This window comes from Gymnogyps californianus, chromosome 7 (assembly GCF_018139145.2).
Source record: "Gymnogyps californianus isolate 813 chromosome 7, ASM1813914v2, whole genome shotgun sequence".
Lineage (NCBI taxonomy): Eukaryota > Metazoa > Chordata > Aves > Accipitriformes > Cathartidae > Gymnogyps > Gymnogyps californianus.
The window spans coordinates 5,045,998-6,063,414 of record NC_059477.1 but is presented as its reverse complement, the minus strand read 5'-3'; the positions used below and the strand labels follow the sequence as shown (position 1 = coordinate 6,063,414).

Genomic DNA, 1,017,417 nt, shown 5'->3' with positions numbered 1-1,017,417 from the left:
ACAGGATTTCACAATGTGGACCAATAAGGAAGGAGAGTCCTAAGGCACACGGACCAGCTTTCTGAGTTGGTACACCTACTAGCATTATAACCATGCTTTATCCAGTTTGATCTTTAGTATTTCCTTTTTATTAAATTAAGCAGAAAAAGACAAGGAAACATTTACCCTTTGACAAAAAGCACTCTTTAGTCATTTGGTCATTGGATTTTCATTTTTTTCTTAAATTGGTTACTTTGCTTCTCATTGCTGAGGAGTATCAAGTACCTCAGTCACTGCTACAATTTATTTTGGGAGATGCTTCAGCATTTTGCAGCCAGGGAGCTGATGCACAAAGTGGATTAAAAGACTTGCTCAAGACCACACAGGAAATCTCAAGGAAGACTGAGGGACGCACCCGGATCTGAGCTGCTGCCCAGAGCTTTGCTATCTACTTTATCTAAAGTATTCCATTTTATGAGTAAGTGGTCTGTAGTCTGGGAAGCCGACTTGGTCGGGGTCACTCGAAAGCAAAGGAATCTGCGGCAATCTGTTTATCTTGGTTATCAGAGGGAAGTTTTAACGCAGGAATTCAAGAAAAATATCAAAAATCACACAAGAAAATGCAGGTTAAAGCTTTCCACCCGTCTACTGACCCAAACATTAAAAATAAAATAAAAAGAACAAGGCAGCACAACACTATGTACCTACTCCGCCGCTCTGCTGGGAAGCTAGCGATACCACGCACCCCGCCGGCGCTGCACAAGCACCCCGCGCCCGCAGATGGCCCGGCACTCCCGGGCAAGGCCAGCCTGGCAGCACCGCTGCCAGAAACCAGGGCCGGGCAGGCAGAAAGCGGCGCTTACACGGCGGGGGACGGGGGGAGACGCGAGAACCCCCACGGGAGCTACACGGGGACCCGGTGGAAGGGGACAACGGCGGCGGCGCGGCGCAGCCCTGCCCGCCGGCCCCCGCCGCGCCCACGCGCCCGGGCCACCCCCTACGGCGCCCGGGTCCCGCCTCCGCCTCAGCCATCCCGGCCCCGCCCCGCTCTCAGACCGTTAGCCCCCCCCCGCCCCGCCCCGCCCCGCCCCCACCCGTCTCCTCCTCGCGCATGCGCGCCAGCGTTCGGCGGCGCCACCGCCGCTCCCGCCGCGGGAACCAACCGCCGCCCGGCCCCGGTTTCTCCCCCCCTCACCGCGCCTCAGCGCGGCGCTCCCCGCTGGCGCGCAGCGGCGGCCGGCCGGCGGCCTCGCCGCCTGTCCCCGGCTGCCCCGCGAAGCCCCGCGCTTGCCTCCGCCCGCCGGCTTCTCCACAGCGGCGCTGCCGCCTCCAGCCCGCGCGGCGCGGCGCCCGGCGCGGCTCCCACTGCCGCTGTTGAAGAGTCCGCGCCCAGCTAAGGCGCAGTTCGGCGGGCGGGGCGGGGCCGCCCCGCGCAGGGGGAGGGGGCAGCGCCGCTCAGGGGTGGAGCGCGGCCAATCCGCCGCGCCCGGGGGCGGGGCTCGGCGCGGGAGCGGCCGCCCTCCATTGGCGGAGCGCCTGACGCGGGGACGGCCCTCCTGCCGCGCGCGCGCGCCCTCCGTGGGGACGGCGGCGCGCGGAGCGGCGTCCCCTTTCCCGGCAGGGGCGGTGAGGGGGGACGGTGCTGCTCCCTGCTTCGGGGGAGGTGAAAGTATAACCCCCAGTATGCATAAATAATTTAAAAAAAACCCCAAAACTCTTTTTTAGCATTTTTATTAGGGATAACAACTGGGAAATACTTGAAAATATTCACCAGCATCACGTTTCCTTCCTCAAAACTCCCCCTCAAAGCCCTGAGGTGAATATGGGCACAGATGAAGCATCGCGGGTCTCCCTCGGGCTTTGAAGTAACACAGACAACCATGAGATTGCATAGAAATGCTTTATTATATTTATTTGAACAAAGTAATTAAAATAAGGCATTCTGGGTTACATGTAAACATTCCCTCCCCCTACAGCAGGCAGCTGCTGCACAGTAAGCAGGTGTATGGTAACGGTAGCAAAAGTTGCAAGTTCTACTTTGACAGTGATACTTGTCAATGGGAATACAAATTCAAAGTTATATTAACATTTGACTTTTGTTTATTTAAGAACATGGCTTTTCTGGAGAAGAGATTTGATTCTGAAAAGCAAGGGTTGGATTCAATATAATGGCATCAAGTCTGAAAGACCGAGCTACCCATAATGTTCCAGACACAAAATTGCCTTTCACTACCAGAACTTTTGGAACCCAGAGAATTACCCTGTGTTGTCCAAAGATATTTAAACTGAAAGTTCATTAAATATTAGATATCCTGCATATGAGTACACTGTTGTTACTAACACTTTTTTTTTAAATACCGTCACCTCCTTGAAAGAGTATGATACATCACATTTATTTTACTTACATTCTGATGTCTGATTTTATGCCATATATTAATATAAAAGGATTCTGGAAGACTCTCCAAAGTAGTAAGCATCTGCCCTACTTGTCACTGACAATGTCTCTAGCAATAAGTTCTTTCATTATTTCATTGGTACCACCATAGATTGGCTGAACACGGGCATCCACAAAAGCTCTGAGGGGAAAAAAAACAACCCAAAACAAGGAAAGATTAAAAACAACTCCTCAGAATGGACATCCAATCAAAAGAAAAAGATGGAGTTTTATCCTCGAAGATCCCTCTTTTCAAAGTATGCTATTCCCATTTTTAAAGAGGTTCACATTTTCAAAGAGGTTTCAACTACCCAAAATATTTTACCTTTCCAAGGTACTGTGCCAAACTAGGAATTTGGTCAGTATCTCTTCCCTGTTTTTTGTTTACATTGTAAAGTCTCCACTATCTCCCCTAATTAAACAAAAATAAAATAAAGCTCTATAAAACCAGACTCCTGCCACTTTTCCCCCACCAATTCTTGTTCCCTCCTTTCCTCACATGACCTGAGCATTAACTCAACTCCAGACACCAAAGCCCCAATTCACCCACCACACCCATCCTGCAGAACAGCACACCTGCATGAACTGCAAGACCCAGGTGCCTCATTGTTGTGAAAAAACAACTCCTGCAGAGCTAAACTGATAGTTATTGTGGTAATTTACTCTAATGCCCTGGCCTGCCTGATCCTGTCAAGAGGACTGCTAACAGTGCTGTCAGTTCTTTCTTTGAGGTGGGACTCAAACACCTTGGGAGGAAAAGGAAGTGCCAACTGGTTTCACATCAGCTGGCTACAGCATTCTACTGACTACAGCATTCTACTGACATCAGCTCCAGCTCCATTTGGGCCAGCAGCCGAAAAGCTGCATGCAGCCAAACCATTTCCATCCTCATGCTGGAACCAGCCCCAGTACATGCACAGCTGGTGACAGCACACAGGATGATGACAGTGTGCTTTTCCATCTTAATTCTGCTTCGTTATACAGAGAGCAGCCCAGGAGCAATGCGGCATTCTCTGGAAACACGCATGTTGCTGAACCACGGGGATAATAAAACCCTGTATGGACAACTACTGCGCGCAGAGATAAGCAGGGGTTTGAGGACACCCTGAACAGGGCTTGCTGGCCTTCCTATTCAGTAAGATAGGGTGCAGAACACTCATAAGTTACAATCCTTAAAAACATGCAGGAAAAAGTTATTTTAAAGCAACATTTCATTCTCTTAATGTATTTAAAATAAAAAAATTTAAACCTACTCAGTTAAAAAATTACTTTCTGTTTATGACAACTGCACAGCAGTCCTATTTTTGCTATTTCTACTATCAGATTACCCCCTTTCAAAAAAAAACCAGCACCAAAAACTCTTAGTGTGACAAATGACATGTACACAAAAGGAAACACATCTTCACAGATAATACACAAGGAAATATTATAAGAGAACTCTATAAAATGTCCCTAAACTCAAAGCCAAAAATTGGGAACAGCAAATTCCTCTTTTTACATATCAATCTCTTAGCTTTTTCATTTAAAAAGGTGTAAAAAAGCTGAATGTAGCCAGTCATGCTCTTGGTTAGGCAATTTGTTATTTTGTGGTATTACACAAGATTTAGGCTGACCAACACGTTTTCTTTCCTTCATATGTATGCATTTAATTTCAGATAAAACATACAAACTAGCTCCCCTCATTTTTATTTTTACATTGCTTCTCTGGTTTTTCAATTAACATTTTCTTCTAGAAAAGCAACTTATTTTGTGAAAAAAATAGGTAACCGCTCAACAGTTTCTGAATTATTTGAAGAATCAAAACAAAGTCTTCCTGCAGACATCTGTACAGTAGATTGCCTTTCAATAAATGTGACAAAAGGAACAGTAAATCAGTACTAACACAAAATACCTAACAAGTAGCCGTAAAGGAAGTGCCTCATTTTACTTTGCTGGTAATCTTTCAAGTCTGAAATGTTACACTTACTTTGCAATTGGATACTCCCACATGTACCCCCATCCTCCGTGCAGTTGCACACACTGAGTAGCTACGCTGTTCTGGAGATCAGAAGACCTTAAATGGCCAAAAAGAAATTTGTTTTTAGAAGGATGTTACGCTGTGAAACATTACTAGAGATACAGATACATTAGCAACACAAAAATATAACCAAACTTTTAATCTATATAACTGATCTTAAATGCTGGCCATTAAAATCCTTTATATTCTGAGGGACTTTTTTCTTCCTTCATGATTGGTAAGAAATAAATACTGTTCAATTTAATGTATTAAAGATTTGTTCTCCTTATGGAAGAGCTTTCAGAGAAGGAAAGCTTTCAAAACAGACAAGCTTGTTTACCTTTCTCACAGGCCAAGAGATTTCTCTTGTAAAGCAGGTTGATGCAGTCTCTTTTCTCACCAAATCCCTCAGCTTTGTAAAAAATTAACAGCATCACAGGCTTCCCCCCACCCCCCCCAGCAACACACCAGGATGCTCTTTGAGTATAACCATCACCTGGGAATAATTTATTTTCCTCAATAGATTTTTATAGTTTTCAATTCTAAAAAATACTGTAATTCTTAAACAGGATTGCTTACTCCAAAATATGGATTTAACTGCAAAATAAGATTTTAACTGCACTGGAAGTTCAAGCTAAAGTTAAAAGACATAAAAAACTTTCTAAGCATACAACTTTCAGAGTGGCAACAGAAGTAAAGAAAATGACTATTCAAGTCAATTGCTCCTCATGGAAGAATGTAAGAGTCCTTTTCTCCAAACCACCCCTCTCCTTTTCTCCAAACCCCTTTTCTCCCCTCATCCAGTTAAATCCTTACAGTTTATTATATCAACTTTAAGTCTGCAGTGGTGAGTTCCTGCAACTGTCTTTCCTAAATATATTTTCAAATTAATTTAGGTATATAATACAACCTGTCACGACAAAATAAAGCCTTTCATCAGGTATTAGAAAAGAGATGCACAAACTATGTTTTCAAATCCTTCAAAGCTCTAACTCAAGCCATTGACTATGCAAAAGGTTTGAAGCAAAATTAACTGGAGATAGTCTCCTGAAACATTAAGGAATAAAGGAATTCTACATTCAAGCATTTCCTAGACCATTTAAGATAGTTTTATGGAAGGAAGTCACAGGGAGTCCATTAGGGAAAGGGGAAATCCACAACAAATTGTGGCGCTGAACAGTTGGGAGGGTGGGGGAATTTCAAATGCCTCGCTTTGGGAAATTTGTTGAGGAAGTAAGTCTACATATCTGAGCTGGCACTAGTTGTTTCCTCCTCCTCAAAACTGAATGCCTCTGCTTGTGTACCTGGTACTTCTAGGCAATCAGTGCCAGGAATAGCACTCAATCAAAATCCTTCCTTTCATTGTAAATATTCTCTCTGGATTCCCTTAGTATTCTCTGCTCATTTCCTCTAAACTTATTTTTAAAAGTCTACAATCTGTAAACCTGTGCATCTTCCATAAAATTATTTGTTCAGGTCTGATGTGCTTTTTTCTCCCATCTTTGCAAGCAAAATAAAACTACATAAATTAATGTGTCACTATCTTAGATGCTTCTACTCATCCAGCTTTCTCTGGTTAAACCTAAGTTTAACAGATAACACTCACCAAGTACGGGGAGAGGGAGGAGGAGTTCTTGCCAATAAAGGAAAGCACTGTTTAGTCTCAGTTACAGCAATAGCTGTAGCCAACTATTTCTTCCCAAAACCAGACAGCTTCAAAAACTGGCTGGGCCAAACAGCTATTGCTAAGTAACATTAACTAAAAAGTATCATAAAAGCATCAAAAACCCCTGTGCTTTTAAAAAAAAAAAAACCAAAACCAAAGAAACACCTAACAACAATTTGCTACAGTAAAATGTAAATGTTTGTCTAAATACCAATGAAGTACTCGCTTTTACTTGAAGCTAAAGCTGAGTCCTGATCTTGTCATTAATGGAAGCCTACTTCAAAAGCATGCTATTATTTTGAAATTGATCTGTTTCACCAACACTGGTTTTCAATGTAACTGAGATTTTTGTGGACTACATGATTAAAGTTATAGCCAGTGGTCTCTATTAGAAGCTGACAATGTTATTAATCAGACAGTAATTTTATCTTTTCCTTAGATCTGAAGAGTTCAGTGTTTTTATCATTAGACTCCTGTCAAGATCATGCAAGTAAAACTTCCAAATTACTTTAACCACATACCAATACTTTGCCATAGAAGCTGTGGAGGAGTCCAGACGTTTATCTGCATGCAGCTGCAAACAGTTGTCCATAAAAGCTCGACCCACGCAAATCTGCGTTTTCATTTCTGCCAACTTGTGCTGTACTGTCTTATTTTGGAAGTGGATAGAGGAGGCAGAGGGAAGAAAGAGCAGTAGTAGTACAGTTTAAGTGATTTGAAGTACAAAACGGAGCATTTTCTAAAAGGATTTCTGTTAGAAATCACCATTTCAAACAACTTTGGCTCTGTACACCAGAATACAGCTTACTTTCCATACAATTATGTCTTTACCAATCTTATTAGAGAAAATTACTGCCCTTTACTTCTCAAGACCAACTCAAAACATGACCTTAAGAGAAAAACCCCAAGAGCCTGAAAACAAATTCCTAGAGAGCAGAGTAGGAGGCACTGCATGCTCTGTCACTCTCAGCTCCCTCTTGTGGGGGAATGTCCTTTCACTCTGTAGAGCCACTGATTTCCCCAATTAATAACATTTCATCATCTATTGAATGCTTTTTCTATGCATTCAGTTCTTCAGAGTTTAAGCCATACACAAAGAGACACAAGCAAAACCAGGAAATTTTAGACTAATATCATAAAGTTTTTCAACACTGAGTTTTGTCACATTGGAAAAGAGCTTCTAGATAGAAGAGGTAAAACCCATCGCTAAGGTTGTGTAAAACCAGATCAGGCAAGCATTCGACCATCTTCTTGTAATTCTGGTAGGGAGGGGATAAAAACATCACCCAGTAACAAAAGTTTTTTCTAATCTCACAGTTCTAAAATTTTATATAAAAAAATCTTGCTCGCCTTGACAATAAATATAACAGACCAGTCTACTATTACAAATAAAAGATTTGATTTCAAACACTGTACTGTAGCATGACTAATGAATTAGGCAAGGCAGAGCTCTAACTAGAAAGGATTTTTGGTTATATGCACATTCGAGCCATCAGCAACAAAAAGGAAACTAAAGAGGTATGCAAGAATGGATTATTTTGGCAAAAATAACATACTTTATGAAGTTTATTGGCCACCTGGTGGTTGGCAGTGGGCTAGCCTAAAAAAGGAGATTTTGGAGGTTCCTGCACAGTGAACTACTACCATTAGGAAGCATCCCTTACCTACATTAAAAAAGGTAAAATATATTTCTTTTGTGTTAAAGCTGCATACTGCACATACTAAATTCCATCTGGAATTATGGATTTCTGAATGTTAACTTTAAAAACAGATGAAGATCATAATTTCCTGAAAGATACCTAGAATTCCAGCCTCTAAAGGGCCCAGTTCTGCTGCTATTCACAACTGAAGATTGTGATTTTGACAAAGAAAGTCTCAAGACTTAGAAACGGATTTTTTTTTTAATTATTTCAAAAGTATATATATTAAAAAAAAAGAGAGGCAACCAACATCCTCTAACCCATATGAGTCACTTCCATCCTATAAACCAAACATGCAGGAGCTTGGTCTGCTTCAGCCCTAACAGCTAATGTGGTTTTCAGGAAAATTGTAACATTGCAATACTGCGGAAAGCAACATCTGTTTTATGACTGCAACTAATGAGCACAGGCATAAACGTCTCAAAACACAATTAACTACCACTGTCAGGAGTGAGGTATGCTCACAGAGAATGACCCAACAGTTTTATACGCAGTCACTTAAACACCCAGCTAGCTGCTAGCTGAGGAATCTCATTACAATACCCATAAAGCTGAATACAAACACCTCTGCAGGCATTCAGGCAGCAAGGTCACTGCCTGGGAGTCCCCACCAGCATCAGCCTCAAAGTTCATTTTTCTGCAATGCATTATGTGCAGAGGAATGCAGTACCTGCACATGTGCCAAGCTCTTCTGCAGTCTGTAGGATTCCAGGCAGATATAGAAATACACACAGGTGTAGTAGAACCTGTGATTAGGACCTCTGACAGTAAAAAGCAAGCCCAAGAGCAACAAGGTAATTTTTCTTCATCAGCAGCAAAAAGCCAGTATAGTTTCTGCCTGCATATTTCACTTCCAAGAGCAGCACTGCTGGGAGGTATCTAACTGAATCGTAAAACACACACAGTAAGGCTTTGGTGGTGTTGGGTTTATTATTTTTGTTTTTCAAAAATGAGTGATGGGCATGGAGGCAAACAGCCGCCACAGTCCAACAATGAAACCTGTGCAAATAGTCCTCTGAAAACAGCCCAGTGATTTCCATTTGCCCGCTATTTTACATACACAGATGTAAAGCAAATGCACACTGGATTCTGTATACAAGTCTCTCAGTTCTAACTCACCTGCAAGTGTGCAATTGTCTTTCCAAAAGCTTTTCTTTGCTTCACATAATTCCTTGTTTCTTCAAACATGAATTCACAGCTGGCAAGAGCCATATCAGCAATGAGCAGTCTTTCCTTTTGAAACACAAATTACAGAATCCAGTTGAATTAGTCCTACATTTCTCCATATCAGATGCACAATTGGGACACAGATGTTCAGTGTTGTTCATTAAGGGAGGGGGGCAGAAGTCACACTAAGTATCAAACCAGACACATTGCATTACTGAAATTAATGAGTGGGACAAATACCTTGCTGCCTGAAGCTCACTTTTAAGTCTTTTCCGGGGTAATGTTCTACCACAGCAACGACTCAAAAAAATAGCTACAAATCAACCACAGGACTCTTACTGACTGAAAAATTTCACATCGAATTCTGTTTCAATTATTGGTTTTCACTGCTCAGTTTAAACAACAACTGTATTTAACAATTTCAATAGGACACCTCTAGAAAAAACAAAACCTACAAAAACCTGGCTGGTTTTTCCTTCCTCGTAACATGTTGAAAAACAGAAACGAAGTACAGAACAATTACTTCTAGCACCACTGAAATCATCTGATGCATCACATTGAACCTGTTCATGAGTGTATGTATTTCTTTAAAGCAGTAAAAGATTTCCTTCGACCAGGTCTCATATTTACTCACAGTATAAAATTAAACAAACATGATCCCTACCAGATGAGGCAAATACAAAGTCATAGTTTTGACAAAGCACAGTCACATTTTGAAAAACCACATTGCCTCTTTGTCCTCCCAAATAATTCCAAAACTTCATAAACTCAGTTGTAAACTGTTATTTCCACTAGCAAGGTATTTTGGAAACTAAACAATTTCTTTACTTTGCCATAGGGACAGAGTTCCTTATATCTTTTATATGCTTCTACTGGTAGAAGAGCTAGAAGAGCAGTGCTTGCTTGTTTCTTTAGAGAGGATACCAAATGCATCAGAGACTTTCAAGCTATACTTAATTTACTAAGCAAAGTGGTTCCATGCTACAAGTATACAAGAAAACTGTGGTATGTTCTTTTAAATACACTACCCTCAGGTTCTTCAATAGCTGAGTTGTTGATTAAGAGATCTGGCTTTGAGCTAGTGGGATATCAACATTTTTACCAATGCCCAAAGAATTGCACTTTTAGCACTAGAACTGTGTACTTCAGTTAAAAAGCAGCAGTATCAACACAATGTTGCCTACAGACATCCCGATTCGGAGCCCAAGGTGGCTCCCAACAATACATAACATTCAAGACTAAGGCAGATTCTTGCAATGACAAAAATTGTCTCCGTATTCTTCCTACGGACAGGAAACACTCATGTTCCTCTTACCTGAGGGAGCTCTGCCATCAGATAATAGAAGCCTTTGTTCTCCTTTCCAAGCAAGGCACTGGCTGGCAACCGCACATCTTCGAAAAACAGCTCTGCCGTGTCCTAAGAGGATTTTAAACGCAACAGTTTATAGCCTGACATTCTCGCCCCATTTTTTTTTCTTGCTATTGTACACTTCAACTTGAAATCATAGAATCATTGAGGTTGGAAGGGTCCTCCAGGGATCTTCTAGTTTATTTCCTACTCAAAGCAACTCCAGCAAAGCAAACAGCTGAGGGCCTTGGCCAGTTATGCTTTCCAAAGCTCCAAAGATGAAAGCTCCATGACCTCTTTGGGCCCTGTTCCAGTATCTGATCACTTTTATGGTGATTTTTTTTCTTAATACCTACTTAGAATTTTCCTTAATGTAACCTGTGTCCCTTGCCACTCTCCCTTTCACTGTACTTCTCTAAGAAGAATCTGGCTCCACCATCTCTACAGCCAACTGTTAGGTAGCTAAAGACACCAATAAGATCCTGTCCTTCCAGGCTTCTTCAGAGTGAAGAAATCCAGCTTCCTCAGCCTCTTCTTGCACATCACATGCTTCAGACTTCCATAGGCAAACTCAGCATACATACTTTGCACGTATATCATTTGTGCTCTAAAGCCTAAGAACTAGAATAGCACCACAGTTCCGTTTTATATTTGTTTAGCTAATGTCAGGCATTAAGTGGTTTTAGACGTCCTCCAAGTTTATTACATGTTAGGGGTTGCATGAACTCACTTGAGCTTTCAGGCCAATTTTGTTCAGCTTGCGTCCTTTGATGAAACCTTTTGTTCCACTTTCCACCAGAAAAAGGCTGATCCCATGAGCAGGAGATCGGGCCTCCCGGTTTGTAACTGCAACCACGATCACTACATCGCTCATCCAACCATTAGTGATGAATACCTGCAAAAAAATGCAACTTGGAATAAAGCAACAAGCTAGGTGGATAGAAGTTAGAAGAGATCATCAAGCAGCAGAAAGAAAAATTGCATTGACACTTTCACAGGTGAACTGAAAGGCAAGGTTTAAGTGTCCAGAAGCTTTAAGCTGCCTGGAACAAGGTCTATTAAAGTAGGAATTAGTTTGAGAAGTATTGTGTGGGTCAGAAGTGTGACATTAAAGAATGCACAGATCTGGTTCTTTTGTCTGTCCCATGATAAAGAAGGAATGTGGTATCAAATGTAGGTATTAAATGAACACAGAGGTTCTCTTTTCTAGAAATGAAATTAGCAAGGTATAACATGCAAAACTATCAATGGCTTCTTGTCACAACTGCCTACTATAATCATGTAGCATGACTCATGAACCTGCCAAAGTGATAAATCTTAACTCCAGCAAAAGATGAGCTATCTGTCCTGCTTGCCTTCAACTGTGCAGCATGAGCAAGTATCCCTTTGAACACCTGTACGTACATATTTGCTTGCACACATTCTCACCACTTGAAATTCTGCTAAGGCCAGAAGTCTATCAGTACCATGTTATCAGCAGCAGTACAAAAGAAGGGGGGGAGAAAAAAGATTAAGACATTCCATAGCTTTAAAAAAAAAAAAAACACAAAACCTGTTGAACCCACACTTCCATTTGAACACTACTTCTGCCTTCTTGCTTTTTTATTATGGCAATGAAAGAAGAGGTTAATGCTGCCAGCTTTGCAACAGCTCGACAACACACACACATAGCATCTGATGCAGTTGGGTTTTCTTCTCCTAACATGACCAGCAGGCTCCTGAATAAAGATTCCACAGCTTGCATTGTGGCAACACAAGTTTCCACTCAGGCCACAGAAGATTTCACAGTGGTAGCACATACATTTTGTTGTTCAACCTCAGTACTAAAAAACAGCCCTGGTCCGGCTTATACTATGCAGGACTTCCCCCCGCCTTGTCTTCTCAGTTTAAGGGGGAATGGGCCTTCTGATAGGGTTATTTAAAAGCTACAAAGAGAACCTACTCAAGCCCTTCCATAAATTGGTCTGTAAATGGCCAGCAACAGAAATATCTTAAGTCCTATAAAAAAAAAGTAACTGGGGAAAAAAAACCCCACCACATAACCCGCAGAAAAACAAAAGTGAAAGGACTGGGGGGAGATACTAACGGTGGTGTACATCCTTTACTGTCTAAATGCATTCAGTTCCCAAAGCCTATGAGCAGTATATATGTCTGTTCACTTACCTTACTGCCATTAAGGATCCAGTCACCTCCATCCTTTTTTGCGTATGTTCGTATTCCCTGCAAGTCACTAAAACAAAATTCAAAAGGTCCTTCAAGAAACCATTCCAGAAGCTGCAATTCATATCTTGAATTCTACCCAGTATAAAATAAGATAGATTTTTATACCGTCCAGGCACAGGCTCAGTGAAAACGCATACAAGGATAGTGAAACACGGTGAAATAGCTTAGAGTGTAACACAGAAACCACAAGCACGCTGTGGAAAGGGCTGATAAATCTATGTAATTGTACAAGAGCATGAGGTCTCATTTTAACGTATCTGCTTGTGCAAGGTGGTGTAATACAAGCACTGACACCAACGGGTCAGCATCCCCTTACGCCAATGCACCTTAGATGACAAACACCATACAAAACCACATCCTCTAAGCAGGCTCAACCCTGATGAGGAGGCTCTGTAAAAAGCAACTGGCAACATCTACCATTTGTAGAAGCATGACACCAACAGGTTCTGCTCTTCACCTGTCCCTCTCTGTTTTAGAAACTGGCCACATCAACTGTGTCTACGTCAAACATGTGCTGTCTGCCCTTCAATAATCATGGGCAAGGAGGGACATTTCTCTGCTTGAAAGGATTCAGAGGAAAGAAAATAAGGTGTTCTGTTCCACAACAAAAGCTAATAGTAAAGTCAAGCCCTCTTTACCGAGGTATGTAATTTTCTCCTGACTATGTTTCATATTAAAAGTATGTTCACATGACAAGCAAGTTAGTGACTATAAACTCAGACTATAAAAGCAAATACAAAGCATATTTGCCCACAGGGGATGATATGGAAATAGATTCTGAGCAAGTATCTTGAAATGACAAAGCTGTAATAAATAATCTATAAGTAACAGTTGTTTTTGAGGTACTACCTAATCTAGCATACTGTCCAGTCACTAAGATAACCATATAACCAGGAGGGTCAGGAATTTTTTCCCTGAGATCATCATGTGCTGTCTACTGATTTAAGACCACTGTTTTAGTATTTAGCTTACCTGCCAGCCCCGGGTTCTGTCATGGCAATAGCTCCAATACACTTGCCTGCAATCATTTCAGGGATAAAGCGTTTAATCTGTTCTTCAGAGCCATAGTTTGCAATGTAGGGCATGACTATATCTGAATGAAGGCTGAATCCTGGGCCAGTACAGTTAACATACATCCTTAGGGAGAGGGGAAAAAAAAGGAAAAAAGCTCAAACAGAAGTACTACAAAGATTTAAACATTGAACTTTACACAGTTACAACAGACCCAACAATGAAGAAAGCCCCACTACACAGAAGTCTGAGATAATGCGAGCTTGTGGCACTTGTACTGTTACTTATAGAATGTACTTTCACAATGACATTTATTACTTAAACAATCATCTGGAATACTTAAAACAGGAGGGATTTACGTATGTCTAAACTATCATTTCCATGAGAAAGATAACACCATTTTCTGTAAGCAAACATATTCCACAATGAGGACACCTTATGGAAAAACATACAGTCTCTTGATAATATCACTGAAATTCTTCCTGAAGCATCCAGTACTTACTGCTCCTCCCAGACCACAGCTGAAGAGAGAATATCTGCTCCAATGCCTCCATGTTTTTCAGCGATAGCAACACCCAGCAAACCTTGTTGTCCAGCCTTTTCCCAGAGCTCCCTGCTCACCTGGCCGTCCTTCTCCCATCTGCAAAACGAACACAAGAATGGAGTCACACATTAAATCCTCCATGTGCTACTGTTTATTTGTCATGGCTGCTGCTTCAGACTAGAGCACCTGCAGCCCAGTTTCCCTGCATAGGAAGAGACTTTCAGTCTCCCCAACACGCAATGTGTAGGGTACATAGACAACTGTATTTCCCAGCTAAGAAGCAGTGGCTTAATAACAGGTTTTCTATTCTTCAAGCCCATAGATGCTACTGGCATTACAGGGGCACCAACTGTATAACAAGTTTAAACTCCTGCTTCCAACATAAAACCTGACATCTCTTTAAGCCTTATTATGAAAGGCAGTGCTGTCTATTGGTCCGAGTACCAGACCGGGATTTAGGAGATTTAGCCATAACCATCTGGATAATTACAAGCAGGTCTTTACCTTCCTGACATTCCATTTTCCCCACGTACAAAATAGGTATAACACATCTGTATCTTTTGTGAAAGATTTCAACTCTACCAATGAGAACTGCTTTATAAGAACCAAGTGTTAACACATTAGTAACTTTTATATAAAAATCGGTCCCTGTGCACTTATTACAAGTCAGTACTGTATCTTGGTAAATTACTGCTTTAAGGTGGTTTCAAGTTTGTAAATAGAGTTGAGGCTTATCTGCTGACAGTTTGCAAACTTTAACACCACAGGAATCACTTATTCTTGGAAAAATAGTGCCTCTTTATGGAGTCTGCCAACTTAATAGAAAGTTGGATGGCCACTAATGGCACAGCTTTTTTTTTTAATGTCTCTTGTTTTTTAAAACCACAATTTTAAAATTACATGGTAGACAGATTGTATCAGAGACACTCCTCTGACACACCTGTGTGCAGCAGAGCTATACCATAGAACATTATCCACAGTTAATCAAGTATCTTATCCTACATATTTAAGCTCATTTCCAGAGCTTTTGCTCCTACACTGGAAATCTTAAACAAATCTCTCTCGTGACCACCTTTGCTTTTTCCCCCCCCACTTTTAGGGCCATTCCTGTCTCTACTTCACCCATCACCAAAGCTTCTCCTCCTCACAATAATCCACAACCACATTCGTCTCTTCACATCAGCCCAGCCAATTAATATACTATGCCTGAAGCCTCCTTGTTTACTTGAAAGGTGTGAGAACAGAATGGTTCATAGGTCGCTGAAGTGATGCAAGAACCTAAGTCCAACTTGTTCCAGTCTCTCTAGGAAATCATTGTGTCAGCAAGCTAGCAAACAGGATCTTCAATAACCTCGAGCAGAGCCAGTACCTGTTCACAAACCTGCACTAGAAGCCATTCTAACAAAAGATGAGGGAAAACATCTCTTTTTGTGGACAGAATATGATTGTACAGTGGAAAAGCATACTACTTTGAGGTCATGGTTTGAGGATGAAAAAATAGTTGGCAACAACCCTGATGTAAGCTGTTTCCATTGCCTCCTGGTGTTCATTTCTGCCCCAAAGCCACAACACTCCACCCACTCAATTGTGCCATCTCAACTGTTTGTGGATACACACTGTGAGCTGCATCGAGAATAAGCCCTTCACTATCCCCTGGGTGTTTTCACAGGAATGTTTTTCAAGTAAAGTAAAAATTGCTTAAGACACTACTGCAGCTTAACACTTTCTGTTCAAAAACATGTTCTGAGTTCATTTATTTTCTTTCCCCAACTATAACGTGATTGGATATAGCTAAAACAAGGGCGAAAAATACTCTCCAGCTCTAGTTCAATGGAAGTACAGTTCTACTCTGTGCAGAAGACCACACATTTCCACAGAAGCAAAAAAGACAGAAATTTAAAAGAAGATATTTTGTGCAAGTTTCTTGGTAATACACAACCCAGCTTACCATCCTATGTGTACGGTATTTACAAAATCTACTGCAACGCAACCTAGACACAATGTCAGTGCTTTTTGGATGACAGCAGTACGATAGCTTGGCAACTGAATTGTCTCCCTAACTCTACCCGCAAGACACTGGTGTCAGAGTTAATACCTCCAGGCAGGGATACTTTCACTGCAACTCTGCAAACTGCATTTGTCTGCTCATAGGCCTCAGACGAAGATGCCAGACTGCCTACACTGGAGCTCAAACAATGCAGTGAGTTTTGATCATGTGTGATTTTTTTTTTCCACATATGATTTTCATAGTAAAGTTTGTTTCAATTGAGTAAATTTGAAATAGAAAGCTTGTAAATGAAAACAAATATCCTGTTTATCCTGTTATATTAACACCCCAAAAAGCATTTTGGGGAAAAAATGCATATTATTTGGCAAAGCAGAATGTTTAAGAGGTATCTTACTCTGCGTGAAAAGGCAGCACTTCTTCCTGAAAGAACTTCCTGGCACTCTCCCTGAAGATATCATGATCTGACGAGAAGATCCTCCGAGTGCCTATATCAATCAAACTTTTAGCAGAAGATGGTTCTGGGCGCTTTGTGCCTTGCTGTTCAGTTTGCAGAGGACTAAAAAAGACAAGTGAAAGCATCTGTTAGGACACAGGCACCCCCATTTACATAACTCTTTTAAAAGAACGGAAACACCTGTGTTGTTAAACATAGTTCACATCCCAAGTCTAGCACACTGTTAGGTCCAAAGGATACCCACGATAAATATAAAGACCTAACATACACTGTACTTCACTGGGCTGTGAAAGGAGGTAAAGCAAGACTGGTTTGTCCTTAACGCTTCAAATAAATTAAAAACAGTAATAATACATACATAGGTAAGAGGATAAAGTTTCTGTTCATTAGAGATGCTAAAAATCATCACTGCCTTCTCCCCCTGCCACACAACCGCCAAAATGCAATTCAGCTCAATTTAAACCGAGGGGGTAAGTTTTTGAACAAGTAAACTTTTTTTGTGGGTTTTGTTCATTCTGTACATGCCCCCAGAAGTCCCAAAATTGCAAATCCATGACACTGAAAATTCACGCACTCAAAGGCGAGCACAACATGGATTTGCACGCTCTGAGGGCTGTATTATACTCTGCATTATTACATATATCTGCATAGTTCTAACCTTGAACATAATACTTTCTAATTCCTTCTAACTTTCAGTATTTTTGTTGTACAGGAAGGCTAATCCTCCCAAAACTCTCATAAAAACATATGTAAAAATAAAATGCCTCTTTAACAAAAAAACTGAAACAGTGGTAAATGTCAGTAGTTGAAACCACACAAGGGAAGTATAATTACAAAATAACAAGGAAGGGTTTAAAGGTTTTGTAGGGGTTTAGAATGTCAAGGACAACATACTACTTTAGGGCTGAAATGAAAATTCACTTCTTACATTTGTGCATTGGGTTCTTTGACTTGCTTTTATTTTATTGCCACAAAACATCAGAAATTATAAACACAGAGCTGAGCTATATTAAATGGAAAAGGCATTCACTGTTCCTTTCTCAAACTAGTTTGTCCACCTGTCCTCAGTTCCTCAGCACCAGTTTCCCAGCACAGTAATTGTGTGTAGTCCCACAGAGCTTAGCTGAGCCTCCACTTATTTACTCCATTACCGAGATGAAGGTCTTTATTTACTGCCACATGAAGTTACTCACTCTTCCTGGTGCAAAGGATTAAATGCCCCTGAAACGCAGACTCAATTTCTTCTAGTGATATTTGGAAGGAATGGGCTACTGCAACTTGCTTGTTCAGTATTTTGTACCCTCAAACACAGGCTTCCCATGCTAGGCACACAGTGACTCTCCCAAAAGCTCCACCTTATTTTTAAAGCTGTTTAAGATCATATTGAGCTTTAAGACCACCCTTCTGTTTAATTGCGGCTCACAGCCCACATGGCACACAGGGAAGGGCCGGGCTGCTCCTTCACACCAACCACAGCCCTAGGAGACACAACTCCTAGGTCTGAGGAGGCATGAGCAGGCTCCTGCCCTTCTGCTCCCCGAAAACCCCCTTCCCCGAGCCCAAGCACCCTGCTGCCACGGGCGACCGGGGTGCCCAGGCAAGGAGGTGCCCCGACCCATCACCTGCTGCCACCACGGGACTCGGCGTCCTCCGAGCACGGACGGGAAGTGGAGCAAAGGTCGGTCCCGTCACGGGGGACACACGGGAGCTTCCAGGCCCGCCGGGCCCAGGGGCCTCGGTGGGCTCCCAGACCTGCCGGGCCCAGGCCGCAGCCCAGGGCACTCACGGGGCTCCCAAGCCTGCTGGGCACCAGCCGCTCACCCGGACCCCAGCTGTCTCCCGCAATGGGGGCACAGGCACACACATATACACACACACCTATGTATACATATACACCTGTGCCTATAACCTTCCCGCCACACTTATACAGAGCACACATCCATATCCCTCCAAATATATACATACGTGTGTACACCCAACACATATATATACACGTATCTATATGAATATGTATGTGTATATATAGCATGTGCAACCCCATCAACACGTACACACCCACCCCCCCTTCCGCGCCCACGCGCAGGGGCGCACGCCCACTTTCACGGTGCGCCCCAGCGGGGCCCCCAGACACAGGCGCCCGGGTACCCCCCGCCTTGCCCGGCGCACACCCGCCTCCCCACCCGCGCCTCAACCCCCCCACACAGCGGCGATGCCCGCCAACGCCAGCCCTGCGCCCCGCTAACCTGGCCTGGGCAGAGAAGGACCGAGGGCCAGCGACCCGCAACAAGCCGCGCAGGCGGAATAGCCGCGCCGCCATCTTGCGCCGCGGCGAGACGGGGCGGGGTGGGGCGGGGCGGCACCGCCATTAAAACCCGCGGCGGGGGCGGGGTCCACGCCCTGTCAGGGCCCATTGCTGTGAAGCTTGTGGGTTGGTCGTGTTATTATTATTATCGTTATTATTGTTTTCTTTCCGGGTCGTTTAGTGGCAGCTTCTCAGTTCCGTCAGCGTTGCTCTTCTCCTCACCCTGTGTGGCGAGTAGAAGGATTTCTGCTGCTCAAAACCTCTCTTGCAACACACACCCGTGTAGTCGTCCCTGTTCCCGCCTTCCTACAGTTATAAATTCCTTCTAACGCATCTGGGCTTACAACAGGATTATGATTATTTTTCTAACGTAGTTTTGAAATCATGTTACAGAGGTGAGCGGGAACAAAGGCGACTCAGGCGCACCCAGGGAGGGTGAGGTGGCTGTCAGGACGAAGTGGATTATGTATTCAGGGGTGGTTTGTGTGATTACGCTGGGAGAGAGCCGCTCCCAGCTTTGCCACGGCTCTGTCCTCCCTCCTCAGGGCGGCAGCAGCGGGGGCGTCCCCTCAGGGACGGGGCTGTCACCCCTCCCCGGGTCGGCAGGCCGGGTTTTGGGGGGCCCTGACGTCCCCAGCCCTGGCGAGGGACCGAGGGGGTGAACCTGAGTTCCTCTCTCTTCAGGGCTGCTCCAGGCGGTGCGGAAGGGGAAGGCACCGCCGGGCCCGGGAGCGCCCCTCAGGGTCCATTTTGGCGGCAGGACGGACGCTCGCCGGGCTCCGCGGGCCTTGGCTGCTGCGGCCGCTCTCCGGGAAAAAACTACCCCACGGCCTCCTGATGTCGGTGGGTTTTAATTTGCGGAACCTGCACACCAAAATCTTTTAGCACACCCCCCCCCTTTTTTTTTTGGAGGGCTGCTTGCCTAAAGAAGGTGGTTTATGATTATTATGTGCAGGGGCTTTCCAAAGGGTGAACGGAGCATTAGTTTCAGGAAGAGAAAACCACTGGAGGTGGGGGAAAGGATAAAGATTTAACAGTCTGCTCATAGTTCTTCCTCCATTCGGCTTGTGTGGTCGCCCTGCTGCACAGGGCACAGCCCTGACAGATAATACTCTCATGAGTCAACCATTTGGGAAAGTTTTGAGCTGTAAAAGGGCATCTTTCACTGAGAAAGGAGCTCCTATCTGCTTCCTTTACCAACAAAACCCTGAGAGACAAGCTGACTAGAAAACAGATGTTACCAGTTGTTATTGTGATGAGGATTGAGTTAAAACGATATACAATCCCCATCAATGGGATTTTATATGCTTTCCTCACTCCCTACATGCTGTTGGGGAACCTTCAGGCATTACCTTCCAGAGTCATGAGATGGCATAAAAATTGTAACCAAAATGTGAGTTTTGAGCCTTGATGTTTGTTGAGAAATAAAACAAATGCTGAAAAGCAAGATTGTAATGGCTCAAAATGCAAAGCAGCTTGGGCCAAAAGATATTTTTCAAAATCTTGTCATTTTAAAACTAATAATTTACTGGGAGGTGAACTGTACATAATCTGTTGAGAGAATTCCTGTGGTTTGGGTGTTTCTGTATATTGATCCATAGTCTAGACCTGTTGTAATGTTTTTTAACAGATAAAAAAAATCTTGCTTTTCATCGGTCCCATTTTCAGCTATGCTGTTCCTACACCCTAAGCCAGAAGATGGCACTACAGGAATAGCTGTTCCTATAGATGAGCCTGCCTGAAGGGAGCCTCTCGAAGGGTATATGTATTTTCAGCGTGACATACTGGCAATGCAGAGAGCTGTCTGTCTGTACTTACAGCCAGAGCACCCACGTTACAAAACCAGTTGCAGCCTGAAAACTTGTACTATTTTTTCATTTGGGAATCTGATCTCATATTAACCATGCACGGGCAGTTGAGAGGAAAGAAGTAAAACAAGAGTTTGGTGGGAACTTACTGAATCTGGGTGTCCAGAGGTAAGATTTGGGCATGCCTGTGAGATCCCATCAGGTAGAGCCTCCTCGGGAGTGCCCTTCTTGGGCTGGCATAGGCTCCAGGGTGAGCCTAGCGCCTTGCTCTTGGGTCTGTTAGCTGGCAGGAGGCTGACAGGGAGATTCACACTCCCAGAGATGCCCTGGTCACCCAGTTTACAGTCTTGGTGGCTTTGTTGCAGCAAGAAGATCTGGCAGGACATATCCCATCACCCACACACAGGGTAAAGTGATAAGGGAGCTGAGAGATGGTAGATCCTGCCGTAAGCCACAGAAAAGCAAACTTTGTCCAGGTTTCAAGTATCAGTTCCTGGGATCAGGAAATGCCTCAAAGAGACAGCAGCCAACAGACTGACATTTTTCATACCAGCCTTTTTGGGAAGAAGAGTGGTTGTAAAAAATCGGACATTAAGAACAATGGGGGTTTTTTGCATGTGCTTGCAGAAAACAGTAGAAATAGATACTGCAGCAGGGCAGAGAGTGCAAATGCATTGTTGGCCTCCTTCTAGTTGCTGTTTCCAGTTTGGGATTGTGCTTTTCTTACAGCAGCCTAATGGGAATTTACAGAGACACAGCATAGCCAGGGTTAAGTGACAGCGGTGTACCCCTTCCTAGCGCAGTCTGGTCCCTGCACCTCCATTCCTCGTGTGGGCATAGTCACAGGGTGAGTCTATAGTTCTGATTTTCCCCCTCTTCATGGTGATGGTTTCTCTTTGTTATGGTCGTCTCCCATACCAGTAAGTGGCCTGTTCATCCTTCCTAACCTCTGGTACGGATGGCTCAGGAGAGGGATATGGTTTGCCATATGTTATTGGGTGTAAATTCTCCCGAATTAGTAGCTCTCCTGCTCTCATATTGTATGGTTAGTGGTAGACTTTTTCCTTTGAGACTCCAAACTGCTAGAGATCTCTGTGTTACACTGGTAAACAGTGTATCCCCCAGTCATACCCAGCACTAGCAATATCCACCCCTCTCGTATTAGAAGTGTTGCCAGCATGATGTAAAGACACCAAGTCAGTGGGCTCCCATACAGTGTGTTACTGCCCTGACCTGAGGACTCTGTGACATTTGGGCTTTGTTACAAATTGGTTTGGTTGAACAGCCTCTTTTGAGTCACCCGTTTATGTTCTTTTTTTATGATTTCCAGTGTTAATAGGTCATTGCTACAGCTGGAAAGGACCTGTATTCTCTTCAGTGCCTGCTTTGTTGGGAACAATGTCTAATGTGATCACTACAGTGAATATAATTTAAAGCGTTATCTTGCTGAAAAAAAAATGCAGGTGGCCTTGCAAGATACAGAGTTAGCAAATAAGGGAGTTGTAGGTTACCTGGAGAAAAAGTGTTCAAGTGAAGCTCTGTGGGTAAGACAGGCTGAAATGAAATTTTTTTTTTGTTTTGGTCAAACTTAATGTTCCTGTTGTTCATCTGAGGAGTACCTGTTCTCCAGACATGAAGACTGTACAAGTATATTCAGGTCAGAACAGCCATATAAAAGGAATTATCTTTTTTTAGAAGAGATATTCTTTGCTGTCTTTCATTCCCACTGCAAGTAGAAGAAATTTTAAAGGAACTGAGCAAACAAATCTCATTGCATGCATTTTTTCTGTCAAATAAGTCACCTACAACTTCCCATGTGTATTCCTGAGCTGGGACATCATTAGTCCTATTACGTCTGCACCAGCATCTGTTGCTGTGGAAGTGTTCTCCTCCAGGGATAGGTGTGTTGGATTTGGTTTTGATAACAGACCTTAATGTGGGAAACTACCAGTTAATGCAGCCCTTGGATGCAAATGTCCTCATTTTTCTCAGAGCTTTTCCTGTGCCATTGGTACGTACTTGGCTTTTAAATAATTTTTGATATCCAAGGTACAAATCTGAAGTGGAAGAACTGCTTATAGGTATGTTCTTCTTGGCTGATCAGTCATTCAAAAGAGATCCTCTGACAGCTGGTAAACACCATGTACAAGCCGTGAAGGTGATTTCTGTCAGATGGCTGTCTATGTATTTGGATAATAGAGACTCCTGTTGAAAGAGCTGTGTATTGTGTATTCCTCTGTCTTGATACATGTGATGGTGATACTGCCTGTAAAGCCAAGCTGCAGGATCTGACCAGAAGTTTTGAAAACACAAGGGACAGCACTGACCCCTCTCACAGAGCACTTTATCCCCTTTTTAGACTTTCAGTCTGTGTTGCAAAGAGTGTGTCCAACTATTCATGTCTGATATGAATAGCCTAGAGGTTTGGTTTCTGAGTAGGTTATTTAAAGCTTATGCGCTGTCTTCTTTCAAGAACCCAGGTGCCAATTTAGCACGTCTGCCTATCAGGGGACCTGCATGTTCTTCGTCCAACTTTTTTATGCTGGCATTATAGTGCAGGGCAAGCTGGAATAAGAAGCAGAGCTCTCAGCTTACTTCTCCCTTGATATGTGACTCTCCTTAGTGTGCCTTTGCCATGGGGTCACACACTGTTAATCATGTTGGTGCGAGACGATGTGACAGAGAGAGACGGGCTGCAGCTGATGCGCGTGCCTTCAAGTGGGCCTCCTCAGGGCATGGATCCCTGGTAACCAGCTCTCGTTCCTCCATCCTGGCAGAGCACCACGATGGTGCTCTTGCTCTCTGACCACGTGGCATATAGGCACACTGCTACCAGGAGAGCCAGCTCCTTCAGTGTGTGCCTTGAGGCACCAGAGAGATGCCACAGCCTTCCAAGACCTGCGTGTGAGGTCCGGTGATAGCTGGATATCGGCAGGGAGAGGGACGTGGGAGTCAAGTGTGTGAGTCTCATGAGCTGAGAACGTGACTTGGCAGGCCTGAAGATGATGGTGGCAGGTGATCTCTCACCATGGGACAAGATTTTGTTTTCCCCAGGTCTTTTAACATGAAACTTCAAACTGTCATGTTTAAAAAGGGTTGCCAGTCTAGGATGCTGGCCTGAAGTCTGTGCCACCACGTCTTTGTCTGTTAGTTGGATAGCTGTCAGCAGTTTTCAGCATGTGGCAGTACTGATTTGGAGCAGGACTGTACAAGTTGCTCAGTAAATTATTTCAAAATCACTTCTACCAAAGCTCAAGAAGAGCAGCTATTTCAGGGAGCACTCCCAGTGAAGATGGAAGTTACAGACTGAAGTCCTGGTTTCCTCTGTAGGGAAAATTTAAGTCTGGTACCAAGGAAGGAAACTTCAGCTACCTAGGTGTTCATCAGTCTGTGTTCACTTTAGCATGTGGCACAGGATAAAAGTTCTCAAAGATGGCTATGAAGAATTCAAAATTTCAGCAAAGTTTGTCTCTTGATCAGAGCTGTTGTCCTACCTAAATCAGCTGCAGACCATTAAAAATGTGCTTTATTTTCAGGTAACATAGATCAGAGCAGCAGGTTGTGAATATAAAAGGCACATAAAGGCATTCGCTGAACACAGCAGACATTAATATATTTAAGGTATTGCTGAAGGTTAAAAGTATTGTGTGAAACAGGGCTCTGCAAATATGGCACCATCTCCCAGAACAGGGCTACTCCCTGTATGTGCAATCAGTATTGTATTTGTATAAGGATGAAAATATACTTCTGTACTTTTTATTATATCAGAATCAAAATGTGTGGCATCCTGTGTGGTGGCAATAAGCACTTCCAATAGTATTTTGAAGTGTCTCTGTTCAAGCAGTATTGATACTTACAGTTTCAGACTTCATGTTCGTTATTTGTTTGGTATTTGGGAGAAAGCTGCTCCATTTGGCTGGTTTAATAGAGCTCAAATGATAAAGATAACACTGAGATCCATCCTCATGAACCACTCTTTCTTTATAAGTGCCAGGTAACTTTGATGCTAGGGTTTCCTAATCCTAAATTCTGTAGCTTTTCTGCTCTTTTAACATAGTTTTTTATGTGCAGAATACATACGTATCATTACAACACTTTTTTTCAGTCAACAATCACTGGGGGTTTGGATGCAGTAGCTCTAACGAGCTGCTCACCATTTCCTCCACATGTCTTCAGCTGAAATCCAGCCTAACTTAGCCATTAACCACAAACATTGTCACCAATTCAGTGTTGGTGTTGTGAAAGGAGCTTGAGAGGTCTCAGTTTCAGCTTGTGGTATGAACTCATTCCCATGCTTTGTGCTAATCGTGTAAGACACAGGGACCAGGACCTGTTGATCAGCCATGCTGTACCTATTACTACAGGCAAATAGAAAATGAAGTTTTCTTATCCCCAGTTTAGCAAGGGGCTGGGAAAGAATTGGTCTGTATGTAAGAGAGTAGCACCAAATGTGGCAGAAATGGTGTTGTGGAAGCTACTACTAAACTAGGCAAATTAATGTAATGGGTTTAATCTGCCCTGAGGAAAAAGGGATTTCTTTAACAGATGCTTTGCTGCTTTCAAGAACTTGAAATAGCTGAGCACCACCCTTGCACAGGTGTAGGTGTTGAGCTCAGAGGATGTAGAAAGGTATGCTAGGGTGGTTGCATTACCACTGTGGTGATTAGTGAGGCTGCCTTGTGATTGTAGGGCTGTACTCTGTGCTTGTGTAGATGCTGGCCTGTCTTCCTTGTGTGGTTTGTTTCACAACCTTGGCAAACTTGCCAAGTAGATAGATAAGTCCTGCTCTTCTGAAAATGTGTTCTTGCTATATGTGGTGTGGCCTATACAGGTTCAACTAATTGCTGTTTTTTATTCCGTCAGGGATGTGCAAGAGATACGGTAATAACGTCAACCCTTGCTCAGAAGATCAGATACGTTCCTGAATGTCTAAGGAACAGACCAGAGGAAACCTCGTAAGTTAAACAAAGGCAGATGTGTTTTATTTGTTGTCTTCTAAAAACAAACTTAGCTTTTCAGATATACAGGAATGTTACAGATGAGAAACTCTGAATTGAAACCACTTTTTAAACTAATGAGGCAGTTAATAAGCACTGTCATTTGCATGGAGGAGAACAACTTGAAAAATGGTAGTGTTCAGTATAGCATGGAGCTAAAAAATGGATCTGTTTTTGTCTCACAAAGAGCCAAAGAAAATGCCTTCCTGAGCAAACAGTCTGGAGAGCTGATATTTGGAAAGATAAAAGAGAACTCATTTTGGTTTTGTGTCTGAACTGATAGAGCTGAGGAGCGTAACAGCCTAAGGAGTGAGCATAAAATGCCCATCCCCAGTTTCCCCTGGGGTACGAGGTGTACATGGCATGTTAACATACACAATGTTCATGTTGTTCCTTGAATGATACCCAGTTTAGGATGTGTGTGTCTTCTGTAACAAGAGTGTAGGAAGTAATTAATCCCTTTTACCTGGAAGGAGGTGTAGCTTTCTCTTATTTTTGCCAAGGCTTTTGGGATTCAGCAGAGCATGTGTTTGCTTGAGCCCTGGAAAAAAGTGTAGTTAATGGGGGCTGAGAGCCTGGAAAGAGGAGCTTACCCTCAGAGAAGAGAGACCTTTTATGAGTTCTGAGTACCAGGAGCTCTGGAAAATAGTCTAGAAACTTTGTTTGCTTACTTTGGGAAGTGGATCTCTATGCTATTCTGCACTTTAATGATGGGGTGGATGGCAATTTCTTTTTTAGTAGCTATTTTAAGGCCTTATTCTGTCGTAATTTCTTGTAAGTCTTTAAAACTGACCTACAGGCACTCTGTAGCCTCTCTCTAAGCATTTAATACTATGTGGTGTCCTCAGACGTGCTAAACTTACTGCAGGGTGGATGAGGGTTATGTTGTTATGACTAGCTAATTAGCTAGGTTGTAGGAAACTAAATACCATCATCCTTACTGTAGCTGTGGGCAGAGATGATCACTGTCATGCTTCTTTGAAGCATATGCAGAGGATGTGAAATGAAGGAGACATCTGATAGGGGTTTTTGTGATAATAAAGTTTAACTTTTGAGGTTGTGAACTCTGTGCTATGCTGCCCTTCCTACTAGCTATACCTGACTGCAGGGTTTCTTCAGTTTTTTCTTTCTTTACATCCTGCTGTGGAAAGTTAAGTGTGGCTATGCTGTAGAGATTTTTCAAACAGAAACTCATGCAACTATGCCACTTCCAGAAAGGGCTTTGAATTAAATAATACTTTTATTCTGAAAAGTAACTTTTTTTTTAATTGGTCCTACCACAAGGCTCCTTCCCCGCTGTGCAAGCATTCTGTGGCTCTCAACTGCAGGTCTACATGAAATGTGAATGGAGTTTTAAGTCCAAAACCCCCCAAATGTGATTGGCTTAAATACATGAGACTTGTTTTTCCCCAGATGTAACAAATTATGGGCGCTTTGTTTCTTCACCTTTTCACTTTTAAGCCTGCTTCACAAGTTTCACGGCAACCATGAGAGAGAGAGAGTTACTCTTCTTATTCCATGTGATGCCTGGGGTTCACCTGTGATCTCTTGGTCCTTGTAGCAGAGCCCTGGAAAAATAACCTCAAGTGTGGCCGGACTTAGTGAGGTAGAAGCAGTGTTATGCACTCCTCCTCACTTCTGATTCTCTTAAAGAACTGCCTTCATGGAAAATGGATGTGACCTGTACTACATAGCACTGTGCTGCTAGGTATGCTCAAAAGAGGTTGGAAATTGTTCAAACCTCTGTGCTCTGATGTAGACTAGAGGCACAGTGGTCCATCCCTTTTGCTGCCTGGCATACAACAGGGAGGTAAGAAAGGAAAAGGTCAGCACAGAGAACAGTGCACCAAGGAGAAATGCTCCAGATGGCTGTAGAGAACATAACTGAGGAGCCACCGTGAGGTGCTGCTTTTGTCATTGGCTTTCTCAAGACTTTGTGCTGTCCACCTGTTCTAGTCCCTCTCTTAATGTGCTCCTCGTTGCCCAGTTTCACTCATGAGACCATGAAGAGGCCAAGTGAGCTTCAGTGGATGTTTGTGAGGTTGGGCAGGAGCTGAATTCCCTCAGAGCTGTGCCAGTGGCTGAAATTCGCCCTGTGACATTTCTCTGTGCCTAAATGCCTTTCATCCAGCAGAAGACTGTAGACCCTTAAGGAAATAAACAATGTATGTAAACTATGGAGACACAGTAAAAATGAATTTTTCTGTTTAAAAGTATAATGGCAAATAATAATTATCATTGCTGTTTCTTTTAACCAGCATGAACAATCCGTCTTGAAATACTTTTCATGCTGCTGAGGAAATACACACGTGCATTTTTATTGCTTTTTATCAATCTCCCTCATTCATTTCTTAGTGCTAGGCCTTTCCAGAGGATTGGCAATAGCTTTTCTTTTACAACAAACAGTTTGATTTAGGAGTGCTGCTGCCCATCATTGCTACGTTGGTGGAGGAATGAAATGTTTATGAACTAATCTATACCATCCTCCCAAACAATAGATTTTGGTAATGGGAAGTTCAGTTTAATGCTCTAATAAACTGTGGTCTGATATGTACTGTGCCAATTAATCTACAAGGTAGATGTGAGAGTGAAATTTTATATTTTCAGCAACATTTCAGATTTCATGTTGAAGTAAATGTAAGTGCCTGGGTAAATGAGAAAGTATTGCATTTTTCATGATAAAATAAATGAGAAATAGGTTACTAAAGAAGCATCTTTTCTTTATTACACATTTGAGCACTTCCTTGTATCCGTATAAAAATTAGCCTCCCCGGCATAAGAAGAGTGTAGATTTAAAGCTGCAGCAGGACTGCATGGACAGTAAGATAGTACTTGGAAGAAGACTGTTGGAACGTGTCATGTTTAAAGCCCGAGATCTGGTTGAAAACCTGTTGAAGTTGAACAATTGTTCTTGTAATAATGATATGAAATACCATGAGAGGGGAGCTATGTGAAAAAGGAAAATGTTTCAGTGTGGACGCAAGTTTACATCATGGGGAGGGTTACATTTGTGGAGTTTGTTCAGACCGGAGTGGTGTACATACTGTGGCTTTTTAATACCTCAGTACTAACGTAGAGAAGATGGATATGAAGGTTGAGAGGGCTTAGTGATGTGAACAGCCAACTTTGCCTGCCAGAAAGAGAATGTCTTTGCCAAACTTTCTCTTCTTGGGTTTGCCATCACAGTATGAGGGTCAGGGCTAGCAGATCTGTGTGAAGGACCCAGGTGATGTTATATAGTGATGTCAGGCACCTCAGTAATAGGAAATAATCACATATATTGCTGTTGTGTAAAAGTGTTGAAGATGTCTCCAAATAGATGGCAAATCTTCAGAGCCTTGGGCTGATGCTGTGAGGCGGCAGTGAGTATATACGCTGGCTCCTGCAGTGTTAAGGTCAATTAGTGCACTTTCTGTTCCTTCTTGCTCTAGGGAAGATTGATGCAGCTGTTGTTGTGCTTACTTGGTTTCTTAGTCTGTAGGTGGGAGGGAGAAGGGACCAGTGTCTAGCAGCTCCTGGGAGTGAGAAAAGAAAGCTACACAGAGAGGGTTGTGAGGAGACACATCTGAACAACCTTTGCCCGAATGAGCTTGGGGCAGTGGGTGGAGCATGCTGTGTACAACACTCAGGTGCTGTAAGACTGGTAAATAACTCCTGACACATCAGGCATGCCTGACTGCTGTGCTTTGTTGCCCTGGATAAATGCCGCTTTCTGTCCGTCTGGTCTCTATTTCCACACAGAGCTGCACCAACCACTGGCTGGAGACCATTCTTCTAAAATAAATTAAAATCTAGTTGAAGACTAGGGAGAACATTGATGGAGTGCAGAAACAGTTGTTCCTTTTAAGAGTTCATTGTCCATGTTTTTGACACTGAACTCCTGCATGTAAGCGGAAAGCACCTGTAATGTGAGTGGGGCAATGGGGACAGGAGGCTGTGCCTGACGATCTGTCTGGTGGGTGTTGATGCTGTGGATGGCTGTGTAAGCCCATTTGGGTCTGGGATATCTCCAAAGCAAAGCACCGCGAGTAGCACAAAACAGCCTCTGCCTTTTCCTAGCTGAGGATCCAGACCCTCGAGCAGTGCTAGACAGACGGGCGCTTCTTCTCTTGCAGTTCCCTGCTGTCTGAAATCCATCCTGCTCAGTGCATACAAATCCCCCTCTTGGAGGGGCTTCTTGGCTATCCCTGGCCTGACAGAAACAGCTGTGGAGATGTCCTTGCTCATATGTGTGGTGCTAGCTTGCTCTCAATGAATACAGCCTGTGTGAAGAGCAGAATTACATTCTTGGGCTCGGTGACCGCCTCTCCTCAATGGAGGACCAATGTTTTGCAGCTTGACCTTTCTCTGGGGATTTAGCCCTGCTCCCGAGGAGTTAAACTGTGAATTGCATTGGATAATGGAAAGTATGTTCATTAACAATGTTCTATTTAAAATACAAAGCAAATGTAATGGTGGCAAGAGGTGTCGGATGACAGGGACTGAGAATTACTTTTTCCATTCAGAGCCTGAGCAGATGCAGGGTGGCCTTCCCCAGCTGCTGGGGTCTTCAGTGTCTCTCTGTGGGTAAAGGAGGAGCTCAGTCATGGTGCATCAAGTGCCATACGGGAGTGTAGTGGTACTTGTGTGGAGTATTTCTTTCCTTAGGTGAACAAAAAAATATGAGAGGAAGCAGCCTTTTTTGACGAGCATTCCCCAGGATCCGAGCTCTGAGTGATGCTTGTGTTACTAGTATGGAGGCAGTAGGTTGAAACAAGTTCAACCTTGAAATGGTTTTGAGGCAAAGTAGGAGGTTTGCCTGCTCTCCTGCACATGAGGCACCAGAGCTGTTTAGGCATTTCCAAACTGTGCTTTTGGGTTGTGTATCTCTTGGATGGGATTTATTGGTGGAATTAAAGCTGACTGAGAGAGATATCTGGGTTTGGTGTGTTTCTCAATTAAAAAAAAAAAGTCATTAAATTTCCAAAGCATCTTGTTTCTACATTTTCAAAATGAATTAAAAAAAAATTTCATTTATGTTGAAGCTGTCACTAGCTGGAAGAGGCTAGTATATAAGGAGTTTGCCATTCTTTATAAATTACTGAATTATTTAAGATCACCCCAAAATGTTTTTGTCTTATAAGAACATGAACATTTTTTAAGATATTTGTCTAAATTTGGGGTAGGGATTTTTTTAAAATTACTAAAACCTTTTGGATAGCATAAAAATCCATTCCCTGCGCAGCTCTATGAAATACATTGAGACTCAGTCTCAGTTTAATGGGAAAGACGTATTCTCTTGTTTTCATCTGTTTTGTCTGAAAAAATTATTTCTGCTTTAATTTTTGAGGAGTGAGAGTAGTGTAGGTAACACTACCTTGATTCCTTGCAATCAGAGTTCAGAAAAATACTGTCAGGCTGGTTTTGTCTCATAATCTGGCATTTTGTTTTAAACAAAAATATGAATGTGAGTTTTTAAAAATGGGTGGCTTAAAAAATCTGTCTACTTCTGCACTGATGAGAAGTCATCCCATTTTGTTAGTCATCTGGGCTTGGGCCCCAAATATTTTAGAAATTAATAAAACTTGCAATTTCAGAAAGGAAAATATAATGGAAATTTTAGCCTTTCCTTTAGGGCTGTGTCCAACCTTGGACTAGGCTGGTTCTGTGACTACATGACAATGCAGCGTGACAGGACAGTGTAAAAGGGCGGCTGACAGCACATATGGTGAAATGTTGTTTTGGTTTTTGTTTGTTTGCTTTCCCAGCAACTGAAATCTGCAGTTTCTTGGAAAGAGGAACCACGTGGAGCATGTGTGTATAGGCAGTATGTTGAGAAACAGTAGGGTGTCTATCAGTCCCTTAAGAAATGCCCTCCAGGCTGAGTCCCTGCAAATAACTTGCTTTAATTTATCTCACTTTTTTTCCATTGCCTATTTAGGATAAGTTTAAATGACAGCTTCCTTCCCCTGCCCTCCCCCCCCCTTTCCTTCTGTCAAGGGTTTTTCACATTGTGCATGTAGCAACCGCAACCCCCTGTAAACTACCTGCTGGCATAAGTCTCTGGGCAGGGTATAATTCAGAGATTCATTTGGCCCTGTCTACCAGCATGGTGAGGGTTTAAATGGGAGATTTTTTTGGGAAGCCTCAGAAAAGAGGCAGCTGCTGTTTCAACGGCTGCAGTTTATTCTGATGCCAGCCGCCCCCGCTGCTCCCTGCTGCACCTGTTGGCACTTGAATTATGGTCATTTCGTGCACAGTAACTTAATAAGGTGAAGTCGGATTTTAATAGAACAAGCTGACACTCAGATGGGGATTAAGGCAGTTTCATGAACACTTAAGGAAAAGAGAGAGGAGCTACACTTAATGGCAGGAGTGTGCAAGTAACAGTACATCCCCGAGAGCTGGTTATTCTCACTGTCACTGCAGAAGAGGTAGTTGGACTTCTCTTGCCATGGCCCAGGGAGGGACAGCCCCAGGGCCAGTTCCCAGATGCAGAGCCTCTCAGCGTGGCTGATATTTCTGATTGCTTTTTCTAGTTGTCCATAAAGCTATAAATACAGGCGGTAGCTAGGATCCCTTCCTAATCGTGCTGTGGACCTGCTGTTGCAGCATTACGGAGGAGATTTTGCTGGGAATAGTGGCTCTGCGTCACCTCCCACAGCAGAGCCACCCTGGCTGGTTTTGGGTCTTGCCTGGTGCACCAGGGCAGGTGCCACCTTGGGAGCTACTCTGACACCAGCTACCAGGTCTCCTTCTCCCCAAAAAAATGTTTAGGTGCTGATGTAGGTGGTAGTTCCCAAATTACTCCTTCTCCCTGTCCCCAAAGAAAACGCTTTTCATTCAGATTGAGTGACCTCCTGGAGATGTCTATTTTTTTTTTCCATAAAACTTTATTTTGTGAAATACAATATACAGAGAAAATAAATTAAGTGCTGAGTGCTGCTTTGAGGGGGTTTGAACAGCTTTAGAGGAAAAAAAGACTTTTTAGCCACAAAGTGACCACAGGGATTTATTGATGCTTTATTTTTCCAAGAGATTACATTGTTTCAATGCAAACAACATGGAAAGAGATGCTTGGGATGGATGGATCCTGGATGGTAGCAGTTTATTCCATCTAGCTTGCCTTGGTGAAAGTTCAGGGTTTTTTAAATGAAAATGTAGTGACCCAGAGGTGATACCTATGGATGCACTGGTAAAAAGTGGTGGGGTTGGAGGCACATCGTCCAGTTCTATGCAGTTTCCATGTTGATGGTGACAGACTGAGCAAGAGTTTCAGGCAAATCTCGAGTGCCATCTAGTCTTTCTGAATTTGACTTGTTCTGGGAAGGAAGGGGAGAGTTGGACTTGAAGTCAATGTTGGCTAAAGAAACACTTGCAAAATGACAAACTGAGCCCTTGACTTCTATTTTGAGGTGTTTGTTGTTTCATACAGGAGTTGGGAATGTGTCTTTCCTGGGATAGAATAACTAACAGTTCAAATAAGCCCATAGACCCACGATATTTTATGTTTGCATTTTAAAGACAGCTGCTGGGTTTTTCTTTGGACAAAATAGCAGCAGCTCAAGGTTGCAGGTTTTTTTGTTGTTTTTTTCCCTACTTGTAGAAGAACTGCTAAATGATTGGGTACTTTTGAAGCCCTCTTTTGACTATTGATCATGACTGTTAGAATACTCTTTTTCAGATGATTATTTTGTTTGAAAAGCTGTTCTCAGTAGTTCACACAAGTATTCAGGCTACTCTGTCTTTACAGAAATCTGTAAATTATCAGAAGGTGTTGCTTTGATTTCCTTTTTTTTTAAACAAAATCTTAATGTGCTTATAGGATAAATGTCTCAGGCTGTCAGTTTGCATAGCTTAAACTCTAATCTTATATGATAATAGAGATCTAGGGTGATACTTAAGCCTGAGCATTTTCATACTCATGAATAAACTGAGCATTTCTTTTCACAGTTTGGGTATGTTTGAGACATCCACTAAACACAGTTTCCAACCAGTTATAGAGCTGTGAACAAGACCCAGGAATCCGTACTCCTGTTTTCTTTGCTCTTGGACAACAGTCTCATTTTGTTCTATTGGTATCATTGGGGAGATGGTGTCACGTTGGTTTTGTAACCTATATCTGGCCATGGGCATGTAGAAGCCTTTAAGCATAGCAAACAGACAAGGTTAAGTGTGCAAATGAGAACAACGTACCGTTTGGTATCTGGGGAAGTCCACTTAGACGGACAAGATGTGCTTTACAAACGCTGTGGAAAAATACAGATATGCTAGTTAGAAGGAGCAGCAAATGTTACTTTGGGAAATACCTTTAAAAATAACAGCTGTTCATGAGCTGATGGCATTAAAAACACGTTCCTGATCAGATTTGACCCAACAATGTGATAGAAAGTTCTAAGTATTTAATGTTGAACAAATCAAATTCTCTTTCTGCTTAAGCGTGGTAAGACTAAATATATGATGAATAGAGCACTTTGGCTAAGCATTAGCTGTAGGATTGGTTCCAATCACTGCGACTGCTCTACAGAAAGTCAGAGAGTCTAGAGATGGCGTTGACCGAAGTAGCCTTCTCTGTTGTGGCTGAATCTAGTCTTTTAAGTGGTGTGACTGCAGGCTAAGCATATTGCAACAGTCGTTTTCATTCATAAGCCTTTCAGCCTAACTTAGCTGTAGGTTTGTCTAACTGATTTGCCTGAGAAGCTAAAAGCCAATTGCAATGAAACTCTGTGAGAGAGAAGAAATGTGGGATGAGAGGGTGCTGAACTCTTGCACCTACCCTCGTAGTTGATGCAGCCGTTGGAGTCTTCCTGACCTTTCATGAGTTCATCTACTTCCTCTTCTGTCATCTTCTCACCTGGAGAGTGGAGAGAGCTCGGCTAATTCTTCCACAGACACACAACTGAGGCTGAACCCTACAACTGTTCCAAAGTCTTTCCTTATTTTCCAAGTTAGTAACAAAAAGACCTATATATGAACTGAGCTTTATTGATTTTAACTTTCTTTAGAAGTTCTGCATGTGCATATAGACACAGGGATTCTAGTTATTCCTACAGAGTAAAGAAACTATGCAGCAAATCCTCTACCTTTGTCCATGTGCGTTACGACACTGAGGTGTACAGCCTTTTCTCCCTATTCTGCAAATAACAGGCACTCTTAATACCTAGTCCAAATTTAGAAGTAATAAACGAAACCTTTTCCTTTGGGCTTTCTACTGAGTTTTGTGTTTTGCTTTCCTTGTGGATTCCTAGTTAGGAAACCCAGAGTCTTGTCTGGCTCTGTAGCCTCCTACCTCTTCAAACTGGTTAGAATATCTTTCTTGCCTCTTTCATGCCTTCAAACAGCAGCAAACTTTTTAAAGTGCTTGCAGAGATGATAATCCCTTACCCAGAGTAGCCAGTACGTGACGGAGTTCAGCCCCCATGACTGTGCCATTGCCTTCCTTGTCAAAGACGCGCAGACCTTCAACAAAGTCTTCATAGGTACCCTGTTCCTTGTTGTTAGCAGCTGCTTGCAACATGGGCAGGAACTCTTCAAAAGTAATTTTCTTGGCATTCATCTCTGGAAAGAAAGAACCAGTTGCTACATGCTAGCCACTTCTTTGTGTGTTCTTTTGGGATATTTGCCCTGAAATGTGGGAGAGCCTCCCACCTTGTTTGCACACCTCTTTCTATCCTTTACTCTAAGTCTTTGCGTCAGGATTTGGCAGTTCCTTTGCAGAATCTGGATTCTCTCATATCGTGAAAGTTAGTTTTCACATCCATCTGATTTTTCACATCCTTGCTCCAGCCCTCTTCTCACATAATTTTATATGCTTATGTGCATGTTGTATCTTTCTTTCAGAAATGAAACTTGCTGTATGAGTTGATCTTTGAAAGGATTTTGGGAGTGGCCAAACTACAGAATACAGTAAAACAGAAATCTTGAGCCCCAACAGTGGGAAAAGGTAACCAGAGCGGGATGTTGTGACTTGGACAAGCCCCTGAGGTTGCTGACATGTTACGGACCTCTTCAGGATCTCTTGGATGTGGTAGAACAGACTATTAGCAAAGAGTAAACTAACTAAAAATAGGAATGTCCAGTGGGGATGGTGTCCAAATTTACTATTGACATGTTCAATGTGGAGGTTTAAGGACTCAGAAGCTTAGTGTATCTAACCCCTTTGTTCTCATGAGTCAGAAGTTGTAGTCCTCAGTGAGGCCTTCCCCAAATGTTTTTTGTTGGAGCAAGGCTGCCAAATAAAAGGATCTTTTTTCTTTTTTCTCTTTTTTTCTCCTGGATCTTTGCAAAGAGCAGCCTTCATCTGGTCAGTGATGAAATATAATAAATGGAAATATGCAAGAGATTTTTGAATATACAGTTGTTACAGAAACTATTTTACTACCCAGCTGTATCAAAATCACTGTCAGTTACTGCTGTAGTCACTTAAAGTACTGTCATGCTCTCACCTCTGTGTTAATCTTCTGCTCAGTGCTTCCTGCTGGTGCTAATGCTTAACTCGGGTCTTCTGAATTGTTCCTCAAAGTCGCCTTTACCAGGCCTGAGGGTTTGGATATAACTTAGCCCATCTTAATATGGTTCTGCATGACTGAAATCAGGGATCCCCTGCAGCTAGGTCCTTGTTAGAAGGAGGTGACTACAGTATTTACCACTTCTTTTATCTCTAAGAGGGGAGAAAAGGAAATGGAAAATGGCCACTATAATAAATGGCCAACATATGCCTCAGCATGCCCAGGTTTGTAGGAGCTTTCAGCAGGCCACCCCAGTCAGCAGAAATATACGGGTGGGTTTCCAGTCCCAGGGCATGTCTTGGCTTATGCAGAAGATCCTGCACTGGAAGGACCTGAAGAGCTGAGTATCAGCTGTTAGAAATGGACTTACAGCTCCTCAGCCAGGGCTGGGACACAAATGGACTGTGAGCAGCAATGAGTGTGTGTTACACCTATACCAAGTTGACACCAAAATGGTCCCTACAGAGAATTTTCCATATCCTAAGGAGAAGGTTTTTCTCTTTCTGAGCACTGTATTCCCCATCACCGTCATCCCCTTCAAAGGGAACTGGAGAAATTCCATGTATTGTTGCTGCAGAGTCCCCCTTGCTCCCCATCACAGCAAAAGCTCCTCTCCCTCCCGCTGTGACTATTGATGGTGCCTAATTACAGTTCCCCAGCCTCAAGAAGGGCCCATGAGAGACTGCAGGGTACTTACCCTCTTTGCTTGGGTTGCCCAGGATCTTGTTGATCTCCGCATTGGTAGGGTTCTGCCCCAGCGCCCGGATGATATCACCAACCTGGCTCAGGGTGATCTTGGCATCACCAGTCCTGTCAAAGAGGAGGAAGGCCTCCTTGAAGTCTGCAAGGGAAGAGCAACAGTTAAATTGAGCCAGGCAGCTCTCTATTGACAAGTTTTATTGACAAAGACGTGAGCCTGTTGTCTCCTGGCACCGTTCCAGCAAGTCCGGGGGAGTTAGCCAGGGGAATCTTTGGCCCACAATCCCAAGAAAAACTCCTCCCCTCTGACATTTTGGTTTCACTATTTTTAAACTTTCATATCTACCTTCCATAGCTTTCCTGGCTCTAATAGCCATCAATAGCTTTGTGATTGACCCCATAGTTATTTCAAGCACGAGGAAAGATAAGCTTTCTACAAACATTGCCGTTCAAGAACAGGTTTCTTTACATGACATAGCAGCAGAAGGTAAAAATGTTGTTATCCGCTCCACCTTATCTCACCAGAGGACTGGGACTCTTCTGTCAAAGTACCTAGCAGTTGAAAACATCTGCCTGCTTCGATGGGTCCTGCCTGCAATCCCAGTATCTCAACTACACAGTGCTAATGGGAAACTTGAAGGTGGATTTCAAATGCTTCTACCTTTGTTTTCCCTTAAAGTTGCCTTACAATGACATTTCTACCCATGTTTGTTCCCTCTCTTCTCTGCCCTTTGCGGTCTGTCCCTGCTTCTTGCAGATGCATGAATATCCGGCTTTTCCAGCGGTAGTACTTGTGTGGTGCCTTATTCCAGTGCATTTCCAGTATGTACACTTTGATACTTTGCTTCTTTCAGTGCTGTGAAGTGATGAACGTTCACTTATTTCCCCCTTGCTGCTGACCAAAGACTTGGGGTACAGACATTTCTCCTACAAAAATCAGCACAGACGGTTGCCTTCATTGCGTTGCCAGTCTTCATCTTCTGTTGCAAAGTTCCATGTTAATCATCTTACTATACTTTTCAGGTTTTTTAGAGTATTTGTTGCAATGAATAAAGAAATGTATTTTAAAAAAAGGGGGAGGGGGGCAAAAGTCAAGGGTCTAGCTAAAAAGCCATCTTCGAACCTCATATGTCAAGAGCATCTTGGGCTGTGCTGTTGATCTTTTCTGTACTGCAGTGTCTGATGATGCTGTGTTTTAGCTCCAAGTAAAGCAAGTGAAATAGCTTTCCCTTGGCTGTGATGTGCTTCCAGCAGCTAGATAGGCTTTGTGTTTCACAGCTTGTGTAGGTGGAATGTTCTTTGTGCCTTGGGGCAGATTTAGGAGTAACAAACCATGTTTCAAATCATGTCTTCATTCATCTTGTGCTGGGGACATGTGACGCAGAGGTATTTAGGTTCTTGCTTTAGCCATCCATGTGCCGCCTTAGTGGAGGAGTTGCTGGCGCCCAATAAAACTGCTGATACAGGATGTCGGCCTGGTAGGGGCTGTAATCTAATACATCTGAAACTAATCCTCTTACTGTCTGATGTGAGAGACCTATAACCCTTTACTGCTAACCCTCTCCCCTTACAGCTTTTATTGCAGGGTATGAAATCAAGGCCTTCTGGACCTGTGTAGAGCTTCCCCTTACAATATACCAACTTGATATCAGCTCCTGCTCTAGCAGCTGAGGCTGATAGAGCTGTAGTGATTTATACCATGTGATCCGATCTTTCATCTGGTGCATTAATGACATTTAGCCAGAGCGAGGTATAAAACAATGCCAGTTTGCTATTAAAGCCATCAGGAGAGTTTCTCTGTTTTGTAAATCCCATGAAGCTTTATGTTCACTGGGTTCTGAACACTGCTCCCCAGCTCGGAAAAAAGGCCTGATTTTATTTTTGTCTCTCAGGCATGCATTTCACTGCAATATATCTTTGCTGTGGGGTTTTTCTTTTTAGTGGTTTTTTGGTGTGTGTTTTTTTTTTTTTTTTTTATAGCTAGCGCTATATAAAGCTAGTCCTAGTTTATACCTCTGCTGGAATAAGCATGTCTAAAATCCCTCTCTGAGGAGGGTACTACCCAGCTGCCAGTGTGTCAGCCTGTGTGGATGGAAATAGTTACTGAGGGTGGGACATCTCTGTTCCTGGGAAATTCTCCCTCTTTCAAGTAGCTTTTAATTGCTCTGCTGTTTGGTTCAGTCATCACAGCATTACAGCAGCTGGATGATCTGAAGTATGTAGGGAAGCTGAAAGAAATATTTTGCTTTGTTATACATGCCAGCAGCTTTGAATTGATGGCATTTTTCCATAAGCCCTCCCAACCCTTTTGTAAAAGTTTTAGAATTAAAAAGTGAGGAAGAGTCCAAATGATTTTCTTTGTGACAAGGAGTGTTTGGACTGCAGGAAGAGAAATGTTTCCAGTCTCACTGCACTATACCTCTCCTTATTGCTTTGATGGTGTAACCCAGAGCAGGCTGGTGTTCAGGAAGTTTAGGGCTCTCTCTTACGACCTGCTTCTAGCTGCTACTCTCCCTCTGGATTTCTAGTAAATCCTTGTGTCTTCCATTCTAAATACTCTTTTCACAGTGAGAAGTCTACTATATTTGCTACTGAATTTTTAACTTTTTTTTTTAAACCTACGTTAATTAACATAGCCCAAATGCATCTCTTGGCGTTTTTAAAACACTCAAACTTAGATTTCCAGAGCTTCAATGGGGACTTTTGTTCCTGTCAGAATTTTTAATCAGATCTTTCTAGCAGATTGAAAAAAAAAAAAAAAAAAAAAAAAAATTTGGAAGTTGCTGGTGGCTTGTAAAGCAGAGAATACAGCAAGATGCTCAAGAACTGCAGCATGTCCAGACTATTGTGTTTATAAGCAACAGTTTACACAAGTCACTTATCTGCTAACTATTTCCATGCTTCATGAATGTATTTACAGTAAAACAGCCTTTGTTCCTCCCCTTCTACAACACCTCCTGGCAAAAGTGACATGTATGCATTTTCTGTTCATGTAAAATTGCAATGTCACTGCAGCTAAGTTAAATTTTCAGCCCACTCCCTCGTTCTGTTGTCCTTCATCTGCCTGTTTCCCCTATGACTTTCAAATGCAAGACGCGTTTTCAGCATCCTTGTGAATGGCCAGTACAGGAGCACAACTGAAAAATGTTCAGTAGGTAGAGCTGGTAACACCAGCGTATTTCCTCTTCATACCGTGGCATAAACTTCTCAGCTTGGGCAGCATATAAGCACCCAGATAAATTACATGTAAATCTACAGTCAGATTCTTGTTCAGCATAAGTCAGCACTGCTCCTCTGAAGTCAAGTGTGGTGATTTATACCACCTGAAGTCCTAGCTCATCTTTTCGTAAAGGTTAAACTTCTGAGCCTGTAGCTCCTCTCTGAACCCACATACATGTAAAACACATCGGCTCTCTTGTAACTTACCATCCTGTTGCTCCTTGGAGAACTCGATCTGTTGGAAGGAAATCAATCACAAAAAATAGCTTAGGAAGGGGGGACTAGGGGAGAACCTGTTTGTTTTCTAAAGCATCCAGCTCAATCCACGAGTCATCTTCCAAAACAGCAAAAATGTGGCCTGTCAGATGTGCAGCAGTAATGCAGATAGCAAAAGAGCTGTTAAGACTAGTGAATATTTAGCATTCGGTAGCCATTATGTTCCCCCTCCTGCCCCCTGTTAAACTTTAACTTTTATTTCACTTACCATTAATTTGGTCAGGAGTGAAGGACTGCAGTTGGGAAGAAAAAGAGAGAGAGAGAAAAAAAGAGAACTAGTACTGCTGAAAATGCACTGAGAAAGCAAATAGCACGAAGTAGCTGTGCGCTCTCACATCTGTCTTGCCTAATATAATTAGGCCATAGCAACCTAAACTAGCAGCTTCCCTTGTAAAAATGCATCACCAGGTCTATTCTTAAAGATTCCGTTAAAATCTGCATCCCAGGGAAAGCCAGGGTTGTGGCTAGAAGCAACAAAAATCTAAGTCTCTTAACTAACAAAGAAGTCGTTAATGTACCATCAGGTCACTTACTGTTTTAGTATAGACTCGTTCTATTAAGACCATTTGAAGTAATATTGCTTAACAAGCAGCTTTTTTACATTAACATAGAAATTAAACCAATCCCTTAAAGTTTGTGTTTCAAATTAGTTTTTGACAGTACATTGTTTCATAAAGTACTAAACTATGATATTTTCTTATATGAAAATATTACTGTTTTCCTTTGCTACTTTAGCAGGTTGCATCCGATTTAAAAAAAAAAAAAAAATTGCTTAGCAGACAGCACTAGCAAATTGTAACCCTTCTGTCTGAAGCTACAGGAGCCGCACATCTACTATTGCCTGGTGCGGAACTTGAGGCTAACTGGAAAACCTCACGTAGTCCTTCAGGTTTAAGAAGGAAAGCCAAGCAATCCTAAACTGTCTTCTGAACTGTCCTTCCCCCCTAGAACTAACTTGAGCGAGAAGCCCAATTTACTTATGTAAAATACACTGGCTCGCTGCTAACCATTAGCTTTCCAGTGGACCCACCATGATTGAGAGCTGGAAAAGCAGAGCAGCAGACAGGCAGGAGGGATTAGCTGAGAGGTCTCGAGAGTGGTCCTGCTTTTCTGGCCTTTCTTCCTCTTATTTATCCGGCGGTGCTGACGGCATTGCCTGGATTAGGTGTCAGAAGGAAGCAGTCCCTCCCCTTGGCGAGTTCTTTAGCTTTCTTAGGGCAAAGTGACAGGAGGCTCCATGTCTTGATCGACATCTTATGATGGCTATTTTTAGGAGGCTGGAGAGGGGCAGGGAGTGGCAAGCAGTAAATTTGATTCATGTCAGCAGTTTCTGGGTCCATACCGTCAAGAGGAGATATTCCTTGTCCAGACCTACCAAGACTTCCTTATAGGGAAGGATTCTATTTCTCCAATAAGCTATAAAGTCAGTGAGCAAGGAGCGTTGAGGGTGAGAGGTGCCATGTGTTTGCCCAGCTGGCTGGTTTTACATGTGGCTTGCAGGTTGTGTGTTAGATGCAGCTGGATGGTCCTCGTACCTTTGCTGGGGTTTGCTGAACCCCTTATATGGATAATGTAGCACTCAATGTTAGATGAGTGGTGCTGCTGCTTGTCTGCTCAGTGTGATCCAGTTGTTGGCAGTGAGCAGAAGATTAACCTGTTGACGGAGGTGGTGTCTGACTGTGAAGCTCCTCCTCTGCACTGGTCACATTTTCCAAATTTTGAACATTTTTAAGGGAAAAATTATCTGTGCGTTTTGGACCCAACTGTATTGCTAGGTTAGCAGCTGATGTGTAGATGTACCCTGCAGGGCAGTGGGAAACTTGTATTCACAGTAGCCTGTGCTCTCTAGGACACTTTTCCTCTAGGGCTGGGGTTAGGCAGGGCACCAGCATACCAGCTTCAGAGCTCACTGGTGTGGTGAGAGGAGGTGCTGCTGAGGTTTTTGTGATGTGGAGGCAAGGGAGAAGCCATGATAGAAGCTAAGACCCCCCCAAAAGGCTTTGTGAACTGGAAGGATGACTGTTCATGGTGGGGAAAGGGGTACTGGCTTTTTGGGTTGCAGAGTGGACGGGTCATGGTGGGACTAAAAGTGGGGAGTTTCTAGGTAGGTTGCAGGAGGTACAGGCTGCAGCTTGTTCAGTAGCAAAGATTTAGTCCCACCATGTAGCATCCTCCAAGCCCAGGTCAAATCTCTGAATTGATGCTGTGAGACATTGTAAAAGGATTAGAAAACTTTGCTCCAAACTTCTTCCTTTCCCCATCACCTCAACTGGGTCAAGAGTGTCATGGAGCCGGGATGGGAATGGTTCTGTGACAACAGACTCCCTGTTGCACACTCAAATCCCCTCCCTAATTTCTATTTATTTCCTTTGTTGCACATTCACTGCTCCTGGTTTTCTAATGACAAAATATGATTAGTGAGGGAAATTTTCTTCTGTAGCTCGCTTAGTTACCCTGAAGATAAGCATAACCTTTGTGAATATCTCTTTTCAGTATATTGAGGGGTCTGAAAGAAAGAATCAAATCCAAGCAGACTTGACTTTACTGTTTGGTTTTTTTGGTTTCTTTTTAACTGAACAATCAAAACAGGTCAAAATATTTGGTTGGATTTGAGACATTAACCTCCTACCTCCTATTTTAAAACCTAAAGATACAACTGCGAAGAATTTTCTAAGCTCGCCATTTTAGCCGGAAAACATTCTGTCCAAACAGATTATTTGCATTTTTGGAGAAATATCTGGAAAATGTACCAAGTGTGGAAAATGCTCCACTGCCAATCCTTCACTTTCGTTTTTTCTGCTATTTGTAATCTATCAGCCTGTGGGAACTGAGGTGTATTCAAGACGAAGTGTAGCCATGATCAGATGTGGTTGCATAGAAAAGGGAGTTGATGCTTTTGTCTGAATTAGCTAACCTAGGTTTAGCACAGTGCAGACCTCCTGATTAGTACTGGCTGGGGCTGGAACTCAGGCAGTGAGAAAGCTAATACAGATCTTGGCCATCAGTTCCAACGCATTAATAGAGGAGCTTTCTAAAGACTTTGGCAGAGCTGAAATGTTGCCTGGGTCAATGCAGTGTGTTGCCTTTTGTGGAATTTTCCTTCTGCCCTCAGCCTCTTGCTCTCCAGTGCTGGCAACTGGGAAATACTCCCCTGAAAACAGGATTTAAAAGACAATTTTTTTGAAGGAAAACTTAGATTGTTCTTGAACTTTTTTTTTCTTCCAGATAAGCTTTATGGTTGGCTACAACAGAATTCATCCCAAAAGACTTCAGATGCCAAGCAGAAAATAATTGGGGTGCATTTGTCTTTGGCATAGAAAACTGATACCTGGATTAGCCATCTGGCTTGAATGGACTATCAAATATGTATAAATTGAGAGGGGTCTACATATAAGCTGATTGATCTTTTGACCATGTGAGACTTGGCTCAGAATTTAGATGAGGCAATACTAGCACACCATATCAGCCCTTCATTTTATTACTGATTCTTGAATAAAATCTCACTAGACAGAGTTTTGCTGGGGAGAAATATTCTAGCATGGGCATGTTGTGTTTACTTGAATTAAGAATCACCCTGCTTTAAGCCAATTGGGTCTGTTGGGGGCTTAAAATGCTACTTGCTTTGAATAAGGGCACCTACAGATGGCCTTGGTATAGAAAATATTTCAAATGCTCCTTAAAAGAAATTAAAGGTAAGGTTTCTGATTCTGTAAGGAGCTTTCATAAACTTCAAAAGGTAGAAAGCAGTATTTTGCAGTGATCTGATCTTTGTTCTGATCCTGGCGGTGTCCTCTGCATTGTCAGAGGACATGATGAGTCTCAGGGCTTTAGGAAGATGTTGAAATTTCAGGGAGTTCGGTTTAAAAAAATGAATGCTCCCCCCCAGCAGAAATCATGAAAGGTTGAACGAACTGCAACACATGGAAAGACCAGAGGGACCTGGATCTCTAACTTGGCTTAGCCCTTATTTATGGACAAAGGTTATATTTATGGCACAGAAGGTTATCTGTGCCAAAGAAAAAGGTGGTGTGTTTTGGGGTTTTTTCTTTGTTTTTCTGTTTTGTTTTTAAGATTAAGGCTTTCCCCTGTATAGTTTGTGACTACCTTCTAGTCATCTCGTTGCTAGATAGAGGCATTTTGACCAGGTCTCAGTTATATAGGGTGGGGCGGATAGGGTTGTAGGCAACTCTTTATCGCCAGCTAAGCAGAATACCCAATCCACACAAATCCTTATTTCCAAATTATTACCAGAGTTCCTAATTTCCCAACAAATCACTGGTTCGTGGGCCTTAGGGCCCCGACCTTTGCAGCGTGGTGCTGTGCTCACCTATTTAGGCTGGTGGGCACTGGGACTGAGTACAGCTGTGCTGAGTGACAGTCGCTTTGTGCTCACTGTAAATGTGTGAGTGTCTGGACAGGGTGAAAAGGCCTGGGAAAAGATGCTGCTGGGAGTTAAAGCATTCAGCTGCTCCATCTGCTTGTTACCCTTTGGGTGAATTACAGAGAAGGGAATCATCTTAGGATTTTATTAGACAGTCACCAGATATTTCAAGGTACTGTCTCTGTAGAAGAGACTGAGAAACATATCAGATGTCTTGGAAAATCAGAGAGGAGAAAATTGGAGAGTCCCCTGGGATACTCATTGTATATTCAGCCTTCTATTCGGGACTAGAGGGATTTTTTTTATTTTGGGGCGGAGATAAGCTAGGATTGTGCCTACAGCAGTTCATATGATATCTGCTCACCATTAATGCCTGCTCCTTGATTAATACAGCTGCACGTATTTTCTAGTAGATATCATTGAGTGCAGGATTACACAGTTCTCAAACCCCTCCGAAAAGCGAGCTGTCATTCTTCCATCCCTCGCCCCAGTTCGATAGCTTGTGCGATCGATGCCACAGATTTTAGAGAGATTACTTTTCATTTAAGTAAGAATCAACAGCCTGATGGATTTAGCGTCATGTCTTTTATGAGGCGGAGAAACATTAGGAGCAGATGAGCTCTTGAGAAAGAGAGCTCTGTTTTGAGAACAGAGCTGCCTGGAAATACAGTTGAAGAAAGAATAAAAATGTCCACCATTAATATAGGAGAGAAAATTGCATGTGTGAGATACCATGAGGTTTGGAAGAATAGTTCAAAATCTCTTTGAGTTTAATGGACTTAACTGCAGATGAATTTGAATTTTTTTCTAAGCCTTCTGTGTCACTTTCCAGTTTGTTTACTTTTAAAGCTTGTAATTGCTTTACAGTTGTGCAAAAACTTTTGGATGAGCCTTGCCGATTAATTAATGTGCCCTTCTGAAATGTCTGGGAGTGAAATGGGCTCTAGCTGCACTGCTGATCATACCATTTTGAACAGATTTCATTAGCTTCATGGGGGGAAGTGTGCTCGTTTGTGAAAGTGTCACTTTTCTAATTGTACGTAGTTCTGCATGAATGTGTATAATCGAGAGGATGTACGAGGAAATGTGAGGCTCTGGAGCCCTGCTCTTGGAGGGATTTGTTGTTTTAACATGCCTCCCAGCGGCAGTATAAGAGTATTAACATTTATTTAAACTATTGCTACTTGACATTTAAGTGCTATGCGGTAAACCAGCCAGTTGAAAGTGGTTTTTGGCAATGGGTATAAGATGTAAGAAAGCCTCAGTGAAGTGGGGGCAAATTTCCAGCTTGGTTGTTTCGTATCTCCTTACAGACAACTTCTTTCTTTACTTGTCATTGGCTAAATTAATCACCACCTTCTTGCCTTATGTAAGATAAACTCAAATATCTTGTTACTATCTGTTACAATCTCTCTGTGCTTTGAGGGGGTTTAAAACAGTATTTTAGAAATATTGGGGGGTTGTTTTGGTTTATTAGTTGACAGGAGAAAGGGTCTGCCACACAATCGCTGTTAACACTTGAAATTATTCTGTGAGCTCTTGAAATGTTACTCTCTGTGTAATTTGCTTTAAATTCCACTGTTTCTACCAAAGTTGGTCACTCCCCAGACCCTCTAAAGGCTATAGGTATCTTTTTTTAAATGCTGCCAAAGCTGTGAATTACTAAGAATGGATCGGGGGGGGGGGAGAAAAAAGAAAAAAAAAAAAACCCAAACAAAAAACCCCCCCAAAAACCCACATTATTTTCCAAATAATTTTTCAGGTTAGCAGACGTAAGAAAAAGTGTCTACTAATATATATGGACAGTCCCTACTTTTGAGGGACTCCTTGCTTAGCAGCACTTTAGGAAGAAAAGGAGGCAAAGTTCTCCTGAAAAATTTGTAAATAAAACTAAGTGGTGGCTTTTCTGTTTGCTTTTCCTTCTGGTTTTCAGTAGTGTCCCGAAGGGATGTCTTGGTGTGTAGCTGAGTCTGATGTCCAGGTTACCTGTCCTGGGACACCTTTATGCCATGCCTTGCCCATGCAGTGATTTAGCAACTGCCACCAATGTGGGTCTGGCATCAGTGGCGGGGTTCGCAGGGGCAAGGGATTTGGATGGGGCTGCGCTGCTCTGGGGTGGATCCTGAATGGTGCCAGTTTTCTCAGTGGTCAAAGCGGTAGCAGGAAGCTGGTCTGGATGGTGTCAGATAGGCACCCTTACATCTCTTAAGGCTAAGTCATATTTGCGCTTGTCCCCTTCCTACCTGAAAGGGCCCTTGGGACTGGTGACCTTGTCCAACAGGTATATCAGTCCTAGGGAATCCTTCTGGAGTTGTCGCTGGAGCTGGATCAGGCATAATCTGAAGGCCTGTGCCAAACATTTCAGGCAAAAACCTGCCAGTTCCTAAGAAAGCCCTTAGCACAATGAGTAAAGAAAGCTACTGTTAACATTCCTGTTCTCACTCCACAGCTTCACATGGAGTTTGTCTGCAGTGTAATAGCTCTCTGAGCGCTTCAGCTGATGTTTGCAGTCCTGCTTGCCCTCCAGCCCAAAAGCTTTCTGTCAGTGCATTTTAGCGAGTTTATCTCTCTCTGGTTATATCCAATGCAATGTCTGTTCAGAGATGACCTACTTGAGTAGTGAATGTAGTAAGAATTAAGGATGCTTGGAGAAACACTTTTTACTGCCTTAAGAGCTCTGTATTTAAAAACAAATGATCACACAGATTTGCTTCCATGCAGCAGGCTTCGTCATGCATCACACAGTTACACAAGGCCTTAGCAAGTCTTAACTAGTTGATAGCTTTTAATTATTTTTCCCCTAAAGAAGTAGGTAGCTTATCTGCAGTTGGGCATGGCATAATTTGTGTCCTGGGATTTCAGTCTTGAAAACACCAGCATGGGAAGCCTTGTGTACGAAATGAACATCAGTTACACCATGGATACTTGCAAGAACCCAATCTCTGCCTCTGCTCAAGAGAGGATACTCAGGTGTATCCTCGAAGTAAAGGGCCTAGTGTGACACCAGATCAGGGTGCTACACATTCAGATCACCATCTGCAGAGCAGAAGCCTATGAAGCACTGCACTCAGCATCTCCAGCACCCAGATCCCAAACCATCACAGTTAATGCTATGAGCCTGGGCTCAGTCCAAGGACTGGTTGCGTGTGCTGGGAAGGGCCCTTAAATTTCCAGTAAAAAAACACCACACTTTTCCTGTTGGTGATAGGGACCGAGTTAAACTGATTTGGGCAATATGAAATTTATCCATTTTCCACTGCCTCAGTTGCAAAACCAAGCATGAGACATCCTCATCATTAATGTTTCATCCCAGTTATTGCAGACATAGACCCATAGTAGTGCTTTTCATCAACTCAACGTTTCTTCTCCCTCAGGCTTGTGTGGGAGAAGGAAGTTGACAACACAGATAAGCTATCTTTTTGGGAGTGTCCTTGGCCACAGTTTTAACTACAGAATTCTTGGAGGTCTCTAAGAAAATGACCCATATGGTCATTTTGCTTTTCATCATGGTTGGTTCCTGGTGGTAAATCTCAGATGCATCCATCACCCTGTTCTTCTCAGTTATGATTTATTCCTTAACCTTTGTACCTAGTGTTCAAATCCAGGCCATGCTAGTAATAAGGAAAATTGGAAATATAAATTTAGTCTGGAAAGCCTTGCGCAAAGCAGATTGAGTTTTATGTTGTTTCCTGAGTAGGGGGAAAAGGGTCTTTACATTTCCATTTAAAAACAAATTCTTCCTCCCTGCCTTGACTCTTTTCCTGTGGTTGTTGTACTGTAACCTAAGGTGAGCTGAGAAAGGGCTGAGTTTAGAGACTGGAGTCTTTAGCAGTTAGGTATTCTTGTTACTCAGTTTTATAGTCAATAGATGGTGCTCAAAAATAGAAAACTACATACCAGCTGCTATTAGTACTAGCAAATCACCAAATATTTGCTTTAATTGAGTTAAAGTGGGGGGAAAGAAGAACAGAAGAGGGTAAAAGGCCTGTCACAACTTCTGATGGTGACAGGCAGTTTTGGGGTGCCTGCATTTGCAAGAACCCAGCTTGAGACCTCTTAAGGAAAAAAAAAAAAAGGCAGCCTAACTTTCAAAGTGTGCACCCCAAAAGGCTTGGAAAACTTGATTCCCTGAAGATGGGCCAAGCAGGGCATCTGAGAGGAGGGGTGCCACCAAAAAATCACTACCCATGTTTGTAAACCACCTTCTTGTTTGTTTTGGAGAATATATGATCTCTGATGCCAATTTAAAATGAAGTGCACTGCCAAATGTGGCTTATTTGGCTGCTGTAAACCCTTATTAGGCAGCTTTACCCTTACCCACTCTGGCTCTAACAGTAGAAGGGGCTTTGATATCTCTTTATAAAAGCTAACAAAGCCTTTTTGTGTGTTTGCCTGCTGTGTGGCTCCCCAAATCATCATGGTGCTGCAGCTTGGCATTCCCAGTCACCTCTCATTAGTAGCAAGCTCTGGCATGGCCACTAATTCCCCTAAGGAGTGGAGGGGAGCCCACTTGATGCCCTTGGTCAAAGTGCTGGAGGCTTTGACTCCATGCCTGGTAAATCAGCACAAAGAGCCCCAGGACAGGATTGTTCACTGAGTCCTGGTCAAAAGCTTGAAGTACTCCCTCGCTCCAAAGTGTTGCTGGAAATGGTGCTGTGCCTTTTCCCATGCTGAGACTTTGGTGGCTGAATGGAAGGATTCAGGATTAATTAATGCTAATTAAGGGACTAAGACTCAGAACATTTCAATTCCTGACTCTGCCACATCTCCCAGGCAAATCACTTACAAGATGACATTGTTTCCCTTCACTGCCTGAGCTCTCAAAGGGTGAAAAAAGATAACCCAGGGTGGCTGGTTGGGACCTTTGGAGGTTGTCCAGTCCCTGCCCCTGCTCCAAGGCAGGATGAAAGGCACCGTGGTTGTTCCTGGTGCCTTCTCGAAGAGCCCAGCACTGGAGGTGCCACAGTCTGCCTGGGCAGCCCTTGACTGATGTGGGGGTCTCAGGTGAGAGGGGAAGATCAGGGATAGAGGGGACATGTGTCACCCTCATGGGCAGCGTGGGTTTCCGCATCACCTTGCGGCCACGGCTGTGTGATTCGGTAGACTCCCCCACGGGGGGGGGGGAGGGAGGGGTGCTCCATCCACCCTTGCAGCGCCTCTGAGGAACCCTGCTCCTTGCCTGGTAAGGGCATGATGAAGAGCGGACGAGATACTTGTAGAAAGATATATGCTAGTGATAAGCATGCAGGGTAGGGGGCTGTGCCACCCACTACATTGCAGGGTAGTCCTGTAATCTCCATCACACTGCTTATATCTTCACTTATTTGCAAATAGGAATAGTAATGCTTACGTGCTGCTGTTAGTGTTAAAAGAATAGTTTTGTCTTACCAGCCCAGGTTTTTCCCCCCCCTTCAAAGAGGAAAATATTTTGTCTGATACTATCTTTCAAAAGAAAGAGGATTTAGGGAGACTATCTTCTTTTATCAGTCTGAATATGACAAAACCTGGAGTGTTCTCTCTGTGCTGCCAGTATATATTTCCTGCCATTATAGAGAGCTGTCTGGGTAAAGGAGTGAACTGCAGAGATGCCTCAGACTGCAGCCTGACATTTTTTAGCTGGTAATATACTATTAAGTCTATTTATGTAAAGATAGATTAGCTAGGATCACTGGAGTTGAAAATTCTATTTTCTCCTAATGAACTGGACATAGAAAGCTATGATCATATTAAATTATTTAGTAGGAAATCTAGCTTGCGTTCCCCTTCATCTCTGGAGATGAGTGAAATGTGAGGTCTAATCTAATTTTCGGACAGTATCCTCAAAAACAGTGGGCTTTTCGTGTAGCCTTTACTATGATTGCTCAAAGTATTTCAAAATGTCCTTTTTTTCTCTTGCTCTTGTTTTGCTTTGCCAGTGGGTTCAGCTTCAGTCTTATGAGAAGCAACATACTGTTTCAGAAAAATACTGACTACTGATTGTGAAAATTAAAGTAAACTTCAAGAAATTTCACTAAATGGGTCATGATCTTGGGACTATCTGTATTAAGATACCTGAAACAGAATTCATCATGAGATGAAAATGAGTAGGTCCTATTAGGAGTCTTTGTACTCCTTCCTTTCTCCATAACAGGCACGATTCCTTATGTAGAATTTAGCAAACTGGTCCTGGGACCAATCAGCTTGTCAGTAGGTGGAGAATAACTATTTATAGTCCTACCCAGAGAAACTGGTCTGTCTCTTCATCTCTTTAACTGCTTAACCTCCCTCTCCTCTTTCCTAAGTCAAGAATTTCCCAACATGGAAGAGTTTTCTTCAAAGGGTCAAGGCAACAATCAGTGATGTCGGTTGGCATGCAAAGTCTAAAGACAGTATGAGATCGAATGGAAGTGCAGTCAGAGGGAAACCTCCAAAAGACTCTTCCTCTTTGTTGCTTTCAATTTGCAGCAAATTGCAAATTCTGAGCAAATATGTAAAAGTGAGAGGAAATCACTTGAAATGCTTCCATCCATGGCTTTCCAGCTCATGGTCTCTATCAATGTTTGTTGTACAATGCAAATGAACAGAAAATAGATGAAACTGCCAAATCCCTCTTTAATTTGTTTTGTTTCTGCTTTTAAAGATAAGCCATGCTGATCTCAACACATGACCAAAGGGTCATCAGGTGGTTGCAAAAATTTGGAAAGGAATTTGAGGGGAAATTGCAAAATAAAGTTTGGTTTTAATACAGCGCTATGGGAAAACATTGCATTTCAAGCTTCAGTAACCCTTTCCTGTCCCCTTGCACCTACTTTAGGAGTTTTGGGGTTTTTTCGTTCTTTTTTTTTCTTTTAAGTTTAGCTTTACCAAACAGGTCAGACTGATACTGACGTGGTAAAAAGTTCTGAGGGCCACACTCCAAAATACTTCTGAAATCACCAGGCTTCACTCTTGTGTTAAATCATGCGCCATGCCTTACACCCCTCCAGCTACTAAAACAATCAAAAGCTCAGGCAGGTCAACAAATCCATCGACTGAGGTTACTCATTCATTTCACTGCAGTCCCCAAACCGGAACCAAACACACGCAACACTTCTCTGCAGGTCTCAGGTGGGACTCTGCTAACTTTCCCCTTTGGGAGTGCTTTGGGTCTGTGATCAGCACACATTCATCCATTTACCTTGATGCTCTTGAGATCGATTGCAGGTTCTTTGGGTTTAGCTGGTGCGGGTGCAGGAGCTGGTGCAGGTGCAGGTGCTGGTGCTGCAGCTGCCGCTGGTTTCTTTACATCCTTCTTTGGTGCCATTTTCTGTTTAAACTTGAAAGTAAAGGTGCCCTCCCCAAAAAACTTAAAAAAACCAAACAACAAAAAACCTTAAAAGTTATTCCCAGGAGAGGAGCAGTGGTCAGAATGAGCTACAGCCTGTGCCCTGGAGGTGGACCCGATGTGCTAAACTCTATAAGGGCATATATATATTTCACTTAGTGCCTCATACAGCCCTGATACATGCAGCTGGATTGGACAGCTTGCTAATCAAGGGGGATGTCATTCCAGCTCGAGCTATAAATGGAATATAAGAGTTCAGGGCTTCATAAGATCAAGGGGCTTCGGTGGCTTTTCCCCCCCCTCTTTAAAAACCCCAACCACCTCCGCTGTATTTTTTTATTTATTTTTTTTAATGCGTGCAAAGGAGAGGGAAATATGACAAACCCAGTTTCAGATCTGCTGTTGACATTCAGGCATGGATTGAACAGTCCTTTTTCTCATCAGAATTTCAGTTCTGCTTAAGTAATAAATCTTCTTTCTTTCCTTCCCTCCCCGTTCCCCCATGCCTGTGTAGCGCTCCAGGAGGATTTGGTTTCAAGTAGGAATTTTGACTTTCATGGCTGGGAAGATCATCAATTTCCAGCCTCATTTGCCTCTCTCCCCGCAGTCCCTCACTCCTCCTCTGCTTCCTTCTTTTACAAGGAAGTGTTGATCAAGCAAAGGCTCTGGATGTTTAAAAATAAAGCAGACAAATATGGAAAACACTTCACTACCTTCAGTCAAGGCGTCTCTCCAAGACCCTGAGTGTCTTTCAGCTGTTCTTACTATTCCTTTCTATCATGTTAAGACTGTGTTTAAAATTGAAAATTGCTTCCTTTAATCTTTTCCTTTGATCTTCTTTTTCCTCTCCTAGGGATAAGCTGTGCCCTGATAGAATGGAGATCAGCTGGGTGTTATGTTGTCCCACACAAAAGGTTTCCTTTTGTAATTTATTTATGATTGGCAACTAGCCATCAGGCAAAGGAGGCACTTCTGGTTTCACCTTGTTTGCCTGCCCACCCTGTGTCTCTTGTTTATCTTTCCACCCCTCAGTCTCCTGATGGACCTCCCTGCTCCCCATGCTCTCCAGAAAACACAACTTTCAGGAGAAGATGGCTTTTCTGTTTTCAGCAGACTTTTTCCAGCACAGCAAAACAGCTTCTAACTCTTTCAAACCTGATGGTTCCCCTGGGTCCATAAGATTGAGATTTTCTGCAGAAAAATCCAGGACTGCTGATTGTTCCTCCCTTGTCCAGCAATCTCTCTCCCATCTACTCTCCAGACTCCTGAAGTTCTGTGCTAGTAAGTGCAAGGCTTTTGATGGGGCCCTTATTTCTGTCTCATGAACTATACTGTGGAGTGTTTTGTAATTAGAAATGTAGAGCCTGAAGGCCTGGACAGACACTTTGCATCCAAAGTCTGGCAGGGTATCCAAGCACTTGCATTTTAGATTAATATGTTTTAAGGAAGGTAAAATTACAAAAATGCACACCAAAAAAAGGGATGGAGAGTGGCTAAAGGTGTATTTTCATGTAAGAAAACCTGTGCTCAGAGCTCTTCTTTGCTACAGCCCATGACCTTGAGCAAGAGACTTTTTGGAAGTCGAGTCATCTCTTTTGAATCAATAGACCTATACTGATGCATACAATTTGAAGCCTTGGCTCAGTCTCTGCTTTAGAGAACACAGACCAGGAGAGATTTTATTTCCTTTTTTTCTGCCTTAAGTTTTGTGAATGCTTTGGGACAAAGAGCCTGTGATTTATGAGCTCTGCTGGCTACCTTCGAGGTGCTTGATGGAGGGATCCCTGCTCTGCTGGTCTGCCTGGGAAGCTGATGGTGTGGCCTCTCCTGCACCACTGCAGGTTAGCAGGAGCATATGGGCTGTCATTCCCGAGGGGCCTGATGAGGGCATCTCCAGTGATGCTGATGTCTTACATTGCGCAAACCAAACTTTAGTGAAACCCACCAGCGTAAATGGATCCTGGAGGTATAACTTGGGTGGAAATAATCTAAAATAATTTTTATGCATCTCTGCACCTCTGAGAACTTTAAGTAATTGCAAGAAAGAACCAGTGATGATCTAATAACTTCTATGGTGACCTCAGGTTTGCAATGAAATAAGCCTGAAAGCCACCATCAAATATATTTTAAAAGGAAGACAGGCTTTCAAAAATGAAGCATGAACTTAGTGCTGGCTCTGCACAGTGTGGCTTGTCTAAGAATGCAGATGCACCTGGACATGCTTCATGCTGCCAGAAAAGGAGGTTTTGTGAGGAGCTGCCACAAAATAATTGTATATTGATCAGGTGAGAAGATAAACGGGTGCAGAGGAGGAGGAGGATGGCAGGTCCTTATTTCAGTTGCTGGGTTAAGAATTTGGATTCAGTCAGTTTTCTGGGCTTGGGACAGGACACCACAGGTTTATCTGCCTAGCAAGGTTGGATGTGTCCCAAGACATCTCTGGGAGCGCGTTGGGTCTGTCCCTAGGGAGCAAAGTTGTCCCAGGTGATGCAGAGGAGATGTGTCCCTGTGCTTTTGCATGGGAGCTGCCGTTTGCAGGTCTGTGGCGGTGTCGTACCATGTCACCCTGGGCTGCAGAGCTGGTTGCAGGGGCTGCAGCAGGAAGGCTCCTCTTCTGCTTTTAGCAGCAGCTTCATGCGAGCAGGAATACTAGAGTAAACTCCCAGCCTCTCCCTCGTGCTTGCTGGGACTTGCTGAGATCTGCTTCTAAAGGAAAGCAGCAGCAGCTGGGGATGCGAAATATCACTGGCATCTGCCTCATCGGGTGCACAGCTCCTGGGGAGTGCATGGATGCCTCTCTCCTGCAGGAGAATCCATGTCGAGGGGAGACATAATGAATGGTGACGGAGCTTCAGATTTCACAAGGCCCCAGAAAACCCAGCAGTGAGAAAGCTGCTGGTTGGAAACCGTGCCCTGTTAGTCCTGTTACTCACTGAAATAGGGGTCAGCTTGCTTGGAGCTTGGCTGGTTTTCACCAACAGTTTAATTGATGAGGATGCGGTTCTGGCCAACATAAAACTTTTGTGCATTTGGGCTGCATTTAGTTGAATTAATAAAAGAGAAGTGTGTTTTCCATCCAGAGTGTTGACATGATTTATTCTGACACTTCTGAACTGGAATATGTTCCTTTTTTCAGGCTAAAGTCACATAGAGGTGGCATTGATTGCAGCACCAGAATGGAAGTGGGAGTTCCTGTGCTGGGCTGCGCTCCCTATGCAGTTACTCTGAAGTCTCTGCCTTTCTGGTCCAGTTTTAACAGGATGGCTCTGTCTCAGGGTTTCCTATAGCCCGGGGAGTCAGGCCCTCCTCCAGGAGGAGGGAGGCGATGGTTTAAATCCATGCAGTGAAGTAGGAGACTGGATCTCCCATATTTCAGGGGAGTGTGCAAGCCATGGAGCTGTTGGATGAAAGGGTGAGCGCTGCTGCTTCTGCTCTGTTTCACAATGAACTCCCTTTGAGACTTTTGCCTTTTGCTGTCTAAAATGCCTGAAAATGCAATTAACTTCCCATTTTGCCAGTAACTTAAAAACAAGGTACTTGGTTATTCATTATCCACATAGGAACTTTATTTTCCTTTTACACTTTTGATATGTCCACCAAGCCACACATGCTATAATGACGGCCCAAGAGACACTGCAACTCGTAGAAGAAATGTATCTGCAGTGTTGCACAGGGGTCAGAAGGTAAAGCATGCTTCTTCCAGGGTAAGTTTGCTCAGAAGAGCTTAGGCCAGTGGTTTCCTTCTGGGTGCTTCATTTGGCTCAAGATAGCCAGGGCAGCCAGAAGGCTGGGTTAGGAGGCCACAGAGGAAGATATCCTTTTTGGGCAAGATCGTGCTAATTTATATGCTACTACTCTATGACCAAAAGGGCCACCGTGAGTTTAGTGTGTCTCTGAGTGCCTGCTTCAAATGTGGTTTCCTTGCTTTGTTTTGTGAAATTGTTGGCAAGTTCATCACAGGATGCCAGATCAAGCACTAGGGGGAGTGCTGTTGGTCACTCAGAAGGCTCTGGTGGGAGTTTGCTTTCAGGCAAGGTGTATAACACTGAGAATATAGACAGTGTTTACAAATAGCTAAGGACAGTCAACCTATTCCAATCTCTTCTTGGAGCCTTTCTCCTGTCCCATGCACACTTCTATCATTTCAGCTGTCTGACATGTTATCTCTTTCCTGTGATCAACTCCTATCTGACACCTGTTGCTGTTAAAATATTTGCTGTGTTCCTCTTCTGAAGGTTGGGTGGCTGCAATGTCAGCAGGAAAAATTGCAAGTGTATGTGTACCATTTGGCAAGCAATGAGCTTTGAGAAAGATTGCAATGGTTTGGAGCTGTGCCCTGGTACAACCATCTACTTTATTCAGCCCGTAAGTGGGAAGGGATCCCATTATCCAAAGTTATAAGAAGTACAGGGAAGTTCATGGAGAAGCCTTTTGAGCACAAACAAGGGAGGTTCAGTGAAATTCAAAACTAATATGTGGGAATGATGTTTTTTCCAACACTAGTTAGATTGTGAAATTTGTTGCTGGGGGACTATTTGAGGCCAAGAACCTAGTAAGATGCAGGAAGGAACTGGGCATTTAGGTAGTTAGCAAGAATATCAGAGTTACTATAATTCATGACGAATTTGGAAGGAATATATAATCCATTTCACTGTGCTTAAGCAGTTCTTGAACTGATAGAGACTGGGTGCGTTTTTCCACACCAAGATGCTGCAGAGATCCTTGTGCTTTCTCTTAAATATGTGGTTTTGGCCATAAAAGAGAGATTACTGCCTTGTCTGGACTGCTTGTCTGGTTTGATTCTTGAACGTTTCACCACAGGCTTAAAGTAACAAGCCGGGGGTCTGCTGCCAGCAAACTCTCTCAAGATCTCAGCTTCAGGCTGTAATGCTGACTGTGTGCAACAGGGTGCCTAATTAATCTACTAATGATTTGGCTTTGTCAGCGCTCACAACATGCAAGGCACTTTCAACACAGAAAAGCAAAGCCATTTGCTATCTAAGATGCTTGCAGCTGTAGGACACCCTGATAAGCTGTGAAAGCTTGTGCAGAAGAGAGTCAAGCCCAGTAAATGGCCAGGTCAGCATGTTTCAGGGGTCTTGGTCCAACGAGGGTGCCCTGTCCTCAGGAAGGCAGTCTGGGAGCAGGGCACAGCACATGAGGAGACCTGGAGGTGACTGTGCAGGAAAGTCACCAGCAGACAGTCAGGCCTGGCACCATGGGATTTGCAGGTGGTGGGAAATAGGGCAATGATGGATGAGCACTGGAGACAGCATTATAAAATGGCACAAAGGTTGGATTGCGTGCACAAATGAAGGGCTCTGTTGGCTCGGGGGAGGTGATGGGTGTGTTTTGGAGGGAGGATTCGCCTCCTGGCTCCTTCAAGTGCTGTGTAAGGCGTTGGTAGCCTGAATGCAGCTGGGGGCACGCAGCAGTCACAGGGCGGTGTAGGCTGAAGTCAAACCATGCTGAAGGAGCAGGCAAAGGAATGAGTATCTGAAGAAGGGGAAAGAAGGCACCAACTGGTGCGCCACATATAGCCTACGGCTGACTTAGCACTTGTGCCACATTGCCCTCCTGCTGAAGGTTTTCTAATTCTGTCCCAGACGATGTCATTGTCCCCCCAGCAACTGGCAGCAAGACATACAAGGCATTCCTCGGAGAGCTCGCAAGCATCTCCGTCACCCCCCCGCCTCGCCCCAGGAGGGCCGATGAGGGTGGGAGCAGCTTCCTGAAGGTGTGCCTGCTTGTCGGCTCTTGCTGGACAACTTGGGGGCTGCCTTTAGCTCATGTTCAGGCAGCTCACCTTCCCAATGCCGTCGTTCCCTGAGGAAGAAACAGTTCCACTCAAGCGCTCTTTGCAGTTTGCTTTCCACTGTTCTGTAAAGCTTTTGATAATTTTTTTTTTTTGGTGCCTGTTTCCTCTGCACGAGCATTCTTTATAGATCACTGAGCAACCAGGCTCTGAAATGCAAGTGCCTGGCTAAATGTAACCAAAATATGCATGAGCAGGGCTGTGCCTTGCTCCTGTTGCCCAGCTCCTTTGGCAAGGACTGCGGTTGAGGCAGAATGTGCCTGTCAAATCCCACCCGGCAGAACTCTTTACCAAGGAAAGCACTAGCTGATGGGCCCGGAGGGGTGCTGTGTAGTTTTAAAAGTAAAGATTAGGCACTGCGTAAGATGTTAATCTCGGCATGCTCTCTCACACTGCATAGGATAAAATCCCCTTGGTGCTGCTTTGGGCAATTGGGATTCCTGCGGCTTCAGGCCCCCACAGCCTGTGCATGAGCTGCAGAGATTCGCTGCCTTTCTCTTCCTCTCTTTTCCCTGGAGCGTGCAGCAGAGGAGTTAAATTACTTCCCATTTAAAATGAACTGTGTCTTTCTCAGGTCCCATTTTAATCTACTAGGAGATGGAGTGACTTCAGACTTGAAAAGGGCATTAAAGGATAGCTAAGTATATGGCACAGAGTCCCCACGTACCTGCATTGCCTGGAAGGTTTCATTGTGACTTATGGGGCATCAACCTCTTTTCTTTCACTTTTTTCCTCCCTCTCATTTTTAATATAAAGTGCTCCAGAAGGTCTTGAGACAGCCCAGGATCTAAAGGCCAAACTGGCTGGTGAGATAAATCAGCAGGCTTAATGTGATGTGGGTTAAGTTTTGCTGATTTCTGCCAGGGATGGCCTGGGCTTGAAATCTCTCAAAACTCAAAGATCTTATCTGTTTTTACGAAATCTGGCACTGTCACAATCTAGACCTCTTTTCCTTTTTGGCCATCAGTAAGATTTCTTCTTGATGACTGGAGGTATAGATAGCCTTCAAGACCCGAAGCCTGGAGATGTGAGCATCACTCTCTGTGATCATATGTTCTCTGTGCTTGTCATTGAAATCCTATCTCTGCCAAGCATGCGGTCTGCATTTGCTTAAATATTGCTAAATGCCCAGACACTCCAAAATGTATTCGATACACCAGAGCACCCTGTTTTCTAATTGCATGCATGAGTCTTGCTGTTGTGTTAGAATTTAAGTGGTATGTAGCTCAGCCATATGCAAACCTTGAGGCAGCCCAGCAAGAACGAAGCTGTAGGAACTAAAATTTTTCAGCTACTTCCATGTCTAGCAGTAAGTACTTTGGATTTATGGAACCTATGTAGATTTCAGATAATACTTGTGCATTTTGAATCATATCCATGAAGATGATATTCTTTGGGGAGAGAGGGCTATAACTATGCTATCGTATGATCAATCGTATTGTACGTATCTCAGAAAACTGTTTTAAGAATCTAAGTAGCATTGTCAAGGCTTATTAAGCCCTGATAGAGATCCACGCAAATATCTAGAATATAATCTGTACCGTGGTTGTCTGAGTGGACACAAATGAGCATAAAGCATTTGATGAGCTCCTCCTTTCTCAGGAATCACTAGAAGAGTGTTTCTGAGCATCCTGTGTAAAAAAAAAAAAAAAAAAAAAAAAAAAAAAAAAAAAAAAAAGTCTGTGTGTAGAGAATTGACATGGAAAGATGGAGCTGACATTTTGCTTTGGAGGTCTGGGTATTTGAGACTATCATGTCTGGTGGCAGAGTATTCCCTGTGGCACCTCAGCTGTAGCATCCCTCTGTAATTGACACTGTGCCTTTGGTCCAGCCTCCCAGCCATCATGGTGCTCAGCTCAATGTTGTCTATGGACTTGCCTTCTTCCATAGCATTAACAGGTGCTTTCTGATGGCACTGCGTCCTCTTACCCCAGCAGGATTTTCATTCCCAGTGCCCAGCCCATGGCTGGAGAGGTGTCCTCCAACCAGCAGGCAAAGGAGGCTGCAGGCAGGGCCTGGCAGGGTTTCCTTGCACTTCTCTAGCCAGTCAGGGGTAAAGAGCCTCCTTTTAGAAATGTCACGAGAAGATGATGTGGGCCCCTTAATGCTTTTAGTGGGAGAGGGGAGACTCAGCAACTGGTTGTGCTGCGGTTCAAGGGGACAGAGCACACAGTGAGCTGCCAGGTCCTTCTTATAGGAGGCAGGAAGGTTTCACTGCTGCCGGTGATACACTGGAAAAACCTGGCCAAGCCATTTAAAACTAGCTGTGTTGGAGCTTGGCCTTTTGTGCTGTGCTTGTAATACCTCTGTGTTCCCTCTGTGTGTGAAAACAAACCTTGGTAAAGCACTGCAAAATACTTCTATTGAAGCTGCTCATGGGTGTGAGCCTGTTTGTTGGGGAGCAGTGATGTATACACATGTAACGTCTCTCCTCCAGGATCTGTCAAGTAGCTATGCTGGCTTTCTTTAAATAGCCCGCTGCTGCTGCACCCCTTATTTAGCTGTAGGGAGGCAAGTGACCTGGGGATGCTCAAGAATGTAATTTTGCTTCTCGTGTGACCTATGAGATCAGAGGTTGTTAGCAGGAGATATACAGTGACTCTCACAGAAGGTGCTGCTGGATCCAGGACCTGGAAATACTGGGGGCTGGGTGAGATGTCAGAGCACGAGGGCTGAAGGACCCCCTGGGGGGGACTCGCTGGCCATAGGGAGTGACTGAGCAGCCTATGAAAAGCTTCCTGTGCCTGGTGTTTGGCAGCCAGTGCAAGCTGCCTTTGCCTCTGCCTGCAGCTCTTTTAACTATGACATTTAAAGTTGCTATTTCATATAAGATGCATGTAATCAGGACTTTGGAGGTCCACTTACAGAGTGCGGTATGAGCAAGGCTTCAATTTCAGACACTTCTGCTTGAATAACCAGCCCTGAGGGTTTTTCTCCTGCTTGTTAAACTTCTGTCGAAGTCAGTTGCTTTGCAATATGAGATGCCTTCAGAGCTGCCAGCGAGAGGCTGATGACATACTTTATGAAGACTGTTACCCCCCCAAAGGTAGTTCAGAAATGTCTGTTATTTTTATTAAATACTTTTGTCCCAAGCTCATCTCTCCCAAGCAACTCTGTTAAGCTGATAGAACTGCAACAGTTGACTGTGGGCTGCTCTGTGTGTATGTGCAGGTGTGACTTTTAACCCTTTTTGCTTATAAGGTTATTTCTACCTTTCTCCTTGAGAAATATTGGATCATAGAAGTGGGAACAGCAAGTGCAGCTGGACCCTAAGTGCCAAAGCTGATTTGGATGAATGTTTGTAGCAAGGACAGTTTAAATGACAGTAGTAAGTTCAGTGGAAGAAGTCTTCACTTCTGTAGTTTTGGAGGCTCTGAAATAGGTGGGAGATTGGATCCTGAAAGGTGATGCTGCCACGCAAGAGTCACCTGACACAAACTCCAACCTCATGATTTCTTTAAATTAGTTGTGCCACCCTTTTTGTTTGGCAATGGTCACATTTGAAATTTTTTACCCATTCATTTTGGCAAAGGAATTTTAGTTTCTGGGTTTGTCAAAGATGGGTAAAAGTCACTATTCACAACCTAAAATCTGGACAGTCTTGATTAATGAGTAGACCACGTAGTATTTTTATTTCCTGCCTGGTTTGTCTAACTCTTAAAATGTGATGCTGGCAAAAGACTTTTGCAATAGCAAGTTCATCATTAGTTTTAAGCAAATATTTTGAAAAACTTTTTGTAAAAAAAAAAAAAAGTCTTTTTTTGAAAAAAACCAAACAAACAAACAAAAAAACCAAAACAAAAAACAGTCTTTTGCCACAGACCATGAGACATTTCCACAAAATGGAAGTGTTTTAGAAATTCAAGTGTGTATTTTATAGTAATTTTTTTTTTCCGTACACATACAACAGCATTATCCATGAAGGTATTTACTGTTTTTTTACAAAATTCAGACATGGTTGTCATCTCTCATGTAGAAATGAAACTCTAGCTTCTGGTATTTACCTGCTATTTCAGCAATAGTCTGTGGTACCTGTACTGTCCAAAGAGAGCAGAACTCCAGTAGTGTTTTGCAATTGGTGTGATGAAATAAAGTTGGCTTTATCACAAAGGAGCTTCCTCCGCCTTTGCGATCTCAAATACCTTGTTGTAGTGTTAGCCTCCTTGGGAATATAATAGGATGATCCCTGGCAGGCGTTGTGCTACAGCCGTGGGATCCACGTAGCCATGTTATCTCCAGGTGTCTGTTGCTGTGGAGCATTTCTGCCTGGTGGGTACTGGCGAATGTTTCATTTTGGCTCCTCTTTATCGGTGATGTGTTTTGTGGCTGATCCCCTGTGGGGCACATGGAGTTGGTTTTGTTTCCTGGTAGATGTCTAAAGTAAATAACTTAGCTGAATGTTTGAATACTTTTAACTAGCAATAACATGAAACTGTATGTGCTGCAGTGAACACAAGCCAGCGCTTTTCTGTCAGAAACTGTTGTGAAATCATTTCCTGTGTGTGTTTTGATTTGTCCTTGTGAATGTTACATACAGATAATGATTGATGAAGATGTTTTATTAATTCTTCTCTTATTGTGCTTAAGTGAATTGGCGGGTGCAAAGGAGATTGCTTAGAATTAAATTATAAGCTTTTGGGGACTTAGCGTTTGTATAGCAGCTGTAAAAAAAAAAAAAAAAAAAAAACAAAAAAAAAAAAACAAACCAAAAAAAAAAAACGCTCTCCTAGTTTCAATGCTGTTCCCTGCAATGAGTGTACAGGTTTCTTATTATGATAAAATCACATTGAGATAATTGAGAGATCTGAGAATCAAGACATTTGGAAATCTGTCTGTGGCTGTGGGTGGAACCTTCACCTTGTTGGATGCATCTCCCAAGGGGTGGGAAGTGGTGTAACGTTAGCAGCCTCCTGCCAGTGCCTCTCTTCTCCCTCTTTCCGAGTTGAACATCAGTTTAGCACAGCTTTTATAGGATAGCTTGGAGAGGGGGGCTGCTGTACATTTAATAATGCCATAGTTATCAACCTGTGAGGTTTGAGGCTGGAATGTCATTTTTGTGTCTGCTGCTTTTGGAGTTGGGAGTATCTCTTTCCCATTTGTGCTTTTTATGATCTGAAATCAATTGATACTCTTAGTCTCTTTTAAATTTAGATGGGGCTTATGCTCCTTTAGAGCATCACGGTAGAGATGTCCCCAAGGAAGCTTCCAGTGTGGATGCAGTCCCTGCCATCTTCTCTTTGCATCAGGTTTTTTTTTTTACTTCTTACAGTTCCCTTTTGTTGCCGTTATGGAGGCAAAGTGTTTATCTCCCCTTCTGAAAGGTGCAAGTTCCACAAGGATTTTGTATAGCATTTTTATAATTTTAACAGTATTTAAAGAACTGTAATCAAGTCTCTGTCTGCTGTGGGCTTTAACGTTTAATACAAGTATGCTGCTAATCCTGGGTAGCACATTTGCTTCTCTACCTGAGGGTGGTGAATGCTGAAAAGCACCTTGCTCCCACTCCCAGCACATCTAATTTAGCAGATCTGCTTTCTTCACAGTAGAGTTAAAAACTGACATTCCCCAATTCCTAATTAACTTGACAAGTGTGTTTTGTCCCACAGTCCTGTCCCTTCAAAGGGAAGGAGAAACCCAAAGCCGCAGCATGGTTGTGAACACTTGCTCTTGTGGTCTGTCTGCTCGCTCGGAGGAAAGGAGCCGTGTGTTTGCTGCAGCTGCAGCTCAGGATTAGACAGCTGAAGAAAACAGTCCAGCAGAAAGTGGCAGTGGCAGCTCTTGGGATAAGATGACATCTGCCAGGAGGAACGTGTTGTTGGCAGCTTCAGCGGCTGAGGGTTGCTCTTCCCCTCTGTGTGCTCTGATGCAGACCCACTTTCCCTGTCATCCTTTGCTCAATAATGAGGATGGTAATTGTTATTTATTGGCCAAGGATTTCAGTAGTCACAAGTGATTTTCAGAGACCAGTTTTGGGTTTTCAGAAAATGATGAACACTCTCCTCTTCAAAAAAAAACCCACCAAAAACAAACAAAAAAACCCCCAAAACCCAAACCCACAAAACACACACCCCCAAACAAACACCCCCCACCCCCCCCCCCCAGCCTCCTTTCATGGATTTTTAAGCTGAACATCCTACAAATCAAGGTGTCTCAACTCACTTCACTTTGAAAATCGATTGCTACAGATGGGTTTTTAAAGAGCAAGTGATAGCTAAGTCCGCTTCTAATGATGTCTCTGGGGCCACAAGAATGTGTAGTACACTGTATGTTGTCTGTTGCATGGTTAGGGTTCAAATTAAGGAGAAAAAGAACCCAATGGGAAACAGTGGTATGAGGAGAATAAAAGCAAAGACATAAATACAGCCAGGCAGCCTGGTAAGTGGGTTCAAGGCATAAGGAGAGCTAGGAAATTATGTACAAACAGGATTTTGGTACCCAGCACATTGAAGTGGTGTCACCTGCAAACGCTTGGATGCTGAATTGATGGGAACAGTTTAACAGGGGTCTGGCACACCTTTACTTTCTGAGCTCTGGGGGCAGGACAAGTCTGCGCAATGGCCACATCATGGGGCCTGAATTCCTATCCCAGTGCTGTCATGAGACAAACAGAAAGTGCTCAACCCCTCTGGAAAGCAAAGATATGGGGAATTTTATTACTTCCAGTTCACTTTAAGAAGATCACAATTGTGATGTATGGTTTCCAGCTCGCTCTTTCAGGGTCAGAAGAGACTCCTAGTATGCCCCCTTTTTTTTTTTTAATACATTTGTTCCCACCTTCTGTATGTTCCTGAAGGATGGAGCTTTTCGCCTTCCTACAACCATTGCAAACTGCTAGTTGGATTTTTCTGTGTTGTCTTTTCTTCCAGCCCTAAATTTGTGCCCATGCAAGGCTCCCAGCCCTGTGTCATATCTAAAGGTTATGTCCAGTGATTTAGCTGGAGCTGAAGAAAATGTGCCGAACAGCTAGCAGGGCTCTTGGGGTGCCTGGCCTGCTGTAGAATAGATGGCCAAGAGATCCCTGCTGTTTTTAATAGCTCTGACAGTCTTGGCCAGTAAACGTGGTACACTTCGTTATAACTCAGTTTCCACACAAGCAAATGATCTTTGCAGTGGTTAAGTAAAGCACCTCAAACTTTCATGGTCCTTTTAAAGAGCTAGTGACAGTTTCCTTGCTGGTGGGCCGTGTACTCCTCGGGGTTCATACGGGGTGGGCTTGCATGTGGGCAAAGGACAGGGTTGTGAACTGCATTGTAACAAATAATACTCCACCCCAGTCTAGTTCCCTGTGACCTACCTTCACAGAGCACGTCTCCTGCAAGCTTCCAGGGCTGGGCAATGCTGGCTGGGAGCAGCGGGGTTGTCTGCCCAGCTTTCCCCCCTCTAGCTGAGCTGGCATGCCTGGCCAGAGGCAGGGAGAGGGGAGTTTTGCAATAGCAAAAGGGCTGGCAGCTATCTGTGAGATGTGGGATGCTGCCTTCTTCCTGACAGCTACGAATCCAGCCAAGGCTCATCTCATTGTCATGGTAGTACCTCCTGACTGTGAAGTATGGGGAATAATCAGTGGCAGAGCATGATGATAATGTGTTAATCAAAGGAGAAATGATTCAGATGTTCCTTCATCTGGGAAATGAAGCACTTCTGTAAAGCACTTTTTTGCCGCAGCTATTCTCTCACAAGACTAGGAAGGCATAATGTTGGAGACATAGTATTAATTTTGCATTGCTTTCAGTTCTGTATTAGTACATTTGGTTTTTTAGGTATTGATTTCTTCCTCAGCAGCTTTTGAGCATTTTGAAAGTGCTTGTAAAAATGTTACTATTTGCAGTATGGCAAATGCAAAAGAAGCATCTTCAGATTTCAAGCTCTAACTGAGGTCCCTATGTGATGTGCTACATCAAGAAATAATGAGAAACCCTGCCTCAAAGATGCTGGAAAATGAGCAAAAGAAATGGGAGGAAACCAAAGCAGAGAGCAGCCAAATGACTTGCTGGAGGAGCCCCAGCTTGGCAGTTGCAGACAGAGGAAAGAGATTTGTCTGCTGAGTCCCAGTCCAAGGCAAGGCACGTCCACTGGAAGGAGCTCTCTCTCCTGAGCAGCTTTCAAACATCGCCTCCAGCCCCTGTTCTCTAAGTTTCTTTCCTTTTGATGAAATTATGATGTTTAGGGGATTGTCGGGGCATCATGTAGAGACTTTGTAGGCTTGAGTCCAACCTTTTGATGGTCCTAAGTGGATGGAGGCTTTCTCCCAGTTCCTAGTGGAGCTCCCAAAGCTGCCTTCAGAAGTGGTGTGGAGGCACTGTCCTGAGCTGATCAGACAGAGGAGACAGTTGTTGGAGCAAACCTGAAAACCGATCTGTCTGGTGTAGATGCTGTGTCTCCTGCTCAGATCAGAAGTGGCGGCAGGATGGCACGTGAAACTTCCATCATCTGAAATTATTAAAGGGCTCAGCTCTGACTGCATGGGCAAGGCATGAACCTTTTACAGTAGAAAATGTGTTGAGGCTAATAATGCAGTGGGGTTTTCTTTTTCCAAATGGTGGAATTCATTGGGGAATTTATCCCTCGTTTTATCCAAGGAAGATCCAAGCTGCACATGGATCATTAAAGAGTTTTGTTCAGGTATATCTAATCCATTTGCTAACTGAATAGTTTGGCTGCAACTTCTGTACTCCGAGTAACATGATTCGGTCTTCTTGGCCTGGTTTTTTAAGAAGGTGAGACATAAGTATTTGCCTTGCTTGTCCATATTTCTGCATGCTTCCAGTGATATTTCTGACTCTTTTGGACTATTTCAGCAAAACTAGAAAGAAGGACAGAAGTGTAGGAAGGTGATCACCTTCCTATAGGTTTTGTGAAAATTGCAGCTGGGAAGAGTCCCAAATCAGGCCTTCTTATTATAAAGCACATGTCGCATTTAAATCTTAAAGTGAGAAAAGCAAGGAAAGGATGTTGGGCCATTTTTCTCTTGTTACAGAGAATGTCTCTTTATTTCCCCCTTGCTGATATCGCCTGTCACAAATCAAGGGTATGGGAAGTAAGTGCTAATATCATTGCTCCTTGCTTTTACAAGGCAGTAATTCAACACTTGAATGCATAGACTATTCAGTGGAAGGCTAAGTGGTTATTGGAGTGAATGAATGAGATTATTGCGCATGAAAACCAAGGAATTGGAACTATTGGTATTGTGAAGATAACAAAAGAGAGGGGGGAGGATAATGGAAGATGATTGTCCTGTTTTAAAAAGGGTCTGTGTGCTCCTAAAACCCGGACACATGTACTCATTTGGGATCCCTACATCAGGCTCTGTCTTCTCCAAATGCTTGTAAGGCATGGGGTCAGCCCTGCTGGAACAGGATATTTCCCAGCTTTGGGTGGTATAAACACCTTGGAGTTTATCCTCTGTGGTGATGAACCACCAGGGGTTCCCAAACGCTTCCACTGGCAACTTCCCACTTCTGGTCCAGAGCCCAGCTTCTTGCAGATGAATTTGTCAGGCTTGTAAATACTAAGCACTGCAGCCCCGCAGGGTGGTGAGCCCTATTCTGAGAACTGCTGTGCTGTATCTTGGTGTGGCTTTCACCTAACTGCAACCCGCTGTAGCTGCCACCCAGGTGGGGTTTGTCCTCTTTCCCACAGCAATAAATGAGCTACGAATTCCTAACAAGGATATCCCTGGACATAGGATATGCTCTCATCCAGTTTGTGTTTTATGGTGACCCTCTCGCAGTCTCTCAGACTTTGTCTTCTGAGGTCTCGCTCTTATTTTTTCAGCCACTTGTAAAAAAACTGATCCATCCCTTCCTATCCACTACTGGGAGCATCAATATGGAGGAGGAGCACCTCAGTGAGAGAGCAAAGTGCTACAAAACAGCTCCAAAAAGCTTCTGGGAATAGGGGAAACCCCTGCAACTAAGGGGTGCTTTGGGTCTCCCCTGCAAGGAAGATGTTTAGCACTACTGTGGTCTCCCCTTCACCAGTAAGGGGTATCCTTACGGAAGGGTAGCTATAATAAAACTCAGCCAAATGGTGGAAATATGATCGGCTCCTCAATTAATCTGATTAGAGCCAACAGCCGTTATGTGGAACACTTGCTCCTGCCCTGTATGCAGCTGCATACTACACTGTAACTATTTATGGGCCCGGCTCCAATGGGATTTATGGACGGTGAAGTACTACCAGTGGATTAGATTACTGCCTGAGATCACTGCAAATGCTGCAGGAAACTGCAACGGCCGCAAAACGGGCTTTTTGCAAGGGCTGCCTGACATGTGTCCTGCCAGTGAGAAATTCCCCAGCCATGAGGAGATGGAGTTAAATGGCTCCCTGCAGCCACGCTCTTTTTTCCCTTCTTAAGGCTTTCAAGTTGTTTTTAGCGCCGCCTCTGCGCCTTCTCCATCGCTGGCTGTCTTCCTTGCTGCAGAGAAAGCAGAGCAGTGTACTGTCATCCACAGGCTTCAAGGGTGGCCATTCATTACAGGATCTATTGTACTTTTTGGCCAAATTTGCTGTCTTTCTCCCTCTGGGGGAAGCGGAGGGGATGCACGGCATCTGAGGGTGAAGAGTGGGTGCAAGGTGTCCCATCCAGCACAGAGGGTGGCAAAAACAAATGGTTCTTGTGCCTCTGGAGTTGAGGGCTACATGAAAAAGAACTTAATCCTCTTCTCCCCTTTCTGCTGGCAACTCTTAGCATCTAGATTGCCCAAATATTGGGGATGAGGTTGTTCTTGGGTGGTCCTGGGCTGTGCTCAAACGCTTCCTCCCCATGAGCAGCAGGGAGGGCGCAGGTTTCCTTGTGCTAAGCTGGTTTTGCCTTCCTCCCACATTGCATTTTGCCTTCCCCTTACTGTGATGCTGTAAACTGGATTCATTAAATGATCCAGAGTAAAAGCCTCCACCCTTATTCCCCAAAAGGGGCAGCATGGAAACAGAAACAAATGGGTGAGAGTGAGGTGGGGAGAGAGGTAAAACAGAAGTGTCTTCAGGCAGCTCTGCTGCAGGAGGAAACAGCAGGCACCACCATGCTGAGGGTGAAAGCTGGCTCGAGCAACACTTGGGAATACAAAGCTTTGTGGGTGAGGCAATAGCAGGCTCTGTCTCAAATCAGCAGCTGTATTGAGAGCTGTTTTGTTCTGCTTTTCCTCAACAGCTTTTGAGGGAGTGGTTTTGATTCTGAAACAGCAAAAAACCTGCAGGATGCAAAGATATGATGGTCCTCTTCGGGTCTCGGAGCAGCCATGCATTGCACTTGCCCAGGCAGGCAGAGATCTTCATGCTCATCCTCTGTTTTCAAAGGTCAGTTATGCCAATGGGATGGTACCAGGATGGTGGGCAATGCTCATCCCCAGACACCAAGTGCCACGTTCACAGTAGTGCCAGCATGGTCATCGGCACAGCAAGTCACTCATCTCCCCTCTGGGCTTGCAAGGCATCACCCAAGCCAAGCAATGTCACTTTTGCGGTAGCAGCATCCCTGATCCTCGCTCCAGAGCTGGGAAGGAGCTCTCTGAAGCCCAGTTGGTATGAAGTGTTATTCTGTAATCTTTGGCAAATACAGAGAGTACAGGATGTAAATACGTTTGTGTTGAAGGGAGAGTGGTGGTGTATCTGTTTCCAGCTCATGATAAGGGGATGTTCGATGAGGGACTTCCTGAATGATGGAAGAGTTTGCTTGTTCTTTCCAAAAGAAAAAAAAAACCAACAAAAAACCCCACCTGTCAGATCTTGCTGGGATCCTTTAATTAATATACCAAGACTTGCTGTTAAGCTCAGGCACAAACGGGTTTATTAGCTAGGCCTGAAATTTGATCAACTGTTCAAAGTTAATTAAACTCCCCCTGACTCCTACGTTCAGCTGTTGCAGAAGGGCTGAGTCCTAAACTGCTCTAAATCAGCTTAACTCCATGGGCTTTATGCAGCTCCAGATCTGGCCCCCATAAACAATTTTTCCAGAAAATTACTGCCACCGAGAAAAGCAAAGGTAAGGAGGAAAAACAAAACCAAAAAGGCAAGCAGAAGGTATAAGCTGTGTTGATTGATTCAGAGAGAACAGTCAATGAAGCAACCCTCTCAAGTTTCAGCTATAATCTGGAAATCTATGCTTACCCCTTTTGCCAAGGTTAATGAGCTGTGCTTGGTAAGTTGAAAGGCCCAGCTATAAAGATGCTGCAGTATCCATCCACACCAGCTATGATACTGAATTTGGGGTTTTGAGTCTATGTTGGCCTGAGCTTAATTATTCGCTTCCTGCTGCATTGAGAGTGAGTTTGGATGCTAACATTGCACACCCGCTGTGCACAGGGATCGCCCTGAAAACCTGAAAAAATCCACTGGCCTCAAACCCCCACTCCATGGGGCCCAGTTCCCTGCCTTGTGCTCCTCTGTCCCCACCCGTGGCCGAAACAAGGGGTTGCCTGAAAGCTCCCAAAACCACCTGTCAGCAGGGTCAGGGAGACCCAAGGCTGCTCTGGCCCTGTTGGCTTCAGGCCATGTCCCAATGGAGACAGCACTGCAAGCCCATCTGCAGGAGCCATTTCAGCCCTACCTAGGCTTGGTTTTTCCCTTGGTATCAAAATATCTCAGTGGTGAGCCTTGGCACCCTCACACGTGTGCCTAGCTGGGTTTTCTTGATGCTCTTGCACTTTTGGGATGTCCCCAAACCCTATGGGGTTCTAGGGAAGGCATGTTTGGTGCAGGAGACTTCACAGAGCCAAGGGGACATGGGGAGGCATAGAGCATTTTTACCCAACATGTGGAGCATTTCCTTGAAAACTTGCCTGTGTGGCTGAAGAGCGTGAGGGAAAGATGTGCTTTTTTTGTTTTGTTTTTTTTGATGGTGTATATGACTCACTTAGAGGCCATGCACTTCTGAAGGGCTTCCACATTTCTCACAGCTCTTCATCCCACACAGTATACAAATACAACCTCATCCGTGTGGGCTTCTTGGTTTGAGCGATTTTCCCAGGGCCACCCAAGAGCTGAATCCCAGCTCTCTCGAGGTATGATTTAGCAGCTGAGGTTGCGGGCATGTGCTTGGCAGCGGCAGGGTGGCTGCTGCTGTCAGGCTGCATTGCCACCTGCTGGGGGCACACAGCCCATTTCTGAGGCCACCTCCACCCACGCTTCAGCAAGGGGTGTCCCCAAGCCAGCTCCCCTGCCAGGGGCAAGCCTAGCTGGGCTCCAGCATGTTTCCTCAAGTGCTTATTTTGGGCAGATCTGCTGCCTCCTGCTCTGTTGAATTTTGTCTTCAGACATTTCATAATGTTGCAAGTTGTAACTCTTCAGGTTTACATTTCCTGGTCTGGGTACTAGCCTTCAGTTCAGGTTTCTTTCCCGGGTGCAGGTAAAGGGACATGGGGCACACTTTGGCCAAAGGTCTCAGCTGTTCTGGGCAGGAAGATGTGAGGAACCTGTGTTGTTCTTCCCAATGTAAAAAAAATAATTTAAAAAAAAAAATCTCTTGCAACAAATCAACTGTATATGCTGGGACCTTGCTGGCCTGGAGCAGGACTTGTGGTCTCACTGGGACCAGCCACATTCCCTTGGGTGGTACCATCAGAAAACCCCACTCAAATTTGGCCAAGGTATTACACTGTGGTGGAAAAACATGAACAAAATAAGAGGGGAGGGGGGAAAGGTGCGATAGTGGTGCAGAGGGATGGAAGTCAGATGAGATGCTGGAGAGAAGCGAGGTCTGGCTGGATAACTCGTGTAAATGAAGCCCTTCGCCAGCAGCTTTGTGCCCTGCATGGCTGCTTCTCCCACAGCTGCTTTTGTGGTATCGCATGTGGGACGTGCAACCTTAATCCTCCACCTCGCCCACCTCTGTGCCTGTCAGAGGGGAACAATGTCCCTGTTAAGGGCAGGAGGCCGAGCTGGGGTTTGTGGAGGCCGAGTTGCTCTTCTGCTGTGCTTTTTCCCTATGAATGCAAGGAGGGCATCTGCCATGCCACAGCCAGCAGCCTACTCTGAAGTGGTTTCAAAGTGAAACCAGTGTGCATTAAATGACTGCAGTGGTAGTTTGTAAACTGATTTATCAGATGAGCTGTGTGTCTGATTGCTAATGCTGTAGGGGCTGAGGATGGCTCATGGGGGGGATCTGTTTGGCAACATAGTATTAGCCATGGATTTAGCATCAGCGCTGATTGCCATTTGTGGACATTTGAATAGTTAATATGCGGGAATGGGAAATGAAATAAGTTGGGCAGAGGCAGCAATAACGTATCTGTCCCCTTGCACTGTCCCTATGTCACCTCTTTCACAGCTGAGGCTGCTGTCAGCTCTTGAGAGCTGAAACCACAGCAGGCTCTTGGGGGAGATGCACACCTACAGATGGCGTTTGGTGAACCGTATTTGGGACATTTTTCATCTTACTGATCACACTGGTATACACAGGAGGTGAACACAAACTGAGCCAGATGGCAATGTATTCAAAATGTGTTTTTTACTTATTTCTTAGGAGTATAAGGCACTTGATTTTTTTAAAACAGAACACTGCCATGGACAAACATAACCATTACCAAAACCTAAGTGTTAAATGTCTACACTTCTGATAAAGTCTCTCTCAGGTAGCTTGTTGAAGCAGGAGCAGTTGCGTGTTTTCAGGCTTTGTCTTGCTCCTGCTCCCTCTGCTTGGCACAAAGATGGGTGGAAGTGGGCAGCACCACACCCCTGTACAAGAAAGGGTGGGCAACCAGACAAACTCTGCACTATGCTTCTTTCCCATCCCGATTGCTGGACCCCCTCCCTGAAAAGCTTTACCACAAACCTTAATAGAAATGGAAATTGTAGAAAACCAGGCTCTATAGGACCTCAAGCAACCTAATTTATGCTTGTGCTGGAAGGCAGGATCACCTTTTACCCATACCATTCCTGGTAGTCTGGTCTTAAAGCCTAGGGTGCTGGAGAGTCACAGCCTCCCTGAGGCAGCCTGTTCCTCCTTTCACTGAGGCAGGAGGGTGCTTTTTTGCTCTTTCTGGTGGCCAGTGCTGCACACAGGTGTATTTTGGTGCAATTAAGACTAACCTGCAGGATTCTGGTCTCCAATGGAAGCCACAGCAGGGAGGATGCAGCCTTGGACAGAGACAGCGCTGCAAAAGGATGTCCTGCAAGAAAAGCACAGCCTGCAAGGGAAATCACAGGACTGGCTTCGATGGATTGGAGACAGGGAAAAACGTGAAATACTCTTAGCAGGGTGGGTGGGAGGCCAATGAGCCTCCAGGAGCCGCCAGAGTGGCTGTTGTGGCATGTCTTGATCTCTTCAGACGTGAATCCTGGTCACAAAGCGGGGGGTAAAAATAACCCAAAGCTTGTTCGTTTCAGCATTTTTATTAAACCGTGCTCCACTCAGCAATTGTACACCAGGCCCTGACAATCCCCTGATCAGTGTACAAACCCTGGGACGTGATGCTGCCATGAGACCAGGCTGCATGAACCATCTCCTTTACAGAAGCATTACCCAAGAGAAAGCCAGGCTCAGAGCAGTGTCCCTACACTGCCATCACACCAGCCAAGCTGGGAGGTAACTTACAGCAGGCCTCGTATACTACAGGATCCCACCCCCAAACTGATTAGCCAAATCCTGCTCTCAAAGCTGCGCTTCCTCCTTTCCAGTCACCTCCCTGTGTTGTTTAGGCCCTGTGAATGATAAGGGATGACCACTGCAGAGTCTGCATGAGCTTGAGGCTTCTGACACGGATGGCCAGCCCAAAGCAGATGAGCTTCTCTGCGCTTCAGACTGTCTTTTGATGAACTTCCAGAAACATGTGATGGCAGCAGGAGGCTGGGCTTTGAGGAAATAGGCAGCTTTCCAAGAATGGTTTCTACTCTTTGCTGGAACAGCCCATCTAAGAGGTTCTTGAGGGTCTGCCTATGCTGCTGTGGCTCGGCTGCCTTGCATTCAGGCACATGTGAGCTAGCTGTGTTAGTGTGCCAGGTTTGGTCCTCCTGCTTCGCTATTGCTGGTGCAGGAGCACGCTAGCTTGGAGGTTGCTCGTGCTGCCCTGCAGCTGCTCGCCTGCTCTTAGGTGGCCTGAGGCACTCAGCAACTGGGCCCTTAAAAGATCAGAACCCACATCCACTCTTGTGCAGGCTGAGAAGCTGCCCTCAAACAGCACAAAGCGGTATGGCTGCATCAGTAACTTTCACTGTGCTCAGTGTTTAGCTCATGCTCAGTTCCAAGAAAGTGGTTAACAGGGTCAGGTCCCTAATTGCTGCAAATTAGTGTAGCATCAGCGAAGGACGGAAAAGGAGATTTACCCCTTGCAAGTATCTGGTCTGCTTGACAGGTCAAAGCTATTTAACCTAGGACAGATTTACCAGTTGGGTAGATGTGCGGTTGCATATCAAACTACAACAAGCAGTAACAAGGCAAACAAGTGACTCAAATTACCCAGGTTCAGGAAAGCTTATAAAATAAAGCATGTAAACAACATCTATACAGGTAATAGGTTAAGCACTGACAGAACTCAGTGGAATACATTTCTTCTCCCATGCTGCTGCTGGTGGGCCTGGCACCACCAAACACCTATAATATTCATACACAATTTTAAATAAAGACTGCAAAATAAACTTTCAAAGCTAAACAGAAGAGACCACATCAGCAAGCATGCTTAGCTCACTTTTAGATTGGAGTTTTCCATTAGATGATCAATGGACTTTTGCTAGGTTTAGCGTAAGATGGCAAATAAGCACAAAAGCTAGTGGATTATTTGTCTGTCACTGGAAAAAATGCACAAAAGAGCTATATGTAGCCTTTGCCTTTAAAGCAGACAGGTGAAAATTCAGGACAAGGCTTTGGCATGTCAGTTCCAGCTGTGCCACTTGCACTCTGACATTAAAAAAACATATATAAAGACTCCACAGTCCATCACATTTGCTTTATGTGGAGCAGTCCAGCTACTGAACTGCCTACTCCCTGGGTGCTCAGAAAGGAAACATTTAAAAGCAACTTGCAGGGCAATAGTCTCAGTTTTTCATCTTTTGTTTTCTAAAGGCAACTAAATTCCTGCAACTATTTGTCAGCACAAAAAAAAATAAAAAAATTGAATGGCCAAAGTTACATTCAATAGAAAACTTTTTCCCCAAGAAATGGGATACAGAAAATAGCAAAACTCTATAGCCAACAAAATACTGTACATTTTCTCCCTGCTCCCACCTGCAGCCCTGCGTTTTTAAGAGACACCAGCAAAATCTACATTCTGTCTTTTAAATTGAAACAATGTAATGAGATGACTAGAAATATTAGAGAACTCAGCATGCCCTCAGGAGGATGGATTTACGTTCAGTTAGGTGAACAACGATGAGTTTGGAAGAAGGAGAAAGCAGCTTCAAACTGCTTTTCGAAGTGCAGAAGGATTCAGGCAGGAAACTGCCAACCTCAGATTTAGAGTTCAAATGCGGGGAACTTGGCCTTGGTTGGCACCAGCAGGTCAGCAAGAAAGTAAATCGTTCCAGCCATTCCTGAGGACAAGAAAACACAATGTGCTTCAGAGAGATTCCCTTTGGGCACCCATTTTATCAATTATCCAGGGAGTGAATGAGTCATGAAGACAGAAGAAAGGACCTAAATAATTTCCAAGGTCTGAACCCAGGTTTTCCAAGCAACTTAGGTACTTCAGTGGGGAAAGCATTTTGAAGTTAATCAAACATTGAAAAGCACCTGCGAAAACATGATGGGTCTTCCCCCCTCCAGCTCCCTCCTTCCTGCTTTACCTGTCCACAAGTTAAACAATCTAAATATCTTTGCAAAACTTTGGAGCCTGTGACATTGCTGCCTCAGGTCCTCGCTGACGTAACTGCCCTTGTTCCTTGGCCTGCAGCAAAGCTAGGGAGATTTACGTTAGCTGAAGAACTCACTCTTTCAGCAATACCTGCTGATGGCAGATTTTGGGGGTGCTGTTAGCAGGAGCCACAAAGTGGCACAGGAGCCAACAAGGCCTACAAAAGCAGCCCCATTTGTTCCTCACTCACATTTGGAATGGAACTGGAAAGCCCATGAAGGACTTTAATCCTTAAAAATGCACAGAAAAGAGACTGTCTGAGAAGCCAGGCTACAGATTACCACAAGGTAGACTTTAGCCTGTACCCATTACAGAATTCCCCTTGAGACCTGCGTGCAGAATCTGTGCAGGAGGCCCAAGAGGACAAGATGCTCCAGCTAAGACAGTAGCCTGTGCTACAGGAAGACTGCTTCTGAGAAAGGGTAAAAACAATGAATACAATTTCCTTCCCATCCTCTACACTGAGTTTTGCAAAGACTTCAGTGGAGCATGTATTCGGTTTTCTTCGCTGCTGGACTGGCTCAGATCCAGGAGCAAAACACAAGCCTAGAGATGGAGGTTACCTTCAAAGAGAGAGAATGGCGTGTCTGGAGTCCGGCACCCATGCTGGCCATAGCTTAAACACCACTCTGCAAACTGAGAAAAGAGGAACAAAAAGTGTTCAAATCTTGTTAAAGACAGATCTTAAAAAAAATACCATCCTCATCCTCACATTATTCCTTGCAGAGCAATGCTTCTGCAGGATATTCCTTCTGTACAGGCTGTCAGACAGTGACTGCACTGCTGAAGGACTATTCTGGTGGAGCTGGTCAGATCTAGCTGCATCTCTGCCACACTAGAAATTGGGTTTCAAAGGCAAAGGAGGTGACATAAAAGGCAGAAGTGAATAATCCCCTCTCCCTTCCTCACACAGACTCTTACCTTGCAGGCCCTGTACAGGTATTTCATGTTCTGAGTGAGGTTGTACAGTGCTAGGAAGCCATAAGCATTGCCAGCTGTCCCATGGCACAGCCCGTAGCCTTTCTTCAGTAACCCATGCTGCCAGATCACTTCTGCACACTGCAGGGCATCATTTAGGTACTGCTGTTCCCCAAAGACCTGTAGAGACAAGAAATATTCCCCCTTGCTGAGGCAATTTCCTCCACACAAAGAGCATCCCTGTGTGAGTGAGGAGGCGTGGGTTAATTAGTTTCTCTCCTACTGAAGTCTTAATGCTGTGACTTTGCTGTCTACTTTAAAGGAGGATGTTTTTGATATGATGAATGGGGCTGTATGACCATTACTTTGCACACAACTGGTTGTCACCATCAGTCACCTGCAACAGGACACCCCACACAGCTGATGGGTATTTTCAGAAATAATTTTTTAAAAGACTAATTTCCATATCAGCCAGTGGTCCCTGTGGGGTGATGTCATTGTAACAAGCCACCCCACTCTCAGGCGGGGGGGTCTCAACAGTCTTCTCCATGATGAAGTTCCACATTTAGGGGTCCCTAAAGGGTCTTCGCAAGATTTCTGGTACCTTGTAGGCCTGGACAAGCATGTAGATAACACCTGGTGCCCCATGGCACCAGTGGACGAGTAGGTCTCTGGTGTCATCGATGCATGGAGGGTAATTGCCAGATGGGAACTTGAGCTGGCAGACGTAGTCCACGCTGGGTTTGACTGTGTTGTGCAGTTTTACTTGGCTCACTCCAAGGCCAGGCTGAGAGAGAGAAAGCGTTAAATCAGGGAGAATTACCGTTCTGTCTGTCCCTAAGAGGCCCAAGATCCGCCTGAAAGGCGAAAACAAAGCCAAGTATGGCCACGTTCCCTCTTGCTCCTTGTAAATGAAATAATTTCTTTGGTCCAGGCTTTCACACGTCACAAATACCCTCTTGGCCCCAGGCTGCTCTGCCCTTCGGCAGGGACTTATTTCCAGTCATGCCCTTGCATCCCCAGAAACAAAGACTGCCCCTAGTGTGTCACACTGTCTAAAATCAATATTAAGGATGAATACCAGGAATGATTCCTAGCACCTAGAGCATCTCAGCTCTGAGCTGCTGGGCCAGCCCAGCTGGCGGGCTGTGATGCTGCATTTTTACAGATGTTTCTGGGTAATTGCAAGGGGGTGACTTCGCCGCTGACCTCAGACAGAAGCAAGGGAGTGGCTTCAGTGTCCTCTTCCAACGACACTGTCCCACATGAAATCTGTGCAGTTCTAATTTCCCACAGCAGACTGCAATGAGCACTCTCATCTAAGGATTACACTGTTCCCAGGTTGATAACTTGAAAATTAAAAATCAATACTTGTGCTGTAAAACCATTAGAGAGAAAAGTCCAACATTCTCCTCTCCATATTTCCCTTGTTTGCTTCCCCCAAGGCTTTTTGTGTGTCATGCTTGGCTGATCCAGGCTCCTTGTACTTCATATGGCAGAGAAGCATGAAGCCCATTCAGTATTTTATGGGAGACTTACACTTAAAATTATTTAAAACATCAGCCTGGGAACAAGCTCAGGGCCTCGGTGCAAATTTGGGCTCACAGCACACTGCTGTCTCCCCTGCTCCCAACTAGCCGTTCTGTACTCCTGGGCAATAATCACCTCACATCCTCCTCTTGCCAAATCTCCTTCTGCTTAAAAAACACCAACCACCCCTTCCTCTCTGAGTCACCTAAGAGGGTTATAGTCACAGGAGCTCCGCTTATCCCGTATATGGGCTTGAACTTTGACGGTCCTGAAGGAAAGCACAAATACTTGAAACCTGGTGGCTTTTTTTCCACCTGCTGTGAGAGTTGGGTCTAATAAAAGATATCACCTATTTCTACAAACGTTGCTATGTTAAAATAATTTGCGTTGCTCAGTGGGTGTCCTTAATGCTTTGAAAATGCAATGTTATTTATTGCTGTTGTTTTTCTAAGAGCTTAAGCACTGTAAATTTATGCACAAAGTGACCCACATAGGGGAACTATCACCCTCACTTCAGAGCCAGGGAAGGGAATATTCCCAGAGCTCCAGTGAGCTGTGCAAAATTGTGAGAAAGACGGCATCAAAGCAAAGGGGTACTGCAGCTCCCAACCTCTTGTCTTGCCCTGCCTTCTTCAGGCACTACAGAACTCAGCTGCTTTATCAAAGTAAAAAGTCCCACCTCTTTCACATTTAGATATAGGCCCTGATTTGGAAACAAAGGCATTTCCCACTTTCCTACTATGAACACGATCTCTTTCACCGTGCTTTTCTTACAGTACTTCTCACTCTGTAATGAATGATCTGAGATTGCTCCAAGTAACCACCTCAAAAAATGCAGGAAGCCCACAGATACCAACAAATGGAAATACTTTATAAGCAATTAACACAAGAGGGGGAAGCTCAGACCCAGCTGACCTACAGGCCTCCATTATGTGAAACTGCTCATATAATGCAGGTCACATTTCTCTACAGATCTCCATGGAGGTGTGAAATTCAATCTCACAGATTTGGAGAAAACCTTTAGAAGTGGGGATGCATGATCAAACACAGGAGTAAGTCCATCAGACAAGGGATCTTGCCCAGCTTGACATCACCAAGAGCCAATTCAAATGCTCCTCCTTGTTCAAAGAAATGAGAAACAGCTGCTAAAGGCCCCTCCACTCCAGTGCCTCTTACCTGCATGAGATAGTAGTAAATCCCAGCCAAACCATGGGCTGCCCCTACATAGTACTCCTGGTACCACTCATACATCAGTGGGCTCTTCGCTGTAAAGTTCCTCCTTTTGGCCAAGCTCTCTCCTGAGGCTACAACTGCTTCACAGACCTGTGGATGGGAACAGATGTGGGTGAGGGAAATGCTGCTGTCTTGGACATAGCACAGTGAGTATCCTAACACAGAACAAAAGAGTTGTTTTTCTGCCCAAGCAGAGGGAAGAGTATGGGTGAGGGAGTGAAATGTATGCCAATTCAGTACTGCCTGTGGATTTATATGGATGGTGGGGAGGCGTGTGGTGCTTTGTCCCTTTGGAAGAAGAGCAGCAGGGATACCATGATGTGGTTTCTCCCTTGTTGCCAGAGTTCTCTACATCTAGCATTGATTTTTTTCTGCCCGAAGATGAGCTGTATGGGAAGAGACAGCTAAGAAATCAGCAGAAGCCACAGTACCTGCTGAATGTGACTTTGAGGGATCTTTTCCTCTCCGAAGTGCTTGTTCACAAATATCAGTGCATAGAGATAGCCCATGCGCCCGTACAGCAGTTCATCTGGCACTCGTGGGTCAAGCTTGTGTAGATGGAGCAAACTACAGAGAAAAATTCACATGGGGGAGATGAGAGGACACTCAAAGCCATGTAACCAAGCAGTGAGACTGGAGCTCAAAAACATGGTTTGTTCCTTCATGCTGCCCACACCCTGGGAGATATCAGGCCAGTCTCTGGGTCTCAGCCTTCCAGCTACGCAAGGTGCTGAATTCCTCCTTCCCCTCTGCTTTTTGTTTGGCTTATCGCTTCAGTCTGCTCAGCTCTTTACGATGCAGTCGCACTACGTGCTTGTTTTTTAGAGCACCAGCTCTGGGAAAGCTACTTGTGGGGAAACCTAGGCTATAGGAAACAGCATAAAGTTGCTGACTGCTCAGGAAAGGCTGCCCCAATTCAGCAAGGAAAGCCTGCCCACCATTATCTCCCTGTGATGCTGGTGGCATGGCAGACCCTCCGCCAAAAATGACTACTTTCAAACTAAACTGGTATCTGTTTAATTTGGCTGCTCAAGGAATGCTAGAAAGTCAAACTAGTGCTGATGGTATGTGGAAAAATCTCACCCCTTATGCTCAGAAGTCCTCACAGAAAAGCCCCTTTCTCTCCATGCCTGCAAGTGGCTAGGGCTACGCTGTCAGTGGAGAAAGAGGTGCCTCCATGAGCTAAAAATCTAGGTAAGAGGTGGGGAGAAGCAGCTGGAAATGTTGTTTAACACCAAGCCTCTGTGGCACATGTAAGAAATCTTCTCTCGGGAGAGCTGAGCAGTAGTGAGGACAGCTCAGCAGAGTGTGAGTGCTGTGGACTGTCTGTGGTGCAACCCCACACTGAGGACAGCTTGGCTGGCACCAGGCTTTAGCCCACAAGTGCAGAGCGAGAGGTCTGCTGGAGTCAAGATATTTTCTTTGCCATTTTTCTATTATCATGTTGCAAAGTTGGTGATATTCCTGTAGTGCTAACAGAGACTGACAGCTCTTCACACTGGCGCTTTGTAGCCCAATTCACTCTCGATGCAATTTTTCCTTTGTTTTGCCTCTCATCACACTTCCAACAAGGCTGGATGTCCTTCCTTGTCAGAGCAGCAGGCAGGGATGTGACTGGTTTTGGCTTTATTTTTCTGTTCACCGCCGAGACAGCAATGTGAAAAATGCCGTCACTTTTAAAATACCAGCCTAAGTGGCTTCAAGGCTGTTCCCTCAGCTGCTTCCTGCTGCGGCTGCAACAGGGAGAGGGCTAAGAAACCAGCCAGGAGAGCTGTGTGTGTGCAGGGCTTCCCTGTCACAGCAGTGTGAGGAGCAGAAAAGGTGCCTTGGCAGCCTTTGCTCCTGGGCAGAACAATGTGTTGCAAAGGAAAGAAGCAACCAAATGTCCAGAGTGCCCTTGGAGCAGAGAGAGGATGCTGGGCTGCGACTCCCCATGACAGGAAACTTTCCCTTGGCACTGGACTCAAAGTGAGTAGGGATATTGAAGGAGAAAGGAGAGAGCAGTGTCTCAAGGTGGATTGGCCGCGCCGTCTCCTCATGTACCACTTGAGATGTGCATTGCTCCATGGGGGAGATTTCTCGCAGGTTAAACCCAAGAGACAGACTTTACATCCAAGGCTAGGTGTAAGCAGGGGTCCCTCTCTCAGCTGCGTGGGCTGAAAGGAAAGCCCTGCTGCCTCCTCATGCCCCCTGTCCCCAAGTCCAAGGAAGGCAGATGAAGAGGGTTTCCAAGGAGGAAAACAGTGTTTTGACAGACGGACTCTGCCCGGCAGCAGGCTGGCCAGACAAGATGCTGGCTGGTGATGTTGTCCAGCTCTGAGATGTCAGGGAAGTGTCAGGTGCAATAGAAGGAGTGGATGGGTGGATAAACAGTAATACCCACAGTAGGGATTTTCTGAGGTCTGGATGTGAAATCTTCTTTTCGTGGGGAAATCTGGAGCAGCTGGAGCTACTATTCTTGCTCCTTATGGATTACTGCTTCTACCTCTAGCTGCTTTCCCAGCCAGGATAATCAGGGGAGGAAGCCTGCCAGCAGTTTCTGTTGTTTTTGAAATGCAGGGCAGGGCTGCATGGCATGCGTGCAGCAAGAGATGCTTGGGATGCTGCTGGACTGATTGCATGCAGAATGCATTTCTCAGATGCGAGGGGGTAAATTGAGGTCTCTGAAAGGAAGAGCCACTCCTGCTCACATATCGGCCTATTACCTCAACTCTGAAAAATCAGTAGTTTCTGGACAGAGGGAAAGCGAGGCAGCTGTAGAGCAAGATGGGATTTTTGTATGCCACTGGCTCTAAAAGCAAACCTTTGACCTTCTGAACTGGGGGGAGATGGCAGGGAAAAGAGGACCCCTGGAACACGGCTCAGATTTTCACAGGCTCTTGGAAAATGGGCTGCCCTGAAATGTTAGTCTCTCCAGAGCATAAAAGCGTATTTGTTGGTCGTGAACTCATTTAGGCAAGAGCAAAGAGCTAAGAAAAAGCAAGCTTCTGTCTCTTCTACTGCAGCTAAAACCCGGCTGATGGATTTTCTCCTCTGGCTCTGTAAAGATGAGGTGCTTTAAAAGACAGAGAACAAAATGGAGAGAGGCCCTCCTTCTCCACAGCTGTAATAGAAATGCACTTTCTATGCACTTGCACTGCATAACTTAGCAACTGTTCTGTAACTAAACAGCATACTCAAAACCCACTTAAGAGTGTCAATTAAAGGAGCTATTTCTCAAAGAAATACTCTCTTTTTAAAGGCAGCATGGTCAGGCTAACTGCTCTGGGAATTGGTGGCAGAGGAAGGACAGTATAACTGTTCCTTCGAGAAAGCCACATTTTTCTTTTTTCCTTCTCTCAGATGTATGAAGAAACCAATTTCCAAGGCTCTGCCTTTATTATGCCATTAGATGGCAGTGCAGAATTAATCATGAGTTTCCATTCTGCCACAAAACTGTAGGCAGAACAGGAGGGATACGGGGAGGGGAGAGCTACAGCAAGAAAACATGAATTAGGGCTTTTTCAGAACTTGGGGCTTATGGATTGACCACAACTGGCCAGTACTGTTTGACAGATTAGTTCCCTTTTTGATAGCAAATATATTAATCATAGTGAGATTCACCACTTTGACACAGTATTAAGCAAAACCTAAACCACAGATTATTTCAAGAATAAAGAAGAGAGTTCTGTCATCAGACTGACCGTATCCACATAAACCAGAAGCTATTCTTAGTTAAGGGAGTGGGAACTTGGTGTCCAAACCATACAGGCACCTCTGATTCCCACCCATGGCTTTTTTTAATTGATATTATGCATCACTTGCTCATGGCTGTTTAAGGGCACTCAGTATTGTTCTGAAGTGTCAGGGGTTTTGTCTTGTTTTTGTACTGACCACATGTAAATGGAAACTCTTTACAGGGCTGTTTCTCACCTTCTTAAAACTGATCTCCCTTAAGCAAGAAAAGCTTGAAACTGTATCTCCTTAACTTTTTTCCTTCCTCAGCCACATGCTGATCTGACTGTAAGACTGCTTGTTTGTCCTTTTCTTAAGTACCCAACAAAAATACATTTGAAAACAGTTGAGGAAAGGCAGGAAATAGAAATAAATGAATCATAACCAGCTGCATTCAGCAGTTGAAAGGGATGCTGTCAATTTTAGGCTTAAGTCGAAGTCAACTAACAAATAGCAAGTGGAAGCGAGTGACAAAATTAATCTAATAATCCTACCACACTTCTCCTTTTCATCAAAACGGCTGTAAAGTTAAATTTAAGGGTTCTAAAAAAATACCAAACCTTACCTTCTGGGTTTTTTTAATTTTGGCATTTTTTTCTTCCTGTGTTTATCGGAATTATTTTTAAGATGGCAATACCAGCTGAACAATATCCTTGCTCCCCAGCCTGCAGGCTGCCAGGCAAGCATGTTTGTCCTTAAGCTAGCTCTTTCCCCAGGGCAGAACAAGTTTGCACTGCCTTGCTAAGTTACTGGATGCTCTCTCACATAAGACTGCAACAAAATGTATTCAGGCTTGGCAGAGAGTGCCCGTTACAAGCCCAGACCAGCTCTATGAGCAAGAGGAACATTAGGTCAAAGACGTAACCAAGCGTTTTACCGAGTGATGCAGTCTTCTGACTGCTTCTGGTTCTGCAGTTTGTGGTAGACAACAGCAGCCACTGCCAGGGGCCCGGCATCTCCGCACAAGAAAGTGATGGATCGTCTTGTCAGACAGCTCAGGCTCTTCTTCACGTACTCATGGGCCACCTGAAGGTAGGCTGGGTCTCCATACACATCATACAGGTGCAAATACAGCAAAGCAATGCCTGCAAAAGGGACATAAAGTTTGAATCCACCAGAAAAGTTTACCCTTCCCGCTACGCGCCCTGTTTGTTTTAATGAACCTAAAAGCCTGGCCCTCAGCCTCATCTACGGCATAAGCCTTCTAGACAGGTTTCTTGGGCACAACCAGGGGCATAACCCATAGCTGCAGCATCCACAGCTTCTTTTCCTGCTTTGTGACCTCCTTGTACCTGATGCTGCTCATGAGTGGACTGCAGGTCAAGACAAACAGCAGTGTCTGACCCAGGAGGTCCTGGAGGACAGCAAAGCTTCTGATACACAGGCTACATAAAATTTTTGTAGCGAGGGGCAAAAGATAACACCTAGACAAACCCACCTAAATCTATCAACTGTACCTGGGACTGTTGCTAAACAGTGGAGAAAAAAAAAAATCATCTTTGGGCAAGATGGTACTTGTGGCAGAACAGTGCTGAGTTGTTACCCTATCTCAATTATTTTTTCCCATGCCAGGAGGTAAAGGGCTAGGTCACTTAGCTTGGATTGGATTTTTAAAAAAATGACGTCATCAGCACTGAGAAGCAGCACCCTTAGGACATCCTACTTGGCTCTTTTTTTTAATTCTTCCCTCCCACTGGGAAGCACCAGCAAGGTTATTACAGCTCCCTGGACATCATCTCCTGCTGCTGAGCAGGTCTCAAGCCCTACACCAAGGACTGGTGCATCCTAGAAAAGAAAGGGGCTGCCCGACTCTCCTCTCCAGCACATCATTCATGAGATCAGCCCTTGTCTGAAACATAAACAGCTACCTGGAACGCTGGAAAAGGCTGCATGGTCCTCCCTGGAGGTTTTCATGGGCCAGTGACAGAAACAACTCTGCTACTGAGAAGTCACATCAATTGCTGTCCTTTGCCTCTGTCTGCCCTGTCTTCATCCAGCTCTTAAAGCTTTTAGTAGGTAACTGAGGAGTCCTCAGTAAGTCTGTGTCTGAAAGGTCTGCCACATTTGAACCATCCTTCTGATCTGGAAGGCATCCTCAAACATGCACTGAAGAAAGCTACTGGCCTACATCACTTTGAGAAAAGCTTATTTCTCCCCTTACCAGTAACCATTTCTAAGACGACTCAGGTCCTGTGTTTAAGCTTAAATTAATAGAGCCAATCTCTGCAGATTTTGATGAGGTAAGGTGAAGGGGGGCAAGCATACTGCAAAATTACTTTCCGTGGTACTGAGGACAATTTAAAAGTTAGATCATTTTCTCATTTTGCATGGGTAATCTCCAAAGCTTCATGCTACAGACAGTTCAATTCCACATGTATATTAAGGGCAAATTTCCATTTCCTGCTGAAGCTAATAACCTTGTCCTCTCTCTAAGCAGTTCAGTGTTAGTATTTCCAGAGAGAGCTCCGATGTACGGTGCCATCGCTCAAGTCTATAAGGATGTGGATATGAAGCCCTTCTTTAAAGGGGAACCCTCCTCTTCCAGCTAGCAAATGTCAAGTGACTCTCCTTGATTTATTTAGCACCGAGCACAGCTTCTAGACTTAATAGGCCTGATAGCTGTCTGAGCACGACTTGCACTCTTATCTGCTCTAATATACAATCTTTTGCTTTGTAAGTAGCTTCTATTCCCACTGCCATCATACCACCCTAATTATGTGCGTAACTACCACGCTAAGACCACTGCTAGGATTGAATTCTTAGAAAGTAAATGTCTCAGCATTGTTTTCCTCTGACTTCTTTGCCTCTCCTCTTTTAAAACATTTCTCGCCCCCTTTCCTTCCAGGCCCAAGCATCTTTGGAAAAGACTCCAAAAAACCATTTACCTGTACTAAAGGATGGAAGGGATGAGTTGCTTCCCCAAATCATTCATTTTTCCCTTTTCTTTAAAACCCAAAGGCCTTACAAACTGAATCTAAAGCCAATTTTCTCAACTCATTCCTCAAGGAATTCATACTCCCAAGCTGATCAGAAGGGCACAATGCAGTGCTGCCTTCAGCCCGCTGCTTGCTCTGTTGCTATCTGTGAGCCCAAAAGTAGGGAATGCCAGCAGAGGAGGGCAGGCCCATGCATAAAGAGGCAATGTTTACAGGTGTATGTAGAGGGATACAAAATGCAGTCACCTGGGTGGGGAATATCCTGTATTGACCTGTGTGCCAAGATGTAGACAGCATATTTCAGAGGCAGTGCAGTTTGGAGACAAGAGAGTTTCCACGTGATGAATGTGGCTCAGCTAGGCAATGTTGCTCTGCAGAAGCTGTTCCACAGCTCTGCCTCACTCCCTCTCCAATAACACCTTCCTCACACCAAATGACCAGATAGGGTTTGCTGACTGACTGGGTGTTTGTTTGGCATGCTTTAAGTGCTATACAAACAGGGCATCATCAGTCAAATGGGGCTAGGTAAGTAGTGGATCTGCTCCATTTCTGTGTGCCCTGGAGGTCTGTGTTCAGTGTCCCAGTTGGAAATGTGAGCTATTTTTGTGACCTCTGAGAATCCTGATTGTTTCCAGCAGAACTGCCATGCAGTGGTTGCCTGTGGCCTGCTACTGCCAAAGATGTATGGGCTTTGTTCTGTTTATTGGTTACTATTGGACCTTCTCCGTAGTTTCTCCAGGCTTCAAAGTTTTTTGTTCCTTGCAGTGTAAGACCTGCTGCATAGCCACATGTGATGGAGAATGCATCAGACATCACTTGAAGGGGCAGACTGCAGTGAACACATGTGCTACTGACAGCATATCCTTTAGCAGGGCTCTGATGCCTGAAACTGCCATGTCTAGTGTGCAGGAAGCCAATACACTGGAGTGTTAATGCCCAAGATGCTTGCTCACTGCAGGGAATGAGGAGGCAAAAATCAATTCTGCATGTCTCTCACAAAGCCTGTTTATTTAACATCTTCAGCAGGACAGTAAACAACATCTCCCTCCTCTTGCCATCCTGCATGAGCAATACTGTAGATGCAGAGGAGTGCTTTGCATTAGAGATCTCTTTTGAGCGGGGAAGAGGACACTTAAAAGTACATAGTAGAAATGGAATTGTTTGCACCAGCTGCACCAGTTGGCTAGTGCTGATGGCCCTGACTTTAGCAACCATTGCTTTCAACAGAGCAGACATCGCTGGAGATACCAGAAAAGTTCTTGCTCGAGAGCTAAAGCACTGCAGAAGGCTGAAAGAATATCTCATCCATATGACCATTCTGTTGATCAAAGAGAAGTAAAGCTGTGCCTCAACTTCCCTGCAAGTTTAGACTTGTTCTTTATGTTGGATTGCACAACCATTGCAAACAGTTCTGCTGGTGGGAGAACAGCAGTAGTGAGACAAAGCTTCCCCTTCATGCTTAACAGAGTGGATAAAAGTGAGAGGAGGCACTGCTTGGTGTCAGCTCCACTGCAGTCGCCTTGCTGACAGCACCAGCAGGGAAGCCCATTAAGACTGTTCTGAACAGTCCTTGTCCACCAGTAGCTGAGCTGTGATGTGGTCCTTTCACAAAGGACACTAGGTTGCCACAAGAGGAGATTTCTTGACCTAATTTGGACCAGTTCCAAACCTGCCATCTACAGTAATAAAGAGCTCTGATATCTTGCATTGACCCAGGGAAGTCAGCCAGCCAGCACCCTCAAAGCAGGATGTCAAACAGAGGGAAGAAGCGGAAACCTATCTCTGCACATACTGATGAAGCCTGATGGTTTCTAGTGAAAAACCTGATGTCATTTTAATGAGTCAGGCATGGGGTAAAAGTTACAGAGGGGGTGGCATAGCGTAACTGCCCAGCTCAAAGGATAATAAGCATCTTTTCTGGTGCAGATGCATGGGATGTTATCTTGCGCTCATAAATGCGTGCCAAAGCCATGCTGAATGGGACAGTGAAACATCTTCTCCGGAGGGCTGTATCATCTCATGTTCAGAACTGTCTGGGGAGCCACAGGTGCATTTTACTACAGCTTGCAGCTTGCCGTCCTAGTGCATAGTGGGACATGGGGCACTTCTCAATGCCTCAGCTTCTCCAGCCTTAAAACCTGGGTAACAAAGCCTCTTTTGTAAAACTTTTTACAAAAGAAGCTTTCCCCCCCCCCCAAAAAAACCCAAACAAAAAAAACAGCCCAGCCCAAACCAAAACCACCCATTACCCCACCACAGAATCCTACAACAAGGTTAGAAGGGATCCGTGGAGGTGATGTGATCCAACCCTCTGAAAGTAAGGCCAACTTCAAATTTACGTCCCATTGCTCTGAGCCTTGTCCAGTCAAATACTATGTCCAAGAACGGAGATTTCACAAAAACTACCCACCAAGCACTTGGCAGGAATGTGGTTTATGTGGGTGACACAAGGCACTCTATTCTCTCTCATCAAATGCAGCCTCACTGCCTTTATTCTGTAGGGATTATCTGAGGATTTCTGTTTTTCTGAGCTGAACTCTCTTAAGGAGATGCAAGTTCTCTGGGTTCTCTGAGGTTAAAACTAAGATATTGCACTAAAGTGAATGAAAGGTGTTTTTCCAGAAGCTTTCCTGAACTGGTACGGTCAGAATTTCTGTCCATTCTTAAATGGCTTTTCTTTCATGTGGCATGTCTTTTGAAGAGTCCTTTCGAAAGGCAACTCAGCCCTGCTCCTCGCCTCCACTTGCCAACAGGCCAGCCAAAAGCTGTGGGTGGGGCACGCCAGCTGGACTCACCGGTCTGTTTCAGAGGCCCTCGAGCTCTGAAAGCCACAACTATGACATTGCTAGAGAAGGGAGTGCTTGCCTGGGAAACAAATTCCAAAGGCACTGCCATAATGTGGAGGAAGGGGAATCTCTCCCTATGTACCATTTCAGGTGGCAGATCACCTCATCGTCTTGGAAGGACACAACAGGCCAGCAGGCACCAGACTCAGAAGCTTCCTAGCTTCTGCAGTCAGCTAAGAGGTCACAGGAGTGAAGTCAGTCTCCTTCCATTCCCTTTCTATCGTCTATGCTCCCAGTCGAGGTAGTCTTTGGAGCAAGGCCTCTTGCACTATGAGAAATACCAACGCACATGTACGTACTCTTCGGCATCCTCATGCTCATCTATTTGAAAATGGATGAGGCAGTTGTACTTCTGCCAGAATTTGAACTGCTTCCGATTCAGAATTAGCTTACGGCAGTTTACCTTCCCTCAGTCAACACTTTGATACCAGCGAAACAGATTAAGACCGCAAAAGCTCTTACAGCAGTCTAGCTAAACTGATTAAAAGACAGAACACAACAGCCAAGTCTGGTCTATACCCAGGCACGTACCAGGTGTTGCCTACAGGGCCCTGATCTCTATGGGGAACTGAATGAAACTGTAACAAGCTGATTCAAATGTGTTTTGAGGGCATTCAGCCCTACACTGGATAATCTTGATCCAAAGTGTGTTTTCACTGCCTCTGAGCTGAAAATGTAAGTCCTTCTCTCCCTCTGCTCCAACTTCACATGCCAAGAAGCCGTGGCTTCCCTGGCACAAATGCAGGCCGGGAGAACAGGGTTCTGTCAAGAGTGCTGGGAAAGAAACAGGCACCAAAGTAAAATGCCAGCATATGCTGTGTATTACTGGGTGTAATGTAGTACACTCAAGTATGTTACATTTCACACAGAGTTTGCGCTGAGAGCCACATTTCAAATCTCCCTTATTAGTGGCCACAAGAGTGTGGGTTGATTTCGGACTGCTGGGCAATGATTTACATGAGAAGATACTCAACAAGCCTTTTCTACATAAGCAATTACAGCAAAAAGCTGTTGTCTTGGCGCAATTAATTTTGTCTCTGGAAACCAGCACTGAATAAATTAATATAGCTAGGATTAGAAAAGAAGGGAGGGTGACAAAGATACAGTGTAATATCTGCAAACTTCACTTTGCTGACTGTGACCTGCAGGAAATCTGTCCATGGGTTTTTTCTAATCCTATTAGCCAAGGCGAGAAGGTTGTGTGCCCAATGAGGAATGATCCCTGGGAGGAAAAGAGAAGAATCCCTCCTGAGAAACTCCCTTCCAAATAAAAACGAGCTGAAATCCTACCAGAGCTCTCAACCACTGTTTCACAACTGCAGTCACTTTCCAACATGAAGCTCCTTAAGGCCACCCTAAGGAAGGGAACATGGTCTCTGGGGAAAGGTGTTTACCTTCTCCCCGCAGACTTTCAGAGTACTCCTAAGATCAACTAATTTTCCTCCTGCTTTATCTCCTGAATTATTCTGGCCAGAGGTAGACTCTACCATCATACCAAGTAGCACCCTCATGACTGAAGACCATCTCTGTGTATGGAGTGCTTTTCATCTGAGGGGACCTTAGAACAGGGTCACACAGACTGGAAGATTGAACCTGTGTCCCAAGGTGAAATCAGCCAGCACTGAACAAAAATGCATAAATTTATAGGCAGCAGCAGAGTGCTGCCAGGCAGCAACTGATGAAACCAATGTTCTCCCATGCTGGAATTTAATACTGGCATCCTAGCATTTCTTATGAACTGCTCTAGAGTGCTCTCAGTGCCTGCCTACCTTACTAAAGTTTTTAAGCAGGCATTTCTGACATTGCTGTCACCAAACTGCAATGTTAGTTTAGCGCCAACACAATGAACACCATTCTCCCAAGCAAACTGTTGGCATCAAGTTCCACAGCATCCAAGCGCAAGCCAGCCACACCCAGATTATAATGTAGAAAGTTGCCATTTAAGATTGCAGTGTATTGCCAAAAAAAAGAAAAGCAGCAGCAGCAAAAAATCTTGCAGCAAGCATGAGATTAATTGCAACTACCCCAGGGTCCTTCCCTAGAACCTGGCACAGTGCAGAAGGCAGGAAGGCTGACAAAGCACCCAGGAGCAGCCAAGGATGAGGCAGCAGAGAAAGGTGTGTCCTCCCTGGCTCCAGTGGGTAGGAACAGGGAGGGGAAGACAGGGTGTGCTCCCAAGGAAGGAAAACCAGGTTGAAAATGCAGAACAGGAGAAAGACAAGCTCCTGGAAGCTTTGCACACAAGAGTTAGCGTGAGGAAGGCTTCCATCCTTTGTTATACTCACATTTGCATTTCTGCTCCTTCTAGCAGGTACTGGAGCAGAACTAGCCCTGGCTAAGTGGAGGGGCACTACCTGGGAAACAGGAATGGAGCAACCTGCCAATCAGACAATGTCATAAGATAAAATTCAACCCAAACAGAAAAAATGGACATTATCTCAGGCCATAAGCTCACCACTGCCATATGCAAGGACTCCTTGCGGGTAAACGACCCACCACGTGCATCTGCCTACTTCACGGAGCACTGGTTTACTTATCACCATCCCCACCGTGGCCAGATTTGGAGCCAGTCCCTTTGAAGGCTCCCATGTTTGCCCTCAAGCAGGCGCTAGCTTTCTCTGTTGCCTAAGTTTGGCACTATTAACCAAGAGAAGACCCAATCCTGCCCTGCAACGCTACAGTCTTCCCTCTGCAGCTTGAAACCTCCTCCAAAAACAGAAAGTCCCGAGAAAGACAGCCTCTTATTTTAATGGATTAAAACATGCAGAAGAAGCACCATTCTTGACACAGATCTATTGTGATCATTCAAACAGCCAAAAAAAACCCCACGGTCTGCCTTGGCCTGACCTAGAAGTCTGCTCCAGAGACCTCCTGCTCCACCCGATCCGATCGGCCACCCTACCTGCCCAGCCAGTGTACGTGGTGCAGTCCTGCGGGTCGGCAGACTTAAGGCCCCTCTCCATCTGCTGGAGCAGCTCCCTGATTTTGTTATTCAGCCGCTGTGTGAATTCGGGGGTCAGCTGTGGAGGGGAAAAAAAAAAAATAAAAACAAACCCACCAAACGTGAAGGAAACACCAGCACGCAGATGGGGTTTTGGTAAGCTGGCGGTACCCGGAGGGAGCACAACCAGGGAACTGGGTGGTTTTTAACCTGACAGGTCTCTGCTAGAAACCTTTGGGTACCTCAGGACCAGGCTGGGCTCCTGGCTGCGGAGCTTGGCTTCGCGGCTGGGGCGGGAGAGGGCCCTTCCCGGGGACGGCCGCCGCGCTGAGGCGCGGCGGCCGTCCCCGGGAAGGGCCCGCTCCCGCCCCGGCCGCCTCACCCCGACCCTACTCACCCTCCCGGCAGCGTCGAAGTAGCTGGTGGCCAAGGACTTGTCGTAGTCCGCGTAGGGGTTAGGAAGAGCCCGCTGCGCCATCATGGTGCCGCCGTCTCCGCTTCGCTTCGCTCCGCCGCGATCCGCCCCCGCTCCGCCCCGGAAGGGAGCGGGTGTCGGTATAAGTCCCGCCGCTGCTCCGGTTCTCTTCGCCCTGCCGCGCTGAGGCGCTGGTTCAGGCCCCGCTGTGCGGCTTCAGGGGCTTTGTGGAGTTTAGGGAGACCTGTGGGCGTTAAAGGCCCCTTGTAGCTGGCTCCGTGGGGCTTGCAGGCTCCGTGGGGTTTAGAGGCTCTTTTCGGCTGGCCTTGTAGGGTTTATGGAACACTGTAGGAGTTAGGGGCCTCTTGCAGCTAGCCCTGTGGGGTTTGGGGTCCCCTGGCAGCTGACCCTGTGGGGCTTAGAGAGCCCTGTGGGGTTTAGGGGCCCATTGCTGCTGACCCTGTGGGGTCTAGGGAGCCCTGTAGGGTTTAGGGGCCCCTTACAGCTGGCCCTGTGGGCTTTAGAGCCCATTGCAGCTGGCTCTGTGTGCTTTAGGGAGCTCTGTGGGGTTTAAGACCCCTTGCAGCTGGTTCTGTGTGCTTTAGGGAGCCCTGTGGGGTTTAAGGCCCCTTGCAGCTGGTTCTGTGTGCTTTAGGGAGCACTGTGGGGTTTAAGGCCCCTTGCAGTTGGCTCTGTGGGGTTTAGGGGCACTGTGGGGTTTAGGGGTCCCATGTGGCTGGCCCTGTGGGGTGTAGGAGCCCTGTGCAGTTTGGTTTGGCTGGCCCTATGGGACTTGCAGGCCCTGTGGGGTTTGGAGCCCCTTGCAGCTGGCCCTGGGGATTTTGAGGTCTTGTGGGGATGGGCACCATGTGGTTGGCCCTGTGGGGCTGGTGGCACCATGGTTGTGGTGTCTAGCTGGTGCAGGTGGTTGCAGAGGGTCAGTCCAAGGAGCACGTGTTGAGTCTTGCTCCCCTCCAGCTGCAGTAGTTCCTCACTTGGGTTGGGGCTGGGCCCAGATGAGGGATGGGCTCTTCCTCGCTGTTCCCTACTGAGCTGCTGTGTCTCACCTGTGCTGGCTGAGCCATGTCTTCCTTGTGAATGTAGGGTAAGTCCCTATGACTCATAGGCCTGAGCAGTGCTTTTCATCCCAAATGCGACGTAGCTGTCATGCGCTGGGGTGGGGGGTCTCCCTGCAGTCATCCTGTGGTGGTGTGCTGCTGTGCAGTCAGCCATGTACAGTGTACCTTTGGCTACGGGGTAGCATTCATTGGGCTAATTTGTCCTCGTGTACTGTATTTCTGAATACAGGCCTTGCTGCCTTTCTGCCTGGTGTAACACTGTGCCCAGCTCCCCTTTTCTGACCCCATAGGCCTGAGACGGGTTGTGACATCCCTGCTCGGGGTCTGGCTCACTGAAGTGCACGACAGGCACAGCTTTGGGGCTCCCCAGCACTTCTAGCTCTGCAGGCTTGCCTGTGTGTCTCTCAGGGAAGCGCAAATGAATGTGGCTGAGCTTGAAGCTCTTCGTGGCTTGTAGAGGTCTAAGTGCAGTGGCAGTGCCTCTCGTAGGAGCTGAATCCATTTGGGTGGGTTTAGGGGAAACAGCTGCTCTAAGAATTTATGTTTTGGTGGTGATGAAGAACTCCCGTGGGAATACATTAGGCTGCTGCACTCATGCGTGGGACAATTGTATTATATAAGGGGTTCTGGTTTTCTGTCCATGTGTCCATTCTTTATTACAATCTATAAAATCAGAGCTCAAAGAAAAGAAAAAAAATTTATTGCAGGAGATGGTGAGAAACAAGCAGAAAAGAGGGAATCCCAATTATGTTTGCTTTCAGTTCCTTTTTCATTCAGCTGTTCCTTGTTTAGTGAATTTCAATCATGTCAACATTGCTTTGCATTCAAGGCAGGGAGATGGACTGTGCAGCTTTGGTATTCAGAGGGGCAGCTCTAACATCAGCAAAAATAACATGGGGTCCTCTGCTTACGGCCAAATTCACAGCCCTGTGTTATGGTCTTCCCTTCCATCTGCAGGTCAAAACAATATTCACTGCCCTCCTTTCCCCAGGCACAGTTCAGTATTAACTTCCAGCATAAGGCACACCATTTCAGCTTCAGAGTCTTTCTTTTGTCTTTGATTCCTCCCTTTTTTTTTTTTTTCCAGATCACTTAGACAAAGGTGCTTCTCCCAAATTATCCTGCCTGTTCTCCTCACCCACCCTGCCAAGGAGTTATGTTTCAGTATGTTATTTTCTAAATGGTCGTGGTCACTTAGGCTTCGATGGACCTGTTGCTGCCCAGGATAAATTCAGAGTATCTCATTGTGGCTGTCACCCGGAGCTCAGGTAAGTGACTCATGATTCGTCCTTAGTAACCTGCCCATGCAGAATAGGGAATGAAAGAAGTAAATGAGCCTGAGAGGGAAGCTGCTCCTGTGTTCTCATTGTAATCCCAGTCACTTTTGGGTGTTTGGGGGTGGGGAGCTTGTTTGTTTACTTTGTCTGAAAAGGGTCATGTTGGATTCACTGGAAAAAAAAAAAAAAGGCGATTAAAGCAAAACTGTTCAGAACACATCTAGAGACAAATTTTGTGTGGAAGCAGCTATCAGAGTAGATGGAGAAAATGGTGAGAAAACAGGCTCCAGTAGCTTTCCTGGCAGTCCCATCACAGCCCTGGAAAAATCTGTTTCTGAAGTGACTCGCAATCAGTGGTTGAAAAGACATCCCAAAATCTTTCTACTTAGGAGAAAAGAACAGTGTGTAATATTTTCTGCTCCACAGCATTGTCTAAAAGACAAATCCTTACCGAATTTTAGCAGCATAAGGATCCTGGCTATTGGTGGTCCCTACTAGACTGGTAGCGTGTCTGTGAGTCCTGTAATTACATGGATAAAACTAATGTTTCACAGTCCTCCCTGAAGAAAACCTCAGGATGCCTGGGTTGTCTGCTCCCTCCTCATTCCAGTGAGGATGTCAATCCCAAATCTCTGCCAGATGTTACAGCTGCCTGCGGACTACTTGGCGTCCTGCCTGAGGACTTACTACAACACCTCCTACCTGAGAGGAGATGCCTCCTCCTGGGGTCACTGTCCTTCACTGGCTGTAGGCATCTGTCAGTTCTGTAATTGCACCTACCGCTAATCGCCAGTCAGCAGGTGCCCAGGTTGGGCAGTGTAGATGTGGACTTGCAAGTGGCCTTTCCAAAATGGTGGTTTGGCATCTACCTCTCTCCGTAGCCTCCTCTCAGGGTCAGATTGACCTCAGACAGTGGCCTCCATGCTGTGGACCAGATGAGCTTGGCATGGTAATCCCATAATAATAAATGTGAGGGTTGCTTGTTCTGCCTTTGCAACTGTGTGCTGTATGTGAGGGAGTGCAGTGAGCAAGGATAAGGTGTCCTTCATAGCCTTGTCAGATAGAAAACAGGATTTAGGAGGCTGTGTGCGGAAGTGCTCCATAGAGCATGGTCATCCTCACTGTGTGTGAGAATGTCCTGGAAAACCGTACAGGCAAAGCACTTGAGTGGTGGGAGAGGTTTCACCTGCTGAAAAATCACCCCAGGGATGTCTCGGTGCATTCACAGAACTACTGCAATACAAAATTTTGTGGACAGTTAAGAGATGTAATCCAAGTTGTGGCATTTTTCTCCTCATCTCTGCTTTGTTTTGTTTCTTTTTTGTGTTGGCTTCTTTGTGTTCAGGCTTCAGACAGTACAGAGTAAAAATGAGAAGCTTCCTAGCTGTATTTATTAGCCTCTCTTACACATTATTTATTCAGCAGCAGCATGGCTAAAGATACTACATATTTAGGACTGATGTCCAAAGTGTCTTAAGACGTATGAAAGATCAAAGTCAAAGATGTCCTTTTCCTCTTAAAATAACAATTTCGAATATTGGATGTTGTTTCAGCTGTAATGCTATGTATAAAACAGTGATAATGCTAGAAACTTTGCTAGTTTTAATATTAGAGCCATGGCTCACTGTATTTGATCTCAGTAAAAACTCAAACCTATATTAAGAGACTGAAGATCTTAGTGCCATTCTGAAGCTAAGTAGCCTTGTTTTTGGAAGGTATAGCAAGTGTTATATCTTGGCATTATGACAGTAAAATTTTTCATTTTAAGAAGGATATCCAGAAGAGGGAAAAAGTGTCTTATTTTATTGGATTCTTTTTTCCAATTCGCAGTAAGCATGATTGCAGATGGTATTGATTGTTTTTCTTTTAGCAGCTTCTATGAAGAGATCAAAGCCTGAGTATTGGTCACAGAAGCTGAACTAAGCTTATTGATTATATTGATAGTATATCTGGGGCACAGTTCACCTATATCCTGCCTGCATTTATTGTGGCCAGATGTTAACCTAAATATTCAGTAACCAATCCTGACTCTATATACACACACAGTGGTGGGCTTTGAGCTAGCAATTCCCATTCAGATCTCAGAGATGTAGTAGGTGGTTCTGTGAAATCACCGGTTCACTGCTCACTAGCAGGCAAAAGAAAGTGAATTGTTACTAGGAAGGGAAAAGAGCACAAAACTAAGAATGCCGTTATGTATGTCCGTGACTCACCTGCATCTCAGATACTGTGTTTAGTTCTGATCTCATCTCAAACAGGATAGCAGAACTAGAAGGGGTACAAGTTATAGAACTAATCAGGCCAAAAAAAAAGCTCATCAACTGTGTGGAATAGGTTATGTGCAAGGACTAAGTAGCTAGGCTAGGACTATTCACGCTGGAAAAGAGACATCTAGAGAGGGCTGTAGTAGCTGTCTGTAAAGTCTTGAACAGTGTCACAAATGAGAACAGGGGAAGGTGACACGTTGGCTTTCAAAGCTAGCAGACATCAACTGAAATGACTGGAGCAGCATTCAAAGGTGAAGGAGATTATTCATATAGTTAAGCTGTGACAGGCTGTCAAGTAAAAAGACACCACCGTGCTTGTGCATGGGACGTGCCTGAGCCACCAACTTCTGGGATTTACGAGACTGTGTTAGGGGATGTTGCTGCATGTGTTTGCTAGTATACTGTCTGAGCATCAGACATGAAAGGTGGTATTGGAAGATCTTGTGTGAGCTGGTGTGCCTGATACTATGTGTTTATATTTTGCTTTATGCCATGTTAGCCTGGGTAGAGCAGTTAATAGCCTAACAGTTTTGTAGTGATCTGTCTCCATGTCAGCAGCAGCTGCATCCCACTTAAGCTACCAACATATCCTTAATTGCAGTGTAGCTGCAACTTGCGTTGCTGTGGCTTTACCCTGCTCTTTTGGGGCTCAGCCACTAGATGCCCCTGTCCCACAAGCAAGAAGCTGGAGGAGACCTGCTCTGCCCAGCACACAGGGAAAGCAGCTGTGCACTGCTCAGTGCGGGGTGTGTGGCTGTTTTCTGTTGTGAGTAATGAGCAGAGATCAGTGGTTCTGTGCATCGGGCCAGAATTCTTTGGAGAAAAGCACGTAGCAATCCTCTGTGACGTTTTGCCATTTTCTCCTCTTCGTGGACCGTGATATCAACCCCCAATGCAATGGGTATCCATCCTTTCTTAGTAAATGAAAGAGAGAGGTTGGAGAGCAGACCTGATTGAGAAGAGGAGATCAGTAAGAGCTACGTGTGGGCAGGAACAAAGAAAACCAGACAGGAAACTGCTGAGAGCTGGATGAAGCACTCTGTTTTGGTGATGAGGTCATCCGGAAGACAGTAGGGTTTGTTGAGACTTTGATACACTTTGATCCCTGGACAGGACTGACATCAAGTCAGATTTCTTTTGCTTTGCTGTAATGACTAAAGCAGTTCTGCGTAGGGCACTTGCATCCTTAATGCTGTCTTTAAAGTTCAACGTGAGGATTGGACATGATTGCCAATGAAAACATGATGTGGGTATGGCTGATTGCACACCCTGACTCTGTATCTGACATCTGTCTGCCCCTGCGTTCACCTTTGCATGTCTACAGGACGAGCAGTGCACAAGCATGACTGTTGACTTGTTTGCTTAGCTATGTGAACAGTTTGGGGTGGCAGTGACCGGGGTCTTTGTGACACTGAGCAGTAAAATTAGGCTTTACAGGTGATCTAAGGACTCTAAGTGACCCTGAAAGGACCCTGTTTCATTTGGTACACTATGAAGGGACCTTTTACCCCTTCCTTATAATGGAATCTGCTGTTGCTCAGAGCGTACAAATGTTTTTTTGGGAAACTGTTGGGTGTCATGTTTTTAAAGGACCTTCAATCTCGAGTGTCTATACCATCGGCAATTGGGACACCCAGGCAGCATTGCAAGGTCTGTTCTGATCCAGCAATGCTTTGGCACCTGTGCCAGTATCTTGATATTCATTCTCCACACCCACCTTTATGGTAATAGATTTGTCCTGGTCAGTAAATATGTGCTGTCGGGTCCCAGGTTTGCCATTCTGGTAGGTTTTGGGTATCTGCTGTTTCTCAGAGCACCTGTCACTCTCTGCAGGTCGCTGAAGATCGCTCCTCCTGGATTCCCCATCAAGATCACTCACCTTGATTCCTGTCCCCTGCCCCTGCTAGGCTTGTTGCTGACTGTTGTGTTTCTGTGGCTCTTCCCATCACTGGAGAGGGAGGTGGTGGCTGGCTCTGAGGAGGGACTTCTTCAGAGCTTCTCATCTCCTTCAGGAAAACTGGGTAGAGATTGGTCCATTTCATGAATGCTTTGGCCAGCATTTTCAGACTTCAGATCCAAAAGGGAAGGCAGCTGGTAAGGAAGGAGAGATTCCCATTCTGACGCAAAGCAAGTCAGAGCAGGTAGTGCACAGTCAGTCTCCTACTGCTTGGAGATTGGCTGCGATAAAATCTGTGGCTCAATTTCAGCCCAAATGTTTCCTCGCAACTGGTATCCTAGAAGTCTTCCATAGCTTGCAGATCCTCTTACAGCCGCTCTTCCCTCCTGCAGGTAGAGTCAGTGAGTCACACACCTACAAGAGACAGGTATTCATTAGCATCACCTAACACAGTCCCTGTGCTAGTAATAGCTGTAATTAACAGTGTCAGTACACAGAAGCCCCGAGACAGCTTCTAAATAAACTACTTTAAATCCTGCCCCCTATAAATGTGTAATGCCACCTCATCAACCTAATTTCTTATAGATTTCTGTCTCCTGTTGAATACTCCAGAGGCTAATAAGCTGTGAACTTCCACTGAACTCTTTTTTTCTCATGGGTCAGATGTTCAGAATGGTTCTTTGCAAAGACTTTCAGTGTCTGGTATGCCCTACAGGCAGCTGGGTGCTTCTTGAAGTGAAGCTGGGCTTGGAGTTACCTTGAATGTAGAGGATGGAGGCAGTCAGATTGTCCTTTCTGACATGTTTAACTGTGGTGACAGTTTTATGACTGAACAGGGACTGAAGCATTAATCAGTCATTAATATAAGCATGCTAGAAATGATGGTAAAGAATCTTTGTAGCTGCTGGGTATCTCAACAGACAGGTGTGGTGAAGCTCCTTTTCCTCAGCTGTGGTGCTGGGTTTGGTGCTGCTGTGTGCACCCCTGAGGTTTATGCACAGCACAAAAAGAAAATAGATCAGCAGGGCTTTTCCCAGGTGACCCTCATACAGCTCTGCTGGGGCTGGACCTCACTGTCCCCAGGGAAAGAGCTGCCCCTGACTAAAACACTGCAGAAATGCAGGCTTGGATGTGCACCTGACCTTAGAGAACGCTATTTCATACCTTGGATGAGTCCTTAACTCTGCGTGCTTTTTTTTTTTTTTTCTTTTAAAAAAGCAGGCTGCTGTGCTGAGGCTTTCGGAGGGAGGACTCGTCCCAGCTGGCACAGGGCCAGCATAGCTGCCTGTCACTCAGCCACGAGCCATGCTAGCAGTGCCAGGAGACAGCGCCACGCTTTCTTCTCCAGAGAGTGACATCTCTTGATGGGTTGCTGCCTGGAACACAGGAACAGAGCTTGCTGTGCCAGAGAGTTTCTTGCTCTCCTTGTCTTTTATATGTTTTGCCATGTTTTTGTTTTCAGAAGGGCTTTTTAAAGCTTAGCCGTTAAGGATTGAAAATATTTTGCCAACTCATAATGTTGCTGAAAGCAAAGGGGCAGTTTCCTCACTACATTCTCAACCTCATGGCTTCCCACCTTGCAAGAATAATGCTTCATCTCATGCTTTCTTGTGACTTCTCTTATGATGCAGATGAAAGGAAAAGAAATGAATTGCTCAGAGTATAGGTGTACATGTTATACTGAAGATATTCCTCCCCTAGGATTCTGTTCTGCAATTAACTCATTTCTAATTTCTCACTTTCTAATTTTCCCTTTCAAGGAGTTTTCAAAACGGTGTACAATTCAGACAAGAAGAAACCTGGTGCACAAGGAGGGAGCCTTCCCAAAGAAGGCTTTTAGATTTAGGGGGGTGCAGATGTTTGGCGCTTAAAATGTCTACCACTCTGCAGATTATCATGTGCTCACTTGGCTAGATTAGTTAATGTTGTTTCCAGTTTGAATGACTAAAGATACATTGATATGGCCCTTGCAGGCAGGCCTATCTGAGAGGCAGGAGAAAAAACTAGTGTGAAAACAGAAATTCCTTCATTTGGTCAGCAGCAGTGCTGTGCTCAAGCCATGAAGTTCATGAGCTTCTATTTTGAGCTTGTCTTGTGCTGAATGGATTATGAATGCAGGCAAAGCAACCACAGGTTTGCCTGTGAAGGACTGTGTAGACTTAAGCTAAATGACACAGATGTGGCTTTAGTGCCTATATATGCTTCAGCCTTGGAGCAATACGATGGAAGCGTCCTATATGTATTATTTTAGGCACATGGAGAGTGGAAAAAGGTGTGCATAACACCACAGCATTTCCAGTATGGTGAGTTTGAAAGCTGATGACTGTCAAAACATAAAGAATTTCTCATTCCTTATTTTGCTTGAATGATTTTTAGTTATTATTTATTTGCCCTTTGGAGAAGCCTAAAAAGGGTTGTATCGTGACTTTTCCAGGGGTATGCAAGCAATGAAAGGATGAAATTAATCTCAGTTCCCCTCGCGATCATTTGCAAATTTGGAGAGAGTATATATTAGCTGATTGGCAGGATGGATGGAAATGCTGTTAGGGACCTTTACTAGAGAGCGCTGTGGCTGTTCTCAAAGTGGGTGCCGTCCCAACAGAAGGAACGTAGTAACTTGAAACAGAGATTTATCACGTCTTTAGCTGCATTTCATGGAACCCATTTCCCTGGAAAAAAGGCAGAATTGGCAACAGAAGGCAGTCTGAATTGCCGTAGCTGCAGCTATATTCATAGCTGATACTGGGCTGGTGCTTAAACACAGGTCTCCATATTTCTTCCAAAATCTTCTGGAGTTTTTTTTTTCCTCCGGGTTCTTGCTACTGAAGCAGCAGCCCTACCTGCCTCTTCCACCCAGTTATTGAATCTTCTTGTGCCTATGAAATTACAGTACATCTGTTGTAGGAAGCTGATAATGAGAGGATGGTGGTAAACAGAAAACTGGAAGCATTCACAGCGTACCAGCACTGCTGTTCTACCTGTTGGATTGCACAGGTAAATGTATTGGGGTCAGAGCTCTGATGAAAAGAGTGTATTTTGCCAGGATGAGGTGGTGTGGTAGGGATCAGGAGAGGAGGAGGGCTAGGGCAAAGCCAGAAATTTGCATGGGTAAAGGTTTTAAGCTTCATGTGAATCAGCAGAATAAAAAGTTTGAGTCTTCCAAAGTCATGGCTTGAGACCAATTTCTTCTGCTGTTGATGCTGGAAATTAGACCCATGCTGCCCAAAATGAGCTTCCAAATTCTTCAAAGCACACTCCTGAGTTGCCGCAGCTACAGGGGGATTGCTAGCGGCAGAAGGGAAGGAGAGAGAGAATTAGATTGTCCGGAAAGGTTAAATGTGATTGCAGGAGTGCATGACCGTCTGACTCCCTGACTGGAACAGGAAAGAGGAGTAAAGCACTTGTGTAAAGCACTCTTTTGCGGGTGATGTCCCTAACAACATTTCCATCCACCGTGCCTACCAGCGGATATACTCTTTTCACTATATCCTTTCTAAATACTGTGTGCTTAGTTCAAACGGTGCTTTCTGTTTCTGTGACTTCTTGCTGCTCAGAGGCAGACTGTGTGAGGCTCAGACAGCAGCAAGTTGTATCCCGGTTACCTGTGGCCCTTCTGCATTGCTTGAAACGCTGCTGAATTCTTCTTTTACAAAGTTGTCTCTTGATAAGCTTTCTCACCCCTAGGAGTCTGGTTTAGAGAACTCATTTTTTTCCTGCACCAGACATGCTATGACACTTCAGATGCTAACACTTCAAATAGTCACCTCTTCCCTTGCTTCAGCTTTCATGTATCGGCTTTGGTGGTCCTGTTCTGTAGTCTGAGAGACTCCTGTGCAATAAGGGATGCATCTGATTTCTGGACAGCTGTCTGAGATGGAGATTATGCTTGTAAGAAGCCTGTGTTACAGGGAGTGGATGCAGTAATATGCAGTTGTTCAGACAAAGCAGCACTTCGATATATTTTTGTTCCATATTTGAACAACCCTGGGCTAGGCTTGAACCAGTTTCACAGACAACATGTCAGGTTACTATGGATGATAACATCCAGTGATCTTGAACGCCTCACTGTATGGATACCTCCTATTTAAGTGCTCCCGATTCTGGGGAGTCTGTATTTTGCAAGCCTTATTTCCACCCTCAAGTCAGAAATGACAAACTGAAGCTCTTCTTGACCATGTGGCCTATATAAGCCAACTCCTCATCTTTGCTGTGATCTCCAAAGCACACGCTGTTGTTGAGACCTCTGTGATTGGAGTAATGAAATGAAAACTTTCCAGTTGTACTTAGCTCTTGTGGGTTTTTATCAGGTTAGTGCAATTTCATTGCACTGGATGTGGTAGTTTATGATTGCTTTGGTTATAATGGATTGTAGCATGATGGAATCCATAGGAAGTGGAAATAAATGAATAGAATTGATTTTGTTTTATTTATGGCAGTGGATAAAGGTGGAACAGAGTATTTAAATTACTTTAATCAGTACAGGAAAGTGAATAAGCTACCTTTGTGCTACTCTCCTTTACAATTTGATTGCTCGTTTTACTAAAATCTGATAATATTGTAACCACATCTGTTCATGAAGTTAACTATCTGAACACTAAAGCCTGTGTTTAGAGCTCTTAGTTGAAGTAGGCATAAAAAACCCCCATGTATATTTGCTATATTCAGGCCCCAGCTTTGACTCTTATGGGGCTAAGCCAAGCAAATCCACAGATGTGGGTGTTTTGGTTTTTTGTGATAGTACTGTACCATGTTGACACTGTCCTGACTGTGGCTGTGGAAGGAACTCAATACCAGAGGGCTGTTGGAGGAGCATTAGCCAGATGGGCCTTTTTGGTGTCTCTAGCTCTGTGGTTAGTTACTGTGCTCTCGTGGGGGGGAGGTCTGTATGCTTAGAGGAGGAAGGAAAAACATCTTATGTTACCTTGGCCTTACCAGTGCGAACCCTAATTTTCCTTGGTGATCATCTGTTTTGTCTTTCCTGAAGCTGAATAAGACAAAATGGTTCAGTATTTGAGATCCTGCATTCTTCAAATGAACAAAGAACTAGGACCCTGCTGCCTTTGAATATATAGTGATTTCTTCCCATGGGTTGGTTAATTTAAACCCTCCTGAACGTTGGTAGGTGTCAGAGTGAAATGAGTGATGGGGACATTACAATACAGAGTATCTTCAGGGAAAGGGCAGCCTAACTGCACCCAAAGCCTACAGCACTGGTCCCACTCACCTGTCTGCCAGGGTTGTGTGCCCTCTTTTAAGGTGTGCAATAAAAGCCCCTGCTCAAAAGCATAGACTTTAAGCCAACTGGTCTTTGTGGGGAGGAGCCTGTTTCTGGGGGGTTTGCTAAGGAAAATGCTAGTGTAAAGGGCTGTATTTGTTGAAGTACAGCAGTATGTATGGCTGGGTATAAAACTTTATCAAGTGTCTCTCATCCCCATGGAGCATGATATAGTCTTATAATTAACTCAAAGTTTCCTTGCTATTATAAAAATACTAGCTGAATAGACGCTGTTGGACTTCTGGGGTTAAAGTCCTGAACACTTACCTGGCAGCATCAATTACTTCTTCAAACCTCTTTGCTCTCCTGCTCTAAAAATGTTTTTCAGTCAGTCAAAATCATGTCCCTTCTCCCCCTTCCCAGCCAAATGACATTACAGATCCATATAGCAAGAATTTGCTGTGCTATTTAAAGAGAGATCTCCATCCTCAGGCATGTATCTGCCTAATGCGTATCTATCTGTAAGTTAAAGCAAATGCTGCAGTGCATAGCCCAGTGTACAAGAGCCAAAGCTTTTTATCTTCCCCCCCCCCCCCCCCCCCAGGGTAACCACAGGAAGGGGTGGGGCGGGGGGGGGGAAGGAATGAGGAGAAGAAAAAAGGCAAACAAATTTTGCAAATCCTTCCAGTCTGGAGCACTAGGCATGAAACAACAAGGAAAATGCTGATTGATCAGGGATGCTGTATATGTGGTGAGAGGCCAAGGCCATGTTAAGTAACTCCTATGAAACGTTAACTCCCTCTCCCACCGAAAGCAGGAACATCTAGCACTGGATAGACTGGTGCTAAAGGGTAAGAAACTATGCTGGAGAGAAATATTGTGTATTTCCTTTTCAAAGAGTAAACATATTTTGTGAATGAAATAAAAATGAATTAAGGGAAGATTAATTCACTTTTATTCTCTTGAAGTTAAGGAAGACACTTTCTGTAGAAAACTTCCTGTATCTTCTCATATAGAATAATTCAGTTGGAAGGGACCTACAACGATCATCCAGTCCAACTGCCTGACCACTTCAGGGCTGACCAAAAGTTAAAGCATATTATTAAGGGCATTGTCCAAATGCCTTTTAAACACTGACAGGCTTGGGGCATTGACCACCTCTCTAGGAAGCCTGTTCCAGTGTTTGACCACCCTCTCGGTAAAGAAATGCTTCCTAATGTCAAGTCTGAACCTCCCCTGATGCAGCTTTGAGCCATTCCCATGCGTCCTGTCGCTGGATATGACATGGTTGTAGTAAAAGAAATGTTAGAGCATATTATTAGTAGAGTATTTCCTGCTCAGGACAAACTTGGTTGAATAAGGCTGGGAGATGGTACTTTACCTGAATACTCAAGGTACTAACCCATAAGCTAATCATCGGGACTCGTCATGTCTTCCACCATTTCAGTGGAGCAGCTTTTTTCCCTCAAAATAAGCCTAGCTTTAGGCCTGACACAGTAACGTGCTGGGAGCAACGAGTCTGTTTTATTTGGGTTTTTTTGTAGTCCAGGGAACGGGTAGCTGTCCTTCCAGTGGCATGAAATATGTGAATCATATTTCAGAGTGCCTAGCTGCGAGGACCTGTTGATCTAGGAAATAATATGTCTATAACATGCTCTTCTGATCTGGTGCTTCTCTCTTCTGATGGATGCTTTCTCTCTACTCAATTCCTTACTTCCCTTCTGGGTCTCCATAGTCATAGATCTGAGATCACAGACCACAGGGTGGTGTGTGATGGGTCTGGCCAAGGGGTCCTCTGTAGATGTCCACCAAGAAGGTTGGACCAAATGGTCTGTCCCAGGTCAAAATGTCCATGAAAATAATTTGGTCATAGAAGTTTTGATTTTAGTGAAGTTATATTTAATTGGGAAAAAAGGACTATCAAGTCAAAGAAAAATGATGTAACTGTCCAGTGAACACAGTATGTGCCTGTGTGAATGCACATACACAGTTTTATATGCATAAATTAGCAGCTCAGGTACGGTTTATGTTGTAGCCTTCATTCTAGATAAAAGCCTATTTATTTATAGTCTAATCAAGGGCAAGTCAATTTTGTTTTCCTTTGCTACAACAAACACACTGGGGTATGATAACCTATCAAATATTCACCCGTGATAGGACTGCCACAGAAGGAAGCAAGCGTAACATGAATCTTGAGCAAATGTAGCTAATCTTGCATTGTAAGGTCATGTTATTTTTAAACTGTGTAAAGAATGTGTAGCACAGGGAAGACAGTGTTTGTGTAGCCCTTTTGATTCTCCCCCCGTAAAGCCAGTTTGGCCTTTTTAGTGATCCACGGGAACAAGCCAGTAGAATGTATGAGCCTCTGGAATCACAAGGGAAAAGGGATGATTCCTAATCCTGGCCTCCATTTGTAAAAATGTCTTTTTAGAAAATGTCAGGGAATGAGAAATCTTGCTGCCTCCAAACATCTTCCAGTAAATAGAGTTCAGCTCTGGACTGAAGTCAGACACTGCAGACTCCTATCAAGTAGCTCTAAGACTCCTGGGGCCAGTCTCCCTTGGTTGCATCAACATGAAAATAAGAGTTGTGTCTGAGGTGTGATGCTCAGTCGTGGCACTGGGAGCAAACTGCACTTTGTATAGTCATTATTACCCCCCAGGCAACACTCTTCTGGTGGCACTCAGTTTTAGCTAACTAAGGGTTTTCTGAAATTGGCCTTTTGGAATAATGTCAGTCTCTTTCAGATACTGCAAGGGTTTTCTCTATTTCTTCCAAGTCAGCTGATCTAAGAGGAGCTGCTAATCCCAGTGGCAATGGAATTTGACCCAGTTTCAAGACGTTGATTCTTTTTCTCTTGCTGAAGATAAGAGCCTTATCTTTGTCAAGTTTGGGTGAAGCATGGGCTCCGTATCCCAGACAGCAGATGAGTGTACCTTGGGCTGCTCAAGGCTTAAAGAAAAGTTTAACCTCATTGAAAATGGATTCTCTCTAACCTGGGAATAACAGTCTTGTTGTCAAGCATTATATAGACTTTACTGGTCAAAAGGCTGTCTTGATTACTGCTTAAACACAAAATTTGGAAAAGGGAGGTGCCAAAGTAGGCAATTCAGAATTAACAAGAATTTGCCCCCCCTTTTTTTTTATAAAGCTGTCTTTCACATGGCCTTGGTTTGAGATTTTCAATTGTTTTGTTACAGTATTTTTTCCTTTTACAAAACAAAAAGTCTTCATTAGCTTTTAAAACTATCATGTAAGATGTTAACTGAAGCTGTCACAGGGCCTGTTGATTGATCATTAACACTTATGTATCCTGAATCCCTTTGGTATTTGCTACTGCCCCTGGATACTTTGGTTGTTTTGAGGCATGTTTCCTTCATTTTATAAAACTGTGCATTGGGCATGAGGGTCTGTTTCCACAGTTAAGTATTTACCTTGCAGAACTAAATTACTATTAGCTGTCAGCTAGACTGACTTTTGAAGAAAAGTGAAACTGCATCTCAGTTTGATTCTGATGCTTTTTGACATTTCAATTAAAATACCAAAATAAAAGTCTTCATTTATTTTTTTTTAACTGAAATTTGCTTCTTGGTTTACGTTTTAAAATTTTCCTTCTGTTTTTTTGTTTTCAATTTAAAAGAGGAAAAATATGTTTCTCTAATTAAAAAAAAAAAGTTCTGCGGTAGTTCAAATAACTACTTGCAGTATTTCATAAAATCAGATTTTGAGCAACTCTGTTTAAAACATTTCTTTATACTTTTTTGTTTGTGTGGGCACCCAAACAAAAAGTGACATTCAGTCAGAATAAGGAAGAAGTTTCAAGTTACAGTTGCTGTGTTTTCCATCCAAAAGTATGAATGTATCCATGTTTTCTTCAGACTGGGCTGTTGTCAGCCAAAGACCCGTGAGGAGAACAGGCTGAATTTTGCACTGTATCTCAAGCCCTCACCAACCTGAGGTTTGCGCATCTTATTCGAAGTACACTTGTACATTGTGTTTCCCATTAATTTACATTGGCTCAGGGCTCAGATCTGTGAGTTCTCCTTCACCTAGACATGCATGTTTTCTGTGAACGAGGACTGCAGGGTTGCGACTTAGGAATAACATTTCGTTGTGCTGTTAAAAACAGGTTTTGTACTGTTTTTCATATTGATTATTCCCTTCCCTTGTATTCTTTCCATATTTAGCTGAGTCTTTGGCTAGTAGATACAGAGGACGAAAAAAATAAATGAGTGTGAAGATATAAAACGGCCAAAAAAAATTAAGCATCTGATCATGTAACTAATCTGATATGAACTTGCCATCATTATGATGGCTGTGAGTTAAATTTTTCCAGATGTTCTCCCTAACAATTTTTACTCAACTGTGTTATTCAATAGCTGTTTTTCTTCAACAGGAAGGCCTTTCTCAGTGACACTCGGAACTGAAAAGAGCAGATTTTCTGAAACTCTCCGCAAAGTAAAATGGTCAGCATAAGGAAACAATGGAGTGGAGTTGTGGATGAGTGCAGAGTATGCTGCCCTGATACATTTTAATCTGGTGGGTAAAACTGCCTTTAAAATCTTACAGTTGAATGCTGCCATGCTTACAAAATTGTGCACGACTTTAGGGAATAGTTCCCGGCGAAGGCAGCAGGCCTATTTGTAAAGTAAGACATCAGCTGCCCTGTCAGGCTCATGTGTTACTGGATCACAAATCAGGAGGATCACAGAGATTTTGAGGGAATTGCAAGAGAAGTGCCTGCCACTACCACACAGGCAAATTAAAAAAAAAAAAAAAAAAAAAAAAAGGCACAACAATTGATTTGTTCATTCTTACTTTTTGTTGTGTTCCTGTAAGTGAGTAGTAATGGGGGAAACTGAACTTCTGTAGACAGGGAGGGTGACTTCTTTCCTCTGAAGCATGCTGAAGGGAAAGCAGCTTTCAGGACCCATGGAGCGTGGTGGGCAGGAGGGTCACATCAAGGAGCTGGGAGAATGTTACTCGTGCAGAGAAACTGTGGAAGGACGCAGAGAGCAAAAAGCCAGGTCTTGGGATAGAAGGGACTAGGGACCAGAGAGGACTGGGCAGTTTGCATCTCAGGAAGGCACTGAGTTGGATGGAAAACCAGCTGCAAGCAAGAGCACACCTATAAGGACACAGAGGGCAGATAGAAGCAGTCCATTTTTAGTTCTTGTTCTTGCCTTGTCACTTGGAATTGTTTCCATCTAAAAAATAAATCATGAGAGTTTATATTCAATCATCCCTGTCTTTTATTAGCTTAAAAGCAATTTGGTATTCTTTGGGAAGCTCAGGGTAGAAAAAATTTTAGGGTGAAGTCTAGTTTACTTGGGCTATTGTCACATCCATTATATGCTTTACTGAAACTGGAATAGGAGGATGAAAGCTCACAGTTTTACCCAAATGTATTCAAGTCTATGATAGAATAATAAGTAAAAGAAAAGTCAACAATCAGCAATGCTTGGCTTTTTGGATAACAACCAGCCTCCATCTCTGAGGAATCAAGCAGGTGGATTTTTAATAAGGTTTATTTGGCTTGTCAGTAAGTTAGGCAAGCAAGGAAAGTGGTTATCAATGTTTATGCCACATGAAGGCACTCTGAAACAATAAGAGAGCATACAGGCTCGAATGTCTGCTGTTTACTCAAAATTTGACTGAGACTGAAAGGGAAGAGGAATTGCTATGGCCAAACTTTGATCTTTTTTCCATCTAAATATATATATCTGTAGTATACTTCTGTCAAGGTACCAGTTGGCAGGAGCTGTCAGATCCCAGGTGTTGCAAATGGATTAGCCATTCCCCCAAATCTTGCTTCATACTAACCTGCACGTATTGTTCTGCCAGGTTTCATGAACTTTCGCAGTCATACCTCTGTGGATATGCAGTATCGTTCATGTGATGTGAATTCCCAGCTGCAGGGCAGTGCCAGACTTGCCTTCCAAGCAGGTGTGCTGTTGAGCTGCACACGCGCAGGAGATCTGATGCTTCCATGAAACTTTGATCTCCATGTGTGAGTTCTAGAGAGTCAATCTGTGCAGGCAGAGTAGACACAGCCAGTATTTCTAGCTGTCCAGAAATCCTGAATGAATATATGAAACCATTAATTTCTGCTAATTCAGAATTTCTGTCCGAAAAAGAGAGGATCTGGCAAGACTTGAATTTGCTATAATTTGAAATGTAACTTTTTAAAATTTATCATCTGTGCTGAGGTCAGAACCATGTCTTAAAATTTTTTGTCACATCTACAAACCTTTTTTCCTTCGTATATGAAGGCTGAAGTTCTCTAATAATGAACTGCTACTGTTTGACTGGACTTCAGGAAGAAGGAAAAATGTCAGGATGTACAATCATGTGAGTTGGTAAGGGTAAATCAAAATGCAGCACCTGAATCTGAAGATTGTATTTTGATCTGCTATGAACCTCTCCCATTAAAATTTAAAATACCCTTTTCCCCAGACCTCCTCTAAAATAGAACAAACTATGGGAAAAAAAACCCACATTCTGGCTGTGGCTTAAATAACAGAATTCAGGAGAGCTGAGGGGTGAGGCTTGCACTTGATTCTTATTCCTTTCAGTTTCTCTCCATATACTCAGGTGAAGATTAGCCTTAGTTTTGAAATTCTTGGCTTGTCGCACTTTGCATCACAATTACCATGTTTTCTAAACGTTGTGGGTTTTGCTTGAAATGCTTCATTTGATCTGAGATTGGCTCAAAGCAGCAGATCTGAAAGTGTAACTGAGCTTGCTTTCTCTCCTGCAGCAATCCAAGAGGATCAGGTGATAGGGGATGCCTGGATGCTGTTAGTTCATTTGCATGTGAACAAGATAACTTCAGTTTATTCCCCCCATCCCCGTACTGCAAAAAAAGTAAGTTATGATCTCTGAGGTCATGGGGTTTGATAGAGTTGTTAGCAGTATGCTGTGAACAAAAATTGTTATCTAGCTCATACTTACACATATCCACTGCAGTGATCTTGCTTGATAAACTAACACCTGATTAGAAAATGTGTGGCAAATCTTAATATTTTTCAGGCACTTTCAAAACTCTTCCTATAAGTTTCTTGGGAAGCAAGTGGAGCTTGCCTTGAAATGGAAGACAGAGTTTCCAAATCAGTTTGAGGGCTTTTCTGCTAGCTGTAGGGATGGAGGAGAGTATTTGTCTTGTTCCCTGTGGCAGCAGAGAATTTCAGTTTTACTGGCACCTTCAACTATTCTGCCTTTCCACTCAATATTTTTGAAATGTGTTTTAGTTGGGGCAAGACAAGGTGGTGAGAAATCAGACACAACCTGACAGATGGCAGGAGAGATTTCCAAGAGCATCTGAAGGACACTTGGGGGGAAAAAACTCCTCTCTGATCTCAGCTACAAGAAGGACAGTCCAAGCAGTTCACGTGGGCTGCTTCTTATGCTGATCCCAATCCAGGGGAGACTTATGCCACTGGAGCTCCACTGAGCTGGAGGCAGTTACTTGGGACTTGCACTGATGTGTATTTGGGCCAACGTGCCCACAAATTGGCCCTAATCTCTTGTCTTTCAAGTAAGAACAGAACTATCTTATGCTTTCTACAGAGAACTTGAAAATGAAAAATCCTGCATAGCTTAGTTGCTTATAGCAGAGCTTCCCAGCTGTGATGAGTGGCTTTGGGAGCTTCCATTTTGGGGTGCCAGTCCTGGGGCACCTAAGCGGGGCCTCAAGTGCTCTAAGCACTTCTCTTCTGAAAATCAAGCAGTTTGTTTTAAACCTCTGAAAATGTAGGCACTTAGCTTTCTTTGAATGTCTTGGCCCTGGGGATTTACAAAGCCACAGACCACTGATTTTGTTTGATTTTTACGGTACAGTAGGACGGTGTGATGAATTTCACTTCTGGTGTTTTTCACTTGTAAACAGTACGAAAAAGCTCCTCATTTTAATGAGCACTTTGCTCTCCTTGTCCTACTCCCTATCTGTGTACGATATAGCGTAAATGAATATGAAACAAAAGGCAGTCTGCCTTTCTCTAAACAGCTATGCCAAGTCTAAGACCATGTTAAGGAAGCCGGAGTTGTGAGTACTTCCCCCCTTCCCTCCCCGCAGTATTTGAACTGTTCTTGTCTGAGTGAATCTTCTGCCTTCATGGCTTTACATTCCTGATTTCTCTGATATGTGTCCTTCCTCCAGAGCCCCTGCCCAAACTTTCTTTCCTGAAGGGACAATATGATTGCAAGTCATGTACTGGCAGGCAAGTTTTAAGCTCAGGCAGTGTGGCTGCATCTCCGTAAAACCATTGGTCTCTGCTCTCCTTTTTCCACTCTTCTATGGTTGGTTTCTTTTTCCTTATTGATTCCCTGTTTCATAGTGATTCTGCCTCTTCTGGTCTTTATGTTAAGCGAAGCACATACTTAAGATCTGTCCAAACCACAGAAGGCTTGTTTGTATGTTGACAGGTTTTTCTGAACTGAGGCTTCTCTCAGGAATACCTGATACATTTTCTGGCCTTAAAGACTCAACAGTTCATCACCTCTTTTTAGCACGTTGGCAGTGAGACAAATAGCTTGGATGTTTTTCCTGTATTTGGCAGAGCTAAGTTCCTCCATCATGGTGGAGGCTTTGAAAAGGAAGGTGGTTCTTATGCTGGAGGGATAACCTTCCTAATCTCAGAAGGTCTGAGGTGGGCTTAATCAATTTTGATAATAAAACATGGATGGAAAAAAGGAGGACAGCAGGGTCAAATCTATAGCAGTAGTCAATGGGGTATCCTTGCTGTGGAGGTGATGAAGGAAAGCAGTTTTTTGCCTGTTGTTCCCCCATATAGCATTTCATCCCTAATGTACAACTGCCACATTAGATCTGTGTATGTAGTGCAGATCCCTGACAAACTGAATCCAGTTCATGATGTGGTTATGCAGCTGTTTTCACCTGGCAAAAGATGCTGCTCTGCCAAAAGGCATGGTCCTTTTTCTGCTCACTCCTGACCCCCTGTGTTCATGAGTGGCCTGCTGGTGACAGGAAAGGGTTGGTTTTTAGCTGGATCCATCTGCCTCATTGCGCAGCCGCATTGAAACTCCCGTGGCTGGGGGTAGTTAGGAATTAGCAGTTAGGGTGCTGAAACTGCCAGCGTGGATTGGTTCTGGTTCAAACACGTGTATACCCAGTGCCCAAAGTAACTTCCTGATGTAGGTAGAAAGTAAAATAGAGTGCAGAATTTGCCCTTCAGTATAGCCATAACAAAGGGTAGTGCTTGTAACCTTCCAAATGCTATGTATGACATTTGTGGTAGTGTAAAGCTAACGTAATGTGAAATGTGACTTTGGAAGAAAGCCAGCTTCTGAATTGCATGTGTGAGCGCACGTGTGTTTGTATATTAAGACGACCTTTCTTGTACAAGGTAGAGGTCTTTGCAATCCACTTATAAGCGTGCCTTTGCTTTCTATATGTCTTCTTTCCCGTGTGTATCTCCAACGTGGATCGCTACAGGCTAGAGCCAAGCAAATAGAGGAATAGCTAACAAAACCATTTCCCAGTTCCCTGTATTTATTTTTTTGTTGTTGTTTGTTTGCAAAAAGTGAAATCCGTGTCTCTCAAGCTCCTTCTATGAATCAAAATGATTGTCAGGTATCTTCTTGTAGGAAAAATGGTTATGTCTTTCCTAAACCACACTCAAGTTACCAGGGAACATTGTTGGCTTGCTTGTCCCAGCTCTGCACACTTGTAAAGCTCATGTTAAAGCAGCCAGCTCCTCTACACCCAGTCTGTCTTCCACCCTATATCTGTCTGTCTCTTTCAATCATCTGGATTCAGGCCTTTCCCATGTGTTTCTCATCCAAGTCTCCAATAAGCTCTCCACATCACAGAGAGTACCCAAACCCATTGCCCTCTCTTCTCTTTCTTTTATTACGTGCATGACTGTTCAACCTGGTGGTATAATGAGCTGTGCAGGAAATATTTTTAGGTGATACTGGCATCAATTTAGACTAATCTCAAACCACTGTATACCAACAAGTCCTGATTATTACTGTGAGTGATTAGAAAAGGTCACCTAAATCCTTTACAGCAGTACGTGTCCAGCTGCAAAAAAAAAAAGTCCGTATATATCTTTTTTTTTCTTGCTCTGAGCTAATTGAAGCTTTGATCAGCTGGGTTTCAAAAGATGCCTCACCATTTTAGTTCTTGAAGAATAATAATGTGCATGCTTCTCCCACAGCTTTTGTCTTCATTAGGCATTTTCATGTCTAGCTAATGAGGAACACGATTCTTTTTGAACCATGTAGTGTAAGGTTATAGGAAGTATGTGATAGTCACGAAGGTCTGTAGTCAGTTAGGAGATAGCATATGGAGCATTTCACCTTATTTCAGCTGTTGTCCATTGAAATTTTACCAAAAGATGTTTTTCTCTGGCAGCCACTTATTTTTCCTGGTCATGTCCTTTTCATTTATTTGGGGAGGGGCAGCACTTTGGGACCTGTGCTAGGGCTTCTGGTGACTGTGTACTCTCCAAACACAGAATAAAAAGACTATGGTTTTCCACAGAATTTGGTCTTCCTACTTTACTTCTTTTAGTACAAGTATGCTCGTAGCAGTCCCAGGCTGTCCACTAGCTAATGTGTGGACCCCAGATCACACACTGGAGAGCACTCAAAAGCACACTATGAACAGACTCTCTTAATTTGCCTAGACCACGTACTGTTAGGAGAACAAATGTTCCTTGTTTCTTACTGAAACGTAAAGTGTTTGTTTCAGAGCATGAGGACTGGCTTCATTGCTGTGGATGTGATTTCTCTAGCAGGTTTTGCTGTCTTCCAGCAGGCAGAGCTAGTGTCTGGCCTGTGATGCAACCCCTACAATAGTGCTCAGAGACCAACCTGAAGAAAAGTGTTGCAAGGGTGTCTAAGCAAGCACCCCTCCGAGGAGGGGCGGGAGGAGGTGGGGCTGCACCAGAGACTTCTAATGGCAGAATAAATGGGAAGGTGTAAGGCAGCGCTGTACAGTCAGTCCAGCACATTTGCTGTGTCTCTGTTCTCTTCCCCTGTGATCTGCAAGAGTATATTGTCTGCACCAAATCTTGAAGAAATATATACAAGCAGATTTTTGTTTTGTCTTGTTTTCTTTAAACTTTAGTTACCTATCGGCAACTTTCAAGATGACAAGAATTTTGACAGCTTGCAAAGTGGTGAAGACTTTGAAAGGCAGATTGGAGTTTTGCAATGTGTCTGCTGATCATTGGAGTTTCTCAAGGACTGGTACCAGGTTGTTGAGCATCAAGGTAACAGTAACTGAGCTACTGTGGTTTAATAGATGTGTTTGGCATGCTGAGAGATAGCTTGCTGCAGATAAGAGCTTACCTAGACACATAGAATTGAACCAAAGGAGATTTGTCTGAAACCTAAGCAAGGGGGTTGCTTGGCTAAATGGTTTTATTAGCTAAGTAAACACACTTTCTGTGTAGTCTGGAATGGAAATTATAGGCTAAATTGCACCAAAAGGTGGAAGTTCAGGGTTTCAGTTAATTATTATATGGTATTTTCTTTAGAAACACCCCACCCTTCTATAGGACTGATAGCTAACAGAGCAGATCTTTCAGTCCATATGAGCATGAATCAGCTAGATATTTAAAAACATGCATCACTTGAAGCATGTGATCAATCCTATTGGATCCACAAAGGATCTATTTTCAATATATTGGAAACCATGATGGCTCTGAGATTAATCAGAGAGGTAGACAACTCTTTGTGAATGCATCGGTGTATCAGCTCTTGATTTACTGGGGCTGGAACCCCTTAGTTCACTTCCCCAACTTTCTTCTGCTCGTTGTTACAAGAGCTGCATTTGTGCAGCTTTGCTAGTGTAACACAGGCAGGTGTGGCAGAGTACAGTGGTGAAATGGGACTTTCTGTGTGAATTCTGTAGCACTGGCAGTGTTTTGTCATCATGCACTTTGCATTGAAAAGGCGCTCTTGCATGTGTATCCTGTTGAATCAACAGCATAATAGAATTAACAACTGGAGGAGTGATGTTTCAGCGGGTGGTGGGGAAGAGCTTTTAGAGACATGGGCTGCAGGTACCCAGTGGATGTGGCCTTACCTGGCAGGGTGGAGCAGAGGGCTGATCAGTATCATTTCTGTCCGCTAAGGACTAGGGTTTCTCTCACCTGTCCCACAGCCACTGATTTTTCAGGAGTTCTCTGAGTTCCTGGCAACAGACCCATTACTTTTAAAACAAAAATTGGCTGCAGAGAAAAATCGAATGAGGAAAGAGTCATCCCTATTTTCATCCCTTCCTTCAGCATGTGTGTTCTCATTTTGGCTTTGTCTCCCCGCACTTAAAAACAGAGCCTGTGTTGTGACTAGTGTTCTTGCTAATGGACCTGTCTTCGTCTTCCTGAGAGCGCACAGCAGGCATGAACTGTTACCTTGTTCACTGTCTTAAAACACAGCACAGTAATCTTCCTCCTAGCGGATCGATCCTGACTCTGCAATCAGATCTGGCTTAGGAGGAAGTTATTCCTCCTTGTGATGACAACAAGAGTCCTTCTTGTGAATTAGAAAGCCATCATGGCTACCAGTTTCCACAGCTGCACCATTTGAAGAGGAAGTACGGCTCTGACATGAGGAGCAAGTTCCTTGGTTGTTACTCAGGCTGGTGAAGCTATGTTGGTTTGACACTGACCACACATTAAAACTATGTCAGAGCCCTCAGGTGGGGCAGTGCTGTCTCTCACATCTTCCAGGGCAGGTTCCAGCTTCTATTGTTCCACTTTGAAATCTCAGCACTGGGCTAGAAAGTGTCTCTTGGTGTGACAAAGCAAATTGCGATACAGTTTGAACAATCTCTTCTCTTTGGGCTTTGTGCTTCAAATTGAAACGGGATAGGAGAAAATGGAGACAGTTTTACTGCCAGTATTGCTGGATGAGTGGAACCTGTGAATGCGCTAAGAGGTGCTGTCTAGGGAATAGGAGCCCAAAATTCATACTTGGCTGCTTGGTTTATGGCTGGTGATGGCCTGCAGCAGCTGATGCTATGTATTGTAGAACAGGAGTGCATGCAGATAGACTCAAGTTCGCTAGGGTTTTAGAAACTGTCAAGCCAACTAAGCAGGACTGAAGAGTTCTGCTGGAATGCCATCCTTGCTTGTCTCTATTGCCTCTGATACCTCTCTTGCTTTTTGGAGCTGGTTCAGTTATTTCTGCCATGCTCTGTAGAGTACAGCAGTTGAAGCCTTGTGATGCACAGAGAAGTGAGTTCAAAGACACTTTAGTCTGTGGTGGTAAGTCCGCTGCAGAAAAAGGCATCTTCCACTGGTAAAGCTTTGCAGCCCATGGTTAGGACTGCTGGTTCAGCTTTTGATGAGACACCATCTTTATTTACACATCCCAGGATAATTCTGGTAGGCACCTGCAGTAGGCTGGATCTGATGCATTCTCATACTGATGGATTAGCATCTGAAGTTTGGATTTGGCATCTTAAATGACAGATTGATGGTGTTAGGTACATGTTTTGTCACTCATTCAAGGACTGCACAGTGACAGACCTACAAGGTGATATCTCATAATGCTGAGGCATCCAATTAAAAAGTTTCATGCTCATGGAAAACTGCTGCTCTGCTCTAATGGAGTTACAGTACCAGCTGTTCTAGCATCTACCTAATTCTGTGCTTGTAAAGCTAAAGAGTGATTGCTTAAAGCCAACGACACCAATGCTGAAGGCAAGGAGAATGAATACCTGTTAAGAAAGCAATGCCAAGTGAAACCCTTGGGAGCTATTTTAACCTCAGTCCCAGCAATTGCAAATACACCCGAGGTGGGTCAGAATGAATTGGGCCCTCTTTCTGTTTCAAGGTGTATGACAGGATCTATTGCAGGGCGGCCAAGACGTACTGTGCATCTGAAGTGCTGAGTCCGGTGGAGCATTTGTACCTGCACTGTGACTAGCTGGCTCACCACAAGGTGTGGTGCTAGCCAGCCAGCCCCAGAAGTCTCTTTCTGACATATATTATGTGACATCTTCTGCCTTGGCATTGACACTGGGGAAAGTTGTTTCCTTATTAGACTTGATTATTTGAGTTCAATACCTACAGGAGTTTGTGCTGTCAGAGTGGATGCTTGAACTCATGGAGAGTAAGAAGGCTGATATCTAGTGTAGTTTAGGAGCCTGTGGCTCTTGAGATCCCAGCTCAGACTTTTAACGCCACGTTTGCCGGGGGCCATGTGATTCTGTTTGGATTCAGAATCTGGAATATAAAAACTCGAACCTTTCCTGGCCTGGGGCTTTTGCTTTAAGATGGTGACAGGCTTATATACCTTTTTCCATGGGACATACAGAAGCACAAGTGGAAGAGACTCTCTAATATACATATGCAAACAGTAAAGCAGCACGCCTGAGGGAAAATTTAAGGATAAGTGGTCCTAAAAAGCCAACCTGTTGCATAGCTTTGTGTCAGAGTGTGGAAGTTAACTGTAGTTGTGAGACAAGTGACCAAGTAGTGACTTATGGCTGGGTTTGGTGTTCCAGCCATCATTAGAGGTAATGGATATTTGTAAGAAGTTTGGAGAAGGAGTGAAATGCAAAGTAATTAAGGTGTGTGGGCTAATGGCAGTATAGGTAATGATCCCATTCTCCCATTATTGCAGGCTTAAATGAGCGTTTAGTTGCATTTTATTGCTTTTTCTCAGTGGGCTATTTTAGGAAGCATAAAAAAATACAATGAAAACATGTTTCTAACCCATGTATAAGCTAAGTAAAGTATTAGAGAGCATGAGGGAGAGGTGGTAGTTTTAGTAGAGTGCCTAATAATTCTTCTCCCAAGTCTGTTTTCTGTCCAGTTAAACTCAGCCTATGTGGGGAAACACCATTGTAGGTGAGCAGTCTGAGATGTGGGGACTCACAGGTCTGTATTTCCCTATTGCATCCTATCATTCAGTTCTAAAGGAGACATGGAGCATCCGTGAGTGAAAGAGGGGCACAGAGAGCAGGTCAGAGACCTCTATGGGCTCTCTGTAGGGGTGCTTAGCATCACTGGTTTTGGAGTAATCAAGCTTCTTTATAATTCAGGAATGGGCAGAGAGACTGCAGCTCAAAGCTCGTATCATTTAATGCTCATCTGAGGCCAATGTAGTTAAATAGGGACGTAAAGAGTAGTACGAGCAATAAATAGGTGGCGTGTAACAGTATAGCTGGCTCAGTAAGGAGAGGATTGGGAGAGCTATAAAAATCACCAGGAGCAAGCTAAAAATACAGTTAGAAATGAGAGGGAGAGGAGGAAAATTTTTGAGCACTGGCTTTAGAAACTATTTCAGATTACTGTAAAAGGGATCTTCAAATATATTTTGAGGCAGGTGGAAAGTAACTGAGAAAATGACTGCACAGGAAGCAGAGGGATGGGTGAGGAGGTGAAAGATCAGTCACAGCTACTCCACTCCTCTTCATTCCTCTCCCTTTGGAGGTGAAAGTGAAGGGGAGGTAAAATGGGGCTTGTTCCCTTAGGGATGGGGGGAACTTAGTGAGCTGCTACTGTGGGGGAGGGAAGGGGTGCTTATTTCCTTGGGTGCTCAGTGACTTCTGCTAGATGCCTCACCGGTCTTGGTTCCCCCTCCTCCTTTGATTTTTGTCACGAACAAATATTTGCAGCATTGTTGTGAACAACCCTAAGAAGAGTTCAAGCTGTAGGAGCTGTGACTTTTCTACCGTGGTACCTGTGTTGCGTTTCTGGCTTTGCTTTCTCTTTGGCTTGGATGGTAAAGGAACTAATCCAAAGCTTCTCCCTAAAGTTAGCCTAAGTGTGAATCTTCTTTGGTGTATCCTAAGACACTGACCTGGCTTTTGGTTCATTCTTTATTCTTGCCCTTTCTTCTTCTCTTACTTTTAGCCAGAAGCAAATGTGCTAAAATAAAATTGTATATATATGAAAAAGGTTGGCAAAGGAAGTCTTGACTGTTAGCAATGTCCAGATAGATTTCCAGCCTGTGATGGCATAGTACTCACAGGAAGAGACATTTTTCTATCAAAGAGAAAACTCCTCCTTTGTTGCTGGTTATTTGGTCTTGAGAGAGTAGATGTAGCACAGACCTGGCGCCAGCTTTCTACTGTAGAAGAAATCTGGTGGCTTTTGGCAGCTTCTGCACTTCTGATATGTCGGCTGTTATGTAGCCAGCCAGATTTTTGTGCCAAGAAATGCGGCAGAGGCTGTTGTGCTGCGTGGAATCATGGCCTACCTTAGAAAGGACATGTTTTATCATCATCTTACTGGAGGGAAATAAACTGGCCTGCACTGAAATTGAGTCCCAGCTGTGTCTCTGCCATATATCAGTGTCCATCCTGGCTTCAGTACTCGGCATACTCATAGTGCTCCAGCAGCCCAGTGTTCAGGGTTCAGCTTGGCCTTGCCAAGATAAACCAAGGGATTTCTTTGGAGGGGAAAAGCTTGACTTCCTTGACTGGTTACTCTGTGAGGCAAGTAGAAAAGAGGAAAAATTACCTGTTCACTTTCCAGTACAGGGGTTTATAGCAGACACACTTTAAAAAGCAAATTGTACTGCCGATCTTTTGAGATTTTGTGGATCTTTGTCATCCATCCCGTAGATGGGAAGTGCTGCTAGAACAGGGAACTAACTGGAACTAAATTACTCTGTTTTTTTACTTTTTTTTTTAACTGCTACACTGCTTTTTTTACTTCGTGTGTGAAGTGCTTAGTGAAATGGGACCTGAACTAGTTAACTCTTCCAGTTGCTTTGACAAAATGCACAAAATCTAGCAGTACCGCAGCAACAGTGTGACCCTTTCTGTTAGCCATCTCCATCCTCAAAGCTCTTCAAGAGCCCTGCAGCCTCTCTGGAGCACAGGGAGCTCCGCTAAAGGTAAAGCTACTGGCGTTTAGGAAGGAGAAGTCAGATTGCAAATGGTGTGTCTCACATTGGGGGGGGGCTGTGGAAGAAACATTTTAGTTGAGACTACAACAGAGATTTATTCAAGACTACACGGGGATGCTTCTGAGAAGGGTAGAGACAAAAGGACCTCATGGAAGCTCTGAGGGTTTTGTTTATTTTTTTGCTGCTGTTTTTTTTTGAAAGTGAAAATCTCTCCCAACTAATCCCTGATTGAGCCAACTGGCCTTCTCTGTAGCCTGTAAATCACTTTTCACATTAAAAACAAAACTGAAAAGACAAGGTAGGCTGGCAGCTTAGGGATATGGTAACACCTTTACTGGAAATGTAAGCAAGAATAATTGCTTCTAGAATGCTCAACAAACAAACCAACCACTTAATTAAGAATAATAAATCAAGTAAGGGAGGGAAACATTTGAACATCTATCCCTTGCTATAGCTGAACTTGCAGGCAGGTTATTGTTGCTCAGGGACATTCTTCTGCATTACTTGAACACTGTGCAGGGGCTCTAATAGTACAACGGGGGCTTCTGTTCAACAGAAATTATTTCTGTGCTGGTCTGGTATGTAGAAAGGCAGGTGGTCTGTGGTGGGAGGAAAGGCGTGCAGATTCCTGTCAAGTACTATAGTGAGGGTGAGGCTCTAAAGGTCACAGTGATTGCTCTGGATTTTGGCCCTCAGGAGTTAGATGGATCTTAACTTTTCTGGTCATTCCACCGTTGTGGACTTCGCTTCCTGAAGGATTCTCCCAGGCTGTTTGCAGTCGGGACGGCGATTCAGGCGATTACCCCAACTTGTACCAATGAGTGGTACGACTTGCTTGAACTGGAGTTGATATTTGGATGGACTCAAATACGTGGCCTGCTGGGGGAAGGGATCCATCTCTTGAAACCAAGGCTGAGAGAAACCGGTTCCTACAGCCAGTCTCCCATGTCGGCAGCATGGGCTGGATTTTCAGCAGGCTTCAGAAAGGGCAGAGGTCCTGTCCAAAGACCATTCTGAGGCACACAGGTGACCTCTGTGCTTTGTAACACTTTGAGTGTGTGGCAGCTTTCTGTAATGAGAGGCTTAGTGAGATTAGGGAGCTGACTGAACTGTAATTTTTATTTGGGCTAAAACTAGAGGATTTAGCCACAAAAACTAGATTTCTAACTGGAGAGGGAGGGGTTTTTGGTGTTGCTCACTATCCCATCCAATGGTGTGGGAAGGTTCAGAAAATGATGGCTAAACCTTTTGAGAATGACTGGATGTTTGACATTAATGAGGAAAAAATGCAAGGCTAAAACCATCCCAGATGCACAGAATTCAATTACTCGGCAGTGCAGTTTGATTTTTAGTGTATTTTGCAGTACATTAGTAATTGATCTGTGCAGTATTTGTAACTGCAGAGGAGCTCTAGATGAATGTTTGCCATGATTGTTACAAAATGTTCAATGCTGGGAATGAAATTTCTCCATGCTGTGATTGTTCATCTGATTTACAGCTAATGGAAAGTAGCTCTCCTGCTCCTTTCTACAGCAAATTGATCTTGATTCTTCTTTAAAAAAATCCCAGTAAGAGGAATTGTTCTGTAAAAAATACCCAATATGAAGTTAAATCATGGCGAGAGCTGCTGTCTGGTGGACACGCTTGGCACATCTCCTGTGGCACAGACCATTGAGGTTTTTGCACTGGTGGTCACTGTGACTGCAGCTCTGTGCCCAGGAGGCAGCTGCGATTGCATTCCAGAAGTGGAAGTTTCTCAGAGCCCAAAAGATTCATCGTCCAAATTCTTTTAAGCCCAGAAATTCATTGGCAAATCTATTTCCAGCTTTGCTTACTCTCTTCCCCTGCATGTCATCAGTGATCCTGCTGTCTGAAGGAATCTCCCAACTCATTCTGTCATTTCTGTTGTGCATATGCTTGTTATTTTTTTTCGTAGAAGCTGGAGTTCCAAGGTGGTTTCCCATCCAATTCCTGGACAGGCTAAGAAAGGTTTAGTTTCCAAATGAGGCAAAAGAGGGTGTGTTTAGTTTTGTATGTGCAAAGACCCAGCTGTGCCACTGAATCTCTTAACGACTTTTACAAAAGTCACTCTCTGTGTCCCATTTTCCACAGCTTAGTGATTAAGCCTGTAAGGGATCCCACAGTTAGTGTGGGACTCAGTTCTGCTAAACACTCTCTGAAAGAGGTGCAGTTTTATGGGAAGTTTTCCTCTAGGCTGCTTGTTCCATATCTACCTCTTCCAGGACAATTTATGCCTATCCCTGAGATAACTGAGACCATGAGTGTCCGTCTGATCCATGAGTTCCTCTCTTCTTGTGCCCTACAGCAGAGTGGACTGGTATTTGGAATTTTGCTGTCTGACACCAGTCCAACTAAGCATACACTTATTTTTAGTGGCTTAGCTGTACAGTTGCAACAGAAGTTAAGCACCTGTCAAAGGTCACAGCTGGATGAGAGCCAGCGTACTCAGTGGCAAGCCTTGAGCAAACATTGAGGACAGAGGCAATCCTTTCCCTACAGAGTTATGATATTGGTTAATTGCAAGATATAATGGGTGGAAGAAATGAACAAAGTGATATGGAAGGGTGATCCCACAGTAATAGCAGCACATGCTCTGCTTGCGGTGAGGTTTGCCAGTTGCATTGGCCTCATTAGCAGCACAATGTTTCCTAAGTGTTAGAAAGAAAAAGAGCATCAGGAGACTAGTAAAAGACAGTATCTTGGCAGCTGGGAATGGGAGAGAGGCAGGAATACTTACAACGTGAGGCATGAAAGGCAGGTGTCCTAGGTGTTACCTGTATAAACATCTAGCCTTTTCCTCCTGTATTTGAGTCTCTTCATGTGCCTTTCTCTAGGTGCAGACAGCGAACCTGGTGCTGGAAGATGGGATGAAGATGAAGGGCTATTCTTTTGGCTATCCATCCTCCACAGCAGGGGAAGTTGTATTCAACACTGGTCTTTCTGGGTAAGGCAAAAGCAAATGAGATATAGGCACCAAAACTTCTCTGGGAGCTTGTTAAAGTGTGAAAGCTGCTTTTCCCAAGCACGTAGGGTCCTGATCCAAGCATTTAGTGTTCTGTATAAGAAAACACTATATCCAGGGATACAGAGAGAGAGAGACAGTTAATGAGGAGACTTCAGGCAGTCCTCTTGTGTCATAGCATTTGTGGTGATGAGCAACTTTAAAGACTGATATAACTAACCATGATAGTGACGTATGTAGGGATCTGATCACTTCCCACTGAAGTGCAGCCATTGCTGAGTCAGAGCAGAGGAGTTGTCTTTCTTCTCCCTTCAGTGCCCTTATCAAATATAGAGGTTTGAAGCACCTGCAGCCTTCTAGGTAATGGAACTTTGGCTTCCGAGAGCAAAATTTTTAAATCCCAAGGTTCCCAAGTTGGTCACCTATATGACCCATCCCTTAGGATATTTGTTGGCTCATACCACTGTTAAGGATGCATTTAAACTCTGTGCCCTTTCGAGCTAAAGGGTAGGATCAGGTTCACGCCTAACCTAGCATGACTCTCTGTCCTCTTGAGTGGTAGAAGCCAGTGGCTGACTTAGGATGGCAGCCAAATGCTGCCGGTGCTTTTGTTGAACTGCTTGAGCAGAGGAAATCTGCCCAGAGGAATGAGGCTTTTGGTTAAGAGAGGGACATGTCTCTGGAGAGGTGAGACAGCTCTGAGATTGTTGATGCTTGAGCTTTTTCTGCAGTCATTCGTAGCTGTCTTTGCCCAGCTGCCTTGCATTCCCCAAATTCTGCTCTCCTTTGGAGAAACCAGTACTCACAGGATGAGTTTTTAAATGACCTCATTGGTGAGAATGCTAAATTGCTGCGGAGGGGAATCTGTTTGCAAAGTTTTGCATTAGGAGGCAATTATTTAAGTATTTTGACAGCACTAATTACTGGCTGTGTTAATATACCTGCCAACAAGCAACTGTTTAATATAGATCAGAATGATGGAGGGCACCAGAGTTCTCTTCTCGGTGATAGATTATGGGCAATAAATCTTGTCACATCACAAAAGTCAAGGAGGACTTGATGGATTAATTTCCTCTCCACATGTTACTGTGGCAGCAGAAACTGTGTTTGCTCATTTTCTAGTGATTTGGAGAGGAAACCTGTGAAAGAGAGATCTCTTCTGTGCTGGGGAGCATATGGGCATGGAGGGAACATTCAAAATGTAAGGTTGTATCTTCAGAGCACTCTCCAGGAACGTGACCTTGATTGATTCGGAGAAGAGGAAGATAAGAGTTTGCAGCATTGTTGCAGACTGTAAAAGTGACAGATTTGCTACCAGTCCAGGGATTGCTATTCAGTGAAGGAAACTCTGTAGGTCTGCCTAGTGCTCCTGAGCAGAGATCAAGACCTTGTGTATCCAGAGGAACCCAGCTACCTCTTTTCGTTGACACAGTAAGAGGCTAAGTGCCTGTGTGAAGGAGGTGCCCAGGGTTGGGGCCTTTTACAGACTGTCTGGGCACGTAGCAATTTGTCAGCATAGGGAGCAAGAGGCTAGTATGGGGGTGATTTTGCCATGGCTGCTGTTAAGCCTCAGACCACTGCTTTCTGTGAAGTGGGTGTTTCTAGACGTTGAGTGGGGTCAGCATGGGCTCTGTACTGGGATGATTAATATGCAGCTCTGCACCTTGTCTCCTCATCCGGACTCCCACGTTTTGATTCATGTCATAGAACTGGGAGGCAAAGCACTTTATGTGCGTACAGCTTTCAGGCTTGAAGTAGCTAAAGCTGGCTGAAATGTTGTCATATTACTCTGGAATAGAGGGCAAAGAGCACTGTTTTGGGGGTGGAATGTTGAATTTTCATTAGAAAAGCATGAGGATGAGCTTTTCAGAAACACTTGCTCAAAAACAAAAAAAAAATCCTAGTGTTGTAGCCATCTGTTTGGTCTAGGAACAAAAAGGAAGAAAGGAGATTTCCAATTAAGAAAGAAGAAGAATTACAACCCATAAAATGTTCCCATGTTTGAAACAGCTCAGTAAACACCTTTGTCTCCAATAAGTCTGCGTGTGTTTCCCATGATATTCTAGTGAGAGAACTGATTGACAGGAATTTACTGAAATCAGGCAGGCCTTTGGGCAGGCACAGCAAGGATTAGACCTTGCAGCATCTTTGGAGCTCGTGTTCCCATCTGCTCCTCTGTGCTCCACAAGGCATTGTGCCTGCTTAAAGGGCGTTGCGTCTCAGTGCAGAGCTGTGCCTTCATACTCCAGCCAAACCCAATGGCTCTCTGTCCTTGTTTGCTGATTACAAATAACATGCAAAGGTTAATTACATTAGCTTTGTCAGTAACAAAGAGGTTTTTTTGAAGCATAACCAATTGACTCGGAAGGAGAGAGCAATGCCAAATGTGCACACGCCATGCACTTACTGCAGTTCTGTGATCACACTGCACTTTGTGTGGTTGTTTACCTGCAGCAGGAAGTAGAGATTTGAACAGCAGGAGAGGCTTACCCTAAAATATTTCATGGCCGTTGTTCATTCGATGTGTCATTTCTCAGAGCTGGCTCGTGTGCTGCGTTGTCTATATCTGCCTGCAACCGTTCTGGGTTTTGTGAAGAGTTTCCCAATGTATGACAATTAATCTTCTGGCAGTAAGTCCGATGTTCCATAAAAATGTCTCTTGTGACTTGCTGATATCTGGTAGATGGCTGGAGCTGCCAATTATGTATTGTTTAGACAATAATGACAATAATAAACTATATTTTGTATAGGGCAGATTCATCCTGAAGTGTCTTTATGCATTTGGCTAAATATTTGTGTGGATAACTTCATCTGTTGCTAAATTACAGCTGCTTTTGGGTTGAAAGACAGCAATTGTTTAATGGATTGCTGCAACAGTATGCTACAGTATAAGGGAGAAAGTGAAGGACTGCGTGATAATTTGAAGCTGAAGAATAGGAGCATGGACATGTAGACCATGTTTCCTCTGTCCCCCTCTTTGGGGCTGAAAGTGAGACTGGATCTACTGGATCCAGAGCTGATACTTTGCAAAATCCTAGGTTTGATCCTCCACTGCAGAAGAATGTTCCACCACGCTTTTAAATCTGTCCTTGCTGAGAAGGGTATTCAGGCAGGTGCTTGAACAAAGTTGCTGTTCCTGGGGCTTCTGCCTGGGCTAAAGATATAAGGACATGCTTTGGGGCCTTGACCAGGGTGGACTGCTGAATCCCAAAGCATTGCCTTCTTCAGAGATACACAAACCAACTTCCAAGCACTTAGGAGTCTTGTCAGGTGAAATGTGTGGTGTCCTGTGGGTAGGAACCTGGAGATTGCCTAGAAGAGAGGCCAGGCCTCTGCTGGGAGAAGCTGCAGAAGTGGTACCATAGCAGGGTTTGTTGACAGCACATAGGAGAGAACGCAGAGTAGTAGTGAAGAATCACAAGGATGACTCATAGCTGCTTCCCTGATCCCCAGACAAAAAGATAGGCATAGATTTGTCTAGCTGCTCCCCCAGAGAAAGAACAGCTACAGCCCTGAACATCTTAAGACTTGCAAGCTCCAGACTGGGGAAGGGACCAAGTCTGGGCAAACAGGTCTGTTGTGTCTGCTTTTCAGTTTGAGCTTTCTGTTGCCACTGAGAGGGGCAAGTTCTTACACCACACGGAGGGAAGAACACAGCAATGACAAAGCACTGCCCACATGGTGTGCCCAGGGAATGACCAAGCCCCCAAGCTGTTATCTGTGGGTCAAGTGCTATGCCGTACACTTACTGCAGTTCTGTGATCGCTCTGCACTTTGTGTAGTTGTTTACCTTATGTTAAATCACAAGGAGTCTGTTAATAGCTCCTGTGCTTTTCTTAAATGAAACGTGAGAATCCAAAGCCTTTCCTTGTTCTCAGTATCAAATGTTTAATCACAGATGGCAAAGTCAGGGCAGATTCACAGATGTGTTTGCTTTTATACTGAGAATGCTTTCACGTTAATACCATTTCTGTCTTTTTGTCATATGGGAATTCAGACCTGTCTTGTTTTCACTGGCTCTTTTGTTTTCCTTTCAACTCCAGACCAATGTACTTTTCTTCTATTGCTTCTTCATCTAGATACACTGAAGCCTTGACAGATCCCAGCTACAAAGGACAGATTCTTACACTGGCTAACCCCATAGTTGGGAATGGTGGAGTTCCTGACACAGCTGCTTTGGATGAAATGGGCCTCAGGAGGTTTCTGGAGTCTGACGGGATCAAGGTAACAGTGGGAGATGCAGAGCTGATCGAAGGGTGGTGCTAGCAGCCTGAGTGTGTGTGTGCACAAGAGTTTACCCTCACAGAAGTTAGAAGGAATCAGTGGTACTCAGCCTTTCTTTTTCTTCTGGATATTGTCCTTTAGAGGAATGGTGGCAAAAGATAATCCATCTTGCTTTCTGTACCAGGCCATGCGCTGTCTGAAAGCAGTGTATTTCCCATCAGTGATAGACATGCTATGGTTTTTGTGAAGTGGTGTCCTGGATGGCTGCTTTTCCACATTCCCTTTTGCCTCATATTTATCTGTGTTTGCCCAGGACTGGTTGCCACAGAGAGATCAAATGCCACCGAGAACGAGAAGTTTCTGTGTGCTGAGACTTTTCTCTATATGCCTGTACTGCCACAAAGAGGGGAGGTGACAGTTGTGTGGAGAAGGCTGTACGTACTAGTGCAGGAACCGGTATTTACACTGTGGTGACAGGGCATATTGGCTAGGAACAGGGCTGTGTCCATGCAGTGGTGGCAATACTGAAAAATGAAACAAAACCATGTAATTGCAGAACCAGTGAAATGCTTTATCTGTCCTGAGGTGAAATGACTCCTTTATAAGCTATCTAACTCCACTGGAAAATGGAGCTGACTTCTGAAATGAAATGTCACTTAAAAGTGAAAAGCTTTCTTAAACAAAAAATGAATCAAAACATTTTGTCTTGTCTTAAATTGCCATTTTCTGTCTAACAAGAAGTGTTTTCTCAGTTCAATGCAATTTGCAGCTTTGGTTACCTGGAAGCCACATTATTCTATGAATTTCCTAAGTAAAAGGGCCCACGTACAATCATGACAGAGCATGAAGTCTGTACCCCTTTGCCAGGTACCTGTTCTGTGCAATCCCCTGTGAAGACTCAGATTTGCTATCTTTTTGTTATATAAGAGCAGCCATACCGTGTCTGCCTAGCCTCATGTCCTGTCTGTGATATGGTTTGCAGTGGATGAATAGTGAAAACTCGGAAGGTACAGGGCAAGTACAGAGTGATCCTTCAGTGCAAAATGACGTTACTTCTCTCTGCAGGTTTCAGGTTTGCTGGTGCTGGATTACAGCAATGAGTACAGCCACTGGCAGGCTGTTAGGAGCCTGGGAGAGTGGTTGCAGGAAGAACAGGTGAGCAATCCTAGGGGTAACTAAATTATGAGAACAGACATGTATGTATGGGAACAGGAGGAAGAACTGCTGGCTTTGAGCTGGTAACCACTCTTCTGCTCAGATGTCTTCACCAGTCTGTACTGGGCTCATTCTGTGTTCCTTAGTTCTCTGATTCTTCATCCATTTCTCTTTTTCAGGGTGCAATGGTATTTCCAAGATCTGTCCAGAAGGAGTGTTAATTAAATGGGAATGGTTGGTTCTCCATAAAAACAATACACATTAGGTTATATTCCATTCTCTTGTCAAATGTTTCTGTAGTGCTGCTCCTAGTGGTTGCCACAGTTGTCACCTCAAGAGACGTTAGCTGCCAGAACCCCACTGACTTGAAGCCGTGGAAGTCAAGGATGTGTCAGTAAACTGCCACTGACTTGTGATGGCTGGGAGGGTTAGGTGCTCATAAGTAAGGCAAAATGGGCCTCAGAAATGAGACAGATATTTGCCACATCAGCTTTTTATTTTGTGCTTTTTAGTGCAGAAACTAGATTTGAAGAACTAAACTATTTATGAGTGGGAATAGGGAGGAGAAGTGAAGAACGGGAAGTGAGGCAGCCTTGGTGGTAATGCTGCTAAGAGCCAGAGCTCCTTAAACAAGAACATTTTCTTCTTGGCAAAGTGATCCTGGCTGCTGTCTTCCTCTGTCTTAGCTGCTTGTTCTCTAGCTTATCCTTCTCTTATGTTTTCTTCAGGTGCCTGCACTGTATGGGATTGATACCAGAATGCTGTCCAAATTAATTCGTGACAAGGTATGATCTGCTTCCCTTGATCCAGTTGCATTAACCTTGCTATTGCTGGGCACTCTTTCTAACAGTGCAGCAAACCTGGGGTAGCAATGCTACTGCTGGGTTGCCTTGACCTCAGATGCTGCTCACATCCCTGTGCTCTTCCAAAGGCTCTGTGTCTTCTGTACAGCTGAGGCAATGCTCTGATCCCAGGGAGCCCCCTCTCCCTGGCTCTGCTCTGGCTTTCCTGTTCTGCATAAGTGAACCAGCACAAGCTGATATAAGTGAAAGGCCTCAGGTAGCTGTCTGACTAGTGTGTCAGACACAACAGGTAGCAGTGTCAACTACATGTTGCCTCAGATAGTAACAGTTAGAGAGAGCAACAACTCTGTGAGATATTGTGGACATTAGTTCACAGAGAGCACCGCCTTTGGTCAACGGAAATTCTCCAGCTCCTCAGAGACAAAGGAATGCCTACAGTAACCTAAGCTGGATTCCTAACTCAGGCTGGTTTTCTTTGGCTGAAGCCTGTTACTATTTTTAATAGTCATTACTTTTCTCTGGTTTCCAAGAGCTGACAATTGAAGGACGTGAGTGGGATTATGTTACCAAATGGAGGTTAATGGTAAGGTACGCTTCACACTGGCTAAAACAGTGATCAAAGCCAGTCTGAATATAAATGTGCCCTGGAGGCTCTTCTTTTGTAATGGATTATTTGAAGCTGCTCTTTTCTTTAGATGATCAATTTGCAGTCTGCAGTCCAAGCCCACACCCCCTCTCATTCCACAGAGCAAAATATGAATGACCCAGTTTGAATAGAGGAATATTTGTAGAAATTAATTCTTACGGGAAGACAGGGCGTTGACGTGCTCTTATAGACAGCAGACAAGTGCAGTTCAATACAATAGAAAATGGCAATACGTTTTCTACTTTCTCGAGACATGCTATTTAATGGATCAGCGTTCGTTTCATCCAAAGTAAACGCACTTTCAATGTTTATCCTGTAACTTAGCAGTGTATGGTAGTAATGCCCATTATACTGGGACTCTGAGTGGTGTTGGTTTATGGCTTTTAAAATAGTGCGTAATGTAGCCTTTTCTCCCAGTCTTCTCAGGTTGAAAAAACCAGCTTAGTATTTCACTCCATGTCTGTTTATAAATTGGGGGTGAGAACAGGGCTTCATTATGATAAATGCAGAAATGAGCAGTGACTTGTTAAACTGGACTCTAAAGGTAAATGCAGGGCACCATTTGGCTGAGTAATGTGGGAGCAAGGTAAGACACAGGATTCCTGTTTTGAGAGCAAGGGCTTTAGGGCTTTGTCATGAGCATTTATGGGACTGACTGCATGGTGGCACTCAGCAGTTTCTGTGGTTCCCAAGAACCTGTCTTGTTTAAGATGATGCTGACCTTTTCAGCTCTGCTCCACGCAAAGCAGCCTGGAGTAGCTTTTGGTGTAAGATGCTACTCAAGATGAGATAGGATGTCAGCCACTGTGAAGAGCAAAACTCTGTCTTTAAAACTTACCCTTAGTAGTGTGCATGGCCATGCAAGATGCTGGCTCTTTCTTGCCCTAGGAAAATGGCAAGGATACTTCAGGTATGGCCAATCATGGAAGTACCTCATCGAAGTATTGCTAAACCCAATGAGCAATCCCGGTGTGCACGCTAGTGTGATATCCACAGGGCGAGCTGAGTTTAACATGGTCTATTATGAAAGTGTTATGTGTTAAAAGTTACAACAAAACATTGGCTTCCTCTGTTTTAGTTTCCCCTTCCATCCTTGAAAAGTTCTGTATTGCACACCCTGTCCCCATGCTGAGAAGAGGTTAACCCTAGGTTAATCCCACTTATTCCAGGAGTGGGGCAAAGCCAAAACAGGGATTTTTTTTTTTCACTGAGAACTTTAATGAGCAGAAGGTGGATAAGGATATGCTGCTGGCAGAGCAAGTGTGTCCTAGCTTCTGTGAGGTGGTAACAACAATAAAGGGTAGGGCTTGCTGGAGGTGATTTTTTGGGGTTTTTTTAACAGCTTATTCAGAAAACAGCCATGCTGACCTGCCTCCTACATAGCTTTGCCTTACACCAGCTCTACTGCCTTGTAGCTATCCACAGGAGGTGGCTGAAGACCTCACAGTGGGTTTCCAAAACCAAAAAGCTTCAAACTGCTTTGTGGATTGCTCCCAGATCTACACAACAGTTATTTGGGGATCTGAATTCTGATCCTCTTGGAAGGCAACCCATTTTACTGTCACTAGACAGCTTGCCAAACTGCCTATTAACAGATTTTACTGCTGACAATGCCTCTCCCCTGAATGAAGGATTTTAAACAGATTTTTGATACCGAGGAAGGCTCATAAACTTCTGAAGATGCTAGAAATGGTTATAAGCTGCCAAGAAACCATCTCTAAACAGCTGTTCCAGTTGCTGTGCCTGTCAGCACCTTGTCCCAGTGTTCGCAGCTTCTCCTTTGCTCATGCTTTGTTGTTTACTGGTATATTTCCACAGGGCACAGTACTTGGGAAGATTGAATTTGAAGGTCAACCCGTGGAGTTTGCAGACCCAAATAAACAAAACTTAATTGCAGAAGTTTCAACAAAGGTGAGAAGTTCTTCTGTGGTCCCAGGCCTGTACACTCCAGGTAGTAACTGCTCCCCATTTGCTCTGGGGATCATCCAGTCTTTCTAAAGAAACAATCTGGGGACCTTTTCTAAACCATACACCTTTCCAGACCTTTGAAGGACTGTCATCTCAACATCATCCTCATAGAATCCCCATGGCTCCTTAGGTGCAGTGTTGAAGATGTAAAATGAGCTGTGTTGAGGTGGATGTAGTCTGATCAGTACTGTGATCAGAGGGTATGTTACAAAGATAGGATTGAGAAGTATTGGGGATACAGTTAGACCTAGTATATGGTGGACATTTTCAAACATAAGAATAATCATTAAAAAGAATGGTTGCTTTCCTTAAATTTCAGGAAAGCTCACAGTAACACTTGATAATCTGTGTTCAGGCATAATTTTGTTGAGGTGATTCCAGAAGATATTTCTAGATTTCAAAAAGAGACCAAGTTAGGAATCCCTTGGATCTAATATTAGTGGTATTAGCTGCTTTGTGTATAGATATGTAGAGAACAGCAGTTAAGTTTGTAGTCTGTTAGCTGGGCATGCAAACTATGTTTGACCACAAGCTGAGAAGAACATTACAAATCATGAGGACGTAGCAAACTAGGCCCATACTAAAAATAGTAAGTATTCTTGTACCAATGCAAGAGCTAACATCTTAAATTGTGGACCCTTTGGGGATTTAATTGTGGGATAAAGAGTGCCTTGGGTGCTTAATCCTGTTGACTGAAGTGAGAACTGAGTGTATGAGTCCCTTTTACAAATTCCATTCTTATTATGGTGTTTGCAGCTCCTTCAAGATCAGTGAGGCTCTGGAAGAGCTCTGCAAATAGTTGCTTGTGTACTGTTCTGCACACAAGCAGGTGTGTTAGTGGCATGAGTGAGAAGCAGTCCTGAACAGACTGGTCAGTGAGCACATGGGAATTTGAAGCGCAGTCTCCATCCAGGCTTGAATTTACAGTAGTAACTGGTTACCTGGGATGCCATTGGAATACATAGGCTGCCTTGCAAATCTCACCTGTGAGGATCTCGCCAACTCATGCCAATGCCTCCACTGTATTTTGAGTCAAGGCCTTGTTGCTACATAGAAGGATAGCAGTTGCTTATTGAGCTTGTGATCTATGATTGCAAGATGCAGGTGGAGCCGTTTTGAGCAGTAACTCAGAAATAGGTAAGGTTGCTGATGCTAAACTCTGCAATTACTAAGACAGAATTACTGTAGAGATGCTGAAAATAGCATCTAAAAGGGAGATACAATAAGATTAATGGAGCTTTGGTGGTCTCATTATGTTTATAACTTCATTTTATAGGCTTAAAAAGCAACATCACAAATAAAGCTGAAAATGAAGTAAGCTGTTCAATGTTGGTAATTACTGGACATGATAATCTGTCTGTTGCCAAACAGCTATTTTCATGTAAATCAGGGTAGAGTAAGATCAGGAATCTGCTTATCAATTGTATATTAGGAGTGATTGATTTTCTGCGCCCCCTGCCTTCTTTAGGTGCTAGTGGCATAGACTCTATTTGCTAATGCTGCCTATACAGGGCAGGGAGTGTAGAAAACTGCCGCTATTTTGCAGGAACTTTTGTCGGAGATTTATTTTGGTGCATGTGATGGTCAAGGGGCCCAGAGCAAATGAGAGGTATTTAACCACTTGAAGCTAAAAGGTCACTTCTATCCACACATACAGCCCCACATACGCTTTTTGTTCTCAGCACTATTGCCAGCAGGAGTTTCTACTCTCCCTGACTGCTGGCTTGCAGCCTTCCCACATCATCCTTTCAGACTGGGACAGTCTTTTATAGGCTGTGCAGTGAATAGATGAGGGAAATCCTCTGGCTTTAGAAGGAATATATTTTAACAGTTCCCCGATCCAGTTCCCACTCTGGTTTCTATCTAGATATACTCTTCGCCAGATGCAGGGGTCAGTGCTCTGCAGTACAGAGGAATAATAAGTGTGAGAAGCGGGGGGAGGGCTGTGAAGACAGCAACACCTAAAATCAGTCTTGCTGCTGAAGGAAATGTTGTAACAAATCTCAGCCTAATTAACTGGACAGGGAAGAGTTTTGAGTGAGGTAATTAAAGTACCTCAAAGCAGTTTTGTCCCACAACTCCCTTTGGCCATTAGAACAGCCAGGGAGAACCTTTGAGGGAGATCTTTATTTCATAATGTTTTGCAGATTTTTAAGTATGGATCTTGTGAGGAATTGAAGGGTCTTCAAAAGCCCTTTTAAAAAGGAGGGTGAGCTTTTCTTAAGGGACTGTGGCACATGACACTAAGTTAGTTTCTGTGAGAACTGAGCACCTTAATCTTCTTGAGATTTTTTGAAACTCATCTCCCAGAAGCCTGAAGGACAGCGGGTAGAAGACCCGTACAATTCCTGTGCAGTGATACAGTTCCACCATGGACTGTGGAAGTAGAATCCACTTGTGTATTGGTGACTGTGAAGGTATTGTCATATTTGATGTCGGGCACAGCTTCGTATCAGAAGCCTTGAGTGATCTAACAAGACCCAGTTTCAATATGATTTCCATTCTACTCATTCTCAAAAAGGGATTGTGGGGTATTTTGCCATCTGATTATGTAGTGTGAACTACAAGATATGTTCCGATACAAAAAAAAAAATCTCCTTTCAGCATTACACAGCAGGAGTCACAACAGCAGTGGTAACACTACTGGCTCTGTGCTGAGTCATGTCCTCAAAGGTGGATTAAGGACCATTGGTGGTTCATGTGTTGCAGCTTGAAGCCTTGTAGTGAAGGAAGGTGGCTCCTTGCACCCCATCTCTTCCATCCTTGCTCCTGACATGGCAGTAGGTCACTCCTAATGATGATCAGAGTTGTCCTCACATAGGACATACTCTTGCATCCTAAAAATCTCTTCATCTCAATCTTTGAGAAGATAAAAGTTCAAACAAGAACTGAGTTAGGATAACACAGAGGGAGGAGTTGTAATATTCTGCTAATAAACTTCATCTTGAGTTCCCTATAGAGGGGATATCTTTCCTTCCAGCTGGTCGTAATCCTGCTATGAAAAGATTCAGTTCGTCACCCCGCACCAGGCATATTGGGCATGGATTTTAGCATCTTTTCATAAAGGGGCCCAGCTGCCAAATATGAATGCCAGGGAAGCTGCTTAAAAGGGAGTTACTTAGTTTAAAAAAAAAAAAAAGACTTTTTTTTTCGGTGGTGTATTGCACAAGAGAAAAGCCACTTTGGATAAAGTACACTTACCAATATCAGCTTTCAGAAGCTGAGCATAACTGAAGGTAAGCACAGAGTTTGTTTTTAGAAGGAAGAAGGCTGCCTCAAGTGCTTCTTGATGAGTAACATTCCAGCCTGGTGCTAACTGCAGTCATGTAAGAAGTAAAATAATTCAGCAAGCTTCAGAAAGAAGCTGTCCATAAATAACCTTACATCAGTGCTACAGCTGGCTTTCAATATGTCTGCATGTTGCAGTATCAAGGCCCATATAACATACGGTGGTTTGACTTTAGTCTCTTCTGTGCTGGTTGTGACCAATAGATAAGTGGGTGTACAAACCATAATGGTCCAGATTTGGGACTGGTGACAATTTACTTTGTGGAATGAGTTAAGGAACAGCAGCTGGAAGAGGAGGAGACGTGTTGTCTGACATGTAAAACTGTCAGGTCCATATGAATATAGGTCATGCTCAGTGACATGCTTGGCCTGGTCTGTACTGCTCTGGTGCACTAGAAGTTGCTCATAGGATATCTCCAGCTGTGCTATGCTTTGGTCTTACTGTGACTGGAGGGTCAGGGTAGTGTTTAATGTGATGGATCTGTAGCTGGTCTGAAGTAGCCTTGCTCCACTGGCATCAGCAGGATGACTTCACTTCAGTTGAAAATCTCTCGCTGTGTATCTGGCGTTTCTCTTGGGCTGCAATAATCTGTGAGAACTGGCTTGCTGCTTCACTGCTAATGAGGTGAAACACAGGAAAAAAGCTTGTCATTAGCTGTGGAAACAAGTGATTTCTTAGGAATTGCTGTTACTGCTGTAATCAACAGTATATAAAAGAGCATTATAACTCCTACTTTCACAGAAAAATGAAGGAAGCGCTAATGTCTGCAGTACTTATGGAGATTTCCATGTAAATTGATTGTTAAGTACCAGTTGCTGCATGTTGGTGAAAAGTTATTCTGCTACCCATCTTCCCTGTGTTTTGGGGGCAGGGGGTGATCTGTCACTTACAGCATGGTCTGTCTTTTTATAGGAAGTCAAGGTTTATGGCAGAGGGAATCCAATTAAAGTTGTAGCTGTCGACTGTGGGTTGAAGCACAACATTATCCGTCTGCTAGTAAAGGTAAGTCAGTGCTTTATGTCCTTCATATCTTGTTTTGCTTTGGTAAGAGCCTCGTCTGTAGTCAATAGCCTTCCTTCCACCTGGACACATCCATGGAGTATGATGGGCAGTTGCCCTCCTAAAATGAGGTGCAATTTTTAGGATTATTTTTATGGACTGGGAGGTGTTTTCTGAACTTGGTACACTGTATTGAGGGGATAAGGAAGAGGACCTGTGCAGCAACCTCTCAGCCATGAGAAGAATTCCTAGACGATGAGCTTTAAAAAGACAAAGCACAGCTTCTCTAAAGAACAACCAAGGGAAGGTCAATGCAACGTTGTAAAAAATAAATAAATAGGAGAAAAAATTTTGCAGTGAGGGTGGTGAATGGCTGAAACAGGCCCAGAGAAGTTGTGGAATGTCTGTCCTTGAAGATATCAAAAACTCAACTGACCAATGCCCTCAGCAACCTACCCTAAAGTTGAAATTACAATTGGACCAGCTGACCTCCTGAGGTCCCTCCATCCTGAGTTATTCTTTAATGCCATGATTTGTGAAAATCTTTTCCTGTTGTTAGCACAGTGAAGTAGCAGTCCTCGCTTCTCTAGCCACACAGGAGGAATAAAGGTGGTGTCCTCTCATTCCCTAGAGGTACAGGGTTTCCCTGTTTCTGTCTTTTAGTTTTTGTGCCTGTTTGTCTCATTTTTGATGTGCAGGACTATTTCTGGCATATCATAGAATGAGGCTGTGAAGCCCTAATTTAGCAGTTAGGATGAATGCACCGTGTAAAAATGAACATATTTTACATGTGTGCATACACGCTTATTTTACGTTCCATTAATAAGTTTTGATCTCATTAGTGAATTTCAGACAAACTTGACAAACACTGAGGTGGCTCAAAGATACTAAGTCTACCAGTTTTGTGAAAATAATCGGGTCAGATAGTGGAGAGAAGCCTTGTTATTGTCCCTGGCAAAGGGGTGACTGAAATCCAAACTCAGCTCTCCGGGACATGAGAGCACGGGAACAACCTCCTGACACAAATTCATTTGTTCCCCTCCTCCCCTCATTTCTTGTTCCCTTGTTTTATTCCTAGCGAGGTGCAGAAGTGCATTTGGTTCCATGGGACCATGATTTCACCAGCATGGAGTATGATGGGCTCATAATTTCTGGAGGTCCAGGGGATCCCATGAAGGCCCAGGAGGTGATTCAGAATGTCAGAAAGGTACAGTGTAATAGCCATAGGCTGATTATTCTTGTTTATTTGCCTTTTTTCCAGGTGCCTGAAATCTAAACGGTTGGTAGTATTGACATGTAATGGACCAAATGTCGTTCAGTCATTTCAGCTGCCTGGGATATTCCTCATCTTGGTCCACTGGGAGTTGTCTCCAGACCAGTCGTTACAATAAGGCTATACAGACCTTGGTGAACAATACATAGTAAACATGATTACCATGATTACCTTACCAGTGCCTTGAAGTACCCTGTGCTCTTTCAGGACCTCTGTGACCTTATGAAAGAACAGCCCTGGTTTCACAGTGCTCCCATTTGAAATAATGTTGCACACTAAACGGCTGTAATGCAGAGTATCATTGCTTATTCCCCTGGAGTAGACCGAGACATCAAGCTGTGCTCTGAGGTTTCCCTCTGAAGCAGAGGAGAGGAGGAAACTTTCCTTTATAGGCTGTTGCCACCCTTGCATTCAGCTTTTTCGCAAGTCTGTATGGCTGCTTTGAGGGAACTAGCATGGTTTATGCTGGAATTGCTGAACAGAGACACTCCAGTATCTCTTGAAAACCTTTTCATTTTAGGTCCTGGAGAGCAATCGCCCAGAACCCTTGTTTGGAATTAGCATGGGGAATCTAATCACTGGAATAGCAGCTGGAGCTACTTCCTACAAGATGCAGATGGCCAACAGGTATGGCAGCTCTTCTGCTTCCCAGGGCCTGGATAGACCAGCTCAGCATTGCAAAAGCCCATAGAGCAGCAGTGCTTTGCTTCTGAACTGCCTTAACCAGAGCTAGCATGTCAGTAACATTACTTCTTCATTCCAGCCATTCTCCTTGCCTTTAATTTAAACTGCCAAGTCATGCATTACTTTTTTTGAGGGTGTTTTGAAAGTATTTGATGTAATTGATCCCCATCAAACTGAAGGATAGCAAATATTCTCCTAGGATTTATCATTCTGAGATTGGCTGCCGTGTTGAACAGCTACTATTGAACTGCTGTGTATAGTCCCACAGTTATCAGCTTTTCCTAATTGTGGCATTTGGACACATCTGGCACTTCCGTCCTCTGTTCTCTGATCCTTCCTCTTTCAGAGGACAGAACCAGCCTGTCCTGAATGCAGTAAATGGACAGGCTGTCATCACTGCTCAGAACCACGGTTATTCCATCGACAGCTCTACTCTCCCACCTGGCTGGAAACTTCTCTTTGTGAATGCCAACGATCAAACGAATGAGGTGAGCTCGTGCTTTCCAGATACCTGCACATAGCAGCTTCTAGTGAGCGAAGACTCTCTTATCACTTTATTTCACCTCCTGGAAGCTTGCTGTCAGATTACAATTAGTTATCAGGACTAAACTTGATGATCTGACCATCTGCTTTACTTGGGGCCCTGCCTTACAGGCCAAAAGGGGGTGAGCCATTACCACGGTTCTCCATACTAGCCCAAAGTGTAGGATTGCAACAGTGACCTTATGATTTCCCTTGAACAGCTGCCTTACTAACTTCTGTGATTTCCCTACCATTAGTGGTGCTCACTCAGTTACCATTGTCTTAGGGCTTGTGCCACAGGTGTGCTAGCCTGTGTCACTGTTTTGTTGTGTTGGTTCTGTGTTGCCCAGCACAGAAAAAGAATATTATTGCAGTCTAATTTGGTCTGTTATTGTAAATAGAATTCCAAGGACTAAAGTCATGAGGGAGAGAGGCAGTTGCCTGTAGAGAACAACTTACAGGATCTAAGGTAGAGGTCCAATGGCAAATGACGGCCATGTAGGGGAAAAAAAAATTAAAAATGCCTGGCCTCTGGAGGTTCACAGCTGAACAGAGAAAAGCATAGGAAGGAAAACAATATCCCATAGCTCAGTTTTGACAAAGTTAGACAGGCATTGAGACAGATCTCAGGCTTTGTAATTGCCCATTTTAAGTCTTGTCCATTAGGCCCAATGCTGTGCAAGTCAGTGAAGTCTTGTTATTTATCAGAACATCATTGAAAAGAAGGTATTTTCAAAAGCATTTTCCCCCATGGAAATATGCCTCTCCATTATTTTGCATAAATGTCCCACATCAAGTCTGGCAGATTGAGCAGTGCTGTTCTGGCATATCCTGGCTATACTTTGCAGGATCGAGGAGCAGTAATTTCCAGCTGATGGTTTTAGAATAAGCTTTGTCAGTTGCTGTTTTCTTTATCCTTACAGACTTATCTAAACAGAGACAAATGTTACCAAACAAGATATTAATACAAAAAATTTACAGCTGTTTGGTTCAATTTTTGAAATGAGTTTGTTTTAGCTGTGTTGACAACCTGAACCCTTTCATCCCCAGGCCTTTCATGTTTGCTTTAGCTGAAGGTTGGAGACAAGTGTGATGGTGCGTTTGCATAAAGCAGGTTATAAGGTTGGACATGAGTCTTCTGGATCTAGAAGCACAACATTCTTTTATGTGAGCTAAAGGACCACTTCTGTAAGCCCCAAAGCAGCATCAGTCTCCTAAACCTTCATAGACGGAGAGGGACGAGGAGCAATGTTGTTTTAGCATGGGATGCACAAACAGGAACAGGGTTGGATGGGCTCTCATGTGCAGTCTGTTGCATTCCTCTGTTTGAAAAAGAAAAAACATTTATTGTGGCTGACCTGACCCATTACAGCTGGACAGGGCCAACACAGGTTTCCAAATACTGACAAGCCACGGAGTGAATATTTTTAAAATATATTTGTATGTAACTAGAAGTAACATGAGCGTTCAGGGAAAATGTGACACACTGATGACATTCTTTACTCTGAGGGCAGAAACTCACACCATAATGGATCAGCTGTGGTCAGTAGCTCATCTCTCATCCCTGTCCTATCCCAGCATCCCACCCTGAAGCTCTGGAAGGCACTGTTGCTCTATACGAGCTGTTGGGACTCCTTTGTCCATTCCTAAGGGAAGCAGGCTGTATCAGAACTGTTTTTTCCTGGATTTCCTCTTGAGGGACTTCTCTACTTCCATCTGGAATTGGCAGCCATGAGCAATGAGAGCTACAGGGTAGTCTCCCAGTGAACCACGCTGCTTGGTGCTATCAGACCACGCAAATGAGAAGTCTGTTTTTCCTGGCTCCAACTGAAACTACAAGCACTGTCTCCAAACTCAGTTTAGGTCCTTCATAGCTATTGTTTCTCCACAGTAGCGGTCCCACTTCATCATAGCCCTGAAAACAAACCAGGGCAGAGATCATGTGCAAGGCCCTGTATCAGTATTTAAAGTGAGTTACGGAGATCAAGAGCGTGACCAAAATCCATTTCTCCTGTGACAGAACCAAACAGATCAGGATGGTAAAACCATTCATTCCATAACAGCCTTGTCCAAGGTGATCTTTTTTTGCCATACATGTTTTTCTTCTCTGCCTGGTCCAAGATTACCTCTGGAGGGAGACTAGCATATCTGTTCTGTTAAGTGCTTACAACTTAGTAGTGTTTGCTGTTGTAGTGAAAGTGATGTCTCCACTATACTTCTTGTCCACCCACAGTTCAGTGGGTTATGCAGGCATTGGAGTGTTAGCAGAGGAGCATGAGGCTCAATGACTCCTCAGATAAGACATTGTTTGAAGACTGGGAATGAAATGGGTGTCAATTTGGCAGCCCCTAGAAACATGCCAGTCCTTTGGCCTTCAGTGCTTACAGGGATAAGGTGTGGCTTTCTGTTCTCTTGCTTGCAGGGAGGTGTCTAAGACAGTTGTTTTTATTCCTGCAGGGAATTATGCATGAGACCAGACCGATTTTCACAGCACAGTTCTACCCAGAGGCAAATCCTGGGCCAAGGGACACAGAGGTATTGTATGAGAGCTGATCTGGGCTTGCTTTCAGATGGCCTAGGGAGTGCAGATATGCATCAGCAACAGTGACAAGTCTTTGTTCCTGATGGTCCTAAATCTTGGTTTTGAAAATGTCGGGATCCTAACAGAGGGCCCAGTCATGCATAGGCTTGTGTCTGCTTAGCTTGATCCGCAGCTAATTACAATCAGCAGCAAGGCGTCTATTGACTTCTGTGTGCTTTGGATCAATGATTCCATTCATATGATGTGTATGCCTTGAGTCCTGGTGGGATTATCTGTGTGTTGGAAGTTACTGAAGTGCATAAGCCTTTGCAGGATCAGGCTCAAATCTCTTGTACCTGGGGTAATTGCAAAAGGAAAAGGATTTTATCTTAACAGAAAAAATACTAGCCAGATGCTTTGTAATAAAATCATTAACTTTCTAATACATTCTAGTTCCACTTTCAAATTTTATAATTACTGTAGAGTTATGTAAATGGATTCATACTTCCTCACTCTGGTTCTCCTAAGTGAAATGAAATTTTAATCCCCCATCTGTGACTTTGCACAAATTCTATAACAACTGGTTGCGTAGTCACAGAGTATGACTAAGGAGCAACAGGGGATGTGGAAGGCAGAGGAGGCATGTCTGAACATAAATAAACTATTTGGCATTTCTTGAGAGAGGAAGATGGACGAACACATGGAAGTGCTTGTTTTAATCTTAATTTGATCATGAAGATTAAACCTGCAAGTAAATCTCTTGATATCAAGAAGTTTCATAGCAATCTGATTGACTAGTGAATCTCAGGGAACTCAAAACGACCCTCAGCTGTGTCTTTTCCCAGTCTGTGCACTCCCACTGCTGGGATGGGTTTGACAACATAGTGCCTATCCTGATAGGCTTGCAGGACCCATCCGTACTCCTTCCACAGGTGATTCCCAGCAGCCAGCTTCAGGGACCGTGTGGACAGAAACTCTGCAAGTGTGGGGTCAGGTGGGAAGCCTCTCCCGCTGCATGTAGCTGCCTGCATGCCAACGGTGGTCATGCTGCCTCCCCTGCCTGGCCTGGTTGGAGAACACTTCTCACAGCTGCTCTGGGATCTTCTCTGGAAGGACAATACTGATTTAGCAGAACTGATGTTTAGATATAGCTGTTCAGATCCCAGCTCTGTAGCAGGCTCCATTCCAAATGGTTCCCTTGAGCTAGTTAAGTGTATGCTCTTCTGCATTTTAGCTTTTATTGTGCGTTCATTCATTACGCTGCCAGTCATATAGAAGTAGAGCATACAGATGTGATTGATATGTGTTTTCTTCCTGATATGACCTCACTTTCTTGAATGCAGCTTTGTCAGATATGTCAAAGTTGTTAAATAAATTTCAAATAATGATCCCCTCTTCTCTGATGGTGTAAATCTACCTTCTGAAGGTAGCAGAGCTGATAGCTTGAGCTCACAAATGGCCTGTTTTTTCCTTCTTTGCTTGCTGTTTATTTATTTCCACTTTGGCAATTAAATACGTGTGTTTATTTTTCCTAGTTCCTGTTTGATTCATTTATTTCACTAGTTAAGAGAGGGAAAGGCACTACCATTTCCTCAGTCCTGCCCAAGGCTGGAATGACAGCTTCCAGAGTGGAGGTCAGTGTACAGATACTTGTTATTCATGCCTGTCAGTGACGCTAGGAGCTTGTTCATTCCCACTGAACCCACAGTACAAAATGGCGCAAAAAGCTGACCATGGAAGTCAAAGGAGGCTTCCCTTACAAAAGGCCTGTCAGCTGCCTATCTCACAGTCATCAGGCGTCTCTTGTGTTAACTCCCTTTTCTTTGAGAAAGTTTTAAGATCTGATGTTTCATGTATTTTTCTTTGTAGTTCTCCCAAGAAAGGTACTCTCATAGCAGTATATGAGGTGCCCTGGGATAATCTGGCCATGAGATTTTGTGCCAGCGGCGTAATGTTGATGCTCTGTTGCTTAGCAAATAAGTCTGAAATTCCTAGCGTGAGCTGAATTTCATACAGTTTTGCTATCTTAGAAGGCAGCTGGACTTTGTGGGCAGCCAAAGTGAGGCATGATTGTCTATAAGCATGTGATACAATTAACACGTTTTTATTGTATGCCCTATGCGTAAGTCATGTGTTTCTCTAACCAAAGATATATGGGAGAAGTCCAGTAGAAATATTCTTATAAGTAAAACTGCAGTGGTTTTGGAGGTGACTTTTCTTCTCTTTTTAGAATTTATGTTTTGTAATCTGAGACTGTTCAGTGCTGCACAGTCTCTGTTCATTTCAACATCCACTATGATAGGACTGATTTTTTTCATGCTGTTTGACACTTCTAGGTCTCCAAAGTTCTCATTCTAGGATCTGGAGGTCTGTCAATCGGTCAGGCAGGGGAATTTGATTACTCTGGATCCCAGGCTGTGAAAGCCATGAAGGTGAGAGGATACTCTGAAAATACTAGCCTCATGTAATATACTTTCCCTTCTCACAGCTAACTGATCATCAACTGTGGTATCACTGGGGCAGGGAAGCTGGTGAGAATAAATGACTGTAGGGAAATTTAGCCATTTTTTGTTTGTGAACTTGTTGGCTGAGTGATGCGAGTTAACCACTCAGAATTATCTTCCAAAGAGAGATGTTCTTGAGGTTTCCTTTGCAGTCTTCAAGCAGTTTGTTATTTGTGATGTGTGACCGGTCACTCCAGGCTTGTCAAATTGAATGGAAATGAAGAGGAGGAACTTGGTCAGCTATACCTGAGCTGAAATAACTGAAACTTTTGCAGTATGCTAACACACTGCAAGGTAGACAAATAACAGCAACAGCTGAATGGTTGGCTGCTGTCAAGACTGTTACGCAAAAGATTTTGAACCCCTTATCAAGGCAGGTTTTCTAAATGGTATTTATTTTAAATGGGATGAACTTTTTAAAGGTCTCATATGCCAAGTTTTGTTTCCAGAATAGGTTCATAATCTTGAAAGGAATGAATGAAAAGTCATTCCTTTGGATTAATTTTGTCCAGTAAACTTATTACCTGATTTCTGATGTTCCCTTTCTGAAGATTGGAGAGCTGTTTTATTCTGGAGCAAACAAAAATGCATGTGTACTTCTGTACGTGCCCAAGAAATGCACGCATTTAAAACGGTGCTTGTGCATGTTTGCCTGAAGCATCTTGCATATTCCACTCACATGGTGGGTTTTGGGGTCTAATTTGCTCTGCCCGTTTAATGCTGCAAAAGTGCAAAGCACTTAGAAAGGGTGCCTGGGGAAAAGCTCATGCTAGGAGAAGATGTAGGAGGATAGCAGTATTTCTGTGATGGGGTTATTACTGGTAAAGTTACCTGGGCCCCCTAGTTCGTGTCTAACCTGTGAAGAAGGAGGAGAGCTTGTAGAGGTCTATCTGACAGATTCAGAGCAGATGTAGCAGCTGCTTTCAGATGAGGTGATGATTGTGAGCAGCCTGAGGCTGTTCTGATATCAGGGCCATTCTATTCCTGTGCTGACCCTGGAGTCAAGGAAGGAAAAAATCAATTACAGTAATCTTAAATATAATCTGGGGCTGCTCTGGGTTGGTCCTGGTTTTACAACACATCTTGTATTGTATATGTTTTGTTTGTGTCCTCTATTGCTATTGCTGGCTACTAGTTCAAACTGGCTACATCATCAAGAAAACAAGAACAAGTTAGGAGTGAAGGATCCCAGAGTTGGTGAGTGCAGATAATGCCCTGAGTTGGAAAGGAGGCACCTCTCTCCCTTTTATTTCCTCTTTCATCCTTCAAACTCAGCTCCAGTTTGTGGAAGAAAGTGTGGTTTTTTTAATGATAAATCTCCCTAGCTTGACCTCCCACAGTGCCCTCTCCCTTCCCATGGCCACCAGCCAGCTGCTCTGATCTGCAGGCTAATCAACCATTCCAGCGGCAGTGCTTGCGCTTCCTGACCTTGCCTCTGGCAGAGTGATTTACAGTTGCCTGTGAGAGAGAAGGTGGTTGGTCAGTGGCTGCCAGGGGAAAGCTGCAGAGCATGGGTGGGAGAGAACAGGGACAATAACAGGAGACAACAGAGATTTCTCTCCCCTTAGACTACCTTTCTTTTATTATTATTATAAATAATCAACATTGATTCTCACTACTGCATGCTCTGATTCATTCTGCTATGTACTGCTGTTCTTCCTAGTCTGTTGGATGCTGATTCATTAGCAGAAGGTGCTGTTGTTAATATTCAGTCCTATACAGTTAAATGGGTGCCTCTTTTAAAGAGTAAAATCCTGTGGAGCTGGGACTTCCTCAGTCAGTGAATTTTTATTTGCAAGAATGTTCATCAAAGGCAGGAACATCCTCTGAAGAACAAGGCCTGGAAGCATCTGTGAACAACAGAGACTGGCTTGTGGTCACCTGAAAAACCTTCTGGATTACTTGATGTGGGGGTTCTCCCAACTGGTCTGAATACAGGTGGACGTTACACAAAAAGAGGAATGGAGCCCTCCTAGAGTATTATTAATTCACTGTTTTAATTAAGTTGTAACAAAGGTCTCCAATCAGGATGGGTGGCCATTGCGCAGAGTGCTATGTGCCTATAAAAAATTAAAAAGGCAGAAGTGGAAGAAAAGGGTTGCAAGGACAAACAGCAAGTGGCTTAAAATCCAACATCCCAAACAATTGGGCCAGAGGATGTGATATGAGTAAAATGTGTCTCTCTCAGCACAGTGAGCAGTAATTCTCTCATTAATTATCTTCCTCGTCACTGCTAGCTGGTTCTTAAGACACCTTGCCCCAGATAAGTAGGAAGGAAAGGGCTGAGATGTACAGATACTCCAGCTTGTTGGAAAGTGATATACCTCTCCCTCCTCCATTCATTACAACAGAATTATAGCTATGAATTTCTGAATACATTTATTAGAGAAGAATGTTTTGATCAGAGATCTACCTTTTTCCCTCAGGACTGCCATGAAAACTACCCAGTTTGGGGTCATTTGTCTAAATCCAAAATATTTTCCATAAGGATTTTATTTCTTCTTTCCCTTCCCTGTTCTACACATTGCCAAGGAAAGTGTGCTTCAGTGAAAAAAATCCAACTTTTCCTGGGGAAAAAAGGTCAGCAGAAACTTACAGCCAGTCTTTAAGGCAGTATTTTAAGTTATCAAAGGAAGGAGAAGAAATGTTATCCAATACCTGAACTGAGCAGTCAGAGCTCTGAGTAAGAATCCCACTGCTCCAGGTGAGCTATATATTTGTTCCCCCAAACCAATGGATCAAGCAATCACAAATTTTAAACAAACACAGAAAAATCCTGTGGCATTTTCATACTTATTGTAAACTGGGGAAAAATAGAAAATTCTGTACTGGGCCAGCAACATTTCCATAGCATTTGCTTGAGGAATGGCTGACGTAGTCTACCAACCTTCTTCCTGTTTCTTTTTACTCTTTTTTTTTAATATCTTCACAGTTCCTGTTTTTAATGAGAGTCGTTGTTGTTTCTTAACCTCCGCAACTTCCATATAGCAAATCTTTCTCTTAAAGTGTATTTTGCCTCTATAATTAGCATTGTTTGCAAATGGTTTGTTTGTTTGTAGAAGTCTATTGCCTTACAGGTAGTTGATGGAGATTAGAATGAGTTGCCATAAAAATGAGGCCACAGCCTTTGCACTTCCCGGTCCACCTTTTCAACAAAGCAGTAATACATTGTTCTTTATCTGCTTGTGATTGACATGGTTTTTTAAGCTTGGCCACATTCTGGTCTTATCATTATTAGCAAAACTTGATTGGCTTCCTCGTTACACACTAATATTTCAAGAATGAGGAGAGTTGATCTGCCCAGCTCTGACTCAGATTTTTCTATTAATGAGCAAACTGCGGTGAATTTCTGTAACCAAAAGAGTGGCAGAACTCCCATTGGTATAGCAGGAAACAGATAAACTTTGTTATCACTTAAACTTTATTATCACTCTATCTCAATTTCTCGTCTGTGACAGAGAAAAAACAGTGTGAAGTTTTGGCTAACCTTTGTCTTGCATATAGAGGCAGAATTTGTCTTTTAGCATGTGCAATATCAAATGAAAAGGTTATGGGACAAGATTTTTAAAGTGATAGCACCAGGAAAATTAAAGTATTTTTATGGGAAGTCAAAGCAAAAAATGTATTCTTGTTCTGTTACTAGTTGGTACAAAAATCTGAGAACTACCTGGATACCTATGATCAAAGATCTACTGCTTGGCAAGAAAAGATTGGGTTTTGATTAAATTTTTTTTTGCTTTGTCACTTTTAGTCTGACTTCCAACAGAAGACAGACATGATTATGCTGGAGTTTGTTCCTGTCTCCCTTATATAACTCATAAATGCGTTAAACAATTTCAACCAAATTTCTGAATCAGTGGGAATCTCCATTCCCTCAAGATTCACAGACAGGCAGAGGCACAAAACTAAAGAATTGGCCTTAGCTCAGCCTGGTACAAGATACCAGAAATTCGTTATGGGAGAGTACATAAGGAACCAGGCTTTTTAAATTATGCTGTTGGTAAATCGCTTGTTTAACCCCATCTCTCCTTGCTGCTGCTGCTGTTAGCTCTTTTTCCACATATGCCTAGTTTTAATGCAGATTTTCATTTTTCAGGAAGAAAATGTGAAAATTGTCCTCATGAATCCCAATATTGCTTCAGTGCAGACCAATGAGACTGGCTTAAAGCAGGCTGATGCTGTCTACTTCCTCCCCATCACTCCGCATTTTGTCATAGAGGTCATCAAGGCAGAGCGTCCTGATGGATTAATTCTGGGCATGGGTGGCCAGACTGCTCTCAACTGTGGTGAGTACGATACAGGCGCCTTGGCACTCCTTGCAGGCAAACTCATGGTTTTTACCAAGTGTTGAGCAGACTTTATTTGTGCAGACATGCAAGGCCCATGTGCCTGATACATTGCCCAGGTTATTAACGGATACAGGCAGAGATACTGACCATAGGGGAGTCAGTAATTGCTAAGCTGTGAACATAACATCTTATTGCTGGTTTTGATACTTAAAAGTAATTCATATATCCTGCTTTTCAGCGTAAGTCTTAGTTATCGTAGTTGGATTGGGGATATTCAGACCACCTTGAGGCAGAGATCAAAAGGAAAAGTTAACTTCATTTAGCTTCGTGCAACAGTATCCAACTGCACTGCTTTGGTTTTGTGTTGCAGATGATGGCCAAGCAGTAACTTACTAATATTCCAGGTTTCATAGATTTGAGGACAAAAACTTTCATGTTATGGTTCTGCGTTCTAATACTGACAAAGAATAATAAAATTAGTTGTTGATGAGGCCAGACAAGTTGTCAGCTAGTCATATATCTTGTGAATACTTTCTTCTTCATCTGCCATCAGTCCTCAAAACTGTGGCTTTGTTTACTCTGCAGGAGTGGAACTCTTCAAGCAAGGAGTCCTGCAGAAGTATGGTGTGAAGGTCCTAGGTACATCAGTTGAATCCATCATGGCTACAGAGGATAGAAAGCTTTTTTCCGATAAACTGACTGAGCTAAATGAAAAGATTGCTCCTAGCTTTGCAGTGGAATCGGTAAATCAGATAATTTTGAAGATGTGATTACTATTACTGTTGCCCATTTGAGTTATTTAAAAAAAAAATTCTAGTTTCGTTGAGTGAAAGCTGAATACAACTGTGGATACTGTAGTTGGTACACTTCCATCAGCACTCCACAGTGATTAACGCTGGTTCACCATGATTTAAAATGAGTGAAAATGCAATTAAGCACTTGGAAAACCTAAGCTAATTTACCCTTTGACAAGAAAAGTAAATTAGGTTGGGGTGACTTCTGTGCTGCAGCACAAAAAATATATAACACGTCAGTGGCTACTTTTTTTTTTTTTTTTTTTTTTTTTTTTTTTTTTTTTTTTTTTTTTAAATCTTGCACAAGCCATTTAGACTTAGGATTTCAGGTCGTCAAAATCAGCAGTGCTGAAATCCTTCTTGAGGACGGGAGTGTGAAAACAAAAAATTGATTCAGTGGGAAAGCCTGTTTGAGTTTGGAGGAAACCAAACAGGTCTTAAACTAGGATGTCTGTTGGAGGGGTTATTTCGTGCTAAGGTCTGTGAAGACAGACCAGGTAAGGACATTGTCCATGGAAAGTCAGCAAGGAAGTCTGCACATAACTAAGGACAGAAGTCACCTTCTTGAGTCCATGTTCCAGTTTTCTGCTGTTTGACAGAACAAAGCAATGTTACAAAGCCAACTTTTATTCTTTTCATTTTATCTTCAGATAGCTTAGTGTCTTACTGATGGGATTTCCAGTTAACTGTGTAACCAGAGTTGAAGACTTTATTCATCTTAATTGTTGTCATATCTCTGAAATGTATTCCCCTCTCCTTTAAGATTGAAGATGCTCTGAAGGCAGCTGAAAAGATTAGCTACCCAGTCATGATACGTTCTGCTTATGCCCTTGGTGGTCTGGGGTCAGGCATATGTCCTGATAAGGAGAGTTTGCTGGACCTTGGTACGAAGGTACGTCTGCAATTGCAAGCTCTGGGAAGAGAGCTGAACATCTGATTTTCTTAGATATTCTTCTAATAGTCATAGCCACTGGAATTGTATATACCTTACCCTTCATCTTAACTGTAAAATGTTATCCTGATTCCTTCTAATGCCCTGTTTTCATAATTCCTGCTGACTTGGTTATTGAAAATGGTTAAATGACAGATCTGTTAAATTCATGAGAAACAAGTCATAATTTGAGCAAGTGTTTCAGCAGTTTTGGTCTGAAAAGGAACATAGTGGACTATATTCACCTACTTTCAGGAGTAAATGGCACATGAAAGATGTCAAGGAAGTTGAAACATTCGAAATGCTGAGTGATAATGTAGTATCAGGGACAGAAGAGCTGGGAGGGTTGGGCCTCTGCTGTGTTTCTGTCTAAAGATGGTATTTTTGCTAGGTCAAAAGCTCATGTAGAGATTTAATGGGATGACACTTCATAATTTGACATCCACCAACTGTCTCTGGCTATAAAGACAGCTCTTTTTCTGTAGGAAATCTGGAATTGTTTTTTATAAATTTCTGTGAAAAGTAAACAGATAATTGGGGAAAACAAAAGCTTTTTTCCTTGGCAAAAAATGCAGAATTGTAGGAAATAAATCTCGGTCAGTTCGTCTCTAAAATTCTTGGTTTTGTCTTTTCCCGGTTTACTGAACCTCTTAATCTTTCATGTATGTCTAGAAAGAAATACTGCTGATGCCAATAAGAGCTGTGTGTGAAAATGACATTTTTTTTATTCCTCCACACTGCTGTCATGCAAACAGGCTTTGGGTCTAGTGTGCTTCGTGCTGAACAAACAGCTGCTCAGGCAGTGTCAGTTGCAGGGAGGCTCAGTGGACAGGACTGACAGATGCGGGAGGAGGCAGTGGATGCAGTAACCCCATCTTATGGATGGATGGCTGAGGTTGGAAACACTTCACTTGCCCAAGCTCACGCATGGTCTGTGTTTAGAGAAAGCAGAAATTCACTCAGAAACCCTGGGAGTGCAGCTATCTGAAAGATTTATATCAAAACATTTTTCAGTAGGAAAACCTGGTTTTGATCAGCATTTCTTGGTGTTTTTTTAAAAAAGTGGTTTTGAACATCTCCGTTTTCCCCTGAAATCTGTAAAACAGCTGCTCTTTATAAACATCTTATTATCTGTAAAATTTTAGGAGTAGGGCAGTTCATATTTTTAGTAAACTTTTCATGTTTCTGAAACTTTCCTTTTCTTTCTTACTAAAAGTCTGATTCTGTTTTACTTTCTAAGTTAATATTTTCATTTTCTCAAAAATTATACTAGAAGAGCTTCAGCATTTTGAATGGAGTAGAATAGAATAGACTATTTCAGTTGGAAGGGACCTACAACGATCATCTAGTCCAACTGCCTGACCAATTCAGGGCTGACCAAAAGTTAAAGCATGGTATTAAGGGCATTGTTCAAATGCCTCTTAAACACTGACAAGCTTGGAGCATCAACCACCTCTCTAGGAAGCCTGTTCCAGTGTTTGACCACCCTCTCGGTAAAGAAATGCCTCCTAATGTCCAGTCTAAACTTCCTCTGGTGCAGCTTTAAACCCTTCCCACGCGTCCTGTCACTGGATACCAGGGAGAAGGGATCAGCACCTCTCTCTCCACTTCCCCCCCTCAGGAAGCTGCAGAGAGCAATGAGGTTGCCCCTCAGCTTCCTTTTCTCCAAAGGAGACAAGCCCAAACTCCTTAGCTGCTCCTCATCGGACATTCCTTCCAGCCCTTTCACCGGCTTTGTTGCCCTCCTCTGGACACATTCAAGGACCTTCACATCTTTCTTAAATTGTGGGGCCCAGAACTGCACACAGTACTCAAGGTGAGGGCGCACCAATGCTGAATACAGCGGGGACCGGCTGGTTATATTGCATCAGATGCACCCCAAGATGCGGTTTGCTCTCTTGGCTGCCAGGGCACACTGCTGACTCATATTGAGCCTGCTGTCGACCAGCACCCTCAGATCCCTTTCTGCAGGGCTGCTCTCCAGCCACTCCTCTCCATTACTCCGTCCTAGGTGTAGAATCTGGCATTTTGACTTGTTAAATTTCATCCCATTAATCATAGCCCAATGCTTCAATCAATCTAGATCCCTCTGCAAGGCCTCCTGTCCCTTAGGAGAGTCAACAGCACCTCCCAGTTTGATATCAATATTTCAAAATTTACAGTGAAAAACAATTTGGGTCTCATTGAATTAGCTCAACTTTGGATGCTCACATCCACAGAGAAACTCCATTCTTTTCAGTTATGAAGATGATCTGTAGTAATTCTGTGAACTGGATTTTCAGACACTGGACTCTGAATTGTGTATAATTCGGCTAACTGAACACCTATGGATGTTTCATAGCACAGCTAGTTCAAGTAATCTGGCCTTGAGTTCATCTCTCCTGAGTCATTTTGAGTGAGAGAAGGCAATAGACAGTAACACAGGAACAACATAGATTGTTTTATAAGTGTGGTTGGGTGTTCCCACTACATCACCACAAATTCAGTGCCTGCTTAGGCTGGGTGTGAAGTGCCACTCCTCAAACTATTTTTTTTTTTTTTTTTTTGTGCGAGTTTGGCAACTGAGCTAAGGGCAACATTTGAATAACAGCTTGAGCTAACTACAGAGGGGACCAGACTGAAGACTGATTCATGGGCAGCATTAAAACAAGAAGCTTTGCTAAAGGATGAATTGATAATGTGCCCATTACTTTCTAGGATTTTAAGCAAGAATTGATTAATGGTTTTTTATCTGCTAATATTAAGGCCATTTATTCACTTAGCTCATGCTCATTTACCAACAAACTATATTTTTCATTTTTCTCTTGCGCTGAGGAGTGCTTTCAAGATTAGTTTAAGAATAAATCACGAATCTTGCTTCTGGTTAGTATGCCAATGATAAGCAGCATTATTAGTGCTATTAATTACGTAGTGTTTGCTGGCACCCACACTCCCCATCACTTAGTCATTTAGCTTTCTGCAGAGTTCTCCTATTGAAGTCCATGGGGCTGCCCACATACACAAACAAAAGCATGTGTCTGTTGTGTGATTGAAGCCTTAGATGTTTTTATATTCCTATTTGTTATTTATATGCCATTACAAGCTCACATGCCCTGCCTTTTTTTCCCCATCAGATCACAGTAATATTTTCTGTGCCTTTCAAATGAAGCTAAAGCAAATTTTTTTTTTTAAAAAGAGAAATATAAAGTGCTTGTCATCTGTGCTATGAACTTCGCTTATCTTCATCTTTTAATTTTCTTGTTGGTCTGGGAAGTCTGGAGATAAGCCACAGAAGTCTTAAATATGGAATATGTTCTAAAAAGGTTTTCTGTTTTACTGTTCATTTTCCCTAACATATTCCCAGGCATTTGCAATGACTAACCAAATTCTGGTGGAAAAATCAGTTGTTGGCTGGAAGGAGATAGAGTATGAAGTTGTGAGAGATGCTGCTGATAACTGTATTGCTGTCTGCAATATGGAAAACATTGATGCTATGGGAGTCCACACAGGTAGGCTTGGGCACAGGGTGGCTCACTGGAAATGGCTTGTTAACTATGCAGTGCCCTTCTGCCTGCTGTTATTGACATAGCTTTGTGATTGATGAAGTGGGCTCTAGAAATACTCTTCAGGTCTTGGATACAGCCAGCTAGGGTGTGAAACAGATATTGTTAGGCTACACCTACCCCTGTGATCCCATTTTCCATAAGATTGCCTGGCCTCTCCAACTCTGGGCTTCTAACTATCTGTGCTTTTCATCAACTGTGCATCCACAGGTTTGAACATCTGTGGTAACTTCATTACTAGCAATGGGTTAGCAAAGAAAGTGACCTGTGTGGCTAGAATTTACTGCCGCTGAGCTGCTTCTCATTTTCCTTCTCTGCTACCTTGTGACAAACAGGAGATTCTGTTGTAGTGGCTCCAAGCCAGACACTCACTAATGAGGAATTTCAGATGCTGAGGGATCGTGCCATCAAAGTTGTCCGACATTTGGGCATTGTAGGAGAGTGTAATATCCAGTTTGCTCTGCATCCAACTTCCATGGAGTACTACATCATTGAAGTTAATGCCAGACTCTCGAGAAGTTCAGCTTTGGCCTCCAAGGCGACAGGGTAAGATTAGTATTTTGGGTTTTTTTAATACAGAACAAACAAATGAATAAACAAAAACTGAGGGGAGAAGAACAGAAAGAGAGATTTATGATAAGGAGCTTGGATCAGTGTGTTGTTTAAATATGTAAGTGACAGCTGCAAGGAAGAAGAGTTCCCACATCTGCTCTCCATGCAGTTAAGACAAGGAGGTGCAGGCTTAATTTGCAGCAAGGAAGACTGAAGTTGACTGTTAGGGAGAACTCAGGAGCAGTCAGGTCAGTAAGGTGCAGATTTCTGCATGGGAAGCTTCTAAGAATAGTTCTTGTCAGCATCTGCTAGGAGTGACCCTTGGAGAGTTGGTCCTGCTGGGAGATGGAAGAAGAGATTAGTGAGCCCTCCAGGTCCATTCCAGCCTGCTGATGCTGTTACTACAAATGGAAAAACTCCCAGGAGGTGTTGGGGGGGAACCTAATAGCTGTCCTTACAAAGCATATCCACTGTATCCATATGTTGGCTGCAAATCATCTCTGGGACCCAGAGGACACAGTTATTAATGAGCTGTCTGTCAGATTGATGCAAATGGTATTGCTAGCTGCCTTTGTTTTGTTGGCTAATCGTAAACTAATCAAGATGAGGATGGTCAGAGCAGGCTGTTTAAAAATTGGCTTCTTAATTGCACTTTGCAGATGCTGTTGAGAGGCACAAATTAATCTCTAATTTGCAGTTCTCAACAACTCTTGTGGTGGTTGAAGTGCCGTAGCAGACTGGAGATAAGCCATGATGTTGGACAGTGGGCGTTTGATTGTTTTCTTTTTGGATGACAGACTTGCAGCAAAACATATCTGTTTTATGGGGTCTCACTGTGGGTGTGATAGATACTTAAAATGGTGGCTTTGCAGATAATAAAGCAAGTCCCAGATTTAGGTAGGTAGCTCTACAATGTGTTAAGGTAGGAAGCTGGACAGGCCCGGCTGCTGTGCTTGAGCACAGTAATCTTCCGTTGTGTTGAGGAGGGAAAATCACCTCACATCTGTTTAATTTGATCCACTCCTGGGATTTGCAAAAGCAAAGTACTTCCCGCTCTACTATTCTCTACTTCTCCTCTATGGCAGGTATCCATTAGCATTCATTGCTGCCAAAATTGCCTTGGGGATTCCCTTGCCAGAAATCAAGAATGTGGTGACAGGAAAAACCTCTGCCTGCTTTGAGCCCAGTCTGGATTATGTTGTTACCAAGATACCCCGCTGGGATTTGGACCGTTTTCAGCATACGTCCAACCGGATTGGAAGCTCCATGAAGAGCGTGGGAGAGGTGAGTGCAAGACTCTCTCCGTCCGTTCCATTCCATCACTTGAGAAAGTAATTTCTCTTTCTTGCAAACCCTCAGAATATCTATCTTCAGGGACCTAATGGCTTTTGAAGATATTTATTCAGCTCAAATGATTTTTATCCAGTACTGTAATTAACTGAAATGAGTTAGGACTGTGTAATCTTGGCTATCACAGTGTGGATTCGTAAATGGTTTGACTCCTAAGGGAAGAGACTACTTTGGATCACCTGACGTTGACTTCGTTCTTAACACTCACTACAGGACTCTCAGAGTTATTTTTCATTTGGGGTTCTGTAGTGGTGGTTAATTAGAGCATAACTTCAAGAGTCGTAGTCTGTTAAGATTTTCAGTGATGCCAATGAGCCACAGCTCTCAGTTGTTCCCACAGTTATTTGTCCCCTCTGTTAAAACCATATGCCAAATCTCAGCCTACTTCTGCTCTTGAAATCCAAACACAACCTGTAATCTTGCTCTGAAGTTTTGACTTCTCTTAGTGATTAAGTCTCTCATATCTGGAACATGACAGTGTGACTTTTAAACCCTGATTTTAAGGTGTCTGGGACAATAACAGCATTTTCAGACCATGTTTTGAGAGAAATGAAGCAAAAAGGGGAAATTACCCACTTAGTTAATTACATATCAGCTACCAAAGCAAAATAATTAATTGTGTATTTTTTCAGCTGCCTTTTTTTCGTAATGCTTTTCAAGTAGCTATTTTATTAAATTATTTTGACACGTGAGACCTTCTTAACATCAATTCTGCTTTGCTCAGACAACAAGCCTTCATCACAAATGGAAAGATTAATTAGAACTTGGTTTTCCAGTGGCAGTTTTGGCTTTTAATGGCAATGAGGTGTTTTGTTTGGTTTTTTTTAAGTGAGTTGATGATTACTGATATTAACCCTCTCTGCTTAGGGGTTTTTGGACAGTTCTGTAGAGCCAGGGTTCCTAAATACAGTTGCCTTGTGCACCATCAGCTGTAAACACTTCCTGGCCATACACATTTGCAGGAGGAATTAGCAAGTCCTTCCAGTGGTCATATATCACAAAAGCGGAACTGCATGAATCCCCTGTCCTTCTCAAGGCAGGATGCTGGTTAAAGGGAGGGAGGAGATATAGGAAGAGTCAGTGCTCCAACTGTGCAGGTCTATGACTGCTGGGGGGTGAACTGAAACAGGGATGGAGAAGCTTGAGATGCACTTTGCAGCTGGTGGAGGTACTCAGCAAAAAGGGTAGTCTCCAGGACCTGTGAGTGGGAGAGGGTGTCTTTGAAGCAACGAGCTTCTTGCTGCTGTCTCTCTATTAGTATGGCACAGTTGTCCCCCTAGGCCTGAACTTGAAGCCAGATCGCAGCACCTACTGCATTTTTATTAATTGAACAGTCTGGCCTGGCCTGGTTTTTCCTGAGCTCTGTTGTGCTGGGCAGTGGGCCTGGAGCTGTGAGAAAAGAGAAAACAATGTTATTTTTTTCTTTTGACATTTTTCAACATTGTGTTTGAGAAAATTTTTATGCTGTTAGGGTTTTACTGCACTGGGAAATAAAAATGTAGAAATTTGAGAAAGGGCTCTGTTACCTCGCAGATTTCCACAGAGAAAGGCTTGTTTTCTTATTAGATGTGATGTCAAGATTGAAGGAGGGGAAACCCAGTGCTGCTATGCCAAGGAGGAGTAATCCTTTAAGAGAGCCCTCACAGGGCAGAGTCGCTGTTAAATGTAATTTAAAGGAAGAGGAACAGATTTCTTCTGAACCTTAAAATTCCCACTGTGAGTTTCTATCTCTAACAGGTTGTTAAACAGAAATATCCTTCTATATTACTACACCCATGCTGCTGCATAATGCTTCCCTCTACTAAAGTGCTTCAAAGCAGTTTACAGAGGAGAGCAGCGGCTTCCTGTATTTTACAGATAGGGAGATGAAAGCAGAAAGGAGTCACTTGTCTGAAAATCCTTGTTGATAATATTGGCAGAGTCAGGCCCAGAAGTGGGACTTGCCAAGGCTCAGTCAGCTGCGCCTGTCTTAAAGCCAGCTGGGCTATCTTAGGGAGGAGGTCCAAAGGCTGTAATCTTTCTGTATGTCTGTCTTCATGGTTTAAATTTGCACTCTTCTGTTACTCAGGGGATAGCTGGGCAGCAGCTCACCATAGCTAATGTGGAAGTGCTCTCCGTTACAGGTCTTGGCTATTGGACGCACTTTTGAAGAGAGCTTCCAAAAGGCCCTGAGAATGTGCTACCCCTCTGTAGATGGCTTCACTTCACATCTGCCTATGAATAAAGCCTGGCCAGCCATCGTAGATTTCCAGAAGGAACTCTCTGAGCCATCCAGCACTCGGATATATGCAATAGCCAAGGTAACAAAAGATAGAAAGCCCTTGACCTATGTCCCTTGAATTATAGCTACCAAATTGGGTCAACTGAGGTGACAGAGGTTGAGTATTCTTCGCCCCCTTGCTTCCCTCTGTCAAGCACACTGGGACCACCTTCTGTAGGTTCCTTGCTGTTGAAGTACAGATATTCTCTATCGCACGTCATTTACTCTACAGAACATAATAGCTGGGTGGGTATATGACTTTAATTTTTCCTGCTGACATCTGTATTTTCCTGCATCTTCTATATTCAGGTAATGCATTTGCCTTTTGGTACAATCTTAGCCAATGCTCACTGCATTCAGCAGCAGGTGCATTCCTGTGTCCTCGCGCCTCAGTTTGTAGCTGAGTGTTGGTGGAGACCTAGATTACTTTCCTTTGCTTGTTCCTATAATATAATTGTTTGCTGAATGTTGGCTAATGTTTAGCCCTGATTTACACTAGTGTAAGTTTCAGTCAAAGTTGGCCAGTTTTGCAGATTACCATTAATTTATAGGAAGGCAGGAAGGAAAAAATGAAGATCCTTTTGAGAACTGAAACAAAGGACGATAAAGAATGGCAAGCTGCAGTCTGTGAGAGCACTATCTTTTTGCAATTGTTGCATTGGTATGGGCTTGTCGTGGTTTAACCCCAGCCGGCAACTAAGCACCACGCAGCTGCTCGCTCACTCCCCCCGCCCAGTGGGATGGGGGAGAGAATTGGAAAAAAAAACAAACCCTCGTGGGTTGAGATAAAGACAGTTTAATAGGACAGAAAGGAAGGAAAAATAACGATGATGATGATAATAATAATAACATGACAATAGTAATACTAAAAGAATTAGACTATACAAAGCAAGTGATGCACAAGAATTTTGCTCACCACTCATTGACCGATGCCCAGTTAGTTCCTGAGCCGTGATCCGCCCCTCCCAGCCAACTCCCCCAGTTTATATACTGGGCATGATGTCATATGGTATGGAATAGCTCTTTGGCCAGTTTGGGTCAGCTGTCCTGGCTGTGTCCCCTCCCAGCTTCTTGTGCCCCTCCAGCCTTCTTGCTGGCTGGCCATGAGAAGCTGAAAAATCCTTGACTTAGTATCAACTACTATCAACTACTTAGCAACAACTAAAACCATCAGTGTGTTATCAACATTATTTTCCTACTAAATCCAAAACACAGCACTATACCAGCTCCTAGGAAGAAAATTAACTCTGTCCTAGCCGAAACCAGGACAGGCTTGAAATTGAAAAAAACCCTAAAACTCTATGTTAAATTTAGCATACAGGAAGTCCCCTGTTCTTTGAAATAGGCTCAACTTCCCTTAGAATTCTTTTAACCCCTCTCCTGTCACAGTGGGCAAATCATTTTTCAAGGTGTCTGGGTAAGGGGAGCTAGGGTGTGAAATTATTTCTTCCTTCAGCTCCACGGTGTTTGCCTGTGTATATGACATGGTAAACGTGGGGTTAGTTACTTTAGAAGGTAGGTGCAATTTCAGACTTTGGTTTTGCTGCAGCTAACTTGTCCATCTGTCCATACCCTCTATGAAGAGGAGGGGACAGCTGTCTTTTATAGCTCATACTTACCTGTTGGGGTTTTTTAAGATTGCAAACCTTCCTGGCAGGGAATGCCCAGTTACTATTTTTTGTGCCCCTGACTTTGTGTGGTGGAGTCTTTAAGCCCTTTGTGCTCATGTGTAGATACATCTCATTACATCCTCCACATGAGTGTGGAGAGCTGAGGTTGTGGTGTATTTGTGAAAAGGTTTTCACATAGCTGTTCCTCTTACAAATGGCCTCAATGAAAAGCACAAGATGTTCTATAAATGTGTGGCTTGTCCAGCTGTTGATTCTCGCTTTTCAAGCTGGGGAAATGCATGTCTTCATAAGTGTAGAACATCCTTCAGCAGCTGTGCTTGGTCTTTATTATAGCTTTTTCTTGTGACTCAGAAAAATCTTGCTGCTTGTCTCTCTGAGTGGCTCAGAGAGCTTTTATGAAAGGTTAATCTTAGCCCTATGTTAACACAGGGGATCTGGGGAGATGAAGGTGAGTTTGGGTCCCACTGAACACTCTGGATGTTCCCAGCTGGTGGCATTTTCACTGGGAGCTGTTGAAAAAAGCAAGATCAAAGTCTTAATCCCTCCCTATAAAGAGCTGCCTCTGCCTGACACAGTGCACTAATTCGTCACCGTTAATAACTGAGGCAAGCAATATCAGTAAGAGGTACTTCTGGCAGCTGGGGCTGTCTGCCTGGAAATCCCTTTCCAGCCTGCTGACATTTAAAAGCCAACAGCTAGTCCCCATTAGCTGTCAGCTTTGTTTGGAACAGGATGGAGCTTCGTTGTATGTCTTCTCCTCCCCCCCGAAGCCCCACTAGTCGGCTCTCCAAGGCTTTTTACTTTTTCTCTCTCCTTTGTCTGTTGGATGATAAAAACAGTAACTGTTCAGGTGAAAGGGAAGGGAGTTCAGCTGCCATTCAGAGCTATTGCTGTTGTAATGGGACTCCGTGTTGTAATGTAAAAGAAGGCACTAGGAGAGAGGCTGAAATAGATGAGACTTGTTCCTTGGCCAGAGTGGCCAAGTGCTGCAAGGATGTAACTGCCTGATGAGCAGGGCTGCTCAGGTTGTATCAGATCTTTTCTGGGCCCTCTTAACGTTCTATACAGGTGGCCTCAGAAGATTTATGCTGTGGATTTGATCCACACTGTTTCACACCAGGGCCCTGGTCTCCTAGTTGTCCACACTACAGAAGTCTTAGTTTGCACTTGTGCTCCTGTCCACAGGCAGCTAAATACTTCCTTTGGTGAGGAGCAGGAATGGGACTGAAGGAATAAGGGTGCTGGCCCTAGAGACAGCTTGGGCAGCTGAGCTGCCCTCTGTTGCTTGGCCTGGAGACCAGGCTTGCTCCCTGACTCACAGTGTGAAGGCAGTCCTATAAACTCCTTGGCTTCCCAGCGTGGGGCCAGTGTCTACTGGATGGGACGCTCTTGAAGGTGAACAGGGCTCTAAAGTCACACTGTCCTGCTGTGGCTCCCTCCCCCTTTCATGGCGTGTTTAGGCTGTACTCCTTCATGTAGGTTTGAATAAAGCCATCAGAGTGCTCTCCAGGGCCCCTGATCAAATCCTACAGGGATTTTCTGCCTGGAAACCTGAGTTGCCCCTGTAGTGTGGTGATTTGGGAGCAAGAACTGTGTGCAAATTCATTCTTCTCTCCCAGTCTCCAGATTTATGCCACAGGGGTGAAGATGGTTTATTTTCTCTGCCCCTCCTCTGATTAAGGAGGGGAAGGTATTTGTTTTTTTCAGTTTCCCTTGAAGAGTCCTAAGACTTTATTTAAAGTGTCCTGAGCAGATTAAGTGTATGTGGTCATGCTACCTGTGTGTGTATGTGTGGCTCAGGGACTATTGACTGAAGGTTGGAGATCCTCAAGACGTGCAAGTCTGCGTATGTTTTGTGAAAATAGATGGGCAGAAGAAAGACCTGCTCACGTCCCACTAATGTGGCAGTGTGACCTCAACCTCCACGCGCTAAGGAATCGGAATGGGAGGGACCCCTTACCCGTTGCCTCATACCAGTATTGTACCCAGAAATGTGTGAGAAGCCCAGCCTTGTTATTGCCAGTGCTCCAGGACCGCTGTGATGGCCCCAGGCTTCTCTTTGCAGGCATTTGGAAGTGCAGTGGCTGTGGGGTGCCAAGCACTAGCTGAAGGTTCGGTGCGTGACTGGTTACTCTAAAGGAGGAAAACGTGCATTAGAGATTTTCACTGCTGGTTGTGAGCAAGCAGGATATTCAAGTCAGCATCTTATTACCTCTCAAGACAAGAGAATAATTGTGAGAGGGAGACCAAGGCAAGCTGCCTGGAAATCCTTTAGAAAGGTAGAAAGCGGTGTCAGTATTTTGCAGTGCCGGATGAGAGAGCTGTCACCCATCCCTTGTCCATGCGGGTGGTGCCTTCTTGGAGCGTAGCACTGAAGTGACCTGTGCATTTCTCTCAGCTGGCATAAAGTCTCCACGTCACAGTGCTGAAGCATGCGGTGATGGTACAATGATGTGTCCGCAGCTTGATAACTCGGAGGAATAATGCCGGGGTGCAGTAGGCCAAACTCATTCCTGGATTAATGCTGGAGTTTTCTTCAGTGACATTGCCCTGGCTTTGTTCCAGGGATGCTGCCCTGCAAGAAAACAATTAAGCGTGGTAACAAATTAATGAGCCTGATTACTTCAGCTCAGCAAAGATACCATGCTGGTATTATCATTATGGTTGATTATAGTTGTTTTATCAGGAGAGTTGTAACTGTACACCACTGGTGAGACCCAAGAAATATCAGTGATAGAAGATATAACCGCAATGTATCAAGATACGACTGCCCCCAATACAACTGTGTTGGGGGCTCTCTAGCATATTCCTCTGAGATTTTTTTTTAATACTGCAGTGTCCTGTAAAACATTGTCACTTGAATAATAATTCTGTGGGGTTCCTTTTTAACCCATGGTTGCAAATAGTTAGATTAAAATAAAATAAATAGCTCCAGCAAGATAATGCAGGGGAATTTGAATGATCTTGACATTAACTTGAGATACAGAGAGAGAAGCCTGAGTTATACTGTAGCTGCGGTGTGTCACCCAGGACTGGACTTTGCCTTGCTTCAGGGGTATTTCAAGGCCATATGTTTTGATTCAGCCTTGTATTTCAAGGGTAAATCAAGATTTATGCTCTAAAGCAAAAAGTTCCTCCACAGCTGAGAAGCTGGATCTTCTGTTTAACAGTTGCAGCTAGGAGGTTGGCAGTGGGTCTGAGATTTAGGCAACTTGAGTGGTAAGGGATACAGGTGGAGGAGTTGGCACTGCAGGCTGAATGTACCTTGCTGTAGGTAGTTAAGGCACATACTCAGTGGCTGCCAAGCCTTGTTACCATCAGTTTAAGTTTGGCTGCTGGCTCTGCGAAAAGCTAATTCTCTCTCTTGCTGAAACAGAAGCCAGCTTTTGGTACCAAAGCATGTGCAGAAGTGGCTGGTGCCTCCCTGCACTGCTTGAGGGGCACGTTTTCTGTTGCTGTGGGAGATAGGATCCTGGGGTAGATGAACCTTTGATTTGTCCGGCTTAGTCTACAGTACTTTTTGTGTCTTTATGCTATATAGTTGCTGCTACCTATTTGCAGACTAAATCTGTATTTGCAAAGCATGTATTAAAGGGGCTGTTTGGTGCCGTCCTATTTTTGGCAGGCCTTGGATAATCAAGTCCCTGTGGACGTCATTCACAAACTCACAGCTATTGATAAATGGTTCCTGTATAAGATGCGCTGCATCGTGAACATGGAGAAGATCCTGAAGGAAGTGAACAGGTAAGAAAAACCAACAGCCTTGTCCTAGGACACAACGGTCCTTCTGGGGCTCCTTCTGCTGGGAAACCTGTGGTAAGCCCTGAGCACAGATGCAGTCAATGCTGAGAAATTTATTTCAGTGCTTGGAGTAAGCAGTGTTGTCTTAAACGCAGTTCACTGCCTCACCCGGACAGAGGAAATTTCTGAGAACGCTCTTTTTGGTAAAAGAACTTCTTTGAGTGCTTAGGCATCTTGGCTGTTCTCAGGGATTATGGAAGTTCCAGTTTATTTTGGAAAATTCTCACTGTATCTCTGAGGCTAAGGCTGGGAATGTGGATGGCCTGTGATGAGAAACAGCAGTCTGCACTCATGTACCTAGGACAGAGTTAGCCTTCAAACACAGGACTTGTGCTGACTTACTACACCTGAGGGTCAAATACACTGAATTTTTTTCTGGCCTGGCCAATTGATTTTTAAGCTTTTCTGCCTTGCTGTGATCATGCAGTATGTGTTGCTTTTGTCCTGCACTTTCAAAGTCTATAATTCCAGACATATTTAAATATAAATCTTCTTCTTTCTTCAAGAAAAATGACCATATAAAACTAAGCAGGAAAGATAGCGGTAAATTAAAGCGCTGGGCTGTATTTCAGTTCCAGCCTCTTGCTGACTTGAGCTTTCCCTTCGTGGTTTACGAGGCTGGGAGAACCTCCTTGCTGAGTTATCGGCTGTACGTTGGCCGGCTTTTCTGCTTCGGGTACCCGTTGTGTGAACCACGTTTCACCACATGATGGCACTGGGAGCGCATCATAGCCAGTACATCACTAAGGTGCTAGTTAGTTCATCTGCTGTGCTTTCTGCTTCTTTGACCAGCTGCACGGTTTTAATTGAGCAGCTCTTGCTCCCCCTTGCCCCTCAGAACAAGCTGGATCTGGAGCTAAACAAAAATAAATGTGGAGGGAGATGTCGAAGAGAAGGAGTAGCTTGATTATTTACAGAAATCTGTTGTTTGGCTGCACAAGTTTTTGCCCTCTAATATCTGTGTCACGTTGCATTTGTCTCGAGTGCCTTAAATATATATGTGCAGCTCCTGAGGAAGAAAAACAATATATCCAGAATCAGTTTGATTTCCTCGCTGTTGGAGTGGCATGCTCTGGGACCCCAGAGGCTGGCCCCTTCCTCAGCTGGTATAAATCCAGTATCGCTCCACAGAGGCTAATCGTGCCAAACTGTCCTATATCACTGAGGTTGCTTTCCCTTTCTCTGCAGTGGGTGGCAGGTGATAATACTACTAGTAATGTGATCAGTAGCTGGTACCATCCCACATAGTTTTTCATCCTTCTGGTGACTAGGCAGCAGACTGTATAGGCAGCCTGCTACAGAAAGCCCTTTTGCAGTATCCAATCTTGCATTTGTATCATACACAACCAATGTTGTGTCCCTTGTAAGTGGATTCATGCAATTCAACTCAGATTGCAGGTGGTATAAATTAACTTGGTCTCATTCACTTATCAGTGCAGATTTTCACTCCACTATCCTTAGTCAGACCTTCCCAAGGAAACTGTCTTACCTCACAACCTGCATTGGAGGGAGGGGATGGACTGTCCGGCTGCATTATGTTGAAGGCATGTTGGCACAAAGGCAAAGAGCCAGGGAAAAACACTTCTGACCTGAACTAAGAGACTAGTCCAGTGAGCAACATCAGGAAACACATATCTGCAATAGCTGAGGGAAAGCTAATTGAGTGATGCAAATGAGACTTGGCACACATGTGCTCTTCCTGCAGCCAGCTGTTTCCAGTCCCTGGCATGCCTGGCATGGGTTTTACCTGTGCTACAGGATTATTTCCAATGGAAAAGAATGAGCTGTGACTCTGTCATTGCTTTAAATCTTTCTGTTGTTGCAATAGAGTTACCAGAACCAGAAGTAGTTGCCCTGTTCCCACGCACTGTTGCTGGTTACAAGCTCACTCTCTATTCAGTCGAATCCATCCCTTCCTTTTTGTCTCTGGATTGGTTGGAGGTTCTTTGCAGCGAGGTTTTGGATGCAGTTGGAGTAACATCTCTGCCAAGAGTCTTGATTTGGGCCCTACAGAGCTGTTGTAGACTGGTAACAAGGAAATGGTCTCTGCCAAGAGGAAATTTAGAGCTAGAACAAGTGGATATGACAGACAGATGGGGAAGGGGGATCAGAGGCAGGTGGAGGCCTTTGTGAGCAGTTCAGCAAGCAGCATTCACACATGACATGCTGGCTTGCATCCTCACCGCGTGGAACGATTCAGAGGTGAGCAGAAGGCCTCACTGATTTATGCAGGGAATCTGTTTCCATGAGTAAAAGGTTGTATGGGATAATGTTATGGGGGGAAAAAACCTTTCTGACCTATAAATGTTTGTCCGTTCTCGGTGTACAGGCAAGGCCAGCCATTTGCAGAGACAGTAGAGACTGGGAAGGGTACCCTCTGCCCCATTTATGTGTCCCAGCGAACTTCTTTCCAAAGAAGATTTGACCTGGTGCTGGTGAGACTGTATAGCTTTTGTCATGAGTTTCCATTTGGCTCTGCCTCTGGGCCCTCTAAGATAGAGAAAGAGTTGTTCCAGGTTATGTGATTTGGCTGCAGGAAAGCAAATGGCCTGAGTTGAATGGGGAAAATAAAGCCATTTGGAGAGTACTTGCAAGAATATCCAGTAATATCACACACACGTCAAACATGTGCCTCTGCTGTTTCTCCTGTGACCTACATATTTTTCATTTTAAGTGGAAACTTACACTGTGGTTTTTTGTTGGTTTTTTGACCGATTTCCTTCATACCTTCAGTAATGTAATCCTAACTATAACCTTCCCCACCACACACATGCACACGCACAAACAAAACCACATATACATACACACATGGAAGGAGCAAGCACCATCCCATGCTGTCAGTCCATGAATAGGCAATGGTGTATGGAGCAGTGGCAGTGCAATAGGATATGCTGTTGTCAGGCAATTCTTTCCCTAGATTTGGTCTCACCTGTCCCATGAGAGAAAATGGAGGGGAAGGGCCCTGGAGTGACCCCACTGGCTGTTCATCACATTGACAGCTTGTGAAGGAGATGGAAATTTGAACAGACCATGTCTAGCTGTCTGAGGCAGTGAGGAGTGAGATGTGACTTTAAGGCCAGGATTATGGACCCGGTCCAGAGCGAGTCAGATTTGCAGTAGGGTCCAGTAACACCATCATTCCCAAGAGCACAACTGAAGCCCAGACTTGCAAGTAACATCTGGGGCATGTTCAACTCAAGACACTGGTGGCCTGGGTGCAAGGGAAAGCCTCTTTTGGGATTTGCATCTGTTCTTTGACTGTCTGCAGTGAGGATATGTTTGCATGTGGCCGTGGTTATTTTTATCTGTTCCTGATTTTGTGATCCCTGAGAACTGTGGCTGTATGCAAGGAGAATGTATGACAAATACCATTAAGTATAGGTAAAGAGGTAGGCAGCTATGGTGAAATCATCCCTTATGCCCAAGTGATGTGGGGACAGAAGCCTTGTTGAAAATCAGTAGGACTTGTGCTCCTAAGTCACTTGGGCATCTCTGTAGCAATTGAACCTGCAATTGATTGTATTTGCCATTACTTGGGAGCTCAGAGGGATGGGGGAAAAGGAGGGGTAATGGGGTCAAGTTCACTGCTCGGGAAAATCTGAGTAAGACCCAGGGAAGATTGGGCCATCTTGCAACAGGCAGAAGTGTTGAGTATATTGCCCAAAGAGGAACATTGCAATATTGATAAAAGGCTGTAAAGTAGAATTCAAGTGAGAAAAGAGGAGCATGATAAACCCCCATTTTGCAGTTGAGGACCAAAACATAGAGATGGTAGGCTTGCCGAAAGTCTCAAAGACAGTCCGGCAGAGCAGTGGACTGAACTCTGCCTTCTTAAATCTCAACTCTTCAAATTAACCTTAATGAAAACAGCAGATCTTCCTTTTGGTGGATACTGAACTAGCCAGCCTACTAGCAGTGGGAAATGACGGCACCAATTGTGTTTTGATAATTTTATACTTTGGAGCTTTGTTTTGGAGGAGAAAGTGTCCTTGCTCTGTGGGCATTGAGTGAAAACACCTCCTGGCTTGTGGTTTCCTTGAAAGGGGTAGGTGCAGTCCTGAGTATTGCTCTTGTTGTTCCTAAAGAGACACAGGTTAATAGAGGGGAAAGCAAAAAAAAAAAAAAAGTGGGAGGGTGCAGACCCACTTCAGCCCAGCATTTGTAGCCAGGTGCTCTGCTCAGTGGCCCATGGAAGAAGTTGTTTATTGTGAATTCCTTTTCGAAGCTCATGTCCTTGGTCCATGAAAGGTGTGCTTTGAAAGCTGCTTGCTGGAAGCATGACTTGATTTCAAAACATGACTGTGGTGGAGTAGCCACAGAAATACAGGTGCTGGAATTAAAATCCAGTTCGAGCAGGTGACCTGGGAAACAATGCAGGGAGGAAAGATCAGACAGGCCATCAATAAACTGTGCACTTCCACAGTGGTTGTTGCACACCCACCCTTCTCAAAAGCAGTGTTTCTGCTGACTTGCGTGCTTTTGGGACAGGTCAGAGAGCATAAGTCAGATCTTGTGTGGGTATAAAGCAGAGCAGGTCCAGTGACGCTAGATGAGGCTGCACTGATTTATACTGTTTGAGGAGCTGTCACTGACATATTTGTAGTACTTGCTTTTAACTAACTGGGAAGATTACTTTTGAAATCTTTGTGAACTGTGGGGCAGGGAAGACTCAGGAACAAATTAGGAATTCAGTACATCAGGAGAATATAATATAAGCGGCTATTCAGCACTGTTGTTTGTGCTTTGTGTGGATCTGACATAAGATACTTTCTATTTGTCTTACAGAGCCATTGGTAATAATTTCACAGCTGTATCTTCTTTCAAAACATCTGTACATTTGTAAAAATGCAATCTGCATTTTTTTCCTTGATACAGAGGATATACAGACATTGCCCTTTAAAAGCCATTGGGTTCTCTGTAACCGTTATGTACAATACCAGAAGCAGGGGAGTCCATACCATGGCATCCCAGCAAAGACCTCAAAGCTCTCTTTTACCAGGGGTAGAAAATAGGCTTTGAGGAAGCATCTATGACCCATTTCTTCTCTGTGTTTTGGTGTGAGCTGCTGCTTCAGCACATCACTTAATCCTAGGTGTGAGGCATTTAGGTATTAGGGCACAGTGTGAGGTTCACGTTACTTAAATCAAGATGTCCACAATGAGATTTATTATCCCAGGGACCTGAATGTTAATGATGCAGAGTGCTGGAGTGATAGTTGTTCAGTGAGCGAGATTTGTTGGTTTACAGCTCCTGCTTCCCTAACCGCTCCTTTGACAGCTTTTTGTCACTCATCTCATGAGTTTCTCAGGAGGGGAAAAACGGTAACAATCTGTCTCCTTGAGAAGAGAAGCAGGGAGAGAATTTATACACCGATCTCATTATTTTAATTGTACCATGTTCAAAATCTTGTAAAACATCAGGAGCAATCAAGGAAGCCACTAGGAGCCTTGAAGCAGAGCAGGACAATGAGGAAAAGAGGAAGAATATGTCTGTACATAATCCAGCCTGAAATCAAGTAGGCTTTTGAAACCCTCCAGGTCTATGACTACTGAGAAAGGAAGAGCTCTCTCAGGACTGGGCATTAGGCATTTTGGTTCCAGTGCTTCTTGCTTTTGGTCTACTTTGCTTGCCATAGCAAAACTGTAGTCTGGGCTTAAATCCACCCCCTCCAGATTTAGGAGGAGCTAAGTTCAAGACTGGTGGGCTGAGCCGGAGTGTGCTCATCTTTGCAGCTCCTACGTGCATGTCCAAGCCACATGAATAGCTGCTGAGATAAACCAGAGGTGACCTGCAGGGGTGAGCCTGTGGGCTTACAGGGCAGATGTTAAATGATGCAACAGCTGTCCCCCAAATGCTCCCAGCTCAGGCTTTGGCCCTCAATTCACAAAATATTCCTGATCCTTTTGATCAAGACCCATTAACATGTGCCTAAGTAATATGCAGATGGGCATAAAATTGACAATATACCTAAAATGAAGCAGAGCCTGATCTGGGAGACAAGAAAAAGAGTGCGTCTTCCAGTATCAAGCTGGGGCTTTCTGCTGACACATTTATTTAGCATTACTCCTAAACTAGTGGATCAGATGAAAGCCAGTCAAGTGGAAGAGAGGGCCGCGCTGAAGCGAGCAGGTTCTCCTGATAATTACAATGCTGCCAGCGTTCCTCCAGTCAGTTAATAGATTTCCCCAGGTCCTCTGTGCCAGGTGAAAATTTCCTCATTAAGGGGAATTTATTCCATTTCCTTTTATCGTTTATTATTGAAGAAGTGAGTGGATGGAGTTCCAAAGATGACAGGGTGGAATTTTAAACAAAGAGCAACAACAAATCAACACTAGAAGCTGAAATGGAGGCACAAGCAAGGTTCAGGAAAGGCTTGTATTGTTTATAAACTGCAAAGTGTGCAGGGGACTTTAGCTTTCTGAGGAAGTGAACAGCCACTAAATGATTATGGCAGTGTGCGAAAGTCTAATCGTCTGGTTTTGAAGCTCTAAAACTTCTGACTGTCATTTTGCAAAGGCGAATGTTAGGAAAAAGGAGCATTATAGGAGTCTGGAATCATGGCCACTTAATCTTCCCTTGTTTCAGAATTTATTATAAACCAGCAAGGGAGTTTAATCTTTGGAAGACTTTTTTCTCTGTGTTTGAAAAGTAAGTGATGCTCCAGGGGAAAGTGGGAGGCAGTGATGTAGGACTGGGTCATATGTTTGGGAATAGCCAGAAATGAGAATTTTTTTTCTTCTCTTTTTAGTGCTGGATTTCTGGTGAGCTCTTGGAAGGGTTATTTGCACTCGAGCATTCAAAGAGATCAGCCTGATTCCGCTTTTGCTGGCTTTAGTGTCTCCAGCAAGTCTAAAGGGCTGTCTTTGAGGAAAGGTGGTGGGAATGCTGGATGAGCATTGCCCTATCATACTGTTTGCATGTTTCTTTATATTCTTTCCATGAAAGTTGAGGTATAAATGCTAAAAATTACCCTTATTAGTAAGTGGAAATTATCCAGGTATGAAGATGTGTGTCCAGTATGTGCAGAGAGGCAGCCTGATTTCCATACCAGTGCTGAGGGTTTGCAGCTCTCTGATCCAGTTCCCTTTAAACATGGTGGAGCAATTCTGCTGGCTTACTCTGCCTGCCCCTTCTTCTGGTTGTGCCTCCAAATCCCTGGGAGCTGCCTCGGAGGCTTTTGGCAATTTCTCATCTTGTGGCAGATTCTAGTTTCAAGTGCTTGGAAAGCAGCACTGCTGGGTGTTTCACTCTTGCCAATTTTCTGTGACAATATTAAATGGTGAAACTTACATTTCCAGGGCTGGGTTGTCAGTTCTAACCTTCCCTGCCTCGTGGTGAGCTGGGTGTGTTTCCTCCATATTAAACTGCCTCCATGGCAGTGAGAAATGAGAAAACCCTTCCTGTCTAGGTGCTGCTTGAATAGAGGTTCCCACTGCATCTTTCTTATTAGCCACACTGAAAGCTACATCTCTTATCTTTTCTTTATCATGCATTGGGAGTAGCAGAGGAAAAAATGCACGGTTTCATTTCCCCTTTAGGTACTCAGCTTTTCTCTTGCACACTGGTTGTCCTGTACAAAACTGGTTACCTTTTTGCATGGATTAGTAAGTGTCCTAACCTAATTTAAGATGCTAGCCCAAGGCAAATGAATCATGTTGCCAAATAATTGCTGCTTCTCTTCTACCCACCCTGCTGGGGGGGATGACAATGAATGATACTGTTGTAATGAGATACAAAAAGCTGAATTGAAACAAGCTGCAAATGAAGGCAATTTTCTTTCTCTGTCAGTAATCAAATGACAGCCAGCTATGTGTGTTTCTGAGGCAGAAGGGAGGGAGAGCAAGGGAGTAAACTGCACTGAAACAGGCTCATTTTCTTGGGGTCATCAGGTCTGCTCACTCATACTTAGGGAATGCTGAATCTAGGAGAGAAATCTAACATGGCTGCATTCTTCTTAATAGCCAGCGACGGCTAGCATCTGTTTTGCCAGAGAATTGGCAGATTTTGCTTTGTTTCCTCCTGTAAAACACCCATCCATGCCTTCAGTTCTGGCATTTATGGTTTATGCAAGAAGTCCTGCCTTTGAGCTGAGATCAGAAGGTAGAAAGGGCTGAGGAGAAGCAGAGGAGTTTTGTGGTGGAGGCGTTAGAGCATGGGAATCGCAGCCTTTAACGTACTGCGGTGCTGCAAAGTGGGTCTTATTTTGGGAAGTCTTTCTGCACCCAGAAATAAATCCAAAACCTGGGAAGGTCAACCTCCTGGATTAGGCAGGACTGTTTCCTTCTAACACTAGCAAAGAGCAGGATTTGCTGGAGTAATAAGGGTGATGTGGTTGAGGGTTGTGGAGAAGATCAAGAGTGTAGGTGGTACTCCTGCCTGGAATCCCCTGAGAGCAGAGCAAGCTGGTTGTTAGTGCCAGGCTGGGACACAGTGCAGAGGATAGCAGTTACAGTGAGCGTTTCCTTTCTGCAAATCCTCACTAGCTGTCTGCTATGCTATTGTAGGCAGGTGGAGCACTCTCTTCTCATATTGCAGGGGAAGGAGAGGTGGCACTGGGGAATTCATAGAGGAAAACCCATCTACCCAGGGATCTGAACCCAAAAGTTTCTGGTCCCCAGTTCTGCTCTCAGAACAGCTGGTTTGACACTTTTGTGACTCTCATCTGTTTTACGCTAGCCTGACTTCACCGAGGGCAGCAGAGCTGCTCTGTGCCTAAGCCAGGGTGGAAAATCCAATCCAATGACTCTTTCATGCTTCAGCTTCCTGACACATTCCAATAAAGCGGCCTTACCCCTCTCCTCCCACTCAAATAACATAATGCTATTTATTTAAAAATACCATCAAGCAAGGGACATAATTCAAAAGCTCTGATTTAGGAAAATTGCTTGTTTGTTAATCATTTCCTTTTTCCTGATTCAGAGCTTGCTCGCTCATAAAATATTGATTTATTGGGCAGGCAAGGATGCTCTTGGCAATGAAGATGAAAAGCAGAAATGCTGATAAAAATACATAGGTTTTTTTTATGTTTTTGCAAAAGCTAAGCTTAGAAAAGGTAGCTTAGAAACAGAGACAGGCAGAAACTATAAGGGCTATTGGTGGAGTCAAAACAAAGTGGAACAAAGATAGTGTGGGAGAGAAAAAAGTGGAGGGAATAAAGGGGGAATGGAGATGATGAAAAAATCAAAAGCAAAATGGGCAAGAAACTGTTGAGCTGCAGAGGTGGCCAGGCAAAGCAATGCATTTGAAATAAACAGCAAAAACTAGGACTCCTGAAAAGCAAAACCAGGAGGACAAGAACATAGGGAAGTATTGAGAGACCCTGATTGCAAATATGAAATAAAAAAAGGTGCCCCTACTTTACCCTGTCTGTCCCCCTGTTGTGGTTTAACCAGGACACCCCCTCTCCCCATTTTCATAATGCAAGAAGCAGCACAAATGACACAGAAAAAAGTATATTTGAGACTGTCAGAAGGAAAAACTTACCTGGTATGTGAGCCTCTGAAGGTCATTTCTACTATGTATCTCTGAAGTCAGATGCTTTTTCAAAAAACTGGCCATTTCTGAAGGCAGACAGAGCATCCTCAACAACAGAAAGAAGGGCTTGTTCGGGACAAATTGTAGTTTTGAGGCAAGTTGTCCCCCAGCTCAGCAGGGTTGGGGGACAGTTATGCCTCTCAATGGCTTGTCGCAGAGCTTCGGGAAATTTCATGCCTTTGTTTGGAGTGGGCAGCTGCAAGGAGAGGCAGGAGATGTGACTACATACATAATTATTGATCCAGCCCAGTCTAGTGAGGCCTATATTTTAAAATTTAGACTGGGAGGAGGAATGTAAGGGAGGGATTGAGTTAAAGTTTGGGCATGGAGATGTGGGGATACTGAATCCAAGAAAGGAATCACTGCAGGTCCTCCGTGGAGGCTGTAATGGTAAATGACCATACAGTTGTTGTGGATACAGTGACCTTATACTAGCCTGGTGGAGAATGCTGCCTGGGAGATGATGGACCTCATCGTGAGTCACTCATTCCTGTCTCAAAAATGCAAGGAAAGAAAGTGTTTCACTTCCTAGCATCAGCAGTCTGCCTGCAGACTTTACCTTATAGGTGTTTGTGGGGGGCATCCAGTGGAAAAAAGATCTTTTATGTATGAGGATTGCATAGCTTAGCTGGGTCTTCTTCCTTTTCTTGCCTTTATGTGCATGATCCTATAGCAACTCTATGCAGTATGGAAGACACAAGCACTCATATGTCTTCTAAGTATTCCTGTAAAGCCTCATGCAGAGTGTGGGTTTTTTTATTTAATCCCAGTGAAACAGTTCCAGAAGAGACACTGAGGAGAGCCAAACAGATTGGGTTCTCGGACAAACAGATTGGGAAATGCCTGGGGCTAACTGAAGTCCAGTGCCGTCAGCTGAGACTGAGGAAGAATATAGTGCCTTGGGTGAAACAGGTATGTGAGAGCATTGCTGTTCATGGTGGGGGCTTCCAAGAGTGCAAGGAGCAGGAGACCTCCATGTGCTTAGAAACAGCTGAGGTAAACAAAGTGGAATCCCTGGCTCTGTTAACATCCATGGGAGTTTTGACCTTGACATTAGAGGAGAACATTTCACCCATGTAGCTCTTACTTCTGCTCTGCAGGCATCAATGTAATGACATGAACATCCCCAAAGAGAGACTCAGAATATTCTTGTTCATGTTCTGTGTGGCTGAGGGGGAAATGCAGCTATCTGGCTTCAGGAAAAGGCTGAGAATGCTGGCCCACCATGGTGTGACCATCAAAAGTGTAATATGTCTTTTCTCTTGGTAGTAACTTTTTACAGGGTAATACTTTATTTGAAGTGTGCTATTGTTATGGATTCATTTGCTATTCATTGTGATAGCACGAGTGTAATGAGCTCATCTAGTATTCATGGCAGTGTCACGAGTGCTTTGCTAGGTGTTCTGCTGCTGCATTTAAGGTATGTTGGTATTAAACTGCCACCAGCTGTGTTTTTTGTCCTTAAAGGGGAAAAAAAACCCAACCCAAACTACTGAACGTTTCTGAAAGAGCCCATCTGTATCCTCAGGCCCAATTCCAGGTGCCAAATCTCCTTCTGTTTCCCAGCTGCTGTTTTCCTTCTATGTCCTCACCTGGCCCACAGAAACGTGCCTGGTCTTGCACTGTGTTCTTTCAGCTGCATATGGCACTGCAGTGCTGGATTGATTTGTGTGCCAATGTACCCTTAATAAGGTCATTCTACTTATGCCTGCATTTGTGGCTTCAAAGCATATGTTTCTTCTTGAGCCATGAAGTACAAGTTGCAGTATTAGCAACAGTAATGAGCAGCAGACACTTACATAGTGCTAATGACGTAAGGTCACATTCTTCATTATTCACAAGGATTTGGACAGCCAGTGGCTATTCCTGAAAATACTTGAAGATTGGACAGATTTTTAAATGGTATAGTATGTAAAAATTCATGTCAGGACTGCTTTAATGTTGTTCCCTGTTCAGTATTCTGTGTAGAAATGTTTCAGCTGTTCATTCAGGGAACTTCAGCAATCGCTGGTGACCTAGATGGACTAGTTACCATGCAACAAGTAGTTGACACAAATAGTTTGTGAACAGTCTAGTAGGCAAATTATTCTTCTGGGCTCTCTGGTGACTAATTACATAAGAAATTGTTGAAAACTACATATAAGGGGTGGTTGAAAATCACTCTTGCTTTGTGTACCATTTAATTATCAAAGCATGAGTTATATTGTAATGTAGGTATGTAGTACTTGCACTGCTGGCTGCTACTCTGCATGATCTCAAAGTGGTGATGTGTGCATGTTTGTATTCAGTGTGGGAGTAAGATGGGGTCAAGAGTGTAGTGTGAAGATCCCAGATAGTGCAGCTAAAGAGGACAGGACACCTGGAGGACTGGAGATCTGTGTAATTAATGCTGCCAAACTAACTAGAGAATGAGGGCCTTGGCAAGAAGGGATGGATGGGGAAAGCTCCTGGGCTGTGAAGGTGTTTTACCAAAGAGGTGTGGAGCTAAAACTGCAGCTTAGAAAGATATGGAAGACTGTCCTGTTGACTGAACTGTAAGGTCTGGGGGGAAGGCCAGGCATATGCTGCATTGCCAGCATATGATGGTTCAGATCACCTCCTTTTGAGGAAAGACATGATGGGGAAATAATAGGACAGAATAGGAGTAGAAAAGGAAAGAGGGAAAAGAAAAACCCCAAAACACCTGCATATAAGAAGGATCTTGCACTGGCCAAGTCATAATCCATCCTCTTCTTCCCCATACAGATTGACACGCTGGCAGCAGAATACCCAGCAGTAACTAATTACCTCTACATCACGTACAACGGGCAGGTAGGCACATTCGGAAACAACAGTCTCATTGCTGTCTAGTTTGATCTCTTTCCCCTATGCTGCGTTATTTCTGGAGATCTTGCAGATGTCTTGGTCTCTGTAGCAATTATTTTGGGTGGTGTTACATATAATCCCCTTACAGCAGGCCTGGAACTTTCTCTTGCTGAAATACTGATCCAGTGCATTTAGTGTTAATGCCCCTATGTTGTTATGATCCTGTCCTCTATCATCTCTACTTGCATCCTGTGTGCACAGGTCAGGTGCTGGGAATGCAGAACTCATGTTTCGGTCATCTCATCCTAGCATTCATTTTTATGTGAAACTTAACAGCTCCTTAGGCTGCTTGAATAGCCAAATCAGAAGTGCTGTATCCCCTTTGGTTTGGGTGCAGCACCAGTAATTCCAGTAGAGTTGCACTTGATTTACACTGCAGTAAACGAGATCAGACTTGAGCCCTGAAGGATCAGAGTGTTGGATATGGGCTGAGCACCAGAAACTGTTTATTCTGACAAGCGTGGAGTTAGGTGCTGTGGAGTACACATCCTAATGACTTTTGTCCCTCCCTTCTCAGGAACACGATGTAAAATTTGATGACTGTGGAGTGATGGTGTTGGGCTGTGGACCATATCACATAGGTAAATCTTTCTTACAACTCTTCTGTTCTCCTTGCACCCTCGAGCCTTCTTTGGATATTCTTGTGGTTCATTTGTCCCTCTTCTCATATGGTGACAAAACCCTCCAGAGCACAGTGCACAGGACATCAATTCCTGACACAAGGTTTGCCTTTTACACTTGCTTGGAGACTTCATTTCATGCCCTGGAAAAAACAGGAGAATTTTGTTACTTTTCACTTGTTGCTTAGTTGTGATTTCCACAAAGTTTAGGGAATTTTTTTTAATCTTACTTTTTGCACATGCTAAGGTCTTGAGAACCTGATACCTTCTATAGAAGTTTGTTGCTCCCACACCTATCTTATATGTTTACTGCCAGCTCATGACTATGTTGTTATATGCTATGCATTTTACTACTGTAAGTACAGGTATGAAAATATCTTGATACCTTCAGCTGCTTTTGTATAAGCAATTCTCTGTATGCTGTTTTTTCAGCCCACTCAGATGATTATGCAGCATAAGAGTTTCCTCATGGCTATGAGTATTGGGTAGACATACTGCTGAATTCTGTATATGATGACTTTCACTTTTTCTTTTCATGGATCCTTCCAAATAGCTTGCAATTATTGACAAGAAAAAAATTGCTTGTTATTCAGAAATATTTTTGCTCTGCATCTCACAAGTAGTGGTGATGGTTTTTGAAAGCTGAAATTTAAAACTGCATCCATTTGTTTTGCTTGGATGGACAGGTCACATGCTACACTCCTGTTGCTGTTTGTAGGATGTGTCTTTTTGAACTCTGTTTCCAGTATGAATGTTGAGATGAGTGAAATCAGGAGGAACACTCCATGATTATGCTCGTTTTTTTGTGAATGCTTCTGCCAGTCAACATGCTGTGTAGCACAGTTATGGAAAATGAACATAAAAAGGATTGCAGTGTTGTTTAATAATTTGATCAAATGTATATGAATATATTTTGCACTGTTCACCTAAAACTCCTAATTGCTTAGATTAGCCATACAGGTCTGATCTTGGTCTTACCTCTTCTGTAGCTTTGATTAGATCAAGACAATCTTTGGAAGAGCCTGCAACTAAATAAAGGCTGCTAAAGGAAACCATTACTTGGACCTCTAAAAGAGTCCCCGCCGCCCTCTCCCCCCCCCACCCCCCGGTGCAATAGCCAAGTTGGGTTTTGTTTTGGGGTTTTTTTTTTGTTATCCTTTGAAGGCAAATAAGCAGTGTGCTTTTCCTCTATGCTTTCAGAATTGTAACCGTAATTCAGTGGGATCAACTTAGTGTTCCCTGCGGATTTACATTTACAAAACAGGAACAGGTCAGAAAGGGCTAAATGATTTGGATGGAAGTTAAACATGTGACGTTACTTTTTTTTTTTTTTAAAAACAAGATTCTTATTTCCTTTGTGAAAACTGAGTTTTAGATTTAAAAAACCAACTTTATTAATTTTATTTGAAAATATTTTGAAATACATTGCAGGAAAATCTTGAATATGTTGACACTTTTGCAAAGAAATAAAATTATTTGGGGGAAGTGTGAGGTCATTTCAAAAGTCATGCTATATTCTGTATTTAAAAAGAAAATTATCCAAACTGAAGTGTCTTTTTTTGAAGTTTTCTTGTTCTTGATAACTAATATGCCAAATAGTAACATGATGTGAATTGGTACAGTTGCACACTCTGGAACTTCAGAGCTTGCTTTGACGCACCTTTCATGCACACGTAAAAGCCTCTGGCTCACTGAGAGCCTGAGCTGCAGTGTGTGACCTGTGCTCCATGGGGGTATTACTCAGATATTCAAGGTGATGCTTGCTCTTCACTTGCTGCCAGGAGGGTATCTCCTGTCCTGGGAGGGGCGTTGGTTTGTGTGAAAGTCAGCCCTGAAAGCAGTATAAATAAGCTATTCCACCAACTGCGTGGACCAGCAGAGTGCTCTGTAAATTTTAAAGTGTGCACATAGATTTAATGTGATTGAAACCTGAAAGTGAGTTCAAAAACATGCCTGTATTGATGTAGTAATTATCTTCTGAGGAGCAGTGTCTGGTTATGTTACAACAGTCATTACTGATATTACTAATTATTTGCTCTCTTCCCTTTTCCCACTGTTTGGACGTGACCATTACTGGATGTGGCTGGAATATACTTACAAGTGTTCAGCTGTTTTCCCAGGTTGTATCTAAAGCAGTCAGATGGGGACCTCAGATGACCATTGTGTCTCAAAGTTGAGGTTTCTTATGTGTATAAGAATACCTGAATAATTGAAGTGGAATACAAAAAGTGAATGAGCATCTGGTGACCCTTCTGGGAAACATCCAGTTTGAGATTTGATTTCCCTCTCTTCTGTGGGGTTTTAGCTGAGGCCTAGGCATGTTCTGAGGTTCCTGTTTGACAGAAGTAGGGAAATAAATTGTGTGCCTGTCAGTGGGTGACCTGTGACAGCCGTCTGTTTGTGACTAGGTGGTGGAGGCAACAATTAAGCACAGCCTGAATTTCCAATGTATCTTGTCACACAATTTTATATAAAAATAATTATATCAGTGGTTAATGATCATGTAATGACTGTGACCGCATCATGATGAGGCCAAGGTTTTCTTGTAGACTGTAAGCATAACCATTTAATGATGTTTTTTAATATGTGTCATTCTCTGTTTATGGTACCCCTCTTAAATGTTTGAGCATAGGAGTTTATGGGACAGTAGCTGTTAGCACAAGTCTGGACTCCAGCGTTGCTTGAAGCCTGCAGCGTTGCCCAAGTCCCAAGTCCTGCAGCTTGCTCAAGACCAAGCACCAAGTCCTGGTGCTCACTCAAGCACCAGGTGACTCCCTCCGTGTCTCTTTCCTTTAGAGGTGGCCACGGTGCTTACTCAGGGTTCAGGACAGTAGGACATGCTTGCCCCACAGTGTTGCCATAGTCACTGTGGCCTTTAAACTGAGATAAAAGGATCACAAAGTAGCTCTAAAAGTATTGTTTGTTCTACTGATTTCCCTTATCTAGAGTCAGCACATAGGAAGGTCAAACCCACTGAGCTGTAATTTTTCTGTTGTTAGGTTAGCTGTACTCTGCTCTTCTGGAAGGTAAAAACCACTTCAGTCTTCTGGTTTTTAAACCACATCTGTACAAATGCTTCATGTTTCCTGGAGTAAACAGTGGTGTCTTATAATAATAGACACTCAATTTGGTCACCTCCAAGCTTCTGCCTCTTACGTTTATCTCAGAGCACGTTGGTTGGGAGGCAATAGTAGCTGGATGGGCAGCAAGAGCAGACATGAGTGTTTATGAGCACAGGATGACAGACGTGTTATAGAGGCCTGTCACTCCTGAGCAGCTGAGCCAACTTACCTGTTGTGCTTGGAGGCTCATGTTTGTGGATGATTAGTTTCCATTCTTGTTCTGAGCTGACAGGAGGCAATACTGGTTGTTTTGGGTTTTTTTTTCTTTTTCTTTTTTAAGCTTGAGTGCTGAGAACGTCTGTTTATGTTTTCTTCTCTGCATCCTTCCTTTCCTTGCCCACTTTTCTGTCTCCTGGCAGGCAGCAGCGTGGAGTTTGATTGGTGTGCTGTCTCCAGTATCCGCACGCTGCGTCAGCTTGGCAACAAGACCGTCGTAGTGAATTGCAACCCGGAGACGGTGAGCACAGATTTTGATGAGTGTGACAGACTGTACTTTGAGGAGCTGTCATTGGAAAGGATCCTGGACATCTACCAATATGAGGTAAAGAAAAGCAGAAGCACAATAAAAAGCCATGAAGCAAACCAAACTTTTCAAAATTCATGTCACTAGCTTGCTTTGGCGGAGCAGCTGGGGGCGAGGGGGGAGAGCTTGCTAGCAAAAGCTGTTTGGTTTGGATCCCGATGTTGCATTTTACACATCGTTGATGTTCCTAGCAGACTGCTCAATAATGAATGCCAAATAAATATGAAATTATTTTGCAAGATGCCATATTGTGCAATATTTACAAGCAAATTTAATTTGCTGCACAGTCATTTATCGCACAAATTGTTCTGCCCTTGTGGTGCTGAGCTTTAGTACTTAAGCATATCCTTGACTTTAAGCACAAGTACTCCCCCTGAAGCAGTAGAACAAGTTATGTGCATAACGCTAACGTGTACTCAAGAACTTGCAGTCTTGGCCTTGTAGTACAGTGGTAATGGGGTGGATGTGGTCCAGCATGCAGGCAGGCAGATCAGGAAGGGGCATTGGAATTGCCATCAAACCAAAACATGTTCCAGCTCCTGATCCAGACATTGCGCTTTTCTGTTAGGAGTTTTCAAGTGTTCAGAAATGCTGGTACTAAGAGATGGAGAAGAGTCCCAGACAGATTTGGTAATGGGAGGATATATAATGTAAACAGTTGGTCCCAATATGGAAAATGTTGATTTCTAACTCAGACTGAGGGTTTCAAAGGTGCTTACAGGAACTTCATCTCCCTTGAAGTACTCTGTGTGTTGGCCATGTAACTTGCTGAAGCAACTTTGCAGAATGCAGGTCACGTTAAACTCCTGATTTTTCTTGGCTCTTTTTCCCAGTATATGACGATTTGAGCTCATCATCTTTGTGAATGGGTGTAAGTTTCTAAAATGGCTTTATAACCTGGCTATGTTTTGATCATTCCCAAATTTGGAACCAAGCAAAAGCACATCAGAACTCAAGTCCCAGTCTCTAGGCTCTGTTCTTAAACCATTTGCAAAATACTGTCTAGGACCATTTTTAGATTGCATGTTCATACTTTCCTATTTGTACATGTTGTTTTATCTCTTCTTTAAATCTTCATAGAACGGAGACTGTTACTGGAAAGCATAGATTTAGGATAGGCCAAAAGACTCTGGTGGCTCTCTGGAGTCTTAAAGGCTGATTTTTGAATGCTTTAGGATTATCCGTGAGGCTCAGCTCTATAAGCATTGAACTCTTGTTTACTTAAGGAAAACTGAACTTCTGAACTTGGGGCGTGGAGGAAACTGGTGTGACAGTTTGTGAGACAAATAACACTGATGAAACACAGCATCTAATTACTGCAGGATCAAAGAGAAGGTAGAGATAGGTGATGAGGGAGCAACTACTCATTTAAACATGTAGTGCTAGTAATTAGCAAGTTGAGTAAGAAAAATATGTGAAAAGAATAATGCATACATATTGAAACTTGCATTACCCTGCTTGTCACAGCAGGGCTTGGTGAGTTTGATGGGAGGTATTGCAGATCTCAAGGTCTAATAGCAGCATCGTGTGGTACCCAGAGCTGAAGGGGAAGGACACTGTTGGCAATTTCCCCAGCTCAGCCAGCCATGCTCATCAGCTGGACTGTGCTCATGCTTCTGGGCATGTTTTTAGCCTGTCCTGCTTGTGAAGTAAACCAAAAAGTGACTGTGAGAGGAGAGAGGGCAGGAAGGACACAGCAGGAGCTGAGGTGGTGGGAATAAAAAGAGGGAGAAGAGAGATGCTGGGAGTTTGCAGAGGATTCTGCTGCTCTGACTTGGGTATGAAAACAACCAATTTGATGCTTGCTCTGGAGGTGTTAAAGCCATCAGGGTCTGAGCCTAAACATCCAAAGTTAGGGTTGTGCTGTCTAATAAATCCTGAGATGAATAATACTCAGCTGTTTTAGAACACTTTTCTTAAGTAGTGAGAAAAGGGAATGGTATCATTATGCCTAATTTGAAAGTAGGGAAACTGAGTCTCTGAGGAGTAGAGAGACTGCGTGGAGTCATGCAAAAGGACATAGGCAGACCTGGGGACAGACTCCAAACCTCCAGCAGAGGGTAGCCTAAAATATATTATTTGCTATATGTCATTTTTTTTAAAAATGAGTGAGCCAAATGCTAATATCCTGTTAACAGAATACTTCCTCAGGCAAATGCAGTTGGAAGTCAGTCCCTAAGGAAACGATCAAGTTAAAAATTCAGGATCTGATTCTGAGATCCCTCACCAATCCTGCAGATAACCATCTCTCTCGGCTTCATATACAAAGCATGAATAGTGCCATGATTTCAGACCCATCTTTTAAACTCTCCTGCTCATTAGCCTCCTCTAGTGTTCCTATGTACAATGAACAGTGGCAAATACTCTGAGAAGTCCTGGATCATGGGCAAACCGTAGGTAAAACCATCAGCAAACAATAGACACAACCCTTTGCCCTCAGTAGAGATGATACATCAACTTCCTAAACATTGTTAGGATTAGCAGCAAACCTTGGGCAACTATTAAGCTCAAATAAATAGGTGCACTGACTTGTCTCAGTTTTTCTGATTAGACAAATTAGGCTACATTGAGGAGCGAGGTTACCCACGAGACTGAGGGGGCTGGAACCTGCCTGCCAAGAGCTGCTCATAGGTTCGCAATCCTATCCCAGGAACATACTCAGCTATCCCTCCTCTTTCTCTCCCTTGTGTCCCCTTTTACCTCTCCCTCTCCAGTTGACATTCACAGCTGCTCTGACTCACTGGAGACTGAGCTCTGTACAACAGAGCTGTGCTTTGGAGGGAAGTTTAATTTACTGTGAATATGCAAAGTTAGGTGGTAGTCTGAGGACAATAATTTAAAAAAAAATAAAATTCCTTCCCTCGAATTTATTGGATTTTTGTTTCCAGAGAATATGTTCCCTTTTTATTTTAGTATGTGTCTGCTTGAGGGTGTCTTCTGATTCTTTTTCAATTTCTAGGATCATTCTGAAACAATTCATAAAACTAAAGGAGGCTCTTAGGTACAATTTTAATGGTCTAATTTGTTTTCAAACTCAGGGAAAAAGAAAACCCAACTCTATTACTAATGACATAAAAGCAAGGTAGCAATAAAAAGAGTGATTTTTGTTATAAAGGGGAAAATAATTCTCTCTAGGTTTCTTTCACTAGATTATGTATAGCGTATATTTTAAAGATATCTGATGGCAAGGATGTTATTCATTTTCTTTATAATTAAAATATGGCTGATGACAAAGTGATATGCAGCGGACTCTATTTCTGTCTGCCCGCATTTCTCAGTGGAGCAGTCCTGTTCCCTAGCAGGCCAGTGGGCTGCTCTTTGGATGAGAGCATGCTTTGGGAAATAACAGCAGAATTTTAAAGGAAGCAGTAAGCAGCAGCTGGGTTTCAATTTATGGTTCTTTTTCAGTAAAAATGAGTATATGATTCTTTGCTATCCGCTTGAATAAGCCATCTCCTCTGTCTCCTTGGGGCTGGAGTCCCTAGTGCCATCCCAACTTTGATGCAGGCAGTATTTGGATTTTAGAGGCTCAGTGACTAGAATTGTTTTAAAGGAAAGAATAAACGGCAGCCGAAGAGAAGCTGTGAGCTGGGGCATTCGCATTTCAAATATGTTGAGGATAGATTAAGATGTTGGTTGACCTTGGCAGCAAGGCTAGGTTGACTTGTTATCAAACAGGAACCATTCCAAGCTGCAAGAAGGGGTTTGCTTTATTCACTGTCTGGTTCTTGTCCGTGTAGGATAAGGGGTCCGGGCACTAGAGATAAGTACTGTGTTTTGGGTGGGTCTGGAAGCAGTAAGGAACAGATTTTTCTTCTGAGTTGGAGATGGCGAGCTCCGATGTCATGAGACAACCCCACGTGGGCACAAAACAGCCTCTGTCCTTGCTCCACCCTCTACTAATGAGGCATTTTTCACTCCCTGTCCTAAGCTCTTTCAGATACTTGCTGTTGGCCAGCAGCAGCATGTCATCCCATAAGTGACTGCATGGTGAAAAGGAAAAAAATTGTCTCCAGCACTGTATATTAGCAGCAAATAATAATCTTGTAGACCTTGGGATAATAATTGCTGCTTAAATGCCAGACTTTTTTAGTGGCTTTTTATTATGGTAGGAAATTAATCACATTAAAGTTGAGCACGGTTTGTACTGGCATTTATCATCTATTTTTTCTCAGTCACTTCTAGTCCATCGTGCTCTCAGCTTACAGATCTGCCACTCTAAATCCCTTTAAATCCCTCATTAAGTAGTTCCTCTTCCAGGAAGGCCAGTGGGGCTAACCTTCTTCAAGGAAAACACACTTGTTAATTAAAAGAACACTGATACTCTAAAAGATAGAGCCAAACCATGGATCACTTGATTTACGTTTCTCATTTGTTAGAGATGGGTAAAACTGTGTAAAACACATTTGATTCAGGAGAGCCCTTCACTACAGCTGTACTGTGGGCCTGATTCTCCTTTGGGCAAAGTTTCACCAGCTTTAATTTGGAAGTAAAGTGCCCATTATTTAATTACCCTCAATTATTACACAATCTAAATGTAATTCATGTCCTCATAATTGTTGCAGGTACTCTAAGGCCTTTTTTTACTAGTGAAAATTTTCGCACCAGACTAGATTGTACTTGAAAGCTTTAGGGGTTCTATGTTAAAAAAAAAAAAAAAGCCCATATTTACACCTGAAGAAGGATGTGTGTTTGCAAATGAGCTCACCTGTCTCTTGTTATTTGTCATTTATTATTTCCTCACTTAAAATGTTGTGGTAGCCCAGTGACGAACATGAAGTGTGCCATTGTGGCTGGATGATGCTGTGCCACCTGTCCTGCCTCATCCGCTTCTGGAATTGAAGTGCTTGGAAATAACCTGCGTAGAAATGAGCATGTATGACAGTTTGGCTGAAATACTTGTTACTATCATTGAGTGCGCTACGAGAAATGAGGAGCTAGTCAGGAATAATGAGGATGAATTAAAATAAAAGGCGAAGTGTATCCAGAGCAATTCACCACCACAGTCTGTCTGATGGATTGCGCTCTGTTGAACTAGACTCTGCTTTGTTTTGTACAGGCCAGCAAGTGGTCAGCAGTGAGCACCCCTTAAAGACTGGCTTCTGGGGCTGGGACAGGTTATTTGCTTAGCAAATAACAGTGCTGGCAGGAAAAAAAAAAATTCCAGTTGTTTCCCATTGCCTCTGTGCTGGAGGTTACTGCCTTGCAACTCTGTAGTAAAAAAGAGTTTGCGTGAATGTCTGCTACTCTGGAAGCGTCTGACCGTGAGCATGGGAGAGGCTGTTTCCTCAGAAGAGCTGGACTGAGAAAGGGGACCTGAAACATCTTGTTTGTTCATGCTGCTGTGTCCAAAGGTCGCAGCAGGGGAGTGGGAGTGGGCTCGGTTGAAGTGATGGTCCCCATGTTCACATGTGTAGGAGAACACGGGAGGGAGACCTGACCCCACCGAGCAGAGTTTTGAGTTTCATTGTGGGGCGTCACATTTTCATAGTGCAGCGCCCTTCCTCTGCAAAGCAAGGGAGCATGTGTCAGCTCAGTGCTTATCCTTACTGGGAAAGCAGAAGCACCTAAACATGACACGAAAACAAGGCAACAGTCTGTGGTTCTAGCAGAAGTTATAAAATCTTGGCTTGATGTCAAAAGACATGTGAACACTGCAGATTTCTTTGGTTTCCTGGGAAATTTGACTTCAAGTTACTGCTGTTTTTTGAGTGATATCAAGGAGGATATTGCTGTTTTAGAGAGTCTACACACTCTGAATCTTTGCAGCCTGGGTGCCTCTGCATCAGCACAATTATGATCTACCTTTGCTCGTAGCAACCTCAAAAGTGATGTAATCTAAATATTGGATTCCTAGTTGTAACAGCTCTTAATGTTAAGCTGACTTGGACATGACTGTGCTCCTTTCTGTCTGCCAACAGGGATGCAGTGGTTGCATTATTTCTGTAGGCGGGCAGATTCCCAATAACTTGGCAGTGCCACTGCACCAGAGTGGAGTGAAGATCCTTGGCACAAATCCTTTGCAGATTGACCAGGCAGAAGATCGCTCCATATTCTCAGCTGTTCTGGATGAGCTGCATGTGGCCCAGGCTCCCTGGAAGGTAGTCAGCACACTGGTAAGTTGGGATGTGCATCTGGGAAACAATGAAGCAGCTGAGGATTGTTATGAGCATCTGCTCGGGCAGCACCGACTTACTGATACGTTTCAAGATTCCAAAGACATTTGACAGTTTTTTACTGCCGATGTTGAACTTTTTGATCCCTGTAAAGTGATGCTATAGCATCACTGGGAGTGGGATGGAAACTGGAAAGGGAGTGTCTTTAAATCACCTTTACACAACATGGGATATATACCCAGCAGAAGTTAGCACCACTGTCAGGCTACTCTAGTTTATCCTACTGGCCTTGAAAACTATTCTAGCAGGTGGAGATTGCAAAGGAATAGAGATGTGTTGGCACTGCTCTTTTTCCTGGTGAAGCCCTATGGACAGGGAAGGTCTGAAGATGACAACTCTGGAACCAAGAAGTTGTGTACTACGTTCAGCCTAGGCTGTGGTGCTTCACTCCGCCCCCCCACCCCGAATCTTAATGGCTACTAAAGTACAAATACAGTTAGAGCTGAAATTTTGGTATGACTTTAAAATATTTTCTTGTTCACAGCATGTTTTTCCTCTTTTCTTTAGAGAGATGCAGTTGAATTTGCAGGCTCTGTGAGTTACCCATGTTTGCTGAGGCCTTCCTATGTTCTGAGGTAAGGCTCAACCATCAGAGCTCATCAAGTTGGGGGTATGAACTACAAAAGCCTCTTTGAGACAAGGTAGAGTAATTTCAGGGGATGAGTGGAAAACGCTATGCTAGGTGCATGTGGCATAAAGCTGCCCGTCTTAATAGTGGCACAGCTGCTCAAACCAATACAGGAAGCCAGTGGATCCCTTATGTCCATCAGGCACAAATCAAAGGTAGAACATAATCATAAGAATGTCTGTTTAGCTGCATTACCTTTTTCATATCTCAAGGCCAAAACCATGAACCATCTGGGATATTCTTTAAGGTTCCTGAGACTACTACCTGTACAATTAAGCCAGATGATTGTTTGCCACCAGGAAAAACAGAAGAGAACATGCTGAGGCCATTTATCGGGGTTGACATCTGTTTTCAGAAAATGACAACACATCTTTTGAATGCAGCTTCTTATTTGCCAAGCTTCTCTGCTTACAGGCATGTTTTATGTCCCTACGCTGTGGCAGCTGCTTCTCTTTAAATAGACATTGTACAGAGCCACGCATTTCCAACAGCTAGACTTTTTGAAGAAGTTATACCAGCGCGTACACACAGCAAACTCACGCTTTCTAAATGATCACTCTTCTCTGGGAGGAGTTTCTTCATAGCTGGATGACTAGGCACAGAGAGGCATTTTGCTGGGCACAGTTTACAAGTGAAAGTAAATTGGTGACAGGATCCTTTTCATATGAAAGAGAAACACGTGTCAAAATGAAGAGGCACAATATTCATTTTCAGGGGAGAAAAAAACCCAAAACTTTTTATTTCAAAAGAAGAAAAGGAGAAGGATTTCTTGTATGTTCAACCTTCAAGGAAATATCCTTTAGAAGAGACTGCTGAATGTGACTTTTCTATCCAGTTTCTGAAGTTTGCACTGGGGTTGCGAAGCAAAGTTAAAAAACCAGCACTCAGATCAGGAGGATAAGTTAGAAACTCCCCCGATGTTCTCCAGATTTTTAGGGAACACTTCTTTTAGCCTGTTGTTTCCATCTGTATTAAATTCAGTACAGGCCCTTTCCTGTAAGTATTTGCTAAAGGGTGTTTGTGCTGGTTAGGGGGACTTCAGGGAGAAAGATGAAACTGGAGGATGTAAAACTTGAGGAAACAGAAAGTGAAAAGCCCTAGTACAGCACACTGTCTGGCCTCTATTTGCAGAACAGCAGCAGGTCCACAGCTAGACTTCTTCATCCTTTGAACAGAGATGGCCTTTAATATTTGCCAGTTGCCTTGGAAAACTAAATGCATTTCCCCACCAGTTATGTACTGTGTGCACCAGCTCACATCCTCAGTGGTGCTACTGACATAGGTCCATGGATTTAATTGAACTCTATTGCTTTACATCAGCTGAAGAGGTAGTCTGGTAAGTATAATCACCTAGGTACTTGTGTCTATTTATCTTAGGCTACAGTGACTGATTTCGTGGAATAGATCCTTCCTCCATCTTTCCCCACAGCTTCTGTGGGCTTGCCCACCAAAGCAAAGGGGAAGCTGAGCATCAGTGGTAGAAATGAGCAATGTAACATCTTTTTTAAAAGATTCTTGTCTTTAAAAGGGCCCTGAATCACTGACTCTCGACCCATGTTCTCCAAGATCCCCCTCTCTGATATTACTGACAGCTACATTTCAAAGTAGCTTTCAGATACAGTGTCTTTATCTTCTGTGCTTCTCCGTCTCCCTTAAGGACTAAGACATTAGGGAAGGGGCACAGTGAAATGGCTAGCAAAGAACAGCCCATTTTCATCTGCATTTACACTGTTGCAACCATCACCAGTGGCCTGTGCATTCCTTGCTTCATCTGTCACTGATGAGCAATTGGGCTAAAGTGAGCAAAGCATCTGTTTTGTCCTGAGCTCACAGCTAACCTGCACATATGGTGAAAGTCTGGGCCCTTAGTGGGGCTATCTGCCTGACTAGCCATCTCCTCCAGCTTAGGGGGAGCTCTAAAGGCTTGGGTCAGAAAGGGGATTTGGCAGAAGTGCTAAGGCTACACAACTACAGTTCTTTATTTGATTCTTTGTTATGGTTCTGGAGGTCACCTGTCTTCTCTGGGAAGTATAACGGAGGTTCATTAGGTACCAGCTCTGCCTTTCTTTCAGTCAAGAGTGGAGCAAGTGGCTTGAGTCAGGAGCTTGCTTGGCTAGTCTGTCATACAAACATAGTTGGCAACCCTGTGCTGTGGTGTCTAACACTCTGGTATCTCCCTTGAAGTCACGAGGGAAGCTGACCTGTTTTCTTTTCTTTGCCGTTCTCACAGTGGGTCTGCAATGAATGTAGTATTCACTGAAGAGGAAATGAAGAAGTTCTTAGCAGAAGCTACCAGAGTCTCTCAGGTACCAGTCTTCATGCTGCTACTGCTTTTTCTTTTTGTGTTTGCTGTATTTGTTTCAGCTCTACTGTGTTTTCCATCTCTTTGTTTCTGTATTGTGTCTTCCGTGCTCTTTCCCTTCCTTGTTTGGGGAGGAGCTAGGGAAATCAGAGTTTGACTCCTCAGTTTTTTCCCTAACAGGCAGACCATGGGAGCCTGTGCAAGCATCCTTACTGATACCACTGGGATGTCTGCATGGAGCAGGGATGGCAGTTAGCTGTTGTACCCAGGCATCCATTTCTGACCAGTTAATTATATAAATAGATGTAAGCTAGTGGGCTGGGACCCTTCCTACCCCATCTAAGCTTACTAGTAGCAGGTTATACCAACCAGCATAGAACTGATAGCATCTTTCCCTCAATTTCTGACCTGTTTTGCCTGGCTTCTTTGGACAACTTAACTTCATTCTGGCATCTTCTCTCTCACCAATGACCTTTTTTTTTTTTTTTTTTTTTTTTTTTTTTACCCTTTTAAATGCAGGAACATTTGCAAGATTTTGCTATGACAGTTAACTCTCCAAACCATGTACTGAGTTCCATTTTCCTCTGATACAAAAGCAGGACTGCTGCCTGCTTACTGTTAATCCAGTGGGATTATTGATCTGCAGAGTATGTAATGCAGAAGATGAAAGCTCTGGTTTCCATTTTAAATGTTTTTCAAAAGCTAAGTTGGGGATTTTTAAAAGTGCTTTTTTTCTAGCAAAGGGAAGGATTTGGTCTAGTACATTGAAATTTAGAAGAGAAAAATCTGAGCAATTTCCCAAAGACATGAATGCTTCAGAACATAGTAAAGAACTCAAAGCCTGAATTTCTTCTATACCTTCTATCAGTGTTATTGTACAAGGGATGTTTGGAGAGATGAGAGTATGGGAGTTGGAGAAAGTTAAATGATTGAGGCTGAATGAAGAACATGCAGAATTCAAAGTCTGACCTTTCAACAGTCTCTGAGTTTGGCCTTGCCTTTTGGTCTGTTTTCTTCTGAGGGTTCCCCCCCGCCCCTCCCCCCCCCCTTTTTTTTTTTATGGTCACTGTTCAGAACAGTACTGTAGCACCATAAACACTACTGTCACAGGAATCTTGGAGTTAAAAATAAGTAAGTCAAAGAGGAGCTCTTTGAAAACACAACTGGCTATGGAAGCCAGACATGTTACTGCTTACTCAGGGCATTTCTTAGGTGGTTAAAGCTTGAACAAGAACAAAACCATGTGGTTTTTAAGTGTATGAGGCGAATGATCGAAGTTCAGCGTTTCAGCAAGAAAAGATGGATTGAAAGGGAGATACCTTGCAAAGTAATAACATCCTGAAGGATAGTTTAGTGTGGAGGCAAGCAGACCACTTATTACCATCTTTGAACAACTTTAAAGGGATTTTTGAAAGCAGGAGAGTACCACTGTTCCTTCTATCAGAAGGAATTATATAACTAATTCTCAAAAGACTTATGGGGTCAACCTGTGGTAGAAACCAGATTCTTAGCAGTTCTCAGCCTCCCAAAACACCTAGCTCTCTGTACTTCATCTTAAGTACGCTGCTTTGTGTTCCCCTGTGCACTCAGAGGCAGACCAGGCAGCAGCCTTAAGCCATGTTCAGTGGAACAGATCACTTTCTCATGCCGCTGGATGGCTTTATGATGGCGACAGATACCCTATAGGAGGCTGAAGCCCAGGAGAGTGACACTTGGTCAGCTTAACCTGTCACAGCTTGATTGACTTGAATTGGGCACTGTTGCTCTTCATTGCTGAGAGGTCTCATCCGTGGTACAGGAGGCCTGCTGGGAGTTGAAGTTGTAGAGTCTTGGCAATATGTGATGTATTCCTAGGGGAAAGAGTGGATGTTCCCATGGGATCCTTATGATGTCCAGTTCTGCTGTGCAAACAAGGCACTGACGCTTGCTGCAAATGTGACCAGTTGCACACCATGAGTCTTTGGGTGCTCTGGCCCTGATCCTGCAGAGACTTACACTCGATTTACATGCTAAATTTTCGCTAGTGTAGTCAGACTGCTAAGGGAAGACTTCTTTCTTCATCCAGTATTTTATATTGACAAAAGCTATGGTATAGTTGAAGCTAAGCCAGCAAAAACCAAACCAGAACAAAAGTACTGTATTCTGCTTCTAAATTAGGTAGGTTGTTTTAGCCTCATCAAGGCTTTGTGGCCTGTGAGTGGTTCCACAGAAGCTAGCAATATTAGTTGTGAGTATACAACTGAACATGAGCATCTTTGTGGGACACAGGTTTCATTTTTTCTGGTTACAAAGCCTTACCTAGTCCTGCTCCATCCAACAGAGCATCTCCAGATAAAGTGCCTGACCAGTGTTCTGTTGTTTTAGCTACTTTGCTGTTATGGTGTTGTGTTGTTATGGCATTTATGTTGTCAATAATGTTCAAAACTTCCTGTGAGAGTTGAGACAGATTGGAATAAACAAGGTCTTATGCACATATAAAATCTTCTGGTGAAAAACTGCAGCAAGACAGTAAGTTACAGGACACAAGTCACTAAATTTATGAAACAGTGTAGGCTGCAGCATTGTCCTTGCCTATGAATTTACCCTTGCACTGATAAATGTAAGGAATTGTATCTTGTAACTTTTGGAGTTGCTTTATATTTTTTCAAGAGGAGCCTTTTGAGCATGCACAGACTGTCATTTATTCCATTTTATTCTCTAATAAATAACAGGCAGTTAATAGTAGATGGGACAGGTAAAATGTTGAGACATAAAGCTGGCCAGGAAGAATGCGGATTAGATTTTTAACCGTCTGTTGGAGCAGGTGGCTGGAAGGAGAAAGCATTAGAGGAGAGTGGGAAGTGTGTGCTAGCATCCCAGAGATAGGCAGGAAGAAGAGGAAGGAAAACAATATATACCAGGGAACGTATTGAGAGTCAAGGACAGGCCGTTCCTGGCCAGCTATAATTAGCGGCAACTTCTCCCTGGGAGACTTAGGAAACCAGGCAGAGAAATGAGAAAGGAATGAATCAGTTGCCTAAAATATATGACTCTAAAATAGCAAACGGCCACTATACAAAGTCATTAAGTATGCCAAGAATCAATTACTTGTGAAGCAGTATGTCCAGTGAGGTCTGGGAGGCTCAGAGGGAGGAAGAATTGAAGATCTTGGAGGTAAGGATCGTCCTTGAGAGACAGGATCAGAGGTCACTGGATCCATGCACATGTCCCACTATCTTCTTTTTGCCATGTTCTCGCTTAAATACTTCATGGTTTTGCCCCAAATTTCCCTATCGTGGTGATGTTATGGAGGACTCAAAATAATGCATCAGTGGCTTTGGGGAAATCATGCCAAGTTTCCCCCCATTATTTCTTTGCAAAGTTCACTTATCTGTGGAAATAAGGATATTAATAGATTGGTCTTGTGGGATTCTGCTTCCAAAGGTTTTCCAGTGATGAATAGTAGAGCACTTGGATGGTCCCCAAATACTCTCAAATAAAAACTTTCTTCTTTTATCTTGCCTTGATGACAGGATCACCCTGTGGTACTCACTAAATTTATTGAAGATGCCCGTGAGGTGGAAATGGATGCCGTAGCCAAGGCTGGAAGAGTAAGGATTTTGCTTTTCTTTAATATTAAACTTGTTTTTCAGGATCGGAGATTTGCAAAAATGTGTGGTTTGAATGATTTACTATACAGCCATGGATTCGTGCTGAGAAGAGTAGAGAAACAAGAAAAGATGAATTCATCTTAGGTTCAAAAACATCGTGCTTGAAAAGCTCAACCTACCTTATTGTATGCATCTAAATACTTTGGGGTTTTTTTTTTAAGCATTGCTTAACCATGTGAATGAATCCTTTAGAATGTAATTTTTACTGGATTTGCAAATCACTGGCTTCACAAATTACTTTCATCAGAATTGTACCAGCATGTGATACGATATTACCACAGTTGTTTTATTATTACAACTTCACCTTGCATTTCGTTACTAATCAAAGACAGTTCTCACAAAAAAATCACAAACATCTCATTTAACAGAAATATGCTGTTTTCAGTCTTCATTTTTAACCAGCAGACAAGATCACTTTTTCAGTATTGAGGTAGTGCACCTTGATGCAATTGATTCAATTTAAATCCTTAGGCCTGAACTCCCTCTGCTTGCTTTTTTCCATGATTAAAACACCATAAAAGAGTGGGGGGGGGGGAAATTATATACAAATGATGTTAGTCCGTACTTGTTTCTGTTGGGGAATGACAACTCTCTTGTGTTTGTGGCAAGCAGAACTTAGAGAGCTGGTTTAAAGCCTAATTAGCTTTTACCATCTGAGGCAATGTGTGTTAGAGAGAGGAAGGAAGCCTTAGGATCTCCAGACTGTGGTAGGTTTTATCACGTTTGCAGTTTGCCTAACCATGGTATGAAAGACACTAACATGATCCCCTTGTTCATATGCCTTGTGTCTACTTCAGGCCTGTTCTCCCCAAAATCTTGGGAAATTCCCTTCCCCCCCCCCCCCCCCCCATCTATATCCTCTTTTGGATACAGCTCTGTTTAGGATGCTGTGCTGGAGATGGGGGAACGGTTCATGAGAGAGGGTGAGGTGACTAACTGCTCTCTTGTTACTGTATGCAGGTTATTTCACATGCTATTTCAGAGCATGTGGAGGATGCAGGCGTTCACTCTGGAGATGCCACCCTCATGTTACCCACACAGAATATTAGCCAGGGAGCCTTGGAAAAGGTAGGCGTTGCACTAGCACTGAAAAGAGAAAAGAAAATAAGAGTTTGCATCTGCTTTCCCTCTTTGCTTGGGAGAACTCAATCACCAGTGGCGTAATCAAATCACCAATGTTTTTTTAAAGGCCAGTGTGATATCTGCAAGTGTGGGATGTCAGTGTGCCCCCTCTGATTGGCTGCACTGTACATAGGAGCATCTGAACTGTATCCCATTAATTTAAGCAGTAGATGTACACACTTTCAGACCCATTGGATTTTTTGTTTCATTGGTTTAGAACCAGCTTCCATAGCAGTAGAGGACTGTCTAATTCATATATATGCTGCACTTTCCACTTCCTTTTCTCCCACAATCCTTAAATGATTAGATCAGGTGTATGACTTTCTAGGTGCCTGCTTTTCCAGAAAGGATATCAGGATGAATGAACCTCACCTAATCTTGACTTTTTCCCCTTTCAAGAATAAACCTAGTGATACAGAGTTAGTTGTCAAAATGCATTTTCTAAATGAAATGTGCCATCCGCTGTGACGTCATCCTATTAAGGGTTTGCTTGGAAGCTAGCAAGAGCTGTAATGCAATGGTCTGTGCTCCAACTCTGTTTACAAGAATGTCGAAGGCCTTGGTTCTGAAAACAGTAATCTCCTGGAGCAAAGCTATTCAAACGCTTGTACTGAAATGGCACATGATTTCTTGACAAACCTAGAAAATAAGACCATAGTGTTTTCTCCCAGTTTGTTCCAGAGTATATCTGCTGAGACACGTCCCACTGATCTGTGATGGGACAGGCACGTTGGTGAAAGTCTTTTGGGACACTTGTAAAACTGAGTAGTTAATCTCAAATGGCAAAACATCATTATTCATTATTTCACTGAGAACGGTATAAAGGCTCCAGTGTGCAGTGTAGGAATTGCAACAGATAGGGCAGGCTTTTATTCTCTCTCTTTCTCCTTCTTTCCCCTGCTTTCTCACACACACACACGAAGCTAATTTTTACTTCTGCCCTCAAATGGCGCTTCAGACGCTAGGTTACCAGGCAAATTAAACATGTTTGTTTCTGAAAGATAATGCTATTGCCAAAATGAGGGTATAGAGAAAAAATATGCTAGGGCAGAGAGATACAACACTTAAAGAAATCCACATGTAAGATGATTTATTGCCACGATGTTATCTGTTTTGTGGGATTTATTTATTTATTATATATACACACATTTTTACTTTATTTTTATAGGTAAAAGCTGCTACAAAAAAGATTGCAAATGCCTTTGCCATCTCTGGTCCATTCAACATTCAGTTCTTGGTGCGAGGCAACGATGTGCTGGTAAGAGCTCTGGTGGCTGTTGGAGGAGGTCAGGCTCTGCTTTGGATAGTTAGATGCATGGTTCCTGTGGTCCCTACCATGGAAGCTCTGTGGCAGTAGCAGCAGCGGGCAGTGGGTTTCTAACTTGCCTTGTCTGACGATGTGTGGCTCACCTATGCCACCCCTAGTCCTGCAGCTCTCCCTGTCTATGTGGGAGAGAGCATCCTCCCCTGCCTTCACATTGAGGGTGAAGTGAGTCTGGTTGCATTGTCTGTTAGCAGTAGCTTTGTTTCGCTGTGGGCTGCTGTCCTTCCCAAAATTATCAGTTTTGAATATGATTGACAGCACTGGGACCTGCACCTCATCCTCTGAACTGAATGTCATTGCTTTTAGATCTCCGATATTCTCTCTCATCTTTAGCTATTTCGATCATTAAAATAAGCCTTCCAAGGTATTGGAAAGAAAGCAAGACAATTTAAGTGTTTAAGCCTTTAATATAAGCCATTAAGATGGTTATCTAAATAGCGTGGTCCTAGTAGCTATCAGTAACAGAAGTACAGCGGATGTCTGACCCTTTATGGGTAACAGTTGGCTTTTTGTTGCTAATGGAAGAAGGTCAGAGGAGTGTGAGCAAGAGTATGACTAAGGAAGCGGGGAATGGAAAGAAAACCTGATGTGATATAGAAGAGATGCACTGTTGGTGAAAGATCCTGTTTGGGCTATTAGTTGAGAAAAATGTACTTACCGTTCTTCACCTTTCTTCTGTTTCACACATAGTTATTCAGAAACTCCACAGAGGAAGAGAAGAGTTTTTTCCTTCTTTGCTTTCCCTCAGCTGTGCTTGCCTTCTCTCTGGATAAACCCCCCTTTTCCATTCTGTCTTACCTTACCTATTCTTGCCCCCCTTCACTCCCCCTTCGTTCTCACTTACAGCAATTACTCTTTTGCTAATGAACTCCATGGTCCACTTCTCAGCAGGATGCAGAACTTCTTTGTTTCTTGCTTGGGTCATGGAATGACTTCCACGTGTAGATGAGGAAAGTCGGTAAGGATAGCCCAGTCATTCATGAAGTACCATTACCATGGAAAAAGAACAAGGTGGGCTTCTAGAGGTTGTACCTAATGCCTGTGCATAAGTTTCCATGCCTCTTGCACATTAACTTAGGGTATAGTAAAACACATTTTCCGAAGTGAACTCTGGATTACTCTCAGTTCTAATATTCAGACAATAGAGATGAAACTCCGTTACAGAAGAACATCAGGTTCCTTGTATCTCGAGCTGGCCACTACCCATCCCTCATCACTGTTTGTAATATTGAACACAACTTCTGTCTCTTATTTGGCAATCTGAAGAGCATCTCTGCCAAGACGAGTAAGGACTGATTTCCAGAAATATGAATCAATCTATTTCTTCAGTGCACAGTGCCTGACCCTGGTATTTCTCCTTTTTAATCTTATTAGGTGATAGAGTGCAACTTGCGGGCTTCACGCTCCTTCCCTTTTGTATCAAAGACTCTGGGTGTGGACTTCATCGACGTGGCCACAAAAGTGATGATTGGAAAAGAGGTTAATGAGTCATCCCTCCCCACACTGGAACATCCCATTATTCCATCCAAATATGTTGGGATTAAGGTATGGGTTCCAAAAGAACACCAAAAAAAACCCACAACAGAGCCAGGACCTAGCACGTTAATAGGCAATTAGTATTTCAATGCCCAGAGAGAACAATTTACTCATTGGTCAAAGGCCAAATTGACCTTTTGTAGTTTCTGTCAAGATAATGTATATTGGGAATTTTAGAGAAAAATCAAAGGAAAATTATCCAGTGATTATTAACAAAATCAATCTTACTTTATTTCTTACTTCTAACCTACTCTGAATCATGTTTATGAACTGCATAATAAATACGCACTTGCAGAATTGAACACTGAAGTTCAGACTATTTCATAATACTATCTAATATATGTGTGGACATTACAAATTTGTGTTTTGAGTGCCACCCAGATTTTTTTTTCGGGATTTGAGACATGGGCTGTTGAACGCATGGAATCCCCTTTATGTACACCACCAGTTAAAATGGGGGTGAAAGTCTTGGATCATTTGATTTCAGTGGGGCCAAGATTTTACTTTTCCTAATTACTAAGCTTATATAGCACCCAAGATAGCAAAGGGTACTGTAGATATTTTTGAATACTTAATGGAAGAAAAAAAATTAATTGAAGTTCCTAATCATAAAAATCTAGAACAGCAGTGCAGAAAATAAAATGGATAATGAGAATTGTTTATACAGAAACTTTCAAGCTTTAATAGCTTCCATATCAAGTGAAAATTGAGGAAACAGAAAACACCTAACATCTTTCTACTAATAAAATGTTCAGACCTATTAAAATGCAAGCCAAATCTGTGGCCCAGGCCAGCTCAGGTTATTGGCAAGCCAGTCAGTCTAGAAGTAGCTTCACATTTTATTTTGATGCCACAGATAGGCATTATCTGAAATTCTAATCTGAGACTTTTTTTTTTTGTGAGTCTTATTTATTTTTATAAATTTCTGTTATTTAGACCTGGGGCTTCTGCACTGTTGTCAGCTAAACTGTCAAGAGTTTCGTCTCTCCTGGGAATGCTGGCTACAGAGCGGAAAACCCAACTATATTCTTGAAAACTTCACTACAAAGCCTTTTCTACTGCTTATGTTCTGTGTGGACTTGTCAAATATAATAACCTGCTAATACCTTTGGAAATGCTAAACTTTGAAAAATATTCCAGTTAAACCTGGTTCTTGTTATTCTTGCATCGTATTTTCTGTCCTCTTATGTTTTTATTGCTCGGAATATTTGCATGGAAATGGGATTTTCTTTCTCCAGCAGTTCTTAAATGCTCTGAAAAGAGAATATGAAACTCTTTTCTTCTTTCTCAACATAGCTGCTCCTTTGTGGATTTGGAGTCCCACCGTTTTAGCTTTAGTGACTGAAATATTGTCTTGCCATGTTTTCTTGCAGAGTGATGCAAGTATCATGGCTTGACCAAGATTAAATCCTGGATAGAGCATGACTGACTAAGTTTTAAATAGAATTTATTTGCAGTACCAGAGTCTGCTCCTGCTGATGCATTTTCATCTTCATGGCAGACAAAAGTTAGGGAGCTGGTGGAAGGCTTTGTTGCTTGTTACCTTTCAAGACAATATGTGCATTAAAAAGTAATCCACCTTGACTGCCATATCTCAGCTTGAGACTGTAGAGTTGGCCACTGTAAAAATTTTCTCTTTACTTATAGAAGAAGCTAAACTGACCTAAAAGTCACGAAGACACGTGACATTTTTTGAGAAACCTTTTGCAATGCATTTCTGCTGTCACATTTTAGTTGGTCATTGTTAGGTGTCATGAAACAGCAGCTGTCTTGACTGCAGTGTTACCCTCAGAGACTTCCAAGAACAGAATTATGTCTTTGGATTTAAAAATAGATTCTTTTTTAAGCAGCAAGGATGCTGTCTTTATGCAAATGCGATTAGTAGTTTAAGATGTAGAGAAGCCCTACAGAAAATTATTCCGTAGCAGAAAATTTGTTCCATGTTTGCCACATGTGGTCATTGGATCTTTAACAGAGTTTCTTTCTCTCCCTCTTTTTTTTTTTTTTTTAAGGTTAAATTAGACGGGAGAACTCAGAGACCACAGTGACCTAAGTCCTCAGATAATGATAATGATCAGGGGTTTTAATATTTTCATACAAAAGATTAAAAAAAAATTATGGGTGTGTATTTTGGGGTGGGAGAGGGAAAATATGAAAATCATTTGCAAAGTTTCATCTGGTTTACACCAGAAGAGTGCGTTCTTGTGGAATGGTTTGATTCCCATGAATCAAAAATTTCTGTTGAAGAACAGTTTTCTCAGAAAAACTGACTGGCTTCAGATAGTATCTCTCCTTGTTTCATGAATTAGATGCTTCACAGCCTTTCTGTTTTAAAATGTGTCCTAAAAATGATAGTGATAGTGGGCTACCACAGATTAGAAATCTGCCATCAGAATGTGAGCAGGACTGCAAGAGTTAGAAGGATGATTTATTGGTGAAATACATGTTTATTTGTTCCAGTTCATCATCAAGATGCTGGGGGAACTCATTTGCAACGTACATTTGCTTTTTTTGGATTAATTCATGTCTGTCTCTTTCTGTCATTACCAAGTGTAGCTGGATTTTTTTTTGTGGTTTTTTTTTTTTTTTTTTAAAATGATCCATTAAATTTTCATTCTTTTTCTCCCTCCCCCCTCTTTCTCTCACCAGGCCCCAATGTTTTCTTGGTCTCGGCTGAGAGATGCTGACCCTGTTCTCCGATGTGAAATGGCCTCTACTGGGGAGGTATCTTTTAGATTTGCTATTTTTTTTTAAACCAAGTTGCCTTTAAACATCATGAATCTTTGAAAGTGATCTTATTACTGCCTGAATCATGATGGCATCTGTAGCTTCTTCAGAAAATTGAAAACATCTTTCTTAGCTGTAAAAATACATTGTCCTGGAAAAACCAGTTTATTCAGCCACTGGATGTCTCTCTTTACCTGCATGTCAGCTCCCAGTTGGACCTGGTTGGTGTGACAGCCTGAAATGAGTTTATCTGAGAGCTGTCAGGTTCTGGGAGGTTCTCAGTGTGTCAGTCCATTTTATGAATCACCTGCTTCTAGACAGACAAGTGCTTACAGCTTTCAAAACCCCCCATCGACACATGCCAGAATAGCAATATCGAGACTCCAGGTCACGAGCGTTTGGTCTTGGAACGTGCTAGTTACTTAAAGGCAACAAATGTGTGTGGTGATATTTCTGTTGTTGCCTGGTAACCAAGGCATGTCCCAAGGTGCAAAAGGCAAGAAAGAGTGAATAAAATGTGATGGCTGCAGTACTGACTGTCGATAGGATGAGGGGGAGACTGGGCTACTTTACCCACTCTTTCTACAGCAGGGCTGTGAGGCGCTTCTGAAATGTGTCTCTGGTGTATGCATGGCACACTATAAAGGCACAAAGCTGTTCCTCTTCCTGTGTAGGCTCAGCACTGATGGGAGCCCTCACCCCTCAAGGAGTACAGGTTTCTGTCTACATCATTTGAAGATATATTAACTCATCTAGAACAAAGAGGTTTGTTGATGAGTTATTGCTGAGCTGTGAATAGCTTCCGTAGATATACCCAAGCTATCTTTAAACTTGCTTGCTCTGTTACTTCTAAAAAAGAGTTGTGGTAGCAAGAAACTTATTCTGGGCTAGAAAGCCCACTTGGGAAGTGATTAAATACTGAGGCAATTAGATTAGGCTTAACTCGGCTCTACCATAGCTAGGCAGGTGGCAGAGTCTGGGCTGCTCCATTTGAAATGAGCTTGGGTATGTCTACATGAGCTATTTTCATTAGGAAACACTTAGCATTTTAGTGTGAAAAATTACTATACCCAGATACAAGGTAAGAACAGCCTTAGGTCTCCCACATCTCTCCAGAATTACTTTATTTTGCTCTTCGTAATGTGTGGCAAATCAGTATTGCAGAAGATTTCCTTTCAGTGTAGTTAATGGGCAGAAAAAAGCCAAGTGACTTCCGTCACTTCCTTATTTTCAGAACAAAATTGACTACACAGACACTACAACCCCTTCCCCCCCTCCCCCCCCCAAAAAAAAAGGAATAAAAATGTAACTAACGGCAAGAATTATTTTTCTGAGCTTTACATGGAGTTAGAGATTACCTTGATCATAAAGGAGGGATTATTAACTTTTATGAGTTGGAAAGATCCATATTCACAAATGCCATAAAATGTGACAGTTATGAAAGTCTTTCTTACGAGTGAAGTAAGGATAATAACTTGCTTTGGGTAAAATGCTCAATTATTCCTCAGAGACATTTTTCACACACAGAGCTTGATTTGGGCTTGAATTTGTCACATCTATCTGGCAGACATGTATTTTGCTGGAAGTCGTGGTTCCCACAACAGTAGAAGACGCTGTGCTGGGGGTCCCTTTGAGCATTGTGGCTGTTTTGACCACACCGTAATGATAAACCTCTCCTGGCAAGCTGGAAACCCCTGGTCCAAGCCTAGAACACAGGGGGCTGTCCGCTACCATGGAAAGTCCAGGACATGCGTAACCCCTCAGCCAGATACACTGTAGAACGGACTGAACACTCAAGGATGAGTTTTTAGAGAAAAGCTGAGATACTAGTTGTGGTGATTTTTTTTTTTTTTTTTTTTTAATCCCTTCCCTTGTGGGATTTTTGTTTGGTTGGTGGTTCTTTTTTTACTTCAGAAGATCTGGCAAATCATCATTTGTTCTTCTTCTTACATGAAATACTGGTTTCTGCTCACCATGGTAACAGTGAGACCATGAATGTGAGGGCTCACTCTGTGATGGGAAGGACCATAAGAGGAAAATGGGAGAGCAATTCTCAATCAGACCCTTTATCCCATCTGTATACGCGTGTAGATTTATTTCAAAGAGAAAAATCTGTGACAGTTTCTGCTTCTGACTGTTTTTCAACAAGTGTGGAGTTGGCCAGAAAAAGTGAGGGTTGTTTGGGTTTGGTTTTTTTTTTTTTCTTTTTTAACTTTCACAAAAGCTCATGCATTCCTCTTTTTGTCATCAGAATTCCAAATTTTGGTAAGGAACACAGTTTAGTTCTTTCAGAAGATCATTACCGTATGACAGTCTGTAAGCAACTGAGCTCCACAGGCAGTTCTGAATGATGGAAAACAGCTAAATGATTTTTACTGCTTTCTTTATCAAGTTTTTGTTTATATAAAATAAATTATTATGAATTGGCATGATTGCTTTGTTGTTTTCCTAAGTACATACTAACATTTTACTTGAATTTTGTACATCTGTGGACTTTTAATGGAAAAGCATCTTTATATACTGTGGTTTATCTTCACAAGAAATGCCAGAAGTACATGACAGCACAAGCGCTGTCTTACCTCAGTTTGCAGTGTACACACAGAGAAACATGCCTGCATGCAGAACACTCGTTGGTATTTAAGCATTATATAATGTTAAACAATTTGCAGTGCACTTGCAAACATTGGAGCAGAGGCTGTGTACAGCATTCCCATAACTCAGCAGAATCAATTGTTGTTACTCCTTGGTGTGCTGTTTGAAACTAAAGCGTTGCTTATTCCTTCGTTATTGCTTCATTAAAATTACGAGATTTGTCTGTAATGATTTTCTGATTTATTTTTTTCCCCCCTCTGCCTGCAGGCTCCATGCAAAAGCAGTCTGATTCTGCATGAAGGAGTCAAAAGAGCCTATTTAACAATTTTCCTGTTTCTTTTTAAAGCAATGTTTTTGGATTGTTTTTGTTTTTTCCCCTCATGCCACCTTCTTTGTGCCTTTTCCCAGGTCGCATGCTTTGGGGAGGATGTGTACTCTGCCTTCCAGAAGGCTATGCTTGCCACAGGGTTTACATTTCCTAAGGAAGGAATTTTGATTGGAATCCAGGTAAGTCCTAAAAATCAAAGCTGAGAAAGGACTGACACAGAGGAACTCAGTAACTGTTGCCTTGTTTTCATTCATGTGTCTTTATGGCTTAAATATGTTTCTCTGCAATCCGTCTTGACGTGCAGTAAGACAGTGAGGAACAAACACCATGGAGAGATCTTTACTGGATTCCCTGGGGCTGGCCTGTTTGGTTTTTTTTTTCCGTCTGGCTCCTGATAGTTTCTACTGGGAGCTGCAGAAGTTTGCTGGGGGCAAACCCCCAGGATTGCTGCAAACAGAGGCCTGGGATCAGAGAGTTAGAAGCCACCTTCCTGTGGGGAACAAAGCCCGTAGATGATCAGTTCAGAGAAACGTCCCAGCTAGAACTCAGAGCCTACTCCTTGCTCCTTCCCAAACGGGAACCCTGGGGATGCTGCTTCCCAATCCTGATATATAAACTCCCTTCATCTGTACATTGCCTCTTGCCCTTTTGAAAGCAGTTCCCCTCCATGCCCCCCGCCCCCCCCCCCCCCAAAACAGTGAGATGGTTTCCATACTGCAAAGCTGGACCTGCTAAGCTTTCCCCATAGATGCATGTATTTCATTCCAGGCAGAGCTGTAGTGTTGTCTGATAGTGTAGAAGACATGATATTGTTAGGGTGTTGTGTGGCTACTTATTGGTGTAACACTGTCAGGCAATGAGACCTCCACCAGGCATGGCACTGTCACGTTCCTCTCCTCATTGGAGTCATGATGGGAATGTACTTGAGTGCAGTGGGGCAAGGGATTAAAGGACAACAGTCTTCACCCTGCAGCCTGCTTTCCTGGCTCCCTAGAGGCATGGCTGCCATTATTGCTTTCCCTGTTTGATGATGGTGTGTGGTCAATATTGTTCCCTACCATGCAGCTCCTATCAGCTAGGAGTAAGTAGCTCAGAAAGGAAGAACCAACGCTACATTTGTTTAGGAATGTTTCTGGTTTCTGTATCTTGCCAGAGCTCTCTCCTCTTAGGGACTGCCTGTCAGACCCATATTCTGCAGGTCCAGTGATTCCATACCAGACTAGAGCTTGGACTTTAGGGTTTCATCTCTTGCTGTCAGCATCCCTCAAAGTTGCTATACGTGACAAAGTTTAAATGGTGTCATTATGGGAATGTCCTCCAGTGCAATGGCTTCTGCAAACAGCCTTTACATGAGGCAGTTTGGGATGGGTTTGCCTTAGGAACAGCCCTGCACCATTCACAGTTCTGTATCAGTAAGGAGGATGTGTGTTTCAGGATGAAAAGGTAGCTAGGCAGAAAAGAAAAAAGTGTTGGTTCTTTGTCACAGGATAGTTACCAACTGCAGGAGGTGCTGAAGTCAGATACACTTGTAAACTTTGAGATGTGTGTAAGTTCCTCAAAAAAATTCAGACATTTCCACTGCAACTAGAACATTCTTGGGCCCCATAAAGGCAACTGATTGCCTCCTGCCATTTCCCCATTGTGCTTGTAACAAGCTTATGCCCTACATGATTGCATAAAGCCAATAAAACAAAAAAATAGAACAGATGAATTTTCGTCAGACAACTAGGGTGTGCGAAATGAGTTGGGCTGTCTGTGCCAGGAGAAGATGTGAAGGAAGTGTGTGAAAAGTGGCCAGAAAGGAATGTGACTTCTGCTAACACAGATTACCACTTAGTGCTTAAATATACACATATATACACACATCTATGGATTGAAGCTGTTGCTCTAAGTTACCTCAAATTAGCAGAAAAGTCTTTGCTTGCTACCTAGATAAAGTTTAAAAGTTCAGTATGAAACTCTGGGCAGTTGGTACTGTATGTCTACTGTATATCTAATCACTGCAGATTTTAAAACAGCATTTTAAAAAGGTGAAAAGAAAAGCTAGGGGAAGAAAAAAGGAGAGAGCCCAGTGTTTAAAATTTAAGCCTGTTTTCCTGATAGCAGCTAAAAGGGAACAGGCAGCAAAGAGTAATTTCAGCTATAGAAAGCATTTATGTAGGTTCTGTGTCAGTATATGTTAAACTGAGCCAAATGTTCTTTGTACAAAGGTCTTAAGAAAAAAAAGGGGGGGAAAAAAAGATAAAACAACCCCAAAATCTCAACCATCCAAACCTTTTAAAAGTAACAAGATTCTGTCCTTTTTAATGAGTGGTTTACAGTTCATTTTCTTGCAAAAGAAACTTGAAAACAATAGATCAATTGCTTAAAGGTCTCTCTTCATCTCAGCATATTTCTTATATGATTAAACTCCAAAACAAGGAGTGTAAAGTTAATGCTGAGAACCACGTATTTATCCCTCACCACTCTGGAGTTTGTCACCTACCTACTTGTCGATGGTCCGTTTCCAAACAGAGGGGAAATAAAGCCTTGTGAGAAGGGAAGGTTGAAATGCTGACCTAGCCCTGATGTGTAGACTATGAGTGGTCTTCCCTGAGTATTATAGGCTGGAGGAAAGGGGAGCCCCTCACTGCAGAAACAAGAGGCACAAGGAATGCGGCATAAGGCGGGCTGTGAACACCAGCAGTGTTGTTCTCATTTTAATCACAAACATGAGGTCATCTACCTCAAACTAGCAAAGTTGTCAGTGTATTCTCAGAGGGGAAATACAGGCTCAGAAGGACAGATACCAGGTCACCCCTCTCCACGGTCACTTAATGTTTAAATGTCATTGCTGTGATGGGGTGGAGGTCCCTCCCCAGGCAGAGGCCCCTGGCTTTCAAACTGCAGGATGGTTTCTGCAAGCTGTTCTGGTGCACTCGGGGCTCATTCTTGTCAGGAGCATGTACGCCAGCCCACTTGGTTGTCTCTGAGGAAGGTGCTATGTGGATGGTGAACTCAAAACATACCCCGCTTTTAGAGGCTTCATTGCTTTATGACTAGCAGCTTGCTCTGATTTTTAGACTGGACTTCTAGCTCTTGCAGAGAGAGAAATAAGAAGCCAAATGGTCTTGAATTCTGCTTCCCTTAAAAGTACCTAGGCTCAACATATTTAGGTTATTCAGTACACTGCACCTTTTATGCCACTGCTATTAATTATGTTGAGGTGAGAGGAGGCTGCCTTCTTGAAGGTGAAAGTCAAATAGATGTAGTTAACAATAGTAGAGAGGGAGATCTTAGTGTCCTTGCAAACGTTTCACTCTGGGGTATTTTGCAAATCAAGAGTAAAATGGCTGTGCTGTGATCTGCAGTCCAAACAGGTCCCAATACACCCAGGTAATGAACCCAGCCTTGCTGAGGGGCTTCCATGTTGGTGTACTTACAGGTTGCAGTTCCAGTGGTAATCCTACTAGGGCCACGCAGAAATGTTGCTAACAAAGTAATCATCCTCAAGGTCAAACAGACGAGCGCTCCTTGACATCTGTGGGACAGCACAAGGCAGGTTGGGCAGCCAGCCAGGACCACAAGTCCGCTGGATTGTCCTTCAGTTGTGAACGCTCTCTGACATTGCACAGGTTGAGGTTCCCCAGGATTTTAAAGGCCTGATGCTCTCCCAGGGTAAATGGAGTACGGCTTTCTTGTTAGACAAATGAATCTCTGCCAGTTTATGCAAGCTGATAATCTGACCTCTTTTCTTTTCACAATTCTGAGAAATCTATGATGCTGAAAGCCTGAGTCTGCCATTAAATAATTTATATTTTATGCAAGAGGAGTTGAAAAGCTCACTTTATTTTCTTTCCTGATTGGGCTATTCAGTGATATCTCTGGGATGGAGTGCATCTGTCTTACATCTGTGCTGGTGACCACGAGATGCGGAAAGCATTGATGGAGTATTTTATTTTTAAATCCCAGCACTCCAAGTCTGTTGTTTCAAGGTAACCTTCTGCCTTGGTTCCTTACGTACAAGAATTTTTGCATGCTCCACAGTGGATTTGGATACAGAATTCCAGATTATCACAGGAGATGAGCTGGCTTCATTTTGAGCTGGATCTTAGTGAGAACTGGTGTAGCTGTATTGAATTAACTGAGGATGTAGCCCTTTACAAATAGCAAGGCATGCTAGGAAACATGAGAGAGAGGTTATAAGAAAAAGAACTTTTCCAATAAAGGAAAAAGAATACAATTCTCCTACAATAAATATCTTCCACTAAATAAATCTGCTTGTACTTTTCACCTTTAGTAACTAATGGTTTCTTACACAGGTTCTTTCAGCCAGCTTGTAAATCTGAGGCTGCTCCGATGCAAGCTGACAGCTGTAATTTCTTTTCATGGAAAGGCTGTTTTATGTGTCACAAGTGTTCAGTACATGTTTGATAGAAGTTTATAATACTGTTGTGAAAGCCAGCTCCCCTGACCAGAAGGCAGAACCGTTCTCTCTGACTGGGAGGCTGCCAACCCTGTCACATTGTATATTTATATTTTCCAGTTAGTGTACAGAACGAGATGGCTTTCAGAATGAGGTTCTTTCCAGAGTGCTCGAAAAAAACCCCCTGTTGACTCCTTTTCTTCATAGGAAATCATTCACCCTTCAGAATATTGCGCTCTCACCCATAAAGGTTAAGCTATTAGTAGCTCCAGCAGGGACAAGGGAGCTTGCGATAATCTTACTTGCAAATGGCCAGACCAGGCTAAGGTTAAAAGCAAGGTTTGGCCTGCCTTGGCAGTGAGAAGGGCATATGTTGCATCTGATCTTTGCATTGCTGTACCTTCAACATCCCAAAGAAAGCTATGCTGGGATCAAATTGTCACTCACTTGTTGCTCTAAAATGGCTTGTTCAAGTGCAGATGTCTACAGGAGGTTGTCTTATCTTTACTTCTTCTAAGTTATGTTGGATCTGGGTATGCATTATGAGAGAGTCTTTCAAAGGTACCCTAAGTACCTGGGCATTCAGGTCCTCATGGGAATAGGGTGTCCCAGTCTCCTGAGTGGTTTTGTGTTTTCCATTTCTATATGCCCATGGGAGTTAGAAATGAACTCATGCATACACAGGCTCTTCTTCACGTGAACTTGCAAACAGAGCATCCAAAGTCAGCCCAAAGCCTGTCCATATATGTTATCTGCCAGAAGAGAAGGCCAGATGTTTGAGTAATCAATGAAAAGATATTTAATTAAGAGCAGAGGAGACTCTAGTTGGTGTATTTGAGAAGGCAATTGCCCAGGTACTTAATATGCAGTAGTAAATCTTCTGTAGTTGCAGTTAAACTTAGTATGGGAACACTTACCCTGGTGTTGTAACAATATATGTCTTAGCTGGGAGTGACTTGAGCACAGGATCCAGACAGTTTTCTTGGAATGGCACTGTACATGCACATTCAGACACTTCTGCAGGCGCACACACACACACTCAGCACAGAAAGGTGTGTTTGCCTCTTAGCACAGTCTGGAGGAGCTTTGTCTTGCCTAACAAAACACTGTTTCTAAATCCTAGCTTTGATGCTGTATCTAATAAATTTCCTTTTTCAGAAGTCCTTCCGGCCTAGATTCCTCAGCGTAGCAGAACTACTGCATAAGGAAGGTTTTAAGGTAGGTGGTTTCAGTTATTTAAAGCTAGAGAGTTTTCAAAATCTGAAACATACTCAGCCTGCTACAGGAATGGAGAATGTTGGAGTTTATTTGGAGATAGAGAGAAAAAAGACGTTTCAAAGTACAACAGGGATTTTTAGCTGAGTGATCAGTAAAGTCAGCAGGTATCACCCAACTAAAAGTTTTCATGATTGTTTAATTGAACATATGGGACTGTCATGAGGGCAAGAACAACCTTGGCTCTGCTATCAGCCTGCAGCCAGTTGTCACATTATAAACTCCTCTAAGTTCTCCAAGAAACAAAAATGCCAACAGGATGCCATGTATGACAGGAAGGGAGGAAGAGGAAGCCTTTTGTATGGAGAAGGTCTTTACAGTGCTTCATCTTCAGTGATATTCACAAGCTGCAGACATATGAAATTTGTGGTGTTTACATCCCTCTTGTAGCTCTTCTGCATCATTTTGCATCCATATCCCTACTGAAAGGTAACTGATGACACAGCCACAGAAGATTGTTGAGAGCTTTTTAGTATTAAGTATTTAGTGCTATTTTCCTCAGTGGCATTAGTGTAACTACTGCATTTACAGTTCTGCCTTTCAAAACTTAGTGCTAGCCAACAATTGGGGGGGGGGGGGGTGGCAAAAAAAAAAAGGGGGCAATAAAAATTTGTACGTGATTGAACTTAAGCCCTATTGAAAATCAGAGGGATTTAGGTTTTCCTAAGCCACTTAACTGCTTCTGGATGTGTTACTACCATTCATTGACTATCTTCCATCAGCAAATCACAGATAACAGAAAGCTGGGAAAGCCATGCTGTTCTCTGTATGTGTCTCTGTATGGAGAGACACCCTTGTGATGGAAAAATGCCCTCCAAAATCAGCTCTGACAACCAGGCTGTGTGTTGGGTCAGACCCACATGAGTTAAATGAAAAGTTTCGGTGTTATGAAGCACACAGTAAGTAACCTTTTTTCCCTTAACAGCTTTATGCCACAGAAGCAACCTCGGACTGGCTCAATGCTAACAGTATCCCGGCAAATCCTGTGGCGTGGCCATCACAGGAAAGCCAGAATCCGAGCCTCCCTGTGGTCAGAAGGTAAGAGCAATACTCACCTTGTCAAATTTGTATTAACATCCAGGACAGCAAGGGGCAAATTGCTGGCCCTCTTGAGATCAATGATAGTGATTTAATGGGACTTCAGATTCAATCCAAAAGTTTTGTTTTATCTGATTCTGTCTGGAATTGCCACCGCAGGGAGGTTTCAGCTTAATTAATGAACATCTCATTGAACAGTCCTATTTAATATGGCTTGGATGTATTGCTCCGTGTTACATTTTCACGCAGGAATACGTGGGATCTGAATATTTAGCCTTTAACGACAGTCAGTTATGCCTTTAACAGAGTTGTGCTGAGCTGTATGAACGCTGAATATTGCTTTGCATCACTGAAGAGAACAGAAATAAAGCCCAAATTCCTGAGTCACAGCTTAGTGCCTTAACCCCTCAACCCTCCTTTCCTGGGATATAAGACTAAACTCAAATGAAAATTTTCATTGTTTACCTGCATGCCTGTGCTATTCATCATAGATTTTCATTAAGCAAGACACTGTGATACTGTCATGTGCATTGTCTCTTCAGGCTGGTAAGGGATGGGAAAATAGATCTGGTGATTAACCTGCCTAACAGCAACACCAAGTTTGTCCATGATAATTATGTGATCCGGAGGATGGCTATTGACAGTGGGATTGCTCTGCTCACTAATTTCCAGGTACTTCCCATGTTGTTCTTTCTCCTCTTAGTCACAAGAGCCTTCAGAACTTTCAAGCACTTGTGACCTTAGATTCCAGTGTGTTTGTACCCTCATTATCTCTGACAAATAATAATGTGCCTGAAAATCATGGCAACACAATTGTTTGAAAGTATTTTCTTTTTGCTACTATACAAAATAACATTGCTCAAAATAAAACAAAAAAAAGAAGAAAATCTTGAGTCCTGTACTGCAGCTGAAGTTGTTGCTGTATCATTTTCACTTCAGAGCAAACGTCTTGCACAGGATTGCCTGTAACATGTTTAAATTATGCATGGGAACAGGTTTTTTAGTGGGATGTTTTTCCAGTACGGTCCTTAACCTTACAGCAGGATGTAGCTGGGCTTTCTTGAATGATCCTTGGAGCAATCCAGTTCCAAAGTGCCATCCAAGTGGAATTGCTGCCTGTCCTGTTGTAGTCCCCAATTGCCAGTCATTATGTGTTTGTAGCTCCTGACAAACCCCTTTCACATACTGATAGGGGAAGAGATATTTGGTAATGCAAAGTGGGACTCCTGCTGCCAGCAGTACCTTGACTTCCTTTGCAAGTGGCTTCAACTGTCACAAAAGAGCCTCATCTGGCTCTCAATAAGCACAGCAGTCAAATTCCCGTTGATTTCAGTGGGCACTGATATGGAACCCAGTGACTTGAACTGGTGTCCAGCTGTGCAAAATCTTCTGCTGTGATTGGAGTAAGTGGAGAGTAGAGAGAATGCCAAGCTGTAAGTTCATAGACAGGATAATGCCAAACATGATTAGCAGGAATGGGAAATTGAAGACCCATCCTTTGCCTACTAGCAAAACACACACTGACAGCCAGAACAGGGGTCCCCATCCAAAATTTATTACCACACCTGCTTGATGCATTTCGTTTGAACGCTTTTGATTGAAGAGTTTTAATCTCTGAGTTTGAGAGAGGAAAACAACCTTGTGTTCTCTTAAAGGCTTGGGCTGTAGGGGGAAACAACAGCTCTCATGGGACAGAGCTGTGTTGCCAAGCAATCCCAGCACCTCTACATCTCTCCAGCTGGACAGGCAGGCTCCAGAGGGCTGGAGCCAACACCCATGCACAGTCACCTTGAAATTGGTATTGATTTGGATGGACTCAAGGACTGTACCTGCATAGGGTAGTTTCAGGGTGACAGTGTAGAAGTGTGGAGCCTGCTTTATTACTCAGCCTTCTGCAGAAGGCTTTGCAATGCTCAGTCCTCCTCTGTTTTATATTGACAGGTGACAAAGCTTTTTGCTGAAGCTGTCAAATACTCTGGGAAATTGGACTCCAGGAGTCTCTTCCACTACAGACAGTTTGACAATGGAAACACTGCATAGAAGAACTATCTCCAACCTGCAATCTTACTGCTTCTGGCAGCACAAAAGAGAGGGAATCTCAGATCATCCACCTAACCATCTTTCCATGTATTTTATAGCATCTGCACTGGTTGTTTTTCCAACTCACACAAACTAATTCCTAGCCAATACTTTTGATGGCTCATTGGAAAGCTGTCCTCTCCTCAGCCTCTCCACCATCTTCTCCCCATTTCCACACAGGATCAAATATTAGTTAGTTACTAGTTGGGTAGATCCAGACACCACCGTAGCAGAGGAGATGAAAGGAGATACAAGTGATCCTACATGGGTGGTGCTCCTTCTTTTCATAACCAAGCCTGCTTCTCCTTAGAAGTGTCTTCCTTGGGTCCATGCTCCCAGCTCTTCTCATGTTGGACTACTAGAACCTGGCCCCAAACTCCCACAGAAACACATGTAGCTTTCTCTTTCCACTGCTGATTATTGGGGATTTTACGACTTTATGTAACAATTAAACATCCTCCTGGTTGATCCACCCGATGATACCATGGATGCCTGCCATGGTGATGAGTGTGATAGGAGCTCTTTAAAGACAGATGAACGTGAATTCCCCGCAATTCCCTGCAACAGCTGACAGGCATGATGCAACTACTTTTTGTTTGGTTTTTAACCCTGGCCAAGAATCATCATCTTCAGCCTGTAGATTTGATGGGAGAGGAAGGCTGTATGTGTGTGTCCTAGAATTGCTTCCAAGTTCTGCTCAGCCCTTCAGGCTATTATTATTTTTCAAATTCTGGTTCAACATTCTGAATTCAGGTGGCTGTCCCTGTATCATAAAGGCTCTCTCTCAGCTTTGTGTCTGGCCTCAAAAGTGGAGAATTCCCCAAAGACTTCTGTGTGTTGCTGTCCAACATTTTGTGCCGTGATTGTGGGCATTAAAATTGAATCCTTTCAAAACGAGGTGAAAGTGTTGCAGTGCTTTACCCCTCCCAATTAGTGACCCCTTCACTTTCACTCCAGTCTTCTCTGCTGCTTTTTCAGCTCTGGCAACGCTTGCAAATGCTGCCCATGGAGCAGACACCCACTGTGCTACGTGGTGCATGTTATCACTTGCTGTATGTTACTACTTGCTGTCTGCGTGGCAAAAGACTTCAGCAGCTCTATGGCCAATGGCACTGCATCCTGCAGCATATACAGTGCCTGCCTCTAAATGTTTACCAGCTAAGGAACATATGTGTCTGTCTTCCCTCGTGTTGCAGTATGTACACAGCACGCCCTGGAGTCAGGAAGATTCAAAGTTGGACAACTTCTCTGATACTTGCTAGAGTAAGCTAAAGTGGAGCATTTTCCTCCAACCATGCTCTGTCTGCCTGAGATGCCAGACCCAGGGCACTGCTAGCTTGTAGTTACCTACCTCTTATGTATCCCCCAATACCTGCAGGCCCTGCCAAGAAATACCGCTGCCAGCTAGTGCTAGATATAGGGTGGTGGAGCTGGGTACCATCCAGCAGTGCTTTTTCTGAAGCTATCAACACTGAAAATAGTGCACTTCGGTTTGTGTTGAGGAGATGAGCAAACCTAGGCTGCTTCTTGCATGTGCTCTCAAGAAGCTTTGAGTGTAGAGAGAGAATAAGGACGGATAGATAGTCTGGGGGTTTTAAAATTAATGCTAAAACATTTCGGGAAGGATATAAAATCTGATGAGAGCTGTTATTGAAAAGTGCAAAGGAGTGGGCAGAGGCTGTGATGCCTTTGGGTACCATGGGACTCTGAACAATTGGCGCTAAGTGCCAAGACCAAATTTTGAACCAGGTGTGGACTTTATTTCTGATCTGGTTGACATCCCAGGTGCTCTTGTCATGGGCATTTCTTCAGTACTAACTTTTGTGATGAACACAACCTTCCTTGCTGTGCATAGGGAGAGCTTTGCACTTTTAGAGTGGAGATGTTATTTAAAAAAAAAAAAGGAAAAAAAAAAAAACCAACCAAAACTCCAGAAGAGCCTGAAGCCATCAAATGTTCACCCATTCAGTTGTGAAATGGATGACTAATGGTGGTTAATGAAGCAACACTCTAAAAGCATCCTGCACATTTTTTTTTTTTTTGGGTGGCAAAAATCCCATTAACAACTGGTGTCATCTCACATCCTCCCACCCTGCTTTTACCTCTAGTAGTGAACAAAGCGACATCTTAAAACATCTGTATTCTCTTTTTCTTCCTCTTCTATTTTGTCACTTCTCTCGTGAGCTCAAAATGAAATAAATGCCCTGGATTGTGACAGCTAGTCATTCTTAAATTCTGCATGGCCTGGATTCTGCCCTTCTTTTTGTTAAGTCCTTTTTTTTTTTTTTTTTTTCAAAAGCATTGATGAACACTAGTCTGTTAAGAATGATGGTTTCCTATATTTGACAGTGAGTGCATCATTTAATGCAGAGCTGCTGTATGCCTCAGAGGTGAGGAGGTGGTGGGAAAAGAGCAGCAGGACAAAGCGAATGCTCTTCCCCTTCAGCTCCATGTACACAAGAGAAAGGAGAAGCCCTGATCCCCCAGGAGGGACATGTGAAATGTAAGTGAGGAGCCAGATGACAGAGCAGCAGGCTAAGAAACATCGAAGAGATGGGAACTTTAAAGAAGAGGCTGCTAGTTTTGGAAAATGGGAAAACCTTTACTGCTTTTAATTCAACTTTCTTCAACAGTGCTCCTGCCAATTAGCTAACAGTGCAGGTGTATGTGTATGTATGTATACATGTATCTATACATTCCTGTTGTTACTTGTTGCAGGAGCTGCAGGTACTTAAACCACAGCTTCTTTGGTGTCCACAGACTCCCATATATTTAAGTGGAATTTAGTAGAAAAACACACCAGGGCTGAATATATGCTAAGTACTCTGTAATTATGCAGTAGTGTTAATGTTTTGCTGCTGGTGCTAAACACTGGTCCGTTCCCCACTCCTCTGAAGTAGGTGACACGAATGTCCTTCCACACTTAATCAGACCCATCTATATGTACACCATCCCCTGAGCTGTCTTTTCCTCCATCTCCTTTTGGTGTCTCCTCCCCTTCCCCTGTTGAAGAAAAAAAGTTCTTTTTGCTCTGACTGATGCAAGATGAAACTCTAACTCCTATCATGGTCAGAAGGAGCCAAGAAATCGTCCCCCAGCTGACCTTGTGCAAACACTGAATGGTGGCTGAATTTGTTTCTCGATACGCTTTTCTTCTTTGCATAATGAAGGTGCGGACACTATAGGAAAAGATTTTTAAGTATCTACAGCTGTTGGGATCAATGCAGATCTAAAAAAAAAAAGTTACAGTTGGTATCCTTTGTACCAAGCTCATCTCTGCTTTCAAGAGATTCTGCCTTATAAATGTCTTTTTCTTATTAATCTTGGGGAGGGTGACAATGACAGATGAAAGAGGATGCTGTTCAGAGCAAGAAATTTGCTAATCTACGAGCAGTCAAATAATTTTATTCTTTTTTACTGTCTTAAAAGAGGGTTGATAAAGAGACACATGAAGGTATAAGAGACAGTACAAAGCACAACTTTTGAGATAAGCACAAGAAAAGGTGGTAAGAGCCATGATGAAGTATGAAGGAACCTAATTTTTAGTAACAGAGATGTTTTTTTTCTCAGTAGTCAGTCTGCTGAGCCACTCTCTGGAGCTGTAGTCTCCAAGTGTGCCAAGTGCTGGGAAGCTCTGGAGGCTCTGTTTCCCAGGAGGCACTGCTGAATACGGAGGTCAGGCTCTTTATCCAGTTGATCACCTTCCTGGATTTACTCTTCTGCAGTTAGCACCATTTAAATCACTTGGAGATTGCTCAGACAGCCCCTGCAGAGGTTAGTAGCAAAGCAGTGATAATTTGGCATGTTGAAAGCAAGAAGAAACGAATGTAAGAGAGTGAAGACAACTTATGCTACCACTTTCTGCTTTCCTGGTAGAGGTCTTAAAACACACCAAGATGAAAGCATATGCTTCATGTAAGTGAAAAAAAATAGTGAAAAGCTTTAAGAAACTTCTTTGCTCTGAGACCATTTGAAACAGTCAAAATCAGGTTTCTGAAAGTCCTAGGAAGTAGCCAAGTAGGAAAGACTGCATGATCTGAAAGAGCTCTTGGCAGTGAGCAGAGAAATAAGTCTTGCTTGGCTTGCAGGTCGCTGGGTTTTCCTGGACTGGATGTTGCCACCAGGCTGTAAGGCATCTTTTTTTCCTTCCCCCACATACCAAGTATATTTTACACTCTCAAGGTTTGAAAGCCTATTTGTGCTTTGGTTCTCTGTGCTTGCCTCAAAGGCATCTAGGAGTCTGGCTGGGAGCTTAGCACCTCTGTATCTTTATAATAAGGTAATCCATAAAAGTAGGGAAGGGATTGGAAGTTAGCACTATACTAAAACCCACAACTGCTGTGTGTGTGCAATACCAGTGGCTCGATGCACGCCTGCTGCCTGTATCCCAGTCAGATGTGAACAACCACTAGCAGGAGGGTGGGCTCATGCAATGACCAAGATGAGGTGGTAAAAGGAGAGAGCACCTCTGGCTCCTTCTGTTTATAGTGTTTGTAACACCAAATCATAGTCAGAGCAGCCCTGGACCTTGGGAAGCCTTCAGCAGACATAATTAGTGCTGTTGTCATCTCTGCAAGGACAGGAGGTGCTGCCATGCCATATGAAGCATATGAATGCTACTGCTATAGCCATCTGCAGGACATTGAAATCTGCTATGCTACAACAGTCAGCTGCCAAATAGTATCCAAAGCCTCTGGTTTTCTTCCTTCTGCATCTCAATGTCTAACACTGCATAATGTAATTTATAGGGAATAATCTAGTTACACTGTAACATTTGTTTCACCCTTACATTGAAGAGAATTTAAATATGAACCTTTTAATGTGTCCTAATTAAATGGAGAACATTGTATTTTGTCATTAACTAGGTAGGCTAAACTCTCACTCATCCTCGTAATTAAAATATATTGAATTCTGCAGGCTGATAATACCAGTTGAGATAAACTCTTTTAATTCAGGGAAGTTTGTAAAGATGAAACTGAGAGACAAAAGCATTTGTTGTAAATTATGTTCAAGATTTATGATAACATACTTTGGGGAAAAGATGAATAATTGCTAGGGAGTAATGCTAGTGCTTTGGGATTACCATAATCTTGGATGAATGCTCCGGATCGTCTGAGACAGTATCCAAGAGTAGCAAGTGCAGCTGTTTCACAGGGAGCTGCAAGGAGTGCCAAGAGTTTGTAGTTCTGGCACAATTCATTCTCCCAGGGAAAGTTTCTTGTTATTAAAGGTCAATTTTTTACTCCTATAGCATGAAGTTTCTTAAACTCTATGGATATGGTTTTTTGTCAGTGTCTACAGAGTTGCTTACACTAGTGCAAAGCCAGCATAATGTTGCTGTGCTGATTTTATACTGCTTTTAGCTTCTGGTGTAAATGATTGCCCAAGATATTCATCATAGAGAATCAGGTGCCTTTTCAGGAAAAACATTTGCTCTTCCAGCTCTAGACAATCTTGTTCTTTTTTCTGACTTCCTGAGCATTACTAAATGCTGCCAAGCTCTTGTCCTTCAAGATCTCTTGTAGTAATGAGACCTCATTATAGCTTAAAATGGCCCTCTGCTATTCACCATGTTTGAGAGGCGTTACAATCCATCCCCTTATGACAGAAGCACTTGGAACAACTCTTAGAAAAGTGGGTTATCTTCTGACTGAGCATCGTGGGGCATGGGTTGAAGTGTTTGCTGCCTTTCATGATTCATGGGAGACAGAATGGAGGTGAAGCGGTCAAAATGTGACCTTTGCTGAGGGTCAGACCTGAGCCTTTAGTCAAATTTTGAATGCATTGATGTGGCCAGCTGAAAGCAAATAAATAGTGTGTTCTTACTGCCAGCAGGTCTGAGTTCTTAGTATATCCTAAAATAAGCATTGAAATCTTTTGTAGTGCTCTTCCAACAGCTATAAAGGTACCAGTATTTATCTGTTTTGCAGCTTAGCCTGAGCTGTTGATCCTGAAATGAAGGTCCCAGCAATGCTGTAGCATTTATATCTCATTTGGATACCCAAGCACATGGTGCCTCAGCAATAGTATCTTGTGGGGAGTCTCTCCTATGCAGTTTTCATATGGACAACAAAACATGGCTGTTAGAGCTTGGCACAGGTAAGCAAAGAAGTCCTGTAATGGTGGTGAGGAGGAGGTATATGCCCATGTTATCATGGACATCAGTAACATATAGTATAATATATGCCGTTCACCATCTGAACACTGTGCAAACCAGACAGAGAAAAAACAGACTCCTAAGGGCACTTAGGCACATGCCCCAAAGGGCACAGATAGAGAGTACAAGGGAAGAAGGATTGACGTTTAAGTCACTGGGCAAATTCCAGATTTGTTAGCTTACATCTGTTAGTAAATGCTTTTAAGTCATTTCCGGTAGATATAGCAGCCTCAGAGGTTGTTATACTTTAAAAGGGCTGGAAGCTATTTCAAGTGCAAGAGAAGTCATGCTCTGTAGCTAGCTGGGAGAGAAACAGATGAGTGAAGCATCAAAATGAGAAATACCGGAATTTAACTGATGGTCCTTCTCCATCCTCATGCAGTTCAGGCTGGGTGAGATATGCCACTAGACTGGAGGGGAAGTAATTCATTCTCAGTTTGAAATTGCAGCAGCATCTGGTGCAGGAAGAGGGTGAATGTGGGCCACGGCCACATCAACACAGAGCAGGAGTCACCTGGTTGTGCTGTGGTCTGGGTTACTACCACTGTTACTCCCCAACTAGAGCTCTCATACAGCACCTAAATGAGCGCATGACAAAACAACCACTTGCAATTTCTGTTTTTACTAGCATGAATGTACCTGAAATGAAGCTGGAGACATCCAGCTGTTCTGAAATGAAAGTACCTCTGAACAGATAATAAAGATCGGAGACCTCAGCAGAGAAGAGAATGCCAATTATATAAAAGCATATCCAAGAGTTCCTCGAAGATTGCATTTCTGTCCTGTGGGATCTAAACTTAGCGCAATAGCACTGTTTTCGTATATTAGTATAAGCCTAAACATTCTTAACTAAAAGCTGGGGTTTTTTTTTTCTTTAAATTAACTGCAGGAAAAACAGCCTCAACAGATTCTGTTCACTATCTGCCATCGAGAAAAGCCTATTAACAATAATTGTTGGGTTTTTAGTTTTCAAAGAACCCATAATTAAATTTTATTGTCTCATAAGTGATTAGAATTAATTGCTTCCACACTAGCTCTGGTGCTCATTATCTGCTTTAAATTGGGAGTGGCTTTTCTGCAGAATTCCTTCATTTTCCACAATCCCTTTCTGTTATGTTCCTTGCCAGAGAAAATCCATTGCAAAGGCTGTTCACTCTCAGGAGTTACTAAAAAGTGACAGGTATTGATTTAATGTATCTTCTTCAACAGATCAGGATTAACTAAACAGAATGACTTCTCCCAGTGTTTAAACAGAAACGTTATGTTCGTCAGAGAAGAGGATGGAGAAAGCCACTTCCACATTGGTTAGATTTTCAAACTCATGCGTTAAGACTGAGTGCTGTATATCAATTCTTTTTTAAATGGTTTTCTGGTGCTAATCTGAGAATTAATCCTGTGTAGAGGGGAGGATGTATCACAGATTTACTCATGTGTTACCATAAATAATGGTAGTTGTCTTTAGTTGTTGTTATGCCGATTTAAGACCCTTTTCTCAACAATTTGCTGGGCTTGAGTCTGACCTTCCAGTCATTAGAGCTGTGACTTTTATGAAGCTTGATTTGGACACTGGGTGGGACTTGCAAGTCCTACCGACTTCCTAAAGAGCCAGAGTACGCCTTGTTGGAGACCAGGGATATCTCATTCTCTGTCCATAGACATCCCTTGCCAGTTGGGATTTGCCAAAGCAAAACCCCCTGGCCATTGGACTTGCAGTATCATACTCACTTTAACAATAGTCTTCTCCAAGGGCCTTTCTAGCCAGCAGGAAGGGATCAAGGTGTAACCCCGGTCTTCACCTGTTACATGACTTTCCTTTCACTGCTCAGGGTTTGAGTTTATTTTCCCTTCCCACATAGTAGCTATTTGCATCAGAAGGTATTTGGAAAAGGAACTTGCTTTTATCCTACATTGGTTCTCTCAGGTACTATCTGGCTCGGCCAAGGTCTCAAGCCTCATGTCCAAATGTCTGTAAGCCATCGTGACAGCTTCCAAAAGCTGCAGGCTAAGGGCTGTGCTCAGCAGCAGTGCTCCTGGAGCTCAACTGAAGAGCAGGGCTCATCTCCTCATGATTTTTTTGTGGGTCACTCTCTGAAACACAAATCCTGCAGCCTTTCCCTGCCATGCACAGCGGAGGTGTTTGGCCTTCCATCTCTGACATTAACCCGTAGCAATGGGCAGCTGTATAAAATCCACTTATGCAGAGAACCTAATCCAAATCCACCCCCGATTCCACTCAGGTATGGTTCTCCACTGGTGAGAGGATGCCTGAAAGGGTGCCTGAATCCTTAGGGGGCACTGTGTAAGGCATCTGGTGAATGGGGTTGCATAAGAACTGTATAAAATAGAATACTACAGTGCTTAATACAGTGTGACTTCACTCTTAGGCTGTATTTTTAGAGAGTTAGAGTGCTTCAGAAGATGCATTTGTAACAAGGAGAGGTTTTCTCTCAATGCAGGATGCTGCTCTTATGGAAAAATCCTATACAATTTTCATACACTTATCATTATACAAATTATATAGAGTATTAGGCCCTTTGCTACAAACCTTGAGAGTTTAGCAGACAAAGACTTGCTCCTTCTGAATTGTGGTAACTTCTGGAATTGAATGCCTTTAATTTAATTACCTGTCCCATGGAAAGTTATCACTGTCTATTCAGCTCCAGGACATAGCAGAAGGTAGGAGTGATTTGCTCTGTAGAAATGGGAGAATTAGAGTGTAAGCAGTGTAGTCACAGAGAATTTATGTGGACAGTTTCCAGTCCAGCTGAATTACTTTACATATGTGAAAATATTAATAAAATGGGTTTCATTAAAATGTGTTAGTGGCAGCAAGGAATGCCCTCAATTGCTCAGTTCAGCAGCTAATCTGTCTATAGGTGCTTGGATAAGGAAGAGCCTCAGGAAGACCAGGAGGTTATGCTCTATAGTGAGCCTTGAAAGGTTGTATGGTAGAATATGTATTTACAGCATTTTGTACTTAGCAGCACCACATATCACTTTGATCCCAGCTGGAGGGGATTACAACCTTGAGCTCCTCCTCTAGGATGCTGTGATTTATGTTACCCTCCTCTGAAGGGAAGCACTTGGGGGAAGTTGGATGACCAGCTCATCTGGTCTGTCTGATCAGAGCTGCTGCTCAGTGGTTTTCTCACATGGCCCCTAAACGCATGGGTTGCTTTCTATCATGAGGAAGGTTTGGGGTTTTTTTTCCCCAGGTATGTAAATTGTGCCACTAATAGCGATTCACCTTCCCTGCAAACCTTGCTCTGGGCAAATGACAGCTAGCATCATCTGAAGGAGTGATCTGCTGTTCCCTGGGATGTGCACCCGGTAGTAAGTGTAACCTAGCATCTTGGGTGCTAATGAGGGGTAACCCCTTTGATGACTTTGCTGCCTTAAGCAGGACAGTAGTCTAAATTCGTACCTGGGGTTGCAGGGATTTTTGTTGCTCTGGATAAGGATCCCAGACTGAAGCTGCTGAGGTTTTTTGCTGGCTGGTTCCCAGGTGCCCTGGACACATCTCTTTATCTGTGGTACCTTCTCCAGGCTGCAGTGCTGGCATGCCACACCGGGACCTGACGGGGAAAAGTATTCCCACAGAGAAATCTTATTCCTTTCCATGGGTTTATTTCAGTGTTTCTTTTTTAAAGAAAAGAAGAAAAGAGGGAAAATATTTAAGTCATCTTTTCAGGATCATTTTTGTTTATGCTTGTGTTAAAAAACATAAAGAAAGAAGCTCCTAAAACCAGACTCTCTTCACAGTAAAATGGGTGGGAAATAGTGCCACTTCAGTAAATGTTACCATTCATTTTTCAATAAATTACCAATTTATACTTCTGAATGTGGTAATAAAAAGAGATAAAAGGACAGAAGAAGGAGGAAAACTTGGGAGGTTTATGTTTACTGCCAAGCATTTGGTTTTATGTTTATCTCATGGAAAGTAACTCCATATATCATGATAATTGACTTCGCCAAGTACCTTTGCAAAAAAAGGCTTTGCTACAAAACAGCATCTTGTGCTAGAGAAGACTGTGCGTGGTTTTTCCATTAAGTAAAACATTCTCTTTTGAATCAATGGTTTAAGCTTTTTACAGTGTTCCTATTTTGTGGTTCATTTGCCCAGTTGGTGGCTGAGAACAAGCAAGGTCATGGCATAAATAAAAGCAAAATGTTTATAGTTCCCTTAAACCCCAAACAAATCATCACTTATCTACCATCGCTCCAGACTAATTGATTCCTGAGAACTTTATGGAGTGAAGGCTTCCCCCCACCCCACTTACTTCCAGGTATTTGCTTGTTACCGTTGTAACTGCAATGATTCACAGGCAGCTCTTCCACACTCCTGACCAGGGATTTTGATCCACCAGATTTCTGAGGGGCCACCAGATTTTTCCTTGACATCCTGGGACAGGAAACAAGGACTGTCAAGCAGCTGAGATTCTGAATTTTTCCATCATTTAACACAACAAAAGCAAGTTTTATTGCTGATCTATTTTGAAAACAACATTTGTGGCAGTTCCTCCCTGAGTCAGTCAGAAGAGCAGAGGATGGGATTGTGGCAGGCAATAAAAAACCCTGCTGCTCCTATAAGGACTTTAATTACTCACCTCGTTACAGGTGAGACCAAGGGAGGCTGGCAGCAATGCCAGCTCCAGTACAGCTGCGAAGGATTTATTTTTCACAATGATGAGTGGAAAAGGCTGTAAAAATACTGTACAAGGTTGGCTAATAAACTGTATTTTATTAGCCATACTTATTACGAGTGTTTACAAGCTAGTGTGCTGATAGGCATTTTGATGAGATAGTATTCCTTAATTGCAATCATTCTGGGATTACAAAACAAAGGATAGAAAGCCAGAAAGCTGGAAAACATAGCATATGCATATGTTGGGTCAAGATTTATAGCCAGATAGTGAGTAGCAAGCTTGGCAGCAGGTACTCTAAATTGTTACAGTGCTGGCCTCGTCAAGTCATTTGTGGCTTGTTCAAAACAGATTGATAGTGCCTATTTGCAGATGTTTGTGACTGCGAGGAAAATGCATGTGCTTTATCCGTGGATCTCCTTGGAGCATCTCAGGCCGTTGAGGTCTGATAGCAGACCAGCAAGCCAACGGCGTCCCCTTCTTCTGCCCCTGATTTCCCTTGGTGTCTGTGGTGGATGTAGAGAAAGGACGAAAAGGCCTGGACAGCTTCCCCATCCCGTCTCATGCAGCAAGCCCCTTGCAAAGTTGTGACTTAAACTTGGATTTTTTGAGTCCCATTCTAACACCACCAAGCTCTACCGTGGTGTTCTTTGTGCGGAGTTACGGTACAATTTCCCTTTCCTAATGCCTGCTAGCAAGCCGGCATCTTGCAGGTTGGAGCCATTTTCTGGAGTGCTTCTAGCCAGTAATAGCGGTGCACTTCCTAGAAATGCTGCTTTGTTAGGGGTTGCGATGTACTCGTGTGTCGGCAGCGTTACATCTCAGGCTATGATACACCAATAGTAACAGTCCTATAATCAAAGTAGTGACACGCTAGTGGGAAATTAAGTTTAATCTGAGAAGAGGCTTTGTGAAAACGCCTTTGTGCTTATTGTCTTTGGCTCTCTGTTTATTGCCTTTCAATCACACAACCAAAAATATGCTCTGCTTACAAGCAAAAAGGTTTTACTTTTTTTTTTTATTTTTTTTTTTTTTTTCCCCATTGTGCTTCCTTCTCGCCTTCCCCCTTTGCTGGCAATCCTGCAAATCCAACCTGAGTTGCCAGGGTCATGCTGGTTTCTTTACTTTTTATGCCTAATCTTCAGTAGTAAATGTTCTGCAGGCAAGCCACATCCTCAGTGGTAACTCTGGAAGCCTGTTGTGGGCTGCTGATTTGCCCCGGTGCATCCGCATGGTGCTTAGGTACAAGCCGTGAGCAATGCATGCAAAGGAGCAGCTCCGTGCTGCTGTCCTAGCCATGGTGGTCCTGCAGTTCTGACAGCTAAAAAGGGAAAAGGGCTGTGGAAAGCGGATAGCATTCAGAGCAGTGATCACCTAGGACCAAATTTTTCAGGAAATTAGGTATGTAAAAATGCAGATCAGGGGAAGTTTCATAGCTGTGTGCTTTTGCAAATCATACTTTGTACCAATGGCTATTTTAGGAGTCTTAATCCCATTCAAACCTCGCCTTTTATCTCAGTCCCTCCCTGATAAAGAGGAAAAAGCAGGTATGCCCTGTTCTGTTAGAGTGCTGTAAGAATACATCTGTGAATCTCCATGGTGGAGATGGAGTTTCTGACTTCAGGCCTGGTGAATCCTCTTGGGAGACTTTCCATTAATTTCTTTGGGGTTATGGAGATCCCAGAGGATTATTTCCTCAGATTTGAAAGGATCTGTAGCTTCTCTTCTTCTCTCCCTGAGCTGACTCTGTTTTCATTGTTTGCATCTGGGAAAAGAAGCAAGAATACGTATATCCTAATATTTTAGGATGTAAGCAATAGCTACCAGCTGTCATGGGAACGTAATGCATTCATGAATGGCATAGTAGGTGTTCTGTGTGTTTTGCTATGAGACAAGTAGCACCAATGAGGTAGTCATCCAGTTAAAGATGTGGTCCATGCTACCAGACGTGTCTTTGCTGAGACAGGATAAACAGCATCCAATTTCTGGTTGAGCTGGTGGGGAAGAGTGCTTAGCATAATTACACTCTATGCAGACAGAACGCTTCTGCAGCATTCAAATGGCTGATCGATATGTTCTATGTTGTGAGGGCTTTTTTTGTCTAGTTTTGGCAACATCTTAGAAATTGCATGTGACTACTCTTTTATTTTGAAAAGAAATTGCTGTTCTCATTGAACTTCAAAAAGTGGTCTTGAAAATGGTTTTGGTTTTCCAAATGCAGCAGAAAAGCCCTCAAATCTCTTAGTATGAGTGCTGCAAGAGTGTTTGCAAAAAGAGGGACTATTTTGAAAGCTAATAAATTAAAGACAATTTCAAACAGCTTTATAAAAATTATTTCTTTTGTGCCCAGTGGTTTAGCATCAGATCTTCAAACAATACAAATAGGCGGAACAGCTGGACCATCTCATGTCACCTTACCAAAACCAACCTCCAGCCAGCTGCAGAACTGGATATTGCTCACCATTAACTCTGAGAGGAAAGGAGACACTTTATTGAATCATTGATACCCCATCTTTTTCTTAAAGGTCACCTATATAAATATTGAGTAAGTACAACCTTATGTAATTGTAGGTAGCTGGAAGATTTTTTTTGAGAGAGAGAACAATGCATAAAAAAAAGAAATCCAGCAAAACTGTCTGCATTTCTCACAAACCAGATGAGTACTCATTTCCTAATGAACAATCTTGGTGCTTTTCTCTTCAGTTCAGGGAGTGCAGTGTTCATTTGTCTAGCTGAACAGAGAAGGAAAATAACAAGCAGGGAAATTAGGGTTAGGTCTGTCAGTCTGTAAGTACTCTAAAGCTTGAAGTTAGGAACAAGTTGGTCTTGCTTGTTTGATGAGCACGATGAGGATAGCGGCCATATGTGTTAACATCTGCACTGGAAGATCTAGGACTAATGATGCTGCATGAATGAGACTCACACAAATACAACTCTATCTCCTTCCATATGCTGTGTGTAAAATTGCAGGTGGCCATTATGATATGGGAAGGGGACATATGGCTAGTGATCCACAGAGAAGAGGTTTGTCAGACGTTAAATTTAAGAGCAGGAAAAAATTGAGACTAAACCCCCAGAAGGTATATGCACTTGGTGCAAAAGTGGAAGTTCCACAGTCACTGAGCTGGTGTCAGGTAAATAGCTATGTCTGCAGAGTACGCTGTACTGCATCTTGTGGTTCTCAGCACTGTTGACAACAAGGGAGGAGAGTGGAAAGTCTGTAGAGATAAAGGGCTGAAACTTGTGCCTTTTGAATCCTACGCCAATACTAATTCTAATACTAATCCTGTTCTTCCAGGAATTGCAGACCCACTTTTCTGTCTGGTCGTATAGAGGGGCTTGAGATCACAAAAGCTTTCTTATGCCTACCTTCATGAACTCGGGGATTAGAGCTCCACAGTGGCATTCATCCTGCCTAATTTTTGCTATCTGAAAATTACACATCTTGTAGAGAGAAAGAAACTCTTCCACATCTTGCTTATCTGAAATGTCTGTCTTGGGAAGATACAAATCTCTCTTTGGAGGGGCCTGTCTCTCTTCTGATGGTACAGAGTTATTCAGGGTAGGGGATGAAGCCTGTGCACATCTTCGTGGGACTTCGTGAGTGAGCAGTAAAGTGTAAGCTAAAACACAATGTAACGTAATGCCATTAAGAAAAAATAAACCTAACATCTTGTGTAAAATGGTGGCCTTTGAGTTGGCCATTACCGATGAAGAGAGACATTAGGGCTACAGTGGAAAGTCTCATGAAAATATCAGTCCAATGCTTAGCAGAAACCCCAAAATACTGGTGGGATTGGGAGAGCAGTAGGGGACATCTCTCAGCGCTGCTGTATAAATCCATGGCTGGCACACACCTTGAATCCTGTAGGCAGTTCTGGTCTCTGCATCTCATAAAGAATATAGTAGAATGGAAAGAGTCTCAGGAAAAGCCAACAAGGCTGATCAAGAGTTTAGTTTTCATAGGAGGAATACGTTGGAAAGCTCTGATTCTCTGTGGTGGAGTCTATAAAAACCTGCGTGGGAAAGAGAGAATGACTGGGAATCAGATGGTCACCACAAGTTTATACGTATTCAAGGGAACTTGGAACATGTTCATGAAAAAGAAATCCACTGCATTATAAATACACAGCAATCATGTGCAGTGCTGGAAGGTGATGAGCTGAAAACAGTTGGAGGTGCAGCCATTTTATGTTCTTACATTAATTACAAATTATGGCAAAAACTCATAGGGAGCTGATTCTTTGGCTAGGTAAGGTTGTGCTCTTGTATGAGGAACACATGTCTGTGGTGGTTTGGTGGTTTATAGTTCATGAAGGATCTAGTAGCAGAAACCCAAGTATGTGCCTGACTCCACTGAGCTACTTAAGATCCCTACAGAATCCACCCTGTAAGGTCTCAAACCTGTCAAGCTAAATTAAGCTCCTCTGATAGACCAATTTTTTTATGTCCCAGTCTATGCTTACAAATTCACAAAGATAATGCTAAAAAATTATTATGCCTTTTTCTAGAAAGCGTTGTCTTAAGGAAAAATGCTGCTCTTGAATCCGTGCTGGGATATGTGCAAAGAAGGCAGGTATCGAAGATAAAACCTCCTGTGTATATCTTGTAGTCATTCACACAGTCTTTTTCAGCAAGATGTGAAAGAGGGGTTTGGCTGGGCCTGATCCAGTGCTTTGTGGCTGCAAGCGTAGAAGAGATACTGAGAGACTGAGTCTCGGGGCTGTTACAAGTTGTTACAGAGATGTCACGATTGACATTGGCTTAATGGGACAAACTGTGGTGTAATGGGGCAGATTCCTTCTTTCAGATGTGTATGACCTCCTTGATAGTGAATCTGTGAGGACAGGACTTTACCTCTGTGAAAAGGTTACATACCAAAGGGCAGGGGATGCGCTATTGTAAACACTGTGGGTTTGCAGAAAGTATAAATCAGGTCTGAACCTGCCCGTAGGCTGCAGCAGCCTTCTCTCTGTCTGTTACTCCAAATTTCAGACAAGGTTTGGGACTACTGAGAAATTTTGAAACTGATGGTCTGATTAGATTTGAAATCCCTCCCCCAGCACTATCCCTGCTTAAAATTCCTAGCTATCAAACAGCTACTTCCTCACAGATTATTGGCTTTTCATGTTGCTCAAGTGCAGCCTTTTCATCAGATCGCATATGTTCTGATCACTTTCTGGCAATTTTTCTTATTGTAAATAGAGCCCATTCAGCCACAGTTTATATAACCACTATCCAGATAATACCCTCCTAATGACCACTTTCCCCGGAGAAACACAATTATATCTCTCTCCCCATTTCTGCCAACTGCATTTGAGTTTGCCACAGAGCCAAACGTGGCCCCGCTATTGTACTGGTGCAGATGGGTGGGAGCTGCAAAAGCCTGAATTGGAAAATTCCCAATCTCTGGGCAAGAGCTTTGGTTTACTTCTTTCTCCTCTAGGGCCTCCCACTGAATGAGTTCGATAGAACTTTTCTGTATTTTCAGACTTTTTCACAAGCTTGAAGGGACATGATTTCAAAGGGTTTGTGGAAAGTTAGAAGGATTGTGTTTAGATAGGATTGCAAACAGGAAATGTACCAAAATCTTGCCTGATGGAGTGTTGTCTGCAAAAAATTGCCTAGGCCATGGGCTCACTTTTGCCATGCGTATGCATTGTTCACTTTTAAGATGATTGGGGTCCATTTAAGCTGCTACAGATGCATGCAACCTGGGGATCCAGGGCAGATGAGCGCTGGAGGACAAGCGAGAGGTTATCACAAGGAATAGCCAATAGCTTTGCCACCAGCTGGCGGGCAGTAGCAAGTTGTGTAGGCAGATAATACTGGCAGCGGGTTACATTGCTTAGTTGCATTGCCAAAATTCTGCCAAATTCTGTGGTATTTGAAAGTGCTGGGTTCCCAAAACGTACCTCTGACACCAGGACAACTGGAGTGAGGAGTGGTACTGAGCGTGGTGCAGCTAGCAGCTACCTTCTACGAGTATTGACCCCCAAAGCTAACGTGCGTGCTGGGTAAAGCCTGCCTCCCTTTCTCAAGGTCTCTGTGTGAGTAATTTGGGTGACTGTGTGCGTCTGACCTCTTGTCCTGATCCTGGCAGGGAAAGGGGCAAGAATGTCCTTGTTACTGCTTTCCTGCAGGCTTCCCTGAGCTCTGCGACTTGGGGAGATCTCAGGGAAAGGGAAACAAGACCACAGATGCCGAATGAGCGGCACATCTCCGAGCCAGGAGGTCAATATTACCTCTCTCCATCTCCCCATCCTGTGCCAGGTGGGGCCAGTGAAGAGTAGGTCTTTGACAAGATGATCTCTTGTGGGTAGATGACAAACTGAACAGTTTGGGAAACCAGAGACAGATTTTAAAAGGCTTTCACCAAGCTTTTCAGGTGCCTGCATGTTTAGGCATCTACCAGAAGGCTCAATACAGGGGCCGTATTTTCATAGTGCTTTCTAAAAAATGTTGCTCCTTTTAATACATTTGAAGTGGAGAGTCTGAAATTGTTAGCTAGGCAGAATTACTAAGCTGCAGATTTGGCTGCTTTAAAAGGGAGGTGAAATACTCCCAGGACTGCTGCTGCTGCAACCCAAGTGATCTCAGGTCACCCAGAAGACAGCTAATAGCCCAAATCTATTGGGTCACCCGAAAGACAGATAATTAGCCAAATATCAAAGCCGGTGCAGCTATTTAATTCTGTAACTTTTAGACTCAGCTAGAAAAATTGAAGGAGGAGGGCCAGAAATGTCTGAGCTAGGATGGTGCCTTCCCATGGGCAGTGATGGGTATGATAATACAGGTTTAATGATATTCTTGCACAGGTAAATGGCATTTGGCTGGTTTTAGGATAGGCATGGTGGCCTTGTATCTGCTTACAAAAGGTGATATAGATGTATTCTAATAATAGCTGTAGGAATATGCACATGTACACATGTAGATGCATGCAATTATGGACATTCAGAAAGTGAAGTATCTCTCAGAGGAATACTGCTGTGTTTAGACTTTATTTTGGTTCTAGGAAAGCAAGACAAATTGTGCATTTTTTTTCCCTTCACCAATAACTATCACAGCTTAGAAATATCCTAGTAAGGAAACCTGCTGGCAAAATGGAAAGGCATGCTCTCAGATCAAGCAGAACAGAAAGAAAGAGGGGAAAACCCAAAATGTCTTTCAAATGCCTTCATGTGAATCAGACAGACAGAAAGTTAATTATCCTTCTGTCCTTTTCTGGTGTGAATAACGTCATTTGTTGCCCTTTGTGGGGAAAACTCCAGACCCCTTGCAGACAATGCATGTTGTCCATGCTAGGAGAGCACAGCTTGCTCATTTTAGCTGGAAGCACATTGACAAGGTGGAGCATCTTAACTCAGACTGGATGCATGGCCCAAGGCTCCCTGTTTTGCCAGGGGACCATGTGTAGAACATGGACTGACAGCCTGGCTGGAAGTAATAATGGCAGAGGTTTCCCATTAGGCAATGAGAGAAAGAAAGGGCATCAGTTCTTGATGTCTTCAGTAGCCTTTGTTCATCATGAGAACCTGCCCTTCCATTGCTCTTCCTCCTGTTTCTTTCCCAGCAGTTCATTTTCTGTAATAATCTCAAGGACTGAGCCTAATGGGTAGGTTGTGGGCCAGGAACATATTGTGCTATGTGCCATGCATGGACCCCAAAGAAGACCATTACTGCCCACAACATGTGGGCAATTTGGAAATTACACAACTAGATAAATGTACCCCAAAACTGTGCAAAATGGATCACCATTGACTGCATTAGACTACAGCAATAAGTTTGCAAACTGTTAGCAGTGAATTTTAATGTGAAATATTTATAAACTTTTATATTTTTAATATTCTGTGGAGATGTGGCTGATACTGCAATTCTTAAAATTGCACAGAAATATGATTATGTGGCATACTCAGTGGCCCAAAATATATTGGCATGTATCTCCAAATCGCTGCCGGCATACTGGGGATGTTTTCAAGGTAAGTCTGTATGGGAAAATCACTGCTGGCTCAGCGGTCTGTCAATGCCAAGTCCTGTGACAGTGGATCACAGCTTTCATTGTTTCCAAATGGCCTGATTCTGCTTTGTTACATTGCCAGCGATGCCCCTGTGAAGAAAAATCAAGCCTGTGGCTCCTTCTTGGGCCAGACGGCCTCTCAAACCTGGAGGTCAGGCTCTGATCTTGCTGACATGAGGCTGGGTCCACCGCAGTGTCACGTCACCCTTCATCTTGCTTGAGTCACTCTGGGCTGATGTGGGTAGGTGACAGAGAGCCCTGGGTTTGGCTAAATGATCAACAAGGCCTTTGTGGTTTGCTGCAAAGCTTTAAATCCCTTTGTGGGTCTTGCAGTGAATAAAACGCTGGCAGAAATTAGCCACAAATGACTAATAGCGGCTGGCTCAGACAAAGGAGTCAGCAGCACTCAGACTCTCAGAGAAAATGGTAGCAGGTTTTTGGTCCAGAAAAAAAAGGGAAAGTGAACCACAGGGCTCAAAGTAACAGTCTGGCAGAGAAAATATATCCCGAACAGCAAATGATTTAAACAGGCATGCTGATTTTGCTGCTCTCTTGTGTCAGCGCCATCTATCTATTGCTTTATTTATTTATTTGTAAGGAAGGGATTTGCAGGATAACGGCCAAAGCTGTGGAAGCTCCCAAAGTCTGCAAAGATTGCTCACGGCAGTGGGTCCCATCAGTTGGATCAGACTTCAGCTGAAGAGCACTCGAATAGTATGAGCAGGATCTGACCTCATGTAAGCTGGCTGCAGCATTTCACTGTGTGGTTCACATTACGCTGGGTAGAAGCTCACTCCTGTTTAGCAGATTACTTAATGCATGCCTTGTGAAACCTTCACACAGCATTGTTCACAGGATCTGTCCCAAGTTTTGTTTATAAAAAAGTGTAATGAGAAATTCTGAGTCCTAATATTGGTGGACAGACTCCAACTGGTCGGAACTGTCCCTACCCAGGTGATTTGAGCATAGCCACAGGTCAGCGTAGTGACCCTTCAGGGTCAGGCAGAAGATGCCATGGAGCGTTTCCTGATCATCTCAAGAGGTGTCAGAACCTCTTCTGTACACACACGTCTCCATGGCAAAATAGGTGTGTCTGGACCTCCCCTCCAGACATCCCCAAGCCAGCTGTAAATTACCAACTTCAAGTGTTGCTACCCGTTAACACTGCAGCCCTGGAACTGCCTGAATGAGGTTTAACCTTGATTTACCCTTTATTTTATAAAGTTTACCCCTTATTCAGAGTACAATACCCTGAGTGCAATACCTCCAATCAATCCTGTTTAAGATAGGCACCTCTTCCCAGGCCAGCTCTCGCTGTAAGAGAAATGGGTGATGATGAAGCCTTGTGTTTGTTCAACCCTGTTTGGAATTTACAGCGCTTTGTAAGTGATTTATTGCAATCATAAATAATTGATGCCTCTGGAAATGGATTCCTGTCAACAATACATTCAGACCCAGGCCTTCATTTCAGCCTCATGGTGGCAATATGCATTTAATGGGGAAATTGGTCCGGTTGCTTTAGGTTCTTATTTATGTCTTGAAATGTAGTGCTTATATACCTGTAGTGGTTCTTGCTTCTGTAAAAGGAAAACTGTGTGGAGGGTGCAGGAGCTGTGGTACACGTCCTACCTGTGAATGGGCAATGCCCTGCTTTGTGGAGGAGTGATGCGAGGAATTGCAGTGTGGGCTTTCTTTATGCTGTTAGTCTGAAAAGTGGAGTCTTCCCAGGAAAACAGCATCCTCAGAAGGTCTTGACTAATGGGGGTAAACATAAACAGATGAAAACATTAAGGCACATCTTTGCCTCTCACTCTTTGCTTCCCCTCAGCTTGAGATGGAGGCTCCTTTGCTTGTCTTTTCTCGTCAAGACTTCTCCTAGAGGCTATGTAGTTTCTTACTTGTATTCCTTTCTGGTCATATCTCATGGTAAGGAGGTAGGAGAAACATCTTCTACCATGCAGACCAGTTTTAGTCTTTTTATTATATTTTCGCTTTCTTTCTCACTGACATGTTGTGCTGGTTTTGGCTGGAATAGAGTTAATTTTCTTCATAGTAGCCAGTATGGGGCTATGTTTTGGATTTGTGCTGGAAACAGTGTTGATAATACAGGGAGGTTTTAGTTACTGCTGAGCAGTGCTTACACAGAGTCAAGGCCTTTTCTGCTCCTCACCCCACCCCACCAGTGAGCAGGCTGGGGGTACACAAGAAGCTGGGAGGGGACACAGCCGGGACAGCTGACCCCAACTGACCCAAGGGATATTCCAGACCGTATGACGTCATGCTCAGCATATAAAGCTGGGGGAAGAAGAAGGAAGGGGGGGACATTCAGAGTGATGGTGTTTGTCTTCCCAAGTAACTGTTATGCGTGATGGAGTCCTGCTTTCCTGGAGGTGGCTGAACACCTGCCTGCCGATGGGAAGTGGTGAATGCATCCCTTGTTTTGCTTTGCTTGTGCATGCAGCTTTTGCTTTACCTATTAAGCTGTCTTTATCTCAACCCACAAGTTTTCTCACTTTTACCCTTCCTGTTCTCTCCCCCATCCCATCGGAGGGGGAAGTGAGCGAGCAGCTGTGTGGTGCTTAGTTGCTGTCTGGAGTTAAGCCACGACACATGCTGTGGAAGCTTCTGGATGAGAGTCCTTGTCTTGCAGGACCTGGGCTGTTGCGCTTTTGTTAGATTCGGTTCCTATCTCCTTCCACTGGTGCCAACAGCTCTTTTACTGACGGGCACTAAGTGCTTTCTGCCTACGTGAAACCAGGACACTTTGGGATTGTGGAGAAACTGGCTCTTCCCCTGTAGCTGCGGTCACAGTTGCTCCCACCAGGGAAAATATCAGTGTGGAAAACATCAGCATGGAAAATATGGGGATGTTGCACTCGTTCAGTAGTGGGCATTTGTCTGTGAACTCCCCACCACCATGTAAACTGACTGCAAAGGAGGAATTCAAGGAAGGAAAGGTCCCTTACCAGGAGGCACAGATCTGCTAAGTTGTCCACATCTGCATTCACAAGTCCATCTGCCCTCTTCCTTGGAGTTTTGACATCTGCAGCTTCAGCCACATTGACCTGTGGTCTCAGCTGTGACAGTAAGTGTAGTTCTGTGAAGTGGAGCACATTGCTCATGTATTTTTGAAGTAAGGATAAAAAGCTTGTATGGATTTGTGAATAAATGCAGTAGAAAAATGATTCAACTTGTCCTTTAGAGTCAGTAATCGCAAATAGCCAGAGGTTAGGCGTTTCACCTAGTGCCTGATTACTATTTTCAATCATCTCATTAAGAGCCTGGTTTCACAGTGACTGAAACACCTTATCTCCAAGAGGATTAGCCCACCAAATACACAGTAATTGAGACCTTGCGATCATTCTGTCACAAGTATCAACAGAAGGGAGGAAAAACTGTTATTTTTTTAAACAAGATACTTCAAGGGAAGGAATTGCCTTCCAAAAATAGAAGCCAACGCTTTCAGAAGTCACTTGTGATTTTAAGGAGTCACTGTTGTTTGATACATGATTTGGTACCTCTTAAGGGCTGCAGGTTTTAGAGAAGTGATGTCTGTCTTCACTGTGCCATTTACTGAGTTGTGTATAGGGACCGAAGAACAGTGCAGAGGGAATACACTTCAACTTATTAGAAAGACTGAGCTGGGAAGGGATGAAGACTTTTCTAGGTAAGACCCTCTAACGTGCTCATGGGTGAGCTGGCCTGACCCTCTAAGATAGCCCTATATCATGTCTGGAGTTGCCTGAAACAAGGGGGGACAGACTTGATGTTCCAGATGGCTTTTTTCCTTTCCTCTTATATACTCCTAAAGTGAGGGGTTTTTTTGAGATCTTTTTGCTTGTGGCTCAGAGCAAAGCCACCTTTGAGCCCACGGCATGAATAGATAGGCTGAGATTTGTCTGCTGGAGACTCTTCTCCAAACCCTTAGCTCTCCTTTTCCTTTGGGTAATTTCCTGGCTGATCAAGATCCAGTTTTCATTATTTTCTGTCACATGTGTTGTGCTGGTGGGTTTTGTCTTTATTGCAAGACAGTCTTTGCTCCCACTAGGAAGACTGAGACGTGGTGATGTGCTGCTGAAATCTTGGGATGCATTCGTGTGACTGGCGGATGGAAACAGCCAGTGTTTTAGGGGCTAATAAAGATGACATGGCTGCAGGGCCTGCTGGAAACCCTTCAAAAGGCCAGAGGAGTCAAAGGGAATTCAAGATGTTACCCCAAACCTAGCTGTAAAACAAGTGGGGTAAAACTACTTCACTAATTCAAGCAGAAGGAAAGCAGGACATTTGATGGCATTGCCACACTTGCAGCCTGCTTCTGTCAACTCACAGCCTCACCTTTGTGTTTCACTGTTTGCTGTGGTGGGTTTTTTGCTTCTGAGGATAGGTACGTAATCGTGAGCCCATGGATCCCCCTGGGCGTTAGGTGCTTGCGCCTGTGTGCTTTGCTCCCATCTGCAGTGAGAAAACAATCGTGCCCGTCCCAGCAGACGGCTGTGCAAGCAAACCTGTGACTGAGGCTTCCCTGAGCAGTGCTGGTGGCTCAGCGACAGCAGCTCAGAGCCACCCTGCCGATGATAGCTCGATGACAGTTTCACAGGCTGTTAGTGACCGTTGTGCCTGAGTGAGTCAGCTGAAGGGTAATGGGATTTAATTGCTCTTTGGAGCGGGGGTGGGGGTGGGGGGGTGGGGTTAGGGTTGGGGCTTTTTTGGCACTGTGGGATGCATTTAAAAAATACTTTATGAAGTGAGGTTGGAAGGGGAAAGGGAGTGGAAATGGGTATGTGCCTTTATGGAGTGGGATGAAGCAGCTTTAGAAAGCAAAGGGGATTCTTTGATGCATTTGTAAGTGGTTCTGTGGATAGGTGGTCAAGATAGATGGTCATCCGACGCAAACAGCCTTGGAAAGGGTGCAGCAAGGTGAGTTTGCCCTGCTGAGAGTCTGCCCCTCTTCTCTTTGTGTTCCCCATCCTTCCCACTCCCCCAGGGCTCCTGGGGCTGAGGCTCTTGCCACAGGCACCCCATCAAGGCTGCTGGGTCCACGCTGCCTTCAGACTCCCAACCAGTTTGCGATCTGGGGGACTCCATGGGACTGTTTCACTCCCGTCTCCCAGACCATCTGTGCAAGCGACAGAAATCACCCAGTAATTTAATTTGACTCCATCTCACGTGGTTTGGCTCTGTCTCTGCAGGAAGGAAATACTGGGGGCATTGGCAAGGCAGCACAGAAGTGAATCCAACCCAGTGGTAGCAGGGAGCCCCTGTCCACATGGTGTCTGGCACCAGCACCGGCTCTCAGTCTCCCCCTTAACTCCCTCCTTCCCGAGGAAATAAAAAGAGACATCTTGGCTCCTTTCTCCCCCAGCAAGCATCCTGGCAATGGAGGAAGGTCAGTAATGGTTTTTCCTTCCCTTCTTCTTTCCTGTTCCTTTTGTCTGGCACGAGGAGCTCTGGCAAATCCAATTTATTTTTTCATTTTTCATTCTTGGCGGTGCATTTGAAGTGCTAACTGGTGCCATGGGAAATGAGCTGTGGTAGAAGCCCACAGGGACCCGGGGCTGCGCAGGCACTGATGGATTGTGCAAGTCAGGAGAGTAAAGGAGCTGCTCTCTTCATATTTAAAGGTATCACATAACACACTGCCCAGGATGAACACACCCACAGAGGTTTTGTGTTGGAGACATGTTTATCTATATTACGAATATTCATGGCTCCTTGTTTTGAAAAACTCTTGCAATTTCCCTTATTTAAGAGTGGGGTAAAGGAAATTCACTATCTGTGTTTAAACATTTGTTCCAAAAACACATTTCCAACACAGGACTGCATTTGGCTTTACTCGCTTGCTTCTAGGTCATGGTTGTATTGTGGTTTGTTTTCTGCTTTGTTTATTAATTTCTACCAAATTAACCTCTTCTTTTTCCATCTAGCCAGGAGATAACGAGCTTCTTTGATAGTCTTTTATGGTGTCTGTTAAACATTACTTTTGAAGCAAGCTAAGCTAATGACACGGGTAATTAAACCTCATACTTCAGGATATAAGATGATTGGTGGCAGACTCAGGATGGCTTTATTCCCTCCCCACCTCCACTCTCCCTGGCCAATGTGGCTATGCACAGATGCCTACAGCCAGTGTGGGGGGGAATGTCACCTTTCTCTGGAGCAGTGAGCTTTATGAGAAAGACTAGGGTTAACAGGGGCTAATACATACCCGTGGTCTGGCACAGTGTGCCAGACTTCATGAGTGAAGATCTGGGTGTCTCAGCAGACCTCAGTTCCCTGAAACCTCAGCCTGGGTCCTGGCAAGGGGATGCTCCTACCTGGAGTGAGTCCCACACGCTTTACTGCCAAGAAGCATCTTGGACAGGCCCTTGAAATTAAAGGGTGACTCTTCCCGTGTGAACATTAAAAGTCATTATGGAATCTCTGTTAGCTGAAACAGTCGTCTTGGCCAAAATTAATGTTCCTTCCAGATAGCTCTTCACCTTGCTATGCAGTTGGATATGCTCCTTCCTTTCCTCATCCTGGACTTGCTGGGCTGCACAGACATACAGGCACTGACATGCACCAGAAGCAGCCATGCATAGATCAGGGATCAGTTGGCCCTTTGCTACCAAGAGCAGAGAGATGACAGTGATGAGAACTTGTAGGAAAATTTCACCCTGGAGCTTCTATTTTCTATCTGCTTTGGCTCTAAAATGAGAAAGAGGAGCTCACATTTTTTAAATATTGCTTAGTAAGTGGGTAGAGATTAATTCCTATCCCACAAAAGATGTAACTTCAGCATAAGAAAACAGCAAGCAGATTGTTAGCTGTTAGAGATATGATAAGTTACTTGCTTGGGAAAGTGATAAATTTGTTTTCTTGCACATTTGCACACTTTCCTCTTACCTCCTGCCCGCCTTCCCCAGATATTTAAGACTGTTTAAAGGCAGTTCCTGTGATCCAAGTATGTCACTGACCCATATTGGCATGAGCTGATGAGCACTCTGCGGCATATAATGCAATGGCTTATTTTTGCAGAGTTCAGAGTAACACCACTCTGGTTCTGGGGTACCTGTATCAAGCAGGCACTATAGCATTGTTTAGTTGTTCAAAGCAAAGAGAAAAGCAATGAAAAAAAAAACCCAAGGGAAAAGAAAAACTGTACATAAGTTTATATTTTCTGTTCTGAACAATAGATCAGAGACCTGCTGTAACAACATCAGCATCTACTGCATCTCTGATCCAAAAGCTGTCTGATAAATTCTAGCTAATTTCCAGACTTGGTTTAGAACGAAGCAGCAATCTCTTCTGAACCTCTTTTATATGCCCATTTTTATTGTAAAGCTATAAAGTAATTTTTTTTTATGATTTGCCTTTTAATGTCCTCCAGCATTATGCCTTTGCTCATCCATTAACTACCCGCCTGGTCTGACACACTGCAGCCTAGCTCTGTTAATATTGAAAGGCAGTACCAGTCGATGCTTGAGGAGTCACGAGCTCTGTTTCAGAGCTGATGTAAACTGTCACACTTGCATGACAGAAAGGGTACAGCCCTGGTCAGCAGGTCCTCTGCAGGACTGAACAACAGGCTTTCCTTGGCAAAGCCGTTCAGGCCGTATCTTCAAAGATATTGACTGGACTGGGCATTTATATACCCTGAGGTGTAACGTGCATTCCTTTAACCGAGTCCTGCCCTAGCTGAAGCTGCTAGACACTGTCCTCATAAGAACTCAATAATATTTTCTAATAAAAATAGCTGCAGTTTTATCTTGTCATTATTTCATTACAAGTACTTGCAGCAAGTATTTTCAGACCATATTCTGCTTTATTTTCAAGAGTTTGTTATTAATTTTGGGTATTAACTCTTGTAATGTATTTTCTTAAATTATTTTGCTTTTCACAGTTATATGCCCTACAACTTTGACTGAAATCACAATAATAATTCAACAATTCTTACCAAACCCTATGTTTTTATTGTGAGTCTTGTGCATCAGTCCCCAGATTCAGGAGCCAAGTAACTTTGAGTGTTGCAGCATAAGTGATAAAAACCCAAAGCCCCAGAGGTTTCCAGTTTGGAAGCCCAGCTCCCTTTTTTCTGATTTTGTAGGGGAAACTCCACCAGGAGCCCCAGTCTGAGCAGAGACCAAAGGGGGCACTTCCTTGGGAGAAGGAGTGCCAGCTCACTGGGAACACTGACTTGCTCCGGGGAAAGGACAGTAATTTGGCTGCCTAACAGTGCCCTCAAGAGTGGGAAATCCAGGGGCAAACATTAGTGTCCCTTGAAATGAACCAGTGGGTTATGGTCTTTCTAAGCCCCAAGCCTGCAAGCTGGTTGTTGGCAGTGTTGTGTTAGCCATCTCCAAAGGGCTGCAGTCTAAAACCAAGCAAAACAAGATGTTCTCCTTCCCCCCGCTCCCATACAGTCACCGAATACTTTCACAAGGGATTCTTCAACACTGGGAAAAAAAAATAGAATAAAAAGAATGAGCCCTTTCAAGGACTCTGTTAATGGCCCAGGGACTGAGCTATATCCCAGGAGATGGAGCTGTCTGTCTTATACCAGAGCTGCAAAGCCTGCTGGAAAAGCGCATGTACCCAAGAACATGTTCATTATGACTCCATTAAGCTCTGCGTTGATATGCTGAAAGATAAGGACAGAGTCAGGCTAGTCATGATTTCTCTCCCTTTCTCCACTTCTTCCTACATTTCCACACTGAAACCTGGAGTTGATGGTCTCCACCACTGCAGTGAACTTTTTTAAGGCAGGAGATGTGGCAGAGCACATGATCCTGTGTCCAAGAGAAACATCACCTTGCCCCCCTCAGTGGGAACTGCTGAGGATCTGATGTAGATGAGCATGCTTTCACTGATACCAGATTACTTCAGTGAAGAAGATTTTGATAATATTGAGATTTTGATAATATTTGGGGGGGAGGGTGGAACCACCGTTGATGACACATTGCTAAGGAAATGTGTCATGGTTTAACCCCAGACAGCAACTAAGCACCACACAGCTGCTCACTCATTCCCCCCCGATGGGATGGAGGAAAGAATAGGAAGGGTAAAAGTGAGAAAACTTGTGGGTTGAGATAAAGACAGTTTAATAGGTAAAGTTTAATACGCACAAGCAAAGCAAAACAAGGAATTCATTCACCACTTGCCATCAGCAGGCAGGTGTTCAGCCACCTCCAGGAAAGCAGGGCTCCATCACGCGTAACAGTTACGTGGGAAGACAAACGCCATCACTCTGAACGTCCCCCCCTTCCTTCTTCTTCCCCCAGCTTTATATGCTGAGCATGACATCCTATGGTCTGGAATATCCCTTGGGTCAGTTGGGGTCAGCTGTCCCGGCTGTGTCCCCTCCCAGCTTCTCGTGCACCCCCAGCCTACTCGCTGGTGGGGTGGGGTGAGGAGCAGAAAAGGCCTTGACTTTGTGTAAGCACCGCTCAGCAGTAACTAAAACCTCCCTGTATTATCAACACTGTTTCCAGCACAAATCGAAAACATAGCCCCATACTGGCTACTATGAAGAAAATTAACTCCATTCCAGCCAAAACCAGCACAACATGTAACGTAATTAACCCTACATCTCTCTCATGCAATCTGCTGAGCTGCAAAGGCAATGAAGGGTTTTTAATTCCCCCCTCACATTGCTTTGCAGAGTTCACATAGCCTCTTTGGATTGGGTGCTATGTGGTGCTGGGGGTTGGGAGTATTTTAGCACAAGCCTCCACCTTGTGGTTACAAGCCCTGGAAGAGGTTTGTGATAGTTTTCTTCAGCTGTATATGAAAGAGATAAGTTATGTATTAGAAAATCAGAGCACTGGATGTCATGAAGATGATGTCACTTTGCATATGATGAAGGAGTTTGTGGGAGCCCTGGGCAGCCAGCTCTCAGAAAGCAAGGGCAGGATTTTTGAAGTGCTGAGCAAGAACAGACATAACGTTTTGTACTGATAGCTGTTCAAAGAGCCGTGTTTGTGCTCCCAGCACCCTCTGCATGCAGGCCCCCATAGAAACTCCTGGAGAGGATTGGATGTCTGTGGATTGGGAGTTGGAGAATAAAATCAATGCAGGGTGCAGAGGCTGGAAAACAATAACTTTGCATAACCTGATGTTAATTTTGCATGTGGTATTCTTCACGTGGAGCTTAGTGTCAAGTTGATGATCTTGGCACCATCTCAAGTTTAGCTTAGACAGAAGACCTGGACTCAGTGAAATCAAGTATAAGAATCCCTGGCCCTCACCAATAAAGAGCAGACCCTCACTTTTCAGTCTAGTTATCAACCATCTCTGATCATACAGCCTTGTGGCCAGGTCTCTCAGAGAGAAATATATACCTAGAAAACACTTTTCTTCCTCTCATTGTGCAGCTGGTTAATAATCATAGCAAATGGAGAAGCAATTTGAAATGATTTAGGCTGTTATGCCATCATCAGTGGTGGCTACTTTATACCTACTAGAAAAAAAACTTGATTATTGTCCTGGTTTCAGCTGGGACAGAGTTAATTTTCTTCCTAGTAGCTGGTACAGTGCTGTGTTTTGGATTTAGTGTGAGAATGATGCTGATAACACGCTGATGTTTTAGTTGTTGCTAAGTAGCGCTTATCTTAAGTCAAGGACTTTTCAGTTTCCCATGCTCTGCCAGCAAGCAGGTGCACAAGAAGCTGGGAGGGAGCACAGCCGGGGCAGCTGACCTGAACTAGCCAAAGGGGTATTCCATACCATGGAACGTCATGCCCAGTATATAAACAGGGCGGGGTTGGCCGGGAGGTGCGGACCGTGGCTCAGGCATCAGTCAGCGGGTGGTGAGCAATTGCATTGTGCATCACTGGGTTTTTTGCCTCCCCCCGCCCTTTTTTTTTGTTCTATTTCTTTTCATTACTATTATTATTATTATATTTCATTATTATTATTGTTAATATTATATTTTACTTTAGTTCTTAAACTGTTCTTATCTCAACCCATGAGTTCTGCCTTCTTTCCCAATTCTCCTCCCCATCCCACCGGGAGCAGGGGGGGCGTGGAACGGGAAGTGAGGGAGTGGCTGTGTGGTGCTTGGCTGCTGACTGGGGTTAAACCACGACAATTATGAGGACAGTAAAATGGCATGTGGTAGAGAACAGGAAGGTCTCTCTTTTCTAGCATGGTAGTTTGGTCTCAGTGCTGTGTCCCTAAGCTCGAGAGGATAAGGCTGACTGTTGAGACTCGCTACTTATCTCTGTGTCTTGTGAATGTTTATAAGTGGAATTACTGGTGTGGCATTTCTGATGGAAGTCTTTGGCTGTGTATAGCTAAGGGTGGGACAGGATGAGGGTTCAGGTTTTGGGGATGCAATTTTGCTTCCAGCTGAATTTTAGAAAGCAGAGTGTGTTCTCTGAAGCAGTTACTTCTATAGATAATGACCAGGTCTCACCCAACTGAAACCTCCCTGTGCCTTAGCAACCGCCTTCCCCTCCCGGGAAATGATGGATTAAGTAATCTGTGTTGCGGTGCTGCTGGCTGTAAGGTTGTAAATCGCATGCATGTGCTTCCAGAAATATGAGATCCCACATTGGTTTTTAAAGAACTGCTGCAACAGTAATGCTGATAAAATCTCCCTCTCACAGGGGGTATGCGCTGAACCAAAGTCTGCTCTCAGACAGGCCCATGCATCAATGGGTGATGAGCACACGCGTCTGACAGCAGACGCTTCCCTTTAAGGGCTGCTGAGCTGAGTGAAATATCTCTTCCTGAGAAGTTTTGCGGTAGCTTGGCATGTTACTGTACATGAACTATTGCTGAGGCGATTGCAGGCAAATAAGAGCCATTTAGAAATAAAATGAGAATGAAACAAATCATAGAAACAAAGCCTTTCTGTTTCAAAAGGATGCCTCTGTCCCTCGGCCCTGGGCATCGCTGTGGATTGGGTCAGTAGCTGGTGTGATTGTCCATCTTTTTTGTTGGCTTCAAGTGGATGATGCCAGTTTGTACCAGTCGAGACCCAAGGTCAGATATTCATGTCAACAAAGCAACAGAAGTAGCAATGCAAGAGCAGCAAGCTCATTTTTATCATCCTCAGCAGTGACTTAGTGGGACCTCAGCAACATCTGCCTGCCAAGGAATGGGCTGTGGCTCTGAATCTGTGCCTCGTGCTGACTGCTGGCTTTCTCTGGCAGTAGTAGTGATGTTTGCTACCTCCCGCTTTTTGTCATCCAAGTAATTGTGGGGCCACGCTCTCCAGTCATAACAGCACAGTGATAAGGGTTTCAGTGACTTTCAAAGGCTTGTTGGTTTTGGTTTTTTTCTTTTGTTTCAGTGTTCTGGCTAGAGCAAAGCCTTGCAAGCTGTTGTACTAGTATAACTGGGGGTTACAGGGAGGGGTGTGCCATGTCATCCACTGGCCTGATGCCAGAAAGAGAACAAATTACTGACTCGAGCCCAAAGGGAAAGCACGAAGCTTGTCTTGCCCTGTAAGCCTGGCTCCTCGGATGAGCAGCTGGCTGTGGGCTGCCTTGCAGTAGCCCATTTGTCTCATGAAAATGCTCTCTATTTGAAATGAGCTCCTCTTCCAGAGTCTCCCATTTGGGTTGCTTATTCATGGCTGCATCCTATTTTGTCCCTGTGCTTGGTCTCCTGTGTGCTAAACACTGCATATTTCCTACCTGCTCAGAGATCACGGTCTAGCTGGGGCCAAACTCATGTTTCAGAGGGAAGTGAAAGGCAGCAGAAATCCAAAAGTGCATTTACAAGGTGGAATATGATTTCACTCCTCTTGGGTTGATGGGACCGTATCTGAGAGCTGCTCATCTCAAACAGAGCCAATCTCCATTTTAGAGCCTGGCAGGAGCCCCAACACTGGCTCTGATTTTGCTAGAGATGGTGTTTCGGGCTGGCAGCTGTAACACTGCACAGCTGTCTGACAGCAAGGGGAAAAGTCCCCTCCTGGCATTTGTTTCTGAAGAAAGTGCTGCAGAGCTCTTCAGAAATGAAAAATAAAGCAGTAGCAAAGAGAATTGGCTCCAATCTAGCTCTCAGTCACCCCAAAGTTGTTTGTAGCCGAGCTGCAGCTGAGGGAAGGCAGCAGGACCTGGACTAATGGGAAAGGGAGGTAACGCCATACTCTGGGGACTGGGGACATCGTTACTTTTTGCTCAGGGCTTGAGGTTTGACCTCACCTCACCCCTCTGGGAATGGCTCTACCGGGAAGCAACAGCTCCTGGTGTGAGCTTGAGCGAGGTCTCCTGCAGGCTAGCCGTCAGCCGGAGAGGCTCGCTCTCCCCTATCACCCAAGCATGGCCAGAGTCCTCCTGCCATGTCAGTCCCCCAAGGAAAAGCCAAGCAGCCTGTTAAATGATGATTTTGCAATACAGCCCAGAGGAGGATTGAAGGAGTCCAACAAACTTCTCGTTTGCATTAGAGATGCAAGGTGGAGCATGGCAGCAGTGGGCAGCAACCGCACTGTCCAGCTATCACTGCTTCCTGAGAGCTGGAGCAGGCAGCAGCCTGTGCCTGGCTTTGTTCCAAAATCACTGCCTCCTCCGTCCGACTGGTAGAGAAGCTGCCTTAGCACTGCTAGAGGGAGAAGTGACAAAACTGCAATCTAAATGTGGCTCTTCCAAGCTCTCTGAATGACAGAAAACACCTGACACACTGTGTTGGGGAAGGCTGGCTCGCTCTTTCCACACGTTGACAGGGGCATTAAAATGTATTTATAACAGCTGGGGATGGCTTGCCCTGAGGAGTGAACTTAATTCTTAGTCTGCCAGGCACTCCTTTGTGAGTGACAGTGATTTGTCCCCTGTGTGTTCGTTCTCCTTCTTGCCCTCTTGCATTCCCCTTGCATTTTATAGAGCTGTATTTGACAGTCTAATTTCATATAACTAATAACATTATGTAGTGAAATGAGCTCAAATGTCCGTTTATCTCTCCAGTGCTGAACTACTTGGTAAACACTACTTTTCCCACCTCTCCTCTTGAGCCTCTGCCATGGCTCAGTTTTCTGATCTCCCTTTAAAACAAATATTTTGATGAGAGAAGTGCTCCGACTTCTATCTTTCACGTGACCAAGCCAGGGAAGTGCTTTATACAGCTGGAAGAGGCCCTTTGGTGACAAGCTGCAACAAGTAACTAAACAAAAAGCTAACCTGAAATTGGTTATTTTAATTTTTCAGGTAGAAATCTTGACAGCACATCTCAACCCTCCCCCTCATCTTGACGTCGAAACAAAATGAATGCAGAAATCCCAGCTCTGCCGAAATCAGGGAGAGTGCTGGTGCCAACTTTGACAGGCATCAGGCTTTGCCCCTGCAGCTTCTGGTCTTTCCTATTCACCCTTCATCTAGAGCCACAGAGATCTAGATTGTTTTGCCCAGCCGAGAGGGACCTTTCAGGTAGAAGACTTGGATGTGCGTGTTACAGCCCCCTCTTAGTGGGGGTGATGGTGGGGGGAACTGTGGAAATGCAGAGCTTCAGGTCAGTGGAGGATGCCTGAGACAACTGACAGCTCTGGTTGCCTAATTAGAGGGATTTTCTTAATAAGACTCACCAGGAGGTTTGTAGCTGAGGATATATATTCTACACAGGCTATGACTCCATACATGTTCCAGTCACCCAGAGAAATGACTAATGGGTTTTGTAACAGCTTCTTAAAAAGTTTTTGCTCTTGGCCACCAAGATACCTTGGGGCAATCAGTTCCACTGGGTAAGTCTATGGGGAGAAATTTTCTTTTGGTAGCTCATCTTAATATAGCAGGCAGATACATCTCCTTGGTATTGTGTGGAAAAGGTATAAACAAGAGCATATGTGCCATCATCAACTTCTTTATGCTGCACTTGATCTTTGAAACCTCTATCATCCCCTTATTGTCCTCTTTGGACATCCCATCTGCATCCTCTGTTCCTGCAAGGAAGAATCAGATGCAGGTCACTTTTGAGGAATCAGACTTTCCAGACCTGTTTTGAAGCTAATGCTTTTAAAATCCTTTTTATTTTTATTTATTCTGAATCTTTGCTTTTTCCATCACATTACACCTATGAATAATTTGTTGTGGTCAAATCTTCCATCAAATTCTTTTTAGGCAGGTGCAACAAAGCCCTCTGATTTAAAACTGCGTCTTTTACAATGTAACCCTGGCCCCTGGCCTCATCTTTTCCCATCCATGGCTCAGCCTTGGTTTCTGACGTTAGCACGGATTTTCCTGACAAAATAAATTCTCAATAAAGGGAAGGGGAGGGGGGAGGCACAGCTCAAAGCTGGCAGCTTCACAGACCTCATCCATTCAACAGAGCAGTGCAAATGACTCCGCTTATTACCTGTTTTGCAGAATATCATAGCACATCCTCCAGAAATGGGAGAAACAGATGTTTTTCTACTCATTACCTGTCCTCCCACTTCTCATGTGGGAACAGAATGTGAAGGGAATGGCTGGTAACAATGCAGCATACCTTGCCCACCTGTCCTTTCTCAGCATATATAAATACATATGCGTATCCATAGATAACTTGTATATATGAGGTGGGTTAGCCCTATGATTGTATATGGCATGTGATAAAGCAAGTTAAAAGTGTGGAGGCACATCCCCCAGGTAGTGGGCACCACCCCAGCAGCAAAACTGTTTGCTCTCTGCCTTGGCCTTTGCTCCTTGTCCACGTGGGCTGAGAGTGGTGGTCTCTCCAGAGGGAAGCAGTGGTCCTGCCTGCTGTTCCCAACCACCACTGCTCTATGGCTTGTTTATAGCCACAGTGTGAAGTGAATTTGGGATACAGCTGCAGTTGACAGTACCGGTTTCTCCTGCTATAGGAAGCTGACCCATAAGACACTGGATGTTTCCTGCCCGTTGAGGGATCAGTAGGGACAGGAATAATAGCTACTTGGTGGAGTTTGGGCAAGATCTGTGTGTTGTCCATCCTCTGTAGTGCAGTAAAATGACTTTAGGTGAAAATGAGGATCCCACTTGCTAGGCATGCTCTAAACATGTTCTGAAAGACTGGTCCTGCACCTGGTGGGGCAGCCCAGAGACAGAAAGGAGGAGAAATTACCCCAGTTTATGGTGAGGAAGCAGAACGCTAGAGAGAATAAATGAATATGGACAAAATAGTGGGTCAGTGATATATTTCGACTCAGACTTTGGAGCACTGGCTCTAGCCTTAAGATCCTTCTGTTCATGTTTTGCCTTTTCTGTTCCTTACCATGCCATGCAAACAAAAACCAACCAAGAAATGGTGATTTCCCTTCGGGATGGAGGAGGAGGGAGAACATCACATGGATAGCAAGTGTGCACTCCTCATTCTCTCAGCCCATATGGAGTGCAAACTCAGTTCTGAAGAAGAAGCCAGAAAAGTATTTAATATTTTATTTTTAATAATAAATATGGCCATGTGGAGTAATTAGAAAGATGGCAAGTGCTAGACCGTGAAGGGGTTACTTTCTGATGTTTCCACTGACATCAGTTCTTTTGGCTGGCCTCAAAATCACAGTTGATATGGCCTAAATTAGCAAATTGAGCTGCAAAACTGAGAAAAGCTGCAGATCTTTTTTTTTTTTCCATCCTAGCATTCTCTATAAAGTTGACTCAATGGTTTTTTTCCTCTTATACTCATTAATATGCATTTTAAAAGCTTAATTTAGAAACAACCGCGGTCCTTGATCACCTTCCTGTTTACATTTTGACGTTGCACTCGGAGCAAAGGGACCCCTCTTGTACTTCTTCTCCCTCCTCCACTCTCTGAGCTTTGTCACCCTCCTTCGGGATCTCTTTTCAAAAGATCAAGAGTAGAGAAAAGGCTTCAGATGCCATGAATATTGCAGGAACCAGTGTTCATCAGAGAACGGCCTCCTTTAAGATCAATATCTCTTCCTGAGGGGGCATTCAGTCCTTCAAAGTAAACAAGCTGGGAACATTAATTCAAATGCTTTTATACTAAATACATATACATGAATTAGCCTGTGTGGCTGTGATAAATAAGTGTTATATAAGCGAGGTTTAAAGCAAACCACACATGCAAAAAAAGCAGACTCTGCAAATTTGTTAGGCACAAGCCAATTCCTACTGCCGATCTGATGACCAAGATAATTTTGTTAAAGGGCTAAAAGGAAGTTCTCTTCACCTTTGTGAATAGATTGATCTGGGCTATCAGTGTCTTTTCCTGAGAGGAGGAATACCATTATGCTGATGTGTAAGTCAAAATATTTTGCAAAATGTGCTGAATCTACATTTTGCAGTCTGTCATTGCCTGGGTTTGGAAATGTGGTCATTTCTTGCGGCGGGGAGAGAGACAAGAGACAGGGTTACCTCCATCTCAAGGAGGGAAGGTAGAAGCAATGTGTCTTTATTTCTTTCTGTGTCAGACATTGAAAACTGGCTCAGACTGATGTCATATATTTTGAGCAGGTTTGTAACCTGCCAGTCCTCCCCGAGATGGGTGAATTGCAGAGCTGTAACTGCCCTGCAGTGAGAGCAGGAGCCTGGCAAAGATTTGGCTTGAACTGAAGGTGAGCAATACCATTTGATTCTTTCATGATTCTGATACCAGCTTCCCTCCTCCCAGTGCCACAGGGTACCAGGACAAATGAAACTTGCTGGAGAAGGGGTCCATGGAAATTCAGGAAAATCGGGATGGTCCTGAATGGACTATTTGGGTCTGTTCACGTTCAGGATAGCCCCTGTCCCTCAGTGAAATCAGAGTCTCCCGCAACCCTGGAGGAGGTAAGTTTTCTTAAGAACATTTAAGTCTCTAGGTTATTAACTCTGGATAATGGTTTCAAGAAAATCCTTCCCTCATAAAGTATAGCAAGGGAGAGAAGACAGTAAAAATATTTGGTAGGAACATAGGAGAAGTCGATCATAGAGACAATTTTATTAATGATGGCGCATTTGAAAAACATGTTAGAATAACCAAGTGGAAAAAAAGGGAAGGAGAAAGAGTCTAAATGAGTATGGGAATTAGCAGAAAAATAGCCTTGTGGTCATTAATTCATATTTGGCACAGCTGGTAATTCAGAAGAATCACTTCATATGTTAGAAAACAGGCTGGCTGGTGGCTAAAGCATGGGACAAGGTGGGTGTTTGTTGTTTCATTTTTTTTACACTGCTGTGGTCTGTGCCTTTTTTGTGTTTGGACAACTGGAGGATTTCCTCTTAACCCATGAGCTCTCTAATTCAGCAGGGTGGAAAAAATCAAAGCCTTCAGCATGACTTGGCCAAACCTCCTGATTGTGCCAGGCATCAATGCAGCAAAAATGTATCTCTGGGCCCGTGCAGATGCAGACTTGGAGTGTTGCAGACATGGTACAGTACCAGCATCTTGATGTCAATGAAAGTATGTATGTTTTTATCCCTTAAGAGAGTTTAAGCTTTCTAAATAGTTGATCAATTAGCTTTTATTCTGCCAGGTGCTCATGTCCAGAGTCTCTGATCGTGGGTGGTGGTGAGCAAGCAGATTTATATCACAGCATGGTCTGTTGAGCTACTCAAGACACGAGGATGTGCCTTCCATGCCCTCAGGAAGGGCATGGGGTGAGTCCACCTATTTTTCTCAGCACAGTTTCCTTCTGAATCACATAATCTCCATCACAGCCTTGAGTGCTGTGACTGAGACTCATGAGGAGACCAGCACTAGGACTATGCAGTGTGCAAGGGCACGCTTTGCTGGGTCATTAGTAGAAGAGAACTTTGTAAGGTGAGAAGCAGGGCAGGCAGCTAAAAGGTTGTAGCTGAGAGGCAGTTATGCTATTCTCTGTGCTCTTGGTGTTGAAGGGTGAAGTCCACCTTTTTATTGCAGAAGGATAGAGTTGCAAATAATTTTGGCAAATGATGGTGCCTGCTCACAGGTCCTAAGGCACCCCTAGGTTTCCCCAGCTAGCCACTGAAATGGAGTTTGCATTCATCTTACTCTTTACCCTTAAACTAATGGGCTGAAATCTCCAAGCAGCTTTCTTCTGGTCTTTCCAGTTTGGGGCCGTAATTCTCGGAAAGGAAGACTAAGTGAATGCGAAACTACCAGCCAGGAGGGTCAGTTTTCATGTGGGCATTCTGATCCTGACATGCAACAGATAAATTTAAAGGAATTTCATACAGGAGGGATGGAGAAACAAATGGTAAATCCAGCAGGCCTGGTAAGGCTGCTGTGAGTTATTCCTTGACCTTGGGCAGCTCCACAATATTTATGTGCATTTTGTTCATGGCCTTCCATCTCACAGATCCATCTGTGCTGCCCACTGTAATGGGGATAATAAAGACTCCTGAGACATTTCCCAGGGTCTCTGATACAAAAGTCACAAACTCCTCTCCATCAACCTCATTCGACACTGTTCGAATTGGTCTGTTTGTTTAGGACTGTGCTCATTCTGTTCCTCTGAAAAGTGTTCCTTTGAAGAGTGTAAAAACAGCCATGTGTGCAGAATATGTGGAGTATCAATTCAGACTAAAATCAGTATAATTATATATATATTAATCAATATTTGCAGCATTGTAAATAACTGTGGTGGTGGAGGACTTACTGGATGGACATATTTTCCATGTGTATAGCTGGGAGGTCACTTTCTGAATTTATATTATTCTCCTGCAAATAAACTTTGACAGGAATCAGAATAAAGCAAAAGCATCCAAACAACCTGGAAGGGAGATGCCTCCTGAACAACACATCGTGCAGGATAAGTGTACGTGTCTCCCTGAGCAGTGCATCATAATTTGTCCTTTCATTAACTGTAGCTCTTGTGCTCGAGTCATTGTTTCACTTCAATGAAAGCTCTTGATAGCTGCAATTCTCCCCCTTCTTCCCAAATCAAATTCTGATCCAAAGCCTCCTGTAGGCAATGCAAAGATTCTTGTTGTCTTCCAGTTTTTTGATTCAGACCTTAGTGGTTTTTTTTAGACAGAGAAATGCAGTTACAGCCTCTCCATCCCACTCTTCCCCTACTCTTTCTCTTGGTGTTCGTGGTTATGAGTCCGCAGGTTCTTTTCTGATGTTAATTTTTCTTTTTAAAGGAGGGATTCCCTGTGCTTCATACCATATGGACCACATGTCCATATGGTCAGTATTGACATGGAAAGCCAACTCTACCTGAGCAATGGGCTAATATAATATAAGCCACCTGTCTGGAAGCTGTGAAACAGGTTAGGGTGGGTTTGTGCCCAAGTGATTTAATTTGCTGCTAAAAATCTGTTCCTCAGGCTTAGCAGAGCAGTGTGGTACTGGTACTAGTCCAGCAGAGAGCACATCAGGATGCTGAAGTTGCGCAAAATGAGGCTTTGGTGTACTTGAGAGCTTGAAGAGAACAGGGCAGATACCTACCTGGATTAGCTCTGTGCAATGCTTCCCTCAAAACATAGCTTTGTCTTTTACAGTTCAGGATTTTCAAACTATAGGGAACTGGGCTTGCCCAGCCCTTCAAGGCCATGTGAGGCAGGCTGCTGCTCAGCAAATGGGACCTGCGAAATAAAAATGCAGCAAAGGGTTTCCTGCAGCTTCTCATTCTGTTGTAGTTCTGGTTTATTTAATTTGGCTCCTGCTACGTCTAAAGGTGGGGAAGACACAACGCAAGCAGGCAGGCAGCAATATAAAAGGTTAGCTTCAGAAAGAGAAGTGGGTGTATGAACATGCAGAAGCTGATACTAAAAAAGGTCAGCTATTTAAATGGCCTGATTTAAATAAGGCACGCATCAGGCTGTACTGCCCCCAGAGGAGATTCCTTGTGTGGGTTTATGAACTCTGGGAAAAGGGCCAAGTTAGCCCTAATTATATTTTGTTTAATCAGCTATTTAAATAGCAAACTATTTTCTTGGCTCTCTTCCCCATTGAGATCACATCTTTATACTCTTGACCTTTTTATTTTATGCAAGAGGCTCTCTTATTGGTTTGGACCATACTTCTGAACCCAGGTAAATCAGCTGCGCTTAGCTTGCTCTTACATCACCTCTCTTCTTGGAGGAGAGGAAGCCCAAGGTTATTTATTTCCCATGTTCTCAATATTAAAGAAATACAGAATTTCATTTTTTTCCATTTTCGCTATGCAAACTCAAGAAGACCCTCTGGAATAAAGGGAAGTATGTTTAAGGATGTAACATAAGAAGATTTCCAGACAATACCAGAAACATCTTGTAGTTTTGCTTTGAACAATGTTTGGAGAAAGACACAGCTCAGCTATCTTCAACATATATATTACTCCTCTCTTCTAAAGCTTCATTTAGCTGTAAAGAAATGACAGGAGGGCAGAGGAATTAACTCTCTGAGACATCCATGCAGTGTGTTTCAGAGGACCGTTCTCCACCCTGAATACTGAGTTCCCTTGAAATTCAACAGGGTCTGGATGTATACTAGTCGAAGAATAGAAGACTGAAACGATGCTTATGCCTTTCCCACCTCTCGGTTTGGGAAGGAGTGAGATCTGGGCCATATACAGCTTTCTTTCTAAAGAGCTAATATCATAGGTTTTAGCCTGGAACCCACCTGCTGGTGGATAGAGATCTGCATGTTATCTTTGGAAGATGGAGACAGTCGTATCACAGTTATTGTTGTCATTTCCTTCACAGCATTTCTAAGCATTTCAGTTACTTCTCAAGAGCTTGGAAAACAATTTAATTACAGTTGTGGATTTAACAAGAACAAGACACTATCGAACAGCAGCCAGGTGGATTTTAATGAGGAACATGCTGGCCCTCCAGTTTATCTTGTAGCTAGACTCTTGCTTCCCAAGCGGACATGGAAGTTTTAGCAGCAGCCTTTTAGCTCTTTTGCCTTTGGCTGGGAGCAGCTCCTCTGGCTTTCCCTCTTTAAAAGGAGCATCCTCACACTTTAGTCCCTGAACTAGCTCTCTCCGAGAGTGATCTCTGCCCTCTCACCTCCATTATGGTGTGTTTGTGGTTACAGAAATTTTAGAGCTAAGAATAGGGTTGTCAAAAAAAGTACCATTGGTGCTGCGGAAACCTGTCTGACTGAACCCTGCTCCCTCTCTCCGTGCTGTCCTCTCTGCACAGTTCAGGGAGGTCAGGCTCATCTCTGTGAAGGCCAGAGTCCAGATTGCCGTGCCCCAGTTATGAGCTCCTCTCTGGACTCAGCAAGTCGTGTGTGTTTAATCACCCCCTCTGCAGTGCTGGCAGAATGCTGAGAGGATGGTTTTGTCTTTGCTCTGGCAGCAGGGTGCGAGTCTGCTTGCTCAGGAGTGGGAGGCCATGGGTTGCTTGTGCACCGAGGTGATGTATGTCCTGAGAAATACCCAGGCTTTCAAAAAGGTACGAGCATCACCATTTTACTGTTGGGACACTGATGTGCTTCTGGTGCAAATTCTGCTTTCTACTGTCGTCTCTTTTCTCCCTACTCCTCCTCTTGTGCTCATGTGCACGCAGGGGTGGTATCTCAAGGAAAGTTAATATTGTTTCTGCAGTGTTGGTAAATGCAGTTTTTCTAAGGGGGAGGCCTGTAATTCTTTGGCACCAAGTGCATCTGTCCCCTCGCCCCTGCACAGCTCATTTGCACTCTGGTCGTGAGGGGACAGACTGAATTTTAAATGGCAAATCGGCACCAATCTTTCCTTGGCATATCTTGGCTTTAGGAGGAATATCTGAAAACAAAGGCAACTTGTGTCAAAGGGGTCCCTGGGCAGGGGAGGGAAATATCGGTAAAAAGCATCTGCTTTTGAAAAAAACAGAGTTCCCCCTCCACCACACATTCCCTTTCAACGCCTCCCTCTCCCAAAGGGAAACCACTCCGCATCCGAGATTGCGAGAGCCTAAATGAGTCAGACCTCCCTTTCCCTCTTTGGTAAGGTAGGGCAGGCTCCAGGATTAGTTATGCATCTGATTGTGCCTCTAATAAACTAAATGTAATTAAAAAATAGAGCAGGGCCATTGCATTTTAACAGCTTGGAGCCTTCCCTGTGGAAGGATCATCAAACAGTGAAAGAATATGAAGATTCAGCTCCCCAGCACCTGCTGGGCAGCCTCTGTCAAGATTAACAGCATCTCACCAGGTTATTAGAGTGAACATGAATACTTTGGAGGCTCTGTGGGTAGTTATGGTATCACGTTTTATTATCTTACACTGAAATGAAATTACTTATTGTAATTGCTTGTCAGTCACAGGCCAACAAATCTGACAAAGGAAAGCTTTTGTGCTGCGAACAGGGAGCAGGAGACAGAAGGGAGAAGATGGACTGAGCAAAATTCTGCTCTGGTTTTTGGGGGGGAAGGGCAGAGGTTGAGAAAATATAACCAGAGAGGGAGAGAGAGGAAGGGCTTCTGCCTTGCATAGTGAGCTGAGACAAACAATTCTGGCCAAATGACCTAAATTGAGCAAGCATCTTTAAGAGCTGTGAAGGGACTGAGCAAGCTAATGCAGGGTGGTGCATTAGGCTGGGTGGAAGTGGCTGCTTTGTGGGTAGTGTATCAGCCACAGCAGCTCAGCAGTTTCTTGATAACATCAAATATTATATCTCTCGGAGACACTGCTGAAGTTTGATGTCTGGGGACCACCAGTCAGCAGGAGGTGTAAGCTTTGCACATTGCAGAGATCCAAGACAGACAAGAAAATGATCCATTTGGTTTGTTTGCTTTTGGACGGCTCAGTCTTTTCTGTTGGACTTAAAGGAGGGAGAACGGTGCCTGGGAACAAAGGTGCTGGGAGCAAAGGGGAGAGCAAGGGAGCACTGCAGATATTTGGAAGTGAAGATTGCTGTACCAGCAGATAGATGCGCTCTTTTAAGAAGAGCTCAGGGAGCCAAGATTGCAGGAGCCCAGTAATCATGCGTAATCTGTTATGGCGCAAGGGAGAGATGTGATCATTTTAGCTGCAGGCAGTCAGCAGTTCCAGCCCTACCAGGAAAGCAGAGCTCGCTGCAGCTGTCGAGGCAGGGGTCGCCTTTTCCATCTGAAAAGCATCCCTCAGCTTTGCACCAGCAGAAGGCAAAGGGCTCAAGGTGTAATTAAGACAGAAGTGTGCCACTGACAAGGCAAATGGCCCCAGTGTTTGCCATTTGCCATGAAATTACGTAAATCTGCCAAGTAACCATGTTATTCAGCTGTTTGAAAGCATTATAGTGAACCCTAATGAGGTGTGACGAAAGAAAAATAGAGGACAAATCAAAAAATGACAGGCCCAATCTCAAAATCTCCAAGTAAAAGGATGGCCTTGAAAGGATTCTGTGTCTTGTGTGCAGCCATAGCCAGCATCAGGCAACAGGAATGGGTAAGACCTCAGGAACAAGGCAATCATTCCCTGCTTCCTCAGTCTTCATGCTGTTTTCTGGCATTCGCAGCTCCAACTTCCAACTCAGAGGTGTTATATTTCCTTTTGCATCCATGATGTTGATATTTTATCACTTTTGGAATCTCTGCATATTGTAATATCTGTAGCCTTCTGCAATATTTGAAGTACGTATCTCCCTTCATGTATTCTGAACTTGTTGCTTCCTGACTTCATTTGATACCTCCTCATTGCTACTTCAGAAGAGACTGTGAGCAGCTGCTCCTTATGCTATGGCTCATGCTACTCACAAAATGCTGATTCAGTGACAAGTTAAGTCAAACCAGTTATAAGAAAAGAATGGGAAATAGCAGTTTCTAGCTTCGTCATGGGCATAGAAGCAAACCATAGCAGTGAACATCACAGATCATGTTGGAAGTCAAACATCACGTAGATCACCAGCCCAGATGGTTCATCCGTGGCACAGTTGAAGGATACAATCCTGCATTTACAGAAGTGTAAATGTACTAGAAGCTGTTCCAGAAGCAAATATGTTCAGCTCTTTAATTATTGTTTTGTCTACTGTATCTAATTTCCTAGTGCATGAATCCCTGTCTTGATAGATTTTGTTATGTAATTGCTGTTAACAATTAGAGCTCAGCATTAATTAGACAGATCGGTTTTCATTCTCAGACATTTTAGTTAAGATGCCTTCAGGCTATTAGACTGGGAGGGGGTACTTTTTTTTTAAGCATGTCTTCATTAGAGCTTATGTCTCTTTTATCTGCAGATGAGGATTCTCTATTTCCTTTGTACTGCAACATCAACCAGAGTAGTATCAGCTTTTCCTCCTCTCAGCAGAAACTAAACTCCAGTACTTTATTAGAGACATAAAGGATGCCTAGTGATACAATTACAGCTCATACCTTTTGTTATTTTGGTTCTTGTCCTCCTGGCTGCTTTTTAAATCATGAATGATAGTACGATATTTACATACCAATTTTACAACTTAATCTTAAAACTAGCTATATGCCATGCACTGGTGTTTTCAGCTGAGCTCTAGAGTTTAACAGTATCACTTCCTCCTTTAAAGTTTATTCTATGATGAAGCATCTAAACGTGGACTGCTTGTGATAATAATTGCAAATTTTGTTAACAGTAAAGGCAGGAGGAGTCATTGCAATTTTTCGGACATCATGTATAACACAAAGTGAAAATAACTCCTGTTTTGCTCCTGTCTTATGTGTGAGCTACAACAGACCCTTGGGAAAGTCATCCAATCTTCACTTACAGCAGAGGTGAATCCATCACATTCCTGTGTTCCTGTAGTTAATTGTCTTCATCACTGGAAATGTGAATCTTATTTTGAATCAGAGCCTGTGCATTTTCAATTTTTAGTCCCTGAATCTTGTAATTTCTCTGCCTGATATATGTAAAGTGCCCTAACCTAATGGAAATGTTCACTTCTATAAAGATAATTATAGGTGCTCAAGTGTTATGTCCAATTTGAATTTCAAAATGGAAGTGATTAAAACTCCTGTAATCATTAGTGAGGTGGTTTGAACTGTTCTAGATTTTCATGATTTTAGAAGGTGGGATGCTTCTGTAACAAGTTAATCAATATCCTTCTCTAAGAGGTAGGAGTTGGTTCTGTAGTTCTCTGATTAGAAGATCTAACCAAATGAGCAGGGTCAGGTAGATTTCGTGCGCCGTATGCTGTTTAGTGTGAAACAAGTGCCATACTTTTCCAGGAAGGTAGGCTTTTGTTATTGCTGCTTGTTATCTTCATTTCCTACTGGTCTTTGGGTGTCCTGGTTTCGGCTGGGATAGAGTTAATTTTCTTCCTAGTAGCTGGTACAGTGCTGTGTTTTGGATTTAGTGTGAGAATGATGTTGATAACACTCTGATGTTTTAGCTGTTGCTAAGTAGCGCTTATCCTAAGTTAAGGATTTCTCAGTTTCCCATGCTCTGCCAGCAAGCAGGTATGCAAGAAGCTGGGAGGGAGCACAGCCGGGGCAGCTGACCGAACTAGCCAAAGGGATATTCTATACCATAGAACATCATGCCCAGTATATAAACAGGGGGGAGTTGGCCGGGAGGCATGGATCGCTGCTTGGGCATCGGTCAGCGGGTGGTGAGCAATTGCATTGTGCATCACTTGTCTTTTCTTGGGTTTTATTTCTCTTTCTTTTTTTTTTGTTATATTCCTTTTCATTACAATTATTATTATTATTATTGTTCTATTTTTTATTGTTGTTGTTGTTGTTATTATATTTTATTTTACTTTAGTTCTTAAACTGTTCTTATCTCAACCCATGAGTTTTACTCCTTTTTTTCGATTCTCCTCCCCATCCCACTGGGAGAGGGGAGGAGTGAGCGAGCGGCTGTGTGGTGCTTAGTTGCTGGCTGGGGTTAAACCACGGCATTGGGCTATAGATGATAAGGTTTGATGAGTCATTTTGCACTGGATAAAGTATATAGCAATATCGACGTCTTGTGAACTACGGGTATTATCCTTTATAAGATGATCTGATATCCTCCATGGTATTAACTTGTCAACTGTGCTGTGCGTAGCTTTTAGAGTCTTGGCCTAAGTTCACTTTGAAGAAATTAGTAAGAGCTTGGGTGGGACTGAGAGTGTAGAAAAGGGTCCAGATTTTCTGCACTTAGAAGGAACAGTTATCTTAAGAGTTCCCCAGCTGACACCAGATGCCCCAAAGTGCCTTAGGTCTTGTGGCTCAGAAGCTAACGGGAAAGAAAAAATATGAAAACAGCAACAAAATATAACCTTGCCTCGGTTTTCTCAATATCAGGTGACAAAGTCCACCAAGAAGAAACAAATAATAGAGCTGGCGAAATACTCCTGAATGCCACTGTCTGGCCATTTGCAAAAATGAAGGATTCTCCTTGGCATGACACACTTATAAGTGCTTCATCTTCTCTTGGATGCCTGTAAATCCTTTAGCAAATTATTCCAGTTCCTTATTGATCACTTAAGCATGTTACCTAACACAAATTACAATTTACCTCTTTTTAGTTTCAGTCCTGCCACGACACATACAGCTGGGCCACATAGTGGGCTGCTTCTCCTAAACGCTCATGGTTATTTATAGCTTTATCTCAGTTTTAACCTTCGCTTCAACATCTCCTCATGCTTCTGGTCTTGACCTCTTTGAGGAGATCGTATTAGAGTCATTAGTTAAATGTTAGGTTTGGTTTTGTTTACATGGGACAAATATCCAAACTGGATAACAACAACATCCAAAAGGCTGGGTTACAATTTCACCTCTCTCATTAATGTCAATCTTTATGTTCACACCTTCTTCCATTAGCAAACAAACATGTAATATAGTAAAATGGAAAAAGAGCAAGGCTGGGGTTCTGATCTGTGCTTTGCCCAAACACGGTAACCAGGGCAGCCTTCACCATCATAGTCTAGCCCTAGGGGCCTTTTTCAAGGCTCAGTTAAGTCAGCTGGGACCATTGATTTAAAGTGATGAATTGGCTTTTCATTGCTCATGTGGGTAAGGTTATTCATCTGCTTTGCAAAATAAAGTCCTCTGGATGGAAGTAATGGCCAGGAGACATAATCCCATCCTGATTCCCCAGTATATCTTTCCTTATTTGAAAAGATTTATGTGATTTTTTTTTTAATATCATTTCCCTCAGAAATGAAATTGTAACCAAATACATTGTGATACAGATTTCAAGGCTCATTTCCTTGGTGGATAATCTTAAATCTCTATTGCTCTAATTCTTTAACACTTTCAGAGTCAGTAAATTACAATTTGGTGACAGCAGTTCTTGCTCAGAAATTTTTTCCTCTGTAAGGTGTCTTCATAACAAGGGGGCTGCAATAATATAATTGTGTGGTATTTTAAAATGACTGTTTAAATGTGCTTTACCTCATATTAAAGTGAGTTGATATAAACAGTGTTCTGTTTAAACACTGTTTAAAAGGACATACTTAAAGCCCCTAGAAGCACAGCTGGCCTTTTTTTTTTCCTACCTAATCAGATGAAGTGTAATATACAATGCCTTTCTGTAAAGGAAAGTAGAATGCACTTCTCATCAATTTAAGAGGAGCCTGTGGCAGTATTTTAAAAAATTAATTAAAAGTTGTTCTGTTTAGAGGAGCCAGCCTGAAGCATAGATCCTCCTCCATGCGTTTACATTTCTAAAGCCTGCCTGTGAGAGAAGCATATACTTCACCAAAATGCTCCAATCCAGCTCGTTCACACCGACGGTTTATGGGGTTGTCTGAGCAGCCCAGAAGAGCAGTGGGGGACCAGCCTTAATTGGGAACACTCCAGAGTTACTGGTTTGGTATTTATTATAAGGCTCCACCCTATTTTCTATCTTGGATCAGGAAATTTCACCTGGGAAAATGTGAACATTTGTAAATAAGCCTCTTTAATGCCATCTGTTGCATGGGGTTTCAGGTGTTTGCTGTATCATTGAAGCAAAATACACAGCAGACTAGGCAGAAGTAGAGAGGAGAAGGCCAGACCGCAGAACAGGGCGAGTTGCACATATCTGAAAATCAAGTGGGACTTCGAAGACCTGCATTTCTTGTCTCAGTGCCTTGGACATGGGCAAAGCATTTGCTCCCACTGCTTTGAGTAGTGCCTGTCTCCCTGAAGGTAATGAAAAACCGTTGCTATTCTGTCAGCTGAGCATTTAGTGGCCAGAAAAAAAGGAAATAAAACAAGTAATTCATAAGAGTACAAAAGGAACTACTGCTTTTGCAGGTAGCAGTCGGTGATGAAGAAACACATCCTGCTTTTTTCTAGAACTTCATGCTCTTTACTTACCTGAAGACTTTTTTCTCTTTATTTCCTTCTGATTTTACTTTTTCTTTTTGCAAGGTGAGATTGTGTGATTGAAAGTGTGTGACATCTCGTTGCTGAGCACAAGGGGATGAAAGCTGTGACTGGGCTATGTTTTCAAGCAGACAATGCAAAGAATGCATGAAATGAGAGAAATCAAATAGGTGCTCTATCTAAATTCTGTAGGTCTAGTGGGTGATCCTCCTTGAAAAGCAGTATGAAAGGGAACAAAGTAAGAGCCAAAGAAGTCCAGCAGCCTTGAAATTGTTCCATACTCCTCTTCCTGTTCCTGGGGCTGGGGACACTACATTTACACCGAGTGGTGTTCTCTCTAAAAGGAAACTAAATGGGGCATGAACAGCAATTCAAGTCCCTGGGGAAATATAAGGAAACTAAATCAGATTGAGCATGTAGGAAAGAATTGTCAAAACCATCCCAGGTGATAGAGTTATGGGAGAACAAGGAAGGACGTAGACAAATGAGGGAAGGAGAAATAGATGCTGAGTGCTCTGAAGCCTCCTGCGTTGATCCAGTCAGGACCAAGGGCATCCTGACCTTCCCAGGAAGGAAGGAAGCTGCTCAAGAGACTGATGGCTACTTGTCCTCAGTGTCTTCAAAAAACAAAGCTGAAAAAGACCTAGCTAGTAAAAAATGAGGGCTGAGTAATTCTGACTGTTTACTAAATGAAGCTCCTAGCCCAGGATTTGCTTGTGCCAGGTAAAGAAGCAGATCAGCATATTTTCTGGTTACTGAGGGAATGAGATGTTACATGATGTTACGCTCTCCATGATCATGGCCACTGTGAGACTGAGCACTATCAGGTCAAGCAAACCCAGCCAAAAAATTGCTTACCCCTCTGCAATCATTTCTGGTTTATAAAAAAGACTATTTTATGATGCAGCCAGGAACCTCAGTTAAGGACTTCCTACTCATTAGCTGTCCACAGAGCCAGAACTGAGATCAGTGCATCATTTGTAGCCATGACTGGGAGCAAATGGAATTGAACAACTGTAAGAAATTAATTCATTGTCAGTGAAATGTGTCCCTTTTTACTGGAGTATCTTGGCATCTATATATCTTGTAAGTACCACCTCTTTTGTGGCCTTTGCCACTGGTGCAAATTTTCCAACAAATGCAGCTTTATGTAAATATTATAATTCAGAAAAAATATTTTCTGAGGAATGCCATGCAAACCCAATGCAGGGAATAAGAAATGCAGAAAATAGATGACAACAGTCTGTATTGGGGGAAAAGCATCCTAAGGTAATCCTAAGGTATCCCAAGGGTTACCATTAATGGTATATTTGGAAGAGAGAATGCAGGGAAGAAAAAGCAGCTAGCCTCTCTTTGGGAAGCTACTTAGAGATGACATTTTGAAGGAAACTGCCTATAATTGAAAGAGACACGAGAGAATGAGCATGAAAAAGGAGCACCCTGTAGGTGTAAGCAAGCAGGTGCAAAAATGAGAGTGGCAAATCCCTCCGCCTCTCCTCAGCTTCCTCCATCTGCAAATAAGTTACAAGATAAATTGTTTAGAAGGGAATAATAGACACGATGAATTAAAACTGAAGTAACAAAGACTAGAAAAGCAATGCATGGGAAGGAAAATAATGAAAAATACACCTGACTCCTGTTATGTGAAGATCAAGATCTGTCATCTAATTACGCACTCTGTGATATGTATAAGGGATAGTACTGGAGATGGCTCTCCAAGTTTTTAGCCTTGTGTCTATGTTCAGGGCTGGCTGCAAGCTGGCAGTCATCTCTTGCAACCAAGTCCATCTATGAGTGTATGTGGGATAGATAATCTTTTCTTTTCCATCTGAACTTGAATAAATTATATGAACTATTATTGGGATGGGAAGTTCATTATTGGAATGCTTCAGTTCCTGAGCAGCATTGGCTATGGTGTGAAAGCAAGTATCTATTCAAACTCAGGGCAAGAGAAGCTCAAAATCTGGGAAGGAAATGGTTGTTTTTCTCTGCTCAGGACACAGCATGGAAGAGGTACAAGAACAGCAGAGAATATGTATGATCCCTGCAGGATAAAGGTCTTGTCTCAGTCAACATTTACTCTGTGGATGAAGGAGATGAAATCATCCCAAATGTACACAGTGCTCTGTCTCTTCTTTATACCCTTTCCCAGAGGTGCAGTCTGAGGTGTTTCAACCTGCAATGGTGGTATTAAATTACAGAGTAGGAGGATTTTCCTGTTCTTCCTTCCCCAGCAGAGAACAGTAGGCCATTGAGTAGCTTGTTGCAGCATGGATAAGCTCCATAGTATCCACACGTAGCACTGCTGAAAAGGGGCTTAGAAGAGTGTGAATCCCTTTGATTATGTTCCTTGTCCCAGATGGTTGATTGATTTATGAACATGGAAAATCACAAGTCCACCAATGCCAGCCCAGCAAGCAGTTTGTTTGGTTAAATGTAGAAGAGGCTCAACATTACCAGCCTTCATGTTTACAGAGATGTTTTTTGTTAAATATTTATGTCAAATATGCTGTCCTCCCCCAGAAAAAAGTTCAGCTGTCAGTGTGATTGAAAACAGCAGAGGACTCTTGCCTTTAACTGTCAATTTGGTTAAGCAAATTTAGCAGTAAAGATTTTCTAATATTTCAGCTTTTCATTAAAAAGTGGCAAGTAAAGGGTGACAAAATCCTGCAGAACTTCTCCCTGGCTTTGCTGCTGCATTGCTTAGTTCTGAGAATTGCAGCAAAATAGTCATGTGGAGCCCTCCAGCCACAGGGCTCGTGTAGCTCGTGTTCACCTGTTGCTTCTGTCTAGGAGAACTGCTGGACTGAAAGTCATGAAAGCATGGTTAGAAGAAAGTAATTTTATATGTTTGCCATAAATCTGTGAACCAAATATCCTTTCAAGTATGTATTGTCTGGGTATTTAATGCTCTTTCATCGTATTTGGACATTCAGAGCAGTACCTTGCTGCTTCTCTGTTGCCGTAGCTGTCCTGAAGGCAGAGTTGAATCCAGCACAATTTCTTGATGGTGTGTTGGTGTGTTGCTCGTGTCCAAGAGGAGAGAGCAAAGGTTGTTTTCAGAGAGATCTCCAAGGTGTGTGTTGATTACATGTATTTCAAGCAGATATTTGCAGCCAGTTTCCTACCTGCTTATCCTAAATACCCAAGTAACAAGATGTCTGTAAAGCAGCATGGGTTTTGTCCATCTTCTAGACTGTGACTCTAACTGTGCAAAGTCTGCTGCCCTGGTGCTTAAATAAAGAGTAGGTTGTATCATTGTACTACAGAGACAAAAAGGATTTCAGCAAAGGCAATGGTTTTCTTAAGAGCCTTGGAATTATGTGTTTAGTCCCTCTCAGATCTCAGTGAGATCTGGATACTCACAGATGCCTTCCAAAAAAACCAAAAAAACCTCTGTCTGAATATTTCCCATGTTTGCTGCTCCCCCCCTGGTCCAGCTACCCACGACTGCACCTGCCTGCACATCACTGTGTTTATTCCAAGAGGTCTCCAGGCTTTATCCAGAGGGAACGTGCCCAGAACAGGCTGAAATATTTTGGAATGTGCACTGATACATTTGAATTAGGATGAACCAGACCAGACCAGGCAATCGGAATGACTTATAAAAGATGGCCGACTGCTGTCTATGCTGAGATCACTCAAACAGTGAATTTGGAAGTAATGGGGTAATAGGGAAATATATTCAGAATTAATGTATTCATATAAACATTGTACAGTAAATTATTTGCCAAATAGCATTCATTACTTTGCAGCAGAGGTCAAATAATGGAGAAAATGTATTTGTGAATAAATTATTCAACAATTAATGCAAAATGTAGCGGCTAAATTATTCACAGAGACTAATTCAACCGGTTCTAATTAATTTCCACTTTGAAAGTGTTTCGGGGTACAGCTACATGAGCATTTCAGCTGGGGTCACGAGTGCACTTTTGAAGTGAATCTTCCGGTTGCTGGCACTCGCACAGCTTCAGCTCCCGTCACTGCACCACCTCGCAGCATACGAGTGGGATTTGGTGGAAGCCAGACTGGGAGGTGCGCTCCGGGAGAGCAGCTAACGTGCTCCCTCCATGACACGTGAGGGTCAGTCCTCCTCCATGCCAGAGTGACCACCCTGCAAAACACACGTGATGGGGCTGCTGCGTCCTTGGTGCTGGCTGCTTCTCTCTGCGGATCTGTCTCTGCGGTGCCACGCTGCTGCCTAACCGGGGTGTAGCATATGGGGAACCCACATGCCACAGCCGAGTCCCGTAGGAAAGCTGAGGTCCTGGTGCTCCTTGGTGGTGCGGGATAGGGGGAGGAGGGGTGACATGTGAAATGACAGCAACATGGGATTTGTGCAGGAACGCTGCCCTGTTTCACCCACCCCAGCACGGAGATCTCAGGTGATGGGAAAGGTGTTTAGTCTGACTGGGAGCTGCTTTCTAGAGGGGTGCTGGAGGGCAAACTTGCTGTGGTATCAGTGCATGGCTCTTGCAGCCAGCAGAGACCATTTACTCTTACCCTCTGCATGCTGCAGGTACTGAATTTCATCCACTAAGGCCTGTGTGGAGCCTGATAACTTGTACTTAACTACATAAATCCATAAAAGTGTTTGGTTTTGACTTGAAGACACAAATAACCTATTGCTTGCCTGGATCATTTCTTCCAGTGTTGACTATCCTGGTATTAAAAAAAACCAAACCACAACTGCAAATTATTTTTAAATTGAATTTGGTTTCAAGAACAACTTCACTGGACGTCATTATGCCCCATCCCACCAGCCCAAAGATTTTTTTAGTAATCCAAACCCCTCCTGCTTATGGATCTTAATATTCTTTTTCAGTTAGATAAGTGGTTTGACCTCTGTCAGCTTCAACCTGCGAGATCGTTTCCTGATCCCTCAAATCATGGATGTGCAGAAGAGATTCAAACTCCAGTTTGCTGGGTGTGTTCAAAGAGAAGGTAAGCAGACCTCCATGAGGTATTTAATTACTGGTTTGACTAATAACATAGAGCTGGAATAATGGTGCTGCTTCTGCTCATTAGCATTTACTTTTCTTTTTTCTAAGGCAGGGAATGAGCAGCACCATTTTGCAATGGCATCATAGTCAGTCCCTTCGCAAAGGGTCCCCCATGTTGGGGTGGTTTTGAGGGGCTGTTGGACCTGTTTTGCAGCATGGCAGCTCTGATTGATTGCATCAGAGCCCCAGATGCTGTTTGCAGGACGGGGGAAAGGCTGGGGATTCCCCATGGTTGCTGTAATGCCAATCAAGTTAATGGAAGTGCAGGAGGGAGATAAGAATTACATATGTATTAAGGAGGTTAAGACATGTCAGCAAAGATGACTAAAAAAATGTCATTTTTCGTAGTTAATTGCAGTTTAGAGTAACAAAAAGTACAGTGTACTTCCCGAGGTAAAATCTGAATGCAGAGAAACACAAAAGAGAAATGTAGTAAATTCACATATTTCGAGCCCTCATGTTTCCTTCATATGAGTGAGTAAGCTGCTTTGCCAGTGGTGCTCCCCAGCTGCTGTGAGAAAGCCACTGAGTGGACTCGTTTAGGGGACAGCCAGCTGGCGAGTGGCTTTTCCCCCTGGGCAGAGGCACCTCACAGGCCCATGGCACACAAGGGTCACTAGCTGTCTAGCTTGAGAATGGCTTTTCTTTGAATTTCATTGTATGGAGTCAGAATTTCTGGGTGCACATGCAGGAGTGTGAGCAGGGGCAGGAGCAGGAGGTGGTGTGGGAGCAGCAGGAGGTGATGCAAAAGCAGGAGGTGATGCAAAAGCAGGAGGTGGTGCAGGAGCAGAAGATGATGCAAGTGCACAAGATGGGGCATGAGCACCAGGAGACAGTGCAGGTGCAGGAGCAGCAGATGCAGGAGGTGGTATGGGTGCAGGAGCAGCATGAGGGGGTGCAGGAGGAGGGGGTGGTTTGGATGTGGGAGCAGGAGCAGGTGCAGTGCAGCAGCAGGTGCAGGTGTGGGGCCTGTCCCAGCTTGCTTAATTGCCTGATTGCCCAAGTGGACTCAGGTGTGCACCTCTCCTTATCCAGCCCTCAGCTCCTCAGAGCAGCCATTGCCCGGGAAGGCAGGCAGGAGGTGTGGGTGCTATGGGAAGGGTCCCTGGCGCAGGTCTGGCGTGCTCACAAGCGGTGGGGGCTGCCTGGGGAACACCATCCCCTCAGCGGGCGCCTGGGGGGAGCCCTGTGCAGGCCTGCAAGTCGAGACCCTGAGGACTTCTGCCTTCTTCCCACCTCTCCTGACTTGGCTCATCGCACCCACACGGGATTTGGCCTTGGAAAGGTGCAAGCATGCAGGTCAGTCAGCCCGATGCCGGCAGCCATCTCCTCACCTTGTGGTGTGAGGCCAGGGAGATGGGTCCCCCTTTCCCTGGTGGAAAAGGGCATAAAATGGCACCTGGTTCTGTGGGTGTGGGGGGCCGTGGGGTGAGGCAGCACTTGGGGCTTTTCTGAGGAGAGAAGGATGGGGAAAAAAGCTCTTCTGAAGTGAAATGGGGCGGGGGGGGGGCACTCCGTGGTTATTTTAGGGCTGCTGTGAAGAAGTAAGAAATGGTGGGCTTCTCTCATGTGGTGTGTTAGAGGCTAGAGCTCACAGAGATCTGTGAGCGAGCTGCCCAGTGAGGGTACAAAAAAATATGCTGTCGGAGGAGGTAAAAGTTTCTCTGTTTCTGGTGGTTTCCTTCCTCAAGCAGCGAAGTGTGACATTAGGTAGTTGCTATCAGCAAACTTTATTTTCCTTGTGAGCCCTATTCAAATCAGCCTGCTAATGCTGCTTGCGAGTGGAGGGACAATGTACTCCTCCCCAAAAATCAACATTTTAACCTAGCTGTTTTGCCAAAGAGCCAGGCTTGCAAGTTCAGAACTATTTGGAAACCAGAATCTCAGTCAATTTATGGCCTGTGACAAGGTGTTGTGGGCATTTCTTGATAGCTGCTTCCAGCACAGACAGGGCATGGGGAGGTACATCAAAAATACCCAGACTTTCAGGAGCTGAATCTGTGATGTTTATTTGGATTTACTTTTGGGAGATGGGTTGTAACATAGTCTTTGTTTGACGCAGTGGAAGTCTTACCTGAAGTGAACGAACATTTTTCTCTTATTCTCTATTTCAAGGGCATACTATTTTAAGATAGCTGTTGTCTTTTAATATTCCTTTTTTTTTTTTTTTTTTTTTTTACATTTTCTACCTTATATCATAACCAGAAATTTGGAACAGGTCACTTGTTCCATTGACACAATTTCTTATTCCCACTGAACTAGAATCCCCAAATTTGCAGGATTCATTTACATCTTCATTACATGCCACTAAAGTGTAATGAATACATGGATGCCTCAGTAGCAGACCCAGATGCCTTGCAAAATAATCATGAAAATTAACCAGCCCAGGCATAAAATGTACTCGTGCTCTTACCATGATCATATTGGTATTAATCAGGGGGAAAAAAGCTATTAGCTGACTCACAAAGTGTATGAAAGAAATTATTCACTTCCAGTGAGTAAGATGCTGGAGTTTTCACCAGAAATCCGTGTTTTATGGTCTCCAAAGGGTCACAGTGGGTGCTGCCTGCCCGTGGCTGCGGGGGCCTAGGGGTGAAGCTTTTTGGCAGGCAGGCCTGGGCATGGGGTCTCGGTGCTCAGTGGCGCTGGGGCATCAGCACTGGCTCAGGACGTGCTGTTTTGCTCTACGTTTTTACGTGAGGTTTAGCAACAACTTCTGCGTGAGTAAAATGTTTTAGGCTTTGTAGCATTTCATGCTGCATCTTTCCATGGTCTTCCAGGACTAAATATGCTTTTGTGTTGCTGGTAGCAGGAGTAACTGGTGTTACAGCAATGAAATACCAAAATCGTGCACCTGAAAGAAAAGATACTGGGTTCAACAGAGCTCAGGTTCAAAAGCAGGTTACTGTGGCTTAATGAATTATCCTGTGTTAGCTGAACAATGTATGCCTTTATCCAAAACGTGAGATAAAGCCACGTTAGAGAACATCTCTGTCATTAAGGTTTAAAACAGGTAACCTGCTGTTTGCCACGTTTTGAGTGTATGCCTGGCAGCTGTGTGCCTGGTGATCGACAAGAGGTGGCAGTGTTTCTGTGCAGTGGCAGCGTTTCTATTGCTGGCTCTTCATTTACTGCGGTGTCTGACAGAAGGGTGTTCTGACTACACAGAAATATACTTTTTATAATCACCTCTAAGAATATTATGACAGACGATTAATAATCTGACAGCAAAGTAACTATTTTTAATGGCTTTAAACGAACACTTTATTTCATCTTTGAACCGGTCCTCACTGAAATCCCATTACTGCAATAAAAGTTTGGATAGCTGAATATGTGCTGGCCTCAGTCTGCCTTGGTGAGACCTGTGCTGGCAAGAGCGACATGTCTGGCACCAACACAAAAGCCTCAGGGCAGAATTGACCTGCTGGGGCATGTAAATGTGGCAGCAACTTAGTTATGAAACATCTCAATTAGCCTCAGAGCGATATCTGTTTGGGTTTGGGTGGTGATTTTTTTTTTTTTGGAGAGAGAATTTCATGGGTCTGAGGATATACACCTGTTTTTTAAAGGAGGACACTGAGGTGTGCACAGCATACTCCAGAGCGCTGGTCTTCCTGTTACACAACATAAAACTTCATCCAGATTCTGCTGAACTGAGTTTAAATATTTGCAAGGTGAACTTGGAGCATTCCCAGCAACTTTTGTGAGATTTTGCATAGCTGACAACTGCTCGTTGGTAGGTAAGCATCCTTGGTAAGGCTTATTCTGCTAGTCTGAAGTACAGGCTTCCTTACTCCTGGTTCCCACCTATTGCAGTTTTCATTTGAGAATCTAAAACCTGCTGTTACTGAAGTCCAGGGGAAAATGGTGTCTTATGCTTAGATACAGCTTTTGAAAAATAATAAACAAAGCCACTCCATGCCTGTAGAGAAGGCTGTATAGCTTTCAGCTAAAACTATGGCACTTTAGCAAGATGCTGAACTGTACAATAAATTGTTTTTTCCTGTACTGTGTGCCAACACACAATGTGTGTATTTGAAGGGGGGTTAATAGAATATTTTGAATGATCATTGGTAGATGTTACATCGTACATGGCTTAAATCCAGAATGTGACAGATACTGCAGCTGGCTGTGATTCAGGTAGGGAACATGAATGATTCACGAGGTTGGTAGAAGTGGAGTAAGTAATTCTTTCATCTTGATCATTTTCTCCCTGAAGCCAAATATCTCGCATATGGTGACAGCTTTGTAAAATAGTGTGATGGCCAGTAAGGATAGGGGGAGCTTAGAAAAGACTTCCTAAACCAGATTTGATTTGGATAAGAGAGATGGAGCCTGTCTCTCTCTCTCCTTTTTTTTTTTTTTTTTTTTTTTCCCCCTTTCCCTGGCTTTCTCTCTGGGTACGCAGGGAATTGTTAGGAATGAAAGGCAGCTGGCCCAGAATGCTAATATCTCTGCTTTGATAAGTCTGAGAGATGTTTTAATTAGGAAGAGGATGCAAAGACTTAGAAGAATGTAGTTACTCGTGTAATTTGAAAACCCTGGAAACAATCCTGAGGGGCCATAGCCTGAGGAACAAATGCAGTTTATTTCTCTGGGAAAATATAGCCAGATGTAGCTTATATGTGGGTTTCTGATGTCGCTTTATTGGCAAATACCCATGTGATTCAGTTTCAGTTGGCTGTTCTCCACACAGAAGAGTCCTAAAATGCACTTAGCATGTTTCCAACTGCTACTACCCTGGACCTTCTTACTTGCTTTAACAATGTAGATAAAGAGCATCTTTACCTGAGCCAAATCCATAATCTAGTAGACGTGGGATGCAATCCATGGAGAAATCCCTGCAGTTAGCTGGAGGAGAGGGGATCACTTGTTACACTGCTGAACATCAGTATGATTCATTGCCAGAAGCTGAATCTTGCCAGAGGCTTTGCAGTGCCAAACCTGGCCACAGGAGCCCACCAGGGACTGGCCAGTCACATAAAAAAGGAAGGACAGCCTCTGTGCCAGCCCTAGCATAAATGGTCAGAAGCTCCTTGTTCCTATGATCATGATGACCTCAAAATTGCTGCCAGACTCAGTACTCTTGAAAGGATGATTTAACATAACTTAGAATTGACTTCAGTATCTGTTTCTACCTTCTTTTTTCTCTGCTTCTCTTTGTTGTTTTCTTCTTAAGGCACCTATCCTTCTTTATTTTCTCCACACACACACCCCCCTTCTCCTTCTGTCCCCTACTCTCCTGAGGCCTAATTGCAGGTCATCAGCACAAGGCTTCCTCCAGCTCACCTTCTCTGCATCAGAAAGAGGAGTTTCATGAGCCAGTGCGAGGCATTGTTGCCTTCTCTCTTGCCTGCAGTGAACTCCTCAATACAATGATAAACTACTTGTATTAAACAACAGAAGAAGAATTTTGAGGCAATAAATAAATCATCTCCCTGCAGAGCGAATCGGTAAACGTGAACAGGGTAAGCTTTAAGCACTTCCAACCTCGGGAGCCACAGCATGCATAAGGATTTGGTCCAACCCTGCTGAAGTCAGTGAAAAGAATCTTGCAGGCTTCTAGGAGCTTTGGATCAGGATTTGTGATTTCTGGGGAAATGTGAACTGGTGGTATTCTCATTCCCCAGCTGCCTCCATCAAAAAAATAAACAAATCGCACATGTTCTAATTTCACTCTGATCCAGCAGTGGCACTAGGGCAAGTAGGAAGCTGGACGTTTGCAAACACAAGTAACACCACTTCTCTCTCTCTTCCAAAATGTTCAGTGGTAATATTTCTTTTTTTGTTGTTTAGAAAAGTAGATTTAAAATGAGTTATTCACAATAATCTGCTTTCTGCTGCTTGTTAAGTTTTACGTTTTGACAATTACTTTCAGTGATAACACTTCAATCAATTTTAATGTTTACTGTAATTATGAGCTTTGTGAGCCTGTAATCCACAGTTTTGCATTTACTCTGCAAAACGTTGGTCATGTGACTTATAAAGATGATCAGAAACTTGGCTTTTGTTTTATACAGGGAAAGAAATAGGAGAAGCATTGGCCTTTAAGGTTACCTTATTTTATCTCCCTTATTGTCTCTGGTCACAGAACTTTGTGTATTGGGATGAAAGCCGACCTTACTGGAGAGAAAGCAATGTTTCTCAGCAAATCCACCTGCAAGAAAGCTCAAAAGCAATTACACTAGGTAAACAAGAAAGGATGTTGTAGATCTTGTCCCTTTTTCTAGCTGGGTACTAAATGCAAAGCTGATGGGATTATTTGATTTCACCTTTCCAAATCCTACTCTGTGTTATCTTTGCCGAATGACTTTTATGTAATCTTTAGTGTGCATAAATACATGTTAACAAAAAATGATGCAATGAAAGCAAAATGACAAGCATCGAAAGCAAAGCATTATCATGCAAGCATACTAGGCTTGTGATTTGGTGGGTTTTTTTCTGCCCCCTGTGAAAGGTAAGCCCAGTGGCTTGGATACTGCAGGAATTAATTATGTTCTTTCTACAGAGTGCAGACTCATAAAAAATCTAATGTGGTATGGAAGCTGAACACATATTATTAGTTTAAAGGAATGAAGAAAGCTTTGTGTGGTTGTGATCATGATTTTCACCTGATCTAGTTGCATTTGCTCTCCTGGTTTCTATCGGATACTAATCGAACTGGAGGGATTCTCGCTTTCGGAGCTCCACCTCTGTTTCTTTTGTATATGTTTGTTCTTGTGAGTCTTGTAGTCAACATATACCATAAAGCTCCCCACCCCATAATGAAATGCATGCCCGTTTTAGAGGCATGATGAAAACTTTCATCAGAGCTTGTCACCTTGTCTTCAGGGGGGTTCTTAGCAATCAGCAGTAGAGAAGGAAATGTAAAGAGCTGTGTAGCAACCATAATGATTCTTCATTTCATTGCAGCTGCCATCTGGAGGGGCTGCCGTCCCTCGTTTCACATACCAGATGGTGCTGTGGCTTCTGTCCTGAAGTTTTGAGCCTCTTTAACGCTCCTCATAGCCGTTTCGGAAGGAAGTAAATTACATCCTTTGGAATCAAATGTACAAGAGGAAATCAACTAGATCATTTCTCATTTCTGCATTTCAGGGAAAGTGAAGTACTCCAAGAATTTAAAAAACAGTTAGAAACACTGATTCCGTACTGGCTAAGTCAGGTGCATTAACCACTGAAGCAGCATGCCGCTTTCTGCTGTGTCCAACTTCTGCCTGTGACCTGCACTGTAATACAGTGGGCATGCAACCACTTCTTCAGTATCTGTTGTTCAGATACCAGCCTGGCCTCACCTTCCTTATCTGAGGCCACCGAGGTGTACCTAGGGAATGAGAACATCTACTTTCATGTAAAAGTTAAGAGAACGGTGCCTTAGATTATGTCTTGCATTTCTGATTGTGAATTTGCTTCCATGTTTGTGGAATATATTGAGGTTTAAAGGCTTGCAAAATGCCCTCTCTTCCAGACTTGATTGCACATTCATTACTAGTGGTATGCAGTTTGCTGTACAGAGTACCAGTAGTGCTATCAGTAATATCTAGTGTAATTAGCATTTGAAGATAGGAACTCTGGAATCAGGCCAACCAAGTCCAATTTTGCATCTTAGAAATGATAAAACAGGAAATTGTACATGCGTGAAATAATGTCACCTTGGGCAGTTTTCTAATTATGGCATGATGGACCTTCTGCTGTAGGAATGGATGGGGGGTGCAGGTCCATCTTCTACCTTCATGGTCAGGAAAAAACATTATGAGTATCTCACTGCAGGAATAGCATCTCCATGCTTGTGCAGCATTCATACCATTCATAACTGTGCTGTACAATTGCATTTCCATTCAGCCCCATCTGACATTTAGACATCTTGCAATAGGAAATTCCATAAGGTGCCCACGTGCTGTGTAAAGTGGCATCTTTCATTTGTTTGACACTGGAATGCTGGTAATTTCATTGCTTGAACTCCTGTTCTTGTATTATGAATCAGTAGAAAAAGGAGAGATGGATCATTTTCATATTATGCCCTTCATAATCATAAATACCTTAATAAAATTGCTTCTAACTGTACTATAAAGTGAGAATGCAGATTTAATAGTGTTTTACAAAAGAACAAAAAAGGCTGTGTCTTTTTTTTTTAAATTCTTTATGATGGTTACAGAACAGGAGAAAGGATTGGAGATGTAATGTTTTTTAACTTAATTGTAGCTGGAATGGAGTTAGTGAGAACACTGTGGGTAAAATAACAATTCAGTCAAAATGTTATTTTATCAAAGCTGGAGGGTTTTGCAGAGGCATATTTATTTCTAGGATCTTCTTGCAGGGGACTCTTGGGTATGCGGCAGAAAGCAGTGTTTTACGCACTGACCTCAGTTGCAAAGAACTTGTGTTCAAATCCCTTTTTTTTTAGGATGAAGGGAAAAAAGAAAAGAAAAAAGTGCATTATAATTTGCAGTCCTGGGACTTTGCACATGGGACTTTTGCATTGCAGATGTTCTTACATGTTCTTTTAGAAAAATGTGCAAATGTATCTCTTCTTCGTTTGGCAGGAAGGCAAATTTTAGCATCTTAGCTTTTACCTTGAAGTAACAATTGTTGCCTTCTGCTCCGAGTACTTCATCTTCTCTGGATTTGCTGGGGAAGTCTGGGGAGCTCTGGGGGATGGTTGCAGCACATTCCTGGTACCTGGGGAGGGGTTCAGTCAATTGTTTATGAAAGATTTCTATTGGTATTTGTTTTAAAGTATCACCTAGGGGACCAGTCACAATTTGGATTCAGTGGTGCTACCAATGCCACAGAAAGGGGTGCCCTTTTTCTGAGGAACCTGAGTCATAAAGTAGGTGAGGCAGAAAGTGCATGGGAGGAGGGAAATGCTCCTGTGGTTTTATAGAGGGGAAACAGAGACACAGAGATATATAATGATCACCTCAAGCTTCACAGGAGCCTGCAGTAGAGTTAGAACTGCAGGTCTAAGATTGCCCGAGGCTCAGTCCTTCAGCCTCTCCTCAAGCCTGGGGAGCTCCTCTGCCTCCCCCTTTCCCAGAGACAGCCAGGAGGTGCCTTGCAGTGAGCCAAGGCAGGTGCTGGGTGCAGTAGATGTGCGTTTTACGTTTAGTGCTTTATTTCCTTATGCCAAATGAAGTGATGCTGACTTTCATAAAGCTCCTAATGAAGTACATCCACTAGATAGTAACTGTGGCACTTTGTGCTCCACAAACCCTCCCAAGCATCAGGCCCTCATTTTGGTGGGTGCTGTGCAAATGAGGAGCTGAGTCTTACCACTGCCCCAGCTGAGGATGTGGTTTCAGAGCACACGTGGAGGACGATGCAGAGTCCTCCACTCTTCTTCCTCGGGAGAGGAGGAGGCAATGTAACGCAGTGATGCAAAACTATGAAATGAAGTCTTAGCTTACCACTTCTCACCAATTCCTGGGAGTCCTTTGTAGGTAATTGCCAGACAATGGAGCTGAATGTAATAGGATATTATTAGTATGATAGTAAACTATGAATATAATACAAATATTTTTTCATAGAATAAAATGACTGAGTAATGCAATAGAAGGTAAAGACTCAATCATGAATCCCCAGCCTTTTTTCACCCCCAGGTAGTGGTATACTTAGGTTCTTCCGCCAAGACACATCCGACTATTAGACCCTTTTCAGTGGACTACCAACAGCTTGGCAGTCTGCACCATAAAGACTTCTTATTTCCCCACTCAACTCTGCAAGAGTTTGTCATTGACTTCACGAAGACCAAGATTGCAACCTTATGCATTGGCACTGGTGGTTAGTGTCACTTAACAGAGTTCAGAAATCCTTAAGCTGAGTCCAGAAGCACTATGTCAATGCAGCAGCGCTTCCAGACCAGGGACTAGTCTTACTTGGCATAATCCTGCATCACAGAAAGGAGGCTCTTTGTGCTTGCACAAGAGCTGGGAGAGTGGCAGCTGTTTGTTACTGATCCCAAGATCTGAGTGTTGATGGAGGGAGGGAGGACTTCACTGCCCCTTCTTTAGATTTGTACTCTGCTCATGTTGCTTCATGTGAAATTCTGCTGCGCTGCAGTTAGTGGGGCTGTTAGCACTGATGCTGAGATTTCAGTTCTGGTACTTTCAGGGTGACCAAGATTTGCGTTTGGTTTCCATGCAGAGAGTTGAAGGAACTGAGAGCTGGAAGGCAGGCCTGTAACCTGCTTCTCTTAAGCCCTGCAGAAAGGCAGGAGAGAAACAGCTCCTTCTCAAAATACCAACTCTTCAGATTCATTGGCTCTTTGCTTAACATGAAATAGTCTTGATTTAAGGGACATTGAAGCAGCTGGAGTTAGGTTGATTTTAGACCTTTCTGAATTGTTTCCTAAATGTAATGTAAGTTGCAGTGAGAAATTTACAGCAGTATGAGAACAGGCATTTCAAAATGTCAGATTGTGTCTGTAAATTGCCATGTCTGGTAATAAACCCACCTGTCAAGTAACTGGCAGTCGCAGCCTACTGGTGAATCTGATTTTGCTGTGTGCCGTTTCTTGAGTGAATCGCAGATAGAGCAAAACTAGTGATTCTTTCTCATACTCTCAACAATTTTTTTGGAAATTCAGGTGAAAGTGAACTGGGAGCTGTTAAGTTAAATGCCCCAGCTAGTTAAAAGCAACTCTAGGGAGATAAAATTTTAAAGCTATACAGTTAAGCACTTAAATCAGGACTTCTTTAAACTTTGTTCTTCAGACCTGCTCCTTAGTATGGTTATATGCATAAGAAACAGTAGCCTACAAAATCTTCCTTTAAATATTTGGTTCGCCATATATTCGGTATTATCCTTGCTGAACGTTTTGAGCACGCGCGTGTGCTGTGATGTCTGATGGGTTTTAATTCTTTCAGCTCAGCCATCTGATCTGAAGAGCGAAGCAAAATTATAGCCATAAAACTGTACCCTCTGATTCACCTTCCTGTTCTATTTATGATTTTTGCAACCGGGATGAATAAACTCTGTAGTCAGCGTTCAGATGGGCGAGTGTATAGTTAGCTCATTTCTCTGCACGTGTCCTCAGAACAGAATAGTAAATCTGGCTATTTTTGAAAATACTTTACTGCAATATTGTAATTATAATTCTTTTGGCATGTTTGTGTTTAAATGTGGTATATGAGGTGAATGAGACGGAAAGGCATTCTTGGAGTGCTACCCGTGAAGGTCATGTGTAAGTTCATTAGATGTCAATTGTATTGAAACATGGAAAAGATACTGGGGTGCAAGGCCTCTGCACTGGTAATTATCCAAAATACCTTGCCCGTTGTCTGTTATTGCCTTTTCTTCCTCTTACCAGCACACCCAAAAAAATGGCAACAAGGAGAATTTGCAATGGGGTGTGTTTTTAATAAACAACGGTATCCCCCAAAATGGTTGACTTCCAGAAAGTGCATGTCCGTGTCTCTGCTTTAATGGTTGCTGAAGTACATGCTACCTAAATTGCAAAAAGGTACACCTTGACCCTGAAATTCTGCCAGTGTCCTAAAAATGTATTTGATCTACAACTTGCACAGTTAGGTGGGCATTTTTTTGGTAGTTTTATTCTGTGTTTTTAATTTTTTTTGTTTCCTTAATTTATTTTTGCAAGTGTTCAAGCTCAGGCTTGAACAGGCTTGGCATCTCTCCCTCGCAAGGAAAACCACATCAAAACCCCTGTCCCAAGCTGTGAGTGCTAATAGCTGTATTTTAGGTACCAGTGGCTAGAGAGGGTCAGCAACATGGTTTGAAGCTTTGTACCCTCTGAGACTTTACCTGTATACATCTTACAGTGTATATTACCTGGTGGGGAATGTTATAGTGTATATCAGTAAATGGTGGAGTCACTGATATGCAAGGCTCTATATTCTTCCAAATAATTTGTTTTAGCACATCTCAATCTTGGAGATTTTTTGAAAAATTGTGTGACTTCTAGAGTGTGATTTATTTTACCCTCCAACTACTCCTTGCTATGGATGGTGGTACTTTCTAGAGCTCTTCAAATTTCCATTAGTATTTCCATGGTAAAATCTTTGTAGGAGCAGGGAGAAAAGATTTGTTTTCTTTTTTCTTTTGCATCCAATTTGGCAAGGAAACTCTATGTTTAACTGTACTTCACTGGTCTTCCCCACCAATGTTGAGGCTGGTGCTGTAGTGCTGTTAACTCTTCTCGTGCAGTAGAGGCAACTGAGCGAGGGGAGTCTGAGCACGTGCAGGAGAGGAGATCAGGGATAGTGCAGAGACTTGATCCCATGTCTCTGAGCCATAAACTAGTTGTCCGCCCTATTCAAGTGCCCCTGGAAAGGATATTCATTTGGGCAGAAGAAACATCAAGATGTAGCAAATACACAAAACAGGGGCTGGGGGATTTAACCAGATAGTATCTTGTGTAATCGCTAATTACAATATATCCACAGCCTAATAAAGAACCAGATTGAACAGAATTGGGAGATGTGCCAGAAATCAGCCTGGCATTTTAAACCGCATTTCGGTCATTCTTTTCCACTCAACAAAGCACTCCTACACATATTTATGAAATGCTTTGTTGTTGTGGGATGTTACATGTCCTTGCCTTTGGTATGTTCCTATCTAGTCTCCTGTAGACAGTGCTTCACCTGGTATGGTCTGTAGTGGGATAGTTTTAGCACAACTGTATTGCTGCAGAAAATGGTAAATCTGGTTTCTTTAGGAGTGGTATGAAAGCATTTACACAGATGACATTCCTGAAGCTCAGTAATAACACAAATGGATTGGGGATGTTTCTCAAGTATTTAATATTTGCATATATCCCCTTCCCCCATCTCCTCTCACCCCCTACTTGTAACTTTTAACAACAGGGATGGCTGTGACAAAAGAAAATAGATTTTTCCCTATTCGTGATAAAGCATGATAATCCAAGCCACCCGAGGGAAGCCTATGAAATGCTGCAGGTTTTACTGAAAATGCAAATGCTCTGGTGAAACTGTTTTAGATGTTCGTAACAGGAGATTAGCAGAGCTGGGAAATGCTGCCACAGCTGAAGTATGCTTGCAACAGGCCATACTGCCATTTCTTATGGGAAACCTCATGGGCCAGGGATACAGGAGAGCGATTCTTCTAGGAAGTTCTTCTAGTAAAGCTGCTAGTCTATCAATGAATTACTTCCCTTGTTTGCTAGCCCAACCTGATAGAAAATAGTAAGTGTCCATGAAAGACTTAGTTAGAAAGTCACTGGGCTAGTGGGAAAATAAAGGTTAGGAAACGGCCACTGTACCAGAAATGACCATGGAGAATCTCCTAACTCTAACAGGGTGCGTTAGCCAGTGCCTCTCTTCAGAGCCACAAAGGTGTGCCTGGCAGACACACCACTAACTGGGGTGTACACAGTAATACTGAGTGCACGTTGACAGGTTTATTTGCTAGAGGTTCAAGCTGGTGTGGATGCACAACAAAACAGATAATTTCCTTAAGCTGTTTTTAGCAGTAAGGTCATAAAGAATGAAATCGCTTCTTCTCTTTTAAGTGACTCCACTTTAATCCAGCTGAGAAACAATACCAGGCTTTATTGGTGTAAAGGGACTTTCCTTGCTCTTTGCCTGTATAGCTCCTATTCTACAAATCAATAAAAGCCTGCAATATTTATGTGACATCTTGAAGTCCTCTATACAAAAGCTCACTCCAAGAACAAATATATGAAAATTCCCTCTGCTTTCTGTCCATTAGAGCCTTCAGCTGGGAAATGTCAGGAAAGGACTGCTCAGCTGAAACATGACCTGCAGTTTTTCTTGAATGAAAGAGACATTGATGTTGCAAAGTATTGATGCCTTCAGAAAGATGCAGTTAAAGAGCATTTTTATTTACTTTACAACATCAACCTCTGTGCCCACAAATGAAGTCATCATTTACAAATGACTCTAACACAGAAATAACCAGCTCCTGCAGCAATTTTCACCTCTAAGAGTTGGGGAAGATCTGTGTTACTCGCCACTGGACTAGTACTGGGAAGGAAAATGGGAGGTTTGTTTATTTGGGTTTTATTGGTAAAGACCTAGATTTACTAAAGCTTTGCCATACACTCTTGTTAAGGTTCTTGTTTTGGTCATCTTCTGTGCCTGTTACCTGATTCCCTCTTTAATTGTGTAAATTAATATTAACTGATGCTGATTCTGTTTTTTATTGAGACGTTCCCAGAAAAGAGGGGGAGGGCAGAAACCCATTCACATCCTCACATTCTGCGCTTAACTTAGCCCATTAGTTCTAATATTGTAAAGTGGTTTTATACCTAGATCAGATTCAGCAATTGGCAAGTGAAATACAGCTATTGCAGAGAGAGATGTAATATTCCTGTTTGTTCTTTTGCATATACTGTGGCATCTCAATTAAACATGATGGTGTTTTTTCAAAAGCTGCTGAACAGACTATTTTTAGATAAAGAATCTGGCACAGCCCACTAATGAGAAGTTTGTTCCTTGCTGCTGCTAGCCACGGCCTCTTTTTTTAAACTTTGTTTAAAAGCCAAATAAGTAAATATTGCTGGGCTCTTGCCTTTTTAATCTGAAGATCAAATCATTCCTATGAGGAGCTTCTGTCTCTTCTTGTACAGCTGTACTCCTTCATAATCAAGGGCCAGCATTTTAAAGTGGCTGATAACATTAAGTGCTTTAAATTCTGGGTGCTCAGTTTGACATATTCAAAAGGGCTGATTTTCAGAAAGTCCTGAGCCACCCACTATTAAAATACCAGGTTCTGCTACCTGGCTGCACAAAATTCCCAACCAAATGCCGCTACTTTATAGAGATATTTTAAAGCAAGATTCTTTAACAAGAAAGCTGGTATCTTCTGGAAATGATGCCATCGGTTTGAATTTATCTTTAGAGCTGTAAAACAATATGGGAGCTCAAATGTGTATCCTCTGGTTCTGCCTCCTTGTTACCAGATGCAGGTGAGGAGAGGGTGACGTAGGGACTGGGCTGAAGTCCTGTAGCTGTCGGTGGCACTGCATAGTGGCCGGGTACTGGGACAGGCAAGCTGAAGGGAGCCTGCAGAAACTGAGGGCTGCTCCCTTCAGCAAAGTCACCAGGGGCAAGCTTGGGTAAACGCAGTTTTCATCTTCTCATTTCAGTACATTTGCTCTCTTCTCAAGCATACCAATCAGATAAACTTGCATATGTGTTTACTTACTGCTCTGTTGCTGCTGTTCTACCATCCCCAGAGGCTTGGTGGAGGACATAAATTACAAACTGCCACTCAGCAATAGGTGGTCACAAACAAAACTGATTTCCGAAAGCAGAGCACGCTGGGGTCAGAGCATGTCCATGACAGTCACTGTCAGTTTTGCCATCAACTTCTGAGGCATCTGGCAGTGACTTCAGTGGAGCAAGTTTGCTTGTAGCCAGGTGATGGTCTGCTTGCTGGGTGCCTTTCTTTGCAATGCATAAAAACATCTCTTTCAGCAAGATTTTCACCTGGGGTAAATCCCTGCATTTCCATGAAAGTCAGCAGAGCTGTGCTGATTTATGCCAGCTGAGCATCTGACCTTTGCAGTCCAACCTGCTGAGTTCCTCAGCAGCACCTTAATTCTGAGGGGACACTCTGCAGCTGCAGATGAAGAGGGACATTGCTTATGGTCTGTCATAAAGAGTCCAAAGCTTTCCTGGGAAAAGTCCTTAATTTCAATCACTCTCATGTCTAATACTTCATAAAGGAGACAGTCTATCACTGGTGAGGCGCTTTCCTAGTTTCCTGCTATTTCAGTGCTAAAGAAATTGTGGTTCTTAGCCATAACAGCAGAAGCCTCTTTCTAAGACAGTTGATGATTTTTCAGCCTGGATGTGTTAAGATGAACAGCTTTTAATTTGTCATGGAAATTAGTCATTTAAAATAGATGTTTTCATAGTTAAGTGGACTCAGTGTGAATCACTGTGTGAAAAGCCACACAGAGCCAGCCTCACTTTGGTGCTCCATGTGAATCTGGAGCAACACTTCATCAAAGTCAGTAAATTTTATTTAAATTAAGTAAATCCAGTGTGAATGAGTCTGGAATCAAGCCTCATGTTTTCAGACATCTGCGGCCATTTCAGACCCGACTGGAAGCTGTTGAGAGACTGCCACTGGGTGATTTTAACGGCCCACAGGAGAGTGCCTCTATAAAAATGATGGAGTGGCACTACTCATTAGCTGCAAGCTCTGAAGGTGAAATAGATAAACTTCGCAGCAAAAAAAAAAAAGTGGGTCTGTGAGCCATTTGTAGGACATGTATATGCCATGCAGTTGAGGGTGAAAAAGCACCCACTGAATTGCCTGTCTGCATATACAGCGTGGGGCTGCTGCGTCTGCCACGTCCTGCTTCCCTGCCCTATGGCACAAACTGCCTGTAGGCACAGAAGAGGTAATACATTTAGATCCCAGATGGTTTGACTTTTAAAGGCAGATAAGTGATGTTGGATCATAAGCTGGGATTTCAAGGAGATTAAGTGATTTAGGAGCCATGTATAATTTTTTGCATTTCCTCTAGACTATATTGCCAGTCCCCACCACCTCAGGGACCACCACTGTTAGCAGTGGGGGTTAAGCTTCCTGTGCCAGGGCTTCAGGGCTAAAGAGTATTCCTGTTATGTGGCCAGGATTAGTGGCCTCTAACAACTGTGTGGGCCTTTGATGCTTATTAAATCTGTAACTTTCAGATTTCCAGATTTCCCATGATGTTCATGCAAAGGGAGACTTCCCAGGTATTCCACATTGGGTAAGGACATGGCCCGGCCCTGGCCTCATGTGCATTTTAAGGAAGGTATTTATAAGGATATCCCTGGGGGTTCTACTGAAGTGCAAGGGCCCAATTTACTAACAGGAGTGGGAAGAAAGTGAGAAAAGTAGCTGGTTATCCAAACTTCAAAAATTCGGGTATGCATTTGGAAATGTCTGCTACCACCTTATCTCTGCATAGTTTCATAGCTCCTGCTGCTTGGCCAGATGGCAAGTTGATTAGTAGCCCAAGCAGCTCTGACTTTTGCCAAGAGCTTGCTAGTGAAGTAGTGCTGTGGATTTGTATTCCTTTTTTCCTGCCTTCGTTGGATGCAGAAGCAGAAAGCTGATAGCAAGGCAAAGCAAAGCACATTCATGTGTCCTTTTTTCTGTGAGCAAAACAGTGTTGCCAATTTGTTGGAGGGTTTCTGATTAGCAGATGCTGGCTAGAGTGAATTGGACCTTGGAATACATTTTGGTTCCTTGTTTGCAAGTGAAGAGGTATGGAAAACCCTGATGGCATTCAGTTCTGTTTATTTTAAATTTAACCTTTATTAGTTTTTGTAAATGATGCCCGTTTACTTGTGGATGAGCATAGTCTGAATTGCCTTAGCATACTGGGCTTGACATTCCTGATGTAAATCAGACCACCTCCCCTCCCAGCTAATGTCCACTAGTTGAGGATCTGGCATGTGCTGTTTTATTACTTGTTGATTCTCCTGTGATAGTCAGATCCTGCAAAAATAAAAAGCTTTCCAGTGGGGTCAGATAAAGCAGGTCTTTCTGAAGATGTTGCTTTGTGGAGATCATAGGTAGCAAAGTTCTTCCCCACCACTTGTCTTGCTGAACTCAGAAATGCTCCAGCTGGAGTAGACTGGATGGACTGGGCTGACACTGGTTCATCGTTGCTATGCCGTGGTCAGCAGAGGCCTCAAACGTACATGTTTCTGACAAATTAGGTGTTGCTGTATATTCCTCTGCACTGGATGCAGTATGTGCTGGTGATGAGACTGTTAACCCTCAGCACTGTTGAGTTAATGGCAGGGATCTACAGAATAAGAGTAAGGTTTGCATGTTATATCTCCGTTACCGGTGTTGACCATGCTTTGGAGACGCTCCTTCAGGACCTGGTCAGTCATCCGGACAAAAGGTGGAAAGATAGAACTTGTCTTCTCCTCGTACATGATTGCTTCTCAGCATGAATGTTCAACCCTTGCATGCTTGGGTGCCTGGTGATTTCAGCCAAGTGATAGACAAGCAGTGACGGTCAACTTTTGACCTTGCATCTTGTCCTGGTTTTTCTCTGTTTTAGCGTTAAATTCCAGGCCTGGTGCTAAGGTAAGCAGCTCCAGGGAAATCCCTGGTCTTGATTTTTCTTCCCCCTCCGTTATAAAATTAAAAGGCTCTTGAAGCTTCTCATCATGCAAATGAGAGTACTGCTGGGAATTTGAGCGCGTCATTGGCTTTATTAGAGCCAGTCCTGAAAGTAAATTTACTTAGGTGTGTTAGCGTTTGCAAAGGGAGCTTTTGATCCCGTAAACTGTCATGCAGGGGGAGAGGGCTTCCCGAGTATTTTGAGAGATAGAAATGAGCCCATAACAAGTGTGCCTCTAAATCATTTAGAAGCTTGTAATCTTGCTTTAGTGTTAGCACACCTTCAGAAGAGTGAACTTCCCGTGCACCGTGTCTGACAACACTTAACTCAGGATCCAGTTAAACGCAGCTGGGAGGAGCTGGCAGAAAATGTCAGCCCGAAAACTGCATATGCTCCATTCAGGCTGGATATTGCTGACATAAATATGGATGATGAGAGTCTCTACAGCTGTCAGTGCATTTACACCAGTGCAAAACCAGTGTGACAGGGCTATGTCTGGTGTCTGTCATGAGTCACATTGCTTAATTTTTTCATGTCAGGATTTTTTCACTTTTAGTTTGGTATGCCACACATTTCAACATATGTAATTTATTTTTTAAAAACCCCAAACCTTGGATGATGAAGATGTGGTCCTAAGTGATTGTGAAGTGTGAGGTATAGCAAAAACAGGGTAGTTGATGACTAAGATACTTCTGATTCTTCTGGGTCACTGTGTTTATTTCTTGAGTTATATGTGGGCTGAAATAAAGCAGGTGTTTAGTCCATTTTGATAAGGAAATGTCAGCTTTAGTCTATGAATACAATGAAATCAATAAACTCAACAAAGCTGTGAATGGGAGAGTTGGCCGAATAAGCAGAGGGTTGAATCCCACAGCTCCGTTTGCAAAATAATAGCTGCTCTCTAAAACTGCCAGGACGAGATTGTATCCTGGGTGTTGCCAGGGGCTTGCAAGAGGGTGTGGGAAGGCTGGTAACTGCTGGAGCACGCAGCAGCAAACCAGCTGGCATCAGGCAGCTGTGCAGCTTGGTTAGATAAGACCTCTGAAATGCAGATATTGCTTCCAAAGCTAATGCAAACTTCAAGGTATTAAGGGTAGTTCTGTATGGGAGAAGGCCAAAAATGTTTTGCTGATGTCTTCTGCAATGCTTTGTGTCCCTCTAAACCCAGGAAGTGTGCAGGCTTTTGAAGTAAGTTCTTTTTAAAGGTTTTTGACTACCTTCATTTAAAGGTTCCTAGAAAATACACTGGTAATTTTGGAGCAATAGGCAGTGATATCGTTAGTCTCTCGAGCTGTTCCTGCCCTGGAGAGGGGGCATGACTGAGGACTCGTCTCCAGATTTTTCCAAGGGTGGTATGTCTCAAGGAAGGAAAGGCTAGCTACAAGCTCTGCCAGCCAGCTAGGGGACCCAAAGAGCATAAGCAAGAGGGAAGGGCAGCTCTGAGGATCAGTGAAGGTCCTTTTAAGAGTTTGAGGGAAAGGGTTCGTCTTATGCTGGGTGTTGAGCAGCTCTGCAGTCTCACGTCCTCTCTGTTTAGGCAACAGGGAGAGGAGGTGAAAAGCTCAGATCAGATTTGTTTTAAGGAAGAAGCAACTGTTTGTGTTGGGTTCATGGGTCTGTTTTGAGGAATGAGCAGAAGTTTGTGGTACTACATGTGACCCAACGGGTTCAGCCATCCTTGTAATAATAATGTGGCTTCATGTAAGAGAAACCACTCTGAGCTGGTTACGGATGGCCTGACCTACTGTTAGGGAACTCAATACAGGTAAAATTCAGTTGCCTAAGATGATTATTGAGCTGCTGGGGAAGACAACACCTGAGGTCTGACTTGGATCCTCCAGTGACGATATATGTTATGAACTCAACAGGGCTCTCTGGTAAGGATAGGTGCTGTGGGCAGCAAGAGTGCTTGTGACAGGTATTGCCAGTCCTCCATTTAACAGGAGAAAACATCACTTTTCAGGTCAACTGTTACTCTTGGCCTTTCTTTATCTGTGTTTGGTTTCTCTGCATGGCTGGTGTCCTTGTTTGTGCTGTGTTTTTGCCTGCCTTGCTGTGTCAGGTGTATCAGGTACCAGTCCAGTGACCGGCTCAAAGAGGTGGCGAGGAATGGAGGGACCTGCTCACCAGAGAGATGCAGCTCTGGTGGCATGGCGTGGTGCTTGAGGGAGTGATGTTTCAGATCCTGGCACCTGGTCCATCCCTTGTACAGATCTGAGCACTGTGGTGATTTTCTTCCTAGTGTAGTAAGCTAAGGGGATTTCAGGCAAACTACTCTCTTGAAGTGCATAGGAGGCATTTTGAGGCAGGGGGTATTATAATACGTCAGTCGACCCTCTCCCTCTGTCTACAGTATGACTTTGTCTCATGAATTTTCTTTGATTTTCACATAACATCTTCAAAGTGTGGATACAACTTCTTCGTTGTGGTTTTTTTTCCCCCCTCTCCTTTCTTCTTCCTTTGACAAAACTCCTGTGGATTCTAGGTTGCATCCTGCATTCACTTTCGTGAGCTTAACACTCTTGTTACTCGATGGATGCCAAAAGCGTTACTCTGGTTCACCCTTGTGCAACTGGAAACAGAATCAAGCCTTTTATCTATAGCTGGGTTATGGGACTCCTGTCAAAATAATCTATTTATTTTTTAATACATTGCTGTTCAAGGCCCAAATTCTCGGATTTTTTTTTCTTTGTTCCTTTCTTTCTTGACAACCCCAGGGACAGAGGGTACCAACTGTGCAGAGCTTCTTGAAACAGTAGTGTAGGGTGAGCGGCTCCTGCTGTCTGCACAGAGAGCACTCAGCAGTGCCCCTCCTGATGCACAGTGATTTTTCTGCCTTTCCAAACCTCTGCTGCATGGGGCCAGTGCCCATGTAAGCACACTTGCACAGACACCGGGCTTTGGCAAACCACTGACCACAACAGCAACTTTGCTGAATTTACTGACCAGTTGGAAATGCTGTATCATTTCTTGCCAGTGTGCGGTGTCCTTTGTATTGACTGGCTGATGCCCACATGCACATGTGGGTATATAGTGCTTGGGACCAGCCAGCCCGCGAGTGCTAGCAACGTATATGCCCAGAGTTTCATATATCAGAATGGAAAGAACAGGTTTCATATAGCGTCATCTTAGTTTCTGTTTCTTATATTCCCAGTTCTGTGGGAGTGTGTGTAGTTTTATTAAATGGACTGTTTCATCTGTCATTTCTCATGTGATGCATTCGCATGCCTACAGAAGTGTCGTGCTTATGGAGCACACTCATAGCAGGGTTATGAAACACAGCTGAGTAGATTAGATGCCTCGGTGTTCATGTGATGCCATGTCTGCTTTCCTTCCAGCTCCTTCATCACTGTGCATGACTCCGAAGACATTTCCTGTTGTTTTCCCTACACTTGCATCTAGTGTTGGGTGGGGTTTCTTTGCCTCTGCCTTTTTTTTCATTTACTAGCCATTTTCCCTTTCAGCAGGACTGCCTGAGGCTGGATGAAATAGTAATAGTGAGGACTCTTAATAAGAGGAGATATTATAGCTCCAAATTTATTTTCTGACATTAATATATTATAACTTCATTCTAATTTAGTTCCACCTTCTTCCTCTTTGCCTTCCCACTCACCTGCCCTCTCTTACAATCTCCAGTATTCTTCTTACACAGCAGAATGTATGTGATCTTGTCACAAAACCAATTTCTTCTTTTTGGGCAGTAGAGTATTAAGATTTCCCTCTGCATCTGCAGTAATAACATAATTAAATAAAGTAATAATAATAATTCTGATATTTTGCTGTGATAATGTGATGGCCACTCCTAGTGTGATCAGCATGGAGATGTCTCTTGCTGCTGGTAAATATTTGCAATTAACACAGAGCTCTGGGTTTTTGTTTTTTCCATTCCACATTAATTTTTTTTTTAATTTTAAGAAATAGATAAAGAGCCACTAGAAAACTTCCAGTACCTTTAACTTCATATTGCCCACCTTACTCAACCCGTGAAAATTTAATTCCAGCCAGGTTCCTTCTGTCTGTCATGCTTGCTGGCTGTTTGTAGACCTCTGTGGCATGAGGTCTTAGGCATCGACATGCTGAAATTTGTAATGAACAGCCGTTACTTATGGATGGCCTGGATGTTTTTCTCTCACCAGAAGGCTTGAGTCATTCATGTTTCACATGCTTCTCGGGGGACGATGGGCTGGAGTGACCTCGGGCAGCATGTACTCTTTGCTGCTGGAAAGGTAATTAAAAACGAGAACTGGTAAACAGGGCTATGGCTGGTTCTCAGCCACGTGGGAAAACAACCCCCGTTTCCATGTTAGACTTCCTTCTGGATAGGGAGAATGTGCACAAGCTTGAGCTTAAGCTCAGCGTGTATTGCTGAATTCCCAGAGATCGTCAGCAAAGGTCACCTCCTTCCTCTCTGCTGAGGCAGAGGAAGAGTTGGTAGGACACATGAGTCATGGGCCTCTGCTTGGAGAGAGGCACAGCCAAGACCACTCCTGCCCCAAAATATTGCAGCTCCTCTCAGCTCCAATGGAAACAGCAGGAGTCCGGTACCACTGTATGCAGAGGCACCACAGTTGTAAGTGTGTCTGCCTGGGTCTGATTCCCAAAGATGCTGAACGTAAAGGTTCCTAGCAGCCTCCCTGGGTGCTTTTGTGGCTTAGCAGCTTTTCAGAAAAAGTCAACAGAGGGGTGAACAGCCTATGTGTTGTTTTCTTTCCCGTTGCACAGGCGAGCCAGACTGCGGTGTGGGAGGGGAAGCGCGCATTTCAGTGGGGTGGTAGGAATGGGCAGCGGGAGCCCAGGCAGCTGTCTGGCACCCACCTTCCTCCTGCCCCCATCCTCCACCTGAGTGCCAGTGCTGGGAAAGTGGCAGTCTGGCCCTGTAATTAAATCTCAGCAACTGTGCAGTGTTCAAGAGCCTGTCCTCCCAGCCCATCAAAAACCCATCACTCAAGAGAGATCCTATTAATTGCCCGTGGAGATAAGCAAGAGGCATACGCAGCAAGGCGTGTCGAGCTTGCTGCTCCCAGCCCACCAAAATTTGCTTCCAGAAGGCTGCGTTTAGTCAAGCCGATGTGTGGGGCCAGCAAGGACTCGGAGCTGTAATTTGCACTTCCTAGCATGATTCAGCGGTAATGGGATGAAATGTTATGGCAGGGTATTGACCTCTCGCAGTTGCTCTGGCATTGGGAGTAAACAAATGTTAACATGGGGGTGGTGATTCTCTCATAAACAGGCAGCAGGGATGCTTGGATGCTGTTTTGTGACAATGAATAGATCACACTGAAAACAACAGATGCTGATTTCAATAAAATAATAGCATTTTCAGGCAACGGTTTTCTGCAACTTCAAAGAGCTTTGCAGGCCGGAATTAATAAGCTGGTGTTACTGTGGGTTGTTGCTGCACAGCAGAGCAATAGACCTGTTTCATTGCTGGCTTTCAGCTTAGCCCCTGTTCTTCCTTTCAGTTAACAGTAAACTGCTTTGCACAAAGGTAGTTTAAAAAAAAAAAAAAGTTGTACTGGCTTTTATGAATGGGTAGAACTCCGAATGACAAGAGGTTTGAGGTGCGTTATTTTATCAGTTATTTAGTCATGTGGCTGGTGGACAGCCCAGTGTGGTACTGAGCATAATGTACTTATCTGCAATTAATAGAGAGGTCTTTTTCAAGTCCTTGCAGTTGGAGAACTCTGATTGTTCCAGCCTTCTGGCTCAATCTGCCATCTCCGCTCTCAGCTGGGTGAATTTGTGTACTGAAATTGTTCCCTGCCCTGATTCACTATTCCAAGATCTCTGAATCTCAGACATTCCCTGAAGAGCAACGAAAAGCTGAAATGCAAAATTGAACAGGACAGTGGACTGCAGAATACAGAATGAGAATTTTTATTTTTTTTCCTGGTAGCAACATGGCAGCAGATATCTTTTTCTCCATTTCTGTTTTTCTATTAAGTTGGGAAAGGAACAGAAAACTCGTTCTTTTGGGGTTAGGCTCTAAACACGCTGCAGGCTGAACAACTGTTGGGTAATTAAGTTGGTACAAAAGCCTGGTGGAAGACAAATAGTTTAAAGCTGTGTATTACTTCAGGAAAAGAAAAGCATCAGTAAATGTTTCCTTCGCCATGCACCATTTTACTGATCCTGGTGGTGTGGGAGCCCTCTATCCTCAGTGCCAGTCATTTTCCAGTACTAACACCGTATCGTTAGAGTCTCCACCTTCCAGGAAGTGCCTTCTCCCAAAACTGTTCTGCAATGTAAACATTGCATGTATACGAATAGAGGACTTGGTAAGATGTTTTGGGTCAACAAGTAAAGCTTTTTGTTAATACAAGATCTGTGTTTTGCAGTCCCTTTTCCTGGAGATGAGGTAGATTTTCTGACCTTCCGTGGGAGGCTGTTCCAGATCCTCGCTGCTGCAACAGTCGGAGATATTTTCCCCTTTTTTCCTATGCAGGTGCTATGTCCTCCCTTCCCTAAATGGTGATGTTGTGACTTAAGAGATGATCCGAGATCAAAATGAAGTCATTACCCTCCTTTCAGTGCTTTGAAAGGTCTCATGCTCCTCGTGTAGTGACATCGCTCTCTTCTTGTTTTTGTTGCTGAAAGTTCTTTTATTATTTGTCCTAATTTCCTTCAGAAGATGTGACCTGGTTTGTTTGTTGGGCAGCCCTCGTTCTGTATGGGGGGAGTGCTCCGCCAGTGCAGCAACAACAGCTTTACTGGCTTTCAAAAAATAACAGGCTCAAGTGTTTTCAGAGACCTGCAGATGGCACTGCCTTACTGGGCTATTTCAGTGCCCGTTGCATGTCCCTGTGGTGGCTCTGTGTAATCCTCAGTCAGAACGGCTCTTCTTGCAGCTGGAGTAAATGGTTCAAAAGTTCTGGCTGTGGCATGTTTTCAGTTAACAATGAAAAATAACATGGAAATTGCTAGGAACCTTTCCCCTTACTCCTCTTCAGGTGGTTTTGTTTTCTGGACTTCTGTTCTTTTTGAGGTTTATCTTCACAGGGTTTTCAACAACTTCTCTGTACAGCTATTTTTTTTCTCCCCCTGACATTTCCCTGTGCCAATTAAGTACTGAATTGGCTGTAGAGTTAATTGCCTCTTCCTAGGAGGACCCTGCTAGCAGGGACCAGGGGAGGGAGCTTTTTTGTCATCAGTGTTTCCTGGAAGATTCCCTCCTCCCAGGGCAGAAATGCCCTCCTTGTAAAGAAATGGCAGTATCAAGGACATAGTGGTAGTGATGCATCTCACGTAGTTGTTGTTGCCTCTTTCCTACTGCTGCAGTCGCTTTGTTTGCACATACTGTTCAGTTCCCACAGCTTTTTCCTGAAGGCTTGCGAGGTATTGGGGACATACCTTCCACATTATGCAAAGGTGGAGCACTGCTGGCCTCGTGCTTGCAGCTCCCCGGTCGCCCCATGGCTGCACCCTGCCCAGCGCATCGTGACTGATATGTTTGTTTTCTGGGGTGCCTGCACAGCCTGTGGGAACCTGCCGCCTGTAGCCAGCAGTGGCTGGTTCTCCAGGGGTGGTCACGCACCCTGCGGGACTCTTATCCCAGGTCTTCCAGCCCATTTTTACACTGTCTTCTGTCCTACAACGGCTGTGACACAGAGACTGTGACTTGTTCAAAACCTGCTGACATTGCAAATCACTGACAAGCGAATGGAGGTCTATTTTCTATGATTGCTCTCTCTGGGATTTCATGGCGGGCGAAACGATTTGTTTGCCATTGCAGTGTTTAACGGAGGCAGCAGCTATCATATGTGAGAGATCTGCCATATTTCCCAGGAGTCAAAATAAAATTCAGCCGTGGCGAGGTGTTCTCGGTTGCTCCCTGTACATAAATCCTCAGCTACCTTGCTTCAAGGTCAATCGGGTATTTCATGCCTCATAAGTGGTTCGCTTTGTCGAGTGACTGGGAAGTAATGCTGCCCAGACATATCAAATGTCTGATTTCACTGCTTATATTTCTTCTGTATGGAAACACTTGAATTCTGCTTTGCTTCATCGCCAATATGACTAATCATGTATGCATACTAGCAGTTCTGGACAAGCTGCTTTCAGGATGACAGCCCCACAGCTGTTTGTAGGGAACTCCATTTTGTGATTGCAGGTGGAGAGCCGAGGGGGGTTTTTTTGTGTCTAGCTGCTGGTGTGGGATGTTTGAAATGCACCATCTCCTTGGGCTCTGTTAGCACTCTTCACTTGGAGTATTTGAAAGGGAAGTTTTGTATTTCTGCTGCCAACAAACTTGACTGAGCTGGCTTTTACGTTGAGAAGTTCAATCTGCAGCATGTATGGCAAAATTTCTGGTTTTGATGCTTCAATGGTTTTCTTTATTTCTAAACATATTTTTAGAGTGGTTTTGTACATTCATACATGTAAAGTTAGGTTTGAGATTTTTTTTTTTTGTGCATCCCAGCTCCCAGAGACGAGTGATCAATGTTCAAACCTCAGGTTGGGAACAAAAGGAAACTAAATCTCTGGGCTGTGAAGAAAAGCCTGAAAGCCACTGAACAGCTCAAAATCCAGAAGGCAGTCAGGCGTAAACTCAGAAATAATGTTTTGGTCTGCATGTAGTTCTCTTGATTGTACAGCAAGACAGGTTTCACATGCTTGTGACTACGTATTGCAAGAATGTGAGGACTGGTTGAGGGAACATACACAATCTGGGTTCGTGGCTTTGGTGCCCCAGGGTGCACAAGCTTTAGCAAATTAAGCTGTACATCAAATCTTCATGATGAGATTAATTAGCAAAACCATCATTCATGTAACAGTATTGGTAGCATCAAATTATTTTAAAAATTTCTGTTGGACGTGGGTCTCTTATGTAGCCAGTTATTTTTTTATTAGAGTTGATCAGGAATTAGAAGTTAGGTTGCTCTTAAATAACTGTGCTTTATTTCAAAGCCTTCATATATCTTTGCCAAATTTAGGTGGGCGGTAAGCTGTGTGTCCCTGCCACACTGGCTGTTTGCAGGATATCGAGTCTGTGTTCTTTGGTGTAGTGATGATAGAATTTTCTGCAGGGAAAAGAACCATCTCCAGAATAATTACTATTATTTTTTTAATCCTTAAAACAGTTTCCCTTCCTACCCCCATCCCACTTAATTTTGAAAATAGCTAAACCATTAAAACTGAAATCCCTTTTCTTCCTCCAAACAAAAAGGCTGCCTTGTACAACACCTATCATAGACGACTTCAGTCTGAATGGGGGTAGTCTGACAGAGCCAATAGCCAAACCAGGACACAAACCAGGACATCATCATATAGTGGGAAAACTTTGAGTAACGGTAGTAATCAGTGAACGTTGCCCACAGTTGTTGTGGGGTCAAGAATTGGAATACTTAAGCCTTTCAAAAAAAGCCCTTCAAATACTTTTGTTGTCTTATTTTTGAGAATTTCTGAGTATTAGAATCCAGAGATACAGAGGGAGGGTAACGGGTGAAAGACATTCAGAAGTGTGACCATGGGGAAATATGTATTTAGGTGTCCCGGTGCCTTTAGTTCTGCCACTCTCCTGACATCAGTCTCACTCGTTTCATCTTTATTTGTACATGACCTGGAGCCAGGTCTTTTCTCTTCTATGCTCAGTGTGTACATGTAAATTTGTAGAAATCTAGTGTGGGAACAGCAACCACAAAATTCTCAGCTTTCCACTGCCTCCTCATTGTCCTTTCTTTTTTTTTCTGGGGCATGCAAAAATACTCAGTATTGAGGAGTCTGGTACTGCAACAGCTTGTAGCCCTCCTGCCATGCTTGCTTCCTATCATAGCTACTACACAGAGGCAGTAGCCAGATTTCATGAAAGTAAACTGAATTGGCAAAAGAGTCAGAGTGCACAGAGGAGTTTCTCAGCAAGTTCAGCAAAAAAACGTTCTGGCAAGTGGACGGGCACCAGCAGCGAAGGCCTCCTTGCAACTTCAGGGAGACTTGCACCAAGGAATGGTAGATGCAGGTGTTGGTGTGCAAGGGCCATTTCATGCTGTGCTCTTGTGAAGTTTCTAATGCAGATCTCTAAAGCACTACATGAGAAATGCTGTAGCTTCGAGGCTTGGGGTGATCCACAGGGACTCTGCAGCAAGTGCAAACAGATGTAGCTGCAGTCAGGACTCTGCCCATTGCCCGACAAACAAGTCCATGGCAGGCTTTGGGCTGCTCGTTTAAGGATAGGGTTGCCCCACAGTGGTCTGTGTCATATCTGCAGAAACGTGCCTGCCTTGGAGAATTTTCATTTTAATGCTTTGGGATATTCCTGGTTTGGTATAAATTTTGGATGTCAGCAAATGGTAAGACGATGCCGACAATGCTGGCATAGACACAGGCTTTCTGTCCTGGCTCTGAGCTAAACCTAAGCAAAAATATCCTTCGAAGGGTAACTAGGGCCATGCTCTGTTTTTATATCTGCTTAAAATCTTGACTTACAAATGGGTTCCTATTATATGCCTCTTGAAAAATTAGATTTTTTTTTTTTAAAAAACTGCCTTTTGATGTTATTGACTTACCAGCCCTGTCACTAAAGCAGAATTGAATCTAGCACCTCCTGATTGTTATCAACTGTTCCTGGTTGGCTACAGTGCATGATTGGTATCGATCTTGTGGGAATAAAACTAACAATGCTTTTGTTTTTGGATCTGGAGAGATATTTATCTTTTCATCTGTAACTATCATTTTCTATAAAAGAACATATCCAGGTCTGTAAATTCACACTACAGTTATACGTTTTATTATTTTCTGCCAATGATTTTCATTGGAAATATTGAGCAAGATGCTGGGTTTTTTGTTGTACAACTTTCCACTCTGCTCTTGTCTGGTAATATTCCCAAGGGCTAATGGATATCGATATGTAGGATTCTGAGAGATGGAGAGGGGTGGAATCATTTTACAGCCTAGGTCTTCATCATCAATCAGAACTATATGATGATTTAGATTTTTATTGCATGTATATTTTATTTGTATATTGTATTTGGGTCAGATGCACAGCTATTTAATGAGTGTATCGATTATCAGGTTTATGGACCTATCAGAAAGGGAGGAGAGGCATGAATGTAATATATAAGCATTAGTATTAGTTCATCCTATGCCATGATGTTTATTCAGATGGGTTTTCTGCATCAAACTCAATCTGAAAAACAGGAAAGTTGTCAGAACCCTTCTTTTTGCTCATTTTCCCCCTCTGATGCCAGGGCAGAAGGTTTCTGGAAAATGGAGGGAATGGAGCAACTGCAGGGGAGGGTGACCAGATCCCTCCATTTGCCAGGTTTGTTCCTGTTATACCTGGCAATCCCAAACAACAGGATGCTTCAAGAGTATCTTACAGCTTTGGTGGGGTGAGACAAAAGGAGGCATCCAAGCTGCTTTCTTTAGCTGCTGCTTTGCTTCCAGCCTGGGAGAGTTTGCTGGCCTGGATGAGGTTGCTGCTCACCCTTGTAGAAGCAGCATTCACCTCCCTTGAGTGCAGGGGCATGTCTCGGTGATCATGTCATCCCTGGGGTTTGTCAGCTTGACTTAAGCAGGTACAGGCTCAGACACACACAAGCCTGCTTCAAATCAGATACAGGTGTTGATCCTGACACGTTTCAGTAAAGCTCGCACGCATGAGTTTGTGATGGGATCGGTTTCAGATTAATGGGACTTGGGAGGTGCCAAAAGATGGATCCTGGCTTTTGTGGTGTGGTGGTTGGAAAGAGGATGGTCATTCCTCTAAAGCGCACTGCTGAACTGGGTCTTCTAAAGCCCTCCTTAGCGCTGGAAAAGAAATCAGAAGGTAGTGAGCTGAGAACACAGACTGCTTTGATATTACGATGTTATGAATGCTTTAGAGTGAAAAAAGGTTGTTCCCTTTTAGTTTGGATGTGGAAATTACCAGAGATGTGCAGAATTTAACACAGGGAGAGAAGTCTGGTATTTGTTGCTCTTCACTCTTGAGGCTTCATAGCATTGGTTTGGGTTTCATTTAAAATCCTTCAAGAGGAGCCCATCTTATGGAGCAAACTGAACTTTCCGTGAAACGTTTATTGATTTAATGGGGTTGGTTTATTTCACTTTCTTTTCATTAAGATGTGCACTGCTTGATATGGCTTAATGGTTATTTATGTATTAGTAAATAATATGCTATTTCTAAATTCATTTTTGTCATTTCTAAATTCATGTATATGTAATAACTTTTTCCTCATCTTATGCCATCTACAGTGAATAGGAATTTAAACACTGCCTCCTAAGATGCCAGAGCAATTTTGCTTGTTGACCTAAATGCTGTATATAGAGAAGAATTGTAGCCAATGTTTTTCTGATACTTTTTTTAATCAAAAATGAACTTTTCTAAATCATTTTTCTAGAAAATTACTGGACCACAAAACTATCACTGAAGTGTCAGTGTCCTGAAAAGATGGATTTTTGACAGCACATTATGAAAAAATGTCATAAAGTGAACTTCATATCGCACAAAACGAAAGCACCTTCAAAATGTTGTGCTATTTTTGTGGTTCAGATGAACAATTGTAAAATTGTCAGCATGTCAGGAATCAACTGGATGTGTCCTCTAAATTCTCACTACTGAAGGGACAGTAACAATGGAAAATAAAGGCAGTGCTCACAGTTTTCCGGTGCACCTTTAATATGCTGCTTAATGCTATAAGACATTTTAATGGTAGGCAAATCTGGGGGGGAGAAGGAAACTCTGCCTGGAGGAGGCTGAGATAAGAGTTTCGAAACACCTCTCAATTCTGCATTGCTAATTTCTTCAGTTTGTTTGTATGCCCAGGGAGAGCTGGTAAAACAAGACAGAATAATCTGAATAGTTGCTGTGAATAGAAAAACATGCAGTGAGGAGATACAACGAGAGATAGGTGGTACTTTAGTGTGTGAGTTGCAAAAGTTATCAAAAGGTTATCTTCAGCTGCTGGTGCAAACAGACAGTTGAAATAACAGCAGAGCTTCTGAAATGAGTGCTTATGCAGGAGAAGAAATGAAAAAATAATTCTAAGTTTCTGATTTTTCTGAGCTTTGCATGTGGACTTTGGGAATTCAGACAACTTTCCCCATGTGAGAGGTTTGACTGATCAGAAGGAGACAGGACTCTGTCTTACCGGCTGCTGAGAGAATTCCGGAGTGGTGATATTGTGCACTCTGCTCTAAGTACAGCAGAGGTCATTAGTTGGTGAGTGCTGTGAGCATTTAAAGATGTAACTTGATGTTAGTTTCATTGCCTTTTGGTGGAGGAATGGGTTCTTGGGATATGAGATAATTACACTTCTAGATTTTTCCTTCATCATCATGGATGTTAGAAACTACTTTTTAATGAAAAAGTGATTTCCTAATCCTGTGAGTCTAGGAGCTGAGATTTCAAAACTTTCTTGAGAGCCGGCATTAAATTTGTGGCAATCAGGACCACTGACTGTTAGCTGTGATCACTTTGTGTGTGTTCAGCTCTTATGAAGAGCAACCTTCCCTATAAGAGAACACCACATAACACGTAATACAGTCTGATAAACCAAGGTCTGTCCCTGCACTGAAACATGTGTATCTCAGGCAGTGAAAAAGTGGCTAGCAATAAGGCGGTAGAAGAGGCCAGAAGAAAAACCAGGCATTAACTGGTGTTTGGCATAATGGCAATTTTTAAGTTTTTTTTCTTCCACCAAGGAAAACCGTACTGCCCGAGCTGTGTGGCTACAGCTGAGGACTGAGGTCGTTATAACACCAGTGGCAGAGCTGTGACTAAAGTTTCCTGGGAAATACAAGCTTCGCAGGGAGCTGTCAGCAGCTTGCCTGGATGTTCTCATCTCCCAAGGCCACCTCCATTTACAGGGTCATGGCTACATGTGCCTGTGTTTCCGCATTCCCTAGACGTTGCCTCTCCCGTGGATTTCTTACTATTGATTTCAGCAGGATTAATTTCCCCAAGAAGCAGCCCTTTCAGTTGATAGCTTGTGACTGAGTGTTTAAGACAGGTAGGCAGCCATAGTTTGGGGCAAATGTTAAGTGCAGTTTCAGCCACCCTGAAGTTGAGTTTGATTTTCTTTGAACTAGACACACAAACTTCTAGAGTAAATATCCTCCTGTGAAGTTTAGAAGTTAGCATATTGACTCAGCCTTAGCAAGTCTCAGGGTGGTTTCTAGCTTGGTTTAAATTCTCGTTTTGCTGTCCCTACCAGAGGAATTTATTTTCCTAGGGCAAGGTGTCCTCAGCCTGTCTCTCTGGCACTGTTTCTTCAGTAAATCAGTGGACATTACTGCAGTTGTTGCACAAGCTTCTAGCAAAGTGTCCTATTCACCACTGCAGGGAGTCTTTCTCATGCCCTCTGTCCACGACTTTTTCAATTGCACTGAGCAGGGTGGTGGCTGTAGGTGGTGAAGACCCTCTCCCACGCCCTTTTGCAGAAGAGTGCTGTCATCCACACAGAGGTTAAAACACTTGGATGAAAGGTAGACTCCCAGCCTTAAATCAGGCAGAAGGTTTCCCTGATCTGCTTTATTAAAGTTAGTATTTCCTTTCCTTTTCACACAAGCATGTGGAACAAAACGTTTCATTTCAGAGCAAATGGAATGTCAAGTGAAATGATTTGGTGGGGGGATTTTGTTCTGCAGAGAAAAAAAATAAATAAAGTTTGATCCAGGAATGCTTGTTTAATTTTTTTTATTTTCACTCTGTATTTTTTGGTTCAACAGCTGAACCAGAAAACCAATTGTTCCTACAGCCTCTGCATAGAGGGGGAATATAGATGCAACTAGAACCATAGCATTTTAATCCGAGCCTTTGATTTAGAGGTCACACAGAAAACTCTTTTGAGGTACACAAATGTCTAAATACTACTTTAAAGAGAGTGATAGAAACATGAGTGTTTGGATAATTGTAATTTGTTCGTAGATTAATTGCATGTAAAAACTAGGCAGAAATTGTACATTTTAAAAATAGCAATTATGGCATTTGATCCTGATAAGTTAAATTAGTTTCACAGACTCCGTTATCTGCCTTGATTGTGATCACATGCATGGCTTAGCCCACCCAATAAATGGTTGTTAGGCACTGAAATGAGGTGTTTCTGCAATATGTTGTTTTATTTAGGTGTCTGCAACAAATGGAGCCCAGAGACCAAGCTGGGATCAGTACCCTGCCTGCTATGTTTGGGGCCAGAAGCGGGACCCTGGCCAGGTAAAGGATGAGGATGTTGAGGCAGCTGCTTAGGTGGGATTACAGGGAGAAGGGATGTGCTAAAGACACATGTGTGTTGTGGATAAGGGTAAAACTAAGGCTGGGAGCAGCGTGGGGTTGTGGATTAGGGATAGAGTTGGAAATGTCTGGAGTTGCCTAGGTATTATTAGGATGGGGCTCGTAGGAGTTAGTTTCCCAGACAGGATCAGGGTTGGCCTTGTATAGATTTTGCTGTTAGTTTCATAATTGCTCTGTAATTATTACAAAGAAGCCATAATATTCATTTGTAAAAGCCTGGTAACCTGAAGAGCTAAGTGATGCAGCCTTGCAGCAACCCTGGAGCAGTGGGAGTCAAGACTTATTGATCTAGACATCCCAGAGGCATAGGTCCCCTTTTAATCAATGACAAATTGATTTCAGAGCATCTGTGGCTTCATTGCAAGTGCACAGATGTTTGTCTGGCCCTCTTTTACAGCTGCCTTGTGACTGGTTTAGAAGATCTTCTCTCTAGGCTGTTAGTGTAACCTGTAGAGAGAGGATCCTCCAGAAGGGAATTGGGGGCTGTGATTCATTTTCAGAAAGAAGGTAATTTCTGTCAACTGACAATGGAAGTAGCCTAAGGGAAAGCATGATCAGGCTGAGTGAACAGCCCCCCAGAACAACCTTCTCCTGCTCTTTGTTGTATTACTTTTCCATGAACTGTCATGAAAGCAGTCTCACTGGGTTTCAGGTCAATGTACTTGGTTTTTTTAGTTTTGTTGAATCTTTTGCTGTCAGGGAGCACTCCAGCTCTTACCCAAAATGGAATTCAGTCTAAATCATAATGATCCTCCCTTCACATAGGTATTGGTGATCTCTGCTGGTCCCAACTGATTAGGACTTTCTGGAGCTGCCTTTAAGTGTTGGCCCCAAAGCTGCACAGAGGCTTAGATCTATCCTTAGCCTAGTCCCTTCTCGTGTTCATTAAACACCTTTATCCAAGTGGCCAGTTGGTGGCCAACTTCAGAAAGCGTCACTGCTGAAAGTCCTTCTAACAAGTATGTTGGTGCCTAGTGTGTGCCTGTGGCTGCTGGCAGTGGCGTAGGCACTGGGTGTCTCTCATGGGGTTGTTGTGAGTTCAGCAAAGCTTCCGCCTCTTCTTTTTCAGGAAATGAAAACTTGAGCAAATAATTGAGCATAAAGAAGCTCAACTCTTGTTTTTCTTAGCATTTTCCAGCTCAAGTTGAGCTATATCTGAGGAAAGCCTGTGACTCTGCTGGTGTCATAGGCAGGTGGGGTTTAGTCAATGGCTTGTAGTGGAAGCAATGCTGACTTAAATTTTTCATCTGAGTCTAGAAATTCTTCTTTAATTAAATATTCCAAGGCAACTATTGAAATCTTTAAAGGCAATTCCTGTTTGTAAGACATACTTAATGTAGTATAATATTCCCAAGTATAGCAAAACTCACTGTAGGCAGGTCTTCCTTAACTTACAAAAGGGTCTTGTTCTTTTTAAAAACCTTCCATTACTGTCTAACTACACTGGAGAAAAAATAAATATCTCTCAAAAATTTTCAGTGTATTTTTAGAAGAATACTATGTCATTTATAATGCTGTGAAAGCCCTATTATTGACTCGGGTAGTCTCCATTAAAATATTAAATTATAGAGCCTGTCTAAAAAATCACTAGGAGAGATGCATTAACTCTGAGTATTTAGATGGGTCAGTGTAACTCTAGTTACAGTGGTGGGTCACTGTAATCCAGATACCATCACATGGTTCTTAGTGACAGCAATCCAGCTCCCACATGCATGAAAAGTAAAATTTCATCATTTCCAAAACTCTGAGCCCATGGGAATTTTGCCAGGCTCGGTGAGTTCAAAGTTGGCATCTGTTGTTCCTAATTATTCCATAATAATTAGTGATGCAAATCCCAATTGGGGAGGATCTTCCCTGTGCTTTTAGAAAGTAACAACAGAAGACAGAGCCCTCGAAGCTGAGGTTCAGTGCTCAGTGAGGTGATTATGCAGTTATGTTAGTAAGGATTAGAGCGAGCCAGCTGCCTCTGCTGGTCCTGATAACACAAAAAATGATATTTTCTACTTGGTGTGATTTTTCAAGACAAAATACAGAGTATTATCTGATGCATCAGTGATTTACAGCTGAGCAAGTCTATGTAGACTAAATAAATTATCATTTTTGTTTTTAAATACTCAGCTTCCCCCCCAAAATATTTAATGTTTTACCACTAAAACAGCTAACTAATTAGAATGATTTCAGATGGAATTCATTTCCAGTTGGTTGACAAAATTCCTCTGATAATGCTGTTCTCGGTGATCTTATCTCACATGATGTCTGCCAAACCCTGCCATGAGAAAGGATTTAGGCCCTCAGATTTCAATCTTTTCTGTAAATGTTTATCTCAACTTGAACGTTCTTGTAAGATAGAAAATTATATCTTTTTGTACAGTTACAGTAATTACAGTATATGTCAAGAGAGATTGTGAATCATTCAGAAAAGGATGTATACTGTCTAGCAACAGTTATCCTTAAACAGTACAGAGTCAGAATAGCATGGGTAACACTGGAAGACCATGTGTTTTGGATCATGAAATAAAAAAAATTTTTGCTTCTGTTCTTCCTGTTCCCAAGAAGAGGTGGCTCTCATTTTGTGCTACAACATCCAGATGGGTATCTGCACTGTCCCATCGCCAGTGTCATGGTCAAATATTTCTCTTCTTCAGAAATGGCTGTTGGGCTTTCCAACGAAGAGTCATTGCTGCTGCTGTTTGGTCGTGCCAGGCCACCCTCAAGACCCTTTTTCTATCTCTCTTTAAAATTGTCTCTCAGTAATGTGTAAAGTCTGATTAGCGCCAGAAGTGATCAGCTGTGTCTAGATTGCATCAGGGAATTTCATATTCATGAAATAACTTAAACATGTTTCTTACTCTCTCAGATTATTTAGTTTCAGTGTACAATTTATCTTTGCAGTGTTTGACTCTTAGTGTCTTATGAAAAAACACAAGAGGTCACAGAATGACAGGAGTGCTGGGGGAGCTCTCTGCAGGTCTCTAGTCCAGCCTCCTGCTTGGAGCAGGGCAGTCACCAACACTAGACCAAGCCAGCCCTTGCTTTCTCCAGCCAACTCTTGGAAATCTCCAAGGATGCACTTTCCACCACCTCTGTCCGAGCTGAAACCAGGACAACCTCCTAAGCTACATCTTGTGACCACTATCCCATCTTTCACTATCTGCCACTACCAGGAAGAGTTTGGCTCTGCTATCATTGTAACTCCTTTCAAGTAGCTCTAGGCCCCTCTTTGTCAGGCTAAACAAGCTCAGTTCCCTCAAGCTCTCTTTGTAGGTCTTGTACCCTGAACCCCTATCCCTGGTTGCACTCCCCTGGATTCTCTAGTTTCTGGTGATCCAAAACTGGGCACAGCATCACAGTTGCAGCCTTGCCAGCAGAGGCACCATGTAGAGGATGATTATTATTTCTCTCAGTCTCCTAGCCAGGATCTTCTCGAGCATCCCAGTAGGTAGTTTGCCTTGCTTATGATGGGAGCCCACCACTGGCGCACATGCAACTTTGTGTCTCCCACAACCCCAGCTGCTTTTCAGCAGGGCAACTATTCAGCCAGTAGTGATGATGCATGGGGTTATTTCACTCCAGCTGCCCAAGTTTGTACTTCTCCTTGTTGAACTTTGTGTGGTTTCCTTCAGCCTGCTCCCCAAGTTTCTCAAAGTCCCCTTGGTTGAAACAACATGGGATACAGACAGGCACCACTAATGAGAAACAGGTCTCATCGGTTCTGCATGAATTTCTAGTGTGATCAGAATGAACCTGATATCTTTGTACAATGTAATGTGATACCATTTATATGTATCCTAGTTGAGGGAGGGTAGCCATAGCCACCCACATGCATGCAGAAACACTATTTATTGTCATGTAGGATGGAGGGGTTGGTAAAATAGCAGGGCAGACATTTTCAATGCTTGTTTTAAACTTGTGGTTCATCATCTACACTCCAAAAGATGTCACCTTTGTGCTACAAATGTTCTGGCTATTGCTCTTCGCTTGTTTGAAGCACATCTTAGCAGTGCCTTGTGTTTTATGAGCTACGGCACATGAGATATCTACAGTCAAAAAAACTATACAAGAAGCTAATGCTTGGTACTGGGTGCATACCTGAAACAGGAACCATGGCTGTTAATTTAAAAAAAAAAAAAAAAAAAAAAAAAGGGAGACCCCCATCTTTGACTTGCTGAAGTTACTGGAAGAGTAAGTCTGCCATTGCCTTTGGTGGCTTTTGGGCCACCCCTGCACAAGATCACCACACGAGCGGCTGTTTTTCCATTCTTTGTGACTTACTAAGATTTTGGAAAACCTCTAATTCTGCATGCAGAGAGCAAGCGGGACATTGTGCTTTTTCACTTAGACCCTGAGCAAGACACCACAGCAGTCATGCGATCAGAGTCCTTTGCCTGACTATTACACAATGAAATTCAACTTTCCTACCTGCCTGGGTCAGCCCAAGCTCAGTATCTTGGTCTCTTACATAGCAGGCAAGTGCTTTAGCTGCTGCTTCTGCTCTGCACCTCTCTGGTTTTGACCAGATATTTCATTCAGGACCTGAGGAATCCAGACAGCAACAAACCCTGTTCAAACTTTTAGTGGTAAATAACAGATGCAATTTCAGTGAGTCAACGTTTTCTGACAAAAGCAAAATGTGATCAAGAAATCCCTGACCTGATCTAAACCTTACCAAAGTTTTGGTCAGTGTGTAAATTTTCTTCACTGCAGAGTTGTAAATCATCATTTTGCTACGGACATTGAAAAATTCTGCTCTCCTGATGCAGAAACAGTGCTGCCATCTCTTCCGATTAATTTTCATCAGCCTTCTCATAGTAATTATTGTTCTAAATCTCCTTCACCTAAACTCCTGTGAATATTGGCTTGGTTTCTGTATGTGGGGGGTTGTTTGTTTGCTTGGGTGTTTGGGTTTTCTAGTTTAGTTTTGTTTTAAGCAATATTTCTACCCTTACAACTGAAGAGAAAAAACTTTAAAACCCAGTTGAACTGTAAGGAGCAAAAACTGAAGTACAAACAAAAAGAACAAATACCAACATATAAATGTAGATACAGGTATTACATAATGTGGGCTGCATCCTCATACCCCCTGTTGGAGTCAGAGTAGGAGCTGGATGACAGTGTACTCTGTACATCATCTGCATCAACTACACTTTACTGGACTGATGTTTTATTTCCACATGTAAATACTGTGATGTTTTCCCTCTCTTCACTGTTCTTGCTTGCTGCTGGCTGTTTTGGTCGCATAATTAATTGCAGAGGTATTTATTAAAAGGGGCTTTTTCTTTCAAGATGCTTGGTCCAGCCTTCACTCTCCCCTGCTGTTGCTGCAGTAGAGTGCACTTCCATAATTAACCATTAAGTGGGGATGTAAATTAAGCTGCTGGACTAGCAGATAAATGAAACTGTCACATGTATAATTGCTAGGCAAAGTGGCTACAATTTTAGCTATTTTCATTGGCCTATTATTGCAGCTTTCTATTGCTAAAATAATAAATCATTGTTTGTGTAGAAAGAGGTATGTACCATATGAGAGAGAGGGAGAACTATTGCATATGCATTAAGGTAGGATGTCAGGAGATTTTTAAGCAGCGATTTTGTATAGGAGAGCTTTGGCAAGGCCCCAGGTCCATTGTAAGTTAGAAAATAATTGTTTAAACGGAATGCAGTGCTGTGCTGGATGCTTTGCAAGTGTGCATGGACAGTGTGCGTGAAGGAGATGCTGAGAGCCGAGTGTGGGGTGTAGGCAGGCCGGGGAAGCACTGGGCCAGTGCTCTACCAATGCCTGTTCCCTGGTGGTGCCCGAGAGTGGGTCAGTAGCTCCACATGAAGTCATCCTCTGTCTTGTCTGTTCAACTGTGAGCCTGTTTCAGGGACCGTATGTCACCATGTGCATATGCCATAGTTCACTCAGCGATTTGCATTGGGACATGAGGCAGCGCTGTGATATAAAACACAGCAAATAACTTTAAAAAGTATTGGCAAGCTTTCATTGTTTCCCCCAAAGTAATTCTTCCTTAATGTTTGTTTCGGCTTAAAAGAGAGTATGGGTGTATTTGATCATTTCCTTTCTTGTATGACATCCAAGAGACTTAACCATATGCCAGGTGACTAGAACATATCTTTCACTTAGAAGTGAAATGAGAACACTTTGGTACATGCTTTTGATCCATTTTTCAGATTGCTCTGTGTAGCTTTAGCCTGTCTGTTATTGTGCAGGTATTTGGAGCACTCAATAGTACTTGCTTTGGTATATCAACTGGATGTTTTGATTAGTTAATACTTCCATTTGGGGAAAACCCAAGATTAGAAATTCAAGTTTTATTAACTGTGCCTAAAGCAGAAAGTCATCAGAGTTTCAAATAGGTCTCAAGAGCCCAAGAAGCTATAAATCGTTTAAGCTCGTTAGAAAGTTGCTTAAGCTCTTTTGTTTACTATCCTAAAATTGTCTATTATGCAGTATTTTATCCTATGTATAAAGTCCCTACAACTCCTCATTATGAAAAACAAATGCAGATCTTTGTAATTGTTTGGTCTGTTTTCATGGAGGAAACTTTTAGAGATATCACATGAAGGATATATATTGCACATTTAAAAAAAAAAAAACAAAACCACCAGCTTTGGGCATTTTTGGACAAAGTTTCTGAGGATATTCAATCCCTCAAAGAGATGATAGGCAAGTGATGGAAGCCCCATCTTTAGTAAATTACGCCACTGTAAGGAGTCTCCAGGGGGTCACTGAAACATACTGTCTGCTTCTAAAAATACTAACCTCAGTGTCTCTCTTTAACTTATCTGTCTGTCTCCCTAAAACTTATCAGTAGCATTGACAAAGGAACCCTATCCTGGACTGAAATTCCTACTTTTAATTGGAGAATATCACATACTGTAGGCTCTGAATAGGTCCAGCACAGTTGCAGATCCAATTCAATATAAGCGAGGTGTTTGGTCTTTCTGCAATTTCCCAATATTGCAATTTTCCCAGAAATATTAGCAGATAAAGATAAAGCAATTTTGGCTATTCCTCAGTGGCATCCTCTGTACTGATTTCAGGCTCTTCTTGAAATGCTAATATATCATCCTCACTGCTGTACTCTTGCAGCCTGTTCCCCAAAGGGGATTCGGATTGCCTTCTTAGTAGCAGATTATTTCCTGATCACATTTCTCATATTAGGGAATCCATGTATTCAGCAAGAGACCAAAGCGCAATGATCACTTTACAATTTAGCTTTATCTAGTCATCTATTAGCAAGTCATATGATATTTCAAGTAATTTTAGCTTTGATGAGGAAAAGAGCTCACCAAGACATTAATCACTCAGTAGTTTGTATACAAAGCAAATCAGTGCCTCAAAGCATCTAAATAAAATACTGTCTCTTTGCCTAAATAACAGATATTCTTGCTATCAAGGGCACTGGAGGGTGTTTACAGATGCCTTCATGTGTCTACTTTGCTGGACCATTTAATGCTAATCTAGTGTTAGATTACCTTTCTGAAACTACTAATAAAATGTTACATTACTGTGTTTAGCTGAGACCCCAGGGCTTCAGAGATGAGATTTCTATCCACTGACAAATCATGGCTAGGTGAAAACTCAAAGCAGATACTTTTCTGCATCAGGTGTGAAACACACTTGCATCCTAATCCTGCCAAATGATACGGTAATGGAGAGATGTGTAAAAGGTTTGTTTATTCCACAGAAGAGATTTCATCTGGGGATGAGGGCAGGGGAAATACATATCCTTGAGCTATATGCAATTGCAGGAAGGCCAAAGCGGATGTAAAATGCTGTTTGGCAACCAGGGAATGCAGATTTTAAGGTCCATACGCAGTACAGAGTGGTAAAGGCTAAGACCCTGTTTGTCTTCCCAGCCCTGCTAGTCTCACTCATGCAAACAGTCCAGGGAATTCAAGAATGCCAAATGCACCTCGGTGAAGAGGGGCTTGATAAGGAATTTTCAGCTGGCATAAATCCGTATCATTCTCTCATGTCGCAGTGTAATTATGGCTGTTAAACTTTTGGGGCAAGTACTGCAAGAGTTGGTGAGTAAAATGGGCCCTGGAGAGCATCTCTCCATATGGCAACACAACTGGAAGACTGAGATTTTTCTAAGACTAATGTGACCCATCAGAGCTTTGTGCTCATGTTATTGATGGAGTTACTCTATTGCATTTATTGCCCAAATATCTTCCCTTTAACAAATGACAAACTGTATTTTACAACTATTGGTATTCTTGGAAGATTCCCCTGGAAAACATCTCAAATTCCTTTTGTGTAGGGTGCCTTAGGGGGTCTTTAATATTTTGGATGGATAGTGCTGGCTAGTGCCCAATAGGAGTGCAATTTGGAAGGAAGCTTAAGTTTGATTTTTCACAGCATTATGTCTTGTGCAGCCGTTGAAATCTGGGCACTGAGAGTAGGAGATAAAACACTTCCCATACAGAAATTCAGGACACCACACCAGCTTTGTTCTCTCTGTAGTGCCACCCGAAACTGGAAACCAGCAGGAAATAAAGCTGCCTCTTTCTGCTTTCCAAGTAATGCATCCAATTCCTTCTACTTCAGATGGCAGCAGATGAGCTACTCATCCAGACTTTCTTTATAATCACTGCTAAGAAATAGGCATTTCTAAAGCATGATTCATCTGATCTGTTTCAGATGTCTGCATTAGGAGGAGGTGGGATGCACTGCTTCTCTCTGCCACCTGTGAAGGGAGGCTCTCCATGTCTAGTTCAGAGGTAGGTGTCTAATCTTAGTTGACAGAGATCCTAGCCCATATGTTAAGCCTCTTCCCCGACGATCTTAGTTGGCCCTTGTAGAGATAAAGGCCTCTTCTGAGTGAGACTGTGTGTGTGTGTTTTGGCAGCTGAGCAGTGCAAAAACACAAAGCCCTGTGCAGGGATGTAATTTGTCCTCCAACTTAGAACAGGCAATTCCCAGATAAAAACCTACGTGTTTCCAAGGCTTGCCCCTGTTGGAAGAAATGCTCAGTGATGGTCTTCCACCAGAAGCACTGAGCTCTGCAGGGGGTGAATGACCCTTTGCCAAAGTGGGACCCCAGACCTGGTGGGATGTTGGTTCCCTTTGGCTACTCCTAAAAGGAGAGAGCAATTTCCTTTCAGAAGCGAGTGTGAAACAAAAAGCTGGGGCTTGACTCCCAGTTGTCTGCCCTTATTGCAGCAAGGATCGACTCTGCACATGGCAGCCTTCTGCCATACCTTTTGCTTCAGCTGCCCACACCCTCTCTTGGGACATGTTGCCTGGGTGACCAGATTTTCAGACTTACCCCTTGCTGTGAGTCTAATGGGGGAAAAATGAAGAATGACTCAGGCACCAACTGAAAATAGGAGCCAAATAGCTTGCGGGGGGGGGGGGGGGAAATTAAGAGTTGGTCTAAAAAAAAAAAAGGCTAGGAGATGAAATGAAGATAAACTAGAAAACAGCAAGCAATTGGTAGACTGGATGGTCATTTTTTGTTCTTGAAAACTCTTTGCTCTTACGAATACCAGTGACCCTTGAAGGATCTCTTTGATTGATTGGACAACTCCAGCTAAGTGGGGAACACAGCAGTACATTTTTCATAGATCCTAGAGACAGGCCTGCTAGCACAGGCTCAGTAGCAGCTTGGATGGCTCTCTTCTAACCCTTTTGCACTGCTATTAGACATTCTGCAGGCTGCCAAAGGAGGGATAATGAAAATCAAGCCAAGGGAGTTCTAAAAACCTCACTCCATCAAGGACAGTGTCTGCTGTGTGAATTGTCAGGAAAGGTTTAGATATTGGCACAGTCTTTTCTCCTGGAGGCAGGACAGTCAGGCAACTGAATTCTCCATAAATTTTCCTGTCATTCATCTGCCAGGAGTATTTTTCAGAAAGGCTGCTGTTCCATCCAGGTACTCCCCTTTTGTAATCAAATGATGATTTATTATCCAAGAAATGAAGAAAAATATATTACCTTGGAATTTATGAATGCGTAATGATATGTAAGCCATAATAATGAATCACTCCTTTCCCTCCCCTCCCTTCCTTGTATATTTGGATGTTTATTTCCATATAAATTTCCATTTATTTATGTCCTCCGAAGTTCTCCTTCACAAAGAGGAATTCCCAAGTTAAGGTGTTGGAGAGTTTGAGATACCTAAGTTAAAGAACAAACAAACAAAAACCATATGCCTTCCAGCTTTCTACTTTCCTGTTTACTTGCTTTCCCAAAGCTTGCTTGCTCTCCTTGTCTCAGCTATCGTTATCGTGTGTTTCCCTGGCAGACATGTTTTTGACTCAAGTAACTATTTAGTTAAGGCCTGGGTGTGGAGCATTGCCCAAGTCTGAGCACAGGCTAAGGCAAGCCAAGGTCCTTGACCACTTCGCTGCCATCGCGTGGTTCAGCAAGGACTGGTGCAGAGTGAGAGAAGTGCTGGATCCCCTGCAGGTTGTCCTGGTGAGAGGTGTCCAAGGGGTGACCCCAGGACAGCAGCATTACATGCCTTAGTCTTTCTCTAGTCCATAGTCTTATGTTTTGCTTATATCTGAGTGAAACTGAAGGAGTCAAGGGTCTAACATAATCCAAGCTGGAGCAGGACAAAAAAAAAAAGTTGTTAAACCCTTGAGGGAGCAGTGTTGGAGAGAGACTGAAGCCTGTCATGAAGCGAAATGAACCTGGTGATGCAACCTGCTCAAAGTAACTCCAAATGTATGTGCTGCATTCAGATGTTCAACTCGGCTTTCATGATGCCTAGCCTTCACTATAAGGTTATTTTTTCTACTCTAATGCTTTAGTCCATCTGGACCCATTTGGAAGACAAGGTAGTGACATGCACAATGGCAGAGCCATTATGAAAGAAGAAATCTGTCTGAACTAGATTGAAAATTGTTTAAGCTGATTCAGTGGCATGGCCTTGGCCAATGCTGTGCTCTACAAGATGGGGTGGATCAAGAGTAATTCCATGATAGGTAGAAGTGACACTAGTTAAAGCGTACCTGATTTCCCTGCCACACACTCCCCAAACCTCTGCTACTGTTTGCCAGGGAATCTTGTAGCTAGGCTGATGCTTATGTTTATTTTCTGGAGTTATTTGCAAATATTTGTGTACCATTTACAAACTTTGCCAGCTGGTTACTATTATGCTGTACTTGAAATGTAGTTGGCAAAATGCATTCTTTTAGGCTGGAGATGTCGAAAGAGCTTTGTGGTGGTTAGAGACCCAGATCTACTGAAATTCGGAAGGAGCTAGGTATCTAGTACATAGAAATTTCATTGAAAATCCCAGGCTAGGCCATTTGTTATACTTGGTATATTCAGAGCATGTCACAGAAAAAAATTGTTGCCCATAAGAGCTGTAGGGAACAATGGCACAGTTTTGGCTGCTCTGTTGAAGTCTCATAAGGCAGGATAGACACTGCAGCAGGCTTCATCCCTTTGGGGCTACAACCTGTGGTTCTGAAGGGATTAATAAACCCACTGTATTTCAATGAGTGCTGTAACAAGATGGTATTGCAAAAGTGTCTCAAATACTGAGTAGGACTTTGGCCAGAGGCAGACCTTTCAGTGTCTGGAACTGCACACACACAGGCGCTCTTAGCTCACTCAAGACTAAGTCAGTCTTTAGCAAAATGAAGACGTTACTGGAAAAACATAAAACTTTATCCATCCTTGCAGGCTGCATTTGCATTTGAATGGGTTTTATTCTTTTCATGCTCATAAAGTGTTATATTAAATATTAATATGGTATTTTTCTTGTGTTACTGTACACTTTCCACACACCTGGAAATTAACTCCATTGTAACCACAATAACCCCCTAAAAGAGGACAAAAAACCTGTTTATACTAGTGGAAGAATATTGCAAAAACAGATTGAAGAGTTTCATTTTTCCACTAGCCTGCCAAATTCCTTGACTGACATCACTACAGATATAGGCCTGACTATCTCTGTTTCTTTATTATTAAAATGCAGCAGAACAACAGGGCAGGCAGTGCTTGCTAAAGCACGGAGAAGGAACTTGTAAAAACCTGCTTAACAGCCTTATCTTATCTTAGGGAGTTGCACTCTCCGGAGGCGAGTCCAAATGAGCGTGAAAATTTTCACTTGAGCTGCAGGGTGTGTTGTCCCTGATTTTTCTGCAGGCTGGAGTGGGATATGTATGTGTATTGGGGGGAGATGAGATGGGAGAGGGACCACATGAATTCCCTTGCACTGGTTGGCGCCATGAGGGCACACCAGAAACATCCTCATTAATGGTGCCATGAACTCAAGGGCAGGCAGTTGCCGTTGATTCTGGTGCAGTTCCTTTTGCACTTACACTGGCTTCAGCAGAATTTGGGGCACTTTGCTCCCTGTAGCAATACCTGTGCTCTGATTGCTTTCAGTTCTTTCAGTGTTAGGTTCTGGCATTTCTGAGCCAGATGTGAATATGTGAATTTAAACTTGAATTTGGAGCAACACAGAAAAAGAAGAAGGAAATTTTCCATAGGTATAATGGACTTTAGACACATAATATCTAAAAGCACAGTAATTAAATGTTCATGCTCTCAATATGAAATCTACTAAGGCATATCAGCTGTAGTCCCTCATTAAATTGCTATTTTATCTGAAGGTTTGTCATGGAAACTCCATGTCAAACTTAAGATCTAAGGGTGAAGCCTCTGATTTGTTTAGGCTTGCTACACTTATGTCAAATTCTTCCTGCCAGTTGCTAGTGATTCAATAACAGGGAAGAGATTCTCTTGCATGGTGCTGGTTGACTTTCTTATATGTTGCATACCAGCTGACTGGTCTTATTGGGCTGACCTTACAGAGAAGGGAAAAGCTGAAAGAATCAAGACCAACCCTGCCTGATAAGACAAGAACTGCTGACTCAGCTAAGCCATATGTTTGAATTGCACATGCTAAGCTAACAGACTATAGTATTTACAAGACTTCACTAAACACTTAAATCTAGTTTGTGGACAAAAGGATTTTAAGTTAATTTATTTTGTTGAGAGAATAATTTAAGCAAGTTAGCATTTTGTTGACAGAATTATGATGAAATTCATTTTGTCTACATAACTGATTGGACAGTTAGCTGAATGCATTTTCTCCACAGAATCAGGTATGTGCCTGGACTGTCAAACAGGGTTTCCTCCACGGTTTCAAGTCAGTTTGTCAACAAAATGAATACAAAATCCTTTTGTCTACAAAATGAACTTAGGTGTTAATTGTTTGTCGATAAAGAGTGCAAAGCCAAATGATCCTCTGTTGAACACTGATAAAAATGTATAGGGGTGTGTGGCGGTGTGTATGTACACAAACACACAGAGCTGTGTACCTTGCTTTGTTGTCAGAGTCCAAATGTCACAAACCAAGTGCCTGGCAGGGAACGGTGTCTGATCCAAGCTGGGACGAGACATGGTCTGGTTATCATGTTCATGTTGAGAGCATCACAAGGAATTAACTAGTGTAGAAATGCAAAACACGGGGGCTGGAAAGCTGCCAGTAGTGTTTCTAGCAGGGATTCAAAGCCTCCCGTTGTGAGTGTTAATTCCAGTTCTACTTGGTATGGTACAAGCACACGTAGGATGCAGTGGTTTTCCTACCTTGAAGAATTGTATCACAAATAGATGTGGCAGATGAGGAGCAGAGAGACGATGTGTTGTATTCAGATCATGCTGCCTGGGAGCTGAGGCATAAGGAAACAACCTCATTAGTCTGAAGTCCTATGAGGAAACACCTCTCAGAGACCAGGAATAGATTTGAGTCTTCCTGACCACATAAACCACCCTCTCCTTCTGGACAGACACAATTAAGGTGGTACACCATGAGCCATGTGCCCATACAAGATGGAAATGTCACTTAAACCTTGATTTTAAGCACATTGGGCTCATCTGAAGCCCACTGATGGCTTCATTTTCTTTTGCCATTTTCATTTTTTCATATCTTTGCAGGTACAGTGTGATTGCAAGTATTCCCAGGGCTCAGATTTGTAGATAGCGTCTGGAATGTCAGCTCTAAGCACCTCTTGGGTAGCCCTGGGAACATAATGGAAAAAACGTTGTGTGTTTTATTCTGAAAATATCATTATACTTTTGGAGTGGTCTGCTTAGTGTTAAATATCTGGAAAGGAATAAGAAAAAAAGAAATATTTGCATATTAAATATGTCATAAAAATTGCACAAAATAATTTTTTTTCCTCTTCCCTCTCCTCCTTTATGCTTTTAAGAGGGTTAAAGTCAATGGAGGGTAGGAAAAATACGAAATAAAGCTATGAAGAAATATGACCGTGTCATAGTGCAACATAAAAGTTCAGCCCTCTAATATGTTTTCATGTTCATTCAGGAGGAAACAACCAACTAATCCCCAAGTTCATTTATACTGTTTAAAGTACCCTGGCTTTTCAGCTCTGCTAATTGTCAGAAAAGCCAAAAGGAAAGAAAAACAGTCCCTTTTCAGCTGTGTTTTCTCTAAATATTCTAGTCACTGCCAGAGCATTGTGGTTAAAGACAGGTACATTGGGCATGGAGAGGCAAGGTTAAAGGCACAGAAGTTGTTTCTCCTAATGAGGTTTGTCATTTACAAGGGCATAATAATCTCTGTTTTCTGCAAGGGAACATTTATGACAGGAGCACTATGCAAGACACCATTTTCACATTCTTTTGCAGAATGTGACCTTTCAGAGAAATGCAGCCCCATACCTGAGGGTTTAAGGCTGCTTAGACATGGCACACATTGCAGCAGCGCTGGCAGGAGCTCGGCTGATGGTGGGGCCTTCCAGCTAACGTTGGACACAAAGAGCAACTGGCCTCACTTACATCAAGAGGTGACAACCCTCTTTGGGCTTGAGTGTCCATTGCTCTTTATTATGTGCATTTTTTACAGTGCTTCCAAAATGTTTCCCTACTAGCTTTTGCCTTTTGCTTTGTGGTGTGAACAACTGGTCTGTGAGGCTGAGCAGGAGCAGCAATAGGGGTTTTGCAGTTCAATTATACCATTTATTCACGCTTTTTCGGTTGAGCACATTATGCTGTGTCCTGTGAAGAGCCTCAATTGCTCTTGCTGCGGAAGGTAAAGCAAATCAGACGTGTCAGACTCCCTTGTTGCTCAACAGTCACTAATGACCGCAGCATATGTTGCTGCTTCCCAGGCCACTGGGAGCTCAGTGCATCTGTTACTCCTCCAGAAGCCAAGTCCTGATTGTCAATACTGTGATCCCCATGCACTTAGTCAGCAGAACCGTGGTGGTGTTAGCTGGTCCCAGGCCAGCAGCAATGAAGCTTGAAAGGGACCGTGCTGGAGAGGGGGTGCTGGGAAACCTAGGGAGAATTAGGCAACAACCAGGGACCATGACATGCTAATCTGTAGTACGCAAATGATGTATATGTCCTGCAGAAATCCCAACCTGGAAATAAAAAGGTTGCAAATTGCAGATGTTATATTAACATGGGTTCATAAGGCACTCACTGGGGGCTGCATGCATAAATTGTCCAGGTAATAAAAAACTGCAGCGTTAGTGCTGAGGGACCTCTTGAAAGCCAGGATTTTCAAAAGGATGTGGTACCTGTAGTGTGGGGTGTCTGTAAATCTGGCCAGTGTGCTATGAATGTAAAGCCAGGAGACCACATTTTTAAAATGGCCTGGTAAAAACAAAATGACAAAAAAAGGCTTTAAGTCACCTCTGTGTTTCAGATACCTCTTCACTGCTCACCAACTCGCATATTTGCATACTTTCCAGCAGACCTCCATTTTACCCTGAGGTCAAGTCTGCGGTGTAGGCATTCAAAGTCACACCTATTCATAAAACTGATTTTGCAGCCTAATAACTCTTCAGGGCCAGGGAGAGGAGAGCAGGATTTTAATGCAGGCAAAGGCAGGACACTTAGAAAAAATAAAAAGTCTGTACTATGTGCTGTAAAGAGGAGAGACGGGAGTATTTGCTATTAACTTACAATGTCATACCATATAATAAAACCAAAATTTGAGCCACTAGAAAGGCCAAACCCTGCTCTCTTTTGCCTACGTGCATTTTCTTTGCTAATGTAGTTATTCCTGCTGCTAGCTCCAGCACAATCATCTCCTAAATGACTTGGCCTACATTACATCTCACTTCCTAGGGGAACCCATAAGTGTCATTTTAGTATGTTGAGGTGATGTAACAGACCTTCTCAGTATGTAAATTATTATCAGCTTCGTTTAAAGGCCTAATAACTAGGTGCATGAATGACTAGAGGTTCTTAGTAAGGTCTGTCTGCGAAGGTCACAGAGGATTATTTTGAGTGTAAACTGCAGAAATGGTTTCTGGAAAGGCTGTGTGGTATTTTGATATGAGGAGCATAAATGGTAGTTATTCCACCCATATCAAAAAGAATGGAGATGTATGTGGTTTACAGCTTTGTGTGAAGTAGAGTGCTATAAAGGATGGTTAGAGCACCCTCACTGCATGCAGGCCGCTGGAGGTTTCTGCTGTTCAAGGCATTTGCTCTTGTTTTGTCCAACAGAATCCCAAACTAATGGAGCTGTCATTGTAATCTGACAGGTAGCTAACATATAAAGGGGGAAAGATACATGACTCGGAGCAGCACTTGTTTGGAGGTATCTCATTAGTCACATGCAGGAAATCAGTCAGAGTGCAGTGGGGCTCCCGTAATTCAAATGAAAATAAAATATATGTATACTTCATAGTCTATGCAGGTGACCATTTTAGATCTGTGCTGGAGAGCTTTTCTGGCTCTGAGACAATTTTTTGTGGTATTCCCACAGGGACTTCTGGGTAGAGAGGTTCACAGTACATCCCTGAACACATTTGCTTAAAGACATGGCCCAGCTACCCTGCCTGTCCTTGTAGAAGCAACAACAGGCTGAAGAGATGGTCTGAGTGCTCTGCTGGGGGAGCACAGAGGGAAGAGGGGGCAAGATTTCCTTCTTGGAAGAAACCTGAGCTGGTTTGCTGCACAGACATACTGGATTTGTAGGTAGCCTGAGTCTAGGGTGAGGGCAGCCTGCTTACAAGAGGCCCTGTGGATGGGCAATGCCAGATCCTGGGGAGAGCCTGGGATTCAGAGCAGGGTTGTCCTTCTCCCACAGCCTTGGAGCCAAGTCCTCACTCATCAACATGCTAGAGCCCTTGTACATGTCCAGGAGGTTTCTGTGTTGCACTTGCTCATTTTGCTGCTTCCAAGTCATCTCCTGGTCGCCTTGTACTCTCCAGCAGCCTTGCTTTTAGTCTCCCACTCATCTGGAGCTGCGTGGCTGGCAGGGCCATCTCTCCATTAAACACTCATGGCGCCCATCACGAAGCAGATGATTCCCTCTCTGGACTGCTCAGCACAAGACGAGTCCCACCACCAGATCCCTGTGTCTGAAAGGAGCAGGTAGAGGGTACATACCTGGCAACTGAGGTGCTAGAGATCTATCATATTAAACTCTTATTAAAGCAAATCACTTTTTCAAGCTCACCTTTAGCCTGATTGAGGCCCCACTATACCCGTTTTGGGAACAGATTTCATTCTTAATGACCAAAGACAAATCCTACCTTTTGTTTTTTGGCAAAGAGGGCTCAATTATGTCAGCTAGAGGGGCAGCAGCAGCAGTGTTATCTATCTTCTCTTTTTGTAGCCTAATGAAAAAGCGTAAGAATGATGCTTAGAAACAATAGGGTTGACTCATAAGGGATGACTGTATATGACTCATACGATGTGAGATTATTCCAGAGACTTGAAGTACATATACATGCACTGAGACTTGGGCTTGGGGGCGTTATTTTTCATAACTGGAAGAAGAATGCTTGCTGTGTATTTTGAGATGCGCCTGACATAAAATAACATGTTCCTTGCCGTTGTATATGGGACTTATAAGATTCGGTGGCCTTTTTAAAACATTCCCAGTCTCTGAGGAAATCCAGTGTTAATCATGCTTTCCACATCCTTTGCTTTAACTCTGAAGGCTATAGCTGATGGCTGGTACAGTAGGAACTGTAACTTTCTAAAGAAATTGAAATCACCAGCTTTTGTTAGAGACAGCCTGGGAAGGAAGGGTCCCAAACCAAGGGTTGGCTTGCGAAGATGCCTAGTGTCATCCTGGGATTTTGCACTGATTGAAGCCAGCTCTGCCATTTTGCTTTGAAAACCAGGAAAGCCCAATTCAGAAATGTCTGTGCAAGGGACAGACACCCTGAGGATTCATGGCCTGTCCCTTTAAGCAGCACAATTAAGCACCAGGTATCCCTGAGTGACAAAGATGTGCGCTTTCACTGCTACAGCCTCTCTAACAAACCCTTGTGATCAATCAACTGTCTTGTTCAATCAGAAAAGAAAGATGTCACTTGCCTTCCCTCTGCCAAAGGTGTCCTTGCAGTCAGCTGGGTGGAGGCACTAACCTGACCCCCTCGGAGCAAGACTTAAGGTCACCGTTGGACGAGCACCTGTTCCTTGCCTGGGGAGCTTCATTGGTTTCCCAGCCAGAGAAGGCTTTTGCAGCTCTTCATTACCACGTGCTGGCGAGGAAAGGCAGCGTGATGGATTAATGAAATGAGCCTGCTTGAATGGGGCTAGTAAGCTATCGATGAGTTTCCCCTATACCTGCATTGTTCTCCTGGATTATAACCAAAGCTACTTTTTCCTTAAAATGAAGACATCTCTTGGGATTACACCTGCCAACATTATTTTCCAATACTGTGACGTGTAGTGGCATCTTGTCCCATTAATTTGCAACTTGGAGAATATAAAGATCTTAAAAGAACAGATCACGATAAAACGGGATAGTTCACACATCTGAATTGCAGGGGCCCATTAGTCCATAGGGAAAGATTTCTTCTTCCAGCTTGATGGTTTCCTTTATTTGGCTGCATGTAGCACAAACAGTGGCTTTTCCTCATATGCATCCAGGTGCTTACTGCCCTTGAACTCTCTGTGATGCTCCAGTTACTGAAGTGTCTGAACAGCCTAAACTAGAGGAGCACATCTTTGGCATACTTTTTATTTAAAATTGATTAGTTTGATGTGCATCTTGTGCCACATACGATTGTTTAACCTGGGCTGTGGGGATACCTTCTGAGAAATCCCAGCAGCTTCGCAGTTGCTGCAAGCAGATGAGTTGCTCCTCTGCCTTCTCACCTTTTTAAAGAGCAATCAGGTGGGGTGGAAAGGAAAATGCCAGCCTAGCTCAGATGGTCTTTTGGGCCACATCCCAGGTAATGGTCATTTCCAAGATGATGTTTGCATGTTGGGCTGTGCACATGCTTGGGTGGGAGGGAGGCATTCAGCATTTTCCTGCATCACCGAATCAGCTGATGTGAAATCAGAGGTCGGAAGATTTTATTGGGAAACTTGCACCTTGTACCAGCCCAAAGAGCCCGAACCTGCTAGACATGGTTCCCAGCATGCTACAGACGTGTGTTCAAGCACTGATCACTTCTCTCCATACTCTACTTGCAATTGTTTGTCAAAAGGAATGTGAAGAGGCTGTCGCAAAAGCGTGCTGTGCTATAAATAATGGCTTTGCTGTGCCGAATATGAGCCATTCAGTGACTGGAGCAGAGACGGCTGTTGACAGAAGGCTGAATTGTTCAGCAACAGCAGACACCAGGATTAAGTGTGAGATTTGGAAACTGCCTCATAACTTGCACAGGAACGTTAACATGTGACATCAAAGATTATTGGTGGTGTCAGGCATGCATTCTCACAGTGAGCTTTCTTTGGGTAGGATTTTCCTCCTGGAAAAAAATAAGAACACAGATTTGTGTAACTCTTTCCAAATTCTTAACCTATTTTGAAGCTACAGTCTGTCACTCCCCTCTATGGCATGCAGCCCTTATCCCAGCTCTAGTTGGGATCCACGTAGCAGTGCTTATGGGCAGGTGTGCACATATCGACTACTGATAGTCTTTTAAAGAACAAAGTGTCTTCTGAAAAATCCTTGTGTGATAAATTAACCCTTTCAGTCTTGTGGGTGTCCAGCACCAGACTTGTCCGCCAACTACATATCATATGCAGAAACCTGTGCTCAGGTTGGGATTTAGCCAGCATCAGAGCCTAAATTTGCCACCTTTAGATAGAGATTGAGTTACCTTGATATACGTGTGCACGTCAGTGTGAACATGTCCCCTGGCTCCAAGGTGTCAGGGTGCACTGCTGGGTTGCACTACCCAGCAGACTGGAGCACGCTCAGCACTGTCAATGTGGACTTCTGGGGCGTGGGTAGGGAGGGAGCTTGGCAGCCCCACTCCCAGCTGGGAAACTACCCTGGGCTGCTCATCTGAGTGGTTTGCACGGGAGCTGCTCCTGGGCTTGCAGCCAGCAAGGCACAAGTCCTGGCAGCTGGCTTGGTTAAGACTGTTCAACTCTGGTTCACAGTGTAGAAGTACTCAGGGCACCTGAGCAGCTGGGTGTATGACATCCTCATTTATTAAGGAAACCCACATTATGTCTCTGATACTGTTTACTGTAAACCACCATGAGGATCTGCTTAGATGGGAGAGGATAGGATGTGACAGGAAAACCCCTGTTTCCTTGGGGCTGTTTTTTGTTTTGTTTTCCTTTTTACAAATAGCAAATATAATGTGTTAGAGACTTTACAGGACACAGAAGGTAGCTTTTCATGGTAACTATGGTTTGGAAAAGGTGACAAATATTAGATCCCCATATTACAAAGTGCAGCAGTGTAGCAGCTTGATATTTGGAGCTTAGAATCACAGGTTCATTCCTTCTTGCTTGTACCAAAATCAATAAGCAAAGTCTATATTAACAGTGTAACAGAGGCTTGGCAAGAGATCCAGAATCTTGGCAGGAGTTAAAAAAAATCGGAGTGAATCCACAAATCTTTATTTCAGGAAAGGAGTAATTTTAATTGTGTCTGAACATGCAGTTGGATATGTACGGTGGGGAAAAAAGCAAACTGTTCTGTTCTGGTGAAATTGGGACAAGGTGGGGGTATATCTCAGCATGGTTCCTGGCTTCAGAGTGGAAATTGGTGCTAGGGATTTGTCTGTGTGTAGCTGGGACGGTTTTGAAACCGTGCCAGTCTGAGCTGGCTTGATTTTTTCCAATCACGGATGAGTATTTTTTGCTGTAGTGCTTAACATACAAAGCAGGGCTTTTCCTGCTCCCTTTGAGAGGCACTGCCACAGCCCTGTGAGATGTTAGTTGCAGGAAGGTTTTCGTGGTGGTTATCCTACGTTTTCCCTCGCTCAATTCCAGCCCATTTTTCATCATTAGAATTGGTTAAGGGTGGGGGGGGAGTTTTTTATTTCAGGGAATTTGTTGAAAATCAGAAGCTTTGATGAAACACTTTGTTGGACTCCTGAAGGTTTAAACAAGCTGTTTCTGTAATTGGTAATGGGCGACGTAACCTTCTTGCCCTCCTTCCCACTTCTTTACCAGAGACTTTGGGCAAATACTGAACTTTCGTTACAACCTCATTTCACTGCCGGCATTCTTGAGGACTTTCCTCCATCCCTCTGTCCTCTCCAGGGGTGGCTTGGCACCAACCTTGTTCCATACGGCGGTGGTGCAGTGATACATTGCCAAGCTGTTCTGGTGTGTGGGGCTGCCGGCAGCCTCTGTGAGGAGAGGGTGGGGCTGTGGAATGCAGCTGGTTCCAGCTGGTCTCAGCTGGCTTCAACAGACCCAGCGGGGCACAGCAGATCCTCTCAGTGTTGCTGGTGGTATCTCTGGGAAAAGATATTGAAGAAAGGGCAAAAAAGCCACTCAGGCAGAGGAATGAAGGGGGGAAAAAGTGAGAAACAGCAGGGAGAAGGCCAGGGTCAGAGAAGGAGGAGGGCGAGGAGATGCTCCAGGCACCAGAGCAGGTGCCACCTGCAGCCTATGGAGAGGACCATGGTGGAGCAGATACTGCCAGCAGCCCATGGAGAAGACCACAGTGGAGCAGGTACAGCCTGCAGGCTGTGGAAGACCATGGTGGAGCAGGGGAAGGTGTGAGGAGGAAGGAGTGGCAGTGCTGACCTCAACCTCCCGTTCACCATCCCAGGGAGGAGGTAGAGGAGTTGGGAGTGAAGGAGTGAGGTTGAGCCTGGGGAAGGGGGTGGGGGAGGTGTTATTTTAGTTTTGCTTTTGTTTCTCCTGCTCTAAATCTATTTTAATTGGCGATAAATTAATTTTCCCTACATCTAGTCTGTTTTGCCCATGACAGTAATTGGTAAGGGATCTCCCTGTCTTTATCTTGACCCATAAGCTTTTTCATCTTATTTTATCCCCTTGTCCTGTTTGAGGAGGGTGCATGAGAGAGCGGCTGGGTGGGCATCTGGCAGCTGGCCAAGGCCAACCCACCACAGAAGAAACATGAGGGTCTGTGGCATTAACAGGAGGTGATCCTGCCTGCGATGCACCACACAGAGATTTGTGGTGATCACGTTCGCACCTCCCAAGCCCTCCTAGCTGTGACAATAAAATGGAGAGACCATTTCTGCTCCTTTGGTGCGGATTTGGCAGTAGATATCTGCTGATTAGGATCAGCCAGTATAGTAGCCATTTGTGTTTGCTTCTGCCTTGCCAGAGAACTGTGCCTGGCAAAAGCTTAGCAGCTAGCATTCAAGGTCTACCAAACCTCGTGTTTGTCCTGGATGAAAATAGGCCCATTGGACTATAAACACCCTTAGTGTGGCAGATACTTGACTTTGGGATTTGTGTTTCTGTCTGTGAGGGTGGTTGAAGGGCTTTGAAGTCGGAAGCAATCAGTGTCACGTTCACTGAGGTACAAACCATCTATTGTCACTTTGCAAGCTATAGATAAAGAAAGATTGATGAGAAATAAGCTACACAGGTTGAGGATGGGCTGGTTTTTTATTGTATTTCTGCAGCACTTCAAAAGGACTAAGAGGGAAAAAGAAAAGAATAATGCCCAGGAGTTTCAGAGACGAGTCATTATTGTTTTGGGAATGAAATCTCATTTCTTTTTAGTGTCCCAAATAAATACATGATCATTGCAGGAGGAGGGATTAGCAGTTACCCCAAAATATCCCCCCGTCAGTCGCTTTTTGCAGGTGACCAGTTTTCTAACTCAACGGGTAATCCAACTTCCCTTTTTTTGTGGTATGTTTGAAGTCAGCTGCCTTTTCCTTACTGGGTGCTTTCCTTCTTTGAGTCCAGTGTATGTACTTAAGTAGAAGATGATATTGCAATGTGTAATTCATCATGTGGAAAGCAAGAACTTCAAGACAGAGATGATTGCAAATGGATACTAGAAATGCAGCTCTTCTGAATGGCTTGCCTCAACCTCAGCAACTGTGTACCTCCCTGGTTTTACTGGACCAAAACTGGATCATCTTCTGCTGCATCTGCTGGAACATGTTTGTCGTGTCTAAGCCACTATTCGTCTCTCTCCAAATCTCCACTGAAAGAACATCATCCTTTGCTGCATCTTTTGTATATCGCTTTTCCATTATTATTCATAGTCCCTTGACTGTCTCTTCTTTCTGAAGGACAAATACTCTTTTAGATTATATGAAGCTGGAAAGCAGAGCCACACATATCTTTGTGGGTCTTACAGATACAGAAATTGCTCATGTTCCGTGGCCTGCTTTGGACATAGTCTTGTAAGCAGTGACTTCAAAGTCTGCCCTTAGCTGCTCATTGCTTAAAGCAGTTCACAGTGGTTTCACAATATAGCAAACCACGAATCTACCATCTACATACAATTCACATATTGTATGTGTAAAGTCCTGCATGTGTATATTTATATAAGTAACAAAATATTTTCAAATCATAACTTTTGTTTCTCTTCTTAGCAAGTGGCTATGCCTCCATATAATTTAATGATGTATTTACTGTCTTAGCATAAATGAGTAGAAGGCCCTAATAATACAGGATGGAAAGGGAGGTGAAATTTGAATAGACAAGTCTTAGTGGGAAAACTGTAGGTGGTATAAGCACAGGAGGAGGACAGGTGGCTCTGATGAAGGCCTTGTCAGATACGCCTGTTTCCAGTTATGAGTGTCCGCTCTCAGCACATAGGCAGGGAATATATGAGAGCAGGGAAAAAGCAAATTCATTCAAGTGAGATCTGATTGTGCCGTGAGTGAGAGGAGGATGCAGAGCGATCCCCTGGAGAAAACCTCCACATCAGAAGTAACCTCTTAATCCCACAGCTGATTCCCAGGACTCCTGCCTCCCACTTGCAGAGACAAGCTAAACATCTTTGATCCTGTGCAGGGCTTGACCCTGTAAGAGAGGATCAGGACCGCAGGAAATTCATTAGGGACTTGGCTCCTGCTTTTTATGCAGGGTACGGAGAAAGGCAGCAAGAAAAAAACCTTGCAGTGGGGCGAGGAAAGATTAGGCTGTTGCTTAGGCAGTGGTGTAGCCTGGAATGCTGGAGGTGCCAGGGCACATGTCGAGAAGTTGCTGTGGAGCAAGGAGGAGGATCGCTGCCTGCTGCCCCGTGGGGAGAGGTACTTGCCCCCTTCATAGCTCCTCTCCTTTCTTTGGCATTCTTAAGGTTTAAGGATAGTCTGTCCCGTTGTAAAGGTACACAACTACTACTTGTGTCAAGGAAAATTGAATTTACATGTTACTTATATTGAGCTTCATAGTATCTTACCTGTAAGGGAACTGTTGTCTTGTCTTCATTACAAAATGAGACAGTCACAGATAGGTGAGGGGGTAACGTCAACTATTTTGCAAGCAAAAATAGTTTTGGTATTTATCCAGTGTGTGAAGAGCACTGCAAACAACTGTGTGTGAATTACAATAGATGTGTCAGATAGTACTTTCTTTGCTGCAGTTGCCTGGAAATTGCAAGGCTGTTTTTAGTTGCTGATAATTTTCTCAGACTTTAATTGCTTGGGTTGATCTTCTCTACAAACACAGCTGTAGGCTGGTATTCTAAAATTACTGTTATTTTAGCCAAGTCTGTTCACCTGTTTTTGGAAACAAGGCATTGAGAATGCTGCTTTGATACATACTAAAAAATTCTGGAAATCTTTTCCTGAGCAGTTTGCATGGTGGTGGCTTTTGCATCCAGCATGCAGCTTTCTGCTCTGCTGTGCAAAGTTAGACTAAGCTTGATGAGGTGTTTGGGGAATAAAGTTTGTACATGGTGGAGAGACCTGTTGATTTCAGCAGGGAAAAACGTCCAAAGAGTCGAAACTCTTGGAGCATGTGCCATCCCTTTCTGTCCGCTAGCAATGACTGACGGGTGCAGGTTTCACTCCCACCGAGTGACTGCCCATACCTCCCTGGCCCAGGACTACAGTGCTAGGTCAGTGTTTGAAATTGCTGCAGCTGTCTGCCCTGGGGGACACTTTTATTGCCATGTGAGTTTGCATTTGTGCATCCTTCTTGTGTTTGCACAGCGCAGGTAAGGGAGCCGTCCTGTTCAAATGCAGAGCGGATGGGGGGTGAGGAGAATTAGGCTGTAGTGCTGGTGTTCTGTGGCCTTTGAGCGCATGATATTGCAGTACTAATAATGATATTTACCGTGATCTGGAGCTCGTGCACAGAGTTATGCTGGAGTCAGCTTGCAGCAAAGCATCTATGGTGCTGAAGTTCCTTTTTAAAACAGCTGGGACTGGGAAAGGGACAGTCGCTCACAGCTTCAGAACATTTCACTCGCAGAAGGGTTCACTTGTACTGTATCAAATAGGAAAACAATTTGAAATATGCAGTGGATTTTGAATTATAGATGTCCAAAGCCTGCAGAAACCAATGAACCCATCTCACTTATCATTCTGTATCATCAGATCAGAATGGTTTCTGATTCCCCAGAGAAGGTCCTGAACAAATACTGGTTAAATTTTAAAGACATCAGGAAGGCGTCCAGATTCTCTGTCTTCTTGCTTCTGTTCGCTATTGATTTGCTTGTTAACATTGTAGATGGGTTGAACTGAACTTTCTAACACACTTGCACTATGCATCGTAAGTGCTGCGTGCCTGCGATGGGATGAGTATGCTAATTCCTGCCATGTGCACCCGGCTGCCATCTTCTGGTGGGCTGGTTGTTCCAGATCAGCTCGTTGAATTGAGCAGTGGCCATGCCACTTCTGCATCTGGAAACCCTCCTGAAAGCAGGAATATGCAAACTGTAATCCACGCAGGGACCAGAAAGGATCATCTGTAGAGCAGGAGGAGGACTTTGCCTCAGAGGATCTGTGGGTGCACAAGCCAAGGTTTTTGACTTCAGACTGTGGCTAGCTGGGCAGCCACCAAGGGTCTGCATTTCTCTAAAGAGAGCAGGTGAGAGAAAACTCCTCATCTCAGCTTTGTTTCCTCTTGTGAGGAAAGAGAGAGTGAATTGCTTTCTGGAAAGCATGCAGAATGGAGATACTGACCTGGCATTACACATCCTAAAGCTCTGAGCAACCTCGTCATATGTTGTTGCTGACCATGCTCTGAGCAGAGGTTGAACTAGAGACCTCCTGAGGTCCCTTCCAGCCTGAATTGTCCTATGATTACCGCATGCAACAGCTGCCTCAGAAATATCTGTCCTAGTTCACTCACCTTTTCTGCCACAGGCTTTGCATACTAAGCTGGAATGATACTGAGGAGAGCTGAAATTGCAGACAAGGTATGAGGGCCTTTCACCAGGTCCTGGATGTCTTGGCACCCAGAGCCACAGGAGGATCCTGCAGAGTGTGGTGGCTCTGCAACCTGTGCTTCCCTCTAGGGCTGGGTTTATGGCAGAGGTGGGGGAAGCATGGGAAGAGAGATTCCAGTGCTGCTCCATGTCCTAGGTGGGAATGGATTTGCTCTTTGCTACAATCGCTTCTTCCCTTCCCTCCCAGGCATTTGGTCTGATATTTGTAATGCAGCTGAATTAAGGCCTGCACGCTGTGATTATTACCTGTGATTAAACCCTGAAGGAACAGGACAGCTAGGAAATATGGGGTGCTGGTATCTTCTGGTGTGAACAAAAGGTAAAAGTTGACCTGTTCAGGAGCAAATCAGTCTGGATATTTGTCACCCTTGTTGAATATTAAGTTCTGGCTCTGTGCCTGCAGTTTATTCTTTCCTTTAGTCCCTATTCATCTTCCCTCCTTCCCCCTTTTTTAAATTATTTTACAGATGCCTAAATGAGCGGCTTTGCAAAATGCACAGTGTGTTTTCCTTATGTTTCTGCCCAGTCTAAGAATAAATTATAGCTTAAACTTGGGAATGCTACATCTGTCACTAGTTGTAAAGCGGCCTTGAAGAATTTTGCCTTGGCAAGCCGTAATTGCTGATAACTGCTCCTTTTATGCAAATCTTGGCACGTGTGGGACTGCTAATGTGGTGGTGGGCTCAGCGGAGGTGTGCAGCTGCAGCGGGCAGGACGGCTTTGCAGGCACTGCTCTGCATTGCAATGGGATGCCCCGGGAAGCTGTTTTTTGAATGATCGTTAGTTTAGATACCTGCAAACAAACCATGTGGTATTGAATCCAACCCAGAGAAGAAACTACTTATTTAAGTTCCTGTTCTTCACTAAATTAGTCTTCAGTATTTATTTTTAAATACAAGGAAATTGCCTTTTGAGCTGTGGTTGCTTTTACTGCCTGGCTCCCTTGCCTTTGGTGGTAAATACAACTGCAGTGTGATCATGCTGCCTGCCAGCTTGGCTCGTGGGACTCTCACTGAATTACTACCCCATCTTACCTGCTTCTCCCTTATCGAGAAGCAGTTATTGCTTGGCAAAAGCTAGAAGTATAAAGTCATAAGGCTGCCAGCCCCATCCTTGGCCTCCAGATGTGGTTATGGTGCTGAGTGAGCAGTCTCACAGCCACTGAGCTGCAGTAACCCATGTGTACCTTGCAGGAAATAAGGTGACTCACTCTTTTTCTGCTCCTTCAGCAAAGGAGCAACTGCTAAAGGGGTGGTAGTTGGGAAGAATGTTAAGATAAGGCTACATGCTTTGCTGAGCATCCTACAGAGCAGTCTCTTCTTGCTTTAAGGCTTTGCTGAAGCATATTCACGTTACTGGGAATCTGACCACCTATTTAACAGTCCCAGAGACAGGTACTGTCACAGCAACAACTCTAAGCATAATATGCAAACCATTAGCTAGCTAGCATCTAGCTGCTGACGTTTGCACTACCAAAAATGGAGTGATTATAGAGCACAGTGGAGCTTGGTGCAGCGTGTGAAGCATATGTTCAATGCTACATGGCTAATAGTACAAATTGTAATACCTGACTTATCTGGAAAGGTCAGCAAGCAATGCAGCTGGGCAGCTGTCCTGCAGTTGGCACGGCTGTCTCTCTGCAGCCTGTTGTCAAAGGCTGATTCCAGCACATGGATGCTCCAGTGGGGCTGGCACTCAGTAGACTTTTCCTTTTTTTCTTCCAGGGTACAACAGAGGTCCTGAGTCCCAGTGTGGTACGTGATGCAGAGGTGCAGGGCCCAGCAGGAAAAGACAGCTCAGGTTCGGTAAGTCTTTGTTCTTGGCTTGTTAACAGGGAATGATCGAGTGGTTGGTTGTTGTTTGTCCAGAAGTGCCGCTTCCCTGGGCACTGGTGCAGGAGAGTCCTCGAGCTGGGAGATGTGGTAAGGAGCATGGATGCCCCATTGAAGTGAGAGCTGGGCATGTGCTCTTGGAGAGAAGAGGGCTTTGCGCTGTCCTTCAGCGTGGCCCTGCTGGGAGGGCTGCTAGGCAAAGTTTTCCTGCCCTGTGACCCTTTTCAACCTGGTGTAAGCTGGAGCGCAACAGAAAGCTCAACACTGTGCTGCAGATCCACGTGCAGCCACTGCCACAGGGAGGGAGGTGAAGAGCTCACAGAGGGAGCCTGAAATTAAGTATCAGCTAGACATTTTGAATGAAATCTGAGCCACATTGTGGTAAACCCTTTAAAAATACATCAGGAGAGAGACGCTTTCCTTCCTTTTTATAAGTGATGGGGTTGATTTCCTTGAAAGGTGTGCTGGCACTCTAAGGGACACAAGGTAACATTGACCAGGAGGTGAAGTATCAGCTCACATGTCTCGGACTTCTTATCAGGTGGCACAATTTGCATTACCAGCAGTTTGCAAGAGCAGAGGCAATATTTTGTTGCTGTAGTGTAAGTTTGGCAGGTACAGTTATCAATGCCGTAGACTGTGTGTCCTCTCATTTATCTGTTTGTGGTCAGGCTCTTCCTACCATGTCATAGATTTCACTTGCTGAAGAAGAAATAGGGCTTTAATTGCGTAATTCAGAGTGTACAGGGACCATATCGACCTGGAGAACTCCTGCTGGCTCCCACTCCGTTTCCATCACCTCTACCGCAGTGAGCTCCTTGCTCAGGTTTGCTGTCACAAGCATGTGCTACACCACACTGTAGACTAAGTTGAGGTACTACAGTACAAAGGCTGCAGTAAAATGCAAATAACACACCTTTTTCTTGGCTCTTTGCATCCTTCTGGAGGGATGGTTTTTTCCTGTCTGTTTATGGCACAGCTCCATGAACACTTTGGGACGGTCTTGCTGCACAGCAGCATGACATGCTGGGAAAGGACGGAGAGGACAGGCTCCTTCAGCTGGCCTTGTCGTCAGCATCTCTATATGGCGAAGCCAGAGCCTGAAGAAACTGTTTGCTGGAGGGTGGAGGGTAGCGTGACTGGGTTGTTTATTTTTTCCTGGCTTGAGATTTTTGTGGCCTCTGCTGGAGAAAGGGCCTCAGGAGCAAAGCTTTGGTCTGACCGCGTACTGGATCTTCTTAGGCTCTTATGATCAGTAATGTTGGGTTGCCTCCATTTCGCGTGCCTGTTGAGAGATGGGCTCAAATGTCCGATTTGCCACCTTTGGGTGCTTTGTGCTTCCTGAAGTCCCTTTCTTCTAACGGGTGTCCAGTGAGAAATACAGGAACTGAGACGGTCTGAGATCACCAGTGATTTTCGCAAGCTTTGGCTTATATTCACTCCAAGGTACTGTGGGATCCAGCAAAGTTCTCTGTTTATGTGTGTTGCCAACCGAGACTGCTGCCCCTTGGTACTGGGCTGTACACAAATGTACCATGAGAGACAGGGCCTGCCCTGAGAAAAGTATAGGCTGCACAGACAGCAGATGTGTGAAAGGAATAAACTTCTGCAGATCGTCTTCTCCTCATCGCCGTGCTCTGCCCGCTGGACCATACAACCTCTTGAGCCTGTAATTGGTTCTCTCCAATACCAAAAGACTTAAAGGCAGTATAGCCTCATACATCACCAGTTAAATGAGGATGTTACCCATGTCTCCCAGATCTGATCATCATTCTGCCCACAATGCTTTGGGAGTTTGGGCCACTGACTTAGGTCTTACCCTGTGAACCTGAAAGAAGGTGCAGGTCTTACCACTGCACTATTTCATCCGCTGGATTTTATACAGTGTGTCTGGGCTTCTTAGGAGGCAAGATGCACACAGTTTAAAACATGCCCTTGCAAAACAGAAAGCAAAGGTGATGTTGGGGTCATCCTTGTGAACCCCACTAATGAACCAATTATTGCCTTTCTAGTAGCTAGAATAACAATGAAGGAGTACCACTGTGCTTAAAATCTCAGGGACAAAAATCCTTTGAAAGCAGGGTTTTAATAGGGAAGGCAGAATATGAGGTGAAATAAATTTTGCAATAATTCTCTCACAAAAGGTTCTAGACATGTAAATATTGCATGGCTAGCCCATATTAGTCACCTAGGGGTCTTTATTATAGACTGGGAAGACTCAAGAGTAGGCTAGGAATAGTGGGTAGATAATACCCATTAAGAAATAATTATACCTATTCTACACATGAGCAATATAGATACATAAAGGTATTATCTTACTTGTTTTGCTTAATAAGAGTTCTGAGGTTTGGGGAATTTGGAATCCTTGCTCTTCCCAGCAATATCTCCTTCATCTCTCTGGTACACGGGCACATCAAGCATTTTACCTGGAGAATACAGGAGAATAATAAGGAAAAATAGAGTGTTTAAATTTGCTGACTAGGGATGCCATCTCAGTGTTACCTGGCAGAACTCAGGGCCATCAGATATCTTGGCTAGCAAGCACATAGCAAGACAAGAAGAATTAGATTTTTGTATGAGTAACAAAATGTTTAGTAGTGAAAATGGGAGGACCCAGGGAGATTTTGGAGGGACAGCCTTCATGGTTCAGGCTACAGAACAATTTTGCAAAGGAAGAAAGTTCCTTTATAAGGAAGAAAATTTCCTTGCAGAAGCTTTTTCTGCAGCACTTTTACTTTGCTCTGGAGAAGTTGGTATGTACTGGCTCCATCAGCATTTGTTTTAAGTCACGGTGGTGCTCCTTGGGTCTGGCGTTTCAGGACTTGCACTGTTGCCTTTACAACCCATGATGGATTTGCCTGGAGGAGAACATTGCATGGGCATACACTGAAGTGTGACTCCAAAATGCTGCATTTAATGTTTTCAAAGACCTCTGCAAAATAAAACCAGAAAGGAGAGTGCATCTAGTCTGTTCCCCTGATAACCACATATTCTTTGACTAGCAGTAACTTTGGGACAGGTTACTGCAGGATGATGGAATTAAATAGATAGTTTAAAAGTCCTAGCGTAACTATTGATTTTTCCTGTTCAGACAGTTGTGGTTTAGACAAGGAAGCAAGGGAAGTGGGTGCCTTTGCAAGCTTTTGTGGCAATGAACAGAATAGCTGTGACATCCACATGAAAGTGGCTGTTATCTCTCAGCATGGAAGATGACCACAGTCCTTACTTGTAGCTCAGTCCTTTCCCTCACTGAGTTCAGTGAAGAGACTCATGCAAGCAAGACAGAGGAAAAGATGCCCTTAATGTTTCAGCTCTATGACTACGTTACTGCATGTAATTATTTGGAAACAAATATGACTGTAGATATCTCCGACAGTCACAGGCAATATTGAACAAGTCATCTACTTAACGGGTGAAACTGCTTCAGCTATGTGGATGACTGGGTCCTTTCTATGTATATAAATCTGCAAATGTGTAGGAGGTTGTAAAATTTATGAGCACTTTAGCCCTTATAAATTTTTATCAAGTGTGGCCGTTAAAACCAAGGGTTGTTATTAGTGTTACATGCAGATTTTCGTTATTATTAACCCTCTGCTCATCCTTTACTGTATAGGGGGGAAAAAAGAGAGAAAATAAGCCCTAAAGAAAAGGGGAAGAGAAGATTTAGTTCATTGGATGAAAGTAGTGAAATCACTTTCAGGTCCACAGATTGGTGGACTAAGGCCTGGTGGTAAAGTTTATATAATCCAGATGGGAGGAATTTGAAGGAGGATGTTCCCATTAAATTCTAACTGCCTAAATGCAGGGTTGCTAAAATAAAATCTGAGTCAAATAAATCCGTGTTCACTACTACTAGATGGAAATCGAATGGTTTTCTTGCCGGAATTTAACTCAATTAAGAATGTAAGACATAGTGCTGTTGAAATATGCTGGACTGACATTATGAGGAAGAAATTGGTAATTGGAACCTTGATTCTGCACCTCTGTGCTCCTTTTTCCCTTTTTCCATGATTTGGATGTTATCTGTAGGAGTTCTGTCAAAGCCTGTGCAGGGCTGGAGCATCCCTTGGACCAGGGGAGGATGAGGCAATGTAGAGCTGGGCTGCAGAGCAGAGCCACTTCACAGATCTACAGGGACCCTGGGAGAGTCACAGGGGGACATGGGACGTTTGGTTCTCACAGATTTGTTGGTGGGCTAGAAAAACTTATCTCAGTGCAATGTAAGGATATTCATGCTCCATTGCAGGCTTTGGACCAGTCCTCATTATTATCAGTGCATGGTATGTTCTCACTCCTGTATTTTCTTCTCTCCTTCCATGCTTTCTTTTTTTATCATGGAGTGGAGTCCTTTTTTTCTCCGTCTTTTTAAAAAAAGGAAAAACTGCTGTTAGGATTATGCCCTATTACTTAAAGTGCTTGTTCTGCTACATGTACACGTAGATTTAATTATATTGGCCATATGAAAGATGCATGAAGGTTCACTTTTGGGAAGCATGCCAAAGATATCTTCTGAATGTGTAGCTGTTTGATGTAGGCTTGTGCATGGTAATTGAATTACTGATCAAGTACTGTATCAATGAAATAATCTTGGTAAATTCTGTGTACTTAAGTAACTATAGCCTTGAGGCTGTGGTAACTGAAGTAACCCTGTTATTGATTTTTTTTGTTGAATATGCATATTTTATACCTCTTAATAAGACTGTCCTTTTCTAGCTGTTTCCGTGTCCTTCAGAACTGAAGTTTTTCTGTCAGTCACTCGTGAAGGATTTTCCTGTCACTGGTTATATACTAAGGGACTTCTCAGACATCCTTCTCAGCCCCATTGCTGCCTTTCCCCTCAGCTGTGGGGAATCTTGCTGCAATGCCGCTCCAGTGAATCGCCCTCTGCTTCCCCCTCCCTCTCCTGTGGCCCTTGCAAGACAGGAGAAGTAGGACATTCTCTTTCTCTTCTCACTGCTTTCCGTACAAAAAGTCCTTGCTCTAATTCTGCTGGAGTTTTGTGGAAAAGTCCATTTACATCTTCTCTGTTGCTTCTTCCTGGTCTATCTGTCCCTGTTGACCCTTCGTATTGTCAGGGAGATTTAAGGTCACAGGACTGCGGCATGACAGTAGCAAATATAATCCATCCCTGGTGTGTCCCAGGGAACAGGAGAAGTGAGTCCATCAAGATCCTATTAATATTATAGATTCAAAGTTAATTGGTTTATCTTTCCCCTCCTTTGTTGATGTTTTTTTTTCTCCTCTCCAGTAGGCTGCTCCATAGTTAAGCTCTGGTCCAAGGGGAGGCTAAATTGGTGTTCTTCACAGTGTTGCTATCAAATTGCAGAAAAAACAGCTGAAGAAATAGTGAGTGTCATTCTAGGATCGTCTTCTGCAAACAGCTGTTGAAGATGCCTCAGGACAGTGTAGGATGGCAAATATAGTAACCCATAACACAGTAACTCAATGCATATATGACCCTACTCACTTATATATAGGGGCATGTATAGCAGTAGATGGACTTGAATAGAAGTTACTTTGCAGACCTTCATTTGGAGTCAGTCTGAATCCCAAAGTGAGATCTGAGCAGGTACTTTCCACTTTTCCTAGAGCAAAGCTGTTTACTTTACCCTTGTCAGTACTAGACATGACTTATAGTATAGATGGCAATAATATAAATGACTGATAAAGGTCATTCAAACTCGTTTTTGGATATAGGCATTATGTATAAACTCCTATAGTATGGCATCAGCAAGAAGCGCAGTCTTAAAAATTGACCCAAACCTTCTGTCCTGAGATGCATGATTTATGAAATGCACTCAGTCAATTCCTTTTGGTATTTTAGAGACCAAAGATTTTAAAGAAAATTTCTGACTTGCTTGAAATCATTCATTGTTCATTGCATAATGCAAGGTATTGTCACAAGTTGGATCTGACATGCTCCTTTAGCAGCTATAGTCTCTGGTGGCCTGTTCCGGCAATTCCTTCATGCATTCAGGAGGTTTTCCAGTGAAATTGAACCCCAGCATTGCACTCAAGAGATACAGCATGCAGAACCTGGCTTTGTTCAGCTGGAGAAACAGCACTTGGGGACGTATTAAGAAGCTGGATCAGACACAGCTGATGCATGGGGAATTGAGCACCTGCTATTCAGGTTTCATGGACAAAAGCTTGCCTCTGGATGAGAGCTGCATGATCACTCAAAGAAATGTCTCAGTGATCAGAGTGTACTGGCAAGAGCTGAGCAGAGTCTTGGACTGTGTAGCCTGGCTCACGAGGGAGGAAAAACATTGGGCAGATGTGATGAGACCTCTGCTAAGCGTGCACTGCTCTATCCAAGGGAGAATCTCACCCTTCACTTTGACTGTTGCCAGTGTGTCTTTTCTAGCAGCTGCAACTGCCAAAACTGGAGGGCTAGTTTTTACTCCTCTTCTCTGGGATCTTGTAATTTTGTGTCCTTTGCTTTGGTGCCCTTTTTTTTTTTCCTTTTTCATTTAAAGAAAAGAGAAAAGAAAAATCAAAATCAGAATTATCAGGCATTAATATGTTTCCACTTGCTGCTTGTGTCCACACGGGGAATGTAAATACAAATCCTCTACTAGCAAGAAGAATTCATTGTTTCCCACTGTTTGTTCTTATTAGGGCTGATATGTGAAACAATGGAAAAAGAAATGTTTGATTTTTTTGAACTTAGATGACCCTATAAAAGAGACACTAGAAACAACATGTCTTCACTAGTAAACTGAACAAAAGTGATGTAAATATCTCTGAACATGAGTTTTTAGATTGTGATCTAGCAAACTAAATGCTGTAACTGTTCTTTCTTTGATGTTTGAGGTGAGAAAAAGCCAACGTTTGACATTACATTCATAAAAATAACATCCTATTTCTTGTCACTGATAGCAGGTGGTGCAGGAACTTAAACATCAAACTGTTTTTTCCCCCTTCTCTTCTTCCCACAAACCACTCTCTGTGGCATTCTGTCTCAATGTGATCAAACTATAGTTTCATTCACCTCTTTTTTTTTTTTTTTTGTTTCCTACTAAAAAGAAGGTGGGAAAAAACCAGCTGTCTGAGGCTCTAGTGTAGAATTTATCATACTTGGTCTACTCCTTAATTTCGCCCCCCCCCCCCCCCCCCGCCACCCCTCAAATTTGCAGTGTGTTTAGTTATGTTTTCAGGTCAGGGCATAGTCAGGCCAGAACCTGTAATGGCAGTTCAAGCGTGGATCACACCTTTGCTGCACAGCATAGCACCATGGGAGTGTCTTTGCTGCACATGATGGGACGCCTCACCTTCCTTAACAAGGGTGCAAGTCTGAGCCTCCCGAGCATCCACTGGCACCCAGCTTCCACAGACCTCTAGCAAGTCTCTGTTTTCTCCCAGTGCTTTGGTCTCCCAAGCGTACAACACAGAGATTTCCTGCGAGGGAGCGAGGCTGTGTTTTCACAGCTGCTAGCACAGCGCAGGTCTGCTCCATCACTAGCATTTCTAACGGCTGTGGCAGTAGCAGTATATATTAATAAAACCAGAGGATTACAGGCCAGATTTTGGCCCTGTAGAGCTTGGTAAGCGTGCCTGACCTCAGCAGAGCATGTCAACTCACAGCAGCTGAGGGCATGACCTATCTCTCTGCACTTTTGCTCTCTGCCGTATTAACTTGATTCAGAGTGGCAAGGATTATGGTTTGGGGACTGTTACCTAAACTTGAGGCAGAGGGCAACAGCAAGGATGCATTTATGGTTATTTTTTTACAATGCTGTGGCCAATGAAAATTCTGAAGTCTGTTTAATGCTTTTCACCCAGGGTAATGGATGTCCAGAATCTCTCAGACCTTTAAAATTAGGAATGCCTTAGGCTTTGTGGTACTGTCTCTTCCCTTTACCCCTGCCTTTTTCCCAGTTTTGTGCAGTTCAATACTTGCATTTCCCTCACCTCTGCTGTACAATTTGGCTCCAATTACACTAAGCCCCAGAGGCCAATTCTTTATAAAAATCAGCCAATAGTGCCACCAGGCAGCATTAACTAAAGAGGAGCTTCTTCCAGCTTTCTGCCACAAGAAGGCATCCCTGTGTAACCCAGGCCTGGGGAGGGAATTGGCATGAAGCTTCCCCTGAACCTCTGTTAGTGATCTGGGAAAGGAGATCGAGACTGTACGTGACTTATACCGTCTTCATTGCATCTGTCCTGTTGTTTAGAAGAGGGGCGGTTCCCTTTGCAGGTAGGCAATCTTGCTCCTGCAACATGGAAATTAATTTTCTCAGTGTTAATCAGATTTTGAGTCCCTTTTAAGTCATGGGATATAATTTTAATAGCAGCCAATTATCTGTTTTTAAAGAGGCCTCTTAAAACCGTGCCTTCACAGAAGGTCTTTAAGATCTCCATACTGGGGTTTTTTTTTATTTTTAATAACATGAAAGTTTTCTTGAACGCCTGCAAATACTCCACAGTATTTCCTATTGCCTGCTGCCCAGAGAAGATGGAGAAGGGATGCCCAAGAAGATGAGCACTGTTTCCCCTTGCGGGATCACGGTGAAGGACAGGGCAGAGCTGGCGCTGCTGGAGCGGCAGAGCTGGCGCTGCTGGAGCACCCCCTGCGCTGGCCTGCGAGGGACTCGTCTGTGCCCAGCAGAGATGGGCTGATGTTAGGCTGCCCTCAGGGCATGATATGCTTGATGATTATTTGCAGATTTTCCTGAAGAGTCGGGATGTCTCCCATTCCCTCTCAGTGAACAAACCTGGCACTGAATATGTGTTAACTTTGTTAATTATTTTCAGATATTCATGGCAGGTGTTCTAGAAAGGGAAATAGATTGCAAAAATGATCAATAATGAAGAGAAGAGAAGACACCACCACCCCACCCCACCCCAAAGAAAAGTTTAATTGTTCATGAAGAGCTGTGAACAGATTTCAGGGAATTGTCACTGTATGGGAATTTGAGGCATCTGCATTCTTTTGTGATTACAAAGGACAGTAAGAAAGTGTGTTGAATTCCTTAAAGATTCTATTGGTGTTCTGTATTTTCATTTCAATTTCTAATCTAATTAATGTATTTAGTTAAAGAGCATCATAAAAGCAATCCTTGAAATGTTTTCCAAGGCATATTCAACATTTAAGAAAAGAAAAAAAACAGACCTTATGATGTAATGTATAAGATGTTTTGCTGCAAAAAGAGTATTTAAAATAAGTGGTCATGTTGAGAAACCTGTATGAACAGAGCCCTTTAAAATTCTGTGGTAGAAAGGTAATCCATGGAGATTACAACTATAGAAAATACTGCGCTACTAACACACACTTACGCTTTCCTCAGCAAAATGTGGCTAATGAGACTACTTCAGCTTCCAGTGCTCTTATGAATGCTAACTTCATTGTTTAAAAAAAATAAATAAGCAGGAGTGGGAGTGTTATTAAATAAGACTGGTAAACAGCTGGGCTGTCCCTTGGGGAGTGGTTGCTGAGGCAAAGTCCAAGCAGACATAACGGGCAGGTTTAGTGAAGGGAAGCTATCATTAGTGGTTTCATTTCACACGGAGATTAATAACCTCATTTTCTATTCCTTTCTTGTGACATTAAAACTGTTACAAAAGCAAATAATCTGTTTTTATGGGATGAAAAAACAGTGGAGAATAGAAGTTCAGTGTACATACAGAGATAGAAGGAGGTGAGTATCTTAGAGTAACATGCGCAGAAGGACACAGTGTAGTACAGATAGAGGACAACATTTATTGGTTTCTTGACCCTAGATCTGACTCAGTAGAAAAGTCTTGGCTAAGTATGTGCTTGATTGTGTGTATGTGTTTTTAATACAATCTTTCCTGATTTTATTCCTCCTTGCAGTTGTGAATCAAAGACGAGTATCACTGATAAAATGGAGGTCAGCAATTTAACAGCATCTTGCAAAAAAGATTTGGAAGTGAGTGAAATTAAATGGTTATCTGAATCAGACATTTTTCCTATGTGGGGCTGAAAGCTCAAAAATCATGATGTCACCTGTAGGCATATTTGGGATTTTCCAAAGTAGCAGGATCCATAATGTTGGGAACAGACATAGAAATTTGAGGGCTCTGTGACAACTCATGGAGATCCTAACTAATGTTGGGGCCCATTGTGCAATACCATGCTCTGGGCTTGAAAACTTTTGGCTCTAGTCTCTGATTTACTAGTGAGATCAACTGATTAAAGTGCCAAATGATTTTCTTCCAGTTTAGTGGATCTGAAATACTTAGAGCTAAGCTGAACTTCAGGTCCCGCTGGCTCAGAGGCTACAGGGACAAAAAATGAGAGATTATAATGTCAGCTGGACCGGGGCAGACCAAAAGTACCTGTCTGAGCTGCCACTCTCTGGGGTCAGAGCTGGGGGATATGCTGGAAATATGACTTTGTGGAAAGTCATGAGTGGGAGACTGTGGTCCAGAGCCCTTTTTGCTGGTTACAGGCTGCAGAATCTGAGTGATGCTGCATCCATCTGGGATGTAAATTGTTAGTGGAAAAAAAGTACAGTGCCTCATAGAGGATGCTAAAGGCAGGTATAAAAATGAGTAAAGGTCTGACAGTCAGTAATTTAGCGCGGGAGGGTTTTGTGAGAGGCGAGGGTTGGGGGGCGGACACAAAGGGTGGGAGGTGCCTGGGATCTGGTCTCTAACCCCAGCCAGCACTTCCCGTTGGGAGAGGAGTCCTGCCCTGCAGTGACATCTCCCCACTCTCACTCACTCAGACTATTCTCTTGTACCCTAAACTACTTTTTGGGAAGAAAAATTAATTCTTCAAGCGGAAAGCCAAAATGTCCAGCAGCTTCCAAACAGTTGTACTGTGTTGTATGGAAGGATTAATGCTGTCTGGGTGGATGTCACCAACTGATGTTTTTTGTTTTTAAATTTGGTTTTTCGAGTGTGTGAGCAAGCTGTGACTGTTGGGAAGATGTGTTGCGTTGTTGGCTTTGGGAGAGAGAGGCCTCTGTGAGCAGCAGGTGCACTTGCTGTTCTGGCTGTAGTTTGTTTTTAAGATGAAGTTATCCCAGGAGAGCCAAGAACTGGTGTGGGCTGAATTTTCTTCAGAGAAAGATTTGTTTGCATATGGTTGAAAATGTGGGTTGATGTAGTCATGTAACCCACCCATGTGTCTGCATGGAGGCTGCTCGGCTGTATCTCTGTTCTGGGAACCACGTCCGCTACTAGCTGGAAGAAAGACAGTACTGGTAATAAAAGGAGGTGTGAAACTGGCTTAAACTGAGATGAGACTTAGCCTATAAACTGAGATATGAATTAAAAGCAAAATTTGGAGAATTTTAGGGTGTTCAGGCCTATGGTTTTGCTAAGAAATTTCTGTTGGTGCCCTACTTTCTGACTGCTGTAAGAGAGTAAACATCAAGGGGCTAAATTTTCAAAAAGTGCTCTCCATCTGTCCTCTCAGTTTTACTATTTAAAAACCATTCTCTGTTTAAAAGCTTCTTAAGTGAGGGTCTCAAAATATCTGAAAAAATGTGAAGTAGTAAAATTCTCAGTTATGTTTTTGTTATTTTAAGCAACTCCAAATTTCAGTGGTATTACAGTCAGTGCTCTGGTTTATGTCCAACCACTGATTATCCAGACTCAATAACTGCTGATCAATACAGTTTGTGGCTCTTGTCCATTGTTGTGCAGAATAATACTAGTTCAGAATCTGTATATCTCAGTTCTCTATTTTGTGGCTTGAAAAATTAATACCGCTTTCCACTCGCTAAGTGCTGTCATCACTGTCTAGTTGTCAGAGTGGTTTAAGTCTGTTACTGGAGTAGGATACATGCAGAAATGTTATTAAAAATCTGACATCTCCAAAGAGATAGACAGAGCAAATGTAATGACAGTCATAAGCATTTGATTTTTGAATATAGCCTTCACAAATACACTTCTCAAACACCATTTTGCTGCAAAACTGTAAACCATTGTGAAGTGCAAACATCACATCTCTCTCTAAGTGGTAAAAGGAAAAGAATAAAAAAGCTGATCAGATCTAGCACGTGGTAGGTAAATGATAGGTGATGTTTAAGCCGTTTAATAGAATAATCCTATTCATCAAAGCCTGCAGGCATGTAGTCTGGCCCAATATGGGATAACGGGTCTTGCAACACATCAAAAGTTGATTTGTTTCTGCCTATGTGACACTTTGTGAGAGTGCAGGTACTTTTTATAAAGATCTCTGAGGGCTATCAGTAATGACAGTGGGAAGGGCCACAACATTTTAATCAATGGTTGCTGGGTCCCTAAACCCATCCATAACATTGTCTGCCAATGTGCTTGTTGCTGTCTCCTGCAAGACTTGCTTGTCTGCAAAGTCCCTTAGTCATTCATGAACCCTTTAGAGAGGGTTTCCTCACTGAAAGCATGTCTCAAAATCACCTGCTTTTGCCCTTTTTTTTTCTTTAAGATCTTTGGGTGTTTTTACAAATCAGTAACGATTATTAGTCATGCCATCATATTAATTGTGTTATTAATGTTCACAAGGAGGGCCTGTTCCTACAAGCACTGGTTGCCATGGTCTTTCTCTCCTGTTGCAACTCCCTTTAAAGCCCTTATGTTGTTAATTTAGCAACATTGGTAGTCCTTCAGCCCAACCTTTAAAAAAGATGCAATAAATGAAGTCTTTAGGCACTGTAAAAGATGCAGTTGTTAAGCAAATGAAGAATAGGGGAGGAATAAGCTTCTCTATTAGTACCCATACCTTGTCTGCACGGGCTCCTTCCTACCACAGAACTGGGAACCCCATTCTGTGCCATGGGCTGAATGCCCTCTGCTCTGCCCTATGTAGTGAAGCTGCACCAGCAGAAAATTGAGTCTGAATTTGTTCAGAACCTGTTGGATTATAACAGACTTCTCAGTCTGGAGGAAAAAGAAATCACTGTCCGCAGAAAGCACACAGATGAGAAAATGGCCTTTACAGACTCCTGTAGCCTTTCTTCATGGTATCAAGCTTGAAAAGAAGTGTACAACGTTATGCCAGTCTGAAGCAAGAGAGACCATTTGCAATACAGTTTGCATTTCTATTGGCTACATATACAATACTAGGCATAGTCTGTAAGCCTAGTGGGAAGGGTTTACTACTGAAAGGTTGTAAAAATAAAAGGATTCATAAAGATTCTGTCCTCTCTTGTGAACTCACTGGCTTTGTGATCGATGTCCTTTACTTCCACTGCGTGCTGTAGTAATTTGTAAACATTGGGATTGCTTATTTGACCAAAGCCAATCAATTTTTGCCAGATGAAACAAGAGAACTGAGCAGGTTTAGGCGAGTCCTTGTAAAAAGGAGAAGCGAAATCTCTGTGCAGAGCCTCTGGGTTACCCCAGCAGGGCAGAGGGCTGAAGCTGTAGGACTGGGTTCTGCCCTGTTGAAGTGCTGTCCATGAAAAGGGAGCAGCCAAAGGGCATTGCTGCTGTTGGTATTGTGGTCCTCTTCAAGAAGTGCTGCTAACCCGCTTTCCTCTCCCTGTTTATTACCAGGAGAAAGAAAAATGACAACAGATGCCTGATCTTTAACTGTAACCTAACTGGCTAGAAAGCTTGCTATCAGTCTGTCCTGTTTTCTCTGTGTATTTTCTTGATTGCTTTATCTAATAATGTTTAGTAGTCTTCATTCCTCTGTCATCTGATCTGTTGGATGATAATAGCAGACATCAAAAGCGAGGATTTTGTCTTAGAAACCCTATCGAGGACAGCACAGGCTTGACGTGGCAGAAGCAATAAGCTCTGTATCTGCTGGTGTGCAGTGAGAACTCTCTTATCAATTAGCCCATCACTCGCAGGTTTGCGCCAGCTTGCCAGCTTCCCAGCCCCACGGTGTGTGCTGGTAACAGCAAATTAATGATGGAGATAACTCTACTTTCTGTATCGGTAAGTTTTTTTTGCTGTAACTTTCTCCCCCTCCGTATTTCTCTCCAGCTGTACAGCTCTTTGGGCAAGGGCCATCTTTGAATTGCGTCGAGGACAGTGATCATGTGCTAAGAGCTGTGTGCAGAACACTTTGGTGGAGCTTAAACATCAATGTGTGCATGGCTTTGGGTCACTTCAGTAGTCCTGGCCCCTCCTTGTTTAGCAAACCACCCTGTACAAGCAGTCAGGCTTAATCCCACACTTAACATTCATCACAGGCACAGGAGTTTTGCTGCACAGGACTTAATTCTCTTTCTGATGGAAACTGCAGGTCCAAATATATAATAGACAAATTTAACAGAGGGTGGGCTCTGCCAGGGGCTGGGCAGGTGCCCAGAGGAAGGCAAGGCAGAGGTGGTGTGTGCTGTGCCCATGTGTATAGGAGCTGAGAGAGAGTGACAGCCTGCCAGCGCATCCCAGGTAGCAGCATCCAGCCCCACCGGTGACAGATGAGTGGTCCTTCCTTGGGTCCTGGGGCAGATGGCCCCCAGGGTCCTTAGACCCTGCAGGTGCATTGTTTGTAGGCAGTGGTTAATGCAGATTATGGGTCAGAAGTGCCTTAACTATAAATGGTATCTCCCAGTCTGCTGGGATATGTGGTATTGTGTGGTCCAAAAGCCCTTCCCCAGGCCAAACACGCTGCACCAGCTGGGAATTTTAGGGCCTGTGGGTGAGGGAGACCATCCCTGGGAGTACCAGGCTTTGGGAGGGGATGGGGGGGCTCAGAGGGTGCTAGAAGGTAGCTGCATGGCAGAGAATGGCAGTCGTTAATCCCAGCTGTAGCAAAACCATCGGGGTTTGAGACCTATCTTCTATTTTTAGAAAACTGAAATATTGAAAATTGATTTTTTTTTTCTGCTTTTAGAAAATTGGCCAGGTGTCTGACATGTTCCCTGAGGGTTACAACCTAGTAGCTGTTTTTTGTGGCCTTCTTAGAAGTAGCCTGTTCCTACCCCTGGTTTCACTCCCTAGAAGTTGAAAACCATCACTTTCAGTGTTACTGCATGTGAGAAAAGTATTTCTTCTCAGCCGAAAACAAGGGGCTACAGGCTTGGGACTACAAAGTGGCCTACTTGCAATATGTACTGAGCTCCCTTGAAATACACTGTTTTACAGAGTTGGTCAATAATAAAAAAAGCCTCAGCATAACAGTATTAACTGCAGCTTGGAACTGAGCATTATGGGCTGCAGTCTAGACAAGCTTGCAGACTTCCCCAGATCAATCCCATTCAATTCCATGCTGTTTTACAATGACTTCTGTAGTTCCTACAGATTTATGTGTTCAAATCCTTTTTCGAAACACATTAAAAGCTGAACTCGGCCTGGGTGAAGGTAAACAGAGTTCCCACCAGAGTTTTTAGGAAGCATGTTGCTTTGGCTTACAGGCCTGTCTGCAGGAAAATGCTGCTAAGTGCTTAGCCAGATGCTTGTAATACTAAAACCACCATGGGCAGAGTTCTAGCGATATAAACATGCTTGTTTTAGGATGGTTATTCCCCTCTTGTTCCAGGTAGAGGGTCCAATCAGACCAGTATATTGCCTGTTTTCTTCTTTACATCAGCAAGCGTTGTTGGCCCAATGTGCTCTTTTGGTAGGCTTGCAGGGGTCAGTCCCCGCCGTGTGACGGGGAAGCTCAGGCTGCCTGCACAAAAATTACGGGGCTGGAGGCAGCAAGTGGTGAGCCCAAACACCTCTGACATGGTTGCTCTGCATAGGGTTGTGCATGTTGCCTCCATGTCACAGCTTGGTTTAGCTTGACTGTTGTGTCTTTGACGTGGAACTTCGGGCAAAATGACATGTTCCACGTTTGAGAAGTCCCCTTCTGCCCTGCTCTCTGAAGAGCCGAGGAGCTGGGTGGCAGCTATCTGTAACAGGTAACAGGCTTCTCAACCACTGCTCCTCTCTCTGCCACAATTTGCTGCTCAGGGCAGCAGAGTCTCGAGTCCGAATCAGAGGCCAAATGGTCAGGGCTAATTCTGAAATTGTCACGTTTGATGCTGCAATAAAGTGCAAATGACAGACAGTCAAGGGAAAGATCACTTTTATCCCCTGTATGGATTTGTTTTAAGGATGTTATGCTGGCTAAAAGTGTCCAGTGAACTGCTGGATGTTGCTGTGACAGTTACCAGGATTTACATAATCCTTTGTAGAACATCTTAATTTAATTTCTTATATATAATATAATTTAGAGTAGGATGTCTCTGTCTTTTTGTTTTATTTTGTTTATTTGCCTATTCCATGGTGGTAACACTATTTCACTTCTAAAAGCAACCCAGTGGCCAGCTCTCTTCATCAGAGAGATGGTATTTGAGGAAGACCACTTTGCTCTCCATCTGTCCTTTGTCCATGGCAATCCAGCCCAGACTCCTGGCCAAGCTGTGGCAAAACATAATCCAGCTCCTCCACGAGCTCCTGCAAACATGCTAACTGGGGAACTGAGATGCAGGCAGTCCTCCCACGGAGCTCATTCCCTGGGGCTGCATCACTATCTCAGCTCGTCCCATCTGCTACCAGAGCTGTCTTCTTTCCTTGCGCATCAGAGCGGATGTCTACCGCACTAATTGCCAGAGCTGCTGCAAAGGTCCTCGTTTGCTTTAGGACTGGGAAATCACCTCTTTGGAACACTGCAAAGTGCTGCCTCAAAGGCAAGTGTGGTTTTTTCAAGGTGTAGAGGCTCAAAGCCTGCTGCGGACTCAGATGGCCACATTCTGTTCGTTTTAAAGGGAACTGGGAGAGCAGGAGAGAGACTCTTGTTGGCAGCTTTGAATGTCTGTGCTGAAAACTGAGGAGTCTTGCTAATGAAATGTGTTGCGTCTGTTGGCATGGAAAATGAGAATCTTATTTTTGAACTAATGTTGTTTGACTAACATAACATGTGCTTCCAAACTGCTTTGTTTCTGAATACCCAAATAATGTGAAATTTCCCAGGAACCAGTGTGACTTTCTCCAAAGTTTTCATGTCCTTCATATTTTTCAGACTATGTCCTTTCCCCTTTCAGGCCTCTGTTATTTGCCAAACTCATCTCTAAGCCTTTCTCTGTCTCTGATTCTCTGTGCACTAGTAGTACAGCCTGTTTTACAAGCATGGTATTTGTTTGTGGGAGATGCTAAAATGCTTACCTGGCATAGGAGAAATCTCTGCCCCCGAGGAGTTCAAAGACTAAGACTAGAAAGCCTGGACTAAGAAGATAACAGACCATTAGTGGTTTGGGTATTACATCCTGACTCGGGTGACCAGATTATATTCTTCCCACAAGCGCAAACCTCCTGTTTGGCCTGGGGCAGGTCGTGCAGATCCAAATAGTCAAAGATATGCAGGCAGCAGTGATTTGGGCGTTATATAACCCTACTCCTCCCTGTAAGATAGCTCTGCTCCTACCTCTGTGGAACACTTCAAAAATAAATGCATTACAGACAGTAAGACCTCCAGATACTAGCAACAAGGAACAGATTAAGTGCATTAGCTGGGATCAGGGAAAGGGAAGCTCCTGCACAAAGGACTATAATTTGTTGCAAGCTGGAATTAAATGTTAAAACACAAGAGAGGTGGTTATGCTGAGAGCTCCTTCACAAAGCAAATTGGCACGTACTGAACCTCTGCTGGCACAGCTAAACAGCTTCCTCAGCCCGACTGTCCTCCTCTGTGCTGAAGGGATTCATACCACATTGGCAGGCTGGACAGAAGGAGGAGGTTGCAAAAAAGTTCAGATATGATATGAAAATTTACAAGAATGCTAAGGAGGGAGATGAAAAGGTGACCAGTAATTTTAATCTGTGAAAGGGATTTGTGAGATGTTCAAGTGTGTAGTCCATGCTGTATGCTCAGCAGAGGTCAAATCTTTTTCTGCAATCCTCTATCTTTTGTGCTTGCCTCATTGAATTTTGCTGGGTGCATTGCTGCATACCCTGCCAGTCAGCCTGGAATTGCATGTGTATCTAGTGGAAAATGACCCATACAAATAATGGCATTGTCTTTTCAAACTAAGGATACTACCTTGGGTTTGAATTTGCATGGCATGCAAGATACCCATTTCTTTACCAGGCAACTTCAGTTCAGAATGAATAGTGTTAAATGAAGGCCAAATATCAAGGAGTGAGTATGTTCATTTTCTGTAATACAGTCTGTCCCGCAGATCTCTCATGGTGAATGATGGACAAAACTGGTGACATAATAGAGTAGTGAGGGACTACTTAGCCCAAGTAAAATGGTAGCACAAATAGGTCCAAGGCTAATGCTCTGCTTTTTATATATATAACAAGAATTGCACCCCCAGGACTACTAGGAGTAGCATCTAGGAGGTATATCAGGATTTCAGTGTTCCTTTGAGCTTCCAAAGACAACATGTATTGGCTGGGGAGACACTGACTGGTGAGGCTGGTGAGGGGTGTGAAATAGCCACTGAAAATCAGTATTTCTAATACACTGTTCCCTCTTGTCTTCTATTCAACATCTCTGAGAATTAAACAGTTTTAAGCAATCTCCTGGTCTATAACAATTGATTAAGCATTTATTAAAACATCTATTAAGCATGTATTATCCCTTCCTAAACCATTTATTAAGGGACTGCTTGAGCACTGTGTGACTGTGTTACAGTTGCTATCCAGCAGAATTCTTTGGGATGTAAAGATGCGCAGACAATAAAAAGTCTTGTTATAGCCACATACATCTTGCTTGTTTTTTCCACTCTGGATGACTCCAGTTAGCAGAACAGGGTGGTTCAAGGAAAACATGCCTGCAGCAAACTGCCTTTCAGATAATGTTCCATGAAAGGGGCCTTCAGTTCTTGTTTTAGTGCAGCATGTGTGTGCAGTGAATGAAATAATACTTTGGAGTATGGTGTATTTTAAAGGGTTAAAAGGGACTAGAAAATCAAACTAATTTTTTAGATGACATATTGCATTTCTACCTTGTGTTACTTAATGAAATACAGTATTTTTGTTATGCTATCCTATCCAGTTTAACTACAAGTTACTTGATCTCATATAGGAACCTTTGAAATATCTGTTGGCAAAACCTGATGGGAAGACAGCGATGTGTTTTGAAGCAGAAATTTGAAGAACAAAAACTGTGGCCATTTCCAAGAGATAAGAAGATGACAGAACCTATAGCTCTCTACAAGGAAGAACAAGTAGGTAATAGGCTCTCTATGAGGACTGATCATCACCACTTTAACGATACAGACCTAATGTCAGCATTGCATAAGCCATGAACTCTGTAGCCTCATGAAACCAGGGACATCCTGCCCACGTCTTTTGCCTCTGGGAGTCCTCTGCTTCTGTTGGCACCAAAGAGTGGGTTGGTTTAAAGTGCTTGCCTTTCCTCGATCTCAGTTGTGACTAACAGCATAATATTAACTGACAGCTTCTCTGTGGAAGCTGTAGTTTTAGTTGTGATGAACATTTACACGGAAATGGACAAAATGCCCCTCAACACAAGTTTTTCTGCCCATCTGACGGGCAAAGTGTGTGGTTCAGGGGTGAGAATATCCAGTCCCTCCTAGATGAGACCCTGGCACCTGCCCAGCCTGTCAGAGGGCCCTTAACCCAGGGTGGTCCCATGCTCTGTCCCCTTCCCACCCTTTCTTCCTTCTCCCCTCTGGTGACTGCCTGCAGGAGGCTCTGACGCAGTCCTTCTCTCTACCCTTGCCCATGAAAAAAACCTCTACCCACGTGCCTCCTGGATTCACAGGGTCAATCCTCAGCTGCTGTGGAATGTCACTGGTTTCAGAGGGGCAGCTGTACACCACCATGGGCTCTCTTTGTCCATACATAGGTGCTCCTGTTGCATGGGAGCACAGTGGTACCAGGTGGGCTGAGGTCTGAGGTACATCTTCTGTGTCATACTACCGCAACTGCTGACAGGGGCTGCTGCAGAGGGAGCTAAACTAAGGAAACAAGGAAAAATGTGTCACTTGCTCCCCTAGAATTTTATCTTAATCCCTAACAGGGACTAGACTAAGCCTGGACCTTTTGTTTGAAATAATTGCTATAATGTGGAAGAGTCTCCTTACCTACCCAGAAGTTCTGTGTTGGTGTTATGACTGAGTCAGTCAATCAAAGTTAAAAAAAAAGTAACATAAAATTAGAAAAAGGAGCCAGTCCCTTCTGTTTTATTGTGATCATGTTTTCTCCTTCAACATTTTCACCTAAAGGATAGGGGTGAGTTAGATCTGAAGTACACAGAAAACAGGCGTGCATTCCCTAAAGGGTTCCCTTCCTCACTCTGCTTGAAATGACTGTTAGCGGGTGGAAAAAATCTGCAGCAGTGCTCCCCGGGCCTTGCACAGCGCTGTAGGCACAGGTCAGCTTAGCTCACTGTACCACGCAGGCCATGCGAGGCTGTGGGTATGCCTGGCACAGTGGAGGTGGGAAGCGTGTCACGGTTTGTCCATCCTCACTGTGCGTGGACTGGGGCTGTCAGGAGTCACCCCCCTCTCCTTTTGGGCAAGAGCGAAAACTCAGTCTGTCGTAATTAGATCTTCGTTAGCCCTTGGCACAACAGAACTTGATTTATTGTGCATGAAAGTGTGTGAATTTACACAGGGGTTCATTCTTGAACTTACACTTTGACTTTATTCCTATCTTTCTCTTTGAACGTCTTCTACAAAAATACAGCTGAAATCCAAAGGATTCTGTTTTTAAGTAAATAGCAATGTAAAATGTTAGAGTGCAGAATGCACTCTGTGATGAGGCTAGCAGTTTCACAGGTTTGAGGTATTATTATTTGAATCTTCATTCAGGTAGCTCACTGAGGGAAGCATTCATAATCTGCCTGAATTTCCAGTGCAGCCAATATAAAAACGAAAAAAAAAAAAAAAAGTTGGAAGCAGAAGTAATTAAACTGATAGTTAAACCCACAATGAAGGAACTGTAGGGAGCAGAAAGTCACGTAGCTTTTTTTTTCCGGTTTTCCTTTTGTTGCTTTCTTTCAAGTGATTTCAAAGGCTTTTCAAAGGGAAGATTAGTGCTGTTCCTGAGTTATGCTCCAAGTCAGAGCAGTCATGTGGGATTTGTTTCACCTGGAGTTCCTTGCCCAGCCTCCCTAGGCTCAGGTCCCCTGCCTCAAAACCTGCCACCCACCAGGGCATCCATCTGTGTTACGAATGGTGCTGTGTCTCATTATCTCCCTATTCTTGTCTGGGTCAAAAGCAAAGATTGTGAATATATATGTGTTCTGGTCATGCCTCTTTCAAAGGAAGCTGAAAACAAGTTTATCGCCTTTTATGTTTTCGAATCACAGATCCAAAATCCTCCTCTGACCTCCTCCTTTTGCATGCTCTGCAATAGGCTTTGCTAAGTAGTAGCTGGCACCCTTAGAAAAACTGCAAAACAATATACCCCTTGCCTTCCTTGCTGGGTCTGCCCATGTGGATAGTGCTGGGGCTTAAGGCGTGGCAGTCACAGGGGAGAGGAAAGAAACTGCAAGTTTTCTTGGGCTGTAGGACTTAATGTGCTCTACAGGAAAAAAAAGCATTGGCAAAGCAGGAAGAACAGTTAATAGAATTTGTAGGGGAGATTTACGGAGTACAAATTAGCCATTGCACCAAATATCTCATTTGATTGTTTTGTCATGCACTAGTTTTCAGTATTGCTATTGCTGGTACCAAGCAGGAAATAAATGAAAACAAAGATGCAAAAGGAACATTTATGTATGAATTAATTCAGTTGCCTCCAAAGCTAAGGCCGTTCTTATATTTCAAAGCTGCAAAAAGTGCCTGAACTTTTCTTTTTTCCCCTACTTCTACAAGGTCATTCAGGCTCCCCTCTTTTTTTTTTTTTTTTTTCCTCTCCCATATGTATGAGTAAGCAGATAATTGCTTGATCAATACAGGGGAGTGCAGCTCTTGCTGGAGACAACTGGAAAGAAACTGGTGGGATTTTTTTTCCCTTGCAGCCAAACATTTTGCATTGAACTAACATCTTTTTATCACTTTTTGGTGCCAAAGAAGTGGAGAAGTGGTTAGGGGGAAAACCACAAAATCTAGCGCAGCCTCTCAAGCCACTGAGCTCAAAAAAGTATGAACGTAAGTGAACAGAAACACATGATTTCTTTCCCAGTGAAGTGTCGGTACTTCCTTATGTTCCTGCAGGACCCATGCACGGAGACTTGCAGTGAATGTTAATGTGAGGGCTGGGAGGTGAAGGGCACCAAACTGAGTGTGATTTTTTTTTTTTTTTTCCTTTTTTTCCTTTGTAGATGATCCCCCTCATTTCTGGTCTTGATACAATATTCTAGAGTCAAAGGCATCAGTCCAGAAGAACAACCAAGCAGGTAATATTACATAGCTCACGTTGACAGTGGCAGGAGTATTTGTGTACTGTGAGCTGAGCATGGGCTTGGCTCGCTGGCTGTATTCAGGCTGTTTTAAATTGAAAAAATGTGCGAGTAGAGTTTTACTTCTATTATTATTATTATTTACTTCTGTTCTATTTAATACTTGAATTTATTTCTTGCATGTTTGTTAGATAGTTTTACATTATTTTGTGTCATAACATAATAGAATTGATGTATTTTTATTTTCAGCTCTCAGCAGAGAATTGAAATTTAGTGATGATTGAAATATTTTAGTAGTAGCTGCCCAAAATTGTTTTGAAGAGAATTATTTAAATAGTGTATAATTTTATTCCACTGAAACATGCCAGTAATGGCCAAGTATATTTTGTAGAATGCACACATAAATATAAAAGTGAAAGAGAAACATGGTATTCTGAAACTCATAGTCTTTGGATGTATTTGTTGTCAGTCTGTATTGGAAAGAAAACAAATGTTGACTTATCCAAATATTCTGCAGACCAAAAATCCTATCATCTAGCCAAGTATACTGGTTAAAAAGAAAAGGACAGTGAAAGAGAAAAATTAGAAAGCAAACTTGAATGAGAAAAAACAAAGTCTGGGGAAAGATGAGAGAGGTAACAGTTTTTTGTTTGTTTTTTTTTTTTAAATTACTATTCAGAGTTAGGTAAAACAGTCAGTGGAAGAACAGCATGGTATTCCCAGAAGGAATCAGGAGAAGTTCAGTTCTGTGTATTGTACCTTTTCACGTAATAGTCAAAGTAGATATTTACCATATATATTTATTTTTTATTAATAAATGATGGCTGGATCCTGCCACTTTGTTTGCACCAAGTGAACAGCTTTACTGAAGTTGCTTCTCACTGACTCTAAGGTCTGTTTACATCAACCCAGGAGAGTAAAACACCCTGTGAAGTTACTTAGATCCACTTTAACACCCACAAAGTGCTGGTAATAATAATGGGGGACCCACAAGATATGGGTGAGGGAAGGAGCCTTAGATATGGTTTAAGCCAGAGGCTCTGTACTTCTGCCTGGCAAAGAGTGTAAAATAGCATTAAGGACAGGAATTCAGTGTCCAAGATAGGTGTTTGTGGATCTGTGTGTCTCAAGGTCTCTAACTCTCAAAATGTCCCCAAGAGAGGTGGTTGTCAGAGGCTTCACATGGGGCAGTGTCTGAAGAGCAGAGCATGTTTCAGCAAGTCATCCTTTCCAGTTCAGGTCACTATTAGGACTCACAGAAAAATGTATTAAAAGAAAAATTACTGATCCTTTTTACTTCTGGACTTTTGAGTGAAAATTGAGGTCATTTAGAAATTAACCTGATTTCTTGCATCCAGCTGTCCTCCTCAAAGAGAAGCAAATGGCTCTCACCATGAGGAGCTTTCCCCCTGCTCAGAGAAATGTGTCCATGTTGGAGGTACAGAAGCAACGCATGTCCTAATTTGTGCCTGTTCTTCGCCCTCAGAGGAAAGAACACAGGTGCCTTTTCCAGTGTGGAAGGTTCAAAGACCACGTATGCGCATATGAATACACTGGGATCAAATTTAAGGCTCCGGTCTTTGCAGTGTTAATGAGTAGTCACACCCTGGTGATAATGGCACCATTTATTAATGCACAGTGTAAATGCTGAGAAGGGGTATTGCTGGAGGAGGGGGCAGCGGCACTGCTGGAGGATGTTTGTAGGCTGACGGATTTTGCCTAGAAGTCTCGAGGTGATGTGTGGTTTATTTTGCTGCTTTGGAGGACATGAGTATAGTAGCATTTGAATGGTATGCTATCAGAGGAAGGGGTGGAATTATTCTGAATGCAAGTTAAATAGACAAGTTGTTGTGGTTTAACCCCAGCCAGCAACTAAGCACCACGCAGCTGCTTCCCCATCCCCCTTCCCAGCAGAGTGGGAAGGAGGAAAAAAGAAGTAAAACTCGTGGGTTGAGATAAGAACAGTTTAATAACTAAAGTAAAATAAAATACACTACTAACTAAGAATAATAATAAAAATATAATAATAAGTGTAATGAAAAGGAATACGACAAAAAAAAAAGACATAACACCCAAGAAAAGACAAGTGCTGCACAATGCAATTGCTCACCACCCGCTGACTGATGCCTGAGCCACGGTCCGCACCTCCCGGCCAACCCCGCCCTGTTTATATACTGGGCATGATGTTCCATGGTATGGAATATCCCTTTGGCTAGTTTGGTCAGCTGCCCTGGCTGTGCTCCCTCCCAGCTTCTTGCACACCTGCTTGCTGGCAGAGCATGGGAAACTGAAAAATCCTTGACTTAAGATAAGCGCTACTTAGCAACAACTAAAACATCAGCGTGTTATCAACATCATTCTCACACTAAATCCAAAACACAGCACTGTACCAGCTACTAAGAAGAGAGTTAACTCTGTCCCAGCCAAAACCAGGACACAAGTGCTCCCTTCCCATTCAGTGCTCTCTTCCTTGCTTTTCTTTCTTTGCCCACGTTTCTCTCTCTCTGCCTCCCAAGTAAGTCTGATGTTGTAGAAGTGGTTTGATAGAGCAGCCTTGCAGTTTGTGAAGAACAGTAGGGTTTCTGGAGTGTCTTTCTTCTTGGAATATTACAAATTAATCACCACAAGATTCAGTTGTTTCAGCTGACCTTCATGTCTTTCCACCTGATGGATAGCAAATAGTGGTCAAAACAGGCATAAAAGGATTAATTTGAATTGCACTGGAGTTTCTCCTGTGTTCCTTGACCTAGAATTTAATCAGGGATCTGACTGAAAACTGAGTGAGCTAGAATGAAACAGACTTCACTGGACCTTGTCTCAAGCCCTGTCAGTATTACACCCTAGGAAAAGAAATTTGAAGCCTGAATGTGAGGACAATGCGGAGGAGTGCTGTAGAAATTGGAGAGGTAGGCCACTTAGTATATGTGCCGTGATTATTTCTTAAGACAAAGTTCATAGTTTTCCCTCATTCCTGCAGTCTTGGTTAACTGACCCACCTTTTTTTCAGTATGCCATTACTTTCTTCTGCTCACAGATTTAAAAAAAAAAAGGTTGGGTTTTTGTTTTTTTTTTTCCAGTTGTCCCTTTGGTCTGAAGGTAGGGTGGATAGGCAGACATCATTCATCCAGGGAAGGGATAGACACTGAAGGCTACAGAAAGCTCCAAGCATCTTTTTCTCTGAAGAAGTGTAAATATATTGCATCTCTGCATCCCATGTCCCAGAGCTCTCAAAAGCCATTTCCATCCTTTACAGCCTCTCTTTTTTGCCATCCCTGTCTCTTGACCTTCTCTCTTGCCCAGGGCTTCCTGCCTGCTCTTGGGAGTGCATGGAGAAATGATGCCTGCTTGAAGGTTGCTGTGGCTGGGGAGCCAAGTGGGGGTCCATGGGGGGATCAGTCACCGTAGGACATCTTGCATTGTCCGTATTGGCTCTAGGAGGGCCATGGTGCTTGTGTCGCACGGGCCAGCCCCCATCTCCCCTATCCTCTCCTTCTCCACAAACCCAAAGTCAGCCTAGCTGCAGCAAATGCAAGCAAGTTTTATCAGCTGCGGCCAGCTGGAAATCTGGCCTTGTACCAGATAACCATGGTATAACTCAGACCGCTTTCCATTCTCCCCTGCCTCTCCCTCCATGAATTAGTAGCTGTAAAGCACAGCTATGGGCAGCAGCAAATCTTTCCATAATTTCTGCCTTCCAGAGCCAGGTAACAGTCCAAGTTTCTCATCATCTCTCTCTCCCCCTCTTTCTTGCTCTCTTTTAGGGACAGGTAACAATAATACTACACATTACATGTCCTCCTTACAGCTAGATAACTAATGATTGCCATTATATCTCTGCCAGAACTAGGTAACTGCAATACTCTTCATTATATATCTGTCTTAAAGCCAGTAACAGCAGTACTCTAAATTATGTACCTTTCTTCCTTTTTCTCTGTCAGGCAGGTAATTGTTATGCTCATCTTTATGTGTCTTTCCTGGAGCTGTAATAGTTTTCATTGTATCTCCTCAGAGCTTATTATGGTAATGTTCCTTACTGTATATTTCAGAGTCATAAGCTGATATTTTTCAGTCACCTCTGTATTATTTTTGCCTTCTGTATTTCTTACAATTTGAGTAATTAAAATAGTGTCCTTAGGTTAACAGCTTTCAGAAGGATTGTGCTTTTCCTCTCAGGAGCTCTCTATGGACTGTCTTGGTGTCAGAAGTGTCCTGTAAAGTGGCCTCTGCCCACTCTTGACCCCAGGGCTGGCTGGTGCCATTTGCCTTTTGGATTTTAGCAGTGCTTTACTGCCAAGCCACCATGACTGTGGATTCAGCGGGGGAAGATGCCAAGAGGGGCTTGGCCTCCCCTGGTACTCAGGGCCCACCTTCAGAAATCAAGTTGTCCTACATGTTCGCATTTTCATGTCCAGCATTTTTAAATTGAGATGCTGAGTTATTCAGAGGAACAGGCTGCTCCTTTACAGTGCCTAGCACTGTTACTTCTGATTTTGATTTCAGTCTTCTTTCTTATCTCATAATATAAAATCTGCTGTGCATGGGTAACTGAGGCAAGTTTCGCAAGCTCAGCTGTGACTCCTTGATTGTTATTAAGAATTATCTTTCTGGGATTTCAGTGTTTGCTCTTCATTTTTCTTCTGATAGTACAATGTCTTCTGTGAGGCCCTGATGGAGCAGAAATAATACTGTGTGTTTTAGGTGATCTTCCTCCTTGCAGCAAGTATACTAAACAGGTTAATAAACCAGTAGTTGGTGATCAATTTATGTAAAATAACTCCAAGCAGCAAGCCCAATCTGAAACTCACTTGATAAACTATTCAGTAAATGTATCTGCATAAATAACACACAGGAATAAATTGGAACTGGTTTGAGAGCAGAAAAGGAGGGCTACATTCGCAGCATGGTTCAGAGACTGTGAATCAAATCAAACCAATTTTGTCTCCTGTTCCAGCTTTTATTAGAGAATCAAAATTCAGATCAGTCTCATGAAAAGATTCCCTTGTACTGCTTGAATCTCATAAGTAAGCCTGACTCTACTTGCAAGTGAACACCGCCTCTAAAAAAAAATGGAAACGCTGCCTGCCCATATCCCCAACATGAAATAGCTGAAAAGTAAAATACATTTCAAGAAGCATTTTGCTTGAATTTTGAGATGAACTGGAAAGCAATGTGATGTGGCTCCAGGTTAGGGGCATAATATATGGAGAACTTTTAAACTTCATGGGAAATTAATAGGTATAGCTGAAGTGGGTAATGTCAAGAGTGCAGCCATAGAAGTTGATGCAGACCTGTGAATAACATTACATCCAAGAACTGTGTTATTAAAATTGCCGCCTTATTGACTGGCATGGAAAAAAATCACAGAGGAAATCAGTCAGCAGTATTAAGGTCTAATCACGACAAGCCAGCAAAAATGGAGGGCATTCTGCAACTTAGAAAGAAGCTGCAAAGTTCATTGCAAAGAGCACTGCATTTAGGAGAAGGGCTTCTAGCAAAGCCAATCTAAGTGAAGTTACTTTCAGCTTAGATGAGAAAGATATGCTGGCAATATTTTTTCATATAAAAGAAAATTGAATTCTTAGCCAGAATAAGGAGAAAAAAAAAATTGGAATTTAGTGTGATTGTGAAATTCCCTCTGTGGTAATCTGATCTGGAGACCATCAGCCAGGGGAGGCTTTATCTGTCATTGCCTGACAAGGAGAATTTCTAAAGCAAAATGTCCAAAGGAGTCAGCATAGGTGATTGCTGTCAGCAGCAAAAGTCCATCAGCCATCGTAAGAGCAGAGCTGGGGTAGTGCTGAGCACCTCCTGTGGCAATAGTTTGTACATGAACTAATGTCATGAGGTATTTGGTGTAAATTGCTGTTGATTTCAGCGGGTGTAAAACCAGCCCTCATAAAGAGCTTGAAAGTAATAGATAAGTACATGCTGCCCAAAGTGCTTCACTTCTCTGTGCCTCTGTTTCTTGGATGAAATGTTTTTATGTCTCATTTCCCCATCTATAAAACAGGTATATGAGCACTCCTGCCTTTGCCTTATATATAGAGGGTGATGGGCATAGTAACTTTAAATGTTAAATGTTCAATTTATCAAATTGAACCAGGGTATCTGCAATACAGTTGTGCATGTTGGTGCATGTGTGAGTTGGCTCCTAAGATCTGTGGTACACAGCACCAAACAAGCAGACTCTCTGTCTCAGATGAAGTCTTTTTATGTTACCCCTCCGCAAAAAAAAAACCTGTTTAGTACTTGTTATGTTGCATTGACTAAGTTAAAGGAATGATTTCTATCTACCTGCTATATAAGGAAAAATAAAATGAGCCATACTATGTGTTTAACAAGGTCTACCAGTCTCAGATAATAACATGCTAGCATAGGCAGCTGTAATGACAGTCAAGCAACTTATTGACGAGGAGCTGAAAGAGTCAAATTCTGATAAAAAGAAATAATTTACATTGAGGCATTTCTTTAATTTGTTTCAGATGAGGTCAAATCACTTGGTTCTTTCTTTAAACAACTGGAAAGTTTTTACCGATTTCATAACGTGTTCAAGGTAGCTTATGCTTTTGCAAGAGAGCTGCTTTCAGAGAGCTGCAAATACTTATGTTCTGATGGAGGTGGTACTAAACAAAGAAGAGTTACATAAATGCCTTGTAGCATAGGCTTCATGTGTTAGGAATATTAAAAATAACTCCTCAGTGCTCACAGGGTCTTATTTCAGTAAAGCGTGCTACGTTTTCCATCCTTTTATGCATGACTTCAACTACAAAACCATTACAGAATTGAAATGTGTCTGAATATCCAATATACAATGTCCCTTGGCAAAACCCACGTGAAAATAAGAGGGCTAAAGAGGGAAAACACATTTAATATTCATATATGAATTGACTATATTGTCAATACACTGGCTTGCCTTTTTGCTTAGTCCTCAGTTAAGTGTAACCATTTTGTGTCCAGTTTCCATCAAGCTTCAATGAAGCAGCATACAAAGAAGAAAAACAACCTATTCCTAAACAGAGAAGAGGTCCCAAATGTAAATTTGACTTCCCCACATTTGTGATTGGTAAGATCCACGGTTTGGGGCTTTCTGTTATGAGACCGGGCCCAACTTTGAACATCTAGATCCAGATTTCCTAAGGATTCAGGAAGGGTCTTGAAGTCAGACTCATCTTAACTCTGCTTTCCAGTTTTATATGAATCCATACCAAATCTCTGCCCCCTCTTTTAGCCTGGCTTCTCCTATAAAATGTCTCTCTGGATGGGACAGTCTGTCATTCTTTCCCCAATAACTTTTTGAAGTTGTTCAGTTTCAGCGTTTCCCAAGGGATCAAAAACCTCAAAACATAGTATTCCTACAAGCATAATGAATATAAATAGCTGGATAAAGGAGAAAGAGTGTAGAACTGTTCCCCACTACAAAAAAGAGGTTGCAGTGGACCCCTCCTCATAGACATCCAGGAGTTGTGAACCATGAGAAAAGCTCAGGATAGAGCCCTTTTCTCCTTAGACTTCAAAAATCTAAGCGCAAGACATGGACTCATAGTAAAATAGTCTCTTATTCAGCTATATGGGAACTCTCACCTGTTTTCTTTGCTAGTCTGGGAAAATACTTTTATGCTTTTAGCGTAAGATTTGCTCCTATCTGAGACTGGCAAACCGGGTGGGATAGGAACCTATTACCTTTGAAAATTAATGTGCATATGCAAACGAGTTCCTCAAACACACACTTGATACCTGATTCACAAAGCATGCAAGAGTGATTGCAACCGGACTGTAGTGCTGAAGAAAACGAAATAATTTTGTAAAGAGTTAGGGTTTGGTTTTTTGGTTTTTCTGTTTTTTTTTTTTTTTTTTAAATCTAATTAATTATGAGGAAGAGAACAGAGAATGAGATCTCTCAGGGCCTTTTGGCCCTCTCTGGAGAAGAGAAAAAAACCCCAAGCAAATAAATCTTGATTATTAAAGCCATTTTTAGGAGTTGCCAGGAAATTTGAATACCATAAATTACTCACGCGCAACACAAATTCCCATGTTTTTATATTCACAAAGGCCTTAAAACTAATGCGGGAAACTAATTTTTCTTAATCTCACATACAGTATGTAAATCAAAGAAAGACCTCTTTCAACAGAAACAGTGTTTCTAGCACTTACAAAACCTCTAATAACTTTTGACTGTTTAAAATTTTGCAAGTGCATGTACATGTGCTATCCTAGGAGGGCCTGTTATCTGTCTCCTCCTAATGGCAAATACTGGGTGTGAGTTTCCAGTTTTCATCAGGTATCTCTGAGCCAAATTGCACGGGGCAGGTGTCAGATTAGATGGTTGGCTCATGTTTAACATACCAGCAGAAACTGTAATTATATTAATTTTGAAGTTTTAGAAATATAAGGCAGTGTTAATAGGTGTTTCATCTTAATCACTGCCCGGACAAAAGAAGGAATGAAGAATATTGGGGGAAGGATAAAAGGAGTAGCTTTGGGACAGTTTTGTCCCAAGGAGGTAGCACTTGGCTGGCACAGTTTACTCTCCATTCAAGCTGGGTTTCAGAAAAAAGTTCCCGCTGTATCATATAGGTCCAGCAACCTAAAATAAGGCTGAATCTGCGTAAGGGGAAATCTTTCAAGATTAGTGTTGCAATGGAAAATAGATCATCAAGATACTTCAGATTAGGTATGGTAAATTTAGGATTTCAGAAGGGAAGGAATGAAGAGAGTAGTTTTATTCTGAATATGTCATGGCACACAGAGCAACGAGGAGAGACAGGCTTTTTCTAGGGTTACAGCAGACACCAGTTTCCCATGTGTCCATCATGGTAAGGCTAGGGTTTTTGAAAGAAAGTAATTGGACAAAAAATTTTCAAGACTTTTTTTGTGACCCTAAAAGCTAAGCTGGGAAATTACGTTTGTGAGAGAAAATGGCTTTACATGAAGTAAATTCTCAGACAGCGCTGTTCACTTAGGCTTTGTTTACCTAGTGTCAAGGGTTAGGGATAGGATTTCTAAAAGAAACAAGGACTTTTCTTCCGTATATGTATATATGTCTGTATATATCTCCATATGGAATTATACCTATATATAAAAACATGTATTTCAAACATATATAAATATATATTTGTTGGTATGCATTTAGTCTTCAGAATTGCAATAAGAAGGACCGTTTTTCTGGAAAATTTTTCTTACTATTGATCCAGAAACTGGTTATCATGGTATAGTTGAAGGTAAGGGTGAAGGGGTAGAATTACCCCTCCAGAAAGGCAAACACAGGGAGGGAGTGTTTCTGGTGATGAGTTTACCAGCTATAAAGATAGCATGAGAAACAACAGCTTATGGAAGTGAATGGCTTCTTGTATGTTTTTGTAGAGACACTGCAAACCCAGATGTAGTTCTTCCTGAGGCTGTGGTTAGAATGAAAGCAGATGAGATTGTTTTCTACATATTCTTTTATGGCCAAATAAGATCAAATCGTTTTGCATTGGTTTAGATATAGATATTACGATTGTGGATATGGTTTTCTAGGTAATTAGAAACAAGGTTTTTAAAAGAAAGTTATGTGCAGAGCAGTCTTCATCCATGCATGGTACTGTTTAGAGGAAGAACGGTCCTTGTAGAAGCAAATGCATTTATATAACTTTTTTTGTGTAGACACTCCTTACCTGGATGTATTTTTTGCGAGGGATTTAGAAAGCAAGCAATGAGGTGTGCAGTTTCCTACTGATTATTTTATGGCCCTTGGGATTAGTAAGAAGAATGGTGTTTGGTAGGAGCAAGCGGCCTCAGATTAGTTTCAATGCACGGACTGCTTAACTGGGTATGGTTCTCTGCCCCACCAGTGATCACTGGGGCAGCTAGAGTATGGCTTTCTAGAAGAAAGCACGCAGGAGGGTGATCCTGCACGGCTTCTGCTGTGCCCAGGGAGCTGGGTAGAGGAGCGGGATTTATACAAGCTCTGTTGATGCAGGGCAGGGGTTTCCAAAAGAAGCAGTCAGGAGAGAAGTTTTCTTCTGATTCTGCTGGATTTGGAGCAAGAGGGTTTCTAGGAGCAAATGCTGAATTGCCCTGTTGGTTAGAGAGAGGAGAGGAGAGAAAGGCCTGCTGTCAGCTTAGGGACGGGAATAGGAAGGGTTTCATGCTTCTGGTAGGGCAAAAGCTGGTTTGGGTTTTGTTTGTTTGTTTTGCTAGTGTTAGATTTATGGTCTTGGAAAGGGAGCTCTAAGTGTAGCAGGTGCTCTCGAATTCTTTCACGGTCTATAGATTTAGAAAGGGAGAACATGTCTGCAGGAGTGCATGGCTTTATTAGTATTTGTGTAGACTCTGGATTGCTTTCATTAAGTTTCATACACGTCAGGTTAGGGTTTCAGAAAGACGATGTCATGAAGAGTACATTTTTCTTCTGTTTTCTTTACCGTGATGTTAGAATGTGGAACAATGCTTTATAGAATTGGACATATACTCTTTATTTTTTATATAGATACTATTCATGCTGGTACATTTTGGTCAAAGTTCACAATAGAGATCAGATTTCAGAAAAGAAGCAATTAGGAGAATGGTTTTCCACTGAAACTTTGGCCCACAGCAGGGACCAATTTTGAGTGAGACCATAATCTTTATTTTTTGCACACAATGGTTACCTGAGTACTATTTTCCTCAGAATTTAGGTTACATGCATTAACCTGTAACATTTTGAAAAGCCAATATTAAGGAAAGACGTAGGTCGGGGATGAAGAATCATATTGGAAGGAACAAGTAGTTTTGATTCAGCTCTGTGAGCAATATGTTTTACACTGGGTTTATGATTATTAACATTAGAGTTTCAGAAAGGGAGCAGGGACGACTTAATTTTCCTATTGATTGTTGAATGTTCCACCAAGTTATGACAAGGACCATCGTTCACAGGGTAAACAGCATTTATTTAGTTTGAAGTAAATATCAGCCACTCAGGTTTAGAATTAGTGTAAGATTAAGGTTCTAGAAAGAAGGAAACAAAACTCTGGTTTCCTACTGCTTCTTTATTTAGTCGGTAATTTGTAAGAAAGCTCCTCCCAAAAAATTCTCTTGAATATATGCTTGAGGATTTTGGGGTGTTTCATAGCAGAACAGGATCAAGGGAATGCAAAGCTTTTGTGCAAGTCTCACAATTGCACTGCAGTTTGCTGGACCATCCATCTAACTGAGGCAGATTACTTTTGAGAGAAAAAGTAAAAGTTAAAACGGGCTGATATGTTTCCAGGGAAAGACATTGTGCTTGAGACTTTCTGGCATCTCTGTAGGCTGGGCAGCTAAAGCACATAGATAACGAGAAACACTGGTTCAGAGAATGATGTCTTCTCCCCAAAATGCTAAGTCATAGTCTCTAAATGAGACACGGGTCAGATTAAAAGTGTTTGTCCTGTGTCTTTCTTAAAACTGGCTGGAGGGGATTGCACTGCTATTGAGCAGTCCTAAAGTGACATACAAGCAGGTGAGCTCTGTGTGCCCTGTCAACCTCGGCAGCGTGCTGAAGGCAAGCAGGAGCACATAGCATCCAAAGATTTTGTGGATGGAGAAGGTGTTATCAAGAGTCCCTAAGAAGATGCTCTGGCTTGTACCAGAGGTGAAGGCCAGAGAACAGAAAGGTGCAAACGTGTTAGGGTCATGGCATGGCTGGACACAGGAGTTTTGTGTTAGTAGGACTCTTTGTTAGATTATTAATTGGCTCTTGGGTTATTAACATGGGCAGTGTGACTCGGTAAATCCTATCCCATTTATGCAGGGACTCTGTGAGACCTTGCAAGCTGTGTGTTGCCATCACAACTATGCTTAAAAGCTTAGAGATGGCAGAACTTCCACATTGGCAGTAGATTTCAAAAAGTACATCAATAAACAAATCCAGCAAAAAACCTGAGTTTACCCCTGCCCTAATCCCCGTGATTATAGTAGAGTAGCATCAAGATGTGCTGGAGTGAAATGAGATCATAAAAAAAATAGCAGTAACTGAGCAGCAGCAGATTTGTCAGCCTGGGGAGGTTGCAAGAACTACAGTAAAGATTGGCAGGGTGATCTGGGGACCAAGCCTGTGATATCTGGAGCTCTCACAAGTGGTAGTCATTTTTAATGGGAGCTGCTGGAGCTCGGTAGCACTACAGCTTGCAATTTCAAAAAACCACTGTAAAGGTAATGTTATGCCCTGTTTCTGAAGGAAATGACAACAGTTTCCCCTTCGGAAAAGACTCCCCAGAGCCAAGTTGATGATTGAGTTTTGCATAAATTAAAGCATATACAGACTCGTTCAGAGGGACCAGTGTACCAGTGAAGGGGAGAAATAAATCCCGCAGAGACAGATGCAGTGTGTATGAGATTGGCAGCCCTATACAGTGCAGTACAGGCATGTGGCCTGCCCAGAAATGTACAGTCTGAGTCAGAAAGCTATCAGCACGGTCCTTGTCATCCCTTGGAGGTCAGAGAAGCTCTTAAGGATGGAGCTAGGCAGTGGACTAGCCTGCGAGCAACATCCTGCCAAAAATGCTATACTACACCAGCTGGCAAGGGTCAAATAGCATTGCAAAAGTATCTCCAAGGGGGGAACATCTGAGTAAGGAGTTGAGAGACAAAATATGTCAAACGTATAGGCTGTGTCTGAAGGAGCCCTTGGTGGCAGCACGCTGCTGCCAAAGCATGGGACTGGGATCTGCCTGACTCAGGGCTCTCTGCTGCCAGGGCAAAGGATGGTGACACTGTGCCGTGGAGGTTCTTGATCCTCCACAGTGGGAAGTCGTATGCCAAAGGACCTGCATTTCTGCTTCCTGCTGCATGAGACTTCCTAGGTTGTGCAGAAGGTAATGTGCTCCTTCTGGAGATGGGCAATGATTGTGCCAGGCAGAGTCGGACCCTCAGTGCCAGAGGGAAACGCACAGTCTGTCCTGAAGCGTGCTTCTCACCCCAGTCCAAACTAGGAATTCTGCCTCCTTTCATAGTATACTGGGAGATTCCTGTTAGAGATAGCCCTACTGTGTAGATCACTTAGGTATTACAAAAAGTGCTGAATGCATCTGTGGTCTTTAATACAATAACATTCCCTTCCTCTGTTTTTATGCATTTTAATGGGAATTTGCAAGGACTGTTCCAACAACACATGAGCAAGGCAGATAAATGTGTCTGTGATTTCGTGTAGCTTATGCAGTTGGTTTTCTATAGAGGTTGGATGTTATTTTGGATAATATTGATTGGTGTTATTTTGCTTTTGAGACTGGCCAGGGTTTTGTAAAATCATACCTGTGTGAAATGAAGTCCCTCCTTCAAGGCTATGAAGGGCTGGAACAATGATGAAAGAAAAGGCATTTATCCTTTTACTTTCTCCACAGATCTGGAAAGCACCTTGTGCTTTTAACAGTGGAAAGCTCTTACAAGAGAAGTGCTTTTTGGGGCAAAAGACAAGCCTGGAGCACAATGACCCAGCAGCCCTGCTGGCTGCTCTGTGGGCTGGTAAACTCCAAGGGGAGCTTTCCCTCAGCAAAGCTGTCCCCTGTCCCCAGTGTGGGGCACTCGGGGACACTTTGCCCCTGTGTTGTTCCCCACCCTGCATCCAGTTTGTCTTTTTGCTCTGGGCCTTCTTCAGGACAGATGTAGATGAGGCTCTGGTTTGTTAGACACTCCACGTCCTGTTTCAGCATATACCATCTTAGACTGTCTTTGCGGAGGGTTAAATATTTTTTACATCTGGATGGAGAACTCTTTTAGATGTTTTTTGAATTACTGGAAGCTAGTGCTTCCATATAATAGTAAATGTTTTAGTTATACGTACAGCCAGTCTGTTTCAGAGATGTCTCATTTGGCTATGATCATTTGGGTAACTGCTCTGTGATGTATACCTAAAGAGTCCTAGAAAATCTTTTATTGGCAAATAAGACATAACTCTAACCTTCAGCAATTGGGAAAAATAGAGAAGAGAACTTAACAAATATGTATCTTTGTGGTTTTTTCAGTGGTTCTCTTTTTATTAACTCAGTAAAACAATTTTCAAAATTACATTTCAGGGCTTTTAAATGACCACAATCTCTGGACATATCATTATCTTTAGGATATTCAATACAATTTGTACTGTATTTTCTGCACAGTGTACATTTTTAGCTCTTTTTTTTCTTCTTGAGAGAAATATTGATTTATGCAATGAAAGCTAATTAATTTAGGGGGAAAAAGTGTCATCCACAAAGAGAGCAGGAATATTTGGACAATGCATATATAGTAGAAAACTGTCTTTGCGTAGCTGACTGCATTGAGGTTAAAGGGAATATAGTTCCTCGCTGCTCTGGACATTAATTTCGTTGCTGACTGAAGACAGGTTTCCTGAATCTTTTTATACACAGGCAGTGATATGGACATTGAAATGTTGCTGATATTCTCCTGATGTCAATCCATATGTCAGGGTATGGTCACAAATGCACTATACTGTATTTGTGCATTTGATGCCCAATCCAGTCAGTTGTGTCCTTCGATGTGTTTTAGACAGGATTTTAGCAAATATCTTGAGAAGGAAGGAGTGGAAGAAATCTTTCCCATGCAGCTCCTTTGCAGGCTGATGACCCGAAAAGTCATGACATGCTAAACTCCCAGTGCCTGCTCCAGGCTGAGAGATCAGCCACTCTTCTGCACATTGCACCCACTCAAGCCCCCTTGGGTGGTCTTGCAGCCTGCGGATTGAGGCTGCTGGTTTGAGGTTATTCTTTGGGGTATTGTGCCTTCTAGTGGTTTGGGGTGGAAACGATGCAGGCAGGAAGGTTGAAACGGGCTGAAAGCTTGTTCCTGCCTACACAAGCTGGATGTTGAAGCCTAAGACATGGTGGGTGCAGGCAGATGGCTGAATTTAAGAAGGCAATGAGGTGCTATTAATCTGAATTATTGATAATACAAAATACAGCCAGAAATTTACAGGTTTACATATATATGTATTTTAATATACATATATATTTCATATGTGTATTCTCAAATTTGTATCGAGCTTGGAGCTCGCAAAATAGCCAAAAAGATCTCAGGTGGGACCCACCCCCTGGACTTTAAGGCCTTGTAAACATCCATCTCCTACGTGGCTCTTGACATGCCTCTCTGCTTGGGAGATGAACTCTTCATTTGCACACAGGAAAGGTGCAGTTCCAGCAAAACTTCAGCACAGTTCCTGTTTGTTTATATCAGTATAACTGCAACTGGCACTGGAGTCAATATTACCTGTCTGCTTTGGAGGTGTGCATGCTTCCCACTGAAGGAATTTGGGAGAAGTATATGAAGAAGGGTCATGAGTTCATGAAAAATCCTGTCTTGAGGCAACTGGGTGTTGGATCCTGAGGCTCACTCTGACTCGAAGGGCAATAACTGGGTCTCTGAGTGCTTTGGGTGCAAACTGTCCCTGCATGGTGGTGTACCTGCCCCACTGCCTGCAGCCTGCCTTGCTGGGGTGGAAGAAGAGGGTGATGTTCAATCAGATAAATCCCCTGATACGCTCCCTCATGAAGTCAGTCTGCACAGCAAGCTGACTGGCAACTGGAGGCCAGGAGGGGAAATATTCCTCGTGCCCTCCTGTGCCAAAGCCCCCATCTTCACAAGCCGTTTCCCCAAATCCTTGCATCTGAACTACACAGGTACCTTAGCCGTACCAGAAAGCGCTGGGAAAGCATATTTGTCTTTCATTTTGTGTGTGTGTGTGGTTGGTTTTTTTTAAAGTATTAGTGTTTGTTCTGGTTTTCCTTTTTGAGGGGGGAAATTCTGTCTCATGGAGAGATGAAACTTGACATGCTGCAGTAAACAGCCAGTGGGCTAGCTATATCTTTAGACAATTTTGAAAACTTGTCATACCGCTTGGATTTCGGAGTTGTACTATCTATCGCATCAGGTTAGCAGAGAGCTGAAAGAAGTGCTAACCACACACCAGGTGATCACAGTAGAATTACCACAGTGACAATGGACATCAAAACATTTTCAAATGCAGGGGTTTGTGTCTTATTTTAAGGTGACCTCTAAAACAAGCCTGTCTAGAGGAGCATATGGGTTTAATGCAAAGTGCGACTGAAATGAGTGGAAGTTTGAGCGGCTCCTTAGCCATGCCCAGAGGCCCCTTAGTGCCCAGCAGTTATATGGGCAAGCTCATCTTCTTCATCTCCATTACAGTTCTTGAATCTATTTAGTTTTGGTCCACAGTAAAATAGCGGCCTAAGGGGACTATATCTGGGGTGTATTTAATTTTACTCTCTGAATCCAGACAGAATTTTCTTTAGTGTGACCTCTGGAGCATAGTACAAAGATGGGGATAAATTTTTTCTTCTAAAAGACCAGTATATGGTCTTTATTTGTGAAGAGAACAGGTCTTCCTACCCCTATCACAGTCCTGTGGAAATATTATTACAGCTGACTCAGATATCCAGTATTTTGGTGGTGTGCAGAGGGTTGTGTTTTACCTGCATTCTCCTGACTCCAAAACAGTACCGTAAGTGCCCCAAGTTCCTCTGCCAAAGTATGGCTTAGAAGTGTAAGAAGAAAGAAATAACCTTTTTCATTCCCTTACTGAGATTCCTTTAAAGCGCCTTTCTCCAAATGGCTCCAACTAACTTTCCTGCAAACGATTAAAATAAAAAGAAAACTAGCAAAAGTTTGAAACACAAAGGCTAAGGAAAATGAAACAAACCCCATCTGCCTATGCAAAGTAGCCTTGACTAAAGCACATACTTTCTTATGAAGTGTAATTTACCAAATACTTAGATAAACTGCAATAGTTAGTCTATTTTGCAACATCAAAGGATTTCCTACATTTCTTGATCTTATTTCAGCTAGTACCAACTCCTCTCATTAATTTAAACCTGAAGGGAGTACTTGTCTTCAGTGTCTAGGAATAAGCTTAAAATATTTTAAAATAAATGCAGGAGATCCATTTTTCTTTTTAGCTTTGTGTATATAAGAGACAACCAGCAGCATGTACCATCCTCCAGATGTGTCCAACCTGAAGAATCCATGCGCCAGGTTGAACACAGCAGCCAAAGGATGGGCAGGGTGCAGTGGACTGGGAATGCTATTAGTAGGAACAGCAGTAGTAATGATGTCCAGGGTTTCTTCAGCCTTTTCATCGGGAAGATTCAGTGTGCCTCATGGTACCAGGAGCATCCTCATTTCATGAGGGAAGAATCTGGTCTGCAGAGAGGGAAAGTGGCTTGTCCCAGAGAGCCAGCAGCTGAGCCCAGGCCTCCTCTGCTGCTTTCAGTGAAGTTTAAATACTCAACTACTTCCCGGGGGAGAGAGGAGAATGCACTGGGAAAATAAATAATTTTGATGCATATTGAGAATAATAATATTTTTCTTCTCTCTGGGTCTAGGCAGCTTGGGTAATAGGGAGGAATTCAAATATTAGTGGCCTAGAGCCTAGCTGATGTAAATAATGGCAGCTCTCTTGACTTCAATCACAACAGTTCATGCCAGGTGAGAATTAGGGCTGTGTTTGCAGAGCTCTTTGAACAATAAACCAGCCATCTTTTCTCAGTACCGTTTCGCTCTGACGAGAAGCCATCTCCCGGAGAACGGCTGGGAAAATCAAAAAAAGTCACTGCATAGAATGATAGAATCATTTAGGTTGGAAAAGACCTTTAAGATCATCAAGTCGAACCGTAAACCTAACACTGCCAAGTCCACCACTAAACCATGTGCCTAAGTGCCACATCTACATGTCTTTTAAATACCTCCAGGGATGATGACTCAACCACTTCCCTGGGCAGCCTGTTCCAATGCTTGACAACACTTTCGGTGAAGAAATTTTTCCTAATAGCCAATCTAAACCTCCCCTGGCGCAACTTGAGGCCGTTTCTTCTTGTCCTATTGCTTGTTACTTGGGAGAAGATACACCCACCTCGCTACAACCTCCTTTCAGGTAGTTGTAGAGCATGGCAAGATCTCCCCTGAGCCTCCTTTTTTCCAGGCTAAACAACCCCAGTTCCCTCAGCCGAGGTGACAGGAGGGGAGGCTGTTTTGCCATCACTGCAGAGGAGCTGTTCTGTCGTCAGGGGTGGCTGTGTGGGGAACGGGGTTTCTCTAAGGCAAAACATGGTTGACCCCTTTTTGCCATGCAGGAAAGGGAGGCACAGCCGAAGCCTTTCTCCATGTGGTCTTGTGATATGGATGAGTTGAGCTTTAAAAGAATAATAGGGGTAAGAAGTATGTTCAGTTACTTGTGGCAGCTAGCAGCACAGGGGAAGCAGAGGGAGATGAAGCATGCAGATTTGAGTGTATTGTCACTGAATACTATGCCCTGAATCACGTATGTAGTGGAGAAGAGAAAGGAAGTCTGGGATTTTTTTTCTTCATAGCATGATGAGAGCCTCGGACTCCAGTAATGCTGTTAGCCATGTCTTGACATGGTGATGTCAGCACCAGTGCATGCATTAAAATTTCAGGTTTTATTAGGACATCAAGCAAAGACAATAACCCAACCAATTTTTATTTTTTTAATTTAAAAATTAGCTGCAAATACCTTTATGGCAGTATCAAAATGTGTTGCAATTACGGTATTTCCAAAGTGGAGGGTGGAAGTTATTTACAAAAGCTTTTTTCAAGGGCTAGGGGCTCTGCACCTATTATCCTGTGAGCTTCCTTAGATGACAAAAATAAAAAAGGACAGTCTCCTTTGTTCGGCAACAACCTGTGAATGGAATTAATTCAGGAGAGACACTTTGCTAAGGCAGCAAAGTCCTCAAATGTTACAGGCAATGTGCCAAGTTTAGTAGAGCAATTGCATTCACAAAGGCTACTAGGGAACAAAGATAAATGATCACTTAGTACACCAGAAGTGCTTATTTTCTCTCTTTCTCCTTCCTTCTCTTTCCTGTGAAGTGTGAAGAAATGCACTCATTTTGTAACATTTCTACTAGCTGTTTTGGTTTCTGCATGGAAATCTGCAGGTGTAAGGGTAGTCAACTTTGAGAAATCTGGGTAGAAGTAGAGTGAATCCTTTCTCTGTAATTAAAAACCAGTCAGGCTGTAGGAAGGCTGTGGCTCTGTAATGTGCTCTGTGTTGTGCTACCCTGTGTTTTGCAAGATGATGGTTATTAGTTGGAAAACCTTAAAAAATAGAAAGACCAGTGCGTCAGTTGTTTCTTATGGTAAATACATAACTTCTAAAGATGTGTCTATTTGCAGTTTGAAATTGCTGTTTCAGACTCCGCATTGTTGTTCTGCCTTTTCCCATTAGTTCAAAGAGTCCTTCAGTGCCACAGGTTTTCTTCCCATACAGTGGTTTTTCACATCCCTGGATCAGTTGTGAAATTAAAGGGGAGAGCATGTTTGCCAAGGGAGTCTCCTCTCTGGCACTGGGTGAAGACGTGGCACTAGAGAGTCCCTCTTCCCTGTGCTGGCGCTGTGGAATGACAAAATACCTCTGAATCGGTCCAAATGTCTGGCACGTAACAGAAAAATCCTGTTGGATCCTTTGGGTGAACAACCGCACTCCTTCCCTGTAGCAAAATGAATCCTCTTTTTAAGGGAAGAGTTAATAATTCACTCCTTTGAACATAATTCACTTTTGCTCAAGCCCTTTTCTAGCACAAGAAAGGATTTATTACTTTCTGTTATCGAGCCTATCCCAACCTAGGTATTCCCACATGGAAGTGGCAAGCTCTGTATTGATTTTGTGAGTGGCAGTTGCAGAAGGCAACACATGGCTTTGGGACACACTTCTCAAAGAGCATGGCCACGTCCTTCTGCTATAGCTTGGGCACTGTCAGACTGAAAACCCTCTGGTTTCAGTATGAAGGAGATGCTAGAAAACTCTCAAAAGCATTTTGAACTGTCATACACTTTCTCCCTTGAGCCCATAAATTCTGTATGTTCAATTCTTCAGCATGCAGTAAAAGCTATTTCCTCTCCTAGGCAGGTAGAAAGATGGGCTATAAGGCTTGAAAATGTAGAGGGCAATTAATTAGGACTGGCAGAAATTATTTTAATTTCTCAGCTTTTGTTGGGTTGGACTAGTGAATTTTGGTTTTGACCACTGTCAGTGAAAGATTGTGAGGATTTCAAAAGACAGTAGTTGGGTCTTTGACACTTTTCATTTCAGCCCTCCTTTGCAAATACCATCAGGGATTGGTCCATACTGGAGCATGTCTGGTTTGGAGCCAAGCTGGAGCGAGTCCAGTGGAGGACCATGAAGGCGTTTGGAGGCTGGAGCACACAAGCCAGGGAAGTGGGGGACAGGCTCATTCAGCCTGGAGGAGAGAAGGCTTTGGGTATGGGGGGAGCTAGCTGCAGACTGTCACTACCGAAGGGGGATCGTTATAGAGGTGGAAGTGTTAGACCCTTCCCAGGGGTGCACAGCAACAGGACAAGAGGCAGCAGGCACAGGTTGGAACAAGAGCAGTTCTTGTCAGGTAGAAGAAAAAACTGTTGACAGTAGGAGCGGTTAAGCAAGGGAGCAGGTAGTCCTGCGTGTTGGTCCTGGTTGTCCCAGTTTGGTGCAATTTCCATTGTTGAAGGTTTTGACAATTTGAGTGGAAAAGGTGCTGAGCAATCGGATCCAGGTTTGAAGTTAGCCCTGCTCTGAGCAGGGGATGGACTAGAGACCTTCAGAGGCCCCTTCCCAGTTGGATCATTCTGTGATCGCATGATTGCATGCAGTATATGCATTGCACATTGCACGCATTACAATTATGTGTGCTTTAGCCTACGGTTACAGTCCTTTAGCAAAGGAGAATAAAATCTTAAAACAGTATTATCATCATTCCTATTGAATTCACTTGTATAAATATTTATAAACATTCAGTTTCTACTATGCAGTGTTGTATTTTCCTGAAGATCTCTGGTTAGAAACAAAAGCATTAAGAGCTCCCCTGTCCCTGCTTAACATGGCACTCTTGGCTTGATAGCGCAACCTGCCCGTTGAGTGCCCATCTGTATTCGTTCTGTACTCCTGAAGTGCTAATCCTGTTTATCCTGTCGCCATAACCTCACTAAGTCTATTTATTTGCTCATTAGCTCTAGGCTTGATTATTCCCTTTAAGCACTGACAAAACATGCTGAAAACAAGGTGTACACGTGACAAAATTTAGATAAACAGAATTATCAAGGAAATGCTAGAGAAAGTCCAGAACACAGTGCTGAAGATGCAGACATGTCTGTTCACAGCCATTAGTCTTAGATGGAAATCAAGGGGAGATTTAGGTGAGTAATGTGGGAAAACTGGGAAATATATAGGTGCCTGTGATAAGGGACTCAGATTTTTCATCTCGTGACAACCGATCAAACTCCACTTACTTCAGTGGAACTGCACTGATTTATTCTAGCTGAGGATCTGGCCTTGTGGTTTGTAAAATCAGCTGTGAATATGCAATGGGGATGGTTTGGGTTTCTTCAGAAAATCTGAGAGCTTTTAAATAAATATTCAACACAATATGTTGCTAGAGGAGGACCAATTGCAGGAGAACCAAAGGACTTCATAGAGTCTCATACATTGTAGCTTGTAACAATGGTGCCCCGTGGTTTTAGACTGACCTCATGAATAAAACAGCCCATAGTATTTTGTCCTGTGCTTATTCCTGTGTTAAGCTGATAACCTTTTTTGTGTTACCACAGAGCTTTTAAAAGGCAGATGTCCTGCCTAGTTTTAAAGACATCAGGTGCTTCTATTGAGTCCCTAGGCCAATTGTTTCAGTGGTTAATTACTCCTCACTATTAAAAGAAAATAATGCTTAATGTGGCCTGAATTTATGTAGCCTTATCCCCTGGCCATTGGATCTTATGTCTTTGTGTGCTAGGTTAAGGAATTGCTGCTAACTGAAATGTTCTCCCTGTGTGTTTGGTTAGAGACCAGCAGGATTTGCTTAAGCTTTTAGGTTTCAAATGTGGCTTTCTTACCAAAGTTTATATTTCCCAAGACAATAGGCTAAACAGCTTTAAAGTAGACTATGCAACCCATATTTACCTGGCTAGCTTCCACCTGAACCCTTGTTCAGATATCTTTAAAGAAGGATATCAGGGTCTATTCCAAACAGGGTTATCATAACAAGTTCTGGGATTTCATTTGCCTGTTATTGTTAATTTAGTTACAAATAACAATGCATAAAATCAGTTGATGAGCATATATACAGACACTGTGCACTACTAATGAATTCATATCATTAGTGTGATGAAAATAGCAATTTTGTTAATGAATATGGAAAGAAACACATTAATTTAATGTGGACTTCTGGTGTCAGACTTCTGAACTTTTTAGAAGTAAATAATAGATGTGTGTTATCTGCCCAACACACTCTCTTCCATTTTCCACTCTTTTGGTTTCTTTGGTAAATTTATGGCATTAAATGATTGGAACAGCTTCAGTCTGTCCCATAGAGCAAAGCTGAATCTTACAGGTGTTCTGCATTGCCAGCACCCTGCAAACCTGTCCAAGGGTATCAGTGCATCTCTCCTACTACACTCATGTTGTATTGTCTGCTAATGCAATTAAACTTCGAAGGATGGTCCCTGTATATGGTACCACCTTTGGAGTTAGCGCTCAAGTCTGTTCCTATTCAGATATTCTTATTTACTGAGTTTTACCTCTGGCTCCATTGAGAGAAGGCTTGAGCTTGTCTTTGTGGAGGCTTACCTTTCATACGATTTCCAAAGTACCATTTTAAAAGTGTTTTTTCTCCACTTCCATGATTTTAAAATGGTCAGATAGATTAAAATTTGGGCACACAAAAATATATCGCCTTCAAAATTCATCTCTTAGGAAATATAGCTTAGTGCTGGACATGGAGGGGTCAGACAAATTTTAGATCCTATACAATTGCTCACCTTATTCCCCAGTGTGTTCCCTGCACAGACCCAGAGTCCAGGAGCATAGCAAAATTGCTATGAGTAAGAGGCAGAGACAGGCAGGGAATGAATGAAGGTTTGCTCCTGTCCCCTGTTATGCTGCATGCTGCCTCCTGAAGATACTGATTTACCATGAGCATAAGACATTGCTGCAAAAGCTAAAAAGAGGAAGGGGGCTATTTTGCACTCTGGAGTTCAGTGGACCTTATGTGGGCCATCTCTTATTTGTAGAAGACCAGCTGATAAATACCACAATGTATTTTTAGCAACATGGCGCATTGTTCCTCTCCTGTCATGAGTATGAGGCAGCAGAATGCCAATTTGCTCTCTGCACAGCAGTAATTCCCCCCGGTGAGTGTTAGGAGTAATTAAAACGGCTTCTCCACAATGAAAAACACATTGTAATACCTAATTAGGAGAAGTTTTGAAATAGAAAGAATAAAATGCCTGATGCTACCCATCTCCCTCTGACAAAGGTGTTACTGTGGGACAGACTTTGCTGCTTTTAAACTTGCATGGGGAAGTCTTCATTTTAATTCTCCTGAAGTGCACAGCAGTGTTTTCCATGTGGGAAGCAGCTTCATGCCTTTATTTCATCTGAGGTCAGTAGGAACCTCTTGCAGCTGAGGAAGCGCTAAGTGTGAGGGGTCCACATCCTCCTCCCTGGGTGCTCGTCAATCCAGGAGGCCAGCACTACCGCTCACTTTCTGTGCTGTCCTCTATTCCTGCCTCACTGGCATATCAGGCAGCAGTCTGGCTACCTGCAATACATAACTTCCTCTAACTCTTAAAAGATGTAGCACACTGCTATACTTCGAGTGCTAATTGCTGACACAACCTGAATTATGGAGTCATAAACGGAGAACTTTTACTGTTGCATGGGGAATTATTTACAGTAGAGAAGTATGTGAATACCACATTCTCTGAGTGATTTCTGGGTGGATTTCACATTTAACTTATGATAACTACCTTGATAAAAGCCCTGAGAGAATAATTCCATCTTGTAGCTTTTTCATGATTGCTATTGTACAGGTTATCGATCTTACACTTTTCATTTAGATATGCTAAATAGGTTTTTTCTTCCATTAATAATGAGAAAATTTCCCCTTTTTTGTATGCTTTTCAGAATTAAAATTGGTATTAACATTATTTGGCTATCTGGTTGTGAAGGGAATTTCAATGATGTGAGCAAGAAAGTTAATTTCATTTTTAGAAGAATATTACTGGGTGGAGAAGAGCCACACAAAAGAGAATTTATGGGATGGGTCTTCTCTCTAGCAGATTCATGAGTGGTCTGCAATGATAAAATTCTTTTCTTTTTGCAGAAGAAAAGTTTTGGAAACCCCAACAAGCTCCTCCCTGCCTTAAAAGTAACGTCCTTATTCTGTTAAACTCTAAAATTTGGGCTGCCAATGTAAACACATTTTTGTAGACTCTTTAGAGACCTCAGATTAATGGTGATGGAAGGGCTAAGCCATGCCCTGCCTCAGTTTCTTCTGCACCACAGCAGAAATGAGTGCAGCAGTTTGCAATGCTGGATGGTAGCAGCTCTGTTCCTGGGGCTTTCCAGACTGACTGGGCAGCTCTTTTTGCTCTTCATGTCATCTTTGTGTCCCTCTCCCCAGTGCTCTCAACAAGTGCCCAGCTTCCTGTGACACACCTGGCAACTGGTTTTAACTAAAACAACAGTTAGCAAATATGGCACATTATGGATTTTGGATTTCTGGCATAAAACAGCTGACTCCATCCCCGTGCTCTTTTGTTGCTTGGATTCTCCTTTCAGCTCCCATATGGAAGCTGCAACTCCCCCTTCTTTGTGAACCTTGTGTGGTGCCAAACTACTGCACAAGCGTGCTGGCCTTTTTCCTCCAACACCAACCCTACAGCAGGCCCAAATGGGCTTACAGATATAACACAGGTGAATTACATCTAAAGGCCAACTTTGGCTTAGAAAGGCTAATCTCACTAGGTGCCCTGTATAGTCCATGGAGAGAAACTTAGACTCTCCCCAGGGAGCCCAGTGGGGAATGGGTTGTTGGGTTAATAGTTACCGTGTTAGTCCAATGCAAGAGCCTCTCTTGTCCATTCTGAACCCTCCTCTGAAAGTCCTTATCCTGTCCATCACAGAAGTAGAAAACAGAATTTTTACCATAGCTGAAGACTATTATTGGGTCCTGTCTCAGTTTTCCCCTTTTAGGGTAAACTATTCAAATTCTTGCAGTCCTTTCCACATAAATTTTGTTTTCTGGACCTCTGATCCTGTTCAGTGCTCCAGTCTAAATGCCTCCCAGATGGCATCTGATTTTCTAGAAATGCAGAGCCCAAATGTGGTGCTTCACCAAGGCTGCCTCCCTGCTGAAGAGAGCAGGAGGATTGTTTCATGTACCTCACAGGCAAAATGAACCCTCAGACTTGTTAAAGAGCATTCTGGTGGTTGGGGCTGGAGCTCTCATTTGTTAAATCATTTTCAATTCCAAGTCTGTTCTCCAAAGGATGTGTTGCTCTTCCTCGATTGGCATCATCTGCAGACTTAATAAGCATGCTCTCTGTTTTATCATCTAGATCATTAGTGGAAGTATTGAATAGTCCTAGACCCAGGGCAGCTCCCTGTGGAACATACGGGTCCATACCGCTATTTTGATGCTGAAACATTGATAACTGCTTTCCAAGTACTGCTTTCCAACCACTTTTGCATTCTCCCGGCAATGTGAAATCCCCATGTTTCCTTAATTCAGCTATGAGACTGCTATAAAAAACCATGTCTAAAGTCAGGATATGTGACATCTGCTGCTGTTCTTCTACCTACAAAACCTATCATCCTCTCACAGGAAGAAATTATTTTGGTGTGACACAATTTGTTCTTGAGAAACCCATGATGGCTGCTACTCAAGTCCTACTTTCTCCTAGGTGCATACATGCAGTGTGTTCGACTATTTGTTCCAGTTTGTTTTTTCTTTTCCCAGGATTTCATGTTGCTTCTATTTCATTTTTCTTTCAGAGAAGGAGCCAAACCCAAGAGCTGTGGATTTGGAGAAGCGGACACTGATAACGCCCATCCCACATGTGAGTCCTGTTTGCGGTGGGAGGAGGGATGATTTTGTGTGAGGACCCGAGGCAGAAGCTCTCTCCTTGAGTCTACCACATTTCCAGGGTGACAAATTTCAGTGACCCAAGGGTTGTTGCAGAAGGTTTGTATATAGGCCTTCCCTGCTCACACAATTCTCACTAGGCTTTTTGGGTTGGTTTTTTTTTTGTACTGACACTGTGAGTCAAGGACTACTACTGGCTGAAGAGCTCAGAACTGACCTTGATTTTTAAGTGTGTTTTAGTTTCAGGTATAAACTTTACAGGCAGTTACAAAATGAAAGCTATCTGTTACAGAAAATGGTGGTGTTTTGTCTATTTTTCTCAATTCCCTCCCCTGTAAACGAGGTCAGGAATGTTATGAAGCTAACATCATTAATGGTTGCAAAGTGTTTTGAGATCCCTGAATGGAAGGGCTTATATAAGCGGGAAAGTCTTATTAGGATAATTATAATTGCTAACTGTACTGGCACAATATAGATCACTTAATGAGTTATTTGGCTTTTCCTTTCTCTCTCTCTCTCACCCTCAGCTCCCCAAAGCAACATAAACAGACTGATTTTAATTGGCAACTTTCATTTCTAGCAAATGGATTTTTCACTGAAGTTCAAACTCAGCAGCAACATTTAGAAAATGCAAATTGGTTTCAGATCAATTGGAATTTGCAGCGCCACGGTAAAGAGGAAAGTCTCTATGCTCTTTGAACTAGAGAAGCACACACTGAACCTGCCTTTTGAATTATGAGCACTTCTCTCTCCATTACCTTGCAGTGTGTTCACTGCAAGAGCTGTGCTCAGCTGTTGACAGATGCTTGTGACTAATATGATGAAGGTGAATTGATGACTTAGGCTGGCAACTAACATGATATAGCTAATGGTCTCTGTGGAGGAAAAGAAATCCCCTTTGTAGTTTGATCTCCCACCGCTGTGATTTACTCTCTTGGTTTTGCCAGCATTTCACTTGTGTTGGTTTGAATGTGTGGTCTTCTGGAACTGATCGAGAGACGGGACGAGGAAACCAGCTCTTGCTGTTTTATTAGGTCTTAAAGGACTATGGATAATCAGCTAGCTTCCTTCCCATAAAACTTTTTCTCTCAGCTGCAGTAACCACTCATGTTCATCCCTCTGACTGAGAAGTGGCTACTTAAAGCTTTATAAAAGTGGATTAAGAAAACTATTAAGATTTAGGAAATTTTGATCTCCTTGTAGGTATTACTACCTTACAGTCAGTAATATCAATGCTTAAATCAGTAGGGGTTTACTTCTTGTTGAGCCCTGAAAATTGTATCTAATATGCAATGTGGACCCATTTGGAAATGGCAAGTATGTTGACTGCTGTAGAGCATATATGCTCTTTCTTTCCTTTCTTACTTCTTGTGGGTTCCTTAGAAGTGGTCCCAGAGGTTGTTTGCCCATGCATTGAAACACCATGTATTTAATTTATACAATTGCCGTAATAAATAATGTGATACTTTATTATTATTACTGCTATACAATATTTAGCTGGAACTCACACCTACAGATCTGTCCCTTTCTGCTAAATGTTTTTCAAATATGTAAGGAGTGAAATCTCCACCCTATAAAACAAATAACGTAGCACAAAAGGTTGTTCTCCCATTTTTGAAGTTCACCTTCATTCCTGCTGTCAGCATGGAGGGAAAACACAGCTCTTACAATACAGACCAGGAGCTCCTGAATCCTAGTGTCAAGGAGAAAGTGTTTTGCTCAGCTGTGAAACCAGGGAGGGATTGGTTACTTGCTTAGCCATCGCTTATCTAGGCTTAATGCTGAAGGGGCTATGAAAGAAATCCTCGGTGAGCAAGAGCAGCCCAAAGGACTGTGCAGCCCCACTCTGCCCGTGTTTAGCTGCTGAGCTGAGAAACCCTCGTGGAATACCGCAAGGTAAGATGACATGCAAATGGGCATTTTTATGGCAATGTCAAAGGGTGGTGATGATAGTTTTTTACATCATGAGTGAGCAGTGTGGCATAGCCCCACGGCACTGTATTCAGTTGTCAGGAAGACAAATCTCAGTCTGTATTTGCTGCTCCATCAGTATTTTGTTCTGCACAGTGCTGATGACCGTACTACTTAGCAACAACACAAAGCCACAGCTACTACTCAGTTCAACTTTCAAGAGTAGCCGAAGTTTTTCATGCGCTATTCTTTAGGATGTCATGTTTACCTCTGGATAAATCACAGTGGACTCAATCATGCTTCTAAAACATGGGGGATGTCAGATGCATAAATCCTGAATTGTGCCTCAGGGTCCTTCTGAAGCAGCAAAACGGGCTGGGTTCTACATGTTCCCTTTCCACCCCATGCGCTTGGTGGAGGGGATGGCTTACACTGTAGAGCTGCTGTCAGGTTTTTCCTAGGACAAGTTAAAAATTTAAATGTTACTGCTATCCTTACTAAAGATAATGCTGATGTTTACAGCCCCTGGAAGCCCTTAGATAAATGTACTATGTCTATATTGCCTGCCTTGAATCCAAAATGTTACAGTAGGAATCACATCCCATACAAGACTATCAGCTATAGTCTTGCTACAGCAGAGCCCTGTTGCATGTCTGATTAGGTGGGGTGGTGTGTGTGTCAAAAAACACTCTGACATGAAAGCCCCAGAACATCACCAGGTCTCTGAGGAAATGCTGCCTCATCTCTGCTCTCTGTTCAGCCTCAGACTTCCCACCTTGTGCTTAATACTCAGTATAATGTTCCTGGTCCTGTTGGGCTGGAACATACTCACCCCTTGGCAGTCTAGCTGAACGTTTCAGGTACAGCTCTGGGGACTCTTGCTTTGTGTGCCTGTTTCTGCAGTTAGCTGTTGTTAGCCATCTAAGCCCGTGGCTGGGGAGATACCATGCACTGCAGCATACTGCACCACGGCTCTGCGGTAAGTCCTAGTCATGGTTTGGTGCTGCCCCAACAGCCTTATCTCCCTCTAGACCTCCTCAGCTCTGTACAGTATCTGCATGGCAGCCCTGTGAAGAGTTTGGGTATCTTGAGATACCCAATCTGAGGTGCCCTTGTTCTGGTCAACCATGCCAAAGAACGGGAGGAAAACTAAGACTAAAAACTCCAGTTCTGTTTGTGTCTCAGAGGTGTGATCTCGGTGTGCACAGCATGGCTTTACCTTCACTAGGACGGGTAATGGCAACCAGCCCAGCACCCAGCTTGCTTCTTGAGGAGCTTCAGTCACTGCTTCATCTTCTGTTACTAGTCAACCTGTTTCCATACAGACTGAGAATATCAAGGTGGGATGCAGTGCCATACAAGCATCAATAGCAACACTGCGCTTAGCATAGGGAGCATTTCTTTGTGCGAGAGGTTGCTAGTTGTGGTGACAGCTCTCATTTTTTTCCCAGGGAAAGGTTATTTTTAAAGGCCTTTCCCTTCAGTTAGAACAGAAATTTTTAATATTGAAGGTACATTACAGTTTTTAGAAGCAGAGGGAAAAAATGCTTAGAATGGCCAGCAGTGGCATTTACGACTGTAACCAGTGCCACCAGTCTCCGCATAGAGCAAGTTTCCATTAAATGCTTCATCTCACGCTACCTAATGGCTCAGCATCGTGGGGACCTGCATGGCATAGCAGATTGCTGGGGTTACAGGCTCAGTGCCGTTCCTGGGGCTCTGGGCGCTGTGAGTGAGAACGAGGAAGCATTTATATCATTTTGGGAACATTCTACCTTTTCTTGGCATGAAATATTCCCATGCCCTTAAAATACTTTTTTTTTTTTTTTTTTACACCGCAGTTCTTTCACTGAGGACTCTAATGCTTGGAAAGGAAGATTTGATTTCTGCTGTTCTGCAGAGGTGAGGTGTTTATAGCATCCCTCCTCACCTCTTTCTCCCAGCTTTTGCTGCTTTTAAAGAAGGAATTGGACCAGGACTGTGCATCAGCTGTGAGTGAGAACAGTGCTGGCGGGTGGCAGGTCCAGGTAGTCCTGCCTGCTGCTGGCCAGAGACTGCCCAGAGTAGCAGTGGGAAAAGCTCTTGACAAATAGTGAATATATCAGAAAATGGAAGAGAACTGACATCATTTACTGGTTCAGTGGGGACCTGGCAAGCCCTAATAGCCCCAAAATGGGAAAGGAGAAGTTCTGAAATTTAAAATCTTTCTGATTTTCCCCTTTTTATTTATTAATGTTAAAGAAATAGGAAATTCTTAGCTAGTTCATTCCTATGGTTTGCAAACAAAACTTGTTCATTGTTTTGCTTTCCTTTCAAAAAAGCATTCCTTTATTTAAATATTGACCTACCTATTTAAAAGGAGAAGAGGTTTAGAAAAAGGATCAATAATCTGAAAATGAGATGAAGGATTTGGTTTTGGACTGAATGGAGCATTTTACCCAAAATGACATTTTGAGGGTTTTTTCTTTTTGTTGGCTGAAAGATATTTTTATTTGGACTGGAGTTAATTGTTTTGTTTCAGCGTTACAAACTGCTGCATAATTCCAGAGACACACAAGCAGGGGAGACTCCAATAATTGTTTATTAGCTATGGACAGTGAAGCTAAGGGAATGAATTCTTGGACTTGGGATTTTTTTCTGCTATTTTCCCATGCTTTGTGCATTTTGGCTGATCTTTGCTTCTTGCTCCCTTGCATTAACCTTCCTTCTTTAAGCATGTCTTTAATTGTGAATCTCGCAGCAATTTTTTGTTTTCTCTGTGTGTGTCTGTTTTATTTTAATTGCTCCACCTACAAACTGTTGAAACTCTTCAGGTATCACCAAGAAGAGGGAAACGTGGATTGGGACTGGGCCAGCAAGCGCTGCAGGCTCAGCTGCGGCGTTCCTGAAGGCGTAGCGAACAGGAGACACGGGCTTTTAAAGTAAGGGAAATTATGATCAATAGGTGTATTGCCAGGACGCTTAGGTGCCAAAATTCAGTTCAGGGCAGTATTATGCTGACCACTAGTGCAAGAAGTAATCACTGCCATGTACACCTCATAGTCTAGGTAGACACGCTGGGATAAATAGGTAAAAGCAGCGTATTCGACAGGTCTCAGGTGGAGTTGCAGTACCAGGACATGGAGGCGCTTGCTGGGAAGTAGGGGGCTGTCAGCAGTGTGACACTGGCTGCAGGGACCCGAGTGTGTGCCTGTGCCATCAGGAGGGATGGGTCACTGGGAAGGAGCTGCAGGAGATCCCTGCTGCCCTCACCGATTGCAGGCAAAAAAGCCAGAAGGCAGCGTGCCATTTCGTACAGTCAGCCTGCTGTTATCCTGATCTAGCATGACAAATTGGTGTTCCCAGAGTGGCAGCAGAGTAATCAGACTGTGACAAATGGTTTACTTAGAGCAATTTGTTTTCATTTTACTGAAAATTTCCGCAGTCTTAACAAAAGGTTCCCCCCCTGCCTCCTCACTCCCACAGCCTCCTTCTTCCTTTAATGGCATTTGCATGATGTTGAGAGAGGGACTTGGACCTGACCTGTGGCTGAGAGGGCAGCGTGGCAGCTGGGAGATCACGTTTCCGGGGACCCTGGACTTTTCGCAGCTGGAAGCGGTTGCTGGAGGCAATGCGCTGGTGAGTGTGAAGCTCCCCTCCATTAGCCAAAGGGCTGTACATGTGCTTTTGCCTGTGTTTCTCACATGGGAGCTGAGCTACCTCTCACCTTTTGCAGGTTGGTTTCTGGTACATGAAGGGTGTGTGGGAGCATGGGTTTCCCTGAGGGTCCGAAAAGGGTATCTGTCAGTCTGGCACCTTTTACAATTACTAAAACCCAAGCACAGCCCTATAGCAGTGATGTAGTACTGGGAAGGGGGAGCTGTGTCTACCTGAAGCACTGCCAGCCACGTCTGCCCTGTGGGTGACAGGGCAGCTGGGCAGCCCCATTCCTGTTCACAGCACAGCTGGATCGGTCTGCTTTAGCACGCTTGCAAAAGCCAAAGATTACAGAGAGAAGGGAAAAACTGCTAAAAATTAAACAATGCCAAAAACTGACTAGGAATTTGAGAGTGTTCAAGTCCCTGTCATGACAGTGCCTCCAGCTGGCCATGGGATGGGGACCTCACTGCCTTTCCCTGCTTGAGTCTCAGCCCAGTCTTGCACGGGGCTTTTCAGTATCGTGGTGCCACTGCAAGTTTAAAACTTGGATGGATTCACCTGCTTGGCTTTTCTGGCAGAGAGATGAAAAAGCAGGTAAGCTCTGCATTGCCTGTTTAGCAGAACTTCACGCTGCCCTACAGCAGGGAAGTAACTGCCATGAGACTGACCTAGGAGCGGGCTGAACTCAGGCTCCTCATCTTCTGCTTACTCCAGTTGCTCTCATTAATAATTACCTGCTGCTTCCAAGTGCAGTTCTTGCAGTTTCAGCAGCCAGTGCTTTCCATGGGCTGCAGGAAAGGGAGACCGACACCTTGTGTAAAATAAAAGGGTAGTGGTATGCAGGGGCTGGAGCCAGGGGCTCTGTGCCATGGGGAGGAGGCTGGGAGGGCAGGGAAGAGTTAGGCTCGTGGCAGGGGACTCTGCTGCAGTTGGCCTTTAGACATGGGTTATTCAGATGAATATTGAGAGTGCCCCACTCAATACCATTCTCCAAAATCATGTACTGGGATGGGCTTGGTGGCAGACCTGGCCAGCAGTCCTGTGCCATCCAGCTCTTTTTCAGTTCTGGCTTCTTTCCTGCCTGGTCTTTTCCAAAAATGCATCGCTACCCAGGGCAGAGTACCTGGGGCTCTGCAGACGTGACACATGCTGCTGCACTCCTTTGAACCCACACCAAAGCCAGAAAAAATTATTTGGGGCCTTCTGGGGTGCAAGCCTTGCTTCTGGACAAATGGTGGGCCTGGAGTGTTAGAGGGTGAAGTGATGGAGTCAAGGATTTTTCTCCATCATGCTAGCTGTGGCTGCTACTCTTTTATATCTGCATGCAATTGTTTAAAGATTACCTCAGTACAGGCTAACGGCATGAAGTGCTCAGGCCACTCATATGGGAGGTTGGATGTGACAGTCTATAATGCTCTCCTTCGACTCCGAGGTCTGCCCATAGCGTCAAGGGCTTGATTTGGCAAGCTGCTGCATTAGGTGCTGGTACTACATCTTGCATCCTTGTGCTACTGCACAAATACTCAACAACGTGATGCAGTTTACTGCTGCGTCCTGCATCCAGCTACCAGGGACATCCATCAAGGTCTGGGGAGCAGCCAGCCCAGCCCTCTTCCTGCACTTTGTCGCAATGGCAGTTGTGTCTGAAAATAGTGCAGTGCCACTTAGACAGCCTGGCAGTGTAATGGCTTTCCTTAAATGAAATTCCCACTCTCTTGGCAACTTTGCTCTTTGCAGAAGCCCTTGGAAATAGCATAGCAGTGTGTAACTAACTGATGCCCACTGGAACGTGTCCCTGGCCTTCGGTAGAATGAGCTTTCTGGTATATGCTCATACAACAAAATGACTTAAGTAAGACCATTATCACAACATGGTTTTCATAATGTATTAGCAAACATAATAAAGCAATGGAAAATTACTTGCACTAATTGGACATCCATAAATAGACTCAAATAGTATGTTTGACTCTCAATTGGAGTGAATAATTTATCAGCTGATTAAATCTGATCATTTTGTACAACCTGCCAGTAGTTTTCCAGTGCATGTTTTTACTGTCCGTATATCTCCATTAGATTGATGGATTTGGGTGGTTCAGAACGGTAGTAGTCAGGGAAATGCCATGTATAAGTAAATAAAGCTGGATTTACAGCATTGGGGCACCACTCTCAGATAGCTAACACCAAAATGGGGGGCTGTTACATATTTAAATAATAGCCGCTCTGCATCTCACAGATGATTTCTTAAGACCTAGGGAGAAAGAAGAAAAAACCCCGAACTCTCAACCGCCAAATATAACCTGCCAGATAGTGCAAGTAGGGCAGGAAAGCTGCCCAGAGCCCCCGCAGCACCTTCTGGGCTTGCTCAAGGAGAGCAGTGGGGTGCGATGGCAAGCAGAGGAGATCACAGCACTCAGTGTTTCAGTCCTGCTTTGTCAGGTGCAGTAAGTCCCAGTGGTGAACACCCTTCAGACACCATCTTTCCGTCTCCCTGCGCCTCTGTCCACGGCTCCTCTCACTGTACCTGCTCCCATCCACACTTGCACTCTGTCTGCACCCTCATGGGGATTTTCTGAGTGTTTTGGTGTTTGCTTTCCTTCCTTGATGTTAAACACTAGTTCTCTTTCGCTGTTTGGATATGAGACATTTCCCTTGATGACACAGTAAAGTCTATATTTGGGTGCAGAATGCCACATGGCTGCAAAATTTCCAAAGAGATATGATTAAAAAGAAATTACAGTCCTGCATAAAATGAATATTAGATAGCTGTGGAGGTCTTAGGCAAGGTCTTCTGGGAAGTGCAGTATTACTGAAGGCCAAGCCTGAGAGCCTGTGCTCTGGCTTGCTCTGTACCGTCACCTCATCCTGTGCCACAAAGGCCTGAAGTTGCTGAGCCCCCCCACCTTTGGAGGCTGGTGCAGGATCCCAGGGTGCTGCTCTGGTGCCCTGCGGCAGGCAGTCCAGAGCTGGCATTGCTCCCTGGCCAGGTTGGTGCCAGGAACTGGGCCGCCACAGGGCCAGCAAGGAGAGATGGATTCCCCACTCCTCCAATATGTGCAGCTTGCATTTAATCTGTGGAAATCGGAGGGCGGTCAGTCGAAAAGGGTGATGACGAAGCTTAATTGCTCTTTACTCTGCAAACAGGATAGGTGTACAGAAATGCAAATACAGATACTCTCTGGATTTGTTTGGCTGCTTCTTTTGCACTAAGGGAACGTGCCAACAACCTGTCATGAACCGAGGAGCACTGGTTCCAGTGCTTAGGGTGATAGACCCAATTCTGCTCTCCTTTGAGAACCGTACCAGTGAAACTGGAGGTTTCACTGAAGGGAGAAAGGGAGGAACTTGGCATCAGACAATTTACAGGGTTGCTTAGCAGTAATTTAAAGGAATTAAAATGAAAAGCACCAAGGGGATGAACCAGTCAGCCAGGGAGCATTTGTAGGGCAAGTTGTGTGTGAAGCAGGGATAATAACTGTTGCCTTTTCCGTTCAAATTTGTAGCTGAAACATCCTTGTTATCCCCAAAGTTCAGTTCCTAAGGAAGAAGGAGAATTGAGAGAAAGAGAACAGATCTTCAGTACCGGATAAATACTTCGGGCAGATAGAGGTGCGAGTATAGAGTAAGTATAAAAGATGACTATATATCAGCATATAAAAGTAAGCATATGAAATATATACCTTTGGCAAGTCAGTGAAGTTAGTGTTGTTACTTTGTACTGGAAATATTTCTTGTGTCTGTCTCAGAATAGTGGCAGGTTAGGACCCATAATTAGCAACATTTTATAGGAAAAATATCAATTTTTTTCTGTATTAAATTGCTGCAAAACTAGATTCCAGCCTGGATTGGCACAGAGCAGTGAAACCTGGAGAGCGCCTAGGAAGACTTAGTGGTTTTTTGAAAGGAGAGAGGGTCTACATACACCAGGAACACAATCGTTGTTTTTCACTCAATGACAGTGTTGCTTGTTATTTACAAAACTAAAGCAGTTTCTCTAGCATTTCCTCTTGTCACTCTTCAGGCCAGACTGGGCTCAGCACGGCATGTGTGAGGGATGTGGCCAAACAGGGAAAGAATGGCCAAAGCTTTGGATTTGGCAGAGCTTTCTACTGCTTGCATTTCTTGAGTACTGCTGCTGCCTTCAGTGGGTCTAGCTTTTGTCCAAGCCTCCGGATAATTAGCACCACTGGCAGCATTATTCTCCTCAGATACACTCAGCCAAACAACACAGTTGTGCAGCTCTGGGCTGGCAAGCTGGTACATGCCGAGGGTGTCGTTCGGAGGCTGGATCTGTGTCTTGCCTCTTGCCAGCCCTCGCACAAGAAGAATTAGCTTAAACCTGGATTCACTGGATCAGGTCTTCTGGGAAGGCATAGAAATGCTGATCCACTGCAGTTTCTGTTCTAGCTTGTTCCGGTCTGTTTACATTAATGAAGCAGGTGATGATGTTAGCCCTAGCACACACCTCTGTGTCTTGTAGCGCTGGCCATGATTACTGTGATACAAGGACTAGTTCTTCCAAAATGTCTTTGTTGGTTTAGACTAGACAGTGTGGTTCATCTCTTCCCTCTCCCTTGGGGATAAAAAACAAGTTATTCTTGTACAACTTGTTGAATGGAATGGTGCATGGAAGTACGTGCCCAGCTTGTCTTGAAGGATGGCATCAAAATTCAGGATTGGGGTTCACAAAATCCAACATTTTCTTTGCGTCGTTAAATATCAGTCTTGAGGATGCTCCCTGGGTTTTCTTTTTTATGAAGGTGACATTTGGACACTTCAAGTAGGAAAGGCAAATTGCAGCGTTTGGCAAAGCTGCTAAATGTTCATCAGTTAGTGGTGAACTAGTTAGTGATAAGAAATTGATGTTCAGGTATTTGGGCAATAGCCAAAGCAAACAGATAGGGTCAAGTCCTTTACCCGTCTGCATCAGCGTCCTTCTGTTGACTTAAGTGGGGTTAAGACAATTTACCAGCTATGTACCTCAAAAGAGTACTTATTTCCTGGTGCATTAGCAGCAAGATCAGAGCCTAGGAGAGTTATTTAGCTGTGAATATGCAGTATGTTCAGTGCCAATTCCCTGCAGGCTCCCTTGTGCGTGCAGGCAGAGCTCGCTGCTTGCTTGCTTGCTCACTCACAGTCAGCCTGCTCTCCCTTTTGGACCCAGCATGCATTTCAGCATTTGTTGTTTGCTGTGTGCTTTTCCCTTTCACGCCTAACATGGCCACCGATGATTTTATGTGCCCCTTCTCTTCCTACCCCAAATAAGGAGACCAAGAGCTTCTTAACAGTGTTTCATTGTCATCATTTTGAAAATAGAGAGTGGCTGCTGATAATGCCACAACACTGTCTGACACCATTTTATATGACACCATTTGCAACTGAAAGGGAAGATGGTGATGTGAGGGAAAACATTAGGTTTTACTTTTCTGCATCATCTCACCCAAGGAAGATATTCGTTTGGAAACTCAAGGAAAATGTTGCAAATTACTACAGCCGTAGAGCACAAAACCTGAGCCATTTAGCAAGGCCAAAATAAACTCTCAGGACTGAGGCAGAGGAGGAGAAGGAAGGTGCAACCCGTCTCCCCTCCCCCAGGCTGTCTGGGAGTTGTAGAGAGGTGGACCAGGGAATGGGGATATGGGAAAACGTATCTCATCCCAGTTACACCCCAGTTATCTCTGACCCGAGAGCTGCAGCAGTGCGCAAATGTGTTTGTTCCAGGAACAAAAAGAAAAGCTACGTTTTTGGAGAGCAGCATCAGTGCTTTTTCCCAGTGCTTGCTACAGCATGGCTCTGGCCTGCCTCTGATATAGTAACAGCTGGAAAAGGAGATTGATGTTTATTTTCATTCATGACCTAAGACTTAAACTGTCTTCTTCAGCCTTCTACATTTGTCCAGTATATGATCTATACCCTGGTCCCTCCAGTGACCTGTTGATGCCACATTGGCTTTAGAGCAGCATTGCCATCTTTTAGCATTGCACTAAGGTTCATGGCTGCATGAAGCAGGGATGTGGGATCATAGGAAAGCCTGATTTCCAAAAACTGTAACAATGAATTATTGGAGAGCTCTGGAGGTAACCCTGGTAATGATTAAGTCTGTGAGTTTGCTGTTTGAGCCTTTACCCACTGAGGTGTTTGAGTATTCCCAGCAGGGAGAAGCAGTGGCTGGGTATGCAGTCAGAGTTTTGTATCTCCTAAAGATTCATGAACAAACCAATCATCAAATCCAGAGGAGTATAAATAATGCTGGAAAATCCAGACAGATATTCACCTTCATTCCTTCCAAAGTGGGGAGGACTGACTGTGTGAAATTCCATCTGAAAGAAAAAAACCTTCATTTTTACTATTTATTACAATAAAACTGAAAGCAGCCCACATTGTCTCCGAAATGGGAAGCATGACACAGTCAGTATTACATTTTCTTTCTGGATGCAAGAAAATGACCTTCATAGCTCACTTGAGGCTTTGTCTCTTTAGAGTTATGGGCCATTCCCTTGTTAGTGGTAATAAACTGCATTATATTCCACTTCACACTGATGGGGTTTTTCTACATAATGCCAGGGAACTTTAAAAAAAAAAAGGAAAGAAAAAAGGTCAGTGAGTTTCAAAATGTGCTTTATTAAAAAGGATATAAAAGGGAAAGAGCTCGTATCACTTCCTAAATGATATGTGTTATATTAATAAGCCATTATGTTTTAAGCACTATTTGTAAGTGTTGCGCACACATAGTTTGGGATGTTATTATACCGTACATGAGGGTACCAGATGTTCAGCACGCAGAATGGACTGGGACAAAAATCAGAGGGAACCGCAGAGAGGGTGGCTCCTCTGCTGCCGAGCATGGCTGAGGAGCTTCACCTTGGCCAGCTAAGTCAATGGCAGGTCCCAATATCTCAAGCTCTCCCAGATTTTTGGCTCTATTTTTAAATAACCCTACCTGAATAACAGAGACCAGGACACTGTGTTAGTGCAAGCCCAAAACCCCATTGATGTTGATGCTGTGCCTTTAAATAATGCTCAGAAACCCCGTTATCTCCCCTCTGCACTTTTGGCCTCCCGACAGGCCTGTAATTAGCACAGATTTTTCACATTCGTGGATAGATTGGAAATTTGGAAGCACTTAATGAAAAAGGTCAGTTACCTTGACCAGGCTGAAATTGCAGTTAGAGGACATTTGCTTGCTCCCAAGGCTGGCAGCATACAAAATACATGAATATTAACATACCGCACGCAAAAATGCAAACACCGTGTGTAATGTTTGCAAGGATAGGACCTTGCATTCAGCGTGACTCCAGCCCCGAGAGCTTTCTCGTGTTTTGGGGGCATTTCCTCCTAGACTTACTAAGGCAGGGCTTGCACACGATCCCCGGGTCTGGAGCTGGATTAGGACATGACTAGGTCCAGATTAACTAGCAATCCAGATTACCACCCTCCCATATGATTTAAGACAAAGATTAGGTCCAAGCCAGGTATTTCTCTCATGGTAGGTCCAGCACCTGACCCACCGCAGCTATTGCATTTGGTGGTGGTGCCAAAGCCTGTGTTTCCAATAGGTTTTGTCTTGGGGAGCTAGTCTTGATAGGAAACTAGGTGGTGTTTTGCTTTGGGGTCAGGACCAGGGCCTCAAAGGTCACTGCCCATTTTGGTTTTATATTCCTGAAACAAGGAAGTGCAGGAAACACCCCACCTGCAATCTTGTGGGCTTTGGGGTGAGTGAAAAAAATAACATGAATAAAATTAACACCCTCTGGATACAGGAAGGGAGTGCCCCTGCAGCAAGGGACTGGCTGGTTTTGCTCCCATGGCATTTTCTGTGATGCCTCCTGTTCGATATTTGTGGGCTGGAGGATGACAGCGGAGGTCAAAGGAGGCTGCCTCCAAAACCTTACATACAGGCTGGGAAGTGATTAAAGGAGTCCTGTGGAAATAGAAAAAGATATGTGAAGCATAATATGATTTCCTGTCTCTCCCTGTAGTTCATGAGTTTAATGCAGATTTCTAAGACACTGGGAAATAAGTGCATAATGCATTTTTATTTATCTGTTTTAATCTCTTAGACTATGCTAAATTATGACGAAAGTAAAATAAGAAACTCACATAGCAAATCCTCCAAACAACTGTTAAGTTAGGAAAGCTCAGATCCTTTCATTTCTGGATCTCTTAGGTACAGTTAATACATAATGGGAGAAGAAGAAAGTCCCTGGTAATAATTACACAGTTTGAATTGAAGCTTATGATCAGTAGCAGCAAGGATTCTTACAATAACGTGCAAAGCAACATGTCCTATACTCATAAAAAAACCCACGTGCCTTTTAAACATTTATTTTTACTGTGTGTGTTTAATACTAAAAGTGATTATAGCACATTGCTCTTCACCTTAATTGTTTGGCAAATGTCACACTGTAAAAGCAAATCCCTGTCTTGCACTTACAGAGTACCATGACATTCTCATGCTGCCAAGAAGCCCCTGCAAGATGCTTATGAGAGCACCCTGCCTGTAGCACAGTTTGTGAGCGTTTCATAAACCTTCCCACACAGAGCATCCCTCAGAGATGAGGAAATTATTTTATTCCTACTTCTTTATACCTGGATAGCTGAAGTACGGATAAAGCCCCAGATCCTGTATGGTGCTCAGATGCATAGATCCCCCTGTGACTGAGTTCTAAGTTCATCCCACCTGACTTTCAGGATGTGGCTGACAGGAGGGTTGTGCTGGAAGTTTAGTTACCCTTAAAAATCAGTTCTCAACCACCAGACCACTTTATTGCTTCCTCTTCCATCTCTCTGCAGCCCTAAAGCTGGCTTGCCCACCAAGCGCAGAGCTGGATCTCCAGCAATGCATGGCCAGATTTCCAAAAGATGTCAGTGCTGATTATTTGAACATCTGGCACCATTTGGATCTAGTGTTTGTTTGGTTTTGTTTTTAAAAGAAACTGGGCCCTAGCATGTGCACCATGTGTTCTTCATTAGCATGGAAGAAAGACGAGTGTGATGAGCTACTCTTACCTGGGAGTAAAGCAGAGCAGAGTAAGACTCGCAGCTCAGCACAGCCAGAGCTGTCAGGGCAAAACTGGTGCCTCTGTGGTAAGCTGGATGGACAAGGCAGGGATAGTTGGATCTTCTCCAGGACTGGCTTCTCCTCTGACTGCCCATGAAGGTGCCAGTGGTGAGACTTCAGTGATATGGCTAGATCACTACTAGGAAAGGAAATTCAGGACCTTCAAACTTGTTGCATGTGTTAAAGTTAGTGCCTGGCTGCTGGTGCTCTTTGCTGTTGTTTGCTGGTTGTCATTTATAGAATAGAGCAAATAGAGCTATCAGCATCTCAGGAGATGCCTGATGCCTTGCAAGATCAGGTTCTGGAAATAAGGAATCTACTTTCTATCACAATGACTGTCACCTGCACTCTCTGCTCCACTAACTGGATTTATTGTAAGGCTGCATCAAACAAATGGAGTCATAAGCTGCACTGTCCCCAGGGCAACTGGATGAATTAAAATAACCAAGACAATGACGAATGCTGCCAAAGGGTGTTGATATTGGGCTGCTGGACCTGTGGTCTCTGGCAAAGCCCAAGAAGGAGTCTTGTCGCAGGGAGACTCCAGAGTTATCGTTCTCAGCAACAGAGGGGAATTGGGTTCCTGTTTCCTCTGCCTTTGCTATCAAAGGGGCAGCCGGCTCTGCGATAAAGCATGCTGACTCTCCACGCTTTTGAGAATGAAAAGCTTCATATCTTCAAATTTAGCTTTCACGGGTCTCATCGCCTCCTTCCCTCTACTGCTCCAAAATTCAGCTAAATAAAATATAGATCAAAACATGCAACGAAATATTGTGGGCCTTATGCAGCTCCTGCTGAAAGCAGCAGTGACAAAACTCTTTGTCATTTAAATGACGTGAGGTCAGGCATACGGGTATACATTTTGGCTGTGCAATGTTATAATATTCTTTGTGTGCATCCATGCACGTGCATTTCATGTTATATAAGTTTATACAGGTATGTACGCTTAGGAGAGATGAGCACCTGTTTATCTACAGGCAACAAATATGTGTCTGTGTACATGTATATGTCTCTCTGTTTGTGCTGCTAACATATGTTTAAACTGGCATAAGGCCAGGACTGTGTGTCTTTGTGAAGTGTGTATCCCTGTATGTGCACGTAAAAAGCGAGTCTGCTTTCAAATTGCAGAAGCCAGTTCTAGATGTAAGCTGTAATGGAGACCTTTCATTTATAAGACCTTCTCTCTTGGCGGCTGTTTGTGTAGGATATCCGTGTGATGCAAAATCTGAAATTGGTGATGGATCGTTATCTGCTGGGCTGCAAGGAGAAAGCTCCACGTGTAACCCCGTCAGGTACAAGCTCCTTGTACAATGCCGTTTTATTTTACTGGTGGGCAGCCATCCGAGGGGAAACTTTAATATGAGAGAGCCTGTACTTGACAGCACCAGTCCACAGTCCTGCCATGTCCTTTCCATCGACCCTTTTTGTTCCTTTCTAAAAAACCCAAAATGATCGGGAGGCCCTTCACAGGGGAGGAGAAGTCAAGGAGGGTAACAGTGTATCTGCTCACAGTAGCAATGGCCAGCCCAGCTCTTAGCTGACTGCAGCCTTGTGCTGACAGCCTGGCAAATGATCCCCTGCCAGGAAACCTGACAAAGGAGAGGGTTTTTGGCAATGCCGCCCCTGGCAACTCCGCCCTGGGGCACTCAGCTCCCCTGGAGGAACTGTGACCCTGGGGAAGGGCAGGAGCGGGCTCACTGCTTGGGGGACGAGCAGGGGTTAAGCATGGACCCTGGTGCTTGGAGAATGACTCAAAATCAGAGCAAGGTGAGCAGTGCATCTGTTCATACCCAGAAGAAATCCATCCATTGCACCTATGTCAGCTGTGCCGAATCGGTCACGCAGCTGCAGCCACCCGGGGCTGCATGCTCATACACAGAAATTATATAGCCCCATCTCCAGCAACCCTCTTCTCACCTGGTGTGCTTCTTCCCTTTCCCCAGCCCCATCCTCCCCTGTTTGCGTATTTCTGTCTCCAAAGAAATCACTAAGGGAGAGATACATTTCTTTTCAGCATCATGCTGACCCCCTTTCTCCTCCCCCCAAGCCCTGAAATTAATTAAATGATGTCACGCTTGATTTTATCTGATTTGGAAGCAATTCATCACCCTTTTGCTGGTTCTATTAGTCCAAGCGATCAGCACATTAATTCATTTGTGAGACTAAGCTCAAGGGTAATTACAGTGAGGAAGCTTAATGCCTAAACGTGTTAATGTCTGTAATCAGAACTATTTTCTCAGTGCGGAACAATTGTTAGACAATTACACTTGGATATGATTGCCCTGGTAGGCAACAGACGCTGTGTCAAGAGGGGAATAGCAGAAGCTTGTTTTGCAAGTAGGGCACTATCAGCAAATTCGACTCTTTGCAATCTCTCTTTTTCTGGATTCTGTGCAACTCGCCCCTTCCTCAGGTTTTGCATTATTAAATAAGTTTAAAAGTCATCTCTCTCTCTTTTTCAGGCTGGGTAGTGTGAGGCACAGAGGAAAATAGACTTCTCTGCTTTTTTCTGACATAAATGTCACAGGCTTTTGCTTCTGGTGTCCTGGTTTATGTCCATGGAGAGAAATAATGAATTTAATAGGTGGCCCTTTGCTTCCTAGTAGACGGAATTTTTTTTCTGTTCAACAATCAGTGCTTTCCAGTCAAAAGATGTCTAGGACTGTATGAACTTTAGGACTGAGATTTTCCCTCTTTTGCCCATCTGGAGGACTCTTTGTTGACCTCATGGTGGGGGAGTGTCCTGCCAGGGTGATTCTGGACTTACTTTAAAGGAAAAGTAGCTGTGGATTGAGGGAGCCATATAAGCACAGTGGGACCGCACAAGCATAGCAAGGGGGCACAAAATCTTTCTGGGCAAGGTCGTTTCCTCTTGTTCTCTCCCCTTCTGACTGAGCTGTCAGTGCCCTTGTCTGACCAGAAAGCTTCTAGTTCTGTGTCATGTCAGGTATCCTAAATGTGTCCATTACCTTCATGCCCAGCTTCAGAAGGAAGTGAGGAAACTTACAGCTAAATGTACAAAGTTCAGCTTTTAATAAAAAGGCACCTGCCCACAGAGTGTCAGGAAATAGCCCGTCCGTGCGATCAACCTGCTCAACGCTCAGCAGTAACCCCACATACGCTGCACAGTATGTATGATATACAGCAGTGATGTCTGCTGATACAGGGTCGTGTGGGATGCGCAGGCACGCCACAGACTGTATGGATGCCGTGTTGCAAAGGGGTTTAGGGGAAAAATACAGCTCTGGCTCCTGCCTGCGCAGGGTGGGCTGTGGTAGAAACCAGTGTTGCTTGGCTATACAGAGGCTGTTGCCTCCATGCAGCAGGAAAAGGATGGGGGCACGGCTAGGGGTAAGGGTCAGGAGTGTAGCAGTGAGCATGACGCCACGGGAGGAGCAATCATGCCCGCAGCGTGGACTAAGGGAAGATGGGGGCAGCCCAGCACCTGCAACCCAGTGCTGCTGGTGCAGGCAATTCAGCCTTATGAGACTGCTGATCCCTGCCTGCCTTAGCCCTTTCCTCCAGCTGGCGTGTGGCATTTGCAGGCAGGTTTTGTTCAGCCTCTTCCCTCCAGATATAGAAGCCCTTTAAAAGTACGGATGAATTTGCTGTAGGCTCTGTGAGCTGGATGGTGTGTCCGGGCAGAGGGACGGCTGGGAGCCCCGCAAAGTCATTCCTCTTCCTCCGTGGGTGGCCACAGTGACTTCCACTGTTGCTGAGTGAGTCCAAGCACTTGTGCTTTTCAACTGGGGAGAGATTTTATTCCAGCTCAACCTGGAGGTCCTCCAATGCACAAGGCACTGTACCTTGCAGAAATTCTCATTTGGGGTAATGTCCCATACACTGCCGGTCTTGAAAAATGCATTTCTTGGTATTCGAAGAAAAGCCTCTAGCTGTGCTGGATTGGCAGCGTCCTCAGAGGCTCCTGTGTTAGTCCTTAGCAGCAGTCCCAGCCTCCTGTCACAAATGAGGCAGGGGAGGAAATGAGTTTACAATGATGCGTTTTGCAGACACGGTGAAGCTTGCGCCAGTGACAACCACAAGAAGAGCTGTCTGCTCGGAAGGTTTCAGGAGGCTGTCTACACTCAGAGGAAGGTAAGAATTAAATCTAAAGTTTCTGTTGTCATTAGTGGTATAGATGAAGAACAAATGCTTTCTCTTCCTCAAGAGAGCAATCCTCTCTGGTCTCCAGCTGGACTTGCACGGGGGCTGTGGCAGTGACCTCCTCCTGTCTCCACATCCGATTTAGCAGGACTGGTATTAGCACCTCCCTGCTTTCTCCAAAACCTAGGATACAACAAAACCCTTCTGGGGTGCCCCGATGAGGTCTAAGCCCTCTCTTAACAGCACAAGAGCAGGGAGGCTCTGCAGGTGAGAAAGACAACATGGCCTGGGCAATTGCGAACCAAGTGCTGTCCCAGCCACTCACTCGCTTCAGTGCAACCCTTCGCCTGTTCAAGCTTGTTCCTACTCCGGTCTTTGGGTTAGTTCACTTGGGAGCTTCCCAGGAGACAAATCCAGCATGTGCCAAGGGTTTCATACAGTGCCCAGCTGCCAGCGAGAGCAGCTTCACGGGGGCAGGGTGGGAAACCTGCCCAAAGGGCTATGAGGGTTGCTCCTGCCGAGGGGAGCGGTTAGGGCTGGGCCAGACTGCGTGGGGACAAGACAGGCAAATTTCTCCTGCTGAGGCAGCCCGGGACATGGTGATGGCTGGGTTTGCTATCTCTCATCCCAATGCAGTCTTCCGGCGCCTTGCTGCAGGTTTGCCAAGGAGTGTGGCATGGCAGGCAGATTTTGACAGAATAGTGTGAAAACTAACGATATCTCCACTGTTGAATGAGTTAAAAAATAATGACATTCAGGGCAATCTAACATCTGTTCTCACCCAGCTATCGGGTCTGACAATAGGGAATGTAAGCACAATAGGATGTTGTGTGAAGAGGTCTGCATTTTGCTTTGTTTCTTCCCCTTTATGCTGGAATACCTTCTTAGCAGTGTAGAAAACCCATTTCTCACCCTTTCACGTTCCCCTGGCAGATCTTTGAATATTAATGCTGTCACCAGCTTCCACGAGTTGAAGCGATCTGTGCTGGATTGATGGGGGCTGTAGGACACGACTGATGTTCCTTTGCCTCCCCCTCTCCTGTGCAGGCAGCAAGCAAAAACCTGGGGCTGCAGTGGCATGTTGTGCTGCAATACGGGGCGCTCACCTGCTCAGCAGAGACCCTGGCCTGGGAATTAGAAGGTCGGGATTTATTTGTTGGCTCTGGCACCAGCTTGCCAGGGAAGCTTAGGCAGGGCATCTCCTCCCATCTTTTGCCTGCTTCACGATTTTAATCCAAAGTCCCTCTGGTCCTTGCTTTGCTGACGAGGTCGAAAGCATGTTAACTCTGTTATTCATAAAGGCACTGAAGCCTGGGATGGCTGAGCCCATTGTACCATCTAAGGCCTCCAAATTTTCCCTCTACTGTCCAAGTTGCAAGGAGCAGCAGGAGACATAGCCTGTCTGTTGTGTTATGGATGTTACTCCTCAAAATTAGTCCCAAGTTACTGTAGATACCATTTGAAACTGTGATATTTGAACAATAGCTTCTAAAATATTCACCTACTCCGCCTCTTTTTGTCTTTATTAAAAGCTATAGAATGTTTCTAATGTGACAGGAAACATGCTCCATTGTTTCTCCACTGTATTTGACTGAAATGAAGCTGCTTCCCTGCACAAAGGTACCCACCTCTGAATAGTTCGCTATTCTGAGCCCTGTTAAATTTGGAGTCTAACTTATTTTAACTATTGCAGTCTCAGAAAGCCACCTTGTTCTTCCATGCCATTAAAGCTCAATGGGGTTTTACCCCATTTACCAACAGACGCAGAACAGTACGTGGATTCCAATGAAATACAAAATACAATCAGCTGAATCAATTAGGAGATTAATATCTCCTTCCTCTCTCCCACGTTTGTTGGCTGGGTGCTTTGAGATCCTTTCTGCCCACAAGAATGCAGTCTCCTTCTCCATCGTGCATTTAGTCAGGGGTGATGGGATAACAGATGTAGTAAGAAGAAAAAATTAAAGTGCCCAGGAGATCCCAGACCCAGAGGTCAGATCCCTGCACTCCCAGTGAAGCCTAGCGAAGCCTGCTGAGCCCTGCTGTGCCCAGTGAGGCTGGCCACAGTGCTGGGGTGTGAGGCTCGTGCCACAGCCCTGTCCCTGGACACAGCTCATGCACCAGCATCCCCCCACAGGGAGGGATGTCTTGCCATGCTTCACTGTGGCAGCACTGTGCAAATGCTCTTGGACCTCTCCATCCCATCTGCAGTGTTAAGGGACGGCTGCCTAATGCTCTTCCCACAGATGTGCCGGTCAGGGAGGTAATGGACAGGTAAAAGCCAAGCTGCTGCGTGGGTACGGGTGACTTGGAGCAGTGAGTTTTTGCTGAGAACAAACTAGTGCGTATCACCCTGATTCAAAAGGTGAAAACTTGCTGTTGGTGTTACCACCCTGGTTGAGATGAAGGGGGTAGAGGCAGACCTCTGCAGCTCCTGGGGTACTGCAGCTTCACAGCCTCAGGTGTTTCAGCCTCTGTGCTGCAAAGCAAATAGCTGCCTGTATCGATTTACATTGCAAATGCGCAACTATAAGCCACCTGCAAACTTCTTTGCAAATTTGTCTGACTGCAAAACCCATCAGAAGAACAAAACTCCTTGCTCACAGATTTCACTTCCTTTGCCCCTGGTTATGGCTTACAGAACCAAAGAAAACAGCCTTTTGTGGTGCGGGAACAGTAAAGTTACCGAGACTGAATTATTTTTCCTTGTCATACAGCCACGAGTGCTGGAGGACTCCACCAGCATCGGTACAGAAACACCGCTGGGCTAAAATTAACTGGAGACCACAGGGCTGTGGGGAGAGGAGCGCCAGCGCTTGCCAGGACGCTTGAGGTCTCCTCCAGCCAAAGTGATCCATCACTCCCAGCCTCACCGGTATGCACAGATTTGCACTCACCAAAGCTGCCTTAATGAATCTGTCCACATACCGTTCGGTGTGACATATTGACGCGTCTGCCGGGCCTGCGCCCTATTCCCTGAAGTCAGTGAGCAAATGCGGGTGTGTTGGTGTGGGCAAGCCAGGGCTTGCCATGGTTAGCTCATAGTTCTGCTGCCCTTGAGGACTTGTGGGCCAGCTCAGGCCATGGTAACTGTGCTGTGGACCAGCACTGGAAAATTACTCAGTCATTACTCCTACCTTCCATACGTGATCATTTTTTCCCTCACAGTTATAAATACGTTCAATCAAAATGAGCATGTTTTACTCTTCTCTGTAAACAATGCAAATGCAATGCAAACATTTCACTGTCTGCCGCTCGATATTTCTGCATAATCTGGCAATCCTGCACGGAGCAGATAAAACGGTAGAGAAGGAATGTTCTTACCTCATTTCTCTCGTCTGGCCAAGACAATACATCTAACGGCTGGACACGCAATCTGTCTGCCCCAGATTACGCAAACATTTCATATCTAAGTCTGGCTAATATCACCTCTGCTGGGGTCCTGGGAGGCTTTGTGGTCCCTGGTTCCTGTCACAACTCCTGGTTCCTGGTTGGAAGCCATCACCGCCCCATCAAACACTCGGATTTTAGCAAATCAGCAAGAATTCAGACAAGAAAATATTTCTTGAACAATTTCTCCTTTCATGCTGCCCCGCTCTCTCCTCAGGTCACACGGGCCACACTGCATAGCATGACAGTGTTTCAGCAGATGGCTTTGCTCGTGGACTAGTGCCCATGCTTGTGTATGTGTGTGCATCCATTTGATCAGGCCCTCCCGAAACGCCTTGTTCACCCTGCTGCTGGGTGGCTGTAGCGTGCTCAGCGCATCTTAGAAAGTGCAAACTTATCCTCCTGCAAACTTGCAGCAGAGAGGAAGCACCCTGGCAGAGACAAGCTGGGGGTTTCTGCTGGGTTTCTCTGGGCTGTTGGAGCAGCACATTTGTAAATGATGTTTTACAGACAACAGTGCAGGCAGGGTGGCCTTTGGGCAAGACTGACGTTGCTATTCAGCATTAAGTTGTATTAAGTGTGTATTCATTAACTATAGTTTGTTTTTCTTGGTTTGGCAGGATTTGGGGGTGTCACAACTCCTTTGAAACATAAAGCAGTGACGTGGCATTCAGCGCAGCTATCAACTGGGGAGCCCAAATGTGCCATCTGCTGTGTTAGAAGGTAATAGAAGAAGGCAACAACTCATCTGTGGAAAGCTGCTCGCATACATAGCAAAGGAGGAGCGAAAGGCAGGTAATTTCCATCCCCAGGTGCTGCTTTGTGCTCCTCAGAGCCAATGGTGCACAGGATCGGTCGCTGCTGACCGATGTGGTGTTTGAGTAGTTGGGGCCCGTTGCTGGCAAGCAGGGTTTCGCTGGAGCTGGGTCCGTGTTTGCTTTCCAGGTTGCCTTCCCTGTGCCGTGCTGCAGCGTGCGATGCCTTCAGCTGTGGTTCAGCTGCCGAGGAAAGCAGGGGGAGTACTGCAGTCCCCAGCCCCAACCGGACCAGCAAGGTCAGAGGGAGAGAGGCAGAGAAACAGCAAAAGACACAGGTACCAAAGCAGCAGGTCACGAAAGAGATCAGTTTGCTTTTCATGCAGTACAGCTGTTTCTTCATCCCTTCTGCCCTCCCCTGTTCCCATCCCCTCCCCAGTCCTGGTCCCTGCCTTGCCAAGAGCACACTGGTACAAAGGTCTGAAAAATCAGGACCATTTCTATTCTGTGGGAACAAAAGGTTTCCTTTGTTGTAATTCCTCTGTTCAGCTCTGCACAAGGCCCTCGCATGGGGCGCAGCAACGTGCGCCCTGTATGACAGGGACAAAAGCAGATTACTGTGGGGACGGCTGAAAGGAAACCACGACTCGTTTCCTTGTTGCTACAATCCTGTTGACTTGCTGGTGCTTTGCAGGAGGCAAGTCATACAGGCTTTCTCTGCATAATAATAGTAAAGGCTTTTCTTGGTGGGAAAAAAGCAGGGGGTGGGGGGAGGATTTATCACAGGGACAAACACAGCCTTGCCAGAAACAGTTTATACAATTTATGCAAAACTAAATGATCGCTTTCTGCTTCCCAAATGTTGTCTCTCAGTGTCATGGCCCTGGTTCAGCATGGTGGAGAGGGTGATGTGAAGGGCTGGGGGCTCCAAGGCTGTGTTAAACTCCTATTTCACTGATGGCCCATGACAGGAGAGTGGAGTGCAGCAGAGAGAGAGGACAGCAGCTGGGCTGTCCTAAGACCAGCCTGCTACACATCTTGACTTGGTGTTGGTGTTTGGTGGGGTTTTTTTTAAGCTTTTTCTTGCATATATTTGCAAAAAAGTAGGCCTGTGTTAAAGGTCATGATTAACATGCACTTGACACCTCTTGGACTTCTGCAGCCCCCTCCTGCTCTCCGCATCTTAGCCTGCTGTCCCAGTGCCTCTGTGGCCACTCGGGTAGCCGCCAGCATCGGCTGCTGTGGGGGGTATAGCAATAGAAACACCCACTTTTACAGGTGGTTTTTTTTCTGGTAAGGAAAGGAGGCTTTTGCAGTTCTGCTGGCTGTTTGTCAGCCATTCCTTCTGGAGAGGTGAGCAGGCGTGACAGGTTGGGGCCATGGAGCGGGTGTCCGTTTTGGAGGTGCCGGCTGTCCCATTGAACAGGGACTTCGGCAAGGCTGTAATGGTCAGGGCTAAACCCAGCGATGCGCTGCTCTGGTGTATGCTGCCGCAAAAGTAAGGGTGAAGATGGGTTTGAATGAGGGTTGCAGACAGCATGGAAACGTTTTTTTAAGTATAATCATTTATTCTTTTTTTTTTTTTTTTTTTTTTTTTAAATAGTGACATGTAAAGGCTCATGCCAGCTCTCTGAGGTGGGCTGCGGGCATGCCAGAGGACTTCACCCAGCTGCCTGTTTCCAGCAGTAGCATCTCTTGGAGGATGTGGAGGCTCCCTGCGGTCTCAGGGGCTCTTCCAGGGGCAAAGTGCTCTCACAGGCATTCATGACTCTGGCCACACAATTCGTCTTTCTCTCCCCTGTGCCCCCTCATGTCATAACCCCCATCTCCTGTGTCATTTTTCTCTGTGGCTGCTGAGACAGTCTGGGTGTTAGGTGGTGGCCTGTGAACTGGAACATCCCCTTGGTGGCTGCGCTGGAGGCTGGAGAGGACTCAGGCTCAGAAACAGCAGTCCCCAGGTGAGTGAGGAGCAAAGGCCTGAGCTGTTTGATGTTTTTGCCTCCTTTCTGGCCAACCTTCAAAATCAGTTGTGCCCTGGGAGGAACAAGCCATAACTGCAGGAGAACAACAGATTACCTCCTCGGGGCAGGTGGGAGGACGCAGAGAACACGCTAAGGGCTGCACCAACGCTCCAGAGTGTCCCCAGGAACCTGCCTGGGGGATCTGTGTAGGGAGCTTAAAATAACCCAACCAACCAACCAAAAAAAAACCCCAAACACAAACCAAACAAAAAACCACCCTACCTGTACACCCTGCCACCAACTTTTCAAAAGGATCAAGCTGATGTTTCAGTTGACTTAAGCCAAAATGCTCCCAGCTTTTCAGCTGGCAAACATTTATTGAAGCAGTCTTAAAATGTCTCGGGAGGACATGTTTCAGGCTTAGCCTTCCTGTGCAGTGAGAGGACTTGCCAATACAAAGGGCGCAGGCAACAAATCCACCTTTTCAGGTAAGAAGGATCCCCACCCACTCCCACTCCCAGCACTGTTCCCAGCTCGCTCTTACAATTGCACGTGTTGAGTCCCTTTTTTCCACCCGTCCCCCCCACAAGCCAGTCTGAGGATGGTCAAAAGGTTAAGAGCTGCGGTGTTTCTGGGATGAGCTCCTCGCACAGTTGGCGTGAATAGTTTGCACAGCGTGTACCTGCCGGTGTGACGAGCACTTTGTAATCTTGGCAGGGAAATTGAGCAAAGTATTATAGGCAGAGTAAAGGAGCCAAAGGGAAACTCATTTGCTGGGCTTTACTTTTCTGTTTTGACTTTTTCTAGCTTCTGGCAACAATTGCCAAAATATTTGCTGGGCCAGTTTGAGATCTGATACAGGAACCACATTCAGCTACTGTGCCTGAGCAGTAGCCACAGCCACATGAGCGGAACTGCGCTGATTTTTATCTGCTGATGGTTTTTACTTGGTACATTCTTTAATGAAGGAGAGGGGTTTGTGTTAAATGGGATGTTCATTGGACCTCTTTAGTAGCTTTACAGTCATAGTATGGTTTGCAAACTGAGTGCAAGCTTTAAAGCGTTTTGCCTGAATTCTGGGGCTGATCCAGTATTACTGAAACTGGTAAAACAGCCTCTCCTGCCTGGAGGGTCCCAGGCCTCAACAGCGGTGTTACAGTGCCAGCAGCGGCTGCATATTTTGCTTTTGGAGAGAGGAAAAACAAAAAAACCCATTCCCCCTGCGCTCAGTGCACAGGGTTGTAGCAGTGGGACAAAACACGCTTCTGGTAGTGCAAGCTGGCCAGTTTTACTACTGCAAAGCTAAGTCAGTCAAATGCTGGGCAGTTGTGGGCCAGTTTGTAAAGCCTGCTGTTGGTGTGTTAGGCCCTATCATCCCTGTAGGTTTTTTGTTTTTTTGTTTTTGGGGTTTTTTTTTACTGCAAGATCAACTTTCTTCAGAAATGAGTCCTCAGGTTTGAATAATTTCATATGTGTGTGCCCACCTGGTTCATGAGTGACAGAGAACTTCATCACCATTAGTTCAGCATGAAACTGCTTGCAAAAGCTAAATTGTGCTTTTTTTTTTCAGTGGCAGCTTAAACACCTGGAGTCAATGGCCTTTGCCGAGCTTTTCTGAATGAGTGGCAGAAGGCTTTAAATTAATATTGTTTCACTGGAAAATAGTTGGTTGATTAATCTTTTCTTTCTCTTTTTTTTTTTTTTTGTTTTTTTGGCCAGGTAAGTAAAACCCACTTGGGGAAGGAGTGAAGGGGGAGAGGGGTATTTATTAACACTTGTCTCTCTTATATTGGATGTCTCTGGACTTTTTATTTGTTCTGAAGCGTTGCTGAAGTTCTACTGTGATCATGTCACTTGTATGTCAAATCTCTGCCTTTGCATCAGACACCATTTCCTCTGCGCCGTATTAAATTAGCTGCAGCCTTTCACGGTGTGCGTGTCCCTGAGCGCAGGCCGGCTGTGCAAAGGGGCCTCGTGGTGCGGAGGTGGACGGGGCTTCACCACCGCGGCCCCGATGGGTGCCAGGTGCCCGCCTGTGAACGCCTTCCTGCACAGCCCGTTGCCCTCCCAGGAAAGGGTGGGCTTGCAGCAGCACTCCATTTTGCTAACCACCAGTGCTTCACCTACCCCCTATGGAAAATAGAGTTTATAATACCTACAGATGTAAAGCATGAATGCTTAATAATGTGAAACTAACTGCTTTTCAGCAAGCAGTGCTGTTACAAACAGCTTGTGTTCCTGGCGCTCTCTGGTTGAAGGCTGGCTGCCTTTGTAGCGCTACCCGAAAGTAGGAGGGAAAGTTAACAGCGAGGCTCCAAGCGCGCGCCGCACACGGCCGTTAGGAGAATTGTATATATCTGTGCAATGACCTTTCCAGACTCCTGGGTATAAAATGTTGAGGTAATTCGTGAAACAAATAGTTGCAATCCAGGGAGACTGGAGTATTTTCAAATGCGCCTCAAAAAGCCAAATGACCTTTACTGTTTCTCACTAAATTTAAAATGCTCTCCGGAGTCCTGGTAACGTGGTTAGCCAGAGAGGCAGATTGGGGGCAGTGAGAGCATTTTGATTTGGGGTGCGTGCCAGACCCTGTGGGCTTAACCACGGCTTTTGAAATGAATGCCGTGCTGGGGAAGGGGCCGTGTGCTCAGGCTGGAGCCTGTCAGTCCTGAGGTCGCAGGACTGTGTGTGGGTCATGGGATTTAAGGCGGCCACAGGGCAACAGCGGGCATTTGGCTGAGGGTGCGTGGTAGCACCTATGGGTTTATTCAGCCCCTTTGGGGGGGGGGTGTGTGTGGTGTGTCTGTGTGTCGGTGGGTGTGGGTGGGGATGGGGGTGTGTGTGTGTGGGGGTGTGTGTGGCCGAGCTATGGTGATGGGGATGTGTTAGCATGAAGGCATGCAAGCGTGGGGAGTGCAAGTGCTTGCGCAGCCTGGAGGATGCATGCTTGCATATTGGGCTTTTTGGTTCTTTTGTTTGAATTTTATTTATGGCATTGAGTTCTTGTGTCTTAACAAACACCCCACCCCAATATCCCCTCCAGCAACGAAGCTGTAAATCATAACCTGGCTCTGGCTGGGGCTGCCATGGGTGAGTGTGGGTTAATGAGCTGCAGCCGGTCACCAGGTGAGTGGGTCAGGGCACAGGGCTGTGAGACTGAAACCATTCATGGGCCTTTTTTTAAAAGAATAAAAGCTCAGAATTGCACAACCCTGCGATGTAACAAGTTGGGGGGGGTACAACACCCACAGAGGGGTGTGGGGGTGTCAGTGTTCGGAAGAGAAGGGTGTTGCTGGAGGAGCTAACTTCAGTGCACTGTAGTGTAGCAGCATCACTGCCCCACAGGAGCTGGGCAGTCCTGGGGTACCAGAACTGGGGGTTCAGGTAGGCTGTGCTGCCGTGGCTTTGGGGTCTGCTCAGCCTTTGCCCTCCCCTCGCTGACTCTTCTGGTGACACCCAGCTCCGGGACAGCTGGAGCAAACCCCCATGGGAGGGTGTTCCCCCCGAGAGCCAACCAGTGACACCCGTGTGCCAGCGGGATGCCCTGCTGTGGGCTGTCCCCCAAAGGCGCTCTGTGCCTGCAGTCACAGGGCTGCCCCATGGCTCGCTGGCCTGGCCCCGGCTCAGGGCCACGCCAGGGGTGTGGGACACTGGGGCTGTAGGGGTGGGGTGGGGAGAAAAGGGACAGGACTTTGGGTTTTGGCAGGGCGAGACCCCGGGGGCACTGCAGGGCTGGGGAGGGGGTAGATTCGGGTCATGAGGAAAGCATGAGGCTTTCCCTGAGCAGGGTGTGAGGCCACTCGCTCTGCCAGGACAGGGGGAGTCCGTGTTGCTGGAAGTGCTCAGGCCCTGGCCAGAAATTTCACACGTACACAGAGACTTTGTTTCATATTTTATTGAATTTCATTTATATTAAATTAAAAATATATTTCTGACAGATTCATGTAACAAAAAGGCAGAACAGTTTTCAAATTGTTCAGCTGGGATGAGCGTGGGTTGATGCAAGGTGGGTCGCAGTCTACATTTGCCTTAACAAACAGATAAAGCTCTACCCCAAGGACCATGAGGAGAAACTCGGGACTGCACACGGGGGGGGGAATATAACCACACAAAGAGAAGATCCACAGGTTTCTCCCCAGCCTCCAAACAAGACAAAAGGGGAGGGAAGGAAAAAAAGAAAAAACAAGAAACCATGAAAAGAAGGGAAATTATGCTAAAATATGTACCTAATATTAACCCAGGTCAGTAAGTATTTTAACAGTGCATAATCCTCGATAGCTAAAGTATGAGAAACGAAAGGTTAAAGTAACATTACGCCACACACAATTGGCATACCCTAACTGTGTAAGCAAGTGCAGAAAGTCTGAACACACCACAATAGTGCTAAAACACAGAATCACACAGAATGCCAGAAATGGTACTTCTAACCAAAACCAGAGGGTGGGAAGGGAGAGAAAGAAAAGGGGAGGAGCGGCTTAAATCACAAGCAAATTACCTATATACAAATCAACCCTAAGGACAATTATGTGCCAAATAATGGTGTACACAAGGAAAATAAAAGCAACATTATCCTTATTTACAAATGCAACTAGCTGTGTCTTTAACAAGCTATAAAAATACTATTCACATTTTCAAAGTAACATACAGTAGTTTTTGTATTTTTATTATTTTTGTTTCAGAAAGGCAGCTAACTCTGAATGCATCACTTTGCAAGAAATGAGTGTCTTCCCCAACACGCTGATGCTTCTCTTCTTCCGAAGGTACTTCATAAGGCAGAAGTATTGTTGTTTTGTCTCTTCGCACTTTGAGAACACGGAGAATTGGCTCCAACCCAGACCCTGCCCATCTCTGCCTCTCGCCCACCTCCCGGCAGGCGGCCGAGCTGGTTCCTCTGGGAGGGGCTGGCTGCAGCGAGCGAGCAGGGCCCGTGGAGGCAGCCACCCCCTGCCCCGCGAGCGGGGCGTCTCGCGGGAGCTTGGCGCTATCCCTGTGTCACCTCCCAGATGGGGCTTGGCCTTTGATTTTGAGGGGACAGTAATGCCATCCTCCGGGCCTGGAAATTCGAGCCTCATCAGAAAAGGAAAAGTTGATCGTTCAAGACCACCAGGTCAGTAAATAAATACATTTTGGCTATCTCTATTTTTAGAAAGAGACTTCTTATTCCCCTCAGTTTCCCCTCCCCACACTAGGGCTGCTACCTCTTTAGAAATTCCAGCTTACGATGCTGGGGAAATTGCAAAAACTGGGCTAACAAAAGGGATTAAAACCATTGTGAATAATGTATCGAACGTGTACCGATTTCCAACATTAAAATGCTATAAAAAATTATGTGTTTTCATTGACCTGCATTTTCCTCTTACCATACCCCACCATAAAATGACAAGTACCCAGCAACTACCTTCAGTCCCTGTCTTCAAAGGAACAGTGGTTTAGTGCATTCAAAGTTAGCTACCCCTTAACACAGCTGCTCAGTTAATAATCGACCCATTTAACAGCAGTACCAGTTTATGCTACATATGTCATAGTACCTTACCTCAAAAGAACGGCATACATATCTACACTTACTTATAAAATACCATTCACAGTTTATTACTGTGGTTATCCCAAAAGGGTTTAGTCTTCGGAGTGCTATGGACAATACAGTGTTTTCTCCGTAAGAGGGCTCAAAGGTTGGGCAGGGCACAGGGACGGTGGCGCCGCGGGGACCAAACTGCTGGCAAACGGCACTCGCGGCCAGCGCGCGGCAGCGACGGCCGATGGCTTGATGTACGCGTGCGCCCTGGCCACACCTGAGCCATCAGCGAGAGGGTGCTGTGCGGGATGCACCTTTGCCCTGGTGGCGTCATCCACAACACGTCTGGAGCACGATTTCATGGCTTTTTTTATTGGGGAGGGGAGAAGAACTGGGACATAATTACTCACACTGCGTAACACCTCACAACTCTCCCCTTAAAACCCCGCTCTACCAGGGTCCACAAAGCTCGCTCTCTAAATAATAAAAAAAGGCAAAAAAAAAAAGCAGCTCTGACTCCTCTTGTTTCCTAATCGGGATAACGTCCTTAGGTTTCCCCCTCACACCTTTTCCAGCTGGCGGATGCCTTGGGTGGAAGCACCGCTTCAGCCTGGCTCTGGTTAGGCGATGCGCTGGGCTGCAGTTCAAGCAAGTCCCACCGAGTCCCACCACCATCAGTCAGACCTGAACACCCCCAAGCTTCCCCCGGAAGGTGCTCTGCATCGTCCAAACCTACAGGCAGGTCCCAGCCACCACTGCAGTGCCACTGACGACAGCCTTACCTGTCCGTAATTTCCCCAAGAGCACTGAGCCTACCAGCATAACAACGTACTGATCCACAACACGGTACAGGAATATGACCTTGTGCTAAAATAAAATTCAAAGGTGGAGACAAGTGATTTTTGGACATTTTAGAGCGGTGCTTCTAACCACAGAGCTTTATTTCTGTTATTTATTCCCAGTTTGAAAGCCCCATTTGTAACAGTGACCTTTTCTACCTGTGTAAGCCAGAAAACAAAAAAGAGAGGGAATCTTGCAAACACAGTGACGCTGCACAGAGGCTGCCCTGTGGGACGACCGCGGCTCCTTGCACGTGACGGAGCGTGAATATTACAGCCAACCAACCCTAGCCCGCCCAGCCTTGGCTTTCTAAAAAAAATTTTGAACCCAAACCCAAGGTTTTAGGTAACAACAGACAGGCTGTTTTGTCAGCAGCAGAGGTCTAAGATCCACGGGAATGAGAATATTGCAAGTGACAGAGCTAGAAATGAATGGGTACACAGTCTTCATGTAACTGCAACTAACAACACTTTTTGGAAAATACCTGCCGAAGGGAACTCAAGGCAATACTGTCCCCTTTGAGGTGCTTTTTAAGAGCCAAAGAGGTGACTGATAAGCGGAGGCCCGGCTCTGGCTCATGCTAAAGGCTCTGTTCCACCAGTCACCCTCAAGCTAAAGAGCCTTCAAAGCAGGTAAAATACCTACCTGAGCTCAGTGGTTCCAAAATGGGATTGGGAAATCACGGTGGAAGCCCCGATACGCCAGTTGGGCAAAGTGAGAGGGAAAATCCATCCTGACAAGTGAGCAATGCCCCAGCTGTCAGTCCCTGGGGCATTTATGTCACTCTCATTCCTCCCTCCTAAAAGGGTCAGCAGACAGAGGGTGCGAGTGTCCGTGTGTGTGCCCGTGGGTGCTGCAGCAGCTGCTACCTTTTCCATAAAGAGATGCCTGCCCAGGGCTCCTGGGGGAAGCACGGCTGACCAGGATGCCTTCAGTTATCCTGGGGAATTACATGACCAACAGCCTAATTCTGGCTTGTGCCAAAGCCTCCTCATCTCCCAGGCGGCATAAAGGAGCCCAAATAATCCCTGCGTTCCTTTAGCTGCCACCATGATGCAGGACACCTACACAGACACCCCATCAGAAAAAAAAAGATTTTTTTCTTTAATATCCAAGTTTCCCATATAGGCCCATCCTCAAAAAATCCCCCAACCCCAAGCTACATTTCCAGGCTGACTTACCTCACAGCTAGTACTTTCCACCCGTACTGCCCAGCAATAGCTATAGCTACGGCAGGAATGGATCCACAGAGAGTCAGGGCCAAGCTGGTCTTTCAGAGCTGCCATATTCTTTGCTTCTAGGCTGGGACTGGTGGTGGCTGCGGGTGGGGGGAAACGCTCCCCTATCACTCCCTCTCAAATCTTTAGGCGAAACTGGTATCAGATCGGTGGCACGTGTACAGGCTGCCCTGCCCCAGCACCGCATCTACACAAGTGCCCTTCGCATGCAGCCTCTGGGCTTACCAGCTGTGGGACAGGAAGGGAAAGGTATTTCCCCATTAAGCCAGGAAATAATTGGAATGAGATCATTGCATACAATTCCTGCAGTCAAGAAATGCATTTTCTACCAAATAAGTGGTACAACCAGCGTTAACGCAATCTTTCTTTGTACAAAGAAAAGGATTTCAGGGCTGAGCTTAAGGTACCTGAAACAGACCCACACGGTGGCTCCTACTGCTGATACTCGCTTGGATTTATTTCTGTTGCTTGCTACCTGTGAGAGATGACCTGTTTGAAAGCAAGCTGTAAATACTCTGCTACATCTGAGCAAATGGCCGTGTAAGAATCCCTCCTGGCTATTTTGCAGAAAAAGAGAAATTTGAAAAGAGCTGAAGAAGGAAACTTAAAAGTAGTTGGTTTCAGTCAATTATGTTACAGCAAGTCAATCAGATCCTGCATCCACATCTGTTTGAAATAACCCGCAGGTAGATACTAACATCTAAGACAAGTATCACTGAAAGACATTAGGAAAAAATAAGCTGTTGTTCTCTTTCATTTAGCGCATTGCTTCGTGCCTTGGACAATGGCCGATACACACTCAGGTATCTCCTCTTGAAAAGCTAGTCACTGCTCTTCCGTGGCACACGCTACGATAAGGGAAAGGAAAACATTTACAAATAGGAGACTGCATTATAAAATCCATAAAAACTGACAGTGCTGTGTACAGATACCATTGTAGAACTAGAGAATTAATTACACGCAGACAAAATACTTCTACTGATGCTCTCACCTACTGCTTTGTGCTGACAAAATCAGTTTGTGTGTGGAAATATCTGCTTTTCCCCCAAACCTGTAATTATTTATTAAAAAGCCTGACCCTCATCTTTCACAACATAATCAGTTGAATATTTGCCATGATTTTGCCATGTACATTTGCCCGCCTTCTTTCACCAAGCCAGCAGCTATACCCACTGAGGCAAATACGCGAGTTAGGGCCAGCCAGGTATTTCTGCTGATCAGATTAAAGCCGTCCTTGGCAAAGAGACAAAAAAATCTGCCCAAGTGGCTCAGAGGCACTACTCTTCCAGAGGAAACGTGCAGATTTACGGGCTGCGTTCAGAAGACTGCTGTTCTTACAGGGGAAAAGGAAGCGGTTAACCAGACGCCTCAGCACCACGCAGGACCATACACTGCAACAAAGGTCAACTGCTGGCACAGCAGGAAATGCAAGGGCCATTGTTGGCAATTGCAACTCAAACCGGAAGCTCGGGAAAAAAACCCCAAACAGTTGTGAAGCTGCAGTCTGTTGAGTTTTCCATCATCACGAATTACTGTGTTCATTAACCCTTTGTTTGCCCTCTGCTATTCAAGACACAGCTAGCACGGCTCAGCACAGCTCAGCCTGGCTGCATGTCAGAGCCCCAGCGTAAGGTAGCTTCCGTTCTGGCCCTCATGCTGCCTCACTTCAAGGAACCCCTGCATTTCCACGCTACTTAGTATATTATATCATACCCACAGTCAACAATTAAAATGAATAAATAATTCAAGTTTTCTAAGAAATAAAATGTTAAATTGTTACAAACCACAATTATTTACATTTTGATTATTCGACGGGCTTGTTTCCAACACCGGTACTACTTAATTACCAGAGAAACAAACAGGCCTCACCTTCCATTAGCAGCTACATCCCAGCGCCATCCCACCTAGGTTTGGAGGTGTGCACGCTTCTGCCCCGGCAGCCTTTGAGTGCACCTCTTTGAATTCAAACACATAAGCTGTACCAGGATTTTATTTTATTTTTTCTCCATTAGGAGTTACTCTGTTACAAGACTTGTTCAGGGACAAATCAACCCCTTTCTCCACCTACCTATGTAATCCGAGCTACTTCTGCACTGAAACAGGACATCCACAATCCTGTGCCGGTCTTTGTCTCCAGGCGGCTTGGCAATTGCGTCCCAACCTGGCAGACCTTTGCCCTCGCTTCAGACGACACCCTGTGAGCACTACCACTGGCAAACCTTCCCTGGAGTGGCATCTCCAGGACCTAATGCCACCCCTCTGCGCCCCCAGCCCCTGCCCAATGCCTGCCTCTGTCTCCTGCCAAGATCATGAGGAGTTAGGGGAGGGCAGCAGGAAGAGGCAAGGCCTCTCAGATGCGTAATGTTTTTGTAACCGTCTATCCCACTTCAGCGGTCTGCTGCTCATTTTGTTCTGCCACCACAAACCACCTTGGTACCACTTGAGCCAGTATCTCCTTTTACTAGCTTCAAAGATCTGTACTTGTTCTTGCTGTTTTCAGACTCTTCAGCTACGTACTCAGTATACAGGTTTAATACCCGCCCCGCAGCTGGTTCAAGCTGGCCTGAACACACCTGATGCAGAAACAGGCTGTTGGCTGAACCAACCTTGACCTAGCGATCATACACAATGTGTTTCCCATCTACAAGCATAACAACCAACCCAGGTTTGAAATCTCTTCATACCTTCGTCAAGCTGACCCTCAGCCACCAAGATCTGGGTAACTATTGCTTGTTTCTTATTCCTTCCTCTGCTTCCCTACAATTAAAGGTGGCAAGCTGTTGAGATGGCAGGAATTTGGAGGAGCTTGATGCCATTTCCAGACCACTGGTTGTTGCTGGTTTTGTTGCTGGGTTAGGTCACCCCAAAGATCTCGACTTTAACAGTACTGAAGCGCATAAACTGAAATACTGTTGTATCAGCTAAGATTGCCATCCATCAGGTATTGTTTCTTCCCCTTTAAAAGCCTTGATGGATAGAGACACAGGCAGATCTTCTAAGGTACTTAACAGCTCCTTAAGATTTTTGGTGGGAACTAGGTACGCAAATGCTCTTACACACATGGGTCTCGGCGTGTCAGGAGCAAGCCATCCGTCTCTCTGGCCCTTAGGCCTCCTTTCCCAGCTCCATCTGCCTCAGGTTGCTAAAAACGTCCAGAACTCTGGCTGAAAGATATTTCCAAAGAGGAGCAGGCCAGGGGGTGGGGTGGGGGTGTCTACCTAAAAATTGAGGTTGATGAAAGCAGAACTAAGTGCAAGGAGACTGACTCATAGTTATTTACATTTTCGACGGAAAGCTCTGCGAGTCACGCACATTTTGACTTCTCAAACCTCATATGCACCATCTTCTGCGCCAGAGTAATCCTCCTTTTAGAAAAAAGTATTCCGTACTGTGCTGCAAGCCAGAGCAAGACGTTTGTCTCCTCCGATCCCCTTCAGGGCTTGCTCTGCTGTCCTTCACATGGCAGCAGTAAGAGCTGGTTGCTCTGTCACCATATTCTCTGAAGCAGTCAATGCAATGGCCTCTCAGAACTGGTAGGCATTTTTCCAAAGACTTGATTTGCTTCATTTTGGCATTTCCACAGTCATCCTTTACATAGAACTCATTTTTTAAATTTAAAATTATTATTTTGTATTTTGCTGGTCACTTCCATATTGCTTCATTCAAAATCCAGAAAACAGTTCAAATAAAATTGGAGCTTAAGTGCAAACTAACTTTCCAGTGAACCGCTATGTGCGTTTTCTCCAGTCCAGTGTCTGTCTTCCAGTTTAAAGGACCCTTCCCACCACCACCCCACAGAACACCAGCAGACTTCATGACCCATATGAAACTCTCCAGTTCTCCATCTTGTCCTCAGTGTTGCCTGACAGCATCCCCAACTCCCTTCATGATCACGAAGAAGAAAAAGAGGGAAGAATTTGTTTAGGTCTTTTTATGTATTTATAGTCAGCAGGTATAAAACAGGAAAGCAAAGCTTTTTGCATACAAATCTTGGTTTCTTGGCCTGTCTTTTAGCTTCGAAAAGAACACGTTGGAGGCGTGGTTTTGTTACTCTCTTCTGAAAGGGTTTTTGTGTTTAAAGCGTTTGTCATGTTGGCACATATACAAAAATGGTTGTGTCATGTACCAGTTCTGAGTGGGAGTCTCTGTGGTTAGGAATTGGCACAAAATCATGGTGTGGCTCAGAAAAAGGGTTTAGCCGTATATTAGAGTCACATCATCATTTCTTGGAAAGCCACGATGAAGATCTGAACGATTATGAAAAGCGAGGTTAGCCATTTTCAGTTGCTGAGATAGAAAGTGTTAGAGAAAGAAATTGGATTCTCAATCTCAATTACTATGCTATCACACATGATATAAAAATTGTCCATTTTTTCCCCTAATGGAAACTGTATTGAGATTTCCAGGAATGCTGTACAGACTCTCATCAGTTCCTGCTGAAAGAAACAGCCTCTCTGGGGCTTTCCCTACAGTGTCTGAGTTGAATCACTGAGAACTAGCTCGACAGCAGGCAACACTGCCACTGGCCTTTACCGGTACTGTCTGGCTTCTCTGACCATCCGACCCTCCGGATCTGCGGAAAGTGAGAAATGCCAGGTTGTACACGCCTTCTTTCAGTCGCTTTCCTTCCTTCCTTCCAGGTTCCCAACCCAATCTGCAAACAACTCCAAGACATCCTTTCACTTAGAAATATCAAAAATGAGTGAACTGGCAAGAAGAGAAAGCTCATGGGAGAAAGAAAGGGAGGGAGAGGAGAGAGAGAAAAGGAGAGCGAGAGAGAAAGAGTGAGGCAGCTAGAAGGGGTTGCCTTTCCACTTCTGTAAGACCGCGGTCACTACACCACTGTATTTCGGTGTCTGTAGGGCGGCGGGGGCAGCACAGTGCCAGGCTTCAGGGAGAACTCAGAGAGGTATTCAGGATTCTCTGCCACAATGGGCCGGATCCGTCCATTCTGTTTGTAAAAGTATTTTGTGCTGTACTCTTGCAGGTAGTCCGGGTGCTGGAGGGTGCTTCGTGGGGGCAGGCTGTGGTTCCAGTAGTCTGGGTTGTCAAAGGCCTTCTTGGCTTTCTCCGGCAAATTGTTCTTCAGGTACTCAGCATTTTCCAAGGTGTTTGCAAAAGTGTTGAGGTACAATGGCTCGTTCACGTACTCATCCTCTGCTTTGGGCTGCCCGTTTGGAGCGTTGTGATACTCTGGGTTGTCCACAGCTTGGAGATCTCCATTCTTTCGTCGGGAAACAAATGGGTTCTCTTCCACCGGGTTTAGGTAATCTAAGGAAAGATAAAAAATAAATCAGCAAAGAGAGGGAGTAATCCATCCATGTAGCAAGCACCATGTGTACGTTACTACCAGGCTGTACCAGAAGCAGTACTTGGACTTGTGCATCCTCCACCCCAGCCATTCCTAGAACTCCAGATGAGATCAAGTGCCAACTATGTTGAAAACACACTTGCTAAAAGTGAAGCATTTACAATGTAAACAGACAATATGGGTTAAAATGAAGACCCTGGAAGACAAAGTGACTCATCAAACATACTGGCAAACTAAGTTACAGCTTTTGCTGAGCCATAGCCCGTGTGCCTTGCTTGATCCTGGACTTCTTCTCAGTGTATGATCTACAGAGCCAAACATGCCGAGTGACTTCTGCCTCTGCTGCTGACTCTGTGCAACCTTGGACGTATCAGTCAAACTGCTCTGCAGTCTTCCCATCCAGAAAGCTCTATAGAAATCTTAGTTAAGCCTCTCTGCACAAAAACAATCCCCAAGGGCTAACTTCTAAGACAGCTTCATTTCTAACAGAACAATTTGCCTGATTAAAAACCTTCCATCCCTGAAGGACAAAGGGCCTCGAAGCATTATGAAAAAAATGATTCAAATGAGTCCTGGAAAGGGTACAAGACAGCCTTACATCAGCTCCAGAACAGGACTTGGAGCAGGTTACAGTTGCTTCAAATCACTTTCTGTGGATTAACACCACAAAAAATTGTAGCTGAATTGCAGAAAGGTTTTAAGGGATATGGCGCTTGCATGGAAAGCGGGACAGGAGGTGGGGAGGGAAGAGAAGCATAAAGAGATTGGCTGTCCTAGGTTAAAAACGCAAGTAAGGTCTCTCCCACGGTTACACACGGGCAACTGAGCCAGGGAGCAATGGATTCGTTGACTGGCATGTCCTGCCTTGCTCTGTGTATAACGAGGTCTCGCTGCAAAACAGAAAGCCAATCAGCCTGGGCAGGAGGGAGGTCACTGACACTGCAAGGGGGCTGCAAAGGGAATGGCTTGGAGGTGAGCCGGGGACAAGAGTGACTGGGGGTGGGACCCCTGCAGCAAGATACGTCAAAAGTATCCAGTTCATTCAAGGCCGGAAATCATCAGATCAAACCCACTTCCAGTATTAATTCTGCCTTTCATCTCACAGCCTAGAGGTTCCTTACAAAACAGGGTCTCCCCCTCACCACCATTAGTGAGGGACGATCTCTCAGCCTGCCTGTGCCACACAGGGATGCCAACACAAGACCTCCATTTCCAGTGGCATGGCTCTAGTCATGGGCTCTGGAGACACCTCCACTCAGAGTCCTGCCTGCAAGGAAATAGGCCCCTGCCTGTTATAAGAGGGTGGCTATGGTCCTCACTTCAGGTCTGCTTTTATCCAGGACGGGGCCAAAGCAATTCAATGCAAAAGTTCAAGACTTAGCGAGTACCTTTGAACACATAGCTAAAACTTGGCTGAATCTGAGGTGAACAGGCACATGCGCCTGTACCAAGAGCATAGTGGGAACGTATTTTTTTTAGCAAAAACAGCCAAGCAGCGCTTTGATTTGAATCCCCCAGCTGACAGAGAGCGCGCAGCATTGTGGTCACACTGCGACATCCCTGCGTCTGTGCCCAGTGAGACAGGAAGGAAGGGCTTTCTCCTGAGCTGCTGCTACCGCATCCTCGAGGCCTCAGGTAGCACCTGTGAAGTGTTAAGTTCCTGCAGAACTCTGAGGATCCCCAGGGTGAACCTGTATGTGAACATATGTGTGGGCTCACACTGAAGCAAACTCACGGCATCAAATCTCTTATTGCAAGGGTGGTTGCTGAAGTGTAGGGCCATGAGTACACTCTCACAATTGCTACTGCTGTGGGTCAAGCCCCAGGGCTCCCTCCATTTCCACCATGTAACACAAAGGGTAAGTGGCTTCCAAATTCTTAACAAACACAGTAGTTACTTGGCATTTACATTTGCATTAATTAATTTCTTTAAAGCTAATGCAAAGGTTTGAAAGCAAATTACTAATGACACATCCCCTTATATCTAAATGACTGCTGTCACTATTTAAAAAGGAAGAAATGAATGACGGCAAACTGGGAAGTGCAGCACTCTGAGCTGGCACAGATGTAGGCAAACTTCACCTTGCAGTGATGGTCTCTCTGAAGCACATCTTGTTCTTTCAATCCTAAACTTCTCTTGGGTATAAAATGCCAACTGTGTTTATCGGTTCTGTGATATGTTCAACATGACATTTACCAAGCACAATGCCATGAAGATAAAGAAGATCAATAAACAAAGCAAAGTGGAGACTATGGCTGGCCAAAGATAGATCCTTTTCTTGGAAATAACTGAAGCTTTGTGTTTGGTTAAGAAGGGGGTTTCGCTTTTTTTCATTCCTCTCTCTTGTAATTTCCCAGAAAGAAAAGAGGGAATTACCAGACTTGACATACTGGCACATTTGAGCTTTTCTAAGTAGAAAATTAAGCAAATAAAAACAAATCCCCATGCAAAGAAATATTAACCTAGTCAGAATGTTTCAGCCTTGCTGGGTTACTCAATAAAGCCATTCTTGGTGAAAAGCTGCTGATGTAGAAAAAGAGAGAATGCAGTCAGACTAGACTAGGAGCTTCTCCGGAAAGACAATTTTTTACCTGTTTTAGGTTTGTCTCGCATCGGCGTCATGTACCCGTCCTCATCCAGCTCTCCCCGGATGACCCGCTCGGGCATGAAGACCGTGGGATCAGCGCTGTACCTCTGGGTGCTACTGTCCTCTTTTGCCAGGTTTGCCACTTGTTTTCGTAGTGTGCCGTTACAACAAGTATCTTCAAAGATCTCTGCTGTGGCCCCTTGAGCAACTGGGGCTTCTGGTATTATGCAGCCAGGCGCTCTGTATGGCATCGGCACTTCTGCAGCATAGCCACCATCTCTATACACAAACTGGTTCTGTTGAAAAAGAAAAGGCAGCATGAGAAAGGAGGCTCCGAAGGGAGAGAAGATTCAACAGCAAGTCATCTCTGTGGCTCCTGTGCCTTTCCTGCCACACTTGCTCAACGATGCATTTCACCGGGCAGGTGAAGCCTTGTCCATCCTGCAGACTACTGCGTTTCCAGCGCTGCGGGATCAGCAGCAGCACAGGCTCTGTTGTGGACCGGCAAAGCATCCGTCTACCCAGTGGTGCTGAGCCAGCTTCCCCTCCCAGGGAGGCACCGTCGGTGCAGCGAGCAGAGCAGGGAAGCAAGGTGGCTGCTCAGAGCTGGAAATGGGGCGAGAAATGGGGCAGGAAAACTTGTCTCCTACCTAGACATGTGGAGGTTGGATGTACACAGCTGCAAGAGGCAAACAGGTTATCTCCTCTTCTATTACTTTGGCAATCTCCTCTGATTTGTGACCAAAACCTTTAAACCTCATGTTAGGGAAATCTCCGTCTGCAAAGGGGACTGGGGATAGTCATCGCTGAACTCTGTTTATTCCTGGGGGGCCTACTTTTAGGGTGTCCTGCAGTGACAATCACACGGTCACCCAAATGCTATGTAATTCCATCAGGTAGTGCATTTCAGGCTGGTGAACTGTGTTTGTATTGATACCTCAACTCAATGGTTCGACTCAACCTACCATTTTGCTTGTCAGCAAGGGCGTGCAAGGAAATTTCGACATCATGACCTATAAATAGGAAGGAAAAATGTACAGATTCATCCAAGCCTGTTACCTAAATGCTTTTTCAAGAAAAGTTGGCAGAATTTTGGGTGTGGGTCCATAGAACTTGCACATGAGTCCAGGCTGAGTGTAGAGATCTCGACTATTTGATTGCTTATATACACACTTCATTCACTGTTGGCTTTTGGGCCATTTATGTAGGAAAAAGGGGTTTGAAACAGAAAATACGTAGTGAAGGAAGGAGGAAAACCTAAAGGATGAAGGTTGAATGTGAAATACTTACTCCTGACATAGGGGTGTAGGCAGGAGGAGGGCTGTGTCCAATTTCACTCTAATAGGAAAGAAAAATGGAATGATGGATACGTAATAAGAGGTCACATGAATGAAACAAGTCACATGAGCTGTATGAGCTAATGGGGAGAAACATGCACGTCAGTTAGATTTCCTAACTGAATCCAAAATTCAAAGAATTCAATCATGGCAAATGTCTCACCAACATCAACAAGTTGTGTGCCTCACCAGTCTTAGGGAGGGCTACTGAGTTCCTCTTGCCGGGTAAGGGCAAGTGCCATGTTACACCTGCTGACAGCTGTATATCCTGCAAATATCTCGTGCCTAATTTTTGGAAAGGCAGATTGTACAGAAAGAACGACAGCCAGTGCACTCAACTTCAGAGGAAATACAGGGCAGAGGAAGTGCAGAAAGCATCTAGCTTCAAGCCAAGGCTTCCTTTCCCAGGGACAAAGCAGGAGAGGAATAACTGGGAGGGCAGGAGGGTGCAGGACTGTCATTAGACTGTCACAGCTAGCACAGCCCCTAAGCTTTGGTAAACCCAAATAGCACAGTAGCTCCTGGATTTCAAGACTCCAACATGCTCTCAACATAAACCACCCTTCTAACGTTACCTCTGTATCACAAGCTAAGGAGTTTTACCGAGAAGTTTGGAGTATCCATGCAGAGATCTTCGTTTTGATATTGGTTTCTGGAACCATCTTACACTGCCTTGTGGACCCTGAACTGCTGTAACATTACCAGCACAGCAGCTGCATTTATACCTATTACTGCTACTCAAAACCAGCCTGTTTTTCATTGAGGAAATGCTGATTTTTGGAGGAAAATAAAAATAAAACAACCCTTTATTTTTCATGGTTTTTTTCTAATGCCAAAATGTCATTTTTGAGACTACAAGACCAGTTGTTCATAATTACTTTGTTTCCTATTTTGTTTCAAAAACTTTATTGTATTTCCCTTATCTCATAGTTGGGGGAGAGGAAAAAGTCAGGGTTTGAAAAAAGAAGGTCTAAACTTGAGATAAATTAGAAGGAAAAACCCACCGCCTCAGGAAAGAAGTCTAACTACCCTGAGAACACTCTACTTTAGAAGATATCTCATTCATCAAAATCTGTTTCAAAAACATATCCACACCAAGAAACAAACCAAAATTAAAAGAAAAGACAACATGCATCCTCACATAGTAAGGATTGGATGTACTACAGTCAATCTTTCCCTTATAAACTTCTTGTCAAAACATCAGGATGGAGATGATGGTCACTGTCAAATATCTTACCTTATAAAGGAATGTTTTGTGTTTCAGCAAAATACCTGCATCAGGAAAAACCTTAAAAACAAACATAAACTTTTTTTAAATGCATGCTGTCTGTCTGAAGATCCGTTTCTGGTGATCAAAAATATGCCCTTTTCCTTCTATTTGAAATATCCCTGCAGCCATTTTGTTACTCAGATCTAGCACTTTGTGTTTGAGGTGTAAATGTGGTGATAAGCCATAGTTAGAGATACACTTTTCTCCATCCTAATGAAAATCCATCTGTGTTTAGCCAAGTTATGACCTAAAAAAAGCTCCAGGTTGCAAATTACAAAAGCGCAGGAAAACCTTTGTTAGCTGAATTGTCTGTCTGCACCATCCATTAGCAAGGCTTGAGCAGGACTCTCTCCATAGTTGTTTTTTCTCAGGGAAACTAGGTGCTGGAAGGAAACACAGGAGAGGATCTATCTCCCGGTCTCAGTGACCCCCCTGCCAGTGCCAGTGCCTGGGGAGGAAGAGGAGGAGGAGGAGGAGGAAACGGCAGTCTGAGCAGACTGCAAAGGAGTTGAGAGGCTTGCAAGGAAAGTGATGCTGGAGGAGCTGGCAGCAGGGATGGTCAGGAGCCAGGGAACGGTGGCTTGCAAAGGAACAGAGGGCAATGGCAAGTGAGAGAGACTGTGAGGTGCAGGGAGGAAGAAAGGGTTGGCATGTGACAGGAAGCTGAGTAGGAAGGGAGAGATGGTAGTAAGACCTAAACGTGACAGGGAGAAACGGGAGGCACAATGACAAAAGATAGTCTGAAAGCACTGAAACACCAGCTTCTCTAGAGGCTGGAGCTGAACTTGAATTTCCTCTGCTGTCAGCAAATCGCTCTTGAACCAAATGGCCAAATGCAGGCCTGGTTCAGCCGCTGCAGAGGGAGCCGAGCAGCCACCGGTCCTCCCCTAGCACAAGCAGCAGAGCTCTGCTTTGTGCAGCCAGCAAAGGCCTCTGTGCACGGGTGATACAGCTGAGGGAGGAGGGGCCGAGACACCACTGAAGTCTAGGCTAACTGTGACTGATTTCACTAAGCTTTTGCCAAAGAGCTCATTACGTTTGTCCTGGTTTTGGCTGGGATAGAGTTAACTCTCTTCTTAGTAGCTGGTACAGTGCTGTGTTTTGGATTTAGTGTGAGAATGATGTTGATAACACTCTGATGTTTTAGTTGTTGCTAAGGAGTGCTTATCCTAAGTTAAGGACTTTTCAGTTTCCCATGCTCTGCCAGCAAGCAGGTGTGCAAGAAGCTGGGAGGGAGCATGGCCAGGACAGCTGACCCGAACTAGCCAAAGGGATATTCCATACCATAGAACATCATGCCCAGTATATAAACTGGGTGGAGTTGGCCAGGAGGGGCGGATTGCTGCTCTGGCATCAGTCAGCGGGTGGTGAGCAACTGCATTGTGCATCACTGGGTTTTTCCTTTTTTGTTTTCTTCCCCCCCTTCTTTTTTTTTTTTATTCCTTTTCATTACTACTATTATTATATTTCATTATTATTATTGTTAGTATTCTATTTTACTTTAACTATTAAACTGTTCTTACCTCAACACACAAGTTCTACCTTTTTTCCCCAATTCTCCTCCCCATCCCACTGGGAGTGGAGGGGAGTGAGGGAGGGGCTGTATGGTGCTTAGTTGCTGGCTGGGGTTAAACCATGACAATGTTTGAAAAGAAGAGCTTTAACTTAAGTTCTAGGCCTGGAAGCAGCTTTGGCCTCTCTGATCCAGCTGTGGCTGCTGACAGCCGGAGAAGCGAGGATGATGCCAACTGCAAAGAAAGTGCCGTCTAAGGCAGTACAGAAAGAGATGACAGAGGGCTTGGCTGGATCAGCCTGGAAGCTTCAGTGCTGCCCCATCTGTGCGTGGTCTCTTTCTCTTATTCAAGACAAGTGTACTCATATCCAGAAGAACAACAGCCAAGAAAAGTTCACAAGGAGGGACGGAAGAACCAAAGTCAGCAGCTGCCTGGCTGAGCTGATCACACCTGAGAGTGACGATGGTAACAGAAGAAGGAACAGAAAGACACTTTACCAGAGCTTACTGTTTTAAAGGGAACAGATATCAACACACATCTGGATACAGACTGTGCAGCAAGCTTGTAACTTGGTAGTCTTCTGCAAAAGGCTTGTTTGGGACAATTGGGAAGGTCCCTTTAAACAGGGAACACCATGGAAACCAGAGATGGTCTGATTGTGGAGGTCAAATCCCCTCTGAACCCCCTCACCTTTCTTTTGTACCACAGATTTACAGTCCACTTGTAATGACACATGGGCAAGGACAGGTTACAACCCAAAACGTGTGAGACAAATGGATAAAAAACATCCCCTGAGCCTGCCAGACGCTGCTTTGAAGTCCTACCGATGGCTATAGGATGTTGCACTGCAGGAGACTTAATCTGCCTTCTCCTTGCCCTCTGATCTCTTATTTACTTGAATTCAGGGAAGCTTTCTGTCCACTCCAAAAAGATGGAGAAGGAAAGACTGAAGACAGGTAAGTAGTAAGCTATGGTCCACGGAGGGTGGTGAGGATTTAGGCAAACCGATGATTACAGATAGGATCCAGAAAAGAAATACGAAGTGGTGACTAGAGAGAGTCAACTCTCTTAACAGCGAGGAATCCAAACCTCTGCTGGGAATCCTCTATCTCCTTGTAAAGCTCCCCAGCTTCCTTCCCTCCCACCTGCAGGCTGCGAGACCCTGAAGAGGGGGCTTGCTTCTTGTGGTTTCCAAGGTGGCTACAGCCCTCCAGACTGCACGAGAGTGAAAAGACCTGTACCGATACTGTGTTAGTATTATATGCAGGGGATTGAAGTTTGCTGCTGTCCGCTTTTCACAGACACTAAGCCAGTGACTGTAACCACTCCTTTTCTGTTCAGTACTACACCATGCTATATTACACACCTTTAATTTACATCTGTCTATTTTCACAGAGGCACTCCCATGAATTTCAACTTGTGGTTCATTGATTCTGGATGAATAAGGGGAGAGCTGTCTTGAACTATTTTTAGTTCACAGCCCACAGTCATCTCTTAAAGGTAACTTAGAAAAGCAAGTCTTTTGTCAACAAGCTTGACTACAGTACACAGGGCTATGCTCCTCTGCCAATAAATATTTAGATGATTAGCAACTTAAAAAAATACTGTTCTAGGATGGCCACGTTATCCGTGGGCATGCTTTGCTCCACCCTCATCACAAAAGGCTAAACCCACCATCCTATCTTTAGATCTTCTTGGTCATGACTCTAACATTTAAATACATACTATGCAACTATAACAACATAATAACAGGCCCTCTTAGAATAGCCCTGTCCCAAGACATCAGGAGAGAACGGACTAGCATTAATGCATTTATTGCTATTTTTGCTGACAAGACCCTTCCCAGTCAGTGACCTGCCAACTAAGATCACAGAAATGGTATTTTCTTCATGCCTCCCCTTTAGCTCTGTACTAAACACAGCTGTCTCACAACACTCTTAACACAGAACCTTACAGCTTGGCTTTTCTCCAAACCACTGGTGTCTGCACACTTTTTAAATTCTTTACTGTTTTTCCCCACGAGTTAATACCCTGTGGCCACTGTTCCAAAAAAAGGAGGCAAAGAAAACAGCTGCGGTTCCAATTAGTGGGGCTGAAAATGTGATATAATTGTTTAAATGTCTTTAAATTGCCTGCTAATTGCAATGTGATGTCATCATTTTGTAGGCTTCCAAAATAACTACTGAAAAGTCCAGCCAACTCTTATTGGTCAGGACATGAATCACACTGTGAGCAGAAAATACATTTGGACCTTACCAAGTAAAACTTAAATAGCTTGATTTGTATGTGTAATCCAATTTGTTGATTTTTTTTTTTTTGGTTGTTGTTTTTGCATCTCAAATACTATCTTGAAAAAAAGAGCTGATGTTCCTTTACTGAGAAGATCTAGGTTTTTGGATTTCTGATCCTGAAATTCTGACCTGAATGATCAAGATCTCTAGCTTGTTGATGGACTAGCTTGTTGATCTAGAGATGAACAGAGACTTCAGAGGCTGGCTGCTCAAAGACCTCACTGCATAAGCCTACTTAAAAAGTCTCCACTTGCGTACTAAAAAAAAAAAAAAAAAAAGAATCAATAATCACCCCCTTTTGATAGTGTAATATGCATTATATCCATTAGCTCTGGAGTGCACACATCCATTGACGTTTAAGCTCTAAGTATCCTCCAGAAGGAGCCTAGGCTTTTTAAGTGCCCATGAGCAGCCCTAACCAGAAATGCCTGAGATTTCATTCTTTATACCACATGATTGAATTTTAGGCACAAACATGACATCAGGGAGAAAAGATAAAAAACAAGCAAATGTCCCCTAAAGCCTTTTTAGAGGCCCTTTGGTATTAAATACCAGTGACATATCAGCTATGATAACTACTAACATTTGTGTAAAATGAGCCTTGATAAAAGAGAGGTAAATAACACTTTTGTGAATATTGGCTTGTGTTATTGCTTTCTATTAATTAATTTCATTTTCCAATTCCTTGCTTCTAAAATCTCCCAAAGGTAAATATCTCCTCCTTTATAGCAAGGACATAACATTTTCTGGCTGCATGTTAAACTGTAATGAAACCAAAGCTTTGTTGGGTCCTGCCGCTCATATTTATGTAGTTGTGTGAACATGCCTCTGCCTTGTCTCTTTTTGTTTGAGTCTAGTGTCACGCCTGGAGTATGGCATCCAGAGCTGTGTCCCTCGCCCTGCCTGTGCTACAGCTCATCCCACACGAGCCCTATGGTGACCACAGCTGCCTTCAGAGCTGCACCCACAGCAGACTTCAGGTGGAAGAAATGCTGAAGGTACTCAGTGATGTGATGCTGCTGTGGGACTATGGGTGGCTGTCCTGGTTTCGGCTGGGATAGAGTTAACTCTCTTCTTAGTAGCTGGTACAGTGCTGTGTTTTGGATTTAGTGTGAGAATACTGTTGATAACACACTGATGTTTTAGTTGTTGCTAAGGAGCACTTATCCTAAGTTAAGGACTTTTCAGTTTCCCATGCTCTGCCAGCAAGCAGGTGTGCAAGAAGCTGGGAGGGAGCAGAGCCAGGGCAGCTGACCTGAACTAGCCAAAGGGATATTCCATACCATGGAACGTCATGCCCAGTGTAAAAACAGCGGGGAGCTGGCCAGGAGGCGCGGATTGCGGCTCTGGCATCAGTCAGCAGATGCTGAGCAATTGCACTGTACATCACTGGTTTTTTTCCCCTTTTTTTCCCTCTTCTTTTTTTTTGTTATATTCCTTTCCATTACTATTATTATTATTACTATATTTCATTACTATTATTGTTAGTATTATATTTTACTTTAATTATTAAACTGTTCTTATCTCAACCCACGAGTTCTACCTTCTTTCCTGATTCTCCTCCCCATCCCACTGGGAGCGGGGGGTGGGAGGAGTGAGGGAGCGGCTGCATGGTGCTTGGCTGCTGACTGGGGTTAAACCACGACAGTGGTACAGGACTATCACCAAATAGGAAAGAAACAAAACTTTATTTTACAGCATGATCCAGTACCCCCATGCTTTTCTTGCTAGCACAGCCTCGCAACAGCACCCTCGCTGCTGCAGAGCTGGTTTTCCTTGTCACCCACCGAGACGTGCACACACATTTGATAGGGTTGCATAATTATTACTGTTTCTTTTTCTTAAGCTGCCTGCTAAGCTCATGGGGCTGAAAGATTTTTCTTTACTAAAGGCAAGGCTCTGCCAACATCAATGTACAAACACACACACACGTCTGAACCCACTCTGATACTGCTCCTATCCACATGAAAACCCAATTCCCTTTCGCTCTCCTTCTGCCCTTGTATGCAAAAAGCACCAAACCATAAAGCAGGAGTAAAACACTCCCACCTTCTCACTGGGATGCTCCTCACACGTCCTGTTCAGGTGCGTCTCATGGTCCATGTTTCAGGCAACTCAGTGATTACCTGTTTTGATCAAGCTCTGCAACACTTCTTTGTACCAGTTCAGTCCTGTGCTGTGTGCCCCCAGAAATAATTCAATTTCCTCCTTCCCCTAAAAACTGTTTACCTGATTTGCAACCAAGTCAGTATCCAGGCTTGAGTCACCAAACCACAGCCTCCTAACATACCAGTCTGAGCAGATCTTGCTGCAAGCACCAAGATTTCAGCAGTTCTCTAGGAAGAAGGACAGCTGATTTATGCGAGGGGATCTGAATAATATGTTTGGGATGCTCTGGTGGGGCTGCAGGCAGAGCACACAACACAGAGCTGTCCCACCAGCCCCGAGCAAAGTCCAGCTGCATTTCAAGGGAACAGGCTGGTATTTACAATGGATCTGAACTGAAATTCAAATAGGAAAGACCACCCCAGGAGAGCAGCCACCTCTGCTCAGGAGCAGTCCTGCTTCCCCCTGACCACAGAGCTAACAGCTTACTCTGCCCTGCTTCAGAGAGCCCACAGCAAACATGTCTGAGACGAAAATCAAAGGAAAGAGAAAACGTGTACCATGAGATCACTGTATAATGTTAAACAGAAATGAAATGCTGTTTGTATAGTAATAGCTAGAAGGCTTTGCAGACCTCTGGAGATTTCTGGTCCTAACCCCTGCTCAGAGCAGGGCCATATATAAAAAGAAAGGATTAGATGCCCCCCTGGGCCGTTACGGTTAAACCATATCCATCCCTACAGCTCGCAGCACCTGACAGAAGTCTTGGCATTCCTCATGCTCTCTCTTCTGTTCAGCCTGGGCTCCTGACCCTACTTAAGAAAATTCCATTCCCCACTGGGCACTTTCCTCTAGGACTATGAAGAAAAGTTCCCATTAGCATCACTGCCAAGTGTCATGGCTCAGCACTAGGTACGGGTCATTGCTGGCACCCTGCATCATTTCAGCACACAGAAACACAATCAGCATACTGGAGATGCACATCCTCTGAAACTGATTTGGGATATGTGTGTATATGTCTCTCTCTTACATCACCTATTTCAGGTGCACAAACAGCAATGTGGCCCGAGTTAATGTAGCAAGACAGGACATACGTTTTTCCAGTGAAAGGAAAGGGGAGCCTGTTATTCAACAACAAAAATAAAAGGCAGGAATAATATACACAGGTTGTGGACAGTAGCTATGCAACAATTTACAATGCCCTTAGTTCAATGGCCATAAAGTTCCATTGGGGATTGATGAACCTTTATTGGAAATGATGACATCCCGGTCCCTTTTCCAGCATTACCCTTTCTCTGAACGTGTGTAAACATTTTAACTTGAATGTTGATACACAAGTATAGAAAAGAATGTAAGCACCATCCTGTGTTAGCTAAAGTGTTTGCTCCAGTCTCTGATGACTGCTCCTTCCACAATCAAGACACAAAACATTCAGTTTAGATCAGTAAGGGAAAAAAAATAAATAGAAGAAACAAGGAATAAGTCTTTTCTGCACATAAGTTTTTTCTGCACTTAAGTTTTTTCTGGTCACTGTTTGTCAGAAGAGAGGTAAGATTTGCAGGCAGCTTGAGCTCTAACTCAGTTCACATAGGCTGCCTGTATCATCTGGATGTGCCAGATCACATCCTGGCAGTATGGTGGGTTTAAGACATCTCTGAACTTGTTCAAAATCAGTATGGACATTTCACTGGTGACCTGGGTTCAGGTCAGTACTGACTTACTTCATAGCTTCAGATGAGTCATTTAAACTTTCTCTTGCACAATTTTCTCTCGTAACAGCTGTCTGTTTTCAGACTTATAAACTCTTTTAGAGCATTCCATACGCAGTGGGATGCCCAAATCTGAATACAGCCTTCTAGGATTAATTTAGTCTGGACTGTGACCAGTAAATGGCATGTATCACAAACAAAACATGCCTAACAGTCTTGGCATAGTGGTATAGGAAATGACATACCTAAATATTGCACAGAATATTTCCTGTGCTGTTACTGGAAAATACCAGACATACACCATATATTTTCAGTCTAACACTTCACCAAGTAGAGGAGTCAAAGATTACAAGACGACCAATGAAAATAACCTGTTAAGAGCTGCACGATGTGGCCACAAAACTCAGTATCCAGGCACACTGACAGGCAAATGTAGGTGAAATGCTTTTCCATAGACTCATCTCCTATACCTGGGCTGAGAATAAAAGCATTTTCCTGCTGTATGGCACCGAAAACTCTCCCTGGAAACCCCCCTGTCCTCCAGACCTCAGAAACCTTCGTCGTTCCAACCTTGAGAACGGCTGGCAAACAGACTTCAGCTGGCACAATATGTAATTTGATCTAAGCATGACACAAGAATGAAGATGCAAGAATTCCTTTTCCCCATTATTTTGTATTAACTCACTGTGAGTGTCAAACAGACAGGAGAGCAGGAAGAGAGACAGCTTGCATATGTCTATCTTTCCCTTTCAATCTCTTTTACTCCTATATCCTTCCTGTCACCCATGACTAGCTTTCTGTCACTCCTTTTTAATACACTCTCCAAGATGTTTTACAGTGAATGGCACCTTCTAACACTGGGCCAATTCCCCACAGTTTGGAAGAGACAACATACCATTTCCTAGCTACTCTAACAATTCCCTGTGGGAGAGAAGGGTCAAGGCATTGCTCCTGCTCGTATGCTGTAGCATCTGTCCAAAACACAGGAGCAGCAGCAGCAGCGCCTTTTCTGTACAAACCTCAAGCTTCAAATCCCAAAACAGGGAAAGGATGGGGAATGGGACCAAAACCACAACATGGTCATGATTTGTGATTGCGACATGGCAGATAAAGAAAAAAAGCACAAAAGAAAGTTGATGAGCAATACTCGGAGCAGCAGCCCCCTCCTATGCCGCACGCTGCATTGCCATCTTCCCCAGTCTGTTTTATACAGTAATCAAAGGATATTCTGAGCCTCTCAAAATGCCATCAACCCTCATTGAGAATGAAATAGAGCACATCTCCACTGAAGCCTTTACAGCAGTAATCATTACAGCATGCTGGCCTGAACAGGGAGCTCTTACAGACAAAGATGGGTTTTAAAAATAAAATAAAAAAGCCTTCCTAAAATCTGAATAGAAACTTGATGATAATCTCCCAATTTTATTATGCAAGGGGGAAAAGAAACCCATAATTGTGCACTCTTGGTCTCTTATAGCAAAGAATAGGCTTCTTGATGAAATGCTGAGTTGATTTAGAGCAGGGCTGAGGTTCTGGTGGCAATAATACACTAAAAGAAATAACCATCCAGCTGATTTGGATAAAATAATCATTTTTTAACATTCTAAATCTAAACTTCATCTGTGCCTCCTCCCACTTCTCCCCACCGCATCTTTTGGAGAGTCTTTTTATAGCTTTGAGAATTTTTTTCCCCCTCCCCTACCGCAGCATTTAACAAGACAGACTCGTTACTCTGGCTAACAAAGGGCATTTTAGGCTGTGCTGGCATTTATCCCCATTGCATGTATGTTTAGAAAGTACAGTATTTGGCACAGGATGCTCCAGAGTCCTCCTGCCGCCTTACGCTCGAAGCATTCTCACAGGAGTCCCACTGCCGTGGGACACTGTGGATGGCACTCTACGGCTCGTGAGCCCCAACCATCGTGGGCAGACAGGTGTTTAAATGACACCTCCTTGGAGCCCTGCCAGGTGCATTTCCAAATCACGGCCCCTTGTATTTTCAGGTGCTTTTATTATTTTAAGAAAATCACAAATATAATTCCTCAGAAACGGATATTTTTCACTAACAATTCCTGCTTCAAATCTAGTCACTGACAGAAAATTTTCTCCCAGCTCTCATAATTATTTCCTGACTCTTAGTCCACTTTTCCATCTACTGAATTATGTAGAGTTGTTTAGCTTGCTGTTTTCCAAGAATGCCTCATCAGTGCAGTGTAGAAATATTTATTACTTACTCTTTTTATATCTATTGACTTTTTTTCTTTTCAGGAGAGAAAAGAAAATGGATCAGCTGTGAGCTCTCTTGACTGTTAACACAGCCAGCAGCTATTCATGGATTAAGCAGATGCTGCCTGATTTTAAACCAGTTTATATTAAAGCTCAATAAACTTACATGTCATGCATCAAGGTTTGAAGCAATATACAGCTACAGTCTCTTCCACCGATTTCACCGAGCGTTAACTTGCAGTAGGTCTCACCAGGAAGTACTGTGAAGTGGTGATTTGTTATTAAATATATATTAAATTTGTAGAAATCAAAATGCCATCCAACACTTTTGGAAAGTCTGACTCTGAATCTACATGCCTGAATTCAGGAGCCTGAATGTGACAGAAAACAGCTAACGCATTAAAAAATTCCTGTTTTAAGGCACTTGACCTGCAAAACCATGAGGCAATTTGACAAGTTTGTCCTGATAATCTATTCAGGCTGAGAAGGGCTTACTCCTTGAGAAATACTACTGATTTCAGCTGGCCTGGTTGCAAAGCAAGAAACTAATTGCCATAAAGCACTTTCAGAGAATTCTCTGTGAAGAGCCGAGCATCATCTATTCTGTTTCGGTCCTCCATATGAATTTTCTTCCTTTCTCCTCTGGCAAACTTAGCACATCTTAAAAAGGTATTTAAATACTTATATTCTAAATACACGTATTTTGTGAGAAGCTTTTTTCATGTAAATTATTAAGACTGAAATAATTTTTCATCTCATGTATTTTACAGTGTATTTTTCCATGTTTATTCTTACTACTTCATTCACCCTGAGCAATAAAATTATGCTGACTAGCATCAGTCTGGGTTCATCTCCTGCTTTTCATGGACAAAGATGGCCTTGTGCTATCCACATTTCCAACAAAGACTAGAAATAGACACAGAAGAATTTCCCAGAAGAAAAAAGTTACAGTAGGTAAAATATTTGTGCTGGTTGACTAGACACCAACAAAACACTAACAGCTACTGAGAACTGCTTAATGTAAAAGTCAGAGCAGGACAGGAGCCTCCTACCACCAGGATGTCATTAAAACTTAGGGAAGCAGAAAATGGGAATTTGAGATCCTGGAAGAGAGCTTGGTGGGACTTCCAGAATTACCCTAAAGGTTTGATGGCAGCAACTGCAGTATCCAGTACACTGTTACTTAGACTCTACTAGGAAAATACACAAAATGTAGTATTTAATGAAAGACATATAGAATGGATTCATACAAACTTTCCTAACTAATCAAGCAGTTTTCCAAGAAGCAAGAGAGCTAATATAAAGTTAGTGTCAGTGTAATCTTCTGAAATGTTATGAAATATTTTGATACAATGTCTACTTAATTTACAAGCTCACCTGTTCTGGCATTGAAGATTTCATTGCAACACTTGCATAAGGAAGTGACAGAGTCTAGTAGAACGGCAAAAAAATTACTACCAAGATTTTCAGAAGGTTTTTGATCACCTTTTAAGGAGAAGGAATTAAAGAAATGGGACAGAAATAAATAAAAAAGTCCACATCCTGACAGACTGCAGTAATAAGCATCAAATTGAAGAAAAGATTTGGTCATATTATTTTTGGGAAGATATTGCAGAAGCAGAGGGGTGGCAAACACCACAAACAAACCAAATAAAAAGGAGACGTCAGTGTTGTCCCTCTTTAACAACTAACACGTACAAATGGCACTATCCTACTCAGCCCCTTAAGCAGCAGAGACTTCTGATAACTGGCAGCTCCTTAATCTAGCACAAAAAAGGGTGCATGGCAGACAGTAATAGGATCCAAACCCTGCTAAAGAGTCAGCATTAACTGCCCAGTGAGACTTTTCCACACTGTGATGTATTTTCCATCCCACCTGATACAATCAAGACAATCTTTCTAAAAGACAAACTCCACCTCAAACAGAATTTCTGCACTTGATGCAGAAATTAAGAGACAAGAGACTCTGGCCTATGTTATGCCTAGAAGGTTTAGACAAAATGCTTGCAATGGCCCCATCTAGCCTTGATATCTCTTCACACAAATTATCTGTTGACTTTAGGATGAAGCAGTTTTACTGCCATCAGCCCCACATGGCCAGGACACACCTGGAGAGACAACTGAGCTTGAGAGCTTGGGCAGGAACAGTTAACTGCCTTTTCTTACAGAAAAAGAAATGAGGACCAGGAAGGCACCAATTGCTACTAAAGCCCTGGACGCAAGGAGAATCATGGACAAATCATGACTCCGTCCTGCTGCCTTCATTGCCAAGAGGAAAGGGTGCTATAACCAACTGCTAGCTCTCCCCATCTGCAATGACAGTACCTCTCATACTAGCTCAGCTGTGCTGACACACTGGGAAGTGCCCCTCCAAATTCTGACTGCTCTCCAAAATCCCTCCTTCCAGCTGTAACTGAAGACAGCAGTGCTTACAGTCCCCCACCTTCCAAGTCTGACGTATTTCAGGATGTAAAGGAGGTCATATTAGACCTCAGATCTGATCTTCTACCACTGGAGCACTGCAGGTGCCTAAGAAATTCAGCCTTGTTACTTAAAAATCTAATAAAAGTCACTTAACTCTGGTAGTGATCCCACTGGGTGAACAGTCCCTATTGTACATGATAAGCTTTGGAAGGAAAGATGCCATAGGCCGTACTGATGTGAAACACATCTGAAAATCACTAACAACCATTTCCTTTGTAATCTTGTGATTTGAAAATGGCTACCTTTCGAATTTAGAAACCAGAACAAATTAATCACGAAGATAGCTTCTTGCCTGGTTTCTCTCTGGAATAATCTTTTAATACGCAGACATATACAGATATTCAGCCATGAAGCACTACCAGACCTAATGCCGCACCAGGACTGCTGCAATGGCATACCAGACGCTACTCAGGGAACTGAAAACTGGCTTTTGGCATACCAGAGTCTGCTTTAGCCAAGCAGAATAGTCTCCCTGGACATACGAATTAGACACCTCTGAAAAAAATAGCTTGATATTTAATTGCAGGGTTGGCAGGTGCTTCCATGATATACAGCGTATGGAATAAAATTACAGGGACAGTATCAGTGAGTAATAAACAGTATAGACAGTTTTCAGCAGGAATTAGCCAAGGATTTAGAGCAAAAAGCATCACGGGGTACACAGAGTGCTTTCTGTATTAGTATTATCTCTGTGCACACAGGACAGTACTCATTACAAATACCTGAATGAATCACCTAATGGCTGTGAATGTAGGACACTCGAGCACTAGCTGGGGTCCTGTGCTCATGGAAACACTGCCGAGGATTCAGCTTATCTCTCAGAAGCACAGAGCTTCTAAAACTCCACATTTCTAGAATATCTCTAGACAACGGAAAATAAAAGCTGGAAAAAGCTGAAGAGCTGAAATTGCAACTGAAGAGTTTCAGATGCAATGAAAGAATTCAATTTAGCTTAGGATGCTAATTTTTATTTAAAAGCTGCATCAATCTCAGGCTGGACTTCATAACAGAGGGCACTGTTACAGGTTAGAGAAGTATGCAGGCTTCTGCTCCTGGCAGTACAGGTCCCAAAGACATGCTAGGATGAAGTGAGTGTGGATGTGATGGAAATGCTGAAGCTGTGTCTGAGCCTCGCAGCTTCATAAATCTCAGTAATCCCTGGAGGAAGAAGGATGTGACACGTCCCGGGGAGCTGGAAACTCCCTGGAAGGCTTCCATCTTTCCAGTCTTCTTTCCATGGGCTGCAGCTCTGTGCTATTAATTCATACCCAAATAGCTTTTTTCTTCACACGGGAGGGAGAAGGCAGGCAGTGTTTTACGCAAACCTCATCCAGTGGTGCCTCTCCCAGGCAACAAGCTGCAAGGATTTAGGACCGAGATTACCCTAGAGAAACTTCAGAGCTTTCCTTACAAAGTAAATGCTCTTGCTCTTCCTTAATTCCCTGACTTCAAAGCCTAAGTGTGAGGAGGCTCACGATCTCCCTGCTTTCTTCCTGCAAACTTTTGTCCCCAGTAGAGCTGTGCTGCTGGAACACTCAACTAAAGCTGTCAGTACAACGCGCCCAGAGAAGGAGCACAATACTCTGCCATCACATAACCAACTCTTTCTTCACTAAAACTACAATCAGAACAACTAAGATGGGAAATACAGTATGTTTCATGCTTCTGATCTCTGAAAACGACATGAAGATCATGTAGCTCTTGTCTGTGTGTTTTACTTCACCAAATTGCCTGGCAATCACCCCATAAAATTTAATTTGCCAGGCACAGCGAACACAAACTACCTAAGCTGTATCAATTCATTTGGCATCTATGGCTGTAGCAGCACCATAATGAATTTGTGTAATATTAATATTCACTACACCAAACAAGCATAAATCACAAACTATCCAAAGGAAACACAAAGACAGAATCAGACAACCGCAGATAGAGAGCTCTGACAGCATTTCAATTCTGTGATTCTTGTAGCTGACATCCATCTGTACTGAACTATGCACAGCAGATGCACTATTACCTTAAAGGAGCTACTGTGTATTTTGTTTTAAATCAACACAAATCTTCACTGGAAGAATAGTAAATGTACCAAGAACCCGAGTACTTCAGAAAAACAACAGACAAGTATGTGCTTTCTGCACAGAGAGGAAACAAATGTACTACATTCAGAAAAAACCCTTCTGCAAAGGAAACCAGGAATGCTAAGATGCTACGGGGCTTTCAACTTGGACCCAAGCCCCTCCAGCAATAAGGTGCTGTGATGTTCCTGCAATCTAGATGTACTCGCCTATATGGCAGTACTAGCAGTACATTTAGGAGATGCAGAATTGTCGGCAAACAAAGCTGAGGCTGAAGCTAATCTGAGACACTGGACAAGCATCAAAATTCTACCAGTAATCCTGTTACGGGACAGGAGTCAGTCTCCAACGATACCAGCAAGTACTATTATAAATCAGCTGTTGTTCAATGGCAACTTCTTTGCCCATCTCTTTTTTTGGCCTTAAAAATGAGCCCTCCATAAAGAGGCTCCTACAATAAAGAAAAACACTATAAAGATGGAAGGGGTGCAAAAATACAGAGCGGGGTGCAAGCTTTCTGTCCCCCAGCTGCCCTCTCTGAGGTTACCTGGGTCAGAAAACTTGGCTCAGAATCTGAAAACTTTTGACAAAGGGTAATTCCCGATTTAAGTGTTAGACTGTTGTATGATGCCAGAGAAAAATTCCCAGCAGTAGGAGTTACTGAAAGAAGGATACAGTCTCACTACTGTCATTAAATTGAATTGCAAAGCAAAGCTCCCACTGACTTTAGTGGTACAGGATCACGGTCTCAAACCAAGACGGGAAATTGTGAGCTATGGAGAGGAGAGATCACATCAAGAATGCGATGGAGCCTCTGTGTGGCAAAAATAAAGGCATGGGGTCTCTTTCTGCAGCTCTGCTGACTTCAAGGGGATCACGTGTGCCAGCAGCTGCAACAGTGTGGTTTAAAGTTGGGCAAAGGCTGTGAGAAAGTTACTTGAATTTTCATATAATAATAAGCCTGTGTTTGCTTTCTGTGAATATCCCAGTGAGCATGTTGGCTGCCCAAACAGCACGTTTTAAATAACTCTTTCAGAATATCTACTCTAGGATTTTTGTTGGAATTAATTCCCTCAGATCTAGTGCACTCCTCTGCTCATCTGGCACTAAAGACAGAAGGCAAAAGGAACTGTTGAAAAGGCAACTACATTTTCCTACTAATCCTTTCTCCTTTAAATGTGCCCCAGTCTTTCCAGCAAATATGGGAGTGAGATGAATATAGCAAACCTTATGGGTCTGACTCTGCTCTCCATACCCTATGTTGGTGTAAATGGTGTAAATTACTCCCCTGTGTAAAAACTAAGCTACAGTGATTTACATCAGTGTGACGGTGAACACCTTTCAAAAGTAACTATTGTCGTTTCCTTCTTTTCTCAGAAGTTGGCAGCAAAGGAAACAGAACCTCTCCAGAGACAGCTAGGAGTAAAACTGACTTTTTTCAGATCAGCATCAACACTAAAAACTAACTTTTGTTGCCATAAAGAGGAAGTTTCTTGCTTATTGCTAAATCATGCATCATCCCCCCTTCACTGCCTTTCAGCGACGCAGGAGAAATGCTACATGAATCCAGCTTAGCCAGTGGGACGACAATCCAGCCTCTTCCAAAAACCTCTCTAGTCTCCTTGCCTTTATAAACAGTAGCAATTTCCTTATGAATTGACTGGATACTATTTAAGATCAGATTTTGTCTTCCCTATTCCAGAAAAGCACTGATTTACTCAGGAGAGATGAAAGAACTTCATGCAGTGTACGGTCAGAGCATGAATACCGACCTGGTTGACACACTCTTAGCTCCTTTGCTTACCTCTTCCCTGCCTCACATGGTGTAACCAGTTCAGACCTGGGTATGTATTTGGAACTACCTCGGCTAAGGACCAATGTCCAAAAGGTTTCTAAAGCATGAGGAATAAACACCAACATTTCAATGAGACTCCACTTAGTATTTAAAATGTGACTTTCCACTAAAAGGAGCATGGAGAGAAAACAAACAAACAAACAAACAAGTCCGTAATTACTAAATACATCTGATGTTTGTGCAAATATCCTCACATTAGTAATGCATTTCAGCATCTCTTAGTTTTGTCAGAAGGGGTGGCACCTAAACTGTTAAAAGGACGGAGCCAAGGCAGGGAGCTCAGGAGTGAAAAGGAATTCCGGAAACCTGAACTCAGGTCCCCACCTGCAGCAGGGCTCCTGTGGCACTGAGGCTGAGGCATTTAGGACAGGATCCAATTCACCAGAGCTCACGCACCAGGTCTGAGACTACTCTGAAGTTGTCAGTAATCAGTGGATAGAGAAAGACACCTCCAGAAAGTAACTTGTTCCACTGTAAATGTCCAAGGCAGGCAGCAATAATCACCGATTGGACACATCCACTCTTCTACAATGACATGAAATGAAGTCTAGATGAAGAGCTTAGATTATATCCCTGTCCTTTTGATGGTTAGAGTTACGTGAGCTGAATTCCACCTGAACACTCTCTGTGCCTCAGCTCCCCCTGTAGAATGAACAGCATTTCCTCCCCTGACAGGGATGTTACGAAGATCAACATGCTAAAATCTGTGACGTGCTCAGCAAAAACACATGCTTGTGAAGGAGGGCCATGACAGCATCACATACAAACAGGAAAAGGGGCTGGGTCTGAAATCTGGCTCCAGACACAAAAGCAGCATTGTCTACATATTCCAGCTGCCCTCAGTTACATCAGTGCCAACCCTGTCAAGACAACAGGATTGCAGGGATGTGAGAATCAGAGCTATCAGAGCTATGCACTTCCTGGCCAGGACGGTACGCAACTGAGAAACAACACTGCTTGACTTCACAAGTATCAGCTGTGCTTTCAGGACAGGCAGTTCAAGTCGAGCCTTTGTTCATTCAAGGCTGAGCTACTAATTTAGAATTCAGTGAGGCACAATGAACAGGGAACCCAGTGACAACATTTTTATAGTCCCTCTCCTTACAATGGGAGCTTGTAATTCCCAAGGCAACTCTGGCCTGTGTTTCATTAGTGTACTTGAATCTCCACCTGTGCTTTTATAATAACCAGTATTTTCTGTCAGAGCTTGCTCTTACCCTGTTGGAATCAATTCTTGTCCTGGAGGTGTAGATGGGAGGAGGGATGTTGAAGCCTTGAGGAACAAGATACTCTTCAGCATCCATCATATCTTCCAGGTCTTCCTCATCCAGAAGGTTTTGGAAGAACTTGCTGTCATTTGGGCTTGGAAGCTTCATACGATCATCTCCCTAAATTGGTTGTATTGAGAGAGGAAAACGGTCAAAAGATGGATTAATTTCCCAAACAGGGAACTTCGGCCTTCTTCACGCCCTGGCAGCCAGGCTGCAGGGACCACACATGCTGCTTTATTTGTTCTAAAGCACCACATCCACATCATTTGTTTTGACTTTTTTACTGGGAATATGATGACAGAAACGGAATAACCGCATAAATCAAGCAAAGTCATTTTTTGGCGTTCTTGTGATCGAGCTTTTATTCCTTCTTCTCTCTTTTTCCCATACAAGCTCAGTTTCTGACCCAAGTTCTGTCAAGGCCTGATATATTTTGTGAAATATCTCAGCTATTTAGGCTCACATGGGAGGGAAAAATAACACGGAAACTGCTATGTCTGGGTGTTTGCTTTATTTTCATTTATGTTTTTAGGGACTTAGAGGCTAAATTTCCCCCTCATCCATATGGAAAGTTCTGTAGAATGTAACAGAGCTGAAAGCAATAAAAATCAAACCAGGGAACAACAGCAACAGCAATGATATGTATTTTTATTGAAATAGCATCTACAAGCTGGAGAGGCAAATCAGGGCTGCACTTTACTTGGTGCCACAAAACATAACAAAAGGCAGCCCATGCCCCAAACACCTAACAGCCCATAGAAATGATGCTAAACTTAACTGCATGGCTAAAGAATGGCCTCCCACTCCGCAAGAATCATTATGCCATGTGTGGAATCCAGCAGGGAATGATGGCTGTGCTACAGGGTGCATACAGACCGGTTTAAAAGCTCAACAGCAAGCTTGTCATTCTTGATTGCATCTGGGGGGAAGGGGAGTCATAATGGCAGAGATACCAGTGCAATGGAGTTACCCTGGTTTCTCCTCAAGAAGCACATGGCCTATATTGTCTGCAAGGATCATTGGAGAAGAAGCCTCCCACAGGATGAAATACCCACCAGACTATACAACAGGGGAGGGAAGGGCAGGGCAGAGAAAGGGAGGGAAGAGGTATTTGGAATAGGGAAACATGTCCTATCTAATGAAGTAATTTAATCAGAATGATTTTCCAGAATCACTTCTATCAGCTGAACTTACAATTTAACACAGTGGGGAATACTGCAAGAGAAATTCCACATTCAGCACCACAAATCCTCTTGACTAGTATTTTACTTTTCAAATATATTTTACTTCTCCTCAAGCTGAAGGAGAGTAGCATACATTCACACTGTGGAATAATATACCGTGAGTAGGCTAGCATGTCTACACAGTGAAATGAAACACCATATGGTGAGACTAGCACTAGACCCAGAAGCAATCAGGAGACAAAGTGGCAGTGACTGTACTTCTGGAGGCTCTTCAGCTAGGAATTCTTACGTCAGTGTGAAGCGAAGGACCAGCTGGATGTACCTCTGCCCTGTACTCCATGGTGTGGAGCAGATATAGCATGAGATATAGCATGAGAGTATCCTTACCTGGATCAAACTAACTCCCTGCTTTGGTCTCTGGTGTTTCAACATCACCTTACTTCTTTTAATTTTTCATTTTCCTTTGAACTTCTCACACATCTAAGGACCTTACCAAATAGTCGGATTCATTTTCTGCGGCTTGAGTCTGAGTTGTAATAAACACATACACAACTCTAGGCTTCTGCAGAATGGAGGAGTGAAAGGACAAAAATTTCCACATACACCTGTACTCGGGGCATACACAGCTCCAGCTAGATGTAGTCAACAGATATGGCTATATTGGTATTGCCCTGCTGTGACAGTGTAGTTTCATGTGATGAATCATGCTGGTGTGGGTCTATCACAGGGACTGTGAAGCACTACAGAGCCTCCACAGCCTAAGGAGGACACAGAGGGAAGCTGTGGGGACACACAACTCCCTGTCTTCTGAGAAACCTTTATGTTTAGGCTATGAAAAGAAACTTTCTTATGATCTCAGCAGTGCAGGGAAGAGTCTCTTCAGCATAATCCCCTGAGATTCAGCCTAAGCAATTGTAGAACCAGCCAAGTCCATGGTCTAAAGTAGGTCCACAGTCCACTGACAGACAGATCTTGTCCCCAGTTTCATGACAGAATGCAAAGTACTGAGCAGCTTGCAAAGCCAGATCTTGTATATGTGCTCATAAATACAAGCTTAGGAAGTGAATTTCAGATTATCATTATTATTTTTGAGATACTGACACTGGCCATTCTGCTTCATTCTTGTATAGTACTGTGGTCACTGTTTGCTTTAAGTTCAAGAGCACCTTGAACTCAAGTGATTCAAAGGCAACCCCCTTAACAGTCAGGTTTGGCAGACAGAATTCTTTTTTTTTTCCCCTGATGTTGCAGAGGTGCTTACCTGAATTACTAGGTATCTCTGAGGGTCTCGAGCCATTCTAGAGAATTCAGCAGCCAGCTCCTTGAATTTCGGCCGACTGTCAGCATCAATCATCCAGCCTGGGGACAGGTGAAGGATGAGAAAGAAAACAGTTAATTGTCAAGGGAAGAAATCATTCAGTTTTAAAAAATGCACAAGTTTGAAGTCCTTGATGTCCTTGATAGCTCTGGCCTAAAGAAAAGTTGCAATAAAGAGCCCAGAAGAATGGAAAGCTCTAACTCTATGATGCATCTAAAACGGAAACCATCTGGTCTTGGCCAGAGAAGACTAGGTTGTTCCACACTGCATGGATTTCTTCTTAATTTGGTCTGAGCTCCTGTTTGCCGTCCCCAAAACAGAGAGCGCAACAATGCCTTGCAATTTTCTGTGTCTATCTTGCCCATCTAGACGTCACCTCTGACTGTCTTTTATTATGGATGTGTCCAACCTCTAATATAATGAATCTGATCTCATCTGAGTCTAGTGGGTTTATTACAAAGTTACTACTAAATACAATTTTACTTTAACTGACCTACTGTTCCACAGTGACTTAGATTAAAAAGAGCAGTTCAACAGATCTACGGAATGTCTGACCTCGCATCCGCCTTTCAGGTAATTCTGCATTCACGTGTCTGCATCATTAACACAGACCTCATACAAGGCATTAGATGCTATTTTAATTGAGTACAGGTGATTCTTTTGTCCTTCACTCTCCAAGAAACATTCATTTGGAACAACAATTCTCAATCCCTGCTAATGCTTTCTGCAAAACAAGCAAGTAGTATAGGCAGTCACCACCAGCAACTAGTTTATCTCAGTGTCAGCTTTTTCTAATGGAAGATCCTATCGGCAGCTTCCCAAGAACATGTTCTCATTTGCCAGGGAGGCTAAGCGAAGCAGGCCTTATCTCCTTCATGCCATTTAACTGAAGAAGTGACCAACGCAGGAAAAACAAAGCTACTATAGCTTACAAAGAATTTCACACAAACATTACAGGACTAAGTCTGTACGTCTAGCTGTAACTTTCTATCTTCCAGAATACCCCATCTACTAGGACTTCCTTTTGTCCACTGAGATTCGCCTCATACTCATTAGAAATCCTATCAGACGGAACATTTTTGCACTCAACCAACATGAACCCCTTGCAGTATTCAGACAAATTCCATACCTGCATGCATAGCACAACTGTTTTCAGAAGATACGTTATTTACCTCTTCTAGTTTTATTTTCTTTCTTTCAGTGTTTTTGTGTACAAAGCAAAAGGGAAAGGACTATGTAAGATGGATGAGATGTCTGTATGTTAATCTCACTTAAATTAAGTCAGAAACACTAGAGAGATGTTCCTAATTCTTTTTAAATTAGAAGCATAGCCTTGGAGGATACTGTCACTAGTGTGGGTATCTTGGAAGAAACCATGTGCAGACTGTTTTCCTTTTTTGCTAAAGTAAAAATATTCATGAATTATTGTACTGGACTGAGTGACAAAAAAATTATCCTCTCTGTAGCATTTCTTGTATTAATTTAGTTTTACTTTTTATTATTATTATTGCAATCATCATTCTTGTTACTAACAATAAAATATTCATGCTTTCTTTCCTCAATATTTGGAACCAGCATTTCTCCTCACAACCTTCACTGGCTGGGTATCCATGTACCATAATTATGTTTAATACTATCTTTTTTAACATCAAAATCAATTGTCATGGAAATGACAAAGATTTACAATAACAATCATACAATTTTGACTTCACAGCAAGAATATGAGATACCATCTGACAATAATAAGAAGCTGAGCTAACTCAACCCTTCATGGCTAAATTCGTATCTTTTGCAATTGCAAAAAATGTGCATACAGTGTTTAAATGGAATTTACAGTATCTAGGGAAGGTTTTGTTTTGAAGCAGCCTGCCCTACTACCCAGCACTGTCAGAGACTATAGATGCAAATGTTCTAAAACAGTGTCCCTCTTGCACTGAGCATAGGGATATTAAAAGCGACAATTACTTACACTTCACCATCACCATATAAACATCAATAGTGCAGATTGGAGGTTGGGGCAACCGCTCTCCCTTCTCCAAGAGGTCGGGGATCTCTCGAGTTGGGATTCCATCATACGGCTTCCCACCAAAGGTCATAAGCTCCCAGATAGTGACTCCTAGACAGAAAAAAAAGAGTGTTAATATTTGAGGTCATACTACTCAGGTTCCTTCACAATTTCTTACAGCGCAGTATTATGGCCCAGTTCTGGACTGCAATCTCTTCTTCGTTACCAGTGCCTGTAAAAACACTGAAGTTTGGTCTGCCATTTAAAAAGCTCCAGAAAATGGTGAAACAGTACTTTGTGTTAATCTTCAAAAGCAACTTCCCTCATTTTTATTGGTGTAAGAAGCAGCATGATAGATCTGAGGCACAAGAGAAAGGTCTAAGACAAATAAATGGTGGTAAAGTAGATGAATGCAATAACAAAAGAATGCATTGCACTCTTTTATCCTATCAAAAGGGGAAATGAATGGCTGATGTACTCTATTACTTTAAGGGGAAAAAACGCAGATGTTCCCTAACTTAGAGCACGAGTTTCCCACAAAGATATAGCACTGAGTAACATCATGTCATTGTCTTTGCCTTGTAAGTCATTCACAGCCACTTGTATTATTTTTTTCTTTATATCACCTTATGGATTTGAGTTACGATAGTGCTGTGCTTCAAAACCAAGATTCTCTTTTTGAATAGCCATAGGATTTGCTTTGGCATTGGAGCTGGAAATAAAGATGATATATCATAAGTAACAGAATTCATCCCCCAACAAAATCTTAAATATTGAAAATGCTGCTCTCACACCAGTTTAACTTTTATTTTTATTGCAAAGGTCATTTTAAACATGCCTCCAGATCAGTAACCATATTTTGCCAGCTGTCACACTAATGTGAAAGGTGATGGGCAAAATTACCGTATGTATAAAACACATATTTATTTCACCCTCATTCACCTCTTTGCTGAAGTTCAATAACTATAACTTGCCAATTGTTTTTGGTCTTGTCCTTTCTGATTATAGATATCCTGGGCTTCCTGCATTTAAAATGAATTTCATAAATGGAGGCATATTTTTTCCTAAGCGATACAGGGTATACAGAATTTGAGGAGAAAGAGCAGCTTTACATGATTGATTTAACTTTCATATGTTTTTCTCAGCTGAATAGAAGAGGGCAGCTAACCAGTCACAGCAAATAGTGTCTTTTGCTGCTACCCACAGGTAAAAGTGAGTAATGAATAGAATTGTACATCTTTTCGTTTCAAAATGATATGGCAACAGAAAATGCAAATAGGAGTCCATAGCCCTAGTCACTGCTGAAAAATTCCACTTACAAAGGTATACTTGATTTTATTAGTAATAGCTATTCTAGATAAACAGGCAGACAGCTCAGCAGATGTGGCACAACAGCTCGTTTGGATAACAGAATTAACTACAGTAAATGAACATCTCATTTCTCAAATGTGACTTTTTTTTGGTGTGTGAGCTGACCTGTCTAACCAATTCCCAAGTTATCTGTGAAATTAAAGGGATGCTGGTTTTAGTTAGCTTGGAGAGCTCGTCTCTTTCACTTCTTTCTCTTGCTGTATTTGCTCTGTATTATGACAAATTCCCTTTTATCTGACTGTAGGTACAGAAAGTCTCATAAGCCTGAAAATGTTTTTTGACATTCATGGCTTTTAGAGTTAAGATTTTCAAAGGACCTGCAGCTGTATTTTTATGAATCTGTGGCTGAGCTGAAAGAGGCCTTCTTCTGTCATAATAATCAGCCAAACTGCTACCAGCCCAGACCTTACGGCAGTCATCCCAGCAGGGACATCACGATAATGTATTTTAGTGAGCAGGGAAGTAACACAGGAGACAAGAAACAATTGCTGTTTAGAGCTACACATTTAAAAAAAAAAAAAAAAAAAAAAAGACAAGAAAAAGGAAAAAAAAGGAAGAGCAAAACCCATTGGAGTTAACTCCTCTAGGAAAAAAAGATATCTTTAACATAGTAACACAACTTGGTTTAATGCTTTACAAGAGACAGATTTTTAAACTAATCATATGAAGATTTACCATAGCTCCAAACATCACTCTGATGGGTAAACTTCCTGTAGTGTATGCACTCCAGAGCCATCCACTTAATTGGCATCTAGGGAAAGACAAGAGAAATATAACCTTAGAAATAAAATATTAAAACAACATAGCTTATTTAAACAATACAGCTAGATCCCATGTGTAGGCATCAGCTTCCTCCCTGTTCCCTTTTTCAATTGCAAGCTTAAAAAAAAGCAGCACTACCAAGCAGAGATTATGGGTGTTCCTGCCCTCTAGAATGGGGCGCTTTGCCTCACAGAACATATGGAGGTGAGAAATACGAACCGGTTATCTGCAGAACTTCTCATAGCACCCAAATTTTACTGATTCAGATGTAGTGGAACAGCTCACTTTTTCATCATACCTGTGTAAAGATGGGACCAACGCAAAAATTACATCCAATCCCCCTAAATCTGAAGTACAGCAGAGAAGGTGGAATACAGAAGCTCTTTTGCCTCCACAGTTTGCAAAACCAGACACTATCTTGATTGCTCTCTATTGAGGCTAGTTAATAATGCAGTGTCCATAATAGTTCACAGTCCACATAATCATCATCAGAGTAAACAGGCAATGGGGAGAATTTACAGTGCTTAATTTCTAACTCCTAATATTTGTTAGGAACTTGGCCTTCCCAGTTCTCTGTGTATCATTACTGCAGTGAGAAAAGTTGCTCCTGAAAGCAAGCCAAAAGTCCCAAGTTAGCCTCTGGCTCTGAATCACCCCTGGGGGGAGCTCATCTCTTCTCACAGAGAAGGCTGTGTAGGCAAACACAAACCTAGGTTTGGCATAAGAGTTCGCCCTCTTGAGTTCGTGTTAAAATGAGATTCACAGTGTTTCCTATTCCTGAGCTGGGCCCGTGAGGCACAGCGTTGCAGTCCATTAATTTCTAATGGACAGACATTAAAAACAGATTTTTACCTGGCATGGACTTGTATGGGTTGCCTCTAATTTGGGACTATGGAAGATGTACTGGAATAAACCAGAGAGATACGTAACTGCATGCAAAATCTGAACAGATGGTGGGTGTAAAAGCAGAGGATGTGTCTTCATTCAAACCCTTATGAAAATACCTTCCAAGAAGTTGACTAATGAGCATAACCTATACAGTTACGGCAAAAATAGCACTCTTTAATAAAAGTTGGCTTAGCACTTGTAAAAAACTCTGCAGAAGTGTATCGCTTTCATTCCCATTAAATACGACTGGGTTGTTCCAAACTTGAACAATTGCTGAGGTAGCAAAGCTGTATTGCTCATCATGGGATAACTCAGGTTGGAAGGGACCTCAGGAGGTCTCTAGTCCAACCTCAGGCTCAAAGCAGGTTCAGCTATGAGATCAGACCAAGTTACTCAGGGCTTTATCCAGTCTGGACTTGAAAATCTCCAAGGATGGAAACTGTACCACCTCCTTGGGCAACCTGATCAACCGCTTGATTGTCCTTATGGTGAAAAAGTTTTTCCTTTTATCCAGTCTGAATCTGTCTTAGCATGCTCTCAATACAACTTTAGGCTGCAAGTGTCTTCTGGATTTCACAGGATGCTTCTCTGAAACTGGTGACACATCCAATGTGCAAATCCTGCTCCAGAACTCCTAGCAGTGTGATTGGCCTCACAAGTCCAAGACACCATCTAACAGCTGCCAGAGAACAGCTGGTTTGCAAGGACCAGCTCATTTTCTGTCATTCACTGGCTGATGGAGGGAAGAAGTAGAGGGGTTGCTGAAGAGGGGATTAGAGAACTGAAGGAATCAGGGAGAAGTGCCAAAACTCCACCTTCCCTGCCAGGAGGTCTCTTTAGTGGGGAAATGGGAAAGCACCGGTGACTCCTTTAAAGCTCTTCACCTCATTGACTGAAATGCCGATGTAATCCATGCAACAGCTGCCAAGGGCAGCAGCCACACAAATAAGGCAGCAGCCCATCCAGGAGAAAAGCGCATACTGGCAACAGCTGTTTGTCCCAGACAAGGGCATAAGTGAGCACAGAAAAACACAGATAGCAAGCAGACAGAAAGCAAACTGAACATTCAGGAAAAGGAATGACAGGAGAGGCAGAATCCCTTGGGATTTTGTGACAGGTTGAAATGTGGAATTTCAAGATGTTTAGGGAGCAGCTGGCAGCAGTATGTACTTACAGCCTTTACTTACAGCCTTCTGAATTTTACAATGCATTAATCTGAAGGCATTAGAAATGAGGTGAGGCACTATATGGATGTTGTGCAGTATGCTGAAAAGTAATATGGGAAAATGCCTGGTTTCAAAATTATCCTCAAGCTACCTTTTCGGTGGCCTGGATTCAGCACGGTATTGGACACTTGGATGCAAGAAATAGCATACGCAGGCTCTTCCAATGTGATAGAAGAGGTGGCTCTTTGCTGAGCGTACGTAAACTCTCATATGCTACAAATACAAACATGTTCTGTGGCCTTCCTTTTTGTTTTCTGGAAAATTACTTGTCTGGAGAAATGGGACTGCAAGTTATTGAGGTCCATACTGACCAGAGAAAAGGGCTTGGCAGGAATGCCCTAGAACATCCGTCACTCATTGAACTGACTTCAGAAGTCTTCAAAACAAGACACAAAATGGAGCATATGAACAAAATCTAATTCTGAGTGTGAAAACTGTTCAGACAATTATATTTCGGCACCTGGAGAAGCTCACTGAGCAAAAAGTGAGCAGCTTTTATGTGTGCTGTCACAACACAGTTCTTCTAGAAGACAGGGCTTTGCTAAGTCACTGACAGACTTTCTTACCTAGATACTAGTCCCATAGGGATACACTGCCCTAAAGAGTAACTTCAGGAGGTTTGTCACAGTGTGATATATTTACTTCCAGACATGTTCAGTACTCACCTTCCCTCCATCAGCATTATACTCCTTTTCATCCCCTTCCAAAAGTCTGGCCAAGCCGAAGTCAGTGATCTTCACATGGTTTGGTGATTTCACCAAGACATTACGGGCTGCCAAGTCCCGGTGGACAAGTCTCCTCTCTTCCAGGTACATCATTCCCTGAAGGACAAAGAACAGTAAAATAATCTTAACGAGTCTTACCTGATTTTTTTAGAACTACTTTTCACTGGTGACATGTAAAATTTCTGGTTCCCTTATTAGTATTCACAATAAGAAAATGGCCTAGAGGGCAGAAGTTCAACACTGCCCTTGCTCTGAGCAGGAGGTGGGATTAGATGACCTTAGGTTCCTTCCACTGTGAACGATTCTATAAGATTCTATGGTAATTGCCAATAGAAAAAACCCAACAACCAACCATATAGGTATCTCCTTTGCTCCAGCAAGTTTAAAATCTGGAAATGTGAGACAGAAAAAAGAAATATTACGGTCCTTATTTTTCAGACAGGAAATCTGAAGACCATAAAAAATAATCAACTTAGTCAGAGCCCCACAGAAATTAGGCCAGACTGGGAAGCAATCCCAGCTCTTCTATGTTCCAGGCAAGTGTCTTCAATTCAAGATGAAGCTTCTTATCCATCTCCAAATGCTTTTAAGTTGGACACAAATTTTCACTACCTTCAGTGGATTAGAAGGAAAACAGTTCTTTATTTCAAGTGCTGCAACCCACTTGCCTTTTCACTCCCTTAAAATTTTGCGTGTAGTATTATAATAAGACACTAGACCAATGGCCATTTTTTTTAATGAGCATATGTATTCTGTTAGAAGTACTTCTATTAACAAGCCCATCCAGCTGCCTTTAAAGATAAGGTAACACATACTCAGGCTGCCTGGCCTTAACCTTATTCTTACTCTGCTGAGAGACTAACCATCTATCATCAGTATGGAAGTTTACATGATGCTTTGTGACACTGAGATGAACACCAAAGCTAGGTCTTATTAATTATATGACACACAAAGGATAGTCAGGCAGGGTTACAAGCCTACAATTTCATTAAAAGGCATTTATGACATTAACCATCATTATAAGAACCTACAGATGAAATTGCACACTTGATAATTACCCTTAAGGTATCTCTTAATATATTAGCTCTGTATAATATATAACTGGTAATTTTTAAAAAGTCATTGCTGAATACTGTAGAGATCATATTATCCCATAATACAGATGATAATTCAGAGAGTCACACGTAGTGGTTAAAATAACCAGATTACTCAGTGTCATGGGCCAGATTTTATTCCCTTTCACAGCATAAGAAGCTCACACATACCTATCCCCATACATACCAGGAGGACAATGCGTATGGGTAAGCCACCACTCATGGTCACTGGGCCAGAATGTAGCCCTTTCTTGACAGAAAGTGGATGTGTTTACAAAAAGCATCAAGTGGAGCTCTGAATTGCTGTGGCTTTTAGGTGAAAAACTTCAGTGGAAACACCACTAAAAGGTTTGAAAATATGTGGGAGAACATTTGGCATAAACACTATTTAATTTTTAATGTGGTAGGCTTTGCTGCAGTCAACATGAAGGTGGTTTGAAAGGGGACGCAGGGACTCTTTGGCGTAAAGCAAATGGAATTATTTTTTAAAAGCACTGCTAATGGAAGCAAACACACCCTCCTGCCAATTGCAAATCAATACTTTTGGCTGTTGAACATCAGAACTGTAAGTCTTTGAAAGCATAATGTTTTTTGACATCAGATTAAAACCTGTAGAAAGAGGATAAATATATCTCATAGGTCAAACATTCGTGAGTCACACAACAAACACACCATGAAACCAGAGGCACCATGACTTAGCACAAGAATTACCATCTGAAGAAATCCAACCAGAAAGAGACAACACAGTCAATAGCAATGACACTGTGTAAAGGAGGAAAAGCAACCACAAAAGTGGCCCCGTAAAATTCAGACAGATTGGGAATTAATATAAAACCTGTTTCACATCTCTAACACTGAACAGTAACCAGAAAGGGCTTCAAGGCAGTGTCAACATTGCTCATAACAAGTACTCTGGGAAGTAGGTGGACTACAGCAACCTCCTGGGTCTCATATCCCTCCCTTTCACCTGGGGGTCTTGCAGCCAGTCTGCTGAGGTGTCTGCGGGCAGGTGTCAAACAATCTGTCTGGACATGCCTCAGAAAGCCACTGAGAGAGCACCATGCCTGTGCTGCACTGGGCTGAACAGTGCGTGCAGGCATGCAGGGCTCTGCATGCTTTGCGGAGCAGCTTCTGGCCCACAATCACAAGTCCAGCTTTGCTGCTCTTACAGATAGCGAATCTAATCTTAAGGGTGGCTTCAGGGTGCCCTTAAATATACTGCATAGTCATTCCTCACATCTAAAATTATACTGGTTCCTTGCAGTTCCTGAAAGTGCTGCCCTTGAAGCCAGGATTGCAGTCATGTGCGAACAGACAGGTGCCCTTGCGCTTCCCCCAAACACTTCTCTCCTGCAGCTCACAATCTCTTCCTCCACCTTCCATGGGATTAAGCACCTCTCTTCAGTCTTGCACCTTTCACCATAAGAGAGCTCCTCCCTGCACAAAAACTATCAAGGTGCTGCTTACACTTCCTTTCTACTTAGTTTAGGAAATATCTCAAATTTTTAGAATGAACAGAAATACTTCTAAAGCATCACAGATTTGTGATAACTTCCGATATCCTTATTCGGTCAAAATTCTCAATACCTCAGAATAAGGGGCGGGGGGAGAAAAGAAAGGTCCAAACCTGCAAACAGATCTTTGTGGGCAGAATCTGATGAGGACACAAGAACCCAGAGAATTTGATGAGAGAATTCTGTTGGTATCAGAATACATTAGGCCCAAATAAAATTGTTATTTTTAATAGATTAATTTGCACCTATCAGCACTGAAATGATATGAAGATATTGCAGATTTCTTTTGGCAGAAATAAAGAAATAGAATTTCTGGCTTGTTAAAATCAAAACAGATGACCTGTACCAAGGCTTTAGCCTCCTGTCTTTAGCTAATGATGGCAGGAATGGATGGTAAGGTGTCCAGAAACATCCTTCATCGAAAGAGTTAAACAATCAAACCCTTGACCATGCCTCCTTGGTCATATTTTACCTTCTCTACTTATTTAATTTCCAAGCATTTTTTAAACATGTAGGCTAACACTTTAGGATGTTTCACTGTTTATTCTACTCATTCATTTCCATTTATTTCAATCTTGTGCTATTATTTAATATCATCTTAGTAAGATTATATTTTATTCAACATAACGTCATACTCTCTTATGAACTAGAAAGATGTGTAATCACCAACCTGCATACTGCTCCTAACCAATACCACACCTGATTTTCTTTTCTATCCAGAAATAGGGTAGAAATAGCTGTCTATGTATCTTCGTACTTACAGTTTACTTCACCTCTGTCAAACAAGCTTCTCAGGGCTTTTTCCCACCTGTGTTATCTGCAGAGCTAAACACAACCCATGTAGGGTTGACAGCTACAAAATCCTCTGCTGGTCCATGAGCTGCAGAAATGTAAATTCTCTTAGGAATACCCAGTGTAAACATGTTCGATTTTCGTGATACCCCATCAACAAGTTTTAAAGGTAGATGGTAGAAGTATAAGAGAAAAGGTATACATATATATATATGTATATATTTTCAATAAATAAGATGATACAAGCAGAATAAAAACAATCTAAAAATGGGAATCCTACAGTATTCACTGCAGCAATACTGTCTAAACATATATTATGCCAAGAATCACCATTTGAAGGCATTTTTGAACCTGGCAGGAAAAGTGCTCTATATCCATCTCTAATCTTTTTACATGACACAGAAGTATGATAACAAAAAACCACTCTCTTCGTTACACAGCTGGTGCCATCACCACCCAGCAAGCCCATGATCAAATACCAAGAGGACATTTTATGAGAGTTACAAGACAAAACTACAAGTGACCCTAGACCCTGACAATGGAAAGAGGGTTTGTAAAAATGACACTTTAAAGCCTGATCCAAAAGACATTATGCTGTGCCATTTGCGGTGTGATCTGTGAGGCTGGGGAAATGAAGCACCCTTCAGGACTTGTCCAAATTAGAGCTACGTAGATCCCATATAATTATCAAAGTATAAAATGTCCAGATAATAAGAAACCCCATACTTTAGTATACGTATTAGAACATCCACAATAGGGGGGGACTTTTATGCTGAAACCACTGAGAGGAAAAAGTTCAACATTAAGCCATTAAGGATCAGTTGTCCCATTATCGCTGAGCCCAGATTCATCTCTCACAAACAGAAGAATCAGCCGTGACCTACCCATCACTGATACTTCCCCATCACAGTCATGACAGAGGTTTCCTCACAGAGAATGTCATTCGAAATGCAATTACTGCTAGGATCCCTTAACATAAAATCACTCTCTGAATCAGCGCCTAATGCTATTAAGAAGTCAAACAGCCACTGCAAACAGCTATAACACAGATAAGTCGAGGAAGTCCCTTTGGAACTTCAGGACGAGCGAGGAATAGCCTTTTATCTTTAACAACTGCACCCCTTATCCTCACCCAGTACCAGAGTCACGTACGAAGACAAACCTGTGCTATATGGATCTTAGACGTACATAGCAGTAAAACTGCCTGTAGCCTACATCCCTTCTACCTGTGTGATTATGCAACTGTGAAAATGTAAATTCTCCTTTCAGAAGCAGACACAAATGCCCTTGCCAAGGACTTCGATTAGCGTTAAAGGTCTTTTATCCTTGCCTATGCAATTACTAACCTGACCTGCCCACGTGTTTATGTATTTCACACAAGGCTTGCAACAGCACCAGGGAAACTAACAGCCACGCTGAGGGGTAGAATAGGCTTGTAATAACCCAACATAGCTTTGTTCAAAGAAGGAAGGTGGACAGGAAAGATGTAAATGGCCACTAGGAGCTTAACACCAGTAAGAATTTCCCGCCTGTCACTTTTCAGCCTTGATAGTTTTCTATGTAGCAAAAATCAGCAGTTTCAGTATCTGAGGTGAATCCTGCTCTCTACTCATCAGTTTACTCTCAGAACTGGCTAGAAATAACAGAGAACAAAAATTATCTTGTTCAATAGACTAAAAGTTAGTCATTAAGAGCTATAAAAGAAGAAAGTCTTTCCCAATTTTATTATGGAGCGTTTGTGAAGTCTCTGGGACCATGGATAGACAGATTTGGTATGGTCATTTCAGGTACGGTCAGGTATGCTCATGCTCTTTTCACAAGAAAAATGACACACCTAAAAATGAGATAACATAGGCTGGCAACAAACTGAAGTGGGACAGTGGCAAGGAGACTTTGTGTCAAAAAATCCATGCAAGGAGAGAAGACAATGAGATGGGACAGCTTTCTGATTTTCCAAGCGCTGAACTGCAGGAGAAAGTATCAAATTAGGTTCATAAAGTATTAGGACTTCCAGTGCTGCAGACATCTACAGAGGAGTATCATCAAAGGTGGGCTGGTGGTGGAAATAAAAGAATAAAGGGATTTTTTTAAAAAGCAACATGAAGCTTTTCTGGAAAGTTATGGGTTTGTCCCCTGACATCTCCTGCCTTTAAGATGTGGTCATAATTTGCTGTTTTCTTACTTTACTACCAGTGTTAGTTTCTGCTGCTGTCATTTGTCTCCCAGTTCCTGAGGGCAGTTTTTGAGCACAGCCTCCATTTGTACAGCTCAAAGTGTAAGAGTTGCAAGCACAGACTGGTTCAGATGCTGTTATTTGATTTCCTTCACTTTTCTGGACTTTTCAGAGTCCCACGTCCTCACTGAGGTTGCTTCTGGATTCATTTCAAAGGTGGCAGCTGCTGTTTAGGGAATGTCCAACTTTTTGAATTGCATGAGCCTTTTCTGAAAGCTCTTTCCATTAGGTGCCTGTACCTCATTTCCAGAAAAAGGGTATTCATTACGCAGGACAGAGTTTAAGCAGGTATGTACCTCATTAAACGCAAAGTCCCTTTGGGATAATTACCAGAGATGAATTGAAATGTGTTGAATCACTAACTAAAGTTTAAGCATATACATATGTCTTTGCAAGACATCATTTTGCAAGACAATTCAAATTAAAAAAATAAGTATAAGGACCTTTACCTGCCCCAAGAACTTCAGCAATACCAGCAGACAGCAGATGTACTAGAAACACTTTTTTTTAGTGTGACTTTTTGCTGTTTTCTATAATAAACATTATTATCTCCCTAAATAGAGGGAATGTTGATCTTATCCCATCCAGAAATTAAGAGCAGCCTGCCTTTCTTCGATAATAACTTCCACCCACCAGAGCCAGCACACATGGCAGATCCATCAAACAGGTATGTGAAGGGAGAAAATTTCAAGTCCAACTCAAATCTTATGGACATTAATCTCCAGCCTTGGAGACTGCCCTCTTTTCATCCTAATAACTTGAGGCTAGCTTAATAACAGGAATCACTACAGAAAGCTTGAAATGATCATCTTTTCCCCCGCTTACCCCATGGAAAAAGTGTAATTTTACCTGGGGCTAAATACACTTTCAAGGAAAACGTGGTGCCCTTTGTTGTCAGGAGCAACCAGAATCATCTAAGTAGCTGTTACTCCAGAGATAGCTGTGGGAGGGAAAAACTGACACTGCTCTGAAATACACTGACTCAGCTGCAGAGGTGTGATTTGTTATGTAGGTCTGCTTGGGAGCTGGGACTGGAGGTCATCCTCACAGTCAAGGGAAAGCGAAGGATGCTAACTATTTCAGTCCAAAGCTGCCAGACTGAGCTGGGGACTTGCACCTTGTGCTATGCACACCTCCACCAGGTTAGCTGTCAAGGATTTCTGAAAATGTCCGGAGTTCTGCCTACACCGGTAAAGCTGTCAAGGGAGGCCCATTCCTGCATCCCGGGCTGTGGTATAACCCCAAATATTTAGGAGTTCAATTACTTCCCATTTATATGGGGTAAGTTAATACCTCTCTCTCTCTTTGGTAAAGGGTAGACAAAGAAAGCTTACGTGATAGTAATGTATTTCTTCCCATCTCCTGTTCCCTTGACTAAGCTCTCTCTCTCTCTCTCGGTTTCTCTTCTCTACAGTTTACTTAAGTTTGAAGCAATGTGCTACTCACAAGTAACAAGCCATATCTTGGGGTAAAAGTGCTTTTATCTCAAGCTGGCTGTCTTTAGGTGCAGCCTGAGGATACAAAGCTGATACAACTAGCTGGATTTTCCTACAGCCACTTTGGACCTGTCCACGTGACCAGGACCAGACAACTGACACTTTGCTAGACCTGCACTCCGAGCTGGTGTGACACGAGCAGTGTGTGTGCTGTGTATTCATGCCTACTAATATATCCCTTTTCTCACAGTCCTGCTGTGACATTGCTAAATGGTTTTGGACTAAACAGTTCAGAGTACACAGAAGCAAGCCCAAGACCATCTGTACTTGACTTAAGAGGCAGGATCCCAGTGCAGCTGGATTATTACCCCTATAGAAAGATAACTAGTGCAAATACAACTCCGGCACAGGTCACTCAAGCTAGTTCTGCCGTGAAAAGAGTTAACGGTGATGTTTTGCACACAGGTTAGTCTTACATCTTTCCACTTGTGGATCACCCAGAAGTACAAATTCCGTCTGCTCACACATGGGAGTGTGATTGCACATTGGCTGACTCAGCTGAAGCACAAAATCGAGATGAGCTGGCTTCATACCAACCACAGGAGGACACACGCTACCTGTGGCAGTATAAACATTCCAGTTACCCATCAAAAGAACAAGTCTGGGAAAAAAAAGTCTACACCAGATCTTTGTTCTGCGTCATGTGGCTGCTGCAGTATATTTGTTCCAGTAATGTCCTAAAGCCTGATTTACTGCATTGCTGAGCTATTGCCCAAGACACAAAATAAAAAAGATGCTAAAGCATAACAGGTCAAGACAAAGTCAGGACACAAAAGGGAAGGGAAAGAGGCTATGAGGCTAAAGTTTAGATGAGAATTACAGGAAAAATGCAGGCTACTCCAAATGACAGGTGATTTATAAAGGGAGAAAGAGTAAAAAGAAATGAAATGAGAAGCAAGTTCATAAGCTTATGACATTTCAAGACTTAATTGACTCGACTGAGCAGACATTTTGATGGGCCCAGAGCCACTGCAATCCTAAATTAAAATCTCAGGAGTGTCTTCTCACCCCTTCAAAGCACAGATAAATGGATCACCGCTGAACTGACTGGTTCACGATTCTGAGGTTGTGGGGTCCTTAAAACGAAGCTATCTGTCCTGGGTGGGTGTTGAAGTTCCTTGGGCATCACCAGAAGGGGAGTTTGTTCCACTGTCATCATCAAACATGTCCTTTGTCTGAAATCCTGTGAAAATTATGAGTTGTCTCCCTGGCTCCCTCAAATTATGCAGATATCTAGATTAGGTAGTGCTGAACATAAAGAGCCTGTGAAGCACTTCATGTTCTTCTGATGAAAGATGTTACATAAATATATTAAGTAGCATAAGCAATGAGATGCAAAACCGGTATTTCAATACTGCCCATACCGCGTGTGCCTCCAAGTTCTGCTCCCACCTACAGTCATATCTGTGCAGCTGCTACATGGGCTGTTTAGGATGGGAGAAAAAAGAAGTTCATTCCTATGCATGACAGTCCCGAGGGAGGGAGCTGTGGAGTTGGATCTAATCTCCATTTTGCAATTAACTCAAGACTATTGCCACAGTGCTTCCTTAAGACAGCTAGGTGCAAGGTGTTCTCCTATGCCAGCTTTAGTGCCTTCAATGGGCAAAGAGGCTCATATTAGCTGTGTTACTACTTCACTTGGGCCAGGTGTCCCAGCCTCTTGGGCTGTGTGGACACAGGCTACATAGTCTCCTGCAGTACCTTCTCCCTATTCCCAAAGTGCTCAAAAGGACAGGGATGTTCTCCTATAATCTCTGAAGAAACACAGCTCAGCTTACAGTACTGCAGCCCAAAGAGGTGAGAAAAATTGTAGCTTGTAGCTGCGCTTATAAGAAGCATATCACCAGTAAGGACACAGTAACCTGGATACAGCTTTGCAGCTCCTCTCATACCCTCACTAGGCCAACATAGATGCGATGCACAAATACACGTTGCAGCAGACACACACTAAGAGAGTTTCTGACCCTCCAATTACTGAACAGGACCAAGAGCTGTAATAGGAAAAACTTAATAAAGTCAGGGACTCGTGGGTAAAGGGTTGCTCCCAACACTTTGATAAAGTACTTAGCATCTGATGCCTCCCTGCTAGCTCTGCAGTATCTGCTGCTCACAAGGGCTTCTGAAGGTGAGCACACAAACCAGTCAGGTGTTTTCAAGAGACTGTCCTTTGGTGCATTGCCCCATGTAGTAAGAGAAAAAAGCAAGGCAGAAATCTACTGACGGTCCCTGTGTAAGAAAAAGACTGACTGTTCAGATGCATATTTCTGTTCCACTGCAGGGACGCCCTTCACCAGATGTACCACAGGGCCTGGGCTCTGCGAGTCAGAATTTAACACTTGCTGTGTCCACTAATGCTAACACAACTCACCTTTGTCCAGGAAGCACAGAAGTACTTAGCACCGTTCTGGCTGCAACTGCAGCTACATGTTGTCAACACCTTTTTCTGTAAAAGAAGCCTTTAAATAAGAACTGCCTAAATAACAAACTTATTACTATAAAACTCTCTTTGCTGGGCAATAAACACTCATTGCAAAGTAACTACAGTTAAGAGGCTGGCAGGAACACAGTCCTTATGACAAAGACTGTGAATTACTGTTTCAAAAGCGAATCCTAGTAACCTGTGCTACACATGCCAGCAGGAAGAATGTACCTATCCTCTGATTTGAGGAGTGCTCAGAGACTTCAGGTTTCAGCTCCCAATGGATCACATACTCCTGGAAAGTGTTTGATGCTTTTCAAAGTGGCAACCAAAGGTAGTGGCAACCAGAGGTATCAGTGCATTAACAATTTGAAAGGGCTTTTTGAATCCTATTCTTCTCTCTTAGATTAATTGCTACAGTTAGACTAGCTCCAGCTCCTTCCTCTGAAGAGGCAGGCAGGCTAAATGTGTCCTATAAAGGAGCTCCCAGTGTAACTTTAACAGTGGAGCTGTGACCAGTGCTTTCTTAATACTCTGTAGTTATAAACTGCCCATGAGGGAGATAACTTGCCTTTCTTGAAACGAAGCCTGCAGAGAAGCCTGCGGTCAGAGGACCAGCAGCATACTAAACAATGGGCTACCTTTCCCCTACTCCAGCCACTGACCTCTTGCCAGTACAATTACAATCGGGAGAGTATATTGCATAGTGCATTCACTCTCTCCAAGAAAGTGTATTTAAAATGGATTATTTCAGCTCCTTAGGCAGGCGATCAATAGAGATGTGGACTGCAATAAGTACAGAGATGTCTGTGGGCTGCAGCACTTATCCTCTGTGTCTCTTCAGAAATTAATTAAAAATCAATGAAGTGTGCAGCCTATTAATAAGGCACCTCCAGATGAACAGATACAAGCACAGCCTTCCCTCAGGTTCAGAACAAACGCAGCCACAGCGCAAACACATTACAAATTCTCCAGCACTTCAAACAATACCGTAAGAACTGTGACCTTTCATGGCTACGCCCTGCATCTGACTGAACTGCAATATTCTCAACTTTATGCACCCTTAATAAATTATATGCTATTTGTTTCAAGTTGGTTGAACAGGAGGACTCGGGATAAGCATTTAGAGGCTTCGGAGTTACTGTGCTGGCTTTCTAGAAAATGGTCTTATGACAAAACAAAATCACCAGCATGAAGACTGGATCCAGCAAACACCTACCAGAGGGATAAGTGCACTTTGTAACTCCTGGAGGTCACTCTCGGGATTCAGCAATAACTGACAAATTCCATTATCTGACGACTTCTCCAACAACCTGAAGACTACTCCTTGCAACCTGATGAATGCTTAATTACTGTGAAAGTTTGAATTTGCCTGGGTTTAGAAGCAGCTGGGCAGGGGCTGGAGAAAGGCATTTTTGTTGCTGGTTTCTGTCAGTCAGGACCCCTATCCCTACTACCCCTCCACAGCCCAGTAGTGTTAGCATGCAAAGCACAAAATATAGAGCGACTTGTAACACACCTAGACCTGCCAGCCCAGGTCAGGGCCCCTGCTGCGCAAAGAACAGCACATACCCATAGCAAGAGTGTTCCCCTGCTTCCAGGAGATGAGATTCTAATAAAAAACCCCCCGATCTATGTTAATAAACATAGTAATATAATAAATAAATAAAACATTTAATAAACCAAGCTGTGTTTTACAAGGAGAAGGATGAAATGACTTGCCCAAGATCATTGGTGTTGGGGCAGAGGCAGGGACTGCTCCCAGGTCTCAGCAATCCCCGGTCCAATACAACACCTATCTTCCCCTAGTTACAAACCCACCTTTTTCAGACAGCGTTCTTGGGAAATGAGTACTGACCCAGTAACAGATAATACTTTTCTACTGGAAGTGCACTGATAAACTGACATGTCATGCACTGGATGCAAGGTTTTCCAGTATTCACCTTACGTTGCATGTTATGATAATAAAATATGTGACAAAACAGGTCTTTCCTGTACTCTGTGTACTTGGCTGCTTCAGATGAGACAATGTTTTTGGACAGCTGAACTTCTTATTCTCCCCTTTTCTTGGGCAGTGCCCACCACGCATACAGGGAACACTGCGGTGGCTACTATCTTGTGTGTTCAGATGAAAATCCTACAAGAAGAGCACACAGCTGTTCCCTGCTTTGCAAAAGGCAAATATGTACATAATTCCACTACTCCACTTGAGAGGGGAAGTTTTTGACCTCAAGACACATGCTTCATAAGGCACTTTTGGTCCAATTAAAAGCTTTTAGCATTATCCTGTGATCTCATTAAATTAAGTGTGGATGATTTTATTTTTTTTTCTCAGCGGACAGCATGATTGGGGCTGAATTTCTGAGGTAGGCACCTTTACTTGAAAGATGCCCCTGAAGCACACACAGCTTCAGGGCTCTGTATGACCACTTTTAAAATCATCATTTCAGTGTAAATAGGAATACAACACGACAATGGAAATACTGCTTCTCCTAGAAACCACTGCTTTCACAAGCTATTCCACTGCAAGGGCCACTGGGCCCTGCAGGAGAAAAGTGGAACAAGGGCATATTTACCCTCTCCTGCTCCTGTTTTCTTCCCACATGAGCAGAGCAAGCAGTCAGTCTGTATGATAGCTTCTGCTTAGGACTGCAATATTGTTCTACAAAAGAAAATGTTCTGAATTTATTCTAAATGCTTTTGATACTCTGATTCAAGAGAGTTCTTGAATAAATTAAAGCTTTGAACTTCCAAACTCTGTTGCCACTAGGTTTCTGAGCACTTCTTAAAAACCCACATCACAGGTAACCATAGTTACCTATTTCATACTTTTTTTTCTCCTTTTCTAATTGAGAAGCTTATGACAGCTGACAGAACAGGAGAGGCCAGCCACATAAACAGAGCGTGCTAGCTGATAATGGCTGGAGAAACCTGCTAAATAATCCATTAACCTTATTCAATAAATCCAGATGATTGCTAGAGTGGGGTGGGTGGAAGACAGAAATGTGGTTTCAAGAGACACGTATTCCCCCCAGCTAAAACGTCGCATTATTATTAATGGTTCAGAGCATCGCTGTGTTGACAGTGAGAGCCCACAGAGTGTGAGTCAAACTGCCACTGTGCCCTGCTAGTTACGTGCATTCAGACTGAATAGCCTTTAGTGTGTGTGTGGGGGTTAATCACTAAATACAGCCTGTCACTTTTTTCTTTTCACTTTATGATGCTGAGGAGGATGTTTATAACACAGATAATTTAGCCAAGAATATATGAAAGGTCCATATGCTTCCTGAGCGTATGGAAACAACAGCCAGTGACTTTGCACTGGCAAAGTAAGGGACAGCTGAGCACTGCCCACTGCACTGGGGTGCACAATCTGTCCCCTTCGCTGCTCCTCTGTACCTTGGGTCAGCCCTATCTAGACAGTAACACCGACTCCATGGAGATGTGGGGATAATGCATCCAAGGCAAGTTTAGACAAGCCCTCACATTACTTTGTTACAGGTTACTTACACAAAATAAAGTATAATGCTACTCTTTAGGTATATGGACTCAGATAATTATGGAGCACTGACTGCAGTAATATTTTGTGCTATACATCAGTTCACTCGTCCTGCAAAGTGGTTCTACAGTTTTACCAAGGGACCACAACCCTACGCAGAGGAGAAACTACTTCTGAAGTTGTAAATGCCTAAAAAGAAACCTTCATTATGTCCTCAAAACAAAACTGATTCTTCTTTTTGCCTAGATCCCAGAAATATCTAAATGTGGTTTGGCTCAAGCTTTCAAAAGCCATTAACTTTTAAGGTGAATCCCAGTGCTGGAGGTTTCGGTTCCCAAATCTGAGAAACTTCTCAGTGAGCGAGAACTGGCTGTTTTAATTGATCTCTGTACACTTCCCAGCTACAGCAAATACTTCAGTTACAGCTACATTTTTGTCAAGCTGTCTCCGGAGCCATGGATGCCATGATTTATTCGAAAAGAAAGAAAAAGGCTCATGACTTTGACATCTCAAGATTTGAGCATGTGGGTGGGTGAATACATTGGAAATTTTGAGAGCTGCTGAGCTGAAACAGGTGACCTGAGTAGAACAAAGAGGAATTGGGGCACGTGTATTTCCACTGATAGTAACATTTCAAGTGTCTTAAGACTCAATTCCTGAGTCACTAAACTTAAAGGGAGTTTTTCCATCAATTACAACTGAGACAGGTTCAAGCATTGGGAGAGTGCTGCTACCACTGCACAGCACCCACCTGGAACCTGCAAAGTGGGTTGAAATGGTTTTTAACCATTGGCAAAGTAGTTCACCAGGGAAGCACAGGAAACCTAGCACCCTTGGGCTCCTCTAAAATCCCAAGCCTTCTGAGAAGACTCACATTTGACCTTTCTCCCCAGCTATGACCCCATGCCTCTTTGCCTCTCACTCACAGCCATGAATTTTTCTATGATTTACAATGACAAACTGCTAGCCCTGGCTATGGAATATGCGTGGGGCATTGCCTGGAGTAGCCAAAGGCCTTTTAGCAGGAACCAACTTCTTCCTCTAACCTGTGACCAAGACCTTCTGGGGACTGGACATTAACAACCTGCCTAAGAAGTTGTCCCCCCTGTTCCTCCTGTGGTTCTGCAGCAGCATCTCCATGCTTGGACTATTGTTCCAGCACTGCCGATTTGCCATATAGCCACAATTGTTTTTGCCAAATTGCCATATAGACACATGAACCTTGTTTTTCTTAGTATTGAAATGAGAAGATTCATAAAATAAAGGGTCTCCTGAGTAGAAAAGTCTCCTGTTGATTTTGGTTCATTTGAATCAGATCCAAACATGTGAGAAATCTCCGAGCACAGTTTCCACATGTCTCTTGGCTGGATTTTTTCAGCCATACCTCCATCTCTTGGCTGCTTCATTCACAGTTGAATTCCCTCTCTCTTATAAACTGCCTATATATTTCAAAGGCTCAGCTGTAGAAACTCACCATTTCCCCAAGGACCCAATCATGCTAGGTTTTTTTTTCTCCTCTTCAATTAAAACTAACTGGCACCAAGCTTAAAGTGTTTCTGTTATCTTGACTGAAACACATTGATTAAAACATAGGCACAGGCACAACGTGACCCTCAAAAAGAAATACCTTTAAAAAGGTCTTTACAGTAAGGGTTCTTTAGGAGCGTGGCAAGGAGAATCAAGCTGTCACTGAGGAAAGCATAAAAAAATCAGGTGAATAAATGCTGCAGAGTCGCCAGGTGGTATGGACTGTAATGGAAAGAACTTCTTTTCTAGAGGGACCGAGATGGATGAGGATGCCTGAGATCACATACGGACACCTATGAACTGGCTTCTTGCCCATGAGATTACTACTAGAACATAACACACCCATATATAATTGTGGTTCTGCCTCTCCAGAAAACTCGCACAACTTCTCCAAATTGCACCACTATAAAAATTACTTTTAGCATATCAGCACACACAGCACAGGTCATATGTGCAGCTCCAATCCCAGATTCTAGAAATACTAGAATTAATTTATAAATTTCTAGCCAAGCACATACAGAATGAATGTACTAACAGCTTCTCAGAATCTATACTGTATCCGCCAAGAGTCACGCCAATGGCTTGGGACGGGATGCAAAGACTGCAACTCTTTTGTATCACAAGAGCTCAGAAGTGACCATTCTCTGTTTTCATTTGAATTGACATTTACTTTTTTTTTTTTGCCACTTCACGTACTTTTAGCTTGGCTCCCTAAGAAATCAGGCTGGTGCGATCGTGATGTGTGCATATTTATCTTTCTATCTGTCCCTCTCCAATAATTTTTTATGCTTTTGACTGTTTTCAGCCCAATTTGGCACTACACTTGTCTCAAAAGTTTTGCATTCTTATGAGTTTCCTGAAAGCAGGTAGGCAAGGAGAGGAGAAAGACTCTAATAGTTTTCCTGCTATTGTGATTGCAGTCTTTCTTGGGCACTAGAGACTCCATGTAAGAGAGAGACATTATTGAGGGTACTTTAACTAGCACTAGGAACATATTAAATTCCAGATAACCTAATCACGAGACATAAATCATAGGCAACCAGCTCTCAGCAGCTCTACTCATAAAACTGCTTTTCTAAAGAGCTCCAGGGGGCCTCATTGATCACAAATTCCATGAAGTTCTACTGGAGGAAAAAATGCAGCCCTATTTACATCCACTTATCTAGACTAAAACTAGGGCTTGGTGCACCTCCTCTGGGGAGCTGCAGACCAGCACACAACTACCCACGGGAGGCTGAACCCTCTTTCCCTTGAGTTGCTAAATGACAGTAAAGGGCAGCTACAGAGACGCTGGTAACGGGGTCAGAGAGCGCCTTTCTTCAAGGAAAACTACTGAGAGTTTTGTCCTTCACATGGAAATTTCCGTGACATAGCCTCACCTAACTTAGCCCACAAGGGCCTGAAGACTACCTGGCCTCAAACTTACAATAGCTATGGTACCCTATGCGGTGGTGTGCGCTATGGACAGTAGGTGTTCAGGAATGGGAAAGACACTCCCAAGCAGTTTCCCCTCACTAACTCTGGGGCTGGAAGCACAGGGTGGTACAGGTGGAAAGCCTAAGCTGGCTACGTGTTGCAAAAGCCAAGGTTGGATGCAGTGCAGCTGTTTTAGCCTCACACTGCATGTAGGTATGGAGGCAGCCCAGGTCATCTTAACCTGGAAATACCATGGCAGCAAGCCAAGACACTGCATCTGGACCAAGCTGCTAAGTCCTGTTTGGTGCCCTACGGCACTATGCAGTCCCGCTTGCAGGTCACAGGTTCCCACTATGTCTGTATGGTACATTTCTGCACCACATTCCAGTCTGCAGTGGGGCTATGACGTGTAGAGCTTACCCTTGTAGCAGTGATGACACCCCCAGACCACAAAAAGGCTTCATGAAGCTTAATATAGACTAATTTACTCCTCTTCAAGGACCCTGAAGCCTCTTCCAAAACCAACTGAAAGCCCCTTCTGAACTTTAGAGAGCTTGAGATCAGCTAGTTTCGGGGGAATTAGGCAGCTTTCCAACACTGAGTCCTCTCTGAAGGTCCTGATGTGTCCTGCTGATGCTGCAGGTGCACTGGCATCCTGCTCTAACAAAGAGGCAATCCTACTATAAATACAACCAGGAAAAAAGACATGGGTTCATTTGACTTTGCTGCTCTTACCACTGGGATGCTGGGCAATTTTGGGTGGCAAAAGAAATGGAAACAGGAGCAGGCAAGACTCTCCGAAACAGCCCGAAGGCAGGTTTTCTATGACAGTCTCCCGCATGGACTCTCAGCTGTTTAATAATGTGGTTGAGCCTACAGTGCCTTTTTTTCCTTTAGCGGGAGTACTAATCACAGTCTCATCTATCTAGATGCCTATTTTTATGAAACTCATACAAAGATAATATCTTTGAGACCTCTTCTCCCCCGTCAAATCTGAATAAATTCAACCAACATTTTGAAAAGTTATTGCAAGGGAAACTGAAGACAGACACAGAGATTGCAATGAGGCTAATTTCCATAGAAAACCAGACTAAGTCCGAAAAGTTTTAAGAAAACTCAAGCCCTTACACATTCCTTTCTTTTAAAGGAAAATAGTTTCCCTTCCATTTTTTAACAGAGATTTAAAATCCAGCCCTGTCCTGAGGGGGAAAAAGCCTGAACTACATAAATACACTTTGGGCCTTATTTTATGGATGGCAAACCTCACGTAACTCTGATAACTACTATCTGCTTCATCTGAACTGTCAGTTATTGTTCAGGAGAGAGACTGTACTGGAGCATCTTTGTATCACAAACTGGACCACCAGCTCCCTGGCACACGTAGGTCAGCAAGCTTGGGCAGCATCCAGGTTTTTTTGCCAGGGATATCTTTCTGATCTTTTCTGTAAGTGCAGCAATACACTAATTCCCCAGAAGCCAGACCATCACAGAAGTAAGTTCCTCAGTACTCCAGAAGGTTCACCAATACACATATCATATAGATAAATTTCATGTCTTGCTATAGAGTGGAATTACAGCCAACATAACAGACACAATACTGCCAACCTCAAGCACTGAAAAATCAAGGCCAAAGCCGCCTCAAAAAAAAAAAAAAAAAAAGGTATTTACTTACTAAATTCTGAAATTAAAATACTTAGGGGGTTCTGTTCTTATTTGTCCTTTGGCCTCTGAGACATTAGGGTATACTTCACCCCTGTGTGCAGGCTCATCCATTCTTTTATTTTGCTTTAAATGAAAGCAGAAAATCTCATAGAGTCTGACTGGAGCTGGAGTCTTCAGAATATCCTGAGGAATGGTAGTTTACAACACAACCATTGGCAAGAGGGTGGATGTGCAAGAAGACTTAGATAGAGAAAGACTTTCCCCAAACATCTGACTCTCAAACTTCTTCCTGAAAGGTCTAAAGTTTATCTCATCTTTAAATCTGTTATAATTTATACTGCAGTATTCGCACTATCAATTTATAATTTATATCTCCTAGCCCCACAGTGCTAGGCAGCCTTCATCCGCCAACGAAAATACAATCCCAGACCAATATTAATATATGTGTTTACATTTTCAACACCTGAACAGCAGAGTCTTGGTATGTGTTGAACAAACAACAGGTAAATCACAATAAGCAACTGACCTAGCAAACACCAAATGTTTTGGAAACATCACGCTGTGTGTATTTTAAGTAGGAAATTGTTTTTGCACATTTCTTATGAGAGAATTAACAGTGGCAAAGGAGAATGGATAATAGTATTCCAGGAGTTGTGTGAAACAACATGGAACCAGGTGGGAGTGAAAACCAGCTTTCATTCAGTAGGAGAGTGAGAAGGGATTCAGTCTGTTGAATGTATTAGATGGCTGAAGCAAGAGAGGCCACCTCCAGGAGCCCAGCCAGGAAGCTCAGATGCCTCCTGTGGGGTCAAAAAACAGCCATGGAGAAAGGGAACTGCCTGAACGCCAACTGGATGTCCGCATGAGACTAAGGGATGCTACAGGATGACACGCAGAAAGAAGGACAAAGAAAGTTGGAACAAGACTTTTAGCATGACTTGAAGGAAAACCTGAGAACGATGGCTTCTGCATTGAATCCAAGGCAGACGGAAGTCAGGGACTGTCTCCGGGGAAGAAGGACTTTTCCATATATTCCTAAATTAACTAAAATTCATTAAGGAAAAACTTGAACACATTATCTCTCTGCTATGCTCATGGAGAAGGCATAACAGATCTCAATTTTTGGCTGATTGTGTAAGTCAGAAATTAGTGGTGTTCAATCTTTGCATGTCCCTGCGGTTCCAAGGCACTGCGACACAAGAGACACTGTTCTTGGGAGAGGGGGACAAGAATACTTTTCAGAAACAAAAGGGACAAACAGTTGAATACAAACAGCCTGAGCTGCCAGAATTTATGGGATTTCTCAAACACAAACCCAGACTTCACAGTGAGCTGCTATTCCCTGTTCTGATGACACAAGTGAGGCAATCCTAGCCCCTTTACCCCTTCACTGACTCTCCTGTCCTGGGCACCTAGACTCCTCTGGGTTCTGCCATACTGCTGTATTTTCTACTGCAGGCAGCCCTCAGCCTCCTTATCCTGTGAGATGCATCGGTCCCTTTGGAAATACCGAGAGCTAAAGAACTGGCAAATGAAAGGCGGGGGGAGAGTTCACTGTTTTGGGCAGAACTGATTTGGCTAGAGGGATGTGGCTCAGTAAAGCCAGCAGAAGAGATTGTAACTTTTATTTAAAAGTTCCTAGGTGAAAAGAAAAACAGACAAAAATGGGAAGGGAGACAGAAGAAGATGAATTTAGAAGGGCAATGCTCCCAGTTTTCAAAGGAACTCAGGTAAGGTCATTTTTAATGTTTGCCATTTTGAAGGAAATGATCATATTTTCTCTTGTAATTAGCCAAGCATTAGAATCAAAGCTGTACTACTTACACAGTTGCAATGTGTTTACTATTCTGGGCTGTGATTTTTTTATACGTCTAATGCAATTTTAATACTTTTATCTTTTATGACTGCATTTGGTTCAGACCAAAATAATCACTACATTAACATTTTTTTCTTAGCCACTCAAAGCAGTTCAGTTCATTACTGCAGAAACAGCAAGCCTCCCCAGTCCGTCATTAATTCCTACTGTTTTAATTACGAGAAAGAAAAAAAAATCCTCTATGGAAGACTTTGTGCATAATGACACTGTAAATACAAATCTTAACGCAAAGCTATAAAGTACAAACCAGACAAGTCAGTTGCTAAAGTAAGATTCTGGTAAAGATCACATTTTATTTGGCAGGAACTTAATTTTTCACTCTGCCAAGCCATTTTTATGCTGCTCTAAACCCACTGAAATTAACTGCATCACATCTGCCTGGAGAAGAATGAAGCCCTTAAAACTGCCCTAACAATGAGTTCAAACCACATCCCCATATCTTAATTTGACAAAGTTCAGGGAAATGTCAGCTCCGAATGGTGTAGAAAAGACCTATTTCCGTAACGAGCAAGAACTAGGATTCTAATTCCAAACAGCTCTTCAATGTGGGGAAAGTTTTGATGAAGATCTGAACTTGGACTCATTTCTAGTTTTGGGCTACTTTCTTCGACTACTTTCACAACAGAAGCCAAATCGATAAACCCACTGCTTGCAGACAACATCTATAATAATACAGATAAACTAAGCATCTAAGATGGATGGGATTTTCAAAGGTATGAACAGACTTAATTAGGACCATTTTGATCTCAGGGCATTTGGATCTCAAACCGAAGCATGAGACAAGTGCCACAACACAGAAACTGCATGTCCACATTTCCAGAACGGAATATTTAAAGTTCAGTACATACATACACAGTACCTCAGAGACAAGAAGTTTGCTTGCAAACTAGGAAATTCAGGAAGCTTAAGGTGATGTGGATGAATGCAGTATACATATATCCAAATGTGAAAAGCTGGACCTTTTTTTTTTTATTTTGAGAGTAAGTGGCACAAACACTGTGATATTTCGCATTTCAAAGTGGTAAGAATTAGCTAAAAGAAGCTAACGTGAGGAAAAAAACTAAATGTAAAACATTATGTTGCACTGAAGTCTAACAATTCCTCCAGGTCGAGATTTTGATAAATACTGTTCTCTTTTTGAATCTTGGAAGAGGTAACACGAATGACCCTTATTAACATGTGAGCCCACAAGAGAAAGATGCAAACTGAAAGGATTTTTGTATCTGTTCCTAATCCAGCTCAGAGACTTTCTGGCTGAGGGTTACACCTGACTTAAATTCATTTGCTTCCAAGCACGAAGTCCTCCAATACTGGGAAACAGATGTGATTAGACAAATAGATAAGAAACTCTAGGAATCTTGTTAATGGTCAAAGTTTCCTGCTTACTCATGCTATTTTAAAAGAATACCAACAGAAGCAAAGAGGACAACGAGAACACCTGGCATTCACGCTAATAATACATTCAAGCAAAATCAAATCACAAATTAAAGCAAAACCAGGACCAGAGAAATAGATTCTTCTATTAAAAGAAATAAAATTTTCTTCTACTATCCACCAAAGTTAATTACTTTTTACAACTAACAACTGCTTGCACCAGGACATTTTATTTGTTCATATCCTCGTTACATTATATTCAGTTCAACTACTGAATGATCTAGCAGGCATATTATTAAATGTAGTAGAACCTTCTTCAGACGACAGAAAAGGAAAAGCTTCTTGCACGTATCTTTGCTGATTAACTGATTCTAGCAGTAATATCTGGAGCAACAGTGACCATTCCCAATAACTCACTGAATAATTTTCATATAGACACACACACAAAGAAGCAAGTATGAAATGTTTACTGTGATACAGAAAATCTCTTGAGAACCTGACCTGACATCAATGAAAAGACTTTTCAACTCCCATGGCCTTTGGATTAAAGTGAGTAAAGTGAAAAAGCTAGAGAGTGGCTGAGAAAAAGCATAATGTACCTTCACAATGACCTTCAAATACTGCATAATTATCAGGTTCAGCTTTGACAGATCAATATTTGAAAATAAAAATTTCCTCAAATTCTGCATTGCTGCTGGATACTTGCTGTCAAGTCCACAGTGGATTTTACCTTGGGGCTTTACCCCTTACCAAAATCATCATCAAGCTTGACTATCACCACTGACCAAAACCATTAGTGGGAATTGCTGCATAAGGAAACGAGCATCTTTACTGCTGTCGGCATCTTTGCTGGCTATCCAAATTGCATTTGGACTGTCTGTACTCTGCCTCTACCCCTTTGGCAAACACTTCAGGAACATGGGCATCAAGAAACTTAAATCCCTACTGTACAGGTACAAGAGCTCCAGATATCGATCATGTCTGCCAGTTACTGCAGTGGTAGCGCAGGTCCTTCCTTTGGCTTCACAAGATGGAGCCAAATTAGACCTCAAGCCACTTCTGCTTCTACATAAAGCCCAACTGGAGATCACTAGTGGACTGAAGAAGATGCAAGAAGTCCTGCATTTCACTTCAGGCCTCAGGCAACTCTGAGCAGTAAGGCAAGGTCTGGCAAGGACTGAAGGGCTATGATCTACACGGAGGCTGGCTGGTGTTGGGCAGGGTAAGAGCTTAGTCTGGTAGGACTGCAGTTGGATCTGCTAGTAAGGACTAGAGAAAACATGTAATGAAACAGATGTTTTCTAACAAAAAACGATTTCTGCAGAAATGTGAGCTCTGCTAGGGCTGACCACCTTTGGTTGGAGCATTACTCTCCTTCCTGATCCCAATTCCCTGTAGTTATTCTATGATCAAGAGGCTGATAAGACCCAACACCCAAGACTCAAACAGAAGACACGTGACTGCATTTCCAGCATGGACATAAGACCAACTGAAACCATGGAACAAAATCCATCCCCTCCTGGACAGAAAACAAAATTCTGCAGCCCAGACCCATTTCTGGACATTACTTTTCATGGAAAATGGATGACAGAGTTAGTATAGAGACTTACTACAGAAGAAGCAAGAGTTTGTACAGTGAGACCACCACAGTTTGTGAGAAGTACTTTCTTTTTTAAAAAATTGTTCTGGCATTGGGCTGTCTCTGCCTGCCTGTATTTCAAACAGCTGCTCACCCTCTCTCCATGGGCACCCTGGTTCACAAAATCTAGTGAGGCTGTTCACAAATAAGCAGTGACTGGGAAAGCTGGCATGGAACAAAACTTCAAAGAGACTACTTCAGAAACCCTGAAGCCTGAGGTATCAATAGAAAAGAACTTTTTTTAAAGACATAGTTACAAACAGCCCACAGTTTTTCAGCCACAGAGAAAATTAGCAGAGCGCCTTCCATGGCCTTATTTATGACTATATTTACGAAGGTACACCAGTTAGAAAAAGATGTAGACTTCATCTTTCTCCTGTAAAGTAGGTTTTTCTTTCTTACTTTGTATTTAGCATCTCAGGGCTCATGACTGATTTTCAGCAACAATCAAGAATATTGGCTTCCCTTGTGGCTGTCTACTGGACCGTACAAGGAACTCTCTCCCTTTTCTAACAGTAGCACACAGCTATTGTGAAGATACAGCAGACTAGGGACTATCACAGGCATTTAAAATGTAACACTGCCCATTTCAGCCAAGGACGCCCATTCACACGGAATGGGACTATGTGTAAAATAAGCAAACTGGACACGTGCTGGTAGGATATGAGCATTGCACTGCTCTGGGGACACCCTGCGCATGGCTATGAACAAACGAGGCACCAGGCACCTGCCTGACGATAGACACAACTGCAGCAAGTACCTCCTGACAAGTATTCCCCTGCCCATTTCCATTTCACGTGCCCATTTCCAAAACCACGTGTGTGTTGGTTTTTTTTTTCCTGGTTTTGAGCTGCCATTCACAAATGAACATGGAAACGGAGAATTTAAAGGCCAAATAAGCCAGCAGGAAAGGTAATGGACCAGGATTTACTTATTCATCTCAAACGACCTCCTCTTCTCCCCTTGCCCCAGTTCTGATTGGGACCATGGTAATTGCCACTATTTAGTGGGGAGGGGTCCTCAGGAGCCCCATTAGCTTTCTTAGGATGAGTGGCAGAAGTAATCACTTTAGCTATTAGGCAAACAAAAAGAGCTGCCAGTTCTCACAGGGCTTGTGAGATCCACCCGAGCTGCTCTGTCCCCTTCCTTTGCTTAAGCTATTTGCTGGCTGGCTGGCAGAAGAATGCCATCAATGTTTGCTAGCTGCTTATAAAACATTTTTCCAGAGGGAAAAAAGTGTGATCCCTTCACCTCTTCCCTGCCACTGCCACCCCCACACCCCAACCAGCCATTCAGCTGCTCGACTGCCTGCTCTCCTCTCTCCCGCCCCTCTGTCTGCCTCTCTTTGACTGTATTTTAAATCCCCTTTAGTGTGTTTCCTTAATGCACTGTCACACATTTTAATTCCAGTTCTTAGTCTGTCAACAATGAACTCTGCCAGCTAAACAGAGCTGAAACTGCTTGCAGTTGGTGGCAAAGATCTATTGAAGTGGGGGGGGGGTAACATTTTTTCAATAGCAGGCTTTCATGTAAAATACTAAACTGTAGTGCAGTCTTTCTACTATAGACTGCGATTAAACTGTAATTCCCTGATAGACTTATAACCATGATTTCCTACCAGCTGGCCTGGGAAATTATTTCTGTACTTCACCCAACAGAGCTGTTATTTAGATGGCACACACACAAAATGCACATTCAGATTTGCAGTGCCCGTGTGTGGAAGGGAGGAATGTGCCGCGGCTCCAGCCGGAGGCAGGTTTCTACAGTAGATGGCAGCACCCAGGAGCTCTGAAGCTTTCCAGCTGGCCAGGCTATTCCAGCGGCTCCCTCCTCCTGCAGTCTTAATTTCCACACATTACCCACAACAGGGATGTCCTCCTCCTGCCCTGCCCTGCCCCTGGTTGCAGTAACCTCAGCTTTCCTTCCAAAAGCCTTTCTTTACGTACCCCCTTTCAGAGCAGGTGATGCTCAGCTTGTTCTGCTAAAACAACTTCCAAGCAGAGTCAGAACAGAGAACCTGGCCCTTTGCTAACTCTCCTATTTGACAGATTTATTTCATCCCATAAAAAGAAAACAATATGACATATTCTTCAGGGCACAAAACTTAAATGGGCTTTGTACTTCACTTGCAGCATTCGTGGAGTGAAAACAGAGGAGCAGTAACAGGTAATGCTAACACAGATTACAGGCTAAAGGAAATGAGATGTGGAGAAGGAATGAGCTCCAAGCAACCGTTCTTAGCTTTGCAAACTGAGAGCACAGCATATGCTGTCTTTATTATTCTCCCACCCTGGCAGAGAGGCATCCCACTACTCATCTGCACCAGGAACCGGGCACGTTTCCCTCTGTACCAGCTCCAGGTCTTTTCACACACTTCCCTCCCAGCTGCGACTGTGCACACTGAGGCCTCCGGTCCAGTCTGCCTTCAGCGACTTGTTACACCTGCGTGACTCACACAAATGCTCCCGGATTTCTCTCAGGTCAGAGGAACAGTAACCACCACCTTTCTAAACTGTTCCAGCCAACTTAGCTGATTTAGACTGGAACAGGTCTGATTTAGACTGAAACCGGCACAAGCAGCACAGTGACAGCCTCAGGGGGAGTGACCTCTTCAGACAGCACAAGCACTGCTGAAGGGGACTGTCCTCCCCAACACCCTTGCCTTGGCTGTTGTGGCTGGCAGGTCAAGGAATAGAGCAACTGCTCAGGGTACTGCATGTCCACTACTATCTACAGCAACACCACAGATGCTCCTCTACACGCTCCGCAAGTGACAGTAGTACAAGGGATCATCACATTCCCCCAAAACATCGCTTGTACATCTTTAATATGGAGATAGGAGTACTGAGGTCCTCAGAAAGAGATGGAAGAAAAATCTGCAGAAAACAGGAAGACGAGCTCATGCTTCTGGTAACAGAGAAATGAAAGGGTATGTTGCTGCACAGCAATTGTCTGCTGGATGCCTCTGCACAAGGCAAAGGCAGATGAATGCAGTAACTTTCACTGCCACTTTGTTGGTAAGACAGAAATACGCAGCATCAAACACGCCATCTTAAAGTGCTGTCTGGGATATGAGCTGAGGGAGCTTGAACCTTTGCTTGTGTCAACAGCATCTTTCACATCTCACAGGCATGGGGAGATGAAGGTCACTGAGGAAGAGCACTTGAATCAACACAAACCCAAGTGACAGTGTTAAGCTTGAAAGAAAAAATTGCTCCTGATTTTTTTTTCTCATTTTTGACCACAAATAATAGGAGGAATTTAAAAATATTGTATTGCTAACAGCCACTCACCCCCAAACCACCTGCACCTTTAGGAAAACCATAGTACTGTGCCTCCCCAGGACCTTAGCAATGTGAATGCTCCCGACGCATTTGCCATTTCTGGCTTTGTGCAGAACTGAGTTCTGGGACTGGAACTTGCTTTGCCCTCTTTTTAAAGCCACCTTGCCAGCCAGACATTTATTGCCACTGGGAAAAATCCCTGTATGAAATACCAAGCAGATTAGCAGAAAGTGACAGAGGGAGAGAGAAATGCACATTGTAAGTCTGATCCATGCACCATACCAACAGTGAGGGGCAATCTGAATGAACTGGGGATCAAACTCTAGCCATTTTTTTTTCCTATGTGCATGGAGGTGAGTTTCATTTTGAGATAAGGGTCCAAATACATTTAGTTTTAGAATACACAGCAGATGACTTCATTTGGCAGCAATACTATACTCATATTGTCTTTCACAAATGAGTTCAGAGAACATGAAAAAACCCACCTAATGAATCACTTTCATTATGCTTATATATTAAGCAGGTAAGGACTTCCACCGGCATTGCACAGAGGGGAATATGAAACACAGGAGGGATTAGGAGGCCTGCCAAAGGTGAGACAGAAAGTCCACGAGTTAATCAGAAACACTGCTCCCAATCTTGTTCTGTTATCACTGTCTGAAGACGTCCCGTGCTTGCAGGACACTACCATCTGCTCTTGATACAGCACGATGTTAACAACATCAAATCAACAGCAGGGATATCGGTCTTCTAAAGGATTGGGAGTTTAGTCCCCTCCCTTAAAACAATCAACACAATAGCTACTTGAACATAGCCGCAGACACATTCAAAAGATGGTAAATCCTACCACACTATTTCAGGAGAAGGTGAGATCAAGGCTAATAAAGAAACAATCCAGGACATTGATTTTTCATGCTTACAAGATGTTTCAGACAGAGCTGGCTCTGTGGAATTTGGCATCTTGTAAGAGAGTTTAGCATGTAAATAATGTACAGTCTCTGCCACATATTCAACTTCAGTATCCATGGTAAACTTTTATGATAGGAGTGGGGGGTTTGCATTTTTTTGCATTATGAAATTCTTCATTTGCCACAAACCCAGAAAGAATCAAGTTAAACTCTATATAATGTTGCCCACAGAGCCGGCAATTTCCTTTTTGTCCTACACTGCATTCTCCTGTAAGATCCGTGCTGATTGGGAATCGATGCTGGAGAAGGCACCTGAACTAGACAGTCAGTCAGGGATCCCCAACCAGAATCACAGGCACGGCTGTACCACAAGACAGAGGATGAATATTAAAGCTCAATAGCAATTCCAAACCCTCTGGCTTTTCAATCCCTTTGCCGTAGGAATACGTGCCAAAGTACAGTTAATCTTACTTTTCCCTTTTGTGTTCCTTAGCTAAGTAGTAGCTGGAGACAGGAAGACAGAAAAGGAATATGCTGCCAAGACAGTTTCATCATCAGGGCTGTGTCCCAACACTATTTATGCCACATCATTACGGTTCTTCTCCCCTCCAGATGAAAGGAGAGCACATACAGCCTCCAGACACGAACTCACAGTCCTTTGTACATTCTCACCTGAAAGAAAATTCCCATTGCAAAGAAATGCCAAGTTGCAAGATAGTGGGAGTTTGGAAAAATACTTGGTTCAGCTATTAGGAATCTGTAGTGTACATTCGAGCACGGTATTGAACAGCAGTCAGCAATGCACCATTGTAGTCATGAAGACTAACCACATACTGAGCTGTACGAGCAAGAAATAGCCAGCAGCTTAAGAGAAGAGATTATTCCCCTCTACTTATTTGAAATTGCGTATGAAACCTCATGTGCCTCTCCACAGTACAAGAGAGATGTCAACAGATCAGAGAGAGTCCAGCAGAGGACTGCTAAGATGGTTAGGGGAATGGACTAGATAAAATACAAGGAGAGGCTGAGGAAACTGGGTTTTGTTTACCCTGGAGAGGTGGTGGCCAATGGGGAAATCTAACTGCACACTTCCACTACCAAAAGGGAGGTTACAGAGGCAAGAGGCAAGTGTCCTGAGCCAACAGGCACAAGTTGCAAAAAGGTTCTTTGCATTTCTGTGTTTGCTACCTTTCCCTTGCAGATTGCCTTACCACTGAGATGAGGGGGCTTGAAATGTTTAATCCAGTCACTTAATCCCATTTTCTCATCAACAGAATGTCCATCAAAAAATGAGAGTAAAAAAAAAAAGAGAAATGTACAGAGCATGGCCCTCTAAACTTCCTTCGTGTGTGACTAACATGGAGTGCGGGAAAAACCTGTCCCTCATTTCTGGAACTAGCTGTGCGTATTTGTCCCCCACAGTCAGTGCAAATCGGTGTGGCAGGGTGCTGTCTGTCTGCAGAAGACCCCTGAAGAGGGATTCTTCTCACCTGCAGGGCTACCTATTTTTAACAAGTTTATCAGGTGATTTAAAAGAAGATATTACCTATTCCTCCCCAAATCTTTCTCTTTGTAATCTGAGCCATTATGGACATTTCCCCTGAAGTATCACAGGCCATCCTGGCTGCAAAACAAGGAGGCTGAGAGCTATCATGGACAAGGAACAAAGCATGCTTCTTTATGCTCAAGCCAGCCCCAGTATTCTGCTTTTACCCACCACCTGCCATTAAAACAGGACATCATCCTCAAGCTGCAATAGCAAGCTGACTTTGGTATCACTTGACGTACAAAAAGAGAAATACTGCAATGCCGAAGTTATTGCAAGTGAGGAAACTGCAGATAAACAACAGCTTCTGACACAAAGGAGTGATAGTCAACATGTGAACCTCTAAAAGTATCAGCTTATCATTCTTCTTATGAACCAAGCACCCACTTTCCACTCCTATGTAGTATGCTTGTGCATGCTACTGTTAAAAATGAACACAAGGATTACATTTAAATCAGCAAACAGTAATGAAATACTTCGCAGAGAGAACCTGTTAGTAAGTTGGACCTGTTAGAGAGTTACTGGACCGGTCAAATGATGGCCTACTCCAAGAAAATGTGACGTCTGCAGTGCACTTCATCTTTCTGCCTCTGAGAAGGATATTTCTTTGAAATATGAATATTCTGAAAAGCAACGGGGACCTCCAAAAAGCAAGAACAAATGAAGATTCTGTAATGACAATTTCAGACTTCACTGCTTACAAATCCAGCTTCAGATAGTAAAGGTCAATCCCCTTTTCCTGGGAACCCTGCCCTGCAGAAGTACTGACCTGTGCAAAAGTGTTTTTCATGACATTTGGCTAAAGACTGAAAGCTGCAAGGTTGAGTCATATGCAAGAGGATGGGTGATTGTAAAAGTGTGGAGGGGTTTCTGCCAATCTTTCCATGAGTTTAAAAAAAAAAAAAAAATTCAGCAAGGCAGGCTTAGCAGCCCTTGAGAAAGATTTTATAAAACCTTTACACAGAATTGCTTTCCCTTTATAAGTTAGCATTGTTGTTCAACACAATGGCCTCCACTTAGCAGGAGCCAAGGGTCAGCAGTCTTTTTGTGATAGGTAAAAAAGGTGCCTCACAGCACTACAAGGAGTTAAGTAGATAAAACATTTTAGTTGAAAGAGAAAATACCTGCTTGCAATGACATATGAATGGTTTTATGCCCTGCACTTCATGTGCAGCTGTGATGCAACTCTGAGGTCTTCTGAACAAACTCATTCAGCGCTTAAGAGAAGGGAAACAGTGCATCTGTAGCTTCCTCGACTTCATGAGGTCATCTCAGCTGGGTCTGAGGTTACAGAGTCAGTGTACAGTAACTCCGTGACTGCAACCAGGTTTGCCTTTTGTCTGCTCCTCCATTGGGTCCCTACAGTTTCTGGGGTATAACTAATCATCTCCTTGTCAGTAAGAGCAAGATTTGACAAGGCCTTGATTTCACCTTATATTTTTGAGCACTTTTTGTTCTGTTTCCACTTACAAAATCCCTCAATTTGCAGAATCAGGAAAAGGAGAGGCTGAGATCATCAGGCCATTATCACAATTATGCTTTGGGGGAGAAGACATAATTTTTTTAGCTGATATCCCCCTATATAAACTTTCTGCAAAAATGCAGTAATGCATTTAAATAGCATTATATTGGGTATGCTTGTCCCTTTCCTCAGAAGAAGATGGTCTATCAACAGGCTCCCTGAACAGCTGACTAACCTGAAACAGCTTCTGAGTTTTGCTTCTAGACATCTGAGTAATCTAAGTAGCCAGTTCTGCAAAGAGTTACAGTATGAAACAGCATCTTCATTTCAGCATTTTCCCCTCCCCTCTCTTCTTAATTATTATACTCTGGTCCCATGCATCTGAACTTTGTAAACACACCGCAGAATGACTTGCCTAGACAACAGTTTGCATTACCTATATAAACGTCTATTAGCAACTGAAGTGATGCACAGCAGACAAGAGACTTCCCAAAGACAGACAAAGGGCTATTAATTCTATTTAGCTGCACATATAAAATATACAGCAAATAACAAACATGCACAGGAACGTACACAGCCCTCCCAGAAGACAAAACTCAGAAGTAAAAACCAGGAATGACAGAAAAAAAACCTAGTATTGCTGAAAAACATTAAGCTTTAGAAGTAAAGATCAAATGTTTGCCTATGAGAATAGGAAAAAAAACCACAACAGGATCAGAGAATGCCCTGTTGTGCGTGGGATTCCTGCCATGATATGGAGCGGGGAGATGATGTTCAAATAATAAGGTTATTTTGACAATAAGGAGTATTGTGCTAGTAGGTGTTTCATATGAAAAGCAGGAAGTACTCCCCAAATAACAACAATAATAATAATAATAATTTTGGGTGTCTGGTTGCTAGCACTAGCGTTTTCCTAGGTGTGAAAGAGCATATGGATGTCTGCTTTTATGGTTATTTGTTGGACAGAAGGGGTGTCTATGATATTCACAGATAGAAAAAGTATCCTGTAAGAAGTTATCATTATATACCAAATAACTAGGAAGGTCAATGATATTGACTGACTGGTTAAAGATGAGATTTATAAAAAAGAATCAGATTAATAGCTTGTATACATAAAACACTGCAAATAACAGATAATGCACCAGGAGATTTATTACTAAAACCAATCTGATTTTCTAAGCCTTAGGTAATTTAGAACCTACAAGCGAATAAGAAAAAGGCTGTTCTCTAGAAAATATTTCTTCTGGAAAAAAATAGGAAAAAAAAAAAAGGAAAAACGCTAAACATTCTCCCCCACAAAAAACAAAACAGAAAAGGAAATCGGAAAAAAACCCCAACCCTTAAGGTAGCAGAGCTCTATGCTTCATAACTTCATGTACTGCATTGTCAACCAGACTGGCAGATATGAGAAAGCTGACAGCTCTCCAGAGGACCCCGCTGAAGCCGCTGTGCAGAAGTCTGGAACGGCACAGACCTGATCCCGCATGTAATGAGACTGAAGAGAGCTGGAAGGTAAACTCCCTCCCCCAGCTGTAAGGAAGGAGCAGACAGGCTGTCTGCCAAGCCTCACGTGTGCCCCTCTGCGTGTGCAAATGCACATACACAGGGTGGCTTTGCTCGGGGGAGGCATCCTCGTGGGGAGGGGGAACTGAAAAGTCACGGTTCCGTTTGCCATAAATGCACCGCAAAAAGGCATTAAATTATATTACATTTAAAAAAAACCAAAACCCAGCTTGCACTCAAAGTGTCTTACTCATGAATCCTGAGAATATACAGTCAAATCAAGGAAATACTGACATATCTGTGCTCCTCTTTCATGCCTTAGGTTAAGCACACTGGAAAAGCCTCATTAACTGGTGACAGTTTTAGCTGAAGGTCTTGTGCACCAGGCTGGCTGAGAATATTAGGCCTCATTAAATTAAAAAAAAAAAAAAAAAAAAAAAAAAAAGGAACAAACATAGCTGTTCTAATACTCCATTCAGTTTGTCTAATTCCACTTTAATTGGTATCCATGTAGCTGATCTCTTGCATTCCTTGTGGAACTGTCCCAGACACACGCACTTCACACAACTGAACACAGCAAACACAATCAGTCCTTTATTTTGCTCCTGCCAATGCCGGCCCAAAAAGGCTCCGGAGGAACACAGAGACTTTTCACTATCTCCCAGCAGGTGAGGCAATCCAAAAAATGTGGCTGTGGTGGCAACTTGGAAAGTGCACAGCTCAGTGTCAGATGCCAGAGGAGTGGTGGCCCGTCGGTAGCTAATAACTTACTGTGATCATTGTATGAGACAACGTACCAGTGCTTTACCATTTACTGCAAATTTACCACCACCTATAATGAACAATCAACCCCTAGCAACACTACGTCACTTCTCTTACTGAACATATACCACTACCATGGTGAGATCAGCTCTCAGCAAGCTCAGGCTCTCTCCAACCTGTATTTAAAATAGATGCCCTGCCTCTGCAGGTCATTTACTCTGAAAACCCAGAGTAAACCTGCTGAAGAGGTTGAGGGTAGGCCTCATGGCGAGCTAAAGACATAGCAAGCCAAAAGTTGAAACTGACAGTTGTGTGTTTGCTGCCTATGGCAGGAGCTACCCTGTTATATCATCGCATCACTTATGACTTAACAGGATGAAGGTTCAACAAAAGAGACTGCAAAGGACAACTGCCACCCTAATGCAATGCAGATGTCAGATCACTCCTACTTCAATAAAGCATTCTGTATTACCAGCAGTATGCTGGTGTAAAAGGTGCAGAATGGGAATGGGTTTGCAATCTTCATGCTCCTTTCTGACAGTAATGCAGAAAAGCACCTGTTTTGCAGGATGGTCATACCGCCTCCCCATATGATGAAATTAATAAACGTACAGCTGTACACTAATACACACACATATGTATATGCACAGACCCGGAGAGCACCAACACAAGAAAGAAAGAGAAAAAGACAGAACACACAACTTATTCTTTGCATAATATTCACAGATGTGACTTTGGGTTGTACCTGCTCTGACATGATCTCTCTGATTGCATTGCAAAGTAGCGGTACTTTCCTTTAAGTTGCGTGAATTCCTTAGGAAAGGTGGTTGTGACAATAAGAAGTTTAAGAAGTCAACATTGAATGGAGATGCTGCTGGCTTGCAGATTTTTAAAGAAAAGTATCTCATTGGCATTCCTTTGTGTCCAGTATAACTCAATAAAAATCAGTCACTGTACAATAATAAAAAGAGAATAGAAATACCAACAGAAGAAAGAATGATTTTATAGCCTCATGCCTGTGGTGAGTAGGATATGTAGGAGGATTATGATAATTCTGACAAAATTAATAGGTATCGTCATGCTGCAATTTGGGGAAAGACAACATACTACTCAAGTATAACACACGTGACACTAAGAGACCACGCTGGCATCTTTTAACAACAGACAGAAAGATTACGGCCAGGTCTCTGCTTCTCCATCAAACCCCTGTGGTTGCACTGCAGGACAGCCACACTGACCCCACTGACGTGGGCTGCCAAAGCCCTGGCACTTTCTCACCCCAGGCACCTTCTCGTGAGGTTCATCTATCAACAGTTTTTAAAGGCAGTAGGAGGAAGAGTCCTTTTATTCATCAAGAGTTTAAGCTAGTAAAGAAACGCTTGAGAAAGAGAAAGGACGCAGAGCTTCACTTTTCAAAGTACTAAGTGAGACCCTTTTATTCCCATTAGAGAGAGCTTTAGCAGCATTGCAGAATGAATTGGAATAGGGGAGGGAATGGGAATTTTTCACTCTTTGCTCAGCCTGAAAGACCTAACTAGGGTAGGTGACCCAGCACATGCTTTTTGCTGCACATCATGAAACTAAACCCCACAGCTTCCATTCACATGTCCATTCTTGCTCTGCTCATTTTTGCTAATGTGCCATGTTCTCTCTTTCTGCCCTGCTGTTCTACCGTGTTGTTGTTTCCTTTTCCGGGAGATAATTAATTAATGCATGAACTAAGCAATCAGAATGCAAACTAAGAAGGAACAATGCAAGATATGAGTTATTCCTTTTAAACATCAGCCTGCATACTAATCTAACTTTCACTGGCCAGAACCAGTCTGGCCCCTGGAACTTGGTCCAAGAGGACACTCCTCTAGAGCAGATGTTCCTGGAGTGCTCTGCATGGGAGAACATGCCAATGGTGATGACAACGTTTTGACAAAGCCAACGCTTCCGTGATGTCACTATCCCCCACGGTCAAGTGATCTCAGACACTCACCCTCAGCATCCCCCAAACTGATCACAGAAGTTGTAATATGCTCATCCTCTTCTCACATCCACGGCATCCAACCAGACCACCTCTTCCATACAGGAGTGGTTTGGCCATGTTGAGTGAAATTCCTGGCCTGTGGAGATCATGGCTTATTCTTCACCTCCACCACTTGGTTCTCTGCCTTCCCTTGACTTAGCAGGTCACTCACAAATGCCAACAGTGTCTTAAGGTGCTTTCTCTCTCTTTGCTTTCCTCAAAGCCAGCAGAGACAGGCACTTTCGAAGGACTGCTCAGAGCATGCCTCTGTTTCTGTGTTCTTACTGCCCCTCTGGAAGTATTGTATTTCTCCTTTAACTATACAGGGTAAGAGAGCTATAGACCTTTTCTGATACCATTCTGTAATCCATGGGAACCTGCAGAGCTGTATATGCCGTGATGTGACTCTCCCTTCCCCACTCCTCCATACTCAGGCATGCACACACAGACACACATGCAAGCATTCCCAAGGCTTCATTGCTGCAGTTTAGGCTGATGAAAAGAGCAGCTTTATGGAAAACCCCTCTGGGACTGACTGTACATTCTGCAAAACTGCCTCTACAGCAAGTAAATAAATAAATAATGTGAGCCTCATTTTTGATTTAGACTGTAATTTCCTTTTTAATAACTATCTGCTTTCACAGCACACTCACCAACTCAACAGTATTTAACAGGAGGCTTACACTATTTTCAGGGGACTTCAATTATGAATTAGACTGTAAACTTCTTCCTCTTTTTGTTTTTCATTTCCTCTAACACTTTACTGAGTGGCAGTGTACTCAAATTCCTCTTTAAACAGATGTATTGCTTCAAGTTTTTACATTAGGGAACAGGGCTATTCTCTTCCTGCCTGACTCTACTGTTCTCCTCGTGGCCACCAGATTGAAAAACAAAACAAAACAAACAGAACAAAACAGCATACTAAAAAAGCCCAGGCACCAAATAAACACTGTCCAAGATTAATCCCGTGTTTCAATCATTCAATGTTCCTTCATCTTGCAACATACAGCATATTTGGTTGAAATAAATAGAAACACTTAAATCTCACAGTCACCTCTGTCCATTTTAAATGCCAAAAGACATTTGACTTTGTAATGAACTACAGCGCTGTTTATATAGCCTCCATGTTTTAGAATTAAGCAATAGTCCCCATGAAATCACTCATTACCACCAAGTTTGCTTATTAGAGCCTCAGGCAAGTGTGAGGGCAGTTAACTCTCTAACACCACAATTGCCAAGTCCAGTGACTTATTCCCAGGTCTTTCTTCTATTAGATATGCTGCATTTTTACAAAATGCTTTAGAAGTTACATCTCCGAATGATCATTCATTAATAAACCTAAAGAGTAGATAAGTGGGGTAAAGTTACTGGGAGAAAGCTGTATCCTAAAAGGGCCAAACAATAGGACAACCTTCATTTAGAAGTCGGAGTCACAGTCTCTAGGCCAGTAACAACAAGCCTGAGAAAGGGGAAATGCTGTCACAGAGAATCAGCCACGACACATTCAAATTTGGCAAGAGAGGTCAGGGACAAAGTGATGCTCTCAGACCACTGCCAATGAGCACCGGCTAGGCATGATGGGGAGCCAGCCAAATCTTCTGGCTTTCCACTCTTACAGAAGGTTATCAATAGTACACACAGAAAGCAAAGAAATTCCCAGCCATTTCAGCTACTCTGCATCGTTCATGTGTCAATCTTCTGGTTAAAAACAATTTCAGCTGATTGTCTCTTTGGAGGTGTCCTGGTTTCGGCTGGGATAGAGTTCATTTTCTTCTTAGTAGCTGGTACAGTGCTGTGTTTTGGATTTAGTGTGAGAATACTGTTGATAACACTCTGATGTTTTAGTTGTTGCTAAGGAGCGCTTATCTTAAGCCACGGATTTTTCAGTTTCCCATGCTTTGCCAGCAAGCAGGTATACAAGAAGCTGGGAGGGAGCACAGCCAGGGCAGCTGACCTGAACTAGCCAAAGGGGTATTCCATACCATAGGACATCATGCCCAGTATATAAACTGGGGGGAGTTGTCCGGGAGGGGCGGATCGCTGCTCGGGCATCGGTCAGTGGGTGGGGAGCAACTGCACTGTGCATCACTGGGTTTTTTCTTTTTTTTTTCTTTTTTCTTTCCCCCTTTTTTTTTGTTATATTCCTTCTCATTACAATTACTATTATATTTTTATTATTATTATTGTTAGTATTCTATTTTACTTTAGTTATTAAACTGTTCTTATCTCAACCCACGAGTTTCACCTTTTTTCCCCGATTCTCCTCCTCATCCCACTGGGAGCCAGGGCGGGGGGAACGAGGGAGCGGCTGCGTGGTGCTTGGCTGCTGGCTGGGGTTAAACCATGACAGGAGGTCAAAGTAATAACCCTTACTCCCAGGTTAGGAAGAAGGCAGAGATGTTTTCTGATAAAGAAAATGAAGCAGAGTTGAGTTATGCTTCAGGAACTCACACACCAGGTGGTCCAAGTTTTGAGAAGGAGGAAAATGTGAGAGGGCTTGTATCTCACTTCTTGCTCCAGCAGGACCCACATGATTAAAAGGGACTCTGTCATCGGCTGTCATTGTGAGCCATGTGGTTGGACCTGACTGCATCTAACAGGCCAAATTCAGACTGGATTTATGAGGATGAAGCTCACACAAGACAGAGAGAGATGTTTCTGGTTGAAGTAGGTCTGAATTGAGTCCCAGCTCTTCAGGAATCATAGGAATTTTGATGGCAACAAAGGATGCTGCCTTCCCTGCAAAGGGAATTTGCATCTATTGTACCACTTACTGAAGGGAAGGGCTGGATTTCCCACAGCTCTGAACTTCAGTCAGTCATTGACAGGACTGCAAAACTGTATCCCAGTGTGGTAGGACACCCTAAATAAATCAAATATGCCTTGATTTATCTGCCTATATTTATTAATATATCTGATTAGCCTGTGAATACAATACCTCAGTATGCTAGGGAAGGGGGTATGTCCTGAAGTCCACTGGACTGCAAAGTGGAGGGGGAGAGGCCATTTGTGACTTCAAGAATGGCAGGACAGAGACTGCTGACTTAATTGTAAAGCAAACTTCTGCACCACAGATTTACAAGATTACCTTCAGAAAAGGATCAGAGGCTACTTAAACATGGTCTAAGCAGTGAATACATTCAATAAACAATTTTGCTAATTTTATTTTTAGTTTGTAAATATATATATAATTATACCCTGTTATGTAAATATTTGAGTATTTCTATACTGTGTAAATTTTGTTTATAAATCTGTTACAAAACCACTCTGGCTTAAGTTTATTGAAACCAAGAAGGAAGACTTGCTTTTTTACATATTCAAAATTATTCTTCCATTAATATAGTGTCTGACTGACTCTGATGGAGAATGCTACAACTGCCAAGCTCTTAGGACCCTGGTTCTATATCTGCAACTACCAAGCTGTTAAGACCATGGCTCTATGTAAGTCTATTTTCAGTTTTTCTGTTATACACCCAGAATCAACCATATATTACACAGTCCTGATACTAGTGTTCAGACTTCTTATCAACTGAAAGTTTAGTATCACATGATAACATCACTGTGTGCTGTCAATGGAGTCAAAATATGAATATATTGCTAGACAGCAGTAGGATTTATTTTCATCCTCTCTAAACACAGACAGGCACAGATATATATATCTCTGGTACAGTGAAGGAGGGAGGGAAGTGAGCTTTTCAAAGATATAAAGAGTAATTAGTTGCCCACTACCTTTCCATTATATAATATATATATATTATATATAAGGTAAAAACAGACCTGTGCACTTAACTGCTTTAGAGAGAAAAATATATACGTAACTGAAAAAAAAAAGGTATCTGTAACACCTCTATTGTACTAGCACTTTCAAACTTTTCTGCTAGGAAATGAAGCTGAGGTAGTGGGAAGTCGAAAAAATTGCCTATTCTTACTCTACTGCTGACATGGAGAAGAACAGCTGAGAGCAGGATTGAACCCACACATACATATATATTTTAAGGCAGAGACAGAAACAAAATTCCTTGAAGATCTCTTTTTGGTACACTGCAACTTCAAGGAGTCACCACTATTAACTAATATTCATGTATTTTTCCCAGTTACGAGCGCAGGTTGCCACTCACTCGAATGCTGTTGATCTGGCAGCCGAGCTTGATAAAAGAACAGCAGCGCCTTTTAGTTCCACATGGGCCGAGCTCGAGCAGCAAGAGAGCATTATGCTATTACTGTAAATTACACTGACAGTGGAGGGCTGCTGGGGTTATATGGGATAAGCAATGCTGCACAGCCACCAGTAGTAGAAGTAATTAGCTGGTGTAATGAAGAGCGAGAAAAAGGAGAGAAGCATTGGACAGCAGTGTGTTGTACTGTCAGCATTATCATTCTCCAAGGCTTCGGCAGAACAATGCACTGCTGAGCCTCTGGTAATCTCTACACATGGCTACCCATGAAGAGAGTAATTAAGAAATGTCATTGCCTCCTTGGGAAAATACTATCACGTCTCAAAAGAATGATGATAATCTCCATAACAGCCCTGTTCTCTCTCTCTTCTCTTTGTTTTGGTGGGGAGTAAAAATGCGTGACAATGCACTCTAAGCTAAACGTGCCTTTGTTCTTCCTTTTGTTACACATGAACCCAAATAAAGTGCTGTTGGTTGAGCCAAAACAAAGCTAGATTTAGATGCAAGTGCATGCACTCCCAAAGTCTGTATTACCAGGCGAAGCCAGATCTGCTTTGGGCATCCCTAACTAAAAGTATTTAAAATTCAAGTGTCTGGCACAAGAGAGGCAAAATCTTACAAAGTTCAGTCCCCAAAGAGGAAGGCTTTTACAGGAGCTTCTGGATCTGACAAGCACTGAATGATTTGCTGAAAGAGGCAGTGCTACAGCCCTTGTCCAAGGGCCAGGGAAGTCCATGCAGGACTGCTGTTTCAAGGTCTGACTCCAACTAAAGAGCAGCATTCCTGCAGTGGTGTGCAGCCGTGTTACCTAAGAAAAAGATCAATACTTCCAGGCCAACGTAAACAAGACAATTGCTATTTTTCCAGCACTGGGGCAGACTCATGTCATCCTTCCCTAGGTGACCTTTATATCATACTCATTCTTTGTCAATCAGCCATAAAAGACTGACCCTGTTAATTGACACCGTGCCTGAAAATATATACATAAAACTGACCTTAAAGGTTATGACCTATAGTTTTCTAACAAAGATTTTTCCGAGAACTCTATACTGCTGGGGAGCAAAGCAGTACATACTTCCAGCGAGCAATGCAAAGGCCATTGCCAGGAGTCACTGAGGAAGCTAGAAACTTCTCTGCCATTCCTCCTCTCCCTGCCTACTAGATGTATACCACTGGAAGTGCATGAGAGCTGAAAGATATCTTGCTTGTCACAGCTGTACCTGTATAAATACCAGAAATCCCCTTACAAAAGGTGTGATTAATTACACAAGCAAGGATTTCAGAGAAAAAGGGTTATTGCAGCAGTCTGCTAATGAGGCTGATCAATTCAAACACTTTTTTCCTTCCCCAAAATTTCATTCCAGGTTGTTTACTCTGCTCTCTGAAATTAAGCAGTTGTGTCTACACAGCTAACATACCTTTGATTCTCCAATTCACGGCACATTTGAATTGTACTGGAGGTAAATATTTGCAGCTGGGAAGTAGACAGCTGAGAGTTTAAATGTAACAATTGCTAGTTCTGTTTATTCCAGCCTGTTTCTCTGATAAAATGGAAAGGATGAGATGAGAAACTTTCATGTAAAAGGTGTCTTTTGGGTTCTGTGTTACACAGCACAAAAGGCCCAGGTTCCTGACTCAGGGTTCTCAGACACTAGTACAACTCATAGTCACTACCACTACTCACGTGTTTTATTCTGGAAACCTTTAGGCAGAAATACAGCATTGATTAGTGTGTTCTGAGATTCCAAGCAGTTTTTTCTGCAAGCACGATTACATACAGAATGCTGATGCCACGTTGAAGGTATAAATGAGGGGAAAATTTTAAAAGAAACAAAAACAACACCACCCCCCCCCACCCCCCCCAACAATTCTTTTCCAGCCTCCACTGATTATGGTAACTGTCATTCTCCAAAGGAGCCTGATGGGTCCCTGTTAGCTATCTCTAACTTCCCAATTTCAAGACATTATCTAGTGACACTGCTGGTTTAGTCTGGCATTCCCCCTCAGGATACAGCTGAAACCAATCAGGTAAGTAACTAGGCAAAAGATAATCACAGTGAGGTTAAAAATATAATGGAAAAATGAATATTTAAAAAGAGCTGAATACACAGTTTGGAGAACATGGAAGTGATGGAAAATGACAACTCCTCATAGGCAGATTCAGAAAGAAGGGGTAGAAAAAAAGGTAAGGCTTTTCTAATGGCTTTTGGAAGAAGGGCTAAGTATTTTTAATTTTGACATTGAACTATTGCAAGAATAGTAAAAAAAGACTAAAATCTGTTAAAAGTCCAAATGGAGACTTACCTCTGCAGTAGACACATAACCTTGCCTGATAGAGTTGCGATCCTGGCAAAGGCTGTATTAAGAGTTTTGGCTTCCTCTCTCTCTTTTCTTTGCCTCTATCTACAGCAAATGACATTCTTCTTCAGCTACGGATTGGTGGGTTTGTACGAATACAGAGGGCATTTTCTACACGATTCCTATACATTCAGTAATGATGTCCCTGAGTCTTTTATTTTGAGTGAAAGTTGCAGACAAATATAGGTATGACAGGGATGTATTCAACTGATACAGCCTGAAAAAGACGCAAGGATTCTAAATCTCCTTTTGATTTCATGTACAATATAAATTCTGAAGCAGTGGGCTATGTCCCTTTCTGCCCATTTATGTTGATCTCAGTTGTTCTGTCATTGACTTCAACAGACCCCTGATCTTAATCCAAAAATGTCCAAATATGACAAAAGGATGACCATTTTTTCCTTGGATTATCAAGCCTAAAAGTGAAAAATCTCACCAAGAATTCTTGTGTATAAGGTCCTGAATCAGGTGCTGACACTAATCAGGTGCCCAGATAATTCGGATGAATACTTATCAAGTATGTCTGATCAGGAATTATTTTCAAAAGCAGTGTTCTTCATAATAAGCAAAATGATTTAACACCATTGGTATGGCTAACCTCCCTTACTGTTTTTATTTAGCTTGAACAAATCCCCATATATGCTTTGACTCCAATGGATCTGCACCTAGAGGGAATCTGCTCACATATTTTCAAAGCGATTTACAATAAAACATAAAGCTCTGAGTCTGTACTATTTTGACTAAACACCTGACTGAATGGGAAGATAAAACTTCATTCTCATCTTTCTGTAAAGCCACTCCGTTTTCCAAGATGGCTCCCAAGGAGCAAAGAACCACAGAGTTTCAAAGCAATGGCTTGAAGCTTGGCTGAACACTTCAGGCCCCCGTAAAACAGACTTATTTTGCAGGCTACTTTGCTGTGACACTGTAAAATGGAAAAAGAGAGAAGGGTAAAAAATGCACATCGTGGAGGGGGGTGGAAATTACATTTAATAGGGCTATAAAATTCTGCCTGACTCAGATCAAATGCTTCTGTCGTTGCTGTCAGGCAAAATTATGGCAGATCAGTATTAACGGTGCGTTCTTTTGAATCTATAGCCCTGCGTCTCATATTGGTTTGTGGCAATGGGTCAATATAGAATCCTTAAAAAAGTACATATATATATATGTGCATATATGAGTTGCAGCCAGCAACACTAAATTTGTGTGTGCATGCATGTGTGCATTTTGTTTCATTTTGCTCCCATTTGCCACATGAATGTCTTTCAAACACATTCATTATTGTGACAACAGGTTGAATCTGCAATTCACCATCTGCCTAAACAACATTAACCTTCATGCAACCTCATATTATTATTGTTAGGCTTTGTCTGAAATTTAAAATCCTCCTAATATAAGCTGGGGGGACAACCCTTGCACTTAACATCGTCCCTTCTATTATACGCACAACCATCCTTCTCTAGTGGAGCTGGAAACTTGCATTTAAGATTGATTTTATTTACTGAAACATGCTAGACTATTTTAAGACAGCACTAGAGTGTTAGTAACTGCCTTGTACCACTGGACAGTCTTCAGACACTCCCCCCCCCCCGGCCTTTCAGCAGTTGCAACTTCTGAACAGTGCTGCTGGGCTGCTGAAGTACATTGCCAAATTCCCTTTTCTCCGCTTCTAGAGACACAGGCAGAAGGTTTGCCAACCACTTTCAATACCACAATTCTACTCCTACAGAATCTTTTCAAAGGACTGCAAGTAGTTCTGGATGTTAAGAGTTTCCACTGAAAAATACAGCAAAGTCCCTCTAGTGGGAGTATTAACACAGCTTGCTGTTGCAACATAAGCACTATAAGGCAGTGGCATCACATCCAGCACTCGCTTCTTGACAGCAAAAGTATGGAATGAGACTGAGAAAGTTCAGTGAATGCTGAATATACTGCACATTCATCCTACTGTTTTCATGAGAGCACAAAGCCTTTCCATACACTCAAATCTGAGCCTCCTGACAGAAAGCTGATTATACATACACTTATAGCATGTGCACAGCTGAATAAAGGATCAGCTTTATTACTTTTTAAAAATATCTTGTATTAGAGAGAGTATTTTAAATCAAAATCCAATTCAAAAACTCTTTCCTGAAAGTATGTCACAGTTTAATAACCCAGGTTACAGCATCTCTGCATTACTCTTCCAGAGAAGGAGGTAGGTGTCTTCCTCATTTCAAACTACCAGCATGTGTTTGGCTCAGACCACAGCTGGCACATCTGTTTGCAATTGGCATTCACTCCAAGCACCAGTCAGTCAGGAGAGACTCCAGTCCAGGAAAACTTCTCTGTATGTGAAGGGGCACATTAAGCACATGCTTAAGTTTGAGCATTTGCTCAGTGTGTTATCAACATTATTCTCACAGTAAATCCAAAACACAGCACTGTACAGCTACTAAGAAGAAAATTAACTCTATCCCAGCTGAAACCAGGACAAGGGCCTTTCCTCAATCACACCCAAAGTCAAAACTCATTTTTCAATTACCTGATTTAGAGGTGCCTGAGGTAGGAGCAGAGCTTTCATTGACTTTCAGTCAGCTAGAGGGTTCAGAGCCCCACCTTCATGGATTCAGGGGCTTTGCACAATGAGATGGGGACACTCCTGCACACTGGTATCTGCTATTATCCACATTACTTCCAACTCAAGTTGCTTAATGTCATTTGGGCAGTATGTCTCAAACATGACCACAGAAGACACAAGAAAAGAAGCCCATTAACCACGGTTCATTTCATGGTTTCACTCTTGAAACCGCCAACAGGAAAGTGAAGCAGTTTTTCTGAGATTTAGATATTTCTGCAATATTAAAGGTATCTTTATATAAAATATATACTTTTATACTTTAAATTGTTGCTTTCCTAGTGGCAGTAACTTGCACTGTCTGTCAACTAGATACTCAGCTATACTTTGATCCAGAAAGGAGAAATCTAGGTTTGCAGCTAAAAGCATTTTGAAAGATAATATTTTGCTATTTTTCTTTATATCATATCTGAGAACATTATGCTGATTCCCTGGCTTTCCAGAAATGTACAGCCTTTACCTTCTTATGTTTTGTCTCCTTACAGATCACGCTGCTCCATGCTGTTAGTCCTCTGCTCAGTTCTAAACAGACCTTTTCACTGTCACTACCAATGTCCATTAGCAAAATATTTTTATATATACTGTACAATTTACTTGCATTGTCCACTACCACTCTGTACTTAACATTCAGAAATTAAGTTGGCAGTGACTGGTTGCCATTCCCACTACCTTTGAAATCTAACCTTTTAGTGTGTGCCTTGGATGGATTTTTTGCAGTGATGAGGTGTGAGCCCAGCTGCTCCCATTTTATCCTTTTCTTCCCCCTGTGTAATTGCATTAGCACAAAGGAAAACTGGCATGGAATTAAGATAAAAGGTAGCCAATAGAATTCAAGCCCCCAGACACCCTTGGATCTGTGGGAAAGGCTGGATCTGGATCTGAATTCTGAAATTTCTGCTTCTCTCTGGTCGTGACCAGGGCTAAGTCTTCCTGCAGTCAATGGAAGTCATCACAGCTACCAGTAATAAGTGCTGCACTGGGAACGCTGGGGTCCCAGTCCTGCAGAGGCTGAATGATGTATCTGAGGATTTAGATGCCAATGATGGCAAAGATGTGTCACTTTGAAAATAAACATCTTTGTTTTGTTTCTGCATGCTTGTTTGCTATAAATGCTTTAGCTAAGCCTCAATAGCTATATTTCAGAGGGAGAACATTATCTGTTGACAATTATGCAATTCTATTAACATCATTGCCTTTTTAATCTCTGAAAGGTTACATTAAACAGAAAGAAGGCACACAGGAGACTACAGAAAGGAAAGTACCTACCCTTTCAGGAAAAAAAAGATTATTCAAATGATCATCCTGACATTTATTTTTATACGAAGGAAAATAGAACAAGAAACATAACAGGGTATTTTGGTGACCTGAATACCAACAGAAAGTAAATTAAAACTCATACAATAAATGCAAGTGACAGGACAGATTCTTCCCTCTGCTCAGATATGTTTACAAGGGTGGGGTGAATAAGATTAACTGGAAAATGGTTATTTTGTGGACTTGTCTGCACCAGCCATTGCTGGACTGCCTGACAAAGCACAGTGAAGATCAAAGAGGATGATCTAATGTATGCTACCTTACCATAGACCCTCAGCTGTCCAAAGAATCTAGGAAAACCAAAAGCAACCACTACTTTTGAAACACTAGTAGTGTAACAGCCTTCATAGCCATAGGATGAAACACATCTACCAACTGACATTTACGCCCAGCCCAGCACTGGATGAAAATTCCAGCACAATTTCCAACAGCCAAGCTGTTCCTGTTGGAGGCGCTTTGCAGAGAGCAGAGCCTCCCCAAACATACCCCTTCCCACGGGCACAGCCCCGGGAACGTGCATTCCAAACCCATACACCCAAGGGAGCCACCTGGAGCAAAGAGGAGCTGCAGGCTTTCTCTGCATCTGGAGGTGGAGCATTACAGTATCGATGAAAACATGACAGGCAGACAGAATTTGCCTATTTTTCTTAATTCACAAAGGGCAGGGGGGAAGGCCCTAATTAATCTAATAGGTTATACACTCTGAATACTGTGCTCAGTTCTACCCAGAAGGCTCCATTCTAATCAGGACCACAATTCAAAATTGTCTCAGTGTCCAAACATACCACTGCTTTAGTTGCTTCCAAAGTGTCACCTTTCAGCTGGAGTCACTGGCCAGCAGCATAGGAAGCTCTGGAAGTTGGTAAACACTCCTCTGATTTACTGAGTACTTGCGGCTTGTGGTTTTTAATTAACTCTCGGAGAAGGGCAGGCAAATACATGGGGAAGAATTGTGCATTCTTCTTTCCAAAACTGATATGAATGTGCAAATGTATTTTTCACCAAGCAAAGGACAATTGAGACAGTGGAGAATTTACTGATACTTAGGACACTGCAATTAACTGACTTTCCTACCTTAGAGATCCCATTAGTTATTAGTTAGGAGATTTCAGAAAAATCTGTTTACAACCATTATCTGTTCAAGTGCATCTGGACGGGCTTATGACCAGTAGTTAACTGCCTCTTTGCATCACTCAAGTACTCTTTATCTTCCCGTTCCAATGCTATGCAACGCTATTGTACACAGCGTAGGAGGGATCTGTAATCACAACCCAGAAAGTAGAGAGAAGGGGGTTATTTTTTGTACGTTCTGTTAGTGCTTGAGAGGTTGTACATTGAATAGAGGGGGCACCTGAAGGAGATGAGAAACACGAGGGCGTCCTTCTTGGGAGCTGATGCTGTGTTTTGCAAAAGTTGAACGATAGCAAAATTGCTAAAAAATTCAAGCAGTTGCACCCCTATTTGACATCAGGGCAAAATCACTAAGAGCCAGATTATGACTTCCTATGACGGACAGCACTTTGCTCCACGTGTATGAGAAGAGGTATTATGAGCTGGTTCTTGGAATTCAAACTTCTACCAAGCAAATCACATTTCCTATGAAAATGTGCATATTCAGCCCTTAGATTTTTCACTCTTCCTCACTTGCTCTTTTCCTAATTTTCATCTCGAGACTTGTGCTCTGCACATGGTTGCTGTCAGACAGAGGTAAAGAAAGATTAGTAGTTCAGTATGCAGAGCCAATGTAAGGCATGAAAGTACAGGAATACTTTTTATATTTTATTTTGTAGCTATGATAATGTGTATTTCTAATGGTGCTCCTCACAGAAGTATTTGCTTGCCCTTTACCAAGCAGTCAGAATTACTCAGTCTGGAAGTGCACCTTCTTACCTGTCTTTACTTCACCTGAAATGACTGATTAGAAGACTATATTTCTAATAGAAGTAAGGGGTAACGCCTGCCACAAGTCAGGATCTACAAGGACCTAACACGTACAAAAAGCCTGTACAGAATCTTATTTCATTTGTGACTGGAAAGGATTTGGGCTTAGAATAAGGCAATTACGCAACTGAGACACTTACACCAGCCCACATGTTCTCTGCGAAGAGCTGTGAACAGACATAGAAATGTTAGTTAGAAAGGCCCTCTGGAGGTCACCTAGTCCAACCTCCTTTTCAAACCAAGACTATCACCAGTGCTGATTCTACTTCTCCAAGTATTTTTAAAACAAACTGGTAATTTGCAAACATTGGGTTTTCTAAACAATTCATTTCTTCATATGCAATGAGCAGAAGATCTATAAATAAAACCAACCCTGAAGATACAAGAGATCACACATCTCTGTCTAGCTATGAGAAGGCCTTTCATCAGTACTGTGAGTTGACCAATTGTTACTATTACTTTAACTTACATTGAGCTCAAACCATAAACCAGCCTCTGGTTGGCCACCTTTAATCACAGGGAAAGGTGGTCATGGCACACAACTGCGTTTGCATGAAGACAGTCCTGCATTTCTCCATGAAGACAGACAAGGCTACACTACTGAGAATTTTGTATGTTCTGGTCAATCGCTACCAAGCAGATCCCCACTAAGTGGCTGAATACATAGTGGGCTGTTTCTATGAACTTAAGAACTATTTCTATGAAAAAAAAAAACTACTCCCACTTGCAGTCATGTTATTTTTACCAAAGTCTGCTCAAAATAAAACTGAGGACTGAAACAACTGGTTGCACCAAAACGACAGAGCAACATGAATGCCATGTTTTCTGTTGCTCTAGGCTGAGGTTTTTACAAAAGTCTGAGCTATTTAGGCACTAAAATTTTGTTGAAATTCTAACAATTGTGTTAGAAAAGTGTCACTAACTCACTAGCACCACCTACATATGCCAATGGCCAATGATACACTTAGGCAATATTAATACAGCCTGTAACTGCAGAAAAGATAAATTAGTCCCTGTGGGGGTATTATGGGGCTGTAATCTCAGTTCAAGTTTCTATGACAATACAAGTCAAGAGACTGAAGTCCGAATCACACCGAACCTAATTAGAAATGGCAAGCTTTGGAAAGCCATCTATTACTTTCCTTTCAAATGGCATGCTGTACTAACAAATGAAATGGTTTTACATGCCTTTTACCAGTTTCCACTAAGGCCAGTTCAATTTCAGAACTCATTCTTTAATTGTGATGTTATCTGAGAAGCCGCCCTTCCAAATGCCAAGGTAAATGAGCATCAGCAAGGTGATGGATGAAAAAAGGAATGTGCTCTATACACAGACATCAGTATATAGATACAGATTCAATTAAATAACATTTACCTGGGCTCTTATGTTCCAGTCCTGCTATTAGATCACCATACTTAAGCCCAGACACCTTCAAAAGATCGTAGCTGGCCAGGAAAATCTGCTTCCCGGAATGGGAAAAGCTTTGGATACATAAACGCTCAGATTAAGTTTTCCTCTGACTGCTTACTAGAATGAAGAAGTACCATCCAGCCCCATATGGTACCCAAGTATATCAGCAGCCTTGAGGTAGGATTACCAGACTCATTATATGGCATAGCAAAAAGTGTGACTCTTCTGGAGATTGCTGATGTTCAAAATGAAGGGCTGTCTTTCCTTTGGGTTTTTGCTTGTCTTTTTCTGTTCTTCCTAGAGAATCACAAAAAGTCCTTGGCAATAAGCCAGGGATTCTGTTTTAGAAACTGTACAGAAGACACCTACACAGAGATGTGTTTTCCGTTATTGAACCTGTACTGACTATTAGAAACTTTAGAAAAAGTAGTGTGTTACATATCTGCTGAAGCTAAAATACCTGCTGTTCCTAACAATCTCCAATTTGCTGTTGGGCTCAAAATACCCATTAGCTGTCTCTCTTCAGGGCAGTGAAAGATTAGATTATCAATTATAAAGCAGCCTGCTTATGAATCTCTGCTATCCATTTCTGGTAAGTATGTTTCTTTGGCTTTATAAACCAACAACAGGCCATAAATGATGCGTTGTTGTCTGTGTCAACCACATCTAGAAAGCCGAAGATTTAAATTAGATAGTGCAACTCCACAGATACATATCTGTATTCCTAATCATTCCTACTCACAGTATTTGTGAGTATTGTAACTAACACTTTTGACTTTGCCAAGCAATGTTCCTGGTGGGAATAGAGAGATAATGAGATTTTTAAAAATGGTTGAGATGGAAAAAAAAAAGTATGTCCATGCAACTTGAGAAAACTAGCTATGTGGCATGTTCAACACAAAGATTTCATCCTGGCTTTTATGCATATTCCACATTTATTTAGACAGATATTATCACATCTCAGGCTTACCACCTGTCAGCTCTGATTTGATAAAACATTGTGTGTGTGTGCTACAACCCACTGAGAATGCACAGTAAAACTGGTTAACATAAACCACTTTTATCTAAAAAGTTTACCTAAAAGGGACCTCACATAATCACACTGTTGTGCAAGTAAAGAAAGCTGTAACATATAGTTGGTTACTATATGTCAGCTGACAGGTGGAAATTTATTAAGATATGCCAATTTGCATACTTTCAGGTAACCACAAAGGTGAATGCTTTGTCTGAAAATTGGGATCTAACTATTGCACTTATCTTCAGGTTAATGTAAATAAACAAATCTGTGAGAGGTCTGGCATATGTAATCTTATTAAATTCTCTCAATTTGAAGCAGTTGAGCAATAACACTTGGCACTTATATAGTGCCTTTCATTAGAGGACCTCCAAATGCTTTATTTCATTAAGGGCTGCAAGCCCATTTGCTGAAAAGAGTTTAACTGATGTGTGAAAACCTCATTTAAAAAAAAAAAAAAAATCTATGAAACAGCCAGGAATAGAATCCAGCCCTTTCTAACCTTGCATCTTGTCTTTTACCATAAAAACAGGGACTCCCATTTGAATTGTTGCCTTCTGAACTAACGCTGAGTGCAGGTGCCACTGAAGAAAGAATGCCAGCAACTGGCTAGAGTAGGTTTTTGCTTAAGAATCAATGGCATTTTGTCATCTACTGCTTTAAAACGTAAGTGATCTTTTCTTCATCTTAATTTGTTCTGGGGCAAACATTCAAGATTAAAAGTTGTATCTCTTCTCACTGCATGCAGCCTGGATGGAGTGAAAGACTATAATTCATGAAATTGATGAGAAACTAGAAAGTACCTCCTGATAGGTTCTGCACACAAACTGACTATGAAATAAAAAAAGGTCTGAGGTTACCTTTATTGTAAGTGCCAGAGAACTTCACGTGGTTTACTCTTCAATTGCAAGCCACTATCCGTGCTTCTTTAGCATAATTCCTATACTGCATAAGCAGGAAGCACGCCCTCGGCACTTAACGCAAAATTCTCTGCAATGCACCTGCTTTTCTGCTTTTTATTTTGTGGATTTCCAGTTTAGATATATTCATCGTATCAAGCAACAGAACACTGGACCTTACCAAGAAAATATATTCAAGAATGTATAATTTCTTTCTTTGCTTGCTGGGCAAAATACCAAGAGGCCTAACACTTTGCTGCTGATACAGAAATGTGCATATACATGCACTTAAAAAGGAAAAGAAAAAGGTAAATGAATGCACCAGAAAAAAACCTCACAGATTGATATGTACAGCTAATTAGAGAGTTGTAATAGAATATGAAGACAAGCTACATCAGAATAGGCCCTGGAATCTATTGCAAGCATTCTAATGCACTTGGACTCCCATGCGTCCATCAGGATTTCCAGGACAAAAATATAGGCCAGTGTGCTCTGGAGCACATATATGGTAAATCCAATGTGTCTGACATGAATTGTGCATAATCTGTGCATGCTGAGATCATCAACACCATTAGTTTGATGCAGCTTTGGGCATGCTGCACAGTCTGCATGTGCACAGAAGTGCAGGATTTCTGGTCTTCTAGAACCTGGAGATGAGCTAGCCCCACAAAGCATCAGTCTGCACAGCATCTGAGGGCTTCAGCCTTCCCCAAAACACAAATGCAGGTTGTTTTGTTTCTCCAAGCAGCTTTTGATGTAATTATAACAACTATTCTGGAATATTTTACATCAGTGGTAAAATCCTGGTATTAATCCTTCATATGGTTAAGAGCTTTTAACATTTTTTTTTAAATTTCTCTCCCTTTCCTCAAATAATTGTATATTATTTTATATTTTTATGATACATCTACTCCCGTAATCATAATGTGACACCATACCATGATAAAATACAGTGGAAGTATCAATTTCTTTTTAATAAAATTTTACACTATTAACAAGCATTAAAAGCAGCTACTACTTAAAGAAAACTGCAACAGCTTATTTCTTTGTTAAAAGCATCTCCTTGTTTGTGTTGCAATGAAATAGGCACTAATCAAAAGTATCTTCAAAAGTTTTTCAATTATGTTTTATTATTATTATAATATATATTATTATATATTATATTATGTTAGAATCAGGTATGTTATCATATGATACACTTGACATACCATAATATAACTTCCAGGAAATAAAGTAAGAATATGAGATGAATATATTTAAAATGAACTTGCTTGAGTTTATTTCAAAATGAAATATGCCAAGTGCATTTTTGCAACTTCTTTTTAAACGTATAATCTTGTTCACTATTCAAAGGTTGCAATTCTGATAACTGGCCAGCTCTATCAGGCAAACAGAGCTTCCTCATGTTTTTCATCAGTTCTTTAAACCCATTCATGCAGCACCCAAGGTAAAGACTGGAAGTGAAATTGAAACCAGCTCCAAAGAAGGTCAAACAATACGCAAACCACCCTTGAGATTTTTACAAAAACACAAATCACCAGCTGAACTGGACAAAACCACAAGCTACTTAAAAGACCTCCCAAATCTTAGACATGATTCTATTCCATAGAGGAAGCCGTTCTAACTCATTTGTAAGAGAGAGAGAACACAGAAAATGGGCGTCATGTAGGACTGCATTAGACAAAGGGTCAAAAGCCTGCTTGCTTTACAGATTGCTTATTTATTATAATTTTCTGCAATTTAATCCTAAAATAAGTGTGTTTCATGAAATCTCTGGCTGACCATCACTTAACTCTGTCATGGTCCCTGAGGAAGAACAGTTCTAAGCCAAAGTCAGTCTTTTCAATCACAGAGGAGCAGTTTAAAGCCTTATCCTAACAAAGCGAATCCTGGGTCTCCACCTAATAAGCACAAGAGGTGGGGGCCAAGAGACTGCAGCACATTGGAAAAGGCTGCGACTATGTCAAAGACGTATTTTACCCTGAAGTTTTGACAAAGAAAGGGAGGAAAGCGAGGATGTAAGATGGGAAAGGAACCAGAGCTGAGTATGAAAGATAACCATTCCCAGGTAAAATTCTGCTTCTTTGGAAGGCAACGAGTTGTTAGTGCTGGTGAGGCTGGGATTTACGCAGAGATTAAAACCCAAACACTTCCCTAGTGTAAAAAGAAGAGTCTGACAATACAAAGGCAGGCTATTAATGGGTAACTGAACCTTTTTGTCACCTTGCTTCTGAAGGACTGTATTACCACAGTTTTCCATGATGACAAAATAAAACATTTCCTAAAAACTGTCACCGCAAGATTAGTTAAAACACAGTGAGAAAGACTACAGTAAGAAGTGATTCAAAAGTAGGTAAAGACTAAAAAGAAATTAGTATGATTTAACTAACACACGAAAACGGAGTCTGTGATTTAAGTAACAGAGTAACGAAAGGAAGCTCTGAAGAATGAAATTAAAATAACAAGACTTAACACTTTTTGAATAAATGAACTGTTGCTCTTTAACAACCAACTTGGTAAAGTGGAAGAGCTTAAAGGAGGCTGAAGATCTCACAATGCCAGGTTTATAACAGAACAGAAGTTCATGAGAAAAAGCTTCTTAATCTGTCACAAATCTCCGATTCAGGTTGGAATGTGCTTCTAAATAAAGCTTTGCTTAATGCACAGGTACCAAACATTCCGTCCTGTTCATTAATGTCCTCCTGCTTTTTTTTTTCCTTCTCTTTATGTTTATAGGAAATAGATTTAAAGAAAAAGTAGCTCAGTTAACTAACAAGCATGGAAAAAACCCTGAATCCCAGCCCTTCAGGTAGCACTACTCAGTGTAGCTCCATTGACTTCAAAGCGAATTTGCCCCAGCTAAGAGCCTGTTCAGAACAGCATGGTAGACGAATGCAACAAAGAGAAGCAATGACCACTTAAACCCAACCCAACCCCAAAACCCCCTCAGGTTTAGGGAGCCTATTTTGGATGTCCCACCTTGCACAGAAGCATAATCTTGTGTAAGGGTTGGCAAGAACCGAAACCTCCATCTGTAAGAGAACACAGGGCTGCGAGCAACATCTCCTCCATCGGGAACACTGATTGGGAGCAGGAAGGAGAAGGCTGGGCAATGAGAACCGTTTGGCTCCCCTCACCTCATGGGCTTGCTGGCCAGAAAAGGGAGAGCATCCTTGAAGTACAGTAACAGCTTATGCACTGCTCAACTGCCCGGGACACTACTAAATACAATACACATCAGTGGCCCAGACACGATCCATACAAATGTCTGAATCTAGCCCCTCGGCAGCAACATCAAGTAACAAGACCAAGTCAGTGTAAGGTCCTAAGGGATCTGAAATACCTTCTCAACTGTTAAGATCTGCTTCAGAAGCACAGGACTCGATTCAAAGAAGTGTGTTGTTTTGCTTTATCATAATGATGACTACAAAGGTCTTCGCAATTTTCTATGAAAAAAAATGCCACAGATTAAATCTATGCTTACCTCAGTTTGGGAGGCAAAGCAAAAAAACCGCCACAACATAGTACCAATATAGAGCTGTCAAAACGAAGCTTTTCTACCCTTTCCGTGATTAAATTTCCTTTCTTTCCAACATTCATGGTTTAACATGAGATGTAAAAAGAATTACTATTAGCCTTATAATTCAGCATACAAGATGCTGTACAGAGCATAACACCATTATTAAGATTTTAGTTTTAAAAGGACAGAACAGTATATGGCAAAGAAAGTCAAGTAAGAGCAAAATTGGAAAGATTACAGAGGAGAAGATAACAAGCTATACTTGTAAGAACCAGGGTAGAAAAGAATTCATAACTAATGGGAGGGACACAAAGAACTGTGGCAGACAAAACATGAGACATTATTCTGTGAATACTGGTAGTCCAAAAAGATGTGTAGGTCTGAATATCTCACAAAACAAAGAGAGTTGGAAGGCAAGATAGATAGGAAAAGACTCGGAGAACATGGAATAAATTCCCTCTTCAATGAAATATTGTCCAGGTGGGTGAGCTCTGAACTATAATGAAGTATTTTTAAATGTAGCCAAAATCAAAGACACTGTTATTTCATCTTTTCCCTGAACTGCCAGTTTTGCAAAAGAAATGTTGCAGGTCATTAGTCTCCGACACAAACTAGAACACTTATGTTTAAGTGTAATAAAGTCTTCATTAAATAATTCCATTATGTGAGTTTTCCACCTGCTGTACACATACCATGAATTACTGATAGCAAGCTCTAGGCAAAGGCAAGAAGAAAAAAGAGAGCTGAAGTGAAAACTGTATTTTTTTTTCTTAGGGTGAAGCAGGCTGAACACACATGAGATTGATTCTGATATGTTTACTCACAAGAATAGCATCATCATTGCATGAATAGGCTTGCTGATTTCAATGAAAACTCAGAGTAATGCATTATTCAGTTCAGCTAATGGAATCAGAATCTGATTTAATTTGAATTAAGAGTGAGTAAGGTGAGCGAGTAAGAAACAGAAAAACAAGAAACAATCCTCTCCTGGTTTCGGCTGGGATAGAGTTAATTTTCTTCCTAGTAGCTGGTATCATGCTGTGTTTTGGATTTAGTAGGAAAATAATGTTGATAACACACTGATGTTTTTAGTTGTTGCTAAGTAGTGTTGATACTAAGTCAAGGATTTTTCAGCTTCTCATGCCCAGCCAGCAAGAAGGCTGGAGTGGGCACAAGAAGTTGGGAGGGGACACAGCCAGGACAGCTGACCCAAACTGGCCAAAGGGATATCCCATACCATATGACATCATGCCCAGTATATAAACTGGGGGGAGTTGGCTGGGAGGGGCGGATCGCTGCTCGGGAACTAACTGGGCATCGGTTGGCAAGTGGTGAGCAATTGCATTGTGCATCACTTGTTTTGTATATTCTAATTCTTTTAGTATTATTATTGTCATTTTATTATTATTATTATCATTATCATTATTTTCCTCCCTTTCTGTCCTATTAAACTGTCTTTATCTCAACCCACGAGGTTTTTTTTCCGATTCTCTCCCCCATCTCACTGGGTGGTGGGAGTGAGCGAGCATCTGCGTGGTGCTTAGTTGCCGGCTGGGGTTAAACCACGACAAATCCAAAGTGCAAAACACAACTCGATCTCTATCTGCAGAAGCTCCAAATTTCAGACCTGGGCTGTCTCCCAGCAAAGCATGGGAACACTTCCTTTCATTGTTTATTCTTGCCCTGTTACTACTCAGCTTTGAAACAGGGAACTAAAAGCAACCGTGTCATCAAATTCTGCCCCTTGAAAGCAACCATACCATTCAGTCCAAATCTGCTTCATAAACTCACCAAGCTCAATCTTAAAAGTCATTCATTATTTTGTCTCCATTATTTCTACTAGAAGGTTTGAGAACCTTACCACTTATAGCGGCTAATAACCTTCTTCTAATCTCCACTCTAAATTTATTCATAGCCAGTTAAGACTCATTCATTCTCATGCCAGTGTTGTCCTTTACCTTACATACTTGTTTTCCTCTTGGGTATTTAACCATGCTAAATTTATAGCTAACATTCAGCATACAAAGCTTCATTTAGCTAAACTAAATACACCCAAACATCTAATCTCTTCTCCTGTGATGAACTTTGCATACCCCCAAACCACTACATCTGTTGCAATTTGATTTCACTTTTTTGGGTACTGTTTTTTCACTTTACGCTTTTCACTGTTATCCAGAGGAGGTAAAGTCAGAGCTTCATGTAGTGATAACGACACATCCTGTCTCTATTGAAAGTGACCTGGCTGGTGTATTTTAGACTTATCTTTATGTGGGACTCCAAAGTTTGTACTTAAATCTGAAAATGTGGGGAAAAAACCCAACCAAACAACAAACAATTGCAGAAAGAGTCATCTGTGTTCCTTCCAATTCAGAAACACCAAATCCTCTATTCGTCATTTATGCCTTGAGGAAAAAAAAGATTGTTCAAAGGTAAGGAAATGAACGCTAAATTTTCGAAAATAAAGACATCTGCTCCAACCTCAGAGTCCTGACACATCACCTGGTCTTTTGACTCTGCAGTTCCTCATCTACTAGGACAATGATATTCCCCTGCTTAGCAGACATGTATTAGGACTGCAAGGTGGGAAGACAGTACCATTTTGAGAGTGCCCAAGTATGATAGGGGAGTACAGCAATGATAATGTAAAGCATAGGATGAGACAACTCCAAGTTAAGCTGCTTTAAGTGCAACATTCAGAAATGCTTGCGGCCAAGTCCCAGTGGCTTCACACCACAGACCTGCAAAGTTCTTTTAGGACTTAACACACACACATGTGTAGGCAGCAGCATGCCAGCAAACACAAAACAGGACTCCATGTCAAGCTTTCTCACCAACAGAACCAGTGGTGCACATAAAGGTAATACACAGGGATCCCAGCGTCATTCGCTCTCAGGGAGCACCAAAGATGTAGTACTATGTGCTACACCATGCATGCCAGCAGCCTGAGTTGACACAGCAATTTCCAGGAGTCAGTAAAGCATGGCAGCATACTCTTATTTGTGCCACCTCCAAAAGCCTTAACTTAAAATCACTGTCACCTTTCATTCACAGTGCTGCACTGTACTGTTCCAGTCTACTCACAATGTCAAACTCCTCCTTCAGTGACACCTAGCTCTTAAACTATCCTTACTCCCAAACATATGGAAATTCATGTACTTTCTGCCTTTTCAAGCCCCCTTCTGATAGCTTACATTTCATTTCTTTCTCCCCGTCTACTATATCATGCTATCATGCAATTTGGATTGGTTTACTGAATGCTGACATGGGAGACATTGCTGTAGGCAAGTGCCTACATAAAGGAATTCATAACGCAAGTAATGCAAGTTGAGCCTAAACACAAACCCAAATTGTATTACAGTATAGCATTTTAGTTATATACACAGGTTCCTCAGAAATGTTAGTCAAAACAATTTTTTTGGAAAAATAAAATTGCCTTCTCTAAAACAGATTTTGATTGTATGTGTGAAACAACCCAACAAAATACTATTTTGAAAAAAACAGAACAAAAATGTTTATGAAAGTCAGCTGTGTTTTTTTATTTCAAAAAAATTTGTTTTAAAACTAATTTAAAAAAAGGTATTATAAATCCAAAGACATTTCAAAGGTCTTGGAAAAAAGTCTTCATTTGGAAAATTCAGAACTGTTCAGAACTGTTTCAGTTCAGGGCAATGCATTCTCTTAATGCTCAATATTTTTCATGGGATACATAACCCAATCCTATTTCCCCTCTAATCAGAAGATATTAATGTGTTGCAGGACTTCAGTTTTAATTTATGCACCGTGTGGAATACGATCCCCTCTGTTTGCTAACATAGACAGTTAGTAAATAAAAATAGAAGCAGTGAGGATTTTACTCTGGCCCACAGACAAGGGTAAAGTTTACGGAAGCACGAAGGTCACAGGACAAAGAAAGAAAACCAAACTAGAGTGAGAACTGCTGCATACTGAGAGCTAATTTGCACAAACAGGCTAGACAGAAACAGATGGGATGTGGGAAAGCGGGAGTGTGTTGACTAATGACACCTGACTGCCAGATGACCCTGTAGGTTTGAGGGCTGGCATGGCACCTGAAACCGTGCCAGCAGCCGCTTGCAACTGCCCTCTCCCCTCTCACATTTCATTAAGCAGATTCACCTTGGTCTTCTGCATCACACAGGAGCACACACAGAGATTACACAGCATCCCCAGGAAGTGTATTCTTTCAGCTATACTGCCATTCTGTCCCCAGTTTATCAAGGAGCTGTTTAACTGACTGCTGTTCGCTGCTGCGGGTGTATTCATTGCTGCGTCTCAGGGGAGTTCAGTTTCAGCTGATTTTCTGTGTCATGTATCCTGTTCCAGTGTTTCTGCAAAACTTTACTTTGGGATGGAAGGAACATATCAGCAAAGTACCAAGATGTAAGGTGCTATCTTCAGGTCTCATTTATGGCTTGATATATACCTCAGCAAGGTTTCATAAAAGGATATCAAATGACTGACGTTTTTGTACTTCTTTCACGGGCCCTGATACAGCAAGTCATGCTAGGACAGGGAGACAACAGGCTTCAGTCCACTGCTACTCCTGGCTCCCACTTGGACAGAGAAGCAGTTATACACAGAGAGAGGACAGTTTTGGGTTTTTTTTAAGATACATCTGGATTTGGGACATGGTCAGTAGCTCCTCTGCTAATAGAAATCTGCTCGGTTTGATCTCATACTTATAGACCACAGCCCTCATCTGGAACAGCTTCTGCTGAGCATCTCCCTTCCCTTTCAACAGGCCAGTTCTTTTTTCTTGTACAAAAGGCTACTGGATTTATGCCTGAGCATTGGATTGCACAGGAGAACTTGGAGGTCTAGCTAACCGTGAAAGCTAAGCTCTATTCAAATATGGCCACATCCTTTAGCGTCCCAGAACCTTTTGCAAATGGCCTTGCAGAGTTTCCTGAAGACTCTTACGTGGTTTTAGGAGCAGGTTTTTATGGCGCACACGCATACTGTGGTACTCTGCAAAAATGTGGGGGGTCCTAACTTTAAACATCAATGCCTTGGCCATCCACTTTTTGTAGTTATCCAAGCAGGGTCACTTACGTTATAAAATACCATGTTGAAAGAAAGGCACTCACTAGGGAAAAAAACATTTTAATTTATGGGTATATACAGAGAGAAATCCAGCTTTTGTTTCTGAACTCCAGCAACTTAAAAATAGCCAAATACATATATTTCTTGAATAATAATAAAAAAAAAATGCTTTGGGCTGAGACATTTTATGCCAAGTCACAGTCCAGAGTGGAATTTTATGGTCGAGTTATAAACCTGAAAAATATGGGCTTATAATGGAAATCCTGACAGACCCTAGTAGGTGCTCCTATAATATCTTGAATTTGATTTAGGAGTGGTTTTCAATAATGCTTTCCCAAGCCAGTCTGTTGGGGACTGCTAGGAAAAATCTAATGGTGGGTTGGTTTCCCCCCCCCCCCCCCAGTGCAGCTCAGTGTACTTGATGAGAATGCTGGTATGTTCAGGCAAAGCCAGCCTTCGGGGCTTTTGTAGCCTGCGGCTGTCAGGTCCCCAATATCAGAGACCCTATAAATGTCAGTGCTAAGTGCACCTTTCATTTAACAAAACAATAAATTGTCTATCTCTGTGCAATAAATTGCTCATTTCTGTGCCTTTGCAAAGGCCGATGTGATTTGTAAATGGCTGAAAAATCTGCCTCTCAGCTTTTTTTCTGACAGCCATGAACCATGGAACTGTTTCTGGGAACACTGGATTTTTACGGGGAAGGGAAGCGGAAGCCTAGATAATCCAGAAGGAGTCAGATTAAGACTGGAGAAAGAATGATTACTACCCACTATAAACCTCTCCCGGTCACTCACAAGCTGAAAGCAAGTTAACATCCCTGCTCACAAGACCTTACGCAGTACAGAAGGGTACAGCTCACTAACAAAATATGTACCATACCGTGCAGAAAAGAAATCCAACCACACTTATGTTAGTAGTTCCAACCTTCGCTTAGTCCTCCAGTACCCGCTTTGTCCCAGATTCCCTGTGTGTCCTTGTCATCACCCGCACCCTTCACATTTATCCCCCTGTAAATTAAGCTGTCAGAAAGCTACACGGTTAGCCTACGCTTGTCTTGTAGACAGCGTAGTCAGTGGAGAGAGATAGTCACCTTCAAAGGTTGAGTCATTCCACCCAGCTCTAGAGCTAATGACCAAATACACACACACACACACACACTCTAAAGAGCATAAACAACTCAAATACTATCATACTAAGGTTACTACAGCATGCAGAAGAGCCTTAGAGAATCAGAGGTCAGAACACAAAGCTGGAAGAAAGATATCTCTATAATTTTTATATAAACCCAATCTTACATTTTTGTTCCTGTGGTTCTGATGCAATCTTCCAGATTCAAATATCCTTCCCCCACAAACTAGAACAGCACATGGGGTTCATGCAGTCATTAGTTAGCCGGTATTAAAACCCTCAAAACCAAATGTGTTATTATGAGAGAAATGAGGAAACTGAGGTCCTCTCCAAACCCTGTAATGAGACGCAACAACATAAAAACTCTGGTGAGTGGCAGGCATGATGCTCCTGTGCTCTTTCAGAGCACTGAACGGGTACCAGCTAGAGGGAGCCAAGCAGCCAGAGAATGAGAATGAAGAAGAAATGATGACACTGAAGAAAGAGCAACAGGAAACAGGTTGACACAAAACACTGTAAAAGTAGGAGAAAGACAGAAGTAAAGAAAGCAAAGGACAAAATTACAGAGAAAGAAAGAGTGTGAATTTGGTGAGTGGACCGTCTGAGATGAAAGGAGAAAGAAAGAAATGAAAGAAAGGAAAAAAACTTGTTCAGCATTTAAGTTGACAAATTTTATCGTGTGTTCCTTCATTTTAATGCTTTTCCCAGGAAACTTCTCCTGTGGACAACTGGGTTTGGTAGAAAAGATAAAGAAGTTACTAAACCAGTTCAATACTCCAGATGAAATGACTGGTGAAGAAAGGGGGAGAAACTGCATGAAAGTCTCCATAAATAGGTACACAACTATGCAGGAAAACATGGAATACTGTGCCCACCAAGGAAACACACAAAGCAGAGAAATGCTGTAATTATTTTTAATGGGATCCAATTCCCTGATTTATTTGGAGAATTATTTCCAGCCACAGCAACTAACAGTCAAGGGAAGAGTCACCAGGCCCTGATCCTATGTCTCAGCATACTAGCAATGGCTGCACTCAAGCTGCCCACATTAATCTGAGCATGGCAGATCAGACACGATGACCAAAGTCCTAACATTTATTTCCTGCCCTGCCTTGGATGGAGGAAAAAAAAAAAAAATCTTAATATCTGAGAGGATCAAAAGAAACTTCTTCAGCGTCTCACAAAAGCCCAAGACAGTCCAGTTAACCACAGCAAGAAAGAAATCTGTCCCCTTCCACCACTTAAAAGTTAAAAGCTAGGATGCAGAATTCTGCAAGATCCACCTGAATTTTGTTGCAAGAGCTTCTCAAGTCCGTATGAACCTTTGTCACCCAGGGAGCTGCCCAGCAGGGTACCAAAAAAGTCCCTGGGTATGGGCAAGGTGGGGTAATTCCCCTCTGAGACTTGATGGCATATGCTCTTTCAGTGAGAGCTCTCCAGCGACACCAGAAAAAGGGTCCTTCATTTCCATCTGCCATCTGTGGATATCCAAGCTTTCCAGCAGAGTGAGAAAAAGTGTCATGATGAATAGGAACAAGAAAACTGCGCAGAGGGATTCAGGAGAGTAAAATGATACTTTCCTCACCTATTTTGATTTTGCTCCTCCACACAATTAAAGCCTTGTTTCAATATGGCTTTAATTTCATAGCCCTTGGTTTAGATCCTACTCTTCTATACACTGCACTTCCTAATAGAGCAGCCCCATTAGTAAACTACATTTATGCTAATGTACTTGCTTGCAGTGATAATTATCACAGCCCTTAGCCCTGGTCCTTGCCAGTGTGAGCACGTCAGGAGGGGTTGGTATAGCATTATAATTATACAATTAGCCTTGTCATGGCAAGGAGCTCTGGGAATAGAGACATCTTGAAGCTTAAAATGTGGACAGCTGATAGATGACTGTCATTAAGCTCTTTTGTTCACTCCATGATGGAATAGTCACTGAGCTGTAGGGTAGGCTTCTTTAATGAAAAAGAAAGACCTTGAACCACAGCCACTATCCTCCACCTCTTCCCAACCTGTCCCGTCACCCCTGATTCCTCCCACTTTACACAGCTTCTGTCTCATCCCACCTGCAGCAGAATTAACAAAAGCTGTCTCTAACAAGTCATTCCTAATTCATCAAGTCTTGATGGAGGAGAAAGGCTCCTCACCTCACAGTGCAGCCAAGGGGACCTCACTTCCCTCCGGCCCTCCCTGCTCAGAGCCTCCCTCACTCCATACATGAGGAGCACAGGCCGAAACCCATTTAATTTAGGATGGGACATGAGCGCTGTACCAGCATCTGGGTCAGCTTCTCAGTTGCATAAATCAACATAGATCCTTTGAATTTCACATAGCCTGTGAATTTACATCCAGTTCAGAAGCACTGCCCTGGGCGGCAATAAAATACGCCTTTCTAAAAAGCCTGGCATGGAGAGAGGCTTCAGGAGCAGGCAGCGGACAAGCCCTCCTTTTTGCCAAGAGAACTGCAGAAGGGCACTGAGCCCTGTAATGTGAACCAGCTAAAAGGGAGAGATAACAGGGTGGCAGAAAGAAGCAGTAAGAAGGCTTTGCAAGCGCCTTTGGCTCGATGGCTCCTGGAGATTCCCAGCTGCAGATCTGCACTGCTGGCAGGGAATCCTTAGAGAAGCAATGACTGCAAGTGTGCTGGAATAATACTCAACAGACTTGAAGATGTGCATCTGCTTCATTAAAATTCGATCCCCAAGTTCCTCTCTCTTTTTCTTTCCTAGACTGTTTTCAAACGTTGTTTTCCTGCATACCTGGATAACTGATGTTGTGCAGGGCTTTAGTTAAGGTAATTTGAGAATTCTTTTATATTGAAAAGGTATAAAAAGTAATCCCCTGAAGTACTTGATTTTCCTTCCATGACATTCCACTGTATCAACCTACTTCTGCTTTACCTCGTTAGTATTCTGAGGGGTTGCGAATGAATTGTTATAGTTCAGAACGCAAAAAACAGGTCTGGCAGCCCCTGGGGGATACAGGGCAGAACAGTATGGGGCATTGGCTGAGACCCAGGAGAGCTGAGCTCTCCTCCACAGGCTAGCTGATCGTAGGCAAGCTGCTTTGTTTTAGGAAGATTGCTTCCCTTCTCACTCTTCCTCTGCCTTGTCTTCTTTGGGGCAAGAAAAGTTCCTCTGCATTTGAACACTGCTCAGCAAAACTGGTGCGGTTGTAATGCAAATCAACAGCAGCAGAATGAAACCATAATTGTACCAGAAAAAATAGTAAAACAGTAGGTGGGACTGCCTAGGTTGAACTTCAATGTTGAATTTAGCAAGTGTTGTATGCAACGTTACAGAAACAAAAATGCATTTCTATATGCCCTTGAGAGAGACAGAGAGCGAGCCTAGCACAGCACAAAGGCCCACGATAATAATTCCAACAGGACTCAGGCTAATTTTTCCACTAGAGTAAGAGTGAGAGGATACGGCCTCAAATACAGGTGCCTTATAGTTAAGCTCACCTAGTGGCAGAGTGTAACCAACTCTTTCAGACTAGAAACATCAAGATGTTTCTTCTCTTCCTGAATGCATTTCCATAAGAATGCCCGCACCCCCACACCTCCAAGTTGCCACGGAGTGTGTTTGGGCAGCCCTTGCTGAGAGAGATTATATCAAATGCATTGAAATATCAATGCACACAGTACCTTTTTTTTTTTGTTAAATATTCCTGATTTACATGTATCTGTCATACGCTGGCTGACAAGGACGTAATTCACCTACTCAGAATGTAGGCTTGTGCTAACCTTACAAAATTTGATTCTCAATCCGTTTCTCAAGTAGCCAACACTATGGATGTCCATGAAGCATTATTCCATCCTTCCATAGCCTACGGCCACCAAGGTTGTCACTCTTGCTCCCACTCTAGGAAGTATCTTGATACGTGAGCATAGTTTACTGCTTTACTGGACATCAAACTCCACATAAAATTGCTGTGCTGAACTAAGAGCTAAAAGGTTAAACATTCAGTCCCTAAGCGAGACAGTACACATAGAAGCGAGACAAAAGGAGATGCCTTGTGTATCTGCAAAGCAGAAGGGAAGAACCCCCTTAGACACAGCTGCTAACAACCATGTTTTATGCAGAACGCTTGGGGGCTACTCTATTTTTATAACTTTCATCCATAAAATAAGAAGCTAAAGCTTCTGGAAGGAGAACACAATTACCCTACAATGATATAACAGTCAGAATAAATTCAACACAATCTGTATAAGCAGAAAGAAAAAGCATCCAAGCTTTTTTCGATTGGCAGTAGATAATACCTAATAACTGCCCTATCGTCAACCTTCAGAAATGATCTCCAGAGCCATATGCAGGTTGGCAACCAGGCATAGCGCCTAACTAGTTTTTGCATCTAGCTGTACAGAAGTAGAGACATATGGAAATGAACAGCCTGGCAGAACAAGTGAACTCTGAAGCAATGACTTCGATAAATAAATGCCTGCACATTGGCAGATGGAGAAAAGCGCAGTAGGGAGGAACTGTATTGCAGCAGCAACTTGATTTTAAACGATTCGTAAAAATCAGCCTGAACTTCGGAACTGAGGCATTTCCAATTCCTTCAGTCCTCTTCTTGTTTGGGCATATTCTCACCATAAAAAGAGGGAAGGTGAGGGTAGCAAGATGTGTCTAACAAAAGATACCAGAAGCTGCTTCAAGGGAGCAGAGAATAGGACTGGGAGGTCACTGATCATTTTTGCCTCTTACTACATTGCAAATCACGTTTTTGATAGCTTTCAGAAAGACACAACGAATCATTCCCAAAAGTCTAGAAAAGCAAGATGCGGAGAGATGTTCTCAAGCCGTATGGCAGAGCCTGAGACGTGAGCACAGTGGATACAGGTATGTGGGATACAGAGACCTTTCCTGCAGTGAACGGAAACTTGTGCTTGATGCAATCGCCACCTTCTGCACTCATTCCTCTGGAGACCAGTCTATTTGTAGGCAAATTGAATCTTTCCTATTTGCAGGCTGCAGACTGATTCCTAGTCACTGTTAAATGTGACAGATGAGTGGAAAACAAGTATTACTACTCCCCTGCTGCTAGCAGGGGACTAGCACGTTTATTCCACTTTTTGGGATAAGGGGACTCCTTGTCTGGTGATCTCAAAGATTATTCTTCCTGCCAGTTCTGAAACATTTCCTTGTGTATGTCCTCTAATCCCAATCAACATTACAGTCAGAGATAGCAAGGGAATAGGCATTCCTGTATCCCATCAGAAAGCACAATGCAATGCAGAAAATTCTGTGCACCATTTACATTACTCTTACACATTATGCGGCGTGCACAGCCTCATATGTCCCTACCTCTTTCCTCTCTTCACCGATAGCCTCCTATATAATAAGTAAGATATGTATCTTTATGCATACATGCAACCTGGTGGGGAAGATTTTCAATACACAACTGTCATTCAAGGTCTCCAAAGACAAGAAGAAAATAAAGAGTTAAAGGTACATTTTAATTCTTTGGAGTCTACTTCTGCAATAGGATTGCACCATACTGGCATGGTATGCAAGTAGTTAGTACCTCTGGTGATCTTCTCAACTATAACAAGCCATCCCCTACTACATACCACTCATGCACGCAAAAGCAGCAAAATGCAGAACTCCCTGTCACACGCGTACTGATTCTCTCCATACTCAGTACCAACCACTCCAGTAAAAATAAGAGAAGGGAAAGAGACACATGAAGAAACCGAGGAGAAAATAATCCAGATAAACTGCGATGGCCCAGAGTTAACAGGTCAGCCATATGTACAGAGTACTGCACTTTTTCAAGAAAACAGTCACTTCCTGCTGTCCCCTTTATGGGTAGCCAAGGCGATGAGCTTCATGCTGTGACGTGAGGCCAAGGCAAAATTAACCTCAAGATTATTGTGATGCAGAAGAAGATGAATTTAATTAAACGTCAATAAACTAACTAAACTTCACTAACAGGCCTCAATAATAGGCCACCTTTTGTTATAAAGAAACTCCCTTTCTCTTCCTGACACTTCATCAGTTAATATTACGCATATGATCTCACTTCTTTGCACTGCTTGGTTACCCACCATCTCAGAACTCAAATATCTGTAATACCTCATCTTCTCCTCCCACATCACACGGTGATCAAAAAAACTGGCAGGCAATGATTTTCAAATGAGTGTACCTAAATCCAATCCCCACGTTATGCTGAAACCATTTACAATGGAAATCAGTTTAGAACCCGTTTCACTTTGATAAGAATCACCATGGGAAAACCATGACCTGCCTTCCACAGACCTGTCAGCTCTGTAAGCATCTACTATGGATCAGGCTATTTGCTTCACTAAATCAGCTGCCCACATAAAGTCCATAGCAAAGCGAGTACAGCTATTAGTCCAATGAGTCAATGGCCATATACATGCACAAAGTGAAAATAAAGGTGGATTATCTTTTCACGTATGCCGCCGTGTAAATGTTTTGTAATAAATAATAACAGCCACTATCAATCAAGAGAGTGGAGAACAGATGGGAAGGAGGTTGTGTTGAGAGAAAGGACTCAAACAGGAACATGTATTTTCTCCCTCACCTTCCTCGGTCTGATAACAGCCCTAAATAAACTTTTGCAAATCTCCAGATATAGGCAATCCCCATCAGTGTGTTCTAATGTTCCGTGCAACTCTGGCGGCTTTACCACCACAGCACAGCAGAATCACAGATACTAACACATCTACAAAATGCTGCCACATTAGAATGCGGGTTTGGGATTCCCCCCACCTCTATGGATCAACACCTCTACCCAGCATTATGCTCATTTCATCTACCGTCACCTTCAGGCAGGTTTGACAACAGATCTGATCCTGGAAAGAAAATAGTCCCTATTAATGATGAACCTCAAACTCCTCCTCTCCTTGAACAAAAACTCAGGGCTAGCTGAATTTCTCACTTTTCTTACTTTTGTAAGAAAGTATTTTGTATTTATATTTTCAATAGAAGTGGATGGTTACTTGATGGCTGCTATTCGGTCCAGCAAAACAATTACTGCATCTTCAGGTTTCTCTCCAGTGCTAGAAGTTTATCATTACAACTTGAATTAGGATTTCGTAATAGACGTTGCAGCAAATTCACTTAAGGCTGTAGATTTAATATAAGAGGGCAGTCTGTGGCACACATTTGTACGTAACAAGCATTTTCACCAAAATAATGTAAAACTTTAAATAACTTTTAAATAACTCTAAATAAAAAGTGTGTTCCAGATTCTCATTCGTAGTAACATCATTGTACGCAACTCTGGTTGCACAAAAGAGCCTTTAAAATCGATCAAAACTATGGCCCTGTACACTCCCAGGTCTTGTTACTTTTTGCAACCGATCATCAATAACTTGTTCTTAGTACAACACTGAATACCTAAACATACCTAAAAACATACGTAAAACATTGTGCAAGGATTACATTAGGGCTGCATTTATGACCTATACTCTGTTCCACCTCAGCTGAAGTGCAGTCTGTATCTGAACGATAATGGCTTCACTCTTGCTCCTAAAACCCCACAGGAAGGCAGACAGCATTACACCACGGCAAGCAAAGCAGGATCCAGCCCTTGAGATTTCCCATTCTGCAGAGACGAGCAATATTACCCTCCAGCCTCAGCTGTTGTGATAGGTCTTAAACACAGCAGAACTGCGGTGGTTCCCAAAGGAGTGACATGAAGTGAATATTTATCTTTTTGGCGGTGTGGGGGCAGACAATTGATGGCATATCAGACTTTAACTGGCAATGCAGATTCAGAAAGGTTGAAAACTACAATCAGGTTAAATCAGTATGTATGAATAGTGAACAGTAAAAGAGGCTGAAAAATCATTCTGTGCTCAGCCCCAGATGTCACACAGAGGGCTTCTTCCCCCACTTCCCCCCCCCCCCCCCCCCAAGACCCCCCATTAACACCGAGTTGGAAAGACAGTCAAGAAAACCACTTTGGTTTACATATTAACAACTAATCTATAATACTGTAAGCAGGCAAAATAGTGTGTATTTCAAGAACTACCCAGCCTTCTTGAAAACAAAAACACACCTGAAAAAAATGCACAAACAAAACCCAAAAAACCCAAACAATTTTTTTTTGTATCTTTTTTTTTTGCATGGCATGTTTTTCAGTTAGTTATGCAAATGACAAAAAAAGAACAGCATGAACTACATACCTTAGCTATTTGGACACACCAGTTTAGCAGAAGCTGGGAGCCAATATTATCCTTATGTTCATGAACATAATCCAACAGGCAGCCATGAGGCATCAGCTGAGTGACTAGTTGAATGGTTGGGCTCAAGCAGACACCTAGGAGTCTCACCAGGTGTGGGTGGTCCATGCTGGCCATGATAAGAGCTTCCTGTAACGACAAAAGTGACCCAGTTACTCCAGTGTGCTTAAAGACTCTATGCACAGAAGATTTTCTATTTCCCATAGAGCATCTAAAGGGGATCATTGTCCCCTCAGTACCATGAATTCCTGTGTTGTCTATCCAGTGCTAGGCATACCTAGGCAAAATCCAGTCTGAGGTAATGTATGCTTGATGTAATAAGCCTCAAGCAATGGGTCAGACTATCTGAACAGATCCAGTGAAGGCTCAGATCAGAAATTCTGCACTGCCCTATATTCCCTGTCCCACTACAGTCGCAGAAGCAAAGATGTGTTACACACTTGACTTTGCTTAAAGGTCTCATTAGTCTTGTTTTACTTCCCTTAATTTTGTTTCTTGAATATATTTTCCCAATTTGTGGTCAATCCATTGGGCATCAGCTTTTTTTTTATGCAAGCAAACTATGCCACTTGTGTAGAGTGAGATGGCCGGTTAGGCCTCATTTGGCAAGATATTTGATTAAGCTGTACTAAAATGCTTTACTGGATCAGAGATTTTATGCTTAGTATTTTACAGGCGTAAGCATGTAACATTTATATGTCAATTGAAGCTTTCCTGAAGTTCAACCTATAAAGGGTTAAGAATCAGGAGGTTTAATGTGGGCTTTTCAAATGTGTCTGATACTCATAAGTCCTACTGTGAAAGTCAGCAGATTTGTTAAGCCATTAGGATATGACCATGCTACCGTCTTCTATGACTGTTGTACAGCAATAGCCTATGCTAGCGGTGGTGATGGTACAGTAGCAGCCCAGTTGCAGTAGCACTCCTGCCTGTCTCCTGACGTTGCCACAAGTAGACCACTACACAAAGCAGCAGCTTTCTAAATCTGAGCCTCTTAGCTCAGCTCCTGATCTTTCCAAAGTCCTCTGCCAATAGATCTTGGGTCTGTTACTTCGTTTTTTCCATGCTTCAGCTTCCCACACAACAAACAGGAGATAAAATTCCTTTCTTTCTTCTATCCTTTATATTTTCCAGATCCTAAGTTTTCAAAGGTTTTCAGCTAGCTAGCTAGGTTGTCCAATACCAAGGACCAGAAGGACCTAATCTTGGCTACACTATTCGGCCCTAAAGTTCATACCACTGACAAGTAGCACCGGAGCTCCTTATAAAAAACCTACATATCTGTTCTTAGAGGTAATGCTGCCATCACAACCAACTGGCATTCAAAAAAGGCAGGGAGAAAGCTTTTCTCTCTCATTCACTAAGCCGAGTCCTCCATTTCAAGACCACTTCATCATGGCAATGGAACAATGAAAAGTGAGATGAAACTGCTGTTTTGTAAAGCTATTTTGGTTCTCTTTCTTTCTCAAAAAACCTATACGACATCTTTCTGACAACTTAAAGAATAACAGCTGTAATAGTGCCAAAGAAAGAAAGAAAGAAAGAAAAAAGGATGAGAAAAAGTTGGCATCAGAGGAACACAGCATACCCCCCAACTCATAAAAGTTTTTTTTTTCCTTTCCTATATTAAGGCAAAAAAAAATCCTGGCAAGTAGGCTGAGTTTGTATTAAAGGAAATTGCTCATCATAGTACAAAGAATATTTGAAACCAAATTGCAGAGTATTTGCATAATAGTTCTCTCTCTTTCTTTCTCTCTCTTTTTTTGTTGAAATGAAAAGATGAACAAGACACTAATTGTAGGGGTTTTTTTCCCCCCCTAAGAAAAGAGCAGATGGCCTCCATTGCGGGGAGTATCTCCTTCTTCTTCCTAAATGTACGTGAAGAAATAAAATAAATAAATGAATAAATATGGGCTATTCGATGGGATGACTGGAGGAGGAGCTCTGAGGAAGATTCCGATGTAACAAATTAGAAAAGGGATCTTAATTTAAGTAGTTTTGTTCACATTCAAATTAATATAGTTCTCGCTGACTCAACTCATATGTACAGGGTCTCCTTGAAAAATCTTAGCCTCTCTTCTGCTGTCACTAGAAAATGTCACTGAAGGCCACCAGAATAAACACCTGTTGACAGGTGCATTATCCAGTTTCAGAGAGCAAAATTACTCTGCCTCATTTTTTCTTTTTACCCCATTCATTTTTCTTCTGCAAATGCATAAGGGGATAGTACTTGTTGCCCTCTCCCTCTCTGAGTAAAGGTAAGAGCTTCTCCAGGAACTTGAAGCAGGAGTACTTTTCTTTATAATGAGGACTGATTAGAACATAGACAATATATTCTTTTTGCTCACCAAGGGACCAGATGGAAAGCTTTGAAGCATGTGCTCCATTAGTCTCCAGCTACTTGCCATTTACAAGTCTATCTGAGTCCAAAGGAAAGACACTTCTGTACAATAATAAAAGCAAGCAGTGCCATTTGTCTCATTCTGATGTTACGGGAAAGCACATATTCTTCCAATAGTTTTGGGCAGCGGTTCCAGAAAAAAAAACAACCGTTGTTAATAAAATATTATGGACTGCTCTGTAATGAATTGAGACACACAACAGAGAGCAGGGAAACCTTCATTATAGATCTAAGTCACTAATGGATACTAATTTAGCATGAATCCTGGCTTCACATAGTTATTCTCATTAGTAAAAGTATTGTTATTTTTATTGAACCAGCATCTACAGGAGAACTAAATTCAGGGTTACGTCTATCCAGCACAACACAAACACAAAGTAAAAGAGATTGCAGTTGTTCTGCTAGAGCCTAATTAGACAAAACAGACAAATAACAACAACAGAAACATTATGACTTGGTAGCATTTTAAAAATCTGTTCAGCAAATAAGGAATATGAGTCCCCATTTTAAAATCTGTTTGGACACGAAAGACCCTAGAGCTACAATCTCCATGGCACTCTGCAGCCTGGTTCCCAAGTAAATTTTCTAAAACATTTAATCAGGTAAGGCACCTAAACTCACAGACTTGGCTGTCTGACACTGGCATCTTTCAAAACCAGCCTCTGCAATTTCCCGTATCTTTTGGTAGCCTTATGTCTGCAGATCTTGTCTCTATACTCAATTGGCACAATTACATGAATGATTCTAAAATTGTGCCTATTCTAATTTAATGGAGAGGAAACTAAGGTACGGAAAAGCACAACCTACTATCCACAGTCACACAGGAAGTCTAGAGCAGAAGTGGGAACTGAGCCCCAGACCACTTTATCTTTCTCTCCTGAAAAAAATCCTTTGAAGGTTGAAATAAAAAAGGGGAGAGAAATTATTAAGATACGGTACTTTATCTTTCCCCCAGGAGTCAGAGTCTTTGTAACATCATGTGCTCACACTAGCATCTGAGAAATGACAGGAGTGGTGACAGTTTTGAAAGGCTCCTGTTGGACATCAGGCACGCTCCTTCATCTATCTGCAGGAGCAAGAAGTCTTACCACAAGAGTAACTCCCCAGACAAACCAAATCTCTTCCTGGAGTTTCTTTACGCTGTTGCTGCTCAGGTATTAATTATCACAGCAGTGCGTGGCAGCCACACACAGGACAGCTATAAGCCAGCCAGCTTAGACACAGGTAGCAGTTGTGGAGCTCAGCTTGCCTTTACCTCTAAAATGTATTTTGCAGTCTACGGTGAGCCCTGACCAGCTGAGGCTGGGGTACTACAAGATCCGAAATGAGTTACTTAAAATCAAGGCTGTGTATGTATATTTCATTCACAGCAGTGCTTACAGTGTTAATATATCTGAGGGGAAGGCTGGTAAAGAAAGACCTTGATGCAGAAGGCAGCTAATCCCTGCTAATCCAAGCTAATCAGGTAGCTTGGCAGGGCCATTGTTGTGTCCCCCCAGCCTCGTCACAGAGAGAATAGCAAGTGACTTTAATTGAGCCTCCCATGTTCAACTGAGTATTATATGTCTCAGATATGCTATTTTGTACAAAGAAATCATGTCACGTTGATCATTCCTCTCTTCTGCCCCTTTTGAATGTGGTTGAATTATTGCCACATTAAGCTCAACTCCTGTGATTTATATACACAACCCTATATTAAACAATACTATTAAACAATGACATAAATGTTATTTTAATGCTTTACACTGATCCATCTGTCATGTGCATTTAGTAACACAATAGCATACCCAAGAAGAAGGGTGAGTTCGTAGGTCCCAGTGAGCAGTCACCAGACCTATGACTCTGGTTTCTGCAGCAGCTACGTGAACAGCGGTCTGAGGAGGTGCAATTGCTAACCCACAGCGAGAGGCTAGAAGAAGCCCTCAGAGCACCTGCCGTTAGACTCCCAAAACACGCTCAGACAGGTAGAGCTTATTTAAGTCATGAGAGCTGGCCATCACTGTAACAATACAACGCATAGTTACATTCAGACTAAAAGCACTTGTCAACACAGACGACGAAGAGAACTAGCTACTCACTTCTCACAGGTCACTTAAGTCGCCTTCATTCCTTAGATGGCTTTGAAAATCCCACCTAAAACTGTTTCTGGATCTATCCATACTCTGCAGTCACGTTTGAAATGCCTTTAATTTGACTACTGTTTCTGAAAAGTAACTCAAAATCCAACTAAAGCAGGATTTTCATTCTGGCCTTCCATGATGAGGAAGAAAAAACAATTCTCAGGACTGTGAGAAGAAAGGGTGCTCTGAGTAACACCTACAGCACATCTTGTAAGATGGTATTTAACTTCCCCCTTTCCTACTTTGATGTGTTATTGCTAACAATTACAACTGAACATAAATATTAGCCAGCGTGATGGTCCCTGAAGAGCATCCTTTGATACTGGTTTTGTATCTCTGACCATTTAGTTTGTAAACCAGTGGACTCAGCAAGGTGTATGTGCCACTAGCAGTAAAATAATGCCATACTTATGTCCATGTTGAAAATTTATTCTTCACCCAGAGTGGTCCAGGACACAACTCTCTTCCAGCACATGTCCTCGTTCATTAGTACACCAGTTCAGTACATGGTCAAGCATCCCTGGCCAGACTGTTCCTGAGATGCTAGAGATGGCATACAGGCAACTCATGAGAACCCTGGGGTCCCGGAACTGGGCAGAGCTGACAGTAAGCCATCACCCTGCTGAGTCCAAAACCATACTCTAAAGGAAATCTGAACATCAGAATCGGTCAAGAGACATTCCCTCAGCTGCTTACGGAGGCTCTGAAACACGTTAGCAGGTTGCGTCATTAAGAGTCCTGTACCGCGTGGTGGATCCCAGCACCTTCTAATGCAGTGCTTGATAACCTCATCTTCTTGCTGCTGAAGACTTTACCTAACAAGAGAATTCGCATTTGAAGCAATATTGATTATCTCCTTATATCAAATTTAAATATCTGGCAGAGGGGAAAAGATACTCCTTCTGAAGGCTTGTTCTTTAACACATGAGCTTCCTGAGCACTAATGGCCATACCACGTAGAGCACTGGGAGAAGCTCACTTATAGGTAGCCGATGTCCCTTTCCAGTGCTCCACATACACGTGCTATCCCTCAGAGCCAGTGCAGGACAAACACGCTCCCTGTTCCAGGAAGTATCACAGATCTGCTGCCCCAGTTCAGCAAGCCCAGGGTAAATTTTACTGCTCCAGTTAAGCTACATGAACCAGTTTTTACTGCTCCAGTTAAGCACCTGATAGAGAGTTCAGTAAGCAGGGACAAAGTCTGAAAAATCTCTGGTTTCCTAACCTTCTGCTTCTAACTGTTCTTGCCACAAAATGCCCTCAAACAAAACAAAAAAGCAGTCAGAAAAGAATAATCCACCTGTTTTTCCTAATCATTGTCAAGTAAATAAATGTACTTCAAAGCTGACTTCATACTGTGCTGTGCATTTTTCTGAAAGGACAAGCTGTGCTGTGGTAACAGGAGAGATACTACAGTGAATACACTGCTTTTTATATTAATTTTACAATGCTTCTAATGGCTAGGGCAAACACCTGTCTGGAATGCATGTCTGACCTGCTTCAGGGCAGATCCAATTACAGTCCAACATATTTTCAATGCCTTTTGTTTGTCTGCTAGGTCTTACAAAATTTTTAGGTTATAGCCGACATAGCCTATGCAGTCTGCACAATTACTTAAGCTGAGAGACAGCACAACATATATACTCAACAACACACATGCCCACATTTATCGTATGACAATGATACCCATTATTGTATTTCCCCTGTACTTCCTATGCAAGACGCTGTTGTCAATTGCTTTACAGCATTGCTATACTTTCAACCCTTGGGCTGCAATTTTTCACCACTCTGGCAGATACTCTCTGGAAAGCTTCTGTTGAAATGTCTCAGGCATTTCTGAAAATGAAATGAGAGATGCAGCTATAGGGACCAACAAAGGATATCAGAGTCCCACAGCGGGACGGTAGCAAACAGAGGGAGGACAGTAACAGCATAAACTGCCACAGCTGTTTTTCCAGGAACCGTTTTATAGTCATTAGGAGCAGACACATTTAACAGGGCACTTTCAGGCAAAAGTCTTACTTGGGACTTGGCAACAGCTTCTATAACCAATTTTACTGCTGTGTAATACAGTGAACAACACTTGAATGCTGCAAGGGCAGATTCAACCCTGAGGTTACTACTGCAGGACTGAGCTACATGCTTTAACTTGGCTCATGTGAGTATGGTAGCACATCCCGTGTCCCATGATGAAACAGGTTTCTGTACCCTCCTGAGAGACGGTAACAACACCTAGGTTGTGTACAACAAATTCTCTCAACTTCTCACTTGGAAAAGCAGGACTCAGGAGCAAATGAAGAAAGTTTGGTTTTTTTTTTTAAATCTTTCTATACATCCATATCCATACTCCAAGCATAAAGCAAGTTGAATTCTTACAATAGGTACAGGTTCATCAATGGTTGTTGCACACAAGCGTAACAGTGCACATTCAGGTCCAAATCCTATATGCACACTCACACGACCAATCGCTTTTTCTTTGGGAAAACGCTGAGTTTGGCTGGCACAGCAAGAAATAACTAGAGGTCTAAATCAAGGCCCTGTTATTAAGGAAGTCTAATGGGCTGTTAGCTAGAGTTTTGCACTAACCACCATCTCCTTGAAACTCCCCCCATGCTTGTTTTGCTTTAGGAAGCCATATTAACGAAGCTGTATGTGACCAGAGAAGATAACAGTATGAGTCTTGTTAACATGCGTTTCCTTGGACCCAGGACAAACTCTTATGATTAAAGATACTACAGGCTTTGAATGGGTGGTTTTGGACTTTATCTTTTTTGGATGTAAGAGATTTGAGCTTTTTTGAGTTCAGTTTCCAATGAGGAGCTTGACCAGAGGTCCGTTGGGTAGTAAGTGGAGTCACTGCATACTTAGACTGGACTACCAGTGTGCTGCACCATTAAATGGTGAGCTTAACTTACTCCTTCAGAAAGTTCGGCAGATCCAGCTGTCAGGTGTGCCACTACACCCAAAACTTTCTAGGATAAAAACTAAGAATGAAAAAGAAAAGAAAATAAAATTCCACAGAAGGGACCACATTCTATGGTCTATCACACACAAATGTCATGGAAACGGGCATCAGGCCAAGTACCGCTCACTTGGCTCTGACCAAGCTAGTGCCATTGGGAGAAGCTGGCTCCAGGTCAGCGTCCCACCCTGCATCCAGGCTGCAGCCTGGTGATCAGCAAGGCATGGTACAACACTAGAGTAATGTGCTCTCCACTGTCCAGGAGCAGAACTGGTCTCCGGCTGGGGCACTGCTAAATGGGTGCACAGCCTTTTCTGGAGGTGGTATGTGTCTTTAAATGTGCTGCATTTCTCAGAGCAGGCATACCCTCTGAGACTCCTTTGCTTGTCACGGCACTTGCACATAGCAGAGAGGGTATATAGTCTTACTGACTCAACACTGCAGAGACATAGCCTGCATTACTGACACTGAATTCAAATGCATGTGATTGCCCCACGCAATTCAAATGCATGAGAGAGACGCCCCACTTTCCTCCACTTACTTGAAACTGGTATAATTCAGGGATTTGAAAGCTCTCCCTCTTGAAGGTGATGCTTACAGACTGCTGGGTCAAATATTCCGTGCCCACCATAGAGAAGCAGTCAGCCCTATTCATGCAGGAATAGATATCTTCATGCACTTATAGAAGCAAATCTGGCTCGCTACATATTTTGGAGCAACATATTAAAAAAAAAAAAAAAAAAAAGGCAGTACTGTGATCCCTGTCCTGCAAACACTGAGGGCAGGGGCAACCATGCTGACTCCAACAGGGCTCAAGTGCGTAGAGTTAAGCACATGCTTAAATGTTTGAAAGTGTAGAAGATACATAGATACATTTTGTAGAACCCACACACTATATGCTTCTTACTTCTCTCTGCTGACTTTGTACCATTTAAGTCTCCCAATTCATCAGAGCCCATGTTAGACAGCTGAGGAGGAATCTCAAGTCTAAAGGAACAGACCTCTAGCGCACAACAAGCAAAGTGAAGATTTTCCATCAAACATCCCAATCAGGGGACAACTCCCACCAGCCTTTCTGTGAACCCTGCCTGAAAACATTGATTCTGGTGATGAGAAAGCAAAATCTAGCCCATTTTCAGTTCACTTTCATGCATAAATGACCAAGAGTTCAGGACCTCAGCAACCAGAGATGTTTCCATTGAAACCTGTCAAGAGAAGTAACAGTGGGTTTCAGACTGGCCATCCCCCCTTGCAGATTGGGTCTAAGTGGTTTAACAGTGTGCACACCTCTGTAAAAATATCGTATCATTCTGACAAACGTTTTACTTACAGTTTGTGATACGCATCATTATTTCAGAATAGTCTGTCAAAAGTGATTTGTTTCTTACTATTTTGATGCAACTAGCAAAAATGTTTGAAGTTTTAAATGCACAGTCTAAAAAAGCAATCATTTCAGCATTATTCGAACAGGAGGGTAAACAGACCTTACCACTGACCAGCTGACAAACATTTTCAGCCTTAGCTGCAGATTCCTTTCAGAAGGCGGGAGTTATTGCTTTGATTTTTGATTTAAGATGAGTGATGGCAAGGTCTCAAGAATGAGTGATAAAGAAAAAAAAAATCTATCAAGTTCTCACTCCTTTCGGAAGAGTCTTAGGGCATTGCTTTGAAATTTTCTGGTATCACTGAAAAGCTTGACTTTATAATCACACACTCAAAGCTCCTTCCTCCTTCAGGATCAATTTAAAGGGATAGCATCATATTGAAACCTAATTTCATCAAGTGTACTATCAACATTAAGAGTTGTTTTAATCTAAGATACATTTTGCCCATATCCCAGGTATTTAATCTCTCACAACTGAGAATTCAAATAGACTCATCTCCATGTTTCCCTCATTAGTATTCAGTTGCATAAAAGCACCACACTCAGGACTCAAGTACTGCAAAGCAATGATGATATTTAAACAAACAAAGTTTCACTGGACTGTTTGGTTCACTGTTAGATTTTTTTTTTTTTTGACCAAGCTGGCATCAGTGAACCACAGTCATCAAAAGCTGCCACACATTTCCTGTGTTACAGTGCTTTCTTCCTTCCAACATTACTCTGCCTGCTATTTTCTCCTGAGTTTCTACAGTTTTTCCTCCACCCATTTCTTCTTTGCTTTCTTTGTTCTTTCTTTTACCATCCTGTTGACCTACTCTTCTCCCAAATATAAAATTAAAATTAAAAACCTCTTAAAAAAATGCTTGAAAGAAAATCACTGCCACCCCCAAAATTCATACACCTCTCATCTTCTGTGCACTGCATTGCCTCTCCCAACTGCTGTGAGGCCAGGCTCTTCCCTGCGCTTCACCTGCCATGGCAGAACCTCGATCCTGGCCGAGTCCTTCTGCGTCCAGCAATGTGGTCCTTACCCCTGCTGCTGGGCAGATGCCACCCAGCTTTAGGACACTCCTAGAATAGCAAATTTTGGGAGCATTGGGTGTGAATGGCAGGGCTGTGGTAGCAGGGGTGCTGCAGGGGAGGCCACTGTGGGAAGAGGCTGGGGCTGCCCCAAACCGGACACAGCTGGCTCCAGCCAGTCCACACTGCCACAGGCAGCAACCAGCTGGGAGGAGAGGTGACTGGAGTTGGGTCAGGGAAAGGGGGGAGGAAAGGTGGTTTTTTCCCCACAAATATTTTAATGTGTGGGGGTTTTTTTTGTTTGCTAATACCGAATCAGCTATTAAGTATTTATGTTAATTGGCAATAAATTCAGTTAAATTCCCCAAGCCGAGTCTGTTTTGCCTGTGACAGTAACTGGCGAGCAATTTCCCTGTCCTTATTTTGACCCAGGAGTTTTCTCCTGTGCCTCTCGTTTTCTCCTCAGTCCTACTGGGTGTGGGGGGGCAAGTGGCTGTGAGGGGATTTGGCTGCGAGCCAGGATGGCTCCTCCGTCCCCTTCCATGGCCACCTGTGGGATGACGCCCACCCAGTTCAGTAACCTGGCTCTGAAAAGTGGCCAGAATTTAGGAAGTCAATGCAAAGGACAGCAAAGGTAGCTCACATCCCTGGCCTGTCTATAGATATGTTTCGGGGGTGGGGGTGGTGAGGTGGTGGTGGTCTGTCTTACAAACCTTAACACTGGCAGCTTGTCTTATGCTCTAATCATAATGTTTCATATCCCTCCCAAAACTTTCACAAGATTTGAGCATGCCCACCTGTCAGGGTAATACACACACACACACATATATATAACAATATAATGTAATAATAACGAATCTTTTTTTCATGTTGATAAAATCCTGACATCTGCAATAACCCCCACATCAAATACTATGTCTGATCTTCAATGCGTGGCCATATTCAGGTTCAGACTTCTGTCAGGGAGAGCCAAACAACTCCAAGAACAAACCTGCATGAATGAGTGGCCAACTCTCTGTTACCAATACAAAAGCCTTGGCCAAATCAATCAATACAACTGTATTTATTAGTTTGTATTTGTGGCTGTGTAGACACTCTCATAAAGGCAAGACCTCAATGAAGTATAGAAGCCAAGAACATAAAGTTATGGGCAAACACCACTTAAACTTGCAGTACTGCAGGAGGGAATGCCTATTTTACAAGTAATCTGTAATTTGAGAGTGGTATGAATAGGGCAAAATAATAATTTATGTTATACTTTCATCCTCTTTTGTGAATTACCACAATCCCAAGAACATTTAACTATGCTAGTATGATGGCATGGTATCACAGATCCAGAATTTCCAAAGGACTATTCAACTAAAAGGACTCTGCAAGTCAAAAGCCAAACCTCTTTTCCTAGCATTTCCTACAGCAAACTGCAACAAGGCTGGCTGGGGTAAACGTGCTTTTCAACAGCCAGTCGTACCTTGCAGCTGTCTAGGAAAGAAAGTGAAAAAGACTCTAAGAGACACCACCAGAGAAACTTCAGGCAAAGGAAGCACAATTAGAAAACCTGGAACCCCAAGGCACTACCGCTATGCCAAAGTTAGTGCTAGAGACATATTCACAGCAGCTCTATGGATGTGCCATACAAAGAGCAAGCCTGCTTTCAGATCTGAAGCACAGTCAGTTTGCACCCTGATTATAAAGCAGTAACCCCATCCACGCTGCAGAGAGTTTTGACAGCTAGCACCTGTTTTGTATCTTACTGCAAAGCTCAGTAGTCAAGGGGTTCACATGTAATAAAAAGCAGGACAAGGTATCCATAGCTGTTACACCATCAGCCTTTCTAACCAACACAATTACCTAATTTGGGATGACTTTTATAAAACAGAAGTAGAGTTACATATAATTAACCCATCCTATCTATTCCTTGTTGCATGCATTTACATTTTGCTTTTTAAAGACCTACACAACCATGGTATGACATCTTACTGGGATCAAAGAATATGCTGTGCCTCTGAGAGATGCACCGTGAAGTTCAAAATGACACCAAGTTGCCAGTTCTTTGGTCATCCTCAGCAGATTTCTGTGCCAGTGAAATGCCAAAGCCACAGCAAGCTGTTGCACATCACTGGAAGCCTTACAGGAGCGTTCCCTGAGAGGAGGTTTTGGAAGTAGGTAAAGATGGCATGTTTAGATTGTGCTGTGACTATGTAGAAAAGGAGAAAACAGGTATCAGTCACCAGCTATGGGCAGGGCAATATGAATTTTGAAAGTGACCTGGACTTTTGTCTCATTTATACAGGCAGGGGAGTAAGACAGACATCTCTGTACATTAATGCGTCTTTCAGGACTCGGCTACATAATGATATTACATGATAAGAAAATGCTCTCTCTGTGTGACACTTTTTATGTCCACATGGAGCAGTGAGTGCCACTCACTTTTTCAGCACCAGCTCAACTGCTGACCAGAGGGCTGATCTGCAAGTTTTCGTTGAGCTAGAAACATTTATATGGTGACACAACATGGTTTAAGACACTTTCTGCAGCTCTAGGACACTTTGAGAGCTTGCCAAGCTGTCACATAACATCAACATCAATAACCTTCGGTAGTCTAGAGTTTCACTCAGATCTGTGTTCTCATCTGAATGACAGCACTGTCAAGAACGTAAATTGTGCTCTCACCTGCTAGAAGAGATTAGTCACAGAGGGACCAGAACCATCTTCCCACTCTGCTTAAAATCAGACAGGACACAGCATTCACATCCTCAGAAAAGACCTAGCACTAGAAAATGTTTCCCATCCTTTACTCAGCTAATGAAAAAATTCCCCAGTCCTCCCACTCCTCCCTGCTGTCCACAACTTAATCACATGGGAAAAATGTCTAATATTCCAATTCAGATTTGACAACATTCCTGTCTAACAAACATAGTCTGACTTTTGAAGCAACCAATGACTTCAAAACAGAAATCCACCAGAGTTCATTCAGAAAATGACAAAACAGGTATTTCAATCACTAACATATTTCTAAAACATCTTCTAGCTGAGGAATTCACTGGAATTTATCTCCCACTGAAGAGTTTCAGCAGAAACTCTTCCTTTTAGTTCCAACAAGTTAATATATTTTATGAAGAAATATTTTTTCATTATTTTGCCAAGAAAACATTTCACCAAGGAAACTCACTTTCTTTCCCCATTTCAAACACCATTTCCTTCCAAACCTCCTCCAAACACTTTCACTACTAAAATAACTTCTTGGAGAACTTGTATTTTTAGCAGGTGACTCTAGCCACCAACCTAAACCAACAATACTTCATTTAAAAAAAAAACAATTTGCTTGGTTTCAGAAAACATACAATGAGCTAAATTCTGCTTTTATATGTGTATACAAATCATCCCACTGAACTCCACCAAAGGGCACTGCCTAGCCAGCGAAAGCATCCTCGACACCAGAGAATGTTTCCAAATAGATTCAACCTGGGGGTTGCCTATCCACTGACGTTACCTCCACTCAGTAAATCAAAGCCTGGGGAACTGCCCGTAGCTAGTCCCTGTCCCACGTGCCCCTACTTTATTGAGGTCTTACATGTCCATCAGATGAACTGTTCTTTGACTGCACCTCAGCCATTTCCTACTTTCGCATCAATACTGCTCCATATCACAGGATTTACCTATGCAAGTCAACCAATTAATGCCTTTGAACCTCATATTAGGCAAATGCAACACAGCTGCAATTTGTCAACATAGCTCAAAAATCTACATAACTGTATTTTCTTAAACATTTTTATATTATTTGTCCTGTAAAGCGTTAAGATAACAGCAGGCCCTGGTCTATCTAAAACCTATTAATTGTATTTTGTACAATGCATATTTGTCTATGCAACTAAAAACCTGATATTCTACATAAAGCAGAAACCTTCAGGACACAATTGCAATCACCTTGTAAGTAACTAAGAGGTAAGAATACCTATTCTCTCTCTTCTGTTGCTAATACACAATTTGCCTTATATCAAGTGTCATCCAGCTTCTTTAAAATACCTGACTTGGGGGCAAGCACTGACTGACAACAAGAGATGTTTGAGAAGAACATCCTAGACACATTCTCAGTGGGTAATCAGATGACACAGCTTTGTCTGAAAACAAACCTCATAGCGTATCTGCTTTTCTAAGTAAACATTCCAAGCCAATTTACACACGGAACATAATTAAAAATAAAAATTAATAAAAAAACCATTAAATAATTTGCTTAGAGGTTATGAGATCTGTGTTGCAATTAACAGTCCCATCTATAAATGGGTATAATAATAATAATCATTCCTCTACCCTTTGTCTGTTGTGTCTATCTTGACTGAAAGCCTTTCAGGGCAGGGACAAGCTCACCATGTTTTCACAGCACAAAGGTTTTCTAATCTTAATAGGTCCAAGAGATGCTGCACATTACAATGAGAAGCAACACCAAAGTTAACATGGAAAATATTGCTCTGTAAAATCTCGTTTATTTTTGGAACTACAGTTTCAGTATTGAAGGACCAAGCATTTCAAACCAGCAATTATGGCTCTGTGGACTGCCAGCCACATTGTGACCTCAGCTCTATCTCTGTTTATCCTAGTTATTGCACTCAAGTCTAAAAGGTATTGGCAGAATATTACAAAGATGATCAGCAAGCCAGTCATGTACCAGATTTCCCTGTCTTATTTCTTCCATTACAACTATGTGACAAGCAGCGATAGGGACAGTTGACTATCACTTGTAAATAATATGTAGAGTATTAATATGTACAGATGTTAATTATATCATCTTTGTAAGTCTGTGACAGTTGCTGATGCATCAGAAGTGTCTGGATCAGCACTGAGACAAGGAATACACTTAATTTTTGAAGGGTTATCTGCAAGAAAGCACTAAGGGAGAAGTATTCCAAACTACAGTTTCTTAGAAGACTTGAAGATAAAATATATTTTGACAGTGATACTTTAAGTTCAGCTCCTATAAGCCTGTGCTTCTGAACCCTTAAATTTCTATTAAAAATGGACACAGTGTATTTGGATGTATAAAATGGTCTTGGATTTTTTTTCTCACTACAACACAAAAAACCTTGTTCTCCCTTAACTTTAAGTTAACTTGGCAGTTTGGCAGCATAAAAACAAGTATGACAAATATAATGCATTGATCATCCAGGGCCCTTTGCCCTTGCTCACTTTCTGCATTGTTGCTGATCTGTGAGTTGCAGCATGTGCTGGAGCTCACACACAGCCCCATCAGCCTGCTTTCATGAAAAATCTGATCTGTAATAGCCTACCCATCTGGCACTGAACTAAATCACAGACAAGTGTACTTCAAAAATGATTAGCCAGCATATACATACAGTTTTACAGCCAGCTCCTCTGATGTAAATATCAAGACATTTCTTCTTCAGTCTTTCCCGCAAACCTCATTAGATTCACCATTAACCTCAAACTAGTGATGGCTTGTTTGGGATGCATTACACTTAAGCCTGTGGAAACAGTACCTCTTTTTTATTAACAGAGGTCCCATAAAAACCTGCATTTTTTTATCAATGTGGCAACATTCTGGCATATGCATTGTCCTTTAGGAACTTAAACATTAACGTATGCCTATTTTAGATTGCTAATGTGAGCTGGAGGCACAATGAAAAAATGCAAAGCAATAGGAAGTTTCTTAAATACAGGCTTTCAGTTTCTTTTAGTGGTAAGTCAGCACTGGCTGCCCAGTTCTCAGTGCCAAAGTCTGCCTTAAAACTGGGTATCTGTCAGCTTCTTCTCATAATGCATCACGCATTATTCAATAATCTTATCTTCCATTTTACCAAGTTTTGTCAGTTTTATTTCTGCACTTTGCATCTGAATGTCAGAAAGACCCTGCAAAGAATTCCAGTGTTACCAGTCACTTTGCTGATGTTTAAAGAAGGCTGTTTCTCATGTGCGTAATTCCAAGTCTAGCAGCTACAGCCTACCACTCCAGCAAGATCTGTTCCTACACAGATAACATCTTCCCCTCTGCCTTAAATCACACCATCCACTGGTTGTGCAGAACAAAAGACTAACACCTGCAGGCACTATCACGTTGGGAGGCCAGTCCCCAAAATTCGTGGCGTTACAGTATCCAGTAGAAATTTTTACTGAAGTGCATAGGACTGCTCTCCTAAAAGCCCACATCCAGATACAAAGTATGTAAGTCCTGGGAAAATATGAAGCTGGAGGAGAGCATTCTGGCTTGGGTCCAGATCTAACATACAGTAAAGGGTGGCAACATACAGTGCAATGCCAAGAACTAGAGACTCACGGTACTGTAGGCAATAGAAAACTCATGATGGAAATACAAATCCCAAGACTTTCCTAATTAAACGATTGTGTAGCACTTTTGATACTCATAGCACCACTTCTCTGCCTTTTTTATTTTTTTTTAATATTCTCACCCTTTGCCTGTTAAATTTCTAAACACTTTTTCAAAAAAGCGCTCTCCTACTGTGTCCTGATAAAACAGTGGCAACTATGGGATCCTGACCTTCATAACAATAACGCATACAGCTAAGCAAATAACTGACTCCATGTTTCAGTAACCAAGCTCAAACATACACTCCCCAAAGCAACAAGCATCAACCATGTTATTGGTGTACCTCATACCTTTAAAAAGAAATCATAATACATCAGTTCAAAATGTTTCCTTCTTACACACACACACTTTACAGCCAAAACTACTTCTTGAATTTGATTAGAATTTTTAATCGTTTCAATTAATCCACAGCTATATTTCCCAGTGAATAAACTAACACTCCTTCCTGATCTTCTCCCCACTCACAGATCTACCCAACCTTATGTAGGGTTTCCAGGTCATAATGCAATACAAACTTTAAATGAGGAGTTCTGCCATTGCCATCAACAAAAAGCTTCTGAATATACTTCCTAACTCATGTAGGAATAACTCGTAACATCAGTCACTCACTAAAGCATGTAATTCTCCCTTAAATCTGTGGCAGACTTCTTGGAAGGATGGCTCCAGAGGTGAAGTCCTGGCCCTGCTGAATTCGCTGGCAAATTCACAGCTCCCATTGACTTCAATAGGGCTCAGATTTCCCCCATCACCAGTAGCAGGCAAACTCTCTTTCCCTCACTGTATTTTCCAGTTAGAGTGTTATGCCAGCAGAATTGTTTCCAAACAGCCTGGCTTGTCTGTCTGTGCTTGTACTTCCTCCTTTCTGTGTATATACTTTCTCTGTACAGCCACATGCTCTTGCATATGGAAAATTAACACCCCCATCTTATCCTCGCATACTATAGAAGGAAAAATTACTGGAGTAAGTAAACATTTAAAGAGAAAATTATTACTTAAGATGGAAATAACAGAAATGTGGCCTTGAAACAGTTAATCTTCAGATGACTAAAAGCAGTTAACCTTCAGTAGTGATCAGATTTCCAGCTTCTGCAGAGGCTGATCACTCTCGGGGCTTGTGCATGGTATGTAGAGTTCTCAAGGACAGCATGATTTCTAGCATCTCTGGACAAGTTGGAAATTGTAATTGCAATCACAGTGAGCTTCTGTGCCTGGAACTGACAGGCAAACAGTTCCCCCTCCTAAGTGGCTATACTTACAGTGTGCCTAAGTGGGTGGAAGAGGGGAGACTGCACAAAAGGGAGTCTACAATCAGATGAGTTAGGTCACCCCTTGTCCCCCACCCCCAGCAACTTAACATGATGGAGTGAAAACCTGTTTGAATCGCAGCTGAAGCACACTGCCAGGCAGTGCAGCAACGCTGCTATTCATTATCAGCTATTCTTACAGAGACTCCTTATGCCAGTTGGAAAGGAGGATGTTTACATAAATGACAGCAGAAGAGGATAAGGAAAAATGTCTCACTGCTGCCATAAAGGATTTCATTTCATCCTAAAGCTGCTCTTTAAACTGAGGTTCAAGATTAAATTGGTTGTATTTTCCAAGCAGCCATGCAGTCCGTTGAATGACTGTGGGGTGCCTGGATGTACTATCCAACTACTGTTAGTAGTAATGTCTTTCAGAAGCATCTACATGGACTGCTGAAGACCTGGGTCAAACACTTGGCTAGGTAGCATGAGATGTATAGAAGGAATTAAAAATAATTCAAGGGACAGACAAAATTACTTCTCCAGTCACCTACATAGTCATATAAGGCAGGATCTTACAAGGAGACTCAGTGTAAATGCATCTGTGTCAACTGAGAAACTGTACATCATAGAGTACGTCCAGAGGGAGCCCCAAGGGCTCTCTGAAAGCGGCCGTGGGCCAGGGAAGGAACCTGAAAGCTTCAGCTTAGAACCTTCCTATGTCTAATGCCAATGGTGGAAGCCAAAAAAAGGTAAGTCTTCTCTCACCTTCCCCACCTGAGTAGCTAGCTGTATCTCCAGTATACTTTTCACAATGGCATCTAGACATACCTGAAGAAACAAAGCAAGCATCTAGACCTATCCAGATCTCTGCAGGTTTTCAGCTGAACAGGACATAAAATTCTCTTTTGCTAGTCAGCTACATGATTTTTTTCCTCTTAAAAACTCTGAACCAAAGGTAAGTTCGACATGTCTTGAGGACTTGTCTTTATTATAAGACAGGCTTACAATTCAGGAAAAGCTGTTTCTCTTTCTTTTTGCAGTACAAGACAACTGACTGCTTTATTAATTTAGTTAATTAGGCCAGACATAAATAAAAGATGTGGTATCAGCCCCCTATACGCAGCTTTAATTTGTTTGCTGCATGCCGGGTGGAGGTCATTGTCACTTACTACCTTTACACTTCGCTTGACAAATGCTCTCCTGCACACTGAACGCTGCTCCTAGAGACAGCAGGGAACTATAGTAAGTCCAGGCGAAGTCAAGAAGCCCCCTAGATCTTAATTATAAAACCATAAAGGAAACCAACTGCCTCTGAAGCTCTCTTACCAGGAAACAAATGAGAATGGGAAATTTATTTCCAACCATAAATCCCAAACCCTTCAGTTTAATTTTTCCCAAGTTAACTTTCTCACCTAGCTAAGCAGCACTGCCTTCTATTATTAGCTTCTGGCCCAATATCAGCTGACCACCATCAGTCAAACTGTCTTCATCTCAATGAGCTCAGGGACTCCCAAGGAACTCTGTGTATGCAGACTTGTGCTTGCAGCCTCTAATTATTTTCTAACAGATAATGGAGCATTTAAGTTCAGAGAGGATAGATTAAACTTGTAAGTGGATGAAAACCCTGGACAGAATCACAGCTCACAGGATTACTTCCTGGAAACACCAAGCTTAGAGAGCTAGAGAGGAAAGGCCCTCATAAATTGTCTGTTTCCCCATGACATGTCAGTTTAAAGATTTTTTTTTTTTTTTTAGCCTCAAAGATGCTTTGCTATGCTTTCCAACTGCAGCATGACTTTAGAATGTATTACATTATCAGTTGAGCATCTAGTTTAATGTTAAACGATCTGATCAGGCCAATGGCTACTTGACTTACCCGGCAATCATAAGAGTCAAATAATTTGAGGCTGATGAGGGGAAATTGTTTTCACAAGTGAAACTGTAAGTCCCTGTTCTACTATCAAGCAGCCTCTTAGCTGCGTATTTGCCTTTTTTACTCACAAGAAGCCTCTCTTCCCTCCCTAAAACTCAGGACCCTCACATATTCTGTTACCAGTCTTAGGGTGAGGAGCAGATATCCTTCCCTCCTGATACCCCCTGCGTCCGCTGGTGACTCTCCTCCCAGCCACGCTTGCAGGCAGACCAGTAGCAAGAATGCCTGCACTCTGAATTCAAATTCCAGCACCATTCTGGGGACGATGAAGTGTGACCAGCCAAGCAGGGAGGAGAAACTACATCCCACAACTTAAGCACCTAACCATTTCAACACCTGAGGGGAAATTATTCCAGAGATAATACGTATTCAGAAATACGTGGAAAAAAGGTAAACCTACATTTTACAAAACAGTAGCAACAACCTCTGCACGTTGAATACAAATCCACAGAAGTCCACATATACATTCTGCTTCTGCCCTGGAGAAGGCAGTGTGGGTTACTTAGTAGACTTCAGCTTGCATTGTTGTAACAGGCAGGGACTACTGCAGTGATAAAAACTATACAAGAAAGCAGGGGACAGACTAAAAGAGCTAGCTGGAAATGTACTTTTGGATGATGGCCAACTCATCAGCCCCTGATGGGAGGGAGGGTGGGAGGTGTTTGGCCATAGCAGGTGATAACATCATGCATTGTATCATTATAGTCATTACAGATCCATTAGTGGGTGATCAAGGTGCTGAAATGACAGCCCAGTAGCCAGATTGTTGTTCTTTACTCTTACCATAACATTTAGCAGAATTTCAGGAGCTCACAGAGCACTTTTAGACTTAAATTCTGCCAACATTAGAAGTTTTAACCAGAGCCTATGGACAATGCCATTAACATCTATACCAGCTATCTCTGTAGACACTGAAGTGTCCCGAGTACTCTCTCTGTACACAAACCACTGTTTACAAGAGGCTTTACATTTTCCAGAGCCTCTCTAAAAGGAATGCTAAGTTCTACTTGCAAGTACAAGGACATACACAATGGAGTAATAAGTAATTGCTGACAAAAGCACACCTGTACTTGACGAGTACAAAAACCAGAAAGTCAAGGGTGTGACTCATATAATGACACCTCCTTCCCACTAATCTCCTCTTCCCATTCACATCCAACATGTCAGACACTTATTTAAGAAAGAGTTAACCCCCACTATATTCATAATGGCACTTAGCCACCTATATACCTTTAAAAAAATCTGATACAACTGCTTTTAACCAACAATGACTATTCATAATACTCTTTTTACTGAAATCACAACTGATGCATTTTGCTTTCATATGTACACTTAAATTTTCCTCATAAAATAACAGCAGTAAACAGTATCAAGTTTTATCAGGATAGTTACACTGACCAAAGCCTTGGAGTGAGAATGAGTAAAACATTTTTCTACTATAACTTACTCTTCAATGAAAGATATTTAAATTATCTTCTCATAATAGCTTAAAATTCTAAAAAGTTTAAAACTGTGTCTCTTCTGGGACAGAGAGGAGTGGTGACATTAAAACCATAAACAATGCCTAGGTCATTCTCTTTAAAAACGTGGCTTGTTTCAGGAAATAAATGACTGGGTTAGGAGGTGAGGACGGCAGGAATGTCTGTACAATTGCATGAGCAATTATTTCAAAAGAATGAAATTAAATCTTCTTCATCAATGCAGTACAGCAAAGGATGTTACAGACCACTGTACATATATCAAATGCAGCATTGATACAAAACATCTTATTTCTCCTTACTGTCACTTATATCAACTAATGATTAAGTCCAATTCTTTTTTTATTATTATTAAAAATAACCTTTAGGTTATTATTAACCTCTAGGACTAAAAATAACCTTAACTTTTCTCTCACCTTGTTACCACTGGGTCAGAGACTCATGAGAAACTGTTAAAGAGAAACCTTTCCTAGTGTGGCTGTACCTTACATAGTTAAAATCTCTAGAGCTTCCAAAAAACCTTCATAATTTCTGAGCCATTTATCAGATATTACGATGCATACACTGGAGGAAAATGTGGTCCAGTGAATTAAGTCAGCTGATCAAGCTAAGCTATGAAACCTCAGACAAGTAACTTTGTCTTTTAACAAGGACCTTATGTTTCCTTTGTAGAGCGCTTCAAGGTTAATCAGTATCAGAGAAGGAGATATCACTGTTATTTCTCTATCAGATTAGGGTCAGATCCTCAGCTGGTGCAAGTTGCTCAGTTCCACTGACTTTCATACAGTGATAACAATTCCCTCATCTTGAGGCTGGAACCTACATCACTGACTGCTGGCATCAGACACGGAGCGCAGGTCGCATTCAGTGGCCTTGCACTCCCTGCATGTTCACTTCAAAAGGGTGCTGAATACCAGCTCTCCTCTTTCTGCAGCTCTACCATTAGCAATACTCTTGACCGTTATTTTGTCCATTAAGCAAACATCTAATCCTCTTATCCCTTTAGTGCAATTCATTCCTTTTGAACAGGGCCAAAATGGCCTTTTTTTTTTATTTGTGCACAATGATTATTGAATGTCATCAACATAAATGTGCAGTGCTCTGTAAAATGCACAGGGAATACCTTCATCTATACAGCCTTTGTTCAATTGCCTAAGAACTCACACATGATAATTTTTCTGAAATAACTAAATCCATAACTGTACATTTCTAGATGGAAGAATAGACTATATAACGGGAGCACATTCTCCTGGTTTACAGTCTCATTAATGCTAACCAAATTAAGCCTATACACTGAACAGATCTTCAAGACTTAAAAATCCTGTGTAATTTTCAAGTCCACAAGAGGGATTTACAAAAAAGTGCAAATTTCTATGATTCGTCAAAAAATTGTCACTGAATAGGACATACACATTCACAGTGTCAACGAGGCTTGATCTTGACACAGTGCTAAAAACTGAGTGCATAGAACATAGAATTGTGAACATAGAACATTCATGAAAATTATGATCTTGACTTCTTATTAACAATATTTCAGATTAGTAAAGCAAAACGGCTTTTAAAATCCAGCATTTTTTTTTTTCCCCCTCCCTGTTATGCTTTGCTGCTGCTGACAGCTCCCAGACTCTCAGTGCTTAGTTCTCAGGAACACTGAAGCAGGAGAGAGCTGAGGCTAAATTTCCGTTCCTGTGAGTTCTACACCAGCGGAGACTTGCATACATGGCAAGATGCTCCCCTGCAACTCCTTCTCTCTCTTGTCTCTAGCTTCTCTGCCATGGGAAGATAAAATACCTGGCACATGAGACAGAGGAGTTTCAGCCTTCCACTGATGGGAAGACCATTTATGAGAAAACTCCAAGCATCTTAGGGTCCATGACATCTGCACAGTGAAAAAGCCAGCCCTTCATTACCATGGCACTGGCGTTACCCTGGTAGTTCAGGTACTTATGGTTCTGCAATGGGATGATCTACATGCAATAAACTAAACAGGGCAGAGCATTGCCTCATACAGATCTGCCTAGCTCTACAGCTTCAGAGAAGCAGCACTGGCCTCCCGCAGCTGAGGTGTAACCTTGGTTGGTTGTTTTTTCGTTGGTTGGTTTTGTTTGTGTGAACACTGCTGCAATAGAGAATACTATGGATATGCATTAATACTGAGACAGCTTATCAAAGACTAAAGGAAGGAGAGAAATGGCCTACACACAAAATCTCAGCAGCTGAGTTTTTCTAGGGACATGATATTGTAGCACTGGTTGAACATCAGCACGATATTGATCCTGTGTACAAGCCTCCTTCTACTATTTAAATACAAGGAAAGAAAACTGGCAGAAATTCCTCTTTACAATCTCTGTGGACTACAGAAAGATCCGCCCCCCCCCCCCGCCAAAACTTAAAGACATTGATCATCTCTTACATCCATAAACTCCACATTGGCTTTTGGACCAGTGGTCTCATTAAGGATCTTGATGGCCACAGGAATCTTTACCGTTTCTCCCTCGGGGACCCAAATACCCTAGAAAAAGAAGAAAAAGTGACAGAAGACTAATAAGACAACAATCATAAAAACTTCCTTCAGAGTTACAGTGCTTTTTGATGCATTCTGTCACATTATGCAGATCAGTTATGAACCTCAGAACTGAGAATATACAAAGCTATAAAATAATAAAAAACCCACAAAACTACTTCTTACACCAAAAGTAAACCCTTACATAAAACAAAAGATTTTTGAACGTCCTCATGAGGCCCCCTTGATTTTCCTGTCCACAACCAGGCTTCTAGAGAAGCCACATCAATGATGCACATACTTTTTCCACTGACTATTGATTCTGATAAAATTAAACAAAAATTTGGATTTTCTGTCTGGATTCTGATGTTAAACTCACTGAAGCTATCAGGAAACTCTCAAAACTGATTATCACCAGGTCATACTATCATGCAGGAACAGGACACCCTGAGAACAATATATTTAGAGTGAAACATTTAGGGGCTATTTCTCTAATTAATTGATATCTGAGAATGAAAAGCTTAGATGGCTAAAAAGTGAACTTCAAAATTAAAATTCACAAACTGTGTGTGTCTCGGGCTACTTTTCCATCCTTCTTGACTATTGCTGTGTTCTTGGCAACTTCATGGTACCCATCTCCAGCACTTTATTATTGTCTAAGTATATTCAAACCAATTATTCAAAAACATATTCCCATGACCTTGCAGCTGTAGTGACCTGGTCTGTACTTCCTCCATTTCCTCCCCAGTTTAAAGACAGATGCAGTATCTGTCATCCTTCAGTGCTCTGACCTACCACCTTCATTTGGCAGGTTTGGATTGCTCCCAAAGGGCTGGGTGATCGGTTTGACTTGCCCATTAAGCCCTACTTCATGCCTTTGAGATTTGGACATGACCAACAGATCTTAAAAAAAAAAAAAAAAAACAAAAAAAAAACCAAAAAACCTTTAACTGAAGTATTTTTTCCCTTGTGGGTTCTGCTCTTACATCCTGGTTGTCAAAGGGTGCATTGACATAACTCATCTTTTCTATTTAAATGGAGGAAACAAAAAGTATTATGGTTTAGCTAATGACAATATTGTTTTACAAGGTATTATTACTATTACAAGACCCATATGACACTTGCGAAACGAGAGACAAAGTTTATCTAGCTTTCCAAAAGTGTACTGTAAAGCCGTTATGTAAGAACAGAATGACAAACTTTGATACTGCATTTTAATATCAAGACAGCCCAGCTTGTGTAGTCCTCTTGCATGCAAGAATGATTGTGGCTGACACTCCTTTTCTCACCAAGAAATAATATCTGCATGCCTGATTAAAACTGAAGTCAACATTTCAGCCTGAAGATGTGCTCCTCCCACACAATTCCACTATCCTGAGTTTCCCAGGTATGTAAGGCTCAGGAACAATACCGGGTGCTTTGCTGCAATGCAGAACTTGACTGTTCAAAAGTTAAATGAGGGAACTCACTGCTGTATAGTGAAGACTCTTACCTTGTATACAGTTCCAAAGGCTCCAGAGCCAAGAACCTTGACTCGTTTCAGCTCAGTTTCCTTCAGGATACGAAGCTGTGCTTGGTTGGGTGCTGTGCCACTTGGAGTCAAGGGTTCCACAAGCTAAAAAGGAAAATCCAAGAGTCTTAAATATTTGAAAATGTGAAGACCCATCAGAAGTTTATACTGAAAACAACCAATCCAACTAAATACTGGAATAAGACAGTGGTGGCATCTATTGACCATTGACTTGCCAACTTGTGGAGGGATTTCTCATCTTCAAAAGCAAATGAGCAATGCTACGAGACCAAGAGAACTGATAAAGAAACTCCTCACTCAACGTGTAATAATTTCCACCAGGAATTGCATGATGGAATTACGAACGGGAAATCGAATTGGTGTCACAATAACACACCCAAGGACTTTTGCTAATGGAGGCAGTATAAATATTTTCTACATGACAGAAATACAGCATTTATTATCAGTGCACCACATTCTATTTTTGCCCATTTTAGTGTCTTTTAAGTTGGCCATATTTCTTTTTAATAGCCCTGACTTAATGGCTCATCACGTTCTTATTCTGTTTTGGGGAAGGGACTATTTTTCTGAACTTCTGTTATACCACACAGGAGGACAGCTTTAAGGAGAAAACATCTTATAGCAGACCACTAATTTATAACAGCCACTAAGTTACTGCAAAAAAGGCACAATTAAACAATTTGCTCAAGATGTCCCAAGAAACTTTGTAAATGAGCCACAATGGCACATTCAGTTAAAAATGCTCAGATCTCAACATTATACTGTCTCTGCCAGAAAAACAATGCTTCTTTAAAAATAAATTAAAAATACATGAAAAGGACAGTACTCTAAACAATGAAAAATCGTCTGTTCCTTTACAGGATGAGGAAAATAATTCAGGGCTACTCCTACTTAAAATTGGTTTGAAACCACTGCAGCATTTCAAAGTTGTCTGTTTACAAGGCTAAATGCACCATGCTTTGCAGTTTGAGAACTACTTCTATGGCTCTCTGAGTATCATGAACTACTTAATTAGTTGACCAGACTAATTAGTGTTGTTCAGGTAAAAATACCAGTATCTGGAAATTATTGGGGTAAGAAAACATAACAAAACCAAATAGCAACAAGTCAGGTTATCACAAAAATAATCTGTGAGCTGTACTTTTTTAGAGTGATTTCTCTTTCCTCCTTCCCACTTTAGGTGTCCAGTACTTACACCGTGAAAGAAAGAAGGTTTGCTGTAAAAGAAAAGTAGACAGACTGGCAGTACACTTCTGTATTTTCAGTTTGTGAAGGGTGAAAACAGCTTCTGTGCCACAGTCCACCAACACAGGTATGGCAGGGAGAAGTGTTGTGGGGATCTAAAAAAGTGCTTGTAGAGTTTTACGGAGAACGATCTACAGAAAGGATAGGTCTGTTACAGCCTCCAGCTAGAAACAGAGACTTTAGCTGAGGCTATAGTTGCTTGTTTGTTTATCTCAGGATGCTTCTGATTTAATATTCAGTTTCTAAGCCAAGACAACAGCTTCCCCACATGTTCAGCAGGAGGCCTTGGTCCCTCAGGAACTATTGTCAGCCACAGCTTTTATCTGACCAAATGGAGAATGAGAGCTGGACTTCAAAGCCAATACTTCCCAAATGCAACGAAAACTACCTGCTTAAAATAATATATGCTTAAGTAGGGGCTGATACAATGGCAAGATTTACTTATCTAAAGGCACTGAGTATTGTTAAGCTTTCTATACAGCTGAACAGTAATTAACAAGCAACACAAATTCTAGCCAAGCATAAAGATAGTCAGGCAAACAGATTGGGGACGCATAAATCATTTACTCCCAGGCTCTACAGCGGAGATGAGCGGGAGCAGGACCCTTGGAACAGAACACAAAACAGCACTGTTAACAAAGCCTTACCAAAGAATCACTAGCGAACAGTATTCCCAGGCTTTATTCTGTTACAAAGGGGGATCCTAATTTAAAAATATCATCACTTGCAAAGTGTCTCAAGTATAGGACTGAGGAGATGGTAGAAATCACCTTTGCTGTAGCTGACAGATAACGATTTAAGGTTATGTTTCAATATACTTCCTAGATTGCCCCCTCCACTACCGGCATTTCGAAGAGCAGGATGCAGTGGGCACAGCATTCTTTCCTATAGCTCCACTACATATTTTTTCCCAGTAGAACCGTGAACTTCATTTGGTTAAGCTCCGGGAAGTATCTTGGCTTAATAAAATACATTATTATTACTGATCATGACTACAGGCTTTGACAAAATCTGGACCACAAAGGCAATGTAGGCACTGGGAACAACAGTAAGTGACAATCTCTGCATTTAAGCATTCCTGATGAGCTTAAGTTTGCATCAGAGCTTGCTGAAGGAACTTACTTCAGTCTTAAAAGTTGACCTCAGTATGCACTGGATGAAAACCTGTAATATTTAAGCATGAGAACTGCTAAATGTACTGATGAACTGGGACAGAAGTTCAGTTGAGAGCAGGATGGGAGTTCAAAAATCTGGTGGAACATGACTTTGTGATCACGTGGATCTTTTTTGGTCTTCAGAAGTCATGAATCTATATATGTACAGGAAACTAGCATCTTGAAATAGCTTCATTCATTCCATCAGTTTAGTCCTGCAGAAGTTAGCAAAAGGATTTCTACAGACCTCTCTGGTAACTGGATTGAAGACCTGAACATTTTTAATATAAAAGCAGAACAGCTCTGCATATCTTTTCAAATATTCTGTGAGAAGCAGCACACTCTCACCTCAGTCTCCAGGAATCTTCGCAATGCTCTCTTCTTTTTAATGCTTTTGCGCCGAACATACACAGCAAATGTCAGGCCCACAATGACGATGATGAAGAGGCCACCAATAACTCCCGCAGCAATCAGAGGGGTTCTAGCAATTAGAATCAGAGACTTTATTTTTAGGTAGGGTGAGAGACCAAAGAATGGTTGAGTACATAAAACACAATCACTTGGAAAGCTTATTAACTGCCTTATGACCAGAATTTCTAAGTCAGTCCAAATGGGAAGTCAGGGGAAGCACATTAACATATGGTAAGACTTTTCTTGTTTTTAATCAATATACCAATTCTACTTTTTTCAAACCACCATGCACATGTGAGGAGTCGTGTGGACAAGGAGACACAACATGCATTTTGATGGCAAACGCAAATCTGCAATGGCAAAATGAGGATACAGGTATCTGCAGTTTTCCTGCAAGAGCTTGAACTATGCGTACTCTTTGGCTCCATCTACATTAACTCATGGGCTTGTGCATTTAGGGGAAAACAAACTAATGAAAAATTCCCAGACTACCAATATGGTGTGCCTTCCCAAGTACGGAGGAAGTGAGAGGCAACTTCAAACATGGTGTTTCACAGACAAATCTGGAGGCATCGTACTCGTACACCTTCCTCAAGTAAGAGGATATTTATGTTTGAACAATATAACTCATGACTAGAACCACACACCCTCTTGGAACTCCTGGTTCATTACTATTACACACAAACATTTTGGTCAGGGGTTATGGTTGCACCCATCTGGTTTTGCTGTGGCTTTTCAGCACAGCCAAATCCCAGACCAAAAGACTGGTGTGTTGGAGCCAAAAAACTCCTGTGAACAATGCCAAGTAAGGCTCAGCTTTTGCACAAAGCCTGTTGTCCCCCCACTACTCCTGTAACTCCTTTCAGCTTTCCAGGCTCTTGAGCAGCATGAGCTACAATTACTAATTTGTTTCTCCATAGTGATAAGATACAGTAGGCTAGCATCACGGTAGATACTATACAAGCACAGAACAAAAAGACTGTCTCAGAGAGTCACTCCGTTTGACTTAGGTGTGCACATTTGGAGATCGCCTACACGGTGAGTGGAGAGAAGCAGGCTCCCTCTGAAGAGAAAGTCAAAGCAATAGGTGCTCTGACTCAGTTTTCTTTCTACCTCTCCCCACTCTGTCTCTAATGGGTGGGTAGCAGCCTCCAAACCAAAACTTTAAATTAGGCATTTTCACAACATACCAACAACTTACCAACATAAACACTCACAGTATTTAACATGCCTCCAACAATAGCTGGACAGTAGCTGAAAAGATGGATAAAAAGAGACCGCTTGACAACTACAGAGTACAAATGGTGCCGAAACCACTGCCTGGTAACTACAGGAAATAAGTTAACTATTGTCAAGATTGTGGAAGTATCACTGCTATGCTTTAACAGCCTTCCTCGGTCATGTCTGAATGATGAAGAAAGATACATTATGGCCTAATAATAAAAACGTACCACACAGCTGTTGAAAATCTAAAGGAGTCTCCCACAGAAATAGTAAATTGATTTATCTCGCCCTTTATTCATCTCTTTATGTCCTACCGCAAAGCAGAGCAGTGGGAAGCAGTGCCATCTACCCTGGTTTGGTATAATAAGGTGTGTCTACATTACCACTGAGTACCGTTCTGAAGCCCATCTCTAAACTGTCCTAACTGACCCTTGTCACTGCAGTTTGGTTCAGAGAGGTCTCAAAGCACACAACCTGGATTCATTTCAGATACAAACCAGAAGATACATTTCTGGAGTGCACCTAACGTGCTCCAACCTCTAACTGGCATTAAGGTCCACAGGATCAGATTAGAGCTAACCCAAAGAAAAATCCCTTGCAGCAAACATAGCCTAGACATTAGGACCATTACCTATTTCATTCTCCAGATCCAATCGTATTGTGTTACTCACTTCACGTTAACAGAGACAAAGCCTCATACTCCCACATCTATTTACTAAAGCACTGTGTTTAAAGCATCGCTATCATGTTTGCCCAGGGAAAACACATTAACATTACACAACACTGTAAGGCCTACTATAGTTCAAAGACTTTATGATGGAAACCATAAAGCCTGCAAATAAAGGAAGCTGAATGTTGTCTGGCTGTGAAATGGATTATGATGTTTGGGAAATACAAGTCCAGTACCACCTACTCCTAAGGCAGAGACACCCCTCCTTCATCTAGTTTGGCCTTAAAACACATTGCCCTTTCTAATCCCGTTGGTTACTCTGCTGATTTTGAGTGCAGAGCTCAGATTAAAGGACCTGGCATATTCACCCCAAACAATGCTCCTCTTCATTTGCATATGCTTTCCACGATGCTGATGCAAGAAACTCTTTAATAGGCAATTATGAAAAACACTGGACATCAAAAGACTTCTATGGAGCTAGTACTGACTAATGTTCTTGAGCAGAGGAATTTTTTGTTTTTATGCTGTATGAACAATCATATAATTTTTAAAAACACCACCAAACCACAGACTGACAAAACAGGCAGGAGATCTCTCGGCTTTAAAGTGCAGATTAATAACTATCATAACAGCTGTCAAAATAAATAATTAGAGTTTTATGGTACTGTGTACACTAAAAATGGTCCAAACAATATTTACATGATAGACCATAACAAGGAAATGGTTCCAAAGGAGACATAATGACTAGTGAAGAAAATGAAGTTACACATTCCTTGCAGCCCTTTTATTGTTATAGAGTACAAGGGTTCAAAATGAATCTTTATGATCCATCATGTCAACTCTCATTGACTTTAAAAGAAAGTCCTCATCATTTTTAGTAGTGAATTGAAAAAAAGCAAATAATTTTCAAAAACTTCACCAAACAAGCATTTACTCATTAATGTGAAATACACTGTAATTGCGTATCATATCTGAATTTTCAGGAGGTACCATCTAAACACACTATTAAGGAAGCTTAAAAAGGAAGCATATAAAGAATAATACAGCATGCAAGAAAAAACATATTTAAATGCTGAACAAGTAACTGAAAAACAGGAAAAGTTCTATTTTCAACTCAAATAGTGATCAGTTGCCTTCACTCCTAGGTCCACTACCCTTGCATAAAAATTATGACAGACACAAACATCACAGACCTAAATGGATGTGATTGTATACCATGCAGCTTCTCCTCACTCTGTTACTGAGCTAAGCCTCAAAGTCAACAATCATGTGTTTTATTTGCTACACTAATGACAAGTCACTGCCTTCAGTGCTTTCTGGTATCATCGGTGCACTTCACTGTTGTTTCCAACCACACGTAGATTACTTTCTAAGCCCAGTTTTCCGGGTGTCACCAACCTCATTTGGGTTATTTTTACTTATGTTCGTTAGGCTGAGTTTGCTTTTCTATCTATTCTACTAACATCTTCAAGTCTCCTGTATAATTTCTCTACTATTTTCACGTTTGCAGTGCCTTATATTTAATACCCCGGTGAATTTCATTCACGTGCTGTTTACCTTTCTTTTGCATAATTGTTAAGGTTGTTTAAAATGGATCCCTGCAAAGTGGCACTGATCAGAGATGCTGCTGAAGACACGAAACCTTCCTCCTGTTTTGTTTTTTTAATCCAATCCTTTTTTTGCATATGCATCTAACCAACAGTTCACCTTTGCATACAGCTGGACACACAAATCTCCTTATCTCTAGTGCCATTAAGGGCTTAATCGACTTACATTTTTGTTACATTACTGTCCCACAGCCACATTTGTCCACCTCAGACCACTGCCCACTTAAAACTAATTCCATGGAAGTTAACAGGAGCAATGTTAATGTAGAGACAAAAATTGCACTATCAAAAAATTCCATTTTGTTAAAGTAATTTTTACAAGCATGGAGGCCTCATTTCTCTGTTAGGGCTCAGAAAGGCTAAAGTCAAGCAAAGAGAGGTAGTTCCATGTCAGTCCTGCCTGTCCACATAAATAATGGACAGCCGAAAGTCGATCCCAGCTCACATTTCTTTCAGCTCCACCACACACACACCAACAGGAAACTCCTGATACAGCCACTGCTTCCCTTTACACACTGAAAATCTACCCCAGAGGATGAAAACAATCTCTGCTAGGTGTTTCTGGACTTTTATGCTCATCAAAATAGACTTAGCAGTCCAAGAAATACAACCCTGAATCATAGTTCAACCCCATATAATTAATTTGCTATCCCCTACCCCTCCCTCAGCTGAGGACAGAATACCCAATTAAGATCGGAAAAGGTGGCAGCAGGGAAGGCAATGGGAGGGACAAAATAACAACATGTGAAAAATCCTGCCTTTTAAACTGGAAACTGTGTATCTGTGGCTAAAAGTTGAAAGTAAGATTCTAGTATTCCCTTAGGAGAAATGAGTAACATATTTCTTTTTAAATGTGTACTGTGCTTTCATATTTAGAAGCATGTAACACCCACTCCTACACACCAAAATTGAGACAAAAAGTTCAAAGTTAGTATTCCAGGATGGACAAGGACTGGGGGGCTTGTATCATTCCATCTCCTCCAAAATACCAAAACATCTGCAATTCCCACAGTGCTTTGAGACCAGGTATTAAAGCCTAATTACTGATTTAGATGAGTACATGGTCTCATACTCTTGACTGGAGAGTGCAGCAGAAGGGGAAAAGGAAATAGAATTGTGGTCCATGGACTAAAGCTGAGAAAGAACACCTGTTTTTCTATCTTTGGCATTAACCCACCTAATATGATATGCAAATAAATTGAGCTTTGAAGCTGAGCTGTTAGAGGGCTTTAAGTTCCTGCCTCAACCTTCCCCACCTTCTGAGTTTTACCTATATATCCAAACAGAATTCATTACAACCTTGAATATTTGCTAAGTAGTTGCTTGTAAATTTTCGTTATCAAGACATTATTTTTTCCTGATGGACAATTCATATGTTCTGCATTCCTCACCCCTTCCATCAGTGGGGAGTTCAGCTGACTTTGAAGCTGCACTTTTAGAGATCTAACAGATTCTGCTAATCCTGGAACAATAATCTTAGTATTTAAAATATACAAGATAAACAACCAGACTGGGAAGCAAATTTGTGTATGTTTTAATAGCTTCTCTCTGCTGTGCAGCACTCCCCTGGCAGAGCTCTACAACCACAAGTTCCAGAGTGCCTGGTGTTCACGAAACGGTGCTCCCCAAGGGTGGGAAGAATTCATCTAATGTTATTCAAATTAAGACGAGCTTTGCTTTATATTTTTCTTTTTCAAGAACAAGGCTCCCTTCCCCCTTTCTCCACCTAATCTGAGGGTGTTTGAACACTGACAAATGTCACCATTTATGTACAGATTAGGAGTATTTATCATGTGTAAACACAAATTTTAACACAGCTGACCTCACTATTACTACCAATTCCACATTTAATCTAGATATGGGCAAACTGCATTCCATTGTACTGTCAGCTAGCTGCAGTTAAACTCTGGTGGCAGGTAGTTCTAGCCACAACTTTTCAATATGCAAAATGACTACAGCGTTGCAGTCTATGTCTAGGCCTATTCAGCAGTTATACATCAAACACAGTTTTCACTTTGGACAAGGCTAATGCTGACAAACAGATATCTGTAGTCAAAATTGCTTTTTCCTTACTTACACTGGTTCCTATATTGAAGCCTTCCTCAAGCAAGTATTTAAGGACATTTCTAGATCACTATAATCAAGTTATCTGCATACTCAAAGTTTTTTCCCTGGCTTTGCCAAATGAGAAGAACATGTGCAGAACAGATACTTGCAGTCTCTAATTGACAGTGTACACCCTTTCCTCCTCTAGTATGCCACTAACCAAGATGTGCTGTTGAGAGCAACTGTGCTGTTAGGATACATCAAAATGTTTAACATACGGTGACACCATTTACTGAAGGTTTGCGCATATTCTGGTTATCAAAGTGTTTACTGAAAACAAAACACCAACATGACGCAAACAAATATATTATGTGCATTCCTTAAATTGTAAGTGTGTCCTACCCATGCCTCTTTTTTTTTTTTTTAAAGGTAGGATTCCTCATTTCACTCAGCAAAAGAAATGAGGACAAAGAAAAAAATATTAAGTATAGCTTTGAAAATGAATATAACCTAGAATTCTAGACATTAACATGTACTGATTATAAATTTATGACACCTTTATTATCATTAAGCACACACAGTGCACAATGGATTTCTTTAAAACTAGTTTTAAATCTGAATGGCATAATTTAGGAGAACAACTACATTTCTGTTACGTTTTCACCACAAATTACTAAGAACTCTCAATTTTAACTCCCTGTTAATACAGTTGACTGGGAATAAATACTGAAATCTCTGGGATTACAGTATCAATATGGAGGCTGTTCATGGGCTTCTCTCCCTATAAAACTGAAAAGTCCATCCGACATCTCTTGCACCCCTGGTATTTTTAGGCTGAGTTCTTTCTCTTCTGCCACAACATAAAAAAGGAATGCTATTGTTAAGAACTCACACAGTGACTTTGTTTTGAGGCTTGTGCTTTAAGTAAACAGATTAACGTTCCTTGCAAAATATGCCAAGACAGGCCCCATATAATGTAGATTGATTTATCTGTGACAGAAAGCCAGTTAAATCCACTAGATTGGACTCACAGGTGAAGCCAGTTCATCAAGTAAAAGAACAATCCTCTTTATAAACTTGTCATATTTCCCATTTTCTTTGGGAAGAATAATATTTTGCTTTAAATAAAGAAAACTAGACCTGTAATGACCATGGGCGCTGAGGGACTGCTCTGAAACTAAAACCATCAACATTAGCTCAAAGAGTTTCTCTCTGCATAAAGCATTCCTGTTAGAAGCAATAAAATCAGCCTGCTTTTCTGCAACCAGTTGCAGTCAACTGGCTCTATGATTATGTCTGTGTACATGAAATTATTAATAAGAAAACATGCTTTTCTCAAATAGAAACATAAAGCGCATTTTCCTGTAGGACATTATATGCTGAGAGACTACTTTGTCTGGTGGCACTGCTTTCTATTCATTAACTGTCAAATCCAAAAGTACCACAGAGCAGCACAGTCTGAGGCAGAGCACGTTACATCGCTTGAGGAGCTGGAGAAATACAAGGTAGTGCCCATATTAAATCAGTAGATAGCCAAAACTTTCAATGGGAGCTGGGTCATATAGAGAACACAAATCCTAGCATAAAATTGGCCACTGAAACTGAGCAGGAACATTCCTTCACTCTGCAATAGGTGTTCATGGCAGATTTTTATAACGTTTTCTTCATTGCTACATTTTGGTTTCTATTATACGTTCTAGCAGACAGGGGCAGGCCAATTACCTTCACCCTACATCCTGTACAACTTCTCAAGCAGAAGGCTGAACTCGAGCCTAAATGGCTCAGAAATTATTTCAACCTGCCCTCAGCTTTGCTCCGCCAGTGATTGTACAGATGAGTGAATACTGCAGTCAGTATTAACAGGAACTCAGTAACATTTCAGGTGGCAGCTTGATTCAGTCTAATGCATGCCGTTTTTTCTTTACAGTTAACAAACAATTATGTAGATAGGTGTATGCTCCAGAGTTTGGAAAAACAATCAGATCTCTGAGGATGCTTATTCATGATCAATTAGACATTCACTACTTTGTTCTCTAAAATTTTTGGTACCCAATATTTGGTACAGGACACAGAGGGAAATTCACTTCCGTTGGATGATAGATCAAACCATAAAGAATAGAGAACAGGAAGGAATGTTCGGGAGTATTTTAAATACCCAACAGGAGGAAATCTGTTTGAGTACAGTGCTCTTCCTTCTACTATTTTTTTTTTTTAAACACTTTCCAAATTCCACTGGTGGAAAGTGCTTGTAATTCACTTAAGTTCCAGTTCAGTGTTTGCTGAAATTGAGCTATTCAACATATGAAATATCCAAACCCATACACAACTAAGCAAAATCTTGCCTCTAGGACTGCACAGGTGGTTTACCTACCTTTAAAGAGCTGCAAGAGGAAGGTTTCTCTACCCCATGCCCTTCATTTTTACTTTACTTCACAAATCATCTTTCTTTTGAAAATGCATTGATCTCTCTTTTTATACCTGCTCCTTTTCATTGTTTTTTGGAATGCCAGTCTTTCCTGAGAGTAACCGTTCAGAAGATTTAAGGTGCACAGAGCAGATTTTTTGTCTAAGTGGTTGTGAACACTGAACTCTTTCCTGTTCCAGCTTTGAATCATATGGGGCAGCAAGCGTTTGCTTTCACAAGCTCCAGGAGTATTTCACAGTAGGGAACCTTCAAGGACTGTATTTGGGGACCAAGTCTGAGACTCTGTCTCGGATTCTCTCCTTCTGAAGTCTTTATGACTTTACATTTTCCCTTTGTGAGAGCAGATTGTGTACATTAAAGAGAGCCCTAACTTCTGTCAGACCACTTCTGGTCCAGCTCTGTATCTACACTCCCATGAGCCTTCTCACCAAGGTGAACAAGCCTCTTCACATGAGTGAGCAGTCAGCCTAAGGTTCAGCACTGGACACTGGCAGAGGCGGGGGAAAAAACCCATCAAAACAAAATGGGACATGATAAACTGATGAGAACAGAACTGTCACACTATGTTCCCGATCTTCAAGTTTCTTGTCATATCCAATCATTTGTTTTGTAGTAAATGTAGAGCTTACACGGGTTTCAGCTGAGGTTTTTTAACAAGTGGTGGCATTAAAGCATCTTTTGGACCTATGTTTAAGTTAGAGTGCATGGAGGACTGGTAGAAGAACGTGTTTGGAAATAAGCACCCATATATTGTGCATGTATTACATACATTCATATATATATACACACACACACGATTAGAAGTTTTTCCTTCAAAGTCTAAATCAAAATAGTAACACTTAAACATAGTAACACTTCATTCCGCACTGGTATAAATGTATATATAAATACAGCGCTTGAGACATTCATTAGAATACTAGTAATGGCCATGATGCTGTTAACTTCAACGTACATTTTAGCTACTCCTCATTTGAGTTCTAAATATGTAGAATTTATCTTTGTGGAACATAGCAGGGAATAAATGCAGCCAGTGCTCATAAATGTCAAGGAAAATCGAAGGTAGCTAAAGAGCAGGGTCTAAGGAATTTATTTCTGAGTATACCTGATGCTGCTTTCGGATTTATCACTATTATTTTACAAGGATAGCATTCTATCTAAATGTCCTACACAAATTATATCAATCATTAGAAAATTCCATTTGATTATGGGGAAAAACTCACATAAAATTGAGATCCTCCTTCTGACACAAGGCTTATACAGGATCATCTCCTATACAATAATATGCCCCAAAATTCTTCTATGTCCGTAACTTATCAGTCATCTCCCAGTAGTTCTTATATTACCAAGTGGAGCAGAGAAAAACTCTGGTGCATCTTGCAACTCCTCTTAATTCTAGTCATCACCCCACTGCCAGCATGTCCCCAGAGGCCACTCAGAAAAAAAAAAAGTTCAACTTAGAAGGTCCGAATCCACCCACCTTCACTCCTCTCCTCCGTATCCACAGCCACCCAAAGGAATCTATTTCACTTCACTGGCTGTAAAGCGAGCCAAAGGAAACCAGTCTTTGTGAGTATTATCCTCATCTTCTATTCTGAGCTCTACTGATGATTTTTTTTTTGTGCCTATGTACACAGCAACCTCCTATCATCTTGATAGTCACAGATGTGACTTGATTAGAAAAACAGCTTGTGTCCATGGTGAGGATACTGCTCAGAGTAACCTAGACTCTACAACAGCTGTTTTATTATGATTATTTTGCAGTATAGTATGGCCCACATAAAGGCAAATGATAATTTAGTAAAACAGCTCTTCCTTCTCCCAAATTTCAGTATGATAGAACATTCCAGAATTTATTGCAGATACAGCCTTATCTATGCATCTTCCAAATGTTAAAAATAGCTCTTCCAATAGCTGCTAAACTCCCAGAACAGAGCAGGCCAAGCATCTGGGGAAACAGTGAACCAGCTTAAAAATCTCCTCTTCCTCTTTCAGCCACAAACCCTTTCCTCTCCCCCCGCCACTAAATCCCCAAACCTAAGTACCAGCCTCTCTGGCAGACAGTGGATCCTGCTGACTTTTTGTGCCTTTTAGGTCTCACAGCTTCTGAAGCTCATTAGGGCTTAAGAAAACAAGGAGAGAGAAGGCTCAGACATCTTTTTTTCCTGCCTCTGTCATAAGGGAGAGAGGGATTGCCTCTCATCCCACTTCAAAAATATATGTATTTGAAATATTTAGTGAGAAGAGCACAAAAAGGTTGATGAAACCAGCTAGAGAGAATATACACAAACATCCTGCTACAGCTATAGGTTTTGGCTTGCTTTCTTAGTAATTGCTTTTTTCTCACTGGAATTTTCCTGGAAAGGGAAAGAGCTCCCTTATTTTAAAAATCCATTGATTAAAAGATGACTCAAACATCCCACAGTTTGGAATTTGGAGCCTGATCCACTGGTCGATCCAGGAAATCAAAGAGAGAGTTCATGCAAAGCTGAAGTGGCGAGACAGCACTGAATTTAGCCTGCATCCAAGTCATTTACATGCAGAGGATATCACTGCCACAAGGGAGGGAAAAACAGATCTACAGGAGATGGGACTATTTTAAAGCTAGAATATTATCTCTTCAATCTGTTCTTTGTCTATTATCCTTACTGTGATTGAGACTACGCATATTAACAACTACTGGTCCATTTTTAATGCAGGAATAGTTTTTACTCCCCCCCGAACATAAGGGGCAGGGAAAGAGGTAATTTCTTTCTGAAATTTACACATTTTCTTTAAGGAAGGTGTCCTGGTTTTGGCTGGGATAGAGTTAATTTTCTTCTTAGTAGCTGGTACAGTGCTGTGTTTTGGATTTACTGTGAGAATAATGTTGATAACACTCTGATGTTTTAGTTGTTGCTAAGTAGCGCTTATCTTAAGCCACGGATTTTTCAGTTTCCCATGCTCTGCCAGCAAGCAGGTGTGCAAGAAGCTGGGAGGGAGCAGAGCCGGGGCAGCTGACCTGAACTAGCCAAAGGGGTATTCCATACCATGGAACGTCATGCCCAGTATATAAACAGGGGGGAGTTGGCCAGGAGGGGCGGATCGCTGCTTGGGCATCGGTCAGAGGGTGGTGAGTGCATTGTGCATCACTGTTTTTTTTTTCCTTGAGTTCCCACCCCCCCGCTTTTTTTTTTGTTATATTCCTTTTCATTACTACTATTATTGTATTTCATTATTATTATTGTTAGTATTCTATTTTACTTTAGTTATTAAACCGTTCTTATCTCAACCCATGAGTTTTATGTTTTTTCCTGATTCTCCTCCCCATCCCACTGGGGGGGCGGGGGAGTGAGGGAGCAGCTGCGTGGTGCTTAGTTGCTGGCTGGGGTTAAACCACGACAGTCCTTTTTGGTGTCCAACATGGGGCATGAAGGGTTGAGCTAATGACAGATCTGACCAGACCGTGTTAAAACAAATTAGTTATAAGCATTCATTATATTAGTTTAATAGTCACTGGTCAGGATTTATTGGCTCCTAGAGTTGTGGCGCTCGTTCTTAGAGTTGTGTTATGTATCACCTTACTTGCTGTATATAGTCCCTGTGCTGCTGCTTATTACCCATAAGGTGAGGTGGATTAAGGTTTTTGCTTTGCTGTACTATGTAACACTGGTTTATGGTACGATAAAATTATCGGTCATGGACTAATCTGGCATTTGTACTCAGTATTGCCCTTATCTCCGTACATTGGGAGCTATCTAGCGGAAACTATACTTCATCCTTTGCCAAGCAAGCTGGTTTTTCAGAAGGTTATTGAATCAAACAAAGTAATGCCCACTGATACAGAGCCCACTGAAGTGAACTGAAAATATCCCTATGGCCGATTCAAGCCTACTGGGAACTTAGAAGAGACCAGTTTCACCACTGCCACACTGGTGAATTGCCCAACTAGAATCAGTCCTCTTCCCTCCAGTCTACCAGGTCACTGCTGTTTCTTTGCTTCTAACCAACCAACCTACAGGATCCATGTATCATGGTCCATGCTCCCAGCATTATTTTCAGACTAATTTGCAGATAACATGCTATACTGCCAAAAGGAGGGATCACGATGTCTTATCTCCTTTTCAGCATGACATGTAAGACTATACTCAGCAACACTGACATCAAGCCTACAGGCTCTAACTTGGCTGAACCTTAACAGCATTAACTGGAGCAAAACAAATGGTAACAAATAATCAAAAAACATATCCTCTGTCCTTTTGTTTGCTTGTACTTTTCCACTGTCACCTCTTCCTTTCACTCACGTTATGTTGCTTTACAGCTTCTGTGCCTTCTAAGAAATAATCCGTGCTACTTAATTTCAATGACATATCTAAACATCATTAGGTTTACCACAAGTAGACAGCTACGAGTTAAAATGGAACAGCGAGTAAAATAAGAACATGTAATGAAAATCCAAGCGAGCATTTTAAGAGGCAAGTAACACCTTGGTGTATGGCTTTGATGGCCTGTGTTTCTAATGGACAGACTATGTCACAGGCAGGGTTTTGGGATTCTAAGACAAATTATTTGAGGGAACAGTTCATACTTCTTACTTAAAAGGCTGATTGCATTTCAGACAATTTTCCTGCAGGTACTACAAGAAAAACTTCATATAATTTACAAATCAGGGATTACATCATGAGTGGCCCATGTTTTACCAAAGTTTGGCCTTTGTCCTGATGACAAGGTTGAATTTGTTCTCAAATTTCTGCATAAATGCCACAACTCTTCAGGATGACGGACTACCACCTCCGTCGAGAGACGTACCAGAACAGGAAAATACACAGTAAGCTCCTCACAACTCTCTGCCAATGAAAAGCTGAATCAGAACCAGCCAGCACCCGTTTTTCACATTATCCCATAATCTTTCCTTGCCTGTTTGATCATTTGCTCAATCTCAAATAACTACAGAAATTATTATCTGCATTATCTTCTATTGATTAAACAGCCAATATGTCTGCAAAAGAGCTTGTTCACCAGTGTGTGAAGATGGTGTCATTAAAAATTTACATCAGATTGGAAAAAAGCGTGACATTTTTTGACAAAAGTACTGTCATCCCTAAAGAAAACTTCACTTTCAAAGGTTACATACAAATAAAACCAATATCTAGATACCATGCTTTCTAAAACTTCATAGTCCCAAAGATACAGCTCCACCAAAGCATCTTCCAAGAAAGGAAGGGAGGGACAATAAGAAGGTTACTTTATAGATACCAGAAAGGAATAAATCTATCCCAAACTCAAACGCAGTCCCCACCTAGAGTAGATTATATGACTTGACATACTAACTTTGATCGGAAGAGATCTAATTATGCAGACTTGACTATATATGTGCTTACAACACAAGCACACCACTACCAATGTACTGTTCTAAAGAACCCCAACCAAGAGCTTCCCATTTTATGCAAGAATTGCAGCTCCTTTATCACCTGACAGGTCATGGCAAGTAAGCCAGAATGCAGAGAATTAAGTCTTGGCTGGACTCTAATCTCAAATACATTTGTCATGTAAATTGTCTAAATACGAAAGAGTGACAAATCCTGCATTATGCAGGTAGATTGGAAGTAAGACTGCAAACTTTAGTTCTGATTTATTATGTGTTAAATATTAATGAATTATTAAGAAACTATTCACTGAGGTTTAAACAACTCTACATCTTACATATTTCTAAAGCTCTACAAATGTATTTTTAATAATAGATAATTAATTTATAACAACATTAAATCTAAATTAAATCCTCATTTCAAGCCATAAAAGAAACCTATTGGAGAGTGGTGAGATATATATTGTTGCTCTATAATAAGGTCACTTCTTCATGGCACAATTTTATTTCTGCATCATATATTCTTTGTGTAGCCCAACCAATACAGACACACAACACAAGGCTTACGTAGCCTGATTAGAAATAAAAGCAGTGACCTCTGCAATAGGGCTGTGTGTTGTTTTCCATTCTAACAAACCGTTTTCAATTTGGAATTTCCTAATGCTTCTCGTCTTTCAGCAGTGACCTATCACGTTTGGCCTAATCACTTCTTATTTTTTCTGCTCATAGTTTCAGTAAAAATAATTTAGTCAGTTTTCTGAACAAAGAATTTTCTTATTTTAAATGTATTTGAAAATTTATTTTGCAACTTGTGGTAGCAAAGAAAAAAAAAAGCTTTTATTGAGAAGTCTCTGCAAAGAAATTTGGTTATGACCTGAAAAAACTCCAGTGCTTGGTAAATATTGTGTTTAGTGCATTCTGTGTATTTTCCATGACACTCTTCATAAGACTGAGAAGCTTGCTGTTAAGGTGGGGCTGAACATATGCATACAGCTCACCAAGCTGGACCTTGTACTCAAGCCACAGAGGGGCAGGACTTAATGACCACTTGGCATGAAGTTTGGGGATAACAGAGGTACTACGAAATTCATGATGTTACCTTCTGTGCTAAGCAGATCAAATACAAGTCCCTGCACGTTTCTGCAAGAAACCTGCTTGCTTGCTTTGTAAGACTGGGAGCTGCATTAATGGTTCTTCAGAGCTCAGCAGCTGAAGAAGGCACAAGGGCTGGGACATACCAAATAGAGACAATAAGGACTGCCACACCTATACCCACAAGGAGACATGCTAAGGCAACTTCTGTAACCTCACTGTGGCATTTCTCTGTTTGGCGTGTACCACTGCACAATCATGAATATTACCCAAACCCATCAAATGAGCACAGCTGCTGAGAAACTTGGTCTATGAGTATCAACAATCTCAATATACTGCAAGAGTATTTCCCTCATATTCCACTCTTTGTATAACTACTAGAAACATCAGATTTCCGGCCTTATTCTATCCTGTGCACTCTCAACAGGATCCTCAAACTACTGGAGCCACAGAATGGATTTTAAAAAGCACTTGCCTGACAATTGCTTCTAGTTCTTTCACTCTTCCAATCTTAACAGGTTATTTCTCTCCATAGTAGCAGATCCTACCAAATCCTTCCATACTATGAGACCACACCAGACAACCCTGCTAAGTAAAGCAGGTGAAGTAGAAAGCCCTGCAGATCACAGACAAATCTTCCTGAACATGTTACAGAACAGAAGTTTTAATACAATGAGAGCTTTATCATCTGTGGTCAGATCTGTACAGCAGAAAAGAAGGAAAACCCACCTAGCTACTTTCCTAAATAGATCAGTCTTACTAAGTGGGAGTGGTAAAAAGTGGGGGAGCTCAAGAAATCACTGCAGCGACTTTCATTCATGTCACGGGGTACTCAAAATGTATTCTTCCTAAAGCTCCAGGCAGTGAAATGTTGTGACAATAAAAGTGCCCACAGTAAAGGTCTGTTTGAGAACCAGTTCAGGAGCAGCAAGTTCTCACACAGAACAGGGATTTCTCTATCAGTCTGTCCTAAACAGATCAAGTGTAAGCTCTATCCAACCCACAGAGGCAGGACAAGAAACTGCCTGTTTTTCTAGTCTTGATTCTTAAAAAATAAAAATAAACCTGTTTCTTCAAGTGCTCTGTTCTGATACAGCATCAGAAAGCTCTGTATTAAAAGTCTCTCAAGAGTAGCATCTTTTACCAATCAAGTAATGTAGCTTAGTTTGTACTCACAGAACCTATTTTTCCTCTTATTTTATACAGAGATTTTCTTCCTCTTCCCCTCCAGAATGACTATAATTATTCTATAAAAATACAGAGCATATGGAACACTTTCCTCCAAGCAATGGAACAGAGCGCCATAAAAGCAATGAACATCAGCAGTTTATTAGAGGTGGTTTCCCTTCCCCATCATCTACTCAGAGCTGCTGTGAAATTCTATTGAAGTCATACTGTGCAAGGGTACAAAACCGCTATGAAAGGATTTGCCTGCATTACATAGGGTTTACTGTTAATTAGCTCTTGTACACACACGCAGTACATAAAAACAGCTTTTTTTGTTTAGGAAGTGATGATTTGTTGAGAGGACGTCCTTTGTTGATATAAAGCTAGCATTAGGATTGTAATTTGAGTTAACATCTACACATCATTTTATGTAACCACTTGACAACAGTGGTCCTGGCTAATTAGTTTCTGTTAGTTAAAAGGGAAATGTGAATGAAATTTTCTTAGGTCATAAAATAGAGACAGACATCAGCTTACTCAGACCAGTAACACCAAGGTGCTAGTTCTTGCCTATCATATGCACACATGCTTCTGATCACATCTTCAGATTTGTAATCTCTCACGCACTGGAAAACAGAAACTTCACTCCTCCTTCGATGATCTCTTCTCTCCTAGTATTAAGCTGAATGAATTACAGGAACGATGAACACTTTTAAAATTCATACTTTAAGTAAAAACTTTGTCCACGGCCTAGCTTCAATAACTGAGTGAGCCAAACTTTTCTGGCAGACTAGCGAGCAGGGGAGCATAGAAGAACCAGCCTTTTGTGACTGCGTAGAGTAATTTTCTTAATGGACAGCAGAGTATTATTTTTACAGTTTTTCAATCTTCCTTTTAGGCAATGGTTATCCAAATCTTTGAAGCAGGCATACTCCTCCTTTCACTCTTTGTTCCAGAGCTCCTAACAAGTATGCTGTTCCACCCAAAGAAACCACTGACCACAGTTGTCAGAAGGTATTGAAAGGAGGAGTGTCATTCTAGTACGGGGTGGGAAAGGAGGGCAGCTAACTCCTTTGCGCACCCTGGGAAATTCCAGCCTCCACCTGCTCTCCATCTTTGCTTTGGTGATTTCTAGGAAAGCTTCATATAGAAGGGGGCCCAAACTGAAGCCTTACAGTAATAATCTAGTACCTACTCTCCCCACCCTCAAAAGGCAGAGAACAACAGGAAGAGCTATGAGTGGCTGAGAAAAGCCAGGACACAAGGCTCTTTCCTCCTCTCTGTTCCCTGGACTGAGATTCTCAGCATGGCAGGGAAGGAAGGAAGGAGACAGCAAGGAAGACAAAGCAGCAGTGATGTCAGTTACATGCCAGCTAAGGATTCCACCTTGCATGGGGAATTCTCTGCTGGCCTGTCCCATTCTTTCAGGCCTCTGTGTCATCTGAGCAGCCCGAAGAGGTCAGCCAGGAAATCTGCTCAGCAAACTGACTCAGCGAATCACATGAATTACAATCACACAACATAGGGATAGAGACGCTATGAATTAAACACGGTATAAATACAGACAGAATGTGTGTCACAAATGTGAGGAAAGGCTTTCCCTGCCGTATGATTTCAACTACAGTAAATCAAGAGCTATAATGCCAATAGCCAGCATTTGCAACCAACCACAATCAGAAGAGGCACTCATTTCTCCTGTGACTTCTAACTCCTTTAGAGTTTGAACTTTTCCTGGCAGTTAAGAATACAGTGAAAGCCTTTGTGAGGATAAATTGAACACATCAAAAATAAACGTGGGTCCTCACAGGGAAAAAAAAGGCACATGAGATCCAGCAAGTAACCTAACAGTCATTTGAAAAGTCTATCAAGTAGTCTAGAGGAAAAGGGCTAAAATAGCCCTTATACGTGGCACTGAGCTGGAAATGGGACAAGAAAAGGGTTTCTTGCATCCTTTTGGACAGAACTCTATTGAAGCTAAAGGTTTTAAAAAAACCAAACACCTATGCAGAAAGACATGCAATGCCAAAAGTAAGGATTTTTTTTTTTTCCACAAAATATAAAGGACCAAACATAAACAGAAAAACTGAAGTTTCACTGGTCATCTGGAAAAAAAGCCATGTGATGCACATCTGATTCATCTTTACTAAAAAGGACATTAAGAATTCCTTTGCTATTCTACCAGACTCACACAAAAGCCCTCAAGTCAATGGATCATGGCAAAACCAATTTGCAAACTGCAAAACTGGAAAGAAAAGCAACACTGGTATGAAAATGGAAACAGGTGAAAATGAGAAATACCTCATTGTTTGTGGCTAGAGCCCTGCTCTCACTTTCAGCTGCCTGAACAGCAGAGAACCCTGCCCTTCAGCTTACTGCTAATTCACACCAATGGAAGAAATCCAAGTCAATGGATAAGGGTAAAACTGATTATTAATTATTTTAAGGTCTGTAAGTCTAGGGAGGGCACACAATTGTTAAAGGGACATGAAAAAGGTTCTATCTAAAGTGAAATGCATCCATTTTTGATTTACACCCCTACCGTAATAAAAAGTATCACTTTGCCAGTGCAGTTTTGCCCATTTTTAGCCCAAACAAAATGAATCATTTTCACACAAAAAAAATAATGCACAATTTCACGAATCTAATAAATATAAAGGTACGAAATGTCCTCCTTTGGCTTGAAAGTGAAAGAATACATATAAACTGACATTTAAACACAGTGCAGTAATTTTCCTAAAATAAATTCAGCAAAGTTGGAAGAAAAAAAATAATCCATCAGATCTAAAGGAAACATTTGAGGGTCTTCCCCCTCAGACTGGATGGAGCAGAAAATTATTCACTTGAGCAGAGTAAAACAATTACTTTAATTTCCACCCCCTTGATAATCTGTTTTACTACCCTGACAGTAGATTCAAGGAGACAAAACCTATCATTTACACAACATAAAAAACAAAATAAGCATTGCCTGCTAACACATGGCTTAAGCTTGGCACCCTACTAGACAACACTTCCTTTAGTGTTGTGTCATCATGTTCAAGGTTCCACTTTTAAATATAGGGCCCAATCTAACATCCACTGTGATTAAAAGGAGTCTTTCCATCAAATTCAGTGGGTATTTGGCAGTACCTCCAGAGACTTTACTACTACCTGAACATTTTCAATGCAAAGGTAAGTTTTGGAGTTATACCACTTGAATTAAATAGTGAACAAGGTCTGACTGGCTTTGGGCCAACAGAGGAAGCTACAGCGAGCAGCCTGTAACGCTGTAAGAGAGTTACTAGGGCCAACAAGTTGTCTTCCTAGTATAAAGCCCTTAATGTTCCCTCAAAAACTGATTAAAAATCCAATTGATGAAACACATGTTATTTTTAAATTGGTTACTAAAGCAAAGAACTTCAGCATGGCCTTCATTCTCTGTAGTTTGGTAAGCCCCTTAAATTTACGCAAATAATAATACAGTTTCTGTATTTGTGCTTTGAGTAAAGTTGACAAAATGGAGACCTTTAAAACTGGTTGCTTGTTTTGGGCAACTCAGTTCGGATGAGTACATCTGAAAAGGAGTTCCCCACAGAAGTATCTCAAACTGGATATCCCAGATCAGAAAGATTAAAACAAAATATTGAAACATTGAAAAACTCAGTCGTCTTCTGTTGCTTATTCATTGGTCCATGAATTAAGTCAGAACTGATATTGATTTAATTAAACAAGTATACGATCTGATAGCATTTATAGAGTACTGTTTTTCAAGTCTAAACATGTTCTCCCTCAACAGCTAGAAATAAGAATATTCACATTAGGTACACAACTAGGAAGGAAAGGCAACCTTAAAATCTTTTTTGAGAGACAAGGAAAAAAACCAAAGTAAAATCCTTAATGAGGTGAAGTTGATTGAAATGATATATTTTTCATCCAGTCTTAGCTCAAGACAGTAATCCCAAAGCCTGGAAGTCATACTAACCAGTTTGAATTTAAAAATAAACAAACTTAATGGCAATGAAGGGTTTTTATGAAAAAGAATGCAGAGAATAACTGGAATGTTTTGGGAGTCTTCCTACATTAATTTGTTTCAATTGTCATTACTGAAAAATAAAATTGCTGCAAGGTTACTTTTTTTTTTAAAACAGAAAATTAAAAAAAAAAATCAAATAATAGCGTTATGTGAATTAAAGAAGAAATTCAGTTTGGCTGAAACATTTACTTTTTTCCAGAGAAGAAGTATGGAAGAAAAAGCTTCACTTGCTTTTAAGCTCTGTCTTAAACAAAAAAACCAACAAATAGGAAAAAAGTAAATTCCAATTTAACCAGAATTTTCACCATGTTTACTTCTAGTAAAATTTCATCAAGAAACACGTATTTCTGCAGAAAATTTCAGAACTGAATCCTTTTCGATTTAACCTAAAAATAAAAAAACCCATGGCATTTTCTAATCAGCCTAAACGAGTAAAATATTTAATTGGCTTTCAAATGGAAAAGTAAATTTGGATGTTCAGAGGCATATCCTACTTAAGGACAAATTATGTTCTCCCCATAATTTGCGTTTCTGAACAAACTGGATAGTATAACATTCCTATGGTAACCAGGGAAGGACCTTGTGTACAAAAATGGAAAAGTGGTGGATGTTACCTAGCATGTTGTGGTAAAGTGGACTGTCGTGTCCATGGATAGTAAATGCAGTCATGACTAGCGGGACCTCTACACCTGCAGGCAATTACAGAACAAAAGACGTCATTTGCCATTCACAAGGACATGCACACGCATGCGCCCTTGTCCACACGTGGAGGATGGAAGACACACAGGGAACGATCACTCAGCAAGTACCTATCCATCAGGCCGATGCAGTCCTCAATACGTGGCCCTATGCACCTGCAGCAAATCCAAATTGAAAAGAGGGAGAGAAAGAGAGAAATCTGTTATTTACAGATCCAAGAAGCAGGAATCCCCTCTTTGTGCCACATTCTTAATTATAATTCTCAAGAGAGACCCAAGTCACCACAAAATTATAGCTTGTGACAAAAACAAGCTTGCAATGGGAACAATAATAGCAACATAAACAGCACTCCAAGGCTGGACATATCTTGGCTCAAACAACACTTAAGGCAGGTTTCACCTGCATACGTGGGAGTCCCAACAATAGAGTTGCTTTTTCTGGATGTTGTCTGAATCATCAAACCAGTGATTACTGCACAAAAGCTGTTCATTTGCAAGACGAGACCTCCAGGAGCACAATGCAAATCTTTTTTTCTTTCTGTAACTGATGCAATTGTTCATTCTGTTCTAAGCTCCTAGCTAGGGCATCTGCAGAAATATTTTGGAAGCTGACTATACTTTCATCGAGGAAGCTCAAGGATGAACTTCCAACAACAAAAACCAGAGCAAAATGGCATCTGCTGATTCAGGCATTTTATTCTGCTTTCCTTAGATGCTGACAAAAGTCCTCCACCTGCAAAATCAGCAGGTGCTCACCAAAGGCAATGGAAATGCAGGGAATCGTTTTATGCAGCACCATTAAAGCACAATCATGGGGAAAGAGTCTGTTTGCAAAACAGGGATATGTGTGGATTTTCCTTGCCCTCACGAAGAGCAGTACGTGAAGTGGTGTCCTAGGCCCTCTGCATTCAAATAGCAAGTCGATTACACATTTACACAGCAGTCAGGATTCTCAGAGACAGATACATAAAGTTAAGCTTTTAGGGGTTAAGACAACCTGACACCCTTTAGTGCTGAATGCCCAGCTAGTCCCTCTGTAGCCATGGGGAGTACCTAGCTCTCAGCATTTTAAGGAAACCAAACCACTTATTTCAACTCCTTAACAAGATCTCAGAGCCATTTTATTAACAGGCTCTTTGACTGTATGTCTACTCCAGGAGCAGGTGATCTGACACATCAGTAGACTGAAACTCACTTCTGTTGAGGCATTTTAAATTTAAGATATGATCCCCAACTCTTTTTAAAGTCTCCTGCTTTCAGTTTGGCTTTGATAGAGGGATATGCATGTCAAAAATCTGAAAGAGTTCAAATATGCTCCCATGAGATCTTCTTTCCACTTCGCCATCACTTGCCACTCATCAGCTTTTGCTGCATTTAAATTAGCTATCACTCTAACATTATAAAATACATTCAGTGAATTCAGTTTCCCCTTACCTGCCCAGCAGGGAGAGCAGAATGATAGTGAACCTTACCTCTTGTTTGTTTACTTGAATTTTTATTTTTACATAAAAACTGTGACATGCAAACACAAATGGTAAGGTTTTCCTCAATAATGGTTTCCTTCAGCAAATGTGCAGACATAAAAAGGATTCGTTAAATACCCAGGTGGCCAGATAATGCATAAATGGAAAGGGTAGACTTAAACGCAGTTCAAAAACTTAATAGAGAGAACTCTTGATGGGTATTTTTTGAAATTTCAGCTGTCCTGGGCTTCAGGACTTCAGAATTCAGGACTATCTGAATTCTAATCAGTCTCAAACATATCCAACATTTCTTCCTTTCATGGCATTCTCAGTAATTTGCAGAAAACCCGTTCAGTAATGAAGGAGGCTGAAAAACAGTTGTTCAGATCTTCCATTTCCTAGCATATCAAGAGAAGCTGAGCTCAGACTCTTGCTACAAATAAAAAGAAGGCCCTCTTCAAATTAGAGGTCCGAGAGCCCATTACTAGTTCAGATAACTAGCAGACTAACATAAAGAGCCTATTGTCTTGGAGTCGTTTCACATCTGTACATTTGTTCTCTCAGACTTTTGGAGAACAGGACTTGAATCCAAGAAGAGAGAGCTGTTTGGACCTCACCCACTCCAAGCTGAAATACCATTGATTTTCATTTAAACCCGTAATCTTCTTCAGTGGATTTCCCAGCCCCAAACAGAAAATTCTGTCCAGGTGCAACTTCCATTACTCCTAGTCATGTTGAACAGTTTCCTACTCTCTGACTGGCTGTCCTGATTACATGCAGTAAAGTACAATACTGTGTGAGTAATGGCAATTTCTATTAACAAGTTATTTTGCACCACCAAGTCATCAGTTATTTTTCCTCTGGAAGTAAATTCCTTGGTTTCAGACTTTTTGACACATATAAGTACAAGCATGACACAATCATACATCACACTGGTACTCCATTCGCCCCCAGGGTTCCTTCTTCTGCTTGGAGCCTGGAGGATATTTTCATTTCCAAGTTCGCTCTGTAAAATGAACTGGTTAACTGATACATGCCAATTTATTAATGATATATTCAGTACCTTACAACAGTCCAATACAGCTTATACAGAAAATTACACTTGGAGCTCATCCTCGCTTTACAGATGGTCATCCTCTCCTCCCAGGCAGGGGAGATGAGGAGAGGGTGTCACCCTCTATGTCAATGACCCCGTGGAGTGCGTGGAGCTCCGCCTGGGGATGGATGAGGAGCTGACTGAGCGCTTACGGCTCAGGCTTAAAGGGAGGGCAGGGACACGTGACATTATAGCGGGGGTCTGCTACAAGCCGCCCGACCAGGAAGACCGAGTGGATGAGGCCCTCTATAGACAGATAGGAGCAGCCTCATGTTCACAAGCCATGGTGCTCATGGGGAACTTCAACCACCTCGATATCTGTTGGAGGGACAACACAGCAGGGCATAAGCAATCCAGGAGCTTCCTGGAATGCATTGATGACAACTTCCTTCTCCAAGTGACAGAGGAGCCAATGAGGAGAGGTACTATGCTGGACCTTGTTCTCACCAACAAGGGGCTGGTGGGGAATGTGAAGCTCAAGGGCAGCCTTGGGTGCAGTGACCATGAAATGGTGGAGTTCAAGATCCTTAGGGCAGTGAGGAGGGCACACAGCAAGCTCGCTACCCTGGACTTCAGGAGAGCAGACTTTGGCCTCTTCAGGAATCTGCTTGGTAGAGTACCATGGGATAAAGCCCTAGAGGGAAGAGGGGCCCAAGAAAGCTGGTTAGTATTCAAGGCTCACCTCCTCCAAGCTCAGGAGCAATGCATCCCAACAAAGATGAAGTCAGGCAAAAATGCCAGAAGGCCTGCGTGGATGAACAAGGAGCTCCTGGACAAACTCAAACACAAAAAGGAAGCCTACAGAGTGTGGAAGCAAGGACAGGTAGCCTGGGAGGAATACAGAGTAATTGTCTGAGCAGCCAGGGATCAGGTTAGGAAAGCCAAAGCCCTGACAGAATTAAATCTGGCCAGGGACATCAAGGGCAACAAAAAACAAGCTTCTGTAGGTATGTCAGTGATAAAAGGAAGACTAGGGAAAATGTGGGCCTCCCAAGCACAAATACAGGCTGGGCGATGAGTGGATTGAGAGCAGCCCTGCGGAGAAGGACTTGGGGGTGTTGGTTGACGAGAAGCTCAACATGACCCGGCAAAATGATGAGTTAAAACAGTTTTGAAAGTTGGAGTAACAACTGTTTTTTCCTGAAACAATCCTTTTTCCCCTCTGTCAGAAATATTGTCTTTCATCAATTTTCCTTAAGATTGAAAGGTGGGGTCTTAACTATTCACAGATGTGGAGTAGCGAAGCCATTTCTAGTCAGATGAATTCTCAAAAATCTTTGTCATTAGAAACAAACAAAACCGATTATACAACAGCATAAATAGATTAACTCTGGACAGGAGAAAACCTTAGTTGTGGCGATGACCTGGTCATCCAACTATTGCTATGGATGAAGCTGGACAACTCAAAACCAGGCGGTTACTTAGCTAACAGGAAGTGCATACTGATGGTGATAGTAAGAAAGTTGAACTGGGGCAGGGGGTAGGAGGAAATTTTGCATCAACAAAATAGTAACAGTTTCTCATTCAGAGTTTGTTGCCATTGAATTTGCACTATTGTTCCATCTGGAATTCATAATGCCTTCCTAAAAATACACCTAAGCTTTAGGGGCAAGACAGTACTTCCGCCTTCAAATCCCTTTCTGGACGACACACGTGTTGATAAGGCTCCCATGACTCTTCTGGTCTTGGTTTAGAAGGAAAATGAAGTTTTGGTGAAGAGTAATACACTTCCTTCAAAAAGTTGTGTGAGAAAACGCCTTTATATGATGAGAGGAGGTGTCCAGTGAGATCTCCCATTTGTGTCTTGCCTAGCAAGGAAGCAGACTGTCAAATGCTATTATATAATTAGTATTTTATTTCTGTGAAAGTGTTCCATTTTGGCTAGCTCTGCAAGAAGAGGTGCCAAATGCTTTCTGACTCTCTTGACTTAAATGGGATACCTGTCCCACGTGCCTCAGATCTGCTCCAAACTGGCTTCGAGTAGCTGATGTTTATCATGGGGATGCAAGGCCAAGAGCACAGTTGTTGCATCCAAGGAAGTCACTCCTTGATAGTTCTCTTAGTCAATATAAGATCATTAGCAGGGCTGGATAATTACACACCTATTAACAGAAGCAGTCATTATACTTGAATAAGGGAGGAGAATGGCGTTATCAAATCTCACGCTCTAGGGTGTAAAGCAATCATCTGCAAGTGCCATGACAAAATTGTGGCAAAACGCTCAGAGGAAACACAGAGGTGGGACAGATATCTTCCCTGGTGATAACACCAGGTAGGGATGACTACAAACAATGTATGAGAACTAACAACCCATTTTAGCAAGCAGCCTGATTCAAAGAGAGCAGCACTGCAGGAGCGAGATACCACCACATTGGGAGCACTGCTCTGCAGCAGCTCAACACTTTTTGACAAGCATCCAGGCTGTACTGCAAGGGCATCGGTTTTATTCCAGCAATTGATCTGACAGAGAGGAGAACAGACATGCTAGATGAAGTAGAATTACGTTTCTCTGTACCACTCAGTTGTGAGCCAAATATCAAGATATGTTCCCTCCACAACCTATATCACTGAAGAATCCTGATTGAGGGGAATTTAAATATTAATTTCTAAAGGAAGGGTATGAAACTAGAGAATTCAGTATTGAAGGAGAAAAGGAGAGAGAGTAACCGATCTCTCTTCTCTCTGTGGGCATATTCAGCCCCTGACAACGTTGGCAAGAAGACAGACAACCCAAAACCCCCAAACATCTGGGGCAGTCATTAACAGTTTCATTAACATAATCACATGCCTGAAAGTCTTTAGGAACACTAGAAAAGAATATCCATGCTTACCCAGATTTGGGGGGTGGTGGGGTGTTGTTTTTATGAGGTAACAAAATACCTAAGAGTAGACACATGAACTCTGTAATAAGAGGATGAGGATTTCTATGAGGAATAGTATTTGACTCATGGCAAAGGGATAGCTCCTCATCTGGGAGATAACCACACCTTTGCGTATGTGACTGGGGTGAGACCTTTGGCCCTTTTACTAGTGGTAGTTTGTCATCTCTCTGGGGATTGGCACACAATGCTAAATGAGGTGTTGTTTCACCTAATCAGCCGCAGAAAATAAAAAGGGAAAACTGAAAGTTCAAAGATTAAATGACAACATAACTCAGCATAAAGGAACCCTGTGTCACCAAGGGTATTCACCAATGAATACTGGCAAGTTCAGTTACAACTGCCTAATGCCCTTCCTATTTGTTTATGAACTAGAATGTCAGATTTTCATCACAAGGCATAAAAGCCTCCCTTCTTGATCCCGTTCTATCCAGGGACATAAACAACCACTTGCAAAATACCGATGCATATGAAGAAGTGGAAAGGCATGGAAAACATTCTGCTCCCTTCCGGGTCTAGGAGAAACACAGTTGTGCCTTGAAGATTAGTAATAGTTAGATCAGTTAGACCTCCCCAGAAAAGAGGAGGGAATGGGAAGAGGTGTTGCATCCTGGTCTTCTGAGAGGCCAGCAGAGCTGCAAGGCACTTCTTTTGCAGGGTGGACAGTAAATCTGTCATCCGTAGCTGGGCTTGTCAGATTCCACCAGAACTGGCACTTCCACCATCTATTGAAGCCAGGACCAGAGCTCCTGAAGTGAGCCCATCTTTTCCTATTGTTTCTTCTTACACTCTTCTTCCATGGTAGCAGCATTTTTCTTATTGCGTAACTGATTTAAAGGGTCTGAGGGGAAGACAAATCTGTAACAGATCCTGGCTGTGTCTTTGCGATCTCACTTTCATTTCCCTAATGGCTCTATTGTAATTAGATTTGCAAAACTAGCAAAAGGTCTCATTTTGAATGGCAACAGCTGTTGACATCAAGATTACATTGAATAATTTACTGGTTTAATTTTAGCTGCTAAACAATAAGAGCCTCTTGTTGAAGATTATTTCACTGGCTGAAGTTTTCTCTTTTTCCCCTGGCTGCCTCTCCCTTTCTTTCTATGCTGGACACCACCAACCGTCTCATTGAAAAGACATTTATAACTTATGTGGCGCATGCAAAACAATAGTTGTGTATGTGACTACTATTATTTTGTTGTACAGATTCTCAGTTCTGGCTCACATACATGGGCTGTATATTTCCAAATGTAACAAGTGATTTTGGGCACTTAGACAGAACTTGAGAAATTGATGCTCAGACTCAGACTCTTGTATAAAGTCTGGTTTCAGACAAACCCTTTGCATCAGTCCCCATAAGAAAAAGCGAGCAGTAACACTTTCGTCTCACAGTAGTGCTGCTGGGTTAGTTCACCAATACCAAGGAGCAGACATGAAAACTCTGTCAACAAGTAAATACTAAAAATAAAGTCATTTTACAGCCCTACACTTAAGTGTCAATGGCAGCATTTGCTGCAAACCAGTGGTAGCTAGAAGGAAAGCTAAGAGCATTGCTGTGAAAAGCTGTTCTCCATGGTTTTCAAAAGGAGTGTAAGCTTTGTTTTTGATAAGCTGCTGGACATTCATGACTGAAACCTGAATGTCATGAGACACCTGAAAATCAAAGGTTACATTACTGCTGCACACCCTCTGTTTTCAGGAGTGGCACAAGTGCTTTACCAAGCCGAACTGTATGTAAATCATCATGTGCTATAAACAGTAAATAGAATGGCTCACTTCACAGAATTTGCACTTACCCTTGGGTGCAGTTTGGATGACACGGATGGCACTCACGATCCTCATCAGCGTATTTGAAAATGAAGCTGTTGGCTCCCTGTAAGCCGTCAGGGCATTTTTCCACGCAATTTGGACCATCCTTAAAATGGAAACACTTCGTGCAGTGGTCAGGTCCCTGGAGAGCATGGAAGAAAGAAATGCAGTGCATTCAAGTTACTCTGCCTTTTCCTGCTGTGCTAGAATTGCAGGTCCTAGATTGACAGCACCCTCAACGATAACTGTAGTAGCATTTCTTTACTATTGAACAGTGAATTAGCTGTATGGTTCCAGTCTCTGTTAAGGAGCAGCAGATGCGTAAATCCTGGTGCTTCTGGCCATAAACTTATTCTGCGGAGTGTAAGACTAAATTCCAGATTCTAAACGGGTTTCTCAATATTATTGGTGTGCTTAACACAATGGACTTCATGCCCACTTTAACTCTGAGAAATTTCCCGCAACATTGTTCAATATTGAACCACATTTGCAAAGCAACTGCAATGGCCTTTCAGTGGGATCCCCTACCTCTGCACTCCTGAATTATTTTCCACACTGCATTCTCCCTGCGGCATCTGGTCACAACCATACTGAAGAACTACAAGGTCTCTTTGTTCTTAATACATATGTAGACTAGACTGTTGCAAACTACAAACAAAGGCTCCTGGACAATGTAAAAGTAAAATTTTAAAGCTGTGATGATAAGCCAGTGTATAACCAAACCTGGTGTTCAGGTTGGGCACTGGTCGGGGATTTTATGTCCATGAGCCCTGCTACAAATCCGAATTTCCCTCATGAGCTGAACACTTGAAACATTAGCTTCTTCCTTTATGGTTGTGTTGCAGAAAACAGTATTGTGACAAAAATGATGATGCCTTTTTTCCATTCAGTAGGTAAGTCACAGAAATAAGGAAATAAGTTACGGGTTAAATTTTCTCAACGATGAAGAGCCTAAAATACAACTCCTTATTGCCCAGGATACTTGTGACTTTTAATCTTAGCAATATATAAAAGACTAAAAGAAAAAGACAACTTCTATCTCACAGAAGAGCAATAATCTTTGAAAGAAGACTCACTGGCCATTATAAAGGTGACAGCCGCAGTTAACATTCATTTAGGATGCATGAAAAAAACTTTCATCAAAACAACCTAAAAGGCTAACCTAAGTTAAAAAAACCTCCAACACATTGTTCAAGCTAACTGAGAGATTGAGACAAATTCCCACACTTTTTTGTGGGAAAAAAGGTAACTGAAGTTGTAGTAGACCAGGACAGAACTGAGTATAAAGAATGAAAACAGTGATAAAGGAGGGCACTCAAATCACAACTGCATGCTATCTGTCATTTAAAAATTTTGTGCATCTGTACCACTAAGGCATTAAGACAACTCAGGAAAGAAAAGGAAAACTTTTTAAACCACTTTCTTAAGAAGGCTGATCCAAAGAAGTTTATTCCCAGCACCAATTTAACATGAGCAAAATTCTTTCCCTACATGCAGAATATGCATATTTTCTGCTTTTGTTAACATTAATTTTCAATAGCTGCTTTAAGGTTTGTAAGTTGTGCTTTAGCACACTTTAACAAGCTAGCCCACCATATACCAAATTTTGTTCTTACCGGCCCATAGCACGTGATCATGTTTTCTTCCATCTTTTCACACTGGGGATCACACTCCACACAGACAGAACCATTTGCAAATTCTCGAAATTCCCTAGGAAAATATTTTGCAGGCAGGTTAGGAGAAAACAAAAGTGCAACTGAAACTGAGACAAAATGGCTGGCTCTTCACTTGGTGGAAATCATTTCAGCTTCCCTAAGGTCAGCAGACTGTGCCAGCTGAGATCACTTCTGTTAACGACATTATGCTGCTTTACACCAGCTGAAAACTGGGCCTCATCAGCAACCTCACTCACAGGCAGGTGAAGCAGAAGACATCTTGTTTACCAGTATAAAACTATAGTGGTTTTTTCCCCTCTTTCCTTGAGAAATAAGGACCTTATTAACAGGATGAAGTAACTCATTTCTCGATTTTTATCTATGGAATTGTCACTCATGGCTCAGATTCAGGAAGCCACTTGTTACATGTGAGACATCACTATCAGGCAGGAAAGGATTAGAAAGAGCATTGGTCACAGTGCTGCTCTTGTTTTAGTTAAGTCTTTGCAAACACTCTTGTTTTAAAGCCCATTCTCCAAAAGCCTCGTAACTTTTTTATCAACAAAAATTCTAGACTGAGTCTGAATCTAGAAAAATGTCAAAATAAATCCTTTTGCTCATTTATTTCATGTATCCACAAGAAACTATCACCCAAGTGATTTTTTTTTTTTTTTTTTAATTAACCACTTATAAGGGGGGGAAAAAGTAGTGATAGTAGGTGGGATTTCTTCCTTCAAACACCAGGTGTCTCATTTCAGCTGCCAGTTGCCCCTCACAAAAAACCTCCAGCACTCTCTCAACACAATTCATCCCACCCTCTTCTAGGCTGAGATGAATTAACATCTGAACAGGTCATTTCTCTCCCAGCAACCACAGACAGAATCTATGTAATTAGCTCAGACTGGACAGACCTAAGCTTTGCAGATGGATCCCATCTCATTGCATTAACCAGTTAAAATATTTGCATTAACCAGTTAAAGACGTGCTGCGCAATCATGTTAGTGGGCTCTAGTAATATGCAGGTAAAGGGTGAAGGCCTCTGTGTTTAGTTTATTGATGCTCAGCCTCCACTCTTCTACAGCCATTAGGATCTATTGCAACAATACAGCTGAGGAAAACCTCACTTGACTACTGCAAGTGAGCTCACCCTTCTCTGGCTTTGGAGATGGATCTTTCCTGTTGAGGACTAAAAGAGAAGTCAAATACATCTGATCTGGCCCTGAAGTACTGTTGCTGCCCTGCAAGATGAATGTGCAGAGCTCTCAAACAAAAAACTTCTCCCCAAGCCCAGGTCACAAATCACTTCCTGTATTTAGGAAGGAACCGAGCCTGTGGAAAGTGTAAATACCCTTCACTAATCGATACAGATCAGAACATCCTGACTTGAGGGCTGGTCATGCGAGCCTCCTTGTGATCTTACTGCGATAGGCTTCATGGTGGCAAGCCACCAAATAGATTCCGGTGCATATGACAACACAACTGTGGTCTGCACCTTTTATTTTTTGGGGGGGTCACAGGGGAAGAGGAGAGAAGAGGAGCTTTTAAGTATATAAAATGGTACTCTGACAAGATTTTTTTTTTGCATGCATGCATTCTCCAGATAGAAGAGTTTAGAATATTTTCATGTATATATGGGAGTTCATTCAATACTCTTTCCTTAACAGTTACATGAGTTGGCATCCAAGACAGGAAAAGAAAGAGAACGAAACCATACAGCGATCTTATTTTCAATTAGCAGTTTGAGCTGAAAAAGATAATTAAAATAATTTAGTTTTTTTATCTTGACTTTAAAAGAGGTGCAGGGGACCTTGCTATACAGTTATACATGAAGTGAAATTCCACCTGTTTCCCTCCACAGCCTAATTACAAATTTCTGGTGCTGCAGCTAATATAAGCAGTTCAGCTCTATTTTTCTGTCGTAAGGCAGATTCAGCCACCTTAGCTGTGCTGTATGTAGGTATTCCCCCACCCATCTTCCAGAAAAGATGGTGCACATGCATGAGCAGCAAAAGGAAAGGGGGGGAAGACCTCATGTTGGTTTTATTACTTACATTTGTGTGTACACATACACAGTGCTTTATGAAAAAAGAGAGCGAGTTTTCCTACTTTGGGGTCCTTATTCAGAGAATTTCTTTATCACATGCCTAAATGTAACTCATCTGAAAGAACATAATTGTATGTGTTTCTGAATAGGGGTGTCAATATTCAAGTAGGACTAAATGGTGGGGTTTTTTGTAAGTCTTCACCTAAATCAAATTGTTCACATCATTAGCAATGCAAAAGATGCAACAAACTTTTGATGTTGCATGAAAATTTTAGTCAGCAGAATACTAATAAAGCCTTCTACACAAATTCAGATTTGGAAATCCTTAAAACTTATCCCACAATATACTTCACTGAAAATCAGTAATACTGGCAATGGAGCCAGCTATTGATTAATGTAAAACCAAAGTAACTTACTCATTAAAGTCCTGAACAATGTAATCAGCAACTTCAGGGAAAAGTGCAAAGGAAGTATCTTACCCATCGTACAGGTTACAAGAGTCTATGCAGGTCCTTCCCCTGGTGAAGCGCTTGCAGGAGAGACACTGGTCTGGCCCTGGCCCCCAACAGCCATCACTTGAGCATAACTCATTACACACCATTCCATCGGCAGCTGCAGAGAGAGAGGATACTGTCATTAATTTACATAGTCCTCTGAAATCCAAAGGAAAACATTTCATGCAGCATTCCGCCATACTCAGAAAAGTAAACTGAAAGTTCAGATTTTCTAGGAACAGAATAGAGAAAAAGCAGAGGATTATCATCATACCACTACAGAAACACACTGCGCACTCACAGTTTGAATACTATACACTTCTGGTCTGTTCCTTTCAGAAAGGGTATAGTAGAGTGAAGGTTTAAGAGAGTGCTGCAAGGATGATCAAAACTAGAGAAGAGCTTCTATACCAGGAATAAACAGAGAAGTAGCCTTAGATATGGGTGAGAAAGGACATGATAAAGGTCTATAAAATCGTGAATGACAAGAAAAAGGTAAGTAAGCATGAAACAATTGTTCATTGCTTCTTCCAAGTCCCTCATCGGCATTCAAAGAGACAGGAACACAACAGAGTTCCAAACTCAGATTTTGCTTCATAGAAAGTATAGATCAAGCTGCAGAATTCCCTGACACAGGACATGGTAAATGCCAAAAACTTAAAGGATTTGAAAAATCAGTTGTGCAAATCCACAGAAGGGCTATTAAACTAAAATATAAAACACTACCTCTGAATTGAGAACCCCCTGAAATAAAACTTATGGATGGTAGTGAAAAAGTTGAAGGAAAGTCACCATTAACTGTGATTTTTTTAATTGTTTATTGCAAAAGCACCTGAAGAGCCAAAGAGCCTTTATATTAAACCCCGCAAAACCACACAAAATAAACAATGAACAAAGAATAAGAGTGAAAGGTTGTTTCAAACAGCATAATTAATTCCGTATTTTTTATATAAATACTTCTCTACATAAATATCTAGATGACTGTGACAGATGGAGAAAATGCGCAAAGAGCAAAAGGAAACACATGTTATCTCTCCAGCATCTGAAGAAAGTCCAGTTGCACAGTTTCAGCCAAACCCTGGCATGCGAAAAGGTAGATCTCTTAATTTGAATTCACTCTTGCATGATGAAATGTTTTAAGCAAATGGATTATATACTAGACTGAGTAGATTAAAACCAGCAAAGATCAGAAATATCAGAGATGGCAAATATATAAACACTTGTTTGCTTTTTAAACTACTGGAAACAACTTAAGGGAAGTGTCAAATAATAAATTAAAAGTAGGTCTGCTGGTAGAATTCTACCACCCGCTCCAATGGGTGAACCAATCAAAGATTTCATGTCCTCCAGCCCTTGCAGGCAAACTGACCCAAGAACAAGAGATTCACCAGCATGCTTCCTACTTGTACAGCGCTGTTGCTGACCCTGCACGGCTCTGCTGTACAATACATGTAATTCAGCAGGTAGATGAGCAGTATCTTATTCAATACAATACCACAAATAACCTCGGACATGAAAAGTCTGCACACTCATGTCTTATCAAGGCTGGAATGCTTGAATACTTTTTTTTTTTAAATATCACATATACTTTCTTAATGACAACATCCAGAAGGTGTTCAGAAGTATCTTTTTGATTCTTCTTTTGCCTCAAAGCTCAAATCAGGTACAGCCAAACATAAAATAATTAAATTTAGGAGTAATTGCAGGTGGTCATTTCATTTCCTTTAAAGCGTATTAATTATCACAGATTCCAGCACAGCAAGAGACCTGAGCTATTTAGCGTGCCATTTCATAGAGACGTCTCATTCTGTTTCCCTGAGCTCTGCTGTAAATCAGGAGTCATTCTGCTGCAGTCAAAGGAACCACACCACACAAAGCCAGTATGAGCAGAGACAAAAAATTCAGCTTTTCATTATTGTCCTAACCCTAACTTTTTTTAAGCGTAGCAACATTTTTATAACAACTACCAGATGTCAGTAGTTCCACTATGCTACCACTGACCGAACTTCATAGAAATCAAAGGAACTATGCAAAAGCTTTGCATTAGCAAACGCTACCTGTGTAGCCCACACAGTTTCCTTTTTCACCTACTTTTAGACATTTCATGTCTATCTCAGTCTAATGCTGGCTTTGTGCAGTACAGTTCAGGAGACGCATTGACTTGGTATCGAAGGGCAGTTTTGGCCTATTTCATGTTCACTGCCTACAGGAGCACCCAGGAAACAGTTCTGGGTGATACAGCTGGTCATTTCAGTGGAACCCCAATTATGCCTTAGGATTTAGAGCACACTTGAGGGCTCCCTCAGAGCAGACTCTAGCACTTCACGCCTGGTCTGCCAATCTCCCTTGATCTCATCCAGTCTCATGGTGACATGTGACTGACACTGACCAGGCAAATATATGAGTCCTGCCTCACGTTGCCTGCCACAGGGACACCTGGGATTAACAGACAGCTTCACGCCTAAACTGTATCAGCAAATAAAAAAAAGAAGGAAAAAACCCAAACCCAGAAACTATCACAGTTCTAATTAAGCAAACTTTTTATATGAATAGTTTTATTTTCTAGTCAATGACTCACTTTTAAGTACTTGTCAGGCAATAAAAAAACCACTCTGCTTTGGAGATCCCTTTGTTCTCATTTTCAATCTTAAGAATACTAGTAATTCTTCCGATTTTGTTTTACACACTCTTGTCATTGAAAGGCAGTTTCCTATTTGTTTTCTCACCTTTTTTTCTAACTTGAAATTGTGCTTTTATTACTAGTGATTTCCTTTTTTTCGCTGTTCTCAGCTGTCAGACTACTCTGGGATCAGAATTTATTTACACATGCACGCACACAATGTTGCACTAAAATAACCCTTCAAATAGCAAGTGCCGCTACTACAAGATAGCTCAGAAAACATACTGAGTAACCTTATGCAAATAAAAAGGGAGCTTTTCAGTAAAGAATATAATGGTTACCCTATTGAAATCTAGCCACAGTGCCTGTAGTCTATGAAAAAAGTAACAGAAAAAAAAATTAAAAAAAATCACTATTTCCTTCTGCTTATTTCTAAGTCATAGAAATGTTTTCATAAATGAATCTTGGCAAGAAGGGAGTGGGTTTTTTGACAACTTATAAAAACCCATTACGCTTGTCTTTCTTCCTTTTCTTTAATTATAGGGATGGCTAAAGAAATGTTTCCATTTTAGGCACATTATTTGGCATTTCCATGGGCTGAGAATGTTCTGAAGCTCCAGCATATCACACGGCCATATGTGGAAGGAAAGAACAATAATGCTTTTGATAGGAACTCATTTTCATCGGGAGTTTTAGAACAAGTATTCATTCTTTATTAATGGGGTCACACAGGTTAGAAGCAGAAAGGTTCAATGTTTTTCCCCAATCTAGATAGAACACAAGAAAATTAGCTATCTAAAAAAAGAAAAATTATTGTTATTTGGCTATATACTTACGGGCCTGATCCAAAGCTCTGTGAACTCAATAGAAAAGCTCCCACAGACTTCAATTAGCTTTGCATCACGCCTGATAATGAATGTAATCATTTACTCAAGTTGTTAATTGGTGGCTAAATTGACATAATTCATAACAATCACATTTATAACAACCTTTGCCTAGAAAGGTTTCACTGTACACTGCAGGTGTCACTAAAGCTAAAAGGAATTATTTAAATAACTTTGTATAAAAGAACATTTTTTCTACATTTATTTTGTGTGCACTTATATTTAACATGAGTCACCTCTGACTATTCCATTAAAAAACCCATGCTGGGAAAAAAAGGCAGATTCTTCACTTCAGCATGGAGCAACAGTAAAATCTAACTATCAGAGCGCATTCTCTAGCAAATAACTTTATAGTCATTCATTCTGCATTAATAATGTTCATAACGAAGTAAGTTTTATGCACAGTGTTTAACACTACAGTTTATAGTAGTAGACAATTAAAAGTCTACATTAGATGAGAGCTTCATGCACTGCATTTTAGATAAATGCTCTCCAATTAATTTCCACTTGGCTTATCAGTTTGAAGATGCCCATCTGCCATCTAACTCTTAAACAACCTTGAGAGACACTATCAGACTGTGCTAAAGGTGCAACGGCTGTTGAAGCCTCAGCTTGTCCCTTGCCCTCAAGTCTTCTCCTGTAACCTGCTCCCAGGCCTAGGCGTCTTTTAGGGTCTATGCAGTTCAAAAGTCTCTCGCTGATGATCACATACTGCCACCCTTTCCATGGTGCTCAGCCTCAAAGGTGCCACTTTCTTCTACGTTCCCTGTGTAGACAAGCTTGGACACTGACATTTCTATCCCTGAATGTGCATAGGGAAGGTGGAGAAGAGAGAGGTTGCATTCCTTCCAGGTACCCACCCCGCTCTGACCCTGCATGGGACAATATTAGAAAGACAACACAAAGCAACAGAGCACTGTGGCGTTCATGGATTTTTTTTTAAATTCAGAAAACACACATATGTTTTGCTCCTGTATTTCCAACATTCTACAAAGAAGTGAAGTCTGCCCTAGGCTTTTAACCAGCATTAGGAAAAGCCATCTTGGAGGTGGTGAAATATTTGGTGACTATTTTAACATTGTTAAGAAGTGGCAGAAAGAGCAAGATGAAATAATTGAGGGTATCAGGAGTATAAAGTATATTTTGTGTGTTGCATAATTTTGTAGCATTTTCCACTGGCTGAAGTCTGTTGTCTTTATCTTCTTCACTGAAAAAAAAAAAATCAGAATTCTGCCAAACTCTGTAACGTCAGTGTTATCTCAGAGATGAAGCATTAATATAGACTGAACTTTTCCACAAATATTTTACTCCCTCAACAATTTTTCTGTATTTCCTCACTGACTTATATGGTCAGCTGAATACAGCATTAAATGGTATGGAAAAGATATCATCAACTTGTGATATATCATAAAAGTCACTTAAATATGATGCTGACTAGAAGATCTTGGAAGCTCTTACATGAGTTTTAAGAAAAGCTACACATTGATAGTAATACCATTAACAATCACTAGGTAGCGAGGAAAACAAAAACAAGCTGATAGTGACTCAAAAGATACAAAGAAATAATAATAAACATACCTGAGAGTGGCTACAATAATTAACATGGTTTAGACTGGTTTCTTCATTGGAAACCATGTGAAAAAATAATCTTTCATGGATATTTTTATTAACAAGTCACACCCTGCTAGTTACCATACAAGCAAACAGACAGTATTTCTACCATAGAGGATGGATTCCGATCCTGCCAATATTTACTTATGCATTTCCCCTCCCCGTTCTGATTAGTCTTATTTGTCACTCAGACAGGCATGGGCATACGCCCAAGCATCTGCAGGATCAGAGTCTAGAACAGGCAAAGTAACTGAAAGGCAGAAATGGAAACCCTAGAGGCTTGCCCTCAGATCCCAAACATTCAGGCAGTGGAAGATTCAGAGAAAACTCTCCTAAACCCCCATCTGTTGGCTTATCCTGAAAATCACAGATGTTTCAGAGGATGCTGGAGAAATGCATCTGGCTCTAAGGAACAGTTCTGCCTTACTCCAAGTAATTGTGAAGATTTTAGTTAGACATCTAACCTGCAGCAGAACCCATTTAACCCCAGAGAGGTGCTGACTGACAGGCAGAGTTGAAGCAGCAGGATAGCTCTTCTCATCTAATGCTGACTCTCAAAAGGCCACAAAACATTAATCAATTCATTCACAGACGTGCATAGAGAGAGAAAACCACTGTTCCCTGTTAGGATTCAGGAAGTCAGCTGTCTAAGACACTGCCTTCTGATCAGAGTAACTTGGCCCCTAGTGTACGTTCATTATATACAGTCCATTTAATGAACACAGGTTAGAGTCCATTTTTAAAACTAGTCCCTTGGTACTGTAGCTTACATTGTGACTTCTTAAAATGAAAGGAATGAGATTTGTTTTCCTCATGAAGATTCCCTTGGTGTTAAATTTCATAAAATATCTTTAGGAGTATTTTTCTTCCTGGAAAATAATGAGTCTCTATTATAACAAATCCTCAACAAGCTAAAAGTCAAATAAAGTTTACATTTTCCCTTTGTGTGCAAATGTAGTGACAAGACATACAGTGGAAGAGGATGATGTGACAGTACATCCAAGTTTCCATTTGCCCTGGAAGCCCATGTTTCTGTAGTTGTGGCTGCTTCAAAGGGACTCTAACTTAGTGATCACAGGAAAGGGCAAAGAGGTATTTGACAAAGGAGTCCTGACAACTTTGTCAGTCTCACAACTTTGAGACCTATGTCCCCAAGCTCTCAAAACCAGTGAAACAAACGGGACACTATTCTATGAAGGGAAAAGCACCTTACGAAGTTCACCTCTGAGTGGTTTTCCATTGTCTTCTAATGTATTGCAAGTTACAGAGAGCTTGAAGCAAAGAGGAAGCATTACTGTATGAGACATGAGGCCTATGTCCAACCTTATTACTGCTTATTTTATTTTTATACTAGATCTCTAGGAACGGAAGAGAGATGGTTGTTCTTTCACTAAATGATGCATCATTATCAGACAGCTATAGCCAATCTGCTGTTAGAAAACATCAAAGAGCACCAAGAGCAAAACTTTTCTCGCACAGTCAGCAGTTTTTCATATGGTAGAGAGGAAACCTGTGCTCTCTGGAAGGTTCACAGGTTCGTGTATCTCCCAGCAAGATGGGACCACTAGGATCTTGGAACATAACCCTAGTGACTCTTGCACAGTCATCAAGACCTTGTGCTTCTTCAGACAGATTCCGTTCTGTCAGCCCAAGAAATTCCTTACGTGAAATCTCAAAGGGCTAATTCTTCCTGTCACGACATACAAAACGCACTTGTTACTAGACTGCTAGCACAGAACTACGTTCCTCCTCACCACTTGATCCTGTTAAACTCCAACCCCCCTGCAGGGGAAAGCAACTAGCAAGTCATCATCCCTGGGCAGATGTGATTCTCTTTCTTGGCAACACCTCTATTTGCCAAATAATATACCATTTTTCGTAGTTGGCTTTCTATGTGGGGGCAGAAAAATAGACTGCATACCGGAACTACAAGCCACCTACAAACGTTCTAGCTGGCAAGACTGAAGGCACTAGTTATTCATGGGAAGTCAGGGGCTTTCCTCCAAGTTTCAAAGGAGCTGACGGTGCCAGAAAATGCATGCTTTTCCCTTGCAAGGCTGATCTTATTCAATGTTCAAACAATATGCACCTTCAGAAGAACTCAAAGCAAAGAGAAAGCCTTGAGATGGAAAAAATGAAAAACAAGAGAACAGAAGCCATTAAGATGATGATACAAAGCTCATGGATGTTGAGCAACTGAAGCTAATGCAGAACAAGATAAAGTTGGGTGTGTTGAAAATAGAGACTGTGCAGCCTTCTTTGTCCTGCAACTGGTTAACTCATTTCATTATTCAGGATTATTCTTGGACTCTTCATCAATGCTTCATTCCCACCTGACGTTATCATCACGTGTTTGATCATCTCTGGATGACGAAGAGAGCTATGCTACTCTCACAGACAACCACCTGGATTCATTTACTCATGCCTTTGTTGCCTCTTGGCTGGGTTACAGTAGTAACGACACCAGGGCATGAAGCTGTTGAACATACAGGACACCCTCGTGCACTTCCTCACCACAGAAGCAGCAGCAGACGCTGCATCTCTCCTCCACCTTCTGTACTGCCTTCCCACAAAACGTTCTACCAAAGGTAAGGGTCTAATCCCTACTTTCACAGCCTATGCCAAGGACATCTTTTGCAAACATACACAAGAACTTCTACCAAGAAAAGTTCTGTTCAACACATTCTTCTGTCTCACATAACAGAAAGTTTACGTCAAAGGATAAAAGTATGCTGCAGTTTAAAAGTGGACAGTGGTCTGCTGGAGGTTAAGAAGCAACCTTTTCCCTCTACACCCTCAGGCATGATCACAATTAAACTATCTACATCAACAGCAAGAAGCATTTCTTTAACCTTCACTTTTTTAACTTGTATGTAGAGAAATAGTCAAATAATAATAAAATAATTATAAATTATAATAATAAAAAAATAATAAAAATAATTTAAAAATCCAAAACAACAAAACCACGCAGAGACCTACCAAACAAGACTTTCCACTTCATGTAGCTCTTACACGGCAGAAGAGATTAGAAAAATAACTGAGCAGCAGTGATAAATGTATAGTTGTGTTTCACCTAACACTGGAAGGTACACTCATTCTACAGTGATGAGCACAGCCACAAACTCTCTCAAAGCACAGCAGAACAGTACTTCAAAGGGAGGTGACGAAAAAAAAAGGAAAAAAAAAAAAAAGAACTAAAAGAATAAGTTAAAAATAGGACCACAGCCTGAAAAAACCCAAAGCAAACATTTCTGGCTGGTCAAAGCACAAAACCCAGAAATACCACTTAAACATACAGCAATTTAGCAAATGTCCTCTCTTGCTAGCAGTCTAACAGATGCTTAAAGTGAACTGTATTGCTGCTACAATATGACTGTATTAATGCAATTTGCTGCCTGATTTCTGTATAACCAAAGTGTTTCATCTGCTACATAGTGTTCATTTGCTTTTCAGTACTATGATCTCACAGTCCAGGTACTGGCACGTAAGCTTTCCTGAAAGACAATTAGGCCTAATTAAAAGTAGTCGTCTTTATCAGATAGGTCAAATACAGAAAGGAGGAACTCAGTGACCAAAAACAGTCCCAAAAGTGACCTTTCTGGATTAAGACAGGGCCACTTTGGTGAAGCAGGGTAGGGGAAGCAAAAGATGCTAATCTCACTCCATAAGGAAAGGGCTGTAGTTTTCGAACATTTAAAATCAGTGCCTTTCATGAACGCTACATTCACACCACATTTATGGCCTTCAGAATTCGTATTTGTGAAACTGCATCTCTAATCTGGAAAGTTCACATCATGGTAAGGAAGCGGCACTCACTCTCTTCTCCCTTTCATTTGTTCATACCTTAAAATATTTCATTTGCCTATAAATCTGCTCAGAGGCAGACTGGGCCAAATCCTTAGATTCTGTAAATGATCACAGCTCCACTGATGTCCATTGAGCTCCAAGAGACATTAGCCGAGTTTCAGGCCTGTTCAATGCACTGTATCCTGTCAGTAGTTGTATCATTTTCCCCTCAAGCGAGCCAATCATAGACAAGAAGATCTGCCCTAAGCAGCAGTACTTACTGCAGTTCTCTGCCTTTTTATTTCGATGAATCACCGTCTTTTGACTGGGTGTGCTAAAGAGGCTGGTCCAGTTGACAGTGTGGTAGTAGCACAAATTGCTGTTGTCTGTTATGTAGATGTTGCCAGCACTGATTTGCTTCAAGGACTGAAACTGCAGAGAGGTAATGCCTTGTTGCTTTAGGATGAGTAAGGAAAGGCCACTGTGATGAAAACAAAAGTAAGAGAGAACAGGAATTAGCTCCAGAAGGCGGAACTTATTAGAGCTGGTTGGGAATTTCCCACTAGAATTAGTTCCTAATGTCAAGATGATCTTTCTGGCAAAACTGTAATTTGGTCAGAAAACTTTTATTTTGGGGTGACACAAATATTTTATGAGTCAACATCCAGTTCTGCTGCCTAGAAAATTGTGAGTCCTGTAAGAATTGCGATACCACAAGCTGTGACGCTCGCAGCGCTAGGCCAAGTGGGCCAGCAGAACTCCTCAACCAGTTCCATTTCATCCATTAACATATTTTTTGAGATAAAGTGCTGTTGAGAAAACTGAATAAAATCCGGATTTTTTTTTGACAGAATTAATACTATGATAGTTTATATGCTAAGGAGAAACTGACAAAGTCATGCAAAATGTATTAACATCTTCTGTCAGGCATCAAATTAATGTCATTTATAGTAATACAGCAAGAAATTGTTATTTTCAAGGAAATTTTTCCAGCCCACTTTCTACATTTCATTTTTCTTTTGTTGTAATATGTGGTTATCGCCTTTCTTCATCAAAGGAATGGTAAATGATTGTCTGTGTAACACGGAAATGACTGCACATATTTTATGACTGAAGATTAGTGAAGACAATATCCAGTTTCTAGGCATCCTTTAAGTTATTGTATTTTAATGATTATAATTGTTTTCCAGCTGTTCCAAATAAAAGTTGCTGCTTCCAAACAGAATGCTGGGCTGTAATTCAATCTCAAGGTTTCACTGCTATTCATATGCTGCTTGGGTTGCTGTTTAAGATGCCAGCAGAATCCCATGACTGATTTACTACATTTACACAACGGGGAACCAGGGGTTACTACTGTATATATCATTCAGGTACCTTCTTGTGCTTCCCCCATTATTTCTCACCACATTTTCTTCTCTTCAAACCAATTCCTCCATACGACTTTTCATACAGAAACACCTCTGGTAAAAATGGCACTGCAGAGCTAATGCATACCCCACCTGCAAGGTACCTCAGTGATTTCAGTGTTCTTCCATGTATTTATCTTTTACCACTCCTTAAGAGCACATTGTTCTTTGGGCACATGAGCCTGTACTTCCAATCGCAACCATATAAACTTCCTGATAATGGGGCTCGGTTCTACTATTAATGTCTTTTAAGTTATGTTTCACATTCACAAGGTATTTTAAACCATAAAATGTACTTTCCAGACAATGAGTTAATAGCTACAGCAATGAACCAAGACTTTTTTTTTTTTTTAAATCATTATGTTCAAAATGATGATCACCCATTATGAACAACTGATTAGCAAAGATACTGTTAATGAATACCTTGGTAACAGAGAAAAATATATCAATTTATGACGCCCTTCGCAGAGGATGTTGCATTCTGTGCTACTGAACAAAGAATCATTGAATACTAATAAAAACCCACTCCATCAACAGAGGAAGTACCTTACCTATAGAGCGCTCTTCCACCAATAGTAACCAAGTTAGAAAACACCCTGAAATCTGTCATATTCTCAGGCCATGACTGTATGTTCAAATACCCTGAAGGAGAAAAAGGCAAGAACATGAATGTCAATGATCTCAGCTATATAGACTGCTTTATCACATACATGAGTTAGGACAGGCTTAGCCTATAAATGAAAGACCGTGCTGGTTTGAGAAAAAGAAACAAACAGGTAATGAATGCTGCAGACTAATGTCTTTGAATTCGTCAAGCTGCTCACCACTGTCTCCTCCAACAAAGCAAAGGAGGACTCGTCACAGCAGCATTACATCCACTTTCAACAGCCACAGTGAGGGTGAACCTAAACACAGGCTGGAATCTTGCAAGGCCTCCCAGCCTTTTCTAAACAGCAGCAGCAGCAAAAATGAAGATCTGCCTGAATTAAGAACATTCTGTTTTAAAATGTGCTAGAGCCGTAGGACAGAAGTTGAGAGATCTGTCATGATTCATTAAAAGATGACAAGACTTTCCTAAAACAAAGAACTTTCATTCGTTTCTGAGTGTGTGAGAACTGTTCATCACCAGAGAGCATTCTCTGCACAAGTATGTGGGACTACTTATTTTATGCTATGCAGACCTCTACAGAGTGCAGTTCCCTATGATTTTAATTCAGTACTGGACTGAAATGCAGTAGATCTTTAAGCATAGGGGTAAATCCACCTAAGTAGTAGAGCTGAGACTATCAATTAGACAGTGTGCTTAAGAATGGCAAATTACAGACACCCAGATGCCAGATTATCTTTATTAGGGAGAGATTTAGAGCTTACTTTCATTTTTTAATACCACTGGCTTGCTGAGATACACAACTTTTGAGAGGTGAAGCACATGGGAGAGAACTCCTTTCAAACGCCGAACACTTGTTGAGCTCCACCCAGCTACAATCATGCCGTAGTGTCCAAAGATTTTTTTTTTGTGCATGAAATAGGGAAATGCAAAAAATAAAAATAATAATAAAAAAAAAATTCTAGCTACACATAATCAGCAATCAGTCGAGAACTCAAAGCTGCAGTATCTTCCTCCCTGCCCCCAAATGGTGAAACAAGAAGCAGCAAGATACAAGAAAACAAAGTACTGAGTTCTAGCTATATGATCCCACTGAAAAGTCACAAAAGATGGGAGGGACTATCTCCCCACACATTACAGAAGCTAATTTGCAGCAGCATCTGCTGTTAGACCAAGAGAAGCAGCTGCAAAACCAGATTGGCTTATCTGGTTTTTTTCCAAGGCATATTTCAAACGCTTTCAAGTGAAGACCAAGACCCCTTGCGCACTCAACGGTAAGGTCTTGGTCTTCTGATGCTTGTGTACCCAAAATGTAATGGGCATTCTGTATTCATGAGCAAAGGACAACACACTTGTGAATATCAACTGATACTGAAGTTGTGGTGTATTAAACTTTTATGAAATTTACAGCACGGTGAGTTTAAAGAAAAAAGCGCTTTGTGTTCTTCAGAAAACCCAACAAATGACAACCATAAATGCAAAGTGAGAAGTTCAGATTATAGGAAATCAGAAGTGTGTTACCTGTTATCTCTCTCACTGTTTGGAAAATATTTAATTTCTCTGGATTGATTGCAGCGATTGTGTGATATGGGTCCCTGAAAGATTAAAAGGACAAAATGTGATACTCTGAATAAAAAAAGATCAGGTTCTCAAAGCTATACCATGTAGAAAGCAGTATTCAGGAGGTCAACACTTTGTTTTTAGGCAGCATATGCTCCACATTTCTTCAGAATGTTTCCAATTTCTTCAGACTGTTGTTCCTGCAGAACCTGTGTCTAACTTCTCCCAAGTCATCTTGGAGGAAAATAATGGTGCTTAGCATCTTTAAGGTTCAAATCATTAATGTTTTAGCAAATATTTATGCTCATGGAAAATCAAGGGATTCTAAACAACCATGGGTGACCTCCCAAAAGGAAAGATGAATTTTCAACATTTTTTCCAGGAATACTAGCTCAAATGGTACAGTTGTGACACTGTACTACCAGGACTAACAAAACTGCTACTGAAACGAGTGACAAGCTATAAGCAAAACAACACTAAGAGTATGCCAGCAGTTCCTGACACACGGCATTAAAAGGGTACACTTTTTAGAAGGTGTTGAACAGAGAACATCAAAAAGCACAGATCCTTGCCAAGCAAGTTTGTCACCTGAGAAATGAAATACCCCCACCAAACATTAAAATCTCAAAGTTAGATATGCTACAGTACAAAAAGATGAAGCTGACCTTGATTTTGAGTGCGCCATCATTTAGTAAATACTTTTTTTCCGTCCTGATTTTAAAGGGGTAAAGACTCCCCAACTATTTAAGCAGCCAACTAGAAGCCTAACCCAAACAAAAATCCTTTAAAAATCCTCCTGTAACGCCATGCTATGGTATTTTGTGGGTTTTCTGAGGGTAGGAAACATCCTCAGTAAATGTGGAGCATGCACTTCCACCTCTCCTCCTTCTGTTTTCCAAGAGACATCATTCTTGGAATTCGAACATGCAGGTAATCAACTAGGCCTCACAAGTCTATGCGGTGACAGACTGATGGGGTCACTTCTAACCATCCTGGAGGCGACTTCAGGTTAGCAGCAAAAAAATGAGTTCTTGAACCTTAACACAAAGCCCAGTGGACCACAGAAGCATCATATACACTTAATTTTAACAATTTGGGGCTCTCAGAAAACTAGATAACAAGCTTTGACTATCTAACAGAAACACAGCACTTTGCTTTTAAAATGCATTACTATTAAAAAAGGAAAACTCTTGCCTGTAATAAACATGAGGTTGCTGAATTTCACCTCCAAATCCTAATACAAAGTAGTCTTTAAAGATACAAATATATATTTAAACCCCTTAAACAGCCAAATGTCTGATATGTTTTATCAACATATAAAACTGTAGAATAATGCAGTCATCTTCTACCATTCTTACTAGCAGAGCCAGGATTTTTCAGTAGAACAGGCACAGCTGAATTTTACAGCTCCAAGAATGAGAGTTTCAGCTCATTGTGAAACTGGAGATGGACAACTAAAGGGAAAATAAAAAGCTGGTGAGCACTGAGGGCTTGTTGCTCCCGCGGCAAGTCAGGGGGGAAGAAGGAGGCAGCATTTGCTGCTAGCTGGGACTGTCCATCCTTAAACTACAGCTCTTCTTGGTATATCCCACCCCTTCACAGGCAGCAACACAAGCAGAAGGCAGCTTGGCTTTTTAGCACCCCAACCAGAAGAAAACAGTAGAGAGAAGGCTGCATCCGACCTATAAAGGTCCTAACAATTTTCCAGCCAATGTTTTTTCTGTCTCTCAGGCAGCAGGTATATATCCTAATGAAGATCACTTTATGCATACACTTCAGCAGAGCATTACCTTAGAAGAATGAGTACTAATGACACACCAAAATTTAGGTCTACCTTCATCCCACTTAACTTCTCCACACTAATTAAAGCACATTCATAATTATCTCATTTATATATAAACTATTATAAATAATTGTGCATAAAAACAATTCATAATTATATATATAGAAGTTAACTAAAAGTTGGAGTGGAAATATGTATTATTGTTGTTGCTCAATACTGTCCATTTATATAATAAACTACTTGCGTAGCTAGTGTAATTTTTTTAATTTCCTTTCTGTATTATTGATTTGCAAAACGTAACAGAAATTTTAAACAAAAAGCTGTTCCAGAAATATAAAGTTATTTTAATTAATTCTCAAATCTTCTTCTCTTCTTTTAATATATACTACTGTAATTTATGCTGTGGAAAAATTTAAGGTTGCAGAACTCAGTGTCATCATACTTGTTGTTGTTCACTTGTTGGAGTGAATTTTCTTCACAAAGAACGAGAGAGAAAGTGCTACACAGTTTCAACATTACGTGTCCTAGGCTTATATTCTTCTATTAAAACAGAACAAAATATTTTAACCCTCTGCTTTATAGTCCATAATTTAGATGTTTTTCAGATGAATACTGTTTTATTCAAGGTTGGTTTTGGTCCCTTTAATTTAGACAGATTTTTTTAATGAGACTCACCTCGTAACTTTGCAGCTAATATAACTTTTGCAACAAAAGCAGTTCTAATACTCAAAATTACATTTCATGTAATGCACTGGAATAATCCACACAAAATTACTCATGTCCTCTAGCTGCTTGTCTTGTATTTACTAGAGTACTTCCTGTCCTGTGAGATTTAACAGATGGACATCCAGCCTCACAATCGGTCATTTGGCCAGATCAGAAAGTGTGACGGCCTGAGCGCTGACTCCTGTGTGACCTTCTCCAGGGTTTCAACAAGTTCAAAGCAGCGTTTCCTTAAACCACTTGAACCAAAGTCCTTCTTCCTCCCTATGCTACATTAACCTTTCACAGTGTACTCCCTGCCGGAGAGATGAGAAGACCAACTACACAGTCAAAGCTCACATTTGCTGGCCTTTTGAGAATCATTGAGCTGCAGGGCCCCACTGAAGTGGATTTTCAACTGTCTTTCTCATGGCTGGAGTCAAGTTGTAGGTGAAGCATTACAACCAATCACTATATCAAATCAAGGAAACAAGTCGTTTCTTTCCACCTCACCTAGTAGGGAAATTTGAGCCAGGCAGCCTAGTGTCAACCACTATTATAATCTAAATGTATCTGAATCTATAGAAAGACTAAAGAAAAATCTGCTGGCACTACTCATGCCAGAATTCCATTTCAGATCAATCTGCAGACATTCAGCTAATCACCTTTTCACTATGGCGTAAAGCTGCAAACATGGAGTTGGTTTGGGAACTGTATTTAAGATATGAAATCTTGACAACCAGTTGCAAGCAATGTTGAAAGCTCCGAGGAACCTAAAAAGCAAGTTAAAATTTGAAGCCTACGCAGTGGTAGAAGCAATTGAGTACTTTACACTGTTAATGTACTACAAAACATCTGCATATTTATCACAACAAAGGGGCAAAAGGGTTTAATCTTATTTGTGCATTTTGAGGATTTTGCTCATTTTAATAGGTCAAGAAATACCTCAAAGTGTCACGTGTAATTCACCATGGCTGATTACAACATGAAGGCTCGAATTAGTAAGAAGATACAATCATATTTGTGTTCTCTCAATGACAGAAAGAATACAATGCAAGAAAGCGGCTAGTTGCATTGGACCTCACCTGGCCATCAAAACAATGTCTGTCTTCCCTGGACACATCCCACCCTTGCAGCATTTGCACCATGCATTCACCTTTGCTACAACGGCAAACACACAGCGCACCAAACTGTAAACAGCAAGACACTAGTTACCCGGCTGGTGTATCTTCCTTTAGAAGGAGACATTGGTTAGACTTTTAAATACTGGTTCTGTACCCCCACATCTTCAACCATTACTAAGACTTATTCAGTATACAGCCATATTTAAACCAAAATACTGGATTTAAATACCAGTGAGTTTTGTGTATCTCTGCAATTGAAACTTCAATATATACTTTGAAACTGATTGACAAGAGGGCAGCTTTTCTGCATATATATGCAGTGTCAGCCACCCAGGCTATGACCATTTGTGCTAGGTGAGGCACCCTCTCTGCACATTAGACTGCTGGTCATACGAAACTGAAAACAAACTAATGGAAGGTAACTTTCCTTTCTCCCTTCTATTCTCTAATCAGCCATTACTGTAAGCCAGTACTGAGGATCTCATAAAGTAACCAAAGATCACAGTTGTCTTTTCTCTTTCTAGGGCAAACAGTCTACTTCATCCTTTCTTTTCCTAGAGACTGAATCATAAGAATCAAGGTAACAGTTTCCTTCATAATGGAAGGCAGGAAACTAATTTATCCTGGATCTGCTATTCCGTAAAAGAAGCCTGTAGCCATCATTAAGAGGTGAACGCAATTCGTTTCAGCTGGCACCATGACATAATGTCTTAACATTTTGTCACTTACCCATGAATCCCAGTAACAAGGAAGATAAGGTTGCCATTGATCTTGGTACAGTTTATGAACTTGTCAATGTTGCTGGAATCCACCGTCTGAGCTGACACTAAACTCCCTGTTCCAATGCCATCACATGCTGCCAAAACAAGGAGTTTGTGTAAAGAACTAGGAAAAACAATTACTGAATCAGAACATGTTGGCCTTCTAGACATGAGTCTTCATTTCTTTCAGAGATAAAGCAGCAGAGAGGTGTTAAAACGCCACCTTTTACCCATATTCCCAAAGAAGCATGTGCCAATTTAAAACAATAAGCTAAAAGTACCTGCCACAGAAGGACATCCTGGCACACAGGTTAAGGTATTTCACACCGGATCTAAAGACAAGTATGAACCACACAAAATCCCACTCAAGCCAGCCGGAAACAGACTGTTTATAACTTAGCTCCGATTAGCCTGGTGGCAATGGCATTTCTTTGTGTACTACTCACTGCAGAAACTGAGGGGTCCTAACACTGCTAGCTCAAGAGGTCCCCTTTGCTCTGATGGATTTGTGAACTTAACCATTCATATGACATAAGGTCCTTTAGAAACGACGTACAAATCATTCTTTATTCATCATCCCAACAAATAAGTCACTGGGGCCTGGAGAAACTTTGGCACTCAGTGAGGAAACTTCTCCATGTAGCCTTTCTATGTAATTTAGTTGCATTTTCTGGGACACATGATGCATCCAGGAACAAATCCTTCATGACTTCCATCACCTAATGTATCCTATCTCACTAACTGGACTGCTCTAATGGAAACTACCAGCGGCACCCCTGAACCTTTTACAAACGTGTGACAACTTTCCTCCTTACAAAGTAAGGCCAAGAGCTTGACAGGAACGCTACACGTGTATTTTCATGCATAAAACTATCCAGCAAAAAAGTTATTTCCTGCAATTAGGTTAAAGGGCTGAACATTGCCTTCACTTAGAATTCAGCATGTCAGTACCCTGCCTTGGCAGAGATCTCTGTGTTTGACTGTTTCAGCCATGGGGAGCGACTGTTGATTTACAGAGTTTTTCAGTAGCTTCATTGTGAATTCCCTTCCAGATACGGCTTCCACTAGGACTGAAAAGTGGCATAGGCCCACGCGGGAAAACTGATGGTGCTTTGCTCCTGAGCCCTTCAAGCAGGGAGCAGAAAGTCTCCCTAGTGGGGCTCGGGACAGCAAAGTAACCTATAGATTTCAGCCTCCTCAACAGCACCATCACTGAAAAACTTCTAGTTTATGTTTTAGACACTTAGAAAGGAAGTAGAAGATTCTGGGAAAACAGAGACATTTTTAAAAATAGAGTAAATAAATGGAAACCTAATGTTGTATTGACAAGTATGAGACACACCATATATTGAAGCCAGGGCTTTAGTACGGTCCCCTTCGGAATGACAAAAGGACAGCTCTAAAACACCTCCAGGAAATACTTGTCATTAAAATAACATAATAAAGAATTCTTTCAGATTTCTCTAAAACCAACACAGAAATCCCCTTCGTTTTTACCTAATCAAAAGAAATTGGTTTGGTTACATTACCATTACAAGTTAACAAACTTTCATTCTATTTTATATACTTCACACACAGCCCTCATAGCTCAAAGTTCTGTGGGTATCCAAAGGCTATTAACGTTCTACAGCGTACTCATGAAGGGTATTTCATGCCAAAATAACACCCTGCTCGGCTCTACTACAGCATAGACTACATTCAAGAAAATTTATACTAAACTACTACCTACCTTTAGGACAAATGTCAGTGCAGGGCTTGCACATCTTAATACCATTTTCTTCAACCTCCATCTTGGAGCTCGGACACGCACGGACACAAGAGCTGGAATCTACCACAAAGTTGTCTGAAGAGAAAAAGAAGATATTGGCAGAAAGCGAACCACTGGACTAAATAATACTGGGACGTATGTTTTTGGACTCTGTGTCAATACATATAATTAATTATCTCAGCACTTCCACACTGATATTAACATTTAATGCTCAGTGTTTTCAGAAGTGTATAAGCAAGCATATTAGGCATGTTTTCGGAGACTTACAAAAATCCATGAACTGTCGGGCCTGATCCCCCCTCCTCCCCCAATTTGGTTTTATTATTATTTGTAGTAAAAAAAGCTACAGTAATTGGATAGAAATAAAACAAGATGCTCTGCCCTGTCTCTTTCATACACACACAAATATATACATCAGAGATAAAACACTGCACAAGACAAGTATTTCCATTTTGCCTTGTAAAACAACTGCCAAAGGGGATATAGACTGATCCTATCTAATTGAAAGCTTAATACTGTCAAGAAAGGAAAAAAAAAAGGAAAAAAAGTTCAATTAAGTATTTGGACAAAGAATCACATTCCTTAAGTAGTGCATGGTATACCAGTTTCGTAAATGTGCTGGTTTTGGCTGAGATAGAGTTAATTTTCTTCACAGGAGCTGGTATGGGGCTATGTTTTGGATTTGTACTGGAAACAGTGTTGATAACACAGGGAGGTTTTCGTTACTGCTGAGCAGTGCTTACACAGAGCCAAGGCCTTTGCTGCCCGTCATACCGCCCTGCCAGCAAGGAGGCTGGGGGTGCACAAAAAGTTGGAAGCAGACACAGCCGGGACAGCTGACCCCAACTGACCCAAGGGATATTCCAGACCATATGACATCATGCTCAGCATATAAAGCTGGGGGAAGAAGAAGGAAGGGGGGGACATTCGGAGTGATGGCGTTTGTCTTCCCAAGTAACCGTTACGCGTGATGGAGCCCTGCTGTCCTGGAGATGGCTGAACACCTGCCTGCCGATGGGAAGTGGTGAATGAATTCCTTGCTTTGCTTTGCTTGTGTGAGCAGCTTTTGCTTTACCTATTAAACTGTCTTTATCTCAACCCATGAGTTTTCTCACTTTTACCCTTCCAATTCTCTCCCCCATCCCACCAGGGGGGAGTCAGCGAGCGGCTGTGTGGGGCTTAGTTGCTGGCTGGGGTTAAACCACGACAGTAAAAAAAGAGAAATTTTCTTGCTTCAAAAAACCCACCACTATTACAGACAGAACTAAGCCTTGACAGTCACAGCCTCAGCCTACTGTCAATCTGAACTTCTCCACAGAGATTCAAAATTTGGATTTTAGTTTGGGTTGAATTATGGTTCCATTTATTATAGATTACCCATCCTTCTTATATGTAATTTATGGGTAAAATAATTAATGCACAACACAACTGTAAACCTTGGTGGGAATGAAAGGGAGAACAAGAATACTGTCTCCCTTATTCTTCTCTCTAAATAAATCAGCAGTATCAAAGACTATGTAAGTGATGACCCTCTAATTTCTTCTGTTACTTGTCATCATCTGTCTGGTATCTCAGAAGCATGTGTTTTTTACATGCATGGGATTATTCTTTTTTTAACTCCCTCCTCCCCTCTAATCTTACTCTGGAGTTTTAAGACTGTATTGTTGTCGGTATTGCATAGTTTTTCCTCATTGGGACAGAAGTGCTCAGAAAATATTTGTGGTAACTGTCTGTGAAACCATCATTATTCCAAGTTAAGAAAAGGGCATCAATATCATGAAAGTATTTGGTGCCAGGTAGTACTGGTGGTGGACTGATGTTTTTCTGAAACAGAAATTTATACCCTTTTACAATCCCACTAGCTATTTTAACTGTTCATTTTGAAATTTACAAATGCTGATCTAAAGCATGAATGTAATAAGTGGTGGTCATGAAAACAGAAACCGAGTGATTTCCCTTTCTTTAAGCAAATCACTGTAGTATAGGATACTTTGGAAGTGTCAGCAACCCAGAATGTCACTGCCTTTAGTTAACGTGACTGAGTTATTACAGGCTGCAAGCACATGTGGAGTGATTTGAGATATTACACTATGCACTTAGCTCTCATTCTCTCATTGTTTTGTAAGACTCCTGAAATGCAACTCAAACTTTCCATCACTGCAGGAAAAGGCAGCTAACACAGCACTTACGTGGGCACTTTTTGACGCAAAAAGCCCCATAGGTGTACTTGGCATTGTGATTATGCTCCAGTTGGAAGGTGGTAGGATTGTATACGAAAGTCTGGGGGCACTGCGTGACACATGCACCACTATCATTGAAATTCATACAGGCCTGCAAAAGAAGGGAGAAAAAAATGTTAAATTAAATCATATAGCTGCTTTTGGGGTTTTTTAAGTTTCAAATACAGTCATGATTGTTCACACTTGCTGCAACAGTAAGGAATGTGATACATAGTTTTCTAACCTTCATTTTGGCTACTTAGATTTCTTGCTAGGATCTTGGCAAATACATGGCTTATAAAAGGGGGCTCACTGAGCCCCCTTAATCTGAAACACAGTTGACTGTTACAGCACTTCCTACAAAATCATAACACTGTAATTTGTTTCGTAACTATTGTTACTACTAGCAATCAACTAATTCACAACTCGATAGGACATTTTAAAACTTCCAAGAGTGAACAGCTATTTATTATAGTCAGTCTAAACAAATGCTAATGACTTTTTCAGAGGTCCAACCTTTAGATTTATTACAGCATGAGTCCCTCCTCCAGCTGAAAACTGAAATTCCCAATTAGAAAGCAAGAGGGATAAGAACTTCTTTTGAGCTAGCACAGGAGGGGGTCTTTTCCCTAAGTGGCAAGTTTAACAAGGTCAGTTGCTTCACACACTGAGAAAAGAAAATAGGACTTTGTATCACTTAGCATTCAAGCTCAGCCACCCACAGCTGACAGAGGACAGGGCCCTGACAAATGAAGAGGCAAGTGTGTGCATAAAGAAAATAATGGTATGCAGAGGAAATAATTGACCATGCAAGGTTGATAATTAGTAATAGAAAAACCCCACCGATTTTGACATTCCTTATCACCACATATTGTGTCTATGGTTTTAACCACAGCTTATAAAGAACTGTTGGAGTAATATTCACAAAGCATACTGTAAATGTCGTATTTCATATGAATATGAAAGCTGTAGCCTGGCTTGGATCCCTCCAGCTGTTTAAGCAACCACTGCTACTGGATTCTGCTTCCCCACTAACCTGTCTTCCAGAAGCCAGGCTGCTTTAGAAGCTTTAGTCTAGGGATGAATCCTTCTGGTCCTTTTCCAGGTTGTAAAAAATACAGATGGTTTTGAATCTTTAAAGAGTCAACAAGTATACCAACATGTATGTTGTGTCCCCTCCCATCCAGGGCTGGGACTGAGAGAAAACTGAAAAAGATTCCTCTGTTCTGCTGCTTTTACTAACAGTCCTTATCTCCATTCAGATCAGGACCAGCAGGACTGAGGGAGGTTACTTGTCATGTCAGAAGATTTCAGAATGGAGAGGCTAATCATGTAACCAAGGGAGAAGGACAAAATCTGCTGCTGAAAGGGACAAACACAGACTTCCATGATGAAGGGACTGTCCTATATGGAGCATGATTTGTCTTTTCTGGTTCTTTAAAATGCATATTACAAAATCTGTCAGTTTCTCACGGAACCAGATTTTTTTTTTTTTCCCCTTACAAAGATAAATACAGTCAGTTACGTCTTTACTAAGAACTGGATGGGAAGTCCACCCTATGAATAGGGTTGTGTCACTCTTCTGGTTCCACTGGGCACTCAACCAGGCCCTCCTATGCATTTCAAGTTTTAGATCCAGTTTGGTTTTGAAGGCAACACAAGAACATCTCTAAAACTTTGTTTTAGCTTGTTTGCTTGCAGTTATGTCAGATGATGATTATTGTCTTGCTTTTAAAACTGAATCTGCAAATGATTGTAGGGCAGCATATGGAAGAGGATGGATGAATTTTATCTAGAAATATTAAAACCATATTTACAACAGGATGCTGTTGCAAGCTGCCATAATACGCTAAAGGATTTGTAATGCTTTATAAACTGTACTTTTGCTTATTAATAAATACTAATTTCGTTTGTTTCCTCAACACATTTTTTACATCTGCTGTTGACTTAAAAGGTACTCTATCATGTACATGACAATCCTCCGATAACGGTTTAGCAAACTCATGAAGTAAAGCACACCAATACTCTTTGGAGAGATGGCGCTTCTCAGGAAAAGCTCATCTACAAGATTTGGGAACTTTTAATTTATGACTATAATGCTTTGTATACATTTGTAATTGCTTCAATAATATATGCAAACTTCTAGTATTTGGTGCTAAATGCAGCTAATTTGTGAATGAAAGCACAGGAAAATACATGGGGAAAAAACAAAGTTCTGTATCTCAGCTGAAAGCTAAGCACAGTTGTCTATAGCCTAAAGGGTTACACTTTTCACCCAGTGTGTACTAAGCAAGTAATGACTAGTCCTGAAAATTGCCAGACCCCTGCTGAATTTCTTTTACATTGCTCTTGGGCCAGGAGTGAACGAGAATAAAGCCCTGGGTGCTTCTCTGCTGCATCAGAACAAACATGCTAGTTGATTTTTAGCATACATATTTCCGTAACTGCCACAATTCAGAAAGTCTAACTCATTTTTTTCAGGCCGCAGTATTACTGAACTTATGCTGCAAATAACGTGTCCTTAACCTTTAAAAACGGACACACATCAACACATCAGCTTTGAGGATGTTCCTCAACAGTCATATGGGAACAATAACTACGTTTTTCCTCTTTCCTTTACCTATTTAGATTGTACATGACACAGGAAAGAATGTTATTGTCCCATCTCTCTAGTCCAAAACCAACACAGAACTTCCAGTGAGCGTTGGATTAGGCGTACCACGTGTGCTGAACATCTACTTGTGCAAAGCCCCAGCCACAAAGAACAGCTTTAGTAAAACCTGTTAGCAGTTAAGTCAGGCCATCACTGCATGTCATCAGCAGTGAAAGAATAGCATTTAGAATGTGTTTTTGAAGCACAACACTTACCACTATCAAACAATACCTGAACGGTGAGCAAGTTTCAGGTCCAGCCAGGGAAAGATCCATTTTTTCTGGTTCATTATGATCCACTTGCCTACGCTATCAAAACATCTGCAATTTTCCGTACGATAAGATCCCTCCTCCTAATCCTACCTGGCAGATTTTAAAAGGAGCCTACCCAACTTCGTAGATATTTGTCTCTTCAATCACTTGGGTACCTTTGAAAATCCACCTCTCTCTGCGTGTTCTAGTTCTAGGCTTCTTTAGGCCTAGGTTTACTTCCCCTGAGAACATAAGCAAAACTTGTCTCTGCAACCCAGTGTGATGAGCTACATATTTTTTGAGATCAGTGTTGGGTTCTGAAGCTGCTTATACTTTTATAAATAATGGACTACAAACAAGACAAATTTGTCTAAAGGCCTGTATGTTCAGATTGCCTATTTTTTTAAGGAAAAAGTTAGCCTTTTCCTCTTTTCATCTTAAGCACACGTAGTAGCATGCATTTGAGGTAGAGTATTTTGGAAACCACTTTCCTTCCATCTCCACTAAGAAGCATGCCCAGTAAAAAAGCTGAATTTAAATCAAGTCTGGCAGTAACAGGGAACACCTTTCACAGAGAAGCTAAATTGTATTCTTGACTTTCAAATAAAAAGCACACAGAGCAGTAATAAAAGCCATGCTCAAATGTAATGATAAATACTTCTAAAAATTCCCTATCACCTCTGAAAGTTAATTTTAGAAAAGCAAAACATAAAAATCACAGAGATTAGCATATTAATGGTTCCCAATCTGTATTTACAAATCTCATAAATCTGTTAATGGGTAATATTAAGTAGGTAAGTGATGTTAATATAATGTGAAAAATATTAAATGCTAAAATTTGCAGTCTAAATCTGGGAGTGTGCATGCAATACATTAAAGGGGACAAAATTGTGAATTTCATGGATTAAAGCATTAAGAATTTGCAGTGTGACTGCCAGGAACAAGAAAAATGAGAAGTCTCACACATACAAAGCAATCAGTGTCTTTAGGTCCAGAACAGCCTCCAGCGCATTCCCGGTGGCAGCAGTCACTGACGTAGGGCCCATAGCACCGTCCATCACACTGCTCTGCACACACTGTCTTCGTTACTAGGAGGAGGCAGGAAAAATTATCATGTCAGAACTAAGGAGAGAGCTCTTCAACTGCACACTGAGGAGAACAACAAACCAAACAGCATAATGAAAAACCCCTCAAGTTTTAAGGTAATTGCTTCAATAGCACTGGCCACTCATATCCTCCAGAATACCTTCACAACACCCTCTCTTTAGGAACATGTACATTGCTCAAGGACTGTGGAGGAAGAATTTTTAAAGTGTTTGCTCTTACCCTTGGAAATTCAGGTGGAATATTATTTTCAAATTATTAGTTTTTGTAAACAGCTGATGGAAGGATATAAAAACAACCCCCACAAAATAACACGAGAGCCCATCAGTTCCATTTGTGTTTTCCCCCATGAAGAACAGCAGCACTGAGTAAATGAATGAAATTCAGAGCGAGGCCAGCAATCTCAGAGCCAAATGTTGTTTCTTGATGGCAACCAATTTGACAAATAGGCAATGAGATAACAGAACAGAATACAACCTGCAGATTGGAACATATCTGGAAACACCACTTACCTTTTCTAAATAACACAATCCAGCCTTCATTCACAGGGAAACAACTATATTCTACCAACTGCAAAGCACAGTGATTTAAGCGCTACCACACTACTGTACCTCACGGCTTAGTCTCGTACAAAGAATGGTCAAAAAGTGGAGCATCTTCCTCCCCTCACTTGGCTATAGCCTCTATCTTTAGTTTACGGAAAAAGAAATTAATATTATCCTCAGGACTATACCAACCACTGCCTACAGAATGCCAGGAAGCTGTGCTGTCAGCTGTCTTTTGATAAAAGCAGGGATGTTACACTTCTGTAATTAACCTTTACCATTTATTTTGTTAAAAGCATTTAATTACTTTTCTATGGAAAACACTTTTCAAGAAGCCAGAGAACGCTAGATTCCATCCAACTTTCTGCTCGATTCTACTATTTAATGTATTGGTAACTCCTTTATAAGTACTTTCCAATCCAAATTCCCTCCCCTACTTGCTGGAAATACTTCAGGTAATGCCAAAGCTTCTTGATATACACAATATTTATTTAGGACATAAAAACATAAACAACCAAAGAGAAGTCATTATTTAGAATCTACAGAATAAAGCGATGCACTTTTAGAGTAATTCCATCTTGCTGATATCAGAGGCAAACCCCCAGACAGAAAACACTTTTGTGCCTTATGCAATCTAATTTAAGAAATAAGGGAAATTTCTGTAAATGCACTTGCTGTCAACACTGCTAGAGAAACAGGATTTGTTTATTTAAGTAACAGTACTGATAAATATCAGGACAGAGATATAAAACAGTGGCATACGTTAAGCAAAACACACATGTCGCAGTATGCCACCACCACACCATTAGCTGATAGGGACAGAGTCTCATCTCATGAAAACGAATGAAGACCTCATTTAGTCAGTGACTGCATTGTTTTCTGCCAGTTCAGAAATTGGTCCATAGTGCCTTGATTTGCACTGAACCGGGCACTATCTACTTTGACCTCAAAGGGAGGCAAGGCCCAGATTTATCCTGACTTGACGGAGGACCCTATTTGCCAGAGGCTCCCCCTCTACCATCTGTGATTGTGATCACAACATCAGTGGAGAGACACAGAAGCAGAGGACGTTCATTTCATCCTGTCCCATGACCCAAGTCCTCTGTGTTTACCTGTGTCACTCCTCAAACAAGGAGCTGGCCCTTGAGCCAAGGGGGCACCATCCAAATGCTCTGCCTCCCTTTTACGCAGCGACCATTCATGACTGTGCTTACCTCACTTTTTAAAATGACCTCTCCTCTGCCACCACTTTCTGCCCCTCTGGCTGGTGTTACCACTGCCAGCAGCAGGGCAAGCCCCAAGACCATGCACTGAACCACTCCTCGTGTCGGCAGATCGGGGGGCACTAAAATGGCTGCCCCTCCCCACCGAGCATGCTCAGTGCCCCTTCTAGAAGGTTCCACAGGCAGAGGGCGCAGTGTCCGGGTTCCCTTCACCAGCATCACCCCACCTATTGCAGCCTAAAAAGTTACAGCACACCAGCAGCATATTTCTTTTTTTTTTTTTCTTTCTTTCTTTTTTCTTTAGAAGCAGAAAGCCAAGGAGCCAAATTTCAGGCAGATACAATCAATGCTATTACAACAGGAAAAGAGAAGAAGACATGATAGCACGCCATGGTTGCTCACTGGCAGGATGCTGTTAAAAAGCGTTCTTCACTGTTGCTCCACAGCAATTTTTTTGCTTAAACCTGGGGAGTTTTGGTGTAAAGCACCTCTGTGTAGACAATTAGTACAAGCCACCTTATTAGCTCAGTTATAATTTATTTACCTCAGTGCCAGCTGCTGTAGGGAGCAGGTCAAGATGTCCACCATGACTATATAACCATTGGTTCCCCGTGGAGGAGGTCTCCTGGCAGACTTTTAAAAGGGCAAAGAGGCCAAGGCCCAGCAGCACGTCCCATACCATCGGCTGCAAAAGGTACTGGGAATCCTCCGCTGCTGCCTGCCCAAAAACAAGCCCTGAGGAGGTGAATCCCTCACCTCAAGGGGAGAAGGGACCTGCCTCTCCTGTGCCTGGTGTCCGTGACCACAAATCCCACTGACGACCCGCTGGTATATTTAGAAAAGGCATGGTCTTCTTGTCAAGTCACGATTTACTACTTTTAGGAAGCCAAGATCTGTATTTGCAGGATTACAGACTTCTTTCAAGCTGAGCTGCAGATAATAGCGCTTCCCTAGGCTGCGTAGCTTAAACAGCAGTGGGGAACAAGCTCTAACAACAGCAATGGATTTAAGCAATTTACTGACATCTTTTCAGCAGTTTTCACGCTATTAGGCTAGGACAAAATGATCTAGATTATTCACCCTCCTCTAGAGCCCCACTGTAAGGCTTGTGCAATGTATAAAGTTACAGCTATTGTCTTTTTTTTTTTTTTTAAATTCCCTAACTGTTTAAGAGACTACAACAATTTATTCCAGAGTATGTTTCCTTTTTAAAAAAAGCAAGAGCACCCCCTGCACTAGGGCTGACCTGGAGGCATATGGCCCCCTTTTCAGCACAATACTCAAACAGAATGCCTTCAAAAAGCATACTCTTCTTATGATTAGGCACCAGCTTAATGAGGGCCTCTACCATGCCGTTCAGGATAGGGAACATTTTGAGTTTTCCTGAAGACTATGAAGTTATAAAGTGGTTTGCAAAATTTACAATTACAGCAAAGGTTTGTCATTGTTCTTCCCTAATTGTTTATTTTACTGGGAAAGCAAACAACGCCAACAGAAATGCCAACACTTCATTCTAGCAAAAGGCCACAACATACCCTATTTATCTTCTGGTTCATTGCATCCTGTATTTGCATTATAACTGCTATTGATGGTCCAGCTCTGAGGAGGACCTGTCAGATATCTTTAGTGGCACCACACACCAAGACAGAAAAGAGCTCAGTGGGCTCTGAATGTTTTTAAGGACTCTCGTTCAAGACAGTTTGCAATGGAGGGTTTTCCCCAAAGCAAAACACACACAAGGCAATACTATGTATTGTTTGAAGTCCCAAAACAATCTGATTGTTCAGATTCCAAGAAACATAATAGTTCAGCTTCCTGCAATCATTATCATGGGGTAACCCTATAGAAAATGTACATAGCTGCACTGGTTTAAAAAGATAGCAAGCTTTTTCCCCCCAAACTTTCCTCTAAATGCAGTCAATTGATTTTATACCTGTGACTCAAGACATATGCGAAAGAGTGAAATGTAGTGTCGTGGTTTAACCCCAGTCAGCAACTAAGCACCACGCAGCCGCTTCCCCCTTCCCCCTACCAGTGAGGTGAGGAGGAGGAAAGGAAAAAAAAAAGTAAAACTCGTGGGTTGAGATAAGAACAGTTTAATAACTAAAGTAAAATATAATACTAACAATAGTAATAGAAACTGAAAAGTCCTTGGCTTAAGATAAGCGCTACTTAGCAACTAAAACATCAGCGTGTTATCAACATCATTCTCACACTAAATCCAAAACACAGCACTGTACCAGCTACTAAGAAGAGAGTTAACTCTGTCCCAGCCGAAACCAGGACAAAAGCTAAATATTACTCAAAATATCAAACTATATGTTCAGGCTGATCCATGTTGGTGGGTGGCTCCTAGAGGGGACACATGGCTTGGGATGGTGCCTGGAAGAGAGTGGAGACAGATGGTAGGGAACTGGGCAGCAGCTACGAACAGACAGCGTCGACCGAGAGCAACCCTGCTGCAAGCTGAGAGAGAAGAGTGGAGCAATACTGACCTCCTCCTCCTGCTACCTAGTGTGGAGACTGTTCACAGGGGAGCTGGTGGACAGGGGTGATCAGGAGCCCTCACATCGTGTCCTTCTTGCAGTCCAGACACACACGTGAGATCCAGGAGTTCTGGGCTGGGACCTCAGAGGAATATTATGTTCACCCAACATAACTGTGAAGAGACCCTTCACTAATCACAGCTGAGGCCCCAAGTTTCGAATCAGACTTTTGAGGGTCAGCACAACTACCCGCCCTGACGCCTACTGACCCTTTGCGGGATCCCAAGAAATCTGAGGGTTCAACTGCACAGGACTGTCACAGTCGGGGCTGGGACAGCAAAGGACAGTGACAAACACCAAGGTCTTGAAAAAATGGGCCATGCGTTGGGATGGGTTGCTGGGGGAGTGCAGAACACTGACTGTCAATCTCTACTAGTATTTCACTGCAATATAGCAATAAGCTGTGTTGGGGATGGGGTGGAATGGGCACCTCATATATGTGTGCAATTAATCAGTCTCTCTTATTGTTCCCCTCAATCTTTAATTATGTCAGGACACTACAAATCTATGAAGGAAAAAATGGGAAGTAACTGAAATCAATGAAAAAGTCTTATGAACATGCAAAGTTATTAGAGAAATACAAGGAATTTAATTAAAGATGCTGGCTCCAAGCAAAAATGCCAGGTTACCCTGATTGATCTAAGCTGCTGGTTCAGCTCTTTCTGTCTCCCCCACCAGGCTCCTGCTTGCCTTTTGCTGCTCTAATTGGGCACTTACTGCATCGGCACCTTCTTTTTCTCAGCAACATCAGCTGCACAAAGACTATATAAATACAATTATGCTCAGGCCAAACTCCTGTACACATACACAGTCATGGAGCATTTTACATTTGCTGAATGTTTATGTTTCGGGTTTGATTTAAAGGCTATTTGCCTTTTTTGCATTCCCTTAGTTCGGCCTATAATTTAGATTTTTCTCTTCTGTTTCAGTTACATTCCTCTAGGACAAAGGGCATAATCTGTCATTTTAATAAAATAATGTATTCTATTTGTAAAAGTTTCAATTTCTTTTCATACAAAAAGTAAAAAAACCCAACAAACTCTTAACAGATGCCAACAGCAAAAATAGTAACAACCTAACCATAGATTTTCAAATTTGATTAGTAACTTCCAAAAGCATTTGTTCTTGTGGGTTTTTTTAAAGTGGTTTATATTCCATTTAGTGGGTGCCCAGTACTCTTTGAAGAATAGATTCTTTTTTAAAGGATTTCCACATTAGCCTTTCCTGACACTGAAACAAAGAATACCATCTAGCTTTTAAATGTTCGATATTAATATTTACTAATATTTTAATTATAAAAGAAAAATGGATTGTTAACTGCATAAAACAGTACCCTGAAATTACATCTTCTCTACCTCCTAATAGAAAAGCTTATTTAAAATTTCCTATTAATTGTCTTCTTAAATACATAAGTTTTCTTGTCACATTTAGAGACATTAGGACAGAGTTAGATGCAGGTGGTGTTTCAGATAGAGTCAGATGTACTGAGAGACATTGCTGGAAGGCAACATAAGAAGCAGCTAGGTAGATGATATTCATGCAAAAAACAAAAGGATTTTGATTTTTTTCCATATGTAATTTGAAATGAAAGACGTGGATTAAGATCTTCCATTTTTTATCCTTTCCCAGGAAAATAATTTAAATCTTATCTTGGGAGGGGGGCTCATTAGAATTTTTTGCTTCAGTGACTCCATAAAAAAATGAAATTATTAAAAAGCAGACGTGCCTCTGAGTTGTTTCTAGGAACAAAATAGCTTGACACTGGGATGTAGTACTGCTGAAGTGTTTTCCTACACGCGTTTGAAAGACGTGCATCCCCAAGGTGACTAGGTTAAGGTATACGCTATGTTTGTGATACCATTCATCCTGTCTCTGGCTTGTATCTAAGAATAACATTTATGAGCTTGAAAGCCAGGCATGTTTTTTAAAGCCAGAAATGAAGGCAGCAAAAGCATGGCACCACTTGTATTTTTATGTTTTGAGCCTCTACTCGTATTCTTTGCTTCTAACAGTTTGCAGAAAAACACATTTTGAGAAAGTGCAATGAAGAAATGCCCATTGCCAGCCTAATATTCAGTCTTTTCCTTAAATCCTGTTTACCCAAGGTGCAGCAAGGTCAGGGAGGCAAAGAGGAAGATTATGATATAAAATTAACTCCTGTCCCTGACAATCAGAGGCTGCAGAGTGTGCTTGAAGGTAAATGGCTGTAGAGTAGCTATTTCAAATTAGAAATGTGTGATCTGTGTATCTGCCTGGAACTTAGATGGCATATATCTTTCCATAGTTTATTATTTTAAATCCACGGTTGTGCCTTAGCCTGTCCCCACTGTTTGGATTTGAGAGTGCGGTCACTGTGAAGAGAGAGATAGCTGTCACTCCTGGAGTAAACCTACCATGCAGCTCTGCTAAGCTTCTGACTTCACAACTGCAGATAAGTTTTGCTCTCTCTGGTATTACTACATTAATCCACCAAATCAGTTCACTTATCTGAGAGCAGTGCTTTGTAGAGGTTGAGACTGGGGGAGCTGATCCTGCCACATGGACTTCTGCAGCCACGCAGAGTCCAGTTGGACTTTCCAACTTTACATAAGGCTGGAGCCTCTGCTTGCTGGAGCCAAGGCCTGAGCCAGGATCATACCATCCTTATATAATATAACTGCCAAGGTTTTAAAGTATTCTTGGATAACCTAACCACATAAGGACTGAAGAAGTCTACTCAAGTTTGGATGAATTACCCAGGTTCTTAGAGAGTTACTAGTTTTAATAGACGAACAGTCCTCTCATTAGGACAGAGAAAGAACCAGCATTAATTAATTCTAACCTAACCATGACATAAAATAATTTGGTCAGCTAGGGTTTAAGTCCCTTTCCATTATCTACTTCAGCACATAACCTTGACATGAGGAGGCTTTCTGAGCCCTGACTTCTTTGGGGCTTTCATAAAGACTACCAGCAACAGAAGGAGACGTACTAGCTCGATTCACATAAAGAAGAATCTGCTTAGCATCACTGTACCTCGTTCGTTACACAGTTATTCCTCCAACCTGTCCTGAAGCATTTTTAATCACACCTGCAGATAAAGCTCAATATAAAACAGTCATATAAGAACATGTTAACTTTAGTGGAGCTGTAACTGTCATCAGCTTTGCCAGCAACATCAGCTGATGCTCCTGAATGAAAAGCAGCGCCCAGCAGGGTGGCAGAGCCTCTGCAGGCGTGCAGCTCCATCGCCTGTGTCCCTCACTTTGCCACGGACAGGAGGTCAGCTTGGATTTCCCGCTCGTGCTCACTCGTAAAGCGTTCATGTCAAGCTGTCTGCCGTTTCTAATTTCCTCTTATCTCTTGCTCCAAGTAGTCCAAAAAAAAAAAAAAAAAAAAGGCATAGTTGCACTGTTCCTAATATTTCCATCAAAAAAGGCAGATGACATTGGGCTATCATCAGTTGAGAGTGTTAGTTGGTGTGCTCGCTTGATGGCGGTTAATTTGTCACAGTCCCTTTCTCCTATCTACAACTCAGCCAAGGAAACAAGCACAAGCTAGAGCAGTGCTCTCTGGGGGAGATATCAGCAACCATTTCATTTCCTAGGAAGAGTGACTCCAGTACACGCAACCAATTTCCACCCTCCTAAATGTCAAAGAAAGGAAATGTAAAGGATAGCTCTATTCCCGTAAGAGGGGGGGAAAGAAAAAACTTGTAGGAAAAGACAGCTCTCAATTTTCTCCTCTTTTATATTTGCTAATATTGTGACTGCACTTCTAGCTCTTTAGTGCCTATCTGAACGAGCTGAAAGCACACAAGGAAGAAACTCTCTCAATATAGTTCTTTTTTATTAATTTTAATGCTCTCTAAATTCAAGAGGACCGACAGACATTGTGAACAACCCTTCACTTACTACTTCCTTCACAAAAAAACTATTATTCTCTCTTTTAGTACAACTCAAATATATTCTGAAGTTATTACAAAGAGAACAATTCTACAAGATAACTAATATTCCCAGGCTCCCACTGAAATTAACAAAGTATTTTGGCATTAGGAACTTTGCAGTGTCAGGCTGTCATCAAAGATCTCCAAATCTGCCTTGTAGTTTTTTCTATTCCTGCAGTATTCGTTTCAGTGTATTCCAAAATAACGATCAGTATTCTCAGGAGCCGTGCTCCATGTTGCCGTCAAGAAGTGAAAAGAAAATTCAAGATAGCTTAAGCATTTTTAGAAAGCACAAGGGAGGAAAGAAAAACATAAATTCACATGAGTGGGAAAAAAGCAGATCATCTGTTGGTAAAAACATACGGAAAAAAATTTCAAATATTTTCGAATTATACTACAACCAGAATTTATAGTATCCCTTCACAATTAAAAAAGGTAGGATCCCTGTTACATCATTTTTTCAGTCCTTTTTTTCTAAGAGTCTTGCATACTTACAGGTCTGGCAGTGATTCTCTGTGGGTCCCCAGCATCGGCCTGTGCAGGACTTGTGGCATCGACCACCTGCAGGACAGACAGAGAGAGAGAGCGATGAGAAATGTGGCTTCCTTTCATTTCTTCAACATCCAGCAGCTGCTGAAGAGGAGGGTCCACCTTGTCTTTGGAGGGTTTCTATGCTTTACCAAGGTTGAAACAGTGCCTGTAAAAAAGGCCCAGATAAATAGCCAGAATTGGTGTCAAACATGGGTAAATAGCCAAATTTCATATAAGTGCTTTATACCCTAAATACCTCTCTGCTATTGTCGTGGTTTAACCCCAGCCAGCAACTAAGCACCATGCAGCCGCTCGCTCACTCCCGCCACCCAGTGGGATGGGGAAGAGAATCGGAAAAAAAAGTAAAACTCGTGGGTTGAGATAAAGACAGTTTAATAGGACAGAAAGAAAGAAAAAAATAATGCGGATTATAATAATAATAATGACAATAATAATAAGAATAAAATGACAATAATAATACTAAAAGTATTAGAATATACAAAACAAGTGATGTACAATGCAGTTGCTCACCACTCGCCGACCGATGCCCAGTTAGTTCCCGAGCCGCGATCCGCCCCTCCCGGCCAACTCCCCCAGTTTATATACTGGGCATGATGTCATATGGTATGGGATATCCCTTTGGCCAGTTTAGGTCAGCTGTCCTGGCTGTGTCCCCTCCCAGCTTCTTGTGCCCCCTCCAGCCTTCTTGCTGGCTGGGTACGAGAAGTTCAAAAATCCTTGACTTAGTATCAACACTACTTAGCAACAACTAAAAACATCAGTGTGTTATCAACATTATTTTCCTACTAAATCCAAAACACAGCACTATGCCAGCTACTAGGAAGAAAATTAACTCTATCCCAGCCAAAACCAGGACAGCTACATATAATGACTGGGACATTTTAAAACAAAAAAGGACGAACAAGTCTGGAGGACTGAGGAACAATTTCATCACCCAGTGCTATTACTATTGCTCTCTACATCCTATGTAAGACCCACTCATTCCTCCACAGGAGAAGAGATGGCTGGGCTAGAGAGGATATCTATCTATCTATCTCATGTTCAATTTCATTGGAACAATGGGGTGATACACTCAATGGCTTTGATTAAAAGCCAGCCCTCTCCCCCAAAGGCTTGCATAGTCTTCATGTCCAATATCATGGTAAAGGAAATGTGCCCTGTGCAACCACTTAACCCCAGCGACAGCTAAGCTCACAGGACCTTTCCTTTTCTGGCTGCTGATTCTCTAGTTGCCTGCGGTTGTGCTTCTGAAGGAACCTCATGTTCCTTCAGAACCTAGAGGTGATGCTCTACATCATCCTTCCACATGCTGACAGGTTTAGTCCCTCGAGAAAAGAAACTGTAGGTGCTTTCATTGTAAAATACAGATGGAGTAGGAAGAGTTAGCAATGGTAGCTTTTATAAACTACCTAGTAATTCATGACTGAAACCCACTTAGACTGAAGAGGGGGTTGAGTTCACATCTTCCATTTCATGGCTAAATGCTGACCACTGTGCAAGGAAATGGAAAGCAGGCAGAAGAACTGGCACATTCTTCTCTGGCTGCATCTTACGTTATTTGAGCAAACACTCGGACAGTCCCACGCCAGTCCTGACTGTGAGCAAATGGAGACGTCATTCTGCAGCTCCCACCCAGACGTGGCCAGACCTCAGTCACTCTCCTGCTCTTAGTGCCTCTCCCTCCTGAATGCCGAATGCTCCCAGAGTATGCACGGAGAGCCTGCCTTACTGCACCCGGAGCCCCAGCTGCTAAAACCCAGGTGTGGCAGTGCCTGAGGCATAGGCAGCCAAGCCCTTTACACCCAGCCAGACCTGAAGTGATGAACTGAGAAACCCAACGTAAGCATTGCTGAAGACTATGCACAGTCCTTATCGCTGCTCTTTTGACCACAGGAACCTAACCTCACCTTTGATTAAACTTTTATTCATCACTGAATACTGCTGAGATTCTATTAAGCGAATTCCCCCTTTGAACCTGATCCAGAAGTTTACCTTTCAATCTTGTATTAACAGCAGCTGCTGTTAACACTGCTCCATTACACTAAATCAAATACTTCCCACACGCCCTGATGGGAGATAAGTGTTGGAGAAAGTGCAAAATGTCTCTCAGCTAAGGTTGGATGACTCCAAAAGAAAATACTGCTCCTCTGTGAGCAGTGTGCTTATACCTATGAGACATTATACAGCTGAGCAAGCCCACTGTGGTAGTTGTGTAAAGTCGGACTTTCTGTCATGACTTTTTCAAAGCTAGCATTCTTTCCTCAGCACTCGCGCAGCATTGATGGCACTATTGATGATGTTGTACGGTAATTACCACACTGTATGCCAACTACCTTGTTAAAACTATCAGCTCCTTGATGCATTCATGTTCATTTAAAGCAATTATACTTGGGAAGCGTTGTTGCTGACATCACCAGTACATAATTTGCTGTCACATTCTACCATCTGTTTATTTAGATCACAAATGTACTATAACGACATAATGCAAACTCATTCTGGCTGACAGGGAGGGAACTCCATCTGGCATGAATAATGCAACTTTAATCAGTAATAACGATTATTATGATTATTAAGAGACTACTGGAACCCTGTGCAGAAAGCAAATACATCCATATTGATTTATAAGAATGGAAGTTTAAAAAGAAGGTGAGGTAAAGAGCAAATTAAAGGAAGAATTTTAAAAGAGGAGGCTCGGTAAGGTACAGTTTGGTGCTCGCTCAACTGAATAAAAATGATCCCCAGGAAGTGGGTTTTATAAACTGGCTATCCCTGACCAACAGAAGAAATGGGAAGGAGAAAGGGTATGGCTCTGGATGCACGTTCAGATAACCTTTCCACCACTTGCTTTGCTTGGTCCTCACCTGAGCCAGAGCATCCCTGCTGGGGGCAGCTCGGGAGGAACCGCAACCCATGGACAACAGAGCCTCCTCTTGCAAGACTCTATTTTATGCCCAATCCTTCCTTGCAGTCAAATCTCATGCTTAAGGGGTCTGGAGTTTAGGGAGAAAGCCAGAAGTCTTGCAGCTAGATGTAGTATAAAGCACTGCACAGATCACTTGTAACCACATATTCCTGAGGCAGAATAAAGCAGCAGTTTGGCTGCTTCTTCCTCTTTCTGTCCCTGGATTCTACCCCCTTCCAAAACGTACTGTATGCACTGGGCTTTCCACTGCAATACGTGCAGTGAGATAATGCAGAAGAAACTTCAAGCCTCCCTCTAAGTGATCTCTAACTAGAGAGCCTGCCCACACTTCTGCAAAAGTTACACTTAAATGCATTCAGCCACCTCTATTCCTCCTGGAAATAAAAACGATCCAGCATCTTCAAAAATAATTTAAATTTTTTTTTTTTAACTTGCATGCCTGCTTCCTGGTACATGACTTTGTTTGGCAGTGTCAGATGATCATTTGCATTTAAATAGAGATATTTAACAACAAAGCAAGAAAAGGCTGCCGGTTTCCTTTTTTCTCATTGGGAACTCAAAGTGTCTGTTTCATTGTTTTCACTTTTCTCAGCTGCACAGACACAACAAGGAGCGGAGCTTGTAGGCAGCACACCTCTGAATTGCATTGTTACATGTCCTTTTGAAGGTCAAATATACTGAGAATTAAAAACAAAACCCAAAATCCCTCCAAACAGTGTGTCTATATTAGTTTGTTTGTTTAAAAAGAAAAATAACTTTCTTTGCCCTCAGTATGAACTGGTCCAGATTCTGCCCTCACATAACTCAGTATTTCACTTGTTTTTCCCCACTGTAATAAGGACAGATTGCTACCCATTAAAGATCAGCTCTGTAAATCTAACACAAAAATACTCCCATGGAAGTCAACATAAGTAGTCAGGAGCATAAGGAGCATTCATGTGAGGAACAGGTCTCACCATTAGATTTGTATGTCAGGTTTAAACGATAATAAATCTATTGGCCCTAAGACTGATGACATCCTTGAAATAATTATACTACTTCTCACAGATCTTTCTGTATATATTTCTTAGGATTTTTAGATTGTAGTGAGCCAACAGATTTGAGAAAAATACATCAAACAACTTGTGGCATAAAATAAATTATTGCTGTTACTCCTTGTGTCTCTAAAATATTCTAAACCCCTACAACATATAGCAGTAATGGCTAAAAGAAATGACTAATGAAGAAATGGCAAACCATGAAACTGCAGAAGTGTTCTTCCTTTTGTTTTCATGCAGCAGAGAGTAAAGAGGTAGAACTTCTTCCTATGATTTCCTCCACTGGTCCTTGACATCAAAAGATGCTGAGTGTCCTAAAGTCCTGGTGGCAATCGGTGGGACCTAGGAACACTCAGAAGCAGTAAAACAGCCCATCTGTAACAACTCATCATAAATGTTCTTTTTACAATCAAATAGTGATTCAAGAATTAGCTGGAATTTGGCCAAAAAAAAATTTCTGCAGGGCTCTACCTTGTAAGTGCTGCCTTGCCCATTCACTTAGTTCTTGCACATTAGTGAAGGCACATAAGAAAAAAAGGTTTTTCTTCTTTTCTAAGTGGGATAAGGAAGGGAAGAACGTGGAAAAGTCTCCTGCCCCATTACAGATGTGATGCTAGAGTACATTTCTGCTCCTGAATAGTAGCATGGGTTTGCATACACGATGGCATTTTATTCATTAGATTGCAGAGGAGGAGGGAAGGAGTTAAAAGGAGGCTTCCATAATTTTTACAGGGTTTGTTATGAAATCTAAGTTTAGAAAGGGCAAATTCCCACTGGAACATGAGAATTAATTTTGCTTTGGCAAATTCCACGCAGAAAACCAATGGCTCATCTCCTGGGCTCGTCTTCCCTTGGCCAATACTACCGCAACAGTAGTATGATTGTTCTAACTTCCAGGATAGAGTTTTATTTGCGGGAGATGCTACTGCTCTCCCAGCCGGGGAAAGGCACCAGCAGAAAACATTTGCTCACTGGCTTGGGAAAGACCAAGGTTACTTCATCCTTGTGCTTTCCTGAGAATTGAGAAGGGCTTTCCTTTGGCTCCAGACTGACTTTATTATTTCAGGAACAGTAAAACCGCAGAAGATTAAGTTACTGACAAGACAAGAAAAATTAAGTCCTCCTCTTAGCTCTAAGCTCAGTGTAGTACAGAGAAGAAACACTGCTTCTTCCCCATCAGCTATGCCAGCTGCCTCAAGCAGACTTCTCTCAGTAGAAGTAAAGCAGAAATAAGAGAAGAAATGGTCTCACTTTGCACAAAGCTTGCATTTACAGATGTTTTCTATCAGGTTAATAAATCATTAATAAATGTTAGCATACCTGCACCACACTGATACTGAAGTGCGAATAAACACAGTGAAAATAAAGAGGCTTTGATGGTTACAAGCCATGGTTATAAGCAACCTCTTTACTTATCTAACAGTCTAAAATAATTGATTAATTATCAAAACACCTATAAATCATTTATTAGCTTCTGTAAGCTACTTATAAACTCATCCTTCACCTAAAAAATTCACTCCTGCAAAAATGCTACAGATGCCATATAAATGTTTCTAGACATAACTAGCCCTAAAGTCCAAGAAGTTCCAGGTATACTCTGCAGTAACAGTCCCAGTCTCTTCTTTCCATTGCTTAGATGGGACAGAAGGCTTAAATACGCTTGCATGTTGTTTTTCTAGGCAGCTAAAACTCCTTAGTTTTATGTGTGAAGAGATAACAAAATCAAAATATAATTCAAACACCACAGCACAGCATTAACGAGAATTAAAGATACTATTGTTGTGATGGATTGTTCTGCCTTTATCAGGCTGTAATGCTTTCCATGTCCTTGTCTGACTACTCCTATTGTCACACATTCATTCATTCACACTTCTTTGTTAAGTAAAAATAATTTTGCATTTTCTACCAGCCCTGTGCTAGCCTTCAGATCTCTTCTATTGATTTGAAAGTTAATTACCTAACAGAGACTCACACTTTTCAGGTTTTCCTTTCTTTAGGGCAGGAGAGACACATGTTGCAAGAGAAAGTGAAACTTTCTGTAAAAGAAGAAAGCGTCTTATAGAAACATCTAGTGCTTGTTTTCTCTTCCTCTCTGTAGAAGAGTTATGGGATACAGAAATCCAAGGGTCAACTCCTCTACTGCTATCAAACTACGTTGCTTTCACTGATGTCAGATGAGTTCACCTCGTAGTAGATGTATCACCAAATAGTTTTCCAACATGGGATTAGTCCCATAAAATTCAGGCTTTTCTTTAACAAGCTGTACCTGCACTGATATTGTTACTTTTATTGTGGTAAATGGCAGCATTTCAACTGACCTTTCTGTCTCGTATCCGTATTGTTGCTTCTACCCCGAAGCCTCCATGCCCAATAGAGGTACCCTGCACAAATATTAATGGGATCTCTTTACAGTGAAAACTTGCATAGTGTTCATCAGTGATGAATAGTTACACTGTGGAAAAGCACAGCACCTTTTGTGGATGCTACCACCATCCATAAGTCAAAGTTTTCTAGTGCCCACCCCCTAACTGCCAGGTGTGTGCATCCGGCGTATGGGGACCCCTGGGGCTCAATAACAGTGAAAGCAAACTCCCTCTAATGATTGCTTCCAGCAGGGACTTCCAACTCCGCCATTCAATACCTCTATCTTCCCCTCATCTTCCTCAGTAGATAAGAGAGATGCACACAAATGGAGAGGGGCTCAGGCACAGGCAGCTGAAAAGAAACTGGCGTGGGAAATAGGTCTGGGAAATGAAAACAATCCAAGAGATACGCCCTGAAAGACAGGCACGGAAAGAGATACGGAGACAGTGTGAGGGAGAGCGAGGAGAGGGAACAGAGATAAAAGTGAACCAGCACCAAAGAAAACAAAAACTGAATACCAAAGGGGGACGCATTTTCTTGAGTAATGTGGGATGGAGAAAGCCCTCGTGTGCGCACAGGGACCAAGGATCTGTTGAGAACTGCGAAATTACAGAGTATCGCTAGATACGCTGGTGGCAGACAGTTTTGATTTTAAGAGAGATTGGCCACCAGAGGTAAAGGAATAAATGGGAAGTGAAGAAGAGCATGTCAGCAGCACCGAACGCGCTCAGGCCGGTGGATTCATATCTATTGCTGACAGCTCTGAGCTGATAGGAAGCTCACTGTAATGTTACTTCAGCTGCTACAGAAAAATGTCTTCAGGCCACAGTAACGACTACAGAAAGGGACCTGAGGGGGGTAATGAAGACATTGGTTGTTTTTCTCCGCCTGGAACAGACAGCACTGGTAAGGCTGTATGACTCGATGCATTAATTGGGGGTTTAGTCATCCACGCAAAATAAAAACCTTCACATATGACATAGTCTAAAACTTTACACTGATTAAGCAATTAGGAGCTATTAATTATCACTGCTTATAGCTGTTAGCACAGAGCAATGTAAGTGAATTCCCCCCACTGTGGCGGTGAATTAGTTCCAATCAGCATCAAATGCCTTTCCGAACACACACAGGGATCCTGAGCAAATCGGGAGACACAGCCGGAAGGCTAAAAGGATAGGTCAAGTCATACCTGCTGCTTGGCAGGCTCATCAAGAACAACAAGCCCTCAGGAATCTTTCCTTGTAATCATTATTGTTGAAAAAATACATTCCCCCCCAGTAAGCCATAGATAACTGCCCATCCTCGCACACTTGCAGCAGGACCTCTGCTCCTGAACAGCAGAGCAGCTTGGTCCCTGTCTAATGGGGATCTACACTGGGGTCAAAATGAAACCTCCTCCCTCATATGGACCATCCTCAAAGCACACAGATCACAACCACCCTGGACCCCTTCAAAATACAGGGGTAGCTCTTATTTTCCCTTTCCTCTGTGTGGAAGGGGAGGGTGATGTTCCACCATCTGTAGATGTTAACACTCAACTAGGATGTGGGGTTATGCATCCCGCTTTCTCCTTTGCCTACTGCGATGAAGACTCTCGCCTCCCCGGACAGCAACCCAAGAAACAGTCTACAGGCTTCCGGAAGGGGAGAGCACAGAGCAGGCAGCCATCCCTCCCGATGATAGCTCTCCCCATGACACGGGGAGCTCACCGGCCCTGAAGGGAGAGAGCTGGACACAGCACGCAACCATTCTTGGGTTCTTGCCCCACAGTGGTTATGATCACTGGAGAAGGGGTACATCTAAGTATCAGTCCATGCCCTAGGACTATTTCTGTATCTTACCTGATGACTACTTAATACTCAGAATTTCAACAGAAGGAGTAGAAAAGACCCCAACTCAGACCAACCTGGGGCAGTTTCCACTGGGAGGTGGGAGATAGGAAGTACAGATCTGAATGCCTTCAGGCAAGGTAGGAAACTGAACCCTGCTCCCCCACATCCTGGGGAACTCCTAAGCTGCTGATGTATTTCATAAAAGGGGAGAAAAGCCCTTCTTATTGAGGAAAGTTGTGTGTGAGCAGAAGACAGGTCTGTGAGGGGAAAGCAGCAGGCAAGTAGGCACTACAGATTCCCAGCAGACAGAGACCATAAAAAGCCAACATCTTCTATGCCTTTATATTCATTTCAGCACCTCCCTCTGGTTTGCTCCTGGCAGGTACTATTTTAATGGAGCTCCCTCCTCTGCACAGGGGTGTCCAGAAGTGCATGAATTTCATATCTAAGAAGCAGCCATTGTGATGCCTAACACCGTAATACCCACACCCTTCCTTGCCCTAGGATACTGCCCATTAGCTCTCAGCCCAGGTGCTTCTGTTTGTGGTGTTACAACACATTAAATTAAAAAACACAAACAAGCCAAGCAGCAGCAACTCCTACTGAACACAGCAATCAGATGTGCACCCATATCAGTGCCCGTAATAAATCTTAAGCCAGATATCTGTCCTTAGGTGCAGCAGCAGACTTACTGCCCAATGCATAATCTTGGCTGAGAACTGAAGGGTGTGGATACCAGTTTCTTTTTTGGACACAATGTGTAACACTGGGTGAGAAATCTCTGCACTGTTAGAGGAGATTTTCAAAGGAGGTTTGCAACAAACTCAAAGACACACTGAAAAGTAAGTGCCAAAGCTGGGGGTGTTCTTGTGCTTGTTTAATACCAGCTCCTCCACCCCTCAAACAGATCAAGTCAGTCAATACCACATAAGTCAAAATAATGTCCTGTAATAATGTTCCTGTAATGCTGCCAAAGCAGTAATAAAGTTCAAACAGAGGGGCATATAGTTTTCATTTTTTAAACTAAGTAATAACCTCAAAGAAAGGAAATGAGAAGTTGAAATCGAAGTGGCTTTTAAAATTCATTTTACTTTTTCTTGGTGCCATGTAATATTCCTAGAGTCTGGCTGGGTGCAGTTAGGTGTGCTAATGTTTTAACCAACTTGTGACTCAATTAGATGGAAATACTAGAAAGGAACTCCCCATTCCCATGAAATCTGGAGTCCAGTTTTAGACAAACTTTGGATAAGTATCATAATAAGCTTATGAAGTGTAACTGCTTATTCAAAATGTATCTCTAGCTATTCAAAACAAAACTGATCATTACAAAACAATACTTGGATAACAGAAGCTCTTTCTCTGTTGGAAAACAATGCTTGGGCATATACTTATATTTAGATTCAGTGTTTGCTATACACAAATATTCAATGAAAATAATCATACAAACAAATTTCAGACTGCAATTTCATGGATAATCTTCAGCTATCAGAGATCTGCACAGAGGCGATGCTGTGGACATTCTGTGACTATCATGTACGCATAATACGATGAATTCTGTATGCAGTTGTTTTCATATGTAGCAATTTGTATAAAACCACTTGAAAACCCTGGATTAAGTATCTTACTCTGCAAATATTCCCAACATTTCCCTTATGCTAGAACACTTCACTGATGATGGCTTTTATGAGTTTTTGAAAGTAAATTACAAGTTCCTACAAGAGGACCAGAAAGATTTTGAGATGTGAAAGCTCCTTTGAATACTAGTCCAAGGAGTTACGAACGCGGAGATCCTACACACAGGGACAGAAAGCATGAGGGACTACAGGAGCATAAAATACACTCTTCTTTTTTGCTTTGCTACTTCCTACACCTTGTCTGTTGCTTAGCAGACAGAAACTTCCCTTCTGGTCACTCAGCTTCATTTGAAGCCACAGCACTGTCCTCTTCCCTGCAGGAGGTGTGAAGGGATCAGAGAGAAGCCCCCAAAACAGCCCTGAGTTTGAGCAAACCAGTGGCCAGAGCTCATTAGCCAGGCTGTCCACAAAAGCAGGACAGGAACTTTAGTGACAGTTCTGAGAATTTCTGCCAAAACAGGCATATGTAATAAAATCCTTAAAAAAATGCAGATATGATAGCAATAAAGGCTTGGGGTGGTTTTGTGTTTTATGCAAGCAACAGAACAGTCTGTCGGGAGAAGCCCATCACGATGCCGCCTGGCTAGTCCCAACATTGCACCCGCCGAGTGATACACCTACCCTTGTGCCCTGCGCAGCAGCACCGACCAAGCCCACTCTGAGCTCGTGGCTGGGATGTGCATCTTGCAGATTTAACAACAGACAACTTCAAAAGGGTGGGAGGCACACAGCAGCTTCAAGAATCAGCAGATACAATTAAGCAGCTGATTTTATAGTCTTTCTTTTCTTCCTCTTTCCCTAAGCAGCTGTTCAAAGGCAGCTAGCTAGAGCAGCTGGAGCTTGCTGTGAAAGACCAATTCCACCCACTCACTACAAATCTGCCAATTACCATTCAATTAGACTTTTTTAAATATTCAGAGTATTTGGGGTTTATTTCCTACTTTCAAGAAACACTGGTGTTTGTGATAAAGCAAGCTGCTTATAATGGAAAGGGATGCTTTCATTTAAACTGAAAGTCTCTCCCTTGTGCAATATACTGCTTAAACGCCAATCTGCTTATAAACAGGTGGTACACAGTAATACATTATACACACACAGGTTGCCATTAAAAGATAAGCATTTACCAACAGTTGCCACACACTACTATGTGGAGCACTACTTAAATTCTATAGCTACAGAATTAGTGCCACTTTATAATATTTTTATACATCAGCATGGTAACCTGTGCCACTTGGTGGGTAACTTTCACCCTGTAGCTACTGTAAGAAGGAAGGAAGATACTCAGGAAAACAGGTCGGCACTTTGGCAGGGAGGGGGTTGGTTTTAGGGTTGGGTATTTTTTGTTTATCTTTTTGAAAAATACATTTTTCACCATACAGAGATGCCCATGTTAGAGGTTCTTCAGAAACTGTTAATGCTGGCTTTCTCAGTGCCCTCCTTTCTGTGTCCATGACTCCTAAGGATCCCCAGCTTTGTAGCAGTTCCCTTGCTAGATCCCTGGATTAGGCTCTGGTAGCCTAAGGAGTTCTGTCCCTCACGGCATTATTTATTCATATGAGCTAGGTATACTTGTGTTTGTTACTTACTTTTTATTCGGTGAACTCAATTGTTAGAAGCATTGTATTTCCATTAAATGCCACATCTGCCTGCCTTTCAAATCTGTTTCAAGGGCATTCGCCAATTGACAAATCCCTTCTGAAAATGCTGGCTGAAGGTATTTATTAGGAAACTAAACCGATTCCCTTTATTCAAAACACACCGTTGTGGGTTGAAGAAAAACATTACAGGCAACTTCAAGCAGTTCAGCTTGCCATATTAATGCAAAACAAGTTCATTATATCACTAGATTTCCTGTATTCCTCCATCTTCAGTTACATATGCTTGGTAAAAACTATTCTTTAAAATCAATTGCTTCTGTTACTAGATTTGTCTTTCAATTCCAGGTAAATAAATAAATTCTGTCCTGACTAGAGATTCCTTAATGGTACGAAAAGCAGCCTCCACGTATGCTGAAGAAAAGGCAGTTGTGGGACTTTCTGGCTGTCTATATTCAGCTCTGATATAAATTTTCTTTCCAACTGAGATATTGTGCTGGTTTTGGCTGGGGTAGAGTTAATTTTCTTCACAGTAGCTAGTATGGGGCTATGTTTTGGATTTGTCCTGAAAACAGTGTTGATAATGCAGAGATGTTTTCGTTATTGCTGAGCAGTGCTTACACAGAGCCAAGGCCTTTGCTGCTCCTCACCCCACCCCACCAGCGAGGAGGCTGCGGGTGCACAAGAAGCTGGGAGGGGACACAGCCGGGACAGCTGACCCCAACCGACCAAAAGGATATTCCAGACCGTATGACGTCATGCCCAGCATATAAAGCTGGGGGAAGAAGAAGGAAGGGGGGGACGTTCGGAGTGATGGCATTTGCCTTCCCAAGCAACTGTTACATGTGATGGAGCCCTGCTTTCCTGGAGATGGCTGAACACCTGCCTGCCGATGGGAAGTGGTGAATGAACTCCTTGTTTTGCTTTGCTTGTGCGCGTGGCTTTTGCTTTACCTATTAAACTGTCTTTATCTCAACCCACGAGTTTTCTCACTTTTACTCTTCCAATTCTCTCCCCCATCCCACCGGGGGGGAGTGAGCGAGCGGCTGTGTGGGACTTAGTTGCCAGCTGGGGTTAAACCACGACAGATATCCATGAAACTGTAACTACTTCTAAAACACAATGCTGCAAGCCCTTGAAGCGTGTTCCACACAGAAGGAGCTTTCACAAAATGGTTTAGTTATTTGTGGCTTTTTATCGAAAAGAACAGCTTTTCCTCCTGGCTTTGCCACAGTGACACTGGCGGCAGGGAACATATTCTGTACCGAGACCGCCTGTCTGTGGAGGCCCCGTTTGCTGATCTCCAAACATACATTTAAAATGTTAATTGAACTTCAAGTAATAACCTCAATGAAAGGTTATAATTTAACAAACTCTGCAATAACAAATGTCTTCAGGGTATACTTTCTGGAATGCCATTTTCTCCGTAGGTAGTTTCCGATTTAGGTGTACACCAGAAATGATACACTAGCTATTCTGAAAGTTGGCTTTAAGTGTGAATTAGTCGCTTCCCTCTCTTCTTTTCGCCAGCATACATAAATATACTGCTCTTACTCTGGCCTTCTGTAGAGCAAAATCCTTGTGCTTTGAAAAAGCACGAATTATCTTGCAGAAGTAACTGGACGAAACGTGGTTATCTCACCTGGGTCTTGGTACTGAGGGCTCGGGGTTCGATTTACACGTATTCATTATTTACACATAATTGTCTCCTGTTACAGGAGCTTCCACTGGTCTAAAGGAAACCTTTCCTTGTACTTAATCTACACTGCATTCAGCTCTCCTGAATCTTTACTAACTGATGGCATTTTTACACCCGAGGGAAAGGACTCCTTCCTCCCTCCCACTCTGATCCAAGACTCCCCACTTCACCAGTGTGGCTTCCCAATGGTAGCAGGACTGGTCCTGCGTGAGAGTGTTTTGGATGGTCCAGTTGGAAACACTGGTGTGCATGTGTGTAGCATTTTATACAATTTAGCCACAGCGTAACTGAGAACTGGTGGAAGGTTGGGACTTTTGGGAGAGATTGCAAGGATCTGAGGAACCCCTATTTTTCATAACTATCACAGTTACTTCAGAATTAAATACCCAATGGTTTGACCAGAGTATAAATTTCTAGATAAGTCACTACATGTAAAAATGATCCTTTTCTAATATGGCGACTACTGGTACAAAAAATGAGTTACTGTGCTCTGTGAAGAATTACAAGGTCACTACTGAACATTAAATCAATGGGCTGGCTACCCTTCAGACCTCATTCTGTAGCTGCAACAAATGGCCGTACACAAATTCACCTACATCCCTTGCCAGCAACTCCAAACACAGATTGTTAGCACCCAGTGGAGAACAAAGCTTATCACTTATACAAAATTCCATGCAAATATCAACTTATGCTTTTTGTGAAACACACTACAAGAATATACTATGTATGCTGAAAGGGATGTACATGTATCCACATGGCTGATTTTCTCCTATGCCAATTTAAAAAAATGTAAGGAGCTTTTGGCCTTAAACTAGTCTGACATAGAGACACATTTCTACTAAACTAAGTTTCTACCAAATTGTTCCCATTTCTGCAATATTTCAAAGAAGTATCTTTTTAGAAACTGTATTACTCCTTTTGCTAGCATGTGGGAAACCTGCAGTAGAACATGGCCCAGCAAACTCTCAGTTATCAGGGCTGATCAGGTAGCAGGTTAAGCTAAATAAAGCAACTCACAAAGACAGTGTAACAGAGAAAATGAAGGGGGGGGGGGGGGGGGGGGGGGGGGGGGGGGGGGGGGGGGGGAGAAAAACAATATGGAGCCAAGCACTGACTCACATCAACAAAATACGTACTGTATAGAGATAAGTATGTCAAACTGAGCTATAATGCTTCCAAACACACCTGCACCCAGGTAAGGTCAATCACAGCCTGGATTGTCTGCACCAGGAGAACAGAGAGCTGACTTCATAAGCAACTGTGCAGCCGGCTAGTCCATTTTCTGTTCCTTTAATTAAAATGCAAAGCACTGGCTAAATGGTAAACATTTAATTAGATTTGTCTCTATGTTTCAATATTAATAAAACGCATGAAAAATGCATTAAGAGCCAGCTAATTGAGGGCTCTCCAAAAGTAGCTGTAAATAAGCAATTAGAATACAATTGGGGTGTGGCTCCCCAGGGATCGTCGCAGGACTGATGCTTTTTAATATTCGAACCAAAGGTTTAGAAAAAATTACAAAACCCCAAGCAATAAAAAAAAAACAGATGACAGGAAGACTGAAATCTCAGCAAATTACAGTGAAGAGCAGCCAGTATTAGAGAGTGAGCCAGGCTGGCAGGTAAGCTGGAGTCACTTACACCAAATGTCTTTTATATAGCCAAACATAAGATTGCATATTTCCAAATAAAGCATACAGGCTACATTTTCTGGACAACAGGGAGTCTCTAAAATACACAGATGTCAGAACTGCCTGAACACCAGGTTCCTCATGTGACGCTGAAACACAAAGGATACAATTTTTACTTCTACAGGATATTGGTTAAATGAGTAATAAAACGCTATATGCACTTTGGTTGCTGCCTTCTAAAAGCACATTGAAAAATACAGGTATTTTACATTGACGAGCAACTAAAATTATTCTGGGGCTGGAAAGAAATTCCTCGCTGTGAGAGATGTGAGATCCTCTATCAGTTTAGCTTATGAAAAAAGATCAGGAGGTGAGCTGATTACATGGTACATGCCATTTCTGCAGGGAGAAAATGCTGGCTATGAGACAGCTCTTTGAGCTAGCTGGAGAAGGTAGCTGAGAACATCTGCAATTTAAAACTGTGTTCAAATTAGAAATGAAGGCAGCTAGTATTTCTTTTAATACTAGGGAAGTAACCAGCTTTTTGAGGGACAGCTGCACTTCTGCAAAGCTTCAGGGGAGACCTTATAAGGTCTTATATGGCTCCGGGGAGACCTTGTAGCAGCCTTCCAGTACCTAAAGGGGGCCTACAAAAAAGCCGGAGAGGGACTTTTTACAAGGGCATATAGTGATGGGACAAGGGGTAATGGCTTTGAACTGAAAGAGGGTAGATTCAGATGAGGTGTAAGGAAGAAGTTCTTCACTGTGAGGGTGGTGAGGCACTGGAACGGGTTGCCCAGAGAGGTGGTGGATGCCCCCTCCCTGGAAGTGTTCAAGGCCAGGTTGGATGGGGCTTTGAGCAACCTGGTCTAGTGGAAGGTGTCCCTGCCCATGGCAGGGGGGTTGGAACTAGGTGATCTTTAAGGTCCCTTCCAACCCAAACCATTCTATGATTCAAACCAGTGCCAGGAGAGCGTACAGAGGACCGAAGCCCCATGCTCACCCATCCAGTGGTTGTGGGAGCTCCAGCCACACTGGGGCTGGGGATGCTTCTGAAACTCAAAGCCTGGTTGGAAGATGTGCTGTGGTTAGGAAAGTTACTGAGCTCAATGCCAGGCAAGATGATGATACTTCAGGGCCTCGGCATACAGGAAAATCAGAGCTAATGATGTTTTAAGGCTTCTTTTGCCCTTGAAAAATATGTGAATCAATAGGTAAAAAAGAGGGAAGACATTTTAAAGCAGTGTTTCCCTTAAATACATCATGGGATTTATTGAATCACAGGTACACAGCTGAAGACCAAGCCTTTTCTTCCTATGCATCATGTAACAATGTAGAAGTACTTCTGCACAGCTCAGAAGTTGGGTGTTTTTACATTACTGGGTGCAATTAGATACAAAGCAATGATAGAGGGGTACTATGTCATGTATAGCAAGTAACTGAAGTTGTTCTGCTTGAAAAAATGTCTTGCCAAAAATTCCAGCTTTTTTCACAGCTGACAGGGGCTCAGTCGAAAAGCCAGATCAAGTCAAGGTAAATTTTTCCACAGATCTCACTGCACTTCAGAGTCTGTGCAGAAATTTCAGTTCATGAGAATGGGCTTAATTTTCACAGAGTTCAGTTTTCGCAACTCTGGGCACATGCCAACATGCAGTCCTGCATTTTTCTTGAATAATTTCTGGAAAAGCAGTGTATTTTTTTTTTAAACTTGAAAATGGAAAGTAATTTTTTAATCTTTATTACCCAAACAGTTACCAGCTCCATCATGAACATGCATCCATATAGTTTCAGTATTTTTAAATGCATTATTGATTTATTTGAACCTATGCTATTAGCTATGCCAGTGACCTCAATCCAATAATTCAAACCCTTCAGGCTTTTCTGTGAAACAAAATCTCCAAGTAAAGCTCCACTGAAAATTCTGATTTAATACTACAGTCCTTGTCAAATCCTGCAAAAGAGCTCACCTGGCACAATGGGGGGCTAGTCCAGTTCCTGCTAACACCACCACCAAGGAGAACATCGAGGACACAGATTAAAGCAGCCAGGTTTCCACTGGACTTTCCCTAAAGCTGGTCAGAGAGGAGCTGTCTACCAATCTAGAAGCATTTTAGGCAAGAAGTCTAATCCTTATTTCTTGCTTTATTTCTTGCACCGCTGCTAGGAACTGCACCTCGGGTTTCTAACTCTGAAGGGCAGAGCTCTAGCTCTTCAGTTAAGGGACTAAATCCAACAAGTGGATGTGGTAACAAGGGACTATGCTCTTGCAAAGCCTGGCTTTAGCATGGTTGGCTAATGCTTGAATTCATGGGTTATTTTTGGAAGGAGAGAAAACAGATTTTCAGCACTGCAGAAACAAATTCAGTAACATATACCTAAAGGGAACATTTTGTTCCTTAGACAGTTAAGCACTTTTGAGATTCCCACTGCAAGGTGCCCAGCTTAAAAACCCCAGGCTGATAGCATTGATTTCAGGTAAATGGAAGAGAAGGCTGCTTTCAAATTACAATTAGTTTTAAAAGCTTCAGCTACAAGATACCAGTGTGAGAAGGCTCTGCAAACAGTAAATACTCGTATTATTTCAGCGTACGAGTCAAAATGCCAGGCACAGAGGTATCTGTCCTTGGAGAGCTGAAGTATGCATGGTCCCTGGTACAGCATTTGTTTATTATATTTCAGCAGTACATGCTGAGCTCTGTGCCGGCAGCCACTGGCTGTATTCATCTTAACAGTAAGACCGTGTAATTCAAAGGCCTCTAACACAAGCTTTTCTGCATGCATTTGATCAGAACATGAAGCAATGGGTAGAATGCATTTCAGGCTAAAGAAAAAGAAGAAAGGAGAAGCAGCACTTAGGATTCCTATGTCTGCAGTATTTCTATCGTAGTGGTTAAGATGCCATGGCCTTTTCAACTGGCTTCTTAACACTGACGTGACAATGTAAAGCCTGCGAAGAAGGGAATCAGAAAAGCTTTATTCCCAGAGGTCACTGGCCATATTCTCTTCTGTCTAGCACTGATGTAAATGAAGGGGATTGCCAGAGTTGGCAGATCCAAGGTATGAAACAAGCACAGAGGCAGGGGACTGATTTTATTTCAAAGCATCTTCATTTCACTTTGCCCTTTTGTCTTCCTCCTCTGCTGATTGCCTTGGAACAGCAGGGAGGGTTGCAAGTGAAATTATCCCTTAAGTGGGACCATTATCAGCTCTTCCGTCTGGCTGGGGAAGAGAGCAGCACCAGCAGCTTGCAGTGTCAGCTTCCTCAGGGGGGAAGCGGAACAAGGAGCATGGCTGAGCCCTGAGCGCACACACATGCTGATGCACAGGTGCTCCCAGTATGACAGCGCATTTATATCAACCTGCTGGAGTCCACTCTGGCATCCGCAAAAACCCAGCAAGCGTTGCGCTCTTCTCTGAAGGTGGGCCCTTCCTCTTTCAGACATGTAGACACCTTGGAGGAGATTTTATGTCTGCTACTGATGGTTAGAAACAACGCTAGCAATGCAAAACCACCAAACTGTGGTTTAGGCTTTAGGACGTGCTGGAATGATGGAGTATCTGATTCTAACATTCATGGCAGTTCGCAGCCTTTTGTCCCCAAAATATTCTCTGCCAGGAAGCACTACTGCGGCGGTCACAGTGAAACAGTCCTAACAATTCCTGGGGCATAAGCTCCCCTCCGGTCCTGCCAGTCATGGCTAAACGTGGCACATAGGCCGATGCACCTACCCAGGTCTTACATGATCACACATTTACACAGACTTCCCTAAATTACTACTAGCATGGACTCTGTTGAGCTTGACCCAGAAAGTATGGTTGGTTTATATTCCCAGATTGATGCAGCCTCTCTGACAGACCTTCTCCCTCCCCTGTAAAGGTTTTTAGATAAGCAGTAAAACCCACTCATTCTTTTCAAGATATTCTGACATGGAAAGTCCCAGGGGGCTTTCCTTGACATCTCTTGCACTTAGGATATTCTCAGTAATGCCAAGCAACATGTACTTACTCAGTTCCAATGGACTTAGCCAAGATTTGCATTTGATAGGAGGCACCTGAGACTTCAGGCAATTTAATACAGTCATGTAAAATAAACAGTAAATACATATACATGCTGGATCCAAACAACTATGAGCCACAGTCTATGCAGAAAAGTACCAAAGACTTTGTAATGCACTGAGCATCATTTGCAGCAGTGGAAAAATAGCAAGGCTGGGCCCAGCAAGTACCCACACTGCCTAGCAGATTATGAAAAGTGACATGAGCCAAATTTGAGAGGCATCTACCTTATTTAATGATAACTCTATACTGATTTCCATTCTAGGGTTATAATTCAATGGTCATTTCTCCAAGCCCTTTCTGCACCAGTACAAATAACTTAATTTTTTCGTAAACTACCAATGTAGCCTATTCCCTTTCTCCTACCTCTTGACATGTAGTAGTAAGGTTCCACATTTGAGTGATTTCATTGGAAGGCTTTCTATACATATACACACACCTATGTGTGTGCATGTGTGTGCGTAATACATGCGCACACACGCACACACGGATAGCTATTTAATTTTAGGCTGTTTTTAATGGTGATTTCTGTACCTGAATTCTTTGTTTCCCAAAGCCCTAACACCTTTGTTAAACCATTTTAGCCATTTGTTCGCTTTCTGTATAATGCGGTTTAGATTTTCACCTTTGTAAGTTGTGAAGGCAGAAATGGTTTGGATTAGCTAGTTTAATCAAATTTCGCAGGACTCACGAATAGTATTGAGATGGAATCCAGTTTCTTGGACAAGGAGACTTATGTTTATTAAATTAAATACAGTCCAACTGCACTCTGCTCCATCCCAAGTAAGGAAAAATAAAGTAAAATTGGGGTGGCTATCTTAATGAAGCTGCCTAAGTACATAGCTCTCAGTCATCACTGAAATAATGCGGGTTTATCAAGCACAAAATGGCAAAGCACAAATTGTTCCTTCCCTCTGTTTCAAAACAACTCAAAAGGAATGAAAAAATGTTTTAAGAAAACTGGACTTAGGTACATACATTCTTTCATCTTGCTGTGGGAGCTAATATTTGCCTTTATTACTTTCAGGGTATGATTCCAAAAGTACTCAGCACTGATCTTGTTCCGATTCCTCTGGAGTCACCACTAAAACTTCCGCTAGCTCAAAAAGATAGTATTGATGTTGGTCGCTTTTTTAAAAGAGCTTATTACCTTGGTGTTGCAGAAGCATTTGTCTTGAAGAACTGGCAAAGGCTAAAAGAAAATCCAATAACAGAACAAAACAGAGTAACAACCAAGTCTTTTTCTTGTTGAAGTAATGACTCATAAAAGGGTACAGGCATTCCCTAACCTTCAAAGGTTTTATCAGGTCTGCTTAGAACTGATCATCACCAGCAATGAGTTTTTTTAATATGCAAATAAGACAGCTGGCTGCATTACAACTATGTCAGGTTTCCAGCCAGAAGGCAGAAGAGACGAGCCTCAGCTCCGGAGTTGGAAGATCAAGGAGCAGTGGAGTCTGGCAGGCTCCCGGAGGAAGCTGTATCTCAAGTAGCTGTGCTCTGGTTTTGAGGGTAGCAGGTGAGATATACAAAAGCAAATCAGCCTTATATAAAATCTATTATACCACAAAGCACTTGGTTAAAAACAAGTTGCTGCTTAGAAATTATGGGGACTCATCACCCAGAGTCTCTTCTTTTTTTTTTTTTTTCCCTGAATTCCTAACACAACTGAAGAACTGAAGTTGTTTCTTGGCTGTAGTGGAAGCTAAAGAGGCAATCAGTCATTTACACATCCTTGAGGGACACCTTAGGATATGCTAAGCAATCCAGAATGTCCCTATATCCGGAATGCTCAGAACAATATGTCTGCTGTGGTGTCACTTCTGACATCAGATATAAACTTCTTCCCAGCCTATACCTGAATATCAACGTTGATACATCCTGAGGGTACTGTTTAATAGCATGGTATTCATTTTGAATGCACTTTACTATATTATGGAATATTTTACCTAAACACTTTGTATCACTGTCACCACCATTCACTAGAATTCATTATTGCTGCAAGAATCTTCAAAATACTACTGAGGGTGAATAACTCTAGGGAAGGGAAATAGAGAAATAGATCAAACAAATTAATCAAAGTACATAGATACTCCAAGTTTGAAATCGAGAGCATTAAAATAGAGAGAACATATTAAAAACAGAGAAATATTGGCTATATCGTGAAGAGCACCCCATCCTCTGCAAATTCCCTCTCTTTCTTCACAGACACAGAAGACAACAGGATAACTATTTCTCTGAGGTTCATTTCTCATCTAAAGTCAGAATATTCGTGAGCTTGTACGATAATTACTCCAGCAGCTAATTACGATGCCATAGACAGACCATTGTGACTCAAGGACCAGCCTGAGTAGCAGGAACAAACACAAAGCAAACAATAACGTCTGTGCTTCCACAGCAGCACAGTGGCTTCAGCAATAAATAGAAAAAAGAATATGCAGAATAGAGAAAACAGATGAGAGAAAATTCAGAAAAAGTATGATGTTCACAAATACTCTCTACAGAAAAAGTGTTTTTAAGATTAGACTAAGTGTTCCTACAAGCAGTGTACAAACTTTGAAGAATGCAGGGAAAATTTACAAATACAATTCTCCATAACAGAGGATCAGGGAAAACTTGTGGTCATTATTTATACCATTTCATGCTCAGCAGATGACAAGGCTAAGAATAAAACCGGTACTTACATCCTGAGCTGCCATTTGTTGGAACCAAAGTGAAGTTGGAGGCCCAGGGGTTACGCACGATATCTTGCCAATGAATGGTGTCGGCGAAGCAAAGAAATTTGTTCTGGCCAACATACACCCCTCCATTCAATATTTCTGCATAAAAGAACAAGAGATCATACTTGTAAGACTTTAGACATACAGCTGATTAAATCTATTGCTGCTTTGTGTACTGGAGAGAGAGGGCATGAAATTTAAATGCAAAAAATTCTCACTGTAATCTCACTTAATACTCTGAAAACTGGAGGGCAAGTAGCTTACAGTACTCGTAAACAGGAACCATTTATTTATATGCAGAAGAAACCTGATGAAGACAGCCACACAGTTGCTAGATGAGTTACTGGGTTTACCTGTTGTTTCAGTGTAATCAAGTATGGAACAGTACTGTTATTTGTGGGTAAAATAACCTTCAAGACTTAACTGACTTTAAAAACACAAGCAATCAACCACACTATGCTGTATTTCATTAATACATATGAATGATTAAAACATACAATAAACTAACATGCTCCGCTGGGGTAGGAATTTTCTGAGCCCATAGTACATGAGAAGGGTCCAGTCACCACGATGTCTGGAAAAGCATGTTTTCTGATCAGACTGTGCTGCTGTAACACCATGATCCAAAATACTCAATATCTATGGTCCAGATCTCAAATCCTGTGATCTAAAACTACCATTGACATGCCTTACTGGAAGCTTTGTGTCGAAGGGAGATTGTTTCTGAGCAGATGAAAGTTGGGTTTTTTTTAATTTTCATGTTTATATCAGTTTGTTGAAAAAAAAAAAAAAAAAAAAGGCTTGTTGCCCTGTCTCTAAAGACTTGATTTGTCAAATCTCAACATGAAAATGATCTTACAGTTGTTGGTTGTAGCACCAGGGTTTTCTCTGGAGCAGTAACTTGTTTTTTTTACCCTCTAAACTCTTGTTCAAATTCACAATTTCTCTACTTAACCTGCCTCTCGTATTTCCAAAGCAGAGGACAATCCATGTGACTTTCATTAAAGTTAACAGGAGCTATGCAGCTAAAACCTCCTGCACCGCTTAGTGTCAGAGATTCAAGCCTCAGCAAAGAAATGTTGAAGGTTAGTTACTAATAGCACCTTAGAACAACATTAAGTGGTGCTGTACAGTCAGGAGTGTCACACTTCTCACAGAGACATTAAGAGTAAATCTTGACTATGGTAACAATGATTAAGGTCATCTGATAGTTCTCATCTCCCAAGAAAACCTTTAAAAGCTGTAGTGGGAATGCTAATGTTGACAAACAACAAGGAAGGAATTACTGCATTTTTTTTTTTTTTTTTTTAAATTTCAGGGTTTACAGGCCACAGCATGTAGAGGAGATAGCCCCCAAGAAAAGAACGTATTAAATAAAGGATCATCGGTAAATACACCCTTCCGCCATATTAATCAGTTCAGAGTATTACTATTTCTTAGAAACCTCTGGTTTAAAAGCTTGGCTTTTCATTGAAAAGGGGCTTAAAAATGAAAACAATAATAATAATCTTATACATAAAAGAGTCCAGATTAGAGATATAGCAATGATCTGTCTGTATGATATTCTTATGATCCCTGAAAAAACACATACAGCATCTGTTAGCAATTCTGCTCTGGGGAAAAAGTGGGACTTAGAAGAACACCTGAAAACATGACTAGTGATGATTTCTCTGTGTTGTCCCAGCTATACAGGATTACCAAATCCATTATGGCCCAGATTTTGACTAAAAATAACATGTAACAATCGATGAAAAACTGTAAAATCTACATTCATAGCTTCTTAAACACTTGCACACGATTCCAAATAGTGTCACTATCAGTTGGTACATCTGAACACCTGCCACTGGCATAATTTCTGGTTTTTAGAGCATTCACTCTTGACAATACCTATCAAATTTTCTTTCCTGCTAGGAACTTTGATGCATTCTTGTATAGCGGGCAGCACCTCACTCTAAAAGTAATTCTAATAGTTTAAATTTGTGGAGAAAGGCTTTTTTCAGCATAAAAGTAACCAGAAAATGTCCCCTCTGTACTGTAAGGAAAGCTGACAGCTTTCCCTGTGATTTACTAAAAGCAAACATGGAAAATGCTCTGACTTCCCTCATCACTGAATAATAAGCATTGTTCCTGCTGCCCTTCTCCAAAACCAGGATGCACTGGGGTCTTTACTTGCCCTGCACTGTACCATTTTTCACAGGTGACTGGATTAAAGTTTACAGGTCTATTCATGCGGTGAGGCGCTAATAAACCTGAGTAATAATATCAAAGATGGGCTCTTACAGATATTAAATAACCCTGAGTTCAAATTTTAGTACAATCTTTAAAGTACTTGTGCTTGACTCTTCCTGCTCTGTGGGATCCAGATTCATTCCCTTGCTATCTTCCTCTTCCAACCTGCTATCCTACTTTTCTTTATGCTGAGTCCTCGGCATGTGTAAATCAGCACAGATGCATTGGCTTCATTGACTTAAACTCAAACGCATTTTGCACTTCTCTGCCCTCTCTTAGCAAGAACAATGCCTGGAAAGACCTAATAAACCCTGTTACATGTTAAGCAAATGAAGCACAAATGTAATCAATATACAATAGAGTTACTGTATAATGAACTCATCATCATAAAGTCATCATCTCATTTTAATTTACAGCACTGAAAGTGAGAGATAAAGTTAAACGTTAAACAGGAAGAGAAAGGCAGGCATCTCTGCCTATGTAGGCGAGCTAGCAAAGGAAGCCAGGCAAAAAGAGCTTTCTTCTCCTGCATGCAACACCTGAGGTGCCTCTTTGCTGAACTCTTTCCAAGGCTGGAGCAGGAAAGAGAATGACAAGTCCCCTAGTGAATTTTGTGATTTCTGCTGCGAAGAAAGAAGCTAGTTCCTGCCAAAGCAGCACTCAAAAGGACTGCTCACAGTGGAACATATTAAATACCATTTTGGGGAGAGTATTTTTGTCTTCTAAAACCATTTTTTGTGACATTGGAAAATTGTTAGTCTAAGTACAACACTGCTGCCTGGGACAGGAGGCAGAGCACTCAGCTCTATCAGCTGCTGCCTGAAATACCTACTGGGCCGCACTGGCAGCAAACATTAACCTTGGACTTCTACACTGCTCAGGGACACAGTTACTAAAGGGGATTTTGAAGCACAAGTCCCACTAGCTTTCATTGGGAAAAGAGTTCCTAACGGTGTCAGACAATTTTGGACACCTTCCTGTAAGGTACCGATGGCCACACTTAAGAGTACCATGATCTCCCATTTTGGCACCAGGGCTGCAGCCGGTGCTCTGAGCAAAGGAGTAGCTCCAAAGTCTTTTGCCACTTGATTCTGAAGTGAATGCAAAATCTTACCATCTTCCTTATTAGAGCTACTTTACTGGCTTAAAAGCAGTATAACATGGCACCCCTGAAAGAATTGAGTCAGATAATGGGACTCATTTCTGAAACAATCTTACAGACACCTGGGCGAAAGAGCATGGCATTGAGTGGGTGTATCACATTCCCTATCATGCACCAGCCCCGGGAAAAATCGAGCAATACAATGGACTGTTAAAGACTACACTGAGAGCAATGGGTGGTGGGACCTTCAAACACTGGGATACACATTTAGCAAAGGCCACCTGGTTAGTCAACACTAGGAGATCTGCCAATTGGGCTGGCCCTGCCCGATCAAAACTTCTATGTACTGTAGAAGTGGATAAAGTCCCTGTAGTGCACATTAAAAATAAGTTAGGGAAAACAGTCTGGGTTATTCCTGCCTGTCCTGGTTTTGGCTGGGATAGAGTTAATTTTCTTCCTAGTAGGTGGTGTAGTGTTATGTTTTGGATTTAGTATGAGAATAATGTTGATAACACACTGATGTTTTTAGTTGTCGCTAAGTAGTGTTGATACTAAGTCAAGGATTTTTGAACTTCTCATACCCAGCCAGCAAGAAGGCTGGAGGGGTATGAGAAGCTGGGAGGGGACACAGCCAGGACAGCTGACCCAAACTGGCCAAAGGGATATTCCATACCATATGACATCATGTCCAGTATATAAACTGGGGGGAGCCGGCCGGGAGGGGCAGACCACTGCTCGGGCATTGGTCAGCGGGTGGTGAGCATTGTGCATCACTTGTTTTGTATATTCTAATTCTTTTACTGTTATTATTGTAATTTTATTATTATCATTATTTTCGTTCCTTTCTGTCCTACTACACTGTCTTTATCTCAACCCATGAGTTTTGGGGTTTTTTTTCTGATTCTCTTCCCCATCCCACTGGGTGGGGGGAGCAAGCGAGCGGCTGTGTCGCGCTTAGTTGCCGGTGATGGAGTAGCCACAGTGCCTGTTGCCGGGGTTGGAGTAGCCGCAACACCTGTCAGAACCATTACCGCATAACTTTGGTAACCTACCATACAATACTTACAATACTAACAGGAGGAATGGAAACATACACGTCTCTGGCAACCAGGAAACACAAGTATCTTACACTTTCCATAAAGTGCCATGGAACACGGGTAGGTACATCACACACAATTTATACTTAGTCTGCTAAGTTCAAAAAGGGGCTAAATTCATAACATCTATTCTAATAGAATGAGTTTGACTGGAGTCAGTGAAAATGCGTTACCAGCCACCAGAAGCTTAAGATCACTGTAAATAAGGCAAAGGAACACTAGCTCTGCAAGTGTGTTGTCTGTTGAGACTGGAGATGGAAAGAAATCTTCTTCATCCATCTGTTAAAAGGGCATTTTCTTCAGCTGACTTTTTCTTGTGTACAGTGTAATTCCTCACAGTCTGTTATCTAATTTCTAATGTAGATTAAATTGGCAAAACACGTTCACATTCTGCAACGTATCCTGAAGTGCAAGTAATTCGTGTGTGTTGCTATGCAGTGGGGGCTGTAGGCACCTATTTAGCAGTAGAATCTGGTTCTAAAATTGTTATAAAATTGGCTATAAAATTGCTATTGCTATTCAAGGTTGCAAATTAAGAGCTCTTCTCTGGTGCTATGAAGACAGCTGGCATGATGAACTGGAAGAAGGCATAGTGAGAGGGAAAAGAACTAGCTCTAAAGTGGGCAGAGAAAGGGGAATGAGTTAATAAGGAAAAACTGTTGGGCATGTCCACTGTAACTACTTCAAAAGCAAAACATATATCTTATGATATCTTATACCTTCCAAGCTGATGGTCTGCTAAGAAAATAGCTGTCTTTTACACTACATCACATACAGGTATACTCTGTACATATGTATTATATAATGCACGTTGATGATACCTTCATTTCCAAGGTCAGCCTCTGTTAGAGCTGAAGCATCTTTGCATGCTGACAGTGCTGCGTCTTCGCCATCATTACCCAGGTGATGGGGATCTGTTGTCAGATACTGTATCACTCTCAAAACACTGTCATATTTCACCCAAGATGCTGAACACAGTATCCGAAAATGGCTTTGGCCTGGAAATTTCATGCCAAACCAAGTCTTTTGATCTCTTAGCACAGTTGATTGCTGATGACCCACTGGGAAAGCACTTCAGGTCCGTCATTAATAAGCTATGTCTTAAAGGGTAATGAGAACCGGGTGCTTTAGGAGACAATAGCTCATCCATCATCAATCAAGATCTGAAGTTTTTATACAGATGATTTAAGAAGAGTTGGACTGTGTAAAATTGAAATGTCACATTTGTATTGGGAGATGGGGGGAGCTTAGTAATGAAAATGAGAGTTTTAACCTTCTCCATTTCAGCTCAATGACCATACTCAAAAGCTCATGGATGTGGAATCTGTGTACCAGCTAGAAGCCCCAGACAGCCTTCGATCTCAATTATACAATTTCAAGTAAAGATTATTTGGGTCATTAGCTGGAAGTCAGTTTCAAGGCTTGATGGTAACAGCAAGATATTCTTTATTTCTGTCAAAAGTAATCAGTGTTATGTGCAGCCTGTAGGTCTGTACTTCCAACTGCTCAATAACTAAGAACACTGGACTGTAGCACCTGAGCATAAATCTTCCAAATCTAGCTACCTATTTTGCTGCTTAAATAAAAATGGAGTAATTTGATTACCTTTCGCTGAGTTTGATGGGGTACCCTTTTCACCATTTCACCGCAAATGTGCGTGAAGATGGGCTCACAGGGTCCTTGCGAGTCATTTAGCTACTTCATTAAAGGACAACAGGCTCTGGTCAACTCTTTCTTTAGTGATCTCTCCAAAGGGAATATCTGTTTCATGAACGGGTTCAGCCATATTAAACCAACTCAAAGACAACATTTCTATCTGCTTGGATTATTCCTCTGTCTGTGCATGCCCTGAATTCTTCCTTCTCACAGCCTTATTAAAATTAAGACACCAAATCATTTACCTGGTTACTTTGTAAAAGGAAACAATGCTGCAAATTATCCCAGCCTTTTGCGGTAAACACGCCAGAGTTACAATATATGTTCCATGACTACCTGATACTGGGGGAAGTGCAAGTTGGCGTGCAAGTCTGCATCAGGCTAATGGGCCCCATTTCACCTTGCACCCTGAGCAGTTACTGAGACCATTGGGCACATAAAATGCAGCCACATGGCCCCAAAGGGTTCAGTGCAAGGAGAAAGTCATCCAAAATACTATGGAAGAGAGTAGAAACAGCTGAATCAAACAAATAACACAAAAAACCCTCACCCATCCAAAAGGGAAGAAAACAGTTGGGTATAAACTCAATTTAAGATGTGCTTCTTTTCACAAGAAACACTCCTGTACTTAAATATAATTGTTTTTACTCCACACACTTGGCTTGTGCTAAAGGAAATGGTCTCCCTCCATAATCCAGCTAGATTCACTTGTCCTAGTGGCTGCTCAATTTAACCCATCTTGCAATGATCACAGCAGCTTCTGCCTACTTGGATCTTGATTCCCGAAAGTGTGTAGGCCCAGGTTTACCTTTCAATCATCTCCTTCCCCTCCATTCTGGAGGAGGCTTCCTGCTCCTGTAATAATTACTCTGCTTTCACAACAGAGAATAAAAAGATGTACCGATTCCAACCAACACAACATTCATTAACCATACACCTGCCATCAGTATCACATATCCTTGATGTTAATTAACAACAGGGTAGACATAAAGCTGTATGACCAGCCTTAGCTCCAGCATTTCCTTTGCAGATGTTAACTGCAGAAGCAGCAGTAGCTGTTTACAATGTTACCCACCTCATTTGTTTGCTTCTTTTCCCATCACCAGCTTTTGAAAGCTGTTTGACCCTGTTGACTTTGCAGGTGAGGAGCTTTCATGTAATATGTTGACTCTGCTACAGAGATATTAATTTTCAGAAGGAGATGCTAATTGCCTCACTTCTTTGTCCAGTCAAATTCTGATCCTGACGTTAGCAGTCAAGTGCTTGATTTACTGTTTTATTAATATAATTTTGGGGGGTGACAGGTAGATTAACAGATATAAAACATAACATTGCAACAATCCACATGGCTTCCTGTGGGTTTCTGCAAATCAGGGAGAGAGGCAGAAAAGGGCCTGGCGGTCCTCGTGGGTGGCAAGATGGACATGAGTCAGCAGTGCACCCATGCAGGGATGAAGGGTGATCACACAGTGGGCTGCAGAAGCAGAGCCAGCAGGTGAGGGAGGTGATGCTGCCCATCTGGCTGGGCACTTGTGAAGGTACATCTGACGCACTGGGTCCATTTTGGGCACTCCAGTGCAACACAGTTGTTGCCAAACCACAAGAAAGTCCAGGGAAGGACAACTATGGTGGTTAGAGGCTGGAGGACTTGTCATATGAGGAGAGGTGAGAGGACCTGGGCTTGTCTAGCCTGAAGAAGCGATGACTGGGGAGGGGGGGACACCTAACTGCAGTCTGCCTCTACCTAAAGAAGGGCTACAGGGGAACACAGAGCCAGACTCTTCTCAGAAGTGCACAGCTTAAGAGGCAACGGGCACAAGCTGCAACATGGGAAGCACTGATAGACATCAGAAAAATATTCTTCACAACAAGAGTGGTTAAGCACAGGAGCAGACTAACCAGAGAAGTGGTGCTATCTCCATCTCTAGAGACTTTCATAAACAACAACCTGATCCTTGTCTGAAGTTAGTCCTGCTCTGAGCAGAAGACTGGACCAGATGACCTCCAGATATCCCTTCCAACCTAAATTACTTTGTCCTTCTACAATTATTAATCATCTACTACCACAGTACTTACAACACTCCATAAGCAATCCGTTCTCTCCATTTTTATAAAAGTATACTTCACTTTAAACTTTGATCTACTGATAAGCATTTGGTGATGCAAAACACCCATCTGGAAGATAACATACATTTAAAAGCATGTCACGTGTGTGTATAAAGAAGTGCTACAGTATTTGAAATACAGAACCTATGTCACCGTCACTGTCCCCCATTTCATGCAAAGGGGACATCTGGACTAAGAATCATTACAGCTTTCAGTATGAAAGAACTGTTGCCCTTCGATCTTTTGATTTTTGTTAGCAAAAAGAAAATTGTATTCATTTAAGTCACTGTAATGAATCACTGATGAGTTTCAAATTACTGCCTATGGAGAGCATGACACGTCACTAGCTCACCCCAGAAGGCATACTCTTGAGCTCAATAAGAGCAGCAATACACCAACAGTCAGAAATGAGCAGTCATTTCATTCACAGGAGACGTGACTTAACATTCAGGTAGCACAGCACTACCTGATGGGGATATCTGCGTCCCAGTTAGCAGCGACCGCACGTTCAGGAAGAGGTGAGCCATTTCTGCAGTGTGCTGCTATGTGCCCCTTCAGCGAGTCCTCTGATAACACACCATTACTTGGCAGTGCTTACCTTTGTTGTTGTTGTTGTTCCAAACCCATACCTCTGAGCATGGACTTCAGCATGGAAGCACAGCTGTGGGCATCTGATTATTCAGAAGTTACTAAAACCTGCTGAATCCGAAATAAATCACCTCTCTTCTGCCCTGTTCTTATTCTTTGGCAGCAAGCCAGCAGAAGGTGCAGAAGGGGAGATGATGTGCAGTGCACTGGGTGCACCAACAGGGCAAACAAAGTCTCCCTGGTGTCCCAGTGGGCTCCAGAAAGCCTGGAGGCTCTGACAGATACCACTTTACTGGAATTCTGCTGTCTGGTCACCTTTAATGGTGAGCATCCTGTGGGACATAATCTGGTGTAATAACCCAAAGCAGCTATATCAGCGCTTGCCTTGCAGTCTTTCATGACACAGCCCCTGCTTTCTGTGTCAGACATCCTCCCAATTTGTTCAGTGAAGACTGAACAGACCTCAGGGTCTCTTCTTCTGCGCTCTTGAAATGCTACCCATGCCCTATAGCTGCAACAACTCCTTCATCTGTCACACTGATCAGCTTCTGCAAAGGTGCAGCAACAACACACAACCAAGCCACCCTTCCTGGCTCACCATGATGGTTTCACATTCATTTTTCCTCATAACTTCTCTAGAGCTTTTGCTGTGATTGAAGCATTTCTCCAGATGAATGGTTTCTGCTCCTGAGGGGCAGTATGTTTATTTGCCAGCCCTACAACAACATGAGTGGCTTCCAGCAGAGTTTCCTAGTGCCTCCAGGACGTTTCCATTGGCTGCAGATTCACCCACAAACTCTACAGAGAACCACCAGTCAAGGCTTCCTGGGGGTAAGATTGCAGACTGATCCTTCAACCATCCTCCTTCGCCTATGACCAGCTGTTCTGCTAGTTCAGAGTCCCGCTGTATGATACTGGGACCTAAACCTTACTGTCCCACTGCTCCAACAGGGACTCATCCCACCTCCTTCCTTCCCTGATCTCAAGGGAAGGCAGCCAACAATCAATGGAGTCTGAAGAAACATGGGGTAGCAGTGGAGAGAGCATTCTATTCCAGGCCAGAAAAAGTGGAAGCTGATGCTTGGAGCCACCTAAGATATGAGGTCCATTGAGCCAAACTGAACCCTTAAGGAAATCGGCTCTCCACTGAAGACTACCTTACATTTCTTTTCATCTATGTGGGCCAAATTTGAGAAATGGCACTGTGAGTACTTGTTTTTATTTTTTCCCCTAAACTTTTTACAAAGTTCTCTCCTCAGAGGATGTTCTTATCATTTCTCCACCCAGGATGAGGCTACATACTTTGACTGATTCATTTCTGTGCTGCCAAGACAGACACAAGCATTTTAAATGCCTCTCCTCGTCAGGACATTTGCTATATAATGTTTTGATCAAACCTGTAATGTTTCATGTCTGCTGGTGGCAGCTCTCAATTTATCTTTTCCATCTGCTGAGATATGTAACTGTGAGACTACCGTGTCCCTGTTCTCCGGGCATCAGCTCTTTATGAGGCATCTTGCGAGTAAATGTTGCCTGACAGTTTGTCTGCCACTGCCGCTGCACCCTTTCCAAGCAGGCTTTTCACGTGGAAGTCAAGCAGCAGTAGGAACAGAAACCTCAGCAGGGCCAGAGGCATCTGAATGCAGCAGGGTTTCCCTGCAGCATCCCCAAGAGCTTCAACTCTGGCATTATCTGGCGGTCTATTTTTTAATTCTTTTCATACAACCACTGACAAATTCAAGAAGCCTGCTTTCTATCCCAAGCACATCTGGCACTCAGGCCGTGCACTTGGCAAACAGACTGATGGCCTTCTGTCTTGGAGCATAAGTGCCTCAAGTACATCCTGATTGGCATCAACATGCAGAAATTCCTTCTCCCTTCGAAAAAAATAGTTAAGATCTGGATGTAGTGGTAATTTCCTCCATTTTCTGAAAGGCTGTAAGAAATTACTGGCTCCATAGAGCCCTTCTCTTTCAAAACTGTCATAATGTGGCTTGGAATAATCCTGGAAGGGTGCCCAGACCCACGTCCAGCTGCATCCTGCGTTTCAGTACAAGCATTTACATACGGGCTGGTAATTGGCATGCAGCTGGTATTACGCCAGCTCCAGCAATTGCATAACCTAACTAATCTTTTTTCTGGGCTCGAAAGAGGAGCCTGTGTCCGCTGAGCTTAAAATTTCTATATGGGATCTGTTCAAGTACGCTCTCACATTTCTACGCCACGTTGTTAACCTCTCCTGAGATACGGTGTCGACTCTTCGAAGAGGAATTTTAATTGAAATTTCTCTGAGGTGGGAAGCGCCTGTGCTCTCCTGTACTGAAACTCTGCAAATGACATGCTGAAAATCCTCCTCCTGCACAGAGGACTGTGAAGTGACTCTTCTTTCGCTTCTATGAGCCATAAGGACCTTGGATTGCATTTGCCCTCCCAGCGCTGTGGCTGGGGACAGCCAGAGAGCCAAAAGAAGGCCTATAAACTGAGGAACATGCATGTTAATCACAGCAATCAGTAAGGCCTTCTTTGTAAGTTAATGAGTTTGATAAGGTCTGAGCCTCAAGTATCCCAACTCATATTTTTTCCCCTTTAACTACTATAATTGCTAAGAGGTCACTGTCAGTCCTGCTTCTTGCTTTTGCATGCACACTTAATTCAGGTTTCAAATCTGACGAGATGTCAGGGAACCTGTCCATGCTGCTGAGCCGCCGACCCTGTGGAAACACAGCTGATGTGTTCCTGCTAACTGTTCTCCCTCCCCAAAACTCACGTACCTTCTATGATCATCATGTTTGACCACATCCTTTTGACCTTAATTATGCCCGTTTTCTGTGCATCTATTATAAGGTAGTAGTGAAACAGTGGCAACAACTAAAATGTGGCTGTTACATTAAAAAAATAGAGAATTCAGGCCAATTTTACTTAAACTACTAACCTCAAACCAGATACTTAGGTGAGGCAAATAAGCACATGTGAATTCATGCCAAAATAACCACTTCGGATAGTGGGAGCTAAAGAAACAGGTGACAAGGTCCTAAGCACAAGAGAGTTCAGGGTTAGTTCATTTACTTTTTTAAGACTATGATCTCTCTCCTCAAGTGTTCCCCAGTTGTTCTGCCCGCTCTTAAATACGAGTCTCTCATCTCCCACCAATCCCAATTTTAAAAATGCCTCATCCTACACATTTAGCTTTTTAAAAGCCACAATGAAAACATCCTCTTCTTTTTTCCATCAATATTTTGATTGTAACCAACATGGTTGCAAACATTCTCCCAACACACCTCTTTCTTTTCCCAGCACGCGAATTGCATTGAACCCGAGCTGCTCTCAGTTATGATGCGGTAGATCAAGAGTGATGCTGTGGCCTGGAGTGACATGGAAGTAAAGCTGCAGTGAGACCTACGCCGCCATTAACAGAGGACATACTCAGCTCCCAGTAGTGGCTTGTCACATGGTGGACAGTCCCTTTTCTAACTCGTTTCTGCTCTGTACCCATGCAACCTTGGCAGAAGCGAGGGTTGCCTTCCTTGTCATATTTGATAGCAGAATACACTTTCTTCCTGGAAAAAGGTTCGGTTTCCTTCCAGCATTTTACCGCTCTGCAGTTAAACTAGTCCAAACAGTTTCTGTCTGCAGGCAGCAAAAGCGCACAGTTTGTCCTTGTCTACACTCTAGCTAAACTGCAGCTGGCACTGATTGATGGTATTTATTTCAGTGAGATCATTTTTAATAAAGTAGACAACAGGAGGAAAGAGTAAGTGCCCAGACCCACCAATTCTGTTGTACTAACTGCTATCCTTAGCATTAAGAACAAGTCTTAGTAATTTTTTGCCAAAGAGCTTCCCAAATAACCCTACACAAAAGAGGGAGAGCGCACAAACAGACCACAGGCTGTGAACAGAGTTGCTGAGGGCAAAACAAAGCAGCTCTTCTCCCGGCTTCAGGGCTCAGCTCGGTAGGGTTCAAGCCTGCACCTCTGCCCCTGCATTGCCCGTGGTTAGCTTTGTGGCTTTTCTTACCATTGCCTTTTAAGGTTGATGCATCTTGGATATAATTTATAAATAAATAAATAAATTATTGTAAGAGATATCCTGAATGACAATTTCTTTCTCAGTCCACTGACTGCTGTGCCCCAGAACTGAACAGATGTTGGTAAAAGGACAGGAATATTAATCTAATCAAATATAGGGGGAAAAACATATTCTTCTGAGTTATAACTCTTTATTTGGCTTTTATAGCTTGTCTTTCTCTTGAGCTTCAGAAGTTCTTGCTCAAATTGCACAGGCAGCCAGTGTAAGGCTGCAGAAGTTATATACCTGGCTATTCCTGGTCTTCAAAGGCTACAAAACATCTGTTGGTTGGCAAGAGCAATTAATTAGCAAAATTGAAAAGATAGTTCCTTTTTACAAAGGCTTGGATGAAGCAGGGGAGGGGGAGATGACTTCAAGGAAAGTCAAGCCTTGCAAAGGCCTGTAAGCTGTGTACCTCTGGGCAAATTCCCAAGGCTGAAATCTCAATGAATTTAATGGTTCTTAATTCCACAGGATTTCTAATTACAGCCAAGAGAAGATGTGATGTAAACGTTTAAATGAAAATAAAGAAAATAAAAAGCCTGTCAAATTTACTAGCCAGTCTCCCAGACACAGCTCCCTGCACGCTGAGTGCCTGGGCGCGTGCTCAAAGCAACTAACCGATTCCACGGACACAGTGACAGGAGAGGAAAATAAAATGGCTCCCAAACCATCCTCCCCACACCTTGTTAGAGGCTGTCTCCTAATGAAGAAAGCTGCCTCTTTCAGCCTGCCTCTATAGGTCTGAGAAACTTCGGTGGCTACAACAAGCTGCATCCTGGAGCTTCCCTATGTTCGTAGGAAAACCTCCTCCTTTCCATCCCAAATCTCCCCGTATGCCAGCTCCCTGCTCTTCTCCAGGGTCTTATCCTGGCTTCAGGGCTCACTCACAGCCTCCTTGCCTGCCCTACCCTGCCCTCCCAAAGCACATGGGCACACGCACTGGGGGCTCTCAGCCAGGGCTATGTTGGTCCCAGAGCACTGCAGGGAAGCAGCTTTCCTCCCTGCTGCAGCCTTCCTCCCCCTGCCCCACTGCAGCCTCTGCCACGGAGCATGTGGCACCCACACGGGAGCTGCTGCCAAAGCACCCTCCCCTGTGTCACCCTGCCCATTTCTGCCTGTTCTCTGAGCCGCAGAAGACAGCAAAAGCCTAATGGTCTCACCTGCAGAGAAGAGAGGCAGTTTGTTAAATGCCATCACTGATGTCTCACCTACCCTATTAAAAGCTGTCATTTTCCCGTCACAAGCTTGAATGAAGATTCCCACTCCTGCAGGGCGAGGGGCTCCACAGTAATTTGGGGAATCCTGGTGCTGCAGAGCACGTCAGACAAGAGGACAGAGCGAAGGCAGGTAACTCCACCGAGTGCTTCGCAGGGAAGGGATTGGTAAGGGCAGCTAGGCTGAGCACTGTGGTGTGAGCAAAATCTGTTCCAGGGTTTTAAGCCTGTTAATCACTGGCTTTCATTTTTTAACACAGACAAGGATCTTGCCCTTCCTTTTTTCCCCTGTTTTACACCATTGTAGAATTAAATTCTTAGAAAAGGGTCCTGTGAATGACCCATGTGTCAGATGGAAAAATCTGTATATCACTAGTGATGGACAAGCAAACAATCCCCTGAGCACCCACCATCTCTGCAGACACAAGCACCTGTGGAGAAATCCCACCAGCAGCCAAGCCTGGGGCACAACACGGTGGCGCAGCATTGCTGGCCACCCCCACCGACAGGCCAGACGGCGTACCCTCATTGAGCAGCAGCTTGCGGGACCACCTTGAGCCCCTCTGCCTCTGGGTTAACCCAGGAAGGGAGGAAGGAGGTTAAAAAGGCTCCACGAGTACAGCATAAAATTCAACCTTGGTCTTCTGGGCAGTACCGTTAGCACAAATCACAGTCTGCACATGAACAAAACCATCTCCTCGCACATAGAAAGAAGGGAAATTCCTAAAACATGTAACACGTACAGACCTCTGACGATGTACCAGAGCAAGAGGTACCACGTGCAGAGGCAGAGGCATGTCTGAGTGATCTCTGGAAATAACACTGCTGGTACATGTGTATTTTGGAAAGAGCTAGTACTCTCAGATGAATTGGACCAACATCTGCTTAAAACCATACTGGTAATTATGGACTTAACTATACGTTTGGGGCTTTTTTGGGCTTTTTAAGGCACTTTTTGCAAGCAAAGTTTTCCCACTACTGACTGTGTCAGTCTCTTGTCTCAGCACCCTTCTAACTTAATACCACTCAATGGTTCAACAAAACTCCCACTGGGGCACTGCACAGGGTGCACGTGTGTTGCCAACTCTGATCTGCAGTTTTTGGATGTTTGGTTATTTTTCACTCAAAAGCTGCCAGGTGCTTTCCAGGGGAGCTTAGGATTGCTAAGAACAGTAGAAGGAATTTTTGCAAACAACAAGCAATGTCCCTCCTCCCCTTTTCCCAGGGAAACACCGTGGTTTGACGAGAGGAAGCACGTTCTTTACGACGGGGCTTGGTGCTCAGGCCTAGCACAGCAGCACTGCACAGGTCACAACCAAAGCAGATCCCAGCTGAAGATGTGCAAGAGGGGAAAAGCATCATCTCCACTGCATCCATCTCTCCTATGAATTTGCCTTGTGTGAGACTCTCTGAGGGGGTAGGCTGGACCAATGGGGAAGGCAGAGTTGGGCGAGAGCAAGAATTTGGATAAGCAAACTCAGTTCAGGCTCCTCTCCCTCCGCAAGCTCTGTGAAGCACTCCACCTGCATGAATGTCAGCTCAGCCTGAGCTAGCTCAAGCCTTGCCCCTTCCCGTAATGTGAACAGAGGAGAAAATGTCCTTGACTGCCTGCCAGCACTTGTCACAAGAGGGACAAAGTACTCAGGGTTCCAGCAGGCACTCCGAGATCTCTGGATTCACACATTTACCGATCTGGGATGCAAAATATTGCTCCGAGCAGCTCTAAGAGTACGCTGTCAGTATCATCAGGACCCGATGGCCGCTGCCACAGGTGCTGATGCCTCTCTTGCACTTGCTCTTCTTCACCTGCTTCTGAGTTATGGAAGAGGTGATTTAAGTCCAGACAAGTTTGAACCTGAACTTTCTGTTCACAGTTGCCCAAATCTCACACAGAGATGATAGCTGGTTCAACAGAGAAATGCAACCACTAAAACACCAACTGCTTCTCCCAAGTACAGCATGTGCTATACTGGACATGAACACTGCAGCAAGCTGAACTCTCCTGGATGCTGCCCACTCTCCCTGTACCACACAGTATATTGGTAACTGCGTCTTACTCAGGAGCCAAATCCTCTATTTTGCCTCTCTGGCAGAGCAGAGAGAAATCAGAAGTCCTTACAGCTCTTACCTGCATCTAACTCTCAGTGTGACTGTACCCTGTTGAGACTGGAACTCGCATCCTTCAAAAGGGCAGCGCCAGCAGGCCACAGTAGCACCCACACTGTAAATTAAACCTATCATATGGCATATAGGTACTCGGAGGGGTCTTAAAGAAATCTCAGCTAAGAAAAAAACGTAAACATACTCACTGCACTCATTTACAAGAAGACAGAAGGAGAATATGGCCACACATCAAATACACAGGAAAACAACCTTATGATGATGAAACAACCACCTATAATTACAAATTTAGGAATTTTTTTCTTTGGTGATTTTGATTTCATTTCAGGAATAATTAACCTTTCCTAGCATATGAAATATTTCTTGCCAGGCAAGAATAAACAGAAGACTAAATATGTCTCAAGGCTGGAAAAAAAATTTCAGATCTTATGTTTAGTCATGGGGTTCCTGTACATTTTCCCTTTAAACCCATAATTCAGTTTTGTATTTACTTTGTTAATTAAAACTGAGATTTATTAAATTTGTAACTTAAAAATCCAATAAAGAAGAAGCCACCATAGGCAAAAGCACTTCCCTTGGTATAGCTATTATAGTAGGCTATCAATCAGCTATGAACACGGATACACAAACTGACTGCCTATCAGAAAATGATAAAACAACATCCCACCGATATACGAAAGTTTTGCTTATCAGCAGCATGTGTCATTATTCCACAAACTACAGAACTATGTTCCATACAGGCAACTTCAAGGATGATGTCTTTTTCCTCTGAGGTACTCCCTACACTATATTATTATTATTCTTCCAGTAATACCTATCTCAGAAATTAATTCAATGCAAGTATCCTGGATGTAGAGAAGTTGGAGTAGATAGCACTCTATACATAAGGGATACAAAAACCATGCTGTTCTTTACCTCAGATTTTTTTCCAATAATTTTGAACTGTTCATTAAATAACCAATGCTCTTTGCCTGAGCAAGTAAGACACTGAACTAAAAAGAAACCCTGAAGAGAAATAGTGCAAACCTGCCCTGAGAGCTTTCATGTGCTTCCCGTTGCTAAGGGGTACGACGAGCACTTGTTCAGGATGAATATATCACCAGGCTCTTTTGAAGAGCCTGTTGGGGTAGACAAGGAGGTACAGCAGAAACTGGACAGGATGTTAAGATGCATTTCTTCTGTGCTCTTCTCTCACTGCTTGAAAAATACATAAGAAAGAGAGAGGAGTCTTTAACTTTTAACCTTGCTATATATTTGCGGAAAGATGTACCGACTTCAGAAGTTTCTGTTTGTTTGCTGATTCATTGTGTAATTAACCTTGTGCTTACGACTCAATTGCTAAAAAGCCCTGTGTATGTGTCAGCGCCTTTCTAAATAAAATACATTCTGTGTTCTTAAATGGTATTGTACTAGCAACAGTAGAAACCAAAGCCTGGCCTAATTATACAAATTATTACAGTAAATATTTAGGACTGAGTATGGCTTTTGTGTGGTACTAAACAGTGGTAACATGTAAGAGATGAAACTTGTAATGAACCTTACCCATTCTCTTGCATGAAAAATTAACTTTTAGGCTTAGAGTTTCTTCACTCTCCATGCCAGTGAGATTTCTCAAAGACTACAAACATGTTTTGCTGTAGCTCCCAAATGTTTTCATTTATTTGCTGTGATTGTTTGTGCAAGTAAATTCCTGCTCAAGAGACCAGAATGTCTCAGAGACCCACATAAAAGAGCTTACGTATCACTTTAAACCAGAAAAATCCATGTGGATGACCCGAAATGTGTGTGTCTGCCTATTTTGGCATATGGGAGTTTCATTCACTCCACCAAGGACCAGAAATGAATGCCATGATCAGCACGACCAGCCACCATGCCCTTCAAATAACAACTAGATTTAACTCAACTGCAATGGTTTTATCAGCACCTCCTAGCTACACCTGATCAGCAAAAATATCTACTGTGTTATTTTGATTGAAAGATAAAATCATGTTAAAAAAAAAAAAGTTTTACAGTGGTACACCAACAGGGCATCAACCTGGCTGCAAACTATTCCAAGCTGCAGTTACATCAAGTACAGCTTGATGTATTCTTGATCCAGTGGGTCTCACACCTATTTGCACAGCTGAGGAACACACATAAAATAATCCTGGGTCACTTGAAAATATTTCTACCACCACTGAAGTTTTTATTTGCTGAAATGTATCAGTGCTCGTATATATTACTATATTACTTATTAGTACAAAATGGACTTGAAGGCCACTAAATGGAGCGACCCATTTAAAGGCCAATAAAATGCACCAAGGCAGATAAAAATACAAGAAACTCATGTCAATTTTAAAATAATCAAGGCCTTTAGGAAAACAAATTAATACCCAAATAACTGTCATTCCTGAACTGTTTCTTAGCCAAGATAACTTAGTGACTCAGTTCCCAGCCTGGCAATTAGAAATTGGCAAAGTACTTGATTGATACAATAACAGTACTTAAATTAATGAAGCAGATAACGCCTATAATCAAGGAGAAAAACCTAGAAAGGGTCTAGGTAGCATGTTATTACACCACAAAAGAGTTGATTTGTTTTGATTTCAGTCATGCCTCAGTATGTTTACTAAATGTGGTTCATTTTATAGGGACTTTCATCTCTTTATGTACACAGCAATTAAAATGCCAACTTGGTTAATGATAAAACCCAGAGAGTTTGCAAGTTTACGGGATGTGAAACCTATAGAAAATTCCAGTTGCCTCTCCCTAAAAGCTGTTGCTGACTATTTAGCGGCAATCAGTTAGCAGACTAGAATTTCAGAACCACCCCAATCTGGCGCAGACAGAAAATGAACTGATGGATTTATATGTCAAAATGAGCTCTCTGGAAACTGTCCCCATTTCTCAGTGACTTCAAATTCTGTTCTCAAATGTTTCTGACCACTTAGCACATCCACAAATCTATGAAAGCATGCAGTATTTTCATTTATGATGGATTTTAAAGCACGCCTGGTGACGCACTAGCACGGTGCCTCTTCTCAGGGATGGGAACTTTCAGTGGACTCCAGTGGAGCCGTAGGCTCTCATTGGGGAATATTTCAGGGCTTATTGCAATTGGCCTTTTGCCAGCTTCCCACAGAGAAAGCTGGACTAACTGGAAGATATATCACCAGACCCTGACACTTCATATTTCTCCATCACTGGCAGGACTATCATCCTTCAAAAGTCCATTTCCAACTCAGCTGTCTGAGAAGAATGAAAAATCATTCTTCTAAAAAGTCTAAGCAAGTAAAAAAAGATAAATGGATTTGAGCTAATTTAAAAGTTGTTGAAGATGTAAAATGACATGAGAAGACACAAGTACTAGTTTATTTAGGACAGCAGCCTAAGGCACGGGCTTAAATGCCCATCTTTGGTAAACACAGGCAAGCAATCTTTTCCAAAGCTTTACTTCCATAAGGGATTCATATTATAGAGATAACCTTGGTATAGATATGATGTCCTTTGCTCTAGCACCTGTCACAGATCCACTTTCTTGTCTTGCCAAGCTCTCGAGGGGCATGCCTGCTCTGTAGAGTAGCAAACGGAAGGCATCTGTCAGAGTGCCAGAGGTTGTCATTAAAAACAAATGGAGAAATAACAACAAAATGAAGAAACACCTAGTGCTTGGGAACCTCCGCCAAAACCTCTCCAGTTTAAGATGTCACTATTGCTGTAACAAAAGGACTAGATGAAATGCACTTATACATGCCAGTGTTGCTACCTTCATAAATTGTTGGATCAATTCCTGGTTCTATTAATAATGTAGTGCTCTGCTGTATTCGGAGAGTAAATACCGCTGCTCAAAAAACCCCCAAAACTTCATAAGCCCTGCTAAAAGTATACTGTTCAAAGGATGCAAAACCATGCCTTTTATCAAATATGTAAACTAAATATGACACCTAAGCCTTTAAAATAAAATGTTATGCTTTTCTTCAGTTTATTTATACCCACAAGCATAAACAGCAACATGAATCTATCAAAAAAGAAAGTGGGAGATAAAAGAGCAGTTGTGCAGGCACTCGGAGCTTTGAAAGACACCACATTTATATTATGCAGACAGGGGAAACCCAAAGGATTCAAACTCTAACACTTCCCCTTCCCATAATCCAGGCAGATTACATGATCGACACATTGTAACAGGAAGGATCCATTCCGATCACATCTACCATAAATATATGGACATGCAACAGAATTACATGAGCTATTTGATCTAATCTGCTTCTTCTCTTGCCATCACTCTGTTGCCAGAGGCCAACTAAGAGCCCCAGCACTCAACTAGCTTTGCCATGTTGCTCAAGTCCTCCCTCCACTCTGTACATTTCCAGCTGCGGGAGCAGAGACCCGCATGACTGAGGCACTCAGCTCTACTGGCTCGTGTAGAAACACTACAGTGTGCAGGCTCCGTGTTTTGTGGCAGCTGCCTTCTCCTCACAGGACGCAGAGTTTTAGCTTTAAAAGCCTGAGAGAAAATCTGAAGTCCCTGTAACACATCCCAGATGCTGCAGTCAATACAGTCAATAATGAAAGACCCAGTTTCTTCTTCCCCACTTGTAACACGGCACACTTTCAGCTCACCATGCAAGTGCTGCCGCCTCTCCTCACGTGTCTCAGATGCAGTTCCAGAATGAAGCTCCCATTGCTTCCTACTTTCTACAGACTGCTGGATCAAACACTGTACCTACTTATTTATGACCAGAGGTTTTTCAGTCATAAAGGAAAACAAAACAAAATTCAAACCCCATAAAATGTCCTATTTTCTTCTTCTCCTTTATACACACTCACTTAGCGAAACTTCAGCCCAGGGAGATCTGGAATCCATTCCAAGTATCATCTAAGACAGCACGTTTAAAACAGAAAAGCTACAGTATTTGACACTACAAGGCTTTTTGCTTAACACTGGTTTTGGCAGACTTGTGAGGTTTCTAGTCCAGAAATCAAAACTGGCAGCAATCTGCCCATAAAATTCCGGGTGCAAAGGCCACAAAGAACAAGCTTTTGGTGAAAACAACTACCATAAGGCAATTTTTAATATCACCAGCTCTCTTCAGCGTTCTTTTCATTTCGTAGCACACACTGATGAACAACAAAAGAAGAGCTGTAGGATCATGAGAAAACATTCAAAATCTACAAAGAGTAGTTTCTACACAGGATTTCCCTTCTCCCTCTAATAGTCAGATAGATTTTTGAACTCTGAAGCAATTAAAACAGCCTCCTGAAATGCCAGCAGAGCCAGGAATATGGGTGTGCATGTAAGTCAGGAACTCACCTCCTCATCAAAACGAGGCCCCTCTTGGCAGGTTTTATCAACAGGTGATGTACAGCATTTTCCTAATGTTATAGCTGACTGAAGTAAATAAAGCTGATTATTACTTGTAAGATTTAATTTCTTGATTAATCACAGGCATAAGGAGCTATGGTTTGCACACTGATTTTAGCCTTTCTTTAGGACTATGCATAAGAGAGGTAGCAACACAAGAAACTAGTAACTTATTGCAGCTCACAAAGAGGTGAAACAGCTGATGCATTCAAGGAACCAGATGTTCTTGTACGTACTTGTAAAACTGAGTTGAAGCCATCTGGTCTCAGTGCTTTGCCACTTGGAAGATGTGATACTGCATTCTCAATTTCCGCTCTTGATATCGCTGATTCTAATTGAGGTTTCTACTCCTCCGAGGGTCATGGGGTATTAAGTTTCTCCCAGAAATTATGTCCCGGTTCAAAAGTGACACTTTCCAACGTAAAATGAAGTTTAAATAAAAATGAACAAAGACCCCTGTCACCTTCTTATTCCCCATATGCCCCAGAGCTGGTACCATTGGTGAAATTAGAAAGGGATAGCTAAATTTCAGTAACAGATTGACTTTTTCTCCAAACCTCAAAGTCTGCTTTTGCACTTTAGTTACAGTTGACACTTTGTGGTCTTGACACCATGAGGCTGGGAAGCAAGGAACTTTGGCTTGCAAAGCCCAGAGAGTTATTTTAAGACCTTCTGCTCTGTGTCTAGGCCGCCCTTAAACACTTCTGGCTGCCAGGGCTGTCCTAGTGGAGGTTATTATCTCATACCAGATTCCTCTTTCACAGGGATTCCTCGTGTGGTTTAACACTCCCAGGGCAGCCCTACCCTTCACCTTCCCATACGCCTGCCCAGGGTTATCACCAGATAAAAGGGTTGTGGAGACAACTGTTATGGCTTGCTAGGATTTGGCTACTGCCTGGCCCACTGGAGGCCATCAACATGCAGCTTTAATCAGAGCATCTCTGAGACCAGGAGGACCTGTGTGCCCTTATTTTATCAGTGCTGGGGCCTTAGCACGGCTGAGGATCACATTTCAGTCCGTGGAGCCATGCTGATTTACAGCATTTGCAAATTCAGCCTTACATCTTTTGCTTTGCCCTTTAAGCACATATTTTTACCTTCCAATGTATTCGCCCTTCTCTGTGATAGCTCACAAGTCGCCACTCAGGAAAAAGATGCTCCATCAGGACAAATGCCAACTGCCCTTTAGAGATGCTTGTAATAAAGCAGCTTTCATGCTGGATGTTCCCTGCGTTCGTTCTGGAAGTGGACTCTGACTCAGGACTGCATTACACCATACCTGGTCACATCGGAGGCAGTGCCGAACACATTTACTTTTTTCAATACACTATGCTTGGAACAGTGCTTTTGATTTCTGTTTTTTTTTTTTTTTTTTTTACAATCGAATGGGCTATGCAAAGTAAGTGTCAACCTAATGGTTCATAAAAACACTTCTCTGGAGAACAAATGTTAACCGTTCATCATGACTGAACATGAAAAGTTCCTGCTTTGGATGTGCACAGCCTTCATATGCAGGGTTGCACAGAAAGGCCATTTAAAAGTTGGAGTTCGCATCACACTGCCACCTGCAAAACACTCCTAACAGTCCGTTCCAAAAGGCCTTTCTCTGGGCTAACTTAAAATAAATCGGGACAAAGAATTTTTGACACTTCTAAAGTCTGTATCAGAGCCTAGGCAGGCTTTATTATTGGAAAAATTTTCCTACCAAAATTTTTCTGTGCCCAGTTTATTCTGTTACTTCTAGTTACAGCTCATTCCCTGTGCCTGGGCTTTATCTTTCTGAATTAAAGCAAAGAAACAAGCTAAGCTTTCATTGCTGCAGCATTCACAGCCCTCCATAGTATTTCATGCAAAACTGAAGACCTTCCAAATCTGGATTCTTTTTGAGTTGGAAAAGTTCTACCAACACGAAGCATTTTCTAATATTCCCTGCTGCCACCCCACTTCTGTAATAGCAGGCTTGCTTCCTTTGTAGTTTCTTGTAACAAGCCAGAACAAAACCCACAGCACATCAGGACTAGAAGTGTTGCCCATGTATTGAGAACACGCTGCTGTTCCCACATGAGTGCATATTGTTTCAGAAGAGCTTTGATGACATGGTGTCAGAAACAAACCAGCAGAGAGATTGCTCCTGTCAAGTAACCACAAATACCTAATTTTAGTGCTGCAGGATGTTTCAGCTCTAACAAGCCCCCGGACCAACCAGAGCGAAAGCTGTACCATTGTAGTCTCTGCCCCTGCAGAGTTTAGGAAGAACAAGGTGAAATCTAAGGTGGACTGAGGTCGCTGGTAGAAAGGGTCTGTGCAGTGTCAGAGTTTCGGCCTCTCGAGAGTCAAAAAAACTGACGAGCATCCCTTGAGAATGCCATGTATTGTGCGTATTGTGCCCAATTGTAGCTTTCTCTAGGAAAGTGGGTTGGAGAGGTTGTGGTAAAAATCAAAGGCCTAGTAATATGAAAATGCTTTTCTTGGATGCCTGTGGAATTTAGCAGAATCCTGCAAAATATTAGGAGACACGGGGTTGGATCTGATGGTCCGTCCAAGGCCTCCCCAGACTCCAGTGATGCACCATGTGCTGCAGAGCCCAATGGAAGGGGAGATTTCACCATTACTATGCAGTTTGTGTGCTCACTTCTCATGACAGAAGGGAGCACATTTCGGATGAACTCCTCATTAACTTTTTCAATGTTATATCACAGAAGATTCAAATCCAACAAATCACACCGATGACAAGCCACCTTGAGATGATTAATTCCTGAAATCAATTACAACACTGGGAAGAAAAAAAAAAAGGATGTATGAAACTTCAAACTCTTAGAAGAGAATGTCTCTCCTAAACCAAGAAATGGTGACGCAAATGAAAAATGCTTACACAAACAACAGAAAAGCAAAAGCTGATAAAAAGGCATAATCATACCTACATCCATGTGGTTAAATGCTTAGCCAGAAGCACAAAGGTCTAGATCCTCTCTCAGAAATACCATACCAACACAGTGAAAGATCTGATAGACAGAGAGCAGTGTAAAACAGGTGAGATGAAAAAACACCAAAAAGGCATTTGCAAGAGTGCAAAAGTGCAAGATGTACTGCTCTTTTTGGGCTTATCCACGTGTGGTAAATTGTTAAGTTGTGCCCATTTGTAGTAGACAGCCTAATTCTAAAATAAACATAACTGATAACCAGTGTTTTATTTATTAGCTAGGCACTCACCAGCAATTGATCAGCAATTGACCAATATTCCATATGTAGCACATCTCTGGGTACTACTGCAGTACAAAATAAAGAAAGCGACATACTTTTCTGGGTGCTTTACAGTGGAAACAATAAAGCTCTAGTGAAAGAACAGAGACACCTACACAGCCAGGCACAGATCAACACTGACTGCTGGATCCTGCAACATGGGAACAGAAAGCAGGGACATTTACACAAACCTCTTGGAAGATTTGGCCAAAGTAATAAACCAGTGCAGGAATTGTATGTGATGGCATTTCCAGGAACTCCCAGGCTGGCCATCACCAGCAAGAAATATGGGTATTCTGTTAGTTTTCCTACCACCAACACTGTGTAATTACACAGGGCTCACCTGATTTAAAAACATTAGGAGATATGGGCTTGGCCAAAGGCCCAACAAACTTTAGCGGTGCAGCATGAGGACCAGAGCCCCAAAGGAATGGGAGATTTTTATCATTAGTATGTATTTACAAGCTCTTCTGACAAATCCTGCCTCATCCAGAGAGTACCAAAATAGCTATGTTAATTCTATTTGCCCAATACTTTTTTCTGCGCTAACTAGTTTGGCCAATGAAATATCTCCACCGCACAGGACTGAATTGCTGCAGGATGGAGATAAATCTATGAGTGATATTTTGATTTGGGATTAAATCATTAGTATTATCTGGCCTAGTTTCCCGAACCAGTAAGTGAAGACATGTTGTTTCAGATCAGAAAATAATCCAGCAGTAGAGCTGCTACAGAGAGAAAACATGGGAAATGGTTTCATAACCATGTTACGTGAAGACTGCAAGACCTGTTTTCAGGGGATTTGAAATTCTGAAGTCTGACTTTATTGTCTTTTAAGCTGAAAGTCAAAAATTTAAATTCCTCTGGCAAAAAGATTTCTCAGATTATTTGAAGCATTTCATTTCAGCAAATGTAAATATTTCCTTTTGATTTGCCCTTAGAAAAATTTAATATATATTACAAAGGAAAATATTCAAAGCAAAACATATTTTTAAAATGAAAAGCTGAAATAGTGCATCGTCAGAACTGTCTTGGGAGAGTCAGGAAATCTCCAAAGTAACTTCTGCTGAAACAGTCTCCTCTACAAAATCATTCCAGTTCTGACAGAGGTACATATTGTCACTGAACACACAGTTCAGTTGCAGCTTTGCCAAGGTCCCACTTAGACATGTCTGATTGCACTAAAAAAGTCCATAGGACAAGCCCTGAAAAGATGTGTCCTTCCATCAGTTAGGCTAAAAACATTCTCTAGGGCATAATGAAGCACAGAAGAACATGTTCCCAGCTGAGACTGAAAAAAAGAGATAACTGCTAAAACGGGCTACTGTAAAGGGAGTATTAAGTATATTACTTAATTAGAAGAGTATTTTCTGCTCTTTGTTACTAGTTTTCAGCCCTCAAAAAGTCTTGCAAAAAAAGGAGTGTATGAAATCTGAAATGAACAGGTTTTACATTTTTATCATGTTCAGAACTAATTCTAATTAAGATCTTGTCTCAAAATATGTAGAATCTAAAAATAAAACATATATTATCTTGGGAAACTAAAAATATGCTTCCCCAGGCAATAGTAAGGTTGTGCTGTCAGAAAGCTCCCTCCTGCCTTGAAATCTTGACAAGAGAATATGATAATGAATGAGATATTAGCAGATGCACAAAACTAGCAAAGATGACTGAAGTAAAACATATTATAAGAGAGTCAACTACTTTTTCACACTACCATTTTGATTAGAAACGCATAAAAAGCCAAGAAATGTTTTCCTCATCACGTCCACAAAAAAGGTCATGAAAGGGCTTCCCAATGTCTTTAAGACAAGGGATGACAGCACTGTGTGATAAAGTCTTATTTTCAAGGTGTTGTTCATGATATTTGCCTGAAACTCACATCTTTGGAAAGTTTGGTGTGTTTACTCTGGGTAAATTCCAAGCCACTCGTTACAGTTAATACACAACAATTTTACACAGCAAAGGTTTCAAGTGTTCAAGGAGACACCGTTTTCAGAACATTACTATGTCTTCATTATCCCTGAAGCAAGGAGAGAAGCCAAAATAGCGGTGAGGGCAGCTAAGAAAAGTTCCTAATGTGATGATGCCTTTTTGGCCCTAATAATTTACAGAGTCACTTGTTCTCACTATCACTAAATTCACCTCCATTTTTACTTAAAGAACAAGAGCTGCAGTTGTAGTCACCTGAGACGGCTGGAGTCACCTGAGAGACTTGGTAGTACCTCCTGCTCCCTGCCCGGGTAACTGCAACATTTCTGCCAAAGCAGGTTAATGGGTAACATGCTTCCTGGATGAATTCTGGAATGAATTATTTATGCAGAAAATCAGAAAACTTTCAGAATTCATAAGCAGTTTCTGTCTCCTTCCTAGCGTAAAACAAATAACCTCACAAAGAAAATGCAATGGAAAGTGGTGCATATATTTGCAACATTAGTCATGAATCGGGCACCTGCGGAAGGTTGCCAATGTGTCTATTAAGTACCAGAAATGTCCTGCTGGGACAGACCAGCGGTCCAGCCAGGCCAGTTTGTCTCTCTGCATGGCAAAAGGGCTGGTGCTTAGAGAGGAGGTAGCCTGGCCTCTCCTCCAGCATCCCCCACCAACCACAGCCATTGTTTTGGGGATGTCAGGTCCCTACCTAGCCATTTATGGACCTGTCCTCCATGAGCTCGTCCAAACCCTTTTGAGCCCGCTGGCAGTCCCTATCTCCCCAGCCTCGCAGGGCAGTGAGTCCCAGGTGTTCACCACCTCCTGTGCAAATAATTTATTTCTTTTATCTTTTACAAATCAATCTCCTTATTTCACTGAGCACCCCCTGCTCTAGTATCACAGGATTTGGTGAACAGCAATTCTATATCCAACTTATCCATCACTTTCCTGATTTTGCAAACCACAATCATATTCCCCCCATAGCCTTCAACTCTCCAAAGTGAAGTCTCAGACTTTTTAGACACTCCTTATAAAGCAGCTGCTCCATACACCTAATCATTTTAGTCGCGTTTCTCTGTACCTACTGTAATTCTACAACAGCCTTCTTGAAATGGTAAGAGCAGAACTGGCATGCGCTGTTCTGTTTACTTCTTACTTATTGCTCTACATGGTCCAGTTCAACTAACTTGCCTTTGAAAAAGTACGGCACAAAGTATATCATGGAGCATCTCCCACAGGGCAAATAGATGCACGTTTCCTGCATTCCTGGTCTTTATCTACTAAAGCCAAATCCTCTCTGATCTTTCTGATAAAGAGAACCCCATCTTCTGAGTTAAAACTCCAGCTGTTTCCAGCAGGCATTTGGTTTACAGATTCCTAGGTCTCTTCTGATTTTTTTTTTTTTTCTTTAAATTTACTTTCCTACACATCTTGTAGTTGAGCAGCTTTGGACATCATGCTACAAGAGGAGAGGAGAGCTATAATTCTGAGAGCAGAATGTGCTGGTGGCTGGAGCAAGGTCTGGGTCCCAGAAGATCCAGGTGTAATTTTCTTGCTACGCCACAAAATTTTCTGCACCCTTGGGCAAGCCATCCCTGTCCTGGTCTCCATTGGTACAATGGAGACAGCGGCAAGTCTCTGACTCCTGAGGATGCTGTAAAGCTACAGAATTAACAACTAACAGACCCTCCGTCAGCCAAAACCAGTACATAAAAAAATAACAGCTGCTTCATCAGAGAAGCAGGGACCAACCTGCTTGTCTGGAAGGCTCCCATTTTAAACCCTTTGTCAAATGCATAAGACTGCTCCCTGAGGCCAGGAGAACAAAGAACATTATCTTAGCCTCGAATCATAAAGTGCTCCTTTACATTCTGGCTGTGGAAAAGCTGTTCCACAGGCTACTGAGGAGCTGGAAGAAGAAATATGCTTCACTGTGTGTGCAACGGGTGGGGGGAACAAAATCCATCTCCTGTTCTTTATGAAGCGCTTTGATATCTATATAAGAACCACCTACTAATTATTTATTGTTTCCATTCTGGAAGTGCATGTCACAGTGGCTCAGGGGAAGATCTTTCATCTTCCGTGCTGTATATTCCTCGGAGTGCAGGGGCTTTAGTACCACAGTGTCTAGAGACTTTGGTGCTCCCACAAGTGCAACAGAGGTTCAGCACTGAAACAGAATTATTAAGCGGTCTTATTAACTGGCAAGTTTGCTCATTGGCTAAACAACTAATATGCACCTTGGCTCCTTGCCCGTGAGGGATCTTGCTTTCTTCAGTTCCCTAAGAAACTGGTTTATTCATACCCACATTGTTGTGTGAAGGCAAATGTGATTGCTTTTAATATAGCATTAATATTATGAAGTTTTGATTAAAGCTAACTACCATTACAGGAAAATCACTGATTTTTTTTTTTTTTAATAGGTTGATTACTCGTCTGTGTGCACAGCCTATGAAGAGTGTAACAGCAAGATATTTTACAAACTAAATGCATATTTACTCTCAGTAAAGGGTTTATCAAATTTTAAAAATCAAAGGAGAAAAAGCAGTCATCACCTTTCAAAAAAAGTTACCATAAAGCAGAATATGAGATAGCTCTTTCCCAATACCAAAAATGAGAAATAACGCACCTCTTGCACTTTCAGTTAACAAGCAATATCCCCTTTAACTTTCTCCACCAAATAGGCACCCAGCGTTCCGCAGTTTTTCTCAAAGGCTGATTTCCACCTCAAAGCAGGCTGCAATCCGATATATGCATAAACATTTGGTTTCTGAAGATGTTCGTACAAGAAGTGGAAAAATGCAGGATTATTTACTGGAGCAAGAGGTAATGAAATAAAAATATACAAGAAAATATTGTTTTTATAAAGTTGGGTTTAAATTAGGACTATTGTGTTTACAGTATTCCCTACTCTTTTTTACATTTAATAGGTTTTTTTACTTAGTTGAAGGTTTTGAACTCTTTGTTTTTTTTAAAAAAAAAGAATGATGACTCTGATATCCCACTTCAATGATTCAGTCCAAAAAATACAGAAACTTCCCTTGGGAATTTCAAAACTTTTTCTTCTTTAATTGAAGAGAATATTCCGTAGCTGCCCTAGGGGCTAGAGTTTGAAATTAATGCTTCTGACTTTTTTTCTCAAGTTCTCACAAAAGAAATGAACTAACACTCCTAACAGTGTAAATCTAACATGTTTTTATTAGTATTATTTTCATGCCTATAAAAGAAAAAAAGGAAAGAAAAGTCCTATATTGGTGTAATCTTCAAATAAAAACTGTTAAGCTTGCAATCAGTGGGCTAAAACAGAATTCGGAAATAGAGGAATGACTTTCAGATAGGTAGGAGAAGAGTATTTGCCTAAGAAACAAAAATTGCTCATATAATATGTGTGTTATTTATAACATTATTGACTTGCCAACCTGTACTTAAATCCTACTGTTTCGATTGTTTTAACTTTGCTGCCATATACACAAAATCTTCTGTTGCTTTTTCAGCAAATCAAGAATAATCACAAACACAAAAATGAAAAAAAACCAAAACAAAACACCCCTAGAGGAAAGAAAAGCTATCCAAACTAAAAAAAAAACAAACCAAGAACAAAAAACAAACCCCAAAAAACAACAAAAAAGATGAAATTTTCTACTTAAAACCTAAAAGCTAAACCACCACAGCCTGTTTGCTGTAGCTCAGTACAATACCTGCTGCATTAGCAAAAGCTTAGTGCTTCAGGAATCTGTGCGCTGCTCTAGTAGTATTCACCATATTTACCAATGTTACTACATAGTAAGGAGGACTTATGAGACGTAAGGGGAAGCAAAGTCCCTTCCAAATGAAAAATCCCACTATTTCTCTTCTCTTCCAGTTCCTTATGAGATCCTTACTAGCAGTGTACATGAAATACGCTGTACATGCCACAGTAGCATATCCACACGAAACACCACTGGCTCCTGCTCCAACGCTGATAAGCAGCTCTGGATGCTGAGAAGAGCTGGAGGCTGCACAGCCAGTACCTTTGTCTTTCCCATCTCTAATGATGTTAGCAAGACCCAGAGGGTGCCCCTTGAAAGGAAAAAGCCTCTGCAATTAAGGCTGGTCATCAGAGAAACATATTTCAACATCACAGTCAGAACTGAGTAAGGCAAGACAGCAAATGCTGTAGGCTCCGGCAGCACTCTGCCGAGCCACGAGAGGCACCTCTCCAGCATGGCTCTCCTACACCATCCCACCCAGCACAGCTCTACAAGTTCAGTGGAAAAAGCCTCACAAGCATCTGGCTAGAAGCAATGGTCACTCTGCTTCCCAAATCAAGGACGTGACACCACAGTCCTTGAAATTACTGGCCCAAGGATTAAAAAAAAGAGTAATTGTGTTCTACGCAAATAAACCATTTTAGATGGCAGTGGCAGAGCACAGAAACACTTCAGGCAGCAAACACTAGCTAATGGCTGATCTGCATTGCTTGCTTTCAGTTTTTTCATCGTTCAGTAGCTCCCCAAGTACTTTGTTTCATTAACCTGCTGTTGACAAAAGACACTTTTCATACACAGGATTCAATGTTGAGAAAAATCCACAGCTCTTGGAATGGACTGTTTTTTTCTTAAACCACTCTGACCGTTCCAAATGAAAACTGCCCACTTCTTCCCGTCTGCTCAGCCTCAGCGTTTAACCCTTGTCCACGCTGCGGTGGATTCTGCTCTGAGCCCAACATATTGAGCCATGCAACTGAATTTATGTACTCAGTGAATCTCAGGAGGGGTGCAGCCTGTGCACAACAGCAATACAGATACTTACAGTGTCTGTGGAAACACCACATCCCAGGAAGTATCACAGCATGAAAAGCCACCAAATGACAGGCTTCAGGAGATACAGTTCAATGCCAGCAAGGCAAAGGGACACAGCATACAGACGTGTGCTGTAAGACTGGAGAACCACAATCCCAACATCATTGTTTGTAAGTGTTTGTCAGCTGGGATGTACTGGAAAAGGACAGTGTAAATTTAGAGACCTGCTTCAGATGGCAGAGCACAACGTCCTCTCAGCAGTGCTGGAGCCTCATGAGGTCTAAAGCGGGGAAACACTTTGTTTTATTCCCCTAAAGGAATGCAGTACTGATAACTATAATTCACCATCAAAGTAAGCAAACTCTCTGCAAAAGTAGAAATTTCACAGACCTAGTATTTTCAACTACACACATTTTCTTCTAATAGTTAAACCCAGATGGTAGAGCAGCATTGTACCATACATACCAAAATGGTCCCCTTTTCTTACAAGGACTAAATGAAATAACAGCCTGCTTTCCTGTGTTTACAAAGCTTGCAGCACCATTTCTAATGCAGAGCCAGCATCTTGATTTTCTGGTATACACTATGGCCTTGTGAGGTTGGCTAGTTTCTCATCTTGTGTTTCTTAACCGTGTTTTCAAAAAGTCTTTATGTCAAAAACATTTACTCTGGAGAAGAAGCCACCATGTTCCTTGCTGGGAAAAATTTAGGTGGGTTTATGCTGCCCTGGCTGCTGCAATCTGGATCTATGCTAGCAGCGGGAAAAGGTGCCTCAAGGCTCTCAACACAAGCCCTTTGGAAAAGCCTGGCATCAGCTCGACACGTCCCTCCCCGTGCAGATGCCTCCTAACACCTGTAGCTTGCCTTTTCACATAGATCCAAGTATATACCCATTTTGAGGAGCATTAGGTCTGTCAAATCACACTTGCCACCTCAATTAGGATCACTGCTCTGTGGGAGATCAGGAGCGCTGATTCCAGACTGGCTCTCTACCAATGCGCTCCTTTCTTCAGCCTTGATTAAAGCATTTCTATTCTCTGTGAGGACCTGCGGGAAGAGCTGCTGTGCCTGGAGCACTGCCTCCCACCAGCCAGCCTGGCAGGAGAGTGCAAAACATCACAGAGGTGTTCACCTCGGGAGCTACTGGCTCATTTCAGAAGGCCAAAACTTTAAAAAACATGAGCATCTTTCTAGAAAATATACATTCTTCTGCTTGAGATGGAACATAAGGCTGTCCTGCCTAATATTCTCATAAGCAAACTAGAGAAAGACAGTCTTGGGAAAACTTGGAGGCGAGTGAAAACTGGTTGAGTAGCTGTGCGCAGGGAATAGCTACCGCTGGCTTGAGGTCAAAACGGAGCCCTACAGGGAGCGATGCTGAGGAGCCTGTCTGATTGTCTACAACAGCAGCCTGGGTGATGGACAAGAATGTATGCTCATATGTTTTCAGACAACGTCACGCTGTGAAGGACCTCAGATAAATGGGGGAATAAAATTAGAATTCAAATGGTCCTGGCAAATTGAAAAAATGGTCTGAAAAGAACAAAATTCACAGGGACAAGTGCCAGGAACTATCCTTAGACAGAAATAATCGACTGTACAAACACTGAATGAGAAAAGAGAAGAGGGAGAAGCTCTTCAGGAAAACGTTTTGATCCGCAGCCCTAAGATATTGTCACGAGCCAGCTGTGACGCCTTGTCACAAAAAGAGGTGAACACCATACTGCAGTGCGCAGAGAGGCACAGAGCCTGCAATGTTTATGAGATAATCCTTTCACGCTGCTCATCCCTGGCAAGACAGCAGCTCAAACACTAGCTCAGTTTGAGCACTCCACTTCAAAACAAGGTGGACCCATGGAGAAAATCTGGAGGGAAAAAAGTGAGAAGTGAGCAGAGACCTACAAGGGTAGGTCGAAAGAAAGGGGGTTGTTTGGTCTAAGGAAAAGAGGATTGAGGAGGAAGGTGATAAGTCATTTCTGCACAGAAGGAGGGAACAATCTCCTTCCCTGATCATGGCGAACAGACATGGAGTAACGAGCTACAGCAGAGGGAGGAAGGGTTCAGAACAAGTGAAGCATGGGGACCAACTCCAGCTTGCCTTGAGGAGTCATCTGGGATTTAAGAGCTGCTTTCATTTGTAACGCTGGCATGGTGATTTCCTCTGTGCAACCCTTGTTAGATCACTTAGCTTACTGTATGAGATGCCTCCTCAGCCTACCAGCCACTTCTACTGTCCAGGAGATCCAATACTCTTCGCTGAGGAGATGTAGTGCCTGGCTAAGAGGTGTGGTCTGGAGATGGGAAGCACTTAGTTTCCCATCCTCTTAAGCTTAAAGTGAAGCAAAACTACAGCAAAACAGTGCTTCCAATGAATGAAACCTCACCCATCAAAAGATCAAAATTCATTGAATCATGCCATCTATAAATAAAAGAGTACAAATCTGACTGGCAAAGTCAGGTGACACTTTCCTTTTTGTTCTATCTGGAGTTGCCAGTACTTGCAAATAACAGAATGACCAACCAAAGGAAACTAATGTATGTACAACTAAGGTAGCTTTTCTTACACGTTGTGTCAAGGCCTTCAAATGACTTTTTGGCAACTATGAACTATAGTGCCATCCAATCCTGACAGTACCTCTGCACAGCCGGGAGACAAGCGGTAGGTTCGAGGAGGGTGTTAATCACAGTATGTAATTCACATCCTCTACTATTATACACACAAAGTGCAACACCTTATTTAGCACAACCAACACTCAGAAAGCTTCAACCTCCAAACAGAAAGGGGACTGTTAGGAGCACATTACATAAAAGGCCTTTTCAAAGTCACCAGTAATAATGTCTTTTTCTTCCCTGAACTTTATTCAAATTTAAATTAATTATTATTTGTCTGGTTAATTTGTTTTCCTTACATCCTTTTGTGATCAGAAGAGCTTAAGGCAAAAATTTCCCAATTGTTTAATACCCCTAATTACCCCAAGGTTTCAAAAGAATTCTTGTTTATGCCATTGGTCCAAGATTTTCAGGAGTGATAAACGATAACAGAAGGGGATAAGTTGACATACAGAGAAGGGGACCCGTTTTTAGTGGGGAAAATAACCACTGCTCTTGGAAAAACAAACTACTTTGAGGAGTGTCAGCTCAGACCTCCAAAAATGGAAGTACCTTATGAAAACAGAAGCCCAAAATAGGTCAGTGTGTTGCGCTATTTGAAAAGACATTATTTTCTGTTTCGTGACAGCAGAGGTTTGCTGAACATTTCTGAAAAGAATAGCTGTTATTTACACGCCTAAACAAGAAAGGAGATCTTCTGCCAACCTAGTTTCAATCCTGAATGAGGAACAGCTGATATTCCAGGCATAACAATTTTGAAAACCACACTTTTGCAACCATTCCTTTAAATAAGCAAGCTCAAGGTAAGTGGGGCCGCAGCCCACGGTATACAGCAATATCACAATACAATTCAGGCATAGTAATTGAAGCAAATCATACAGGACTTTCTACCCATGCGTAATTGCTTTTCAACAGTTTGCAATGAACCCTTTTAGGGGATCAAGGCTAACCCCTCAGAAAACGTGGGCTCAGCTCCAAGACCTCCTCTTCCTGTAGCAGGTTTTTATCCTTCCTGTAAACTGAATTACATTTAGGACCAAAATATGCTACTTGTGGAGCTCTTACGAGCACATTTTCTATTGAAGCAAGTTATCATAGAAGCAAAAGGAACCTGCACATGAATAAGATGTCTGATTAATCATATCTATAGAAGCGACAAAGGCCTTAAAGAGAAACCAGTTTCCTGTAAAACAGTGACCGGGACTCTTAAAATATTCTGATTCCTAGACATTTATTATTTCCCAGTAATTAAATGTTCTTCCTTCTTTTCACCCTAACTGTATTATAATTTGTGACATAAAAAGACATAAAAAGGACAAATACTGCGTTGCCTGCCATAGCTGAGGAGAAGGCAAGTTGGAGAAAGGTTGTTTTGCAAAGTTGATGTTTTGAAGATTTCAGACTACATTTGAGGGTAGGCATCAAATCTGCAGAGAACTGATAGGCACTGCTACCTCCTCCCTTCCCAGTGAGGCCGTAGCTCCCTTCCCATCTCCTACAGAGTTTCTCCTCTGGCCTGCTTAATTTCCTCCCTTCCTGCTAAACAAGATAAGCCCAGGGAGCAACAATATCCATTAAACATGGTTAGCAAGGCCAGGCTTAACTCTTCAGTGTAAAAAGGCCCCCAAACTCCCATGAATCGTTCAAAAATTCGAAGGGTTTGGCTTTGTTCTTTTTTATCTTTTCATTGAAGACAGATTGTGTTTCTTGCCTTGTTTTTGAGCCTTTGAGGTATATGTTGCTTTGTTCCTTCTGCACCACAAAGCCTGCTCTTTTCTTCTAATCCAAAAGCTAAGCATCATCACTTGAGCCCCACAACTACCGCTGGGCTTCACTGCTACAACCGTACCCCCATTTTATATTTGCATAAAATCATAGGGTTCAGGCAACAAGTAAGGGGGGATTGTTTTCAGAAAGCATCTGGAGACCCAACTTCACAGTTCTTCCAGCAAACTTTGACATGAATAAATATCTCACTGTTTTAAAACTTCCCATGCTGTTCCCCCGGCCTTCAAGTTTCTGTATGAAATTAATAAAATGCATTCACTGACTTCAATGATCTGTGACTCCAAATTATACACCGGGTTTACTTGTTGGTTTAACACAAACATCTAATTATATTTAGAGAAAGTTTAACATTAGAACATCAACCAGGGCAAATCTTAATTTTTAATACATGTCACAGTGCCAACTGTGCATTCTGAACCTATTAATGATTATTTCACACAGCATTAATATCTGCAGTAGGATCTGCAGTATTATTTTGAGTGGAAAAACAGTTCAATCCTAACATTTGACCACTATACACTGTAAATTGCTTATTACCAGCAAATTGACGCTGAGGGAATTCGCTATTTCAAAAGCAAACCTATCTGACCCACCAGAATTAGGCGATGAGCTGTTTTTGTTTGCTACATGCAACCGGTGCAAACAGAGTGAAGTTGAAGAGCAGGCTGGCTCCTCAGCCTGTGGAAGCAGGTGGGATCACTAAGCTGGCTTTGCTCTGAGCATGAAATGACAGCTCGGTTCACACATGCTTACTTCCCAGCATGGAGCAACACTCTCAGTTATCTCCCATTTCTGCCCTTTCTTTCCCATCACAGCAGAGGAGAGAAGAGGTCAAGAAAGTGCAAAAAGCTCGCTAGAAAATTATTGCCGAAGGACCTCAGTGATTTGCTTTTGTGACTGCCGCTAGCAATAAAGGGATGGTAGGATTAATGGATTTTTTCCTGGGTAAAAATAATTATGATCCTGTATCTTTTCATTCTTTAGCTCCTATGAATTACATGAATTCATTTAAATACATGGGGCTTAAGGATCTTTTTCTTCTAACAAAAAAAAAAAAGATGCTAAGCTCCATCTCCACAAGCATTATCATCATAAGCAAAGCAATGACAGACACAAGCAAATCCAAATATGAGTTATTAGAGCCTAGCAGAGGACCGTGGCTGTCCACAATTGCATTCTCAATGATTTGTAGAGCTTTGACTTCCTACTCCCCTATCTTTGCATACTGGTCAGTAAAAACCAGACAGTTTCACCCCTGTGTTGGAAGGAGAATGTATAATGAGGAGAAAAAAAAAGTAATGGAAGGAGCTACCGCTTTTTTTTTCTCCTCTCTCCTTTTTTTTTTTTTTAAACTTTGCTCCATTTGATCACAGGAAAGACTGGTGCAGGAGGCTAGAAGGAGGGCTTGTCCAGGTGCTACCACTGCCTTGATGGCATGGCATTTGTTCCACTCAAATAACACCAAAAAATGTTGGCCTTTGCATGTGAAGCCCAAAGTTTTCTGAGCTGATTGCTTACATCCATCAACAACCTCCAAAAAGACGACCGTAAGTGCACCCAGAGTACTGCTGAAATAGATCCCCCTGCATATCCAAATGGAGCCGAAAAGGGTCAATCCACAGGGCCTAGATGGCAGAAATGTGATTAGCGAAGATGGCAGCTCTTAGGCCAGGATATAACTTGCTGTGGATGAGATTGGCAGATCAAGCCAGACCTTTTTATCCCTTTCATTTGATGCAGTGTTTGGTGTGAACAGTTTTAAAGGCATCCACCACTTTCTGCTGTATATAGATAAAAGAACAAATAAAGAATCCAAGTGCGAGTGCACTTTATCAAACAGAGGAAATCTGGTTAGATATAATGATACCTGAAACACATTCACAGCACAGGCTCAGCTTGGTTCAAGACTAAGAGCACACACAGAAACCCATTTTCAATTCTTGCCCTTGGCTTGGGAAGTCCACAGAAACCAAGACCGTCACACGATTACAGCATTTAAGATTCCAGTTACAACCAAAGCAGTCCCTTTTTTCTGGGTATATCTATCTTCCTGCTTCTGCTGCCACAAAATGACAAACGAGCCCAAACAACAGAGCGTAGGGATATGAAATTTGCCCAAAGTCAAGTGTATATGGAATGACTACTTCAGATGTCTCCATTATGCACAAAAGCCCAAATTTCAATCCAACTCTAAACACCTCACAGGATTTTTAAGAAAAAAAGGGAGGAACAGACATGAAAATCTGCAGCTCTGCTTATGGGTTATGCCTAACTTGAACTGCGCAGAAGACTAAAATGCTTCACTCCAGCTTGGTTTTAAACCAAGCCAGAGGTTTCACGCAGGCATCGATTTTCCCCTTGCAGTGTTTCTAATGCAGATTTCTACTCCCACTCCCATGTCTGCTTTGTCCTGAACAAAACCACTTTGGACTTTGCAGTGTTCTGGGGGGGACTTACCTGCCTGCAGTAGATTTGGAAAGGCTGGTGTTTAGAAATATCAGCAAACCTCACCCACCTACTCTAGACTTGGAGAAAAAGCGCCCCCCCCCCCAACCCCATGTTGTGTGTCTAATCAAAAGCACTAGATAGAAGAAATTAAAAAGTTCTTTCCCTAGGCATTTTTTTCCTACACTGCTTTTGTTGTTCAGCTCTTTAGTTCTGTTCTCACTTTTAATGGTTTGTGAAGCTTTGACTAGCACAGAAATTATGCTAAGAATACTTTAAAGTGGCGCTACCTATAAAATATTATATTTACAGTTTTGGAACACTGGAAATAAATATTGTTTGTATCATTTCAGAACAACAAAACAATTACCACTTTATTTTGTTAACACATTTCAGCCACAACAGCATGTGGTGATCTCTTGCTCACATAGATAAAAAACCACCAGCCAAAAGCCATTCCCCATTAGCACTGCTGAGTTTGCCCTTTGCTTATCATGTACCCTGATCAGACTGGAAGTCATTTCTTAAGATTTGCTTTGAGGTCTTGTTCAGCTAGGAGAAGATTTTGAGAGGCAGCCAGCATTTGGTAAAACATGCTACAGATTTGGGAGAGCCTGTTAAAGCCTGAAAGACCTCCCTTGATTTTGCAGTGCTTGGTAGGATTTTTTCTGTCCTCGGGAGATGACAACTTTGCTTCTGTGTGCAGTCACCTTTAAGAAGTTTACTTGCTTCTTTTTTACATGGACATACAATGGTCATTTGGACCTAATAATTAACAGAGTTTTGCACAAATAGACAATGAGTTTCCAGTCAGTACCAGTGTTTCACAGCTCCCCATAGCTGTGTGTGTTTATGTATAAAGCAGAGCCATTTGCCCTCTGTCTTGCCTAAAGGCACACCCTGACCCTAAATGACTTTAATCACTTCCCTTGGCTAAATCCATCACTTACGCTCTGTGCTGAACACGCTTGCTAGAGTCCTACCTCCACTGCTGAAACCCCTTTTGCAAGCACAGTTGCTGTCTCCATGTCTCCTGCAGGAATCTTATTTTTAGTTCAAGGCTCCACATATTGCCCACACTCCTCGCCTCGCCACTAAGGGAGAACAGAAATGAATGATCCTCATGATCCGAGCATATGCAAGTTACTGCTCACTCTTTCCACCTCATCAGAAAATTAAGAGAGAAAAAACAGAAAAACCTCATCTTCCCCCATAATCATTTCAGATGAATTCTTTTTTCAATTACAGCACTGTTTCGTTCCAGCTCTTGCTAATACCCTGCAGTTTGTTCACCTGTAGAAACAATTGTCCCTTACATCTCTTCTTTCTTGCCCCCCTCCCCCTGGGCTATTTTGGCTGAAGACACATCGTTTGCTAGAATAGACAAGATTAATACAGCTTTCCCACCAAATTTAGGCAAGAATATTCAGATGCTTTAGCAGCTGCCTGGGCTTCTTAAGAACTCAGTAATCCTTTAATCTCCAGACACTTTTTTTTTTCATAAAAGATTCACAAGCAAAACAAATGCAATATGGATCAAAAATTCAATCAGAATGCTTAAAATGCAATTACATTCATCAGGGTGTTCTGTTAGGTTGGGTATTAAATCTGGGTTTTATTCAATATCCTCCTTTTATTATAAAGCAATATTTTTCCACTCTGTAAATCATCTGATCCCTAGGCTAAAGTCCTCTTTGCCCAAAACATATACAAAAAATGGGGGGGGGGGGGGGGGGGGGGGGCGGGGAAGAGCTGCTTAGAAATTCCTGCACAAGACCGCTCCAGTGGAGACATAAGAAAGAGACAAGTAAGACAGTGAGCAAAGACATTTCGAACTGAAGCAGGGAGGCTAATTTCAGAATTTGAGATTCTGCAGTTATGGCTTTAATAAGTAGTTGTCAAATGAGTTCCTTCTTTAACTCCATTTTCAAAGCAAATCCACGTGTCTGCTTGCACCTCTCTGTGAGCATTTCCCCCCATCTTGCAGTTTTAAAGGAGTTCTGAAATTTAACCACATTGTTTTGTACCAGAGCTATTCGGAAATTTTCCAACTCAAACGATTTTTCTTAGGGAAATGCCAACCTGCTTAAACCAAAACTTTGTGAAAATGCAACTTTAACCAAGTCTTTCAGCACAGGCGCATTTCAGACTCGGGAGGGAGCTCCCGGGGAGAGACCCACCCTATCAGCCAACTTCTTCACAAGCAGTTCGTGCTCAGGCTTGGGTGCAGGGGGATTTGGCGCCCTCTTCTGGGACAGAGCAAGGGGTGAGGTGGTCCCACGTTCAGACCATCAACCTGGGCCACTAAGCTATCAGCTGTTTTGGGGAAGGGCCAGTAACATGTCCCCCTTCACTCCCTCTCCTGCCCCCCCACCATCATTCCTCCTACCAGAAAGGCTTTGCTTTTACCGGAGTCTATAACCCAACGAAAGCCCAAAACCTCTTTTCTCCTCCCACTGGGAGGTAAAACTGAAGCACGTACAGATGCCCTGCAGGCTGTCACCATTAGCTTCCCGCAGAGCCTCCAGCGCAGCCAGCCCCAACCTGCTGCGCATATAGTTGCTTTCCTGTCCTGCAATTGAGCTCCTCAGCGTTCAAGCACAACCAAAAGCTTTTAAGTAAAAGGCTGGTTTTCCTTCATATCAGAGCTCACAGGTCATCTTGCACTACCTTTCTGCTACAAGGAAGGGGCGGTTCTCAGTTGCTGGGTGGTGGTTTAACAAGACTGTCTCTACTGCTTCTCAGATGTTATCTGGTAGACCTTCAGCAGCTCTTACCATGCTCAGTGCATCGGCAAAGAGGTTCAAGCACTCAATAGCTTGCTGTGCACTATCAGAGAAGGCCAGGGATGGCACTGGCTTAATGATTTGGATAATCTGCAAATTAGGGCTCAGAAATTGATCTAATTAACATCCTATCAGTCTCTTTAGTGCTTTGAGACAGACTGGGTTAGTGTTTTATGACTGGCTTGGACAACATCAAGCAGAGTATGAGCGGGGTCCCCCCTGCATATACATTAAGAAGTCCATTATGATTTGAGTTGTGCAGCGGTCCAGAAACTAGAAGTAATAATTTGTAAAGCCTTGGTAGCTCTGCACACTGCCCTCCAACTGTTTCTTTACAAAATTAAGCTGTGATGCTGTTAGATGCCTGAAATTTGCTGTCTTTTATGACAGCTGGGCAAAATTCAGTACTGCTACATGCAGCAAAGTACAATGGTATTTTACCAGCTGACATTCATCTGAGTTTGACTGAAAGCTGTCACAATCCAGTGTCTGTAATATCTCAGCTTGGCACCATAGAAGGGAGCGGGATCTCCATGAAATAGTTGTGCCTTAGCACACTTCACCAAACTGCTTCCATTCCTTGTACAAGCCACTGACCAACAGGCCTCCCGCCGCCAGTTTTGAGGCGCAGAGTATCAGCGTCCTAAAAGGTCCTTCAAAAAGCTGCAGAGTCATATTGTCAACTTCTCAGTTGCACACTGACATACCCTCTTCCAGTTGAGACAACCTGCACTTCTCTTCCTGGGCTGTCTACTGTAACTCACTACCAACTGGGAATACTGGAACAGAGATTTCTGAGGAAGGTTTTAGAGGTTTCCCAAAAACACATCGTTAATGTGATTAAAGGTTTTGTGCCAATTGGAAGACCAAGTTTTAAATAAATTACTTTAAAATAATGATACCAAGTGTTTTGTTAACCTGAATTAAGATTATTGGCATTTCCATTTCATCTACTATAACAACTTATTCAAAACCAAAGGTCATTTTGGGTGACACTCATTTTCTTCATTTAAAATACTTGTTGACAACAATTAAATTCCCTCAATTAAATGAGGGAAATCCATCTAAAACCAACCCCAGTCTACATAAAATTTTGATTTGATCACACTGACAATTTTGGCAGGGACACTGTGTCACCCTGTTCCCAGGCACATTTCTCTTCCGGCTGCAGGGAAAGGACACACAGGCGCTAGCCCAGCACAGAGCTGCCCTGAAGCCCTGGGAGATCTGGGCTTTCTTGTCAGCTCTTCTGTCGAGAAGGATGAGAGCATTCTGCACAAGGGAATCGTGACTTTCATTTCGAAATGAGCGATAAACTATAAAAAGGTGTCAATGTAACCAGATGGAACAATTTGTACGTTGCTTCCACTTAAAGAAACTAACGCTGTTCTGTAATTCTCTTCTGTTTTTCTTTTTGTTCCTTTTGTTTGTTCCATAAGATGCAAAGATACTGAATTAGAAAAAGAACTTAGGTTTCCAAGCAAATAGCTCTGCAAGGAGCATAATAAAGACGCTTTTCTCTTTTCATAGCTGAAATCATAGGTAGAGAAGATGAAGATTGCTTGCTTTCCAACACAGATGTATTAGTGATCAGTAACAGTGTAAGTGAAATGCAGAAAAAATAGTATTAAATATACATATTCCTGCATTTTTATAAATGTAAAATGTAACATATATAAAATCGTTAAATATGGAAAGAGTTCTTTGATAAACTGGTTCCTAGCAGGCATAAAACAATCTTAGCTAAAACCAATAGCTCAGAGAGTTTGACTTCTTTCCCCTATGATGAAAATTTTAACTTTTTTTTCAGCTGCTAGGTTATTACTGTCACACATGGAAAGGGCTATTCCTGATTTATAGACACAGTAAAGTACTTATTCTAAATAATAGCCTTGCAAAAATAGTTAATTTTTTTAATTAAAAAATTAAAATATTCCATGAATTTAACTGAAGAAGGTTATAGACTTTTGAAAATCATATGTAAAACAGGCTGTCAGAAACATGAATATCACATTAGGGCTCTTTGATTAGGTTGGTGGATCGCTCATATAGCACAACCAATTTCAAATCTTCATTAAATTGTTAGGGGAGATAAGGATGCCCTGGAACAGCTAATGCTTCAAACACAAGGACTCACATCATGGAAACCCCTGTAGCAGGGCCTCAGGCCTGTCTCATAAACCAGAACAAAAGGCCAAAAGAACGCATTCGATGTCAGAGCCAAGTCAGGGGGAAATGTTCTTCTGAGTTCAGTGAGAGGTGATGCACCAGTACCTAATTTGCTATACTACCTGTCTCATAGAGACAGATAATACTAATGCTTTTAATATGCATGTTTCCTACACTGCAGCTTTAGCTGTTCACCTGCATAACCCCACAAGATGCAGCAAGTTCCCTTTGCTTCATTTTACCTTTGCCTGTGCCATTTCCTTCTCTGCTGATTTACAGTAACATCAATAAGGAAGCAATCAAGGTCCATCAAGAGGTCAGCCGCTCCGCTTTCCTGACCCCTTAAGTAGGTGTTTCCACAATGACGGCAGAGCAGGCAATTGGGCAGCACTCCAGGCCCACTTCACACTTATTTCAGTGCGATCTAAATGTGCACAAGGTCAGCTTTCACATACGCCGCAGCTCTGTTGCTCACTGCCCTCCGCTCCTGTAGTCATCCTCAGCCCCTGCAAACTGGAAAATGTTCTTAAACCCAAAAAGCAGCAGCCACGTTAGCTTAATTCACTGCCAGCAAAAATCACTGCACAGGATGCAGGATAGTAGCGGTCCTGACCCAACAAGCTGTTCTTGCCACAAAGTCCAAGTGCGGAGCGTGATTCTGCCATGCTCTTGAAAGCTGTCTCATTTCCCAAGCAGACAAGTTTACACCACTCAGAGGTATTACAATAGACAAAATGGGCCATGCAAAATAGCCTCAGTGTTAATGACAACCATACTCATTAAGTATAGTAAGCAGATGAAGAATGAAATCAGATGCTCCCGAGAAAACTAAGTTGCTTAGATTTCACCTTCTGTGGCATCCAATTTACAAAAACTTCCTTTATACTGTGCTTCATTTTCACATACCTTGCTTTCTCCTGCCTGAATCTTTCTCTTCATTTCTGTCAGGGTCATTGCTGAATTCCAATTAAATCATAAAAACGAGTGAGAACAAAAGGAAGAGCAACGTAACCAATGCAGACCTGAGCAGGTGACAATTGCAGACGAGCTATCACAGAAGGTAGTTTGAAAGTATCACGTCAAACAAACGAACTAATTACAACATGCCTTCAGTGAACTTGGGATAGTATTTCATGGCAGAAAAACTCTATGTCTAACATAAATCTAAAGGCAGGAAGAATAGCTTGTACCCAAAACACTGCTCCTGCAGCTATATCTGGAAAACAACCTAGCTTCAGAGTCAAAGGTGCACTCTTAGAAGGTCAAACACAAGTAAATGCAAAAACTTCGTCACAAAGCATGAGAAGTATACAAGCACAAAAGTAGTCAACCCAGCTCAGACTAGGTTTTCTTCTATATCCTTCCCTCTTCTGTTGTTACACAGTGTTTGAAAAAAGCATCCATTTTTAAGGAAAATGGATTCCTACCAGTGGGCAGTTGCGGCAGTTTCATGCTCTGAAGAGCACTATAATGGTGAAAGCTGGTATTACCTGCACCAACAGCTGCCCCATTACTCAAGCCTGCTATGCTCCTGACTGCAGCAGGTATTGCAGCAGTGAGTTTCACAAATCAGCCAGCTGTCTACAAATGTATTTATTATTCCTTGTTTCATGTTTGTGGTGTTAGTCTTTCTCATCTGTGTGATGAAAACCTATGAAGAGGACAGTTATAGAGAGCATTTGTCTGTCTGCTCGCACGGGCCATCGCTAAATTGAACAACTGCCCCAGTACTTCCATTGGAAACCTCCCTCTGCACAATTTTCTGGGGTCTGCTCAGTTTACAGCACAAAATAGAATGAAATACAAATCTTAAGTCTCCGTGCAAAGATTTGTATGAGGTGCCTGGAACAACACACACCATTCTAGGGATGAGCAAGCATTTTGGGATGGTACAACTGTTGCACAGCACCATGAGAACAGCTTGTTACAGGAGCAGCAGTACTTTCTGAACTACTTCAACAGTTGTTCTTCATACACATCTTGATATTCTTTTCTTAGAATAGCTTTGGGTAAAAAAAAAAAAAAAGACCTGTCTTCATTGAATTGTTGATCCTTTGATAACAAAGCAAGTGATTTCTGGAACAGCCTCAGGGAAATTCACGTTGGTTTTTAAGCAATAAAGCAAATTAGTACCATAGCTTTAAAGGTTAACAGACAGAATAATCCCATCCAATAGTAGAGGAAGAAGATGAAACGATTAAAAAAATCAATTTGTTGCTATGTTGTGATGTTGTTTGTTATCAATAATAGTATAAAATCAGCTCCTCTGCATTCCATAAAGACCTGACTCCTGCACACAGAGTTACGCATAACAGTCTCTGCCCTGAGCAGCTTGTACAGAGGATGGACAAGGCATGTGAAACAAAGGCATGGAGGCGCAAAAGGGCATCGTACAGTGGGACAGAGTGGCAGTGGCAACACCACAGCCAGAGCCACAGTCTTTGGATGCCCGACGCAAGGCCTCATCCTGCAGCCCACCGAGCCTCTCAGACACCCAACAAAACATAACTGAAATCCCCCCCAAATGCCTGTCTCATGTATCTGCAGAGAGCAGTGTAGCACAGAGCAAATGCTTTTTCTCCGTCGCATAGCATCAGAAAAGATTACATGGTCCTTGAACGTAACACAGAAACACCCGCTTCTCCCCAGGGCTGGCACCAAAGGAACCAGCTCATGGATACTGTGAGCCGGCAAGCTGTTGCACACATAGGTATTTCAAACGGGGTAATTTACTATGTTGCAACAGCTAGGCTATGCTAGGTAACTAAGCTGGTTCATTTCAAGCTAGTTTAGGTACCTTTCTGAGTAGGTACTTCTCTGATACAGATGAGCAAGTTTTATCCATGCTCTGAGTCCCCTATGTAGCTTCTAAGCTACATAGCTGCTTTAGTGCAGTGCTAGACTTGGGCTAATGTATTCTGACGCACACCTCAGCACGGTGTTACTGAAGAGAGACAGCTCAGACTCAGCTGTCAGCATGAGCAAAGCAAACTCATACTGACCCGTAAAAGACTGCAGACATAACTTCAGCCACCCTGCAGTTAGCAGTGTAAGCAGATCTCCTCCTAAGGAGTCAAGTCTGATTAATTCTCTAGCACTCCTTCACGGAAACACCAGGCAGAAAATGAGATGGGGCCATTCTCCTCTGAAAACCATATAACACCCCCCCATTACTCAAAACACCTTCAGAGTATCACCTCCCATCACAAACAGACACACCCATCACCGCAGCCTCTCAGAAGATAAGGCATATGCACAACCACAAAAAAGAAGGAAGAAACACAAATGCTAAGAAATCTCGCTTTTTCCCCGGAGCCCATCAAGTACACCCTAGAGCAGACCCCTTCCTTTTTCCCACCACAGCTCACAGGGGTTTTCTCACTGTCAAGGCAACATGGAGTTCACATCTCCTTTCCCTCCAGGCCCCTAAACCTTCCTCCCCTTCCACCAAGAAGCACTTGAAAAGTACGATGGAGCACAGAAACCACAACACTGGCTCTCCGCCACTTGCCACAAGGCTCAGCTAAGCCACCTTTCCTTGACAGCTTTGGGCAACCAGGATGGAGATAGAACAGAACCTGTCCTGTCTTATTGCTGTAATTGCGGGCGATCCTCGCCCAGCACCCTGCAGTGCCTGGCATTTCCTAGCAGGTCCGGGCGCGCTGACCACGCTTCAGCTCACTGCACTCGGGCACTGACGAGGTCCGAGCCTGAGGGGCCACAGCTTCAGGTGGTGCAGCAGCTCCTCTGTGCCACGATGCTTCCAAGATACCAGCTCAGCAGCTTCAGAAATTCCCACCGGTGCTGGGGCTTTTATTTATTTCAGTCTCTTGGTAAGCAGCTGCAGTTCAAATTGTACAGAATATCTTAAACAGACTTTGGGCACTGATAGGCCCTAGCATGGGGAACTCCAACACCTCCGTGCCACAAGGTCCCTTTAAGGCAACAGGTTGATCTATTCTTTTTCTTCAGCCAAACAACCAGTGGTCGCAGAATTAACTGGTTATTTACTAGTCTCCAGAAAAGCTATCTTGTCTGGAACATTTAACAGTCTGGTTTACCACATGGATGATTTTACCATATCTGAAAACTGCTTGTTCCATCATCCCACAGCAGCTTGCAAGTCGCAGTGCAAAAGAAAGTTATTCTCTTCCTTAATGGATAAAATATGCTTGTTCTGAAGAATATGTTTGTGTAACACAGAGTACCAAAACATGCTTTCTTTTCCTTTTTTGGATTTATTTTTTACATGGAAAGGACTACTAGCATTGCCTTATATGACGGAAAGAGGAAAGAAATAAAAAAGGGAGGCAAAGAGAGCAAAAACTGCCACGGATGGGAGAAAAGAAAATGTTTCCTTTGGCAAAACCAAGACTAAGTGCAAGGAACAAGGAAAAGATGAATGACAGATCTCGAAATGTGACGTGATGGGCATGGTGACACAGCTTATGGAAATTGTTAGCTTTAGGGATGGGAAACTGCCAGGAGTCTCGTCCAGCTCCACACCCGTGAATGAAGAGAGTTCAAAGGCAGCTCATTGATGGTTGTGGGCGCTGGACCATCCTCTCTCAGGTCCCTTTTCTGCCTGTGATGTTAAAAGCTGCACTGTAGAGGTAGGTGAGGAGTCCCAGAAAGTGAGAAAGCCTTGAACAAAACAGCACTGGGATATATAGTTTAACACTGTCTGGCCCTCTTTCCCCTCCTCGGTTTGGGCACTAAGCTGTCTGAAGTGGGCAGAAGAGACCAAGTGAGTCAGTGGCAGCTGACTCTCATCAAAGGGACTAAGTTGCCCTGAAACGGCTCTTACTTGCACCAGGACTCCTGGCCAGCCCTAGCCTCACTTCTGTCTCTGGTTGTACTGGAGCCAGTTTGGTATCTCACCATTCCTTCTTTCTTTACCTTAAGGCTGCTTGCAATGAGACTTGCATACTTGGTACTCTTCTGTGGTGGGATCCTGCATGAAAACACATGGTTATGTGACTCCCTGTTCCACTAGCACACCTTCAAAGCCTTCCACATCAAAAGATGTAGGGAAAGCCTTTTCTGAACATGGGCTACAAGACAAACTGGCTTCATGCTCCACCTTCTATATTTTCATTTCAGCTACTATGTGGAATATAAAGAAATCAAGCAGTAGTTGAGTTCTTCTGGCACTTCGAAATCAGTGGAGTTGAGATGCCCTGCTTGCATTCACTGTTTGTTCCGGAAAGACAATATTGTGATTTCTAGTATGGAAATGAAGGTAAGGATTCCCCAGGTGAGAAACTGTGTAATTGACAAATCTGCAACAAAAAGCCATGCCAAGTATTGGCCTACTGCTTTTGTTTTTAATATGTAATGAGCAAAGGTGTTAAAAATTAAAACACAATAGGAATAATGCAACATTGCTAAGCTATCTTTTTGCCATCTGTCAAGTTTGCAATATTTTCAAACTACTCTTGAGTGAATTACAAATTCATCACAACATCTCTCTTCCTGTCATATGATAAAATAGAATACAATTGCTAATGCAGTACATTTAACCTCTGTCAGGAGTTTGTATATTTGTGCGGAACCATAAACTGGTTGTTAGTGTGTGCCAGAAGGCTTCTGGCAGCCTTCCTAAGGATTTGTCAAAAAACAATTTGGATCCCCATTGCAGCAAATGTGGAGCCACAGACTGATTGTTGCTGCACGTCACAACCTTGTCAAAAGCAGGCTTTGCAGATAATAAGAATCTAGGGCTAGTGGATTTATTGCAGTGGACAAAAGCATCGTGTCTTCTCCCAGCATCTCTGTGACTTGACGAATATTACGCCTTTTTCCTCAATTACCCAAATTACCTCCTGATCGTTTGGCAGCTTGCTGATTGCTTTACAGCGACCAGGCAAGGTCTCACCTCCTGCTTTATGTCTACTGAGATGGCCGGGGAGTGTTCTGATTTACAGGCGGTCCGAGTGAGACCTGAATCACGTCCATTAAATCTCAAGCGGAGAAATTAAACAGGCATCCTCCTTGGAAGAAACAGCGGAGCTCATCGTTTTTTGTTTTCTATCTTTTACATGAAACTAATGGAACCAGTTTATTTGTGTCCAATTTTTGATTAAAAAAAGATTATTCTTCTAAGTGTTAACAAAGTAAACGCAGAATGAGTCACCCCAATTACTGTTATCTATGGATTTTACACCGTCCTACCCATCTAAGGTAAATAATTAACTAACCTTTCTAGTCTGTAAGCTCTTCACACATCTTAGTCTGCAATTTTCTGCTTTTCTGCCCCCTTGCTGATACAATTTTATCTTGCAAGTTTATTGACAGTAAATATAATAAATTTTTATTTTCTCAGCAGAAACCTCTGGTGCTTTGGACCCTGCTAAAGCTGTGGCTCTTCCGGATGATATAAACTTTGCATAATGAGTTACTATTGCATATTAACAACTGAAATATTAATAATTAAAAGAATGCCAAGCAATAGCAGCATTTTCCAGATTATGGCCACCTAAGGATCACCATTGAATAGAAGGGAAGTCTGAGCTTGAATAGAAGCTTGAACAGAAGCAAAGCTGTGAAAATAAAAAGGGTGGAGAAGTTGAAAAGGGAGGGAAAATTGATTCAAGGTAATAAAAGAAAAATCTGGCAGTGTGATTGAAGGAAAAACACAAAAGCTAATTTGATACAAAGCATAATTCAGTTTTGCTTTAAACACTCTAAAGCATAAGGGCACGCTTGCTTTTGGTACGCCCCCAAATGCTTTATTTCTCACAGTAAGAGAAATCGCAATATCTTGCAGGTTAATGGTTTTAACTAAGAAAGCTGTTGGACTGACAGATATCAAAACCACATCTGACCACTGGACTATTACAGCAACCAAGACTGTTTCACTAGTGAGACCAAGAAGAGATAAAAATAAAAGTCCATGTGCCTAACCGACAGGGCAGGAGGTGCTAAAGCCAAAACAGAGCTGAGTTGGAAACTGAAGAAGTACTATCTTTACTGAAAAATTGGCAGAGGGCTAAGATTAGCTAGCTTAAGGAGCAGGAGATGGGCACGAGGTTGCTGAGGATTTAAGCCAGGCCTGATAATTGAAAGAAGAGAATAGAAATGATCAAGCTAGGAACAGAAAAACAACAGCTAATATAGATGTCAAATGTTAGTCCACTGCTTTTAGTAAAGTGCTGTTTTCATCAGTTAAGGGTCTGCTTCAGAATGTCAGGGTCATGAATCAAAATAGCCAAATTTATTCCCACCCTCAGCACTAAAGGGCATCTTCATGGTAATGTCGTCCTAGCATTTTAAAATATATGTGTGCATGTGTATACCACCACCGCCACCACCACCCATGTTCTAAATCAGCTTTTTGGTCCCTGGGGAGCTCAAGTCTCTGCAGCCTCCTCAGCCTAAAGATGAAGAGAGTTCACCTTGCCTCTGCATTATCAGGACAGCTGCCACTATGTAGTGGAACCACAAGGAAAAGGCCATTTGTTCAAAGAAAACTGCTTTACATCGACTAACAAAAGCCCAGAGCCCAGCCTACAAATTTCTATTGTTCCTCAGATCTTCCAAGAGCTTTTTAAATACACTTCAGAGCCCCCATACATTAAAACCACAATATATTTTCAAATACCATCCAGCCTGTCACATCACACACAGGGTGCAATGCACAGGAAAGACGTCACTGCACCAGAGGGTCTAAATACAGAAATGCAGAGGTAACATTTAATCCTTCAGCAGCAAAGGGGAGTTTTGCAATTGAATTTCAAGGGATGTGGAACTGACACTTGCAAGACTAAATGCTGGAGCTTCACCCCCAGGTCATAAAATTAGAAAAAAACCCAGAAAAACATATTTGAAGAGAGCTGATAGATTTTGTGTGTGTAAATGTCTGTGGGCTCCCAAGTTTGTTACCAACTCTGCCATTATATCACACTACCTGCTTGCTGCTCTCTCACTAAACGGAATTTTTATATTTTAAAAAAAAGTGTCAATTAATAAACAAGAGCAAGTCTAACTTGTAACGGCACTAGCTAAGGTAGTGCTACTCCAGCTAAATGCCTGCAGTACTATTCAATGCCACTTTTCCCACATGTTTTTTAATGAGCTGCAGGAAGGAATGAGTCCCAGCCAGGATGGAGCATGTGAGACATCAGTCGAGGAGCAGGAAAGAGTGTAGAGCAGGCGGTACCAATGCCACCACCACCTCCATGTTGCCTCTGTCCTACACGCAGCACTCTGAGGGGTAAGTCATTTGGTTCTTCCAACCAAGATTACTAAAAAAGGTGTCATTTGTGGCAGCAGTTGGCTACCTGTCAGCCTGGAAACGGAGTAATGTTGGCAGCTGGCTTCCTGCAGGAGCAAACGCTAATGGGGATGTTGGGCTGAATGGGGCAGTAAAGATGCAGGCAGCAGCAGAGAGCACTGACCTGCTCACTGCTGACCTGGGGTGAACCTGGCACAGCTACTGAGAAATAACAGCTCTCTTACTCTCCCTTTGGTCTCTAAATGCCTTTTTTTTAAATTGTGGGCTGCATCCTCAGCAGATATAAGTTTGCATAGCTCCCTTATGATCAGTGAACCATGTCTATTTACACCAGATGAACATCTAGTCGTACACTTTCAATGGCTTTCCAGTTTTAGATGGGCTGGAAAATTAAGATTTCTCAGTTCTAAATACATTCCTGAACCTCTCTTCTTTCTAATGTGTCTACCCCCCCTCCTTCTCCCTTCCATTTTAACCCACAATTTTTCAGGTCATTTAGTTCAGAATGCAAACACAGATGAGTTATTAGGAGTTGAACATTGCCCACTGTGCATGTAATTTGACTTTGTTTCACCAGGAGTAATAAGCATATCTGCACTAACAAAAAATAAGGACTCACAGTTCAGGAAGACATGATACAACAGGAGAGGCCTCAGCAATCTAGCAAACAAATGCTCTTTTGCCTAAAAACTTGTTGGAACTTTTTCAAGTACTTTCGAGCTGAGGATATAAGCTGAGAGTAGCAGAAAGGACCAGGCCAGTGGAATTAGCTATAATTTTATGTACTGCCACCACTACATCACCAGGATGAAAAAAAAGATCATCCAGAGGGGAAAGGGTAATAATGAGTGTTCTTCAACATGTCAAATACAAAATACTGCAGAAATGTTGAGGCCTGGAAAAGGGCTAAGCTAAAAGGAAAAGGGCGATGGTCACACAGGATTGGAGAAAGTAAGAGCTGACCCCTAAAAAAAGTGTCATTTATTTTAGACAAGCTCATCCTCCAGGCTCAGAATTTAACTTGTTTTTACTGCTGTTTTATTACTTTTTCCATTTTGCCATGACAAGCTAATGATTTTTGCAAAAATGTACCATGACAAATCTGCCCCGCAGGTGATTTTACACACACACACTACGTTCACAAAAGACTTTGATCCCTCCTCTCTTTTTAGTTTTTCTCCTTGTGTTGTGTTTTCAGGGTTTTTTCTTCCAAAGAAAGATTAAAGGAGAGAAAAACAGATACTGAGGAATTTGTAGGTAGGACACAATTCAACACAATCCCACTAAACCAAGAGATACAAGGCTAAAGGACATCCCCACCTCTTATAACTGCAGCGGGTCATTTGCAGGCCTGCTTGCTGGTCAAGGACATTCAATATGATACTTTGATGGTCACAAGGCACCGAAGAGAGGAGCTACTCCCCCTGAGGAATCACGATGCTGACATGTCACTACCATTGCACTTTAACACTCCCTGCCCTGGGCCATCCTGTGTGCTGTTAGGAATAGCTGAAAACACTGGCAGTACGACTCTCGTAAATGGAGGTCATCTTTAGGAAATCCTCAGGTAAGCCCTTTTGTTGCAGGAGCTCTGACTGCAAACCCATTTAATGCCCATGTGCATTTCTGATTTCTGTGCTACACATACCCCACCCCACCCCTTGAGCTGTGGCGCTCCATCTTTGAAGCTCCACGTTGTATTGCCATCAGGAGATGCAGTCCAGCTTCCTACCATGCCCGGGGTAGCTGAGCACCAACCATGCTAAGTCAACGGGAGCTGCCCACCTCCTCAGAAAACTAGACTTTATTACTCTGGATCATATTCCCTAATATAATTATTACCTGATACCTGTGAATGGGAATAACAACAGCTGTTGCACAGAGGCTGGGAAGAGAAGACGGGGGGTGAGATGGACTTTATAAACACTTATAACTTCTAAAGATTATTCCTTTTGAAGCCAGACATACATTTTAATCAGCTACTTTCATCGTTATTCATGAATGAATTATTAATTAGTCCTCTTGACTAAAAATATCATTTCCAGCTTGCTGCAAAAATACACACACACAAACATGAAAAAATAATACAAGAAAAGGAAGATATTCCACATCATTAGCACTAGAGTAAAGGCTGAGTATTTGATCTCGGTTTAATTATGAATGCCTAGTTTGAAAGAACATTTCCACATCACCAGTCAATAACGCTGCTGTGTGCACTTGGGTGTAAGACACGTTAAGAGGCAGTATCGGCAACGGCTTATTTTTCAGCAGCTTCACTCACTATGTTAATGGGTGTGTGCGCATAAGTACCTGCACAAATACATCCCTTGCTAAAATGCCTTTTGTCTTGTGACTTCAAAATTGGGGAAAACCCAACAACTCAACCTTGTGGCTATTTCTGATTACACGGTAATCCAAGGCTTCAGCCACTGTAAGAACCCCGAGGAAGAGACAGCCTTTGTCCTCAAACTTGTGTGGGCACAAGAAAAACAAAAGGAAAATCCAAAGAGGAGTACCACCATTTTACTTTACAGATAGGGAAACAAGGTAAAGACAGTAGAGATAACTTACCCAAGTCAGAACTAAGGTCTGAGCCCAGATCTCCCAAGGAAAACCTATTAGGCTGCATGATTCCTTTCACTTTCTTATCTATCTATCTATCCCATTCAGCATGGGAAAACTCTCCAGAACATGCACATTCATTCTCTCTCTGGCCTCTCCTTTCCCCAGACTGTCACCTACAGGTGTCTGGCCGGCTGGAAGCACGATTTTTCTATGAGGGAAGCCAAGATGGCTCTGTAATGACCAATGTCACGTTTCCTATCACGTACCACCATACGGTAAGGAAGCATCTTTGTGGTGGTGTTGCTCACAGAGCTGCTGGGAAGGGGAGGGTGGGAAGAAGAGGGCAGAAGGTGATATCTGGGAGCCAGCAACCATGGAGGACTCTGATCAGCTTGCAGGGTCTTTTTTTCCCATAACGATAGAGACAACTAACAATTGTGCCTTTTTGTTATCTGAATTGGTTTCCTTGATGAGCACATCCCTTCAGAAGCCGCTGCAATGTTAATTTCCTAAATGATCAAAAAGCTTCTAAACTAAGAAAACGCTGCACACTCAGGGAAAGAGGGGAAGGGTTCAGAGGAATTGGAAATGACTTGTAATTCTTCAAAAATCTGGGCCATGCTCTGAATGCTGTTTTTTTTAAACAGTTTGTGTTTCATGTACGTGGAGGTACGTAAACACTCACAGAGCTAATAAGGTTGAATGAGTCCAAAAAACTCTTGTTTTGCCAGAGGCCTAGCAAAAATTCTAACCAACAGGTTTTACAAACCTTGTTTGGACTATTGTAACTGTTACTATATTACACATCTGCCTCAAGCCTACTCCAGTCTCCAGTAAAGTAGCAGTTTCTTAACATGTATTTATGATGACCAGGGCAAACGAACTAATGTTACCAATGGAAAACACGTCCAAGACACAGCTTTCACCTCAACTTACCTGAAGAGGCCAAAGTCAAAGACGTACCGTGATAAACAAACCAAGGAGAGGGGGATTTGGCACTTACTGCAGAACAGCAACTGTTCACCTGCACAGCACTAGGGGATGGATTTTAAAAAAAAATCAGGGAAGGTGCTTGAAGGGGAATCTGCTGGTACTTCTGTTCTCTCAGGACCAAGATGGGCCTCTCTGGCAGTTCCACCTCTTCGAATCATGTTTATAGCTCTGTCCCTTTTTTCTTTTCCTCCAGACCTCCGCAGAGATTTTGTTCACTTAGGTTTAATCTTGCCTGGTGTGCTCCTTTAGGTTCATTTTCAGCTCAGCTGGTTTGTAGATCTTGCTCCGCTGTTCACATCTGACTCTGCTTTACCTGTGGATTCCTACTTGCTAACCCAGAAGAGTCCCTGCAGGAACACCATGCTCAGCATGCTCACGGCGGTGTGGGGCACACATGCTCTGCACTGACTTTTCTGCTCACAGAGCACAGTAAGTGCAGAGCACATTCAGGTCAGGCTTTTCCAAAGTGGAGTCATACACATCCCTTTGGTTGTTATTAATATTTCATTAATTTCCGAGCTACAGGAGTTTTCCCTTGAGAGATCATTAATAAAATACCACCCAAATCAACAAGATAACAGGCAAAGTGACCAAACTACAAAACAAGTTTAATTACCTTGGTGTTACACCTTTGCAAGCACCAGCTTTAAATTAAAGAATTGTATAAATTAAAGCTTTGATGATGATGAGGTCTATTGTTTCCTGTGTCTTGTAGTTTTAATTACTTCTCCAATTTTCCCCCACTTCCTCTATTTTCTTTGGAAGAAGAATGAAAGCGCCTGTAGATGTTAACAGAGGATTGCTGGGAGGATTTGAGCAAAAATTCCCCAGCACAAATCACCGACAGTGGACCCACCTTACCAATATGCAAACCTCACAGTGAATTCAACACTGCCCAAAGCAGTAACTCTTTCAGTGATAAAGATGAGATTGCTCAATTAGCTAAATCCTGTTTCTTCCGAGGTTAAAATACACATTTTGCCAATAGCCAGTATCTGAGATTTAAAAGTAACCCAAACAAGAAAAGAAGCAAATAGTATTTTTGAGGTCTGCTCACAGAAATGACATGGCAACTAACCAATTAACGAGCGTGAGCTACACAAAGAACTAGAGCAAGGGGATGACGCAGCACAAAGAAGAAAGATACTTAATGTTGCCTTAAAAATATATGTACATAGTGCTACACACAATGTCGAATCTGCAGGAGATACATGCTCCTCCTGGCAGGCTTTGGACTACGGCATATATGAACGCTTGTTATGAAACAGTTGTTCACATGAATCCAATCAAGCATGCACAGAAATACTCCAACCCTCTCCCATTTCTTTATCTGCAGACGATTTTCCCAAGTGTCCTCCCCAGACTGCTTTCTTCTCCAGTTGTGAACAAAAACTTATATTTCATACAAAAGTACTTACCTAACTTGTATTATTTCTATGGCTCTCCTATGGATATTTTAATGTGGTTTGGGGTTTGTTTTTTTTTTAGCTCCATCTACTGTGGAATACCCCAAAATTTTATCGGCCTTTGTCCAAAAATAAACTATGCACTACCTGTGTTTAAAAATGCATTCAGATGACAATGATTTCAAATCAGATCTACTAATCACTAAAGAAAACATGCTAGCACTTTGTTTTCCTTAAGATCCATTAAATCCTCACAATGCAAAATATCATCAGTATAAACAAGATCATCAAAATTTGGCCTGTAGTGATTCTAGTGCCAAATCCTTTTGTGAGAAAATAAGCAAGGGAAATGCATTTCACACTTTTACACTGATTACTTTTAAACTTAAAGTATGAGTTTTTGTAAGTACACATAAAAGTACGTGTCATGCATGTGTGTGCGTGTGCATGCCTGGGTGTATACGAAGTTTATTTTATAGAAAGTTCTACTGAAACTACAACAGAAATAAACGTGTAATGTTGAGACCAATTCATGCCTGCCTTAATTCTTTAAAAAAAAAAAAAAAAAAAGAAAGAAAAAGAAAAAAGAAGTGCATACACAGATGCGTATCTCTTACTCTTAAAATTTCTCTCCTGTTGAAAGTGTTCTCACTTTCAGCCTGGAATTAATTTACTGCACAGTAGGCCCTACCAAACTCTACTCTTTTTAAGCCTAGCAAAGGAAAAATGAAGTAGATTTGTTACACAGAGAAGAAGCTGAAAGGTAAGCACTACTTCTGCCAAGACAGAAAGTCAGTCAATAACTGATTCTTTGATGGTTCACTAAAAAAGCTGAATCTTTAGTGACAGAATGGTGAAATCATTTTGAAAACGTACAGACTTAAAGAGAGACAGCTAGAACAAAGAACAATAAGAGACTGACACATGAAATAAAGAAATAATTGTTGTAATCTTCTCTAACGCTTAGCGTGACTTTGATCATCTTCAATAACTCTTGTGATGCACAGCAAAATCAGTTCCAAAACAAATTTGCATACAGGAACTTTTTTACAGTGCTCAAGATGCATTTCTTGAGTCACACCAAAAAGAAAAAACAATTTAAACAAGATGGCAGACAAACATGGCACTAACCAAGCGCAAAGAGACACCAGCAAGTAATTCTCTTTGCCCTTCTGACAAAGTTACATTAAACTTTTGCCTAACAAAAAGCGAACATTAACTACAGGGCTGCAAAGTGCTGAACCCCACCTGGACAACCAACAGTCTACCACACATTAAAACCCATAAGATGGTTCAACGGACAACTTTAATAATGCCGAAGCTGTCAAAGCATGAAGAAGCAGGGCTCTGTGCACAGAGGGGACTGCAGGAAGCCGGGCTCTCAATGCAGGAGCCCAACCCAGGCTCTCCGGTCAGGGCTCCGGCTGAAACGGCTGATGAGTAGGTGCTGTGTTTGGCACCAGTAGAACCTTGGAGCATTGTGTCCAGTTTTGGTGACAAAATCAGAATAAAGATAAACTGAATAAGGTTCAGAAATGAGCCATAATGATTAGAAATCATGATTTATAGTGAAAGGCTTCTGAATCTCCATCTATTTTCTTTTCTGAAATAGAGCTAAGCGCTGACCTTATCACAATCTGCACATACCACACTGGATAGTAAAAGGCTCTTCATTCTAGCAGACAAATATCCTGGACATGACAAGTAACGCTACAGGAATTCAGGCAAGAAATACCACATGTGCTCTGAATGGGAAAAGTTACCAGCCAGCCCAGCAAATGGCCAGAGCTGGGGCAAAGCTCCTTCGTGGAAGTCTACCTTCAAAAGGCAGATGGGTCACTGCCAGTACATATGAATCAATGGACATTTTCTGGGCTGTTTCATGCAGGAGATGTAACTACATAATCTCATATCCTTTTCAGGCTTCATAATGAGATGGTCTTTGGAAACCATGGGGTCAAATGGGGCTTAGTCCTCTAAGAGCCTGAGCATTTGAAATAAAATATGCAAATAATAACATGGAAGTCCATGAGCCGACTCCTAGAGGCAAAATCTTTGCTAGATAGTGCTCATACCTTGCAGGACTCGCTGGGGCCAGCACCCATACATCCCTACGCTATCAGGGTAGGGTTTTCGGCAGGGATCTACTGAGATTTTCACCAATGACTTCAGTGAAGCAAAGTCCTGCCAGTACACCACCAACACTGATCGGTTTAGAAAATCCTGCCCTACGTGCATGAACATTCATTTGATTCATCCCACTTTTGCTATGCAACATGCCTTAAAACATTGCCTTGGGGAGCCTGAAAAAATATTAAAGTGATTAGTAATTTATGCAAATTGCTATGTTAATTTTGAAATTACTTAATTCTATAAAATACCTGCAGTTTTTAGTGTCCTGTTCTGAGTTGGCTCTTGAAACACTCCTTCAGAGGTGTGAACAAGCAAAGGTGTTGGAACAACCCTGCAGCACAGTGTCTCGCACAATGTCACAGAAGCACAAAGGGATGGAAACACGCATCTTCAAAGAGGTCCAAAGCATTTCTAGAGAACAGGAAGCTGTAGCTGCTTGTTAGGGTCCAGTAGTACAAGAGAAATGAAGAGCAACAGTAAGGGATGCTGGGAGCAGAAGCACATGGGGCTCAGTTACTTGTCTGCTGTCATCACACAACCACCACCACAATGAGGTGATACAGGTGGCCAGCTACTTCTCTAACAGGAGACATTTCTTTTTCTGCACCTCTTCCCATTAACTTCCTAACTCCTCTGGAAAACTACATTCACCGTTTGCTAATTGGGACTGGAAGTCAGTGAATAACAAAAGCTTGTACCTCTATTATCCTCAAACCAGGTCTCATAGCCAACTCCACAATAGGTACCCCAGGAGCAGGTGTGTAGGACACATGTTAATATAATGCGATGAGATCTACCTGTACAAAATTTGTTGCCGTTTCTGATATGAAATATTTCCTGTTTACATATCATAATTCCCACTCCCTGGAGACCCTTTCAAAGGTTCCTCCTGGTTTCAGACAGGTTTGCTGTTAGCCATTGCTCATCCAAAGGTGGCCTGTTCTAGGTCAGCAGTGAAGCAGGACGGAAAGAGGACGGGAGTCCTTGATGCAGCACAGAGGAGCCAGGGAAGTCCTAGGGGAATGCCACTCACTCAGAGAGGAGGGAAAATGTTTGCCTACTTTCAGTGAAGGAGGAGGAATGAATGAGGATCCCCCAGTCTGCTGCAATCCTGAATGGCTGGTCTTAATCACTGGGAGAGGCTCCACACACAGCAGCTAGAGATCAGTGGACATAATGATTCCCTTCAGCCTGAATTTCTATAAAGTCCAAATTCTGACTAACAGTGGCTAAATGACAAATTCACCCATTTATGATTACTTAGTCATGACTGCCTTGATGGAAAAGACCTCAAAGAATGTAAGAAGCATCTACATGTTTTGAATAAATCAGTTAAGAATAGAGATTTTATTGAGCAGCACATTAAAGCAGATGGGCACAGCGGAATAAGCTTCCAGCCTTAATTAGTAAGGAAACAGTGACCTGCTTTCAATTTAAAAAATATACACAGTAATAATTTACAGGACACAGAGCATACAATGGCCTAAGTAAACTCCAGGTCTCACTGACTGTGAACCACCAGTACAGTATGTCTTGCAAATGCTCAGAGTACGCTTTTAATATGCTAAATGTATCCCAAAAAGGATACTAAAAGCCTTGCATTAGCATATTCTGGATGATCTTTGAATATATGATCAGTGCAAGACAGGCAGAGAGTTGCTGTCATGGCCTAATTAAAAACGAATAGTGTAGCATATTGACCTAACAAAAGTAATTTCTTCATCTCACCTTACTTCTGCTGTTCTTTTTAGTCCTTTGGCCGGAGCCAGCAAATAAAGTCGCACTGAACTCCCTTTAATAGCTGGCAGCTTTGGGGTGTTTGTTTTTCATCTCAAACAATCTTCATATTTTGCTAAAACTTTTTTTGTGTAAACAGAATATATCACGACTTCCAGTGGGAACAATACTTAGCCCACTCATCAGATACCTTCTGGTGCCTGCAGCACTCGGGAATGAGGTCTTCGTCAGCCAAGGACCAACACTTGATCTATCCCAGAAGAGGCATAATAGATCACCTCCAAAGTATCTATAAATCGTTATAAATGGAAATGGAATTACATATGGCTGTCAAAAGCAATTCACTCCAAGTTATCTAGATGCAGTTTCTCCAGGCGATGCGAATAAGAATGCTTAAGTTATGGCGACCAAGCACAACTTTGTACTTGTACAACTCCCTCAACGTCAAATCAGCCAAATCTACTAATCCACGTGGTAGGAAAACCCCATGAAACTTTTGTGTGTGTCCCATTTCCTCGCTATGTGTTTAACTACAGCAACGAGGGGAACTGCAGGGAAGCAACACAGGAGAACCACCAGTTTGCCTGCCCAGTTCCCCAGATGCACAAAAGGACGGAGTGAGGACCATCTCTCAAGCTTCAGCTTAGCCTTAGCTCTACCACATTGTCCCTAGCCACAGATACATAGCTTATGTGGGGAAATATCCCTTCACAGTGACAAGATGGGTGGTAAAATCAGGTCTCTCATTTGCCACGGTGACATTCCCCTTCTCTCCTCAACTTTCCCCCTCTCCTCAAACTATTCTTTTTATTAAATTATAAAACAGGAAAGGTGAGAAAAGTAAATCATTAGCTAATTTATAGCTTTCTACTAACACCATTAGAATTTGTAACTACTTCCTCTCCATTTCTCTTTTTCTGTACTTTTTCAACATGCAGCCAACGACTTCCGTCTTCATTACACACCTGTGGAGCAGGGGTTTAAATTTCTGCCCTCAACAGAACAGTGACAGGGTTGTGTATTTTGTTTTTCTTAAACAGGGCCTTGATACAGAGGTGTATTACGTTTCATGGACGTCTTATCAGTCCCCGGCACTTTCTGTAACTTTCTTTTGAAGTCCAGTTAATTTAAGTCAGTCTTTCCACTTGTATTAAGTATCTAGTGATTTAAGAAACACTGGCATGAATGCTGACAGGCAAATAAAGGAAAAACATGCTGCCACAAACTCATTCTTAAATTACTATCATATACATGTGCGTTTGGTTAACCAAAAGCAAGTCGCCAGTTTTTGCTAAGCAACTTCTTTGCCTTCCTGCCAAGAACAGTGCAGCTACAAGCTAGCGTGTACCATGATCCATGTAATGCAGGTCCGGCTGTATCTGCTAAACTGCTCACAAGGTGTTGTAACTTTGGTGTTGCAAATTAAGCTTTCAGGGATATTCTAAAACCAGATCCCAGGTTTCTCACATATCAGAGCTGGCTGAGAATGATCTGGTCCCTTCACAGCTCAGAACTATCAGACACAGAAATCGCAGCCAGCTATAATCTTCAACCCCTGGCAGAGAAAAAAAAATTTTCAATTCCTGCTAAAAGTACTACTTCTTACCAGTATGCCAGAAATGTCTCTGGCAACTGAAAATGTCTTGCATACACTGAGTTGCTTTCTATTCTATTTTAAAATAAAAATTTGCCAGCTTCCTATGTCTGAGGAAAATAACACCTTAAAGGGCTCAATCCTGCTCAATAAGGCAAAATGTACATTGGATTCAATGAGTCAAGAGAGAGCCTCTAATATTTAGGTTCATATTCTACCTGGGGACCTATGTATGGATACCTTAGCTTTTTGTAGTTTCAAGCCTGAAAACCTACCAGGCTCTCTGCATGCTGAATGTACAAACACGCCCTTCAGTTCCACTGCACTAACACTCAACCACCTTCCCATACTTACATGGTTTTACAAAGGCAGCTGATGCCACTTTCAGACTCAAAAACATAGCTAATCCAGCCTTGCATGCATATATATATAGGTCTCTGGCTTGCTTAAAATTAGAGGTCCAGAGCTCATCTGCCTGGGCATACTGGGATACTGATACAGAGATACTGAAGACAAGAAGTCTGGCTCTTCCCACTGTGGTACGCAGCTATCGCAAGCAGTGAGCAGATGCGTCTCCCATCACAAGCAGTGACCAAGGGAACCAGGCGTTCGCTGACCTTATGCATTTTCCAGAGTCTATTTTTGATATTTGTACGTAATGTAGCAGCACTCAATACACAATATAAAGAATAACCCAATACATGTGATGAGGAATAGGAAAGGCAGATGCATTTTCTGCAAACGTCGTCAAACCCCCAAAGAATGAATTGCTTTGAAGCAGGTGAGAAAGCTGGGGAAGTCTTATAGTTGTGGAGATATCTTCCCCTCTCCCTGACACAAGAGTTTGGCTTGGCTGGTTTGAATTTAACAGGACCTGTCAATGAAGTACAAAACTGCTGTTCGCACTAGAATCGCCTGATAAGTGATTGGGCTTAACAGGTCACGAGCGATAAGATGCACACACAAACTACAAGCAAGACGTACACTCCACGGTGGCAGGGATGTCCACACAGCATGACCACGCTGGCTTCGCTCTGGTTGGCCTTATGGGAACTCCCCCTCCTGATCTCAGCGCAGTCCTTCGCTTTTGTGAGAGGGGGTTTTCGCACGCCAACCCTTCCCCAAGCTGCTGTGGTTCAGCCTGTGCTCCAGAAGGTGCTGCTCTTGCCCATGGCTCCCGCTCCAGCAGGGCCCAGGGTCACCAACCTGACTGCCAGCAGCCACAAGTGTCCTTGGGCTGAAAGTGATCTCAAAAATGAAATGCCTATGAAGAGTGGGAATTCCTGAAAAAGGCCCTTCTCTTTGCTTAGCGCTCTTGTTAAGTGGCATCTATTTCTGGACAGATCACGAACACTGAAGACAGTTGTTGCCACATTTAAAAATAGCCCTGGAGGAAGGCTTAACCTTTCCCTGACCAGCAGCAAATTGTAATTGCTATTCCTAGATCAAAAAGGCAATTATTTAGCAGATCCTAGAAAGGAATGAAGGGATCAGGAACATCTCCATGTCACATTACTTCAGGAGTTCCTCACCCCACCTAACCCTGAGTCTGCACCCAAATAACTATCCTAGTGTCGGAGTCCTAGAAGCAAATCCCCAACTCATTGCAACACCATAGCAACACTTGATTGCGGTGGTCCACCACTCACACTTCAGATATTTCTAAACATACGAGAAGAGCAGGAAAACGTCCTTCTGTTTGAAGCCCATAGGAATTTCCATTCACCTGCTATTTTACTTTGCAGCTCATTTAAGCTGTGGCTTTAACACCAACCATTTGTTTTGTAATCCCTGTTTATAAGCAAAGGCTTTATCTGTCTTAAAAACTAACGCTTAGTGGAGCTGTACCACAGCGTATTTAGCAAGGGCGGCATCCTGACTAAGGGCTTCTAGACGCACGTTGTGCTAGCACCATTTAAGGTATGAATTCAAGGTGATATAATCAAACCAGAGCACAGTCTCTGTGGATGGTCTTACACAGGTATACATGTAGTGTCTTTCACTAGATATTTAAGAAATTAGGAAAAGTTTTCATCTGTTAAATAAACCCCTCTTCTATTGAAATTTAAATTATCATACAGTCTTATGCAACTCTATTTCCAATAATTTAAAAGCTTATCCAAGTTACACTGGTCACTGTTCTGAAAAATTTTACTTCCGAGCTCAGTGTCAAGCACTCGGATCACATTTACAGCTGAGCTGCACACTGTGTACCGTTACACACACAAGTGCATCTGTGCAAGGTGGGAACCGAAAGGAAGCATGTCTCAGCCCCACGCTCTCGAAATTCCTGTTAGACTCACATGATGCCGCTTGACCAAACAGTTAAACCCAACTCCCTTCAGCTTGTTGTGTGAGCAACCTGAGCCTGCGTCTGCAAGCCAACACTCCATCGTCTCTGCTCTTCTGGCACTTCACATTAAGTATAATGGAACTGTACACTGAGGGACTATTTAAAATACCTTTCCAGGAATAGTCTCAAATAAATGCTTCCCTTCCTATGATCAGATTTTAGAAAGGCCTTTTTGAACTATGGTGTTTAGAAGCTTAGTCCTGCCTGACACTAAGGGAGGCACAGCTTCATGGCATGTGGGGTGGCTGGCAGGGGCACAGTGCAGGTGCCACACACATTCCCAGATGCATCCCACCCATCAGCTCCCACCCCAGCCCCACACAGCACCCAGAAACCAGGGGAAAGCAGCTTCCTCACAAGAGAAATGATTAAAAAACTAGCAGCAATACTTTCAACAAAAAGCAGTGGGAATACCAGCTAGCTGTAGGGCACTCTAGCTTTGGAAACTTCAGGTATACACACTTTCTGAGCATGACTTTATTTTGCATTTCATATACCTATGGCTTTCAGAAACAATATATACAGAAAAGGGGAAATACTGCACATAAAGCACATGTATGCTCTTAATACATATGTGAGTTTTTTAAATTTAAGTATGATCAGCAGGAAAAAAAAAAACTTTAAAGCAAAACCCATGGCTTTAGGCTGTGTGTGTAGGCACATATACACAAACCTTTCTTTTGGGCAAATGTTCATCTTATTTGATTCATGCTGTAATAATGCGCAATTTTCATGGAGCAAAGCACTAAAGGATGAGTTGTTGTATAAGGAAATCCTCATTTTCATTTTAAATCATTCTTTTGTCATGGGAAATGTAAAACAATTTATGAAATTAAAATAGATAATAGACTAATGATGAAAGGTCTCATCCAAAGTCAATGGAAAAAGTCAATTCATTTCATTTTGTTTTGTATTTCTCTCAGACGTGTCACTCTGTTTCAGGACTAACTGCCTTGCCACAAATAAAGAAACAGAGGGCAAGGTGTGTGCAGAGGGCAGTGGCCAGGGCAGCAGGCAGGGCAGCGCTGGTGCAACCGGCCCAGCCCAGGTCTAATGGAAGGAAGTTCAAACTGGATTCGCGCCATTCGTAGGCGAGACTTGCTGGCAAGCAAGCAAGTTCCTGACACAAAAACTGACCCAGCTCAAACTAGTTTCTCTAAAGAAAAGCAACTGTAAGCACAGCAACCTGTAAGGTAATGAGCTCATATATATGCCAGGACACTAACTATCGGACCTTACAGTCCCAAAGACCGTAGGAACATAAAGAACCCTACACAAAGCAGGAGGAAGTTTAAGGTAATAGATGCAAGGAATCTTGAAAGCAAGGAAGTCCTTTGAACACACAAATGCTGCGGGCAACCAGACACAGCTTTACTACACTAAACACAGAAACAGTCTAGAAGTGTGTCTGTCTAAAGACAGCATCAGAAGAAAATCACGTCTCTGACCACAAAATGCCTCCTCCATTCTCAATATCCATGCAATGCCAGGCCAGAAACATGCAAGCAGTCTGCTTTACACCTACTGAAAGCAAGCTGAAAAGCAAGCTCCTCTTGAACATGAATTCTGTAATCAGTAATGATAATGAAATATTGAGGTGGGGCTCAGCTACCCATTCCCTATCCTGGAAACACTATCAGGGACTGCCACAGGCAGGACAACATCCCACTCCAGGAGCTCATGAGCAGACAGGAGTGAGAAACTGCCTTTTCAGAGCAGAGGAGAAAAGAGAAAGGCATCCGTCTGCGAACAGTAAGGACAGTGCTACAGGTGTCTGAAACTGCAACACAAGCAAGAGACTTCAATTTCTTCTGTGCAACTCCAGTGCTATTCTGGGACAGAGCACTCTGCTCAGCAATAGCGCTGGTGACATGCAGGAAATAATTTCCACGGCAGTAATCTGAGCAGAGTATTTGAGTAGGGATGCTACTTTTGTCCCTCTTTTGAAGATAAATTCACACTCTGAGATACCAGCATCGAAATACATTAGGCGGGCCATAGGACAGCACTGGATTAAACTAGTTTTGAGCCATTTGTGAACCTGTAATCCCTTTGATAGGGCTGTATTTATTTTCTTCACACTACTTTGGTAATTGAGGAAGGTTTTGTATACTGCTGCATATTTTGGAGAAAACCCTTACAGCTGGGTGCCACTTAATGCATTCGTAGGAATAAGCATGGCAATATGAATTATTATAATATAATAAATTATGTATAATATAATAAAAGAAATATAATAATAAATATATATTATTATAATATGAATAAAGGAAACATACCATTGTCATTAAATGCTTGCCCTACAGAAGGGTGGTCAGGGCCCACACGAGGCTGGTACCCCTCTTTGTCCTAGGTACTTCACAAGAAACTTGCTTTTTGTAACTTACAGGCTAAATTTATTCTACTGGCTGAACAAGGATGGACAGCATAAGGCACAATAAAGAGGTACAACTTGCCAAAAGTCTTACAGAAATGGGATGCCTGTACCCACAAGAGCAGCCACGTCTCCAGAGCCTCAGGCCAGTATCTGCTGCCTGGAAGATGCTCCCTGACACATCTGATTGCAACCCTCTGCACAATTTTTGACTGCAGGTGAGATGAATCGTCATAGTACTCCGAATTGGCTATGAGCATATATGCAGACTTATTGAGCCATAAATCTAGGAAGTAATGTGTTCAGGTGATTTCCAAGTTCACCTAAGTTTTATGAAACCTATTTTTTAGCCAAACAACTGCAAATGAGCAGTGCCTGGTGACATCTTATTACATTTTCCCTTATTATGCCTTAGTGGTAAATCGTTCTCGCCAGTCAGTGTCGCAGTATCAGAGAGGCTATTAAAGACAGTCACCTAAAGAAACTAGAGATAAAAGATTTGACTGTCTGTCTCTACAAAATGGGCTCCTTTCCGTTTTTCAGCGCAGCTTACGAGTCCTGATTAAAATAATAAACCAATACGACGACGAATTAAGAGAGTGGAGAAGCAGGTATGCCAGTCAAAACTAGCAGCCATACTACAGGAATAAATCAAAGTAACAGCAGCACTGAGAAAGGAGCAGTTTACCCTGAATGTGATGCCAAGTGTTGTTGAAATCAATGTTTTACAGTGATGCTATTAAGCATATTTACACTATACTAATGAGGAAGAGCAGACCATCAAGGATTTTTCTTTTCCAAATACATTCAACAACAACATGAGTACCTAATTTACTAATTTACAATTATCCCTATATCACAGAAGAGTATCTGCCCATGGAAACACCCATGTTTTTATGGTGCTATTAATGAACAGCACCTTCACAAAGTTTTCAAAGACTGATGAAAAAAACCCAGGAGCTTAAAAACAAAGCATGTTTATGTTTCCTTCCCATACATTTTGGTTAATAGTGTTGTAAACATAATTGCCCAAGAGCCAGTCAGTGGAATACACATTTTATTTCCATTTCTAAGAGATTACCACAGGGTCACCCACTTTGCCCCTTGTGACTTCTGCGGGCCTTCTTAATGAATACCAGAAACCTATTGTGGTGTCCTCCTCCTCTCTCATACATTACTTACGAGTTGGCAGGCCCTGTTAACCATTTGGAAAGCAGGCCTATCGTGAGGTTAGCAGCTCATTAAATGCTGTTCTTCCGAGCTAATAAACTCGCATTAGCTGAATTCTACATTGCAAGTGACTGGCAAAGCTCAGATCTCCCCGTTGCATTCCCTGGCCATCACACAGCACGGTGCGCTACAGTAATTAACATGAAAACGCATGCTAATTCTGTTGATATTTGATATAGAGCAGTGTCGCCTCAGAGTGGTTGTCAAAACCATGTTTGCTGATAATAAACGGTTCCTATGCAAGTCAATGCAGCAGGCCGCAGCCTCGGTGTTTATCATATTAGTGTTATGGGCTCTCAACTCTGAATATTCATGGTGGGAAATTAAGCCATAATTTTTGGATGCTAATGGTAGTCGATGTTTAATGTCACTAGGTTTTCGTAGAGCTTTAGGTTGTATAAGAAATAAAAAGCTAGACACACGATCCATTTTTAAAGTAGCAACTGAAAGGAAGCCTCCTAAAAGGTCACATTTAGGCATCAAAATAAAACACACATTCAAACAACTGCATACTTGTAGGGTTTAGAATCAAAACAAAACACTCTAGGCCCTAATTCTGCAAACATTTATACACATGCTTCTCTAAATATTTGGGAAATTATTATTTTATGTCAGTGCCTCACTTTCAGCACTTAGTTTTCTAAACCCTAGGCCCATAGCCTGTTGAAATACTCCTAAGCAAATAACAAGAGTATGCTAGTTACTCTGGGGGTAAGTCTATGCCCTGCTTATGAATCAAAGGGTCCACCTTCCTCCAGCTTGTGTTTGTTAAATGCTCCAAAAAGATTCACTCATTGTTTTCAACAAACTGCCAGAAGGATAAACAGATTTGATGCCTGAAACATCCATTTGGGACAGAGTCACCAGGGAGAATGATGGCACAAAGAGCAAAGAGCTGCAGTTCTTCACCACAGTCAGAAGATCATCAGAGGAGGAGTGTTCCCAGAAGAAGGGTTTTCCCACCTCTCTAGGACATTTGACAGATCGTCAGTGAGCGGCTAGTAACTATCCTAACATCCTCTAAACACACACTGTACCTACACATACAATAAGGTTTGATCTATCTGAGTCTGTGTCAGTCACCAGATGAGAGCAGAAGTGGCACAGCAAGAGAAAAGCAGAAGACAGAACGGACCTTGAAAAGCCTGAAAGAAAACTCACGAAAGGCACAAAGTCTGCCATCCATTTTATGTGCTCCATCAGTTCACTGACCTTCTTGTATACTCTTCTTCCACTGAGCCCTGAAAGGAGCTAAAATATCCTCCATTACAAACAGCCAAACAGTTACTAAAATTAGGAAACAGAAGCTTTTCATAAAGCAGGCTCTCTAGGAAGCCTATCCTATCCCATCTTGTTCTTCTCCCTGGTCCTCAATAACCAGTCCTGAACACGGTGTTGCTTTATAGAGCTTGTTGCTCTGGTGTTACCCCAGAGCAATGAGTCTGTAGCTTTCAGTTGCTATGTGATTTTTAATTGTACTAAGGGAGTCCTTTCTGGCATTCTTGTGTTGCTAAGGAATGTATGGTTCCTATCCCAGACTGCAGTTTCTCACAGCAATCAGATATTCCCTTGGACAAACATGTTAATTAAAACGTCATTGTGCCATTTCTTTCTGCATGAGGTCACAGCTTTGTTTTTAAGAAGAACGCGGCAACAAGGTGGGAGAAATGCAAAAGTGGACTATGGGAAGATAAGAGCATTATTAATTACATCTTCCACCTGCCTGCAAATCCTGCGATACTGCTGAAATGTAAGCATGAGATCCAGAACAAGCAACAGGCTGCAGATGGGACCCTGGGCACTGACCAGCTCCCCCTGTTCCAGTAGAACCGATCTGGATGACTTTAATAAGTTGTTCATGCCTTTAAGCTCTCAGTCACAAGGCTTGGACAGAAGACAGAGATTGATTTAACAGAGAATGAATGTAATGCTCTGTAAGTAGCTTAGACTGCACCAATTAATCAATTATCCAAGTACATTCCACTTTAATACATTCATTACTATTCTAATCTTTAATCAACTGCTTGTTCACGCACTGTGCAGTTCCTGCATTTCTGTGTGAAGAACAATATTCACTTTGCAAAGGAAAAACACCACTTCCAGTGCCAAACATGAAAAATCAGAAGTATGTTGACTGCTGTATAATGTGAACAATCTTGTAACTAATGGCTTACGGACCATACTGGCACTTGCTGTGGCTTTGTTTGATACACCTGTTAAACATATTTATTGGAGGTTAGTAGCAGAAACTGATCTGAAGAATGTTTTTACCTTCAAGTCTCAGCTTGGCACATGCAACTGAAACTTCTACAACCAGCTACTGAATTTCCTAAAGTCAGAAGTGCTTTGAAGCTGTAATTTATTTTATTTTTTTGAAAAGGAGAAAGAAAGTTTGAAAACTGTTTGCATCACCTCCAAGTCTTCAGCTGTATCGCTATCCTCTCTCCCCCTTTTCTGGCTCTAGTGTAGGGTAACTCCATTCCCAGAGGAGACAGCCCACCCCAGCAAAGCCTGATCCAAAGCCCATTTAAGGCTGGAGAACCTCTCCCTTGACTTCAATAGCTGTCAGAGCATGTCCATAACACTCTGTTGTTAATTTTTTGATCCACTTATTCTATAAAATGAGTGACCTTTATGTGACCGCTTCAAGTCTATCAGTCTCTTTGCCCCTATAGGAATTTCATGTATTTGTTCCAGTATAGAAGAGTTTCTGCCAAAAGGCGCCCTGAACCCCCATCACCAGCCAGGAGCTGAGGAAGGTCTTTCTGTAAGACAACCTCTTCAGCAGTGTGCCATGAAGGAGTCCTGGTGACAGAAGACCAGGGGGTGGGCTGGGGGAGGAAAAGTGAGATCTTAGATTGAAGGTAAAAGTGGATCAAAAATTATCTGCAATAGTGAGAAAAATGCATTTGCTGATAACAAGTCTGGTGTCTGATGCGCCTACATACTTCACTATTTAGCCTTCCATCAAGAGCCAGAGGATTTACCCTTCAGACATGAGAGATGGAACAGCTTAAAATGGTCAGTGACCACAGAAAGGATTAGCACATTATTATCTTTTTAATCCACAACAGTTACTTTTTCAGGATTTATTGGAGCTAATATAAAAGTGATTAGTGTTCTTGTTTTGCCAAAGAAAGAGGTTGTTTATGACTCCATTCCCACACATGGCCTGTAATAAACAGATAATGCTGGCTGGAAAGTGGCCAACAATAGAAAGTTTCATCATCTACAATACATTCACAGAAATAGAAATGACTTGTGCAATTCCTAATAAGTACCTGGACCTTCTCAAAGTAAAGCAAAAGTATGTTACATTACCCCATTCTGCAAGCACACAATAAAAGGTGGCGTGGAAAGCCCTTCAGCTTTTTTGCCTTTGCTAGACATGTGCTATTTTTACAAATGTGGGATAACCAGCCCCCAGCATTCCAGGATCTCAGTCAGCCCCTGAGAAGTCATGACTAAAAAATGCTGAGATGTTAAAAATAATCAGTGTTATTTTTTGTATGTGCATTCTAGCTTCTGAGAATTCAGGATTCGTATTTTTCATTTTCGTTCCACATTTGTGATGGCTGAAAATGGATTTATTTGTTTTTAAATGGAAGCTGAAATTCTCAGGCCATCACAAAACTTGAGCACTTAAGGTTTTAAGAAGAATCCTCAAACTGACTTTCTCAAACCTGTCTATGTAATTTAAGACGTTCAATCTCTTTTTCAGAATAGCACAGGAACCTGAGACTTCAGGATTGTGTGTCCCACCCTTCCCAAACTGGACTTGTGTTCCTCGAGTGCATACCATTTTAAAAGGTATTTAGATGGCTAACTCTTACCAATTTGAGTTAGATGCTTCTCTATTTTTAAATATGTGGCCCTCGTCACCTTTTGAAAACAGGGCTCATTATTTTAGGTCTTTGGCTTTTGAAAGTTGTACTTAAAATACTGCCACATTAGCAAAAAAGTGGAAAACTGGTAAGCTGAAAGGATGGACAGACGGACACATGTAGAGAAGCAACAAACCAGAAAACTTTCTTCCTATCCTCTTACTTACACTGATTAAATTTGTTTCTATCTGTGTTTGGAGCAGACTTGGAGAAGTAGAATTTGTTTCTCCAAACCTCTCTAACACTTAACAGAATCAAACCAAACTCCCTAAGTGTGACAACTGAATGCTGCCAGTCTTTTATATATTAATAAGTTTTTAGCTTTTCAAAGACAGAGACATAGGAATGCCCTTTAGTCTTGCAAATGGCATGAAGTTATACAAGGCAAATAGCACAGCTTACCCCTACAAACCCTAGACGGTGGTAGCTTTGTCTTGCAGTCAATCCTCTTTTGTCTGTTACAAAAACAGCAAGCAATGTGTGCCTTCACACACACACAACTCAGTCAGGATTCTTACTCCACTTGGTACTTGAAAACACATCCCAGGCCTTAGTGTTTTTGCAATGAATACCTCTACTAAATCTCTCCAGCACATTAATGTTCCTTTCTTAAGGAAGCTGCTACAATCAAAGGTGAAGAAATTTAACTGTGGGTTGATTCCTCTAGTTCTTCATTCACCTTGAGGCTGAAAGGACAACAGACAAGCTTGTGAGAGCTTGCTTTTCTTCCCCAGTTTGGACTGCAGATCAAATGTGAATTGCTACAGAACTTTGAAGCGGATTAGGATTTCAAAATGTCTTTTCTCATTTAAAGGTTACGCCTGTATTGCAATCACGGTATCTCAAGCAGATGTTCTGGGCTGGCTTCAGACCACTTAGATCTCATACTGTGAACAGTGTGACTTGGGTAGCATGGAGATAGTTTTTGGCCTCCAGCCCAAATGTTTACTTAGTATCTGGGGAAGCCTTTGTGGCCTATGTTAGGTTCCCTTGCTCCACTGCCAAGAGCAGCTGAGCCAGGCAGCTAGCTGGGGCTTAAGTCCCTGGCTTCCGCAGTGCAGACATGCGCTTCAGCACTTTTGCAGACAAGGCAGAGCATACAACCACCTTGCACCATCAGGCCACAGAATTACTAAATTCTTCACACATTGAGGTTGCCTTTCACAGTGGCCTGGTGCTTTGTGAGGCAGCACCTGTGTTTTGTATGCTACATGTTCCGTCTGTTAGCAAATGCCTTCGTCAACCACACACACTTGTAAACCTCAGTTTGGACAAAACCTGCATGGTGCTGGACTAACACTTGGCCATTGTGCTGAGAGCATGCTGCCAGCTCACACCGACCTTCACTCTCCCTCCCAGCCTTGGCGCTGGCGGAAAGTGCCTGACCCTAAAGGGAACTAACTCCCTTGTGCTGGGCCGCTGCCAGTTCACCCCACTCTGCAGCGCCAGAGCAGCCCAAAGGGGCCAGGGAAATGCCAGAGCTGTCCTTGTACATCTACATGTAACAAAAGTTATAAAGGATTTAAACTATAGTTAAATTAGTTGTCACTCCATGCCCTGTATGCATTTCATACCTGCATCTCAGTTTCCATTAGGATCGTTTCTTGTAGAGCGAGGCTTTTAAGACAATAGTGCAAAAAGCTCTCACAAGGATTCAGGTAATATACTTCCCAATCACATGGCAGGTGGAAAACATGAAAGGAAAACAGTCAATAGCTGCTTGCTATCTCACCCCCTCTGAACTGCAAAAACTTCTTAGGGAGCTGTGAATTACTCCCCTATTGTTCTTGCTACATTATTATTTTGAAGTGGCTCATGCCTGTGTTATTTGGTTGCCTGCTTTGTTTGCCTTATCAGTTTGCTGGGTGATGTATAATTAAAAAAGCCCTGTTTTACCACCTCACCCACAGATCCCTTTAGATAATACACCAAGTGTGATAGCAAGAAAAACACAATATAAACTTTAACCGCTGCAGCTTCCTTGTGCATTTATTGAAACTCTCCCTTCTGGGATACTTGTCTCTGATCAGAAATGGCTCTGTGCTACACGTATTTGTTTCCTGGTGACATCCGTGAGCATGACAGTTTGTTGACATAAGAAAGCACAGACTCTGATAGCAGGTGAGGCTGGACAATCCTCCCCAACTGCTCAGCATCCGCAGCTCCTGACAAAACCTCCCTGGAGGTACTTAGCATGTGGAGATACACCTGGAGACGGTGATCGCAGATTAGAGCTAGACAATACATCTCTAAGTGCCAGGCTAGATACCGCACAAATGTTTGTCAAAGAGAACAAACTCTGCACCTCCTCTCCCACACACACTCTGTCCTCGCTTTTTCACAGCCACTGTGGCCAGTGTTGCCAACTGCCCTAGCGATCTGGAGTCCTTTCTCCTTTCACCTCTTCTCCAGAGTCTCAATCCATGTGACAAAGTTGACACCACCTCTGTTCTCTCTTTCTAACATGGCCTTTTTTGTCTGTCATTGAATCTAGAGCTCCTGTCCAGGCTCTTCTCATGTCTTGACAATAGCATCTCTCCTTTAAGAAGCAATTTCACCCTCCTCTGTTTCCTTCCAAATTCCACTGTGCGACTACTTCTTTAGCTCACCACTCTAAACATGCCTTTTTCTTCTCCCCCCATTTCATGCCTCCTCATCACATCATATAAAAGCAAATTTTATTCACTTTCAGGATCTTCCAGAGCCTATCATTCTCTCATACACTATTTATGTCTTCTCCCACCTTCAGTAAGCCCGTCATGTCACCTTTCATCAAACACGAGATACATTTTCAAACATCTTCTGTTCTTTCTTCTGTGCTGTATCTCGAAGATGTGGATGTCCCACAAGTTATCTCATTGACCTCTTTCAAATCCTTCCCCTCAAACCTTCTTTGCCTTCATATAGAAGTGAAACTTGGCTGTCTCAGTAGCTATGGATGTGCAGAACTGATGCTCCCCATAAGAAGCTGCTCTGTCTCCCTGTGTTTGCTTTACCTGCCTCTCTGGGTCCACTGGTGGCCTCCTGTCTTAATCACGCTGAGCTCTTTAGGGCAGGGGCTATTTTTTTCTCTTCTCCTATGAGTTTCTGAGCCATGACTGGGAAGCGCTGCTTACAGATGCGTCCTCTGTAAGCTGATGACCCTTGTGTTCTAGAAAAAAGTAGCTCAGGTCTATACATTAACATTTACAAAAGTTTACATGTACTTGCAAACTCATTACTTAAAACATGAACACAGCCCCTAATTAGAAGTGCCTATGCGGAAACACTTTTCTCACAGGTAAGAGAAAGTTCAATGTTTATTGACAGTAGTTTCAGGAGATTGTGCTGTTGCCGTTTAACACTATCCCACCATCTAAACCTCGGTAATAGGCCCAGTAACCCTATGTAAAAATAAGGCAAAACACATTCCTGTAATCCATTTAGGGCGCGAAGAGCATATACACCACCAGTTATCACAGCTCAACTGTTGAGTGATAATTTATGAACAAGCGACTCATGAACCTGTGGTAACTTGCAGACCTGCTATCATCTTCCACATCCTACCTTCACAGAGCACTAAAGGGAAACCATGGCCCTCGCCAGGGTCCATGGCCCAGTGGCCAGCTCAGGAAGATGATGGGTTAGGTTTCAATTCCTTTCCACCCTGTCAGTGGAGCAGAGATTTGGTCACAAGTGTTAGTTTGGGCACTTAAGATTAGCTCTTGGTGGCTGAGATAAAAAGAGCCTGTCAGCTTAATGGTTGAAGGAACTCTGGTATATAGCACAAAGAGACACAAAGCTCAGCCAAAGCTGAAAGACACTGCCTGAAAAGGGAAAGAAACCTTTGCTTAAGGGCTTTTAATTGTTCCTGTTTGGCTTGGGGGGCATTAGGTAGGATGGTAGAGAAGTAGGTCTGTAAGCCTTTTGTTCCTCTTCCTTTCTCCAGATACTAGGTAACAGTGCACCTACAAGCAAAAGGATTAACTAAACAGTCTTTTCAAACTGCTGCCTTGCAGAAAGAAGGCTGCTACTAAGCTATTTAGGCAATGCTAGTACACTTCAAGGCCAAAATTAGGGACAAGGTTAGTAGGGCACCCCAGCATTATAGTCAGCAGTGCAAAAGGCACCTTTTCCCCTAAGTTGTCATGTTGCTCTTCGTCAAACCGGTAGCAACAAATAAGAAAGGCCTATTTTTCACACAAGGCTTGTGTTGGTTTAACTAAAATCAGTTTTGAAGTCAAGTCAGTTCAGCAGATATGAAATCCCAAGTGAATGCACTTAACTTAGTGCACAGACATCAATTTAGCTCACCTGAGTTACTGAAGTAGGCTAAATCAATACAAGGCACTTGTAAATGGATTTAAAAGAACATTCATGTGGGGTTTGTTTCAATTTAACAAGTCATGTTAAGGAGCAATTTTAGTTAAACCCAAGTAAGGTTTCTTTGTTGGCTATCCTTAAACCCTAGATTATGACACTAATTACCCACGTAAGAAAGCACAGAGGAAAACAACCCTTGTACCTCTGAGCAGGCTACCCTGAGTCTCTGCATCAGATCCCACAGAAGATGGATGTGAAACCGGCCGTCAGAACCTCGTATCATAAACCTCTCATTGCTGGGTCAGTGAAACCACCATCATGCAATGCCAAAGCACGTAAACACCAGTCACATGCTAATGACAAGAGAGAGCCAGCGACCTCCTCCAGTGACCTCTGAGATGCTGCAAAAAACACAGCTTCCGTCTTCGAGGCTACACCTGTGCCGAGTCAGAAGCAGCAAGGCAGCTTTCTCATGCTGCTCGCGGAAAGACCTCAGACTTGGTTTGGATACCGACAACACACAGGCACAAAAGTTTTGAAATGGCCCTGTAAAGGCATAGACAAACAACCCCTCTACCTGGTTGTAAGCTGGTGCTTGCCAGGAGACACAACCCTGACCAGAACTGCCTCTGCAGCCACGCAGCTGTCAGAGTGCCATGTACCATGCAAACTCGCCATGCCAGTGGAAAGCGGGAAGGAAGCTGCAACTCCATTTGCCCAGCTCCCTCTTCCCCTCCATGAATCCATGCCTGGCCCTTGAGAAGGTTGTAAAAGGATTACATATGCTATAATGCTTATCTGAACTCAACCAGACTGAAGGTAGTCCCTTCCAGCCCTCCTTTCCTCAGCGACAGGACATTATTTCCACGTCCCATAGTTTCTTTCCTAGGACTGGCACAGTAAGGTAACCTGTCACAACCTGTCTCCATACAGATAAACTTTACGTCTTCCCAGAAAGACCCAAAGAAAAATAAGATGGAGGGCAGCTGTCTCCAGAAAAGGATGCAAGAAAGAAGAAGAGTTATTAAATGGGGATATTGGAGGATATATGCCCAGGAAGCAGGTGGCCCATTTGGCACTCCTGCTGCGACAAGCAAGCAAGAATCTCCCCCACCCAAATACTGTGGGATGGAAAGTCCCCTGAGCAGAGAAGCACACAGGCAGCACTGCCACTTCTTTCTCAGAAGCAAAGCAGTAAGGTTGGATAGGCCCACTGACAAAACAGTGATTGCAATTACAAGTTTTTTCTATTTATACCAGAGGCTAAATTAACAGATTAATGTTTACTTCCAGCCACTGCTACCAGCCTGAAGGGGAAATAGAGCAGAATGAGGTCAGCAGAGGTCATAGCTCATTCAACCCATCAGTATAGTCAAATTTGCTCAGTAGAGCTTTGATTACTTTTCTGAACTTCAAGGCTGGTCTGTGGTAAGAAATTTTTTTAGAAAGGGAGGAATAAAAGGCTAAAACTAAGGCCATGTTAAGATATTAATAAATCTCTCAACTAGCAAAACTATTATCTTTATTTGGGAAGCTGAATGCTTCTGAGTATTAAATCAAAACCCCTCAGCTCTGAACATCTAGAAGTCTTGCTCCTGGATGAAATGGGGGCTGTAGTGAGATTTACTGAGCTCGTGCGGGGCTAACTGTACAACCCATGGGATTAAGCTGTTACGCAGTCACAGCCATTAAAATATTCCTCTCAGCTCTTCTTCTGACACACACAGAGGAGGATGCTGCCCTTGCAACCTTACCCTATGCATATTTTAGCTCGGTGCCTCCTTTTAAGACATCAAGTCTCACTTAAAGATCAGCACTCTCTAAAGCAGAAGAGCCTCTGAGCCCAGACATTGCTGAAGCGTTTCACAACTGTCACCTTCACCTGACAGTAGCACTACAGCGCACACCTGGAACTGGCCTGTATCAGCACTTAAGTGTGACCACCAGAAGCAAGGCTACCACAAGTAATAGTTAACTCAGCAGGAGCGAAGAAAACCACAGCCATGCAGTCACAACAGCATCATTTCAGAACTCCTACACACCCTGTGTAGGCAAAGAAAAAAAAACAAAGGAGACTCAAGTCCTGATCCGCCCAGTTCATCTTGTACTCAGAGCGTTTCAGAATAATAATCCCTTCTACCTTCGACCACCTTTGCCGCTTCCCCGACACAGCCTCCAAGGGCAGGGCTGGGACAGCCGTGCTGATAGCCTGAGCCATCAGGACTAGTCCAAGCTGGCTGGCTGCACCTGAGTGTTACTGAGAGCAAACACCAGCCGGGGGCAACTCTCAGTAGCGGGGCTTTGACATCTAACTGAAGAGTAGCATACGTCTCCTATTAAAGAAATAAATAAACAGCGCTTTGGTCTGTAAAAAGAGCCAGCAGTGTGCTTCCTTCTCAGGGGAAGGAAAAAAAAAAAAAAATAGGGAGCACAGTATCACCATCTCAGAACAAAATGCAATTCCTGCTCGGTCCTGGTGAGGCTGGCAGAGAACACCAATGCTATAGAGATAAGTGTCATGGTTTAACCCCAGTCAGCAACTACGCACCATGCAGCCGCTTCCCCCTGCCCCCTCCCAGTTGGGCGAGGAGGAGGAAAAAAAACCTAAAACTCATGGATTGACATAAGAACAGTTTAATAACTGAAGTAAAATAAAATACACTACTAAAAATAATAATAATAATATAATGATAATAATTGTAATGAAAAGGAATATAAGGGGGGAAAAAAAAAACAAAAACAACCACCCAAGAAAAGACAAGTAATGCACAATGCAATTGCTCACCACCCGCTGACTGATGCCAGAGCAGCGATCCGCCCCTCCCAGCCAACTCCACCCAGTTTATACACTGGGCATGACATTCCATGGTATGGAATACCCCTTTGGCTAGTTCAGGTCAGCTGCCCTGGCTGTGCTCCCTCCCAGCTTCTTGTGCACCTACTTGCTGGCAGAGCATGGGAAACTGAAAAGTCCTTGGCTTAAGATAAGCGCTACTTAGCAACAACTAAACCATCAGAGTGTTATCAACATCATTCTCACACTAAATCCAAAACACAGCACTGTACCAGCTACTAAGAAGAGAGTTAACTCTATCCCAGCTGAAACCAGGACAATACGCCAGACTTTAGATGTCATGCCAATGCTGGTCAATGTCCGACGCTCCCAGAACATACCTTGTAACTATCAATTCAAGACGAGGGAAAATCTTTTATCAACTGCCATGGGCTTCTTTCACAGCCTTTTCTTACACAGCCTAGGACACATTCAGCTGTGTCCACCCCAGCTTCCCCATTGACCACATATGGGACAGGGAGCTTTACCTTTATCCTCCTTGTATTTGTCTTACCCTTTTCTGCATTACAACTTTTTTATTATTATTAATGTTTGCCCCTCTTCTGCATTACAGTTTTTACTAGTGTTTGCAACACTGTGCTCAGGATAATGGATCTTTAACTGGCCAAGGCTTGTAAAGAATTCAAGTATTAGGGGAAGATAATCATTACTATTTCATGGAAATAAAACTCGGTGAACTCCACCAGAGATGAGAAACCCATCTCCTGGGCTACACATCCACTTTGCTTCTTGTACAAAGCTAGCACAGAGTAATTTCAGTAGGATCTGGACTGGGCCCTCAAGCCAGGGAATGAATTCAGTCATGACCTAAAGCTCACCACAAAGCTTGCCACTAATTCAGGCGCACTTATTTGATGTTGCTTTGGCTTAAAAAAAAGGAACCAGCATGCTTTTATAAAAGAAATTATAACAACAGTAAACCAAGGGCACCACTCCAAGACACAATGTGCTCCTGCATTTAATTCTTCACTCCAGAACCAGACAGAGACATACTGGGAGCCTGGAGTTTGTCTTATCGCTTAAAAATTAGCAGAAATGCACAGAAGTTAGGGCTATGCATCCAGTGTAACCTCAGAAGTGACTGCCGCCTGCTCTAGGGACATCCATAGTAGTCTGAAACTAGTATATTGGGTTAAGTTCAAACCTGGCAGCAAGCAGCTCCCGAAAAAAGACAATTTACCCTGCCAAGAAGCAGGTAGCTCATGTCAAATCATGTTGACAGACCTGCACCACAACCAGCAGCTGAGCCAATTCATTTACAACTTGCTCTGTATATCTATTTTCCATTGGACACACTCTTACAACAAAGGAAGTATCTTATGACTGATATTGGGATGAAATATGAGCAGAAAACAACTTTTCAACCCTTTTTAAGGTTTTTTAAAACCTTTCATTTCCTGGACCAGGCAAACAAGCCAACACCAGATACTTCAAGTGAGCTGAAATTCAATGGAAAAGAAAATTCAATCTAAACCAGATTCAATTATTATTGTTCAATTAACAAATTATTTTGATTTGTTTGGTTAAAAATGTGAGTTAATTCATAGAAGAAAGCATGAAAAACTGTTAAATACCATAAGCCATACATTTTCATTTTTAAATGAAAGATGGTGCCTGACAATTTCAGCACTTTTCCCCTTGTTTTTTAAACTATTCCTTTCTCACAGAAAGCTTCCCTGTCAGACATTTTTCAATTTTAAAAAAGTTCTCAAAAAATCTGCTACTAGCTCTAACTGAAGTCTACATACAGGAGATTGGAGCAGATGAGCTTCTTTCACCCTGCACAATAGTCTTGGCAAGAACATCTTGAACCTCTCTACGTAAACTCAGCCTCTGCATCCCACCCTCAGGTACCCATGCCCCAGAGCCATTTTCGAAGCTGACTGACTCTACAGCCCCTACACTGTGATGGAACCAGCTCCCAGAGTTTTCACAGCCTTTAGCATCAATCTGAATGCATGCCCAGCTGATCAGTTAAAAAACAACACCACAGAAAAACCCCAAAAAACACCACCACAATCTCCTCTCTCCAGCACAACAGACAGAGACGTCTTTGATGCTGCCCTTCCTTCTGTGTCCCCGCATCGGGAGCACTCGTGGTTTCAAACCCAAAGCATGTGGCTACGCTATTTCTGATGGGCAGGAGCAGAAGCCAGCTCCCAGGGGAACTCCAGCGTGAGCACAGCATTTGTACGATGATTGGCCAGATGGACATCCTCTCGCTTCTAAGCCTTAAAGAAATGAAAGCACATCTATGAAAGTTTCACCAAGGGGGGAAAAAAAAAGAAGAAAAAAAAGGAAGGCAAAGGGGTTTAGAGAAGACAGCCCCTTGAGCGATTTCCAAACATCAAAGAAAAAGGCCTCCAGCGAGTTCTCCTCATCTGATACCTTTGTTCCCCCACTCCATGCCTGCAGGCACGTTCCTAGTGATGCACAAAAGGCTCCTACAGCCCATGGACAGCTCTGCGTCCACATGCATTACCTGCCTCCCGCTCTGATTACCTCACGCTGTCACTTCAGACCAATCAAACTTCACTTTATATGGAAAGTGGCTCTTGCAAAGCTAGGCGGGACTGACCCGGGAGTCTTGAGTCCCAGAGAACTCCAGCAGTTCTGTATCAGATGCACTCCTGCGCAGCCTGTCTGCTCCTTCATCCGTAATGCAGTTACAGTTCAGGTGAGTCCTTCTGCACCACCAAGAGATTGTGGGGCATATATTTGGGTGTTTCCCACTTTCTTACCTCTGTTCACATGGTGATTTCCCTTCTACAGGTCTGCATTTCTATTTTTATGTTCCCCTCAAGGTTACCTTTTCCTGCCCATCTCTGCATTTGCCTCGGCAGCTTTGCAGAGATGCAGGGCAGGTGGCTGCGTGTTTCAATGTTTACAAAGCACACTCACAATCACAGTACGCCCAGCTGCCCAGAACTGCTGCCCTTGAACACATCGCTGTCATCACGTCCACTCTCGTGGTGCAGGGTGTGGGTAACAAATGAGGCAGGCCACGAAGGGTCTCTGGAGACAACCGTAATTGTCGGTCCCTTTTACTTCCCCCAGTCATGTAAGGAAACCTCCTGACGGTAAACTCCTTGCTCCTCATCAGGAACTGCTGTGTGCAAATTCAGAAGCAGTGCTCATGTGGGTAAGCTAACAAGAGCTTTCCTCACCCTGGAAACTGCAGGCAGGACCTGTCAGTGTAGCACTGCAGATGGGTTCAATCTGTTGGAGCTACTTCTTTCATAGACTAACACACAACGAACCCTCATAACAGCAGCATTTCCCTTTCACATCCCAACATACAAAGCTTGTGTGATCTAACTCAGTTTCAGATAGAACTCTTAAGGAACTGTTGCTCACTCCTGGCCCTGCACTGCCACACATACATCTCAAGGCTGCTGCAGACCCACCCACGTTAAAACTACACGATGTTGGTTTTGACGAGACTAGTCCCAATGCTGGCCAGGCTGAGACTTGCGATGCAGCAAGAAACAGGTTTGTGTGCAGGCAAGAAACAAGCAGCCTGGGATGGAGCTGGCCAAGCGGAAGGTGGGAGTACTTGCCTCTGTCAGCCTGCAGGCAGTGAAGGTTACGTGACAAGTCTTGCCCCTGTGCTGAGTGTTAGGGAGGGCTTCTCTGCCTCCTCTGTCTGCAGGGGCTTCCCTGGAGCTAGATGTAGTAAATGAAACAGTTTAGGGTTCATTGCCTCTCCAGTCTCTCCATATAGAGTTTCTAGGGAATTTCTCCCAGCAGCAAATGACATGAAAATGAACAAGCATGAAAATATCCTAGGAACACCAATTATTTCCACTGTGTAAACCTAGGGGTCTGATCCAACCTTCTCTGAACTCAGTGGAACTTTTCTGTTTGCAATGAATGGTGTCCTTGCCAACTCCTTACTCCTATAGGTTGGGCAAGAAAAGCTAGAAAAGGGAGCTCACCCTTGGATTTGGGTTTAAATCCAGGCCTGTAAGCATATGCTGCCTTGTAGACATATACCGCCTTGCAGACATATGCTGCAAAGCCACTGAAATGCCGTTGCTGAGCTTTAAGTAAAGGCACTAAACTTGACACTTGATCCCCAGAGTTTCATGCCATTTTGAGCCCTAGACATCCGCAGCCCCACGCTGCTGGAGGCTGGTCCCTCTGCCCCACCAGTGGCTCACAGCTCACATCCCCATTGCGGGCGAACAGAGAGAGCCCACCACCCAGTGGCAACTGAACTATCTTGCTCAGTAACCTGCCTTTTGCTAGGGAGTGCTGATAGGTTACATTCCCCATGTAACACAAGACTTTAATTATTTTACAAAAGCACCAAATTCCTTCTCAGCTGTAGCCTGTCAGAAGGAAATAAGAAAATCAATGAATTCAGAAGACTGTAGAGAGAAAGATGAAAAAAAAAGAAAAAGAAAAAAACCCCTGAAATTAACGCTTCCTTCATTCATCTGAACTGAAGAAGATAAACTACTGGAGTAGCAAGGATTTTAATTTCTAAAATACCTAGTCAAGACCAGAACTTGGCCTGGGCTGTGGAGCACAACCCAACTCTTTCTTTCCTTTCTAAGCAGGTGAGGAGCTGGGATATATTTTTTCAGCAGTGCTGTCGCTATAAACTACAATTTCTTCCTGACTATAATGCTTATTGCGTTTTACTTAAGTTATAGTGTAGCTCAACACAGATCTGCCTGCCAAAGCTGGGTGTTTTGAAATGCCACCCATTCCTGACCCGTGGGATTGAAATGGAGGGATTACTCTGTTCAGATGTTTAACTCCCTGCAAAGCATGTGGCTAGAGAAATCCCTGTGCAGCTAAAGCTCTCGAGTCACTGAAGTCAGGCAAAGCTACTCCATTACTAGAAGGCTTCAGTATTACTGGATTTATCTTGATTGCCCATATTTCTAAAAAGCTAAAGGGTGTTTCACACCTCCAGAACACGGAGAATTTCTTACTTCATAATTGAAAAATGCACAGATAGAGAGAACTACTGCAGAGAGGTGAAAAGGAGAAATTGCCAAGAAAAGGTGAATGAATGGCATTATTATTTTACATGGCATTATCAGGTGACAATGGCAGCGTACCTGGATGTATTTTATAATGACATTTAAACTAACATTTGTCAGTGTTAAAAGCTGAATTCCACCATCACGCCAGATCCTCCCTTAGTAGCATTTTCATACCAAACTCTCAAAATAAGTCTAATTAAAGTGGGCAAGCATTATTGGCTCTGTTGTAGAAGTGGTGATTCACAACAGAAAGCAGCAGAGGCGTAGGTTACACCACAGGGCTAGGAACGATTTCCTCTATCTACTCTAGATCCCAGTCCTTCCTCCCAGTCCACTACCTTTCTTTACCCAGCAGCCATATAATTAAGACCCTGAAAGCCCAGGACAACGTGCTTCTGTTTGCAGAGACCACAGGTAGACAGGAGTGATCTGCTGTGTCCACCTTGCCGAGTTATTTAGCCCAAGCACAGGACCCAAGTGGTGTGGTTAATGCTATTTCTAAAGCTAGCTAGGCTCGATGCTAGCTCAAAGATGCCTGTACAGAGCCCCGCTGCACGGTGTAGACATGCCTTGAGTCAGCTATCATTAGCTGGTATTAATCCTGACAGAGCACCCTGAACACAACATCCTTAAAAGGGCTTAAGTGGGAGTTAGGCACTAGTTAACTTATAAATTAAAGTGTGAATTAACTGATCCACTGAAGAAAGTAAAGGGCAATTTAAATTTCCGTTCATTATGAAGTCAAAGCAAGTAAGCCAATTTACACCAGCTAAGGATTTGGCCTGCTTGCTCCTCTCCGTGATTTTAAGCCCCATTTTGTTGCAGGAGAAGCTGCGTGATTTTCCTGCTGCATGACATCGGAGACTCACATCAAACATTCTGTGTATTACTTTCAATAAACTGTTTTAGACCATTTGCAATCCACTATATGCATTTCATAGTTTACGTGAAAATATTGGGGGGCAGGGGGACACCAGCAAACAACTTTCTGTGGGATCCTTTGAATTTCCAGTTAAAAACATTTACCAATATATCATTATTACGATGAGCTTTTTGTTTAATTCCTTGCCATAATCATTCCAAACAAGGTCACGCATTTCTATCACTAGAGACAGAACTGAAAACAGTAAAGTGCTTTGAAATAAAGAAAATTGAGCATAAATTGTTGATCAACAAGTTGCAAAGAACTACAGACATTAGCTATACCATCTAGCATGACAAAAGCATATCCAAATCCTTCAGAGAGACTGTGCAAAATTCTAGCCTTACTGAAATTTAAAAAACAATGTCCCACCCTTGTTACTGAACATAATAAACTCATGAGTACAAATCTCATGGGGCTCAAAATCAGTATTTATTTCTGGCCATATAGAATACACCTATTTGCCTTGATAACACCTGTGAGCAATCTTCTGCTAGCTGGAGGCAGTTGCTCCCCAGCCTGCAGGCCCCTTATCTGGGATTCCTCAGGGCCACATCTGCAGCCGTAAGCCAAGGAGTGCCTGGAAGCATTCCCAGGCACTGATGCCAACTGGCAGGGAGCAGCCTGAATCCGTGCTAGTAACTGCCTCCATGCTCAGCACAGGGCGGCTGCGTACCGACTGCCAGCAGAGACTGGTCTCCGGACTCTCCTGGCTGTCAAATCACGCCTACAATGTCTGAGGAGAGCAGTAGCTGGAATGAGGCAATTTTTTTCCCAGGAAATAGTCTAACAGTGTCCTGGGGGAGAGGATACAAATGTGCGCCAGCAGGCACACTTGCATTTATGAGCGTGGGGACAGCCACAAGCCGTGGCCCTTCTTTCCACAGGGGTGAGGTAAGCAAGGGGAACCCATGGCAGGTCCTGCACTGTGCCCCTGAGGTCTGTGCCACCACACAGAAGAGCCCTCCTTTCCCAAGGGAAGCACAGCCATCTCGAGGTGTTCCTCCCTTTTCTCCTACCCACTGGCCGTTCAGCAAAGAGGTGCTGGGATACAAATGCCTCTGTGGTCCATGCAGTTCTGAGGATGTAGGGAAAGGAGCACTCCTGGGCAATCACAGAGCCACTGCAGCTTCTCCTACAGGGCAGGTAACTCCTGCAGCAGTCCTGCACGCAGAGGGTACCAAAGGGATTTTTTAAACAAATTCCTCATTCCTCCATGTATCCTAGCAACACCTCTCTAAGGTTAGAGATGTGATGCCTCGCCCACCTGTTGCATAGGAAGCCTGAGGCAAGTTACATATTGCTTTCTTCCCAGTTTGCCCCACTAGTACGAAGCCGCAGAGATTAAGGAATATGCCACAATCAGCACAGCCCAGTCTCGTCCGCTCAGGCCGGGTGTCAGACACAGGCGTTCGTATCAATAAACACCATGAACTCAGCAGTGGCTCGTGCAGTGTGCGTATGGTCCAAGGAAAGATCTTGCTGATACAGGCTGAGGGCTTTGTGATCAAGGCAATAAAAAGGGTGTGGCCTTAACCCCTGCAGCAAAAATGCTTTATGTGCAGTCACACAGCGCTGAAAGAGCTCAAGCCCTGAGTGGGTATCTAAATAAGATTTCCAAAACCACTGTAGGTCCAAAATGTGCACAGTGAACAAAGCGGAAAGAAAATTCGACTCCTCCCATGCCCCTCCCTCCAACCTGATCAAGCTGCAATATAATTATAGCAAATGAGCAGTCCTTGTTAAAAAAACCCAAGAAACTCATTGAAAAGCAACCTTCATAAGAGATACCATTCTTTTTCTCCCTCCTCTGAAGCACTCCTTAGCATTTTCTATTTCTTGGGGGGGGGGGGGGGTGGGGTGGGGTGGTGGTGGTGAGAAAATAAAAATGTTACAGAAATAATCATAGAACTTTAACATTTTGTTTTATAGAACAATTAAAAATAAATTTAATCAAAACCTAAAAAAATAAAACCTATTACAAAAATCTGCAGAAGGGGAAATTTATAACGGATCACTTTCTACACCCAGTGAAGATGGTCCTTTCCCTATGATTCTCCTACCCATCAAATTAGATTTCCTTTCTTTGGCTATCACCAACCAAATCCTTTCAGCTACAATATGCATTCGTCACTTGAACCTCAGTTATCTTAACTGATCATTTATCTGCATTCCTGCAAAACAAGCAGATAAGAAACTACATATTTTGCTGCTTTTTTGTGTTACTGAACTAATCACTGCTAAGTCCATTTTATTCTAATATATTAAAGGAATTCAATGGTTGCACAGGGACATGCAGGGGAGCCTCTGTCCCCAAGGCCAACAGGGGAGATGAGGTTATCACTGCTCAGTCAAAGATACATCATTTGCTGTACATCTCTCTTATTCATCTTCACTCAGAGGAAAATATGGGATACTTCATAAGTGGTTTTGGCACTTGTGAGTTATCCCTCTTTCCCCACTCATGAAGATAAATGCCATAATGAAACGCAGCCATCAGGTATTGTCTATATTTGGAGTACTCAAAGTGTGAACAATGATTATGCCCTTTCATTGGGTAAGTTAAGGTTGATTGCCTAGCTACCTGGGGAAGACAGGAATGATTTGCACTAGCTCACATGCAATAAATGGAAGAAGGTGGCATACCTTCTCCCTCAGCATCGGTTATTCTGCTAATCTCAGGCTGAATAATACGTTCAGTATGTCAAACCTTCCTTTTTACTTTAAGGCTACTTGGCAGCTGAATCTGCAAGCTGAGATGAATCCAGCTGAGATGGCAGCAGCCACTTCATTAGTTGAATGTCTGTTTGGTTTTGACACTTCTGAGGAACCATTGACTAAGTTTTTATAACAAGTCAGAAAAGGATTTTTGTAGGTAAGAGTTTTTGCAAGTGTCACATGAATTTTAGGACATGGTCCTGGCCTGCGCTACACAAACAAAACTCCCTTTCGGGTTGACAGACATCATGAGTGAGAACTGGATCATGTGTGAGATAAAACTTACTGCCTTCATAGCTGTGGGGGGTTTTTATAGCGTAAGGGATGAAATTCAAGCATTTAAAGTTACATTTAAATATGAAAACCTGATAGACGTATCTGGCAATAAAAACACAGCTGTTAACAACACACTGAGAACAATGCAATGGTACTGCACAGGAGGCTGAAACCCTGTCTCTGGTTAAGTCTGAGGATAATCTGCAGGTGAGAGCAGCTTCCTCATTTAACACAGGGAGTAGTGTTTGTATTTGTATATTGTGCAGTACCGGGCAGAAATACCCTCAGGATCCCATCATCCAGACACTGCACAAATAAGAACAGAACTTCCCAAACTTCTGTGAACAAGGCATAAGCCCTGGAAAGACAGTTCTCCACATGCAAGGCAGGAGTTATGTTTATATTTTACTCAAGTGAAAGAGATGCACCATTCAAAGCCAATCTCTTGAAATCTGCAGTGGACTAGAAGCTTGCAGGATGCAAGCTCACAGGGGCTGCTTCATCTTAAATTTAATAACAAATCACTGGTTGTTTCTGATGTAAATATGGAGTTGCTGGTAGACACAGGATAGGTTCAGACACTGCTGATTTATCGCAGCCTTGCAACATCACTGACTCTCACATCCACCAGTTATTTTTATGCAGCTACTAATGCTAAGGATGTGTTAGGAAAATAAATTAAGTATTAATATGCTCCAGGGAGAGCATTTGCAACAAGAAGCAGGTTGTGGGTTAAAATAGCCAGGTGCATCTTAACCAGTATACAAAATGGTCAAAGAACAGCTGCTGAAGAGACTCGTGAGGCACATGCTATCTAGAAAATATTAAGAGTATTTTGAAGCATGCACTGGCTCATATTCAGCACCCAGAAGCTATTTTAAGTGCTCAGTGGAGACAAGCTAGTGTTATTAGGGCACTTCTCTTCCAAGAGACAACAATACATTTTGAGCCAAATAATCCCATCAGAGGCCTTTGTAAACACCTAAATCAGATGAAGTGGCTGTGATGATCTCATGTTAGGAAACATTCAGAGGCTGAGCTAAGACAGGTTTTCTTATGACACTTGAAAAGAAAGTCAAGCTATTTGGTGGGCCGTTTTGGTGCTGTACCAATCACATAAAAGTGGCTTCCAGAGAGAATCTCTGGAGTCAGACGAACTGCCTGTTGGCGCAGGGCAGCTGGTTCAAGAAGAAAATCTTGAGCCGGAGCCTACAGATAAGGTTTTTTATGTTACTGAGCAGCAAAGCTGTGGCTAAACAAGCACTGAAAATACAACCCTCACTTCCTGGCAGAACAGCAGCCTCAGACCCAGGAGCAAAGGGTTCCAGTCCCTCTCTGGCCTTGGCCTCACATCACCTCTCTGTCTCAGTTTCACCCAGCCTAATGTCTTTTACAAAGCATTTTGAGACCCACAGACAAGAAAAAGTATATGAAGAAACAGATAATACTATTATTACCCAATGCTATGGCTCTGTATTATGTGAAGGCATAGACAGTCACAATGAACATCCTAAATCAGAAAGGTGGGAAGAAGTGTGGGAACAGGAGAGGAGAAAATTGGATTATGACAGTGACAGAAGAGTAGTAGATGGCAGGGATTTAGAGACCTTGGGAAGCACTCTCATATCAGCGTGATGGTCTCAGTAAAGAAAATTGTTAAAAATATGACCAGAAGAGAGAGCCTGATCAGAAAGAGTCAGCCAAAACTGTTTTATTTTGTAAAATATTTCAGGCCTCCTTTTCCCTCCTGTTTTTGAAAGCTTAGCTGTACGGTCCAGTGAGGCTTGAACAACAAGGAACTGTAAGCACTTTTGTGCCACTGAATACTGTGACACAAAAAAAGCAGAGAGTGAAAGCTGCCTAAATATAGTTCAGAAGGCTCCCACCTCTCTGTACTCAGGTTCGAACTCCACATCCAGCTCAGGTCAGTGATTTTTAGTCAGCCTTTAGCCACTAGCAGAAATGAGGCCATTTCACAATCACCAAAGCTTAGGGTAGAAATGATCATAGCTGATGAGAAACCAGGTATAAATAAAATACTTCCAGTGAACTCCCTAAAAAGAGTTTGCCACTGCCTGCACTTTATTGAGTTACAGTCCAGTGATATTTAGCCAATTTTTAATCTCCCACACCACTGACTGTAGATCCTCAGCTGGGAGAAATGAAATGTTGATCTACCCCACATCATGATCCAGCCCTGAATTTACAGATGAACATAAAACCATGGACTTGGCTTAAATTTTTGTCTCAAGAAAATAAGCACTTTTCTCACATACACTATTTTTGCTTAGAAAAGGGAGCTCTAAAATTAAATACACCAAAGGTACAGTCTCCCCCTCCCATGCTCTTCCTCTCCCCACACCCCCCCAGTGCAGCAGCAATGGTGACACAGACAGCAGCAAGAGCGGAGGCAGAGGGGATGCTACAGCTAGGCTAACTTGGCAGAAAATACGTAACACCTTAAGCAACACACGTGCAATAACCGAGGATCACAAGGAAACCAACATGCTCATGTTCTCGAAACTAAGAAAAAAAGTTCATCTACTCTTTCAACAACTATTTTTGTTTCAAGTATGCTCTTGGCATGAATTCCACACACAGCCTTTGAACAGTACTGAGAAAAGTACAGTTGTGAACCAAAAAAGGAATGAAATGAAGTACCAATGAGCCTCTCAAACAATGCACAACTGCCAGCCTCTCGTGGTACCTCTGTTACTTGCAGAATGCAAGTGACTGAGGGCACTGGGGCGAATATTCAACAAGCTCATTTTTTTCTTGCAACTAATCCATAACGTTTGTGAGTTTCACTTACCTGTCAAGTTCTTCAAGCCAAGTTCCCTGAGTCCAAAGTTACCATCCTTTCTGTAGTTAAGAAATATCGCCAAAGCATATCGCTCTTCATAGAGTTTGGTCCCACGAACGATGCGCAGGTTCTCCAATGGCAGGTATTCAAACTGATTCAAAGCCACCAAAACATAGCCTGTGACTTCTCGGATAGACTGAAAGGCAAAAATGAAACAAACACATTAGAAATGGTCCATTTTTAATTGTTCTGAATTTCTCATACAGTGGATGTGTTAGTATGAGATGCTGGTACCCAAGGGAAAAAAAAAAAGCTTTGGAAAATAAATTCCGTTTCAATTTATTGATTTTAAGCACATCTCTGTTTCAATTAATTGAGTTTATTAGAGCTACTTGTTTGAAAAGTAGAAAATAAAGAGGTAGCCATTCTTCTCAGTTTTATTAAACTTGAGCAGAAATCCATAGTAAAGTATTAAAGATGCACGAAAGGATGACTTTGCGCAACTCAAAGCAGAGAGAAGGTCTAAGGCCTCTGCAGGACATGAGCAGAATCCACTGGGGCAATGCCACAGTTCAGGTAAGATTTTCTGTCTGCAAGTAACTCTCTATTGTACAGGGTATTTCAGGGTGAGACTGAAGGGACACAACATGGGGTAAGAGACACCCCTCTGGAAGAGTTCACCATCGAACAGGAATGGATGGTAGAAACAGGGGGCAGGTTTGGAAGAGTAAATAAAGACAAAGCACATATGTATTAACACTCATTTTTGTACTTCTAAATGAAATCAATCACCGAACATTTGCAAAGATTCAACTTCAAGTTTCATTTGGAAGTGCTGGAACCATACATACTATATATCCCAGACTTTGATCAAAACCAGTATCAAAACCTTTAGCAAAATGATTGCTGCATCTTTGGGTTGGCTGAATTCTTTGTTTGCTTTAGATGAACTACTCAATAACCCTCCTGCTCACACTCAGAAATTGATTGCCTGGGTTGTAAAGGGAAAAAACACCCCAAAGCCCAATAACTAGAAACAGTTTTTCAAAGTCCAAAAGCTTAACAGAACTAAGACTTTTTCAGAAAGAAAAAAAGATTTAAAAGTATGCTCTTTTAGAAAGTAAAGTTCATTCTAAGGAATTTAAATAAACGGCCTAGAAATCTGCAAATGCCTTTGAAAAGTGTCATTTCAACACGTACATAGAGCCCCATCATCCTCAGCAGGACTTCACATACGCTGAGGGATGCTCCTGCCCAGAGCTGCTCCCAGAAACAGGACCTCCATGTTGGAAAGGGTCTCTCAAATACGATTTTCAAATCTCACCTAATTCCATGCCTGCAACCACTCTATACGTGTATATTAATGTGTGTATACATATTTAATGGACAGAAATTGATATAACTACTTGTGTGCTTAAGCGGATGCATGCACTTTTTTCTTCCCTTTGGCAAAGTCAATACCTTAAACAATACACAGAAAGAAAAATTCCGCTTAGAGTAACGTGCACAGACTATAACTAACATGACGGGGACTCCAGTCAATATTGTAATAACAACAAACAGGCAGACAATAGCAGGCATCGAATTAAATGTGTTGTGTATGTATCATTAATAAAGAAAGGCAACATGGATTTGCAGCACAAAGGACAGGCTTTTGCTTTGCTGGTTCAGCGCTGTTGCCATGATGTCATACGTAAGTGTGCAAGAGCCTTTTAATTAGGTTTATAAAAAGTTCATGAGATTATTAACAAGTGTGGCAGTATACATAAGGAAGGATTGATATGCCACAAACTGTAGGCACTAGCTGTCCTTCTGAAGTCAGACGTCTGTACTCAGCTGAAGCTGCTGAAAAAGCTCTGGAGCTATTTCAAGACTTGCTTGGCATCTAAACAGAGCACAGTGTCATCACAGGACTTTGATGAGAACCCAGTGAGTTGAGCTAGGTTGAGAAGTACAGTTCAGCAACTCAATATTAAATATAGAGCTGCATTATACCCTGGGATATCGATTCCATTATAATCAGAAGCTTTCCAGCACTTTCACGATAGGTCTTTGCTTTCAGGCATTTCACCTTAGCCAGTTTGGTCAGGAATTTGTTTTTCATCGTACGCAAAAATTTCCTTAAGTTGGCTTTTTTAGCTTCTCTTCAGAATTTAGCAAATATTAAGATCATACTCATGGCTTCAATTTCTCCACTGATATTCTATGGATACTGTGATTGCTCTAATTAATTTAAAGGGATGTTTAACTTGGAATTGAGTTGGAAAAAATTGAAAGCGGTTCCAAAACTGCATCTGATCAAGTCCTCCCTGCCAATTTTTGTCACTTATAACCACGTTCTCTATTTTTAGGGTATGTCTTATTTACTGCTGAACAGCAAGTCCACCTGAAAGGGCCCTAATTCAGCGTGGCACTGAAATTAAACACACACACACACACACACTCAGCAGCAAACCTTCATTCCAAAGTTTTTAAAAAAAAGGGGGAGAAAAAGACAAAGTGTTTTTGTTGATAATTGTGAATTACTCCAGAAGCCCTATACTTTGGTTTATCCAACTGAAATGACAAATTATGGCAAATATTTTGACAAACCAGAGGGTCCTTTCCAGTCCCATGGCTTCCATCATATTGCAACACCTATTTATTTGCTGGAGAAACTGGCATGTTAATCCTTGCAAAACAAAACTATGAAAATAAACCAAAGGGTTTCTAATTTACTAGAACACAGCAACCCGACTGACCAAATCTAGTGGTCTGTCATATTAATTTGGGGGTTTATTTTATTTTTTAATTCAAATTTGAATGAAAAAGGCAGAGCAATAACATGTTTTGCAGGATAGTGTGTTTTCTGATTGGTACAGCTTGAAAAAACGTACTGGGAGTGCAGCAGGCAGCTCAGGTTTTGGCCACTCCTGGCCAACGCTGTCACTTTGCCAGTCACTGCAAGTTTTGACATGAGTCTTACTGAAAATGAACACCTGCCCGCTTGGAGCTCACTCCAAGCCCTGTTGGAGTCACCGCAAAGACGCCTGTTGGCTTCCATGCAGACTCACAAATCCTCACACCAGACAGGATCAGCCAGCCTGATCTCCTCCTCTGCAACTCTTGCCAAGGTTAGGCATGATTTAAACCTCTCGTCCTTTGTATACAAGGCTGAATGCCTTCCTGTTCAGGTATCCTGAGCTCAGGTATCCTAATGCTCTATTTGAGCTACTTTTGCTTCAGCATTGATCTGTGTTCCACCAAGACAATGGAGAGACTCACAGCACTGGTAGTTTGAATGTCACTGCCTAGTTTGATTCTCCTGCTAGGGCTGGAGGTCCTTGCAAAAATACATTTCTCATGAGTCTGTCCCTCAGGAAACAAAAAAAGGAGACAAGGATGCAAATAACTGCATTTTGTTCCCATAACCTACAACTGGAATGGAAAGAGGCAGATTAATCGCCAACAGACTTAAAGCTGAAAGTTTCCAACGGGGAAAACCAAACGAATTCTGGCAACCTCCAATCTTGATTGCTGACCACTGCGATTTTGTGGGACTCTCCCCTAACCCCATTACAGCATTATTTTGACTGGGAATTCCTAGTCCTCGTGATCTTGCCTTTCCTTATCACCTTTCCAGCTCCTGAGACATGACCTGTTATGTGAAGAAGCCACCAAGTGAGGCAGCAACAGGCTCAGGCTCCCACAGCACTCCCGCTGCTTCGGTAAACACATTTTGGCTCCCCAAAGTTGTTCAGGTATGGCAGCGCGAATGAGCATATAGATTTGAATGAGGAAAAGGCTGAAACTCACAGGCTCCCTGTCGCAAAAGGACAAGGGATGCTGTTCATCGAGCCCTCCAAGCAGACATGCCTGAAAGCAGATGAGGAGACACCTCCGAGGATTCAAGAGCCAAAGGTGTCTGCTCCTCTGACTGGGCCTGTTAGGTATCAGATCCTGAAATAAGAAAGGGCATGCTTCTAGGAGGAAACAAAAGGGGGTGGGGGTTATTAATCACTGACAAATCTAAAGCCTCATGAGCTGCTTCAAAACCACACCAAGCCACAGGGTTCAAATCTGATATATTTACCAGAGAAAAGCTCTTCATCTGTATTTTCGGACAGGAGATGAGTACTTGTGCTCCACAGCTTGCTGTCTCTAAGGCCCAGCGTTGCCCTGCACCCCAAAAACAGGCACAGTAGCCTATCAACCAGTCTCCTAACAGCCTCTACTATCCCCAACATAGGCATTTTTTTGTTTTTAAACTTAAAAACACGTTACCCTTCGATGACAATGGACCCGGTCAAGGCCGTGTGTCCTGAAACTCTTCGTGCCTCCAGGCACTGCGCCGCCCCGCCCCGAGGAGCTGCCCCGCCTCAAGGGGCTGCTACAACATGGCGGCCACTGCTCTCCTCAGCCGTGCTGAGGCAGCCACCTCGGAGGGTGCAGGTGGGCGCATGCAGGGCAAACAGAGAAACAGGGTCCCAAAATGACACCAAAACCAAAAGGGTTATTTTCAGAGGTTCTTTTTCAGGTGATGAACTGTAAAAACGAGCTCTAGACAACCCGTTCCCTTAATTACAACTAATATTAGCTGAGCACAGGTAAAGCATTTTAAGCTCCCAACAGCAAAGCCAGAATTATCCTGTCAGCTGGGAGTAAAAGGCAAGATTGTTCCTTGCCATCTTAAATCGTCCTTCGGCTCAAGTCAAACGAATCCGAGTGAAACGGAGCAAAATAACAGCAAAAACTTCATCATTCTGCCCAGAACAACAGATCAATGAACAATTAGGGAAGCTGATGTTTCTCATAAACACTACCAAGTCTTCTTAACATCTATCGGGGAAGGTTAGGCTGTGGCTAAGGCACCGAAGAGAGCTATATTGTGGGTTTTTATTTCAGCTGCAGATGTGTTATTTATCCAGTCGCTGAACCTGATCACCGGATCAGGTGATCAAGCAAAGCCCTCGCTGCCTCAACCGACTGGACACACGTCGCTGGCACAGGAGTTGGAGCAATAGCAACCTGCTGCAGGGGTCAGCTCACGCTTGTGGGACCCCAGACAATTAATTATCCTTTAGGTTAATTTTCCCCTTTTCCATACAAGCTAAGTACATTTCGAGTCTGCTATGATCTCACTTCGAAAGTGCCAATAAACACAAGCACAGGAGATGAGGATCACCTGAAGAATGAGTGTGTTTAATTCACAAACATTAAAAAAAAAAAAAAAAGACTTAAAGAATATATATTCAGCATATTCACCCGAGAGACAAAGACAAAAGCCTTTGCTTTTCCAGCACTCGTTTGCAGTGAGACAGAGGTGCTTTGGTCCCCAGGGAAAGCCAGGGTTCCACCCCCAGGGGTATAAAGTCAGCCAGCTACTGGGAAAAGTCTGGGGAGGCACAGGGGTTTCTACAGGGAAGGGGTTTCTTCTTCTTCCACCACAAGGAGGGAAATAGAAAGGGCAAAGAACTTTAAAGTACATATATGCAGGGAATAAGCCAAGTGGACACTTTTCATCCCCTCTGTTGCAAAACCAGTAATTTCTATTTTCAGGGGATATCCATTTCACAAAGCAGCAGTGAGGCTCCTCGCGCAGCTCAGCTGCCAGCAGATAACAGACGTCTCCTGACCCTGATCCAAGGAGCTAGGCTGACCCTCCAACATGAACTGTGCGCTTTGTTGCATTACATTAAATCCTAAGAAAGTCAGATTTCTAAGTGATACAAAGGGGAAAATATTTCTTAAGTGCATCATCCTTTTTTCCACCTTAACAAAGGTTAATATGCCACAGCAAAGTCATGATTAAAATAACGAAAGTGAACAGTCACCACCACGTCATCTCCTTCAGAAGCTTTTCACATCTCAAGTTGATTTGAACAGAGCATTTCACATTTTGCTTTTTGATCAATTAAAAGGTACACATTTATATCTAGTTAAAACTGTGCAACATCCAACTGGCCAAATTTGTTTCCTGTTTTTATTGTGAGGAAAAAACACAATACGGTAAAGACAACACTTGCTTAACTTTAAACAAGTTCTCAGGGCAATCATAATAGCCACCTTCACAAAATTCAGTTGGACATGTTTGTGAGTGTGCTGGTAACCTAAACCACCATCAACTAATTTTCATTATTTGTTCATACATTTTCACCCATGCAATGCAATACATCTTTCATTGTCATAATTAAAAAAGTTAGCGTTTACTGAATAACCACAAAGTGGCCTCTAAGCAGCTACAGCACTTGCAATGCTAACTCTAAGGGAAACGCTGATATCCTAAATGTGGAAATAGCTAGCCTATTGCAATTTATGAAGCTCAATTAGCTGTTCCATGCATTGCTCGTTGATGGTTATGAATTTTTAATGACATGATAAACCAAGATTTTCAAAGGAGTTCAGGCAACGTATTTACAGGATTCAGGCACACGGCTGTTACCAACTTCTCGCAAAGCCCCATCCACAACCATGAGAAATACGTAGTACATACTGACATTTCTCACGTCTAAGAGGACACTCCGTTTAGAAACAACGTCAAAGGTAACACAGAGCACGCACATAAGGAATTTTGTTCCACAACAAGCTCGCGTCTTGTCTGCTTCCACGCTGTGCATCCTTCAATTACATCAACACTTGTGAAATTGTGATGTTAAGCCCTTCTGAGCACCAGTGGTTTTTCAGATACGCTGTACAAGCTTCAATAAAAGTCCCTCAAGATTGAGCACACTGATCAATATCAGAACACAGATTGTGAAAAACATTTTTCTGGTGCCTGATGCAGAAGCAAGCAGTGTACCGTAACTAGAGTTGCCTTGGCAGCTGCAGAGAATTTATTGTCCAAAACAGTAAAGTTGCAGTTTAGATTCAAATTTGTTACCAAAAAAAGAGGAACTTCTGGTAGTCTTTCAGTTTGCTTTAAGATGTATTAGAGGCAAAGGAAGGGCTTAGATGTAATTTTGTTAAGAGCTGTACCTGAGGAGCCTTGCACTGCTGCATGGCTGCAGAATCGAACTGTGATTCAGTTATTTAAGACAGCTGGTAGAAACTTTAAATCATACTCTTGTACTCACAGACATCTAGTCTTCTTTAGTAATAACCTTACAAAATATTAATAATATCCTGAGCAGCAGATCAATGGATTGAACATAGCATTCGATTTCCTCAAATGTAAAGTAGCAGTCAGTTAGATGCAACTTTTATTAAAGCCGTAGGAAATTTTAAGTGAAGATTTTGCCACATAATTTATAGAACCCACTTTGGGAGTTGTTGAACTAAAGCTTTGTTTTCTGAATGGTTGGTCTTTACATTTTGTTGTTCCAAGAGGGGGACTTTTCATACATTAAAATAGGAGAATTAGCTGTGTAGTTATTTATTTATCGAGTTTGATGCAGGAATCACACTGTTGCATACATGAGGCAAGTTAGGCCGAGTCTGAGCTAATATACATTACAGAAGGGTCTAGGGAGGGCTTGGAGGCAAAACAAATGCCAGTCTAGAATCCATTAAACTGCAGATCAATGCCCAAATCTGGCATTTGGAAAGGAAGCCCCATAAATAACACATAAGTGATGGTGACGGACAAAAACATGGGGAGCCTTTGAAATGTGTATCTTGACTCATTTTGCAAAGTCTTGCTGGGGAAACAAAGTGGGATGTGAAAAATAAAATAACAACAAACAAAATAATAAAATAATATGGGAATGGGAACATTAAATAGAAATAACAGGTAAATAACAGGACCAAAAAAAACCCCTTTTGCTTTCAAATTTTGAAATACAGTTTCTGAAGACATATCCAAGTATTCTTCCTGTTGACTGAGTTAGACTTAAGCTCAGGTGTCAGCTTGCACCATGTGTCTATGCCTACTTCAGTTAAACATACCATCGGAATAGAGAAACTGATCAGGCTTACATCAATATCTGAGAGTCTTCTCAATGTTTTCTGTCTAAAACGCAATTCCTCTGTTTGTGTATCTGCTTAGGAAGTGTCTAACTTTCAGGTACACAGGCTGCCTAAGTGCACATAATAAATCCTAAGCTGTTTATGCTGAGAAACGTTATGACCTAGACGAAGTCTCCACTCTGTAACAACCCAATCTTCACAGCTAACATCTTTCTGTCCTGAGGAAAGCTATGGATGACTACATATTTAGCAAGACAATAAGAATTTTGACATTATATCTGTAATATCCAATTGGCCTTCAACATATTTGCAGACTGGTTTCCAGGAGAGTTTATTGTATCATCTCCCAAGGGAAAACTTAGTCATAAATTAGATCGGAAAGACTGAAATGAAAGCATTATGCTGTTACAAAATGCTTTACCATTTGGGCTGTTTAGTAGTAGCTACATTTTACAGAAACTCAAAGCACATCAGCTTATAGCTGCCCAGTTACAGAATTTCCAACTGGAGAGATTGACGCCTTTTGCCTTCTCTGCTTTTGGGAGCTTCAATCAAGTAAATCATGGTTTCTTTCCAGGCAACATAAAATTGCACAAACCGCTACTTCATAAACCAAATAATATCAACACTCTGGAAGGATTTTAGGAAAGTAATAACCATGGGAAAACACATCCTCTTTTATCAATTTCCCTCAGACAGCCATAACCTATGAGAAGCTGTGAGCACATTCAAGGCTCTCGGGACGCTTTCACCAGGAAAGACAAAGCGAGGGCTGTCTTATCAAACCGATGCCTGAAACTGCTTTAGAGAGGCAGCGCAGGCCAGCAGCGTGAGCACTGCATTGGGATGTCTGCGTCCACAATCAGCTTTAATATTTCTTTTTTTGTAGTTAGACTGTAAAGTTCTCAGAGCAGACGTGCTTTCCTAACAACGCGGGGAGCTTTGACCCCAGTTGTTGCCTTCACTGCACAATGCTTCACAGTCGTATTTACGCTAAGTGCCGCCTGCACTTCCACAGGCATCCTGAGATGTCAGTGGACTGAACCAAGTTGGTGCATTTATTTTGGCAAAACAAGGTATCATCTACAAAAGAAGAAAAAAGCATTCACAGTTCCTCGTTGTTCCTATTTGTGATACTCTAAATCCCCATGACACTTTTGCTCGTGTCTATGCTGAACTAAGTCTTGGGAGGCTGCTTACTTGCTCCTCCGGATCATGAAACTGGTTGGAGCACGCCAGGGAGCCCATCCATGCCCAAGTCTCCTTCGCACGGAAAGAAAATAGAAGAGGAGGAGGAGGAGCAGGACCAGTGCTCACAGTCTCTCACAGCTAGGCAGCACTCCCAGCTTCTCCAGCTTACATGCAGCCTGAGACAGCAAGTGGATGAACTTTTATACAGGGAACAAAAAGGAGAGATGAAAAAGGATGTCTTTCCCATGATGGTTATGAAAGGTCAAGTGTCTGATCAGAAGTCAAATGGAAGAATACACATGACAAATGCAGTGCAGGCCGTAACAGGGTGTCCAGAATTACACACCACTGTAAGCAAGCTCCCTGTGAGGATCCTAGGACTGTTTTGTGGGCATTTAACAGCAGAAGGAGATTTTATTTGTTTATTTAATATGAGTGACAGGCGTTGTACATCAGACGTTGTGATTTCTTTTTTCCTAGTACACAGCCAGGTTAGTTGGTATGAATTACGGGGAAGTCTATAGTTAGCCAGATAAATTAAATGTGTTTATTAAAATTTCTCTACCATCTACTGCATAAGCAAACAGAGCCCTCAGTTGGCGTGATTCCTACTCCTTGGAGTGATGCAGAATGAATTAAACATCCCAGAGATCTGGTACAGAGGTGGAGCTGAACAACAGGACTTTTATATTTTTCTATTCAAACTGCAGATGAAGGTGTCAGGCCACTCCTGAAAGCAAAAGGCTGTTTCTATTTCTGGATGCAGGAACTGACTACACATAGTGAAAATGTGTTAACCTTGCCAAATTTCAGCTAAACATTCTCAGTATGGGCTTTTGGTTTTTTGCAAGAAGCAAATAGCTGGCTGTCCAATCCTGAAAAAGCAGTTAGCTTATTTTTGGAGAGCTTTGCTTTCCTTTCCCAAGAGAATACTTTCTTAAAAACATACTTTCAGTTTGTTTCATATGTGCAACAACCACTCTTTAATGAGTATTTTAAATGCATTTCCTGGGAGGAACCAACTTTATTGGCACTCTAGGACATTTTTGCACGCATAAATTAGTGAATATTGGAAGAGTTGTTGACTGTTTGTCTGGTTTCATTGAAGAGGAGAATCTTCATCCAAATATTGGATTTTAGCAACTCTTATTTCTAGCTGAGCCTATACGAATACATCATCTGAGCTCAACATCCCACCTACCTATTGAAAGTATTTCAGCCTTTGTAACTCTAATCTCTTCAAGAATAGAAACCCTGGAGAGATTCATTAATCGCTGCCTTTTGATTAGGTTTATTTCCATTAAGATAAAAAGTGAAGAGGCTTCTTGTTGTTTTTAAAGCTGTGTTTTTGTTTTGTTTATCTAGAAGCTGGAGAATAGCTCTGTTATTCAGGCTTTAATAGATTGTTAAAGTCTCCTTCAAGGATAGATCCATAATTTATAAGATGTGAGCAATTAGTAAATGCATCTGATTTTTAAATTCAGAGGTATTCTTTACAAAAGACACACAAACTCCAGATTTTGAGATTATGCAGGGTGCCACCAACCAGGAAAAGGACCTCTAATCTGCAGTGACTGAACTAACCATAAGATAAGATTTTTCTGTGCATTAATTCTACTACTTTTCTTCAAGGGTGCGTGTTAAAAACTTCTCCCACTCATTACATTTTCTGTGTGGTTCCTGAACCGAGCAAGATGCACAATCTTACAGGAGATGGGAGCTTTTTTTTAATCATGTCCAGAATAACAGGACACCTTAAATATAGCATTGTTACTACACGCAATTATTGAAACAATGAACAAACGGTGGTTCCCTCAAGGTGCACAAACATCATCTTTTTTTTGTTTGAATTATTGGTGAGTTTATGGAGGGGGCTGTTGGAAAAGTTCTACATAAAATTATTTCTCTTTTTTCTATGAACAAGACTAGAAAAAGTGGTTTGCTTTTGATATAAAAATTCTAAAAAGCTTAAGAATTAAGAGCCCAGAAGAAATGGTAATTTTATGAAAGGAAAAGATGGGGCATAGGGCAAGACATCAGAGAGGAAAGGGGAACTGCTCGTGATCAGGAGCGGAGAAGGACAGAATGTGTCTTTCCTAACACAAGGCAGATGCAGGCAGCCATCGTTCTGGCATTATCTAATTTCTGAGTGCTTGAATTTGCAATCTTACTGCTTTATTTTTATATCATTTTGTTCTTTTTTTAGGGGAAGCATGGCAGGAAAAGTGTAATACTCTGTACAAGATATAATTTCCTTCAATACTTATCACCAGCAAGTGATTGGACAAGCAATCTTTTGCCAATGGCTTAATTAGAGGAAACCTCTATATTTAATAATGTTCCTTAATGTACTGAACCACACACAATAGCTTGGTGAAAGAGAAAAAGCAGAGTGGTTATTGTCATAGCTAAGGATGGAAGAAAGGTTCAGTCATTAAAGTCATCACAGAAACAATGTCATTAACTATACAGGAATAATCTCAAATTAGTTCCCAGCTGATTGACAATGATAAAATAATGCAGCAAGCTAAAAAAGGGCCTCTTCTCCTCACTTGTGTTTATTAATGCCCTTATTACCTTTCCCTGAAAGACAGCTTTTCAAGAGCTATTATCGTACTTAATATTAAATAAAATTAAGCATGGCAGATTTTGAATTATGTCTTCTGAACCCTAAACAGAGGGTGCTCACCAGTGCCTGCCTCAGCTGGGATGTGCCCTTCAGCAGGAGCAGTCCAGCAGCCAGACCCCCAAAAACTCACGATCCACTTTGTGACCCTGAGACGCTGAGGGCTGCACGCGAGTGAGCCAGGCTGTGTCCGAAAACCACAGAAACAGCAAAGTCTAGGCTGAGCGGACTGAACTTGTCCACTACTGCCTCCTTAACCTCACTGACCACGTTGGGGATGTATCCTCCCTCAGAAAGAGGACTGGGTGACTTGGGTCATCCAAGACCCAAGACTACACTTTAGCATACCCCGCAGAGATTTTTCTTCCAACAAGGGCCTTCTCTGCCCAAAGTTGGCAGCCGGATGTTGGCTTGGTAGTGGCCTTGAAAATGTGTCTGTCATTCAATATTCAGGGACACAAGGAAAGAAAAGATGGCTCAAGAGACAGTGAAAAGGGAGCGCTCAAGGACCCAACTACATCAGAAGGCCAGCAGTGGTATTTCATAGATATTACTTACTTTACAGTCTGTAAACTATGCAGAAAGTGCCAGCTGCTGTGAGCTAGGACCATCAAAGGTCAGATTATCATGAAATCATTACAGGAGAGGCTGCTTTTACTTAGCATATAATTGCTGAGCCTAAGCACACTCCATATAACCAATAGGAAAATGAATTATTTAAATACTCTTCTTTTTTTAACAAATAGTATTACCATTTTAATTATATCAGTATTAATTTAACTCTAAAAAGTGCCTGAGGATTTTGCAGAATTAAGTTTTGCCACTCCGGAGTTTTCAGAAATTTCAGATATTCTGCACAACATACATGTATGTATGTATGTGTGTATATATAGTTTTTATATGTATTTACAAATATACATATATGCAAAGCAACAAAAAAATGCGTGTGTTTTTATTTCCGCAGGATTTCTTGTCTTCAGATATTTTAGATGTCTAAAAATGCAATCCTTACGTAGTTTCCTCACTGAATTGCATGCTGCTGTGAGACAAGAGAAAAAATCTGGCTAAAATGACAGTTTTTTCTCAGTTGAGCAAAACCAGTTCTCATTCTCACAGCACCCAGCCTGACTTTAGGGCTCAATCAGCAGGTATAATATCAGGTTAAAGTTGCAGACATTCCTGGCTGCAAAGGACTTTTCTTTTTTCTTTTTACCCAATTCTCTTCTACTTGTAGCAACCACTGCTTTTGAGAGCTAATTGAGAAAACAGAAGATGGCAGGTCAGGGGTGTTTCACTCCTGGAGATGGAGCATATAGTCAGTATACTTAGCGCCAGCGCCCCCGTATCCACTCATGCTATTTCCTAAAGTACCACACATTTCCAGACATCGAAGCCAGACAACCACTCTCTCCATATTGCTCCACTGCCTGTTTACCCAATTATTTTTCTCCTCCCGCTTTTCTCACACGGCCCTAGACAGAAGAGACACGTTGATTTCTAATAGCTCATCATTCCCAGCTGCTCTGAATTTCAGTTACTTTCCTGCATGGTCCCACTGGCTGAGGGCTGTCTTTGCTCTTGCCTCCTGACGCACTCTTCCCAACTCCCTACCAGATGCACCAAACACACCTTTCAGGCCTCAAAAACATCTTACTGAATGAATAAATCCATTCAGTTTTATTGAATTAATTTGATAATTTCAGTTATTGAATACATTTGTTTTGTGAGCATTAAGTTGCACAGTGTAAGTCCTGATCCTTTGAAGTCAATAACCGTCATTTCATAGGCTTTGAATCACGTCCTTCCTTGGTCAGGGCATGCCCCAAAAAATCATTTGGTCTTACAACCACCTTGCATAGATATTTCCAGGATGTCTCAAAACCAGCCTTTTCTGTCCCTTAAACCCATGAGATATGACGGACTTGTTATGTGCAGACCGCACCTCACATGCTCCAACATTTGAAAAAGTTTATATATGTAACTATGCAACCAGCCAAACACTTGCACTTTTGGTTGTCTGCTCACTTGAAATATTGTGTGTGTGTGAGCATGTGAGCTTGCACGCATTGCACTTCATACTCTGGGAGTCTTACACGCCAGGGGCAGAAGTGGCTCATGTTCAGCTCTCTGACTCCTCACAGATGCAGCAAGATATTTACAGTATTTTTCCTAATGGGTTTCCATGGATGGATGACCTTTTGGCTGAATACTTTAGCATCCTACTTCGCCAATGTCTGTTACAGTACTTTCCTATCCCTATTTGACCCTGCCAGTCCTTGAATATTTGATACTAAATTAAAGCATTATAAACCAAGGGCTAAATTCTGTCCAGGATGCAACCCTCGCAGACCTTAATTACATTTGCCGGCATGAATGTTAAAGGCCTGTCATTGCAAGAGCTTTGGGCTTTGGCTTCTGTTGAACCAGAGCTTGAGAAAGAAGGGAACTGTCACCTGCCCACACCTTCTCAAAAGCAAAGGGTTTTTATTTTACTTGACATTTGCTTGTGTGCTGGCGCTGTCCTTTAGTTCAAACTGCTCCCAGGTATTGACAGCAATTAATTCACCATTTGAGATTTTATTTTGCTACACTAAACAAGCAAAGCTCAGCTCTTCTAGTCTCCCGTCCTTTTAGAGGCTCTTTATTCCCTTCCACCAGCCCAGTAGTTCATCCCTCTGCTTCTCTGTTCCTCAAGAGAGGATTATAGCAAATCTTCCTTTGCCTTCATAAAATTGCCAGCTTTTTTTCTTCTCTTGTCCATTTAGGCTGTAAGCTTTCCAGAAAAGGGAAAGGCCTGTGTCATATGATGTCCTTATGCTGCGTAATGGAATTCTTAACTGAAATGAAGTTGCAAAGTCAAGAGTAAAACACAAATTATCAGTAGCTACAGAAAAATGGCTGTGATCTTTGCAAGTCAATGCTTAGAGTTTAGTGAAGAGAGCTGAAAAGTCGCTGTTCTATATAAGCATTTCTTTCAAGCTACTCATTAAAACAGAGCTGATGATAACATCTGCACACCCTGTACTACAAATCCCAGCAATCCTGCCATTTCCAGTGAAGGTTCATTGGCTTTTCCATCTTGTCTTTCCAACAATTCACACTGGGCTCACACGGAGCCCAAAGACTAAGGTTTATGTGTCTCACCAGCACCTAAAAATCAGCAGGCACTCCCTGTCTGAAGAGATAATTACAGCCCTGGCACTCCAATGGCTTTGCCTTGCCAGAACATTATCGAAAAGGTACAAATGGCTTCGTGGGACTCCAATAACCCAAGTGACCAGATTAACAGCAAACTTCAGGGAACAAAGAACAGATCCCCTGGCTCCTGACATACCATCATGGTCTTAAGGATAACGTCCGCTGGAGAAACTTCACTATTGCAGCCTTTGCCACCCTCACTGCAAATATTAGACTGATGATACAGATGCGAGACGAGGATCTGGAAGGCACTGGAAGCTCATTCTCATGTCACTTCACATTCTGGTGCTTCCAACAACAAGGCAAACTGCATTTTTCTTTTCTGCTGGAGTCAAAGTTAACTCACGGGACACTTACAAATTAACATGTGTCCTTTGCTTTGGCTGTTCTTGATGAGATTTGTAACTAAAGATGAATCAATTAAAACAGACAAAACTCTAACAAAGCATTGCTCTAAACCAGAATTTCATCATTCCCCCCTTAGGGGCCAAGAAGTGGGGGGAGATACCTGAGGCCAAATTTACCTAATTGTTCCACAAGAAATCCTTATGTTTAACCACAGGCTGCTTCAGAGGAACTCCCAGTAATTTTAATTAATTATCTTCATGCTATGTCCTTTCATGGAACTGAAAATATTCCCCCACTCTTATCTTCGCCAGCAAGCCATCACTTTCGGCACTGCAGGACACCTGAGGAACGGGACTGGTTAGAACCAACGATGGGATTGCACGTGTGTGCGTATGTGTGCCTGCAAAGGGGAGGGCTACAGAACGGGTGGCCGGACAAAGAGGTTTGCCTGCTTGCACGGCTCCTCACAGCAGGTATTTTCCTTCTAGGAAAGTTGTGCTGGGATTAATTTCAACTGTACTGACATCACTGAATGCGTATTTCAATATTAACAATTATGTGACACGCTGAGTAGAAGGAAATATTTTCCTTTCAGAGAAGCAAACAGGATCAGGGCTGATCCAGAGAGCTCCTGAACTGCAGCATAAGTTCAGGAACTCCCTTTCATTTCCCCAGAGGCTTTGCTGTGCAGCTGTAGCCAGCTCCCCCACGACAATGTCCGTCTTCCTCAGCAGAAGCTTGGTCTTGGTTTGGGCAGGAGGACAAAGAACCATGTTAAGGCCAGCTACAGCCAGGGGACTTCAGCTGAGGTTTTCACTAAGAAAAGACTGGAACTGAAACTCCAGCACTTAGAGATGGAGGCACATATCCGTGGGCATGGACTAGAAAAACTTAGCCTCGCTCTGTAAGCTAAAGCATGTGCTTAAATGCTTTCTGAATTCTGCCTTTAAGAATGTGCTCCAAACCATGCAAGTCATAGGCCTGTCCCTGCTCTGCGAAGTACATAACCACACGCAGCTGTTGCTGTCGTAACACAGATGGAAATGACTTCTTTTTTGCCTCAGGATGTCCTCCCTGGGTGATGTCAGCATGTCAAACTCCATCATCCTTTCCAAGCTAACAGCATTTTGAAGGGAAAATGATTTAGTCAGAAGAGCATCTTCAGCTAAAAAGTTTCTGATACCTTTTTCCGAAGCTACACGTCATGCAAAACTCTGGCTGGCTCATATTTTGGAGGCCAATGTCTCGGAAGACTGCCATGATGCAGACGTTTGGGTTTAGTCCTTTCTTGTCTTGTCATGTTTCCTTGTTAGGAAGAAATTCTTGGTGTAACCCTTGAATGAGTTTAGACAGCAGCCCTGGCTTAAGGCATGGAGCATCCCAAGCCTCCCAGCTCCAGAATCTGACTTACCTAGTGCTGGAGAACTATTGTCTTACTCTCTGAAAACTAAAAATTAATCACAGCATAGCACAGTGCATTGTGGTGGGTCATAACCAAACAGGCTCCACCTGAAGCAGATCGGGATGGATGACGGAAGTTTTGCTATGGGTCACGGTGTTTATAAATTATCAGAGCCACAAGCTCTGCCTTGAAGGCTTGTTCAGAGCCTAACTACAGTATGACCAGCTCTAGAAATTACTGCATGGCATTCAGCTCTCTGAACATCCTAATCACTAAGAATCAGGTGACAGTGGTAGATGACTGGGGTGCTGAATTGCCCTCTGCTCCTTGGCTCCCTACACTTACCTTATTCAACATGTTTCTGAATTTTTAGAGACTAACTACAGAACGCGGAAACTGTCAGAAGACATTTAGCAAGTGCGACTGCACACTCTAGAAAGATAGTGTTACACCAGGCATGTGTCTTCATCTTTTGCAGTTACTGACCGCCTTTCCTAGGTCCTGCTTTTCCAAGCATTAGTAGGAATCTCTCTGGTAGCTGCTAAAGGGCTGATCGTGCATGGGGTGGCCAAACATTCTTCCTGCTCTTCATGTTCTGATTGAACTTTTCTCCTCAAACCACGACACCTGGCTAATCAACATCATTTACATTTCCATATATATAACACTTGCTATTTCTGAGGCACAGCTAAGAAAGTAACTCTTTATCAAAGCGACTTATGTACACAAGAAAACTCAGCACAAGACAGACAGGGGTAGGATAAGGAGGGAGGGAAAGAGCACTGCCTTCTAGGTGGGCAAAAACGCTGACATGACAAATCTTCCCCCTTAATCAACTTATTTACCTTCTTGAAAGCTCATGGTGACAAACTACCTGAACTGGAGCAGCTTGGGAGCTGATATCCCTCAGCGTCCGCTGCAGTAAATTATTGCCTGGCTCTGCTGATGGAGATAGAGAGAGGTGATAGTGTTCCCTAACAAAGGATAAATGGTAATATCCACCATTTCTTTCCACTCTGCAACCAAGCTGCTAGTACACAGTGCTTAGATTAGGAAGTCAGTGCTATTAAAATAAAATGGCCTTCTCCCTTTTTTTATTTTCTCCCTAAGGTGAACAATGGCTATAAAAAAGCCATATATTTCCTAATAAATACTAAGCTGTGCTAGAATCAGATAACTGAGTTTATGCTAAGTTCTAAAATGCATTTTTTGGCAACAAATAGTCATTCAGATATCAATAAACATTGTGCACTTTATCATCATCCTGCTGGGTTCTCAGCTGGCAAAAGAGCTGTTTATGTTATGTGTCTTCCATTCCCAATTTCTCAGCATCCCGCTGCTGCTATTCCTACCCTCTCCTCATCTCAGAGATGACTTCTGAGGTGCACGTGTGTTGCTACTGAGACAGCTCTGCTCCCTTGTACTTTTCCTGTGTATCACTCAGCAGATAAGCTTCTGCTCGCCATGTCACAGATAAAGGCTGGGGACAAAGTATGGGAGACTATGAACAGTTCCTACCGTCCTGAAAATAGCGATATAACTAGTGGTAAACTCCATGGTGTGGTTCCACTTTGGTAGCTATGGATTTAATTACACACTCCAGAAGGACACAGCCATTAGCATATGCATGAAATGCAGTACACAGCCTTTTACTAGACGCCTGTAACTACTGCAAGGCGTGAAACATGGTTCAGGGAGTGGGGCACAAGGGAAGAAGGAGGTCATGCCAAGGGAGTATCAAAGTAGCAAACGGAGACAGAGCCAGGGAGCAAGATCCCTCCAGTCTGCAATGCTGCACTGAGATCAACACAATAAATAGGATGCCATGAAAATGTTGATTAGAAGCAGCGCATGGCTTCTGTTTCTTAAAAAAAAAACCCTGATGCTTACTGAGAGTGAGCTGAGAATCTGCTCATTTTGCATAATGCGGGCAATCAGCAGGGGAAAAGTGCTGGAAAACCTGCTTCGATCCTCTGCTGTGTCAATGGTGAATGTCCCTTGAAGTCGGCAGCTACCCTGGCAATCCCCAGGCGAGAGACTGCCCAGCACACCTCTCGCTTCCCACTGCCGGAGCCGCAACAACTCCCTTGCTACCACCTTTAACTCTCCCGAGTCTCAGCGTGGCAGCTCCTGGCAAAGCCAAAAGAGGATTGCATTGGCTTCCTTTTGCGGAGTGCTCAGCCCTCTTAATCGAGGAGAAAGGCTGCTGCTCGCTGACACAAACCAGCTGCTTTCCACCAGCCCTCCCCAGGCACCGGCCCTAAGCGGGTGCTGCACCAGAGATCCTGCCATCCGCGGTTCCTGCACGGGAAATAATTCCCTGAGCAGCCAACACGCCGACTAGCTCTCATCCCCGATCCTTCATGAGCTGAAGGGGCTGTGTTTGACACTGGCTGCCACTGGCACAGGTCCTGCACAGCCAGGTAACCACAGGCATTTATTGGATTTTTTCACTTGGCTAGGTATTATGAGAACAGCATAAAGTGCTGTTGCTTCCATCATTTATCATAAACACATTTCTTTTATCTGAAAAGCCTCAGGTCCTAGGCATTTCAGCTATGGCTAGTTTTGTGGCATTGGCCTTTTCCCCTCCTCCTGAAGCCTGTTTGTAAGCGAACACTAGTTCACAAGCTGCAGACTGAGCTACAACGTTGGCTCTAACACAGCCCTACGAGCTTGAAAGTTAGGATCAGGGCTGCCCACAGCTGGGTTTGCAGTCTGGTAGTACGTGGCTATAACCAGAAGGTCAGGCTGTCTTAGGAGCCAGAAACATGAAATAGTACTAACAGCACCTACCATTTACTTGCTAGGCAGGTACAAAATCACAGGGACCCTCTATACAGAGCAAAGCAGAAAGCAACACTGAAGCAAATGTTGTCAGTGATGCTGTCACCACGGACATGGCTACATTCAACTCCTAAGTGCTCTTAAATTCAGACAACTCTTAAACTTGCAGGTTCCCAATTTCAGCAGATACTATGCCTGTTTATTAGGCACTATGACGCAACATACAACTCCTACCCTTCTCTGGGGCTTGTTTTATTTAAGTGAGAGATATTTAAACTGTCCTGCTCACTTAACTTACCTCATCTGCCACAACTAACCTCTTCCATGAGCAGCACAAGGACAGATAATGAGAGCTCAGGAGGCTGCAGGGCTCTGCTCGAGAGCCAGAGGCGAGGGAGAGAAGCAGGTTCGTGAGCAGCAGCAAGCACAGCTGCTGGTTTTCTCTAGTGCTTCCTGGGGAGAATTTTCTTGAGACTAATAGTGTGGTGAAGCTCAAGCTGCAGTGAATCCCTATGGGGAGGCACTGACTTGAGTCCCTGCCACCTACCGTGTAATCATTTTCCCAACCCTTGCTGGAACATACTGTCATCGGAAACTCTACCTGACTGACAAATTTGGTTGAAACCAGACAACGAAAGTTAAAAGGGAAGGCGACCGAGTAACAGGTACACGCAACCCTTGAATGCTTAAGAAACTTGTCTGTAAAGGGACTGGGTAAGGGAGACAGAACTAAAGAAATAGCAAGTCTATCCACCCATTTACCTTCTCCCTCCTCGTATTCAAGCCACAAGCCAACACGTACTGGAGTGAGCTGACTCAAGATCATTTATGATTTTGACCTCCAGCTTGGAATGAAATTCAAGCAGTGGGGACACCACACTAATGATGCAGGAATACTAAGCCCATAAACCGAATCTCCTCGGACAATGAGGATCAGCAATACTGGAAAACTACCGAAACCAGGTGTGGATGACCCAAGTCAGGGCTTTGAACAATTAACAATGTTGATGGTGACAAGATTATGTGATGGAGGTCATCCAACTCTTTCTCCAGATGCTTCAGACAGCTAAAGGCTGGAGAAACAAGGCAGGACCAGGAGGAGGAAGACTTTGAAGGCAACAGGCTCCTACTGTAAGCACACTCCGCAGTGGTGAAGAGACAGTGGCTGGACACGCTTTCAGTATCCTGGGTCCTGATGAAATGCGTGCCAGCCCGCCCACAGAATGAAGCCTGGGACAGGACTGGCCCAAGGAACCAGGGTGTCCCCAACCCTACGCTTAACACTGCGGGCCCAGCAGGGAAAAGTAGAACCACCACGGCTGAAGATGGCACAACACGATAATGCAACATTTTACACAAGTCGAGGGCAGAGACAGAGAAGGTGCCAACTCTGGAGCCAAAATGTCAGTGCAGTAACAAAATGATTACTTCCAGCGTATGTCTGGCACTCGCATTCCTCAAATGCTAGATTTACTCAGATACGTTTAAAAAGCATTGACTATAAAAGATGTCAGTGTGATTGACTGACCAGAAAAATGTAAATAAAAGAGCCCTAAATTGCATCATTTGGGTAAATATGTATTTATACAGTTTGGAAAGAAAAGCCTTGTTATTCAACTGTTGGACAGCAGCAGCGACACAGGAGCTGTTCTGGTTTATAATGCAAATCATGTAATTTGGGACACGCATTATGTGTATTAAAAATGCAAAGTAAGATCCATGTGAAATGCTGTTAATTTGCAGTAGCCAGTTTTCAAAGTATAATTTCTCAGGCATTTACATATTTTTTCAGTAAAAAAATAAATTAAACAGTATTTAGAACATTTGCCATATCTCATTTGTTGGATCAAGATACTTTTGAGCTACAGAAACACAAAAATGGCAATAGAAACTGGTAAATTACTAATTTCCTTCTTTTTTAAAAATCAAATACAAATTAAATATAGGGGTCTCATATTTCTAATAGGCCAAACGTTTTTAATTACAAACAATCTGATCTCAATTGAATTATATGATCATCTTTGCCAACTTCTGGCCCCTGGAAGAGTATTTACACTGAGAAAACAGAGACACAGAGCATCCAACAGTAAGAAACTCCAATTTGAAGCAGAGTTGTGCTCTGTGGGTCAGCCCCACACAAGCTGGGCCTCAAGCAGGGATCAAGAGGGACGAAGGACCAGTTTTGACCTCCCTAATAGGAGGGTTCAGCTGGCCCTAGCAGGAGTCTCACAGCCGCTCCAAATCTTTGCTGTAATTCTGCATGTTTCGGCTCCATTCCTCCCTCTCCACATGCCCCGGTGAAGGAGCTTCCAAGGACGATGGCTGGGAGGTGCACACATCCATGACACATGCTGGCTGCACATCTTTCCTATAGTTACCTCAACATCCTCTGAGCCTTTCCCTGCCAGGGACACCCCCCACCGCTGTGTCTCCTAGGGAGGGGGCTGTCTTCTCCCTTCCTATGGAATTGGCAGATTTAATCCCTAAATTTGCAGATCCTTAAAAATATCAGAGATTCTTCTTTGGGATCCAGAGGATCACTCTGTGCTTCTCCTTGCAATGTCAGCTTTGCTAGGCTGCTCTCCCTGGTCTCAGGAGGGAGCCTGAAGTTGGGGTGTGCTTCCCAAGCAAAGCAGCTTGCTGGCCACAGCATGGGAAGGGGCATCCAGAGAAAATGAAGGACAAGTAAGTGAAAATAGTATGTTTCCACTGCAATGCCACTCCAGGACACCTGATATTTAGGAATGTAATTTTGCATTGCCACAAAATGCAAAAACAATTCATATATATAAAATTAGAAACAGATTTTACTTTCAGGTATTTTTCTTTGCTTTAATTTTGCTGGACTTGCTCACAACTGCCCATCCGAACAAGCTGGCACCCGGGCAACTCTCAGCTGTAAGCATCTTTCCTGTCTTACAAAACTAAAGGTCTGTCACCGCCCAGGCCCCCCTGCAGTCACAAGTAGCCAGAGGCCAGTAGTTCTCCTGCGTGGTACTAATTCCCACAGTCGAGCTAGAGCATGGAAATAGGATCTTCGGGTCTGAGCCCTAATCCCAGCTCTGCCGCAACAGCGTCAGTGCATAACCCAAGGCAAGCCATTTTGGTGTGTGCTCCAATTGCTCGCTCTCTAATCCAAACCCCATCATACACACTGGGGAGCGGGCGAATCCACAGGCTTTAACGACGTTTGGATCATGCCCAGCAATACTTGGTAGCACTCCTGGAGGTTATCGCATAGAAAGTATTATTTAAAGCTAGCTACTTTATTATTTTCCCAGCGGCATGTCAAACAATAACCCTTGAAGTGGTGAAACCAAGCCATAGTCTTTGTCAGATTAACCTTCCAAAAGGCCTTCTAAAATCAATTGCAAATGTTAGCTCTGAAGGACCAGGCAGATAAAAAGCAGTTTCTACCCCCCCCCCGCAACTTTCATTTCAAGTTGCAAAACCAATCCACAGTCCCATTACAAATCAGATCTGAAAAATGCTGCTTGATTATTTTTTAAAGAGCTCAAACTAGGTCACCAAAAATAGAGTCTCTAATGGGCTAAATGTGGAAAATGACTGCTCAAAATTAACAAGTTCCTGGGCTCCAGGACTACACAAAAGCTTTTCGAGTAGATTGCTTGCAACTACACAAACTGTATCCTCTGCCACACATGGCAAAAACCCAGCCTGCCAGATGCTAAGCGATCATTTGTGCAAAGTGTAAAGTAGTTTTCAAAAAACCATAAAGGAATTTTTATTCTTAGAATATAACCCTTCAGCTTCTTTTCCCTTCATTAGGAAGTGCTTTATAAACACGGCTCCTGAGGCTGGCTGGCTGGGCCACCGCAAAGCAGAGGCTTTCAGCTCCTGTTGCTGCTTTCAGACTGTTTTCAAGCACATGGCAGGGGACAGCATTTGGCCCCTGGACTAACAGACCCACCAGAAGGTTTCTGTAAGACCCACCCTTCATAGGCAACAACAGGCGATATGAGACAATTTTGCTGGGTAGCTCTAATCAGAAGCCCCCATTAAATGCTTAGCAAGCCCTACCAGGCAGCCTGCTGAACCACCACGCTGAAAGCCACATGAGAAGTCAGAATGCAGGGGAATATTTGCCTTATTTTCAAAAACAGGATACCCTCAACAGAAACGGCCTCAAGCCAGTGACTGCTGAGCCAATGACCATACATCAAGATATTACAGAAACACTAGTGAATGCTGGTGCGTGGGCTTCACTGTGATCTTGTGCTAACTACTTTGGCATCACTACTCACAGTGTTTCCATAAGTCACAGCAATGCACATGCAAACCCTAGGATCTGGAGAATAATAGGAAACGTGCTGTTTTTTCTCAGAGCCACCATTTGACACCCACCCCACCAAAACCAGTGACTAAACCCTAGAGGAACAAGCAGGTCCAAAGAGTACCTACTTTAGGCACAACACACTGTCACACTCCCTCTCCCAAACCCAAGGAATAGCCAGCATGTCACCTCGACTCCTTGCAGCATTGCCTGTGGCCCCATGCTTAAACCCAGCATTATTTTCAAGGGAGGTAAAGCAATGGGAGACATCCTGCTCTGGGGACAATCTCAGGCCACCATTTCACTAGTACCCCTGCGATGATGCACAGCACCTGTAGCTCACCTAGGCTGTTTCTCTCCATCCTAATTTGATTTAATGCAGAAAACTACGATAAGGGCTCTCAGAGTCATGGTGTGTAAAGCTCTGATAATAAGGAAAAAAAATGCTATGTACCCCGATTGCTTTCTCCCAAGAACCTTCCAACTTTTGAACAAACATTTCCATGGATAAAAGCAGCTTCTGCCAGATTCATAGAAACAGATAGAGAAAACACCCTTCTGGGAAGTACACCCAGGCCTCAGTAGTAAACAGATGTGCTCATGTTTTGGACATGAGTCACCTTCTGCACAAAGCTCATGAAAAATCGATCAAAGACACGGACAGTCTTCCTTTCGGAAGAGACTGGTTCAGACATCCATTTTGGAGACAGTCTAGCAAGCAAACGTCTGAAAGCCAGGAAGCTGAAGTGGTACTTTATAGCCCCACCTTCACCAAATGGTTAGTCAAAACTTTTCATCTCTGCCTGTTTCCTCTCTGTAACATGAGGATTTTGTGTAACACCGAGACCCTTGGATAAGGGATGCTTCAGTACATGCCAAGCAGGATCCTGACTCTTCTGCAGCAGCCCGCTGTCACCCACACCGGGGACCTGACTTGGAGGTTTTCAAGGCTGAGTGTGTTTGCTCAAGAGCACAAGCAAGGCTGATTTGATTTGCCCTGCATTTTATTTTTGCTGTACATGCCTACTTGATTACATCTCACAGAAATGTCACTTTCCTGCAGGCAGACCAACCTTTGAAAAAAGTGAAGCATTTAAAAAAAAAAAAAAAATTCTCTGATTAAAGCCCAGCCATATGTTGGAGAGAACTCCATCTTTTCAGATTTTCCACCTACACAGTGAGCACCTTACTGCACTTGTCCTCTTACATTATGCTACACAACATGATGGAACAAGACATCGATAACAACATGATGTGAAGTGTAAAACAAAATGAGAAAGCTCTGAACATATCTTTCTTTGAAAAGGCTTTTTTTTTGCAGAAAGTGCAGATTGCGGGGTACCGAGACATGAAGAGGTTTCCCACTTCTGGGTAGGTGGCATGAAAACAACCCGGGTAAGCAACGAGTAAAATGTGGTGCTCTCTGATCTCAGCTCAGGGGTGGCAATGAAGTGACAGACTGCAGTGATACCCAAGGCTGAGTCCAAACTGCTTATTAACAGCCTTGCAGCTGGTCTCAGGAGGATGGGCAAGGAAGAAGGCACGTATCATCATCTTATGCCTACTGCTGGTATCTACGTGCAACATCCGTGCTGAATGCAAGGAAGACTGTGGTACAGCGGCCGCCGCTGGTACAGGCTTTTCCACCTGGCAGTGGAAAAGGGACAGGGACATGGGCGGGTGAGACTTGCTTTGGTCTTTTTATAACAGCTGTGGAATTAGAAAGGCACTGAAAATAACATAGTTTTGCTATTGGTTTTAAGGCCCATCACCAAACTTCATGCGTGTTAACTCACTTTGCAATTTTATTTTTAAGAGGTCAATAGAAATACTGTGTTATTAAAATTATATCGGTATGTTTTACATTGGTATGTTCACACACTTTTTTCTTCGATCCCTTCAGTGCAGTCAGCTGCCTGGTGCTGTACGGCGTGTAGGAGTCCGGACAGACTTTCCCTACAGTAAACATGAGTGTGGCTTTCCAGTGTGGGCAGCCTACTGCAGAGGTCTGCACAAATTGATCAAGGGTTAGTGTGATACAGTTCCACCAAAAATGTCTGTGGGATTAACATAGTTTAGACTGTAGGCACTAGTGTCATTTCAGCATACTTGTATGTGGATGTGAATACTGTTTAGCTGGCATTCATTTTCTGTACATGGTCGTAGGAGTTTGTACAGGGGAAGATTAATTTTCCAGGACCACAGCCTAAAGTCTTTTCAGGCAAATCGCCCACTGATTTCAGAGAGAGGATTGCTGGCATTTTAAGATTTTTACTCAAAGACCTCTCTGTCTTTATATGAAGCGGATACCTTTTTACGTAGACTGCAATATCCTTGTTGTCACGTATAGAACTTCTTTAGCTTTATAAGCAACAAGAGCTCATGGATGTGATACAGCAAGTCTAAGAGAAGGTGGATGGAGGCGATCAGGTGAGGACTCAAATCCTCATTCATTAGGGCAGGGAGGGAGAGTACAGACACTAAATTGCCCCAATCTCAGCTCCTTCCCTTCTCTCCTTCCATCTTCCAAACCGCATTCCCATTCTCTTAAGCAAAAGGACCCCAAACATCTTCTATTTAATGGCTTTGCACAAAAGCTGCAGCTTAAAACCTCGCTGCAGACTTGTGGCACAAAGAAGCGTGAAACCCCAGATCCTCAATCAAGCTTCAGCAAAATTCATGATTTGTACTCTGATTTTACACTGCTAGTTACACAAAGAACTACTGTGCTCAGGCCACCAGCCTGTTGTAACCAGGTTATGGGCACAGTTCTTAGGGAGGAAGATGGACTTGAGTTTAGTCAGCTGGAGTATACCGCTCACCTGGTAATTCCACACATGGATGTTAAACTGGTCATAACTAAATTTTACAAGGACTTAGAATCAGGAATTGTGAATCAAAGTGCTCCTAAATTGCACATTAGGACTGAGACTTCAGATGGGGACCCATAAATATGCAACGGTATCAGAGCAATTACTCTATTCTGTCAACTAGATGAAAAATGAGCAAATCTTCTTTTGCCCCTAAGTAGTGGATCACAGATCCTGCTGGAGAGAGACGCAGCTGTAGCAGGCATGCGGAGGGCTTTAGGAGAGGGCAGACTGCAGGACAAGGGAAGGATGGGGACAGCCAGGACGGGGTCAGTAATCACCACACGCCTTCCAGCCGTTTCATCATTTAGTGCTTTTTAGTGCTAGAAACAAGCTATTTCTAGCACTAAAGACTTGTAAAATGCAAGTTTTTACCATATGGCAACACTAACAAGTGCTCACTGAGCACTTGTGAGCCCTTCCTTTACAGCCATGCAGTAAAGTTGCACTTTAAAGTCTCAAAAGAGAGACATGGCAATAGCGTCAGTGCTTTCATTAGGCATTTTACTCACAGGAATACTCATCAGTAGCTGCACAGTCAGTTTTGAACTTGGGCAAAGCATGTTCTCTCCATAAAAGAGTAAATAAATTAGCTTTTCCATCAATGCCTCTTGTTTTCTCGCTTGACAAAGAATAGTTTTTCGTTACTCAAATTGCTTTGTGCATTAGTCAATGAAGTCCCAAACATCAAATTCTGCTCATGAGTTCAAAAAATTCAGTCCAGATAACTTTTCTTTTGCAGCCTTTTTTTTTGTCAGAACAGAAATGTTTTTTCGTGTGGCTCTATTAAGCACACACATTACAGCACTCTGGCATCTCCCTGCAAAAAAACACCCATGCTCTGGAAGGCCCGTATCCATTTCTCCTGGCTGCTGTCATTAGCCAGCGAGCAAATCATTCGATAATAAAATACCAGCATCCAAAACACCTGCATGTTTCTGCCACACACCAGACGTCCACGTCCTTTTCTAGACAGCAGTACAACATCTTCCTTTCTAATGCAAACCTCCACCCACCCACATACCACACATAATCACTCAAAAGCAAAGGCAGCGGATTAATTATGCCTCTGATGTTCTCACCATTATCCAATTCTGAACGATTGGCATCCCTAAATTCGCAGAAGCCTCTTTCAGCGGATGGCTGTGTCTGTCAGATGGCGGGCGAGGCAGAAACACAGGCAGAAACACCACAATCACCAACAGAGCAGCGCCGAGTTATGCCACCATGAGATCTGGCCCTGAATTTTTGCCTATCATCTCTTCAACCACATTCCTACTGAAAACGTTCAACAAGACTGAATTTTCTTGATTTTCTTTCTTCCCCTTAGAAACCTGATTACTCCAAGATTAGGACCAAGACTACTCTGAGTTTAACTAGCAGTGCAGAATATAAAGACAGCATGTTTTTGTTTAAGAGGATGGTGAAATATTCAAGATCAAGTCCCTTTAAAGCATCCCTTTAAGTACAATAACCTAAACACTGGCAAACAGTGATTTTTCTTTCTTTTTTTTTTTTTTTTTTTAAATTAAGGTGAAAATCATCTCAGGAATGTGTTGATAGATACAAAAACCCCACAGCTACTACTGTCCTTTTCAACTTCCTTCACGAACACCAAAAGCTTTCTTTCTCCTTCGCAAAGAAGCTTCTGCTTTCATGTTTTTGCCGTGGGCTCTTATTTTTTAATAAAAATAACAGCTAATTCAATCTCGGTGCTGAACTATTTGGGGCTTCATTTCTTATTAGAGACTAACTTTGGAGTTTTGCCATAATTTTGCTGTGTCTACAGTTTATCTCATTTTTATCGACTACTTTAATTAAAATGACTTGCAGTACAATACTAATTGATTTTGTGATAAAATAATTAATAGCAATTAATTCATTTTTTGAGTAATTAGCATATGTAATTTTTCCTCCAGCTGTCATTCTCTGCCTCTCAGAAGCCATGCCCTTAGGGCAGGAGAGGTAAAACAGCAAGGTTTCTTCATCCAGATGTCCACAGAGGATGCTCATCCCTTCCCCTCATCCCAGTGCCTCTGCGAACACTCTGGTATTCTGAGCACTCCTTCATCAGCCCCAAATAACATCTCTATTGCTATCCAGTGATCACCAGGCAAGTTACCCAACCTCTCCCTAAAAGAAATGGTGAGGTGTTTCATGGAGGCGTTGCCCAGGAAATGCTAAGACACTGCATTTTAATTAACCTCTCTTAAACTATAATCGTTTGCCTACTGAGAGCATCGTATGCACACTATAATTTTTTCCCCATTCCCAGCACCTTTCTCTCTCCTGGCCTTTCACTTTGGCATACACAGCGTAAGCCTCAGATCAAGCACGCATCCCCATGAAGCACGTAAGGATTTTTCCAAAGAGAGCTCATACAGTGCAAACTCACATCAAGTGCTTACTTTTTCTTACAGGCCTAAAATTACCTGGGGCCTTATGTCTTATTTTTGGAGCAAACTCCCTAATTACAACTCAAATAACCTTTGGCTTCCAATTGAACTCAAGAGCCTAACTCCTTTTGAAAACAGGAGCTGCGTATCCCATGGATCTGCAAAGGCAGGCGAGCAGGGCAGGAGGAGACGTGCCTGCATGCTGCGCGATGCCCACCGCGAATAACATTCAAAAAGCCATTTTGTCGGTGCTCGCAGTCCTGCAGGCTGTGAAGCATTGACCCTGGTGAAAAGATAGCCTACGAATGCTGGGTAAGAAAATTGCTTCAGAAGCGCGTGGCACTTCTTAATACAGTGTCAAACACAGGGGCCAGACCCCTGCTCAGCAGGCGCTTGAGGATTGTGAGTTTTCCATTTGAAAATCTTTTTCTGAGGCAGCGGCCAAGAGAGATTTTGCTGCTGATAGGTGTGAAGTGGAGCAGAACAGATTTTATAGTCTTTGCTGCCTAAAACCATGCATCCTAAGTAATCTTCTAGACTAGTGAAAAACGCGAAGGAACTACCACCTAGCAACCCCTATGCATCACACCATAAAAACTTTTAAAACTAGTAACACACTGAAGAAGGAAGAAGGTGACCTGAAGGTGCAAAACAGTCCTCAACCTCTGCAGCCGTTGGTGGAAGGAATTAAATCCATCACCAGGTTGGCAGGAATTGCCCTACCATGGTACAAGAGAAGACGCTGCCCCAGAGGCTGCATCGGGCTGCAAATGTGAAGGATGGAGAACAAATGCACCTGGTCCCCCGGCAGCAGCCACTTATTTAGAGAGATCGGTGGCAAGGCTGTGATCCCCTTACCAACAGCATCCAAATCTGACCCCCAGACGCATCACTGATGAAGCAAGATACCTAAAAGCAAAGCAAACTAAATGCCCAATTTAGTTCCTGTCATCAGGACATCAGAAAGCTTTATGTACAAACATTTTCCTTTTAACTGTTCTTCTACCTTACTAACCGTTTTTTATTATACATTTTTGTATATTCTAAAAATTTGTTTTCAAGCTGCTACTGTTTCATTTTCAATGCAGACATATTTCTATCTGTTGCCTAGATCTAGAGCTGTCTTTGCCTAATATTGTGAACATTTGACACCCCAAAGGTGAACTATAATTGCTCTGGGAATTGCTTTTCATACCAGCTCAGTTCTTTCCACAGAACTTGTAAATTCCCTTTTCAATTGCTTTTCTCAAAACCTCCTTATGTTTGTGTCCAGCGTTCAGCAGCTGGTACTAGCTCCCCTGGACATACAGATGTTTTTAAAAGGTTGTCTCCTCCAGAAAACCGCTTGCTATCTTCAGAATAGCTGCCTTGGAGGACTTTGTCAGTGATCCTTGATTAATTACACAAGAATTCACAGCCCAAAGGATTTACTTGCTGGTTTAGACAGGCATAACCCAGAATTTTGGGCACATTTGAATTAAGACACCATGAAAACAGGCAGCTTCATAGAAAATCCATTGCCTTTTGTTGCACAAGTTTCATATTTTTTCATTGCTTCCATCAACTCTCTTTGGAGGACGTACAAAAGCCCTAGAGCCTGGCACCGTGTGGTCTCTTGTCATTTTGATGGGGGCATGAACGATTATTTCACCTTCCATTTCTTACTTGTTTCTACTCATTTTTGACTCCCTCCTAAGTATTCCTCTGAACAATAAGGATGAATAAAATCTATTCCTGCTTTGTTACAGATTATGTAAAATCAGATGAGAGTGATAGAAACCTCATACCCTGAAATTGCAGCAACCACGTCACGGCTCTTTAGCCCAGAAATGACAGTCACAGCTTTCCTTTAGGAGGGAAGGGCAAGGGAGATAGATTTCAAGCTTTGAGCCAAAAATGCTCCACTGACCCAAGCCTAGCTTCCTGGCAGTGCCTCTTTCTCTTCCTTTTATCTTTTTATTTAACTGATAATATTTATTTTCTACATTTTTTTCTTTTGCAGTAATTTTGGAAATCCCGAAGGAGAAAAAGAATGTTTTGGTTGCCCTCAGACTGAAATATTTCTGATGAGCTGACTGGAATACCCTGGTTCAGTTCAGTTCATCCTTAACTTGCCAACATGTTGCTTCATGGCACTTATGATTTATAGCTTTGCTGATTTTTAAGCTGAACTTGCAACTCAGACAGCACCATGGTGCAGCTGGTACCATCACACCTCACAACACAATTCACTTTGTCATTGCCAATACGTTTCTGCGTGGGCATTTCATTCTGCTGAACTTCTGGATATTTTAACTTGTCATCCCAAATCAGGATTACCATAAATGTTGGAAGAGCAGAATTTTCCCGTAAGGCAGGAACATCAATGCTGCATTTAGCCTTGCAGTCTACATTGCTGCTGTTAGTGGAGAAGTCTTCCGCTGCTCTTCAAGAGCTCATTATCCAAAATCATTTGGCAATGCATACTTCAAATAAAAAACCCAAAATAACCCTGCCAAGATTGAATGACCAAAGAATTGAAAGAAAAAAGCCGTTTGGTCTCACTGACCCTGCAGCTAGTGAAAATCAACACCAAGGTGATGGCAGGAGGAATGAGTTGTGACAAGATGAGAAAGTACCTCTACCTTAGTTATAAAAGAAAATCTATGAAATGCTCAAGGAGATAAATAAAATCTGCTTCACGCAAGAATTATCAAGGCCTTATTATGTCAGAAGAAAGAATAATTCTCTTCTCCTTACCTCTCTTTCTCCACCCTGACTGCTAAACATACGGAAACACAAGCTACTGATGAACTGACCTGAATGGAGAGCTTCTAGCCAGTTCAACAACCAGAAGTATTTTAACTGTAGTTAGACTGACCCAAAAGAAATCTTTCCTTTTTCAGCTTTCCAAATCAGTCTTTAATGAGATTACGGGAAATGAACGGATTTTAGACTCCTTCCATCAAGCACAAATGGCATTAAAAAAGGAACCATGATAATTACACAGATGATCTGTCCTCCTCCCTTCGCACAGCTCCCCAACTAACAGATAACTCACCAAAAACATGTAAGTACGTAATACAGCCATAATTACTATTACTGGGCCTTACTCTGCCATCCTTCTTCAAGAAGGCTCTCGGCAAAGTCACCAGGGAGCCCTAGACAAGGGTCATGTGGATATTCCTAAACCTGTACCGCACACTGGCAGAGGAACAGCACATCTTGAAAGAGGCGAGTACATGAGGAAGATGAAGTTTTGCACAAGACTAGTCAAAATAGATTGAAATAATTAAAAAGGGCTGGAGGGAGAAAGAGATTGAAAGGAATATAATGAGCCAAGGCACTGGATGTCACTGTTGGTGGAACAAGACAAAGGCAGAACAGCTGTGCAAGACGATGAGATCGCTACCAGCAAGCTGGAAAAAACATAAAATTCACGCGTCCATAATTTATTCACCCTTTGAATGTTAAGATTTAGGTTCAATACTACCAGGCAGCAACAAGTAAATGCCAGTCATTTATTTATGTCACCCTTCAATACGGAGTTTAATAGATTGTTTTACAGAGAAAGTTTGGCACACTTAGTTACGGCAACTCTCTTAGGGGGAAAATAACAAGCTTGTAGCTAACCCCTCTTGGGCTCTGCTTCCCTGCCCATAGGGGACCATCTAAAAGACAGGGTCTGTAATGCAGTAGATGATGTGAGGTATTTAAATCTACATTTACAGGCTCTAGAAAGTCCCTGAAATTCTAAGGACCAGAGCAATTTGAAAAGCTACTGAATTTCACCTTTGAGGCCCAATTAAAAGATTAATCAACCTGTGCGAGCACTGCTAGTGGTGACGGTGCCCACGCCAGGCTAGCCGTGGTTGTGAGCGCTTGTGCTTCAAAGTACTTTGCAAGAATAATTCAGTGGTTTAATAGATACTACACTGAAAATATATATACTGAAATATATACTGAAAATATATAATTTCAGTACATTTTTATGTGCATGGCCTTGGCACAGCCCTAGCGATTTTCTCTCACACGGGACACCCCAAAAACCCTTCCTCAAACCAGCGGCCCCACACAAATCCAGCTCAGCCCTCGCGGCCCCGCAGCACCCTCCCCGCAGGAGCTTGTCCAGCCCCAGCAGTTCCCTCGAGCCCGCTCCAAGGGCTGTGCCAAGTCCTGCTCCCGCCGCACCGCGGCTGGCCCCAGCCATCCCCTTTTCCTGCCAAATCCCTTGCAAGTGCCTGGGAAACCCTGTGAGGTGGTGGGCCTCACTCTGCTCCTGGCTGGGCTGATCTCAGAAAAACACCCTGAGGCTTTCGCCCTTAACACACCCTGGCCTCCTCGCTTCCCAGCCCAAGTCTGGCAGCTGATCACTGAACTTTACACCCAGATCTCTTAGTTGTTTTGCAAAACCTATCTCAAATCCATACTGGATTTGTCAAAGAAACAGCCTTTTCACAAGCCACGTCAATAAATCAGCACGTTTACGTGGCAGTCAACGTGCATAGCCACAAACCTTTTGCATAGCACAGCTACATAAAAACCACATACGTATAGAAGTCACATTCAAGGTATATTCAGTAATTCTGATGAACTGATGAGCAACGTCAGATTCATGGCACACGGAAGAGGAGCTGCAGAAATGGCAAAGCACAAGGGAAGCTGATCACTTTGTATCACAGCTCTCCAGAAATCGATTTGCAACTCGGCTTTGTGATTTCTATTCCTAACAGTGGACACAGTTTAAACATATAATGAGAGGTTCACACGTAATTTTGTGAATCATAACCGTGAGTTTTATTCACCTTCGTTTACTGAGTCAAGTTTTAAGAGCATTTGAATAATGCCAAAAAAATTATTTGCATACTTAACAGTTACAGGAGTTTTAGCACACATGTACCTCTATTCAATGATTCATACGATAAACATTATTTGTCTTTAGCAATTCATGAAAACCGTTTTAAAAAATAGTTCCAGTCACCCAGTGAGAGAACAGAAATTATTAAGGACGGCCTATGTAGATAGTAGCAAAGATTGGTGTGATTGAACACACCTTACCAGCAAAAAACAGTGAAATATCCCTCAGAGTAGCTCACTGTCAACTCATGGTACGGGAAATATTTTTCCAAAGTACAGTAGATTGCAAATTCTTGTAAATACCAGAAGTGTGTGAAGAATATGAAATTGGCCATCAGCAATTTGCTAACCGCATCAGGAGCAGAAACCTCAGACAATTAAAAAATGATCATTTTAAATAAGCAAGTGCTTAAGTTCATCTTTATTTAGCATAGTGAAGCATGTACTCAAGTCCACAAGCCAAAGACCTGCATGCTTTGAATTAAACAGATGTCAAAAAGCTTCGCTGGATGGTCTGCCACGGAGTCCAGGCTGGAATGAATGGTTAACGCATCTATGACATGGACTCCAGGTATGATCAGTGATGGGAAATAGTAACACAGTGACAAATACATGCAGAAAAGATAGTAATATGCAAAAATGGTGTTCAAGAGCCGAATGTGTTGGACAAGTTCCCGGTGATCTACACGATGATCTACTGCATCTCTCCTTTCTAAACTACATCTAATTCATGCAGAAACCTTAGCTCCATGCAATATAACTCTTACGTGGACAGAAAGCATTTGGGAGCAAATTAATGAACCCTTGCATGAGTACAGAAGCTCGAAACCTGAGAGCTCTGCAAGTCCTGTGCTTTACCTCTGGAGTTTGTCCCAGTAACACGTGGGAGCTGATGGCTGCACAGGCCAGCTGACATGCTGCAACAGGAAAGCTCTTTCCACCTCCAGAAGAACTGTGACCCAGGAAAATCCTTCCTCAATTCTACTTTTTCAATTTCTGGACATGTATGCTCAAGCCTATAATACAACCTGGAGCCTTACAAAGTGTGACTTCCCACAGTCTCCTGGTCCAGAGCAGGGATCTCATGCAGCATTTCAAGAAGCCTCACAAAGGTCAGTAATTTTCGGCAGGAAGGTTAAACCATCAAAGTTTCTTGCTCTAGAGAACACGTTCTCTAGAAAAATAAGCATGTAAGAAAGTACTATATCTTGTCAGAAGTAAAATGTTCCTTTTGAATAGTATTAAAAATGCCTATTACGGCTCCACACTGTACATTCCCAAAATCTCAGGGATGGGGACCATCTCCAAGTAAGAATGCAATCCTACCAATTTAAACCAGTAGAGACTAGCATTTAAGTCCATAGCTCTTTGTAAATGCCTCAAACTGTCTCTCACTACTATCATTTCCTTCAGGCACCGTAAGGGTCACCAGCACAGACCAGGGAAATGTTCACTGCCTGCAGGTTCTTTGAAATATTTCAAGGCACTACATGTGCTCAATGAATTTGCTTTCTGGCTATTTTTTGATCTATGGGAAAAGAAAGCTGTCTTAAATGTTTTGATATTAAGTATACAAAGACTGTTTATTCGTGTCATTATAGCACAGCTTTAAAGTCTTTGCATTTTTTCTTTATTTTTAACTATTGGCACAGGGGGAAGAACCACCACCAACCAGATTTATGAAGCTGGCATGGATTCAAAGCCAAAGTTGATCAGAAAAAAGCTTTGAACATAGGACACAATAACTAAGCCAGTCCTGTGAAGCTTTTGATAGACGTGGTCTTCCCTCAAGCCATGAAATCCTACTGGAGAAACTTCAGCTTGTCATACCCTTTTAAAAAATATCCAAAGGCTCCCCAAGCCCAAATCTCTTTGGAGTGATTTGAGAGCATCATCCATGCTAAGTGTTATCATCTTCTCCATGCCTCAAACTTGAGCTACTTGACGGTTATCTCAGTGCAGCAAGAGAGGCACTCGGACGTGAACACCAACTGGAAGGCAAACAACTTCCCCAGAACGTACCTTACGAAACTTTGCAGCAGGTCACGTCAGGAGCAGCCAACTCCCCTGTTACAGTTTTAGGGAAAGAGCGTGCTTTCCTAAACAATGGGAGTCACTTCAGTGCTAAATTCCCTCCAAGTGCCAAAAATTAGCTCCACCCAATGAATAACCCAAGAGCAAGAGCTGGGTTCATTTGTATTGATTTATCATCACATATAACAAGTCCTGACCTAGACCCACTGCAATCAGTCTAACCGTTGCTGACACCACACCATACATCTTTTCCCTGGGTCTTGCCTTAAAGTCTAGAGGCACTTTTCTTTGGAAAAGAGCAGATTTGATTTTGATCACAAACGTCTTTGCATGATTCACTGCCACTTCTCACAGCCTCCTGAATTCTTCATTAGTTTGCAAAACGAACATGGGTAATTGCATTTTATTTCGTTCATAGCCTTGTTAACTTATTACAAGAGTATAGAAATGAACATTGGCAGTCAGAGCTATATCCTGAGATCATTCAAAGTCATATACTTTCTCTAGGTCTCAAGTTTTTTTTCACACGAGTGAAACAAGGGCAAAAAGTCTCTCTTCCCATTTATCTCTGAAGGGACTGACCTGAAAGCCTGTAGTTGGGCCCATGTTTAAACCCTGACTGAAATACCATAATGACCAGACGTTTTCTTTTCACCTTGGTGTATCACTTCCAACTGCCAAATACAGAGGTAAGGGTAAATAATCTCACTTTTCAGGATCCCTCTGAGAAGTTTGGCTGAAGCTCAAATTAGGAAGGCCTGGCCTTCCCTTGCCTGCCATTTGTCCAATCTTGGTATGGTTCTGGCGTGGCTACAATATCTCCCGTGGGCCTCTTGGAGACTTGCTCACTATTTGCACCGCTCAGAGCACAAATACAAAAGGCAGCTCTCGTGCTTCCACAAGCAAAGTCCTATAGAGTACATGCAAATGCAACGCAATTTGGGGAGTTTTAGCCCAAATACTAAGCCACTTGAACTACCTGCTCAGGCAAAGGGAAATAAAGTCAGTGACACAGAAATCTTTCCTAAAATACTGTATGATCAGCCAAGGGTACTGAAAAGCTGATGGCTGCTGCTTGTGCTGAGCTCTAAGTTGTCACTAAAGCCAACCAGGCAGAGGCCAGTGAAGCTGGGACATGGCACAGGACAGGCACAAGATGTACCCGTGTAAGCCTTTACAGGAACCTCCTCTGCCTAGAAATAGATACTCTTCATTTTTGCACTGCAAAGGCCAGCAGAAACAGCAGGGATGGTAAACGGAAAATGAAGCAGCTTTTCAAAACGTAAAACGCCTGTACAGACCATGCACTCACACACCTTCATGCAGAACCTGAGAAAAAAGAATAAAAACCCCAACAGGTTCAGCCGGTGTTCACTATGCCCTGACAACCGGTGGCACCACTCTCTCTTTACAGAGCTGGTTGCCCTGAAATGCCTGAGCAAGCCCGCAGGTCAGCAGGGTTGATCCCACGGGAGAGCACAGGCTAATGCAGCCCGTGCCCTCTCCAGCAGTCCTGTGGTTTTAAGCCGAGGGCAAGTCCCCGCAGCCGTCTGAGGACTCGTTTTGCCAAATTTGCGGAAAACTGGAAGAAGCAAAGTTGACTGCCCCGGTCTCCGAGGCACGACTGGCAGCTCCGACAACCCAAGCCCATAAAAGACCAGCTGCTACCATGGACTCCAGGGATGAGATCTGCGTCTGAGCTGACATTTGGCTTGGCCCGTGTGAAGCAGGGCTGCCTTGATTAGGTTTGCACTGACCAGAGCAGTCTTCCGAGACTGGGCAAGAAATAACATCTAAACCATTTGCACACTAAAGCACATTGGGCAACTATTTGCCGGTGGCTTACTAAGTAAGCTCTTATTTTTTATTTTATTTTTTCACAGGGATGTAAGAGATCTAATGCACAAAGATGTATATAAAAGACGACTAAAAAGAGATTTAATCTATAGCTCACTTTTTCATAGGCTGATTTACCCCCCATAGTGGAATGCAGCTTTTGCACTGTTAGCATCCACTGGAATAAGATTTCTGAGTAAGCCCATGAATTCTAAGGATGCAAATTGATTCGAGTGTGAATTAAGAGTAGCAGTGGGCACAAAAACATCACAAAAATTAAAATAAATTAGAAAAGCCCCCCAGAAATGGGATATTTTGAAGGATATTCAAACTGCCTAACACAATCTAAGATAGCTGGTCTGAATCCTTCCCCAAAGGAATGCAACCTCCTAACCCAGAAACATCATGCAGGCATCTGAATTTGCTACTGCCAGTACCCTTTACCCTATTTGTTGTGGTACATGGCAAAAGTAGATGTCACAGGACCCTCTTCAAGAAAATCATCAACAGATTTCATACAAACATTGATGCAAGGATTAGAGTTTTTTTTCCATAGCTAAACAGGGTTTTTGAATACACATTTTTATTACTCTCCAGGAAAATTCTGCCTGCCTTGGAAATCATGAACTTTGGGCTAGGACACTTTAAAAAGAAAATAAAAATCACTGGACAAAGTTTTTTTCTTTTTATTTTCTTGACTTTAAAAATCTGTGGAGATTTGAGCAGTCAATTTTTTGCTTTTCACATTTCTTTAGGGTTTGGTTGCGTTTTTTGGGGACACACACACGCGCGGACGGGACGGGACACGGATGGACTTAGACTTTGCAAATACAAACTGATTTCCCTGAAATCCCTCCACTGACCACTACAATTGACACAAGTTTTAATCTGCCCTACTGTTTTATACTTCAGAGATCTCATCACACCTACAGGGACAGAGACTTCAAAGACAGACTCTTTGGAGACTTCTTCAGTGCCCCCATCTTCAGCATACACATTTCTAACCTATTCCCAAACCCCATAACAGAGAGTTTTCTATGGATGTGATACAGACATAGACTGTCAGCATCTATAAAGAAGCTTTTTTGTACCACGAAGGTTTGCATACAAAAACACAGTGAAGAAAGTGAAAATAAAGTCATACAGTCTATAAAATTAAGTTAAAACATATTAAATCCTCACACAGATGCTTTTTTATATGTAGGAAGGCAGGCTTACGTTCAGGTGGTGTGACTTTGTGCCAAGGTAATCGCTGGGATCCCTGTCTCTTGCTAGCCTGCCATCTTTCAGGGAATTACAATTTCTAACATTGTAATTTCAGAAGGAATCATGGAAAGTCCCACACTCTGCTGTGTAAAAAAATCGCCTTGTGTCTCTCTGCACCATGCTTTTAGAGCAGCTCTGCCAGGAGCCAAAACCTTGTTGCCCTCCGACGGCACAGGCACTGCTCGGGGCAGGTTATCCGATCATCTACACGGCTTCCAGCTCCTACAGTTAACCAGGAAACACAGAGGATGCGCATGTTCAAAATAACAGAAAGCTAATTTTTTCAAACGAAGGCTGTTTTCCATCCCCATGCCATCCACTTTTGACAAGAAAATAGCAAGAAGAAAGAGTTAAAAATCTCAGCATCTGCAGAAGGTTTCATTTCTGAAGTCTGATTCGAGGTTCTTTCTAACAAAACCCGACTCACTAATTCTTCTCACCTACATGCTGCCTGTTCACAAGATACTCTCTGGAAAAAAGTGCAACTGGAGAACCTAACAGAAATACATTTTGTTTGGAGTAATTTCCTGAAAAAGCAACAAAACCCAAACAGTCATTTATTCTACTTTCAAAATGCAACATACCCTGGCAAATGTCAGTGATTGACAGGATGAGGTTTAAAAAGGGTAAGAGCAATATTCAACCAGAGAAAAACAGACCCACTGCCAGAAACACATCTGGCCAAGAAATGCCAGTTTTTAGAAACAACACACAAAACTATAAATCACAAAGACCTTCAAGGAAAAGTGAAATGAAATATTTTCTTAACAAAACCAAAATCTGAACCAAAAGGGGGTTTTACAAGAACCTTTGTTTTGTTGTTTTTTGGTTTGTTTTTTTTTTTTTTTAAAGTTTCATTGAAAGCATCTGGAGGAAAAAAAGCAACCAGGTGAATAGTCCTTATTTTTATCTTGGTCATTAAAATCAAGATCACTTGATCAGCTTTGAAGCATGTGAACTGAGCTATTTTGGAGATGCTGAGCCATGCCGCAGTTGCTGGTGCTGCCTTCTACCCCAGCAGCTGCCTCTGGCAGACCTGTAGCTGGGAAAAGTTTGAAAGCTTTTCCCTACTCTTTAGCTGAGGATCATGGAAAAACTTTTGTATCAAATAAAAAAAAAAAAAATCAGGATCGGAAAGTGCTGCCTACATTATGAAACCCTGCAATATTTTTTCCCAACTGCCCAGCATCAAAGTGCATCCTCTGTAAACAGAGACCTTGCACTTGCTTAATCTGACACCCTGAGCCTTTAATTGACCCTTTTTTGTGATTACTTGCTGTCCTCTCACAGGATCTAAGAAAATCATCAAATTTATTGCTTTTGGTAAATATTTCTTACCCACCCAGGCAAGGACAAAAGCTAAGTGCTTGAAAGAAAAAGACAATCATCTCATTACATGACACCACTACAATGTGTTCTTAGTCTCTATCTTTCTACACAGCCCTACTCTCTGCCTTTGGAAAACACAAGCTTTTAAATTACACCTTCTCTGCAATTACTAGGTTCTTTTTTATACTGTTTCGCAATACACGACCCTGACAAAGGAACATTTTATAAAGCAAGAGAAATCCCACTTGTCTGTAGGCACCGGGGTGGCCATTTGGCAAGCGGCTGCTCACAGCCCTCCTCGACCCCCAAACAGAATAGCTCAGATCTCGCTCCCAGCCTTCGCAGAAAGAATAAAAATACACAAACAGTCAGAGAGGAGAAATACAAGGAGCTAGCCAAGATGGCAGTGCTTCAGGTGAAGGGCAATACAATTCACCATTTGCTTGCAATTACTGCCGCGCAATTCAGGTAGCTCGAAGCTCGTCATTGCTTCTATGGACCGTTTTCCCAAAAAACATTTGCTGGTGGGGCTTAAAAAAGTTGCAACAGGCTGGATGCAGGCATGTGTTTAGGTACCAGCCTGTCACTGAAGCTAAATGGATTTAAACTGGCTCGGTCACAGGCAGAGGCACGGAAAAGGAAAAAGATATCTAAAGGCACAACAGAAATCAATAGAGAAATTCCCCCAGATGGCTCCAATGCTACCACATTTTCCCTGGTGAAAGCAGCCTGGACTACGGCCACGCGCCACACCAGCCCTTATCATAACCATGAAATGGAATAGAGTAACACCACATCACCTCGCTCTGTGCTCTCCTTTATTCCAGCACCTCTAAATATTTATTGAAATGGAGAGACCAAGCACTGCACTTCAGCTGCTGTACGGCCAACTTTATCATGCTTTTCCACACAGGAAGATGCTAATAATTAGGATCCTTCCAGATTTTGAAAATAATTGCAGATCTCCAGCATACAGGGCTAACGATAGCTTTAAAGAAACAGCTATAAGCTACTGCTCTTATACCAGGGATGAGTTTACTCTACTGAAACCTGATGTTGGCTGATTCACATGAATAACAGGTAAGCTGCAGAAAGGTTCAAAGTTCAGAGAAATCCCTGTATTTTAGATACCTACCTGAATTACCCTTGCCTCTTGTGTCTGGTGGGCTGCAGCAGAAGCTCTTCACAAGCCATCTTTGATACATTTCTGGTATTTTTGACAGATGCAGATGAAAAAAACAACCCTCCACTTCAGCCTATTACTGTATGCTGTATTTCTCCTGGATGCTATTTATTACCTGCACTGCAGTAGTGGCTGGGAGCAACATCGACCCAAAGAGAAAGTCTCTCCCTTGGGCAACTGATAGCCAAACTCAAAGACATGAGAAAACCATGAGATGCAGCAATCTCTTGTGAGAAGCCGGAGGAAAGCTCAGTGATGACCCTGAAAAGCACCATCAGCTGGGGAGAACACGCTCACACTTCCCCGTGCTGAGGGAATTGCTCTGCCAGTGGCAAGTGTTCAAGGGAGATCGGAATTAAGGCCAGACTGCAGGTTTCTGGGCTTTCATCAAGAGCCCCTCTCCCACCAAACGGGTGGGAGGCAGCATCTGAAGGACACCTGGATGGAAGGGCTGGCAGGTTACATAGCATAATAAAGTGAAAAATAATGGGAAGAGTGAGGTTAATTAAACATTTCTGAGCCTTTAAAAAAGGCTGGGGTCCCCCCTTCAGCAGAGGCAATGCTTTGGGACAGAGCAGACAGCATCTCTCCTGCTAACAAGCTGGTTTTCAGCCTTATTTAGCATTCGAGTGAGTTAATTTTCCTAAAGCATTGAGCTATGCACCAGCACAGGCACCTTCTCACATGGCATGTTGTTCTAACAGATCAAAACTCTGTTCCTTTCAAAATCTCATTATATACATATTCACCTGTCAGACATTAGCGCACATTACAAAAATGAAATTGATGGTTGAGACTGAAAATCCAGCCTCATGTGCTGTCCCTAATTTACCCCGGCTATTTCAGCAGACTCTTTGGAGTGTGTGATCCGTTACAGTGTATTCGCTGTAATACCAAAACACAAAAACGGATGAGTCAAAGGCAGAATGTCAGGTCAAATTTTTCAGGCTTAACTCAGGATTTAATTGCATTTAGAGGTTTAAGTCAGACGATTACAACTGCCTTTAAGGTAATCTCCTCATGTAGGAATGTCCCACACCCAGGTACACCTGCTAACCCTCTCTGCTGTTAACCATCACTCAATAGAGCTGCTGAGAGACCCCTCTTTTCCTCATTTTTTACTGACTGCTGCTGAATAATCAGTTTAGCCTGTAAGTCAGGAACCACAGGCATTGTTCGTGTCAAGGCAAGGGACTCGCCTCCAACTCAGCTATAGAAACACATGGAAAAACTGCTTATGGGGATTTCATAAAGAGAGAAGCTCAGATATCACTAAAGTCAGGAGCTGAAGTTTATGGGAGCAAGGCACCATGAGTCTCTGCAGGATTTTGTGTGTCTAATTAGGAGTCGACGGCTAATGTGAACACGTTTGAAAGCTCAGACAACATGAAACATGAAGTACATGGCTCGAATCCTGGCTGTGGGCCTGCCTTCACTGGAGAGGTACGTACTGTTAGTATTAAAGCTGGTGGGCATCATATGCAAATGCTTCCAAGGGAGAACAGTGCACTGGATTTTCATGCTAATACCATGTTGGTGGCTCAGTGCAAAGGTTGCAGAGGGACGTGCAATCAAATCTGCCACTGGAAAGAAGAAAGAGGAGGCAAAGGCACCTGGAAAAGCAGCACTCCCATGACAGGGGGCTTAGCTGCTGCTTCACACATAATACAGAAACCATAAGCAACACCATTTCCCTTGGCTAAAACATTGACAATTTAGGCCAGGCACCCACCAATGTACCTCGGTGGAGACGTACCTCTCCATCCAAACCCTAACGACGGCAGTGTCCATCACACTATCCGTTTGCAACCACAGTACTGCCATCCTCACGCTGACCCTATCCATGTGTCGTGGTTTAATCCCAGTCAGCAACTCAGCACCACGCAGCTGCTTCCCCCTTCCCCCTCCCAGTGCGGTGAGGAGGAGGAAAGGGGAAAAAAGTAAAACTCGTGGGTTGAGATAAGAACAGTTTAATAGTTAAAGTAAAATAGATTACTAATAATAATAATAATGAAATATAATAATAGTAATAGTAATGAAAAGGAATATAACAAAAAAGGCAGGGGGGGGAACCCAGTGATGCACAATGCAATTGCTCAGCACCCGCTGACCGATGCCAGAGCTGCGATCCGCGCCTCCCGGCCAACTCCTCCCTGTTTATATACTGGGCATGATGTTCCATAGTATGGAATACCCCTTTGGCTAGTTCAGGTCAGCTGTCCTGGCTGTGCTCCCTCCCAGCTTCCTGCACACCTGCTTGATGGCAGAGCATGGGAAACCGAAAAATCCTTGGCTTAGGATAAGTGCTCCTTAGCAACAACTAAAACATCAGAGTGTTATCAACATCATTCTCACTCTAAATCCAAAACACAGCACTGTACCAGCTACTAAGAAGAGAGTTAACTCTGTCCCAGCCAAAACCAGGACACCGTGCAGTATTCAGTCAGTCCTCTCCCAGTGTTTGCTGACCTTCCCTCCTACCACTCACATACACATGCTCACCTATAATAAAAATAAACAATAAAATAAAAGAATAAATAAACAAACCCTCTTTCTTCCCCAATACTGCAAGTTCATGACTCCTAGACCAAGGACCATTTGGTGTGGCCAGCAGAGCACCAGCCTGGACATTCAGACATCCCCTGCCAGGTCTTCTGCACATCTCGGGCCTTTCCCTCACTATTCCCCAACCTCTCCAACTCCCTGGACTGTTTGGACTGAAACACCGCAGAGCAGAACTCCCTCTCCTGCAATAAAGTTTCCAGTAATGATACTCAGGTGAGGCTCTTTGGACTGTATCATCATACAAATACTGTACAAATACTTATAGACCCAAGGTATTATTTTGTGCTTCCCCCCCAAAAAATTAAGAATCCAAATTCTCCCACCCAAAGAGAATTATCTCGCTTGTTATAATAAAATTTTTAAAAAGAAAAGACTGAGCCTTCTTGGCTGTTTGGACCAACTAGTTCAGTAAAAAGTGAAATTTCTTCTCTTGATCTTCAAATAGCCTTTGAATTAAATACTTGTTGCAGTAAGAGAAAGTTTGGTTTGTTTTCGTCATCAGATTTGAGATCAAGAAGAGATGAGATGCTCTAGGATGAAAGGCAGAAATGCCAGATGAAAGACTGAAACCCAAAGAAGATTTAAAATAACTGCACAGAGGTGCTAGGAGAAAAACATGGATAACTCCCCAGTGCCGGGCTTGGTTCCAGCATATGTGCTTTCTCAGTGCCCTGAGCTGGAGGCAAATAAACACCAGAAAGAGGCAGAGGGTTGGTTATACAGTGTTGGTTGGGATAGATCCCACCACCCCCAGTGTCAGCATCACCCTTGCCTAACCCTAATCCGAAATTTATGGTGCTTGTGAGGGATTTCTAGCCACAGCCCTCCCTTGCCCTTTGGCAGCTCATCCTGAACAACACTTTCATTGCAGGTCTTGGCCGCCTTCTTTTTGGAAACTTAACCCTAACCATGCATCAGCTTGGACTCTCAGGTGTCCCGGCAGAGGGCCCTGCTCCGCTCTGGCAGCCCCTTCTCACCTCTCTCCTGTGCTGTGCCTTAGGTGGCCTCTGCTCGGGGCCTAAGGGAATTAGGTCTCCTTCACAGATACTGCTGTGTTACCACATCCACCACAACAGTAACCACTTTCTCTCTGGTCCAGCCTTTACTCCAAACTTATTTTTTTGGTTGGCTTAAACAAATCCACCCTGTTTGCACGTAGGATGCTGCAGATGCAATTACGCAGAGCCTGATTACATCAGTGATAAAACATACCTCGTCTCATTTCCTAAGCCCAGATTTATAAAGGGAGTACAGCACAAATATCTTTTAATCACCGAAAATTCTTCTCATGGAGAACACTCTCCATTTTGGGGAGTTTGTTTTAAAGTTCATTTTTCAATTTACAAGCCCCCTACCTACTTTTCATCAGGATCGCATCAGGGGCACCCTCAGATAATCAGACAGAAATGGGTTCAGCATAGGAAGAGCTCCGACAACCTGTGGGAAGCAGGCTAAAATCCATAATAACCACGAAAAACAAACTCAAATCAAGGTAAATCAACAAAAATCATAATAGAAAAGGTGCAGATTAGAGATAATCAGCTATTATTGCAGAGAAACAATTTCACACCAAAGAAAGAAAGAAGGGAAAGCCAAAACCGACTTCCAATCTTAAAAGACTCAGTTCAGTTCATGTGGGTTCAGCATCTTCATTGTTGACACAGATCTAAACCCTTCCTCAGTCTGGAATAAAACACATCGAAATTGCTTGCTAAGGTCTACAGCCCGTCCGAGGCGGCTCTAGCAGCAGATGGGTGCTCACAGAAAGCTGATCTGGGGCCCTCCAGATAAAACTCAGTGCTGGGGATTACTGGGTCTGAAACACCTTGCAAGTATTTTTTTTCATCCTTTGCTTTTTTATTAGAACATAAACCTGTTGCTCTGGAATAACAACCAAAAAAACTACTTTGTAAGACACCCAAACAGTGACATTTTTTTGTGTCTGTGCCTATTCCTGCGTTTCATTTGGTAATGTTGGTGAATTCAGTGGAGGTGCCTAAGGTGCTTCAAAAAAAATTGCAGTTGGGGTGTTGAAAAAATCAGCACACACTCTATTTCTTGTAAAACCCCACTAGCAGAGAGAACAACATGCCTAAGAGCCTAATTCGAATTTAACTAAGGAAGTTAAACAAACAGCATCACAGCACCAAAACACTCTAACCTATAAGCAAACAAACATTCTAGAATTAACAAAGAGGTGCCAATCTAATTAAAATCAATCCACAGATATCTCTAAACACCAAGGGAGCCTGATTAGTAGCTGTTTATAGTAGCTGCTTAAGCAAATTGTGGAGGAGTAATAATTCTGATCTTGTCACTTGCCAGAAAGATTTTTCTCACCTCCAAAACATTCCTTCAGCTTCAATTTATTTAAAGTTTGTGTTTTAAAACACCAGCATCTTCTGTGGCATAATTCCTTCTAAATAGCGGTTTTTAGAAAATGCATGTTATAGCAACGGCTGCTTCTTGTGCATCGTCACCCGCTCATGAGCATCGTCACGCGCTTGTGAACGTGCACCAACGGTTTCTGTTGGTAGAGAAAGAAGCCAGCGGTGTTCAAAGCTGCCCAGCCAGGAACTGCCTGGGACTCTGGCACTAGTTTTCTCAAATACGCTGCCTCATTGCAGTGGAACTGATTACAAATAGGTCCCTCCATAAAATTTTCACGGACCATATTTATCCAAACCTCCCACACCTTTTCCTTTCTCCCATCAGCTTGAGTGCATGAATCCCTGTTGCAAAATAGATGGTAGTTTTTCAAAAGACTTTTGCAAATATTTGGGGCAGGAGTGGGGGAGGTGGGAGAGACTTTAAAATACAGGAAAATGTTTCATCCCCTCCTGACGTCTGCGGGTCCCCCCTGCAAACTGCCCACATTCCTCGTTCGGGCAGGTGGTCCCTCTCCTGCACTCCGAATTGCACCGGCCCAAGAGCCTTTCGGGGTGCTCTGCTCTTTCATCTGTCTTCAGTGTTAGTCACCCATCTGTGAAACAAGTAATGCCAGACACCTAATAAGGGGCTATAAGGAAAGAAAATCCTGTAGGTGCTCCAGTTGGGCACTAATTATTGCCAGGGAGAGACCCAGACAAAGAGATATACAAAAAGTGAATGGGAATAAACCTCCTAAGACATAATGCTCTGATCCATTCCTGTAGCCATGGCTATGTACGTGAACGGCGGTGTCAGTGGCTGAAGTGCTACAGCACCTGAGCACATTCAGCTCATTGGGAACACAGGACACATTGCACTAAATAAAATGAGGGTTTTTTTTTTTCCCCAGGTTCCTTCCAGGGGTTTCAAGAATGGCATTTGCCAAAGGGAGAGAAGACAAGAGTCCAAAAAACATAGAGATCTGAGAAAAGAATGAAATTGGGGCTGAGAGATAACACTTTCAGAAGGAAAAACCATTTTTCAGCTGGACACTCAGTCCAGGCTAGGAGAAAACTGGTTGCTGGACACAGACGCTCGGTAAGTCAAGAGGAAAATCATGAGGCCCAGGCAAATTTCTAGACATCTTGAAGATCAGTAAATCCTGAAAACTCCCAAGAGAAGTGACAACGCTGCGATCAAGCATGGGCTGAAAGTGTTTCTTCCCTTGCATGACCTGTGTATTTCATGACTAGTCTGAAGACAGATACTATTAAAACCCCCTTTAGCATGAGCACTGCAAGGAGCGCAAACCGAAACGGGAGATAGAGGTTGTGCTAGATCCTCCTCAGAACCAAGAAATCCTTAGAAAAGATGCGAATCAAAACACAGCAGCCTCAGGGTCATCTGCCCTGGACGGTCTGGAGATTTCACAGGGCTCAGCTGATGCACGGGACCTTCTGGGGCTGTGACAGACACTGAAACGCATGAGACCCCTCAGCGCTCACATACCCTTCCCGCTCTGCAGTGCAAGACCTTACAGCCTAAAAAGTCTAAGGGAGAGGAGATGGCAGAGCTCCTCCAGCGCATGGACCTGCTCTCACCCCTGTAATTACATATTTGTGTCTGAACTATTTTATTTCTTATTAGCCACAGGACCAGTATCCCCAGGGAGATGCCTCCGGAGATGCCCGTCTCCACTCTCCCCACCTCCTCCTCCCTCAGCCAAGCCCAAAGGTAGCAAGAGCAGAATGTGCAAACTCAGGCTGTGCAAGGACATCTGCAGCCCCAAACAATACTCAGCCGAACAAATCACTCACTGTTGCTCTTTTAGGCGCTGAGTGGGAAAGCGAAGTCTAGAGGCTCAATCTGTGGGTGCCGCCCCTCCCCTGCAAATGGCACAGCTGCTGAAATGCATTTGTTTTTAGAAAGAGGGGAGAAAGAGTTTTTTCGGGATCCAATTCACAGAGCTTTGCTTTTTCCTTTTTTTTCCCTAATGTGAGAAGTGCTTTGTGAATGGGCCAGCTAAAATTATTTATAATGAGCTAATTTCCATAAAATTGGCCTAATTAATTTCCATGCTGCCTGATGAAAATTGCTAACATCGGCTTTTTACTGACAATCGAGGTCCTGCAGGCAAGTCTCACACCCATCTGACTGGAAGGAGGTCCAGGCTGGATCCTCAGCTAGTGTAAATCAGCAGATACCTACTAAAACAAACCGAGCAGTGTGCTCATTTACACAGGAAAAAAATAGCTTGGGCCACTTTACAGTTTATATGGGGGTAACAGTGTGTTATCTTCAATTAAGTGCATATATAAATAGAGAAGCACAATGGAAAGTTTGTTCTTCAAGCTCCTGAAAGCCAAGCAAAGACTCAGCTCAAGTAAAATGCATTTACCCTCCACTGGATTTAGGGAACATATCAGTCTTGGTGGAGCAATCAACCGAGAAGCAACAGGAGGGGCAGCTCAAAGGGAAAATGAAAAATAACCTTACAGGAACGCTTCAGTGCCTTGAGGTTTCACAAACAGCCAAGGGATATGTGTGCGCCTAACTGATTTGCATATGAAAATTGCCACTAAAGGGATTAATGTTACCCTTTTTAAAACCATTTCACACAGTATTAGTGGACACAGAAGTCCAGCTATGGCTAGTCCTGCTGAGAACAGTTGACTTTGCAAAACAAAATGATGATGTCCTACATCAATGGGATTTCACAGGTATAATTAAAGGCAGTATTTGGCTGGTCTCAGAAGCAGGAAAGTGCTCCTCGTAGCGTCTTTGTGTTGTGGGCTACACTTTGACAATATTTTCTAAATCATGTTAAACTTTAAGTCCCTAAGCCCACAGACCACCAAAGGCAACTCCTGTTGGCATTTAGAAAGGTATTATCGAGTTGTAACATGGACTTGAGATGCTTCTTGGACTCCTAAGAAATATTCTATTGATATTCTCATATTATTCCCATCTGAACTCTTTCCTGTAAGCTCAGAAGTGTAAGTTTGTGACCATCACACTTTCTGTAATGTCAACGTCCACCTGTCCAGCCTCCCTGACAACGCAGACCATCTTTCCCAGATGGGGAAAATCATCTTTCAGGTTAACACTCTGGATCAACTTGTTTATTGTATTACGGTACACCCAAGTAAAGCAAAATCAAACAACTTGTTTTTCATATCTAAATACTGCTAAATGATACTGTATCAAGCTAATTTTGCCTTAGGCTTATTAACACAAATTGAGTTTGGCGCTAATCAGATACCGAGTTGGTATACAATATGGAAATGTGTGATTTGCACTGACTGTTGTAAAATACAGTAACTGTATTTGTGCAAGACATGTATCTTGTAAAAAAACCCCACAATTATTAGTAGTCACACAATAGGTGTAACTTATTGGATACTGCCTGAGCAATTTATCTGCTCTTGGCCGCAGGCCTACACTTTCAAATGATCTACATAAGTTAGAGGGCAGATGTTTCAGCTTTTCAGTTTATCCTGTGCCCCCTCAGCTTCCAGAGCTCAGGCTCTGCATAGGAATCTGCGGCTTCCAGGATACTTCTTTCCAGAAATATCGTGAGAAACACGGGGAAGTCTGACTGTGGGCTACCATGGTCAGTCACTTCTACAGTGAGGATCTCTGAAATACTCCACGTTGGTCGGTGGGATCAAGCACAGCAAATCTGCATGCTGAGGTTTACAGGACAGGATGATCTGCCCTTCTTCGGAGACACCATCCTGGACAAAGGCTGCCCCACGTACAGGACTGGCACTGCATGTCCTCTACTGAACAATGTCTGCCAGCAGCTGCAACATGGTGTCCACCTCCAAAATCCAGATGGGCAACCACGCAGGGCAGTGTTGCAGCAGGAGGAAGGGGTGAGGGATGTCGTGTTGATATCCTGGAGCCTCTACACACTCCTCTGTCTGAAACAGGCCCGGCTACCCTGGTGCCTCTGAGGGAAATACTTACTTTAACCTGTGTGCTCAAGGCTGACATTTCTTCTTCAGCTTAGCCTACCATAAATGCAGATACTTTTGCTATTGATATAAATGCCCAATCCTTTTTTGCAAAGAACAACCCTTTATAAGAGGGCCAGAGCTACCTATTGCATTGCGATACATACATATATTTCATACATTGCATTTATAACATTTTTAATAGCATTGCATTAAATGCTCAGTTTGCAAGTGTTTACAGTGTCCCCATCATAAGGAAATGCAACTCCATGACTCCTGCAACTTTGACATCCAAGACTTATCCCCATCTCTGACAACTGATGGAAACTTTTTAAGAACTCGTTCGAAGGCTTCATTTCTATACTGCCTTTATGCTCCCTATTAGTCAAACATGCATTCTAGGCACAACGGCAGTATAAATTTATGTGTGTATATATATATAATATAGCTAAAACATTGATACATGTCAAGCTAATATCTCTTTCTCCTTTTATTTCCACTCTTGTCCTTATACAGGCACTTTATTCTACTGAAATATTAATTATGATTTTTCTTTCCCTGGATGTGCCTGCATTTGTCTTTTGCTTCTATTTACTGCTTCATGACAGCTCATGAAAAGACAGTCAATAACTCTGTTTTCCACTCCCAGGCAATTTGAATGGATGACTTGCAAGAAAAGAAAAGAAATTAAAAAGGTGTATAGGGCTGGGGAGGAGGACACGAATATTAGGCCATGGTTGTGCTGGATGACATTTTCCAAGGGGGCTCCTCTAATTGCTTTTTAGTTTTTAATTCAGCAAGGCATAGTCTCAGCCTGGCTTTGGTGTCAATAGCAGAATGAATGCTCTTTTAGAGAGGGAAACAAGGCCCACCGACATGTTTGTATTTCTGCCTCAACACAAAAACTCCCTGGCTGAGCTTTTAAACTCCATGTATGGATCAAGGGGGAGGAAAAATGGCTGGAATGCGGCAGTACGGAGAAAAAGATCGCTGTTACCTGCAAAGAAAATCTCTGTGAAAGAAGCCATATCAGGCAAAACCCCCAAAGACTTTCAGTATGACTCCGGGTAAAGTCCTAAAAGTTTGCAGTATCTGTAATACCCCACAGCCCAGGCTGCCTTGCAAGGCATCCGGGGTGAAGCTGCGAAGACAGCACAGCAGGCAAGCGCACACACAGCGCGAGCAGTGAGGTTACCAACAGAGGAGATGGGCACGACTTCCTCTCTGCCTCAATATCTGACCTGGGCTTTTAATTCCCTTCTGCAAATGGCAATCAAGTACTACTGAACAGGTCAGTCCTGGCTACTATGAAAGGTATAACCCCATATTTAAATGCACTAGCAATCACAAAATAATGTAATGTAAAATATTAGGAGGATTAAAGGGAGAACGAATACCAGAGAGATGCTGTAACACACTAAGTGTATAGGCAGTCCAGGTCCATGTGGGACATCGTGTTCACAACTAGAAAGGACAAAGCCAAAATAAGGAAATCCACAATAAAAGGGTGACCATTGAAAGGAAGAGGAGGAATGATAAAAATATTCCCATGACTACGTGGTGGGGAGGAGATGGATTGCAAAATTCTGTTCAGCCTCCCTCCAAACGTATAACCATCACTGAAAAGAATCGAAAGCCACCAAACTTAAACCTGATAAATGGACATAAAAAATTAATTCCAATGCCCAGTTAGCTGTGGTTCTCCCCACTCTAAGGTACCATTAAATTCACGGATTTAGAAAAGGATTTCTGTAAGGATCTCACAGCTGAAAAGACAACCAGAGTATTCTCAGGTATAACAGCAAGTTTTTAAAGGTGTAAATACAATCCCTCCAGGCCTGGGGCCCAGAGCTGTGCCTGCAATCAGGGCCGAGAAGGAGCTCTGCCTGTGGGGAAGGATTCACTGCCTGCACCAGCTGATGGCAGACCTATGGGTTCCTGCCTGCCCCAACCCCATGGGCTCTGCTCCACTGGGCCGGCAGCCCCTCGAGAACCGCCTTTCCTCTGCTGCTCCCGCTGTTTCCTGCAAGAAATACCCTTCGAACAACCTCTCCTATTATCATTTCCACATTTCAATTGCTAGGTTTGGCCCAAAACCAGAAATGCAGAGGTAAAGAAATGAATGATAAATGTTTTAAAAACAAACAAGTTGAACCCTCCAGAAAGAATCCACTCAAGTTTTGAGAAAGGACCCCGGGTAGATTAACAGGAACGCTTGTATCAGCTGAAGCAGCTGCAACGCGGCAGCCGGCTTCCCCCTGTTAGGATTTTGGGACCCCCAGACTATGAGCAGATCCTCAAGTTGAGATGAGCGGTGGCAGTTCTTGAGGGGCCCCATCCTGATCAGAAAACTGGATTCCCCCACTTGGAAACACTGTACTGGGTTAGTCCTGAGCTATTTGCACAGCGTCAGCTGCAATCCAGCAGAAGATACTCTATGGCCATCCGTCATTACTGCACGCTCACTTTTCTGGAGTGCTACTGATATTACACATTGACGCCTAAACAGACAGACTTGTTAAAATAACACATCTGTGCCTGCAACAGAGGCGCTCATGGAAATATAATGAAATCCTTAAAAGACAGAGAAATGTGCTTTTTATCAGGGAACAAACTTCCTGAACTTCTAACCAGAAAGGACTAACCAAAAGAATACATCATTCTGCTCAAAAAAAACGTTTTTTCTGCAGACCGAGACAAATACATTCTAGAAAAATATTAAAGTGTATTAAAACCCTTTTTTTTGATGCAATAGCTTTATTCCATTTTGCCTATAATTTGTTGCATATAGGATGTGTCATTTTAACTGTATTTTAAGGCTAATTTTTTCACAGATATTCAAAAGACGTAGGTGTCTGATTTTCATTCATTTTTAAGAGTAACTGAAATTCTCTACTCAGCCATGCTGAAATGCTCAGTCAGAGAGCACGCTGCGCTGGGTTAGTATATATTCAATGAAACGCAGCATGCTACTAATACGTGAACTTAGTATATACTATGTTATTAAACAATAATGAATCGAGGTCCTAAACGACGGCATTTCAGATGAAGACGTAAGAGACTTTAATCACATTTATTTACTTTGCTTCCCAGGCAGAGTCAGCTTAACACACCCGCACATCCCAGCACACAGTCACTGCGAGCTGCAAGAACTCCAGCTCCTCTCTCTTGCCCCATCAAAAAAATAAAAATAGTTGTCTGCAGGGCACATTTAGGTTGTTCTGGATCAAGGTGGAACAAGGTGCCTTGAATGCAGGACCTGAAGTAGCCTCCTCTTGCTGGCATTATAGCATGTAATCCCCCTTATAAATTTAAGAACCTCCATCCTGAAACTCCACTCGCCATTATGACCAGAAGGTTGCTCCAAAGCCTCTGCCCTCTGATACTCAGACACCTTTTTTTAACCTAAATTCAGTCCGTTCACCCTTATCTAACTCTGTCCTTTTAGCCATCATACTACTTTTTATTCTTTTGTGCTTCTTCCTTCCCCACCAGCAATCTTACTTCCTTTCAGCCCTCTCTTTACTGCACTTAAGTGACTTCAACTCACCTAAACAGATTCCCGGCTTGCAGCCAGCAAGTGCACTGCACTGGCAATCTTTGCAGCCAAGCTCCTAGAAGCTCAGCTCATCCTAATCTCACTTGCTTACCCTGATCCCACCTTTCTGTTACCATAGAGTATCTATTTCCACATCTTTCACCAGAAGCACAACATCCTCCTTTCTGCTGCATGACATTATTTGCCTTAAAATAACATTTTACATTTCATTCGTTTCTTTCTGACCAAACACTCAGTACTTTAGCTGGGTATAGTACTACAGCATTATGCCTGTAAAGCCTGCAAAAGGATGCAACACTTAAATAAAATGTAGAAGGGCATAAAACTGAACTGCAAATTAGCACATCACTAAACGAACTGACCAAACCAGTCCCATCGTTGCCCTAATTTCATCAGAAATTATGCCGTTGATGATGACAATCAGTGTGAGGTGGTTTGATTTTCAATAGCAAACTATCCTGAGGTGAAGGAGGGAAGTTAAGCCAAAAATAAAAGAAATGCTGTCAACAATACCATTACCTCTCCAGGGAGGCATGCAGATTGCAGTCTTGCAGAAGGCATTGGTGCTGAGGGTGTCCTGATGGACCAAGGACAGGGGACAAACCCGACCTGTGCTATTAGCACGTGCCACGGTTTAGGTGTAGACTTGACTGGGAGATACCTTGATAAAAATTATTGCTGTGTCAAAATTTGCACATCGAGATGGGAATAAGATCTTACAAGGTTAGTATAGACACATGTGTAAGTAATGTTCATGGTTAAGTGCGCCCACATGTTTACAGCACTGGTCTAGTAACTTAAAGCACTCCTTTGGGATGCGGGAGACAGGGAGAAACTCCTACTCTCTTGGGGGTTTTTTTGGGCGGGGGGGGGGGGAATAGACACAAAGCTGGATATTTAAAAGTAATGTTTATGTTGCCATAACTTGCTACCCAAGACACAAGGGCTTCCTTATTAGTTTTGTACAAAGCTTAAACCAACACTCAGTCCATTTCACCAGCAAATGAAAAATCAAACCCAGATACATTAACCCCCCTCAAGCACTTTTCCTTAATCCCAAGCAGCTTTTTACTACAGCGTAAGTCAAATTGCACAGGCAGCATAGATCTCACATCCCTCTTTGGGGCACATCAATATGAAACCACCAATTAGTCCTTAAGCCATACGGCAGCAGTTCCCCCCCCGACTGCGGCCACAGCCGTGCAGATCACAGTGAGTTACGCTGTCAGCTGGGGATGGAGGTGTGCCAGGCGGCAGCCCAACACCTTCCCCCCCGGAGACCAGACTGCTGGGCATGGGGACGATTTGATCAGATTAAGCAAAACTCCCAGCCCAGCAGCTTTGTAGCAAAAGCCAGGCTAGTGCTGCTTTTCCCCAGGGCTTTGGGGGCAGCAGGAGTGAGATGCGGGTACAGGAGCAGCAGAAGTGCAGGGTACCAGCTCTGCATCTCCATTTGTGTCCCACCAGGGATGCCCTTGGCATCCTCCAGCACCCCAAAAGCAGTCGCATGGGCAGACAGGAGAAACTCAAATGCACTTTGGGCAGTGGTTTCGCTCCAGCACTTTTCCTGTGAATCAGTTCTGCCCGTGATGAATAGGTGTCTTTGATCGGAGGTTAATTTGCAGCAGCATCCGCTGCCCTTTAGTCCCAGATACCTGTCCGCAAACTGACTGCCTCCGCAGCAAGGAGGATCGGGGAGGGTCTTCAGGATAAATGTCTTAAAATAACAATTGCCATGCTGCCGGTCTATTTTGCTGCACGCACCCCAACAACTCTCCCCCCCTCAATAAAGTATGTACAAGGAAATAAGAAAATAACAGTATCAATACAGAGTATCGCCGTCTGCAGCAAATGCAGGAAGACGGCCCCGGAGCGGGGAAGGCATGTCCTTCAATATTTAACTTCTTCACTCTTTGTTCTCCGTCTCAAGTTGAACAATACGTTAATTACCTGATGAAGTGTTATAATTACTCTAACAGCTCTGCTCTTAGTTATAATTACTGCATCAACACTTTCTTTTTCATATGCTTCAATCTATACCTATTACATTGTCATGATGAAGACACATTAACATTATAATACTGTATAATTAGCTGACGAGCAATTAAATTATTCCACTGCTCTTGTTCCTCTTTGCCAAGAGGTTGCTTTCCAAGCACTATTATCTTCTTTTTCTCTGGTTTGCTTCAGAGGTTGGTTTTTTCCCTCCATTTTAAAAAAAAGGACGTCATATACTTTATTCAAACAATTTAATTTAAAATTCCAAGACAGTACGGTAGTTAAGGTCCTAGGAGAAGCTAATTTGTTTAAAATATTTTAAACTTCCTTCCTCTTGAATTCAAACTGGTTTTGTTTTCCAAAAGCTGCCTAGAATAGGAAAGTGTCAGAGAAATATTTGTGTAAAAAACAAATGAATCATTAATTGCTCCTTTAAAACACTTTGAGTCACATCATGGGATTATGCTAATAGGGAGGAAATGGAAAAAAAACAAAACCCTGTTTTTGTTTTTATCCTCATATTTATGTTACTTTATACCTCAAGGAAAAAATCAGAAGTATTTTTTGCACTTTTAACACCCTAAAGAAAAACACTGATAATAAGCTCAGCGTAAACTATTCGAGAAGCCTGACTCAATGTAGACAGCAGCATCGGCAAATTCTCGCGGCATATAGGAAATCTCCTAACAAACACTGAGCAGTACACGATAATGCTGTGCAGGCTTTTTTTATCTCTAGCACTTATCTTGATTATTAGCCTGCCTTGTAGGTCTCATTTGCTTTGTCCTCTCACTTGATTTTTGTGGCTGAGAATTGCTCATTTGGTTTTCAATCAGTGCAAGCAATTCGTATGTTATTGCATAGCCTTTCCCCTCTTGCTCTCCTGGCTAAGATCATTTTAATATGCTTGTAAAACGTCTACAGCACTTCATTGGTGGAAATACTGGATGCATCACTTTTAGGTGGCACTGGGCTGCCTAGTTTCCATTCTGGGATTATTTCTTACTTCCTTTCAGCCATGCTTTGCTGTCATGGCTGTTGCTCTTCAATCAACACTTTGTAATCAAACAGTTCTTTCGATGTAATAACACAGAAATATGAGCAAAGCACCTTGGCACGATGACAGAGCAGATCCTGGTGATGCAGTCTGACCCCAGATGCTTGGGGAGCAGTCTACCACCAAACAGCATTGACTTTCCCGATCCACCTACCAAGCTTACCACAGGGGGTTTCTCCATCTTTCTTAGTACCAGAAACCCTCCCATTTCCATTTGAAGAGAACGACAACTGCTTAAAGTCACACCTGTCATTTGCTGTGTTGATTAAATTCCTCAATTTCAGACCTACCCACTGAGTCTTCTGCCATCTACCATAGCAAAGCCAAATTCCTCGTCATGCTCAAGCTGTTACTGGGCAAAATTCCTCCTTTGCTGTAGGCACCAGCCCTTGAACTGCTCAAGCCTATGCCTGCCTTCATCTCTACCCAAGAAAACCCTGAAGGACCTGACTAAATTTGTCCCAGTGAGGATTACTAAAAATGTATGGCATCTGAATAAACATCCAGAGGATGAAAAGTTTGCATGAAGGAATTTTTTTTTGGAAAAAAATCTTTGGGGGCAAAAAAAATTCTTTGAAAAAAATTCTTTCCTGAAGGCTCCCTGTCTCTGCAACACCGGCATCCACCTCATTACTAATAATGCACTCAACGGTGTTCACCATTCATCCCCTGAAGTCTGCCTTGGTCCTGCTCGCGCCCATCCCTGCCACCCCAGCTCTTCGCCCTCCAATGCAGGGACAGGTTTCCACGCAAGCACTTTGCTCGCATGAAGGGTTGGAGTTTGCTCACCTCCTTCCTGCGTTAGTCCTAAAGCTTCTCGGTGAGGTGTGAGACTTCAAAGGCTTTGTCAGATGGGAAAGCACCAGGAAAATCAGCATTTATCCTCTCTGATGCTACTGCTGCTTCCCACAGTGCTCAGGATAGACTGCGTTAATCCCAGACAGAGGGACTGACAGCTCAGCTCTTGTGGCCATTCAAACCCGTGATCAGTTTTGGAAATTTGTTTTCATCTACTGGTAACTCTCCTGCATTTAAGTTATTTTTAAATCATACAGATCAAGGATGTGTTATTTGTTTTATCACCCTCTTACTTTCCATGAAAACTCCTATTTATTTTCTACAAAGTTCTTTGCAGAGATACTGTGAAAGCACAAGACAGTGCTGCAAGACAATAAACAGAGCTGAAAAGAAGCACACAGGGGCTGATGCCTCCCGTCCTCTAATCCACCCCGCGGCCCCATCTCTGCACACACAGGTCACAGCATCGCTCGCGCGCAGCCTCATCGCTCACACGGCGACCCCGGCGAGCTCCACGCCGGCCCCGAAGGAGCCATGGGCTGGTGTTGCCATCTGGGCGCCTGCAAGCTGCCTCGTGCATAACTAAGGGAGAACAGGAGCATCACAAACAGGCAGCCATCAGCACAGCGCTTTTTCTTTCTTGATATCTCTATCTGCTGGAGCGGGGATACAAAGTTCAACATCTTGGCAACACATTGTTGTTTCGGGCTTTTTTTGGCAGCACTCTTTCAAAAAAAAAAGCCATTTGGCAGATGTGGCACACAAACATAGCCAGCCAGCTCATTTGTCTAGCCTCCATCCTTACTCATCCTCCAAGGACTTTGCACGAGCAACATACGTGCCTTGGACAGCCAGGCTTTATTACTGCAATTCCATTTTTAACAGACCTTCTGGAGAGACTGCCCCTGCACACAGGGCTAGCGCGGGTACATCTTAACACCAATGGACCCGGCACCTTCATGCAAAGGTCTCCCCACTAGCTGCCTCCAGAAGAAAAGCTCGGCTTTTAAAAGCTTTCTAGTCTCCCCCTACAGTGAGCATCACCCCAGCACTACTGGGGTCCTGCTCTCCCAAATGGTCAGGGATATGGCTTTTCTTATAGTATTGGCTAAATTCAGAAAAAGATTTACGGGCACGTCCCAATGCCTGCTGGGGTCACCACCCGTGGCTAAAGAGCTGAATTTTATGCTTAATTTTTGGAAGAAGGGTCAGCTTCAGCCTCTGCAGCTACGCTGGACTGATCTGACCTCTCTCTCCCTCCTCCCTAACAACATGCTTTTTTTCAGTGCTCACAGCTTTTTGGCTTTTAAAAACATCTCATCATTTTTGCCCATGCCGTTTATTTCCCAATGTTGTTTTAAACTGTTTGCACATGGCCCCTGGTATCTCAGCGGGTGAGCACTTTACAAATAAAATTATGAGGAGGGTTAAAAGGATGCGACTTGATAATTCACACTAGTAGCAGCCAGATGTCTTATTGCCTTAGAAAGAAACAAAAAGGAGAAAACAGATCATCCTCATGTGGGTTTAGTTGTACATAGAACACTTTAAAAGTGAAAGCAAAATAATATAGCAGATGCAAAAACTGAAAAGCTCAACACAAGTGAGCTGAAAACCAAATGTACAAAGAAACGATGAAACATGTGCTTCCTCACGCTATTCTCCATCGTCGGTACCCACACTCAGTAAAGTTCTGGTAGCCTAAACCTCTCTTCAAGCAAACACCTTCTGCATGCTTTTGTGCTAAAATAAGATATATTTTTCTAGTTGCTAATGAAAAATAGGATATGCACACCTTTGTGGCATGGGTTACAGGAACAGAGAGACAGCATGGGAAGGGCTGATCCTGCCTTAGTGCACTGACGCTCCTGCATTACATTTACTTTAAAAAGCTGGGTTTATAGCTTGTCTTTGCAAAGAAAAAGCAAAAAAGGAAGAGAAAGCCACGGGCTGGATAACATGGTGCTCCTCTTACAAAATAACACGCTGCTGTACTGCGGCATTTAAAACAAAATTATCACACACGGTATCAAGCTAAGTACGATTCAGAGCATAAAGGGAGCTACAGACCCTGGCTCTCCCACACCATGGCGGGTGAGAGAAGCAGCAGGCACCCACGCAGGGGCTCCAGGCTCCAAGGAGGGGAACCAGAGGGTCCTTTACATTTTTACATGATCCTCTGACACTGAACTGACCTGGAGTAGCAAAAAGTCTCATCTTAAGATAACGTAATTCAAAATCATTTCATAGAACACAAACCAAATGATTTAAAAGTATCACTCCCCAGTTCCAATCCCCAGCTGAGCTGCTGTTTGGGTATACCATACGATGCCTGATGTGCAGGGTGTCTCAGCCACCGTTGGCAGCTTGGGAGAACTGTGGCCCCACTGGACCTTAGAGGACTGGATGAAAAAATCCACCTCTCCAGAGACCCCACGGCAAAGTCAGACCAGGCTGCAGAGCTGGCCACCACCCCTCCGGGCCACCGAGACACACGCACGCCTGGGCACCAGGAAAAATTACGCTGCCATCTCACACTGGCAGGGGGAAACCTGGTGGAGACAAAAATCATGCCAAAGGCTTTGCAGAAAAAGATCTTTTCCTTTATAGGAATTGTGAAATGCCATAAAGCATTTCCAGGAGCACACATCTGAGAGAGTGGAGTTTAGCTGTAAGGCATGGAAGGGGAAGCAGCCATGCACAAATCTTGGGACTGTAAATGTGATCACCTTCTAAAAACCGTCTGGAGCCTAGCATTAAGCCTAAATCTAGTTCTGCCTCAATAGCAATAAATAAAATAGTAAAATACTCCAAGTAGTGGACAAGGTCCAACTTGTAGGGAAAATAAAAAAGTGACTTTAGTATCTAAAGGTGCTTTTTTTTCTTTTTTTTTCCCCCCTCTCAATAAAGGAGAAAGACATTCACGGAGAACCTGAGTTAATGCTCCTTGAAGTCAATTTTCCACTGAATTTCACAAAGCTGTGGATTTTGCTCCTGGTACACTTGGTGGTAGTTTCAAGAACAGTCTCTTCAAATACACAGGTTGCAAGCTTAAACGTGCCTCCGTATTTACTTAACCCTTTGACACAACACTTAGGAGAAACTCGGGCGCAGACTGTCAGTACTCACAGATGCACAGGGACTATGTTCCCTCTGAAATCATAATGAAGGTTAAGTTTGTGGGGTCCCAACTCCAAGAAACCAGCTGCTTAGCAGATAAAACCTTGCACAGCACCACTGGCATCAGTCGAGCTCAGCTAATTTACACTGGCAGCAGATTTAGCCTTTAGCACCTAAAGGTATTTAATGAAATTCTAGAAATCATTTAGTTTGGACAGAACTTATATGTCCAGTACTGATATTAGGATAGAGGTTGTAATACATCCAAATAAAATCAGGATATGTACTTTTGTGGTTCTAGAAATTATTTAGATTGGACAGAGTTAATATGCCTAGTATTGGGACTGGGGTGGTTAGTCACCCAAATAAAATTAGGAAACACTCAATTCTTGTGATTCGTACTAAAAGGATCTTGATAAAATAGTAACTTTTCGGCTTTTTGTGCGTTTCACCCCAGATGCAATACCTGCACCAGACCTGGCTGGGGCCCCCATAGCCAGCAAGGCACTACTGATTAATTAAGGCGCATACAGATACAATACTAGAGCTGAGCTTCAAGGTTTTTGTGCAGGTCACTGGAAGATCTCAGTGGGACCATCTCTTGCCTTATAGCTCCACAAAACGGATACACCCAGAAGATGGGTGTAGCCTGGAGTGCTGCCAGGGCCATCCACCCGCCAAGGAGCGGCACCAGCAGCCCAGTGCATCCCCAAACCACCACACCTCTCCTGCTCTCCGGGGGTTTCCTGCAGCACCAATGGCAACCGAACCACGCTCCAGCAACTCCACTACCTGTAATGAAGGTCTCAAGGGGCATGCATGAGCCAAAGCAAGGACAAGAATGGGCTAATAATGCTGAGTTTAATCACCGCTAGAATTTTGTAACTCCATTTCGGGTCAATGAGGCAGGAGAAAGTACTCCACGCAGAAAGGTTCAGTGAAGAGCGGGGTAAGCAGTGCTTCAGCTGCATAGCTGACAATTATACCAGGTGTGACAAGTGGCAAAATGAAATGCATCCTTGTGCCAATCCTTCCTCCTTTTATGTCCCAGCTACAACTCCTTCCTTTATCTGGAAAGACTGTAAGCTGCTTATTGGATTTCTTGGTTGTGGAATCATTTCTTTGACAAGGGCTGTGGTCAAGCAAGAGTGCCACGCCAGACTCGTTCCAAGATTAAGTTAATATAGTTTTCAAGTATGACACATACATATTCACGTGCTCTGTCCTGAAAAAACAAAAGCAATGTTGAAATGGCTTTTACCTTTTACTGTAAAGCTGTAACTGAGGAGTAGGAGAAGTAAGCTAAATTGTCGACAGGGACCCTGTTTACTTTTTCGTGCATAACTCCTTCCAATAACCAACATGGGAAAAGGGGGGATTCCTCAGACCTGCCATGCAAAGGGAATTTTTTTCACAGCATGCTTACACTTCCCGTAGTGCTATTAATTTTAAGCAGAAATCTCGTCCTTTACAGAGAAAAAAAAAAAAAGAAAAAAACAGAAAAAATCTCAACCATCTTGACACAAACACCTATGCTGAGCATTTAGCATGATTTCCATCAGAAGATCAAGGCCTCACCAGTGTGTCAGACATTGTTATTTTCCAAGGCAAAGGAATTCATTGCCCATTCAGTCTATGAGGTTGTGCAGAGAGCTGGAGAAAGAGGCAGCTGTCAGGCATTTCCTTTCATCTCCACCATTTAATGCATGGCAGCGTGCCTTGGCCAACGCCGTACCTTCCAGCTCCCACCGCGGGGAAGGCAGGAGGCCTGGAGACAATAAACGGTGAAACCAGTGGGGACAGATGCTGCCCGTCCTTTGGGATAAACGGGAAAAGCAACTGGGGCCGGTGACCGGAGCACGGCAGATGCCACCGAAGCAAAAGGCATGTCCATGTCTTGGCTGCATGAGGGGAAGGTCTGCCGGCGCGGTGAGGGACAGCATGTGCGTGGGAAACCGAAGACGCCAGAGAAACCAAGGAACAAGCAGAAATACAAGGCAAGAGCCCCTGTAATTGGAGAAAGCCCGGCCCCATGCAAGGACAGCACGCGCTGGGCTGAGCAGTGACTGCTGGGTGAAGCTTGGAAGAATAACTAAAGCAATTACCTCCTCTTATTTTTTAAATTCCTTCTGTGTTCAGAGAAAAAGGGCTTTGGGCAGTAACAGATGGTCCCTCGTGAGTCTTGCTGTGTCGGTTTGAGGCTTTGGACGTGTCCAGCCAGCCCGTCTGTGCTACGGCCCTGCAGCAGTGGCGTCAGCAGAAGGTGACCAGGGGCCAACGCTCGCAACCCAGACACATCCCAGGTGGAGAACGCAGGCCCTTGACTTAAGCTGCCAACGGAGGTGGGCTTTCACTAAAATGTTGGCCAACAAAGCAGAGTAACTATAGCCTGAGCCTGAGGGGACTCTGCTGATGGGACAGGCAGCTGGAGGCGGACATGTTTTAAACCGGTGCACCATAACAGGGCTGCCTAAATCCTCAGCAGTTTCCATACAAATAAGTGTAACTGGGAAAGAAGCATTAAAAATGCCTGCCTTCAAAATCCATCTGTCTTCTTGGACAAAAATATTGCTAGACCGAAGTTTGGGCAATGGCTTAGATTAGGAAGGGCAGCAATACCGAGGATTCACTCTAGTGTGCATTGACACCGCCTAGGCGCAGAGGAAAACAGAAGTCCAGAGAGGAAAAATAACTGTATTGCAAGAATTGCAGCATAGCGCAGCAGGGATTGCACCATACCGCAAGATGTGAAAGTGAAACTAAAGCAGCAGGGGCCGCCTTTTTTCTGGCACCTCCGGCCTTGAATTCCCACCTTTACCCAGATCTCCTGGAGCAAGCTGCATGTGTGCGTGGATGCACAGAGGTGCACACACACCGCATTGCTTGCTTTAAACCTGGAAGTCTTTGGGCAATGTTACAAGCAAAACATTCCACTTAATAAAGCTAATAACCAGATGCTTAGCACCCATTTGATCTTGCCACGTCACTCCCTAGCCAAACAGTGTGCCCCTAATCAGCATTCCTTCTGACAGGTTTATACTGTAATTGATAAAATTAGACTAAGTACTATTGTGCCAAATGGCAGTATAATTTAAATTCCTTCTATTTAAACAACTGCTAGCTCTTGCACAGGAAGTACTGTACTTGAGGTAAGCGCTTTACTTTCAATTCTCTGCTTTCCTATTGTGTCAAGTATTTTCTTGTGGCTAAGCTGACTCCCAGGTCTATTCTGTTCTGTAACCCTTCTTTCATTCATCACCATAAATCTGAAATGAGGCCCTTCAGTATCATATTACTCAATACAGCATCTTCGTTTATGTCTGCTTATGCATAACCTCCAGCAATCTAAAGAACCGCCCTCATGTAGAATATACCAACACGCACCTGTAATTGGAAATGCAATAGTAGAGAACAAAGAGAGAACTGACAGCGCCCGCTTTCACAAAATGATAGGAAATATCCAAAATGCTAAACTATCTCCCCAAGAAGCATGGCAGAAATGTTGCCTTTGCCATCAGTGCTGGGCTTGTAACAAAGATGATGCTCATGCCTTCCTGGGGATAAAGAGTTCTTTAAGTAAAACTTTGCTACGACCGTCAGCTCACCCATACTGTGAATAACAGAATTTGCACAGAAGCAGAGACTAACCAGTAAGAAACACACGACATTGAGAAATGGCAGTCCAGAAAACATGTTGTCTTAAGGAACAATGTAAAAAATGTATAGCTGTACACTCTGAACACTCAAATTTAATACAAAGGGATATGTTAAAAACTGCCCTAGATTTTAACTTTTCCCTCCTCCTTAGCCATCCACTTTTGCGTCTTGCCTACAGTGAGAAATAGGTATATTTCACATCATGCACGCTAATAGCAACATTAAAAAAAGCTACCCAGCATACCTCACTGAATTAACTTTTATAGCCTTTTCTTGCATTTTAACATAATTTACCATGATGTTAGTGCTACTGTGTTCATATAAGGTAATGTGAACAGACCTGGCTGGAAAACAGTGTTTCTATTTTTCAGCCACTCGGAGATCAAAAAAATCAGTTTTCAGTTTGCACTGGCACAAAATCCCCAGCCCATATTGATAGGTTTCTGTGAAAGATGCTGACTGGGCAAAACTGGCATTTCCTAACAACAACAGAAGTTTAAAAACTGCCTAATTCACTACTTCATGAGAGGAAACAGAAAAAGCTAACTGGAATGGCAACAGCCTCCTGGGGAAAGAGCTGTGGGCATGGCACCCCAGGAAAGGGACTCCGAGCATATGATCTGGATTTAGGAAAAAAATGGGGGAAAGAAAGGGAAGACCTTTCAAGGAAAATGGAGGAGCCCCCTCCCTGGGGAGGATCCATGCTGACTGGTGGCATCAAACACGTTTGGTGCAGCAGGATGGGAAGGATAAAACTCCGAGGTGCAGATCAGTAGTTCTCAAGTTTCTGGTATGTGATGACTGAAGGAGAGATTTGCTGAGATGGGTGATCCTACAGGGATGGGACACCTAAGCTGCTTTCCAGCAGGATTCACACGTATATACTCTACAAGCACATAAATATTCTCTTAGTATTGCTTTTCCATGCAAACAATTGCACACATGGCTGTGATCAGGTATCCATGGCATCAACCACAGGATATGGTCTAAACCTTCCAGAAGTTGTACACCACGTTTAGCAGGAAAGACTGGCAATTCTTAGAAAATGTTCATTGTCAGTCTACTCACTGAAACAGCAATGTCTTTTCTCAAAGGTATAGATAAAAAAGAACTTAGAACTTAGCTCACAAAACTGTAATTAAACACACCGTTGGGCCTATGTCTTTTACTATGCCTTAGCACCACCTCTTTCAATTAAAAAAACCAAAACAAACCAGATTTTTCCTTTTGGACTGTATCATAGATATGAAAACACCCGTCTGGCTGAAACAGCTGATTTTCTGTAATTTATTGCTTCTTACTTATTCATATCCGGCTGATAATTTATCTAAATGAAATCTCTTTAAGACACTTGGCACTAATGCCAGAAATCATGCATTACCATACATCTTAAAAATATCTGTGAGTATAAAGATTTCAGCGTGGGAACGGTGGCCGAGGAAGGGTAATGCATCACTGGATTGCAAGTACAGCTTTTGCCCATTATCCATCATGCAGCAGAGATGATCTAAATTATCATCTTTCATGAACCTGCGAGGAGCGGAGCCTGCAGATGATCAGCCACGGCAAGTCCGCCTGCTTTCGGGAAAAGCAGGGTCCTGTGCTCAAGCACACCAGCTGAGGAGCTGCGCCTCTGACTTCACTTGGCAGCTTGCTTGCGATCCCTACATTTGAGCAGAGCTACCACACCTCTGGAAAGCAAACCGGACTTTAATTTCGAGACCAACCTATGCCAGTGTTTGAAGGCTATGCTGCCAGACCTCTGGGGAAGGAGTGAAGGAGAAACAGCAGGGTGAAATGCAAGGGGGGGAGAAATGGATGAAACGCTAGATTTACGATGAGAGCAGCGTAAAAGAGAAGAGAATTAGCAATCTTAGCACAAATTAAAGTCAGGAGGACAAAGATGACCTGGCTTTGGCCACAGCAAAGGCCACCAAACTAGAGTTTTGGAGCTAAGGAAACACACGATTCTTTTCTTGACTCCCTGATGGTTATCCGCTCTTTTTTTAAGGGCTGTGTATGCTAAGCATGTACTACCTACACACACAGCATTTCCATCCTACCTCTCTAATTGGCCTAATCATGCATTTCATTATTAAGGCAATTTCTAATGTCACACATTGCATTAACCAAGTCTTTCAATTTATTTTCTTCCCCACTTTTCTCAGCTAATAAAAGGAGAGCAAGGAGGAAGGGGAAAGAAACTGCCCATGTTCAACACTGGTAATATTTAAACGAGCTCCGCGTAGGCTTTTGAAGTTCGCACTGCCTAGAACTAGGGCAACTTGATTTCATTTTTACTGTGGCTACAGATTGGAAACAATTTCTTTAGAGATGGGTTTATAGGGCATTGGGACACTGGTTTCCAGCTGGATGGCTGTAAATGGGTGGCTTGGAAATGCCTACAGCCTCCCTAGGTCCCTGCAGCCTGGCTAGCTGCGATCCCTCCCTTTTAAAGCCCATCAGAGGCGGACAAGTAATTCGGTTGTCACTCATCATCAAGGAAGGGGATCTGAAGTCATGGGGCTGATCATTTCCAGCTTATAAATTCACTAGAAATATTCCCTTTCTCACAAACTCCACAGTTTACTTTTTTTTATGGATTTGCCTGTTTATTTGCTGTCAACTACTACTAGTCTTGCTCCAGGACCTTAAATAAACAGAGGACATTGTCCCGTTGGCTCAGTTCAGTGAATCACTGCAACTGATGGCTACTTAATTTGGTTGGGAAAGCAGCAGCAACTGGCCTGCTAATGCAGACAAAAATAAATCCCTAGGGCAAAGTATCAAGGAGGGGGGGGACGGGACGGGGGACGGGACGGGACACGACTATAACCAGATCTGTCCCACTCTGAAATTGCTTGGGAAGCCCTTCTAAATCCTTGGCAAGCACCTCAAGTAGCATAGGGGCATGCTCCAAAGGCAGGACCAAGTGCAGAGCAGCAGCCGCTGGCATGCAGAAGAGGATGAGATGAGCCCTTGAGACATCGCAGGCTGAATCCCTAAAACAGTGTGCTGGCACCTCCACAGACAAAAAGCTCTCTGCATCGCTGTAGGTCTAGATAACTACGCTTTATCCTGACTTTATTGTATGGTGGTGACATACAAGCATGGAAGAAAGCTGAAAAACAGCAAAGTGCTCTTTTGTAATCTTGCTGTCTTGCTAAGGACACTTCATTCTAAGTGATAAGACAAGATCAGTGGTGAAGGTATTCATAACTGAAACCAAACATCCATTATCTGGCTTTCAGTGACTTCCTTAGCATGGCTGTTATGTTTCCTAATACCTTTACAGAGCTCAGAGCAATTTAAACTAAAGACGCTATTTTAAGCAATTCAATGCTAAACATGTTTTTGCCATCAACAGGAGTCTGCCTGACACCTCACAGCAGCTGCTAAAAAGCTTTGTCCCTGTCTACGTTGACCGTAAGACATACTGAATAGCAACTTAGTTAATACGATGAAAAACACTCCTAATTTTCAACCGAAGATAGAACTTCACTTATTGATCATTAATAGAGCAGGTCCCCACTGATCGGTGTCGGAAGGGACCATCAGCGCTGGACAGCCAAAGCTTCGTTTCACCCAAGCCTTTGTGAGCATCAGCAGCTGGACCGCTCACAGCATTCACTTCTGCTCCACAGCCATGCAACAGCCACAGCTGTGGATCGCTGCAACCCTTTCCATCCCAACACCCTGCAGCAGCAATGGACCTTCCCACTGCCAGCCCGCAGGCCTTCCCCAGGGCAACGCTCTGCAGGCGAAATGCTGGGCTTAGTTTCCAATTAGTGCCTCGCCACAGACCAAGGTGTGTGCTTAAACACTAATTAACTATATTTTTCTGCAGCTCTGGAGAACAGGAGAGAGACAGGGAAAGACACAGAGACAAAACGGCTGAGATCGCTAATAGCGACCACACATTCAGTCCCATGGCCAGCATCAAGGTCTCGGGCAGCGGAGATGCCCCGGCAAGCAGACAAGGCAGGCTAGGAGAGCCCCCAAATAGTAAAAACTAACTGATAGCCCCCGATGCTGAGCTGGAATAAAATTGTGCGCGTGCTGTGAAATACAGCAAAAGGTAGCTAGAAGTGTGTAACAGGATAAACTTATCTAATAAGCAGCTTACTTGGAAGATACAGCTCTCTCAAGAGTGTCGTGCATGATCCCGTGGTGCAACTCAGGCCACCTACCTCCTCCCTAGCCCTTGGTGCAAAAACCTTCCCAAAATGCTAAACATGGCCTAAACACGGATAAATTTAGGGGCTCGGATTGACTGCTCTTTGCCACAGCATGACTGACAGCTTACAGAAACTAGGGAGAGAATTAATGTGTTCAAAAGTGCCACAATAATCAAAATATATTTACATTTTTCTGACATATTAGTCAAACATTTATCATTTCTTAAAATGTAGCTATGATACTTTGTCTAAACTGTCATGAGTCACAATGTAATTACATGGTAATCATATGGCAATTAATTTATATGATATTCATTTTAAACAGAGAAGAATTAGGCTTGTGATAGCGTGCAAAATTAACAGGCACACCAGACAAGGAATGGAAATTAAGCCACTGGAAAAAAAAAAAAAAAACAGTAGGAAAATAAATGTTAAAATCAATGTTTAAACAAATTGCTCCAACCTTTAGGGAAAAGCTATGAGACTAAACCATCCAATTTTCTGTTTCTGAATTTCTTTCTGAAACAAACTCTCAAAAACTTTCTTTTTTTTAACTTCAGTTTAACCCCTTCCATCCATTGTAAAGGAACGTGTCGTAAGAAGATTAAAATGAATTTTAACAGTTTCCAAAGTGAACTACACAAGGAAGACAAACAAACATGAGTCAAACAGGCTAACACAAAGGACTCATGAGCTTTTCTGTGCCTCATTTTAGGATTTCAGGTCTCCAGATTGCTGTCAGGACTTATGACAACAGACGCTACGATACGGCGTGCACCGGTGATGCTCACACACTAACAGAAAATCAGTGACAATACCGAGTTCTCCTTACTTCAGAGACCCGCAGCCTTGCACTCTCTTTTTCTAGTTTATTAGATAGCTCCAGGTCAAAGCCAACTGCCTTGGGCACTGAGCTCTGGTCACCAAGCTGAACCCTATGGCGACAGGAAACTCGGAGAGGGACAACGCTGGAGGGAGGCGAAGATGGTTTGGGCACAATTATAATATTGTCTCTGTCCAAAACCTGAGAGCGGGACAACGGACAACAGGGGAGCAAAAGCGACAAGCCAGAAGACCAGGAGAGACCCTCCAAAAAAGAAGTTCTGAACTTACAAAAGGCTTTTAACAGCAACAGAGGGTAAATAATAAAAAGTGAAAACTATTTCACAGTGAAGAAAATTAAGACATCGTATGTGGTGAATTATTCCATTTACAGCTTCCTTTTTAAAAGTCATACTAATTAATGACTTCAGCTAATCTCATTCTTATTCACAAGACAGCCTGTATTTATTTTGCAAAGAAAATGTTTAACTGGAATAGCCTATTGAGGTCTTCCTAACTCATCTTCAGCAGTTGTCTTGGGAAATAGCACTGTAGTCATATTTAATACATGCACTGTGTACACCAACTTTGATGAAAAGGGGAATAAAATTATACAATTATTGCATTAATTATACATTATACATTTTTGTTCCGTGGCCTTTAGTACTTTTCAGAATAGCTAGGTCACCTGGAGAAAAACCGCACCGCAAAGCTTTCTCATTAACATTGCGACAAGGATGCCTTGGACACTGCAAGCAGCTGGTAAGAACAAAATCCAACATTCACTTGAAAATAAACCCCATAAAGTAGGTGAGGTGGGGTACAGGGGTCACACAGGCAGCTGCAGCGTCATCTTCCCAGCAATCCCCTTAGCCTGCGTGGGTCAGTGTCTTGGAAAAGACTCTGACACCCTAACCCACCCCTAGCCCCTCACCTTGGGGGTGCTCCTGAAGCACGTCTGGAACTGTTGCTTTTTGTACAGCAGTTTAAGTTGACCTGACATGGTGCTGCTATAATTTCCCCGTCCCCTTCGTCCTCACCCGCTCTGATCCAATCACAGAGTCTAGCCCAGGAGCTCCCCCGCACCGGGAAATGGGAAGCACCACATTTTGGTGGCCCCACTCACTGGTAAGCTCCCTGTGCAGCTGAGATAACCTCATCCTGCAGGAACATGTTTTCTCCCTGTCACTGCAAGTCACGGAGTGGCAAATCCCAAACTACAGAAACCGCGTGTTGACGTGGGGTCGGAAAGCATGGAGGCGCAGCCACCATGGCAAATGTGGTGTGAGGCGTAGCACTGTCCCCACTGCTCCTGGTCGCCAAGCCCGGTGGCCAGCCAGGCCACCCACCACTGGGCTGTCCTTGGTAAAATCACCAAATGAGCCGGTCTGAACATAAAAACCAAACCCCTTTTTGAGGAAAGAGCAGAGGAATGGTGGCTGGTATTGCCCTAGGAAGCTCCAACCACAATCACCACCAGAAGATGGTGAAGGTGACACCAGATGCCATGTGGGACAGGACGCTAACAAAGATGCAGGGGACCTTGCGAAACAGGATTAAGCTGGGGGGTCGCAGCTGCTCAGGGTCTTTCATATGTGTTGACTCATAACTTCTTGGTGCCTCGCTTGCGCATACGTGAAATGGGGCATGAATTGTCTCTGGCCATCCACCAGCACAGAGATCTTGTTCAGGCCACAGATGACAAATGACACTTGACAGCATTCCATCACTTCTTATATATCACAACTTCATTGCTAGCTGTCACACTACAGAGCCACTCCCAGGCTCCTCCTCTGCGCTATGGGGAGGAAAATGGATATTTCAAGCTCCTGATCCCATTTACTAGTGGCTTTTCTATTTGTGTGGGGTAAATACACCAAGGCTTAGGCAAATAATGAAAAAATAACAATTACTTAATGAATTCTCTGATTGATTTGACAAATGCTCTCCAAACAGAGAGGAAAATGGAATCATAAATAATGTACTCCTACACTGATGGAAACAGTTTTGAATAAACTTGCACACGTCTGGCAGTGTTTGCCGAGACAGCTCCAGTACGTCCACATGTACTGCGCCTGCCAGGAACCACCAATGTGAGTTTTGGTGTGCTGTTACTCCATCTGATGCAATGCCTGGTGTTTTAGGAGCAAGGTGGAGGGTGTATAAAGGAGCTGAGGCAAAGGGATCTCCTGGTCCAGAGAGGTGAGACAGTTGCACCTTATATCCATCAACCTCCACGGGTACAGCATGCACATGTTAAATTGCGCCAAGTTTGTGTTTACAGATGGGCAGAGAAAGAGTTCACGTGGTTCGGCCTTCTCTAAAATCTGAAGTCCCATCTGGTTCACGCTTAAACACAACAGAGAGCTGCCATGTCCAAGCACAAGCTGGTACCCCTCCACAGCACCGCGCACTCACCTCCTACCCTAACAGGTCTCCCTGACACTTGAAGCCTTCTCCGGGCTCTGCAGCAGATCCATCCTCCTCTCCTTGGCACATGCCTAAGGCAGCCGAGCTTGCAGGAAAGGCTTCAGCTGAACTTTGTGTTTGTTTCTTGCTGCCCTCCCTGTCTGCAAAGCTAACTTCCAGGAAGCACACGTTCAGCTTTCACATCGTACCTATGTGAGGTGCATATAGAGCAGGCTGGGAAAAGCATCAGCAAATAAATTATTTATCATATTATTGAGCGGGTTTAGCTTGGATGATCAGTATGAAGAAACCCCCAAATGCTCTGAATTGCTTAACAAGACAAAACCCTTGGATCCAACAGATCAGTATGCCTGTTTTTGCAAGGACTGGATTCTTCTCTGGCATTTGGGGGATTTCAGGTTGGAAATAAATGAGGAGCTCTTCCACCTCCCATGCTTCCTGCCACCCTTCCTGTGTGGGCGACTTAACAGTGTCGGTTCAGCCTTGCAAGGGCCAGACGCACCGCACACCTTCCTGCCCCCAGGCTCATCTAGCAAAGCAAAGCAACACCTCTCTGCTGCGCTTTGCAGCTCCCAGCTCTTTCTCAGCTCTCTGAGAAAAAACATAAAACCTTCTGGAAGCAAAACCAAAATATTGCATTTCCTAGGTTTTCTGGAGAAGGATTCTCAATGCATATATATATATATGTATGTAAAAAGCCCTAACATCGCTGACTTCTTTTGCACAACTCCCCAGAGCTTCGCCATACTGGCTGTCTATGGCCCAGAACAAAAGTATTTTCAAGACCTACGAAAACTACATTTATCTTGTTTCTGCTTTATATGTCCAAAACAGTTTTCACAGATGACACGATGGAAGATGCTTTAATGGACTATAAATTCTGCCATCTCTTCTAGGCCTGCTCCAGTTAAATACAGCAAAGAAGAACTATTTGTACATAAATAAATTATTCTTCTATGGATGAAACCAGTCAATGTGGGAGATTGGATCCAGTTCAATTAGTGCCTCCATGACAGTAATGAGAAAAATACTCTACCATGACCTATTGCAAATCTAAGAGAAAAGGCTCCAGCAGGGACTTAGCAATTCCTGGGCTAATTGTACATAATTAAACAATGTAACAGCACCATTTACAATAATTTCAATGAAGTTCAATGATACACACATTTACTAATTTTATTACAACATCTGTGATCTTCATTTTGTTTCATTTATTATATTTCTTATGGAGGCAAGAGCTCTTTTCAGTACAACAAAACCTGACCTGCATTTTTATGAATAACTTGTTTCCATCAAATTTTAACCCAGCAAAGAGAAGGCAGATTTGATAAAATGCCATGAAAAAAAAATCTATCCTTATTAGGTTGGAGAAAGTTTTCAAAGAATAAACATATCAGCACAGGGGAAAAAAAGATCAATTTTTGGTTGACCAAAGTAAATTGAATATTAATCTTGAATGTGGCAAATAGCTCCGGCTGTGAAGGGGAAGGAAAAACACACTTGAAAAATCAAGGTGCTCATTGCTTTGTAGTTTACCAGAATGTATTATTTAAAACAAATTAAGAATTTTGAGCTGAACAAAAAAATTTCAATTATCACAAAGCAACATTTTCCAGTATTTTTTTTTTTTGGGGGGGGGGGGGGGGGGGGGAAGAGATTTCTCACTTGCATCAATGCCAAATGACTTTTCTAATTCTTTCCCAGTTCAGTCACCATGCTGAAGCATCAACATGGCTCTGGCTTTTACAGAAGTTTGCTTCTCTTGGTCACAAATCCTCCTTTCCCACTCGCCTCACCCAGGTGACTGCTGTCACTATTAGGTCTCTCATTTATAAAACATCATCCATTACCTTTTCTTCCTTATTGCAAAAGCTTTATCACCTACAGCAGGACAAACACTGATGAAACATCCTTCCAATGCCACCAAAAGAGCACCCACACCCTAAGCTCTGCTCCAGCTTAATAAGATTAAATCACATCACAGAGATGCCACAAAGCCATGAGCAAAGGTGCTCCTGCTCACCTCTCCAGCATGTTTTTCCCCAAAGGTGCTGGGCTGGGTATCGCCTCTGTTCGGCCTCAGTGACAACTTCCAGCTAACAGCCCCGACAGGGGACAGTCCCCCAAGGCTCTGGTATGTGCGTAAAGAGCTCAGTTTTAAAGCTAAAATGGAATAATTCATTTGACTTTTACCAGGGGAATAGGATTCCCCCGTTCACTGTAATATCTGGTTGCTGTATAGTGTATATGTTTCAGCCTGCATCAGTAGTCCTCAGAGGTGCTAAAGAAAAAACAGCCGTCTGGTTTCAATTTGCCATTGCTCCAGTGGATAAGTTTTAGAGGTCTCCTGAGGAAGACTTAAAACCAAACCAAAACAAAACAAAAAAAAAACAATAAATAAGGTGGAAACCCCTAAATGAAAACAAAAGAAATTAAATTAGGAATCTTAGAGGCTGTGTCTTCTTCTATTTCTAGGATGAAAATCTCTGCCAGGCACCCGGAAGAGGAAAAGGAGCAGAGGTCTTAACGTAAGATGAAACAACTGTGTGCTAAAGGTGAATGGGGGGCTTGGGTGAAAGCCAGAACGAAATAGGGAGACTTGGATTTCTGCCTCTAAAAAGGCCTTCCAGACCCCAATCACAGGCAGGAGCAAAGCTGCCTGTTACACACAGTCAGATATCAGGTTTGCTGGGATCCCTGGGAGGAAAGCCTCTGCACTCCATGCAAACCATGGAGTGATCCAGTAAATGCTCTTTGGCAGAGGACAAAGGGGTTTCACACCGACAGCCCCAATATTAGGGGTTGTGGTTTGTCCCACCTTCTATTTAGGGAAACAGCACGTATGTCCTACCTGTCCTACTGTTCCTCCTACCAGCCTTGTTCCACAGCTTGCCCAGTTTATTGCCTCTCTTTGAAGAAGGCAGACCTCTGGGGAAGTGTATCAAGAGCAAATTGCAATCAGTCTTCATAAAAAATAAGAACAATAAAGCAAAAAAGCAAGACTGCCCACAACAGCTGGCAGCTTTTTCTCCTATGGTTACCTCTATCAGCTGCACCGTGCAGATCTTCCACTCTCTCTCCTTATCTTGCAAAGCAAGCCAGAAAAATGAGGAGATGTCGAAGAGGCGGAAAGAGAAACTGAAGCTCGGAAATAATAGGCAATGAATCTGAAATTCGAAGAACAGCCTTTTTCGTCCTGGTAGTATTGTTCCAAGCAGCGTGGGCTTGTAAAAGTCTAATCACTTCCCATCCAGCTCATCAATCACACGAGGGAACCAGCCCCTCACACAACAGAGTGAGCCTCAAATTGGCTCCCACCAATAATAAAAGGTAGCGGAGAAGGACAGTCCCTTCAGAGGACTGTTTAATAAATCTTGTCTAGACAGGGAACACAAGAGAAATGGAAAAGATTTCTTGGAAGACCATGGCCATTCAGTCCCATCCCGCTTATATTATTGATGTGTGCTTGCTGCAACCGATACTTTAATGTGAATTTTCATATTTGATTCTTGTTATTCAGCGTCATCCAAAATGAATCATTAAACTTTAAACATTTAAAAACAGGCAAAGGTAGTAATTGAAGCTGATGGAAATTGCACTCTGGCACTATTCCTGCTGCGTTTGCTTGCCTGGCTGCAAAAATGCCAGAGACACTGTTGCTACTCCTCTATTTTCAGCAGTTGCTGACATTTTACTGTAATTTATTCTCATTTTCTCCCCTTCTTAAAAACAACAACACCACTACTATTCTAATAATAAACCGACAGCTCTCATGTCCGAAAGACCTTTCAGCAGAGGACTGTTTCTGCCAGCAAAGGGTGCCTAAGCTCGGCGCACACAGACGGCTTGCGGAGCATATACTATATAAAACCCAACCGGCTGCTCACCTCGTTATGCTCAGCGCTACATTACCCTTTGGTTTCTTAGTCATAAGTTTTTCTTTCAGTAGCCTGTCCTTTCCAATGCAGGGGCCCGACTGTCAGCTACTAGCAAAAATCCCATTCCAGCCTGTATTTGGTGTATTTTTTGATGGCTTCCTCCTCCACTTTCATCTGTCAGAAGCACAAAGACTCCCACAAGCCATAAAGTGTTTCTGACATTCATGGCTTTTAGATCCTGGGTTTCAAAGAACTGCTGAAGGTTATGTTGATTAAGCCCAAAGATGTATTTCTAGAAAGCTGTAGCTTAAATAAAAAAAGGTGTTTTGCTGTCACAGTGATCAGCCAAAACTGTTACTGAACCAGAGCATATGGGAGCTGAAAGCCATCAGAGAAACGTGTGATGTTCCAGGCTGCTAAGATTTGCTCTCTCCAGCAGAGATCAGAGGTAGTGGGAAAGCAGAAGAGGCATTTAACTCAATTAAAAAATAAACAAATAAAAACAAAGCCTTGTATTGAGGGAGATGATGGCCGATTACCCACCAGTTAAGCAAGGGCTAAGAAAAATCATTGTCTCTTAGAAGTGCTATCAGACAAGAGCCCTTTTTGTTTTGTGAGAGCCCCAGAGGGGCACTCGGAGATGCCTCTGGAGGATGGAGCTGAAGACGTTTATTTAAGGAAACAAGAGGAGCCTTTACTGGCAGCTTTACTGAAATCCAAGATGAAGGCCTCCTTATTTTGCTTCTGAGAAGTCCCTGCTAACCAGACACAACAGGATTCATCCTTCTGGCAAATTAACATCCAGTGGACGCTGTCTGCAGCAGATCTGATAAATATTTGCATCCGCTATGAATTCATGGCATGATGCAGTATTAAAATTTCATGGGAGAAAAAAAAAATTAAAAATTGCTTAAGGAGCTGTCGGGTTTGGGCTCCTCACAGTTGCAGGGATAGTTACAGGCAGCAGACATTGTAAAACTGACAGTTGCTTCACCTAACAAAATTTCAGCCCTTATTAGACATAAAAAGATATGTAATTTCCATCCAGAGGTCAGAGTTAAAACCCAACACTTTAGGTACAGCAGTTCAGCAAGGGCTTTAACAAACAACCAAAGCTTTAAAAGGAGCAAAACCAAAAACCAGGACTATGTCTCACAGTCTGAAGGAACATTTGGAGAAAGGTGACCTTTTATGAGAGGAGCTGAGGTGCAGAAATACAATCAAAATTATTTCTTTTTAAACTGAAATCTCAGGGAGCGTGTGAACTCTATCCATTGTCATTTAAACAAATAGGAATTTTATAACTCCTGGCTGTGGGCTTAGCTGGCTCCGATGTGTTTGTGAGAGTGTGCACAGATTACCTTATTTGAAACGGTTTCCATTCAGTGCTGATCTTTTCACATTCATATCATTAGGCCGATCCAGCTGAGGACACCAGCCCCAGGACTAATGAGTGCCGTAAAGTCTCTTGGAAACAGCTGCTCCGCACCTCCCAACATGGGGCCAGAAACCACCCTTACAGTGTTCCCCTATCCCACCGCTCTGCCTAAGGAGAGACAGAAAACTTTCTAATGCAGGTTGTTCCAAATGCCACCTGAAAAATCCCTTTTCAGAAAATATATATATACCTGTGGGTAGTTTACTCCTCCCTGGCGCACAAAAGCGTGCAGGCATTGGCAACGGATCCGCAGCGGGATCTCTACTGCGCAAATCAGGTATCTCACACTGCTGTGATGGAAATCTAACTAGAACAAGAAACAATATCAAAAACATCAAACCAGGTGCAAAACAGTCGGATGAAGGGGGATTTTTCCTGTCTCGAGCTGTTCCCTCTCCATCCAGCCGTTGGGGTGTGGGTGCCTGCGCTGCAGGACACAACACGGCCCCCCCGATGGAAGACAGACCCCGCATGCCAGCTCCCGGCGCACCTCCTTGTTCCCAACAGCACCCTTGGGTTTCCTCGCACACTGTTTTCCAAAGCAGCACATTTCTAACTGAAGCTGGAAAAGGAAAAGGTGACCAAAAGTGCGCAGAGCTGAGCACGCAGAAAAGCACCCGCTCATACCAGGAACTACATGCGTTAAACCTCTGCATACTGAAAACACAATATTGAGGTAAGCGACATACTCAGTATTTCCCATCAACGCTGAATAAGCGTTTCACTCCATCTCAGGAACACCAGAGAACACGACAAGTGTATGGGGTTGAATGCTTGCAGCAGGAAGAACTGGGGAACTTTCCGATGATAACTGTCATACGATACCTGCGTCGCTGCAATCCATTACGGGAAAAGCATACTTATTAATTACTACTTCTATTAAATAAAAACAACACTTTTTGGTCAAACACCAGGATTACAAAGCCAAAGCAAAATGGTATTTTAACATTTTACCAAAATTTGCTTTTTGAATACTTCCAGCCAGCTCTATTTAGCCCTATGCTGCCGAGCCGCACGTCCACCAACACAAGCCGAATCGATCCCAAAGTAGAAAACGGCAGGGCTGCTGCAAAAGATGCAAACATATTGATGTTGGTATAGATTTAAGTGTGCTGGACCTACTCTGCCCAAGGGAATGCTGGCTTGCCTACTAGGAACACCTGTAGTGACGCTATTATTTCACGATTTTGGGACTTTGCCGTTTCATCAGCATAGTCTGGGCGTAGCACCAGCTGAGGACGCACCAGATCAATTTGCAAGGTGAGGGGTCTTCATTGCAAATGAAGCAAAATTTCTTGATTTCAGTGGCCAGTAATGGAGAAATTTGTTATCAAAAGGCCATAATAATGTCAAGGAAAAGATGGCGTGAAAACACCTGCTTTGGAATGACTGAATTTCCTTGCACACAATACGCATTGTTTCCCGACAGGCTCTAACCATATGTATTTGATTTTACATTTGATCAGTTTGAGTGATTTTGGTGTCACCCGACCAGGGACACTTACAGGCAGCATGAGAAATAAATGCCCTTTTAACCGCATTTTATTCTTATATATGCATTGTTCTGCTGAAGTAATGCATTGTATCCTAATGAAATGAGCACGACTGGCTCCAGGAATGAATGAATACTCACTCCCCGGTGATGGGTATTTATGTGCAGGGACGGAGGGTCTGTAATGGAAGATCTATCGTTAGCAACTGAACCCATTTTATCTTCATTTCACATGGTACAAGTGAACTGAGTGTTGTTTTGGGGGTATAATTGATCTATAGCTGAAACAAATCAGCTCCACAGCTAAGTGAGGACATGAAGTAGTGGATAATCTGTAGTTTAAAACCAGCTGTTCTGCTGAGATCAAATGATTACTTTGGCACTGAAATGATTAGCTGACAAGGGAGCGTGTTTCAGCATCCGCCGTTATTACCAGGCACCGCTGCCGTAACCTCCGGCCGTGCTGATGCCGGGCACCGGAGCTAATTGACAGCATGGCTGGGATCAGCTTGTGGTTTGCTAAATTGATGGACCTCACCTGGCCTCAATTACAAATATCACCATTTTCAGGAAACAAATAGGCAGAGGAGGCAGGGAAGGAGGATACCCAGCCACCGGTCAGATAACTGCGATTGCAACAAATGCCAGCAAAACATTTTAGGTTTAAGCTGCGCAGCTGTCTCTGCTCTCTATGCTAGTTTTAACACAGCATCAATATTCACAAATATTTCCCTCTTATTTCTCTCTGCTTGCACATTTCTGACAATTATTGAGAACTGAAATTCACCCCATGCCTTTCTGCAGTGCCCTTCCATAGGGATTCCTGCAATAGCTGTTTTTAATAGGTTTCCCTATTTTAAGCAAGGTAAGGCCAGGTACCACCTGCTCATGAGAACATCACACGAACGGGAGAGAAATGCAGGGAGGACACAGGTTCGCAGTTCCCTTTTCTTTTTCCCCAATCATCTTCCATGCTTCTAACTACAAGAGCCTTTTCCAAATAACCTGAAGATAACTGAAGTTGCACAGCAGATGAAACATAAACATGTTCACATAACCAGGCTGCAGAGACTGGCTACCACAGCAGCAGGGACATTCTGCATTGAGCTCGCCAGCTCAGAGAACGGGAGGGTAAGCCATCTGCAGAGCGCACCTTCTTTCTTCCTTTTACCTAAAAATTCGCCAGACTCCAAAGAAATCAAAAATGGTATTTCAAAAACGACAGCAATCTATAATACCTATTAGGTCAGGTTTTCCACACCCATATCAAAGCAAGACAGCTCCTTACAAGATATATTTTCTTCTAGTTGATCACTCAGCGGGTTTGAAAGGAATCCAGTAACATCTTCCACTTCCCAAAGAGGTTACTCCACACTTTTGCAGAGATAGCCATTAATTCCCTGATATTCATTATGGATTTTCCTTTCTTAGGCCTTCACTCTGCACCGTACTTTTGAAGGATGAACTGTCATTATCATTCCTGAGGTACATATTGCATGGGGTTGTTGCTTTTGATTTACAGCAGCAATACGATACGCGCCTCACCATCCCTTTCACTCTCCCCTGCCTTCATCCCTTTCACTCTCCCCTGCCTTCAGCCCTTTCTGATGAGTACGGAGCTGAGGGGTTGTTTTCAGAAGCCCCCTTCCAAATTCAAGGCAGGAGAGGTCCTTCTATGTGTAAACCAGCAATGGTGGTATGAACAGGGTTTAAAGCAATGATGTTTCATATCTCAGGCTTCCCCGTTTGGAGGCAGCAATATACTTGCAGGTAGCCATAGGTTTCGGTGGGTTTCCCTGTCATTTTTTTCACAGGTTGTCACCTGCAGTGAGACGCAGGCACTTCCACCATCACCATGATTATCCAGAATTATAAAGCAAATTATAGTGTTTTACAGCTCCTTTGTTGGCACTTAGGATCTGAATCAATCCCAAAACATCAGAAATCAGAATGAGTGGCAACATCAGGCTCTGGCCACCATTCAAGCTCTCGGACCACTTGGCTACATCCCTTCCATCCTATTAAACTTGAATGGCATTTACTTTGAGGGTCTCTCGTCTCCATCTTGGGCTTGCTAAGGTTTGTTTTCTTAAAGCATGAGCATAAACTCTCTTACAAAACGTATTTTTGGTATAACCTCTCTCTCCAGTGAGCAACATTAAGCTATCACTATTATTTTTCCTGCACAAAACAGCGCAGGTTTGTCAAAATCGGCATGATATTTCCACTTTGCCGTTTGACATTTTCAAGTTCATTATGTTCAGACAGTACTCAAAGCACTTAATTCTTCCTCTCTGGTAGGACTCATCACCACCAAAGGGGGAAAAGAAACACTATGCGCTATTCAATACAGCATGCAGATGCTATTACCCTCCTACTTAACTTCAAACACAAATAATACCAGTCAATAAGACCAGTTGAGCTTAACTACCTGCAGAAGTACTGCCTTGAACTGGGTCCTTGCCACTTTAACCAAAACCTCTCGATTCCACCTTTCCTTGATGATGTTTGACACCGGGGACATCTCATCTGAGAAGTCAGTGGTACTTGATTTCACACCCCATAGGATTCAGCACTCAGAGCCAGCACGTGGTTAAGAAAGATGTCCCTGCTGGCTGCTTGTTGGGTTGACCAAACCCAACCTCAATCCCAGAAAGACACATCCACTATCACACCCCTGGCCAGCTCCAGTCTCCCTGGCTCCTCAGACCAGCCCCACACAACGGAGCAGCTTTCGCTAGGATGCATCCTCGTGAACGCTCCCTTGAGATGCTATTTTCGAGGTGGACGTTCAAGACGACCAACCTCTCCCTCCGCCCCAGGCTTCCTGGGTACCTATGCAGGATGCCTGCGTGACGCACATGGTGCCGTAATTAGATGGCCCAGTGCTAGTATCAGGTTTGGGGTGGGAGTGTTGCTGAATGCTGCTATCTGCACAATTGTGCTGACACTTCTGAACTATAAAAGCCCTCCGGCAGGCATCTACAGAGGAAACCTTTAAAATTGATCCAGTTTAGCACAAAAACTGTTGGCTAAGCCTCCATCCATTCCTCTGCTCCTCCACCCCTTGACACAGCTTACAGCAAAAGACTTTGCTTTCCCCTTCATACAGCTTTTAACAGCAATTCAAGCCCATTGATCCAGGACTCTGAGTCAGTGTATTACAATGCAAGATTATTCAGCTCTCTGACAGTCAGTTTGTTTAATTTCATTTTATTCCATAGTAAAATAGGATTGGAGGGAGGGGGGGCTAGAGGAAAAATTGGCAACTTACTGCCTAAATGCTCAGAAAAACAGAAAAATGTCACTCAAAGGAAAGTACAAAATGCTTCCACTTGGCGCAGGCTGCCATACCACAATTACATCTGTATCTATATGCCTATCTATACCTCGTCTGTGCCTCCTGACTTCAATCACGGTTACACAGAAATATTTGAGAGGGCAGGTGGACAAAGAGGAGAATAAATAAGCCTTAACGACACCTGAGCAAAGCTTGTCAGTGAACAGCATGAAACGGTAGAGTTTATGCCATCTCCTAGCTAGGGTTAACACTAGGCTCGAAAACTCATTACTCTCACCACTTATACCAAAAACCCTTTCTTTCTATGGTTGGAAGAAAACTACTCATTTGCTGTATAACCTAATAAATCCATTTATAATTTAAAAGCATTTGCAACTAGGTTTTTTTTCTGTTGGTTAGTTTAACTTCACTCCATTGTTTGTTTTAGTGCAGCTTCAATTAGGCCAGCATTTCCAATCGCATCAGTAGGGGAGAGGTTTACATTTACAAGAGTAAGATCATTAACAGCATAAGGTGGTTGAAACGGAGGGCATAATTGGTTTCACCCGCCTAAAGGGAAGATCAGCTTCTAAGAGAAGTAACACCTAATTAAGAAGGTTTGACTGTTTTATTTTTAATAATGTCCTCTGTGTGCTACCAGTGTTTTTATAGTACCCATCACAGAACCTTCTCAGTTCTGGCTTAGCCACACGTATTTTGCAGACATGTAGGAGCTGACAGCGTCAGACTCCTTCATGGACGAACAGAAGGGAGAGTCTGATGAGACGCTAAAGGTAAGAAAAGAAAGAAATTCATAGTCTGTATTTAATAAAAAAAATAACAAGCCTAGACAGAGCCATGAATCTCAAAAGTTGCATTTTGAATTCGATTCCTGATCTGTATTTTCATCAGTGGCTAAGCTTCTGGGTGCCAGAACCAGTTGGAAAGCACAACAAGTTTGTCAGACACTTTGCTGGCAGTGCACAGGTGAAGGCAGGTTGTACCGCAGCCCAGTGAGCTGACAGTGCTGGCCCCGGACCGACATGGGGCAAACCCGGGCAGGAGGTTTACCTGCACCTCAAAGATCCCTGGCAGACCAAGGAGTAACATGTTTCCACTAGCACGCATTGATCATGAAGGGAATGGCTGGGGTCAGCATGTACCCCCAAATACAGCCCTGTATAGCAGGCTGTTAGGAAGGGAACAAGATCTGTGTTACAGAGGAGGAGGAGGAAGGTCTTCCCAGCTATAGCCAATGCTATATGACCAAAGCACGGGAACGCCTCAATTTCACAGACTGTTCAGCAGTTTAAGCAAAGAGCCTCCGGACCTGTCCGTGACATTCCTGGGGTGATGGCAGACTTTGCCAGCTCCTCCAAATGCTTTCCCCTACCTTTAACATCCTCCACGTGCTGCCCAGGCTGAGCTGCCGCCAGCTGGCACCCATTCACTGCGTTACCTCTGCCAAACCTGGAAAGCAGTCCACCTGGAGCAGTGAACCCCACGTCCTGGGCATATTTTTGGCACCAGGGCCTCTTGCACGTCATAATCTCCCAGCAATGGGGCTGGGAAGGGGGTGGCAATACCGTCAAATGGCAAACGTCGCTTACAGCCGTGGCTGGCATCCCATCGCAAACAGGAGCGCTCCCACATCGCACCTCCCATGCCCATCTGGGCTTACAGGTATCCCTGCAGCACCCAAAAGCTGCCAGAGGGGCTCGTAAGGTTCAGCAGGACCAGCAAGAAGGACAGACCCTTGCCTCACATTGTGAGGACTGCCGGTGCAGCCCCTGGGCATGGGGGAGCCGCCCCACATCACCTCCCCAGCGCTCTGCCTAATGAAGGGCGGCTTCGCTGCAACCACGAAAATGGGATAGCAAGCAAAAAGGGTATTACTGATCTTGAGCATGTGTGTGGATCTGGGTTACTCTGAATAATTTAAGTCAGGCTTCTTTTATCTCTCTCCTGCTACCACTGCCACACACATGAATCAGACAGGCTACCCAGGCGGCTGGAGGGGGGGTGCCTCCCATTCAATAGGAGCTGAAAGGGAAATGCTAAAAGACAATTTAAAGAGACTCCTTAATCATCCTGGACTTCAAATCTTTACCTCTCATCTCCATGTGTGATACACCTGAAGGATGCTCCCCGCAACTGAAGGGGACACAGGCAAAGGCTGCAGGAGAGCTGGGGAAGCTCTCAGCTGCTGCCAACCCAGAGAAGGGGGAAACGAAGCCCCACGTTGGGATCCATCCCCACATCCTCCCAGAGACCCAGCGGGGAAGCCTCTCCAAACTCCCCATACATGGATGCGTGTGTGTCAGCGAAGGGCCTATTAACACCATCTACTAGTCGCTCCACGCAGATGACGGCACGTGTTTTATACAGCAAATCGATCACAGGGACGTGGACACAAGGGAACGTAGCCACTAGGGCCCCAGCAGCTTCAGCAGCACTCCCCAGAGCAGCCCTGCAGCAGATGGGATGTGAGGAGCAGCCCAGTACCGTCCCCAGCAGGCCCAGGCTCCCCTGAAAAAGGGCATCATCTACAGCCCTCCTCCACCACAACCTCCCCAAAAAAATGCTTCCTGGGGGGCTGCACAGCACCTGGCACACACAGATGCAAAGGGCCACTTTACAGTCCATCCCTGCGCCAAAACAGGAGCCTGCATTTCCACAGCATGCAACTCTCCTCCTAAACACAAGTGGTTATTTCAAACTATATCTTTCATATGAAGCCACCAAAAATAATTGCTACATTAATGGAGCAATAGCTAATATACATATATTTGGTTACGGCTTGGCAAATCCAGCTCGAGGATTAATTGTATATTAATTCTCTTCTATGTTTGTTGTGCAGAAGCTAAAAATTTAATTCAAACAGAAGAGTACCAGATTGCAGATTCTTTAAGTTTCTCTCAGTTGAAAGCAAAGCCCAAATTCCATTGCAGAGCTGATCTGGGCTGCTTGTTGGTGTTGCATTGCTGGTAGGAAAAGGAGGAGAGGGGAAAGAGAGGTTGCGCAAGTGGGTTTTTCAGTTTATTTTAGGGAGAGGAGGTTGCCGTTGTGTATGAAAGGAGCCTCCCAGCCCAGTTATTCTGCCTGTTGCAATGCCCAGGACAGCTATAAAAACAAAAGAATAGGTCTGGGAGGAGTATAAAACCCAAGTCAAACTCTGGCTGTGGGGAACTAGCAAAAGCATTAGCTGCTTGGAGAGACAAAGCTGCCTGGTTTGTAAACAACGTTAAAAACAGGCTCCCCAAGAGCCGGACAGAAATATCTGCATGGTGAGCGGGGCTGTCACAGCAGGGCGAGGAGGACATGGGAGGTGGGGAGAGGGCTCGGGGTCACCCCTCAATGCTCTACAGCTCCACTGAGGTCTGGTGGGAAGGAGCAGCCGCCGCAGCACAGCAGGTGCAGGGCGGCTGTCAGCCGCCCAGGATTATTTGTGTCCCCAAGCAGGCAAGCGTGGCCAGGCGCAAGGCAGAAAGGCGGGGAGGGAGGCAGATGGGAGGCTGGCAGCCACACAGGCAGCTTTTTGGGGGGAAGGAAGGGGAGATGTGAACAGGGTCCCTATGCTGCTGCGTTGCATCTAGCAGAGGAGATGCACCAGCAGCAGCGGCTTACACCACAGAGGCCTTGGCAGAGGTATGAATTGAGCGGTACCGTGTCCTGTATCTATCAAAAATGGGTTGATACCAGACAGGCTGTTGAAAAGGGGTTTTTGAGCATCTGAGGAACGGAAGCACAGGGGCTGCTGAGGGCAGTCTGCAGAGATACAAGGACATACCTGCATTACAGATGCCTGACTAGGACAGCACAGGAAAGCAGACGCTGCAGAGACACGAATGTTTTCCTATCAGTGTAATGTGAGGGGGATAAGCAACTGAAGCACAAAAATAATGTAGCACCTCTGAACACATTTAGGCCAGAAAGCACTGGATGCCTTTTACCTACTAGCTGGGAGGCTCTGGGAGTGGTAGGGTTGGGATGGAGCCGAGTGAGATTATGTTAGGGACCACACAGCATGTGATATTCATCTTCAATAGCAGGGACCCGGCGCTGACCACCCAGACGCTGTCCCACACATCAAGGGATGAGGGCAACGGGAACACCAATGACTGTAATAGCACCTAGCACTCAGCTACTCACCATGGCCGCAGCATGGGCTTCCCATTTCACTACCTGCCTCTGCACACAGGACAGGTCTGGAAGACCCCACAAATCCGTGCCATTCTTCACCTTGGCAATGAATACTCCCTGGCCATTGTGAGACCAGTTTAAACCACTGAGATAATTTTAAGCTACTGTTTCTGCAAAAGCAATGGGAAATGGCAGAAGAAGCTGTCTTCCTGGAGGAGAGCTGTAATACACATGCTTTTTGCAGTTAGCCTCTGCTCCCACTCCACCCTCTGAGTTTGGGATCCAACTCACTTTAAACACAGCTCGGGTTCATCCAGCACAGTTGGCGGCTGATCACAGCCAGCATAAAACATTTTGTCCACGCCAGAAGCACGGCCTGGCAAACCACTGGTCTCTTGTAACCCACCCAGCGCAGCAGTTGTGTTTATTGGTGTGTGCGCAGGGTGCCCTAGCCAGGTTTACACAGAAAGTTGGAGGTGTCCTCTTTCCACCTGGATTTGTGTGGCACGCACAGCCCTGCCCCTCACGCCGCTGCTGGCACACCATTTGGCTCTTTATGCTTCGTTTTCTAATGGATAAGGTCCTAGGAGGGCAACTACATAAAGACATGTATTTGATTTCCAGGTCTGTAATTACCTGGAGGCCACTTTGCCTCTTGCCAGCCAAGGACGAAACACATGCTGGTGAGAGTCTCCTGATGCACCTTGCTGCGGGACAAATGCTACAGGGCAGCTTTGCCCAGCAAACCCCCCCCCCAAAATCCCCGTACTGGTGTAGGGCCAGACTGCAATACTTTCCAAGCACTGCTGGGGAAAATCCCCCTCCACACAGGCATAGCCACCCCATAGTCTCTCTTTTTGGAGACTCCTGACAGGCACTACACTCCACATCCTGCTCCCTTTCTGCTGAGCTGGGACCTTATTGAAGCCTGTCAGCTGGCAACTAAGATACCATTTTGCTGCAGAAGAGGACGCAGAGCTGTGCTGCCAGGCCTTCAGGAGCCATATGTATCATCACAGTGATATGCCGAGCAAACCGGACAAGGCAATACCCTCCAGTCTCGGCACTCCCCTTCCTGACACGTCTGTTCAGACCGCAGGCTCTCTCCGTGCCCGCATCTCTACTGAGCTCTGCCACTGGAACTTTCAGAAGGGTCTGCTTAGACCTGTTTTGCTATAAAAGATGAAAAAAGTTAAAAAAAAACTACTTTTTTTTTCCCACCAGAAGCAGCTCCAAATGCCCAGGAGCCAGGCAGCACAGTTTGCAACCAACTCTTCCCGTGGCTGGTCTGGCAGTCCTCCCCCCTTGGAGGGGTCTGTTTGACCCAGACTTTCTCCAAGGCTAAAACACAACCAGAAACAAAAATACATAAAGCCCAAACCCCCCTAATTCCATCTGCCACAAAGTCTAAACGTGATTGTAAGGAAAGTAATAAGTATGGGCTGGTGCAGGCTTTCATTGAGCACGCAGTTATGTATGCTGACAAAGGGAAGACGGGGCTATATGTCTTTGCAGTAACTGCAGCAGCTGTAAAGCTGCCCACCACGAAACACCCACCCTGTTAAACAGCAGGCAGATAGCTGCCAATGTAGCTGTGGCTGAGGGTGCTACAGAGGCACCACAGAGGTAAATGAAAACAGAATTTATAAAGTGGTGGCAGATCATTTTCAAAGGCTGTTGATTGCAGTTAGAAATAAGTTTCATAATCATTTGGGAGAGTTATTGCAGGGAACAGCACAGAACTTTGGTCATGTCTTCAAAAATAAATAATCTGAATTGGTTAAATAAAATCCAGGCGCAAGAAGACAATTTACTGACTGAATTGCTAAAAGCCTGGGGATTAGCCAAAGATAACTCTCGTTTACCAAATGTGTTTAACAGAACAAGAGTGCTTGCAGAAGATTGTTTTGTGGTATACTAATTGTGTATTTTATTTTGAAAATTGAATATGGAGATGCTATTAAGAAACAAGAACTGTCCACAACACAAACTGTCAGCTTTGCCAAGTGAAACTAAAATAGGTTCCTGCTTCTGAAACCAAACAGTCATTTGCAATATGAACCAGTGCACAATTTGAGCTTTTCTCAAGATCTTTTTTTCTGAAATTCAAAGCAGGGAAATAAATCTCAGCTCTAGCCTTGATGAGTCTCAAGACATGCACCAGCTCAACCATCTCACCTAGTTTCACGGAGCAAGTCCTAGTGCAAAAGCCTGGTCATGCAATTAGTTGAAGGATGCCGGTGGGTTGGGAAGCAGTGGGAGATGGAGCCTAAACTCTTCCCACTGTCTCTGCCAACTTGCTGGGTGAGCCTGGACACACGACAGGGAGAAGGGAGCTCTCGGGGCCTGTTTTCCACCCAGTTATTTGTCCTGCCCAGTTCAATCATGCTCTTGGAAACAGTGCCTTTCCCTACTGCAGCACCTATGCCAGTGGAGAGCCTGCCTTGGCCACGACAGGGAGGTGCTACTCCAGCAGCAATATAATGCATTAACCTAAGGCTCATTTCATTGCCAAACCTTGCGGCGGTGGGACTCCGAAGACTGAATTACCCCAGTGTACATTTTCTGTGGGTAGGTTGAGCCTCAGAAGAATAACAAAGAAAACCAGCTATCAGCCCGCAGTCAGAAACATCTTGCCTTTCCCAGCACTCAGGCTTAGACACATTTTTTCCTCCTACTGAGTGCTCCCCTCCTCTGCCAGGACTCCCGTCGCGGCTGTGGTGCAGGGAAGCACCACGCAGCAGGAGCAGAGCTGATGGAGCTGGAGGGTAGCACATGCAGAGCACAACTTCATACTGCAATTGCTCACCCTTGTTTTGGCCACCACGTGCAAGCAATAACAAGAATACACAACCAGCAGCAAAAATAAAATACGTAAAAGAGAAAATTTGTACTCCTGTTCTGCACACATACAAGAATGCTAGGAAAAGAAACACTGGTACGTGCAATCCCTTCTTACACAAACGAAGCTCGTCGTGATCTCAAAGGATGCACTCGCTTGCAGGCCTGGAAGTTTAAGTGGTTGAGCACTTCATTCAGGTGAAGGCAGCCCTTTTTAGTCTTAATCAGCAGATATCCAGAGAGCTAACTCAAAGACATAAAGCAAATCTACTTAGGGAATAAATGTCTAAATAAATATGAGAGATGGGATGATGATCTTTTAATGTTCCTCTGCAGGGTAAATAAAATTATGGGGTTTTTTCACTTCAATTCATTTATGGTATTAGTTTATTATTGCACGATAAAAAGGCTCAGCATGCCTAGCTTGCTAGGTCTCTCCTCTGTCCTGGAGCGAGAGGCCGCCCAGCTACGCTGAGCACTAACGAGAAGGCAGGCAGGCACACAAAGCCACGGTACTCATCAGCCGGACATACAGATAACCCAGGGGTGTGCCAACTGCCTACCTGACGTTCGTTTGGTGGAAGAAGAGGGCAATTATTGCAACAGAGACTAAGCGATATTGGAGTAGGCTGGAGGAACATCATCTTGCACAATGAGTTCACTATATTTAAGTCTGAGAGAGACAAATAGCCTTTCTTTTACTTATCTCTCATCTGCCACCTTCATTTGGCCATTAAAACCATTTTTTAAATAATAAAACAAGTAATACTGCCTAACTAATGAATGTCGAATTATTGACATAAATATGCCAACATTTATTTATTTATTTGCCTCCCCAAGAACATGTTCTCCTCTGTTTAGTTTTCTATTTTAATGACTACAATTTATCATATTAACTAGACTTCCAGTTTGCTGGGTTTTGTTTCAAGTTCTGCTTTTTGCTGAGACATCTGTGAGAGGGCAGACACAGGTAAGAGAAGTAATAAAACTAATAAAAAAGCGATAGTAGCTGTCACCAAAAAGCACAACTGACCGAACCACCTTCACTTACTACACAGGGCCCTTCTTTCTTGTTCTCATTTGCTCATTTTACTGCCCACTTTCCACCAGTATTTTACTCTGCTTATGGCAGCTCTCTGCAAGGAACGTTAATTCCCTAATTTCCAAATAATTTGCTTTCCCTACCTACCAGCAGGCAGCATTAAGAAGGAAGGAAAGCCGAAGCAGGAGAACCCTCTGTGATGAAGGCAAGCCACGCATGATGGCCCAGTCAGGGGTTTCAGGAGGCATCTGAAACCACAGCGATGCCTCAATCAGCACGGGGATCCTGCCCTCACAGGAGGTATCTATCTGCTGCCTGCCTAACGGGGTGGGAAACATTAGTCCAGCTGCACCAAGACTATATCTATTTCAGAGCACAAGCATATGTGTTTTCCCCACCTGTCACAACTGTGAAATGTATAGATAGCATTTACTTCCTAGGCATTCGTTGCTCAAATTAACAGGCAACCTGTTAGTCTGAGTGCAATTAGCACCCCAAACTTTACTCCAGACATATCTGGTAGTGGAATTTTGCTTGCAGATCTTTTAGCAGCCTGGTGTACGCTTTGAGTAAATATAGGCCAACGTATAGAGTGGAAATCCTGTGAAATCCCCAACAAATTTGACGTGAAGCAAAGCTAAACATGCTGTTGGAGAATCTGCTTTGCCTTTATTAGAACTCGTAATGGAAAGTTCACATTTTTACAAACTGAAATTGAGCACTAGGTTCAGCCGAGACCCGGCAAACTGAACGACTGAGTGTAACACAACCTGCTGGGGCTGACTCCTGCCACCCTCTTCCTGCTGCCGGATTTAAATTTCACTGCTCCCCCTACGTGTTTTTTATGAAAATGCTAGTTACATACAGGCACGCATCTTAAAACACAACATTAGCATTTTGCAGAAGTATACGCAAGCAATGCCATATGATACAAGCAGTGTAAACCCTTATCTGTGTCATGGCTTGACTTCTATTGTAAAGTATGACCAGCACAGCCTGCAAGCACACTGCCAGGGGCCGCCTTTTCTGCCTTGGTCCTCACACCTACATACCAGTTTCTTCCATGTTGCAGCCACATCATCTGCAGCATCCTCAGATACCCACCTGAGTGCACTGGATCACTCCTTTACCAGGATATTTCTTCAAACATAATTAGTTTTGCAGTGCCAAATAACGGTGGGCTTAAATTCTTTTAATTCAGCATTCACCTTTCCCTCCTTGTGGTTGCTAGGATGTTAACAGGATATGTACAAACCACACTGAAATGTTCCTTCACAAACCCAGAAGCATGATATTTACTCAAAATTTGATATAAGGAGGGCTGAGGGAGCACACAACCCAGGCTCCACGGTGGCAGGACAGCCTTCATCTATCAGAGACTTCCCTTGGATGCTGGAGATTCATTTAGGCTCATAACTCCAGTCTTGTACGTGAAGAGGGTTTTATGTTCATTCAGCGATCACCTTTTTTTTTTTTTTTCCTTTTTCTTAAATGCTCCAAAAATGTTGCCCAGAGTTCTTTCCTTGCTTAGTCTATCAACCAGTCCATATATAGCATTTTATTAGGATTAGCTTCTCCAAGCCACCAGTGCTTATCTGCATGATTCTCTAACCTTCCTGAACCGTACCTTACCTGTTCCATACCTGCTGGCAATACACAGTGACAGAGACCTGCAAGGTGTCACCTACCTGCATTGTGACATGGCTTTCTCCCCCAAGTCCTGGATAAATCTAAATGACGCATACTCAGAGCATCTGTCACAGCAACAACATTGCTCTTGTTCTCTGCACATCCGTGACATTTCATTATCCTCTTATATTGCAGCAGAGCTGCTGGGAAAGAGACCTGCCCTTCTCCAGCCCACCATCCGTGGCTACTTCCCACGAGAAAAGAAGATTGCTTACCCGCAGGAAGGAGAGGTCTCGGTTGTGCTCAATGCTGGTGATTTCCAGGTTGCCCATAACTACCTCGCAGTTCTCATAGTACTTGCGCAGGGCCCGATACTGCTGCTCCAGGTCAGAGAGGGAGCTCAGCTTGTTCTCGGTGCCGGCACACACTGCAAGAAACCACAGGACACACAATCAGAATGAGTATGGAAGAGGGGCACAGGAGCAGAGAAGGAAATAGAGTTTGTATACAGGGATACAGGTAATTGTAACAAAAATCCTGAATTATTCACAGGATTGGGTTCTGGGAAAAAAAAAAACCCAAAACAAAAACAAAACAAAACAAACCCAAAACAAACAAACACACACACACCAAAAACAAACAAACAACCCCCCCAAACCAACACAGGTTACTTGAATATCAGCAGTAGAGAGAGGAAGGTACAAATACGGTCCATGATCATCTCAGCAATTTAAACACATCTCACCAAATGGGATGAAGTGCTGGTATTTACCGCCAAATGCAGAAAGGCTGAACACACAGAAATGCAGGAAAAATGCAAAACTCGTTGACCCCAGCACCTAAAGGGCCAAACCCAGGTCTCAGCGAAGTCCCTACCAGTTCTGGCAACGACAGAATCGGACACTGAACATGGATGGGCCACTCACGGACTAAAGGACACAAAGCTGGAGAGACCCGTGCATCCAGGCTGACCTGGGTAATCCAACGTTTTCCCTACTCAGCTGATACTCAGAAGGGTCTGTCAGACAAGCCAAGAGCAACCTGACCAGAAGGCTTATACCCAACATTGTTTTCCCCATCACTTTCCTTAAGACCCCAGCTCTTCCCAGCTTTATGCAATTAAATGGGAGAAAGACAATAGCAAAAAACATACCGTCTTTCCACAAGTCACCAGACTATGACCTGAATGTACAGTAGAGATGCGTCAGATGACTTAGGAAACACCATCCTAATACAGTTAGTTTTCAGAAGATGCCCTTTAACATCTAAATTTTGAAGTCCAGTTCAAAGCTACTGCCGCATCACAGCTCTGCTCAGTCTATTAGCTTGCCGTGCATCAAGCAATGACAAAAATGAATGCGGGAAAGAAACACAGCAGCAGCGTTTCACAACAGCAGTTTTTCACGCAGCGCTCAGCCTACCAGGACAGCAATGCTACTTAAATGGTCAAGTGTGGGGCTGGGCTTTTTTTTGCATGCACTTACTTTTCCTGATTACCAACAGCTTGTGGGTTGTTCTTATCTGTGAGCAAATTAATACGAATATATCCAAACTTTTGAAATGGGCATTATATTATGCAAAACATGAGCCAGACCAGAATAGCATTTCTGGAGCCATTCCCACTCCTGGATTAGATCAATACAAACAAAACTCTCCATGACTGGAGGCATAATCAGTAAAATTGGCTAAAATATGCTCTTTCGAATGATGCGGGTCCTTTTTTTAAATATCAAAAGTAATTAGGTTTTTGAGTACTACTATTATTGACTGTTTACTTATTACATCCCACGCTTTTTTTTTTTTTTTTTTTAAATAGAAATGGGAATAATTCTCATCTCTGTTCTCTGCTGCGGACTCTCTGCTGCAGAGCAATCTGCTCTTGTGCCAGGGTAATTCGAGCTTCAAGCAGCCTCTTGGCGAAGGGCTTCGGGAGGCAACCAGAAACCCACAAACTGCTCAAAGTTTTCTCCCAAGGAAACTCCCTCTGCCTCAAAAATGGCAGCAGAAATCTGTTCCTCCTGAACCGTAACTCCCCACCGGGGAGTGATAGCAGGAGCTAGTTTCATGGTGAGCCATTCACAGGATGAACGTTTTATCAGATAATTTTCAGGTTTTGTGTTTCCAGTGGCTAAAGAGCATGGACCAAAGCTGAACAGGCTCTACAGGGGACTGCTTTTCCAAATACACATTTAATCTAGTTACAAAAGGAAATATTGTAGGGACGTAATTTTTTTTATTTCTTTCTATGACCTGGTAAAAGTAAAATTTCAAAGTCCTTGCTAAGTTTAAAAACTTGAAATATTTGACATATATTCATTATGCTCTGTTGCAGAAAAACAAAACTGGTTGGTTTGCTCAGGTTTTAAAATAAAAAGTACCACCTCGTTTCAAGGTTTAATTTAAAGCACGAACGTTCCCATTTTGAAGTTTTTCTTGTAAAACCTTACTACTTAGAGTAAAACATATCTAAACAAGATTCTATTTATAGTATTTTTAATAGCCATTTTTGGGGATTCCCAAGATGGAAAGACACAGTCCCACTGGGACCTGACGTAGCTCTGCTGGACTGGGAACACCTGGAAGGATTAACCACTGCTGCTAGGGGATGGCACTTCTTTCTTTTTGAAATACAAAGCCCTGTCCTAGCTCATATTTAAAGTTTTAATTGGAACAACCTCGAGATCTGCTGTACAAGCATCTCCACCCTTCAGGGAGATGCACGCCTGTCCCTGCCAGAAGACTTCTAAAAACGTTTGCTACCAATTACAAAATCAGTTTGTTTGCTTCTTCCTTAAACACAGCAGCATCTATAACAAAAAGATAGCCTGTGTTTCCAGCCGAATAAGTATTATTCTGTCTTAAGGCTCCCGAGGACTAATAAATAATTTCTGTTCCATTTCGCTATCAGTGCTGAGGATCAACATAGCTCGGAAAACAATTCCAGCAGCTCAGCTAATAAAGCTATATACTGCAACACTGATATTTCACATTGCACACCCATTAAACATTTCCCAAAAGCTAATTTAGGCATTTGTTGCTGTAAGGAGGCAGAACACCTGGAGCCTGCTCTTGCAAGAGGATTCAATGGGGGTGAAGCCAGCCCAGATGTAAACCAGGGCTGCAAGTTTTATTCAAGTGAGATTAATTTTGTACAACCAAACCATTGCAGTAACTACTCCCAGCTTTTGAGATTGCTACGGAAATCAATTCTTTTAGATAAATAAAATCTTAAAAGCGAATTTAGAAGTAGCCACGTTGAACCTTTAAATTTATCTCATAGTAATTCCAAGCATTTAATTTCTGTCTTAAAAAAAAGAAATATCCTCTGATCCTCTGTTACACAAAACATCTCATTGTTCCAGCTCACACCTGGGCCTCTGCTGCTTGCCTGATACGTGGCAAAAGGTATGCGCAACCCGGCTCTTCCCAGCCTTCTCTGCCATAGAACTGGGGAAACCTGGGAAAGTCACTGTCCAGCATCAATCCTCCCAACCATTGCATAGCCTGGCTCGGCTTTTGCAGTTCTGTATTGTCCCGACAGGTCATCTCCCCTCCACAAAAAAGAGAAATTGGTTACAGATTGCCTCAAATCAAGTCGTATACCAGAAGTAAGATTATCCTACATCAGAGGGTGCAGCACGGCAGATTTTTTGCCGTTGGTACCCAACCAACAGTGCAGCCAATACAGAAACAGTACTCGGAGCAGGAGGCAGCCCCGACCTGCAGAACAAGCTGAAGTCCCAAAGCAAATGTGGGTATAACCATGGATCATTATTATAATAAGCCATTAATCTCTCTGTGCCTCAGCTTTACAGCACAGGTTTTGAACATACGCTTTTGATGTACCTAATAATTATGCCAGATTCAAAATACAAGAGAGAAAACCATGAAAGTATTTAAGAAAAGCAGATCAATCGTCACTTGCAGGAGGATAGAGCTGGGACACTACCTCCATCCTTTGCAGAGAGTCCTTTAAAACAGAGAGATTAGATATGCTGTTGGTGTTTTTTTAAGGCAAACTACAACTAATAGGGTAAAAAGCCATTCCTGCCATGAGGGAGAAATGCTGCTGCCATGGACAATTACAAAGGTAATCCCACTTGCCCACACATGCCAGGGAGCCAAACCTGGGAGGGACACAGGCCAGAAAGCAGGCTGTGAACTGGTAGTGCACAATAAGTTCCATCCCCCCATTTTGAGCCACAGGAGGCAATTCCCAGCTGCTCCAGGGCAAAAATAATCGTTCTGGGTCTGATTTGTCAAAATAGTTAAGAAGCACTGAAGTAACGGCATGTGAGGTGAGAGCTGAGCAGGAGTCACGTGGGATCCCCAGTCCCTCTGCCCCCGAGCTCGACACAGAGCACGAACATCTCCCCCTCACCCTCCTGCTCATCTCTTGGAACAGCAACAGGCATCTACGTGTTGCAGCAGCTCTTCAAAATTAAGTGCCAAAATAATACATCTTTTCAGTGATGCTCCAGCCGTATATAGGCATAAACATGAGCACAACAAAACGTATTTCCCTGTCATGCCATGCAAACCCACCATAATCTATATTTCATAAACTCTCTTCAAAGCACTTTGTTGTATATTGTTAGACACACTATTTTATATAGCCCCAGAAACCAACGAGCGGCAAGAAAATAAAGACTGCGTGTTAAAAGCAGTCCCTGCAGCAGAACCTCTCCTGGTTAATAAAAAATACTAATTCCCCTGCCTCTAACAGAGGTCAAAAAAGCAGCAGCTTAAAATGTGCCTCCAGTCTGCAGCTTCTCTCACTGTTGAGCATCTCTGAGCACATATACTCCGGACTTGATCAGGAGGTCTTACAGAGGCGTCTCAATGAGGGAAACCCTTCAGCGCCATTTCAATGCACGCCCAGGAAAATCTGATGTCCTCTTACGTTTTCCCTGACGGAAACCCCAGCGAGCTGTTGACTGACAGCGTGTACCGGGTTACCAGCATGCCATGCAGCTCTCAAACACATCTCTCCACCAACATGCAGGTGGCATTTCCCTCTCTTTCCATACTCTGGCAACAAATCTCAGAGAGTGTGCATGTGTACATGCCCAGAGACACCCACCACTACTGTTATCCTGAACCTGAAGGATGTGCACCTTCCCATTCGGGAAGCCCCAAACCGGCGGTTACAGCAACCGGTCAGGCTGCCAGCCCATGGCCGCTTCTCATCTACATCCCAAACACGGGCAATTTTGGGTGGGTGCTGGGGCAGAGCGCTGCTTAGCCATCACAAAAGTGGATTTCAGGCATTACTCAGACATTCACGCTTTACGTTCATTTCTTTACTTATTACCAGCTACCTAAAGTGACAGAGAAGAGCTTCAGCTCCTAATGGCCCCAATTACAGCAGTAATAATCGTCTGTATCGAATCGAATTTACGTTTTTCATCAATATTCATGCACATGACTTGGAAATTAATTTCCCATTGACTTTTTTTTCATAACAAAGCCAAATCATTCGGATGCTCACTCAAAGGTAGCAAATAATGGAAGCATTTAAAAATGTCCTTTAGCTTTTGCTTTTAGGCCATTATTTTGCTCTGCTCTGTTGATGATAAATCCATATGTTAAATTAAGAAATCACATTTGACTCTATCTAGTTCTCTTTCTTGTAATACTAATGGATTTTATAATCCTCCCAGCTTAACAGATGAACTAACTTTTGGAAGGAGGTCAACTTGTTTCATTTCTTATTCAACCCCTCTCTGGATCTGCCTACATTTGGAGTTACTCAGGAAGAGTGAATCCCATCATCTCCGGCATGGTCACCCGCACCCGAAATACTGGTGTCTCACTCCTCTCCCAAAGCACATTCAGTCAAGCAGCGATGAGGCATCCTCATTGCCAACTCCAAGGGAGTTATCTCGAGCATCTGGATATATTCTTTTGAATCATAAAACATTGATTATTATCTCTTTGGCGAGGACATAGGAGAGTGGCACGTTTGCCCCGCACCAGCCTCCGCCTGAACGCAGCACAACCACCCTTCATCGACTGGTTTGTCAAGTGGGCCAAAAACGCAAGAGGAGGCTTAAACTCCCGGACTCACTGGTTTCAGGAACGTGTTCATGAAAAGAGAATCACATATTCCTTCATGTCAGACAGGACGAGCCCAACAACTGTCAGCATCTCTTTTCTAATACATTCTTTTCCCGTACTTCCCACTTATTTACTTAATTAGCTGTGTTTTTACAGACCGTCATCAGGGTTTCTTGAAAGGCAGCTAACGTAACTGTTTATTAATAAATGCAAACACTCATGGCAATTTGTTAAGACCCCCAGATGGGGGGAAATACTCGAGCCCCTTAAGGAACAACTAATTACTAGCACTGCCGCAGCAGTCCCCATTCATTTCATTATGCTCCACGCTCTCAGTAACAGCCTGGGCACCGTCATGTACACACACAGAAGAAGGGGTAAACACACTTTTAATCCTTTCATTATTATTTTACAGCTCTCCCTGAATGAGCAGGAAAAGCCCTGAATTTTCTTGCAATTAGGCATGTCCTAATGAAGGGAGGGACCGCCTGCACTTACAGTCTTGCAGATGTCTCCTGGGAGAAGGCAAAACACTCCTTAAGGTCACCAGCCGTTTTCCTGTAAACCCAGTGGTTTTGGAGAGTGTTTTAAAATTAGAGGCTTGCTTCCCCTAGGTGAGAGACTGTAATGAAGGAGAGCATAATTTTCTGTGTACTCCTAATTAAAAGCTCAGCTGGCACAAGTGTTTTCCTTCCGTGAGGTCTGCTCTACGCTAGAAAATTATCATCACATTTAAATCCAGTTGCATGCAATCAACCCGACTGCCATGAACCCCTGGACAACCACATGGCCATGAGCGGAGAAGCCCAGCATTGCCATCCAGCCGCCGTTCAGTCCGTCAGGGTGTCATTGGGATGAGGTGACACAGTACAGGCTGGCCCATGGTGGCTGTAAGCCACACTCTCATGGCTTTAATCCCTTCTATCTGCATGCAAACGGCCCAGAAACACAAGCCTGGGAGTGCTATTATTTATTTTGGTTTCCAAGTTAAGCTCTCCACAACTGCTAAATAAAGTCAAATAAAAAAAGTTAACTATAATTTTCATCCAGACTTTAATCTGCAATGCTAAAAGGACACTCTGAAACACCTCTATAGCCTTTCTTCTCTTTGCATGGAGAAGAGGTCCCTGGGTTGATAGCACCAGGGACCAAAAGCATTAATTCCCTGAAATTTGCTCGCTAAACTCCCAAATATCATTTCATATACCATTGTAAAAGCTTCCCAGCACTTCCAGAAAAGTTGCAGGGATGTGTGTTATCAGGGTGGTCCCACCTCCAGTAGAGACTGATGAGATGCCACCTACAAAGGGAAGCTCTTTCCCAATTTTATGAACAGGAACACAAATAGGCACAGTAAAGACTGACAGTAATTGTAACTTCATAAAGAAGGATTAGTTATGTGTGATAACGCTTTCCCGAGCTGATGGCACCCTCTCCTTGCACTGAGCTCTCCAAAATCTGTTTGGCGGATGCTACACAGCATATTTTACCAATGTAGCACTCCTGTTCATACCAACCAAAAAACGGCATCAAAATGTTGACTAGATTTATACTGCAACATTTCAAAGATAAGTGCCCGTACTGACCATGTCAAGCCATTGTCATCTGCTTGCTTTATGCCAATATTTCCAGCATTGTTTCTCTTTTAGTTTTGTCACATATATCTTATAATACAGCAACTCGAAAGGACAAAATGGGAAAAATGTACTGCAGGACTTATATCACACAGCTACCACTAAAAAAAGCAGAAATTAATAGAAGAAGCTTTACCAATGGTTCTTCCCCCTCAGGCCTCTGTATAAAATTATTTTCTCTGGATACTTCTCCTTCCCTTTTTCTCCCTACTCTTCACAGACACACACAAACATACTTTCTTTCCTCATTTCTTTCTATTTGGAGGATAAATAGTTGCTTCTTAACTATAATGTAGGTACTGGACTTGACAAGCAATTAAAGCAAACAATTTCCACTCATCTAACTTTGCCAAATTAGTCATCTGCCATCTGCTCTATCATCTGGCTCTCCTTGAGGTCTTGCTGTGAATCTGGAAGCGCTCACTCCGACGAGTAGGCAGCAGATAAGCCTCCAAGCTGGCAGGGAACCCGAGGGACGGAGGTGGCATGTGGCCCTGTGCTGCTCACCATCACCCCCATCGGGCCAGCTCCAAGGAGGTGCTTGCTGGCTCCAGTGGTCAAATTGGCAAATCACTGGCACGTAAGTTGTGACAGAAAAGCATTTAAAAATTAAAGATTTCTTTTGCGGCCACTTATACAGCATGGTAGCTTAGAAGGAGTGTGGGATTTTCTTACTGGATGCAGGATGCAAAAAATAACTTACTTTATAGGAATGTCTTCAGCATTTGCAATGTACTTGCCAATGAAGCACATAACCTAAACAAGCAATTAATAGACATTATCTAAGAAAGATTTGAGTGGTCTCTGCTTCCAGCACCTGGCTTAGTTCAGGTAAGGCCTCATTTTGAAACAGGCAAAAGCTTTTCAAATAGCTCTGAAATACAACACCTGTCTCCTCTGCCCTCCAACTTCTGAGCACTATCAGGACCTTTCTCTTTTACCAGGTTTCCAGTTTGGGCTCCTTACTGGGTCTCCCAGTATGATCAAGAATATCACCAGCACCCCTGTTCCAACTGACCTACGTTTCCTCCCCGAGGAAATTAAATACCACTCCAGAGGGAAAGTTAGTCCACGCAAATGTTGCTGTTGCTCTGAACCATCACATGGAGGAATCACTCTCCCTGTAGTCAGTGAAGACAATTACAGACCGCCTATTCCTGCACTAGTCTCCAGTTTGGCCACTTGAGTGCAGCACTCCAAATTAAGCTTGTAAATCTAACTCTTAATGCCAAGAACCAAAATCCTTCCCTACAGTAGCAGCCTTCTAAGATGGATAAGTCTGCAGACAAACGATCATGAGTAATACAATGCCGCATGTTCTTGGGCAGCTAAACGCAGAGCGACATGCCAAGCTGAAGGCCTAAGAGTTTGCAAATATTGCTCTCCCCGCTTTCCAACCCTCACCCTTCCCGAGTCCCACTCCAGCACAGCAGCAATGGCTCATGCAACCTGTTTCCCTCCATCACTACATCACGGTGTATCCCGGCTCCCTACTAGGGCAAAGTGGTGGAAATCTCTACAGAAGATTTGCAGTGGGAAGGATTTGGGTTGTTTTTTCAATGCCAGGGGAAGGAGTGGGAGAAGATGATGGAGCACAAACCACAGGTACCAGGTGAACACATGCACGGGTGGGAGCGGGGGGAGCAGAGGGGAGCCAGGCACTTGGACTGGGTTTTTGTACACGTGCCTTCAACACAAATCAGTTTAGCGAGGAATACCAGTAACATGTGCCGCAAGCTTGACCCAAAATCATTTCCCAGCTCACAAACCAGGCTGCTTTGCTGGGGACATGAAGGGCTCCTTCCCCCCCTGCAGTGCTCTCCTGGGGGCCCACAGGCACTCAGCTTGCACGGAGCATTGCTGCGGTGCTGCAGTGGTGGCCGCCTTCCCCAGCAGCTCCTGCCGCTCCACCGGGAATCACACAGCTCCGCGACAGCCAAGGGCCTTCGCCTGCCTGCCTTACTTTCTTTTTTTTTTCCTTCCCCAGAGGGCCCCTGAATACTGCAAGCATTCACTCAACTTAAATGCATTTTAATTAACATTGTACAAACACACTGAGTTTGTGCGTGCACAAGGGAGCGCATTCATTCAGCTTCTGCCTGATTCTCAGCCTGAGAAATCTAGCGGGAGCGTTAGCAGCCGCTGCAATGGGAACAGGATTGCAGTCATTGCTGCCTGTACAATATTTAAAATACACTTGGCAAAATGTGCATAAGCCCTCAGATCCTACTCACTAGTACTTAAGCACCATTTATGTAAAAGATACAGCTCAGACAGGGTAGGTGGGACAGGTGCTTTTATATCTTCTAATGTAACTGTGGGTAATTAGTCACCACTAAAGCACACAGCAACCATCGTGTTGTTATAGGGTAAGCACAAGCCACCTGCGACATAAAAAAAAAAAAAAAAAAGGTATTTCCCCAAGATCTCTCACTGAAATTTTTCTCGCATTACATTAGTAATTATCACATAACGCGAATTCCAGCTAAAAAAAATGATTAAAATAACTATGAAATTTAAACACAGAAAGAAACAGACTGCTTCAGAGAGAAGAACCTCCCCAAATTCTGGCAACCCTGCAAGACAAAAGTGCAGAGGGGCTTAAACAGAAAGTCCCTGGGAAAACATTTGGGAAATAAAGAAAACCAACATCTCACAGGGAGCACCCGAGATGGCCATGCCGGGGCTTGGGTGTCCCCATCAACCAGGCAAGAGCAAACCCAACATTTTGGAGCTGCTTTGCTCAAGTGCTTCAAGGTGACTGTGCAATGCAGGAGAATGTGATTAAAGAAACTACCCTATTTTAGCCAATACGCATAGGTATATTAAGTTGAAACTGCATGCAGTTTATTTTTCATTGATAAAAATAACAGGCTCTCAAGCAACACAATAACCTTGTCAAACAGACAGGACAATTCAGCTCATGTAAGACAGCTGAAATGGTAATTATTTAAACTTGGAAGTACTGCAGATGAGGAGAATGGCATTGCAGTTGCAGGGAGAGGCAGGGGCTGCACGGAGGCTGGCCGGGCCTGCGGGTGGACGCCACGCTTTGTCTGGAGCCAAAACACGCTGGACCTAGGAACAGGGACCACATCCTGGGGTCTGCGGTGGTCGTATACGTTAAGATGATCAAGTCAAAGAATTAATCTAAAGTGCTGTCTTACACAAGCCTTCCTTAAACTGATGGTTCTATTTTCCTAATTGCCCACGGCTAAACTAAGTAATAAAACCTGTATGTTATTAAACCAAGTGCTTTCAGGTATCAGTTTGTAGGCAGGAAAAACAAACTTTCAATAACTAAAGTTTATGCAAGAACCTTTTTTACTTCTATACGCTATGTATAAAAACACACAGCCTAGTCTTAAGCTAGTGTCTTCTGCCACAGACAATCCTTCATCTGTGGTAGTTCACGCAAATTTCACATGAACAGCTTCATACAGGTTGCTGAGCATGTATGGCATTGCCGCTTGGCATGCTCAGGAGTGGAGGTGCAAGTGAACACCAAACTCCCACCTTCTCAAACCCGCATGTTTTGAACCAAGTCCTGGATTGCACAATTTAAATTAAACATAATAAAAATAAAAAGCTAAATAAAAGCCTGAGCACCCAAATTCTTCCCAGGCCGCTGAGGGCTTCAGCTCTGGTGAACAGCAGCACAGTAGCCATTTTTGGGTACAGTCATGCCGTATAAAACCATACCTCTACCATTGAGATGTTTTTCCCATTGTTAAGAAATTAAAGGGACTCCTTTTAACCTCACTGAGGCTACTGGCATAAGCTGCTATTAAATCTGCACAAACGGGGCAGAGGCAGGACTTGCATTTGAATTGATAACCTCATCGTACATGAGCAGTATATTCAGGGCAAATGCCTGCAATGCTGAAGCTTCTGCCTATTTTACCTGGCAGGCGAGGGCTGCGTGTGATGAGCTTCTCAGTTTGTCTCATTGATTCCTTAAAAATGACCGAGCTGGCGGCTGAAATCACAGACTGACTTGCCCCTCTTCATACAATTCCTATTAAGCCTTTGTAAACGGTTTCACTTTTCAAGGCTGCAAGGGGGCATGGGGGGAGCCAAAGTTGCTGTGAAATTGCTCCTCAAATGCACTTCCCCTGCAGTCAAATCTGGCAAAGCGACTTCAAAATCTCTAATTGTTTTCCTTGCCCAACCTATTGCTGCGCTGCACTAACCTAACGTGTATTTATTTGTTATTTTTTGTTTCACATACTTTCAGAAATCATCCCAAAAGGTAAGTTCTAAGTAACTGTACTTGTCAAAATCGTGTATTACGAATTCTTTATAGATCAGTCTGCTCAAATATCCTCCCTGTTAATACTTTCTGTTGGGCTTTTTAAAATGCACTCCATATATATTTTATAAATGTTTGGGTTTATTCCCGCCCCAACGCCCCAGAGACTGCCCTTAAACTTCTGTCCATTGATTGTGACTGTATCAATTTGTAAAGGTCAACAGAAAGCTTCTCTGACAGCTGAACTCAGAAAGCAATTTTTAAATGAGCTGTTTCTCTTCCTCTACAAAGCAAGATGCCAACAAAATCAAAACCCAAGGTCTTTATTTCACTGGCTTGACCAGTGGCTTTGATAGGCTTTGGATCTCTGATGGCTGCTGAACACTCCCTGGAAATCTGAGCTTGTCTAAGGGTCAAAAAACAACAACATGTGAAAAAGCAGGTTTATGAAGAGAAAGAGAAGAGAGAAGAGAATGAGAAAGGTTTATGAAAAGAACAACATCAATTCGCTGCTCCTCTTGAAAACCTCTGCAGACCTCGGGTAACAGAGCTCCCAAGGATCACCACACAAATGTCACCACTGTATGTGTTTGGCCTCATGCATCCTTTTATCATACATGAATAACTTACATTTTGCACTAAAAAAAAAACCCCACAACCAGCTGGCTAGTCAAGAAACAGACTATGCCAACTTATTTTGATGCTTGCTTCAGATTTGTACTGAGAGAACAGGTTATTTTGTTTGGGGTTGTGATCAAAAGCCTCTTCAAAAGGCTTCCGCCCTTTCCCCCCATCCCACAGTTTACTGAATATCTCAAATTCATAACCATTGAAAGTAGGGCCGCACAATTTATGACACTGTTATACATGAAGAAAACCTGCCATAAATCAAAGAAAACAGTTATATAAACGAGCATAAAAGTGCAGGGAAATGTCACAAGATAGCAATAAAGTATCTTCCAAATGGTAAATCCCAGGAGCAGAAGCACCATTAGTTTTGAATCCTCCACTCGGCAACAGCAGGACTGCTTTATCACTGGAGTAATCAGTACTGGAGCTTGCCTCCCTTAATAACTGTGGATCCAGGCAAAACTGCACACCCTTGGCAGGGAATCGGGCAAGGCAGGAGGAATCAAAGGCAGTGAATGCACATCTGCACTCGCACCACCACACAAAATGGTCAGAAGTAACACCGCGATCCCATGGGTCTTCCCCTGCTGCTAACTCTGTGTGGAACACAGGAGCACATCGCATGTAGCTATTCCCACATATATACACACATACATATATATACACGCATAAAAAATAAGGTTGGTCTTTTTGGAGCCTGGGTGGCTATTTTCTTGGCCCTTTTTCACTGAAATACAGAAACCGTGGAGGGCTGGTTCTTGTTTTACCTGCAAGAAAAGAGATGCCCACCCCAGGGGGGCCAGACAGGCCTCCTCTGCAGACAATGCAAAGCAAGCTGCTTTAGCAGAAAGACAGCAATACAGAATGGGCACAAACCTTGCCTGGGGAACGAACTGCCCAAATCCACCAGCCAGACCTCCCCCAGGGATCAAGGAGGCTATGGCGAATACGGCAGTCCTGGGAGGAAGTCGTAAGAGACTCTGGAAGAGCAGGGTGAGGGGTTTAATGTTGCAAATGGCCATAAAGCCCTTCACTGACTTCCCAGGTCCCAGCTCAGGCTGCCAGCTGATATTTAGTCATTTTTCTGCAAACGCTACCAGCAGAAGAACAGATATGTAACAGCAAAATGCCAAGGAGTTTGTTGGGATGAAGGAAAGGCAATGCCTTGTAAAACACTGGAGCTGCCCTGGGAACAGCAGTGGCAGCACCGGGCGGATCCGTGGACAGATGAAAGCTTCAGCCAGTAGCATACGGAGAGGATGGCAGGAGAAAAATCACTCCGAGACTGAGTGTGGTGCAGAAGACTCCCACCCCAACCACCTGTGATGCTTCTCCAAGGGATTCCCTTTCCACGCTGCTTGCTCCAGCAAGGCTACAGGTGAGCAATCTGGAGCAACCACCAGCCTGTACCCCTGGGCTTATTTCTTACGTCAGTGCACAAGCCATTCCCTGATCCTTTTCAACTCGGAAAATTCTCAAGACTATTCCTGACCTCTTAGGAGGATATTTATGTGCACCTTTATCCTGCAAATGGTAACCATTAGCTCACTGTTAAAATAACGTCTCAGTGATGTGCCAAAATAATCTGTTTTCTGGTTCTTAACCCAAGGCAAGGTGGACAAAAAGAAAAGACATGGCAGATGGCTGGTTGGTTTTTTTGAAGACGTGAATGACACATTCCCACAGACCAAAAGCAGTTTCATATTCCTGCCTCTCACAAGAAGATGATAGTATTTCTGCCCGAAGACCTCCCCACCTGATTTTATTTTCCTAAACACCAAGAAAGGCGGATGAATGACAGGCGTCTCACTCCTCGTCACTGGGTAGAAAGCAACAGGCACATTATTAGCAGCCTCATTAAGAAGACAAGGCCAAGAAGCAATTTTCCCAACACAAGCCCTCTGCAAGGAGGCTGCTCCCAGGGTCCCAGTTGCATTAATACCTTCCTCTTGCTCGCTCCACTTGATGATCCGGTTCAGTTGAACCTGGGAAATGGGAGGGAGGCAGGAGGGGGAGCCCCAGCGGGGGGCACAGGACGCCCGGCATGTGATCCTGGCCAAACCTTGTGCCGGGGGCTTTGGCTGCGGCCGCATGCTTAAGTGATGCGGGAGCACGTGCAGCCGGAGCGGCTCAGTGCAAATTTACCGTTGCAAAATGTCCTTGAAGCTGCCTGTCTGTGATGGGTAAATGGCAGTGAAGGTCAGTGACGCTAATTTGATGGTAACAAGCCTGGCTCTGCACCGCTTGCCAGCACAGTGGCCTCGTCCTTAAAAACACCCACACCCACCCCAAAACCATCTCGCAGGGCATAGAGAAGTTCCCAGGAGCAGGGTTCCCTTGTTTTCCCTCCTGAATACTGTGCTTACTAAATGCATTCACTTTTTATTACAACCACAAAAAAAAAAGCGCAACCCAGCTAGGACTGCTAGGAACAGCTTAATTAATAACAATTAGCTGCAGCACAATTGTGATTCAGGTGGCGTTTTGGAGCATGAAGGAGAAATTTGACACTTTTGCTTGTGTGCACGGACATAAGAAATTCCAGGCAAAGTTAATGGAAACTGAGCAGCTGAGCGATACCGAAATTTAAATGTACTGTAAAATTACTAAATGATTTCAATGTCACAGGAAGGCATCACGCTACTTCCAGGATTATTAGCCCTTGCAGAGTTTTAATAACATTTGGTCAAACACCTCAGGAGCACATCACTGGGATATTATAAAATCACTGGGATAATATAAAATATTTTCATATTTTGGGGGTGGCAGGGCGGGGGGGAAATCCCTGTTCACAGCAAAGGGGAGGTGACAGCCTTGAAAAGACCCCTGATGGGGTGAGATGCCAGCAAGGTCAGGGGGTGTGCAGGATGCCAGCCCCGTGCTCCCTGAAGCCACCCGGTTCCTGCCTGGCGGCGGGTGCCCCGGAGGGGGAAGGACACTTTATGAAATTGTGGTTGTCTAAAGCGGTCAAAACACCTGCCAGTCACAGTGGGTTCACTGGCCGCGCTCCCCGCAAGGGGGGCTGCATCTGAGTGCCTCTGCCTTAATTAGTGTCACCGCAGTCAGATGTAATTTATGTTTAAATATACACGGGGAATATGAAGACAGTCCCAGCGACTACTTTCAAACAAAAGGAAAAAGGTGGAGGCTTCAAAGCTTTTTTGGTGGAGAACAATGGAAAGTCTTAGCTGGAGAATGAGTGGACCCTGCCATTAACAGAGAGTATTTGGCTCCTGGAGGGACAGCAATGGCTGGCGTCGTCTTATTAAAAATGAACAAAACAAAAAGGATAAAGTGACCCTACAGGATCAAGTTTTGAAAGCATGAAAAAACATAGAAACATGCATCCAGTTTGCATGCTAAATGTGAACACACAAAGGGCATTTGTTCAAGGCAAGCTAGGCAGTTCCAGGTATGCCTGTGCAACTCTGAGTGAAAACTGCACACACGTGCTTAGATCGGTTTTCACAAGGCTTCTCGTAACTTTGCACGGAGCCATCGCCCTGATCTCAGGGAAATAAGTGCCCTGTATGGACCAGTAAAGTACGTGTATTTTCTGGCAAAATAGAACATACTGTAGCCGTCTTGCAGGCAGAGGGAATTCCAGGTGGCAATGCCTGGCCAGGAGGGAATATGTTTGGAGGTTGTTGTGATACAGGTGTGATGCAGCTAGAGAACCAAGTATTTCAGGCATCTCACCAACAGTAAAAATGGCATTTTCTAAAGTAGGTAGACCAAGAACATGTGGGCTAAAACTGGACATGAAAGAGGGTGGCTCCTGCCACAAAGACGAGCAACAAATCCTACCTCAGCAGAGCACTACCTCCCAAGGAAAGGGATCATGTGCTCAGTAACATACGCTTTCCTTATAATTTAAAAAATCTAAGCCATATTGTTGTAAAAATGTGTCTCAATGTATGAAAACTGTTCCAGGGCTTCTGCCAGAGCCTGCAGATAGATGGGCCAAAAATATGCCTCCCAGCAGCACAAATCCATCCTACTTGTCCCCAGCATCACCACCCCGAGAGCACACAGCTGGCTCTACACCACCGGCACTACCTAACGCTCAGCAGCCAAGAAAATAGAGATCACCACATCATGAACTTACCAGCTTACCTCCACACCTCCTTTTGTCACATGCAGCTAGAGCATGGCACTAGATTTTTTTTGTTAGGTCTCTGCAAAAGCCCTCATTTTGCCATGACAAATTCCCATCAAACTTAAGTTTGACAAAATACATCATCAATACAACTGGTTGGGCATCAGTCTCCTTCCCGCTGGCAGTGCTGGACGAGAAGAAACAGCGTTTGATAAACAGCTTTGGATCCTACTGTGTTACCTACATCAGGCTGAAAGGTCTGTGGCTCTCTACACCCAAGGAAAGGAGACAGTAGAAGAAAAATATACCTTACAGATCATTTGGACTTAGAGAAAACTTAAGAAAACCTCTCAAGCACCCCTCAAACTCAAACCAAGGCCTTCTGTGAACATACTACTTGCATGTCTGTAGTCATTAATGCAGGTAATACTCCTGCTTAAGAAAAGCATTGCTTTTGGTTTAGCTGCCTTGCTTGTCTTCAAACATGGTCCTTCCCCAGGAAGATAAGGTTGGGCTTGAACCTGGAACTAATTGCCCCTGTAGATTGGGTTATTAACGCAACAAACCTAAGTTCAAAATCGGGTTTAATACTTGCTCAGTTTTAGCCTGATGTGCTTCTTCCCAGCAGAGATTACAGCTGTTTGTCATTTAAAATATGGTGGCCCTACTCCTCCTGAAAGGTTGCAGAAATCACCCAATGCAGACCCCACCATGCTCTGCAAATCTGCCATCGGGGAACTACAAGCATTTGCTGAAATTAATGGTTCTCTATTACCCTTGCCTCTAGATGAAAGGAGGCTGATCTCTTCCACTGGGCTTGGAGATAGTGGGAAGCACCACCCAGAAAAATACAGGGCCTGGCAAACCCACCCGAGAGCAGCACCCCAGCCCAGGGGTGCTGAGGATGGACCCAGCTCGCCTGGGAACTGGATACTCATCCCTTGCTTCAGCAGAAAATACCTCCCTCAGTCATACCCATACTGCGCTGAATCCTTCCTCTCCCTCTCCCCTTTGCTCCCACTGGCACTATATAATTAATATCACATCAAATTTGTCTTTGTACAATATCCCACCTATCTTTCTTTGTGTAATGTTCCCTTTACATCATGTGACAGTTTTAGTGATTCCTCCTTTATTTGCATGTCCCCTTGAAGAAGCTTCATTTCTCCTTCTAATCAAGTCATTAATTTTCACAAAAATCATTCCCACCCTGAGATGGCTGGATTCTAATTTGTCTCTGTCACACAAATGACAAGTATCACCTCATTGCCATGCTGTGATGTTCCTCCACATACCTGTATTTGAGTCGGAAAAGCACCAAGATTATTTTTCCACAGCCATAACTGCTTTTCTCCGTGGCAGTTTGATTCTATCATGATCCTTCCTTCAGATACTTTGTAGTAATACTATACAGCTGCTTGCTTTTTATTTCAAAGCAGATCTTGTTCATGATTTTTTTGTAATGGGAGAAGTGGAAATGATGGTGCCAAAATTACTTTTCCTTTTTATCTTCTCTGCATCCTGTTTACCAACAGTGCTGCCCACCTGGGATGTCAGTGCATACCCCCCTGCTGCCAGATTGATGCATCTTTCCGAAACCTCTTCCCTTTCCGTGGTGTTGTCAGCACATGGATTTTCACATGCTTTAGTCACACACAGAGCCCTGTAACAAAAGCTGAATGCATCACGGTAAGACAGAATGCAATCTGAAATCCCACCTGGGCAGCTCCTCCCTTTCCTAGTCTTCTTCCAATTACATCCCTTGCTCCTCCTATATCCTTTTTTTTTTTTTGGATCCAAAACTGTCCTCCCTAATTCTGGGCCACCAGTCAGGAGAATCATGAAACGCTGTCAGGAAAGCCAACATGAAGTGTGGCTGTAAAGGACGATGGAGGGCTGTACAGTTTGCAACTCATTTCCTTCGGCATCTGCCTTTTGTTATCAAAACAGCAAAAGTACTAACTACATCTCTGATTTACTACAGCACTTACACATCTCAATCTTGAACGTACCAGGAATATGTGGCAAGGAAATCAAAGACTGACAGTCAGAGTTGCCAGACTCCTACACCTGCGTCGTGGCCGCTGGACCATCCTTACTCTCCTCCTGTCCATGAAACTTGCTTCCAACAAACAGTGCTCTGCCACCACTGAGCCTGCCTGACTACAAACACGGACTTTTCCAGGGGAAAGATCTTGCTTCATGATTCACAGCGTATCTGTGATTTTCTTCTGCCATTTACTATAAGGCACTAACTTGATATTAACATCAAAAAAACTGGCCTCTCATAGATTTTTAAGAACACTGATCAAATTCTCTCTCATCTCACGCTTCTTCTCCTTGTGGAAATATACTTAAGCCCCAGAACCACCCCCAAAATCCTATTTCGAAAAAGGCTGGGGCTGCAACTCCTTCGCTAGCTATTCCCAGCACACAGGATATTAGGTATCAACAAATTCCAGTCCAATATCATTGAATAAATCAAATCTTTCTCTTAAAGACAGATTAATTCTGCTTCATTAAAGCGTCAGGGTTGTATGCACACCCTTGAGGACTGCCCTGCCTTTTTGATTCCTTTCTGTTGTGCTTACCGTTCCACCTTGCGGAAAACGCCACCAAAAGCAATGGGAAAAGAAAAGTGGAATTATTCACAGAGGATCTGAAGATCTTGCAAGGTTTTGGTTTTTTTTTTTTTTTTATTTTTTATTGTCAGTTCAGCAGATAATTTCCACCGATGGGCCTGGATTACCTGGTTATATATTCACACAGTGCCCAGGGTTGACGCTGTTGCTACGTGGTAATACTGAGCACAGCACTCCAGGGAGAGGGTTATTCACCAGAGCAGTCGCCTGGTCCTTGCCCTCAAGGTTTTTCATGGCAATGCTTCTCCTTCCTTATCTGGCCTTCTCCCTTATCACCCTTCCTTCTGCCCCTCCTCTCCCAGTGATGCCCCAGCGCCGGGTTCATCTGCATCCTCCGCACAGCCCTCATCTGCAAGGCCACTCTGTTTGCTCACACATCTAAAAGCCCCCATCTCCTCTCACATCGAGCCAAAACCACTCAAGTGAGGTAAGAGAAACCTGTTAAACAGCAGCAACTGACCCAACACATCCGAACTACACAGCGCCGTCGGGTGGGAGCACTCTGCCAGCAACCCCATTCCTTCGGAGAGGAATTCAAATACCGCGCTGGGGCTAATTTTAGTGCTGGCAGGAGCAAGCTCCAAGGCACCAATTCAGCAAATTACAGAAGCACATATTCAATTGCAAGTGTTCAAGACTCAGTTGATAGGAGTGAACTGTGACTGAAAGGATTGATTTTGTGCAATACCATCTCCCTCCCTCTCCTGCTCGTATAGGCTGTTATTACTTTGTGTGCAAACATTGGTCACGTTTTTCCAACCTTGTAATTACACAAATCAATGAAATTCTCAACCATAAAAAGGCAAAGTAGCAAAGGGTTTCCTAACGTGTTTCATCATTGCTGAAGAAATCAGGGCAGATCAAAGGAACCATTGTATTTGAGTACTATTTCAAACCCCAATTTCAGGAAAGAATTATTTTTTTTTTAAAAAACTCAGAATTAAACTGACAAAGGTTGTGTTTTGCATTTCTACTGTGAAATCTTCCAAATGCATTTCAGTGTCTGATTCGAGATACAACGCAATAGATGTAAAGCATGTGCACAGGGGGAAAGCACGTGTACTTTTTAATCATCCTGAAATAAAACCTCTACGTGTGACAGCTCACAGAACAGCAGAGAAGAACCTATTTCTAGATCTGGAGGTAACGCCATTATTTGTAAATGTTCAGTTGGTCTTGAAAAAAAAGTAAATGTATGAACTTCGGAAACTCTTTTTTCCCAGCTGGGAGAAATTGTTACAATTCTTATAAAGTCTTGTAAGAAATAATGTGAAACAATACCGAGCAACACTACTCGACAAAAATTCAGATTCATTTTGTATGATGGATTTATCTTGTTCGTCCCCAGACTAAAAACTTTTCATTCAGTTCTAATTTACTCAGCTGGGCTCCTGATTTTATAGACACACAGCAAACTCGACACAGATAAATCACCTTGCAAAGAGCAGACCTGGAGTACAAGCAGACATTAAGCCTTTGCTCTGGTATAAAAGCAGACAAGAAGAGAGATTTCCATGTTTTGCAGGCCATTGCATTTAATAAAAAAGAAGTTTAACTGAAAACTTGGACATTTTCTCTTTCTTTTCCATCAGATCATTGTTATTGCTAGATCACTTGATTCTAAAAGAGTCCATAGCTTAGGGGAAATCACCTCTGGTAACACTTTTTTATTTTAGGTGTATTCTGGGTGTAACAATATCTGCTGATTGTATTTTGCCTTCAGTCTTCAGGTATCTGGCTACAGATTACTGTGACCTTACGCTGTGTGTCAATGCAGAATCGCTGTCTGCCCAGAGATGTATGTGAGAAGACAGCATCTCACCTGGGACCAAATTTTGTGCTGAATTCAAGACCTCTCCTCAGATGGCTCACGCTTGTCCCCCAACTGCTCAAATCCACCTCTGTTCCTGGAGCGGCCTCGGTGAAACCCCAATTTCAAGTGCCCTGAATTCAAGAGGTCTCCAAAAAACTAGAGAGAAAGCTACTGCAAAGGGGAGACTCACAGATCCAAAAATCATCATCTGGAAAAGAGTTCAGAGGGACAGACATGGGATTCTCAATACCAAATCATCAAAGATGTGGGACCTGCCAAACCAAGGAGGAAAATAAAAGCCAGTGGAGGAATACTTGATAAGAAAGCAAGCAAGATGGCAACATGGCTTTAAGGTCGGGAAGGTGCAAGCCACCACCAAGTCTGAAATAAAAGCATTTTCGTTACTGTTTTTGAAGCCTTTCATTCAGTGGCCTGACAATCAGTAAGAGAACAGGGTTTCTTTTCTTATTTTAAACAGCATCAACTAAACGTCCCTGTAAGAATTCACACCTAATTTTAAAACTTCCAAGCCTTTCTTTGGGTACTTAAGGAGCAGTCAGGCATTTAATCACTGCCTGGATTTCAGGTAGTACAAAGAGCTGTGTCCCATAGATTGAAGCATGGTTTATCTGAAAATACATTTTGATAGAAAGCAGGCCAAAATACAGATTTTCAGGTCCTATATTTAAAATATCTGCCTTGGAGTGTCAGATCTTAAAGAGTTATACAGGTACAAGCATTTTCCAAATGTAACAGAAAAAATCTCAGGGAGAAGAGGGAGACCTTTGAGAGAATTTGGGGGTAAACTCTTTCCTGAAATTAAAAAAAATCAAACCTTTAAACATTAAGTCTTACTCCCTTCTTAGGGAGGAGACAGAATTAGATAAATGCTTGCAAATGGAACATTTGCTGAAACTAGTGAAAAAAAGAAAAAGAAAAAAATCCAAAATATAACACTCAAAAAACCCCTCCCTGATTAAAATACATAGCATCTTGTGTTCAGGTCTGTAAGACGTTTCTTGGGGATTAATGTTAGATTTTATTTTGTATTATGTGAATTCCCTGCTGTATATCATATGCATAGCATTGTCACAAACATCAGATAAGTAGGATCCCCTCTATCTTATTTTAACTTCAGTTTGTCTGGTGAGTGGATAGAATAAGCAGTTTTTCCTCCACTGAGGATAATAATAGGACGAATACAAAAATCTTCATCTTTGCTTGTGTCTGCATTTATGGTTTTTTACTTGCTTTCGGGATCCCACAGCAGTAACATTCCCTGAGATTAAGTCGCAAGCCCTTTGTTGTTGGTCATGATTGATTTTTAACCTTCAAAATTCCCACGTCCTAAAGCTGCTGCTTTTACGTTTTCTTCTCTTCCTCAGCAGAAGTTGTCTGGGGGAGAGAAGGAGGACAGGGCTGGATTGAGATTGATCATTCTCCCAGTGGCATTCGAAGATTCAAGCTGTGCCTTATCGCCAGGCGCAGCAGCAGGAAGGATGCAGCTGCGGCAGCTTTCCAGACATCAGCAGGGGCTACCTGTTTGGCTATTGAGTTTCCAAGGGTTTTAAATGGCTTCTGAGCACTACTCATTAGCAGAACAGGTATCTTCCACTGCAGTCCCTCTGGAGTCAAATAAAACCAACATCTCGGAGATGTAACAGCACCTGCCAACTTTCACCTGTTTTGGATGGGACGTGATAAGGAAAAGAACAGGCAATTGTGACTGCTTTATTCCTCAGACAAGGTTACCAAAATGATCCGGGGACACTGATGATGCCAGTATGATTTTTTGGCTTTAAAGGAAGACTGGACACCAAATATGCTCAAATAAGGTAGTAAGTTTTTTCAAGACTTGCTCCTAAACTGAAAACACACATACTTTTCTATGTTTCTAATTGAGGGAGAAAAGATCTTTTTCATTTACTACTTGCACAACTCCACTGAAGTTACTAGGAACAGAGCAATGCCTAAAGCCAACCACATTGAAGTGTTTTGTCAGATTGGGTCATATACCTTTGACCACAAGTCACTCAGAGATGAGCTTCCCTTACCAGATACTTCTGAGAGTCTAAGGGGAGATGGACTGAGAACAAGAAGAATATGAAGTGCATAAAAACTTTCTACTATCAGTTCGCTTCAGATTATTTCCTAGGAAATCACAGCTCCCACTGCTTGTCCCGTAACTTCATTAAGGAAGAGGCTGTATCTAGCTGAAAGATGTCCATACTGAACTGCCAGATTCAGGGTTTCAATACTAGTTTTGAATAAACTGCACATCTTCCAAACCTGATACTTTAAAACAAACCGCTCCAGTACTGTTTATAGTCAAGGATATCGTTTACAGTCAGCAACAATAATTCTATAGCCTCCAAGTGAGAGACATGAAGAAATAATATCTCACTCATCTCTGTATCAAGGACAGAAGTCGATTTGTTCTGGAACAACATGTATTTTCATTTTGTGAACGTAACAAAGGTGAGTACCCTTGAACCGCTGCGAGCAAAGCCTTTCCATTTTGAAATTTAGATTCAGACAAAAACTAAAGTGCAAGATTGCTGTATCTTCTGAACGATCCTAAAGTTCAAGCTTACTTTTATAAGAGTATGAATGTCTCAGCCTGTGGCTCCTTAAGCCAGTACCTTGGTGAAATGAAGGAGACAGAGGCACTCAGCACTAAGGTTAAAGAGGCTGTTCGGGCGGACACAGAAGTATACAGAAAGCAGTAAGACAAGCAAAACCAGGGAATTTTGCAGCAAAGTAACTCTAAGGAAACTTTTCATCACAGAATCAGAAGAGCAGGTCTAGAAGAGGCCCTGGGAGGTCACAGAGCCCCTCCCTCTGTCCGGCCGCATAATCCTTCCCAAAATAATTTAAAATTCTCTGTGTACTCTCACATGCTACTAAAGACTAAGATGACTATTGGACATAGTTCGTTACATGGCCATACGACTACCTGAGGCCACCGAGTGCACTGTTAAAATGAACATATACGCCCATGTGTCTCTGCTACATGGGCGTATATGTTCTGCCACCTTCTGTTTCCATCTCATTTACCCTTATTTACTTGTTGCTGTCCTAATCGCTATGCTGCAAGATCCTGAGGACCTGGGCTATCTTTGTTATTGGTATAGCACCTGTGACACCTATTCCCTCAATCAGTTCTTTAACATGCCATAGTCTATGATAGTAAGAGGAACGGTAACCAAACTAATTCTCCTCTTCCTTCTGTAAATGTGAAGGAGAACATGCTGCTTGTTTTTCCCCGCCCCACCTACATGGCTTTTCCACAGCTGACTTCGTACCAGTGTGAAAAGAACTTTTTCTGCCTCTCTGATCACTGGATTTTGTAAAGGTGACTCATTACTGCAGATCATACACAGCAGCTAAGGACAAAAGGTGTCACACGCTTTGCACTAATGGTGCACTTACACACCCCCTCACCTCTTTGCAGCAATCCCAACAGAACGCTCAGCATGGCAATCTCTACTACAGGGTCAAGACCAGCTCCTCACTTGAGGTTGGTAAGAGCAGCAGACCAGCAGCTGGCTATGTACCCAGCCCTACATGACCAAATGCAGACCCCTATTTTGATGGCTCTGGGGTCCATAAGGATATGCAAGGACAGTTTCGTGGTCCAAATAATGCAGAACAAACCCCTTTTTTCCTTCCTATTTCAAAATAGTTTAGTATTTCTTAATGGCTTCAGACCCACACTACATAAAATCCTTATCTGCCATCCAGTGACAGTCCCATCCACGGTCGCCACTGGGGTTTACCCAAGGGGAGTTCAGCCTCCCCAACAGATCATCTGATTCTTTCTTTTCCACCCATTTAAAACCAGAAAACTTAATCCCAGGTAAGTAACACTTAGGTGAAAGTAGGGATCGCCAAGATGTCTCAGCATAGCTGCATTTGCCTCCCAGTGCAGCCTGGTGCAACACCGTCACAGCTAATACCTTAAATTTTTGCATGCCAGGCCAGGACTTTTCCAGGCTGGAGTCTTTTTGGGGAGCAAGAGGTGCGGGGTATCTCACAGCTGATGTTCGCTGGTATTTACCCAAACCACCTCTATTTATCATTCACTGAAATAAAGAAAAACCGCCCAAATCACCTCTATTTAGTAGTCACTGAGATAAAGGAAAACAAACACACAACAAAAATGAGTGACAGGCTACATCTGAGCAAGTAACTCTGAGATGAAGGATGCAAACGCATTGCTGGGAGAGCCTCTGGGAAGTCCCTGACCGCTGCTGGGGGGAGCCAGCCTGCAGCGCATCCATAAATGCACAGGATGAAGGCTGTGCTCCGACCAACACAAACGTGAGTGGCCGTGCCTTCCCATGTGCATGGCAGCAGGCCGAGAGGGGGAACAGTGCAGCCGAGAGCAGAAAGGCATCTGAAGTCTCTCCCAGATAGCCAGGGAGATAAAAGACGACAACTACAAAGCATGCAGCCTGAACGGTGAAGGTTAAATATGGGCTCCCACTGCCATTATTTATCCCCTGAAACAGCTGGGAAACTTCCGAAGTAGTTAATATATCACAGGAGTGGAGGAAGCGAGACCGACTGTATAAACACACCTCGGGGCCTGCTACTGCTCCCATTAACCGCCTGTCTCCGAAAAGGTCTGCTATTAGACAGCCTCCTGCTGCAGCCACTCTGATTGAACACTGCAGGTAGGACAGGGAATTAAGAGTGAAACACGTCTCTAAAGATGACTCACAAGAGGTTTTTCGGGGAAACAACATTTATGTGGCAATTTTGGGAAGGGCTGAGGCCACTCACACGCTCGAGCCCCCATTCTCTGCTTGTCCCCCTGCAAAGCTGCCTCTGTCACATCAGCTCTCGTGCAGGGAGAGATGCAGAAGAGGACGCAGTTGTGCATTAACCACGGGAAAAAATGGCAGCCTATTCCAGTAAGGTTCAAGCTGCAAAAGGCAACATGGATGAAATCAAATGGAAAGGACCACATTGGAGTTCACACAGGACACAGGTGAACCCTGAAAAATTACCAAGGGCTGATCTCCTAGGAGCCAGAATACATCAGGGAGAAGTGTGCTGAGGCTAGAAGTACGTTAAAAAAAGTTTTATGGGTACAAGAATCTGAGACAGCTGAAAGACCTTTTCTTGGTGTTACCATCATCCTGCTTACAACGAAACGGGGGGCGAAGCTGCAGAGCAGTTCTCAGTTCAGCTTTGCAAGAGATGAGGGGTAACACTCCCACACGCTGGAGCTGTGAACAAAAACGCAGAAGCAAGCCACGGTGAAATAGCAGGTTTTATGTCCCTTGGGGAGGAAGCCTGGTAAGATTATTGAAAACTGTCTCTTTTGTCTCATACCATAGCCTACAGGAGGCATCTAGTGTCAGCAAAAATGCCCGTCCCAATCTCACTCCCCCCCGCCCCCCCCCCCCCCCCAAAGTACCGTAATCTTTCTGTTGAGTAGTTGGAGAACAAGTGAGTCCATAGGCTCACTTGACCAAAGCTCTTTATAGAGAGAAAATACATAGTGGTAACACATTAAGAGAAGTAAAAGCAAATCAGACAATGTCTGGAGATAACAGAGCTGTATGTCTGTCCAGCCCCTTGCCCTGGGCAGCTCCCCAGCAACACAAACCACACAGCCTTAAGCCGGCGGGTCTGTATCCGTACCAGCTCTCTCGAGGGCAAATTGGCTATTGGACTTGCCCAGAAGAAATGCCTGAAACAATTCAAGCTAAAAGAAATATGCTATGGCAAGGTTCAAAGCGCTTGAACCGAGCAGAAACCTTCCTGCAACCTTAACCATCACTGTCACTATTATTTTCAGGAACAAAATGTAATGCAAATGGTAATACAACGCATTACAATTAGGGTATGTCAGACAGATGCCTTTGAAATGAAGGAATGGTGATAATTACGGTGTATAAGCAAAAAATTTGGTTTTACTGTTCAGAAATCTTCTTCCCTTTTATATGGGGGAATGTAGCATCTGCTACTAATATAATGCACCAATAATTGAGGCATATAGTGTATACTCACGGGAACCATAAGGCTGTTTTATTTATTCTTGGCCAACTGCGAAGATAAACAGATTTCACCGAAAGCAGTACATATGGAATCCTATCTTCATAGAGAGCCTATATATTTCTGCACGGAGGTAAGTACTGAAACACAATAGAGTCTCACTTGTGAATGCTATTGGAACCAGCAGAAAACGAGTTAGTACCATCAAGTTTGACCTTGAATCCTCCCCTCTGTGTGGAGGAGTGGCATTCAGGTTAGCCAAGTACCTGTGGAGGGAATGGTTTTAAGACTTCTTAGGAGCCCAAGCTCACTGAAACAAAAATCAAGCTGCAGAGTCCAAGACTACAGTAGGCACTTGCTTGAAACGCTAGCAGAGGGGTCTAGATTAAAGGTAAATAAGCAAAGAGTGAATACAACTCCCATTCCCTGCCATGACGCCTTGTGCACAAACTATATATTCATACACTGCTCAACCCTTACTACAGATGACTTGGAAAAAAAAAAAAAAAAACGACGACAAAAAGGTATTAAAATAAATACACACGCACATAAATGCAAGTTCATAAAGCCCGGCAGGTGCTCAGTACCACAGACAACTAGCTAGCGCTCATCTCCATGAATTTATCTTGCACACAGGTGTTTCATTTTGGATCTGACAGCCAGCCAAAAGTGGACATATTTTGGGGGGGATCGCCCACAGTTGTGGTGCAGAGAGACTGGAAGGGAGAGCTCACCATGTCAACTGCACTCATTACAATAATCCTCCTTCCTAACGGCTTTAGCATTGCAGCCAGATCTCTCACTTCGCTCTCTTGCAATGTGATTACAAACAAATCAGTCTGCCAAGGTGCACAGATCTTTTGGACAATAACCCTAACGCAGTATTTGCTCTTTCTCCTCTCTCTGCTAAGTTAAAGGCTGCTGTCTTCATCCTTTAGGGAGAGCTGAAGATGATGACAGGAACTCCATCAGGTCCAGCCTTTTGATTAACTCCAGCATGTAAGATTTAGCTTCTGGTGCAGTTTGTAAGCAGAGAGGGAAATGACGACTTTGCCTAGGAAGATGCTAGATAAAAAAAGTCCTAAAAACAACATTTCCATTGACTCCATAAAAGAGCTGTTTAGCTTTGCACAATCTCAAACTCCACTGAGTGCAGTGAATCGAAATCTGTGGTAGAAGCTTTCCAAGTACACACAGGAGAACACCCATTTCTCTTCCTGGGGTTGTAAGCAAAAAATATATGTCAGCTTTAAGAAGAAGAAACTGAATCTGCTTATGAATGAGTACAGATTATAAGCAAGGGTTTGTTTTTTTTTTTAAAAAAACCTAACCTAATAACTCAGCTTCTGTCACCAACTAGCTGAATGAGAAGCAAATCATGTCTCCAAAAAATGCTCATCAGTTACATTAGAACAATGTCAAAATGATTTTATTAACCTGTGGTGACTCTTAAGAAACTTTAAAATGGTTACCGAGGACTGTGCCTGAAGTGAGAGGCAGTCTTTTCTAAGTCATGTATAGCCAGACCTAATCCACCTTCATCCCTACAGGTTTCTGATACAGACATCCTGTATCTCTGAGACAAAAACACAGCCCGATTTAAGCCATTTCTGTTCCCAACATCTTCCACTGATGAAGATCCCACAATCTCACCAGTTAATCTCTTGCAATGCTTCGCCATCCTCAGTGTCAGAAAGATTCCCCCTAACTTCTGTCCCTCTTGCTGGTATTTAAGACCATGACTCATCCAATGTCCTTCTCTGCAGCATCCTTTTATGCACATGACACTAGCTACCTCCCTCCCTCCACCCCAGGTCTCTTCTACACCAAACTTTTCATCCTTCTTCCCCTTTTTCTTTCAGTCTGCCCAAAACTGGGTGCAATGCTACAGCCGAGGGGTGACTTCACATCCCCTCATGAGATACTCTGTTTATAACACCAAATATGATGCTAGCTTCCTTTGCAGGAGCTCATGTCTAGCTTTCAGCTTATGATCCCCCATAACCTCCATATTAATAACAGCTATTACAAGGAAATTTTTTGCTTTCGCATCCATTCCAACACAATGTGCTAAATGTTTTACAGCAAGGTCCTGCCACACACAGGATTAAGCTCCAATTCTGAAATTTGCTCTATATAATAGCTTTTAGATCTGAATACATTTGCAGTAGCAGCACCTGAATGAACCACTTCCATTAATACAGTAAAGAACAGAAGATAAAGGAGTTTACCAAGTGAATCCCCCCCATGAGTGCTTCAAAAAATGAGTTTGAGCTACCCAGTTTAGAGATGATGCATTTGTTTCCTCCAGCCTCACCTAAAAGACAACAAGCTCCCCCTTGCCCACCGGCTGACAGGCTCCCGGTGCCAGTGAGGAAAGAGAAAGCGGAGAGCAGCAGCGTGGCTGCAGGGGCTCGGCAAGACACGGCTGCCATCCCTCGCAGCTGCTGGCCTCTTCTCCTCTGCGCCACTCTCGCCTCAGCTCCATCCCTCTACCCCCCACCAGCAGGTCTTATCTGATTTACTGATCTATTACCCATTTATATTAGGAGCTTCTTCAGGACAAAATTGAAGCCTGTGTCTCCATGAAAGGCTATAAAGAAACCCACACACATTCAAGAATCATTACAGGGTGATATTTTACTCTGTTAGCCCATTAAACAACAGATGAAATATCAGGCTACTGAAATCATAGCAGCGGTGTGGTTTCTAAGACACAGCCCTTAAAAGACCACATATCTTTTATTCTCAGGATTCTCAGAAACTATATTTTTTTTTATATTCCAGAAGCCATCATCTGCAGAAAAGATTTTATCTTATCACTTGGCAATGGCAAATCTATTTTCAGTAAAGAATGGGTGTTCAGAGGCTACTAGTATCACTCACTACTGCTTGCAAATGTTGGCGTTACAACTGTAATTTCTTCTGAGTGGAAGGATGAATTACGTTTAGATTAATAACTGAGACTCCACAAAACTTTGAAACATATTTACCAGGCGTTAGTTCCAAACTGGGTTTGCAGCTTGGATTTGTTCTCCAGCCCGTAGAGTTGTGCATCAAGGTCTGTCTATGCCGAGGAAGCACTTCACACTAAAGTGGAAATAATTTAATGCAGCCTAATTGTTTCATGGAAGCATCTTTAAAATGATGCATAGTTTGTTTCCCAGAAGTCCCTGGAAAATAGCTCAAGATAAATTGCACCACTCTTGTCAACGCAGACCAGGCAGGCCCCGTGCTTTTCAGTACCAGTCTCACTTCCACCGCCACCACTGCAGGGACTGGTGAGCCCCCGAGCCCAGGGTGCGCTACGCTTGCACACCTTGTTGTGCCCCTTGACACAGGGGGCACTTTGAGCAGCTTAGGGGCACCCACAGAAAACACAGAATTTGTGCAGCCTGTGAAAATAAAGAGCAATTGTGGCTGCAAGCAGCCCCAGGTCTCAAAGTTAACTGAAACTCCCTCCGCAGCCCCTAGTATACACTGAGCCTTCAAGAAGCTGATAGCTCTGCCATGCTTGTAAATCACCCCAACCAAGCAAGCTTGGAAATTGGAAATATTTCTCATCAAGGGCAGGACTGGTTACATTCACAGTCAATCCAAACCACAAACACATCATGTTCTTCACCAAATTCCTGCCGGAGGTCCTGATGCCTGATGCTTTAGAGAAGCTTTTAAGCTGCTGGTTTTGCATCCCAAACAAGGTAAGTCCCAGGAATCCTTCAATACCTCCAGCAAGGATTTACTTAAAGAAGTTCTTATACAAGCGACCTTTCTGTATTTCCTCTCTCCCTGCCTCCTGGAAACTTTTGTCTGCTCAGATACATTACAGCAGTTATGTTTCATGACTGACAATTGTCTCATAATGAAAAACAAGTCACAATTAATAAAGCTCAAAACTAATACCTGCTAAACTCATTTAATGATTTAATGAAGTAGGAGAGAGTCTTATGAAAAGATTTTAAAAGCAAGGGATTCAATTTCCAATTAGAGCCAACAATCATTTGAGAGCCTGCAGGCTCCCAAGGTAAGAGATGGGGAACAAAGGAAGGGCGGGGGGGGGGAGAACACCACAAAGATTTTTCCGTTCTTTTTCTTTGTATACTTCTGAAAGGGAAGACCCTGTCCTCTCTGCTATTCGTGCTGAACCAGCCTCTCCAGGTGGGACAGCGTCATCCACTGATTTTAAGGGCTTGATAAAAACACATAGCACATTGCCAGGGTTCGCAACACTCCTGGCTTGTCACACACATGCTTGTGGCATCTGAAACAGGGACATCCGAACCCAACTCTCACAGTAAGCACGGCTCGGTAACAATACAGCATGTTTCTGAAATGCAGTGAGTGCACTAGAGGAAAATAAAAACAGAAACCAAAAAAGCGTTGTGCCTCCATTTTGGCAAGGGAACCATACCAGCATTGGTAGGAGGTGAGTCCTGCCAACGTGCCCTGCTCTGGCAGCTGGGAGGCGACCGCAGTGAGCTGCTTTGGCACACGGCCAGGCCCACATTCAGAACAACACACACCAATCTGCTCCCAGTGCAGACACCGGCATTTGTCCGAGCCCGTGCCCACGTGCGGGATGCCATCCTCATTGCCAGGCTGCAAATGGACAGGGCGCTGGGTGGAGGACAGGTCCACATACATCAACGGGACCAAATAGCATCCTACCAGCTATTAACCCCAATGGCAGGTGCTGCAATGAGCAGATATCGACTCTGCAGGAGCAGGAAACACTGTGCTAGCAAGTTAAAGGAAATTACTAGATCGCACATAACTCCAAAGACAATGCAAGTTCAATTTACAATCGTAAATTTGATTCTTGAATGATGATAAACCTTTAGATGTTTTTGCACTCGACCAGCTCTGCTAATAAGCCTAAAACTAATTTAATGTTGTGCTATTCATTAATCACTATTATGGAAGAGAAACACTGAATGCAGGGGGCACCCTACAGAGGAGTTTTCACAGTGTTAGACTTTCACCAAAAAGTATGCCACACCACCCCAAGCACAACAGCCTAAGCATCAAAAAAAATCCATAATCATTTCTGAAAAAAAAGCAGGACTGAAGGAAAACACCAAACAGCAGACTTTCAAACAACAGACAAGAAAAATGGTATTCAGGGAGAGCGTTTACCCCATCATCAAAAAAACCAGATTTTACAGAAATGACATCAGACCCGTTTGGTTTATAAGGCACTTACAATTTTGGGGAAAAAAAAATCCCTGCAACTTCAACAGGCTTTGCCAAAAGCTGACAACTGCAGGCAATGAAGCAGAGGGGAGACAGAGAGCTTGAAGTCAATGGATGTAGATAAGTCAGATCCAGCTCAGCACCAAGGTTTCATGCAGAATGGAGGCTTCCCCCCCCCCACCCATTATACCTACAAGCACACTCTATCTGGGATACCCCCTTTTCCATCTGCAGGACTAACCCTAGTATTTATCTACTTTCCCCTAAAAAACTGGTGAGTAAATAGTTCTAATAATTAGATTTTAACATGTCATTTCTAGACCTGTCAGGTAGCACCTCTCTTTGATGTCTCCAGCTCTAGTGAGAGTGACAGTTTCCAGCTGGGCTCCAGAAAGCTAACCTAAGGCTATACACCCATGGGACTCCCCTGTGACTTCAGAGCAGCTAAGTCGCTGAATCCCTCTTAGTTATCCATAAAACTCTACTGCCGGTAGGTTTTTTAGGGGAAAAATCCTACAGTTCATGCCCAGGAAACATAAATCTAAGTCCAGGAGGATCTACAGAGGAATTGCAGGATTTTACAGTGGGTGAAATAATGAATACACTAATTTGCAGGGAGTTGGATCAAATCTCACCTTTCATTCTGAACACGCTCACAAACATCTCTCTGTTTGCAGTTTACCATCACGCTTACGCTACTGTTAGCCATGACTTGCACGGCTGTTCCCACCCTCACTCTCAACGTAGCACCTGGACCTCACCAGGAGGAAACGGCTCACTTGGGGGACAGGGACAGGTAGGACAGAGGACCACATGGCACATGCAGGGTTGTTAACACTCATTTCCCCTCTCCTTTCAACTTTCAGCAGTGACACACTGTTTTAATGTCATCTCCCTTGATGACCGACTCCTCCACACTATGGGGACACGCGGACACGAGAAGCAGCTGACAGCGATGGTAAACTCTCCACAGAGCAGCTCTCAACCGGGAACGTGCTCTTCGCTTGCCTTACAATGAGCTCTCTGCCCATCGGAGTATTATATTTATTAGCCATCTGTATTATATATCTCAAAATGAAAAATCATTCAACGCTCCTTCATTTTGAGGCTGCTAAAGGTCACCCTGCCTTGAGGGCTGAGAAAATCCTGGAAAGTAAAATAGAAATGGCATGTACAGTACCAGGTGCTCCCTGTCCCCTCCTGCCCACCCCATCCACCTTTTAAAAAAAAAACCAACCAAACAAAAAAAAAAACCCCAAACAAACAAAAAAAAAAAACAAAACAAAAAAACAACCCTGAAAAGTTCACAACTCCTCTTCATGATGAATACTAGCACTCCAAGCCCAGAAAAAGAGCAGGCGAGTCACCTGCGCTCCTGCGGTTATTACCAAGCCGAAGGAATGACAGTGCTTCTTACAGATCTGAGGGTATCAACTGGTGACTGAACTGAGCTGTAAATTGCTGAAACTCCATTTACTTTGATGGCTCACGTCTGGCTCAACGATGATTTACACTGGCTCCCCATCTTGTCAAGTCACACAGGATTCGTATTTTATTTTTACTGCACCTACAGAAGTTTCACATACTTAAAAATAAAAACGTTCCCATGATTGTGGCTGGTACCATGTATGTTCAGCTCCTGTACATATGTATATCCAAGGCAAAGACAGCCTGCTCCCAACCGTATACAAACCAAACTGTGAAGCTGGAATCACTTTGCCCATTCTTTCCTCTTTAATAATAATAATGATAATAATAATTATTATTATTTTGATGACCAGGGCTCTCACAAGGGTTTGCAATATGAGACAGAGCTGCCAAAAAAGCAGGTTTAATCTTTTTCAGTTTGTGGGCTCCAGAAATTTCACAGTGAAAGCTTGCAACCACGTACAGAAAATTTATGTCTGTTAACAGCAAACCTCTTTTCTTCCTTGCATTTTATGGACCTCTTCACAAAAAGGACAAAGGCCCCTAAGGTGACAGAACACAATTTAAAAATCCTGTCCTAGGGGGATCCTGAGCTGTTTACAGGGACACTGTCCCTACACACTGCACACCTTACATATGTAACCTTGATATAAAGTGCTTATTTCAGAATATAAAGCCCTGAACCCCATTTTTCTCTCTCTGAAGCCAGATGTTCTTCAGAAGAAAAGAACTACAAGCAAATTAAAAATCTGTTTCCCAAAATCCCCATGAATTTTCTCAGCTGATTCAGCAGCTGAGCTCTGGGTACTATGTTGGATCATGGCAACATCTGATGTCTTGGACCTCTCAGGCTCCACAGGAGAAATAATCTCCCCCTGCTCAGTCTATGACAAATAACACTCAAAAGATTTTACAGGGCTAAACCACATCCTTATTCTACACGTAGGAGAAGAGTCACAAAACTATACTTTGCCAGAGGTCAGGCGGAGTCAGAAGGAAGCTGCAGCACAGCTCCCTGTTGCAAGCACGAGCATCTTACACTCCCTTTGCCAATGAAGGAGGGCAGGTGTGTTCAGCAAGAGGGAGCTCAAAGGGGTTTTTGCCATGGCTGTCACTGAACACAGCAAGTCAGTGCCACAAACCTCACGTGCAAGAGATCAGCATCGCAAATATCCTTCCACCATGCTCCAAGCTGCTTGGCCAGGGGAACACCATGATTTTAAACTTCATTGCTGCAAAATATACGAGTACTTTATCTAGTGCTTAACTTCACAGCTTCATTGAATTGCTGAACCAGAATGGGTTTAAGCCCTTACTTAAATGGTCTTGCTTAGTCAAGGTCTATATTGGATTGGAATTATTACAGAAGCATTTCTGTGGTGCCCAAACCCCCTCAAACAAAAAGCACTGCCCGGATCTCCCTATCTTCTCTTCCATAGCCCGCCTGAGGAGCAACAGGAAACATTTTAAGAAGTTATTCTCCTTCCCTTTTTAATAAAATGTTCTCTCCCTCTACTCCCAAATCAAATTTAAATACACAACAATAAAACACGGATTAGTCTTCCTGTCAAAAATTGCAATCACATCTCAGATAAAGAACACTGACTCAGCCCCAAGGCTGTAGTTAGCCAGGTTTCATTTGACTATTAAGTTCTCCAGGAAAAACAGAAAGAAATCTATCTATGCTGACACAATCAAGATTGCAATAGCCAAAACACCACAGCTGTTCTTTGAATATTTCAGATAATGCTCTGCCATCGTTGATAATATTAGAACCGCCTGTCTCTTCCAGTGCTCTGCTACAATAATCAGCATGCCAATAGGAATATCTGCCACCCTCCCAGCTGCAGAGGAGCTTCTAAAGATTTAATTTTGGCTATTATTTCCTCTCTGCAACACTGTATTTTTGCATCACAGGCACTAGAAACAGAAGCTGCTCAAGAGAAATTAAGAATTTAGCTACCCCAATGTAACTGTAAAGGAGGGCAGCTCTTGGACTCAGTATATTGACCTCTCAAGACAGCAAGGTGTTCCAGCATGCGCTTACATCAAAGCACGTAATTCCACCAACTTCAAAGTGATTTATAACATGCTTTAAACTAGGCGCACATTTAGGTCCAGATCCCTAGATGCACTTAGTATTATGTCCCATGAAAAACAGCTCTACATCTCAGGTGCCATGTTTGATCAGAGGATGGATGCAGAAAGTACCAGTTCACACATTTGTGGTTCAGAAGCCATTATTAAACCCGGTCATCTATCAAAAATCAAGCTTTTGTTTTCTTCTTAAATAAAACTACAGGCATTTTTACTCAAATTAAGAATTTTAATTAAACGCTTCCAGTTTAGGGTTTTTCCCCCCCCCATCTAGTTTATTGTGGAAAGTAAAGGTGTACAACTGAAACGTCATCTTCCTTTCTTTCTGTTAGCCAATAACTGCAAAGGCATAAAAAAAGTATAAGATATAGGGCTGGTTTTGTTGTGGTTTTGTTGTTTCTTCTGCAAAACCACGGTCAAACTGAGAAAGGGGGAAACATTTTAGAATATGGACAAAATTTTAAGAAATAATTTATTATATTGCCCTTCACTAACAAAGGAAAAGTTAGAAAAAGTAACCATTTCATATTTTAAAACAACTCTATGAAAACTGATGCCATGAAAACCAGATCTTCAAGATGAGACATCCTTACATCAAGCATTTTCAAAGGCCCAAATCTTTGGGACATCACTGATATTTATGTAAGTCCTACCTGATCTACGGTATCTTTCCGAATGGCATGCAAAAGTTCTTATCTGTGGAGCTTTCAGAGACGCAGAGAAGTCTGAATTTTTGACTTGAAATACCATGCTGTAGTATTTAGAAATGTGCTGACAGCATGGACTGAACACACATGACAAAAAAAAAAAATAAAAGGCGATTTAAAGAAACAGTTGTGCAAGATGTCTTCTTCAGATGTAAACCCTGGCAGCTTCCAGTGAATGATACTAAATTGCAACATAAGACCATTTCCCTCAGCTATTCTCTATTGTACAAATGCCAATGACTTCACTGAATACATAACAGGAGATTACGATACTTAAGCATGCCTTGAGAAACCACAGAAACCCCATAATATATTATTATAATCTATATAAAGCCTTCAGTAAAGAGGTTAATTATGGATTAAATGGTCATGCTTGCTTGTGTATCTTTAGGCTACTGATTCTTAAAATGCAATAATACAATCAGAGAGATCTTAATAATAGGAAGAGTGGGATTCCTCCCATGCATTTCTAGCCATCCAAATGTGCAACACAGTGCCACCAGTAAGTTTTGCCTATAGTCTGGAAGAGAGCATGCTACTGAAAGGGGGCAATTCAACTTCAAACAATTGTTTGAGCTGGCATTAAAATCACCCTTAGAGATATCCATTGATGAGAGAGGCAGCCTGGCACACTATCTTAGTACTTAAGCAAAATTATATTTCAGCATCTTTTAAACCTAATCGAAGCCACCCTTCCTAGTTTCTGGATATAGGTTTATTTAGATTTCAGTTCTTCCTCGAAAGGGATAGATCCAAACCGTGAAGTCCAGCTGCGATGCCACAGCACCACTGTGCATCTTAGTCATTTTATTTCCTTCATCAATTTACAAAATCGTTTGTAGGGAGGAGCTCGGTTCAGCTGGAGGGAGGCTGCTCTGCTGGGAATGCACCAGCCTGGAGCAGCGCCAGCTGAGCCCACACGTCAGCCTTTCATTGCATCCGGAGCTACTGAGTACCTGAACTGCTCTGCACAGGGACATGAATACCATGGAAGTTAGGTTGCTTTAATGAGTTTATCAAGGTTTTATAGTAATTCGTAATTGAGTTCATACTCACTGCAAACCATTAATTAGTATCTTTCAAACAGAACTTTCCAAGTTGGACTTGCAGTTGAATAAGGATAGTTTCCCCATAAGCTGATTTAATGCACTGGTTTGACATTCATTACCAGACCAGGAGGAATCCTACATTCAGAGGACTGGCCACTCCTTCAGTAAATAAACTCTCTCAGACATGTGCTCAGCCCACAGAAATTTACTTTTTTAGTCCTGGGATGCCACAGTTTCCTTCCTGGTCAAGACAAAGATGGCTTTCATCACTCTGACATTTTAATTTGGGATTCTACTGGCAAGTTAAAATACCAGTTAAAATAAGTTGTGGATTCAGTATCGGCAAGCTGAGATAGAAACAGAACAAGTCAAACAGTCAAAAATTCCTCCTTGCCTGGAAGTAATGTGACACTTAGGAGAGAAACTTTGGTTCCAGTGGGTTACGGTCAAGAAAATACAGGAGCCCAGTGCCACCCAGGTGATTCAAATTTCTTTAGACACCTACAGCCAGCCACATTCATTCTCACAAGAGAAATCCATGCAGCAAAATCAGTGCTGCTGTTGTCCTACCCCCAATGCATTTTTCCTGAAAACTACCCCTGTGGGCTGGAAGGAATGTAATACAATATGGAGTTAACAGTGGAGGAACTAAGCGCCGGCCTTCATAAATCGCTCATTAATAAATACCAGAAAGTAAGTCTACAGACCTTAATCCCTGAAAAGCCCAGTGAATGACATAGCTGTGATCTTGGGAAGGCCCTTACTGCACTGTGCATAAAGAGTGCATGCAACAAATGTTAATAGTAAAGTGCTTCAAAATAACACCAAATTTCTAAACTCCTCCTCCTATCAAAGTAAAGTGTTGAGAATATGCTGGCTGACACATTGAAGCCTCCAGTCATTTTGGAGGCAGGTTTGCAAGGACAGGAGGAGAAATGTGTTTCATAGCAGGACGTAAGAGTCTAACCTTGAAGACTAAACAGAGATTAAATCCACAGAGATTATTTCAGAAACCCCAAAGCAAATTACCTGGGGAACATTTTACTGAGCCCCATACAACTATTCCATGTATTTTAAACATTCAGGTCAGCTGACCTCTTTTTTTCTCAGCATTTTCCTTGACCTAGGGCTAGGCTACCGGTGTCATTTCAGTTGAGGTGTCTCTCTTTTCGTGACTTGTGCTGTGTTCATGGGTGGATTTCTTGAAATTGGCTTGTGACTTGCCCGAGAAACTGTTCTGATCTGAGAGTGGGAGACAGATTAAAAGAAAACATTAATAGAAAGAGAAACACAACAACGCTATGCTGGGAGAGGCATTCACTGGCTTGCATTAACTCCCTTCGTACTCCCCCAGAAAGCAAGCGACCATCTCATTTATGAAGGACCCGTTGTGGGTTTCCCAGGAGGGCTAAGAACGACGCAGGTACCGGCTTGCAGAGCGGCTCTGCATTCCCAGCTAGTTCACCTGCTGTCTGCAAATTTTGCAGCTGCACTGAAGACTGATCAATCCTGTGATTTGCTTTCAGTGGGGAGGTGGGAACCCCCTCTGGCACTTCCTATTTTTAAACAACTGAAGTTGTTTTGTATTTCCTAAACCATATTGATCCACGAGGCTAATAATAGTTTTTATTAAAGCTCCCTTTTGCACGCTCTGTCACAGAGGAAGCCTTGGAAATTACAATTAGTGATACGGAAAATGTTTGAAATCTATTTTACTGCACAAGTCTGCTGCCAGCTCCTGCTATGTGCAAAACAGAACAATAACCACAAATTCTGTCGCTCCCACATGGAAACACGGATGGATGACTATACAAGCAATGGAGGGGGGTTATATAGTGTGCAACAGCTACCATACACCTTTAATTTACACCATATTGTCCGTTATATGAATGAACAATAAAAATAACACGGGCATAATCCTACAGTTCGAATATATTGAAATATATGCACAGCTCCTCCCCCAAAATAATTTAATTTTCAGTTTGCCAATGGAATGAGAAAATGAGATTTATTTTAAAAATAATTCCCCATCCTCAGGGTGTGAAAAAGTCAAGGCCAGTCAAAATATCTTGTTAACTTAAACAGCATTTGTCAAAATAAATGTATCAGTAAGGGACCTCATCTCTGACAGATAAACCCATAAAAAAAGAAAAACCCACCCAACCGGTGTGAGAACGTGGCCAAGTCTGACGGGAAACAGAAGAGAATGAGCAGGTTTGGGTCACCAAGAGGCTTTTTGTCATTCACTCCCATTGCGCGAGTAGTGTTCGTGCCTGCCGACCGCTCAGTCATGTTCCTCTGCCGAAAAGGATGACCCTGGGTGCCCACTCCTCACCACCTTGTGTTGTCACCTATATCTGTCAAAAGTACTTGCAATACTACAATAGAACAGTCACTTTTGGGGAAGTAAAAACGAAGAATTACCCCCTCCCCATATAAAAAAAACAAAACAAAACAAACACAACCCATGTTTTCATCATCTGGATCTAAATGACTGTTTCTCCTGTAGAAAAAAAAAAATGCAATACGCATTTCCATAAAACGGTACTGCTGGGAATTAACAAGCTAATAAAAAGGACCTTAAGGATGCATTAAACTTGGGTTGGGGAACTCTCTTGCATTTGCAGCATAAATGCTAATAAAATTATAAATCTGTTATTAACTTTTTATATCCCTGCCAAGTGATAAAGACTTTAAAAAAAAAAAAGACATTAAAAAGGCTATAGATGTATGTTTTAAGATGAAAAACCGAGTAGTCCAGACAATGCAAAAATTATTTACACCATATGAATTCTTCATACAGCCCTGAAAAAACACACACTTGTCTCCCCAGGGCAATCCAGGATTGATATCTGATACATTGCGAGGGCAAGGAAAAAAAAAAAATTTTTTTTTCACTTTTCCTTTAAAAGCTGATTAAAGCAGGTTCCCACCAGTGTGTGCCCCAGGGGTAGGGCTTCCCCAGGCATCGCTTACCCAACAATAAGCCGTTTATGTCAAGCCCTGGCAGACAAGACACCACGTTTGCCCATTAGAGCCCTACAACTTTCTCGCTGTACTTAACACACCAACCTATTCAGTGCGCTCATTGTTTCAGCCAGTAACAACCCCCGGCTAATTGCTACACGTGGAAGGGAAATTAAAAGGATGATCCTTTGAGACTGCTATGTCTGCTTCCAAATGAATATAATTAGCAGAGGAGGGGAAAAGATTGTAATTGCTTCAGACTTAGTGGCATAGGAGGGATTTAGGGATTAATATTTCGGGGAACAACCAGACTGCCAGCTCAGTATTCGGGAATGCAGAGCAACCACAGGCAAAGGACCTTACACCCAAACCCTGCAATCCTTCAGGATGGAAAAAACAAGGCAAATGGGCCAGAAATGGGACCAGAGAAGCTCATTGGGGAGATGACCTCCTGGCACTTTCAGGGAGCTGACATCAATCACCAAACACATCAGAGGGAGGTCCCAGCCCCTCGCAGAAGCAGGTCTTGAGGTGCCTTGTCCAATACTGGAAAAAACATGTTATTACAAGAGACGGGGGAGATTGCACGACCTTCTTTCCAGCATTGAAAGACCTCACGCTCACGTTTGGTAGTGTAGGTGGCAGAGACAGGCACATTACAAAACTCAAGACAGAGGCAGATACAACAACAGAAGACCTCCTCTCTGCTGCAGGAGGTAGCAATGGTTTCAACCACACTATAAAGCTCTCTTTTACAGAGAAACAGCTTTGCTAATGCCCGCATTTGCAATACTAGGCTCATGGCTCCTGATCATCTTGTGCAGAGTCTCACAGCCCAGGGACTGGGGAGCTCAGCTCCCGACGGGACCCCTCTTGCCAGCCAGCTGAGCCACTCGTCCCACTCCAAGCCACCGCAAGCACACACTTTTACTTTCTCCCATACCATGCTGCTGGGAAAAAATATTTCAGAACACATTCTCAGATGAGATAAATGCCTATTTAGGCACCAGAATAGAGTTGTGTTTTTTTAAAAATCCTTATTAGCAGAGAGCCATCTGAGATCTGGGAAGTGCTGAGAGCCATGTAATTTTGAAAATTCAGCTCTTGTTTAAGTGAATTAATGGGCGCTGAGTAGCTGTTCAGTCTGAACTCAGTACTGTGTGCTAAGGTTTTCAGCTTCTGCCCAATAGTAAAGAGTGGTACCTTTAATGGACTGACCGATAACAGTAGGAAAAAGTAGACAACCAGCTGGAAAAGGAAGGCACAACCCCAAAGAGTTGCATCCATTTTCTCTGTACTGGCTACCTTGAAATGTTATCCTCTTCCACAAGAAGTGCTTCACTCATAGCCCTGATTCATCACAATTTACTTCATAATCTGCATTAAAAATAGCACTTTCATTAATTCACTACAAAAATTAGTTAAATGAGATTATTTTACTCCGCATTTCCCCTCCCGGTGTCACTTGAACTAAGACCCAACCATAGCATGCTTCAGTTACTCCCCAGGTATCTGTCTCCGTATAAGCTGTGTGCCTATCATGTAAATCTAGCTTAAAAACCAATTGTGCCTGAAGGTAACTTATTTTTTACTAGCTTCGTGAAACCTGTTTTTTGCCCAGCCCCTCACAGACACAACAAGTACCATTTCACTGCGGATCTCAAGCCACACAGGGTATGTTGCCATGGAAACACGAAGCCAACCAAAACAGTCAGTAAACGCTCACATGGTTCCAACTCCCCTGGTCTATCGGTCCTTCCTTCACCTTCCCCTCCTTTGGAAAAGAGGGGAAAATGTGCTGCCAGTATGATTCAGCCAAGCATGGATACCTAGAACAGCTCCTCTCCACTCCCCGCTCTTCAGAAAGTCCCCAAACTTGCTTTGAGCCAAGTCCATGTCAAGAAGCCACAAGCAGCCCCGATGAAGGACTTAAAATGCACTCTGTCCGTCCCCTGGTGTGCCTTCAGCCCTTCCCGAGGGCAGGACACACACCACAGTCTGGAAAGCACAAGGCTCCAGCATCTCACCTTACCCTCCCATGCAGCCACCACACACCTGGATGGCTCCACAGCAGGTCCCATCAGATAGCATTTCTCCAAGTTTTTAGACTCTTGCTATGCGAAAGGGCAAGTACTTTTTGTCCTCGAGTCTTCTTCAAATTATATGTATATAGTATCACTCTTCTAGAAACATATATGTTTCTTGGAAACCTCTGGAAACGGAGCAGCACAGACAAAAGACATGGATCTTCTTCAGCACTCCTGTGTTTGTTTTCCATCATGATATTTTAAAGACTTGCCATGGCACCAAACGGCTAGGGAATTAAAGGAGGACTACATTTCACTTAGGCTAAGTTTCCGTATGTAAATCACGTGAGAAATCAAGAAGCCACCAAAATCAACGGGACTCTCCCCAGCAGTTTCAATGGGCCTCAGGTCACCACCCTTACAGCAGTGCAAATTGCTACACAGATGCCTGTTGTGTATTAAGACATTTCAAAATTTCTGTTTTTTCCCCTTTTGAGTGACACCACTGAAAAGTGCCAGTCAAACTGAATTTCTCAATTCAAGATCTTCATATAAACACACAGCTAAAGAATGCAACAAAAGTGACATAACTAAGCCAATAAAAGATTGCTTGATCTGTTTTTATGTTCTGTGATTCTAGGTCATGTTAAACCACTGGTTTCTTATTAAAAAAAAACAACCACACAAAAAAAAATTACCTCCCTCCTGCCTACTCTCCACTAGTTGATTGCCCCATCTTGCTCTTTTTTTCAAACAGGCTTTGAAGAAAGCAGGGTCCAGCCCAAAAGTGTTTGAGTATCCAAAAATACCATTATTTTCCCTTGAGACTGAGTAAATGGCAAACTGAATAGTGCTTCATGAAACCATGATCACACATGCAGCAACAGCACATTACCGTTTCAAAGTGCCTCAAAACCATGAGTTACATAAACCTTGTAGATCTGCATTAAATAAGGAGTTTGGATGAATACTCACTTTACAGCATCAAGCACTTGAGCATGAAACGCTGTGTGGCTTTGCAGCTCAATCAGCTGGTCTTAGGAGCAACTGAGCTACAGCATCGCATCTCCTCCTCCTGAGCACTGACTCTTAACAACGACATGGTCCCTGCTCTCCGCAACATCACCATAGCTGATGCACAGGCCAGTGCCTTCATACAATGTCACCCTTACTTTAAGGTGCCGCATTTCTTTGCAATGTCTTTTCTTTTAATTTACAATATTCTGCCAGGAAAGTTTCCTCTCTGAATTACTGGGAACTCAGGCCAAAAGGTAGTAGAGGTCACCAGCTCTCCATTTAAACGGGTGACTGCCCAACATGGTACCTTCTGTGCCACTCAATGCTGTCCCCATGAATACAAACACAGAAATGGACAAAACCTACCTGCTTTCTGGGATTAACTTAACTGAAAAATCAGAGCCCAAATATAGGCTTGGTGTTAAGGGGAATATTTTTCTGTAATACGCACAAAATAAATTTTCAGGGTTGTATGTTTTTAATCCAATCTCATTTCATCTACAATGTTTGTTTTACCCTGAAATAAGCAACTACAGGAAACCAGAATTAAAACAAAAAAAAGGACAGAAAAGAGGACTCTTGACTTTCCTCCCAAGTTCTCTCTTGACTTGTCATAATGTTTAAGTACCTAATGTCTGTTGATCAATTCCCCTCTTTATCGTCAGCTAATCAACATGCAGCTCCTACTACGTCAAATTACATTAGAATGACAAAAATCCATGGAGTGTGTTGTTTTTCCCCTTTACAGTATACAAAATCATACCTGAGAACAATACCAGAATAACTTTGGAAGACGCGGGAGATAGTCACTCAGCACAGAGGTTGATACTATTCATTTTGATTCTGGTCATGTTTTGAAGAGTCCTTTGACCAAACTTCTCAAGAACAAAAAAGTAGTTTGGACCAAGTTTTTCAGGCTGACCTCCTCCTCTCTCTTGCTAAGCTCTGAAGCAAGATGGGATCTGTTATTACACATACCATTCAGATTGAAGTAATTCCGTAAAGTAAATGAGAAATAAATATATTGATGTTAGGAAACTCGCTGCAAAACACACAACAACAAAATTTCCTGATGTTCTTGCTGCAAAGCAGCTGCAGCATTGCAGACCTTGCTTTGATATCAGATAAATTGACCATAACTAATTTAGTTATTATGCTAACTCTTCTATTTTAACTCACAGGAATAGAAAAGTAACACAAATCAAATTGGGAGTTTGTTGGCAGTGCCTTCTATTAAAACAAACTGGAAAGGAGCAATATTCACATTAATGGGGTTTTATGACAGTTACATATTCTTACACAGCTGACAAAAATACAGAGGCACACTTACAATTACATTAAAGTTATGACAAAAAAAAAAAAAGAGAAAGTGATACTCAAGACTCCTTCAACTCCGCTGTGGGATTCAGCAATGTAGTGCACTCTGTGGACACAGTTCTGATGTGACAAAGAGACAGCTCTAGAAAAACCTTCTACCAGTGATCTCCACGAAAAAAATGGAAGGCCCTAAGCTGTAAACATGCACTTTTCCTAAAACACCACAGCTTTTCTCTCTTGAGAGGGGAAATAGTGGCATTATGTCAGATGCTGCCAGCATGCGACTGGCTCTGCCTTGTGTTCACCGCAGCATGAATGAGGCACATGGCCGGCACCAAACACGTCCTAGGAGATAAACACCTGAATTTCCTCATTTCTTCATTGTTTTTGTATTCCAGGACCAGCGAATGTACTAGATCAATAAATGGCATAGCATTTGATCACTGTTTTCCTTTAGAGTTCGCAATTCAGTATCAGACAATCTGGCTGATCTGCAGAAACAGATGCTTACCAAGCATTTTTCCAAGATTGCTGATAGTTAATCAGGACCAGAGGATAGTTATTGCCCTGTATTATATGTTTCTAAGCACATATGATGAAAAGAATATAACCAAGGAGATTTTTTAATATACCTCAACAGCATACATTGTATCCCATTGCCCCAACAAAAGCCACAGAGAAGTGTTGTGGACGTCGCACAGCACACACTGGCACAATCCTAAGGTTTTGGGGCCAGCTACCTATGCCTTTTTTTAATAAACACTGATTATCTTAGGAGAAAGTTTTAAATGAACCTAAGATGTTGTTTGCAGGCAGCCATTACATTTTTATTTCCCCTGGCTTGTGGATTATAATCAACTGTCACCCATGGACCTCATTAGATAAGGCACGCAAACCTCCATTCATGCAGTTCCTCTGTTGCGATGCCACGTTTGCAACCCAGAGCTTAGGTAGTGTGTAAAGACTTGTCCAGGATCACTAAACCCAGGTCACTTTTGCATCTGAGCCAGGGCAGAGTTACAGTAGATATATCAGAAGCAGTCTAAAAGGCTGGACAAAACTTTTCCTAGGAGCTCTCCTGCTCCCAGACTTGCAGCTTACTAAATCTGTCTGCCCAGTGTCTGGTCAGAGATTAATTTCCCCAGTCCACCTTGCCAAGTCCACCTCAGTCTCCACAACCACTTAGCCAAAAATTCAGAAGAAAACCAGAGTAATAGAAACAAATAAGAGCGCAGGCGACATAGGAACTATAAATCATTGCCAAGATGCTTACAATCACATAGTCCTCATCATTTCATCATCCCGACTCCGAGCTAGTCCTTGTTTCAGATATGCTGCGGGCCTTGCCTTTGGTGTCCTAGCCAGGTTATTTTGGCAGGACTGGGTCTGGCTCAATGCCAAGGCATCACTCGGCCTCAAGATCAAGGCAGAACAATATTTGTGTTTCTGCCATGTAGTACTGGCTTTAAAAAAAAAAAGAAAACCACAGAGACACAATTTCTGCCTTTTTCTAATCACACGAAAACGAGCAAAACTCCCACATAGATCCCACACGAGACTTTGTAGGTTATAAAAGACTTTGTCTTTTGTTTTGCTTTTTTAAACTTCTTTTCTGTGAAAACAACATCACCTATGTCAACAGACTTTGGCCAAAAGCAACCAACTGCGAAATCCTTGCCAGTTTTGTGGGGTTTTTTTTAAACAACATTCTTTAGCTGTTACCTTGCTAAGTGTGACATTCAGACTTACTACAGTTAAAGAACCACTGAACTCAAGGACCAGGGATTAAATGTGAAGGTACACTTCCTCCCAAGGATAAATAACTCTTCCCCCACACCCCTCCAATGAAGGATGTTCTAACGTGTTACAATTCGAAGACGAAAAGATGTAAGTAACATCAGATTACACACTGGCATCGTCTGCCCAATACGGAGGGAAGAAAAATTAGATGGAAAATGGTAACAGACACGGTGCGTTAGACATCAAAACAATTCCTGCAATGCTGGCCCTGGTGTGCCAGCAAGGCAGAAAACACACTGCCGGCACTCGTCCTCCCAGTTTGCAAGCCTGGAAATTAATCAACAACGAACTGGGAAAGGTCATTAAAGAAGTAACTATAAATTCTTTAAAAGACCTTAATAAACATCCTGAAGCAGAAGCAGCAGCCAGAAACTGTAAGATGTGCAGCTGCTTTAGTGGGATATAAAACTGGAGAGGGGTGAGGGCAGAAGGTGAGAGATGGGGTCAGGATAAGCAACGGCAGGTGCTGCTATTTGGTATTTTAAAAGTCTGTTTCTAACCATTCCACTGATGGAGGTTTTGTGCACTTGCACTAAATACAGCAGACAGATTTCATCTGTGGGACTCTGGAAAGCACTGGGCAGTCTGGAGGTCAGGGCTTAAGGGCTGCTCAAGTGCTAGGGGCTTCCCATCAAAGGTCCTGAGCCCACCGCTTCCAACCTGCGTCTCCCCAGGGGGCTGTACACTCACCACTCCTTATTTCCTCCATATCCATCAATAAACCACTGCACAAAAATGCTGGGAAAATAACTACCCACTTGTAGACACTTTCGATCAGGGCTGGTCAGATTTACTTGAACAAAGACCTTTACACTCCAAAGACCAAACATTTTGTTTGAAACATCACAGGTTGGACTACTGGGAATTTCTTACGGAAATGGCAAGCTGTGTAGTCCCAGGGAAGAAAAACTCCATCAAAAGCTGCCAAATCAGGCAAGCCAGAAACTGGAACTCTGGTCCCTTCTATCCCAGACCATTATTCAGGTTATGATAGCACGTTTACTTCCGACAAGTTTTGTGGAAAGTCTGATGTCTCCATGAAGTATTTAAGCTTAAACAAAATGACAAATAGAGAGACTTCTAACTATACAAGCTTGAGGAGCTTTTGAAGGGCTTATGAGAGTTTGCAACAGAGAGAAAGAAGAAAGCTTTATGGCTCAGAGGGATGACATCTACAGTTTTTCTGATCTCTCAAGTACAAGACGACATGTCCCTTCAGAAGTGACCAAATCAGCAGCTTAGTTTAACCCGTCAACCAGAACCACTAGGTTTTTAATCTGACAAGTGGCAATACTTTATTTGACTGACGTTACCTTTTACCACCTAATTTTGGCAGAACACAGATTAAATAGATCTTGAATCTATTTCGAGTTCATTGCAGCTAATGACTTTGAACTTAAGGGTCTGTTAACACTAAGTGGCTATCATCAGGTAAACATGCTAAATTACCACAGGAAGTAGAAGGTACCTTGAAAGAAGAAACTGCACCAAGAAAACTGGACGTCAATGAATATTGTTGGACTGTTCTCTGCAACACCAGGTTTCTGGCCCAGACAAACATGTTTCTCATCTACAGTATTTATCTCCTGCCAATATAAATCCAGCCAAACTGGCTCCATCTAATTCTCACTCAATATGCCCTTGCAGAAACAAACACAGAAAAGAGAAGTCTTTATCAGAAATAGTCCTGCATAATGCAGAGCAACTCCCCATCTTGCTTGCTGGAGGTCATTACCTCACCATTTTAGATACTTCCCTTTTATCGTCAATTTTAGAGGCACTGCTTATAGAAGGACTGATGAAATAAGGACTGCAACCTAACAGATACGTAACGGATTCTCAAACACTGCCAAAATCACTTGACATTTCCTGGAAGCTCTGGGTCTTTGAAAAATAGCACAAAACGTGGCCTCATTCAAGACCACAGGAGTGTTGCCTTTTCCCCCCTGCCCCTGAGACAAAGGTTTCATGCACAGCTCTTAGAAGATCTTGTGGATCAGGACAGAGACACAGCATATTTTGCTCTCTGGTGACTTACAGCTGTGACTGCAGTTGGACAGACAGCACCACATGTGCTATGCAAAGACAGACTTATTAAAAAATAATGCCCAAAAGAAACATGGTTCCACTACGCGCAAAGGTGGAAAAGCTCAACCAATGTCTAAAATGCATCTTCAAGACATTGGTTCAAATTGCAGCTCAGTATTTACAAAATGCTAAATGGAAGTAAATGTTTCGATCAGTTGCAAACCCATGTAGTACATGACCATGGGTGCACAGGAATGATGTTAAGTGTGAAGGCTGAGCTTTAGGTGAGATGTCAGAAGTGTTCCTCTCCCCAGTTCAACAATGTTTTTCTGAGTCTGAACCTCTAGATTCTGAGAAATGAGAAAATATTGAAGCCCTGTCCATGCTACTGAATAACACAGTATTTATTTCTATTACACTTTGTTAAATAGACTCTCACAACTAATTCATTTCCATCACTAAAAAAAAAAATAACAAATTAATCCCTTGTGGATAAACAATTCAGCCACAGGAACAGGTAAAAAGAAACTGCGAATTAAATAAGATTACTTCCACCTGCTCTTTTAGATCTATTTTTCCTTTAAAGTGTGAAAAAAATAAACTAGATTAGGCTTGGGTTTTACCATCTTTGTCTTGTTAAATCCTCCCAGAGCAGGTAGCGGTTGCAGCACAGCAATAATCTTACATGTGGCAACATTCCTTTGTCTTACTCCTTCAATTACCCTATGCCCAAGATCATGACAAGGATTTGGGGACTAAGCACCCTTTTTTTGAAACCACCATCCGTGTTAGTAATTTGAATTGACATGGCAACAAGGATCCCCCAAGCCTGTGTAAAGTTATTAAATATTTTGCTTCAAATTTCTTGCAGGTAGGTTGGCGTTTGCCTCTTCCTACAGGGACACATTTAGTACGCTCTTTGCTGTGTTCTCACTAGTGGGTCCCTGAGAGGCTTCAACACACCAAAGGTTTGGGAAAGACTGGATTCACATTTGTCTTTCATCAGCCATCCTTGCCAGCAAGCAGCAGTCCAACACTTCACTGGACATCTCTCAACAGAAAACATAGTTAGGGAGCTAGTACTTACATCACCTGTAGCGTCATCACATTTTAATCAATTTAAACATGTCCAGTGATTTTATAACACAGATCACTACTCACAGGGAAGTTTTCTGCTTGATAACTTTGCCACTGCTCTCCAGCGCCGTGCTTTACCAGTGCTCCGACTGTGAGGTTAGCAGTGAAATTGTTAGTAAGTGGATGTAATACATTCTGGGACACGTACTATCACTGCTTCTCTTTGTGGAGAGGCAAACACAATTTTTCTGCTGGAGTAACGCTTGGAAGACTTTCTGAAAAATCTTACAGCAATTAAGCTAATTTACCCCTGCCAAGCAGATGCCAGAAATTAAAACTTGCAAGAATGACAGACTTGCATGATAGCTAAAGACAGAAGAAAATTGCAAGATCCAAGATTATCATTCTCTTGCCTGTATAGAAGTGATTGTAATTATTGTTTGGTTCTCAACTATTCTGGGGCAGGCACCAAGGAAAGACATCTATCAAGACATTTGGATTCATTTAGGCACCCTGCTCAAAGGGGTAATAAACGCTGGGCTAAAAATACTACTGGCATTTCAATATTAATAAAGATGTGTGCTCAAGTATCACTGTAGTGATCCTTCTGCAATTGCTTTGCGATGTCTCTGTTGACTGCTGGCTTGCGTTTACCTTCCAGCTTCCTGAAGGTGATCTGCACATTGTTGTAGTTTGAGCCGCTGGCTGTCCAAAAATCGTCATTTGATCCAATTCCTGAGTATATAAGCGTTTTAACTTGCCTGCTCCCAAACTCTGTACTTTACATTAGTAATGTACAAGATATGAAATTAAAAACTGATAACAAGAAATGAAAGTGGCTGCTAAGAAGCTCGAGATTACTTAGGGTCCAACCTTGTAAAGCAAAGTAAGAGAAAGCAAAGATCCCAGTCCTATTTGGTGCTTAAAACAACTTCCAAAAGCATCTACCTTTTATTCAGCTTTCCCTGAGCTTACAGAAAGCATTTGGAGAACACTATAGAAACTAATTTGAATATACGCTCCTTGAGCACTACATGCAACTGTAGCCCCTATTTAAAAAAAAAACCCTCTCCAAACAGTTTAATTTCATTGAGTCCTCTCACAATATTGCCCAGCACTCAGCAAATAAAAAAACATAGACAGCCATCCTCAACAGACCTGTCTCCAAACCTTTGCAGTCTGTGCATCAAAAAATACCAAATATATTTTCACAACTTTTCATCTTTACCCATTCTACGAGGTCAGCACATCCACAAGAGAACAAGCCAGACCCACCCACGAGGGCACACCTAGCAGTGCATCTCGGCACAAAGCACCTTCTCTCAAGGTGATGCCAAACAGTTGGAGGTTAAACCCTGACACTTCAAAGTACAAACCTCTCTCCTCCCCTCCCGGACCTGAGCACATTTGGTATGGTAATCGTTAGGAAATAATCAACATGGAGCTTGATGTTGCCACTGTCAGAGCATCGCTTCTCCATGTACAACGGCACCCTAATGAAGAAGCCCCTGGACTTAACGTAGATTGAAGAGTTTCTAGAGCGGGGCTGACAAAAGCGTATTTATTCACCGCTGCCTTATTTTAATCTCTGCGTTTCGCAAATTCTTTGTAATTATGTACGTGGTTTCGTTTCAGCTGTATTGCCCTCTCCCAGAGTTGTGAGCATATTAATAAAAATAAATAATCCTGGCTTGCTAAAAGAGCTTTAAAGAGGTGGATGTCCAATTAAATTCCCAGGCTCCTTTGAAAATCCTAGCATTTTTCACTGTCAGATGCCATTAGAATAAGAAAGGTCACAGCCAAAGAGGGATCTCATGTAATTCTCTGTGAAGAACACAGTCCGCAAGCAGACAGCATTAGGAGATGTGGCAATGAATGCTTCCCAGCAGAAATTCAAAGTTTGCTTTGCAAAAAATATACTCCACTGCTAAATCTATTTTGGTTACAGCTAGGTGAAGACAACAAGCAAATATTTTGGAACATTTTTGGAAACTTTTGCCTAAATGTTGTTCAAAGACAGACCAGCATAAGTTGTTACTTTAACTCTTGTATTAATAAGCAGAAAGACAGCACCAATTCAGCACCTCTCCGCATGGCACATGCTCGACAACCAGGACAATAAATTTAGATGGAAACAGAGACAGGAAGACAGATGTTTTGTGTTTTAACGACTCCGAGAAATGCTTCATGCAACCCGATCAACAAAGCCCTATGGGCTGTTTTTATAGTGTGGATCTATCCAGAAGGTTAAGTGAGAAAATTAGCTTTAGAAATATTACTTATCAGTGTACTGTCACAGTGCAGTTACCGAGGAGGATTATCCTATGCCAAACAAACAAAATAAGCACAAGGAGAGAATCCCATTAGCAATTGAAAACCCACGGCCTTGTTGTGGGTGCCATTTGCATATATTACAATTGGACAACGTTTAAAAACTGCAAATTGGATTTTGTTTTCCCCTGGCTACCTGCCCATTTTTCTTTAAATTGATTTATTAATGTCCACTGTAGCTTTGCAGTTTTATCCTTTTAGCAATAATAGATGTAATATATCACAAAAACAAATTTTTAAGAGTACATCATTAGAGTGATGTAGCACTGGTAATAAACCCCTTCACACTTGGATGAACTTAAATCAGTTTCTCTTTATTGATTTTTGGTCATAACATAATTTTAAAGTTCAACTCAGTTAATAAAAAAAAGATTTGCTCTGGTGTTGTGTGTAAAACACTTGTGCCGTAAGTTTTCACGTCATCTGTTGCAAAGGCTCTTACAGATTTATATATTCCCTCAAACACTGGCTTGTCATTATATAGCCTGTCTTACCTCCTCTGCTGACTCGCATTTATCTGCCTATCTTTATCACCACAAGACTTAGTGCACAATAGATCTTTACTCTGCGACCATCTATCCAAACACATGCAGTCATTTTATCTTTCCAGCAGCATTTTGAGTAATGGTCATTTGCATTTTACCAAACTCTCTTACTTTACAGAGTATTATGCATTGACAAAACCATTTGCATGACCATGCTTTTTATTTTCTTCCAGCAGAAAAGCAATAATTCACCTTTTCCACTGAGCTTTTTTGACAATGTATATTTAAAAAAACTGGCAGAATATTTGCATGTTGGTTTTTTTTTTAAATACATTTTTTTAATCTTCCAGAAGCACAGAGTCACACAGACAGAGTAAGTTAATGACAGCTGAGCTTATGGATTTATTGGGTGAAACTGCTTGATAAGGAAGCATATGATTTAGATGGGTATATAATAACTTATCTCCACTTTTCTTGCCCCCCGAAAAGGTATAATGACTATGGTACAGACTAAAGATGTGACTTCACTATCATCACAGTCTCCAAAGGACAGTATAGATCCTCCCACTCCTTTGACCTATTGGCATATCTCTATAGCATGAAGACCACGGAGAAAAGCAGTGGCCAAACCCAACAAACAGGGCAAAACTACCCCAGGCTGAGGTGACACATCTCTGAAGAATGTGAACGGCTCAAACTCTTACATTTTTTACCAGACTCATCAAATTATTTTAGAAATAAAAGACACGAAATCCTACCAGTACAATAGTGCTTATGAGACAGTTGGCCACCTGAATCTACCTCACCCTACTTTTTAGGCCACTATTTCGTAGGAAATCAGGGAGTTAATTGCCTGGCTTGAGATCTTTAGGAAGGGACTGTGCTTTCATCCAGCATTTGTGCAGGACCCAGCCCATCACTCGAACCATGACAAACTGCTGTAATAATAACTGGGCAATGGCAACTCTGAGCAAAATTCATGGTTCGTTTTGCTCTTCCCCCCATGTTCTGGTTTTGGCTAGGATAGAGTTAAATTTTCTTCCTAGTAGCTGGCATAGTACTGCGTTTTGGATTTAGTAGGAAAATAATGTTGATAACACACTGATGTTTTTAGTTGTTGCTAAGTAGTGTTGATACTAAGTCAAGGATTTTTGAACTTCTCATGCCCAGCCAGCAAGAAGGCTGGAGTGGGCACAAGAAGCTGGGAGAGGACACAGCCAGGACAGCTGACCCAAACTGGCCAAAGGGATATCCCATACCATATGACATCATGCCCAGTATATAAACTGGGGGGAGTTGGCTGGGAGGGGCAGATCGCAGCTCGGGAACTAACTGGGCATCAGTCAACGAGTGGTGAGCAATTGCATTGTGCATCATTTGCTTTGTATAGTCTAATTCTTTTAGTATTACTGTTGTCATATTATTATTATCATTATCATTGTTTTTCATTCCTTTCTGTCCTATTAAACTGTTTTTATCTCAACCGACGAGTTGTTTTTTTTTTTTCCTGATTCTCTCCCCCATCCCACTGGGGGGGGGGGGCGAGCAGGCAGCTGCGTGGTGCTTAGTTGCCAGCTAGGGTTAAACCACGACACCCCCACCCCATTCATCAGCAGCTCTGAGCTCTCCCGTGGGGGCCTTGGAGCCCTCCCAGAGCTTACTGTAACACTGGAAAAGCAATCTGCAAGCCTGGGTGTTGTACAAAATACTACCCAAATGTTTCATTTAATTGCTTTTCATTTTCTCTCATTTAAACAGGTCACAGAGCATCTCCAGAATGGTCTCCTACAGACATAAGAAGAGGGTGATTGGTGCTGGAAAAGTTAAAATTGGTAAAGGCCGATAAGATATGTAGTGGTTGGAAAGAAAGACAGGTCAGACTATGACCTGAGATCAATTCTAAGAGATGCTGTGCTACAAACTTATCCGTCCAACGGCTCAGCTAATCCAACTCTTAGCCTACAGATATCTTTAAGTATGGGCTCACTCCAGAAACTTCTAAGAAGTGAACAAAAATGAGATCACTTGGAACTGGTGGCCCATAAGGAGACTTTATGACTAATGAAGAGAATGGTTTGCTTATATCCCAGATGGTGAATCAGTCACATATACATTCATTCAAGAGGAAACTTAGGGCTAGTGAGTTCTATATTTACTGGCACATCATTTACAAAATTTGTGTTCTTAAAATCAAAGAAACAAATAGGTGAATCGTATCATAAATCTTATGTGCTACCCACCAAATTATTCTTGTAACAATAAGGAAATTCTTACTTCAATACATTATCACCGACTTTGACTCAAGAAAGATAATCCATTACCCAGTAAGCACTTATTTCTGGTTTTCTTTCACTTAAAGGGCTGTTTGTGTACAGTCTTAATAAAAACATGCCCATGCATCCATACACACTTAACAGCTGTAGGTAGGATTCAGATTCGTACCATGTCTATGCAGTGACATACAGGGAAACTCTGTGAAAGCAAAATAGGTTGTTATGACTAAGTTGCCTTGACTGGTTAAACAAAGACAAGAAAAAAAGGAAGAGGTTTTAAGTTTTATCATTTTAATTCCCAGTTTGCACTACTACTTTTTTTTTTTTTTTTTTTAAAGGTATTTAAGATTCATCCCTCTCTAGCTTTGTCCTGGAAGATTTGCATCAATAGCTACTTACAAGAAAAAAATTAATCCTCTACCTGACACGTAGTGTACAACAAGAATAAGCAGTTCAGATTTGGCCTTACAAAAGAAATACACAAGGCACCAACTCTGAGCGTGACTAATTTTCCAAAAGCGGAACGGTGCGTTTTCCAAACCCCAGGCTCGGCAGCATGCTGAACTGTAAGCATCAGCACAGCCCCAAGCTGCTCCGTCCGCCTGCTGAGAGCCCCACTCCTTCTCATTCAGCTCTATTACAAGTAAGCTGCTAATGAGGAAATCCATAACCTTTTTACAGCAGATGCTGTGAAATATTCTTTCTTGATATGTAATGGTGTATTGATTTTTAATTTCAAAATATGCAAACATGACATTTGCAATAGTGACTCCATACACAAAAAAGCTGTATTTTTGGACTTTTCGATCTGTATCACATTTTGCAAGCATTTGCCATCAATAAGTAGGCAAAAGAAACCCAACCCTAACCATGAGGGGTTGCTTGCCTGTAAAAATAGTACAACTATGGATTTCTCCCTGAATAAAAATTCTCTCATAAAAAGCTGATGTAAACAGCTGCATGTAATGAACTTGTCAAACCTCAAGATTAATTTCACGCCACAGTGACAGAGGTATTTTGGATGGGGCAGTACCTCTACCCTGACTCTACGACCGCTGCTACATTTCCTGTTATAAGAGTGAATCCAACAGCATTGCTCAGGCTCCCACCTCCCTTGCTGGATGCATGTGTCTCTCTTCCTTTGAAAGGGTGATGGTAGAAATACCAGAACAAATTCATCATTTGTACAAATGAGATTTAGGAAAAATATGCTTTGCGTCTGTAAAAATAATTCTTAAGACTAACTCATCGAAAAACTGAAAAAAAAATATAAATAAATTAGCACCACATCCATTTTCTGGCATAGGTCCTTAAAACCAGGGAGGAGAGAGACCAGAGAGATCACTGCCACATCAGCAACATGTTTTCAATTTTAAAAAAATAGTTTTGGCCATGCTGTGCAGCACAACCTATGCCCACTGGAAAGATGCACCACAATTTGAAAGAAGCTATTGAGAGGGTAAGTCCATGCCATGTTTGCCCCAACTCCTTGCTGGAGATGGGCTCCATCCCTGAGGACTGCCGGGGTACAAAACCAGGAGCACTATAGCCACAGGGAGAAGGGCTGACGGGGGACAGTGGACAGCCGCAGGAGCCGAGTAAAAGGACCACGTCAGGGAAGACAAATCAGAGGCATCCAGCTGGCAAGGCAGGGAACGAACAGCACCACTTGCAGAAGAGACAGTGGGTGTTTAATTGTTTAAAAAGGCTTGACTTGGCCACTTTTGCACATACGAGCCTGGGTACAGCAGGAGAGGTACAGTCCCAAACCAATCCCTTCTCCCCAGAGGGTGGCCAGTTGAATTAGAAATGGGTCACTTTTTCTGTGGCTGAGTAAAACTTCTATATTGCCACGAAACCACTGAGGAAATACGCAGTGATTCAATTCATTAGATGATCTCTTGATTTCTTACGAACAATCATTACTAGTTCAGAGACACATGGGGTTAAAGGAAAAAGAAGTTATTCCTTAATGTAGCCCTTGTCTCTGCCTACATTGGAGAGGCAAGTATTTAAATCACTTTTTGAGTTCCCTTATGATTTTAAATTACTGAGCCCCTCTTCTTTTCCTCAGATACATTCAAATTTTACCTGTGGTGGCAAAACCAGCTCTGCTCTATGGACAAATGGAAAAAATAACCATAGGGCACATCTCCAGCTGGGATAAACTGGCATGGCTTTACTGACTTCAACGGAGTGACATTGATTTACACCAGCTGAGACTCTGGCCTTACATTTATTTTTCAATTCGTTCCTAATGTACTTAAATTATCGTCTTGGAATCAATGTCCTGTAATAAAATATTATCCCAAGAGTGCACACACTGAATGTCAAGGAGAGGGGAAAAAAATACATCTTGCATAGACTTACACTATGTTTATAATCATTCTCTTAATTTTTAAGCCATTCAAAAGGAAAAAAAAATGCTGAATATTTCTTGGGATGTACCCTATAATCTTACAACATATTTAGAATAGGAAATCAAAGCTGAGCTAAACTACCAATTGTGTCAGCAAAAACAGCCTTTCATGGCAAAATGACAATTTTCTGTCTTTGAAAGCTGCCTCTTCCAGTTAAAAAAAAAAAAAAAAATCAGGCAGGAATGAAAAGTGGTTTGCCCTTTTATTGTGCAAACCAGCAAAAATACATTCTTCCCTGCAAGACTTTTTCCAAATTAAATATGTACTTTTTACTGTAAGTCTCCTGGAGATCAGTCATTTGGTAGCAAAAGATTAAGAAAACAGATTTTAACTAGACAAAGGCAAATAATCAAGCCATCAACATTTTGAACAGCTACAGGTTTATCCAAATATTCAGTGGGTTTATTTTTACCTTCTTCTAAATGCTCTCACTGCATGCAATTTTGACCCCATTGTGTAAAATAGCATGAGTCCATCTGACTTTAGCCCAGCTCACCTATTTCTCAGTCACGGTCCCTCACCATAAGGCATGTTTAAGGACTTCTTTGAACGCTACAAACTAAAAGGCATCAGCACAGCACAAGCAATTTAAAAGGAGCATCACGTTATGCAATCTGGTGAATCCCTAATTCTAATCTCTGCTCCAAGCTCCTGTGGCACTATGAACATTTCAGTGCATGCCTTTAGGCTTTCTTGATTTAGCAGGGAATTTAGTTTTCTTTTTTGTTCCCAAGATAATCTGAGTTATTCTGTATGAACAGAGACCCTCAACCCCCACACTCCTCCAGGCACAGGACCCTCAACAGGAGCTGCAGAAAGACCTTTTGGTAGGACAAGTTCCCCAAAGCACCGCTTCGATTAGTTTTCTGTACAGTTGGATACTTAAATGATTCTCACTTCGGGCTCATGATGTTTTCTCATTTATGTCCTAGCACATATACACTCTGTGAACACAGAGCCTGTGAATCAGGTACTTATGAGCAAGGTCTGGTACCAGCTTTGCATCTGGTTGCACTCTTCAGGCACCAGAGGCTTTAAAGCACACCCTGTATGCAAGAAGTAAATGGGACATCCAGTCATTCATTCTATGCAGCTAATACTGCGTTAGGCTCCTGTAAGACCTGAGCAACAACACTTCTATCCAAGTCGTTAGTTGGTGACAATGGAGAGCAACTTGATAAAGCCAAGGCTGTAGGTATAAATAAAAATAAAATGACCTTAAATTGCTAGCTCAGCACGAGAAGGCATAAAAATTGGGGAGAACAGAGACCCAAGTGTTAGCCTTTGCTCAAGGAATAATAAGAAAAAGCAAAGGCAAAATCAGCACTCAAATCTTGCTGGCCTGCCAGGGTCCCGGCAAGTAGCTCTGAGGGGCCAATTAAACCACGGCAGTGGGAGAGGCAGCAACCGTGGCAAGCACACTGCCAGCCGGGGAGGTGCAATGAAAGGTGGCAGTGATGGATAGCCCACCTGCGCGTGCCTTTGAATAAGATGCAAATCCATTAACAAAGCAGCAGTGGTGCGGGGCTCCCCCTGCGTGCTACACACTAGGTGGATCGAAAGCAAAGCACTGGGCTCTTCCCTTCCGCTTCCAGCCCAGAGTTTTAAGGTACGCCAAAGTGCCACACTTCGGGAAATCATGACCTCCTGAGCTTTATCGCGGGCTAGTGGGTTTGCTACCATGTCCACCCCGTGCTGACTATGTTTTCGTGCCCAGTGGACAAAGCATGAAGGGAATAAGCTTTGTACCTGGCTCTGCATGGGTCCCCTTTGGCTTAATTCAGGGTCAGAGTGGTCAGGCCCTAATAAAAGGAGATATTTCTTTGAATGGCATTTACTCCTCTCCTCTATTACCACTTAATGAACCACAATTGAGACTGTGAAGCACTACATGAGTCCTGAGTGCACACTATGTCTGAACTGCTGGAAACCTTAAGGAACAACAATACCACTTCATCACTTGGGATAAGCCCTGCTCCGCTCCCAGGGCTTTCCTCAGCTTCCCAATGGGGTGGGCACATGAGCTTTGTCTGTTCTGCCAGCTGCACTTTAAGATTCAAACATCAGAAATGCCAGAGTGGCAGATGACAGAGGAAAAAGAAAAGTAGTTTCAGGCTGTTGTGTCAATAAGTGAATCCTGAATTCCTCTTAATGACTTGCTGAAAACTATAACATCAGGGAGAAAGAGAGTCACACCAAGGAAAAAAAATACCACCCCAAAACTGCAGAAGTGAGCTTTAGTATCATTTTGCATTTATTAAAAAAGAAAAATCTCAGTTGAGCATAAGCGAAAATAAGGCTGGCAAACCCAGACCGAGCAGCAGTTTCTACTGGAAAAAAGTCATAGTGAAACCAGAAACTCAATTAAAAAAAAACTAATGTCTATGACATCGTCAACACGGGGGGGGGGGGGGGGGGGGGGGGGGGGGGGGAGCAGGGACCAAACCACAAAAAACCCACTTCATTGATATCGAATTGGGAGGCGAAAAACCCACCGAAATGTCTGTTCACACTGAAAACTCCTCACCCAGCCAAGGACCCTCCTACAGGTTTATAAGCCACAACCTCTCTCAAGCCTGCCCCTGCCAGCTGGAGAGGACAGCAGCTCCGCTGGCCCTGTGCGGGCGATGCTGGCTGGGCTGCACCAGAAGGAATATTGCTTCCGTAACCTTTTTGTGCCAGCCAAGCAAGCACTCAGTTTTCCAGTAGTGCTTCTAAAAGACCCTGATGTTCAAGAGCAGCTCACGGTGAGCATGCAGATAATCCAAGGACGCGTTTGCAATTGCAAGATAAGCCAAATCAAGGGCAAGAGAGCGCTCTCCTTTCCAGAAGTCTCTGGCTCAATTGTGGTCTGCTTTTTCTCCCCAGAAAGCCCTGTTACCCATTGCCCCTCCATCGGTACCTTCCCCATACCCAACAAATCCCCAGCCTCTGAGGTTCCCCAGCTTGGCCTCCAAGTTTACACAGGGTATTCAAATACTTCATTCCACACATCCACACTGTACATGTGAAAACTCAAATTATACAGCAAAAGACAATTTCTGCTGTATCATATAGTATCGCGAAAATTAAACTCACTCCACTATGTTTGAGCCATCTTACTCAACAGCAAAGTTTCAGAGAGTTCCTGTTCTGCTGAATACCTTGCATTTAAAGAGGGAGATTTGCTGCTGATTGGATTATAACATAAGTGAAAATTCATGCATATTAATGATAAAAATCCATTATTAGGGGTAAAGATGAATGTATAGTCATGGGGCATATTAGTAACTAACTTTTAAATGGAGATTATTTCTCCAAATGAAAAGGCAGAAATAATCCGCTCTAAACCTGCTTCATTTTTAATACTTGCTGCCAACAGCTGGATCCGCTTGCTTCCATTCCTGATATACCGTAAAAACTTACAGCTTGTAATATATCCTCTGTGTATGTCATATCACTTATCAAACCCCCCCCCAAAAAAACCCCCAAAAAACCACCAAAAAACTAAATCCAAACCTGTAAAACTGAAAATTGGAAAATCTCATCTGTGAAAAACTGGTGATCAGGGGAGGTCCCTGACATCTGGGGAAGGGCTGATGTTGCCCCCGCCCTTAGGGAAGGGAGGGCATGGGGAGTGCTGGGTAAGTCCCCAGGCAGCCCATCCTCCTGGCATCCATCTCCAAGCAGTGAAGGACAAGGAGGAAATTGGGTCAATATCGGGGCCATCATCAGCGACACGTGTGCCAACACTGAGCACATCCTCCACAAGTCTGCAGGTGACAACCTAAGAAACAGCTAGAACCCAACACTAGAGGGACCCTGATAAACCTGAGGATGGAGCCCATCAGAAACCTAATGGGGTCTGATAAGGCAAAGGGCGAATTTCTGCCTGGGGGTGCAGACTAATACCATGCAGTGACCAGTGGAGCCAGCGGCCCTGCAGAGAAGGGCCAGAGGGCTACCAGGGACACTGAGCTGTCTTATGGAGCTCCCTATGCTGGTGGAGAGGAGGCAACCAGCTGCCCACATCTATCTTCCCAATGGGAAGAAGGATCTCATCCCTGGATGTAGCAATGCTCCTTAAACCAGCATAAGTAACCTGCTCTGGTGCTGAGGGCTCCCCTGGAACAGGAGCTTGAGCTGGGTAACCTCCAAAGGGCCCCTCTGGTGGCATTTCTGTCATTCTGCAGCCCAAAAACCACAGGTAAAGGCTTTAACAGCATCTCTGCTAACCACTTATCTTACTCTAGGACTTAGGCTCTCTATCACAGCCAGACAATATAGAACAAATAAATTTGCCTTCTGTCAGGCAGTATCGAAGATATGAATAAAGCATTAAAATGCAATTTCAGTAACGCAGGTCTTCGAACTGTGCTGTGCTTTCCCATCGCTACGCCCCTAACCACAGTGGCGGAAGGAAAAAATCCCTATTCGTCACACTGGGACCTTCTTTTGACGTTGACTAGAGATGGAAGAGATCGTGCTCAGACCCTATGGATTATTGGTCAGTATATAACAAAACTCCTTATGAAAGATGACTTCTGCCTGAAGACCCTTGCACGGTGGTGCAGAATAAACAGCAGTGAGATTTACAGCAATGAGCCACCGTGTCCTTTGACATCGCACTGTCAAAGCGAAAACAAGTGAGATTCAGTGGCTCCCTGCCAGCCCACTCCAGCTAAAGGTCACGCCACACCAGTCACGTTATTACACTGATGAAGAGCTTGTATAAAAATAGGGAAAACTGTCCATCACTTACTTCCATCTCTGCCTAAAACTATTTACTCCTGCTAGCCTTCGCTCTCCTTCTTCCTGGCACCTCTTTCTTTTTCTTCCTCATCTCCTTTTTCTTTTAGCCACCATTTCCAGAAACAGTTACTGACTTGCAGTCCTTAGGATCATACACATTAAAGAGACTGAAGATTTAGTTCATGGTATGCTCAGGGGAGCTCCAAGGTGGGAGCCCACAGATGGGAGTTACCGCAAATCAAATGCTACTTTTGAGCACGAGTCTGACTCTTGCCTCCCTCTTTTTAGAGCCTCATCCTGCAATAACGTTCCTATAAAGCTCCTATGCAATATAACAGGATTGCTCACAGAAGCGGCAGCCTCAGATACTTGTTTCTTATTTAGACCAGGTTTTCTTTAAGGTCTCAGTCCTGTAAACACTCAAAGCACGTGAGCAATGCCCTTGATTTCTGGGAGCTACTCACATGTTTCAAGATGTACAAATGCCTCGGAGCTGGCAGGAGCCAGACGTGCATAGGCATAGAGCTAGCTTTTAAAAGTAGAGAAAACTGTTCAGTTAATAAATTACTTGTTAACTGATCCTCCAGTTCCAAACAGAACAACTCGAGTGAAAACAACACAGAAGAAAACGTGCATTTAGAGTCCAGCCATGTAGGACCCCCAGCACTTTCACTTCCCAGTAACTTCCAAGAAGGCTGCACGAGCCACGCTGCACGAGGCACCCTGCCCGATGCACGAGCAGGCATTTCATGCCAAATAGGATCATCCTTTAATTTTCTCAATTACCTCAGTAACCAAAAGCACGCGTCTACAGATCTGCCATATTTCTGACAGTAAGTAATGCTGTTTCTGCAGCAAATTCAGTTAGTTATTCTTCACAAAGGAATTGTTTTTAAGGACATGCCGCTGCACTCTCTGCGTTTTGTTTGTGAGAGGAAAAGAACTGTCCTGGAATTGTACTCAGTGAAATATCTGTGGACATACAAAAGAATATATTTTCTAACATAAAGACATCTTTTTCAGTGAATAGTTGCATTGCATTTTATACGTGACCTCGTTATGCTTTTAATTTGACCACATCAGCATCCAAAAATCACGGAATGGACTTCCTCAGAATCCTTTACGTTATATACACATGCACACAGATAGATAAATACAAAAAAAAGCACTGGAGTTTTCCTTGGCTTGTTTTACACATTTATGTTTACATTTTCCTGTTTCTCTCTGATCTTTTTATCAAAGCTGAAATTCTCATAAATCACACAGTTCCTGGAGTTTGGGTTTTAGGAATGCAAAACATCACAACATTGATTTTAAGAGGAAATAAAACTCCAGCTGGAGTTAGGGGAATCTGCAGATACTTAGCATCTGAATATTAGACCTGATGCTTTGGGATGACAGAGCAGCAGTTTACAAAATAATTTTGCACAGTTAAAAAAAGAGCTCACGTGGTATGCTGGAAATAAATTTAAAATAAAAAAGCAGCCATTCTGCTTCATGGTTGTTTAAAGTTACAGAAGCTTTTATCATCACAGCATCCAAACCCTTCCTTAAACAGTTAGGAGCTTTTCTGACTGTGAAGTGACAATGTCAGCTCTGCTCCTGCGATGGCAGGACCAGCAAACACCACCTTTCATAGGAGCCAGATTTCCCGACAGGCAGCAAAGCAACCCGACCATCTCTGGCAGTCAATATTTCTCCCGATCTCCTTGACTTTCATCAGTATCCTTCCTAAAATCCTACGTTTCCAATGACGGTTTCACTCATTAATAACAGCTCAGGGCAAATTCCCTTTCATGGAAATAGTCAACCCTGTTTTTAACGGCAGTTTTGACAAGCTCAAAGGTTTTCCTGAGGGGAGGGAGGGGTGGGAAAAACAGCCCCACCAGCACCCATTATCTAAAAATAAAAGCATACACCAGCCATTGGGGAAACGATAACAAAATGCTATTGAGATTAAATCTATGAACTCTTCGAGATGCTGATTGCCTGCCAGAAACCCATGAGAGAGCACACTGCAGCATTATTCGGCCATTTGCTGATCTTCCGAGCACCCAGGGCAGCACCCGAGCACCCAGCCCGCACAGCGGAGCCCTCCGTTATCTTCCGATTTTTACTGTATCAGAGGAAACAGCCCTTCACATCTGACGTCTGCCAAGAGCAGGGACTCGTCCCTCAAATTCCGAGCTAATGCTAGTTTCTCATTTGACTAGATGGGTTTAAGGGGTGAGACCCCACACTGTCTGTCATTAGTAGCATCTTTCTGTGATGTCCTCTGTTTCTCAGGGGAGTGGGTTTAATGGAAAGCCCTTCTTATACTTTCCATTTTTTATCCTTCACCCCACTCCTACAGCCCTACAATATCTCGATGAAAAACTATATCAACATTTTTCAGTAAAACCCCTACAATTTTCTTCCAAAACAACCCCCCAAAATTTTTGCTTGCTTTTAGTTTTATTTAGTTATTTAATAATATTATTTATTTAGTTAATTTACTTTTATTTTTATAAAAATCTGGAAAAGGTCTACTTGTACATGAAATTAAGTTTTTGAAGAAAAGTAAACTAAAAGAAACGAAAGCAACTTTGCCACGTGGCACGCTATAAGCAGCGTTAATCCTTCTCGCCAACACACCAGCACTCCTGCCACCCGGCACAAATGCTGCCAAAGAAGGGCCCACATTTCACCCATCCCACAGCAAAAGGACAACGTATCCATAGCTCTAACGGGGCAACACAGCAGCATAAAGTGTAGCTGAGAAATAACAAAGAAGGTCTCATGCTATGAGACTGCACCTTCTTAAGTCTCCTTTGTCAGAAAGGACAGCGTTTTCTGGCCGCATGGTTTTTTGTCCACCACAGCAGCTCCCTGGCAGGGTGGCAAGGATGAAGTGATTCCCAAACTTTGTCCCCATCACCTGAAGGACCAGAACCTTGCTCCTCTCATTCCTTCAATTAAATAAAATGCCACTTAAGGATAATAAAAATCTTACTGTAGCGCACAGTCTCAGTGCCCGATTACCAAGTATAAGAACATAATATTCAGCCTTAAATAGCCAATCTCAGTTTGTAAAAAGCATTGCCAGCAATAACCAGAAAGTTAAGTTTAAGTTTTAGAGCAAGCATTCTTGGCAATTATTTGTGGTAATTGTCTCAAGCTGGTACGATTTCATAAACAAGGAGATCTCATGCAGAGCTAGGAATAACACTTTTTTTTAATACCTCTCATGCAAACAGAGTGAAGAATTACAAACAACCTCCAAGGGCTAAACTAAGCAAAGATAATACAAAGATGTTGGAATGGTCAAATATCTACAAATTAAACTGAACACCTTTTTTTTGGGAGCTACACAAAAGGCTCCAGTAACAAACCCCAAGAACATGAGAGTTTTGTTTGCTGGGGGGTCAGGGCTTCTGTAAGACCTAAGCAATGGCACAATTGCACAAACTTCTCAAAAATACATAAAATAAATTCGCAGCCATAAAGACTGTGCAGAAGGACCTTGTCTATCAGTGGTATACTTGGTCCACCCATATATTTGAAGGCTGAAACCACAGTGAGATCCTAAGGACCATACAGCAGCAGCATACAAGTCTCCCTCACTTCTCCTGCAGCCCCATTCCCTCTCTTTGATCCTGTGTTTTAGTTTATCTCCTAAAGATAAGGCAAAGCATCCAGCAAGTTTCCTATGTCATCTCCTGATGACTGGAAGAGCTGTGGCATCTCACCCTGCGGTCCCAGAGCCACTGGCAAGGCACGCCACAGCACCTGGAGGATTGCACTGACTTACTTGGGAACAGGGCTAGCACCCAGGGGCCTCTAGGATCTGCTTGCCACCACGGTCACAGGAACTGGCGTGGACAAAAGATCATCCAAGACAGCTGCTGTGGAGAGAAGAATACAGACTGTCCCCCCCACCCCACCCCAACGCAGACAAATACAACCCACTTTGTATGGACTGGTGCTATACAACCTAATGAGCTTTCCTGCTCTACTTCAACACCTATTTTCCTTTTAGCTACTTCATAAAAATAAAGGAGGTGGCATTGCACACAAAGTCCTTTAGCTGCTTACCAAGTCCCCAAAGGAGCAGGTATTTTTCCACGCATCTTTAAAGTAATGCTAATTACATTATACACAGTGGCAAATATACACAGGGGACAACAGTATATCTTTTAATTAAGTATTACTATTGCTTCCACTGTCTCTTATCCTCATTTTCATCAGAGGACAAAGAAGCAAGGTACCCTCACAGCTTGTCAAGCCTGCCCCCCTGTTGTGCTGCAGCAGATGAGCCTCTGGGTCTGAGCCCCTCCGACCTCTACATTGCTATTTTAAAGAGGTTATTCTCCAATACTAAAAAACAAAAAAACCCCATGCCATCTTAAAAAAGTTTCCTGGGAATGGTTGGCTGTAAGACCATAGTGCTGAAGAGGGACAATCTTTCACTGAGTGCCCCTCATCTATCAACACTCATTGACGCATCCACCTTAGCAAAATACACACCAAGTTCACAGCCGACATCCCCTCTCCTCTCTGCCAAAGCTCACTAGTTCTTATTCAGCTGATTGTGCCTTTAAATCATAAGCATATTTACTTATCTGGCATTAAGTTGTAAGCACAACTTAAAGGATGTTCACCACAGTTAATAACTAAATACTATAAAATCCCACAGTGAATGTATGTAGTCATATATAAATTATACATGATCATGAAAATTTATTTATACATGCACATATGCAAACAAATTTTTTTCAGTAATTACTCCTGTAATTCCTTTATAAAACCAGACAGTATCTCTTCTCCATCGTTTCTTTAAATTTATTAAATCAAATACCTGCGACACATCGTAAGGATGGGTTATAAAACCAAATGGAAGTAAATTAAAAAAAAAATAAATCAGAACACTTTCCCAGTTTTGGTGTAATTTCTGAGCTTTCACAGTAGAGCCCAGTCCTACTCCAGTGGGAGAGGGGAAGACACAGGAGTCCTGCTGCATAGCGGCACTCAGGTCGGCAGAACGGGGCAGGATCCTGCTCACAGGGCGCCAGCAGCAGCAAGCCATTTTGTAGGCACATGCCTGCAGGCAGAAAGATCCCTCTGTCCTGTGGCATTTACAGCTAACATACAGGAAAACAAAGCCAAGTGGAAAGCACCGTACAACCACTCGAGACCTTGGGCAGGGAGCCCCTGGGAGCTGCTCCATCGGCCCAGGACATGTGGGTGCAACCAGGCAGCTCTGTGAGGACACAGCAACAATGTGGCTTGCGAAGTTCAGGTGACAGCCAGGTGCACAGATATCAACATGTGGGGACATTTTAGATACTCTCAGACATCTTGCTTGACTTCCCCCTGTCACTGAAGGTCTCCTATGGGTCCAGTGTCACATTTACTGGCATTCAGCAAGTGTCCGGGCCACCCTAAAGTGTCCAGTAGGCAGCAGAAGCCTGTTTTAGCCTTGAGTCTCTCCACACCCAAAAATAAGATTTGCCCAGGGATGCTCCAAATTTCTGCAACTACCTACATCAGCTGCGGGAAGTGGGGAAAGGGCTTGTTTTAACAGTGCACTTCTTGCATGGGGTCAAGCCACTCCTTAACTGTATTTCAACTTCTCCCCTCCACATGCTGCAGTAACGACACAGCACTACAAGAACATTCCTCAATGACTTAGCTCTTCCACACTGAGAAGCTTGAAAAATTGTTCTCCATACCCTTTATTTGAAACAGTTTTAGTCTGGACTACAGACATAACAGGGTGGTGAGTTAAAGTTAACCATCCTATTTAAAAAAAAAAAAGTCTGGAAGAACAAAGGACCAAACCTAACTATCACAATCATGCTTGAGCTGAGCAGAATAAGCACTCTTCTTCCAAGTAAAACAGTTTACCCTCCTTATTCAATATGTGTTTATGTAATCAATTCTGTACAAGTCTATTACAGAGAGCTTCGCAGACCAAGACGACAGGTACCACAGGACTGATGATAACAGGCACCAGTGGGTGTGTTAGGCTCAACAAATCCAACTCCGTATCTCACCCAGGTCCAAGGGACCCAAGTGATTAAAAAAAAAATTCTCCTAAGCCAGCCTACCCTCATAGGACAGTCTGTGCACAGGTGGAGGAGTGCATGCACAATGGATAATTTAACTTAAGGTTAGCGTGCTCAAATTGAGCATGTTTCTGCTTAGCAGAAAGATTGCTCAGACTGGTTTTGTCACAGCACACTGTTCTTCAACTAGTGGGAATGTATGGAAAACATGCAGAGTGCATTATCGCTCAATTTTCAGTGGAAATATTAAAACAAATTAATATCAGTAGAAGTCAATTTACATTTTTAGATTTCGAAAGAAAATACTAGCTAATTTATCTTCCTACTAATATAAAGGGAATCAAGCTTGCACGTAATTTGGTTAGTGTCTCTCTAGCTCTGCATGACAAACCCTAAGGTAGTCCATACAGCAAGCTCTGTCAGATCTAATTGATAGCAAGAAGAGGGGCAATGCACGAGGTGCTGTAACGCGAGCTGGTGCTCCAACTTTTCTCCTCGCTTGCAATATGCATGCGTAGTTTGGGGGCAGTAGAGCCTGTTAGTGGAAAACAAATTCAGAGCTAAAAGGATATGGCAGCCCTCTACACTGTAGTCTGATTGCATTAGACTGAGCACAGCACAAGAAATAAATATTTAGACAGGGTAGATGGCACCCTGAACACATCGAAGTGTCAGTTCTGATCTCCGACAAGTGAAAAGCACCCTCCTCTTCCTGCGCTCACGTGAAGCTCGCCACCTCTTGCTGTCTCATCCAGATGGTGTGCGGGCAGCGCTCTTCTGCTTCGTTCCTAGACAGCTAAAAACCACAGCCTATCTGCCATGTTATTTCTGTCTCTCTCTGCACTGGCTCATCTATCACTGCCAGTGCATCTACTGCAGTACATGCTCCTTCTCTGCTGCTGTTTACGATTAAAAAGGAAAGAAAAAAAAATCACCAAGCCCGAAATTACAATTGAGCTTCAGCTGCACAGTAGGTAATTAAGAAATCTGGGAGCTTGCAACTTCCCAGGAGGTAGTGGACTTAATTAAAATTAAAGCAGTTCATTTGAAGAAGGTGGTGTGACCCTCTTTCTGCCAGACTTCAGGCCCATGGAAACCCCTCACTAGTAGCTATGCAAGCTCTGAGTATCAGGATAAATGTTTTCATATGTAAATTGAGCAAGCATTCCTCAGTGTCCTGCCTACAGAGCTGCTTTATAGCTTCTCCCATACAGTTGTGCCCAGCAAACAACAAAAGGCAACCTGTGTTTATAGGGCACTGGCCTGACATTCAAGAAATCTGCGCTCAAAATACTCAGCTGTGCCAAATGTCAGCAATGTGATGTGGGCAGGTCAAACACTGCTCTGTCTCACAGTTCCCCCATCAGGAAAAATGGAAACAATTTGTACTTCTCTCCCACTTAACCTATATAAAACCATAAACTTTTCAGAACAGGGATGGACTCTAATTACATAGAAGCACAGTAGCAAACAAGGCAGGCACCCTCTCCTCTTTGTCAGTGCCATCTCACACAATGGAAAGAGCAAATAAAAAACGCTGGACCAGGTGCTCCATCCTCTCCCTCCTGCTTCTCAGGCTGTCATAAAACCAATTCACACTGGGTACGTCTGGTCAGTGCAACATGCAGTCCCAGCCCCGTCTGGGCTCGGCAGCCATGAGCTGCTTTACCGCGTCTTGGACAGCAGCATGGGGGCTTTGCCGAGCGGGACACGGGGAACAGCGGTCCCCTCTGTGCTGCGGCATTTGACCCAATTACAGCTGCCGACAGCACAACGAGGGAAGAAGAAGAAAAGCTGCAATTTGTGACAGCAGAGCTTCTGCTGAATTTAAACTAATTGCCCACCATTAGCTGTAATTGGTGCATGTTCTCCAACGCAGGCAAAGCCTGTATTTGTTTTAAAAGGAGAAGCAACCATAGCTACAAGGGGTGAAGCAACCACAAGCACATTCCCTATAGTAACGTTAGTCAGGGCAAGCACAGTGTCCTCAAGGATGCTACATCAGTGCCAGCCATGCTCCTCCTCCGCTCACCCTGTGGAGGGCTTCACCACCCACAGCAGAAGATGAAGTGCTAAGCTGTACCTCCTAAAAATATCAAATGTGATAGGGAACCAAACGGGTAAAGAGCTAAACACATTGTCCAGCAATGCAGGTGAAGCCCAGAGCACTTTAAGGCAGTGGATTGCCTAGGAAAGCATCAGAGAAAGATGGCCAAGTAACCAGATGATGTCTTGCGCGCTACATGGTGTATTAAGAAGATGCGATCAAAAAAATCACAAGCTGTAAAGGAGGCTAACGAGGCACGTATGCAAGGATTTTCACAAGGCATCCTGCCTGCTTGAACATGACAGTCTGAAATGGAAGTCGAGAGCACAAAGGGAGGAAAAATGATCACAGTGACACAACCTGAGGTTGTGGCTGCCCAGCTCCTGTTCTGACATCTGAAAAAGCACTGGCCCACAACAGTGAACCAAGACAACTTAATTGTTGTTTCAAGATAATTACCATCAGTTGACTGTTCTTCCTTCAATACACATTAGTCCATCTGAGCTGTTTAAGTTCCCATTTGCAGTCTCATGGGCTCTCTAGCACCGCCCTGTTACAGCTTAGCTAGAGCAGGGTCATCTCAAAAACCACGACAAAACAACAGGATCAGCCAGTGCTGAAAATAGTCGAATGAAATACCCATCATCCATAATAATTTCTTCTATGCAGCTTTTGACCGTCACTCAACTTTCCTGGCAACTGTTCAAGCATTCTCACAGCTCAGCTATTGCTATGCAAGAGGCCGAGGCACTATGGTGGAAAGCAGAAAAGATTACAATCATTGGAAAAGAGGATAGTAAAGTTTAACTTAAGTGCTCTAAGCATCAAGAAATAAAAAAACCCCAATGTCAACATGATTTGGAAATGTGAAGGAAAACTGTAACAGAAGCATGGTCTTCTCCTAAATTAACAACATTGGCTTCTTGCCTCTTGTAGAGTTGACTGCAGAAACCCATCAGTTCATATCCATTCCCAGTAGCAGCATGACACTGCCAGCATGGTATCTGCCTTTCAGGGAAATACCACTGTTTTGGGTAACCCAATACATTCTGTCCTCCAGCACACGGGGTGTTTGCTTCCCTGGTCCATATACCCTCTTTTAAGAATATGAGAGACAGGCAGAAAGGCTAGATGGATTCTTTGGTTTGACCCACTACAGCTGTTCTTATTCCACGCAACTAAAGCACAGCAAATTGGCACCACCAGTGGACATCCAAGTGAGGAGGAGTCTCCAGACAGTCATTATTTCCGAGAGATGCAGCTTCTGCAGCTTCAGTGTACCATTACAGGTCAGTAAGCTAAGTTCTCGCTATGAAAATAGGAAAGTTGCCTTCTCTTTGCCAACAAATTACAACTAATTGCTCAAGTTGTCAGGAATAGAGACAGATTCTATATATCCATTTTAAATATCTTAATTACATAAGAATGTATAGGAGGTTGTGCATAAACCTGTGACACAATAGTGGAACAAACTAAAAAGACCAGCTAATTTACACTAATAAAAATCATTCAAACTAAGCAGGTAGCTGCCAATTGCTCTGTTTAAAAAACCCCTATTAAACGTGGCAATTTTTCATTTGAAGTGTTTTGATTGTGACTATGCACACTGGCACCTGAATTTCTGCAAAGATGAAACCGCTGATTTTGCCAGTGTCTGCGTGTGAGGAAAAAAAAAGGAAAAAACCTTAGGTTTTCTTTCTTTCAGTCTATTCCTACTCAACTAACCACTTCACAAGTGTTTCAGAGCACTGAAGTCCTCTTCAGTCTTAATTAGGCCATTTATTCAGTGAAGTTCCCAAGATTTTTGGTGAGAACACTTTTCCTGCATTGCGTTCTCATTTCAACCATTTCAAAGGGTTGCACTACACAGACACCGTCTGAGAAAATCTTCCAGTGGCCCTGCGAACCACACCATGTGACATGATGCCACTTCATAGCGGGGACAGTTCGATCCCACGTTTTCATGTGCTTAACTCAAGTAGGGTGTTTTCATGTCATGTTTTCCCTCACCAACTGAGGTGGGAACAAGCCCAAATCACAAAGCAAGTTGTCTGACAAGGCCACGTCTTCCATTTCAGTCTCAAAGCAGTTCATATAAAGCAAATTTGACAAAATTACAATGGGAAATCTGAAACTCATCCCCAGGTACATCACGAATGCAGGGAACATTCAAGGACGAATTTCTGACAAAACAGTGCAGTTCTGCCTGGTGTTTGGCTGTAGATTTCAATAGTTTCCAGCAGAACCGCTGCAGGGCTGCTGGAGCAGGAGATTTCGAAGCTACCAAGCCAGAGGGAAGCCTGGATGAGTACCTGAACAGAGGGCAAGGATTTATTTCCCGCCTAAGGTCCACTTGAGCCCTCCAGCTGCCTTGTTTGTCCAGCTATTTCCCTCCTCTGAGGCACTGGAGTCAGTGTGTGTCCCCATGGGGATACAAGTGTATTAAAGAGCAAGAGACAAATTACTAACTAGCATTAATCCTCCCTACGTGCTTACAATTAGAAGAGTTTGCTTTAGAGAGATAAAAAGAATTACTTTAAGCACAGCTATGACTGAGATCTGGTGCCTCAGACTTGGTCTTGATGATCAAAATCCCTAAAATGTAAGGACAGACTAGCGAGACAGAAATGCAAAAGCTGGTCAGGGGCTCATTTACAAGGATGCTTACTTCAAATCACCGGTGGCCCCAATTAGCCCGCAGGCTGAGGAAATGCCTTCAGAGAGATTTTTTTTTAATCGCCATCTCCAAAGGAGCACGATTAGAAGAGTTCAGGGTATCTTTGCCACAGTGGGAGCATCAAGTCAAATGTGAAATAAGCAGGGAAGGCAAGCGGATCACTTATTTCCCCCGAGAGAAAATGATGCACGCTGACAGGCTGATAAAACCGCTAAAATCTGATCCTACTAGCCACATGGCAGGGCCAAACAAATCCAATGCAAATCTCTTCAGTGTTTCCCACAGCTGTACAACAGGCAAAGCAACATCAGGTGAGGACTAAATGAAGAAATTAGCTCTCCGACACCATAGGAGCTGAATGCTGTAACATTTCAGAAGTCTTTGAAACACACTTCCCCACCCAGGTCTTTAAAGCCAAAAATCCTTCCCCAAGAAGTAAGCTCTAAAATACCACACAGGAATTCACAGACTGGAGAAAATCACCATGCAGGAGGTCACTGTAAAACATTAAATAAAGATGTGTGTCTGCAGAGGGAGATGTTTCATTGACCAGACTGAGCTTTCCCATGGCGCCGCCTTCGTGGTGATGAACACGAGAGCATGTTAGCAGAGGTCTTTACAGCTGACTCGAATGGAGACAGAGCCCATCCTGCTTGGTAACTTGTCCTCTGCAGAAACAGTATTTCTGCCCTGGTTCAGATTTTGACATTTACAGAGAGGCTTAGAGGGAGATTGCTCACCTCTACCAACTACACTCAGTATTTCTTTGCCCTGTTAAGGCACACGGGTTTGGTCTCCATCTGCACCCTTACCCCTGGCTGAGACACAGGTGCCAGCTGCGTGCCGGTCCACGGGCCCCATCTGGACCGTGCTGCAGGTCTGAACCACCTCAGTGCGTGGACACACACCCGAGGCAAAGATGACTGTGCCAAAACCCACAGTAGCAGCCTGCCTCACTTGCACTGGGAGAGGACATTACTGCACTGCCTCCCCACCCGACCAGGAGGGGCCAACACAGACGGCGCATTTCATAGCTCGGTTTTGCCGCTCAGCAAGCGCAGGTTGTAATTTTTGGCATCCGCCTTCATCTAAACCTCACCATACACAGCTTGTTCCCATGCTGTTGCTCTCCCAACTTCCCTGCTTTACAGTCAACTCATTAACTGCTTTCATAAAATCAACAGCAGCATTTCACAGTGTATTGGGTCTGGCTGAAATGGAGTTAATTTTCCCCATAGCAGCCCTCATAGTGCTGTGCTTTGTATTGGTAGCTAGAAAGGTGTTGATAACACACCAGCATTTTGGCTGCTGCTGAGCAGCGCTTGCACAGCATCAAGGCTGTCTCTCCAACATGCCCTGCTCACCAGTAGGCTAGGGGTGGGCAAGATCTTGGGAGGGGACATAGCCAGGACAGCTGACCCAAACTGACCAAAGGGATATTCCATACCATATGACATCTGCTCAGCAATAAAAGCTAAGGAAAAGGAGGAGGAGGGGAGACATTTGTTATTACAACGTTTGTCTTCCAGAGCAATCACTACATGTACTGAAGCCCTACTTCCCGGGAAGTGGCTGAACATCACCTGCTGATGGGAAGTAGAGAATAAATCTTTTTTTTTCCTTTGCTTCCCTGCACGGACTTTGCTTTTGCTTTATTAAACTGCCTTTATCCTGACCCACGCGTTTTTTCCATATTATTTCCACCCGCCACCCCCCGGTGAGGAGGGGAGTGAGAGCGCATCTTGGTGGGCACCTGGCATCCAGCCAAGGTCAACCCACCACACACAGATGCCAGCACTGGATATTCAGCAGAAAAAGCCGGCGCCTTGCTCCTTCTGCAAGACTCAGGAGCCATGACATCTTCCCATTTTGTGCCTCTGCTACCCACAGCGAGGGAGGGAACACAAGTTTGGCACGTGTCTCAGGGACACTGAACCCCTGAGCCATGCATGCGGGCTGGACAGTCCATGGGACACTGGCAACTTCCACAGGAACAGCCCTGTCCCCTCAGCACAGGTATGGGACACCAACCACCATATGAGCATTTGCAGGGTGTCCAGGATCCAAAAACTCCACCCATGCATCAGAAACCCAAATACCGAGGGCAAAGCCTGCCTGTGATGCTAGGCAAATCGCTTGGACTCCGTGCCTCTGGTTTTTGGTTCACCTTCTGACTAGTCCGCAACATGTTTGGGATAGAGATCATCTCCTCCTGCAAAAGGAGCTCAGATCTCAATTAGGGTGCTTGCGTGTTATTTTTAAAACAGATAATAAATCATATTTTGAATTCTGTGCATTTATCTTACCAGATTCTCAAAACCCACCCTTGACTTGCTAAGCTGGCAGGTATGCAAATGCTACAGACAGGCAGTGCAGTCGCTTCCGACCATCATTAGCCATTTGCAGGGCTTGGATCTGCAATGAAGAAGAAACCCAGCCACGAGCTTTCAGATTCCTGCTCTGCAAGTAGCAGTGAGTATTTATTTAATTTCTAGCACAGACCCCAGCAGCAAGCACACCTTGTCAGAAAGAAACACTGGCAATGGAAGTTGCACACTTGCTCTGTTGAATTCTGTGCTGTGAATGTGACACACACTCAATTTTCAAGGAACTAAATTGGCTATGAAGGCTGAAAGCCAGAGCCTGCAGCTCAGCTGGAAGGGCTGGAGCTGAAGCACTCGGATGAGGAAGCCTATATGCATCTGAGGTTTCCTTGGACTACTCTAATTTTTCATAGTCAGACTGCTGGGCAAACTGGACACTGCCGCCTCCTGTGCAAGCTGCCAGGGGAGGCTGTGTACTTGGCCAGCTCCTCAGCACAAGCAAAATGGCACCGGCCGGGCGAGAATCAAAGAAACGTGATTTAAAATGGATTTTTCCCTTCGCTGCCCCGAGCACCCTAGCAGCCGTGCCCGCCCCATCCCCAAGTCCACCGACGTGGTATGCTCATGCCTCTCCCTCTCAGCTGGCCTTGCCATAAGATATAAACAGGAGTATCCTCCTTTTGGGCAGATGCAAAGCTGCAGGACAGGGCAAGAAAAAACCTCCCCTGAGCTCTTTCCAGCAGGTCCCATCGAATCCTTCCCACTTCAGCTCCCTAAAAATCCAGACAGCCTTTTAATCCACATGCCCAGTGCTCTGTGGCAACACAGCACACAACTAATAAAAAAAACACATTTCAATTAACTTTTTACAAATTCTTGAAAGCCATCTGTGTAATTTTGCAGCATTTGCTTTTAATCCCATTGACAGAATTATGTTCATCTGCCTGAAACACCGCATTTGTTGTGACTATCACAAGACCTCATTTGGTGGACGTCACGGCCCATTACCTGTTTTTAATAGCAGGCCAACATCTCTCCAGTTTGTGTGTGCTGCAGCAGACGGTGCTCTCCTACAATGGTCAGGAGCGGCCCCAGCCCCACAGCTGTCCCACAGCCCCTGCTCACTAGCACTGAGCAGCAGAGAATAAGGAGGTTTTGCTTGTACAGCTGGGTACAGGTGTCCTTGAGCTACATACCTGTCTCCCCACCGCTTTGCTCCTTTGGGTACTTGTTTATGCCCACGCAAAGGGAGTTTTCAGCATTTTACACTCGCTTTTGACAAATACTGAGGAGCACACGGGGACCACGGCAACCCAGCACATACCTGAACACATTTGCAGCCCGCTAAGCCTCACCAACATCCCATAGGACAGGGCAGGACCCCAGGGGAGGGTTGCAAGCAGGGAGCTTGCAAGCTCACGGCCGCTAGCGGGGCAGCCCCCTCAGTCCCTTCCCACATATGCCAGCACAGGATCTCATTGTCCCCCGCTGCCCTGCTCCAGGGAGCCGGGGCATCCCCTTCCCCTTCTCCCTGCTCTGCCTTTCCCTTTTGTTTACCGAGTGCACAAGCGCTCCGCAGCTGTATTTGCACGGCCCTCGGCACTATGTGTCCCTGTAGCGCAAGTAATCTTGTCATAAAAGTTGGAGAACAGGGCTGCCTCCACTCCCCTTCAGCTCTCCTACTAAAAAGGCTTCACCCCTTGATTTAGCAGAGCTATCTTGAAGGGGGTGCTTTTAATTTTACGGTTTTCTGGTGGGTTTTTAGTCTTTACAAGAGAGTAAGAGCAAGACAATAGTTTTGAAACCGTATTAATGGGGCAATTGCACAGAATCAGTCCACCTGCTACTCCAGGAGGCATTTTGAGCATCTTTAAATAACAGGGATGGCAAAAGCACCACTGCTAAAAATCCAACCATCAGCTGACAGAAAGAGTTAAAAGACCGATGTGGGCTTCAGCAGGTTACGCCTGTCTCCCAGGCAGCTCTTCAGAGTGTGCCTGACACCCTCTGATCAGCCTCACGGTACCTCTCTATCTGCCTGTCAGAGTAAATATTGGGATGATTTTTTTCAAGTGTCTGTCTCCTCTGCTTGCAAGGGGCTTATACACCAACAATTAGGTAGTAGTTGTTGCAGTGTGTAAACCTTTGAAATGCAGATTTCTTGGGAAAGTGAGGGGTGGTTTTTTTTTTCTCTTTCTACAAATCCAAATGTTGTCGGAATGGCATGTCATAAAAATCAGTGATAAAAAATTCATAACAACCCCTCCAGGCTAGAAGAGCGGCTGCTTATTGTATTTACTAAGCCACTGTCTGGGAGCCTGAAGCCTGATTTCACACCAATCCACTCATTAAACATCTAGATCAACATTGTACAGATTAGGGTGAAATGCAGACAGCAACACTGGATCTGCCTGCAGAGATCACGCACTAAGGAAATAAAAGCCCTGTTTTTTTCTTAAAAATCACCCTTTCAGCAGCACCAATAAGCATCTTGCTCCTCCTTGCTGTGTTCTCCCTCACCTGCTGCTCTGCTCTGCCAGGTTTTGCTGGCTCAGTCCCCTCTGCTGAAGGATCAACAGCCCAAACCAAAGTCTGCGGGTGACAGTATCGGAGGCAGCCGAGGACACCACTGTGTGGCACGTGACATTGATTTTTCATGAATCCACAGTCTCATTTATTCCGTGGTGCTCTCGCAGGAGAAATCACAACATACTACTGACTGTTGTTTAAGCGGTTTCTCTTGCTAAAGACGAAGGACTCCTCACTGAAAGATGAGGACTGTGTGGTTTCCCCAGTGTATGTTTTCTCCATCTTAATGAGCTTACACAGGAAAGGTTAAAGCTAATATCAGAGATACCAATTGCTCAAAATCATGATCTGATAGGGAGAGATTATCGCCCTGAAATGGCTCATTTAAAAGGAAGCAGCTAATAGCTATGCTTAAACCCTGGAAATTCTTTCAGAATATATAGTATCCCTATGCTAACAGTGTGCTGTTTTGTTTTCTTAAAAAAAAAACCAACAGCCTTAGCTTGAAACTACTTGGTTTGAGGTACGAAGGGTGTCAGTGCTTTGACTTTTATGTTCACAGTTCTGTGCTTTTAAAAGGGGGGGGGGTGGGGGTTCCCCTCCTCCATGTTGCTGCCTGGAAGACCACAAAAAGCATAAGGAAAGCTAGCTTGGCCAAATTGCTTCACACAGAGAAGAGCGAAGCTTCCTACACCCAAGGATCTCCAAGACCCTGCTGTCCTACTTTGCATGGAGAGGAGACTCTTTGCAAACCACCACCAGCACAACAGCAGAAAGGGAGCCTGAGTACTAAAAGCTGCAAAAGGCCAATAAAATAAAATTATATATCAAGAGCATATTTTCCTCGTAAAAAGGCCCAGTTTTCTCTGGTAACCTAGTGTGTTCAGGGTGATGAAACATCCACAACAAATGGATCTCTGAACTGCCCACATCTCTAGTATTTCTAGCAGCTGCAACACCAGCCAGTTCACAGAGCAACTTTTGTGCGGGATCCGCCCACCTTCGCAACGCTCATGAGCCTCCATTCCCACGGCAGCTCAACAGCTCAGCCCTTAAATCACTGCTGTACCATCCCCTCCAGCACTGTACAGGGCTGCTTGTTCTTCTTTGGGTAATGAAAGCCCAGAAAGGCTTTGCAGCTTTCCCAAAATACTAGATCCGTCCTTCCAGCTTGCAAGCTGAAACCAGCTGAATGCCGTAAACAAGTGCCAGGGCCAGTCCTCAGCACCTCACAACCATCAGTGCTCTCTCGATCCACTGTAAACTGGAGTATTTAAACATGCTGAGGACAGGGCACCTGGTGCCCAAGATGCAAGATCAGGCCCCCCTTGCATAACTTCCTAGTCGTGCATGTCTTTGCTCATCCAAGTGGAGAAAGGGAGCTGTTATTTCCATTGCAGTAATAGCTACACACTCGATGCCAGATCATGGCTCTTTTGTGTCAGGTACACCCTGTTCAAACACACACACAAATAAAGTCCTTCCTTAAAGAGCTTTAAGTCTAACTATGGGACTAATGGGCTGTAAGCAAGACCTTGATATGAATGGATTAGCCCCTTCAACAAAAATCTGCTGCCATCAAGCATCAGCACCAAAACCTGCAATACAGCCCAACAGAGACAATGCAACAGAAGTCTCCTGCCATAAAAATAAATAAGATCAGTGAACGCTTCAAAAAGAGTGCAGTAAAAGCGGAATGATAATCCAGGTTTCCTACAAACCCACCTCAGAGCCTGGCGCTGGCAGAATTGTTTCACACAGCCGCATGGGAGCCCCAATCTAAGCGCCTTCCCAGGGGAGGCACCTCTGAGGGGCCAAAACCCCCCTGCCTCTCCTGGGAGAGGGGCTGGCAGCTGTGACCAGCTCTCTGCAAAGCCTTGTCCTAGCAGCTCCTGTCTTCCCATAAGCTTCTGGTGCAGCTCTTGAAAGAGAAAAGGAGAGCATGTACCATGAGTAAACAAGGACTTTGTTCCAGCCCTTCTTGCCACTCTCTCCCCCAGCAAAATTTCTCTGAAAACCAGAAAGAGCAGCTGTCCTCTCAAGATGCTCAGCAGCAACCTGCCTCATTTCACAAAAAAGCTCAAGCCTTTTGATCTGCAGCACTTTCTGGGTATAGGCTAAAACATTTTATACAGAAGAGTTCTCCTTTTTCAGACTTGGGTTTCTAAAATGCTCTAAGCATAAAAAAAACCACCAAAAAGACAATACCCACATTGCTTTAAACTGCACAACTGAGGCTGTAACTGGAGGGAGAAAAAGACACCACCTCTCTCAACTCCCCATCTCAGGCACCACTCACACAACAGATGAGCAAAGAACAGATCTACCCTTCCCACATGTTTCAGAGCCTTCGGGCTAGTGATGGACATCTGGTATTGTTTGAAAGAGCAGAAGAAGGACAAGATGCATCTCCTCCGTGGTAGCAAGGACATCAGCTGCTTGCTAGGTATTAAAATGAAAGACCTCCATGTACTACCAGAGGTAAAAACCCTATTTATCTGTTGGAGACTTCAGCCTCCAGATCCTCCTCCTTCCCTAATGGTATTTGTTTCCACATTTGTGCTTGTCTGAAGAGGTGTGAAACAGAACTCATTATCAAGATAAATAACCTAAAACACAAGCCTCCACAAGTGACAAAAGCAAAAGTTACACAGCGCTGTACAGACCCAGAGACTCCAGTGCACAAATCCAGGTTGATCTACCACGTAAGGTAACTTGGTGGCAAACAAAGTCCCAAGTCATTACATCTCTGGTGCAGAAGAAGAGTTGACATGGGATCTTGCAAGCCGGCTCACAAGAAGCAGCCCTGCGACATTTACAAGAACCCCCTTCCATACCATTACCAGGGTGGATAAAAGCAGACGAGACTTCTGCTGAGGTTCATATCCGCTGCGCTCAGGTTCAGCAGAAACAGCATTTAGCCATCCCAGCCCCAGGCTGTCTAATTAAGCGTGACCGCGTGCTGCTCCGAGTCCCTGTTGTGCAGCTCCAAGAAATGCAGGACTGCCTGGCTTTTGAACATCTCACTTTTTAAAAATCAAGCTGCTCATATTTTTAGGAGAGCAGAAATAGTATTGATTCAGCAACCCAGGATTTTTGGAGCCACTGCTGAGGTTTACTTTTATTTGCCCTGAGAAAGAAAAAAAATAAATACAGCAACACCACCAGAAGGAAAGAAGCCAAGTTCTCCCAACTCCACAGTGAGGGAAACATCAAGTAGAGTAAAACATAAAGCTTTTTCAAAGTATCTGCAATTTTTCCCCCCCATCTTCCTGCTCCTACAATTGTATTTCAAGTCTGGAGCAAACTCTCTCCAGCAAACTTCCATTTCCCCCTTGAACCATCCCAACCCATGCTTTTTGGTGCAGGTTAAAACCTCCTACTGCGTAGGCTTTGCCTGCCACTGCATTTGAAGACGGGTATTTTCCTTAGACACAGCAAAGGCCTGGCTTGCCTTCAAGCTTTGGGTAAAGACTGCGGTTGGGTTAAGGTAGTTTGTATTTCCCCTGCACTGGCTCACCGTCCCTTATTCATGGGAGGAATGAAATAAACTCAAATCACTGTTTTATCTTACAAGTCAATGGAGCTCTAAATTGCCTTTAAATCTGAGGTCTAGCCTACCGTCCACACAGCAAACAGCCTTCTCACAGCATCTGCAGGGGCTGGAGAGAAAGTGTGCTCCTGCTTGCTTCCCAGGTCAGGCTACTAGTATTAATATCCCAACTACAGCTCAGCTCGGCCCACCTTCAAGAGTCCCTCTTACCTCCTACTCCTCATACAAGAGCCCAGAAATTTCCTCACTGATCGTTCTTCCTGAGGGTCCTCAAACCTAGCAGCAGCAGAGAGTGTGAATAATTACTTCTGCTACAGCTCTTCGTTGCTGAAGTACGGACCTTTGTGCTGAGGTCTCCCAGAGTGCATTTCGACAGAGCGGAGAGGAAGGTTGCTTGTGCCTTGCACCAGGGCTGTAGCATGGTCAGCCCTAAAAATCAGGCACACTCGACCTTGTTTCTTCCAGCATCCTCCTCCCAGTGACAGGGCTACAGATGTGAGAGGCTCTCAGACAGCCTTCATCCAAAGGGAGACCAATAAAACCAGCAGCCACAGCCAGACACATAGAAAGTACGTACGACTTGCGTGTATTTGGGATGTGCATGCGCATTCCAGCGAAGCACACGTTCAGGTGAAAATAACTTGTGGCCAGTGACAAATCACCTCCTAAATCCGGTATCCGAACACAAAACAGGACACAACTGATGCACAGGCTTTACTCTGAGGAAGTCACGCTTTGCCTGCACCCCCAGGAAGCAGAGGTGGTGGCCCACCCTGGGACAGTGGGAACTGCTATTTCCCTATGTTAAACTGTAGCAACCAGAAAGGGGGACCTCAGAGGATAGGTCTGCCCATCTTGCCTAATTTCTGCAAATGTCTGCATATTAAAAATGAGTGCAAGCTCAGAGTGAGCAATTCAAAGCCCTGATCCACAAATACCAGTTCAACTGGATGCCACTGGGTGTGGTGGATGCAAGAGGTGAATACATGCTTACGTGCATTTTGGGCTAATGTAGTGGAAGAAAGGGGATTTTGGCTAAATACTGGCTTCTCGGGAGTATCCAAGAGGATCCAGGGCTGATTCCTGTCTGCAATGGGACACTGGGCTAGATGGACTCGGCACAGAAAATGATCTGTAGAAGGCAGTCAGTCCTTAAGTCATGAAAAAAATAATTATAGACATAACCCAGCCCTTCTTTTGTTTTTTCTCTCTCTGTGCCCTTATTTTGCATGAAGGCAATGACATTCACTTGTTCAAGTCCTGAGGGAATTAGGTAAACACAAATCTTTTGGTTCGTTGGTTGTTCCAGTGAGTTGAAGCACCGATTATCACTGCTGGAACTCCATGCGTTTCCCTGCCAGGTCTAGTCATTAAAGAAGTTTTACACATTTGATGAAAGATTTCCCCCCCCCCTCCAGAAAAGATGAAATCCTCTTTGCAGCTCATGTCATTTACGTGTCTAATCTGTTCAGTTCTGCCCATCAGCTCTGCCCAGCATGCCCATTATAGCTGAAACTCCTGGTCAGAACAGCCAGACTAAATACATTATTTACGATTTGGAAAATTCAGATTTCAAACCTATGGCTTGCCTTGAGACTGTTTTTCTTGCTTGTTTGGATACACAGTAAGACACACAGCTTCAGTTTATATTTTGCTGCTTGCCATTTATGTTTTTGTTGCAAGTTTAAAGAAAAAAGGCAGTAAGAAAAATGGTGTTCAGCCCTCTTGCCTCGTAAGCGATTAAAACATTGGCTAGAATAGTGCTGGGATGTGATTTTTATATTCAATTTTTCTTTTTAATGAAACAGTACTATTGAAGGTATTCCATGGCATGTGTTTTGTTATTTTATTTCGCTTTACCCATTGTGAAGAGCGCTCATCATGGCAAAGTGATGAGCAAAAACACCATGAAAACCAGCCCCCAGGTGATCTGATCAAGCCTTCCTGGTAACACTCAGGAGATGCCTCCAGTCTGGGCTCTGTGAAGGATTAAGAATGATTATTTCAAAGTATTTGATGGAAAAATGGAAGAGCGTGTGTGCACGCGTATAAATAGCACATGTAAATAAATGAGGAACCACGACCCTTATAACAATGTTCTCCATCACAGACCCTGTGTAAGCGGGCTGTGCGTCACCAAAATGTTCGTGTACCTATTTAAGCAGATGCATGCATACACTGATGTCTAGTCAATGGGTTTGCCAATAACTTTAAATGCCTTGCTGAATCAGAGCCTGCCCAAGAAAGAAGTTTCTCAGGAGAAAAGAATAATGCAGTTGAAGACCACCTCACATTGCATTTGAAAAAAGACAAAATTAAAGCTCTACGGTCAATGCAGTTCCTCAAATATTTTCCAAATGCTCACCACCACAACCCTAATGCTCTTTTAATAAGGTTTGTGGGGTGCATTTGTTCTATTGCATATCTGCCATCCGCTCAATAAACAGAATAATGCAAAAAACTGTCCTGGCGTGATTTATTGATTCATTATCCCTGCTTCAAACTGTTCAGTGAATGCTACAGGCCCAACCATATTAATACATCTCACATTTCTTTCCTCCTAGTAGGAATGCCCCCAGGAAGGCAGTATGTCCACACGAAGAATAAGGGGGCCAGGGCAGCACCCTACAGCTGAGCACTTTTATGCACCTCTTGGAGCACCCAACACCAAGGCAGCACAGCTGCAGCACTATCTTACATTTAACAGGAGGTGAGACCATGCACAGGTCTCAACTGGCAATTGCCTCAAAGCACCTCCCAAGCTCCTCACCCTGTCCCAAAGCAAGGATGGTGGTACCAGTTTTCAGCACACAAAGGTCTCTCCCTCAGTCTTCTAGACCAAAAGTTTGCGGGAAAATACATTACCATTTCCAGATCTACCTGTCACAGAGAAAAGCACCAAGTTATTCTGGAAGGTAATTGCAAAGGTTGTATCGTTAGGAAAAGAAGTACTGCCTTCCAGAAATAAAGCAAAAAATTCTGGTTACAGACTGACCACTGCCAGCTTAAACCACTGGAATAGCAAGTCATCCATTCTGGTCCTGTCCCGAGGGAGGCTGCAACAACTATCGGCATTTTACTGGAACACAATGTTCCAAATATGACAGCAGCAAGGAGGACTGGAGTTCTTTAATAAAATTTAAATATTGTTTGTTTTCAGGAATTGTGACTCAGCCAAATAGCTCCTAAGTTATTAAAATTTCTTAAGCCCTAGAGCTTTTTATGGAGCTGTGGTATTGCAATCATTTTGTTATTTCATTAGATTTATTAATAATTAGCCATTTTACTAAGAAGCAGAAGTGACAGAAAACAACGTCCAAAAACTCAAAACTACCTTAAAATGTGTAATTCTTTCTACAAGAGTAGCTGTGGTGAGGAACGTGGACAAAGCTGAACTACAGAATATTCTGATGTGCCCTTCAGAAACAGCCACAAAACTTCCCCCAGAAATCCCACACCACATCAGCGCTTCCGACAGCCCTCCTGCAGGATTTGCTAACGTCAGCCGCCTGACAGATCTCATGTTTTAACACCATCGGCTTTTCTGTGGGTAAGAGGAGCACACAGCAAACAGGCAGTGTGCGTGCAGAGTCGCAGCAGGGCAAGTGCCATCCCCCCTGTGGGGGGGGAGCTGCTGCTGAACCCCACTTTCCGCTTCAGGAGAAGCCCAGCTCAGCACCCTTGGGCAAACACGCATCTAGGGAACACACAAGCAGCAAACACCAGGTGAAGCTTGTCCGCACACCAGATATGAACAGCAAAACTGAGTTATATTGCTTTGCATTAATACCACCTGCCTTTTTTTTTTTGTTTGTTTTCTTTTTTTCTTGTTTGTATCAAAACAAACAGAAAACAAGTGCCTGACTCCCACACACATGCGCAGGCTGACTATCCTCATCCCCACAAAGAGCCCAACATTTTCCACATATAAAAAACAGCTTGGTAGCTACAAGGCTCATGCCACATCCCATTCACATACAACTGAAAAATGCTGTAGCTTTATGTTGCTTCCACTCCCTCATAGTATTAAAAACATAAACTGAAAAATCAGCTTGCTCAGTAGATAATTTTCTTTAACAACCAGACCAAGGTCTATAAATTACAGAATCACAACAAAAAGATCAATAGGTCCATCGAGGTAGGGAAGTGGGGGGAGGAAGAGGACTTCTCCCAACATATTATCAATATTCAGACAAATTAGCATTGCATGCTTCAATAGGACTGGCTCTATATCCAAGAAGCAGAGCATGACCCATTGATTTTGAAGCTCCTGGCCCGGCACAAGAGAGGTCATGTCCACTTCTGGATGCATCTCTTCTCTACACAGTGCAATGCCTTCTGAATGCAACAGGCAGAAAAAGGCATATACTGGCACAATTAAATCAATTACAGCATTTGTATAGCAGTATCACGACTTATTCTGGAAGGCTTGCAAAGGGCTAGGTATAAAAAAAAAATCTCTGCTACAAAATTAATATTCAAACAGGTATTAAAGCACACATTAGTTGTATACAGTAACTCCCCCTGCGCTTATCAGCAGCATTAATCACGAGGCAGGGACAAGAAAAACTTCCCTGCAAATAAAGCGAAGCAAGCCGGTGCTGCTCATGATCTGATTTGTTTTGACACAACTGCATTGTTGAACATTTGCCATTGTGCTTTTGTACGACGAGGCATTTAGCACTCGGCACACTGGGCTCATGTACCCCCGCCTTCTCTCCCTGACATTACACTGCTGTTCAACGGCAAGCGAGCACTCTGAACAAAATGTTTAATTTGCAGGCACGTGCGATTCCCTTTTTGATTATCCATCTCCCCACACAATAAAATCCAGCTGATGCGGAACTCTACAAGTGCTGCCAAGTCAAACTGCAGGCAAAGGTTCATTTAGCAGCACAGAAACACCTCTGAAATCCTCATTTATTGGATTCTGCTGCCAATCACATTAATTCCAACACAAATGTCAAAATAAGATTAAAAACAAGTTGCCTGATTAAAGGAGTGAGCAACAAGGAAGGCTCTCTACATACAGTTTAAAACAAAAGGTCCGTTTAAATGAAGTAACTCCCTTTTCTGCATCTGCAGGCAAATGCAAACTCTTAAAAACAAGAGGCAATTATTTAGCCTGGATAAATCAGCAAGAACTCAGTACCAAGATCAGCTGCTTTTGGTAACTCCAATCCCAGACAAGAACTTTTCTGTGGTATTTCATTCAGTCTTACTAAAATCAGAAGGAAACAAACATCTATCTTCCCAAGCAGATACTCACCTTATACATCCTCCACACCCCAAGTCCACCATAGCAAAACCTTAGGCAATTAATGCCAAGATGTACTTTTCATGCACCTATGACCAATCAAGCACAAGCCAGGGACTTTGCCAAATATGCAGCAAGTGGACTCATTAGCTTGGTGGAATAGGCACCCACCATGTAGCCCACTAAAACACGAGAGGAAGGAAATTGAAAGGGGATGAGTCTCTTCTCCTGGCAATTTACCGATCTCAGCATGCTCCAGACATCATTTTACTTATAGCATCATTTTACTCTGTACATGTTTTCGTTATTTTTAACATATATTGGGTCACTGTCTTTGTGACCTGGAAAATGCAAGAAAGTCTATTCCTGAGCAGAGACTGCTTGCCTCTGTGCTAGTAAAATCTGCAAGAGATAGCCCCTAAACATAGCCCACCACACATACACAGAGTGTACATAAGCAGTAGAAGCATTTTTTCAGATACATAAACATATATATATTTGCTTTTTATTTTATTATTCATGTCTTTGTTTTTATGCATGTGTTAATAGATATTCCCTACTGAAAAAGACATTTTACTAATGTCAAGCTAGGAGTGCTACAATTAAGAAAGTGCATCCAGACATGATCTCTTCCTCTTCTGCATATATGTTCTGATACCCCCTCTGCTAATAATATCAAACCCTTTTACAGGATTCATTTTCTTCTTCTGCAAGCAGGCTTTGCCCTAACCCAGGGCTGCTCAGGGAAATGATCCACAGCTGCTCAGTTTTCTCAGATGTACATGACCTCGCTGCATGCACAGAAGTCCCCTTTTCATCTGCCAGCCTGCAGACAAAAGTGGGTGGACACAAATCTCTCTGGCATACAGAGTGCCTAACCAAGCACTTCTCCTGAAGTGACATCTCTCGGAGGCTCTGCGGGCCATCGACTGCATGTCATATCTGAGATTTGGCTCCTGTTCCTCGCCGCGCCTGCTCAAGCCTTCTGTGCTTGCACCTCACCTCAGGGATGTGAGAAGACTATGGAGGAGAAGAGGCTTGTTAGGCCATCTGAAACATCTGGACCTTAGGTACCTTGGACCAAAAATACCTTGCATTTACATGAATAACTCACACAAAATCAAAAGCGTGCTCTGATTCCCAGCTCTGAATAGGTGGTTCAAATAGGACTGAAGGCCCTTGAGTCCTCTGGGCAAGTCCCTGGCGTGGCAGATCATCAGGCTACACAATCTGCCTCACGTTTTCCTAGCTCACATGAAAACCTGCCAGGACTCCTCTTCCCAGCGCTCCTAACGGGAAACCATTCCAGCACTTCACTCTCTAGCCAGTTAAAAGCCTTCCTCTATTTTCCAGCCTAAACCAAATCGGGGTACTTTAAAGCAGATTTTTCTTCTCATAGGTATTTCTTACATAGCTCTTGCTTTATGATCACAAGTGAATTCAGATTTCTGTTACCATAGATGACGACAAAACTGTTCACAGAAAATACATAAACGAAGCTTCTATTTGAGTGCAAAATTCGCATCCAAGTATCATAGAATGGTTTGGGTTGGAAGGGACCTTAAAGATCCTCTAGTTCCAACCCCCCTGCCATGGGCAGGGACACCTTCCACTAGACCAGGGTGCCCAAAGCCCCATCCAGCCTGGCCTTGAACACTTCCAGGGATGGGGTATCCACCACCTCTCTGGGCAACCTGTTCCAGTGCCTCACCACCCTCACAGTGAAGAACTTCTTCCTTACACCTCATCTGAATCTACCCTCTTTCAGTTTAAAGCCATTACCCCTTGTCCTATCGCTACACACCCTTGTAAAAAGGCCCTCTCCAGCTTTCTTGTAGCAGCCTTCCAGTACCTAAAGGAGGCCTACAAGGTCTCCCCAGCGCCTTCTCTTCTCCAGGCTGAACATCCCCAACTCTCTCAGCCTGTCTTCATAGTAGAGGTGCTCCAGCCCTCTGACCATCTTCATGGCCCTCCTCTGGACTCGCTCCAACAGGTCCATATCCTTCTTATGTTGGGGTACTCCAGGTGGGGTCTCACGAGAGCGGAGTAGAGGGGCAGAATCACCTCCCTTGACCTGCTGGTCACGCTTCTTTTGATGTGGCCCAGGATACGGCTGGCTTTTTGGGCTGCAAACGCACTTTGCCAGGTCATGTTGAGCTTCTCGTCAACCAACACCCCCAAGTCCTTCTCTGCAGGGCTGCTCTCAATCCACTCATTGCCCACCCTGTATTTGTGCTTGGGATTGCCCTGACCCATGTGCAGAACCTTGCACTTGGCCTTGTTGAACTTCATGAGGTTTGCACGGGCCCACCTCTCAAGCCTGTCAAGGTCCCTCTGGATGGCATCCCTTCCCTCCAGCGTGTCGACCCCACCACACAGCTTGGTGTTGTCGGCAAACTTGCGGAGGGTGCCCTCAATCCCACTGTCCATGTCGCCAACAAAGATGTTAAACGGCGCTGGTCCCAATATTGACCCTTGAGGAAGGCCACTCGTCACTGGTCTCCACTTGGACATCGAGCCGTTGACCGCAACTCTGAGTGCGACCATCCAGCCAATTCCTTATCCACCAAGTGGTCCATCCGTCAAATCCATGTCTCTCCAATTTAGAGACAAGGATGTCATGCGGGACAGTGTCAAATGCTTTGCACAAGTCCAGGAAGACTTGTCAATGTATGCTTGAGGCAGCTCTAAAACCACCACCACTCTAAAAAAATCAGATGCCAGAAGGGCAATTGTGATCTCCTCAAAGAAGTTAACAGTGATACTCTGGCCCTAATTTGGGATCATCAAGTTGTTCATGGGCTGAGGGCTTCCTCTCAGTACCATGGTGAATTAAACCAGCCTCTGAAGGCTATACAGTGCCATCCCTACCCATCACAGATGCAGCATCTTGCATCCACATCTAGAACCTTGCTGCCTCTGCTCCTCTCCAGCCTGTTCAAAATTAACCCCCTCCCCTCCCTCTCACCCACGTACAGCAAGGATCAAAGCAGGCCATCATCCAGACAGTTTTGACTAAATACATCTTATCAAGGGAAAATAAAACTTCCTATGTCACAGCTGCACAAAAATGCCTCATGAAGTTACGAGCCATTCAACAAAAAACCTCTGCATTAAACTGTCCGATTGATCGATTGCTGTCTTTGCCAATTAAGTAAAACCAGAGCTCCTCTGTCTTTTAATATAACGATAACTGTGAACCACAGGGGCTCGAGCAACTCAACTTCTCTCACCTTCATATCCTATCTTACAGTAACCACTGAAGCAGCATTTACTATATAGGACACAGAGCCATTGTGCTAATCAGTCCCTGCAGACCTTACAGTGCACTTTGCTGCAATAGTAATTTTCATTTTTTAACTCCAACACACTCTAAGTGAACAACGCATTTTCAAAATCATCTCGCGGCTTGAAAGACTCAGAGCTGGTGGCCTTTCCAGTTCCTTTTTCCCCTCACTTTCCCTTGAAACGCTTAAGCTTGGCACGTCTTTCGCTCCTAGAGCCAAAAAAGGCACCATGGACTGTAGCAAGCATTCCAGGAGCTTCTCCCAGTGTCCCTTTTGAAATAAAGATGCAGCACCAGAAAAGAGGTTGACTTTATCACCAGGGGGTTTGGGTAGCAGGAAGAGAAGTTCCCATTTGTAAGGGCAAGGAGCTCTGAAAGACCCAGTCAACTCGGGAACATAGTGGTGGGCAAGGAAAAGAGCCAGACCCACCCAGTTTGCTCACAGGCTTTTTGACACAGAGATAAAATTTTAGTTTAAATGAAGCAATTTTCTTCTTTTAAACATGCAATTGCTGCACCGAATCAAAGCAGTAAATTAGTTGGGTAAACACAGAACCCCCGCAAGACTGAAAATTTTCAGTGAAAAATAATGGTGTTTTAAAGCACATCTGTCCACACTGCATTTGCACTTCATTTTTAAACATTTCAGCTTCTAAAAAAACAAAGCACTGCACTATTTCCCTTCCATTTTACAACTACTTTTCCTAGCTTTTTTCCTTCCCCCATCCCTTCACTTCCAAGAAATACAGGTAGGTCAGGCAATGAAGTCAATGTTTTTGCTTCAGTCTTCCTCCAAGGGCCATTAGGACCCATGTTCACATGCTTATCAGTAGTCCTTGCAGTCAAGAGTTATGACAAGAACAATATATCCAGCCTAAATTTCTGGTAGTCGGGCACAGGGGTCTGGCTTTTGTGGGAAAGCTTACCAGAATATGGTCATCTAAACCGGTCCCTAAATGTTTTTGCAATAATGTTACTCACAGAAACAAGAAAGTAGCATTTCTCCTCATCTAGCAGACAAATGAAACAAAGCTGAAATTCAAGCTGTGTAGGAGCATATTAATTTCACCTTAATAAATCACTTTTGAAAATAAATCTTTTCCTACGAAGACAAGGTGATATCACAAGACCTTCCATGCTCTGAAATGTGCCATTAGAGCTGGATTTGTCATAGCCATGTTTATCTCAGACGTTTTAGAGGAAGTCACAGATGTGCTTCCTACTGTGGTGACAGGAGCTATTTTCACTATAATGCTGTGATAATGCAACAGCACAGATCATTACTAGATACCACATTTCTAGTTATCATGTCTGGGAGCAACTAGTCAACTCTACTGCAGACAGGAGCTTTCACTAGAATTATGCTGGCAGGAGACTGAACCTGAACAGAGGTGATAATATTATTTTCAAAACAGTTTCAATTAAGCTGCCTACGCGCACACTGCAGTTGAATTTAAAACAATATTTAAGGGTTAAAAAAATAAGTGTTCCTTGGACAGTCAACTACAGGAAGTCTATTGGCTAAACAAAACTTTAAAAATTTATCTTTATTTTATGTTAATAAAATGACAGCAGTAATTCCCATGTTACCGGTAATTGCTAACATCCCACGCCTACGTTATAGACCCGACGCTTCGACACCAAAGTGACAGATACCTGATCTGTGTCTTGGAGCCACAGATAACTGATGGAGTAACCGGTACGTGATTCACAGTCTATACGGGAAAGTCTTTAGCAATTTTAGTTTCAGACTGAATAGATTAGCTTTGGTATATTTTGAAAAACTGAAGTTTTGCACTAGATATTCAAAAGGTCAGATATGCACCACCTGCGCTTTCCCTCCTAGTAGGAAAACACCCTGTGTTACATGTGGCAGTTGCATTAATTACCAACAGCAGGGAAATCGAGGCAGGGGTCCTCAGACCCTGGCAAGGTACAACTGTAGCAGGAGTAGCTCAGGAAACCCAGCCAGAGGAGACGCTGTTCGTACAGGACTACCTTCTCATGGCAGTAGCATCGACAGGGGAGAAGCCCCCATTAGCACACCAGGCTTCCATGCTCTCTCCCATTTAAATCTCAGCCACAAACACACTCTCTCTTCTTCATGGAGGGTTTTGGCCAGCACTATAAGCACATGGGTGCCATAAGTCAGCAGCTCTCTGTACAACACTGGAAAAAATTCAATTATTCTCATTACCTCTTCATCAGGTCCTTTTGTCTTTGCTTAGTGGGCCTGGAAGAGAGTGGGCCCTGTGTGTTATTCAGAGCATGACTGCTTTGCCTTGGCTGGCTTTCTGTGCCTCACATAATGCCCTTCTTTATGAAGAATACTTTTCCTTTTCTTTTTAAAACATTCTTAGAAGTACTAAGAAGTAGAGGGAGCACAATCCTCTAGTTTAGCCCTGGTTGCAGAAATTGTTAAGACCTGACTGGTACTCAGAGGATGCAACCAACAGATAAACTTGTCTCATCTGCAATGCCCATGTTAATTTTCATATACTGCTGGAGAAAGTAAGAGTGAGCCATCTTAGCACGTTTCGGGTAGCTGCTACCAAACTATATCAGATACCTGGTTTCTCTTTTCTCACGGTAAAGTTTGAGACTCCCCCACTCCCAGTACAGCCAACAAGCCCAACTGCTCTGACACAAGCCTTGTTCAGTCCCTTTGGAGGCATTTATTTTTATCAGTAGACAGAAATTAAAATTGGTGCAATTAGTCCTATCTGATTATCTTGAAATTCTCCTCCCTGGAAAGCCAGCAGAGGATGCTCAGACAAGAAACAAAAGTCTCTTTCAATGTGGCCATAAAGCACAAAATAAATAAAATAAAAATCAAGGTCAGCCTTTTCCAGGCTGCTAAACTGAGCCTGCAGATGGGAAAAAACAAGTGTCCAAGAAATACTTCTCATAATCTCCTAGATGTAGGAGGGTGTGGTTCCCTGCCCCAACAGGAGCTTTACCTTGGCAGGACATAAAGCTATCACTGGCACACTGCCGCAGGACTCTGCTATCCTGTCTCCCCTTCCTAGAGCCAAGGGAAGAAACATCCAAAGTCAATTTGAGCCTTGGGGAACTCATGGGAGCCCTTTATCAACAGACTCCCCAAACACTGACACTGCAGTAGAGGATTTTTAACTTCCAAAGGAAAAAAACCAAACCAAAACAAAACAAAAAAATAAACCAACAGGAAAAACCCCAAGCTTCCAACCCTTTCCATTGCAGACCCTGTGACACATATGAAGGCACGTGCATTTATACCGTCAAAAGAAAGCACCTGAGAGCCATGCCCTGCAGAGCACCTCAAAAATGATGGTCCTGCCAGCAAGCCCTGCTCCCTCAAAGCCTACAGCACTGAATACCTACCCCAACCCTTTCCCCAGCCCTCTCATCTCTCCCCTTCTGCCCTCGCCCCCCGGCAGGCTCCTTTTCTGCTTAATTTTTTGTTTTCACTATTTATTTAATTTAATTTCTTAGAAAAGCTAGGTCATAAGCCATCTGATGACTTTGTAAATGCAAAGGGCCAATGTTGTGGAACAGACAATCTAATGACATAGTGTTTAGTGTTCCCTAAAGCGGGAGACAGATGAAGAGAAACTGTGAACCGGCAACCTTAGCATAATTAAGACAAGCCTGAGTGCTTCCTGTAGTGCCATTACATTAATCTCACATCGGTGGCACCTGGCTAAAATTTATGAGATACGTAAAAAGGGCCTGACTGACCTTGATAAGACAGTGTTATTTATCACGTGAGGGAGCAGGCAAGGATGCTAGGTGGGAGGGGGCAAGAAACGAGCTAGAAGGGAGATGAGAAGCCATGGACTAAAATCTGCTTACACCTGAAATTTTAAACAAGAGTACTCCTGTACAGTAGTTGCATCTGGCAACTGTAATCAATCAATACAGTTTTGTATTACTAGAACACCACAGAAGGTAACAGTGGAGCAACCCAGGCATTCAGCACAGCGCAGCCTTATGAAGTCGAAACTCAAAGCGGGCAGATTTTTCAAACTGGCAGATTTTTACATCCAAGAATTCACTTTTACTTTTCAAAATTCTCCTATCATGAAATAAAATGAAACTTGTACATAAAATAGTGACTTCACCTTGGAAAAAAATCTCTGCACTATAATTATATAGTGTATATAACAGTGCAAAATTAATAAAAAAATATGATGATTTGATGCATTTCGTGATGTTCTACAAGTACAAAAAACTGAGGAGGATGAAACTTTAGGACAAACATTGACTTCCTACAGAAAAAAAAAATCCATATAAAACCTCAAAGCATTGTAATGAAACAACCTGAGAGTCCCCAGAAGCCTGCAATAGCCACTGACTGTAGACACCAACTGTATGCAAAGCTGGACCCAAGATCTCAAAGCATCTCCCTGCCAAAACGATACCTATCTTTCCATTTCACAGAATGAACCGAACCAGAGGTTACTTCAGTCCTGATGGGTGTCCATCCAGAGCAGGACATAAGATTAGACGTTATTGTTTTTAGAGAAAACAACCTGTAAAACAACTGAAGGGATCTAGGCCAAACTTTTTCCTACCCAGTAAAATAGAGCTTTAAAGTTGGGTTCTGAAAGCCAAATGTCTGCAAAAACACCATTCTTTATTTTGGCTAGTGCATTTTCAGATTTCAGAGAGGGCTGTTTAAGTAAAGCCTTTCGGACAAGGCATTCATAAATAACAGCACACATTAAGGAAGCTTAAATGCAAAGAGCAGGAGTTGCTCTTCATGTCTAGTCTGAAGCGTTCATGAGATCTGCAACACGTATGCTCTTGTTTGGTCACAGCATCGAGCAACTGATCCTACGTCAACACAGCAATGCTAGCAGAGGGCAAGCAAGACAAAGTATTCATTGCACCAAGTTGAGAGATGGTAATTTCTTCTAAGAAACTGTCATTGGACAACTCTAGCTCTTCCTAAAAACCAGAAATGAAAACCACCAAGCCGTATTTCTTAAGCACTAATACTTTTATCCATGTTTTTCCAGCAAACAATAGGACATCTATTTGTTGTTGTGAAAAATGTAATTGTAGTGAAACACCCTCAGACATGGAGTTGCTGCTTTGCATTCTTCAACTGAAACCTAAGAAATAAGAAAATAATTTGTCAAAGGCTCTACTAGGACTGAAACAAGGTAAAAGGGTGTGTGATTTTTATCCTTCTGCAGTCAATCACAAGCTTGGTGACAGTTACTAGCAAAGTAATAACATATGCTAAGGCTTCTGCCAATTTACACTGCACGACTAGTGTTGTCCACTTTTATAATCTATTTTTATTACAGCAAGAGATCTGTCAGATTCACCACGTAACAAGTTTTGGCTTACCTGCAGATTCTTTCTTCCCTGCCATTCGAGTGTGGGCACCCTTCCCCAAATAGAGTTTCTTCAGAGGATATTGCCCAAGGAATTGGAAGAAGTGAGTGCACGACCACCATACCCCGAGACCTCCTCTCTCCACCATGATGTTCCTCTCGGTCACCAGACTCGCACCCCACCTGCTCCCTAAAGAAAACCCAGGCCCATCGAAGCCTCTCTGAAACACACAAGCTTGCCTTTCTCTTTCCATTAGACACCAAAGAGAGGGGATCAGAAACATCCCTGTGCTTTTATTGTCAGTGCCGAAATGCAGACCTTTCATTTTTAAACTGTAATCAAACGAACATGAAAGTCAACAGTTTCCCACAGAACTTTTCAAACGCAAGGATGCAGTAAAGGCAAAGAAACTACCTGTGACCCATACTTGTCAGAACACTAAGCTGGAAAAAAGAAGAATGTAATCCATTTCCAATGTGTAACTACCACACCCAGGCCAGGTTACTTTCCCTGGGGAATGTCATTTGCACAGATGAAATAAAAAAAACACACATAATTTTGAGCCTTGCAGCAGTATTAGTCCAGGGAAAGGAGCAGGTTGTAACATTTTGTGTAACTTGAACCTCTAAGCAGCATGGATTCTCAGCATCACAACAAAACCACTAAGTTACTTTAAAAAAACAACCAAACAACAAAAAAGAAAAAAAACAAACAACAAAATCACCTCCTATAGACCAGTTCATTATGGGGCACATGTCATATCCCAGTCTGTATTCTTACCAATGCAAAGGTGGTATTGAGATGTGGGGAGCAGAAGGGGAGAAGAAAAATCAACTACCTAGACCCTACAAAGCTAGGGCTCTGCTCCAGATCATCTTCTGGGGGAACCTGTCGTTCCCAGTGACTACAGAGGGAGATGAGGCACATCAGCTCGCAGTGGTTAGGACTGGCCCCAGTTAATATCTTCCTCCCACTGTCCTCCACCCTTCAGTTTTATTCTTCATCAAAACAAAAGTGTTTTGAAATCTTCAGAGAGGAAGCAAGCAGTACGTACAATCATCCTTGCCAGGAAACCCTCCTTCTGACAGCTGAGGGGTCTAGCTGACATCTAGAAGACACCAAAGCATCTACTTCAAATCAGTAAGATTTGGTAGCTGGGCGAGAGCCTGGCTCCTCTGGGACCAAAGTGTGTTGTCCTCTGCTTTCTTCCCACCTGTTTTAAGGGTAAAGGGAGGAAACATAGGAGGATTTGCTGGAGCAGCCCTGTAGGGACAACCTGCACCGAGCTCACCCCAGGCAGCACCAGGGAGCCCCAGCCTGGGCCAGGTCTGCAGCCAGAGACCCATCTTCCTTAACCCACAGCTCCAGGATCCAGCATGGGCTCCATCCTCCTGGCACAAACCCAGATGTCTTTCATCAAATAACACTCCCCAGGGGATAAAATACCACTACCTACCAGAGTCAGCATCTCTGAGCAAACAAGACAAGCAGTCTACAGTGTATTTCTGTTGAAACTAGAGTTACGTTGTCAGACGCTTCACACAGAGAACCCTGCTCCTATCTGATCTGGCTTTCAGAGTCAGTGCATTTGGTTTCAGACAGAAATTTGTGCTCAAATTTCAAGGAAAAGCCCTGAGACATGGCACTCCCTTCCTTCCTGCTTCACCAACCCCTCATAACAAAGCCTTATGGTTCCCTCTGAAAAATGACACTTTCTGTCAGATAAACCAGCACGGCTTCTGGTCCCAACTCTTACATGCTTATAATCCCAGCTCTGCTGTCAAAAGAGAGGACAATTCTCCCATTTTAAATACAACCCAAAAAGCACGAGGGTTTTTCTGATCCCCTCCAAGTACAAACATCATTGTGCAACACCCACCAGCAAAATTCAGCAAGGCTCATCTATTTCCAGTGCAAAGAATGAACAAAAATAAACCCAAATCAGGATTTGCCAAAGATGGTAACAACTGAAATGTTGTGGCCTGCCCTGAACTAGCCTTCTATAAATGTAAAATCACAACAAAGTTACAGTGTTATTTCTTATCCAGAATTCCTTAATTCCAGAGAATTTCTTAAGCTAGGTTTGAAGATAGAATTTATGAAGACTAAACGAAAATTATTTAAATACCTCAGCAATTGATTCATTAATGATTTTGCATGTTTCTTTATAATAAATTAATTTTAATCAAACTCCGTTCCCACTGAATTTAGGGACTGACCTTTTTCAACTAAATAAAAGCAGTTTTTTATTGAAACAGATATTGCTTCCTTCATCTGACAATAGGAGTCTACAAAAGGCAGTAGCTGTGCCAAATGCAGCAATAATGGCAAAGACACCATAGCTGATTGCATGACAGGCAAACAGGATCCTTTGCGTGCCAAGTTCAGACAGTCTGCCCTTGTTGCCGACAGCATCATTTTCACCTGATCGCTCTCCACAGGGGTGCCTTCCTCCCATGCACGCATGCCTGTGGGGAACAGGAAAGACCTAAACCTTCTTGTCTTCCCTGGTGCCGCTCTCTAGGCTTCCTCCCGCTGCTGGAAATATTTTGGTCAAAGTCGGTTTTTAAACTGGTGTCTGAGAAAAAGGCTGAACAGCAAATGGAAACATTATACTGTGATGAAAAAGTGTATCAGAGGAAGATACCATGAATAGCAAACTGCAACAAAGAGGGACTATTTACACATAAAAGGGGTTATCAAAGTTGCCATTCAACTTGTGTTAATCAACAGGTTCGGATAAGACTAAGCCCTTCTCACGGGATAGGCTCCATCAGACCTTCCAATTTAAATAACCTTGTTTATAACTCCTTTTCATCACCGCACAAAGACTCCATTTTCTCTCTTTCTTGCTCTCCTCTCTTTGTTGGTGCTGTTTACTCCCAAATCTGTCTCTGAACTCTCTAATTGGCTCTTGATAAATCTGCTGCCCTGTTTCCACAAACATTTAATTCTGCCGTCAGTCCCATTTACATTACAGCATGTTGCATTGTCTTTTACCAACCTAATTTTGTTTGAGTGAATGTAAATCCCATTAAGCAGTCACTATATACCTATTAGACCGTGGCATATAAACTCAAAAACCCTCCTTATTTACAAGGGCGAACATAAGGCCCAATTCATAAAGGATTTCTAGGACATTGCAATTTGTGCTTTCTCCCAAACTACAGAAAATTCTTAAAGGCTGCAAAACTCTTTTCTTCAAGGTACTATTGTTGAACTGCCCAAAACTCAACATGTTCCAACCACTGCATAACTGACAATAATGCTTTTATAATTCTAATGAGTCCCCAGGGAGTGCTCACTAATTAGAGCAGTGATTTAAAGTTGTCATTACGAGTTGCTCTACGTCTACTCTGGATTTTACTTCATTTTTTTGTTTGAGAAGAATACTTGGGTAAGCTGCCCAACTGTAACGAAACAAACCCTGACACATCACTCTTTTTTCCTATGCTAACTACCATAGCACGAGGAAAGAAAAGTCTGTATGAAACTCATGGAGATGACCAATATGGTTTTGAATTTTCACCTGGAGTGAACTTTCACTCAAAACACAATCTCCATTTTGCCAAAAATCTTAACAGCTCAGCTGGATTCAACTCTTGTCTGAGTTTTTCCTCAGGAAGGGAAATGTTCCCTGCTCTGTTAACACAGGGCAACCCAAGACATTCCCAAAGTGCCAAGCCCAGCCTGCTCATGCCCATTTCCTCTGTTAGAGGCCAAAACAGCAGCAATATTTTGCAATATGCCAGAGCCCGCAACCTGTACAACCTCCAGCCGCCTTGTCAGTCCTCACCGTGTTGGCCTTGGGCAGAAAGGTGACACGGAGTCCCTTTGTGGACAGTGCAAAGGTCCTTCCCAGCAAAGCCCCGAGCTTGGCTGCTGCACCACACGGGCGTGGTGTCGGCAGCCTAAAATTGCACTAAGTGAATGATTCCTGCTTTTTAGTATTATATGGATGCTCGGTGCTGGATGCTGGTAGCAACCTGCAGTCTCAAGCATTCCTCAATCAACAGTAAGGCACTGTATACTGCATAGCATACCTAGAACAGAGCAAAACCTCAGCTGAGGTGAGGAGCACGTGCTGTAAAGCTGCCACTCCACGCTTGGAGAGAGTGGAAAGCATAGAAAATTATTAAATCTAATACTATACAAAAATAAAGTCCTTTGCAGGGACAGGTCAATGTAATTTAATGGAACTACACCAATTTATATAGAAGTCTTGCTCAGCAAGTGCAAAGCCCAAACAACAATAATATTGCTGCCATAGTAATCTGGGAGAACTGGTTTCATCAACTGACGCTCTTCTCGCACTGTAGCAAAACCTCCAAATCAAAACTCAGAAGCAGCTAGAGATAAAAATATTCGCATAGATAGCTAACAAGTTCTAGGTACTAAGAAATTCACTTTGGTCCCAAAGAGAGCACAGGGGTTTTTCTTTTGCAATTCTGCCTATTAAAAAAAAAAAAAACAAAAAAACAAACCAACAACAAAACCTGTCTAACACTAGTCAATTAAAGTCGCAAAGTTTAATAAAAAAAAAATTTACTATGGCCACTGAAATAGGCAAAGTTCCAATTACCTGCAGCAAAAATTAGCTGAAAAGCACAATTCAAGTTGAATTAATTGAACAGCTTTTTTTCTGGGGGGGGGGGGGGGGGGGGGTGGGGATTGTAAAATTGCCAATATGTTTCATGTAAATGATTTTTAATTTTCTAAATACTGAAGCTTTAAGGTATTTTTTTTAAACTAATTGTTGATTTGTTGGGTTTTTTGGTGTGTTTGTTTTTCATTTAGAAGCTGTCATATTTAAGGAAAAGGTAATATAAAAGGATTAAATAACTTCAGAATGAAATGGCATCAGAAAATAACCCACTCTTAAAATTAAGTAAACTTTTCCTTGGACACTGAATGGAAATTCCATTACTCATCCACTTATGCTCAAAAAGCCAGAACGGTGAGCGTTTAAGACATTAGTATTTTCAAGTACCCAAGTAACAAGTGATAGGACAAGAAGAAAGGGCCTCAAGTTGCGCCAGGGGAGGTTTAGATTGGATATTAGGAAAAATTTCTTCACCGCAACAGTTGTCAAGCACTGGAACAGGATGCCCAGGGAAGTGGTTGAGTTACCATCCCTGGAGGTATTTAAAAGACATGTAGATGTGGTGCTTAGGGACATGGTTTAGTGCTAGGGGACTTGGCAGTGCTAGGTTTAAGGTTGGACTAGATGATCTTAAAGGTCTTCTCCAACCTAAATGATTCTATGATTCTGTAAGTACATCACTTAGATGCATGGTTCTCATCAACCTTCCTTAAGAGTAAGAAGCACAACTCCTTTCTGAATAAAAGCTTAGGACAAGTGCTTTCATAATATCTGCCATCACTTAAATGATCTGAGAGGATGATGGTATGAGTTGAAACAATAACTACCATGCCAGTAAGTATACAGAAGTGTACCCATTTGCTAATGATTTTGTCTATGGCTCGCGTGCAATCAGAAGTAGCATTATGTAATTAAACCAAATGGAATGTGTAATTTAAGGTAGACAAAATATTTCATTTTGGCATTAGAAATAAGCAAACAAGCTCAAGAAGATGTTTTGCATCCATGTCCACGCTTATTTCAGGCTACCCATTGCCTGATTTTGAAGCAGAGAACACCAAAGGCAGATAACACCTCCAGGTGTACAGTACAAACCTGCATTTCCATGGCAGACTGCTAATTTCTTTGCCACATATACTTTAATTTTGGATAATGGCCTGACTTGAAATTACAGCTCACATTTGATGGATCTAGCTGATCAGCATTTCCCCACTGTTTATACTGTGGGAAGCAGGTGGGAGTGAAACGGAAAAAATAAATGGGAGGGAGGGTCATTTCACTTGCAGAATTCCCAGGTGACTCAAACACACACTTCCCCCCTCGGCTTGCTCCCCCGGCCTCCATGTCCACCTGCTCAGCTTGGGAACAACTGAATATTTATTAACTCCTACCTGTGGCTGACAACTCTCCCCACTTTACCAAGACTACAGCAGATTCTCATACTCTGCTGCACAAAGGTCCTCATCTGCTAAATGAAATACCAGGACTCAGAAGCACATCAATGTCCATCCCAACGCTAATCGATCGTTAATGTCCAAACAGGCTGTTGATTGGCACTAATTTGTTAGCTATAGATTACCAAATCCTTTGGGATACTAAATCAGTGTAACGTATGTTACTGTGCTATAACAGCACAAAGTCTTTAAAAGGTTACCTAACCCTGACGCAGCTTTCAAAAATGTTATGCTTAAGAGACAGTTGGTCAGTCAAGTAATATACGCAAGAGATATACACTGGAAATCTTATGAAGAAATGTATTTCAATGCCTCTAAAAGCAGATTTTAAAGCTGTTTTTACATCCTATCTGCAGCTCCCTGGAAGTGACTCAAATGCAAATGAAAATTGACACCATGGTCAAACCCATCTCTACACATCCCACCTTGAAATATTCAAGAATCCTTAAAAATTAAAGCCTGCCACTTCTATAGCAGTTCTACAGAGGCATGTAACATGCAATATAGCTCAGAGAAAAGTCCTAAATCTGCTCCCCCCCTGCTGTAGATAGAAACTTTAATGCCGATTTCACTTAAAATGGAGTTGGATTACTGCTATCTGCTTCTGTGTCATGTTAAATGAAGAACTTCGCAGTCTATTCAGGCAGGAGTTTCCTCCGCTAAACAGTTATCCAGTCCAATGAGATTCTCACCTTTGGGGGTAAACCCTCATGAAAACAGCAGATAATATTGTAGAAAACATCCAAATCAAAGCCTTTCTCTATAGTCCCAATTTGGAAAATAACTGAACTTGAATGGCTCTTCAGTCTACCTTTTGTTATCATTAACCTCAAAAAAATAGCACAAAAATTTAAAAAGTAATACCTAAATAGTTTGGGGCTTCAGTTAACGGAAATCCTGCTACATGGGACTGGGATCAAGATACCCTTCTCTGTCATCCCTTGAATATCGTAAGCACCATGTTGCATACAGACATCCACGTGTTCCCTGCTCCAAGACTAAGCGAGCTGCTCTCCAGACACAGGCAGTGAAGCTTTGCTCACAGAAGAGCTCAGGGATAAGGCAAGTGGGTGTTTTCCCAGTGCTCCCCTGGCAGGGTGATGTTTCCTCCTTCCCAGTGCCCACACATCCCTGCGGTTGGTTACCTCTCCACAATCCAAGAGCGTTATTCTACAACAAACTGTATTCTACCTTATTTAAATTATGGCTTTAAACACAAACACAAAACTCCAGTTTTTCTGGTCTAGTTGCTTGGCACCAATAAAAGCTAGTTCTAATCCCATCACCACTTCTTAGACTCTGTATCTGATGTCGTAAACCAAAATACATTTTAAAGGCTTTCTGCACAGCAGTTTGTTTGCAGCAAAGTCAGTGAAGCTCTGATAGAACAGTAAGAAATTATGTACCTCATATTTCTTATGCTTTGGAAAAATAAAACTGTTGTATTTTTACGGGGATCACACCTTGAAATACTAAGTTTCTGATGTGAAAAATGTGTTTCATCTACCAACAAACATAGCTTTGAGCTTTCCACCTCAGACCTTTCCTGTCTAACTGCGTTCCAGAAAACGTTTGGGTTTTTTTCTTTCCAAAAGCAGCTGAAGTTCTACTTCATCCTCTGTTCTTTTATCCTTGTTATCATCTACGTATAATTTATACTGTCACTATATATTGTCTCTCTACCATGTATTCTTGAGGTTTTTTCTGCTAAGTATTAAAGATAAACCTTTCAAAATAGACACCTTTCAGTGATTCCTACTCATTCTCTAGCTTTAAAGAAATGCATGCTACGTAGGTGTGTGTTGCCTCTTGCCTTTTTTTTTTTTTTTAAATCCACATTTGTACAGATGCAAAGTAGAGGACACTACAAGGAGAGAACCACGCTCAGCAGGCTGCACATGTGCACATCGCACAACTAGGAAGAAACTCTTTGGTTACACCCACACAGCTAAAAAGAGAGAGGTCAGCAAGTGACTAGCCAAAAGGGCATAGTAGGGTGCTAAGTCTTGGAAACCTCTTAGAGGCAGTCTTTTAGCAGATTGATTTTTGTGTGCCTTCAGGCTGACACAAAGCCATGCGTGAGAACCCCTCTCAGTTACCCAGTGAACTGGGTTGTGTGTGACAGTATTAGTTAGATGGTCCTAGGATGTGACAGCAGAGAGGGAACCAGCTGTCCAAGGCTAATGTGCCATCTGTGCCTAAAATATTCTGCCAATTGTGTTGGCAGAACATAAAAAGTGTGTCCCTTTATCGGGCTATAAATCACAAGCAGGTCTTGTGCATTGTCAATTAAATGCTGATATACTGAGTGGCCCGAATGCTTCATTGACTTCCAGCCTTTTGAGTGTGACATTTGGTGGTACGACCACTACAGAGGTCATTAGCTACAAACTGAAAGCACCAAAGCAGCCTGAACAACTCCCCAAGTGACAGGTCCATGGTTTACTGCCATCCAGGAAAGCATTAAACAATCCCATTTGGTAATGGGTTTAACTACCTGTGACAAAGAAAAAAAGAAGCATCCATGGCAGAAATACTTATTACAGGTTTCATTATTATATTTTCCTTACTCCTGGGAGGCTGGGTTGAGTATTTTTCCATCTTTCTAGTTACAATCATAGGCAAAGACGCCCATCCTGTCTTCTCACAACTGGTGTTTTAATGGAACAGCCGTCAGTCCTGCAATCAGGGCCTTGAGTCTGCGTTGGCTGGACTCAGCTCCTGGACAACTGTAAAACTCAGGTAAGCAGAGTTTCACAAACTCCATTACGTTCTTCTACCAAAGCCTTGCCAGTCCTTAGTCCATGCAGGTCAACATGCATACTAGAAAACCCCGTGGTACAGCTGAGAAAGCAGTGACAGCAGAGGTCAAGCACCACTACCACTTACTGAAATTATCATTACACAGCAGCCTCTGTACTGGGTCAGAGGAAAGGGCCTGCTAGCCTTTGCCTGGACTCTAACCACAGCTGAAGCAGATGCCTACAGAGGCCTAAGAGCATGGCAAGCAGAAACAGCTCTCCCTTCACAGTAGCCTCCCAACAAATCCCAGCCTCTGGAGCCAGATGTGGATTTGCACATATCTTTCTTTGCCGTGTAATGGTGTGTGATCACCACCTTCCACCCAACTCTTAACACGTAATTGGCATAATCTGTAATACGAGGCACAGAGCTTTCAGAACAGAGAAATGCTGTACCTATGGATTCACTTTGAGTTGTCAATGCAAACAAAAAGAAGGGAAGACTGAAAACTGATTTCAGTTTTCGACAAGACAGCCTCCTAATAAACAGCTACTGACCAGGGCAAAGAAACAAGATACTGCTACCTTTTCGATTGTCAAATGTGGTACACTAGATAGATAACCAAATAACATTTACATCTAGAATGAGCCACATTTTATGGCATTGTCCTTGCAATTGACAATGCCATAAAATATAGGACCAAAATCACTGATCCCTAACTTGGAAGTACTGAATATCTGACTGGTTGGCCAATCTGCCACCCCCCCTTTTTTTTTTTTTAAATTTCCTGATAGACAGTGCAATGTCATCTCTTTCCCCCTTTTTAAATAAGGAAACAACACAAAGTAGTTCAAAGGTATTACTTCAGTCTTGCTTTTAATAGCAAAATATAGTTTGGTGTATTTTGTAACTGGTTCCCTAATCCTCCTTGTCTTTCTGCATGCAGAAGTGAGAGTGATCGAACTCAAAGAAACACATTTTCTTTAGACCCCGGAAACTAAACAGCTCTACTGCAGATTAATATAAGTTACCACTTTTATGTTGCTATGTCATGAGCTACCGCTAAAGAGAATTGGCATCAGTAATTGGAAGAAGCTTTGATATCTCCTGAGAGAAGCAATTTAGCATACATCAAAATAAATATAACATGCTAGTGCCTTTAAAAAAAAAAAATTCAAACCTTCAGTTACAATATACACCTGATGATTCCAATCATGTGGTTTCTGGGAACTGAATCGCCACAGACCAGAGCCTCTGTTGCCCGAGCAGAGGGAAAAGCCCCTCACATTTACAACTTGAAGAAGATTCGTAACCATCAGGGAGGTGCTCTGCCATTCACGTGCACAGAAACTGCACAAGCGCATTCGAACAGCTGCTGGGTGTTGGGGTTTCATGGGGCAAGAGGGTGGAGTTGGGAGAAGAACTCTGGAGGGACAGCTTTCACAGTGAAATCTCAATTTTTCACCACAAATCCATAAATCTACTTTTTATCATTTTGGTGAGAAGAAAAAAGACAAAAGGAAGATTCCTTCAAAGCCCCTTTCCAGCTCAAGTGCATCTGCATTCACCTGTGTATTAAATGCACAACAAGTCTGAACAGAGATTTTTCCCTGGGAATTATTACACCAATATCAGTGAACATTTTGGAGTACTTGTATCGCAAGACATGAAGACAAAATCATTATTACACTTAACTGGTGCTTTTCAAAAGCCTGGCCTACATCATCACCACTAGGAAAAGAAGCAAGGGTAATTTTCCAGATATCCATTGCATTTGTAATTCACTGTTCACCTCCACTGTCTATCTGTGAACAAAACAGCACTTTAAAGCATATGTGAAACTCTCTTCTCCAAAATAAGTTGTTTCTAAGTGAGCTAGCTTTTCCTGAGGATTTTTTAATAGTCATTTCTAAATTGCAGTGCCAGGGGGATGGGGGGGGGGGGAAGCTGTATGTCACAGACTTGAGAGTAAGGGTAGGAAATTCAGTAAACGTCTAGCCCTCAGAAGATTTTCTTATCAAAAGGCAAGACTGAGGGAAATTCATAGTAAGAGACATGAGTAAAACAAAATAAAGATCTATTAACTATTGATGGAAATGTCATAGCATTTTTATTTTTTCTCTCTGCCTGTGCTTGATCTATTCACATCAGAATCACAATAGGCTGTTGGACTTGGTAGCAAACTACTGAACGTGCACTTTCAATCCATCTTTCTGTTTTCCTGTGCGCTTATTCTGCCAGCTTCCTTTTTTTTTTCCTCACAGATTTAATTCCTAGTTCTCTGCCAGCTAATATTAAAGTTGCAAAAATGAAGAAAATCAGAAGAACAGGATTAGGGATGAGTTTACAAAACGTAATAGCTGTATGGGCTTACAACACCTACTGCTAAAAATCACTCCAGAGAACTAACATTACGATGCTGTCTGGTATTCCCTAGCTAGCCCCTAGGCTAAGTGCAGGGAAATCTGCGGTAACGTCATCTGCTGGCAAACAGAAAAACCACAAAGTTTTTAATTGAGAATTAAACATCATTGAATACTCCAAAGGTTGCCGAGAGGTCATCATCATCTTCCACATGCCAGGATGCGGAAGAAACCGGGTTCAGCCTGAAGCAGTAAATTTTTTCAAAAGCTCACTCGCATGAGGCTAATGCGTGCTTTCTGATTTTTCCTGTGTAACTCAGCTAAGAGGAGGAAAAGACGTGTGTTAAAATTTGGCTTTTCTAACACCAAAGCAGAAGCTGTAGTGCTTAATCCTGGGTAGCTTTATTCTACTTTGGAAAGAAATATACACACATATAATATTTACGTAGAAAATGCATTTAACAATGGAAAACAAAAATACTAGTGTTACTAGTTATACCAGAGGATGTCATTACAAAGAATTCTGATTACAGTTATTAACAGCATTAGCCACTGAAATGGAAACAGTCACCGAAAGAGCTAAGCAAGAGATACTGGAAGTCATTAAAGGAGATGTGTTTTTCTGAAACAGGCGATCATTTCAAGTTAGCAGATCTCACCAGAGGAGAGTCAATAATCCCAGGGAGGCGTCTGCATTACTATGAATGGTACCTCTTGGCTTTATAACCAGTAGGCACAGCAGTTTCTAACAAAACATTGTGTTGAAGGGCTGAGTTACCTATCTGCATCAGGAGACTCAAGCGCAGCAGAGTGATACACTGGTTTTAGTCATTCAAGCCCAACTCCAGTATTTAAGGAAATCAAAACTATATAACAAATCCTTACAAAATTATTTGGGTAAGAGGACAAACCAGACTGCTCCTTCAGAGGAACCTTCAGTTGACCAGAGGAAAGAAAAAGTTAGACTCATTTATTATTAAGCACTGTTTCTATGGAAAGACTTGTTTTAAAAGAGACAAACGGCAGCTGGGCACCGAGTTCCCACTGGTACTTGAGCCCAATTCTCAGCAGGGCATATGGAAATCTCCCATATGACTTTTTACGCTGGACTGCCAAATACTCCATTCGAGTTAATTTTCAGATGAGCACATGGTTCTTCTTGCATTCATTACTAACAAAAACCCCACAATGTAAAAAGAAAGAGGCCATTTACAGACAGTTCACAATCAGAGCTGGCTAGAAATGCTATAATGTGCATCTCTGCTTTCGTCAAGCATGAATAACCAATAGCATCTGCCTAAAACATGCTATACATTCACTTATTATTGCATGCCCTTCGCAAGATGTTGAGTGATTTCTCTGGAGAGCTCAAATCGCAGGTCATTATTGCCAGCTATGTGAAATGGTGTTTGAGACACTGCAGTAATGACAGTGCATTATTCAGAGATAACATCCCCAATAATATCTGTGCCTGATCACTGTAGTAAGCCACAAGGATGAACACTGGGCTGTAGAAATCCCGGACTCCAGGCACAAATGAGCAGGGATAGCTGATAGACATTTCTGTTGTGTGAAGAGATCACGCCGTATTTGCAGTAATTCTTTTTCTTCCCCCAGGAAGTATGCTGCTCTTCCAGTTCAGCTAACTTTATTTACAGTAGTTTCTTTATACACAGTACAATGCATTTGTTTTTAGCCTCACAATTTAACTACAGTAGGTCCTAGATTAGATCAGCCTGGCTGCTACTCGCATTTGATTTACAGATAACAGCTTTTCTCCTATGCACGCACAGATTCTGCATCTTCTACATCAGCTGCTGGAGCAAGTTGGGGGATGCCTTTACATCAGCAAATTGTTTCACCTAAGCAGCAGCCTCAAAAAGCAGGTTAATTTGCACTGTTCAAACATAATCACTTTAAAAAAAAAGGAAAGGACTCATTACTTTAGTGATGTTTCCTGGTCCATTGCACCATTGTTGGAAACTGTCAGTAAACAAATTACATCTAACACTGTGCCCTTCCGCTAAACAGATCTCCTGAGAATATCTTGTTATGCATAATGCTTTCTTTCACGCCTCTGTATCTGGCAGAAGAACATAAGTATCTCTCTAGAAATGCTGGATACTTTCCTCCCATACTTTCCATCTAGGAAAAAAGTAAATAAAGTGGGGAATAACTAAAGCTCAATACTGAAACTTTCCTTTCAAGTAGCAATATCAAAGAAAATTATTTTTTCCTATAGTAGCAGCCATTTTTGGTACTTTAACCCACACAGAGAAAAAGGACCAATCTTCAGAAAGTGCTGACGATCCCCTGCCTAAAAAACAAATAAAACAGATACTTTGTAGATGTCTCCACATTTGGGTGTTGCAGTATTTGGGAGTATTCGCACATTTCAGAACCACTAACTAGATCAAACTACCAGGTTCACCTGAGGAGGAAGCTAAACCCCAACATTATGGGCAATTTTCCTGTTAACTGACAGCCAGGACCACAGAAACAGATATCCTTCTGGGAAGTCACCACTGCAACACTGTACTATCATAGTTGGAAGATGATTTTAAAGGACAGATGGAACTTGCGAAACATACTGAAAGCTTTGTTGGCAAAACAACAGTCTTGTGAATTAAATTCATCACCAAGTTGAAGGCTTCCCTCCCCCCAGTAAGCCCTCCTCTCACCTGGAGGTTTCTTCAACAATTACTGAATTTGCATACTTCTTGGTGTATTGAAATTATAGCAGTTAGTGAGAATTATAATGGACAAATGTAATTTCTTTTGATTCCAGTGGACTTACACCATCGCTGCAGTTAGGGCTGTTTAAATGGATTATCCCATGTGGACTTCTACATCAAATCAACCACTCCCCAAACGTCACTAGACAGGTGTTACACTGAGAGGTTTACATACCCCATACCCAAGGTAACAACAGAGAGCCCTGGTGATCTTCCTGCCTAGCACAGCAGGGGTCACTCCCAGTGACCACAGTTGTTCCCAACAGGAGCTGCGGGATGTCAAGTGCTTTTGGACCTTCAACCCTAACAACCATCTGTTAACCACAAGGCACTTTAAAACGTGAACCCCAAAGAGTCTGTAAAACAAATGCATGATAATAATACTTCAAGACAACCATGTTTTTTCAAAAACAAGCATATTGGAAAACTCTCCTCGCCTCCCATTGCCTTTGCACAGTATGCCTCGATTTCAAATTAATAGTATTTGCCTGCAGCCACTGCTAGCATCACACAAGATACAAAACCAGAGTGTATGCAAGCCAGGGATGTGGGGAAGGGAGAAATCTCATGAGGAAGGATTTTACACACTGGAAAACAAAATCATTAATGCAGGACCTGGGCAAGAAAGAACAAACTTAAGAGGAAGAAAAATTATTGAACTACAGACTTTTCACTATATGACAGGAAAATACTCCCATTATTTTGCTCCCCCGACCCGTCCTTTAATTTTGAGTGGATGTACAGTGGGAAACCATGTGGCACTACAGAAATCTCTAAGACCTGCCAGAAACAGGAAGGAGTTTGCAAACATCATAGGCAATTCTGGCCAGAACATCAGTGAAAGGAAAACTTTAATTTCACCTGAAGCTCTGCTTTGAGAGTTCAAGGGAGACCCAACAGTAGGTCTAACGTATGGAGGAGAACTCTGCTCACATCTGCAGACTACAGCAGAGTTAGCTGTCTGCATTAGTGGCAAAGAAAGATTTCAATAGCAGAATCAGTCATCAGGAAAAAAAAGTCGAAGATTCGGAAGTGAGAACCAGGAAAGGAAGGAAAGAACAGCAAAGGGCTGGTTGTGGCGCAGAAAAACTGCTTTGCCATACTTAGCAAGTAGGACACTACTAGAGGAAGCATACAGAGAGCAATGAACACACCACTCAGCATCAAAATGCTCCTATGCAAAAAACCAAGAGGGACAAAACAAAACTTCAGCACAGGCAGAAGAGCCTGATCAAAAAGAGCTGCATTTAGCTCATACATATTATTGTAAGTCATTAAGGACACCAGTAAAACATCAGCAGGTCTTCATAGTTGTTTGGGGCTTTTTCTCCCTAAGCTGAAGCTGCTAGCTAGCAAAGCATTTTGAGTGACCCTTCAGTCTGAGGAAATCTCAGGGAGAGCTTGTTTTCCAGCTATCCTTCAATACAGAAAAGGTAGCCTACGGTAGACCTCAAACGCTTGCACAAATTCTGACAACTTCACCAGGCCAAAAAAACTGGAAAAATCAGCACCAGAGTGGCAGGAACTGCCAAGACCCTGCGGCTCAGATGCCAGCACCGAGCTGCTGAAATGAAAAGTGATGTTCACAAATCAGTGTGCAATCATCTGAGCGCAATTTGTGCTTTGGTTTGCGAGGCAAGCCCGAGGCTTGGGAGAAAGTGAGCTGCTAAACATTATTATTACACCCATGTATAATTTAGAATAATCTGTTACAGGGCTTAGGAAAGAAAGGAAATCAGACAGGAGGGAAGGATGGAATTATACCCCAAACAGACCTTTTCACATACAGAGTTTTGCGTTCAACTTTTGAAAAGGAGAGTTTAGGTAATTAGTAAGTCTTACTGCAAAACCCACTTGTGCAATGAGGAAGGGGGTTCCCACCCACTGTTTTCAACAGGTTGGCTACAGCATCAGAGACTATACTCAAAGCCTGTAAGGACCTGATCCAGAACCTGGGAGTGCTGGTCTGACCTCCCTTTCTGTCTGCTCTTTCCTTTTTATTGACTCCAGTAAACCTCAGTGAACTGCTGATTTTGCTGACGTAAACTCCAGTTGGATCAACTTTTGGGAAAGACATCTTACCAGATATTATAAAAAAAGAAAAGAAAAATGGAGAGCTGCAGCAAATGAACATTTTGTGATGTTGAGCAAGGCAACACAGGAAACGAATGCAGCATCATGCAAGCGTGCCCCAGTGGGTTCTTACATCACAATCATTAGCAGCTTTGTTCCAGCTACAAAAGGTGTGTTTTGGAGATGGCTATTTCAAGGCAGCTGTAAATCATTTTTAATTGAGTCAGGCTTATTTACTGACTTTGTACTTTGTATTTTTCTTGGACGAGTACATTACTTGAAAAAAGAAAAACTGAAAAATGCTGCCTTTCTGATATGGTGGGTAATACTGCATATATTCATAACATATCCATCCAATTTTTCTGACAAGACGCATTGACGCAAGAGTAATCAAAACATACAACCATGTCCCTTAACCTCTTTGACACCGGTCCTCAGTTACATCTCAATATGTTGTGAGCTAAAAATGATGTATGCCAGAACTATGAATGCTAAACAGGACAACTAACACTAGTAGTGAAAAGCAAAACACATCTGAATATGAATTGGTATTCTCAAATTAAATAGCTCTGATTTTGATAGCTAGTAAACATATTTATAATCATTCAGATGCTAAAATATGTGCTTCTAGTCCTTGGATGAATAAACATGAAAGCTGTGCCTGTTGATAAGTACTTACACATTCATTTCTTTAGCTGGAATACAAATCACACTTAACTTTTTTTTTTTTTTAATTAAATGGGCTAGGACTCTTTCAGCAAGTCTATGTCATTGTAACACCACCACTGACTATGAATGGTGCACAAAACCATTATATATGATTCCACCAGTGTTCTGACAAAAGCCTTTCACATAAGCCTTCTGATAAACCCTCTTCAGCACATTCGCTACTCGGGTTGATCAACAGTCTGGTTAATTTCTTTATGCTTTATTTTTTTAAATGAAGATGCATTCTCAATTCAGCATCTTGTTTAGGTCCAAATACCATATTTTGATGATATCCACAAAGAAGAATACATTACTGTGGTTAGAAGCTGGGGGGGGGGGGGGGGGGGGGAACACCAACCAAAAAAACCTCAACACAAACCCACCACCAAACAGAAAAATCAAGAAAGAGGTAGTTAATTCCAGTTTTTAAGGACATGTTTTCAATGGTTAAATGGCAGAGCAGGAAAAAGTAAGAGGGTATGCAGCACCTTCAACCTACAAGCAGTTGGAAAAAGGATCACTTGGCATGAATCTGCCTTCCTCTGAGTCTGAGCAGGCTGAATTTTACCTCCTGTGAGTTTTGGAAGCAACAGAGATGACAAGGGAGGCAAAATATAGCAATCCAAATACATATTTGGACACAATAATTTATCTAATGAATAGAGTATAAAAATGCAACTGCTCTTGCAACTGCTCCAAAATCTTCTACAAAGGCAAGCAGAGGAAGCAAGATCTCCCCATGTGAACACCCACTTGCCCAGCAGAGCTAACAAAGCTGACAGGTGCCATCCAAGGCACTGGACCCCTGCTCCCAGAATCAGAAGATCAGTGCATGAAAGAGGAGCTGGTGAGCACTTGTTGTCAAAGACCTAAGAGGTAGAGAAGTGCTATCATCCTCAAGAGTCAAGAGAGAGGCACCTTACCTGAACAGAAAATGGAAAAATTCTGGAGGAGCTAAAAACCAGAGGCAGTTTACAAAGCAGTCAAATGATGTTCTAACCACTGCAACATCCTCTTCTTCACTCTCATGAGAGCTTAGGTGCTTTACTTTCCCCTTCACGCAAATATTTAATTGGAATTATGGTACCTAAAATTACCCCTCAATAGCTGATCCTGTCTCAATTCCTAAATCTTTGGAAGAAGTGTGCACATTGCTTAGTATTATGCAATAATTATGGTACTATCTAGAGGTTTCTAAAGTCACAGTCTTACAAATACACACAGTACCCAAACCAGGAGTCAAGCTGATAAAAAAATAATTAAATAAATAAAACCATCAAACTGGCCCTAAAATGATGAGATTGGGGGGGTGGGGAATAGCTATAAATATTAGTTTAGTCCTTTCATAATTTTTTCTTTGCCATATGGTTTTCGAGCCTTTCATTTTCACTTCTATTACCTTTTCCCCATGAACATGAAGCCCAGAAATTACTTTCAAGAAATGAAAAGAAGGAAAACAAAAAAAGGTGGCAGCAGAGATTGCCATGTAGATAAACAAATCCAAGAGCAAAGATTCTCAAAGAAAACTTAAGTATCATGAGACATATGAAAAATAGAATGAGAAACACTAAAAACAATACGTTTGACTAATATTTAGTTGTAGCAATGCTAGCATGACACTGTGATTTTCTCAAGGATGCTTAAATGGGTATCTCCTCTTCCCCCAGCCCCAAGTATTAAACCAACAGTAAATCCAGAATCAATTAGGACTTGTGTCACTTTTCTTTCAAGTTCTTGGAGGACAACAAACTCCGCTGCTACTTTTTTCCCCACACAGGTCACTTGACCCATTCATGCATGTGTCTGCAGTTGAAAAGTACAAGAATTCATACAGCTCAAAAGGGATAAGCATTTCACAAATTTAAACTGACTTTGGTCTTCTGAAGACAGCCTCTTGCTCCCAGTCCATGCACACCAACAGCAGACCCCTCTGTCAAGAACACTCACACCAGCCTCAGATTTCACCCTGACAGGGCTTCTTCCTTTAAAAAAGAGGCTCAATCAGAAGCATAGCCTATGTAGAGACAAGTATGCTTTGCAAACTTGTTCTTCTTTCTTCAAATGGCATGATTAATATGAACACAAATGCAAAACTTCACAATCTAAATTAAAATTCAACAGGAAGAGGGAAAATGTGACACCCTGTATTTTAAAGCGTAATGTTATGCAGAGACTGGACCACTTTTACCAACCAAGCAAGACATGACATGAAGTTTAATAAATATTCAATAAAAAAAAGGAAGAAATATGAATTTGATGAAGTTTGCAGGCAATTACAGCAATTTATTTCACTATTAACATGACAGACTAAATGGAAATCAGCTATGGGTAAAAATGCAGTTTTACTGCCCGACATTCAGACCGCTGTGTAATTAAATAATGAAACGGGTGAGGGGCATCCACGACTGACTTCTCTAGCAAGGCAACCATCCATCACAGCCTTGCCTCCTGCCAGCGCAGTGCTGAGACAGTATTTGTGGGGATATGTGTGCGCCTGCCTGTGTGTAACACTGCAGGGGGGATTTCTTTCCAATATGCAAAGAACATTTCCCACACGGCTAGCTTATCCCTGCTTCTGCTGCACTGAAAATGCCAGCTGCAGTTATGGGGTACTAGGTTTAGTTTACTACTTGCTTTCGTTCTTAAAAAAAAAAAATTAATTACACATTAAGCAAGTCAACATTTTATCTGATTCCAGACTGAAACTAAAAAGCTACGCCATTCCTTTTCCCACTACGGACACTCCTTATGAAACCAAGACTCTTATATCAGACTCTGTAGAAACAAGGAAAAATAGTCTGTGCTTAATACACCACATGCGGCTCTTCTACCTTCCAGGAGGTTTAAAGCAGGAGGGGCATGGATATACCAGAACATGAAGATTGCTGCTGTTCTAAATTTGAGCATATGTACTCCAGTATTTCAAGATAAATTTCACTATTTATGTATGTTAACCAATGCCTAAATATTTCCTTACCCTTTCAATAGCAGGTACTGTTCTGAACAGATCTAGCAAGTTGGTCTCAGTCACTGAGTTGCAGCTCCTGACAGACTCTCCAGCAATAGAGTTAACAGTCAGTTGTCTTTGACAGATTGTAGATCTGTTCGAGGTTAATAAAATGCTCCCTTTCTAAAATAGCTGCTTTGTCTGGCAGCACATACAGTGATAGATGTGCAAAACACTTGCTCTAAATAACTCCTCCTTTTGACTAACCTCCCCTAAACACTGCCTTTTCGCAAGAGGATTTAAAAAAAAAAACAAAACCACCAAACTTCAAATATGTCTGCTTGCAAGCTTACATCATGTATAAAAACTAAAATAGTCAAGTTTGGAAGGTCTGATTTTTAAGCAGCTTTAAAGGAATTTCCTTTCAGGAAATCTGCACAGTATCTAGGACCCTGCAAATAAAATCTCTTCACAGTGGCTCCAGCTGGTCACCCAAAAATTGCAGATATATTTGAAAACCTTTTACTAAACTACTCTATCTTGCAGCATATAACGCACAACTTGGCTATTGCTACTTACAACTTCAGAGCTGGTCCATCCACGAATAGCCATCACCATGGGAACAAGGAAGCAAGTACCAGTGAAAAGGGTATGATTTTCTTAATCCTTGAAAACCTACAAAGATGTGCCTACCTTCACTCAGTTGCATTTCAGCCATCAACTTACTGCTGAAGCAACTGGGACTTTGCAACACCAAAATCAATGGTATTCCATCTAAAACTAAGAACATTTTTATGGATCAGAATTTCAGTTTGAATAAACATACCCATCTTTCTTCCAATGATAGGAAACATGCTTTATGGATCAATGTCAGACTCAGTTTCAAATGGAAAAAGAGGGCCCTGAAAGCTTTGATCTGGCAGACCTTGAGAAAACAAGTATTCTGTAGTGTCAATATTCCCATTTATTTCACCGTATGACTACAGATTTTCAGGAAAGAAACCAAGAAGAGGAAGGAAACAAGAAAGCTATCCCAATTAAATCTACTCCTATGAGCTTAGTTTCAGCCATGCATGTAACAAATTCCCCTATATAGCAAATACTACAGCCAAGTCAATGCAGCATCAATTCATCGTTAGAGCAGACACAGTGCTGTATCATCGATTTACATGATATGATATGGTTTATTTAATATGTGTATTGGTATATACAGTGGCAAAGAACACACACGTAATCAAAAAGCACGTGTATGTTTTAACAGCGATGAGCTAGCATGCTAACTTGTACTAACAGGTTAGATAACATCCTGGCCCTATTGAAATCAATGGAAAGCTTGCGATGGTCTTCAGCGTGGCCAGAATTACAGCCCAGCACATTCGGCAGAGGCCAGCATGGTGCAAAAACCTCCATCGTCTCCTGATATTAGACAGGAGACCTTCTTTAGAAGGTCCATTTTAATTAAACCCACTACAGGAGCCAGAAAAGGATTTGATGTACAAATGAACTCATGAAGGATCCATGACACTGCTATTAGATATAAAGATGTATTCTAGTTCTAAAAGCATGTGTGGCAGTGATGCACTAATTAAAGTAAAAAGAGAGCAAGACAGCCAGCCATCTTCTACATCAAGAGGAATACCTCTATCCCGACTTGCAGCTCCATTGCCTGCTAGCTGGTATGTTGTTCCCTTGTCAGGGCATCAGAAGGCTGCCTCAGTAACGAGGAGCCTGTAGCTATTAATTTTTCATAGAGAGCACGTATTGCCACAGCATTGTGAGGAGTTATTGATAAGGAGAAATGAGAAATCAAAAAGAAAGCACAGCATCTTTAATCATTAAGATTTCCCCCCCTCCCCAGGTTGAAAACGGAGAGCACCTCATTAAGACAAAGGTGACGGGGCACAGGCACCGCCGCAGGCAGGTTTTCCTGCCAGCGTCCAGCAAACTCCACAGGCACGGCAGTGATGGTGGCATTACAGACAACACACACACAGCCCAGCACAACGCCACAAGCCACTATTAGTGGGAGGTTAACAAAATGGTCTGCCTGCGGTGAAACAATGAGCACCTGCTCTCTATGGTCTAAACAAATCCTTCCTCTGGTTACCAAATATTTTAAAAGACTGCAAGGGAGCAGCACAGCAAAACTACCCACACCATCCCTTTTCGTATCAACCACGTATGAGCATAACTCATTAGAAATCTCAGGAGTCGCCACCCCCTGCTATTAACAGAATGCATTAATAACGACATTATTTTAATGCTTTTTCAATTTGCATCTGCGTTTACCCAAATGCCATCATGTTAAGCAGCGTTAATTACACGGTTTTGTCTGGGACACCACGTTTACAGTAGCATCTGTTGAGCTACTGACATGCGAGACCTGCCACATTTGAATTTTTTCTGACAACCATAGCACTAAAGAGCTGGTGATGCTTCATTAGAGCTTCCCTGAAGTTTCAGAGACACCGTGGCTTCTGCTCTGCATGCTCCCCATGTTTCCTGGAGCCACAGGAAGAGCTATGTGGAAACACGGTCTCTTTTCTCCAAACCTCTTGGGTTTTTAATATTTTTTTTTTTTAAATTTGCTCCATATATGCTCTTCAGGATGGATTAAAAAAGTTTTTTTTCCTCAGTGGATAAACATGCACAGTTTTGTTACTGGGCTCCAGCTTTGTCTGTTGTAAGCCCAATCCCCCAGAGCTGCCCTAGCCCAGGGGCCACACACAGCCGCCCTGTTTTCTTCAGTGCCATGCCCTCAGGGCAGAAATGCCTCAAAAAGGCCCAAAAACCTCTGGGGCCCTTTGGGGGACACAGACACCCGGCCACCGTGATGTTCCCCCCAAGGGGGGGGGCTGCAGGGAGACATTTTGTGTGGCCCACGGCCCTGCTGAGCCCTTCAGAGCAGCCCATCTCTGAGGCGGCGGGGGAGCCAGCCGAAGCGCGGCCACCATTTCCTCCCTGGGACCCCATTTTCCTGACCAGCCCTTTCACAGGAAAAAAAAAAAAAAAAACCAGAAGAAAAAGGACCAGGGGACATACCTGAAGGAGATATGGAAACCTCCACAAATGCTCCCAAAGCCAGCGAAGGGTCCTGGCCTGCCTTGAGTGTGTAGAAGTATTTCGGTGGTTACTGCTGAGGCAGTTGTGAGCACCCACAGGGACTGCCCAGGCATCCGCCAGAAAACACAAATGTTACCCACAAGCCAGGCATTACCAGAGGATTCAACCCTCTCCCTCGCCATTTTGAGCCAAAAATGCTTCCTGAGGAGAACCAGGCGCCGTCCCTGAGGCAGAGTTACCTCCTCCCTCCTCTCTCACAGCTCCTCAGCAAGGGGACCGCCTCGCCGCACGTCACTGTCCCTCGCAGCAGCCGGGTCCCCATCACCCCCCCGAGAAGGGCCAGGGGCATCTTTCCAGCAGAAACATCCGAGAAGCTAGGTCTAGCCAAAACAAGTTTGCAGGCAGCATGAGACCACGCAAGCAGGGTGGTTATTCACCAGAGAGTGGTGGAGGAACTTCAGTGAGAAAACGCAGACGAGCAGGCCAAGGCATGCGACCTCAGGACCAGCAGCCGCTGTGCCAGACGATGGCAGCTGGCCAGAGTGAGTCCCATCCCCAAAATGGCCCTGGAGAGGGTCCTGGGGGCTGGAGACCACCCAGACCAATTTCCAGCCCTGCTAAGATGGCAGAGTTTATTATGAAGAATGAACCCCTGGTCACACAGATAAGCAGGATCTTGTTGGGAAAGAACTGGCATGTCTTCTATGAAGGGAAATCCTGCCTCGATAACCTGGAGTCATATGAGGTGGTCAGTTGGTGTGTGAATGAAAGCGATTTTTCAAAATAACTGGATTTTCAAAAAGCCTTTGACAAAAGTCCCATGCGAAAGATTATTAAAGAAACTCAGCTGTCATTGGCCTGAAGGAAAGTCTCTTTTATGGACCAAAAGCTGGTTAGGAAGCCAAAGGTTTTGGGATGAAGAAAAGCTAGCACCGGGGTCCCCCAGGAATACACGTTCGTGAGGGTTTCATTCAATACCTTCATCACAGACCTGGAGAAGGGAGAAACTGTGAAATATCAGAGCCTGCAGATGAAACTAAACCATTTTGGGTAGTCAAATGGCACAGCAATGGTGAAGAACACCAGCAGAAAGTCAAAAAGCCAAGTGAGTGGGCAAGGAGGCGGCAGCTGAGCCTCACTAGAAAGCTTAAAGGCAATACACATAGGGTTAATAACCTAAACCATGCCTACGTGATGCTGAACTCATGGGAGTCACAACTTCAGATCTTGGCGTCATCACTGACAGTTATCTGAAACCATCAGCTCATTGTGCAGTGGCCTCCAAAAAAAGAATCAACAAAATGCTGTGAATCATCTGGAGGGATACTGTGAAAGGGACAGGTGTTGATTTGCCACTTCACAAGCCCTTCACAAGCCCTTGGCATGTCCCCATCCTGTACGCAGTCCTGGTTTCAGGAAGGTTGCAGCAGGTAGGCAAGGGCAACTGATACGATAAAGGGGATGGAGCTGCCACCTTGCACAAGGAGAGAGTACAACGGTTCAGACTGCCCAGCTTGCAGAGGAGAAAGCTTAAGAGGGTTTGCTGTTTTAAGGTTTACAAAACCATGGATGCAGTGGATAACCTTAAGGAACTGCAGTTTGCCAAGTGCTGCAGAATGAGAAGTAGGGGGAATTGGTAGAATTAGGAGATTGATTTAGAAGAGGTAAAATATAGAATTTCTTTGCACAGGAGGTGGTGAACACCTGGGACTTGCTGCCGCACAAGGCTGGGGAGACAGGCAGTGCCAGGGGACTCAAAAGGGGTTGGACAAATTCATGGACAATAGGTCCACAAACAGGTACTGGGATGGTAGGCAGGGACCTCACATCCCCAAAACAACTGTGGGTGGTGGGGGGTGCTGTAGGAGAGGCCAGACTACCTCCTTTCCCTAAATGCCAGTCCCTTTTGCCATGCAGAGAGGCAGAAGACTGGGCTGGCTGAACCACCAGCCTGACCCAACCGTCACAGTGACAGAAACGCAGAGTGCTATACAGAAGGACCTCATAAGGTCCTTCAAAATGCTAAAAAAAAAAAAAATTAGAAATTATTTCCATTTGAAAGACTTTCCTGTTAATCAAATCTTTACAAAGCCTTGGAATATTTTCCAGTGTTGACGTATGAACAGTACACTAGTGTACTTTAAAAGACTTTTGGGTCACTTGGTGGCGGGGGGTAAAGCAAAAACAAGAGGAGAAGAAGGAAGAACGATGTCCAAATCTGCCCAAATCATTAGATCGTTCCAAATGTTCAGCTGAAATCTCCGGCCAGGTCTTCAGTGCCCTGAGTGCTTTCCCCATCCTTGATGTGTCAGTATAAATTATCGTCAACATTAATTCTTTTCTTTCTTCCCTTTCCTAACAGATGTAGTAATCGCACATTTGGACACTGGCAATATTTCTAATTGTGTAATGGGGGCAGAGATAGAATTAATTAATGATCCAAGTTAGACAGAAAATCTGAGCTAATTTCTTGCAGGTTTTTGAGGGGTTACTTATGGCTGGAGGTGTTCTTGCAGGCTTCCAGCTCTGTCACAGGACCCAGCCATGCATGCCAATGAGAAAACAGACATTTCGGAAAGAGAATAGGCCGGATATTGAAGGACCCACTGCCACAAAAACTACTTTCTTAGTGGCAACAGGCCTCAGATAGTAGCTGGAGTCAAATGCAAAGCAGTACTGCCAGAAATTAAATTTTCCTGCTGGGAGCATGGTAGAGCGATTCCATTTGAGTGTTTCTTCATCTCCCTCACCACCACACCCTGTTTTTCCTTGTCTGTTCACCTATCTGATTTCTTCCTGTGTATCAAAAGACAGCTGCTTTCCACCAAGGAGAACAACATGGACAATTCACACGCGCACAAAAAACCAGAGTATTTCAAGGACAATGAAAATGATCAAGGCCACCCTAGTCTTCAGGCAACTGTATAAGTGAACTGCTAACTGGGAGAAATGAGCTCCGGATCTGATGTGTATCGGATGCCCTGGGCCTGTGCAGGATGAGTATATAGCACAAATTATACACTTTGCCAACGGGGAGACGGTCACATAACACCTAGCTAATCCATACAAGCACACTGTTGGCTTTTACAGGCGGCCACTCACTGGAGGTATTGTAAACTGCCACAAAAGAGCCTGACACAAAGGAAAAGGAAGCAGAGCAAACATGAATAAAGCTTGTTCACAGTCAGGATCGCAACTCCTGTTCTACTCTGGAAGTTTTAAAACTTGTTAAATTAATCTACCATAAATTATATGTATATAAGGCTAAACGTCTAGCAAAAAATGAGACTATTCAGCTAATAATGCAGTCATTAAGAGGCAATAATTCTCGATGAGATGATTATGTTTCACAGCTTTCAAGACTAGTAACAAGATTTACATTTTCAGTGTCTAGTTATTTTGGGTGGCTTCAGTTTGGGGTATGAAACTTACCCGAGAGACACACACTTTTCTGAAAAAGGCTGTGTCCCATCTCTGAACTCCCAGTTTCTAGTGTCCAAATTCACTACCAATTTTTTTTTTAAATGCCTCCTGCTATATTTTTACATGTGTTTGCAAAAACAGCTACCCAAGCCCTCTAGAAGAGAAAGTCACACACATACATAAAATACTGTAGTGCAAATATATGACTCTACATCCATTGTAAAGCTGATCTGCTATAACAAGAAAAGACTCTGTATGATCCATCATCGTCACTGGAGCTATAATTATTCATCAGTCAAGAACATTTAAACAGATATTGGGGCAGCTTAAGACTGACTCAATGCCATTTCTCCATGTGATCAACACAAGAAAGGCCTATCTGTAGTACCCGGTGCTCGTACAGCCCACTTGCAAGGTAAAACCTTCATACAAGTAAGAGACCAACCCCAAGGCTTCTCCAACCTGCAGCCAGCACAAGAGCAGGGAGCCTCTGGCTAAGCTGATCTCAGCTCCGCATCCTGGAGCCAAATCGAGCTCAGGTCTGTACTTAGCCCCAGAGCACTGGGAAATAGCATTTAATTTAACTCTGCTAATGTAGCACCAGTCATGTACACTAGTTAGCGACAAACTGAATCAACTCTGAACACGCACAAAGCAGCTGGACTCAGCTTCTACAAGAGATGCGAGGTCCCCTGAGGCCTCTATGTATATTTTATTATCCAGCTTCTCTAGTTCAGGTCTTGAATTCCTGTTTTTACTGCCATGACAATTTTTTAAATAAGCAAAAACTGTTGACAAACACTGTGCTCACAGCCTTGCTCAGCAAACTACTGCACTTAAATACTTTCACTGCGCCTCAACTTTTAAGGAAAACATGACTCAGACACCAACATCACCTCTCTTGATGGAAATCAGCTGACTGGCCTTTTGCTACGACAAACATCCAGGCTCCCCAAAGCTGCCCTTTCAACCAGATTCAATGATTGCATATTTGCAGCAAGCAAATACTTACTCCAATTCCCACTTCACGCTCTTCTATCATTAGATTTCTCCTACTTAGTGTACACAAGCTGCACGGTAACTCTCACTCACGCTGAAACAAGCTTTCAGGCGAATTTACCTTGGAGTCCCCAGTGGTTGTGAGCAAGTTCCCCATCACTCTCTCTCAGAATTGCACCCACACTGCCCCCGGCATTTGGATAAAAGTGGTTTGTCAATAAAGCGCTGAAAGAAATTGCCTGCTTGGGGTGTGTAGTGTCAGCTGATGGACAGGAACTGAACAACTAGCTTATCCTGACAAAAATAGGATAATTTTTAAGTGTCAAGCCCAGTTGGTTTATTTTTAAAAATACCCCCCAAAAAATTAGTTTTTCATTCAGTATTCCAGCTTGGTCTCTCTAAAGAATAGCAGGATATTTTTCTTTTTGGTTTGAAAGAGGATGCTGATGTTTAACAGGTTATACAGCTCCAGGCATTATTATTTTTCAAGCTACTAACAGCTTGAATATGCCTTTTCTTTAATTGTGGCATTCCAGACATTCCTAGCTCTAACCTTATACTGAGACAAAAGCCCTGTGTCTTTGCATTAACTCCGAGTTACAACTGCTGCGGATCTATGGAGTCAATGAGTGTTAAAAATTAAGGTTACCATGTCACCTGGCCACAAGTCTAATTAGGGACAGTTTATTGTCTCTTTATACTTAGAACTGCCTAGATCCCTTGCAAGGCACATGACCTGCAATTTTGGGTTTGGGGTTTTTTTATTTAATCATCATTTCTTTTATCCTACATATATATACACACATATATACCTAAAGTGTATGTTTATTTACACATACATGCAAAGGTCATCTTTTTATTGTCAGTATTGACACACCACAGCTAAGGGTCTTGTCAATACAGATCTCACTGATTTTAGGTACTTGCCACAGTGAGAAGGCGACTCCGATATGAATGCTAGTTGTCTTAGGTGAGGCAGACAAATGCTGGCAGAAATGACATATTACACCTCTTCAAACTGAAAAAAATGAATACACAACTACATATCAAGCAAGACATGACTGAAAGCATCAGACCGCTAAGGAACAGCTTGTAAAACACAAGGCAGGAAGTGGAAAAACTTTTAATACAGACAAAAACAACAAATCTGAAATTAACCTGATTTTAAAGTCACCTGAGTTGCCTCACATAACTGAACAGGTTTAATAAGTTTGTGCACTTCACTCTAGGCAGCACCACGAGGAAGAGCACAGCTCCCAGGATTTATCTCCTTAAATCCTGTAAGATTTATCCCACTAAACCCCATTTAGCCAAAGCAAAACAAGTGAATTTTTAAGAGTAATGAGCATCTCTTTCCAACCCCCACCCCACTCTGTCCTTCAGTTTTACTGCTGTATTTCTTTCCATCACACTTATAGTGCTTACTGTTAGAATACAGAAAGTGAACAGTCAGCTAAATCAACATCTACCTGTCATTAGGGACGGGTAGATGACGTTCCTTGTCATACAGGAAGTAAGGGAAGATACATCTCGATGACCGTCCTTCACCCCAGCAGATGCCAAAGTCAGCAGATGGCTGGAAGGACGGTGGCTCAATTCGCTTTTGATCACCGATCCGAGATGGGAAGAACAGCTATGCCCAGGCACTCCTGCGTTCAGATGTGGGAGCTTTGAACAGAAGAGGCATTTGGTGATTTGACAACACTCGTGTCTCTCTTCTCTAAAGGACATGAAAAGATGGATTAAGACAAACTTTGTGCCAGCTTTATAATGTACTTCTAATGACATACGCCAGAAATCAATGCTTCTCCAATGTCCTGCCATTTCCTTGGACTTGCCAGTGGAGTGGAAAGCAGATATTCAATACTTGACACAGATTACATCTGAATGCCAAAATATATTAACAAATATATTCTGCTGGTGTAGGGTACATATTCAGTTTCTGATGTTTGCTATAAAAAACACACCAGTGTGTTAAAAAAAAAAAAGGGAAAAAGAACAACAAACCAAACATCCAGCTGAACTCCACAGTCCACCACTAAGTTCAAGTGTTTTACACAGAGGTCTGACACAACCATGGACAATATCAAGGAATTCTTGGCTGGCCTGATTCATCTTGTTAGTCCCTTTATTTCAGCACACGTAATTTGCTCTTTTTTTTTTTCTCCTCCTCAGTCATGCTCCTTCCTACATGACATACTTTGTCTAGCTTCTAAGAACAAGACAGAGGGTTTTTTCTTTTAAAGAATGCTGCTGCCAGCCCTATAGACACAATTCATCTACTCTCTGGAGGTCAATACATTAGAGATACGATGGAAGGAATGTAAAGTTTTCTTAACCTATCATGACCTCCGAGTCTACAAATCCAGAACGTGCAACCTTTCGTTCCTTCATTAATTCAGGGACAGAGTCACAGGAGTCCATCACATAAAATAAAACCCAGTTTCTCCAAACAGAATGCCAACTCCCATTTCAACACAAGGGCTACACTAAGAGAACTGCTCCGCATGTGGGTTTTGAGACCACTACTGCCACTCTTAAAATGCTTATCCACCAGCCTGAGTCAAAAAACATATGTACGTACAAGTAGACCCATGTTGCACATGTGTGCGCGTTATTACAATCCATGCAGAAAGAGAATTAAACCATCCAAAAGGTTAATTCTCATAAAAGTAGTGACCAAGGAGTGGGCACGGGGAGGGAAGCTGCAGGGTGCTGCCGTGGGCAAGGGGTTGGCGGTGCAGGGTCAGGTCAGCAGCTGGTGCGGAGGAGAGCAGCCAAGCAGCCCAGATGTCTCCTGCCGAAGGAGGAAGGCGACTGCGGGGAAGCAGCAGAGCCAGCCGCCTCGCGCTGTCAGAGGGGAAGGTCCCTGGGTGTTTCAGCACAATGCTCCCCCCTTCCCAAGCTGGGCCGGCAAGGGGGCAAGGGCACAAGGAAACAGGGGAGACCTCAAGATCACCGTCACCTTCAAAGCCTTCTGCAAGGCAAGTGATGCTACTGACCAACAAAATAAAGGTTCCACTAAAAAAAAAAACCAACCTGTAAATCCTCCCACAAAACTATTTTGTAAAGATTGGTAGCAACGGATCATAGGTACTACAGGGAAGAGATGTGGAACATACCAAGAAAAACGCCAGCACTGCTGACAGAGAGAATTAGGGAAAACCCACTGGCAAAAACGGCAGCGTGGCTTTTGCAGCTTACCCTCTGCTTTACATAAAATGCTACCTTCGATATTAGTTAAATATTTATGATTCCACATCTATACTCATACCTGCGCAGACACGCAGACATAGGGAGCTTGTTCTACCATCCAATAAAGTGAGGCAGGAAGCAGAAAATAAATATGCCAGGGATGGGTTGTTTTTTGTATATATAATAAATGTGATTTTGCCAAGGACATTTATGACTGGTGGAAGGCAGGCAATGCAGAAACTGAAAGTGACTTCACTGACAGAAGCACAAGAGTGCCTCAATATTCAGCCCCTCGTCATTACATCACATTAAGCCAACCCAGCAAGTGCAAATGTAATAGCAAAGTTGTGGCTAGGTACGTACACCGTATTTTCCTTGTTTTTATTTATTCGTGTCTGACAAAGATTATTTGCCCTTTAATTTCAGCCTCTGGTCCTACTGCACCTCAGTATACCGTGGTAGCTAGATGGGAGTATCAGGCAACAGCGTTCCGTATAGAGACATATTTTTGCCATTGCATACAGTCACATTTGTACCTGAGTTAGTAACAGAGAGCTCTCCTATTCCAGCATTTCCTGGGGAGAAATTGACCCCTTTCAGCTACACAGCCTGACATCCCCATTTGCTTTATTGCCGTGCAAAATCCCACATTATCAGCAAGCACACACAACCAGTCTCCATGTCACTACAAACATAGCTCAAGATGAACACACATCGCTGTATGAGTAAAGTACCACAGCAGAACAAAGGCAAACATCAAGACACTTGAAAAAAAGCTGTTCTGTGTTACAGAGCAAAGCACTGTTACTCTTTATGCACAGACTCCAGAAGTGGGGACCCAAATCCTACCTCCTCCAGTCTAGGAACTACAGACAGCATTTTCCATAGAGAAATGGCAATGCCCTTAATAATATGCTTTAACTTTTGGTCAGCCCTGAAGTGGTCAGGCAGTTGGACTAGATGATCATTGTAGGTCCCTTCCAACTGAAATAGTCTATTCTATAGACCTCTGGTCAGTTCAGGGATCTACTTGCCCATGCCCCAGGTGCCAGGGAGAATGGTAAGGAAGATCTTTTTCTGGTGCTGCTTAAAATTTTTACTATGAAAATAAGACTCTTTTCTGAAATAGTTTCAGCTGATCAATATTAGCAGCAGAGGAAAGGAGAGGTCCTGAATAGGGGTTTGCACGTCCAGTTTTCCTTTGAAAATCTGACATCTGAAACATCACTCATCTGATTGCCAGGAACTAAAAAAGTTCTGTATGAAATGCTCCAGCTACTGGATTACTGTGCAAAACCTCTACAGCAGCTACTTGTAAATAACAAAAAGCTAACACCACTGTGCTACATAACTGTTGACATACACCGAATATTTATGGAGGCATTAATCTATAGATTCTGCTATCTTTTATGGAAAGTGGGGGGCGCAGCAAGTCTGAAAAGGACAGATCTTTCATTTGTAACTAGCTCTGCATCCCTAGAGTACTTCAGCTCCACCATGAGCCATATTTCTGATGTCTTTTCTCTTATGTTGATTCAAGTCATTTGACTTCTATTGCATCCTTGGGTCTCATTAAGTCCATCAAACTAAAAAACACACATGAAAGGAAAATGGGCCCAAAATGCATTTGGGATCAAGAGATATAGATTCATGTAATCCAGTCAACTTCAATGGGAGTTGGCCACCCAGCTCTTCCGAAACTGCAAGACTATGCCACTTGACCTCGTTAGGCAAGAAAAAACATCCTATCCAGAAATGTAAGGCAAGCACCAACTCCGTCTCCCTATCAGGGACCCCTGCTAATTACCCCACTTCACATCTTCTGTTACTTAAGCATCCAATTCACAAAAGATTCCAGTAGGTGAAACAACAGAGGAACAATACCCCCACCCCCCCAAAAAATAGGAGAGTAATTCCAGCAATGTGAAATGCAGAAGGCCCACTGCTCACCAACTGCAGGCCCAGAGCTCAACAGTGCTAATTAATAAGGTAGCGCTCAAGGTTTGAAGACCGTTCTCTAGACATATCTCACATGATAATAGCATCTGCTACTTGGTCTGAACATACACAGATATTCCTTGTAGGCAAGCCCCCTAGGAGAAAACAGGGTATTTGATATCATCCTAAACTGCTGAACTAAGACTAAATTACCTAGTCAAACCAGACTCTAACTGTAAACCAGACAGTATTATTGCTGACATCATGGATCAAGGTTTATACTCACTGTTATCAGACACCAATAACACTGACCCAGACAGCTGAGGCTCTGCCACCAGCCTGCTGCATGACACTGGGGGCAGCTTCATCCCTCTGTACCTCTGTTTTCTCCTCTCCTTTGTTGCTTTGCTGAGCTGTAAGCTCTTTGTAAAGGCTTCTGGTCCCTTGCTAAGTGTTTGCCCTACATCTAGTAGAAGACAACCTCAACTTCATTTGGAGACCGGAATGCAACTTTTATTCCAATATGTGTAAATGCATATGATATATGCATAAAACCTGCAGGCAGATGATGTCACTTTTCCTCTCAGCCTCCTTCCCCTTCTCACCCAAAATTCATCATGAAAAGAAAGACAGAATGGTAAATGTTTAAAAAATACATCTTTAAACACTTATAAAAAAATACAAGGACGAGATCTCGGAATGTTAAAATTCAACTGAGTTGCACATGCAAACACACACAAGCACACTTTAGAGCTTGTATCATATTCATGGCATGCAGCGTAACCATCAGGGAAAGCTTTATTAGATGAAAATAAGCCTGTTGTAAGAGATTTCCTTGCAATTATTCTGCTGCCATTATCCCGGCCAGGCATTCATGCAGCTTTTCAAATTAATATGCTTAGTTTTCTGAGCAGGAGATCAGAATAGTGGAATTCTATGGGGAACTCAATTACCAAAGAAAATAATTGCTTGAGCATTCAAGAAATTGGAACTACATCTAATTGTGAACAGTAGATTATTATCTGGATTATGGAAGACACTTTGAAATGAACTCAGACATATAGCTATATAAGTCTTGAGGATGGTATCTGCTAAGATTTCTAGGGCTCCTCTCAGGCATGGAGGGGCTCGCTCTCAAACAGAAAACTGAAACTACCAATGTGGTTTTGTTGGCTTTCAGACAGGAATGCAAAAAGCCAATATCCCTGCTGAGAAGTTAAAAAGCAGAGAACAACAACAAAAATCACCAAGGGAGTTTGCTTGGGACTTGTTCCTTTCCCATTTTGTATTCCTTTGGTGTGGATGAACATTAGCATGTTGCTGTATGGTTGGCTTTTTTGCCGCTTGAAGACTGTGCTGTCTGGCTGTAGATTGCTGGTGCGTTCAGGTGGTGGCTACACACTGAGAGTGGCACAGCTCTAATAAATGAAGGTATCCTCCTGCCTTTGAGCTCTGCTACAGCACAGAGATGAGCTTAAGTGGTGAAGCAGGAGGGCAAGAAGAAAAGAGTTTAAACCCAAGAAGTTCGGGATTTTTCGGAGAGCAAAACAGGACACTTTGTAAGGGAAAGATATTTGAGGATTTTGTTCAATTTCTCTCTAAAGATAAGCAAGCACTACAGGGAAAAAAAATTATAGTATTGAAAAAACATTTGAGAATTACAACAAACATGAAAGGATACAGGATCTATAGGATGCACACTGAGTAAGTATCTGGCAGAAATGATGCACGAAGTTTACCTTGCAGATTGGCATCAAAACGGTACGAAGACTAGAGAAGGAGCTGGGAACAATGCTGAAGCTCAGACAGCGGGAATAAGGATATAAGAGCAGAGAGGCAGTGTGGACAATTCGAGACCTGCAGGTACTTATGTGTATATTTTACACAAGAAAAACATATCTGTGGCACCAAAAAGAAGTAAAAAACTACCCAGGAAATGAGAAACTGAATTGAGGAGTAAATTTGCTGCACAGGAGAGCACACTGAGAAACCAAAGACAAAATTGCAAGGAAGAAGTGAAGAGGAAGTGGTTGGGGGGGGGGGGTTGGGGTTGGGTTTTTTTTTTTTCCCCATGAAAATCCTATGAGGCAGCCAGGCGGTATCGCAAGCAGGGACTCTCCAGAGATAAAGATCTGTATTAGTGCCTGGTGAGAAAGCCACGGGAACCTCCTCCGTACAGATGATTTCAAACAGAAGGAGGCTGAGACACAGGCATGCAGAGTAACCAGGAAGCCCACTTTCAGAGGGCAGACTCAGAAACTGAATTTATTTAGACGCAGAAAATAAAGGTTAAGAGGGCATTTAGTTGTTTACTATACATATGTTACCAAGGAGATAGTATATATTTCCACAAAACAAACAAACACACACCAAACCGAACTTGTTTAATACAATGCTGGCACCAGAACAAAGAGTAATGTAGGCAGAGTAGACTCAGGTTGGCAGTAAGGGTTTCTTAACATCCCAGGAATCCCAGAACCGTCCTCCCAGAGCAAGAGCAAAAGCAAAAATGGCAACCTAGCACTCTAAGGCAGGGCACGATAAATTTTACAGAAGGGATTACATGATACAACGGTTTGCAAGAACTGAGGACTAAACTGGACAGCCTTCTGCTCCCAATCAGGTGACATCTCAGATTTTTCCAAATACAAACACACTTGCAGCACCACAGCCCCAGTTTTGTTCAAAGAAAAAGGCAAACACTGGCTCATAAAATGGAAACCCTCAATTTACTAGTCAAAACCTACCTCATTCTCCTTAAAAATACCTTCAGGATGACCTTTTCTCTATCACACTTCCCCATATACAGCTGAGTACACTTTCATTCACAGCTGGTCAAAACACAAATGCATTTCAAAACAGACTCACCCCTTCCAGAGATACTTTCCAGACTTGGCTTTGTAGTACCAAGACAACTTGTCAGTAACTCGCTCCCCCAGCCTTTAAAATCCATCAGAGAGCGCTCCATTCTTTTTACACACCTATAAAACTTGAGTTGCAACCAACCGCATTTTGTCTGCACTCTGACTTCAGGTAGTTCGGCCAAGCCGTTTCAGCTATACAGCTTTCTGACAAAGAACTGGTGTTACTCATATGTTTTGAAGGTTACTGCATTGCCTGCCATTTCTTACTGCAGAAAAAATGACTTGAGCCTTGAGACTTCAAACTGAGTGCCAATGAGGGAACTCGGAGAAGTTTAATGCAAGGGCCAGTTCAGAAAGAGAGAAAAACCTGTTCATGAAGTTACTTGACAGCAAATGTGTACTTTGAGGCAAGTTGTTTTGATTTGCTGGGTTTTGTTTTCTATTTAATTGCTGACAAATAGCAAAGCTAGAGACCAGAAACAGGATTCCTTAAGTTCTGCTTTCATTTCTACCACTGCCCCCAGTTTCATCACCCATGAGTTACACTCCAGAGTACAGATGAGTTTTCTCTAACCATACCATGAAACACATATAGTCTGTGGCCGTGCAAGTTAAAAAAGAAACCAACTCTTCCTCAGGTTTGCAACTATCTCCCACTTGCCCATAGAACCCTTTAATCCATAGCTGCTGGGACTTACCTCCAATCCAAGCAAGTCTGCTTCCCATTTCACCTTTCCCTGCTTTCCAGGACAATTTTCTTTTGCTTCAAAGCACAGAGCAGGTTAGTGAAGTCTTTCCATGCTGTTAGTGAACACCTCCTGGCCTGCTCCCAGCCTGAGAACTAAGACCTCCTAGCACAACTGTGCTGACTTAAGTGCTCTCCAGCCCCACCAGCAATTAAAGAAATTGCCCCTAGCTGAGATGAGATGAGGGCTTCACCCTGCTGCAGGTGTATTTGAGTACCAGCCCTCCTAAAGGGGCCATCACCCCTGTGACAAAAACACTGTTTCTCCAGCCTTTTCCCTTACACGAGGAAGCGGAACTAGCTGCAAAAGGGAGCTGGGCATGGAAAATGCATCCCATCAGCTACTCAGGATAAGTCAGAGCAGTCTGTTTGCTCAGCCCTGCTCTCACTTGAATTTCTAGCCCCACAACAGCCACCCACTGCAAAAATACCAGGCAAACCCCACCCACACATAGCACTTCATAGACACCAATGCTGGCCTCTTATTTGCCTTCAAAGAGGCATTAGCAAGTCCACAAGACATGTGCACACAGATCTTGAATTTGGAATAAACAGAGCATTTTCCAGACCTTGCTAACAGCATACTGAAGATGTACCATTAAATATTCATTTTAGAGTGGGTTTCAGACACACGACTCCCATAACCAACATGCTGCCTCTTCCTCACGTTAGCCTTGGATCTCTTCGTGAAAACACTGCAGTTTCCTCAATCCAACTCCAGGAGGTTTGCATCAAATATGTATTTGTGCTAGTCAGCTCTCCACCTAACAATAAAGGGAGAAATCATAGTAACAAAGTGGAGACTGACTGTCCATAGTATATTATCATTATAGCAGAAATACAAGAAGGATCAAAGGCCAGAGGTGAGACAGCTATCACACGGTTAGGAGTATAGCACCTTTCTCAGATCTACAGGCAGCTTCAGACGACGCAGGGCTAACACAGGCACATCAACTCCAACCTACTGACGGTATTTTAAATGCTGACATTATAAGCCATTTCACTTCTGTTTATTTTAGCGGAAAACATCCAGCTCATGCTGTTGTCCCACAGTTGTGAGGGAAGGAGAAATGTAAGCATGGTCACTGCATCAGCTCATGTCTCAAGGCGGGCAGGACCAGTTCCCAGCTCACTTGATGCTGCCTTCACCATCTGGGCAACCACTGGGCCTGTGCCTTGCTCCTCTGCCTGTCACAACACTAGACTTGTTAGCTCACATTTTGATTACTGGGAGATACTTAGATGCCTCTGGAAATATGTCTTCTTTCTGTTTAAGAGCCACAACCAAGGGCTTCTACCAGGTAGTCATATGTGGACACGGCAAAAATCTGTGGCTTACTGAAAATGCAAAGAGAAAATACACTGACTTTAAATACATGAATTCAAATAAAACATAATGAGTTCAGTATCAAACTGGATGGAATTACATCATTATGCAGATTGTTCTGCTGAACCAAAATGTCTGTTTCTGGACTGAAGGATGTTTCTGCATACTTATATGAGCAGTTCCAAACTCCGACGGGAGACTTTGCAGAAGGCTTGCAGCAATGGTTAAGTCTAGCAACTACTAAGTGCAAGCGGCCATGGTGCACTGGTCCATGAAAGGGAATCGCCAACAGTTTTTAAATGGGCACCTCCACTTCCAGGCTTATCCATTTTTCTTGAAGGTGCAGAGGTGCTCTGCGGGGATCACTCATTTACACTGCCCTTTCCCAAGGAAATCAAGACACCCAAACAGAGAATGAAAGGAGGGAGAAAGGCTTTCAGTAGATGGGTAACCAGCTGTATGACTTAGAAGCAATCCCACCGGAGTGCCTCGCATCTCAAATCCAACACGGCTCTTCCTACTCTACATTTAATTTAAAAAAATTATAAATGTGCCGTTGCCTGGCTAGAGCTTTAGGGAAACACAAAGGAACTCACAGACAATAAAGCACCAGCTGCTTCCCTGTAGCTAAGTTTAACACAGTTTAACAACAAACACTTTTTATATCATTTATAGCCTCTGTATGGTAAGTCTCTCCAAGTAGGTATTTGCTGGAGTGGACATTTCTAGTTCTTGTTCTCAGAAATATATCAAAGAAATGCTGTTCACCAAGCAACAACAATACATATACATATAAGTACGTATACATATATATGTATGTTTATGTAGATGTTCACATATGAATATGTGTAAATGAATATATGTATATCTCTATCTTATATATACATGTGTGTATAAATATATATATAAAAATTTTCACAGATGGTAGCCAAAACCAAAAGTTTGTGGGCAAAAGCCTTCCATGCATACCAGTGAGGGCTCCTCACTGGCATCAGTAAGACCCAAGACTAAGGATAATCTCCTTTCTCTTGAAAGACCACAGCCTATATGAGCTGAGAAAGAATAAGGTATGCCTGGAACAAGCCTGGTAGACCTGTATTGGGATAAAGGGCATATGTTGCAGATGGGAATCAAAGACATAACATTATCACAGCTGACACAGAGGAAAAACTTGTGGGTCAAAAAGGGTGGCCCTTGAACCAAGGTCTTATTTGAGCACAGCAGTTAAGCAATGTTTAATTCCCACAGAGCTCAGTCAGGTTTGCAAATGTGTTCAAAGCTAAGCACAAGCCTAAGTGCATTTCTGAGCAAGAACAGTAGACGATCTATTATGGGAAGGTTAATAAGAGGTTTGAGGCAGATATAAATATGAGATGCAACAGTTAGACATCCTTTACTCTTCCAGTATCCATCGGCAGTGTCGAGCCGTCTTTGCCAGCCATGTTACAAAAATGTTTATACAACAGTTTACGCTGAGCTCACTTGACTATTACAATTGCTTAGGAATTACAAAATTAGAAACTGGAGTTAAGGCCTGTTATATGGTGATCATCTCATGCCCAGAGCAAAATTATAGCTGTCACCGGTGCTAGCTTACACAAGTTGGTTATTTTTATTTTCCAGTCTGTTATTGTTACCAAACACTGCAGAACTCCACATCCCACACGCAAAATTTTCATTCAGCTCTACCCAGGGTTTGTTTTTCAGCCCCTCCTATTCAGTTATGCTGGGACTGTAAGGGCAGATTGAACTTTAACTTTTACTTAGACCCAGAAGTACAGACCACACCATGCATAGAGAAGCGCAGCTTCTCCAGGGGAGAGGAAGAGTGAGGGGTGCCATCAGCTGCGGGTGCTGCCCCCCACAAGGAAAGTCCCCGATCCACAGCGGGCTGAAAGCTAAGCTCCACTTTAAAGGCAGTTAAACTTTTGCCCCTCTTTTGCCTCCTAGCAAGTTGTCTTCATAATATCAAATCTGGCTTCCCCCTCCTAAATGCCTTGATCCTTGCTCTGAGTCTTCTTGCAATCAGAGATTGAACAGGGACAGGAGATTTGTAATGTAGGCTCCGCAGGGACAGAAAGTTTCACTCCATAATACTCTGTGACCCTTCTTCTTATTTTCTTTGACATACCCAGTGGGTCAGCAGAGCCTACGATGGGTAAAACATACCCAGGCCCTTATGAAGGAAATCGTCTGCCGAGATCACAGAACAAGGTCCGAAAGACAACCCAAGGAGTCAACAACATCAATTTTCATGGCACCATTACGTAATATGGAGAGCTAACTGAAACCTTGCATCCCCCAGAAATTAATTAAGGAGCAACTACTAAAAGTAGTATAACTATCCCCAAGTTTACTAATCCTGAGTAGGCTCTATTCAGTTCTTCCAGTGTTTCATATGGTAGCAGTGCGGTAGAAGTGAAGGAGTCTGCCTTGTCTCACCACAGCTGACAGAGCATGAGAATTAATGCACTGAAGTAACTGCAATCTCTGTGATGCCATGAAACTTCTGGTTTCCAGACTATAAACACTATAAGCCCTCAAAGTGTCCCGAAGATAAAACAAGACACAGGATTTAGTTCCAAAGTCATGGTTAATGACAGCACATCTCGGAAGCGATATTAAACTGTAAACCTTGGTGGAATAGGCAGTCTCTCGCTATTAGAGATCAGGGTGAAGCCTATGGCCATATTATCTTATACGTCAGCTTCACAGGTTTAACACTTTCCTCCAAGCCTCTGGTATTCTGCCTCTGAGAGATATAGGGTATACAGAGGATTTAATAGACTTAAATGTGATAGAGACTGGCAAAAATCCTATACTCTAATTTTTTTTTTTAAATATAAGAAGAATATCCAATAAATAACAGAACCTTGGCATCAGTCTTCGAGGAAGATGCTAACAATGCCAGGTTATTTCCATAGAAATGGACTGACTTTACAAACTCCTGGAGATCCACATAACAGTACTCTTCTATATATAATCGTTATTTCTTTAGCCTACTAAATTTATGCCTCTAAACAGATTTCAAACCCAAGCTTATAAATCCTCCCAATTACAACATTAACTGACTTCAAAATTTTGATTAACTAGCAGAGGATTCGGGAATCTCTAAGAGTATTTCGAGTGGCACAGGAACCACGTGGCTTCCAATAAGGTCAAAGAAAAACAACCAGAAATAACTGACTCTGCTATTAACATTCCTGTTTGGAAAACAGTACGGACCATGGTTCATGCGAGAAGGGATGGCTTTTCAGTTAGCTGCTTGTTCGTCTCCATTTTTCAGTCCTCCCACTCCAACAAATTTAACTAGCAACCTTTATAAATCAGCCAATAAATTACTGCAAAAGGAGAATATACTTCCTGTCTAAATAAATGATAGCTGAAAAGTTCCTAATGGGCCTTGTACGTGGGAAGAGGCTGGCTTTGTTCAACACGCTGCATGTTTTTTTCATAAAAAACAGAGGCTTCATTCACTCAGCCTCCTTATCTGCACCTGTCGTCGCTGCAGCTTGGCAGCTTTTCCACGGTGGTGTGCCGTACGTTATTTTCTCTGGAAAACCAGAGGTCAAGCCTGCCTACAGGGTGTCAATGGGAGGTGGCCGTCGCTGCATCTCGGCATCACTCCCCTGATCTGGCACCGCATCTCCCAGCCCCCATCGACTGTGAGCAGCCGCCTGTCCCTCTCCACGTGCCTGCGCCTTTCGGCGCTGGGCTCATCTCAGTGTGAGTAATGCATGACACCGATCCCCTGGAGTCCCCACAGCCATGGCTCGGCTCACCCTCCTCCCTCGGTGATGCAACTTCTGCATCTATATTTTGACAGTTTGAACATTTTCTATTTACCCAATTACGTTACCTACTGCTTCTGCATCTTAGAAACAGCCCCAGTGGGCAAATATGCCCCAAAAAATAATGGGAATGTACATGGTTGTTGTAACTTCCCCAATTCTCTTGAGAGTAAGTGGAAATTAATCTTGCAAAGGCTTTCACACAAGTCACCTTATCCTGAAAGGGATACGTTCACCAAACTGAGAGAAGTCTTTGATGAGTAAGAGAGACTAAGAAAATGAAAATGTTGGCAATTAGCCGCCTTTATTTTATCAGCAGACCAGATACTGCTCTAATTATACCACACTCGACTTTGCACCAGCATGGCCCCTTAAAAAGCCCTGCCTTTCCCACATCATTAATATCGCTCATGTCATGTGCCAATGCAGGGCTAGCATCGGAAGATAAACAACATTAATGCAATCCAACAGCTACACTTAAAATACACATTTATTGTCAGATTAGCCCCACTCCCCAGTTGAGTAGCATACGCTCTAATCTACTACAGCAGTTGCAGACAGCGCAAATGCCAAAGGAGCCTAAGTGGAGCATGTCATGGGGCACTGACTTTTAGACTTACGGCAGGCACAGACATTGAAAAGTTTGCTTGAAAAGTGGTCAGAGACATTTGTGTGATTGACACAACGTATGGCTCCTTCGATTACATCACCAATCCCACACTCTCTGTACTCACTGAACTAAAACTTCCGATTTTCAACTAAGAAAGCAAGATTTAGCAGACTCTACAGAATGCACAGTGGCAGTAAAGGAAACCTACAATTTCGGAGCCTCCTACCAGGAGCAGATGTCACCCTTGAGAGGTTTGCAAAAATCTTCATGAACATATCTCAAAAAGCATCTGCAATTAGGAGAAGGGATGAAAAGAATTACTACACTTTTCTTTACTGTGAGGGTGGTGAGGCACTGGAACAGGTTGCCCAGAGAGGTGGTGGATACCCCATCCCTGGAAGTGTTCAAGGCCAGGCTGGATGGGGCTTTGAGCAACCTGGTCTAGTGGAAGGTGTCCCTGCCCTTGGCAGGGGGGTTGGAACTAGAGGATCTTTAAGGTCCCTTCCAACCTAAACCATTCCATGATTCTATGATTAATGTCAGCTGGAGCCAGCTTAATCTCCATGCACAGTCTTCAAGAGCTCCTCCCACAATTCCTACTGAGCTTATATTTTTCTGTTGCTTACAGTATATGTATTTGTTTGCAAGTGATAGCAATTCAGGCTTTGTACGCGTGCTGAGGTTACAAAACACAGGACATATTCACTCAGGCAGGGATGGTATCGCATCACCTTGTCTCACTTCCAAGTTACCTTGCATATGATCACAGACCTCCAAACTGAAACGATCGTGTCCTAGTGCCAAGCACTCTCAGCACCTCATTTCGGCTCTGGGTAAGGTTTGAAAGCAGCGTGTCACTATACCCCAAGCTCCTTTATTGTTCAGCATATCGCCTGGCGTGAACAGCTTCACCTCTCAACCTTGTTCTCAAGCCTTCACAAACGCTTCATTATCTTTTCTGAAATAGAAATTGTTACAGTAATACAGCTGTTCACCCAGTCATCAAGCTGTGTCGACCTTCGACGGTACGCAGCCAATGCTTGCAGTGCGTTGTCTGCTAGTAGAGCACATAACACGCAACGTGATCTAAGCCAGGCTGTGAATTTTACTTTAGAGAAAAAAGGAAATCGTGGCTCAGGCAACTCCACTTCTCTTCCACACCTTTGAGCCTGTTCTCCACTTTTTTCCCCCCAATCTAATCTGCTTTGCTCCTGAGATGCCTCTTCTCCGACTTTCTACTCCTTTCGGTCCTTACCTAGCCCTTGGCACATTCATGAGATAACTATTCTCTTTTGAGGCGGGCTGCTAGAAAAAGATTAGAAAATAGGTTTTGGAAGGAAGAAATCCCTGCATACGACTATATCATCGCTTAGCGAAGTACAGTAACAACCATGGACCACTGGGGAAGGAGAATAAACTCCTGCCGGATTCCCTAATACAACAGGAAACCCATCTTTTCTTTGGTGTAAAGACAAATAACTTGTCAAAAACTGGAATTTCTGCCTAAAATCCTATTTTGGAACTTAATGAACTAGAAATGCCGATGTTCCCTGGGAAGAAACAGAAATGAGCCCCATCCTGAAACGATGTCAGTGTCCTCACTTTTCTGCCCTAATCAGCACTGCCCAGGCTACATCTCCTCTTCAGCACTATTCTGAAATACAAATACATTTATAACGGGACACTCAAATTTCATGCTCTTTCATTAGTAGCCAAGAACTGACAACAATCAAAATTACCGTGCCATGAGTAATGCTTAAAAGGTCTAAAAAGTTATTTCATTTTCTACTGAAAGCGATGGGTGAATTTCAAATCAAGCGAGAAGGGTATTGCGATGCCTGCAGCCACTCCACAAAACGACAGCTGCCTCCAAACCTCTTACCAAAATTCGCCATTTAATCTGTTAATCGCATCTGAAAATGGATGTGTGTGTCAAAAGGAAACAACTGGCTCAATAGCATTTGGATAAGAAAAAAACCCTTTCAGACATCGCTGTTCAACCCTGCAATCCAATTTTTGTCATTAGAAATTGTTTGTACTAGGCTCTGCTTGGAGGATGGCGCGACTACGAGAGGAAGTGACCTGCATTAGAACAACAAATACACCTGGTGTGAAAGCAGTGAACTTTAAAAGCCTTTCAGATATTCAGAGTATTATTTGGTCAATCATATACCACGGAGCTGCCCCCAGAGCTGTATGTCATTTTGATAAATTAACTTGAAATACTTGGAGCATAATAAAGTCAAACCCGGACCCCAGACTACAGCAATCATGCTTGAATGCAGTCTAAAATACTTCCCACAATAAAAGTCACGCTTGCTACTGTTTAATGTTTAAGATAATTTTGAACCTGATCAAGGTCAGTGGTTGCATAATGTGTTTGGGCTTCGCTGGTTTTCTGTGTGTTTGGGTGCCCACAATAGGAGTGATACTAGAAATGTCAGCCTCTGGGGAACACCTGCCTCACCACAAACATTGCTTAGGATTCGGCATCCCTGCAAGGTAGCTTGCCAAAAAAAAGGGATAATATTTTTCCAGGGAGAATTCATGAAAAATTCGGCATTTTGTTCCCTTGAATTTCTCCACAGACCAAGGTAATGCTGCACAACACATGAGAGGACAGGACTCTCTGCAGACAGGATGGTACTAATTTAACATGGGGAACGAAGGAAGATTGCCGAGAGGAGGGCACATGCCTTAAGTACAAATACCCATGGTGGTGGAAAGCCCCCCATGCACAGCATCCTGTTTCTCTCCAGGAACCGGCAAGTCCAGAACTTTTTGGGAGACCACAGCTCCACAAGCCCTCCAGCCCTTGCCGGGGCACCGTGTCCTTGTTCTGACTTCATTTTTGGTAATTGCACCACTTCTCTTTCAAAGAAATCCCTATTTTAGGTCCAGTTCTGATGCCGCCCCTCATTTTGAGCATCAATTTAGCACAACTCGCCAGACGTTGCTGGTGCCTATCAACTTACAAAATAATTTTTCATGTCTGAGCAGGGTTTTAGACTTCAAAGCAGTACTGCATGGTGAACAGGGATGTGCCATCGTTCTTCAGAGAAGCCGAGGCAGAGCACAGAGCGGGCAGCCGTGCTGCGCTGGGCTGGGCTTGCCTGCTGGGAAGCCTCTCCCAGAGCACAGCTGGTTTCCCAGCCCCAGGTACAGGCGTCTTTTTCTTTCTGGAAGAGAGTATCGCTTTTCCTGCTGTTTCTGACTATTTCTATACCAAAATCATTAAATAAAGCGTGTTACTCAAAGTCCAACCGGAGCCTTCATGGCTGGTTGTTTCTCTTTCCATCATTATTTCTCCACTCCGCTGCCAGTGGGCCCAGCAGCGGGGCGATGGGCGGCCATCGGAGGGAAGAGCAGCCCCCGTCTCCCCCAGCCATTTCTGCCGGCACATTCCCATGCTCAGGGCCATGAGCTGCTGAAGGAGCACGTAATGTTCATGCATTAGCCTTTGCAAAAACACAACCTCAGGGAGGGGAAAAAAGAGCATTACTTTTCACGGGGAGTAAACACTGGGACTCAGTTTTATTTATTTCGCAGGCATCCTGACTAATTCGGTGCTGGAGGAAGGAAAAAAAATACAGCAAGTTTTTCCTACCAACATTTCTAAAAGGATCTAGTATTTGATCTGCCAATTTTTCTTCACCTAGGTAATATCTCTGACACCCGCACAGTTAATCTTATATGAGCCCCAGCAATTCTGGTAGGGAAAGGACGTAGGACTCTGCCCATCACCCTAACAAGCAGCTGAACTTCGGACACTTAAGGCACATTCAAAACAGCACAGCCGCTCTAAAGTCTACAAAACATTCACTTTTTCTGATCAGCTTTCCTTGTTGGGGGCTGCTGAGCAGGCCTCACTCAGCTCCCCTCCTGAAGGCAGTCCCAACAGCTCTGCCACACGACCTGGAGCCAGGCTCCTCTTTGGTTTGGCTCAGATGTGCCTTAAACTGGAGTCCCAGTTATCACATTTTTCCACTTGACTGTGCAGTGCAATCAAAAACTGCTCTGTTTTGTTTTCCATTAGACTTTGGGCCTTGCCTTCCTGCTTCTGGAATGACAAATAAAAAACAGAGTGGGAAAATAACCATCCCGGTTCTCTGCAGAGCACTTGCGGCAGGCGGCTGATAGCAGTCGTCAAGCTTTATAGTCCTAATGCTCACTTCGCTTTTCACCAACCCCTCCAAATATTGCAAGTTGCTCTGCTTTCCTGAAAGCCCTCCTGAGTGTGCTGCCTCCCTCCCTCCTCACTCTTCCTCCCAAATGTCCCCTTTAACCATCACCCCTGCCCAGGAGACCACGCAGGCTCTCTGGGCTGCCCTAGATGGAAACAACCCTTCCCAGCCTCCAAGTTTTAATCGTCGCTTTCTTCAAAGGTCACACCGCCCTGTTTGCTTAATTTACACCAGTGCTTACTCTCTTATCCCTTGGCCTTGAATGCTGTGTGCAGCGAGCACCGTAAATCCCACCTTCCCTGCCTACCAGAGCTGGTCCTGTGCATCTTTTCTACTGGTGGAAGCATGGTCAAAATCTTCCTAAGATGGCAGCTCCTTTCCATTCCCCATCACCCTCAGGCAGTGAAATGAGACCCTCCTCATGCATTTAGAGAAACTGTCCCCAACCTCCAATTTACCTCTTCTTACACCAGAATTAATACCCGAGCACTGTGGCTTTGGGTTACCTACAAACTTTAGAAGACCATCTCAAATAGTTCTATCATCTTCTTTCGTAAAGATTTTCTTTTGGCCATAAGAGCCTTACGCATAAAGACTATTTACTTAACATAAATACGCAACCAAAGAAAGAAAAGCTGTGATTTCTGAAAAGCAACATGCACATCTGATTGCTTCTCCACCTCCTAGTTTTTCTGTAAAAGCACCTAAAGAAATGAGGGTGATATATCTCCTAAAGTTTCCTGATGTTGTTTGAGATGAAAATAAACAACCACATGGGATTATTTACTTGAAAATTACTACCCTCAGGAGATGCCCTTAGTCTCTGCATACAGAGGGTGCTTTGCCCAATTTAGACTTTTGCAGCTACTCTTGGTCACAACTGGGGCTGCCTGAAATATCTGACACAGCATGACCACATCCAGCAGCTTCTTGCATTTTTATTTAACTTTGCTAAATGCACTAGTAAGAGGAGGGAAAAAAAAAGAAAACAAAAAACTGAAATTAATCTGTCCAGAGTCACAAAACCCCCTTCTTGCACACTTTTAAAACAAAAAAGCCCCCATACTCAGGTTTCTGTTTCCCTGCCCCTCAGCTGGGGTTTGATATACAAACCCCTTTGAAGTGGCCCATTTTTCCCAAGGGGAAGGACACCAACCCCAGGCACTCCCGCACAATCCACAGCCACGGGTGCTGTTAGTCAGCCCCTTCCTCGTGAATCGGCATCTGTGCTGGCCAAATCAATAGCGGTCTGTGCGCAGACAGAGCCCGTGTCAGTCCAAACACAGAGCCGGCGGCGGTGGCTCAATGCTGCACTTCAATCATAAAAGGTTTTTGCTCGCTATTGAACCCCGAGTAGGTTAAAATAAATGCTGGTTAAGGCGGGGAGGAGGATGGAAGGTGCTACACAAATATATGCATTGCCCCGAGCATCCTCGCACTGCGACAAGGGATGCTTGTCTCCTCTTGCTGGGAGATCAGAGCTACAGCACAGTCTATTTTTCCAGGTTTTATCTCAATTAGAGAAAACCGGTTTGCAAAGGTCTCGGACAGCATAATCAGCATGCTATGCCCAATATTACAGATCTGAATCTGTGGTTATATTTAAGAAAGGTTAGCACTATATGGCATATCACAATGAGCTTATCGTTCTTGCTATTGAGTAGGGGTCACTTATTAATTTTGCTACCGATGAAATAATGAAAGGGCCATTTCCATAGGAAATCACAAGAATTAATTAACCAGAACACAAGGGCTCTCATATCCTGCTTTCAAGCAGGGATTTCACTTTGAACTCAAGGACGTCCTAATTCCCATACCTTGAGCACCACGTCTCTGAAGAAACAACCCTATTTTGGGCTTGCATGCAGAGAAAGAGGCAGTGATGCTCGGCATGCATATTGCTGTGCGTGAACTCACCTACTGAAGTCATGTTTATTTATTAATATGCATCCCTTCCCAAAGCACGCTTTTTCAAGGTTTTCCAGCTACTCATTGTAGTTAATAGGTCTTATCTTTCCTACCTGCCTGGTGGATTAGGCACAAACTTTTCTGTAAGACAGAAGCCAAGTAACCATGACTACATTTAAAAACAGGTCGGCAGCCTTCAGACTTTTCCACCAATCTTGAAAAGCTGCTCTGGATTATAACTTTCAAATTGCATTGCACTTTACCTCTCAAGTGTAATTAATTTACAGAAACGTCCTTGATTTCACCTAAAAATAATTGAAAAAATGTTTCTAAGGTGAATGTCACTTGAGCTTCAGGACGCAAGGATGTCTCAGTCAGTTTCCCTAGGAAAGCAGGAGTTTTCTCAAATATTTTTAAACATAACTCTCAGTTCTGCTTTCAGACATCACATTCCCCCATGTGATAATTATTGCCCCAAGACTCCTCTGTGTTGAGGATGGTGAGAAGAGTGGCAAGAACAGCCAGCCTCCCTCAGCGGCATTCAGAACAAGCTCTTCCTGCTCCTCAAACCAGAGGTGAAGCCTTTGCAAGGTCTGGAGGAAAAACATATTCATGCACATGAAAACAGGAATGAGATGAAGATCACTTCTGCTTGTTCCAAATAACGTAGAAGGCTGGGTGCTGCAGTGCTGGAGCTACCCACAAAATAAGGTGCATGAGTCAGGATTTGAAGGCTGACTTGGCTTAAGCTACCGAGTAGAAAAATATTATATTTAATAGGCTTTATTGAATCCCAGCCACATTATTCGCCCATAGATTTTGGGTTCTGAACAGTTCACAGCTCTAAACCTCTTTAAAGGCAGCAAGATCCTTGTATTTGTGCAACAGCTTTAAAAAGCCAACATTTGTTTGAGCTTACAAACATACTTAAGTCTGTTCTTCAAACAGCAGCTGATGAAAACAGCGCTTCTGAATTAAACCAGCATATATTAACATTTATTAATTTCCTGTCACTCCTTTGGTTTAGTCTCAGGGTGACAAATAGGCCACGAAGACATTGGCTGGCTCCTGACGCCGTGGCTGGAGAGGAAGCCCAGGAGGTGCATGCAAGCACCCATCTTCTGCCAGCGTCAGTGACATGCGTGTTTTGCAGGGAAGTTCAGCCAGGACGGAGGTGACTGTGTGTGTCCCCTGACAGCGGGATGCCATACGTCTTAGCTCAGCGTAGGACACAGCTTTGGGGAAACTGTGGCACGTTCAGATCAGCAATTTCCTCTGCGTTTGCAACATGGCCCTGATTCTGCAGCCACGCACCCCAGGAGCCGCAGTAAATGGTGGGGCTGGGGCCAGACTCGGGCAGGGCTGCCTGATCACCTGCAGCAGCGGGGCAACGCAGGCACCCCTGCCTGCAGCTCATTGCTCCTCCTCCACAAAATAACCCCCTCTCAGCTGGCAAACTCCCTCTTCTGCAGCAGTTCAGTGGGCATCGCTTTCGCGGGGACACAGCATTTCCCCTGGCAAGACATCCAATCTGTGCCATAGTTGCACACACCATTTCTTTTATATTCAGAATAGACCCAAGCAAGACCAAAGCACAGACAGAAATAAGTGTGTTTTGGCAGCAAGAACAACACTTTTGAATAATCAAAATGACTTCTCCATAGTGCAGTCTGAATCTACAGCACAGTAAGAGATAAGCAGGTGCTCCCAAGCTCAGGCGTGCTGCCTGCCTGGTGGCTGCCGTGCCATGGGGTACCACGCTGCACAGCTCTTTTTAACTCCCCAAGGCAGGAAAGGCAAGCCCGGACTGACCTGTGATGCCCTGAAATCCAGAAAGCTGGTCAACACACTTAGAAAACCAGAAGTGACACAAAAAGAGGTGCTAAGACATTCCTGATAGGTGATGAGGTGCTACAGCAAAAGCCCTCCAGATACATAACTTACTCTTAATTTCTACTCCATCAGATCATGGGAACATGACAAAGTCAGGATGTACAACAGAAAAACAAACAAACAAAAATCCAGTCTGTGATATGCTTTAGATCATGACTCATGCACTAACATACAAGTGTAAAGTTCGCCCTTTCCTTTTTTCAATGAAGGGCTTCAAATCCGGCTCCAGCGTTACCTCTAGTTCATTGTTTGTTGCAGAACAAAGATGCTGCAGTGTGTAGTGCCAGAAACGCTTCCATAACAGCGAGTGACTGAAAGGAAAAGGTGTTTCAGGAGCAAAAGGGAATAACACGTTTGCTGTATAATGACACGGTGTGTATGCTGAAGAAGAAAACAGAACTGAAGCGCTCTTTTCTTTTTTTCTTGTAAAGTCAAGAAGGACGGAAACCCTCTCTCTATCAAAGTAAGTAGCCTTGCTTTCTAGACAGCACCAAAAACAGCAGTCACTGAAAAATGTACGCTTGTAGATAACCAGAATATATCTTGTCCTCCAGGAAAAGAGAGTGCCAGAGAGTTTTAAGGTCTTGTTGAGAGTCATGAGAGCATGTTCTCCCTTTCCTTTAAACTACCAGGAGAACTGTAAACCTGATGTATAGCGTCATCTAAAAAACCGAAGGCTTCTAGCCATCAAAAGTAGTGCAATGTAAACTTAAATATTTGATTCCTAGGAGCAGCCATATAACAAGATAAGGGAACATACCTATGAGTGCAGAGTAAACTCATAACCGCATCATTTACAATTCTGCCCCCGAGCTCCTGTATTTCAATATATAAAACAGAAAGGTAATCTCCATATGGCTTTCTCTTCAGAACTTCAACAAAAAAATGTCAGAGCCAAATGAATGCATTTTATACCCACCCGGTATGTTACTTCCTATCTCGTACTGCAGTTTCTTTTGATTTCCCCCGATGGAGGTGGTACTTCCCTGTACCAGCTCAATCAAGGAGGTTGCTGGCCTATAGCCGTGAAACCTCCCTAACCATTATACCAACAAAGAGGGAAGGTTTTGGCCAACCAGTGCGACTGCTCGCCATACAAATTGGGAAACTCAATTTATTAATGATAATAAAGAAGCAACACGAAATTAGGGGGAGCAATGCCTTGTTCCCAATTAAGTCAATAGCCATTTTATCACTGACCGTGGTGGGATGAGGACGCGGGTCATTGTAATTAAATTCTTTTTTCCTTTTTGAAGTTTGGGCTGCAATATATTAATTTACTGTTCGTCTGACAGGACATTCTGGCTGCAATTTATTTAATGAGGAGAATCAGAGGAAGAAACAAATGAGGCAGGACAGCAGCAGAAGATTCACGGTGGGTTGAAAAGAGAAGAGGAAAGCAGAAATGTGATTATCTGCCTACACGTCTGTAAGAACCACAAACTTGAGCAAAAAGAAAGATTTCATGAAGCTGATGGAGCTGTAAGATGGGAAGCAGTTTGTTTTCCCCAAACAAAATCAAATCAGGTGGATTTAGCGCAGAGGTTTTCTCAGTATCTTGTAGGAAAGTGGCAATGAGCAGAGAGGACAGAAAGCAGTAAAGGGCTGTCCAGAGCGAACAAACAGCGTGCAAGGAGACCTCCTCCCTCATCCGACACTCTCACGCCACGTTAGATGGAAATATTGTGGTGCAGGAAAAGCAGAGACAATCGGAGTCACTCCTTTCCTCGCACTGGACATACGACATGTCCTGGGATGCACGTACACCACCCAGCTCCATGCACCTTCCCCTGAGCCTACGTTAGCTAACAGAGCTCAGCAATGCCAATGGACCTGCAGAACGAAACAAAGCAGCACCCAGGACCCAACACCCACAGCACATGCATTTTGGGAATTTTAATGCAGATTAGGTCCAGCCCAATCCCATGGACTAAACGCTTGTCAGCAACCAGAGGGCCTTAACAGAGATTTGGAGCACATCATCCAGTAGAGTTTCACCCCAAAGAAATTCAGCAGCCCGAGGCAGCTCCACAGCATGAACCCAAGCACAGTAAGTGGGGACAAGTCAGGAAATCCACTTCAAAAACATGCTCCAGATGCGACCTGGAACAGTAACAAGAAAAAACTTTTCCCTAGGAGAAAATACAGATGTATCACAGGGAGGCATAACTGCTGGGTGTTGCCCAAGGCTGACCTGTCCCAAGACCGAATGCAGCCGCATCAAATTGGTTGTCATTTTTAATTACTACGAAGAATACCCTATCAACAGTCATGTAAATAGGGCCAGCCTGGGCAGATGATGGTACGTACGGCTGCTCAGCAGCCACTCAACAGATTATGCAATCTCTGTACAAGCCAATCACAGTAATTTACCAGCTTGGACACTGCAGTGGCAAGCACTTTCCATTTTGGAGAAGTCCACAATATATCAAAATTTGTTCTTTTATACTGCAGTGTTGAGCTGTGGTTACAGTAACACCAGTCAGTGTCTCTGCACGAACTCCTTTCACCCTCGGATAATGTACACTGCTCTACTGTATAAGAAATGGATGTGCTATTCAGCTCTTTGATTTATTCAGGTAATATCAATTCAAGCCGATTGCAACCTACTGAAATGGCAAGTACTGGACACACATTTAAATTTAACTATCTATTGCGACACAGTGGTAAATTCAGACTGGCTCCAGGACCTGTGTTTGTCTCTATACGTCACTTCACAGCAAAGCTCTAGAGCACTGAAAACCTCTGGCAGTCCTTAAATTGCTGCTGTGTCACTTTTTCCCAAGCTTAGCCTTTTGAAGAGCACTAGAAAATCCTACGGAGATGAGAGAAAGCGTTTCTGACACTGTCTGGACATGCACAGCCATCGCTGCTGGCTTCTCTCCCTGTTAGGCACCCACCTTGCCTGCACCACTCTGAACCACCTCCACCATTTTTCTGTAACACACACACACAAAGAAAAAGTAACCAAACCAAAAAAAGGCCATCTAATGCTACAAAGCCAATACCTACAATAAGTCTAGATGGCTTGCAAGGCTGCCCACTTTATTAAGTGGGGCTTGTGTAGCTCTAGGGGCTCACAGAGCTCCTTGCTTGGGGATTTGCAAAATGCTGCTTCTTCCCCTCCCAGCACCACCAGGGCTGGCAATTCCCCCCACGTGCTATCCACAGACTCAAAAAGTGCCAGCACTTGCAATTTCTTCTCTGTTGTATTGCCCTTTACTCCGAGTTTTGTTCAAAAGGTGTGGGGAGCCTGGAGGCACCATTCAAATCCTCCTCTGCAGCAGATAGCTGACTTCACACCGGTAGTTTTTGGGGGCAGTGTATTGAATTTCCACCCCTCTGTGACTCAGGTATGAACGCCACGAAAAATTAATTGGGAGACATTTCTCCCCAAAGGCAAATTGTTTTCCCCATGCAGCTCACAGAGCTATCAGAACACCATGTAAACAAATGCTCTCTATTACAAGCGCAACTAACCCCATTAAAAAAAAAAAAAACCACAACAACACAAAACCTACACCTTACATTTCTTGCATGTGTTTTCACATATGCTACTGCTCTGCACATTTAAGCAGCAAATAAATCAGTTCCTCACACAAAGGTTTCAATGCGGGAACACACTAATAAAGAATTTACTCAGTATGTGGTCTGTGCAGTCAAAGATGTCTAAGAAAAGCTTCGATTTCTCAGGTTTGCTCCTCTCGGGAACCAGCACTACACAGCAGCGAGGCACGTGGCGCCCAGGAACACAAGGATGATATTCGGCAGCATGGTTATTGTGTTAGCAAGGTAAACACTGATATCTCTGCTTGCTCCTGTCCCGCTCTGCCTGTCACTCCCGCATCGGTCTAAGCAGCGCGCTCTCATGTACGAAATCAAGTATGTATTGGAGAAAAAGGAGCAACCTTATGAATTTTACCATCTCATACCTGCTTAAGAACAGCAGACAAAACTCAAAACATCCTCTATGAAATGTTTTGGGTGATAGTTACTTGGATGTTTGGGGTTTTTTGGTTTGGGTCATTTTGCCTGTCATACTAAAACTTCATGGGAGAGTTTTACTATAAAGATTTCTGTATGTGATCTTGAACTCCTGCACACCACTGTTGCGGGGAACCCATACGTCAGTGCAATGCCCGTTCACCGGCAGATCACTATATGCAACCAGACATACAAAAATTACAGTAACATAAAATATAGTAAGTAAAGAAATATATTATTTTAGGTTGCATTGAAAATGTATTTGGTAGCAGGGTATTAGATGGGAAAATCTTCCTTAGAGCAGAGTAGATGAAAGGTTTGTGTAGTAATGTGTAAAAGGTAAGGACAGTTATTGCCTGGTTTCCATAAAACCAGAGCCCTTGTTCTGGCACTATCATCTCGCCCAACTTTTCCTCCCAGTTGGTAGATCACTTAACCCCATGATGGCTTCTCACAAAGAGGTCTGTGATAACATAGCCACAGAACGCTTTGTGGGAGAGGCAGCTAGTAAGGGAATATGACCAACCCACATTCATGCTTTCAGCTGCTGTAATTTGTTTGTGGTTGGTAAAGAAAATGGATAAGCGGTTCCCCCCGTGCTGCACCTCCCCCAGCAGCCCCAGGTGACAGCTTCTCTGTGCTTCGCCTCTCCAAACCAACGTGATGCATCGTCGTTCGGCGGCGAGCTCGCACAAACAGCAAGCGCTGTCTGTTCTGGGAACATTAGAGACGTGCTGATGCCAGAGCAAGGTAAGTTATCGCTATCTTTAATTCCTACTGGGTACAATATTAGAGACAATGAGGATCGAACGGGCAGCGCAAGGCTTGCAAGCAAACAGACGTGGGGTTTATTATCTCAGCAGAGGTTCTCCAAAAGGCGCCTGAAAAATCATCCTTGGGATAGTCTGCCCTGCCAGGATCTCCTAAACATGTTTTTCTGCCAAAATAACCCAGGTCTACAATGGAGCGGGAAAAATATTCTTGGCCTAACAATTCCCCCAAAACTTTCTGGAAAAGTACAGATTTACCCTTACGGCTGAACAGTGTGCACCTTTAGTAATGCCAAAAAGTAACCACCAAAATGATTGCTCAGATGAGATGAGTTACAGAAGGAAAAGGACCCCACTGTAAGCACTGCAGCTGCCGAGTGAGAGAAAGCAATACCCATCACGCAGCAGGGCCAGGATATTTGTACAGCCAAGCCCTGGGGATAAGACCCTACAGGAACACTCTCCCGAATGCTACGCTGGCTTCCTTACGGAGCAAAGGGGGCACCTTCTTCCCCTGGCATTAGACAATGGCAGTGCCTGGGCTTCGCCCATGGGAAAGGCACCTTTGGGAGATGATTGTTCAAGGTTACCACTACCTCCACCTTGGTCCTTTGCTGGAAGGACTGGAAAAGCCTTTCTAGAGCTCCCCAAGCAGACTACTCAAACATTGTGGCTTGCAAAGAGCAGATCAGCCAAGCCCAGCTAACTGCTTTCCACCCGGCTGCTCCTGTGAGCAGTTTATCTTCAACAACTGAATATAGCAACTTTGCACAGATTTGTCAACAGTTGGCTTTCCGCTCTCCAAAATTACAGAAACAGTAAAAGGCAAAAGCCAATCGCTTAGGAAGAAAAATGCCCTTTATACAATCACTTAGGGAGAAAAAGAGCCTCTAAACTTTAAGCAACACAGCTAGATGCCCCACAAGACAGTGCCCTACCTCTTTTGAGGGACCGCCTGGGTCTACTGCTATTGTCACGGCCCCACCACCAGCTACCTCCACCACCACCATCTGCCTCTGGCAGCAACCAGCCTCTGGACATCGTGCCGCTCAAGGCTCTGGCACAGAGGCACCTCTCACCTCCTCTCCTCTTCTCATTTTCCCCCTTCTCTCTGGTTTCCCCTCATAGCTTTTCTTTGCTCTTTCCTTCTTGCTTCCCTCCACCAGCTAATGTATTTCCCTCACCCAAAACCTACTTTCTGCTCATTAGGAACATGGGAGTATGTCCCTGTAACGATGTATTTACTGTAATTATATTATTTAGCAACCAGATGTCTTTGTAAGCTGTGAATTCTTCCATGCAGAATGTATTCCTTCATAATCAAGGGAGAAAAAGTTGCAACTCCAGCTGTGGCTTAAGGAACTCAATTTGTTTACATTGGTAGGTGCTTATTAAACACCTCCTTACTAAAGAAATCTCCAAATCAACATATCAATAAATTTATTTTCATTGCTTATGGGGGCATCTCAGCGAAAATAGGATTTGGACAGCAGACAGCCCAAGATTTCAGTGCTGTACCAAGAGGATGCCATGGCCAATGATGCTAACAGCTACTGCGGGAAGAGAGCTGCTACACGTAATCAAACGCTACAACTGAATACTAAAATTTTAAGTCAACTGAATATTGATCTCATTTTTTATGCTATCATTAAACCTCTTGAAGATATTGTAATACCATCCCTCAGCTCCTGGAGAGCACCTACTGCCAGGGAGGCGATGTGCAGCAGTGATTACCTGCACGACAGCACATAACGGGTTCAGACAGATGATTGCTCACTTATCCTCTCCCAGTAGGAGCAAGGAGCCGCTGAGCACAGTGGGGGGAAGAGCCCCTCTTCTGCTAAGTGCTAATTTGGGTAATGGATACAGGCGTTGGAGGCTACGGAGGCAGCTTCCACCTGATGCACTCTGTGGCTTCACGCATGAGCTGACTTTTTGGATGCTCTCATTGCATTACTGCTTTCAGAACAAATTGTCTTATTTTTATCCAGAGGTCAGACCCTAATGGCCTTAGTTCAGTTTCTTTAATAGTTACTCCACACTTCCCAGGTTAAAAAAATGAAGCCAAGTCCTAAAATCCAGCCGTGGACACGGCCAGGAGCAGCTCTGATCTCCTGCCCAGAACAGGTGGGCCAAAAACACAGTGCCTGCACCAAGCACTGCTAGTACCGTATGGTTTTGAGCAGGGATCAGCCCGTGCCACGGGCAGGCGAAGGGATCCGAGAGTGAGACATCCTCCACGCGTGGGCTGCAGATGAGGCACTGCTGAGGCAGCAGCCATGCGGTGCTCAGCTGATCCTTGCTCGCCCGCAGAAACAGGTGATGCAGGACCGTAAGACAGAACCAGACTTTGAATAAGCTGGGAAGAGAGAAGAAAGGAGCCCGACTGAAGAGATGACAAAAGGAAAAGACAGCAAAGAGGACAACAGCAGCTGTGTGAGTGCATGAGCCCTCAGCAGCATCTCCTGGAGCACTTTGCTCCCAAACTGCCGGAGCTGGACCACATTGCACCGAGCCCTGGCTCCGGCGCAGTGGTGAAGCTATCTGCAACTGCGTTGCTGGGGCCTCCTGTCAGGAGGCTTATTTACTAAACCAGGGAATAATACATCTTGTGTAACGTAATTTACTGCACAATTTCACAGCACTTCTAGAAAAACTCATCCTGGTGTCACTGTGATTACCAGCCACGATCTCTGCGTCTGTCTTTTTAGCTGGATGCTGTTTTGTGCTATTTCATCCATAATTGTAGCACAGGAGAAATCAGTTGGTTCATTTTTTTTTTTTATCCTGAAAGATAATATCCCACTACCCTTCCCTATCATTTCATAAATCAACACGCAGGGGGTTTATGTTGATTAAATTACATCACATACTGATGCACTTTTTTTTCAGCACAGAAGGGAAAAAAAAATATGACCTACAATTGTCAGGCAATTCTCTCCCCTACCTGGAGGTTTTCACAAGCTAGGTACCTGCACCCAGCAGCGAGGACACGCTAACAAGCCAACGAAATAATACACACCAAATCACTGACCATGGATTTCCAGGGTTTGTATTGGCTGGCACAAACCCATTCCCCACTTCCCAGCAATTCAGCAAAGAAGAGCAGAGGGCTGGAAAGCACTGCTTTAATTATCACCATCAGTCTCTGAGACAAGGCACTTAAGAGCTTTTGCTGCTGTAAACACTCCCTTGATAGCAGATAAGGAATCTGCTGAAAGAGGGTTTTGTGTGGGGAAACCTCAGCGCAGGGGTGAGTCTGGGGAACGCACAGCTCCAAAACCAGCAGGAAAGGCGGCGAGAGGGCATGTGAAAAACCTCGGCTGGCTTCGCCCTGTTGCGATGACTCTGAAGTCGATGAAGGTCCACCAGGGATGTGTTTGGAGCAGGTACTGTCACTCATCTCTCTGTATTTCTCAGAATCCTCCCCCGGTCCCCAGCAGATCGTGGCGAGGGACCTCCTGAGCCACAGGCTGTTTCTCCACATTTAATAACCCTCTATGGATTTTTCTTCTATGAGTGTGTTCCTCGCTGTATTTCAAAACGTCATCGATTTGAGGGGTGTTTAAACGAACCCAGGAACTCAGGCTTAAAGCTGTCACCACCATAAATAAGTGATTGATACCAGTGATGAGTTGTGCCTACTCCTGTTAGAGATTAATTTGGCCCCTGCCATTCACTGCAGACAGACAAGCCAGCTTTCCTGGAAGAGGTGGCTGGACTTTGTGTCTTCCCACGTTTGGGGCCAATTTGTGCTTTTGGCAAAAGCACCGCGGCAGAGCCCAACCTCCTCCTGCTCCCCTCTTGCAGCTTTTCACCCTGGGAAAGCCACAGGGAGATGGCTTTCCCAGGGTGAGATGAGGAGATGGGGAAGGAGCCCCGTCCCCTGCGCCTGCTGCAGATGCTCCACTGAAAAGCCATTTTCTTGGGGAGACCTGCATGGGTATGTCCACGCACCTCTATACGTGGCTGATGCAAACAAACATTCAATTACAAGATGGGGAAAAATGTCTGAACACCACTTTGTACGTACCACTGAGTCCCACCTTTATCTGTTTCAGTACAATTTGAGGACCACAGCATAAAAATCAAGAGCCAGTGACCAGGCTGAAGAAACCCATCTCTAAATCTCTACCCATTGCCCTCGCTTTGTACCTTTGTTTGAATAATTTATTTATTAACTTCCCTGGTTAAAAAGTTAAGCAAGAGAAATAGTCAAGCATCAACACCAGGGACATTTTACACAGATACAAGTGTATTTTTAATCACAGTCTACAGCCTGCCAGTTTCTATGTGCCAACCATGAAGCTGCTTTTTACTGGGTGAACACCACAGTGACTAAGAGCTTCAAAATATTGCCCGTCTACCAACAATACCACTGCAATTTTTATGCTGGTGAATCCTGCACTGAAGCAGTGTGAGCATATCTGTATTTTTACCCCTCCTGCAGCACGGTGGCATGTGTCTGCGTGCCCATACACAGCATGTTTCAGTAGAACAGCAATAACAGCTCAGAGGATAACTCTGAGCCCTTTATTTTGAAGGCAAGCAGGTGAAGATGAATGATGATAAACAGAAAAGGGGGAGCCACCGGTTCATGCTGTTGCCAAACTTCCCGGTGACCCATTTTTAATGACTAGAGCATCACGCACAGAGCTTGACTTTTTGTATAGAAAACGCTTAAAACAGTTAAACCATGCAGCCAGACTCTAAAGCAAAGGAGTCAAAGAAATATCACGGAGCATCTTGAAGGAGGGCTGAGAAACCAGTGCCATATCCCCAGCAGTCCCCCGAGGCCATCCCTGGCACTGCTGCCTCTGCCCTCTCCCCAGGTACAAGGTGTTTTGCCCAAGATTTTTTACAAATGCACAAAATGCTCTTTCCCAGGTGTCTCCAACTAGAGCTCCTACTTTTATCTATTAAAAACAACAACATGCATTTCTGTCTCAAGCCTCTCGACTCCTGCTACTAAAGCAGCCTCAGTCAGCATCCTTGCAGGCTGGGACAGCCTGCTTTTGTGGAGGGGGGGGAAGAAACACTCCAGAGAGGAACTAAAAAGGCTGATGAACAAATACACATTCTCCCTTGTGACTTCTATTTTGTTTTTCCCTTTAAAAAAAGAAGAAAATAAAAAAACAACAAAACCAATTAATTTTTTTTCTGCAAAGCCAGCTGAATCAGCTCCTCCAGCACCAGTGCATCACCCCAATTTATTACAGCAAAATATGCTGTAGTCACTTAACGGGGCCAGAAGCATTGTGTGGCTTCTTCCAGGTTGGAAACAGGGCCAAGACCACTAATGCAGGAGTGTGAACAGACCATACAACCAGGACACACCAGTCTAGGAAGGCAAGGAGAGACCAGTCCTCCTGGGGCAGCTCAGCAACTATCAGCCTGGTTTCACACCCATATAGCTTCAGAAAACATAAATATGACACTTAACTTCCCAACACAGCACCCCACCTCCCCCTTACCTTCCCCACTGCACGTATCAGATGCGACACCAAACAGACACACTGCAAGAGGCTCCCCAGGACCTGTGAATCACTATGGCAGAGGTAAAGGACCTACGATTGGGTGCAACAGAGCATGTAAATATTTTATCTTATTTTAAAAGGCACAGGTTTACTGAAGGGAGTTTGCTCCAAAAAATAACAACCTTATTCTTGCACCCTTCCACATTCCCCCCCCCCCCCCCAACCCCCCCCGCAATTTAATCATCTCCGATTAGTTGGCAAAAGCAAAAACATCCTCCAGGTGTGCTGGGATAAAATCACCTTAGTGGTGACCTGGCCCGTGAAAAACGCTTCGAATTCCTACAGAAGGGATCAGAAACAAAAAGGCATTTTCCTCTTCCCTTCAGCCTGAGACCCTGCAAGCAGCTGGGCAATTTCCGTACTTTCTGTAGTTGCTCCCACTTTGCTTAAAACGTGCCCAACCACTCCAGGGGGATAGCTTCACGGGCGCAAGTTGCTCCATAAAACCACCATCGCGAGCGCGCTAAATCCCAGCCTCCTCCCTACAGCTCTGTCCCGGGCACCAGCACGCTGCCAGGCACACAGCTTTGCCATAAACCTTCGAGAAAAGCAATTATTTATCTCTGATGTAGAACACCTTCCCTTCTTCCACTTTCTCTGATAATTTGATGCCGCATCATCACACGAAAGCGTCTCAGTATTTTATATAGCAGCATAAAAATTTATGGGGGGGGGGGAACCACGTCGGTGGCAGAGAGAGACCTCCAGTTCAACAAGACTGGTTTAACATTTCCGTGCTTCTCTACCACACTGCATCACCTTTTTTTGCTGTTTAAATGCACCCAGCATTTCATGCTCTAAGGACTATGACAAGGCGGAGAGCTCACCCCTTTCACAAGCGCCTTGGCAGGCTATCGCCGCTCGGGGTGAGCAAGGCTGCTGGTGTTACTTGCAGGAGTAATTTAATCGATTTTGTAAAGGTTAGGACAAAATTAAGATCAAACTTTCATGTTCTTGACACTTCCTTTCTTCCTTTTTTTTTTTAAAGGTATTTTGCAGAAATTATTGCTGCAATAAAGAAAGGACAAATACATGTCAGTAATAGAAAACAAATTTATATTCCTGCTGTGACAAATGGGCCGTGCCGCGCTGCGCCCCTGGTCGGAGGGGACGGCCTGGCCCGGCCTCGCTTAATGGGAACTTCTCATCCTCTCCTGCCAGGCCAAGTTTCCACCTGGAGATTTGATATTTGCCTTCATGGCTGGTTCTTAATCAAATAGAGTACTTTTAGAATGAAATTACCGTGGCTGTATTACAGATATAAGACATCTCGCTTCAAGGGCATAAGCCAACCATTAAATGATGGACATTAGAAAGAAACTTTCCTTGTGAACAAGTTATTACATCCCGACGGTGCCACTCGAGTTTCTGCTCAGAGAACGACACTTTTGCACTGCGCTGTCCATCTTCTCCCATGCATCTGCATCCAAGTCGTGGGACTTGGTCTTTCTACACTGTCCCTTCCCGCAGGGGACGCATCTGCGAGCCCCAAGCACCTGACCCCCATGCAATGCCTTTGCCCTTGAAGAAAAGCAAGGGGAGGTCACAACGAGGACCATGGTAGAGGATGGGACTATTTCTATTTAGCAGCTCAGACCCCGCTGCCCAAAGAGGCTGCGGTTCTCCAGCCCTGACCATGTACCAAGGAAGCCCCGAGAGCTTCACCCTTGCCTTCAGCCACAGCAGGATGAAGCTCCACATTCATTTCTGGCCCTCAGCGGCACCTGATTTCCATTCTCAGGGGTGTGCTGTGATTTGGGATGGCTCCCCTCCCCGGAGAACACTACTGCAGCCACGTGCCACGGCTCTTCTTTGTTACAGCCACTTTTTAGGGCTGTGAAACCACCCAAAACTTGCACCAGCAGCTGCCCATCAGCCCACATGCCCACTGCAGGTCGGATCTGCTGCGTGGTACCCAGAATTGCTGTTTCTGGGGAAGATTTGCCAAGACCAGAGCAAGGAGGAGAGTCCCCTTCCACAGCGCTAACTTCATTCAAACTACCTTTAAACCTCCACACTGTGGGCAGGCTCCTGTTGTGTGCACAAGGTAAAGCAAGCGGTTCAGCTGAGACGGCAAGGACTGAGCTATGCAAGATGAAGTTATGGGCCATCATTTTTAGCAGCATTTCTGTGTGGTTACTTTCAAATCATCCATTATCCGAAGTTTTCTTTTTCTCCCAGCTTGAAGATAATTCAAAAATAACTTGATTACACACACTTCCCATCAGTGGCAACAGTACTGAAGAAAAAAAGGTTTTCCTTGTTACTGTCTAGTGCTCAATTTTCTGATTTGATTTTTTCACGCATTTAATACAGCTTGTTAAGTAGCAATATAATCAAGAATGGCAAGTACGAAGACCAGTTTTACAGTGATTAAATCATCTCTAAAGAAACCAGCAATAAAAGAGTCAGAAAGAAAATCCGATCCTGCTGGAAATCCATTCATCTTAAAAATGACAGACTTGCTAGAAAGGGCACTGATTAAATCAGCTGAGGTCCTGTATAAAATAATTGGGTTGGGGGGAAGGGGCTGGTTAATTATTATGCTATAAACATTATTATTGCAACCTGAAGTATTTGCAGAGATTACAGTCGGCTGTGTGTTTTTCCAGTGATGGATCTGCGAGATTTCTGCCTGGAACAACAGGTGTATATAATACATATATATATACACACACACACTGTATATAACATACAGTAAATAAAAAAAAAAAAAAAAAAGAGGCAAACCCCAAACCCAAGGCTAATGCCTCCCAGCAGTTATTGCCATGAAGACAGATGCCAATGCTTGCAGAAAACAAACTCTTGCTGCATGCACACGATATCTCGGGACACAGAGCATGGCCCACGCTGGGGAGCAGGGTGGCATAGTTTCCCTTCTCCGACACTTTCCCCCTGCACAGAGGAGCCGTCGGGTGAGGACACCGGTATTTCTTCTTCCTGGTGAAGCTCCTGGAGATCCATGAATAAGGAACCACACCTGAGCCACCAGCACCCGCAGGACTACTGATACTCTTTCCTCCACCCACATAATCATTTTTAATTAACACCAGTTGGAGTATCTCTACATTATAAATGCGGGCACAAGGGATAATTGCATTATTTGTATAAAAATATTACTTCCTAAAGGTTTTAAAAGTAGACATTCTGGAGTCAGGCAAGTAAATGCTTAATATGTATAGAGTTCTTAAATATTGCAAGATTTCGACTCCTACAGCCCTTTTCTTGTATTACCTTTCACTTTTTTTAATATTTTACAGTACTGTTTTAATTTTTTATTAATAAATACTGCCTACATGCCATTGCTATGCAGCATTTCAAATGACAGAGGTTAATCTGCATACACATCCCCCTTGAAACAGCCCAAGATCCGCTGCCACGTGCCAGCAATCAAAGTCACATAGCTGATTCCTTCATTTAAAGGAGTGAACTCAACCTCATGTGGTTTTAGGGGTAGGTGGCACCCCTCAGGCAAGTCAAAGCTTTGGGATTCTCCTGTGTTACATTAGATTACACCAGAGCAATCAGATCTTCATTACTCTTTAAATATTCATGTTAACATCAACCACAGAAAGCCAGCAACAGCCAAACCGATCAATACAGAGAGCATCTGTTCAGCAACAGATGTGTTGGGAAACTATTTTGACTGGGCAGATTATACGTGTACTTGTATTTATACATACATAAATGCATACACACACACACATATATATATTTAGGCACACAAGCACTGAATCTTTGCATTAATTTTAGGGATGTTAAAAAAAAAAGAAAAAGGATGCAAACTTTGAAAATCATAGATAACACAGAAAAGGCTCACATGAGAGGAGTGGCATCCTTCCCCATGTTTTGCATGGAACTGCCAGTTCTGCAATCCCTTATCTAGTGGTGCTGCTTTTGGCAAGGGGAGAGGAAAAGCTAGGAAGCCGGGAGGAGGAGAAAGCTGTCCCAGTACAAAACACAGCAAACAGAGCAAGAAAAAACATTTAATATAAAAGAGAATAACAGGAGGATTGAGGAAACACTGAAAGGTTTCCCATGGTTCCCACAGCTTCCTACAGCTGCTCTTCTTTCTGGAATTCCTCTATAGAACACGTACCATCTTTTCGTAGTATTAGCATCGCTTTCACGGCATTGCATCGTATCTTGGTTTTCTGTGATCCAGCACCTTTCCCAAACAGAGGGGATCCCAAAGGCACTCCAGAACATTCACAACCTAGAAGCTAAAGAGAGAGGCCAACGCACCGGGAGAGACTACTCCGAAGTAGTGAGATGCCCACCTGCTGGGGATGGCCATGGGTTTGCTGTTTCCATTAAACACATGCAAAACTGCAACAGCAATAGCAAAATGGTCACTTCTCCAGTAAAGTATAAAAATACATATATATGTCCCCAAGTACGCACAGTCCGGAGTAGCCCACGTGCCAGTGACTCCCTGTCCGGAGGTGCAGAGACCACACCGGCCCTCGGCACCCCTCCATGGGGGCCGGGCAGCGATGTTCCCCTGATGGGGGGGTGCCCAGCCCATGGCTTGGAGCTGCCTTCCACACGTTGTCATTAGCACCCTACTCCTGCTTTCCTCTGGTTTCTATCTAGGTCATTAGCTTCAAAAATACTGCATGGAGGATAGGAAAAAGGCTTATAAGAAAAATAAACAGACCTTTGTTTGCTCTGAAAATGGAAACTATAGGATTAAAGGTATCTGTATAAAAACTAATATCACAGATGAGCTGGAAGCTGTTTTGTTTTTTAAATCAAGAGAGTGAAGACCCAAAGGTATGCACTGTGCCTTATTAATCCACCAGCTATTTGAACACCCTAATCCTTTATTTTGTTCACTCCCTTTCTTTTATTTTCTTACCTTGACTACTTACTGTCTCTTTGTAAGCAGCAATCTTTACCTACAGCACGGATCTCCTTCCCGTTGTCTGAAATATTTACCTTGCAACTTCATGCTGCCATGGTTAGCTGCAAAGATGCTTCTCCGCCTAAAATCTGGATAATTGCAGAAGGCCAAAGTGAGTGAGCAAACACTGCCTTGGATTACATGGACTGGCTCATCCTCAGACATAGTGAAATCCAGCAGTGACTGGGAGCCTTAGGCAAAATTACTTGAGTCCCAATCACAATTTGACCAGCATAATATCGTCTTCAAGGGCATTAAGCCCTGCTACCCAGCCAGGGAAAGGAAAGGAAAAAGTCACAGGTTCAAAGGTACTATGCTACGAAGCTGTTATTCCAATTTGGTGACTGCTGCCTTCTTTCCCCCTCCTTGTTATTTTGGTTATCCCCCCTTCAGTCACGTCACAGTGAGATGCTAACAGGCTGCCAAACAAACTCTTTGGAGAACATAAGGACGTTACATGCTTCGTGATTCCTAAAGAGAACATCTAGTACTGTATTAAGGATTTTACATAGTTCAATTTAACTCTTGTGTACTAGCATTAGGCTCCCATGAACGACGACTCCCCGCAAAGCTGTGCCCTCTGCTTGCTTTCTGCACCTTCCACTCAATCTCTGCTTCTCCTTCCCTGCCTGGGGCGGCCGCAGGAGCACGGAGGCAAAGGGCATCTCGGGATGCCCGTGGCAGACAGGCCGAGGGCTGCGGGGCTCGTCCTGCTCGCTCCTGCCAGCCACTGCCTGACCCTCCGAGGATGTGCAGATTTCTGCCTCGATGGCGGCACGTTGCTTCGGGAGCCGCACGTGTAAAAGCCACAAAAAAAGCCCTTCCCCGAAACTCAGAAACAAAGCTTTTGAACTGCTACTATTATTTTTTAATAAACTACGCTTGTTCAAAATGGCGGGGTATTTAAGAGAAAATGACACTAATTTATGGAAAAGTAAATTATATAATTGCAATATTCCTTTCTACCTCAAGTCAATTTTCAAGGTGGTAAGGGAAACCAATATGCCTTGAATGGGAAACATCTGGCAGGCAAATCCAAGGCGAGAGGCTCAGTGCTCAGAAAATGCAATGACTGTGAAGAGAGTTGGCCAATTCTGCTGCAGAGGCACACACCGTCACCACCCAGCCACACTCCTGTGCATCCAGAAAGCAAGGTTGTTCTCCCTATCCAAATTCAACCCAAGGAGGAGAGAAACTCAACAGAGTGCCTCTGATGTGGCACAGTCCGGGAGAGGTTCATGACTTGGTTAAGTACCACTGGTGGCAGTGGCAGGAGAAAGAACCTTCCCACAAGACATTTTGCAACCTACCACATTAACCAGCAGTGCGTTCACTCCCTCTTCCCAATCCCTTCCCGACACTGAAATACATCCCGGTGCCCTGGATAAAACCTCCTACCACAGAGCTGGCAACCAACTAAAAGTTTACTCGAAGCACTGACCAATTACTCATTTGAAGCAGAGAAACAGAACAAATCACAGTTTATGTGTGTTTCTGCTGTAAAACACACAATTCCTTCAATCGATAAGGAAAAGCTGTGTGGAACTGTAAGAACATTTTTGACCTAAAAAAGTCTACTTAGTAACCTCTTCTTGCACCACTGGATCTAAAGCTGAGAGCACACCTTGCATAAGAAAGCATGGGGTACCAGCCTAAAACCTGGAAGAGGGGAATTCCTACACTGCTTCAGGGAAAAACCTGATTTTTCACTGTATCACTGCATTTGTCCTGCTATGTCAGAGCATGAATAAACCTCACAAAAACATCCTGTGATGATGCTCTTCTCTTCTTGGGGGAAATCAATGAAAACAACTCATTCTTCTATATATAAAAAAATTAATCTAAATGATAGCAAAGTCACATAATAGCTGCTATTATGGAGAAGAAAGATAACAAAAAGCTACATTAGTGTACCAGATCATTTTTTCCCCCCTAAGAATCACCCTCCAAGGACTCCAGATAACCAAATAAACAGCACTAGACAGACCAGGGGCATAGAAAGTACCTCAAACCTGGCCACAACGAAGGAAGATCACTTCTTCTACATTCATGTCTCTTTAATAAAAAAGTTGGCTGGAAAGAGAAGTCCTGATGCCTTTTGTTGAAGAAAAGCCAGTTTATGATTAGTACATTGAAGAAAAGGTTGAAGAACACTTTGTCCATTTGAAATTCTGGACTCTGAAGTATTTTATTACCCAGGTTAGTGAAAGCTTGGATGAATCAATATTCTTTGTGCTTTCACTGCACAGTTCAAAGCTGCCTGTCTGCTGATTTCATGGCTGCACACATGCCTGTCAAGAACTCTAAAAACTGTATGGAGGAAATAAAAAGTTTTAAGCCTGCATCACTTTGTCATTTCTTTCTTCCCCTCTCTTACTTCTCCATTTTCTTGACCATCCTGAACATCCCTACAGCACTCTCTCCATTAACCTCACATTTTGGTTCCTTATAAACAGAATATTTAGCATTTCATTTCAGGCAGCGTAATCTATTTACTCTCTAATGGAAATTGCCTGAAAGTCACTAAGAGTCCCGCGAAGTCCTGCACAGATCTCATCTGGTATTAACAGCAGCAAAAAGGTCTTTGTCGGCAGATTCCTTTGGATCATCAATATCTATTACGCCTAACTGCTACTTGATCTTGATCTGGAGCATCACCTCAAAGCCCTCTGACAGTAGGCTTGTTCTAAGTTACCTTCCCCAGGTTAAAAACCATCGAGGCACAGAGTTCATACAGGCATGGAAATTTAAGGCCAAGAATGACTGTACTTAACATAAACAACATAAAAAATGTGAACTTTTGGGATTCCCTGCTATCTGAGAGCAGAAAGCAAATCTTACGGCTGACACAAGATGGTAAGATCAAGACACTTGCAGCAGTAACAAAATGGGCAATTAAATGAGCTTTAATCCTTCCAAGATAACTTAGTAGGATCTGTGGAAATGTCACACTGGAATTCAGCTCAGCAACTACGCCAGCAAAACATGGTTTTGATTAATTATGGGAATGAGTTAATCAATCCGGTGTTGTTCACAGGGAGAAAATGGACATGGAAACACTGAGGTATGCTCCAATCTGCAGCATTACCAGGATGGCTCCACTCCACAGCAGGCTCTTACAACGCAGTCTTGGAGGCAAAAATCAATGTTAGCCCAGCATCCCTTAAAAAGAGCTTTTCCTGCTCCTGAAGCACACAGCAAAACTCCCAACAACTTCCACATCTTGAAAATCATGACAGTTATGAACTTGCATCACAAAAAAGTATCAATAGTCAGAGTTTCTAACCTTCCCGTTGCCTCGGGAAAACTCTGAACCTCAGACTCAGCCTTTCACCCAAACTGGACTTAATTGTAGTAAAAAAACAAAGCAGAAAAGAGAACACACTGCTTTACTCCATTTGCCTTAGCAAAGCACAGGAGCTAATGATTCTGCTTACAATACACTAAAAAGAGGCTGAATTGTTTAGGTAAACACAAGACCTAACTATGGAGAGTTTAGAAAGGACACGATCAGCAGTTTATCATCTCAGACTGTTAGGAAAGCCTGCTACTGATCACTGGGATATTAGAGCAGAGACTGGAGTTAGCAGTACAGGATTTCTGTCTTCAGCTAGTTTTTAATTGCACAAATAGACACTGTAAACGTTTCACTACCTGAGCACGCCCTTGGTGAGCTACGTTGGAGCTGGTGATGTGTCTTTGCTTATTAACAACACAAATGCATGGTCTGGGACCAACTCAATGGTCCCCACTGCACGGCTCGGCCAACAACCCTAAAGCCATCAATCAGTTATGACTGAGCATAAAAACCAGACTAATTTTTATCAGGAAACTACTCAGCACAACAACATAGTAGTAATGTTCATGTTATGGTTTCTGAGGAGTCATTTTGACCTGGACACATCCCCAGGTCTGCCTTCATCGCAGTTACCCAGTGATTAGCAGGACCCTGAGCAACTCGATGTGACATCCATGTTGGCTCCGCTTTGGGCTGGACCAGATGACCTCCCATGCTCCTGTCCAACCTAAGTTGGCCATCTTGTTGGTGCAAGACCAGAGGGGAGGAAGGAGGGAGGCGATCTCTGGTTGAAGACCCACAGGCAGCCCAGGGAGAAGACACAGCGCAAATGGCCGTGACTTGAATACTCAGGCTGCTCTCCGCATCACACGGCACTTGTGCTAACTGCAGCCTCAATCAAGTGCTGTTTTGACAGCTTAAAATGAGGGAGACTGTTCTTCATGAAGGAATTCAAGCTGTACCCATTGAATTGAAAACTACCTCATTCGCACTGTGCATCTGCCAATCTTACCAGTCCGCCTAGGCCTTGGAAATAAAGGAGAAAATGAAGGTAGTGTGACATGATAGGATATTTTTTAATATTAAATTTATGCCACATTGTTGATTCATTTATAATTCATTACAAGTTGCATTGCAAATATTTGGCTAAAGTGCCATGATGTTGGGAAAGACAACTTTTTTTTTGTTTCTCTTTAAACAAACTGAGACAAGAAATAACACATCACACTTACTCTGGGAATGAGTCCGCCTCGGGGCAGACACGAAGGACAGCCAAATCCCAAATCCTGTGGACTTGGGGTAAGAACTAGAGGGCAAGAAACTCTCCCGAGTAGGGAGGATTCCTTCAGAAAATACACATTACTGGTGCATATCATTACAAATTGGCAAGCACCTTCACGCGTTCGTGCATGCCATTACAACAGAATTAATTCATTGAAACATCCTGCAAAATTGCTATATGGCTAAGCAAGGTAAAAAATACAGTCAAGTCAAACAAATATATATTTTTATTATATTTTTTAAAATATTTTTTTCCCCCCACTATTTAATTCCCTCAAGTAAGTCATCCAGACGTTTAGGAAAGCGGTTTACAAGGAAGCTCAGGCTTGAATGAAGAGGGAAAGCTTGTCCAGAGTGTTGCTGAAAGCCATTTTCCAGACTACAGAGGCTCAAAGGTGGGCCAAGATAGCTTGCTTTCTGTCTTGAGAGATCAACACCTGCCAGCAAAATTTGTGACATTATTATCTGCAGCCTACAGAGACCTCCAGCGACACCAACTACCAAGCTGAAACAGAACTAGTTCTAATCCCTTGTCCCCTGGGGGACGGTATCGCTTGGTTTTTAAGCTCCTGTAAGTCAGATTTTGTTTAATTATGATTATTATCGCTCTCTGTATGCTTCGGCTCTGTTGAGGTGATGCAAAGAAAGACCAGGCATGACTTGAAAAACAGGTAACATAAAAAGGTCTGTCTTAGAGGTCTAGTAGTTTACTTGCACATCCAATTGAACTTGGTGGGAAAAGCATGGAACAAAGCACAAGGCAAACATACAAATATTGTCTTATTAAAAGAAATAAAAACTTCTATACACACCACTCTTTTTAGCCTGAAGCAGTTGTCACAGCTTGAAAGTCTTAAGGCTGAGACGGAGAGGATATTTAGGGACACATCTATTATTAAGCATTTGAAGAAATTACTAGGAAATCGCTAGATATCACTCACTCGCGCTAAATTCTTATTTATAAACATCTAAGGGGAAGTGTCCCTCCATCAACAGGCTAAAGCAGATTCAGGCAGCGTTAGCAAATGACAGCCGCAGCTGGAAGATTTCACCTGCGTGCCCTAAGACCACAAGGGTGAATTTATGGCCACCGCAGAAGAGCAGAGAGCTGAAACCATCTGGGCTGAAGGAAGCCGTAGGAGCTGCCGTTCGAATTGCTTCTGGACATCAGTGGGGTTTTGCCACTGAAACTTTGCCAACGGGAGGAGGCTCCTCCAGCCAGTGGGAAACGGCGGCAGGAGAGAGCAGAGGGGAGCCCTCACTGATTCTCAATGCCTTTCTCAGGTGCTCCAGCTCCCTCTGACAGGCATCACCCAGAGGGCATCGCCCAGAGGAGTTTACACCAGCTGTAACAACTGCAAAAGATCAAGAAGAAACCATCCCAGTTTTGCTCCTGACTGTAAAAATCACAATTTATTTTACCTTGCATAGTTAAACAAACAAACAAAACCGTATTCTCTTGCTTCAACAAAATCGTTTTCAGATGCTGAGGAAACACTCTTCTACCAAACACTAAACCTAAGAGATGAAAACTCCACTGATCTCACTGGGAAAAGCTCCCACAAATATAATGGGGCCAGGATTTCCCCCCCTGTATTTCAAACATTACTGTATTACTGTGGTGTGCAGAATGGATTACACCAGCCTTGCTAATTCGGGCAAGCTCTGAATAGCGGCGAAGCCGGCCGATGAGCCAGTGCCTTTTATTATTCCCCCATCGCCGCTTCCTTAGTATGCGACCGAGCGTGCGTGGCAGAAAGCATCAGCCTTTTCTTCGCGCTTCCGCACGGGGCAGCGCCGCTGTGGTAACCTCGGCGGCATCCCTCCCGAAGCGAAGGCTGCCTTCATTCAGAGGGGCACGCAGGTGTCCTCCCTCCCCGCCAGCAAGGGCGGCAGCTGTACCAACGTCGGCCAAAAACCCACAGTCCCGAATTGGCCATCCTTGTCCCCGACGGGGCTGCTCTGCACAGCCAGAACCCAATGCCTCGCCAGACCCCAAAACTGCATCCAGCACCCACGGATGCTCAGGAAGGTCAGGAGAGACCTGGCACCGGCTGGACGCTCACGGAGGACAATAATCTGTGTATATGCGTGCATCTGCCATCCAGCTAATGCACCCCTTGGTTATGGGAGAGGCAGTCAGTGCTGATTTTGGTCGTCCTGAGGATAAAAATACTTTGTTAACCCAACTCGTTCAATGGATTCTCTGCTAAATAAGTTATCACATCATACAGACCATTACTGACTTATAGGTAGTTTTCTCAGGATGGACCGACAAACCAAAAATAACTGGATCCCTCTCATTTATTATCTAACCCAACTAAATCTTATTTTCATAAGCATCTTAACTGCTGGAGCAAAATATCGCATATTTCCCGAGTGCTCTTCAATGGTTTAGTCCTATGCATGGTCAAAGCCCACTTCTGGAAGATGAATGTATGTGCTGGCACACATATGTTTAGACATGCTTAGGCAGTGCCAGTGCCCCTTTGCAGGAGATCTCTGCTAAGAAGATAAAGCATTTAATAGGTAATGGCCCAATAGCCCAGATATCTCCTGCAGAAACGGTACAGAGCATAAACCTTGTGCTACGTATTTGCTCAAAAAAAAGCAGTGCCTTCTTTTTTATATATATATGTGTATATATATATAAAAAAATATAAAATACGCTTCTGGCTGTATGAATATTACTCTCATTTTTAAACTAAAGCTCAAATAAGGAATATTTGCTTTTGCCTACGATTATTTGGGGGTTTTGTTTTTTCCTACAGAATGACAGATGATACTGTCTTTTCAAACTGACAGAGCAAAAGAAATTACAGTGATAATCAGGTTACCTTAGCTAGAAAGAAACGAGAGATTCAGAGATACTCCTCTGCCTAACAATCCTCAGACTTAATATTTTCATCTGCTGGGTGAGCACTATCTCTGTAAGGTTTATTTGAACATATCACTTTCCTACTAAAGCACTTTCTGGCTTCTTAGACTTTCTCTAAGGATTTCCAGCTAAAAATAGGTTACAGTTTCAAAGTGCGGTCCTAACAGTAATTGGAGAAGATATATCATGGGAATTGTGTTTACCTTATGATAAAAGAAAATGAAGACTATTCCACCTACTTGAACTGGAATTAAAAAAAAACAACAAAAACAACAAAAAAACACCACTAAAAGGGAATAAAACAATGTCTGTCCATCCCCAACAAGTCTGTAACCAACCACTGCATTAACTACCTAGACACAAAGCCAGCAGCAGAGATTTACGTTCCTGGGGCGCATACAGAGTCCGTGGACCTTTGAGCCACACAAAAGGCAAGCTCTGAAACCTGAAATGAACACACTGGATAACCCGCCTCCAGTCCCACAGTCACAGTCACAGTCCAGTTTTCCTTTCCCATATTGCTGGGGGTGACCTCCAAGCTCAAGCCTCCAAGTTTCACCCAGCTGGGCTTTTTTCCCCCTGCGTTTTTAATGTTCAGCATGGAAGACAAAACATGACTGGTGCCACAAGTTCCTCTCTAATATGCATTTGAGGATAAGATGGGGACGGTATTGGAGCAGCACGTACTGTCCTCTAGGATTGGGTTAAGTCCCAGAACACAGAGAGGGCTAAACAAATGCATGTACCCGCCCCCCCCCCCCCCCCCCCCCCCAGCCCACAAGTCTTTCGGTCAGTATGTCTGACAAAATGCTTTCACAGATCCCAAAGAAAACATAAAGCAATGAGAAGATTCTAGTTTTCATTTCATCCTTCCAGGCTCAGCAGCTCACATCCAGATTTAACACCAAACCAGCATCAATTTCAGCCTGGGGAGGATCTGGCTTTTTCAGATTTGATTTCTTCATCAGCTCAGCCACAACACTCAGCAGTTAGCAAATGCATTGCTAAAGTGAGAGCCCTTTGCTATTATCCAATTAAAAATACAATTAGGCAACAGGAGAGCCGTCTGCGTGCCTCTTCAACTGTGACAATCTGCAAAACCTTAGGTCCATTCCCAAGGAACATCGATAGACCTGCTGAGGCTTGCTCACCTACACAGTACCTTAGACTTTGAAAAGGGCTTGTGCTCACAGGTGAATTCCTAGGACATGTCAGAACGTTTGCAGGATGGGGGGCCATAATAAGGCTTTGCAAATTCAAGATCCAAGTTAAATTTGGATCTCAAAAGTACATTTGATCTGCAATACCAAAATTCACAAAAACAAAAGGCTTTCCAGATAGAACACCGGCTTGGGTTAGCAAACAGGTAGTGTGTATTAGTGATACACACATAAATCTCAATATTGTAGGGCGGATTTAAAACATTGGATAAATTAACACAAATAGATAATCATTCAAGCCACTACCATTTAAAAATGGATACATTAAAAAATAATTTAAAAGTGGATAAATATCAAGTTGGAAATCTTTAAAATGGGGTGGAAGCTATTTGACAGCAAAATACCAAGCCAGAGCTCTAATCCTACATTAAAACACATGTGAGTAAACCCTCAGGGCATCTCTCTTTTGCCCATTAGGCAGCAGCTCCCAGGGAAGGGGCTTTCACCTGCAGGCACTGGGACAGCCATGGAACTGGACATAAGGAGACATGCAGCTCAGAGCTGGAGGAAACCCAGGTCTTCACCTTTCATTCTCCTTTTTCTCTCTAAGACATATGACAGGCTCATTGGCTTCCACTTTTTAGTTTCCCTTTTGTTGAATTTATGAGCACATTATTTGTATTCATAAAGGCTGCAGGAATGTCAGCATTAGAAACGTAACTCTAAGTATTTATGGACAGGTCTAGTGTAAAAAACACCTCCAAGGAAAATGTCCCAGGACTGCCCAGCTTAAGCCTGCAGCTCTAAATTAGACCAAGCCAGGAATCTCTTTTGACAAAACATTTTCTTTTTCCTTTGCTGAAAATGCCGATTCCTCAAAACCCAACCACGCTGGGTTTGAGGGAAACTTTGTTAGAAAAAGCCCATAATTTCAACACCACGTCATCTGGTCAAAACCAGAGTGAAGATAAAAAGGCCTCTGAAAGTCAAAAAATGTTGTGGGATAAGACAAGCATTGCCTGCTGCAGAGGAAACCCAGCCTGGGGCTACAGGTGCGAGCCCCAGACCGAGGACGGGGCAGGCGAGACAACCCCAGACCCACGTGCTCCCCGTGCCATTGGGGTACTCATTCCCAAATCCTAGAGATTTAACGAATCGCTACGACTGCTGGAATTACAAGCACTCTTCTGGTTCCAGAGGTTGAACTTTCTGCCCTAATAAAACCTCTCCTCTTCACGCAACAGCTGCTTTTGAAGCCTTTGGTGAGCAATGGGCAGAGTTACTCTAAAGGCGATCCAGTGATTTCCAAACAAAACATGCAACCGACGTTGACTCCATCATCTGAAAAAACACTGCATCAGATGAAGCCAAACGACCAAAAAATTATTTCTTATTAAATTTCATTTTACTTTTCTTTACATGGCAATTAAAAAGCTTATGGCCGAAGATATAGGAAGCACTAAAAATGATGCATAGGAAAAGATCTTACTGAACTTAATGCAGCATGAAATTATTCAACGGGCCGGTTTAAATACTTTGCTGTAAAAATACACAGCATAAAAGCATGTTTCACTGCTCTTCATTTAATAGTTGAGATAATTAAAAAAAAGACAGTATTTCCAAATATTAAAGAAAAAACAAAAATCAAGTATTCACGTTCTCAGCGAGTTCCTAGAGGTACAGCTCACTGACGGCAACAGCACTAGACACAAATGTAAAAGGCCAGGGACTCACTTCTCTCTTAATTCTCTGAAACCATCCTTTTCAAAGCAATATAAAATATTACAGAAGTCATATTTCTATTCTGATTGACTTTTCATTTTACCAGGCTCAACGTGTTTAAACCACTATCTTGCCGCGACCTGAAATATTTCAGGGTTATGGTTATTTTACAAATGATTATCAAGAGCAAATTTACAAATTAATCCTAAAGTAGCAAAAAAACGCCTGCTGAATAATTTCAGCGACGCTTCCCAATGTTTGCACAATTCTTTGCTTAATTCCCACTAGCCAAATGCCTCTGCTGGCACGGAGAGCTGGAGACATAGCACAGGCTGTGTCTGCACTGCATACTCTGGCCAAATAAAAGAGTTTTAATTTTTTTTTTTTTTTTTAAACCTAATCTTATTAACCCTTCCAGTGCTGACACAAAGACATATATTCCCATTAAACTTTCCTTTTTAAAGGTTAATGGGACCTTATTCAAACAACCCGCTGGCATCCCACTGGTAACCCACTGCATTCAGGGAAGGGCTCAGAGCACCCATCGATGCAGGACCACATGCATTTTGACAGCGATGATTGTAATTTGTTTCCTATCTCGCACTGCGTCAGGTGGCTGGCGCGGCCGCACGCTAATGCTCACTCTGCCATTTGAAATGCATCCCCTCCTCCTGACGTGATCAGCCGTGAGAGCATTCGAGATGAAGCGAACGACGTTTCTAAAATTCAGCAGGAGAGAAGTGGATGTAAAATAATTATTAAGAAACCAAATTAAGGAAGCAGAATGCAAGTTTTGCCCACCGAGCACTTCAGCAGCAATTTTAAATGTGGTAAAAGCTGTCAAATATTATGTTAATCTTAATTTCTTTTAAAAACCTTGCAGTTGATAGAATACTAAAAAGGGAACTTCTTAAATGTTGTCGGTATCATTCCCCACTCCACTGTATGCACAAACTACCTGGGTTTTTTTTCTTTTAAAGTATGCTTCAATGTGCTTTTCTGTTGTACTACCTTTTTTTTTTTTTTACTAGGACAGGGAGAGAAAATAATGCTGAGGACACTTATTTTCCAAAATACTCTAATGAAGTCAGTGGAGACTCCAGGAGCTCGACACCATAAATAGAGAAAAGAAACAGAACATATCAAACCAACCCAGCTTGAATTGCATCTATAACAAAAATAAGGAAGGAAACAACAACCTATTCAGCAGGGGAATAGTAGAGAAAATATTGACTTGTTAAAGAGAAGCTACAAACGTATTTTGAGCTCTGAGGCAGCTGTAATTGTTTCTAAATAAAGCTAAAAGTCCAAATGCACGGTCAGCCTGCTCCTGAAAGGATTCGTACTGCTGAACTACAAACAACAGGTGGGATTTTTATCATCATTTCTCCTCTTATTTTTTTCTTGGAACAAAAATACAAATACCTGCTAATTCTCAAAAGGAAATACAAGGTGTGTATGCTGGTACTCTTTTATTGGCCACTGAAATACTTCTGTATTTATATTGCACTTCATTTCTGCTTTTATTGACCTTTTGGGTGCCCTTAAATGAGTCTGAAGTATAACTACAGTTGTGGCACAACCCCACAAGGGTTTCCAGTGCCCCAAAGTCCCTCCCAAGCCATGCCTCGGTACGAGCTCAGGTAGAGGAGCACCATGAAGACCCCACAGGGAGCATCCCCGGGCAGCAATGCACCGCTGGGAAAGATAGATGCTTGCTGCTAGAGCAGTGCTTTCACGGTACTTGCACATGAAACGTTCACAACTGCCTCTCTAAATTAATCTGGTTTAGTTTTTGGCAGCGACTGTATTAATTACTGGTAGGACAACTGCTGTGGCCCATCCTTCCCTCCCCGACACCATCCCTCCTGCTCAGCACTGGGCTCCAGCAGCCACGTGCTGGCTGAGAGGCAGAAAAACCTCTCCTTTTTCAAGTGGTAATTATAATTCTCCTTGTTACAATAAAATCCTTTCTGTGATTAAATTTCAATCTGAGCGGGCTCATTTTCTCATTTGCAGAGATTTTATTAGTTTGTGGGAATGTCTGCTTTCCCTCCTTTGAATTTATTCTTAAATTACTCTCCCTTTTTTCTTTTTCCTTTTTTTTCCTCCAAAATCCCTCTCTTTCAAGTGACATTTGCCAACATTAGTCTGATTTAAGACCTTTTATCCAACCCATTGCCTTTTACTTAACTATATTGCTTCCAAGACCACTGGGATCTCCAGGCATTAATCATTAGCATTCGCACTGAAGCTGGCTTTAGGCAACGAGTTACTGTTTCTTTGGGGAACAGCGTGCACCATCAGCTGAAATGCTCCGAACAGTTTGCTCTGGTAAATGAACTCTAAAAGCGAACTCTCTCCCCATGCCCGTCAACGCCCCTCTCCTTAAAATCCCTGTTCTGTAGCACCGCAGATCAACTCCATGGCTGAGACTGGCATATCCCATACCCAACCTTATCTCGTCCCGTAATTTAGGCTGAACTTCCCTACCTACCCACCCTTGGTCAAGGGAAGGGAGGTCCATGGTCCAAGCTCAACACTACGTCTTGGAGCAATAGACCAAACCCATTTGGCTTGGCCAAACTGGTCAATGGTGTGGTCTCACATCCAGCAGCAGACCTAAAACTGGATCATCTCAGTTAGAGCCCAGCCTGAAGTCAGCAAGATGCGAAAGCCCAGACACTCTCAGCTAGGAAGGGCAATACGCTACTGATGTCTGATAAAGTTGTAAAACTATGTTACAAGCTCAACAAGACCACTCAGCCTGGCCAGTACTCCAGCCGGTACCAAGCACCCCATGTGAATTAAAACAAAAACAAAACAAACAAAAAAACAACAACAACAACAACAACAACAACAAACCACCACACACCACAGCAAACAAAACCCACCTCGCATTTGGTGTTAGGTTTGCTACCAGGGCACCACCTCTGCGCAGCAGGGAGCAGAGCCCGGAGCTCTTGCCTTTATCAAACGCTCAGACCACTCTGCCACGCTGCCTCTGAAGCCATTGCTTCCATCAGAGCAGCTGGTACGTGCCTATAAACTGCTCTCATCCAGAACCCGCAAAAAAAATCAGAGGTGTACCCTTCCATTGATCTGCGCTCAAACCCATCTTCAGTCATTGTGGCTGTTTAAATCAAGGGGGTTTTCGCATTTTGCAGAACTGCCTCAACTCTGTCACCTTGTACAAGTCAGGGTGCACCCAGCCAGTCGTAGATACCACATATTAAAATACTGCATCATTGGTTTTTCCAAGCACATGGAAGTTTCCCAGCTTCTTCTGCTTATTTTGGGTGGCACTGGGAAATAAAAAGGGAATAATGCACTTCAACATTAGCCTCACTTAAATCTGATTATATCCCCCCAAAGTAGCTATGTCCTTGCTTTCAGTTTTAAGCTGCATTTTGCATAAATCCCAACCATAGGGGCTGTGTAAGTCTATACTGTTTTTGGGGTGTCCAGAAACACCCCAGGAGATTTCCAAGGTGCCCAAGCATGCATTAGGCTCTCAAAGATGGCCCCGATCACAAAGGGCTTGCATAAGTGTTAGACTTTGTTCTTCTGGAAGTACACGAGACCTCTTGCATTGTTTTCATTTGTTCTCTTGGTGTTTATTAATAGAGACCTGAGGTCACATTCCCAGTCAGAATAAATCAGTGGCAGCACGCACATTTACAGGAGGCGAGCACCTAAGGTCATGTTTCCAAAGGCATCAGGTACAGGGGGGTGCCGGGAGATGCCTAGCAAGGTTTTCCAAATGGCGTGAGCGGGTCTGGTGCCTGACCCCCATCAGCTTTTACTGAGATGGAGGGCGGGTCTACAAGGTGAAATTAGTGCCGAGTAAGTCAGACCGTGAATTTAACATGCATTTGTAATTCCCCGCAAATTCCCCACGTGAACAGATTTAATCTGCATTACAAATGTCTTTTCATGGCTGAAGTCAACCCCAGAGCTCTTCTTTCAAGGGTAGGGGAAAGCTGAGGCTCTGTTGTTATACATTTCAGCTCAAGTTTCTGGCATATTTTTCTTGCTGTAGGAATGTGGACTTAAAAATATACTCCTGATTTCTGCAAGTCTAAGCCAATGCATAGCTAATATTCTGAGGCATCTAATACTGCAACTCAGACATGCTACCTATAGGAGTATTTCAAAACGCCATTAGCAGGCTTTGAACTTAATAGCCGTGTGCCTGTTAAGTTTTTGTGTCTTTTCCCGGTGATTATAGCATAAGGTTCAAAGCAGCTCTCAGCAAATTCAGCTACTTGAAGAAAATCAGCTGTACAGGCCAAATAGCCAAACATACACATACACACATGCAATTAAAATCAAATGCCTAGATGATCATTTCAGTTTTAATTAGATTTTACCAGGACTATGAGTTAAGTCAAGGCTGCAAGCTGAGATGTTGATTTAAAGCTGTAGCTAATGTGTTTTATTGCCAGATTTGCTCATAGTCAAAGCTAATTATCCCTATTATGCTTACATGATTTTTCAAACAACAAAAAAAAGCATTAAAAAGGCGAGTGTATAGAAAGCAGATTGGCATGCTAGTGTCTATGCGTGTGTGCACGTGCGTGTGTGTATTTACCAACTATTTAAAACCCAGATCTTCAGTCATACAGGAAAAAAACCCAAGCAATTAGCAAATGAAGTAAGGGTGGTATAGTTAAACAAACATCTCATTTCCAAGACCCATCAGGAAACATTTAACGCAATGAGAAGATCCTATGCTATTCCTAAATACAGCGATATTGTGGGAAGTATGATCATTTTGGGGGGGCCTAAGAAATGCCAAGCAGGTTTTTTGCAATTGTATCTTGGAAAGTAAAGGGGGGTTAAAGAGAGTTTTCTGCGGTTTTCTACATGGAAAAATCAAATACTGTTTTGGTTTTCGTTTTTTTTAATGCTTCTCACTATTAACATTTCTTAATTTTATCTCTGGGAAAATGAAGAATGGGAAATGTTGGAGAAAGAACAAGAAAGTGAAAGTTTGAAGCTTTTTACATTTTTAGTTCTTAAAAATGCCAAGAAATTTCAAAAGAAACAGCAACTGGCAAAAAAAGCAACCCCTAACTACTCAACTTGAAGTAAAGCCTTGCCTCCTCTTCTCAGAAAGAGTTCAGATATGTCTTGAAGAAGCCTTCACCATTGCTCTTCCCTCCTCCTTGAGCAAGAACCCAAGAGCATTTGCTCTTGGTTTCATCTCTCTATCCATTGCCTCCACCCTGAACGGGTGCTCAGGGTCTGCCATCCGCTTTCTCTTCTACCAGGGAGCCTTCTATGATGCACAGGGCTTCTAAGGAGACTCCCAGAAACTCATCCTCCATGAGTTGAACTGAAAATAGCATGCATACCATCAGCCAATACTTTTTTTTCCCCCCTCCTGTCAAAACAGATTTCGTTTTGCTTCTGTTTTCATTTTAAAAGGAAAACATTCTGGAGAGAAAAAAAAAGTATGCTTCCCCACTGGAAAATGTCAGTTTTCTTCAAAAAAAAAAAAAAGAACAAAACCACCCCAAAACCCAACTGTTGAGATCTTGACACAGGGCTGCAATGCCTCATTGGTTTCTTCTCGAGGAGAGTCCCCCAATGCGGGCAGGGCCACCAGGGAGGAACAGTCTGGGTGAGCATGGGACACCCGCACTGGTACTTTTGAGTCAAAAAGTGTTCAATTTTCAAGTCTTTTGTCTGACCACTGGAGCTGCCGGTCAGTTCTCCCGCAAAACTGAAATTGTTTTCCTTGATGTTTTTGCAGGAATGCAATGGGGGTCTCCAAGCTGCTGGAGGTACCTGCAACAGTTGTGAAGCTGGAGTGCAGCACAGTGGAAGGCCCACGTGAACGGTGTGTTTTAGGGCAAAAAGCCAGAAAGAGAAGATGTTTCATCTTTTCTGAACATAATGCTATATCGCTAAGTATGCAGATGGATTTTCACTACTCGCTTGCAGCCAGGATGTCTTCTATTTATAACTTTTGCTTACTAGTAGTTACTCCCTCACTGTGTACAGGGAAATCATTCTTTCCTAATTCTTTCTGTTGAAGGAGACACCATCCAGCTAATACCCAGCCACGCCACGGAGCTCATCGCACAACCCAGGAACATCAACCCCAGCACAGGTAGACCCGTGGAAGGACCTCCTCAAGTAAGGAGACAACTCCAGATGGGCTGACTGCTCACCCCCTAACCGAGCAGGGATGACCCTGTCACTTAAATGTTGCTAAAGTAGCAGTTTGCTGTCATTAGATAAGCAAGCCACTTTCTCAACATTATTAATGGAATAGCGAAGTATAGGCTGCCTGTACCTCCCCAATACCTCACACACACAGCATTAAAAGACATCCAGCGAATATGACAGTAGTGGACTATGTAAAACCTTGTTGAAAGGTTAAAGAAAAAAAAGAGAAAGCTGGCTTTAATATTGTAAGTGCCACCACATTTGACAATTTTAGGCTTTGGCTAGAAAGAGGACCCAACACACATTCCTGCTATTAATTGCTTTTGCGTTTACAGTCATAAACCTCTTAAAACAATTTTTATGAGTAATACTCTAAAACAGTTCCAGATTTTCTGACTTTCTTAGCCTTGTTTAAAAAAAAAAAAAAAGGTTAGGAAAGCACTCAAAAACCATAGATGTTTTGCTAAAACCAACTCCTACCTTGTTTCAGGTCAGCCACACTGCTGTTTCAGACCCAACACCAGAACCGAGTCCAGCCCCGTTGCCAGAGTACCTCTAACGTTAATGAACATGCGAGCACCCCTGCTTGGACACACACGGCACAGCCTGTCTGGCTTCAGGGCACGCCTATAAAATTATTTCTACTTCTTTCCCCAAGGGGTTAAAGCCTGCCCTATGGTCTCAGCAGATTTTGGGACGGTATGACCATCACCGGGAGGCTGCACAGGCACGTTTGCAGGTGTGTGCTCGTACCTGCATGCTGCAGACCGCCAGTTTTATTTTATCTTTGCTGTGGCAGCTGATTTTACTATCACTTCCTTTAAGGGAACAGATGGGCTTGCTTATTTTGTGTGCATATTTCCAAGCAAGTCAGCCAAGAGTGGCCTGTGAATACAGCACAGACAGACCCCTCTTGGAGGGCCTTTCCTTGGGCATTCAACAAAAGAGAAAACAAAGAGCTAATACTGGATGAGACCCAAGAGCTCTTCATATGAGTAACTGCTAATGGGAAAAAGATGCCCCCGAGAGACAGAGCTGGAGACACGTTGTGACAACAGCTAACAAATCCTGAGGCCATCAGGGCTGGGGATTATTTAACACGCCCATGGCATTAGATGGACACCATCGCCTACCAAAATCCTGAAGGATTTTGTTCAGTGTGCTTACAAATTACACCTGAGGATGAAGACAGAGCTTTTTGTTTTTCCCGTGTCAAACAAAATGTCCTTTCAGCAACACCTGGCCAGGGTTTCTGCTTCTGTCTCACTCTCCCGGTATTTTCTTGGTCAAACTGAATTCCACAATAATTTTAGCTTTCAATCTGCAATGGGAAGGTCGGACACTGTGAACAGAGGCCAAAGCCTTTGTTTGCAGCCCCAAATAGGATTGCATTAGTTAAGCCTTAGCTGCCGTTCTCAATTTTCTTCATTCACACTACAGAGTAGCAGCTGATGTGGTTGAAAGAAATTTGGCAAGTGCTCTTGGACCTTCATCCTCCACTGTGCCTTTTTCCCCCAAACAGTTAAATCAAGTATTTTCCTTTGCTATTAATGACAGATACTAAAGCATCTCGCTAAAGCAGAGCAAACAAACGTGTGCCTGTTCAGGAATGACCTGGTTCAAACTGTGAGGATCTGACAGCAATTAATGCCTATGTACAGAGACTTTTTATTTAAGCATTTTCATATATATCACAAAGCACATCACCATCCAGCACGCAAAGAGTAAGTGACAAGGTGCACAGGATTAAACTAATCTATTAAACTAAACAAAACAGGAATTCAGTCCCCAGAGGGCTGCGGAGGGATGACAACAGGAGGGCATAATGATTGGGACTGCAAAAACCTTCAGTCCTCTGACTGCATGCGTTGTGGATTTTCTCTACTGATCAAGTTGATATTAAACCTGTAATTTTTTATGCTATGGTTTCAAATATGTAGTACTATCAGTGCTATTTAGGAAGGGCTAAGAGCATCAAGACCTTAAGACTTCAAAAGTAGCCTTGAAATATTGCCTTTCATGTAACACAGCCGACAGGACCTTTTCTAATACTGATCAGGATAAATCTGAACTCCAATATCACCAGATCTCCTGAGCTAGGGAAGAAAGCAGTGCTCTGAGGATGCATTGCAGGTGTTTATGGCACACTCACCTTGTGGTTACAGGTGCCTTTGTGCTGGCAGAAAGCAGGTCTGTATCACAGCCTCCCCAGCAGCGAGCTCAAGGGAAGCTAATAAAGGCCTTTAGAGATGGGTATATCCAATGCAATTGTAGGAGCACAATTTAAAGGCTGCAGTGTGAAAATACACAGGTAAGATCCCCTTAAGGACACTTTACATCAGAGCAGACCCTCCCTCTCTCAGAGAAAGGTTATCAGTCTCCTACTTAATATGGCCTCACTGTTTTTACAGGACGAAAGCCCTGCGACATCAGTGGAGTGCCTTGACCGAGCACATCCAACCACTCTCCCTCCAGACCTCAAGTCACACAGCAGAGGAAGCACTCACAGGCAATAAATTTCTGAGATGATAAAGAGCTTTTCTCCCAGGCAGGTCACACCTTTCCCTGGATAGATTCACTCGATGTCATATGCCGGCACCATACCTTGCAATGACTTGCAAGACAGCAATGACTTGCAAGACGTAAGAGGCAATGGATGTGTCGTCTCCTGGACTGCACCACCAGCATGCACTTATTACTTACATTTGTTTCTAATGAGTAAAACAGAACCTGTACAAATTGGCATACCCACTTAACTTGTGTAGGTAGCGATCCCACGGAAATCAGCAGCATGAACGGTGCATGCACACAAACACCTTCGCGTGTCTGAGTCCTCCGACTGCTCTTTCCCGAAATGAGTGGCCATGCAAATGGCATTGAATGCAATCGGAGCTTTAAGTTATTATATTCTGTTCAAAAGCTGCCTCGAGTTGGGATAATCAAACTCACTCTGCCTGCATCATTTTGTACGTTCCCGATGTTTTATTTACACCTTTCATGTTAGGAGAAAAGATACTGGGTTATCCATGGGTCCCTGCTGCCAGTAAACATCAAGGCTGGAAGCTGCGTTGTTTGCTTAGCCCAGTAATGAGAGGTTCGTAACAAAATCATTCAACGCTGGCACCATTTATTGACTTTGTAAAACAACCAGTTTTCTAACTCACTATCATTAACTGATCCCATGAAAGTCAAGCTTAAAAGAAAGAGAAAGACCCATCGTATTAGCATAGCAAGGTTTCCCACTGGCAGCTCACTAAGGGACTGTCAGTCGGATTATTTCCAGGCTTACTTAACCCCTGGAGCTCAGAAATCCTTTTGTGCGCAGAACTGATGGGGAAGGTGAGCCCAAACATGTTGCTATCTGCTGTCCTTTCCCAGAGCTCAGCCAGCACCAGCTCTCCCAAGCAAGGATGTGCCAGGACCGGATGGACTTGGAAATTTAAAACACGACCTGCTTTATTCAGTTCAGAAAATTGCTTTCAGAATCAGGGATGAACTTCAGAACACATGAAGTTCAGATGTGAAGCAAAATATGCCCAATATCAGTGAGGGTCAGGAAAGTGTCCCTTTGTTCATTTACAAGGACTAGATTTTAAAAACATTCAGATGCCTAAGGGTGCAGATATACCTAGAGCAAGATCACCACTATGCTTCTGAAAACCCTGCTAAGTACCTAACTGCGTCTTTAGGTCCCTAAGACAGACTTTAAATGCCTCATTACATTCCTTACTGAGAAAGAGCTGGACTTCACAACACACTTAAACTTCTTCTGCAATTTAAGGGCATTATTAAAGAGACAGGTGAGAATCTTGATCCTTATCCAGATGTCTCCAAACCACAAATACTTGGCCAAAACTTAATTTAGGTCCAATACTTGTTGCTACCTGAGAAGATAATGATAATTGTATTTCGTATTTTACAATAGCAGAGACTCACCGGTCATCCTGCACAGGTTTATTCTACCTGTGGCAGAACTTTAACATGTCAAAAAATCCCACTAGCATTTTTGAAATTTTTTTCAACAAGAATTGTATCCACTGCAAAATCCACCTTCACCAAGATAGGAATATTTCAATGGAATATGTTATTTTCAGCAAAAACGTAATGGGTAAAATTCCAAGATAATTGTTTCTGCTTTTTCATTTCAATACTGTCAAAACATGTCTGTTCAATAAGAACAGAGTAACTGTGTTTCAACTTTGTCATTTTACTTAGACATGTATATTAATTGAATTATATTTCTATTTATTTTACTCAATACCATTCTGTTTATACATACCCAATGATTCATTATTTCCAAATTATTTTTTCAATCCTAGCTATTCTGTACAATTTTAAAATACTGCATTTCCTTTCCAACTTTGAAACCTTGTTTAATGTCTAAAGACAACCTGCAGAGCAGAAACAACATTCCTCCGCCAATCCCAGCTCCTAAACTTTATATGCTACGTTTTTGGGAATAAATATAACCAACTGGGGGTATGAGTCAGGAAAAACTAGCTCTGTTCTGTATTTGACAAGCACTGAAGATATAGGCTACCAGAAGGAAGAAATAAGTAAGGAAAAACAACAACAAAGGATCTAAAGACCTTTTTAAGGGTCTAAAGAGAGTGAAATGGGGCAGTGCTCTCCAGGTCGTGTCCTGCATCAGACGTACTCTGGCCGATGGGCAGCCAGACTTGGTATCTGAAGGCACATCCCAACGGGTTCCCCAAACCAGCAGTGCAACTGCAGCCTCACGCAAAAGGACTGCAAATTTCTTCCTGTAATGCTTCCCAGCCTCCGGCTGGGATCAAAAGCCCCAGCCCAAGGGCATTTGCTCATTTTAAATGAGTGCACTGTGCTCCTTCTCTCCTTAGCCTGAAAGCTGGACATGAGATTTATGTTGAAGGAGGAGCCGAGTTAATGCGTCAATGACTTAGCAAGGTCGTTAGAGATTAAACTTGACACGGGCTAAATTCTGCTGAAATAAACAGAGCTGTAGGAAGGGGTTTGGGCCAACACTGGGACCTCTGGACAAAATAAACACATAAATCAGACTCCGAAAAGTCTGTGAAAGTGTAAAATCGTGAGCAGCAGTGGGTCACTCCCACTCCCGAACATCCCCAGGTGGGAGAAGGAGGAACCTTCCTCCCCCAATACCCATCATCCAAAACTTGAGCCTCTGCTCTAAACAAGTCATGTGGGCTCCTCTGTAGTCAGCATCTTAATAGAGGTGCCTGATCCCATGACAAGATAGGTATCTTAAAGCACGTAGGATGGCTTGGTCTCAGGAGAAAGTTGTTCTTGCCCACAGATGGAGCCTTCCTGATGGGTTTAAGATCAGAGCCAGAGTTTTAGACTATGAAATAAGATAAATCTTCTTTGAGACAAGCTATCTGAGCTAATCTGACCAGACCGTACCATGGCAGCTCACGGTTATATCACACAAGCAACGAACATAGACTGTACTTAACACATACTTCTGCCGTGCCCACCGACACCTTGCTGGGACCCTCCACACTGCCAGGCAGCTTCACCAGCTGGTTTGCTCATTTTAAATGACGTTTTCCCAGGGAATCTGCCCTCAGTTTGGAACACGCAACAGATGCATGCTGGAACCCACCAAAACCTAGAAAGAGGGACTTTTTAACCTTTACAAAGCCAGAAAAACATCATTGTGATTATAAGGAGACATAGGCTTCTGACCCTCGAGGGACAGGTATCTTAGCATTCAAAATCTGACATATACAGAAAAAGGCTTGGTATTTTTCTTGAAGAGAGGGAGGGTCAGAGTCAAGTATGTTTTTCTTCTTTAAAAAAAGAAGAAAAAAAGGCTTTAAAAGTTGCTGAAGTCACTTGTACTATAGAAATATATTCCTATCATTTTTCTTTGACCACCAAAGCAAATGCTGTGTACAAAGGAAAAAGATGTACATAATATCAACCACAGAGCCGACATGAAATAAAATACTTCAGAAATATTATGATGTGGTGAGGCACCTTCCTGGCTACTCTTAAAGATATCAACTGTAATTCATACTCGACTTCCTCCACCATTGGTAACCTAGCCACCAGAAATTTTCATCAATAAAAAAATATAAACCACATGGCTTAAAACTCCCCATATATAAACACTAAGAAGATGTGTAAACTGGATCATCAATCTAGTACTCTCAAATTTCAGTGCTGCATCCAGCCAGACAGACACAGGGCGTATATCCTGGATCAAGACAGCAATGTCCAATTACCCTAATTATTTTCTTGGAACAAAAGTTCTGAAGAGTTTTAGTTATGAAATGTTGATATGTTTCATTTCCCTTTGACAGCTCATTGGCCCAACACCGCCCAGGAGAGAGGGGAGGCTCTTCCAGATAAAATCTTGCCCAGTTCTATATTTATATTCATAATACCACTAAAAATTTGAACAGCACATACGGGGAGACACTTTTGCCTTATAAAACAGAGATGAGGCATGACACATGCTGGGCTTTTCTTTTTTTTTTTTTTTCCCCTCCCTTTCTTCTTTTTACTGTGCTATACACACAGTGCAGCAGGGAAGCACAGCAACCAGAAACTAGGAAGACCAGCCTGGACAATAGAGGTTATGCCCACACGTGCAAGTAATTTGGTGCACCAGGAGGAGCAGATCAGTAGGTCAAAACCATCAAACACCACAACTGTGTAAAATTTTAGGGGAAGGGTTCCGGGTGGTCCCCGAGCCCATCAGCCTGACTCCATGTGTGGACTGAAGGTGCCTGCAGGACTGGTTCAGACTCTCTGGTCTCTCAGGGAGTGCATTTGGTGCACGCCTGAAGCGGAGCACCAGACTGTTTGCTGCAAAAGAAATTTAGGGTACCTGCTCCAAGGACACGCTGTGATCCAAACCAGCGTGCCGTAAGTGACGGTGCTGGAAGGATCTGCCCTAAAACTGCGCTACTGCTCTGAACCAAAATCCTCCCCTACGCGCTACTGGAATATGAACTACGGGGAAGGCATAACAGCATGTTTGCCAAAAGCTACGGCACAGCAGGAAAACCAAGCCTGCTAATGGAGTACATTGAGGAGACAGATTTATAGCTGCACATAGGCTTGCAAAGTCATTAGAGACCTAAATGCATTTACAAAACAGAAAGATAGAGTCAAAATCATCCTTTGGGTTGAGAGGGTATCTTTGCTTTTTTGCTTTATTAAAAACATATTTCAGCTACTGATTCTTTCTCTCAGATTTGATTTTTGGCTTTCCCATCCTACAGAGAAAAAAATTCCCTCTGGATACAAATATACCTGCGGGAAGGAGCTCACACATGAGCCTGGGTCTTCACTGCATTTATTTGCTGTTCTGCTCCCTGTGAAGCCCAACCAAAGGATGCGACAGATGCGTTTGATTCATTTGTTTTCTGTCAACAGAGCCTTGGTTTAACAGGGGGTTTATCAATTTATGATGACCTTAAATTATTGCAAGAAATATAAACGACAGCTCGATATGAAGCTTTTGCTTTGTGTTTACCCAAAGACATGAAGACATTCTTTGGTGCTGCGATCTGCCCTGGTACCTCCCAGGGAGCTGATGTCAATTCTAGTCCCGAGCGCAAGTTTCAGCCTGCGGCGCTAGGTGAGGTGCCCAAGTCCGGAGAAATGATTAGCAAGTAATAGTTTTCCGATGGAAAACAAAATAAAAAAAGAGAACAGCGGTTAAAGGTAATACCCGTAAGAGAATCGCAAAGTGGTAACGTCCAGGGTGGGATAAGGAGAAGAACGAACATCCAGCTCCTCATGCCTTGCTTTCCTGCGCTCATACTTAAGTAATAAGAGAGGAAGATGTAAGGGGAAAAATGCCAACAATATCTGTGAAATTCAGTTCTACGTAGAACATGGTGAGAGTTTTCCCCGAGCCACCAGCAGCCGAGTTCGCTAATGATATCTGCTCACATAAAATGTCACCAACGCGACTCCCTTTCTTAAGGGGATGTTTTGTAAAACTTCACAAGTGACAGGTTCATAGTCCTGTTCGCAAAAGGTCATAAAAACCTGTATTCTCATTTTCCGCTGCTCTAGCCAATAGCTGTGATTTAGAGCCCGCAGTTTGGCGGCATGATTGCTGCCGCACCGAGGAAGAGGCTCCGTGCATACCGATACCGTGGCTCCAATTTGGCAGGCTAAAAGTCTCCTAAAATTGTGAAGTGCCGCCATAACTTTATACGACTTCGTTCCAAAACCTCAGCTATTTCTAAAATAAAGTGCTTAAAGAAATTTCAGGCCTCCAATTACAGTATTTAAAAGGAAATGTACTGCTGGAGACCTTGCGGCGCTCGTACTCTGATCCTCCTGCAAATGTGCACTCAAACGCTTCCAAATTGGTTCCCACAGAGTAAAGTTACTAGAAATCAGTGCAGCATTTCTCACTTCATTTTCCAACGACTTTATAAGGCTGGGAAGCAAGAAGCACATTGAATGGATTTACGCTGATGCCCACAGATGCTGTGATGCCACAGCAAACAGCCGCGATACAGGTTTTTAGGTCCGCGTGGCTGCCCTGCTGCGGGTAAACCTTCCCAATGCTCGGCCAATTCTGCCACACGCCTGTTTTGTTCCATTTTAGAAAAATTAGTTTAAGAAGAAAAAAAAAAGAGGCAAGAAGCTATGGCATGAAGGAGGCTCTGCAAGCTGGGAGTGATCCCTGACTCTGCCTGAACACAGTCAACTTTTCTGAACAAAACCATCTGCTGAGGGTCAGGCTCCTGATGGACCCTCTGCCAAGGTAACACTCCTCTTCAGCCTCAACCTCTCGCAGCGAGTTTCATGTATCTTTTTTAATCCCCGAGCAGAAATATCTACATGCCCAAAGCTCAAAGCAGGAAAAATAGCCAAAATCCTTTGTTGATAGAGATTATATAAATACGTAGAAGGAACATACAGCAGGTATTAATTTACCATAAAATATAGGTACTTGATTGAAAAGAAAATTTCCATCGAGCCTTTCATCCTGGAAAACAGCTCTCATAACAAAATAGAGAAAAAAAATAGTTCCGTTTTTGTTGAAAATGCTTGGTTCCTAGAAAGGGAGCATAACAAGCCCTAAACCAAAGGTACTGAAAGGTCTGACATGGAAAATCCAAAAAATAGGAAAATATGTGTTGAGGAGGGGTTTCAATAGAATAGAAGGGAATATTTCCTGTTGAGTATTTGTTTTTCCAATTTACTGCCTCTCAGATGTGGTCAGCAATCTTAATATTAGCTGTTACACTGACAAATACAAACACATGTAATGCTAGGAAAACACCTGCAGAATGCAACACGCAGTGGGCTTAAAAATATCCCGCTAAACCTATTGCCACGCTGTTTTCCAGCACTGGGCAAGCACAAACTTGTATCCAAAGGCAAAGGGCCCAACAACCCACTCTGGCAGTAGCACCTGCACTGTAATTGCAAAGTTTGGATGCCGGTTGGCACTACGCTTTTGGCACGAATGCCCAGGGCCCTCCGTCCCTTCGAGTTGAGCTGATATTGAAGAATAGCAAGCCCCCCCTTCCCAGATAGCTCAAGTCAGGATGCACAGTCGCAGTGGAAATAAATGCAACTCCTAAATGATGGCTGGAGAAAACTGCTTTCTAGCAGCATTTCCCAGTTTCTTTAATGCACGAGATAAAAATCAGCATATTGGCATTCTGCGCTTCGCTGACTCCGAACCAGAAATAAGCTGGATTTCTTACAGGTTCCTTTGGTCCACACAGTGCTTGGAATAGTCCTGATAAGATTTTATCACAGATTATTTTTCCTGCAGGGAAAGCAAGGCTGCAGGAGAAAAATATAGCGCTGTTTGTGCTAACAGGAAAATTAAAAAAAACAACTTGTAATTCTCACAAGATAACGTCGAAGGGACTTACTCGGAGACACAAAGAGCTGCTGATCGTGTTGGAAGCTCTGCGTTTGTGGCTTAAAGGTTACCTAGACCCAAAGTAAATCCAAGTGCACCTCCTCGTCGTCTTTCTTTTATAGCTCTGAAAAAAGGCAGATGCACAAATTGTAAATGGCCCTGCTTGCTGGCGCACCTCTGAATTCATGAGCCTGCCCCGCGTACACCCTGCAGCGCATCGCCCAGCCTCGCCACGCTTCCCCCTCCTATAGGGCTAATGTCCGACCAGCTGCTGCAAACACCACGGTAAGCAATGCAAAGGAATCACAGAATGGTTTGGGTTGGAAGGGACCTTTAAAGACCATCTAAGTCCAACCCCGCAACGTCTAACACTATGACAATTTAAGGGTTATTAAACCTGATTTAATCTCTTCTTGAGTATCTAACAGGACTGAACGCACCATATCCTCATTCCTAATGTCTGCAGAAGGGTTACAAAAGTAAAGGCTAATAATTCATATTAAATACACTTTCTTAAGCTGTTTCTACAGAACCCCATTAAACGTGCACAGAAACACACAAGCCAGCCCATAACAAGCTCCATGGGGTTCCTCTCTTGCAAGTGCCTGATCACCTACGTTGAAATCAAGGTGTCTTTGCAGAGCGTTGCATTTGGCTACTGCAGATGAGGGTGGGGAAAATGCACATAAGAATGAGTCCTTACTGCCAGGCTGTTCCTGAGGAGTGAGCCAAGAGAAGGATAACAATACACAGGTTTTATATACACGGACTGCGTTTTCCCGTTGAGATGCAGATGTTTTCCTCTCTTATTGCACGTTTTTCACCATATAACCTACATGTCTTGAGAACAGAGACATTCAGGGTAACAGGTTGTTTGAAACTTCATATCTAAGTTATTTATAATAGGCCACTTTTTACAAGGAGCTGCAGCTAAGGGTTTTTCCTAGAAAGGCAAGATAAGTTTAGCAGTAACTATGGGAAAGCTTTTAGTAGCAGAGTTGAGACAGGGATGAAGGTAAAGTGAAAGCTGTCAGAGTAAATCCTAGGTGAGACGCCTTAGTGCATCTTCATGTCGTAAGTTAGCACCGGCTCTTTATGGCAGTCTGTAGCTGTTCATGCTTTCATTTTGGTCTTGTTCATCACTTGTCTTCATTTTTATGAAATGGTGCAATTTGCCTTTTGTTCTTTGGTGCGATAATTAATCTCTTTCCACCATACTGCCTACCAGAGTGCTGTCCAAATGTTCCTAGAACCAAATTTTCATCTGCTTTTTTCCTACTAAAAACAGTATACTAATGGGTGGAAAAAATATTTCTTAGAAATACTAATCAACTATCCCAGCTCCTTCTGATTAGTAAGTCTTGTATTTATTCAGCAACTCATTTTAAGGAATGCTTTTACTTCCCCCGCTCTGTTTTAGACCTCAAACCTATGGTGCAAGGCAGCAGCAGCACTTGCAGGGTGGATGTTTACCTAATTAGCTGTAGTTAATGGAACTTTTTGTAAAAAGCCCTTTCCCAGTTCTGGTACTTCCCCAACAACATCCTTCAAATTCATCTGTTTAAGAGGAGATAAAACAGACACAGAGAAGCTACAATGTTCACCCAGCATCAGGGTTCACCCAGCATCACCTTGCTAGAGCAACCCCAGTGCCCTAACCGCCAAACCTCAACCTTCACCACAAACTACATTACAAAGATCAGTTTTTCCCAGCCTCTTTAACTCTGACACCCTTCCGATCAGAGATGACAGCTCCTCAACAGATATCGTCCGAAGCCAAAATGTGTTAATGTGCAAAAAAAAAATTGTGTTATGCACTTCTGTACCTTGAGCTAAGTATTCTACGAGCTCCACAAATGACCAGATATTCTACTACGGAAAATTCGCTGATGAATGCTGCACATCTTGGAGTGCTTAACAAAATAAAACCTGCTCCTGCATTTGCAATGCCAAGCAGCATTTCTGCACGTCTTCAAAAGTACACCCCTGTGTCACTATACCACAGGACGAATGTTTATTGATATTTCAACTGTACTCTATTGGGTTTTTTAATAACAAAAGTGTCTTTATTCCACTCACAATAATATTCAGTCTGAGTCATTGTCTTCCATTCCCAAAAATGGCTGTAAAGTCAAATGGGGAAGAAAAGGAAAAAGCTCTGCACAGCATGTTACAATAATTGTAGTAGTTGTCCTGTAATACCTATTTGTTCTGTGTTATTGCTCTTCTAGATCATTTTCATTTCAAAATATCATGCGCTCATCACATTTGGAATATACACATGTAATTTCTATGTTTTGCATAAAAAGCATGTAACACATCAACCTGTAGTAAAGGCAGCCCTGGGATCTTTGAGAAACTAAACGTACTAGAAAGTCACAGCAACAACCTGTCTCTTTTGTACCTTACCAATCTCCATCTTCCGCCAAGTGGTAGGTCTGCCCGTCGTCTCTGGTTGAGCACTTTGAGTCACATGTTTGGTTTGTCGTTTGGGGGGCCCATTTTGTCACTGTTTGCCTCTATTTCATTTGGAACTGATTGCTATTAAATAATCATGAATTCTCCTGCACCACTACCACTTCATTGACTGAGACGTGAGCAGTTTCCTGCCCAGGAGCTCTTGCACAAACAAGCACATGGCATCCCATGCACAAAGTGCTGCAAAGCTCCACATGGCTGTTTGCTCAGAGAAAACCTGGGACGTGTGTCGCTCCCTGGCTCTATTCCTCTTTCATTACTGCTAATGGGATCCCTTTCTTGGTCTGTTACCAACTCACTCCTCCGGTCTGCTGTCTCACCTCTTCTCATATGCCAGAAACATCTGGATTTCTGATTAATAGAGTGCAATTGTAATACCAAAATCCTGGAAACCTCTCTGTTCCCACACCATTCCTTAACTCCCTAAAGATAAACCTTCATATTTCCTTGTGTTATTCCCTTCTAAGCCTAAAATAACAAGAACACATAGAATAATTTAAGATAGACCTGGAAAGGGCACCAAGACAATGTCTGCTTCAACCACCCCCACACTACAAAGGAGGAGCAGTGCCTAAAAGTTTAATGTGAAATATCCGAAGGACCTAAGTAACATAGGGTCTCCCATGTGTCACTACTCCTTCCAATGCAATGTATTTCCTAATATCTGACTTGATGGTCCCTTGCTACTGCTTCAGGCTGTGTCTCTATCCTGCCTGATGTGGATATCTCCTCCTCTCTGCAGCAACCTGCCATCTCAAAGCTGTCACCAGGTCTACCTTCTATCATCTTCTCTAAGCTAAACAACCAGCCTTCACCGAATATCTTGTCCCCCAGGCTCCCAATCATTCTTGCTGCTCCCATTCACACTCTTCCCAGCTGCCCTTTCCCATTGGGACACTCAATATCCATTTGAGAGCAGTGCTTGGGCTGAGACCTGCCACGTGTTGACCAGGTCAGAAGAAAAAAAACGACAAAAACCAACCAAACAAAAAGTCTCACGAGTAGTACATCAGATGGCAATGTGCAGTCCAACTGTTTATATTCAACAGCAGTCTTGGTGCACCTCTGCGGCCAGACTATGCCCTGCAGTCCCATATATCACTGCCATTCTGATAGGCATCTGATTAATTCATGGGCTCAACACCTTTACTAACTCCACATGTCAAGGCATTCAAGAAGGGAAACGGCTGGATAGACTACTGTTGTCAACTGACAGCTGATGTTGACCTCTCTGAAGCACCTACTCTGACAACCTCTGTTCTGATAACCTCAGCTCAGATAGCAGCATCAAGTGTCATCTTCACAAGCCACCTAATCACTGCCAGCTTCAGGTCCAGAACTCCTGCAATGGGCATAAAGCACCTATCATTCAACCTTTTCAAAAAAAGAAAAAAGCTACTTCTGTTTTGATGACAAACTCTTGTTGACTACCAAGCACAGCAGGAGGATCTCAGCTGCTCCTGGTATGGCTACAACACAAATAATTCATGGAAGTTGTTCAGATATTCAACTGGTATGAATCACTGCCACTCCAGGGAAGTTGAGAGACCAGCACCCCTGTGCGTATTAAAAATATGTAGATCCCCAGAGTCCCCTGCTGACTTTAATCTGCTAGTGATCTAGAACAGTATTTTCCAACTAATCCTTCAGAGTCATTCTTTTTTTCCAGCCTCATCAAATTCCTCACATCCATTGTGCCTGCTGGGACTCACCCGAAGTCTTCACTCCTTAAATACATGATTCATCTGTAACTGCCTTTTCTCCCTTTGTCTGGTTCCCCAGCAATTCAAAGTAGTACCCAAGATAAACACAATGCTTCTCCATTATCCAGTTTGGGTAAGTACTGTCCTGCCATAAGTTTTTTATTTTAAGGCATTGGTCTAGCCGCACCAATTGATATGGAAATGAGTGTAATTACCAGCGTAAACAATCTGTTACTTTCCATACAAGTCAGAGCGCTAAATCACCAATGGTCCACTACATTACCATCTGAATAGGAGGAGGTAGCTAATGGGCCATATGTTAAAAAGCAGGTTACTTGCTTTTCATTTGCAAATGAAGATGCAAGAATGACAGCTAGATAGTAAAGATATGACCATTGATCATATTGCCATTCCTAGGACCACCACGCAGAAGACTCAGGTATCAAACAACCACAAAAGTTCCTCAGCTCTAAACACCGCCCGTTTCATTAGGCTCCAAAAATTACTTATGATACACCAAGAGTGTCACCCAGCCCACCTCCAGCTCAACATAAGAGATTTCCCAACTATGTTTCATGTATCACAAGAAAGTATTTGAGAAACTACACTACAAAAGCTACACATTTGCCTTCCCAAGTTGTGATATATACCAATGGACCAAAGTTTCCCAACGAAGCTGTAGGGAGGAAGCAAAACAAGCGCTGCGCATCAGCAGGGGCTCATACAAACCATCAACTACACAACAGATATGCCCAACACTGCCCCATCTCCAGTTCTCTGTCCCAATCCCTACTCATAAGCTACATGATGCCTTCAGAAGACCAGCTGGGTACAGTTGATGGCCTGAAGGAAGCACTGGGGGCAGCAATTACGTACACTGACTGTACCAGAAAAAACACCAGGGAGCCCTTACTTAAGCAGGAGTTAATCACCAAGTTCAGCTGTAACAGGTAAGGTGGGCAGAAAAGTCTCCAGCTCCATGATGGATGGCATTTAATGGCAAAGCTGAATTAAGGAGTTATCTCTCCCTACCCTGAGCTGCTTGCTCACAACAACTGTGGGCAAAAAAAGAAGGGAAAAAAAGGATTATTTTTAAGCCCAGTTAGTTCACCCACCAAGTTCCCGGAGCAGCCTCATAAAGAGCTGTATGGACACAATGACAAGGACATGCAAGGGATAACTGAAGACCCAAAATGCAACCAAACCAAAACATCAACCCTAAAACATAAAACAGCATCTTCTGATACTGTTGCTTCTGATACTGCATTGAGTGAGATTTCAAGTTTTTTTCCTGCGTTTCTGCAACACAAACGCCCGGTAGGACCGGGAGGCCAGGCCCCAGCTCCGATCGCAGCGGCATGCCTCGCCTGTGAACTAGTGTTGCAGCAAGGCTGTTTGCTCAAGGCACATCCCCTCCAGCAAGGAGAAATGGCAGTGCGTGCAACAGGGATGACGGGACAGTCATAAACTCCCTGACTGACGTCCAGCAAGAGTGATAATAGGACTGTGTTCTGCTTCAATAACGCTGCTGCTATTAGCGGTGTTTATATTTAATATATCCTTGCAAAGATGCTGCTTTGTTCTTTAGGAACAGGACTTTATCCCTCAGTGTCCTGGTTTTCCCCTGTCCTCCTACATATTCCGTTGACTCAGTGGTTAAAAAAAAAGAAAATTAAGTTGAGAGGAGGTCAAGCCACTCTTAAATGCATATGCATTAGAGCTCCCAGAAAGCAAACTAATTACACTGAAAATGATGAGCTAAACAGAACCAGTGTGACACCAAAAACGACCATTCAAGATGTGCTAATAAGCTCCAATACATACATTATTTCTCACTCAACGTAAGACTGGGAAGCTTTAAAAATCAGTTTTCTTTTTGCGAAAACAATCCTGTCAGTGATGACATTTATAATGCAATATGTATGTGAAGCTCTGGCAGCCCTGGCTTGGCTCCCCCACACCTCCATCGCCCCTATAGGAAATGGCATCTCTCCCCTCCCAGGGGATGCACACACAGCACTGTGCTCTGTGGGATGCTGCAGAGAGCCACCAGTCCCTCCCCAGAGGGAAACTTAATTGATAACCCTGGGAGAAAACTAAAGCTACCTACATACTCGATGGTATTTTTTTTCCTACAAGAAGTTTTTCCCTCATTCTTTACTGACTTCAAAAATTATCTAACACATCCTCTTTCAGTAAGGAAGAATGAGGCAGTCAAATCACAACATCCTGGCACTTTTAGCGGCTAACGCATATAAACAGCATTTTCAAATTTGTCAAAATAATTTACAGTATCTCCCAAAGTTTCCTTTCAGTACGTACAGTTGCAGAGTTAAATGGTTTTACAATCGCAAATCATTTTTGGGAACAGTCTAAAGAATGAGGGTATTCATCAATGGGTTTATTAATATGGGCAGAAAGAATAATGGATGCAATATCTGCTAAGGGGACATCACATTACGATACACGCTTTAACTAATTTGCAATCTAAAAAAAAAAAGAAAAGAAAAAAGTATATTGTATCCCAGGGAGGCTCTTATTTGCCTACTGCTCTCTCTTTAGGCACTTTTAGCACCTGATTAATTAATAATTGTTGCTTGGGTCATGCTGCTCAGCAACTTCTGTACCCTGGCTGTGAATCATAATCTGGCACTAAAAATTTAATAGGTGCATTCCAAAGCTATCCAAGATGCACCCTGTTGAGTGTTAAATAACTTATTTTTTGTAAATATAGCCCTTTTTTGTTTTTTGAACCTGAAAGCAGTATTATGCTTCGATAACTCTACCTGCCACCAATAGCAGTAATTAGCAATTGTGTTGCTTCATTGAGAGATTATCTGATAGAATCCAATTAGGGATTATTTTTTTCCCCCCGTTGTTTTTCTAAAGCCATCACGGCACTCGGCTGAGCTGCATTTTCATGCTGTGCAACCGAATTCATTAAACACAAGTGGTCTGCTGGGGGGTGTTTTTTTGGTGCCATTTGTAAAGGCTGAGCCCTGGGAGGCTGGTGGCAGCGGCACTGCAGATTGGGCCAGACAAGAAAGCTTCAAAGGTTTTCCCCAAAAGAACCGTATGAAAAATTAGTTTCTGGGACAAACAACAACAAATACAGAGACCTCCTATATCACCACCACAAGTAAATAACAACAGCAGTAATAAAAGCAAAGCATTTGTCCTTCCAACGCCAAGACCCCAGCAGTCACAGGGATCCAAATAATGAGATGAACAACAGGTTGTTTTGGTACCAAAACCTGCCCTGGCCAAACTCTGCAGTGAGAAAGACACAGCGAGAGTCAGACTAACACAAAACAACTGCAGGAGTGCCAGCATACATCATTAACACGTGCAAGGACATACGCCACAGCCCATTTTGGGATGACCGCCCCAGGCTACCTGCCCAGCAGAGTTATCTGCAGCCCACCAGGGCAGCATCTCGGGGCCTTGGGAGGGTCCATCCCATCAGCGTGGCGGGGCAAGGGGACCGAGCGGAGCTGGTTAACGAGCACACTTCATCACCACGGAGGACGGCGGTGACAAATGAGGTAAATGCCGACCTTGCAGCAGCTCTCCCGCCGAGCCCGGCAGCTTTCCGTGGCTACACAAGGCCATTGGACAGCATCCGCTGGCTAACCCAAAACCAGCACAAAACCTCAAGGCAAGCTGGAAATCTTGGCTAGCAGGCAGGGACAGCTGAGGGCCATGGCAGGCTCAGAAAAGTCATTTAAAACCTGCATGTTTGCCCCTGCCCTCTGGGAAAAGCACCCACGCTGCCCTCCAGCAACCACCACCAGCTCCCAGGCACGGTCGCGGTCCCTGCCCCGCGGTTCGGCAGTGGTGGCAGGAGTAGCAGCCATTTGCAGCACCGAGTAAACACCACAAAGCTCCAGGAAAAAGGGGCAAGCCCTTGGAAGGGCCTTACCAGAGGGGGTTTCTAAAGGCCAGCTCAGCCTGGCTGAGCTCTCCAGAGCCAGTCCACTGACGAGCATGGATCGCCACGTCCCACAACTTAAAAAGTAATTTGCTTTCTGAATTTGCACCCTATTTTTCTAGTATATGCAAATTAATTTCTGCATGAAACAGCAACAGGAGGTTTAAGCAGCATGTCCCATGAAGGATGATTTTCAATTCTGACCTCATGGAAGTAGACGAAGGAGAGGAGCAAGTGGCTGTGCTCCCCAGTTCTGCCCAAAGGGTTTGCAATCCCCCACCCGCATCCATCAGTGGAGCTTACAGCAGCTAGGAGAGCACCAAAAATCTGTGTCTGTGCCACAGGACAGGCAGCGGTTACTCTTACTTTGGGGGTTTTTTTTGGTTGGTTGGTTTTTTAATTCCTTCATTTTTGGATAAGAATAACTTCAAAGCCCTACAGATAACAGATACTGCTGATCTCCATGTAATAAGGTTCTTGAGGGGAAAAAAAAAACCAAACCAACAACAAAAACCAACCGTAACAACAAATTCTTTAATAACCTCAACCCACTCCCTGCACTGCCTAGCACAGATACCTTTTGCTACAGCTTTTCTGGGCAGAGCTGAGCACTTCAGAAGTGCAGGCTTCCGGGATCACAAAGAATTTTGGAGATGCTGACAAGCTGTGCCAGGAGGTCTGAAAAACAGCACCTTCTTACAGCACTCAGGATCACAAACATTTGCCTTTGCCTTGCTATCACTTTCAGGGAAAAAGAGTAAGAAAGAGTAATAAAGCTTTTGGTAGAACTAATTAAAATTAAATTACTCACAATTTACAACCTGCTCTTTCTATATCCCTAAAAATAACACCAATAAGACGACAGACATTCTGAACTCTATTATATAAAAAAAAGTTTTGGCTTTCCCTTGCTTTTATATGTCAGCCAAAAAATAAAATACTGCCATTATGCCTGCATCTTCACCAGCAATAACTCTGGACAAAACCATCAATCATGAAAAATTTATTCAAACACATTTTGCCTTTTCTACTACGTGCAAATAATCCACAAATTAAAAGGAGACCAGCTAGGGTTGCCACCCCAATGATTAAAAGCTTTGGAAGAAATACAAATGCTTGTGCTTCAGGGCATGCGCTGACCTCTAGTTAAGAGCAGCTGGGAAGAGCTGAACCAAAACTGCAGCAAGTGAAGCCAAAAGCGCCTTCAGGAGAGAGGCTTCCCCAAACAGCCAGCGCTGCCCCTTGCCAGAGATGGACCACAGACCACAACTTCTGAGCTATCTGGGCACATCTGTAATCCCCTTATGTATTATTTGTTGTTTAATATATTACATTCCCCTAGCCCCAAAGCCGCACTCTGGCTCTCAGGGTGGTGGGTGGTAGGAAGCTTCAGTGCTAGCAAGTCTAGGAGGTTATCACACAGGTTTCTAGACAGGCTTTTGCACAGGATCCCACAAACTTGCACATGCATATAGCCACCTATTTTGTACGTACCCACCTATACTCAACCACTACTTGTATACACACACGTGAGCGTAAGATCATTTCGGTATGTTGGAGCCTGGTCCATCCATGGGGTCCTTCCCAGTCCAGGCAATTCCCCACCCCAGCTTCGGTGTAGACCAGCCTGTCACACAACACGGAGCAGCTCACACCAGGCACCAGAGATGCCTTGTCTACAGGTGACAAGGTGAAGTGTGAATTTTGGGTAATTGCCATTTTTTTAAGCCCGAAGAGAATGGGAGGATGGTATCAACTACTCGACAAAAACGCTTCTTGCTGCATTTGGGAGACAAGCAAATTGGTGAAAAAGTGAACCCTCGTCATCCCCAGGAACATTTTTCTGAGTTACAGCCAAAAAAACATAGTCTGTGATGCATGAAAATCTCCTAGAACACATAATTCAAAGAACGGTACGAAGCCAGAAAAATCCCTGTGATTTTGGGAGTGCTTTTCAAATCAGCGACAGATCAAGTAACAAGCACATGAAATGAGACACAGCTAAAATGAACTTACAACAAATGTTAAACATCAATGTAACAATCGAGGACCAAAGCAAAAGCAGAAGAAAAAAGGGCCCATGATTAAGAGTCCTACATTGCCCACTCAGATAGACAATCCCATTAATGCTGCAAACATTGTCACGTTCCTTGAGGAGAATTAGTAGAAATACCATCTTTCTCAGGAAAGGCACAACCTCCTTTCTGCAGGCACAGCAGCACCACGGACATTTGGGTTACGTTTTCAAGAGGACGTTAGCTCAACTCCCAAATGTTTCCTGGGTGCAGTCAGGTATCTACCCAATCCTCAACGCAGCTTTTTATAGAAAGGATCTCAAAGCACATTTCATGAAGAAGCCTGTATAATTTTACAGATGGGGAAACTGAGGCACTCCTGCTTGCAACAGTAAAACCCCACATATCAAGCCATGGGCTTTTCTTCTTTAAATGTTTCCCCTTTGTGGAAAATATGAATATCCCCTTCTGTCATCGCTAAGGGATGTTACATCTGTCCTCCTCCCCTGTCTCAGTTCTGCTGCTCTATACGCTCTGTGCTGCATCCTGGGACAAACCAAGGACCCAACTCACAATTTCAGAAAATGAGGGATTGTTCATCACCACTTTTAAAGCAGACATTGGCTGACCTCTTCAGCAGCGCTGGAGTATTTTTCTTTTCTGTTCTATTTGCTGCACTGTTTATTATCTTCCCATTTATTTTAAGTCCTGCTAAGCCCAGTGGAGAGGGTTTGCAGTTTACATTGCGCTACACTGAACCTCCTCCCGCTTGTTTTTTTTGTAGCATATGGTCATTGAGGTTATAGCCTCTCTTTCACTTCTGTGTCTAGCTTTATTACCTTAATTTTTTTTTAACACCAAAATCTATATGACACTTCTCTCTGCAGGCGTCTCTTCTGTCCGAACTCCAATTTTATCTCCACCTTTTTTCCCTTAACTACTCTGGATGCTCACAACGTACCAGTGCAAAGCCTGTACCAACACCAGAGGGTTCAGATGCAAGGAGGAGAAATTAGTGCTTGTGCTCAGATTTTTATTTCTTACTTAACAGCAATTTATTAGCAATAACATTAGCCCTTTTTGTTAACTGCTAATAATCAGCTACTGCTAAACCTTAGTAATAACAGCAGTCTTCTCTTCTTTTACCTCCACTCCGTATCTTGTCACCAGAAAAAAAATTCCCACCCAGTTTTCCATTTTCCTTTCCTGTTCCAGACAATTTTCCTCTTGGTTTCTCCACAAATAGTTCATGACAGGTCTTACTGGTGTGTCAGGCACCTGGTTTTCCCACGGACCAGACGGTCCTCCTTGGAGAAAACCAATGTCTTCATGGAAAGGAGAAGGACTGCAGGGTGATCTGTTCAAGACATTTTGACTAAGAAAGTTTCCTAACAAATCAATCTTTCAAACTGAAATGCTGAGTTTCATCAGGAACTCAGTCAGTTTTGCTTTAAATGCTACCAAGTGCTCTGATGTTTTTGCAAGTATGTTCGTACCATTTTCACGGTTAGCCCCAAACCACTGTGATCTGAGCAGTCCTTCGTGGCATAGTACCAACCGCGTACCTTGGACCTTGAGAGAGCGATCGCTGGTTATTGTGTTTAACGCTACCATTAAAGCCGGAGGAGTGCTCTTAGGAGACTGTTTTGTTTGTGTGGCTCGTCACACAACAGGATACACCACTATTTAAATTTCTGCAATAACAACTGAACGCTTTCCACCTGTGTTCATGCATTAATTCCTTTCTCTTCCATCATTTGCATTTGATAAATTATTTCTTGTTCAATTACAATTACCCTACTGAAAATCCATCTTATTTATCATCTTACCCGCTACAAACTAAGGAGCCGATTTTGATATGCCTCCTGAGAAGCTGCCTCACACAAGTCTCACTCATCTGAATGGGTCTGCCTACACTCCCAAAGCCATACACTGAATATAAATATCAAAACCCAGGCCTTACAGGTGAGGAAGGGACAAAAAGCATTCTCAGGGCACTACCTGCAAGGCCAAGCACAGCTCCTTTTCTGTTTCCTTTCCCATATAAGATAAAAAATTGAAGACAAAAATTTTAACCCCTGTTAAATAAGTGAGGAATGATGCAGCTTCAAACTAGGAGAAAAAAAAAAACCACCTTTCTGTCTACAATATGTCAAAGGTGGAAAGATGCTCTCCTTTTCATTTTCTTTCTTCTCTCTTCTAATGAATGGGAATTTATCACTGAGAGCTATTTTTTAACAGAAGTACCAGAGTTAAACAAACAGTGCAGGCTTGATCTTCAGGTAATGTAAATGAGAGCAGCTCCATCAAAATAAAATCTATTTATACCAGCTGCGGTCCTGTCATCTGCTACTGGCTTTAGAAGGGGCAGAAGGCAGAAAGTTTACCAAAAACCAAAGGAAAAAGATAGTAATAGAGATCTCTTAGTGATGATTGCAGAATCAATATGACAGAGACTAAATGGCTATGAATCATCTTAAGTCTAGGCTGGGCTGCAGGACTGCCCCAAAAAAGCAAACAAACAACAAAAAGACCCCGAAGTGACTCATCTGAGCCCCGCAGCTACTAAACCTGTGCAGAGGATGTGGTGCCGTCCCAAGTGCCACATCACCAGGATGTCGAGGAACACGCCAGCCTTTGCAAGCCCCGAGCTGGCACGGCGTGCCGTGCCCTTGTGCCTGCCCCACATCCCGGGGACGGAGTTGGGCTTCCGGGGCCGGGCAAGCTGCGGATGCCTGAGAGGGAGAGCGGAACAAGGGCGACATTGTTCCCCGCACATCGCCTGGGTTGCCAGAGTTCACATCGCTTTTTTTCCCCAAAAACTTGTTTATAGGAGGCGGTTACCATCATTCATTTCGACATTAAAAAAAAAAATTGGTAGTAATACAACGGGGAGAGCGAGGGAGAGTGCCCAACGATGACATGGGCACAAAGGCACGCAGGGAATGAGGAGGAGGGAAGCAGCCTAGCTGCCCAGGGCCCATAAATCACACCGGCTGGATGATGACCTTTCATGCGCTGCCCACTGCTAAAGGTTTCTGACATGCCAAGTCCTCCTCTCCGCTTTGCGGGGACAACAGGGACTCATGAGTTATTAAAACAGGGCCTGATCGCAAGTCAGAATGAATAAAGCTGTTTGGCAAAGAGGGAGATAAAAGGTATGAAAACTTTACATAAGCAAGGATGCAGGTCAAAAATCTCCTGAAGGGATGGGTGTTTTGGGGCACGTCTATTTTTGTCTTCGTGGGCGATGCTGCTGCAAAGGATGGCTGTTAACATCAGTTGCAATGCTCATGCCAAGACCTGGAGAGGGCAACAGCTCTTGGCCAGCCAGGTATCAGTTTGCAAAAAAGAAAGCAATGGGAATTTCATTGTCACTTTATAGGACGGCATTTCTGATCACAAAGGAGCTGAGGCAGTGACTTCCTCCTCGTCTTTTGCCACCATTACCCCCAATTGTTTTAACCCGTGTTTTGAAGAATATGAAACTCTCAGACCACTGAACCATAAAGTCATTTGTGCTCTTTCTCTGCATAAATAATCAAGCATCTTTGGTGCCAAACTGGAGTAACTCCAACAAGAGAAACTGAAGCTTCTTGTGCACACTATAAGTTATATATAGTTTACACACATATGTAAATACAGTTATAGTCACAGTATATATATATATAGTTATAGTCTAAAAGGTCACATTTTCATTTCATTTCAGGGCAAAACATGAGCTTCGTGGTTGCTTAACTTTATTTTCGCAGAAGGGAAGTTATCCGCAGAGATTTACATCTGGCTGATGACTTCTTGTAGGAAGAAGCTAAGCTTCCCAACGGGAAGGGTTGGTGGGGCTGGGTCCCTGTGTAACAAATAGATGGGCAAAAAATAATGTCGAAGCAGAAAATTTAAGTGTGACAGGATCATCAAGACATTATATAGTAATTGTCGTACCACGAATTCTTTGCCTGCCACAGATCAGGAACTGTAAATAAACTCCCAAGGCAACAGATATCCTAGTGCAGGCTTTAATCTATCAAATATGGTAATTGTTAGCACAATCTAACAACTCACTGGCTTGCAAATTAATCACTCAGTCTTAGCAGCAAGGTGCATCTTTTTATAACTAATGCTTGGCATATGAAGTGTTGCTAATAAGATGCCTCCAATTTAAGAGTCTCACAACATCCCCCTTAAGGAGATAATTGCTTCCATCGAAGGCCTCCATCCTGAAAAGGCTGCAGAGAACAACGCTCACCAACGGCTCCCTACCACTGGAGGGGAGGTCAGAGCAGACCACCTCTGGCTGGAGTGCTGAGGACATCACAGGCCATGAAAAAAACAGTATGGGATTGCAACTTATCAATATATATGACCTACTGGACCAGAAAGGTTATGTAAATTCTGACCCAGAAATATGTACCTGATTATTCCATAATTTTTAACAATTTTGACTTAAATTTGAACAATAAATTTTGAACAATATAGGTTCAAAACCCGTAGGTTTTGAACAATGCTTATAGTTCCTTCCTTCTGGCATCATCTTACCCCTCTTGCTGTCCAGACCTAATCAAGTATCAAAGCCTTTTTTCACACACAGTCCTCCTCCTCCTCCCCTAATCAGTGTTCAGCTCTGCCCAGCTGCCCCCAACTCTCTTCTCTAGCTGGTCCCCTTGCTCCTCAAGGAGGTGGCCAAGGCCTCATGGGCTTCAGCCTCAGGGCTTCTCCCCAGACCTTTACCTGCGTTATCTATCAGATTGACTCCCCCTTCCTGGTCCCTCCTTGTGACCCCTCTCAGACATGAATTTCTTTAAAAGACAAAAAGTTTCGGACAGGGAAGTCCTCCTCCTGACTGAAGGGTGAAGAACTCACCCATGCTCTAGGGCACTGCAATGTAATAAATGCCGACAGTAGGGTTTATGTCTTTTCTATATAATGTCTTCACAGTCTGCAGTGATTTCAAATAGGGTAGTGAGAAATTTGAAGAAAACAGAGGAGCCGACTCGTTACAGAATACTAATGCAAAAGATATAGGTCCTGATACACTTAGGGCCTCTCCCAAAGAGAGCAAGGGAGAAAGGGAATTTACTGCATAACTCTAGAATTATAATCGGCTAGTAAATGCACCATCTCAGTTGATGCAATAAACAATTGCATATTTGCATGAGTTCATTTTGTCATCAAAATGAATGTATTTTTGTTAAGAATGAATCCCTCCCAAATCACTAAGATGGGACAGTGCATGCTGCGTGTAAGTCAGGGACTTACAGACAAAGCAGGCTGAGTCCCCAGAAGCACAACATGAATAGGTGAACGCTTCAGAGATCCCATCTGCCAACCACTTTTATCACTGAAGTTAGTGAAGAGCAGACACCTGCTGCCTCTCCATTATCTCTTAAGAACTGGACCTGAGGGCTACCAAGACTAGCACAAGGCTCAGGCTGGGTTCTGGATAAAGCCCCGAGTACCTGTGAAATCTGGAAGGAGGTAAAAACGAGCCCTTTTGCTCCTGATTTACCATGCCCAGCAGCACAACAAACCTCATTCTCCACTTCCTTGAATCTTTGTGAACACAGAGGCATCCAAACGCCAGCGAGGGGATGGCACATCCCTCCCACTCTCAGGTCACACAGGTGCGAGAAGCCGATGAACAGCTTTGGGAGAAGTCTGCTGCACGTACAAGACAAAGTTTAAGGCAACGAGAGGAGGATCATCCAAGGTTATGGTGGGTATCCAGAACTTCCCCCAGGGCAGCTTGAGCACTTTTGAGAACTGCACTGTAGACAAAATTGTACAGTAGCAACCAGTAACACTAAAAATTCCCCATACAGCGCTGACTTTTTCCTGTTTTGTTTTCCCTGGAAGTCATCAAAATATCTACTTTGAGCATGACAGCAGATCATTGCCAATCTGGTGAGACTGAGCTACTTCTAAACTGGGAACTGTGACAGGAGAGCAGCACAGCATTAAAGCTTGTCTAAGGAAATGAGTCACAAATTAGAGAAGCTATAGAATTTAATAGAAGAAACTGATATCAACTAATTAATACTTACGATTGCTATTATCAGAGGTTTTATAGAATTGTAACCTAGATATCACTATATAAACACAAAGTTGAATAACTGATGTACAGAATCAAACCACACTATACTTCCTTCTTTCAGTATATAACTGCCTGTTTAAGAAAAGAATAGTGGATTGATTAATCAATTAAGTTCAAAGGACCAGCACATTATCAGAAGGCTGACGCTGTATCAAGTGAGTTGACAGTTGCATTTTTAATTTAGTATTCCATTTCTTAGTTAAACTTTATTGGCTACCTTATTTATATAAGCCTTTTATCTTCTTGAAAAGCAGGACATACCTCTTCAGTAAGATTTATTGTTAGAATGACATCGCCCTTACTTTTTCTTCGCATCCCTCTTTCTGACACCAGTGTGGTCCAAACCTCTCTTCCTGCTGCAGCTGCTGAGCAGTAGCACAAAAAAAGGCATATAACTGTTTAGCATACGCTCTTCCCCATATGTTAAAAAGCAGGAAGGAGATCTGGCTGTTCCCATATGACAAATTCGCTTTGCTCTTTTCAACCCCAACATTACAAAGAGAGGAGTGCAGCAGTTTCTGCTCTACAGCTCCAAGTCTCACTGCTCAGAACAGCAGCACAGTAAATAAGGTTTAGAAGTAGTATGTTCAGAAATTGCAACATCTGGGTAAAAACAGCCAGACAAAATCTGCTCCAAGTCCTCGCTTCTGCAGATGCACGAATTCACACACGTCTCCTCTGCATACCCTTCTGCAAATATTTAAGTGAATGAGTTTCACTCTCACCAGTTTAAAAACTTCACACCTGTGTCTCTTTACCAGGAGTTAAGTTTTATAGGCTCTGGGAGCAAGGGAAAAGAAAAGCACAGGCACAGTTTATGAGCCGAAGGATGATGGTAAGACTGCAGGCACTCAGCTTTATGTCCTCAACAGCGGAGGGGCTAGGAAACCAGCTCCGTAAAGGCCACGCACTAATGACAACTCAAACTGGAGGCAACAGCAACGTGCCCCGTAAGAGGCTATTTCCAAACTGGTGACAAAGTGGGTGAGACAACGCACAGCTCTCCCCCAGGACGAGCACAGCCCCATGCTGCTTACTGGTATTGACAGGACCAGGCAGCGTGCAACCCAAATGCCGCACACCGCCAAGACGTCTTATCTGACCTCCTTGTTCCAGAAACGTTGCTCCAGGTAAATCTGAAAAAGGAAAGAGCTGTAGTTTCTGCAAGGGCAGGACACCACCAAGTCAGTGACCTTTCCAGGAGAAGCACGGAGAAAAAAGCATGTCCCTCTCCTGCTTGCGGCCCAATCCCATAAAGCTTTTTACACATACTTAAGCTCATCCCTCCACATTAAAGCGCTTATGATGAACTTCAAGCACCATCTTATGGACCACGGAAGCTTCACAAGGTGCCTCTGGAGAATCTGGTCCTTGACTGCTCGCTGAACTGGGTTGGTCTGGCATTAAAAAGGACCATGTTCACCCCTGCACTGGTTCACACACTGAATGAGACCGTTACCATTAGAAACGGGGTTAAACACAGCAATTCCAATGCACACAGTCAGATCTGATCAAAATTTTTCCCAAAACGAACTCCCTAAGTCCCATCCCAACCCTTTCAGCCACCTTCTAGCATGACCATAACGGAGTGCTCCACACCAGCTATTCCTAACTACATGGATCCCACTCCCACGGACAATGATGCAAAGTCCATCCACTGGAGAGAGTAGGACCACAGAGCAATCAACTGAAGACACCCCAACGTGGGTTTACCACAGGTATGTGCTCCTCTCACGCTCTGAAATCAGGTTTTCCCTCTCCACATGATGTTGTGGCACAAGGCTTCTACATGAAAAAGCGATACGTAGTCACTAATTGCTCTAATTTATTACTGTTGCGCTGTCTCATTCAAAACATCATTTAGACCCAAGTTAGGAGCTAGATTGCTAAATATGCTTTAATCATAATATTCTTCAAAGAACGAAAGGCAGGCAGACAGCAGCCATTTTGCCTTCATCTGTCTTGCTGCCAAAGCCCGTTCAGACACTCACCCATTTATCACTTAGATAGCAATCGTTAGCTCTTTTCATCCCAACTCCTACAGACTGATGAGGGTTGTTAGACTTTTTATTTACTTTTTTTCCAACTACATGCGGAGTTAGTACTGTAATAACTTCTATCCTTTTATAAAACTTCTCATTTAAAACGGGGGCGCTGAGAATCATATACAACCCTACGCAGTCTGTATGGAGACATGCTCCTGGATAATGAACAAACAAGGAGATTTTAAAGCAAAAGGTAAGCAGTCAAATACTGCAAGTCCACCCTGTTGACAAAATCTGGATTTTACTCTCATGGCATTTCAATAATCTTATTAATACACACCTCAAAACAAGTCATTCTGGGTTAGAATTGTAGTTGTTTGCTCAAACTTACGAAGCAATTAAATTTAAGCTCCAAAGAATATATGAAATGTATAATCTGGACCACAAACTACAATTGGCTATCCTCACTCATCATGGGTGCTGAGGTAGCTGTATTCACCTTTTTGCCCCAGATTTCATGGGACCAGCACCAAGTCCAGGCAGACCACAGATGGGACGTGGCCAGGAGAGCCACCAGCAGTAATCCCACAGCAGTGTCTGCTGGAGACACACTTATTAAAAGACAACTTTGCTCCCCAAAATGAAATTGCCTCAATTTACCTTAAAGGAGGAAGCACTGTCACCACCTCACCTTTTGCGCTTGGGGAGGCACAAGCGGTAAAGCAGAATAATCTCCTCTGCACCTTTCAGCGGTGCCATGGATGCAATCCTGCTCATTTATTCCCTTACTGCCAAACACAAACCACCCAGAGGTATTTGGGATTTTTTTGCAGAATATTACCATACACAAAAAGCAGAGAAAGAAGAAAGGATCCTTTTCCAAAGCTTGGTTTTCCACAAGGAATTTCCTTTTAGAAGCACAGATTTATTTTTTTTCCTCCCTTTTGAAAAGGTGCCTTCCCAGTTTCAGCTTACTTTCAAGCACCACTTGCTTTCCAATTTTGCAAAACATCTGGATGTCCATTTCAGGATGTTAAGATGTTTTATTACAGTTTCATTTAAGAAGAAAGATACAAAGAAGTTGACTGAGAAGGGTGGAAATTAACAGCTTCTTTCCAGTTATTAAGGTAAGACAGTCTGAAAACTCAGCTGTTAGGGAAAAAAATAAACCCAAGAGTAGTAGTTTTCTTCTAGAAAACTCTGACTTAAGCCAAACAAGATATTCTCAGTGGGAAAGTTATTCATGTGAAAAAGTTTGACCAACTCTAGAAATAACTGAGATATCGTAACAGGCCACTAAAGTGAATTAACAAGCAACTAGTGTTCTTTAAATTCAGATCTGTGGACATTAATTTATTCAAGGCCATGAAAATACACAAGCTGAATGCTCATCCCCTTTAGCATCCAACCCACCACCTCTCATCCCAGTTCCCCATGTTCACTCAACGGCAAATGGTCCTTCTTGGGTACGCCAGGGAACCCCGTGCCTCATTTCTCACAGCTCTTCATCTGCAGCATCAGTTCTCCCATCCTACCACATGAGGCTCAGCCCCATAGCGCAGACACTCACATGGCAACTTGGGCATTTACTGGAACGGCAGGTACCTGCAGAGAGCCCTTTTCTGGGGGTATGACAACTGAAAGCAGATCAGAAGAAACTACCTAAGTCCCTCTACCAAAAAGCATCTCATCTGTCAAAAAAAAAAAAGTGCTCTGTAGGCTGAAAACTGCTGACTTACATTTGTTCAACTAATGACCAATTATTATTACATGAAACTCTACATGGAAAAAAAGGAGTCCAATAACAAAGCTAATGAAAATTAAGTATTTTACAAGAAAGTTACCTAAGCATAAAGTCAACTAGATGTCACTCTGGTTTTCAAATCCCGGGGCACCAACATGGGAAAAGCTGGCATTTGCACAGGAACGAGTTCTCAGATGTGGAGGAAATAAAAGTGAGCCAAAATCTTCCAGAAGTCCAGTCTCATCACGCTACCTTTATTTTTTTCCCCCTACGCATACATTTTATTACAACACAGGGCTTTCCATAAAGTATTTGAAAACAGTTCTCTGTGCAACATTTTGAACTGAAACTTTTGCAAATACATGTTTGGGAGACGAAAGGGAGGTTTGCAGTGGGGTGGTCCAAAGGGAGCACAAGCTGCAGCCCCCTCCCTCTTGCAGCCCCAAATTGCTGAGGATTAGAGATGCATGACAAGAGACAGGGTTCAACGTCTCTGCAGGCTGACATCCTGCATAAATGAAAGGGGTAGCAAATTGTGACACTGCTTGCAATTCATTACTTTTTTCATTTTGAGTTTTTCCTCAATTATAAGCTGAATAAAAGCCTCTGCTACACTTCAGTGCAGACAGATTTCACTGCTACTCTCTTCACCGACTTTAGCCATAAAGCCACGCTAATTACTCTGAAAGGCTAATAGGAGTAAAAAAAGAAAGAGATACACAGACACACACATATTCCTAGTGAGCCGTCATGGGTAAAAGAGGGCTACAGCCCCCCAGCTCGGCCAGCCCTATTGACAGAACAAAGGAGCTTCTGGCCTGGCAGCGGAGAGCAAAAACTGTGGATGCAGAGAACAGAACAGGGAGAGGGGAAAAAAAAAAAAAGAAAGAAAAGGAAGTAACACTCATTCTTGTGTTGTGAGGTCCTTACTATGCAAGGCTTTCATGCTGCAAAGAAAAGTGCTATTGAGAGAAGGTGGAGGGGACCAAAACGCTGGGAGGCAAACGAGCAAACACGCTGCAGCACCCGCTGCGAGGGGCCCGGGACCCTTCAGCAGCACTGGCATCGCCTGCGAATAGAGAAATCATTTAGGAAGCTGGATGATACGATAGGCACCTATTTTCAAATGAATGAAATAACTACTTTCTTGGCAGATTTGTTCTATTATGCTGCTAACAACCTGCAGGTGCACACCACCCCTGAGCACCTTGCAAACATACTGCAAGCCACCACAAGATGGATCACATCTTCACCTTTCCTGTGTGCATGTGTAATGTTCAGGATAGTCACCTAAATTAGATCTACTTTTCCGTAAAAAGAGGAGGAGAAAAACTGAATTATGAGTGAACACACTTCAGTCAGATGGGCAGAAATGCCATGACAGCCCCAAGTCATCAGGGCAGTCCCAGCTGCAGCCAGCTCCAGCTGAGCACCCCACAAGCTTGCAGAGAGAGGATTTACCTCCTCGCTGGCTCACAGACAGAAACGTGTCTCTTGCCATAGTCCTGCGAAATCGCAAACTCCAAACACTGCAGTTTACCACAGGCATTGATAACAACTACAGGGTATCTTGCTTGCATGGAATAAATTACAAGTTAAAAATTCTCACTCTCCTTGATCCTTCTTTTCCAAAGAAAAGTCCTCTGAACTTGCATTTACAGCCCCACCAATACAGATGAAAACATTTCATGTGCTCGGGTGCTTTGCTCACTGAAGTCTTCCCTGCAGCAGCGAGCACTGGGACAGGGTCTGTATGTACCAGGTGCTCCCACCCAGTTAAGAAAAAAAAAAAGCCATTTTAGAGGTTTTCCACTTTTTTCCCCACTTTTTTTCTATTGGATAAAACACTGGAAAACATGAGCCACAAATAGCATCATGCATTTTTTTGCCTGGGTCCAGCTCCCAGTGAATCAAGCGCATTTTACTCAAGGACCACAAGGCTTATACCTTAGATCACATTTCATAATGAGTACTACTTGGGTTAAGATGATTTTTCACCCACAAATCTCAAAATGCTTTGTAAACATGAGGACATCTCATTTTTATCACTTTCCTGTTTGGCAGAAAACAGGAGGGAAAGTGCAAAAGAGATTTCCTTTTGGAGAGGAGAAATCCATCACCAACGGCCAAGAAATGGGACAAAAGTGTAACCCAGCTCCCCTCCATCTTGCCACACTTTCACTGGAGCCTCACCACCTCCCTAAGCCCTTGAGAAACCACACACCTTTGGATCACTTTGGACATGCATTTGGGAAGTCCTCCATGAAACGTGCAGTATTTATCTCCCCGTTCCTGAAATCTTACCATCTTGACAAGTGACAACTAGCCATTTTCAGCACAAAGAAAACAAACATATTTTCTGGCTCTCCATGTTAATTATACTTTAAAGATACGTAAACTGTAGTCATGGGGGGAAAGGCGGGGGCGGGGAGAAACCCTGTTACAATAGCCACATATTGACAACCTAACAGACACAAATTAATTATTTTGTGTCTTTCCCAGCAAGTTTCATTCAATTAGCTGCACCACTGAGTTCAAAAGGTGATTAATAGAGGCCTATTCTGGTTTATGGAATTACAGTCCCTCAATGATGTATGCAAAGACATGGGGAAATCTTAGATTTAAGTTCAGCTGCCTTGGCTAAATATTGAAAGAAGAAAAGCGGAGAGGCGGGGGAAGGATGAAGGCACTCAGCATTCAGATCTTGTCCACGGTGGAACAATTAATTTCCCACTCTGCGATGAGATGGCCGACGCAGTGGTGTAGTGCACACATAAATACTTGTCTATCAGCACTCAAAACCTAAGGCAGGAGAGCACCAAAACAGCTCCTCAATGACATACTGTCAGTAACACCTGGAAGTCCCGGGATGGTCACCACTGCACCCAAAAGCTAATACTTTTAGCCACAT

General features: G+C 43.0%; 5 protein-coding genes and 1 long non-coding RNA gene across 11 annotated transcripts; 2 read left to right on the top strand and 4 right to left on the bottom strand.

Annotated features, from left to right (window-relative positions):
* Positions 1-1,871: 1,871 nt before the first annotated feature.
* On the bottom strand, positions 1,872-18,847 carry ACADL (acyl-CoA dehydrogenase long chain). Its single transcript, XM_050899833.1, has 11 exons — positions 18,774-18,847; positions 16,471-16,632; positions 14,027-14,164; positions 13,486-13,650; positions 12,454-12,520; positions 11,021-11,185; positions 10,258-10,359; positions 8,895-9,008; positions 6,597-6,724; positions 4,380-4,466; positions 1,872-2,555 (listed from the first exon to the last, which is right to left on the bottom strand). Exons 1-11 carry the CDS (start codon positions 18,845-18,847, stop codon positions 2,462-2,464), a joined length of 1,296 nt encoding a protein of 431 aa, XP_050755790.1. The 3' UTR covers positions 1,872-2,461.
* A 6,660-nt stretch (positions 18,848-25,507) lies between these two features.
* LOC127018176 (uncharacterized) lies at positions 25,508-91,117 on the top strand. The gene is made up of 3 exons (XR_007766721.1): positions 25,508-25,595; positions 68,964-69,109; positions 91,080-91,117. It is a non-coding gene; the product is annotated as an uncharacterized LOC127018176 (long non-coding RNA).
* Positions 32,616-52,032, bottom strand: MYL1 (myosin light chain 1). The gene is made up of 7 exons (XM_050899601.1): positions 51,856-52,032; positions 40,250-40,277; positions 36,822-36,965; positions 35,001-35,174; positions 34,393-34,470; positions 33,813-33,865; positions 32,616-32,938 (listed from the first exon to the last, which is right to left on the bottom strand). The coding sequence occupies exons 1-6, from the start codon at positions 51,979-51,981 to the stop codon at positions 33,837-33,839; spliced, it is 579 nt and encodes a 192-aa protein (XP_050755558.1). The 5' UTR covers positions 51,982-52,032; the 3' UTR covers positions 32,616-32,938; positions 33,813-33,836.
* Positions 73,127-92,193, bottom strand: LANCL1 (LanC like glutathione S-transferase 1). The gene is made up of 9 exons (XM_050899600.1): positions 92,110-92,193; positions 91,674-91,791; positions 83,867-84,074; positions 79,707-79,842; positions 79,219-79,365; positions 77,117-77,299; positions 76,516-76,692; positions 76,158-76,230; positions 73,127-75,274 (listed from the first exon to the last, which is right to left on the bottom strand). Exons 1-9 carry the CDS (start codon positions 92,191-92,193, stop codon positions 75,198-75,200), a joined length of 1,203 nt encoding a protein of 400 aa, XP_050755557.1. The 3' UTR covers positions 73,127-75,197.
* A 16,069-nt stretch (positions 92,194-108,262) lies between these two features.
* Positions 108,263-212,165, top strand: CPS1 (carbamoyl-phosphate synthase 1). Its single transcript, XM_050899842.1, has 40 exons — positions 108,263-108,401; positions 110,623-110,729; positions 114,958-115,102; positions 123,557-123,666; positions 127,764-127,908; positions 128,974-129,063; positions 129,792-129,848; positions 132,331-132,423; positions 136,682-136,771; positions 137,847-137,975; positions 138,562-138,668; positions 139,072-139,213; positions 141,705-141,782; positions 143,304-143,402; positions 144,105-144,200; positions 148,369-148,558; positions 149,147-149,304; positions 150,119-150,247; positions 153,630-153,774; positions 154,164-154,374; positions 155,466-155,664; positions 157,854-158,030; positions 163,247-163,365; positions 173,727-173,868; positions 175,702-175,767; positions 176,339-176,402; positions 179,923-180,104; positions 186,008-186,202; positions 186,770-186,837; positions 189,121-189,196; positions 192,705-192,782; positions 193,803-193,910; positions 195,133-195,222; positions 196,663-196,833; positions 199,474-199,548; positions 202,552-202,650; positions 208,035-208,094; positions 209,077-209,189; positions 209,732-209,861; positions 211,131-212,165. Exons 3-40 carry the CDS (start codon positions 114,980-114,982, stop codon positions 211,227-211,229), a joined length of 4,503 nt encoding a protein of 1,500 aa, XP_050755799.1. The 5' UTR covers positions 108,263-108,401; positions 110,623-110,729; positions 114,958-114,979; the 3' UTR covers positions 211,230-212,165.
* Positions 212,166-410,478: 198,313 nt separating this feature from the next.
* Positions 410,479-939,322, bottom strand: ERBB4 (erb-b2 receptor tyrosine kinase 4). Of its 6 annotated transcripts, XM_050899627.1 has the most exons (30): positions 939,231-939,322; positions 808,567-808,718; positions 716,565-716,751; positions 625,865-625,999; positions 604,354-604,419; positions 595,485-595,603; positions 591,582-591,723; positions 589,354-589,467; positions 587,593-587,719; positions 583,216-583,289; positions 581,639-581,729; positions 579,963-580,162; positions 570,766-570,898; positions 568,204-568,297; positions 566,575-566,729; positions 559,452-559,496; positions 559,257-559,331; positions 538,999-539,131; positions 536,213-536,335; positions 534,631-534,729; positions 511,279-511,464; positions 443,590-443,745; positions 440,724-440,799; positions 438,642-438,788; positions 436,616-436,713; positions 434,117-434,287; positions 415,326-415,373; positions 415,001-415,048; positions 414,040-414,331; positions 410,479-411,407 (listed from the first exon to the last, which is right to left on the bottom strand). In XM_050899627.1, the coding sequence occupies exons 1-30, from the start codon at positions 939,256-939,258 to the stop codon at positions 410,971-410,973; spliced, it is 3,951 nt and encodes a 1,316-aa protein (XP_050755584.1). In that variant the 5' UTR covers positions 939,259-939,322; the 3' UTR covers positions 410,479-410,970. The 6 variants fall into 6 exon arrangements, with proteins under 6 accessions (XP_050755584.1, XP_050755587.1, XP_050755585.1 ...); XM_050899630.1 differs by lacking the exon at positions 415,001-415,048; XM_050899628.1 differs by lacking the exon at positions 559,452-559,496.
* Between the last annotated feature and the right edge of the window lie 78,095 nt (positions 939,323-1,017,417).

Excerpts from the sequence above, each read along its gene's own strand:
- CPS1 (XM_050899842.1), top strand. The coding sequence starts at position 114,980 with ATGACAAGAATTTTGACAGCTTGCAAAGTGGTGAAGACTTTGAAAGGC. Across the intron at positions 127,909-128,973 it reads TGGAGTCTGACGGGATCAAG|GTTTCAGGTTTGCTGGTGCT; the intron begins GTAACAGTGGGA and ends TTCTCTCTGCAG. Across the intron at positions 129,849-132,330 it reads CCAAATTAATTCGTGACAAG|GGCACAGTACTTGGGAAGAT; the intron begins GTATGATCTGCT and ends ATATTTCCACAG.
- LANCL1 (XM_050899600.1), bottom strand. The coding sequence starts at position 92,193 with ATGATGGCGCAGCGGGCTCTTCCTAACCCCTACGCGGACTACGACAAG. Across the intron at positions 91,792-92,109 it reads ACTTCGACGCTGCCGGGAGG|CTGACCCCCGAATTCACACA; the intron begins GTGAGTAGGGTC and ends TCCCCTCCACAG. Across the intron at positions 79,843-83,866 it reads TCAGAAGACTGCATCACTCG|TTTGCTCCATCTACACAAGC; the intron begins GTAAAACGCTTG and ends TTTTCTCTGTAG.
- ACADL (XM_050899833.1), bottom strand. The coding sequence starts at position 18,847 with ATGGCGGCGCGGCTATTCCGCCTGCGCGGCTTGTTGCGGGTCGCTGGC. Across the intron at positions 11,186-12,453 it reads GGATCCTTAATGGCAGTAAG|GTATTCATCACTAATGGTTG; the intron begins GTAAGTGAACAG and ends ATTTTTTTGCAG. Across the intron at positions 4,467-6,596 it reads GCTTCTATGGCAAAGTATTG|GTCTTCTGATCTCCAGAACA; the intron begins GTATGTGGTTAA and ends TGGCCATTTAAG.
- ERBB4 (XM_050899627.1), bottom strand. The coding sequence starts at position 939,258 with ATGGGAAGCAGACTTGCTTGGATTGGAG. Across the intron at positions 595,604-604,353 it reads AGAGAATCACTGCCAGACCT|TAACGAAGACAGTGTGTGCA; the intron begins GTAAGTATGCAA and ends GCCTCCTCCTAG. Across the intron at positions 415,049-415,325 it reads CCTACACCCCTATGTCAGGA|GTCATGATGTCGAAATTTCC; the intron begins GTAAGTATTTCA and ends TCCTATTTATAG.
- MYL1 (XM_050899601.1), bottom strand. The coding sequence starts at position 51,981 with ATGGCACCAAAGAAGGATGTAAAGAAACCAGCGGCAGCTGCAGCACCA. Across the intron at positions 36,966-40,249 it reads CTCCAAGGAGCAACAGGATG|ACTTCAAGGAGGCCTTCCTC; the intron begins GTAAGTTACAAG and ends CTTCCCTTGCAG. Across the intron at positions 34,471-35,000 it reads TCACGTACTGGCTACTCTGG|GTGAGAAGATGACAGAAGAG; the intron begins GTAAGGGATTAT and ends TCCACTCTCCAG.